The sequence below is a fragment of the Camelina sativa genome, chromosome 12 (assembly GCF_030686135.1).
Source record: "Camelina sativa cultivar CO46 ecotype springtype chromosome 12, ASM3068613v1".
Taxonomy (NCBI): domain Eukaryota; kingdom Viridiplantae; phylum Streptophyta; class Magnoliopsida; order Brassicales; family Brassicaceae; genus Camelina; species Camelina sativa.
The window spans coordinates 3,516,522-4,571,704 of NC_141891.1; the positions used below are offsets into that span (position 1 = coordinate 3,516,522).

Genomic DNA, 1,055,183 nt, shown 5'->3' on the forward strand with positions numbered 1-1,055,183 from the left:
AAAGTCCGAAACCGCCAAGGAGTTGGACCTAACCGCAAGGACCGCCCGCTGCGTCTCAAGAACTTGCACCTCCTCCGCAATTGATGTCCTCCCCTCGTCGATCTGCTTGATCAAAAGAAGGTTGGACTCGATCTCTGCGAGATCGCTCTCGACCGCGGTCTGCTCTTTCTTCCTCTCCCACTTGCTCTTCACTGAATCCAGCACCGCCCGGTAGTCTTGGGACATCCGCTCCTTGGCCTCACGAACAGCTCGACGAGTCGCCTCCGCATGTTTCTGGTCGATACCCTCGGCTTTCTCCTTTAGCCATCGGTTCTCCGTTTTCAAGAAATCCCGGTCCCTTGCCGCCATCGCATGAGCATCCTGGGCGGAAGCGAGGTCAGCTTCAACGGAAAGGAGCTTATCCTGAATACTCCTCAAGGACGTTAGCTCGTCCTCTAGGCTAGCAAACCTAGAAATCAAAACTTAGAAATAACTGAGCAGAGGAGAGAAGGTTAAGAAAATTACCTTGAAGTAGTGGATGAGTGCGCGGTTATGACGAGACGTGTGATTTATGACTTATAGGTCATAATTGACGTCGTTCTTTGTAATCCCACGAATCTCTCTCTCCTCTAATCTAAACCGTTCAAACCTTTCGGCTCCACCGTTGGATCTTAGGAGAGAGGGGTAATCATCACGAAGATCTCGGAAGCCGAGATTCATTGAGCCTTCCCCGAGGAAGATCGCGAAACCGAAACGACATGAAAGATTCTCTGGATATTCGCCTTTCAACCCTCCAAAAATAGGTTAAAAGGCTGGGGGGCAATTGTTGGTGTTGGGTTTCGACGATCATAAGGCCCACCAAATAAGCCCATTAGGGCGTACGCGCAGGCCAGGAAAAGAGGCCCAGTAAGGGCCCATGGAGGAAAACCCGAGCAGGAGGATGAAGTCAACCTGGAGAAGAAATCGGGATTGGGGAGCCGAGATCGCAGCGAGACGTTCAGGAAGGGTTTCGAGGAATTTTAGTTTAAATAGCAGATGAATGTGAAGGACACAACACATGTAATCAAGCTCAGAGCGAATCAATAGAAAAAGTGAATACAAAAGTCCAGTTCGTTGTTTTTCATAGTTCTAAATCGATTTGTACCGAAAGTCTGCCCAGATCTCATTTTACAAACTTATTCTTCTAATTGTTGTTTCTAGCCCCAACAGCAACTAAGGCATTTCAACAGTTTCAGTCTCTCAGACACGAATTGGATGGATATACACAACATCAATAGACCAAAACAAAGGGATCTTTTGCGGTTTGCACGATGCAAAAAACTCACTTGTCATAAATCTTGCGAGAGCAAAGTCAAAACTATGCAATATATTAATTGCTCTTTTTTCTATAATAGCATTATGTTGGTTTGATTTCTAAGCAAAAAGAGAGATGTCATTAGGATTTCACTTTTCCAGAAGGTTTGTTACTTACTGGTTAAGATCATAAACACACAAAAAGATACTTAGAAACCTCAAAAGATTTACTGCAGATAATCGAATTAACTAATTAACAAAACTTTCTTCTTGGTTTAAAAAGAGATATCCCTCCAAATTTAAGCTTTCCCTAGTTTCAGAAACAAAACTGCATCTCTGCGTAATACTAAAACTTAAAAAGCAAGCCTAACTAACTAAGAAAACACTCCTAGTATTATTAACAATGAGTTTTTAACTAAATTAGAAACCTAACACTAATAATTCAAAATGCATGACTAAGTTTCCAAATCTTAACCGTATTATCGTCGCTCTCGCTCGCCGAGGCAAGTAACCGGCTTTCCTTCTGCATTGTTTTTCAATAAAACAGTCTCAAGTCAGTACAAGTGCAAATATAAAAATCAGAGTCTATAGAAAGAGATGAATCAGGTATATGCTAAAAGCCTAAAACCATATAAATAAGAAAATTAATCTTTCAAATTATTTTCAAGAATCAAACTCAGAACCAAAAAAATACTAATAAGTTTTAAGTATTATGTATCGGAACGCTATCAAGGAAATGAACTTACATCAGGTGACTATTGGACTGAGTTTACATCCATTTCATGTGCTTTCTCCTTCTTAAGCAAAAGTTTGTATGCAGGCAGTTTCAACAACCTGGCACAATGATGATCAGCATTTCAATTTGGCTGTAGCACAAGGTATGTCGTGAAAATTCGCTGGCCAGAGTTTAAATGCCAAGAAGATAAACCAAACAAGATATCTGGTTGAAGATATGTCAACATGATCAGAAAAAGAGGGCTTTGTGATTACAGAGTAAAAGGTAAAAGGGAGAAGTGCATACAGAGTCACTGCAGTCGCTGTCCACAAATAACTGTATAGTATCATCCCCTGCTCCACTAGCAATAATACCGTCCCTGTTATCATCAGATCTCATTAAAAACTAAACTTACATCTATTTATCCACAAGTGTCTCTGGATATAAGCATACGCACAATCATATGGAGGCAAAATAATTTAGTTGAACAATGGTGTCAATACAACTCCAGTCTCCAATCCACAATCATAAGCCCCAATACATCTCATCAAAGAACTTTTATATCTATTTATCCACAAGTGTCATATGGAGGCAATAGAATTTAGTTGGAATGGTTTTGCCCAAGGGATTTAGTAAGGACTTTTAAACTGTTTCTTTCAAATGCCTCAAAAGAAACCAAAGTGAGACGATCTATACCTTGTCCAATGAACTGAGTATATGGCACGATTGTGAAAACCAGAGAGTGTACAAAGATGGGTCCTGCAAAAAAATCCAAACAGGGTAGTAGATATTCAATTAGCTACAAGTTGGAACATGAGTTCTCTTGCATATTCAACTGCATCTTATCTCAAACTTATATCCTCACCAGGGTACATATCCTTCACCAGATTGCATCCTTTGAATATCTGTCCACCATATTTTTACTGTTCGATCATCACTGCAAAAGTTCACACAATCCTAATGTTGTCAGAACAGGTAACAGAGATGAAATATATCCTATGAGAAACTATGATGAGAAGATTCGCCAAACCTACAAGTGACCATCCTGTCCCCAGCAGCATTGAAGGATATGCCTTGAACTACTCGAGCTTCATCATGACTCTTCAGTGTAAAAGACTGAGCTGATTTAACGACTGAAGAAACATTTGAAAAATCTTTAATCATGTATTGGCGATGAACTCATAAACCTATGACAGTACCACTCTTCCGGGAACTAAGTCTGGAGACTGGAGTTGGCATAACCATCAGAGCCTTGAAAGAAGGCAAAAGTAAGAATGTACAAGTACTAAAACAGATTGAGGAATAGTAAAGTGGATATCCTTAGAGAGTATAAAACCATAATCTTTATATGCAAATTTCAATATATACAAGAATCTCTATTTGTCAAATACAGTTCACGAAGAATGAATCCTTTAGTAATCAATGGGTTTCTATTGGTAACAATCAATGGGTTTTTCCTTGTTGTTTAGTCACAGCTTCAATGGGTTTTTCTATTTGTAACAATCAATGGGCTTCCTTGTTGTTTAGTCACAGCTTCAACGAATACGATTCACGTGAGAAAACGGCTCAGAAACTGCTTTTGGGGCAGCTTTTTTGACGGTCTCTGGTACTCCAAAAACATTCCAGAATCTCAGAGTCTCGTCTCCTGCTGCTGAAGCTACGGTACAACCATCTGGACTCTGTAGAAAACATAACAAACAACACAAGCGTTAGGACTAGTGACTTCTAAGAGTACTTTCACCACCTAAAGAGATTGATCAAGTTACCTGGGCCATATATAGAACTCTTGATGTATGACCGGTGAGCTCAGCCATTTTCACCATGGATGGGTACTTCCAAAGTGTAAGCTGATTCTGTGTAAACCCATGTGAACTAAGCAACTCTCTTTCATTCTTGCTCCACAACAACGAACAAACTTGGGAACCAGTGTCTACTGAATTCAGGCAAGCCCCGGTGTGAGTATTCCAGAACTTGATGGTCCTGTCTCCTCCACCACCACCAGTTGCAAGCAAATTCGCTTGGAAAGGGCACCACGCAAGAGCTTTCACTGCAGATGTATGTTCCTCAAGCCTGTGCAGCCATTGCGTGGTTGAGTTTGAGGAGGCGACAGAACGATCCCATATGTGTACCACATTGTCGTTGCCACCACTCGCTAGTTGTTGTCCAGATCCTGACCACTTCAGACCACAAACCTCTTGAGTGTGACCTCGGTAAGTTTCCACAATGGGTGATCTGATCCTCACATCATTGTTGATGATCAGTCCATCCATTCCTCCGGTAGTCAGGATGTGATTGTTCCATGCCAATGATCCTACTCTTGACTGGTGACCACCCTTCAATGTCCTTAGCTGCAAAATTATGATAAACACACATCAGACTAAGACCCTTCAATGTTTGATATCATATCTCAACATAAAAAGAGAGGAATAGTAAATTACTTGACGGTTGGAAGCAGAATCCCAGAGCTGGACTTCAGAGTTGTTGAGTCCAACTGCAACATGACGACCATCAGGCGCCCAGTTGATGCTTGTGACAGGTCCTTTCTCTTCATCAACGGTGACAAGCTCAGATGTAGAACCGGTGGAAGCATCCCACAAGTAAACAGTGTGGCCCAAGGCTATGGCTAGGACATTAGCACTGCCCCAGTCAAGCAAGTTGAGGTAGAAGTCGTCCACAATGTCAGGTGCATCCAAGGTCCTCTCAGAAGTCTATTATTACAACAGAAACGTTAAAACAACTCTAAAAGCAGCAACAAGTAGGTTGGGTAATTTAAGGATCAAAACACAATAATAAATACAGTTACACATACCTGAGGAATGTATCTACGAGGCTTCACGGATTTAGGTTGCTGGTGAAGAGAAGCAGAGTGATGGGTGGGAAGAAGATCTACAGGAGCCTGAGGTTTGTTTCTGAAGGCGAGGATCCTGGTGTGGTTGAGGTTCATGGTCTCAGCCAACTGCTTCCTGTATGCCTCCTTGGATGGTGAACTTACCGCTGCTGATTGATCCTTACCTTTTTTACCTTCCATAAGGGCGTAGTGTGCATAGTCGAAATCCATAGCTGATCTGTTGGGTATGAACCTGTCCAGCTGGTGGATGATAACACATAAATCAAATCAGTACAATTCAATCAATATCACAAATCGAAGGCCTAATTAGTAAAACCAAACCCCCAAATCGAACCCTAATTCGTAACAACAGAACGGAATCAATGTAAAATTGCATCGGTTCTGAAGAATCAAAACCGTAAATTGAAACGACAGAAAGGGAATTTATAATAAAGAATTAAAGAAAGCAATAAACTTACGTTTTCCTTGGAACTTTTCCTGGGAAGAAAGTGTTCTTGAAGAGGGCATCGATTCAAACCTGTATCCATTATTATCAACAAACAAACAAACAAACAAACAAACACAAAAGACAAATAATCCAATAACAAATAGAAAACACACACACAAAAGCGATGGGGATTATACGAAACGAAACGGATTAGAAGATTAAACAACGAGAGATTAGATATAAAGAGGAATCAAATTAAAGCCTGCAGAGATGGGAAGCGTTAGTAAATTCGAGCAGAGAGAGAGAGCAGAGCGAAGAGTTTGTTAGTTCTTCGCAGATGATGAGAGAGAGAGAGAGAGAGAGGGATTATTTATATAAGAAAAGCAGATCGAAGTGATTGAGAAAGTTAGAAATTTGGGGTTATTTATATAAGAAAAGGCAGTGGAGGAACGAATCTCTCAATTTAGGGTTTTTTTGACGGACTCCGATTTCTATAATCGGTAAGTTGGCAACGGCTATATTTCTCAGAAAGAGAGAGAGAGCCGTTGAGAGAATTATTATGTTGACGGAGAGACAGCTATTTTTAAGTAATAAATCATATTTTTTTCTGGTCAAACCCATTTTTAAAAAATATTTTCATTAGGAAAAAATCAAAAAAAAAAAAAAAAAAAAAACGTCACCAAATTAGCAAAAGTAGTGAAAAAAATTATGAAATTTACGTAATATCTCATTTTTATTGATTTTCCAAACAAATCATAAATTTTTGTTGACTTTTCTAGTTCTAATTATAAACAACAAATCATAAGGTTTGCTTTAAGCTTTTTAATGCAAATAAATAATCAAAAGATCAACAAAACTTAAAGCTTTCTTCTTGGTTTAAAAGAGATATATCCCTTCAATGCTTTCTATTAGTTTTTACAAACAAACAACTGCATCTCTGTGTATACTAAAACCTAAAGCAAAGCCTAACACTAACAAAACAACTGCATAACCTTGCCTACTAGTCATGGCTCCGATACAAGCTTCCAAATCTTAACCGTTTGATCGTCGCTGGCCGAGGCAAGCAACCGGCTTTCCTTCTGCATTGGTTTTCAATAAACAGTCTCGAGTCAGTACAATGCAAATATCGAAATCAGAGTCTATAGCAAGCAAAGACATGGTTCAGGTACATGCGCATTAACAAGGAAAGCAACTTACATCAGGTGCCCATTGGACTGAATTTATATCCGTTTTGTATGTGCCTTCTCCTTCTTGAGCAAAAGTTTGTATGCAGGTTCAACAATCTGGCACATTAATGATGATCACCATTTCAATTTGGCTGTAGCACAAGGTATGTAAAAATTCATAGAGAAAACACACGTGCTTTGGTTTCTAGTGTTATGATACAACGGTGACAGAAACGAATGCCAAGAAGACAAGATATGGTTGAAGACTTTTAAACTGTTTCTTTCAAATGCCTCAAACGAAACCAAAGTGAGAAGAATGAAGATCTATACCTTGACCAATGAACTGAGTATATGGCACGATCGTGAAAACCAGAGAGTGTACAAAGATGGGTCCTGCAAAAAAAATCCAAACAGGGTAGATATTCAATTAGCTACAAGTTCGAACATGAGTTTTCTTGCATATTTAACTGCATCTGCATGCATCTTATGTCAAACTTATATCCTCAGTCACCAGGGTACATATCCTTCACCCGATTCCATCCGTTTAATATCTGTCCACCATATTTTTACTGTTCGATCATCACTGCAAAAGTTCACACAATCCTAATGTTGTCAGGACAGGTAACAGAGATGAAAATATATCCTATGAGAAACTATATATGAGGAGAAGATTCACCAACCTACAAGTGACCATCCTGTCCCCAGCAGCGTTAAAGGAAATAACCCATACGGTAGAAGAATGACCACTGAGTGAAGATTAAAAGCAACATGTTAGAAATAGGAATTTTTTTGAACATGCATGTGAGAAAGACGAAGAGGCATATAGAGAGGATTTACTTGTTAGATTCACTTAAGGTTTGGACACAATTATAATCACCATACTCATCCTTACACCACCAAACCTGTTCAATCAAAGCACAAGCATTGCCGTTAAATGCTTATCAGTGGATATGACGACAGAACGTTTTAAAAGCTCCAATGTTCTGTATACCTTGATAGTGTTATCATAACTGCAAGAGAACAAAAGATCCATAGTGGGATGCCACTGGACCATCTTAACATCGTCTGAATGACCTAATAAGAAATTGCGACACAATAACATTTATCCTCCGGTTGTATCTCCCAAATCGAGACAGACTTGTCTCTACCACATGTTGCAAGCAACGAACCAGATGCATTCCATGATACACTTTTGACTTCACTTTCATGTCCCTGCATTCCGCAAGCTCAAGAAATCAAGATCAAGGAATGAAATCCCCTTAAGGCAACAATATACTATATGTCAAAAGCTAATTGATCTCATAACTTGTCATGCAAGCATCTACTCTTCTCCATGCCCTAGTTAATTATAAGTCAACAAGGAGGTACCTGTAAAACGGATACACACTCGGAGTCAGTAGCATAGTTTTCCCAAACGCAAGTTTTGCCATCGAAACTTGCAGTGGCCAATAACTTCCCAGACGGTGACCAAGCGCACGATTTCACAGTTCTTGTGTTCGTGCCTTCCAAAACTGCCTGGACCAATCACCAAGCTTCATTATCATTAGTGACCTTTTTTTATCTAACTTGCAAACAAATACACATCAAAATCGAAAGAAAGAAAGAAGAACCTTGCAGGACCAGGAACGAGAGAGAGAGCTCTGTTCCCAGATTCGTACGGTCTTATCGGCGCTGCAGGAGGCAAAAAACACCGGCGGCGGCTGGATTCCAGGCGACGTTCCAAACACGATCAGTGTGACCTTCGAGTTTCTGAACCTCCACTAACTCCAATGTCATCTCTGAACTCGATAGCTTGATCAAGGAAGCCTAATCAGTTTCGTCAAAAATCTAATTATATATCAATTTCGTCAAAAATCTAGTTAATATAGCATATGGTTAAAGTCTAATTTCAAGTTAACTTTTACTATACACACCCTCTTAAAGTGTTTTATTAAGATATTTCCAAAAAAAAAGTGTATGATCTCTAAAATATTTGGAAGATGTGAAAAATATGGAATATTGAGTTGGTTTCGGAAAAAATATTCTCATTTTTTAAAACCTAATTTGTAAATTACCTTTTAATTTTTTTTTTTTGTTAAATTTATCAAACCAAAAACCTTTTTACAACGTATGTAACCTGAAGTTGTTACGTTTCTTTCGGTCATGCTATTTCGAGTTTTACCCGATGAAAACGAATCCATGTGTTGAACATATGTGATTTTTAGATTTTGTTGATAGATTGATCCCGGCCCATAACCAAATTCAAAGAAAAAAAAAACATATTTTGATGGTTTTTGATCTACTTCAGATTTCTGAGTGAGAGAGCTAGGTCATGTGTATCCCGTCGTCGTGAGTGCTTAAGATTGGTTAGTGTCGAAATAAGGTGTCTCTTAGTGTCGAATCACTCTAATTAGTAATTATACACACTTTTTGTCGTAAGATTTGATTTATAGACTTATAGTAGTAAAAGTTTTGAAGATTTAACGTAAGTTGATAAACGCCCTCGTGTTCTATATTAATTTTTCAAGTTCGAAAACATAATCATTATTCTTTTTTTGTCGGTACATAATCATTATTCTTAAGTCGATGAACTTGTATTATTATAAGCAAAGCATATAAAGTTTAACAAGAATATAGGATAATATGAAACATACAAATAGTTAAGCTAGATGACTTCGAAAAGTATACGACTTCAGATTAAAACTGTTTTAAGTCTATATATGGTACGTAGATTAGTCATCTGCTGGTGCTTTAGTCGATAAGCTCCATGTACAAAGCCTTACAAGTTCTTGTTTGGACTATTAGACAAAAAAAAAAAAAGTACTAACTTTTTATTTCGCCTAGGACCCAAAAGTTACGAGCACGGGTCTAATAGTCTAACATTAGTATGTGTTATTGATTATGATCGTAGGCATCATACAAAGCATTCCAGCATCAGTAGTCGGTAGGACAGTTCCTAGTGTTGTTAATATTATTCTGCTATTAAATTTTAAACTCTTGACTATTATAGAATTTTAAACAACCAATAATATATAATTATATAAATATACTAATATCAGTTCCTAGTGCTGTTAATATTATTCTGCTATTAAATTTTAAACTCTTGACTATTATAGAATTTTAAACAACCAATAATAATTATATAAATATACTAATATCAGATAAATAATTATCGATTATAGTTTTTAAAATGGTAACGAACAACGGAACAAGTATATAATAATTTGTCCTTAACGAACCACAATAACTGTGTCTCCAAATCAATATCTCATTTTGGTTGGAGTGGGCATACAAGATACTTGTCCTTTACCTTGTTTTGTCTCATTGTTAAAGGCAAGTACCATTAACAAAATAACTGTTTTTAACTCTAATACTTAAATTTCTTTGTTATTACCATCGCGTCGGGGGACATGCTAGCTGGAACATCTCTGCCAGAGCTTTATCCTCAAGTTAAAACATTAGATTTTGGGCCATCTTTAAAAAAAAAAAAAAGATAAGGAGAGCATAATTTCTCAGATATGCATATCTATTATAGTCTACGAGTAAATAGAGTTCAGTTCATCATCATTAGCCATGATAATAAGACGTAACATATAACGACACATTGAACCAAAAGAGAGAGAAGAAAAAAAAAAAAAAAAGATTTGATAAGAAAGGAACAATCAAAGAAAAGGCCAAACAAATTGATTGATATTTTTTTTTTGTAAAGCTAACGTAAAACTTTATATAAAAAAAAAAAAAAAAACGTAAATGGATATAAGATTTGATGGCACAACACAACACAAAAGACACGAGTGGTGAGAAAAGAAAGAAGAAAAAGAAAGAACCCAAATGGATCACACATCTCATCAATTCTCCTTAAATGGCTAAAAAAGATCTCACCCCTTCTTTACTTTTTTCCCTCTTTCTGATTTGTGATAATTGAAACCAGCACATGAAGACAACCCTATTTTCTTATCATAGTTTTTTTTTTTATTAAAATCAAATATAAATGATGTACTTTTTATTATTATTTTTTTATTTTTGTCTATGCACACATACATGCATATATATAGAGACATGTAAATAGTAAAATGTAGGGTCTCTTCCCAAATTTAAAGCCTGCAACAGAAATGAGTGCACTTCTCTGTAGTAAACAGTAACACATCGGTCTTCTTCATGTCTTTGGATTTCTTTTTTGGATTTGGATTCGGTTTCAGCCATATATTTTTTCTTTTTATTTCTTGAAAATAAAAATACATGAGCTTCATCTCTTTCTTTATGAACAACATTTTAAATAAATGTAATTCTACGAAGACAAGTTATAGTATAAGATTTGTTTCTATTTTTTTTTAGGTCGGAAGATCTAAAAGATATGAAAATTGATTCGTGTCATAAACAGAGGGAGCTCCGTACGTGATTTGGCCCTCTTTCTTTTCAACTTCTTTCTTGAATTTTTAAAATTATTTAATATTTTTTTTATTTTTCTTGGTTTTGTTTGTTTAGTAATAAAATGTTGCCTATATGTTTGGTCTAGTGCTCTGAGTCTTTTAGTGAGGTAGATGATGATGAAGATTCTGGGGTTCTTCCTCTTCTTCTTCATGAAACTGTAATAAAAGTAAGTAAAGATGTAAATCAAAAGTTTTTTTTGTATTATTTGCGTTCTCATGCAAAAGAGATTAATCAGAGACCCACTTTTCTCTTTTTCAGTTTTGGTTGCATCATTTGTTTTTTTTTTGTACCCTTTAACTTATATATATTATTGTTGATTTTTTCTCCTTTTTGGTTCTCTTAGGAACATATAGAGAAGCTGCGGAATGAAAGAAAGTACACTGTTCTTTCACTGAGAAAGAAGAGAAATAAAAACACTTTCTTCTTCCTCAGTTTTTAACACACATTTTGGAAATTTTGATGTAATAACAATTCTGTTTGGAACGTTTTGTTGTCTGAGATCTTCCCAAAGGTTCTATCAGAAGAAGAAGGATAAAAGGCAAGTTCAACACTTTTATGTTCTTTGGACATTTGTAGTAATCTAAAGCTTTCTTTTTTACCTTATTACTACTACTACTAGTTCACTGTTTTCACAGGTATTCTATTATTATTGGTCTGTGTATCATTAAGCCTATGTTTACTGCTTTCATTAACTCATGCTTCCGTTTCACATTATTAACCTATTAGATATTTTTTTAATGAATTATTTAATGACATAGTAATGTTCTCTGTCTCTTGCAGCGATTTTTACATTTAGTACTATTTCTCTCCAAAGATTTGGTTTCTCAGATCTTCTGTAAACAGTTTTGTCTGAGTATTTATTAAATATACTTGTCTTCTTGTTAATGCAGTTTCATTGAAACCCCAAATGGACAACGACAACGCTTTTAGTTCTCTGAATAATGTCATGGCCAACCAAAACCCTCTTCTCATGGATTTTATACCTTCAAGAGAAGATTCAACTTCATTTTCATCAATGCTTCCTTGGAGCTCCATCAGATCAGATCCTCTACAATTGGGTGGCTTTGATATTTTCAATTCTATGCTGACTAACAAATACTTATCATCTTCTTCTTCACGATCTTTTGATGTTCAAGAAACCCGCAATGTCGAAAGCTTTGAGGTCATGGCACCTCCTCCTCCTCCTCCTCCTCCTCATCCTCAACTTCATCATTTGGATCATTTAAGACCTTATGATGCTGATGCCTCAAACAACATGTGGGGTTTTGAAGGAAATAGTGAGTTTCAGACATACTCAAATGGTGTTGGTCCAAGTGAACCAATGATGTCTACATTTGGTGAAGAAGATTTCCCGTTTCTGATTTCTAATAAAAGAAACAGTGAGCTTTCGTTGAGTCTTGCCACTGATGTTTCTGATGAATGCTCGGAGATAAGTCTTTGTGCTGCTACTAGATTAGCCTCAGAGCAAGCTTCTTGCAGCAGCAAAGACATCTCTAGTAACGTTGTCACTCAAAGTTTCTCTCAACTTATATTTGGCTCAAAGTACCTTCACTCTGTTCAAGAAATACTATCTCACTTCGCTACATACTCACTCGATTATTCATCTCGAGGAACCGAGTCAGGAGCTGCTCATTCAGCCTTTACTTCACGTTTTGAGAATCTAACTGAGTTTCTTGATGATGATTCTAATAACTCGGAGGCAGGTTTGGGATCTACATTGCAAAGAAGAGCATTAGAAGCACAGAAGACACATCTCCTTGATCTTCTACAAATGGTATGGCATTATATATTCACATTTGTGACATAACTTAAGAAATGGTTTTGAATTGAGTTGATATGTGTTCTTCTTCAGGTGGATGATAGATATAGCCATTGCGTAGACGAGATTCATACGGTTGTATCAGCGTTCCACGCTGCAACTGAGTTAGATCCGCAGTTACACACCCGGTTTGCCCTCCAAACCATCTCTTTCCTATACAAGAACCTGAGAGAGAGAATCTGCAAGAAGATACTCGCCATGGGATCTGTGTTGGAGAGAGGCAAAGACAAGTCTCAAGAAAACTCTATCTTCCACCAGCATTGCCTTCTTCAGCAGCTGAAACGAAAGAACCATCAGATTTGGAGACCGCAGCGAGGTTTGCCTGAGAAATCAGTATCGGTTCTAAGGACTTGGATGTTCCAAAACTTCCTTCACCCGTAACAATCCTTACTCTTCCTAAGTCCTAACCCTACTTTATGTTGTTAACTCGAGTTTATAAGCAAAGTTATGTTTTATTGATTGCAGTTACCCAAAAGATTCGGAGAAACATCTTCTTGCTATACGAAGTGGCTTGACAAGAAGTCAGGTAACGTCTCATCTTTGTTTCTTATGCAATGGACTCACTGATCACAATGATAGCAACTTTGGTATTCAAATGAGTCATATCTTATACTAGTGTCTAAAAACCCGGTATAGGTTGAGATTAGGGCTAGGGAAATATCAAGCTTGTCTCTTGAACTTCAAATGAGACTAGATGATTTATCCTTAAATTGACAATAATGTTACTTAAGTCATAGGATTGTAGTTGCACATATGTAATGTTTACTCAAGTCAAAGCGGGCAAAGGATAAAAGTCTTTTGTTGTTGTTGTGTGATTAAAGGTATCAAACTGGTTTATAAATGCGCGGGTTAGGCTATGGAAGCCAATGATAGAAGAGATGTATGCTGAAATGAACAAGAGGAAACTCAATAACAGTCACCTTCAACCAAACGGAGCAACTCTTCGAATGCCAAAGTCTGTTATGATGAGCCAAGCAATGCACAAATAAGTCAACAATTGTGTTAGGCAATTTGCTACTACTATATGATTGCCCAAAATATCTAAAGCAGTTACTACTATCATTACTTATGTTATAATTGTATATACAACTTCTTATTATGTTGTGTTTTAAACTTTTAATCAATAACTCATCACCATTTTTCCTTTTTGAATTAATCGTTATCATCCTCTTATAAAGCTCATCACTATTTTTACATAAAAATAAATGAGTTAGTTGAAAAATTATGAAAACTGCAAACACAAATTATGAAAAATTACATATTCACTTTTTTTTTTCTATAAAGTATTCATAAAAACTGCAATCACAAACAAACATTATAAAAAAATTGAAAAAATTTAAGTAAAAAACTTCTTAAGAAAAACTGTAATATCATCATTTGAAAAATAAGCATACACATTTTACATATGGGTAAGTAGGTAACAAACAAATGGACTGAATTTTAGAGACTAATAACAATAGCACGTAGCAAACGGCGTCGTATTATGTTTTGACTGGTGTCGTCCTTAGTCAACTAACAAAAACGCAGCGTTTTCATCTCGTACGGACACACACCTCTCAATTAGAAAGTATAGTAAGAAATTAGAAAAGCAACAAAACACATTTGCCACACTGAAGGAAGAAAGTGTAAAGACGGAACCTTTGACGACGGCGAATGGAGGACGACGGAGTGGCCATGACCGGAGGTATAGCGTCTCGAGACACAGCGAAACCTAGCGAGGACATACTCATCTGCGTCGATGTCGATGTGGAATCGACGGTGGAGATGAAGACCACATATGCTAACGGTAAGCCTATGAACAGGCTAGAGTGCGTCAAGCTAGCCATTACTCGCTTCATTCACGACAAGCTCGCCACAAACCCTAATCATCGTTTCGCTTTCGCTACCCTCTCCAAATCAGCCGCTTGGGTAATAATACTTTCTCCCCTGAGCTCTAGGTTGCTTTTGCTTTTTGAGTATGCATGGTCCTGAGGTGAAAAATTTGATGGAATTCGTGATGTTCATTGGAAAGGTGTTTCTTTTGTGTTGATAGATTCATATAGCTTCACTAGTGACTGCTAAAGTTTAGGTTTTTTTTTAATATGTTTCAGCTTAAAAAGGAATTCACTAGTAATGCTGAATCTGCTGCTGCTTCTTTAAGAGAAATGTCAGCTACTAAAGCCTCTGGTCCAGCGGATCTCACTCTTCTGTTTCAGGAAGCTGCTCAACAAGCCAAAACTTCCAGAGCACAAAACCAAAGTTTGAGAGTGGTAAGTTTTGTTTTATGCAATAACTATCTCCTCTAGCCACAGCTTGGGGGAAAATAAGTTGTTATACTGATTGATTGATTTCGTGTATGTATTGCTCTTCAGATTCTCATATACTGCAGGTCATCTGTGATACCAACATATGATTGGCCCGTTAACCAGAAGCTTTTCACATTGGATATTTTGTACCTACACGACAGGCCGAGTCCTGATAACTCTCCTCACGATGTGTATGACTCTCTTGTTGATGCTATAAAGCGTGTTTCGAAGTGTGAAGGTTACATCTTTGGGAGCGGTCATGGGCTTGCGCAGTCTTTTTTCAAGCGTATGTCAACGCTGTTGTCACATCCTTCTCAAAGATGTGCTCAAGCTGATCTCCTCAAGCCCCCTGCAAAGAAGGTAACTGCGGTTAAGGTGTCAAATTAATGCTTATATGACTTTCTTCTTCCTGTGCTGTTTCAGATATTCTTTAGTTTTGTTTCAGCCAGCTGTTTCCTGTGATAAGTCAGCCTCGGATTCAAAAAAAGCAGCGAAGGAACCGTTAGAAAAGACAAAAACTACTACTACAAACACAAAAAGATGTGCTCAAGCTGATCTCCCCATGCCCCCTGCAAAGAAGGTAACTGCGGTTAAGGTATCAAATGCTTATATGAATTTCCTCTTCTTGTGCTGTTACAGATGTTCTTTAATTTTGTTTCAGCCAGCTGTTTCCTGTGATAAGCCAGCCTCGGATTCAAAAAAAGCAGCGAAGGAACCGTTAAAAAAAACTACTACTACAAACACAAAGAGAATACACAGCCTAGGCAATGAGAAAGTATGTTTTTGTTCTTTTCACGTATTTTAACTGTTGCTCATATAATAGACTAGGAAACACCATGGTTTACCAATTGCGAATTGCAGTAATAAGTATTCATGGTTTTGAGCTTCTCATTCTCTTCATATCGGAGATATAATTTTCTTGAACATCTATTGTTTTATCTTTTATCCATACTAGTTTCATTTGCTCTGGACGAGTTAAACAAAAAAAATTGTAGACTCATGCTTAATCATTTCCTTGACAGGCATGTGATGTCAAAAACTATGGTGAAAATTTAGTTGGGTCGAGGGTCAAAATCTTGTGGCCTTTGGATAACGCGTAAGCACTTTATATTTTCTTCTTTAATATACTGCTTTGATTGATTTATTCTTTTTGTGCTGTGTATGATCCTTTAATAGCTGAAACTGGACAACACCTCGGATGTTTGCATTTCTGTCGACTACGCCTGTAAATGAGTATTGGATGTTTACCACAGGTATTATGAAGCTGTGGTCAGTACATATTATTCTGCTAAAGGGATACATCGGGTAAAGCCTATTATATCTGTCTCCTACGTAACTATGTCGTTGGTTGTTGGTGAATCATTAGCCTACTCTTAAGTGATACACTTTTGTTTAATTTGATCTAGGTCATTAATATTTGTTATAACCTGCTGCTGCTATGTTTGTTTTCAGGTTCGTTATGTTGATGGAGATGAAGAAAGCTTGAATATGAGAACTGAAAAGTGGTATTTTGTGAATAAATCAAAATTGTTAAAGGTGGGGAATTTATATCTCTCATCTCTGGGTTTTCTGTTTTGTTTCATTCTCCAGATTGTTTTAAGCTTCCACATTTTCTGTCAGCAGGATAAAGAAGCGAAGCAAATGGGATGTGATAAAGAAGCCTTCACAATGTAAGCATTACTTCTCCAGTTCCTGTGTTTTTGTGTCGGTGGAATTTAGATATGAACTGTTGTTATGAGATAAACTCGCTGTTCTTGTAATGACGCTGGAATAGCTACTGTTTCTTCATGCAGCCCCCCGAAGAAGAAAGCTAAGACAAGCAAGGAACAGTCAACTAATCAGCAATCGAAGATGCTTTCACCGTTTCCACCTATTGTTAAAAAGGAAGATGAGGTCATACATGGATAGGTTACCATTTTTAATTCAGAAACCAAGCAACCAATCTCTTTTGTTTAAGTCTTTCCACTTATTGTCTTCAGGTTCCCCAAATATCACAGAGGCAGGCAAAACAAGTTCTCAGTAGCTGTGCTGGCCAGCTCAAAAAGTATCCGACAGAAGCGGTGAAATCGTTGAGCGTCTCCTTGGATAAGCACAGTGATATAGTGGATTCAATGTGTGAAGGGGCACTTGATGCTTTGATGCAAAAAGAAATTGTTTCTAATATAAAAGACGTAAGCTCTCTCACCTGTACTGTATCAAACTATCTATTCTTGTTTGTAGAAATGATACTTGCGTCATGTGACTTACACGAGTGAAGGTGATTTTTGAGTACCTATGCTTCCTGAAACCAGCATTATAACACTGAAATTCGTCATGTGTAAAAGAAGATGAATGTCTTCCTCGCTTATGTTGGAAGTAGATTGTTAACTGTAAACTTATTTTCACCTATGAGCAGGAACAACAGAAAGCAGCAGAAGTTTCTACCCACGAGTTAAATTGTGTACCTGAGAGGAACCTGGAGCATTCATTGAGTTTATGTGCTCATGATTCATCTGTCAATGCAGCTATTTCTTCTATGAATGAGGATGGACATAAGGCTGGGTCCCCGCGACGTGAAACAGTGGCTATTGGAGGAGTAAAGACTCAGGAAAGCAAACAGCTTGAGATGGCTCAACAACCAGTGGCCGAAAAAGAGAATCTTGCAGATACTGAGACTCAGAAACACAAGCGAGCTCGAGTTGAAAGCTCCAGCCTTGATAAAGCTGATGGGGAGATGGATAAGAAAGCTGCAGAAGGAGAACCCTCTTGCCGTTCTCACAAATCCAGTGCCGAGCCTGGAGACGCGCATCCCAAGAAAATCACTCAACCTTGCTGCGTCACACAACAGCTGGCTAAGGTGAAACAGAGCATTAAAGACACTATAGCCAGTGTAAGACAGTTTCGCTCGGAGCTGGAGACAAAGGAACAGAGCATTGTAGACACACTAAGCATTGTACGACAGTTCCGTTTTGAGATGGAGAAAAAGGAAGACAATCTTGAAGATTCACTCCTGGAAATTGACGTGTTAGGTATGTGATCTGAACGAACGCTAGTCCTTTTTAGTGTGTATTATTTTGATTCTAGGTCTCTGATAATGTGAGGTTGGTGTATCAAATAGGGGAGAAGATATTGGAAATCAACAAAATCCTCAGCTGAAGATCTATCATCATGAAGTGGACGAGAGAGAAGTCTTTTTTTGTATAGCTTTATCTCATTGTTAAGGCAAAAGAAAGAAAGTAGGGCTAGGCAAAATAACTAATAACCAAAAATAACCGGTCGAACCGAACCGAAGTTTCTCAAATAGCCAAACAGTTATTAAAAAACTATATCCAAACTAACCGAACCAAATTGACAATTAAATGGTTATTATATACTTAATATTATGCAAAACTATAAAATAAACTTATAATATTAATTATTTCTAGATTCAAAACACTTAAATACTTTCAATAATCAATACATTTAAATGTTATTATTTTGAATTTATAAAGTTAAATATTATTTTGAGTTAACAAAGTTCGTAGGGGTCCAATTGCTGATACATGTCAAGGAATACACATCCAATAAAGCAAACAAAAGCGCCAATACCGTGACTACTCTCGGTTAAGTTATTAGTTAAGGATTCTTTTTATCCTAAATGATAAAAAAAAATGGAAAACATTGGATTAGCATTCATAATTAAACTAACAAAATAATAAATTTGGTCACTAACGAAAATATAATGATAATCCATAATCAAACTGTTTGTATTAAATGCAATGCAATATTGTACAGTAGATAAAGCTTGTGTTCATACAAAGGTAAAAACCAATAAATAAATCAATAATAATTTAAGTATAAATTATTATTTATACATTTTAATGATTTTTTAAAACATGTTTGAAATTTAATATATCTATTTTTAATACAATTTAACAATTTGTACCATTATAATAAAACATATTTTAAATTTTTGAATACTTTATCTTAAATGGATTTTAGCTACAAAATTATATCAAACACAATCTATGCATCTTAGTCTATATCATAATAAGAATTAAAATATTTGACAATAAACAAAAAGTAATTGTTAAACAAAAGAAAAACCACTAAATTTTTTAGAAAACCAACATATGCTAAGATATATTTATATATATCGTTATCCTAAGTAATAATTTAGCTCATGTCAAAAAAAAATTAAAAAATAGATATGCATAATACGTTAACATATGCATTGAGTTACATAAACATAAACATACATATATATATATATGGATTAGCTTGGTCTCATAATAAATTTTTGAAAATATATATGAGATCTTTTATATGGATTAGCTTGGAGTACAATTTTTGTGTAATTTCACTTTATAATATGAAATATCATCATAAAAATAATATAACCTCATAAAAAAATTTTCATTCTTAAAAAAACAATAGCTTTACCAATATAAGGAAGTTGAAGAAATTACATTATTAAGTGAGAAAATATTAGTTAGTTTACTTGTTAAATAGAGATGAATTTTTGTAATCTCTTATAATTATATCTTTATACTTTTTAAGAATTGTTAAAACTAAAATTTTTATTTTCTATATAGTAAAATCTCTAATCGTTCAAATTGACACAATGTCACAATCGTACCGGTTACTAACTTTGAAAACCTATATTGGTAGATATTAAAAAACAAAATCCATAATAATTAAGAACCGTAATACGACGCCGGATTTTAGTTTGACTCCTATTGCCCGAAACGCATCGTTTTAACATCTCGGACGAACAAAACAACGACAAAGGAGAGAATTTCAAAGGAGATCGACGACGGCGAAGGGATATGGAGGAAGACACTGTGGCGGTGACCGGAGGTGCATCGAGTCGATACGCGCTGAAACAGGGTCGTATAAAAAACGAAGACATACTCATATGTATAGATGTAGATGCGGAATCGAGGGCGGAGATGAAGACCACTGGAACCAATGGTAAGCCTTTGATTAGGATGGAGTGCGTCAAGCAAGCCATTATCCTCTTCATCCACAATAAGCTCTCCATCAATCCTGATCATCGCTTTGCTTTCGCTACTCTCTCCAAATCAGCCGCTTGGGTATATCTTTCTCTCCCCGATTCTATTTGTATGTGAGATTGATTCTAATGTCGTCGCCTCTTCAATCAATTTTAGGGTTTCTCTTGATTTTTGTGTATTCTCCTCAAAGTTTGATTTTTTAGCTGAGAAATTTGGAATTTATGATGTTAAGATGAATAATAAGGCTATGTTTTGGTCTTTGCTTGTGAGTTTCTCTGTTCTTCTTCTTAGAGGATGTTACTGAAATTGTTTGGTCTGATTGATTTTGCTTTCCCTGTTGTTGCTTTTGTTGATCTTCTCAATTCATTTTGTTGTTTGATGGTTTTTTCACTTGATATTGGTGTTCATTGTACTGTTTGTAGCCTCTACATGTGTTGAAAGAATCACATTTGATGCTTAACGTAAGCTACACTAGTGAATGTTATGTGGGAAAACAAGTCAATGTGGTTCATCAAACTTCTGCTGGCCGTTTTCATTTGATTTGAACGTTTGAGGTCTTTTATGTTTCAGCTGAAAAAGGATTTCACCAGCAATGTTGAATCTGCTGTTGCTTCCTTAAGAGGATTGTCAGCTAATAAAACCTCTAGTCGAGCGGATCTCACACTTCTCTTCCGGGCTGCGGCTCAGGAAGCCAAAATTTCCAGATCACAAAACCGAATTTTCAGGGTGGTAAGTTCTATTTTGTGCAAATACAATCTACTCTTTAGATAGCTGATTTACTGATTTTGTTGATGTCGTCCTGCAGATTCTCATATACTGCAGGTCATCGATGAGACCAACACATGATTGGCCCTTAAACCAGAAGCTCTTCACATTGGACGTTATGTATCTGCATGACAAGCCAAGTCCTGATAATTGTCCTCAAGATGTGTATGACTCTCTCGTCGATGCTGTAGAACATGTTTCAGAGTATGAAGGTTACATATTTGAGAGTGGTCAAGGGCTTGCACGGTCTGTTTTCAAGCCCATGTCGATGTTGTTATCTCATCCTCAACAAAGATGTGCTCAAGATGATCTTGACATCCCCAGGTCTCTTGCTAAGAAGGTGCCTGTGACTGAGGCGACAAATGCTGTAGATCATTACAATGGGAACAATATTCAGATCATAAGCTAATGAAAACACTGTTACTCAAACAACTTGTATCTTGTATCTTTTGGTTATGATATGGTTGTAAGTTTCGCATGTGAGAAATAATTACTCAAAAACTTGTTCTAGATCCATGTCAAGTAAGAAACTCAAATGTCCAGATCAATATAAATGAGTTTCTTATTTTTTACAGAAAATACCTCAAGTCTCAGAGGTGTTGCTACTGTATATTGTTTCAGCTATATTTTTTAGAAAATATAATATACACCAAGGTGATGAATTATATGTCTAATAGCATCCAAATAATTGAACTATGTAACTAACTCTTATCCTTTATCCCGATAAGCATATCAGCAAAACTCTTCATATGAATAAAATACGTAGATGATACACAAATTACACAAAGTACAACACGTCATTTTGTGCCGAATCGGCCGACTAAATAATTATTTTCGTATGATTTATTTTGTCGCAGCTAATTGTTTCATAACTTCACACATGATACATACATAGATATCATAGTTTATGAGAGAATGTGTGGCTGTGAGAACGAGAAGCCAAGAAATATTATGAATGAATATTGCAAAGTCAACATAACATCAATCAAGTTGTTTGAAAACAAATACATTTCACAAAACACGATAGTTATTATTTATTTCTGCCGTCTCATGTCAGTATGACATATGATGACATTTTTAAATTTTGATTTGAGAGAATAACAGCCGTAAATTGATGTGTAATCTAGGTTAGGCCAAGATAAAAACATTTATGTGCAAGTGATATGCAAGTGGCTACCATATATTCAATAGGCTTCTGGTAACACTACAGGTTAATTAACATATATGCAACAATTTTGCGTTCTCTTGATGAGTTTATCCTCAATTATATCTAAAGCAATATAATCATGTTCGTAAATTTTATTCTTTCTGTATTATTTAACGGAACATGTCACCACGACTTTAAAATAATGAATAATCTATATATATACCAAAACATAAAATAAATAAAATGTTGTCATGCATGTGACTTGTGGGACTTAAACAACGATGGCTAGCTCAGACGGGTTGTCCTCTTTGTAGGCCTTTGGGGAGTCAAATTCACTGTTTCATTTTTATGTGATGCATACAATTAAAGAAGACGTCCAAGAAGTCGCTTTGATAGCAAGGCTCGTTCAACTTGAAGATATATAGTCTAACAAGTGCATCTACTGATCGAAGCAAAAGCTGAATGTGATGCAACTTGGCGTAATTGTATAGCTAGCTTTGAGAAGCTACATGCAAAGGTGTACTCACGTAGTCACGTATCAAGTTTAAGTAAGTGGCTGTTGACATATCAATAGTTCAATACGCTATCGGTATGCCACCGAAATTTAATTAAGTGGCTGCTGAAATTAAAATTTCCCATAGGCTTCTTTTGTTAATGATGTAGATTAGAGATTCTAATCAATTATCATTTTTAAAAATATATTTAGATATTATATAATTTGATATTTTTTTGATAAACAGTTTGCAATTCAATTTTTTTTTATATTTAGTATTTTAAATGTGGTTATCTAATTATGTATTGGATGGATGTTTATATTGATGAGATCGTGATTGCCTGATCTTCAATGTTTCGACGGATATATATGTTTCACCAAAAATACATTGCCTTATCCAAAAGAAAACTCTTTACGATTCACGTTACGGAATTATGAAAACAAATGCATCCAATGAGTAGATCCTTACAGCCCCAAAGCAACAGTTTGTATTACAGTATTAATTATAGCTAATGAACCATGTCATCAGGACTTTAAGATAACCTAAAAATATATCAAAACATAAAAAAAGAAATTAAAGAATGTTGCCATGCATATGGCTTGTGGGTTTAGGATGACGATGCCAACATGTACGGCATTCGTTATCTCGCCAGCGCTCTTTTGTACGGCCTAACTTTAATAGAATATGAAAAAACAACGAATTTTAATAACGTTTGACTAAATTATTAAATTAGGAATCCATTTTATCAAAGATTGGAATCCTACAAGATGACACATCATGCGCCTTTCTAATTGAGTAGCGGGGTAGTCTATGAGAATAAAACAAAATTTAAAACTAATGTCTATTCGTTTGTATATTTGACTTTAATTAAATCTCACGAACATAAAAATTTACTAGACGTTATACTGTATTAATCTTACCCACAGAAATCCAAAGTTCCATAATATATGTATAGTTGGTAAATTAGTTCACAGTCTAATTTATGGAAACAAACTTAAAATACCAGTAAATTGCTTTCAAAATAACGTATAGTTAAAATTGAAGATATATATATATATATGAATAAGTGACCAACTAGGTCATTAATGTATAATAGAAGTATAAAAATTATTGATAAAAAGGATGTGAGAGTTGACCCGGTTGTATCGTTTGATATGTCCAAAAGGTCAGGAGAAGCGCGCTGGCCTAATTAGCAATTTACAAAGTACATACGTCACTTTTGTTTTATTAATACTCTTTTCGTTTACAAAAGTTCAAAATTAATATTAATGTAATTCATTATTTTAATATTTTTAAAACTAAAATAATGCAACCACTACAAGAAAACATTGTTGATTCCAACCAAATCTCCGACCGATTTATTAGTCAGTAAATTTTTCGACCAATTTCTAACCGTTAATTGACGGATATAAAATTCAGTTGTAAATCAGTCGGTAATTTCCAACCTTTTTAAATGATTGGAAATCAGTCGGTAAATTCCGACGAACATTCCGACTGATATATCGTAAGTATTTACCGACAGTTTTCCGACCAATTTTCTAACTGCTTTTAATTTTTGGTCGAGAATTGGTCAGTAATTTCCGCCCTTTCAAAACGATTGGAAATCGGTCGGTAATTTCCGATAAAATCTCCAACAAATATATCTGTCGGTTTTTACCAACCGTTTTCCGACCAAAATTATTCTAACAACCATAATTAAAGGCCACCCTCATCCACTCTATCTCTTCGTTCTTCATCTTCTCTGACCAAAATCTCTTTTTTTCTAACCAAAATCTTTCAAAGCAGATGAATCAATTGATGGTACTGAAGAGGAGGAAGACAAGTCTCGCACATCCAAGTCAGCTTAGGTTATTTTTTCTTCCATCATAGATTTCATAAGAACACCAATTTAATTATGGTTTTCAGTTTCATTTATTTTGATGCTCTACTCATGGAATCCAAATTAGAAACATTGATTTTAAAATCAAAATTAGGGTTTCAAAATGAATTAGATTTGTTTTTCCAAATCTATGGTTTAGTTTTTTTTTGTTTATAGAATCAAGAATTAGATTCTTGGGTCATGTACTCTCTTTTGTGATTTCAAGTGTTCTTTCTCTCTTATGCAGATTTGGTCATGAAGTCAAAACATGGAGAATTCAAGATAGTGACCATTTGTGAAACTCCATTGAAGAAAAAGGAAAAGAGTAAAGTAGATCCAAGAAGAAGATGAAGATGAAACTCAAGAGTAGATTAATGTTTTAATTTAACTAAGTGTATTATTTTAATTTCTTTTGTTGAGATTTCAAAACTATTTTTCTGGTTTTAATTGACAATTTGACTTATATATTTAGTCTTTCTAATTTTAATTTGATATAAAAATTCTAAATATCAATTATTAGCATCCATACGTTTTAATACTTTTGGTTGGAAAATATTTCGGTTGGAAAATCGTCGGTAATTTTGTTCTGACCACTTTTAAATCGTCAGAAAACTGTCAGAAATAACTGGCAGATTTCCGACCGTTTATTACCAACGAATTTCTAACTACCTTTTCGGTTGGAAATTTCTGACGGATTTCCAACCGAATAAATTTCCGACCAGCGATTTCCGACTGATTTACTGTCGTCGGTTAATGGTTAGAAATGCTTGTTTCCAACCATTTTTCAACTGATTTAACCGTCGGAAACTGCTATGTTTTCTTGTAGTGAACACAACTAAAAAAGTGGAGAGAACATTAACCATATCACCCATACCATTTACTACGTTGTAAGTTTGTAACATATAAAATAAAACGAATTTTGATAACGTTTACATGATCATCTGTAAGACGCTAACATGTCGTATCGTCGTCGCAAATAATCTCCATCGGTTATGGATAACAACACTTACAAGAAACGTTGCAGCGCGTATACAGTATAACTATGTCAATTCGGAAGTATCTCTTGTAAAGGTTGAACTGTATACACATTTAAAAAAAAAAAAACAAAAAAGAGTTTTTGAAGTCAATCTCTGATTTTCAGAGTTTGCTTAAGCGTTACTAAAACTTTGAAAGATCAATACTGTTTTGTTCAATAAGTAAGTATACTTATAGATTGATCTGTCAGGTTTTAATTGGTCTAATCTAGTTATTATACTCCAATTCTCTATTTTCTTCTTTCTTATGTACATATAGCTAATAGTCATATACTTAATTAGCAAGCTTTTGGCATATGTGGATACATGATTCTTCCTTTAATTAATTACATATTTGACAGCAGAAAATTAATAGGAATTAAATATTTGACGCGTCTAAACTTGTGGGCAATGACACAGCAGAACAAGAATCCCCATCGGTAAATTTTTGTTGATAACTTGAAACTTGAAACTCTTGTTAATATTCCCGAATAAATCAAATTAGTAGTTTAATCAAGATACTAATCACACCACGTCATGTGCCCTTTCAACTGAATATTGGGATAGTCCAGAGAGTTTTTTTTCAACTTTATTGATTAATTGTAAATTGTTATACGTTGTCACTGCCACCAATTGCCTTACAATTACACAAGCTATATTAAATTCTTAATTTACTATGTCAAATAATTCGGTTTCTCATTTAGTCGACACACAAATTACCTGTATTCTTTAATTCTAATTGGCGGCAACGATTCATTTTTAAATTATTTATTTTGGCAGGTAATCAAATATATATGATTAACAAAAAGATTCAATAACTTTTTTAAATGGTTATATATAATATAGAGTACAGATCAACCGCCTCTGAATTGAATTATTCTTCCTTAATGCCTAAAGATACAAGTCATCGGAATGAATATATATATTTAACCATGTGAAATACAAAACTATGCATTTATATATTCCTCAATAAGATTCACAAAAGGCTATAAAACTGGGGGTATATGCAATAAGCAAAGTCGTGTATCAAACTCTTTCATTTGTTTTATCATCTCTCCTCTTACATAACAAATCCAAAAAAAAAAGAAAAAACCAAAACACAAAAAAAAAAAAGATAAGAAAAATGGGATTTTGTTCGTGTATATCCTCAGGAGGATCAACTGATCGTAATCAGATTTATGAGATAACTGATTATGGACAAGAGAATGCAGTTTTATACTCTGACCACCATGATGTTCCTCAAGACTTTGGCTCTGTCTCTTCTTTAGCTGGAGGAAAGGGCTTGAACCAAGATGCTGCCATTCTCCACCTGGTACTCAAACTTTCTAATTCTTACAAGATATATAAAATCATTTTCGTCGTATTTATTAATAAATATATATATATATGTTTGCCACAACAAGTAGTTTGTTTTTGATGAAATGAAATGATAAATTTGTAGGGATATGGAACAGAAGAAGGAGCGTTATGTGGAGTGTTTGATGGGCATGGAGAGAAAGGTGAATTCGTAAGCAAGAACGTAAGGAACCAGTTGCCATCTATACTCTTAGGTCATATGAATAATCATTCAGTGACTAGAGACTGGAAACTCATTTGCGAAACTACGTGTTTGGAGATGGACAAAAGAATTCTTAAAGTTAAAAAGATTCATGATTGCTCTTCTTCTGGAACTACTGCTGTTCTCGCCGTTAAACATGTAAGTTAATCATATCTTTATAGTTTCTACGTACGGCTTCATATATATCATCATGCGATGTAAAATATAATTCATTTTTTTCGAAATTTTGTATTAATAAGAACAAAATATATTTGAACAGGGAAATCAAGTGATGGTGGCAAATCTTGGAGACTCAAGGGCTGTGATGATTGGAACAAGTGAGAATGAAGAAACCAAGGTGGTTCAGTTGACCAATGACTTGAAGCCAAGTGTGCCAAGTAAGTTATGGATAAAAAAAAAAGTGATGTTGTAAACAATGATACGTACCGGTTTCATTATTGTTAAACATTTTTGGGGTAATTGATTTTGCAGGCGAAGCGGATAGGATAAGGAAACGAAACGGAAGGGTGTTGGCTTTGGAGTCGGAACCTCACATTCTAAGAGTTTGGCTTCCAACTGAAAACCGGCCAGGCTTAGCCATGTCGCGGGCTTTTGGTGATTTCCTCCTTAAAAGCTACGGTGTCATTGCGACTCCACAAGTCTCTACGCATCAAATCACACCCCGCGACCAATTTCTACTCCTTGCTTCAGACGGGGTACGTAAATCTAAACCTAAACTAAAATCGTGGCAAACAAGTTTATATGAGTGACTATGTATGTTTTATTTTGGTTAAAAACAGAACCAAAGTCCATGTTCTGTTGTGGCCCAACCATTTAAGGCTTTTGTTAATTAATATCAAGTTAAACCCAAACAATAGGCCAGATTGAAAGTAAAGCCCAAGTTTAAAATAATAGTATATTATTAATTGGATGATCCAAGACTAATGAATTTTCTCTAATTTCTTCATGTGTAATAGGTGTGGGATGTACTTAGTAACGAAGAGGTAGCTACGGTGGTGATGAAGTCGGGAAATGAGGCAGGAGCGGCCAACGCGGTGGCAGAGGCGGCTACTAATGCGTGGATCCAGAAATATCCAACGGCTAAGATTGATGATATCTCAGTCGTTTGCCTCTCTATCAACAAAAAGCATTGTCCTCAGCCACAACTATGAATTAATAAAACCCAACTTGGTGAAAGAGAAAGCAAAGAATAATTAATGACACGACAGCTCACTCAATACTTTTATGTTTCGTAAGAGTGATCGTGACTGTGTGTATATATATAAATCTATGTATACCGTTGTAAGTAAAGTCGTGTGATTATTAGGAAAAAAAAAAGAAAGAAGAAAAAAAAAGATATTAATTAGGAATGGTGTGTCGTCGTCGTGTCGTGGGATAAAAGCAACAGAGACTGGAGACATTTTGGACACACGTCGCGGGAATCTAATGTGTAGTTTTATTGGACTGGCTCAGTTCAAGTTGATTCTGTCCTGTAATAGCAGCTCTATGCATTTGATAACAACATATACCAAAATGATATTGATTTTGTCCAATATCTTCTTCTTTGTCAAAACACTCTTTGCTAACAAATTATCTAACGACTCAATAATAGTATGACAAATCAAGTTCGTAGAAGAAAACTATAATAAGAGGCAGAAAGAAACAAAAGTCATATTGCCGAAGTATCCAAAACAAAGTATTCATTTTCTTTTGTTTTAAGGAACCTTTGCTAACAGATAAGACTTGAAACGAAAAGATTCCATATCTTATTGCCACACAAAATTTGGCATTTTTATCTCTGACATAATATATCCAAATTTTTTATTAAAACTAAGCCATATTTTGAAAAAAAATCTGAACATCATTAATAACTCGTTCATCTTGATATTGTTTTGAGGTTATTTATACACGTTTGACATGATTACCTATTTTTCTCCTTTTATTATACACGTTTGACATGATCACCTATTTTTCTCCTTTTACATGATTTCATTTCTATTCAAATAGTCTCCTCTTTTACTCATGAAATTTGTGAATAACAATGAAACAATTCAAAAATATGCCAATAATTGAATTATTACATGTCCTATTTTTTATATATATAACAAGATAATAAATAAATAAAATTATAAATAATTCACGAGCCAATGTTAGAAAAGGAAGAGTTCAGCACGCAATAGAAAATTTTCAAAATAAGGGTAAATGTGCAAATATAGCAATTTATAAAACTAAATTAATAAATATCCAAAAATAAATTAAGCTTGCGTGTTTTATTATATATACCAAACCAACCAACGTATTGTGTTCTCCAATCAGATACAAGATTCAACCACTCTTTAACTGAAAAAAAAAAAAAAAAAGAAGATTCCTATCAACATCACTCTCGTCATTCACCGGCTGATATCCAAAAACACCGGACCATAACCATGACACGTCTCTCCGTCGGCGTTCCTCTTCTCCTTCTCTTCCTTGCGCTGATCGCCGTCTCCGCCGCAAGAAACAGACCTGACGATATTATCAAACTCCCCTCGCAAGCTTCTCGGTTCTTCCGTCCTGCTCAAGACAACGACGATGATTCTAACGCCGGTACTAGGTGGGCTGTTTTAGTCGCCGGATCGAGCGGATATGATAATTACAGACATCAAGTACGTACTGTCTCTCGGATTCCTCTGTTTTCTTTTTTAGTAACCCTTGTTCTGTATTTTTGCAAGTAGTTTAGTTTAAGTTTGGCAGCTGATGAACTTAAGAGTTTTACAAACTTTTTTTCAGGCTGATGTATGCCATGCTTATCAACTTCTGAGGAAAGGTGGGTTGAAAGATGAGAATATTGTGGTATTCATGTATGATGATATTGCATACCATCACGCGAATCCAAGGCCTGGAACCCTTATCAACAGCCCTCATGGCAAAGATGTTTATCAAGGAGTTCCCAAGGTCTTTTTTCATTTCTTACTATCTTTTCGAGTTTTTAGTTATGTTGTTGTTGCTGTGAGTTTGTTTACTTGATTGGTTGTTGTGATTTTTCTCGTACGGCAGGATTACACTGGAGATGATGTTAATGTTGATAATTTATTTGCTGTCATCCTTGGAGACAAAACTGCTGTCAAAGGTGGAAGTGGCAAAGTTGTGGATAGTGGTCCAAATGATCATATCTTTATATTCTACACTGACCATGGTGGTCCTGGAATTTTAGGTGAGTTTATTAGTAAAACCCAGAGACTGGATGGGATATGGTTTAGACCACTGTTATTGATGCTTCTTTGTCTTTTATTTGCAGGCATGCCGACTTATCCTTACTTATATGCAAATGATCTCAACGATGTTCTGAAGAAGAAACATGCTTTAGGAACCTATAAAAGCTTGGTAAATCGCCACGGTTCCTCTGATATACTTTTGTTTTTCGTGTGACTTGTGAGTAATAATACTAATAGGCAAAACCTGTAGGTGTTTTATCTTGAAGCTTGTGAATCTGGAAGTATCTTTGAAGGGCTTCTTCCAGAGGGTTTGAACATCTATGCCACAACTGCATCAAACGCTGAAGAAAGCAGTTGGGGTACTTATTGCCCTGGAGATGAACCTAGTCCTCCACCCGAGTATGACACTTGTTTAGGTGACTTGTACAGTGTTGCTTGGATGGAAGATAGGTAAGCTAAAGAATCCCAACACACTAACTATAGTAGCAGTGTTCTATTTCTCATGTTTTATGAATCTCTACTGATTCTGATTTGTTTAAAATGCAACAGTGGTGTGCACAATTTACAAACTGAGACTCTGCAGCAGCAATATGAACTTGTAAGCTTCTATGGAAAGCCTGTTATGATGTAGATTAAGATTTCTCAGCTGTAAATTAGATTCTTAGCAAATAAGTGTGTCTCTGTGTGTTTCAGGTGAAAAGGAGGACTGCACCTACTGAGTACTCTTATGGTTCTCATGTCATGCAATATGGCGATGTAGGACTTAACAAGGATCTGCTAGACCTTTATATGGGAACAAACCCTGCCAATGAAAATTTCACCTTTGTGGACACGAATTCACTGAAGCCGCCTTCAAGAGTTACAAATCAGCGTGATGCAGATCTTGTCCATTTTTGGGAAAAGGTTATTTTTCCACTCTTGTTTGTATCTTTTGGATACTCAGTGGTTTCTTGGATTACTAATAAGTTCTTTTGCATGTTATTGTTTTCATGAAGTACCGAAAAGCACCAGAAGGTTCAGCTAGAAAAACAGAAGCTCAGAAGCAACTACTTGAAGTCATGTCTCACAGACTTCATGTTGACAATAGCGTGATGCTCGTTGGAAAAATCTTGTTTGGTATTTCGGATGGTCCTATAGTGCTAAACAAAGTACGTTCTGCTGGGAAACCGCTAGTTGATGACTGGAGCTGCCTCAAAAATATGGTAAATAAATACGTTACTTGCCCCTTAAAAGACTTTGTTATGTCAAACTTATCATCAGCCCTTATGGTTAGTATTGAAAAACGTATTGGTATAGTCATGGGATCACATCGATCATTATGTTCCATGGAAAAAATCTCATAGAGGTTGGTTGTGGATCCCAGCACTCTATAATTAGCCACTTGCGTGGCTAGATTATCTATAGAAATCACTTCATAAATCTGGGCCATACTGATTGTGACGCAGGACTCTGTTTACTCTTATCGTATGTTTATGAAAGACTGATCAAATTACAAACCTTCTCTGTGTTGTTTAGGTGAGAGCTTTTGAGAGGCACTGTGGATCGCTGTCTCAGTACGGTATGAAGCACATGAGGTCTTTTGCAAACATCTGCAACGCAGGGATCCAAATGGAGCAAATGGAGGAGGCAGCTTCACAGGCTTGTACCACAATCCCACCTGGTCCTTGGAGCTCGCTTCGCCGCGGATTCAGTGCATAAAACCATACACCCTCTTCGCATTTGTTTATACCACCAATCGTCATAGACAAAATATTCTTATGTCGATTAGTATACTGGTTCAATCCATTATCCTCTCTGTAAATGTCACTATCATTTCCCTCTTCAGTGTATAATTATTTCAAATTATCCATGTACCTTGTACAAATGCTTGTAGAACTAAAGTTAATGTATAGATTATTATACTATAGAAGGTTTGCTTATTATAATGTTCTTGCAAATTCTCAAACTTATGGATGATTTACTAACAGCCGAGGAAAAGAGAAAAAGAGAAATTTATTAGAACTTGAGTAATGATCATCTCATGGTTTTTACATACACAAGTGTGCAGTGAATCAGAAAATAGACAATAGACTTTACTTGGTGGTGACGCTGAAGCTTGCACGGAAGTTCGAAATCATTACGGGGCACTCACCCTTCTCATCATACTCTGTGAATTCCTCACCACTCGACAAATCAATCTCATCATATTTGGTCCCAGATTCCTGGTAAGGCCAAAAGAATTAGGTTCATGAGAGCTTATCAAAGACTACTGGAAACAAAGCTTGGAGTTCTTTGTCCAGACAATTGTTGTAGGGAATGAGAAAACTAAGTGAGAGAGTTACAACTTACAGCTTCAGCTTTCCAATATCCACCAAAACCGAAATCCACAGGTTCATAGCCACGACAGTCAAACACCATAAGAGGGACATGTTCTCCAGCCTCAGAATCTTCCAGAGTTAAAGGTCGACCTTTGCCCGGAATCATTGTCACATTCCCTTCCCTTCCACAGAACTTACACTAGAATAACTCATGGAGACAAAACCATCAAATTCTCAGTATTAAAAACATTGTGCAACAGAATAAGATAAGAAAGAAACGTTTCTTATGAGCAGAGAAACAGATCAAGTGATGCCAGAGATCATCCAAAACCACAAGTTGTATTAGACCGTTTGATATGCTACGATACAGGTCTAATCCCTAAAACCATGAGATGTTGCTACCAAACAACAGCCAATATTTGCTTTCTGGAATCTTGACATTAACTTCTATTCGAAAGCACAAAGAATGATCTCAAACATACTAAGAAGAGATCAAGAAAGAGGCGAGGCAGGATCGAAATTACCTTCTGAACAAGATGGCAAGTACCCCTCCCTCCCGGAGGAGTAAATGTCTCATTCAAAGTCACACATGTCTCTTTAGGAGTCACCTCTCCACATCTTTCACATTTCAACTAATATACAAGAAAAAGAAAAAAACATTATGTTAATATACAAAAGATGACTTGCTTTCGCACACACAATAAAGCAAAGACCAAGCAGGAGCAGTATTCATCCTTTCATATACCAAGTGTTAACATGCTCATCCTATTTTTGATCTTAAACACTTAAAAGAAACAAAAGCCCTAAGAATTATTTCCTTGAAAGACTCAATTCCATAGGAATCTGTGATTCAAAATGCGAAATCAAAACCCTAAGAAGCTCGACTAGTTCAATCCAATCATAGACCCAAACTAAAACGAGAGAAATCGAAGCAATAAAAAAGTAGTGGGAAGAGGTAAAGGGAACCTTGAAGAGGTAAGGGAAGTTGGGATCGTCGCAGCCACCGGAAGGCTGGAGATTAGTGAGACTGTCGAGATCAGCCGTGATTTTAAGCACATAGTTCACCATTCTTATTTCTTCTCTTCCTCCTTAATTCTTTTGCTTTCTTTTTGTGTTTGTTTCGTCGTCGTCGCTTTGTTCAGGGAAAGTAGAAAAATTATTGAAGACGACGGCCTTCTTCTTTTTCTTATTTATCAAAATGGCCCCTCAAAGAAAAAAAAAGTTCGATACCAAATCACACATTTGAAGAAAGCCCAATTCAAGTTTTTTTTATAAATTCTAAAGCAAAAGAGCCCAATACCTTTTTAGATCTAATTGTTTTATGCCCTATACAAGTTTTTTTCTATTTGGGGTCATTTGATATTTTATAGGTCTTTTTAGTAAATCACTTAAATCTTTGTTTTTCACATTGAAATCACAACAAAAATAAATAAAACAAAATAATAATGTCTAAAAAAGAAATGCATCAAAATCAAATATTGTAATGTATAAAGCAAAATCATAGCACTAAACACAACATTACTAAAAAAAAATGAACACCATCAGCAAACTGCAAACCTAGTAAGTGACAATCAAGAGAATTCAAACCATGATTAGTCAAGATTTATTCGTATGTCCAACCAAGATAGGAAAAAAAAAAAATCCAAAATACCAATGGAGAAAATCAGAAAATTCGATTAGATAAACTTCTTTTACGATATATAAAAAACACACGTTAAACATCCCCTATGGAATATATGTATAGGCTATACAGAAAAGCTTTCTCCAATGCTACGCTTTGTTCATTATTGTTGACACAAAGTGACACGAAAACAAGAAAGAAATGCAAAAAAAATGTAAAACTCGTGTGTGTGCGTGCGTGTAGTGGGAACGCACCAACACGCAACCTCTTGGAGGAATCGTCAACAACCAAACACGTTGAACAAAAAGTCAATCTAGTGTCTTGCCATTTGGCTTGATGTCGGTTTCGCGACACTGAGGGAAAGCCACACGTACATCTACGTTAGCTTCATCCTCAATCAATCCCGAACTCATATATTCTTGTCAAGTCCGTCATTTCTTCCGCATTATTGTCGTCATTATCCCTTTTTTTTGTTTTTCTAATCATGTATTTTATCATTAACCCGTGACAAGTACTATCTTCTTCATTCTCCAACACATAATATAAAGTTCGAAAACAAAATTATTATAAAAAAATAGTAATCTTGGTCCCACTATGATTAACCGTTAAACTATCACTTTCGCAATTCACTTCTTGTAGTTACTTTGACAAATTTTCATAATAATAAACTAGTTTTTTTTATTCTTCTTATGTTTGCATGTGACGCAAGATAGATATTTAAAAATATATGATACGTGAAGCCACTCGAAATATAAGCTACGTTGAAAATTAATTGTGAACCTTTTGACTTGTTAATATGGTTTATTGTTTATAGTGAAACCTTTGGCCCTTTAATTTATTTTCTACTGTCAACAAACAACAAGTTGATGCTTTATATGTTTTTCGTTTAGCAAATTAATTAAAGTGAAGAATTTTCTTTGTCTCGTAAAGGTTCTCTATACATATATATCTCAGATTATCCAAATTTCGCAAGATTTATTTTAAATATAGAAAAGTTACAGAAGAATCGCAATTAATGAAATAAAACCATCTCTATCTAATTAAAATATTACAATTTCATTTTAGCGTTAACATTGTTTACTGCGATGATGTAACTTAAAATCTGCATGAATTTGGGTTAACTTAATTAAAACGACATTATTGAAAGTTGCATGTCGTTTTGCAATCATAAAAATACATACATGTGGCAACACGAAAACGAGCTCATCAAACGTTGGAAAGATTGGAGGAACTCTTGAAGTCATTGAGGTTTGCGTTTGGGAGACGTGCGGATTAGAATTTGAATCCGGAGAAGGGGTTAAGATCTTCAAAATAAATGTGTACGTGAAGATCAATAAGTAAACATGCATATTCAATAAACTCTACGTGTTTCTGTGGACACAACTGTTTTTTACTAAATTATTCAAAGTTCCTTGGCGATTATATAAGTGTAATAGTCGATATGAACCATATGTGTAAATATTTTAAGCATATTTGATGCTCTTATATGTAAGCATAAAATCGCATCTCAATAAGACGTGAAAAAGGTCAGAAATCACATGACCATAGACATTAATCTCAAAATTAGCTTAACCAGAATGATGAAGTTGAGGAGATGCTTTATTTTTTATTTTTATTTTAAATTACATTAAATCGTTATGGATTTTAGGAAAATGGCAAGATACATCAAGATCAATCTATCCTTGTCTAAGAGACCACCTAGCTTAATTAGGAACCCTAAAGGAAACAAAATGCAAAGGAAAAAAGACAAAAAAAATCCGTGCTTCAAAACAATGAAGATGATAACATATGTATGTATCATGCGTGCTTCAAACCAAAACATAATAAGAACCAAGATTGAACTCAAAAGGCCAAATCTTGATCTTCTCTCTAGTTCCAAAACCCTAAAATCTCCTTTTGCACATAATCAGAATTTGTTGAGTCTCATCAAAAATTAATTTGTCAAAATAACGCTATCTCAAATTCTATTATACGATACACAATACAAAAATGTGAACTTTTGATGTCGTATTACGAAATAGAGACTCATATTGCAAAAAATAGATAATTCGTAGATATTTATTAGCATTTCCCCTTTTGTTGTTGTTGTTGAAATGAAGTTTTCAACAAAAAAGTAAGTGCAGCAGATCCCTTGAATTAACACTAACAACCAAACTAATAAAAGTCTAAAAAAGACTTTAATTAATTATAACTCAGTTTGGTGGTCTTAGAGCAGCACGTGTAATAAACTGATTCGCTAACAAAAAACAAAGAAAGTCTCACGTGTAACGCGAAAGCCTTTCTAAAAAAAAAAAAAAAAAAAATGTCACCACCATTTTTACCAAACTAAAGCGCGCCTCTCGCTTCCTTCTTCCTCTTCTTTGCTCCCTCTCTCTCTCTCTACAAACCCCCCCAACGCTATCTTCTCTCTCTCTCCTCTTCATCCTCCTCTCTGTATTATACAATACACACACAGAGAGCACCACACCATGTTCTAAGTTCTGTTTTCTTCTAATTTTTGAAAATTTTCGTAGAGAGACGTAACGGTTACATATGAATCCAATGTCTTCGTTGTTATTTTTTCTGTGAAACAAACAATGGATTCTCTCATCTCTAGAAGATGATTACGAATTCGATTTCAATGGTGAGATTCTTCTCTCTCTGTTTCGCCTTCTTCATTCTCGTTTCTTCAAATCCGAAATTTGTTAATTCGTGGGACGAGGCCGCGATTAGATTCGAACCGCCGACACCTTCTCCCTCGCCGGAGCCTTCACCGTCGCCGGAGTCTTCACCATCGCCGGCGCCTTCACCGGATGATGATGATGATGTATCCACGGTTTCATGTGTGGATGACCTAGGAGGTGTTGGCTCTTTAGATTCCACGTGTAAGCTCGTCGCTGATTTGAATCTCACGCGTGACCTAAACATCACCGGTAAAGGTAATCTCCACGTTTTGCCCGGCGTTAGATTGGTTTGTCGGTTTCCGGGATGTTCGATTACGGTTAGTATCTCTGGGAATTTCTCGTTGGCTGAGAATTCGTCGGTTATCGCCGGAACTTTTCGTCTCGCGGCGGATAACGCTGATTTTGGGGAAGGTTCGGCAGTGGATACCACTGGATTGGCTGGAGAACCTCCGCCTGGGACTAGCGGTACGCCGGAAGGTGTTGAAGGTGCCGGTGGTGGATACGGTGGGAGAGGTGCGTGTTGTTTGTCGGATACTACTACGAAGATTCCAGAAGATGTGTTTGGCGGTGATGTTTACGGTTGGGCGTCACTTGAGAAGCCGGAGATTTATGGTAGCAAAGGTGGTTCCACGAGTAATGAGGTTGATTACGGTGGAGGTGGCGGCGGAACGGTGGCGATTGAGATTTTAGGGTATATTAGTTTAAACGGCTGCGTTTTAGCTGATGGGGCCAGTGGTGGTGTTAAAGGTGGTGGTGGGTCCGGCGGCAGCATCTTCGTCTTGGCACATAAAATGTACTAATTTTTATTTATTTTTCTCTCTCTTTTTGTCTTTTTCACTCTTTCTTTTGTTCTTTAATTAATCAGCTAATTGTTTCTTTCTTTTATATGACTGAGTTTTGGTATCTTAAGGCTCTGCATTGGTTTCGTGGAGTTTAGAGAAAGTATTAAATAAGAGTTTTGACTCTTTTTTGGTTCCACATTTGGTGGTTGGTTGTAAATTGATTCAAAGTTCTTAGTTTGTTTAAGTTTAGGAAATAAAGTTGAATTGTGTGGCCCATGAATGAATTCTTAATTATTGCATTTGGCATCTACCTTTTTGATGCCATCGTATGTGTACAATTTGCTTTGCCAAATTTCAAAAAAAGAAAAGTTTTTTTTTGAGCTCTTCTTGGTTTCTGAAACTTTTGTTTTGGGTCATGCTACAGGGCAGGAAATGGTCGTTTAAGTGCATCTGGAGGTGATGGTTATGCTGGTGGAGGTGCTGGACGGGTATCCGTTCATATATACAGCCGCCATTCTGACCCAAAAATCTTTTTCCATGGTTAGCTTCAGTTTGGTCTTTTAACAACTCATCTTGATGGTCCCCTCTTTTGTTTAAGTATTTGTGATTGTGACAGTCCGATTCAAATTTACTCTTTGTAGGAGGTAGTAGTTTTGGTTGTCCAGAAAATGCTGGAGCTGCTGGAACTCTGTATGATGTTATTTCGGAGAGCTTAACTATCGACAACCACAATAAGACAACATTTACAGACACTCTTCTCCTGGAGTTCCCTAATCATCGCCTTTTCACCAATTTGTATATCCGAAATCGTGCAAAGGTTGCTGTTCCCTTGCGCTGGAGCCGTGTCCAGGTTTGTGATTTGTGAAAGTAGATATATGTTCTTGTTAATTTCTATGAACAAGTTTCATCCAGCGATACAAACTTTTTGTTTTTGTGAAGAAGTTATGTTTGTGTTGATGTTCTCATTTCAATGAGTCTTGATCTCTCTTCTATATTAATCGATTGACATATTATTTTCTCTGGCAGAAATATATGAAATGATGAGGTTCTATTACTAATTTTTTTTTTGAACCTTTAAGAATATTGTTGTAGGTCCTGACGAAATTTATACAATTTCCCGGTTTTACAGGTTCAAGGACTGATAAGTTTGTCAAATGGTGGAGAGTTGAACTTTGGTCTTCCACGTTATGCTTCTTCTGAATTTGAATTACTTGCTGAAGAACTCTTGATTAGTAATTCTGCTATCAAGGTATCCGATTAGTTTTAGAAAGATATATTTTTCTTCCTTCTACATACTATGTTAACCTCTATGATATGTATCAGGTTTACGGGGCTTTACGGATGACAGTAAAGGTGTTTCTGATGTTGAAGTCAAGAATGTTTATAGATGGCGGTGGTGTGACAATATTGGGAACTTCAATGCTCGAAATTAGTAATCTGTTGGTGCTTAAGGTATTCTAGTCAAATATTTATTATTGATTTCTTTGTCGTGTCGCTGAATTATAGACAAATCTGATGTCCTATTCTATGCTCGTTTCTTTATTTAGGATTCCTCCGTGATCCAATCCAATGGAAACCTCGGAGTACATGGGCAGGGTCTGTTGACTCTTACAGGCAGAGGAGATACAATTGAAGCACAGCGTCTGATTTTGTCTCTGTTTTATAGCATCCAGGTAAAAAAAATAAACTACATCATGCTTTTGTGACCTTTTTTTTGCCTTATATGGGCTGTTAGATGTGGAGGCTCAGATAGTTGTGGTTCTACTTGGTATGACTTGGTTTAGGGCTATTACTTTCATTTATGTCGGATTAAGTGTTTTGCTTTCCCTACTATCTTTAAGAGGGAAACAATAGAGCTCTTTTCTATATTCAGGACATTTGAGTTCAGACATAAGTGAGAACCAGTAGAAGACAAAAGGTTTTCCTGGCTAACAGTTATTTCTTTGATTCGTGAAGGTTGGAGTCGGAGCGGTTTTGCGTGGTCCTTTGCAGAATGCATCAACTGGTGGCCTGTAAGTTCTGAAGGTTCGAGCGATCCTTCCACAAAAGTATTTTTCTTAATATTTTGTTTTGTTGTACTGAGCCTCTAATATTTTGTGGTTGGTTTATTCAAAGTACCCCAAAGCTTTACTGTCAACGCCAAGATTGCCCTGTTGAACTACTACACCCGCCGGAGGACTGCAATGTCAATTCATCCCTTCCATTCACTCTTCAGGTGCTTATTTACGGAAATAATATATTACAAACGAAGGTGTTTTGCTGTTCTAACTAGTCTCTGTTGCAGATCTGCCGAGTTGAAGATATTACTGTTGAAGGTCTCATCAAAGGATCTGTAATCCAATTCCATCTGGCAAGAACGGTTATCGTTCGCTCTTCTGGAACAATATCCGCAGAAGGGATGGGTAAGCCACATACTTATTTAAGATGATTCTCCTGATTAGTCTTTGCTTTCTGTCTTTCATATATCTATCGTGAACCAGCTTTTAAGTGATTTGATTATGCACACAGGCTGCAAAGGTGGAGTTGGGGCAGGTAGGTTTCTGAGAAGCGGTATTGGGAGTGGTGGTGGACATGGTGGTAAAGGCGGAAACGGGTGTTACAATCATACTTGCATCGAGGGTGGAGATTCTTATGGAAATTCAGACCTACCATGTGAACTTGGCAGTGGAAGTGGAAATGAAGAGTCAACAGATTCAGTTGCTGGTGGAGGAATCATTGGTAAGATATGTTGACCATTTGGTATTTGGAATTTTCAACTTTCAGATAGTATCAACTTAATCCTCGATTTAACATGATTAATTTTGAAACTTCAATACGAGAAAAGTGAAGTAATCATTGACCTAATGTAGAGCTTACTATTTCTCATCTGGTGTCACCACCTGCTCACTATCTCTATTGAGAAGTGACTGGTTCACTTCGACCTGTTTCCTACCAAAATACCAATTGTTTCTGAAATTTATCACTTCCTAATAATCTTTTTCTACAAATTTGTGTAGTGTTTAGTTCAGTTCGACCTGTTTCCTGTAATATATCAACTGTCTCTAAAATGTAAGTCTTCCTAATAATTTGTTTTATACCAATTTGTGAAGTGATTGGTTCACTTGAGCACCCACTTTCAAGCCTGTCACTGGAAGGCTCGATAACAACTGATGGTGAAAGTCCCAGGAAGACGCTGAAAGGCCTAAGTAATTCAAGTCTAGGACCTGGTGGTGGTTCAGGTGGAACCGTACTTTTATTCTTGCGCACACTTGAGATAGGGAGGTCTGCTATTCTCTCTAGTGTTGGAGGAAATGGAAGCCTAAAGGGAGGTGGTGGGGGAAGTGGTGGAAGGATTCATTTTCACTGGTCAGACATTCCCACTGGTGATGTCTATCATCCCGTTGCCATAGTAAAGGGAAGAATTTATGTAAGGTTTGTTATAAGAAGTCCATACGCAACGACCTTTTATAATATATTATGATAACGTATTTGCGATTGCCATCTTGGAGAAACAATTAATTCTTTCTTTAGTTTATGTAAGCACTCTAGTTACTCTTCTTAATGTATTTCTAGAACTTAACATGTGATTCCAATAATGGTTTACAGTGGAGGGATGGGTATCATTGAAGATAACGTTGGAGGGAATGGAACTTTGACTGGCAAAGCTTGTCCAGAAGGGCTCTATGGTTTATTTTGCGAGGTAGTGTTGAACTTCTTCATGTGTTATTGTTTCTCTGCATCAAAACATGTTTCTAGTTTTCATGTACTCTCTACTAGGTTTTAGTAAAATGGTTTCAGGTAATATTACATTCTCTATTCTAACCAAACAATAGCAAGTATATCTAACACATAAAGTCAGACCTGCTTAGGCCAGAGATGTTTTGTGTCCTTTTTATTATCTGTTGATAAATGTATTTCATTATCTATTACATTTATGTAGTTCATCCTTTTTACGAGCTGTGGCTCTCCAACTTTATTAGTTTAACACAGCTTCAACTGTCGACCAATATTAAAAAGCATACTTCAACTATCTACACGTTTAAATATTCTACAGGAATGTCCATCTGGCACTTATAAAAATGTTACTGGATCTGATAAAGCTCTTTGTCATCTTTGTCCGGCTAATGAGCTTCCCCATCGTGCTGCATATGTCACTGTTCGAGGTACTTTTTTTTAATTGGAACATTGATCAGTTTATTGAGAAAATGATTTTTGCTGCAATGTGTTTCCCCTGTCTTTATTTATATTATCCGTACTGTATCTGATACACAAAATTTGTTGTGTTTACTTGTTTCTTGACAGGCGGTGTTGCAGAAACTCCTTGTCCATATAAATGCATTTCGGATAGATACCACATGCCACACTGTTATACTACGCTTGAAGAGCTTGTATACACATTTGGTGGTCCCTGGTTGTTTGGTGTTCTTTTAGTAGTTGTGCTCCTCCTACTTGCACTTGTTTTCAGTGTCGCCCGGATGAAATTTGTTAGTGGTGACGATTTACATGGGTCTGCCCCGACCCATCATGGCTCTCAGATTGATCACTCATTTCCATTCCTCGAGTCCTTGAACGAGGTTTGCTTAATCTTTATCCTTTATCTGAGTCTGGATGATTTTTTTTAAAGGGAGATGTCATGTGAATGGAACATAACAATAGATGCCAAGGTTTTGTTGTTGCTACTAGATGGTCCTCCTATTGACCGATAATTCTGAAATATCTCGCTGGAACTTATAGAAAGAAAGAATTTTTTTGAAATAGGTTACAAAAACATGATTATAAAACCTGTGTTTGCTATCTTAATTGAGTAGATTATATACAATTGTTGAAGTGCTCCTTTTATAGTTAATGTCTTGTAACATTAATATTGTATTTAATTTTTATCAGGTGATGGAGACGAGCAGGGTGGAGGAATCACAGGGTCACATGCATAGGATCTATTTCTTAGGTCCTAATACGTTCAGTGAACCTTGGCATCTTTCTCATACACCCCCAGAGGAAATAAAAGAGATTGTGTAAGTTAGTTATTTAGCTGTTAATTTTTACCTTTTGGTGATAATATGTTTGTGCTTGAACGTAGTTTTTGGAATACATTGTTTTAGCCTCTCCTAATTTGAATTTTCTCTAGGTACGAGGCTGCGTTTAATGGGTTTGTTGATGAGGTCAATGCTATAGCTGCATACCAGTGGTGGGAGGGTGCTATTTACATTATGCTTTCAGTTCTTGTCTATCCTCTTGCATGGTCATGGCAGCAATCACGCCGAAGGCTGAAATTTCAGAAACTTCGTGACTTTGTTCGATCAGAATATGACCATTCTTGTCTACGCTCTTGTCGTTCTAGAGCATTATATGAAGGGCTAAAGGTACATATTCACCTATTGAGCAATGCAGTCTACTTACTACCTTTAGAACATGGTATATATTAGCAAGACAGAGAAAAGGCCAATCATAGTTTCTGAAATTGGTGAGCAGTCATCATAGTTTTGATAGGATCTTAGTCGTGAGGTTGGAGCTTATATGTTTTTTGAAAAAGGTTCCATTTCATTGTTAAAAGATGGCAAAACAAAGGATTGCGATTCATTAAAATTTGTGATGTGCAGGTAGCTGCTACTCCTGATTTGATGTTAGGTCATCTAGATTTCTTCCTTGGTGGTGATGAAAAGAGAAGCGATCTTCCTCCTCCAGTTCATCGAAGACTTCCAATGCCTTTAATATTTGGAGGAGACGGAAGTTACATGGCCTATTACTCACTCCAAAGTGACGATATTCTGACCAGTCTTCTGAGCCAGGTCCGTTTTTTTTGTTTCATATAGACTGATCTATGTGGCCTGGTCTTTTACTTGCTTCACCTATATGGATTACTGTCATTGACTGCAATATCGTAATGAATTTATCCCCTTTTTATAGTTGGTTCCACCAACCACTTGGTACCGCTTTGTTGCTGGTCTGAACGCTCAGCTGCGTCTAGTTCAGCAAGGGAAATTGAGGTCCACGTTTCGCTCTGTTCTGAGATGGATTGAAACTCATGGAAACCCTGCTTTGAAAAGACATGGTGTACGTGTCGACCTAGCTAGGTTTCAGGCATTGTCTTCGTCGTCTTGCCAGTATGGAATCCTTGTTCACACCATTGTAGATGACGTGCCATCAGCAAGAAGCAGTCTTGATGAAACAGAACAGCAGCATCCATGGTAAGAAAGTTCACTTTGATTCTCTCTGCTGTTTATTTGCCAAGCACAGTACTGCGAAAGATCCAGACGTTCTTTAATTTTTTAATATGCAGGGGGACACAAATTGAGAACTCCTCTGATGATTTTAGGGAAAATTTGCATAGTATTCAACCCCTAAGAAGCGCAATCAACCACGTGAGGCATCGAGAGTGTGGAGAAATCATAGACATTGGAAGCTTACAATTTCTCAAAGAAGAAAAAGATGTCCTTTCCCTCATCTCCTTCTTGATTCATAACACAAAACCTGTTGGCCATCAGGTAAAGCCTCCCTACTACTTCGTCTTTGCTTCAAGCATGTTTGCCTCTTTTATCCCTATTTTGAAATCTGTAATTTTCCGTGTCGTTCGTAGGATCTGGTTGGTCTGGTTATCTCGGTTCTACTCCTAGGAGATCTAACTCTAATGTTACTCACGCTGCTCCAACTCTACTCGATATCTTTGCTGGATGTTTTTCTCGCTATGTTTATCTTACCTCTCAGCATCATTTTCACATTCCCTGCCGGGGTCAGCGCTTTGTTTAGCCACGGACCAAGGCGCTCTGCTGGTCGCACACGCGTTTATGCATTGTGGAACGTCACATCCTTGGTCAACGTCGTAAGTATTTATCTTGATATGCAAATGCTACATCTTAAAAGTCGCCTTGTCTAGTTTCTGCAACTTCCTCTTACATGAGTACAAATCCTTTTGGGCCTGGTGTGGTTTTGCAGGTTGTTGCGTTTGTGTGTGGATATGTTCACTATCATGGCTCATCCTCTGGGAAAAAAATCCCGTATCTCCAGCCATGGAACATCAGCATGTGAGAGAAGAAAACAAACTTCACTTTAAGTTCAAACCAAAAAACACATTCCTTTTTGCATCAGTAACTAACTTCTATTTCTTTTGCAGGGATGAGAACGAGTGGTGGATATTCCCAGTCGCTTTGTTTCTGTGCAAAGTCTTGCAATCCCAACTTGTAAACTGGCACGTTGCAAACCTCGAGATACAAGATTACTCCTTGTACAGTGATGATTCCGAGCTGTTCTGGCAGTCGTGAGACACAAACCAAACCATAATTTATACAAAACAAGGTGGAGGGAGCTCGTTTTTTTCAAAGGCGTCTTCTGGTTTGTGCACAAGCTGATTCAAAGATTTTTTCAGGTGAATATAGCTAACTCTTAGGAAAAGTAGGAAAAGAAAAGAATAATCCTGAAAACATGCTTTTATTTTGTTTCTCACGCCAAGATCCATCTTGTGTTCTTTTTGGTAACGTTGATGGATCTCTCGGATGATCCTGACTGGGATGTTGTTTTGTGATTTTAAATGATAAATGTCTTCACTACAAATATTCTCTTTTATTGGTTTGGTAATTGTATCGGTGCACTCTTGTTGTCTCTCTTCTTCCTACGTTATTCCACATTATACTCAACACAAGGCTGAGATAGGTATGTCATGAACTTGGATAATATTTAAACCAATGTATAAGATGAACTCAGAAAATGCAACCGGTTGCTTGTTTTGCCGTTTTAAATGATGTTATATTGGTTTGATGATTTGTTCATGCACTATTTATTGTCTCTCTTCTACATCCACATAATATCAAACACTTTTCAAAGTAGGAATGTTATGAACATGAATGTCGTAGACCAATAGTTCAGTCCGATTTCATAACCGATCGGGCTTAAAACACACAGGATTCAAAATAAGCCGGGATCAAAACGCAAAACTGATTTGAGTTTAGCTCTACATGCATATAAGGTTGTGGGAACTCGTGAACAAAATGATGTAGAGCAATAGCCTACGTGCCTTAACAATTTTGACGCAATTTTGTTCTCAACAAGAACCAGATCTGACAATGATTCTCTCCAGCCAAACAACTCCAAGAAGCTGCACATAAAAGACATACACAACAAAGAAAATCAATGCACAATCTTCTTTCCACTAAGGAGATTTTATCTTAACAAATAAGCTAAAATCATAAGGTACCTGAAAAGTCACTCTTTGTTAAGTATTTTAGGGACTTTTAAATATGCTTCCTCAAAGCTTGGAATGGAAGCTCTTATACTGTCCCTGTTTGAGGAATATCAAACCACTCAAGAGTTAAGTAAATGGCTTTCATCTTAAAACTGGAATCATTCTATTATACCAGATGGGAGAAAACTGTATAAAGAGCAAACCCGTTCTCAAATGTTTCAGGAGAATCTTCTCGCAAATTTCCACCATCCATATCTACCAAATATTGAAAATAGGCAGTTAAATTTCCGGATAGCCAAACGGAACAATATTGATAACTAGGACATCTTATTACAGTAAAACCATATATGCCTACTCAGATCTAACCAAGAGAATGTGTTAAAAGACTACAAAGACTTGCACCTAATACCAATCAGCTTTAGCTTAAAAGGATCTGTTACATGAGTCTACATGAACCACAAACAAACCTCACAATGAGCGGCCATTTGCGAGATGGACGCAACAAATCTTACTTTCAACTAAATTTGCTATTGGAACTCACAAAATGATTCTTCTTTTTTTTTTTTCTTTTCCAAAGGTTCCACTCTTTACATTAATGTTTCATAGACGCAGACCAACAAAACCACAAGTTCACTACAAGAAAATAGAGTAAAGTATGATTCTGACCTGCTCTGATCGCTGGTTCCACACTGTTAACATCAACTTGTTGAAGCTGGCCAAACCTGCATTTTTTCACCAATCAACAACATAATCGTGGAAGGCAACTATAGACTGAGGGTTTAGGGTTTGGTTAGTAATACTAACCAGTCAATGACTCGACGAATTTTAGTTTCACATTCCTCTATCTGAACAAAACACAATAGAAGAGGAACAAATGTGAGAGAACTCAATTCGACAAAGAAGGAGAGAGAGAGAGTAATAAAATGATACCTCTGCCGGAGTTAGAGAGATTCGAGCTGTCTCTGCCAGACGGGAAACTTCCGGCGGCGGAAGAACGGAGGAATCCTTGTCAGACGAGTAACTTCGAGCTATTCTGTGGATTTTTCTACTGTGTCTTTGGAAATTTAGACTTGAAAAAGAAGAAACTGAAGATTGGATTTCGATCCTGCTCGATGAGATGAAGCAGCGATTCGGAGACGCAGATATAACGGCGAGCAAAGCTCTCGTTGCCATGGCTTAACTTTGAATAAACCTTTCTCTCTTGTCTATATCTCCTCAACTCCGCTGGGCTTTGGATAGAAGGAGATGAACAAAATATATTAAATATATTGCTAAAACTGTGTCGTTTCAAAGGACTAACTAAACCGGTTTTAACCGGTCCAGTTACAAAATTGATTTTTGTTTTTTTTTTTCAGATTTTTCAGTCTATTACTTCATCAAGATGACATTAGGTGGATTTGTTATAATACAAACTCAACTAGAATATGATCGGTGCTAGAGCACGGGTTGAAATTGCATAATTTATTCTATATGATTGTTTTTAAAAGTTTTTTTGGATAAAACATTATGCAATAAAATCATATGTTAAATATGATAGCTTGAAAAAAACATCTATTTTGTAAGTTTATATTGTTAATTTTGTAATTTTATGTATGAGATATGGTTATGTTTGTTGTTTGTTTTTATTTTAATTTTTGAACATGTTTAATGAAAGTGTTTTAATATGACCCGTGCTTAGGTTTTTCGATCTTTTCGTCTTTTCGATCTGGTCGTGGAGGTTTAAGGTTCCCGATCTGGTTTTAATGTCTCGACTCTCTAGTTCATCGGCTCTGTTCTCGTTTGATTGTGAGTTGGTGATGACTTGTCGCATGTTCCGGTTGCTTTCGAGGTGGATCGTAAGAGCTTTTTCTTGGATTTTGTTTGGCTTTGCGGTGGTGCTGTCTCGACTGAGGCTTGTATTTAGTCAGCTTCTGGTTTCCCTGAATTCGCTTTGAAGTTCTCTCTAGTTTTGCGACAACGGCTTCATTGTTTATGGGTTCCTCCTCTTTGGGTTGTGTTAAGTGACTTGGCTTGGGTTTTATTTTGTTTGATCGCTTATGTCTTTCTTTGTTTAGGACGGTCTAATTGTTGGTTTAGGCTAGATCTTTGGATTTAGAGGTCCTTAATCTACGGGTTGGCCTTCTCGTGCAATTCCGGTATCAGCTCTTTTGTGGCCTCTCTTCATTGATTTAGTTATTAGCCTGGTTGACTTGTTCTACTACGGTAATCTGTTTTGGATTATGCTTGTGGTTCGTTTCTGTTTGCCCTTACATGGCTGAGTTTTCTTTCGGGTTCCTCTTATTGCAAAGCGTGGATGGTTCAGTTTACCCACTTGATTGGGTTTCCTCCGGTTTTGCTAGAAGGTTGGTTTGGTCGTCTTCCTTGTGCTAGTGCGTTCATCTTCCTTCGTCATCTTCTCTGTCAGGTTCCCCGATTCGTTCTACTTCAACTCGCCTTCTCCGTGGTTCTTTTGTTTGGGCTTAATTGGGACTATTCCATTTGTGTGTTCTTTCAGGTTCTGTAGTTTGTTTTTCAGTATAGTTTCCCTTGTTTGGGTGTAGTTTCCCTCTTTTGGGCTTTAGTTTCTAGGGATATCTTTGTTTTCCTCCAGCTTAGTGTCTCAACAACGCATTCCACCCCTGTATTTCACAATCGTAAGTTATAATGGAAAATCATTCAGACGAAAAAAAAAAAAAATGACCCGTGCTTAGGTAAGATTTTATTTTTAACTGCACAATAAGATATCGGAAATCACGATTAAGTGTGATAAATTACCAAGATTTTATTCCTTTTTATGCCTAACAATATATATTTTGTAACAATACATAGAATACTAAATATATTTTAGAAATTGTATAGCATATTGACCAATTAATTTATAACATTTTTTTTTATAACCAACCTATATTTAATCTATAAACTATTTTGTAACCAACTTATAAAAATTATATAGTCTACAAAAACAGGTTGTGCACTTCCGTTTTATTATATAGGACCCGTTTTAAATATAATAAATTCACATTATATTTTTATCTCCTTTAATAAGTTGTTTAACGTTGTGGTTTATCAATAAAATCTGTGTTTAAAATTCTTTGAAAACAATATGATATAAGACTAAAACATTCCTAAAATATAGTTGGGAATATCGACGATTTTACTTGTTACTAAAGATCTATATATCAATTATCAATTTAGAATATTTAGGTGTAACCGTTTGCTCCGCAATTTTATTTGTTACCAAAGATATATCAATTATCAAATTGGAATATTTAGGTGTCACCGTTTGCTTTGTGGATTAATGTATATCCTATGTATAACCTATTTGTAACCATTTGTAACCATTTGTAACCATTTGTAACTATTTATTAAAAATATAAAGTCTATTAAAACTAAGTCGTGTACTTCCCTTTTATTAAAAGGGGATTTTTTTTTTTGTTAAACTGTATTAATCGAAAAAAAATAAAAAAAAATGTGACGATCGAAAATACAGAGTTAATGACGTCGTACAAAACCCATACACAAGAATACATATTGAGCTCATAGGGGGGTGTATTGAAAGTGGAATTTTGAAGGATTTTGTGAGATTTATGATATTTGGGATTTTAGAAGATTTAATGTGGGGTTTTAAGGTATTTGGTGGATTTGGTGTTATTTTTCATTTTTAACAAGAAAAATTAATTTGTGATTTCATGAGATTTGGTGAGATTTTGAAAATAATTTTAGGGTGATTTTATGAGATTCTCCACAAAATCACATTTAATACAAAAGTCACCATCATATTTTCTGGGCAAGTCATGTTCATGTTCTTTGGTTTTGTTTAATTTATATTGCTGAGTATAACCATGGTGCATTGTATAAATTATAATTACATGTGACATCAGCAATATAACATGATGGGTATACTTCCAATCTGACATCAGAAATTACTTTTCTGGGCAATGTTACTTGGGTATTACTTTTAAAATTGCAGCTTAATTAAATTGTTGAACCAAATAGCTAGTTAGCTACTATGAAACATGATGGTACTGTTGAGTTTGAAGTTTCGGCTGATGCTATAACAAAATTTTGTTAGAAGATTTTAAAAGCAACATAGAAAATCTAACATAGTCTCTCTCGATAAATGAACCATATATGAGAGGTACAAACCTCTTTGATTATATCAATCAAATTCAGAATAGTCTTTGATATATGAATCAAATTCAGAATATTCAAGACACGTCTTCTGAGCTTTTTTGTTCAAAAAAGAGATGAACACTAGATAAGAAAGTGGAAAATGACTTTTTTCCTACGTTTATGTGAATTGTTTTTTTTAAACCAATCATTCCCAAATCACACTTGTAAATGTGTGATTTTTCAAACATGATTTCTCTTACAAAAATGTATACAAAGTCTCTCAAAATTTCTGTTATGATTTTATCAAAAAAAAGTTATGTCTTGAATAACAGAGGATTTAATATGATTTTTACAAATTTTTGATTGAATAACAGAAATTGTGAATGATTTTGAATGATTTTTTTACAAATTTCATATTCAATAACATTGGATTTGAGAAGTGATTTAGAAATCCTTAATTGAATAACAAGTGATTTTAAAAGAAATCCAAAATCCTTCAAAATTCCACTTTCAATACACCCCCATAGTTTATTCAGTCTCAAACCGGCGCGCTAACATTCTTCAAGAAAAGCACGTCCAAGATTGGTTGCTAGAGCAACCCTCACAGAACCCACAGCTTGAGATGACAAATCAGTTTCTATGAAGCCTGGTCTTAACCTTGCAACTGATAGCTCTTGTAATTTGTTCAACATCAGGTTCGTCTGTGTTACATTCAGCAGCGACCGTTCTGGCCAATTCAACAGCTTCAACTGCACAACACAAAATCTCTTTTAGTTGCGCATTTTCTCTTAGTTGGGAAATCAAAGAAAAGAAAAGATAAAAACAAGATTTGGTTTATTTACCGAATCATGCAGAAGAGGAAGCCAGAACCGTTGAGGAGTAGAAGGGCTCTTCATTAGCTGCAGTCATTCAAATGGCATTAGTTTCCAATAACTCAGAGGAGAACAAAATATGAGTTAAGAGAGATGTTGTACTACACACCGATACAAGTCTCTCCACGGCTTCATGAGCTGCATCTATACTTTTTCCATCATGGACTAGCTTCAGTGATCTCTTGAAATCTCTATACCTGGAATGTTATGGCATCCATGATAATTAAATAATGCTGGGGCAGAGTTTTACAAAAAAAAAACAAGTCATTTGCAAAGAGAGTGAGAGATGATGATTATTACTTGTGAAGAAAATCGAGACCACCAGAGATCTTTGATTCCGAGCCCAGCAACTCGATCAGGCCTTCCCATTGCTGCATGTATGAAATGTAACAATGTCATCTAGTGCACAGGTAGAACCGACAGTGATGTTATAAACTGAAACTTGCTTTGAGTATGGCTTATAGAAAATATACCTTGAGACTTTCATCAGACAATGACTTTCCAACAGAATCAAACAACTGTTGAGCAATCACGCTGAGACAATGTTCGTCCTGGGCTTGTTGGAGCCAAAATATACCAGACCCTTTCCTCCCATGTTTCCAGTGATGCACTCCAGAAATCTGAACACCGTAACTTACTTCAGAAGAAATCCTTTTTGAGATTAGAGAACACGAGCGTAGAAAAGTGCCTCAATTTATCAATACCTTCATAAGTTTAGCGCTGACATTATAGAGTTCATATAGACGGCAAATCTCTAGGCTCTGCAACAAGAAAACATAAGTACCAAATGAAGGCTTCTGACAAGATCATAGAATTTTAAACGACTAAAGAGAATTAGAAATTGATGTACAGATGCAATAAACAAAACCTTAATAAGCAACTGATTGTCTTGAACAGGCTGCCTGTAGAATAACAACTCTAATAAGGCTAATCCCTGTTTCTCGCACGATGCTAGATAAATAGGAGCTATCTGCAAAATTTCAAACAGAAACAGAAAGAGTTTAATATAACAATAAGTATAATAAGAAAGGTACCAATTCGATTACAGGAAAGGTACTTCATAAGTCATAAAAGAAATGTACCTGCCAAGTCAAAGCATGAGAAGAAAGAACTTGAGCATAAACGAGTCTATGGAGCTCTTCCATATTGATTCCACCCAACTTTCGCTGCTCCTCATGTACAAGAACTTCACCTTCATCGCTTCCAGCTGTCAATAATTCCATGGCATGTGCAACCATCCTAACAACAAGAACAGTCTCGTCTTGATTCTTATAGATAACATACTCAATAAAGTTACTAACACTAAACAAAGACCGCCTGCCTACCAGGAGCCAAACTCTTTGGAACACTCTGCCAGAACAACCTGCAGTATTTATATACACCATGCTGGATTAGAAAGTGGCGAAGAGCTGAAACAGTTGCACCTCTGACTGGGTTTAAGATGTACAACTGACCTCAGTATTTTCTCCGAGAATTCCAATAAGCAGTCTTAGAAGCTTATGGGAAGTGCTAACTGGCTTTGACTGAATACATTTCACGGCTAGGTTATGCATGCCATCTAATCCCTGCAACGCAAAATGGTATTGATTGAATTTTCAAGTTTCCTATTTAATAATAGAGATCGAATAAAAAAAAATACACAGCTCAAATTTAAATAGAAAAACAGCAGGTAAAGCATATTCACCTTTGTGAATGGCCTGAGATATAGAAGATGTGAAACAAAAAGCTCCACCCAATTACATGTCGCAGCTGTGAGGCAATCAGCATTTCCTATCATGATCCTCAACATATTTCTCAAGCCCTCACGGGTCTGATGGTGAGCACATTGAACCCAGAAGGCACTGCACTCTAGTTTAGTTATCTGGGACTGCCATCTTTCTCGTGTCTGGCAAAAATGGTAAGATGAGTCTAGACACATCATAAAATACACTAAAAAGAGTTAGGATAAAACATACACCTTTCTAACATACCTTCATAAAGTCAGGCTTTGCTGCAAAGCATTCACCAAACTTCCCATCTTCTAGGTTTGGACGCATTCGTGGCATTTTTGAAACGAGGACAGCAACGGCTTCTACCAGACCATTTTCTGTCTACTTCATCAAGTTTGTATTACATTATGAATAGCACGTATCTAATCACTCCATATGACATAAATCTCAAACATGAACTACTTCATTCTAACCTCACGATTTCCCAGCTGGTCTAGTTGATAAGAACCATGTAAGTGTAACAACTTCACCTGAATATAAGTATAGATAGAACATTTCTCATATTGCAAAACTTTAAAGACCAAATTACAAAGAACCTCCAATCCCAAAAAAATGTACTAACCACTATTTCTAGCCAACCAACTGATAGAGCAGATGCCATCACTTCCCAGTATCTTGGATCATCCTCGATGACCTGCAAAGGCACATAAGCGCATAAATAAATTCAGTCCTTTAATCACTTCTCATATGAGAAAACTACCAAATCTTCTATTGACTTCTTAGAGGAGACCAAACCTGTAAGCCAACAAGTTCCTTCTGGAAATCCTTGAGTTTCGAGTAGACTGTAGGATGTGAGCTTGAAAGGAGTATATCGTAGTCCTGCCATGACATTAATGATAGGTTAAAAAAAACTCTAGAGTACAAATTAAAGATAGGTTAAGTATTGTGGGAAGAAACTAATTACAGATAGCCAATCAACGAGACGTTCTGGCAACCAAGACAGACATGTCTTATCTGCATATAATAATTCCATCAACTCCCACGCAGCCTTTAAAGAAGTTGGTTCCTCAGCATCCTGCATATGTATGTTAATGGGAAAATCCATTAACAAAGTTCCCACTCTCAAAGCTATACTCACTCGTGGAAGAGTTCAATTGTTATAAGAAATAAAGCTTAATTACAATGCTAAACCAGAAAGACCCTACCTTTATAACTGATCTTGGGTCTTCAATCAAAGGAGAGGGTGAAGATATTGTATTACTAAGGAGAGATTTAATATCCTTGCTGTATTCCATTACGTATTCCCACCTGATAACCATTATGACAATCCAGATTTCTCAAACACACTTTACAAGTCTAATCATAAGAGTGAAATTTCAATTGACAAAGCTATGATAGTGTAATCATTCAGATGCAACGATAAGCCTTGAACGAGCAAAATCTGATAATTTAAGGATTAGGAATTAAGAGTGTCCTCACCACGCAGTCTGGTACAGAGTGGGACTCATATCCATCTTAGACAAACTCGAAATTGAGTTTCTCCTGCTCTGCAAAAGCGCGAATGGTGAAACCGATCCATAAGCGATCCTTCGCCGTTGTGCGTCACTGATTTCGCCATCCTCGCCGTTAAGACTCACGTTTACGACCTTACCACCAGCTTCTCCGTCATCCTCGCGTAACTCAGGATTCGTTAAAACCGTGACGCGTAGGTTGTTTCCGCAACCCCAGGATATGGAAAGCCTATGAACCGGAGACTTGAGGCCGTAGCTTAGAGGATACAGCACCGGAGCTTTTTCCTTCGTTGTAAACGGAACCAATTCTCCGCCGCTGGATTCCGAAGTCATACCCGGCATTTCGGAGCTCCGATTGTAGTAATGGCCGTTAGGGTTTTAGATTGGGGTTCTCAGCTTTCAGGAGGGAGATGAAGAACTGAAACTTAACTGACCAGAAAAGAAAAAGGGACGACGTTAAAACGCACCGTGTTGAAGGGTACATTAATTTGTAGTAATTACATTAGTAGCTAAATACTTTTAAAAGTTTTCTAATTTGACCATATATGTTGCCAGATTGTCTATTTAGCTACCCAAACAACCCGTCGTTTAATAATAAGGTATATGAACATCCTGACGTTTTACGGTTACAAAAGCTGCTCTTATCTCTCTTCTTCATATTCATGGTCATGGTCTTAGATTATTAAGGTAAGGCCTTAAGCTTTGTTCTTCTGTCGCCGAGGGAGAATCTCCAGAAGCGTACGATGTGGCCTTCGTCTCGAAACTCTTCGCAGCCTCAAGCTATGGTATTGATTTCGTCTTATTCAGTCTTTTTTGTTGATTATTAATTCTTTATTTTTTTGTCAAATTTTATCTCTGGCTGAGAAATTGAAACAGTTTGATAGAATGGAATCAGTTGGTGAGTTTGATGAATGATTTAGGGAAATTTGAAACTAAACAGATTACAAGTTCTGGATTAATAATGTTCTTTTGAGCTCTTTCTTCTTAGTGAAAGGCTGATTCTTTTTCAATATTTTACTTTGCTATAAGTGCATAAGTGTTTGGCTTCGTAGTTTAGAAGTGACTATAGGTCTTATCTGTATGTCCATTGTCAAATAAAATCGTGAGATTTGTGATGTAATTGTGAATGTTTGCTTCTCTTGAAGTAGTTTTGTAGCTGTTAAACCAGTTTTCTTGTTGAATCATGGTTTTCTTTTTTCTGGTGAATATGATCAGAGACAAGAGAAGAAGTCGATAACTGGGAGTTTCAGGGCAGAGAATCTCATACCAGGGGTTGTGATCGGATTCATCATAGGTATGATATTGGATTTGTCACAGCAAGTGAGATCTCCTGTGAAAAGGAGCAGGCTTTTATCCAGCAAGGTCCAGAAGCAGAGCTCTGTACCAGGCAATGGCAGTGACAAAGAGCTTAAAATGGTTAGTCTATCATCTAGTGTAACCATAGTCTCTTTTCATTGGACCTAGAATTTATTGGTTCGGACTTTCGAGCAAAGTATCATCACTTAAGTCCTTAGGTACAAAACCTAGTGATAATACAAGCTGATTTCTATTGAAACCCATCGAATTACAGACATTTGAGCTTCAGACTTGCATAATTTATACAAGGATGGTGATATGATAATGATGCCAGATTTCTAGATTATTAGAAGTTAAAATCAGAACATTTTTTGTCACTAATTTGAGCTTTCTGATCACAGGTTTTGGTAGTAAGGCAAGACTTAAAGATGAGAACAGGAAAAATTGCATCACAGTGTGCCCGTAAGTGTCCTATAAAATAAATTTGAAGTTTGAACACTGAGATTTTTGTTTTGTCCTGAAAGTTAAATGACTTACTTTCTAATATTTTCAGATGCTGCCACCGGCATGTATGCAGAGTTGATGCAGAGGTATATTTTTCTGTATTGAGTTGTTTACTTGGTAAAGAGTGTATCATTCCAAAGTTAATGTTTTTTTATTATATTCTTAATCCTTTCAGTGACCGATACCTACTGAGGCGATGGGAGGAAAATGGGCAACCAAAGATAGTCGTCAGTTGTAAAAACCAGCAAGAAATGTAAGCAGGTGAAATCCTTGGGGAAACAGACAAAATGCAGATCAAGAAATATGATTACTTTACTTATGTTAATATGTTGTCTTGTATAGATATGAAAGCTACGTTACTTTTTTGTGCTCTCAGGAATAAGATCACAGAGGCGGCTGAGAGCGTTGGCCTCCCGACTTTTGTTGTAGCTGATGCTGGAAAAACAGAGGTAAGTATAAGAATCTTAGTTTTCTACTCTCCCGTATTTGAATAGTTATTGAGAGCATAGTCCAAGCGTAAAGTTTCTATTAATCAAACACGAGAAGAGTGTTCTTGAGTCGGAACTTTTGTTGAAATTTCTTTCGGTAGTGAGAAGCTAACAAGTTTTACTAGAAACTAAAACTTGGCATTTTACAGGTTGCGGCTGGATCAAGAACGGTTCTAGCAGTTGGACCGGGTAGAGACAATATTTTCCTTAAACTTCTATATATAGCTAGAGAAGAACAACAGATGGTGTTCCTCAGCATGTTCATTACTTTTGCTTGTGCAGGACCAAAGGAGTTGGTTGATTCCATAACCGGTAGGCTAACTTTACTCTGATTCGGAGCTTTTTGTTGGCGTACTTCCTTTTTGGGATTGTTATTTCTCCAGGATTGAAGTTAATTCAGGCAAGGCAATGTTGTTGTGTAATGATTAAACAAGGTACATGTTTGATTTGTTGTTGGTTAATTTAGTTGTTGTAGTTCTTCTACCGGTTACATACAGTATTTGGAGTTGAATTCATGTAAATTTCTCAATAACGTTCTGACACTTGACAAGTTTTTACCCTTTGTAATATTTGGGTATTGTCTTCCAAAACCATGGTTACAAGTTGTAACTTACAACCAAAATTTGTTAGTCAAAATTAGGGAAACATTGTTATAACTAATAAAGGAAACATTCTCATATATTACTCTTCTTTTGAAAGCAAAAATATCGTCATTTCATTTATTTTTTACTTTATTCATGTTGTTCTCTCTATCGTCATTTCAAACATAAATCTATATTTTCCTTTTACTGATGTACAGTGATTTTAAAGAGAATCTAACCCTGTACCAACATGTTCTGAGTCTTCTGACTCTCATCATTTTAAAAGCTTCCGGACACTAGTAGAAAACGTACTGTGACACTTTCTCACGTCGTACTACCATAATCAATTTCTAGTACGTACGTGTCTGAGTGCTTTTGTTAGAAATGATTCTAATTAGTGTTTTTACTAAATTTTATTTCATTTGTATGTGTGTAGCGTATATGTAGTCCTCTTTTCGTGTTTTAAGTTTTCTGTTCTTTCTTTTCTCCTTCTTATTATTCTTTTATATTAGTCTACATTATACATACTGGTTACTTTGGAGTGGATTTTGCTTTTGATACTTTCTTTTCTTAGTTTCTTTGAGTGACGTTGAAGTCTTCCCCAAAGTACAGAACGCTACGTTGGACCGTTATGATTCCACATTATCTATATAAATATCAATATGAACCACATGGCATACAGTATACGCAACATACTCACATGACTCCATAATTTTTATATATGTGTGCTTTTACGTATTCTTTTCTTCCCTTTATGGATATGATATTAAACAACATAAAGAACCACGTATAATTTTAATACACAAATAACCAAATGCTATGTATCTAACAGTTATGTTTGGATCCTAGTTAACAAATAATTAAAAGAGAGTGAGAGAAATTTCGAAAAGAGTTTCGGTATAAGATCATGTTACTTACAGTGAAAAGCATATATAGGCTTTTGACCTTTTGTAAATTAATTTAAGCTTACCATTTGGTAAATCTGCAGATCAAAGTGTATAGTTCAACTGAGTGATATATAAGAATTTGTTTGCGCATTTAAAAGTGATAATAATGTTGGCTTAAACAACACAAAATTATATACATTTGGACATTTACCTCTATCTATCAAATATGAAATATTTAATTTAATGTTAGTTAAGAGGAGGACCATTTATAGATATATAATACTCCATACATCATAAATCTCGCCCACTTGCTGGTTAGGTTTGCATGAGAATGCATGTGACGAGCACCTCAATCTATGCTCCATTTTCCTTTATTTAATTCTAAATTTATAACTTATATATGACTTTTGTGCTGTGCCAAATTTGTATTGTCCCTTTATTATAGTGAATATATTTCAGATTTTTTCTTTTCTTTTGTTTGTTGGTAAAATGATAAATTTCAGATTAATATACAAAAGCATCAGATTTTCTCGAATATTGTCAGAATGTAAAACGTGAAAGAAGTTAAAAGTTTAATAAATTAAAATTACAATAAACTCATCTGTCAAAATGAACGAGCATCCACCTTGGATCCCGGTGTTTTGGGTGAATACGAATACTATTTAAATTTAGACACAATACAACAAAGTACACACTAATCCTGTCTAGATATTGATATACAATTAACCTGATACCCAGTTTTGGGAAATAGTAAATTTATTTTAAAATTTCACTTAGTAATATACTAATATCATGTAAGTTCCTCGGAATTTTGATTTTAATATGATCGCAACCAACTTAATCTCTCTCAGTCTCTCATACACACTCGACACTTTTTATATTCATTTTGAATTATAGTTGGTTCAATTATTAAACAGACTGATGATACTTACTACATCATGATTAATAAACTCGTATCTACCCTATCTACAGTTATTTTAATAACCTTTCTAATTTAAATTTCAAGAAGTAGAAGAAGACCAACACAAAAGCTATCAAATAGTATATCAGTAGTAGTAGTAGTCTGCAGAAAACGAAAAAAAAAACAATTAAGATGTTAAAAAGGAAATTAAAAATAAAAATGCTAAAAGACGAAAAAAGAACAAATTATTGCGAAACTATCCACGTGGAAATAGGAAAGTTAAATTAAGTGTCTAAAAACCAGAAGCCACGTGGTTATGGATTAAGAAATCTTCACCGTTGGATCTGATATCCATCATTAGATTCTCACACCTAAGCTGACTCAGCATATGCTCGTCTCTCATCTCCTTCTGTCGTCGGAGCTCCATCACTTTCCGGTGAGAGTTCGAGTGCCTCGCCATCACAAACGTAGGGCTCGAAGCCGGTCTATACTCCGGGACGAGCCTCCCTGACTTGTACCTTACTCCGCACGCGTTGCAAAGCGTCTTCGGACCCATCGGTCCCGTCCTCCACTGCGGCGTCTTCTCCGTCGCGCAGTGCAAACACCGTCTCCCTCCTCCGCAGTCTACGTCCATTTCTACTGCCATGTCTTGCTGCTCATTCACTCTCCGTTGTTTCTTCTTGGGGTTTGATTCGTCGGAGTCGGCTAAGGATAAAAGGCGAGAAGCCCACGTGGAAGCTGCAGAGCGTGATCTCTTGCTCCTCGCTTTGGCCGGAACGGCGACGTTTGATTCATCAGTGTCGATGAACTGATCGAAATCAGGTTCTGGTTCGGGTTTGATTAGGTGGGTCTGGGTTGACCCGATGGTTTGAGGGTTTTTTAAACCGGACAGTAAGTGAAGCTTGTCTTGGTCTTCTTCTGAGAATGTTTCTTCCACAATATTTGATAACCATTCTAGCTCAGCTAAATCTTCACTCTGATTAAGTAATAATTATAGAAGAATAAGCAAACAAAAAACGTGTTATTAGTTGAGAAATTTATACTTTATATTGCTTGCTGCTCTATGCATAAATTTATATATAGTCACACCAAATATATATTACTTGTTCATGTTTTTTTTTTTTTTTTTTACTTGTTCATGTTATATAACTATAAATATGAGATTCTTATTTGGTGTGAATTAGAAAAAGAAAATACCGGAATATAGAGGTCGTGGGAAAAGGCAGTGCTGTCGGTGAAAACGGAGGAGGGGGAGTTAGAGCTGTCGGTAAGAGTGACGGTGGAGACGGAAGAAGAAGAATCAGGAAGAAGGGTGTCAAACCCGTCATCAGTTTGGCCGTCGTCGTTAGAAAAGTCAAGGAGGTCGTCGACGACGAAAGAGTCAGGGTTACCGGCGACGAGGAAGAGTTCGGAGGCTAGCCGTTCCATTAGGGGCAAGAACAGAGGAGGTTAACGGTGTAAAATAAATGTAAAGAGGGAAGAGAGTTTTGGGGGTTGTGTGAGCGGAGAGAGAAGGAAGGAAGGGTCTATTTTTGGGGTTGTGTAAAGGAGAGTGATGTTAGAAAAAGTTATGGTTCATGTGAGAGATGAGAACGAGACAGAGGATTGCTAAAACAGAGGAACTTTGACTATTAAGAAGAGTTACTCTTTTTTTTTTTTTTTTTTTGGTATTATTAAATGATTTTACTAAAATTACACAACCAAGGATATTTATTTATCTTAAGCGACATTTGCTTAAAAACAAGGGGAGGTGAATCCCAATAATAACTATTTTCACTTCTTTTTTGGTCAAGCTCTTGAATTCTGTATACAATATTTTTTTTCTTGAATTTAGAAAAACTTGTAATCTTGAGTCCTATGGTCTTTACGTAAAATCAAAGAAAAGAAAAATTAGCTTAGGTAAAACTTCGATACTATGAATCTAATACGGCTCTGATCAATGGCTGCTTGTTGAATTTCGGATACAATTTGTAGTTACGTAAACAAAGAAATAGTGAATATACGAAGATGATGAATACAAATGAATTTTAATCAGCTTGTTAGGAATCCTTATATTGGATTTTAAGTATAATACACAGAATTAAGTTAATACACCTTTTTATCAATTGATCATAAGTTCATAATATGTAACATCAACATCACAACTTTGTTGTTTTGTTTCTAACATGTCTAGTATCATATGGCGAAGCAAATATTTTACATGAACACATATCTTACTTGAGTTCGAGTCCTGCCATTTTCAAAATTATAGGCCCAATGGACCTGAACTTAATAATACTCGAAAATAGAAAACATAATCATATGTCGTTTACACCAAAGCCCAAGTCACTAGATAAACAAATTAAAACAGAAGCCCATTCCAAAGTAAAGAAGTAAAAAACCACTTGCAATTGATCTGATAGTAATCTAATATTTTAAACAAAACTTAAAAAAAAAAAAAATCAATTGGTTCAGAGTAGTCAACAGCTTTGTGTCTGCAAAATGTGTTATTAGTTTCGTGTTTCTGTCATCAATTTTTGAACTAGTAAATGATACAGATTTTAGAGACAGTAATGTAATCATTTTCTATTTTTAATCATCTTTTTAGTTGTTTATTTCTTTTGCTGTAAACGAAAAATGAAAGATCTTAAACTGATAAATTATTTGTAATTTTTTCTATGGGGACGTTCGCTAAGTAAAAATATATAAATAAGTGTGCAAAATACAGATATTGCCTTTTAAGCAAAATCTGCTAAAAATATACAGATACAGTATACGTTACTGTATTAAAGAAAGAAATCCCCACCCCACCCCACTTTGGTAAAGAAGAGATTTGGTTAGGCATAAAAGTGCGGCCGCCGAATATTCTCCACAAAAAACTTTCTTAAATTATCGATTAAAACAAATTAAAAAGAAATACGGAATTACACCACACTGATCAGTAATCACATCTCATACAAAATAAATAAAATAAATAAAGAAATAAGAATGTAGTACTGGGCCGTGGTGGCCCGTTTAGCCTCGAACGGAGCTTCAAAAAGAAGAGGTCCCACCCACCACTAAATTGTCGGCCCACGCTGGCTCTCTATTTCTTTGTGCGCCTTTTTTTTTTTTTTTTTTTTTTGCCTTTGGCGTGGTTTTGTTCACTTTCTTTTACAAAACTTTCTGTTTCTGTTATCTGTTTCTGTTATTTGTTTTCGCCACACATATTTTACTTGACTACTACTAGTACTAATATTTAAAAAAATATATAAATATATTTCTTTATCTTTAGTTTCACGGCTTCTATTACTATATACTACTCCCTCCGTTTCAAAATATAGGATGTTTTAACTAAAACACGCAGATTAAGAAGTCTTTACTTTTAACAAATTCAACCAATCAAAAACAATACTGCATAATATAAAATACTAAACTAATCTAAAAGTTGCATAGAAACTTGAAAACATCTTATATTATGAAACAAAAAACTTCTTTAAAACATTTTATATTTTGAAACGGAGGGAGTATATTTTTACAGAAATAAAACCATTGTGTTTGTTTTATTCAGTGTGTGTGATCTGGACTCTGGACATTTTACTACTTTAACTAATGATAGGATAAGTAAAGGTTGAAGGTTAACAATATTATTGTAGTGCATAACAAAGTAGATTATTAGTTAGAATAAGCAAAACAAATCTGCTTAGTACGTCGGTGTGGGTGGGACGAACGAAACAAATAATGTAGATTACACACAGAAAACATTAATAAAATGGTATATAGTCATAGTTGTATCAAACTTTAGCTAATTGTTTCAAATACTAAACCATATATAAAATAGATATCTGATCGAGAGATCCAACGAACGAGTATGAGAATTTGTCAATCAACTTGAACTTACCTAGGTATAGAAAATGAAAAATTGAATAATCCCGTTACGGTGACGGAGAGCAAACGGACGGCACGATTGTCGAAAGGAATATTGTCTGGAGCCAGTTTTTATGTTTTTTGTTTTATTAACAGCTTCTTAACGCCGAAATAAGGGACACGTGTACTGTTCTCACGCTCTCGTGTTCTTCCTGAAGGTAACATACATTCCTCGTTTTTACATTTGGATTTGATCTTTTTTTTTCTTCTTCTTATCTTTCATTAGAAACGAGGACATGTATATTTCAATCTCGTATTTTATTCAATAATACGACATTTTAAGTTTAGAACCTGTTGACGAAGTAAACAGATTTCGAAGATTGGTCTTAATTAGTTTTTGAGATATTAGGATGTTTCGATGCATTACATTTTAATATAATTAAGACACGTGAAGTGGTTAGTATGGCATGAAAATTCTAGTCCCTCTAATCTGTGATAAAGTTTTACTGGTCGGTCGAACGATCATCAACAGTATGTGTACTCACAATGTGTTAATATATCAATAGTGAAGTTGCATAGTTTATGTCAAGATCACATATCGGTCCATCACTTATTCCCTATATTTTTTCTCTAAATGTTTTCGCGGTATCTAATTTCATTTATTGGGTTCTACTTGCTAGTGCTACATTACTATTTTTACCCAATTATAATTGCAAGGAGAGGATGTGAAAGAGTGTTAGTTTTAAGAAACGAGATTTCCATCGTAAAGATGTAAATGATATGTTAATAACAATTTCGAATGAATGTGGAAAATAATATAACACGTTAAAAAATTAAATAGTAGAAATTGAAAATCATACAATTAACTAGTCTTGATATATAAGTAATTCACTTTTATATCTAACCTTGGATTCGTTAAAGCAAAAACCCACCATACATGGTCTGCCATTATTACCGTCTTTATCAAGTTTATTTACTTTCTTTTTTTCCCGTCAACTATCGAAACAACATGGTTTTAATTGTTTTTTTATAAACAAAAAAAAATAAATCAAATATTTCTCACGAGATAATAAAAGAGAATTACGAAAGTTAAAATGAAAAGTGAAAGTATTGTGGTAGTTGTGAGGTGACTTAGCATTGACCTGACAAAAATCAAATCAGGTGGGATGCATTGACTCTTTGCCTTAATGTTGAAAACAAAATGATACCAACAAAACAAAAGTTGATTTCCTTTTTTTTTTCGTGTGGGGTTAATCCTTTCAATTTACTCATCCTTTCGATAAATTTTGTTTTAATCTTCCCCCACCCAAAAAAGTTACATTCTGTTTACTTATCATTCTTGTTTTCACCTTTTTTAACTTACTCCTCCTTTTTTTTAATTTATTTATTTTAACGTTCCCAATCCAAAAACTTTCTACATCAAGTGATTTTCAAGATCAATGAGAGAGCGATTTCACATTTGGTAGTACTCTTTTACAGCGAAGTTTTATTCAACTGAACATTTCAGTTTAGGTAATTCAATATTCCTTCCGTTTCAAAATATAAAATGTTTTAGAAAAGTTTTTTGTTTCATAATATATGATGTTTTCAAGTTTTCATGCAACTTTTAGATTAGTTTAGTATTTTATATTATGCAGTATTGTTTCTGATTGGTTGAACTTGTTAAAAGTAAATACTTCTTAATTTACGTGTTTTAGTTAAAACATCCTATATTTTAAAACGGAGGAAGTAATACTTAAAGCTGAGAATTTGCTTTCTCCAACTCGCTAGTTGGTAGTTACTACTATAAGGGATGAGACAAGGTAGATAGACTTTAGATCATTCGTATGTTACGACGTTGAAGTAGATTTTAGGTTGGCGTGTAATTAAATCTCCTTCGCCTGCCATAGGTTTCATGGTCATCGTTATAATAAAGAAATAGAGATCAAAATATAATAAATCGGAAAAATACGTCCACTGAATTAGTGGAAGCTTTGGACTTTGCTTGCTTTATACTCTTATGCATACACTTCATTATCAGAGGGTCCACTATTATTTTTTTTCTATAAGCTTTAAAGAAAGGTGTTTTTTGAAATTATACATTCTTAATTATACTAATTGATTAGAAATTATATATATTGACACATCACACATGTATATATATGCCCGTTGTGCTTTATAGAAAGCTAACGGTCCTTTGGCACCGTTGACATATAATCACATGCCAATCGAAGATTTTAAAAAGTCCCCGTTAGAGAAATTATGATGAGTGACAACTAAGTTATGTGCTTTATTCCAATGTTTGATGCACAGCTCATACTAATAGTAGATCTAGAAATGGAAAGTATTAATTAGTGTTTCAAACTAACTAATCAAATCATAAATTCAACTCTTGCTCAATTATAAACATTCTTTTTACGTATATATAGGTTTAATTATATGTTAACTGAAAACATACTTGAACAGTTGAACATTTGTTGATGTAGTGAATAGTAGAAAATACTATCATATATAAGATCTCTTACATTTTTGTGTATGTCAGTTCTACTGTTATATCAGATAATAGTGTATATCCTCACGCAGAATATATTATACATCCATAAAATTTGGAATCGAATGTGGAACCGGAGATGTGAATAATGAGTAATGTATGGAAATCGTGCATGGGATTGAATATAGTGTGCTTATCACAGGGGACAATGTAGAATTTTTTTGCATGCATGTCTCATCTAGTTCTGTTCTAAATATTTCATTATATATATATATATATATCACGACTATGACAATGATCATATTATGTAAAATTTCTAAGTTTATATCAGGAATATGATGATTGACGATAATGATGATGGCTACATGGGATTTTATCTGCGTTACAAGAAATCAAGGACGCATGCAACTTTTTCATCATTCTGTCCTTTCTTCAACTACCATTTCAATTTTCATTTATTATAAGTTTTTATTTTCCAATTATTTATCCTCCTTGTCCCGAAATTATTTCAAGAAATGGAATTGGATCTTGTACTTGGACTTCTTAAATATATATGCTTATAGTTGTAAAATGGCCTACAACTATACGGAATTGTAAATCGATTTTGCAATGTTATAGATTTGTATATCATGTTTTATGTATATTAATTGTTTGTTTTGGGTCGATAAATTGTTTCTTGTATGACGTACAGGCGTTTAGACTGATTAAAACGATATTTAGATCCGTCTAGTAGATAACTAAGCCTACTATACTAATCGGTTGAATTTTAACGACCAATTTGCCTTTATTGGTTCATTCAATATAACATCGTTTTGATGATGAGTTCAGTCAGGTAGATACATAACCATTCTATGTTTTGATTTTTGAAGCTTGGAATTTTTAGCAGATGTATCATATATATAGGTTTCAAGTAAAAAAAAAAAGTTTAAACCTAAATTAGAAGCTGTGGAGTGAGTATAGATGTACATAACCTAAATACTATCCAATTCTGTATAGTAAAGATGTTGGGGCGGCGCCTCCTGCCACACACACATTGGACTAGCAGAGCACAAGAAGTTCTAAATTTGTTATTGCCATGATAATTATGAATTTACCATACTGAAAATAATGGGAATAAGGTTTGGAATTCGATACTTGTTTTGTGTATGTGATGTTGATGTGACGTATTGAAAGGGAGGCCAAACGGAATGGCAGTAAAAGGAACAGAAACACTTCAAAATAGAAAAATGAAAATGAAAAAAAAAAAAAGAAAGGAAAAAGTGAGAAGTGGTGGTTGTCTGGTATTAAGGGTACTCACTTCTCTCTTTTTCAACACAGCCCGACACACATGTCTTCTTTTATTTTTCATACACACATTTCTATTTATTTAGTTTCCTAAAATAAAAATTCATAAAAAAAAGCACACCCACCAATAAACTAAAGATTTTCTCTCTCTCTTCCCACTACAAATTCTTATATACAAGTTTCACAAATCTTGACTCTTCACGTTGTGGATCTATATAGAGAGATAAGTAAGAGAGAAGAAAGAGTAAGGAAGAAAGTGGATGAACTGTAGCAGAGTCTGAGGTTTGAATCTTTGTATATTGTTCCCATTGAAGCATGCTTCACCGTTTTTTCCGAAGGAAGTTACTCATCCACTGAGAGAAAGAGGTATTTGGAACTTTGAGGGAGAGAGAAAAAGAAATTTCTCACATGAGTTTGTGAGTATTTTTACAGCAAGAACAAGAAACTTCTATACCTGTCTTTGCTTCCAGAGATCATCAGCTTGATCAGAATCAAATATTCTACGGTATCTAATAATTCTCCTCCTCCTCCTTTATCCCTGTCTCTCTTTGTTTTAAAAGAAAAAAAAAAGTTTGGATCTTACCTAGGTTCCAATGGAATATGCAGAAGAAAGTTACAATTTTTACCTACGTTGATACTTTTATGTTTTAAGGGTCTATTATTACTTGAAGATACTGTACAAGATCATAAATAAGCCCTTAATCTGCATAACTTTCTATTTACACTCATATACATATAGGTCGTTAGTCTCAAACAATATCTATCTTTGATCTTTGAGATTTCAAGATTTGTTTTTAATTTGTTGTTATGAAGATTTTTTCAAGATTTGATCAAGTGTAACGTTCATAACTAGTTACATCTAATTTCACTACGAAATATAAAAACACGGATCTTTTTGAGAATATTAAGAAAGCTAAGTTCTTTGAAATATTCCAAAAGAAATCAACACTTCAAGAATTAATCTTTTGGATTGTTTTTTTTTTCAATTTCTTTTTTTAATAAAGGAACAAATAGAGAGAGATCAAAAATGGGAGGGGGAAGCAATAATAGTCACAATATCGACAACGGGAAATACGTTAGGTACACTCCTGAACAAGTGGAAGCTCTGGAGAGACTCTACAATGACTGTCCTAAACCGAGCTCTATGCGCCGCCAACAACTAATCCGCGAATGTCCTATCCTCTCCAACATCGAACCTAAACAGATCAAAGTCTGGTTCCAGAACCGCAGGTTCATATCTTCTTAATTTTCATCGTTGCTTGACACCCAAGAAACCCTCTAGCTAGTTTGCTGACTCTTTGGTGTTGCGAGTTTATACAGGTGTAGAGAGAAACAGCGGAAAGAGGCGTCGCGACTTCAAGCCGTGAATCGGAAGCTAACGGCAATGAACAAGCTTTTGATGGAAGAGAATGACCGCTTGCAAAAGCAAGTGTCTCACTTGGTTTACGAGAACAGCTATTTTCGCCAACATCCTCAAAACGTACACATATTAATTTATCTTTGATTTATTCACATGAATTACTTGACACATAAGTTAAGGAAGTTGATCATCTCTCTTGGTTTCTTTTGTAATCGTGCAATAGCAGGGGAACTTGGCCACCACTGATACGAGCTGTGAGTCAGTGGTGACGAGTGGTCAGCACCACTTGACCCCTCAACATCAGCCCCGGGATGCTAGCCCTGCGGGGTAAGTTAGAACCAATTTGGCTTAGAAATAATATACACTGCATACTACACTGCTCCATGATTAGTCAGTAATCGTATTTAAATCACGAATCTCTTGTTTATTTCTTCAGACTATTATCCATTGCGGATGAAACTTTAACAGAGTTCATTTCAAAGGCCACTGGAACCGCCGTGGAGTGGGTCCAAATGCCTGGGATGAAGGTAATTCCCAAAAAAATTCTTGCTCGTCTTATAAGTTACTTCGTCATCTGCATTTGTTTACTGACTAATTTCATCTGCAGCCTGGTCCGGATTCCATAGGAATCGTTGCTATTTCTCACGGATGCACAGGAATCGCAGCCCGTGCTTGCGGCCTAGTGGGTCTTGATCCCACAAGAGTAAGTATTCACACTTCTTTCTCATAGTTACATCCACATAAATCAATCAAGAACATATAAATCACAATTCTGTTTTTTTGTTTGTCCTGCAGGTCGCTGAGATCCTAAAGGATAAGCCTTGTTGGTCGCGTGATTGCAGATCACTAGATATAGTTAACGTCCTCTCCACTGCAAATGGTGGAACCCTCGAACTAATCTACATGCAGGTATTGTGATCAAGATCCCTAAAGATGATGCTATCTTTAGCACAAACCAAATAATATCTAATCACAAAGAAACTAAGTTTTCCTCTTTTTCTTTCTTATGAAAGCTTTATGCGCCAACAACATTGGCACCCGCTCGTGACTTCTGGATGCTACGTTACACATCTGTAATGGAAGACGGGAGCCTTGTGGTAATTATTCTCACTACATCGATATTTTTGTTCTCTTCGATCAATCGATGATACTAAAATCAAAACAAAAAATTGTTGCAGATATGCGAACGGTCGTTGAACAATACACAAAACGGGCCAAGTATGCCTCCATCTCCTCATTTCGTTCGAGCAGAGATTTTACCAAGTGGTTACCTCATTAGACCTTGTGAAGGAGGTGGATCCATTCTTCACATTGTTGATCATTTCGATCTTGAGGTGCAAAGCTTTTACCAACTTATTAAAATGTCTTTCTTCTTACACAAGAAACCTAGTTTTGGTCTAAAAGTTCTTTTGTTTCCACATTTCATTCTTCATTTTTGGTCATTATTATACATAACTTTAGTAATATTTAATAAACTTGGTTGAAATCTTTTGTAGCCATGGAGTGTGCCAGAAGTTCTTCGTTCTCTCTATGAGTCCTCCACGTTACTCGCCCAAAGAACTACCATGGCCGTAAGACTCCTAATTAACTAAGAAAAATTGTTTTTTCGTGTCTTTGAAAAACAGACAGTGTGTAATAACTTATTGTGTTTGCAGGCTCTTCGCTATTTGAGGCAAATATCTCAAGAAATTTCACAACCTAACGTAACCGGATGGGGAAGAAGGCCAGCGGCTCTTAGAGCACTTAGCCAAAGACTCAGCAAGTAATTAAAAGCTTCTCACACTTCAAAACATTTTTAAAACTCATGTCTTCGAAAACCTAAAATTGTTTGTTATAATGTCAGAGGATTCAACGAGGCAGTTAACGGGTTCAGCGATGAAGGATGGTCGATGCTAGAGAGCGATGGCATAGATGATGTCACTCTTCTTGTGAACTCCTCTCCCACAAAGATGATGATGACATCAAGTCTCCCATTTTCCAATGGCTTCACTTCTATGCCTAGCGCGGTTCTATGTGCCAAAGCTTCCATGTTATTACAAGTAATTAAGCTCATCAAATCTCAAAGTTGAGATTCTCAATATCCTCCCTTTCATCCGTCACTGAAAGTATATTTGTGTGTGTAGAATGTTCCACCCTCGATTCTTCTGCGGTTCTTAAGGGAACATAGGCAAGAATGGGCAGACAATAGCATTGATGCTTATTCGGCGGCAGCCATTAAAGCAGGCCCTTGTAGCTTACCAATCCCTCGTCCAGGGAGCTTTGGAGGTCAAGTCATTCTTCCTCTAGCTCACACTATAGAGAATGAAGAGGTAAGAGTTCCTCAAAGTCAAATCAAAATGATCACTACTTTTTTACTTGTGAAAAAAAGTATTAAAAATTATGCCGTTTTTATATGTTTTTTTACAGTTTATGGAAGTGATTAAGCTTGAAAGCTTGGGACATTACCAAGAAGACATGATGATGCCTGCTGATATCTTCCTTCTACAAGTAAGACCTGATTATTTCAAACTTCAATTTATTATGAATTTCCGTCTGAGACTAAACAAATTTTCACATCTCAAAAAGATAGAATATATTTTCAGATTCTTCATAAACATAAAGATGTAATTAATTTCGAAAAATACACTTAAAATAAACGCATACACTAATTCAAGCAAAAAAAAAAAATGATATCTAGCTCTCTTCTTAGTTATTCATCTTATTGCAATTAATTAATTATATGGTTTGGTGATATAGATGTGTAGTGGGGTGGACGAGAACGCAGTTGAATCATGCGCAGAGCTCATCTTTGCACCAATCGACGCCTCTTTCTCTGATGATGCCCCGATCATTCCTTCCGGATTCCGCATCATTCCTCTAGATTCCAAATCAGTACGTTTAATTGATATAAAAAAATTACAATCAATAACTTCAATCCATCGAACCAAATACTAATCGATCCTATTCTATATAGGAGGGTTTGAGTCCTAACCGAACCCTAGACTTAGCGTCGGCTCTAGACGTAGGGAGCAGAATAGCCGGGGATTCATGTGGAAGCAGAGGAAACACAAAGTCAGTGATGACCATAGCGTTTCAGCTAGCTTTTGAGATGCATATGCAAGAGAACGTAGCCTCGATGGCTAGACAATATGTGAGAAGTGTGATCGCGTCGGTCCAACGTGTCGCACTTGCTCTCTCCCCTTCTTCTCATCAGCTAAGCGGTCTCCGCCCTCCACCAGCATCACCCGAAGCTCACACGCTTGCTCGCTGGATATCTCATTCCTATAGATGTTACCTTGGCGTTGATCTCCTTAAACCTCATGGAACTGATATTCTCAAGTCTCTTTGGCACCATCCTGACGCTGTCATGTGTTGTTCACTCAAGGTCACTTTCCCTCACTTTCTTCTTATTCGCATTGATCTCTCACTCACATACATAATATCTAACAAGGACCTGTTTGATCATTACAGGCCTTACCGCCGGTATTCACGTTTGCGAACCAAGCTGGTTTAGACATGTTGGAGACGACGTTGGTGGCACTTCAGGATATCACTCTCGAGAAGATCTTCGACAACAACAACAACGGGAAGAAGACGATGTGCTCAGACTTCCCCCAGATTATGCAACAGGTACGTTAAAAAGAGTTTTGCGTAATGTATTCTTAGCTCGAATTTGAAACGTTATATATGGGTCCCCTTGATAAAATCATAAATATGAGGTCGTAACTAATAAGAATAAAACTTTCAGGGGTTTATGTGTATGGATGGAGGAGTATGCATGTCGAGCATGGGAAGAGCAGTAACGTACGAGAAGGCTGTTGCATGGAAAGTGCTGAACGACGACGAAGAACCTCATTGTATCTGCTTCATGTTCCTCAACTGGTCTTTTATATGAATTTTATCTTCCAAGTTTTTCCTTAATTATCAAAATTACACAGAGACCTTTTTCCAGAGATATATTTATATATATACTCTTAACTCTTAGTTTAATTTGTATTTAAATATCAATTTATCATCTCTAATTTTGAAAGAATTTTATTCTAATTTTCTGGAGTTTGAAACATTTTGTATTAACCTGTTGGTGAGGCAATGTTACGAGAAATTCCAATTTTCTGGTTTGGAAAAGACAATACCTTTTTCTTTTAAAATTGGAACTAATTGATACCCTGTACTACAGCACGGGATGACACATGTTGTAATTAATTTATGTATATTTTGAATGCATATTTTTTTTTTTGTTTATGTATTTTTTATAATTTCGAAATTTTAAATTGTGTTGAGTAGTATATTTGGTTTACTTACATAGTAAATGTTAAAACATATTTAGATAAATACGTTGTTTAGACATCGTTAATCCTTTGCACGGTAACAAATATAAAATGATCGTTTTGCAGTTTTTAAGCAATAATAGTATGCTTATATCCAAATATTATATTTTAATTTGGTTTTAGTTTGGACTATTGCACATATATAACCTACACGTAACTATTTTAGAATGGTAAAGACATCTCGTCCCATCCCATCTTATCCTGTTTCATCTCGTCCCTACGCGTAAAAAAATTTATGTCCCATAATTGTTCTCTTTTAAATAATTAACTATTAGACAATTTTTATGGTCAAAATTTTTGGGTAAGGACATAACTAAATTTTGTGCTTTTCTCACATTTTTTCACATATAATTTATTTCCTTCTACAATAGAAGATTTGTTCATAGTAAATAAATTAAAAAGCTACTTAATAATATTCAATTTTTCATAAATATATAGTAGTACAATATAGTCAACCAATTGTAATTATTGAATTTTACAGTTCAACCAATTGTAATTATTGAATTTTACAGTTTTATATACTTATTATAGGGTAATTACTATTTAGAAATACAAATATATATTGAAATTTCTTTGCTTCTTTTTTTTATTTTTAAAAATGAATTTTTTATAATTTTTCTTAAACAACAAATGTAATCCATGAAATAGTTTATTTTCATAAATATATATTATTTTTATTTATGATTATAAAATATATTAGTTACATAAGATCTTTTAAAAGATATTTCTTGCATATCTTGTGTTTTAGAGAGTATTTACAAATAAGTTGATTTTAGATATATTTTATATATCCATTAAATTAAATTTGAATTGATTTTTATTAATTTCACATATCTTATATATTAATTAACTTTATATTATTAAGGCTAAAATGAATATTTTACTATTTTAAAATATCTTTAAAGTAATTTAATTTTTATTTTAAATTGTTTTCCAAAATTAAACTGGATTTATTTATTTGTTCCTAAAATTGTGAGGAAAAATATGCACAAATATTAACTGTAATTTATTTTTATTTTGTTTTTTTTTTTTCGTTTTTTCCTAAAATATTTATAAAGAATCAAAAATTTAGATTTGATTTATCATGTATTTAAATGTTTTTCTTATTTGATTATGGTGTATATGTTTTCCTTAATTAAATATTCTAACCAATTAAGATTTATGCAAGATTATGGGTTATTTAATACATAATAAATATATTTGAAGAGATAATGGGGTATTAAATGACCTACGCGTATCTGACTCAATTTGAAAGGTTAGAGAATTTTATTTCAATGATATACTAATGTATGAATAATTCTTGATTACTAATTTTTTTATTTAAAAACTACCAAAACAAAATTATGGTCCAAAATTTGGTAGATGAATACATATAATAAGGAGGGTTAAGAGATGAATACTTATGCTTTAATAGTACAGATTTTTGGTATGTATCCAACATGCATTACATATAATAATATAACCATGGTCTATGGATAAGAACCATAAAAATTGATATCTAAAAAGAAACATTGAACACCCAATGGGTAATTTATTTTCCTTTGTTTGAAAAGCCCACAAAAGCACCTCCTCTTAATAAAATTTATAAGGAGGGTTAAGAGATGTCGAAGCCTTGACCCCTAAGATTCAACAATGGCGATAATAATGTCAGAACTTCCACGGGATTTAGTAGAGGAAGTGCTCACTAGGGTTCCGTTGACATCTCTGAGAGCAGTGCGATTGACTTGCAAAAACTTGAACGATATATCCAAAGATGGGAGCTTTATAAAGAAGCATATCGTCGAAGCAAAGAAGAAGCAAGTGAATGAGTTTGAGTTAATCATAGTGATGAATTGTAAAATTTATCTAATGAGTGTCGATCCCCACAGCAATGTCGATCCATATATTACGCTTAAAGGTACACTTTTTAGCCTGAAGGATGATGCAAATGATCATCAGGTCGATGATATAGTTAGCGTGTTTGACTGCGATGGTTTACTGTTATGCATCACCAGAGACCTTAACTCTAGGCTTTTGGTTTGGAATCCTTACTTTGGGGAAACAAGGTGGATCCAACCCAGAGATCGTTACCACGATATGGACGTATACGCTCTTGGGTATGACGAGAAGAAGAAGTACAAAATCTTTAGATTTGTGGATGATTATTACAGTTACTCCTATATAGAAGAGGAACGAATATGTGAGTTAGAAGTCTATAGTTTTGAGTCTGATTCATGGAAGGTTGTTCTTAATGTCACTCCTGAGTGGAATATATATTATTATCACAGTGGCGTTTCTCTTAAGGGTAATACTTACTGGTATGCTACTAATAAGGTCCGCAGAAGAGGCGGATACGATGTTGTTGTTTTCTTGATCTGTTTTGACTTTACAACAGAGAGATTTGGACCGCGCCTGCCTCTACCTTTTTAGCACTTGTAATATTTATGATATCGTTACTCTCTCTAGTGCTGGGGAAGATCAGTTAGCGGTCTTGTTTCATGACGGTTTTACATCGGCGATGGGGATTTGGGTGACGAGTAAGATTGAGCCTACAGAGGTCTCGTGGAACAAGTTGTCTTTAGCGGATGATATGGGCATGCTCATTAGTAACATTCCGACAAACGATAGGAGTTTCTTCATTGACGTGAAGAAGAATGTTGCAGTTGTTTTGGATAGAGGTGCCCGCTACATTGCTTACATCATTGGGGACAAAGAATACTTCGAGGAAGTGGATCTCGGCGAATCTGCAGACCTAAATTGTTGGCCCCTTGTTTGTTCTTATGTTCCGAGCACAGTGCAAATCAGGCAGCTCTAACCTACTGATTTGATGCAGGGTAATGATCTTAGTCGGTGTCTTTGTTTTCCTTCCTTTTATCTTGCTCTGTTTTTTCTTCCTTTTTCTTTCTTTTGGCGATAAGAGTTGGTGTTTTCCTTTTATTTAATTCTTGACAATAGAAACTTAACAATTCTTAGGAACTCGATTCCTTGTAATGCAGAACTTTTATTATTGAACTAGGTAACAACCCGCACCTAGTGCGGAATAAATGGATTTAAAGAAAATTATTATTCTAAAACTAATAATATTTGTGTCAAACATAATATATGACTAAATTTATTTATTTCTTTATTCAAAGCTAGATTTTTTTCGTGTAAAAATATATGATTCACTTGTGAAATCTTTGAATGTGTAAGAGCTTTTATAGTAGAGAAAATATTGATAAAATGTTACTATTTATTGCAACATGTTTTTTGTGTGGTTAAAAAATCAAATTCATATCTTCTGAAGTTTTATTTTGTAATCATAACAATTTTGCATGTTTTTTATGTAAACATAACAACATATACTAAATGACTCGGTAGTTTAATTATTTAATCTTATTATATGTTAGTAACAATCAGATTCTAAACTAAATTTTTTGAAGATAATTTAATTAATTGATTTAATATTTTTGATTAGGCTATTTAAATCTTTTGAGTTAGTTGGTTTGTAAATATTTTATATAAATGAGGGATTATTACCAAAAAACCATTATGAAAAAATTAATGAAATTCCAAAATCAACGTATTTATGTAAGAATACATTTCACCCGTGAAATATGTGAACGTGGTAAAGAAAATATTTATAAAATGTTACAATTTATGGCAATATATATTTTTGTGTGTTTTAAAAATCAAATTTATATTTATGGTTTATCAAGTAACTATAACAATTTTGCATAATCTAATAATCACTCATTTTAGATATATTATGATTTTTTTTGGGTAGCAAGTTTATTTATAATGATAAGGATTATTGTCTCATTCCTTTTTAATAGCACATAGATGAATATACAATTGGAACGTATATTCCTATTCGGTTATCAATATTTCCATTTTTAATGAATAATCACACTAAATGTTGAGATTAATTAGTTTACATACTTAGATATATATATAAATAATCACACATCATGATATCCCCTAATTTGTTGTCATTTTTATATTTATTTATGAATATATATAAATCTATATTTATTGAGAATTAAGTTTCTTTTAATGAGTTGGAAATAATTCAGAGATAATATACTTCTTTTTATAATCAATTATAATAACTATTGAAAGCTTGTTATTTAAATTATTATGGTAATAATACTAACATAAAAAATAACATTTTGTTTTATATGATTATATTAATAAGTTATATATTCTTTATTTTTATTAACTTTATATTAATTGATATGTTTTATAGCCTTTTAGAATATTTTACTATTATTGATTTTAAGAAATTAATATAACTTTGACTTGTATATTTGTAAGTAAATTTTAGTGAAATTTTACCTTAAAATAGTATATAATTATTTAATTAGTTTTAATATGTGATATTTAAATTTGTGTGAGAAATGATGACATATTTAATGATTACTCAGTTAATTATTTTTTTCTAAAATATAATGGCATGTTAATATAATTAAGTATAAAATTTAAAAATATTTTACTAAAAAGTACACAGAGCTCTCTGCGGCAAATCAACTTTTCCAAAAGTGTGCTTTTCAATTAATATATAGGAGATATTTGAATCAAATCAGATATTAATGCACAAAAAAACACAACATTATCGATATATATATATATATATATATATTAGCAATAACAATGTCTTTATTCTTCATTTGAAGAGACTCTCATTTGTAGATAAGTATTAAAAAGAAAAATCACAACTTTAGAAAACTTCGAAAACATGTTCTTACAAATCTTCACGTAATCCTCTAAAAACATTAATTGTTCATTTTCTTTACCTACTGGTCAATCCCAGGAATTAATATTGTTACTAAAAAAAGATAGATGTTCAAAAGTCAAATAGTGTCCAAATAAGCGGGTGAGATGATGTCAAACAAAAGAAGAGCATGATCCAAATAAGCCCAACAAGGAAGAACACTGACGTACTGGCGATTTCCGCCACGTTACCGAAGAAGAATCCATTCCCGAGAGACTCATAAATTCTTAAAGCTAGTATTTTGATTCGTATAACGCTTATAGTTAATGCTCTCTGTTATTTCCAACAACTATTATAATTTTCATAAGAGAACAATTCTTTGTGGTTCATATCTTTTTAGAATATTTTTGTGGTTAATATTCTTTAGGAATACTTTTTTTTTTGGTTGATTTATTTTTTTGGCCATTAAAGCTGACTTGCAAGCAAGAAAAGGATATTTAAGCTAAAATGTAATGGAATAGACTATATAGCAGTATATACCAACACACAAAAACGTAATGGAATGTACAATATTCTTTTACTCAGGTAGGTAGATAGACATTTTCTCTATTTAATGGAAAATATGCTCAAATTCAGAAAAAATGAAGTTTGATAGAATCATATGATGGATCAAGCCACATCTGATTTTATTTAAGTTTCCTAACACGAAACCCACGCCATCTAGACTTGCAAACGAATAATAAAAAAAAAGAACAAGATGTTACAGATTGAGTTCCATTTTCTTGGCCATATGTTGAAGGCAAAAGTCAACGTAAGATTCAAGATCTTCCTTCTTCCAACCATCAACAGGATCGGCCACAAACGACCACTCGATTCGAGACACTTGATCGTCACCGTCCTCGGGCATTACTCTGACCGTCGACACGTAAGATTTAAACCCCACGTTATTCTCGAGAATCTCGTAGCTTAAACACCTCCCGATGAGATCGATCTTGACCAGCCGCTCTTTAGCCCACTTTGTTGTTTCCTCCTCGTCCTTGGTTTTGGTGGACGCGCAGTATCGGACCAGACCAGGCTCACCATCGGTTCCTTGGACTCGGTAACACGTGTCCAGTGCTGGGAACCACTCGTGGATGTTACAAAAGTCTGAGAAAACCGACCAGACCTTCTCAGCTGTGACGCCGTTGACTTGAGCTACGTGCTTGCCTTCCCACTTACACGACGCCGTTTCCGCTTCCGTTCCCATTTTGACCAACGAGCTTTTGCTTTCGGTGTTATCGAAGTTTGCTAATGGGAAGAAACCTATTTATACGCATCAAAGCAAGCAGGTGTGTATTTGAGCGTTATTACAATTCTACCCTCGGTCCTCTCACAAACACAACTCGCATCTTTGAGTTCTTGACAGTTGTTGACGTGTAAGTTCAACTGATATATCTTTATCGCATTTATGGACAAAAGCAAATCTGTTCCTTTTATCTTTCTCTAAATATAGGATTTGTCTATTTTTGTTATTATGACCAAAATTTATACTTCCTCTTAAAATATTGGAAAGAAACTTCTTTTTAGATATATTTCTTAATAATGCATAAGAGAATCATATTATATACTGATTTTAATATGTTTATAACTTTATATATATCATAATATCAATTGTTTTAACTTTTTACTTATTCAAAACATCACATTTGTTGAAATGGCAACATATATTGTAATTCTCTTTTTAGCTTTTCATAATATCTTAATTAATGTTAATAGCTAAATTTAATCTTTAGTATATTTGTTAAGTAATGCCTCAATACTAAATAGTATATATATATATATATATATGTATATTTTCTATCTAAGACTTTTTAATTAAATTTATTTATTTTAAGCCCCCCCCCCCCCCTAAAATTTACATATGGACCTCCCCATGCCAGTAGATTGATGATACTAACAAAGACTTGCTTGTCTTCCCATTTTTTATCAATGCCATTATATTTGTATACCAAAAAGTCAGCTCTCTGATAAAACAATAATTGATGCCAAAAATCGAGTCAAGAGCTTGAATTCTTCTTGCTCTCATGATCGCTTTCTTTTGCATGGCAATATTGTATATATGCAATAAAAAAATTATGGGGCTGTCTTAAACCTGCTAGAACAGAGAAGTCTAAGAAATTGGGTTAGGAAAACTTTGTATTAGAACTACCGCAATCGATCAATCCCATACTTGAAAGAAAGAAGAATCAATTCAAATATGGACCAAACGGATAAATCAAATCAAATGGATCAAAAATGTAACCAACATTAAGATATCAACAAACTACAACCCAATACATACAAGCCCAAAGACAAAGTATGGTTCAAAAATATTTTTGAAACCCATAACGCAACCCAAGTAAATGAAAGTCAGTATAGCCTTTCTCTATTTCTTTATATAAATGTATCAGTCTCTTATGAAAGTCAATATCATTTTTATCAATCTCTCGCAAATTCTCTACATAATATGACGATGGCCCTAGAAATGCATACTCAGATGATATGTTTTTCCCAAATATCATGCAAGTGCACATAAATTATGGATATCAAACTTTTCGGAAATGATCGGATCAATATATATTTTACCTCTAGTATAAACCTAAAATTTCCAACAATTTTGAGACTTGTATTTCTTTGGGTGATTATTGGTTACATATAACTTATAAGGAACTAAATAACTAATAGTCTTAACAAATGAATGTTACAGCACTCAGCAATATTCATGTCTATAGTTTTTTTTTTTTCATGCGAGCGATAAGAAAAACTATTTCAGTTTGTTGCACACCACTAAATTAAAAGTAAACTGTATATATTATATTGTAATTTGTGTATTTCTTTCCAAACCAAAACTTTTCAAACCCACTATCCGACACTGGCAAAGATACTCCACTAAAATAGAAATTAACGAGCCATTTAAATTATACTACTAACAAAGTAGGGATCCTATATCGTTTTAGTCATCATTAGCTAACCCAGAGTCTACAGCAACCGTACGAATATATAAACACAAAGTGAAATTATAACCAATCTTTTTGTTACTTAAAATATGAAAGGATAATGTTGGCCACGGGAAGTGCTTCTGGAATCTGGATCATTCTCAATTCAATAAATTTGCGTATTATCCGGTGTGCATTTGTACTCACCAACCGCTGATTATGTGTTTATAGCTTGAATTATTTTACCTTTTTTGTTTTGTTTTTTTTTTTGTTATTTCTTTGGGTTATATGTATAGTAATTAAATCGATCGATGATCATGGGAATTATGAGGTTCACGGGAGAAAAAGTAAACTGATGGAAATGGAATCAACCAAAATAAAAGGGGCTGTGACATTATAAAATAGTATTAGAATCAAGCACACTCCGCAGATCTCGAATCCTAATTTACAGGCTTGCTAAAATTGAATTCAACACCGCCACCACTATTTTAATGTGTAAAGATGTTCTGACTACCAAAATTCAAAGTTAAGTATTAGGTTTTCACTTTGAAGTATATATATACTGATCTCTAGTTAAAATATTTATATGACCTTTTCCAAACTTCACCAAACATGCCGACCCCATATTTAAACCATATATTGGTGAAAGTAATGTAAATAGAGGCATATTACCATTGAATATCTCGACCTATATACCAAACTTCTCAAGACTAGATTGATTATCTTTAAGCATAATTCCTAAAACATCTTGATGCTATATTGGTTATGGCTTTCAGAGCACATATATCGAACTCTCCTAAATACAACAATTTTTCTTCTTTTAAATTTTGTTTCAACCAAACCACAACGACACTATAGCTATGAGGTAGAGAACTTAAATCGTAAACAAAAGCTAGTTGCAAGTAGATATTATATAGCAAGGTAAAATATCATTCATCTATATAAGATATTGTTAATTAAGGCTTGCTTGAGAAGGTGTCAAATTGGAAAATGTAAAAAGTTTCTCTTAATCACTTTGTGTTTTTTTCCATTACCGTAGGACCCATTTTCTTTCCTTTGCATATATCCATCATTGTCCTCAAACCCTATCAAATTGCATAAACCTTAAAAATACATTATTTTATATAGAAAAGAAGGAGAAATTGTAAAACTAATCATGACAATTTTTTGTTCAAATTATTAAGCACTCATTGCTCAATACAATGACTGAATATTTACAATATCTAGGCCTAATTTTAGGTCGGATAATGCGAAATTTTATATCTCCAGCTCATTGATACTTCTTCTAGGTGTAATGATTATCTCGTTATTATATCAAAAATGATGATAGGTTAACAGTGCTCCGAACAAGTAATTTCATGGGAAAGTGAAAAGAAGCCAAAAAGTTACATTATTAACTTTACGTGAGGGTTTATTGGCAAGTAACAAAGAGTCAATCAAATGACACTTTTACTGTTTTCCATAACTAACAAATCCAGTCAGGTAAAATGAGGGAATTACATGCATGTAAATTTCAACAGATTTATTTTTGGAAAAATGAATCCATCGTTTTCCCCTATCTTTTATAATACCAACATTTCAATTAAAATTAATTAATTTTATTGTGGTTATTTTTTAAAAAAATTCGAAACTATTTTCTTACTGGATTTTAAAATTACAGGAGTATAACTGAAATTATTTGCTATATTATCCACAACCCACGATGAATCACTGAATCATTCTTGTTACATTATAAATTTACAAGTCGCCTATATTCTTCATTAATTAAAATTTTCAAAGTTTTTCTGTATGAAACTATCCCAAAATTTATGTTATTATAAGCCAGCGTCGACCGTCGAAGTATCTATACGAAACTTGGGAGGCCGAGACATCCAAGTTTGGAAGAAAACAGTTCATGATTTTCTTTTCCATAAAGAATATTAATTAAATTAATGTCGATAAGATTTTAACTCTTTCGATAAAGCAATCAAAATCAACTTTTCTGATTAAAAACAATACAATGTATGGCCAATGGATCCCTACCCGTATTACACTTTTTGCATATGCGAACAACTTAGAGAGAGTAATACAATTACATAACCATTTTTTTTTAAAAAGTTAGTTTAATATATCTCTCCTTTCTTTATTTTTTTCCTACCTGACAAAGAAATGTAAATAAAGTAAAGACATCGAAAAAGAAAAGGTGACTAAAATATTAAAATCCATAAAAGACAGACACGGTTCAAATAAAATTTGTACTATAATGCAGCTGTTATCATTACACTATTTAAATATTGTTTAACTTTAAAATGTAAATTTTCCCCCTACTAATCGAGTCAATTTTCAGTATACGATATATTTGCAACAGTGTTCCAACACGTGATTTACGAGGAACTAATTATACTGTATATGAATTCGTTTATTTAAACCAAAGTTAAAAAACCATACTATATATTTCTTATTTACAATTTTGCATTGCATACATTTTGCCAAATTTAATTTTAAAAATCGTCATCTAGCAAAGAAGCTCTAACATGAATGCTATCAAACTGTAGTTACTTGCAAAATTTTATAACCACAGCCTAAAACGAAAGAATACATGGACTTATATCTATCCTTAGTTAAATTAGCTTGAAACTACGATAAGATCATGAATATTGACTTAATGGGGAGACTAAAACTTAAGTCTCTTTAATAAAATGTTTGAGAATGTTTTTTTAACGGTTGAGATAAACTTTTGGACCCATCGACTTCTTTAATTTACCATAATACTCCCATAGCGAAATAAATATAATGTTTTCCGTTATATAAAGACTAGCTATTATCAGTTTCTTCATTAATCCCACTTTATTCTCTTTAAAATCCCATCTCTCTCCAACCCCCTAAGCCAAACCCTCTCTCACACAAACGCACATATGCAAACACTCGACACGATGGAGGTTTGTTCAACAGTCACGACGAAGAAGCTCTCGAGCCTGGCGAAGCTAATCCACTTCACCATCCAGAAGGTTTCAGACGCCTCACGTCACAAACTCCTCACCACCCTCGATCCACAGCTACTCGCGAAACGTGGCAAGATCCTACGCAAATCCTTAAACGACGCTGTTTCAACCTCCCACTCCCGTATCACTTGCCGTCAAGACGTCCGGTCATCGTACATCTCCCCTGTCCCGATCCAGCTTGACTACGAGTTCAGCTGCAGCAGCACCCCGCCGAGACGTTCCTACGCCACAACCGTCAGCAAAGGACGACGTAGCAATGGGTCTCACAACAAACCGCTCATCAACAAGCGCCAACGCCAAGCGTATATACGGTACAACACACTCCCCAAGGTTCGTGACTCCATCTGGGACAGACACGTGACGTCGGCCGTGTTTCCGGACGTAGCTAGCAGCACAGGTACGATGGAAAGCTGCCACGTGGACAGAGCTGCGGAGGAGTTTATACAGAGGTTCTATAGACAGCTGAGGTTGCAGAAGTGGATGATGGCTCAGGAAATTTAGTTTCATCAGAGCGTTACTTTCCGGTTTACAAAAATATCAAAAAAATCATAGTATAATAATTAATAGGTAACTTTCGTAGTCATGTTTTTGACTTTCTAATTTCTCCTTGGAGTAGTAGTATATATAAATATCCTAGTTTTCAAGGTTTTTATTTTTCCTTTTGTGTAATCCATGATCGTGTTTCGGATCTGCTTGGATAAAATTGTAGGAAAATCAATCTTCAATATGAGTGAGGGCGTATATATATTGTATATATCTATTTTATCATGAAAAACTTAAAAGTATATATGCAAGATTACTTGCCTCTAAGGCTGTAACTAATTAATTAGCAAAAAAAAAAGCTCTAACTAATTAATTTTGACTATTAACGTTAGAAAAGATGACTGTCAAAGATTAATTAAAATTACTGGCTCAAAACACATGACCTAAATTGATTGACTTGACCCTGTTTTGGCAATCTAACGTATACGTGCGTGCGTTTGTATTCATATTATGTATATGCGTTGTTGTTGTTGTATATATACTAATAATATTATCTTTGTCGTTTAATATGCTCTGGCTGTTTATGAAACGACAAAATCTGAACGCCTATAATGCCTAATGTGTTTGAAACACATAACCATAGCTATAATCTACTTATCAAATAAATTATACTTCGATTGCATTGAAAATACGGCAAAGATGGAATATAACATTTATTATATCTGGTAAGACCAATTGTAACTAGCTAGCTAGATTGGTAGTCGAACAAGTCAAAAGTTTCCGTAAAAGCTTTATCCAAATATGTAGGCAAAGACGAAGACGAAGTATAGCATCTCTCCACCAAATCCCACTAAAAATCTAGAGGGGTTGGAACTTAGAACTCTAGATTTTTGTCTTATCATAGAAGACACAAAGAAAGAAATTAAATTTAGATCAGACCAAATAAAGACGTTGATGCGAATATTTAAGAATGAGTTTATGATTCCTTTTTGTTTGTTAGTTAAATTACCTTATAATGCGATTATTTTTAATAAATTTATGCATGCAGAGAATATCCAATAAAAATAATATTTTCTATTTAACTATTTTGCACACTATGAGGCTTTCATAAGATTCTATTTTTCTATTTCTTTTTTTTTAATCAATATAGAACATAGCTTAAACGTGAAGAATGACAGTACACTAACATATCATTGTGTGTAGTGATTCACTATGGAGAAGTTTCAATACAGAGCTAAATCCATGCGAGTGGTTTACTGTTTTACAGTTTAAAGTGTTTTGTCTTAGGAGAAACTCGAACCATTCGTGTGCTCCATTATAGTGCTAAATCTATGTAAGAGATTGAAACTCCAATGATCTGCAGATCAGACACATTTAAAGTTTAGATACTTTCTTCTCTTGGTTCAACAACCAATTATTCCAATACAGCGATTGATTTTCTATCCTTTTAAATAAACCTTGTCTTGAGGCAAAGGCAGAGCATTGCCATTTAGCAGTGATCAATTCCACCAAAAAAAACAGAGAGAACTATAGGAGTCTTCTTCAGACGCAGATTACACGTTCGTCATTTCGTATTAGATCAGAATCCTCTAATTTAAACGCCTTTCACTGTAAATTACTCACTTAATTGACAGCAAAACTCCAAAAAAAGAGACATGGAGGCATAGATCTTTATATACATAAACCACAAAATAAAACAGAAAACACAACGATTCAAGTCAAAGTCCTAAAGAGGACCAGAGTCTGAAGCAGCCAAATACAATTAAGAGAAAAAAAAAAAAGAAGAAAAAAGAGAAAAAATTTCACCATCCCCACATTATATAAGTCACTTCCTTACTTCTAGTTGAGTGATGATCCCACCTCCATGACGCATATTGGCCGTCCAAGCTCTCACTCAAAATACCACCACCAAAACAAAAACCATCCTTCCTGCTTATACCATCTCTCCTCTTTTGATTTTTTTTTTTTTTACTTATATCTTTTCTTTTTTTTTTTTGGACTTTTTTTTTCAAATTTCTTTTTAACTTTTTTTTTGTTCTTTTTTTCTTTTTCTTATTTCATATTAAATTCACTTACCAAAAGGTTTCTGATTGTCGCATGTCCACCGCTACCACTTGAGTTGATATTCCCGTTTTCTTGATGAGTCTGGTTATCACGTCAATAGCCTAGAGGACGTTCACACAGTGGACTTTAAGCTTAACCTGCTTGTGCTATAACAGTACCAATGAAACCAAAAAAAAACAACAACAATAGCATAAAGAAATCATGACTTTGCATAGCACACATGCCTTATCTGTGACTTCTGCAGAGATTCTGACCTAGCTCTGTCTTCTGGCTTCTCCATCCCGCTGACCAAAGAGTTTGACTAACACAAAACAAGATTACAAGCAACAAAAACAAGTTAGTTGTATTTTTTACAAAACACAAGGAAAGAAAGGAAAGTCAGATTCAAATAAGTTTCAAGTGGAGTTGCTTTGCAGTGCAGGACCTGCCAACCAATATATATACACTAGTTAGGCGGTATGCAGCAGAAACCACACAAGGCAAGTGAAAACACAGCAGAAATATTGACCTCAGAGGTAGTTCTGCTTTGGATAAATGGACTACCAACTAAATTTCAAACTTAGCTCCATCTTATGTTTCTTGACACTATGGAACCAGTATGAGATTCAATGTAGCGTGCAGTTGATTTTTTAACCACCTAGACGATTTTTTCAAAAGAACTAAACTTATGCCAGCAACTGTAAATTAGCTTAATAACCTTAAGGTCTTCTGACATGCCACTTTGAGGGTACAAACTATCCTTTCCAACAAAAGGATCTGAATTCGCAGCAGGAAACCCGAAACCCTGTAAAGACAATATGCCCTACATGATGAAGAAATTATGGACAATTTTTTAATAACACAACAGAACCCTCATAACCAAGAAACTCACCTCATAATCACAGTTCTGCCCGCAGGATCTGCTCGGCTGAACACTATCAGCAACTTGTCCAGTTGTCCTCGTCCCACTAAATATCTTTGATTCTCTCTCAACTTCATCGACTACACCTCTCTTCCTATCAAGAAGACTTGGAAGCAGTTGAGAGTTGGTACCACTGATTGATACAGACCTCAAATCACTATCTAAAATTTCTTCCTGTACGCTTCCAAGTGCTATCATATCACTAGAATCAGGTGTCACGCACTTTCCCAAAGGCTCAGCTGGATCAGAGCATTCTTGAACTAAAGCAGTACTATCTAGTTCCAAAACTTGCCCGCGGCCAGAGATGCACTCATTTCCAGCAAAGTTAGTCAGTTCAGTACTCTCAGAGTTCAAATTTTCAGCCTCTATTTCCTCACCAGGGGGCCTTCTAACGTTACAAATAGGAGGAGTCCAACCAGTAGTGATAGCACCATTTTCAGGTGAGACTATGTCTAAACTCTGTGGACTAAGAGATGCACGCTTCTCAGGTTTCTCTGGCCTCGTATCCATCATTTCATTATCATTCTTTCTCTTAGCATTCCTCTCTACCACAGAGCCGGTATGAGAAACGGTGCCATCTTCACCAGATTTTCCACCCTGTTGATTTTGGTGCCTGGACTGCCGAGGCCTTCGATATCCATTTGGGAAAACAAAAGGTGGAAGCTGTCGTCTACGAACATGAGAAACGAACACATCCATCCCAGGTTTCCAGAAAATATACATGTTTACTTCTTGTCTGAACTCATCGACCGTACCACGTATATCAAACTGTTGACATTCTTGACCACCAACTCCCTCTGCCCTCTGCAAACCCATGAAAAAGGCACAATGCAGAAACTGCCTAGACGTGTCTACATACTCATTTGGTTGGGGATGGCACATTAACATCCCATTAGTGTCTCTTTCTATCTGCATTATTGAATGAAAAGAAACGAAATCAAAAACCATTTAATAAATTCTTTTATTTTCAACCAAAAAATATATATGAATAAACACTGAAAAGACACCAGGTTTAATGCTGTAAAATCAAATAAACAGAGGAGGCTATAAACCTTTAAAGTTAGCTGTCTGAACCGCGATTCCACCCAACCCTTCCAAGCCAACAAATCTTCTGCCTCTGCTGCCACTATATCAACCTGAAGGTAGTTTTTATATGCCTCGAAAAACATATATTGTTCAAACAGAGAGCTCCAGTGCTGTTTATTTAATTCGATCTCCTGCATTAAGAGTCATGCTTAAGTATAGGATCCTGAATGTATGAATGAGAAAACAAGACAAAAAATTGCTTTCTTACCTGTAAGATTGTGTTACCAAACTGGAACTGCTCTGTCATAACGCGAAGAGTGCTTTGAGAGACATTGTAACTAGAATTCATGCATGGGTAAGCTGGAGTTATTATTGGCATAAGGTGATAGCGGTCTCGATGATTTTTTCGAGGGTCCCAGACAGGAAATCCAAGCTCATCCTCTTCTATTGCACAAAGCATGACTGGGTTCGGCCACCGCCATTGAGTATATACTCTGAAAAAACGAGACACTAGCATACTAGGAATTGCATTTGGATAGAGCTGGCACACACGAGCAACCAAAAGTGCCCAGTTTACACCGCCAAGAAATCCAGTCACCTGCTCAATATGAGAAACATGAAAGATCTCAGACATGGACAATTTACAATAACAACAGTATGTAGAAAGTTAAGATCTTACATTTGAATATACGCCACGCTTTTTAGCCCAGTACTTCAGGCATCTTAATGTTGTCCGGAAGTGCTACAATTGCACAAAGATAAGAGAATGCAACCAAAGTTCATTAATAAATTAACATAATGACTGGCCTACTGCAAGTTTACCTCAAAATTTGGAACGAGTTTAAGAATCTGATCAGCAACTCTACAACCATTAAGACTTCGAACGGTTGGCTCATCAACATCACACAGCACAGTCGAGCTGGAGATATCCAGATCCTGTTGATAAACCAAATCCACGAAAACAAGAGTTTCGATTCAGCAAGAAATTGTAAACTACCGCCGCATATGGCCCTCAATTTTCATATACAAATCAAAACCGATACACAAAAACGCCTACAAACTAATCAACTCTATCTCAAGCCAGAAATAAGTAAAACATTCTCTATATATAAGTCATGGAGGAATAGTAGTCCACTATCTGTTGCCATCAACATGCAAACAAGCCCAACAATGTAACACCCCTACAGCAGAGCAAAAACCGAAAAACATAGATTCAATATACAGATGAATTACCTGTGGCACAACTAAAAGTGATATGCTAGCATAGAGTAGATCAATTGGTATTCCTTGAAACTTAAATTTCATGACTGGAACGTGGGCGTCAGGAACAGGATGAAGCTCAGTCACTTCTTCCATCTCAGCCAATATGTTATGCAAGATGATGAAGAAATCCTCCTGTAAAAGTGAGCGTTAAGAACTAAGAAAAACCAAAAAAAAAATTGAATCAATAAAGGTAAATAGCAAGAGTCACCTCCCGATTAACATAAGATGGCCCAACGCACAGAGTATCAATGTCAGCCCCGGGCCCATGTACCTGCAAGTGAACAAATTGTAGTTTGTTCAGCCTCACAGAATAGAATAGGATTGCATTTAGAGACCAAAAACAGAATCTAGAGTAAACCATAATTATAAATCCAAAAGTACGATAGCATGTTAGCTTCAAGATAAAAGCAACGCAATGGTAAACATGTAGCACTTACGCCAAGCCGGTAGGATCCAAAGGTGAAAATGACAGCATTTGCATCCTCTACCATCTGTTCTGTATATCCTCTTTGCTGCGTTAACTGTTTCACCCAGTGCTTTACAATCTAAAAACAAGTGTGTGTAGAAAAATGTGAGAGGAAGGAACAAAAAGCATAATGAACAGCATGTGAAGAAAACTTAAAAGTTAAAAACAATCTAAGACCAAGTTTATTACATATTGAACTATGAAGTAAGCTAACCCCAATACCCACAACCAGATCATACACGAGTAAGACGCAATACAGTGAAGCCAAAACGACAATTTCTTTAAAATAACAAAATTTTCAATAGATAATTGTTGTTTATTACATATTGAACTATGAAGTAAGCTAACCCCAATACCCACAAGAGTAAGACGCAATACAGTGCAGCCTAAACGACAATTTCTTTTTAGAAAACAAAATTTTCAATATACAATTGTTGTTGATGTTGAAAACTCAATTAGTACAACTATGAAAGAAGAAGACTTTCCTATGTAAATACAGAGCAAACAATCAACAGAGAGAAAGTGAGTGAGTAACCTGATCAATGCGCGCCAGAACTTCCTCTCTACGCATGGTATCCTCCTCGCTCTCATAGAGTCCCTCGTCAACCAAGTACTATTAGGTAGCCAGAAACGTAAACATGGAATCCTTAACAACAGTCGAATAAGAAGATTAATGGTGAAACAAAAAGAAAAAAAAACAAAGCTTTTTACCTTCTCCAGCTCGACATTACGCTTGATATCCGTAGAGGAAGGACCAGCAAGCGAGAGAGGCTTCGTAATTCCATAGCTTTTAGGAGAATTAAGAGGCGGCAACGAACCACCTAAACTTTGAGTACCAACCATCATAACACGATTGAAAAATCCTAGGCGATCCAAGCCAAAGAGAAGCACGAATACATCTCGCTTCGCACGCTAGGGAGATCGGATCAGAAGCCTCTCCTCGGTGAAGATGAAATCGAAACCTAACCAGGGAAGAAGAGCGAGTAGATTACGGGGAAATTGCAGAAGGAGAAGGAAACCAATAAAATAAAAAAAGAGGAAATCGGAAACCCTAAATCGATGGAAGGGGAAAGGAGACAACGGGTGTCAAAAAAAAGTCAAAGAAGAAGAAGAATCTGAAAGAGGGTTATGTAAATCGATGGACTAGGGAACAGAGAGAAGGAAAACGAGAGAGAGAGAGATGGATCGAGAAGAAGAAGGGGGCATGAGGGAGGAAGATGAAGAGAGAGAGACAAAGGTTGGGGGAAGATATATAAATTAGTAGGTACAAATACAAAGACAATTCTCATTTATAAATAATTAAAATTTTTAAAAATATTGAGATTATTAATATTACTTATCAGATTAGTGGAGAGGTTTCTGGCTAATTAATGGTTGTATGATTATTTCATGGAGGAAGCCGAGAAGTCAGTCTCCGTTCAAAATCAATAGTTCATCATTTAGGGGTAAAAAAGCTTAATTAATGTTTTTTTTTTTTGACAACCTTAATTAATGTTTTATTTAGATTTTTAAGGTTAGAGATTTTAATGGGGTTAGTGGAGTTAATATTGTTTGATACTGTAGTTCTTAATTTTTTTTTGAAAATTCAAAAAAAAAAAAACATGTGTAATTAGATAACTGATTATAAAATTAAATTTAACAAATTCCAAAGTGAATTTTTAAAAATAAATTATGGTTAAACTTTGATTGAAAACTTTTGTAGTAATATAAATTAATGAATATAAATTCACGAAAATTATTTTTCACTGAAAATAATTTATAAATCTATAAAAAGTGAGTCTCAAAAGTTATTATAATTATATTTAATAATTTGTTGGAAGCCGACAATTAACACATAAATGTAAGTTAAGCGAAACGTAACGTCAAATTTGCTTTTTAACAGTCGATGCAAAATGTAAAACATGCAACAATGTAACGTCAAATTTGTTATAAAAATACAATATTCGATGTAAATATAAAGCATGCAAAAGATAAAGCCAATTTTGCTTTCCAACATTCAATGTAAATGTAAAAAAAGCACGCAAAACGTAACACTAATTTTGCTTTTCAACAATTGGTATAAATGTAAAGCATGCAAAACGTAACGCCAATTTTGCTTTTCAAACATCGGTATAAATGTAAAGCATGCAAAACCTAACGCCAATTTTGCTTTTCAAACATCGGTATAAATATAAAGCATGCGAAACGTAACGCCAATTTTACTTTCCAACAATTGATGTAAATGTAAAGCATGCAAGATGTAACGCCAAAATTTGTTTGCTCAGTCAAATCGATATCCATTACTTTGATTTATTTGTTATTAGATTAATTTTTATATAGTGATTGTTCATTTCAAAACTTCTACTCATATGAGTTTTCTTAAATATATGAGTAGAAGTTTGATATGTTTTTTATATGAGAGATATAAATATTTGAATAATTCTCATTGTGACATATAGTTTCGTTTTTAAACTAGTGATGTTATCGAATGTCAAAATGGATAACCCGATCCAAATCCATATCGGTTGAACATTTTGGTGCCCATCTATTTATTTTATTGGTTGCGAATCTTGAGATTTATATATCCAAACCCAAAATCATAAAACTCATTAGCTTAATAAGTTATATACTTATATGGGTTACCTATATATAAATTAAATAAAATATTTTCTTTTAAAAATGTACCATATAATTATAAAACCAACTAAAATTTTCATAGTAATAAATTAAAATAAAATACATGTGTATTAAAATAGAAAAAGCAACCTACAATCCTAAAACCATTATAAAAAGATGAAAAATCTCTTAAATCTTCTTTATATGCATTTCTTTGACTTTGTTTTCCATTTTATTGTTTAGAAATGATGATTTGAAAAAAAAAATATTAACAACATTATAATAAATAACAATAATAACTAGCATTAAAAAAATACTAATATATAGTAACACATAAAACAGAAGAAAATCCTAACATATATTTCAGATATCTTACATATTTGTAATTTTATACTATCTATTGATTAATCTATGGATAAATCCTATTATCCTAGTGGGTTAACCTATTAAACCCACAAATCCAATGTGTTGTACTATCTCACCAAAACCCATTTAAAAACATAATCCAAACCCGGTAAAATCTAGGACAAATTGAGTATTTATTTACCCATTTTGACAATCCTGCAATACATTAGCTTGCCATTTTTTAATACAAAATAATTGGTAAATGCTAATATTTCAACATATATGATCTTTCTCTTTGCCATGTACAATATATTAATCTGATTTTTAGATACTTAGTATAGAAAAAAATATAAATATATATGATCTTTCTATTTGCCTTGTAGATTTCTTTTATTTTTTGAAACTGGATAATTACAAACTTTAATAAAATGTACATCGGAAAACCAGAAAGTGACAATTGGAAAAACCAGCCGTCGTTTTCCGCTGGTATTGCGGAAATGTCCGATAAAAGGTTCGAAAACGACGTCGCTTTCTAGTTTCGAAAAAAAACCCCTTTTGTTCTCTTCTAACTTCTATACCACTCTGAGCTCTGAGAATTAAAAAAAAAAATACACACATTGCAATACGCTTCAAATTCACATTCGCTTTACGTCACCGGAGAAAAAGAAAACAGAAAGAAGTACAAGGTCTTCGATGGCTTCCAATGGCGACGATGAGCAGATTAAGTTAGTGGAAGGTCCTGCTGGTTACGTGCTCGAAGATGTTCCTCACTTGAGCGATTACATTCACGATCTCCCCGTATTAGTACTTCCTTTCTCTATCTCGATACGATTCCACTGATTTTTTTGTCTTTCTTTTCAAATCGTCATCTTCCTGGATCGTTTGTGTATAGACTTACGAATTTGGTATCATCGCCGATTTGGTCCGTGTATATAGCAAATGCAAAATTGTTGTTGTTCTGTATAATTGGATTTGTATCCCTATTTTTTAGTAGTCTCCGGTTGATTCGGGTTATTGTAATTTGGGATTTAGATGAGATCCGGTTGCTATCATGGAGAATTACATAAATATATATATTATATTATTCTCATAGTGCAATACAAATGTTAAATCAATGTCAACGTGGTTATGGATTGGTGCACATATGCCTACTCGTAGTTGAATATGTTTGACTAGATCTATTGATACACTATCTGTAGTGAAACCCTAAGGATACATCATTTATACTATATAGAATAATGGAACGACTGAATTAGAATTATGATATGTATAATTAGTCCATTTCAAATTCAGTTATATTTTTCATTTCTTTGTAAATCACTTCTGCTTATGTCATTTTTATGTTCTTGGTGGTGTTACAGACGTATCCAAACCCGTTGCAATCGAATCCTGCTTATTCAGTAGTTAGGTGAGTTGAGCTGATTGTACTTGTGAACTTGATTGATTGTTAGAGATGATGATGGTCAGTTGATTGGGTTCATCTTCTGTGAGTTTTTTTCAGGCAGTATTTTGTTGATGAGGATGATACAGTCCAGGAAAAGGTGAAAACTCACTGCTGCGTTCTTTTCTTACGTTTTGGCCTTTTGTTCTCTGCGTATGTGATATGTTAGCAGCATGTTGCTAATTTTTTCTTTTCGTGTCATTTATAGATTGTTGTTCACAAGGATTCTCCTAGAGGGACACACTTTAGACGTGCAGGACCTCGCCAAAAGGTATTTTCCCCTCGTCCATGAGTTTCCTGTGCTATGTAGCTTCCTCATCTTACGATGTAAAACCTGCTGATGTATGGTTTTAATATTGTGTTTAGGTGTATTTCAAGTCAGCTGATGTGCGTGCATGTATTGTTACATGCGGTGGCCTATGCCCCGGGCTTAATACAGTAATCAGGGAGATCGTGTGTGGTCTTCATTTTATGTATGGTGTTACAGAAGTGATTGGTGTGGATGTGAGTTCAATTTCTGCTTTTTGACGGTATTTTCTGGAGATGATAATCTCATTGTGGCACAAACTTGTAGACCGAATACTTTGTTCTGTAACTGCTATTGCATAGTGTAATAGAGCTATGGCAGTTTTAATATACCTATGGAAACTATAACCTCTAGTAACTGGTGCAAATTAAAATGGAAAGCAAATTATAGTTTAGCTATTATTGGTTGAGTAGGATTTGTTTCAATACTGCAGTGCGGGTTTCGTGGGTTCTATTCCAAAAATACTGTTGCACTAACACCGAAGACAGTGAGTGACATCCACAAGCGCGGGGGAACCATACTAGGAACCTCCCGAGGGGGACATGATACATCGAAGATTGTCGACAACATACAAGATCGTGGAATAAATCAGGTATTCGAGAATAATTTAGTTTAGTTATTTCAGTTTTTTGTGTGCTATGGAGAGCAGTTCTACTAATAACAGTGAGTTGCTTTATTTGTGATATATAGGTTTACATTATTGGAGGTGATGGAACCCAAAAAGGAGCAAGTGCAATATATAAGGTTAGTGAAATGTTGTGTATTATTGTTGGATAGTACCTATGTAAATCATTTTATGAAGAGAACTGTCTAATTAAATTCCATGGAAGACATTCTACCCTCATTAAAATGAATGTTTGTCTGCTAGAAAGCATAAAGAGGCTTCCTAATAACTGGACTGGTAAAGCAGTGATGTTCGTGTACCTATTAACATCGAAATGACTTTTAAGTTGGGTGAAGCAGTTGTTTTTGACTGATTCTGCAGGAAATTAGGCGTCGTGGACTTAAAGTTGCAGTTGCAGGAATACCAAAAACCATTGATAACGACATTCCAGTAAGTCCAAGATTTTCATAATTGTAGTTTGCACTCTCAACCTTTAACCTCTTCTCCCGTTCTGGCTAGCTCGCAAGTAGCTTGATTTGATAGTATCTCTGATTCAGGTCATTGACAAATCCTTTGGATTTGATAGTGCGGTTGAGGAGGCTCAACGTGCTATTAATGCAGCGCATGTTGAAGCGACCAGTGTGGAAAATGGTATCGGACTTGTCAAGCTAATGGGTCGCTACAGTGGTAAGTTCACAGAAGATGTATACTAAAAGTAGACCACAAAAGTATCTTCTTTAATGATGTTTTTCCCAACTCTTTTATCTAATCTATGTCTTTCAGGGTTCATTGCAATGTATGCTACACTGGCTAGTCGAGATGTCGACTGCTGTCTGATTCCCGAGTCACCTTTTTATCTTGAAGGCAAAGGAGGGCTTTATGAGTTCATTGCAAAACGGCTCAGGGAAAATGGCCACATGGTTATAGTGGTTGCTGAAGGTGCAGGGCAGGATCTTGTTGCAGAGAGCGTTGAACAGCAAGATGCTTCAGGAAACAAGCTCCTTAAAGATGTAGGACTATGGATGAGTCTTAAAATCAAGGTATCTATATTGAAATTTCAGTCCCATATATTCATCTAGAAGACGCGAAAATTCTGTGGGTTTATTATTTTCCTTTTCTGCCTTTTTGTAACAGGAACACTTTGCGAAGCAGAGTGTGTTGGACATTACTCTCAAATACATTGGTACGTTTGCCTCTTCAAATTCAACTCAAGCTACTATATTAGTTCATGAAATATGAATAATGATTCAAACCATTTTTCAGATCCGACGTATATGATCCGAGCTATTCCAGCCAATGCTTCCGACAACGTCTACTCAACTCTCCTCGCCCAAAGCGCAGTCCATGGTGCAATGGCTGGCTATACCGGCTTTGTCTCTGGTCTTGTTAATGGAAGGCATACATACATTCCCTTTAACGTTAGTTTCTCTTTGCCTAAATATCTATCCATGTCATTAGATTATCAACTTCTCATTTTTTTTAATCCTTTATTCTCTTCTTTTCTCTGGGAAGCGAATAACGGAGAAGCAAAACAAAGTTGTGATTACAGACAGAATGTGGGCGCGGATGCTGTCATCGACGAACCAGCCCAGCTTCATGAACCCTCCTAAAGGAACCACCGTGGTGTCTGACTAATGTTTGGCGAAACTTCATTTCTTCATTTGTAATTTTGACCCCAGGGAGGTTGGATCATATAGGTAAGACGGTATCATTGTTCTCGTGAACTTTTTTTGTTAAAGATACAAAGTTGTTGTGAAGTTATGCTATTGAGAAGAGAGAAACCGAGAGTTTATGTTTGTCGTTACTACCCTTTTCATAAAACTAGACCAACAACTACATTCTTTTTTTTTTTTGAACAACAGACCAACAACTACATTCATGCTTCACTTTTCCTTTCTATATAAAAAATCACAAGATGGAAATTTTTAATCGGTAATGAAATCTTTAAAGTTATATCACTTCAGCTACTCTAATATATATGATGACACTTCATGAGATTCAGTAAACTACTAGTTATATAATACACCTTTTTTAACATTTGTTTATTTACAATAGAACGCTAAAGTATCTCCGAATGAGTCAATGAGATAAAAATTCCCAATTGTTTTTCCAGAACCGATTAGGAGTGTGTATATATATATGATCGTAGTGGTCAAGGGATTATCTTACTATAATAATTGAGAAGTACAAATATGAAACAAACTTTAAAAAGTGTAAAAAATTACATTCAATTGTCATTAGAAAAACTTAATTAAGATTAATTAATTAATTAAATAAATATAATTAATTAAAAACAAAATTTGGGGTCACATCAAATAAAATAAATTATAGAAAAGTAAAAATAATCTATTAGAATCAAAACTAATTTGTACTTTAAAAAAAAAATAAAAGCTAAGATTTTAAAAATTTAATCAAATAAAATCTACAACTACAAATTTTATTTTAAAAAAATTCCAGGTTAAATTTTATTATCAAAAATCTAATTGAATAAAATAGATAACAGCTTAGATTTTAAAAATTAATAATTAAAAAATAAAATAATTATAATATAAGCAAATCAAATTTTAAATCAAAAACCATTATAAATAACATAATTACAAAATAAATTATTACAAATTTTCATTAAAAAAAGTTGAACCCGCGTTTTTCCGCGGGTTAGTATCTAGTTATTATATTAGAGATGGAGAGAAAGCTAAAACGTTCCAAGACTTTGTTAATGTCTAACGGAGAAGAGCCACCGCTTATTCTGATGCTTCCTAATGATTTGGTATTAAATTGTCTAGCTCGTGTCTCAAGAATTTACTAAACAATTCTCTCCTTGGTCTCCAAGAGATTCCGCTCTTTTCTTACGATTCTTTAACGTTTCTAACCACCACTGTGTGTGTTTACTCTTTGTCGGAGACCAAATACCTCTAAAAAGAACGCCATACATATACGCTTGCCATTGTGTCATGTAACACATTTTTTTCTAATGTTATTTTGTGACTTGAATACTCTACATCCAAATATTCGTGGATATTTTGAGATTGAACAAGCACAGATTATACCAAAGCGGAATGATCAACAACAAAACCAACAAATTCCTCATTCATATATTTCATTTGGTTCGTCTAGAAAATATTTTAGGATATTAATGGATCGCAAAATAATTTACTAAATTATTAAGTTATTAGTTTTTGTTGTATTAAAATAATAATTAATGAATGAAAATAAAATTAATTATTTATATATAATTTTTTTTTTTACAAATGACAGTCTCAAATATTTTAAAATAAATATTTATATTAAAACTTATATCAAATGGCAGTCTCAATATATTTTACAACACAAAATTTATTATTTATATAAATTATATTTTTTAAATGGTTTTTGTGTTCCTTTGATTGTTGGTTCACTCCGGTCTCCCGTCTAAGAGCTTTTTAGCGAGTCAAAAAGTAGATTTTTCAAACCAAGCTCTTGATTCTCCTTTAGTCGGATAAGATAAGTGTTCATGATTTGCACACTATTCATGAGGACAATATCTCATCTATAACTAATAATACTATATTTTTAAATAAAATATGGTAGGATGGAAACTATTAAGAACTCATGTTATATATAAATTAACATTTTTGAAATACATTCTGTGTTCTAACCTTTTATTTATAAGATTTGTATAATTAATCCATTGCCATTTGTATAATTATTAAAACTTAAAAATAAACTTTGTAATAAAATCCTCTCAAAATCAAGGTTAATGTCAATAAAAGAAAAAATGTGTTATACCTAAATTATCTCGGCTTAATCAATATATAGTTTTCTTTTAAAATTAAGAAATATTTCATACATTTATTGAAGAAATATACATAGTATTAGCTTAAAATCGAGAATAGAAACAAACAATATCTCCAATTTCCTAAATAAGGATAACAAAGAGAACGATTAAATGCTAATCAATAAAGCGTGCAATCAAAATCAAATCTTTGTGTTAAAAACTTAAAATAATTATATCAAAAAAAATTATTGGACGAAAGATTCTACAAATATGACTATTATATTAAATATATATATATATATATTTAGCATTCATTTTAGATTGCAAAAAGATCTTTAACTTTGATCACCACAATATTCTAGGCTTTCTTTTAAACATAAACCTAATTATTACGACCTCTATAAATAATCTTTCACCAGATACAAAACAAATTAGCATATCAATATAACGTTTTTTCTTTCTACACCACAACAAAAAAAAAAAAACTTATGCCAAGAATCCCTTCAAGAAAGTAAACAACATTTTCGTGAGTTTATTTGATATGGTTAACGTGACAAATTCAATTTGGATCTTAATCATATTTAGGAGATCGTTTGATAATGAAGGTGTGAATAAGTGACCCAAATGCAGGAATACTCTTTCAAGTATGGAAGAGACTCTGATGCAATCAGAGGTTTCAAGACAAGCTCTCTCTCCCTTGGCACGTGAGGAGCATGTGCGAGTGTTAGTAAAAATAGTCACAACCCAATTTTATCTCCCGATTCTCTTGCCAGATGTTGCACTGGTTGGTTCTAATATTTATGTCATTGGCGGCTTAATAATGAACAATGCATCTTCTAGCGTTATGGTCATGGACTGTCGCTCTCACTGTCTCACATATGGCGTGAGGCTGAAAGCATGCGTGCTGAACGTGTGGACCCATCTGCTTGCGTTCTTGATGGAAAAATATATGTAGCAGGAGGCAGCAGTAATCTGGATGCAACTAACTGGATGGAGGTATTCGATACAAAGACTCAAAGTTGGGAGTTTGTGTCTAGTCCTGGCGAGGAAGTATGTAGGGAATTTTCTAGTTGCGAAAGTATAGGTTATGATGGGAATGTATACGTAGAATCTATGCAGACACATGGGCTTTACGAGCTGCATAAAGGTAGATGGAGAAAAGGACAATTATCGATGACTAACGGTGGTAGCTTATCATCTCAATGTGTGATCGACAATGTTCTTTATCGTTCTAGAAGCTGGATCATCCATTGGTATGACTCTGAGGCAAAATTGTGGAGAAAGTTGAAGGGTTTGGAGAAATTGTTTGGCATTCGTAGTTCTGGTGGAAAAATTGCTGTTTTCTGGCGGGAGAAGGTGTACGTTAACCAGCGTTATCAGAAAACAAATATTTGGTGTGCGGAAATTACGATTGAAAGACGCGAAAAAGGAGAGATTTGGGGGACTCTTGAGTGGTTTGACGTTGTGTTTACAACCAATGAGGAACATTTTGATTTAACACATGCTTTTGCTGCTACTCTTTGATTGATCATCGTTTTATTTTCTTTATTTTTTAAGGGATTGTTTATTTTGCTATATCACAACAGAGCTTGCTTGAGATTAGACAAGTAAGAAAACACTTTGTAGAGTTTCCTGCTCCCGTTAATGACATAGAACATACTACATAATACAGAATTACAGATACTTGAGATACACATTATTCGAAAAATGAATGAGCAAAAAAATAATAACAAAGAAGATTCATACACCTACACAATGGTGTTCTTGTCTTTCTAGATAACAGTTTGGCTCACGATTGCCAAAAACAGTTAGAACTTGTTTTTTTTTTTACCTTATATGGATGTACAAATTAATGATTGGATAAACCCTTTAGATTCATTAAATTGTAGACTAAAAATCTTGAAATCAGTGATTTGATAGTTAGATATTGGGTGATCTGGTTGTAAATTTTATATATACTATTTTTTCCTTTTAAATAGTTATAGAAGATACTTTTTTTTTATAGAAAAACATAAATAAGATACATAACAATAATATTATTTACAGGATAATGAACAAATATTTTACGCGGTATAAAGGATACTTTTTCCTTAACACGGTGATAAAGCTTTGTTATTTACATTTATTAATATTTATTTATTTACAAAAGAAAGCTATAAAAGTATAATGAGTCAAGGACATAAGAGTTTCCTTTTTTGAGGAACTGTAGTATATTGTATATATAACCGTAGTGGATGAGGATCGGAAGAGATTATTATAGGAGAAAGCTAAAACGTTTCAAGACTTTGTTAATGTCAAACGGAGAAGAGCCACCGCTTAAAAGAAGAAGGATGACGACGTTTGGTTTTCTGATGCTTCCTGATGATTTGGTATTAAATTGTCTAGCTCGTGTCTCAAGAATGTACTACCCGATGCTCTCCTTAGTCTCCAAGAGATTCCGCTCTTTCCTTACTTCAGCCAAGCTTTACCAAACCCGAAACCTCTTATGCCGCACAGAGAATATTCTCTACGTGTGCTTACGATTCTTTACCGTTTCTAACCACCCACTACGTATGTTTACTCTTTGTCGGAAACCAAAGAGCTCAAGGAACGTTTTGGTCCCAATTTTATCTCCCGATTCTCTTCCCGAGCACTTGCCAGGAGTTGCACTGGTTGGTTCCAATTTTTATGTCATTGGCAGCTTAATAAAGAACAATGCATCTTCTAGCGTTATGGTCATGGACTGTCGCTCTCACACATGGCGTGAGGCTGTAAGCATGCGTGCTGAACGTGTAAACCCATCTGCTTGCGTTCTTGATGGAAAAGTATATGTAGCAGGAGGCTGCACAGATCTGGATGCAACTAACTGGATGGAGGTATTCGATCCAAAGACTCAAACTTGGGAGTTTGTGTCTAGTCCTGGCGAGGAAGTATGTAGGGAATTCTCTAGTTGCGAAAGTATAGGTTATGATGGGAATGTATACGTAGAATCTATGCGGACACATGGGCTTTACGAGCTGCATGAGAGAAGGACAATCATCGTTGGCTAGAGGTGGTAACTTATCATCTCGATGTGTGATCGACAACGTGCTTTATCGTTTTTATAGCTGGAGGATCGATTGGTATGACTCTGAGGCAAAATTGTGGAGAGAGTTGAAGGGTTTGGAGAAATTGTTTGGCTTTCGTAGTTATTGTGTTCCTACTTTTAAATGCGTGAATTATGGTGGAAAAATTGCTTTTTTCTGGCTGGAGAAGGTGGGGTATAACAAGCGTTATCAGAAAACAAATATTTGGTGTGCGGAGATTACGATTGAAAGACCGGAACAAGGAGAGATTTGGGGGACTCTTGAGTGGTTTGACGTTGTGTTTACAACCAATGAGGAACATTTTGATTTAACACATGCTTTTGCTGCTACTCTTTGATCGATCATCGTTTTGTTTTCTTTATTTTTTATGGATTGTTTATTTTGCTATATCACAAAGCTTGCTTCAGATTAGACAAGTAAGAAAACACTTTGTAGAGTTTCCTGCTTCCGTTAATGACATAGAACATACTACATAATACAGAAATAAGCAAAAAAAATAGAACATACTACATGATACTTGAGATTTTTATTGGGATACAATTTATTCGAAACATGAATGAGCAAAAAAATAATAATAAAGAAGATTGATACACCTACACAACGGTAGTTCTTGTCTTTCTAGATAACAGTTTGGCTCGAGATTGCCAAAAAACAGTTAGAACTGAAAGCGTGACTTGAGATTGACTCCTTGACAAGCATCTATATATATATATTATACAATAAGGAAATACGTGAGACTTGAGATTTAATAAAAAAGAATTTAGATCATCACAGAAGAGCTAACTTTAATTCATTTCAAGTGTTCCAACATTACCCATCTCAGGAGGAAGGTAATCTAGTGTGCCACACATTGTCCTTCTGCGGTTAAATGTGTGTACTGACCAACCAAAGTCTGCAACTTTGAGCTCACCCTGATAGTTAAAGAATCCATAAATGTTAAGACTTAGCTAAGTTTCACAATCAAATGGATAGGTGTTACTTACTACAAGAAAAAAAGGTTAAAAGCTTATATCACCTGAGCACCAATTAACAAATTTTCAGGTTTAATATCTCTGTGTATCACATGCTTGCCATGGCAATAGATGAGAGCCCTCGCCAACGACGCAACATACTGCCACAACGAACACATAAGGATATCAGTTTTTCAACAACAAATTAGTTTGAGAGGTAAAAAAAAAAAAGGTAGAAGGAAGAACTAACAGTTGCAGCACGTCTCTCGCTAAAGAATTTGCATCTCTGTAATTCTTTATAGAGCTCACCCCTAGCAGCATATTCAAGTATCAAATAAACTCGTTTCTGCAACAATTGAAGAAGTTAGATTAAAAAAACCAACTTGTATCTTTGAATAGAAAAAGGAGGAGAAAAACAAAACAATTGTGACATACTTGATCATAGAAGTAACCGTAGAGCCTGAGTATATTAGGGTGGCGAAGATGAGACTGAATCTCGACTTCTCTTCTGAGCTGATGTTCAACTTGAGATTGTTGAAGCTGGCTCTTGAAAAGAACCTTGAGAGCCACAATGTGATTGCTCTGTTTCATATATATAAAACCATACATTATTATATACATCAGAAAGAACGTTAAGTCTTAAGAGTCCTGTAGAAGAAGAACATAAAACCACAAGAATATGTACTGACCCGTTTTTCTCTGGCGAGGTAGACGTGACCGAACTTTCCTCGACCAAAAGGCTTCCGAATGTCGAAATCGCTTAACGTCCATCTCTTTTGTGCAGCAGCATCTGAAGCCTCCTAGCAAGATGAGAACACAGAATCGACATAGCTAGCTCCCAAGATGAGAGAACCTAGCAAGTCTGAGAAATTTTTAGAGTTGTACAAGTTTCGTATACCCTGCAAATGAACTCCTCCGTCTCGTTATCCTTCAACGTCGTCAATGGTCAACAACACCACGTCATTGGCTCCTTCCCCCCAAATCAGATTCTTCAAAACCTCCACGTCAGCCAAATCCAATTCCAAACTATGTTCTTCTTCTATCCAATTAACCCTTCTTTCCTGTATCATCCTGATAAACAAATTGAATCAAAAACCAATTTTCAGATAATCGAAATCGAATCCCTAAAAACGAATCTGCTTTGGATTAAATTTATAACCCCGGAAGGCCAAGAAACTGTAATTGTCAAGAAATTCACGAAAATTCTCAAAACCCTAATCGTGCAGCAACAGAGATTAGGAATTCGCTAAATTATCAAACCTAAACCCAAAGACGGATCGACTGAAAGGGAACAAAGATTTTGATTGAGAAACCCCCAAAAAGGATTAGCTTCCAAAACCCCTAAAAAAAAAACTTGACGAAGGTAATGGAATCGCGAAAGTACCTTCTCTTGCTGTTGCTGTGTCTCCGAAGGGAGAGTAATGGAGATTTTTTAATCAAGCTAGAGGAGTCCCCGAGAATTTGATCCTCTGTCTCTCTCTCTCAAATGATGTAGTGTCAAATACTACGACGACGATGCATCGGAAACTCGCCAATCAAAATAGTGATATATTCAAACAATTTTTTTTTTATATAAAATATACAAACAAATTCGTTAATAACTATAACTATATTACATGTTAAGGACAAAAAGAACGCACCGTTAGTCTCAAGGATGTAAATTTAGCCCCCAATATTTGCCCGAGTTTCAATTTAACCCCAATATTTGCCCGTAGCGGAGTAATATAATTGCATTCTCAGTCGTCTATCATCGTCATTCTCTTCATCTTCATCTCTCTATCTCATCATCATAGTCTTCCCTTCACTTCTCGATCAATTAATCAAATCTCTTCTACAGTTCATCTTCTTGCTTCATTCGAACTCACAAGAAAAATGAGTTTGAGTTTTGATAAGAAGAGAGAAAGAAATCATGATCTTCCACGAACAAGAACTCATGGAATCTTGCATCGCAAGACTTCCTCTCTCCGATCATCCTTTAGTGTCAAGATCATCTAAACAGCTTCATGCTTTCATTGAATCCAGAGATATCTTCAAAGAAAGGTCGCTTATCAAGAATTTGGAGGATGTTATATATGTTGCGATACTAGGATCTTCTTCTACCTCGAGATATCTTCAAGAGTGGTTTGCAATACACAAGAAACCATACAAGAATGAATATGTGTTGATTTTAACCCCTGCTATTCCTTTTTGTGGAGGTAATGATTCGATTGTGAGTGCCGGTTCCAAGATCTACTCAATTGGTGGTTCCACTCTTGCCAAGAAGACAACTTCAGAAGTTCTCTGTTTTGATTGTGCTACTTACAAGTCTCTTTCTGTTTCCAAGATGAATGCAATTCACTCATGTCCTGAGACAGCTGTCATCGATCACAAGCTTTATGTCATTGGAGGATGTAAACAAACAGGATTCATCGAATCTTTAGACCTAGCATCCCCGACAACCCCAATAAATGGCAAGTGCTCAAATTAGCATCGGCTCCAGACCCAGTGAATCTCCCGTCAATGTGCCAACAAGTTGTTCTAGGCCGCAAGATTTACTTCATCAGGAACAGAGGCCTTTCTTGCACAGTTTTCGACACAGAGACACATCGAATGGAAAGAGATGATGAAGCCTCAATGGGTGACTTCGACTATTCAACTTCATGTGTTATTGGAAAACAGCTATACGCTTTTAATCCAAGACGAAACGGAATTCAAGTTAACAAGCAAGGGAAGCTGTGGGAAGGAGTCAAAGGACTGCCGAATCTATTAAAGTTCGATGCTACAGCCAGGCTCCTCAACTGCAACGGAAAGCTCTTGGTTATTGAAAACTCTACCCCAACGCAAATTTTGATCACTTCAATTTCTCTACAGCCTATAGAAGGAGAGATGTGGGGAGAGATTTTATCAAGAAACGTAGCTTTGGAGCTACCCTGTCCTATCACAATTCTCCACACCTTAAACGTTCAAATATGAGTGGAGTAGAGAGTTTTGTTCGCGAGATTTTGAAGTAGCTAGCTATGAGTGTCTGAAAACACATATATGTCTTGCGAGATTTCCTTTTTTTTTTTTTTGTTGCTAAAGTGCAAATATCATATCAAATGAAAAGTTTGGTGTTACAAAAGTTACAACCTATTTCGTTGGTTTCTCAGCAAAAAAGTAAAACAAGAAAGCAACCGGGCAAACTTTGATAATCCTAGACATCTTCGTTGTAGCCATAAACTCATAAACTTTTTAAATCGCTTATTAAGATTCCTTGCCATGATGGAATTCTTGATCTCTCGATCAATGTCTTTAAAGATCACCGAAGGCAGGACATGGCTCTGATTGTGATGCAGGTTGTTACGCTGTTTCCAAGTAGCGTATATAACAGACTGTGCAGTCAATTTGCGCAGAGTTGGTGGCGACTTGTGATTAGTTGTCTGCAGCCAAAGAAGCAGATCTGACCAAGTGATAATAGGCTGTTCCAATCTACTGCTGAAAGTATGCCAAAGTGAAAGCGCATATTCACAGGTCAAAAACAAGTGATCCCTAGTTTCAGGGTGAGTGGAACATAGACCACAAGTTGGACTAGTCTGCATACCCCAACTCTGAAGCCGTGTCTTTGTAGGAAGGCGATTAAGGGTTGCTGTCCACATGGTGAAAGCATGTTTAGGTGTTGCTCCTTTGAACCATACCGAATCTGCCTCAGCTCTAGGTCTTAGGACGGACCAAGTTTGTGACGAAGAGAAACCATTGCAGCTTCGGTTGTCAACCACCCATTCATAAGTGTCGAGCCCCTGTTCCTCACTTGGCACGTGTATACTAGTTAAATGGACATGAAACATCAAGGTCTGGTCGGAACGCGGGGCCATGTCTACCAATAAAATTGATCAGTGAGCCAAAAGGAGTCCAATTATCAAACCAGAAGCTAGCTGTTCTGCCATTACCGATGTTGCACTTGATGAAACGTTCTGCCAAGTCCCTTAGCCTCAGCATACACTTCCAATTCCACGAGTCATTAGGTTTTTCTATGAGGTTCCAAAAGCTAGTTGAACTGCTAAGGTTGTGATGTTTATGCCACGCCACCCGTAGGGAACCACTATTTGAGAAGAGAAGCCAGATCATTCGAAGGCATAAAGTTCTGTTCCACACCGCAAAACGCCGTAACCCAAGACCGCCTTCTTTTTTTGGCAAACATACTTGCGACCAAGCCACTTTCACCAATCCCTTCTTATCTATTTGACCTGACCAGAGGAAAGATGAGCACAGCGATTCAATCTTTCTGATACAACCAAGCGGAAGAATGAAGGTGGATATCCAGAAATTCACTGTGCCAGAGATTACAGATGCTATAAGCTGGACTCTTACCGCAAAAGATAGAGCTCTCGCGGACCAGGAATTGAATCTGGCCTTGATTTTCTCAAGCAGAGGGGGGCATAGTCTGATAATTTAAGCTTTCGACTCGTCAGAGGCAGACCCAGGTACTTCACAGGCAGAGACCCCATGGGGAATCCATAGCTTTCCAAAGCATCGGATTCAGATTGGCTCAAGCCTGCATGATATAGATGTGTTTTCTCCCTATTCATGTGTAAGCCAGACCATCCTGCAAGTTCATAAATACCATGCAGAGAGGAACCATCCCCATCAAAGAATATCATAACGTCGTCTGCGAACATCAAGTGAGAAATCTCCAAGTCTGAGGTTTTTGGATGATAGGATATACAACCAGATTGATACCTTGATTTGAGCAAGCTCGAGAAAACCTCCATGGTCAAGACAAACAGATACGGGGAGAGTGCATCCCCCTGCCTTAGACCTTGAGTGCTGTTGAAGAAGCCCCCTGTGTGCCCATTAACTGATATAGAGAAGCTGGCCGTAGAGATACATTCTTGAATCCATCCTATGAATTTTTCAGGCATATTAACAGCTCTTAGTGTGGAGATAACAAAATCCCAACCCACGGAATCAAAAGCCTTTCTTAGGTCGACTTTAAGCATTGCACTAGCAGGGGTATTCTTCTTGTTATAACCATGTACGATTTCAGTAGCAAGCAGCACATTTTTCAATAAGAGGCGACCAGGCATAAAAGCAGATTGGGCATGGCTGACTATTCCGGGTAAGATACCTTTAAGTCGACTTGCTAACAACTTGAAGATGAACTTATAGACTGTGTTTAGGCAAGAGATTGGCCTGAAATCAGACATGTTTAGGCAAGAGATTGGTTGAAATCAGACTGGCGAGGTTTCCTTTTAGTTGTTATGAGTATCTTACACACTTTTTGCTGATTGCGTTCTCATTTTATGGATTCAGAAAGACCAAAATCTTATGTACTGTTGTTTGTAGCATTCGCTTGAAGAACATACCTTATGAAAAAGCAAGTTCACAGTACTGGAGGGATAAATGCATCTGCAAGACCTTGTACACTAGGTCTATGACACAAGTTTGAAGTTCTTGCAGTCACCACAGGTTAGTGAAGTCAATCACCTGAGAAAATTGAGTCAAGTAGTTAGTAAGTATTGACCCAGAAGTTCAGAACAACACTCATGTCTCAGAAAACGATATCATGTTTCCAAGACGAAATAGCAATTTTTGGAGTTACAATAAGCAAAAAGACAAATCAATAATTATCTCAAATACATACATCATCAGCAATTATAGGATCCTCTCTCTATCACACACACACACACACACTATCATGTCTTTCACCCTGAACAAAAGATTGAGGCAATCCATCAAAATCAACTACATCAGGATTTCTTAGTGTTCTGGTGGAGACAAAATCCCTTGCAGCAGACGTAAAAAAAAACATGGATAAAATCATTGCTCACTTTTCAGACCAACCTGTTGATCTTTGATTAACAAAACAGAGTATGAGAGAAAGAGTTAAGAAGAAGAACAGAGAACGATAACGATTCTCTCTTTGACTCAACACACAACTTTATTAATACGTAGTTTACAGACAATGACAATGTCTTTATATAGACTGAGAAAAAGACACAACATGAACCAACACAAACTAAGAGTTGTAACTCTTCACACATGTAAAAAAGACACATCATTTAATGTATGAAATCAATTAAACTTCAGAAACTCAAATTATATTCCAACACAACCAGAACAATAGGATCTAAGGCCGTGCTTAAGAAATTGATAGCTTGATTAAAACATGTTAATGCAATCATTAAGTATAAGCCAATCACTAAGATGCAGTTCCGTATAGTTCAACATGGGAAGATTCTCGGCATATAAAACGCAAAAAAATCCAAACGATTTGAATCAAAATCAAGAAAAACTCACAGAGGCGTACTTCGAATGGTAGCAGAAGCAGCCTCGGCGGCTGAGTCGTCGAGTTGACTCGTCATGAGTCATGCCCGCACATACTTTCTGGGCGATGACTACAGGGGATGATCGTTACTAAATCGCTAAGCTTTCTGTGAACAGTTCCCTCTGCTTTCCACGCCGAACGTTCACTTCCCCGTGAAAAACAAAAAAGTCGATTTTCCTCAGAGGAATTATCTCGAACACTTGGTAGGTGTGTGAGTCTGATCATGAGAAAGACAAGTCACGCACAATTTCAAATAAGTGGCGGGGGTATGTAAAATTACTACTCTTTAAAACTTATTAACTTCTTTTTACCTGGTTGGATTTGGGCCCAACTCATCAGGCTTTCGTGATATTAAAGTATATCAAAATTATTTTATACTATTTGAGTAATAATAGTAATAATCTTAGTTCCATCAACATCAATAATGACAAAAGAATGTTATACAACGAATTACGATTACATAATTTTTACAACGACCAAGAATGTTAGTATGTTACGGTAACATTGTTACGTTATCATTTATTTTTTATTTATTACAGGAGAAAAATTATACAACGAATTATGAATTTCTTTAGCACCAACATATCCATCGACCGTCATGAATACGAATTACATAACCATATAATTATCATTGACAGGAGTATTCATCAAAATTAGCATAAGTCCTCGAATACTTATATTTATATATGGATAATTTTTAAGTTCATTGTGTTAGTCACGACTTTTTAACTTCTACTATTTTTTGGTTTCTTTTTTTTTTGTGTGAAATCGATGATGTCCTCGCAGAGTTACAACAGGCCAGTTAACAAAGAGTTGAACATTGATCTACTTCCAGTTTATTACTTAATTATTATCGAATCGCCGTGCACGGATGTACCTAACATATTTTTAAAAGTAATAATTAAAAAGTTTTACAGTTTTACATGAAAATAAAAATAGATACACAAAAAAAAAAGTTAGAAATGCAACCTTTTGAAACATATATTTCAAAAATACCCCTTTTTAACATTTTCATTTTTGTTCTATTTTACAAAATTACAGATTAATTTTTAGATTTTTTTTTGGTTTTAGTTCTTTATTTTATATTTAAGATATAGTTTTTAGCAGGAAGAATTTAGTATTTAGGTTTTAGGGTTTAAAATTTAGTCATTTTGTATATTAAAAATGTATTTTTGAAAATGAACAACATGAAAAAGTATTTTTAAAAAGTCACACATTAATGAGGATATTTTTGAAAATGCCTTTTTTTTTGCTTTTATTTATATTTTTGATTGAGTTGTGAAGATTTCCAAATCTTAGGAGGTTATTTAATTATGGTTTTTAATGGATTTGGAAGGCAAAACAAAAATCATGTAATATATAATCATCGATTTATTTTTATAGTGAAATTCAAGTATTATTAATTTTATGATTTATAAATATTTGTTAAATCGTATGTTATTTGTTTAACAATTTATTTTCGGGTTTCAAGTTGAAAGTAAAAAATAGAAAGGTTCAAATCTATGAATAAAACATATTATTTCAATTTTGTTTTTGAAAATCAATAAAATAAGAATTTTCAAATCTTATATGGATGTACAAATTAATGATTGGATAAACCCTTTAGATTCATTAAATTGTAGATTAAAAATTTTGAAATCAGTGATTTGATAGTTAGATATTGGCTGATCTGGTTGTAAATCTTATATTTGTTTTTCCTTTTTAAGAGTTTTAAAAGATACTTTATTTTATAAAAAAAAACATAAATAAGATACATAACAATAATATTATTTACAGGATAATGAACAAATATTTTACGTGGTATAAAGGATACTTTTCCTTAATACGGTGAGTCGATGATAAAGCTTTGTTATTTTCATTTAATAATATTTATTTATTTACAAAAGAAAGCTATAAAAAGTCTAAGGACATAAAAGTTTCATTTTTTGAGGAACTGTAGTATATTGTATATATAACCGTAGTGGGTGAGGAAGAGATTATTATAAGAGAGAAAGCTAAAACGGTTCCAAGACTTTGTTAATGTCTAACGGAGAAGAGCCACCGCTTAAAAGAAGAAGGATGACGATGTATAGTTTTCTGATGCTTCCTGATAATTTGGTATTAAATTGTCTAGCTCCTGTCTCAAGAATTTACTAAACAATTCTCTCCTTAGTCTTCAAGAGATTCCGCTCTTTCCTTACTTCAGCCAAGCTTTACCAAACCCGAAACCTCTTATGCCGCACCGAGAATTTTCTCTACGCGATTCTTTAACGTTTCTAACCACCCACTACGTGTGTTTACTCTTTGCCGGAGACCAAATAGCTCGAGGAATGTTTTGGTCCCAATTTTATCTCCCGATTTTCTTCCCGAGCACTTGCCAGGAGTTGCACTGGTTGGTTCTAATATTTATGTCATTGGCGGCTTAATAAAGAACAATGCCGTTATGGTCATGGACTGTCGCTCTCACACATGGCGTGAGGCTGTAAGCATGGGTGCTGAACGTGTGGACCCATCTGCTTGCGTTCTTGATGGAAAAATATATGTAGCAGGAGGCTGCACAGATCTGGATGCAACTAACTGGATGGAGGTATTCGATCCAAAGACTCAAACTTGGGAGTTTGTGTCTAGTCCTGGCGAGGAAGTATGTAGGGAATTTTCTAGTTGCGAAAGTATAGGTTATGATGGGAATGTATACGTAGAATCTATGCGGACACATGGGCTTTACGAGCTGCATAAAGGTAGATGGAGAAAAGGACAATTATCGATGACTAACGGTGGTAGCTTATCATCTCAATGTGTGATCGACAATGTTCTTTATCGTTCTAGGAGCTGGATCATCCATTGGTATGACTCTGAGGCAAAATTGTGGAGAGAGTTGAAGGGTTTGGAGAAATTGTTAGGCATTCGTAGTTCTGGTGGAAAAATTCTTCCTACTACTAAATGTGTGAATTATGGTGGAAAAATGGCTGTTTTCTGGGTGGAGAAGGTGTACCTTTAACCAGCGTTATCAGAAAACAAATATTTGGTGTGCGGAAATTACGATTGAAAGACGCGAAAAAGGAGAGATTTGGGGGACTCTTGAGTGGTTTGACGTTGTGTTTACAACCAATGAGGAACGTGTTAATTTAACACATGTCTTTGCTACTACTCTTTGATTGATCATCGTTTTATTTTCTTTATTTTGAAGGGATTGTTTATCTTGAGATTAGACAAGTAAGAAAACACTTTGTAGAGTTTCCTGCTCCCGTTAATGACATAGAACATACTACTACATAATACAGAATTACAGATACTTGAGATTTTTCTTGGGATACAATTTATTCGAAACATGAATGAGCAAAAAAATAAAAATAATAAAGAAGATTCATACACCTACACAATGGTGTTCTTGTCTTTCTAGATAACAGTTTGGCTCGAGATTGCCAAGAACAGTTAGAACTGAAAGCGTTTTGTTTTTTTAACCTCTGTAGATACCAGAAGGATCAGCGTTTTGCACAATCCATGGATGCTCCAGAAGCTTGTGCAATGGCAGACGTTGTGAAGACTCCTTGACAAGCATCTATATATATTATACAATCGAGAAATATGTGAGATTTCAGATTCAATAACTACTACTTCCACCAAAGTGTAGGTGTTAGAAAAACCTGGCTGATTAGATCCTTTGCAGATCCAGAGACAATTGGTTTGGGAGGGAACTTGAGATCCACTTGCACAATCCTGTTATAGAGTATATGTATCATCAGACAAACCCACAAGAAACAGACTAGTAATTGTAGATTTCATAAGCAGCTAATTTATTTTTTGAACCTTCTGTATGTGTCTGAGTGCTCCATGGCTTCGAAAGGAGGCACACCATAAAGAAACTCGTAACAGAGAATCCCAAGGCTCCAGATATCTACACTAGCATCATGTTCTACGCTTTCGACTGTAAGAAAACCAAAAGATCACTGTTAATAAAAAAGAATTTAGATCATCACACAAGAGCTAACTTTCATTCATTCCAAGTGTTCCAACATTACCCATCTCAGGAGGAAGGTAATCTAGTGTGCCACACATTGTCCTTCTGCGGTTAAATGTGTGTACTGACCAACCAAAGTCTGCAATCTTGAGCTCACCCTGATAGTTAAAGAATCCATAAATGTTAATAACACTAGCTTAGCTTCACAATCAAATGGATAGGTGTTACTTACTACAAGAAAAAAAGGTTAAAAGCTTATATCACCTGAGCACCAATTAACAGATTTTCAGGTTTAATATCTCTGTGTATCACATGCTTGCCATGGCAATAGATGAGAGCCCTCGCCAACGACGCAACATACTGACACAAAGAAAGCATAAGAATATCAGTTTTTCAACAACAAATTAGTTCCAGAGGTAAAAAAAAAAAAGGTAGAAGGAAGAACTAACAGTTGCAGCACGTCTCTCGCTAAAGAATTTACATCTCTGTAATTCTTTATAGAGCTCACCTCTAGCAGCATATTCAAGTATCAAATAAACTCGTTTCTGCAAAACAATTGATGAAGTTAGATTAAAAAACCAAGTTTGTATCTTTGAATAAAAAAGGAGAAAAACAAAACATTGTGACATTACTTGATCATAGAAGTAACCGTAGAGCCTGAGTATATTAGGGTGGCGAAGATGAGACTGAATCTCGACTTCTCTTCTGAGCTGATGTTCAACTTGAGATTGTTGAAGCTGGCTTTTGAAAAGAACCTTTAATGCCACAATGTGACTGCTCTGTTTCATATATAAAACCATATATTATTATAAAGAACATAAAAACCACAAAAGTCTTGAAATTTATGTGTGGGGAGATGATTATTATAGATGGTTTGTTTATATATAGACTGACCCGTTTTTCTCTGGCGAGATAGACGTGACCGAACTTTCCTCGACCAAGAGGCTTACCAATGTCGAAATCGCTTAAAGTCCATCTCTTTTGTGCATCTGTAGCCTCCTGATTAACAAATTGAATCAAAATCCAATTTTTCAGATAATTGAAATCGAATCCCTAAAAACGAATCTGCTTTGGATTAGACCAAGAAACTGTAATTGTCAAGAAATTAACGAAAATTCTCAAAACCCTAATCGTGCAACAGACGAATCGAATGAAACGGAACAAAGATTTTGCTGTCACCCTCAAAGATTGAGAAACCCCCAAAAAAAGGATTTAGCTTTCAAAAGCCCTAAAAAAGACGAAGGAAGCATCAGGTAATGGAATCGTGAAAGTACCTTCTCTTGCTGTTGTTGTTGTGTCTCCGAAGGGATCGCCATTGGAAGAAGAGATCAACCCCGAGAGAGAGAGAGAGAGGCCAAACAAATCAGAGACAGTTTTCAAATACAATTGTTCAAGAGAAGAAGATCCAAATCCAATTGTAAAAAGATAAGGTGGAGCGGGGAGGGGCCTTTAAATTAATTAAATAAACTAACGAGACAGTTTTCAAATACTATAAAAAAGGAAGAAAAAGGTAATAACGGTCGAATTTTTTTTGGTGTGCCACTTGCTACATTGCCAGGGTGTCTCTGTGGACCGGACCAAATCATAAATTAAATTTTACCTTAACCGTATATACTTTACTTTGTTTGGAAATATAAAAATTTACAATTGTAATGAAACACATACGGTGAAAATATAAAAATTTACAATTGTAATGAAAAAAAAAAATTATGATATGCCCTTTGCTCTCAATTAATATTAATAACGTTTTTTTTTTTTTTGGGGTAAAAACTGGTCTCCAGCCCAATTAGTATCTTTGAGTCTTACAAAAATAAGATAACTTATAAAATACACAGTACATATGTAGTTTAATTAATGGATAGGGGTCCAATAAAGTTCATTGCATATTGAAATAGAATTAGGCCCATTAAAAAGTAGCGGCCAAAGAAAACAGTTGAAGTTATGTGATGAGATTAACCTAAATTAGTTAAAAGATGAATGTGTTTTACTAATCATCTATTCTAAATCTGATCATCCAATACGTTTGTGTTGAAGAAACTTGATAGATGAACCAAAAAAAATAGCGTTATAATAACTCCGTTATTAATTTTGATATATGACTTTATTTTTGCAAAATTTCCATTTTTGTTTTTATTTCCATTATCCAGAGCATATATATATCGGGAAGAAAAAAAAACCCTTTTTATGTTTAACAGACGGCTAACAGAGGAGGGGAGTTGCAAAAATAGCCAAAAACAAAACACAGTGGAAGAAGAATAAAGACACAACACGAAGAATGGGATATACATTGGAATCTAAAACCCTAATTCATAATGTGTATGATAAACCCTAGAAGAAGATAGTTGATAGACGAATTTGAATCACGGTGTACCTCTGCAGCTTCGACTATCAAATCAAGATGGTAATTGATAACTTCGGGCAAGTTTCAATTTTGATCCTTTTAATTAATTTAGGGTTTGCTTTTTTTGATCTCTTCCTCCTACGTTTTTTCTTTCAGTTTTCGATTGCAGCGATCAATACTGAATCCAAAGAGAAGTGGGAACCTTTAGCTCCTAGCAAAGAAGCTCAGGTAATTCTCTTTTTGTATTGTTGGTTAATCTGAAAGCGAGATCTGCTCATTGTTTTGAAATCGAAATTGAACTGTTTTTGTTTCTGTCCTCTTCAGGAGTTTCATCTGTCACAAACATATCATGATGGTCTTCTCAAGCTGCAAGCTAAAGACTATGAGAAGGCTCGGGAGCTGCTTGAATCTATCCTTAAGGATCCTATAATAGCTAACTCCAAAGTAAATTAAACTTGTTCTGTTTATTCTAATGCTTTCTCTGAATCATCACCTGTTTTTTTTTTTTTAACAAGACATTGAGTCATTTCTTTTCAGGTGGAGACTATTGCAAACGATAATCATCTCCATCATCTCAGGTCAGGCTCCAATGTTTTAATCCATCTGGTTACATGTCTAGTAATTGATGTTATGTTTTGTTTACTAGTACTGTGTTCGTCGAACGCCGATACATAATTTATTTTGTTTGCAGATTTTTGGCTCTGAAGAACCTTGCCAATGTATTTCTTGAGCTAGGTTCCAGTCATTACGAGAATGCTTTAAACTGTTATCTTCAAGCTATAGACATAGATGCAAAAGATTCTGTGCTGTGGAACCATCTTGGAACCCTATCATGTTCTATGGGACTACTGAGTATTTCACGATGGGCATTTGAACAAGGACTTCTCTGCAGCCCTAATAACTGTACGTTCTGTTTTTCATCTTCTGTCTTCTCCCTATATATAATACACACGGGAATCCTAGTTTGTCATGGTTTGAAAAGTGAAATATCTACTACTCGTTTATATTTTACTGGTATGTTTCTACATGACTTATAGCTTTTGCAATAGATGTTGAATCTATGATTGCTCGCTGTTCGTGGGTTCACGTTGGTTATATGTGGTATAAACTGTTGCATATATGTTTCCCTCATTCCCTAACCCCTAAAAATGGAATTGGCTATTGTGCAGGGAACTGCATGGAGAAACTTCTAGAAGTTCTCATTGCCATAGGTGATGAAGTTTCCTGTCTTTCAGTTGCAAATCTGATTATAAGGCATTGGCCATCACATTCTCGTGCTTTGCATGTTAAACATTGTATTGAGGAAACAGATTCAGCCCCTTTTGCGCCCAAGGGTATAGATAAACTTGAACCTCACCACGTTCGGCTCAAATTTCTTGGCAAGAGAAAGGTGTCTGACATGAATCAGGACTTGAATGCTGCCTCCAAGAAGTTGAAAAAAAGTGTGCAAGTTAAACTTACTGAAGCTTCATGGGTGGCACTGATAAATATTCTCATTGGGATAGTGCAGCCTTCGCGTGAAACTGTGGGCATATCCGCTGATATACCATTAACCATTGAATTAGCTCTTAGCACAGAGGCTGTAATGCAATGTCTGGAAAAGAAGGATAATTTTGTGGATTCTGATTCAAGTATTGTGTCTGTTAAGGATTGCAACTTTGAAAGAGAAAGTGGTGGTGCTGTAAAAGAAAAAGAACCTGTGTTTTCTGAAGAACACCCCCAAGAAAGGCGGAGTACTCGTCTTGAACGGCTTCGGAACCAGAAACCTGAGAAGGAAGAGTTAGAATGTGATAATAGCAAGGATCCTAGCAGTGACATCCTTCAATATCTTGAGAATTTTGTCATTGAAAGGGGATTCAACAGAGTATCTGCTGGTTCTTTCTGCCTTGAGGAATCTGATCCAAGTTCTGAACACGCTGTCGTTTCTAATTTTGTGAAGGAAAATTCAGAAAATTATGGTGCGTATCATATGGGTCACTTGCTTCTAGAATATATTGCTTGTGAATGTGAACATCTATTGACTCGTGATACTGGCTTAAAAATTTTGGAGCTAGAAAAGCTCACAAGACACTGGGGCCGAGATCGGAAACCTGAATGCAGTCTTTTTCTCGCCGAGCTGTACTTTGATCTTGACTCTAAACGGTCAGATAGTCCTGATGGCCCATCATGCATGGTAGAAGTAACATATCATCTCTCAAAGATAATTGAATCTGTTTCCCTTGATTATGCTATCGACTCTACGCCTATTTCTTGGGAAAAAAGTTTTTCTGACTCCGCCTTTAAGAGTTTTCAAGGTGATGAGACTACTAAGGAGGTGTTAGATTATAATAAAAGATCTTTCTGGGTTCGATATTTCTGGTTGAGTGCACGGTTATCAATTTTGGAGGACAAAAAAGCTAAAGCACTTGAAGAACTTTTCAAGTGTGTGTCATTGTTGGACAAGGAAGGTATTGGAGAAGCTCCTGTCTTAATTCAGCTGCCTCACTGCAGAAGAACTCCAGAGCTGAACATCGACAGAATCATTCATGAAATAAATCTGCTTAAGATTGATTTGTTGTTGGAAAATACTATACCTGAGATGATGGAGAAAGAAGTTTATTCGGAGTGTGTAAATTTACTTTCACCTCTTTTATTTTCAAATAAAGACATCTTGCCTGCATACGCTTTGAAAACGGAACAAGGGATCTCCTCTGTTGAGTTATCAGCACTTGACGTTTTAATAAAAGCATGCCAGAAGAGTAAGCCTATATATGTTGAGGTTTATATGAATTGTCATAGAAGAAAGTTGCAAGTTCTCCTGGAATCAACTGGTACGGGAGGATCTGTTTTGACACCTAAAACCCCGTCTAAAGATTCAAGTGAGAGTTGGGATCACTTGGTGGCGGAGGAAGTCAAGGCAATTCTTCTCTGTATCTCTCAAGTGAAGAACTTCCTCGACCAGTCAGGAAACACTGTAAGTCTGAAATTTGTTTTGAAATATACGGTATGGTTTTCAAAAGCTAATAATTTTTGTTTGCTATGGATATGTGATTTCGATCATGCTGGTACAAGCTAACAAGCGTATGAGTTAAAATATACAGATGGTCATCGAGTTTGTTTGAATCATTTAACTGCGTCATCTGCTTGTTCCTTGCTTGATATGCTTACTCAAATTATGAAAATCTTCAGGGTCTTGTACTACAGACTACTGAAAGAGCATAAAGTTTTAAAGAAATTTTCATGTGTAAATACTAGGCAGAAAATGTACAAGAGATCAATATTGTAACAAATTTGTTGTCCTAAGAAAACAAAAAAATGTGGCCGCGTGTATTGATGTGTTGTTTTATGTGCAGAATGGCATGGTTGCCCCAAGAGATTGTGTAGCTGGTATACAAGCTTTGCTTTTGACAGTCATGTCATATATCGTGAGGCATTTTCTTTCTAAGAGATATTCAGATTCTCAAAATGCTGATGGGATTGAAGAAGAGAAGAAGTCTTGCTTTCTCGATGCAGCTATTGGATTCTGTAAACTTCAACACCTTGATTCTACCATATCTACTAAACATCAAGTAAGACATGGTTTACTACCGTTTTTTGTTTTCTTTCGATTTTTTGGTGATATGTGATGAATTTGGGGCTCTCAGTTTGACATACTTAGGCGTGTCTGTTTGGTGGACAAATTAATAATGTTATCTTACAATTATCAGCCATGATGATAAAAGCTACTTTGGTCTGCTGCTTTGTAACAATGGACTCTCTCAATTTTCTTTTTAGGTTGAGTTGATCATAGGTCTCCATAATTTGCTTGCTGAATATGGGCTTTGCTGTGCTGGTATAAATTGTGCGGGGGAGGAAGGAGCTTTTCTTAGATTTGCGATTAAGCATTTATTGGCTGTGGACATGAAAGTCAAATCCAGTATTAACTCCCCAGATGGTCTTGATATGGCATTGCCTGACAAATTCTGCAGAAATGAAATAAAATCATTTCTCGCAGAGGTGCATGTTGAGAAAAACGGAAACAATAAAACAGATTCCAAGAATGATGGTTGTGAAGGACAAGTTGATAAAAGGGAAAAAGAACAGTCGGAAGAAGAAAGCAAACCGATTCCGGTACACACTGAAGAAGTTGCTGAAGAAGAAAAAGATGAACTTGAGTTGTCGATCAACAACGCTTTAGATCAATGTTTTTTTTGCCTGTATGGTCTGAATCTTAGAGTTGATGGTTCCTACGAAGATGAGCTTGCTGTGCACAAAAACACTAGCCGGGGAGACTATCAGACAAAGGAACAATGTGTTGATGTCTTCCAGTACATACTACCCTATGCCAAGGCTTCATCTGTGAGTGATCTTTCCTTAACTTTTGTAGGTGCATTTTCATGTGTGTGATAAGTGCGTGCCAAAGTTTATTTTCTTGTACTTGGTGCTAATTTTTTCTGTGAGTAGATGAAATCATATTGCAATCTACCAAAACATCTATTTACTTTCTGTAGCTAGGCTCACATGTCAACTGGTGTTTACCAAATAATGTATATAGATTTAAGCATGCATGGCACACACAAATTATAAGGTGTTGCAAGTTGTGTTCAGTACATGAGTTGTACCAATAGTAACTCATGCAGCTTATAATTGCAAAATATTTAGTTTTTGACAAATAAGTTATAAGAATGCATCCACATGATACAGAATGTGTTGCTAGCAGTATTCAATACACGTACTGTGTTTTTAAGATAGACTCTGGTAATCTTATAACTGTCCTTCCTGTTTCAGAGAACTGGTCTAATTAAACTCCGAAGAGTCTTGAGAGCAATAAAAAAGCATTTTTCACGACCACCAGATGATCTCCTAGTTGGCAATGTGATAGATAAATTTTTAGATGACCCTGATTTATGTGAAGACAAACTCTCATACGAGGCTGGTTCTGAAGGATTCCTCGAAACCATACTTAAATGTATAATTCCCAGCAGAACTCTCAGTGAGTACAAGGTATCACTGCTTCACAGGTATAACCAAGCATATTTTTGTTATGAATTCCTCTTGCCAAAAATCACATCCATAGTCTGAAATCTTTTAGCGGATTCTTTGCATAATCAATAATAATACTGTTGAATAGAGGTAACCATGCAGGATGATCTGAATGTTTATGTATATTCTCTACCCTAAATATCTCTATGAATTTCACATGTCTGATTTTTATGACAAGCAGACAATGATGAATAAGAATAAGTTTCCTAGAATTTTGTTCTTGTTCTCGTTGAAAATGATGAACCACGAAAGAGAATTTTTGCCACTGCCCAAAAACAATTATTTGAGTTTTAGATATATATATAATGTTGGAATACGTAAGAATGTTGTATTAACTTGCTTGCAGTTCCGATCCATATTTGGACGTCTACCGCAACTTGTATTATTTCCTAGCTCAGTCTGAGGAAGTTAGTGCTAGTGATAAGTGGCCCGGCTTTGTTCTCACGAAGGAAGGAGAAGAGTTTGTACAGCAAAATGCAAATCTATTCAAATATGATCTGCTTTACAATCCTCTGCGCTTTGAGAGTTGGGAAAAACTTGGCAATATATACGACGAGGCAAGTTCTTTCAGTCATTCTTGTTGTTACTGTCATTATATGTCAACTTCTAGAATATTTCGAATTTATACCTTTAAATAGCTAAGGAGTAGTGAAAAGGATTTACAGAGGGTGGCTTTGTGTCTATGGGTAATGGGTCTTTATTCATGTTTTGATAATTAATTGCGTATCCCATTTGGTTTCACTTAAATCAGGAAGTAGATTTGTTGCTAAATGATGGGAGCAAGCACATAAACGTTGTTGGATGGCGGAAGAATTCCGCTCTTTCACAAAGAGTTGAGAAAAGCAGAAGAAGAAGCAGACGTTGCCTGCTTATGAGTTTGGCATTGGCAAGGTCACCAGATCAACAGGTTATATTTGCCACCTTCATCCATGCTTTATTACTAACCAGATGACAGAAAATAGATGTTGCTGTTTAGTTTTTTTTGGTCAAACCGATTTTTTAATTCAAACCTTAGAAGGTAGCTGTTACAACTGAAAATAGATGTTGCTGTCTCGTATGTCCCCAATTACCATGCTTATAGGTAGTGCCACTTAAGGGAATATGATATCGACTTGAAAATCAACATTAAATATAACTGAAAGGGAAAACACTTAATTGACGATTAGTTTGATGATATTTCTAATAGGAGAGAATGATAATGTGATGTAGTATTCTCCATTTTTCAGCTGTGATTAGAACTAGTTGACCATAGATGTAAAGATTAGGTTGAAAGAGGTTATGAGCAAGCTTTTAGCCATACACAAGCTAGAGACGCTTTTGAACCTATCGGAGCCTACCTATTCTTTTCCCTAAATATTTTTACTCATATTTATAATGTTATTATTGCTAACTTGAAGTCTTGAACTACCTACCAGATTTCTGGTGGAAGCTTTTAGTAAGTTTTAGTAAAATGTGAATTTTCGTTAAACCAAAAGAAATCTTACTTTCTAAAGAGAGAATAAGTTATAAGCTTGATGATATAATTTTGAGGATACAACATTGAGTAAAACGTGCAGGAATAACCAAGTACATCTTGTATTTTCATGGAGAATTGGGTTTTTGGAGAGTTGTCAGTTTTATTCATGTAGTATATTAGAACTACCTGTTGATGATGTTTATGTATTGATCCTCTATTGTAGTCCGAGATACATGAGCTTTTGGCGCTGGTATACTATGACAACCTTCAGAGTGTTGTGCCGTGTTATGATCAGCGGTCTGTGCTACCCTCCAAGGATGCGACGTGGACTAGATTTTGTGAGAACTCAATGAAGCATTTCAACAAAGCTTTTGCACATCGGTATAGTTTACTTGTCATTAAAACTGTGTTCACTTTGGTCGATTGCTTAAGAGGCTGAGAATTTTTTTTATTAACCCATCCTGTACAGACAAGACTGGTCTCATGCATTCTACATGGGAAAACTCAGTGAGAAGCTTGGGCAGTCGTATGAAATTGCTTTATCCTATTATGAGCAAGCCATGAAATTGAATCCGTCAGCCGTTGATCCTGTGTATAGAATGCATGCTTCTCGTCTGAAGCTGCTAAATGCGTGTGGGAAACAGAACTTAGAAGCCTTAAAGGTTTGTAATTGACGCTCTATATTTTCAACTTGTAACTACAGCATCGCGGTTTCCACAGAAAAGTTATGTGTTAATTCAGTCTCAGTTTAAGAAGTCCACTATTAGTTCACTTTTTTTCTTTTGAGGTCCTTAATAATTTCCTGTCAACCTTTCAGGTCCTCGCCTTGTACTGCTTTGATGAATCTATAAAGGATACTGCTATGACAATCATTGGTACAGCGACTTTTGGATCCTCCCGTACACTAGAAGAAGGTCGAGATGGAAACTTGGAAGCAAGTTATGCTAAAACTGGAGAAGGATCAATTCAGATGGAAGGGGTATGGCATATGCTTTACAACGACAGCCTTTCTGCACTGGGAATATGTATAGAAGGAGATCTTAAACACTTTCATAAGGCGAGATACATGCTTGCCCAAGGGCTGTATAGAAGGGGTGGGAGCAGTGATCTGCAAAGAGCAAAAGAAGAACTCTCTTTTTGTTTCAAATCATCCAGGTCAAGTTTTACGATCAATATGTGGGAGATTGATGGCATGGTTAAAAAGGGAAGGTGCAGATACATTCTTACCTTGCCCTTAAAATTTTGACTTAATCTTTGCTCTATAAGAGGCTGTGTAACACTGATGATTAAAATCAGCTTCTGAGAAACAATATGATAAAATGGATGTCTAACTGTTTATGATTATGGGAATCTCATGTATAACTTTCTCTGTTTCTATTTAGGCGGAAAACTCCAGGTTTGGCTGGTAACAAGAAGGCTCTTGAAGTTAATCTGCCAGAAAGCTCACGGAAATTCATTACTTGCATCCGTAAATACTTACTGTTCTATTTGAGACTATTGGAGGAAACTGGAGATGTCAACACACTAGAACGAGCATTTAATTCTCTTCGGTCAGATAAGAGGGTAAGGACGTGATCAATTTTATAAAAGACTTTGCTAGTAGTACCTTTAGTACCCCTTTTTAACACATGACATGAAATTTGATCATCATCAGGTTATCATAAGCTTAATATTGTTTGCTAAATGCTCTACAAATTTTGAATGCAGTTCTCTCTATGCATTGAAGACCTTGTACCAGTTGCAATAGGAAGATATGTAAATGCACTGGTTTCCTCGATGAGTAGGGTTGAGTCTGCAGAAGCAAAAATCAACCCTGATAGTAACTTAGAGAAAATATTTTCCCTCTTTATTGAACAAGGAAGCATATGGCCAGACATATGCAATTTTCCTGAAACAAGAGGTCCAGAAACCTCAGAAAACAGCTTATACAGGTAATCAATTTTGCATGAGGCATATATATATATCCCTGCTTGGGCATTGGATTTTTGCGATCTGATATTGATTTTCCCTTTTGCAGATATTTACATCAATACATCGTATCTCTTGAACTAGACAACAAGGTTGAGACCTTGGAAACCATAAATGAAAAGATTCGAAAGCGTTTCAAGAATCCAAAGTTGTCTAATAGTTTTTCGGCTAAAGTTGGCAGACATGCTTCTCTTGCTTGGTGCCGAGCTCTGATAATAAGCTTGGCATTGATTACCCCCTTGCAGCAAGTATCCTCAGCGGAATGTCAAGCAATAACTCCACCATTTGGTATACTGAAAAACAAACGGGTGCTTTGTGTTGATCTTCAGTCAGAATTCTGGAGTTCTTCATTCGAGGATCCCTCAGAATCCCAAATGCTTGAGGCAAAATGGCGCCCTGTTCTGTACAAGATCAAGAATGTACTGATTACCAATAAAGTTGTGGAGGAGAATCTGGAGATCGCTAACTCCCTACTTAAAAGTTGCTACAATTTCTTCCGAGAAACTGCTTCAGTGACACTCCCTTCTGATATCAACCTCTATTTCGCACTGCCTCAACTATCAACAGCTGGAGAACTTCTTCCAGGCAGTGAAGGAGTTGAAGTCATTGATGTAAGCATCCCAAGGAAGCTTCTTTTGTGGGCTTACACGCTTTTTCATGGACATTGCGGTAGCATCTCTCAGGTCGTGAAATATATGGAAGAAAATACCAAGGTATCCAGTCTGCTCATTATTTTAGTCTTTAGTCTTCTTTTTTTTTGATATAAAAGTCTTTAGTCTTTTAACTTGCAAAACCTACTCACCTAGGTTACGGTTTCTAGACTACAACAGTCATATTCATTTGCATACTTGTTTTTTTTAGACTTTTTGCTAGATATTGAAGTTTGGTAAGAGTCATTTATTTAGAAACTGTTTGTGATATCGCAGCCAAAAATGAAGAGAGGAGCCTCAACTTCATCAGTGGTTCCTTCGGTTCAATCAGGTTAGTTACTCGACATGTTTTGAAATGTAAATCCAATTTGAATCACGAAAACCTTGATAGAAAAATTCTTGTGATTCACTGGACTTCCACTGTATAATGCTCTCAAGAGACAGGGCCATGTTCCTGCATGATGAACACTCCTTAGATCGCTCTAAGCATGGGGACTCGTTTAGATAGCTGAAATTGATTTAAATTATATGTTTGTATCCTGCGGTTGATTGCCAGAGAGAGAGAGAGTGCTTTTACTTTGTCTCTTACCCCAAAGATCTTAAACCAACCCCATGAAACTGAAGTCATATTTTCTAATGGATAGGTGGAAGCAATGAACTCGACGCTGCTCCTAAGCCTGTGCAGGTGATAGTACCCGACACTGCTCCTAAGCCTGTGCAGGTGATAGTACCCGATTCGTTGGGTGGGGATAGTTCTGGCTCCACACCTGCACCATTGTAACAGAGCTTTTCTAATTTCTTCTTTTCATATTGTTGTAACATGATTTCAGCTAAGGGGAGAAAAAGAAAATAGAGTAAATTGTCATATAGCGTTTCTCAGTTGGGTGTATATTAATGTATTGTTAGATGATGTAATTTAATTATAGCAAGAATGGTCAATCTATTGCAATTTTGATAACTGTATCCACCAATCCGTTACTTTTATTTTGGGTTTGTACATTACAGATAATATGATTAACTATATGAAACAAAAACATATACAAGTGGCAACAATTTACAAAACCTGCAACATGTATTAATTATACAGATGTGTATGAATAAATATTACATATGTTGTGTTTTGTATAATGAAGGTATCGTTGTTGAGATTGTAGTCAATGTTTGGGGATCCAACAACCATGTAAACCATAAGGTAGACCATAAGGAAACGTGGCTCTTGCTATTTCTTCAAAGGAGCTTCCATCGAGCAAGATTGCAAAACTTCCTCCATTTCCTTCACTTACTAACGATATCACCACTCCTTCACAAACCGAAACAAAAATATTAAAACTCATATGGAAGAAAGCCTAATAAATCTGTGTTTTAAACTAACCATCATCCTCATGAATTGCACCGGGTCGAGGCACAAAGAATGGTTCAGATGGTATCATTCCGTGTTCATGCCAGTTCTTCACTTTTTTCTCCACAATATCAACCTGTCTCGTACAATTAATTATAACAACATTAACTTTTTACTATATACAATTAATAAGTATTCATTCAAGGTAAAGGACCTTTTCAAGTTAGGATTCACAAATTTTTGGTATGTACGTAACCATAGGATAAATAAACTTTGTGTGTACAACTTACCTTAGAGAGAGCATTGGGGAAATTACAAGGTCGTTGAGCACCGCATGCATAAACGTAACGGTATTTTTGACCCAAATGCAAAGGATTAATGCTGCACATATCCATTGCTCTCCCATGCTTCTCTGCCTCCACGGCGGTCTCTAGTCTCCCGTATTTGCTCCCGTCCAACGGTATCCTAAATCTCCCGATCCTAGCATAAGATTTACATTATATGTAATCAAGATTGAAAATATTATGTAGGTTAGGTAATTATAAACCCTTAAATAATATAATATTACCTAGCATCGGGTAAAACGTCCTGACCATGGGAGGAACGTAAGGTATGGAGACGGAGCATATCGAGTATCCGAGTATCTGCGTTATGTTCGCAACAATCTGCAATGATGACGGTAGCACCATTCTCATCTTCATCTTCGTACGCGTTTATGAAGTGAAACGTAACGTACGCTGGAACCTCCACACTCGCCACCTTAACCATATATATATATAAACGTTTATGTTTTACGTAATGCATATATATATAAAAATGCAAATTTTCCATAATATATGATCTAATCTACTATCTATAAAGACTATATAACCAATAAAATCCCTTAAAATAAATGAATTACATTATCGACTCTTACGACTTCTCCGGTGAGTTTGGACATGACATGAAGGAAAGCTCCGTCTTGGGGACACCACTCGAACTTGTAAAGTGGCGTCGGCTCAGCTCTAAGTAGATTCTTCACCGAGTACCTCAGGGGCATTTCCGGTACCACAACATAATTTTCCGTCACCGCAAACGAATGAACCCACCCGGGTCCCCACGACCCGCTCCGACACTTGACCCGCCCCACAACCTCTCTTCTATTCGAACCGGCCTCCATCCTCACGACCCGATAACCCGGTTTAACCAAATCCGGTATCAACGTCCACATCTCCGTCTCCGTCACGATCGGATGCGCTGACTGGATCATATGATCGGACAATCCGTCGTCGTATTCGAATTTACCGATCGTTTCTAGCGTCTCATGGTCGACCAGAATCGATCCTTTTTGAGTCTCAGTGAGACACATGACCCGCCCGTCACCGAGTCGGATCACCCCGGTGTTGGCGTTATCCGTTAAAGACTCACCGGAGAAAAGCCTCAAGATTTCTCCGATCCCGGAGAAAGGGTTCTTGAAGCTGTTTCTGATAGCCGGTTTAGGAGTCTCGGAGAACTCACGGTAACAAAGCCGATTGTGTTTCTTGGCGGCTTTGTAGGCGTCGGATTCAAGTAGACGGTGTCCGGCGAATACACGACCGCCGTCGAATTGGAGCTTGACGAGTGTGGAGTAGCCGTCGAAGAGGTGACGGAAATCGTGGTCGCCAATGTTCCATAGACCGGGACCGTTCCTTAGGTACGTACCATTCTGCATGTCATCTTTAACTCATTAATTTTACTGTCTCGTTTTTTACCTCTCATGTTTTTAATTTATGTATAGAGCATAACCTAGACTAAACTAATTATAAGTAGAAATTAGCTAATCTTTTTTTATTTAAATCCGAATCTTTCTTCTATAAACAGAACATGGCGTACTGATGTCTTAGACTTCTAGCTAGTAATGAAATCATGTATAGAAAAAAGTTTGAATACAAAATAGAAAAATATAGACGCAAGCATCGATATTTGTATAAAAGTTGTTTTGTCCGGTATTGTATATACACATGCATGTGCCAGTGAGTGTGTTTTGTGTGCACGATACGTATTTGTATGAATCTCCACAAATATATCTAAAAATATACTCCCAGCAAAATATAGAAAAATGGTAAAAAGACAAACCAGCCAAGTGGGTATCTTTCCTTGGAGAGTAAGCTCACCCTCCCACTTCTCTTGTTGTACACTTGTCCACGCAACATGACATCGTCTCTCGCCTTCCAACTTCTCTATCTCCGGTACCGGAGGCGGCATCGGTGAATTGATTACGGCTCTGGCTGCACCGGAGATCCTCCGAGCAAATAACCGGTGAGAGGCTTGGGATTTTGTTTTTATTTGTTGATCGTTGATGGAATTGTCGGAATAAAGAGTAGTGAGTCTAGTTGACGACAAAACATGATGATGACTCATCATTGCTTTGGTTGTGAACAAAGAAGCCATCTTGGCAGAGATTTTATTAAATAAATATTTGTAGGGAATTTCAGTGTACTGAAAAGAGGGCACAATATGAATTCAAGAAAGGAAATGAATTTTTAGTACTGAATGTTTGGTGCAACACATATGATGTATTTATAGGGTCTCGCTAAAGGGCTCTTATTACAAATAATGGATAGATGCTTATTCAAGTTGATATTATATATTAATTACTGATGGGGTTTGTAGGATATATACTACTTTAATAATATATGATACAATATTTTTGGTCATGTTCGTTTTGGAATTAGTGGTGGCATAGTTGTTTGCTTAAATTGTAGTGTTAGAATCTCTACGATTGATCTTTCTGTCCTATGATTAATTGATATATGAACTATTCAACTATTTCTCGTATGCCTACAGATTTCAGGGACGATAGAGACATTCAAATCAGTCTGACGAGAGGCATCCTCAAAACGTTCAGCTAATTAACACGTACAATATACGTTCTCTTAAAATTGGTAAGTGTGAGTGTCATCGAAATCATTTTATGTGTGAGTGTCAATACTAGAGCACTATCAAAATTAAATAAACGTGTAAGTAAAAATTTCTATTTTGTCAACGCGTAAATATGAATATATATGATTGATTTATATGGGTGTATTTTATATTTGACTATTCTGTCCGTCCGATGCATTGGTGAATGTAATTTTAAGGTTTTTTTTTTTTTTTTTTTTTTTTTTTTTTTTTTTTTTGATCAAAGAGATGCTTTCATTCCATTCAAATAGATAGTTTAAAGTACAACACAAGGTAAACTAGAACAAAGCATAGAGCAATAAAAATACAGGGGTAGATAGAGACAATCGATATGAAAAGCTTGAGAGTTGTGGACCACTTGCTTAGGAGCAATATGGAGCTTGTGAGATCAAGACAAACCGATGCAGACTCCTTGAGCAAGTCAAAGGAGCAGGGAGCCACTGTCTTGAAACTTCGAAGACTGGGCGGAGGTGAAATTGGCAGAGCTGAGTTGCCAAGAGATCGAGCAGGGGTGTTATGGCTCTGAAGACCGGTTACTACACATGTAGTTGTTGGTCCAAGGTTGCTAGAAGAGTACTTAAAGAGGTTGTGGTAACCACTCCTCCTTGGAGTGAGGGTCATAATGCCACTAGTCTTCAAGCTAATGTGAGGGAACTTCAAGAAGTAGTTGATTAGCAGTTTAAAGGTCTTTGAGAATAGGCAAGGTGTAAGTGGAGAGTTGGTAAAGCCTCGGTAACCCCCACTCTTTAGAGGTGGGATCATAATGCCAAGCTTCCCTAAACTGTCTCCTTCTAGAGTGTCATCCTTAATTGATTCTAGTAACAGGGTTCTTAATAGACTCTTGGGCCAATGAAGCAAAGGATGCAGATTAAGGTTCACTAGTAGTCTTCGGCCTAGTGGTATTCTTAATCTAAGCAACCAATGACTAGAAAGGGGAAGAGTGGAATTCAGACTGGACCTAGTTACAAGTTGACGCTGGAACAGTTGGGTTAATGATAATAGATAGGGTAAAGGATCAGGGAGAACCAGCAATACAGATAAACCAAATGGCGGATCAACATCATTATCAAAGCGATGCATTGCAAGCTTCCAAACCAAACTAAATAAACAGCCTTGACACAAGGGGGATACAACCACAATCGAAGTATCTAATGGTCTGCTACCGAGTGTAACTCGACTTGACCAAGCAGGACACAAAGATACTAGTCGGTTTGGTCTAAATATGCAATTAAGATCATGGGGTCTAAGGCAATTCCAGGTCAAGGATGATTTATATCTATATTTTATCCAATGCAAACTATCTTCTAGGGTTTGAGAATAAGATTGGGGACTAGACCTAGGACAGAGGATTACCGAGAGAAGCAGAATTCACCAAAGAGGCGGTTTTCTTCGTCAGACGATTCACCGGTGCCGGCGTCAAAACAGAGCTTCCGTACTTGGTTAGATTTGTATCCAAGGAGCGGTAAGGTGCGATATTTGACGGCTTAAGGGGGTGGTGAAATAGACGGAGACCGAGTCTAGAGGGACACTGATGGGTCTCTCGAGCAAAACCAAGCGGTGAGAACTCGATGGTTGAAGCTGAAATAGCGGCGGAGATGAGATCTGAAATCTCAACATATCTCCGGGAGGTCTGAAACTGAGAGCAAATATACTACAGAGGAAGAGGAAGCCACGGAGAAGAAGAAAACAAGGCCCAGCGGCGCCGATCGGGTTCGACGCCGCCGGGGGAGCAGATCTCGGGGGTTGTGCCAGAGAGAAGAAGGAGGCTAGGGCGAACTCGATTTTTTACAAGTCCACGAATGTAATTTTAAGGTTAATCAACATGTGTGATGATAAGTTATATTTTACGTTTACACTGTTTATATGGGCCATGCAAAGTGGGTGTATATTTAAACATTTTGGGAAATCGTATGATTATTTCCTGAATTAACGCATAAATTAGATAATCAACAAAACAAGGAAAGAAATAGTACTATATTAACACCTTAAAAATGATAAAAAAAAAAAAAAAAAAAGTCTTTTTATCTCTAAAATTGTTGGTACTTTGTTTTAGTTTGCTTTTATTTCCCGTATTTCAAATAACCTCGCTAGCTATGTTTTTGGAACGAGAGAGACCGATATGATTGGTGGAGTATAGCTGAATAGTGTGACTGACAGGGAATGCTTCGAAATGAACATAATACGCCGCTGAAAACAATCGTCGATCAATATATAGTTTAAGAAATTAAAAAACCAGCATAGAGTTTGATTCAAGTGGGTTTCTTATATATGGTCAGACACCTTTTTTGGAAGAAACAAATAATTAGGCTGACAGAGAAACCACATTATTTGACTTTTCTTGTATTTTTGTGTGAGATTTAGAAGTTCAAACAAAAGAATCACCTTTGATTTAGCTATTTGAAGAATCACCTTTGGTACACGCAACGTTTACATATACAAACGTAAATACGATAATCGAATATAATGATTTTATGAAACATGTCATTTATCAAAACATGTCGTATATAGCAGTCTGTACATATATTTGTATAACAATATGAAATGTCTTACACTTTCATCGGTATGTCGGATTATTAATCTAAAGAATATATGCACTTTTGTTTGACATAAAATAAATAAACATTAATTTTTCTTGGTTGCTATGTATTTCTACTTTTCTATTGCTGGTTTGGGTACATGGCCTTCTATTATTTTACCTAGTCCATATACCCAATTGGGAAAATGGAAAGAAGTTCAAAAGAGAGAATGAAGATAATCCAATTTCATATCATATTAATTTACCATATTAGAATTTTAAATTATATAGTACAAAGTCCATGACCATTAATTGGGTCCATATGTTTGCCACATTTGTTTGTTTCATCTGTTATGGGTCTCTAGTCTTGAGAATAATCACTTCTTTTAATCATTATCGGTTATTTCCCTTCTTCATTAAAATGCTAGTAAATTCCATTTCTTGTATTAAGTTTCTAGGTGAAAACATGTTCATATGATATACTAGCCCATCGCTAGCTTATCCCCATATGCCCGAAGCTAGTTCTACAGGGTATCGATTTTAATCCCTCATTGTGGAAAGGAAATGTTCATCCAAATCCACCAGTAGGTTATTGGTACGCCAGACGTTCCTCGAACCCTGGTCCTCACCCTTTAAACAACCTTCCCACATGACAAGCTGTCACCAATTGATTGGGACGGCTAGTGTGGGCTAGTGGGATCCGCGGGACGGGTTGTCACAGTTCTATCATAATCAGCACATGAATTAATATTTAATAGCTAATAATAACTTTTTGAGAAGAGGTACTATATTTTGTAAGTATGATACTAGAACACATAATTATATAGGTGATGACCTTTATTTTTGTTTGGAAGATTTTGTTGATAATTTGGGATGTAGTTCAATATCAAATTTAGTTTAAACATAAATAAATCGTAAGCCCAAATATATGCTTTTGGAAATATGAAAATAAATGTATTCTCCTAATTTGTATTTGGAATGTAATACTTATTTGCAATAGTTTTGGAAGTTAAAATTAAAAGTAGTCATAAAAGTTTGAGCTGAAGGTTTGCATTAAGAATTAATTTAAATAGAGTGATAATTTAATATTTAAGCTTGATAGGACGGATAGTAGGCTTGTTTTGTGTGGTATGAGCGTGCGTAAAGCTCAGATATCTTCTTGAAGCTCATATATAAGAATACAATACAAAGATATGAGGAATTGTTTTATTATTTTCTGAGTAATATAAAAACACTTTTGTTAATTATTGGCTTATATATTAAAATCCAGGAAAAAACAAAACATCAAATAAAAAGCAGAACAAAGCTGATAAGAAAAGAGGTTTAAACATTGAATCCCCTTGTGTATTTTCAATGAGAGAGTGCTATGTACATCATCTTCCATGGCACGATCAGACTGTCGGCTACTCACCAAACTCTCATCAGATTCTTCCATAACAACTTTTGGTTATTTTTCTGGTGATATTTTAGAAGCAAAAATAGAGATTAGCTGATGGAAGCAGCTGAATATAATATAATATAATCTACATATAAAATATTTATTTATGTTTTTTTTTCTTCCGGTAAGACAAGCCAATTCATCTATCTATGTTAAACATGTGACTAATCACCTAATAGAGCGTCGGTTCTTGAGCTATTGGGATTCAAAACTGGATGTGTTGCTCATGTTGTAGGAGAGTTTAGATATTACTACATTTTATGAAATCTTTGGTAATTTAGTAATGAAATAGGAGGATGGTAGGCTTTAGTTAAGCAATAGATGCTATTAGAGAACAAATTTGAAATATGGACAAATGACCTGTAAGATTTTATAGGTTCATTTTGAGAATGTCTGTTTTTGGGACAATAGAGATGGATCTTCAAAAAAAAAAGTAAGATACATATAATATAGTCTCTAAAACTAAAATCTATAATTAAGCTTTTAAAATAATATTTAATTTGTTTTTTTTAACACATACAACAATAACCAATCAACCAACCAACAAAAAAACACAAAAACACAAAAAATGTATAATATCTAAGATGAAGTGAAAGAGAATGAGAGAATGAAAAATGAGTATTTATAGGATAGCAAGTGATGAGAGTTACAATTTAGAAACTAAAAAATATGGAAGTTAATTCTAATTTATTGTATGTTGAATAAAATCGAGTGGAGAAATAAAGTTAATGTAAATTTATTTTATTTCAGTTTTAATATTAAAGTGTGAGTTAAATGTATATGATTAAATGTGTTTTATTTATTGTTTTGATTGAATCTTTTTAGCTTTATATTAAAGGGTGAGTTAAATTTAAATGATTGAATGTGTTTTATTTGTGGTTTAATTGGAATTTTTTTTTTTCAGTTTTCTATTAAATTGTGAGTTAAATGTATAAGATAAAATGTGGTTTACTTATGGTTTAATTGAAATTATTGTTTTAGTTTTATATTAAAGTTTAATTTTAAAGTATATGATTATATGTCTTATTTTTGGATTAATTGAAAATATTTTTTTGTTTTATATTTAAAGTGTGAGTTATATTTATTTGATTAAATATGTTTTATTGGTAGTTTAGTTAAATTTTTGGTGAATAAGGTTTTCAGACAGATGTCAGTTTTACAGTAACCACATGTCAAGCTATGGAAGAAAGTTTTAGGAGTTATCCTACTTTATTATATAAGAAAATTTAATTTTAAAGTGTATGATTAAATGTCTTATTTATGGATTAATTGAAAATATATTTTTGAGTTTTATATTTAAAGTGTGAGCTATATGTATTTGATTAAATGTGCTACGTGGTAGATAGATATAGCTTATTAGAGGCTGTAACCCTATTTTATTATATTAGATGTCAACTCAGCACCTTAAGCAGTTTTATTATTAACTTTCTTTCACCAAAAATAAAAATATATTGTACTTTAATAATATTGAATTCAAGATACTTCTAATTCTATATGTAGTATATAGAGATGTACTCATTTAGTCACTAAAAAAAAACATTTAAATACATATACATATTTTTTATTTGCAGTTCGCAGGTATCATGTGAGAGCGGAAGATACAAGCTAAACAAGAATTAACTAAGTAATATTTGATTTACTAATTTGGCACAAACAATACTTAATGCTCGTGGTTCTAGTTATTAAATTAACATTGTGCGTCACTCTTAGTGGGTTTTGATACAATGTTAGTCGGATTAATCCAGCACATAGATTGACAGATATTTCATTGTCAAGTTTTAATGTTTACATTGCTGATGCAATGTGATAGAACCCATGAGTCATGTCACTATTATCGAATGTATTTAGTCATCTACGAAGATAACAAAGAATTAGGAAATGCATCTTCTCTTTAATTTTAGTGGGAAATCTCTGGATTTAAAAATTCGGGTCTTAAATATTTTTTCTCTTTTGGTCCAATGCTACCTTTAATGATTGAAAATCTAGAAAACATCTGAAAAACAAAATTTTTTCATGAGCCACTAAACCCTAAAAATGCCATCACTAAAGCGTCACGGTGCATGAGATGAATTGCATTTTAGAACTCGTTAATTGTATATATGTATTCAACGCCCTTATTTTAATTGCTTAATGTCTCTTCATGCCCCAATTGATTCCTACAAAGTATCAAAATCAAACAACATTTTTTTATTGATTTTGCTCACTTGTGGCGGACAAAATCAGGGTTTCCCCACAAAGAAAGCTCCATATATAATTTTTTTTTATAGTTATTATTGCCCTCTTCTTAAAGTAAATTATATTAATGTATATTGTGGGGATTGGGGAAACGTTGTCATTAGTTTAAATTTCGCGATTTAACCCATAAACATCAGCATATCAGTGTCATAAGATGTTTGCCAAAAAAAAAATCAGTGTCATAAGATTAATTAAGACTTTGACTTATAATCCTACGTTATTAATAAAAACGATAACTGCAAAGTTTCAAAAATAAGTAGTGTTTTGACGGGGGGGAAAATATTAATAGTGTTTGTATATCTTGTTTGACAAAAATAAAGTGTGTTTTATTCTTGAAATATATGTGTGTATATTTTATAATCCGAACCAACAGAATTTACGTGTTGTGTGGTCCATAAAGCTCAAAGACCTAGCTAAAAGAAGATTGATAGAGAAATCAAAAGATGAAAAGATACAGCTCTATAAACGTCGGGAAAATATTCATGACAATTAAGGTCGAGGATTAAAAAGTCTAAATAGCAATTCTGTTTATGAAATCCTGAAATATCTATTCTAATTTGTTATACAAGGCTTTTTTTTGTCGTCATTTGTTGTACAGAGTTAAACACACTCATTCCCACATATTAGTATTGTTCAACAAATAACAAAGATGACTTTATTAGTGGGCAATTTTGTTTTTTATATTAGTTTTAACAAATTTGTCGGTACGTGAAACTATAACAGTAAAAGGTAAAAAAGACAGCACTAACTTTATCAGCTAGGGTTTCCATTTCTTTATTTTATGGGATAATACTATAACAATCATACATGAGAAAACAGGTTTATTCTAAATACTAAACTTTTTTAAAAATATATATATTTTTAAACTTGGTGTTAGGTGAAGGGAATGTCGTAGGAAGTTGCATCTTTGCTGGAAGTTCTTTAATTATCACTCGTAAGACTCCGACAAATGGTTCAACATGGTGCGTCTTAACCCCTTAGGGATATTTGTTCAAGATAATATCTAAATTGATTAATTTTATATGTTGTTTCATTGGTCAACTCTCGATCGTATTTCAAATTAGCATAATTGTTCTCCATAGGAAAGAACTCCATCATCAAAAGAAAATCCGTTGCAAAAACCTAACAACTCTAGCTACCTAAACAAAATCTTAGTCTTCAAAACTCGAAAAACAGAGTCAACCAATATATACGTTTGTCCACTACTAATACAAAAAAAAAAAAAAAAAAAAAAAAAAAAAAAAAAGATCCAGGATCCAGGTTCTAATTAACAAGTAAAATTAATGCATGTGTGAAAATATAATATCAACCTTTCACAAAAAAGGAATTAAAAAAACTTAATTTCGATATACCTGGTTTCAAAAAATTAGGTGAGGGGTATAGTATTTTAGACTCGGATCGGGTTAGCTGGTCTTTATTTTTCGATATTTTAATTTCTTTTTATCTTTTTGGGCAAAACCTAGATTTAGTATGCATATCATGATAATTCTTGTTGCTGAAAACTTACAATCAAATTAAGATAAGTAGATAACGAATGAGAAAGTCATTTCACCAAACGATAGATGCGTGATGGAGCATGTTATGACTTATGAACTAAATGAATGGATTAACATTATTTAAAAAAAAAATGAATGAAGTGATTAGAATTGCGGTCAGGTTACGAATTGCCAAAATTCCACTTAAGAGGTAAACCAAAAAGGAAAGGTAGATGCCCAAGCCCATCATCAGTGACAAACTTGTACACTGGACGCTTGAGCAGTTGGTCTTTTATAAAAAACAGAGCCCACCGAAGCAGAGAACGCATTGTCGTCTTCTCCAATTTATTAATTTCTTTTCTCTATGATTCTTCTATTCCTCTAACAGCGAAAGTGTTGTCGAGAGAAAAAGAGAGGTCTGAGAACACGGTTGTACATCTCAAACTTGTATAGTGGATGATGATGCAGAAGGAGTTTTGTCCAATTAAAATGTATTCACACGCAAGTAAGGAACTCAGCTCGTAAATAAAAAGATTAGGCTTGAGTTGAACCATAATCTTGATGGTTTATGTTTAAATTAACTCTAAAAATCTCCATAACAAGAGAGGTTTCTCTTTGTTCCCGATCAGTTGTTTTTTCTCGAGTCCAAACTCGTTGTTGGTCCACTTGGTTCAAGTATGTATGCATATAAGCTATAGGAATAGGACGAGAGCGTAATGGTCAAGATACAGGCAACCCTATCGACCTCAACATCGTTTATATAAGACAGAAACAAAATCGTCAGGAATAAGTTATCTCATAGACTAATTCGAACACCAAATTAAATCTACTAATTCTCTTCTGTCATGTTGATGTGGTTTGCTTTACACGACATCAACTAGACAAGTAACTACTCCATTGTTTAAGCTAAACAATGTCTCTTTTTTTTTTTTTTTTTTTTTTTTTTCTTTCTTTCAAATCTCTACTAAATCTACAAACACACAAAAAAATGTGCTAAACGTTGTCCACTTTATAAACCCTTTAGGAAAAAGATTACTATATTTATTCACCTAATGTTTGTTGATTAAATTTATTTTTTAATAAGGTGTTTATAACGTTGACAACATTATTTACTCAACAAAAAAAAATTAAAAAAAATTGTGGACTAATGGGGTTGATGGTATATTGCAATTAGCAAATATTAAACGTATAAAGGAGTGCAACTAGGACTAGGAGAGATTCTAGTAGAAGAAAGTACATCGCGGTTCATTTGCTTTAAAAGACATTTTTTTTACGATATACCATAGATGTGGATCATTTCAACTTAACAACAAAAATATGGATTATTTTGCACTCTTCTAATACTGCGGGAGTCTGGGACACTAGTCATTTTGCGATGTAACATCGTCTTGTAAATAAGAATTCACCAAGCTATATAATACCATATAAACAAGCCAAAATAACAATAATAATAACACCGACACAACAGTTGAAATATGGCAAAACTCACTAAATACACATGGAGCCACTCTTGTTAGGATTTCGCTATCAATGAATAGGAACATAAAGTAAATGGGATTTTACTTAAAAAGTGTTGCTGGAAAGCAAAATGCAATAATTCATGCGAAGAGATTTTATGCGTCGATGGTAACCCAATACGAAATCCCACTTGTGAATTATATGGGTTCTAAATTTAAATATAATGTGTGTGCTCCACTCCAGCACTTGATTCACAACTTGTGAATTGTGATAAAGACTTGTAACTTTGTAAGTAAGCTCTTCTCCTTTTAACCTTTCACATATACTCGTCCATTTGTCAATAGACAAGACGTGCATGTATACAAGGGACCGTTTTGATTTTTTGGACGGTGCATGATGTTTAAGTTTATGTACATTACAAGAGAATGGTCTATTACAAATGACAGTTTCTCTAGTCTCATATTAATCTGACCATGACTCATATTCCAAATTGACTTGTTAAATCCTCTGGTAAACATGAATTAGAGTGCTTATTTTAAAATTTAGGAAGAAAAGAACTGCCATTTACCACCGGGGTTTTTAAGGAGATAATCTCTTCAGTTGCACCAAGTAACAAATGTAGTTGGGATCCAACATATTTTGTATATGAATCCGTTAAAATCTTACAGGCACACTTAAAAAATGTTAAATCTACTTAGACGGTGGGTTTTATAAGGACCTATCTTGATCAGTACTATCATCGGCCAATGATTCGTCCTTGCTTCTTTTTTAAAAGGACAAAATAAAATTGAGATGCAGTTGGGAACACGACAATGAGACTAGAGAGAGTGATGATATATAACTGGACCAATTAAATTTGACTTCACTTCTATCCATATCTTCTTTTTCTTTTTGTTTTACAAACTGAATAGTAGTAGTAACTTTTTATTTCCCATGGAGACAAATTGAAAGCAGACTTTATTGGCTTCCACACAAAAATAATAAATACACGTGGACGTTACCCTTCACAATTTCATGGGGGGAAAAAAAACTCTCTGAAACGTCTGTTTCCTTTATAGATATTTAGATTCACTGTCAGTTTACAGTATTATATAATCTCTGTAAAGTAAACCATACGAAACCAATTTATTAATCAAATAGCTCTCTAAATAAAACATTTTAGAGATCGTAGGCATGTTTGTATTAAAGAATAAAACTAGGATTAGGAGACTGGAGAGTGACAATTATACATACTACTGATTAACTAACTTATATTTATAAATAATTTGTAAAAATAATGCATATGGCCAAAAAAAAAGTTACATAAAAATTGTTGGAAATCGATTGTAGACATAAAACCGGTCACAAATTTGTAAAGCAAGAAAAAGTCATGCTTACAAAATTTGTCTCAAACCCGTCAAATTGTTGATGAGATTTACATATCTACCGTTTGACTTTTTTTTTACTTAATACTATCAATTTGTGATACTTGGAAAGTTGGAAGTAGTATTTAACTAAGCAGTCTAAGCTCATAGTACTAGTTATTATTTTATTTTTTTTGGTGTGGAAGCGTTAGATAATGTGAAAATTTGAACTGCTACGAAGAAATAGAGTATGTCAAACATCGAAATAAATGTTGTCCAAGCTTTGAGACCATATGCCTATTTTTTCATTTTTTTCAAACAATCCACACAGGCACACAGAGTACTACTCTTGAATTCAGATTGTGACTCATCGTCGACATTAATACAAACCAGACAACATGTTTTTGGTGTAAATTGAGAGAATCTACCCATCTTGCAAAATTGAAAAAATAACAAAAAATGAAAACTAGAAAGGTTACTGTCACATTATTTCCGGCTAAACCCATAGCAAAATATACACACTTACATTCCCATAACCGGACTACGAGTACGAGGTGAATGAGAAGAACATCATCATCTTAATTAAAGAGATATCTCACGCAACGCAAAAACACAGAGACTCCCATCAAAAAAAACTTAACCCCCCCACAAAATAAAAAAACAGAACAATATTACTATTTCAGGGAAAGTGTTTCCAAGATTCGAAAACTGATGAGTTCAACGAAGAAGAAGAAGACGAACCATTGTTGTTATACGTAAAGTCATCTGTATCCGTACCACTTAACCAAGGAGGCATGTACACTAACTCTTCCAACGAGTCAAAAACCACGAACTCGTTTGACTCGTTTAAACTCGTGGTGCCTAGACTCGGTAACTCAACGATCTCGTCAAGGTCGTCCGAGACTGCACTCTCCTCAATGCTCGTCACAGAGAACGAAGACGAAGAGAACGACACCGTTTCGCTGCTCACACTACTACTACTACTCTCTGACCTCTTATTCGACGTCGTTTCCCCAGTCTCCGACCTTTTGGTTTCGCTAGTCTCGGAACGAAGCGGCGTCGTATCGAAGTCCATGAAAGCGGCTTTGGTCGCCGCAGCTCTGACGTCACGAGGGCTGAGCGAAACGGGTTTGGGCAAAAAATCAGAGAGCTCAGGGAAATTGAGAATGGCGGAGGTTCCTTTGATGCTCATAGCCGCGACGTCGTGAGCGCGCATAGCCATCTCCGCCGTCGGAAAAGTCCCGAGCCAGATTCTCGATTTCTTCCTCGGCTCACGAATCTCCGATACCCATTTGCCCCAGCTCCTCATACGTACTCCACGATACACCGGTTGCTTACTACTCTCCTTCTTCTCCTTGTCGGAAGATGAATCCGCCATTGCTTATCTCAAAGGTTGGACCTTTTTTTGTTTTTTTGTTATGCCGTCCAAGTGTTCGACAAAATGTCAAAGAGACTGATTTCTTCTTCTTCTTTTTTTTTTTTTTTGCTATTTTAGTGCGAATTTGTATTTAGATTTGGGTTGTTGTAAAAAGAAAGAATTTAAGGCAAAAAAGAGTGAGACATTTTTTTTATTTTGGGGGTGTAATAAGAGTTTTTATAAAAAGATAGTTTTTGTTTCTATCATTGGTGAAAAAAAATTCGAGTTCTAGTTTTTGGAATGTTTCCAAAACTCTCTCTCAAATGATCTTAAATCAAATGAAGAAATATTAAGTTTTAACATCCAATTTATATAAACATACTCTCTCTCGTCGAATACGTGGTGGAATGAGAGGGACCATAGGTTACCTACGACTACGAGAGAGGTTGGTGTGTGTAAAAATTGTAATTTACGATTTTTCGTTTTAAAAAGTATATTTTCTTTTTCATTATAACGCGAAACACGATATATATGTTTTTCTTTTCTTATTACTCTTTTGCTTTTTTGTGATGTGACGATTTATACGAGTTCGTAGATTTTCTTTTCCTTTGCATTAAATTTGTTTTTTTACTTATTAAGAAGGACTCTCTGATCATCTTTATTAAAGTTGTAAGATGCAGCAGGACTGGAAGGAACCTACGGTATAGTACGTAGTCGTTCACCAGTTGTGTTGGATTTTATTGAACTCATTAGTAGAAAGAATTTGCTTTTAATATTTTCGTTATTACTCTTAAAATATTGTCTTTTTACCATTGAGGGGTTTTTGAGAAATTGTTTTGATGAATAGGAGTATTAGAGATTACTGTCCAAATAAAATAATGTACTGTTTTACAAGAAACATAATTAAAAAAAAAAAAAAATTTGGTCAAGTCGGCAACCCACGGACTAGGATGTACTAACTTCTAGCTATATATCAAGTACGTACTTTTATAAGAAGCATTAAATTGTGCCTTCTTGAACCGCTCAATTCGTTCCAAAAACCTTTAAATAGAGGAGACTCTTTTAAACTTCATTAACATTACCATAAGACCTACAGTAATCATTTATGATAACACGAACAATCTAAAGTCACATAGTGTAAGTTAAAATAGAGAAAACAGTACTCTTGGAGTATATTTTATCATAAATTCTGTTTACATAACCATAAAACGAAAATATTCTATTAAATCGGGATATTACATTACAACTTACAAGACGCAAGGAAAAATAAGACTAATGTGTCTAGTTTCCTTTGTAGTCTTATTTTTTAATGACTATATAAACACAAGTATAATATAAAAATTAGGGAATGATAGTATGAAAAGAATTACATACTTTGTGTCGGCTAGAGACGGATGATTCATATTTTAATTCTGTTAAATAAAATCACCCAAAGTGAGTGTTTTTGTCATGCAAAATATATACCATGCATCATTGCAATGGATCTAATCAAAGATTATATTATCATTCTATGAAGAAGTCGTTTTCTATATTTCCTTCGGTGGTAGGGCTCTAAAAAGCCTTCATATTAAAAAGTTGTCCCATTATTACATCATCAATAATGTCGACAATATTAACTAGTGATAACGCGGACTTTTCAAGTTTTTTTTTTTGCTTTTATCGCCAACAAAATATTTGAATCCACTCCATCTATCTGTATTTGCAGGACTGTTTGTTTCTTTCAGAATGTAAGAAACTCATAAGAACGGATAAAGGCTGAAGCCGTATTTATCCATGAATATGCACTGTAGCTTATCAAATCAATTAAAAGCTCTGAACAAAGTTTTATGTACTATGAATCAATTAATATGCACGATAGCTTATACATCATGCACGTCGTGCATATCATATGGCTCTGAGGATTTCACTTAGTTCTTAATTAAAGCTTCTTTTAGCCAATACGGATGCAGTCAATCTTGTGTGTGTGTGCGTGCGTGTGATATACTATATGTTACGAACTTACAGCCAAGGCATTTATTTGTATTTTTGTTTGATCCTTTTGTTATTTATTGAGTTTCTTTTTGCTACCAGATAACTTAGGTTTCAGAATCTTTGTAAAGAATCGTTCGTAGCTAAAGAATACTATAAAACCAAAGTACAATTTTATTTCTAACAACAATGTTAAGGTTCTTCTCTAAAAACAATGATAAGGTCTGGATAACATGACTATGGTTAATAACTTAATACGTTTTTTTTAAGCAAGAGTAACAAAAGTATGTTTTTAAAGAAAACAAAAAGCAAGAAAACTTTGAATATATACTAAGACAAAAAAAAAAATGAAAGTATTAACTGTATATCAAACTGAAATCTTCGTAACCAAGGACGGAACAACCACAATTGTACATCTTTGTCCCCGATGCACAATTCGTTCATCGTCGTCCTCCAAAGACGTCATCCACAATACAACCCGGCCGCACAATTTTTTTCTTCATATAATTTTACTATTTGTCGGCGTCACCTTTTTCTAAAAAATTTGGTTTAGTTTTTTTCTTCTCCACCCACTAATAGTTTGATGAGCTGGAATCAGATATCAACAGCCCAAAATATTGAATGGAATTTTATTTAATGAATGCCACGATTTAATTCCGAATTGAAAAAATTAGTACAAAGGAGAGAGAGAGAGACCGAAGAAGTCGACAAAATGTGGAAGAAGAAGAAGAAAAAAAAAAAAGTCGTACGGAAAAGATAAGTCCAGCTGTCTAGCTAAGCCTACACTGTTGGTGTCTCTCGACAGCTTTGGACCCTCTTTTTGACTACGGTTCACGCACCGCGTAACACGTGTCCGAACTGTGACCAACCAAGGCCTCACGTGACTCAATTATTACACCCCCTGCCACCATATTATAAGGTATTATATTAATTGTCATTCATAGTAAAAAGTACTAGTATATGACTAGTCGACAAAAAAGAAAATAACAAAATATCAGTAAAAATAGAAACTTCAAAAATGTGAGATGATGGATAACAAAAGATTAAAGAAGGAGAGGGAAACGAATATGTCTCGTCAAACGACCCAATAAAAAAACAAAAAATCTCCAGAAGCTTGAAAAGCTATGTCTCACAGAGACACAGACTCACACTATAGAAAGGCTTGTTTTTGTTGGGGTAAAAAAACTCATCGTTATCTAAAGTAAAAATTGTATATGAGTTTGTTTGTCAGATTAGTTACCATTTAGATTTATAGACACGCCAATGTTTATTTTAATGTCTAATAGACAAATTAGGGTAGTAACTATTTTTGAATGTAATAAACCAACAAGTATATAATGTGGATATGAAAACTGTATTAGACAATGTAAATACGGTAGCAAGAGATTCCAAAACAGAAAATATTATTAAATAAACATTATTTATACATTAAAATAGGGTGAGAACTGAGAACCTTTTTTTATTTGTTTTGGACGAAAATAGAATCAGAACTTTATCAAACAAATATGTTCGTAAAGTTGATACCGATATTCAATAATTATTCAAAAGTAGACAACTGAATTTAAAAGTAACTATATTCTATGTTTAAACTAGATTAAATTACACATTTGTGGCCCCTGAATTTGAATAAGACCTTAAGCATGGGCTTTCACCAGCATGAGCCTGCATATACAGAATGCTTACTAAAGAAAGCCATTATTAGGACGAGCTTATTTTGAAGACTTCCTCCTTTACCTTTGCACTCGGAGAGAGATTTAGGCCCGAAATTATTTACCAAATTTAGGAACACATTTTTAAGGGCCGCCTGCAGGTACTTGTTTTTACCATTACTAGAGGATTTGATGAACAAATGTTTTCATTTTTTGTTTGTTCTCAATCTCTCATCTCTACATCCTACCTGTCTTGGTGGTGATCTTACAATTGGATGTTTTAATTAGGAAAAAAAAAAACATATTCATGTACACACATATAACTCACGTTATATATGTGGTCCTCTTTAGAAATAAGTTGTGCAAGATGATGGTTACAAGCAATAATACCTATCTGGTCCAAAATAGGCTGCTGGCTTTAACGTAGGACACGATATACAAAAAAAGAAACTCCCTTTTAGATCAAGACGAAAAAGAAATATTCCATGTAAAACATGCATGACCAATCAAATTAACTACATAAGTCATACATATGTTGAAAAGTATCCCCATCATTTTATGTTTTGTCCTACAAATGTTTGTCGTCGACTATCCATCCACAAGTCAATTATGTAAACGTTCTTTTAGAAAAGATGAATCAAAATCGAAGATCCTTCATTGCTCATATCGCTGTTTTGGGACCAATGATTGAACCTTTTCAACCGGCAACATGAAGTTGATGATTATATGTTTGTTTACCATTCATGATGAAGATCTTATGAAAAGGTTCTTTCACTGAAGTGGAGCGTAACAAATTTGATTCAGACGTGTTTGTTGTTGTGGGAACACAGAAAAAACGTGGTTGAAGTTAAAAAGCGTTGTAAGTTTAGTCTTAATTTTTAACTATAGACATTGTTGGAGATATTCTCAAAAAGACCAAGGCTCTCAAAGTTGTATATATATTTATATGTAAGAGCAAGTACGAGTTCTTCTAGACTTCTAGTGTGCTCTTTGAACTGAGTGAAAGAAGTAAGAAGCGTGTCTTAATGTAAAAAGGTGTCTTAATACTGCGTTTAGGAACGCGTTTGTGTATGATTGCTCGAGTGGTTTATACTTTAAGTGAAATAAAACAATTAGAGAAATTGGGCGTTTTGCAACCCCCCTTTTGCTATATTAACTAATGAATCTCTATTAATTACTTTGATCTGCAGTCCCAAACCTACTCTGTAGTTTCAGCTTTGAAAAACTCTGTTGTACCAAATGGAGTGAAGTATCATATGAAATATGTCAAATCTCTCAGGTTTAGAATGCCAAAGGAAATGCTTCTGCACCATCTTGACTCTTTTCTGCATCTCTCTATACCTTTCCTCAGTTATGGACAGTAATATGTTCTTCAAATCAGGAATATCTCTCTCCAACACAAATACCGCAAAAGACTCCCAATTTAGAACTTCGAAGAAGGGAGGCACAAAGTTATCGGATATGATAACCGGGACACACTCATAGAACAATGCCTCCACAACCCGAGGGCTATTGACTTCATGCCCTTTTGGACAGATGCAATACTTGGTGCTCTTCATGTACTCCATGTAACTCTTTTTTCCTTTAGATTTGGGTATCTCACTGAATATTTTCATGTCTGGATCTCTGTTACCTCCCCAGTTTTGTAATAGGAGAGGTCTAAGGTAACCGTGCATTCCGCCTGCAAAGAAGGCAAGTATTTGCCTCTGTGAAACAGGTTTGCCTCCGAGAGCTCTAAGTGGTCTCCTAGGAACAAGAATAGTAGTCTCAGGAAGAGCTACATCTTTACCAAACACAAAACCTTCTGAAACATCAGAATTGCATAGTGCTCTGATGCACTTGGCCATGTACTGCCTCGTCTCAGAAGGAGCCTGAAAGCATGGATTTACAAACGAAGAAGAAACGGATCAAATGGTGTTCACCGAGATCACAAAACAGTGACATAGTACATAAAGTAGGAATTAGAAAGAATTACCCAGTCATGACAAGCGACAAGAAAATGATCAGATCCACCAGTTTTGTTCCAGAAATTATATTTGGAGGAAATCATATCCAAGTAGTTCTTCAAAAACTCAATGAGATTCTTATCACTGTGAGAACCAGGGACATAGAGAGTTTCTTCCAACATTTTGGAGCTGAAAGGAAGATAAAATAGGTGAGCTTTCCGGGGGTTCTTTGTGACATATGTTTTGCTGGACTTGAGCTGTTTCATAAACCATCCTTCAGAAGCATATATTCCTTTCAGCACAGGCTTATGCAGGACGGGTCTTTTGCCTTCCCTGTAGACATATACTTTTAGCTTTTTCTCCATTAGCTCATAGCTCCTGCATTGTGAAAAAGAAAATAGAAGAAGAGACGTATAAATCCAGCTAGACACACAACTCATAGCCATTTGACCAGAACAACATCACGTATACAAAGATCTTCATAACTGAAAATACTAAACAGGAGATCAAAGATCCAAAGAACGACAACTGAAACACTTTAGGAATACTGTAGTTTCTCTAAACAAGTAAATTTGAAATAAGAAAAAGTGCAGGGTTGTAGTAATATATAGTCTATGTTAACTAGAAGGATTCCTTAATTAGTGATAACATTCTCAACTGGCATAGCAGAAATCAAAAATATACCTAGTAAGATACAGGAGAAAGAGTAAAGTATCATACTAACTCACCTTTGGAACATGGAACGATTCCAATACAGAGGAGCATGCAGTAAAGGGTCGTTTTCTATCAAAGGTGGGTTCTCAATTTGATTTCTTGCATACAACAGCTCTTGATCAACTGTGGAAGACCGTTTTAATCTCTGCAAAATACAAGAAAGTATCAATAATAGATGTGATGACCTCGAGAAAGGAGTAGTAGTGGTAGAAACAAGGACACATGACCAGAGACTGAAAAGACATACCAGGGAGGCATGAGAAGTGTGGCTTTGATGCAACAAATCCATCATCTCAGTGATAGAAACCACACCAGAATTTGAAACTTTCATAAAACTTTTAACATCTGAGGAAAGATTATCAACTAAAGGATCGGACTTGCTCTCCAAAATCTCAACTTTCCTAGTATTCTCATCATAAGCAACGTCAGCATCTTCAACTATCTTCTCGTTTGAGCTGCTGCTCCTAGTTCCTGGAAGCAAATCATCAGGAGTTTCCTTATCTTGAGCATCATCCTCTGCCAAACTCTCATGGATTTGATTAGTGTCATTCTTATCAGAGACAAGAAGTACATGGTCTTCCTCTGGAGCAGTTCTTTCCCCAACAAGTACATCTGAACTGGTTGTTTCCCCTTGAGAGGATCTTGAAGAACTAGTAGAATACGGTAAGTCAGAAGCACTGGATGGTCTGATGAGGTGTTCTTCTGTGCTTTTATTAATTGATGATGAAACGAGAAACTTATCTTGAGAAGAAGGTAGAGAGAAGATAGCACCATTGTAAAAACGAATGTTGACAAATTGGAAGATTGTGATAAAAACGAAAACTAGACCACCAAATCTTAACAATTTCATTGCCTTCTTCCAGCCAAATTCTTGTGGGAAAAGTTCAACATGAACACTCCATGAAGAAGAAGACACAAACCAATCTTAACCACAAATCACAATCTGCAAGGATATAGAACACACGAATTGGATGTTACAACTGAATATATATAACTTACTGTAATTGGATCTTACATCATCATCAATACGAAAGTAAATAGTATTTTACTTAGTATTCATTACTAAGGTGATATTTGAATAAGGAAAAAATCTGTGTTATGCTAGAACGAATCTATTCACTCGTTTGGTCGGAGAAATTGGAAGAAGCTAACAGAGCTGAATCGAAGCATATCAAATTAGAAAAAAAGGAAAAAAGAAAGAAAAAAACTCAATTCCTGCTGTTACTGCTAGTAAAAGAAAAATTCAATTCCGAAAACATGAAAAAGAGAGTAACACATAGATAAACTTGTAAGGATACAACAAAACAACAAGGCTGCTGAACTAGAGAAGATTATTAGTCTTGACAAGCAATTTATATCTTACAACTGAAATCAAATTATTGGACTAGAGTGGAAATATAGATATTATGTTACCGATAATTGTTAACATGAACGGGATTAGAGGAGGATTAAACTAACTGGAGCTGGCTCAATCGTTTGTTTCCCCCAGTTCCCACAAATCTTGCCGGAAGAAAGAAACTCTGAGAGAGAGAGAAAGAGAGAGAGAGAGAGAGAGAGGGAATTTTTTTTTTTATTACTATTTCTTTTTATATTTTTCCCTTTTTTTAAAATGGCAAAAAGTCAGAAAAGCACAGCTGTAAATCCATAAAGTGAGAAAGACGGAAACAATTAACGTAAGCCTCATCAATTAATAAAAAGATTGTGTCATTATTGAATATAATACTACCATTATTATACTTTTTTTTGTACCTACATATATAAGTAAATAGCATAACACATTTTACTTCAATATTTCTATGTTAATTATATCGTATTTACTCTTTTTTTTTTTTTTTTTTTTTTTAACAACGACTAGATTAACCCGCATGTTGAAACATAATTTAAGTTTTAACTGCAAATTTGAGTAGTATCGCGTAATAGATAGAAAAATAAGAGATTATAACCATATGGTTTTTTTTTTTTTGGTAGGAATAATAACCCATATGGTTTTTAAACAAATACAAAAAGGATAATCGTTTTTGTTTTGTTCTTTGTAACCAATCCAAAATGCAGCGTTTCATTGAACGTCAAATCGTTTTAGGAGTGTTTTTTGTTAACGTTTCTGCAAAACGGGAGGGTTAGATTTGTTAACGGAATTTAGTTGGGGGTTTAAATCGTAAGAAAAAAAAAGGAATAGTTTAGGGTTTTTGTAATACATTTGCTGCAGACTTTTGTCTAATTCGTTCGACGATACCAAGAAGAAGAAGAAGAAGAAGAAGAAGAAGAAGAGATGAGAGGCAAGGAGCCGGTAATGAATAGACCTAAAAAAATTGTCATGCTCTTTAATTAGTACTTTTTTACTTGATTTTGGTTTTGATTTTTTTTTATTTTCCTTTGTCGATTGCAAAACTTGTCCTTTCAGGGTGCGATTGGGCGATGCTTCATCAAGTTTGCAAATAAGATCCACCAGCATGTCGATGGTAGACTGTTAAGTTGTGCCGTAACATTATTCGCCGGAGTTTCTTACGGCGACATTACGGGTGGTGTTGTCAAGGATTGGGACACCAAAGAAAAGCTTGAGCTAGAAAGGAAAGATATTGAAAGACAGATGCAAGAGTATGAAGCTGAAGCCAGAAAAGTGTTTAAGTAGATTAGAAAAGCAAAGAAGCGCCCCTTCCTTTTTATGTACCAACCAACCCTAGCCCGTCCTTTAACCCTAGGTTGAGTTCTGAATTCTGATCAAATGAGCGGTTTTGATGTTTCTGCCTTGTGAAGTGCTTTTGACTCTTACCATATAATAGAGATGTCTTTTGTTTTTTTGGATAGAGAAAGCTCTCAATTCAAGTTATTTTTGTATCCCTCTTTTGCGTCTACTGTTTGTTTTTTTCTTCTTTTTCTAATACCTGTTCTAGGCGCCTGCTTGTACTGTGTTTAGATCTTTCTCCAGTGTATTTATAACCGACCTTTAGTACTTTTTACAGTCCCTTGCAAGGGACATTATACCGCCCGCAATCTCAAACTGCTCCATCCATTGTCCCATTTGAGAGCGGCGTGCGTGCATGACTCCCCCCGCCGTTGAGCTTCTTCAGGGCATTGGTATCTTGAAGAATCTGAAATTGGCTAATTACTCTCTTCTTACGGATGAGATTCCTGTTTAGATTAAGCAATGTGGCTACTTAGGTGTTCTTGATTTCATAAGGGAACCGAGTAACAACAGGTCAGATTCCAGAGTTAACATGCAAGTGATTGGCATTGCAGTTGCAGGGGAACAACTACTTCTCTGGGGGTTGTTCTTCAAGGTTTTACTAGCTTGGTGCTTTTAATTTAAGGTATGTGAACCTTATCTGGCCATCAGATAACCGCAGGCTTTGGTAGAGAGGGAAGAAGCACGTGAGAGAGTGCGCAGTGGAGTTTTGTAAGGTTGAAGAAACCAAGTGTATAGCCTAGACTTGGAGAGTTTATGCCTGTATTTGTGTAGTTGAACAATCGTTGTGAGACTGAGAGGTTTGAGGTACCCTAAAACCTTATCACACATCTCTGATACTGTTCTGCCTGAAATAGGAAACTGCTGTGCTCTTGAAGTTCTCAGAGTTAAGATGGAACCGCCCAATCGGTCATATTCCAGTTGGTCTTTAGCGTTTGAAGGTGCTGGACTCTCTGGTGGGAACAACTTGTCAGGCGAAAATCCAACAAGAAACCTCTCAGAGCTTGTCCCTCAACTTATTGTCACTTGACCACAATCACACCGGTGTCTTTGTCTGGGCTATCAAATTTGATAAAGCTGGACCTCAGCTAAACACAGAGCACTTCGGGAAGCCATTAAGAAAACAGAAAATGCGAAGCGGAGGAGGAGGAAGAAGAAAAGGAAAAATGATAGTCATAGGTGCTTGCACGCCCTATTATTATATATCACTCCTCCTCTGCTGCTTATACTACATTTACACACACTGTTGAAATGGGAAACAACAGTCTACAACCGGAGAATGGGAAACACAGTCCTTGTGCGCAGAAAACGGAGAAAGGAAACTAGCGATGTTAAACGACAAGACAGCTCGATGAGGAACATGTTCTTAGCAGAACCCGAACACGTCCTTGTCTTTTCAGAGGCAATTACAATGACAGAATGGTTCTCTCTATTCGATGGCTTGCCGCTCTTGAACGAGCACTTGTTAAAAAAAGAAGCCGAAACTACAAAGGTCGACCAGATAGATATAAGGGGCTTATGGTGTATGGCTAGATGCCCAACGAAACTTATCTAGTCCACCAATGTCCTAAACTGGCCAATGCGCCTCCTGATCAATCCAACATGGTAAGAATTTTTATGGTATTGTTTTATTTTGCGTCTTCTTGATTGTAAAACATTTTAGTAGACTAAAATTATCCAAACATTCGGGCTAGACACGAATGAAAAGCATACTCGGAATGGAATTCAGACAAGGGTATAGGACGGGCACATCCATCAAGCTAGCTAGTTAAGAAGTTTACAAAAGACACAACAAGCCATAGAGATAAATTACAAATACTGCTAAACTGGGTTGGAGATTTGCATCTTCTTAGCAAGCAACGCTTCCTTCTTCTTCTCCAGCTCCTGACGCTTGGCAGACAACTCCTGAAACCATGAGTTGGAAGATGCATTAAACTCATATAAAACCCAAAGCAAATCTCAAATCTTGTTTCTATATTTAATTTACCTCTCTCTCGGAAACATACTTTTCTGGATTGTATGGGGAGTTATATGTAGCTGGGAAGAAAGAAGAAGAAAGTATATAATTAGTGGCTTCTTCTTGTTGAATCTCAAAAATGAATCAATAAAATAGATATCATCCTCCGCACAACACACATACATACCTGCTTTGTATCCAAAGTAGAAAATTCCTATTTTGAAAGCAATAGACTCGATGGCGTATGGAATTAGTCTTGCCATCATTCCAACGAATGCCTCACTAAGCTCCCTCGAGGTTTTGAGTTCACGAACTTGGAGGAGACCAAAGACAAAAAAAAAAAACAAACATGAAAAGAAGCAATAATTATCTAAATAAGAAAAATCCAAGAAATAGCTACCTACCTGTATTGTTGTTGTTATTGTTAGACGAGGAGGAGGAGCACTGTCGAGATGATCCAGATGGAATCCCTTTCTGACAATACACACATCATCATCTCTCTGGAAATTAGGATTTCTTCTTCTTTGGTTCTCTAGGTTTTTTTGTTTTTGTTTTTCTTCTTCCACACGGACAAACGAACCAAGCAAAGCGTGTACCGATTTCATTCCATGCCATAAAATCGCGTTTACCATCGCCTTATACAGGCCCGGCCCAATTTACGTTTCCCGGTCCATTAGGTCAATTCTATTTTAATCTATTTATTTTCTTATTATTACTTTTTCTCTTTTTAATTAAGTGTGTTTTACGAGTTATATAAATAAATTGGTTAAAGTAAATTTCAGGAAAAAAAAAGAAAAGAAATTGGTTAAAGATTTCATAGCTATGAGTTAAGAAATTGGATTCTAAAATGTTTACTAACCATTTTAATTATTTCTATATTTGCTAATATGTTTAATTTTCATAATATTCCGTCTACAGTAATATCTCATGGAAATACTAGTTGGTTGGATTTAAATTATTTCGAAATAAAGAAAGTAACCAAATCAGATCCTCCACTCTTGCATATACTCACTACTCAAACTAGTCAAATAAATCAAATTTTAGAAGTGACTTCACTGTTTCTGGTAGTTTAGTGTTTCCATCCAATAAAAAATCCATGATATTGGATGATACAAGTTCCTCTAGGATGTAAAACTTACAATTTTTGTTGGTTATGATCACACGTACAGTCGCTTCCTTAAAGAAAAAATCGAACACCACCATCACATGATCTTAAGGATATTCATTTGGATCTACCGGCCGGATGCATTTAATATTGCAACATAATGTAATAAATATATCATAGTTATCATTGTAACTTTTCTTTTTAACGCATTTTAGAGTTTTAAAAATTAAAAAAAAAATGTTAAGTTTACAAATATGATGTAAAAATGTATTAATCGGATTTTGGATTCTGTCATTTGATTTAGTCATTTAATTGTTAGAGATTTCACAAGTTCAACTTATTTTTTCATCATTATGTAAATTTAATATATATTTTAACTTGTTTAAAAAGATTTTTTTATTTGGAATTTTATATGAGATATTTTTTAAAAATAACTATATAAATTGAATGGGATATGTACCTTTTTGTTAATTTATATTTCAAACATATTTATATGTGAGATGTGCTAACACATCTAAACTCTTTCAATATATTAATTTTTGGTTCGTTCTTGAGTAAGGTTCCGTTTTAGGATGAAGAGTATAATCATCATATTATATTGTTGGGTAAATTACATGTGATGATACCATGTCAAATTTTATAAACTTTCAACTAAATATTTGAGTAGTTTTACTGGTCTATACTTTTTTATATGTTATTTAAGATCCCATGCTATTAATTTGAGCATTCTTAACATGTAACTTGATACATAAGAAAATATAACTATCGGAATACCACACCAAACACAAACATACTTTCCTCAACACGCGTGAAACGATAAGTTCAATCTTCATCACATTATGTTCAAACATGAAAGAATAATAGTGTTTTAATCCGAGCCCTAATGTTTCCAGTGAACACTAGAACCGATTTCAAGTGAGTTAAGCAGCTGTTGAATCCCTTCTATCCACATTTGCTTCTCTCTTTTGTTACCACATTCGAATTCAATCACCCTTTCGACGGTTTTCACACCAAAGTAGGCGTTCCGCTCTACCATTTTTTCTACTCGTCCTCTATGAGCCCATTCTGGTATGTCTCGGCACACTCCACTGACAACGCCTGCAGTAAAGATAAAACGTCAAACGAATATTGGTTTACAAAAAGGTAAGAGACGATCAAATTAGTAGGAATTGCTTATATTAACTAACATTTCTTCGTCTTTGTGAAAGTTCCACCCACATGTTTGCTCTTCATTTTAAGAACCACCTATTTCGAAAGTAAGAGCATATATATGAGGAACATCAAATAAATCAATTTTTGAATGGAAGTTGTGTCCCAAAAAAAAAAAAACTTACTTGCCAATTTGAATTGATGTTAAAAGATACTTGCTTCCAATGAAGATCCCCTGTCACCAAGTATTCATCCATATACTTTTAACTATGTTAGTTTCATCACATGATCAAAGTATTTTTCTTGGATTACAAGTTACCTTTGCGGGTGCGTTTCAGAAGCTCTTCTCCTCTAGAAACGAAAGTCATCACTCCAAATACATTTCTCTCTTCCAATTCTACGTTATCCTTTGTTGCATATAGCATTGCTTTGTTCTCGTTATTCCTTTCCATTCTTGACCTTAGAATCGCAGCTCCTCGCAACGCTAAAATCTCTCAACAAACCTCAAAATCAGCTGAATATATCCATTCCAAAACCAAACCGTAAAATAGTTTCAAAAACCAAACAAGTGTTAATTTAAATACTATGTACCTGTTGCAGCACTTGCCGTTAAAGCCATAACATCTCCGTTAGTCCTAGCGTTGGTCGCAGAGCTAACGGCTGCTGCGATCTGGTTATAACCGGCCCCTATCTCTCCCGCTATCTCGATGCAATGCGACGCGATGAGAGCGGCTGCAGACGCGACGGCAACCGCAACGGTTGTTGATTCAGCCGCATGCTCTGCGGATGCAACCGCGTTAGATGCAGCGGTTGCGGCTACAACCGCAGCTACTCCTGCGACAGAGACTGCGGCGTGGATCTCAGCGTTGCGAGTTCGGGTTTCTTGTTTTTTCTTCTCCTTCTGATCCTTCAATCTTCTTCCCATTGTCTTATAAAGATGCTGCATCATGCATATTATTACACTTTTATAAATTTCATTAATATGTACGTGTCTAGATTCAACTTGATATTTCATTTTGTCTTTTCGGTGAAATTTAGAAATCCAATGAGGTAATAAATTGGATTCTAAAATATGATTATTTATATATTTGCTAATATGTTTAATTTTCATATTATTTCGTCTACAGTAATAATCTCATGGCAATATTAGTTGGATTTAAATTATTTCGAAATAAAGAAAGGAACCAAATCAGATCCTCCGCTCTTGCATATACTCACTACTTTTGGCTCACTAGTAACTCACACCAGTCACTACGTTACCTTTATATTATTATACAAAAAAGGTAAAGACAATGGATTTGAATTAACAATTGCATGAGTTAATCATGACAAGTATAATGCTTTTCTCTTTTCTCTCGGTTAATTTATATTTTATTTTTTATCTAACCAAAAAGTTCCAAAACCAACCAGCTTTTTCTCCTTCTTTACGTCGGCTAAAGATATGATTGATTTGAGAAAAAAGATAAACCGGACAAACCCGATTTAATAGATCATACCTTCATTTCTTTGCCGGTTCTTGGAGTTATTGGAGGACTGGTCTTGTTTCCTTTTTGTGGCAGCAGCTGAAAAAATGATTCACTAGTGTAAATTTTTTACTTTTTCTTGTCAACATTTAAAGTGAAGTGTAAATTAAATATTTAAGTACCAAAAACAGTAACTAACTAGAGTTATGCTTTTGGTAAAATCTATTTAATTCTTTACTAACACAACAACAACAACAACAACTACAAAGTCAATAACCAAAAAAAGATAGACAAACTTCACACAAAAAGTGTTCATGCGCAAAGTTTAGTTACTTTTAACCAAAAACAAACAATAAACTTGTGCGGTCGTGTGATAAAACAAAATCGGGAAAATGCGCTGAATAGGAAAAATTATAATATTTTTAAAGTAATTAGCAATTTGTTGAATTGCTATTAGCGAATAGTAGGAAAAAAAATCTACATAAACAATTAAGTACATTTTAAAGAATTTTATACTAATGTAGTAATGTTGCCATGTAGTAGATTTTTCGTAACTAGGAACAACCAAAAATAATATTCCTAAACCAGACCAGCTGACCGGTTTAGAAAATAGGAAGAGAGGTGACTTACAAAGTCACGAGAAGAAGCCATGGAAGTAGAATCTTCTTCATCTTCTCTGTCTTCTTTGTTGGTGTTAACAAGCGTAGAGAGAAGAAAAGAGTTAGTGTCGGCGGCCGAATTGTTGAAGAAAGCTTTTGTGAGTTCAACGGCGGAAATGCTCCATGATCTCCCTAGAAACTCCATCGTCTCCGTCGGTGTTTCCGGTGGTAACGCCGTCTTCACTTCACGGGTCATCATCGTTGCTGGACCTTCTTCGTCTATGTTTTCTAGTTTTTTCCATGAATTATCTCTTCCCGTATGGCACATCATCACTAACAAAAATCACACGCATCCACTATTTATTTTGACCGAGTAACGAGTGTAACGTAAATTAATTAAGGTGAAAAAAAAAAGAAGAACTTACATTGATCTAAAGAAGTAGTGGGATTTTGTGTGAAGAGGGTTTTGTGCAAACTTGTCATTGTTGATAGAGATTTGACTGGAGAAGAATCACTATGTGACTTTGGCTATGTATGAAAAAAGTTGAATACTGATTCCCTCTTTTTCTTAATTTATTTTTCTTACATTTATACGGAAAGTAAATTACTTTTGTTTTTTAAAACTAATACATAAAGAAACATTATAAAATACAGTTTGGTCAAGTTTTGTCCTTTAATAAAGGTTTATTGTATTTTTATAATATAAAGACTTTTTATGTTAACCAAAATGCTAAAAAAAACAGTATTTCTTTGCTTACGTGATAATTCATGATCCATTAGAACTTGCTCGTATAAATTCATCAACTTTATTCTATTAAGATCATTCATAAGTCCGAAAAACATCACTCCAGGCTCATATCCTCATTTCACACGTCAAAAGATAATAACTTAACTCTTTACTTTTGCTTTCTTTCGACTGCCTCAAAATATGTTTCGGGACTAAAATAAATAAAACAAAATGATGGGTTTGCCATTTGTGTTCTAATAAAATAAAAAAATTACCAAATTATAACTTTATCTTGGTAACGAGATAATGTTTATACCATATATTCAGCGTAACGGAAAGAAGGATTTATTTGATGAGCGAAAGGAATAAAAACTAAGTTTGTGGAGCCAGAGAGAGTGCATTTGTGATGATGCTAGACAAAGTGAGCCGATATTAAGGAACTTCATCTTTCTCCTTTTTGCCTCCCACTCATATTTATGCATATCTAACAATAAGCCGAACCTATATGATTACTAATCCATTATGATCGTGGTTTCTACCTAGGAACATTGAGTGGGGAAACAAAAAAAAATAAATGTTAATAAAATCCAACTGAGGAAAATGAAAAATAAGAGATGGAGAAAGGAGACAAATATGCTCTTGATATTACAAATTCATGCATTGTTCGCTCGCTGATTGTGTTTCTATATATTCTCTGGCCTAAACCGGCTCTTTGGATTTTTTGTTTATTTCCCATTTGGTTCTTTTCACTTAAATCAGGAAGTAGATTTGTTTGCTAAATTATGGGAGTAAGCAAATGTTGTAGGATGAAGAACATTTATAAATTCAAAGTTATAGAAGCTAAAAAGAAAAAAGAAAAAAAAACACATGTTATATGACTATGCATGAAATGACCTAAGCGCTTAAAAGAGATGGCAGATGTACCAAGGAAAATATATCATCAGGAAATTTAGAAAATTCAATTGAGCTAAATTGAACCACTTTTTTTGAGTTTTTTTTAATCCAGTCTAAAACCTATAGAGTTTAATAGTTTATGTATACCCAACCATCAATTCGATTCCCGGTCAGGTCTATTCCAATTCTGAGTTATGTTATACCCAAAGCTTTATTGAACTAGACTTTACATTGACCGTATAATTTACTACAAGGACCGAACAAACTAAACCATACATATTAGTGACGCTAGCAGTGCCAATAACCAGTGTCGTGCTAAAGTTAATTGTGGCTTAGAACATGTAAAAAAATGTGGCTTTTATTATTAAAAAATATCAAAATTAAAAAAATTGTTTTAAAGAGAACAAAGATAAACGGAAAAAAAAATCTTAAATCACAATTTAGCTATTTTTTTTTTTAAAATCATTTACCAAACTCACATTATAAAAGTGAAGCAAAAAAAAAGTTTATGAAATAACACGGTGGATAAGTTTTCAATTGTGAACTTATTTTAAACTATCTTAAACCTGAAAAATAATCTTGCTTTTAGTAAGTTTTTTTTACAGACGATTGGATTTTTTGAAGAAAAAAAACTCTAAATCAGTTTTTTTTTCTAATTATCCTTTTTTACAATTAATAGGCCGATTATTCCAAAACAGATTTAGTTTATTCTTAAATATATTCCATAAGTATTATTATTACTATATTTTACTTAGAGTATAAAACATGTGTAGAAATTTCCTTATAGATATAACGTATTGTTCATATTAATAATAATGTCATGGACTTTATAAACGAAAGACCTATTTTACATACACATTTATCCTATCAACTTAAATACAACCTAGATAGAAAAAAAAATAAAACAAGAAAAAAAAATGTGGCCTAATTCTTTTTAATTATTGGTGGCTTAGGCAAATCCTCTTCACCTTAAGCACGGCACTGCCAATAACATATAACTCAGACTTGATTACATGACTCTCTCTATCAACAAACAAATCACCCACCAATGTTTACAGACCAGGTGGCTTGAAGAAAGGGACCAAACCAAAGGCGGTTTCAAGATCCAATGGGACCTGCAGAGCCCGTTTGAGTAGCTCGGGGGTGTTGCTCGTATCTCCTTTCCATGTCCCAAACCACGGTCCACCTCCTATCTCCACCGCTGCCAATGAGCTCTTTGTCTCAAGTATCACCTGCATCATTATTAACCACAACCAACGTTTACAATCTTGTTTAACTGCCCTGGGACTAGCTAAGACTTTAACTACATGGATTTCTTCATATTTGCATGCATACCTTGCCTTTACTTCCATCATATAGCCGTTCCCATATCTGCAACTTCAATTCACCGTAACAACTATCTCTGCAAGCCGTAGCTAGCCCAACTTCTGTGGTAGGAGCACGCAGAGGTGTACCCGCTTCATTTGTTCTTGCCTCTAGTTCCACCTGCCACAAGACATTCATCAAATATCGGAATTCAGGCATAAGGTATATGATGATATGTCAAAAGTGAAACTGAATGAATCTGAGGACAAAAACAAATATACCATATGGGTTTCGTTCTCTGCAGTTATATACCAATAACCCCAGGGAGACATTTCCCATCTAACAACACCATTCCACGGAACAAACTCGTACAATTTTCCATCATAGTGTACACAAACCTGCACATTTACAAGGGCCCAGAGATTTTGTAAGCTATTTGCCTTCTAACATTGTACATTCATTCACTTTCATTGCTTAAGCCAATCTTATGAGTGCATACCAGTGCAGCATTTTCATATGTTTCAGTCAATCCAGGCAACTGCCTCAACCCGCCACCTGCAGTCAAAGCAACTTCTCCACTTGCTCCTTCAAAGACATTACATTGGACCTGTAAAGAGAGACTGACAAATAAAGCTATCGAACAGGGTTCAAGTGTAGTACATGTGGGTGTGTATACACAGGTCCAACTAGATGCCTAAAGTCTGCAACAAGACAAGGTAACACAAGTATGAAATGTTTTACCCAAAACCATTTTCTTGGGAAGCCTCCACCCCAATTCTTCTCTGAGTAAGAAGGTGCATCCCGAAATTCAAACCTTTCACCGCCCCATTCTATCCACCCTGCAAAATTAAGAGATCAAACATAAGAACTAAAATAGCAGTTTCTGCTGTTTATTTTCTGTTAGTAACTTAACCGGTCTTTCTCTACTAACTTAAGAAAATCAAGCGAAGCTCACACCTGTGGAAAGTCCTCCTGCCATGCAAATCTGCCAATGAGGCTCAAATACAGGAAAAGCTGCAGGCCAGCCTGCAGTAGACTTCTGTTTGGCTCCAACATCACCCCAACCGTACACAGGACGAGTACTATACTCCCAACGAGCAGATGTCACAGTTTCCGCATAGTCAGTCCTGCCAAAACAAGTAAATTAAATACAAGAAGTTTACAATAACACTATATAATACACAATGAAAGCTTGCAGTGGAAAGAAGCAGAGTAATTACCGGCCATCATCGCAAATGTGACCTTGATGCCAAAATGGGGTAGCTTGGAATCCTTCAGACACTCTTGTATTGAAATCCTACAATTTAACGCTATGCTTTATTTATATATCAACATCCAAGTGAATCATAAGAGTGAGATTCCCTACAAGTAGAAGTAGAACACTAACAATGCCTAGGCTTATTCCAAGGGAGAAGAATCGATATGTTTAGTATTACCTCTGGTGGAACCTCCTTGTTTGGAGGCGTTGCCCCTGGGACAGCACTAAAAGTATTCCCCAAAACTAGCTCATGCCGATCTATGCATGAGTAAAATGTTTAGGTGAGGAACCTTCAAAGTCATGTAAACACTCACTAAGGACCAAGAAGAAGAAGAAGGAAGTATACCTCCCCAGAAGTTGTGAGAGTCTTGAGTGTATTGACAAAGATATTTATCAGAAGCGCCAAGAATCTGAGCTCCGACACCAGTGAATCTAGGTCCATGTAGAGCTACTTCTAACGGTGACAATCTCTGACGGAACGCAGGATTCTCCACAGAGTACATAAAGCAAAAACTCTCCTTCTTCTCTGGGATTGAAACCCTAAAATACCATCCCTCAAAGAACTTCCTCGCTGTTCCATCGAAATGGTATCTGTATTTTTTCAACATTGTTTGTATTATTAACAAAGCTCTATAATGTCAGTTTTCAACACCAAACCCAATAAATAAAAATCAAATCTTTTTTCAATGGAAGAAAAAAAAGTCCCAATTTTTTTCAATTTACCCACTGTGAGGAGTCCGGAGCTCGCGATTGGGAGGTGTAGGGACGTAAACAGGTTTCACAGAGATCTTGTCTGTGTTAGATGAAGGAGTTTCACTGGAGACCGAAGCTGAAATGGACCGGGGAAATAGTTTTTTAGCCGGAACGAGGGAGTGAGTGATGGGAGATACAGGATGACGAGAGAGCTCAAAGAAAGAGAAATTAGGGTTCATCGAAACAACCAAGCTCCGTATCTCCATTTAATTGAAGACCGGATTGCAAAATAATGTGGAATTGTGTGTTCGGTGATTAACTAATAGTTCAGAGTTAGGTGCAGAGAAGAAGAAGAAGAAGAAGAAGAAGAGGAAGGGAACGTGTGGCGGTAAGTACTTACGTGGCAAACACAAAACGTAACGTATTTAGTTTTTTATAAGAAAACTATTTTTTGTATTTCAATTTCCTCCGAGTGATACAATTATTTTGGCTAATGTTAGGTATTCAAAATACACACAAAACGTTTAAGTTGTTTGTATCTTAGTAAAAGAACTAGATTAACCCGTGCTCTTCATTTCATTTATATCGTAATTTTATATAAAATATAGTTTATATGATTATTTTGAAAAAAAAAATTTCAGTAAAACATTATGCAATAAAATTATATGCTAAATATGATAGTTTGGAAAAAAGATAATTATTTTGTAAGTTTTATATTGTTAATGATTCTTGATAAGTACGCGTGCAATAATATATTTTATATTTTAAAATAAAATTTTAATATGTTGTATTAGTTTATGTATGTGAAATTATTTCAATAATGTATATTCTAGTATATCATTACTTGAATGTCATTATAAGATATAATTTTGTAAATTTTGTTTTTAAAAAGCAAATTATTATATTATGAGTAATTTAATATATTACTATATTTTTTGTTTTAATATACTTGGTTTCTTAAAATTCTTTCATATTATAGTGACATACATTATTGATTACACAAAAAAAAATAGTGGCATATTATTGACATTGGTACAATAAATCAATTTAGAGTGTTTATACTTTCTAACTTTTATATCAAGTTTCAATATTTAAAAAATATTTCAAAATAAATTATTTAAAGTTTATTATAAAATATAAATTATAAAATTCAACAAAAAATGCAATTGAATTTAAATATTAAAATTTTGATCCGTTACTAAGTAAATTTTTTAATTCAATACATATTATTTTTAATGAATAATATTACTAAAGCTTGAATATTTTATAGATTGAACAATTTATATTTGTTTTTAAAATTTTAATTTATGGTATATCCGGAAATAAAACTATTTTTTAATTATAAGAAATAATATGATAATTTATTTGTTTCACAAAATAGACTAATATATAAAAATGAGGGGTGATGTATAATGATAATTAACAAAATTAATATGTTAAGTTAGATATCAAAGAATTTTATTTGATGAATAATTCAATAAAGAAAATTAATATGGTAAGTTAAATGATATCAAATGATTATTTGGAATATTCTCTTTAAGATTTTTGGAAACAATGTGTTCTAGTAATAAAATCTTTCGAAAATAAATTACTTGTAACCAATTAATCTATTTAACTTGTAACCAATTAATCTATCAATTAATTTATAACCTATTTATAACCAACTTATTAAAATTATATACTCTACAAAACAATGTTGTGTACTTCCGATTTTATTATAAAGGGGATATTTAACATTTGATTTATAGATATTGAAGTCACTAATTCAATCAGCATTATATTTTTAGTTTCATTATACTTATTTATAGCTATAGTTATTATTTTTAGTTTTATTATACTTATTTCTTACACTAATTGATTTATCGTGAACCATATTTGTACATACATGTGGCCATTAAAAAAAAAAAGTAGTGAATCTCAACAATTTTAATCATAGATTCCGGGTAAGAATTATAAACAGTAGTGAATTCCAATTTTTTTAATTGATTATGTATAAACTGGCACACAAACAACATATATAAGAAATCATAAACTATGAATACATAATAGAATACAGTAAAAAATTCTATAAATTAATACTCTATAAATTAATAAACACTATAAATTAATAAATTTTGCTAATCCCAAGTCGGACCAATGTAAAAAATAACAATATTCGATAAGATAATAAGATAATATTTTTTTTGAAATCCTTATGTAAAATATGGTCCCAATAATATCATAAATTAATAATCATCTAAATTTACATATATATATATTGATATAATAAAATATGTTTCTTTTAATCCTCATATTTATATTACAATTATTATGTTGTATTTTCAAACTATAATTATATAAAATATTCTAAAATATTTCATAAAAAAAGCTAAAACGTTTTAAAGTTTTCAATTTCTGAATATTCATCGTTTTCAATTTGATAGTTTGATAGGATATTAAACTACGACAATTGATATTCTTATTCATAAATTTGAATTTATGTATGTGATGTGTATAAGTGAATTTGTCTATAGTATTTGTAATTTATTTTCAATAATGTTTTCTAAAAATTTCAAATTCAATTCCAATACCTTAAAAATTACAATATCCAATATTCTAATCTTGTTTTGCTAAAATTGTCTTAATTCATAATTTTAAAAAATTTAAAAAATTTTAAAAAAAAAATATATATATATATAATTATTAAATTACACTATAAAATAATAATTATTAATTATTAATTTATAAATTAATAAAATCCATTGGATGTATTATTACCGTAAAATTGTCATAAAATAAAAAATTCGTCAACAGCAGGATTCGAACCTGCGCGGGCAGAGCCCAAATGATTTCGAGTCAATCTCCTTAACCACTCGGACATATTGACGATTTGGTAATTGAGCTATTATTTTATTTAAATATCTGTCTTTGACTTATATTTCCTGTAGACATAGGATACACACCTACCCATACAAGCTAGGCTAAAAGTGTCTTCGCTTCGTTTTGATTTTTAATTCTAGACTCAGTTTTATGTTTGTTTGTTGTTGAACTTTAAAAACAAAACGGTACTTGCGACATTTTATGTAATTGACACCATCCATTGATTAGAACGTCATCGCGAGTGAAGTGAGATTATACACTGCAAGCATAGTTGGACATTTTCATGTCTCCATAGATAAAGACATGAGAGTTGCATTCAGATAGAAAGAACATAACATCCTTTAGTAAATTTAAGAACCATGACTCTTCAACTGATATCAAACTTTATTGCCAATGGATAACAAATAAAAAAAGGTCTGAAAACACAAATGACATTAAAAGGTCCTAAAATAGAATCCCCAGACAAACCCAAATCGATGAGTTGACAACAAAAGATTTTCCAGTTTTCTTTCTCTACAACAAATATACAAATCCATTACCGGTCATAATCAACGGTAATTATAAGGAAGAAGATAACATATATATATATATATATATATATATCTATGCGTCTCCCACAAGGGTAAAATCAATGTGATGATAGCTCAAATAAGAGAAGAAAGAGAGTTAGCTGTGTAAATAAAATAGAGGATAGAGGAGATGAGTACTTAGAAATGACGGAGTATCTTTTTCACATGGTACCAGCTCTTCCGGAAGTCGGTTTTGTAGGCTTGAATTTGGAGATGTCAACGAGATCCCCAAATAGCTTGTCCTCTGGTTTATTCTTAGGTTTCATAGGAGGCAGATAAGATGTGGTAGATGTCGATGATGGTACCTGATGCGAAGTCTGGTCTCTGATGGACATACCATACATTTGCTGGTCCAGATATGGGCTGCTTCCTTGTTGCTGTTGATTATAGCCATACCCGTATCCTCCCATTTGGTTTCCATACGCTTGTTGCTGTTGTTGTTGTTGCTGTTGCTGTTGGGCATAGAATTGAGCCATCATCATCTGCTGCTGCTGTTGAGGTGCATAGCCAGCCTGATTGGGTTGGTTTGGCATGTACATACCGCCTTGTGGCATTTGAGCATATGGACTGTTGTTGTTAACAGGTTGGCCAGCTTGAGGCATTTGACCATATGGACTGTTGTTGTTAACTGGTTGGCCGGTCTGGGGCATCTGAGGATATGAATTGTTGTTGTTAACCGGTTGAGCATGTGTGAAGGGAGCCTGCGCCGGATGCATTTGAGAAGAAAACGGACTTCCTGACTCGGCAGTGGGACTAAAGTCTTGGTGCTGAGCTTCCCATGGGGGTGGTGGAAATGCCATACTGTCTTGTGCACCTTCTTCATATTACAAAATAACCACAGACATAACAGATAAGAATTATATATGAGACGCACTCAATCCGAAACTCCCGAATCCAAAAGAGTGAAACGCTTTCACGTTGTTCAACATATGTCTCAAAAGATAAAATTTGTAATTTAAACTCAGATATATTACCGTAAGAGGGCTGGTGTGGTTGTTGAAACTGCTGGGGTTGAGCAGGCTGATTGCTCCACGGAGAAGAGACTCCTTGCCCGTATGATGGCTGCTCAAAATGTTGATAACCCATTTGAGGAGAAAATCCATTGGATTGTTGTAATCCAGCTTCTCCAGCTTGGCTATTTGGTTGCTGGTGCGGTTGAGGATTCAAAGGACTACTCTGGGGAGCTGGATTGCCAGTTGGTGCAGTTGGTGCAGTTGCAGGACTTGAATTATTATTATTGTCTGAGAACATATCAATAAGGGCAAGTGCATTTTGATCTGATGCAACAGGACTTGCTGGTTGAGGTGGTCCAACAGGAACAAGGGCGAGATCATCGCCACTGAGGAGGTCTATTTTAGAATTGGCTGGACCATTAGTTACAGGTGGTGCAGGGAGGGCCAACTGATTTAGAACCCCGTTACCAGAACTTGATGTAGCCCTGTGAAAATGTTGGACATAGTACAAATCAATAGCTATGTAACAAGACAATAAGAACTTTTACCAGGTCACTTGGTCCAAAAACCCCAGTTCTTACTTGTTAAGTAAGAGACAAAACAACACCGTTTATATGAAAATGATTATATTGTTAGTCTGAAATTCAAAAGTACTTTTCGTTTTCACATCCTAGATTGTACTAGTTTTGATGTGTAAGCCATATATCAGGTCAAGCTTGCAGCTAGGATTGGTAACCCATATCCAAAAATAGGTGATTTTATCCAACATTCTTGGATGCATAACTATCAAGTTTTGTCTAACGTACCCGTTCGCCTGATTACTGCTGTCACCAGTATCAATAAGTGGACCATCAACATCAACAAGGGATTTTCCAGTCTCGGACTTGGGCTTCTCAATTTGAGCAGAAGTGCCAGGTAATCCAGAAGCGATTGCTTCATAACTGGTTAAGACACGCTGCAAGTCATCATTCAAAGCGAGACCTTGACATAACAAACCCTCGTCCCTGAAAAAGAAAATTGCATGGTAAATAAGCTTAATATCAATTCTCATCAACTGAATTAAGTACGAATCTGCGATAGTTCTTAATGAAGTTATCTCCCCACCCTCTTACATAAGAAACCATAACCCACACAAAACGTGAATACTCCCCAATCTCGCTTTCAATCTAATACATACTGCTTAACCAGCTAGAACCCATGGTTAATCCACAGTTGCTTCTATTACTTAAGACACCTGGAGTCTGTGGTCCTCTAAACACACATCATCTGTGCCTCTTCAGAAATTAACTGAATTACCATAGAAGTTTACGTACATAAAATTGCCTGGTGTAATATACGCATGCATAAAAACCAATCATTCGCAGCTTAATCTAGTAGTAATACGTATGCATATTACAAAATGAGAATATAGAAAGAGATCTTATCGCACTCCAAGCATTATAACTTATATGAGATATGAAAGAGATAACCAAATAGAATCAGAGAGGAAAGTAAAGAGCTCTTACGAAGTTGAGTTAACTAGGTGTACCACTCTTTGTTTGTACGTACGACACTGCTCCACCAAATCAACCATCACCTCCTGTTTGAGATCCTGAATAAATAAAAAAAATGAGCAGAATTATCATCCTGAGATACCTAGAAAACAAAATAATTGAATCCCACAATTGCAATGCCTAAGAAGAATTCAGAAAATGTTCCTCTTATTTAGTATATTTTGCATATAGGATAAAGCCAACACTTGCAAACAGATAGTTAAAAACACTTTGCAACTAAATCGTAGTACCTCCTTGTTTCCAGGCTCTAATGCACTCAGCATTTCTGCAAGCACATCCATGATACCTTTTGCATTTTGAATCTCCGACAAACTGAAAATGAATTTGACATACAACAGAACAAAATATTGAGAAACAATACTGAGCAACAAAGGCATATACATATACGTCCTAAATAAAACAAGCATATAGACGCAAAGTCAACAAAGGCATACATATATGTCCAAAATTCTAGTATGATTTTGTTAAAAATTTATTTAACTTGAAACAACGGAGTTGCAACAGAAGATATCTACCTTAAAGTCGGGAATTCTGGTTCTGCTGAAGGTTCAGGGACATCATTACCAGGTCCAGCATTACGAAGATTTGGAGGGTAAGACGTCAAAGGTTGTGTTTGTGGAGGTGTGAACACAGGTGCTGATCTCTCTGATCTCTGAGGGAAAACAGCCCCAGCGCGCTGAAAAGGACATGAGTAAGCACTGGTGGTTAAGGCAAGAGTAGTGAAAGATTTCTAACAGAACTCACAAGAGGATCAAAGAAGAATATAGCATGACACATATTTAAATTTCAGCATGAGACATCTGGACATCCAGAGTCAGAAACAATACTCTACTCGAGGAAAAAATCGAAACCCAGAAAAACTATATCAAACGACAGTTTATTTAGACGTACCAACAATTCCTGGTATCCTGCATAGTATTGTGGATATCTTGCCCTAGGGCCACCAAAGGCCTCTTGCCATGTATCGATAAGGACAAGAATCTTCTCTTTGACATGAAAGTCCGGCTATATGCATCAGAAAATTTTGGATCAGAGAGAGGGAGAGAGAAAGATAAGAATTAAATTATTCCCAACAAGACCAATTTGGAAGGACCCTTACCTTCTTCTTAACTATCCGGACCATTTCATGAATAACACCTTTCTCAGCCACATGCATATGAACCATGTCACCACAGTTCTTCACTATTGTCTCAAGCAGCTAGAACATAACAATATGCATGATGAGTAAATATACTAATATTGCAAGTCAAACGAGAAAGATGAGATTACGTGAAAATAATGAATCAGCATATCATTCTTGTTAGGAAACTTGTGAGACATAATATCCACATCTTGTACATTAGTATCATGAACAAGCAATCTCTGCTCATGTCAACCTCAACTGATAAAAGAGAGGACTGACAAAAGCATTTTGAATTTAAAACTAGATGCGTAACTAAACATACGAGCTATCTAAATGCACAGTTACAATAAACAACAGTGGTTATATCAATGAAGTAACCACAAAGGAATAGAATAAAGGAGAGCTCACAGTTAAGGCAAGAAGTTGAGCTTTCGGATTCCTGCTCCCAATCCGTTTTTTAATGCCTTTCACAACATCTTTTGCTTGCCTGCGGAACAGTAACCAGTTTCAAACATCAGGTAGGATTCGTCCAGTAACTCCAGTTAGTACAAAAACTGAAATCTGATTTTTCCCATCAAAAAACATGTAAGGTAATAACATCCCAGCATTAAGAATAAAGCCCTAACGAAGATGACAACATTTTGTTCAATGAGTTACTGCAACTGTAGTAGATTCATCAATTGAATTGAACCGTACAAGCACATCAATGGAAAAAAAACACTTGACCCCTAATAAAACCTATCTCTTTATCTAGAACCTAAACCAAAATTGGGCAAACAGTAGGGCAACAAAAGTAATCCAATTGCTTCAATGAAACATGGAACTATCAAAATATTATGGTATCTACTTCTCCAGCAAAGACAAAGGGGAAAAATAAAAATACGAAATTTGATATATCTATCTTTAGTATGTGTAAACTCTCTCAACTGAACCCACAAATTCAAATTCAAATCCACTAATCGAGAACGAACTTAAAAAAGGAGGAGATAAAGGAAGAAAAACAAAATCGGAAGGGAGAAGAGGGGAACATACGCTGGATCGCTATTGAGCATATCACAGATCTCAAGGTTCATAGCCCAATCAGGTCCGATCAGCATCTCGCTCGTCGCTCTCTCCACCATAGCGTTAACCATCTTCGCTTTTGACCCTCTCTCTCTCCCCCAAACAAAATTAAAAAAAACTTGTAGATGGGAACAAAGAGTAAGAGACGAATATTCAAAATATCAGGCGGCGAAAGAAGCAGCCGGCTGTAAAGATCACGCAATAGAGATTACTCCGGCGAAGAATCTCTCCCCCCTCAGGAATTCACGCCCACCCTTCTCTCTCTCTTCTCTCTAAGAAAATTGTTTTTTTTGCCTTTTTCTCTTTTTTCCTCTATTATTAATTTTCCCGGAATGTTTTTTTTTAACTATTATTATTTTCTGTTAGATGATCAGATCATTAATATTAATATATATTTTCACGAATTTAGCAACAAAAAAAAAAAAAGAAGGAAACTACAGAAAAAAATACCAAAAATAAATTGATCGAATATCTTTTCGAGAAGGTCCACTTAAACACTGCCACGTGTACATCTCCCTGTGTTTCGATGCTTTTCATCGGTCCGTTGATTTGACCCACTAATAAATCCGACGGTCATCCTATCAGTTATCCTACTATATTAATTAGGAAGTACAAATATGAAACTAACCTTAAATGTGTAAAAAATTACATTCAATTGCCATTAGAAAAACTTAATCAAAATTAATAAATTAATTAAATAAATATAATTAATTAAAAAACGAAAATCAGGGGATATATTAAATAAAATAAATTGTAGAAAAATAAAAAAAATAATCATTAGAATCAAAACTAATCTATACTAAAAAAAATTTAACAGCTAAGATTTTAAAAATCTAATCAAATAAGATCTAAAACTACAAATTTTATCCTACTATATTAATTGGGAAGTACAAATATGAAACTAACCTTAAAATGTGTAAAAATTACATTCAATTGCCATTAAAAAACTTAATTAAGATTAATTAATTAATTAAATAAATAAAATTAAGTAAAAATGAAAATCTGGGACAATCAAATAAAATAAATTGTAGAAAAGTAAAAAAAAATCTATTAGAATCAAAAATAATTCGTACTTAAAAAAAAATTAATAGGTAACATTTAAAAACCAAATCGAATAAAATATACAGCTACAAATTTTATCAAAAAAAATTTTCACCACATGTTAAAATTATTACAGACAAGAAAAAAAGCTACAGAAAAAACAATGAATTTTGTTTTCAAAGAAGCTTTTTATAACTTTTACTAGCTATATTTAGTTGTTATTTTTTACATGTTAGTAAGGATTGTGTTTAGTTGACAAAAGTTTAAACAATTTTATTCACAACATTTTTCAATAAACATTTTTAAAATACAAAAATTAGAATATAAGCAAACCAAATTTTTAATCACAAACTATTATAAATAACATAATAATAAAATAAATTATTACAAATTTTTATTTAAAAAAAGTTCAGCCCGCGGTTTTCCGCGAGTTAGTACTAGTTGTTTTGTGTTTTGGGAGTTAATTATTGTAATGTGATCCAAATCTAATTAATTAATTGAGTTAGATTTTTTACAGGAAGATGAAATAGTATGCTATGTTTGCTATAAAAAGTCATGAAACCGTTAAATAAATCCATCCACATCTTACAAAATTCATTATCAAATACCTCTTTTTTTTAGTGAGTGGTGTGATACATACCTAAACCAACTTTGCCACACATCATCATCTATATTACTCTATTTGAGTTTTCAATCTTTTATCACCTTTTCTATGTTGGATGTATTCATCCACTTGCATAATTTATGCACAGAGAGTGTTAATACTAACGTCATTAGCTTGAACTCTAAATTAGTAATTAGGTCTCTATTATTTATTAGCTAACCATATTCTATGATTATGATATAATTGAGCGGGATTTGGTTTAAATCTCGCACTCTGAAAACTATTGGGGTCAATCTGTAATTACACAGAAGTTATATCTATCCAACTCTCTTTTACACGCGCCTAATTGTTTCTGTCTTGTTCTTCTTCTTCTTCATTTCCCAATTTCTTATGATCTAGGGTTCCTCATCAAATTCGAAAAAAACCCTATTTTGATATTTTCTTCGGCTATTACCGAAATCAGTCTAGTGAAAAGGGTCTCATTTGATTGTGGATTAGGAGGTTTTTTTTGTGTGTGTTTGTGTGTTTCTTCAATGGCGATCATTGGAGACGCGTTGCGTCAAGCGTTTATGCCAAAGCAAGAGTACGAGAGTCTTAGGGAAGAAGATAGAGCCTGGATTAAGCTTCAAGACCGACATTAGTGTCGATCGTGGCTTTACTTTGCTTTGTCATCTTCACTTGCACAATCGTCAGCTTGAAAATTGTATTTCCTTCGAATGTTCTAAAGCGGCCATTTTGCAGCGATGTAAAGCTACAGCCTTTGCCTATGTATGGGAAAGCTCGTGACTCCGATCTGTTTCCCGGTGCTTTTTACTTGACGGATCAAGAAACTGTCGATTACTACTGGATGGTTGTTTTTGTTCCCTCCACCATTATCTTCCTTGTATCGTCTGTTTATCTTGTTGCAGGTGAGTGTCTCAAGTCTGTAGCTTCTGTTTTTTTATATCTCCACAGCTGGGCTTGCGTTTGTGTTTTTAGTTACTGATTATATTTGATGATGTACAATGCTCAGTTCTGAGTGGATTTATGCTAGATATCTCTTGACGTTCAGCACATTTTGGCCTGATTGTTTTTTAGTTTGGTGAGGTGAAGTATTGCCAGAGAGGGTTGAGTGATCGATGTGTCCTTAAAATCTGAATGCTTGTTGCTAGGTTTAGTTCAATATATATCATTCGTTTTGATTGAAACCACTATATGGTGACGAGTCTAGTTCTGTGTTGGTTCAAGTTTTTCAGGGTTTAGGGGTTAGAGCCATAGAGCAAGTTATGGACTTTGTAAAATCCAGTTAATTCCTCTGCTAGATTAGATTTTATATGGAAGAAAATTGTTGGATCTGATATATTACCTTTATAGCTTTCTGTCTCCACATTGTCCAAAGTTTTGAGCGTTCTTAGCTTTCAGTTGAACGATAAGAGAGATTTATCAAAGTGAGCCGGCTTTGTTACCACCAGAATTTGATTGTGCCAAATAAATGGAACTTCTTGAGTCGAGCCCCATCTATTATCTCTTTTCATTTTTTTCCTTCAAGATGATGGGTCAACCTCTCTACAATATCTCGTTTGTGTTGCCTTTTGTTACTCTTTTCATAAATATGTGGATGTCTTCTTCTTATATTCTCATTATATTGTTGCAATACTGCAGGAATTTTTGTGGCTTATTCTGCTCCTCACCGTCATGGGTTTCTTAAAGTAGTTGAAAATAATTACTGTGCTTCAAGAAGAGGTATACTCCGTTCTTAGCTTTCCATATTTGTGTTCTGTACTTCCATCCTTTTTAATGCCAGACTTTATCTTCTTAGTATAATTTCATTTCATCTGCTATCAGTTACAATGTTTCCACCTTTGTGAATCTTTATGTTTTTGATTTTATGTATCTTTTCTATTAAATCCACAGGTGGGGTTCGTTGTCTGTCAATTCTGAACATTGTTTTTGCTATCATCTATGGTCTCCTTGCTGTATTCCTCGGCTCAAGCCTTCTGACACTAGGAAGCAGCTGTTCTGTGCCATTGTTTTGGTGCTACGAGATTTCTTCATGGGGTTTGGTAATCTTGTACGCTGGAACTGCTTTCTTCCTTAGAAGAAGAGCTGCTTTGATTATTGACGAAGGAGAGTTTGGGAACAGAAATGATCAGGGCTTGGAGATGCTCGAAGCTAATCCTTTGGAATTCACACCAGACGTTGAGAGACGAGTGAACGAGGGGTTCAAAGCATGGATGGGACCATCTTTATTATCATCTGATGAAGAAGACGAACCCGAGTTCTACAATGAAGTGCCCAATGTAACTAATACTCTATTAAGCAGGCAAAGATCTTAACTCTTGAAAAGAAGAATTTGGTATGACTCGGTGATTGCTTCAGAGGCTCCAAAGATGGTTGCTTCAGAGATTGGGCTCACCAAATTGTTGCCTCGGTGATTCTCGGGTTTCTTTCATGTCACTGCTTTCTGCTGATTATGGGAAGGTTTGGATTCGGAAGATAAGTCAGAGGGGTTAGAATTGTTCCGGTTGTAGTCTTGTAGATGTACATACAGTCAGTCGATCATCAAGACTAGGTTTGGTTCTTTCTTTTAAGCAGTCCATGGCCGGTTTTGATTGTTTACATTGTTTTTTTTCGGAGTCTTGGGTGTACATTTTGTCGGTTCAATCACCTTCACATGAACATTAATCGCAGTATAGAAAGATTATTACCACAAACGCTCCAAGTCATGTAGAATCCGTGTCCACAATGTCAAACTATAAGATTTGATGTTATGCTATTAAAACCTATATGGTTTATTATCGATTTTAAGAATCAGTATCATACCTGAATATTGTGAAAAAAAACTCTAGGATAACACAATAGGACAAGAGAAAATGACTGACGAGGATGAGAACTTTTGGAATTCAGAGTTAATTTCTTGAGAACGAGTTACTTTTCCGCTATATAATCAACTGTATCATGTCCAGAGTTGAGAGAGCTACACATTGATAATACACATACGGGATCAAAAAATTGAAGGCGGGAATGAATGTCCCTTCAGAGCTTTATGAACAAAACCAGCCTTTCCTATCCATACGATTGAGAACTTAATTTTCATACATTGCTTCTACTCTTCTTACATTTACTATCCATTCATTCTTATAGTGACCCTATAACTTGTCACATTGAAGGTACAAGCAATGGCGAGGCATATATTACATTTACTAACTGATACTGAATTTATTAATCATAAGTTTTCAGTATGTTTTTTTTGCTATTGTTAAATAGAATTACAATTTTGTCTCCGATGTTGTCTTGAGCAAAATTTGAACAGAGAGATAACCGACTAAATTCTCCTAACTGAAAATAACTGAATAGTGGTTTCAACCGAACAGACTACCCTAATGCGGTGGGCTAAACAATTTGTTTATTGGGCTTCATAAATGACTTGCTGGTGTATAAGAGATACTCTGACCGTGTTGGAGATTTTGCCCTTATAGACCGTTAGGGTGTCAATCGGACTGGTCCGAAACTCTTAAAACCTACATATGTTTGAGCCTGGCCCGAAATATTTCAAAGCCCGAACCGGTCCTAACAAGACTACATGGCTTTTCATATATTACAATGGCGAGGCATATATTACAATTACTAACTGATACTGAATTTATTAATCATAAGTTTTCAGTATGTTTTTTTTTGCTATTGTTAAATAGAATTACAATTTTGTCTCCCATGTTGTCTAGTTGAGCAAAATTTGAACAGAGAGATAACCGACTAAATTCTCCTAACCGAACTGAAAATAACTGAATAGTGGTTTCAACCGAACCGACTACCATAATGCGGTGGGCTAAACAATTTGTTTATTGGGCTTCATAAATGACTTGCTGGTGTATAAGAGATCCTCTGACCGTGTTGGAGATTTTGCTCTTATAGACCGTTAGGGGTGTCAATTGGGCTGGTCCGAAACTCTTAAAGCCTACATATGTTTGAGCCCGGCCCGAAATATTTCAAAGCCCGAACCGGTCCTAACAAGACTACATGGCTTTTCGTGCTTATTTTGCAGATCAAAAATTCAAACTTATAAGCCTTAAAAAGCAGTGTTTAAAGGTGTACTATAAAACAATTTAATCAAAATTTTAATAATTCATCTATATTCACTACAACCAACTTAATATATGGGGTATATTTAACTTGACATTTTAAGTGATTTATGTAAAATTTACAAATCTTATGTTATTCAATCATGGATTTTAAAAAGTCTCCTAAAATCCACTGTTATGAACACATGATTTAAAAATCTACTTTAAAATCTACTGTTATTCAAAACAGTTTGTGGATTTGGATTTTAATAAGTTTTATGGCTTCTGGAGGATTTGAGAGGATTTGTTTAGTTAAAAATACAGAAATACAAATCTCATGGTCTTAGGTGTAATTTGAAAGAATTTCACCATAAATCATATCAAATTTTATAAAATCTATCAAAGTTTCAAATTTTCTAAAGCCCATAAAATTCTCCAAAATCATGCTTTCAATACAAAGAAAATATTAAAAACTAAACAAAATTTGTATACTTTAACCAAATAAAACAATATATATAATTCATATAAAATATCATAGATAAAACTTTTAAAAGTATGAAGTAAGGTTATTAAGTAAATATGAAAATTAGGGTTAGATTTTTGAACTTTATTTACAATAAATTATTAATCAAATATTGCAATCAAACAAAAATGTTAATAAAAAAGTACAAATATATTTGTTAAAACACTTTTCGGACTGGCCCGAACTGGCCCGAACTCAGTTGGACTAAGTCCAGAAAATCCTATAATCCGAACAGGCTAAGTCCGAAAAATCCGGTTTTTTCTGGAGATATATATTTAAGCCCAAACTCGGTTGACCTAATTGACATGCCTACTGGATACAGTATTAAAGGCAAAAGAACAAAAACAAACCCGGGTGAAACTGTGTATTGGATTTTTTTTTTTAAATTGTGTGTTTCTTTGTCACCGTGAGAAGGTTTCATCGGACCTCCAGAACCCCAAGCGAATCGCTTTTCTCTTTCTCGGTATGGATTTTTCTCTCTCTTGTAGCGTTTCTCCATCTGATTTGATTACATAATTGTAGCGAGCATAGATAAATCGTAGTTATGTAGGTATTATTTTTTTTTTTGAATTTGTGGGATTGTTTAGTAGCATGAAGTTATCTCTTTTGTTTATATGGGTATCAATTCAAACGATTTCTAAATTAAAATTGAAAAATTTAGGAATTTGTGGGATTAGTAGTCATAAACAAATTCTGTTGATGCAGGTAGGTTTATCATGGCCAATTCCAAGAGGTTGTGTTTGAGTGTTTTCCTTGGGCTCTTGCTTCTATCCTTTCCACTTGCAACCACCTCTATGGACCTTCCAAAAGAAGCAGGTTCCAGGCTTTTCTAATTTCTTGACATCTTGTTGAGTGTTCACAATTTGTAGTTACTAATGATCTTTGTTCTCTATTTTTTTCTAGAAAACGGATGTCTTTGTCCTTGCGCGTGTAACACATTGCCTACAAAAGTATACGCACCACCTGATGGTTGGTGGATCGTGTCTGTGTTATCGATTGTCACTGTCATAACATGGACATTTGGCTTATATGCCCTACGTCCTACTCCAACAGTAGTCAGAAACAACGAAGCTGAAAGATTGGAAGCTGAAAGATTGGAAGAAAGAAACAGAAACTTTGAAAAATACTATGAGTTCCTGAGGAATACTGCGCACGAAGTTGAGGAAGAATCTAAATCCTTATCATAAAAGAGCTTGCCATGAAAGTATCTTTTGGTATCAATTGGAACTCAATCATGTGTTACTTTTAAATCCTTACCATCATCACCTACGCTTTTGTAGAAATCTCTCTATTGCTGGGATTCTTTTCTTTAATTTAAAAATTATATGATACAGCTTTGGTCTTATAAGTTTATGCTTCAATTTTCTGTGGTTAAAAATGTTCCGTATGCTTCCAGGTTTATTCTTCAAGTATTTTTCATAATCAAAATCTGCATTCTCCTGTATGAGGTATGTGTCTGCATTTCTTCATCTTCCATGCCTTGAAGAAGATGGTGGATCTGTCGGGAAGAAACTGTATTGGACCTGTAAGACTGGACTGAAACTTGGTTTATTTCCCTTGGGGGAATCTAAGGAAATATATACAGAGGATGAATGCACGATTTACAGGGATTTACCCTTGATAATATACACAAGTATCGTATCTAATCAAATTAATTACAGAATAAATCTAATATCTACCACGAACATCTTTGTATTCACCATATAATCAAGAAATCGTGACCCTTGAGCAAATATGCTCAATGCACCAAGATTCAGCGACACTTCTTCCGTCATGCTGGTTAACTTTGGGTCGCTAGAGAAGGAAATGTAAGCTCAGCTATCAAGAAGTGTCTTAACAATTCCGAGCAATGATCCAGACAGTATCATAAGCATCCGCCTTTTAACATTCCGGTTAGTTCAATTTTCGTGTCAGAGACAAGCACTGACAAGCTACATTTAACTCTGTTACAGGCTTGTTGAAAACTTGATTTGGAAGCTCAGGTTTGGTATTTCATCTCTCTATTTTGTATTGCATAACGATAGAGAACTTAATTTTCTTACATTGTTACAGTAGATTAATCATTTGATGGTATAGTTGTGACAGAGTAAGAAAATTAAGCAGGCAAAGATCTTTAACTCGTTAATCCTTGTATCCGAGATTTTCTCGTTAATCCTTGTATCCGAGATCATGACATATATATATACTCATACACAATGTAACTTCAAACCTAAGAAAACAGATCAATACAAACACAAAGGTTTCTTGACAGTAAGAGACGTTGGGAAACTCCCAAGAGAAGTCTAACTCCCTTTTTCGGAGTGAATGTTTGGTAACAAGTAGTAATTCCCGCCAGAGTTCAAAGTTTCTCCTCAAAAACAAAAAAAATTCAACCCAAAACGACAACGTTTTAAAAGCCGTGATGCCACGTCAGCACATTGGACTCAAATGCCGTGGGCTAAAATTTAGTGGTATATGAGAGAGAGATCCTCTGATTCAGCTGGAGAGTTTGCTTTACCAAATTGTCATTTGCCGTTAAACCCAGACGAAACGCGAAACCGCCATTATCGTTTCTCAGAAACTCAACTCGGAGCTCGAAAACACTTTTATCGTCTGTTCTAAGATAACATGTAAACGGCGAAGAAAAAGAAAGCGCAAGAATCGGTTCCCCAGCAATCTCATCGGACCTCCTCCAAAACCCCTAGCGAAAAGCTCTTCTCTTTCTGGGTATGATGATTCATCTCTCTTGTTTTCTACTGTTGTTGTAGCGATATCAATTAGAAAGATTAACATTATAAGGAATTTGTGGAATCTTGTATATAGTTGTATCTTTGGTGTATGTTAGTATCAATTACCGAGTTCTACAGCATTGAATTTGTGGAATTTTTTTTTTCTTTTTCATATAGGTTTATTCATCATGCCCTTCGAAACGTTTTTAGGACGATGTAGGACCTTTTTGTACACAAACCAAATTTTCCTTGGGTTGATGATAGTTTGCCTTCCTCATGGATCTATGTACACGTCGATGCTTCTCTTTGATATTTCAATTGCAAACTTCACAAAAATGGTAGTTGGAGTTGCATTTATCCAGTGTGGCTTGATGATGTTTCTTATAAACGGTCGTGTTTACCACATGGAGAATATTGAGATTGGTGGACCAGCGCATGCAAATTGTTTTTGTCTAATAAAATCCTTTGGGGCAACAATTACTTTTACCATCTTCACAGCTCTTGATTCGACACTTATTAAGGAGAAGAATGGCACAGCAACCGTCTTATTCTGCCTCTGTGGGTATGGAAATCTGCTTCTGCTTATGATATTGTTCCGTATAGGAGTAGATTACGATATCACAGGGAGTTTTCTGGCTGCATCATGCGGTCTCGTATACGAGCTTTACAAGAGATCTTTATGATGTTGCATACCTATTTTTTGGCAACTGGTCATTGGCAGCTCTTAAAGCAATCGTCCTAGAAGGCACATTCCATCCACCTGTTGCTCATGCTCACCCTTGAGCATGAGGGTATAAAAACCTGACAAAGGAACTTCAAGTTGTGCGTCTTTGTAGATACGGCAGGTGAGAAAGTCTGACAAATAGCTTACCCGAATTCACTTTTTTTTTGTTTTTTGTTTTTTTTGTTTTGCGACTGTGTGAATGTTGAAAGCACCGGAACATGAAAGATATATTTTCTTTTCTTTTCTTTTCTTTTCTTTTGGTTTGTGTTTGAGGAACCTGAAAGTGGAAATTAAAAAGCTCTTAAATGTTTGTATCTTTTGGTTCATCAGGTTAGTTATTCCACATATAAAACATCTTCCCTCTTCTACATAGTACTAAACTCCAACAAATAGGTTGTTTACATATTATTATTGGAGTGGACTACTCTTCTATACACCCCCAAGCCAAAAAAAAAAAAAACGTTTCAGACGCGTCTTGGCATTTTCTGACTTTGTTTTCATCTATATGTATCGGGCTATCGGCAAACAGACTGAAAACTTGGTTCCAAAAAAAGAGAGACGAGTAAAGAAATGAGTTACGTTCTTGTTATCATTTAAAACTTGGTATCAAACACAATTTTGTTACGTTCTTGTTATCATTTAAAATGAGTTTGATTATTTAAAAAAAGCGCATCAAACTCGCAGTTTCCTCAATAACTCCATTTGTAACGGATGAATAATGGTCGTCACTATATAAGTTTCACAACACAAAAACTGAAATATCTTTAAGATCTACATACTCTCAAGCAGGTTTCACAACTCTCTAAGACCAATGATGAGATTCCATGACAGTCCAATATTTAATGTTGTGAATTTAGAAAAGAGTTATGCCACATTGGAAAGAAAAAGGTTTATATTGGATATTTATAACCCAATGCTATATTGTGGCATAATTAAGAAAAGAGTTAACCCAATGTGGCATAATTAATGTAAAGAAAAGCGAGTATACAATATAGATCCTTGTACATTTATATATGATTGTAGTATTATTTTACATATGTTTAATTGAACCACTTCATTATGGGTGTAAATAGTAACACATGTAAATTAATTAGACAATTTTTTTGTAATAATTTGAGATGTAGATTGATTTTCAGTTATTGCATCTTACTCACTTATAAATTATTTTTTAATAAATAAATATGATCATACAAATCAATGTATCATTTACACAACTTTTTAATTAGTAACGTAAGTGGTGCACACAATAGACACAAACATGAGTGAAATATTTTCACATTGCTATATGAAAAGGGTCAGTTTCATTATTAAATTATGTTGTGAAATGTGAACTATAGTTAATTTTAAAAAAAAAAATAAAAAAAAATAAACCACCTAGTACCAAACGATGAGGATAACATGTGAATACTATCATCCCACGTAAAACCGTGAGGATAATTTTTTTATTATTATAATTTTCCAAATATTATTGTTTCTAGTAATATTATATCATAGGCAACAAAGTTAGGAACTTTTTCTTCTTTGGTCAAATCATCTGGGCAACAAAGTTCCTCTCCGGATTATCGTTTCTTTCTAACAATATCGTAGTTAGGAACTTTTTTTTGTTTTTTACTCGCAGAGACACTTTTTGATTGGAGCGTGTCTCTTTCTTGTTCCGGCTCTCTTGGTTTGCTTAGGAGCCAAATCAATCTAGGTTTTTGGATTTTTTGCTCCCAAGAAGTCCACTAGGATTCTTGGTTCGAGTGTTGTTCCTTATACAAATAAGATGTCACGAGTCGAGAGAATTTCGATGCGTGATGTGAAGATGGCGGGACTTTGTATTGGTGAACACATTAAAGACGAAGCCGCATCGCAGCTCGATCTCCAAGAAGCTCTATTAGCTTCTAGACAAGCTACTCCTCACCCTTACTCGACTCATCCAGAAAAGGTTAGCTAAAGGAACGATTCAACACCTTGGTATAATTAGATGAGTATCTATAGATATGGATAGAACTTGAGCTTTTTCTTTGTTGTAGTGGCCGCCGTTGATTGAGGTGGGAGAGAATTGGAAATTGCCTCGTGAAGTTCTTGAGAGGTGTGATGCAGCCGATAAGGTTTTCTATGGAAGTTTTCCGGAGATTGAATGTGCTTGGGCAATTTTAGACAATTCTTTTCTCCTATGGAGTTTTGTGAAAAGGTAAATTTGGTTTTTCCTTTTAGTTACAACGGAATTTAGAAGCTTAAGATGCCTTCTTTTCGTAGTTGTTGTTGCTCTTTTTTGCTAAATGTATGTCGGTTAGGAATGGGCCATGTCATCAGTATAACGTGGAGGAGCATCATATTTGTGCGACTGGCCTAGCCAAATGTAGACCTGGAGTGTTTCGTGAAGAAATTAGATATCTATTGGTGCTCGCAACTGATGTTGAGGTGACACTTTTTCAGTGGCGAAATCTGTTCACAAATTTATATAGTTTTTGTGTATCGTATCTAATTTTCTCATTAAAACAAACTCCATTTCTCATCAGTTGGTTCTTGTTGGATTGTCCCTCACTAAAGGACCTGATGGTAGAGATCCTAATGCTGAAATTTTAGTAAAGCCTCTGCCTGGCTATACAATCTTATCTGATGGAGTTGCAATGACATGCGTTACATCTACCAATAATGGGCGCATTTTCATGGCTGGACATGATGCTCACATATATGAGCTGCTATATACAACTGGTACAGGGGCTGATCAACGTTGTCGTAAAGTCTGCCTCACTGCAGGCACAACTAGTATGATCTCGAGGTACTGACATTCCCTGTCTTTTTTTTCTCTCTCTCTCTTTTATCTGTTCTCTATGCTATTTGATTTTGGAATCTGGGATGAACCAAGCTTCTAGCTATCCATTTTGTATCTCTAACTCCTTATGTTCAAAACAATACGAGATGAGGTTTCTGATAGTTTGTACAATATTTATTTTAGGTTGGTTCCGCCAAAAGTATTCCAGTTTGGAGCTGTAGATCCTGTTGTAGAGATGGTTGTTGATAATGAAAGGCAAATTTTATATGCCCGCACTGAAGAGATGAAACTTCAAGCATATGTTTTTGGGCCAAATGGGGAAGGCTCTCTTAAGAAGGTGGCAGAAGAAAGGAATCTATTAAATCAGAGGAATGCGAGCCTAGGAATTCGTCAGTCCACAAGGCCAGGTCGATCTAACAAGCCATCCATAATCAGCATTTCGCCATTGTACATGCCAGAATCGAAATGGTTGCACCTTGTTGCAGCAATGTCAGATGGCAGGAGGATGTATCTTTCCACTTCCTCAAGTGGAAGTGGTAGTAGTATTAGCTTCACTCAGACTCCAAACTGTCTGAAAGTGGTTTCAACTAGGCCATCACCTCTATTAGGGGTCGGAACAACTCAGAATGTTGAAACAGCAGATTTTTTGTTTGGAACTCTTGTTCTTTCAGATGTATCGCCAAATTCTTTCGTTTCGCTTCATGTTGTTAGCAGAGATCCAACCGCGCACTCTCAGGCTGGCAGCAGTTCAGGGCAAAGTTCTCGGGCTTTACGGGAAGTTGTGTTTACTCTACCCATCGAAGGTAGTATAGTTTTTGTGACAGATGTACTCCCGTCTTCTGATACTGCCGCTACTGTTCAATCATTATATGCAGAACTTGGTTACTGTGGACTCGAAGTCTCGGGAGAGCCTTATGAAAAGGCATGTGCAAAGCTCTGGGCCAGAGGTGATCTTTCGACTCAGCATATTTTGCCAAGGAGAAAGATTGTTGTCGCAACCACCATGTGTATGATGGAACTGGTTTTGAATCGACCTGTCGATATTTTGAGAAAGTTTTTGGAATCCAACCTTCCAAGGTTCCTTATAGAAGATTTTTTCATCCGATTTGGATTAGGCGAAGCAGCTGCCATGTGTATGATGTTGGCTGCCCGGATAATAGATTTTGACGATTCAGTTTGTTATACTGTTTCCGTTAAAGCAGCTGCCACGTTTGATGACATGAGTCACGTTTTTCAAGAAGGCAAGCACGCTTTCTCAGCTGCTCACGAAGGGATCTGCCTGTGTACAGCAAAATTATTGTTTCCCCTATGGAATATTTCTGTGATGTCCAAAGAGACCAGTTCTGATGGAATGATTAGTTTTCGTCTTTCTACTGGTGCTATGAATGTGTTGGAAAGTAAGATTCGTTAGTTGGAACGATTCTTAAGATCTAGAAGAGAGCAGCGAGAGGGGCACTATGGATTTTTTACTAAGAAATTATTTGAAGAATCTTCCAGCAGAAACGAGTCAGCAAATAAAAGACAGCGGTTTCAATATAGTAGTCAACGATTGACTGCCGAGGAGGTAAGATTTGTTGAATTATTATAAATCTACTGTTACTTTCCTCCTCTTCAATTGGTCTGTTGTGGAAGTCATTAATTAGTCTTGGCTTCCTGCAGGTGAGGTCCATCGAGTGTACTAGGCAGTTGCTACTCAGATTTGCAGAAGCCCTTTACCTACTCCAATTTCTTTCTCAACATCTTGTTGTATTTCAAGGGCTTGATGCAAGATTAAAGCAAGCTTTGGTTCGGTTGACATTCGATCAGCTAGTTTGTTCTAACGATGGTGAGCGAATTGCAACAAGGCTCGTATCTGCTGTGATGGAGGTATCACTCTTTTGACTAGCCTTGGTGTCCTCTTCCTAATTGTTTTGATTCACTAACTTATTTCTGATACTATGGTTGCCCCAGAATAATAATGGCTCGGATGGTGAGGGAAGAGTTGACGATATAAGCAGGAGACTTCGTGATGGTTGTCCAAGTTACTTAAAATAGGCTGTTAGGAGATTACATTAACTTGGACATTGACTCTTGTGGTTGAGTCAATGGTACTTAGCTTTACCCTGATGTCAAATACATGACCGTGAGTTTATTGATACTCTTTTCTAGAATTATAACCAAATAGCAAAAGGATCACTCCCATTTTTCAGATATCTCTTTACACTTCCAGAACATGTCTGTTTTTTTTTTTTTTGTTTACGAACCGTTCTCTCCCATGTAGCACTAGCTGTACCTAATTGATCTGAGTTTGGACCGCAAATGTGTAAGACAGGTGCTTAAAAATGATGAGAGACTTGTACCGTCAAAAAGAATGTAAATCAGAACAAATGTAATAAGAAGAGAAATGAACATAAAATTTGACTCCAAGCAAAGACATGGGAGAAAAATAATAAGCTTGAATAGAAAAAAAAAAATCAATTTAAGATTTGAAGTAACACAATCAGAGTCACTTGCATTGGTGTTTGACCAGTAGAAGAACAAGCATTACAAATTCACCATTGCACTACCATTGCTTGCAAAGCTAGAATCTATTTTTATGCACACATTATGTGGCTGTTACAGGCCGGGGCTCTTGTTCATGTTTACACCGACGGGACTGTTTTGGTGACTCATGGAAGTGTTGAGATTGGTCAAGGATTGCATACAAACGTCCCTCAAGTCGCTGTATCCGCCTTTTAACATTCCGCTTAGTTCAGTTTTCGTGTCAGAGACAAGCACTGACAAGGTACATTTAACTCTGTTACAGGCTTGTTGAAAACTTGATTTGGAAGCTCAGGTTTGGTATTTCATCTCTCTATTTTGTATTGCATAACGATAGAGAACTTAACTTTCTTACATTGTTACAGTAGATTAATCATTTGATGGTATAGTTGTGACAGAGAATCCGTGTATCCACAATGTCAAATTATAAGGTTTGATGTTATGCTATTAAAACCTAGATGGTTTATTATCGATTTTATGAATCAGTATCATACTTGAATATAGTGAAAAACTCTAGGATAACACAATATGACAAGAGAAAATGACTAACGAGGATGAGAACTTTTGGAATTCAGACATACATATACGGGATCAAAAAATTGAAGGCGGGAATGAATGTCCCTTCAGAGCTTTATGAACAAAACCAGCCTTCCCTATCCATACGATTGAGAACTTAATTTTCATACATTGCTTCTACTCTTCTTACATTCACTATCCATACATTCTTATAGTGAGACTATAACTTGTCAAATTGAAGGTACAAGCAACGGCGAGGCATATGTTACAATTACTAAACTGACACTGAATTTATATAATCATAAGTTTTCACTTTTCAGTATGCTTTTTTGCTTGTTTGCACATTGTTAAATAGAGTTGCAATTTTGTCTCCCATATTGTCTCGTTGAGCAAAATTTGAACCGATAGATAACCGACTAAATTCTCTTAACCAAACTGAAAATAACTGAATAGTGGTTTGAACCAAACCGACTACCCTAATATGGTAGGCTAAACAATTTGTTTATTGGACTTCATAAATGACTTGGCGTGTATGAGAGATCCTCTGACCGTGTTGGAGATTTTGCTATTATATATACAATAATAAAAATGTTGAGACGATTTGTGAAAGTGATAAGCAATTAAGATGAGACTAGGTAACAACTCGTACATAAAGATAAATCTATGAAGATAAAATTAGTGTTATGAGCAAAATTATTTTAGAGGATCTATAATTTGTTTGTGTAAAAACAGTATATATAACCGGTGAGAATATATTTAGATCAAACTACTATATATCAACTAAATATATGATCCGCTCTTTCTTCAATCTATGCAAGAACTTTTATTTTGTTTAAATTTTTTTGGTGTAAAAATATGTTTCACCTGTGAAATATTATACCAATTGTATTAAATAAGTCATATAATAATGATTATGGTGATAATTTTATTTTGGAAAAAAATTAAATATGTGAATGTGAATAGTAATCAGTTTTTTTTAATAGGTGAATAAATTCAAGTTTTGAAAATGTTTTAGATCTAATAATGTTATAATAATTAAATATGTTATACAATGATTAAATCTATTTTTAAATTGAAATGTTTGATTTTTTAATTAATTGAAAAGGAATATTCTTTAATCATTCAATAGCAATTATGTGAATATCCATAAAAATAAAGACAATAAATTCATTGGTGTCGCGAGCTCTCTAACAACGACACCTCAGCATTTTCTTGAGAATGCTTCTCTATTAATATATAAAGGATACTTTAAACCACGATTACATACAAAGAACATAGGGGTGAATTATCCATAAAGTGAGCTTAGAGAGAGAAAGTGATTGGTCGAAAATGGAAAGGCACCGAAGAAGTAAGCTCCGTAAAGCTTTATTAGCAACCATATGTAACCGTGCCTAGACTTATGGGGACTTAAGGCGAAATTGAAATTAAAAGTTTTTCTAAAAAAAAGGTTTAAATAAAATAAATGTAAAAATCATTTTAAAACATAGAAATTATTGAAAAAAAAAAAACAATACTCTTTAAAAACTAAGGTAGTCTTTGTTCCTTATATTTAAATAATGTTTCACCAAGTTATCATAATCTAGGTTCTTTTTTTAACTATATGATAGCAAACACTTGATTATGATTTCACAAACACAAAAAATATATGAAAGAATGGTGGGGCTTGAGGCAAATGCCTTTTTTATTGCCCATAGGCACGGCTTATGTAAGTAATATTAGGCACGGCTTATGTAAGTAATATTTCTGAATTTCATCGAATTGTAAAATTATTATTCTATTATCCTAAACTACACGCATGAACTTAAAAATAAACACCTAAGTAATCACAACATCGATATAATAATGCTCGTGCATATAGCATCCACAGAACAATATATATAGAGAAAATACAAAGGTTCATCATGACCCTGTGGTATTATCCGCTGCATCCACTGCAAAAGCCAATAAAAGAATTGTTTTTAAAAAAAGAACACTGGACAATTACTGTAAGTGTGGAATAAGATTTTAAAGGTATGAACGGGTCTTTACATGCCAAAAAAAAATAATTGACCCTTACTACTAAGATAAATTTTCTATGCTTGCAGAGTAAAAAACCAAAATAAGTAAATATGAGTTTACCTTTCTATTTTAGTTGTCATAGTTAGGGAACTGCTAACTTCCATAACCTATATATAGTTAGAGATGGAATCAAGGGGTTAACCTAACCGATGTTTGGGATAACGGTTGAATAATAACGATGATACACAAAATCTGCGAGAAATACCTTGCAGATTTATAAATATTTCTTTGAAAACAACTTTTCTAGTTGTCTTAGCACATTTACCCACATCGTCTCGACAATGAGAATCTTCAAACTTGGTCGACTCTTAACTCTTGTTTCCTGGACATGGGTAATAACATGTTAAATAATAATGAGTTAAGCTAATCAATCAACTTAGAACCATAATTGAAAAAAGAAATATGAGATAATCGATGAACAAAGAGGAGACAGTAAACTGAGGAAAAAAAAAGAGGAGATTAGTAAATTGGTTCGATGAAGAAAATACCTGATTTCAGAGAATAATCGACGTGAAAACTGAAAGGGTGAGTAGACTATCCGAAATATTTTATAGATATCCCTGATTGGTAACGGCTGTTACTTATGTTTGTAAAGACTTTAACTTTAAAATTTTATCTGTAGAGAATTTGGCTGTAGATGTTTTGACTGTATAAACTTTAATTGTTAAAATTTGATTGGTAACCAACACTTTTAAAATTATAGTTGTTACTTTTATTATTAAAATATATTGAAATGATGATAATGAAAATAAAAATAATAATTATTGAAATGGATCTTAAAAGAAAGAGAAAAAAATAAGAATAATTAATTTATAAAAATAAAATATGTAAAATATATATATAAACTTGTGGAGAGGTTTTAAATATAATAGGAGGGAAAAAATAAAGTTTTCTATTTTTTTAATTTTAAAAACTGAATTTGAGGTTTTAAAAAATCTGAGAAAACAAATTATTGATTGTCAAGCTTTTTATTTGTTTTAAAGTCTTAAAAGTCTTGTGTCTATCAGAACCATAATTAGTAGAGATTTTGGAGGAGAAAAAAGTGGAAGAGGTGGAGATCGTGGGTGTAGAATAAAAGAGAAAAATGTTTTTAGATATGTAATCGTTTTTTTTTCTCCTTTGTTCCACCATCGTTTTTTGTTTTATAATTTTTTTCTAAATTAATATGGTTTTGCTGAATTGTCAAGTTTTTAGTGGTGCAGTGACTTGTGCTTTATAGGATAAATAATTAAAGAAAAAAAGAACAAAAACAAACCCAGGCGAAACGCGTATCGAATTTTTCTTAAGATTGTGTATGTTGCGATCAATTATCGAGTTCTACTGTTGTTGTTGTTGTTGTTGTTGTTGTTGTTGTAGTGATCTTGTGTAGTACCATAGATTGAATTTATCAGTGTATGTAGGTATCAATTAGAACGATCTCTAGGTTAAATAATTTATGGAATTTTGTGGGATTAGCATAGTCATAATAAGCAAATTCTGTTGATGGATTTAGTCAGGTCTGGATTAAAGTGATTTTGTATGCACCTCTCTCACAACACCATTGTTTTTATACTTTCATATAGATTTATCATGGCCGATTTTGAGAGGTTGTGTTTGAGTATTTTTCTTGGGCTCATTCTTCTATCCCTTCCACATGCAACATCTATGGACCTTACAAAAGAAGCAGGTTCCAGGCTTCTCTATTTTTTTCTTGTTGAGTGTTTGTTTGTCTCACACTTTGTAGTTACTAATCTATGTTCTGTATTTATTGTTTTCTAGAAAACGGATGCCTTTGTCCTTGCCCGTGTAACCCATTGCCTACAAAAGAATACGCCCCACCTGATGGTTGGTGGATTGTCTCTCTGGTATCCATTTTTGCTGTCATAACAGTGACGTTTTGCTTGTCACAACTGATATATGCAGTACGTCCAGCTCCAGCTCCAGCAGAAACATTGGAAGTGAAAAACAAAAACATGGAAAAGTATGACTGAGGAATACTATGCACGAAGTTCCTATCTTTAGAAGAAGAATCTAAATCCTCCTCATCATATGCTTTTTAAAAGAGCTTGTCATGGAAGTATCTTTTGGTGGAAACAAAACATTTGTCATCTTCGAACTCAATCATGTGTCATTTTTGAATCGCTTACCATCATTTCTCCTTTACCTACGCTTTTGTAGAAATCTCTATTGCTGGGATTCTTTTCTTTAAGAAGATTTAAAAGTTATATGATTCAGCTTTTGTCTAACTTAATTTTCTAACATTTGTTACAGTAGATTAATAATTTGATGGTATAATTTAATGTGCGCCTGCGCTTAGAGGTTTTTTCCGTCGGGCTAGAGGAAAGTAGAGTATTATCTAGGAGTCTTTGGAAAGGTTTAATTGCAAGGAATCTAGTGCAACCAACGACTTGTTAGAATTTCGCTCAGAATCATCCAAATCAACTGAAACCTGGAAAAAAACCTGAATTGATGGTTGATGCGGCAAATTCAAAAGATCGTGGAAGATTCATGTGAAGTATATATAAACTGCCTAAAACTTGATTGGGAACTTCATGATACAGAGTTATAATGAGAATGTGAACTTTTCTTCCAAAGAATGACCAATAGAACAATAAGAAAATGACTTGGATTATAATGAGAATGTGAACTTTTGGAATACAGAGTTAATTTCTTGAGAACAAGTTACTTTTCCGCTATATAATCAACTGTATCATGTCCAGAGTTGAGAGAGCTACACATTGAAAAATTAGAAACAAGAAAATTAGACAGAGGTAATAAAAAGAAGACATACACATACGAGATCAAAAAATTGAAGGCGGGAATGAATGTCCCTACAGAGCTTTATGAACAAAACCAGCCTTTCTTTCCTATCTGCAACTCTTCAAAAGGTAAGATGATGGACTTGAATAGCCTCCCGGAGAAGCTGCGGATACCATTGTTTTCCCTGGTGTCCCACAATCGCTGAAGTCTAAGGTGCGACGCTCCACCTACATTTTAACAGAGAACTGGTTCAGTGTAAGTCAATTTATAAACTCAAACTGTTATTCCTCTTATCTCTACCAAGTTCAGCATCTAATTTTAACATTAAGCTAGACCAAGATAGAGGAAGAGAATCGATAAGGTCTTATTAATGCCAAACCTGGGATCGGTTTCCAAGCTGATCGTGAGGAAGGTGATGATTTTCTTTCCCTTGAATGGACTTGTTTAGCTGTCTCTTCTTGAGTATTGTTTCAGGTGTGTCATTACCTAAAACTTCCAAGGCATCTGCATATGCCGTAGCTGAGTGTTCACTCAAATGCTTCATCAGTCCTATGGCATCATAACTTCTCTCCCCGGGACTCATAAAGCACCCAATATCCTGGAAAGAAAAGAAAAACAACAAAGAATACACGTCCATCAACAAGCGCTTTAATCTAAAACAAAAAGTAGAACATCCAGAGACTAAGTTCATTCAAAGTTACTCCAACTCATATATTTACCTCAAATGTAATTTCTGGAGGCAACTTTGGACTTTGCAAGAAAGAACCAAAGAGTAAAGGAGATTTCCAAGGTGATGGGGTATCAAGGAGTTTTCTAAACGGAGTTCCATCAAATCTGGAAAACGAGTGAGACCATGACAACTTAGAATAGAACTTTCCAGCTAATATGTTTCAATAGCAAAAACAGATATCGAAGACATTGAGAGGAAAAGGTAAAACTTACATGCTGAAGTTTTCAATATCAAAGCTGGTCCCTGCAGAGTTAATTTTATCGAATGCTGATAAAGGAGAAGAGTCTACTGTGCATGGAGGTTCTGATGGGATTTCATCAGTTGGAATATCACCTAATGAGCATATGTGCTGGTTTGATAGATCTTTCGCACTTGTATTAACTTTGCTATCGGATCTACATCCAATCATACCAGGTGAAGACAGTCGTATCTCAACCAAACTTCCAGAAGTTTCTTGATCCTGGTGCAAGGAAGAGATGTATAAATTTATGTTATTCGAGATTTAGCACCAATTATAAAAATATTATCCTCATGAAAGACAGCTCAAATACCTAGATGCAATGTGTTTAAGTTCATGTGACTGATTCGATCTCACAGGAAGATATTTCAACAAACTAGATTGATGTTTTAAGCAACAAGAAGTGTACTAATAGACTCGATAAGGGTATACCAGACATTGCACCTTACAGCCATAGATATCAGAGAATGAGATGACTGGGATTTAATAAGTAATATTAGATAATATGCAAGAACAAAGACGGACTTACATTTTTAGCTGAAGCACCACCTTCATTACATCCCTTTTCATTTTGCATAGAAGTCACTCCACTTGACTTTAAGGTTTCCTTTGGTTCCTCATCTCTCGGAATCATTTCTTGATCTGACTGACCTGATGCAGCATATCTAATATCTTTGGCTTCGGAACGGGAGGCGCATCTATAATTATTTTCAGGAGATTCTGACGGACGAGAGGACATGCAATCATCTCCTTCATCAAGCATTACATCTAAGCATGAAAAATCTTTAGCCAAGGAGGAAGTCGAAGCCCTTCTATGCTTTTTGTCTTTTCTTCTATCAAGTACAGGTGACAGCAAGTCTCGATGCCGCTTCTGTAAGATGGATGGTGCATTACTTGAACTTTTGCCAGCATCATTAAGCATGACATCAGGGCTCCTGTCGTGACACGGTGAATCCCATAACCTTAACGGAGTTGTACAATTCATCGAAGAAATCATCAACTGGCGGATACCAAAGGGACTGTACTCTTGCCGTAAGTCACTATTTGATGGTACAAGATCACAGCTGAAGAAAGGAATATCGGCACTTGGAAAACGTGGCGGTTCATAACAAAGAGCTCCTTTGTCTTTTTCATCTGGCTTATCATCGATAGGAAAATAAATCTTGTTCACTCTAGAAGGAGAAGAAAAACTATTCAGAGGTACTAGCTTCAAAGAGTCCTTGGGAATATATGACAGCCCCTGTTGTTCTGGGATACCACCATTATCATCATTTCCATGGGAAGTTATATGTCCATCAGTGTCGATGAAACCATCATTTGTATCAGTCTTACGTTCTAATCCAGTATCTAATAAGGGGACACAATTATGAACCGCCAGGCCCTCAGAACTTGAAGGATGCCAGGATAAAGCTGGAAGTTTTCCAGTTTCATGAACATGGGTTTCTACAGACTGGGAACAAAGAGATCCTTTGCCCTTTTGAGGGCCAATCATATTCCGACCTTGCTCACCAGAAGATGTACAGCTATCTTTCATGGTATCTGGGAAAAGAACCCTACAACATTCCTCATCCGTGATCAAAGTTTGAGCTTCTGGATCTGTGTCTGAGTTTGGCAAAGCAGGTTGATCACTTAATCTTACTGAACTTTGAAAAGCTTGTTGAAGTGCTTGATTTTTTCCGTCGTTGTTCATGTTATGGGTCAATAAGTCTAGATCGAGGTCCTGTTTGGCATCATTAGATACACCCTTCAATTGATCCTCCGTATCTGTGGTAGTTCTAACCTTGTGAGAACAATTAAGATTCTCAAACTTCTTTGAGCATTCTGCTTCACAAGAAATTTCTGGGACAACAATTTTGGCATCTTCAAAGGGAGGGTAGTATGGTTCTGCAGCATCATTTGATATTTTCTGCTCTGCTCCTGAATGAAATTCAGGCATGTAAAATTCCTCATTTCCAGGTTTAACCTCATCTTGGAAATCATTGGTTGACTGTGAGAAAACAGTTGAAGCTTGGCTGCATTCTGATTCTTCAGCATCGACTGGCCTTGAATTACCTTCATCTCCACTGCTGTGCATCCACGAGGGAGATGGAGCGATAGATTTGTTCTGAAGGGCAATTAATGGCGAGCTTTGACACTGATCTAAAAGACCTGATGCATAGTAGGAATCCAACTTCTTCTTAACTGAGCTGTTCCAGTGATTTTTTATCGAATTATCTGACCTATAGGAACGTAAGAACAAATAAGAAAATCACCAAAGCAGGAAGGATCATCAGCAGCAAAAAAAAACAGTATTCCATCGCATACGAGGCCACCAAATTTTAGGAACATGCTATTGTTATACTAAGATTCATGGAAAAGACATATTTACCTTCCTGGCAAAAATTTCATTAGCTCTGCCCACTTATTCCCATAAATTTGATGTGCACGAATAAGAGTCAGTTCCTCTTCCTGAGTCCATGCATTTTTATTGATCCCAGGGTTAAGATGGTTATGCCACCTACATCAGCCACAATACTGTTCATGTGCATCGCAGTACTACCCAATGTATGAAGTGTAGTATAAAAATATCATTTGATCGGAAAAGAAGTAGAGAGTTGTGCCTACCTTTCCCTACATTGTTTCCCTATGCGACCAGGTAAATGCTGAGATATAGTAGACCACTTCTTTGGCCCATGTTTTTCAACCAGAGCAATTATAGTGTTATCCTCCTTTAAAGAATATGGAAAAATGATATGTCATGAAACACATTACAGATGCTATATAAGGTGTAAAAGACTCAAATTAAGCAAAGCATATAAAGCAATTCACCAAATCACCTCTTTTGACCACGGTCCTTTCACAAGCTCCGGGTTCAAGACCTTTTGCCATCTATGAAGACACTGGACATCAGTCCGATCCTTAAAACATTCAGCTGAAAAGGTGAATCAAACAAAATCACACATTACTTTCAACATACTAACTAAACTAAAGACTACAAAATCAGAATTCGCTATTTGACTTACCTATTTTCTTCCAGTTCTTTCCTTGAAAACGCTCAACAGCTTTGCACAAGACATCGTCCTGATCCAGGAATACAGAAAATTAATCCTAACAGAAATATTCTTTTAAGAGACAAATCTTCAGTACGTGCAAGGGGATGGATAATTCAACTAGTTAAATAGGACTGTACAAAGCAAACAATAGGGTGTGATATAACCAACTGATTACACTCAGCCAGTTTTCCGGGAAGCATCAGATAGACAAGAAAAAAGGACACAGGAGCGGAACACACCTCTTCAGGAGTCCATTGTCCTTTGGTGGATCGTCTTGCAGGGCCAGATGTTCTCCTAAGAAAATGTCACAAAGAGCTTACAACATTAAACCTAAGAATGTCTAGTTGAATGCCAAAAACTGGTGCTAAAAAAGCAAATTCCAACTTCAACATTGAAACCCAAACAGAAAGAAGAGAAGGGAGGCGTACCCATGTTTCCCTTTAAGATCGGCTTGGAAACTCTCTTGTGGGGTACTAGGTGCTTTCATCTCACGCTTCATAGTTAGCAGCAAAGAAAGCAATATGAAGACACACCACAAAGTCAGTTTCTTTGATGTGTCTTACAAATCATCATAAGCCTACCACAATGCTACAATCTGAAAATAAAAATTAAAAAACACAGTCGGACTTGTTAACAATTAGGCATTAGCTCAATATATATAACTCAGCAAAAGACTAAAACAACGAAGAAATTACAAAAACAAAAGTAAAGAAGGTAGCTTTAGATTATGAGATTGGATTCCAAAAGCAAAAAACCTAAGAGAAGAAGTCGTAATTAAAGAACCCAGAACAAAAACCTCAAAACTAAAAAAAAACTAAAAAAAAAGCTTGGAACTTGCTCTGAAACAAAATCAGGATGAAATTGAAGCTTTTTACGATGTAAGGGAAGATTCAAAGAGTGGATTTTTAGATGTTTGGTTCAGGAAGAAGAAGTATTCGTGAAAAAAAACTAACCAAAATGTGACCATAAGAGACGGAGACAAGGTCATACGAGTAAGCCTCACACTTTGGCAGATCCACGAAATCCAAGTAATTAAGACGTCGCTGTGAATCCAGACGACGGCGAAGAAGAAGAAGAAGAAGAAGAAGAAGAACACAAATCGAATTAGAGAGAGAGAAGAGAGAGAAGAGGTGTATTCAAAACTCAAACATGGAGAGGCGGAATTCGAAGTGAGAGGAGAGAGAGGAAGAGAGAGAGAGAGATCAAAACAAAAAGGGAAAGTGATCTCAGCCGTTAATTTTAATCTCTGAATCTCTTAAGTTTGGTCTCTAATCTAATCTCTCTCTCCCCATAATAATAATAATAATAATAAAGTTTTATTTTTTTTCTTATTTATTTTTCAAGGATTTTGCTTGCATTCAGATAACAACATCTACTCTTACTTTTTAAGATTTAGGTTAAGATGACTTTATTTGTTTTTTTTGAATTTTGAAGGAGATTGATGAAATTTGCCAGTAACAGAGCTATTCTAAAGTCAGCATTAAAAAAGAACCCTAAAAACAATGTGGACAAGGTCAAAACGAAAGGACCAAGATTTCCAATTTGATTCTCAAAATTACGACTTATGTATATTAATGTTAAACTATTACTATGAGCGAGTTAGTTAGTAGCAAGTCAGACAGTGGGATACTTTATGTTGTTAATTGTTAGTTATTCGTCTGTAAATTTGGGAAAGCTTCCTAAAATAAACTTAAGCTAGGTTTTAAACCAAAAGAAGATTCTGCACTAATAAAACCAAAACAAAACCAACATATGATTGACTTAAAACAAAATTTGCTAATAACGAACTACTACTACAACTGCATTTGCTGATTTTCTAGTTATATCAATCATCGCAACAAGTTTGGGATATGGTTTTTGACTGTGAAGTATACGGAAAAAATTAAAGTTGCAACTAGAGAAATATATTAAAAACACTCAAGTGTCACGAGCTAAAGAGAGACAAAAGTAGAAAAAGCAAGCTCTCTCATGCTTCGACCTTCTGGGATTTGTTCCAGCGACCACCTGGGGAATCTGATCCCCTCTTACGCCCGAATCTCCCTCCTCTTCTTCCTCCCCTGCATAGTCCATTACCGATTTATATTATATGATTATTCCCTTTTTTGGGTCTCCATAAAAACCAAACAACACTTCTTTTGAGATTATATACTATAATAATAATAGAGAAACATATGAACTCACCTTCCTCCACGGCCACCCTTGTCAAACCGATCTTTGCTGCGGAGGAGGGTCCAATACTCCTTTTCAGCTTCGCCTAACATTGTCAAGTAAACCATTTAACTCAAGCAGAACAAATATAACTTCAAAAAGATAAGATGGAAGTTGAAAAGGTGTTTCTTACCAGTCACAGGTTCTAGGACAGCAATAAAATTCTTCACGGCTAGTCCACCTTCTTTGGCTAATACTGCTGCTGCACGGGCTTTCTGGGATGCTTCAGGTTCATCAAACCTTAGGTAACCAGTCTCAGATCCCATCTTGAAATCCACAAACTTCACAGAGACAAGAATAAAGGATCATCATCAACAATGGGTTAGTCAACAACAAATGCTATATGAGATATTGAATCTGTTTCATGTAGACAGCTGATGTAGTACCTTGACATCACCAAATTTTCCAAAAACAGCCTTAAGATCTTCGCGTAAGACAACTTCCTTGTTATCTTTATGGGTAGCTAGAGCACCCTTTTCTTCTTTCTCATCATCTTCATCCTCTGCTCCCTGGGCCTGAACCTCATCAGTGTTTTCTTTATCAGCTTCAGGAGTATCTGCTGGCTCTGATTCATTTTCACCCTTTATCTTATCAGTTGGCTCCTCAGAACTTTTTTTTTCTGTGGTACCCTCTTCAGCTGACCGCTTGAGAGTGAATGAAATGATTAAACCCTTGGGATAACTATAATATGATAAAAATAACCATAATCAGATCAAGAGAATTATTAGCAAGAATAGACATGAAAAATAATAGCAACAGTCAAACACTTACTCTGGCTCATAATCGGAACTCTTTTTGTGATCAGAACCATTCTTCTGATTTGCAGAACCCTTTTGGGGTTGGTAATTAGCAAATTTTACTTCATCCTTCTCCCTATCATCATCAAACTCTTTCCTGAAAAGTAAATATCATCTTTAAGTAATTCATCCATACAATCAATAGAAAGACTTGTAAAATGAGAAACAGTCATCAAACAGGAAATGTATCCATGTCCAAGTAGACTTACTTCGGTTTCAGCTCCAACTCCTGACCAGCAAAGACCAAATTTTGCTTCATGATCTTCTGGGCATCCTCTTCTGTAGGGAACTCAACCAAGGCAACACCAGAAAATAGCCTCGACTCTGCCACGTGACGAGGCATCCTCACACTGTTGACCTGAACGAAAAAAAAAACACATACATATATCACACCATTGTATAACCAGTTAATCTAACTGTTACATGTTTCGGTAAAATTTTGAGTAATGGCGAAACACCAATAATTCAATCTATAGTGGAATGAATACCTTTCCATACTGACTGAAAAAGGATTCCACGTCTTCCCTCTTAACATCATAGGAGAAAGGTGACGCAGCTACTGTTCTAGCATTTAGCTGCTCAACCAAATCTTCCAGCTTCAACAATTGAGTACTCCTACCAACCTTCTTCCCTGTGTAAGCAAATTCAAAAACAAAAGTGATCACTAAACTGTAAAAGATACATCCCCAAACTGAGTACCATTCTATTGTAAATTCCAAATACAAAAACAGATCTCAATGCAGGTAACACAAACCCTTGACCTTATAATTGAAACTCTAAAATTACTATCTTTCTTCTAAGACATCACTACCTTCACTGAATCAACGGAAGCAAGTGTTAACCATATCCAATCCCACCATAAACAACCCAATAAAAAAGTTTAATTCAATCAATCCCTAATAAAAAAACTCACCATCCTCTGAAATCTTGAGAGCAGAAGAGGTACGAAGAGTATCAGCAACAGCTTTAATGGTATCTTCAGGGATATCATCTCCTTTGGAATCACCCAACTTCAAATATCCTCTCATCTTACTGAATGAGCAAATCAACGCCAAACTAACCACTGGTATTACCAAAACCCCAAAAACAAAAACACATCAATTAGCAATTACAAAAAAAAAAAAAAAAAAAAAAAAGAAGAGCGATTGAATTTGATTAAAAAGTTGGAAACTTTACAGCCATCTTCACTCTCTGTGACCGTCTTCTTGAGAAAATCATCAATGGGTAGATTACTATCACTAAAGTAGAACTCCACCTGATTAAAAAAAAAAAAAATCACAACACAATTTGACAAACTGATGAAAAACGAAGAGTGGGAAAGAGGAAGAAGAGAGGTTTTGTACCTGGCGCAGAACAGTTTTGGCTGTCTCTTCGGTTAGACAAGGGATCGACATATTCGTTCACTGGCTCGAGAGAGAGAGAGAGAAAGAGGAGGAGGAAGAGAGAGACGAAGGGGGTACTACTAGGGTTTTAGTACTACTAGGGGATACAGCTTCCAATTTTTTCTTTAAGTTTTCGACTCAATTTGTATTTCCTTTTTTTTTGGTTTCTCGACATATACTAAATTTTTATTACTTAATTGCCCGATTATATGTAGATTATTCAATTTACCCCCCGCTATGCTTTATAACTTCTCAATTTGTACCCGAATAATCCGATTCATCTAATTTACCCCCAATATTAGCAATATATTTCATGATTTTTTTTTTTTTTACTGTTCAAAAGTGTGAAATAAAAAATTGATAGTTGTAAAAGGTTACAATATGAAAGAGTTGAACTAGGATATACATACTCGTAAGTTTTGTTATTTATTAGTAAAGATATGGTGTTTGAGGAAGGACTGAGGAGTGTAAAGGTTATTTTGGAGTACAATGAGATTTACATTCGCAGTAATGTTTGTACTTGTTGTGTAACATGACAACGTTATTACATGTGCAACTAAGAAACTTCTTTTTACTTTGATCGGTCATGTATCTCATGCACAACTTTTCTCCGTCTTGGCTACATTTACCATCCAAGTCTCCTGTTGTTGTACACAGTTCCTCTGCCTCCACTTCTGTTATTTTATATCAACCACACAAACACAAACAAAAATCGTTAATTGTTATATTTAAAAGATCTTTTATAACAATATATATATATATATACTTTTGTTTCTTAGTTTTATATATATTATATTCCGAGTAATATATACAAGAAACGCTAATACATTACCTTTACGGCCACCTCTTAGAACGAGAAACATGATAGTGTAAGAAACGATAAACAAAGTAACAGATCTCATGATTAAAAAGTTTTGATACGAAAGGTTATCTCGATGGTAAATTAACTCTCACAAACTTGTCTTCTTAATCTACTATTCATGATAATAACTATATTCGAGATTATAAAGTAAAAATAGAAGCATCTTTTTTTAGAAATTATTCTTTGGAAAATTCAACGAGCCAACATATTTAACGAGTTCGACGGATCAACTATTTACTTTTAGAAATATTCTTTGGATATCCACTTGTTATATTTTACTTCTTTTTGCGTGTACTACTACGAATTCTGATGGTACATCACCAATTCGTTTTATAAACACGTCACATAAACTATTACAATTCTATTCTAAACTTCATCATCTAACTAAACTCACATAACCATTACGTTATAATGTTTAGTCCACTGAAAATTAATATAGACATTAGTCAGACACACATTCAATCATAAAACATATTTTTGGATTGTCTGGCATCAATCCTAGCAGCAAGGATTGCTGAATCAGAGGTGTTATGGGAAAACGTTCAGGTTGTGTAGGATCCACTTGAGGACTAAGAGTACCATCGAAACTTAGTTATCTAGCTAGGCTGAACTCATATGATCTTTTGAGGATATACTATATGTAGATCTGAAGGTCAAAGAGGACGTGGGTACGTAGGGGGCGGAGATCATCGAGGAACCTTACACTACACGAAAACACGGCATTTGGCACTACTGGAATCGTCTCAAATCAGTCGCTAAGTCGGGATGTGCAACTATTGAAGGACTGTTATATTTGGTCGCAAATTGTTTTGGTCGCAAACCAGTCCCTTATTTGCGACGCATTGGAGACAAGGGTTATGGTCGTTAATTAGCGACTACGGACAGACCGAAACGTACCGTCGTAATGAACGACTCTATAGTGACTCACTGGCGCAGTCGTAATTGGCGACTACGGACAGACCGGAATATACCGTCGTAATTAACGACAGTATAGTGACTCGCTTTGGCAGTCGTAATAGACGACTTCTTTCAGACGACATGGTAGTCACAAATAAGCTACGTTTGGAAGACTGACTTAATACCACAGTAAACTTTAAAAATCTGAATTTTGGTCCTAAAGTAGTCGCTGTTTATTCACAAGGTAGTCGCAAAGGAGTCAGAATTGTTTGTGACGGACTGAAGACTAAGTTTTTTTAGTCCCAAAATCGTGACATATACACAACGAATTTGGTACTTTGTTTGTGTTTATTTAAATTATAAATGGTCGCAAATCAGTGAAAATATACCTAGTAATTTGGGACAGTATACAATAAATTTTGAAAAAAAAACCTGAATTTAAATTAAAATCCTGATTTGAATGATCTTAACAAAAAACATACAAATCATTCAACGATCATATACAGAAAATAGTTTTAGGCTAAGGATCTAGAAACACTACTACACAATCCAAAAAATAGTTATAGAGGCTTAAGAGAGATAGAATTAGTTTGTTAAGCATGAGAAGATGATACTGACAAAGGTGAAGTGGTTGGTGCAGTCGCAGGTGAAGTAGAGGGTGAACTAGCTCCTGAAGTGGTTGTTGCAGGTTGGTTGACATTGGTCGCAGTGGCTGGAGTGATGTTGGTTGCTGGTGCTGCTGTGGTTAATGGCGCATTGGCTGGTGGTTGAGTAGACAAGAATTCTGCAACCCCCGGATCACTAGTCTTCAAGTAGGATACGAGCATCTCCAAGGTTGCAATGCGGTTTTGAGCGTCACGTTGCTCCTCATCACGTCTAGCATCTTCTCTGGCACGTCGAGCATTTTCTTCATCTTGATCAGCGAGCTTACGACGAGCAACCTGGAGTTGTTCTTGAATCTCTAACAGCGAATCTGGACTAGAGCTTGGATAAGTAGCCTTTCTTTTCCCTTTGGTGATTATCTCCGAGAGACTTCCAAGTCCAAAGGGGGTTCCCTTTGCATTCGTTACAGTACACTAAGACAAAAGAAGAGATGATCATTCACAAAACAAACATAACAAACAGAAATATCACACAAACCCAGATAGAAATATCACACAAACCCAGATAATCAACATCGAGTATTCTCAAGCATCAATCAAAAGTATATCAATATCAAGGATTCTTAAGCATCAATCAAAATCAGATACTTAGCTTAGCAAAATAAGACAATTATCATAGGCACAACAAAGACAATTGTACTGGAAATTACCTTTAAGAAAATGTCATCTTTTTCTTGAATGGGGAGGAGGGTTGCATGAGGAGAATCTGGCGAGGAGTGGTCTGTAACATCAGACTCCATTTGAGACATTACCTCCTCTATGTTCTTCTCATATGTCTCCACAACTTGTTTGGCCTTCTGATCAACAAAACTTCCATCTGCCTTTGTATGTGTTGCGACAAACACCTCTCCAAGCGAGACAGGACGTCCCAACTTTTCTTCCTACAATGGATAGAAAGAATGTTAATTGTGGATACTGAAATATTTAAATGAAATAATTAGAGTTAGTTTAGAGCATTTACCAACTCTTGTTGAATTCGCAAGTAAGATTTCTGCCCGGATAGATGTTTGTGGATTCCAAGACCGTCACGATCAGAATTATGGGCTTGGGATGCATTAGAGCTCTTCTCCTTAGCCTCAGGTGTGTCCCAATGCTCCCACATTTGTTTCCAAAGTGTAGGATTGATCCAAATCGGTGGCTCATCATACGTCTTTGCTTGACTTACAATTCCTTACATTCTGTTTTTCGCTATCTTCACAAATCCTTCTCTCACAAGCTCAGTAATCGCAACATCCCAATTGTATTTCCTCTACACAGTACAACAATGTAAAGTAAGTGTCAAGTAAGTAAACAAAAGACAAACTCATTAACTTAGTTTAGTAAAAAAAGAAACTGTGTCTAAAAAGAAACTAATTACCGCAAAGGATCTAAAATATCTCTCCCGTATGTGTAATGGCGTAACCTTCCAGCTGAAGTATGGACCATCGAACTTTCTCCTTAAAATTCCAGAAATAACACGAGATAGCTTTCCTTTGTCTCGTCCAAACCTGTTACATAAATATGAGAGTGTTAAGTTATAAAATATAAGCCATCAAACATAAGCGAATGGATCACAACACAATAATCTAATGGAAATTGAACTAAACTTCACAACACAATACAACACAACACAACAAACTTTGAAAACAATTGAGAAACTTTGAAAACAACTAAGAAAACGAACCAAACTTTGAAAACAATAAGAAACTGAACCAAACAATAATCTACTTATTTTATCTAAACGATAACACAACACACAAAGCGTTATTCAAATGGTAAAAGAAATAAAAGAAAAAATAAAAGAAAAAAATATTTTACCAAAAGATAATCAAATTATCAAATTATAAAATAAAAAAAAAAAATATTTTACCAAATGATAAAATGATAATCAAATGATAAATATTTTACTTATTTATCAAAATAATAATCAAATGATAAAATAAAAGAAAAAAAATATTTTACCATATGCTTTGAGTGTCGGGGATGGGATGCAGACTCAATATCGGGAGATGGTGTCGACCAGGAAGTGCAAGCAACTCATCCAGTTGCTGTTGGAAGTCTTGATTCTGAGCCGGTGGTGGATGCTCTTGACCGTCCTGATTCGGAGGCGGCGGCGGTTGGAATCCTTGATTCGGAGGAGCCGGCGGTTGATACACCGGATTCTGAGGATTCGGCGGCAGAAACCCCAGATCCTGAAGCGGCGGTGGATAAGCCGGATGGTGAAGCGGTGGTTGATATCCACCATTGTGAAGCGGCTGGTTGTATCCCGGATTCTGAGGAGCCACCTGTTGATACACCGGAACATGAGCATGCGGTGGTGGTGGCTGCTGCATCTAGGAGTGGAGCTGTTGTTGAAAGCCTGGTTGTTGTGGCTGAGGAGAAGCTTCTCGAGGATACTGGGGAAATGATGCTTGCGTATACCGAGATGGAAGCGACGGTTGAGATTGTTGGGAGTGTGAAGAATTTTCGTTGTGAGAGGAAGGGTTAGAGGAGTGAGACGACGAAGCGACATCTCTACTTCGTCTCGCAACGCCGCCAGATCCACGACCACCACCGCCAGATCTACGACCACCACCGCCAGATCCACGACCACCACCGCCGGATTTCATCGGAACAGAAGTCGGAGAAGAAGTCGGAGAAGAAGTAGATTAGAAAACGAAAAGACAGAGAGAAAAGAAAAAAGTGGGTTTCGGGAAATTATGAGGGTTTCGATATTTACTAAGAGTGTTACTCAGAGTGTTCAATGTGATGGGGGGAATAATTAAATTGGGGGGAATAATTACCGCTAATAATTTTCACTAAAATTTGGGGAAATTTTAATCCGTAAGAAAGTAGTGGTACTTTAAGACTACTTTGTGACTGTCGTAAACATTAAACAAAAACTATACTTAGTGGCAGAACAGTCGCAAATTATAAACTCGGTCACCTACACGTCTCAATTTGTTGACATGCACAATCTAAATAGTGACAAAACAGTCGCAAAATATAAGTTCAGTCACAATATAGTCTCAATTTGTGACGTCTTTGTGACAATAAAATATTAGTCTAATTTTGTGTTAAGATTTTTTAACCAAAAACATATTAGACATGACCCTTTGATCATGTATACTCTCATTTAAGAGTTTAGTTTTGATAAAATATCAAACATAATAATTTTTATATGTTTTTGTAAATATATACAACCTTCATTACTCTAACTTAATTAAACACATGTAACCCTAATACATGTGTTGGAGGATATAAACATAATTGTCTAATTTGGTGTTTTATTTATGTGATTATAGAAATTTAGTAAATATTAGATGTCATATATAAGTAGAAATGTATAAGTTGACATTTTTTGTACTCAAATTTGTAAAATTCTAAAATTAATGTAAGATACTCGCTAAACCGTTGTACTTTAAGACTCTATTGCGACCGACAGAAACAGATGCACAATCACTTTAGTGACAAAACAGTCGCAAAATATAAGTTCAGTCACAATATAGTCTCAATTTGTGACGTCTTTGTGACAATAAAATATTAGTCTAATTTTGTGTTAAGATTTTTTAACCAAAAACATATTAGACATGACCCTTTGATCATGTATACTCTCATTTAAGAGTTTAGTTTTGATAAAATATCAAACATAATAATTTTTATATGTTTTTGTAAATATATACAACCTTCATTACTCTAACTTAATTAAACACATGTAACCCTAATACATGTGTTGGAGGATATAAACATAATTGTCTAATTTGGTGTTTTATTTATGTGATTATAGAAATTTAGTAAATATTAGATGTCACATATAAGTAGAAATGTATAAGTTGACATTTTTTGTACTCAAATTTGTAAAATTCTAAAATTAATGTAAGATACTCGCTAAACCGTTGTACTTTAAGACTCTATTGCGACTGACAGAAACAGATGCACAATCACTTTAGTGACAAAACAGTCGCAAAATATAAGTTCAGTCACAATATAGTCTCAATTTGTGACGTCTTTGTGACAATAAAATATTAGTCTAATTTTGTGTTAAGATTTTTTAACCAAAAACATATTAGACATGACCCTTTGATCATGTATACTCTCATTTAAGAGTTTAGTTTTGATAAAATATCAAACATAATAATTTTTATATGTTTTTGTAAATATATACAACCTTCACTACTCTAACTTAATTAAACACATGTTACCCTAATACATGTGTTGGAGGATATAAACATAATTGTCTAATTTGGTGTTTTATTTATGTGATTATAGAAATTTAGTAAATATTAGATGTCACATATAAGTAGAAATGTATAAGTTGACATTTTTTGTACTCAAATTTGTAAAATTCTAAAATTAATGTAAGATACTCGCTAAACCGTTGTACTTTAAGACTCTATTGCGACTGACAGAAACAGATGCACAATCACTTCAGTGACAAAACAGTCGCAAAATATAAGTTCAGTCACAATATAGTCTCAATTTGTGACGTCTTTGTGACAATAAAATATTAGTCTAATTTTGTGTTAAGATTTTTTAACCAAAAACATATTAGACAAAACATAACAGTCGCACTATAATCTCAATTTGTGATGTGTTTCTGACTATAAAATATTGATAAAATTAGAGAGAAAACATCATCGAAATTTCAATAAAATTATAATAACACTAGTGTTTGTGATTTCACTAAAATTACAAATACACAAATAATAAACATGAAAATTATTCATATTCCTCATTTTCATCTTCTTGATCTTCATCCTCATCTGAAGACGAAGACGACAACGAGTAGTTGCCACGAAATTCGTCTTCTTGTTCAGCATCGTTGATCTCAAAATCAAGTTCTTCATTAGGATGATTACCATCTACGAAACTGTCAACTATGATCTCCTCTATTGAATCTGTCATTCCATCATCAACTGTTTGCTGCAATATAACAACCTCCTTTTGTTTTAAGTTCCCTTGTACAACATGCCTTGGATTAACTTTCAGAACATTGAGCCAAAGTTTTCGAGGTCGTTTAGTGTGAGGATATGAAAGATAACAAACTTGATCAGCTTGAGAACCTACACATAAAAAATGGTTCTCCAATTAGATGTATATATATATCTATAAATATATGTTTAAAATAGAACATTACCTAATATAAACGGTTCATAATGTCGGTATCTCCTTGATGACAACACGTCAACAATGCCTCCATCGCGTATTCGAGTGCCTTTGTCAATTGTAGAGTCATACCATTCACAATAGAAAAGTGTGACCCGTAAATTCAAAAATCCTGGATAGGTAAGCTCTATGATATTTTCAATGGTCCCGTAAAAATCGTCCTCGTTAGATGAATCGGAATAAGTTTGTCCTCGGACACATACCCCATAATTCATTGTTTTTTTAGTGAGACCGTGAGCTTTTGTGTGAAACAGATAACCTCTTGTAAAATATATAGGCCAAGACTTAACTTTATTTTCAGGACCGTCCACGATTTCATGGACCCATGGAGGAAAACTTTCAAAACCACCACGCACCTGTGCCAAATATATATACAAAATTTTAGATCACAATATTTATCATGTTGATATAATTAATTGGTGGATAGTAAAACATACATATTGCTTAATCCATTCATGGAAATCTTCTTCTCTTTTCGACCTAACATCTTCATCAGATAGTTCTGGATATTCATATCGAATTTGCGCCTCCAACAATCTGTATTTTATCAACAAAAAGTAAATATTTTAAAGTTTACCTAAGAACATATGGTTATAAATATACTTGGTAAATCAAAAATACCTCTCATGTTGCTGGAAATAATCACAATTGCGCAGAACATATGCGTGTGCACATTTATAATCTTTTTCAGTTAACCAAAATTCACTACTTTTTCCGCCTGGACGACCAACTTGAGTGAATATATCTGGTACTGGTATAAGATATACAGGTACTTCACCTTCTTCATGCCGAATTAACCTGTTAAAGTTTATTTTGTAAAACTTTTTCACAATTTTAGAAGTTGATAGAAAAATTCAATAATCATATTTGAAGTTTTACCTTCTTCTCCTTGCTGTAGAAATATGTGAAGCAAAATAGTGTTCTGAGAAATAAGATATCTCATCATTCAAGTAGGATTGAACTATTGAGCCAGCTAGATATCTTTTGTTCTTCGCTTTCCCTTTTAAACATTTAAAAAACCTTTCGAAAGGATACATCCACCTATATTGCACAGGACCACCAAGTTGTGCTTCATAAGGTAGGTGAATAGGGAGGTGCTCCATTACATCAAAGAATGAAGGAGGGAAGATTTTCTCCAAATTACACAAGATCATGACAATATTATCCTTCAGAATTTCGAGGCGGGATTGCTCCAATGTTCTACTACATAGGTCGTGGAAAAATGCTCCAATCCCTACAAAGTTATAACATGTTATGTTGTTACATATAAATATAATATCAACAACTAAACCAAATTAAATGTTTAATTTATATACCTGAAATCGCCAGGTGGACATTACGCGGTAAAAGCTCTGCAAATATGAACGGAAGCAATCGTTCCATAAACACATGGCAGTCATGACTCTTCATTCCCGAAAACTTTCCATTTTTCATGTCAGCACAACTAGCTAAATCTGCGACATATCCGTCTGGGAATCTAACATCTTCTTTTACCCATTTTAATAAAGCCTCTTTCGCTTTGGTTTTCAATCTCCAAATAGGGAATGGGGCTCTCCCTTGAGCATCTAGATGTAAATCGTGCCGGGAACAAAATCTTGCAATATCCAATCTTGACTGCACTTTGTCTTTCGATCTATCTTTTACATTCATAGTGGTGTACATCAAGTTATCAAAGACATTTTTCTCGACGTGCATCAAATCCAGGTTGTGCCTTAAATTCAGATCGACCCAGTACGGTAACTGCCATAGATAGCTTGACTACTCAGAGATGCTGGTGGCTCGTCATTCAATGAATCTTTTCCCTTCAGAAAGTCCTTTTTATTCTTCCGCATCGGATGACTTGTAGGAAGAAATCTCCTGTGACAGTCAAACCAACATGTTTTCCTCCCAGCTGGTAATTGAAAAGCACCAGTGTCATCCATACAAATTGGACATGCTAATCTTCCATGTGTCGTCCATCCCGACAACATACCGTACGCTGGAAAATCGCTTATTGTCCACATAAGAACAACTTTCATGTTGAAATTTTGATTTAGTGAGATATCATAAGCCTCAACCCCATTATACCATAACTCCTTTAACTCATCGATTAATGGTTGGAGGAAAACATCAAGGCTGGCTCGTGGGTGGTTTGGTCCGGAGTTCAGAATCGTAAGAAATAAATACTCGCTGTTCATGCACATATCCGGAGGTAGGTTGTATGGAGTTAAGATCACAGGCCACAAAGAATGATTTTTGGAGACCCCAAATGGATTAAAACCATCTGTACATAACCCAAGGTAAACGTTTCGTGGCTCTTGCGCAAATGTGGGATGTAAATGTTGGAAATTCTTCCATTCAGGCGCATCAGATGGATGACACATTACTCCATCTTCTGAATCATGCTCAGCATGCCATCTCATTGATGATGCGGTCTTCTCTGATTGGTACATCCTCTTCAATCTATCTGCAATAGGTAGATACCACATACGACTGAAGGGTATTCTAGTTCTACCCCCACTACTTTTGTACCTTGGCTTCCCACAGAACTTGCAATGCTCCAAATTCCCATCTTCTTTCCAAAATATCATACAATTCTCTATACATACATCAATTGTATGGTATGGCAATCCTATCTTTCGAACTAAAGTCTCTGTCTCGTAGTATGAACCAGTAGCTTGATTACCCTCTGGTAAAACCTCCGTAAACAATTCAGCCCAATCGTCCATGCATGCCTTAGACAAATTATTATCAACCTTGATGTTCATGAACCTAGACGCCAATGATAGTTGCGAATGACCTTCATGACATCCATCATAAAGTGGAGTATTTGCAGCATCTAACATGTCGTAGAACCGTTTCGCCTCTTCAGTGGGTTCTTCATGGATATGATCATATCCATGATCATATCCACTTTCATACTCATGATACTCATTAAAAGGCGTGGTACCATGAAATGCATCATTCACCATCTCAACATATACATTTCCCTCAAATCCTATTGGCTGACTACCAGGTTGACTACCATGCTGACTACTAGTACTAGTATAATTTGTATTAGGATAATGACTACTAGTTCCTACCCCTAGCACGTCATAATCTTCACCATGTTCAGACCATACATAATAATTTGGCATAAATCCTTTACTATGCAAATGATTAGATATTGTCGTACCATGCAAAATAACATCGTTCTGACATTTTACTCAAGGACAGTAAAACCTACCTCCACTGTTTTGTGCCATAGGCTGGCTGTTTGCGAAATTCATGAACTGCTCAACTCCCGCCAAAAATTCTTTAGAGATATTATTTGTTCTTCCATCGATCCGATTATACATCCACCCTCGAGATGAATTCCACATAGCTTTTTTTTTTTCTTTTCTTCTAAAAAAACAAATCTTCTTTCTCTCTTTTTTTGTTCTTCTCTTCTAAAAAAAAAAAAATCTTTTTTTCACTACTTTTTTTTATTCCGTCTCTCTACTTAGAAATGAATGAGAGTGATATGAATGGAATGGTGAGAGTGATCCGTTATATATAGTATAAATTTTGCGACTACTTTGCGACTCCAGTAAAAACAGTCGCAAATAAAGACTCCTTTGTCACTAAAAACTACATAATTGAGACAAATTAAAGCTCGAAACAGCTCAATACAAACGCAAACTGAAACATTTATCACGTTTTTTGCCGACATCAATAAGTGACTGCTTTGCGATTGCTTTGCGACTCTTTTGCAACAACGAACCTATGTGTCGCAAATAACGACGCATTTGTCACTGTTTTACCACGTAATAGAGACTCAAAAAGGGTCACAAAAGTTCAGTACAAACCCACACTACCACATTTACCACGTTTTTTACCGACATAGTCACCGACTGATTTGTGACAATAAAATTAAAAGCAAAACAAAAGTGGCAAATACGTCGTGATTTGAAGACAGCTTTGCGACTAACTTTACTGACTTAATCTTCAGTTTATAGTTTGTCATAAATTGCGATTATTTTGCGACGCTCTATTTTTTCTCGATAAAATATCCCATAGTAGTCGCATAATAGCAACGAGTTAGCGACTACAGTTAGTCGTCGTAAATTTGCGACTGTTTTACGTTCATTGTATTCGTCATCGTTAGTCCGTGGCAAAAGTGTCACAAAATAGTCACAAAAGTTTGCGACTATAAATTCAGTCACAAAAAGTAGTCCCAAACGCCGTGTTTTCGTGTAGTGTTAGCATCGAGTCATCGAGATCGGCGAGGATGTTATCCTTAAGATAAAGCTTAGGAAGTGAACATTTTTGGTCTCGAAACACAAGTCATTTTATGTGTCCACATAATTAGCTAGCCTTTCACACTAATAAAACAATTCGTATTAAATTACATCAATCTTACAAATGCTAATATTTGTTTTTGTCAAATAAAAGATTGAAGTCCGCACATACTAGTACCATGGCCAATTACAAATCGTGTATAAGTAGCAAATCATATTATACGTACTAACATTCCTATAACTTAAAATAAAAATTCCAGATTAATAATCATTATGTAAAAATGATTTAACAAAAACTAATATTTGGATCATTACAATGTGGAACAGCTGGACATGGGAAATAAATTGATTGAAAAAAACTCATACTAGTTGGAAAGCCATAACATATTAGTAAATAGTAAAAACAATTACTGTTGGTTATGGAGTTGTAGTTTCATCTTGAGCAGTGATGTTTGCATTCGCAAAAGCGTTTGGTCTTGTGTAACATGTAAAGGTTAGTGCATGTGCAGTTAACATGTCTTTCTTTCTTATATTTATTCGTCATGAATTTCAAGCACTCCTTCTCTCCGTTAGAATCGCAATTTCCATCAATGTCTTCTATTCTATTACACAGTCCTTCAGCTCCCACTTCTTTTATTTTATATCAACCACAAAAGAATAGTATTGTTAGTTTTTTTTGGTTTAAGATCTAGTTAACACAATTACCGTTTGATAGTGCAATATTTTTTGAACACTTTTGTTTTCCCAACAATCTTTTTGCGATTCAAAAAAAAATATTTATAAATTCAACAAGTAAAGAAACAAAATCAAAGTATATATTACCTTTACAAGCGCTCAGAACCAGAAAAATAAGAACATAAGAAACTATAAACCAGGTAACAAATTTCATGATTAAAGAGTTGATAATAAATCTCAATTACTTCCAGGAATTTATTGTTAATATCTTACTCTCGTCACAGGTATTCTCGTAATAAATATAATTAAGCACAGTAAAAATAGGTAAGTACTATATTTTTAGAAAAATATGCTTTGTAAAATTCAACGAGCAAGTAAACGAGTTCGACGGGATCACTTTTTATTTTTAGAAAAGTTCTCCTTTTTATCAATTCCTTCGATGTCTAGTTTACTTTTTTAAATGTGGGAACTAAATATTGCATAAAAAAAAAAATTAGATGTGTGCTGAAAAAAAAAAGATGTGTGCTTTATATTTTAAATAAACATAAAAACAATTCTAGATATGCTTTATATTTTAAACAAGCACAGAAAAAACCATGGATATGCAAATTGTATAATTACTCAGGCTCAACGGCCATGAAAAACCTTCCATCACATTAAATCGAAGACGACCGGTGCAGGGGCGAGGTGGGGCACGTGCCCTATACTCCTTTTTAAATTTCTGCTATTAACATTGTCACATTAAAATCTTTAGCTTAGTTGGTAACTGTTCACAGTAATAATCATTAGGTCCTGAGTTTGATTCTCAAGTAGCACTTGTTATATTTAATTTTTTGTTTTTCTTTTGTTCAGTTTTATATTTGTTGGAGGCTTATGTTTACCTGTGGCATTTTTTTTTTTTGTCAACCATTGGGCCACAACTGGCCGGTCCATTAGGAGCCGGGACTCGATCCCGGGTGTGATGGTGCCTTCTACAAATGGACTTACCTCCTGCTATTACCTATGGCATTTTCTTATTCCATTGTTTCTTAAATAAAACTATATGCAATTATTTCCCTTTTCACTTTATTCACATTTCTTTTATTACAAAGTAGACATATATATCTTAATTTTAAAAAGTATAACCAATAAAATATTAAATTAGTAATAGTAAACAAATATTATCTCTTTGGTAGTTAATTTATTATTTTTAGGCTTTAAATTTGTGTGAAATGATAAGATAAGTGATTTTAAATATATTACAAATATTTATATTCTATAATGAATTATAAGTTTGTAATTGTGTATTTCCTAATTAATAAATTAAGTATGTATGTAATTGAGCAGAACCATAAACCAATATAAACAATATTTTCAAAAAGTTTGGCTCATTTTTTGGACTTCATAGTTCATACCTTAGAATATATTCAAAATTAATGCAAAATATATCCTTTAAGATAAACAAAAAAAAAATATTAACTATATTATTTAAATGTCTCATACCAAATATTGATCAGTATTGTACACATATATACATGGTGTACGTACTAATATTGCACATATCTAGTGGACATACAACATAACTAACGAGTTTTAACATGCATATAATAATTAAGATCTTTAGATAGCACAATTACTGTTTGATAGGCCGAGAGATCATTAGAATACTATTTTTGCAATTCAAAATAATTAATCAATACAATAAAACTTGAATAAAACTTGAATGTGTTGCTTTCCTTGCTTGACACATCAGATTTTGTATTGAAGGAGAGAATGACACATCAATTAAAATGGTTAGCCTATAAAATTAAAACAATTAATACATGTCGCTTATATTCTGTTTACCTGTCAATATTTAAGATTCCAAAAAGAAATTAAAACCCTCCTATAGAAAGGCATATTAACCGAACTTTTTAAACATTTTTTCAAAAATTTGTTTGTGTGCTTCGTATCGAATTGGTTTTTTTTTTCCAAGAATATTGTTCTGTATTGATTCTTGAGGAAAGTATTTTTTTTTTTATCTGATTATATTAGATCTCTTCCTATGTAGTTTTGTAAATTCACTCTTTCTCTATTTCTCACCTTATAAATCATCGTTGTTGGAATAAGAAAAGAGAGGTTTGCATAAGCACGAGATCTAGATAAGGCAATCATAGACTTACGTCTCTGCGGTCATCATTGAGAATTCAAAGACGGGAACAAAGCTCGGAAAATCGTTCACTTAGCTCAAAAGGAGAGTATAGGAATCATTCACTAAATTAGACAAATATAAAATTTTAGATCGGAGACTTGTTTCATTCTGACGGCGGAAGGGCGGATCTAGGGCATCATGGGTGGGGCACGTGCCCTAAACGAGATAAAATTTTATTTATGTAATCAGCTAATATTATTATCCCTTAGCTCGGTTGGTTACAGTGTGCCCCATGCTAATTGTCAGGTGCCAAGTTCAAATCCCTTCTGTGCATCCGATTATTTGATTTTTTTTTCCACTGTTTCGTTTTATTTTGTTTGCCACTTGTCAGGTCATTTTTCAAGTGTCTTTCTCTTTCCCACATGTTTTAATTCTTCATTATGATCGGTACATTTTACATATTCTTTTTATTATCTCTCAAATAAATTAGGTTCATCCAGTTTTATTTTAATCCTTGTGATTATATTTTAACTTTATAAAAAATATCATCATTCTAAACTGTAAAGATTACATTTGAATTAAGAACATATTAATGAAATGAGAAACTTAGTAAGCACTGTATCATCTCATTTGTAGTTTATTTCATATAGAATTTAATTTTCTGTGATATTTTAGAAATGTTAATTCAAACATATTTTCAAGAATAAATAGCAAAAGTATTAATTTATAACTGAGCAAATAAATTATTTTATACAAAAGCTGATGTTACATCAAACACTAATTTATTTATAATTGAGCAAATAAATAGCAAAAGTATTAATTTTTTTAAGATGTTGCTAGATTAACATATATATAGCTTGAAGAACTTAATCATAAGCTTGTCAAGTGACTGATAGCTTCCAACTTAATCCTAAGCTTTTCAAGTGATTAAATAAGTTTGTTTAGTTTAGGTGTTAGGTTAAGATAAGAACAAGTATAAATATGTTGTAATGTTGTAAGAGATAAATTATGTGAGATTTAGGAGACAAAGGTTGAAATGCCTAAACCTAAAGTATTCTAAAAGATACATCAAGAAAATTTACAATGTAGACATCAAAGAGTAATCTCTCTTACTGTTCTAGAGGGTTTGTGGGTGAGTGAGAAACAAATCAAGAATTAATGGTTTGTAATCCGTAAACTTATTTGGTAATAAATTAAAAATATATTCAAAAATTAAATTTATGTTATAAAAAACTCAAATATCATATGATGATGTAAATAATAATAACAAAAAAATACTATTGAAATTATCAAAAACTTATGAATTGATTCCAAATAACATATTAAATTATGAAAAAAAAAAAAAAAACAAATATAAAAAATAAAATTAAAAAACCAATTCCGCGGTGTAGCACGGGTGTCAACCTAGTGCTTTATAAATTCAACAAGTAAGGAAACCAAATCAATGTATGAATTACTTTTACAATCATTCGGTTTACCGATTGGTGTCATTTTTACCGATTGGTTTTTTAAGCCTTCAAATCAATGTAACAAATTTGACAGTTTAACACCGATTATGGATCATTTTTACATGAAATTTATTACATTGATTTACCTTTACTCCGTCGTTTGACTGTGTTTTCTGATTGGTTTTTTAAGCCATCATTCTATTCTATGAGTAGTTTCTTGAAATTAATTCTTTGGTCGTCTGATGTGTGGTTACTGATTGGTTTTGATTATGTAGTTTCCTAGAAAAGTTTCTTATGAAATTGGAAGAGGCAAAGTGGACTCTCAGCGAAGATCTAGACTATAAGGTAATTTCATCTGATTTTGACCTCTTTCACTATCCATCTTTTTGAATCACTGTTTTTCTTATACTTATATATCATTTCTATAAGATGCCTACTATAACACTTGTTCCTGATGGTTGTGGGTTTTTTTTTTTTTTTTTTTGTGAATTTCTCAATTTTAATTTTCAGTAATACGCTATTCTTTTAAATAATCTGCTAAATACTTTTGGGCTCATTTATCTTTTAAATTTTTTGTTAAATACTTTTGGGCTCGTTGATCTTTTAAAATTTTTGTTAAATACTTTTGGGCTCATTGATCTATTTCATTACATACAAAGTGTTAATAGCTAGCAAGTAGCAAAGGTTCGATTCAGTTTCAACTTCTAATTAATGATACGTTTTTAAAAATAAAAAAATCCTTAAATGTGAAACAATGTTTATAGCCGAACACAAACCCCTTATATACAAATTATTAGAAAATAAGTCAAACCTATTTTTTTTGTTATTTGTGTGAATGTGGGCACCTGATTAGACTTTGTTGTATTTTCGGGATTATTTTTTTCTTCTTTCTGGCGGCAAAATCCCTCTCGCTGTTGTATATATATATAATTTGGTGAATATTTTTGTGACACATCTCAAGATTTTGTTAGAAGGTTTAAACTTTAAATTAAGATTAATAAATTTATGGTTCATTTTTTGATGGAAGAAAATGAACTTTCACTCCTTTTTTTGAATTAATATATATTAACAAAAACAATTCCTAATAGGATTGGTTAAAAAAAAAAAATTCTCAATAAAATTAGGTTTTCATTTTTCCTTTTGTATGTTTACTTTTACATAGATCTTTTTTATGATAGGCTTTGAATTTTTACATAATTTTTTGCCTCCTGAAGATAGCAGAAGCCAAAATTGAAGAGACAGTTTGTGAAGACAGGATCAGCGCTTTACGTGAAGATTTGCTTGTGACGATACTGTTGCTTGTCTCGATTAAAGATGCAGTAGGCACCATGATTTTGTCTAAACGATGGCGCTTTATCTAAATGATGTTGCCTAGACTTGATGACCAAGAAAACAGAGATGGTCCTGATCATGATTGGTCTTTTGATGATAATGACAAGAGCAAGAAGAGCATTTGGTGGGTTCTTGACAATTCACTGGAACTCCACAAAACACCTGTCTTAGAAATCTTGCTTATCAAACTTGGTCCAGGGTGTCCTAGTGATGCTGATGTCGGAAAGTGGCTTACAAAGGTTGGTTATGCTAAAATACAAGCTTTGCTGGTCCACACAGGTCCAACCAGATTGCCCAAAAGCCTTTACACCTGCGAAACACTCGAGGAACTTACTCTCTCTCCACTACAAGAAAACAGTCGATTAGCGACTACAAGTAGCGACTACATTTGTAGTCGCCAAAAATAACGACCATATAGTGACTATTTTGCGACTACGCTGTGACTACAGTGATTTAGTCGCCAATCAGTCACTACTTTACCGACCACAGTAGATAGTTGTACTATAGTCGTCAATTTAGCGACTATTCTGCGACTCATTCGGCGAGTCATTAAATAGTCACCACGTAGTCGCCAAATAGTCGTAAAAGACAGTTAAAAAACGTGTTTTTCTGTGGGGGCCAACTGATATTGAGTAGTCGCCTATTAGTGGCATAGATGTAGACTATAAAAACAAATTTCACCCATTTGTCATCTTCATTCCAACACAATTGTCTTTCCTTCCCCAAAAAAAAATGTAGTTAAAAAAAAAAATTGGCTTTATAAAAACTTTTATTTTCTCCAAAAAAAAAATATATATAGTTCTTAAAAAAACACAATTTATATATATATATATATATATATATATATATAATGGCGGGAAATTTTTCATTAGAATTCGAATTAGTAGGGTTGGACCAATTCTCGTTTGGAAGTAGCCAAGATACAGTTCAGAATAATGGCGGTAAGTTTTTCTGTTCATGTAGTAGAAGAAGAAAACAAACATATGTTTTAAGAAGCCTATCAATTTCTTACTTTTATTCACAAACAATATTTGCATAGGATTTGGACTTATGAATATGCTCTATTTAAAGTATCTATATAGGTTATATATAGAATTTTTTCCTTATTTCTTTTTTTGTTTCAATATTCATTAAGGATTAATAAGTACTAAAATAATTTGTGTGAAGATTTATTATTATAATTAAGATAGAAATTATAATATTAAAATTAATTTATTATTTTTATAAAATTAAAATTACAAATTCTTTTAATTATTATTATAATAGAGATAGAAATTATATATAGAATATTTTCCTTATTTCTTTTTTGTTTCAATATTCATTAAGGATTAATAAGTACTAAAATAATTTAAATTTGTAATTATAATTTTTAGAAAAATAATAAATTAATTTTATTATTATAATTTCTATCTTAATTACAATTTCTATCCTAATCATTTAAATGTTTAAGGCCCAAACCCACTACCTAATTATCTAATTAGGCCTTGTAATTCCTAAAAACCCATTAACCCACTAACTAACCTAAACCCATTAACCCACTAACTAACCTAAAAAACCTAATCTCACGACACAACTCACAACACAACTCTCAAACCCTAATCTCACAACACAACTCTCACTCGAAACTCTATCGCCTCTCTCTCTCAAACCCTAATCTCACAACACAACTCTCACTCTCTTCGAATCTATCAGTCTCCATCACCAAGAAGATGCAAAATCGAGGGAAGAGAAGGAAGGTTGGTCCTAACGTTACTCAGAGAGCGACGGGGGCAACACCAAATCGACGGCCTAATACTCTGCCCAGTCGGTACAACTTCACGCCGGCGGGACAAGATCCTCCTCCTCTGCAGACGCCTGAAGCACAAGCCGGCGGTTTGCAACGACAGTCTCCAGCCCAGATCCGGAACTATCCTCCGCCGCAACAACTTCTTCAGAACTCATCTACACATCCACCTCCACCCGAGCTATACCGGACTCCTTTAGAAGAAGTCCACTTCAATCCACGGACTCAGGGGAGAAGTCGGGATGTCTCTCCGCCTTCGCCAGTTCAACCCTCTCAAACTCAGGCGAGAAGTCAGGCGAGAAGTCAGGTGAGAAGTCAGGCCAGAAGTCGGGAAGTCTCTCCGCCTTCTCCAGTTCAACCCTCTCAAACTCAGGCGAGAAGTCAGGCGAGAAGTCAGTCGCATCCATCGCATCCATCGTCTCAAGGGAACAACTTTGAAGAAGAATCTTCTCCGGTGTTGCCCGAACTACAGTCCGATGTGTTGCGTGCTCTAAATGCATTGCTTGTGGTTCCAGACAGGGATCAGTTCACCACTGTCCTCTCTCCCACACCCGCACCGAACACCCAATGGTATGATTTTCCTCTTCAATTATTGTGGTCTTGTCTTGTGCGAATATAAATGATTGTGGTTTGTCTTGTCCGAATAGCTTCTAAGTTGGTCTTGTCTTGTGCGAATAACAATGATTGTGGTCTTGTGGTCTTGTCTTGTGCGAATAGCTTCTAAGTTGGTCTTGTCTTGTGCGAATAACAATGATTGTGGTCTTGTGGTCTTGTCTTGTGCGAATAACAATGATTGTGGTCTTCTCTTGTGCGAATATAAATGGTTGTGGTCTTGTCTTGTGCGAATATAAATGGTTGTGGTCTTGTCTTGTGCGAATAGCAATGACTATGGTCTTCTCTTGTATTATTCTCATTTTTGTTGGTTTGTCTTGTGCGAATAGCCATGATTGTGGTCTTGTCTTCTGCGAATAGCAGTGACTGTGGTCTTGTCTTGTATTGTTCTCATTTTTGTTGGTTTGTCTTATGTGAATAGTCATGATTGTGGTCTTGTCTTGTATTGTACTAAAATTTCTGTTGATCTTACTTATTTTATTGGTTCATGTGTATGGAGGTTTACTCGTGACAAAGGATCAAAACTTGTTCGGAAGATTACTAAAATTCTTCAAAACAAATTCGAAGGTCCCTTCTACAGCTGGACATGTGTGCCGCGGGACAAACAAGAGAGATACTTCCTTGAGTTCGCGGTAAGGATAGCTCCTTTTTACATAGCTTTCATAGATAGCTTTACATGTCTTCTTTTCACTCACAATAGCTCATTTTTTTCTAGAAAACCCACACTTGGGATCCTTTGATAACCGGGACTGTTCAAGCTTACTTTGAGGGAATCTGTCAAAACCGGATCAAAGGCATGGTTAGCAGTGTGAGGACTAGTCGAGTTCAACCAAACTGGATTGGCGGCACTCTCTGGATTACGATGGAGGATTACTGGGACACTGAAGAAGCACAACAAAGGAGTAAAACCTACTCTGATGCCCGTATGTCTGACCGTAACGGCCTAGGTCCTCATGTACACCTCTCAGGGCCAAAGTCATATCGACAGCTTCAAGACGAAATGGTTAAGTAGCTGTTATTTTTGCCACTTTCAATTCTTACATAGCTGTTATTTTTTTTAGTTAATCTCTGTTTCTTTGCTAACATTGCAGGTTGAGGAATTGGGAAGAGAAGTCCGACTTGGTGAGGTTTTTATCAAGGCACATACAAAGCCTGATGGTACATATGTTGATCGGAAGGCAGAGAAGATTGCTGGAACTTATGAGAAGACTGTTCAAGAGAGGTTGTCTCAGCTCGAGGCAGAGTCTTTTGCTGTGTCGGATGGAGAATCACGGCCACGGGACCTCACAACAGAAGAATATACAGAAATTTTCCTTGAGGTAACTTTTTTAAAAAACCAATACACATTTATAGTCTTGTAGTTTCATTTGTCATCCACTAATCTTAACTCTTCTCTTATTTTCAAGTCCACTGAGAAATATACAAGAGGAACACCTTATGGAGTTGGAAGCCTCAAGGACTGCCTTGTCAATGGAAAGCATAAGCAAGCATGTGGCTCTTCTACCTTTGTGGCGCTCGAAGAACAGTTGAAGGAAGCTCAACGCATGATAGAAGAACAGGCTGCTCAACTGCGGAGGCATGATGCAGAAACAGCTGTGCGTGAAGCTGAGCAATCCAAACTTATTGCTGCCCAAGCTGAGCAATCCAAAGTTATTGCTGCCCAGAAGGACAAGATTGACCATTTATCAGTCGTCGAGGATTTTCTGAGGGAATGTGATCCGCGGTTTGAGAATTTCGTTGCAAGGAAACAGACAACCACATAACCTCTTCTCCAAGATGATCCAACTCCAACTCCATCAACCGCTGCTTCATAGGTTTCTTCTATGTCTTAACTCTTTTTGGATGAACTCTATCTCACTCTACTCGGATGAACTCTGTCTCTCGCTCTTTTGTATGAACTCATTGCCACTTTTGTATGAACTCTATCTCATCCTCTTTTGATTTCTGTAACTTGAACATGTAGTGTATTTCAATATTTCGATATTATGTCTTTCTTAATTCGATATGTCTTTCTTAATTCGAATCTCTCAATTAAAATTGGTATACAAGAATGAAAAGAAGAGGATAATGGGAATGAAAAGAAGAGGATAATAGGAAATTAGTATATGAAACTTTCAAATAATGAAATCAACAGCAGTGGCTAAATAGTCGTAACATACAGATTCTGAAATCAAAATCAGTGGCCAAATAGTCGTAATGTAGTTTCTAAATAGTCACTACGGTAAGTGACTATATAGCGACTATAAACACTCAGTTCCTAATTAATCACACTATAGTCACCCCTTAGTCGTATTTTAACGACTATATTACGACTACTTACTGACCATATAACGACTACATTATATGGTCGTACCGTAGTCGCTAAAAGGCGACTATAAATACGACTAAATAAATTAGCGACTATCGATCTCCGACTGCTTGAGTTAATCGCTATTTGGTCGTAAACACAGTTTATGCAACTACAAACCGACTAATAGTGTAGTCGCTAACCGCCTGTTTTCTTGTAGTGCTCACAAGATTCTTGTGGATTTCCCTTCTTCTTCTTGCCTCCCGTCCCTTTTAACTCTTGAACTTTTCTATGTGGTGTATAAAGACGAGGCTTCCCTTGTTAGGTTCTTATCGAGCTGCCCTGTTCTTGACCTTTTGGACGTGAAACGGAACAAGAATCATGACAATGTCACAAAGTTTAGTGTGAAAGTACCTTCTTTACAGTACCTGTGGTATGAAAATTGGGATTATACATCACTTCCAGATGACAATGATGTAATCGATACTGGTAGGTAATAGACTTTACAATCATTGATTGTTCAAGAGACTCCTGGTCGATCGAGAATATGCCTTGTCTTAATAACGCATATATCGATGTTAGGTCTTTCCCTGATATTGACAAGTCCAAAACATCTATTTCCAGGGTCTTGTCCCTTGAGTTGTTTATGACGACCGAAGAAGTGGTAGCTCTCTAACTTCTTGCGGCATATAATTACGTTTTTGTTTGCTTCATTGCAGCTTGTGCGTTGCAGCGCCATCAACTTCTCTCGACTTATAAAGTTAAGTATCTGTCCACGGAAATCAGACTAGTTGGGACCACTCCTACGTTTACTTGAAAATGCTCCAAAACTTAAATATCTTTTGGTAAATTATGTACGTATCATCTCCTCTTCTTCTTGCTTTAATGGCCTAAAAGACTAGGCAAAAATTGTTTCAATATATAGCCATCATTGCTTCTCAGGAATATTTCTTTCACCCCTTGGAACGGATCCCACTTTCATGGAACCAACCGCGTTCTATTCCTCGATGCATGTCGTCACATCTCGAGATATTTGAGTATAGAAAATATGGAGACAGAGTGGAAGAGGAAGAATTCTTGACGTATATGCTAGCTAACTCTATGTGTTTAAAGACCGCGACAATCTCTGTGAGACCCGGCGTTCATAAAAAGAAAGAGTTGACAATCGAGAAGTTGAGAAATATTCCTAGGGTTTCGACAACATGCCAACTTTTGCTCAAATGAAATTTGTACTTTTATCATGCTCAGTGAATGTGCAAGCTTTAGCTTTTTATCACGTTTCCCTAAATTTAATGTGAAAAACTGCTATTACTATAGAATATACAAAAATGTAGAATGCTTTTAACCACCTTAAAGGATTAGAACGTAAAAGTAACTAAGAAAGCTGGAGTGCTAGACAAGGTTTGTGGTACCGACTACCGAGCCAAAGTTTAGGATTTAGATCAGAAACAAACAAGATAATTTCAAAATAATTAAACTTGTGCGGTTGTGCCCCAATATTACAACAAATTTGTACATAAAACGATCCCCAAATGAACACAAGCAGTGTTCTTCAGAACCCTTAGCTACAAATGAATGAAGTAGGCTAATTTCTTACCACATTTTTTTTGTTAAACCCCAGATGACCGTATTCTAAAAGCCAATAATATTATTGTGGTGAAACTTACCCTATGGAACCTTAAAACTAAATACTCATATGTTGTTGTTCACTGCTCGACTGAGATGGGTTGATTCCATATTCTGAAGTGTAACCATCGCTTGAACCTGTGTCGAATCTCCTCTTACTTGTACCGTACCGTGGTGTGATGTCATTCGGGTTTTCAGAAGAGCTATATGTCCTGCTAGTCCCAGTCTCGTCGACCTTTCTTAGGGCCACCTCGCCTTCAAGAGCACGTACTATCTATTCAAGTTTTTTCAAGATATCCATGAATTAGGCTTTTGTAGTCATTTCGGATACATGGAAAAATACATGTATTTAAACTACTCTCAAACCTGGCTCATTCGGGGCCGAAGCCAAGCTGATTGGCGTATGCAAGCAGCAGCACAAGCAGCCATGTTTGCCATCTGAGTTGTGTCATAATTCTTCTCCAACCTCTGGTCTACAACAAGGTCAAAATTTTCTCCAGAAATGGCTTTCGCAAGCAATGGCCTGGCCTGAGGAATATATATAAAAAATTCACAATTTGTTATTTTGGAGTTTACTATTCCTCCACTATCTATTGGAAATAGAAAAACAGAAAGAAAATCTGATGGGTATCCATCATCATCATCATATGTATTTTGACTTACCCAATCAACTAAACTCTGGTTTGTGGTAGGATCTTTGGCAAAAATTGATGGACGTCCAGTGATGAGTTCTAGAAGCACGACCCCAAATGAATATACATCTGACTTATCAGTTACTTTCCCACTAGACGCGTATTCTGGAGCCATGTATCTGTTTCAGTGGTGCACAAGACGTTTAGTGATCATTGATTAATAAATCTTTTCATCTTACGATACAGCAGTTAAGATGACATAACATATCAAGCATTGGATGGTATTTTTACCCGAAAGTTCCTACCACTCGAGTAGAGATATGAGTGAATGATGAATTGGTGTCTGAAAAGAACTTGGCTAGTCCAAAGTCAGAGACCTGAAAGAAGCAAAACAGAACAACAACTCTTAAGCTACTTGTTAATTAGAAGAAAATGGTATGAATACAAACCGAATAAATGAAAACTATGATTCAAAAAAACTTCATTGAGACCTAAATTTCTGGTGGAATTCATCCTGAAAAACAAAACTTAATGATAAGATTAAAGAGCAGATCACCTTTGCCTCATATTTGGAATCTAGAAGGATATTAGCTGCTTTGATATCACGGTGAATTATAGTTGGACTGCCTGCATTTCAAGCACGAGAAATCAATATGAGTGTTGAAAAACCCTAAACAGCCATTTTCATTCTCATCAATGAGGAGAAAAAAACTCACAGTCCTCATGAAGATACGCTAATCCTTTTGCTGCTCCTACAGCAATCCTGAGCCTCAGTTCCCACTCCAACACACTTCCTCTGTTTCCTACAACACATATATTCTCACAATACTCAACATAATGAATCTAAAGACAAAAATCAAATCCTTAAAAAAAGGATCATATCATATCATATCATATCATATCATATATATTTATTACCATGTAAGTGGAACTCCAACGTATCTTTAGGAACAAACTCGTAAACCAAGAGTCTTTTATCTCCGTTAACGCAATAACCAACCAACGAAACAAGGTGCTTATGATGAACCCTACTGATTGTGTCAACCTCAGCTTGGAACTCTCTTTCCCCTTGATAGCTTCCAATCTTCAGCTGCTTCACCGCAACTTCTATCCCGTTTTTCAATATTCCTTTGTGAACATAACCAAAACCGCCTTCTCCCAAAAGATTCGCCTCTGAAAATCCACCCGTTGCTTCTGAAAGTTCTTCGTAGGTGAACATTCCAGATGGCATTGTAGAAACAGCATTGTTCTCCTTAGTACCATGACCTCCACTAGATGAATATATAGGTGGTGCAGCATTGATTGGAGGTGGCATTGTGATAACATGCGTCTGGTTTGAACCGACATTACCGCCTCGATTATGTTGAACTGATCCAGTAAAAACACAAAAGAGTCTAACATTACATTACAATTATGACAATCTGAAACAGTAACGTTGAAATTGATCTCAAAGTTTCAAGTCTTTAGCTAGGTTATGGAAACGTGTAGGGCAAGAAGATTCAGGAACAAGAAATTAGAAACTTTTATGGCAAATTTGAATTCATCATACCTTTTGATGGAGTTTTGGATTGATGAGGAGCAGAGCTGTCGTTGTTTCTATTTCTGGTAGCTCTGTAAAAGACAAAGAGGAGACCTAACAGAACAAGTAGGAGAGCTCCAACGATCACACCGCCAAATAAGAATCCGGCGGATGAGCGGTGATACGACGTCGTCTCAGGCAGACTCTTCGGTACAAGTGGCTGTGGCGTTCCCGGTCCCGGAGATAGTGATTCGCGGGGACTCGTCTTGGGCTCTGTAACCGGCCCAATTGGAGGTACTACTGTTCCCGTTAGTGGGCCAGTAGGCCCAAAGAAAGGAAGAGTTGCTGTTGCCGGTGACTTCTTCGGCGGCGGAGTGGATGAAGAGGGGAATGGCGTCGTCGAGAGCGGTGGTTTAGGTGGAGCAGAAGTTTCCGGGAGAGTCGGAGTGCTCGGAGAAGGTTTTGGTGGGGAAGAATTGGTGGGAGGAGGAAGCGAAGGCTTAGGGGCACGGCGGCGAGGAGTAGACGGCGGTGGAGGAGAAGCCGTACTCGCCGGCGGGATTGAATCGGAGGGAAGTGAAGGAGGCGGCGGGAAAATGGGGTTTCCCGGCGGTGATGTCTCAAAGGGAAGCGGAGAAGGCGGCGGAGACGGTTTGGCGGGAAGGAAAGGCAATGGCGGTGAACCGGAAGGAGCTGAGGCCTGAGGAGACGGTGGAGATGGAGATTCTAACGGAGGCGACGGTGGAGATACTAATGGAAGAGTCGGTGGGGATACTAATGGAGGAGACGGTGGAGATGCTAACGGAGGAGATTCAATCGGAAGAGGCGGTGGCGAAGCGGTGGGAGCTAAGAGGGGCGGTGGGGGAGGCAACGGAGGAGGAGAGCTCAATGGCGGGGAAATAGGAGACAAAGGAGGAGCTGGAGGTGATGACGTGTCAGGTAAGGAATCTGACGGAGCTGAAGACGTGGCAGGCGGGGAATTAGCCGGAGCCGGCGAGGAAGAAGGAGAGAGCAACATTAAAACGACCGCGTTTCGTGGAAGGACGCAAAATTATTGGAAGAGTGAAGCTTTTTATTACAGTTACATACAGTAAGGGTCAGTCATAGAGGAAGCAGGTGAGAGAGGTATTGGGTAGTGTTAAGTGTAAGGTGTTTTTGTCGTATAGAGCAGTGTAAGCTTCTGACCGTGAGAATGTATTATCGCTTTCTCACCTGTGATTCTTTTTTAAAAAAAAAAATTTTGTTATTTTTCAATTTCCAGTGGTAGTTAAACTAACAAACACACAATTAGACAGCGGAGCAAATAACTCTAGCTTGCAACGCCGCTCGTGAGCAACCCACTACTTCATGTCCTCTTAATGTATTTTTTTTACTAATATTATCCCTTGATCGATCCCCAATTATGGATTCCAAGTTTTTAATGGAGTCTTTTTTGATAATGAGTTCCACTAAAGAGTTTCAGCAATGGAAAAGTATATCCTCAGGATTGATAGGTTCACGGGATGGGCCTAGCAAGATGCTTCTAACAAGTGGTATTTACTTCCTTTTCTTATATAACGACAATATATGAATTTCTAAAGTATTTTGAAATGTATAATCTGAGAGACCTTTAGTCTCTTTTTTCTAAAAATACAACTTTTGGGGTTCAAACCCTATAAAGTACATATCAAATCTATAAAAACAGAGCATACTTTGAAGTTTGAACCAATATATTTACTCCTTCTGAACCATCAAAAAGTGAAATTGCTTTCGCTAATCTTTATTTACAATGGTTTTGGATTGGAATAAAAATACACCAAATAATAAAAACGTGTCATTTAAAATCCAAGATAATAAGTATTCTTATATTCATACCCACGATTTTTCAACAAAATCAAAATTCCAATTTTAACCCGGTTATCTAATTAATTATTAATTTTTTAATATAAAAATTATCGGTTTTCTGTTAACCATGTCATCCCAAAAATTCACCCCAGTTATCTCTCTTCTTCCTCTTCCTCTCTCTCTAATCGTCGTTGCTCGATAATACCCAAAAACCAGGATTGATCAATCGGCGATGGAAGCTTGTTCTTGGGGTTTTAATCTCAACTAATTCTGTTCTGATACCATATTAGTTGAGTGGAACGAACAGAATCATTTCCATTCTTATCTTCATCCTCTCTTCTCCACCATCTTCATCGATTCTGTTCGATCCACTAAATATCTTCCCCAACACACCCATCTTCATTCTGAAACAGGCGGTACACCGGAGACGCAATCCCCACCTATTAGATCCGACGCTAACAAAGACGATTCCTTTGCAGTTACGACCTCAACATCAAACCTTTAACCGGAGTTAGCGAATTCCGCCGCAAGCCGTCGTATCTAATAATCATCTTCTAGTCTCTTTCTTTAGATTTAGATTTTTCTATTGCTGGGAATGTATCTAATCGTCAATGGTCATTTTAGCTTCTGCATTGAAGACAATCTGTACAAGATCATAATCGTGTGTTGTTCATGTGTGAAAAATCAATTTAATCAGGCCATGAATTATCGCAATTATTTTGTGGCTTTCATGTTTAATGTGCATGATCATTGCATTGTATAGCCATGTGTACAAAATAAGAGGTGAGGAAGATTGGAGAGCTTCTCTTGTATCCGATTTGATTGTTTCATTGGAGTTAGTCCTCATCTATGTTTTTTTTTAACTTTTGGTTGGTGATCGAAGAGTCCAGGACGATTAGAGAGAGAGGAAGAGGAAGAAGAGAGATAACCGGGGTGAATTTTTGGTATGACATGGTTAAAAGAAAACCAAAATTTTTTTATATTAAAAATAAATAATTAATTAGATAACCGTGTTAAAATAAGAATTTTGGTTTTGTTGTGGGTATAAAAATAACAACACTTATTATTTTGGGTTTTAAATAACACGTTTTTATTATTTGATGTATTTTTATTCCAATCCAAAACCATTGGGTATTAAACGTCCAAATAAAAATAATTTTGGGTTTTTTTTGACATTTTTCCCCAATAAAAAGTAGGTACTTATTTACAATCAAAAAGTAAACTTGTTTCCGCTAATCTTTCTACGATTTTGGTCAGTGTCTAAGTAAAAACTATGGTAGCTATTGAAGTTACCTTTTTTTAGTTAGAAGTATACAGAGACTCTTTTTGAAGCTTTGATAAGAGCCATCTGAGAACACAGCAGGAGCAATTCCCTTTGGCATGCTCCACGCATATGTACTTGCCTGTCAAAGAAGCCGGTGAGATCATTTTTCTTCATCACTTCATGAAGATGAATCAGAGCATGGCATCGAGTCAAGCCATGGATACTAAAACATTTTTGATGCATCATACTGGCCTGTGAGCGGGTTGCTCAAAACCATCCAACGCTCTTAGAATTGAATGTTGACGACTTGCTGAATTTTTGCTAATTTCTTACTTAATCAGCCTGAAACGGCTGTAAGGATCCCCATGTTTTCCCGACCTTCACTTTCACATGTAGAGGGACTGAAATATATAGAATATAATTAATAATGTCAATATATATACACATATCACATATGTACATCACATACTAAGAAGCTTAGTATACAAGGTAACATACCGAGAAGTGAAACCGCATTTTCCATGCTAGTTTGTAGCAATATTGCAGCTTCTTTTACATACAAAGGATCAACTTCCAGCACAAGTTCGTCATGCACCTGCGTTAAGATGTATCACAATAATTAGCTATAGACAATGATAAAATTACTTGCAGAAGGAAGTACGATATTGCATTGCATGTATGGAAAGAAACAAAACTCAAATAAAAAAACGGTGGAAAACTCACTTGTAGAAGAATTCGGCATCTCTCCTTTAACATGTGAAACCTACTTTCAGTTGAAGAACTAGATGTTGCGGTACCAACATCATCAGCAATTGCAGAATAGATGTTTATCATCGCAATCTTGATTATATCAGCAGCAGATCCCTGAATAAACCCACAGCCAGGTAAAATTATTTAGTTAGGGACTGTTTCAACAAAGAGTTCTCTCTTAAGTGAATGAGACCCCTTAAAACCAATAGCACCAATCAAAGAGCAAAAAGGGAAGAGAACAGTTTTCAATCTAAATAGATAGTTTTTGTGAAATAGACAGTCTATTAAACGTGAGAGGATAACACTAAGCGTCAGGGAGAAAGAAAGGAAGAAACAAGATCAGACCTGGCACATGGAATTTACAGCTTGCCTTTGAGCCTTAGATTTCTCTTTCGCATTCCCAAATTTTATTTTCGACAAGAACCGCCTTCTTCCCTTGAGAGTCTGAATGTATCTGCATATCAAAATGTTCTGCAATGATGATTATAATTCATAAAAATACAACCTAATTGATCACATAAACTATGAGAAATATGATGGTTTAAAGGAACATATGGAAGTGGATTCAAACCAAATAGAAGGGGAAATAGAGTGTAACATCCTCACCCTTTTTCCTGGCAAAATGAAATGGTTTCGTTTAGCCAAGAGGTGACTGCAGGGAAAGAATTTTTAAAGCTTCTAATTTTCTCTTTGGCTTCATCTGAGCTGCACTCAAGCTGTTCTGCGAGCCTATTTGCACCCATTCCATAAAGAATTCCATAGATCAATCTTTTGGTCTGATCTCTATCATGTGGACTAACAGAACCTTCCGCTTTCCCAGTCCACTTTGCAGCTATCATTGTAAAGACATCACCTTCTGGCTGACTAAGCTGCGAAATCAACGAGGAATCTCTAGAAAAGTGTGCCATAAGTCGCAACTCTATCTGTGAATAATCTGCCGTCAAGAGTAACCAATTTTCCTGTGGTGGAAAAAGTCAACATTAAGTTCAACATTCAAGAAAACCAGAAAACTTTTATGGCTAAGGTGATTAAAATACATGGGACCAAAGATGATGTGAAATACTCAACACTTTTGCCAGTAAAAGACCTATTATTCAGTATGGTTCTATCCTACTCTGGAGTTGTGCAAGATTTTGTTGTCATCTTCATTCCTTCACACTGAATGAACTTGAAATAATAAAACAGTCTTAACTTAGCAACTATGCGCTTCCAATACCTTTTCAACTGCATATGTGAAATCCCCTTAACCTCGGGTAACTAGCTTAATAACTCAGGAGGACCCAAACTACTGACCTCTCTACAATTATGCTCTGGAGGAAATAAATGCTTTCAGTTTTTTTTTTTTTTGCCATTCTAAATAAATGCTTTCAGTTGTACAGTTCTTTTTTGAGAAATAATTTCTAGTTGGCTTGAAGACCAAAGACAAAAACTTTTAGCAATTACATAGAAATTTACCTGAGTAGGAACAAAGAAGTCACGTGCATTTATTTTGTAACGATCAGCATTTGAATTTACGTCCTTTCCATGGTTATCCAATATGAACTCTACTTCATGCTCAACAGACTGCAGAAAAGTAACATGGTCATTAATTTTAAGATACACGACAGAATGAAAAAGGAAACATAGCAAAAGTCATACTTGGAGATTAGGCTCCTCTATGGAAACCCGCCCTGTTGCTGTTGATGTTTGAAGCCAGCGGCCATGCAAAGTATACCTTTGCGTGCTCAAGCGTAGTTTAGCAAGCGAACAAATTGATCCAAGTGTACAATTTAAGAGCTTTGCCAAAGTGCGGTGTTCTTTGATAATTGGGACAACAGGATGCACATTCCTGGGACAAAGTTGTATACCGATGTGGTCAGACTAAAATAGAATCACAGTAGCTTAGGGGGAATCGTGTTCTTGATAACATAACCGCAGAGTTTTTCTTTATATAATTTACTGCTGAAAAGAACACAATGTAAGGAAAAGGAGTTAGTACTTTATAATACCTTAAAAGATCCAAGCAATGCTTATCAGTACTTGGATGAAGTTTCCCTTTAGATTGGTTTTCCGGTATGGGCAATTTCAACTGACCAAACAACACATTTGCAATATCAGCTGGGTTGTGCAATGAAAATGTCATGCCAGCCAATTCAAATGCTTTCTTCTCAAGGGACCGCAGTTTATCCCGCAATATATTCCGTGCTTTAAGGCATCCTTCTGTATCGACGCCTATACCCCAGAGTTCCATGTCTGCAAGGACATTAACCTGAAGCACACAATGAAAGCATTATGCTGCCGAAAAACAACTAACTTATCAGAGTTGAAATATCTTTGAATTGACTGCCTCCCTGGGCACTCCTCAGGAAGCTGTAAGGTAGCAAACACAGATGGCTGCTTGGGAAAATACACATAAATATTTAACTTTAAGCACATCATACAGCGGGATGCTGGTGAAGTTTAGAAAATCTTCCGTAACTAAAGCAAGTTAAAGAAGATATACCAGCGGCATTTCAGTGGTTGTCAGTGCTTCAATAAGTTCTTCAGAAACAAGAATCTTCCAAAGAGCTGAACAAAGGGCTCTTGTTTGAGCAACCCGTCTGCAGCAACCATTGTGGGCAACCCTTCGGATCTGATTCCTCCATCTGCCACTGCGATTAGCAGCTTCAGCTGCCTCTGGGGATAGTCTTTTCTTTACTTCCTTTAACACCACATTAACAGTTTTAGTAACTTTGGATCAACAACTATAATAAGGAAGTACCTATAAGCTAAATCTGTGGGATGATAGACAAACCAAGAGATGATAAAAGATAAAAAAAATATTTATACTTTGTTGCTTTTCTTGTTTAACACCGTCATCAGGACACATATGATATATATTGCATTGATTCCAATAATAGTACATCTGGAATTACCTTTTCAATATTTGGATTTGAGTGTCTTTCCTCATCTGGCCAAAGAATCCATGTCACAATGCTCATATCAATGGTTTGGCTTATGTGAAGCGGAGGCATCATTAACCAAGATCCATCAACCAACTCAAGATCTCTGATCCCTTCCGCATGATTTAGGCGAGTGCATCTTTGGATTGAAATGGCGGGACTCTTAAGCACCTGAATCTGGACTTTTAAATTCCATGTGAACTTTCTCGTACTTACATTCCCCATTATTTTACTGATTCTGTTCCACCTAGACTTTATAACATCAAACATGTTGTGGGTGGCAAAAACCTCCTTCTTGCCAACAACTGCATCCTCCTCGATAAGCTTTTGTTTTTCTACACATTCCAGGTTGAGAAGATCCTTATTAAGATTGACATAGTATACAGGGGAGCTGTTCCAGCAGATAGCAATTCCATGTATCTCATAAGAGATGCGGGAATTCAAATTTTGTAGTTTATTATAGTGGATATCGAAGAAAAACTCGCCAGCAGATTCCCACAGTTCCACGAACGAATCAAATCCGCCACTAATATTTCCTGCAGTTATTGGACCCTTTTCACCTGTACCATCCTTATTACTCAGAGTAATATGCGAATTCCTAGTCAAATGCTGATCAACATTGTCCTCAGTTTTTATCTCTCTGTCATCGTAAACAGGGATAGGGGAAGTATCACTGGAAAGAATACCAACAGCACTAGGCCCATTAGTGCCGACTGTAGTTCCTATAGGTTGAAGATTAGGAAGATGGCTGGTCAAGTTACCTTCTGATGAAACCCCTAATACGACCCTTGGCTTTTCTCTGTGATTATCTGTATCAAAGGTTTCACATTCCATGTGCCCCTCTATGCTTAATCTTCCTGGAACATGTCGTACTCCATCGGGACCAACAGAGCCTCTGGAATTATCTCTTTCAGTAGTTTGTTTTCCATTGGGACTCATAGCAGGAGCAGAAGGTAAGGGCTTTGAAAGCTCATGAACATCCAAACCAAGTGACTTAAAAGCAGAGAATGCAGCAGCCCTTGCCTCTTCTGCTTTCTCAAGAACAATTTTGCGTGCCCCGTTCTTGATTTTCTTGGCTAATCCCAAGTGTATCTTTCTTTGTCCTGTACCTGATACACACCATATTAACTCTGAGCACATTAGATGAAAGAGATACAATATTCTTTCTGACAAACATTCTACTTATCAATGTTTTATATCAGCTAGAGAGATCTCAATGAGGCAACCAAAACATCAATTTAAACTGTCTAAGAAAAGTGATTTACCTTCTTCTGCCCACGCTGAAGATTCAAAGAGAGCTTTGACAATTTCAGGGATGGATGCTTCAGCTATCGCCTGAGATGTACGCAAGCCGGCTTTGTACAACGCTCTAGCTCTTGAACCCTATTTATTTAAAACCAAAAACCAACTTTAGCAAGACTCTTCATATTCTAGCTATAAGTTCCTGGAAGCTGCAAGTACCTTTATATATGGAATGCTAGTAAGTTCAACAATCTCAGCCCTGACACCAAATGAAACACGGTTCTGGAACTTGGCTACTAATCCTTCCAAATCATGCCATCCCAGCCTCTCACAGAACACTGAAACCATGGAAGAAAACCTTCCAGCATTCTCCTGAAGCGCTTGAACCATGCCTCTAGCCACTTTGAACGCTTCACAGACCTCAGTCACAGAAGCTTCCTGCATTGCATAGTTCAAATACAAAAACAAACAAGTTAGCTATTAGAGACGTCGATCATCACCGTGCTTTCTGATGCAAAAGCAAACGTTTTCAGAAATTTTTAAAACAGGAAATATGATATAAACCAATTCATGCAAGGGCCAACCAAGTAAAAAATGTAAGTTAAATAAGCAGATTAACAAAATATAATGAAGCGTAGATGATCATGCAAGCTAGTAGGGGTTTACATATACAAGAACCAAAATAAAAGCTTTAGCAAAGATAAAATACAAAGAAAACGAAAAAAAAAACAAAAAAGCGGGGGGAGGGGGAGAGGGGCACCTGAACAAGTTTTGACAAGATGAGAGCAACGAAAAATCGCTTGCACACTCGAAGCATTTGTTCATCTGAAAGCATTTTCATGCTTGTTGAACCATGCCGATTGTCTCCACGCAAATTGTTTTTTACATCCTGTGATCTGTTTCGAGTGCGAACTGTTGCACCATGTGCCATGCGCATCAGGAAAGGTTCGACCACTCCAACTCTATTGCCAACAGACTGAAATTGAGAGATAAAAAGTAAAAGTATCAGCATATAAAGATTTTCTGAAAAAAAACTACATGCACAAATAACAAGACCTAACTTTTATAGTTCTATTCAAAAAGATGCAAAAAACTTGAAGGTTGCAATTCAGCTTTCCACAACGGAAGTGAAGGAGAAAGAGAATGCATAACTATTTTGTAAAACACTAAAATTTTAATAAGAAGAGTAACATCTAAACTAGAATAACAGTCAATTTAGAGGAAGAAGTTAGCTAAAAACATACTTCCTGCTTGTCACCATATAATTATGCCATACATTAATAGAGAGAACAAAATTACCTGCTCTAAAGGAGACAATTCCATGAACCGTTCATAATACAATTCCCAGTTTGGTTCAACACCAACATTGATTGGTGTGACTAAGTAGACCAAATGTAAATCAGAAGCCATAACTAGTCCTTCACGTGCTCGTAGAAGATCATCCAGCACTATCTGCAGCAACACCAATTACATGGACGTCAAACATGCTTACATAATACACATAAAATGCAATTTCAGTCATAAAGAGTCAGATTGGATTACAAGTGACTCCTCTGGGCAGAGTGAACTGCCAAAAGATCCACGTCCAAGAGGTGTTGCAGTGTATAACTTTGTCTCTTCATTCCACTCAAGAAATTTCCTGTGGCACAGCCACCGAAGAGAATCCTGAGCTGATTTGACCACATCTTGAAAGGGCTTTGTAGAATTCAGAAGTGTACATCTAACATAGCGATGAATATCTTTGGCAGTCTGAACAATTCCACCAGCCACAACTTCTAGAATTGCATGAGTCATTCCATTTTTATCCTCAGATAAACAAGACTGCAATGGTGGGCAGGTTTCATTAAGAAGTGCCATTATTCGCTTGAGTTCTCCAGGTTTGCAGATCAACACCTATTAAGAATATAAATTTAGAACAAGAACCAAAAGCCTAGAAAACTGACACTCCAAACAAGAAAAAATGTATGTGAACATATGTCTAAGAAATGGAACAATGCATGCTTAAAAAGACAGAAGTTTTGATATGAAGTTTCCAGAGTCACAGAAAAGACATACACTTTCTCCTTTTGTATCAATCCCAGTCCGCCCAGCTCGACCAGACATTTGCTTGTACCTTGTTCCATCAATAAAATCACGGCCAATCATTGGTTGTCGAAAAATAACCCTCCTTGCAGGCAGATTAACCCCAGCCGCCAAAGTGGATGTAGCTGTTAGGACACGTACGAGACCCTTACGGTAACAGGTCTCAACTATCTCTCTTTCTTCTACCTGTAATACAAGTAGAGTTAGTTGGCCAGTGTACTAATGAATGGCGATATTCACTTTGCGTAAAATTCACCGTCGCCCATGTCAATAGAAAAAGAAACACAATCCCAGTATATAATCTAACCAGACAAGAAAAAAAAAAACTATGGTGAATGTGTAAACATACTGTAAGACCAGCATGGTGATAGGCAACCCCAGAGGGAAGAGTTTCTTCTAGTACAGGATCTACTCCAGACGGAGACCTTCGCAGGGCATCAATAGCAGATCCGATATCCATAAACTCACTATTTTCACCATCAACGTCTACGGGAACCTTTTTAATGAGCTTTGAAATATGCCTAGCAGTTGATTCGCATCCTTTCCGACTCGAACAAAATATCAGCACTGAATTGCCTTCTTGAACAACCTGGATCGCAACAGTAAATGTGAGTATTCCTTCTTGAACAAAATACGCGTACATGTTTTATCAAATACATATAGAAAAAATACAGGTACTAAATTAAGACTTTATACAGAAAGACATAAGAAGACACATAACTCTACCGAACCATTACCTCGTTACAAAGCTCAACTATATGGTCTGGGTCTTTTCCTCCCATATCAGCAACTTTTGGTATAGTCCTCACAACTTCCATCTTTTTATTGTAAACAGTGCTACCAACCTTAATATACTCCTCTAGTGGAACTGGTCGAAACTCTGTTTGATATAAAGCTGCCTTTCAACATGTAAAACAAAAATAAAGTTAAAAAGCCACAATAACTTTGCAAAAAGTTTCAATAGAGGTGAAGACAATAGCTTCGGAAAGTAACAAATAGAGAAAAACAATCATCACCCATTTAAGAGATCTGAAGATAAACATGTCTTCATTTTACAGAAACCATAAAGCTTATTAACAATCACAAACAGTATTTCTACCATATTCTTATAATTCCCATAGAATTCACAAATACTTGTATATCTGAAGATAAGTGTCATGCAACTGAGTGAGAGCAAAATATATACACACAAATTGTGATTTTTTCTTACTTGAAGCCAGTCAGCAACTGCTCCAACATTCGGCATTGTAGCACTCATACCCACAATTTGTAGGCCATGAGCAGGATCAGCCTTGCCACTGCTATTCCCTGAACTCTCACCACTACTTGATTCTGAACTTCCTTCACCAGCAGCATAACGAAGTTTCGTCAACATAAGCTCCAAAAGATAACCCCTATGTTGGTCACCCACCTATATAAACCATGCGCAGAAGATTCCTTTTAATGCATTCAGTACCAACTATACGAAGATAAACCAGATTAAAAACAAAAATAAAAAAAAGGTGGTTTCAGACAGTTATATGCTTATCCGAGATCCATGCAGATGAGATATTTGAAAACCATACCATATGTAGCTCATCTATAACTATTATCCCAAGTTCTGACAAACGACCCTCTTCAAGCAAGCGATTTATCAAAGAGTTGGCCTTCTCAATCGTGCAGACAGCCACAGAAGTGCCCTTTGGAAGTGTTCCACCACCCTGATTTCCATAGTAACTACGAACATGCTTACCAAGTGGTTCAAGAAGGACCTCAAGGTGTTCTGCCTGCACCCAATTGCAAATACAACTAAACTTACAGAAAGTGATAATATAAAACGTGTAGGATGCTTGGAGAAACAAAAGAAACCTTCTCCGCGCAAATGGATACATAAGGTAGCACAAGCAATGCCATTTTTCCAGTTGTTATGACCCGTCGCAGCATCAAGACTTCTGCAACAAAACTTTTACCAGCACTGCACAAACAGCATGGTTTTGAAACTGAACATGAATTCTTGTAAGATAGAAGCCTGTTAGTGAGATTAATCATACTGCTATCATGATCTGAAGAAAGTATAAGAAAAGAAGAAACTTTGAATTGGCAGATACCTTGTAGAAGCACAATATACCAAATTCCTTTTCTGCAAAACACCATCAACCTGAAGACACTCGACCTAGAAAATTCACAATTTGTATTCAGCTAATGAAAAGGACGTCAGAAGCAATAACATGCATACAAGAAAGAATAGGAAAACTTTTTCAGATATAATACTACTGACCCAAAATCACTCATTAATCCACAACAAAACTTAGAAAGTATAACTACAAAAGTAAAGAAAGAGTCGAAAATAAAAATTGCCTAGAAGTTTTGTACAAATTCATAAAACATATAAATAGGAAGAAAGAAACATATATCACATGTACAACCACCGCATAAATGATATAATAATGTCATGAAAAGGAACAAAGCATGAAAAGCAAATACTCTTGGATGGCGAATACTAGCTGCAGGCTCTCAGCTAATATTACACTTTTTAAACTGTACTAAGGAAGCAAATTCACATCTATCTATCTAGGAGTAGGAATATAGAAAATATTGATCAGTTGTATCTAAATATTATCAACAAATAACAACCCACAAATCAACAAACAGTTATGTACCTGCCAAGGATAGAGTTTAGATATTCCTTTCTTATTGTAAACGCTGCAAACTTCTGAGGGAAGCCAAGTGCTAAGATTTAAACCATCTTTATTACGATGAGAGCTTGAAGGAGTATGACTTTCTTCAGATTCACTAGAATCAACTGATTTCCTTAAGTTGCCTATCATAGAAACAGATCTTTCACTATGATTTTCCTCGCACAACAAAACTTTGTTTCTTTCGGATTCTGGATACACCCTGCCTATCGAGATATTATCTGCCTGAGCATTATTTGCAATATCAAGACATCCTTTATCATCAACAAAAACAGATTCAGATATCCTGCTGATTCCTCGAGTACTGTTATTCTGATCAAATGAAGCACATCGCTCTTGGTTACCTCCGTTTGTTTTCTTATCCTGAAACAAAAGTTCAAGGTTCTTGACAGGAAGCGGAGATGCTTCTTTATTAAAATCTCTCCCATGCGTCTCTACGACCTTTGAAAAACCAATGGCTTCTTTATCCTTTACTCTGCTTTCATCTATATCTAAACTTCTCTTTAACTTTTCACTGCAAGTATCTGTTTTGTTGCTGCATAAAAGAATAGTTCCATGTTGACTTCCATTTTTTGCTTCTACGGAACCAGATTGCTCAAATGGAATTTTCAAACCATCAGCAACTTGAATTGCTTCATTCCAGAAAGAATCTCCAGGTGAGAACATTGAGCTACCACTTCCTGACTTAGGGGTTCCAACAGGACATGATTTAACGGCTGATCCAGGTGTGTGGCATTCAGTTAAATGAGCAGACGATTCTGGTGCCTTAGTACACTTCCTCAAGCCCATTGGAATTTCAATAAGTTCAGTGCTCGGAATCTGTGAATATATTAGAACAGACACATAAAATAATATAAGATGAATCACTATGGCAAGAGGACAGGTAACCATTGCTGCTGATTTCACTTATATTTTCTTATACCTTCTTTGTAGGGTCTGAAACAGATTTAACTCTTTTATCAGCAATACTAGCGAGTGATTCCGGCTTACTCCCGAGAGGATATGCAAGTTCATCTAGTGATGGTATGATTTGGGAATCACAGCGCCTCTTGTGAGAAATTTTAATATCTTTGGATGGTGATGATGAACTGCTTTGACGCTTCAGTTCGCATGCCTTCTGATGTGAAGGTGAACCAATTACAGACTGCATTCCACTGCAATAAAACAGAACAATTGACTAGTCAGACAAATAAAAGAATGGATGTTTCACCAAAGAACTCCTTCATGGTAATGAAAAGAATAGACAATTCAGCACAATGGACATTACCTACAATACAAGGACAAGAAACCAGTGGCAAAGTCTCTCAGTTCTGATTTATCTTTCTGGCTAGCACAGAGGAAATCATCTGTTGCATGGGCTTCAGTTGTAGCAACACCTTCTTTATGCAAATCTTGAGATCCGTTCTGGTTCAAACACCCTTCAACTCCTTTAGAAGTTGCAAGCCATACAGGTTTAGGCACGCAGGGGCGTATATTTTCACCAGCAGACGAAGCAGAAACCTCCATATCCAATTTTCTTGTAAACGCTTCCTGCCTCGCCTGCAACCCACTGTTGAAAGTGCTTTTGTCATCTAGAGAGGCTTTCAAGTAATTGTCCAAAGTGCCTTTGTCTCCAGGAGACTTTTCTCCTGTCACCTTCACATTTTTCTCATTTCTCCCAGACTTCAAATTTGGTGAAGAATGTTTCCTCTTCTTCGAATTAAAAAACTAGCAGTACAGTGACAAACAACATAAGAACATTTAGTCACTTTAGCTTCAATATCAGAAAAAAACTCCTTCTATTGGCCCACATCATAACTAATTCACTGTTCATAACTTGAATTAAGAAAAAAAGCTTCAAAAAAAAAAACCTTAATTTATGGGAAATCCATATCAAAATTGAAACTTTTTTTCATGGAAAGAAGAAAAAAAACGAGTCTTTCACTATCTTAGGGGAAAATTAAAATGACGAGATTCCACCACCTAAAGGTGGTTACGGGTCTACTCGAACAATTCAATTTCAATACATAGTTCATCGGATTTTAAAGACCAGTTCTTCAAGTCAGAAACTTTAACGCACAAAAGAGAAAGAAGAAGTAACAAACATCGACACTCGTCAACACTTCGCGAAGACAAATTTTTTCAGAGAAAGAGAGAGAAACGAACCTGATCAATCCGCGATTTAGAGGAACCCGAGTCCATCGGCGGAGAAAGAAGAGTAACCGCCGGAGATCTGGAAAAAAAAAACCCTAGTCGGCGAGTTTAGCGCCGGGGTGGAGTAAGGAGCGCCCAAATTGGAGGCAGATGTAGAAAATTAAATCTGTAGCGTTTGAATTTTTGTTATCAGAGCTGCTCTCTCTCTCTCTCTCTCTCTCTCTCTATTTCTGTATTATTTATTTTTATTTTTTTCCTTAAAAGGTTCGATTTTTTTTTTTTTTGGTTTTCACGCTCGAAATTTCAATTTGAACTATAAAGTTGTTTTTGGCTCCATGTCTCTCAAATCAAAAATATGATAAAAATTCGTTTTATAGTCAAGTAAGCAACGAGTTTGGGAGATGCCAAGTCATCTTTTACTCAAAACCAACTCACATTAGCACAAATGCGTTTGATACAAATCATGTATACAAGTGCGTTTGTGTACTAAGTGAGCATCAAAAGGGCTTAAACCAACCAAATGACTTAGTTAATGTGCGGTTTTTTAGTCAAGCATATGCAACCCTAGAGAACCAATCACAGAGTGTTAATGCAATCAGCCAATTGGGTTAAAACATACACACATACATAAACAAAAGGGGAGAAGAATCCAAAAGTAAGACAAACCTTTCCTCTGAGAAAACAAAGGAGGGCCTCCCATACGCTGGACGAAGAACTCATACTGGTTCTGTATGGCATCTTCTTTGTTTGAGTCAGAAAATATAGATCGAAACCATTCTTCTTCGTCATCATATACCCTAAACCCTCCATTTCAAAACCAAGAATCAACAAGATATCCCTTAAGAACAAACAACAAAGGTCCAAATAAATAGAGAACTTCTACTGTCAAAAATCTTAACAAATTGCAAGCCAAAAATCCACAATTTCTCATTTGAACAAGCAGAGACTGGACTTGATACTTAAAAAAATATTAAAAAGTCACACTTTCAACCACAGTCTCCTAGGCTAGGCTAAGGAATGAGCTTTAACAAGTGAGGGTTATGATGTTTATAATAAAATAACCCAGAGGAAACAGATAGATAGATAGTTAGAGAAAAGGGAATTGAAAGAACCTGGTGTAGAAATTGGTGGAGAGATTGATGAAGGTCTGAAGACCGAGCTTTTCGAACAGATTGGATTCGTCGATAGCGAAGGCCTCAGCCTGATCGACGCCGCTCAACACCGATGCCTTCTCCTGCAGCGATTGCATCTCTCTCTCTCTATCTCTGGTGCGGAGTGGTGAGAAGAGAAATTGTGGGCGATACGATTGAATTTATTTTTTTAAAAGAAGGAATGGGGCTTTCTCTCTCATTCGTGGTGGTCGCGTGGAGGCAACGCTCTCTTAACTAACTAGTTGTACTAATTGCGCCTTTTGGCATATGCCACATGACCAAACACACTAGATATAGTTAGAGACTTGTCTTTGGAGTTTGTACCTTCTTCTTTTTTTATTCTCTTTGGTCCAGTCAATTTATAAAATTAGTTCCTCCTCTTGTTATCAGTTATCACACTATGTCATTGTCAACATTGTCTTCTTCTTCTTCTTCTTTTTTTTTTCTAGGAATTTTCCAAAATGTTTTTTTCTGAATTTTTACCAATGGTTTTTTGACTTGAAAAAATTATCATATATACCTAAATGTTTTATTTATTGTGGCAGTTTTTGTTTTCTGGGCCTATAACTAGGCCTGTATTATAAAGCCCATTACTCCAAACTCTTTTATTGGCGATTTGCGTTTGATGAAGAAAAGAAAAAGTGGTTTAAAATCGGCGTTTTAAAAGAAGACCCGAGGCTGAGCTTTTTGACGACCACCACGAAGGATATATCAACAGCGTCGTCGATTTTGTTTGGTTTCCCGGTGAGGCGATGGCGACGAACAGCAGAGAAGCAAGGAGGCGTAAGATCTTAGAAAGAGGATCTGATCGTTTAGCTTTTATCACTGGTCAAATCAACGGCGTTCCTCCTCCACCATCTCCTTCCGATTCTACTTCTTCCCTTTCCCACTCTCTTCTCCAATCCTCACCGGACACGATTCCCCCGCCTCATCAGATTCCTCAAGAAGAAATCGGTGCTCTCTCTCTCTCTCTCTCTCTCTCTCTCTCTCTCTTTAGGGCGTATTAATTAAAGTCGTTGAATTGTTCGATTTCCGTTGGTTGTTTATGTGTGTATTTGCATTGCATCTTTGCGTTTCTCGTTTTTTTGTTATTTTCGCATTGGGCGGTGAGAAGATAAAGCCATGCCCTTTTTTAATTTGAGCTAGGTTAATTGAAATCAAGTAGGCTTCTTTGATCATATTTGATGTGTTGTTTTGGCCTAGTTACAGATGTGTAGGAACCCTATATGCTTGAATTAGGGCAAATTTTGTTGATTAGAATAAGATGCACAAGTATCCCATTAAGAGAAGCCAGGGGAGTAACTTACTGATTTTGTTGTGGAATTGCAGCTTTCACAAGTCCACAAGAAAACATCTCCAACGCTGCGGTGGTTGATAATGCAGATCATATCATCCATCGAAGCAGAGCAGAATCGGTTCAACCTCACAGGTATGCTGAAACATTGGCAGATTCAGATCCTAGAGACGCAACAATACAACCAACTCCTACAACTTCAAGTGCTCAAATTCCATCAGTGGTAGATTTAGGTGCTTCTCAAGCATTTATTCCTCTGGCTAGTTCACTGAGCACCATCAAACCAAAGCACATTGGAGCGGCCATTGATGCTTCAGAATACCTACGGATGTTTTCAGCTCTTGGGATTGCACTTGTTGTCATACTATCTCGTCTCGGGTTCTCTTCCTTAGTCAACATAGTAAGCTTCAGGCCTGTTTTCTTGCTCATATTGACCGATGCCACAATTGTGCTTGGACGTGTTCTGCTGAGTCATCGTGGAGATCCGCCCTCAGCCTCTGCCTCGGAGACAGTAATGAACGGGCAGGGTATAGCAGAACAAGTCAGCAATGCTTTGGAGACGGCGATGATGGTGAAGAAGATAATGGACGCACTCCTTATGGATTTTAGCTTGTACGCTGTGATTCTCATATGTGGCCTCTTGGTCACCCAAAGCATCTTTCCTTAGGTCATTTTTTCAAGTAGGTTTGTTTGTGCTCGGTAGTTTTGTGTTTGTTTGCTTCTGGTTTTAAAATTATAGTTAGTTCCAAAACATTTCTACTTACATTAGTTTACATGTCTCAAATATCGTTTTTTATTTTATTTTGAGTTAACCAAGAGTTACCCTTTTGGTTGATGCTAAGTAAGTTGAGTTCACTTGCGCGACAGATCGTTCGTTATTTATTGGTGTTCAGTACTTTGGAAAAAGACAATTTATGGTTCTCCTTCGTTTGTTTCGTATACTGACTGTGTGTATTAGGGTAGTTGGGTATCACGTCTCAGCTTCGTCCTTGCCATTAATAAACATACACACATCTCAAATTTAATATTACAGAACACACTGTCTCAGATTCTGTTTTTTGGACCCTATAAAATTGGCCAATGAGAGAGTTGCCTTAATGATTTTTTAAAAACACTTTTACATTATTTTGGAATTCCTTGCTCACCACATTTCTTGCTTCTGCCTGGAATTTAAAACTTATTCGTATTTGGTAATTGTTTCAACAACCCACTTAAACAAAACCCTGTTCTAGTCACTAAAAAATTCTTACTATCACTTTTTATTATGTAGATCAGGTCTAGTTTTTTAATGATTTAATCTCTGAAAGGGAAGTTAAAGTTAAATGTGGAAACTATAAAGGAAAAAAAAAAGAGGAAGAAGTGAAATTTCTAGCTGTGATCATAAATTAACCGAGGAAGCAACGTGGTAAGTCACTCTGTAGCTGTCAAAGTAAGAAACAGAGAAACCATACGTCACTCGACGAATCGTAACCGTTTATTTCATTTTTCTTCTTTTTTACAATCGTTAAAATTATTTATTTTATTAATTTATATAAATACGTATCTTTTACTCTTTGGGAGCCATTTTTTTTCTTTTGCCGCTAAAGTAGTGAAGTGCAGAAACAGATACAGAGAAAGAGAGAGAGAGAGAGTACAAATTTACAATAGAAGGTTTCTTGTTCCCGGGAAATGGAGATATCTCCGACGGAAGACAAACTCGTTGGCTCCGGCGACGACGAAGCTGTTCCTACACAAGTATCCGTCATAAAAAACGAAGCTTTAGACATTTGTCGGATTTGCCAATCACCAGATGAACCAAACAATCCGTTGAGACATCCATGCGCGTGTCGAGGCTCTCTCAAGTTTGTTCACTCAGATTGTCTTTTTCTCTGGCTCAATCGCCGTAAACGCAACCACTGCGAGGTTTTTTAGTTAAACCCTTTCTCTAAAACTCTGTTTCCTCTGCAACGAATTGAGTTTAAAGTTTACTGCTTTTTAATGTGATTATGAGGAAGAACTCTCTAAAGTCTCTCTCTATCTGCAGATTTGTAAACGACGCTACTCAACTGTTCCGATTTATTCCGAGAACGCTCCAGAGAGACTATCATGTCACGAATTCTTAATGGGATTGCTACTGAGAGCATTACGTTTCATGACTTGGATTCTTCCTTGGGTCTTGATGATTCCTTTCAACGCGTATTGCTTTTCTTTTCTCCCTTTGGACAAGGAAACTGAGTTTGTGAACCAGACTGTTTTAGAACTGTCCTTGAAATTTCCTGGCCTGTTTTACACTGCTGAAATAGTGTTTGATATCACCTTTATGGTTGTCTCTATGGAAATTATGGAAGAGATTTTAAGGAGACACCCTGAGTTGTTACGTCTTATGATCATCTTAGAGAACGGTCTAAGAGATAGAGATGTTACTGGCGTTTTGCTGCTGTTAGGAAATCATTTACATATTCTGAATGATTGGTGGCATGATCAGCTCTTACACTTGCCATTTCTCCATATCTTTCAGAGGGGACCTCTTCCACTAGTGTTTGTTCCTCGAAACACGCCTCTTCATCAATTTGGATCCATCAGAAGGGTTTTTTTCCTTTTCAATGACGACACTTTTGCTGTGAGTCTTTTGATGTTAGCTTTCCGGATTAACATTAAGTCATGTTTCACCATGTTGAGTAACAGATTCTTGTTATTTTATTTTCTCTACAGGTTCTTGCCATCAACATCTATTGGTCTTCTCTCAAAGTTTTTATACCATTTTCGATTGGCCGAGCTGTCTTCTTTCTTCTACGCTGTTTCCCACATGTTTGGATTGAGGAAAATGCATCTGAATTAGCTGCCGGAAAAATGGTTATATTCTCGGTTTTATTGGCTTACCTTGGAAGCGTCTTCCCTCTGCCTCGAAACAGAACAAGACTCAGATGGTTTTCTCCGCCAGTTAAGAAAACGTTCATCTTGTGCTTTAAACTCGGTGTTCTGCCTTGTATACTTGGTTGCTGGCTAGATTTCTGCACTTCCCCTATAATGGGAGAAACAGTTTCCCAAAGCATTGAGGTTCTTTCAGACTATCCACACCTGGCTGCAAAACATTGGCATATGGGAATTTTCTACTTGGTAGTTGCTATACGTTGCATGGAGGCTATCCAAAAGGTAACATTTGAATTTTTTTGTTGCCATCCTCACGCATCATCAGATATACTAACTTTTTCTTCTTCCTTTTGGCAGATACTTCAGAAACGAGCCTTTTGGTATCTGATAGATGTTGCAGAACCAAACTACAAAATCACTAAACTGCATCTTGGTCCCATCCTCTTGGCGTTTGCTTTACATGGAGCAATGGTGGTGGTTGTGCTTTACTTACCAGTAAAAACAATGAGTCTCATCAGCCAGTCCTTTTTCCCTCTCCAATTTGGGTATGTTCCTCTGGACCTTACCACATAATGTTTCTAATTTCTCGATTCTTAAACATTATGTATTAAAATTTACGCTCACGGGATGCATGCAGGGTCTACGATGAAGATTTTGTGCTTGGTTTACTTATTGCTTATACGTGCCTAATTAGACTTGGCCCTCGGTGGTTAGTCAATTATATTACACCATCCCTCAGACCCATAGTTCACAAGTGGGTTATCACTATCAGTTCTATGCTCAAGTTGAGTGACTTCTTGCTTGGAGAGCCCCGCAGAGACCGTGTAAATCGTAATATGAGACCACAGTTTCTATTATTTGGCGTAGCTGAAGGCTCTATGGTCAGTTTGTATGGATCTCAAAGCGATACCACCTGTGAAGAGGATACAAATGACCAACGAGATAAAAGGTAACCAAGGAAACGCTTTAAATAAAAACACTTCTGGTACAAAATTCATTCTGATCAGTTGTAAGTTTCAGTTTTATGCTAAGGATTGGAGTGATGTTTGTTCTAGCTGCTATGAGTATGTTTCTTGTTAGTACAACCCTCATGGCTTTACCAATTCTAGTTGGAAGGGCCTTCGGACTCAAACACGACGGTTTGTAATTTTCTTAATCTTGCTTCATACGTATATCTCCTTTGTTTTATGCTTCTAATGTTTTTAAAAGTGACTCTTTGCAAATCAATCATTTTTAGATCTTTGTGCTTTCTGGATTGGATTCTGTATCCTACGAGGAATCTATATCTTCATTTGCTTCGTCTATGATCATTTCGTGACGGGAAGAACTGATTTACTTCTCAACCATGCCCTCATGTTCATAAGGAATGTCTTGTTATTCTCCATATGGGTAAGAAGACTCAATATCTTTCTATGAAAATTATGACTTTTGAATAATCTTTTGTTTTGGACTTATATGCTATATAACTTGTAAACCCTGATGAATAGATCTCCATCATACCGGGATTGCTCGGTCTCCTTATCAACCTTATGATCATCATCCCATCACAAGTTCCGCTACATGATTCCCCAGTATATAAGTTGCACCACAATTGGTTGCGTGGTGTAGTCGTCCTACACATCTGGATCTTTCTGGTAAAGAAAGTTTTGTTTTCATCATTATTGCTTCAATCAAGAACTTGTTTTCATTTTGTTTGTTGCGTAACAAGTAACTGCTGTTCTTCCCTCGCAGACTATGCGCACACGGATCAACTGTTTCACGACTGTGGCGTGGCGGGAAAAGCTTCAGAGAATCAGAAGCGTCGGAATCAACAGACTTCCCTTTACATGGCTGATTCGAGATGTTATTGGTTCCATCATAGTGTCTCTTTTATTCACTCTCTGCGTTCCCTACGTGGTGGTGAACTCTCTGTTCCCGATTCTTGGATTTTCGGATGAAGTCAACTTAGCCGTCCAGCGGTTCATTTGGCCAGCGATCCTCACCTTAATCCCCATATGGTTCAGTGTCAAGCTCACTCGTGATCTTATCATTTACCTTCACCAACTGGAATTTGATCATCGATACAAAGTGGGAGAGAGGCTGATGGATTTCACTGAAGATCTTGCTGGAGTAACAACGACCAAAACTAATGGCTAATGATAGAGAATAGTCTTCAACAACAAGTACATAAACTAGAGTTTCTTATGTTATAGTAGTATCTCTTAACTAAAGAATCTATGAAATGCAAACAAAATCCTAAGACGATGACTAGTAGGATTCAAAAGGTTCTGGAACTTGGTAGTTATATTTAATGTCTACATTCTCCCTCTTCATGTTCCATCCTTTATTTCAACTTCATTGGAAAAACGCTTTAAAACTTTGAATTTTGCCACAAATATATTTTGTTTAACATCTCATTTATATTCACCGAGATGTGGATTACTCGGCCTTTATTGAAGGTTATGAAGAATCGAATCTATGGGTAATGGATATTGCAGTTGTGTAGTTTCAAAATGTGATGTAAATTTTTTTATTCTCAACAACACAAATGTACAACAGAGGTGTTTTCCAGAATAAATGTATAGCCAAACTTGAAACTGGAACTGGAATACTATTGTTTGGTGCTAATGAGAAAAGGGAGCTTTAGAATCTAACAAAAAAACACTTGTTACCAAGTAAAATTCTACATTTTATGGCGATCATTGTTCTTTAGACACACTTGCTTCATCTGATTTTGCATCTTCTCAACTTCAACTCTTCAAAAAAGGATGATCAAGAGCTTCGTTTGCTGTGAGACGCTCAGATGGATCATATGTCAGTAAACCATACAACAAATCTGCAAATCTGGATCTTGTGTTGTCAACATGTTTCGATACCATATCCTGCAAGAATAGTGAGCAGTTCCTACTTCAGGTCACGGCATATCAGACAAAAGATACATCACTAGACAATAAGAATTTGATGGCTCTTAAACCTTGAGACGATCCAGTCTTTTTACAGCCCTAATACTCTCTCGAGAGTTGGCTCCTTCTGGCCAATTCAACCTACTCCCTCTCCTAAAATATTTCTCAGCACCCCGGCTGCAAAAACATAATGACCGTACATGCAATAAGCGATGAGCATTTTATCTCTCTGTGGACTTTCGTGTAAGTTTGTGGAAATAGAAAACTAACCAGGCTTTTCGGGTCATATGTTCAGGCAAAGGTCCCAATGCCCTCTCCATCATAGCTAGATGTTCTAAGTTATCATGCGTCTGAAAGAGAGCCTCACCCTATCGTACAGTTTACATGTGTTGACAATAGTAAGCAAGACTACTTAAAATTAGGAGATAATAATTCATACAACAAGATGAGAAAGACTTTACCGTGCATAATTCAAATAATATACAACCTACACTCCATAAGTCACACTGGTAACTCCATCCTAGACCTGTAATGATATGCCGCTGGTTAGTTACCAGAAAATATGTTCACTGGTAAGTGTCAGCTACACAATCCGCAAGCATGTATCCAGGAGCAATTAACTGAATTACTTACCTAAAATGACTTCCGGAGACCTGTAATGCCTTGTTTGGACAATGGAGTGATGAATCCGGTTATCACAAACAGTACTGCCAAAATCAATCAGTTTAATGGCGCTTGACTTTGGCAAGCACCTGAAATGCGTCTCATTTGACGCACTCCTCTGTTAATTCAAATCAAACACCAACTTGTCAGAAGAGCAACTCTTTCAAAATACTAGCCTATCATTACTACATAGTTTACCCAAACCCAACCTTAACCTAATTCAGTTCCAGATACCTTATTGTCAGGAAGCTTTACATTTTCAGAAGACACCAAAAGAATGTTTTCAGGCTTGAGGTCGGTGTGAACTAATTGTAACTCGTGCATATCTGTAGATATAAGAAAGAAACAATGTTAAGAGCACAGAGGCATTAGGTAGGAACTACAACTACTGACCCCAGACAGAAAAGAAACAGTTACGGTAACATGCTACTATGCTAGATACGATAATTGTATACAATAACAGCAGAAAGGAACAATTCACAGACATGCTACAGATTCCAAAAGCTGGCATCCAAAATCCCGAACAAGGGCCAGAGGAAATGCAGAGTATTTATTTCTCTTAAGAAAGTCAAACAAACTTGGCCCAAGCTTCTCAAACACCTGGTATCACCATTAGAAATCATAAGGAAGGTTTTGTTTAGTTCCAGTCTTCATTGACAAAATCCACATGGATAAACTAACTACACAAACACTATACACGGAATTGGATTTCTGTGACTTAAGGTATCATACAAAAAGAAAGGTAGACAGAAAGATTAAGATTCATTCACTTCTTACAATACCAAAGCTCATAGGTTATTGAACATAGAACCACTTAAATATTAGATCGTAGAAATCAATGAAACTTGATCGGGACACTTACAATGCAAATATGATTCCGGTAATCAAACCAGTTCTTCATCTGTACACAGCTGCAAGGACAAAGCAGAAACGAAGAAACTGAGCAATGAAACAATGCCACTCTTGCGATCAGATAAAAAATCTAGAAGATAAATAATATATACCGTGTGCGGCCTTTATCACTCTTTAAAAGTTTTTGAAGAACATCAATTTCAATCATTGCTGCATCCCGGTATTTCTTAATGCTTCGTATAATCTTAATTGCGACATATTCTTTTGTATCACGATCCCAACATTCCAAAACCCGACCAAACGTGCCTACAACACCAGCAAGTTCACTGAAATGGCACGATTTTTGATTCACAAAAACAGTTTTTTATCTCGAACACACCATGCCACTTGACAGCTAACCTTCACCCATCTTGCTTAGTATTTTATCTGTCAAAACAGAACACACAGTGGAGTTAAGTTAAACAACTAAAAATGTTCAAAATGGATTCTTATGTCAATGAAACAACACCAAAACGAAAAGATCATCTCTAGTAACAATGCACATATACTACCATGTAAACTTGATCAATCAAATAAAATTCATGAATTTGTTTTATAAACTCACATCTAGGAGTGAGATTCTCCCTCAAAGTGAAAACATAATGACCATCACGATCATCCTCCCTTAAAGGTGGAGACAAAACCCTCCCATCGCTTCCATGTCCTCTAATCACAGCTCTTTTAGCCTATCCCAAAAAAGTCAAAATTCAAAATGTCAGCATATCAAAACCTCACCACACACACACACACACAAAAACATAAATGCCCTAATTCTAATTTCCAAATGTCAAAAGATCAAATTTTTTTAATTATTATTTATAAAGCAACCTCAGGTTCAGGAGGAGCCTCGTCCCAGGTCATACGAGGACGTTTTCTGACTCGTTCTTGATCCATCTTCTCGAATCCGTTGTTAGCAGCTACCATCACCGACGTTGAGAATCGATCACCGACGCATCTAGAACGGAATCTGAAGCCAATCTGCAGCTAAAAGAGGGAAAATTTCTACCAGACGTAGATAATAATAAAAGCAACAAGGCGGCGAATCGAGCGAAGGGCGGCGATTTATCTTTGCGAGCTAGGGTTTCCAACTATAGAACTATAGAGAGAGAGTGCGAAGAGAAGAGAGAGAGAGAGAGAGAGAGAGAGAGAGAGTCTTAAAATCTCAGCCAATTTTGGTTACCGGCCAAATCCCTTGGGGTCGAGGTCGAATCGCGACATCCACCAATTGCATTTTTCCACTTTCCCAGTCGAACAACCCGATTGATGATGATGGTAACCCAGAATTATTGCCCACCCGGCCCAATATTTAAATGTCTTTGAGACTCTCTCAAATATTATCGTCTTGGCCCAAAAAGCCCATCATGGATCGATCTTATGATATACAAAAAAGTAAACAAACATAAATGATTTATGTAATTTTAAAAAACTCATACCATATTCTTTCCTGTTTTATTAAACAAATATTCTTAAAAACCATAGTAATTTTTATTTTCGTTACATAATCACAGTTACGAGTTATGATTGAGTATGTAATTCCGTTTCACAAAGAGTGTGACACTTTTCACACAAATTAAGAAAACACTGAAATATACATATATGCCCTTATTAAATACTCCCTCCGTTTCAAAATATAAGATGTTTTGGAGAAGTTTGTTGTTTCATAATATAGGATGCTTTCAAATTTCAATGTAACTTTTAGATTAGTTTAGTATTTTATATTATGCAGTATTGTTTCTGATTGGTTGAACTTGTTAAAAATAAAGATTTCTTAATCTGCGTGCTTTGCTTAAAACATCCTATATTTTGAAACGGAGGGAGTAAGTTTTTAATAGACTATTTTAGTTATAATTAAAGGTAAAACAAAGAAATCTAAGATAAAAGATGCATTGGAACTATAAAATAATGTATTAGAATTGTAAAGTGACAGTCTTTGTGAAACAAAGAAAAATCTTCAGAATGACACTCTTTGTGAAACAGAGGGAGTATTATTTGTTCGTTTTGTTTTCAACACTACTATTCCTGTCAGGTCTCATTTAATAACAACAACCAACAAAAAAACGTCAAGATTTGACTTTTGGGATTCTCAATATTTCAACTTCAATATTTAAATATGTATAACTATCGTAAGGAAGAAAAAAACCTTATCCTTTATCGTAGATCTCGATTATCATTACTAATCTGATGTCACCATTAAATATGTACACAGGAGACGTAAATAGGGGGCAAAAAGTCTTCTACTAACATTTATAGATAAAACTTTCAAGAATTAAGCTAATCAGATTCATAATAATAAAATCTTGAAAAAACTACAAAATTATTACTAATAGATGGTTACTATGTTACAGTGTTATCGTAGCAGTGCGGAGTAACAACATATTAAAAAAAAAAGTCAACACATTCGCTCACCTCCACCTTTCTTCATCATCATCTTCATCACACCTCCTTCATAATTAATTAAAGAGAAAGAGACAACTATGCGAGCTTGAAGGGAGAGAAGAAGAAGAAGAAGAAGGAGAAAAAGAAGATGTCGACGACGACTTCAGAGGCTAGATCACCGTTGCCGTTGTTGTTAAGAAGAGGAAGGTCTTCGACAGCGACATCAACGACTGCTGAAACGAGATCACCGTTTTCGGCACTACAGTTCAGAAGAAGGTCGAGCAAAGATGTGAGGAACATAACCTCAGTTTCAAGCAGTCTCTTGCCTGCGTTTGGTACTGTCATCGAAGACGATAACCCTTCTTCTAAACGTTTCATCGTTCTTCACTTTGATCGCCGTTACAGGTTCCTATGTACCGTATTATTTTGATTAGTCCATTTCTAAATGTTTTTAATTATTTAGTAATATATGTTTTTGTTGGCTAGGTTGTGGGAATTGTTTTTGGTAATATTGGTGGGATATTCAGCGTGGGCATCGTTGTTCGAGTTGGCTTTCGAGAAAGCAGCTGAAGGAGCTTTCATGACCATTGATCTCGTCGTTGACTTTTTCTTCGCCGTTGATATCGTCCTCACTTTTTTCGTTTCCTACTTGGATAATACTACTTACCTCAATGTCACCGATCACAAGCTTATCGCTAAACGGTAACAAAATTATAACTACACTTAATTAACAAAAGTAAATAATTTAGTTAGATCCTAAATACGAAGACATATACATATATGTGCATTAGGTACTTGAAGAGCGTGGCTTTTGTGATGGACGTAGCGTCAACGTTACCGATTCAATTCATTTATAAAACCATTACCGGAAACGTCGGACGAGGCCAAGCTTTCGGCTTCCTTAATTTGCTCCGCCTTTGGCGTCTCCGTCGTGTTACCGAACTCTTTAAAAGGTTTCTTCCATTTATATACTACTACGTACTTCCTACTATATAACTTGCATTCTGACATTATATTCTCCATATATATTCTTGTTACAGACTAGAGAAAGACGCACATTTCAACTACTTCATTATCAGAGTCATTAAACTTCTGTGTGTAAGTTTTTTTTTTTAAAGTTGAGTTATCAGTACTACCTAAGGTGGTCTGATGTTAATAATTTGGTTACGAATTTGACCAATATAGCAAATCCACTGAACAACAATTGCTAAATTGGTTATATAATTATATCGATCTCTAGATATAACTCATCTTCAAAATATATATGAATTTGACCAATTGCTAATTTGACGTTAGGTAACGATATTTTGGATTCATTTGGCGGGTTGCATTTTATACTGGATAGCCTACCATTACCCAAACCCTATTGATACATGGATAGGATCACAAGTTGAGGATTTTAAGGAGAGAAGTGTATGGTTAGGCTATACTTACTCAATGTACTGGTCTATTGTCACACTCACTACCGTGGGTTACGGAGATTTGCATGCCGTTAATAGCCGTGAGAAGACATTTAACATGTTCTACATGCTTTTCAACATTGGCCTCACTTCTTACATCATCGGTATCATGACCAATCTTGTTGTCCATGGCGCTAACCGTACATTTGCCATGGTAATTAATCATTTGTTGCTTGAAACCCAAGAAACATTTGAGAAACCTTTAAAGATTCGTTTCTAAACCTTGTTGTCCAGCTCTAATTATTTCTGCGAGTTATGCAATATAATATTTCTTCTTCTTGGACAGAGGAGCGCGATCAACCATATATTGCGGTACACAAGCAAGAACAGGTTACCAGATGCAATGAGAGAGCAGATGCTTGCACATATGCAGCTCAAGTTCAAGACCGCGGAGTTAAGGCAAGAAGAGGTTCTTCAAGACTTACCTAAGGCTATCAGATCAAGCATTAACCAACATCTATTCCGCGCCGTCATGGAGGAGGCTTATCTTTTCAAAGGATTCCCTGATGGCCTCATCGTCCAGCTGGTGATCAATCAACAGTTCCATTTCTTTCTTCGTGTTCCTTGTTAAACAAGGTATAAATGAATTTGTTCTGTTGTAGGTTTCGCAAATAAAAGCAGAGTATTTTCCGCCGAAGATGGAGATAATCTTGCAGAATGAGATTCCAACAGATTTCTACATAATTGTATCTGGAGGAGTGGTATGATATTTTTTGTTGTCCTCTACGTACATACTCAACATATATATTTGCACTTTAGTTGATTTAAACAAAATTTTGGAATCACAGGATTTAATTTCATCCAAGGGTATGAGTGAACAGGTAAACCTCTAAAACTAAATATCAGTAATTTTAAATAAAGTACTGTTGGAAAGATATGATGAGGAATTATTATTGTTGGGTGAAGGTATTGACGAAGTTAGGTCCCGGAAGTATGGCAGGAGAGATTGGAGTAGTGTTCAACATTCCTCAGCCTTTCACTGTGAGGACACGACGACTTTCACAAGTTATCCGAATCGGTCATCATAACTTCAAAGAAATGGTTCAGTCTGATAATGACGTCGACGCCAAAATGATCATCACCAATTTTCTGACTGTAAGTTCAGATTCACAAAAGCAGTATAGTAACATCAACAATTAATGATTATAATATAACCAGAATAACTAACTAAAGTTTTTTCTTTTCTTCAGTATCTCAAGGGATTGAATGATGAGTTAAAGAAAGAAATCTCTGATTTACTAGCTGACGCAGATGCTCAGGTTCAAGTTCAGGTATACGTAACGTAATTTTAATTAATCAAGCTAGCCCATGCATGCATGTGTCCTCTCGTCACCGTTTTTAATTGGTTTTGAGATGAAATCGATCATTATGTGGTGACAGGAAACGGTTCAGACAGAGGAAACACCACAAAGTAACAATGAGGAGATAGCTACGGTCTCAAGAGATGAAAATGAACAGAGTACGAAGACAATGTTTGTAGATTTTCAAGTATGGTTTTTATATATGTATATAGAGTACCCTTAGAAAAAATGTCATTTGATATGCAGAAGAAGAGAGACGAAGTAAGGGAGTTCCCAAAAGAGTAATAATTCATGGACAACCTCCTAATCAAGATAACAACAACAATGCTGATTCCAACGGCAGACTTATCATTTTACCTGATTCCATCGAACTTCTATTCGACTTAGCTGGTCAGTTTCACTTCTTTACTACTTTTGTTACTTCTCTTTATATTTAGATGTTTACATATATCGGTCATGTTAGAGAATTAACTTTAAAAAAAAAAAGTGACCGTCCATATAAATGTTTCTCTATAGTATATAAAGTACTCACACACATGTTGTCATATATAAACTCAAGTTTATTGGTGGATACAGAGAAGAAGTTGGGGAAACGAGGAAGCACGATTGCCATGGCCGACGGTGCACATGTTGAACAGATTGATGCTCTTCGAGAAAACGATCATTTATATATTTTATAATTCATTTTAAATATAGTATATGAATATCATTATTACCACCACCTCCCACACATAATAATGATATAGAAAATCAATAATTTTGTCAGCGTTTTCGTGCTTATGAAAAGAAGCCAAGTTTGATTTGAGAATATAAGGTGAACATCGAATGTCCAATTCCATAAATGTTACATACATATTAGTATTTTCTCTTCTCTTTTTTTTTTCTCCTTGCATTTAGGTCCATATCTCTTTTCTTTCTCCCTTCTCACCTAAACTTTGTCATTTATTATTTCGTTTTTACAGAAACAGTTCTCTAAAACGTTTGCCTCAACGTCTGCTCACAAAATGACTAGAAACCTTAAAACCATAATCTTACCTATAAATGTTTGCAATGATAAAGAAAATAACAATTATATCATATTGTACACTACATTGTACATAGAAAAGTTTTATTTGTCCCTTCTGCAACATCCAACAAAAGAAAAACATTTGAAAGGAAATTCTTAGTTCGAACTAGAAAAACACATGAAAAAAGTAACCATACAAATTGGATTAGCTAAAGCTAAAAGACTCTCTTGTATTTTTTATAGGTTGAAAAGAGAGTGGAGACTATTATCTACGTACACCTTTAAAATGAAGTGAAACTTCTCAACTTGAAGTAGTTTATGCTCTCTTTTCCCTTCCAACCAAAGAAAACTTCTCAAGCAGCCATAAGAACGATGCCCTTTCACCTTCTGCTATGTATTTCTAAATTCAGAACATGACACAGGTGGTAGGAGACATTAAGAGTTCTGTTTGTGTTCGTCCCTGATTCTCTTAATGCGTTGCGTAATTTTGTGTTTTTTTCTACTCGATTGTATTACGATCTGAGATGGACTGATCGGAGAAGATTAGAAAGTTTATTTGTTAAATTTCTATACAAGATCGGTATACATACTCGAATAGATTGTGATTTTTTTCCCCTCTTTGTTTCCGTTTTCTTGGTTCGATCATCTACTTCTTTGGGATGGTCAGTTCTGTTTGTGTTCGTCCCTGATTCTCTTAATGTGTTGCATAATTTTGTGTTTTTTTCTACTCGATTGTATTACGATCTGAGATGGACTGATCGGAGAAGATTAGAAAGTTTATTTGTTAAATTTCTATACAAGATCGGTATACATACTCTAATAGATTGTGAATTTTTTCCCCTCTTTGTTTCCGTTTTCTTGGTTCGATCATCTGCTTCTTTGGGATGGTCAGTTCTGTTTGTGTTCGTCCCTGATTCTCTTAATGCGTTGCGTAATTTTGTGTTTTTCTCTACTCGATTTTGAGTTATGCTTTGTTAGTCTCTGATTCTCTTAATTCGTTGCATAATTTGGTGGTTTTCTTCTAATCGATGGTGATTTCTCATACAATATGGTGACTTTTCTGGTTTTGATTCTTTTACGCAGCAGCTCCTTACACAGAAAATGCTTATTTTTATTACTATTATTTTTATTTGCTGTTGAACCTAAGGAGGGAGCACCGACTCGGAAGGCTCAATATCTCACAAACATGGTTTGCCTCTTATATCTTATATAATATGAAATTTTTTTTTCTAATTTTTACTAACATTGCCACATTTGACATTCTCACTTAGTGATACATGTTCTCATTTATTTTCATTAGTTTTTGTTTTAATCCATAAGTTTTACAAAATTATATTAATATTAATTCTTAAAAAGAACTAATGTTGATACATTTGACATGTATTTTTATATGAAAGTTCTTTTACCAAAAATATTATCTATTTACTACAGCATAATTGATAATAAAAAATCTGCACAGTATTCCTACATTATATTTGATTTGTCTTTCATTATATAAAGTTACAAAAATATATGTCTATTTTATAATAAATTATACTATCACATAACTGATACATCTACTTAAATTTTAAAAACCTTTTTAAAGTTTTGTAATTTTTATAAACATTAATTATTACACATTTAAAATCATAGAACATTTCCTTTCATTATTTGAGTATATTTTTACTAACATTAATTGAACTTCTCTCTTCTCTCTTCTATTAGTTTTGTGCAGCTATTGCAATCAGTATGTTGACCGAGATGCTTTGATGTACCTCATTTTGGCCAATGAAATACTGCACGTTCTACATCCAAATATAATAACAATTGCTGAGGATGTAAGCTATACATCATTCTTTCATTTTTGTTTTGGTCATCCTTTTGGGTAAAGCTATTGAATAATTTTTTTTTATCCGTATTGAATTGCTTTGTCTATATTTCTGGACAAGATAAATTATAAATTATCTCTAGTATATATATATTTTTTAGTTTGGCCAGCGACTCGCCTTTTCAATTTAAACAAGTGTTGAGTTATTTTCATTTTTATTAAGAACCACCTGAATGGGGCCTAAGTAGCGCAATATAGTAGTGATCAAGAGGATTAGGTTAGTATCTGTTCCCTCCGACAAGACAATGCCGTGATAGAATGAAGGATGGAATTGCCAGTGTTTGCTAGGGATATCAGGTCGCTTGTCCGTCGGAATCGGAGAAATCTGGTTCTAAGAAAGAGCCACGATTTATTATGATTAGTGATTTGTTTTAAATTCTCTTTTTTTTGTTCCTTTCTTTTTTTTCCAGTCAACAGATTGACGAATGGATGCAACAAGGACCTCTCAAATCATCTGATCATGAAGTATTGGGTCATCTTCTGAATGACTTAGCATTGGCCTCCCAACACCAAAGGCAGCAGATTTTCTTGGTTCGATCATCTGCTTCTTTGGGATGGTGAGTTTTGTTTGTGTTTGTCCTTGATTCTCTTAATGCGTTGCGTAATTTTGTGTTTTTTTCTACTCGATTGTGAGTTCTGCTTTGTTAGTCTCTGATTCATGTTCTCATTTATTTTCATTAGTTTTTGTCTTAATCCATAAGTTTTACAAAATTATATTAATATTAATTCTTTAAAAAAACTAATTTTGATACATTTGACATGTATTTTTAAATCGGATTTTATATGAAAGTTCTTTTACCAAAAATATTATCTATTTACTACAGCATAATTGATAAAAAAAATTCTGCACAGTATTCCTACATTTATATTTGATTTGTCTTTCATTATATAAAGTTACAAAAATGTATGACTATTTTATAATAAAATATACTATCACATAACTGATACATCTACTTAAATTTTAAAAACATTTTTAAAGTTTTGTAATTTTTATAAACATTAATTATTACACATTTAAAATCATAGAACATTTCCTTTCATTATTTGAGTATATTTTTATTAACATTAATTGAACTTCTCTCTTCCCTCTTCTATTAGTTTTGTGCAGCTATTGCAATCAGTATGTTGACCGAGATGCTTTGATGTACCTCATTTTGGCCAATGAAATACTGCACGTTCTACATCCAAATATAATAACAATTGCTGAGGATGTAAACTATACATCATTCTTTCTTTTTTGTTTTGGTCATCCTTTTGGGTATAAAGCTATTGAATAATTTTTTATCCGTATTGTTGCTTTGTCTATATTTCTGGACAAGATAAACTATAAATTATCTCTAGTATATGTATATTTTTTAGTTTGGCCAGCGACTCGCCTTTTCAATTTAAACAAGTGTTGAGTTATTTCCATTTTTATTAAGAACCACTTGAATGGGGCCTAAGTAGCGCAATATAGTAGTGATCAAGAGGATTAGGTTAGTATTTGTTCCCTCCGACAAGACAATGCCGTGATAGAATGAAGGATGTAATTGCCAGTGTTTGCTAGGGAGATCAGGTCGCTTGTCCGTCGGAATCAGAGAAATCTGGTTCTAAGAAAGAGCCACGATTTATTATGATTAGTGATTTGTTTTAAATTCTCTTTTTTTTTGTTCTTTTCTTAATGTTAATCATGGTCACTAATCATAATACCTTTATTAAAAAATTGGATGCAACAAGGACCTCTCAAAGCATCTGATCATGAAGTATTGGGTCATCTTCTGAATGACTTAGCATTGGCCTCCCAACACCAAAGGCAGCAGCTACTTAATGACTCAAGGGTTTTACTGGATTCTGTGGAGCGTGCAATCTTGGACTCACGTTCAAGCCGAGAGCCATCAAATGAAAGCCATGATCGGATGAGTGAGCAATAAGGTCTTCTCTATATTTTTCCAAATTTTTAACAGGTCTCATACTTGATTTTTAATTTTTTTTTTTTTTTTTTTTTTCACTTGATACAGTCTCTGAGTTAGGAAGAGGACGTGAGGAGGTTACAGGAGGAGATCGTGCAATCTTGAACTGGCGTTTACCCCAGTTCAATCTTGACAATCACTCGTCTGTAAGAGGAGACCCATCTGTGAACGAGTGAAAGCCATGGTCGGATGAGGGAGCAATAAGCCTTCTCTATATTTTTTCCAAATTTTTAACAGGTCTCATACTTGATTTTTAATTTTGCTCTTTTTTTTTTCACTTGATACTGTCTCTGAGTTAGGAAGAGGAGGTTACAGGAGGAGATCTGCATATTGATATTGAAGGAGGAGATCTGCAGCAACATAACATCCACCCCAACAAAGACCTAGGAGAGGAAATGAAGCACTGGAAAATGCAACTATAGAGGTTGGAAGCAGCTCAATTGATAATGAAGTTGATGGAAACTCACACTCTGAAAATATTCCTAGCCGTGAGCCAGAAGACAGATCTTCTATTTAAGGAGGAGAGGAGAGAGAGGGGAACTCAGGAGACCATGATCACCAAGGTACTCCTTTTTCCTTTAGGTCTCTTTGTTTTCCCAATTTTTTCACGTCTCATGCTTGATTTTTTTCACACATGAAGGGACAGAGTCAGACTCTGATGGAAACTCACACTCTGATGGAAGCTCACACTCTGATGAAGCTCATAATGGAGGAAGTACAAGTTTACAACTTTTACTTGCATATATTGTGATGAGAGGGGAAAATGGATTTTTAGATTGGTTTTTAGCATGATAGTTTGTTGGGGGTATTGGGTAAGCATGAAGTATATCAATAATTGAACCTAAAAGCAATAAAAAAAGAAGAAAACTTGTCATATTTTCCTTGTTATTCGGATAACATTCAAGATGAAGTAAATTGAGCTTTTTTTTTTTTTTTAAGATGCTCTAGCATATTCATAATCATAATGTGCATGGCATTTATTTCCATGCACATGGAAGTGTAGCATATTCATAATGTGCTACACTCCATGAATATCTATGAATGTGCTACACTCCATGAATATCAAGTCTAATTTGCTAGAGATCAACTAAGGAGAACGATACGAAATAACTAGAAACCTTAAAACCATAATGCTAACTAAAAAATGTTTGCAATGAAAAAGAAAATAACAATTATTTCATATTTTACACTGCATTATACATTGAAAACTTTTATTTGTCCCTTCGGCAACATCCAACCAAAAAAAAAATATTTGAAAGGAAATTTTTAGTTCGGACTCAAAAAAAAACACATGAAAAAAAGTAACCATACAATATGCATTAGCTAAAGCTAAAAGACTCACTTGAAGTGGAGACTATTATGTAAGTACACCTTTTAAATAAAGTGAATCTTCTCAACTTGAAGTAGTCTATGCTCTCTTTTCCCTTTCAACCAAAGAAGAAAACTTCTCAAGCAGCCATAAGAACGATGTCCTTTTCCCCTTCTGCTATACTTTTCTACCGTAAATTTAGAACATGACAGAGATCGGAGGAGATGACATTAAGAGAAACTTTTGAAACGGACTCCTAGAAATCAGAGGATCAGTTCATTTTGAGTTGGATTTGGCGATGGACTTGCACGAGGAACTCCACATACGACGGGCCGCTTGCTGTCCTGTCCTCTACCATATACGAGAGAAACAACATTCCTGAACAGTTCCAAAAATCAGAAGAACAAATCAGCATCTACACGTTTTTATGACATAAACACTACCAATTAGTAAGCAATATTCCTATCCTAGATATCTAAAAATATTATGTTAAGTAACTACACATTGGTACTAGCTGAAGACAGGAGCTATGCTGTTACTATTAGTGTAAGACTGATCATTTCGCAAACAGGAAAAGGCAAATAACATATAGCCTTTGTAGTTAATGCTAAGAGCCTTTGAAACTGAAACTCGTCTAGAATTACTCACCTGATGGATCTCCCTTCTTGCACAATTTTATTCTGTGTAGATAAAACATAAAGACGGAAGTATTAGGATGAAAAATATCTAGTTAGGAGACAAAAAAACGCATACTGAGAATTTCGCTAAATACCTTAAGTAAGAACATCTTTGCCTCCTTATTTCATTCACCGCATCATTAAACTTCTTTGATAACTGATTATCATACTACTGCAGCACATACTGTAATGAAAAGTTATCATTGCTTAGTATGCTTCGAAAATGCCAGAAAAGAGATTTCTTTGTTAATGGTTTCAATAGTGTGATAGGTAGATATGATGAAACGATCATAAAAGTCACAACTGGATTACCTGGCTAGGAATTTCAGCAGCTGAAGGAACAGCAAAAAGTTTCTGCAGAATATCAGAGTCCACAGATTCGCCAACATATAGTAGACCATCTTCACCATTCTCAAGAAAATAGACTCCCTCATTGCTAATGTGTTCACTTGACAATGGGATTGGAGGAGGAAGGACCGCTCCTTCATTGTCCTGATAAATTAAAAAGCATGAATAATCAGAACTTTAACAACCTGCATATATATCACGTCTTCAGAGAGATCTGTTAACGAAAAGTAGCCCAACCATACCTTCACATCAAGGTCATGAACAGAAATCATCCTGGGATAAACCAATGGGATTGCCAACGGAGTAGAAAGGGAAGATACATAGTTGATCCAGAATGATCGATCATCAACTCTCCCATCCGTCCTTAAACCCACACTTTTGGTCAATGCTGAAGGAAGGCCCATGTAAAAGGAAATAACATCAAAATCAAAATTCATTTTCTATTACTCATGTCCACAGAAGCTATACGATCCTGACAAGCCCTATGCGGTATGTTGCATTTTTCACACTCAGAAGATACAAGAGATAACGAGTAAGACAATCAGTACTTGTAATTCACACAGAACATATTTCAAAACATCTAAAGAAGTTAAGGTATCTATCTTCACTGCGGCCACATGTAATTACCAAAAAGTTAGCAGAAAACGAAAACAACTGTCACTTAATATCTCTTGAAAATAAGCACACATAGCAGGTGAAAACACAATAAATATTCACTTCTAATTCAAGACAAGGAAAGTAAAACAATTTGCGTTGCACACAAGAGAACCAGAAGTTGTGTAAAAATAACTTAAAGTAGAAAAAAGGAACTAGGAAATACCAAGAGTATATAATGGAAAAAGCTTGAGCGCCTCGGGAAGAATAAGTTGTCCAGTTGACGTCACTGTAGCACAAAATTTACGGTAGGCATAGAGTGCATTAATACAACTATTAGTTGCTTGCTCCTTTACCAATGGAAGTGCCTTTGAAGGAATTTCATTTGCCGCTGCATAAAAGATAATAACACAGATATTGGTACATAATCATAACACGAATAACAGTATAATCAGTACCGAGACAGTAACCTACCTTGTTTCAGCATACAAGCAAATTGAGAATCTAGGTCAGCTGCGCGAAACAAATTACTGAGCATGTTCGTACAAGAGAGTGATAATGTGGTAACCCTGATTCTTCTTTCTCCAAATATGGTAGTATACAGAAGGGCGCACTGAAAGAACACAGAACGAACATAGAATAACATCAATTGAAAAGGAACAGACTACCAACCTTTTTTCGTTAAGTACATGAATACAAAATATACCTGGAAAGCACATTCAGCTCCGTCTTGTAGTTTGTCATCATGCTTTAACGTCACCATTACAGCTTTGTCACAGTCAATCTGCATTAGCAATCAAGTTTTATCAAGAGTTAACGGAGTATATACCATAGTGCATCTCCTTGTAAACTTGTACAAAAACACTATGTGTTTTCCTATTTACAAATATTGTGTTGACTTAGATAGCATAACAACTTTCATAAAGGATCACATACAGAGATTTTTTTTTTATTGATATTGACACGAAATCAGTAGACACATACAATATTATCTAAAACTAAGGAAAATTTAAGGAGGATCCACTCACCGCTGGGAGATCAATGTCAGTTGGAATGCGTTTGCAGAAATTCCCCGAGTATTCTTGCACTTGAATACCCTACAATTATTGGAAACGATGGTTTACAGAAAGCTATTTAAGTTAAAGTTAACAAAGTAACGCATGAAGCGAACTCTCCACCACCGCAAAAACATACCTGGCTGCATCTGACTCGCATAACAGCCTCAAAACCCTGTGGTCTAGTTATATTCCATTTAAGATCATTGTAAAGCTTGGGAGGATCTGAGAGAGCTGAGAAAGGGTAATAACAATACACCTGGAAAAAAAAAGTTTAGAATGGGTAGTTTAAGTTCGGCAAAATCTAGACATCAAGCTCAACATCCAGGAACGAAAGGATAACCATTAATGATGCATCAAGTAAGCAATACTTTCACAGACTATTGTCAATTATGATTGTAAAGTTGCTACGGAAATAATCAAGGCATGGGCTTCCATAGGAAAAATGCATTCAACTGACATAGACCAGAAAGATTCTGTTAACACGAATTTGAATCTCTATTCAACTGTGATAGTTACAACTAACATTAAGAAAAATAAAAAGAAAAGGTAAAACAGAACTTGTAGACAATCAGAAAGGATAAGAAACTTTGGAATCACCTGTCCTCCAGTAGTTTTTGGAATGACGGATATTGAAGCCATGTCAACATAGGCCTGAGTTGTGACAAATATATCTACACAGACCTGAGACATTTATGAATGGCTTAGATAGGGAAAAAAATATTGCTATTAAGACAGAATGATACATTGTAGATTCTTGATAAGCATGCGGAAACATTATCAGTTAAAGTCGTCTATTGGTATACCTGGTACTCAGCAAGTTCAATAGCCATGGTCTTTAGAGTTTTGTCTGCTGGTTGTAGTAATTTATGGGCCTCCTGGTAACAAAATTACAAGACGATCCAGTATTTTGCAATGAACCACTACATTCTCTGAAACGGAAAAAAAAAGCATGTTTTTACCTTTTCACCAGCAGACATGTTAGCTCTCCCATCGGCCTCTCTAGAAGAAAGTGCTCCAACACCAACAGAACACAAATCTATGGGGGAGATTGTCATCATATCAGTTAAGTCACAGAGGTAAGATGTACTGAGCAGTAAGATGTATTATGAATAGTAAGCGTTGGTGCTTCTAATATATATATGATTTTCAGTGTGCATAGATGGATTCTAAGTGATTGGAAGCACATGCATCAATATACCCTAATATAAATAACCAAATAGAGTGAGTATCATACTTGATTGAAATACCATAAGCTTCCCTCCTTTACTCTTCATTGCCAAGAAAGCAGCCTACACAAATGGAGTTGTTAGACATGAAGTCAAACACATGCGGAGACTAGTAGATATTATCTTCCGCATTTTTTTCCAAAACAAAAGGGGCAATGGTTCATTACAGATGATCTCAGCACAAACAAAAAACATGCAAGCTTGGCAAAATCGGCCAATGAACCTGAAATCTCACTTCACTGATTGCATTTAACCAGATTATAAACTTTTATCTTTTTACGCCATGCAATGATGATTGAAACCTCTAAACTAGTGAAAAGGGTCTAATGCTTACTAAGCAACGAATTCATGAAATCGTGCTGGCCATCAAGTTTATCAAATTTATACTTGTACAAACAATCAGACATTCAGGTTAAGCATATGCATCTTCAGTGATTCCATACCTTAACTGCTGCGCCAAAAGCAGATTCAGGAGATTTACTTTCCTGAAACATGGTTGGGATACTATCCAGCAAAAGCTCCAGGTGTTGACGGCACTGAATTCCAACAAAATACAATAAATACAAAAGTATGGGAAAGAAATTATGATAACCAATCTTAAGAATAGTAGCCAGCATATACGACACATTGAAAAACAAGAATAAAACTGATCAGGGTGTGCTCAACAAGATAACTGACCTCAGATAGCTGAACAATGACATCTGTTTCTAAAGGTGTATAGACATCTTGCACATCAGGGACAATGAGCATCAACGGCTGCACGTAAAGGGGGAAAATCAATTCACGGTGACCATTTAGTTATGATCACAAATCAACACATACACAATACGACTGCTGAGTCTGTAACCCAGTGACCCAGAAGATGACCATTTAGTTATGATCCTGAGAGAACAGATCTCTCTTTTTTCCACCCAACAATTACAAAAGAAGGAAAAGACTAGTGCAAACAAATCACCTGTTGCAGTGCACGTTTCAAATTATAGAAGTGGATAGTTGAGTCAAATGTAGCAATTCCAACAAATGTCCTAGGACCTTCCTGCAAACGCATACAGAGATTTTTTTAATTGTTAAATGACTAACGCTAAATAAGAATTATAAAATCAACATAACCATACCCTAACGAAAGTTCACAGTCTCACTATAAATAAGGACACACGCTAACAGATATGCAGCAGAAGCTACCGTCTAAATGATTACAAATCATCACTAAAAACCCCAAAACGTTTGAACAGAGGCTGTTACTTAATTTCTAATACTACCACCAAAATAGTAAACACTACATACACATATAACCAAATAACTATTCATAACAGAGTAGATATCACTGACTATTTTGGAATGTTGGAAATGGCGTGACACAACTTACAGGAAGGTCTGAAAGTACTTGCTGAATTGCATTGCAAGCAGCTGCAGTAGCACCTGTTTGTATAGCATTCATTGAGACATCAATGAGGAAAAAATACACTGCTGGCATTGGATCCCGTACCTATTCAAAAAGATAATGATCTTAATTTCCTTTCATTCCCAACATGTCTGATCATCAACTTCTCCCAAAAAAAAGTTAATATCAATATTATTTGGGTGGCGCTTCACTAGATCAACAGTAGAGCATGTATAGAGAAAACTATTTCCCACCATAGTAATGGCTTATCATTTTTCGGGAAAACACGAAATCAGAGGACAGAACATTTCGTCTAATACGTAGATTCCAGACGGCATAAAACAAATTGAAATCTTTTGAAGCAAAACCAAACAATTTTACATACAAGAAAGTTTCACAAACTAACCATGTATTCTTTTGTAGCAACAAACTCAACGGTTCCCCTACACAGCTCAGGTCTTTCATCAACATCCCTACGTCTACCATCTGGACCCAGATTACAGTGATAGTCACGGGGAGTCTCATCAGTGTATCCTGTGCAAAAGAAAGTTGATGAGGAAACGGGTCACAAAGGCCACCACATCATTTGACTCACACCAGAATATTAAAATAACAATATATAAGTCTCTCTTAAACAAAATCATGTCGCCATCTTCCACAATCAGTTGAATCCAGAGAGGAAGAAGAAATCTTTCAATCCAGGAAGGTAAAGCACAAAAATTCTAGTCTACGCTTCTAGCTTAGAATACTCAATTACTTCAAAACTTGATACATACTATTGCAGTTACATAGCTATAACTGAGGATTATGTGGCTTGCATAAATGAATACAGTAACATTTACCACAGAAATTACAGATGAACTTCCTTCCTTGGTCAATGAACTTCATGAAAGGATTTATATAACCCTTACAGCGTGAACATCGTACAGGTCCACCCTCACCAAAGTCGACAACCTGAACCATAATATAGATCAATGTTATCAGGAACTGCTTCTTTTGAAGATGTAAATGAAAACTTATATTTCAAAACAAAAATTTATATGCTTCACAAAGAACTCCAAATATACTGGTACATGCAATCAATAAGAGAAAGGGGTAATGCAAATACTAATAGGAATAGCATAAAAACCGAATGCCCACATGCTTTGTTTGGTGAAAGAAGGTTTACTTGTATAGGCTCTTCAGATGGGTGAGATTGCGCCAGCGGTTGGACCATCAACGCCAGTTGCATTCCAGATGTAGATAGAAGATCAACTGTACATGGGATCTATTGCGAGAAAGGGAAAAAGAAAGATATCAAGTTCCTAAGAATTAAGGAAGACAAAGAGAAAAGATTAAACTGTAACACATCCCACCAATAAATAATATATGCTTCATTGTTACCTGATTGATCGTGCACCTCATGTAACGTGGACTACAATTTCCGGTGTCTCGTACAACATAATCACTAGTAGCAGGCTTCAAAAATAGAAGAGAAATTCAGGGGAAAGATATGAAAGTTAAACAAAACCACACATACAAAAGATATGACATCTTAGACTAATGTCCAAATTGAAATTTGATCAGGTATACACACCGGGGGAGGATTAGCCTGATTACTCTGACGCGTTTCAAACACAGTTGGGCTGGAGCTTGAACCTGGCCTTGGGATTTGATTAGGATCAATTCTTGCGGGTCCACCAGGAGCAGCGGCACCAGGTTGGCCCATGGCAGTGGGTATGTTGGTCATCGACTGATTTGGCAAAGGACCCATTCCATATCTTGGTGGTTGCATTGGGCCAGGAAAACCTAGAGGTGGTGGGGCAACCTACCAACATTCAAATTTGAGGAGCATCAGAATCTGCCATACAAAGGAGTGAAAAGACTTTGCTTAACAATGAACAAAGAGCCACAAGCTAAAGCACTACATAAGTTGTTGTTCAGCTGATCACAAGACAGAATCCTAACAATGCCAATTCAAATTTTTCACGGTCAAAATATTACAAAGATCGGTCATCTAGTATGGTTCCTGTGTGAATAAATTTACATACACATCTACATTAACTGGCGATTACCTCACAGTAGCACATGTTTTCATCATTCCGTACATAGATATCACAAAAGTTACATGACAAGAACATGTACCATAACTGTATCTGGACATACCTGTGCTGATGGTGGACCATAAGGCAAGCCTGATACCGCTGGTCTGCCATGAGGGGCTCCAGGAAAGGTTGCTGGTGGCGGCATTGAAGGTGCAGTCCGAGGGAAAGGTCCTGAAGGAGGCTGCGCATAGGGTGTCTGTGGAGTTGTAACAGCACCACCGGGGAACTGGCCCCTCGGAAACCCCCCTGAACCAGCCATTTGATGCCCATTACTGACTGGACCACCAAGCATGCCCGAGGGAGGCATAGACATGCCAGATCCGATAGGTGGAGGTGAACCAAATGCCATTGGGCGAGCTCCTGGAGGAGGACCTGCAGCTACATTACCCGATGGACCATAAGCTGGAAAACCACTAGAAGAGGCAACAGGCTGTGCCACTGGTCTTCCAGTCATTGATGGTCTAGAGCCAAATGGTGGCTGACTAGAAGGTGGACCAGTAGGTCTGTTCAAGGGCACATTTGACTGAAATCCAGCCGGTTGTGATACCGGAGGGGGACCGCCAGGTCTTGCCAGCCCAGCAGGAGGTCCAGGCCGGGACATAGGTGAAAGCCCACGTTGCGGAACTCCATAAGAAGGGGACTGTTGTGGTGACTGACCAAACGGAGGAGGTGGTCTAGGACCTGAACCAGGCATCATGGGAGGTGGTCGATTCAAGCTCAAGTTCTGCATATTGTCAGCTAAAGGATTTGAGTTCCCTTGTGAACCAGGGTAGAAATTAGGTGGCCCGGGATACTGCTGGTTGTTGGGTCTAGGTGCCCCTGGAGGCACAGGAGCAACCATGCTTTTGATCAAATCCTAAACCTTCCTCAACAAATTAGAGTTTCAGAGTATGTTGCCAAAACCTACAAATCAGCAATTGGCACAATTAAAGAAAACGAAGTAACAACACTGACACAAAACAATACTTATCCAACCAATCACACAGACTTGGTGGAAGTAACTACACAACTTAGTCTTGGAAGACAATAATAACTATCCCCAAAGGCAAGAATTTTTTTTCTTGTATAGATCATACAGACCCCACAAAACAAAGGCGGAGCGGATGTATCAAGAATGGTAGCAAACTAAATAAATAAGGAAAGCTTGAAATCTGATCTGAAGGAAAAACAAACAAACAAAAAAAAGCTAGAAGCTTTAAAAGGGTCTTAATCGAGAAAATTGCAATTAATCGCGAAATCAAATATGTACGTACCCGGAATTGAGCTAAACCTTGGGAATTCTTCAGATTTGGATGACAGCGATCCAAAAAAATAATGATACAAAAAGCTCAGATCTATGGACAGAGTGAGAGAAAGAGAGACACAGCGACGGCGGTTAACGGCGTCGTCGTGGTGTCACACAGGATTCAGACGACAAATTAATAATAGATACTAATTGTTTCGTTGTCCGTAGAAGACAGAAAAAATTCACAGTATCTTTACCAAAATTTCACCGAAGTCGAAGGGTACATGTATAAAAACGTTTAAGAGTTGGAAAATTTCCTTCTTTTTTTATTTTTAATGATTGTCCGTTTCGAAAACACGGGTCTACTCTACACTGTGTTCTGTAGTAAACCAGACTCGCACCAGTTTGGTTTTATCGACGACTCTAGTTAGTTACTATTTACTTATATTTTTAGTATTGTTGAATTGTAAAATATATACTTTCATAACTATTTTTCAAAACATGTTTAATAGTATGAATTATTTAAAAACAGTAATAAATTAATTTTGTGATGTTTGGTTTTGTTAAATTTTAATTATTAAATTATTATTTTGTTGGAATATTTGTTCTCTTTTATTCGTTTACAACTTACACATCAATGCACATTAGAACAAGCTCTGTAGATAAATTACATAAATTTATAATCTTTTGGTTACAAGTAAATATCTTTCCACATCAATCAATGTACACATTCGATCAATAAGCAATATAGCTAGATGATGGAAACCAACCTCTGTGTAGTCAAATTTTAAAAGGTTATATATATATATATATATATATATATATATATATATATATATATATATATCTGATTCCATTTCCATAAAAATGATCCCAATTCAGAAATCTTCTGCATCAAGCTCTCTCATTCAAAGGGATTGCCTCTGGAAATATATGCATTTGGATTTGCACAAGGATATCCATTGTTTGCCTGATGAAATGTATGTGCGGGGTTGAACGCGTTTCCTTCAGTACCGATGCCATTAATCTCTTGCCTTTTGCATTGCATACCAGAATCAGTTTTAGTTTCAATAACCATAGAACCCATTCAAAGAACACTAAAAAGAGTCAAGAGTAATGTACCTGAAAGATGGGGACATATTCACATGTGACTGCTGCCCCACCCCCATTAGTGCGCCTATTTTACCAAGACCAAACTCTTAGAATTGAGTCCAACCAATAAAAACTGTCATGTTACAGAAATTTCATCTTACCAGGGGAATAATTGGATGCAAGAGCTGGAGAGTTTGGGGATAAAGCGGTTGTATGAAAAGGTGACTGAGAGGCCATCAGTCCAATGGAATCTGCAGCTGGACTTGAAGTATCTGAGTACCCTATTGGGGCTGACACGTGAGGTAAGCCTCCTCCTTGCACATTTGCCATAGAAGGAAACTGCAAAAGATATATTAAAGAGAAAGAACTGAGGATTTACATGTTCATCAAATATAGTAACAGAAATTTTAACAATAGATGTCCATACTTGTGGTGGTTGGTTTGGAGCTGTATCATCATCATAGCTAAGATCAAACGGATTTGCTGGTTTTGCTGTATATGTTAAGGCGCCCACAGCCTGGCAAGAAAAGGATATCAGCATAAAACCAGATGCTGTAACTATCAAAACCAAACTATTGTGCCTATGGAAACTATACCATAGGATACTGATAATATTGCATGCCATATCCCATGCCATGATGTTGACCATGAACTTGCTGCTGGGGGGCAAATGAGAAGCCTCCAGTGAAAAGGTCCTGCCAATGGTTAGATTCTTATGATTGGAGAGATTCCCAGAGGTGTGTCCAAATTTCTCTAATAAAAGAAAGGTTTGTTACCTCAGGAAGCGCCTTTCTTACGCTAGAGTGTGTCTCATTTTGATGATGTTGCTCAGATCCAACTTCATGCGCATAATTTGTGATAGCCAGTACTGTCGATTGTTCCGTAGAGGTATCTGGTTGTTCCTTAGGTGATATAAATCCAACATGCATATGTGTTTGCAAAGCGTTAGGACGTAGAAAAAAACAAGTTTTATGGAAACAGTTGATTCTTTTCATAACTCTGTTTGTGATCCGGGTTGGCTTCATTCAACCAATGCATCTTAAACTCCTGAATTCAAGAAAACTTTGAAAAACTACTGCAGATACCAACCTGGTTATTTGTAGCTACACATGGTGTAACCGTCTCTTGTGTAATTAAGTTATCAGCAGCAACAGGTAACACTGGAGCCGAAGAACCAGCATGATCATGCGCAATTGTAGGTGATGCGACAAAAGAGGTGATACTTTCTGGTGTTCTTGGTGTTGTCTGTGTCCCAAGGTTCGCTGCAGGATAATTGTCTACAGAAACAGTAGAAGAAATATCACTACTGCTCCATTGTTCACAGTTGTTTGTTCCAGGGACAACAGAAGGAACAGAGAGTCCAAACAACAAAGCCTCCAAAGAATTAGGAGCTGGCTTTTCAGTGGATGCAGGAATCTCACTTGAACTCTTACTATTGCTTTCATCAGATGGTTCTGAAACTGGTACATCATCGATTAAATTTCTAGGACTCTCCAATTTCTCAGATGAACCTGGCATCTGCAAAAATGCTACTTGTTCACACATTAACTGTAGACAATATGCATCAAACACAACACAATACAGAACCAGACAAAGAGATATATTTGTGAATTACCTTATTATTCCCCGGATCCTTCTTTCTTTCAACTTTTGCAACATTGCCTACGCGCAACTTAGGAGCATTGTCGCCTAAGAGTTCGCTGGTCTGGCGTACAATGGGAAACCTTGGCATGTCTTTGTTATCGGAGAGGTCAAGAGATTTGGAGCTTCCTCTTGACTCCTTACGTGCATCATATCTCTTAACACTTCCATCATCTCTAAACCTATCGTCAACAATCTCAAAGCGAATAGGACTCTTTGGTAAACCTCTAGACCTTGGATTATGTGTAACATGTTGTTGTTTATGGTTCTTGTCATCAAAATAAAACTTGAGAGATTCACTTCCACTCCTCCCAACAGCACTAGATCTTTCAGTTTCATATTTATCCAGAGATTGTAGACTTCTAGATCCAAGCGAATTTGCACTGGTCATCTTACTTTCCCTGTAATCTTCTTTGACAGCCTGAGAGGATACACCAAAGATTTGCAAGAAAAAAGAAACTGAAAAGATGTGTAAAGAGGAACATCCTCAACATTGTAACGTATACTATTGTCCCAAAATGAGTTGGCAAGCTTAGCTTCAGGTTTGGCTTAAAGTATTTTTGCCATGAAAAAGGTAAATGAAATGAAGTAAGAAAGTAAAGCAGTTTACCGATCTTTGCCCTGAGTCATTGCTCCCACTACTGTATCTTTTGTCCACATAGACATTCCTGATGAAATCTCGGAGCTTGAAAATATTACTGTACAAGAAGCAAGAAAAATTTGAGGTTAAATTTTAGTTTTGCTACTCTTAGTATTAACGCGGCTGAGATTTAATAAATGTCCACGAACCTGCTATCGGGGTAACCATCACGGTGAGTATCCCATTCTTTAAAATAAACTTGTCTGGCTCGCTGCAAAGAACATGCAAAAGGGTTTATATAACACAGCAGATAAGTGACTAACACAAAATGAGCAGTTCAAATATCAAACCTCGTTTCCTCCTGCACGAAGTGCACCAACTTCTTCTACTGTGAACTTGGCCATCGATACAGATTTCACACGATGTGTAAATTCTCGACTGGAAACACACAAAAAGAGAATAAAGTTGGAACAACACTTTCAAGCTTCCCGGCTTTTCCTGTTGGACTAATAGAGAAATTAAATCAAGAGCAAAGGACTTACTGGATTCCACTGCAATTTATGCAGACAAAAGTCCAGAAAGTTGAGCAGACATATTGTGGACCCTGCAAGATTTCAGATAAGAACAGAACTACAATGAGCCTTACAAAGGAAATATATAATCTTTAGTTTTGATAAGCATGTTATATTTGTTCAATCTCACTCTTAAAGATGATCATTGATTAGGAGATTACAGAAAATTTATAGCTAATTTATATGAGCTATTTCAGAAAGACTGCTTGGAATATGATCATCATTGGCCAACAAGTTAATACAAATTCAGCTAAAAGAACATTGTACCAGACTATTGCAATTGATGCACCTCCGGTTCTCGGGAAGCTTCAATAGACTCCGGATAGCCTTTTCGATTCGTTCGTCTTCCTTCATTCTGCTCCCCATTCTTGGAGAAATGCCTCTCTCATCAAGAAAACAATCAATATCTCAAATGAGAGAAAATCCTATCAAAGAGCAATGCCATCATTACCTGAGAAAACTAAGCACTATCTTAAGCCAAAAGCACTGAGGTTATTCTAATAAGTCATGTAAAAAGGCGAGAGAAACATGGAAAAAATTCAAGCTTGAAGCCCTTGTGCTCTAAAATGCTGAAAACCTCGTTTTAAAAAAATTACAAAAAGAGAAGAGAAAAACCTTACAAAAACAAAATAAGAGAAGGAAGGAGCCGAAAAAAAAGAGAATGGAGGTAGAAAGAAGCTCTCTCAGGGCTTGTCCAGACCAGAGAGATGACAAAAATAGATGGCTGAAGCCAGCAAAGGAATGAGACATTCTCCGATAAAACTGCTGCCTCATAGATGCCCGCCGTTGAAATGTATTTCACCTCTGTCTCTCTCTCTCTCATTTACAAGTTATATGTATTCTTGACAAAAATAAAACCGTACAATTTTGGAAACGAGTATTATTGACAACTGGAACTTGTAATGTAAGCTATTTTCTTGTAAACTATACGATTATAAATTTATAATGGATGGCAAGTAGTGCAATTTGGCGTCGTTTCCATATGTTGCCAAACATTGATCTTAAGTAAGAAAGTAATATAAGGCAGAGAAAGAGAGACGGATAAGAAGAGAACCGCAAAATACTTGCAGCAGAAGAATCATTTTGCTCAAACTAAATCTCTCTACCAACAGAAGCTAATAAACCAAATTACTTACAAATCTCCTCTTTTCTTTTTCTTTTCTTTCTCTTTTTTTTTTTTTTTTAACCATCTCCTCATTTTTGTCTCTTCTTAACTACTAAGAACGTTCCCAGCCGGATGGGTACATGAGATCAAGTTTCAGAGTCCAGTTCGGTGTTATTGCTGCATCAAAATATAGCTTACTTAAAGCGGAGGGAGGCAATTTCTGTACAGTAGAGCTCATCTGGGTCGTTGTTAAATTGTGTTAAGACCAGCTCGTGTGACGAATGACGAACAGGACATGTCGAATCCCTCTCTCTCTTCTTTTACTCAAGAGGTGACAAAACCCACACTAACAGAAGTGGTATCTATCGACTCATCCTTCGCTTGAGCTTTCTAACACATTGTTGCTTAGGTCCCCAGAAGAAGCTTTAACTGCCTCTGCACACATGACAGCAGCTGCAGCTTTCTGGATCGCTAGATCTGCTTTGTACCGCAAATTCTCTGCTCTTTCTCGCTTGAGCTTTGCCAAAGCGCATGCACGCCTTGCAGCACCAGCTGCATCTCGCAGTTTGTACTCATCAACGTCTGTACTATTCTGTAATTCTTCCAGATCAAGACGCTGAGATCCGTTGGAGTAACAGAGATGATTGGAACTGGGCCATTCAGAATAGCCTGCATCCCATCGTTCACTAGTGTTCCTCTTCCCATTGGTTCTTTGCAACTTGTTTTGGTGATTCCTATGATATCCATTTCCACCGCTCGAGAAATATCCCATGCCTAGTTCACGGGGGGAATATGTTCCCGGAAATACAGGATGCATAGGATATTCATTCACGTGCTCAGAGCTTTGATTTGAATATAAAAACCTCCCATCTCCAGATGCAAAACCAACAGATCTTCTTCCTGCTAAAGAAATGGATAAGTTGGATTAAAGACAGACTTCATATATAAATATCAGAGTCAGTAGAGGATTTATGGAAAATCAAGCAGGTATAACTGAGTTACCTGACGAATTATAAACATCATAATCTCCCAAAGCAGAACTATGTGGAGCATAAACCGAGAGTTTCTTCTGTGACCTGTGCTTCGTTCCCCTGTGTTTGACTTCCAAGCCTCGAGGCTTAAAACAGAAAGCAAACATCGCTGGCTTCTCAATAAGTGACTGTTTCTTCTGTAACCCACAGGTATTTGGTGTGTTTGCTTTGCTCATAACCAACTCCCAGTCTTTGAGCTCTCGTTGGTATTTTTCCCACAGAGGTGGCTGAATTAAAACAAGTGTTTATGTTAGACACAACTAAAAATCTTGCAGCAGAGTAACTACGATTTTGGACTTCCAGAATTCTTCACACAAAACAAACTGGAAATCAAACTACCTAAGACACACTTTTTCCCCTAGTAGACTTCCATTTTGCCACACCCAATGAGTCATAAAATATTCTGAAAAGCACACTACGTAATAAAGACATAGCCATACTCTCCACAATTCTGCATGTGACCCCAAGCACAAAAAGTTCTATGTAGAGCCTAGCCATGCAGATTTTTAAATCCCAAGTCAAACATGAAAGAAAAAGACAATAAAAATAATAGATAGAAGATGGGAAAGCATCAGAGATTATACCTGAAGATGCCTGATTAATGGCATTCCCTTCCTCTGCCTCTTTAATCTCCAAAGCTCATATAATGTTTGCATTGCTTCCAAGGATCCAACTCCAGCCATCAATTCTTGAATTTCCACTAATGTAAAGTGATCACGCTGCTTTACATATGAAGCCTTCTCAAACATGTCCATAGCCTTCTCAAACATGTCCTCAGTGATCTCACAAGAGCCACTATTCTCAGCTTCCGAACACTCACGAATTCTCAAAAGGCACTGCTCATCATCGCTGTCCATGTCATACAAAACACGTGAAGGATTCAATGCCATCTCAACATCAGTTTCAGTCTGCCGATAATATTTAGAAGAACTGCGAATAAATTCAGTCTCTGCTCCATCAAAATGTTCCTTTTCTATCATGCGGATGCCAGGAATAGGAATATTTCTAACTAAAGCAGCCCGACTGTTTCTACTGTAGCACTCTTCATGCATCTCTTTAAAAAGAGACCACTGTCCCCTATCAGGGAACTCCAAGATCCAATCTTTTCCACCTTTCCACATCATAGCATGTGTAAACCTATTTACCGACCCAGGTTGCAGAAACTGATGTGCCCTGTGTGAGTATTTCGTTGTCCCTGACATTTTCACCGCAAGTCTCCATTCATTATTATCAAAAGGTTCCAGGACAATCTGAGCTCCATATTCTCTCCAGCCTCTGTCACCAAGAGTGACTAACACATTGGCATCACAGAAACTAGACTCCAAATCTTTCTGAATACTTCTGGAAACATCAGTAGCAGACCTTCTAATTCTTTTGTTCGGTAGCCCCTTGTGCAGGGAGCCTTTGTTTTTAGAATCAGAACCCCCCGAAGGCAATGAATAAGACACTTGGGTACGTCGTTTCTTAGGTCCATTTGCCAAATTAGTGTGCAGAAAGTCTTCCTTTGAATCCGACCAACCATGTGAGAGATGGCCATTTAGAGAACTTTTGCTTCGGTGCCACATACTTCTTGGGGCAGTGGCCTTGGGGCTTGAGATGCTACCTTGTATATTCAAGGCCAAGTTACTTGACTGCGGAGTACCATCTTCACAGTGATCAGATATGGGAACTTGAATACTAATCCCATTCACCGGAACGTTAGACCTGGTTTCATGCTTATGTCTGCCAACAGAAGAACTAATTGACATCCAGTTTTCAGAATCAGACCCCAGCGACTGCATCTGAGATGGAGTATGAATGTCTTTTGACTCTTGCGCTTCTTTCCCTCTGGACGAAGTGATAATTGGTTCATCATTTTGGCCTTTACTCTTGAGAGAAGGTTCAGAATGTTCATTTGTACAATCTGCCATATCACTACCTCCATTTGTTACCAAATCACATTCTGATCCCAGGAAGTCTGCTGCATCATGACCCAGCTCTCTTATCATGTTCAGGTGTAAACTGAGTAAGAGTGTAGGTGGCCGAGCAGTAAAAGGAAGTGCAAATGGAGACGTATTTTGCTTCTTGTAGCAAACAGCTGTGGGGCAGGCTTTAGCAGATGACGATTCTCTAGAAACAAGGCCTGAGCTGATTCCACACCTAGATCTCTTCTTCATGACCTGATATGTTCAAGACATGTAAAAACGAGTTGGTATGAGATTACAGAAATAAATTAAAAACCAACGAAGCAATGTACCAGAATCATGCATTAAAGATTCATTTTACCTTCTGCAGGACCTTCACGTTATCATGTGTACACTCTGAAATTGGTACTTGCTTAACCAGCAAAGCATGCCTCCTGACATTCCGTTCCAAGTATGACCACTTCGAATGTTTCACTTCATGGAAACTGTAGAATAGATAAGCAAGTTGCCTTTGGAAACCAGGGATGCAAGAAACTTGGAGACCAATTGAGAAAACTGGCAACTGCAAGTCAGCATCCATTGCTTGTGCTCCTTGCTTATTAGAATGATCTACTACCATCAAGATACGGAAAATCAATTGAACAACTTCCATTAAGCAGCCTTCGAAAATAAGATATTGTAAACCATCTTTGTTATTTAGGAATATCATTTCCAAACAAACCCTTGGCCACAAAGTCACAAGTGTACCATGACGAAGCAAAAGAGCAACACGTGAAAGCCAGTCAACATCCGTCATAAGAGAGTAGTTCATCAAGGACACAACCTGTTGGCTGAGGGACAACTCAAATTGCTCTGTGTCATTCCATGGACAATAAAGTTCCAGATCCCCCGAATCTTCAATAGGCATAAACTCAATATCAGGATCCGGAGTTCGTAATACATGAAGGTGCTTCAAAACCTCGACATTATTCTCAGCTGACCCCTTGTAGATTCCTTTTTTTACTGTATGAAGTCGTCTCCTACAGTAGACAATAGGAAATATGCTACCATTACGAAAACCAGAGCTTTCCAACTCGTTCCTACTTGTTCCAGGTGATTCACATGATGCAGGAGAACTAGTAGATCTATCTGTGTGTCCTGCAGCGTCTCTAACAACATCCCCATCCATTTTCGCAGTTTCCAAAGCTGTCATTACTTCCGATTTTTTCGGTTTTTGTACAGCCTTAGGAGTGGAAGATTTGTCCCGATGCCTAGATCGAGTTAACCATGTGATGATTGGTTCTGATTCCATGCAACTATCATCTTCTAGATTTCCTTTCTGCTTCTCCTCATCTTTGCTGGATGTATCATTCCCTTTTATTTTCAGAGTAGACTTGGACCCTGAACCACGCCTTTTCTGTTGATTTTTTCCAGGAACTTCAGTAGGGAACAACAGAATTTTGAATCTTTCACCTTGTAAGTTAATCCACTCCTCATCACGATCATCATATTTAACATGATGTAGGTTCTTGTCACCATCAAAACCATCCACAAACCCATGATACCAACTCTCATCCAAAGGCCAGAAAACTTTTATCTTTTTGTTTAACAACCAGTTTGAATCCACATCTGAAAACAATACTTCATAAAAGTGGCGCCTTTTCCGAACTTTACCCTTTTCGTCATGCTTTCTCCTTGGTCGCAACATTCTATCATCAGTGTCATCTGAGACACATTTGGAACTAAGCAACTCAGACCGAGGATTAGCTGAATTTTTACCAGAAGTTGATGGATGCAATCTATTGGCAGATGGTGAACCAGGAGTAACAGAATTTGAAGGAAACTGAGTGCAGTTTGGATCAAACCGCGAAGACAGCATTCTTGCTGCATTAGCTTCAAGATTCTCCTCATCGTCTTCTCGTGGTGATACCTTGGATATTCTGCCAGAAGTATCACCTGGAGAAGACTTGGCCTCTTTTCCCACGCGTTTGTTTGATGTTGAGGACTTCCTTTTTCTGCTATTACTATTTTTTTGTTTAACAACAACCAACTGGTCATCTTTCACTGGAGACTGATTAGAATGCCCATTTTCCAACTGCAACGGAGCTGCTGAATTAGATTCTTTGATTTCTTTGTCAGAGTCTTTCTCCTCAACTTTAGAGAGTTGATGCTGAGCACTAGATTCTTCACCAATCTCCTTAGGGATATTATTATCAACCAGCTCCTCCTGACTATCAGATTCCCCTGCAGACTTGTGCACTAGGCCATTCTCAAACCTACTCCTCCCAACAAAATCTCTCCTGCGTCTAGGAACATAAATCGTACTACCAGCCAAACCAACAGAAATCCCTTGAAGCCCACCAGTGTCGCACAATTTCTCGTCCAAACCCATCTTGGAGTCCTCCAAACTGTGCAATACGGTGGTGCCATTGCACGCCTTGTCCAGAATGTTGTCGTCTCCGCTATCAACTTTCTTAAAGCTACTTAAAGAAACAACTTTCCTACTCTTCTTGTCCTGCTTCAACCGATCAGCATCATCCCCAGACCTATTCTTCCTTTTAAAGCTCTTATTCACTGAATCCTTGGAAATGCTAGACTTATAGAGCGTCTTAAGATCTAAGGACCTGGATTTCTTCGAAATTCCCACTCCATTAGAGTTACCTAGTCTATTTTCCATGAAAGCCACCTCGAACCAAAACCCAAAATCAAAAGCCACCAGGTCTCAAATTCCATCATACACGCAAAGAAACATTGTTCAGATCTGTAACACCAAAAAAACCAAACCCAGAATCACAAAAAGTACCCAGAATATGAATAAAATTAAAACACACAAGTTACCAAACAGATCAAATCACACTCCGTGAAAGAAAAAGAACAAAACTTTACATTGAAATCAACACAATTTTTTCAAAAATCAAACAAAAAAATAAAAGGAGAGAAATTTGCATGCCTACCTGCATCACTTTATCAGACGAAATCGAGTCTCTCTTAAGGACCTTTTATAAGTCTCTCTCCACAATCACAAAATCAAAAATTAGGGTTTCGGTAAATCGGACTGCGAATCGGATCCCTAAATCAAACAATCGAAAATTCCCAAAAGTAATTTGTTCAATTCAGCGGAAATTAATAAAAAGCAAAAAAAAAAAAAAAAAGTGCTTCCTTTTTTTTTTTTTTTATTAACCGGGAGAAACGGGAGAGCTAGGGTTTCGTTTCGGCTGGTTTCGCGAGAGTAAGGTTTTTTCAGTTATAAAGAAAACATATTCCAAATAAAATTCGGATGACGTGTACCGTCTGATCTTGACGCGTTACTAATTCTACGGCTCAGATTTGTTTTCGAGATAAGCACTAATATATTCTTTTTTAACTCTGCAACAGAAAATATATAAATGGACGTTTCAGATCCTCGGCTTGCGAAATATTGTTTTGGACGGTCAAGATTCATAGATGAAGGATTATTTATTTCTCTCACGTGTGATGGTAACCTACCACAATCTTGTGTCCACCTAGCCAAACCAATTGTTAGAGACATCATTCAACTTAACAACTATTATTAGTATAGATTATTACTTCTAGGGAATGATTTAAGTATTTTAATTTTAAACATATAGTGTACTACTAGAGTTATTCACACAATTTCATATTTTTAATAAGTTTTTGTTATTGTATCATTCATCACTAACTTTGCTTGTTAAGTTTTTAAAACTAAACTTCATTTATCTATTAACTTTATAAATTGTCGATGCATGCAAAAAAATATATGAGTAAAGAAATATATTAACTTTATAAAATGTATAAAAATGGTTTATTTTTCTATTATGTGGTTTTTTATGTATTTTATTTGAAATTTTGTTATTTTTTATATATATGACAACAAAATATAATTAGTAATAAAAAGTTTAATTCCTCATACGATTGAAGTTAAATTTTAATTGTATGATATCTAGTTAGGAATGTGGTTCTATTTCAGTAAATAAAATTATGTCTTTTGTCCGTTATAAATGCATTAAGTAATTACAATAACATAACAAAAATATATAGGTAAAACAAGAGTAACCATAAAAGTTCAAAAACTTCTTTTGTATCGTAAATCCGTTGACGAATTCACAAACTAGTACTTTTGTTGGGTATATTATATTACAATTTAAACTTAGCTTTTATTTATTTACTTTTGTGAGAAAAGAACAATTTGGTTTTGTTTACTTAGAAAATAAAATCTTGTGTTCATAAGTTAAAATAAAGATTAGATCAATTCAACTTTTTAATCTAAATATATCGTCTTTGATTCAGAAATCCGCTACGGAATTTATAAACTAAATTTGGCGGGTATATTTAATATTAGAATTTTAGTTTTTTTTTTTTTTTTTTAACTTTACTTGGAAAATCAAATCTTGTGTTCATAAATCAAGATAATTAATATATATTCAATTTTCTAATCTTGTGTTCAACTTTTTTATTTTATGTAAAAAAAAAAAGAACTCGTTTTCAATTCAAAAAATCCGAATTCACAAAACGATACAAATCAAAATTAACTCTAATTTTGTTTTTTTTTAAAAGTAGCTTTATTTGGAAAATCAGATATTATGTTAAAAATCAAAGTAAAGCATCGGTTCACAATTTTATAATGTAACTTCCGGTTTGATTGATCCATAGGAGATGATAAACATCACATCCCTAATAGAGAAGATCTCATTGCGTGTCGTGTAACCGAGTAGTAGCTCTAACCTCTTTACCATTGACACACACACACCACATCCTTAAGCAAACCCTAATTACAGTCGTATCTCTATCTCCTCGCATTCGATACCAATCGCTTCCCGAAGCTTCCAATATATTCTCTTGCTTGTCATTGTTCATCTCTCGATTTCAATTTCCTAAATTACGTTTCTTTTAAATCACCACACCAGTATACATACTTTTTTGTCGTTTCTGGGTCTGAGGAGCCCTATCTATCTTCCATCGCTTTCAAAATCGCCGTCCATCAGAGTATTTGTTTGGTCCCGTTTCTACGAATTTGTATAAAAAGATCAATCCTTTTTGTAGAAACTAGCGACGATTCATCACCTCGATTCTTGGGTTTGATCCTTGGGTTTGATCAGAAGACTCTAGTTGGTTGAAAGAGGAAAGAAAAAAAGAAAGAAGGATGGTTGGTGGTGGAAACAGGAGAGACGAAGGATCGATGCCGATTCAAAACACCAACTTGTTTGCTGCGTTGGATACTTCAAGGAAGAAGAAGAAGTCTGGTAAGTCGAGCAAAGGTTCCTCTAAGTCTCGACAAGATCCACCAAAGGAGCCTGAGCCACAGGTCTTCTGGGCACCTACTCCTCTCAAAGCTAAAGCTTGGGCTGATATCGATAGCGATGATGAAGATGATGACTATTACGCTACCACTGCTCCACCTCAGTCCTTGTGGAGCACTTCTGAAGCCTCCCATTCCGATGCCAAAGACGTTCACGTTGAGGTCAGTGTTTAAAAATCTTTCATTTGCTTTCTTTTTCATTAGTGATTTTTGGGTTTGTGATCGTGATTGTGCATTTGTCGTGGAGGTTGATTGCATTGTTGTGTGAATGTTCAAGTGGTCTCTTGCAATAAGCCTCTTTTGATTTCATATTCTTTCAGTGCTACTCTCATTGAGGACTTTAATGATTTGGCTTTTTTCTGCTCTTGATGTCTCTCGCTTATGCTTTGTACCTGTCGATTCATAAAATGTTACTTATCTGTGTTCCATGGTTGTTGTATTGTCCCAAAAGGGAATTGAATGTTGCTCTGAAGTAAGCTGCTTTGTCTGCTGTAGGTAAAATCATTGTTTATCTAATTGTTTACTTTTGCTGTTATAGAAAATTCTCTAAGCAATATATGTTTGCAACTTTGGTTGTCTGTAAATCGTGGTTGTATGCTTATTTGTTCATTGGTTTCTGATAGAGATGTATGTGATTTCAATATCGCAGGAAAGTGAAAGCGAAGAAGACATTCTTGATGAAGGAGATGATGATGATGTGGAGGAAGAACAAGGAACAGAGACACAAGTTCATCCAGAAGCAGAGGCTGAGGTGAAAAAGGCTCCTGAAGTTCCTGCACCTCCTAAGGAGGCAGAGAGGCAGCTTTCCAAGAAAGAGAGGAAAAAGAAGGAACTTGCTGAGCTTGAGGCTTTGTTAGCAGATTTTGGAGTTGCACCCAAAGATGAGAATGGTCAAGAAGACTCTCAAGGTACTTTACTGTATCCATTCGTTGGTGACGTTTATATGTGAATACTTGTGTGCATTGACTTATGACTGGCTGGGAAAACCATGTTAGCTAATACTGATAGATGTTTCTTCTCCCAAATTCCTAACAGAGAAGCAAGGGAAGAAAGAAGTCGATGGTGAGGGAGAGAAGAAGGAGAATGCAACTGGAGAATCGAAGGCCTCAAAGAAGAAGAAAAAGAAGGAGAAACAGAAGGAAGCAAAAGAAACTCAGAGTGAAGTGAAGAGTAACTCGGATGCTGCAAGTGAGTCTGCTGAGCAGGAGGAGTCTTCTTCATCAATTGATGTGAAAGAACAATTAAAGAAGTTAGCATCGATGAAGAAGAAGAAATCAAGCAAAGATGGGGATAGTGGTGCAACAGCTGCTGCAAAGGAAGCAGCAGCGAGGAAGGCAAAGTTGGCCGCCGCGAAGAAAAAAGAAAAGAAAAACTACAATCAGCAACCGGTGAGGTGAAGAAATCATCAAAATTCACCCACCGTTTTGATATGAACATGTGTTTGACGGGTTTTGTTCATATGAGACTTTGCCTTGAACAAAATCTTTTGATGGGAGAATGTGGTTGGCCCGTATTTTTAGAATTATGACTTGGATGGATCTTTTTAATCGTATCACACACAGTGAAACACTGAAACATGAAATGAAAAGCTTTCTCTTTGAATTCTTTTTTGTTCAGTTCTTATCGGATAATTTTGTTTCCTCCGTTTTTCATTAGATCCAGAGGGACATGCTTTGATTGCTAATCCGGTAATGGTGAAGTTCCACAATGCTACTTAACATAAGAACAGTGTGGTGTAGTAACTATGAATCTCTCTATAAAGATTAAAACACCCAAATTTCATGACTTTGGCTACTTTGACTATGGTTCTAAAATTGACAAATCCCAATAAATAAAAATAAGCTGGTTTGGTTTTTTTTTTTTTTTCCATTCGAGTAAATATCGTATTTGGGCAAAACCTAACTAAGGTTTTTTCACTTGCGGTTTGGTGTTGTTTTGTTTGTTCGACACAAAAAAAAAAAAAAAAAAAGTTGCTCTCATCGGGAAAAGTAGAAGAAATGTGGAGAAGAGTGATCGGAAATGTCGCCGTCCGGCATCAGTTACAGAGAGCGTTATCCAGTAAAGCCGGTGGAAGTGGAAAGAGCGGCAACGTATCAGCTGCTGTGGATTCGATGCTTCTGCGTTCCCTTAAGGAACATTACCTTGAAGTTTCTAAGATGACCCCTCCTCCGGTTCGTTCCTTCCTCCCCTTCTCTCTCTCTCTGTGTTTCTCTCTACGTTTCGTCTTAGATTACTAGTTGGTATTTTCACTTAGGGTTTATTATAGTTAACTTAAACCCTAGCTGCTGATTGGTTCACTTAGGGTTTTTGGTGGGTTTGAGATTTACTGAATTCAATTGATTTTGCAGAAAGTGAGTCCTCCTTCACCGTTTGAGATTGTGAAAGGATCACTTGAAGGAACTGGAGGAGCTGTTCTGAAGAAATCTGTTGGAAATGAAGAGATTAGTCTTTTCGTTATGCGGTTGGCTCATGGAGGTGATGAGGAAGACGAAGGGATCAACCAGTTGTTCCTCCATGTGGCTGTGTCTAAGCCAAACCAGGCTGATTCTTTGCATTTCCTTTGCGGTCTTTACCCTGACGCTTTGGGTATTCACTCTGTTTCCATGAGGCCTAAACTCGAGTCTTTGGAGATTTCTGATGATCCTACTCAATACACTGGCCCTTCTTTTGAGTGAGCTTCTCTCTCTCTCTCATCTCTCTCTTAACCTTTTTCACAGTATATTATATTTCATTATTTGCTTGACGTTTTAGTAATTCAGTGAATGAGAGATGACTAGTGACTAGTAGCAGAATTGGATTAATGCTGCCCTTAATTTGTCTATCCGAAGTTGGGGAAACTAATCCAACATAAGAAGAATAGGCGTAGTATAATTGTATTGTTTGAGAACTTATAGATTGACAGAACCATTATAGGTGATTCATTTCTGTTTTAAGCTGTCTCCTGTTGCTGCATTCAGAACTGTCAAAGTAAGAATGTGGTGTTGATTAGGCCAGCTAAGTTTATCTTCATTTCTGAAATAGTGAAGGATGATTTCAAGAAACAACAATCCTTTTTGGTCATTTTCTGGTAGACATTGAGGAATGAGAATATATAATGGAATGGTGGTAGATGTGTTCTAGATATTTCAGTTACTGCTGTTACATATTTGCAGTGAAGTCTCACCACACAATCGGTTTGTTTCTAATATGAAACCTCCAAATCAAAGGATTAGTCTTTGGCCTGTTCTTCACATTCTTTTTCACTGCATTTCTCAGTTTCAAAGATAAGAGCTTGTACATGCAATTCAGCATTTTGTAACTCACAATTGATAGAAAAAGTTACTCTATTGGCAAGTAAGTGTTTCTATTTGTTTGACAGAGAGCTCGATGAGAAGATGAGAGATGTATTCCATGGCTTCCTAGAGGAGCGAGGTGTGAACGAGAGTCTCTTCCCGTTTCTTCAGGCATGGCTCTATGTAAAGGATCACCGTAACCTACTGCGATGGTTCAAAACTGTTGGCACATTTGTTCATGAAAACCCATCTGCAGAAAACTCCTAGAAGAACAATACTTTTCAGTGCTTGGATAAGTTTCTGCGATTAAATGTTTTAGCATAGCATTAAACCGCTCTTTAGATGATACAGCTCAAATGTTTCAGGAACTGAATCACTTTTGCCTCTTCCAAACCATTTTAAGAACATATGCATCCATGATATGATGTTCTGTTAAGAAAAGGTTCACTTTATGTCTTTGCCAAAGGCATAATTATGGTCTTTATGCTTCTTGTTGCAAACTATCGAATCTAACACTGATTTTGTGAAACTAACGAAGTCGATGTTCTAATCAGAAACTAAAATAGTCGAAGTCATAAAGTTCTGTGGTCCAGTATAAAAGTGTACGTTTAAGTTTATTTCAATTTTTCGCGGAGAGTCCCATGATTAAGGCAAATTTTAGCTGCACAAGGTTTCGAAAGATCCCTGGCTCTCGTATAGAGGTGGTACTCGTGACAAATTCAGAGAATAAATAAAAACAAGTATTTGGAACACGCTCAAACTCAATCACCGATTCCCGAACTCTTCTACACACTCAGAGGGTTCCAATTCACAACGGCAAAAAGCATTTACAGAAGGGGAACCTCGCCGTTTCTTTCTTCACCGTCTTAGCAATGAGAAGCCAACCCTATTGTGTAGGAACAACACAAAACGGCTTTCTTGTACCGTTTTCTCGAACATAGAGCAATCTCAGACATCTAGATAACATTGTTGGCCAAACCATTCTCAACTCTAAGTTCACTCCGTTGTTGTTGTTGCTGTTGCTGTTGTTGATGGTTTTCGTTTCCCCCAGAAGAGAGCGAGCTTAAGATCCCTTGGCTTGTCAAGTCCGAGTTCTTCTCCCCAACTTCGCTTTTGCAGAGAGGGCAAGATGCATTGATCTTCAGCCATTTGTCAACGCACTCTTTGTGGAAGAAATGTGAGCATGGAAGCTCTCTTAACTCCTCGTTATTCGCATATTTCGCTAAGCAAATGCAACAGACCTGCAAAAAAATGTTTATATTCAGAGACTTGATTGCATGTGTGTTTGTGTGTGTGTGTGTGCGCGTGTACAGTCAAAGTGTAAGCAAACTCACTGCGTCTTCTCCAGAAATCGCACGTTCCTTATCTGTTCCAGCCGCCACAACTCCACCTTCACTAGTGCTTGAACCATTGTCATCGCCACTACTTCTGCTTTTCTTCAACTTAAACTTATGAGTTGGCAATGCATTTATTGACTCAGGTGTGGCACCTCGAGGTTGAGTTAAATCTTCTCTATATCCGAGAATTGAGATTATGCATGGCAAGCAACAACATATTGTTGTGCAGAGGATGAAGGGCATCGCATAGCCAATACAGCTAAAGGTAAGAAACACTAAACATAACCTATAACACACAAGAGAACATAAATATGGGTCAGTCTTGACAATTGCAGCCTGAAGGTCTAATCTCGGCATAACTAAAAGAATCTCACCTGTACAAGTTAGGAGCCTCAGAAGCAGATGAATGCCCTCCAAATATCCATACATTACCTACCACAAACCACACCGCGAAGAAGCAATCCAGAGCCATTTTGAAGTATTCCACGATAACCTTAAGTCTGGAAGCCAAAACCAAAGACTCAAATCAGTAACTCTGAGTAGCAATCATTAATATGACAGACTGACTCGATTAGATTGCATACATTCTCAACACAAAGAACCTCTAAAATCTCAGTTTTAAAGAGCAAAACTTTGAGAAAACTTAATTCAAAATCCAAACATCCAGTTGAAACAGATCATCTAAGAAGATATGTATTTACCTGGCAGCACTTATGAAGCCAGAATATCTACTACCACGGGAAGAAGTGGTATTGGTCTGTCGACCATCTCCTTCAGATGTCCTGGAGATCGAGAAGGCGAATGGTCCAGCAGCAACATTAAGATTAGGACGATGCTGGCCAGAATCCTGTTCAGAAGGCTGATTAGAATGATAATATCTCCAGTACAAAAGTGGGAGTGTTGCAACGCATCCACAGGCATAACCCACAATCCAAGCAAACAACGGTGCACGAGGATGCTCATGTTTTGACAAGGACAAAACAACAATAGCTGCAATGATCTGACCAAGAGTAAGGAACAGTTCAATAGAAATCCATAAGCCAGAGTTCAAAGGACTTCTTCTGCGACGAATGCTTCTCGGATTATTAGACCGAACAGATGAAGAAGAAGACACTGTAGGTGGCTGAGGAGCAGACATGGGAGGTATAGTGGAAGAAGGTCTCTCTTCATCATGTTGTAAAGGCTCCAAAACGTTTGAGATTCTGTCATGAGAAGAGGACGTTGATGATGATGACGCAATGATGGCATTTCTTGGAATCTCAATGATGATGTGCTCATTCCGGCTAAGGTTACTCTCTGATGATCGTTCCATGAATCTAGAAAAGGAGGAATCAGATTGATTTGTAATACGATGTTGTTGTTGTTGTTTCAGAAGAGAAACTCCCATCTAGGTTTTTTTTCCACTTTGCACATACCACCACAACATGGAACTTTTCTGTGAGCTCCTCTCCTAACAAATCCAATAAAGAAGAAACAAATTGAGAAAAAAAAAAAAAAAAAGCTTAAACCCTCAATCAATTAATGTCAATTTTGAGGATTTCGATCAATACAACTACAATAACACACGGCTCAATCATAAATTAATGTTCGATAAAATTAGGGCAAAAGCACAAAAGCAAGAGATCGTAATACATGGGGACTAATTTCGAACCTGAAATTAAATAACGGAAGCAAATTAAGGGGAACAAACCTCGTTCGATGGTTGAGTTTTTGGGTTTACTTGGCTGGTCGTAAGGTAAAATTGGAGAGCCTTTTTATCAAAGAAGAAGAAGAAGAAGATTACCCAGAAACCAAGACAACGAATTCTTTTTATCAAAGAAGAAGAAGAAGAAGAAGAAGAGTCAACTTTTTCAGCAATCGAAAAATCCTTTGCTCTTCTTGATCGTGTAGTTTTTTTTTTTTTTTCTTCAAATGTATTTTGCGATTATTTTAGATTTTTTTTTTTTTTTTTGTGTTCACCGATCAACCAAGAAGATTAAAACAAAACAAAAAAAATATTTATCTGGATATAAAATTCGAAGCCAAACAGCAATCACACAAAAGAAAAAATTATAAATACTATAAAATATACAGAATGATGATGATAGTGATGCTTCTTTGTCTCCTTCCTTTCTTCTTTTTTTTTCCTTTCTCAACAAGAAGAAAGGGAAAAAAAAAGGTAAAAAAAGGAACGTGAAGATATTGCTTTTTAACCTTTTTCCCCTGTTTTTCTTGGGCGGCGCGTAAGCCTACGAGAATTGTCAAAGTTACGGTTCGAATCAATGTTCGAATTCGTGTTTATTTGATTTTTTTACTTTTTATAGAAAGTAGTAAACACGTTTTCAACTTTTTAGAAACAAAAACCATTTTGAGTTTTTTAAAACAGAACCGTTAAACCCCATTTCCATACTGAATCTTGTGATCTCCCAGCTTCACAAGTAACCTTTGTTAGTGTTGGAACATTTCATTCATGTCAAGTCGTTAGTTGTTTATCCGTATATTTCACTATCAATAATTCAATATAGCATGGCACCACCATAGTCCAGTACTCGAGTAAATACATTTAAACGAAACGGAATGTTTCATTCAACATACAGAGATGTGTGTTAATGTACACATAAATATGGAACAAGTAACCTTTACACTGATTCACTTCTTCCACTGCGGAATACGCTGCACTACAACCTAAAAACAAAAACAATTGTATCTCAATCAGAACGATTATAAAGACACACAAAAAAAAAAATTTTGCGAATCCCAAACATGATAAAGATTTTATCCAAAAAAATGGGTACATGCTCGCGTTTGTAGTTGCAAACTCGTCAATTGGTGTTTGAAAGTATGTACCTTTCCTGAGTTTTCTTTGTTCCCTACTATTGTTTGACATGCGAGTCTCCAAGATTCCGGCTTCTGCACAATAGTAACAATTGCCTTTAAGATCTAATAAACAGCCAAAGGTTCTTATTTACCCGAATTTGCATCTCTACGAAGAGTTCGGTATATATATATAGACTTAGCCAACATATCAGACTAACAATATAATCACATTTTTAACATGACACAATGCTCAATATATGATTCATCTTGTCAGTGTACATACCCAATCCAAAACTCTAATATTAAAACGAGAAAGTGAATCAAACATTGATATATAGCTAGAGAGGGAGTGGACTAGCCTTTTTGAGATACCGGTTCTCTGTATCTGTTCTCTCGTTCAGAAGATCTCTGCCCTCTAGTATCTGCACACAAGACGACCAAATGTGTTTTTTTTTGCTTGAGTATATAGTTCATCATAATAGAGTACTAGACCATGAATGCTAAGAGAATCATAGAACACAAATATGATATGTTAGACCATGAATGCCAAGAGAATCACAGACCACAAATTCATAAATCATAATCAAGAAAATATGATATGAAGTCACTTGCCTCAACAATACAAGTTCCACAGCTTCCTCCACCTCCACAATTCATCACTTTACCCTAAATCATCATCACAAATTCCAAAGATTACCTCAAGCCAATAGAATCCAGAACTAACTATTCAGCAAAATTGTTCCAGAAACGATTTCAAAAACCAAATCAAAACCCCAATGTATATATATCTAACGCATAAAACTCACGTAAGCAGCATACAGTTCGATTTTGTTATCTTGCATAATGCTTCTCATAAGCTTCGCACCACTCACAGCCTTCGCTTTATTCACCGGATACGACCCGTCGCTCCCAGGCTTCGGCTACAATACACCAAAAACAAATCGCTTTTGAGTTTTGAAACGAATTGTATTAGAACTCAATAATAAAATCGCACCGAATAGTTACAGCGAAGAACTCGAGCTCTATCTCAGGAGGCGGAGATGGTGGTGCTTGAGGAGAAGAAGAAGAAGAAGACGAGCTGATACAGGAGACAACGCGAGCGCTTCCACTTGCAGGAACTTTTCGACGGTGCTGAATTTGTAAATTGGAGAGTGAGAAGCCGAGGTTGAAACCTAGTGAGGCCATTTCTTCCGGCTAATTCTTCCCGTTCTCCGGCGGCGAGTTTAATTGGTACTAGAGAGTAGAGAGATAAACTGCAAACCGCTAATTATGTGGACTTCATCTTACAGAATTTTTTATTAGGCTTTCTATCTGTTTGTTGGTAGCCCGTTAAAGGCCCACTATACTTTTCTTTTTAATTTAATGTATCATATTTTGGCTTTTCTTTATTTATGAAACATCTTCCAATTTCAGACTATTTGATTTTCTCATTTAAAATTATGCTAATGAAAAAGAAAAAAAGCATAAATATATTGTTGTCTCTCTACATTAAATATGGTTAAAAAATGTTGGAGATATTTGTAAGTAAACAGTTATACTCCATTTTATTATTTCGATGAATCATGAGCATCTATTGTTTTTGGGTCCTCAAATATTTATTAAATTACCAAAATATTGTCTTTTTCATATCTGAGAGATGTACCAAGAAAATTAATAAGTGAGAAGATATTCATGGAGTGTAGCACATTATGAATATGCTACACTTCCATGTGCAGGTCAGGAACAAATAAAAGTTTTTGATGTATAATGCAGTTTTCGATGTATAATGCAGTGTAAAATATGAATATGCTAGAGCATCTAAAAAAAGAGGCTCAATTTACTTCATCTTGAATGTTATCCGAATAACAAGGAAAATATGACAAGTTTTTTTTTTTTTATTGCTTTTAGGTTCAATAGACGATCTGTTGACGTGAGAGGTCCTTCTTGCACCCATTCGTCAATCTATTGACTGGAAAAAAAAAAAAACAAAAAATAAAAGACAATTTAAAACAAATCACTAAACATAATAAATCGTGGCTCTTTCTTAGAACCAGATTTCTCTCTCGTTTAGTTGTTAACGTCAAGTGTCTATCTGTCAGTAACCTAATGTCACCGGAAAGTGACACTATCGGCTCTCGCACTGTTCTGTTACGAAGCGAATCTGGAGAGATCTCACTGCAGCGCTAGAATTAAACAAAATTTATTCAAAAAAATATATATCATTAATTATAAACAAATTATGACTTAGTACTTTATTTTATTTTTTTATTAATTTTTTGTTTTTTCTTATAAACATCAATCTTTTATTTTTATTTTTTTTTAACTTGTACATTCATCTTTTAGAACATACAAGAAAAGCGCCACTTATTTACAAAAATATAAAACTTATAATTAAAAACAGAAAGAAAAAAAAAAAACCGAACAATATGCTAATTATATTTACATGCTGATAAAGTAATTATTTCATGTTGTCTCTCTACATTAAATATGGTAAAAAAATGTTGGACATATTTGTGAGTAAGAACTTATACTCCATTTTGTTATTCCGATGAATCATGTACGAGGAAGCATCTAGATGCATTGTTTTTGGGTCCTGAAATATTTAACATGACGAATTTATTATGTTACCATAATATCGTCTTTTCTCATATCTGTATGAGATATGTACCAAGAAAATTAATACTAAGTGGGAAACAAGAAAGTAGAACAGTCAGAGACAAAAGAAATGACCAAATTTTGCAAAACAATCATATACTTACTCACTTAGTTGTTCGCCACCTTATATATTATTGTCACTTAATCAACATTCGCTATCATCGTTTAGCAGATTATAATTTTCACTGTGGATTGCACTATATATATTTTAACTTTTTCCTTGGGTAAATTTGACAGTTATCATATCTATTATTATATACGTTGAGCAAGTACAAGACATCATCCTAGTTCAACAAGTTAACCATAAACATGGCTACATAAGGAAACTTTATTTGAGATGCCATCCTTAGTATTTTTAGTTGTAGTCTAAAGTTATTAAGTTATTGTTTAATAATATCTATCAGTTGATACTTGATAATAAGTAAACCACACATGCATAGACCAGAATCATAAGCCTCCCCCCTAATTAAGGTTTGTGTAAGAACAAGAAAGCAAACACGTGTTCCCATACAAAAGACAAATATACTTCTATCAAACCCAATCAAAGCCCCGGAGACTTGTTTATTTAAAAATCTAGCTACTAATAATTTGATGTCTTCAATAAAAATCTCAAATAAATTGAACCGAAGATTATTAAAAGATTCTTCACTCATACTAGTATTCATTTTTAAAAAGTAGGAAAGAAGATCAAAGGAGCATCTTGAAGAAGTGGGAAAATCGTCATGAGTAGTTGTAAAATTGAATTCATTCAGAAATAGGTTAGTGTCCTACTCAGATTAGAGTATAGAAATTCGTCATGAGTGGGTTCATGAGCTCTCTCTCTCTCCTACTCATATTAGAATAAGAAACCAAATCACTTATTTCAAAATTCAACAACTCCCACATCTCAAACCCATATATAGATGGATATTGCTATTAAGATCATTTACAACTATCTTGGCAGTCAAATGAGCTTCAATGTCAAAAAAAAAAAGAAATACTGCAGTCAAAGTAGCCTATAATGCATTGCTATTTTAAGTAAGTTTTTGGTTAAATTTGTTTACCAATATTTGAGTATTATATTATTTGACTCTCTTTAATCTTAATTTTTGAAATTTAAACATGATTGTTTGGCGCATAATTACCAAACCAATTAAACCTAACTGCTTGGCGCTTAATTACCGAACTATTTTATCTAACTAAAACTTATATGCATTTATTTTTATGAATTTAAACTGATTATTTAGCGTGTAATTTAATAATTCGGTTAAACAAGTTTTATTTTTGTAGAATGTTATTGGCAACCAAAATTAAAAAAAAAATGTAAACAAATTCTTGAGCTAATGGATCTAACCACCACATACGGGAAGAAATACTAACAGTCTACTAAAACAAACTATTTTACCAACAAACCTACGAACTAATTATATCTTGGGTTCGGATATATAGGCTAGTAGTGTGTTGGTTAGATTAGATACACATCTCACTTTCTCAAATCAATAAAGTGTGTATCTTTTTAACATTATGGACCTATGATGATACCTTAATTTTTAAAGAGTCTATGATGCCATGATTTTACAATCTTATGTTTTTTTTTATCTGAGTTTTTAATCATATTTTATTTGATTATTATATTTAAGGGAATTAAATCGTGTAAGAAGAGAAACCCAATAAAGTAAGCTTGAACAACAAAAAAAGACAAACCTTTTTCGCCATACACTTATACCTAGAAAGAAAGAAAAAAAAAACAACTCTGATCTCTCTCTCTCTCTCTCGTTGAGTGTGTCCATGAAATAATAATAATAGCAGAGACAGAGAGGGGAGAGAGAGACTGTAATGTGGTGGCGAAGTGGTCACAGTACTATTACTACTACTACTACACTGGTTTGATGATGATGAAGAAGAACCACAACAACAATGGCGAGCGAACCACTGATGTTGTTGATTCTCGTCTCCGGCAGAAAGAACAAGATAAGCTCTTGTTCCATGACTTTTTAGGCTCCAAGACTCCTACTTTAGCCTCCCCTTCCATGGCTGACCACAGGCTACCTCAAGATAATAAACCGTCGATGACTCCCTCTTCCTCCGCCGGTGGACGCGGCGGTCTTTCCTCTACCTCCGATCTCGGTTCTGCTCTCTTTCCCTCTCTCTAGTTTCATCTCTTGATGTGGTTTTGTGCTGATTCCTCTGTACAGTTATAGTTTCTATCTATAGAAAGTTCAAATTTTGTTAGACTAGAATCGATTTTAAAGTTCGATTCTTTCCTTTTGCTAGTCTGATTTAACAATCAAGCTTTGATTATTAACCATGGTTTGGAAATGTTAAAGATCATATGAGGTAGTTTCAATTTTTTTAGCTCAATTCATTTATGACTCGATCTTTTAAGTAGGAAATGGAACATCTTTGGGTTGAAGTTGAACAAGATATGAGTGTACATTGTCTAGTTTCTTCTCTTGCCTTTTGTTTTAGTTTGGAAAATCTTATGAACATGGATTCTGTGTGAGCTTGTGGTTGATAGAACTCTCTCTCTCTCTGTCCGTCCAACCATAATGTATCTGGTGGATTAGTTGGGACAGTGGGAGTGAATTTGACTGATGAGTTTGGTGGGTCATAGCCAAGCCATTTGAGCTTGTACTGCTTTTTGTATGATTTGGCCTTCTTTATTACTTCTCTTTCTCTCTCTCTCTCTTTGAGTACCTACTGCAATCTGATGTTACTTATCAAGATTTTAACTCTTTTGTTTAGTCCAAAGACACAGCAGCGGAGGGAATCATCTTGATGGGATACAATTGTTTGGACCAAGAAGTGAGGTTTCTGGCTCAATAATGAGCAATCGATTTTCAGGAAACAAGAGAAGTAACTCGGATTCACACTTCTCGACTCAAGAGACCCCAGAGAATCTGCATTGGTCCAAGGTAAAAAACACACACACAACACACAACTTCACCATGTTCATAGCTTCATATAACTAAATTTCTGTAATCCTGTTATTGTCATAACCTAGTTGCTTAGAAACGGACCTGGAAGCTTCTCCATGAATGTGAATCCTTTGGCAAACCAGCCTCCACGCGGAGGAGGACAGATCAGTCATTTGCTTCATCAGCTGTCTACAAGCAGGTTCAAAGATGAAAACGTAGGCCCTTCAGTTATTGTTCAGACAGCTGCTGATGAAGGTTCACGAACAGGGATGAAAGGTCCCAGTCTCTTGAGTCCTTTTACAATGCCAAACCGGAGCAAGCTCGAAAGTTTTGCCCCTTCAAGGTCAGTTAGCTTCTATTGTTTTTTTTTGTCTCTGGTCATTTCATACTATCTTCGAGGCATTTCAATACACTTTTTGTATTTACAGTACCGAAAGTCGGAAAGACGTGACATCAAGTACTAAGCAAATGACCATCTTCTATGGCGGTCAAGCTCATGTCTTTGATGATGTTCAACCAAACAAAGTGATTCTCCCTAACACTTAACACTCTTGATATTTAAGTCTTTTGACTGCATATTTATATCAAAAAGGTAGAGAAACTGGGAAGTTCATCATACGAACGTTATGTTTGCAGGCGGATGTGATAATGGCCTTGGCAGGATCAAGCGGGGGCTCATGGTCTACAGGTTTGTCTCATAAAGCAAAGTCGAAGAACAACACAAGTGACGGTCCATACAATCTAGGCCAAATGTACGAAGGAGGTAGCTCTAGAGAAACACCGCTCTTGGCCCCGGAGTTTCGTGCAAGGCCAAGTCATCAAGCTACATCCAGTGCCTGTCAGCGGATCTTTACACAACAAGGTGACTTACTTTTAAAGAAAATCACATTTCAGCAGAAATTTTGGTTAGCTTCTTACAAATACACAGTGGAGTAGAGTAATCAGGTTTTATTTGGCATTGTGACATAACAAATGAGGATACAAAAATAAAGAGTTATCAACTGTTCTGGGTTTCATCAGCTATGAATCTTTTTGCCAGGCCATTAAACCATGTGCATATATGACTAGCAGGTAGAGAACATCAAGGAAACATCATCTCAAGGGGGCGAGATACCAGAGATCCGGTTCACATATCAGATCCTGAAAAAGAAGCCACATGATTAAGTCTATATATGAGAGACGATGAGTGCGGCTTTTCCTTAGTTGTTTTCTGTTTTTTTGTTATTTTTTTTCAACTTCTTCCAAGTTGCTATATGTTCGACTTAATAGCTTTGTACAATGCTCTGTACCTTTCTAGGTTTATATTCGAACTTATTACCCTCAATGATTTAGAGTATAATATATAAACAATTGGTCAACCAAATCTGCTCTTTCTAAGCCAATAGATTTTCATATATTTTTGTGTAACGCTGGGCGTATGGATACAACATCACAAGAAAATCATGTCTAAATCAACTCTGGTTGGCTGTAACTCGAAAGGAGAGTCACTACATATCACCTTATTCAACCCCTTGTTTCAAGTCAGAGGTGGTTGCAGCAGATATTTGACTCCTCAGCCTCTCATTCTCAGTACATTCCTCCTGCCATTAGAACTAATATAAGTCGATGACTCTCGGGAGTTGAAATGCTATAACAGTATAAACACTTCTTTCCTTTTTTGTGCTAACCTGGAATGCTCTTAGTACAGAGTAGCATTTCCTTTGCTCTGCAGCTGCAGCTATATACTTTTCTTTTGAAGCATCACGAAGCCTCTGCTCTTCTTGAAGCCCAAGTTGTACTTTTCCTACCTTCTGCACTTTCAACATTTTGTTACGACAAATCATACTGCTAAAGTTCTGTAAATGGCTAGATTCATGCTTTGTACCCCAAATACCTAAATCAGTATAACTCTATTACCTGTTGGATTCCTTTCATGACTCCTTCCATTGAATCAATAAGCTTCCCACGGCCAGCAGGAGTACCAATCACGTCTTGAAACTACATTCAAGCCAACGGTTAATGAAGAAGAATAGTGAAACTCTGACTAACCAAGAGTTATACTAAAAGGGGAAAGCAAAACGTAAATCAACTTAGTATGAATCTAGAATTTCTCAACGTTGGGAGCAGTACAAAGCAGATGATGCTAGTTACAGAAAATTTACAAAAATATAAAAAGCCTGTAATTTACCTGTGAACCTATTGAATTCAGTAATGATGTCTCTTTTAGCATCAAATCTTTGATTTCTAAAAGGGCATTGTATGTTGCATAGAGCTTCCTAGTTTGTTGAAGTTTCTCCTGTTTTTTTGTCAGAAATTGAACAAATTAGTAGGTTCATTATCAACTGTGGAACAAACCTGTAAAGCAACAAGGCAAATATTAATTTGACCATACGAACCTGGATACAGACATTCAGCTCTGAGAATCTTCTTTCATATCTGCAAGGAATGAGATACTGGACTTCAGCATGAAACAAATACAGCAAGGGGGAAATCAGCCGTAATAAAACTGGATTCCTAAAAGCTAGAGGCAAAGAAACTTGACTCCTGACATAATTATAGATATTTGCTCATCAAACCAGAGGGAGTGGGGATAAATCAAATTCATGTTGAGATGGACGACTTCCAACGCGAAATAATACACAAATACAAAGTGCCAAATCCAGTGCATCGTCATTGAAGTAAAGCAAGAAAAAGATGAAGAAGGGGCATACTGGAGGAGTTCAGATTGGCATGGCACATCATCAATCTGTCGTTTCAGAGACACTACTTCTCTTAGCGTTGCTGCAAGCTCCTACAGTAAAAGGAAGGGTTTGCAACAACAACATTCTTAGAAAGACACTGGAAAAACCTAAATCTCAACTCCATGCTCAAGATGCATAGAAAGTGTACCTTCTTTGCTGAAGTCAGACTATCTAAAGATTCAACCAACAAACCATCTAAATCTTCCTCTTGAACCTCACCATCATTCCCCTTAGCGACTCTCTCCTCCAAATCATGAACTGCATCTTCTAAAGCAGAACGCCTAACATTGCAATTAGACCGGACTTCAGATTCCTCCTTTTCTAATTCCTGACAAATCCTACAACTATTTAGTTTCACCACAAAAGGCCACTCACAAACAAAAAGTAAATAAAAACACAAACTTTGCGTAACCCTCAACAATTATATACCTTAAGTGATCTCAAAAGCTGTATCAACTCCTCGACTGAAACATCAACACCTTCAGCACTTATTGTTTCTCGCAACTGCTGCAGCTTATCCTTAACATCACATTTTCTCTGATTCTAAGTTACAAATAATATGATAAGACTACAGTCAAAAACACCAACCAGTGTATAAGATAGACTAGGAAACAAAGAGACTTGATTTGCTCAGAAAGGTGCACCTGTTGGTTCACTTTTAGACTCAATTCTCTAATAGACGCCTTAAGATTCATCACCATTTCCTCAGGCTGCCCAGAAATACAAACCTGTGGTTCCAAACAGTATATCATAATTTTCCTAATCTAATACAACAATTGAGCGAACATATCATTCATCGAGTACGAACTTCATGAATCAAATTAAGCACACGAAATAACAAAATCAAGCAAAAAAGTTCAATGAAGCTCCTTCTAAGTTCTAACCTCGTCACTGTTATGTTCTTTCTCCATCACCTAATCACACAAGACCGTTAATTCTTCCTTCGCTGTCGGAGGAGAATCTGAGTTCAGCGAATCATAAAAGCGATCTCAGATACGCCGGAGCCAACACGATTCAAAGAAGACGACTTTCACCGGCTTAAGTTTTGCGTTCAAAATTTCAAATTGGGCGTTTACAATTTTCGCGTTTGCGTTTGCGTTTGTGATACGACGACAATAAAAAGAATTAAGGTTTAAACGCTAAAGAGATTTTTAAACGCTTAAATTAATATGGATTCAAAATAAGCAGCTTAACCGAGAAACCAAACAAAACCAACTCAAACCGAAGTGAAGAGTGTCAGTAATTAAAAAAGTTAAACCAAAAGGACTAAATAAGAAGAGATTACAACAACAAGAGTTTTTCACAGTTCCTCAAGATCTCAATTTCGTCAGATCGATCATACAACAACACATTTGTTTTTCCAACATCTGAAAAACTATCTTAAGATCGAGATAATGGCCGAGAGAGAAAGAGAGAGAGAGAGAACTACAAGTTAAAAAACCAAACCCCCCTGAGATTAATAATAATACCTAAACACAAACTTTTCTTTTTCCTCTTCATTGGTTTCATCATCACTTCCACAGCTTCACTAGCTTGTCGTGACTAGCTGATGCAACCAATCCAGTTGCAGTTGAAACAGCCAATGACGCAATTAGCCCTTCGTGAGCTGGTAACGTCATCGTCTTGTTCTCTGACATGTTCCATAGTTCTAAAGACTGCATACACACACACACACACATTTCACAAGTTAAGGATTTCTGGATTAGTTTCTTCACCAACTTTAAAAAAAAAGTCATTGTAACTTTTACCTGGTAGCAGCCAATAACGAGCAGCGAGGGGTAAGCGGGATGGAAAACACAAGACTGGAATTTGTTGCCGTTGCAGCTTAGCTCATGAACACATTCTCCTTCACTACCTGTACCCAGCGTCCATACTTTTACCATATCTTCACTCACCGAAGCCAAGAAGTCACCAGAAGGATCCCAGCAAACCGAGTTAATCGGATTAGCATGTCCCTATACAGAAGAATTTGTAAACCTTCGTTTGAGTTGCTCTCTTGCTAGTATGTATTTCAGAATAAGCAACTAATCAACAACATCGAATAAGAAAAGTTTGAACACTAAACCTGCAAAGAGTGTCGAATAGCTTGTGTTTCGACATCTAGTACATTGACAAGATTTGCTGATGAAGCCGCGAGATACTTTCCAACACGGGGTTGGAACCTCATCTGGGTGGAACCACCCTGTGGAAAGACAAAAATGTAAAATTCAATGTACCGATTGGCTAATTAAAGCAGGTGAATAATGTTGAACTATCAGCTTTCAAGAGATAAGAAAAAACTACCTTGTACACTCTTGTGCAACTTCCGTTGTTGATGCTCCAGTATCTTATTTCGTTATCATTGTCACAGGAACATATGAGATCATCCTTGATGGGATGGAAGTCAAGTGACGTAACCACAGAAGAGTGTCCCATGAAAGTACGAAGGGAATAGCCTTTCTGCAAAGTTGATTCACAAACTCTTTAGAGATCACAACTTCAGAAACCAACATATTCATAGAGATAAAACAACATAGCGGATCAACTTTCACTTTACATTATCAGCATCCCACACCCTGACAGTTTTGTCAAATGAAGAAGTTGCAAGGCGAGACAGGCTTGGACTAAAACGGATATCTGTTATCATAGCTGTGTGCTCCTCAAGGGTTGTCTTTGGCTTCATATTGTCTGTGTGCCACAATACAGCCTGCAAGATGAACCAAGCCACGAGGCATTATATTTTTTAGAACGCCAGAAGACCTATTGATGATTTATGGCTTACCTTTTTGTCATGTCCGGCACTAGCAAGCATTTTTCCATCCGATGAGAAGTGACAGCAGGTAACTTTGCTTGTGCTCGCGCGTACTGAATTCACTTCAGTAAACGTGAAACCTAGTGCAGAGCCATAATTGTAGTAATTTAGAAATGCTGTTGGATTACAGAAGGAAAGTTCACTGTATTATTATCGAATAATGTTGAGTGAGGCTAAAACACTCACCTTTGCTAACATCCATACACCGCGTAACGGCATCCCGTTGATCACCATCCTCCTGGGATAAAAAAGACTCAACATTGTCGTCAAGCGACCCATCTTCCACAAATCGATCCATATCAGCCTGCAAAATAGTCAATCATTGATGCTACTAATTCACATTGATAAAGAAAACCACTATGCACTCCCATCAACAGTTTAAGGAAACCCACCAACTGATTTGATGGAAATGTAAGGGTCCCAGTTCCTTCAGTGCCAAACATCATCATTGATTTGGAGGAACCACCACTGTGCGGCAGATTAGGCATAGAAATCACATCTCCAGGAGTATGAGTTGAAGGTGTAGAAGGTGCTGAGCTTGGTGATGGTCCTGCAGTGTTAGCTGTTCCTGAACTATTAGCTGGCCCAGAAGACGAAACCGGTTGCTTTCTTTTCCTCCCACTCTGATTCTTCAATACCTTCAATTAAATGTAAAAAGAAATAAAGTTAAGAACCTCAGACTCACCAGAGACTAAAAACCTTATGCAACAGGTATCATTGAAACATGAACTCGGAAAAGAAACAAGAAATTAAGAATAGACCTGTTCACTTCCCCGAAAAGAATTTGACATGCTACCATCCATTGTAATACTACCACCACCTCCCAGTTTATCTTGTTGATGAATATTGTGATTTGAACTCTGTGGTTGCGGATTTGAAAGGGGGAGCTGATTAAGTGGTTGTGTCTGTGACTGCTGCTGCGGCTGTGGTGGATTCCCACCACTCTGCTGTTGATGCTGCTGCTGCTGTAACAGGGCCATCTTTAACTACAAAGCATAATCAGTTATAAAAAATTAGAGCGTCACAGCCATTGAAAACAAGCAGAGATTGTTATCTCTTCCTCCAATTTTATCAAACAATACTGTTAAGAGTTTATCAAAGAATCAAAGTTTCATACTTTTGAAAGAACACCAAAGCCAGCCACTAAAGATTTGCAAAAGGAAGATAAGGCATACCTTTAGTAGCATGTCAGTGTCTCCACGTGGCAAAAGAGGACCACCAGGTTGTAAAGACGATCCAACGTTAGGTAAAACATCCCCAACAGAACTCCCAAGGCCATCCTTTCCAAGGCTCATGCTCCTGTTGCTCAATAGCATTTTAAGTCTTCTGTTCTCTTCACTGACAGATTGTGAATTTAGATTCTGTTGAGCAAGCATGAGCTGCTGCTGATGTTGCGGAGTCAACATGTTGAGTTGGTGAAAAGACTGAGGAGACTGCATATATGGTTTTTGCTGCTGAAGAAGACCAGAACGAAGCTGATCAAATCCCTAAATCAGGAAAGAAAGCAGCAGTCAGAAAGGAAATTCTTTGGAGAGAACAGAGCAAGTTTAAGCCAGATAGAAAGACATGGGTAAAACTTACTGTGAGTGGCCACCCTTTAAGTGTAAGGTTGTTGTTGCCCTGATTTGAACCTGAAATAAAAAAAACCAGCATAAATAATAATCTAAACAATATTTTTGTGAGCTTAAGTGCTTTTACTACATTTAAACACGCTTAACCTACTGAAATGATACACGCAGGAAAGAAAACATACCAGGAATTCCGATCAATGACCCTTCTGGAACAGCAGTTCTGGGAGTAAGCACGGGATTGATCTCACTTTTTATATCCTAAATACAAACATGCGCAGCAAGTATTAACTAACAGTAATACCTCTACAAAGTACTAGACACAACAAAGATTCAATAGTACGTACCACTGCAGACCCGGAAAGTTGCTGATTACGAGCTTGAACCTGTGGAGACATACCACCACTTGAACTATGTAAGACTTGCCTGTAATTCACCAGACAATGGCATTAGAACAAGAGAGATACTGAATTTCGTTGCAACATATTTTAAGACTAGGCAAGGTAGCAGAAGATATAAGTGGAAACAATGAAGGTGGAAGTGTGAGAACAGTACCCTGCAGGTTGTCCGGAAGCTGCAGCAGATTTCAACATTGATGCATGATTTGGATCCAACAGTTGCCCAACATTGTCTCCAAATCTCTGTAGCCATAGAAATTTTGAATTATACCATTTGATGAAACTAAGGTGTGACAAAAAGAATGGAATTTCAAACTCATGCCTAGCCTAAACTAACCTTCATAGCAGCTTCATCTAAAGATTCCCTCTGAGTTGGCATTTTGACCCTCTCCTCATATGCCTTGCTTGCTAAAGAACTACCAGACCCAGGATTTTGCCTCATAACAGGGTCACTGTTGTTACCAGAAAGGCCATTTGCTGATCCATTTGCAAGGTGGGATCCATCTCTTCTCTGTGGCTGCTGCTGTGATGTTGGCTGCTGTTGGTGTTGAGGCGCCGGCTGCTGTTGCTGCTGTTGAGAAGGTGGTTGGTTTTGATGTTGTTGTTGTTGTTGTTGCTGTTGCTGCTGCTGTTGCTGATGATGATGTTGTTGCTGCTGCTGTTGCTGTTGTTGTGCACGTTGTTGTAACAAGAGTTGTTGCATTTGTATTTGCTGCTGCTGTTGTTGCTGCTGCTGCTGTGAAACCTGTGGGTGGTGAGATTGCTGCAATTGCTGTTCTCTCGCTTTGATCATTTGCGTCTGTAAACAAAACAACACAGAAAATTCGCCAGCCTAGTCAATCCTCTTTAGCATAGTAATTGGAGAAAACATTTCTGATTATACATATAGAGCTTCTAAATCTTCTCTTTAAACACAAAGGACAAGAGAGAACAGCTATCAATTGTAAGCAATCAAGATAAGCAACTCCATATCACTAATTACAGAGACTATCACAGCTTTGCACAGATATAGAATCACTAATGGTTTGGTTAACAAAGAAAGAGACCTCGATGTAAGATGCGGCAACCTCGGAATGCTTCTCATTGGTTCTAGCAATAAATATATCCCAGAAGACAGACCACCACTCGAAAAGAAATCCGCCAGGTGCATCAATAGCTACAAAACAGTGCAAGAAGAATGTGAAGTTCAGTAGTAAAAAGAAAACAGTTGCAGCACAAAGGATCTTTATTTGTTGTAGTCAAAAAGGTCCAAGAGGATTGTGATTTCTTACCAACTGGATCTGATGACACTTTTCCTTCAGCTTGGAAAGCCTGAGCAGTGGCTTTTAAATCTCTTTTAACCAGATAATCGTGGATGTAGACATCCAACCTGTTACATTCAAAAACTTTTTAATCTTAAGCAGCAACATAAACAACACCCACATGATAACAGTATATAACACATCAAGATGGACATTAGAAATCTCAACAAAGGGCACTCGCAAAAGAAACAAACCATCCAGTTATTAACAGAGACACCAAAATCAGGAAACTTTCATGATGGAGCTTCTGAAAGTCACACACTTGCATAGCAAAAAGAAGAGTAAAATTGTGACAGTAACAAACTAAAACCTGATGACACAAGAGTCAACCAGAATTGGATAAACCAAAACATCCAGAAATTGTCAAGCCCCCCTTTTGACAGTGACTGACAACACAAAGAACTAAACTTTTGGCCAAAACATGCAAAAACTTACCAAACTAAAAGTTGTCCACAACCACACAAAACAAAAAGGATGCTTTCTGAGAATAGAAACTAGAAGAAACCCGCAAAGTAACACAACCCCTCTTAAACGGAAAACAAACCAAGAATGTCAAAAGAGAGAACAGCTCCAAAAGGCAAATAATAAGCCAACCCACAAACCCTAGAATCGACTGTAGCAGAAGAAAGAAACAAAAAAAAAGAACAATGCATTTTATACAATATGAACCCTAGAAATCACTTGTAAACACCCAAAATCTAACAATACCCATCAAAAAAATGAAGACTTTAAGTAGAAAGCTAGTAAGAGAGTAGAATCAAAACCCATCAAAGCGAAGAGAGAAGAGAAAAAAAAAAAAAAAAGCTCACATTTTATCAGCTTCCCAGTTGGTCTGAGACATATCTCTTTTGTTCTTGGAGAAAAAACCAAACCCCACAGAGACAGTTGTTTTAGAATGTCAGATTCCCATGTAATAACTGATAAATGATATTCTTCCTTCTTACAACAAAAATTAAAAAAAAAAAAAAAAAAAAAGAGCCTTTCTTCTTCTTCTCAATCCTCTGAATAAAAATTATTACACAGCAGAAACCCCAAATTCAATGATTCTTCACCTCCCCACCTAATTTCCCCCAGAAACTGACGAGATTTAACACTTCGAATAAGCCAAAGAAACCCCTCAAAATTAAAAATTAAAAATTAAAATAAAGAGAGCAATAAAGTAGAGAACAAGGGAGAGAGAGAGAGAAAAACAAGTTTTTTAGAGAGAGAAAGTTCGAGAGAAAGGAGAAAGCATCTCTGTAAAAAAAAAAAAGGATTTACAAGTAATAAAGCTCAGCTCTGTTATTAATAGCAGCAGCAGCAACTAGCGAATATAATATTTATTTATTTATTACAGTTTCATATTTTACAAAAAAAATGAAAAAGTACAGATTTTTTTTTTACTTGAGAAAAAAGACAGATGAATTGTGTAATTTTTTTTTTATTTGGAGAAAACGTGTTTTTTTTTTGGTATATTATTTTATTTTACTTCCATCAAAAAAGAAAGAAATATTGATCAAACTAAGATTTTTAAAAATTAGAAAATAAAAATGTGTAGAACAAAAGTAAGTTTCCATGTCAGTTGTTTTGGGTGGACTGGAATTTGCACAAGAGATATATATGAGGTTTTTTTTTTTAGCTTTATCACTGTGAAAAGACTATAAAGCCCTCGTAGAGATGTAGTATTTACCTGACGTAGCACGCCTTTGTCCAAAGTACTTTTGCTTTTTTTTTTATGACAAAAATAACCTTTTTTTATAATCAGTTTATTTTTGATTGACACCCCTAATTAATACTAGTATCTTTTTTCCGGTGTAATTCTTCTCCAAGTTATATATAACTCGACAATATCTCCCGTTTGTTTTCCTAAAACTTCATTATTTTTGTAAAATCGTTTTATCAATGAAAAAAAAAGAAGAGGCTTAATAGAAAACAGAGACAAAATCCATGTGGCTTAATTAGTAGTGTCAATTACAAGTCTTTTTAGGCTACAATTGAGGATTTCTAAAGATTCATAAGAAAACAAAGAGTTTTAAAATCCTAAAAAAAAAAGCAAAATATATTGTGCTTCTTTTTTTACTAATACAAGACATAACAAGGATTGTTATTATTAGAAGTATACAAATTCATGAGATAGTGGTGTGCAAGATCTTTCTTGAGATTTTTTTAGATCCTTTTTGAGATTTTATTTACTATGGAATTCGTTGTTACTGGAAAGAAATAAACTTCAATCTTGTCCGACATTAATAAAACGAATGACGTACAATGATCAATCTCGATCATTTTAATCGACCAAAAAAAAAACTCATATAACCACGGCGACTTTTAGACGAAGATTCACTTAAGGACTTGTGTGAGTAGAGTACCACCATATATAATAAGTACTTTTTATCAAATTGAGTCCTATTATTTTGAGTTTCTTTCTTTTGGTGTTGAATAAAGGCAAACGTCGCTTAATATTTTAGTATTTTAGACTTTTTATCAATACAAACAATAAAATATTGACAAAAATTGTAGAACATCTCAATTCAATCCTTCAAAAAAAAAAAATAGTTTGATGTTAGGCCCAACATTAAATCTCAAATCCATAAGAGAAAAGGGCTTTGCACAACGCCAGTTCAATGAGGTAATGAGTGATCGACATGATCATTTGTAGGAGAAATATCAAGACTTCGTTCAATAAGTCAAATTCCTCCTATTCTCATGACCCCTACAGCTACAGGCTACAAGGCTACAAACAAAGAAAGCTGTGTCAGACATGGGACTAGCGGTCAACCAAAATTTCTCAAAATTTGCGGTCGTCAAGATCTTTGTTGTGCATGTAAATATGTAATTACAGGCTTTTATTAAAACCTTCATATTTTATTACATTTCAACAGATTTGTCTCGGAATATATAATTTGTGATTATCCTCCTGCCTATACAAGTTTGCAGTGAAAAGTATTTGTATAAACAGCCTACTCTGTTATGCCAACCAAGAGAGTTTCAACCAAAATTTATTCATTTTTTAATTAAAATACTTACATGCATGACTTATAATGAATGTTCTTGAATCAGTTTTATACTTTAAAAAGTTCATATATGTTGCTGAGGATACTATTAATATGAATATTATATGCTTGGATTGGATTTGGATGTAATGTTGCTGACGTTACCAAAATGTCGATGCCAGAGCTAACGAAGCTCGAACGAGGAATCCGAGGATGATGAGCAAAAAAAAAAGTAGACTCACACAATCACAGAAAAAACTCATGGAGAAAGGTAGTTGGGCCATGAAGACAATTAAGCCCAAGTTTAGACATGGGTTCTCCGTCGAAATTCGAAGGACGCAAAATGACAGAACTAATTGAAATATTGAATTGTATGTGTTTCCTCCTTTCAGGAGTTGATTAAGATACATTAGCAAGAGATTAAGACCAATATTTTTTCTTTTTTCTTTTTGGCCACTTAATTTACTTTAGTTTTAAGTTGATGGGAATTTCTTTAAAAACACCAAATTTGTTGTTTTAAATATTTCAATACTTCTTTTTGTTTGGACCCAGTACGTGCATCAAATTCAATGAGGTATACATACATTCACATAAAACTTTCTACCGATTTTAATTATATCTATTCCTAAAACTCTACAAAAATAAAAATAAGAAGCTGAAACCTTGTAGCTAGCCACTAGTGGCAACGCTATATATGACATCTGGGAAGTACAACTGTACAAAGCACCAAGGCAAGCGTGAGTTTGAGTTTTAAGCTTCAGTTTTACAACTTACAAGTATTTAGAAGGATTAACATGACATAGTTAATAAGAGAAAGAGGAAACCTTGTATAAATATCTCTTTACTAAAAATTACTAGGACTGCCTAAAGTTTAGTCGTTTATTCATTTTAATAATTATATATATTGTAATCAAATTGCATAATTAAAGTCAAAATTGAATGATGATTCGAACGTTTTAAAACTTCGAAATGAAATTGAATCTAGTATTGTTGGCCATTGGAATGGGTAAGATAGATCACCAAGAAAAAACGAGCATATAGCAATCTAAGAGTAAATTTGGACGGAGCATGCTGAATGGCAGAGGACACGACAAGTCTATTCTGATGAAAGCTTTGCTTTTGTCATCATATGTACATATAATGACATAAATACAAATTTCAAATTTTGACTCACACGTTTTCACAAGTTTCACATATATGGCTACATATATGATACGTGAGTAAGAGAAGTGCATTTGTTTCTTTGCATGGCAAATCCCCATGCATCCATATATATATGCAGTGTATTGATTAGTACAAGTGCATGCCAACTTAAGTATGCAATAGGGAAGGTACGGTTCATCGGATCATGAGTATTTATCTCGAATCTAACTCCCCTCGTGGTCCATACCTTAATCTTACATCACTATTATATCCCTATAAATTCTATTGCAACAGACAACTGTATACGTATACTTATCACTTATATATATGTGCATCTACGAAATCCTAAAAATATTGGAAACTTAACTCTCTTTTATTTGTCTATTAATTTGATCCCCTACTAATTACCTATAGAAATTCAGACATTGCTCGATGTATACTAATAACTAATTATAAGCCAAACGAAAAAGAACATATATAGAAGAGTAGCCAAATTTTGACACATTCAACTTAAACGGAGAGGAACATGCAATTAAAATGTATTCACTATGTATATATATGAAAACCATTGTACTTTACTCACTGGTCTTTTTTTGAAGAACTATTTTTACATGCTTATAATGATTTCTGTTTATTAGTTTTACAATAATGATATAGCACAAAATCAGTTCTTGTTCCAATAATATCTCTGATAATCGTATTTCTTATATCTGACTTAAGGTTTTGTTACTACAAAATTTTCTTTAAAGAAAAACAAACTCTCTTCTACGTGCAAAGGACAATTTTGATTCCTCTTTCGTTTCTTTTTTTGTTGCAAGATGATTTATTTTAATAGCATTAGTAATTGAGACCAATAGTAATTAGTCAAACAAAACACGGAAAAGTTAAAGTAGGTAGAGAATGACTGTAATTAATTTAAAACGACAAAATTAAGAGATGAAAAGTTTATAGAGAGAATTGGAGTATGAAACACAGAAGGTAGTAGCGACTAGCGAGGCAAGGGAGCGGTGACATACTTAACATGCAAAGAGAAATGTCAAATCTGAAAATTGACAGTGTGCACTGCAACATGGTCAGTAGGACAAAGCCCCTAACCATAAGAATTTTTATTTTATATTATTTATTTAAAATGAAAGAGAATAAAATAAGAAAATCAAAAGAGTGACGTAAGTGTCTGAGCATAGTTAACGTAAGTATGTATGGATGCGTGTCATAACGTTTCTCGAATTCAATGCGCTCAAATATCATTGATTTTTTTCGTATTGTTTTCTTTAATTATTCTCTCTACTCTTCATACATCTTTGAAAAAATAGTAATGAATGTCTTATTAGGTCACTGTTTGGTCAATCAAATGATCAATTACAAAGGTGTATAAAAAAAGACATTATAATCCGATCTCGAGTTACATTAAAATATAAATTCAATAGACAACTTAGTATTAAGTTTGATAGGTTAAAAGAATATTAAAACAACCTTATTATCAGATAAGGAATGTCTTTTCCACGGATGGTTTTAATGTACTAGCAAATTGTTTGCGCAAAGCCCATTATTAATGCCCAGAGAGTGTATGGAAAACCTCATTAATGACTGCAATTAATCATCGATTCAGATGTGAATACAATGACAATTGCTTAGGTCACTTGAGTGAATGAAGTTGTATTTTGGGTAACGTTACTAAACTAATACCCTAAAAGAAGTTATATCACTTATTAGAAATATGCGCGCGTGTGTGTAATATACATGCGTCTCTCATGGCGGCAGAGAGAGAGAGAGAGAGAGAGAGAGAGAGAGAGAGAGAGAGAGAGAGAGAGAGAGAGAGAGAGAGCGATGGATCATTTAGGTAGAAAGAGATCGTCCATGCGGTGATAGCAGAAGAGTGTCAGCTCTATCGATTCTCATTTCAGTGACAAATCAGTACCACCTTCCCCTCCTTCTCTTCCTTACGTCTGCATCTCTCTCTCTATATATATATATAATACACCCTCACATATCCATTTGTCTCTCTTACATTCACATTTTATGAATATACGTTTGAATTTCTATAAATCTATAATTAGTACGATGGGATGACATATTTAATTCCGAGATCGACTTGTATTTTCGACAAATAATCACTGACTGGTAGTAATTAATTTGCATACAAAAATTGAGATTCACACAATCACCACGGAATGGTTAACAGATTAAAAAAGGTAAAGGGTGCTTGCTTATTCATTGATGGTAACAAATCGTTTAAGATGGGTTGAGTCATCTGGTTAACGACAATCTATACAAGTTTATTACTTCGATTTACAACATGCAAAACTAGATGGTAGTGTAAACGAAAAGTAAGAAAGAAAAAAAACTGAAAAAAAGGAAAATTAGGAATTAGAGAAAAAGACAAAATGGGAACTGCACATATTCCTGATAGGCCCCATGATATCGTCTCTCCACTGGTCACCAATTTCGCCAGCGATCTTAACGGCGTCTGACGCCGTCCCAAGGAGTCCTCTCCTCGTAAAACCAACTGTGTACAATCCTTTCCCTCCTCTCCAGCCGTTAGGAAACGGCGTTTTCGGCATCCCTTCTTCCGTGAAAAAATCACTTCCCTAATGAATTATTAAGAAATGATTCATGAGTTTTTAATGTGATTTAGTATAATTCTTAGGATAAGTGGGGGAGTTATATTAGAGATATGTGGAAGCATAGATGCATTACCTGAAGCCAAGCAGGTACGTTGCTTTTGTAGCCAGTTGCAAATATGATAGAGTCAAAGTCCTTTTCTTGACCATCCATAAACTTTGCTCCATTTTCTGTGATTTCCTTTACACCTTCCATTATCTTCATGGTTTATAAAATCATATATGATGAATATATTAATAAAGCCATTAGCTCGGAACACATGCATGGTTTATAAAATCATGAAGACGAAAAGAAAATTGGTTTACGGAAGCATAAATAAATAGAAAAACCTACAAACAAAAAATAACTTTTTCTGTCATCAAGAAAAAGGGAACATTCGCAAGGACTACTAAAACATTTTTATAAGCTAACAATTTTAAAACTAATTCTTTTGTAGTTTCCACATTAACACGGTTCTTTTAGAAAGTTGGCTAATACAAATAGTAGTATTATTAAGGAAAAAAAAAAATAGTAGTATTATTTTGTGGACTATACAGAGAGTTATAACTTATAAACAAATAACTAAAAGTTGCCCGCTCTAGGCCACGCAAAATTTTGTCACTCAAACCATAAAAGAGAACAACATTAAAGTAAATAGAAAGAGATGTAGTTGAAACTTGAAAACTTAAAGTCACCTGAATCTTGCCAGATCTGATGAGTGCCATAGCTCCAACGTCGAGAACCGGACTTTTTCCGGTGACATTTTTTAGCTCAAGCGGACCCGTTTTCGGCCGGCGAAGACCTAACCGGTCGGTATTTCCAAACGAAAGATTGGCCATCAATAACAAGAACTTGTCAACGAGCCTTAAGGGTAAGCATTTGAGAAGTGTCATCCCAACTCCGAATGTTGATAGCCCAAGTATCTCCCTTGGCAACACATGAACCTACGTACGTACGTAAAAAGTAATTGTATCATTTCATTAGTTAAAAAAAAAAAGAACCGACAGAGAAATCTTAAATAGTACACATGTTTTTACTTACGGTGTTTCGGACAACAAGATGAGGAGAGGCGTTATGTCGGACGAGGTCTAAACTAATTTCCATGCCTGAGTTTCCACATCCGACGACCAAAACTTTCTGTCGCCGGAACTCTTCGCCGCTTTTGTATTCACTTGCGTGAACGATTTTCCCACCGGAAAACTTCTTTATACCAGGAATCTCCGGGAAGCATGGATCTGCGTTCTCACCGGTGGCCACCACAAGCCATTTCGAGAGATACTCCGTGTTATCAAGAGTCTTTACTCTCCAGAAACCGGAGGAGGAATCGAATGACGCGTTTTGGACGTCCGCTTTGAACCTCGGGACGATGCGGAAGTGGGAAGCGTAGGACTCAAGGTAGGCCAAGAACTCGTTTTTGGAAGGGTATTTTGGGAAATTTTCAGGGAAATCCAAAAAGGGTAACCGGCAAAAATGTTTTGGGAGATGGAGTTTGAGCCGGTCGTATGTTTTAGATTTCCATAGAGATGCTATTGAATCGGAACGCTCTAGGATCAAAGAAGGGACTCCACGGCTTGAGAGACATGCTGACGTGGCTAGACCGGAAGGGCCTGCTCCGATGATGATGGGACCGTGTACGAGGATGATCTGCTTGGACTGATCGGTTTGGTTGCGAGGATGAGACTCCATTTTTTTTATGGATAGAAAATGTTTTTAAAAGAGTGGAGAGAATAAAAGAGTGTGAGAAGATATATGTTTTACTTTTGGAGAAATGTTCTTTTGTGTGAGATGAAGAACTCGAATTTATAGAAGGGGGGTTTGGGTTTGTGGGACCTTCTAAGATTCTCTATGACGTTCTTTTTACATAGTACATTTGTTTTTTCGTTATATTTAGACTGTAAAACTAAAAGTAATATTCTTATTTTCTTTAGGCATTATGAATATTGATGGCAGATTAAGTGGAATAATCAATTTAGACGGTAAAACAGAGCTAGACTGGTAATCTGCATAATAAAATAACGGTTTACCACATCACATAACTATAATGGTGTCACAAGTTCGATAATGGGGCGAAGCCAACAATTCTAATATGCAACGAAGATAATTTAAGAAAAGGAGTTCTTCAGAACACCGTGAATGAGATTATTAAGCTTATGAGAGAGATTATCAACAAAATAAAAATCTTATATAGAAAAGAAAAAAAATCTTATATAGAAGTGGAGTTATCTTGAGTTCGTATGATTGATCTAGGAAGCCTATATTAAGTATTTTATTATTATGTAAAACATGATATATGTTCTTTTTTTTTTTTAAGAATTAACTAGAAATTAAATGGGTAGATAAAAGGAAGAGTAGTGAAAGAGGCATTGGAATAGTAAAATGGCAGTTCAAAAGCAGAGTGTAATAAATGGAAAGCGTGAAGGTTAAGTAAATTATTTGCTCTTCTTCCCAATTGATTTTGGGGAACAAATCGTCAAATATAAGGAAAAAAAAAACAAAAAAGAGATGTCATTTTAATTTACATATTCATATGTATGTCTCATTCTTATTTCAAGTGTGAAGTTCACTACAAAAAATAATAATTGATATCTCCTGTCAAAAAATAATGAACCAGAACAATGGCGAGGCGGCGGTTTAACTGGTTTGAGACCAATCACCGGATATACATATACATATGCGTACAAGTATACAACTAACGCAAACTCTACGTTTCCTAGCTATGCATGGTTATTCGTTGTTACAACTTCTAACACTTTATATAACATCATATGTTCATACAATCATACATGATGTGTAGTGTAATATCACATCTATGTGCTTCAGTTTTGTGATGCACATTGACACATTGTTGTTCGAAAGTGCTATGACAGTTAGAGATCCACCAGTACATAAATACACTAGAGGGTTGCTTGTACCAAATCTCTTTATCAAACAAAAAACTCTCTAATCCATTCAACGTTTTTTTTACAGTTTCAGTAAGAAGCATAATTAGTAGACGCAACTATATATCTTTTCAACTTTGATTTCAATATGAAGAGCTTTCAATTTTGTTTTTTTTCTTCTTTTTTGGATACTTTATATGTTATATTCCTCTGAAACATCAGCTGATCAGCATGCATATAAAGTATATTTTACAAGGACATGGATTAGGAATTATTTATATATTTGGATGTAAGAAGAAAAATTAATATACAAAACTATCAAACTATGTACAATTTGATTACGAAGGGTATGATCGTGCGCCGAAATTAGCTAAAGCTTTGTACAAGAAAGCAAGCATAATTCATTCACATGCTTCCTGGAGAAACTTTATAGCCTTAATATATAGAAGTATTTATTAAAATAGTAGGTATTTAAGAGTTTGTACTTTGTAGGATGATAAACTGGATAAGACTTAAAATGTATGCAACACTCGACATATAAACACATGCATCGCTGTGATGCATTTCGTCACCATAGAGTATAACATACTGTAATTAATTTCTTGAATCCTTTAATATAAGTATTTTCAGATTAGAAACCTAAATCGGAACATCATGTACATCTAATACTTGCTTTAGAAAAATATAAAAAGCATCGCCCAATAATTTAGCAAATAAAAGTTCAGACAACATATTCTCTTGTATATTTAATACTCCCACATATAAATACTAGTTATAAGTTCATTATTTTCTTTCACCAAAAACAATTATGTAATTATGAATCAATAAAAATTTATAAATTCATATAGTTTCAATGATTTACATGAAATTTCCAAATTATTAAGGTTAAATTAATATTTCTAGAATAATTAATTTAAAGTTAATAATTTGGAAATTTCATGAAAATCATTTTTAAAGAAACAGAAGTAAGTATTCTTAGTTATTTTAGAAAAAGAGATTGTTTCGCAAAAATGTGTATTCATATTCAATGCAAAAATTGCATAACATTTTGTAGTTTATCAGTATTGGTTAGGTAAAGTTACCACAAAAATAAATATTTAATGACAAACAAAGAACATACGATCTGCAAAGTGGCAGAAATGGTAAAAGTTTGTAGTGAGAATAGTAAAAAGGTTGAAACAAAAAAACATAAAAATACTATTTTTAATATATATCTCTAGTGTTATTACTTTAATAGTCACTTTTATGTCGATGTATTGATCTAGTGCGAGCTACAGAAAGAAATCATAATTGATGTTTAATTTATCTTAAAGAATTTGTGTTGAAGTGTAAACATTTACATTGTTTAATTATACTTGCGTAACACTTCGTGTTCAAACTTTATTTGGGAATCTAGGGGGTAAAGACTAAATGTAATGATTAAATGAGGCTATTATTGACTTATTAGTGACTTGTTAATTATAACATGGTTATGAGAAAACAAAGCTTGTTGGTAGGTTGCAATGATGAAAGATTTAATCAAGGGTAAAAGAAAATAATTGAAAGTACAACTATAATCATTGATTCGAATTTTCCATGCTTGATCATAAGGAGTGCCGTGCATGTGGTTCCACTCTAATGTATAGATTCAATTTCTTAAAAAAGTTTTAGCAAACGAATTAATTTCAGAAAGCATAACAAATATTGACACAACCAATTAAAACCGTTGCATAAAAATGGTTATTTTGGCTAAAGATGATTCTATTTTGGATCGACTAATTAGGATAATAATATAAATGGATTTGGTCAAGATTTAAGATAAATGAAGTGAGCACGGTGGGTAAGTTTTAGTTCGATGCAGCTGTTTCTCGTCTTCTTTTCCTCTCATTTCTCAACTTTTCAGTATTTTTATATGAGGCACCTAAGTTGCGCATGCATGCTTTACGATTTTAGTATTTGATATTGGAGGAATTTAACTAATCCATACACCTTTAGAGCCATATATCGCCAAAAGGGTCGGTTATAAAAAACTAGTAAAAATCTCAAATGAAAAATTAAATCACGAAGACAACACTCGAAAAAATAACCATAATCTTTCTGCGTGTTTCCGTATCTCTAGCAAAAAAACCACATAAGCCGTATTAACCATTCATGTTAATTCGCAAATACGTTAGATTCTTAAAAAAAAAAAATTCGACAAGTAAAATGATGTAATTTAGTTATTCGAGCTTCTATAACAAATGGAACCCTACTTTCTGATAATGATATCTCAAAAAACAACCAATATTTTTTGTCATGCTTGCAAAATACCACCAAGTGTTCGATTTCTAGTTCGTATGCATACTTGGACCGACATATATTGTGTTTAAAAGGTATTATATAGTTAATATTCCGACCAAGCCCATTCGAGATTTCGAGATATGGATAAACATTTGTTAAGATTTATTCCTCTGTTTCAAAATATAGGATGTTTTAAGCAAAGCACGCAGATTAAAAAGACTTTACTTTTAACAAGTTCAACCAATCAGAAACAATACTGCATAATATAAAATACTAAACTAATCTAAAAATTGTATTGAAATCTGAAAACATCCTATATTATAAAACAACAAACTTCTCTAAAACATCCTATATTTTGAAACGGAGGGAGTATCATATTGCCTTTATGATTTGAATTTAATTTTTAATTTCGTCTAGAAGATACGAACTAATTGTATAAGGTTTCATTATTAAATTGGCGGTGATGATTATTCTGCACATTTAATCGCTTTCATAAGCTTTTGTAATGGTGAGATTTGATATATGCGAAATCAATAAAGCTATTTTCTTATGGTCAATAATATATACACGTACGTATTAATACCTCTAAACCTATTGTTTTAATCTAGCTAGGAATAAATAGTTGCGATGTAGAAACAATGCCGTAACCATAATTATTAATGACTTGAAAATGTATATAACTTATTTCTGAATTTATTTCTGAATATAGATATTTCGGCTAAAACTATTTATTTTATGTATAAGTTTATGAGCACATTTTAAACTCACATAAATTTTCTTTTGTCATCAAATTTATTGGTGGCTGTTGTATTGTTCTTTTACTCTCTTTTCATATATCATATGCTATCTTTGTCTTCTTATTTTTTTTAAATTGCACCGCCTTATCTATGAATGAGAAAAAGACTTCTAATTTGACCACCTACATATTGATAGTTTGATACATAATCTTCATAAAGTTGGGTTCATTTTGTTGCTTAAGATTTAATCAACGCTTGACTTTGACTTTGTAAGATACATAGAGTCTTTAACAAGAATAGAAAAAATTGAAAGAGGACTATGATATATATAGCTTTTGGATGATATAACAAATTAATTTTATTTGTTATTATGTTTTACTTATGTTTTGCTGAAGAACTGCTGGTTGAAAACCTAAAGCAGCTGTTATCATCAAAGGCGTGGCTCCTTAAACTGAAGAACTGCCGGTTGGGTCGGGGTAGGAGAAATAGAGAAGAAAGCTTGCTGCTTGCTGATGTTAATAACCTATATTAGCAATATATATATATATATTTTTTTTTGTCAACAAGAAAATTAGCTCAAACGAGCCAATTTGGTGGGAAATCGTTTACAAACAAAATATATTAGCAATATATTTGGAGTATAATAATTAATTCTAGTAGATATATATATATATATATATTTTGGTCACACAATTCTAGTAGATATATATGCAGTATATATATATATATATATCAGTTATATAAGTATATCGATATATCTATTAATGATGTGAATGGATACACTGATATTTAATTATTATTGTTATTGAATCTCATCTGGGGTTATCATACAAAATAGTGGTTGTGTTAATTGGATGTAACTAAAATGGTTTTTGAAAAGTTCAAAACCAACCTGTTACCATAGTAATCAGGTTGTAAAAGCATCTCCCATTGATTCGGGGTAAAAAATGTTAGGAACATAATTTTCGCCGGAATTATAAAATTAGCTGGTGAAAGAAATCCCTATGTCAAGAAAAAAAAACCCAATTTTATTTTCTATTAAATTTTAACCCGCGGTACACCGCGTGACTATATTTTTAAAAGTAAAATATAAATATAAATTTTTAGTAGATTAAATTTTAAATATATATCCCTTATATTTATATATTATTTAGGTTTACCGGTTTAAAAATTTAGGTTCACCAATTTAAATTGTTAAATTCAGAATATAACCCGTGATTCATCATAGTACTGCTTGTTTATTATACATAATCGTAATTTAATAAACTCAAGAGAATTTGTTAAAAATGCCCCTTTTGATACACCCCTTTTCAAAAATACCCTCTTTTCTGGCCATTTTTATTTATGCCCTCTTTTAATTTTTAATGACCATTTTACCCTTATATGAAAATTATTTTATTCAATAAAAAGAAAAACAAAATTTTCCCGCCAAAAATTTTCCGACATATTTTCCCGCCAAAAAATTTTCTGTCAAAAAATTTTGATAAAAAATTTCGAAAAAAAAAATTTCCCGCCATAATTTTTCCCGCCAAAAAAAATTTACAAGGTTTTTAAAAGGTTTTATAAGGTTTCTACCTTATAAAAGCCTTATAAACACCTTGTAAAGGCTTTTACAATATTTTTTAAAGAGTTTTAAAAGGTTTTTTAAACAATTTGTAAACGTTTGTACAAGATTTTTAAAAGGTTTTTAAAAGGTTTTAAAAGGTTTTTAAAAGGTTTTTAAAAGGTTTTCAAATGGTTTTATAAGGTTTCTACCTTATAAAAGCCTTATAAACACCTTGTAAAGGCTTTTACAATATTTTTTAAAGAGTTTTAAAAGGTTTTTTAAACAATTTGTAAACGTTTTTACAAGATTTTTAAAAGGTTTTTAAAAGGTTTTAAAAGGTTTTTAAAAGGTTTTTAAAAGGTTTTCAAATGGTTTTTAAAAGGATTTTTAAAAGGTTTTTAAACACCTTCTAAACGCTTTTACAATGTTTTTAAAAACCTTGTAAAAGTTTTTATAAGATTTTTAAAAGGGTTTTAAAAGGTTTTTAAACACCTTGTAAATGCTTTTAAAAAGTTTTTAAAAGCGTTTACAAGGTGTTTAAAAACCTTTTAAAGCATTTACAAGCTTTTTAAAAGCATTTACAAGGTTTTTAAAAGCGTTTACAATGTGTTTAAAAACCTTTTAAAAACCTTGCAAACGCTTTTAAAAGTTTTTTAAAAGGTATAAATTTCAATATTTTTGGCGGGAAAATTTTTCGATTTTGACGGGAAATTTTTTTTTTTTGGCGGGAAAAAATAATTTTTTCGGGAAAAATTTTTGGCGGGAAAAAATAATTTTTTCGGGAAAAATTTTTGATTTTGGCGGGAAAATATTTTCGATTTTGATGACTGTACATTCTTGCTGTCACTCAAAAAAGGGTAATTTGGTCATTTTGTATGTAAAAAGGGGTAGTTTTAAAAATGGTCAACGTGAAAGGGTATTTTTAAAAAGAGATATGGAAAAAGGGGCATTTTTGAGAATGCCCCAAAACTCAATTAGATATGCCTAATATTCTAAGTCGATGGTTTAAACAAAATAATGAACTGATGATTTACTAACAATTAATGATATAATTTTCAATTTTTATGAATACACAAATTCATCCCGCTACATACCCAAACACAATTTTTCTTCCTTGCTTAAATAACATATGCATGTTTTTCAAAATCCAAATAACAAAAAATGCAAAAAAAATATAGTTACATTAATTTTATGTATTTTATGATGATTTAAAACAAGTAAACTAAATAAATCAAACGAAGATGATAGGAAAATCGTACTTTTAATTAAAGAATATTATTTATCAAACAAAATCTTGTATTGTGTTTGATTATAAGAATAGTAAAGAATTAATTGAAGATATTGTAATTAATTTAATTAGATATTATAATTAATTATTGATTGATTATTGAGATATTTTAGGAATTTTTGTTTAGCCCAAAATATTGATTTTAAATTTTAATTTAAAATTTAATGATAATGACATCCCTTGTAAATAAGTAGGAATTCTAGGATTTATTTGCTCTAAAAATGTATATATAGATTATTATAATTATTATGAGGATGTTGGTTTGTTTTTGGTTATCGTCGGTTATTGCATTCTGGTTTAGTTTCATTATACATTCAATCTTTTTTTTTTTGGTCAACTACATTCAATCTTCTTCTTCGTCTTCTTCCTTGGCTTTAGCTCCAATGGTCGAATCTTCAGCTTCGGTTTCATCCTTCTGATTTCAGTCTGCGTTACACGACGATGAATTGGGCACTCCGCATTGTAATCATGGACTCATGGTGGCTCTCGATACAGGGACCGACCTCTTCTATGATTGCGGCAAATTCTTTATGCCAATTACACTTTTTTGAGTTTACTGATCTTAGCAATTGAATTATCATTCGATATATCCATATATCGAATCCTCCTTAATAGGCTGTATTTATGAAATTTCATTCAATTTAATTAAGGATTTAGTCCTTATTAGATTGGTATAGTTCACACTGTATATATAGAGACTTATGCATGTGCATTTATTTATAAGTTAGTGAGAAATACACTTTGTTTAATCCTTAATCCTTGTCAAACCTTATAATTTTAGTAGCTCTGCATTTTAATATCGCCCGGCCATTGTCAAAAGCTCTGGACTCTAAACATAATCGAGCGTATGAACAGTTTCACATATCTATCGATCCGGTGATGATTACCACACATTGTTTACTCTTACTGAAACAGAAAATTACATTACCTGTGGTATCAGTATCAGTTTAGATGGCCTTTTTATACATGGAAACCACATGTTGGTGCATGCAGGGTACACACAAGAGACACAACATATCATATTTAACCGGGTCACAAAACGAGACCCTCTGAATCAAAGTCGTCCTATATATGGAGTGTTTGCACTTGCATCCACTAACAAATAATTAGAAAAAACTAACCTACTACTATTATATTAGTTAATTTTAATAATGCACGCATTGACTGACATCTGAAATATTGTTCTCACTTTTCTGGACTGCACCCCTGCTGTAAATAACTTTTGGATCCGACCTTGCTTCTGAATTAAGGTTCAAATGAAATAATTTTCTCCCAGATTCCTTGCAGTAACTTCATCAGAATCCTACGGCGTAAAAAAAAAAGAAAGGAACTCTCAAATTCGTAATCAAGCTAACAAGAAGAACAAAAAAGAGATTTTGGATTTGTTGAAGAAAACAGGTAAAAGAGATTGGTTGCAACTCACTGGTGTGCGCGTCCTAGGAATGTCATGAATCTTTTGCTCTTCTTTAACATGGATGATATAAAAATTACAGATAACAGTGCAACTCCACCAAGCAAAGGATCCATGGAGCTCTGGAAACAACAACATGCATATGTAAAAAAGATGGATGACATGCAATTGGTTTTAAGGAAAAAATGTATATGTACGGTTTGAAGGAAACTGGAAAATCAGAAAGGACCTGAAGGATCAAAACAGCAGCTGAAATCCAAATTGACCAAGATACAAAGACTGATGTGCTTTTAAGTCAATGGAGCCATCTTTAGCCAGAGCAAGTCTCTCGACAGCGAAATTTCCAGAAAGTATTCCATTAAGATATAGATTAAACGACAAACAGAATGCCAACTGCAAAGCAAAAAAAATGAGGACAATTAAAAAGAGCTATTAACCTGCAAATACAAGCTCTGCCTCTACAACAGAGGCAATGTACCGACACTATTAAAGTTACGTACAAGGTCGGAATGTTCTTCCTTGAATCCCATCATTATTAGTATACTTTGAAAATAAAGTTGATACAAACCCGGGTATGTAGCGGAAAAAGACACTACCCAAACCAACCTGAACAGAAATGAAATTGTGACTGTTGTTGGATAATAAGAGGTCGGAGATAATGACAAGTAAGAGAAAGGACAAAAAACACAAACCAACACAGATGCATATAGGAACAATGCTGAAGAACTCAGTCCAGTTGGTAGGCGCTTCAGTCCCTGTGTGCATATCCCATTATAATGCAAAATCAACAAGTATATAAAGCAAAGCTCTCTCTCTCTCTTTGATAGGTTAAGGACCGAACAAAATATATACAGAACATACTGGAGAAAAAGTTGCAAAATACCTGAAAGAGAAGAAGCAACACAGCAAGGATATGACCAATAAACATAACACAAGTGTAGTAAAATGCTACTGATCTGCTCAGTGTAGAAGCCGAACTCAGCAAAATGGAACCAAGGATTAAGAACACTATGTGAATCATACACCATTCTGCAAAATTAGTCGATCGGAGTTGATAAAACATTAGAAAGTTAAACCAACGGGCAAAACAGTTTAATAATAATGTAGTTAAAAAAGTAGACAGCAATAAATCACCTTCTACAGTGGACACTTTCAGAGTGACCTTGGATGAGCCAGTTGTTCTTACATTAAGGATTTTTTGGTCAAATGGTGACATTGTCTGAATCCATGAACCATTAGAGACTTTCTCCCATTGATTATCAGGGCACATTCCAATTGCAAGCGACAAATTCCTAAAGAAGATATCAAGGAAACATTATTTTTAGCGATATTGGAAGACCTACTATACAGAGAATTTGGGTTTTTTAGACTGCAAAGATGATGTAATTGACTTACCTGTGGAAACAAACGTGTGTGGTAGTTGTTTTGGCACCGGCTAACACGTTAACAATCACCTTGAGTGAATGGGCATACTTGTCTATATGTTTGAACCTTTGACGTCCATAGATATGGATCTTCTCACATAGAGTTGGTAAGTCTTCTTGATTCAGTCTAGAAGAACCCTTAACCTTAACCGCAATATTAGTAGTGACTAGAAGCTCGTCGGTTTCTCCCACAACTGTGTGATTTGCATAGGGTGTGTTTACAAAGAAATTAACCACGACAACAGATAAAACAAACAAAAAATTAATAAATTGAATTCTTTTAACAAGTGTGACAATATCAGCCGACTTACCCAACAGTTCTTTCGATGAAACGAGAGATGAGAAAGCAAAGATTACTGCAAAGATTACTTGGAGAATAAGATAATCCCCCATCGAACGATATATAAAATATGAAAATGATTTCTGCTATTTTTCTAGAGGACCGTCGAGAAAATGAATGATTTTTGCTTCATGGATCCTAATTACTTTGAAAACTAAACCAAATTTTATCAAATGCACGTGTCATTGGTTTAATTCGAAATATTGTTTAAAGTCTGTTTTGTTTTCTTATTTTCCACATCACTAAATAACTTTTTCTTCTGGGGCAAAATCACTAAATAACTATCTTTTTATTTTTCTAGGGCCAAATACTAAAAAAATTATATCTTTAATATATATTTCATAGAAAGCTTTATCCTTTTTAATTTTGATTTCTTATTTTATTGTTTATTTTTTTCATATATTCCATATATTATACATCTTATTATATAAACTTGGCTTTTGAAAGTTAGCTATTAAAAAGATTTTGACATGTGTCAAGTTATCAATCTGAGATTTTGATATATGTGAAAGTTAATATTTAATAGAAGGAATTTGATATTACAATTAAAAAATCAAAATATTTTGTTTTAAACAATATTAATAATATAAAAAATAATTATCAAAAAATTACAAAAATTAAAAACTTGCGGTTGTATACCCAAACCCTGAATTCTCTTAACTTCCTTTCAATGTTCTCCATTCCGTCTTTATCCTACGAAAAAAAAAATGAAAAGAAGAGTTACTAATTATTAAAAATATGAATTGTGAGCATAACTGTAAAAGAAAAAAACAAACGAATCAGCACGGTAATATATATGTGCTGATAACACATTTTGTTTTCCTTGGAAATCTCATGGAAATCTCTTGGAAATCTCATAGTCTAATCATCATTAAAGATAAATAAAAGTCTTTGTAAAAGTTTTTTAGTGACCAAAAAAGCTTAAAAAGCGAAAAGGTTACAAAGACTAAAGTTACTTACAGATTTTATTTTACTTTGTGAATCAGAGAAATCAATACTATTTCTTAACAAATCTGATTAAAAAAAAAAGTTTCAATTTACAACTGGAATTAAAAAAAAAAAAATCATTTTATCACCACATCGAAAAGGCAAGTTGTTGTGGCCTTGAGAAGCATAAAAGTAGCTACCATGAGATGATCATACATACATTCATACCTAATGTTGCTCGTGCAATCGAACAGTCAAAGTCAAAGTCAAACATTTTAATCATAGTAAGTTAAATCGCTACCGTTAAACAGATTAATTTTCGAAGGTTTTTTTTACAGTTTTGGCTACGTTACCAATCAGACCCACTAACTATCATTACTAAATAAATATATATTTTTTCTGGGGCCACATCATAAAAAAAACTATCTTTTATATAGATTTCATATAAAGCTTTTTACTGTATTTGTTCTAACTACTAAATACTAACTAGTTAATGTTTATTTAAGAATATTTTTTCAATCACCATCAATTCCATGGCATAGAAGAGAGAAGAAGTCACCATCAAAAAAGAAATTAACTAAAAGACAAATTAAGAGAAGAAGAAAAATGAACATACTGAAAGATAAACTATGAGATTTCCATGTGATCCATCGACCAAATTAAATTAGAACTCTATTTTATTAGTTATATACTAGGTAAAAGTCCGCGCATATGCGCGGATTGCTGTATTAGTTATGTTAATTAATTTAATAATTATAAAGTTTGCCAATAATTTTAGAAATGTCTCTCTCATCTATCCATTTTCAAAAATATCCATTTTTAAATATGCAAAATTATAAAGTTTTATAAAATTTATAAGATATTTCTAGATAGTACGTACTACTTAGAGACTCGATCCAAATATTTATAAGGTTTTTTTTTTGTCAAATTTATAAGGTTTTGAAAGGTTTTTAAAAAGTATTTATAAAATATATATAAAATTTTATACACACACATATATCTATAGATAGTTTATGTATATTTTTTTAAGATTAAACTCTTATTTACATTTTTCTACCAAAAAAAAAAAACTCTTCTTTATATTTTTTTTTTCTTTCGTAGGAAGATGGATACGATTGACAGGAATGTAGGAGAGTTTAGGGTTTGGGTATACAACCGAAAGGATTTTCTCCTATGGGTGGGGTTGTTAACCCTTGTTTGCAGCGCCACAAGTATCTAGGCTATACTCATTCCAAATTTCTTCCAAAGACTAGTGGTGGTGAATATACTCATCCTACTCATATCTTTGGGTTTGGTACCCTACGCGATGGTTTATTGCCTTCACATTTACGATAGTGACAGAATCGTAAGAGTTGACAAGCTGCCTCGAAACCACCCCAACATTTTCTGCATGGTAAAGGGAAACGGAAAAGCGATAGTCTTAACCGTGTTCGTTTTACTCGACTCAACTCTCAAACACCAAAGCAAACTCTGGGTTACGTTGTTCTGTGTGTTCTTTGTCCTTCATCTTGTACATTTCATGGTGGTGTTTGGGATCACAGAAGAATACGACCTAGCTGGCGGCTTCAGACAGGCATCCTTTGTCTTGCTATTTGAGATAACCACAAATCTGTGGCAGGTGTTGCCTCTAACAGTAGGTGCGATGATTTTAACCTCTTACAAGACCTTGCTTATCGAAGGCGTGGTTTTTAAAACTGAATAACTGCCGGTTGTATCGAGGCAGGAGAAATAGACACTACAAGAAAATGATGGTTTTTGCAACACTAAAATTTGTTGCAATAAGTTAATATATGATTGCAAATATGAGAATGCAATAAAATCGAAACATATTTTATATTGTTGCTATTTGAGTGTTGCACATATATTGCAAAATTTGCAATGAATAGACTTCTTACTATATATGTCGTATTAATGAAACATATTTTTAATAGTAAATCTATCGTATAATTGTGACGTATATTTACAACTTTCATTTGTAACAAACGATTGCCACAATATTATAGCAAATAATATTACAAAATTACAATGAATAAATTTGTTGCTATTTGTATTGTATTATTGCAACAATATCTATGAAGCAAGTTAGTGGTGCTCCGTTCAACTATAAATTGTCATAAATAAATGCTATGTAACATAAAAAGCAAATATTGTTGCAAATTTGTAGTAATCACTTTTCCATATACATTGTACGATGACTAAAGCAAAAACTGTTTCAAATATTGTCTTCTGAAATCCATAGTTGTTGCATTATTACAATAATATATAATTGTAATTTCCATTTACCTATTAGTAAGATTGAGTTTATTCTGTAGCATTAATTTTAATCACAGCATTTTGCTTCTCTTTTTTTTTGGCACATGAGTTATTAAAATAATTTTTTTTCTTTCATATTTTCTTATAATAAGATTTAAAATTTTGATAATGAAACAATAAACAATAACTTACTTTATTAAATAATCAGTTACTGAAATATTTTACCAACAAATTAGAAAACTAATAGAAAACAATGAACCATATATAATAAATAAGTTCATATATAATAATAACTTTAAAAGCATAACTAAAACAAATTGGTGTGTTCACAGTAGTTGTTGGATATGGGCTGCGCCCAACATGCCCCTCGGCCCAACAAGACAAGTTTATTGCAATTCTAGCCCGATGAAATTGGCTGAAAGTCATTAATAATCCGTAAAGAGCAATCTCGGAAATTCACGATGGAAACCCTAGAAAAACCCTCGGTCAACAGTGCACTATATAAAGAAACAATACCCATTGGGAATCATCATCAGACTCACGTACAATACCCCGAGAGCAATACTTTGCGTCTAATCACAGTTATTGTTTTCTATATAATCTTGTTAGCTTCTGAGCTCGTCATTATTAACTCGTTAGTTCTCCCGTGAACTGGATTTAGTGACGACCTCACATTATTATCGTTAATAAAGAACCAACTTCACTATTCCCCAAAAAAATCCTTATTTACTTAGTGTTGTGCAATCCTCGGTACAAACAGTAGTCAAGCTTTTTTTGACATTCTTTCTAATTTCCCCATGCTTTTGATAAATGTAGATGACCAAGCAAAAGTGAATCAGATTTGATATCACTTAGCGTAACAAGAAAAACTATATAGCTAAAAAGATCGTATAACAAAAAAGAGTCGATTAAAAAGAGTGCTTACCTTTAGAGAAGGAGCTGCTTGCTAACGAGTTGTGTTGAGAACAGAAGTACATCGTTAAATTTGGGTTCGGTCTGCTTGTCCTGCCACCAAAATATAATATGAGATCAGTGCATAATATGAGATCCAATTTATGCACTAATTTCCGGTTTGGTATTTTGGGTTTGTTGGAACTACCAACTATATTAAACCACATAATCCATTTGTAACTTGATTATATTTCAATACTTACTGAGCTAATCATTATTAAAATTTGTCTTATGAGGCCCAAACTAACGAAGATTCTAAAACGTCGTCGTTCTAGTTATTATATTTCCCAATATCTTCTTCAGATCACAAGGCCCTGATTATTATTTTCTCTGCGAAGCAGATCGTATCATCACGATTCACGATCATCTCAAATAACAACAGAGAGACGATAGAGAGCGATAGATAGATAGAGATATGTCTGGTGTGGTTGCTCTTGGTTATGCGAGCTCGTGGGGTGCAGCGCTGGTAAGGATCTCGCCGTACACTTTCTCCGCAATCGGAATCGCCATCTCGATCGGCGTCTCAGTCCTCGGTGCCGCCTGGTAAATCCAATCTTCTTCTTCTTCTTCTTCTTCTTCTTCTTCTTCTTCTTCTTCTTCTTCATCCCTGTAAATTACAAGCATTGTCCTATTTGATTTGCGATGCATCCTTTCACACCAATCAATTCTTGTTTCTCATTAAAGGGGAATTTACATTACGGGAAGTAGTTTGATCGGTGCGGCTATAGAAGCTCCTCGTATCACTTCGAAGAATCTCATAAGGTATGTTAAAGTTTCAATCTTTTAATTCTAGTTTTATGTTTCATGGCGGATCAGTTGAGTTTAACTTGATGGTCAATTGAAAGATTCTTTGTTTTCATCTTTCTGAAAGCCAAATTAGTTCCCACTTTTAAGGAAGGTTCGATGTCTTGTTCTGAGTTAGCAATAAGAATTCATGGCTGAGTCGCATAATTCATATTCTTTCCTGGATATTAGAGTAGATTGTCACGTAATGATAGAAGTAGTTGTTGACCTCGGGGATATTAGAATCCAATCTAGTTGGTAGAGCTTATTACTTTGGCGTATGATGAAACACAGTGGATCATGAAGGCTCTGCCTTTGGGGATTTGGGCACTGGATACGATGATAATCAAGTGGCTTTTGTCTTTCGACGTGTATTTCAGTAGAAACAGATGTACAATCGAGATAGCTAAAAAAAAAAAACAAATGAGGGGGATATAGATTACAAAATTCTCTTTTTAATGTTTGTGTTAACGTAATTTTTTGTGGTGCCTTCCTGTTTGACTCCCACCTGATTCTTGGACCTGAGTCACCTTATTAACCGCTCAATAATGTCATTATGATACCCCATGTGTCTAAAAGGTAGTATTAAGGAGTGCTTAATAGGGAGTAGTTCTGTTTGCAGTTTTATTTGTTGTTAGAGAGTTACAGGGTTGGAGTTTGATGCTCTGTAACATCAATATCAACAGCGTCATTTACCATTTCTGAACCATATTGAGTAGAGATCATCGAACTTAGGATTGCTTAAGTAGGAATAGTTGTGTTTGCATTCTAATTTCTCGCTAACAGAGCTTCAGGCTCAAGATTAGATGCAATAACGAAGCAGCATTTCTTGTTCTTTTTAACTGTCCCAGTGTCATCTTTTGCGAAGCTGTAGCTATATATGGCGTTATTGTTGCAATCATTCTGCAAACAAAGTTGGAGAGTGTCCCATCTTCAAAGATGTATGACGCTGAGTCTCTAAGAGCTGGATATGCAATCTTCGCATCTGGAATCATCGTTGGATTCGCCAATCTTGTATGCGGGTCTGTATCTTCCCCTCTTTCTCTTTCCTTACAGTTTCGGTGTATGGATTCCATCCTCAGATATGCAAACCGAGGTCACATTTCTCTTGCAGGTTATGTGTAGGAATCATTGGAAGCAGTTGTGCATTGTCTGATGCCCAAAACTCGACACTCTTTGTAAAGATTCTTGTGATCGAGATCTTCGGGAGTGCTCTCGGGTTGTTTGGAGTTATTGTTGGGATCATTATGTCTGCACAAGCAACATGGCCAACCAAATAGATATATCCATCCGGTCTGTATGTGTTGTGGTCTATTTGCAAATCTGGAAAGAACATGGCTTCTTGATTATCTTCATTGTTGTATGGATGATACTGATGTCTAGACGAAACAAAATTATGTGTGAAAACTGAGAACCACTTTTGGATCCGTAATATTTTTTGTATTTGTTTAAAGCTTTGGAATAAGTCACTTTGGAGTACATCTTCATGTTTATGTTTGTATTCATTCTCTTTGGTTTCTCTGATAAATCAAAGACAAGAGTTTTTGTATATGATTCGTTTATCAATCTGTTTATCCACATGGTTATGTTTATAAATATCTCCTGCAAGTATATTGTTGATACAATTGGTCTCTCTACCGGTAAAGTCAGAGTTACACAAAACCACTACCCAACTAAACCAGTTGAAAAATTCAATCTATACAACAAATTGCTTACTAAGCAGAACCGGTTTATGATAAACCAAACATTGTACCAGACGACGGCGTCGTTTGGGTATGTGATTATTCGGTGGCTGTCCCGTTCCTGGAGCGTGGAGCTTTATTTGTTGTGTGTTGTGTGTCCCCCTAAAACCCTAAACACAGTCACTTCTTCTTCTTCTTCTGCTTCTCCTCCACCACAACATCCTTCAATCTCTGTCTTCCTTCTCCCTCGCAAGCTCAAAAAGTTTCTACCTTTCCGGTGAGTGTTGTCTGTTTTCGTTTCCTCGCTTCTCTTCTTTTTCTGGGTTTTTTAGTTTCCGCAAGATTTTTTATTGGAATGAAAATTCCCTCTGCTGTGTCTAGTATTTGGTAATTTGAGGTATGGTTTCGGTGGCTATGAGCTTATATAATATGCGCCACTGCTTCTCTCTGTCTCGTCGGTGTTTGATTTTGTTTAGTTTGCTGTTAATTTTGATGAGTCATAATCAGAACAACCTGTTATCTGAGATTCTAGTTTAGCTTTTTCTCTGTTCTCTACTCATATTTGCTTTGGAATTGTTTGTTTGCAAGTTCAATTTTTGGGAATCTTTGCAACGTATAAAACAGGATTTTTTACATTTTTGGATATTTATATCTGATATTTGCTTTTCAATTAGCTGGGGTACAGTTACTGGTCTCTCTGTTTAATTGTTTTCCTTGGAATTTTTTTACTGTAGAAGTAGAGAAAATATGCAAGCTTGTTGTGCTGGTACTTCGATGGTTTCTCTTCAGCAACCTGGACGTGTTCAGGGATCTGTCTTTCCCTCGTTAATCCCTCCAGTGACCAAATTTTCTCAGCAATTGAAGTTCAATTTTTCACAACCTTTCCGTTCTTCGTTTCTTGAAAGAAACTTGGTCTCTGAAAGGAGAGCATCTTCAGTCTCGCTATCTAATGTCGAGATGAGCAGTAAGAGAGTTTTATGACTTTTTTCATTTTCTTGATTTATGGTTGATACTGTGGATGACATATCAATGTGTGGTTTTGATTTCTTTTACTTCATTATGACTGATATTTATAGGCAATGAGATCCCTTTTGCGGATTCTGGTCTTACTGAAGTTGATCCAGAGGTTCGAACGATCATCACAAAGGAGAAAGATAGACAGTTCAGGAGCTTGGAGCTTATTGCGTCTGAGAATTTCACGTCTCGAGCAGTTATGGAGGCTGTTGGATCATGCCTTACCAACAAGTATTCTGAGGGACTTCCTGGTAAAAGGTAATGAGCTATGTAAGATTTGTTTTTGTTGCCCACAATTGTTCTTCTTGTTACTCATCTGCTAAATTTCATAGCTTTTCTGTTTTCCATGTTCAACAGATATTATGGTGGCAATGAGTACATTGATCAGTTGGAGACACTTTGCCAGAATCGGGCTTTGTCAACCTTCCGCTTAGATTCTTCGAAATGGGGGGTTAATGTTCAGCCTTTATCTGGTTCGCCTGCAAACTTTGCTGTCTACACTGCGATACTTAGCCCTCATGATCGGATCATGGTAATGATCTTTTGCAATTTTCACCTCATTTTTGTTCTTGCGTGCTTGAGATATTGAATATAATGGCTTGTTTGATACATTCAGGGTTTGGATTTACCTCATGGTGGTCATCTGTCACATGGGTTCATGACTGCTAAAAGGCGTGTTTCTGGAACTTCAATATACTTTGAGTCCATGCCTTATCGACTTGATGAATCCACAGGTACTGGATTTTTAATGACATAGTCTAGCAACTCTTTTGTGTGAGGCTATTTCCTGATGTCTGAATATTTGAAACAGGCATTGTTGACTACGATATGCTTGAGAAAACTGCTGCACTCTTCAGACCAAAGCTTATCATCGCTGGTGCTAGTGCGTACAGCCGAGATTTTGACTATCCTCGCATGAGGAAGGTAGAAACACAACCTGAATCGTTGAAACTATCTTTCATGTGTCTGTCTAGTTTTGGCTTTCAGTAGCATCTGATATTTGATTTTTCCTCACAATTTGTATGAATTTTTAAAGATCGCAGACTCAGTTGGTGCTTTCCTGATGATGGATATGGCTCACATCAGCGGGCTTGTGGCTGCTTCTGTGGTAGCTGACCCTTTTGAGTATTGTGATATTGTTACAACAACTACTCACAAGGTATGTTGTTCCGAAATCTGAAACATGATTTTGAATTGTATCTAGCAAAAAAAAAGAGCTCCCCAGTTAACCCATGATCTGATAGTTTTATAATTTTCCTTACTAGTCTTTGAGAGGTCCAAGAGGTGGCATGATTTTCTTCAGGAAGGATCCAATTAACGGTGTTGAGCTTGAATCTGCCATAAACAATGCAGTCTTCCCTGGTTTGCAGGTTGAGATATTCTTCACTGCTTCTAGCTCTCTTAGATCATTCTTCTAACAAGGTTATTAAAATTTGTCTGTGTTGTATATTTTTAGGGTGGCCCTCATAACCACACGATTGGAGGATTAGCAGTCTGCTTGAAACATGCACAATCACCGGAATTCAAGGCTTACCAGAAAAGAGTAATCACCCTTTTACTTGATCCTTAAGTTCTTCTGTAGTGGAGAAAGTAATTAACTTCTAACAATCTTCTTTTGCTTGTTTAGGTTGTGTCTAACTGTAGGGCGCTAGCTAACCGATTGGTGGAACTTGGGTTTAAGCTAGTTTCTGGCGGCAGCGACAATCACCTTGTTCTTGTCGATCTTAGACCATTGGTAAGGTCTTACAAATCCCATTAATCTCCCCCAAGCAAATGGACTAAAATCAGAGAATCACTAATTATCAATCGGTATTTTCTTTTGCTGTGGTTAGTTCATGGATGGTGCTCGGGTTGAGAAAATCTTAGACATGGCATCTATTACTCTCAACAAGAACTCTGTCCCTGGTGAGTTTCTTTCTGCGCTTATTCTTGGTTTTAAATGTGTGTTTATTACTCTCAAATTGATCATCTCTAGAGTCGTGAAACTGAGACTGGGTGGTTTGTGAAATGGTGAAACAGGGGATAAAAGTGCATTAGTTCCAGGGGGAATAAGGATAGGATCACCAGCGATGACAACAAGAGGACTGTCAGAGAAAGACTTTGCAGCAGTGGCCGACTTCATAAAGGAAGGTGTGGAGATAGCGATAGAAGCCAAGAAGTTAGTGACGGGAAGAAAGCTGCAAGATTTCACCAAGTTGGTGACTTCACCTGAGTTTCCATTGAAAGAGAAGGTAGAGAGTCTAAAGGAAAGAGTAGAATCCTTCACCTCTCGTTTTCCCATCCCTGGCGTTTAAAGCTATAACCAGATCTCTTTCTCTTGTGTTGTAACCTTATATTATTATTATTCAAACCTTTTTATCCTGTCTTTTAGGGGTTTTTCTTTGCTTGTTTCACAAGTTTGAAAGCCACATTTTGAATCTAGAGATATTCAAAAATTGTGATGCATAATGCTATTTTCAAAATAAATTTTATATTTATCATATTTGGGTCCGTTTCGTTTCCCTTAAGCATTGGAGGATTGGATTCACTGCTAAAACTTGATCTCAGTAACAATTACTTGGAAAGAAAGTTACCTAGAGAGCTACGGTCTTTTTTGGTTTAATCTCTCTATAATAAAAATACAAAAGAGCACAATGGAAACAGCCATTAGTAGCCCAACACTAGGTTGTATATAGAAAAAGCCCAAAGCTGTAGTCTTTTTGACATTAGGTGTGTGTACAACAAAACTGTGGGTCTCTGGGGGTTGCGGTTCTAGGGTTTGTTTGTTGTTTCATCTACGTTTTTGGGGATTTCTAGATCCGCGAAGTCTTTAGCGATGGCGGATGGGGTGATTCCATTCTACAGACGCCTGTATGAGGCTGTGAACGATCATTCACTGGATTCAATAATCTCGTGGGGCAAAAGCAACAACAGTTTCATCATTTGGGATCCGAGAGAGTTAGACAGCAAGCTTATTTCGGTTCCGAGGCCCTCACGACGTCTTGCTTGCTCCAGTCTCAAAAAGTTCTTCTACGACGTCAAGTATTATGTAAGTTTTTAACAAATGAAATGGTTCATCTCTCTCTCTTCTATCGCACATACAGTTTTGAATCTGGCTATATATATGAGCATGTATGTATGTATGTTGGTTGGTTTGTTTTGTAGGGATTTAAAAGAGTTAAGGGGTCTCCGCACATTGAATTCGGAAATGAATATTTTGTGAGAGGTAAACCCGAGCTCTTGCTGAAGATGCAGCGGAAGTCTTTTGACAAGAATCGCCGTAAAAATCAAGCAGCTGCAGAGAATCAAGCAATTCAGGATGCAAAGGAAGTAGATGCTCGCTTGCAACATTTGCGTATTTTATCTTTTTTTCACAAGTTTGTTATTGTTGTTCTTCTTGTTGCTTTCTTTCTATGTATCAACGCTTTCTTCTTTTAGTTGCTTTCTTTCTATGTATGAACACTTACTTTGGTGGCTTTTGTTTAAGTTTGGGGTTTCTGATACGATTTATGTTTTCGTTGATGTTTGCTCTATTGCTGTGTACATCTCCTTGCCCAAGATCTTGCTACTTACTGTAAGATAGCTTCTTACAACCATGGAAACTAGTAGTGGCTCCGATGAAACAGATATAGTTTCCAAGTAACCCCTTCCTTGTTCAAATCCTGTGGTTGGTTGTGTGTTACTCTAGTCTTTTTGAGTCGTCTTGTGCATATGAGTTACCACCGATGCCAGATATCACCGACTTTGTTTAACACCGAAGAGGTTTGGATTCATCAACTTCCTCGTGTGACTGTTCATACTTAACTTTTTTGCTTTTGTATTTCATTTCAGAGCCTATTATGATATCGACAGATGTGTGTTTATAATTGCCCCTAGAGTCGTGAAACTGAGACTGTGTGGTTTGTGAAATGGTGAAACAGGGGATAAAAGTGCGTTGGGTTTCAGGGGGAATAATTAAGGATAGGGTCGCCAGCGATGACGACAAGAGGACTGTCAGAGAAAGACTTTGTAGCAGTTGCCGACTTAGATCAAGGAAGGAGTAGAGATAGCGATAGAAGCCAATAAGTTAGTGCCGGGAGCAAAGCTTCAAGAATTCACCAAGTTGGCGACTTCACCTGAGTTTCTATTGAAAGAGATAGAGGGTGAAGAGTCTAAAAAGAAAGAGTCGAATCCTTCAACCTCTCGTTTTCCCATTCCTGGCGTTTAAACAGATAATATACTCGCTCATCTCTACTACTCTTGTTTTATATTCATCCACCCTTTTTATCTGTGTTTTAGGGGTTTTTGCTTTGCTTGTGTCACAAGTTTGAAAGCCACATTTTTAAAATCTATAGAAAATCCAAAAATAGTGATACATACTATTTTTCAAAAAAAAAAAAATTATTTTTATCATCGGTTAATGCTTCTTCTATATTCTCGTTAAAAATAAAAGACAAAATATAGGAGATATATTTATGAGAGAAAAAGATAAAGAGTTATGTAAAAATTAAAATAGAAATAAATAGTGAATGATTTTGAAATGTTTTTTTATATATTATTTTTAACGTCGAGAGCAACTATTTCGCGGGATTTGGCGAATTTATCTCATCACCCAATCTCTCTCTCTCTTTATTTTATTTTTTTCTCTTTTCTCCAAAACCTTTTATTTTTGTTGTTGTTTGCCCTTTTTTTCCAAAAATATTATTCATATCTCTCCTCCTCTGCCTTAATTCCTCTGAGGCGTGGCGTGAAGACTCTCTCTCTTCTCTTCTCTTCTCTTCTCTCTCTCTCTCAAACAGAAAGAAAGAGAGAGATCCAAAATCCAACGATAACAGATATTATCTGCTTTTTCCTTTTCTCCTCTCTCCCTCACACCGGAATCGAATCTCTCACGTTGGTCGATCTTTCCTAGTAACGGCGGCGGCCATCGCTTTCTTCTTCTTTCTCCCCCTCCAGGTACGATTCTGTTTTCCATCATCGTTCCGTTTCATGCACGCATTAACTCAGATTTGAAGAAAACAAACTAACAATGTTTTTAGGAAATAAGAACGTACGAGAGTTGTTGTTGTTGAGATATGATAAATTGTTTGGTTGATTTGTACGTGTATATGATCCACAGGCCTTCATTGGTAATTGCTGATTCTTGAAGGTCAGCTATGGAGGGAGTTAAATTCCCCTGTGGTGGGATTATTAACGATTTCAATGGAAGAAGAAAGTGTTACAAACAAGACTGGCTTGCTGCCTTTAATTCTGGTGTCAGGTCTCTTCATCTTCTTCTTTATATATATTTTCATCTACTTCACGTCCAAAATTGGTCCAGAATTATGAATTTTGTTTTTTTTTTAACTATCAATGTTAGGATTTTGGCTCCAACTCTGTATATTTTCATTGCCTCTGCACTACCTGTGATTGCATTCGGCGAGCAGCTTAGCAGAGAGACAGGTTAGCTTATAGTTGACAGTTGTGTTGCTTCTAGAGGAACTTTGTCTGATGGTTTTATGATCCCACTCTCATTTTGCTTTATAGATCGAAGCCTTGGCATAGCGGAATCATTAGCTTCAACAGCTATTTGTGGAATTATTCATTCAGTTTTTGGTGGACAACCTCTCTTGATAGTAGGGGTTGCTGAACCCACTATTATAATGTATACGTATCTTCACAGTTTCAGCAAAAGCAGGCCTGAATTGGGTCAGAAACTCTACTTAGCTTGGTCTGGATGGTATGTTGATTTCTGAATTTTCCTTTCTGTTTGTTTTTTTGTTGGTGATTCCTCTTTCACTATTTACACTGGAAGTCTTATGTTTTTTTTCTAACAGGGTCTGTGTCTGGACAGCAGTTTTGCTTATCCTTCTTGCAATGTTAAACGCATGCAACATCATTTCTAGGTTTACAAGAATCGCAGGAGAGCTCTTTGGAATGCTCATAACCGTTCTTTTTATCCAGGAGGCTGTTAAGGTTCTCTGATGGGTAATTTAAACATGGTAAAGTTCATACAAAAGGCATTTAAACATTTTAGAACTTACGAGGCGTGTTTTGTTTCCTAATGCAGGGACTTATAGGCGAGTTTCTTGTCCCAAAATCTGACGATCCAAGTTTGGAAGTGTATCAGTTCCAATGGCTGTATACCAATGGTCTTCTTGCCGTCATATTCTCATTCGGTCTTCTTTACACTGCTCTGAAAAGCAGGAGGGCAAGATCATGGAAATATGGCTTCAGTATGTCAAAAACTTTGATTTGGCTATCTATGTAGGTGAAAACTTGACAGAATCATTGGACAGTAACTAGCTTCATATTTGTAGGGTGGATGCGAGGTTTTATAGGGGATTATGGAACTCTCCTCATGCTTGTGTTGTGGAGCGCATTTTCATACACAGTCCCTAGTAACCTTCCTGAAGGAGTTCCAAGGAGGCTAGAATTGCCACTTCCTTGGGAAGCCGAGTCTTTGTATCACTGGACAGTCGTCAAGGTACTAACTACTACTACATACCTTGCTGCATTTGTGAATGTGAACACTTTACAACAGAGAAAGACCAAATCATTGCCTTTTTCTTGGACTAAAATTGTAGGATATGGGGAAGGTCCCGCCTCTTTACATCCTTGCTGCATTTATACCAGCAATCATGATCGCAGGTTTATACTTCTTTGATCACTGTGTATCTGCACAAATGGCTCAGCAGAAGGAGTTTAATCTCAAAAATCCCCCGGCTTATCATTATGATATCTTTATCCTAGGAATCATGGTATGGTTATAGTGATGGCTTTCATTTCTTTAGTTATAAATGAGTGAATTAGTACTTATTCGTTTCTATGTTGTTGTAGACATTGATATGTGGCCTACTTGGACTTCCTCCTTCAAATGGGGTCATTCCACAATCCCCTATGCACACAAAGAGTCTTGCAGTTCTTAAGAAGCAGGTTAGAATAAAAACAGAACAATCTGTTCCGAGTGAATCCAATTTTCCCTAAATTTTCACTTGGTTTGAAGTGTGAAACGTTTTGTGTATCAATTGCAGCAAATGCGAAAGAAAATGGTACAGAAAGCAAAAGAATGCATGAGGGCAAAAGCTAGCAACTCGGAGATCTACGGGAGGATGCAAGATGTGTTTATAGAGATGGAAACATCCCCTAAGGCACCTAACCATATCTGTCTCATTAGTTTACTTCCTCTCTTGATACCAAGAAGATAATTTCTCATCAGTCTTATCATATTGAAACTTGTCAGGCTACAGTGGTGAAAGAGTTAGAAAACTTGAAAGAAGCAGTGATGAAAGCAGATGATGGAGGAGGAGACACAAAGGGGAAGAAATTTGATCCAGAGGTACATATTGAAGACCATTTGCCAGTTAGAGTAAACGAGCAGAGAGTGAGCAATCTCTTGCAATCGATCCTTGTTGGATTGTTGATATTTGCAGTACCAGTTCTCAGAATGATACCAACTTCAGTCCTATGGGGTTACTTCACTTACATGGCTGTTGATAGTCTCCCTGGTAACCAGTTCTGGGAAAGACTTCAGTTGCTATTCATAACTCCTGGTCGTCGATTCAAGTACTACAGAAACTCTACTACTTTTAAACATCACAACCTCTTTCAATTTTTAAAAAAATAAAATTTCTGATTTGTTTATGTTTTTGTGTGTGTGAACAGAGTTCTTGAAGGCTCACATGCATCATTTGTGGAGATAGTACCATACAAGTCGATTGTTATGTTTACACTCTTCCAGCTTCTGTATTTTCTGATATGTTATGGAGTGACATGGATACCTGTAGGAGGAATCTTGTTCCCCTTGCCCTTCTTTATCCTCATTGCTCTAAGACAACACATCCTCCCGAAGATTTTTGATCCATCTCATCTCCAAGTTTTAGATTCTTCAGAGTATGAAGAGATGGTTGGTGCACCACAAAGAAACTCCAGCTTCGGTTTCAATGGGGAGTTAAGAGAGGCGGCGCTTCCAATCAGTGTTGTTGAGAACAGTGAAGACGAGTTTTATGATGCAGAGATCCTTGATGAGATTACTACTAGCAGAGGTGAACTCAAGCATAGAACCTTAAGTGTCAAAGAAGATAGATCCCAGATGGTAAAAATTTTATAACTATTCTTGAAATCGATTTGTTAATAGTATCTTATTTGATCTGCACATTTTACAAGTTATCTTTGTTTCTCAGGTATATCCAGAAAACAGTGGACACTCATAATTAAGTCTTGCTTGAGAAAAGGAACAAATCCGTTTTGCTTGAAAGAAACCGCAGATTAAAATGGTACCACGAAGATATGTAGAGGCGATAGAAAAAGCAAGTGAGCAGATATAGATGAGGCAAAGAGATGGAGGATACAAGTACAACAAACTTGCTGATTGTTTCTTCTACGAAACATATTTTTGGTTTCCTCACTTTTTGTTATATTTTGATGAATCAGTTTGCTCTTTACTTTTATCTACCACACAACAACAACAACAAGAAAAAAGAAAAAGGATAGATCACACTACTAGACAATTCTCTCATTTCTGCCTTTAGGGCTGAAATATGAAGTTTTTGTTACTTCTTTTTGTTTTGTTAGAAATAAAAAGCTGGATGACAGAGAGAATTCTTTCTACTTATCCTTTTACTTTTAGTTCTTTTGTGCGTTTATGTTATGATTCCCGATTATAATGGCTAAAAAGTATAAAATCAAATCCTCTTTAACTTGCGTGTTTCTCAAGAAACATTCAGAAGAAGGAGAAAATCACCGTCTCTTATAATACTGATGTCGTCGATTTCGGCTCCTTCTCTACTCAGAATCTTTGTGGCTACGAATCCCAGCTTCTTCTCACCAATTTCAATTAACTCTTCAAGAGAATCCGGTAGCTTTACTAGTTTACCCGAGGAGGAAACCTCACCACTGATCGTCACCCTCGCCGGATAAACCACACCTGCTCCTTCACTTATTGCCGCAGTTCTGTTAGATGACCCACCTTCTACACCTGTAATCAATAGAAAATAAATAAATTCAGTACTGTTTTTATTTCCCAAAAAAAAACAGAAAAAACCCGCAACCTAAGTTAATTTCAGGATGGAGAGAGTAAGTAAGAGGCGTCTTACCAGTGTTGGCAGCCGACATGATACCAAACAGCGAGTTCTTGAAATTACTTGGCTTCCCTCTCTGAGAAACAGCTCGGTCCAGAGGCGGCATTGCTTCCCTTGAACGGTGGTAAATCATTACAGGCTCGCTGCAATGTTTCATCAATGATTTAACCTCTGGTGTGCCATAAACAACGTTCTGATTCTTCTCCACTGGTCTTTGATTATGAAACAAAGCTTTGATATCTTCATGTCCTTGATGCTCAGCAAGACCACGAGCCGTCCAACCATAAACATCTGGCTTGTCCATGTCAGCTCTTTGCTCTAACAAGAACTTCACAATCTCCACGTTTCCTTCTGAGACTGCTCTGTGCAAAGCTGTGGTTCCGTTGACATCCGGGAGTGAGATATCTCCACCGTATTTTAGAATGTCTTTGAGTGTATCTAAGCTGTTTTGTCCAACAGCTAAGCAAGAGAAATGCCCTACTGTGTCAAGGCTTAGCGTTGCGCCATTTTCTGACAAGAGTTTAGCAATTCCTTCATGTCTCCCACTGATTGCTTCCCATAATGGTACATTACCTTCTGAATCTGCAAAAGGTTTTATACAATTACTAGACGATTTACCAGATTATTATATATACGAAATGGACTCATAAAACCTTCGTTATATCATACCTCTAATGTTAGGATCTGCTCCTTTCTCGAGAAGTAATGCAACACAATATTGGTTTCCTTTTGATGCTGCTATGTGCTGAGATAAAAATACACACACACAAAACACATAAAGAGTGAGGACTTTGATTGTTCTTAGAGTGAAAATTGATGCGATAGTTTCTTTAAACAGAGGAATTTGGAACTGACCAGCGCGGTTCGGCCGTTCGTATCTGTTTCATTTGGGTTTGAGCCTCGTTTCAGTAACTGATGCAGCAGTAAATCGTCTCCTCTGTCTGCTGCGAAACATAAACTAAGAGGTAGATCCATTTTCCCTTGAGCCAACATGAGTTCTATATCAGCCAAAATGTCTTTCATCACTGGATCTTCTGAGTCTTTCAGATGCTGTATTAGACCATAACATATTCATATGAGACAAAATAGTAGAATTTTTGTAGTCACTATAGATTATAAGGAAATAGCTTTGGGACCAACCTGAAGAAGATTATTCATGATTATTGCTCCATCACCAACGTTTGCTTGAACAAGGTTTAAGAATGCTGTACGGTTCAGGCGAAGCAATTGACTCAATCGCTTGGTACGAACTGTGAACAACTGTGGCCTGTAACATAGGACCCCTACTTCACCAAAAACCTGACCTGTGCGTGCTTCACCAACTACCTGAAATGAATACACAAATCACAACTTTAAAAAGCTGTCTTACAAGGGAAATCACAACTTAAAAGCTGTCTTGAAAGCTAAATCACAATGCGGATTTTACCTGATCCACTCCATTCACACGTGCAATGATGTCCTGTCATATAGTAGGATTGTCAACTATTTGGAAGAAAAAAAAAATGAAAGGAGAAGTAGAATTGTTTCGCAGATACAACCAAAATAAATACTTACAACAGCCCCTGTGACCATTATGTAAAAGTCAGTTGGTGCTTCATTTCGCAAAATCACATCTTCTTTAGGAGGAAAATACTCGGCCTTCATCTCAGTGACCTACATAATATCAGAAGGTTGAACGGGTGATTCATCAAAAGAAAGTAGACAAGTCTAAAATCTTTGTCAATGAAAAAACATACCAATTGGAATAGAAGATCACTGGATATTCCACGGAACAAGTAGATCTTGTCAACAATTTCGTAGAACAGATAATGTGATATGCTGGAACGGATAGCCTTGGGGAGGGAATCAATAATATCTTTCTGCTGTAGGCCTTCTGAATCAGTTCTGTACCTCAAAGATAAATGAGCTACCATCTGTTCTTGCAAGCGCACTGGAAGATTGTTCCTCTGAGCAAATGCTGAGGCTGTTTGGATAGTATCTCTCTGAAACAATTTAAAATCAACAAGAAATATTTAAACAGTATAAAACAACTCTTGCAGGAGGATAAGACAATAGTTAGTTGGCTTAGTTCAAAACAAAGATTTCGTGAGTTCTGGATAATGTTTCTGAATTGAACATATGAAAGGAGAAATGAGAAATTAAACAAACCATAAAAAGAACTTACATAGTTAACGGTGCGACTGGTCGCATGAACCACCAAGTTGGTCATATTACCAATTATATAAGCTAGCAATCCAAGATTAAATATCATGTAGAAGAGAATGAAGGCCCTCTCGCTTGCATTGTTACCATGTATATCACCATAACCCGTTGTTGAGAAAGTTGTTATGGACCAATACATTGATGTAACATACCGGATAAGCACATTTTTCTTTGTCCAATTTTCCTCAGCAAGTGCCATAAATGTCATTGTGGGATCTGGGTAATGTGCAGCAATAGAATACAAGAAGCAGGCGCCACAGTGAACCACAAAGAGAGCAGCCTACAATACAACCATCAATGTCTTATAGTGACAGCAATAAAATATAGTTGCTTAATCTAAGATCATGTACAGAGATACTAACAAGGTAAAGTTTCGTGCATCGAATCCAGAAGTAGCTGTATTTCGGATCTTTCTCCAATCTGAAAAGTTCAATACAGGGCACTTAGAAATACTATTACAAAGAATAGAATAGCTTGATGAATAATAACAGATGATGACGAAACAGATTCAAAAATCTCACCTTGCAAAACATTTACTGACCCTGCGGATACGCCATAGACGCAGCATACTGTAAATCCCATATCCTTGAATAGTCTTATGCAATAAGCTGGCAACAAGTTCATAAGGAACTGTAGATACGATGTCAAAAATAAGCCAAGTGGAGGCATATCTCCAAGCTATTCTCTTGGGATCATCGACAAGGAGATAAGTTGCCTTGTCTAAGAAGGCAACAAAGAATGACAGAACAATATCAACAGCGAAAAACCCGTTGACAATGTTATCAAGAATACTGAGAGGTGCTCTTGGTGTTTGCATGAACCCAAACTCAAAAGGTGAAGCCCATGCTGTGTATAGCACCAAAACCACTAGAAACCAATCCCACGCTCTGCAACAACATTGTGCAAACTCATCATCATCAGTCACAGTGATACACTATCATAGCTAAACAAAACTATGAAAAAATCATGTCTCTTCACCAACACGAAGCAATTCATCGAACAGTTTAGATTCATCAAAAATCCCAAATTGAGATTTTGTAATTTTCTAAAATTCTCCATAAATCTCATAAGAAGAGAAGCTTAAAAAATCGGTTCCACGCGAGACATTGCATCAACGATTCATCTCAAATTACACAAAAGTAAAGGAAGATACAGAATCAGAGTACGTAGTACCTGTAACGAGGATCGAAGGGAGAGACGATGAAGCAACGAAGCTTAATGTGAGGGCTAGAACGACCGGCGGCTCCGACTCCAAGCGGCGGAAGAAGACCTTTGCTGAAACTGTAATGACTCATTGTCCCTTCTCTAGATAAATGTTCAGCCGCCACATCCTCCGTCTCCAAAATAACTCCACCGTTGTTCTTCTCCGGCCAAAACCACTCCATCTTCTTATTCTTCTTCTTATCCTTCTCCATACCGATCGATGCAGGAAGATTCAACTCTCTCTCTCTCTCTCTCTCTGTGACCTAAGTGGATAAAAGCAATTTATTGTTGAGAGAAGAAGCGCGTACACATGGGCTGGTCTCTATAGTACTCTCCCTCGCCTCCGCTCACCAATTCGGTTTTCTCCTAAACCTGGTACGTGTGTGTGATTTCTCTTTCTCTGGTTTTTATTACCTTTTCACTTTTACCCCTGCTGCTACTATTTTCTCACCTTTATATATACACATAATAATACTTTCTTATTACCATAAAAATTGGATATCGTATCGACGAATACATTCAATGAAAAGAGTGTTAAGAAGTAAAGTTTCGGTTTTTCAACATTAAAATTTTTCCCTTTAATTTGGTGTTTTTACAAAATCGCAATAAATTGTTAAGTTTCGGATAATATGATTATTTCCATATTTTTGGTTTACGGTAAGGTTTACTAATTTTTGTGAAAGACTTGCAAAAATCTTTTAGGATTTTTTCCTTTTAACAAAAAAAGAATCTTTTATTTAAGATTCCTTATACTTATTAAACCTAATATAAATTTGATTATTACAATTTGAACATTTTGGTAGTATATATAGATCTATTCGTTTCCATAAATGTAAATATAATAGCTAAAGAAAAAAGAAAAAAAAGTATAATCATTAAAAAAAAAAAAAAGAGCGATGAATATGTGTCACAATTTTCTTCTATATTAACGTACATATTCGAATTTCAGAAATTTTCTAAAAGTATACTACAATCGTCGATATTGACAGTCGTCAAATAGGAGAGATGAATTTCTTCTTCCAGCCAAAAAGAGTTACTATAATAGCTCAGTCAAACAATTTTCTTCCTTTGAAATTAAACATTTTTGGATATCCGAATTTTATCCGAATCTACCTACAGAAATCTTTACAATAATAAATATTTGAAATGTAACTTTTTTTATATATAACTCAAATTTTCAAAACAATTTTTTTTTTTTTTCAAGTTACTGACCCAATAGTATGAAACATGCAAGACTATACGTTATACAAGTTTGAATTAAGGAAATTGATTTTAATTTGTGTACTTGATATGAATGATGGCGTGATTACCTGACGAAATATATGGTTGTCTGTATATGTATTGGAGGAAGAGAAGTTGAACGAAAGATAGCCGTTACGCCTATTGCATGTCGAAACGTGTATAATTCATAATAGAGATTGATTTATATGGGTTGATGACATTGTCAAAGTTAAGAATTAAGATGAAAGAAAAGAGACGAGCACGAAATTAACGCTTCTCCTTAATTGGCATTTTCTCTACATATGTATCGATGCACAGCCAACGGCTATCTCTTGCCCACTACTTTCACCATAAATACACATCCATACAAGGGACCCATAACACACACCAAATTAACAAGTTAGCTCTAAGTTAAAGTTTGTGGGTCGGAGAGAGATAGATGGTGTTAGTCAAAATGTTTGATGTTTACTTTATGATTGTGATGTTGATGGGTTTGGGGTTTACTATAGAGTTATCAAATGGGCACAAGTTCTATGTTGGTGAGACAGATGGTTGGGTCCTTTCTCCTTCCGAGGATTATATTGAGTGGTCTCACAGACACCGGTTTCAAGTCAACGACACTCTTTGTAAGTCTCTCTCCTCTATTCGATCTATGTGTACACAATGTCTCAAAATATGATTGTTGCTTTCGCAAGTTTTTAAGTACGTGAAGGGAGAAGATTCAGTGCTGCAAGTGAGTGAACAAGAGTACAACACATGCAACACGACTGACCCCTTGGCTTCCCTCTCAGACGGTGACTCTCTTTTCCAACTTAGACGCTCAGGCCCATTCTTTTTCATCAGCGGCGACATCGGAAACTGTCTCAAAGGTCAGAAGCTAGCCTTAACGGTCATGTCCACGGACCACCACAGACACACTCCTCGTCATCCCTCTCCTTCCCCGTCACCCTCAACCTCTCTGGTCCATCAGGCTTTGTCGTCGCCGGCACCTTCTCCGGGAGTGGATCCGTCTTCAGGAGCTCCTGCTCCGGCTTCAGGTCCTGCTGCGGCAGCTCACAATTCGGCCGGTTCCGTTGGTCCGGGGGTGGTTTCTCTAGGCTTGATTCTCGTGATTATGATAAGTTCCATGGTTTAGAATTTGTCAGGGTATTACTTTCGCCAGAGTCGAGTTTTCATATTAATGTGCCTTTTATTATGTTTATTGTAAGCTTTTCTATTTATCCCGTCTCGTATTTGTCCTTGTTTTTGTGTTTAATCATCATGATCATGCTAATAATGCCATTCATCATGCAAAAGTTCTTCATATTCTATCAAATCTTAATTTTCTGTATGTTAAAAACGAATTAATTCTTAGTGAACGATTAAGATATTTTATACACAAGAACGTAACTAAAATCAATCAACTACTATAAAATAACTGAGGCATTCAACAAAATATAGAGTTATAGAGGTTAGAACCGGGTAAACTAAGGATCACTTAGCTCCGGGCTGGATTTGCATCGACGCTGGAAACGAAATGATATGATTTGATTTGAACCGGGGGAATTTAAAAGCCGCAAGATAATTAATTCAGTGCGTTACGTTGAAGAAAAATTATGTACCACCATGTAAACGACGTGGTCGTAATATAGTACATGTGGACAGGGGCAACATCCCATGCATAGGCCATAGTTTCGCTTTGGAAGGAATTCTTAATTTCAGATTCCTAATGCTCTGCCGAACGAAAAAAGGTGATACTTGCACGTCTACTCAATTATATTACGCTACATAGAATTAACAGATTAATTTCTTTCATAAGCTTTTGTGTAGAACTCCAAAAGAGTCACGGATAACATGATTAAATTTAGAAAACATTAATCCAAACAGAGAAGCGCGTACTAAAGAATAAGATGATGACTATTGAACTTCAGTACATAACTCTCTGGCCTACTAGTCAATACTGGTTTTCATGTGATTTATTCACGTTTTGTTCATTTGCCAAATAAAAAAGGGTTAAGTGTTTTCTTGCAAAACCGTGTTGACTTCAAACAAAAATCACATGAGGAAATCGTCTCCTACTCCACTTTTTTAACCCCTTCGAATATACAAACATTAAAATATTTAATTTATCAAAAAAAAGTTGCCCTGTTTGAAGTCAAAAAAAAGTTGCACACACGACAAAAATCATCGATTAGACCGTTTTCACTCAAAATCTCTCAAGTGAAACTCATTTCACTTTATTTCCCCCCCTAACTTTGTCTATATATATAATTAAACGACCGCTACAGCGGCCGGACGGCCCATTCCAGCACCAAGAAGACCATAATACAACATAGATACCCTCTGCTTTGCCTCAGGAAACCTATCCTCCTCCATCTCCGAAACCGGCGACACAGATTTTCTCTCGCACGTTCCGAGCCATTTGGCTTGCATGTACTTGTGTTTTCTCCAAGGACCCAAGTGCATCTTCTTGTCTTTCATACATTTCTTCGCCGCCATGCACAATATCTTTATCAATGACTTTAACCTCTCCGTTTTCCCGACGTACACTTCCGGTAACATTCCGATGAGTCTCTTGTACTCTTCGCTACCTCTCGCCATCTCGAACTCCGCCCTAAAACATAGCTCGATCACCACCCGGATCTCGCCTTTCTTAGATTTGTCCACGATCTCCAAAAATTCATGCTCACCTAATTAATGTTTTAGAAAAAATAAACGTCATGGTTAGTCCAAAGTATTTTTAATTAATGACAACTTACTTCAAGGCGGAAGATGTTCAACATATTTATTTTTTTAGGATATCTAGATAATTCCGTTGACGTGGTTTATATATTAATGGTGTGATAAAGATGGGCGAAAGTTTCAAAAAAAACAAATCCAAATTCGAACAAAATCTTTTAAAACAGTTTTTAATCTAAAAAATCACATAGTATCTTCTTCTAAATTAGGAAAACAGAATACTAGGAATTAAAAGATTCGAGTAAAAATAGGTTACCAGCAGGGATCTCATGAGAGCTTCTCCACTTGGATTTGGAAATGACGCAATCATAGCCGGCGTCTTGGAGACGGCGAGATACTTCGCTGCGCAAACAGCTACGGCAACCGTCGGTCACCGGTCTCGGACAGACACATACCAAACCCTTTGATCTAACTAGTTTCAACGCTTCCTTGGTTGCTTGTCTGATCTTTGTCTCAATTGAACTTGTCCTATACAGTGTCGCCTACACATTTCAGATTTGGTCCAAAAAAACATAATTAATTAATGAGACCCCACAAAAAAAGAACCTTTAATCAAAGAAAGAGTTTATATATTACTAATAATATTAAAAAAGTTACCTGGAGAAGTTGTTCTTGTTCTTGCCAAAATTTCACGTTCTCTTCAGAGTTACAATCGGTGGCGTCGTTATCAGCTTCTAATTCGTCGCCGGCTGCAAAGTTATAATCCTCCGGTGACTGGTTACCTTCGTCGAGGAAACCAAATAAAACATCGTCGGAGCTAGCCATGCCGTCGAGAAATTTCATGATATCATCAGAATTTTGCCTATCCATTTCTTTTCTTGAAAGGAGAGAAAGAGAGAGATGAGATATGTTTCTTGTTTTCTTTTAATTCTTGTTGTTGGGATGAAGAAAAATAGGAATAAAGAAGAAGGGTATATATATAGTCAGAGTCAGAGTCAGAGTCAGAGAGAGAGGCTAAAGTATATGACTCGGATAAGTTGGGATTAGGGACCCGCCTTGGAGGTGGGAGAGAAAACAGATACAAGGCGCCGCGAACAAATTGATTGCTTTGATGCTCTGTTTTTGAGTTTGGACAAAGATGACGTGTGAGTATATGATTGGGAACTGAGTCGGATCTGATGGCTAAAAAAGACAGCTATTTCTTATGTCAGCATAGCCAATCACGACAACTTCGGACCACAGATTCGGATATACTCTATTCGAATATAATTGTTACACTAAATTTTTTGTTTTTCTGCTAAATTAGATTAGATTACTACACACACTATTATCCATTTATAACAATTAGATTTGTTTATATCTACCTAAAAAAAACAACTAGATTTATCTGTAAGCTATTTTCTTAATTTCTTAATTTGAAATAAGATTATCTAAAAAACTAGATAAAACGCGTGTGGAGTTAGATTAACGAAATAATTAGAGCCGGCTTTGCATAACGAAATTTGTGTTTTAGGCCACTAAATACTTACGTTTTAATTCTCATTTGGTCTAGTGGTACGGTTTGCTTTTAAAATAGTAAGAAAACAACTTTTTCCATTGTCATTATCATAATAAGGCAAGTATTTTGGAGCTTTAATTTTCATTTTTCATGTGTTTACAACTACAACATGAATAGCTCAAGGACGGCATACATCTATAAGAAATACGTTAGTCAATTTTTTTTTCTTTTTGCAACGGTTACACGGTGTTTTTGTTTTTTGTCAAAGCAAAATAAGTTTTTTTTTTGACAATCGCAAAATAAGTTTATGTTCCTTGACATAAACGTTATTTTGGTGTGGATTAAATTGTAACTAATAACGTCCACGGTATTTGAAACTTTCTCCGTAAAACTAGTGCAGAATGCATCCCAATTTATCTGAATTATTTCACGCGACTCAAAAAAAGAAGAAGAAAAGTGTAATAATTAATTTGTATATAAAGGAAAAAGTGTAATAATTAATAATCATGAAAAGCAGTTTGCGCAAGTCGCTAAAATCGTCATGATCTGGGAGAATAGGACCCACGTGCCAATAATCAGACAGGGACAAAGACATCTTACGTGGAAGATAGCCATACACGTGTTTTTCTTGTCCTAAACGCACTTATCCCCAACTAGTACTACTTACATGGGTTGATCTCCTTTGTCCTTCATGCCACCAAACTTCATATTAGTCGGGTAATTAGCTCAAAGTTAGAAGTTACATTACTGTAATCTAAAATTGCATTTTCTGAAATTACAAATCACGTATATCTATGCAATTGTATCAATTTCATAGTGTCGGTATTAAGATTTTATTTTTTCTTTATCGGTTACTTTTTGTATGGTATAATAAATACTTAAGTTTGGTATGAACTACTATGAATGATTGGCAAATGCGGCAACAGGAATAGATCACATTTTCGATATTCAAGATGTTTATCAAACCATATATATGTATATATTGGCACATGCATGGTTTAATTTTTAAAAATATCACTTTCCAGTTTTAAATAGATGTTCTTTCTTGATCGCTCACATGAAATGTTGAACGGATCATATCTTAAAAGAGTTGAAATACAAAATAAAAAAAAAGTAGTAAAAATAAATGATGGTTTTGTAGAATATTCCGCATTTTTTTCCAAGAGGGATTTTGTGAGGCCGGGAATATTCTGGAGCAAGGGTCACATGGTGGCAGCAATGTGGACCAGATCCTTGAGATGAGGTGAACACTAAACAGTTTATTCTTTGTTGTTAGTACCCTGACGGAAAGAAATTGTAAAATGTGCAAACTACGCAATCATCAATCATGCATGCATTTATTGACATTGTTGTTGTTTAGTAGATAGGTTCGTACAACTTTCTGAATATTCCCGAATAGTGATTAGGTCATTCTTAGGAGTCATGAAACTTCTTATACTGGTGGTTATACACTTTTTGGTTTACAAAAATAAAATAAAAAATTATAGGCTTGAAACTTCTGATCATGGTTATATATATTTTCAAAAACAGAAAATAAAATTAGGCATTAAGATACTGGGTTATAATTTAAGAAATCGGCCTTTGACAATTTTAAAGACGACGCCCGTAATACCATCACCCCAAAATTGTCCACAGTCGTACATAATATTTTGTAGTTTGTTAGTATGTAATGTATAGATCAAATATTATTCTTGTATATATTAATATATATATAGTTCTTGTAATTAAATGGTAACCACACATATCCATCATATTTTGAGATAGAAATAAGGTAAAATTCATTATTGAAAAAAAAGAAGAAGGTAGTCTTAAATACCTCTTAGGCCAGCTGTATAAATAGAATGGGATCAGAAATTGATACACAAAAAAAAAAAAAAACAAGAGTGAACTCTCTTACCAATTCTCCCGATCTAGTAATACTAATAACTAATGTTGAAAGAATGTCGTCATTTGTTATCAAGTGGGTTATTTCGCCCATTGGTGGATTCTTCTTTGTAGCTATTTAGTTATCTTGAATTATTTATGTTTTACTATAAGTCTATAACCAATTCATAAAAAATCCATGGATATCGTACTCATTTTTTTTCTCAAGATTGTATGTGTGTGCGTATCTGAATCGTAGCTGGCTACACATATTTTTAATATACAACATGCATGAACAAGATTACACGAAATTCGCTTATACTATTTAAGTCGTTTTTCATACGTTAATTAAAAAATAGTAGAACCGAGGCAGACTGCATATTTTTGTAGTGATATATAATTTATATGAGAGTCAAATAAATTTGTGTGGTTAATTAAATTGACTCAACGCTGTGAAAAGCTGTCACGTATAAGTTTGTGGGAAAAGATATGTTATGATTATGTTCTTGTATATATATATATATATCAGTTACATCTTAAATTAGTTCATTTTGGACTCGTTGAATAAACATTCTGAGATCTTATGCTAATCTTTCACGTTAGTAAGACATATATAATATACACGATACATGATTGTGATGTCAAAGGATCCCTATATATATCTATATATACTACAGAATTCTGTTATTAAAATATAGCAACCTGTTTTCAAAAAGTTGTTTACAGATTATTTTTTTTTCTTTGCGACGCCTTGGTTTTGCTCTGTTTCTATCGTTCTCAACCGCAGTTGTTTACATATTATATAAATAGTTATTTTGCACAGAAAACAAAATATTACTAAAATTTATATGAAAAAATGTTTAACAGAAATTTAATTTCAAGTGGAGTTATATATATTATAGATGATTGTATAACTTATACAGAATTATCTGCAAGGGTTAGGACATACTACTAGATTTTTTATTTTCATTTTTTTTTGTGTCAAAAACTAGATAATACTAGATTAAAAAACAGAAAGGTTGAATGAGAATGTATATTGGAGATGTGTCTTCTAGAAGACGGGACTCATTCGACAAGTTCCATTTGTGTGTGTAATAATATATACATGCTTTCCAGTATAATAATATATTTTGAACACTTTTAATTTCGCTTATATTTTTATAACCTTTTACATTACAGTATATGTTTTCAAATCTGTTACTAGGTGCTAAGTGCTAACTGTTGAGTCATATTCAACTTACTCCAATGGTGACTGAATTGTATATGGATAGTACGTTATGGGTGTATCATACACCGTGTATGGTAACTTTGTAATAATCTTAATACAAACAAACACACGAATGTCAACAATCTAAACTCCCCAATCTAGTTTTGTTTTGTCTATAAATATGCAATGTATGAATCTGAATTCGATTGTAATATATACAGTAACAACATTGGTATACTTTTTTTTTTGGATCAAACAACAACATTGGTATACAAACTACTAAGCTATAGTATAAGTTATGGTCATTTGAAACGTCTCTCTTGCAACAGTTTTTGTGTGGATACATACACTAGTTTGACAATTTTGAAAATAGTTGAGATCTAATTGAGGAGAAATTCCTCAAAATTCTAGAGAGACAAAAAAAAAAAAACTGAGCCAAGACAAACCTTTTGAGGAGGTGCTGAGAGAATACAAAAGAACTATCTAGACTGTTTTTTCTTTTTTTTTTTGTCAAACAATTGCCTTCATTCATTTAGTATGCAAACCAGTGCCAGTACAGAGAAGGAAGCAAATTGCTAAAGGTTGAGATAGAACAGTAAACAGGGCAATCCCCAATGCCAAAGAAAATAAAAGAGTTCAACGATTTTGGATCCAAGAGAACTGTGAGACCAGAAGCTTGGGAGCTTAAGGGCACATGTGAGATCATGGAAACTCGAGAGGCAATCCTCGAGAGCTTCAAAGGATGGATTAGTGGTCATGGTCATTAGACACTTTGACGTTGAGCAAAGATTCAGTGTGTTGGTGTTTACCGGGATGAAAGGTGTCCGCAGTAACAGCACAGCAAAGAATCGGGTGACTATGTTGTTGTAGTCAGATAGGAGTTGCTTTAACAACCAAAGCATAGGGTTTGGATCATCCTGAGGAAAGATATGAGATATAGCTTGAATCCATGTGAATGAGGTGGTTGGGAGACAATGTTTGACGCCATCAGATGACCAGCTTGATTGGTAGCCGTTAATGAACATAAGGCATTCAAGAAACAACAAACCAATCTTGCTAGAAACACTCAAAGAGCAAAGACCATATACGCGATTTAAGGACCAAATTCAATCCCCTAGAATCAACTAAAGCCAGGTTCCGATCACAATGCATGAACAGCCAGAGCAACAATGTTATTATACCTTTCTCCAATGGAGTCTTCGGCCACTGAGTAGAGGGTAAACAGACATAGCTTGACACTGGTACGACATGGATAGTGATACAGAAGACCTCGACTTATTAATTTTCCCATCTCGAGCAGAGCATAATAATTTGGGTCGTTTTTGGGCTAATGGGCCTATCTTGGAACCTAAGTCCACAAGGGAAAACCCTAGGTTCCCCAGAGAGAAACACCACGGGAGTTGGTTCTGTCGGCCGCCCGAGTTTAGCGGAGATAGCTGCAGTGCAGGGGTGTTCTCCTGTGAGTGAGAGTTCAGCGGGTTAACATGTTGGCCGCAGCAGGGGTCGTCATTGATATCTAAGTCCACTGGGGAGAATCCTAGATTTTGGACCGATTGCAAAGATGAGCAGAGACTGAGGCAGTTGCCCGGAAGAAACAGAGAAGGAAGCATCTCCGGTGAGTGACAGAGCGGTGGAAACAACTGGTTCCTTCGGTTTAGATTGACGATGAGATCTAGGTCCATTGGGAAAAATCCTAGACTCACGATGGATTGCCGTAGAGAGGGATGAATCAATTGGTTTCCCGAGAATTGCGAAGAGAGACTCTTTGGTGAGCGGTAGCACGGCGGGGGCAAGCGATGGTCAAGGCTTGGATCGGGGGTAATTTTTATTAGGGTTTGATAAAGTTTTAAAAATGGGAAAATTGAAGAAAAACCTTGAAATAAAGCAAATAAAGGAGGCCAGAGAAGAACTGAGCAGGTGAAGGGCCGATTGGATCCCGACGCCGGCGAGCAAAAGCTTCACCGGCGTCGGAAGGAGAGGTTTGGGGGATGTTCTCGATAGTTGTGTCTGGGAGAGAAAAACGTTTTTTTTTTACAAATTCGTCCCAATTAAAAACTATCTAGACTGTAAAGACTTTTTTTTTTTTTTGAACAAATATAGACTATAAAGGCTAATCGATATTTTTGTTTAGCTCATCTAGAATTAATTTAGAAGTTCACAATATTTACTACTATCGTACTATATATTATTATTTTTGTCACAAATCACAATCATCAATTACATTATTAGAGGGATTCTTTTGGCTAGGAGTGAAACCGAAGAGCCAAAAGAAAGTAAGGTTAACTTATGTGTTCGAAATTGAATAATTTATGAACGTTGATTTATCAAAGCTTTTTTGAGAAGGATCTTTTCTGATCTCGAATCACTTGAAAGTTACGGTCCGTTGTAACTTACATTATGAGTTAAGAACACCTGGCAAAAGATACTACAATTTCTTGTATCGATTGTGATTTTGACAAGAAAATTGAAATGGTAAATGCTAAAAAAACTTTTCTCAATGTTCTCAATTGTATATGAACCATGGTTAGGTCTATCACCAATTTTTTAGAATTATGTCAATGTTATATACGGTAACTTTTCTTACACGGCTATTTTTATGTTTTCCTCTAACAATTGGCTATGAGATTATGTGTATTATCTTTATCAAAAAAAAGATTATATGTACGTATTACATAAATATATGAACATATATGCGACTAAGTCATTGGTTCTCTATACATATTGTATGTCTTGGAAGCTTTGAGGATAGCAAAGGAAATTTGTAAACAAACACCAAATTTCGCCTTAATAATAACAAAGTATACTACGTAGTAGACTAGTAGTCACAAACTTAGAGCTCCTTGTTCTTCAGTACGTAGATTAGTGTTCATTGTCCATAAATTTACACATTCTATATCACAAGTTCAGAGAACTTTGCCACACTGTATCAACATGTTATAGACACTCAACTCAAGTATTGTTTCTTCTTACTTTAACAAACTAAAGACCTTTTGAGTCTTGAGATGTCGAAACTAGATCATATTTGTGGGGATTGAAAAAATACCATAAATTTTGGCATTGTTTCATTGTTTGTAAAATACAATCACCATATGTTTTTGTTTTAAAGATATAAGATACAAATTGCTAACCATCATTAACTTTATTTGAAGGGAAAAATGTTTATCTTCATTGGTCTCCCAAATTCTTGGTAGTGATATTTTTAAATATATTTTGATAGTTTTTAAACATTGGTCCAAAAAAATGGTATAAATTATATTTTGTAGCTTTAAGAGATTTAATCAAGGAAGAGTGGGATAAGAAGGAATCAAAGTTGGAATATATATTTTCTTTTCTTACAAATTAGTTTGTTTCCCAGCATTTAGACTGATGGGATATTCCCATCTTTGAGAACCTAAAACATTATATCCAAAATATCTGTTTTTTTTTTTTTCTCTTTGTTTGTAAAGAACTAATAATCAAATCAAAGTCCACAATCATTCTAAACAAAAACAACTTAAGTGTTGATATAGTTCCATTTCTTAATGATCTATAAAGTGTTGTTTATATCAATAAATTATGCCAATTTGCATCAGCACACATATTTTTTATTATACTTTTTCAATGTAATATTTATATGAACCTCACTATCAAACAATTAGGAATTGGAATATTGTGTAAAAGTAAAAGAACCAAATCTTATATAAATATAACTTCTATCTATATCAATATAATAAGACAATAATTTGTCTGAGGTCGTACAAAATTTATATTTAAATGTGAATTCCCGTTTAACAAAGAAAACATAGACGGCTGAAAAGGGCCAATTAAGCCGAAGGCAAATGTGAGGTTAATTACTTAATTAAGAATAAGTATTATCATACAATTACTGAATAATTTGCTTTTGTGATACCAAAACCATGTGTTGTGAAAGCAGTTTAGCATAATTAGCGAATAGCATATAAAAAAATCAGTTCTAGTTAAGGACATTTAAAATTTTTCAATCCATATGTTCTAAAACTTGAGAGCGTTCTCTAACACCACCGTGATAGCATCCGTGATACCATAATCTTATGTAATTTGTCAATTAATTAAGCTATAACTGTTTTATACACCATCCGTGATACCATAATCTTATGTAATTTGTTAATTAATTAAGCTATAACTGTTTTATACGATTTTTAGAACGGGTAGTTACTCTAGCTGGAATTATTGCTGTCTTTAGAAACAAAAATTGATAAATGTAAGCTTTTAAAATTTATAGTTGGCATTATTAAACATAATGAACTCATCAAGAAGCTAGTAAACTTTAGAACTCATATTTTACGATAATGGATGATGTAAGCAGGAAATAAATAAAAATTATCTTTGCATTATCTGCTTCGTATTTTCCCGACGACTACTTCATTGTTAAAAAAATAGCAATTAGGATATGGGTCGTGATCTAAAATCCCATCAAACAAAATAAAAATCTCAAACTAAACCGAGTACCTGCATGCATGATAAATCTCTTCAACCTAACCTTAGTTAAATGTTGTTTAGAGAAGGACAAGAGACTATTTAAACTTTTGGAATGCTTTGTCAAGAAAGTGGGAACATGATTTGCGATATTTTTGTGCAATACCAGATCATAACGTTTATATTATATTTGCAACTTGAGATGATACTATGAGATAGTTAATCATAAGAAGACAAAAACATGCCTTCCAAACTCTCAATGGTGTTTTAAGTTAAATCTTGAAATACTATCATTCGTTTAGAGTAAAAATGTTAGCCGCAATCCAATTCGTTTAGAATAAAGTTACAATTATATATATACTTGATTATAACATATCTATATAACTAGATTATCATCTCACAGTACACTTGATTCCATGTATTAAATTAAACTCCCTTTTTCACACAACTACTATCATTTTTTAGGGTTTATTTAATTACGATTTATACATACAACTAGCTTTATGTATCACTCTATACATACACATTCAAATGAGTTACAATGATTTTTAATTAAATTTAGCCCAAGTCTTAAATTCATCGGATGGAGTCATGGAGATTAGTAATCTCAGATTACACTATTAAACCCAAACTAAACTTGGTTTGCAAACAACCTCGGCCGGTAACATCACTACCAAACCTGAATCAACTTTATTATATATAAAAAAGAAACCTGAATCAACTGTCTAGAGATTGGTCCAAAGAGTGCCGCAAGAGCCAAAGATATTGAAAGGCAAGTTGAAAAAAAAAAAAAAGTTAAAAAGACAAAAATGTGCACCAGCCGGGAATCGAACCCGGGTCTGTACCGTGGCAGGGTACTATTCTACCACTAGACCACTGGTGCTTCGTTGAACAATCAGAAATAAGAAATCACAATACTTCACAACAAAATATAAAATACGCAGCCCCAGAAAAATAAGCAATTTTAATAAGCGTAACTGGGCCACTTGAGGCCCAATAAAAGCCCCAAATCAACACAACGTCGTTTCATCAGCGTTGTAAATTTGCCCCAGTCTCTCTTTCTCCCAGCAGCTTCGTCTCTTTTCGATTAGCCTCACCACACAACAACAAGAGAAACCTGAAATTTCCCAATCGGAGAGATTGAGAAAAAAAATGTCGTCGTTTTTGAAAGCGTTCATCGATCCAAAGAAGAACTTCCTCGCTCGTATGCATATGAAAGCCATATCTACTCGTCTCCGCAGATACGGTTAGATCTCCCTCTCTCTTTCGATCGATAACCCTAATTTCTGAATCTGAATTTGTTGTTTTTCAAATGAGGAGGCTAGTTCAGGATTGAATCTAAATCTGCTTTTGATTGTCTTTTGTTATTATGGTATGGAATGATTTTAGGTCTTAGGTACGATGATCTGTACGATCAGTATTACAGCATGGACATCAAAGAGGCTATGAACAGATTGCCCAGGGAAGTCGTCGATGCTCGTAATCAGCGTCTCAAGCGTGCCATGGACCTCTCCATGAAGCACGAGTACCTCCCCAAGGATCTTCAGGTATTGTTATTCTTCATTGTCTCTTTTTTTTTTTTTTTTGGTTTCTCTGATGTTGTTAGAGGATTGGATTTGAATGTTAGGTAACTCAGGAAATTGAGCTTAAATATTGATTCAATGTTAGGCTACAAGCGTCGCATTGAGTTTTGGATTCAGTTTTGTCTTCTGATAGTGTTTGGAGAGTTCATGTTGAAAGTTTTTTTGAACCTTGATCATCCTGAATATATTACTTTGGAGCTTAGATGTTTGTAAACTAGTTTATGCATATTCTATGCTTCACTCTCGCGTTACTGTGTTTGTTTACTCTGCTTTTGATACTTGCTAGAGTTTATTTGAATTTTGGGATTGATAGAAAGGTTGTTTCCTTGTTACATTTTTTTTACTTTCTTAATGTGGTGTTTTGCATTTATACTATTGTATTACTGTATGGTTTAAGACAGTGGCTTTGGTTTACAATGTATTAAGCTACAAAAAAGGGTATCTGTAAGGCATTCTTTTTGATTTTCTTTTTCTAACTTTCTTATTTGATGCTTCTTACATCACATACAGGCGATGCAGACCCCATTCCGTGGTTATCTTCAGGATATGCTGGCCCTTGTAAGTCTCTTTTTGATGAAATTATCTCTAAATCATTATCTGCCTCTGGGGTAGGAGTAATCAAACAGCAATTTAGTGTCGTTTGAGCATCTTCTATTCCTCCTTAAACTATGACTTGACATGCATGCTCGTTTGACATCAATATGTTGCAGACCGCTGGAAACAATGATTAAAACTTTAAGATGCATAACTTTTCTGTAAGGATAGACCATCGTCTTTATTATCATCACTGACTTCTTGTTGTGCTTTGCAGGTTGAGAGGGAAAGTAAGGAACGAGAGGCCTTGGGAGCTCTACCACTATACCAGCGCACACTCCCATAAGCATTCTTTTTTCCTCTTCTTCTTGTGGTCAACGCTGCTTCTCTGCATAAATCGCGAAATGGATTACATTTATCATTTGGTACTCAGTTTTCGAACAAAGCTTGAAAAAGCATAAATCCGTGATAGTTCTCCTAAATGGATATGTTGTTAAGTTACATTTTCCGCGTTTGGTGGCTTGAATAAAATCGACAACGCAACTCAAGTCTGTTTCAATGATTATTATTTTTGTGGTTTGCTTTAATGTTCTATTCTTCCGTTTTGTTATGTGTCATGATTCCATACTCTTGATCATCTGGTTAAACCATGTTGCCCTATACACTTTTGCATTGACAATTACATGTGAGAAATTAATGGGAGAGTTATGGTTTTATTAGGCACCGTTAAAGCTAGTCGTTGAACGGTCCAAGTCTATGGTATGAGTGTGTTGTCTACTTGTCTAATGATGCACTAGAAAGTGATATATTTCGTAGAATTTGGTATATAGCAGTCTGATTGTCAGGTTAGTTATACACAAAACAAATAGTTATCACTTCTCATATGTTGTTTTCATAGTATAATAAAAGGGTTGATTGGTTGGTCAAATTATGGATTAATGAATATAAATGTTATGCAATGAAATCTGCAAAATTCAATCTACAAGTTCCTTAGAACACCGTTGGTTTTAGATGATCCCCATTCACAAAAGTCAACAGTTTTCATTGACACATATTCTAATTCAAACATCTGTAGACTTTGTTATACAGATTATTACAAGATCGGTCTGGGGCCTACGAACATATTCGAACAAAATGTTCTTACGTTGAGTTCACACATTATCGACGAGTACATGCAAATTTTGCTTGCGAGGACCGGCGAGTGTAAGAAAAGAGAGAGAGATCCAGCTGAGTTTGGACATATCGGGAAATGAAACTTAAGATTTCAAAAACAATCTTATTAGTATATATTATCGACAGGATGTAAATCATTCATATGATAGAGAGACCCATGTTATGTATATAGTTCATAAAAAATATACAGAAAAGAACATATGCATGTGAGTGCGTAGACTGGGACATAAGTGTTTAATAGATTCAGGCGCAGATCTCTTCTTTAGTTACCCATCTCCCTCTCTGTCTCCTCTCTCCTTTTCTTTTAGATCACTTCGTTTAGCCACAAATGTTAGATGAGCCTCGATTTTATCCCCTAAAAATAATTTTTTCTCCATGAGGTTATTTTTGTTCGAATTCTAAGCTAATGTGAGGGCTTTAATACAGGCAGCATATGATATTATGAATATTGTGGCATCCAAACGTATGATTGATCATGATGTTTAGTGACTGAGCACTATATATATATATATATAGAGTTGGATCAATTGCGTTGTATTTATCACATTAGGTGCATCGAATTCTGTGGATCTCGAAATAAGTTTGGGATTTTTACTTATCCAATACTTTGAAACCAAGAATATGTGTTGTAAGACAGAACATTCGACTGGATCATGAATGGTCCATGGGAAGTGAAAATTAAAGTTGTACACAACACAAGGTGGATACGTATTACTGACAGTGACAGGTGTGATTTATGAAAATGGGTCAGTTACGATATTGGTTTTAGAGATTGGTTCCTTTCATAGTTTGGATTTTTAATTTTTTTTTGGCTCTTCCATTAATTAATTAATTTGTTTAAACTTGGATGTTTCTTTTTAGACACAAACAAATAATTTACTTCGCTGTGTACTTACCTGAGGGTCGACCATTAAAAGTCGGTTGCATGTGATTCATTGACTCAGCCTGACTTGTCTTTTGTTAATTTGATTGAGATCAATATTCGTAAATCAAAATTAGCTTGTAAATTTTAAATGTTATTTGGTTTCAAATTTAATGAAATGATCAGCATTTCGTAATTTTTTCCACTTTGATGATTTTTAATTATTAGTGACACTGGTGAATCCACACCTATTTTTAGATTGGAAATAGGATATACAAATAATTCGAGTATCTAAATTAAAGATACAGTATAGACAAAAATACAATATATTTTAATTTTTATCAAACAACTAGATTTTAACTCGCGGTACATCGCAGGTATATAATTTTTATTATAATTTATATTTATGTTGTATCTATTTGTTAAATATTGGATGTTTTGTAAATAGAGGAATAACTAAATTTTCTAGTTGTTGTGCAGATAAATATTTATATTATTTTTTTAACCTGCAATACACTTCATCTTCATGACCATTTGTTTGTTATATTTAGTTTGTTTTGTTTAGTGTTTGAAGTTCTATTTTGATTTTTAATTATTGTAACAAAAAATAAGGGATCTAAATACATAATAAGTAATTTATATGCTGTGATTAAGTCACATTTTTCCTAATGATTTAATTATTTTATACAATTTTAGTTAAATCAACTTGATTTTATACGTTAAATATTCTAATATTAGTAGTGTTGACAAATAATAAAATGAGGATTTACCCCGTGTTATCACAGATTAATAATAGTTTATTAATTCCAACATATCCTCTTTATAACTCATATACTATATAACCACATTATATAGTATTTTAAACTTAATAAAAAATTTAAATATTACGAATATTTAAAATTTTTATTAAGTTTATATATCTTAATTATAATATTTAAATAAATGTCAATGAGAGTTTTTCTTACATTAAGAATCAAAGCTCACAGGTTTTGAAAAATAAAATGGGAATCAAATTATTTTTTTATTTGTTTGCAAAGTATTCAAATATATAATATCTTCAAAACATAACAGAATGTGTAGTTAAATATATCATAGTTTATTTTTCCATATTGATTACTATCATTTTTTAATTAGAATGGAATTTAAAATATTTAGGAAACAAAATTTGAAATAATGTTATTTTTAGAAATTTTTAGAGATTAATATTATAAATAATTTTTTAAATAAATAAAACTAAAAGGACATAACATAAAATGTACTTAAAAAATGTTAATATAGATTTACGTATTTTTGCGTTTTGAACGACGGTTCCATTAAAAATATAGCCAATAAATGATACAACCACAATCATCACGATCACGTAAGGTAACCTATCTAGGACTATTAGACAACACTCTCGTCGATGAAACATAGACATTTTTTCTTACGTCAGAAGAAACGCAGATGCATATTACTTATAGACATCTTCAAATTCTACATTAGAGAAAGATTCAGCGTGAGACATGCACATTTAAGTGTCTTCCACGAGGGTAGTCCAGTTTTCAGTAATTTCAAATTCTTGAAAATATGAATCCTTTTGACGGCTGTATTGTCCTTTTCTTTGATGTCTTCTCCGTTATTTTGCTACATTCTAACAATATCTTTATTCATTCTTTTCTATCAATATCTTCTCTACTCTCTCCTGAATTAACTATTTACAACTTCTTAATCAAATAAAATGATTTTATATGCAGGTGCATTGATTCTGAACTAAAAGATGTGACATTGTACTTATAACAATTGGCTCAAACCTCAAAATCTAGATAGGTTACTTAAACAAATTATAGTACTATTACTAAAAAAAAAAATACTTGATGTTTTAAACACATGTAAAGATAATCTAAAACGGCGATGATGTTGATATGACATTGCCGTTGCCCGTTTAGCTAGCTAGCATCATAAGTCAAAACTGTGATTTCATGTGTTGCATTAGATAGCGTTGCTAGAAATTTGAATTCTACTAAGCTAAACATTAGTTTTGCAAATCAAGAAGACGATATACAGTATAGTCAAATGTCGTTTAGTAAAAGTTGGTCCACTTTCCCATGCATGCATGTCTAGATCTTTTTATAGTAATTTCTCATGTAGTATCTATTATCATTTGATAATGAATCCACGACAGTAACATCAATCCAAAGTTACATGGCTATGTGGCCCCGGTTTTATGGCCGAAACTCAAAATTTTAGGTTTAACCACCAACGCAGAGATTAATACATCCACCTTAAATTTTAGACTACTTAACTCATAAATACACACACATTTGTATTTACAATTCTTCTTATTCCTCTTATATTTTAGACAATATTTTCGGTTTAGATATACTAGTAGTGGTGAGTGGAGAGTGGTGACATGCGAGAAATGATTACTAGACATCAACTCCAATCGATCGTAAATTTTAGACATGGATTTTGCTTAATGGAACATGCGAGCAACAATTTTATCCCAGAAAATAAACCATATTACAAACAAATGCATGTTATAGTTTATAATATGATGCAACAGTGCATGTGTATGTATTTATAAACACGCACGCAATATGTTTTTAGTACAATAAATTTGTGCAATAAAAGCACCGCTAAGAGAGTCGGTGGCCTTTCTTGCAGCGATCCATTAATTCTGACGCTGCAGAGACAAAATCCGATTATTCTTCAATTTTCTTTTAATATCGTATTTATATATGTTTGTGGATCAGATTTTGCAATTGACGACGAGCGAAGGATAAATCCTTTTCAGAATATGTTTGACTACGAATTAGTTCCCCATTTTTTTGGTACAACTTCCTCATAATCTTGTAATTTAATAAAGATAACACAGGGCCGGCGCTGATCCAGTGCAAGAGGTGCTTTTGCACCATGTCTCCTGAATTTTTAATTTTTTTCTTCAAGGTTTTAGGTCCTATATTTTAGATATTTTGTAATTTAGGATCATTAAGTTTGAAATTTTGCAACTATAACCTTAGTTTTGGGGAAAAAAATAAAAATTGGGTACCAGGTCCCAAAAAAAGTTGAGCCGGCCCTGAGATAACATATACCTTCGAAGGTATATGTAAATGATATATACATGCATTTAGCCCACATTATGCTACAAGTCCGGCCAAAGATTATGATAAGTATATATTACAACGAAAAAGTCGATTTTTATTATCTTTTAGTAATATAGTGATGGTTGCATAGTGGTATGTTCCAAAAATCCAATATGCTTAGATATTTGCGAACTGTGATTATGTTGATCATGTTCATCATATGGTTTTGTTTAGTTTGGCTCAAGAATATCGATGATTATTGACCCGACAAATGTGCAGACTAAATCTAAGAAAGCACATGATAAAAAAAAATAAAGGTTGGAAAAAGACTACTTAAAATTTAGATCGGAGAGCTAGGGCCATTATTTGTTTAAATTATTTAAGTAAAAATTTAGAAAAGAGTCCGCATAGTGTACACTTTACACTTGAGATTTTTGGCGCTCATGTGATGCGTTTAACGACACTAATACAGTTAAATTTCAACTGCGGGATTAACGCTAAAGTTACCGACCAAACCCATGAAAAAACCTTGAGCCATATACCTTGCTATGGATTTGGCACACAGATCAAGCTATTGAAACAACTGCTTCGTTGATTCGGAGTTGTGTTTTAAATAATAATCTATTATTCGTTGTGTGTATGCGCTATGATAACTCAGAACATAAGCAACTTTATCTTGTGTGGCGATGCGAGAACCAATGTGAAAAGGCATGTGAGAGACCACATTGTCCCACAGCTTTTGTCCTCTTTATCCCCGCAATTATATTACCATTACTCACATAATTATCATTTTCTAAATCGCAATTAGATCTGTAATACCCTCATAGTTGTTCCTCTTTAATCTTTTTTTTGGGTTATGTAACAAAAATAAAGAGTCATTTACAACTATATGATGGAATCACGATTTTTTAGATTACCGATTGTTTGTACTGGGGATTGCACAAAACTAAATAAATATCGATTTTTGGGGAAGAGTGAAGTTTGTTCTTTTATTAACGATAAAGATGTGAGGTCGTCACTAAAACGAGTCAAGATCGTGCTCGTCAGTTCACAGGAGAACTGACAAGTGAGTCACGATGAGCTCGGAAGCTAACGGGAATTATACAGAAAATAACAAAGTGTTTAGACGCAAAGTATTGCTCTCGGAGTATTGTACGTCAGTCTGATCATGATTCCCAACGGGTACTGTTTCTTTATATAGTGGACTGTTGACTGAGAGTTTTCTAGGGTTTCCATCGTGAATTTCCGAGATTACCCTTTACGGATTATTAATGACTTTCAACCAATTTTGTCGGGCCGGAATTGCAATTATCATGTCTTGTTGGGCCGAGTGGCATGTTGGGCGCAGCCCATGTCCAACACCGATCATCATATATGCTCTTTGCAGTACTAGAATTACCAATGAATCTTGTTGTTCATTTGCGTTAATTATTCAATCAAACAAAAACTCGACTGTGTTATTTATTTAACTAGTCAAACCTTCTAAGAAAAAAGTAACCCATTTCCAAGGAACGATGAATATAAAAACAAGACCAATGTTGTTCCGACACAAGTCTCTAGTGGCAAAGCCGTAGTTTAAATATAGACAAGGGGCTTTTTGTTGCACAACTTTGCATATAAGAGCACTCTCCTCCTCGTTCTCTTCCACTCCCACTAAACATTCCTTCTCTCGCTCACTCTCCTTCAACTTTCAAGGTTAAAAGTTTATAACATTATTGGGGTAGAAAAAATTCAATAGAGATGAAAGAGACGAGAGTGATAGTGCTTCTTCTAATTCACTCATTCTTCTACGTTGCCTTTTGCTTCAAAGATGGTATGTCCTTCATTCTTTATCTTTATACAAAATCTTGCATTCTTGTATTTCCTATATATATAAGGCTATTATAATTAACCCAAACCCAAAAAAGATACATATACAAGTTAAGTTCCAAAAGCAAATCTAGTATTAAAGAAATCCATTTTTTGGAAAATTTGTACAGCTTGATTCATAGCTTCTTAATTACAACTTGTATGATTTATCATCAAAACAATTCATTGATATTGCACCACAAATCATGAAAGAATGACCTACGTAGTAGCTAGCTAGCTTGAAGAACATCTTAAATGCTTTGGCGAAACAGATCTGTAAATGCACATGGTGTTTTGTCAATAAATGCATCATTCAATTATTAATATCTCACCTTCCCATCAGTAACATGTTCTTACTTTTTTAATAATATTAATATCTCATAGTTCAGCTTTCTACTCAATTATTATACACTCACTTGTTTAATCATAGATGTAACTTCTAAGATAACAAATCAATTATTCATTGAAACATTCCCATGTTAAACAAAAACCAATAATGTACATGTTTAAGTAGAATCATTGTTAATCTTCCTATCAAAAAAAGAATCATTGTTGTTTATCGTAACGACCCTTATGTAATAAAATACAATTCAAGTTGATCAATATATTAATCAAAATAGAATTACAAAAATAGGAATTTCACAAATCATAATTTAAAAACCAAATCTCATAACAGAACCCTAACAATTTTTTTTTGTTGTTGTTGTTGGTAACAAAACAGGACTACTACCAAACGGTGACTTCGAACTAGGTCCACGACACTCGGACATGAAAGGAACACAAGTGATCAACAAAACATCAATCCCAAACTGGGAACTCTCAGGATTCGTCGAGTACATTCCCTCAGGGAAAAAACAAGGAGACATGATCCTTGTCGTGCCTAAAGGCGCATTTGCAGTGCGTCTAGGCAACGAAGCCTCAATCAAACAAAAAATCAGCGTCAAAAAAGGGTCTTACTATTCGATCACGTTCAGCGCTGCTCGAACATGCGCACAAGACGAGCGTCTAAACGTTTCTGTGGCTCCTCACCATGCAGTAATGCCGATTCAAACCGTGTATAGTAGCTCGGGTTGGGATTTATATTCGTGGGCTTTTAAAGCCCAAAGTGACTACGCAGATATAGTGATACATAACCCAGGTGTTGAGGAAGATCCCGCTTGTGGACCTCTCATTGATGGTGTTGCTATGAGGGCCCTTTTCCCTCCTCGTCCCACCAACAGTAAGTTTTTTTTTTGGGGTCTTATTTCGATCAAAAATATATTTATGGGTCAAATACGGAAATATCTAAAACTTGTGGGGTTTAATTTTATTACAGAGAACATACTAAAGAACGGAGGATTCGAAGAAGGTCCATGGGTATTACCAAACACAACCTCTGGTGTTCTGATCCCACCAAACTCCATCGACGACCACTCTCCTTTACCTGGTTGGATGGTCGAGTCTCTTAAAGCCGTTAAATACCTCGACTCCGATCATTTCTCCGTTCCTCAAGGCCGTCGTGCTGTTGAACTCGTCGCTGGTAAAGAGAGCGCTGTTGCACAAGTTGTCCGCACCATCCCAGGGAAAACGTACGTACTCTCATTCGCTGTTGGAGACGCAAGCAATGCATGTGCTGGTTCTATGATCGTCGAGGCTTTCGCGGGAAAAGATACGATCAAAGTCCCTTACGAGTCGAAAGGGAAAGGAGGATTCAAGAGAGCTTCGCTGAGATTCGTAGCTGTCTCGGTTCGGACTAGAGTTATGTTCTACAGTACGTTTTACGCTATGAGAAATGATGATTTCTCGAGCTTGTGTGGGCCTGTGATCGACGACGTTAAGCTTCTCAGTGCTCGGAGGCCGTGAGCTTGTTGCGGCGGCGAGTTGTATACGCAAACATGAGAGTGACGACACTGTGTTTTTCATTTTAAGTTTGTTGTTTAATGGTGGTCACTCTAGTTGAGCAGGAGGGTTCGGCGGAGCAGTGGCGTTCGTATGCGATTGTTTTGGTCGGAATATAAAGTCTATGATTTCAAGTTGGTTCATTAACTTATATGTTAATGTTAATACTCGAGTTACTCTGGACAATCTTAATATTAAATTTTTTATGAAGTTACAAACGAACCATTGATTTGTGAATAGCGAAACATAAAACATTCTGCAAAAGAATACTAATGAAATTAATCAAGAAAACCATACGAACCCCAAATATATATGTTTTGGTCCTCTGTGTGTGTTAAACATGTTACCAGTAGTCTCCACAAGAGCAAACACCATCTTTCATATGGTGATATCTTTTTGGATCTCGAGAAATCAACACTCTCCCTACTATCTTCGACATCAACCTCAGTGCGTTATGGCAATCAACGCAAGAACGCAAATTTTTCAGGACTCGTATTTCAGAACGCACAGGAGAGTTGAGAAACTTCCAGACGAAAGCGAGTCTCTCATGATGATTAAAAAGGTTTTCGGCTTTGCTCTCTTGGTCCACGTCGTGCAATGCAATTTTATACTCGGGTACATATCCACTTTCTACCATATGCTCATGTAAACTCTTCAATGCCATATAATATTCTCTGTTCTCTAGACGAGAAATATCTCCAGCTGCCATAGGTCCAATTCCAAGCTTTGGCTCTTTCGCCATTCTCTGTAATCTTTCTTTTCTTAAGTCTGATGATTTGACCGGTACAAGACCCGCCTCTGACTCTCTGTTCAGCCTACTTGCATCAAGCTCCTCAACCATATCTTGACACCGGTCGCCAAGCATTACATCCCCATGAACTCTTGATAGATTCATTAGTGCTTCCCACAAATCGACATGTGGTTCCATCGATTCAACAAAACTCAAGGCTTCATCTAAATAACCAGGTGCCGCCAACATGTTAACAAGACTCACGTAATGTTCCATAGAAGGGACAAATCCAAACTCATTGACCATCGAGTCAAAGTGCAACAGTCCCTCGTTAATATCACCAACAACACCACACGCAAAGAAGATCTCTTTGAATATCTCACCATCGGGTCTGTTCCCTTCTTCTTTAAAACGAGAGAACATATCAATGGCATCTTCCCCTAGCCCATTCTTTGCAAAACACCTTATAATACCACACCATGTTTCCAAGCTTCTCTCAAACATACTATTGAAAACGGTCAATGCATCTACCACAGAGCCACAACCAGAGTACATATCTATTATCAAGTTGTAGACGCTGATATCTGAAATCCCAACGGAAGAAGTAATAAACTCATGAACAACTTTGGCTTCTTGTAAAGCTTGTGCATCCCCACAAAGCTCTGCTATCCACAAAAGTCTCTGCAAATCCACAAAATAACCCTCATTTCTCCATGATTTAATGATTTCAACTGCAGCTTTCACCTTCCCTTCTCTGCAAATCGTATCCAATTCTTCCAACGAGCTATGACCACTATGCTCTTGTAGAAGAACACCATTACCAGTACCATAACTACTTTGCCAATGTTGTTGTCTCTGGTTAAAAATATCACTACTTTCCCCATAACTCCTATTCTGATTCTGATTGTATCCGTTGGAACAGTTTTGATAAACCCTATTCGGATTCTGCCCAGAAACAGGGCAAGTTTGTGGGTTTAAGCTCTGCTCATATGAATTCTGGTGAAACCCACCGTTAAAACCATTTACATCGCCGCCAATGTGATGTGAAGAATGTTCCATCGGATATCCGTAATTAGGGTTTCCAAAACCCAAACTTTGAGCAGCTGTGCTCAGATTTCTCAACAAAGGATGGAGACATCTCAGTGAATCGTAGGAAACACAAGAAGAAGAAGAAGAAGAATAGCTTAGCTTACGGGTCGAGCGGAGAAGCGAACCTCTCGTCAACGTGTATATCATTGGCGTGGAGAGAGGCTGCTGACTGTCGCCGGGGAACGAACCGGATGCAGAATCGATCCGGTTCGAGCAGAAAAGGACCCAACTTTATTCCCTCGAATTCGTCATAAATGCCAAAGCTTGCTCTGTTTTTTATTTTTTTCTTCATTGAAAGAGTGAAGTAAACTACCAAAAGTACTCGCATTATTACTGTCTAGTTTTGTTAAATTGTGACCGGAACAGAGAGATTTGGAAAATTAGGATTATACTTAACATGTAAGGCTTCGGAATCATACTTTCAAATGACTTTCGTGGTTTGAGATCACCTCCAATACTTTCAGAATTGATATTGAATGATTCCTTATTCACAAAGTTTACAGTAACAATTGTTAACAGTAAAAAAAATTGTACAAAATGTATCTCAATAAAAACCTGGATATATTATAAGTTAGATATCAAGTGCGAAGATTATATCTATGTACATTGAAATGAAATTGCAGGTTCATAACTTGTTTTCTTGTTTACTGCCAGCCGCCAGTTGTTACCAGGGTTGCGTTTCAGTTTCATATTTGATGCTAAGATTTCCTCTTGCAAGCAAGTAACCACAAAACAAGAGGAAGACAAGACAGCTCATGGCTTGTAATAACAACATCCTCGTCATCATTCATCACATAGATATAATTCTTACTTTACAACTTCTTCTATCGACCAATCACTTTTCATGACCATTATAACATTAAGCATATTTCTGAGTAACAAATGAAGTATTGCCAGGTTGCTTTTGCAAGAAAGTCTGCTTGAAGATTAGAAACTCGTTTTTATTATATGTGTATGCCACTTACTCAAGAAACATGCACAACATATTGCAAAAGGATACATACCTTGGTGACAGTTAATGAATTCGGTTTTGGAGTTTCATACTGCCATGTAAAAAAATAGCTTTGCTGAAGAGATCTGAAGAGTGAGCTTGGAGAATTTCCACAATGCACATGCGACTAACTAAGCACGAAAGAAGGTATGTGTTCCCTTTCTTCTCGATAAATTCCATGAAAACAAATCATGAGAACAAATCAGAATAAGGAATCATTCAACATCAATTCACGACATATTTTCTGGATGAGCAAAGCATATACAATTCTTCCAGACGGACAAACGTTACCCCAATTCAAACTTACCTTTCACCAGGCACAACGTTTATTTCCAGAAAGAATTGAGTGTCATAGACTATATATGCCTTTGGAAAAGAACACCGAAAACAGAACCAATGTAATTGGAACACCAGTGTGTTCTAAATCTATATATCAGAATTACTTACAAAGCTAGTAAAAATTAAACATCGTAGGATCTACTGATCTACATCATGCAGTTCTAATGAAGTAACAAGAGCGGACACAATACCACAAAGAGAGCACCGTAAAATAGTGTAAAGAGAAATGAGAAACTACTCGATCTCGACATGTTATCAGCAAAATTACCAACCAGAGTGTAAAACATATCTAAGAAACCTGCTTAAAGCATAGCTTTCAAGCCCTGTGGACAAAGCGACTCCAGGACACCTGAAACAAGTCACAATATCAAGATAAAAACAGCATAAATAGTCAATTATGTTTTGAGGATGGACAGGCATGGTATTGCACCATTCAGATGGCCACGGGTGAAGTTGTAAACCCCAGCATCAGAGTTAACCTCTAGAAGCAAAAGATCTGCATGCCCCGAACAAGGCAACACTGTTCCTGAAAAATGCAGGGGGAAATCAATAATGTCCAGAGGGATGACTAGGAAACTCACACCTTTATGCAACACATTTCATAGAGCTACATGTAGGAGCACTCAACAGATCAGACATTCAGACTTGATATTGCACTGAAGCAAAATCTACATAATACTGTTTCTGACACTATTGACCCATCTTAACACAAAAGTGTGCCAAGTCAACACGAAACGAGTAACATAAAATCAAAGTAAAAATAAATATTACAGAACTTATATACAGAAGACAGTACCATATAAACAGCCCTTCAAAATATGACATCTCAGAGTATGAATACATGAATTGTGCTTTAACTTCCTTCAGGAATTACAATAAAGGAAACTAAAGGAAATCTGACAAAGCAATAGAAATGAACCTCGGAAATTTTCATTCTAATGAGAGTTTTCATACATACTTGTATTCTGCTGTCTATACACTTAAAATCCACTGGAAAAGAACAATATATGACAGTTGAATCCACATTGCAGGAAAGTATGTCCAAGACAAGTAGATCAGACTTGACCATAAGAATCAAAAAGAAAAAAATGGATTCTGATACTAACAAAATTGACTGCGGGTACCAGTAGATATCAAGTTTCTTACCTCCATCAAATGTTCATCATCTGATATATTAAGAGAAAGACGAAGATCAGTTAATGACGCTTCTTGCTCCCAACTTAGGGGACCAGAAGAAAATAATTCCCCCAAAGTACTGCGGTAAGTATATAGTTCAGACCTACAGGACCTTCCTGCTCCATCACGAGCTGATGGATGTTCCCTCCTTGCTTCTTCCCCGAGGCCACAAGAAGATTCAGCATCGCTGCTACATGAGTCTGATTGATTACTAGAGTCATCTAGCATACAAGGTGGCATATTACTCTCATCATAACTAGTAGCACTACAACTACCAACTGAGCATGCATCACTATCAGAATCAGCGTCTAAGCTTCCTGCACGAACACTCTCACTAAACCCTTTTGATCTTACCCTGACGATTTGACAGCAACCAGTTTTTTTATTGTTAAAGGAAGCTTGCAGGTGAGATTTACCACCTCTACTTTCAGGTCGGCAAGCAAAAGCATCTACCTTTTGCGCAGAAAATCGGTGCTTCTGTCCTTCTTTTTCCAATGATCGTATCTTCTTAGGGTTTCCTGTGCATGATTCAGCACATTCAGACCAGTCGTAGGGTGACGGCCTCTTTAGTACTCTAGCAGAGACAACACTTGGCTCATGGACGAGTTTGTTGTTCGTATGGGGCTGTAGCTTTTGATGTACGTCTGATCCAGTCAGTGTGGATGACTTCACAGAACCTGATATCTGAAAATAATGAAATACAAAGCCAGTTAGTCAACGTGTAAGCTCATTACCACATTCGTTAAAAATTATTTCAAACAAACAAGGGAACTATGCAAATTAACAAAATATAGGAATAAAAGCAATTACCTTTCCGATTGCAACCCATGTCTCATCTTGCCACGACTGTCGGACCCTAAGGTTAACTTGATGAAATGTAAATTCCGCTGGAGTCCCAAGTAACCGAACCAAATAGTAGTTTCCACATAACTCCTCTCGAACAGTGGCAGCTTTCCAGGAATGGTTATCAAGAACTTCAACCAGTTCACCAGTCTCCCATCTCTGAACATCAACATGTGGAGGACACGGCCTAATGATCTTCCTGGGAACTCTCACCGTCACGGTATCCTCTTCCTCGTGTTCAAGTTGGAAAGAGCAATATCTAACATTGTAGGTATGTCCATTACCCGAAATAATCTCAGCACAACGCCACGCACCATAAGGTGCTTCTTTGTTTGTAAACACCTCAACTCGACTCCCTTTTCTGAATCTCATGATTGATTCCACTCAGTCGTCTTTTAATAATAATACCCTGCAACAAGAATCAAAAGAACTCCATATATTAGCGCTGCTTATCTCATTCTCAGCCTACCAAACAACAAAAACAGAAGATACAATCTTTTAAAAGACATATTTCAAATAAACACAGGAACACAGATCGTAAGAAGCTTCAACAAAATCAATAAAGATTAGTTGTAAAGAACAAAACATAACCGCGATCATTCACAGGAGATACAATCTAAGCAAGATTAATCCAAAATTTACTTCAAAACATATAACAAAAAAATCATAAAATCAAAAAAACAACAGCGATCCAGTTTTGTTTTTTTGGGGAGATCAAAGGATGAACAGCAACATTGAAACAATCAACCAGGAAAAAAAAAAATTGAACAAAGAGATTACCTTCTGTAATGTCTGAATGAGAATTTGATCTCCGCCGTGAAGCTTTTGAATTTGCTCTCTTTTGATTGATTTCTCAGAGATCGTGATCGAAACAAATTGGAAGAGAAATTGGGGATTAGGGTTTCGGGTAATGGAGATATGTGATAACAAATTTGGTTTGGGCGTTAAGAAATTTATATATTTCGTTTTTTTTTTTGGTTTTTTTAATAAATAAAAATTGTTACTGTGTAATTTAATTTTGTGACGTGGGATTTAAGTTAAAATCTTTTAAACCAGAAATAGTGAGACAACCCATAATATTAATGACGGTTCGATTTGTAAAAGATTAATATAACTCGCTTGGTTATAGCGTGGACACGCGCGTTAATTGTAATTTTTAAGTTTTGATTATACCAGATACGTCCCTTCATTTTTATATAAGCTTCAACGAATTAATTTCTAATTTACAGTTATTTTCATTCTGCACAAATTGTGATATATGTATAGTAGTGCACTCAAGTCTATCTCCTTTGGTTACGCAATTAATATATTTGTCCACCTTATGGAATTTTTACAATATAACACTTTTATCAAAAGCTATTTTTGTAGTCTTTAATTCTAATTGATTAAAATTATCTGAAACTAAGGGAAACCCCTGATTCGTCTAATCCCTTGAATACAAAAATGTCAACATGCAGGGGGTTTTGTTTTGTTTGTTTGCTGGATGTGTGCTTACTGCTTAGACATTAGTTGTTTGGTTAATAATTAGGTACTATTATTAATTATCTTCGATATATAAAGAAACTACATAGAAAGACGTTGTTAAGCTGTGGTGGTTTAGTTTGAAAGTTCAATCCACCATCGTATCGGAGTCTTCTATTCTAGTTTTTAAGTTTGAAACTTGGTAAAAGCTATGTTTACAAATTATGAGTCTTTATTATTTCATTCTGTTTTTTTTTGGTTGTATTTGTCGTCAATTATGATCAGCTTGTATTATAAGACTTTCACTTGATAGAGTCATACATTTGGGAAAACAAAATCGTTTTATTAGAAAATGTATATTGGAAGGGAAAGTGTATACAAGCTTCTCAAGTGGGGTAACGTGTTTGGGAATATCCGCATTAGGAGGTTATCGACGACGTAAACATTCTCCTCATCTCTCTCTTTTTAAGTTGCTTAAGAATAATTTCAAAGTTACTTAATTTTTAAAAAATATTATTTTAATTTGTTCATAATATAATCTAAACAATGATAAAATGTAAAGAGACGTGAGTAAGAGTACAACACCAAACTCGTACCTTAAAGCCATCATATTCTCTTTTCCTTGAGTTCGTTAAAAAGAAAGAATACAAAAAATTGCGAACTTGAAATGGCTCATGAATGAGAAATTTGTAACCAATTGTTTTTTTTGTTCTTAGTTACTTTTTGGAGTATTTTTATTTTATTTTATGTTGTATAAAGCCTTTGGTTTGGGAATAATATCAACCAAATTCGAACCTAACAAATATTTCAATAATTTGAAGACTATTAAAAAGTACATTGATTTTTTTGCCCGAGTGTTTTCTATTTTTATTTCACCTAAACACGAGTTGTCCACTTTTTATATCCTAAAGATGCTCATACAAAAATAACCATTTTATGGTTGAGCTAGTTTTAGAAGATGTATCTACCATAGAGATGGCAAAAGTTAGACTCCTCTATTTTGAGTGTAGCATTGGATAATAGCATATAAAAAGTCAATGTATTAATTAACTAAAGTATAATTCCTAAGTCAAAGGGTTAATTACTAAAAGTACAACTCGGTTGGTATAAAATAACTACGACAACTGGTTTGGTATGGAATAAGCTAAGTCGGATTCGGGTGTACATACCGCCGGGTAACCCGTATTGAAATAAGTCTAGCAAAGGTAAAGGACAAATGATCTGAAAGATCGTTACACTACTTTGATGTCCCTCTAGAAAGCCCAAACACAACTTATTTGTTCGGCCATCGAATATCATACAGACTACAGAGTGTTCCACTGATAAATCAAACTGGTCAATGAGGTCAAAATCAGAGAACCATGCTAAACCGGTTTATCATGGTCCTTACAAAACCAATGTGCATGTAGGTGCAACGTGCAAACATAAACACTCAGTGAGTTCATATAAATGTATAGCTTTCTAATCTTGATCTATTACTACAACTTTTTAGAACAACGAATAAGAGACCTAAACTGCAACCTTTACCTCTAAATTCATCTCCAATCCAATAATTCCAACCATACTATAAATCTCATCAGATTTCGGGTGAGACTTATCCCCTGAAGAGAAACCTTGCATCGTTAAAGACCCTTCAATGTCACCAACATCGATCCAACTGAATCCAGCTTCTTTACTCACATTTTTCTTCCTCATCGCTTTCCTAATTTCTGCAGCTTTATCCCACTGTTCTCTCTCCGCATAGATGTTGTACATCTGAACGTAAGAACCCGACAATTCCGGTTTCATCTCCATTGCAAGCTCAGCCACTTTTGCTCCCATTGTAACATTCCCGTGCAGCCTACAAGACCCGAGCATGCTCTGCAACATCGACTCTCCTGGTCCTCCAGGAACCTCACTCATAAGCTCCTCTGCTTCTTTTAATCTCCCAGCTCGGCCAAGCAAATCAACCATACATGAGTAATGCTCATGACACGGCTCCAGATTGTAGTCTTGGATCATCATGTTGAAAATCTCATAGCCTTTGTCTACCATACCTTTTCTATTACAAGCTGTTAACACGGAGAGAAAAGTGATTAGGTCTGGTGCTACACTTTCTTTTCTCATCTGGTGGAACAAGTTCATCACGGAATCAAAATCACCGTGGCTTGAATAGGCTGATATTATTGATGTCCAAACAAATTGGTTCCGTTGAGACATCTCGTTAAAGACTTTCTCAGATTCATTAATGTTCCCACGCTTGGCGTACATATCAAGAAGCGCGCTTGACACAACAGGACAACTAATTAAACCCAATTTCAGTAAATGAGCATGGCAACGCTGGCCGTGCTTTACAGATATATCCTCTGCAAAAGCTATTGCATTCAAGACACTTCCGAAAGTGTATTCATTTGGCATTGTTTCTGCTGCTGCTAATAAGAACATCTTGAGAGCTTCATGTGAGAATCCATTTTGGGCAAATCCAGATATCATAGCATTCCAGGAAATAATCTCCCGAAAAGTTATATCATCAAAAGCCTTCTTGGCATCTTCCAAAGCATCAAACTTGGCATACATGGTGATGAAACTGTTGCCTACAGATGGTTCTGAAACAAAACCAGTCTTGATGCATAGCCCATGAATTTTAAGCCCTTCTTTGATTTGCTCATTACACTTCAAGGCATTGATCAATCCAACAAATGTGACCTCGTTTGGGTAAACTCCATCTAACCGCATCTTATGAAAGATGGACACAGCATCATCTTTATTCGCGGAAATCATCGTTGTCCAAGAGACAACATTTCGCTCAGTCATTTGGTAAAACACTGACTTCACAGCTTCTAAAACCCCACACATAGAGTACCTTGACATCAAAATATTACCAACTTCCACAAGTGTTTCATAACCTCTTTTTATGCACAAACCATGGATTTGCCTTGCCAGCTTCAAATCAGTTTCGTGACAACAAGTTGTAATCACGCTAGTAAAAGACACATGATCAAGCTCCACACCTTCTCGCATCATGTCCTTAAACACAGTCACTGCCTCAACCCCAAAATTGCCTCCTTGAGAAAGTCCTGACAACAAAGAGTTCCATGAAATCATATCCTTAAGTGGCATTTCATCAAAAACTCTCCTAGCTCCTCTGAAACTCCCAGACCGTGAATACATTGTAATAAACGAATTCCCAACAACAAGATCAGACTCAAGTCCGGATCTCACCACAGTAGATTGCAACTGCAACCCTAAACGAAATCCTTCAGAGCCAACACAGTAGCTAAGAGCCGTGGAATAAGTGAATGCATCGAAAACAACTCCAGTTGATTTCATCCTAACAACAAAATTCAGAGCAACGTGATTGTCATCAAACCCAGAGAGTATAGTGTTCCAAGAAACAACATCACGGTCATCAACTAGATTCTCAAATATGCACAAAGCATTGTCAAATCTACCGGCTTTACGGTACATACTCATTAAAGCGTTTGGAACACAGACAAAAGAAGTAAACCCAGAAGTTGTGGAGAACCCGTGGATTTGACAACCGCGTTTCAAGTCTCCACGACATGCTTTAAGCGCAAGACATACAGTGACCTCGTCCATAACATTGCGACCACGAAAACCCACCTGGAAATTTTCCTTGAAGATTGCAAGAGCTTGTGCCGGAGAGTTTCTCCGTAAGGAATCACTGATTGTACGGTTAATGGAAGTTGTCGCATTTCTTTGGGAACTTCCATCGAACACCTTGTGGGCAATTCTATAAGGAGAGTAGAGTCTGTGAAAAAGTAACAATTTTGAGGGATTACAGTGTAGATTTCTCAGAAGGGTCATGAGAAGCAAGCAAAACTAGTTGGATCCTTGTTTTAACTACCACTGAAGTAATTATATCGGAGAAGAAGAAGAGAGGTTATAGCAACGGTGATGAACAGAGACTTTCAGAGCAAAAAAGTAGAGTTTGTTTCTGAGGGGCAAAGTTGTAAATAACGATTGAGTTAGAGGGCAAAACGGAGAAGCTGGGGTTTGTTCTTTTTAAAGCATCGGCTAGGTTTTTTTTTTGGACTCCTCCAGCTCAGTCAGTCATTATCATCCTGTGGTTCTCCGTGCGTATTCCTCAGGTAAAAACCCTAGCGATTCACGCCCTGAGTCGTCTTCGTTGCTCTTCGTATTTCTCCGATTTTGCAGTCTCTAGCTGGAATTTTTTTATGTCAAAAGTATACGTTTCTCTAATGTGTTCTTTAGAATTTGCGCGTTTATTCACTGATATGATCGTTTTTAGTGTATTCGAGATGGCCTACGAGTTTCTCTGTCTTGAAACGTTAAGGTCTGTGTTAGTTCTGAGTAGTTTGTGGGCATGGGTTGTTGTAGAATTTGTAATTTTGGATGGATTTGCTTGACGAATTATTATCTATGTGCACATTGTTGAGCTCATGAAAATCTCGTTTCTGCAACTACATTGTCATTAATTGATGGGCTTAAAAGTTTTGTAACTTTTCCGGTCATTAGTCACTGACTTTAGAGTTGGTTTTGCTGATTTGCGGCCAGTAATGTCTTGTTGTGTGGGTTTTAGTTTTTCCAGTGTTATAATTGTGTGGCCAAATGATCTTTCTTCTGCGGGTTTCGTTAAGCAGTATTCTTCATGACTATATAATATTCTGAGTCTCTTTTGTGTGTGTGTGTTTTTTTTTTCAGGTCATAACTTCATAAAGCTTGAGAAATTCCCAATAACATGGCAAAAAAGAAGAATCCACAAGTTTTTATGGATGTATCCATTGATGGAGATCCAGCTGAGACTATGGTTTTTGAGGTACCATAGTTTTTGGCTATGTTAATGTTCACTTTCTTGTATTTTCCCCTGATTAGACAAAAGTGTTGATGATGTAAACTTTGTTTTTTTTAGCTTTTCCCTGAAGTCGCTCCCAAAACATCCGAGAATTTCCGTGCACTATGCACAGGTTTGTGTTCTGTCCGATTAAGCTTGTTGCTTCTGTGCAGCATATAAATTTGACTGTTGGCTTTCCTTCTCCTTGACACTTATTTCCCTTTTGTAAAATCTATATAGGGGAGAAAGGCATTGGACCCAGAAGTGGAAAACCTCTGCATTACAAAGGATCTTTTTTCCATAGAATACTGAAAGGTTCCTCAGCACAGGTTTCTATCTGCATTTCTCAATTATTGATATGACGTTTCAGTCTTGTACTTTTTGGTTTCTTTCTCAACATTGGTTGGATGCTCGTCTTTTAGTTCGTTGCTGTTCTCTATGCTGTAGGATACAGGTCTGATCGCCACACCTGCTTTTCATGTGATATAGTTTTAAGGTTGTACTACTAGTTGTTTATGCTCAAACGTTAGGCCTTCTCATGCAAAAGAATACAGTTTATGTACAAATGAATTCACGGTTGCTACTAGTCTAACAACCTCTTTTGACTTTTTTTTCAGGCTGGTGACTTTGTGAATCGAGATGGTATGTACACTTACTGTTCGTTTTAGCTTCTGACATATATCGAGTACAGCCATTAGCTACATTTATTGATCTTTATCTATGGCACACAGTTTGTGGCTTATTAACTGTGCTGGCAAAACTAAATTTCATTATTGTAATCATAGTCATCTGAACGTACCATTAAACTGTGATAACCTATTGGGTGCATGGAACTGCATTCATTAGATTCCTGTGGAGGTTCTCGAATTTATTAGATAGTGCCCAATAGGTTATCCGGTGAACATTAGAAAGTTCATTATCCTCTGACAGACTTTGTATCTTTTATCCACTTTCCAGGTACTGCTGGGGAAAGCATATATGCCGGAAAATTTCCAGGTTGGTTACCATTGCGCTCTTTATCAGCATCTCATTTCAATTACCCCAGCAATATATTTATATATGTTGTGGGTGTGATCATTTCTTAAAATTGTGTCTACAAACAATATTTCATTTTGGAGGCATTGGTTTACTGATTAAGCGCTTGTCTCTTTGTTAATATCACATCTGTTACTTGCTCTTTTGAAATATGTTACTGAGTAACAAAATCAATTTCTGATGTTACCAGATGAGTCACCAAAACTAAAGCATGACGAGCCTGGTCTTTTATCAATGTCTGTTGCTGACCGTGACAAGTTCGGATCACACTTTCATCTAACCTTCAGGCCAAATCAGCAGCTTGACAGGTTTCCTTCTCATTGTTACTTTCTTATTTCCGAAATTGTGGACTTTTCTTTTGGGCATTGCGTTATTTCTGACTGTTTTATGTTTCCATCAGAAATAATGTTGTTTTTGGAAAGCTTATTCAAGGGAAAGAGGTATTAAAAAAGATTGAACGTGCGGGTGATGAGGAAGGTAAACCTACTGTCAGTGTGAAGATAATCCGTTGTGGAGAAAATTCTGGAGGTACGGATATTCTACTATTGGTTACTGCTACCTATGTCATGATTTCACAATCATAACCGATACACGTCATTGCATGATATGTCCATGCAGATAAGAAGAATGATAGTGATGGTCGGAAAAAGGGAAAGCACAAGAAATCTTCACGAGAGAGAAGGAAGAAGAGGCGAAGACACTCTTTATCTGAGTCAGAGAGCTCTTCAGATTCTGAGACGGATTCCTCAGAATCTGATAGTGAGTCAGATTCAGATTTGTCTGCATCTTCCGACCTTAGTTCTTCGAGCCATGAAAGACAGAAGAAGAGAAGAAGAAGTTCTAAGAAAGATAAACACAGGCGGTCTAAAAGAAGAGATAAGCGCCATGAGAAAAAGCGAAGGATTAAGAGATCGAAACGCAAATCAAGAAGGTATAAGTCTTTTACATTTCACTTGTTTATAGCCATAGTATCTGTGTCAATGCTGGTTGCTGCTTAGGAGAAACCTATGTTATTACTGGTCATGTTAACTTAAGTTTCTGAAATCCAATAGGATGTAAGCGTCTTGTCCCTCTAGGATGTAATAATTTGGTAGGGCATCCTATCAATAGTTTTCTTAACTGGTTGGGCTCCTGAGTTATTGACTGTGTTCTGCAACTTTGTAGGTCCCTAGACAATCTTACAGGTGAAGACAGTGATAGTGGAAGTGAAGCAAGTTTTAGTGATATTGAAACCGGAGCAAAAAAGAAGAAGCCCAGAGTCTCTCGTAGAACAGGTACTCTCTAAAACTCAAAGACTTTTGGCTCCTGTTAATCTTTTTTTTTTTAATTGGTCTACCCAAAATTAAGGATAATGGATATGATAGAATACTTTTTGTTCATAACATATCTCAGTATCAATTTGCCTTTCGTTTAAGCATTTTGCTGATCATGCGGGTTCATATTTTTGCTGACATTTTATTTTGCCGATTTCTGTAGGAAGTTTAATAATGTTTCCATACACGCTTAACATTCTGTTTTTGGCTGCAATATTCAATCAGGTAATTTTGCTCTTCTCCTGGACAAAAGGGAGGGACCAGATTTGCTTGACAAGGATGGTGGTGAAGCTCCCTCGGGAAACAGAGTTCCGAGAAGTAATGGAATTTCAGATGCTGTATCAGAACAGATTTCTGATAGGCAACCTGATATTGTCGATGACCATTCTAGCAAATCTAGGTCTAGGTTCTATTCTCTCTAATACCTCAGTTAATTACTTATCTTTCTCTAAATCAATATGGAATCTTATTAAAAGTTGATGTGTAGGAGCCGGAGCTTGAGTCCTAAGAGGACAGTGAGTAGGAGCATGAGTATTAGTCCCCCGAGGAGTCAGAGTAAGAGCCCGAGTTTAAGTCCTAGACGGAATGGGGTCAGAAGTCCTGCTAAAGGTAGCCGCCAAGTGAAGAATTTGACAAACTGTAAAAGAGAAAGCCCAGGGAGTGACGAGAAAGGCAGACATGGTAGAAGGAGCCCTACCAAAAGTGTTAGTAGAAGTCCGGTGCGGATGAAAAGGGGAAGAGATATTAGTAGAAGTCCGTCAAGGAGTATAAGCAGAAGTCCACTGAGGGTCCCCAAAAGGGTGATCAGCAGAAGTCCAGTGAGAGGTAGGATTGCCAGAAGCCACAGCAGGAGCCCTGTTAGATCTGCATCTCATGAGAGCCTTGGGAGGGTCCCACTTAGAAGAGTAGCAAGAAGATCACCTATCAGAACTCCAGCCCGATCTTCTAGAAGAAGCCTAAGCCGGAGTCCCATCCGGTTATCTAGAAGGAGCCCGAGCCATAGTCCTATTCGGTTATCTAGAAGAAGCTTAAGCCGGAGTCGCGTTCGATCACCTAGGAGATCAGTCAGCAGGAGTCCAGTTCGATCATCTAGGAAGAGTGTGAGCAGGAGTCCGGTTCGTTCATCCAGGAGAAGTATCAGCAGGAGTCCAGTACGATTATCTAGGAAGAGTTTGAGCAGGAGTCCTGTTCGATTGTCGAGGAGAAGTATTAGCAGGAGTCCTGTTAGAGGAAGAAGAAGAATTAGCAGAAGTCCAGTTCCGGCGAGGAGAAGGAGTGCACGGCCTAGATCTCCTCCTTCTGGTCGCAGAAGAAGTTTGTCAAGAAGTGCTTCTCCTGATGGGCGCATCAGGAGAGGGAGAGGATTTAGCCAGAGATTCTCATACGCCCGTAGATACCGAACTAGTCCATCTCCTGATCGATCTCCTTATCGCTTTAGTGATAGAGTTGACCGTGACAGGTGGATAGCCTGCACCCAATAGAACTCCCTTTTCTGTTTTACACCATTGTACTGAACCTTCTTCTTTTTATAATGTCTTCTCTGTAGATTTCGAAGTCACAGAAGGTTTTCACCAAGACGGTTTAGAAGCCCACTAAGAGGAAGAACACCTCCAAGGTACCTTACTTATCCTCTTTGGTACCTTTGTTTCAGTTTATCTTTAACATCTAAAAAGTCTCATGATTAGAAAACTAAATTTGGTGATCCAAATAAAATCAAAATTAGTTGTTGATTTCACTACTCGAAAATATTCTCAGGTATAGAAGAAGAAGCCGTTCTGTATCCCCTGGTCCCCGCTATCGCAGCCGGCGGTACAGCCGCAGCCCTATCCGTAGTCGTTCACCACCTTATAAAAAGAGAAGGTCACCATCTGCTAGCCGTAGCCCGAGTCCATCCATATCAAGATCAAAATCATATTCAAAATCTCCCATTGGGACGGGGAAAGCAAGATCAGTGTCAAGATCACCATCCAAGGCAAGGTCACCATCGAAGTCGGATTCGTCATCCTCGGATGGGAGCTCAGGTGGGCAAAAGCGACTAGTAGCCTATGATTAATGAATAAAAGGAACCTCGAGTGTTTGTTCTTTTTACTCAAGAAGAGATGTTAAAAGTAGTTTACTTGTGTTACATATATGCATTGTCTTCTGCGTGTGTGTTTTGTTTGATGATGCTCCAACATTGTTATATCTATATGTTGCCGACAAATGTTTTACTTCCATTATTCGTTACGGAGTTTGTTTTGGTTCAGTAATACTAGTAAACTTTGACATATTATTAGCATAATATTATTAGCAAATTCGCCCGTAACTTGTTAAGTAAACAATTAGAACCTAATCACACTACAAGCTAATTTTTGGTGAGCACCGACAGGTGATGGGAAAAAAAAAAAGAACAGGCTGTTACCAGAGCCGACAACGTGGCTTCTTCTATTTTTTTTTTGTTAATCCAACAATCATAATTTGTCTTGTACTAATCTGATTTTGCCACGTCACGTATTAAGCTGGCGCGTCTAGTGGGGGAAGCCAACGGTTCACTTCAAAAAGCAGAGAGAGATAACATAAATCGAGCCGAGCCGAGCTTAAACGGTGGGAGAGGAAGAGGCTACCGTCACCTTCTCTACTTGTCATTATTAAAATATTAATTAAAAGAGAAGAAAAAACACACTCTTGTGCGATTAAATAGGCAAATCAGGATTGTAGAAGAAGGCTTGAGATCAAAGATAGAGAGAGAGAGTGACACAGAGGAGAGTCTGTGAACATCTCTCTTTTTTTAGTAGATTGGGTTGTTGTTCGAAGATGCCGTATTGAATCGGTGTACGAATTTTTCCAATTGAATTTGTAATTTCTCATCTGTGTGTCGGTGGCTGCTGCTATGGAGCCCAGTTCCGGCTTGGTTGCTGGATCCTACCGGAGAAACGAGCTTGTTCGCATCCGACATGAATCTGACGGAGGGGTTCGTTGCTTTCTCCTTTTTCTTTAGTTTCTTCATCTGAGATCTCTCATCCAGATTTTTCTATTTCTAAATCTTGTCTCTTCTGGATCCAAAATTGGATCATCAATACTCAGATTCCGATCTTTTTTTTTTTTTTTTTTAATAACACTTAGATTTCGTTTTCACTTTTAGTGTAGTAGAGTTAGTTAGTGTCAGTTGATCCAGTGTCTGAAATTGGAAACTTTTCTGCTCCTTCTCCAATTCTGGTAGTGATCTATCAATTAAATGTCGCATCTGTTTTTATTTTTATTTTTATAAATCTCTTATGGAAAGTGTCGGTGGGTTCAGTTTAGGATTCTTTGAATTTAATTCGTCATCTTCGCTTAACTTTACTCCTTTATTAAGATTTAGCTCAACACTAGATCTCGTTAGTTTCTGCATGGGATGATATAATGCAATGACTGTGTCTTAATTCAGATCTGCTTTTGATTTTGGAGATGGTTCTTGTTTAATTGGGTTTTGATTTAGATCCATGCTGATCTGTTTTGGTAAATTTTTTTTTTTGAAATTCCGTAATGACTAACAATGATGCAATGTTTTGTCAAAGTGCAGACCAAACCTTTGAAGAATACCAATGGCCAGATTTGTCAGATCTGTGGTGATGATGTTGGACTAGCTGAAACTGGGGATGTTTTTGTCGCTTGTAATGAATGTGCTTTCCCTGTGTGTCGACCTTGTTATGAGTACGAGAGGAAAGATGGAACTCAGTGTTGCCCGCAATGCAAGACTAGATACAGACGACACAGGGGTCAGTAGTCTTTATTTTTCTTTCCCGGCAATTGCAAAAATATGGATTTTCTGGTTTTGTTTCGTTGCCGATTTCTTGAACAACTTTTTGAAATGTTGCAGGGAGTACTCGTGTTGAAGGAGATGAAGATGAGGATGACGTTGATGATATCGAGAATGAGTTCAATTACGCCCAGGGAGCTAACAAGGCGAGGCACCAACGCCATGGCGAAGAGTTTTCTTCCTCCTCTAGACATGAATCTCAACCAATTCCTCTTCTCACCCATGGCCATGCGGTAGGGACCTTCATTTTCGCTTTAGACTCTATAGAGTGATTTGTTATTAAAAAGAATTGTTAAATTGGATATTTTGACTTACTGTTCACTTTAATGTTAAATGTGATCAGAAAAGTTTCTAATATTGTTAGTTGTGTCTGTTTTTTAATAGATTGTTGACCTTTTTTCTATACACAGGTTTCTGGGGAGATTCGCACGCCTGATACACAATCCGTGCGAACTACATCAGGTCCTTTGGGTCCTTCTGACAGGAATGCTATTTCATCTCCATATATTGACCCACGTCAACCTGGTATTCATCTATTTTTATCTTTGTGCACTTGGTTTTGATGTGATTCCTATACATTTTTACAACGTTTATATTTTGTGTACTGTAAGTTATTAATTCCGGTAAAAATTGCAGTCCCTGTAAGAATTGTGGATCCGTCAAAAGACTTAAACTCTTATGGGCTTGGAAATGTTGACTGGAAAGAAAGAGTTGAAGGCTGGAAGCTGAAGCAGGAGAAGAGTATGTTACAGATGACTGGTAAATACCATGAAGGGAAAGGAGGAGAAATCGAAGGCACTGGTTCCAATGGCGAAGAACTCCAAATGTAAGTTGAAGTTCTACTAGACCACAAACTTCGTTCTCCAACTCATAAAGTTCTTGTCCGTGATGCTAATGACCAGTCGTGATTTATGATTTTGTCTTGATTCATATTTGAGTTTTTTTGGTTTCCTAATACTCAATTATGGTTCTCGTACATACAGGGCTGATGATAAACGGCTTCCTATGAGCCGTGTCGTGCCTATCCCATCTTCTCGTCTAACCCCTTACCGGGTTGTTATCATTCTCCGGCTTATCATCTTGTGTTTCTTCTTGCAATATCGTACAACTCACCCTGTGAAAAATGCATATCCTTTGTGGTTGACCTCTGTTATCTGTGAGATCTGGTTTGCATTTTCTTGGCTTCTTGATCAGTTTCCCAAATGGTGCCCCATTAACAGGGAGACATATCTTGACCGTCTCGCTATAAGGTTGGTCTCCCACTCTTATCTCTCTCTTTTTTGTACTAACTTGATATCTTGACTTTTCCCTGTAAATTTAATTTCATTTTAGACAATGGTATACATATATGTATATCTTTTAGAAAGGTTGTGACTGTAAATCTTGAATTACTGAAAATGTTAAGTTTCGGACTAAATTCTGATAGAAGCATGTCAAATGAAGTTCCTACTGAGAATAAAGCTTATATAGCATACTGATTGTATTTGATGGTTTAATTTTGGTGTTCTAATTGTAGATATGATCGAGATGGTGAACCATCACAGCTCGTCCCTGTTGATGTATTTGTTAGTACAGTGGACCCATTGAAAGAGCCTCCCCTTGTTACAGCGAACACAGTTCTCTCGATTCTTGCCGTGGACTATCCGGTAGATAAAGTGGCTTGTTATGTTTCAGATGATGGTGCTGCTATGCTTTCCTTCGAATCCTTATCTGAAACCGCTGAGTTCGCAAAGAAATGGGTACCATTTTGCAAGAAATTCAACATTGAACCTAGGGCCCCTGAGTTTTATTTTGCCCAGAAGATAGATTACTTGAAGGACAAGATCCAACCTTCTTTTGTTAAAGAGAGACGAGCTATGAAGGTCAGTTGAAAAGTCCACATGCTTCTCATCCGTTCGACAAACTAGAGTTTACTTACTTTTTCCTTGGTTTGTATTGACAGAGAGAGTATGAAGAGTTTAAGGTGAGGATAAATGCTCTTGTTGCCAAAGCACAGAAAATCCCTGAAGAAGGCTGGACAATGCAGGATGGTACTCCTTGGCCTGGTAACAACACTAGAGATCATCCTGGAATGATTCAGGTACAGTGAGGCAATCCCTAAACTATTTGAGCGTGAGTAACGAAAAAGCAACAACTTTACATTGTTTTGTTTCAAATTCAGGTGTTCTTAGGCCATAGTGGGGGTCTGGATACTGATGGAAATGAGCTGCCTAGACTCATCTATGTTTCTCGTGAAAAGCGGCCTGGATTTCAACACCACAAAAAAGCTGGAGCTATGAATGCTTTGGTTTGTTAACTTTCAAAATCCTATTTTGTCCTCGATTTTATTCTTGTTCGCTACCTAGGAAATTTTCTCGTTGTCTAGCTGTTGTGTCAGTGTATTTTTTCTAGTAAATATGTCCTCTACTAATCCAGCATCTCTTTACATTGACAGATTCGTGTTTCTGCTGTTCTTACCAATGGAGCATATCTTTTGAACGTGGATTGTGATCATTACTTCAACAACAGCAAGGCTATTAGAGAAGCTATGTGTTTCATGATGGACCCTGCTATTGGTAAGAAGTGCTGCTATGTCCAGTTCCCACAACGTTTCGACGGTATTGATTTCCACGATCGATATGCCAATAGGAATATTGTCTTCTTTGATGTGAGTGTCACTCCCCCATTCCTATACACTGTCTCATATTTTTGTAGGATTTACTCGTTTCTGCTGTGGGCTGACTTGGATATTTGTCATCTTGGGCAGATTAACATGAAGGGGTTGGATGGTATCCAAGGTCCAGTATATGTGGGTACCGGTACTTGTTTTAATAGACAGGCTCTATATGGGTATGATCCTGTTTTGACGGAGGAAGATCTAGAACCAAATATCATTGTGAAGAGCTGTTGCGGCTCAAGGAAGAAAGGAAAGAGTAACAAGAAGTATAACTATGAAAAGAAGAGAGGCATCAACAGAAGTGACTCCAATGCTCCACTTTTCAATATGGAAGACATCGATGAGGGCTTTGAAGGTTTGAATGAGCTTACAGTGTAATAACATCACTTCTTCATGTGATGTAAAATCTTACAATCCTTGTTTATGCAGGTTATGATGATGAGAGGTCTATTCTAATGTCCCAGAAGAGTGTAGAGAAGCGTTTTGGTCAGTCGCCAGTATTTATTGCAGCAACCTTCATGGAACAAGGCGGCATTCCACCAACAACTAATCCTGCTACTCTTCTGAAGGAGGCTATTCATGTTATAAGTTGTGGTTACGAGGACAAGACTGAATGGGGAAAAGAGGTCAGTTTTCAAATGCAGCGACAGACTTCTTATGTTCTCTTTCTTACCTGTTTGATGACATCTTATTTGAACTTTTGATAGATTGGTTGGATCTATGGTTCCGTTACGGAAGATATTCTTACTGGATTCAAGATGCATGCCCGCGGTTGGATATCAGTCTACTGCAATCCTCCACGCCCTGCGTTCAAGGGATCTGCACCAATCAATCTTTCTGATCGTTTGAACCAAGTTCTTCGATGGGCATTGGGATCTATCGAGATTCTTCTTAGCAGACATTGTCCTATCTGGTATGGCTACCATGGAAGGTTGAGACTTTTGGAGAGGATAGCTTACATTAACACCATCGTCTACCCTATTACATCCCTCCCTCTTATCGCGTATTGTATCCTTCCCGCTTTTTGCCTTATCACCGACAGATTCATCATACCCGAGGTACGTAAAACTGACCACACTGCCTATTTTCTAATATTGTGAATGTATATTTTCAATCTTCATCGTCTCGTTATTTAAAGCTATAATAACATTGTTGCAGATAAGTAACTACGCGAGTATTTGGTTTATTCTACTCTTTATCTCAATTGCTGTGACTGGAATTCTGGAGCTGAGATGGAGCGGTGTGAGCATTGAGGATTGGTGGAGGAACGAGCAGTTTTGGGTCATCGGTGGCACATCCGCCCATCTTTTTGCAGTCTTCCAAGGTCTACTTAAGGTTCTTGCTGGTATCGACACCAACTTCACTGTCACATCCAAAGCCTCAGACGAAGATGGGGATTTCGCAGAGCTCTACATCTTCAAATGGACAGCTCTTATCATTCCACCAACCACCGTCCTACTTGTGAACCTCATAGGCATTGTGGCTGGTGTCTCTTATGCTGTAAACAGCGGGTACCAATCGTGGGGTCCGCTTTTCGGGAAGCTCTTCTTCGCCTTATGGGTTATTGCCCATCTCTACCCTTTCTTGAAAGGTCTGTTGGGAAGACAGAACCGAACACCAACCATCGTCATTGTCTGGTCTGTTCTTCTTGCCTCCATTTTCTCGTTGCTTTGGGTCAGGATCAATCCCTTTGTCGACGCCAATCCCAATGCCAATAACTTCAACGGCAAAGGAGGTGTCTTTTAGACCCTTATTTATATACGTGTGTGTGTGCATATATCGAAAACGTGCAAAGGAACATTCCAAAACCCAGTGAACCAGGCTGTTGTGGTGATTCCATATCTAAGTTTAGCTTTATCTGAATAGCCAGAGAGTTGTAGAATTGTTCCTACACTGTTGTGATGATTTATAACTTTCGCAGTGGGGAAAAAGATGTGGAAAACCAAATGATACATAGTCTACAAAAGTTCGTTATTTTTTTGTTATATTTATTTTATTTAAAGCTTGTTAGACTCGCACTTCTGTAATGTTGGAACTTTGTTGTTGTCCCAATGGAATTGGAGTTTTTATTTGTCTAGAAATTTGGAGTTTATATACTAAGCTTTTCACTTCAATACAAAAGGTTCAGTCCAAGAGTTTATATGTTAGATAATGTAACTTACTACACTGAGATTGTACTAGAGAAGTCTGCAAGATGAACTGATAGTTGCTTCATAGGACCTGAGCAAGTTCTTGAGGGCTCTGTTTGTCTGAGGGATAATCAAAGTTTTTGTGTGAACTCTTATTAGCTTATCTGAATCAGAATCAAATCAATCAAGAATCCAAAACATAAAAGCAAAGAATGCATCTTTATAATCCCCTCAACATTAGTTTTTGAAATCTCAAGTGGTATAAATTTAAAACTATGAACCCAATAAGTATCCACAATGTGTTTCTGTGATCAACCCCTAAAGTTTGCCATGCGAGTCCATGTAACTTCCAAAATCAGGCTTCTGCTTCTTGGTTGTGCTCGACAAGTATCTTCTTGCAAGCTTCATAACACATAAAAGAGATTCCAGCAGCAGGAACCAACTTCAAGCAACTTGGTCCAAGCCCTTTGTACCAACCGAGAATACCTTCATGCTCAAGTATGGTCACCAGAGCGTGCAACATGTTCTTGTACACAACTCTCCCGCTAACTGCTCCCACCTGCATATGCTTCCGGGCCACTTCAAGAGGGAAAGTCGCAGTGCTCGATAGTGCACCCGCTAAAGAACCTATCAAAAGAGTCTCAATGTTTCCAATCCTCTCCTGCTTTGAAAAACTCCGGTATGCTTTTCTTAAGGAATCATACGCAAAGTAATTTGTAGCTGCATATGGAACAACTCCAATAAGGCTAGGAGCAAGACCCCTGTAAAGTTCTGTGGGTCCTTCCTCGCGTATGATTTTAACAAATGCATCAAGAATCCCCTTGTAAACTCCTCTCTGCAAAAAATTTTGGAAGACCCATTACTCAGCAATAACCGCTATTTCAATGAACTATTCTTGTCAAAACGAACTTTACATGCTCTATGATCCTTAACTATCTCTCACATAACACAGTTTAGTGGATCATTGTTCATATATAGACATTTTGAGGAGCAAACCTGAATAGTAAGGCGAGTCTTGACTAGTTCGAGAGGGTATGTCAAGAGAGTTTGGCTAACTCCAGCACAAGCACCGGCGAGTAATGAAGCTGGAATTGGGATCTTCGATTCCTCACCATGTTCTGGTGACAATTTCTTGTTTACAGTCTCGAATACAAAAAGCTACACATACAAGAATTGCAAATATTTTGAAAGTTCAGTTTTTTTTTCACAGTTTCAACCAAGACAAGACTTTTCACAGATAAAAGAAGTCAACCAATATATATTAGTATAAGAAGTCAGAAACTTGCTCAATCTAAATCTCAATTCCTAAACAAAGAGACATATATATATATATATTGGTTTGATTATGAATTTTGGTACCTCAACGGCTCGAGCAGGTGCAACACGAATGACATTAACCAAATTGCCTCTAAAAAGACCAGTCCAACCTTCATGTTTCATGATTTCACCAAACACTTCAGAGCTCGAGTTTCCACCACTTCCCACCATTAGATGAGTCCTGATTGTCTCCAACGGCGCAACCACAGTTCTAGATACAGCTCCAGCCACGGCTCCGCTCAATAGCCGCCGCAACGAAGGATTAGCGATCTTTATCTTCAGCTTCAGCCCACCTTTCTTCTTCTTCTTACCATTAACTTCTTCTTCCACCTCCACATCTTTCCCCGGCATATACTTGGTGTAGAGATCATTGAGCTGGGTAGAGAAGCTGTTGTTGGAAGGATCAGAAGACGAGAGGGATGCGAATGGATTAGTTTGATTAACGCTAGCGAATAACCCACCAATTGGGAGGTGATTTGAGCTGTTGCTTGGGGTCGAATCGAATCCTAAATCGGAAACTGAGAAAAAACCATTCCTTGAGTCGTCGAACAACTGGATTCCGGTTTTCCCCATGTCCCTCACCCAATTTAGTGATTAACTAAAACCGTAGAAAAGGAGGAAACTTTGTTGGAAAAAGTGGAAATTTCGAAGATGGGTGTTGTGCCGAGACTGAGAGAGAGAGAGATTCGAATCTGTTACTGTTATGTCTCTCTCAGACTCGGTCAATGGGTCGTCTCTTTCGCTGAGATTTTAGGGTTTAAACCAGTCTGCTGCTATTTTTTTTTTTTTTTGTGTTGTTGCTCTTTTTGGGTGGGTAGGTAGATGAGTCAGCCAGTGGGTGGGACGGAGACTGCGTTTAGGTTTTCAGATAATTAAAAAACTATATATATATACTGCTAACTTTTATTCTTATTTTTAAATTTTGATATGATATTAATATTTCTTGTAATCTCGAATTGGGAAGTGCAAATCCACGAGATAATTGCCGACAAGAAAGTGTAAGAGCCCCGTAGAAGTAAGTGTTGCTCGGTTTTGTAGTTTTTCACATGTAATAAACAAAAAAAACCTTAACCGAAACTCAATCGATCTGAATTAAAAAGTCAAATAATTCGATTTAAAGATATACTGTATTTTTTGATATGATATTAGTATTTCTAAAATAGACTAGCTTCGAAAGCTTAAAATAATTTGTAACTTTTGCACCCATTCAAAATCAGGTAAAGATCAAAAAGAAGAAACAAAACAAATTAAACTCCAGTTGACAAGATAAAAATAACTTTGATACTCTTTGGATGTGGTGAAAAGTGAGCAAAGGATTTGTTTGGCGGAAATGAAAAGTTTACTTGGCCATTCCTATATTATACTGTTTCTTATTAGAGAGTCTGTCTGCAGTTAAGACTTGAACGAAATATAAAGAAGTGCCTAAATGTTAGCAAAGGTAAAGAATTGATTTTAAAGCAGAACTGATTATAAAACTCCTACCTCCTTATTATGATGCACGGATAAATAAGCCTACTACTACTACAAACAAATAATGGAAGAGAATGAGCTTGTGGATACAAAATACATACACATCTTTGCAGAATTCAAATATGACCCTTCTGATATGTGTATAACTCCATAGAACACAAAAATCCCGGTGGTACATTGTAATTTTTAAAGCATCATGTAATTATATTAGCCATAACTTAAAAGTTAAAACAACTACAATTCATAAAAACAGAGAATGGCAAAGACGAAGATGATCATACCTAACGCAAAACAGTGAAACCAAAAGAGATGCGCAAAATCCTGCTGAAAAATTCCCTCCAAAGCTACCAAAATCATCCTAACCCTTGAACTTATCCCTCAGAATCCCACACATTCTTCAGATTCACAATCCTATGATCATCATCCATTCTCATCAATCAAATCAATCATCAGTTTCATTCCGTTTAGCAGCACCTTCACTTTCCCTCACTTCCAAAAGCTTCCCAGCAGCCTCTTCATCACTTTGCTGAACCTTCTTCAAAGCATCCTCAGCCTTAGCAGCCTGCAACTTACAGTGATTGTAATAGGCAACACCCAAGAAGGCAAGCCCGTAGCCAAACAGATTGATAGGAGTGACAGTATCTTTAATCACAGACCAAGAGAAAGCAATCAAAAGCCAATCTTTAACCACACCAGCAACATTCATGGTCAAAGCAGAGGTCTTCCCAACCAAAAGGAACACAGCAAGGTTCAAAGCAAACGCACACACAGAGTTAGTTCCAAAAACCACGAAATCGAAGTGGAAGCTCGACGTCTCTCTTAAAACAGGGAGCTCAACGAAGATCCATGGGAAAAACAAGAACACCAAACAACAAGGAGCAACGTAGTACAAAGAAGTGACTGGATTAAGTTTGATATCTTTAGAACTAAGCAAGATCTGTATCAGAACCAACCTCGTCGCCTCAACAGCTACAGCACCGAGCTGAAGCATAACTCCCCAAGTATCGAACTTTGCTTCACCGTAAGCAGCAATGGCGACACCGAAAGAGATGGAGAGCATGTTTGTCATCGTCTCCGATTTGAAAGACTCTTTCTTTAAGAGTACCCCGATTGAGTAAACAGCGAAAGGCATCAGAGCTTTGAGCATCTGAATGAAGAGCTGAATTTGAGAGCCAGAGAGAGAGAGAGTACAAAGCACCGATGGGTACAACAGATCTGATGTAAGTCTCTCGCGTCATTGTTTTAACTGGCTCAACGACTTTGAAGACTTTGATGAGGATGACGGCGAGGGAAGAGCAAAACGCCATGTGGATCATGGTGAGCGTGATCGGGAATGGCCAGTTGTAGAGCTTCTTGTCGAGGATGTATTTGTTGTAGACGATGACGGAGAAGCTGAGGAAGATCCAGATTGATACGTAGGTGTAGGAGAGGATGATCTTCTTGATGACACCATCGCTTAGCGCACCGCCTTTTCCCATGGTGCCGGAGACGGAGGAGGAGGTGATGCGCAGGATAGCAAAAAAGGGCTCTCAGTGTTTGTGTTGGTTATAAGAAGAGAGACTTTACAGTCAATATTAATGGGTTTGGTTGGGTCTGACTAAATGGTAAGCGAAGCGAGAGGGTTAGGCGTGACTACGCTTCTGCCTAATTGCCTACCTAAGAGAGGATTTTATATTTAAGAATATATTGACAAAAAAAATTATACTAGAATCTATTGGTATTCAATATATTAATTTAAGCCGACAAAAAAAAATATATATATTAATTTAATAAATTGTAGTGTTATTCAATATTATTATTGTTTTAATGATAATATGATTTGATTAGAATTTAATATAAATCAAAAGGAAAAAATGTGTGATTTTGATTAAATTTGTCAAATACTCTAAAATCTACTATCATTTTCTCTCTTATTTAATTCTTTTAAATTCAGTCATGGGTGGATATGATGTGCTTTAATTAGTTTACTGTATTACTTACTAGTCAACTAGGTTCGGACCCGCACTTGATTTCAAAAACTAAGTTCGCTATCATGTTTATAATATAGTATTACATATTTATGGAGTTATGTTTGTAATTTTTTTTAAGAACATTTTTTATTTGTTTTTAATTCGGATTAGAAAAAATTTTATCAAATTTGTTTTTGTTATTTATAATGACACCTATATTAAAAAAATATGGTATGTTTATTTCGAGACAGCAAATAGTAAGAGAAATGTGGTGTATCATATGCAATATTTGATATTTTAAAGTTGAAATTAAGATTTTGATCCAATTTTATGATCTCGTCTCATTATCTTTATTTTCTGGTCATGTTTTTATAATTTGATTTACTCGTTGTCATCTCGTAACCAATCGTTCTTTAGTTACCATAAAATTTGGATTGATATGGCAATAGACCTGAATTAAATGTCAATTGGATTTTTTGACAGGTTAATTTTTTATCAAACCAAACCCGTGAAGTGTCAAATAAGCAAAAATCATTAGAAAAATAAAAACTTCCCAAACCGGGTGATGTAAATTTTCAAGTGGGTCAATTTCGTCTCGGTAAGCTAGTTGATGAACTAACTATCCAAATTATTTGATTTTCTCCCGTCACCCAAAATTCTCTTATCGTAATTTACCATAATAGTTTAGATAACGTTTTCTGTTTTCCGAATTACCAGTTTCCATTTCGTACCCATTTTCTTGTCCAAATATTTATAATAAATATGTCAATGAAAATTTTCAAATATATTACCAACCCATCCCATCTTATATATATTTCTCTCAAGCAATGCTTTTAAACCCTGACCAGACCGGCTAGGCAGAGCGGTTTAACCGCGACCTGGTTGGTGTTCCAGTCTGGTGATATACGTAAAACACATCAAAAACAGAAAAAAACGTTTAAGATCCAAAAACCATGGTTAAACTGGTGAGCTGGTTAAACTGGATCAACACATCTTTGGAACCCAATTTTTATGCTAACGTGAAACTGTTATTTATTGGACAAAGTATCTAGTTCTTTTTTTTTCATATAATCTGATGTGGGACTCTACATAACATTTCTAAAATCAAGGGTAGTTTTGTTTTTTGTCTCTTTTTTCTCCTATTATGCGTGTCTAAATGTTTGTCTAATCAAAAAGAAAATCATATTTTTCAACATGAATCCAGAATTCTCATTAAATATTTGAAGTATAACTGATCCATGTATGCTACAGTTAAAAGTAAATGAACCTCTTCTTGAAAATTCAATTAAACATTATTCAATTAGCCGGTTCATACTTCATAGTATATGTTTGATCCATGTATGCTCCATGAAGCATAAATGATCCATGTATGCTTATAATTTATAATGATTATGGGTCCAACATGCCCTTTTTTTAAAGAAATTGAATGGAATGTGTTGTTCCTTGTTTTTGTTACCATTTAGAAGTAATTTATTTTTTGAATTTTAACATGTGGCCCCTACACTATTCCTACTTGTCTTTTTTTTCAAGAAACGTAAAAGAAATTTGTTCATTTTCAAATTTTATAAGGAATAGATTTTCCTATTCATTCATGTTTTATCATTTTTTCTTTTCTGGATCGTTCTTTTTTATTCTTATTCCTCCTCGTTATTTTTGTTCCTTGGTAGATTATCAATCGGAGCCTATGAATTTTTATTTTCAATGGATCGTAGAGATTAATACTTCTTTGGCTTTTAGAATTTCTAAGGAGCATAATTTTTTTTTCTTTTTTTTTTTTTTTAACTTGGTGGTTAGTTTTTTTTTTTTTTGAATTCTTGGTTTCCCTCCTATTCTTTCTAGTCTTTTTTTTGTTCTCTTTCTAAAGTTAAAATAAGACATAAATGATACCTTTTTTATTTCCAGACCGATAAAACCAAATTAAATAAGTTTAAGTATATACAATTTCGAATTTAGTTGTTTTTTTATTATGGAACAACTTTAAACAACTTCCAAAATCTCGCAATTATACATTGGTATTTTACGAAGAACTAAAAATTATAGTTTATTATATTACGGGTTTAACTCTAACTTTTTATATATTAAAATTTAATAGAGTTAAAATATTAATATTACTGAAATTTTTAATAGAGTTTAAATATAATATTTTTAAACTTTCAATGGAGTTTAATTATTTAAAATAATTTAAAAATTCTATAAAATTTTAATATTTATAATATGTGTGCTTTTCAAAAGTTTCAATATTATAAATTTTGAAATTTCGAAAAGTTTTATATTATATATACTTAAATAAATAGCTGAATTAACTTTTAAATTTGGACGCTTGATAAATCAAAGCCTCCTGCTCCTTCGTAATTGGAAAGAGTATAAGTCCTATTTATAGTGATGTTGAACCATATTTCAATATATTTTGCCGATGTGGGACTCGACATACACTTTTCTATATCTTTTAATATATAATCAAATTAAATTTTTTTACATATATATGAAACTTTGATTTTAATTCTTTCCATCTATAATAATCATAATTAATTACTTTCATTTCGTTAAGGAAATATTGCAAAATCTTTAGTAAATGATTATTTGTTTTTATTTAATTGTATTAAATTGATTTGTTGTTTCTATACATATCTCACAATATAAAAGTAAATCAAATATGTTTACATATATATAATTTCGATTTTAATTCTTTGATTATTATGGAAGCAAACTTTAAACAACTTCCAAAGATATTGAGTAATTATGGGTTCTACTTATATGGCATATAGAATTAAATTTTGATTTCCTTATATATCAAACGAAATTTAGTTGCTAAGATTATATGAACTTCTCTTAGAAATTATAATTAGCTTAGAATTTCTAAGCTAATTATGGGGGATTGATTTAGTTAGATTGTTTATGGTAGGTATTAATATGAGCCGATTTTTATGTGATATTTATATGTTAGGTCTTAAATGCACCGGATTTGGGATGTCTGCGCCAAAGATATTGCATTTCGGTTCTCTCACTTTATTTTAATCGATTTGGTTCGGCTATCAATCTGTTTGGTCATAGATTAATCAATCTGTTTGGATACACGATTTATATATTTTTATTCTATTTTCAGTGGCATTTCATATAATAATTTTTAACTCTATGTCTACTTATTAAAAATGCTTCCTTTTTAATAGTATAGATGAGAACAATGACTCAATGGTGTTGTATATATATATATATATATATATATATATATTAAGATTTACTTTAACAATTAATCCCCATTAGTCAAACATTATCTCTAAAATTTATTACTAGGGTGATGATAACCATTGAGTATAGTTTTTTTTCCAAACATCTCGCCTAATTATTTGCGAATAGTTTCCTAGTCTCTCCTCACATTAACATCATCTCTAAACTGTTAGGTGTAAAAGTGTATATATTTTTTTTGACAATTTATGTTATTGATGAAAAGTGAAAACAGATAAATGAAGATCTTATTTGACAAATGAAAGAAAAAGCTAAACAAAGACTTCTAACAAAACAAATAATATGAAATATCCAATAGTTTGGAGGTTAAAAAAAATTATGAAACGCAGAAATGACAAAAGTTATTCTTCACAATAACATGGTCACTGGTGAGAGAAGATCCTACGAGAATTACACGACAATTGGTGGTTCATTTTTGACATAAATGTTCGTATTAAAGTAAATGTATGTGAACTTAAACGGTTATTATATGGTTATTCTTTGGCCTAAAACCATAACCTTACACACATCACGAAATAAGATGAATTTTGAAAATTAAAACTCGTCACAAACTTAAAAATAGTAAATCTATAGATATAAACCAAACTTAACAAGAAGGCTTTAGAATATGTGTAGAAAATGAAAGAACTATGGAACTTGAGTAGTTGGTGGTGCAGGTTCACCATGCAGTGTCATGCGGTGTCAGATTTAGAGCAGTCGGAAGTTCATCATATGGTTTCGCGGATATAGCAATTGGTGCCGGAGGTTCAGCATATGGTTTGGCTGATGGAGGTTGCATATTGACATGATAATTACATTTGATGGGAATGGAGACAAAGCGACTAGTTACATGCGCAAATTTGCAATACGAGGTGAGAGGCGTTCTTGGAGATGAAGAAGTGATGTTGATGTTATCCATGACAATGTTATCACAACCTGATTTTTGGTCACAATCTAGTTTTATTGCAGGAACATCGGCAACAACTGTCCCTTTAAAGTATTTATATGTCACGCCACTCACTTTCACCGCCGTTGCCTGAAAAATTTCACATCATGTATAAATATACATTATACTTTAAATATACATTATACTTTAAATATACATTATGCAATAAATTCTGAGCCATAAAACTTATATATTAAAAAAACGTGAAATTTATCATGTGGAAATTTCAATATACCAAGGTTACTTGAACATTATTTCAGTTATTTTACATTCATTCAATTTTTTACGTACCGTATTCATTTTAAATAAATTTAAAGATCACTTCTTTTTTGTGTGTATGTTATATATATATATATATATATATCAAAATACCACTGTAAAGGTAAGAGTATAATTACCCCTGATTGTATCCGACCGTCATAATGTTGATCGATGATGATGGGGAATCTGGCATTTATCATAGTAATATCTTCGTACAAAATATTTTTAACAAATCCTTGTCCTCCCTGATAAGGTATTTATAACATTCAATATATGATATATGCTTTATGCTACGTAGAATATATAAATACTAGATTAGGACCTGCGGTGTACCGCGGGACGAAATTATTTATAACTAAAATATTTAAATTATAAGTTGATATGTTGGTTAAATATTTTATAATTATATAATAATTGTTAAAAACCATATAATACTGCAATTTTTTTAACATAATATTTATTTAATCAATTTAATTATATAGCGGGATGGGTAAATCGATATTTATATAATTAAAAAATATCATTAATTCGGTGTTACATGGATAAAACATCATTTCATTATTTTATTAACACTGTCAGTATCAGATAATAGACATATATAATTAAACTTTTTAATATTCTAACTCACACTATATCATCTTAATTTTTAATATTTATTGTGTATCTACGATATAATATTTATCATATTTAACTTTTTAAAAGTTTTAAATATTTTTCATATTTAACCTTTTAAAAAATTTTAAAATAAAGAAACAAAATAAACCAAATAAAAGTTTTTAAAGTTTGAATGCTTGATAAATCAAAGTTTCTACTCATTTGTATTCAGAATCATTTTGGTCTCTTTTATAGTATGACTCTAAACCATTGCCTAATTTTTTTAGACGATGTGAAATATTGGTACCCGTATTTTTTATTCATCTATTGAGTAATATATGTTCGCTTTTAAAACTTTGTATTACATCATATGCAGGAAAAAATCACAATTTTTATTAATTAAATGTATTATAGAATAGTTCAAGATAATTTAAATATAAATTCAAATAAAAATGAAAGAAAATTATATATTTATGTTTGAATGAGGTAGAAAGATTTCCTTATTTTTTTAAATCTTACAATTTTGCAGTTTTGGTAACTAATATTAAAGTCAATGCATTAAATGTAAAAGCTTTCTAAAAAGTATTTTTGAACAAAAACTGCTGCAAAAATATTATTATAGATGTTAATTCTTCTAAAACAAATAAAATAATCCAAACTTACAGGCCATGTCTTGATTCTTGCACCATTTTGAGTTCCAGTGAAGGTACAATGTCTTACATTCACATTTTGTACTATTTCACTTGTTTCTCTTTTCCCCAGACTTCCGATACTATTTTTTTCAAAGATAAACCCCCACAAATTACCAGAAATTGAGTTTGCATAAAAATGTAAAAATAAATGTAAAAATTTATACGTGTTAACCTTATGCCGTGACCCGGACCACATGTCACAGAAGTTATGTTGATATCGTATGAACCACTTTGAATTGAAATACAATCATCACCTAACAAAATGCAAACCACACAAAAAAAAAAAATTTGTGATTAATCTGTATATGGTATATTCTAATTTTTCAGTAGCTAAGAAATAATAGTAATACGTACCGGTTTTGATTGATGAACTGAGAATTTGGATATTGTGTGAAACAGAGATATCAATGCCATCAGTATTTGGACTGGTTGAAGGTGCGATCAAATGAATATTTGATAAAGTTGCGTTGGTGGAACTAGTAATTGATATGTGATTCTTTGGACTATTGATTTGAGTTAATCCTTTATATATAATGTTTTGGCACCCAGAAAATTTCACTGCCTACACAAACAAAAGATAACTTAAAACGAACAAATTAAATGTTATATAATGCATATCTTCAAATCAACATGTTGAATATAGATTTAACATACCGCTGGTCGGGAGGATAAGCCAACTGATGACCACCAGTTTTCCCCATGGGAATTGAGAACACCAGATCCGTCGAGAACGAGACCTGTCACCTTTCCGAAACATAACCAACAGTCCGTTTTTTTACTTCCCCAGTCTTTTACCATTCTCGGCGCTTCAATCGTTCCATCAATCTTCTCAAAAGAGAAAAAAGAAAGAGAATATTATGTATGCATGAATTATGTATATATAAATTATGTTTCCAACACAATGAGATGTGTAAAACTTTGATGATATAATAAGTTATTTAATCACACTCTCACTAATAAATAAGGAATCCCGAGCACACAAAAATTACAAATCAAGTTATTATAAAAATAATTTCAATTTCATTTTTATGGTTCAGCTCGGCCTTGTAATATATGAGAAACAAAACTGATAACATCTTTTTGATTATACTAAATACCTGAATATGAATATGTGAAGATACACAAGGACCTTCAAACAATTGTGGTTGTATGGTATATGTTTCCCTAGAATGTATGATTAGAGAGGCTTCCCGACCTCTCCCACTGTCTCCACATAACGCTTTCCATGCATCTTGAAATGCCTAATCCGAATATATTATCAAGCGATGATTTAATATTTTAATGGTACATGTTTTATATTCATTAGTAATTTTGATGAAAGAAAATGAATCGTTACCTTAGAATGATCAACATTTGTAGAGTGAGAATCATTTAAAAAATCTTTAATGGATAGAATCACATGACTATCTCCTTGTTGCAAATGATACAATGCGATTAGAAGCACTAAAAGGAGTATCTTAAAACCCTAGTAACAATTAAAAAAAAAATTATTATACATGCTTAAGCAAAAGTGAAACTATTGGAAAAATATAAACTAAAAAGGGAATCTTATAATCTCACCATTTTAGTATTAAAAAATAATAATCTAGGTAACAATGTTTATCCTAGTAAATATAATTTTAAGATTGTGAATGTGAATGTGTGTTGTAAATTGTATATATACAAAGAGTTGAAAGTCTTAATATTAAAATATACATTTGACTACTTGCAAAATTTAATATATAATTTTGACTCTCTTTTGGTTGAAGAATCTTTGAATAAATTGAAAATGTTACTATAATGTTTATGCATTTATGGTAGTGAACTAACAGTGCAATACTTAGTTAGTATGCATTCAACACATTTGATGTATCTACTATTTATTCTCCTTAATGACATTGTCATTGGTGAGAGAAGACCATAAGAGTTCTACATTAACTCTCTTCTCGAAATAATTGGAGGTTCACTTTTGACCAAAATGATTGATATTAAATTTCATGTCTTTGGGTTCAAACGGTTTTTATACGAATAATTAAACTTTAATCATTTGGCAAATAGGCACCCATGTGACATTATATGTCTCCATTCGACCATTCCCCCTTTGTACTGTTTAATTTTTTTTTTTTAAGATTAATTTTATACTTGTTTTATGTCTTAGCCATTTCCTTTTCTTTTTTCTTTCCTTGCTATCAGATGCATTTTGCATTTTATTTACTCTATTTAATTATATTTTCTTTACCAAAATTATATGTTTTTAGTTATATTTAGTGTTTCTATTTCCAGTTTAATTTTTAACAAGTTAATTCATATTTTTTTGTATAGTATACATATATCTCAACTGAAAAATTGATGGTAAAACTAGCTAATTAGTAACATTAAAAACTATTATCATTTTTTATATTAAGATTTAAGTTTGTGTGATATGGTTAGATAAGTGATTTTAATTATCTAATTTATAGTGAATTGTAAGTTAGTAATTGTGCATTTGTCTACTTATTAAAAAAATGCTTATAAAATTTTGGCTCACTAAAGATGCAAAATATACTTTCAAATTATCAAAATATATATTTATTTAATATGTCTATTATTTAATTTTAATGTGTTTATTATATAGTATCATTTGTGCCCCAGACAATATATTATCCTAGATCCGCCACTATAACATACGATGCGGGTGATGGAGGTTGAGCGGTGGGTGCTGGAAGTTCATAATACGGTGTTTGAGGTATAACATACGGTGCAACTGATGGAGTTTTGGGATTGACATGAAAACCACAATTGATGCCAATGGAAACAAAGCGTCTAATTAGGTGCGCAAATCTGCAGTACGAGGTGAGAGGCCTTCTCTGAGATGAGGAAGTGATATTGATGTGCTCCATGACGATGCTATCACAAACTGTTCTTTGGTCACAATCTAATTTTACTGCAGTAACATCGGGTAAACTTGTCCCTTTAAAGTATCTATATGTCACACCACTCACTTTCAAAGCAGTTGCCTGAAAGATTTCACAACATGTGTGTTTGAAAACTCAAATATTGAAAAAACCTGAAATTTGACATTTGAGAATTTCAAAATACCAAGGCTGAATCAATAATTTATTAAAAGTGTTACCCCTGCTGGTTGTGGACACGGGCGAACACCGTTACAATAATGTTGGTCGATGATGATAGGGGATCTGACATTTATCATTGTAATATCTTCATACAAAATATTTTTGACAAACCCACGTCCTCCCTGATAAAGTATTTTTAATATCCAATATATGATATATTCCTTATATATTATGTAGTGTATATTATGTTAATTATTCTATAAAACAAATATAACAATGTAAACTTACAGGCCAAGTCTTGATTCTTGCGCCATTTTCAGTTCGAGTGAAGGTGCAATGTCTGACATTCACATTTTGTACTATATCATTTGCCCCTCCTTTCCCTAGACTTCCGATACTATTTTTTCCCAAGACAAAACAAACAACTTATCAAAGAATTGACTTTCAAAGTAATATATATATATGTGTGTGTGTGTGCAAACCTTATGCCATGACCAGGACCACATGTCACATAAGTTATGTTGATATCATACGAACCACCTTGAATTGAAATGCAATCATCACCTAATAGATATAAAACCACACATAAAAAAACTCATAATCTTTCGCGTGATCAATCTGTACATGGCGTATGCTAAGAACAAAATGAAATACCAGTTTTGATTGATGAACTGCGAATTTGGATATTATGTGAAACAGAGATATCAATGCCATTAGTATTTGGACTGTTTGAGGGTGCGATCAAATGAAGATTTAATAAAGTTGCGTTGGTGCAACCAGTAACTGATATGTGATTCCTTGGACTATTAATTTGAGTTAATCCATTATATAAAATGTTTTGGCACCCAAGAAATCTCACTGCCTACACAAACAAAATATAATATCCTCAAAAAGAAATATAATAAATGTTTTAATCAAAGATGGATATCTTCAAATCAACATATTCAACATACCTCTCGTCGGGAGGATAAGGCAACAGAAGACCACCAGCTTTGTCCATTGGAATTGAGAACACCAGATCCATTGAGAACGAGACCTGTCACCCTCTCGAAACATAACCAACACTCACTTTTTTTGCTTCCCCAGTCTTTTACCATTTTTGGCGCTTCAATCGTTCCATCAATCTTGTCCAAGAGAAGAAAAAAAAGAAATATAATGCATACATGAGTCATGTATATATACATTATGTTCCTAAAAACAATGAGAATTATTTTTTAATGATAGGTTGATTTCTTTAACCACACTCTCACAAATAAATAACAAAAAAATTACCAATCGATTTACTATAAAAATATTTTTAATTTCGCTTTTATATATGCTCTAGCTAGGCTTTGTAATTCCTGGGACACAAAACTAATAAGATCTTTTTGATTATACTAAATACCTGAATATGAATATGAGGAGATGCGCAAGGACCTTCAAACCGTTGTGGTTGTATGGTATATGTTTCCCTAGCATGTATTACTAAAGAGGATCCCTGACCTCTCCCTCTACCTCCACATAACGCTCTCCACGCTGCTTGAAATGCCTATTTTGAATATATAATCTAGCAATGATTTAATTTTTAGATAGAAAATGTTTGATATTTATTTAAAATTTATATGGAAAAAGGAAATTTTTACCTGAGAATGATCAACAATTTTAGAATCAGAATCAGATAAAAAATCTTTAATGGATAGAATAACCCGACTATCTCCATGTTGCAAATGGTACGATGTGATTAGAAGCAATGCGAACAGTACATCAAATCCCTAGTAACAATAAAAATTAGTTAGCAATTTACCATGGGGATCAGTGGAACCATGGGGGAAAAGGAGATTCTTATTGTCTCACCATTTTATTATTATATGATAAGAATCTAGCTAGGTAATAATGTTTTTTTTAGTAAATCTAATATTAAGATTGTGAATGTGAATGTGTGTTGTAAGTTGTATATATAGGAAGAGTTGAGATTCTTAGTATTAAAATATACATTGACCACCTGCAAAAATTCTAATATATAATTTTGACTCTATTTTGGTTGAAGAAGTAAATATAATTGAATAAGTTGAAAATGTTACTATAATGTTTATGCATTATGGTAATGAGGTAATTGTGTATATTTTAGCTAGTATGCATTCAATGCAAGAGATATATCTACTATTTATTTGACACTACCTTAAAAACCTATCCACTAAGGTTTTTAAACTTTTAAACTAGTACATACAATAAGATTTATCTTAGAAATTTATTTACTTGCGGCAAAACTAAATATGGAAAAAAAAAATTGTTTCGTAAAATTATGTATATCAGGGGAAAAGAGGTAGCATTTATTGAAAAACAATTCTCAAGACGTATTTAAATATGTTTCGAAAACAAGTTTATCAAAATATAGATGCAAACACCAAAGAAAAAGGGAAGCAAAACGGTTTGAGGGTGCAAACTGAAATCATATGGGAAAACACATAATGAATACAAAACGTATACGAAAACAGGAAAAGTCATCGAGAGAAATACCAATCTTGTATACAAATTGAGATCAATATAACTTTATTTGAAATAGTTCTTTGTGTTACAGAATTCTTTGTTATTTTCTAGTGACTATCTTGTCTTTTGTTTTAATATAGTATATGCGAAAGAAACTTCGCAAGAAAGATTTAAATAAGTTAATAAGGTATATATGGAAAAGGAGATAGCATTGGAGGTTGAGCATTCGATGGCAGAGGCTTAGCATAGAGTGCAGGAGGTTTAGCCAGAGTTGGAGGTTTACATGGTGCCAAAGTTTCTTCATCAAAACCACATTTAATATCAACGGAAACAATGTAACTAATCACATCAGCAAATTGACAATACGTGGTTAGGGGTTTCTTCGTAGATGAAGAAGTGATGTTGATGTGTTCCATCACAATATCATCACAACCCACTACTTTGTCACAATCTAGTTTTATGGTAATATCATCAGCACATGTCCCTTAGAAGTATTTAAATGTCACATTGCGCACTTTTACAACAGTCGCCTGTAGGATTCAAAACATGTGCATTATGTATTATCCAAAAAATAACTCTACAAAAATCAGATCTAAGAGAAGTGAATGTCTAATTTCATATGCATTCAAAATACTTAGGTTAAGAAGCACAATGCAAATTTAGTTTTAAAAATGTTAACAATTGTGGGATTAATTATACGCAAATTTGGTTTACAAAAATTGTAGGATGTAAATTGCTAGTTCTAGTTAAAGTAAAAAGATTTACATTTAACATGTAATTGGTAGTGAAAAAGCTAATCGTATATAAACCACATATATAATTTAATAATTTATGTATCATATTGTTTTTAATCATTGTGTTGTTTTTAATAGGGAAAATATGTTTCATATTTTTATAAAACATAGTTATATAGAGAATTTTACCTCTTCTGTACAATAGTGATAACAATTACAGTAATGTTGATCAATGATGATAGGGTATTTGGCATTTATTAACGTTATATTCTCGTATAGGATATTTTTTGGCGAACTCATGTCCTCCCTAAAAAGTGCAATAATATAAAATGTATGAATATGTAATAGACATATATATATATATATCTCTCTCATTTTTAATAAGTTTTACAGCCCAAGTCTGGATTCTTGCCCGTTATGAGTTGCATTGAAGCTACAATGTCTTACTTTCACATTCTCGTCGGTATCATTTTCCCCACCTCTCCCCAAACTTCCAATACTGTAAATGTTTTTCTCAAAACGAAATACACAATTTAATATTCAAGTTAACTTTGATACAAAACTTTGCAAAATTACAGTGAATCTTATAAAAAAAAAAAGAAACACAATGAAAGGTCATGGAATTTTTGGTTGAACACTATCTTCATAGATATTAGATATATTCCAGAGAAAATTGACCCAATTTATCATATACTCTATCTGTTTCACAAAAAGTGTCATTTTGACACTTTTTCTTGTTACAGTTATTTTATATTTCTAATGCAAATTTTAAAATTAAATATATTTTTTATCTCTGTTATTTAAGCTTATTAATTAGAAAGAGAAAAAACTTTAGTGTATTTATAAAGGATAAAACAGAAATTTAAACAATTTTTCCTAATATATGTACATTATGTCAAAATGACACTCTTTATGAAACAGAGAGAATATATGTTATCAGGATATATATATATATATATATATATATATATGGGCTAATGCATAGTATAGATAATACTATAGGATAATCACAAAAATTATGATAGTTATGATTTTTCTTTTATAGATGTTAGTAACATTTATTCGTGAAAATGTAGATAATGTCTGAACCTGATGCCCTGACCTGGACCACATGCCACATGCGTTATGTTGATATCATACGAACCACCATTAATGGCAACACAATCACCACCTAACAGGTAGAAAATCATACCACAAAAAGAAAGTGAGCATTTCTTCTCGGGATTAATCCATGTATATTTACACACATTGATTAGTATATAATTAAATAAGACTAAACGTAAAATACATGTTTGGATAGATGAGTAGAAAATCTGGATATTGTTTGAATGAACGATGTCGATGCCATCAGTGTTTGGACTATCTTTAGGTGCGATCAGATGAAGATTTGATATAGTTGCATTAGTGCAATTTATTATTGAAATGTGATTCTTTTGACTGTTCATTTGAGTTAGTCCATTATATATAATGTTACAGCTTCCATTTAATCCCACTGTCTGCAAAACCAAAATTAATTGTAAATTATAAGTGAATACTATAATTAGACCATTAATTATAATATATCTCAACTCTGAAATGAGGAGAATACATACATGTGGTCGGTGGGAGTGCTCTACAAAGGACCACCAAGCTTCACCATGGGGATGGAGGACACCAGACCCATTAAGAACGAGACCTATTACGTTTGTGAAATATAACCAACTTTTACTTTCGTGGTTAATGTTTTTCCACTTCTTTACCATTTTTGGAGCTTCAAGTGTTCCATCAATCTTGCAAACACATGTATAATTATTTGCATATTGTACAAAAATGTAAATCTTTTCTTTCTTTATATATACAAACCTTATACATTCTATGATGCTATGATATATAATTTAATCATTAGCTGGTTCAAGCAGTGGCAGATCTAGCCAAACTTTATACCAGGTGCAAAACTATAAAAGTGGTAGAGAGGAGAGGATTGAACCCATGACCTCATTATTTATCTGGTGCATTCTTACCATTAAACTAATTTAATCTTAGAAATTTATATACAAATTAAACAATTTATTCTTGGCCAGTGGCATTTAGGAAGGGACTATATAAAAGGTTTTTATCCCTGACCTAAGGAGATGTACGGACCAAGCTGATAATTCAAGAAAGAAAAATCTATGATTGTAACACTGTTTTTGGAAAGTACCTGAATACGAACATTACGAGATATACAAGGACCTTCAAATAATTGTGGTTGTATGATATATTTTTCGTTGGCATGTATTACAATAGATGTTCCTTTGTCTTTCACATTCGCCTCACATATATATAGCTTTCCATGCATCTTGAAACGCCTATTAGGAGTATATGTGATATTTTTAAATAAAAATAATTTACTTTTTAAAATATAAATGAAAATATTTTATAAACGATTACCTGAGAATGATCGATCGGCACTTGTATTGTTAGCATCAGATATAAAATCTTTAATGCTTAAACTCATTCGACCATCTACGTATTGCAAAATGGTATGATGCAACTAGAATTACCAAGATGAATAGTTCCAAGCCCTAGTAATAAAGTAATTACTATTTTTTGAAATATTGGAACGATCGGTGGTTCATGCAGCCATTAAATTCCACTACTCTATAGCAAAGTTAAATCATATATAGATACAAAGAACGAGCGCAGCTAGAAAGAGATCATGTTTTCTCACCATTTTAATCTTAATAATAAAATAAATTCTAGTTGTCTTAATGGAAATGTAACATGGTGTATTTCGTGCGATGCAATTCGTATAGATGATGTGCTGAGAGAGTTATAACATACTTTTGAGTTTTGATTATAACTTGCCAAAGTTTTACAATATTCAACTCTTAAATATTTCTTCCCTTTTTCGCATTATAATTCAACCTTCAACATTCAAACATAATTATTTTATTCATTTATCATCACAATATCTTAAGATCCATGCTCAAGTCAAAGAAAAAAACTAATATCATCCATGTATATTTAATTATTTATGTATACTTATTTGACCAAAAAAATATATATCTTTAATACAGAGTATATAGTTTTATGATTTAATGTTTTTTGTGACATATGTTTTGTGACATACATACGAATCGTTATTGTTATCATGACATGATGTGTACTCCGATTATTGCTATTTATTCACTTAAACATTAATACACAATTAAACATAGAATTTTTCAGAAATTATGTAGCTGTTTTTCAAAATGGCTAATTATATTGTTGACCATAAAAAAAGTTGTTGAATCCCAAAATTTAACAATAAGTTACATGAACATTTATTATGTCGGTATAGTACATATGGATGAAGATCTGGAGTACTCCATAAACATTTTTTAGAAAAAGAGGACCCTGCAGAATAGTTTATGGAAGAGGAGACAATGCCCGAGGTTGATGATCCTGATCTGTATAACAGTCGACATGGATGTTGACAAATGAACTACGCACATCGGCGAATTTACAGTATGCGGTGAGATTTTTTTCCGGGGATGAAGATGTGATGTTGATGTGTTCCATCTTGATGTTATGACAACTTTCAGTTCTTTCCAGTGGCGGAGCTAGAAAATCATCACATCAGGGTCAAAAAAAATTAATTGGAGTCAATTATGTGATTTAAAATTTTTACCAGGATCAATTGTACTATTTTACATGGGTCAATTTGATTTTTTTCTTAAAATTTCAGCCAAATTTAAAATTTTACCAGGGTCATTTGACCCACATGCTTGCACCCTACCTCCGCCACTGGTTCTTTCACAGTTTAGCTTTATCGCGATTTCACTTGCGCTGGTCCCTTCAAAGTATCTAAATGTTACGTTGTTCAATCCCACTGCATTTCCCTATAAGATTCGTAACATATTATTTGTTTGCATTCAATAAGAAATGAACTTTTAAATAAAGATTTTGATGAATTTTAGTCATTACGATCCTATATGATATACATCTTGGTTAGTCCATTAAAATAATTGAAGACTTCAGATCTTCACATTCGATTAAAAATGATTGTAAAATTTGAATTTACCTTTAAACTACAGCCAGTGTAATTTTTGATCGATGATGATGGGGAATCTAGCATCTGTTAATGTTATATTTTCAAACAAAATATTTTTGGCCAACCCTTGTCCTCCCTGTTAAATTATGGACGATCCATAATGTATATTCTTTTAAAGAAATAAAATATTTTGCTAGCAACCAAAAAAATGGAAAAGTAAAAAACTTACTTGCCAAGTTTTGATTCTTGCACCATTTTGAGTTCCCGTGAAGCTGCAGTTTCTTAAGTTCACGTTTTGGACTATGTCATCCGTCTCAGATTATGGCTTTTGAAATTTCAAAACGCTTCTTGTATTTATACAAATAGAAAGAATAATGAATCGGCTCACTGTCTTGCTAAACTAGGCTGCCAAACAATAGATTTTTATGTGGAGTCTGTACTGAAGCCAGATTGGCTTATTGATTCTCTTTGTACAAACTTTGGTTAATTCAATATAATTACTTATTGCGCAAAAAAAAACAGTCATCCGTCTCAGATTTTCCCAAACTCCCAATACTGCATTTTGTTTTAGGTTAATAAGACACAATAATCCATTTTAATTTTAGTAGCAAGTTAAATAATTGATTCGAGAAAAATAGAATAATTTAATTCGATGCATTAATGAATTCAAATGTCTAATGCGTGTTTATATATAATCTACAAAACCTGATACCGTGACCCGGACCACATGCCACACGAGTAATGTTGATATCGGAAGAACCAGCTTGTCCACCAATAATTGCAACACAGTCATCACCTAACATATAAGGAGCACATCATACAGAGAAATTTTAGCATATCTTACAAAATTTAGTCCATATGTAAACACAATATGATATACTATTCAAACTGAAGGGATAGTAAAAGATTACCAGTTTGGATAAAGGAGTCTAAGATTTTAATTTTTTGTGACATACAAATATCGATGCCATCGGTGTTTGGACTGTGTTCGGGTGCACTTATATTAAGATTTGATAAAGTTGCATTGTTGCACCCATAGATTGAAATGTGATTCCTTGGACTATTTATATGAGTCAGTCCATTATATATAATGTCAGTGCAGGACACAAATCTAATTGTCTGTAGATACAAAAGCGTATAAGTTATCAATATAGAAAAACATACTTAAGAGTAGAAGTTAATAGGTGTTGGGAATGACTTACAGTGGGTCGTCTAGAGAGACCAACAGATGGCCACCAAGCTTCCCCATGGGGGTGAAGCACACCGGAGCCGTTGAGGACGAGACCTTGTACTGTTGTACATCCTTGAAACATAACCAACACTTCCTGTTTTCTGTGTTTTCCCAATTATTCGGCTTTGCTGGCGCTTCAATTTTCCCATCAATCTTGTTGAAGTGAAAGAATAAAAAAAAAGTATTATACATGCATGGGAATCGTATCTTATCTACATGAGCCACCAAGTGTTTGTTCGTTACGTACAATGATCTATCTAAATCTAATCAATCATTGAGATAAACATCTTTAATTAATAACCTTGTTCAGATAAACATGTTTTTTGAGGAGAAAAAAGTTTTCTTTTGCAAGTGTCGATCTTCGTATAAATCACTTGAATTTTAACAACTTTGAAGTACGTTACGTACGTACCTGAATATGGATGTTAGAAGTTACGCATGGACCTTTAAAACGTAGTGGTTGTAAAGTGTAATTTTCGTTCTTTTGTATCACTAACACTGACCCATTAGACGACGCTTCCCCTTTGCATAACTCTTTCCATGCTTTTTGAAACGCCTTTACAAGAATGATAGTATAAGTTTAATAATACTTCTTTTATAATTCTTTTAATAATTTAACTTATATATATCGGCTTTTAAGAAAACAATTTACTTGAGAATAATCAACGTCCGTGTCGTCGCTTATAAAATCTTTGATGCTAAGAATCCTCCGGCCTTCTCCGTATACCAGATGGTACGATAATACAATTATTATCACCGAAAACAACGTTTTCTTCATCATTGTAAAAAACAATTAGAAGGTGTAGAGAGGAAATCAATTGAAAGAGGTCACTATTTAACTCTTGATTTGAAGATACATATATGTTTGAGTTAAAATTTGAGATTCATACAATACTTTGAATTCCATCATGTATTTATATGAAGTCTAAGAGAGATATAGATGCCACGTTCTCAACACAAATCTCATATCATTTAAATTACAATGACTGATAAAATTCAATTTCATATGGATAATATCATAATGAACACTGACAAGTGATTATTGAAACAGCTTTAGCTTTCAATATAAGATTTAAATAATTTTAATTAATCTATATGTAGAACCTGGAAACAGATTATTGAAATAAATATTTTAAATTAATCCCATTATTACTTTAAACAGGCTGTCACATAGATATATATGCATTCGATCAACTTAAACTATCATTAAAATCTTATATTCCAAGTGATTTTAGTTTTCATCAGATTTTAAATAATTTTGATGATTTTACGGAGGTTGATATGATTTACTGTAAAATTCTTTCAAATCTCACCTAAAACTATGAGATTTTGATTTATGTATTTTTAACTAAAGAAATCCTCTCAAATCCTCCAGAATCTCAAAAAATTATTAAAATTCAAATCTACAAACTGTTTTGAATAACAATGGATTTTAAGAAAGATTTTTAAATCATTAATTCAATAACAGTGGATTTCAGGAGACTTTGGCCCTGATTGACACAAGACTTTTAAGACTTTTAAAAAAATAAAAGACTTGACAGCCAATAATTTGCCAATCAGACTTTTATGACTTTTATTTTTTTTTAAAGTCTTGTAAGCCACTTTTTTTTTTCCCTTCGTTGTTTTCTCAGATTTTTTAAAGCCTCAAATTCAGCCTTTAAAATGGCTTTAAAATTAAATAAATATAAAAATTTTATTTTTTTCCCTTTCTTTATATTTAAAACCTCTTCACAAGTTTATATATATATTTTACATATTTTATTTTTATAAATTAATTATTCTTATTTTTTTCTAAATCTTTTAAGATCCATTTCAATAATAATTATTTTTATTTTTATTATCATCATTAATATCATCATTTTAATATATTTTAATAATAAAAGTAACAACTATAGCTTTAAAAGTATTTGTTACCAATCAAATTTTAACAGTTAAAGTTTTTACAGTCAAAGCATCTGCAACCAAATTCTCTACAGCTAAAATTTTTAAGTTAAAGTCTTTACAGCCATAAGTAACAGCCGTTACCAATCAGGGCCTTTTTAATTGAATAACAGTGAATTTCAGAAGACTTTTAAAAATCCATGATTAAATAATACAAGATTTATAAATTTTACACAAATCACTAAAAATATCAAGTTGAATACACCCCTTTATTTCACATTTAAAATATACTTAAAACATCTAATTTGTTCAACAAACAAACACATGTTAAACATCTGAGTAAGAACAAATCTATATCGTTTACTGTTTATAATAAACTTCTAGTTTGCCAAAAAAATAAAAGAATAAACTTCTAAAGTAAACATAATAATAACACATATTACATTAAGTAAAACAATATGGATTGTATTTGAAAAAATAACTTTGTTTACTAATTACCACACTTGTATATGATTGATTTTATTAAATCCTACCAAAAAAAAAATTCAGTGATTTTATTAACTGAAAAAATAAGAATGATCTAGTTGGCTGCTGCTGCTGCTAAAAGATCCTCCCATGTGACTAACTTCTCTCTGGGTTTGTTTCTCTCAGTCCCCATTTGTTTTTCCTTGGCATCAATCTTCTCCCACCCACTATAATCTACCTTCTTCACCTCTCTCTTCTCCAGCAATTGCATCAGTCCTTTGCTTCCTTCCTTTGAGCTCTTAAAAACACCTTCTTCAATGTCTTCGCTTATGCTACCAACCTGCAACAAACACATTTTTGTCTCCCAGTTAAAGAGCATCAATTTTCTGTTCAGGGGGGAGAAGTTTAATGCTTACCGTTTCCTCAGCACAGTATAGGTTTGTGGCAATTATGCCTACTGGTCCTCTTTTGAGCCATCCACATACATATAAGCCCGGCTCAGTCTGTGATAAGCTTTCTAACGTTTGACTAACCACTCGACCTCTTACATTCGGGACAACACCTTGAAACATGCAATTGGGGAAGTTAGAAGAACTAAAAAAACCCTTTTCTCATAAACATATTAATCAGACCACACTTCCATATTATATCACCTTTCTTGTGATCAAAGGGTAAACCGTTGATTGGAACCGACTTGTAACCAATGGCCTTCAGCACCAAACTGCACAATTGGATATGCTTTCATTTGATTTTTTATGATTATTGGTATAACTATTACAACAGAAATATACTGAGGACCTTTCATTGAAAAGCATATTACCTGCAGTTAAGATCCTCAAACTCTCCGGTACCAACTGCAAGTTGTTTTCCGCTTCCAGCACCTACAAGTTACAAGAGTTATGGATGAATTATTAGCTAAATACACTATTGTATCCTAGAAAATCACCATTACATATTTAGTGTCTCCAATAGCAGCTAATAAATCGACAGAAGAACCAGGACACGCCAAAATATTTTCTTAGAGGTGCACTTACTTTCAAGAATGGTTTTTTCCAAGTTTACACCGGAAACGTGGCCCTTCCTTTCATTCGACTCTAAAAACCGGTCAGGTTGGCGGAAGAAAACAAAGTGCAGCTCTCGTTGATCAGGGTCTGATTCAGATGTTCCTGCTGCTGCTGCAGCCTTGGACAGTAATTCATAAATCCTCTTTCTGATTCTACTATTTTTCATTTCTACCTTCGAAAAAAAAAGAAGAGTGTCAACAAAAGGTTTGTCGAGTATCAACAATTTCACTAAAATGTAAATAACAGAGTTCAGCCTTACTTTAACTGAAAATCAGTAACACAAGTACCTCATCAGCAGGAGTTACACTCAAGTCAGTCTCCTTTATTCGAATATGCATGTTCTTAATCCCTGCATTATAAAAATATATGCGTTTATATTCATATCAATGAGAAAATAACAACGGTCAATGGGCAACAAAGCATTGATGATGCAGGTAACGAAAAGATAGGAAGATCTTGAAAAGAAGTCATAGAAATCAGAGCCATTACGTTATGTTATTATCTCACAAAAACCTGAGAAGGTCAAGACAAGCAAATTATAAAACCCGCACATAATTGATTTTCTTAGTTTGTTTCTTCTTCAACATTTTTATGGGATCTATTGAAAAGAATCAAAAGCTCAGTATATGATTTAGATATGAATGATACCGAGAACTTCTCGAAGCTCTTTAGCAGTCAATGCTGCTTGAACTGGCCCCCGTCTTCCGACGAGAAACACCTTCCTGACCACATTACAACTTTGTATCAGGGACAACTATAGTTGGTTGTCAACTATACGAAAGATGGAATAGGACAAGAATCAACTAGTTAAGTGGTTAAATCATAAATGGACCTTATAGAGCTTTCTTCCAGCGCAGATAAAGCATGCCTAGCAATATCAGTTGACGCCAACTCTGTTGTCGGTCTTAAGAGAATCCGAGCAACATCTAGAGCTACATTACCCTAAGATTCGAAGGATCATATGTCAGTCTGAGAAGTCTTGAGAAAAAAGTCTTTACTTAAAACTTTTGGCAACAAACTGTTATTGATATGTACATCTTGTTACAGTGTTAAGGATAGCTAACCAACAACAAATATGCTCTTAGCAAAGTAAATTAATCTCAATAGAATAAAACTACACATATCAACCCATACAAAGGATAAAAAGTAGATGAGAAACATATAATGGTTCTAAAAAAACACTGCACCTGAAATTCTAGAATGTGAGACCTCTCAAGTATAATTATCTGATTCTTAAACTTTAAGACGTCTTTGGCAAAATTAGAGTACCTGGCCAAGGATGACAGCTGTGTCGGAACTTTTCAAGTCAGGTTTCAAACTGCTGTAGTCGGGATGCCCATTATACCACCAAACGAATTCTCTTGCAGAGTATATGCCACTCAAAGTCTACCAAAGTCAACTTTTAAACATCAGAATGGATTCCAACAAGTATAAAGCTACCAAAAGCCCACCAACTTATGTCAAAACACACATTTAAACACCTAATTCCGCAACATAAAAAAAAAATTGTAATGGGCATACCTCACCTGGAATGCCAAGATCTTTGTCACTTTCAGCACCATGTGCAAGTACAACCTGAACAAACCATACATAGCAACAAAACATTATTACATATGTTAATGATTAATCTTTCCTTTGAGTTAATGAGTTGCTTATCAGAATCATACTATAAGAGCATAGGTTAAGGAAGTCTTACAACGTGATACAAATCTCGTAGCTCAGAAAGTAATAAATCCGATCCAAGCTTTACATTCCCATAGAAAGAGCAACGCTCATGTTGTGCAACTCGTGAGAACTGATTAATAGCAATCTGTAGAAAGCAATATGGTTGAGATTAAGCTCAATGGAAGAACATCCTAATCTCCCTCTCTCTAAAAAAGATTAAGCTAATCAGTGGTGGTAGTACCTTAGTTTCAGGATGATCAGGCGCAACACCGGAGCGAACAAGTCCAAAAGGTGTAGGCAACCGATCGATAATATCAATGCGTGCTCCTTCATGCGCCTTCAACAACTAAAAAAAACCAGCCATCATCAAAAAATCACGAGTTAAGAGTCGTTAATTTCATAATAATGTTCAAACGAGAGAGAAGAAGTAAGAGAACCAACCTTGTCAGCAGTATAGAAACCAGCAGGTCCACTCCCAACGATGCAAACGTGCAGAGGACGTGAAGAAACCGAAGATGAGAAGTATCTAGATACCAAATATCGTGCTAGATATCTTCTACTCATTCTCCGAAACTTCCAAAAAAAAAACAATTATGCTTAGAGAGATCCAACACAAATCTGTTAATGAGATTAGTTGTTGTATAGGATTCAATTTTGAGGATTTGGGGAAGATGAAGATGAGCAAATATCCCACACTTGCTGGGGAAAAAATTGGAAGAAGAAGAAGAAAGAAATTAGGGTTTGTGAACTAATTTGGGGATTTCCATCTCACTGTGCACTCACGTTGACTTTAGAAGGGAGTCCGTTGACCTTTTCCCTTAAGATCAAGTTATACTTCTTAGTTCTTACCATAAAATTACTTACTAATAAGTTATAATTTTTGTTACTAATTATATGAAATCGAAGAGCAAACATCTGATCAACAACATTTGGGGTTCATAACAATGTGTCACTCACCCAGCTCCAACTAGTATATAACAAACACAAGATAATACATGCAATATGGGACAAAGTACTATGAAGAAGTAAATCAATCATGTGTAGTAGTAAGTAATAGGGATATTTAATCTCAATCTATGTTTTCTAGGCATCAACTGTATAGATATAACTAACTTCCTTTAAGCTCTGCAAATCTGGCAGCCAAATCTTCATAGTTTGGTAACTTTGGGTGAACATGCTTAGCTTCACTGGAACGTTCTGGCTGAAACGAGACTGCACGGGCAAATGTTTTCTTAGGTTCAGATGGCTCCGCCCATTGTTCAGGGGGTAGTGAACGTGACCTGACGGGTTGTTGAATCATCATCTCTTCATCAGATTCTCCTTTTTTTAGATGTGTACGTCTGCTTTTGGATTCTTGTTGCGCACCGTTCTTTTCATAACTTGAAGGCTTCTTACTGTAATGCATGAGAAGTTTATCCATTATCTTCTCCTCACTGTCCCTCGCATCCTCGTCAACTAAGACTTGAAGGCCTTTCCTTGAGTTTTCCCTTCTTACGTTTCTTGTGTGATCATCACCAACTGATTGTACTATGTGTTTTCTTCTACTACTTCGCCGTTTCAGAGATGCATTATCTATGTCATTCATTTGATGATGACCTCCTTCATTTCCCTTCTCTACCCCAGAAATATTCTCGTCAATGCCTGGATGATTTGCTTCTTTGCCATCAAAACGAGCCTCAGTGTTCTCTGAAGCTTCAGCTTTTTCATTCCTTCCTTTACTAATAGATTTAACGTACGGAGGTGGAAGGGATTTGTAGAAAGGTGCTTTCATTCTCTCTGTTTCTCGCTCCTCAACTTTCTTTGCAGGATCTTCTTCCTTGCTCTTTCCCACAAGAACTGCATTTTCTTTACTCTCCCAACCATTACGGTATCTCGAACCTGAATCGAAAGATTCCGCTCTCTTTGGCTTGCTACTTGGCTTCGGAGGTCTTGAGGAATTGTCTTCCACTTTCTGATGTGCATGCTCTTCATTTTTCTCATGTTTGTATCCTTGAAAGAAACTCTCTTGTTTAAATCCGATAACTAACTTGCTGTCAGGCTTAAGTTTCTCTGAAGCATTAACCTCTGTTTTCTTATGCGCACCAACTACACCATTTTGATGTCCATTCCCTTGAGCATGGTTCTCACGCTTGACCTTCATTACTATAGTGTCACCTTCGTTAAAAATGGGTTGATGTCTTACTCTAGACGGTTCTTGCTTAGATTGTAAATAAGACTCTTTCCTTTCTGGGGCAATAACCTCGGTTTTCTCACGCTTGACCTTCATCACGATAGTGTCACCTTCGTTAAAAATAGGCTGATGTCTTTCTCTCGCAGGTGCTTGCTTAGGTTGCAAATGAAATTCTTTCCTTTCTGCCTTATTGTCCTTGCTTTCAGATCTGGAGGCGTGGCTAACGTTGTCTGACCTTTCTTTAGGTGTTAGCCCATGCTGGTTTCCTCTGAGACCATTCTGATAACTTTCTTTATCAGGTCGAAACAAAGGATCTCTTCTATCTGATGCCTCAGCCTTTTTTCTGTTCAAGCTAAGCCCATTATCAAAACCTTCAAACTCTTCTCTTTTTGGCAAGGCCATGTTTCTGTCTACAGCCTTGTACTTGTCGTAAGTGCTTTTCGGGGTCTCCTGTTTATGTCCACGAGAGAAATCATAATTCAATCTCTATCCAAATATATCAGTTTATTGTCCCCTAATAAAAATAACTGATGGTCATACCTTTACTGAAGTACTATTCTGTCTCAGAATCCTTTTCTCAAAATCTTTGGAATCCCAACGAATAGAGAACTCCAATGCAACATCTTCCATTAACTTCACTTTCTTCTCCATAGAAAATGGCTTTGATGACATATTCTCAACAAGCTACAAGAGAAACAAGTAACTGCTTAGTTGTGTATAAGTTTCCAAGATGAGTCAAACTGCGAATTGGGTACACTAGAAAAGCGCTTACCTCTTGGTTAACAAACAATCCAAGTGAATCTGCGTATTTTTCGTGAAACATTTGCCTCAGTTCACGCAGCTCAGGCATCTCAGAAAATCCAGAGGCTGCAAACATTAACGATGACACAGCTTCACGACACTCTTCTGGACATTCCCTGAGAAAGAAAAAAAAAGTAAACACAAATCAACTAATGAACCAATACATGTTTCCACATAGAACAAGATACTTCAGTTATTATTTGAGAATGTTCCACTAAGCCACAGAAGCCAATTCCCATCACTAAGAAAACAGGAACAGTGTGAATAAGAAAATGCCAAAACATGAGGTAATTGACATAAGTCCAAGATCTTTAATTTTTTTATGCTAAGGAACCTGATCTTCAATATAAAAACCTAACACAAACTGATGTGGCAGAGAGAATGTGCAGAAAACAACTTCTCATATAGTCAAGAGTATGTTACAACTACTCATGGAATAATTCACAATCCCAAAAATTTTAAGAAATCACCAAAACCTAAAAAGAATGGCAGAACGATTAACACAGATAAAACAAAAAACTCTCTCCTACCATAGCAAAAAGGACATTGAAATTGAAAACTTACGGCAACTTTTGCATCGTAGAGAGCTGCTTGTATAAGAAATCACAGGTCTGCTCAACGAAATCAAGATTCCAGAGATTCCTTAATTCATCAAGAAGCCCTCCTGCCTGTTCCCCCATTAAAAAAAAAAATCCGAAATCAATTAGTTGAAATCTTAAAAAACGAATCAATAAAACAAAAAAAACATTATTATGACTAACCCTGCTATAAGCATTGGCGTCATGACCGTTAATGATAAGATCAGCCAAATCCTTCTTGAGAAACTTGATCGTAGCATTCCTCTTCCTCCGAAGAACATCGATCCGATTCTTAGTCAGTTTTATCAGTGGTTTTCTAGTCAAATCAAAATCCCACAACCATTAAAATCGATTTTACCCAAACATTAAACGAAAGAAATTAAAAAAGATAAAAGAAGAATACAAACCCCTTGGGAGCAAAACCACGCCCTAAGATACCATCAAACATCTCCGCAACAACGATTGATCAAATCAACACAAAAAACCCCAGATTCCGAGAGTTATCACAGCTCCGAGATGAGAGAGAGAGAGAGCGTATTTATTTCCTTCGGCGGCTCTGTTGGTGGTTTCTCTCTCTCTCTTTATTATTGTTTTTGATTTGGTATACAAAAACGAAAGCTCAAAGAAGCCGCATCTCAAGAGAACATGGTGGTGGTAATGGTGGAGGTGATTGACTGATTGGTGAACTCTCTCTTCAGAGTGCTTTTTTCTCGATCAATTAAAAGAAACGACTACGTTTTGACTTTTTTTGTTAATGTTAACGTTATAAAAGGATATTTTGGGGAATTCAATAGTACGGCTTTAAGGAGGTGTTGGGGAATCAAATCTTATACCATCTGGTTGTTTATAGTGAGATTGGTTGGAAATGATCTGGTGCGCGTGGCTCCACCTTAGCTCATTTGCATGGATTCCGTAGACCTGCACCAATTTAATGTAACGAGAGAAATTTAATTAATTCACTCACCGACGGGTTTAATTATCAAAATGTGAAAAAGTGAAAAAAAAAAAATCATGTTTTTAACGACTTGATGCTGAAAAGGGAATATACTACTTTACAGTTTGCAATAGAAAGATGATCACGCATTTAATAGGCTCGTGGTTATGGCTTATGAATTATGGGAAAAAATTATCTTCAAATCTTTGACAAAAAAAAAATTATCTTCAAATCAAAATAAACCAAAAGAAGACAAAGGTAAATCTTTAAAGATAAAGACTACCATAAAAAAAGAGTATATTTAAAGATTACGAATTCGTTCTGATGAGATCAAAGGTTTAGATATGAAATTTCTTTGTTACCAAAAGAGATTAAGAAACATATACCGGATATTAGAAAGTTATCCATGTTTTATATCATGTATCAATAATATATAGTTCACAACCTCACACAGAAACTATATAAGCCTCTCTCATCTTTACAATATGTCATATATAGTTTATTTTTTTCATTTTTTTGGCTATTTACCATGTATTATTAATGACTTGATAAAACTCTTAATCCAATAAGGCAATAACACTAGATTTATGAAGACTTTAGATAATTTTTTACAAATCCACAACTAATAATACCAAATTTTAAGAGAGTTTTAAAAAGTCTTGATTAAATAATAACATATTTTTAATAATTTTTAAAGTCATTAAATTTCTATTTAATTCTCAAACTAATAACTTCTTTCATTTTCTATAAAAGAACAACAAAATGTCATGGACTATGATTCACAAATCTCTCTATTTGATGAGAGTGTTTACATTAATATTTTGTGAAGAAAATAGTATAGAATCCTAAACCAATAACATAATAGTTGAATTCATTAACAATCCAATTTTTTTTTTTTATTTGAATAACATAAAACTTTTAATGATTTAAAACTCTTAATCCAATAACACTAGATTTATGAAGATTTTATATAAATTTTTACAAATTCACAACTAATAACACTAAATTTTAAGGGAATTTTAAAAAGTCTTCATTGAATATTTTACATAACTTTTAAAATCATTAAAATTCTATTTAACTCTCAAACCAATAACCCCTCAACTTAAGATAGGGGTGTCAATTGGGCTGGCTCGACCTGACCCGGCCCGAAACTCGTAAAGCCCGCATATGCTTGAGGCCTGTCCGACCCGGCCCGAAATATTTCCGAGCATATAATTCAAAGACCGAGTCCGGCCCTAACAGGGCTACAGGGCTTTTCAGGCTTTTTCGGGCTTATCTTATCTATCAAAAATTCAAACTTATAAGCCTTAAAAAGCAGTGTTTGAAGGTGCACTATAAAACAAATCAATCAAAAATTTAATAACTCATCTATATTCACTACAACCAACATAATTTAATAGAAAATGTTTAAAACTAAATAAAATTTCGATACTTTAACCAAATAAACCAATATATAATTCATATAAAATATCATTAATAAAAAATTTAAAGTATAAAATATAGTTATTGAGTAAATATGAAAACTAGGGTTAGAGTTTAAAACTTTATATACAATAAATTATTAATCAAATATTGCAATCAAACAAAAATGTTAACAAAAAGGTACAAATATATTTGTTAACGGGCTTTTCGGGCTAGCCCAAACCCGATCGGACTAAACCCGAAAAATCCTATTGTCCTAACGGGCTAAGCCCAAAAAGCCCGATTTTTCTGGACATATATATTTAAATCCGAGCCCGGTGTTTTTCAGGTCGGGCCGGGCCAGCCTGCGGGCTTTGGCCCTAATTGACATGCGAGACTTAAGATGACACGATTTGTTTACCCAAAAAAAAGATATGACACGGTTTATTTTGTAAACTATTACAACTACGCTAGGAAACAAACCTGAAGAAGAGAAAGAATTATAAAATCAAAATAATAAGGGATCGAGGGTGTAAAAAACACCCTTCTTTTGGAAGGTGTATTGTGTGTATAAACTTTTACTTGCTTGTTTGATTTTTTTTAATTAATATTCTATTAAATCGATATCATGTGAATGTAAGTGCTTAAGGCCAGAGACATATATACTTTGTACTAACCTTAAAAAAAAATGTAATTATGCCTTTCTTGTTTGTAAGTTCTAACTTCTAACCTATGGAATCTTTTTGTTCGCGCTTAAGTGTGTTTGCTTGTCATATGAGGCATTACGGTACTTCCATGCTTATAATCTTTTTCGAGTTTCCTTAATTTTCTCTCCCGATTTCGAGTTGTCGTTCACGTTCACCGTGCTTTATGGTCCTTTCTTCGTTCTTGATAAAAACACAAACAAAATTTAGTAAGAAGCATTGTTGCGTTTTCTTCCAATTCCTGGCAGCTTACTTCCAAGCTCTCCCTTTTTGGCTCATGGAGTCTCTAAGATCAAAATGCAAAACTCTCGCCAATGTGAGCCACCCGGAGATCAACCATATTGATTTCTTTCCGCGTAGATAAACATATTAGAACATACTTATTAAAAAGATGATCGACATGCATGCTAATCTGTATGTATATTTAATTAATGATCAGAGCATAAACTGTTTCGCATGCTGGAAGGGGAAAAAGCCTTTAGTTGTGGAAGTCGATGAACCATCAAAGGGACTCAAAATCCAAGGTAAGGTTGTGAAGAAAGATGGTGATTCATCGGACGATTTCTGGAGCACAAGTACATGTGATATAGACCACAATATCCCGGTCCGGTCACAATCATCAAACCCGCCTTTTGATCCCCAGTGCAGCACACGCAACTCTACCAAATTTGTAAACCATGGTAACTCTTGGATGTATCTTTGGATTTCTAAGGCCTTGAATGCTTTAAATGCTAAAAACTTATGTGTTTTTGCGTTCCTATGTTTACATGAAAAAAAAAAAAAAAAAAAAAAAAATCCGTAAAAAGTTTCATATATTGTTTTTAAAATTCTCTCCGTAGTATTTAATTTCCGTTTGTTTAGCATTTACATTTAGAATGAACTAATGAATTATACTAAAAAGGTGTAGTTTATTTTAGATTAAAATTTTATACTGAGTCCAAACAATCAACATCGAAATTGGCTGCATATGTTATAAGAATTGCATGCATATGCATATAATAAGACCACAAACACTATACAAAATGATTTTTACGTTCAATTCATCCTTGATCATAATAATTAGGATTTGATACTTTGCTTTTAAAGTTTTCTGTATAGAAGCAAAAAAAATACTACTAATTCATTTCCTTGCGTTAAATTAAGGACTAATTTTGTGGAACCAAACGAGACAAGAATGGCGTGAATGCAGAGCCAGACAACAATGCCGAGTTCCAGAACCTGCAATAAGGTGACAACCACAAACAATTAGGATAACAAATTATTTTCTATCTGCAGATAGGATTGGTCTGTTGAAATTCTTCAATATGTTCAGATGAAACTCGTACCTTCTAACTCATATACTTTATAATGACTTTTCAGCTGGAACTCGACGTACGATAGCTTATTGAGCACAAACAAACTTTTTCCTCGACCAATCCCTCTTAAGGTGATCTAACTTATATAGTATATATCATCGTTGCTAAGAAAGTTTTCTTTAAATTAATGATGCTATAATATGTAACAGGAAATGGTGCATTTCCTTGTTGATGTTTGGGAGGAAGAAGGCTTATACATATGACACGTCAAAACAAAACAAAAAAACCAAATAAACACAATTTAATTGCTTTTGTCAAGTTCCATGTGATTATTTTATTTTGTTAAAAAAAATCCATAATTTTACGAGGTGAACACTTGTTAAACTACTAACTGGAATTATTTTGGGTAAAGCTTTCATAGTTATTCCGTTTTTTTTTGTGGTCATGGAGGATTCATCATCGTAAAATAGTCTTCCAATTGTAGAAACTCATCAAGATTTTTTTTTTTTTTTTGGCTCAACTACTACTTTTCATTCGCCCATAAACGATTACACATCAAGTTCCACAAGGTTTTTAACCCAATCAGGCACAATAGAATACAATCTGGGGACGTAATTCATAAAAGAAGAAGCCTCCTTTGCCATTCTATCCACCACTCCATTCCCTTCCCGATTTATAAACTCAAACCTGATGCCTTGGAAATTCTGGCTTAGCATGTTGATATCTTATGATTGGACTTAGAGCTTGCATACTTTGTTGCCCCTTCACCAGGTTTATTAGCTGTTGGGAATCAAACTCAAAGATTACATGATTATAATTTAGTCTAATTAACTCCAACATAGCCCACCTCAGTGCCTCCGCCTCTGTTTCCAACACACTCTTTGTCCTCGGTAAAGCTCTAGCTCCCAACCATTGGACCTTCCCCTCATAATTGAAGATGTATTGGTCTGTCTGAAGTAGTGTCTATGTGATTCAAGACGTGATACAAGATTGCTGTTGTTTTATGTGCATGAGAAGTTTTTAAAAGACTTGAGAAGGCAATATTGAAGGACGGTTTGAGGATAAATTGAAGAGGAAAACTACTATTTCTTTGGTTGATTAAATTGGAGTTTTACAAGGAAAAGGAAAATAGCAAAAAGGAAAAAGTCTTTTTCTTATGAGATTTGGAAATCTTCTCCTATTGTGATTAGGAAGTCTTGATGGGTATATAAGGAGGTGTTGGGCACGTCCTAGAGAAGCAAGAGAGCTGAGGCATAAAGGTTAGAATCCTAGAGAGCTTTCTGTTGGTGTGCGGCTTAGTTTCGCGGTTTGGTGCTTGTGTTGTTCAAGCTTCTTTGTTCGTCGGTGTGACGTGTGTGTGAAGGTTGCTCAAGAGAGTTGAAGATCTGAAGTCTAGGCTCAGGGGGAGTTTAGCCCAAGGTTAGGTTATCTTGGTTTGAATCTAGGCTTGGTGTTAGTCTAGTTAAGGGTAGAGAATTATCCTTAAGATTTCATGTTACAGAACGGAGCGGTGAATTAAGAGGGTTGTGCTTAATTTACGCTTTTGCGAATAGGTTGTATTTGCTTTCTTGTTCTAGTGGAATCGAAATCTAGACGTGGTCCCGGGGAGTAGGAAAAACCGAACCTCGTTAACAAAGTTCTTGTGTTCTTTACTTTCTGCTCTTTATTATTGCCTCATCCGCATTTACAAGTGGTATCAGAGCGGGTTCTCGATAGAGATTCAGTCTTGTTTCGGGTAGATCAAGGGTGAGGGTAGTTCAGGAAGTAAGGAAGAGCTTTGAATCAATTTTGATGACTTCATACAGAGAAGGCACGTCTATGACAAGACCACCGTTGCTTGATTCATCTAATTATGGATATTGGAAGGTTCGTATGCAAGCGTTTATTAGTAACCTTGATGAGGATTGTTGGAATTCGATTGAGCTTGGTTGGGAGCCCCCTAAATTCGTGGATGATAAAGGAGTTGAGTGTCTTAAGCCAAGAGATAAGTGGACTGCTGTAGAGAAAAAGCTATCAAGTTGTAATTCTACAGCCAAGACTGCGATTTACAATGCTATTGATTCAAGCCACTTCAAGTTGATTTCTCAATGTGTATCAGCTCAGAAAGCATGGAAGTCATTGGAGAATATGTTTGAGGGTACTTCAAGTGTTAAGAGAACTAAGTTGGATATGTTGGCTTCACAATTTGAGAATCTAAGGATGGAAGAAAAAGAAACTGTGGCTGAGTTCAGTGCTAAGTTGTGTGATATATCTAATGAGGCTTTTGCTCTTGGAAAGCAGTACAAAAACAAAAAGCTTGTGAAGAAGCTAAAGCGGTCATTGCCTGCAAAATTTGAGTCAAAAATTTCTGCAGTGGAAGAAGCTCATAATTTAGATGAGATGGCTTTTGATGAGTTTGTTGGGATTCTTAAGGCTTTTGAATTAAGCAAAGCATATGAAGCTGAAGGAGTAAAGAAGAAAGATGATCAAGTTAAGGAAGCAATAAAGAAGGATGTTGACATTGGAGTAGCTCTTAAGGTATCATCTTGTGAAGATTCAATGGCCATGTTATCAAGACAATTTGCTAAATTTCTGAAGCGTAAGGGCAAAGAGAAGAAAAGTAGAATGGGTGAAGAGATGAAGACTTCATCAAAGAATGTTCAATGTTTTGAATGCAAAGGATATGGTCATGTACGGTCTGATTGTGCCAATCTACAAAAGCATAAGAAGAAGGCTATGAATGTTGTCACTAGTGATTCTGAAACTGATTCAGATGAAGAAGAAGAGCTGAAGAATTTGTGGCGTTTACAACTTTTGAAGATAGTTCTGAATCAGCGTCTTTAACAGTGTCTGCAACTGCTTCTGAATCTGCAGCAAAACCTGTAACTGCAACAGAGCATGAGTCTGAGAGTGATAGTGATTCAGAGGATATGAGCTATGAAGAACTTGGTAAGAGTTATGAGAAGTTGTATGCACATTGGCTTAAGGTAGTTGATGAAAATTCAGTTTTGGTTAAGGAGAAGCTCCAGTTAGAGGCTAAAGTCGTTGAAGCAGAGAAACATGCAACAGAGAAGGGAGAAGAAGCATTACAAGTTAAAGTGCAACTTGAAGAAACTCAAAAGAATTTGAGGATGCTTAATAATGGTACAAAGAAGTTGGATCATATTCTGAGTATTGGCAAGACAGATAAGTGCGGCCTTGGATATGAAGGAAAAGTTTCAAAAATCGGATCAAGTGTTTGTTTCAAGTGGAAAAATCACGTCTGCTTCAAAGCGTGCTTCAAAGACTACTTCAGAGACTGCTTCAGAGACTGTATTTGTGAAAGGATGTGGTACAAAAATCTCAGAATTGAAGAGTGCACCTAGACAAGTATTTCGACCTGTTTGCCATCATTGTGGTGTTGTTGGGCATATTAGGCCAAAATGTTTTAGATTGTTGAGAGAGAGGAGCCGCATGGAGAATGTTTTTGATGTAAGGTTTCATGGTCTTACATGTTATCATTGTGGAGTTCAAGGACATATTAAGAGGAATTGTTTCAGATTCATTCAAGGAGTCAATCATGGAGGTCTAAGGCGCAACAAGATTTGGGTTAGAAAAGATGAGTTCTATGGAGGTGGTGTACTAGGCTATCAACCGCGTATTGCAAAGCGGGGAGAATTTTCCTGTTAGTTTTGACCATGTTGTGACTCATTCAGGGGGAGAATGAAGATGTGTCTGGTGATGTTGTTTAAGTGTTTGAACTGATGAGTTCACAAGCATAGTCAAAAAGGGGGAGAATGAAGATGTATTGGTCTGTCTGAAGTAGTGTCTGTGTGATTCAAGACGTGATACAAGATTCCTGTTGTTTTATGTGCGTGAGAAGTTTCTAGAAGACTTGAGAAGGCAATATTGAAGGACGGTTTGAGGATAAATTGAAGAGGAAAACTACTATTTCTTTGGTTGATTAAAATGAGATTTGGAAATCTTCTCCTATTGTGATTAGGAAGTCTTGATGGGTATATAAGGAGGTGTTGGGCACGTCCTAGAGAAGCAAGAGAGCTGAGGCATAAAGGTTAGAATCCTAGAGAGCTTTCTGTTGGTGTGCGGCTTAGTTTCGCGGTTTGGTGCTTGTGTTGTTCAAGCTTCTTTGTTCGTCGGTGTGACGTGTGTGTGAAGGTTGCTCAAGAGAGTTGAAGATCTGAAGTCTAGGCTCAGGGGGAGTTTAGCCCAAGGTTAGGTTATCTTGGTTTGAATCTAGGCTTGGTGTTAGTCTAGTTAAGGGTAGAGAATTATCCTTAAGATTTCATGTTACAGAACGGAGCGGTGAATTAAGAGGGTTGTGCTTAATTTACGCGTTTGCGAATAGGTTGTATTTGCTTTCTTGTTCTAGTGGAATCGAAATCTGGACGTGGTCCCGGGGAGTAGGAAAAACCGAACCTCGTTAACAAAGTTCTTGTGTTCTTTACTTTCTGCTCTTTATTATTGCCTCATCCGCATTTACAATAATTACGGATCACCCATCCCACTCCGCTTTTCTCCCGATCCTGGTGCCATGATCCGTCTGAGTTACATTTAAACCAAGGTCTCGTCCGTCGTTTCCATTTGATTGTTATTTTCTCCACGGGAGCTGAGTTGTTTACCGCCGGCACCGACTCTTTTCTCTTTACCCACTCCTCAGCATCGGCTTCTGCTTTTCTGACCACCTCCAGAGCATCAAACTCCTTCCCTTTATACATCAACTCATTCATGTTCTTCCACAACCTCCAAAGTAACCAAGGAATAAGATTTATCCCTCATGCACTATTATCACTCTCCCCTTAGAGTCTCAATGCTGTATGGAGATTAGTGTATATGGAATCTCCCCATCCTCCTTCCATGGGAGCTGGAATAGGCGATATAGCCCAAACTAATCTTGCAAACGTACAGAGGAATAAAATATGGTTCACCGTTTCTGGATAGGAAGGGCATCGAATACAAGAGCTATCTCTTGCCATATGTCTATACGCCATATTTGCTGCTGTGGAGATACTGTTGCTTAGGCACCGCTAGAGAAAGTGATGGATTTTTGGAGGAGCATCCACCTTCCAGATTTGTTGATAGATGGGATCTTAGCTTGGTTGAGTTACCTCCGGGAGTGCATCCCTCTTCTTGATTTCCTGCGTTAAGACCCAGTAACCCGACTTAACAATATATTGCCCCGACTTTGAGTAATCCCAGGTATAGGTGTCAGAAGTTAACCTTCCTCCTGGTCTCACCTCCTCCACCAGTCTCTGCTCCTCTCCTTGTAGCATCAGGCCTAAGAGGTCAGTTCTCCAAACCCTTCCATTTTCCTCCAATAAATCTTCCCCATGATGAATCGAAGAGAATATCCTTTGGAGTTGATATGGAACCTGTTTTGTAGACAGTAGAGGTCTTGCCGGTTTTGTTCCAAGCCATTGATCCTGCCATATATCAATGTTCTTCCCATTCCCCACCACTGCTCTCGCTCCCTGCCGGATTAGTCTTTGAGCCTCATGTATGCTTCGCCATGCAAAGGAAGGTCTTGAGCCCAACGGTGCATTAAGAGGATTTGACTTTCAGAAATACCGGCTCTTATAAACCCCTGCCATGAGCGAATCCTTTTTTTCCAACATTCTCCAAAGTTGTTTACCTAGTAGAGCTATATTGAACATCTCGATATCCTTAAAGCCCAGCCCCCCTTCATGTTTAGGTCTACTCAACTCATCCCATGACTTCCAATGCATTCCTCTCCTTTCTCTTTTGTTTTTCCACCAAAACTCAGCCATAACCGATACTAGCTGCTGACATACCATCTTTGGCAATTTAAAGTAGGACATCGTAAAGGTGGGAAGAGCCATTGCTACTGCCTTTAACATCACCTCTTTCCCTCCTTGTGAGAGAAAATTTGACTGCCACCCGGATACTTTCTGATTAAACCTATCTCAAAGGTAGTTAAGTGTGTTAACCTTGGAGCCCTGGAAAGATTCAGGCAAACCTAAGTATATCCCGTCTCCTACTTCCTGTTCGATCCCCAGCTTCATCTTTATCTCTGTCCGTCTGGTTTCTTGGATCAATTTACCAAAGTGAATACTAGACTTTTGATAATTCACTCTCTGTCCAGATGCTAGGCTATATTCATCAATTATTCGGAGAATCTGGTCAAGTTCCTCGTCCTTGTGGTTGCAGTAGAACATGCTGTCGTCAGCAAAAAGCAGATGAGAGATGGGAGGGGCCTTCCTGGCTACTTTTAAACCGGCGATCTGCTTTCGCCTCTCTACAGTTTGAAGCATCTTTACCAGCATCTCCGTGCATATGACAAACAGATATGGAGATTAGGGATCTCCTTGCCTTAATCCTCTTGTCGGACATATCTCCCCATAGGGCATTCCATCAATCAGAATCTGATACTTCACTGAGGTAACACACTCCATTATTAGATATATCAGTCTTGATGGCTATGAACTCCTCGGAACATTTGTTCCCAGAATTTAGCGCATGTATCAACTCATGTGCTACTAGTATGTTGTCTGTGATAAGTCGTCCTTCTACAAACGCTGCTTGAGTTTCAGAAATTAAGTCTGGTATAACCTTTTTCAACCTTGCAGCGAGCACTTTACCTATGATCTTATATCCCACGTTGCATAGACTAATCGGTCTAAATTCTGTGAGTCTCTGTGCTGATGGCTTCTTCGGGATTAGGCATATATTGGTATTATTCAGATCTTGTTCCATCTGACCTGTACTGAAGAAGCGCTTGACCATGCCAATAATATGTTCTCCCATGCTCTCCCAGAACTGCTGGAACAGATATCCTGCCATCCCATCTGGCCCAGGTCATTTTGCAGGGTTAATAGCGAAGATTGATCTTTTAACCTCCTCCTCGGAAACCGGTTCCATCAATCTTTCATTTGTTCTCCTTGTAACCTGAGGGATGATCTCTTCCATTTCACTAAGTTGGTAGCCCATGTCCTCTGATGTGAAGAGTTTCTTAAAATAGGCCTCTGCAACTCTTCCCATCTCCACATCAGATTTCCATTCTTTACCCTCATCATCTACCAGCTTCTTTATTCGGTTCTGAGCTCTTCTATTTTTGGTGGATGCGTGGAAGTATTTAGTGTTTTGATCCCCATTATTCAGCCAAGTGTTCCTACTCTTTGACCTCCAAAACTCCTCTTCTAGTTGATACTCCTTGCTCAGTTCTTGCTTTAACGACAAAGTTCCAATCTATTGAGGGGAGCTTGCTTAGTAATTGCATCTATGCTCGCTTGCAACCCCTGAATTCTAGCTCCTGAGCTGGGTTTATCATCTCTTTTCCACTTAGAGATTACCTTTCTACACTTAGCTAGCTTTGCCACCATGGTCTGATCTTGATCTTGGGGAAGATCCCTCCAGAATTGGTCCATCAGGTTAGAAATGTCATTCCTTTGCACCCATCTCTTATCATATTTAAACCCTGCCCACCTTTTCCATCTCTCCCCCATCAAGTTATTGATCAAGGGACCATGGTCAGAGCTAACCTTTTTGAGGTACAGGGCTTGTGCCTGAGGGAAAAGCTCGTTCCAAGCTTGATTAGCCACTATTCTGTCTAGCCGACACTATATCAACTCATCATTCCTTATGCCATACCACGAGTATTGATACCCATCATGCTTTACTTCCCACAGCCCACAAGCATTCAGCATTTGCCTGAATTCGCAGCAAGTTGCATCTCTCCTCTCTGGACCTCCTATCTTCTCTCTCGGGTCCACTAGCTCGTTAAAGTCCCATGTCATCATCCAAGGATCTCTTCTATTAACTCCCAGCCGAGATAGTCTTTCCCATACTTCCCCTCTTCCTTCTTTTGTTGGTTCTCCATAGACACAAGTTAGATAAAACTCCTTATCTTGCCATTGCACCATTGCATCTATCATTCTTTTATCTAACTTCAGGATTTTAACTAACTGATTCCCTCCACATAAGAGCCAGTCCTCCACTCTTCCCAATCGGCTCGACAGTATGTAAGTCGAAAAAACCTAGATGTCCCACAACATTCTCCAAATACTCTCTACTCTTCTTGGTCTCACAGAGGAACATTATCTCTGGAAAATACTGACCACGTATTTCCCTCAGGTGTCGAACTGTAGGGGTATTCCCCACCCCCCTGACAGTTCCAGCTTAATATTCTCATATTTGGTTCAAAGGGTTGGAATTAACCATCAACCCTTCTTTCAAATTTTTGTCACTTCCATTTGCAGCCACAGAGCCAGACGAATGTGGACGGTTTGCTGCTACAGACGAAGCAGAATGATTCGAGCTTTGAGCTGCCACATGAGCAGAATTATCACCCTAGCTGATTATGCTGGAACAGTCGGACTCGAGGAGGACAGACACCTGGGATCCCAGCCGTTCAAAGACTGATGGGGAGCACTTTGACTTTTCAGAGGATCTTCTCCTGTCCCCCTCTCCACCCTTATCCCTGCTGTTCCCGAGTCTTTCAAATACTGAAGGAGTATGATCAATGATATATTCAGACACCAGTTTGGCTTTCTTACTAGCCCTTTCACCACTACTACTTAGTCTTCTCCGTTTATTTTGGGATGCTAGACTATCACCTGACTCTACTCCATCGTCAAGTTTTTTAGTCTGCCCCTCCACATTCACCTTTCGTCTCCATATCTGGTTGGCTAGTTGCTTGTTCCTTTGGTCTCCTTCAGAATGCCATTGGATTCTGTCCTTAACGCTCCTTTCCTTCCTTGAGGGGTTCCGGTTTAGAGATGTGTGTCCCCCTTCCTCAGAGAACTCTGGAATTACCTTCTCGTTCTCCTCAGGCAAGGCAATTCCTTTCCCTTTACCACCTCTCCCTGAGGCGTCATTCTTCCTCTGCTGCTTGGGCTGATGTTTCCTCTCCTTCCTCAACGGGACCTCGACCACTTGAAATGGGCACACCGCTTGGTCATGAGTGAGTCTCTTACAGAGGAAACAAACTTTCAGCAGTTTCTCATAGGTTAACTCCACTCTAATGTTCTCCCCTGTGGAAAATCTTGCCACCTTAACAAACTGAAGAGGGGCATCCGCATCTATCCAAGCTCTTGCTTTTACATAATCCACCGAAGTTGAATTTTTTGCATGAAGCTCCACAGTCTCAACCTTCCCCAAGGGTTGAATAAGACTCTCTATGGCTTTTTTCTTCAAAAGATGGACCGGAATCCCTTTGATGCGGATCCAAAATAAGATTCTCTTTAAAAACTCTGAGCCTGGATTTGGACACCACTGACCCAAAGTGATAATCCACTCGTTAACAAACCATGGACCTCTATACAGGACGTGATAGAGGTCACCCTCGCTCTCAAAGATGAACTGCACTTTGTCTTCTCCCACCCCTCTACCTCTCACTCTGTCTTCCATTCCCCAGATGGGTGGTAGTGCTTTTACCAGACCTCCGACTTTGTGAGCAGCTGGGTTCAAACATCGGACAATGACACTCAGCTTGTTTTCTTCAATTAAATCCTCATTGTCCAGATCTGGGATATCCATTGGTTCCCCTTCTTCCAGTAAAGCTCTCTCTTTGAGCTCCTCTAGAATCGAGGGTTCTCTCTTCTTTCTTGGGCGAAACATCTCTTCTACTAGTTTATCGAGCAACTATAAGAATTTTGCATAATCTAATAATCACTCATTTAAAATATATTATGATTTTTTTTGGGTACTAAGTTTATTTATGATGATAAGAGTTATTGTCTTGTTCCTTTTTAATAGCACATAGATGAATATGCAATTAGAACGTATATTCCTATTCAGTTATCAATATTTCTATTTTTAATGAATAATCACACTAAATGTCGAGATTAATTAGCTTACATACCTAGATATATATATATATATATAATTACACATCATGATATCCCCTAATTTGTTATCATTTTTATATTTATTTATGAATATATAAATATATATTTATTGGGAATTAAGTTTTTTTTAATGAGTTGGAGATAACTCATGAGTAATATACTTTTTTATAATCAATTATAATAACTATTTAAAGCTTGTTATTTAAATTATTATGGTAATAATACCAACATTAAAAATAACATTTTGTTTTTATATGATTATGTTATTCTTTATTTTTATTAACTTTATATTAATTGATTTGTTTTATAGCCTTTTAAGAATATTTTACTTATATTGTTTTTAAGAAATCAATATAACTTTGACTTGTATATCTGTAAATAAATTTTAGTGAAATTTTGCCTTCAAATAGTATGTAAATTTTAGTGAAATTTAATTAGTTTTAATATGTGATATTTAAGTTTATGTGAGAAATGAGGACATATCTAATTATTATTCACTTAATTGTTTTTTTTTAAAGACTTCTTTAATTGGGTGTTTAAAGTCTTTTTTATTTTATCTTCTCTTACATCGGTTCGGTTGTGGCCTAGGCTAGAAACTATATAAGTGTTCTTGGGGTTTTAAGGTTTTGGGGCAGCTTTTGATCATCAACAAAAAGAGATTTTGTCTCAATCCTTCCTTGTGTTGATTCGATTACATTCATCAAAACAAGAGATTATTCTAATCCCTTGATTGAGCGAAGTAGGTCTCAAGAGTAATATCTCTTCTCTTGGTTGAGCCAATTCCCAACTCTGCGTCTCTCTCTCTCAGGTTAATAATAATTTCTCCAACACTGCTCCAAAACGATTACAGCCGTCTTCCTCTCTCTCTCTCGGACTCTGAATTGTGCTTTCTTCGTTAAAGTAGTTTACAAGAGTCGTCTTCAATAATGATGAAGAAGGCTACGCCGGAAGAGGCTCGGGCTGTAACACGGGTCTTTTGGGACATCAAGATGTGCCCTGTTCCCAATGGCTTTGATCCTCGCCTGGTCCGTCCGTGTATTTCAATGTTCTTGGAGAAGAAAGGCTACCTTGGTCTTTTAAACGTCACTGCCTTTGGCGAACTTTCGGACGTCCCTATTGAAACCCTGACTGGGGTCTCTTCCAGTGGAATAAAACTTACAATTGTTCCCCGCGGTTATTCTCTCATCCTTATTCCTTTTAATGGATGATTTGATAGATAGGTAGATAGAGTCTCATGTCTTTAGTTTTTTTTTCTTTTCTTTTCTCAAACAGGTGGTAATTTAATAGGCATTGTTGAGAAAAATCTACCTCCAGCCAATTTTATGGTCATATCCGATCCAAAAGCCTGCCCTGATTTAGCTTCCTTTCTACAAATGTTCGGCTGTAACCCTATCCTGCCATGTCCATTTCGCTCTATACTTGCGGAACTTGTTCAACTTCAAGAACTTGAAGAACTTATGAAAGGTGTGTGTTTGTCCTCTCTCACTGTCTTGTTGGATGATATAACCAAGCATTTGTTGCTTTGATCAACTGCCTTACTTTTTTTTTTCAACAGGTTCACGGGCACGTGTGTCAGAAACGGCTGAATTTGGGTATTGGCATTGCTTAGTATGCGACCGTGATTCTTTAGGCCAACGCTCTTTCATCAAACATCTATCTGATGAACACCATCATGAAAAGATTGTAAATTCTGGCATTTTGTCATTGTCCCAACTGTTTTTTTAGTCTTAACACCCTCTTTTACCACAAGTAGTCACTTCCTTGTTTTGACCCCTGCTTGTTGTTCAAGCAGATGTTTGCTAGGAAGAGAGCTACAAATAGGATGCTTCCTCGTCAAAGTGTAGATCCAGACGTTCATGCAAGACGAATTTGGTCTTCTTGTGACACGACACTGGTCTACTGGGACATCAATTCGTGTCCGGTTCCCCCTGGCTGTGATACTAGTCTGGTCGCTCCGTGCATCAAACGGTTCTTGACCGAAGAAGGCTGCTCTGGTCCTCTCTCCATCATTGCCATTGGAAGACTAACAGAAGTCCCTAATGACATCCTGAGGAAAGTCTTTTCCAGTGGAATCAGTCTTCACAACGTTTCCTACGGTATCTTCTCTCATCCTTATGATATTTTCCTTGATGAATAGATGAATAGAGAGAGTCTTAAAGACTTTAGTTTGTGAAGTAGATGAATAGAGAGTCTTAAAACTTTAGTCTGTTTTGTGAAACAGGACCCTCAGACACTGATTCTTCATCATTCCAGTCATCATTCCAGTAATTGATGGTGATATCAAATTCGAGAATATTTGGTTGTATGCGAGACTTTATTCAATCCAGTTTCAACCTACTCCATCCGTTTCCAAATGGATCTCTTCTTCAGAGCTTTTTTCAGTCAGGTGTGTGTCTGTCAACACATTTTTTTCTATCCTCTGTGTTGAGTGTTGTTGAAATCTACTCTTTAACTTCTTTTTTTCTTTCCGGAGACTCAGACTCAGACTCTGGAGAACTCGAGGAGGATAACAGCGGTGAATATCCCTTCTGTGAACAGCCCTTCTCGATTTGCTCAGTATGCGGCTACAAGACTTATTTTCATTGGGCTGAAAGGTTTACCATTGATTCCGCCTTTGAAAGGTTCACCATGCATCTGGATAGTACATCCCATCAACAGAAGGTAATTAATCATGGCCTAACTGTACGGAATTGTTTATATTTGTCATTGTGTTTAACTATTTTTTTTGTCATTGTCTTACCACACAAGTAGTTTACCTTCCTATCTTTCTCTCATTTTGTGTTGTGTTGTCTTCATTGGATGTGCAATCAGTTGTCGGCACTGTTGCCTATTAGTAGGCGACTCCAATACTTGAGTGCATCAATAAATGAACCTCTTGAGAAAAACCTGGAGGCTGTAACATCGGTCTTTTGGGACCCCAGGACGTGTCCGGTTCCACCTGGCTGTGATCCTCGTCGGTTCGGTCTGTGTATAAAACGGTTTTTGGGGAATCAAGGCTACTCTGGTCCTCTCACCATCACTGCCATTGGCGTACTAACAGATGACGTTCCTCCTTTCATTCTGGAAGGAGTCTATTCCAGTGGAGTCTCTCTAAATAACGCTTTCGGCGGTTAGTATCTTCTCATCTTTTTGCCTTTCTTAGTAATAGTAACGGATGGATGTTTTCCTTGTTGAATAGAGTGTCTCAAGTCTTTATTTTCTGAAACAGATAGAGCGTTTTCAGAGACATTGGATGGACTTATTACTGGTTTTACCTTAAAGAATGAACCTCCAGCTAATATAATGGTCATATCCGACGGAAAATACTTCACTTCTAAGTATGCTTTCGGGCTAGAATTGAGTGGATACAACATTCTTCGATGTGATTCTCTTGAAAGCATTTTTTCTCTGCCAGGTTTGTGTTTGTGTTTTCACAGTAATGTTGAAAGAAATAGCATTACTTGCTACAATCTCTAACTGGATACTTTTATTTATTTTTCACAGATTCAGGGGCACTTGAGGATGATGAGTGCATTGATGAAATGAGTGAGTCTGCCTTCTGGATTTGCTCAATATGCGACATGGGTAAACGTTACCAAGGTTTTCAAAATTTCAGCAGTCATGTATTGAGTAGGCAACATTCACTGCAGGTAATAAAGCATCCTAGCCAAACCGGACGAACATTGTATTAATACATTTTGTCATTGCTCTTTTGTTTGCCTAATTCTGACCTCTCCTGCACTTATGTAGTGGGAGAAGTGGCACTTATGTAGTGGGCAGTGGGCGAAGGCGAGTATAAGAAGACTCGCTTCCTTCGAGTTTACCCTTATTCATATATCTTTTGCAATAAATGTGACTTGATATGCTCAAATTTACCCTAGAGCTACTTTCTCAAATTAAGAGATCAATGCAGTACTTAGGTTCGAATTCCACAAGGACTCAAAACTACACAATAAATTATAGAGTTTTATAATTATGCTAAAAAAGTTGATTTGAATTAAAATAAAAGCAATGCAAAATCTCTATACTAGTATTTTTGCAGCAGTTTTTGCTCAAAAATACGTTTTGGAATTACATTTAATGCATTGACTATAATATTAGTTACCAAAACTTCAAAATTAATTATAGCTAAGATTAAAAAAATAAGAAAATCTTTCTACCTCATTCAAACATAAATATATGATTCCCTTTCCTTTTTTATTTGAATTTATATTTAAATTATCTTGAATTATTCTATAATACATTTAGTTAATAAAAATTGTGATTTTTTCATGCATATGATGTAATAAAAAATTTTAAAACAGACATATATTACTCAATAGATGAATAAAAATATGGGTACAATATCCCACATCGCCTAAAAAAATTAGACAATGGTTCAGAGTCATACTATAAAAGAGACCAAAATGTTTCCGAATATAAATGAGAGTAAAAAGCTTGATTTATCAGGCATTCAAACTTTAAAAACTTTTATTTGGTTTATTTCAGTTCTTTATTTTAAAGATTTTTAAAAGGTTAAATATGAAAAATATTTAAAACTTTTTAAAAGTTTAATATGATAAATATTATACCGTAGATACAAAATAAATATTGAACATTAAGATGATATAGTGTGAGTTAAAATATCTCGAGACGAGGTTATATAGCAGGACGGGTTTTATTGATATTTATATAAATTAAAAAAATATCATTAATTCGGTGTTACAGGGGTAACACATCATTTCATTATTTTGTTAACATTGTCGGTATCAGAGAATAGACATATCTAATTAAATTGATTAAATAAATATTATGTAAAAAATAAATTATATTACGGTATTATATGGTTTATTTAAAAATTATTATATAATTATAACATATTTAATCAACAAATATAACTTATAATTTAAATATTTTAGTTATAAATAATTTTGCCCCACGGTGTACCGCGGGTCCTAATCTAGTCTTAAAATAAAACTGTTGTAAATTCAGGGGATCAAAAAGCTAGGTCTAGAGAATTTCTCAGGAAATTATGAAATATGAAATCAAGAAATAAATAGGATTCAAGCAATTAAGAACAAATCTAGAACTCTAAACACTTTTGTAAAATAAATCACTTATCACTGCAAATATTATCTAAATTTAAAACCAGAAAATCCAAATCTCTTTGCAAAATTCTAGGTAATAAATCAGCTTTAAAAACAGGTTTAGATTGTTCACAAAATCACTAAATCAAATCTCTTTGCAAGAAGTAATTTTGCTCATCAAAAGGTTTTATCAGGAAAATCAATTATATTCTCATATCAATTTATTTTCCTAGGTAATTAATTCTAGATGGCCAATCAAGGATTAATATGAAGAACAACCTAAGATGAAGATCTAGATAGATAAAGGATACTAAATAAACAGATCTAATAATTCATAAAATCTCTGTGAAAAATCCTAAACCTAACAAGCAAACTACTCAGACATAATCAATGAAGAACAAAACATCTTTCTGAATAATAAGCAATTGAAATTAAAAAGAGTAAGAAGGAGTTCAAGAATTCTTCTCTACAAAGCAGTTCAGATCTCTCTCTCCCAAAAGCTCTCAAAATTTCACAGGGTTGCAGAAAAATAAAACTTGCTAGAATAAAACTTAAGGGTTTGTAAAACCTAAAAATATATTTATATGTCCTAAAACACATCAGGGACTTGTGTTGCAAATATGGAAAACTTCGGGCAACTTTGTAAAACTTCCAAATTTGTGATTCTTCATCGGCTGAACATGGTGTCGATTGATGCTAAGGCAGTGTCGATCGACACTCCCTCTCTGTTCTGACTCCAAATTCATTTCTTCTGAATTGATGCTCCAAAATGATCCAAATTGCTCCATTTTGCTCCTTTCATGCCAAAATCCTAGAAACCTGTAAAGACCCAAAAACATCCTAGAAAACACATCAAAAGACTCTAAAGGACTCCTTATATCGTGGTTAAAAACCACAAAAACCATGATATATCAACTCCCCCAGACTTAGCCTTTGCTTGCCCTCAAGCAAAACATAAGCTTAGACCTGTGAAAGAGGTTTGAAAACTGGGAACTCACTCAACTGCATGATGATTCTTATTTGCACTCTTCATTTACCTGACTCAAAAACTTACTTCTTATACTTAACCATGATAAGCATCAACATTCTTTACTCAAATCCCACAATCTTTTGGAATCTCTGAAATCTCCATTGTCATCTCATTATATAAATTTAAGCAAATATAGGCGAGTTCTTACCTTGGGTGTATTGATCAGTGGCATATGGACTCTCTTCAGGCCAAGACATTCTTCATACATCTCTTTTCGTCTCCCTTTTCTCACTTCCAAAAGGCTGATTTCTCCCAAATTGTTTTTTTATAATCAAAGGTGTAAGCAAATACCGGGGTCATCGGTAATTTACCTACCCCTCGCTTCCAAGTTTTGTGTGATAATTTGACTCAAGAGTAGAATATTGAGGTCACATGTAATTTACCTACCTCTCTAAACTGATAAAAATCATCTCATCTTTTTTTTTTCTTTCTTCTCTTTTTTTTTAAAGCACTGAAGGGAAGAGAGAGGGGAGACATACTTTGAAAAATTGCACTGTCTTGTATGGCCTGAAGAAGAAGTCTAGTCCACTGATTTCCAACCCCAAAGTAAGAGATTAAGTCCGGTTAAAATCCTGATAAAGGTTGAGACAACGTTAGATCAATCAGATATCCATTGAATAAGGGCTTTCAGGATTGTTGATAATGCTCATAGTCTTTCTAAGCTTCAGTTCTGAGATCAAGCATAAACAAATAATCATTAGAGTGTTATCCAAATAAGAGAAATCATTAATCAAGATCATAATTCCCAAAGACAAAAAAGAAAAATTTGAAAAATTTGACTCAAACTTTATGGTTTTGACTGACACAACAAAAACTCAAAAACAAAAACATAGTTAGTAACTAACCTCCTCCAGATTTAAACAACACTGTCCCCAGTATTATCAAGCCTAAGATTGGAAAAATAAAAATTAAATAAAAATGAATGAGTATTGAAAGTATGAACAAAAATCAGATTTACTCATCTGTGATGGTGGTGTCGACCGACACCACTAGTGGCATCGATCGACACTCTTTACGTCTGCAGAGAGTCTGCCCAGAAATCCGTTGTTAATTGCTGTTAAATTTGTGTCCCTCTCAATCCTTGGATGTTAGCACTGCTAATAATCACTCAAACACAAGATTAAACGCAACAAAATAGATAGAAGTTCATAATTCAACACTAATTCAAACTGACTCAAAGCAAGAATAAAAATGACTCAAAATGGAAAAGAAAAACCTATGAGTGGGTTGCCTCCCACTAAGCGCTTGTTTTCAGTCATTAGCTTGACTGTGCTGAAGCTCAGACATCTGGTGGATCAGAACGTGGCATTGAATGCTTCTGAGAGAATGACCTCTTCATCCAAGGTGGTGTATAAGCTTTAGGTGCATGAGATTTGCCAAGAATGTGAGGAACAGGACCAGGACGGGAAAGTGGGATGGGTTTGCTTCTTTTATGTCCTGCAAAATAATCAACAGAAGAAACAAGCGCTCTACCATAATCTTGTGGCTTGGTTAACTGTAAAACAGTCTTTGTACCTTTGAAATTCTTATTGATGATAGGAGAAGGTTTGGGTGAAGAAGATACATACCTTGTTCTTACCTGTGGACTATGGAGTGTGGAGGGGGAAGTCTTTTGTTTGGGAACAGGTTTATGACTTGCAGCATCAGTCTTAGAGTTGTTCTGTCTCGGTTGTGGAGGGGTGTCGATCGACACAGTGGTAGTGTCGATCGACACTGAGCCTGATGCTCGAGTATCAGAAACTTTCTCAACAGAAAAAGTCTGTCCATCAATAGTAGGAGCCCTCCTCAGCTTATCCATCTCAAAATTCATACTCAAACCATCCATATTTAGTGCTATGTGCCCCTTCTGCACATCTATGATTGCACCAGCTGTAGCCAAGAAAGATCTTCCTAAGATGAGAGGATCATTAGGCTCTTTATCATACTTCAGCACCACAAAGTCAGTGGGAATCATGAAGTTTCCAACCTTAACTAGAATATCCTCTAAAACACCTTCAGGAATTCTTCGGGATCGATCAGCCAAGATAAGAGAAATCTGAGTTAGCTTGAATTCTGTCATCCCAAGTCTCACAGCAATAGAATTTGGCATCAAGTTGATGCTAAAGCCAAGATCACAAAGAGAGTGAGCAAACCGTCATGTGGAGATGGAGCAATCTAACACAAAACTTCCAGGATCAGGTAGCTTCTTAGCAGTCCTACACTGAATTGTTGCACTCACTTTCTCAGAGACTACCACTTCTTGCTTCCTCTCTTTCCTCCTTTGAACAGGCTGGTTCAACAGAATTGCACTAACATCTTTTGTAAGAAGTGCTCCTTCTTCAGGGCTCAAACCATTTGATACCATTATCTTCACATACCGCTTAAGAGGTGGTGAAAGCTTTACTGCATCAATCAAAGGCATCTCAATCATCACCTTGTCCATCATTGCCTTGCATCTAGCATCTTCAATCTCCTACTTGGACCTTCTTGGCTTAGGAAAGGGTATCTTAGGTTTGTACACCCTCTCAACAGCTGCTGGAACCTAAGATTTTGTAACTTCCGCATCTGTCTGAGATGAGTGTCGACCGACACCCAGGTGGTGTCGATCAACACCATCATCTGAAACTGAGAGATTGGCCGATTTTTCTCCTTGTTCTGCAGAAACATTTTCAACAGCATCTTCATCTCTCACAGATATGGCATTGCAAGCATGTCTGGGGTTTGACTCAGTTCTTGCTGGAAGATAACCCTCTTGCCTTTTAACAGACCCAGCAGTCTGTGCAACTTGAATCTCCAGTTTCTTAACATGAACATTCAATGCATCAATCTTTCCATTCAGCTCAGTGTAGACATTGTTAATCTTCCCATTGAATGTCACTGTCAATTGCTCCTGGCCTTGCAAAAGCTGCTCAAGCATGGCTTCCATTCTACTCTCCGAAGAATTCTTAGGAGGAGGAGACTGATAAGATGAGTTCCCATAGGTTCTGGTATAACCGGTATTCTGTTGTTGCTTCTGGTCACCATTGTAAGGTCTGTTGCCTTGCTGATTACCGAATCTCTATCCCTGATACCCAGCTCCATACACATAGTTGACATTCTCCTATGTATTCTCTGGCTCTGACTCAAATGTCTCAACTTCAGCAGCAAATTGGACTGACTTCTTACCCATAAGAAGATTGTGTACTGAATCCAGCTTAGCATTAACAGAAGCTAGCTGGTTTGAATCAAACTCTCCATGCAGTCTCTTTCTTTCAGCATCAGCTCTTTTAGTGCTATTGCTAGAAGCTAAATTCTCAATCAAAACTTCAGCATCTTCTGGAAATCTTGTCTTGAAGTTTTCATGACTTGCAGCATCCAAAGCTAACTGATACTTCCAGTCACACCCTCTAAAGAAGATACTCAACAATTGTATCCTTGAAAAACCAAAAGAAAATCGAAAACCCCAAAAACGCATTTACCATGTTTTGAGTTTTGTCAATGTAAACTTGCTCCGGCGTATCGAGAGTCGGAGAATCAGGCGATGTGTGATGCAAACCGCTTCCGGCGACAAAGATACGCTGCATCATTACCATAGATATTGTTGGTGTGGGAATTGGCACCCCGACATACCGGTCTAAACCATAAATCAAACCGTTTATCTAAACCCGGAGATTCAACATCGAGTTGAGTTCAACCCTTAAACTAGGGTCCAACAAGATCTTTCAGGCCCAGTCTAGGTGTGACAACCCTAAGTCGGATTTGCTGCGCAAAAGTCCAAGATCTTTCAGGCCCAGTCCATGCCCTCCGAATCGGGAGCTCACGATCCCGACCTACCAACAAACCACAAGAAAGTACTGACTGAGGCCACTCCAACCTAATGTTACAGAGAAAAAAACGAGATCTTGGACTTTTACGCAGCAAATCCGACTTAGGGTAACTAGATCTAGCAATTTACACTCAAATTTCTTTAACGGAAACCCTAGCCGCTATCACTATCGCTATCACTCTTTCTCTCTCCATTCTCAACTCATCAAGAAAATTTTAAGTCTTAAAATTTTACTATTAAAACTCGTCTGTCAATTTTCATCAATTTTAGCAAAAAAATTCGATATATCCATGTCCCTTGGCTTGGTCATGACCGTGGAAACCAGTTCAAGAATCGAATAAGTTATTTATTTGTGGGACAGAATAATCAAATTCTTTGATTCCTGTTACTTACGTTTATTCGTGTCCAATCAAATTTATATAATTTCTTTGGGTATTCGATTCGATAATTGGGAGGTCCCCTACATTAATGTGTAGTAAATGGGGTTTGATTGTATAAATGTTAAAACTTTGGGGATCAGTTCCATAATACTAAGTGATATGAGGGGGTGCTGACAAGAACGTCAACTCCATGATGATATTTTTGCAGTCTAAATATCTTTTCATCTCTCTTCTCTCTCCCTCCACTGAAAATATTATTATTCCCAACAAACAAAAACATGATAATGAGAAGCGCTTCATCACTTGACCTTAACCTACGCGCCGCCCAGAAACCGTCTGTTCCACGGGTTATATCGACAGCTCGACTCGTCTCTGCTTCTCCTCGTGTTGCCAAGTCGATTACGAGAGCTTCTTCAGATGGAAACCTCTACAAGATTCAGTCGCCGGAGAGCTCCAGAGCCAAAACGATCAGCGTATACCACGAAGAAACGGCATCGTATAAGGTTTTGGAAGGGTCCCGGCTGCTCCCTCAGGGAGGTTCCAACGGTGGATTTGGTGGTCCTAGATGCGGAGACGGTGCCGGAGGTGGCGGCGGAGGTGGAAGTGGGGGAGTAGATAGTTATTACGAAGATATGATCCAACGTTATCCCGGAGACACTCTTCTTCTCTCTAACTACGCTCGTTTCCTCAAAGAGGTTTGTGTTTAAATTTTAATCTCCTCTGTTATTCTATATTGTGTTTTAATGTACTTGCTAATTTTGGAAACTTTTATTTACTGTAATTTGACCCCTAAAAAAAACACGTGATGATGCTATATATAGAGACAAGTAAAAACAAAGTACGTATTAATGTATTGCTATTCTTGAAGTCGACCCTTGGTTCCTCTTGATTTTGAGCTTTTGATTGGTTGAATCTACTAATTCATGTATTAGCATTTAGCAAACGTGAATTTAACGGTTTGGGAGAAATAAGTTAAACTGTATCAAAACCAATCGAGGATATGCTATTAAATTAAAGTTAACATGTCTTAATTTGTGCAGGTGAAAGGTGATGGGAGGAAAGCAGAGGAGTACTGTGAGAGAGCGATGTTGTCTGAGAACGGAAGAGATGGAGAGATGCTGTCAATGTATGGAGATTTGATATGGCAAAATCATGGAGACGGTGTTCGTGCTCACTCTTACTTTGATCAAGCTGTTCAATCTTCTCCGGATGACTGGTAAGTTTAACGTAGCTAGAGAAGTTATTTATCGTCTTTAGAGCATAGAACCTAATGATCGATATCTGAAAACTATGAGTTGAGTTTGGATTTGGGCTTTCTTAAAGTCTCACCAGTCTCCATGATGTAAGTTCATAACTTCAAACCATGTTTTGTAGAATTGTTAGATTATTTCATGGGAATGGGTTTTATTGAAAGAGACTGAAAGTTTTTGTGGATCAAATATTATTTCCTCTATATCCATCCTTTGAAGAAGCGATTGGTCAATTTGTAATAGAGCTATAGCCTCACACGTCAAATATGACAGAGACATCATTCTTGTTGATTTTTTTGTTTTTGTGCTCTCTGCATCTGCAAATTATATGTAGTGTAGCACTAAATTATACAATGCATCATTCTTGATAGATAATGATAATAATTTTGGGGTTTCGTAGATATAAAAATGTAATACTTTATGAATGGTGTTTATTGCAGTCATGTTCTTGCATCGTATGCTCGATTTTTGTGGGATGCTGAAGAAGAAGAGGAAGAGGAAGAAAGTAAACTTGAAAATGCTTTCTCTTCCTATAACCCATCTGTATCAGTTGTTTCTTGACTCTGTGTGCTGATGTTAAACCGGTGTAATACAATAAAAACTCAAAAGTCCGGTTTAATCATTCAAAAATATCTTTTGCACTTTGAAGAAAGACTGATGCTAATGTGTAGGAAATAACGAACCAGTTATCAGAAGTACAGAGCTGTGTATTGTTAGGCCATGTTTATAGGGGGATCACCCCATGTGATCTTGGGTCTTAAAAAATTGAAATTTAGTGAATAGTGTCTACAAGAGCAGATGAAATGATCTTAATTAAGATCTGTTCTCCATGTGTTCTTGGGCTGACGTGTCCATTTTTTGGACGTTTTATTTTTTTTCATTTCCATCGTCGTTTCATTTTTATTTTTCTTCTTCTCCCGGAAAAGTCGAGGAGGCGAAATCACGAGAGATTTTTTTTTTCCTCACCGTCGTCTTTATTCCACGAATCGGATTCTCCCCTCTTTCGTATACAAAAACCCTAGTTGTCGTCATCGTCATCGTCGTCGTCTTCGTCGTGTCGGAACCCAGACTTTTTTCACAAACTGATTTAGTGAAGATGGAATCTAATGGATCAGTTTCGTCGACGGCCAACTTGGAGAAGTTTCTCTGTGAGCGATTGGTTGATCAGTCACAGTCAATCTCAGAGCGGTTTAGAGTTCTCTTCTCTCTTCGCAACTTGAAAGGAGCAGGACCTCGCAACGCTCTAATCCTCGGTTTGTTTTTCAATCTCTGCTTCTCAAAATCTTCTCTTTCTTGTTTTATTATTTCATTTGTACTAGAAAGTAAAAAAAAATTGATACTTTAGGAAGAACTTTGAGTTACTCTTTTAAGCTTAAAACTGAAGTTGTTAAGAAAAATCTTGAATTTGTCAAATGTAAAAACTTTGATTCTTTGCAATTTTATAGCTATCTGCTTGATGTATCTAGAACTACAAGTTTCCACATTTTCCTTTTAGTTAATGATTGATCAGGACAGAACTTCTTCAGTCTATGTGTACTGATATGGTTTTTGTTACTGTTTGTGATTGATTAGCTTTAGATTAGTTATGTATTCTTGAGTTTTTGTTCATCAGGATGTGGTTGCCATAATTTCGTTTTTGCGCTATCTGTCTCATTACTGATTGTTTCTCGCTTTCATATGTGACATTTAAAATTCTAAAGAGCAAGAGTGTGTTTATTTTTAGTTTCAGTAGGGTAAGATTTCTATCGATCATTGCGCTGGGATTAACTTGTCGTCTATCTTTTTTTTCATTCTCCTGCAGCATCTAGAGACTCATCTAATCTGTTAGCACATGAAGCTGCTTTTGCATTGGGACAGATGCAAGATGCTGAAGCAATTCCTGCTCTTGAGTCGGTTCTTAATGATATGTCCTTGCATCCCATAGTTCGACATGAGTTGAGTATACAATTTGATCCTTGTGGTGGATTTTATCTCAGATGACCCTTGTTTCCTCTGTATTAGTATAAGCTCTTTTTGTGATCCTTACAAATTGCTGATTCGCTATTAATATAACAGGCAGCGGAAGCTCTTGGAGCCATTGGTTTAGCAGGTAATGTTGACATTTTAAAGAAAAGCTTGAGTTCGGATCCAGCTCAGGAAGTTCGAGAAACATGTGAATTAGCTCTCAAAAGGATTGAAGACTTGGGCAATGTTGATGCCGAGGACCAGTCAACCACAACAGAGAAATCACCTTTCATGTCTGTTGACCCTGCAGGCTACTGGTGATCCAAGTGGTTGATGATCCAGGCTACTGGTGATCCAAGTGATGAGTGGCTTCGACTTTCCCTTCAAATCTACAAAAAGGAGAGTTTTGGACAATAAGAAAGAAGATTTCAACCCGCTTTCTCCTTCCGAAGTCGTCACACATATGACATATCTATGTGCGGATGTCATGGAAAAATATATTTGTTCCTTCCAATGTTATTGTGAAGCTCTTCTGCTCTTGAATCTTGATATCAATTGGCTATGTGAGACTTATAGCTGCTAATTAATGGTTATGATGAATAATTACAACTTGTATATATTTCGGTAGTGCAATATAAGTAAAATTTGTGTGAGAGGGGGAGAGAAGAAGCTAATAAAATTTGTTTTTTTTAATTTTAATAAAAGTTTTAATTTTAATAAAAGATGTTATTTTATAAATTTTTATAATTGTAATTTGTTTAATAAGAATATTAATAAACATTATATTATTAAATAGTTTTAAACATTCTTAAATTATTTATTAAACATTAATCTTTGTATTTATTAAGCATTTTTAAATTTCTATAAGAATATTATATTATTAAATCTTAAGATCTTATACCTATTCTCCCAATAACTAACTCTTTAACAAAAGTTCTTAAAACCTGATCTTACAATATTTTTACAATATTTCTCTTCTAAGAACACCCTCACCTGATCCCCTATAAACATGCCCTTAGGAGTGCAAAAATTCAGTTCCAACATGTATTATTGTGGCGAATTAATTGTGAGATTCCAAAGATGATTAAAGTGGTTTGTGTCCTTATGCTTAGAGCCATAAAAAGGTGTGGAAACGAGACTTTTGAGAGAATCAATTATTGATCAATGGTTGCGAGAGATGTCACGCTCAAATGTCGTTAGTACCATTGCTTTTTGTGTCTTTCTTGACAGTTGCAATTTGCAAAATAAAACTATTTGGCTAATGGGTTATCTGCAGACAAAAATAAAACCTTTTGGGTTCATATGCCAATAAAACTTTAGCTTACGACGTTAAAGGAGAAAACATCAAGATAGAATGCTTTACACTTTTTTCAATCTGACAAGATTGACAAGCAATTTTCACGATAACATAGTAATTACCGCAAACCACAATAACTAGTAATTCGACCCTCTTTGCAACATTATCTTCACGTACGTTTAGTTTCTTATCGAGATCCCAAAATCCACATCCTACAATTTCATGTTTACTAATTAGTAATTACTCTGATGGATAGCCACAAAATTTGGAAAAGAGCCAAAGAGTAGAATCAATTATAACAAAAGAAATTGCACATAAGCCAATAATAACAAAAATGAGAAAAAGAAGAAGATAAAGAAAGAATACACAGACAGAACGAAACGCAGAATCTCCTGAATATTCACCTTTTAGTAATCAAAGCATCAAAAAGAAAAAAAGAAAAAGAAGATCTTGACATCAAAAAAAACAACTTAAAAAGATTAAAAACATTACCATCAAACATAGGAATATATAAAAGCAGCAACCTTTAGAACCAAACCTATATGATTCTTTTTCACTCCTTTACCCATCTCTTCTCATATAAGTTTAGGCTGAAGATATAATATATATAAATATAATACGGTTTCTTTTTCTCCTTTGTCCTCCTTAATTAATGCAAGAGAGATATGATGAGTCTTGAGAGTAATGATCGTTACCGCAGAGTTTTTAATGCTCAACAGTAACCGCTTCAGATACCTCAATGGACTTGTCGGCTCTGTCTTCATTCATCATTGGAGATACTATCTCATGTGAATCTTCTGCATCAGCATTGGATGATACAGTCACTTGTGCTTCCTCTTCTACAGGATGTGAAGACTGGTTTAGGGTTTCTGCATCTTTTTCAACTTTCTTTTTTTCGGGTTTCACCTTTGCTGAGGTTGTGGCAGCTTTTGCTGGGGCTGGTTTTCCATCGGGAAGAGCTGTTTTCTGAGATGGCAATCTTGGAAGTGACTTGCGCACTGGTTGCTTCTTGAGCTCAACTGTTGGCATAATTCCCTTAGCAGCTGAGTTATCTTTAGAAGCTCTCTCATCTAGGCTTAGCCTACCAATGCGAGGAGTTTGAGTTTCTTCACAATCCGCTCCAGAAGCAGTCTTCTTTCTCCCAAGTTTTGGAGATTTGGCTCTCGTTGGTGGTATCTTCTTGGACATTAACAACAGTTTCACATGAAATGTGAGTATTAGTACTTCAGTAAAAATTGAGATCCTGGTTGAGCTTCAGCAGAGAGGAGAAGTACCTTCTTTAACTCTGTTTTAGGCGGCTGAGGTTCTTGATAAAAGCTAGGCATGGGTGTGGCTTTGAAGTTCAAGCTCTTCCTTAGCATCCTAAGCTCGGCTTCTTGTGTTTCCTGCGAGAAAACCAAGGATTTTATTAGAAGAAGCCGGGAATGTAAGCACTGTGACAAAGAACAGGGTCTAGGAGACAACCTTGGACTTGGCTTGCATGTTATTAATTTCCTCTTCTTTTGCATGAGTCTTCTCTTCAAGCTTGACATAGAACTGCACCATATGAAAGCAGAAATATGATTATTTATAATTTTGTTCTAGAGAGAGGATAAGAATAATGAACCAACAAATGTGAACCTCTCTTCTCTTTTCAGCTCGTTGGTCGCATTTGAAACTGAACCCATAATTAGGAAGTGCACCAACTTTACGAGGTTTTCCATCCTCTTTCGGACTACTAAGAAACCATCAAGTCATATAATCAGCATAACTAATAAAAATGAGAGGCAAATGTAGAAAGGCCCCAACTTTCCACAAGAAAGAAGAGCTGGTAAATATAAAGGTAAAAGTAATACTTAGAAGACTGAGTATCATCTTCAGATGTCTCATGGGCTTGTTTCTTTTGAGGCTTTGGTTTCACCTTGTCCCTGTATCAAAAAGGGAAAGAAATTTCCAGTTTCAATCATTGATTATGGACTAAAAGAGAAATGAAAAGACTTAGCACCGAGATCCGGATGCCATTATTGGCAAAATGTAGCAGTGAACCCATGAGAAGACCAATACCCGGAGGCGGTTTCAGCAGGTGCAGAGTCATGCTTCCCTAGCTGATAGGGAAAAAGAACAAATCAGAAACAATCATCAGCCTTCTAGAAGAAGATCACACACACGTATGCCTAAGCCAAAGCAAAGAAACCTAGATGCAAAAAGTGAGGGATGATTACCTTTGTGACTTGAGCCTCTCTACCATTGAATGATTTGCTCTTAAGAGGCTCTGTTGGCCTTGCAATAGGAGCAACAGAACCATTTGATGCTGCCACTTTAACACCTGCAGTTTTGCCCCCGTTGTTCTTTTTGATGTGAACCGATGATACATTCTTAGCACCACCAGATAGTTTATCATGCTTTGGCTTCCGTTGAGCCTTATCGCTTTTCATACACTTTGAATCATCTACATTTTCAACTTGTGTGCCCTATCCCAAAAAAAAAGAAAAAGGGAAAAAAACACCAGATGTTAACTACAAGTGGTTAATATGACAGGCTAGTAGATTGACCATCCGGAAGATACAAACCTCAGCTACCTCTTTGAGGTGTTCAATTGCATCCAAAGTGGAAATGTTTCCGGAATCCAGATTCTGACATTCTGAACTAGTAGTATCAACAGTTTCATCAGACGCTACTCCATTCTCTTTAATACAGACAGTTTCCGTAATCAAACCACCATTAGCAGGAAGAGTAGAGTCAGTCCCATCAGCAGCAGCCATGATACTTTCAGGGTCCATAGTAAACTACAAAAAAAATGGCAAGAGACAAAAAAAAAGGTATGAGCACACCAAACTAATTCAAGTTAACTGAGCAAAGAAGTAGATAAAAACATTTAATCCGCATTGGTAAGTATACCTAAAAAAAGGCATTCACTTTAACCACAACAACACTTACATTACATAGGGTTAATGAAGTGAGTAACATAGCAATCAAAGATTCAAGCTACATTATACAAAGTGTTGAAACCACTAAATTCTCCAATACATAAACATAAGCTACTCACAATAGTAGAGTGTATACATATAAATGAATCCCTAAAAGTCAGGTTTTTCAAATCAAGTAATCAACATTTTTCTGCCTACACCACAGGATCAACAAGAGCATTTATCTCCAAACCCACAAAAAAAAAAAAAAAAAAAAAAAACCTAATTTGTGATTGACGAATCGATCTAAGAGAAAACAAATACAAGAAACGCAAATCTAATCTGGAAATAGAAGCAAATCTAAAGCATGTAAGAAAAAAAAAAGAAGTAAATCTCGTGGTAGTGAGAGAGCTCACTCTGGTAATAAGAGAGTTCTAGTTTCGATCTACCGACACTCAAAAACAATGAAATGAAAACAGACAAAAAAAGTAAAAACAAGTTGCTCAGATTCGTAAGAACATCCGCCATTATTTTACACAGCAACCAAACAAAGAAGAAAGAAGGAAACAAAAAAAAAAAAATTTTAAAACACTAAAAAAAAAGAAAGAAGCAAATCTTGCTCACCAAACGCAGTCCCAGAGGAAATCAAATATCCATTGAAGTGACAAATCGAAGGGATGAGAGTAGAGAAGATGAGGTCTCACAAATAGTTCTGAGATTTCGATTTGTTCTTGAGACTCTTTTTTTTTTCTTGGTTGGGGTTGGTTTTGGGGTTTGTGAAGGATTGTGATTCTCGGTCTACTACACAAGTTTGATTCTTCTGTGACTCTCTCTCTCTCTCTTTGTTTAATTTTTTTAGAAATAAAAATTAGAGAGAGAAAGAGAAAAGGAAAATGACAAAACGGTTTAATATTTATTACAGCGGCTATTTATTCTAAATCTAAGTGCCACGTCATTACATTAATTACGGTTATTCTGAGGCTCCCTTTTTAAAAATTTTAATCGTGGGTTTGTGGGGGAGTTTTAATTAATCAAAACTCATATAATTAAAAAAAAAAACATATGAAAAACTTTGGATTAAAAGAATAAAAAAAAAGACATAAGTGGTTGGCCAAAAAAAAAAAAAAAAAAAGAAGAAACATTAAGTGGGAGGGAACCAAGTCGAGATTTATAAAATGAAACCCCGGAATTAGGGGGGTTTAAGATATGGTTTAGATTGCTTTTATGTTTTTGATTAGTACAAAAATGTGAGAGTGAGAGAGAGACATGACCTTCTCATTTTCTTAATCAACAACGGTGGTATTAAACTTTTTTCGTCATTAGTTATGCTTTTATGCACATATGTATATCATCATCCCCCACATTGTTTATATTATACTCTTCTTCTTACATGGGACCTTTTTATTCATCTACTTTAATTAACACCCTTTAATCTCCCATATATTTAGAGGCCAGCTCACGGAATCTCTTCATTATTTTCTTATTTGTCTACATAAAACTAACGACCTTAATTATAATATTATGATATGTTTTCTAAAGTTAACACATATAAAATTCTACCCATGTTTGTAGTCTAGTGGTTTCTTCTACTTATTGCTTTGTATCATCATCATATTACTTGTGCTTAAATTTCAAAACGTGCGCGTGTGTGAGAATTGTAGTCGATTTTTAAGAAAAACTTATTTAAGATTTATAATAAAATGGTACATCTAGTAAAATCTATGATATTTCAAAGTTGGAATATATATACGTATAGTGACTAGTGGGTAACTTAATAAAACAAGTACGCATTTCCCATTTTATGAATATAAAAATATGCAAGTGTTACTTATCTTAAATACATGCACCCACATGTACACACCAAAAAGCTTACGGTAGGCCAAAAGAATTAAATCAAATGAAAGTTTCTTTTTTATATTTTAAGATAACAAATTAAAGTTAACTATACTTAATTTCGTTGACTACAACGAAAGTAAATAGTTTATTAGTGATACCCAATTAACAACGTTAACTAATCCGCCTATGTACTTAGAAAGTGTTTCTCCAGAATCTCATCTAAAAACCAATTTCTTCGTTGATGACAGACTTCAATATTTGGATTTGAGAATACTGGAAATGAGCTTTTGCGTAGAATAAAAGTGTTTACATCTCGTCTAGATGCGATACCAAGAACACGCTTCTTAATATTTCAATTTGTAGCTTTTTTGGTTACCTTAGCAAAACATGTTTGTTTAGCTTAGTGAAAAGTTGAATGTGGTTTCAGTATGCTATATATCTCACGTTCCTAATTATTAGTTTTAAAAGTTTTTATTTGCATCATCAAAAATTGTTGGGTTCTACTTCTACCTCAAACTTAGTGAGATTTTTTTTTATAAACAATTCATATAGTTGCGTAGCAACTTTCTCTCGTCGTTACATCCTCGACAACTCCTCACACATGCATAGTTTTTTTGTCTCTGACCTAGTGGTGACACTATTACAAATATATAGACTACTTAGCTTCAGTAACGTATGAACCATAATACATGTGTGTATATAAACCTCTTAATATTTATACTAAGCATTTTGAGAGGAAACAAGTGTCCTACCATGTTCCCAACTAGTTGAGTTTGATGCGTTTTCTATTGAATTTGTTTATAATAACTGAAATAACTATTTTCTTTAGTAGAAAAGTGGTAACAACTTAAAGTATAATTATGCTGATTAACACTAAGGTGGTGAGAGACAGAGAAAGTGATTAGAGAGTAAGCAAAGTGATTAGACACCAAAACCACTTTTATTAAGAGACAAGTTGGTCCAGTGATTAGGGTAAGATACAAGTACAACAGTGACACCTTTCCTTTCTTGCTGCTTCTCAAAACTTTCTCACTCCATCATCTCTACTATGTCTCTATCTAATCCTAATTTCATAATTATGTTTATCTTTTATCATTTTCAAATATATTTAAATGACTAATTTGTAACATTTTTAAAAATATATATATGTATATATTTTGATTACTGTTTTTATTATTACAAGAAAAATTAATGAAAATATTATCTATATACATATTTATTTTAAGTATTAGTACTTATCGTTTCCATTACTTTCGCATATTCTTATACTAATTTAGGCATATCCTTATATGTGGCATGGTATGACAATAGTCACACCACCTTAGACTTGGATGTTCAAAAAACTTGGTGAAGTATGGTTGCTATCTGTGGGCAGTTTTTATTCCAGATTTTGATTTTATGTTGGTCGGTGTGTATCGTTGTTGGAAGATTCGCTTTACCATCCATAATTAGATTAAGACTTGTGCTAGAGCACGGGTTGAAATTCATTTTATTTATATTATATTTTTATATAAAATATAATTTATGTTATTGTTTTTAAAAGTTTTTTTGGATAAAACATTATGCGATAAAATCATATGCTAAATATGAAGGCTTGAAAAAAACACATATTTTATAAGTTTTATATTGTTAATGATTCTAGGTAAGTACTTGTGCTATAACACTGGTTAAATTTTATTTCGTAATCTATCTTGTAACCCACTATTTAACTTGTAACCAATCAATCTATCAATTTCGTAATCTATCTTTGGTTAACGTTGTGGTATATCGATAAAATCTGTGGAAAATAAATTTGTAATATTGTGTTTGAAAATCTTTGGAAACAACATGATATAGGACTAAAATCTTCCAAAAATACAGTTTGGAATATCCATGATTTTATTTGTTACCATTAATATATCAATTATCAATTTGGAATATCTCTAATATTTAGGTATAACCATAAATATTAATATATTAATATATGGATTAATCTATAATATATCTATAATTTATCTATAAACTATTTGTAACTATTTGTAATCATCTATTAAAAATATAAAGTCTACAAAAACTATGTTGTGTACTTCCCTTTTATTAAACAGGGGATATCAGTATTTATCTTATCCAATTGAATGCGATTGTACTACCCTTTGATCACATTGTATTTTATATGATAAATGATAATGACTAGTAGCCAAAAAAAAATTAGTTGTTATACAAAACACACATGTTAGTATCTCTTTTGACATAGAAACGGCATATTCCTATAAGAACTACATCTACCTATGACGATTCGTGCATACGTATTTCATTCATTGGTTTTGTGTTTACGAACGAAACATAACTAGTAAAAAAAAAATCAAAAAAAAAAAAATAATAATAATAATAACTAGTAAAATCTACTCGAACTAACTTAGTAATAATTGCATTAATCCACATACGTCGAAACTGCTACGTTTGTAAACGCACAAGACTAAAAACGTCATTGTTTTTTCGTTTTGTAAAGTGGTAAAAATTACAATTCAATGAATTTTAGTCAATGTTATTCAAATCAAACACCGAATAAGTTAGTGTAAATTTTGAGTATCTTGGATGTTTAGTTTTGTAGTAGTAAGCAGATAAACTTTTTTACTTACAAATAAGCGTTATTACCCAAATTATTCAGGCATGTTTAAAACACTTATGAGCTAACAAAAGATACATCATAACTTCTTCCATTTGGCCCCAGAATTAACTAGTTTGATATAAGCATTGGTGAAGTCTTCGAAGAACTTGTCTTGATCTTCTGCATATCGTTTCACCCACCTGTGCATCATTCAAACCACGAATCTATCTAATATCAGTTTAACAGTTTTCCAGATCGCTCAAATGACAAGAACAGTGTTCAACAGATTCCAGTTTTATCCATGAGCCTATAGTCCAAATGTTCAGCACATTACTCTACTATACTTTAAATAATATTAAATATTCAAATGATAAAGTAAGAACTTTCAGAAAGTGAGACCTTAAGCACTCATCATCGTCCACTAAGGCATGATCCGAAGGGAGGCCAACCATGCTCGTCATTTTGGCTGTATCATAAGAAGAGAACTATGTAAATACATAATCTTAATCTTACAATCAATCTTCAGAACATAGGGGAGGAATGGTTGGAAACTTAAATTGTATGAGTAAAAGAACTTAAGAACTTTGTCATGAGACTTACAAGTTGATGTCCATGGTTTTTCAAGAAGGATTTTGTAGTATGCATTGTCAAACCCGGTCGGATCTCCAAAGCCTTTACTCCCTATTGTATGTGCCCCAGATAAAGCAACAAGCTCTTGAGTCCTGCGATGGCACACAAAATCATTGACGTCGAGTCACAAAAACATGTTAAAACAATTCACAGCTATCTTTTGTATAAGAACTCACGAAAATCCTTTTCTTTTGAAGCATTCTTTTAAACCTGAGGCACTCAGGGTTTCTGGAGGTAGCTTGCCTTCTGGATCAGGTTGCCTGTGAACATGAAACAATCTCCCAGTTGGAAAAATAGAAACTGTGACCAGAGATCTATCGAACGAGGACATATGTTGTGCTTACGTTGAATCAAGTCTTCCCAAAAGTACTGGAATTGTTGGGCCGCCACATATTGAAACTGCTTCAGATCCAGCGACAGAGATCATATCCGCCCAAGACACTGAGACCACAGAGATTTAGAACATTAGCACTAAGGCGCATGACAAGACACATATCTTTAGTGTACTGCATAGTTCAAATAGTAACCACCTGGTTGTATCTCATCAACCTTAACCTTTGCTTTTGCTAGAACCTAACAAAGAATTCATCTACCATTAGTTATTCGAATGTACCATATTTGAAAAATTTGAGGTATAAGAGCAATAAAAAGGCAGTTACATAGATGGGAAATTACATGTTTATATGCTCACAGTAACAGATTAAAGAGAGGGGTTTAGTGCCTTTAAGGATTTCTTCAAACCTGTGTTTTCAGGTCTCTCAAGTTCATATGCAATAGACCCGTTGATGCCACCTGCAATGAAACTCATAACCAAGAAGAATCAAGACACAATTAATCTTAACTAGTGGATTGCAGTATCTATTTACACAGATTCCATTTCTAATTGTAAACTAACAAACAAACAAATGTTTACATTTAAAAACTCATCTGTTACCTGAATTATCGTCCAGTTCAAAAGTTCCAGCATCATGAAACACTAAACGAAGCACACCAGCAGCCTTACCCTTTGTCACAACTTTTCTTATTTCGTTTTGCATCACTGGATATATGCTGTAATCCAAACAGTCACTTTGCAAAATTAGCACACAAGACATTGGTATACAATAACCTTGAAGACTACTAAATCCAAATAGCCAAACCAAAATCAAGGAGGATTTGTTCAAACTCACTCAGCTGCCTTGCTGCCATATGGCGTAACCAAATGAGACAGAAGCTGCACTGTGGACAACATCACTACCATTTTTCTTCTACTGGAAACCAAATCAGGACGCGAACCTATAAATTATGCAGAAACAGAACAATCTCAGCACGAATCGAATCGGACTCGAAGCATTTCAAATTATAAAACGAAGCTTTCTTCTGTTCTGAGAATCCGGTCTTACCAGGATCATCGGAGACGCAACGAATACGCCAATCTTTTAACGTTCTCAAAACATGTTTCCCGGAAGATTCGAATTTGCCTTTGAATTTGACAGAAGAAGACAAGCCGCACCGTAAAAGAGAAGTCTCCAACAGTGACGCAGTCGTCGTCGCCGTCGTCATCTTTAACGGTGGGACGAGAATCACCGAGCCTCAGCTGATTTTTTATGTGACACGTGGTTTCTATTATCTACCCTCACGTGTACAGTAAGCAAAAGATTATATAGCCAATAGGAATCAACTATGAGAGAGAGAAAAGACACGTCACGCGTTTGATAAGATACAAAATACTTAAAAACGACAAGGAGTTCTATGACAGTTGAGAAAAACGACGGGTAATCTATATAATAAATCTCGTAACATTACAATACTGAGAGAAGAAGACTATTATTCTTCAAGATTTTTAAACGCAAGAACAATCAATATACAACACTATATGGTGAGCCAAAAACCTATTTTAAGATTCTAAAAACTGGCTAAAAGATAGCTATCTCGGACCGGAGAGTCTCACGGCAGAGAGATAATTCTCACTGTTACAATCCGATGGTCCAGATGACGTAGTAGCACCGCCATCCTCACTGATCGACTTAAAGAAGCTTGAGTAAAGCCTTGATCCCATAGTGGAAGAACTTGGTGGTTGAACCACCGGAAAAACTCCTTCAAGCATTTGAACAACTTTGCTCATCGACGGTCTCGTTTGCATATCTTCTTGTATACACCAAAGAGCAGTTTTCATCGCTCTTTGAACCCTTTCGTCACTCACATCAACATTCTTCATCTTCCCATCAACAATATCCATAAGCTTCCCTTCTTCCATCTTCTTGAAAGCAAAAGATGGAAAATGACATTTCTCCGAAGTTTCTGATGGATCATAGTTCTTTCTTCCTCCTATTAACTCTAGCAACACCATTCCGTAGCTGTAAACATCGCTCTTCTCTGAGATCGCGTAGTTTGTGATCCATTCGGGAGCTAAGTAGCCTCTTGTCCCGCGCATTGTTGTGAATACATGGCTTTGTTCGCGGGTCATGAGCTTCGCGAGTCCGAAATCAGATACCTTGGCATTGAAGTTATCGTCTAACAAGATGTTCTCAGGTTTTATATCGCAATGGACAATCCTTGAATCACAGTCTTCGTGTAGATACGCTAAACCTTTGGCTGTTCCAAGCGCGATGTTAAATCTTGTGTCCCAATCTAACAGAACATCTCCATCTTTTTTCCTAAATATCCATCTCTCCAACGAACCTTTAGATAAGAACTCGTAAGCAAGAAGCCTATGAGCCCCTTCAGCGCAGAATCCTCTGAGCCGTACCAAATGAAGATGATGAATGCTTCCGATTATACTAACCTCAGCTCTAAATTCTTTTTTCCCTTGACCTATTCCTTCAAGTTTCTTCACGGCCAAACGAGAACCATCCGGCAAGGTACCTTCATATACCGATCCAAACCCTCCTTGACCTAACTTCACCGAGAAGTTATTCGTCGCTGACTGAAGATCTTTGTAAGCAAACCTAATAGGCATCCCGGATAAATTCTCCAAGAAATTGTCCTCCTCTGAACTCTCTTGAGGAGCTTCCAAAATCATCTTCTTTCTCTTATGAATCCGGAAGGCCACAAAGATCAAAACAGCGATGATAAAAACCGTCACCACGACAATGATCACTATATAAGGAAAATGTTTCCCACCATCTTCTCCGTTATCTCCACCTCCCGCACCAGTACTTGCGATCTTGATGTAAGAAACAAACCCAGAGCCTCCATTACCAGAGTTTTTAAAGCTTCCAATCCAATCAAACAAGAAGCAGTTACCAGAACTGTTCTGGAAGAAAAGACCAAGGCACGAGCAATTGTTGTTGCAGAACTCTTTACAACTATCAAGACTCGTTTTCTTGGAGAAGGGAGAAGCAAACCCTAGAGCGAAGTAATCTACACTATCCCCAGCATTTACGAGCTGCAAGGGCAATGTTGCATTATCTTTGTCTTTCTTACAGGGAGAAGTGATCCCTGTTTTGCAATCAGACCGAACCCGAGACAACCCGGGCACACATCCACACACTTTAGAACCCGAGCAGACGTAGTAAGACCCACAAGGCTCGGGTGTTCCGCAAAGATCACTCGGGATTTTGGTAGAAGAATCAGCAGCAGATGCTCCGCTTCCGATATTGGAGAAAGAGATCACACCGTTGCTTCCCAAAACGGCGATCCAAGTTGCGTTATCATCTTTGTTGTCTGTAAATATAAACTGCCATAACAGAACCTGTTTCTCATCAAAGAAGCGCCATGAATTCCCAAGGAGAGACGACGAAGTCACCACGCCGTCTTTGTTTATGATCTTCTCTCTAGCATTTCCCATCGACCAATACGCTTGAGAAGGGGTTAAGCTATTCACAGATAAAACCATATCTCCTGATTTGATCTCGAGAGCAAAAGTCACGTTGCTCGAAGAAGGGTTGCTAGTGAGCTTCATGCCTTGTTTAAAAGCTTGATTCGTAATCAGAGTATCTGTAGGATGATCAAAACTCTCCCAGATCGAAGTCCCGTCAACGGAAACAAGAACTAGATTACCCGAGTCACGAAGCTCCATTCTCGAAGCGTTTTTGCCAGAATTGTCAAGTCTCCAAACCTCAGTTCCGCCTTCTTCTCTACGCAGCACAACATTCCCTTTGTCGTCGAACACAAGGTTGTCGGAATTGGAAACAGGGGAAGCTCTGTTCGCCGACCAGATCAGTTTCGTGCTGCTCTTGTGGATGATGCTGAGCGTGAAGAGAGTGACGGAAGCTTGTGTAGTTACGAAACCAAAGCCAAAGTCTGAGTTGTTGGAATTGAGGAAGATACCGTCGTTGTTGATGTAATTCATCTGAGATCCTGAAAACCCTGGAGTGATGCTCCCGGTGTAGGCTACACCAGCGAGTAGAGGATCCGGTAAGATGACTAGACACGTTACGAAGACGATGAAGAAGACGCCTCTCATGGTCTTCTTCGAAGATGGACAAGAATTAAAACCCTTATAAAAAAAGATTTAAACTTTTGTTATGTCTGGGGATGAGGTCAATGGATCTGAGAAAGAAAAAAAAAGAGAAAATTCCAGAAAGATGCAAAAAGACAAATCTCAAAAGCCCTGGCAGGTGAAATACTACGCTTCTCTAAATAGAAACTGATTGTTCCTAAGATTCATCACAGAACCCGACAAGAGATGAGATAAACAGAGTAGAAGCAAACAGAGAGAAACAAGAACTCGCCTTTGCGTTGTTGTTGTTACAAAGCTTAAAACTTTCCGAATTCCGACGATTTCAGACCGGAATTCAGAAGAGAGAGAGAGAAAGGAGAGAAATTGATTAAAACCCAGGAACTGAAACGAGGAAGAAAAATAGAAGTAGGGATTAGTTTAGAGAGATTGGAACACACACTCTGGTTTTTTGTTTTGTTTTTTGCCTCTCTGTCTCACAATCAATGATGTTTGAATTTGGTTTGTCTTGATGGAGAAAGACGACAAGAGGGTTTTAGAGAGAGAGAGAGAGAGAGAGAGAGATGATGCGAGAGTTAGTGTCTGTCTAATTAAATCTCTCTGAGCGGTTTCCTTCAAATCCGTTTCCTTTTTATCTTTCCCTCTTGTGAGTTGTGACCGTCACAATACTTTCTTTTTGGACAGATCCGAACCACTTGGGGTTAGGGGGACTTTTCTCTTTTTCAACCAAACATGTTCTTAAATTTTTCCAAATTCTTGTGACCCTTTTGACTTTTTTAAAGAAGAAGACGATGAAGACCCATCCATCATCTACTACTAATTGAGAATCTGAGATGATATCTTGCAAATTGCATCAAGGTTGAGGAATATACGACTATGTGCGTGAATAAAATTGCAGATTTGTTGAAGGCAACACATATTCATTTAAAAATAATACATAGTAGGATGACGAATTATTTTATTGTTATGGTTGAAAACTAAATAATTTTTTTTTTTGTGATTGCTAACACAATTGTGTCGTGTTAGTCGTTGTGTGGCTAAAATCTGAATTTGGGTTTGTAATTAGTATGTTTTGCATTCAAAACGGCGGATTGAGGTACCACCATTCACCACTAGTTAATTTTACCCATTTAGATGATGAATCTAAACTTGGGTTTAGAGTATAAAACCTAGTGGATTTATTTTCCACCTGAAAAATATATAAATTATACGATAATAAATGAAACATGTGGAAAAAGAAAGACCATTACTCAGTTATCTCTCTCTAGGCTGCTGCTGCTGCTTTAAATGAAGGGTCCCTTACAAATTGCAGCATCCAGCTCTTTTTTTTCCTTATCTTATCATGAAATGTTATAATTTAGCGACATCTTCTTTATTTCTTAGAATTCAAAGATGGATCATCATTAAACGTGAAAAATATTTTGGTTTGGTTTTAATGTTGTGTCTACTTACTTACTTTGACGGATGATGATGAATGACTCAACACAGAAGACAGAACTACTTCCTCTGTTTCTACAGTAACTTTTACCGTAAGAAAAGGAAAACAGTTCCCACCTTTAAATTTTTTGTCAACAAATAAGTACCTAACCCTTACCTTTACCACCTTAATAGTACTATAATACTATAAAGATTTAGGGGAGAAACTAAAAAAAGAAGAGGAACGTGGTAAAGTGTGAAATTTTTTTGGAAGAGGTGGTTTTGAGATTGTTAAGGTATTTTTTTTTGGGGGAAGACGGAGTACGGATGCCAGATGGCACTTAGACGTATCTCCTCCGTGTACTTTTCTTACTTAACTTTTACCCATTGAGATCAATGCTAAAATTCCCAATATACCCCTGGTTGATTAAATGGACCGACGCGTGGTTTGGTTTGACTTTTAATGGGTAAGTAAGATGTGAGCTTTCTTTTCTTAGAGATGTCAAACGACCTTTTCCAACGGCCAACCTTATTGAATACTACTACTACCCAAGTGCAAAATCACCTTACGTCTTGTTTTCTGTGTGTTGTTTATACATAGATAGATAGAGAGATACCATACCAGCATATTGAAATATATCGGGCGCTCGTTACAAAATGCTACATTGCTACTACTAGTCTAGTACAATAGAATACGATTAGAAAGATTATTGGTTGGTTTCTCGTTAATTATGATTTTTTGCGAATCTAGAGATGATCATATGCTAATTTCTTACTATTACATCTCTGGTTTTCGATAAAACTTTCCATTTTCATGGCATGCTCAATTGCTCATCGTCGTTCAGCTCTTTCCTCGAACATTATTTTTACCTTTTTCTTACATATACTATCATTAAACTATATTATACTTTATGGTGTACACAAAGTAAAAAAAAAACTACGTACACTAACTATATTTCTTAAAGAATTTGTATCTCATTAATTATTCTCATAATCTCAAATTTCATCATAGGTTATACCTAATCGTCGTTGTTGTTTAACCTCCCCACCTTTTTATTTACATCGTTATATTCTCTCTTTGTAAACCAAGTCAATTAATCATCTGGAAATTTTGACATGTAATTAATTTTGTAGCGATACGAGAGAGTACTGGAGAAGATATACTACTATTCAACTCTTGCATCCGCAGATCCTCCGACTACAAGGGGGCAATATATATTCTTTTGAGGGGTATGCTTTATTAGTAGTTATAATTTTCAGTTTTAAATAATTGATATTGATTGCTCAAATGTAAATGTAGTTGGGCGTTAAAACTTGGTTTTAATGACCATGACCCGCAATCAATCTATATGCCCCATTCAAATCCTCAATTATAAATTATTCAGGAATTAGTTGGCCAATCGCCAAGTGTATTCCAGATTTTAATGATTTAAAAAACTTACAAGTATTAAATTGTAAACGGATCAGAGTGATTCGTCGTGGTTTAAACAGTGATAGCACAAGAGGACGTCTATCTAGTCTCTACGTCCCTAAACCTTAAATGCAACTTCCTCAAACATGCATCTTCCATTATCTTTAATACTTATGTATATACTTATACATTTATATATGTCAACTGGATATGCTGAGTGTTGTCTATATATTTAGGTAATATATCAATATATGTTATATAACTACGTACGTTCTCACCTTGTTCTAGAAGTCTTTTTCTTCTTTATAATAATTATAAGTCATTTTACTTATAATTTATAAGCTCTATGAATTTATATATATTTTGTCTCAATGATTTCCGTGTAGATGTGGAGTTGTACATAGTCTAGATGTGTGTATATATATATAGTTATATACACATTCATTCTAGAAATATATATTTACACTATTCATAGTAGAACTTTATTGTTTAACAAACCTTATCTTACTTAGTTGGAGTCGGTATTTATTACCGTATAGTTCTAAGTTTGAAACTACATTGTACAGTTCTAAGTTTTCACGTATTCATCAATAAAAGATACTAAAGCAGATGTTTTCTTTTCAAAATGATTTGTGAAATTACAACAAAAATGTGAACTGATCTGGCTACTTTATCAAGAAAGTTTCGTTTTAAAGAGAGTATAAGTTGGATTCACACATTGTCTATTCCTTTATACACAAAAAAAAAAGAAAGAAAATTAGAAAAGACAGAGCTGGTCTAAAGATCTGCAAAGCAGGTAATGGAAAATGATGAATAGTTTTATAAGAAGACTTGCTTACTTTTAAAAAATAACATTTGCATATGATTCCAAATATTTAACTACCATTTTTGTTAATCACACATTTATAAGGTTTGTTGACAGCTATTACTTGTCATCGTGACATATCGCTTGACTCATTTTGTTACCATCATCAATATTTTTTTTTATTTTTATTTTTATTGTTTTTGTAATATTTCATCAAATCGTTTGTCATTTTATCTTTCTCTTTTATATATTGAGAAAACTCGTATTTGTATAACTATAAACACCCGCATGAAAATCTTGCAATTTTTTTTTTTTAGAGATAACACGTTAAAAATTAGGGATCAAGGGTTGGAATTTCTAGATGACAAAAAAACAAAACATAAGCTGAAGCATGTTTGATTCCACACATTATTTTCAAAATACCCTTTTCTGATTCTTTTTGTCATTTAAGATATTGAATTTTATTATTTTAGTAATATATATTATTGTTTGACTCATTTTAGTAATACTTGCTTGACTCATTTTGTTACCATCATCTATGTATTTCCGAAGCCATAAAATTACACTTTATCCATCGAATTCCTTATCATATGAAAATATGTGTACATAAAATAACGTATCCTTAACTTTTTGTCCGTTGTAAGAAGATACAACATGTTTTACATAAAAAATACAAACTATTAATTATAAAACTAATATCTGCTATTTATATTGACAAACAAGTGAACAACTCGTTCTTTAAGCAGGATCTCTTATGTTGTTGACAAATTAACAATAACAACGTAGTTCTTATATCACTACAAGAAAATGATTGATTTCCTACCGTAGAAATTGAAGGAAATTAGTAAGAAACAACGATTTCTTACCAATTTCTTACGAAAAACGAAAGAGGAAATAGCCCGAAGGAAATCAAAATTAGTGAAAATTTGGAAGGAAATATCTTTCAAAATTCCTACGAAACTACTTTCGAAGGAAATCTCGTAGGAGAAAAGAAAGAACAATGAAAGACAGTTTCGTCAATTTTCCTTCGAAATATTCAAAAGAAACTGTTTCCTTCGATTTTCCTTCTAATTATTTCCTTCAGTTTTCCTTCGAAATATTTCACTCCAGATTCCTTCAAAAATTTAATTCTATTTTCCTACCACAACTTCATTCTTTTTTCCTACCAAAACTTTATTCTATTTTTCTAGATCAAACCCCCCAATTAATTTTCCTCGTTTCCAATAAGTTTTGCATTTTTATAAATTCAAAATTGATTAACAATTGAAGGAATACATAATCCCAAATACAGTTTTATCTTTTAAGATCCATACAATTTTAACTATATATATATATATTAAAATTAATACCCCTTAATGGGCTAGGGCTGGACCGATTACAATGAGGACACAGTTATAAAATGGAAGCAATCGGAAATACTCCCCGGAATCATATCGGAGGCTCGGATCTTGCTGTATAACCGGAAGCAGAGAGTCAGGGCATTAGCTCCAGCGGATTCAAGGACCAAAGCTTTGCGGCAGACACAGCGGCTTGGAAAGACCCGGCGAGAGAATCCGGTTCCCGCCGTTGAGATCTCACCGCCGACCCACCAAACCTGCTACAGTATGAAACGATCTTATCTGCCACCGTCTCTAGCAATAGACCGCTCTCGTCTTCCACCAAACACCAAATATTCAATACTTCAATAGACCCTCAATGAGTCATTTTTTTATCAGATCCAAATCTGAAACACAAACAAAAACACAGAAATATCAAATATAAAATCGATCAATTCCATCAACTCAAAGAAATGAAAAAACCAACCAAAAGTAAGGTAATAGATTGAAATCGTGGCATCGAGCGAACCCACAGCTGTAGAGGATCAAAATAAGGTGGTGAACGGCAGCGGAAGCTTCGAGATATGATGGTGGTGAACGACAGCTAGAAAGATACTGGTGAATTCTTTGTTATCATCATCTCGTTTGTCACAAGACTGAAATTGACGACATGAGTCTGTGTTTCAAAAAAAAAAGTAAAGAACTTGTGTTTCATCGGTGGAGTAGAAGAGACATAGGAGAAGAAGAGAAAAGGAAGAAGAAGATATAGGCCGTTGGATTTAAAATATCAACGGTGGACAGTGCAATCCTTATTTCAGTATATTAGCCAATAAGAAGCTTTCACTAATTATTATATTAATGTGTAAGAAAGCCATAATTATAGGAATTTTAATGGAAACCAGTATATTTGTTCTAAAATTTTATTTTGAAAATAATCTTCTAATATCTGACTAAAATAAATAAATTATTGGGTTAGTGTTTTAGGATTAAGAAAATGACTTTATTTAAAACTTTAAGGGTTAAGTTTGAAAAAGTTTATTGATTTATTTTGTAATTTATAGGTAGTAGAGATTTAAATTTATAAGTAAATAGATAAAAAAATATTTTGTAAATGTAAACTCAATATATATATATATATATAAATGATTTTAAATTTATAAGTAAATGAATTAAATAAATAAAACCTACAATTTTCCTACGACTAACTATTTTGAAGTAAGTTGGTAGAAAACATTTCTTCAATTAGTAGGAATTTGGTAGGAAACATATTTCGTAAAAAATTAGAAGGAAAACGTTTCTACGAGTTTCCTACTAAATATCTTCAGTATATTTTTCGTAGGAAATTAGAAAGAAATATTCCTACCAAATTCCTAACCCCTCTTTTCCTATTTAATTTGTTCCATTTTCCTTCAAAATTTTCTACGATGTTATGTTTTGAAAGAATTTTGTAGGAAATTTCCTACAAATTTCTTACGATTAAATTTCGTAGGAATTTTCCTCTCAATTTCCTTTAACAACTGTTTTTCGTAAAATAATTGTAAGTTTTTGGTAGGAAATTTGTCTTACCAAAATTTTGGTAGGAAATTTAGTAGGATTTCAGTATGTTTTCTTGTAGTGTATGTTACATGTATCATGATACATCATGATTTTTAAGAATGCATAGATTATTACGTATGTAGGCATGTGTGTTTACAAGAATCAACAAATCTTATCTTAGCATATCATTTTTAACAAAATAAAAATCATATCTTAACATATCGGTATAGTTCGTCATGTCTCTTCCACTACAATCATACGAATGATCTCATTTGATATCATCATGAACGTGGAAACCGTCAACATATGACTAAGATTTCTCTCTGCATTTTTTTATTTAGTTATTACCTAATTCATCAATAATGGTTCGTTTAAGTCCAAGAAATATAATAATTGCTACTATTATTATATAACTAATAATTAGAATCCATGAGAACGGTCCTTTCGTGTCAAACCAATACGTAGAGAGTCAATTGGTTCACGATTTAATAAAATTGGAACTACTTGGATCAACTTTTAGGTAAGACATAAAGTATGTATTATTTTGTTTCTTGTACTTATATATAAATATCTTATTGGACGAGGTTGGGCAATGAGAAAGAAAAGCTTTCCAATGAGAAGTAACTTTTGTGACAAAAATGAGTAAATAACAAAAAGCTTACCCTATTTTAAAATCTTACTTTGCCAAATTTTCAACAATGGACTGCTAGGGAAAATGCTGATAAGGGTTTCGTTCCACACTGGTTTATTAAGATTCGAATTAGGTGAAATTGGAAATTTACGAGGTCTTCCAGGTTGTCAAGGAATTAATTAGTTTAATTATGCTTCTTGAATTGAAATTGGTTCAATGGTTTTTAACTTTTGATAAAAGAGAAATATCTTCCTTCCCTTTCTTTTTTATAAGTTAGAATATGTGCAAAGTACATTTGTCTATCTCAAAATATGTATTCATATTTATACAAAAGATTTGGTTGTTGAGATTGTTTTTTGCATCTAAGATTTTTCTTCTTTGATTCAAATCCGAGTCTAAATGTAGTACAGCTGGATAATGATATGAAATCATACAACAATCTTCACTTATATAGTTAATTAATTATCTGTATCTTTGAATCTCATGTGAGATTGTTCACTGAGATTTTCTATCGTACAAACTACAAACAATTAATTTTCAGCCCACTGGCAACTAAATGGGCCTAAATTGAGTTGACTCAGAAAAGCCCATATCAGTCCTAGAGTCATCATCGGTCGCCAAAGGATCAGACGGAGTCTGTCTAACAAGCGTCTCTCGGTGGAGAATCCAATGTAGCCCATGTAGGGCATTTACTATGCTTGTTGTGAAAGCAGAGGTGTAGAATGGGCACTTCTCGAACTGTGCAATGCAAAAGGTACATCATGAAGTCTGGCGATTCGAGACTGATGTAGGTGAAAGGAGAAGAAGAGTTTCATTGGACTATTTTTTTGTTTACTTCATCTCTCTCTATTTACATGGTTACAAACACCTAAAACCTAGAGTGGAAACTAAACGACCTAACTAATAAGCGTAACACATTCCTTCTGACACAAGACTCGCTAAACAAAACTCAATCTTTGCCCTGCTTTTCAGCTGTTGTTGTTGCTGATCTTACTTCGTTTTTGAGTAGGCTTACTAGGACCTAAGCGCAGAGACAGATCACATTCACACCCACCAAAGGTAATGCCACTTGCTGCATCTTTGACACTCGCTGGTCTGCTGTTCTTGGACTTGCACGAGTCAGGGATTTGCAGGAATGAATAGCATAAAGGGTAGGCTGAGTACTTGGAAACAGAACATTTCTCGACCCGTTTCTCTTGTGCTACTGCAACAAGATTCTTTGGAACAAAGTGGTTCGGTTTCATGAAAACTTGGGACAAAATGTTGTTCAAGTTAGTTGAGTCTTGGCTAAGATAACATCTCGGGTTAATGTTCCGTTGGCTCCTTGGAGTTTTCCTTGGCGTGCACCCCAAATGCAATGCAGCTACAAAAAAAAAAAAAAAAACAAGACTTGCTCAATGATTTGAGCAAAATAATCCTCAAGAACTCAGAATAAACAGAGATTGTAATTGTATACCTTCTATACAAGGCTGAAGATATTCCCCAGTTTCGGTGGTCTCATCAAGCCGTATGATGGTGTTGATGGCTTCGTTTGTACGGTCTAAAAGGGTCTTCAGGTCCATATACTCAGCCTAACATAAAAAGCCACTACAAGTATATCAAAAAGATTCTCCAAATGGAACACATTAATTAAGTACAAATCTAATATTCTCTCTATCAATTCCATAAATAGTTGCATTAAATCTCACTGTTCAAAGAGGGCAATAAAAAGCAATTGAGAAACAAATCTTTCTTTGAACAAAAAAATCCAAATATAGAAAATTAAAATGTAAAGAAGAAAACCTCAGAATTGGCTTTGGAATACATGATTTCTTCAGCTCTCAAGACAACCACAGGGAGCTTCTCTTGCCATTCTGTGTTCTTCTTTGTGGATTGGCTATGAATCTCACAAACAATCCTATATAAAAAAAAAGAATTCAAAGAAGAATTGAGCTGAAGAAAACAAACACCACAAAGAAAAGACATGCACATACCTATACATATAAACAGATAGAGATACAAAGTGAGTGAGTGAGAGAAGATGACCTGAAAATCTCTTGGATGAGCAAACCCCTCATGGGTTGGTGTCTGTCACTATGCCAAGCTCTTCTGATACAGTCGTACGGTCTTGGCCCTGGTCTGGGCATCTTCCACCACTTTCTTTTTCTATGAGTGAGAGAGAGAAAAAAAAGAAACAAAGTGAGATTGTTTTTGTCTTTCCCCTCTCCTCAGTTTCACTTCTCTCAATAATTTGAGTGTGGGGGAGAGAGGAGATAGTCCTGTCAATTGGTCCGGTCCGGTCCGGTTCGGTTTAGTCCACCTAAACTTTTTTTAATGGTCTCTGGCCTACTACTCTCTGTATAGGGTTGCAGTCCAATAATTTACTAAATAAAAACTATAGCATTCACCTACTAGCATCATGTAACTGTTTGATTGATTTTTTTGGAGGACTGTGACTGGTCAATTTAAATAGGACAACTTGCGTCTAACTTGAGATATGTTCCAATCATGTATTATTAAGGACTGGATCCGCCTTTCACATTTTTAGTGGTCTCATCTCTAATGCATATAGGTTAGTTTTACAAAACAGCAAAAAAAAAAAGCAAATCGTTTGGTTGAAGTAAAAATAAAGGAAATCTTGAGAATTGCTTTCGTACCACTTCTAAGCCATAATTTTCTCTGACATTGAAACATTCACGATGACGACAAAACTAATTATTTTATATACGAATTTACAAAAATAAAATAAAATCTTGTTGCTGACAACAAATAAAATAGAGTAAAATTTGAAGACCCATCATCCTAACTAAAAAGAACTCAGAAGGAAGAAAACCACCTAAGTGTGTATGTGCCTCGTCGTTAGTGTAAGGCCCAAAAAGTCAGATTTCAAGGCCCAACTCTTAATGCATGTCGGCCACGTGGACCACCGTACAGAGAAACTCGTATCCAAAAAACCAAACCTGTTGCCTTCGAGACAAAAACGTTTCCTAAAACGGATACGATTACGAAAATCCACGCAGCCACGTGATGATGCCATTTAGAAGCTACCTTATCCAACGGTTTTAATCTCTCCACGTGTATAAACTAAGGACCTCTCCATAAATCGAATAGTTAATTGAATCCTTTAATGTTAACTTTAACACTAATCAACGAATATATTCGTATTTACACAATCAAACATTATATTGTGTGGGCTATGATCTCTAGTCGATTCATTTATTACAAACTGATGAAAAAGTACAAGAAATGAAAACCAAAAGAGAATTCATTTCATACTACTCTTTTTGGATAAAAATAGTACCACCAGTGATCATGTTATTAGGCGAATTATTGTGGCCAAACAAAATTTAAGAACGTTATGTAATATTATTAAGGGATGATATTGGTTTGAGATTTATAAAAATTTTTGAAGAGTTTAACAAAATAATAAAAATGAATAAATAAAATGAAAGATTGTTAAAAATTATTTCTGTTGGCTGTTTTCTAAAATCTTGTAAAGTCCTCCAGACAATCCTTATATTTTTATAATATTTTCCATAATTTTATTTTGTAAAAAAAATGTTTAAAATCATGAATCAATAACATAATAATTGAACTCATTAACAATCCTAAATTATTTTGTTTTAATTAAATAACACAAAACTTTTAATGACTTTATAAAAATCTAAATCCAATAACTCATATTTATTAAAATTTTAAATGACTTTTTATAAATCTAATAACACATATTCTAATAACACATATTCTAATAACAACATATTTTACATAAATTTTAAAATTTTTAAAACTCTACTCAAATCTTAAACCAATAACCCCACTAAATGACACAAAGAAAACAAAAATATATTTTTCTATATAAAGAAGTAACATTCCAAATATGAAACGCCATTGAATTGAATGAATATATTCTATAATTAGTACTCGAAAATTTAAAATATTAAATTTTGCCTAATGTAAGATACAAGTTGCACCAAATCCCACTCTCTCTCTCTCAGACAAAAGCCAAAAGCAGTCACTGAGTTCTTTTGATTTTCCTAATCAGAGTCCAGAGATGCTATCTCCGACGTTGTTTCCTCTCTTCTGCGCTTTGTTTCTTTGTCTTCCGGTGGCTGTCATCTTCACAATTCAGCGAGAACTCACCGGCTTTGTTTCGCCGGAGTTTGGTAGTTTCCGCTCTCTCTCCGTCTTCTCTCTCTACTCTAGAAATGTCCCCGACTCTGTTTCTTCTCCTCCGGTGGTTCGGTTTCGACAGCCGCTTCCTAAAGACGACGAGCCACTTCTACGGCTAGCTTCACGGGTTAACCCGAATCTCCCTCCCGGTTCGACCCGGAAATTGGCTTTCATGTACTTAACGACGTCGCCTCTTCCGTTCGCGCCACTCTGGGAGATGTACTTCAGTGGAAGCTCCAAAGATCTTTACAATGTCTACGTTCACGCGGATCCGACCCGAAAATACGACCCGCCTTTCTCCGGCGTGTTTAAGAACCGAGTCATTCACTCTAAACCTTCGAGTAGACTCACACCATCTCTAGCAGCGGCGGCGCGTCGGTTAATAGCACACGCGCTTCTCGACGATCCGTTGAACTACATGTTTGCCCTAATCTCGCCTTCGTGCGTACCGATTCGCTCCTTTGACTTCACTTACAAGACACTGGTCTCGTCTCGTAAGAGCTTCATCGAGATACTCAAAGACGAGCCGTGGAAGTTCGATAGATGGGCTGCGCGTGGTGACGAGGCCATGCTTCCGGAAGTGACGCTCGAGGAGTTCCGCATCGGGTCTCAGTTCTGGGTTCTGAAACGGAGACACGCGCGTGTGGTGGCGCGTGATCGGCGTATATGGGCTAAGTTTAACCAGACGTGCGTGCGGGAAGACACGTGCTATCCTGAAGAAAATTACTTTCCTACCCTTCTTAATATGAGGGATCCACGTGGATGTGTGCCCGCAACGCTGACTCACGTGGATTGGACTGTGAACGTCGATGGTCACCCGCGTATGTACGAGGCCGAGGAGGTCGTGCCTGAGTTGATCGAACGGCTTAGAAAGACTCGACCAAGATACGGTGAGGATGGAATCAACGGTTCAGAATGGTCTGCGGTTGAGCGGATGGATCCGTTTCTGTTCGCTAGGAAGTTTTCTCCGGATGCTTTCGAGCCGTTGTTTGGTATGGCTAGAACCGTTTTGTTCAATGACTCAGCTGGAAGTGTGTGAGTGAGTGAGTGTTGTGTGAATGGTTTTCTCTCTAATGTCATTGTTGTAAATTCAGTTTTAGTTATAGTGTAATTGTAATTTTAAAAAATAGGTAAGTTGGGATCGAAATAACGAAAACCCAAGTCCTACCATTATCTTAGAGTAAAGTATAGTACTCGTCCTGGTCGAATCTCATCCTTTTTAGCAAATCGTTGCACATATTAAAAACCTTACCATTATACATTGTTGCGGTCTGACGAAAACAGTTGATAGAGAAAAGAGAGATATTAATACTTAACAGAGCCATGAAAGTGATGTCTGTTTTGACTTTACACTGGATTTATGCAAGAGGGAAATTTGGCAAAATGAAATGGATAAATGTACAGCTTCAAATTTATCATTAATTACTATCTAAAGATTACATAGGGAAGGACTAGTAATAGTATAAGTTTGCGCTTGCGGAAGATGGGGCTTAGATTCGTCAACACTCGAGTTTGGCTGTCGCTTAAAGACCACACACCCATAATCATCGTCTTTGCCTCGTGCTCTTTTTGTCCTTTCACTTTTTTCAATGAAATTACAAAAAGTTGACAACTACAAGCCATGAATCGCGTGACAGACAGTTAAAGAATAAAATTGCATCTCGGTGACTTTCTTTCGTTAGCTTATTATTTTGGTGAATTTAATTTCATGGTTTAGGGGGTAAGGATTTACGATTCTGTTGAGAAAACACTTCAGATTACCAAATCAATTTATCTCATTCATGAAAGTAATAGAACGAACATGAGCACCACACATGCACGTGTTGAGTTCCCTCGAAATCTTGTGTTGATCTTGAGTGCATCAAAGCTGGAGGTTCAGCAATTCACTAATTAAACCTTTAGTTCAAGATCTTTTACAAGAGAAAGAATATTCGAATATAAAAGAGATGCGACGATGAAATGGTTCATGTTCATCATTGTCTTCCTCTGTTTTGTGGAGCAAGCGAGTTATGGCATGTTGCGTACAAGAAACCATGATATTGATAGGGGAGGGGTTCCTTTTGCTTCTTTCGAGTTAGCTTTCTTTGATGGTTAATTCATGTAGAGAATTTCATTGTTACAGAAACGCTATCATATTTTGGTTACATTTCCAAACTTTTAACACATACAACATCAATACGGAAGTACTATAAAAAGGGAACATCAAATAATGGCTTTCCTTCTATAGTTATATGTTTCAAGAAACTTTATACGTACTTCACAAGTTTTTCATCAGTCAATTAGCTCTTATAGGGTCCAGTAACTCATAGATGATAGATGCATTTCTACCATTCAATTATTGGACATGCGAGTTTACTCGTGATTATCCAATGTCAAAGGTCGACTTTTGTCTTGCAATATGCTAAGTTTTAAATCCAGATTATGACATGTCAAAGACAGTTCATAAAGCACTAAATCAAAGTCCAAGTCCATTCATTTGTTTGTGTGTGTGTGTATGTATCAAGAGAATAGATATTATTTTATCGTGCTATATGCCTACATCTATCATCTATGCCTGTTGTTATCAAATATTGGAGTTTTCGATACAGAGATAACAAAAAAAAAATTGTTTTTGGGGACCAAGTGATTGATTTTAACGAGTCAATTTAAACGGTCCATTATCTTCACTAGAAACATGAAATATGCTTATTAGTTGGATATGCCCATTCCAATATCCCATTGTTAATAAGATACATTGTATCATCGTCAATAAGATCCAACAATGTTAGAAAAATGCATCCTATGCACAATGTTACACGAATCAAATTTCATGAAGAGAACTTTGATTACAATGTTCTATAATTACTTCTTCCTAAAGTAATATGAATAAATAGTAAAAGCTTCCATATTCATCAGAAAGCGACAAATACGGTTGATCACCTGATAGTTATTTTTACCTCTCGTTAGCTTTCACCCAACTAAAAACCAAACCTAACCAAGCTAAGTTGTAGAAAGAACTAAAAAGAAACAACAAATGTATAAATGCATTATTAATCAATACTCAAAAGAGGCAAAGTCTCACAAGTTCAATAACAGGAGGCAAGATCAGGAAACATACAAGAAGAAACCAGATTATAACACATCTACATTGGTCGAAAAATATATGTAATAAAAAAAAAAAACAAACAAAATGAATGAAATCAGTAAGGGTTGTTGTAGTAATACCCCATAGGAGGCGGTCCCATTCCGTTAACAGGCGGCATCCCATAAGGCATTGCGGTTGGGGCTGGACCCATCTTGGCCAAACTAGCTTGACCTCTCATTCCTTCTTGCTGATATTGCTGCCATAACTGCTGCTCCTGAGTCAATAGATATTGCTTTTTGTCCATCTCAGCCATTTGCACGTACGAAGGAGGCGGGATGGTCAAGGACGCAGCGAAAGGGTCTTGGTTCACTTGCTGAACGGTTCCATCTGGTGCAGGGAGTGCTAGTATATGGCTGTTTTTACCCGGTAAAGGAAGTGCTACGCTGCTTGAACTTCCACCGGTTAACTCTGAGGTGCTAACGTGTTGTCTAACAGCTCCTTGATCGTACATCCCATTGAGTAACAACGGATCTAAACCACCACCCATTGCGGCTTTCTGATTCTCTAGATTACTAGCTGTCTCGACCAATGCTAGTTCCCAATCAGCCTTCCCAATCTCTGCAGCTGGATTCTGCCAAGCTGATGTCACGCCGTTATCAGAAGGGAAAGCTTCCCATTTGCCGTTATTACCTGGCGGACCCGCAAAAAGCGCAAGAGCAAACTTGTTCCCTTGGTCATCACCAGTGACATTATCTTCTCTCAAGTTGACTAGATCTTCGGTTACTTGTGGTTGCTGCGGTTTAGGCTCTGGCGCAGGTGGAGGTGGAGGAGTGTAATTCTCTGGAGGAGGAAGCGCTTTGATCTCATTCATATCAACCACTGGCTCTTCAACCGGAGCAGCAGGAGGAGGAGGAGCTTCAATCTCTTTCCGCTCAGGACTTTTAGCCCTCTTGGCTCTGTCTCTCACAAACTCTTCTAATGTCTCCAACAGCTTGCTCGTGATCCTCTGAACCTCAGGATACTCAGAAGATCTCGCCACGCCAGTGTCCTTACACCAATGATAAAACGCAATGAGCTCATCAATCTGTTTAGCGGAACTAGCATAAGCATCAAAGGCCTTAACACAATCAGTATACTCCATATCGAAAAACTTGTCAAGCAGAACAGCCAAGACTTCACAGATGTCAGCGTAAAGCCTAAAGCTTTCTTTCACAACAGGGTACATAGCAATCAAGATCATCCTGCTGTTTTTAGCTAAACCAGTAGGACGACAAGATAAAAACCTATCAAGCAGCCTCTGCAAATGACCCATCTTTCCAAAAATCCTCTCAGGTGTCATCTCTCTTAAAGGAGTAACTGATTTCTTCTCATCTCTCCCTCCTCCAATCTCATTCATATCTCCAAAAGAACGAGACCTCTTAGGCATACCAAAACCATTACCACTCTCGTAATCATAACTTCTTGGAGGAGGAGATCTAAAGTCATCCCTAAACCGACCATAACCATCATCCCCATTGCTTTGATGACTACTACTACCACCAGAACCACCACCAGACTTCCCCTTTCTCTCAAAAAGAGCTAACTCAAGCCTCTGATCCAAGTAACTAGCATACGTTCTAACGAAAGCAGAGTGATCCCAAGAGCTAGAATGAGCCTCATCACGAAAATCAGACATGTTAAGAATCCTAGTACCTCGTCTCGTAGCGTGAAGGATCTCTTCTTGAAAGAGAGGATCACCTTCGTTAAGAAGACGGTGAACGAGCATAAGAGCCTTGAGAGCAACGATCCAGTCACGTGTCTTCTTGAGACGGCGTGAGACGGAAATGACACAGGCGTGGACGTAACCACGTGAGAGTGAAGTAAGGCTAAGGATCTCGCGGATGTACTTTTCGTTAGATTGATCGTCGTCGTGGCTTGTAGCTTTGACGATCGCAACTTCCAGATCTGGAGCTAGGTTGCTAGCTACTTTCGCTATACCGATGCTGGTTTGATCCTTGACTACTCCGATCGCTTTACGCATGCTTAGCGCCATGATTCCAACTAACTCACGGATTCGGATTCTTCAATCAAAAGAAAAAGAAAAAAAAAAACAATTTGGTTGAGAAATTGATGGAGGAGAGTCCAACGAATGAATTTGAAATGTTCAATTTTTAATGAAATACCGATTCGCTAGATATGCGGGAGATGAGATGAAGTAGTCGCCGGCGTCGGAAGAGACGGAGACGGGATCTGAGATCTATTATGAAGAAGGGTGTGAAGATCTATAGATTGAGGCGGGCGGGCGAGGGGAAGGTGTCAGATTCGCCGAACCAGTCAAAATGAAGTGTCTAAAACGACAAGACAGACAATTTATGAGAGTTAAGAGAGTCCAAGGTGACGTGGATTGATAAGAACCGTCGGATCTGATCTGAAGAGAGGAAGGAAGGAGTTGCGAAGGTTTGGTTTTGTGACCGAGATTGACGGTGTATTTGTCCGAGACTCTCGAGTCTCGACTCGATTCGAATCTCTCAAGTCTGAACACTGATCGTATCGGTGAGTGAATGATTATGTCCCTTTTTTTTTCTTTTTTTTTTTTTTTTTTTTTTCATTAAAATCATTTTCAATTTTTGCTGGCAAAAAAAAGAAAAAGAAAATCATTTTCAATTTGTAGTGGGAAATACTGGAACTTCTTTATCAAAAATATTAAATTTCTTTGCCACAAATTATTTTTTAGTTACTTTAATGATGATAAACTTATGGTCTTATTTTATGCGATATATAAATATAATTTTAAAAAGATTAATATTTTATTCGCTAATATTTTTAAATTTAGTTTACATATTTTAAGTTAAGATCAATCATAATTTTTTTACTTTTAAGCTTCTTAAAAATTGTATGACTTTTAGATATACGACATGGAAATCACTCATCATTATCATGGTTTCTGCAACCATCACATTCTTATGTTTTTTCTGGTTTTCTCACAATCAAACAAGTCTCTAAAGATTTTCAATTCCATAAACCACAAAAGTCGATGTTCGCTAGCTAGTCACTGACAACTCATGAATTCTTATAGGCTTTTGACATTTCTTTAGTTTTTTTCGTCCATGTCTACGTCCATGTTTAGCCATGATTACTGATAGCAAGTTAGCAACAGGTTTATATAAACCACTGAATTGAATTCTAGAGCTAAAAGAATAGAGAAAAATAGAAATCTGATAGACATTTTAATTACAAAGTAAAATAATGATAGTCCGGTTTGAACTTTTCTCTATATCTTTTAAAACAAGAGTCTTGTATATGCACACGGACGATCCCTAATTATTGATATTCGATGAACAGATTCCGCAAAGATCCTATAAAACCAAAACAGTTGAATTTAGTTGTTAGTATTAGTCAGTCGCCCATCTCCTTAATAACTCTTTATTTCTTGAAGTTCTTCTATTTTTAAATTGAAGGGAAGCAATAAATACAGAGAAGTAAACGTACCTCCATGGAACATCCCCTGGTATTAGCCAGTCACCCTCTTTCCCTTGGAAGGTGAATGCATAGTTTGTATCTTCTCTCTCACAATCTTCATCTGATTAATTAGATTCAATTGTACGAAAGATTAATATTTAGAAGTTATGTTCTGTTTTCAAGTGTTAATAGGTATTTTTTTTTTACTTAATAATTTAGTACTCACATTGGGTAAACATGGTGATCAAGGAGTCAGTGAGGGACTCGTAAGAGTTGAAAAGCTTGATATCCACCTTTCTTGCTATTGCCACACCATCCATCTTAACTTTTACATACATTGATGATCTCGATGATGTTGTCGATGATGATCCAACGCTTTCAACTGTAGCCATTCGATTGTTCATCACTGCAGTGATCCTCCTACCATGATGATGATATGGGCAATGATGGTGATTACGACTATGACGATGATGATAACTACGATATTTTATCATACATGATTTTACTGGTGGCCATCCCACGACTTGGCTATTTTCCTCCTCACTATATTATCAAAATTAATTAAATGTTTATCAAAATTTACAAATCATGCCTCCCCATTGAGTTAGTTAACTACAACATCTTAATATATTCTTTCTCTTTTGATAACAACAATCTTAAGGTTTTTGGAGATACTTAGAAGTCAAATTATTATAGATATGTAATTACTTTAACCTAATATGTTAGTTACTCACTCGTAAACAGTTGAAGACTCGGATTCCAAAGGATCTTCGTCTTCCTCGTTGGGCTGACCATTCAAGGCAAACACACTTGGTTTTTGTACATAACATCCTTCTTCGTTATTCAACCTAAACGTCGCCTCAAAATGTAGGTTTTCGCTATCCAAACAAGAGGCAGTACTACCGTCGATGGCACAATGCTTGTTGAGGTCAAAGTCAAACCCTAACTTGGAAGAGTTAGTATGAGGCGAAAGAGAGAGACCAAGATCCAACTCCATTTTAATGCAGCTTCGTCTTTGATGAAAAGAAAAGCTTGTGTCCTTTTGTTATTGGCTTTGGGAGAAAGTTGTGTACGTAGGTTGGTGCTTAATTAAAGGATCATGGGTATTCCCTATTTATAGTAAAAGGAAAGGGGACAAAAGTCAAGGAGGGATCCATGGCTTTATCATAAAAATATACATTAGTATAATATATATGTAAGTATGTAACTCACTAACTCACACATATATATAATCTAAAGAACTTAACAAAGTAACCAATCAAATATTAGAATGCCAATAATTTTTGTTGTTGAATCCTGAATTATATCAGTTCACATATTTTCGTGGACCAAAATCTACAATATACAGTTGACTTAGCTAGAACAAATCTTATCTTCATCCTCAGTTTCATCGTATATAAATTCAACAGGATTGAAAATACATTCACACAACTGATGACTAAAGAGACCAAAAAAATGTATTTATCTCAACCATTTTCTTTCTTGTGTAACGCGTTAATAATCGTTCAAATTAAGTTTAACTTATCCAAATTCACTAACAATTATCACCCTAAATATATGTAGAAAATGGGGATGCTAAAGGGTTTTGAATTGTTTATTTTTTCCTCTCATATATAGAATTTATGGCTTTCACGTTAAGCGAAAGGTAGTGAGGAAGTTGCAAGTTCTCCCAAGGGAAAAGAAGAAGAAGAAAAGAGTAGAAGTCTTTTGAGCGAGAAGTAATGACTTCCGACATCGATTAAGTTTGGGTCGGCCAATATCCCAACATTGATGCGAACATATTTTCAATAATTTTATCTAAATTCTTATGCATTTCGAATTTAAACACATTTTATATATAATATTTTTATATCCAATATCAATCTTATCTAAGTTAACTTTTTTTTTTTTATTAACCATTGGGCCACAACTGGCCGGTCCATTAGCCAAATTCCTATATTCGTAGGAAGCAGGACTCGATCCCTGGTGTGATGGTACCTTTTACAGATGGACTTACTTCCTGCCATTACACTAAGGTCACTTCACCTAAGATAACAATTTTTAACACTAATAGGTTAAATTTTGAATTATAACATGACAACAACATAATTACAAACGACAATACTTTAAAATTCTCTAGTCATTAGATATTTGCTAAGTACAGAGATCAAAGAGTGTGAAAAGATCAGAAGAATATAAACCGAAGAATTGACCAGCAATTTGTTGCTTATTTTGGTATATTGGCGTCACTAACTCAATTTTGTTGCAATAATCCAATCAACAATACTTAAATAAGAAAATCAAAGCAGGTACTAAAAAACATGATAAAAGTACATGTATACTAAGGAAAAAGAAGGACTTGTCAAAGGTCACATGATTCAACGAATTTAGCCTCCAACATCAAACCAACATAAATATTATTAACTAGATGAGGATCCGCCCGATGTGCGGGTTTAAAATTCTATAAATTAAATTAAATTTAGAGAAATTCTCAAAAATAGCACCAAAATAAGTTTTTATTCCAAACTTAGCACAACATCTCTAAAATTCCAAAAATAGCACAAATTAATTTTTCAAAATTAAATTCTAAATTCAAAATACTAAACCCTACCCCTCAAAACTAAACCCTAAATGTGAAATTGAGAACCCAAACGTAAAAAGAAAAATTCTAAAAATTAATTTAAAATATTTTAATGTGTTAAATAGTGCTATTTTTGGAAATTTATGCAATGTGTGCTATAGTTGTCCATAAAACTTGTTTTAGTGCTATTTTAGGGTATTTCTCTTAAATTTAACAAAAATATATTAAAATTTATTGTACGTTATTTATAAATTTTATTTTTGTTATAATACATTGATTTATATCCATTTACAAATATTTTAGGTATGTTACTATTAAAAGTGTATTTTTTAAAACCTAAATATATTCTATGCTACAAATATATTCTTTATCACCACCTATAAAATGTCTATATGAACACATTAAGCCAACTATTTTATTTTCACTTCTGCATAGTTTTTTTATTACAAAAATTGTCAGCTCAAAAAATATTTTGAAGAAAAAATATATTACATAATATACTAATCAATTATGTACCATCACAATAATATATGACCACCATGGAGAAAACCTCGGCTCCGCCCTCATCCCTTATAGAGAGAACCTTGCATCCAACCTCCTCCACCATGGAGAAAACCTTAGCTCCGCCTTCCTCCTTTGGGGAGATAACCTTGCGTCCAACCTCCTCCACCTTCCTCCCTTGGGGAGATAACCTTGTGTGCAACCTTCTCCACTATAGAAAGAACATCGGCTCTGCCCTTCTCCTGTATGGAGAGAACATGTTTACGTCTTTTTGCTATCTCAAAATGGCTTACTCCAACAACCAATGTAGTAAAAACCTTTTTATAACGTCACAAAATCTTTTGATAGTAACTAATGTTAAATTTCCCATGATGTAGCTCTCTGCAACGCCTTAACCGCTACTTTGCTTAGTGAGTTCATGTCCACTCTCGGTACATAGGCCCACCTTCCTAAGTGGGCCCTACATCTATCCTCGGTCCGTGGACCTAACCATATTCGATGGCTGGTTTGTTACGTCTGAGAGACTTTAAAAACTTGTTTTCCGACCCTACAAATCTACAAATGACATTTTCCTGTAATTTGTCCTTAATTACTCGCACAGTTCCGACATTCACTTCTACGAAGGTCACCATTCATGAAATTCTCTCAGGACCCTTGACCGAAAAAATAAGTGCATTTTGGTGACATATGTGGCAAAATCAATTCTTTTATACCTTTTCTGCAAATCAGGATGTCATAGTCTTTGAGCTCCTATGGATCTATCAACAACGATTTATGTTTTTTCAATCTATCTATCTATGTTTGTTGTAAGCTTGTGTTTGATTAACCTATTTTATCCATCCATTAGGTTGATAAGCTTCTACTCGTTATCTCCCTTTGGGATTGAATGAATAATGCTAACAATTATGTTTGCAAAAAAAAAAAGGAGTTTATGACCAACCAATCAAGATTGATAAATTAGAAGAAAATTAATTTGACGTAATTAAAGAAACAATAGAATATTATAAGCACGGTAATATATGAATTTTAAATAATTCAAAGATGAAAATATAAACTAAATAAAAATCTAAAAATACTAAAATAAATTTTAAACTACAGTATTAGGAAAAGAAGATGCATCTATCAATATTTTCTTGGGTTAACATATTAATCTTAGCTATTCTCAACTGAAAAAGGAGAAAGTAGGAGAAATTTTTGGTAAATTACTTTCCCATAAATTTTTTTTTTCTAATTAAATAAAGTTGAAAGCAGTGTTTTTAAATAAATTATTTAATTATGAGACGAACTATGTTTATATAAAAGTGAGTATTTACAAAATTTTAGAATTAATAATTAACTGTATATAATCCTTAATCCCTTTATTTTTGTAGAATTAATAATTTAAAATTAAAATAAGTAAATAATATTATAATTTCGAATTTTATGAAATATATATATATATAATCTCCTTATTATTATTTAAAAAACCTTTGTATTTTTTTTATAAATTCTGTAACTTTTGATAATTATCTTTTTACATTATTAATATTTTTTAAAATAAAATATTTTATTTCTGTTGTAATTATATTTCTCTTATTAAATATTAACTTTTACACATGTCAAAATCTGAGATTGATAACTTGACACATGTCAAAATCTTGTTAATGACTAACTTTCAAAACCCAACTTTATATAATAAGATAGACAAGTTTGGTTAATGTTGGAACGGACAACGCCCCATATTTTTGTTTACATTCTATGTTTCTAATTTTAAATTTTGGTTTTCGCACGGAAATAGTGGAATTTAAAAAATTTTTATCCAATAATCAATATGATTTGAAATACTTCGATTTAGTAGCAAACTCTGATTTTTTTTTTCAGCTTGTCATAAATTTTGTTAACCTTTTAAGAGACAATTATCACTAGACACTTATAGCTTGATTCACTTATAGAGTATGGAGTTACACTACCATATTTGGGAAGGAACAATTTACTACTCCCTCCGTTTCACAAAGATTGTCATTCTGGAGATTTTTCTTTGTTTCACAAAGAGTGTCACTCTACAATTCCAATGCATTATTTTATATTTCCAATGCATATTTAACATTAGATTTCCTAGTTTTACCCTTAATTTATAACTAAATAAACTCATTAAATACTTATTAAATGAGGGCATATTTGTATATTTTAATGTTTTCTTAATTTGTGTGAAATATGTCTAAATGACACTCTTTGTGAAACGGAGGGAGTATTTATTTGGTCGAGCCGAATTAGTTAATAGTAATACTGTACCAACAAAAAATAAAAATAAACAACAACATAGACTAGGAAATTACAGTAAATAAAGGTTAGAAAGATATTGTATTGGTTCAACTTTTTAATAGTCTTCTATTTCTTTTACTTTAATATTATATACTTCTATTTCTGTTGTGAGAATGACATTGACATATGCTTTGTTTCTGTTTAAGATTAAATACTGTTGGTAAAAGGATAGATGCTACGCCTAACACCAATATTGTAACTTAACCCACAACCTCTTTTACGAAATAATTTCGTAAGATATGAATTTGGATTTACGAAAGTGACTATTGAGTATGAAGGTCTATATCACATATTAATAATAAAATTTGGTTGGTCTCTTCATGTTTTCTAGATCAACCAAGCAGATGAGAGTAAGGGGAACTATCAACGTGAATGTCACGTGAACAGAGTCGTGCGTGCGTGACTACTCGTGCCGTAGTGTCGGGTCGACCACTGAAGTAATGGGCCTTAAAAGTTGAAGGACCATATGGCTGGCTCTTGTGGGAACCACTTTACACTTAGTTTACCTCGTGGGATCGATCTTCTTTTGTTATTATTTTATAGAGAAGAAAAACAGCAAAAAACTTATCGAACAACAAAGAGAGAATATTCTCACTGCAAATTTTTAGTTTTATTTTATTATGTTGTTGTTGATGTTTTAAATTGTAAAATGATCATATATGTCATGGTCATGACGATTAGTATGTGCTTCATTCTGCAATATCCCTGTAATAGAAAAAAAATAAAAATAATAATAGTCACCTAATATACCGACAACAAACCTAATCGACTTGAAAATCCAAGATCTATAAAATTGAAAAGTCTTTTGAGATATAAAGATGCACGTGGGAGGAAACGGTAAAGGATAGAAAGTGTTTGTTTGGGGGGACAAACAAGTGTTAGTAAAAGGGGAAGTGAATGAGAGAGTTTCTCTTTAACCTCAAAAAAACACATACATGTAGAACAGAGTTTGAGTGCTGTTCTGGACAGCTTTGCCTTGATGTCTTGTCTCCATCAAGTTGTAAATACCAAAGTCTTATCTTGTTTCTTCTATGTCTCCTCAACTACTGTTTTACGAACCGTACCACAAAATCTTCCCCATTCATGCATATTCATCGAATCTGGTATGAGATTGTGTTGATTAATCACCTACCATATTAGTCAATACTAAGGTTCAAAATCATTTCACTACCATAGTACTGACCACTATAAAAGCACTAAACTAATATTAGCAGACTCTTTCATAAACCCCGGGCAGTAGTCCTTGCTAACCACATTTATTCAACAATATTTAATCATAATATTTTGACGAAAATATGATAAATAAACAATATACTTTTCAGTTTTCATAATCCAAAGATTCTCTTTGGGTAGTAGTAGAGAGAGGAATAGCATAGAAAACAGCAGAAATTGAACTAAGTCGGATCCAATCAGGCTCAGGACATTAATTTAAAATGGGCTTTAATAAAATTGGGCCTTGACCCACGAAAAGAAGAAACACGTGACATTTTCCCACTTTGATAATGATTGCCAAAAACAGAGGTGTTTTTTACTTAACATTTTCCCGTGTCTTCTACGGTCAGTTCGGTGACGCAAATTTCTCCGGTCCGGTAGTTGGAGGAGGAGAACAGAGAGACGGCGAACGAAGTAGAAGACGAAGAGCGTGGAGAGAGTCTACCTCTCTCAACGACGATGAGGAATACTAACCCTGTTCTTCCGGTTTCCGATCCTCCTCTCTCCGGCGAGGATGATATCGACGGTAAAGGTGTCGACGATCGGCTTTTTAAAGGATCCGCCATGACCAAACGTGGCGCTTACGCCGCTCTTTCTTATATGGCCTGTGCTGGTAATTTCCTCGATTTCACGTGTTCTCGAGTAGATAGATAGAGTAAAGGTCCAGTTCTCGGATTCGATTCCCTTAGATTCCGTAGTTCCTGATTAAATCCAATTTCTGATCTCTCCTGAGATTGATGCAATAGTCCGTGAAGAAGATTGTGATTTGTTTGCTCTGTTAATGTTCATTCATTTCAAATCTCTTCGTTCTACGTTATGTACATCCGTATCTATATAATTTAGTGATCTCACATACACAATCGCGTTGTTGAATAGTCTAGGGAAATCTCATTGTGTAGTTGTTATTGTAATGTGGCAAATATGAATACGGTTCACTGTTTTGATGTTTAATCAGATGTGTCTTCAAATTTATGTATTGGCATTGACATTTGTTTTTTCTTTCTTTCATTGGTGTTAAATTCACAGTTATGCTGGTGCTGTTCAATAAAGCAGCTCTATCTTCCTACGAGTTCCCGTGTGTAAACGTTATCACGTTATTCCAGGTTTAGTTCAGTGATTCACTTTTGCAGTTTCACTTATTCTCTTTGGCAATGTGTAAATTAGCTTGGCACTTTTTGTTTTTTTATCACAGATGGTTTCCTCTAGCTTGTTTTTATATGCTTTGAGGCGCAGGAGGATCATCTCTTTCACAGCTGCTGATTCTTTTTCTATTGATAATGCCTCGACTTTTGTGCCATTGAAGACATTGCTTCACACCCTTCCTCTAGCAATTTCCTATCTTCTGTACATGGTAACCATTTTACTAAACAATCTTGGCAATAATTTTGTTGTTGTTTGGGTTTTGCAAGTAGTGATTGATCACAATTTTTTTTGATGTATATCTCCTGAAAGCTAGCTTCTATGGCATCTGTTAGAGGGGTAAATGTTCCCATGTATACCACGCTTAGACGTACTACGGTGGCATTTACTATGGTGATTGAGTACATGCTCACAGGTCAGAGATATACTCGGTCTATCATTGGAAGGTGAATCACAGTTTATTCATACTAGTTTCTGGTTGCATAATGGATATCTATTCTCTACTCAAGTTAAATAATTTCCATAAGTGTTCAGATTCTGAGTTCAATAGTATCCTTTAGGAAGAAATAAACCCTTGCTTTGATCAAAATAGACAAGACTTAAGATTGAGGAGTATGTTAGAGATAATGGTCCCAGAGGCATATGTGAATCCAGCTGATGTACTTACATGATATGATATTTTAAGTCTCTCATTTAAAAGTACATAATATTACCTATAAAACGAGAATCATGGAAGTTGATCCTTATATGCACTACTAAGCTCTTGTAAAATTGATGTCAGTGTCGGCGTCATCATACTTGGCGCATTGTTTGCTGGAGCTAGGGACTTGTCGTTTGACTTTTATGGGTATGGTGTTGTTTTCTTAGCCAACATAGCAACAGCAGTATATCTAGCAACCATTGCCCGGACTGGTACACTAATCACCTGTTTTCTGCATAAATTGTTTTACTACTTTTTTTCCTGCCAGTTTGGAATCTTTCTTACTTAACTCTAATGTCTGTTTCTCCAGGGAAGTCAAGTGGCTTGAATAGCTTTGGCCTTATGTGGTGCAATGGTAATCTATATAGATAACAAAATTGACCTAAACTCCCAAGACTTCCTTTGAATTTGTGAGATTTTCAATTATAGGAATCATATGTGGACCAATATTGATGATTTGGACATTTATTTGCGGTGACTTGGAGAAGACAATTAACTTTCCTCATCTTTTATCTCCTGGTTTCATGGTACCTGTAAATCAGTATCTGCTATATATCTGTCCACTTTTGCGTTTGTGATGCTGATGATTTATTTTCCTGTTATGTTGTCACCCAGGTTGTGTTACTCTGCTCGTGTGTGCTGGCTTTCTTCTTAAACTACAGCATTTTCCTAAACACCACTCTCAACTCGGCTCTCACGCAGACAATTTGTGGCAATATGAAGGTAAGTTTCACTTTATAATATCTCTAGTACAAAAGAAAGTGTGAATCTAATCTGCCAAGGAGAAAGAACCCTTGGACTAATGATTCCTGAGAGGTAGTACATACATCATGCATCTTAGGAATGATGACACTTGTAAATATCTGTTTTGACGTCTTTTTATGGCTCATGATTTACTGGAAGCAAAAGTTCTGAACTCTACATAATCGTTGCAGGATCTATTCACGGTTGGACTAGGCTGGATGGTCTTTGGTGGACTCCCATTTGACCTGGTAATGTCCCATTTGTTTTTTTTCCTTCTTCTAAACTTAAAATCGCCATCTATGTTTGCTACATCTCAATACCTTTTTTTGTTTTGGTTCATTCACGCAGATGAATGTGATTGGACAGATTCTTGGTTTCTTTGGGTCTGGTTTATATGCATATTATAAGATCATTGGGAGGTAACAACTCCAAAACAAAGGAAGAAGATCCAATAAAAAAATGAGTGGCCTAGTGATCATAAAGGCTAATTAGTTTAAGGGAAAGTTGTTGACCAAGTGGAGATATAGTGTCCAGCTTTGGTTTTTGGAGGTGACTTTAGAGTAGTATTAATAATGCGAGGCCTAATTTTTTGAACTGTAGTGTCTTGTTCTTCTTCAGTTTTCAACAAGGCGAAACATAATTGGATTATGGACAAAACTGATATTTGTAATATTTTGAAACTCAGATTAAACTACTGCTTCTTTTGACTATGTACATATATCTCCGCAAAATCTTGTGTAAACCGTTCGCTATAACGGTGATTTTAATGAATGGAGCAAGGTTTCTGCGCATAAAAACTAAACGGGAAACGAAGCAAAGATACTTGTACTGTGGCGGTTAAAATTGGAAAAACATCTGAAAAAGGTAAGGACACACCCAGTGGGACTCGAACCCACAATCGCTTGATTAGAAGTCAAGCGCCTTATCCATTAGGCCATGGGTGCTTTGTTGTTAGGTCAGTCGGCTTATTATTTATATTTTATAGTATAGTTATATGTTATGATGTTGATGTTGCTAACATCTTCAAAAGCAAAACATTCTGTCTCGCCGGAAAAGAGGAGGCTGGAAAAAGCAGAGATCCCTTAACCATGATTCCCTTCAAAGTATCTTTCCTCTTCCCATGGTATCAAGCTTCCAGTCGGACCCAACTCCAGTTCTGATTAATCCTACTCCTACGTCAACAACTTGGAAGTAGATGTCTTAGCGCCCAGGAAAAAATCATATTTTTTTCTTAAATCTATGGACGTTCCACGCCGCTCTTTCGCTGCGTCTCTCTCGCCTCTCCGGCTGATCGATGGACTCCCGCGTCGGAGGAGTTTCAATTATAATCAAATGCCTGAAGAGCCCATCAAACTCACTGTTCTCAAGCTTGATGGATCTTCCTTTGGTAACCATACTCTCTCATCTCCTCCTTGTTTTTTTCTTACTTTTTAATTTTTTGGATTAACTATTAAAGGTTGATGCTTTTGTATTTTTAAGGTATTCAAGTGTTGAAGACAGCCACAGTAGGGGAGCTTAAGATGGCTGTAGAAGCTGCTTTTGCTCACTTGCCTATCACAGGCCCTGGCAAGATCTCTTGGTACTATTTTGATTCTTGATTTGAGTTTAGTATGTTAAGGTTTCCAAATTTGTGTCTATATGAGAATAATACGCAACTGGTAAATGCTTTTTGATGATCCTAATTCCTACTTTTACCCTGTGATTGTAAAGGCCGCATGTTTGGGGACAATTCTGCTTATGTTTTGAAGATAAAAGATTGATTAACGAGGCTGAGTACCTTATTGAATTTGGCATTAAAGACGGAGATCAGGTTTGTATTTTAGTCTTTTACCTCTGGAATGCATCGATGAGTTTATGCTTATCATATTGTTTCATCTTTACATGTGCTGCTAGAGTAGAAGTGGTATAACTATGCAATTGGGTAGCTAGATTCTCTAACCTATGTAGATTGTTAAAGTCAAGTTTAGTTTCGACTACACTGCCCTTTGTTGTAATACATTCGCCACCATTTCAGCTTCGATTTATCCGCCATATCTCAAACTACTGCATGTTGATGGTGAAGCAGAAGAGCAAGACACCACGTGTTTCTTCTTTGAAACAACTCAAACTGTAAGACTCTTTGGTGCTAAACGTTTGTAGCATTTCATTACCCGGAATCTCCATGGTAATACATGTTTTTTTTTGGGAAGATCAGGTTCTCAACCAAACCCGAAACCCGGAAAATGAAGGTAAGGGAAGGTCAAGAAGACGGTGTTGTTGACTCCATCCCTCGGATCCTCCAACCAAGCTTTCTAGCGACTGTATTAGGAGGTTGGCTCTCTCACAAGTCGACAACGCCAAGTCCAAGTCAAGGAGGTACTAAACACAGAAACATGACCGCCAGTAGAGTTTTTAACAAACTCATCGCAAGGTTTCGTTTCAAGTGTTATTCCGAAAAAGATGTATGGAACAGAAAAAAACTCATCTCCGAAACATAAAAAAGACTCTCCTCCCTTGTAACTTTCTCATTTGATTCTTGTAGAGATTTTGATTCCCCATGTTTATATACCAACTTGGATGCTGTGTGCATTGATTGTGTGTGTTTGCGTTTGTACTTTGTACGTTGTAATGTATATTTTTCACAAGTGATCCTACCGTCTTAGCCATTTTTAAGCAAACGCAAATTGAAGAGAATCTACCGTTTGTAAATAGCGTTTGCGTTTGCGGCCAAAACGCATCAATATCGTTTTTTTATAACGCTCCTTTGATTTTTAATCTGACAACCACACACACACAGCCTCTGCTTATTTGTGTGGCGAAGAGAAGAGATAACATTCTTAAGCAATCTCTCTTCTCTCTCTCTTCGTCTCCATACACAGAGATCACTTTAAGCATTCTCATCTCTTGAAGCTTTGTCTCTGTGTCTTTGTGGCCATGGCTGCTAACTCGATTATGGCATCCTCCAAACCCCTAATCTCCCTCTCCTCCAACCAACAACCAACCCGAGTCCAAATTCCCAAATTCACCAAACTCTCCCAAATCCCTAAATCCCTCGCTTCCTCCTCCGACGATCTCCGTAGCAAAGCTCTGTCACTCTCTTCCGCCACAGCCAAATCCCTAGCTCTAATCGCCGCTTTCGCTCCTCCGTCGATGGCCGAGGCGATGGAGAAAGCACAGCTTTTCGATTTCAACCTCACGCTTCCGATCATCGTCGTTGAGTTTCTCTTCCTGATGTTTGCGTTAGACAAGGTTTACTACTCTCCGCTTGGTAACTTCATGGATCAGAGAGACGCTTCGATTAAAGAGAAGCTCGCGAGTGTTAAGGACACTTCGACTGAGGTGAAGGAGCTTGATGAGAAAGCTGCTGCTGTGATGAGAGCTGCTAGGGCTGAGATCGCTGCTGCGCTTAACAAGATGAAGAAGGAGACTCAGGTATAAAAAATAACAATGCATATTTTATCTCAGATTGAAGAAATTGGTGGTGGTAATGGATTTGGATTTATTGATTGTGTTGCAGGTTGAGGTTGAGGCGAAGCTAGCTGAAGGAAGGCAGAAGGTGGAGGCGGAGCTACAAGAAGCTTTGACGAGCTTGGAGAAGCAGAAGGAAGAAACCATTAAAGCTTTGGATTCTCAGATCGCTACTCTCAGTGAAGACATTGTCAAGAAGGTCCTTCCTTCTTAAAATTGTTAATTTTTGTAATTCTCTGTCTCTCTCTCTCTCTCTGTATCAAAAAACTCATTTACAAGACAATTACTGTAAATCTCTCTTCGTCTCATCTTCTTCTTCTCTGTCTCTTGGACTGTTTCCTAGTTCAAGAAGATCAAATTTTTAATTTGTAAGTTTTATAAATAATTAGCTCTCTTGTCTCGTTTTAATTACGATTAGTATATTGGAGGAATCAGTTGTTGCGGTTAAATCTTCTTCATCGAATTCTTATCATCACTAGCTACTTGAATCGATTCAACAAAAAAGTAAATGGCAGGAGTAAGTAGTAGAGCGAAATTGAGGTTTCAGAACCTTAACTACAAAGTGGTCTCTAGTCTCTACCATAACGGGCTCAGATCCAATAACAAAGCCCAACCTTTAACCACACACTCCAATAAATCTATGGTTAATTATGATGATCACACGCTACAGGTCTTTATTGGAAGAAAAAGTTTACACGCTAATGTTACTGTTTGATATACATAAATCAGTTCTCACTAATCTAAAATTTTAAGTTTGATTTTATCGTTGTGTTGTAAAGAAATTAAAATATTAACGGAGAAATAATAGAAGTGGAATGGGCCTGTAGAAAAAAAGAAAAAGGCCTGTAGCTGAGGTCTTTAAGGTAGAGCCCTTTAAAGTAACAAGACAGTGTTTGATTATATTAACAAACAAAACTTACGGGGCGGCCACGTCTTCGTCTTCTTCCTTCTACTCCTCACGGTTCTCTCTCTCTTCTCTCTTCTCTCTTCTCTGTCTTTATCAGTTTCTCAAGTTACTTTTTTCAGTTTCCGATGCTCGTTTCTTAGTTTTTTTATTTCTTCGTTTCTCTTTCATCAGCAGGTCTTTGGAGTTTGTGTTATCCTCCTCGTCAGTCGTCATTACTGGTGTTTAGGGTTTCATAAAAAAAAAGCTTCTTAATCCGTCGAAATTACACTTTTCTCTCCCTCATTGTCGGTTACTCTCTTTTCCCCCTTCGCAAGTTTTATGCTTTTCTAGTTTCCATTGATGCTCTAGTTCAAATTTCAGTTTTTTTTTTATTTCTTCGCTTAGAAATTTTAATGTATGAAATCTGACTTTTTTTTTTTATTTTTTTAATTGATCGTTTTCAATTAAGAGAAAAAAAAACAAAGCAGTGCTGGTTAACTTTGATTTACTCATGATTGGTTCTATCTTGCAGTAATTGAGTTTTTTTTTTATTGTAATTTTGGTCACTGTTGCTTGTTCTTCTACTTCCTTACGATACTCTCTCTCTCTCTCTCTCTCTCTCTCTGTGCCTTGTGCGTATTGCTTACTTAATTCTCAAAGTGGAGATTCTTCACACGTCTCTAGTTTCTCTGACTTTTCTCTTGTATTGCATATATATTACTATTTGCGATGATACTTAGTTTCACATTGTTTTGGCTACCACTATATATGCTGGTAAGAATAGTTTAGCAAGTGAAACGAAAGGTTGCTCCTTTTATTAATTTATCTTTGCTGTGGATCCTTATTGTGACTTTGTGTGATTGATTCTTGCTTAAATAGTTTGCTTTTTTTGTTTTTTGTTTCGTTTATGTTATGTTATGACTTATGTAACTATGTTTGCTGGTTCAGACAAGGATAAATGGCTTCAAAGATTATTGCTGGCAAGCCGGATGATTCTGAGTATGAAATCATTGAAGGTGCGTCTGAGAGCGCTTTAGCAGCCGGGACAAGCCCTTGGGTGGATTCTTCTACGTTGAAGCTTCGGCATCGGATTGGTAGAGGTCCTTTCGGTGATGTTTGGCTGGCTACTCATCATCAGTCAACTGACGACTACGATGAGCATCATGAAGTCGCCATCAAAATGCTGCATCCTATCAAGGAGAATCAAAGAAGGGTTGTGGTTGATAAGTTTGAAGATCTCTTCTCCAAGTGTCAAGGAATGGAGAATGTCTGTCTGCTCCGAGGAGTCTCTAGTATCAGTGGAAAGGTAACTAAGACAAACGTTTGTGTTTCTCCTCATCTTTTCAGTATTCGTTTAATAGCAGATTTGTATCTTGTAGATATGCATCATCATGAAATTCTATGAGGGCTCTGTTGGTGACAAGATGGCTCGGCTTAAAGGAGGAAAGCTTTTACTGCCTGATATATTGAGGTAATTTTGCATTACACTAGTAAGCAGCTCATTCTAGTAGCATCTTCTTTATCTTTAGATATAATACTAATTTCCTCTCATCTATGTTGAACCACGCTTTACAGATACGGGGTTGATCTGGCTTCAGGGATCCTGGAATTGCACTCAAAAGGGTTTCTGATTCTCAATCTTAAGCCGTCTAACTTTCTTCTCAGTGATAACGACAAGGCAATCCTCGGGGATGTTGGGATCCCTTATCTCCTTCGTAGTATCCCTGTGCCAAGTTCTGATATGACTGTGAGACTTGGAACTCCAAACTATATGGCTCCAGAACAGTGGCAACCAGAAGTAAGAGGTCCCATGTCCTTTGAGACTGATTCTTGGGGATTTGGATGCAGCATTGTAGAAATGCTGACTGGTGTACAACCGTGGTCTGGGAGATCGGCCGATGAAATATATGATTTAGTGGTGAGAAAGCAAGAAAAGCTTAATATCCCCAATGGCATACCGCCTCCTCTCGAGAACCTACTTCGGGGTTGCATTTTGTATGATCTTCGAAGCCGACCTTCAATGACTGACATCTTACACGTATTGAAGAGGTAAATTATACCTCGTCACCATTCTTTATTCAGTTTGAACTAGATTGATGCAAAAGTGTTTATAATTTCTCTATATATATGGTCATAGTTCCTTCCAAAAAATTAGTAGTTCTCGAGAAAGTAATGGCCACCTTCTTTATTGTCGATCTTATTTTCTAATAGTTTTCTGGAATCCTATTTATTTACTCTTGATATACATATTAGTTGGCACTTTTTTCCTACATTGAATTGTCATATTAAGCGGAACTGATTTTGCAGCTTACAGAACTCAGAGGAGGAAGAGATCTGGAGAGGCATTGATAGTACAGAAATCAGGAAGAGCTCGACAACTCTTGGGTATACTGAATGGTTTCTTTCAAAGGATCATCTGCAAGTGGGCGACACGGTGCGTTCAAGAAAGCCTGCCAGTTCATTTAAGCATGAGAACATGGATGTGCCAGGAGGACTGGTGGTTGGTTTAGAACGTGACACCACAGACCCAGATGGGTTTGCGCTAGTTAAAGTCCATGGCGTTCATGATCCGTTAAGGGTTCATGTATCTGTTCTTGAACGGGTAACCAACGGATTAGCTTCTGGAGATTGGGTGCGTCTGAAGCACGGAAATAAGAGGCACTCTCCGGTTGGTGTTCTCCATTCAATTGACCGTGAGGGAAACGTAGCTGTTGGGTTTATTGGGTTGCCAACTCTCTGGAAAGGGACTTCATCGCAGCTTCAGATGGCTAAAGCATACCGTGTGGGTCGATTTGTGAAGCTCAAAGCCAATGTTGTCATCCCGAGATTTAAATGGATGCGTAAAAGTATAGGGATATGGGCAACTGGCAGGATCTCTCAGGTTTTACCTAACGGTTGCCTTGAGGTGGACTTCCCTGGAGTGTTACCTTTTAAAGAGGAACATGGAAGTTTTCTTGCAGATCCGGCTGAAGTCGAGATTGTGAATTTTAATACATGTGAGGGAGTTATGAAAAAATATGAACATCTGGAGGATTTGCATTGGGCTGTGAGACCTTTGCTGATTGCTATGGGTCTATTGACAGCAATGAAGTTAGGGTTCTTTGTTAAGAACAAAATAGGAAGGTCAAAGGATGGGAAACAACGTGATGGCTCGAGTGGACAAGGTGACTGTCAGATTCGGGATGGTCAGAAATCTCGCAAATCTAAATGGCTTGTGTTTGTTTAGGTCTGTGATTAGGTTTGTGGCAAACCTGGTCTGGTCTGGTCTGGTCTAAATATCGCGCTGTTCTAGTCCTGGATACATGGTTTTACAATAGTACGTGTACATAATAACATTCTTTTCCTCCTTCAACGTAGTAAAAGACTTTCTCTTATTATATTTGATGGGATTTAAGACTAGTGTTTCCAAGTGTTCTGCACATTGCTGGTCGGGCCTGACTTTAGTATACGTTATAATTATCATAGCTACAGTTCCATTGGACGTCACACATGTTTTATTTTGTTGAAGAGAACAAGAGGGTACAAATGTTTTGTTACATGTCTAACCTTTTCAAGAACTGATCAGATAATCTTACAGTTACAGGCGTTGTACATGTTAAACAATCTCAGTTTTGAGAACGCTAAGTGACAAGTGACAATATATTTAACATCTGGTAATCCTTCTACATATCCACAAAAGAATCATACAGATCAGGCAAGTTAATTTGCACAATCGAAGCTTCACAAAGTCACACCTTTCATGCCCGTGGATGTAACAGCAACAATTCCTGCATTCTCCAGGAGTCTCTCTGTTAAGGACCAAAGCTTGCCAACTTCTGTTTTTACCTCAGTAAGACACTCATTACTTCCTTCTGAATATTTTTCCTGTTGAAACCCGTCCGCTGGAATGCTCATGTCAGCTTGAGTTAGAAGTTCTGTGCTCATTTCTGCAAGCTTCTGCAATGCACTGGTTGCAGCTTCAACTTCAAGTTGAGCTGCCTCAAGCTGAAGCTTCTCTATGGCCAGGTCACCCATTGTTTTTCCTCCGATTCTCTCTTGTGCCAAGGCATGTAGAGTTTTCAAATCTTCACTGTCATTAGTCGTTTCTTCTTTCAATTTCTTGAGTTCCCGCTCCTTGGCTTCTAATCTTCCCATGACCACGTTGATCTCCTCATCTTTGAATGTCAAAGCCCTCTGCACAGCAAGAACTTCCATTTCTTTCATCCGTAGACTTTCTCTGGTAAAGTTTAACTCCATCACTAGCCGTTTGTTCTCCGTTCCGTAATCACTCTCTAGTGGTTGCTGCATCGAGTCAAAGCTAATCTCATTATTAACCCTTACTGTGTTCTGATTTTGACCGTTGGTGGTTGACATAAGCAATCTACTCGTCAATTCTGCAATTCTTTCCACCACCATTTCAGCTTCTGTGACCTTCAGGTTGGAACTGCCCAACTCATCTTCTATTCTGTGAAGATGGACATCTTTCTCCTTAAGCATTGCAGTTGCCTGCATAAGCTGATCATCTCTTCTGGTCATAAGCGTCTTTAGGTGTGTTACCTCCTGGTTCACTTCTTCCAATTTATTTCGAGCTTCCGTGAGTTCTTCGTCCTTTTCTTGTAGTAATAGTTCTAGAGAAGCCTGTTCAGACTTCAGATGCTGAATCTCTAGTTTGGCCTCCACCAAGCTTGACTCTTTCTCCTGAAGTAGATTCTGTGATACCTGAAACGCGTTAGCTTTTTTGTAAAGCTCATCTTGAATAACAGATATATCATGCATAGCTTGCTCCAACAATGGTTTCTCTTTCTGCAACTGTTCTCGTAATTCCTCCAGCAGTTCCTTTTGGCTTGATAATTCCCGCTCAAGTACAAAGTTCTTAGCCTCAGCAACTCTGAGCTTGACTCTCTCACTTTCTACTTCAGTGTGAGCATCCCTCAAGCTTTGCATATATGACAACACACTTTTCCTCTGTTCCTCGACCTCATCCACTTGTTTTTCTAATACTTGCTCCTTTTCTTCCATCTGCTCCCTGGAAGATACCAAAGCTTCCCGAGAAGAAACAAGCTCAAATCTCACATCAGTTAGAAGCTTTTTCACTCTCCTGAAGTCCTCCATGGTTTCATTGGCTTCTCCTAAGCGTTTCACGGTTTCCTCCTTAAGCTTATTCACTTCATCCTGGGCTATCAGCCACTCTTCTGCCTGCTTCTTCAAGTTGGCTTCTGTTTCGCTGAGCTTTTCCTGTTCAAGTTTCTTCGTAGCCTTAGAAATCTCTAGTTCTTCTTCCCGCTCCTCTACGGCTCTCTGAAGCGCAAGTATTTCACCTTCTTGTCTCTTGACAACTTCGTTGGCTTTGCATAAGAGTCGTGACTTGCTTTCATATTCAGAAATAGCCACAGAAACTTCCTTGCTTCTGTTTGCAACCTCTTCACGCATTTGATCTAGTTCTCCTTCTTTCAAAGTCAAAGACGATTGCAAAGCAGCACGTTCCTCGTCTCTTTCCCTAAGCTTATGCTTTAATACTTCTATCTCCCTGGCTTGTAAAGCTAACTCCGCATTTGCCTGCTTCAGCTCCTCTTGTAGACTTTCATGCTTCAAAGAAGCTTGGCCGATTACTTTCTCACGCTTTTCTAACTCCTCCTTTGCCCGGTTTAGTTTCTTTTTCTCAGAGAGAAGCTTCCTCTCAGCATCCTGTAAGTCCGCTTCCCTTTTCAACAAGGCTACAAGCGCAGCCTCGAGGTCAGGCTCGAGCACCCCAAGGTTTGAATAGGGCAGATCATCGTCAGGATAAACAGAGTGCTGATTGGTTTGTCTCTCCAAACTCTGTGTCCGAGCTAATAATTTCTCGACTAAAACATTTGCAGACTCATCTGTCCGGTTATCGTTGATGTTGGGCCTTGTATTGTTCAAGACTGACTGAACACTCAGTAAAGAATGTCTTTTTGCTCTTCTACTGCTCGGGAATGCGACAAAACTCTTCTGCTTCTGTAGGTTCACTCTTGTCAAACAATACTGCATAAGAAAATCATATCACCAACATCAAAATCAAATTCAAAATCTTGATCTTTCTTCTAAGTGAAAAAAGAAAAAAACTTGATCATTTAACTTGGATGCAAGTGAAGCTCTCGCAATTGCTGCTACCAGATCAAGAATAGTAAACTTAATTCAAATGAAACGAAATGATATAAGACATAATAAAGGGGTCTCTCCCAAGAGAGAGCAAATGGAACAGTATTGAAATTTGCAATCTTTGAACTTACGAGTATCATAATTTGAAGGAACAATCAGATGGGAACAAAAAAACCCAAGAAACAAACAAAGCCAGCAAAAAAAAGTTTCACAAAGTCTTGTGAACCAGCAGCAGCGATACAAATATGAACATAAAGGGGAATAACAGAGAAAAGTAAGCGAACCTGGCAGGGAGATAGAGAGGAGGAGGAAGCAAGATTGAGACGAATGGTCTGAGACTGAGAGAAACCCATCATGAGATGAGAGCATAAATATTATTCTACAATCCCCCCCATCAGAGAAGAGCTCCAACACAGTATAAAAACCCCTAAATCCCCTGTATCAAATTAACAAGTGGCGTTTTGGGGAAAGCTTAACGAGAGCAAACCCAAATCGAAGAAGAATCTATGGAGAGAGAGAGAGAGAGAGAGAGAGGAGTGGATGGATATAAACAAATGAAACCATTGATTTTAGTACTTGTAATGTAAAATATACTTGTTGCGTTTTTAAGGAAGAAGGGAAGAAAACTAAAAAAATAGAGGCTCCCATTGATTTGCGAGTTACGATCACAATGAAAGACAAAATACCTTTTTGCCCTTATTCACAAGTTTCATGTCGGCATGTCCAAATACACGGCCAAGGGGTCTATTTGTCAATTACTGTTGGATTTTTCCTAATGACGTGGTTAATAATGGGTTTTCTAGTACAATTTTTTTTGCCGACTAGTCTCGCTCGTCTCCGTGGTTAGAATTAAAAGTTGCCTTAAAAGAGTCACTCAGGCCCAAAATAGACCCAACTGAAACAAAAAAAAAAACTATCCATCAGAGCGAGAATCAAAGAAAGACACGTAATTATTCCCACAAAAATCAAACGACGATAGAGTTTTTTTTTTTCTTTTTTTGGGTGGTGAAATAGTATAATGTTATCAAAATGAAAATCATAAAACAGAAACAAATTAACGCAGAGGCAGAGTATATATAATCCAAATCTTACAAACAAGTCATCTATGACATGAAACTCATTAAGTCGTAAGTGAAGTTCGATTTTTGTTTGTTTGGGAAAAAATCGAAGCAGGAAGGGGTTTTTATGTGGTGTGTTTGGGAATTAGGAAGTTGTTGGTGATCCGATCTTTCTGGATTTTGGGGTTTTTTTTTTTTTTTTTTTTCTTTTCAATAAAATAAAAAAAATGGCGGGTCCAGGAGATGAGCATGATCCAAGTCTTGACGATAAAAAAGAAGCTGAAGCAAAATCTCAGGTTTGTGTTGGTGTTGGTGAGAAAGATATGTCTCCTTCTTCTTCTGTTCCGGGGACTTCTCCAATCCACAGATCAGGCTCTAGGCCTCAACTTGATCTTAGCAAAGCTGAAATCCAGGGCAATCTCGAGGAGAGAGATCCCACCATTTTGTTGCCTAATCAGTCTGATGATATCTCTCATTTAGCTCTTGATATCGGAGGTCTGTATATCTTTCTCTAATCATCAAAAAAATCTTTCTTACCTTTTGTTTCAATTGTAATTGAATTTTGGAAATTTGGATGCTTTGTTTTGGTGCTGAATGTGAACTCGTTTATTTGTAGGGTCTTTGATAAAGCTGCTGTATTTTTCGCGGCATGAGGACTACTCTAATGATGATGATAAGCGGAAGAGGACGATCAAGGAGAGATTGGGTATAACCAATGGCAACTTGAGAAGCTATCCTGTTCTTGGTGGGAGACTTCATTTTGTCAAGTTTGAGACTAACAAAATTAATGAGTGTTTGGATTTTATTCATTCCAAGCAGCTTCATCGCCGAGGTATTGTCTTTTTTTCCTACTTTTCATGTAACAAACTTTTGGACTGAACGCTAAGTGATGTGCTTACATAATGATTATGCTCAGTTGATGTGGTTTTGTCAAATTTTGACTTCCGTTAGTTTCTGTAAGTAGGCTGGAGATGTAATTAAGTAGGAGGTAATATATATGTATACCGTACTACTCCTGTCATGTCTAAATGGTCACTGGCACTTTTGTTTTGCTCTTATTGTTTGTAAGATCAGTTTCTGGTGATTGACTGCTTAATTCGTCTTCTTCTCCATTTTTATTTCATCCAACTCTCTTTTTACATTGGTGAATAGATCCTTATCCTTGGAGTTCCAGGACCTTGCCTTTGGGGACTGGTGTTATCAAGGTAATGACATTTTTATGACTTGGTTGTTTTTTATCTTTATCTCCTTTTGAGGCTACTTTTGGATATAATTAGCTCGTTATGTCATTTGATATACCAGAAAATATTTGAGACGATTATTGTTTTTAGGTGAAACCTTTTTCTTGATGTTCTTATGTCTTGTATATCCTTGTCATGTGATTTGCTGATTTGGATTTGATTAGTTGGCGATTGCTTGTTTAAACATATGAGTTAGGCGTATGTATAACTTACAGGTCACAGGTGGCGGGGCCTATAAATTTGCAGACTTGTTCAAGGAACGGCTGGGTGTTAGTATTGAGAAAGAAGATGAAATGCATTGCCTTGTTTCTGGAGCAAATTTTTTGCTCAAAGTAAGACCTTTCTTTATGCAACATTCCTGTTACGTTGTGTCTTTATTACTAGCACTTGCAAAGCAGAAACTTAAGGACAGGGTTACATTATGTGTGACCAGCTGTGTGTTCCAATACATATAGTTCTTTTAAGACTATTAAATTTTTGCCATTAGTTTATTTGTTTTTTTTTTAATCTACATGTGTATGTTTGATATTTATTCTTAGTTTCATGCTTTTTCTGCAGGCTATTCGACATGAAGCCTTCACGCACATGGAGGGTGAAAAAGAATTTGTACAGATAGATCCAAATGACTTGTATCCCTATCTTCTTGTGAACGTTGGGTCTGGTGTTAGCATAATCAAGGTATTTGTTTACATTTGCTACTTCTTTCACAAACTGTGTTTGTTGTGGCTTCTTTAAAAGTTGGGAGGTCAGAAAGTTGCATGGACCTATAGATTCATGCAATGTCTTTTCAAAATATAGGTTGATGGAGAAGGAAAGTTTGAACGTGTGAGTGGGACTAATGTTGGTGGTGGTACCTACTGGGGATTAGGAAGACTTCTAACGAAGTGCAAGAGGTTACAATGGATCTGTTTTTGCATTACTTCATTATATTGTTATTTCCTATACCTTAATGATGTTTTCTTCTGTTTTTTAGTTTTGATGAGTTGTTAGAACTCAGCCAAAAGGGAGATAATAGTGCCATTGACATGCTTGTTGGTGATATTTATGGGGGCATGGATTACTCCAAGGTATGAGTCTACTTTGCATCAGACTACATTTGATCTTATACATTGTGGGATGTGACTGCTCTTTTATTAAAACTTTAGAATGCTTTATTACTACTGTTCTAGTAATTCTCAGTAACCTATTATACAGATTGGTCTTTCTGCTTCAACAATAGCTTCTAGTTTTGGCAAGGCGATCTCTGAAAATAAGGAACTGGACGATTACCGACCTGAAGATATTTCATTGTCTCTATTGCGGATGATTTCATACAATATTGGACAGGTATTCGTTCGTGAGTCCAAAGGTTTCGAGGAAAAGTTCTTGAGAAAATTACTTTTCATTTGATAGGTGAATGGGGTTAAGTTGCTTGAGAATATTTTGAGTTTCTGATTTCTTGTTTCTGTGTAGATATCATATTTGAACGCCCTTCGCTTTGGGTTGAAGCGAATATTTTTTGGAGGATTTTTCATAAGGGGTCATGCATATACCATGGACACAATTTCCTTTGCTGTACATTTCTGGTAATATCTTGACTAGTAAACTTGGACCTAGATGTGATATGCGCACTCCACTTTCATCACTCAACTCCATTAATGTCTTGTTTGATAAACTAGGTCGAAAGGAGAGATGCAAGCTATGTTCTTGAGGCATGAAGGTTTTCTGGGTGCTCTGGGTGCGTTCATGAGCTATGAGAAGCACGGTTTGGATGATTTAATGTCACATCAGTTGGTTGAGAGGTTCCCAATGGGTGCACCATATACTGGAGGAAATATTCACGGACCACCTCTCGGTGATTTGAACGAGAAGGTAACAATCTAGCTTGCGTTTTAACAAAGTCTCAGATTGTTCGATTTGGTACTTTGAAACTGACAGCCAATGATTCCTTAGTGACATGGTACTGCTCAAAATATTAAAGTGCAGGAATATGATACTGTTCTATACTTTGTGCTGGGTAAAGTGTGTGCTGCGTACCACTATAGTATTCTTTAGGCCATATCATTATAGAATATGCTGTTCTTGAAAATGGAATATTTTGGTGAATGTTTGATTTTCCATGGACTTACTGAATCTGAATATTATGGCCGTAGGAGATGGTCGGATACTTTGAGAGTATTGAAGTGCACTGTTACTTGTTCCTTTCCATGCTCTGTGTGCTGACTGATTTTGATTGGATACTCGATCATTCGCCATGAAGATTAGTCACTAGAATATCTTTTAGAGTCTGGTCTAGAGCTTTTTCCCATAGAAAATATATACATAGTTTAGGTATATGTTATCTGACAAATCAAGGATCTGCAGTACAATTCGAATTTATAAATCTTTATTCTAACTTGTCCTCCTATCAGTAAAGAATGTGCTTATGCTTGTATGGATATTATTCACTTTGAAGTATGCTGGTTCTTTCTTTTTTTTCATACAAAGTATCAATTTATGTGACATAAAAGAATAATAGAAAGCAAGAGTAAGAATCATAATTTCTCCCCTACAGTAACCAACTTTGTTGATATTATATAACGTAAAAGATCATCTATAACATACATACTATTGATTCCTTTTTGTAACATACAAATCTTTGTCACAGTTATATTCTCTTTTTATTTGATGTATATATATCAAATACTAGATAGAATCAGGTGCTCTCCCTATTTCAACTAGTTATAAGTGTTCTGTGAATCTGGTCTGGATAAGTTTTGGAGTTTAAAGATACTTTCCTGGTTGCTTTCAGATTTCGTGGATGGAAAAGTTTGTGCGTAGAGGAACTGAAATAACTGCTCCTGTACCGATGACTCCATCTAAAACAACTGGCCTTGGAGGGTTTGAAGTTCCTTCATCCAGAGGTAGTGCTTTAAGATCTGATGCCAGTGCATTAAACGTTGGTGTTCTCCATCTTGTGCCCACACTGGAGGTGTTCCCATTGCTGGCTGACCCAAAAACGTAAGTGGCATGTCCCTGTGTAATAATATATTGAGCTTGTACATATATCTCCTGGTTTGTCGCTTGTTCATGATTTTGGAGAATTTATGTACTTGTGTTTAATCAACTTGTTTATCTTACACCAGGTATGAGCCTAACACAATTGATCTATCAGATCAAGGCGAACGAGAGTGAGTAATAAGTCGACGCTGATCTTCCAAAATAGGGGTTTTATTTGATGAAATCACTTTTTTTTTCTTAAATTGCTTATTTTGTCTGGTGTATAGGTACTGGCTCAAAGTTCTGTCCGAGCATTTACCAGACCTTGTTGATACGGTAACTGTTAAAGTTAACACATAGGAATTGTATTCCACCTTCAGTATTGTTTCTTATTGGGTGGTGAAGATTCTTTATGGCCTGGTACTTACTATGATTCCGTGGACATAATTATAGGCTGTGGCAAGTGAAGGAGGAACTGAGGATGCGAAAAGGCGTGGTGATGCTTTTGCTCGTGCTTTTTCAGCTCATTTGGCAAGGTTTGATTCATTACAACAGATTCCCTTCTTCTATTTCTTTTGTGCTTTTGGCTTTTGCTGACAATTTAGTTTGGCTGAAGATTAATGGAAGAGCCAGCTGCATATGGAAAGCTGGGGCTAGCAAATCTCTTGGAACTTAGGGAAGAATGCTTAAGGGAATTCCAGTTTGTTGATGCCTATAGAAGCATCAAGCAAAGGTAAATCATAGTCTTATTATCTCTCTTCTACTTGGACTTTTTCTTATGCTCTCTCCGAAATTGATAGGGAGAACGAGGCATCACTTGCTGTTTTACCTGATTTACTGGAGGAGCTTGATTCAATGAGCGAGGTCTGTGATTTATAACCTTCCTTTCTCTGTAGGATTATAATTTGTTAATGAAACGTTTTACTGCTATGCATGAGACAACGTCTCTCATTACTGTTTTAAAATATTTCTCGGATATTCAGGAGGCAAGGTTGCTTACACTTATAGAAGGTGTTCTTGCTGCAAACATATTCGACTGGGGATCTCGAGCATGTGTGGATCTTTATCACAAAGGAACCATTATTGAAATATACAGAATGAGTCGCAACAAGATGCAGAGACCGTGGAGGGTGAGAGACAAGACCACCTTTTTTTCTTTCTCTGAGGTTACTGTTTGCTAACTGTTAATCTTAAGCTGGAAATGTTTTGTTATCCGTAAAATCAGATAGATGATTTTGATGCTTTCAAAGAAAGGATGCTTGGATCTGGAGGTAAGCAGCCTCATCGACATAAAAGAGCGTTACTTTTTGTTGATAACTCGGGAGCAGACGTTATTCTTGGGATGCTTCCTCTTGCCCGAGAGTTTATCCGTCGTGGGACTGAAGTATGTATCTTTCTCGAGCTCTTCCTATAGTAATTAAATTTCTTCCTACTCTTCACAAAACTATATACAGTGGCCAAACTATTTCTTTGTGAAATTAGTTGAGGAAACACTAAACAAATGGTTATTATGATTCTCCAGGTTGTTTTAGTGGCAAACTCTCTTCCTGCTCTTAACGACGTTACCGCTATGGAACTCCCTGATATAGTCGCAGGGGCTGCTAAGGTTTTCTTGGTTCAACTTTTGAATCTTTGTAGTAGTGATAATGTTTTTTCGTGTAACTAACTCTTTTGTTCGGTACTCTTGAAGCACTGTGACATCTTAAGAAGAGCGGCAGAAATGGGAGGCTTACTTGTAGATGCGATGGTAAATCCGGGAGATGGGTCAAAGAAGGATTTAACTTCAGCACCATTGATGGTTGTTGAAAATGGATGCGGAAGTCCTTGCATCGACCTCAGACAAGTCAGCTCCGAGCTTGCAGCCGCTGCCAAAGACGCTGATCTTGTATCTACAAAACCTTCTCTGTTTTTACCTGACATAAACTAGAAACACACAAAAAGAGATAAGCTTTGTTCATGACTTGATGTTTAATGATATTGCAGGTTGTCTTGGAAGGTATGGGAAGAGCACTTCACACCAACTTCAACGCTCAATTCAAATGCGAGGCTCTCAAGGTTTTAACCTCACTTGACAGAAAATTTCAAGTCTAGAATTGTTATCGAAACTTTTGACTGAAACCTTTCTCTTCCTGTTTGGCAGCTAGCAATGGTGAAAAATCAGAGATTGGCTGAGAAGTTGATAAAAGGAAACATATATGATTGTGTATGCAGATACGAGCCTCCCTCTCTTTAACAATGTTATGTATCATTGCTTCAACCTTTAGACTACTATGCTCCAATAGTTTATTGGCTCACTGTTGTATACATTCGTCAATTGGCATATGTATTTTTTTAGTAGACTAAACTTTTACTGTATAAATTTGTATTTGAATTAAATAAAATCACTTGCTAAAGAGCAACATCAAGGTTCAACTACAGCTCAAGGAACAATAATGTATCAGTCTGAAATTTTAGCGAGCAATTTCTCAACCATGATTCTCTGCTGAGTCCCACTTAGAGATTCCGAGTTCATCATTGCATTGGATACGATAATGACTGTACGTGGAGCAGCCGCGTTTACCCAAACTCTTCCATTTAAGCCCACAGCTATCTCGAATGAGAGTTTCTTTCCAAGAGCCTCGATGACCGGGCATGTTGGTGAACTCAACAGCCTACAAGATATGAAGAAAGTAAGAAAATTAAGTCAAAAGAAGATAGATCAAGTATAAGATATAGACAGTTCTATAAGGAAGTATATCTCACATTCTTGAAAGACCAGTTGAAGTTTCAAACATGAAACCATCTCTCAAGGGTCCAAATGATGCAGCTTTCCCACTTGCTAATACATAGAAACAAGAGAAGCATTTAGAGTAGGCTAAGGAAAAACAGCATTGTTTAGCCTCCAAAGCTTTAAACTTACCGTCAGTACAAGACACCTCCGGATTCATTCCTGTGTTTGTCTTGACAACCCGAAGATAAAGCAGAGTGCCTACCTGTTTAGTATACAAACATTTTAACACTGCGTAAACAAGAAATTCATAGAGAATGTCATATTCCAAATGAGAATTTAAGAGAGCTTTCTGATTAATCAGAATGTGTACATGCCTCAAACTTGGGAATATTTCTTCTTGTTCCTCCTTCGAATGCAAGAACTGGCAGAAGCGCAAGTTGAGGTCCTTTTATGTCCACCCAAAAATTCTACATGAGTAACAAGAAACACTTCAATATATCGATACCTCATAGTAAAATGCATTCAGAGATGATGACCAATCTGAGAAGGATCTAAGAACAATACAAGAATCTATACAAGCAAGATCACAAAGGACTTACATCTGCTTTAGATTCTACCACAATTCCAAGAACATGATCCTCAGGGCGAGGTATGTACTGCAAAAACCATAATAACAGAGTCAACAAACAACTAGAATTGAGACTTACACAGATAATCAACAAAACAGAACCGTGCACAGACATATAAATAATACACAACAAGCTCAAACCAGAAAGGCAAAGATTGAATCATCTTATAATGAAGTGAGCTCACCCGTTTATGAGAAATTTGGACCCAATACTTATTAGGCTTGGAGTAACTTAATTTGCCAGCTCTCATGGCAGAGATAGCATCACTATCCTGAAACAAGCCAAAAACAAACACATATTTCAAAAACATACTCTAATCCCTTTAGCATTGCAGCTCATGGAAGCAACTGTTTGTAATATCACAAATCCCACTGGAATAATTTGTTTAGATATGCAATTGCAAACGAAGAAGACGAAACCTGACGGAGGCCACTGCCGAGCTTGATTGTCTGATTAGTCATGTTTGACAAATCAAGAACAACATCACCTGGAACCTGAAACAAATTTGAAAAATCCATGTTTGATTCTAACCAAATCGAACCATAAAGAAACGAAAAAAAAGTGTTTTTTATTTAGAAGTGGGCAGATGGAAAAATACGGACAACAATCTGATCAATGAGGCTTGAGGGCAAGACAGAAGAAGCTTTGGCACTCATCTTCGAAATAGAAAAACCCTAATTCCCCTGTTAAAGTTGATTCCTTGGGGAGGTTAACGATGATCTGATCCCCCAAAACACTCTTTTAGTAGTCTCCTCCACTCTTTCTTTTTATTTTTGGCCGCAAAGAAACCTTTTTTTTTTTTTACTTTTTTTTTTTGGACATAACATAAAGTCATAAACCGACCGAACCTATTTAAAGTGTTGGTCTGTTTGGTTTCGGGGGAGGTTACAGAGACACCTAACGAAAGGTCGGATTTTTAAAATTGATTTTTCAGACTTCAAAAATCTTGTGATTTTGTCTTTCTCTCTCGTTCAATTTGTTTGGTTTTGTCTCCTCGATCGGCCTTGTTGCTTGTTGCATAACCAAATTTTGATAATTGTTGTTGGTGTGCTATGTTGATTCTCTAGGGTTTGCTGAAATTGATTTAGGGAGATGGGTAATAATGGTTACGCTTTTGAACATCCACCTCTCAAGAAGTTAGGCCCACGCCGCCGTTATTTCCCGTGTGAGTTATACAAGATTGTGAATGATCCTAAAACGAATTCAGTAATCTCATGGGGTGAGGAGGGCAAGAGTTTCATCATCTGGGATCCGCAGGAGTTTTCCAGAGATGTGCTTTTCAAGGCCCTTTATCTACTTTCATTTTCACTGTTCGAGACGCGGCTTAAGTCATTTGTAAGTTTCTTGCCTTTTTTTCTTTTTGATTTATACATACATACACCTTTGGATCTTTTCAATGCCTTTTTTTTTGTAGGGCTTTAGAAGAGTTGAGTCTGAGTCTGCTGCCCACTTTGAATATGCAAACGATGATTTTGTGAGAGGTGAACCTAAGCGTGCTCTTGAGATACAGAAGCGCTACATGCAGCCTTTTGGACCAGCATCCCCTGCCTATAAGCCAATTTTGATAGAACCTGCTGCTTTGGAGGCATTAATGAGTAAGCCGCCCTCCGTCTCACTTCTTCCCCCTGGAACTCTTGGCCCCATGCCATCATTGCAAGATCCGGTTGCTTTGAAGGCTTACTTTAACGATGCCTGGTACCGAGTGGTAGCTATGCCAAAGGATCCATTGAGCGCTCGCGAGAAAGAACTGGCTGCGTCATTGATGCATGGTCTCAAGGACGAGATTATGCGCAGGAGAGCTTCTGTTATGGAAGCTTTGGCAAACGCTTCAGGTCCATCAAGAGAAAGAGATACCACTCTGTGATTTATATCTATCTATCTATCACACTCTTGCTCTTTTATATATCCTCTATCCTTGCACTAGTAATATCTATGTTGGTGTCCCTTCCTCCCTACTTTAACTTCTCTTCTTCTTCTCTTGTCTTCGCAATTTCCTACACAAAAATGCTCTGTAACCCTCTTATGATCATATACTCTCTAGCTTTATCTGTTTCTAGGACATATCATTCTGTTTGGTTTATGTCTTTTTCAGAATGAATCCTACGTTATGTAGCTGACTATGAAAAAAACCCCAAAGAAGTGCAAATAAGGTACAAGCACTTCATCCGTAAAAGATGATAAAGTTCTCTACCATAATTATTTCTGCAATAGTTTTTATACCAACAAAACATGATTTTAGCTTTCACTAATCTCACAAAATCATAAAATTTTCTAAGGTGATAGAAGTCGGATCTCAACCATTATGAACGTTATAATGTTTTGTTTGTTTTTTTTTTTTTTTTGACTTGGGAATAAAAAAAATTAGGTGATTTGGAATAGACCCGTTAAATAAAGCTCAATTTTGAGACGTAATACCCGTTAAATTAGGTGATCTTACAAATGAACTTTTAGTTTCTGGCTGTTTTGATTTCTGTTGGGCTCGACCCTAAGGGTCCGAATGGTAACCGCGGATTTAGTAGTGCAGGACAAATAATTTGGTAGTACGGTACGGTTCAACTGCGGTACGTGCGGAAGAAATGTATTTGCGGGACAAGTGCGGTTACTCCAAAATAAGCGGTACAAAATAATGTTTGATTGGTGAAAAATTATTTGCGGTGCGGATTTCATATTATTTTGATATTAAGGATAACTATGATAATTAGGTAGCATTTACAATAATACTATTTCCATTATCATAACAAACATTCATTTTTATTGAAATTTAAACCACATATTACAAAATTATTTGTTACTACATAAAAACCTCTATAAATTAATAAAGTCGGGACCATGAAATTTTATTAATTTAAAGAGGTTTTAATTTATCGATAAATTAATAATTATTAATTTATAGAGAGACTTTCCTAATTTGGTAAAAAAACATTAAAATAAGATTTAATCTTTATATTAAAATATTAAAAAAATTAAAATATTTTTATAAAATCAATTACAATGAAAATAACAATTACAATGTTTTGAAGATAGCACTCAAAGATTTTTATATAGTAAAAATATTAAAAATGAACTCTAATAAAAATTAATGTGTAGATATATACATATATTTAGATAATTTATATTATTGATGGGACTATATATTTACAAAGGAGTTTCAAAAAGATTATTATTTTATTATATTATCGAATATTGTCCAAAATTACACTAGTCCCAACTTGGGGCCGAATAAATTTATTAATTTATAAAGATTATTAATTTAACGAGTATTAATTTATAGAGTTTCTACTGTATTTATTTTGTTATTTATAGTTATAATTATTTATTGTATAATTATAAATTTATTATTAATCATTTAGTCATAAAAAGCGGATTTTAAGGTGTCCCACACCATATGTGGAGTTATTTACAAAGGAGTGCGTTTTTCATTTTATTAGACATAACAAAAATTTATTGCGGATTTCCTTAAATAAAAGCGGATTTCCTTTTTTGTATTTTGAAAAACCGCAAATTACTTGATTGGTGTAGTTATTGCGGATTTTGTTTTTTTGGAAATAAGCCCAGCTTATTTAAGTATCCATTCATGGCCTAAATTTTACTAATGTGGGATTTTTTTTTTTTTCCTTTTCCAAAAGAAACAAATGGATGAATTTGTCTTCTTTTACTCTTTACTTTTTGTTTGTTTGTCAATTCTCTCATCTGCAGACGCAGGAACATGATGTACTACGTTATGTAGCTGACTATGAAAAAAACCCAAAGAAATGAAAATAAGGTAAAAGCACTTCATCCCGATGCAGTAACAGAATACATGATTCAATTCGTCAAAATCGTAAAAGATGATAAAGTTCTCTACCATAATTATTTCTGCAATAGTTTTTATACCAACAAAACATGATTTGATTTGAATAGTTTCACGCTAAACATCTCTTCGTAACTGTGATTCTAAGTCCGTGCTTCATCGACAGTATAATACCAAGAACTGGCTCAATCTTCTGCCCTTCGACAACCTTAATGTCATAGTTTTGTAATATCTCCACTGCCACTATCTTCATTTGATTCAAAGCTATGTGCTTACCTAGACAAGTTCTTGGACCGGCATTAAACGATAAAAACTTGAAGGAAGGCTCATGTTTCATGCCTCCATTCTCGGTAATCCATCTCTCTGGCTTGAACTGCAATGCGTCTTCTCCCCAAACTGCTCGCATCCTCCCCAACGCATAAAGACAGATAACAATATTGGAGTTTGCATCGACTTTATGACCACTTGGTAACACATCTGATTTGATAGGAGACTTGCGCCCGAAGCAAACTGGTGGGTAAAGTCTCAATGCCTCACACAACGCACCATGTAAATACACCAACTTGTCCAAATTCTCTTGGCTATTTCCGGTTCTTGATAGATTCGTGTTGATGACCTCTTGGCGAATCTTGGCTACCACTTTTGGATTTTCAGAGAGAAGCCAGAAGAACCAAGAGAGAGCAGAGGCTGTTGTGTCTCTTCCGGCTAGAATGAAAGTTAAGATGTTGTCTCTGAGGAACTTGTCGTCACTCGTATTCAAGAGCTTGTACTTGGTTGTATCTAGCTTAATGAAGGAAGTTAAAATATCCTCACTCTCCACATTGGATTTATCAATAACCCCTTGTGATCTTTTCATCTCTTCTCTCTTGCCTGATATGTATTTTGCACACACACGGTCAAAAATTGCATTAGCTTTAGTCATCTTCTTCTCTTCTCCTAATCCCACCCAGTTTTGCAGCTTCCACAAGAATCTTGGTTTGACATGCCTATACAAAATCCCTTCTCCAACATCGTCGAGAGCTTTAGCAAATTCATCTTCAGGCATTTCAACGGAGAGAGATCTAGGATCAGAACCGGTTGCAAGGATTAAGATTGTATCGAAGGTGAACCTCCCGAACACGTCTTGCAAGTCCACGGTCGTTCCTTTCTCTGCAAAATGATCAAGAAGGGGAACAAGCCCGTCCTTGAGTTTACGTGTCATGGTACTCATTGAAAACCTTTGAAACTCTTGACGATGGAGAATGGCTTGATAAGACTTCCTCAGAGTCTTCCATAGCTCCAAGTCTGTGGTGATGATCCCGTCTCCGAACACATCAAAAACATCTTGGAACGCCGGTCCTTTGATGTAATTTGTGAAATTTGAGGTCATTATATGATGAATGTTAGCTGGATCTACCGTGACCAACATATCCATTCCAGCAAACTGCGGTCCTTCGAATGGAAACGTCAAGTTAGAGATTTCGAGAATCTTAACGCTGTAGTCATAGATTCGGTGAAGTGCCCTGAGCAGAGCAGGGAGCATCCGGAGGACCGGCCAGTTCAATCGGAACCGGCCATAAAGTTTCTTGAAGAGCAAGTAATGGAGGATAAGAAAACCAAGGATGGCTACAGAAACTTGAAGTAGACTTATTGAAGCCATTGGAGTAAGGCGCTTGATTTTAAAATACAACTCTGTGATGGATACTTTGCTGCCACAAGAGCTGAATTTATATGCACACACTTCAGGGGACTATTAACAAAACTATTTTTAAACACATTAAATCTTGTTATGCATAAACTGCAAGGGACGAGTAAATAATGCATATATCATCAAATTAGAAACTACTATTAAATTTGTCATTTCACCTAACTTTTTATTTTTGTGACAAGACACCCAACTTTTTCAATCATTTGGAAAATTGTCATTATTGCCCGTTGGCCATTTGTAACTTTATCAACTAATTAAGCTTATTGAAGCCATTAGAGAATGAGCTGGAGTCACGCACAGACTTCTGAGATATGAGCGCTTTAGGAAGTACATTAATTAACTTCTTCATCTCTGTCCAAAGAGGATGAATGTTTTAAGCATTTAATATTCTCTACCAGTTACCGTTTTAATTATGTAAATAAACTCTATGAATTAACTGGAGAAGAGAAGAAGTTCATGAAAGTGGTGAGGTGAGAGAAAAATGGACAAGGATGATGAATACATTCCTGTACCCTAAGAAAGAGTTCAGAACACAAGAAAGACTAAGTATATGCAACAGAGGATAGTTCAATACAATTATACAACAAACGTACTCAATACACATGTTTTTGCCTTATGTACTCGTCAAAAGGGGGTGGTCACATGTGTGTATATATATATCCATTACACGACACTCAGCTTCAACTAATTTGCTTCTCCAAGAGACCAACCGTTTTGTATTATAAAGCGACCAGTCCTTTGATTAAAGAGAGAGAAAAAATGGCAGTCTATCCTCAGGTCAAACCAGCTATTGTTATACCTATCACTTTAATGTCTCTGTTGATGCCTCTACTTTCTCATCACCAATTTCCTCATTCACATCTTCGTTGGTCTTTGCGTCTTTCTGGAGAGCACGAAGCATTGCAGAGTTCACCTGTTTTCTCAATTTCGCGTTCTCAACAAAGATGTTTGCCAGTATCTTCCTCAGCTCGTCCTCCACAATTCTTGTTTCGGTATCGGTGCTGAGAGATTTATCTATATCTTGAGCAGCAGCATTTTCATCAAACCCGGCAAGTAGCTGAGCCTGGAAATGGTCAACATCGTTAAAACTTGTAAAATGCACATTGCGACATTTTTTTATAGCAATGCTTCACTAGTGCAGCGAAAACCTAAATATTCTACACTTAGAATTAACTTTACGCTGATGCATATATCAAGACGCAGTTGAAAGTAACTCCTATAAGAAGAAACCTTGGATATCCTAAGTTGAGACATATGAAGTTAAATGAGAAATAAAGGAGAGATACAGCAATACCTCCTCAATTTGATCATCAGATATTGACAGCAAACGCAAAGCGTCTGATACTGCAGTTGAGTCCTCTGCGAAGTTACTGTTTCCGTCCACTAAAAAATTCAAGTTGTACTCTTTAAGCCGGTCGTGGAGAATCCTGCAGTCACTAAGCAGCTTTTTTCTAGCCGCTACAGTGTTCTCAAGTAGTTCTCTTTCCTGTTGGAGTAGTTTCTGAAAAGTGCAACATGTTCCAGTCTCAGTTGTGTTGTCTCTATTGTTTCGATGCATAGTCATGCTGCCAAATAAGAAAATATATTTAATACTATACAAGGCAGAAATTACCTCGGCTTCAGTTTTATCTGTCAAAGATTGTGTCAGCTCTTTCTCTAATTCCACATGAGAACGCCTCAGAGATTTGACCTCTTTGACAAGAACTTTAATATCTGCTTTTGATTTTGCCTCTAATTCTTCATATCGCTTGGAGAGGTCCTCTAGTTGTTGTTTTTTGGCATCCAACTCTTTCGAAAAAACATGTCTTTCAGAGATAGTTGACTGTTCAGTGGGTTCTGCATGTGAGCTCCCATCCTAGTGTAATAAGTTGCATCAGCGTGCTTCTCTAAAATAGGAAAATTGGTTGCGAAAATAATTTTGTGGACACAGAACTATTTTAAATCATACCTCCCTTAATTTTAACTTCATTTCCATCTCGTAAGATTTTTGTCTAAGTTCTTCCATATCCCACTGCATCTGATTGAATCTTTCCCTCTCGCTCATAATAGCTTGCTCCAAGTTCTCTTTGCTTCTCTGCTTAGTAGTTTCAAGTTCCCCTTCTAGATCATCAACCTGAGCAGTAAAAAACAGCATTACAACACTACCATTCCCTCCAAAGAAAAATTAATAAGATACGGATGTTTAGAACTAAAAATGAAAAAGAAAAACAGCATTCGATGTTACTTTTCTTATTGTACCTTTTTGTTCAGGTAATCTTTCACCGCTATCTCTTGATTTAGTCTTGCTATAAGATCTTCCATATCTGTTTTTGCATTAACAAGTCTCTCATTTGTGGCTAACAAAATTCTGTTCAATTTATTCCGAAGCTCCAGTGGAAGAACTATTTGTGCACTACCCTGCCTCTCCGGGTTACCAGCAAGCCCAGATCCAAGTGCTACAGCAGGACCTCGGCGTAGATCCAGGTAGCTATCACTGCTTGAACTTAGGAGACCAGGTGTTGATGTTTCACCAGTGTGTAGAGCAAACCCATCAGCACTCTCAACAGAAAGCTTTCTATCATGCATTACTGAGTGAGATGATTCTGGTTCAGAAAGAAGTCGTGAGCCATTGTTAGCAAGAACTACACCTTTAGAAGCATTTCCATTATACACATCCTTCCCTAGGATATTATTGACATATCTTGAGCGAGCTTTATGCTTGGGAAAGTCTTCAAGTTGCTCAAGAATAGTTTGGCTCATTGAAAGTCCCTCGTCAATGTTGGTCATGCTGAAGTTAACGAGCTTCTCTATTGGATTTGTAATATCCTCATCCAGAGTTAGATCTTCGGTGCCAATTTCAGAAATATCATCCTGTCCTAAACTTGGTGATCCAAGCTCAGATGTTTCATAAGCAGTATCACTGCCATAGTCAGATGTGAGAGAACTCCCACCCGCATGAAACAAGCTCAGACTTGGGTGAACCAAAGGAGACGACGAACTTGTGCTATTTCTATCATTATTGGCATCAGAGGCATTCTGATCTACATCTTGGCATGCTGGAAAAGCAAGATCATGTTAGACTCGTAATCACATATTACAGAACTGACCAATGCACGACTTAAGTGCATATTGTAATAGCTCATACCAGACCTAGCAGCAGCTTCTAGTTCAAGAAAGGATGCAACTACGACACTTCTTGCCAATTCTATATCAGATAATAGCTTCGTTATCCACTCCTCAAGAGAGCACCTTCTCTGCAACAAGGTCACAGCTATCACTTGTGAAACAAATAGTTTGCACGAATAATTGTAATTTTTCTGTTGGGACATGGCTTTCCATATATGTATACACATGAAGTCCATTAATCTGCATTATTCGTACTTAATCTTGGAAGGGAAGATTTTGGAGGCAGGGAAAAAAATAGCACTAAACAGAAAAGATATTGAGAATAACAGCAGTTACACAAGTGATCTCATTCACTTACTTAGCCCCAGAAAAAAAAATGCATACCTCTTCTAACACTGCTCTGCTTTTCATACGCAAGAGCCCTTTGGGGGGAGCTGACGGAAAACTTTTTCTAGGAAATGTTCTTTTAAGCTGCAAGGAAAACATGAATGTACATATCCCATCAAGAACATTACATTTAATCATACGGAGAGTTAGTATAACCCTTAAATTCAAGGAGAAAAAAATACTTACATCGGATAAAAGCTTAAGAAAATCATTAAATCTTCTCAACACTCCTCGCATTGTGGTAACACCTTCAGGGGATTGCAAACTTACTTGAACCCTGTAAAACTGTTCCACTAGAAAATGTCATATATGTAAGCAAGTTCAACTAAATATTCATGACACAACAACAACAAAAATTCCATTGATCATGTTTAAGTTTGTTGATTCCAAATGACAAAATCAGTTAAAGTAGATTACCACAACAGGGTCTGAGTTTCTCGACTTTGGAAGAACAATCCAGGAAGGTATAGTGACACAATAACTCCATCCGGTTCGTGGATCATGAGGCCATACTGTATCTCTACCACTCTGCGCCAAAAAAGAAGATAATAAAGGTTGCAGCTTCCAAATAAACAACATATTAAAGTATCGAATTATGGAAACATAAGTAAGAACTCACCCATTTGCGCGGGGGAGGACTCCAATCCATTCCCAATGGAAGCGGCGATGTTCCGTCATGCCTATGCTTCGGCGGACTCCGTCTCTGCATCACCACCTACTTAACTCTACCTATCTCTCCAGCTCTCCGGAATTCGAATCTGATATTCCGATCAGAACTAATCGGAGACGTGGATCGAGCCAGTAAATTTCCCGATCGGGAAAACCTCAAATTACGCAATCAGAAATCTTAGGATTAAGATCGAAGAGTAGGGTTTATGAATGGGGATCGTCGTCAGATCGAGAAGAGAGAGAGAGAGAGAGGACACAGAAGAAGAAGAAGAAGAAGAAGAAGAAGAAGAAGAAGAAGAAGAAGGGAACAGATGGCGTCTCTCAGGGTCTTCTCTTCCTCTCTGGGGTTGAATCCTCACGGACCACGGCGATTAACGGTGGTGTTGTGACGTCTACTTTTAACGGAAAAGCCGATATAAAACAACAACACGTGATTTGACGGAGGCGCGAAGCTTACCGTGTATCTATCTATTGTGTATATATGTTCCACCTTCTTCTTCCCGTAAGATTCGTTCGGTTTGGGTCTCTCTGACTCGTGAACCACGTTTTGGTTTTGAGTTGGGTTTATCAGAAGCTCATTCAGCCATTATCCACGTCATTTTCATTTTTTTTTCTGCCATTAACTTTGCTTTTTATATCTTTTTTTTTCCAAAAGGTTTTTCATTCATTCATATCTTATTCAGAAACCGAAATCAAATTTAGACCAGAAATAATTTCCAAACCGAAAAGATTAACCATTTCTGGTTTAATGAGCTGTTATTTTGCTAAACGTTGCGGTAGCAGCAACTGGTAAAGAAGGAAAACAATGTTATCGGAGAGAAGAATACATAGAGATGAGAGAGAAGTGTTGCAGATGATATACGCTGATGAAGATTGATATGTCGCTGAAAATTTTCAGCTATCAACAGTGCCGGCCCAACATTTATGAGTGCTTTACGCAGAAATTTAAAAATGTATCATTTTCACCTATGACAAAAGTTATAAATTTTCTAAATAAGACCACAATTAGATATTTTAAAACTTTTTACATATCCTACAAAGGAAAAAAAGATCTTTTACGTGTAAATAAAAAAGCCATTATACATATCCTAAAAAAAAGCCTTTTGTTTAACAGATTTTTAAGTGAAAAAAGTTTTTAAAAATTTAGGCCCGAATCCTTGGCTTCACTTTGCTTCTCCTGTGGGCCAAGCCTGGCTATCAATGTGATGTCGTCACGACTCAACGGATACCATCAGCGAATCATTTAGATCTGTAATTTTCAAACCTACGGTGTCGTTTAACATTGCTTTACTCCACTTGACATGTCGTTGCTACTTCAACATGTCGTTTCAATCTGCTGACGCCGCAACATTTAACAAAAGAAAAATAATATGTACATATTTCATTAAAAAAAACTAATTTTGTAACACTTTAAAAGTTTTAAACGTGTTATTCTTTTGTAAAAACGCTATTTTTCTTTTTTGAATCTAATTTAACATATTTTCAAAAAAAAAAAAACATGTTATTTTCGAAAGTTATTGATCTTCATAATAACATGTAAATTATATCCTTCATATCTATAAATTTCTACGCTTTAAAACATATATTCAAACATCAAAACATTACAATTTTTTTTTTTACAGTTATAAACTTTTAACTAATGTCAAATATGTGAATTTAATTTTGGTCCTTATATTTATAAAAAAAATTATTGTAATATATCAACGTAGCTATCAAAAAAATATAATTTTAAAATCTGCTGCCAGGAGGCGAAAAGGTCTCCAGCTCCAGCTAAACTCCAAGAGGAAAGAGGAGAGAGAGAGAGAGATTCAATAATATGCAGAAAGGGTGAAAAAAAGGAGCTAATTGGTTCTCTCTCTCTTTGATTGATCCATCCAGCGATCCATTCATTCGTCATTTGCAGGCTCTGTTTCCGCGGGAAACCCTTCGTTGACCTTGTTTTGATTTCGGCAAGGAGAAGGAGGGATCCACGGATATGACGATTCTGTACGCTCTCGTGGCTCGTGGTACGGTCTTTCTTTCCGAGTTCAGCGCCACGGCTACGAATGCCAGCAACATCGCCAAACAGATCCTCGAGAAAGTCCCTGGTAACGACGACAGCAACGTCTCCTACTCTCAGGATCGCTACGTCTTTCACGTTAAACGCACCGATGGCCTCACCGTTCTCTGTATGGCTGAAGAAACCGCCGGAAGTACGTCTTCCTCCTTCTCCTCCCTTTATGTTTCTCGAATCTTGAGCTGCTGCTTCTATGGCTAATTAGTTTTTAGGAAGTTTCGATCTTTTTTGGTGACAGTGGAATTCAAAGTCTGATCCTTTTCTTCTTTCTGGTGTGAAATTGGGCCTTTCTCTGAAATGATCTTTCTGATATTGTTTCCTGATGCGTGAATGAGTTTGATCTTACCAAAGTTCTTATATTTGAGATGTAATTTCTCAGGGAGGATTCCTTTTGCTTTTCTTGAGGATATTCACCAGAGGTTCGTACGGACTTATGCCAGGGCTGTTCATACAGCACAAGCTTATGCAATGAATGACGAATTTTCAAGAGTTCTCAGTCAGCAGATTGAGTATTACTCTAATGATCCTAATGCAGATAGGATTAATCGTATTAAGGGTGAAATGAATCAGGTTTGAGTTTCTCTTAAAATGTTAAATCTGATTGTGGATTTGTATAGAGACTTGGTTCTGAGTCTTGGCTTTACCGTTGGCATACTTATATTTGGTTTTGGACAGGTGAGGGGTGTCATGATAGAGAACATTGACAAAGTTCTAGATAGAGGTGAACGCTTGGAGCTTCTTGTCGATAAAACCGCCAATATGCAGGGGAATACATTCCGTTTCAGAAAGCAAGCTCGTCGTTTCCGAAGCAATGTCTGGTGGAGAAATTGCAAGCTCACGTATGTTTCCTAATACCTTAACATTATTTATAGGTTATCCATGAAATTAAACAATCTGTAGTATTATGATTGCAAGACTGTATGCTGAAACTAATCATGGCCTAAGAACCCATTAAACAATGGCAAGTGAAGTGCTTTACTCACCCCCAAGTTTCACATTTTTAATGGTACTTTTAATAACCCCCAAGTTCTACATTTGTAAAAGGTATAAAAAAATCGAGTTAAACTCATCCTTTGCGTAAATTTTTACTCTTAAACGAAACATAAGGATCTTGGCATTTGTTAATTTGTGCCTTTTATGAACAAGATCTCAAGTGAGAATTTTTCAAGAATCGAACATTGTTCCTAATCCTGTGTTTGTGTCTTGCAGGGTCCTCTTAATAGTACTACTACTGGTGATCATATACATCGGCGTGGCCTTTCTCTGCCATGGACCTACTCTACCATCTTGCATTTAAGTGCTTTTATCTCTTAAGGAATCCATCCCGGTTCTGTGTGTTGCCGCGACTTTTTTTCTCCTTGTCTGATTGTAAGCCTCTTGTTTTCAACTCACACTTATATGAAGTATTCTTATTTATAGAGCAATGTAAAAGCTCATTGCCTTGCAAGCTGTGTGAATTTTTGTTGTCATCACGTTCTATACATACATAGTGGGAAGTGAACAGGCTTGTTTTGTCTGATATATGTTCATACAACTTGTCATGTTCTTGTTTATGTGACTTCCTCTCATATAATCCATACCACCAACTTCTAAAGTCTTCTCCTAAGGGATTTGTTCATTATTTTAAATCATGGATCTGAATCGGGGTCCGGATGTAAAGAATGACTACTGGTACATGTTTTTTTTTTGTTTTCATCCTATTACGATCTTATGTTTGGAGGCTTTTGAACCTCTATAAATGACATTATCCAATCTGGGATACAATCGGTTGTAATAGCATCAAAAAGTAAACGACATCTAGCAATCTGCCACTTTGGTTTCTCTGCCGGTAGTCAAATGATGTTTGTGGTACATGTTTGACCCTACGTATGCAAAATAGTCTCACATGATCCAATAAGTTCGATCATAATCGAATGTAAGTAAATTATTAGAAAAGAAAGACAGGAGGAGAAAAAGATAAAATAAAATATAGGTATGAGTTAAGGCCTGACGCACCTCGCTCACCAACTTGACATCTTGTCATGCCACCTAATAGTAGCAAAATAAATAACTTATAGAATAGATATATGCGTGGGGAATTATATATCTTAGAATAATGTAAGTTTTTAATTTTTATTACACAAAACAAATAATTTGCATTTATCATTTTTGGTTGAACTTGAACAACATGTTGTTTGAATAATGTATTTACTAATTAAAACATGGAATTTATCCCCGATATATATGACATATTATTACAATTTTTTTTGAACGGTCGGTTATATAATACGTACACTTTACGGTTTAGATATCGTTACAAAACAGGAAAAAAAAAGACGGCTAGATCACGCCTCCAAAAATTATACAGTCCAATTAAAGTCTTTACTTTTTATTTTGGACAAAACCAATTAAACTCTTTACAAAAATAATTTTGTATAAACGTGAATTTAGCTTTTTCTTACACAAAATAATAAAAATAAAATAAAATAATAAATGTGTTATGTTTTTTTCCTTGTCTAACGCTTTCCCCTTCCTTCCCTCGCGGTTACTCTTCTTCTTCTTCCTTCCCTTCCGATTTAATATATTTCTTCAGAGATGGTCAATTTTCTCGTCGTCTCTGGATTTCCCCTTTTTGTCTTCTTCACTCCACCGCCTTCTTCGATTCACATCCTCCTCTGCCTCTTCTAATCCAATCTCCCTTCATCCCTCGTCATCAGTTTTGAAGTCAAATAATCTAAAAGAGCAGATCTCTTCGTATTGATCCACTCAAACACCTGGATCTTCTTCGTTTCTGGGTTTCAATTTACATCCTTTTTTGATGGGTTGGAGATACAAAGCTGGTCTGTTCTTGATTGGCACTGTTGTTATCATATGGGTCACCTCTGCTGAAGTTACTCAGGTCAAATGTTTAACCTCTTTAAATTTCCCCTTTTTTCGTTTTAAAGTTTGATTCTTTTGAGGTTGTGAGTGTTTGGATCCAATTGCGTATGGTTCTTCGAGCTTCAAAATTGGTGGTTTGAGAGTTTGATTCTATATTAAGAATAGATGAACCATACGCATAATGCAAATTCAGATCTCTGTTTTAAAAATGTGTCAGCTTTGGGATAATTTATTGAATGATTTTTGACTTCAATTTTGACCAGGATATCTTTACAGCCTATAAGCAGCCATTTGCAGTCACATACCTTGGAGCTTCTCTTATGATTGTTTACCTTCCCATTGCATTCCTCAAAGACTGGTTTTGTCGGTATTTAGATCGACGTTCTTCCAAAACCAATAATAAAGTTCCTTCTTTGACCGACGGGTCTTCTTCTGTTGAGCTTGGTTCTCCTTTGAGGCACAAAATCATTGAAATGGGACTTCAAGGGACTATGACTAAGAAAGATAGTGAGGAACACCTTTCCTCACATGAAGAAGATGAGAGGCCGTTGATCGGTGGTAGAGGTAAAGATGAAGTGCAGACTCTGAAACATGGGAAAGCTATCACTACTAAGCAGATTGCAATGTATGGGCTTTACCTCGCACCAATTTGGTTTGTAACAGAGGTGTGTTTTTTTTTCCCTATGCTGTGTCTATTGTTTTGATGGTGATGATCTTTGGTAATGATATCTGTTTGCTATTTTTGATGATACAGTATCTGTCCAATGCTGCTCTGGCACGTACGAGTGTGGCAAGCACTACTGTATTGTCTTCAACCTCGGGACTGTTTACTCTATTCATTGGTGTCTTTTTGGGGCAAGATAATTTGAACCTGTCGAAAGTAGTTGCTGTATTTGTCAGCATGGCCGGTGTGGTCATGACGACGCTTGGGAAAACTTGGGCTGCTGATGATTCTCAGTTAAATTCGTCACTGTAAGTTTCCCATCCTAACTCTTTCACCATGCATCTCAATTTAAAAGCTGACCCTGGACTGTGTTCTGAATTGATAGCTCAAAATTGTCTCATTTGATTACATGAGTTGTCCAAATTCATCAACCATATTCTTTTAACGTACAGTTGATATTTGTGTTTAGCAACGGGCAACGTTCCCTTATGGGAGATCTTTTTGGGCTTCTCTCTGCAGTCTCTTATGGACTATTTACAGGTTAGAAAATGTTTTTGTACATGATCCTTTAATGGTTAATAGATTTGGTGTGTTGGGTAGGATAACCTCGTGACCACCCTTCTGTTATTGACAATACAGTGCTTCTTAAGAAGTTTGCCGGTGAAGAAGGAGAAGGGGTTGATGTGCAAAAGCTGTTTGGATACATTGGATTATTCACACTTGTTGCTCTCTGGTGGCTTGGTATACTAATATCTTCCATATTATTCAATTTTGCAAGTGCATCATCCGAAACATAACATATGAGACAGGGAATCGTTTGTGTCTTAATCAAAAGTTTGTGTTTTTTGGTTGTTTGTTTCAGTGTGGCCATTGACAGCACTAGGGATCGAACCCAAGTTTACGATACCACACTCTGTAAAAGTTGATGAAGTTGTCTTAGCCAACGGTTTTGTTGGAAGTGTCCTCTCTGACTATTTTTGGTACGTTTCAATGTTTCTATGTTGTCAGCTTGATACTTACAAATCTCTCTAGTTTATTGATAGGCTAGCTCCTAGAAAGAGGTGAGTACATGTTTAGAGAATTACTTATCTGTTTTCGTACTTTTTGTAATCAAAAGGGCACTTTCTGTGGTGTGGACGACTCCACTGGTAGCAACACTGGGCATGTCTCTCACAATTCCGCTTGCAATGGTTGCTGACATGATGATTCACGGTCGTCATTATTCCGCCATATACATTCTTGGCTCTACTCAGGTAACTAAAAACTCATATTCTATGAATAATTTCCTGATGCTCAAGAATTAAAACGTTTGTGTTTTTGTTTTCAGGTGTTTGCTGGATTCGTAATAGCTAACATATCGGACTTGTTCTCAAAGAAGCTTGGTTTGTAGCAGGATGATTCTTTGTTCATTTTTCCTCTTTTTTTGTGTGGTATTTGTGGGTAGAAATGTGTCATAGATTCTTGGTTGTGAATTGAAAGCTAAAAGGGGATTTCCCCTGTTTAATAAATGAAAGATAAGAATGTGATTAGATCATTACCCCCAACGTTTTTGATTCCCAAGTGAAATAGACAGTTTTTTGCACTTTCAAACAACGATTTTGATCAGAGAGAGCTGAAAGAATGAAAAATATGATTCAACTCGCTCTTAGATATCAAAACTAACCAATTCCCATGATCGAAAGACCTTCAATAAACACTATTGATTGTACTTATTAAATTGGAAGTTATAAATTATAAAACCCGGTTTGTTAGGTTAACCACAATTTACAAAGGACCAATCACAATTTAACGTTTGGTTAAGCGGAAACCTTCTTGTAGTGTCAGAAGGTTTAGTTCGCATTATTGTTCTGTTTTGTTCTCTTCTTTCCTGAAATCGGACGAGATTATAAAAAACAAAACTGGTCGTGTTTGGATTTGGACGATCTGCGGACGACGACCATGGCGCCGATTCTTAGATCCACTTCCCTTCTCGCTTTGTTCGTCTGCCATATTTCTCTCTTCTTCTGCTTCTTTGTTTCCAATCTTCCGATCTCATCTGGGTAATTAATCTTCATCCATCTCCACAAATCATCTAATTTTATTTTTATTTTTTTTACCTGCGTTACAGCTGATGATAGAGAGCTTTTAATGTTTCTTTTCCTGCTTTAGTAGCTGCTTCTATATCCTTTTAGCATTAGCCTCTTAATTTGTGGTTTAGTGATCGTGATACCGTCTTTAAGCTTTTGGGGTTGATGATTTTTGCAACTTTGATTTTCAATTTGATCTACTTGCTTGATGAATTAAATACATCTAAGGATATTAGTAAATTTACCAGCTTTTTGCTGTCTTTGAATTCAGCTGTTCAATTCATTCTTTCCTTTTCATACAGGTCTGAGGATAGCTACACGATCACGGGTAGAGTAAGGATCCCAGCAAGTAAGTTTCTGCCTTTTTTTACTTTTTCTTCCTTTGCCTTGTAGTTATTCTTCAATAACTCAGTTGAGATTTACTCAATTTGCTATTTTTTGGGGGTTTATCTGTCATTTATCTGATTTTCTAATCCCCCCGTTTCATGGCATTGTTCAAAGAAAAAAATCCTCCTATCTACAACTTATTTCTTTTAACGAATCTGTGAGTCTAAATAGCAGATCAGTAGCTGTTATTACGCCTATCTGTTTTGCAGCTTCCACTGTGGTATTATGTGTGTGTTTGCTTTGTGTAATTGGTCTTACGATTCTGATGTATATCCGTGGCTTTATATAGTGTCAACAAGTGAGAAACTAGGGTAGATATATATTAACTCTGTATGCATATTTCCCTCTATACCTTTCAATTCCATTACGGAGTTTTCAATGTAGGAACTTGCTATGTAGTACGCCAAGTAGACTGGCTTGAGAGTAGTGTTTACTTATGAATATGAGCATGTACATTTGTTATTTTCAATAGTGTTTTTGGAATATCATCATTGTTTCTAGTGCTTAAGGATTATAGGCAATTTATGCGTTGATAGTTTGAGTACTGTTTTTTCGACAATGTAGTTTCTGTCATTATTGTCTTTGAGTGCTTCCTATTATTCTAAAGTTCTAACTACATGATACTTTAAACTCCATCTCGTTTCCATTATGTAATTGCCTCACTACTCTCTTTTTTTGCAATCTAATGTTGAAGTTATTATGGCAGGCACTGTGATTGGTCATGCAGCAAAATTCTCAAATATCAAAGTTATACTCAATGGTGGACAGAATGTTACTTTCCTCAGGCCCGATGGATACTTCACATTGTATCCTATTTTTCTTTCTTCAAATTATATTTCCTGTAGTATGTTAGGTTATTTACTCATGACATCTACTATTTGGTTCCTTAGACATCTTTCATATACGTTTTCTGTAGCTTTTGGTGTTAATGTTGCTAGATGTAGATTGAGAAAACTTGATACTGTATTGTGTTGTGAAAACAAGAGTTTCTTTTTCCTTTACTTATCTAATTTCAAAGCCGCAAAGTGCCAGCTGGGACTCATCTGATTGAAGTTTATGCAATGGGCTACTTCTTTTCTCCAGTAAGATTTTTTTAGTTGCAATATTCTATGATTTCCTGAACGACATCTTTTTTAAAGAACTCAATTCTCATTTGTCAATCAATGATTTAAATTAGGTGCGAGTTGATGTTAGTGCTCGACATCATGGCAAAGTTCAAGCAACACTAACAGAAACCAGGAGGAGTCTTACTGAGCTGGTTCTGGAGCCACTGCGACCAGAGCAATACTACGAGGTGAATACTTCATACTGTGTCTTCTTCTTGTTTGTAGCTGCTTAGTTTTAGCTATATATGCTTCTTTCTCCTGCTTTCTGATCGATCATGTACTATTTGCACAGATGCGAGAGCCTTTCAACGTTATGGCAATTGCGAAAAGTCCAATGGGTCTTATGGTGGGATTCATGGTCATTGTTGTGTTCTTAATGCCCAAGTTGATGGAAAACATAGGTACACTTCTCTAACCCTTCACTTGTATCCATGTATTGATAATTTGCAATCATTAAACCGGTTTGTGGATCTTGCTCTGTTTAGTAGCAATCAATTGCGATAGTAACAAACATAAGCAGTTCACAGTGTACCTAATCTCTTAGAGCTCTTTAAACCTTTACTGAACCTAATTGTTGGTATGTGTGATAAACAGATCCAGAGGAAATGAAGAGCGCACAAGAGCAGATGAGAAGCCAAGGAGTGCCTTCACTTACTAGCTTGTTGCCAGCTAGCCGCTAATAGTTCTTTCTTCAGCAGCGTTAACCAACAGTCCCAAGACACAGTGCTTTTTAACTTGTAAAAACTGTTAAACAGTTTCAAGGATAAGCTTCGAAGAAATTAGCGACAGCAAATTCCTTAAAGCGATCTAACATTGGGTTTACAAGATTGGTTAGTGTAGAGACACTGTTGGAAACTGACCTTAAGTGTGTGCATTGATTTTTTTTGTCTTTGTATTCATGTTGAATGAATTGCTCTCTTCTATTATTTTTGGTTTAGAATGTTTTAAGTCCATTACACGAATCCTTATCAAGTTATCAGAAATAAAAAATTACATGTTTCCACAATTTTTTTATAAAACTTCCGATGTATGTTAGAGTTGTTTATTGTGATGATCGTAACCCGCTGAGTGGAGCAGAGTGTTCAAAACTTGTTTTCTTGTCACCTCAGATCGTAATGATGATCGCCGACGACCACAAAGAAACGGTTCCTTCGCCAAACAGAAAAAAACAGTTAAAGAAAATCCAAAAAAGTAATACGAACAAGGAAACATAAATCCAAAGCTTACATTATTATCTATTAGCTTTCCTTGTTCAGTTTCTCGATTTCGAATCTGAGAATTTTGTCTCTCTCCCTCTCGTCGTGGATTTGAGATGATGGAGAGCTTACCAACGACGGTCTCAGCTAAATCAGACCGGCGAGGTAGGTCGTCCAAGTCTCAGAATAACTCCAAGCCCTCTCTCATCTTAGCCTTCTTCTCTTGCCTTGCTTGGCTCTACGTCGCTGGCCGGTACGTCGCGTTTTTTTCCGATTGATTTATTTCTCGGGAGTGATAAAAAAACTCAGTGATTCTAGATTTGTTCTTCGAATTGCATCACGGAATCGAATTATTAGAGTTTTAAGAATCGTCATCGTGATAGAAACACTGTTTTCGTTCGTTGTTGTTATATAGATTTATAGATCTCGCAGATTCATACCCTGAATCGGTATCAGTTGATTCTGATCTCTATTATGGTGTTTGTTTCGTACGTTTAGGTTATGGCAAGATGCGCAGTACAGAGCAGCACTCAATACTGTGCTTAAGAATAACTATGATCAGGTTGGTCATTCCTTATGCTTCTTTTGAATTAGAAAGTTAGAAACTAGTATCCCTTGAGACGAGTCATTTTCACTAATTTAAATATTTTTTTCTTTAATGTTGATCATGTTCTTTGTGGAGTATAGAGGCCTAAGGTTCTTACGGTGGAGGACAAGCTTGCGGTCCTTGGATGCAAGTAAGTTGAATTTTTTTCTTTCTGATTGTATGTTCGTTTCTCTTCTGCATGTACTGACTAACACAAAATGTAACTGTTTAATAGAGATCTTGAAAGGAGAATTGTTGAAACTGAAATGGAGTTGGCACAGGCAAAGAGTCAAGGCTATCTTAAAAATCAGAAAAGTGTTTCTTCTTCAGGGAAGAAGATGCTTGCTGTTATTGGAGTTTACACAGGCTTTGGAAGTCATTTGAAGCGCAATAAGTTTAGAAGCTCTTGGATGCCACGAGGTAGAATTTATCACCTGCTTTGTTTTGGTACAATAACTAAGTTTTCTCTTATGAAACTTTCTTCTCTTTAGATGATGCTCTGAAAAAACTTGAGGAAAGAGGAGTTGTCATACGCTTTGTGATTGGTCGGAGGTTTTCCTACTCACTTTAGTCTTCATTTCTTTAGATTTTTTGTTTTCAATTGCAAAGTTGTTCACGGTCTAATGTTAATGCTTTATAAATTGCCAGTGCTAACCGAGGTGATAGCCTAGATAGGAAAATTGACGAAGAAAATCGTGCAACTAAAGACTTTTTGATTCTTGTAAGTAACGATAACACTCTTTTGCTTCTTTTTGTTGCCTGCTTATTTGAATATATTTTCACTGATGTGGCTTCCAATCTTATATTTTTCTCGAAATATGATGGATTATTAGGAGAATCACGAGGAAGCCCAAGAAGAGTTACCAAAGAAAGTGAAGTTCTTCTACAGTGCTGCTGTTCAGAATTGGGATGCAGAGTTTTATGTCAAAGTTGATGACAACGTGGACCTAGATCTTGGTAATACTTTCTCTTTCATGTATTTGTCTCGCGAAGCTATGTGTGGTCCAATCAGGATAACAACGATGTCTCTGAGTGACATGTTTTCCATCTAACAGAGGGGATGATTGGGCTTCTTGAAACCCGCCGTGGTCAAGATGGTGCTTACATTGGGTGCATGAAGTCTGGAGATGTGATTACTGAAGAGTTCGTATATTCTCTACTATCTACAGTTCACATAATTGAGACTTCTGAGCTGTGACAATTAACATTCTCATTCTCATATTGTATGGTTGGTTTCGTGGTGGTATACAGGGGAAGTCAATGGTATGAGCCTGAGTGGTGGAAATTTGGGGATGACAAATCGTAAGTGTCTTGTACCTCAGAAGTCTTCTAGTTTATGTTAAGCCCTCGTGACCTGTGTTGTGTGTACTCAATTTGTTTATTCGGTCTATATAGGTACTTCCGTCATGCAACTGGTTCGCTTGTAATACTCTCCAAAAATCTGGCTCAGTATATCAATATAAACAGGTGAGGTTTCACATTTTGGTAGAAGATTTAGTCTCACAAAGAGTATATGTCACACAAACCTAAGTTCATAAACCCGGTGTACATATAAATGTAGTGGATTGTTGAAGACATATGCGTTTGATGATACCACCATTGGATCATGGATGATTGGCGTCCAGGCAACATATATAGACGACAATCGCCTTTGCTGCAGCAGCACAAGACAAGGTGTGAATACTACTCTCTCACAAAAAATTATTCTCATGATTAACTGAAGAATGTTTAGGTTTTGTTTTGTGATGTTAGACCAGAAATCATTTCGTCGTAGCAGCAGCTTGTTAAATTTACAACCAATGTAAATCTGTTTATTTTGCAGAAAAAGTATGTTCAATGGCATGATCCTCTTGTCCCCGAGCAAAGACAGGACGGTTTCTCATTGCATTCATGGTGCTTCGATCCTCTTTGAAGCAAATTCTTGGACCCGATACAAATTTTATAATTCATTTTGTTAGAATGAGAGTATGATTAGGCCATTTGTTACAGTTTGTGATTAGGACACATCCCTTGAGCTTTGGAGTAAGAAAATGGGGAAATGGTATAGTTGTGATTTGTGAATGAAGTATAATTTTCCGTTGTTTATCATTTCTCCGTCCATTTTAGCTCAATCTCTAAGAAGACTTTTTTTTTTTTTTTCTGGTTAATAATATCAAAGTAGTAATAATAGTTTAGATGTAAATGACAATATAATTCAAATTTTAACAGAAAAATATCATACTTCGAATTTTTTTTAATGTATTAATGAATTTTATAGTGTAAATAAAAATCCATGGTAGAATTATTTAATTGATGTAACTGTATTATAAAATTCTAAACATGACAATAAAATTTAAAGTGAAACACACGTTCATGTTCGAATAATAGTTTGACAACGTGCATTATTATTGGTTAAATATTATTCAACTGGTTTAAAATAACCGAAGAAGTTCAACACACTGCTTGAATCGGTAGAGATTTATTTTAGTTAAATCGGTTGTGGTATGACGTGTTTTATGCACCTTCAAGGTTTCATGATCGAACTTGAAGTTTGCATTTGTGGTGATGTTTATGAAAAATGTGTGTGACAAAAGAAACTGTTCGATTTAAGCTTATAAACACTCTAGACTGGTTACTAGATAGATATACATATATTGTAAGACACTAAGACCAAAGAAAAAAAAAAACATTAGGTTTTATTAGTTTTGATTTTGATAATAAAAGAGCTTCAGTTGATTTGAATATTAACCTAAAAGAAGGGTTGTTTGACTTCTGAAGTATTTTACAAAAATTTAAATTCGTCATTGAAGTCCATACTTAAATTCTTTTCCGTTGACCCCATTAAGTTCATTGTGTTCTCAAATTCAGAATCCTACCAAAATAGTTTGGACTCAAATAAACATAGCGGTCAAAGAATTAGCTTCAACCTTTTAACAAAACAAAGGCAATAACTTTACCCTAATAATTGAATAAACCTTTAAACAAAATTATTAGTTTCCATACCATAGGTTTTCTATTTCCATACCATAAGTTATGACTAAATTGCAACAAGTCAATTAAAGTCATGACTATCCAAAAACAAAAATTGTAATATATTAATTAACACCAACGCCTCACTATAAAAAAAAAACGAACATCACATTTGAACACCCACCACAATACTCATAGTTACTACGTTTTCCAAAATTCTTTCAGAAAAAAAGAAAAAAAAAACTCCAAAGGCCAAACAATGGCATCAAACGCTTGCAAACTCCTTTGCCTTGTTCTAGTCTTCGCATTCATCAACCAAGGTATATTTATATACACTATTCATACAAACACATATTATAGTTCTCATTTTCTCAAATGTCGTATAGTCAGTGTCGTACGTCTTAGTATCAAATTCGTTATATATATTATGTAATTAAAAAGAAAATTTATATGTGTTATTACATAAAGGAAATTAATATATAACTTTGTTTATACTTGGGAAATTTGGAAGGGTATGGAGACTGTCATCTAAATTACCTATCAGTGAAACAAACGAAGACCGGAAAAATGATTGAGAACAAACCGGAGTGGGAAGTGAGAGTAAGGAACCCTTGTATTAGGTGCAAATTCCAGTACGCAAAGTTGTCATGTGTCGGTTTCAAATCGGTCACACCCGTCCCTACCTCGTCGTTGTCGAAATCAGGCGACATTTGTCTCATCAACGCCGGTAATTTCATCTTCCCGCACGTGGACTTCGTTTTCAAATACGTATGGGACACCAGCTTCGACCTCAAGGTCATCGACGGCGTCATCGTTTGCCCTTAAAATTTAATTTCTACCCGTCTTTTTCGGTTTGGTTCATGTTTGTTTTGTTGTTCCTTCGGCATATGAAACTGATGATACTTACCTAACTCTTGTCCTATTCATTAGTTTAAGGATTAATAAAAGATACTCATTTTTATACTATTGCTTACCTTTTCTGTTAATTTTTCAATTCACTTTATGATATTAGATTAAGACCCGTGCTAAAGTACGAGTTGAAATTCATTTTCTTTATATTGTATTTTTTTATAAAATAGAATTTATTTTATTGTTTTTAAAAGTTTTTTTTGGATAAAACATTATGCAATAAAATCATATGCTAAATATGAAGGCTTGAAAAAAATACACATTTTGTAAGTTTTATCTTGTTAATGATTTTAGATAAGTACCCGTGCTATAACACTGGTTAAATTTTATTTTGTGAAATTCATTTTATTTATATTGTATTTTTTATATAAAATATAATCTATGTTATTGTTTTTAAAAGTTTTTATGGATAAAACTTTATGCAATAAAATCATATGCTAAATATGAAGGTTTGAAAAAATATCTATTTTGTAAGTTTTATATTGTTAATGATTCTAGATAAATACATGTGCTATAACACTGGTTAAATTTTATTTAGTAATCTATATTATAACCCACTATTTAACTTGTAACCAATCAATCTATCAATTTCATAATCTATCTTTGGTTAACGTTGTGGTCTATCGATAAAATCTGTGGAAAATAAATTTGTAATATTGTGTTTAAAAATCTTTTGAAATAACGTGATATAGGACTAAAATCTTCCAAAAATATAGTTTGGAATATCCATAATTTTATTTGTTACCATTAATATATCAATTATCAATTTAGAATATTCTTAATATTTAGGTATAACCATTAATATTAATATATAGATTAATCTATAACCTATCTACAGTAGAACCTCTATAAATTAATACTCTTTAAATTAATAATCGCTATAAATTAATAAATTCTTCTGGTCTCGAGTTGGGCCGGTGTAAAAAATAATACATTTCGATAAAATAATAAGATAATAATTTTTTTTGAAATCCTATGTAAAAATATGGTCCCATCAATATCATAAATTAATAATCAAATAAACTAATATATATATATATATATATAAATTTAGTGAAATATGTTTGTTTGCCTATTCTTGAATTTGCATTCTTGTTAGAGCTCATCTCATCTTTTTAGTTGTTGTCTTCTCAAATCCAAAAATTGTGGAGAGTCTTAGATGCGATAATTGCTTCTTTATTAACGGGTTCTAAAGGTATCGCAATATCTTATTTGATTTTATCATTACCATGGATGATAGTAGTAGCAATTTCTTCTAAACTTCTAACATTTATCATTTTTATCTAAATAATCTAGTAAACAATTGACATTCATCCTATTACGATAACCATAATTATATATTAAGAAAATTCTTTAAAAATGTAAATCATAACAAAGTATCTTATTTTGTAATAATTGTTTTTCAAAAATATGAAAATGAGAAAATCTCTTCATAAATTAATAAAATATTAATTTATCGATAAATTAATAATTATTAATTTATCGATAAATGAAAACCTCTATAAATTAATAAAATTTCATGGTCTCGACCTTATTAATTTATAGAGGTTTTACTGTATAACCTATTTGTAACTATTTGTAAGCATTTATTAAGAATATAAAATTTACAAAAACTATGTTGTGCTTCCCTTTTATTAAAAAGGGGATATGAAGTAAGTAGGTCAAATATGCTAATAAATTTAGTGTTTAGAGGGTTATTCAGGTCAAATATGCTAATAAATTTAGTGTTTAGAGGGTTATTCAGGTCAAATATGCTAATAAATATTAAAAACAGTCAAACGGTGAAAAACATGAAGCTTGGTAGAAAAAAGGAAGAAACCGGTCTGAACATACCAGTCCAGGAATTAATTATAAGCTGAAAACATTATCAACTTTATAAACAGAAAAAAAAAATACAATTTACACACTTTGAATCATAAATAAATTAAATAATAATGTGATGTTAAACTAAGTAAAGAAAATATGACACATATTATTTAAAGGCAACATATTAAAACATATATATCAATAATTTTTTCATAAAATAATTTGATGTTTATTTTAATTTAAAGGCATTATTTTTTTTTTCTATCCTTAACATAAAATAATTTGATGTTAAGGATAGAATATATGTAAAAACAAACAAGTGGCAATTTCTCATAGATTCTTATCTTATTAGACCCAATGGTTCCCTACTTATTACTTCCCTTCCCTTCCCTATATAAATACTAGAATCACACTTGATACTCATATTGACTGATTACTACATTTTCTAAAATCTCTACTAGATCATCCAAAGATCAGGCAATGGCAACAAAGGCTTGCAAATTCCTTTGCCTCGTTCTCTTCTTTGCTTTTGTCACCCAAGGTACGTATATCGTGTAACACGATTATCGTATTCATATTATTCTCATCTTGTGTTGTTAATCAAACAATAATTTGTCTTTTCCTTGGAATATAATTAGCGTATGGGGAGGACGCTGGTGATTTTTATTCTCTCAAGAGCCTTTCGGTGAAACAATCGAAGACCGGAAAAATGGTAAAGAACAAACCGGAGTGGGAAGTGAAAGTGATGAATTCGTCTCCCTGCTTTTTCGTTACCACAACGATGTCATGTGTCGGTTTCCAATCGGTCACTCCCATCCCCGATTCCGTGGTATCCAAATCCGGTGATACCTGTCTCCTTAGCAGAGGCTCGGCGATCCATGACTTCAGTTTCAAGTACGTATGGGACACAAGCTTCGACCTCAAGATCCTCTCCGGCAGCATCGCTTGCTCTTTATTGCTCTTGATATTTTCTACCCGGTTTGATCCGGTCTTGCCTTCAGTTCATGTTATTTTACTTACTTGGGCATATATGTAATTGAGATCAATAAAGACTTTTCAAACAACAGTTTGCTATTTAATTATTTACATGAGATCGAAGAGAAACTAAGAATTAGAACCGGGTAATAAACCTTGAGAGTTAAGAATACTAACCACTAGGAGATGAAACGATCTAGACAAAATACTGAAACCCTAGAGAAGAAACGAAGAGTCGAGAGGGTTTGAGTTTCAGTTGATCGATTCAAAGGCGATAAGATCCACTGGCTTCTCATGAAGTATAGTTTAAATGGTCATTCGCCATGATATGAACTTTAGAATTCAGAAGCTGTTTAATTACAAGTCTAAATTAAAATAATGCAAAACACGAACGTTACGTGACGTAAGTCGTAACTGATCATCTTCATGTCAGCAAAGAGAGGGGAACACCGTCCAATAGTGTAAACTCATTTAAGAAGAAACTGAATTCTTAGAGAAAAGGTACTATGTATTAATATTAAATTAATTTTTAAAACGGTTCAAATTAATAAAACAAATAATAAATACACTATTTTGGATTCAACGTTTACATTAAGTGTTAAAACTTAAAATTAATGTTTTTGGAGTTGGGGTTTTAAATTATTCAAATTTAACATTTTTAGATTTAGGATTTGATTTTAGACTATATTATTAACTTATTACAGTATATATTACTCCCTCCGTTTTATAATATAGGATGTTTTGAGAAATATTTTTGTTTCATAATATAAGATGTTGCAAACTTTCTATGTAACTTTTAGATTAATTTTATATTTTATTTTATGCAGTTTAGTTTATGATTGGCTAAACTTTTTAAAAGTAACTATTAATGATAGTCTCATCTTAATGATATATATATATATATATATATTTATATTTAACAACTTTAAACAATTACTTGATTATAGTATATTATTTTCTTTCTTTACTTTTTCTTCTTTTTATTTTTTTTCGTCTAAAATATGTTACTCTACTAGTTTTATGAAACCAAGCATCATCGTATCTACATAATTTAAGGCAGCAACAGAGAATTAAACATATGCGATGGATATAAATTGGAGTCGCTCATCTCTCGTTCTCTCTCTCTCTCCATACACACAAGCAACAACAAATTGACAATGGTATTTGCCCGTAAATGTTTTGTTGTTTTTCTCGTTCTCTCTATGTTCTCTCAAGGTAAATTAATCAATCGAATCTCGAACAACCTTTTCGTATGTAGTTTCATGCCTTTAATCATCATCTTGGAGTTTCGTCTAATCCAGTTTCAATTAGGACTGGTCGGTTTTGATCTCTCGCTTTTTGGATCATATAGAAATATATATATATATAATCTGAACTAAGATTGAATCTCACTTGGTTAATTCGTTGTAGCTAAAGCGTTTACGGCCTCCGATCTTTAGTTCGATTTCAGTAACTCAGTTACGTTTATTTTGGTAGATTTGGTCTTCGATCATGTCGTTTTTTTCTTCCTTTGGGGATGCTACTATATAGTTTAAACAGGATTCAACATTCTTAATATCATGCTTATGACTTGTTGTCCAAAAAGTACCATTATAATATATGTCCATGACTCCATGCATCAATTATTATCCTAAGGTTTCTTTGTTTTTGTATTTTTTTTTATAATTAATTATTTTCCTGATTTACAAAACTAATGAAAAGAGAGCATGAAACAATAACCGGCAGGACTGTGCCTCTGCACTTTCGGTTTGCTCCGGATCGGAGCGGTGAGAACCGGAAGAGAAATCGCTGGACAACCGGAATGGAAAGTGACGGTAACCAACACGTGTAATTGTCTTCAGAAGCAGGTGACACTGTCTTGCGAAGGGTTTGCTCCTGCGAAGCCTGTCAAGCCATGGCTGCTTAAGCCACAAGGAAACACGTGTCTTCTGATTAAAGGAGCAGCTTTGCCAGCTGGCGCAACCGCTGAGTTCGCTTACGCCGGCCAGCCTTACATCTTCAGACCCGTTGGTTCCACGGTCGACCCAAGTTGCATGAACTGATTTCTTCGCTGTTACAACTTCTTATTAAAAAAAAACATTTAGTAGAAATGTTATCATCATATATTTCTTGCGACTCAAGGACGAAGATGTTATGACTTCTTGTGTGAAACTTGAGTTACATACAGAAATGTTAGAAGACTAATTGGCATATATATGATCAACAGAGAAATAACGCCTGTTATCATTTCCTCTTCTTCTTCTTCTTATTGATCTTTCTCTATTGTCTTCAACTTCATCATCATATCATGCGTCCTCTTCTTCTACGTCACCTCTTTGATCAACTTCTTTGTTTGCGCCTTCGCCTTCGTCATGGTCTTAATCATATTTCTCTCTCTCACTTGCGTCTTTTTATTCTCATCTATTGTCACATATAGATTTTTAATGTATCTCTTCGATGATAATTCTTCAATCTTGCGATTGAACACTCATTCTCAAAGGTTTGATCCATTGCCACATCAAAAATTCAATGTTTTGGCTAATTATTTACCAAAATTTAAATTTAGGAAAAATGCCAAATTCATACTTGTGGTAGGCATGCTTTCAAAAACAGTTGGCCGATTGTGTAAACTAACATTTTTATTGAATTGAATTGAATTGAATTTAGGATTTCGTTTAGGAAGAAAATATGCTGTTCTTAGAAATGTAATTTAATATTTATAAACCATTGAATATGAATTTTCTTAAATATGTAAAATTTTGACTAATACCAACTATATTTGAATTTGATACCTTAATTCTCCAAAATTTACTTTTAAAGTCATTTAAATCTTTGAATTCCATTCAACATTCCTAAAATTTAGAGTATCCAAATAGACATAATTAATTGATAGATTCATTATGCCTCTTTTAAACTGTTGTATAGTTTCTTCTTTTGTTAAGTAGTATATTTTGTTTATATATTCTTGTGAAATCTAGAGAATCGTATCCCTATATTAAAGGCAAGAGAGAATTAAACCATATGCAATGAATATAAATTAGATCGGTTCATTACTCTTCCTCCACCTCTAAAGACAAATAACAATGGCGCTTGCTCTTAAATATTTTGTTGTTTTTCTTCTTCTCTCTATGGTCTCTCAAGGTAATGTAATTAATCCGAATCTCTAACAACGTTTTTGTATGTATCCAAGAAGAAGTGTCATGCCTTTTGTTACATAAATATAAAACCTCATTGTCAGCCATCATCTTGGAATGTCTAAATTCAATTTTATTAGGACTCGATCGGTTTGATTTTTCGATTTTTTGGATTGTGTATGAAACATCTTGAAGAGTCTAATGAAAGACGCATCAACTGAAACTATATAACCCACAGGACTGTGCCGCTGCAGTTACAAACAGCTCCAGATCGGAACGGTAAGGACCGGAAGAGAAATCGCCGGACAACCGGAGTGGAGAGTGTCGGTAATCAACACGTGCAATTGTCTTCAGAAGCACGTGACTCTGACTTGCGCAGGGTTTGCTCCGGTGAAGCTTGTGGAGCCATGGCTACTGCTCTCACGCGGATTGACATGTCTTCTGATTAAAGGGGAAGCTTTGCCAGCTGGTGCCTCCGCTCAGTTCACTTACGCCGGCGAGCCTTACATCTTCAGACCCGTCGGTTCCGCCGTCGACCCAAGTTGCAAGTGATAAGCTTCTAATTACATTCCTTTATGAGAGAAAAATAAAAAAAATAAACACTTCCAAAACTCGGATTTATATTATCTGGTTTCTTGTGTATCAAGTAAACGTATATGTTTTCTTATTTTGTCTAAGAAACTGAGTTCTGATTCGCTTTGTGATACAGACATAAAAGTTAGAAGATGAAGCATCCATCCTCAGAGAAACAATGTTTGATATCATTTCCTTTTTCTTTGCAATTTAATTTCTTCGTCCTCTACGCCTTCATTATCATCTATCATAATCATCACCATATCCATATTGGCGTAATAAACTTCATCTTCTGAACCGTATTGGGCCTTGGGCAATTTAGGCCTTATAATAAGCCCAACATAATAATTGGTTCGAAAAATCGTGCATAAGCCGGTAAAAATCTTTTTAACGGTGAAGGTGAACATATATGCAAAAAAAAAAAAAAATAATAATAATAATAATTCTGCTCTGAAGTTACAGCTTTGTCTTTTTAAGTTTTTAACCAATTAAGACACAATCAAACTCTTTTTTTAAAAAAGTTACGTTACAATTGCATTTGCATTACTAAATCATACTGTACTAGGATATATCCCGTGCTTAAAGCACGGATCAATATTTTTCAAAAAGTTTATAATCTAATAATAAAAATTATTGTTTTTTTAATTATTTTGTATGAGATAATATTTATTTTTAATTGTTATGTAAATCTATTAGTCTATTTGAATACTAATTATTTTAGAATATTATAGTATTTTATTTTTGACGTATTATTACAGTTTTATATTGTTTATTTGTTGTATTTGCATCATATTTTGTGAAATATAAAATAGTAATTTTAATATTATAATTGTAAGTAAATAAAAATTATTAATTTATCATCTATATAAATTTAGTTTTACCAACCCGCCAATGTGAAAATTAAAACACACATTTTCATATATTGAGTAATATATCTTCGTTTTAAAAAATTCAAATCACAACATATGCAAAAAAAAAATATGCATTTTATTAATTATAAGTATTATATGAATGTTCTAAACAATTTGTAAATAAAATAAAATAAAGATGATAGGAGAATCATAATTTGAAATCTTAACAAAATCTTCGAATTTAGTTATCAAAAATAATTGTATTGTATACTTGGATATAAAATCTTAGTTTTAAAATTATGACTGGTTTATATGTTTTAAAAAAAACAATTAGTAATTTTGTCCATAATTTATTAGAGAGAAAAAAATATTTTTTTAGATTTTTTAATATTTTATATGTGAGTGTTTTTTATTTTTAATTTAATTATATTTATTTAAATTAGTTAATTAAGCTTAATTAATTTTTTGTAATGGCAATTGAATGTAATTTTTTACACATTTTAAGGTTAATTTAATATTTGTACTTCTTAATTAATATAGTAAGATTTAATTCGAATTTCGTTTTTGCAGATGTCAAACCAAAAGAACAATTATAATGTTTTACAAATCGTAATCACCACAATTAGGAATAAAAAACAAAACTTTAATAATTTGGTTTGTGGGGAAAAAACTCTAATAATTTATGTAGCAAGCTAAGCAAACTCTCTTTAATTATTAATTAATTTTTTTTAAAAGTCAGAAAATATTCCCTCTTTCCAGCAAAACAAAAACACCAAAGACTTTCCGAATACAAAATATATGTTTGCTAATTTGAACAAACAATCTCTGTTTTTTTTTTTCTCTATATATATTTTAAATTAATTTTTTTTCCTTACAGAGAGAATATTATTTAATTTGTGGATTAGGGTTCACTCCACCTCCACCTCCACCTACAGCTACAGAGGAGGATAAAGTCGTGTCGTGCTTCTCTGTCATTTCCACCAAACCATTTAGTGTACGGAAACGTTTCTTCTCCGATCGGTCAAATACAAACAACAATTTCGAAATTAATAATCCTCTGTTTCATTCCCTCTGCTTCATCATTTTTACAACTTCAATTTCATTTCTTAGATAAAAATCTCACCTTTAACTTATGGGAAAGCCAACGGCAAAGAAGAAGAATCCAGAGACGCCAAAAGATGCTTCCGGCGGCGGCGGAGGCAAGTCTGGGAAGACTTACCATCGTTCTACTTCGAGGGCTTTTGACGAAGATATGGAGATTTTCATTAGCAGAGCACTTGAGCTCAAAGAAGAAGGTAACAAGCTGTTCCAGAAACGCGACCACGAAGGAGCCATGTTGAGTTTCGACAAAGCCTTGAAGCTCTTGCCTAAAGAACATATCGATGTAGCTTATCTGAGAACCAGCATGGCTTCTTGTTATATGCAAATGGGATTAGGTGAGTATCCGAATGCGATTAGCGAATGTAATTTGGCTTTGGAAGCTTCTCCTAGGTACAGTAAGGCTTTACTTAGGCGTTCTCGGTGTTACGAGGCTTTGAATAAGTTGGATTACGCGTTTAGGGATGCTCGTATTGTTTTGAATATGGAGCCGGAAAACGTGTCTGCAAATGAAATCTTTGATAGGGTGAAGAAGGTTTTGGTGGATAAAGGTGTTGATGTTGATGAAATGGAGAAGAGCTTTGTTGATGTTCAGCCTGTTGGCGCTGCTCGTTTGAAGAAGATTGTTAAGGAGAGGTTGAGGAATCAGAAGAAGAAGAAGAAGAGTGGTGGGAAGGATGAGGAACTGAAGATCAACAGAGGTGTGGTTGATAGTCCAAAGCTTGTTGACATGGTTGAGAGTCCAAAACTTGTTGACAAGGCAAACGAAGCTGAGAGCAGAAATAAGCCAAAGGAGGAAAAGAGCGATAAGTTAGATATTGATGGAAAGACTGGTGGCAATAGAGAAGATAAGAAAACAAGTTTCAAGGGTGATAAAGGACAGAAAAAGAAAAGTGGTGGTAATAAGGCTAGAGAAGAGAGGAAGCTGGAGGATAAGGTTGTTGTCATGGACAAAGAGGTCATTGCCACTGAGATTGTTGAAGGCGGAGGAAACAAAAAAGAAGAGGCAACGGTTACTAGGACTGTCAAGCTGGTACATGGAGATGATATAAGGTGGGCGCAACTGCCGCTGGATTCTAGTGTTAGACTTGTAAGAGACGTAATCAGGGATCGCTTTCCTGCTCTTAGGGGTTTCCTCATTAAATATAGGGATACAGAAGGTGATTTGGTAACCATTACCACAACAGATGAGCTGAGACTAGCTGCTTCTACTCATGATAAACTTGGCTCCCTTAGATTATATATAGCAGAAGTTAACCCCGACCAAGAACCAACCTATGACGTCATGAACAATAGTGAATCAACTGACAAGGTTTCCAAGAGGTTGAGCAGCTTTGCGGACAATGGAAGTGTCGGAGAATACATGGGGTCTGACAAAGCATCTATGTGCTTTGAGAACTGGATTTACCAGTTTGCGCAGTTGTTCAAGAACCATGTTGGGTTTGATTCTGATTCGTACTTGGACCTTCATAACCTTGGGATGAAGCTGTATACGGATGCAATGGAGGATGCTGTCACTGGTGAAGATGCACAAGGACTCTTTGAAATCGCTGCTGAAAAGTTCCAAGAAATGGGTGCACTAGCTTTGTTTAACTGGGGTAACGTTCACATGTCAAAGGCAAGGAAGCAGGTCTGTTTTCCTGAGGATGCCTCGAGAGAAGCTATAATAGAAGCAGTTGAGGCTGCATTTGTGTGGACAAAGAAGGAGTACAACAAAGCTGCAGAGAAATATGAAGAAGCGGTTAAGGTTAAACCTGATTTTTACGAAGCTCTTCTAGCACTTGGGCAAGAGCAGTTTGAGCAGGCAAAGCTTTGCTGGTATCATGCACTCAAAAGCAAGGTAGACTTAGAAAGTGAGGCCTCCCAGGAGGTCCTGACGCTCTATAACAAAGCTGAAGATAGTATGGAGAGGGGTATGCAGATTTGGGAAGAAATGGAAGAACGTCGTCTAAATGGAATCTCCAAGTTAGATAAACATAAAAACATGTTGCAGAAGATGGAGTTAGATGAATTATTTAGCGAAGCTTCAGAAGAAGAATCTGTGGAGCAGGCAGCTAATATGAGTTCTCAGATTAACCTCTTGTGGGGTTCGCTGCTATATGAACGCTCTATTGTGGAGTACAAGCTCGGATTACCAACTTGGGATGAATGTTTGGAGGTTGCAGTGGAGAAATTTGAACTAGCTGGAGCTTCTGCAACTGATATAGCTGTGATGATTAAGAATCATTGTTCAAGCGAGGGTGCACTTGAAGGTAATCTATTTTTTGGCATAAATACCAAACTCTGGAGAAGTTACAGTCCAGTAATGGTCCTCTGTTAGTTTACTTTTTGCTGCGCTGATATGAGGTGTGATATATAATAACAATCTTATAACAAACGCAGGTATGGGGTTCAAGATTGATGAAATAGTACAGGCATGGAATGAGATGTATGATGCCAAGAGATGGCAGATGGGTGTTCCATCTTTCCGGCTAGAACCAATGTTCCGGAGACGTGCCCCAAAACTGCATGATATCTTAGAGAATGTATTTTCAGGGCCTGCTTGACCAAAATATTCTTCTCATATACACATAAAAATATCAGATGCCATCAGATTTTGTGTATCACTAGGTAAGTAGCAACTCATTTCCGCTTTACAAAATCCTGAAAATATGGCAGTCTAAATGATTGTCTTGGGTTGTTAGTGTTTCATTAGTTGAATGCTATCGACAAATCATTCTTGTTATGGAGCATGAATTAGGGGATTTTATCTAAAGATTTATTGCCTTCAAACAATGGTAATAAAACCTTTTATGAGATTGCTTGCCTCTGTCTCAAAGATTTCCCTAGAATCTCACTTATAAATTTAGTTTATCCTTTACAATTTTGTAGTTGTCCAGTGTTTTTGTGGCTTGATTTGCTGGGAAGCTAATCATTTGTATATACTATTTGCAGGCATTTTGTTTGTTTGGGAGTGGGGTGTGCATTCTTTTCTCCTCTCTATTGGTATGGTTTTGTCATTTTTCCAAAGGAACATTTTTTTTGGGATTTCCACGGGGATATATATACTCTTGGCTCTGCGGTTTTGATGCAGTGGCTGAGACTGATTGGGATTCAGTCCAGAGAAGAAGGTTTAGATGGGCTAATCCTCTTCTCTTCAAATTGATTCAAAATATTGGTCATTTGTTCTTCTTTGTTTTGTTTTATACCATAGCCTTGTATTTTTTGTTATTTATTGTTGTTAAATTGGATTAGTTTATATTTAATTTGTGATTGTTGTGTGAATATCTGCGTCGCTTGAAAGATTCAGACTTCATTGTGATTTCTTTATGACATACAGCATTTTTTAAATCTTAAAGTAAGACTCAATAGACCAACTATTTCATCAGCATTCATCTCTCTCTTAGATTAACTTCGTGACTTTTAGTTTCACCAAAATATTGATTTCAGGAGGGGCTTATGATAACATACAAAGATATCAATACCTTAACTTTTATAGATATAGCTGTGTGTAATCTTTGCCGGATATCTTCTGTTTGTTATGTAATTACCACTTATCATCATTAGATAACAAAAAATAGTAATTCATAGATCCATCAAACTATACACATCAGAATTCTTCTTACAATGCAAGCGTGGAGTAATATCATCAATCTATGGGCTCACTCGTATGAACCCAAGAGCCCAAAAAAAGTCTTCGAGTTTCATCGGTAAGCCCCAAGGACGAAAAAGAGTCTTCACGATCAGGAACAGTTCTTAGAACCATTCCATCCATCAGAGAAGTACCGTGACAGTCCCTTGGCAATCGGCTGTGCCACGTCTCTCTCTCTTCGATGCAGAACCCGCAAAAACTCATCCACACTCAAACTCCCATCTCGATTCGAATCAAACACATGAAACGCAATCTCTATCACATTGTCCGACAGAGTTATCCCACAAACCTGAGAAGCAGCTCGTTTGAAGTCCTTCATTGTAAGTAAGCCATTGGCTTTGCCATAAGCAAAAAGAGCTAGAGAAAATGGTCCAAGTTTACTGCGTAGCTCATCAAACTGTTTGAATTCCTTTAGTGAGATACGCATGTCCCTGAGGCGCGGGTGTTCGCTCAGACCATCAACTCGATCAAGCAGCTTGCCCAAATGGTTTGCATCAGCCGCTGCCACCATAGACAATGCAAAATCTTTGGCTGATATACTTCCTCTTCGTTTATAGTCATAATGTGCAAACTCCAGCCTCAGCATCTATATACAAACAACATAAGATCATTCTCTTTCAGCCTGAACATCTATAGTAGTCACAGGGAGTAAGGAGATGAATTGAATGGTTAAAGAGCTACTTACCTCTTCAGTTAAATCCTTCATAAACTTGATGAACTTATCGTGTTTCAGTTTCTGACTGCCATCTTTTCCAAAGAAGTATTCTACCAAGCCTCCATCCTCAACAGAGCCGGTCATATGTAATATAGTTCGGCGGCCATCTCTGTGACCAACTCCTTGCCTATGTTGAGATCGCATCAGACTCATCACTGTCTTAAACTCTTCCTTGTCAACCTCCCTAAAACAATACTTCGTCAGAACCATCACGAAGAGATAAAAGTTACAAAGGATAGAAGCACTGACCAGATTTTTTTACATATGATTCAGCGTAAACTGAAAAGAGAGAGACTCCAGTGATTCCCACAACCCGTCCCCGTTTGGAGGATCAAAATATGGGAATACGGACCAGAAAAAATGATAGTTACAAAAAGCAGGATTGATATATGTAGACATTAGAAGGACAACTCACCCGTTGTTGTCAGTATCAAACATTTTGAAAGCGACGGCAAAGCTTGATTCAGGAATGCTGAGTAATGTCACAAAGAATATATACCTGTTCCCAAAACCAAGTAAAAAATTCAATCTTCCAAAAGAAGGAAAAAAAGGAAAGAAAGTAATGATTTTGGTAATAATCAGAAGCTATCTCACTCTTTGAAGGAGATAAGACCATCATTATCAACATCAAAAAGCATGAAGAACTCGGAAGGAGAGCATCTAAGTTCACCGGGATTTCTTTCGCCAGTCAGATAACCTTCTCTTACGAGATGAGACTCTGATGGAGGAAACACCGGCACTATTGCCCTCATCAAATCTGCCGGCTTCATTAGTATTTCTCCTTCCTCTGTCCGAACCGATGCAAAGTACTCGAAAACCTAAAACGAATTAAAAATAACCACAAAGGTAATCTTATGAATTCAATACAACATCTCTAAAACTGAAACAAAGAAGAACAATCAATCAAATCTCTATGATTAAATCTTCATTGGTTCTCTATTCCCAAACAAACAAAGAGCAAAAGAGATCAAAATATGAAAGCTAAAGGGGAAAGACAGAATTTGAAATGCACCTTTTCAGGAGGACTTTGCAATCTCAAACGTTTCTCGTAATTAAAGAAGATCTTCCTTCTAAACGCATCTGTTTTCAAAAAAAAAAATTAGCTCAAATCGAGAGAGAATAACAAAATCAATGGAATCAATATAAGAAGAGGAAGGGATCAACGAACCTCCGAAGATGAATCCAGAGCTGTAACCAGGCAAAGACAATTTGGGAATAAAGGATCTAGGTTTGAGATCGCCGACTTTAACTCCACAAACAGAAGAAGGCGATGATGAACTATCAGCGAAGGAGAATAAATTACTAGTGCCACCAGAATCAGAGGAGGAGGACCAATACAGAAACCCTAAGGCGGAGCCAGCTGTAATCCCGGAGATCCATTTAGCGAGAGATCCGCTAGATACGATGCGCTTCAAAGGATCGGCGACGGGAAGAAGAGCCGAGGAGGAGGAGGAGGGAGAAGATTCCGGCAAGGAAGAGGAGCTACCGTGGATCCTGAGTCGTTGGATGATAAGGAAAGGTCGGTCAACGGACGGTAGAGATGATACTACTGATCTGTAGTGAGATAAGGCGGGCATTATTAATTATGATGATGGATTCTCTTCTTCTCTCTTTTTTTGTTTTTAGAGATTCTTTTTAAGCGCAAACCTTCCTCAAAGGTTTATTTATAATAAAGGATTTAATCCTAAACAAACGAAAAACGCGTTTGTTTCTGTTTACTGTTTTCTATGCTGAAGGACACTACGACGTCGTTTTCAATCCTTTAAATTCGGATCTTTTTATCTTCTTTTTAGATTTTCTCAATTTAACGAGTCAAATTTTAGACTGATCAAACAAAATTAAGAAAATCCAAAATATAGATAAAAGGAAAATGATTTAATATACAACAACGTGAAGATCAAAAAGATATTTTGTTTTCATCTTTGCCTAATACTATTATGTCCCTTAGAACGAAGCCCGAGCAAAAACATAATAGCTTCAGCTGATCGATCATGAACACATTTCATGTCATTGCTCAACGGCAATGTTTCTTTATGCTTGGGAATCGACCTGTCCATCGAGAGTATCCTGTTCCACAAATTATCAGAGGACAAACAATTTAGAAGCCTGAGGGGGAAAAAAAGTGATGTTAAATGAGAAAAAAATATGTAGAAACCAAAACCTGCTGTTACGATTTCAAGAAGATCGGCAGTGTCAGACGTATCATTGCCCCATGAGGATAAGCTTCTTGCTATGAGCTTGGCCAAACTATCCAAGGAGCTACCGTTGAAATTAGGTTGCTTGAGTAAAGCCTCTTCTGATGTGAAATCGAAGATCAGAGAGCAGATGCTTGCAGCCATCATCACCACCGATGGGTCATTTGTACGATCTATGACAAAAAGGAAATTATAAACTGACATATTTTAAAACAGTCTTTGATATTTTGTCAGGATTTTAGCAGGAACAAATAAAAAATCATTTTCACCTGCCCAATCTGCCAAAGCTTTCAGTAGTCTGGAAAATGTAGAAATTTCCGGCCTCAAGCTTATTTGTTCCCTCTGTTCATAACATTTCAAAACGTGCCGTCATGATTGGGATATAAAGAAAAGGGCAAAAATGTATGCAAGTCTTATCTTAAGGAGAAGAGAGTACCTTCAAAAGAATATTCATGATTGTATCACAAGCCAAGAATATGCTACCATCTTCATCAGTAGTACTCTCACCACAGCGCTCGATCAGTTTTATTAGGCATTCCACAACCTGTATTGAAATAATCAGACAACTCCTTTATGATTATACATATGATATAAACACTCAAACGTATTAAGGTCAAGCATACAAATAAAGGAAAAGCTGTAAATGAGATATGTTCAAGCATAATGTCATCGGTGTACAGTAACTCACAGCTATATAGCCTCTTGAGGAAGCCAAGAGTTTACATCCTTCTGCATTCATTGTTATTTGGCAAAGCAATGGGAGCAGGAAGCATATGGACAAAAACGGACTGTCAAAACAAAAACGTTAAGACCAAGTTACCCGGGAGGCATTACGTAAACAAGCTTTGTAAAAGGGCCAATAAGATAAAGCAATATGCTCAAACCTGGACTCATCTTCTCCCTCCACTGAAAGCATATAATCCAGAAGATCTTGGACCTGCTCTTTGCATGCAACCGGAGTTTCGGCAAGATAGCTGTTGAAAACACCAAAAAAGTTTAGTGGGTGCCAGAATGGTAAGGAGGCCAAGGCCATCCATGTTCTTCCATAAGGAGTATTAGTTTACAAATTTGTTGATGAAGTAGCGAACCACAATTACATAAACGCAAAACTCGCTAATCTGAATGTATATTCAATACAAAAATAAACAGAAAGAGAGAATTAAGAAGACCAAAGAGTGGTTATCTGTATTCTGTACCTTCCAGTCACTCGCACAGATGCAAGAAGATCATTTCCTTTCTTAATTCCATGTTCCTGTATGAAGCAGAACAAACATGAAAAACAATTATTACACATAAAGACGCTCCAAAGAAGTTTTGATAGTATCAAATATATAAAGTACCTTTGCATCTTTCAGATACTCGAGCACCACTCCCACTGTTTCATTAAGTATTTTAATCACTTTTTGGAAGACAGCTTCATCAGTTAAAGTCCCTGCAAAGACCACAATGTAAATTCTATTTCTTTGATGAAGGAAAAGGCTGACATGCCTTATGTCAAGCGTAAATATTTTCACACAATATTCATCAGCGTAGTTATTAGATATTTGAGCAATGACAATTAGAAGTACTAAGAAGGTTGAGAAAAATAACATACAATAACAGAAAGGTGAACGAAAAAAGATTGTAAAAGATAAAAATAACAGCAGATTGCAAACATTAATAAAATATGATTAAGATCTATGTTATACCTTCATTTTCACCAACAGATGATATATGTTTGATGATCTTTTCTACCAAAGAAAACACGATTGGCAGATACCGTTGCTTCAAAAGAATGTCTTCAACAGTTGAATTATCCTTAGGAGCTTCATACTTCTTGTAAGCGAGATCATTTAACAAAACGGAAATCTCAACATGTGATGACTCTAATACCAGCAGGAGACACCTACAAAAGAAATCAGCATGGTGTGAATCCTTCGGTCACTATGAAAATGTAAGTTAAGTGAGAGTGTAACACAAAGATGTTTTTTCTTACCTATCAGCTGGAAGATCAACATTGGGTAATTTTACCTGACCGATAAGCCAATTTTCACCCAATATTGACATCATATTCTCAGCCAGAATCAACGCATGAAGCTTTTCGCAAGGTGCTACACATGAACAAGACATGTTTCTTAAGCTTCAATAGCATAAAGGATGTAAGCAAGCACTGTATCAATAACATATGACCCCAGATTATCTAATAGTATGTGCTTTTGGTGAAGTACAGATCATGGATACAATTCTTTTCATAAGTGAAAACAAGAGAGGAAATTTGTCAGATAAACAAGTGTATGGCAGATTAGGGGCTGGCAAGAAAGAAATGCCAGAAATAGGTATGGCATTTCCAGTGTTCCATACTACTTGCTAATAGCTTTTTAACTTACCCACACGGTTCTGCAGAATTGCCACAACACCCGTGCGCATATAGTCTGCCCAATTGTTGTCTGGCATGGAACGAAGAGGGTCGTGAAGAAGTGCCTAGGCATAAAAGAGTTCCATGAGAAACATATAATCAGATTGGCACACCCAAAAAAAGAAAGAGGTACACATCAAGACAATGAAGCTCCATTTACCAAGGTGACAATTGCATCATCCACGCAGAAGATAATAACACTCTGATTATCCCAAATTTAATGGAAAAGAGAAAATCAAAAAATTTCGTGCTTATGAATTCACATGTATCATGTTTGTGACTAAATCTAAAAGCATAACTTCGCTAAACTACAGCAACTTTTCCGAAGAATGTTAGGAAAATGAAAACTCACAGAATACTCTGACGAGAAGACTGCAGACAGTAGATGGAGTGCTTCAAACTTCAGGGCATTATGCAACACCGCAAACTGCCGTGAGACAGCAGCAACCTGAATAACAGATAACACTAAGTTTTAACTCCAACTAAAGCACTGCAGCTTTAGTAAATATTGCAAAAACAAAAAAAAAGAGAAAGATAGCAAGTAAGTAGACTCACCACCAAAGACAGTTCTAAGAAGCGTTCAATATTCATGCTCTCACCAGAAAGCTGACTAACCAATAACTGTAGAATCTTTATAGCAACCTCCATGGCATGCGAGCCTGAATAACATGTCTCACATAAGCTTTGAGGGAGAAATTATTCTCAAATCCATAATACCTCACTAGTATCTAAGGTGTCTTACATACACAACAAAACAATGTAAAAACAAATGAATAAGTAATTTACCATCAGGTAGATCAGACATCTGGGGAGCAATCACTCTCAATCCTCCAGAGTTTATCAAAGTCATAACACCAGCTTCACAAGCCGTGGACACCAAATACAGAATCTCATAACAATCTTCGAGAACGTTTGTAGTTATTCTGAAAATTTCCAAAAGCCAATTTCCTAACTTTTAAGATGTCATACACAGAAGCAAAACTTGAGAAGAGCCAACATTGGAAAACCACAGATGAAATAATCAGGTGATGTAACATACCGTTTCGACATAATTTCAAGAATTAGAGGAATTCTGGAGACCATCTCTTCTGAAGAAGCTATCTCGGGAACACGGCAGAATGCAGCAAGAACAGTAAGAGATAGCTGCAGATACACATCACGATTATCACCACTACCACTACCTGCCAAATAAAAACAAAAGAAAAAATTCCAAACCAGTCAAAACCCCAACACTAGAGAGAGCAACAAAAACCTTAGTATCTCAACTAAAAATTCAATCTTTCCCCAAGATTAGTATAGTATCTAGAGTGAGAAACAAGAGAAAGATCAATAGTTGGAGGGTTTTGTTTACCGGTGCGGAGAAGACGGTCGAGAAAATGAGTACCGACGGCTTCGTAGACCTTCTTGAGGGAAACGACGTCATCGCTCTTGCAAAATTTAGTGACGAGAAGTAAACCGGCGAGCCTCTGCTCGTCCCTCTCCCCTTTCAATAGCTTAAGGCAATCGTCAAGCGACGGAGACCGTTCCTCCTGTGGTGCTTCCATAATCACCCAACTCAAACAACAACAAGAGTAAACAAAACAAGACGAACAGAAATTGAAAGCGAGAGAGAATGCAAAAAAAAAAGTTAAAACGAAGTTCCGTTCCTTCGAGAAGACGAAGAAAAATATATTAGTCAAATCAGAATAAGGCCCAAAAAAGTAGGCCCAATATAAATGGGCTTCTAAATAATATAACCTCCTAATTAATGGAAATTATAAAACTATTAGAAGAAGAAACACAAAAGAATTTGGGAAACTACTCATTCATCTGCTAGCAACATCATACTACAGTACATTTCAAGCTAGTGTTGTTTAATAATGATGAATACTGCTTGATACATTACATACGAAATTACGAACCATATTGGCACTTTACATATAAAGCTCTTAGCTCACACGTGATTGTGCGTTCGTTACAAGACGCAAACCAAAACAATACAGATCAGTTCCCTTCCATAAACTACTTTATGTACACATATATAAACACATACAGTATTAATAAGGCCGCTACAACAAGCAAATCAGATTCTAGAATCCGGTTTTATAGGCAAACCGGTACCACCTATACTAAACACATTCTGTACGATCGTAGAACCGGAGGAGAAACTGTGTCTTTCATTTCTGGTTCCCTTTGAATTCACATGGCAAAGAACCATCCTCTGGTTAGCCGCTATTTCATCTACGACTTGTCGGTCCTGAGTTTGGTTAAGAAAGAATATATCTTGACCGGTTTTGATGAAATTTGCAGAATGGGAAAGTGATAAGATTCTTGCTTTACCGTTTGCGTTTGTTCTTGGAGAGAGTAGATGATGTTGAAGTATTGCTGTTCCAGTTTCTTTTCCTCTGGTTGATGAACCAATTGTTGATTTGTTTCAACTGCAAACCGGTTTCTTGTACCAGTTTTGCCTTATCTTCCTCCTGCAGTTCCAAAACAACATCAAGAATCAATGCAAACCCCGGTTTTTTGACAATGTCGTACCAAACTAAACTTCCCGGCTGAGGTTCTTACTGTTGGGTATGGCCATTTCGAGTGAGTACGCCACCACTCTTTGAGTACAGAAGTTGTATCTCCCGGCAGCTTCCCCGCTCTTCTCTTCCTCATTATCTCTTCTCTTATGTCCACAATCTTCTCTTTGAAACCCTTTAGGAGAAAAAAAACAATCCACAAGATAAAACAATGTGTTTAGTTTTGTGTAATGTTAACATTGAAACTTGCTCAACCATATTACCTGTTTAAGCTCATGCTTCAGTTCTTTCTTCACACGTTCCATCAAGGATCTCTCTCGTTCGGTAGGAACAAGAGGACCAAACCCCATCAAGCAATCTGAACCGTCCAAACTTCCATCAAACATGTTGACCTCGCTATCTACTTGATTATCATCTTCATCATCCGACATTGTCTTGCCATTACTTTCACTTGGAGAAACTCCTACAAACCAGAAGAACGACAAAATCAAGACACCTCTAAAGCGAGAAGGCAACAAAAAAAAAAAAGAAAAAAAAAAAGAAAGATTTGGGACGCTACCAGTTAGGGATTGAAGTGATTGTTCGATCTCCCAACAAGCAGTAATAGCTTCCATTGCATGGACACAAACGTGGTGCTGGAGTTGTTCTTTGAATGAACATAACAACACAACATAATGTGACTGCAAACATCATAAAAGAAAGGTGAAATTCCAAACCATAAGACATACAAACAGAACGTTACAAAAAAATATTATGTCTTCTTTCTCCTGGACAAAACTCAGACGACATACAAAACTCCTTTTAGTAAGAAGCAGACAAACAATTAGCCACCAAGAAATAAGCATTGTCCAACAAATACAACTTCTTTGAGACAAACCAAAGCTCATAACGATTTCAAGAACTCAAGAATCATTAACAATGAACCACATGGAAAATGTGAATTTGACACTCAACTAGTAAACAGAAATCAAATGCAGAATCGTTCACAGTTCAAAAATATTGGAACTTTGCATGAACCATATCCAAATTTGAACCTGGAATTAAAGAAAAATTTAAACTTTACCATAAAATGATCAAGTTCCTTGTTGTCCACAACCACACCAAGAGTGGAGTACTTCTCAGCAACAGTATGCAACTGACTGAGCTGAGCATCGATCCTCGGAATCTGGTCAACGGGAGTAGCAACCCTAAGGCAAGCCACATGAGCGGCAAGAAGCTGCTCATACATCGGGTGTCTCAAAATCGCAGCCTTATAGCTAGCGCTCCGCCAATCTTCACCTCCAACAACACCGAGTATAGTTTCACCGTCGGCGTTGACCCCATCGACAACTTCAGAACGGACTTCTCCGGCGTTTTGGATCTCCGTATGAAAAGAGAGCCACCGTGGGTTAGCATCAGAAGCGGAATTGTCTCCGTTGCGGTGCGGAGGAGCGAGATCGGACTCCGTCGTGGCTAAGGTGGAAGGGTGGTTGAGGAAACTGGCGGTGACAAGCGAAGGTGTTTCGGAGAAGTGACGCTGATGCTGCTGCGGCGGAGGAGGTTGGTGTGATTGGTCGGAGAAGTGTCGGAGAGGAAGGTCTTCTTGTGGAGGAAAGAGGTGAGAGCTGTTGTTAAACGACATTGTTTTCCTGCGTTTTGGGGATCGGAGAAGAGAGAGAGAGAGAAAGAAAGAAAGAAAGAAAGAAAGAAAGAAAGAAAGAAAGGTAAGGTCTTCTCTTTCCTCTTGTCTATTTGTGAAGACGACCAAAGTGAGTGTATGTGTCTTGTTCTAATTTAATCTTTAATACACTTTTTTTTTTCTTTTGTGCAACTTCAGTTTTTTTAATGTCAACAACATAATTAAAAGCTGTAAGCCTGTAACAAAAATTGGAACATAAAAGAAAAATAATAAAAGCATGAAAATAATAAGTTTGGTGGCATTCATGAGAATGAGTTTAAAGAGTTATGTACTGTAAATCTAATTTTCACAAATCTTGTAAGGTTGTACTTGTACTATGAGTATGAGCGATACTTTGGTACTAGTAAAACCATATATATAACCGCTTGTGCTGTTGTGCATACGTTTTGGTATTTTTAACTTCAAAGCTGGCCCATCACTTATGCCTTTTGTTTCGAGGATCGAATTAGCCTCGCGACAAGGTTTGTGCTTCGATCCACCCGTATGTAAATGTTTGTAATCTCATTCCAAACTTTATCTGACGTTAGTTACATTTCAACAAATCTAGTTAAATATGCGTCAATGGAGATGATGATCCTCAATCATTGTGACTTATCAACCGGTCGTCCATATTCCAATGTCTTGCAAATATACCCCACTGTTGCTGAGTAAGACACTCCTCTAAAGATATTTCTTTCTAATCTTCCATTAACAAACCAAGGAAAGATTTACACTTCATCTTAAGGATGGACAAAAGGCTAGATAGATTGAAGAAAAGGAGTCTGCCATGACATGACCCTATTAGGTGAAGTGGTTCAATTTTTTTAAAAAATAATTAATTTGGAGTTATCTCTTTTAGATTTATTTTAAAATTAATTTCTTACATATTTTATGAATAAATACACATATATATTAATTAATCCATATACAGGACTAATAAAATAATTAACTTACTCATTAAATTTGATAAAATATAAAGGTTTATATCATATTTGAATGCAAATATCATAAAACATCTACTTGAAAAAGAATGAGAATGAAAAAAAAATGAGAAGTATAGTAATTACCATCAATTTATTTCTAAAGATTTTTAAGGCACAATGATTTTTATTTCTTTTTTTATAATAAAGGAAGGATTATTTCTACCAAAAAAAAAAGGAAGGATTATTATGTTTGTATCTCTCTTGCCCCCAAAAAACACAAAAAACAAAATATATATATATATATATTGTTTGTATAACTTTAGACAATAAACTTGGAATGCATGAAATGAAACAGACTGAAACAAACAAATTAGCTGATAAAACAAGTTGGCATTGCTTATTTCTTTGGCATTTTTAATCGAATATTTTATCAATGAACACGCCGACAATCCACCAATAGCATTACACATTTACACCTCCCATGTTTAAATTTAAAAATAATAGAAAAATCATCATGACTGAAGAAGATATTGATGATAGCTCTCTTTGTCTTGCGTTAGAGCATTTTTATAGAGGGAAACTATTTTAAGTGTTCTTAAAGTAAAAATATTATGAAAATAATGTTAAATCATTAATTAAGATCTTTTGTTAAGAAGTTAGTTATTGGGAGAACATGTTTAACATCATAAGATTTAATAATATAATATTCTTAAACATATTACAATTATAAAAACTTATAAAATAACATTTAAATTGCAAATTTATAAAAATTTTACTAAAATTCAAAATACAATACCAAATTTTTATGACAAAAAAACATTGTAAATAAAATTAAAAAAAAACAAACAAACATATTACTTAATTAATTAAACATACAAATATTTTATTTAATTAAACACGCAAACATATTACTTAATTAATTAAACACACAAACATTTTATTTTTTCTTTCTTTGCAAAAAATCTCGGCCAATCACATGAAGCCACGACCAATAAGAACTGAGCTTAAATCAGTTATAAAAAAATTGTTCTTACGCCACTATTCATTATTTTTCTAATTTTTTGGGCTTAGAACATCGTCACTAAAAAAGCCGATCAATGCTAGACAAAAGCCAATCAACAACTACTTTAGTAGCTAGTAGATATCGGATGTATACTGGATAAGCACCGCACGGCGAAACCAGACATCTCTGCTAAAGGAGCTAGAAAATTATGGGCAACTAACCGACCAACCACTGCAAAAAAAGCCAGTGGATGTCGGACTGAATCGGTTACACTTAATCGGAGAATTCCGGACAGCGGAGTAAGGATTGGAAATTACCATTAAATTCATTTTTAAGGCACAATGATTTTTATCTTCTTTATTTCATAAAGGAAGGATTCTTATGTTTGTATTGTATCTCTTTTGCCCCAAAAGAAAAAAAAAATTGTTTGTATAAGTTTAGACAATAGACTTTGGGATGCATGAAATGAAGCAGACTGAAACAAACAAATTAGCTGATTAACAAGTTGGCATTGCTTATATTTTTTTTGGCATTTAAAAACGAATATTTTATCCTTGAACACGCAGACAATCCACCAATAGCATTACACCTCCCAAGTTTAAAAATTAAAAATTAAAATTAAACATAATAGAAAAATCATCATGACTGAAGAAGATGATATTGATGATAGATCTCTCTTGTCTTGGGTTAGTTGAGCGGAAACTAGTGTTTATGATAGATCTCTCTTGCATATAATTAAGAAGGAAAAGTTTAAAACAGTAAAGTCTATTAGCTGTCCTACTTCTTTTCTCCCTTGAACAACAATTTCCAATAAAGCTTTTTTACTAACTACAACGAATCGGGTACAAACGAGAGAGAAAGTAAACCTAATTTCCACCTTCTTCTAAAAAAAAATCAAGAAGTAATGAGCGTTTTACCCCCTAAAATAGAAGGAATCAGAAAACGAGAATGCTACGGGAGATAATGTTTTAACCTCTTTTTTATCCTAAGTATTACATTCACCTTTCTTTGTAAAAAAATCTCCAGCTCCATCCTTCTTGAGACTGCAAATCTTTCAGAATAAGCCACGCTAGCTGGTACCGTACAATATCTCTTCCTCTGATGGTACCATGTTAAGATCAGGGAGGAAGAAGACACTCCCCTGATTTTCCGAGTCACCCTCTACTCTGCAAGATTTTGGTACGGGTTGTGGTTTATGAATGATATCAACCCGAGTCTCGTTCTTGACACGGCCTGAACTCAAGTCAAGCTGAAACAAAGAAAACAAGAAAGAGTAGATTTTGAATTCAGCTAAGAGGCTAACAAAGAGACAGAATCTGGAAGATCATAATACCGCAAAAGATGGCTAAGGAGAATCAAAATTTATTATAGTTTTACCTTAATCCTCTTCAATCTTTGATTCCTTACGTTTTGTTCGTTGAATGTTGCTCGGAGACTTGCAATCTCCTGTAGAAAAAAATGTTGGATCCATTTAGAATAAAGAAGATGCAAAACGAATAAGAAACCATAATGATAAAACAAAAAAAATTAGCAAGTAGAATATACCTTTTCAAGGTCAAGTCTTTCTTTCAACTTTAAGTTCTCTTCGTTCTTAAGCTCAGAAGATGACTGTCAAATAAGAAAAAAAAAAACAAAACCTCAGCTAAATAAAACTCGGAATTTAGGAGTGAAGTTGAAATCCAAGAAAGAGAGTTTCTTCTCATACCCTCTTTTTCTTCAATCTCCTGGAGAAAGAACTAGTGATTTCGTTTGTGGGAAAGACCTTCAAAACAAATAACAATAACGTATTTGATTAGCAACAGCACTCTAGTTAAAGATGCCAAATCTGAACATTTGAAGTTACTAATATGATTAAACAATGCTGACGAATAACAACGACAACTCTATTATTATTAGATCTCTTTACTTTTTATAATAAAAACCCAAACATCTTAATTTAACTAACACATGGGAGTAGTAAAAGTTTTAATTTTCCCACTAATAGAAATTTAAAAGAAAAGTCACTAATACTCAATGAAGGATGATGGCACATCATGACAATTCCGTGTCATCAGAGTCGTCATCACTCTTTTAAAGATCACGTGACCCCCCAATCCCTCCGACAAGATTTTACTCGTTTCGTTTCTTTCCTCCCAAAACGCTAACGTTTAGGGCCTCAAAAACGTAAAGCAAAACGCGCACGTTTGACCAACTAGCTGTACTATTCCCCCATAATCTAATCTACAAAACCCTTTTTGTTATTTATTCCTCAAGACAACAACAACAAAATAAAATTTGACCGGTTCCTAATTAATCCCCATCGAACCGGCCAAACGCTCCTAACGCAAGATCCGGTTCAACGCGTACCGGGGATTTCGGTTACTCTTTTTTAACCGTCAACCTCCAGATTTATTAAACAGAGTAAAAAAAAAAAACACCTCTGAAGGTTATTTCTAAACGAATAGCAAAGTTTTTAATTACCAAAAAAAAAAAGTGAGAAAAAATGGAAAAAAAGATTAAGTAAGCTTAAAGAGGGTTTGACTTTTTTTATTACTAGAGATGGATAGATTCATTTAACCTAGAAGGTGGTTAGAACGGTAAAACACGGCGGAGGAAATAATTTTCCGGCCGATTCGGTTGTAATTGAAGAAAACAGAATAAAAGAAGGTCTAGTGAGGTTTTCAAGCGTGCGTGAGATGTGCGTCATCCTAAATTCGAGAATCGTGGATTTTGAAGAGAAACAAAAAATGAAGAGAAACAGAGAGACGGCGAAGGATCTTCTCAATTACGAGCACACGACGGACGGCGAAATCCGGATTTCCCGGCGAGATCGGAATCGGTAAAAATCAAGCGAGGGGAAGGATTCTCATCTCACCGCAGCTACGGGGATTCGTAATCGAGAGAGAGAGAGAGAGAGAGAGAGGAGACAAAAACGAGGATGGGGGAAAGAGAAGGTACCTTAGATCCAGATCCCGTAGACGTAGAGCAGCTAGCTTGACGACTAGTATCCTCAAATCCATCGGCGGAAGGAGACGCAGAGCCGCCGCGACTTCCAGATCCACCACGGCTACCAGATCCACCACTCCATGAGAGAGGAGTCTTCGGACTAGCTCTAACGGAATCCACGTCTTTCTTCATCGAAACGGTAACAACACCGCCACCGCCGCCAGCGAATCTTGAGGAACGAGACCGTCGTTGACGGTTACCCCATCGTAACGGAGGTAGATTCGTCGCCGGCTTATCAGTTCCAGCATGTTTTAGCCGTAACAGAAGCTCAACAACCATCTCGTCGTCTGTCATCGCCGTCTTTACCCAGTCATCTTTCACCGGAATCTTAGCTGATGCCGACGCAGTCTTCTTCATCGTCGCTTAACAACGATGACAACACTAATCAAAATCTCTGTTAGCTCCCGTGGGAATCAGAGACAGAGAAGAGAAGCTGAGAAAGAGAGAGAGATGAAAGGAAGAGAAAGTTACAGAAGAGAGAGAGAGGAAGAAGTTGAAATATCGAAATAGAGAGAAAGAAAAAAGAGAGTAGATGGGATTCGTGTTATATACGAACGAGGCCTCTCTTTCTCTCTAAATTATTCCTCTTTTTAATTTTTATTTTCCATGTTTGTTCTTTTCGAAAAAATAAAATTGAATATTTATTTCCATTTTAATGCCGATATGAAAAATGCAAGATCGGGTCTGTGGCTAGATGGATTGCAGATTTGGATTTAATTTATTTTTTATTTTTGACAAATATTATTATTATTATTATATCAAAAAACAAAATATGGGACCCAAAAACTGAGTTGTGTGGGGGAAAGGGTATGTGAGAAAAAAAAAACAATTAAGTAAAGATTCCCTAATAACAACTCTTTTTAAAAATATAATAATATTGTCAAAAAAAATTAGTTTAGGATACAGTTTTCTTATTTCTCTGGTTAGGTAGAAAAATCTCTCATTAGGGCAACCCATCAATTATGTTATCGGAGTGTTAATTATCTTTTTAGTAACTGCGACCAAAAAAAAAAAAACTGACGTGGCAAGTTGATTCACTAAATAACACGTCATAAATCACCAATGTTTACTTGACGACTAGGCAAGTTGTTAAATTATGGATGAGAACCAGGGTTCCCGTTATTTAATGATTCTAAAATATCTTACCTTATGTGTTTCATTCTTTTATAGAATCTATCAATTCAGGATTAGGACTAAGAAACAACTTCTAGATCTAGATAATGGGGCTATGGGCCTTCTTCAATCAGGCCAAGGTGGGCTGTCTCACTATGAGAAAGCAGATATCTTAACAGCTTGCCTTGCACCAACCAAGTGGCATAGTATATAACAATTGTGATAATGACACCCTTTTTTTTTTAACTAAAGAAACCACAACAGCAAGGACATCCATGGCTAATTAAGTTGATATTGAATGAAGTCTCTGATAGATTATCATATGAAGTCTCAGATAAAAGTCACTTTCAGCTTCCGAGATCAATTGGCATTTTTAGTAGACTTTTGATTGTATGATATAATTTATATCAATTATTTGTGACAAAGTCTTTGTGTGATTCACATATCAAGACAAGTCTTTATTATATTGGGAAACATCTGTGCAAGTGTTAAATTGGTTAATTTGCAGTAAACACCTTAAACATGTACTAAAGTCCCAGGGTCAATCCTTTCTCATGGTTCAATTCATTCTATCATTTGCATATTGTTTCATCGTTTTTGTTGGTGGGTCAACTATCATCTCAAGGTTGTACCAAACGTTCAAAAGCAGAAGAAAAGAGTCTTGAAAACAAACTAAAAAAGCCAAATAGAACTTTATAATATAAATTCGATAATATTAAAGATAGAAGTACAGAGAATTGTATGTAGTACAGAAGATTACATGGAAGCCTTTACACTTCATCTAACCAGTAACTACTACATCTCCGTGATAGTTTGCCTTACCCTAGACGACACGAAAACAAAGAGACCCAACAGAAGAAGAAAACCCCAATTAAACTAGAAAACATTAAAAGATAGAAGTAATACAGAGAATTGCAAAAACTGCAGATTACATCGAAACCTAAGCTTCATCTTACCAGTAAAAACACATCTCTATAACTTGCCTTACAACCTGAGAACCCTAACGAAATGAGAAAAAGACTCAAAAGCTATAATTAATTTACCCAGAGAACCCGACGATTAAAGCAGAGATTAAAGACCCAAAAGATACAGTAAAAAAAAAAAAAGAAGGCTATGCACAAAATACTCCTACACAAACACTAAACCCTAAGAAGAGAAACTAAGACCTGTTAAGAAGATATTTCGATCTTGCCCCTTGAAAAAATAAGGGAAGATTCGAAACGATTCATTAACGAAGATGTGTGGTTTCTTCATCTTCTAGATTCATCATCGTCTTGGAGAGATTATCATTTTTCTTTGTAGATCTCCGGTTTTTAAGTCGGAATCTGACGATCGGTAAACAGAACTGTAACACTTTCGTAACCATTTTGGGGATCATCTGAGATTCTTTTCACAAAAAAAAATCAAAGATGATCAGAGACATACGCCGTCAAGCGATGTCAAGACGAAGCATCCTGATCAGATCATTGGTTGCATCGGCGGCTTGGAACACAGAGACGCTCTTCTTCGAGAAAAAAGCTGGAAGCGGTACATCGCTTGGAGGCGGCGAGGTCATGGTGACCGGACCGGCGTAAAACGGTGCCGTTTTCGATTTGCGGCCAGATAAACGGATCTGACTCGGAATCAAACCCGGATCGGGTCCAATCCGACGAGTAGATCCCAGATCTGACTTCTCAACAACCAGATCTGTCTTCACAACAGCCAGATCTGGAACCTTGACCGGAATCTCTTCGCCGCGCTTCAAGATTCTCACCTGAGAGACAGCGACGGTGTTTTTGGGACTCTTCTTAACCGTTCCTTTTGGAACGAAAGCAGATACAGCCGCGCGTGGAGGAGGAAGAGGCGGCGCTACAGGAGGAGAAGGAGATCTGGTCGATTGGTTACGAGGAGGAGGACTCCGGCGCGTACGGTTGTTGTTAGAAACGGGCTTTTTCTGCCTGTTGGGACACGCGCTAGGGTTACGGGGATGATGATATCTCATGTGGGAGAACGGATCTTTCAAACAATCTTGTGGGTTGAGAACTGCGACGCCCATAACTTAAACGGAGGCAGATTAGGTTTGAGAGAGAGGGAGGAGGAAGAAGACGGAAGAGATTAATTAAAATTTATCTCGGGAAAATGGAAATTTGTCGGGGAAGAAGATAGAGAGAGATAATAAAATTAGAAGGTGAATGAATAAATGAGGAGGTGGAAGAAACGTTAGTTTTATACACCTCTCTCGGGCCAGCATTAAGACGGTTTCTTAACCAGCTCTCGCCCTTCTTGTTTGTGTTTTACACGCGCTGAGTTGTTTCTTCCTTTTTTTTTTTTTTTCTTTAAACCTATTTTCCTTTATTTTTCTTCTTTAACTTTTTTATATGTTTTACTTTACTTGATATGATAATAAATGGATTTTGTCCCAAAAACAAAAAAGATATGTTAAATAAATGGATTTTGTCTAAAAACATAAAGATTATGTTTTCTTTTTTCTATTTTCTTCAAATATGTTATCTCAACATTTACTTTTTTCTATTTATTATTCTTTAAATTATCCTAAAAAATTATAACAGTGGAGATTTTGCTTTGATACTAGTTAAAATATATATATTGACACGAATAAAAGATGGTATAATCTTTCTCCCCTAACCCAAAAACAAGTAGCATATATTAAAAGGTTAATTTATACAATTGTAAGTGTTTAAAGTTGTTGACAAAAAAAAATGATTAACATTAAATAATTTAGACAAGTTGTCAATAATAAGAGATAACTGCAATTTTCTTCTTTTATTTTTATACTAATAAAGGTGCTTTGCCGAACAGTATCCAAGCAAAAAAGATCTTCCATTACACGTTAAATAAAGGTGCATTTTTAAAAAAGATCTTTATTTTTATACTAATAAAGGTGCATTTGTCGCTTTCATTATCACACGTTAAACATAAATATAATCCTTCATTAGAGAGGCATGTATCTTCTCTCAACCCTTTGAGTAAACTTCACAATTATTATTCTCATACACAATAATATACATCCATATGATAAGACCATAACTAATTAATATTGATACGAACGCTAATCTTAAGAATAAAATTTTACATTATTTACAAAATATAGCTAATAACAAAGTGGGAAATAAAATGCGGTTAATGTATTGGATGGTATGGTAATAAAAGACTGGTTAAGCAGTGATAAAACGATTAAAAAAGTAAAAACTGATAAGGAGAACAAAGAAACACAAAGACCAGTAAACCCATTTTGATAAAAAAAAAAAAACATAGTGATACGACCTTCCTAGAAATACAAAAAAACTAAATCATAAATCATATAATAGTATATAAGTGGAGCTACAAATAAAAAGCCAATAGAGATATTCTGAATAGGTGGAGTAGAATATTTGTGTTGGAGGGGGAATAGGTAAAATGACAACAACTTCTTGAAAGAAGTGGTCGACCATATTAATAACTAGTATTTTATTATAATAATAATAATAACAAATGTGAAAGAGGGCGCGTGAGGTTTGATTGAAGTGGTTTCTTTTAGTTCTAGGGGTTAATAAGGACAGAACAGAGGAGGAACCCACGACGATAGAGAGAGAGTCTCAGCTACGCGTTACCGGGTCCCACTTCCCCCACTTCTTCTCTCCATCTCACCTTTTTATTTTTTGGTTTGCCCCTCCAATAATTAACATATCCCTTTTATAACTCAACCCTTGGTATTCCGATGTATTTACTATATTGCCATGCACTCGTTTATCTTCTCTGACCTTGAATATTTCTCTCTTTGTTTATACTATTCGATTTTTGTTTTTTTTTCTTTCTTTTCCCACTAAATTAAAATTACTATTTTTATTTGTAAAGTTATGTAACTTATGAGGAGGTTTTTTGTGTTATTTTTCTTGTAATTTTATATCGTATTCATTAATCGAACCAAAAAAAGGAAAATGAAAATGAGACAACGAAGTAAAAAAAGGTGAAGCAATGCAATTTGCGAAACTGAGACAAACAAAAAAAAAAACGCCTAGTTATCATGGTTTTGGCAGTGGTGGTGTGGTGGGCAAATATCTTCTAAATTAATAATAAATGAAAGTCATAGTAATATCGGAAATAACGCAGAATCCACGTGTTCGTTCGTTTAATGACAATTTAATCAATCGAATCATGACACGTGTAATTTGACGATAGGAATGGCGTGGTGCTGTGTTGTGTTTTTTTTTATTTTGGATTCAGTCAGTCGAGCCGACTCAATTTGAATCAACTTTGGCCGGCCATTTACATTTTCTTTATACTATGTATAAGTCTGTATGATTGCTCTTTTTATTCTTTTTTTAATCAATTGCTTCTTTTAGGGGTCTATTCTTTATTCTTTTTTAAGATTGGTCAGTTTGGTTAGGTTTGGACCGGACCGACATTAAATCGTCGTAATTCAGACCCAAACAAGCTAGTTGACCTCGTATACTTCAAAACTCTTTATTACGTATTAGATGAACAAATGAACCGTATACGGTTGGCTTCGATTTTTGTTTTTCTAACAATGCAGCCAACGGTCTACGGTTGAATATATACGGTGATAGATAAGTGATAACGCTTACTCCCTTCGTTCTATGTTTTAGGAGTTAGTTGAGTGATAGATAAGTGATAACGCTTACTCCCTCCGTTCTAATTTAGCTATCGTTCTAGAGATTTTCAATGCAGATGTTTGATGAATATTCCAATCTTATCCCTGCTGTTTTAAAGTTTCAACCAATGAAAAAATTATAAAATATATTAATAAAGGGTAAAACATAAAATTTAATAGTTTCTTTAATTTGTATGCAAAAACCTAACGACAGTTAAACTAGAACGGAGGGAGTATTATTTACAACACTTTGACCTGTTCAACACTTTTTTAACTTTTAGCTAATGCCCGACGAACTTGCTCTGATGCAACTGGATACCCTTACATCTCCTTGGTCATAACTCATAAGCCCATAATAACCGACGCAAAATAATAGGATCTCGACTGATCCTTGTATAACTTTATGTAAACCATGAACTGCATATACAACAACTTTGATCCGGGGAGTAACCACCTAACGTATGTAGAAGCTTAAAGTCACAAGGTTCAATGTGAAGCTCCGTTCTCCTCCATACTTGGATCCATTGTCATTCCGATAGCAATATTTGTTTTCTTTCTTCAAACTTCTTTATACATACATGTGTTCGATGCCAGGATATGATTATTATGTTAGTTGTCCTATGTATTTCCAAAATCTCATCAAGATTCCCTTCTTCTTTTTTTGTCACTCTCAAGCCTCACCACACCAACCCAAACACACGCAAAAACAAAATAAACAATAACTTCCTCACTTCTTCGGGTTGACAATTGGCGGAATGGTCGTAACCACTCTACCAATTTGGGACGAAACCGAAGAAGTTTTGTATAAAATAATAAACACACCTATGAAGAATAAATACTCATGGAGGATTCCAAAAGGGCTTTAGCTTACAGGCTCATGAGCTCCGTTTGTGTCTTTGTCCTGTTCTTGTGCCGCTGAGCACGACCCGTGCTCTGTGCTTACCATATCACTGCTTTGCTGTTCTCCTGCTGTATTGGAAACAGCCTTTTGTTTCAGATATGCCTCCAGAGGAAAAGCTGCAGCTTGGAGAAGGCTCATCATGCTTACTCGGGAAGCCCCCGGGTCTGAGTTTAAGTCAATATTTTCCCCTGCGGCTGCCTCAACCGCTGGAATGCTCTCCACTTCTGTCTCATCTCTGCTCTCGGACTGTGCCTGCTGGCTTGCCTGTCCTGCCTCTCCCCTGCTCCGCTTCCGCATCATGAGCGTCCTAAATCGCCTCTTCACTGCCTCGCACACAGTGCAAGTGCATGTCGGCTTGTGTTTGCCTTTTCCGCTCGGTGGTTGGCTGCAGACGATGCATGAACACCCTGCCCGGTGTCTCGGGTGCTTGGTCGTGGCTGCAACTGCGATTTCCCCTTGTTCACCGGTCGTGGTGATGCCTGCATTTGCTAAAGTTTCCACACCAGATGCCTCCTGCGCCTGGTTTGATGATGCCAGTCTCCTCCTTTTGAACTCTGTGGAAATTGAAACTTTTAGTTTCTATGCAAAGAAGTTTCTAATTAAAACAGACCAATAATAGCTGCGGATCATACCTTTGCTCTGCCGGACAAGTGTATCCTGTTCTCTTGGAGAGAGTTCATCAGGTGCAGAACATGAAGACCTGATGATACAAACAGCAACTCATATTATTCAGGTGGCCAGTCTCAGTGAGTCGAAATAGATTTTATCAGTTATGTCTAAAAAAAAATGTGCAATGGTCTGTAGTAGCTAGTCTAGGTTTACCTTGCAGGATCCAAGAGATTATCGGAGCACAACCATTTTGGTGGAAGAAGAGTATCCACAGGCAGCCGTCGCCATTTCCCACAAGCATCACACTGCACCCATTGCTCTTGTTCCCTGAGAATTCCAGGATCACATATCAGAACCAAATAATCAGATGTTCAGTAGTTTTTTAATCATTCGAAGTGTGCTTAATTCTTCTCATCCTATCATTGCATAGTACATTAGGTCTCACCCTGTTTGACGTGACACAAAAACGGTCTTCTTCCCAAAAACTGGTGGTTCCTGTGTAGCAGTAAGCACACGATTTCAGGAAAATATAGTAAAAAGATCCAGCTGTTTTTGACAACTAAGCAGGTAAACAGCAACTCACGTCATATTCTTCAAAATCTTGATCTTCCAGCGTAACGATGCTGGGTTTGGCGGATTGGGGCGGCCGCAGCAGTTCCTGTGCCTCATCCCAAGTTACTTTCAGTTCCAGAACATCTACACTATCAATGAGCAGACGCTTGCTCTTAGTCCCAATGTTCCGAACCCGTTTCCTAGCAGAAGTTAGGGACGACTGAAGAAATAAGTTATCCTTTCCCATGTCTTCAGTCTTCTCTAGTTTAGACCAGTTGATGTCACCACATCCCGGATTCAAGTTGTTGGAAAACATGTTTAGATTGGGTTCATTACTTCCCTTGAACATCTGAAGAACCAAAGAAAAATATATCACTGAAAGCATAATTATGAGAGTACCAGGAAGGATTCTTTTTCAGTACTTCACTTTACAGTGACAGTTTCTTATGCCTAAGGGGACAACTCTCTGCTTCTTATGCATTTACCTGTGTTGCTGTAGAGTTTGTCGCTTTACGGTATCCCATTACGAGTTTTCCTTCAGGATCTGTACGGCTGAACGTTACTGCAGAGAACATGGGAAAATCCAAGACATCAGACCTAATAAAAAATTGTACCGTTCATCTCTTTGTAGAATGTATTTCACTATCCTCATTGAACACGACACATGATCTAAGCACTATGTTCCTAATGTTTGATTGAATCGTACCAGGGTAATCAACATGCTATGAGTGTAGTTAACGAAACTAAAGGGTTTGAAAAGTACCAGTGTCACCAGCTTGCAACTGCATGGACTGTATGCAAGGAGTCACACCCTCCAAAACGTACATCCTGCTGTTATTATTAGGCCAAAATCTGAACTGGAACACCCATTCTTTCCCTTTTATGTCTTGTATCTTTAAAGGGAGACCCTCGGGTTGAGAGATCGGGGGGAAATATGCCTACATACAAGCATAGAAGGTTATAGCTGATACCAGCAATTTAGATAGCTATAGGTTGGGAATATCATATATACAGCGAAACAAGTTACCTCTGCACATGCTTTCGGAAGAACCAGTCGACCTATACGACCCGCGTCGCTAGCACTCAGAACTTTTTCAAAGAGCGGTATAATTTTGGAATTTGAGCTTGGAAAATAAACAGTTAAGGACACCTTAGAACATAAACAATAGTGCATCATGGTCGAATAAAAAACAGAAACACGATAATATGAACATACAGATGAGGATACTGTCCAGATAATTGCTGCAGCTCTTGGTCAGTAATCCTAGGCCAATAACGAGGAAGCAATTGGGTCTTCCCGCGACCTTCTGGAGGAGGCCGAGCGACATGAATCTGTGACACCAGGCTCCCGTTAGGCTCCATACCAGCAGCAGTGGGAGCTGAATTTGCAGGTTTTGGAAGCAGTTGCCTGGACCGAGGGGCCAGTTGGAAAATCGAAGTAGCCTTACTTCTGTCATCAACAACAGCATCATGAAATGGACTTGACATAAGCGTAGGTCCAAGTGATATGCTCAAGTTTGGCTGTGCGGATAATTCCTGCAACTCTTTCCTTTCAGTTTTGTGTCTGAGAGCATCTAGTCTGGAAGGAAGCAGAGATTCTTCTTGTTTCATTTGAAGAGAAGATTGAGTGGAGCCGATTCTTTGAAAGTGGAGCAAGTGCTTAAGATTTGTCCTCTCAAGAACACTGCCTACATGCTCTGGTGAAGCAAACGAAGACAAGTCCCTACCGTTGGATTCTTGACTGACATTCATCTGAAAGAGAGATAACATGAGTATAGTGACAGAGAATCCAAGACCAAGGAAGTATCCCTTGCAAGAAATTGATTCAAAGAGGGAAAATAATCTTACAGAAAATAGTGCAGACTTCTTAGCACAACTTATACAGGTAACGCTGCCATTATCTAGAAGCTCCATCATAAACCTGGAAGCAATGCATCCACAGTGAAGGCGCTGCGAAAACACAAATACGTATTAAGAATAATAACTGTGATATGTTGAGCGCAAACACGAGTAAGCCATGGATTTTGTTTTCACCTTGTCACATGAAGTACACTCTCTCCAACCAGATTCCTCGGCGTGAAACACTTGACAGAAAATGGATTGCTCGTATGCGGACCTATCAAAAACAAAGCATTCACAAAAATTACTACAAAGTAAGTAATCAATGAAATATCCTCTCAAACCTCCACTCCTGTTCTAATTGTCAACAAACCCACAGCACTAATAGTATTCAAATTAGACACAAGAGTGAATGCCCTTACCCACACTTATCGCATAGAGAGGCCAACTCGCCAGATCGCATAGGCCAGCCTTTCTTCCACTCTCCCGACGTCGACACTGCTCCGCACAGTGCATTCATGCAAACCTTTGTTGACTCCATAATTGACCAAGTGAGCGGCTCGATTCAATTGTCAATCGAATCACGATGATACTTTAAGCCACAACAAACTTCCTCTTCAATAAAAGCACAAGTATTAAAAATCTGTAATGCTTAAGGGTTATATATGGTATCAGAAACTTCCTCTTCAAATGCTTACCAGATGAGGCAGAAGAAGATGTCAAATATATTATTGAGAAACTCAATACGCTCCTTCTGAGACAGACTGTATACGGATAAAAAAATATAACATTACGAGATTTCGATGAAGATATCAACGGTTATAAAATAATCAGAATCCGTAAACGAAACTACAACCACATAAATGTTAAGAGGATACTGGAATCTAAAAGGTAAAATTGAATGCTAATGATAAAAACCAAATCAAGGTTCATTAGAGATAAAGAAAATCAAAGCACCTTTCGAAGAAACTTGTCCAAAAAAGAGAAATAACGACTCACTTCCATCTCCTCAGTTTTCAACAAAACAAATTCTAGTCTTTGTCCAACGAAACTTCTCAGTGGTGCCAGTAAAGATGGAGATGCTGATGAGGAGAAAACTTACGATTGGAGCTAAAATAAGCCTCTTAAACAGTTGCGTCACTGAGATAACACCTTCATACAATATATAATCAAAAAAATTGACTGATGAATCCATGAAAGTTCCAGAAGTGTATAATAGTGATAATTAGAAGAATGTCCCGACTTTAAAAAAGAATGAAATGATTCTGTAGACAAAACTAAGACAAACCTTACAGAACCTTCTCAAACTATTCAATTGAAAGCAAACAATCCACCAACTATCTGAGCTTTAATAGGCTAACAACAATTCCACTACTTAGGCTCAATATCAAGAAAGATGTCAAGTCTTATTAAACCGCTAAAGAATCTACAAACTTGCAAGTCATCAAGATCCAGAATCTGAGGATACGCATAACTTTGATTGATACTGAATAGAAGAATATAGACTTGAAGAACAAATGTAATAAGCAGTTACATTAAGTAAGAAGTAACCAAATAAAATACCTTAACAAAGAGGATAGAAATGTATGCAGGTCTGTTGCTAGAGGAGAATATAAGTTGCTGCAATTGGAAAGAGGACTATTTATAAAGTGAGAAGATAACAGAACTAATAGTAAACATTGATGATACACATTCTTAATCGAAGTAGTGTCATTCTTCTTCAAATCTTCAAAAACCCAATTCAATTCAACATGAAGAAGAAGAAGAGACCAAGTTCGTTTAGAATTTCCAAATAAAACTTAAAACTTTGTAAAACCCAACTGATATAACGATGTAAAGGTTCAATCTTTAGAATCCTAAATCCGAAATCTACAGTATTTTTGCACAAAACCATGCATTCTAGAAAAACAAAATCACCAAGTTGCTAAACACTCTAATCAAGCAAGTAAATTTATAATCACCGGAGAGAGTTTAAGCCTTACCTTGGTCTTGGTCTTGGTGTGTATGTGTGTGTAGAGACAGAGCCCGATTGATTCGATCGAAACAGGAAGGTACAGTTTTTGACGGAGAAGTGAAGTTAAAACCAAGTCAAAAAGTCGTCTTTACGTTCGACCAAGTGAAGAAGATTTGAGCCAATTCAAAAAAATCGAGCGATCCTCAGATTGCAATATAAGGACTTGTAGAGAGGTTTACAAATAACGAAGAAAGAAGCTGTTGAATTGGTTTCTAAATAAAGAGGAAGAAGAAGAAGAAGAAACCACAATGACTTGGAGAGGAACCTCCATTAACAACAACAACAAAGAGGGCTTTGTTAACAAGATTTACTAATACATCAACAAATCTGAACCGTTCGATTGAGATTTGATGAAGTTTTTTTTTTATATATAAGAAACTGATGATGTCAGCCTGACCTAAAAAAAACACAGTTTGCTTTGTTTATGGGATATGAGAATAATGTAAAGTTTACTCAAAGTGTGAGATAAATAAAATATTAATTAAAGTGTACGCAAAAAGGTCATCTCTGTTTCGACCTCACACACGACACACCCAAAGTTTTGCTTCTAGATTTATATACGTCTATCACTAGCTCTCTCATCCAACAATTGTTATTTGATTTTCATAAAACACAATTTGGTTTTTCTAGAGGGTTGAGAGTGAGGAACCCACGACGACCTTACCAACATGAACACCTCATCAGCTGTGTTTAAGGTCCCACTCTCCACTTATATAATCTCTTATCTCATCTTTTTTAGTATTATTAACATGTAACACTCATGCCTTTGAAAGTTAAAACTTACCCTTCATATATATTCCAACCTTAGTTTATACTCTATTGGCTATTATTGCATAGAGCAGTCTCCGTGATGGATACATAAAGATGATGTGGCTCACGGCTTCAGGACGCTCTCTCTGCATATGCTCGTTCTTTTCAGCTGTTGAACTTCTATTAGCCACCGATAAAACATAGGCTCTAAAAATGTCGCCCAGAGAATAGGATAATGAACGGAAAGTTTGGTTGATGGGCCATTTTGAAGCACATTCATCTTCTTGAAAAATATCACTTATTAGCATATAGTACAAAATTTGTTGTAAATGAAAAATAGTTGGAAAAGATCATGGACCGTTAAAAGTCTTATCCGATAGGGCAAAGGTCTTTCAATCAGTTGATGGGTTGAGTTTAAATGAAACTAGGCATAGATTGGTCCTTTCTCTTTGATAATACTCGATTCCTCCCTTCTACGTACTGACACTTTCTATCTCAAGTATGTACACAGTACATACATTCATTGTAGCAATCACAATACGTACATGTTAATGTTTATATTGTGGATAAACATTTGTTAATTATAAAATTCAGAGAGAGAAAGACTTTGTATATCCGCCTTTTGCTATATATGAGTAATGTGAGAACCAACCAATAATTCGTTTATATATGGAGAAAGAAATAATTATTATTTTTCTGTTTAACGTACGGAGTTTACCTACCATATTGCTTAGACTGGAATTGCTTTGTTCATATAAAACATGTTCTGTTGCAAAATAGATAAAAAGCTTGATGGAGTTAAAAAAGAAACGATGATTAGGAAATTGGATTAATTAGCATGCGCATGGTTGGTAGGCTAAACCCTAGCTAATCTAATCGCTATATTACATTCTCACCTACTTTGCAAAGTCATTCAATTTGCATCCACGAATTCATACTGACAGTTTCGTATAACTACACATGCAATCTTTTGATTTTTGCTTGGTTTATTTGAGAGGCAACAATAAAACTTTTATGCAATCATTGATTGGTAAATGTAACGCTTCAAAGTCTAAAATGCAAAATACCACATGTAATTAGATAGGTAACTGCATGAAAAAGGATGATATCAAATGTTGTTTATATGTTCTAGAACTCCAAGCATTAACAACATGAACTAACATTTTGGACTTACACATCGATCCGATTAATTGGATCCGAAAGGTTTCAACTTTTTGTACTCTTGTTATTTTATTTTTTCCATCTCTTCGTTTACATTTATTTTTACATGCTTTGCTTTATCTTCTTCCAAGCCAAATTGATTAGCCAAACAAAATGGTGTCGCAATCGAACACTTCTCAAATGAAACATTCAAACATTTACACTCCCATATGTTGCATCATGTTATATGCCATATTAGTATAATTAACATCGTTGCCTTTCGGATTTCGCCCATGTGAAAAACTCGTCCTTGTATCTAGGAACCATCAATGTGTATTTTTTATTAGTATAAAATAGTAGTTGACAAAATAAAAGATCTCTATCCTATGCAAGTGCAACTGGAGTTTATGACGAATCACTGACTACCAAAATCTTGTTTACATATATATTAAGATTTACCAAAATCTTGATTAGTTCTTTCATCCAAGTGAAGAAACATTAAAATTAAAAGAGAGGAATTCATTTCACTTTAATCATGAGTACTCATTCTACATTTGCGAAAGGATCTTTTCATTCACAACCGTCGTTTTTGTGTTTAGTTTGCTAGTATTACTTTAATGATGATATAATTGACGACCCAAAAGAAAAAAAAAACTGGAAAGTCTTCTTTATGACTGTCGGTTTGACATAAACTGGTCAACTTTGTTGTCAGTAAACTCTTGGAGGTACAAAGAGGATCTTAAATCTGACCACTCCAAAATTTGAGTGGCCCAATGTAAATGATGAGTTTACAAATTATTTCGTAATTAATTGTTCTAATCTACTACTTACATTGATCAATATGAATTGTTTTTGGTTAGTAAGAATTTAATATCTTTTGTGTTCACTATCATGTTCAAAACCTCTCACATGTTGATTTGAATCATTTGATGATAAAGAAGTTCAAAGAGAATGATTTCGACTTTTTTTAAAAACACTTTCTGCTTCCCTCCTTTATGCAGACAAGAAAAAAGGAAACAAAGTTTATGAAAAAGAGAGATACAAATCTTGCAAGAGCATCCTCACATTCTTAGCAAAATCTCTCTTGCACCACTAAAAGGTTTCAAAGAGTCTCTTGGAGATTGAATCAAATAGGAAGTCTCTTGTTAAGGAAATGAGAAAGACTCTTCATCATCATCTTCTTCTTCTTCTTCTTAAGGTCTCTGTTCTTGAGTTCCTCATGAGTGTTTCTGCTTCTTCTACTACACCTTATTCACAGCCTTCTCCCTCTCCCGTTTACACTTCCATGGCTTCCTTCTCTCCAGGTACGGTACCTCTCTCTCTCTCTCTCTTTTTTTGTGTAATGATCTGTGTGTTTCGTAAACCAATGAAAATCTGATTTTTAATTATATACGTAAATGCTATTTTTGAGCTGCTTAGTGAGTGGATTGCCTATCTTTTACGTATCCTCTTTTTCAGTTATTCAATTGGATTAGCAAATTCGATATTACTACTTATCTAGATCCGTTTGGGATAAATCAAGAACCCGGTTTGGTTCATACAAGAATCCAAATACAGATGAGAATATGAGAGCTGAAGGGAAAATCTCAACATCTTTTCTTGTTTGCTTTCTGATTTCAGGGATCCAAATGGGTAGAGGCCAAGAACACAAGTTAGATGCACACAAGAAACTTTTAATCTCTCTCATAGTCACCTCGTCTTCTCTAGGACTAATACTTCTATGTTGCTTATGCCTTTGGGTTTGTCGGTCTAAGAAATCTCCCAAAACCACCAAGAACTCAGGTAAAATTTGGTTTTTCAAGAATGAGAAAAAATCTGTGTTTTCTCTGTTTTGATATATCTTACTAAAATGGTTTTTTTATGTGAAAGAGGGTGAGAGTGGGATTTCATTATCCAAGAAGGGTTTTGTGCAGTCCTTCGATTACAAGACATTAGAAAAAGCGACAGGCGGTTTCAAAGACGGTAATCTTGTAGGAAGAGGCGGATTCGGATTTGTTTACAAGGCATCTTTAGGCAACAACACTCTAGCAGCAGTCAAAAAGATCGAGAACGTTAGTCAAGAAGCAAAACGAGAGTTTCAGGTCTAGTCAGTTCTATCTTTTTTCTGGAATCTTGATTCGTTTTAAGAATCTGATCCTCTCATCTTGATCTCTCAGAACGAAGTTGATTTTTTAAGCAAGTTTCATCACCCGAACATCATCTCATTGTTGGGATATGGAAGTGAAATCAGCTCGAGTTTTGTCGTCTACGAGCTGATGCAAAACGGATCCTTGGATTCACAGTTACACGGTACAAAACCTTTTAAAATATCTTCTTCTACCTTCTCATCATCTTGTCATTTGAGTTAAATTAAATATATTGTATGACGGATATAAAACAAATCATGTGACCACATGAAATAAATAATTTTTGTTCGATAAAATTTATTGTTTGCATCATTAAATGGTTAAGGACCTTCTCGGGGATCGGCTTTAACATGGCACATGCGGATGAAGATTGCTCTTGATACAGCAAGGTACAATCAAGTGCCCACATTTAACAATCAATCTACTCTACCGGTTTAGCTAAACCGTTTTCTTTTGTTGGTATGGAAACAGAGCTGTTGAGTATCTCCACGAGCGTTGTCGTCCTCCGGTTATCCACAGAGATCTTAAATCGTCAAACATTCTCCTTGATTCTTCCTTCAACGCCAAGGTAAATAACTTAAATCAATGATGATGATCATTGCTGTTCTGTATTTGTATCCTAGACTATACCAGAATCTTGGACCAAACGAAACCAGAGCTAAACAAGATTTGTAGTGTTAAATCTTGGTTATCGTTTAGTTGATTCAAGAATCTGATTAGTTTTGTCTTTGCTTCAACAAACAATCCAAAACTAGGGTTTTGTTTTTGTTTTCATCTCTAACGATACAACATTCAGATTTCGGATTTTGGTCTTGCGGTAATGGTTGGGACGCACGGCAAGAACAACATTAAACTATCAGGGACACTTGGTTATGTTGCTCCAGAATATCTCCTAGATGGTAAAATATCCACATTTCCTTCTACTTTGGTCGACTTTGACCCCTTGTCATGTCATTAGTGTTATAGCACTAGCTTGATCGTTATAATCATGTGGTTACATGTCATTAGAGTTATAGCACTAGTTTGATCGTTATAATCATATGGTTACTTGTGACCCCATAACATTAAGTTTCTTTTCATTACGTATGAAATTGAAATTGTTTTTCTAAATCAAATCATTGAACTTTGATGTATTCTTTCAACTAATCTCATAAGAATCATTATTTGATTAGACATATAGTTGTTGAGTTGCTTAACCGGGACTACCTAATTAGTAATTTACCTGTTTATTGAGCTTGTGTTCATTGAAACGTGTTTATATATTTTGTATGTTGGATCAGGAAAATTAACGGATAAAAGTGATGTTTACGCATTTGGGGTGGTTCTACTTGAACTCTTGCTAGGAAGACGGCCGGTTGAGAAATTGAGTTCGGTTCAGTGCCAATCTCTTGTCACTTGGGTAAGTCCGGTTTGAGTTGAAGTTATTGCCAATTAGTAGGTTAATAGATTGCAATGTTGTATAATTCAAAAAACTTTGCAGGCAATGCCTCAACTTACGGATAGATCAAAACTTCCCAAAATAGTGGATCCGGTTATCAAAGATACAATGGATCATAAGCACTTATACCAGGTTTGAGTCATCTTTTTTTTTCTATTGGGTTAGGCTTAATATCAGATTGATTGCACATTCCTTAATTTTGTTGAACCGTAAATCAAACCGGAAATGATTTGTTTAGGTAGCAGCCGTGGCAGTACTTTGCGTACAGCCAGAACCGAGTTACCGACCGTTGATAACCGATGTTCTTCACTCACTTGTTCCACTGGTTCCGGTAGAGCTAGGAGGCACTCTCCGGTTAACACCTCCATCCTCTTAAAGAAATTAATATTTTGTTTGCTTTTTTTTCTTGTGGGATTTTAGAGGTCAATTGGGTAGAAATGTGAGCACAGAAACTTCAAATTATTGTATTTGTAAATTTCTTATATAAATAAATTGTGTTGTCAATTTTTTTACACAAAGTAAATAAATATTTGATAGTATTTAACAAATACTATCTCTTTTAGTTGTTGCATCAACCCACTAATCACCTACTTAGCTAATCACACTAATCAGTATCCAGTGTCTACCAATAGATTTTAAAACATGATCTAAATGACTATTTAACCCTATCAAGACAAGCCTAGAAGAACAACTTCGTACATATCGTCGTGTCCTTCTCTCGGTGATCCTTCAATCTCTCGATCTGATCGTTTCGAAACCGCGCGATTCTTTACCATATCCAGGTATGACAAATCAGCTTCGGTAAAACCCTGTGATTCTTAACTTCGTTTGATCATCTTTTGTGGATCATATCGTCACATCACTGTCTTATATTGGAATTGCTTATCCATCCTCGTACTACTAGTTCACTGATTTTGAGATCTGTGCAGCTTTATCCATGGCTTCTTCAATGTTGTCTCTCGGTTCGACTTATCTATTACCGCGCGAGATCAGCAAGGTACTTCGTTCTCTCTGTTCTTGCTCTATTCGAGTGAGCAATGATTCCGCATCAGTTTCATTGACGAATGACGATCCTGTTGTTTTTTTTCGATTGAACTTGAACAGGATAAGCTAAAGCTTGGAACTTCAGGTTCGAACCCGTTCCTGAAAGCAAAGGTACTGTCTTTACAATCTTAGTGACGTTTTAGAGCTGAAAACTCATGTGGAGCTAAAGAATCTATATGGTATTGTTGTTTATTAGTATAGTAAGTGTAGTTTGTATCTGAGAAATTGGAGTTTTGGTTTCAGTCTATTAGCCGGGTGACTATGACGGTTGCAGTCAAGCCTTCTCGTTTTGAGGGTATAACTATGGCTCCTCCAGATCCTATTCTTGGAGTTAGCGAAGCATTCAAAGCTGACACTAACGAGATGAAACTCAATCTTGGTGTTGGTGCTTATCGAACTGAGGAACTCCAGCCTTATGTGCTTAATGTTGTTAAAAAGGTTGCTACTTGTCCGCTTTAGTTTGCTCATATTCGTTTCCTCATTTATAGATAGTTTTTTTTATCCCGTATAGCTCCTTTTATGTGTGTTCTTTCTTATTTTTGTCAGATTACAAATTTAAGTGATAGTTAATCTCAGTACTCTTCGTTTACAGGCAGAGAATTTGATGTTGGAGAGAGGAGATAATAAAGAGGTAACTTAGTTTAATTGAGAAATTGTGTACAAGCAATTACATTTATCAGAATTTCACTTAATCTTACCTCACTTGGATGGAAACTGCAGTATCTTCCAATTGAGGGGTTGGCAGCATTCAACAAGGCTACTGCCGAGTTGCTATTCGGAGCTGGTCATCCTGTTATTAAGGAGCAAAGAGTATGTGTGGATCTTGTGTTCATCATGTTACGGAAATGTTTTCTCATGATGTTCCTGTTTCTGAGCTAATTCATTTGCCTTGGCTCAGGTGGCAACAATTCAGGGTCTTTCGGGTACAGGTTCACTGCGGTTAGCAGCGGCTCTTATAGAGCGTTATTTTCCTGGAGCAAAAGTTGTGATATCATCACCAACATGGGGTAAGTTTCCTTGACAACAAACATTTTTGGGTATTTTGCATATTTAACCGCCTTTATCAACTAACAAACTACTACTTCAGGTAATCACAAGAATATCTTCAATGATGCCAAAGTTCCATGGTCTGAATACCGATACTATGATCCAAAAACAATTGGTTTGGATTTTGAGGGAATGATAGCAGATATTAAGGTGGGACAACCTACGCTTTTCTTCTATTCAACATTGCCTTATATATGCATCAACAAACTGTATTTCATATTTTCATTTGTGTATTGACTAATCTAAAATGAGTACTTGTTAGCGATTCTACAGTCAATGTGTGATAATAACGAGAAACTCTGATGGTTTTTACTTGACTTTCTGTTATGTAAATCGTACAGGAAGCTCCAGAAGGATCTTTCATCTTGCTTCACGGATGTGCTCACAACCCAACTGGAATTGACCCAACTCCAGAACAGTGGGTGAAAATTGCTGATGTCATTCAGGAAAAGAACCATATCCCATTCTTTGATGTTGCATACCAGGTATTCCATTACATTCTTACAGTTCTCTAGTATCGTGTTTTCCAACGACAGTTAAGCGGATCAAGGTCAACTTATTTGATGTTTACATGCACCCATTTTTCAGGGATTTGCTAGTGGAAGCCTTGATGAAGATGCAGCATCTGTGAGATTATTTGCTGAGAGGGGAATGGAGTTTTTTGTTGCTCAGTCATATAGTAAAAATTTAGGTCTTTATGCAGAAAGAATTGGGGCAATCAATGTTGTGTGCTCATCAGCCGATGCTGCTACAAGGTAACACTCTGTCAAATTTCTTATCTTGAGCTTATTGCCAGCAATCTTGGGAGTCTCAGTTTTACCTTTTACCGTCAATAGACCTTAACCAGTAAGTAACATTACTTTCTTTCAGGGTCAAGAGTCAATTGAAAAGGATAGCTCGGCCTATGTACTCGAACCCACCAGTTCATGGCGCGAGAATTGTGGCTAATGTTGTGGGGGATGCAACAATGTTCGGTGAATGGAAAGCAGAGATGGAAATGATGGCTGGAAGAATAAAGACGGTGAGACAAGAGTTGTACGATAGCCTCGTTTCAAAAGACAAGAGCGGGAAGGACTGGTCCTTCATCCTGAAGCAAATTGGCATGTTCTCTTTCACTGGCTTGAACAAAGCTCAGGTATGCCCATTAGTACTACTCATTCATGTATTTGGCTTTGTTTAGACGTGAGATGTTGAACTTTTTTGTATTGTCGTTTGGGTAACGAGCAGAGCGATAACATGACGAACAAGTGGCATGTGTACATGACCAAAGACGGAAGAATATCATTGGCAGGATTGTCCCTGGCGAAATGCGAGTACCTTGCTGATGCCATCATTGACTCGTACCACAACGTAAGTTGAGGGGGAGATATAGTAAAATGACAGCAAGAACCTAAGTTTTATATACCTTTGAGCTTCTTTTGTGATCTTTGATTGATACCAGATGGCTAAATTAATAAACTAGCTCAGACAATGATTGCAAGACATTTTGTCGAGGAAACTCTTGATTTTAATGTGTTTGACAGGCCTTGTTGTACTGGGAGACTCCAATCGAGTTATAGAAGAACTTTTTTACTTGTTACGATTGTATTTACCCAATTTCACAATTATCTCTGCGAATTTTACGACATTGTGTTTGGTGTTGCTATCTTTCTAATACCATTTACAGTTCTACATTTGTCTGCTTTGTATAATCAAGCAACCAAGAGGTCACTGTAACATTATCAAAACTACCAAATACATTCCAAAAGCTTCTACTACGACAGCAAGATATAACATGAAACATGTAAGACCACAGTTTCCAGACACAGGCCTATTATAACTAAGATGATTTTAACCCTATCCAGATTATTCTAAGTTGCGAGAAAGTGACATGTAAGCAAACCACGACATACTTAAATAGTCAAAATCAAGCAAATGCTATGAAATAACATCTCTTACAGAAAGAAAATTTGGTAACATCAATCATAAGAGAGATTAAGTCTTACAGAAAAGTGAAAATGTCATTAACTTAAATTCAAACAAACTTGAGGAAATGCTAAACCCAACAGATGAAGTAGACTCTTTCAGAAGGCTTGTCACTTAGAATCCGAGCTTGGTTCTACGCCAGTGTCTGCGCTTGGCATTGTACCTGAACAAAAAAAAAACAAACAACGAAACCATTACAACTCGAAACAATACTGGTCTCAGAACTCACTATCTCTGCTGTCCTAAATCAACCCACTAAGACAACTACATACTCATCACCAATTTGACAGATCGGTAATAAACAAAAGAAAAGAACAAAGTTGACGAACCTGATGGTGTTGTCGGTACGGAGACGAATCCAGTGAGGAATAGGCCTGTTTTGCCTCATCTTCTTCCCCAGCTTCTTCTTGATCATAAACGACTTGTGAGACGGCTGTTTCATTTCAACAAAAAACCAAAATCAGTAATCTCATTCATTTTCTAACTAACATTAAAACCCTAGATTCAATTCAAACAGATCAAACAAGCAACCAATTCAAACAAAAGATATGAATTTTCAATAGAGAGAGAGTGAAGCTTACCATCTTGAAGTCGTGAAGATTTTGCAGCTGCTCAGCGAGGCAAAACTATGCTGAAGAGGCGACCAACGTTTTTAACTTATGAAGAGGAAACCCTAATCATGATCTGACTGGGCATTTTATACGACGATATAAAATATTTTTTAAGGCTTTATGTTTCGGCCCAAGGCCCAAGGCCCATTCTGTAGACTCGGAGTAATAAAAACATTTAATATAGGATGGCAAAGCGGACATTAGATTAGTGTCTTTCTTTTTTTTTTTTTTTTTTTTTGTTTTTTAGATTAGTGTCTTTCTAACTGAATTTGACAGTTTAAGAGATGAAATCAAACCGATACAACTAATGCACATCTCTCTGGCTCAAGTCAAGCACTTGCATCAGGTGACTAATCCCAGTTTCAGACATTATTTTTGTTCTCTACAGTTATTGAGTAGTTGATATGTAATTTGTCCTTTTTATTTGCCTAGCTATAACAGTTGTTTTGTGTTACGTTATCCACCGCCTAATGCTTCTCTAGGGAGTGTGCCATCTCATGGAAAATTGAAGAACCAAACAAAATTGTAAACCAGTTAAAAAATATTTATTCATATGACAAAATGTTGTTTCCATGATCCAAGTGATGTTCCAAAAGACTTTTACAGAGCCAAGATAGAGCATACAGCCTGTATGAAAGTGAGAATGATAAGAAGTATAGCAGCGAAAACAGATACAACTGACCAAGGATTTTGGAAATAGTCACGTCTCAGTATCGCCTTCCACCTGTTCCATGGTGTGTTGCAGTAAGCTTGTAGGTTCTCAGAGAGTGTCGAAAAGTAAAATCTTCTACCGAAGACGACCTCTTTGCAGATGCTATTAAACAACTTTGAAACATCTTCTGCATTCCCAAGATTGTTCACGAGTACGCCACTACGGATGAGCAATTCAGCATCTGTAGGGGATTTAATGAAGCAACCGAGCAGCGTAGTGTAGTGGAGAAAGTTCTTGTCTGAGCAATGACATTGTTCAAACACGATAATGTTTCTGTAGAGTGATTCCGTGAGATCATCAATAAAAACGGTAGGAATCTTGAGTAGTCCATCAACAAAGGTAATGTCAAGTAAACAGCTGCTTGTCTCTGCTGGCTTGAACCTAACACCAGCAGTGTGAAGCTCTGTTGCTTCAGGTGCATTGTCAACATTTAATGTGGTTTCTTCTAACCTGATCGGAACTAGTGGCAGATAACAAGACCTCAGAAGATCAACAAAATGCTCTGGCTCTGAAATAAACTTCTTGTCATCAATGTTGCTCAAGAAACAACTGAAGTGGCATTGAACCATCTCCATGATTGAAGGTGTACCTTGTTGGTAGTACAAGAGAAGGAAAAAACCTTTTACGACGAAAAAGGGTAACTGATTCTCTATCAAAAGCATGTCACGACACACGTCGGTGATCATCATTGGCTTCCCAAATATGCGATCATTCTCATCTCTAAGCAGAGGATTACGAAACCTCAAAAGAAGTTCAACCAAGAAGCTTCCATCTACAACTAACATCACCACAAACTCATCTGTGGTAAGTCTCACATCCTCTGCATAACAATTACGAGCATGTTGTTCCCATGTTCTTGCAATTCTAACAAGGTCCTCTAGACTGAAGTTTGTTCTAGGGATAAAGCTCTTTAAGTACCTATATTTATGCTCTTCCATGGCTTGAAGCTCTTCTTTACCGCGATGAAATGGGCCAAAGGACACAAGTCGAGGCGTATATGCATCAGGATTGAGCTTGCGGAGTTTATTGGGTACTTTGTAGATACTACACTGAGCTGAAAGAGAAGACAAGGATTCCAACTTTGCTTTGATGGAATTTACAAGGGCATCATCACCTTCGTTCTGATCCATCCTCAACTATGCATCAGAGAGAGACTCATATAGAAACAAACCAGATAAGTCATAGGAATAAAGAGAGAAGATGATCTCCGGAGGAAAGAAGCTTTTGCACAACCTTTTTTAGAAGTCAACGTTTCAGACATGACGCTTGCAGAGACGTTAACCAAAAAAAAAACAAAATTAGAAGACCTGTGAGGAGTCCACGCAGACTAAGTCTAATATTTTGGGCCTAACATTATCCCCAAACAACTCATAGGAGTGTATTTTGTCTTTTTGAAAAGTGGATAGGGATTAGGAGGCCCAAGAAAATCCCTATTGGTATTGCACGGTAGCAAAATAACTTGTTTAATATATGTACTAGGATATATCCCGTGCTTAAAGCACGGTCAATATTTTAAAAAACAAATTATAATATAATACTAAAAATTATTGTTATATTTCTTAAAAAATATTTTGTTTAAAATAATATTTATTTTTAATTGATAAATTTATATATCATAATTTAAAATTTTAATAAAATTTTCGAAATCTAGTTAGTAAAAATCATTTTATCATCTACTTGAATATAAAATCTTAGTTTTTGAAATTCTAATTGGTTTATATTTAAAAAAAAATTTAGTCATTTTCGTCCATAATTTTATTAGAGGAAGAAATTTTTTTAAAAAATTAATAATTATCTATATTTTTTAAAAAAACTTAGCAGTTAATTTTCTTTTTTCAAATACAAATTTGTTTTGATTTGAATAAATTTTCTTTATTTTTTTAGATTTTTTATTTTTGATCTGTCAGCATTTTTTATTTTTTATTAATTATATTTATTTATTTTATTTATTAATCTTACTTGATTTTTCTAATGGCAATTGAATGTAATTTTTTTACATATTTTAAGGTTAATTTTATATTTGTACTTCCCAATTAATATAGTAGGATGTATGTTGATACCAGCCTTCAAAACCCACAAACAACTCATAGCGGGTGACCATGTGATGTCCTAAAGACTTACAGAGCCAAGATAGAGCATACAGCCGGTATGAAAGTGAGAAAGATAAGAAGTATAGCAGCCAAAACAGAAACAACTGACCAAGGATTGTGGAAGTAGTCACGTCTAAGAATCGCCTTCCACCTGTTCCATGGTGTGTTACAGTAAGCTTGAAGATTCTCTGAAATTGTCTGAAAGTAGAATCTTCTACCAAATATAACCTCTTTGTAGATGCTATGGAACAACTTTGAAACATCTTCTGCGTTCCCGAGATTGTTCACGATGATCCCACTGCGGATGAGTAAGTTAGCATCAGTAGGGGATTTAATGAAGCAACCGAGCAACCTGATGTAGTGGAGGAAGTTCTTATCTGAGCAATGACATTGTTCAAACGCAATGATGTTTCTGTAGAGTGATTCTGTGAGATCATCGATGAAGATGGTAGGAATCTTGAGTACTCCATCAGCAAAGCTAATGTCAAGTAAACAACTGGTCTCTGCTGGCTTGAAGTTAACACCAGCACTGTGTAGCTCTGTTGCTTCAGGTGCATTTTCAACCTTCAATGTGGTTTCTTTCAATCTGGTTGGGACCAGTGGCAAGTAACAAGACCTCAGAAGATCAACAAAATGCTTTGGCTCTAAAGTAAGCATCTCATCATCAATGTTACTTAAGAAACAGCTGAAATGGCGTTGAGCAAGCTTTAGGATTGAAGGCGTTCCTTGTTGGTAGTAAACAAACAAAAGAAGAAAAAGCTCCTTTACGACGAAAAAGGGTAACTGATTCTCGATCAAAATCAAGTCACGACACACGTCGGTGATCATCATTGAATTACCAAATATGCTATCTTTCTCGCATCTAAGCTGAGGATAATAAGACCTCAGAAGAAGTTCGACCAAGAAGCTACCATCTACAACTAACATCTCAACAAACTCATCGCTATTAAGTTTCACATCTTCTGCATAACAGCTGCGAGCTTTTTGTTCCCAAGTCCTAGCAACTCTAACTAGCTCTTCTAGAGTAGAGTCTGTTCTAAGAATAAAACTCTGAAAGTACCTGTATTTATGCTCTTCCATGGCTTGAAGCTCTTCTTTACCGCGATGCAAAGGGCCAAAGGACACAAGCCGAGGCGTATATGCATCAGGATTGAGTCTGCGGAGCTTATTAGGTACCTTGTAGATACAACAATGGGTTGAAAGAGAAGACAAAGAGTCTAACTTAGCTTTGATGGAATCTACAAGAGCATCAGCACCTTCATTCTGATCCATCCTTTATATCTAATCAGAGCACTTCTAAAGAGTAAAGAGAATATTCTCAGGAGGAAAGCTCTAACTAAGCACACACCACTTACACCTTTCAAGAGTAAACATTTCACACGTATTCTCTTGGACTCTGGAAGGAAGAAACGGAGAAAGACGCTTGAAGAGATTCCAACGCTGAAAATATCAAGCACACAGGTCCAAAGAACTTGTTTTGTAGTATACTTTAGTCTTGAATAAAAGGGAATATAAGATAACCATTGATTGGTTGGCATTTAATAATAGATGTTTATAAATATATTGGCATTTTGATTGGTTGTTGTTTCATTATTTTGACATTTGGTCGTTTGCCCAGAAAAAAAAATGTGTGTGACCAAGTCAAAGATTTCATCTTATTCAACCACACCTTAAGAGAAAAAAAAAAAAAAGATTATGAAGTAGAAATCAAGTAAAAGAGGTATTGGTGTGCATCCCCCAAGACAGGGCAAAAAATCACTCCAAAGAAAGAAAACAAGATTCTGCAGAAGCTATCAGTCCTTATCAAGAATATAATCCCTCAGAGCTCAAATTATATATATTCATAAGATAAAATGTTTAGCTTTATGATCAAATGATGTCCAAAAGACTTACAGAGCCAAGATAGAGCATACAGACTGTATGAAAGCGAGAAGGAGAAGAACTACAGCAGCAAAAACAGAAGCAACTGCCCAAGGATTGTGAAAGTAGTCACGTCTCAGAATCGCCTTCCACTTGTTCCATGGTGTATTGCAGTACGCTTGAAGATTCTCAGAGAGAGTCGAAAAGTAAAATCCTCTACCATAGATGACCTCTTTGCATATGCTATTGAAAAACTTTGAAACATCTTCTGCATTCCCGAGATTATTCATGAGGATACCACTGCGGATGAGTAAGGCAGCATCTGTAGGGGATTTAATAAAGTAACCAAGCAACCTGGTGTAGTGGAGAAAGCTCTTATCTGAACAGTGACATTGTTCAAACACGATGATGTTTCTGCAAGGGATTCCGACAGATCATCGATGAAAATGGCAGGAATCTTGAGAACTCCATCAGCAAAGCTAATGTCAAGTAAACAAGTGCTGGTCTCTGCTGGCTTGAAGCTAACACCAGCAGTGTGAAGCTCTGTTGCTTCAGGTACATTGTACATCAGTGCGGTTTCTTCCAATCTTGATGGAACCAGTGGCAGAAAACAAGACCTCAGAAGATCAACAAAATGCTCTGGCTCTGAAACAAACTTCTTGTCATCAATGTGGCTCAAACAACAACTGAAGTGGTGTTGAGCTAGCCTTAGGATTGATGGTGTTCTTTTCTGGTCATGAATAAACAAGAGAAGGAAGAAACCCTTAATGACGAAAAAGGGTAATTGGTTTTCTATCAAAACCATGTCACGACACACGTCGGTGATCATCATAGACTTCCCAAATATGCGGTCTTTCTCACCTCTAAGTGAAGGATAATGAGACCTCAAAAGAAGTTCAACCAGGAAGCAACCATCTAAAACTAACATCTCAACAAACTCATGGCTGCTAAGTTTCACATTCTCTGCGTAACAGCTGCGAGCTTTTTGTTCCCAAGTCCTAGCAACTCTAATAAGGTTCTCTAGTCTAGAGTTTGTTCTAGGGATAAAACTCTGCAAGTACCTGTATTTATGCTCTTCCATGGCTTTAAGCTCTTTTTTACCGCGATGGAAAGGGCCAAAAGACACAAGCCGAGGCGTATATGCATCATGGTTGAGTCTGCGGAGCTTATTGGGCACCTTGTAGATTGAACACTGTGTTGAAAGAGAAGACAAAGAGTCTAACTTTGCTTTAATGGAAGCTAGAAGATCATCACCATCATTCTGATCCATATTCTCTTATGAAAAGCAGAGCAGACTAGAGAGAAAGAGAAGAAAAAAGTTGGTCGTTGTAAACCTTTAACGTAAACATACTTACCGTGAAACCTTTAACTTAAACATACTTACCGTGGTAGACCTTTCAGAAGTCAACACCAAAGAATCTAAACGTGAGTAGCACGGATTGGGAATTATGTGTTGCTTTTAATAGTTGTATTGGTACATTGACTAATAACAGTATGATAACAGTAGTAAAATCAATAAAATTATCTGATGAACCAGCATTTTTTTGTTGGTCGTTTTCTTCTTTGAAATTAGCTCATGTGGCTGTTTGTTTTACATTTGATCTAAAACTTCAATGAAATTGGGAACAAGTAGAGTCTAAGATTACATCTTATAAACTTATTCAAGCACACCAGAGACAGAGCATAATAAATTAGAAACCTAGTAAGTTTAGAAGAGAGGTATTGTGCTGAAACCTGAAGACAGAAAGCCAAATAAAGCACTCTCACATTGCCTAAATCGCTAACCTTTTGTAGAGAGATGCAGTGAATAGAGGTCTCTTCCGCCAGTGGAATTGTACTTCCTTCACGGAAGAGACCTCTGTACACTGCACTTCACTTCATAAGGTTGCGTTTAGTATCTCGTAGTCGTAGATTATTTACATAATGATCCTAAGAATGAAACAAGATTCTGCAGAAGCTGTCCTAAGAATGAAACAAAGATATCATTACAAAATTGAATTTATAAAAAAAACCTTAGCTAAATGAATCCCTCAGAGTTGATTAGTAATCAAGATATAATCAGTCACTACTTTTAACATTTTTTTCTTCATATAATTCATCATTGGGATTCAGCTAAGGCAGTGTATACAATATATGCTTCAATCAAGCAACAAACAAAAACTCACAAGATTAACCAACAATGATTTCAAACAACGGATAGTAAGAAGAAAACGAAAAACAAAAAGTGAAATCCCTCAGAATCTGAAATTTAATCAAGATATCAGTCACTACTTTTAACATTTATATCATAAAAGTCATCATTGGGATTTTTTTTCATAACGCTTCCAGATCGAAAACAAGAACATTTAAAACTTTAATTCTGAGAAACAAACAAAACCAGAGAGCCTAAAGACTAACAAGCATCCACTTATAAATCTTATTGAATCAAAAAGGCAGAGACAATAGTTTCGATTACCAAATAGAAAAAACAGAATGATAAGGGCAATAAAAATCAATACTTTCGGGGTTTTGAAGGCAAAAGAGACTGAAATCTACAAACAAAAAAAAGAAGCGATGACTCAGAAACGGTGAATTAGGGTTCTAGTTCTATGGGGAGTTAGTTGTGGCTGCGGAAGAGTATAGTTTGATAGGTATTTATAGTGAGTGGATTTTTAAAAAGGTCAAACTAGGGTTAATGCCACTTCCAGAGTTCCCCGGTTCTGTAATAAAATTATTATTATTTTTTTTTTGTTCATCAATTTTTACTTTTGACGCAAACACGACAAAACATAACAGAATTGGTACGAATCAGTTTAGAGGAAAAGTTTGTACTTCGATTTGTTGATATTCAGACAAGTAATTTGTACAATTTTGAAAAGATAATACATAAAAAAAAACCAAACAAATGTTGAATTTAAATACACTCTATTTAAGTATTTACAAATATTTCATGATTCTCCTATATACCAAGTAAAACCAAATGGAGGGGATATGAAACTTGAGAACAAAGCATAAGCACCCTCGCATTCGTAAACAAGTAAAATTAGCTGTTCAAACAATGAAAAAAATATAATCATGTCTTGACGCTTACGCTTGGATGCTTCTGATCTTGAGCTTTAGACGCAACAACAGAAGGAACTCGTTGTTTCACAGGACAAGATGAAGAAGAAGAAGAAGATAAAAGAGGAGGATTACCCGTTGATATCGATCTGTTATGTGAAGGTTTATTATTATCTGATCTTGATATAGAACAAGACGAGGATAAAGGACCTGATCGGCTTCTCGCCTTCTTCTTTTTCTTCCTTGTACTTTCTCCTTCCACGAGCTTCCCATCTCTTCCCACCCGCTTCACTTTAGTCTCGTTCAAGCAAGCCGGCAACACACAGTTGCATAAGAAACCTTTATAAGAAACACAAATGTACATTACTTTATTTGATCCCCCCCCTGAAAACATTCATTATAGTGATGAGGAAGTTTTGGGATAACCTAATCGAGCAAGACGGTTGACCCAACTAGGGATTGAATTCTGAGTGAGTTTTAAACAAACATGGTTGCAGAAATGGTTGCAGTTCCTAGTGATGAGATGGTATTTGTTTCCCTGATACTCTTCTGCTAATTTCTCCATAAAGGTTCTAACTTCTTTAGCCCTCATCTCTGTTTCACCCACAAGTATCGATTTCCTGAATGTGAAACCAGGACACTTCTTTGGCTCCACTTCAAAAATCCCCGAGCTCGATTTCTCGTGTGCCCCGTATCCATACTCAACCCCATGAACTACACAAACAATGGATTCACCAAAACAATGAGTTGTTTGATCATTGGAACATTCAAGCAAACTCTACAACAAAGTTGTCATCATCTTATCATATTGAGATATCCCAATTAGTCTTTCTTCACACTTTTCAAGTCAATTCCAGGAGGACCAAAGGTCAATTCTACTCTCATACCAATTGCATCTCTAAACAAAATCCAAAACCATTCAATCCTTAATCACTTTCTTAGAAACCAATCAAAACAGAACAGGGATTTAAATCATATACCAATCAATGTTACAAATCTAACGAGATTGACTAAAAAGGTTTGACCTTTATCTCTTATGAATCAAACCCAGGATTGAGAAAAAGCAATAGATACCTTCAAGACCAGAGTGATAGATTCCGATTCCAAGCCAGTAACCGTAAACGTTCATAGGGGTAAGATCGTAGACATTGAGATAAACAGGAACAGAACCACCAGATTTCTTCTTACGCCTCACAGAGACGTTTCTGCAAAACATCATCTCTCTTTACGGCGTCAATGCATCTGATTGCGAAATTGTGAAGAAGACCTTCCGGTCCTCGAGGATGTTCAACGTTTCGTTCGTTCTTTCGTCCCCTCGGTTTAGGGGTTTCCTCTTTCCTGGGAAAGTGAATGCGCCAAAAAAGCGTTTTTTTTTTTTGTTTTTTTTTGTTTTTTTTTTGTCTTTTCGTTTCTGTTAATTTTATATTTCTGTGTTTATAATAATAATTAAATATGGTAAATTATGAGATTTTCTACCAAATTATCTTGTTTTTTTTTTCCTTGGTCATATAAATCTAAATATATATATTTTTTTCGTCAAATAAAATTTTATTAGGTTAAATCATTCCTTAACAACTGTTTGAACCTTGATGGTAGAGTATAGAATTTTGAGAACTACTATCAGAACTTAAACATTCTTTGGCTAGGTAATCAGCTACATTGTTACAACTACGATTCACATAAACATAAGATATTTGAGAAAACTTTGATGACCAGTAGTGAATGTCATGTTTATTAAATATTATTATTATAAATCTAAATATTATGTTTATTAAAAATAAAAAGCCTAAATATTATCTTTATCAAAAACAAAAAGTCTTGAATTCTAAATATTATGTTTATTAAAAACAAAAAGTCTAGATATTCTTTTTTTTTTGTCAACAAAAGTCTAGATATTCTGTTTATTAAAAACAAAAAGTCTAGAAGAAAAAAAAAACAAAAAGTCTAAATATTATCTTTATCAAAAACAAAAAGTCTTGAACTCTAAATATATGTTTATTAAAAAAAAAAAGTCCAAATATCATCTTTATCAAAAACAAAAAGTCTTGAACTCTAAATATTATGTTTATTAAAAACAAAAGTCTAAATATTCTGTTTATTAAAAACAAAAAGTCTAAATATTATCTTTGTTAAAAACAAAAAGTCTTGAGCTCTAAATATTATGTTTATTAAAAAGAAAAAAGTCTAAATATTCTGTTTATTAAAAACAAAAAGTCTAATTATTATCTTTATCAAAAACAAAAAGCCTTGAACTCTAAATATTATGTTTATTAAAAACAAAAAAGTCTAAATACTCTGTTTATTAAAAAAAAGTCTTATATAAATGCTATATTTTTCGGCCAGAAAAAAAAAATATTAGTTTGACCAATAATATATCAACACAAAGACAATTTTATTCTTTCAAAAACTGCATGCATCCATCCTACTATATTAATTGGGAAGTACAAATATAAAATTAACCTTAACATATGTAAAAAATTACATTTAATTGCCATTAGAAAAACTTAATTAAAATTAAATAATTAATTAAATAAATATTTCTAATTAAAAAACGAAAATAAGGGAAACATCAAATAAAATAAATTGTAGAAAAGTAAAAAAAAAAAAAAAATCTGTTAGAATCAAAACTAATTTTTACTTAAAAAAAAACTAACAGATAATATTTTTATTTACAACTTAGTTATATCTTTTTACTTACTTCACAATTATAGCAACGATTTCACAAAGGTTTAAATAGTTTTATTCATTACATACAAATGTTTTATTGACAGATTTTCAATAAACATTTTTAAAATACAAAAATTATAATATAAGCAACAAATTTTTAATTACAAACCATTATAAATAACATAATAACAAAATCAATTATTATAAATTTTCATAAAAAAAATTCAACCCGCGGTTTTCCGCGGGATAGTAGCTAGTTTATTATGAAGAGAAACAACAAACGTAGATAAGTTTTATTCAATCGGAAAAAAAAAAAAAAGTAAAAAAACTTCGAAAAAGGACCTTCAGTAAGCTGTATTAAATTCATTATATATATCACACAAAGAGATGTTCGTTAAGACGTGGGCTGATCAGTACTTCAAGAGGCGTGGCTTTAGGAATGGTCAAGCCAGGGCTTTCAGTCATATCAACAGGCATATCCAAGACAGTTTTCACTTCAAACGAATGAAGGAAACGAGCAAGACCTAGATGAAGCACTTGCATGGCCAATGAAGACCCTGGGCATGATCTTCTTCCCGAACCAAATGGCATCAGCTCAAAGTTTTGTCCTCTTACATCAAACTCTTTTGCTTCTCCTGTAATAAACCTCTCTGGTCTAAACTCGTTTGGTTCCTTATAAACTTTCGGATCTCTTTGGATTTTCCATACATTCACTATCAGTCTTGTGCCGCGAGTCACGTTGTAACCGGCTACCGTGCAATCTTCCATCGCCTCTCGAGGGCCTAAGAGTGGACCAGCTGGATACAATCTCAATGTCTCTTTGACAACTGCTTGAAGATATACCAGATTATTTATGTCTGAAACCTCGACGTTCCTGTCTCTTCCAACGTGGAGGTCTATCTCATCTTGTGCTTTCTTTAACATTTCTTTGTTGTTAAGAAGAAGAGCAATGGCCCATGTTAGAGTTGATGATGTAGTCTCACTTCCTCCTAGAATCAGTGCCTGATTATACAATTTATTATCATTATATTACGTACATCAAAAAAATACAAATATCATCTAATCATGATTCACCATGTGGTCCATGTCGCGTATTAGATGATTTAAAGAAAACCAAATATGATACGATTACTTCTTTTCTCCTAACTTATTTATTCCTATAACCAACAATTATATATATTCAACAGTAGTTTGGGGTTAAAATTCTAATTTAATTTTGTGTTTAAAGGTAGGTTACGTACCAGGCAGGTAGATTTGATGCTAATATTAGCATCATATTGAAGATGCGAGAGTTTGCCTTGTTCCGCAAGTGACAACATAACGTGAATGAAGTCTGAATCAATCTCTTCCGTTCCTGAAACTTTTCTTTCTTGTCGATGGTTATCAATCCATTTTTCAAGGATCACATCTAATTCGCTTCCTGTTTGCTTCATCTCCTTCTCATGTCCTTGGAAATCAAACCACCTTAGACTCGGAAAAGCATCGGACACAGTGAATATACCGATGAGGTGAAAGAACTTTGAGATGGCCGTTTTGCATTGCCTTCCCTCTTCGGTATCCTCCGAGGATTCTGAGCCGACGACGCCTCCAAAGTATCGTTTTCCGGCCACCATTCGCACTATCATGTTCAGTGTCATGTTATCTAACCAGCGCCTTAGATCAACCATTACTGGTTCTGAACCACCGTTCTTGACCCACAAGGAATACAAATCTTTCACACCTGCATGTAACAATATCGCAACGTATTACAATTGACAATATGTCAATATGGACATTTATATATACGAATGGTACGATAGAAATGGATTTTTTTTATTATTATTTAATTACCCATTGAGATCTCAGAAACCGAAACGTGCTTGAGCATCTGAAGCCGCCGGTTAGAAAGTAGCTCGATGGTTGCGATTTTACGCATCTCGCGCCAGAATGCGTTATAAGGGGCAAACCCGAAAACAGCATAATTGTAACCCATGTGCTTTGCTGCTGCAGTCATAGGACGCGAAGCCAAGGCTTTGTCGTTGACAGTGAAACAATCTTTAGCCACCTCAAAACTGCTCACAACAAATGCTTCACTGCTCCCAAGTCGTAGCGACATGGTTGGACCGTAACGGTCAGCCAATCTTCCTAAGGTTCGGTATAGAAGCTGTTCCTTGCCAACGAGAAGATGAAGATGGCCGATGATGGGCCATGCACCGCTCGGTTTAGGAGGTTTTACAAGTACATGTTTTGGTTTCTTTGATTTCTTAAATAGAGCGATAAAAACGAAAACGATGATGGGAACAAATAGAGAAAAGAGTGAAGTATCCATAATGTTTTTGAAACTGAAAAGGAAATATGTGTGTGTTCTTGATTACTTGATTTCTTGTTTTGAATGATTGATGAGTATCGTCCGTCTACTCTATATATAGACGATCGCGGTTCAACACCACGTGTAAGCATGCATGAGACGTACACCTACCAATGATCAAAAGTTCAAAACTATAGGGCCAACTTGTATTTTAATTCTTTCTCAAAAAAAAAAAAAAAAAAAACTTGTATTTTAATTAATTAATTAATGCTTTGAATAGAAAAGGGTGCAAGCAAACCTTATGTTAGTTATAATGACATGAGCAAGGATTTTAGGATTGAATAAAAAGAGCATTAAGAAACCAAATTTAAGAAAACTTTAATTTGTTCCGTTCTCTCATTGTAAGTGATATTGTCTTTTATCGTATGATTTTACCGTGGGGCAATTTTCCAATTATCTCTTGATGACGTCTTGATCATTGTCTTGCAAGATCCACGCATACATAAGCTGTTTTTGCTCTATCATTTCACATCTATTGATTGACACGCAATGAATTTCGAGTGATTAGTTAATGGATTCTTTGTTGTTCCACTAGTTAAGTGCATAGCGTTACGACCATCGTCATCCAAGATTAGTCTTTCGGAGAAAATGTCAAGTCAATCTAAGAAATCTAAAACTCAATTATAAATCATTCATGAATTTTATTGATATATGCATTGGTCGTACCTACCTTGGAGTTGGCCTCGTGGTAAATTTTGACGTGTATAAAAAAAAGGCTAAGAAAGAGTTATTGGTTGACGTGGTAACTCTAAACACTTTTGAAATACATTTTTTGTGACATCTTCACGAGTCAAGTCAAATTTGAAACATATAACTCCATTCAATAATTTGAATTATAATAGTTTTCTATGATATCCTAATATTTCCAATTTCTATCATTAACAATAATATGATAATTAATAAATATCCTAATATTCATCGAGATTATAATAGTTTAATACAAAAATATAACTTAAAACTAAAATTATTTCAAAATTTTATAGTATATATTAAAATTTTATAAAATTACTTGTTCAGTTATTGTTAATAAAATATGCATACTTTAATTCTTTCAAATTAAACACCTGATACTATAAACATTTGTAAATATAATAAAATATATATATAAATTTAATATTCTTTTTTAAAAAATAATGAATATCAATTATTTTACAATTATATAAACAATATTATCTTGTGGTGTACTACGTGGTCAATCCTAATACTTGTTAAAATTCAATACTATTTATCTAATGACTTTTTTTTGGATTTCAAAAGTCAATTTATGTTTTGAATGGATTTGACAATAAAAAATAGAAGGATTCAAATCAAAAGATAAAACATATTATTTCAAAATTCATTTGTTTTGATTTTTATAGTTTTACAAATCATTTATCCAATAATAGCCCATAACTTTAAAAAATAATACATTTTGGAAACACTATTTATAATTGAAAAAGCATTTGAGAATGTGTTTGTTTGTAATATAATTTATGTGCGATAAGAGTAGAGATGTCAAACGGGCTGACCTACGGGCAAAATAGTTATATCCAAATCCGCCCTACTATGCCCGCAGGATAAGCAGTGTGGTTAGCCCTTGGGGGAGAAAAGATTACCTCAACTAATGCTCATTTTGATTTTCCTACTCCATTTAGTATTAGTTATTTTTTGTTTCTTGGTCATATAAGGATTATTGACCTTTATTTTTTTATTAATTGAATGTAAAATTGTATTCGATAAAAAAACCCTTTGTACAATATTGAATGCTTCAGTTTGTTTGAATATGGTTTGAGATTAACATTATGAGCTGAATAAAAAGTTGGAAAAATAGATCAAGATACTTCCTACGAGGTGAGTCGGGTGGAGAACAAAAGCTGTAGGCCGTCGGCGTAACGTTGGTCTCCCATAGTTGTGATTGAGGTAAAACGGTTTCTGATATTCTTGTCTATGGGTAATAAAGGATCAAATACTTTATTACCCAATAATCTCTCATGTATCAAACCCAAGATTGAGAAAAAGCAATAAATACCTTCAAGACCTGAGTGATAGATCCTGATTCCAAGACAGTAACCGTAAACATTTATTGGGGTAAGATCGTAGATATTGAGATAAACAGGGACGAAAACATCGTTTTTTTTTTTTTTTCGTTTCTTGGTCATATAAGTCATAAAAATGTAATTTAAATCTTGAACTATAAAATTTTATATGTTTATTAAAAAAAAGTCGTGTATAAATACTATATTTTTCGGCAATAAAAAAGTCTTAATTTCACCAATAATATACAAGGACAGTTTGATTCTTTTAAAATCTGCATACATATATTTTGAAGAGAAACAACAAACGTAGATAAGTTTTATTCAAACGGGAAAAAACATCAAAAAAGGACCTTCAATAAACTATATTTGAAGTCATCATGTTTCTGAAACAGTACTATATATATCACACAAAAAGCTGTTCGTTAAGACGTGGGCTCATCAGTACTTCAAGAGGCGTGGCTTTAGGAATGGTCAAGCCAGGGCTCTCACTCATATCAACATGCATTTCCAAAACAGTTTTCACTTCAAACGAATGAAGGAAACGAGCAAGACCTAGATGAAGCACTTGCATGGCCAATGAAGACCCTGGGCATGATCTTCTTCCCGAACCAAATGGCATCAGCTCAAAGTTTTGTCCTCTTACATCAAACTCTTTTGCTTCTCCTGTAACAAACCTCTCTGGTCTAAACTCGTTTGGTTCCATATAAACTTTCGGATCTCTTTGGATTTTCCATACATTCACTATCAGCCTTGTACCGGAAGAAACGTTGTAACCGGCGACCGTGCAGTCTTCCATCGCCTCTCGAGGACCTAAGAGTGGACCAGCTGGATACAATCTCAATGTCTCTTTGATAATAGCTTGAAGATACACCAGGTTTTTTATGTCTGAGTCCTCGACGTTCCTGTCTCTGCCAACGTGGAGGTCTATCTCATCTTGTGCTTTCTTTAACATTTCTTTGTTGTTAAGAAGAAGAGCAATGGCCCATGTAAGAGTTGATGCTGTAGTGTCACTTCCTCCCAGAATCAGTGCCTGATTATACAATTTATTATCATTATATTACATACAAAAAATAAAATATAATCTAATCATGATTCGCCGCGTCACGTATTAGATGATTTTAAGAAAATTATATATGATACGAATACTTCATTCCTCCAAATATATTTATTTATATCACCAACTTTATAAATATATATTCAAACAGTAATTTTGGGGTTCAAGATCCCAAAAATAAAAAACAAAGCAAAGATTTGGGTATTTCAAGGTTTTTACCAGGCAGGTTGATTTGATGCTAGTATTAGCATCATATTGAAGATGCGAGAGTTTGCCTTGTTCCGCAAGTGACAACATAACATCGATGAAGTCTGAATCATTCTCTTTCGTTCCTGAAACTTTTCTTTGTTGTCGATGGTTTTCAATCCATTTTTCAAGGATCACATCTAATTCGCTTCCCGTTTGCTTCATCTCCTTCTCATGTCCTTGCAAATCAAACCATCTTAGTGCCGGAAAAGCATCGGACACGGTGAATATACCGATAAGGTGAAAGAACTTTGAGATGGCTATTTTGCATTGCCTTGCCTCTTCGGTATCCTCAGAGGTTTCTGAGCCGGTGCCTCCAAAGTATCGTTTTCCGGCCACCATTCTCACTATCATGTTCAGTGTCATGTCCTCTAACCAGCTCTTTAGATCAACGATTACTGGTTCTGAACCACCGTTCTTGACCCACAAGGAATACAAATCTTTCACACCTGCATGTGACAATATCATCGCATCGTATCAAAATTAACAATATGGATAATTATTGATACATACGTTTGGTGCGGTAGACGTAGTTTCATACTTACCCATTGAGATCTCAGAAACACGAACGTGCTTGAGCATCTGAAGCCGCCGGTTAGAAAGTAGCTCAATGGTTGCGATCTTACGCATCTCTCGCCAGAAAGCGCTATAAGGCGCAAACCCAAAAACAGCAAAATTGTAGCCCATGTGCTTTGCGGCCGCAGTCATAGGACGTGAAGCCAAGGCTTTGTCGTTGACAGTAAAACAATTTTTAGCCACCTCAAAACTGCTCACAACAAATGCTTCACTGCTCCCGAGTTGTAGCGACATGGCTGCACCGTAATGGTCGGCCATTTTTCCTAAGGTTCGGTAGAGAAGCTGTTCCTTGCCACCGAGAAGGTGAAGGTGGCCGATGATGGGCCATGCACCGCTCGGTTTAGGAGCTTTTACGTGTTTTGGTTTCTTTGATTTCTTAAAGAGAGCAATGAAAACGATAAGGAGGATAGGAACAAATAAAGAAAACAGAGAAGTATTCATAGTGAAAGTGCAAAAGAAATGTGTGTTTGGTGATCGTCTGTCTCTCTATATATATAGACACACATATGATCTGTTCAATACCATGTAAACATGAGACATGCACTACCTACCGATGATCAAAAGGGCGCCAACTTTTATTTTAATTAATTAATGCATGCACGAGTAAAGATTTAGGCATTGTATACTTTTTATTTTAGTTAATGACATTAGCAATGATTTAAATTAAATAAAAAGAGCATTAAGAAACAATTTTTGAGAAATTTTTGTTTAGTTATTCTCACCTGACTAGATATTGTCTGTTTTTCTCATATATGATTTTCAATTATCTCTCTAGAGTAGATGATGTGTTGACCATAGTCTTGCAAGATCCATGCATAAGCTGCGTTTGCTCTAACCTTACACACGTGTTGATTGATTGACTCGCAATGAATATCGAGTGAATAGTTAATGGATTCTTTGTTGTTCCACTAGTGAAGTGCATAGCGCGACCGTCGTTATCCAAGATTAGTTTTTGGGAGAAAAAAGTCAATGCAAGAAATCTAAAACTCAATTATAAACCATTCATGAATTTAATCGATATATGCTTTGGTCGTACCTTCCTTGGACTTCGCCTGGTGGTGAATTTTAACGTTTATAAATAAACGAAAAACTTACGTGGTGGCTATAGTACGATGAACATAACATATAGTAATGAAGACGGATCGGATCCGCGGTGTCCTGCGTGCTCGGAGTAAACCAGTCATGCGGTATATAGAAAAAACATTATTCATCATCGAATTATTTGTATACATCTATACAACTAGTATACATATTATTTGTTTCATTGTTTGTGTCTTTCTGTTGGTTCTTATGTTTTTTCTTTTTCTTTTAATAACCTCGAGTGACCCAAACACGCATCAAATCGTGGAATGTGAAGATTTGCATGCATCAACCAAACCCAACCAGCTGACTGTACGCAGCCCGACTAATACCCAAGCCGAAACAACTTGTCCACCACATCTGACAAGTTTCGTTTGTATCCAAGATTTGGATTTTAAAACCGTGATTAAAAATGGGGAAAAAAGTCGTCAAATTTGAATGTAATCATGTATATCATGCACTGATCAATATGGAGTTTTGAGAATAGGAAATATTGTGGATTTGTCAATGTATAAGTTTAGAAAATTTAGTATTATATTTACATTTATTTTATTTTTAACCTAGAAATTTCATTTATTTCTATGTGAATTAATGTAATTGGTAAAAGAACTTTTATGTGTCTAATAATAATTCCTTCAAAACACATTTTTGTGTTCTGATTTTTATCAATTTATTATGTTACCAGAGCTAGAAATTTATATGGTTTAGAGTTTTTTTTTGTTTGCAAATATGAAACATTTATTTTTTATTTTCTAAAAGTTATTGATTAACAACTATAAGTGTACAGTTTTGGCAATAATATTACATCCATTATCTAATTTGATTGCAAATTTCCGAATGAAGTTATAGCTCACTCGTGTGCCCACACGCCAGTATCACTCTCTTTGTTCTCTCTCTTTTTCTCTCTCAAAAGTAACAAGTCAACATTTCTCCGCTGTGATCTATCACCACCACTGCTAGGGGCAGATCCAAAAACAATATTTATATGGTGCACGAATTAATTAATTATTAATAATATTAAATTTCTATTATAAAATAGTAAATAAATATAACTTTCCATCTTTTGTATATTTAAAATTTATTTGTATTTAGTCTAAAATATATTCAATTACACATTACATACTCATTCCATAAATTACACATTCAAATTCAATATAAGTACATAAAATGCAAATAAAGAAAAACTAAAATAAAAATTATAAAATTTATTATTTAAACGTTTTAATCTGTGCAGTAAAATTAATTTTTAAAATCACAATTTCTCGCAATTTATCCTCTAACTCCAACAAAAAAAAATTAAAAAATCTTGTACAATCATAAATATTATTCAATATAACATTTTGTAATCGCTGTCAAATTTGCAAAATATTAATAAATAGTATATCAAATCGAATCTACGACAAAGAAGAGTCCAAACGTTAAGAAGATACATATAAGAGTTATATTATGTATTATTTTAATTTCATTTGATTAATTTCTGTACAAAGCCCTTTATTTAAATAGATTTTAACTATATATATATTAGATAAATTAACAAAACTAATAATATATTATACTAATTTACTAGTTTTACAATACCTTTTAAATTTAAAAGTAAGTATAATAAGTAGAAAAAAAATATTAACATGTAAGTAGACATTACAAAAAAGAAACGTTGGCACTTGGCTGTAGAAAAACAAAAAATAAGCCCATATGCTGCTTTGCTTTTATATACCATAGAAGCCCATTAAGTGTTTGTATACGACTATTGGACATCCCCAAAAAAGCCCACAATTAAGCACCCCAAATTTTTCGATTCGATTTCAATTTTTCCAATTAGAGAACCCTAACGTCGGCGAACATCACAAAAACCCTCAATGGCTCTTCTCCTCCGTACTCTTCAAAAATCACGCATTTCTCCTTCTCATACCTCAAGAACCCTAATTTCCTGGGTTCCATGTAAATCTCTGTTACCAACTCCACAATCACGAGACTTCGCCACCTCGACAGCCAAATCCCCCTTCCGATCAAACATCCTTCGAATCATAAGAAACGAGATCCAGTATCAATCCGATTATGCTCCTCCCCATCAGGTATCATCTAATTCTAATTATAAAGCTTGGATTTTTAAGCTGGAATCTGATGTTTAGGCTAGTCTTAGATTTCGGATTTTGTGTACATTTGTTATGTGGGATATGATGAGCGAGACATTATCAACACATCACTTGATTCAATGTGTACATGAGAAGAGAAGAGATGCTGATGTGTTTTTTGACTTAAAACTATGATGTAATGCAGCCAGCGACTGAATTCAAATCATTCACTGTGGAGGATTCTCCCGGTGAGCAATGCATTGTGATGAAAGGGAAGTTTGGAGAAGAAGAAAACATCAAAATGGAAGCAACTATGTTTGATGGGTTTTTGACTGTTCCAAGAACTGGTTTAGATGCTTCAGGACACGACGTCCGTCTCCATATTAGCTTGCTTGTCGACATCTCCAAGATTGATGGAAGTGAAGGGATTGAGTTCCTTTGCTCTGTTTGGCCTAACCGTATCGAAATTCGAAAGCTTTACAAGCTTAGACGCAACAAAATCACTCGTCTACCTTACTTGGGACCAAATTTCGTGTACTAATAATCTCTATCTCTCTGCTTAGTCCCCTTGAATCACACTTACAATGTAGAGTGAAGCAGTTATTGCTAGTATTAAGTGAAACCACTGAAGCTTGTGATCTTTTGTTTCTTTGCAGGAACTTGAAGTATGATTTTCAGACAGCGATTCGGGAGTTTTTGCGAGTAAGAGGAATCGATGGTGATCTTTGTTTCTTCTTGCATGAATATATGATGAATAAGGATAGGATTGAGCTCATTCAATGGTTGAGAAACCTAAATTCATTCATCGCAAAATAAACACGAATTCTTTCTTCGTTTTTTACTGCTTTTGATTATACTGTTATCAGTTTTAAGTAGAAATTATTGGCTTTAGTTACTTTCTTTCGAGTATAGGTTGCATAATGCTTGTTAACATTGGTGCTGCCTTCGACTGCTTGTGTGTAACTGTACGTACAATTTGGGCCTTCGATGAATAAACAAGAAAAATTGGCTCAATATCTATCGGGTGGATGTAGTTGTTTTGTATATTTTATATGCATTACACCTTTTGAAACTCTAGGATGGAAGAGAGGGTGATTTTTAATTACTAAATCCACGAAAGAGTATTGTCATATGAAAGTCTTCAAAATAATCAATTTATAACGTTGGCCACGAACGATTGCTTAGGCTTTGTGTATGATGGGATCAAGCTTTACAGTAAACACCAGCAGATGGTGAAACCTAGGTGGCTAACATCTTTTAGTGTTGTTACTAATAAAAACAAAAATTCAAACCCTTCTGGTTATAATTTTGAGTAAATCTGATTATCTGAACATATAGAGTCGACATCATCCAAATTCAAATTTGGTGGAATATGTGTGTGAGCTAAAAGAAAGAAAGTGAGAAGTGATCATGAGTAATATTGATCATGACACGAACAAAAGGTCCATGATGAACTAATTATATTCATCACCATCGATCTATCATAGCTACTGTCAGTTAATAATTACTTAATAATGATTGTTTTTTAGTATACCTACGTAATCCATATGGAATAGTAACTGTTATGTTCTGGCTATCTAGAGTTGACGAGTAAAATAATAATGTGGAAAAACTAAATAAGTAAAGAGTGGTAGAGTAGGAAGTGATTAGGAAGCATCCGAACAAGAAGCATATCAGTGACCGGTGTGGTTAGCCCTTGTGGGAGACAAGATTACCTCAACTTATGCTCATTTTGATTTTCCTACTCCATTTAGTATTAGTTATTTTTTGCTTCTTTTTATTATTATTAAGTTTTATGGGCATCTTTCTCTTTAATTATTTTTTCTTAAATTAAACATTACACCAAAGTGTTGCTGTTAGGACATCTTCTTTCTCATATTTAAATGTGAATAATTAATTATACATGTGCGTACAATATATGAGACTTTGAGCCAATGACAGTAGCTAATGACAAGTGATTTCCAATAACTTATTCAGAAGTAGAATCTTTACAGATTTGGTGTATAACATGGATCTTCTAGAAAACCCATTTCTTTAATCTCTCTAATGTTATCTGCAGCTATTTAGATGGCTTTAATGATAATGATTTCTATTAGAGAGTTGTCTTTTATTTTCCTATGCATTGCATCGAAGTGTTGATGTTCTTTTTTAAAAGTAAAACTTTTATCCGTTTTCTTTTTATTCTAGGTTTACCAAGATTTTAATTGTCACAAGACAAAAAAATTTAAAATGCCTTTCTTCAGAAACTAAATATTTTTTCTTAGGTTTGTAAAAGGTTCTAAAAAATTTAGGCTAGATTTTATAAGTCATTTAGATCCTAGATCTTGCGAGATTTTTTGTAAACCTTAAGCTGACTTTTGGTTCTAATTTGGAAAACGAAACAAAATGATATATTCTTGGAAAAAACATAATCGTACTTCTTCTTTTTTTTTTTGGTTAAGAAAGTACCAAAACGTATTCTCTATTCGAAGTAGACTATTTTATAGAAAACGAGAGGCACAGAAACGAACACGCTTGGTGGTCAATTCAAGAAATCATACAAAATAAAATGATATAGTATCATTGGGATCTTATTTTGCATCCACCAAGCTTGTTGGCTGATGATGTGGATGGAACCCAACTTCAAGAAATTCTTTACTTTTTCTTTTATTATTGTAATCTTTTTCAATCTTTATATATTCATAAGTATATAATATTTATATAATTTTGGTTTAATGTTAAGATATAGGTTACTGTAAGAGTGTAAGTTACTATATATCTTGTGACAGCAATTTCATCTGTTGACTTCAAAGTTTAATTCGAGCATACGACACACTGGCCGGTGACTCAAATCGTATACGTAATATGTAATTATTCATTAATTTTCCTAAAATCTCATATGGTACGAAGAGAGTAATTACTATCCAAGTAATGATGAGTACATTATAAAAGTCTGTCTTAGGTAGGCGCTGACGTTAGAAAAAACAAAAACAAAAAGAGAGTATGACTTTAGGTTTGATTAACATCGGCATTAGCCATTATTATTGATTGTTTTATTATGGAATATACTACTAGTATACAACTTGGTTTCCCAAAATCTTTTCTGAACCCTGTACGAGTCGATAGGTGAAAATTGAAAAAAAAAGCCATGAAGCACGCTCATGCGAGTCTCGCACTTCCCACCCTTCACCATGCTCTCTCCCTAAAGCCTGTCTTTTCTTTATCTTTTTACATATTTAACATTATAATACCATAGTTTGATGATAAATGTAAAATGTAAATCCATTGATGATAAACTCGACTTTTATAGTTGTGAATTCAATCCTCATGGCAATATATTTAAAGGAAAGTCTGAATTTATGGTAATAACTAAATACTATATCCTATCTTTGTATACTAAGTACAATATCAAAAATATGTCTTTAACCTTAATTACAAGATATACAGAATCATCTTCATAAACACTTTCACATTTTTATCCATTTAAATAAAAAAAATTAATCTTTTTTTTCCTTTTCAGTTAATTATCACTAAACTAAAAATAATATTATTCCCACAGTCAATAGAAACCAACCCAGAAGAAAAAAGGCGCGTGAGAATCACGCTCCATGTTTTGTTTTCTAATGGAAAAATAAAAAATAAAAAATTCCAGAATTGTTTCTTAAAAAAAAAAAGAGAATTCCATAAAAGATCAATCAGAGAGTTTTTAAGAAAACCATATATAGGCTTAGATTTTCTCTTTTGCCTCTATCTTCATTGCTCCAAATTAAACTCTGCCATAAACTCTTTTCTCTCTATCTTCTCTTCCCATTAAAGAATCCGAACGTTGTTGTTGTTCTTCTTCTAGTTCAAATCTATGACGATGAGTATAGAACAAGAAATTGAAGTCTTGGACCAGTTTCCAATTGGGATGAGAGTTCTTGCTGTTGACGATGACCAGACTTGTCTCCGTATTCTCCAGACTTTGCTTCATCATTGCCAATACCACGGTTTGCTTCCTTCTCTCTCTCTCTCTCTCTCTCTCTCTCTCTCTCTCTCTCTCTCTCTCTCTCTTCTTGTTACTTAACTATTTGCATGTTTAATTTTAATTTTTTAGGATTGGTTGATATTAGAACTACTGAAGTTTTTTTTTTCTTTTCTAGAATTTAATTTGGTTTATCCACTAAAAGCTACAAAATTTAGCCTCTGATTACGTTTCTTGTCAAAATTTATATGTTTTTTTAAAGACAGGTTGCAAGAAATCAGTTCAGATTTAGTTAGATTTACAATTTGAAAGTTGAAAAAAAAAAAAAGCTCTGCATATTTTTATGTTTCAGGTTGTATTGCTTCACATGTGTCACAATGCTCATTAGTATCTTTTTAAGTTCTTTGAATTTGTAACAGTCTCTTGCTCTGTAAAAACTCATACTTTTGGGAACTGTTACGGATTTGTATTGTTTTGCTCCACATGTGTCAAACGAAGCTCAAAGCTTCATACTTCTTTTAAATGAGTTCGTTGAATTTGAGAATGAGTTTCTTGCTCTGTAAAAAACTTTAGTATTTGTGGCAAGTGTTATACATTTGATAGCTCCAGATGTGTCACAGAACTGATTGGTTCTTTACTTCCAAATTTTCTGAGTTTGTTGAACTTGAGAATTAGTCACTTGCTCTGTAAAAACTAAGACTTTGAGGGTGAATTGTTACAATTACATTATTATGTGCAGTTACAATAACGAACCAGGCCCAAACAGCACTGGAGTTGTTAAGGGAGAACAAGAACAAATTTGATCTCGTTATTAGTGATGTCGACATGCCAGACATGGATGGTTTCAAGCTGCTTGAGCTCGTCGGTCTTGAAATGGACTTACCTGTCATAAGTACGAAGCTTTCCTCTTGTTTTCATAGTTCTTATGAGAAAGTTTTGATCTTTTTGACATGATGATTGATTCTTGCAGTGTTATCTGCGCATAGCGATCCAAAGTATGTGATGAAAGGAGTCAAGCACGGTGCCTGCGATTATCTGCTTAAACCTGTTCGAATCGAGGAGCTCAAGAACATATGGCAACACGTGGTGAGAAAGAGCAAACTCAAGAAGAACAAGAGTAGTGTGAGTAATGGTGCGGGAAACTCTGATAAAGCCAACAACAACAGGAAACGTAAAGAACAGTATGAAGAGGAGGAAGAGGAAGAGAGAGGGAATGAAAACGATGATCCAACGGCTCAAAAGAAACCTCGTGTTCTTTGGACGCATGAGCTACACAACAAATTCTTAGCAGCTGTTGATCATTTAGGCGTTGAGAGTAAATGTTTCTTGATCTCTCTACCCTCTAGTTTCCAGTTACATTCATGTTCTGATTTTTAAAAAGTATTTGATGATGATGCAGAAGCTGTACCCAAAAAGATTCTTGATCTTATGAATGTTGACAAACTCACAAGAGAGAATGTTGCAAGCCACCTTCAGGTTAGAGAGTGAGACTATGACTCTTCTTCTGATTTGTTCTGTTAGTTTTGTTAATATATTTCCATTAAACACATTTGCAAATGTCGTTTGGTTTTCAGAAATTTCGAGTTGCTTTGAAGAAGGTGTCTGATGAAGCCAATCAACAAGCTAACAGAGTGGCCATTGACTCACATTTGATGCAAATGAATTCTCACAAAGGACTTGGCGGGTTCTACCACCACCGAGCAATACCTGTTGGATCCAGTCAGTTCCATGGTGGAGCCACAATGATGAGACATTACCCTTCAAATAGGAATCTTGGTCGTGTAAACTCCCTTGCAGGAGGAATGTTCCAACCAGTCACATCATCTTTTCCTCGTAACCACAATGATGGAGGAAACATACTTCAAGGGTTGCCACTTCCTCCATTAGAAGAGCTTCAGATCAACAAGGCTTTTCAAAGCTTTAACTCACAACAGAACTCTCTAATGGTTGCTCCTAATAATCACTTACTTCTCGAGGGTCATCCGCAGTCATCATCACCATCGTTGAACCAGGGGTTTTCACCTCACTTTGAGACCAACAACAACAACAAGCAACGAGAACATTGGTCAAACACTGTATTGTCAACCAACATGCCACAGAGTAATGTTCATTCAAAACCTGACACCTTGGAATGGACCGCCTTCTGCGACTCAGCTAATCCGCTAATAAACCCAAACCTGGATACCAGTTCGACATCTTTCTGCAGAAACACGGATTTTGGATCCTCAAATGCTGCACAAACAGACTTATTTCATCCGTTACAGATGAATCAGCAGCATGCAAGTAACTGGGGTTCAATGACAGAAGCTCAACTTTTTAGAAATTGTGATTCAAAGGAAGGTTTACACATGGCTTCAGATGCTGGTTCCTTAGATGATATAGTCAATTCCTTAATGACACAGGTATAAAATAAAAGCATTTACACTTTTGCTCCTTTTTTTTTTCACTTTGAGATTTCTGAATCTTTGATGGTAACAGGAACAGAGCCCAACTGATTTCTCGGAAGGTGGTTGGGTGATGGTTTAGCTCACTCGGAACAGAGCCAAACTGATTTTTTTCTCTTTTCTTTGTTAACTTTGTTCTACTAGCTCTTGTTTTCAGACACAATCAATTATTATTATCTTTGGTTCTGTCTCTTCTCTCTTCTTTGTAACGATACTGTCAACTTAGTAAGACCCAAATCCATAAATAAATTCAAAGTGCCCACTAACCTTGACTTAGGTGTCAACCACTTAACATTGGCGACCATTGGAAATGTCCAGTAATGCCGGAAGGAAAAATAAAGCCTACTAATCTTTTATCAAAAAGAAAAGGAAAAAGAAAATAAACAAAGCCTATCACGAAAATAAAGTAATAACGACAAATACAAAGCAGAGAGATGTCATTAGATTAATACATCATCATAACCCAATTACAATAAAGTGTCTTTTAGCGCACACGCATGCATATAGAGGAGCCTCATCATCAAACTATATACTAACACAAAATGATTAAGCAACCCAATTACAAAGACTCTACTAATTAATTTAATTATCACCAGCTAATATATTAAAAATCAAGAAAATGATTTGTAAAATCATTAACATCTCGTGGGTCCAAACCGATCCTCACAGTAACACCTTTAGCATCTTTAGGGTTCTTCATGAAATAAGCAACTTGTGGAACCGGAGGACAGAGTGGTGCCACGTTATCCGCCAGCTCGCCGCCGCTGCCAAAGCCAACATTGTGAAATGGCATTTTTGTCCAGTCGGAGATTAGGGTTAGCTCTTTGAGAGGAGGGAGGTTTCCATCATTTCTTTGATCACCACCTCCAAGTGCTTCTATATAAGAGTTGATGTAGTCTTGGTCAATTGAATTCTTGGCTTCTCTGATCTTGTTGACTATTGACTCCAGCGTTAGTTCTTCGAGTAATTCTCTGGTGGTGGAAACCACCGAGGCAAGCACGTAGGCGTTGCCGGAAAACCCTTCTGGCAGCGATGGCTCCGTCCTCTTCCTTATGTCCACCGCGAATTGTAAACATACCATGACGTCTCTCCTCAACCCTAAAGCCCTTGTTCTTGCCTGCAAAGTTATACGATTAATACATTTTTTTTAATACATATATTAATGTTTCTTGTAATGACTAAAATATATATATTTAAAAAAAAATTTAAGATATATTTTAAAATGTTTTGAAATTTTCAAACGCAAACCTATATTATGGTTTATATAAACGAAGAAAAAATAATGAAGAACAACTTAATTATTAGTGATCCACCTAATCAAAAGAAAATTTAGTGAAAAAAAGAATTCGTAAGAAAATAAATTTCTTGAAATAATTAATTTTACCTTCCACAAATGAGCAGCAAGAAACTCAAAGGAGGAGCACAAGAACCCTTCTAGTGATTTCTTCATCATGCTTTCTATCGCTTCATCATTAAGGTCGAACGTTTTGATTACAAAACCAGAGTCTGGTAACTCAAAATTACGGTTTTGCTCCTGATGGCACATCATCGCCTGTTTGATCAGTTGGTACAAATGATAAATGGCTGCAGCACTGGTTACTCGGAGAGCGTCCCGGCTCTGATTCAAGTCCCGGTTAAACAGTAGATTTCCTCGATCATGAACCGGTTTGATGACCAAATGATCCTTTTTATTAGCAATCTTACCATTCGATCTGTTGTGAATGTGAGAGTTGAAAGCCCACGCTTGAATAAAGTCGTAAGCTGAGATTCCATCAAACAGTGAGTGGCTTGTACCTATTCCAATTGAGTAACCTCCACATGCAAATCTTGTCACCTACATTTATAATACGTACATCATCAAATATTGACTAAACCCCTACCGTTTCTCAGGCGTTTAATATCTTTTTTTTTAAAGATTATAAATGACCTTTTATATATTTCTGAACTTGGTGAATCTATATTTTTAATGTTTCGTTGATTCTTACTAGTAACAAAAATATAAGCGTTTTACATTTTTTTGTACAATATATCAGCTTAGCATACACTGATACACATGGACTAAGAAACGATCCAAAAAAACTTGTATTTATAGTAAAAAGTATTTTATATCGATTTTAAAATATAAATTTACTTATCTTTTCACGTAGATATTTGCTTGGATTGTCCGTTTTGATTCGAATATAATCTCAAAACCCTTATTAATTAACATATGTGCTTATAGGTTTTATAATATCTAATCTGCCAAAATATATATATATATATATATATATATATATCTAATCTGCCATGCATGAGTCATATCGATGAAAAGTTGTAGTTATCTAGTGAAGTACGTATATAAACATTGACACACATAATGACAAACGAACATGTTTCACAATTCTTGAGAAAAAAAATATGCACGGTATATTTGAGATAAACTTACCTGAGCAACAACAAGAGGCATCACACAGAAATCACCATCAAAGGAAGGTTTGTAAACTAACGTCTCATAAAACTCATTGTACTGAGTCAAATCACCAAGCTCCGACAACTTGACACCGGTCACCGTCGCCTCCACTATGACTGCGCCACCATCATTACACTGGATGTTGAGGTTGCAGCCACCTTTGTCCAAAGCCAGCCTCCCGGCCGCGGGATACCACACAGACAAAGTCTCCTCCAATCCGAGTTTCAGGTCGGAGAAGACGGAGTCAAAGTCACGAGATGTGGTGTTTTTGTAGAAGAAGACCAAGTACATGAGTAAAGGACATTGACGGTCCAAATTGGAGAGAGTGATTAGTTTCTTCTGGTATTGGTTTTGATGTCTTGGATATACATTAAGCTTTTGGATTATATCGATACGTGTCGCCATTAACATGTGCATGTAGAGTTGAATGTAAAATGTGTGTGTGTGTGTGTGTGTGTGTGTGTGTGTGTGAATGTGATAAGTAAGATGTGTAATGCCTATATATACACGAGAAGATAAACTAAAGGAGCTTAATCATATGCCAAGGAGCCACTCTATGTGTCTCTTCAGATAGTTTTGAGGGTTTTATTTTTTATTAATAATCAAATTTCATCGAAGTGCTCTTTGCTTACGAATGATTAATTAGTTATCCTTGGCTTACTATTGGTGGTGTTTTATCATATTGTTATTTGAATTCGAATACAAATGATTGTAAAGATACTTCCGTTTTGCATATTTTATGCTATTGTGATATAAAAAGCAAAAGCCTATTATGTGCTCTTTGGCGTAGGCTTTCAATTAGGTTCACCGTTCACATACACATACCAATTTATTTGGAATATCCGGAGACAAAAAATGGGTGATACTTATAAGAATAATTTTTACTTTTTATTTTCGCAATTCTTATTTTGTTCAATTATAGGTTTTCAGATTTTAACGAAGAAAACATAATTCAACATTAATCTATATTAGTTTCGAAAGTCTAGTAATACACATACAGTATGTTGGTTGCTAATTAATGTGGTGTAAATTGGTTGCTAGCTAATGTCGTGTAAATTAGTAAATATATATGGTAGAAGAGTAATATGATCTGTTTTGCACTTGCACAATGGTCAATGGTTAGGTGAAATGAAAAGACTGTACACAATCATACAAACCCTACAACCCCCATCACGGGAATGCTATCTTCCCGAAGAGACTTTATCATGAAACGGAACTTATTACAAAAAAAAGGTCAAACATACATTATCGTTGCAGATAAAAAGCAACTAAGTTTTTACCAAAAAAATAGAAAAAGCAACTAAGTTGTCTTCGTTATAGCCTCGTGTTGTTTCAACACAATTTATGCGTTTACGTTTGGAAAAAATATACACACACAATTATGAAAACGGTTCACATTTTTGCGTGTGTGTGTGTCCTGGTACACATGTATATTCACATCTTTGATATAGACACAGTTTTAGTGTAATTAAATACAATATTACTACAAACGCCAAAACTCAAACCAAAGAATAAATTCCGATTTTAATTTTTTTAGTGTTCACGTTCAGGCTGGTTCACGTTCAGGCTGGTTCACGTTTATAATTAGCAGATAAATTCACGTCTTGAGCCTTTACGAAGAACTAATTAGGCATTAGGGCGACCCTTAATTAGTTAGTACACCATTTTTTAAGTTAGTAAAGTACCATTTTAACACGGAAAATACAATCTGGTTACCAACAGACCAAATACCTAGCAATTTGAGGAGAAAAGATACTAATCAATAATTGCCTCTCATTATTTACTAATATTATCTTTGATTATTCGGCCACATAAAGAAAAATGAAATAAAAGGTGTAATTCGTAAGGAAGCTTGGATTAGGATTTAGGAACATCACACCTGGCTTGTCCCTAATTCGGTGTATATTGTATATAACTTTGAAAATTGAAAAATGTATATATATACGAAACGTACGGACTGAATTGCGTACAACACATGTAATGTATGCATGCATATATGCAGCTGTATATGAGATACTCAGTCTTATACTTAAAGTTCATGAAGCTAAACTTCAGTATATATATCTACTCAGCTGTATATTTTAGACTATTTAACCCCCCCAAAAAAAAAGAACCTTCGTTTGAAAATCTGTTATTGCTCTCTTTTATTAATACTGAAAATTAGTTCCAATTAGTTGTCGCTGGTTTAAAATTATTCTGCATTAATCGGGCTTAACAGTAGAATAGTTTTAAATCTACCTTGGCAAAAAAACAGTTGGAAACAGTTTTGATACGTGTAGTAGTATGTATATTAGTATTACAGTATGTAAAATAAGATATTGAGAATACGTATAAAAAGTGGAAAAGTGGAAAAGCTAGAGTGGAGAAGTTGGTATATGTTTGGGAGTTGGAGTAAGCGTGGGATTTAAAGGCTTCTCTTTTGTCTCCTCTTTCCCACCATTTTCCCTGTTTTCAGCGGCTCCTCTCTTTTTCCTCTTTTCTCTTTTTGTATTTCCCATTTCTATATACATTACTACTTTAATTTGTTTCTTTATTTGATTTATACTATCCTAACAATAATGGTTGTATTTACGTATATTTAGCGGAGACTAGAAAAATAAATGCGATCAAATCCAATCAAATTGATATGGTTAGGTTAGGGAATGAATTTAGTTTACATAACTAACATATGTGTGTGGCTTTGGGAGAGCTCTAAAGACTTTCTTTTGGTTCACTTAAAGAAGATGATCATCAAATATATATGCTTTTTTTTTTCAAAGCAAAAGACATGCAAGGATTAAAATTGGCATTAACAAAGAGATTAGTGGCAAAAACTTGTTTATAAGCTGGTGTTTGGAGTTATTTCAAGTTGTGTGTGCATAGTTGATCAAGAGAATTGTAGTTTCAATCTAGTTAAACTAGTTCATAATAGCCGACAAAAAAAAAAACTAGTTCATAATAAAAATTGAAACTTTTACTAAAAGTTTGAAACTAACTATACAGTGTAGGTCTGGTTCTATTCTGGTTCGTATACGCTGCTATTATACGCTTATACGTACGGTTATACCTAAGAAACTATAATTAATGTCTGCAACTCAAGAACTATAGCAATTAATAATTCCAAGTAAAATAGATTGTTGCCAATTATATTAGATTGTTCCAAATAAATTCAATAAAATGTAACTTAATTTAGTCCATCGATCTCTGCTAAATTGAGAAAAAGTAAAAAAAATCAGTCAACTCCCAAACAATAACGAAAGAAGTAACAATGGTTGTCGATGTATGAATCAATCACTATCCAACAAAATGTAGTTACTCCAGGATGTCGAGCCCTTCTCCCTTATGTTCTCATTAACACTCTGAAAATGTGCGGAAAGGGAGAGAGATAAGTTAATATGTTGGTCCATGTCGTAACTATATCCGCGAAAAGAGAAATGTGTTTCATATTATATTACCTCCTTGTAAAGTTGAGCCTCTTCAACCCTGTCTTGCTTGTTGTCAACGGCAACTGCAGAAATATCTTCTGAAACTGCAAGATTTAATAAAGCTTCCCCGTGAGGATCAAAATATGAAGATTAATATCCATTTGTAACTGTAGAAAGTAGAAACGTACAACTTATGGGCTCAGTCTGAAGTATTTCTTTATCTGCAGCTACAGAGCTCGTTCCCACTGTATTCATCACCTTTGTTTCAGCTTCTGCTTGTCTAGCAAGTGTTTTTTCCTGCAACCAAAGATCAATAGTGATGAACAATGTAGAAGTAACATGTTAAGACAAAAGAATAATATTAAAAAATAGTGAGTGGGCGGCACAAGAGGTTACGTACTGCGTACTCATATTTCATCGCCTTCTCCAGATTCGTAAATCGTTTTTCTACAAGCTGAGCAAGTATGGAGGTTTGATATGAGCTTCTCTTCCCTCTACCAGCAGAAGCATTATTATTTCCCGCGTTACCAGTTTCCTGATTCAGGCTACTCTCTGGCAAGCCAACTTGTTCAGCACCACACGAAGTTGTCCAAGGGAAAGGGAAACCCCGTTCTTTGCAGGCAATCTCTTCGACCTCTAACTCTTTGTCATCTATAATGGTCACCCATCTCCCCAATCCATGCCTATATTTATCAAATTTTCAAGAAGATCAGCAAACAAAATGAATTATTATTTTTTTTTTTTTTAAAGTAAGGATCATCTTTGAAAGGTTATCTTACTTATGAACAGCACGAATAATAATTCTGTCATGTTGTTCATCAGAAAGTGGTCCTCTTCTCAGACTGAACATTTTGACGATGTGGTCAGGGAAAACAGGTCCTGTCGGATGGTCGTCCATAAATTGACACTGTCACATCAAACATTTAGAAGCGATGTCAAAAAATCAGGAGCAGACCAAACCCAATTTCATTAAACAAGAAACTAGGGAAGCTAGATGCATTGGATATTCTCAAGTTTTGGTTCTAGATACAGCTATGACCTCAGTTACTAGTAGTACTAACTTACTGTTTTAAATTCTATCGACACTGGAATAATGGTAGGCAGGCTTACCTTCTCCTTTACTAGCATCATTAAAGTCATGCTGATTAGCAGCTCCGCACTAACTATGTCTTCTTTGGGAACACCGTCTGCATAGATCATTGCATGCGGTAATAACTTTAAAAAAGGATAACAAAGAAAAGCAATATAATGTAAATATCTAAAAATACCAACAAAGACAGATTACTAGGATAAGTGATAAATTACCTGAAAAAGTTGGAGAATCATTGTTGGAGTTTTCAGAAATGTGTCTCAAGAAGTGTACCCCATACCTGAGACAGAACAAAAATTAATCAAACATGTCATTAATGAAAAAACAATTGGTTTTCACAAAGAAATGATAAGTTTTTGTAAAGCAGCTGAAAGGGAAGAGCAGAAATGGCTGAAGTCAATACTTTTTAATCTCGTCATCGGTCTTCCGCTTTAAGGGATGACCATACTCCTTCCAATCAAAGTTTCCAGCTCCATACCTATACAAAAGTTGTTTTGAGACACTTCTGATACGATCATACGATGATGCTTTGAGAGACACCAATTCACAATTCAGACAAACAATCTTTTTTTGTTGTTGTTGTCTAGAAGACCTTATTAGAAAGAAGATATACCTCTTAAACGTATCTAAAAAGACTTTCCTTTCAATCTCATTAAAACCCAGCACCCTCAAAGAGGTTTCTTCGCCTTCCATCAAAGGTATTGGCTCCGAGTTATCTTACAAGCAAAAAAAGAATTTGAAAAAATTACTTAACTTGGCAACCTTTGTATCCATGCATGCACTGATGTCACATATCAGTGATCGATATATTTGGAAATATAATAATTATAATAAAAAAAAAAAAGTATAGTACCGCTAGCCCTTTTTCTGTAAGGCCTTTTACCCCTCGGGGTTCTCTGTGGAGCTACTTCAACTGCTTCCTCCCTCGCATCGGAGCTCACTTCCATCAAAGGTATTGGCTCCGAGTTATCTTACAGCAAAAAATATTTGAAAAAATTACTTAACTTGGCAACCTTTGTATCCATGCACTGATGTCTTAGATCAGTGATCGATATATTTGGATATATAATAATTATAATAATAATAATAAAAAGTATAGTACCGCGAGCCCTTTTTCTGTAAGGCCTTCTACCCCTCGGGGTTTTCTGTGGAGCTACTTCAACTGCTTCCTCCCTCTCATCGGAGCTCACTTCTGAACCAGAAAACTCATCATCATCTTCTTCAGCATATTTCACCTAAGAAAATTAACAAAAAGAGGAAAAATTAAAAACACATTTCCTAAAAGATACTATGAAATCAATGTACGTACATCGTCAGTAATAAATACAAGAACAAAGCAATTACAGTATGACCATGTTGGATCAAGAAGAGTATACCTGTTTGCACTTTCTTTTCCTCTTTCCAAGACCACTGAGCTCCTCAGCTTGGTGCACTTCATGTTTGCCTTTTAAAAGCTCTTCCCAATGACTTTTAGTATCAGCAGTTTTTGCTGAAGACTTGTTTTCTATAGCTTGTGCCTCCTCTACTGCTGCAGCCGCAGCCTCATTTTCATCAATATACTCAAAATTGGCCACCTAATTAATATACATGAAAAAATTATACCAAAAGTTTGTATACATTAGATATTATATTTAGAATTAATGCCACTGAATAAATGTGTCAATTACTTAATTGCAGAAAAATAGAAAGAAGAGAAGCAAAGAAAACCTTGAAAGCCTTTAAGAAACTATTCTCCTCTTCATCACCCTCCTCTTCAGCATCTATACACTCACGGTCAAGCAACCTGCAGAAGAAAGAGAGTGGAGATAAATCATAAATATTCCATGCAACTAACGATGGTGTCTTTGAACTATTTATAGTTGAATCAGTTGGAAAGTGAAAAAAAAAATATATATTACTTTTCGATAGCAGCATCATCATAATGAATTTTGCCAGAGCTTTCTGCCTCATCATCATGTTTTTCACTGAATAGTTCCTTGGAGCCGTGCTTGACTATGTCGTCAAGCTCATCCTAAATTTGAGTCATGAAAATAAAACAATTAATGATTAAAATCTTACAATAATCATGTGAATAAATATGGAACTGATTCTTAAATAAGAGAACAAATCTATTTGGTAATAAACAAAAAAAAATATAAACATACTTGAGTGAGGTGGGGTTGTTTAAGTTTCCCCACCACTAGATGCTGTAGAAGCATCTTCTTTTTAGCTATGTCGATAATTTTTTCCTCCACACTGTGTCGATGTACAAGGCGATATACTATCACCTACAGAAGTAGACAATATAGACTCAATCAATCGTGATAAAGAAAAGAATGAAATTGCAAATTGATCCCACATTTATATATTGACGTGATGATAAAATTACCTTACTGGTTTGGCCAAGGCGATGGGCTCTCGCCATAGCTTGAATATCCACGTGGGGATTCCAATCGCTACAAAAACCAACTAAAAACAGTCAGTAAATACATCACAATTCACAACCATCATATATGCCTCTACAATAGTAGTATATTTTTACCTTCGTAACTTAGAAGATTAAAAAAAAAACCATGTTATTTTTTAAACAAAAATTCCAACAAGCTTTAATAAATTAACCAGGAATGTGACTAATGCATTTTTTTTTTGTCGTCTAGATTATTAATGCATTCAACTTGCTTAAAAAAAAAGAAAACAATTGATCTAACAGATATTGGAACTCAAACCTGTCATAAATGATGACTGTATCAGCTGTCGCAAGGTTTATTCCTATTCCCCCAGCTCTTGTAGAGAGCAAAAAACAGAACCGGTTAGAGTTTTCTGCATTGAAACGATCTATGCGTACTTGTCTCTCAGCACCATTGACCTTTCCATCGATCCGTTCATAAGACCAATTCTGGAAAGTAAAAAGAAACTGTTAGGGCACAAAATATCATATGAATAAAAAAAAAATCCTTGATTCCATGCATATAAGCAAACTATTAAAAAAAAGTAATAGAGCCAAGTAATATCTGGTAATTACTATGTTATTGTTCCTTGCGTCTTAAGATTTAACAAGTAACTTTATAAGTGGAAGGAAAGGATTAATTCTATCGCAAGATTTGCATAGCAACAACACCAACTGAACAAGTCAAATAGTCAATATATATAGGTCGACATGCACATAGATATAGCAAATCAGGCTACCTTATAACTGCAGTAATCCTGAAAAAGGTCTAGAGTGCGTTGGAATTGGGAGTATATGAGCACTCGATGCCCCTGCTCTTTGAGTTTGACCATCATTTTGTCCAACAGTTGCAATTTTCCGGAAGCTTCTAGGAGTTGTCTTTAGCACAGTTAAAAAATAAATCAAGCAAAAGTCAGCACAAAAACTCCACAAATACTGAAAAAGAGAAATCAATCCGTCAAGATTTGTGATCGATGAAATGTTACTTAAAAGCTTCATCTGCGTTTTCAAAAGTTGGCACAACGCCGTCTAGCAGATATGGATGAGAGCAAACTTTTCGTAATTCCATTAGCACTACCTGAAACATTTGAACCAACACGAGTTATATCCTACCAAATACAGGCGAAAAGGTTCCTAAACCAAAATGATCATATGTATACATCTGCATAAGCACAATCATATATCTCAACAAAACTTACTTTACCACCTCCTTTCTTTGTCAAGAATTGATAATTACGCGTAAGAACAGCTTTGTACAAATGTTTTTGCTGGCTGCTCAGATCAACACGCAAAATGAGCTCCTTCTTAGAGGGCAGCTCATCCTCCTTGAACACGTCTTTCTTTACCCCTGGAATAACAGTAAAAGCAAATATTCACCATGGTTAACATTATTGTATAGCTAGCTATTCCTTCGTGAGAGATTTCGCCTGCAACTTATAAAAAAAATGTTTTTGGTTATTACTTCTAAGCAGATGCGGTGCCAACACTTGGTGGAGTTTTGAAATCTGGTCCTCTAGATTTATAGATTTATATTCTTTTTGAAACTCCTCTAAACTCCAAAACTGCAAGCATGAAAAGGAAAATAGTTAATGAAGCAATGCCAATTAGTAGCTATTTTAGTGGATATTAGTATGTGTCATCTTTTGGGTAATACCTTCGTCTCATCAAGAAAATGCATGAGAACGAAAAGTTCATCCAAGTTGTTCTGAAAAAATACCAAAGAAAAAATCTAATCAGTAGTGATACAAAAGATTTTTCATTGGGAGATTCAAAGAACCAAAATCAACAAATTAACGAACCTGAAGTGGTGTTCCGGTCAGCAGAACGCGATGCTTACTCGTATATTGCTTCAATGAATAGAACAACTTTGAAGTCATTTTTTTCAAACGATGGCCTTCATCAACAATCTAACAAGGGGGAAAAAGAAATAATACTGTAATTAGCAAAATATAAGATATAGTAAAAGAAAGACATAAAGAATTAGAGTATATATCATTTAGATAATCTACCATGCAGTTCCACTTGATTGGTTTCATAAATGCCGTGTCGCCGTTAATCATTTCATACGAAGTGAGGAGGACATCAAACTTAATATTATTATTCCCTAAGTAGAACTCATGTTCCCTTATGACACGACGTGCTTCGGAAGTCCCAGTGTACATAACCTACATCGTAAAAGTAAAAAACATTAATTAACAAACAACAATATATATACTACTATATTACATGCATGATGTGTTCGAAACCGAAACAGGATACATACCACATTAAGCTGTGGAGTCCAGGTGGCAAATTCCCTCTCCCAGTTACGGAGGGTTGAGAGGGGAGCAACAACCAGATGAGGAGCTTGGTTTTCCTCGAACAGAGTAGCCAAGAAGGCAATAGCCTGTATTGTTTTCCCTATAACACCACGTATTAATTAATACCAATCTTATTCAACACAAAATGATAAAAATTAGCAAAATGTTTTCCTGAAGAATTCATACCTAGCCCCATTTCATCCGCAAGGATTACATGGGTTCCCTTGGACCATGAATACCTCAAGAAATTAAGCCCTTCGAGCTGGTACTTATGCAGTGTGCCTTCAAAAACAAAAGATAAAATAAATCACAAAATTCTAAATCAAAAATACCAAACAAGAGGAACAATGATATAACTACATAAACTTGTATAAGAATAGTTCAAGAGATAGTAGTCTAAATACCTTTGAGGAATTCAGGAGTATGATCGAACTCTTTGAATTCCGTTTGATCTCTCTCGTTTTCGATATATTTATCTCTACGAGTGCCAGAGTTTATATCCTCAAACCTTTGAATTTCGTTTTGGAATGCTGAGATGTCTGATTCAGCTTCCCAGTAAGTTTCGTCATAATTAAGTTCTTTGAACTTCACCAGATACTCCTTCCCATCACCTTCTTCCCTGCATCATCATCAAGTGAGAAATAAAACAACCAAGTGTCACATTTTTATATAGTGAAAAAATACGAGAAATATGATGAACACATGAATAAAAAACAAAGGAATATATTTCAATCACTTAACCGGCAAGCAAGAATCCGGTCAACAGTTGTCCACTCAGGATGAATGGCAATATACTCATCACCTCCGTTAAAACTGATGGTACAGTCCATCGTAGTGTTAAATTTGTTCACCCTTGCCTTTAATTTTTGACGAGGATGTGACTTGTAAGCCTTCTCGAATTCCTGCTCGGTCACCCTGTCATTGGAAATTAAAAGGAAAATAAACATTAATAATATATGTCACTTGTTATCAGATAAGATGAGCAGACAACAAAAAAAAAAAAAAAACACCAAAAACATAATAATTAACGTCTTCTCAAACATAATAAACATGATATCCGCAAAAGCTATGGATTTACCAAGAACAGTGTAAGTACGATAACCGTTTCCACTTCACAAGATATTGTTTCACAGGAATTTGGCTTGGTTCAGAATCCGGATCGTTAGATGCCACAGGACGAAATTCACGGTTCAAAATTTTATCAATCTCCCCAAGAGGACAAACCTTATAAAAATGGATAAAATAATTATAGGTTTGTAACAAGAGAAATAAGATATATAATACAAAGACTAACACCTCTTCGTTTGTTCGTTCGTCTTCGAAGCTGTCTTCGTCCATATCGTCCATGGTGTAGATCGGTTTAGGGCCTGATCTAACACGTAGTTTTCTCTCACTTGAGGTGACCATATCTCTCTAGAAGAAAACACCAAAAAAAAATCAGTCAGTAAATTCATAAGTCAAACGTAACAATCACCTAGCTTAAAGAGTGGAATGCACAATTAGACAAAGACTAACACCTCTTCGCTTGTTCGTTCGTCTTCGAAGCTGTCTTCGTCCATATCGTCCATGGTGTAGATCGGTTTAGGGCCTGATCTAGCACGTAGTTTTCTCTCGCTCGAGGTGACCATGTCTCTAGAAATAAAAAACACCAAAACAATTCGGTCAGTAAATTCATAAATTTTTAGACAAACGTAACAATCACCTAGCTTAAAGAGTGAAAAAGAAACAAAACTATAGCCAAACTATGAAAGAAACCACATCGATTATGTCACATCGTTGTTTACCTAGAATTTCAAAAGCGAAAACTATCCGTTTTTCTAGATTGTGTTCGATGAAAATAGAGTAAAGAGAAACAATAGTGGATAACAAGAGATTGACGTTAGGATTATTGGGTTTTTGTTGTCGGATAAATCTTCTCAGTAAATCTAAGACTGACGGAGGAGCGTATGAAATGCAGCAAATGCAAGATTTTTTTTTAGTGGTGAGAAATTGAGGATTTTATGTGAATGGAAAAGGAACTTAAACCATTAAGATTCTGCGGTTTAAAGAAAAGCTTGTACCGAACCATTTAAGATAAAATGACGAAAATAATCACATACCGAATCTGTAAACAAAAAATATCTAGTATTTTATTAAAAAATATTAATGTGTTTATTAACTTTCCTTGTTATTGGTCAAACAAAAAATTATATTCTACATATATATTTATGTAAATTTACTAAGATCTACATCTTTTGAAAAAAAAAAAAAAGAAGAAGGAAATTTAAGATTTTTTTGTCTAAATTGTTGACCACAAATAAATAGGTTCGATGGATTTTATATGGTGAGTATCTAAAGAGATTTGTTTGAATACTAATAAATTTGTTTTTTTGAATGAATGTAAAATTATATTCAACCCAAAAAATCTTTGTTACAATAAATGCTTCATTGGTTTAGAAGAGTTTAAAAGAAAAGCTAAAAAAATTTGAGCTTAGGTGAGGATAGGGGACTGAGCATAAGCTCGTGTGGAGAACCAAAGTTGTAAACCTTCATCATAGCGGTGATCCATGATTGAGCTGAGTCTATTGCGGATGTTTTTGTCGATGAGTTTGATGATTCTTGCTTGAGGGGAGAGGGGTTCGCCATGTCGCCGAGCATTCCTCTCGCGCCACAAGTGATAGAGGGTTGCTTGGAATACATATTTGAGCAGAAAGCGTTGAATGAAGCTGAAGGATATCGAGGTGAGCAGCGGTAGCAGACAGTTCCAATCCGTGGAGTACTGAGACAAGAGTAGAGGTTGCATCAGATCATTCCAGATGGCAGCAGCGTACGGACAAGTGAAAAACAAGTAGTCTCTGGTTTCTTCCGTAGCAGAGCAGAGAACACAGTTCGTCTGTTGTCCCGAGGACCAGTTTTTGATGCGATCCCCAGTGGATAGGCGGTTATGAATTGCAAGCCAGTGGAAAAAAGAGTACTTGGGTGTGGAGTAAGGGTACCAAACCCCACTGTACCAGTCTACCCGTGGCTCTGGGTGACGAATATTGTGCCAAGTGTGTCGAGTGGAGAATTTTTTGGAAAAACGGCCACCCTGAGTTTTCCATAATGGAACATCAGCACCAGTTTGTATCCTAGTGGGACGTTGTTGAACAGCCCGAATCGCACCCTCAATGTCATTCAACACTGCTACCCGATGATGTCGGTTTCTATGTGTGAGCAGAGCATCTTGGACAGTTGCTTCCTGTGATATTCCCAGGTCGATGAAGCCTCTTGGACCCAAAAGATCAATGAACCGACCCATAGGCGACCAAACATCATACCAGAATGATGTTGAGGCACCACTGTTAACCTCCACCCTGTACATTGTCTTACCCACTTCACGGTATTTGAGAAGTTTCTTCCACATCCAGGATCCCACAGTAGAGCCAGTCTTCACCAACCATAATGAGCCCTTCGGTAGTAAATATGTCCAGAGCCAACTAACCCACAGAGAAGGTTGTCTCGAGAGGACTCTCCAGAGTAATTTGAGACAACTCACCTTATTAGCATCAACCAGAGATTTCAGACCCAAACCACCCTCTTGTTTCGGTTTACAAATTTCTCGCCAAGATATCTTTGCTTTTTTGGGGTTAAGGTCCGGACCAGACCACAAGAAAACAGCACAAAGTTTTTCAATCTCCCTAAGACACCCTGTAGGTAGGCGATATGCTGACATCCAAAAATTAGTGATACTCATAAGAACAGAGGAGATGAGAGTGAGTCGACCAGCATAAGATAATGAACGAGCCGTCCATGAACTAATCTTCAGTCTTATTTTGTCTAAAAGCGGTGCATAATCAGTTGTTGTCATTCGCTTTGTTAAGAGTGGGAGACCTAAATATCTGACCGGTAAGGAGCCAGTGGCGAAGGGGAAAGTAGCAGAGATTTGATCACGCTGGTGGTCTGCCAAACCTGCCATGTATAGGGTCGATTTTTCGAGACTGATCCGTAAACCCGACCGTCCTGCAAACTCCTGAAACAGCTCAATGATTCCTTCTATGGACCTTTGTTGACCGTCCACAAAGACCATCAAGTCGTCAGCAAAACAGAGATGCGTGAGACCAATATTCTTACACTTAGGATGGTATCCAATGCGTTGCGTTGCGGCTGCTCGGTCTATCATGTGGGATAAAACGTTCATACAAATAACGAAGAGATAAGGAGAAAGGGCACAACCTTGCCTTAACCCTCGAGAACTGTTGAAAAACCCAGCCAACTCTCCATTCACTTGGACAGAGAAAGTGGCAGTCGATATACATAAACGGATCCAGTGAATAAACTGAGCTGGGAAGTGCAGAGCTTCAAGAGTGTTCAACAAGAAATCCCATTGTACTGAATCAAATGCTTTTGAAATATCAATTTTCATCGCACATCGAGGAGACACAGACTCCATATGGTAATCCTTGACAACCTCTGTAGCTAGCAGCACATTCTCCATTAACAAACGCTCCTTAACAAATGCAGACTGATTTTGGGCAATGAATCTTGGTAAGAGGCATTTGAGTCGGTTAGCCAGAATTTTGGATATTACCTTATACAGCACATTGCAACAGGAAATTGGCCTGTAGTCTTTCATGTCGGTAGCCTCGTCCTTTTTTGGAATGAGAGCAAGAATAGTGGTGTTCAAACCCTCTGGAAGAAAACCTTTTATGAAAAAAGACTGAATAGCCGCAACAACATCATTACCTATAATGGACCAAGAAGCCTTGAAGAATTCACTGGTATAACTGTCAGGACCTGGAGATTTGTTATTTGGCATCGCAAATAGTATCTGCTGAATTTCATCAGAAGTTACTTGCTTTGTAAGCATATCACGATCTGCATCCTGACAGCGGAAAGGTAACAGATCCTGGAGCTCCGCTACTGACATTCCAACAAAATCACTCGGCTGCTGGTTCAGGAAATCCTTAAAAAAACCTCTCTGCCTCAGCTTTGAGTTCAGTACTAGTTCGCAAAATCTCCCCGTTAGGTCCTCGAAGCTCACGGATTGAATTCTGCATTTTTCGAATAGTCACCACTTTATGAAAATAAGCATTGTTCATGTCCCCCACGTTTAGCCAATGGAGCTTAGCTTTTTGTTTGAGGTAGCCTTCCTCGAGCTCAGCAAGATGGTGCCACAAGGTATAGGCAGTAGCCTCATCCTCCAGCGCCTGCTGTGTCGGATTCGTTAAAGTTGCTGTTTGTTTCGCACATAGAGTGTCATGAGCCTCACGTGTCCTTTTGGATAAGTCACCAAGGTGTTCCTTGCCCAAAGAACGTAAACTTGGTTTCAAATCTTTAAGCTTCTTTGTGAGGCGATGTAAGGCAGAGGTGGACGGAAACAACGGCGTTGTGGCACTCCAATGAGTCTCAACCACCTCCTGAAACTTAGGGAGTTTGGATAGAACATTAGCAAATTTAAACGGCCTACGACCACCCGTTGCTTCAGCCTCAAAAATCACTCGACACCGGACATGATCAGAGCAACCACCAGCCTCAAACACACTGTAAGAATGTGGAAACCGATCTCCCCAATGTTCATTCACCATAACTCGATCAAGTTTCTTGCAAATAAGACCCTCATCTCGCTTGTTACACCAAGTGTAGAGGGGACCGTGATGGCCTAAATCTGTCAGTGAACAGTGGCGTACCACATCTTGAAACTCACGCATTCCCAATGTGCTAAACTGCCGCGTATCATGATTGGAATGTTCCCCACTTTCCAAGATCTCGTTAAAATCACCGCAAATCATCCATGGCTTATTTGTAAACAATGGAGAATCATGGTGACACCGAAGCTCGTCCCAGAGAGCCCTCCTTTCCTCTGAAGTATTCAAAGCATAAACAAAAGAACAGAAGAACTCCTCTGTTCCACCTTCTAAAAGAACTGAACAGGTGACCACTTGACTACTTTTGAAAACAGGGGTGAGCCGTACCGTGTCTCTCCAGACCACCCAGATACGACCCAGCGGATGTGATTCATAGTTGGTTAAGGTTGACCAACCCTGAAAAACCGAAGAAATTATCTTTGTTGCTCTATTATCCTTAACTCTCGTTTCCAATAGGCAACCAAACTGCATTGAACTATTATTTACCCAACTACGTATAACGGAATGTTTTGAAGTTTTATTGAGACCACGAACATTCCAGGAGAAGCTCGTCATTTAAGGCTTTCGAGTAGTACCCTTTTTTGTCAAAACACTCGGAATCCGGGTATTAAGAGCAGGGTCTGAAATCACCTTATGCTGAGACTTAGAGAGTCGTGGAAGAGATTGACGAGTGCCTTGAGATTCTACAGTCTTCGGATTATCAGAGACAGCAGAGGTTTCTGCAGATGTCGACTCAGTAACAATTTCACCTTCTTCCTCCCCCTCCTCTGTTTCTCCAGTGTCCTCCTCCATCAGTACTGCAAACCGAGATGGAGAAACTATCAGATCAGTTTGTTCCTGTGTAGAAACCCTTGAACGGCTAATATTTGTAGGTGACACTTCCTGCCAAGCTACTTCTGTATTGGTCTGATCATTAGGTAAGTGCACCACAGCAGCTGCAGGGGCCTGCAAAACAGGAACTGCTACATTTGTTGGCAACACAGAGGGAACCACAGCCGTAACATGCAGAACAGGGATTACTGGTGGAGCGACTGATGGTTCAGGAACCGAGGTTCCCACTGCAACTTTGGTTTGTAAACAAACATCTACCAAATGTCCCCACTTAGAACATGTGGAGCAGTGTGGCGGTAACCAGGGATACTTGTATTCAACCACCGCATCAAGACCTTTAGCCGACTGAAACCGAAACGAGGTAGGTAATTCCTTTGTCAAATCGACCTCCACAAACACCTTAGCCTCTTCAAAACTTTTACATAATTCGGTTTCCTGATGCAGACGCTTTGGCACCCCCACAGGACTGGAGAGAAAGCTAATACCTTCCCACGAAAACATTGTGTGGGGTACGTTTTTCAAAGTAACCCACATAGGCAGAGTCCGAATCTCAGGCTGAGCATCCTCAATCACCGGAGACCATTTGGAAAAAAGCATAGGCATATTGGCAATGTTCCACATCCCACGACGTAGAACCCTAGACCGTACCGAGCTGTCTTTGATTCTGAATTTAATGGTATTGGCGTTAACCTCATACGCATCGATCTTAACTTTTTTATCTCCCAGCGGCCAAATCTTGTTTACGATACTAATAAATTTGGTATTTGTTTCAAGAGAAGACATGCAAAATGGAAAGGATGAAAATGTTATATGAAGTAAAGGGAAGTAGAGAGTTGATGCATGCAGTCCAGATTTAAAGTATTAGAACAGTAAGTAAAAAAAACTTCATCCTATTGGTCACAAGCAAATCACTATCCAATGATTTGCATCAAAACCAGTAGGATGAAGGTTTTTTTTACTTTTAAGTGTGCTAATATTTTAAAGACAGATGACATATACTTTGTTTAGTTGATAGATTTTCAGATATTAAGAGGTGATCTGGCAAATTAAGTGAAACAATTGTTGTTAAACGCAATTATAAGATTATAGTGGTGTGGTACGCTGAATGTGTGACAGGTGTTGTAATTAAAATTTCATTAGATTACGATTCTTATCAAAAAGTTACTAAAACTTAACATTTGTCGATGAACTGGATTCTTATCTTAATTTAAGAAATTATGTCCTAATTAATGTGATTATTTTCTTTCTGATGATTATTATTTCAAAAAATTTAAGATTTTTAATTTGATTTTTTTCTAATTTAAACTTTTATATCCTTTCTATTTTACTTTTCAAAAATATAATTTAACAGAAAAACAAATCGAATAATTATATGTTATAGATTTTATATCATTATGGAGAAAGAACGTGAAGGGGAAATTTTCTTTGCTTAGAAATGAATCACTGAATATTAGATGCATCTTGAATTATTAAGAGCCTTGAGAAGAATATGGTGGACATTCTACAAGACTATAGTATGTAAATTCTCAATTCATGGTACACTATTGATTACAATTATATAACACACAGAAGATGGGAGTTATAATTTAACCATTTAACAAAGATTGATTGAGATAATCAGATAACCAATCATACATCTTCCAAATTAAAACATGTAAACAATTTTAACAAACTACAAAAAAAAAATGCAACAGTTAAATCACGTAGCAGATTTTTGTAAAGACTCATATTCCTAAAAACCAGATAGACTGTATCTAAGTACATATAATTACATATGTAATGTAACTGATCTTTACCTGATATTTTCAATATAAACATACTAGTATTAGACAGTGACTGTAAAATAAACGTTTCCTTACAAACAATTAAATTATTTTCAGTTTAAAGTCAAAGCAAATGCTTTCATAGCTCAGTTGGTTAGAGCACCCGTTTAGTAAGCGGGAGGTCTTGAGTTCAACTCTCAATGAAAGCATTATAATTTTTTTTTTTCCTTAAACTTAAATGTCATACCCCTCTCTGTTGACATAGCCCAGTCTACAGTTAATCTTAATCATCCCCCTCCACCGACTCTACTTATTTGTTTTTGATGTATGACATGTATGTGTTGTACATGTTACTGTTGATTCGAAGTTTATCATGGTCAGCCGGGTTCGTTGTGTTGATGTCATTAGTTCATTTGGAACATATATGTTTGGAAGTTTTTGTAACAAGAAATCATTTCATACATGTTTTGCTTCTATATACTTATTTAAGCAACCCTTTAAACAAATAACTCTACTCCATATAAAATATTACATAAAATACCATTATATTTTAATACAAAATATAATAACAGAATCTTAATATTAATTTGTTGTAACCTAAAAATGATTATCCAAAAATATAGTAATTATTAATTTATTAGATTATAAGAAATTATTAATAAAATAATTTCGAATTCGAAATTATTTAATAAAATATTTAAACAGATTCTATTTATTGTTTCAGAAATCTTAAGAAATAATAACAAACTATTTAGAAAATTATAAAACTTAAATTTATTTATAAAACTAAGATTAAATATTTACATATCTAAATCATTTAATAATAACAAATATATATTAAAATTAGGATACAACATTGTTTATATTTTTAAAATATATCTATATACTTATTTAAGCTATGTTGTTAAAAATTTAACCAGTTCTGATGTGACATATTACGAAAATGTTATTATATTTTAATTATTCTAATAACTAACAAAAGAAAAGTTTAGATTTGCTTACAAAATAATAAAACTCTATTTATTGTTTCATAAATCTTGAAAAATAATAACAAACTATTTAATTGGCTAAAACTTAATTGTTTATACACAATATTCACTATATAAACAATACTAAGTGTATAATATTGATAATATACATAACCTAATTGTAATTTTCACCTATAAAATTAATATACAAATGTTATACCAATAACTTCAATTTGTAAATTTGGTATATTAAGATCTCTAAACACGATCACATCAATTTGTAATACCAAATCACGGGTCAATACATGTTTTGTTGGATTTTTTTGGCTTTACCGAATGTATAATTAACGAATTTGATATTGCACCAAACCAAAATAGTAGTACCAACCACGGATCGAAATTAGAGTATGACCTTAAGTAAATTAAATATATGATTTTATAAAATGTATCGAATTAATAAATTTTCTACTATTATTTTGTAACAAACAAATCCAAATTTACATAAATATTTCCTAACGCTGGTAACATTAGTCTACAAAATATTAACATGTATTTATGAGTCGGGTAATAAAACGGGTAATGAGACGGGTAACGAGACGCTCAAAAAATAAATTAATATCTGATACTCGATCATTATTTATGGATAATATAATTATTATACCATTCACTTGACCCTAAAGCTGCGGGTACCTTTTTTCGGGACGGATACAAAACGAAAAACGGGTCCAATACGGGTATCGGTAGTAGTTTCCAGGCCTATCTATTAGTAGTTTAATATGAATTAAAATTCACCATATAGTACTAAATAATATAAAATATAAATGAATGATACAACATAAACATAATATTAATAAATAACTAAATAAAAAAAAATTCCCCGCGCTACCAGCACGGATTATTATCTAGTGTATAGTTATATTGTATCCAATTAATTGATACTTTAAAGTAGTATCAAATTCAAAGTATTGATTTAATTTCAAATAAGAATCTCAGATATTAATATATAAATATATATATAGGCAAAGAAACAAACTGGATCAATACTGATTGGATATTTCAAAAAACCTCTCTCTCTCTCATTTAACCTAATACACAGCGCCGCTTCAAGTTTTTTTAGATCTGAGACCGGAGTGCGGTGGCTCCTCCAGCACCGGCTTCGGTCTCCCTGTTTCCCTTCATCTACTACTCTGTTTTAGTTTTATCTTAAGTTATGGGAAGTTTTTAGATTTCGATTGGGGATTCGTTCTAGTTTAACCAGTTTGTATCTTGGGTGTCTTGTGGAATCGGTCGAGCGTTTCAGATTTGCTTGGTTTGTGGCTCTTGCGAAGAGGATGGTACCGGATCTGAGATCGACGGCGATAAGCCTTTGTTTTTGCGCATGCTCACAACCCAGATTTGTTTACCCGCTCCTGTGCTTCTTAGTGGTTTTGATGCCGTGTGTGGCTTGTGAGTGTTCTGTTTGCAGACTTCACTTCCCCTTTGTTTCTCGCTCATCCGTTTTGCCTGGTTTTAGCTTTTAGTCTCCCATCTAGTTCGTCTCCTTACTTAGAAGAGGTTTGTGTTGTTCGAAGTTTATGCTTAGTTCTCTACTTCAGATCTTTCTGCTCTTAGGTGGAAGTTGATGGTGATGGTAGCTTCTGTAGATGAGTTTTGTTCTTGTTTTCAAGGCTCATCGAAGTAGTTATGTTTCGCTCCTTGTCTCTGCGTTTCCGAATCTATAGGATGTCGGATTGCTCTTATATGGCTTCTATCTAGGCTCTACTTGACGCGTCAACCGTCTCGGCCGCACCTGGAAGTGTTTATTGAGGTTCTGAATTGAACCTTTACTTGTCAGGTTATGAAGTTTGGTTCTTGGTTTGGAGAGATCATCTCTCATGTGAAAGGAGGAAGCAGCTGTGATCATTGTGTTGGCCGTAGGCAGCATTGGTATAGCTCATTCGCAGATACTTCAGAAGAAAAGATTGGTTTGTTTGTTTAGACTTAGTATTTGTCTTCGCTTTTATTGTTAGTATGCCTCTGGTTTAGTTGTTGGGTTCGTTCTCTTTCGTTTTCTGATTTAAATTTCTCTTGTAGTAAGTTTTAATTGTCTTCGGGGACTTATCCATTGTCCGCCGACTTAGCCTCCCTCTTTTGGGCCTTAGACTCCGGAGATATTCATGTTTTCCGCCGGCTTAAGATGTAGTTTACAATGTATCCTTTCCAATATTATCAATAACATCAGATGACAAAAAAAAAATACTGATTGGATATTTTGAACAACTCACTCAAAAACATAATCAAAGCAAATTGACAAAACTTTATTCTATAACATTTTGGAAACTAGAATAAAAGAATAATACTAGTAAGATGGGAAGAGTCAGGCTTTCGTTAGAAGCTAGTTTCGACTTACGAGTAAAACAATCTATTCAATGTTCTCTTTTAGTTCAGACAAAGCTTCCACGTGCTTTGACTTGTATAATAATGTTTCAGAATGGCTTTGATCGTCTGCGGCTCACCCCTTCGACTCGACTCGTACGCCCTCCTTTTTAGGTGTATTAGTAGTATAGAGTGTATGAATGTCAAGTATAATTTGATAGATAATCAACTCTTATTACTATGATTGTTGGATTGATACATAATTTGTTCGTAAGATTGGAGAAGTTAGGAAATAAAATATTCACCGAAAATGTTTATGGTGCGTGATGGGTGGAGTGCGTACTAGAAGATTGAGAATTTGAGATAGTGGAGTGACCAAACAACACAACACGCAGTTATATCATTTTCGAACTCTTCCACTGGATGATGTCCACTATGCAACATGAGTATACAATATACATAGTTACATACAGTTTTGCAATTTTTGCACGTATTAAATGCCTTAAATATTTCGTTTTAATTACTCTTTTTCCAAAGACATAAACACATTACTATTTATTTGGGTGTATATGTTAGAATGAAATCTGAATTATTGTATGTTAGAAAAATTATTCATACAAACTAAAGAAATTTGCCTCAATAGCAAATATGATGGGACTTGTGTAGAAACTGTAGAAGCTTCCCTGACACGATGTAGTAAAATTTGAACGGTTGAAATCAGTGATGGCCATGGCCTCACCGTTCTCTTGTACTATCACATTTTTTGTATATATACGGCTTATATATATTCTTGGGTAAATCAAGAAGTTAAAATAAAATAAAATAAATCTATATAGAAAACAAACAATTAAACAGTCAACATTCGCTCTATTTTCGCTTCCAAATAAACAAACGAATAATAAATATATTTTTTTTTGTCAACAATAATTCTTTTTCTTTCTCAAAAAAAAAAAAAAAAAAAAGAAATATATATATCTTTCACACTCTCATCTCTTTCTCTTGCTTGGGGCTGATGCAAACGTAGGTTTAAGCTTTAAAGAACTGATCGGAGATTTAACAAACAATGGCGAGATGTCACCGGAACAATATCGGATCTCTCATTCTTGACCGTGCTCCTTCCACTTCTTCTTCTACTACTAATACTTCCGGCAACCATTTCCGTCTCTGGAGCACCTTCTCTAGATCCAAGTTCCGTAGGAAGATCGTCGACGCCGTCAGTTGCGGTGGTAGCTCACGTTACCGTCACGAGCTACGACAAGAAGAGGACGATAAGGAAAGCTACGTGACGGTGACGGCGACGGCGAAGGCGAAGTCAACGAAAGCCAATACGATAGGCGCTGCGTTGAATGGCGTACCGTTCGAGGAGAGATCGAAGAAGCTTTGTGATCTGTTGAACCTAGCTGAGGTCGAAGCTGATGTTGAGACGAAGAATAAAGAGGAAGCGCTTGAGGTGTTGAAGCGCGTGGTCAGAGAGTTACAATCTTCTGCTGCTGCTACGGCGGCGCGTGGGGATGATGAGGAAGACGGTGGAGACTTTCGGAAGAAGTTAGCGGCGGCGAGCGAGGTAAGGTTGTTGGCTAAGGAAGACTCGGAGGCGAGAGTTACGCTGGCTATGCTCGGTGCGATTCCGCCGTTAGTTAGTATGATCGACGACTCGCGAATCGTAGATGCTCAGATCGCTTCGCTTTACGCTCTGCTCAATCTTGGGATTGGTAACGACGCGTAAGTCTCTCTCTCACTTCCATTGTCATTGTTCTTGTGTTCTGTTTTTGTTTGTTCTGTCTGAATCTTTTCTTCTTTGTTTTGTTCTGTTTTGGTGAAATAATTTTCTCTGTTTGTCTGCCAAAACTGAATTGGATTCATCCGTTAAGTCACTTTCCAATGCTTTTGTTTTGTTTTGTTTTCTATCTATCTTTGTGTCTTGACGACTCTGGAGTGAGTATGAAGTATGGAACAATGTGCATAACTAAGGAAGCATTTATTTCAATCTATTTTACCCATTTTTAGACCGTCCCTTGACTCGGAAGATACCTCCACTTTTTTTGCAGGAACAAAGCAGCTATTGTTAAAGCAGGAGCTGTTCACAAAATGCTGAAGCTAATTGAGTCTCCACCTGATCAAGAGATTGCAGAAGCTGTGGTCGCCAATTTTCTCGGATTAAGTGCTTTGGATTCAAACAAACCGATCATTGGTTCTTCGGGAGCGGTTATCTTCCTGGTGAAAACTGTCCGGAATTTGGATGAAACAAGCAGCTCACAAGCGAGAGAAGATGCTCTGAGAGCTCTCTACAATCTCTCAATCTATCAACCAAACGTTTCGTTCATCCTCGAAACAGATTTGATCACGTATCTATTGAACACATTGGGAGATATGGAAGTGAGCGAGAGGATTCTTGCCATCTTGAGCAATCTTGTGGCAGTTCCAGAAGGAAGAAAAGCAATCAGTTTAGTGTGTGACGCATTCCCGGTTTTGGTTGATGTACTGAACTGGACCGACTCACCTGGATGCCAAGAAAAGGCGACTTACATACTAATGTTGATGGCTCACAAAGGATACGGAGATAGACAAATCATGATTGAGGCGGGTATCGAATCAGCGTTGCTCGAGTTAACGCTTTTAGGAAGTGCATTGGCACAAAAGAGAGCCTCAAGATTACTAGAATGTCTTAGAGTAGACAAAGGGAAACAAGTCTTGGATAGTACCGGATCATGCGGTGCCTTGTCTGCACCGATATATGGGACCAGGGACAATGGTTTGAACCACGAGGAAAGCGATTTGATGATGAGCGAAGAGAGGAAAGCCGTGAAGCAGTTAGTGCAACAGAGTTTACAGAGCAATATGAAGAGAATCGTGAAGAGAGCTAACTTGCCACAAGACTTTGTTCCTTCAGAGCATTTCAAGTCACTTAGTTTGAGCTCCACTTCAAAGAGCCTCCCCTTTTGAAAAAAAAATGTAAGTCGTCGTCATTAGTCATATCTAAAAACAATATTAAGATTAAAGTGAGATTGTCACATTGATAAGTATGTTAACTTCCTTCCCAAGGCTTTATTGATTTGATGCTCTGTCTCTCACTCACTGACAGTGGCATGATATGTAAATTAGGGTTGGGTTAGGGGGCATTGACTTAGTCTCTCACATGCACTTCACCCATTTTCTTACACTTCCTCGAGACCCCACCCACATAGCCCAAATCTTAAGATTACCAAATTGCCCCCATCTTCCTTAACTAAAGTGTCGGTCATTTTCTTTCTTTCAAGTATGGCTTGGTCCACTCTTGCTTTTGCTTTTATTGTTTTGTATTTGATTTTATATCGCTCTCTCTGTAAAATAGATTTTCCCAAATAGAGAGTTTTGGAATCTTTTGAGACATTATTTTATGGTCGTCTCTGAAATGCTCCATAAAATAGAGAGTATAGGCCTGAATAAACAATGTGGCGGCGTGGAGTAAATTGGATCTGTCGATCTAACCACATTTGTTTGTTAGTATTGTTTTGTTTTGTAGCGAAGATGTTTACTCAATGTCATTTTTAATGGATTATAGAATAATCGAGCATCACGTCTTGTAGGTGTCACCGTGTCATCATGATGCATTTCTACAAAAAAAACTAAAGGAAGATAAAAATAGAGAGATAGACACCTATGAGCTGATGATTTAACAGGAGGCAATAAAAACAAAGAAATAGTGTTGTTGCTCCGACAGATCTCATCAGTTTCTGAGGTATGCGACAAATGTGTGCAGACACAATCTAATATAATGCATAGTACTCAAGGTACGATGTGTCGTTGTATTGTTCATGTGGAGTTACCTTTTTATCTTTTCTTTTTTGTTTGGTTAGTTGTTAAAACTTAAAAGTAAAAACCCCACTAGGTCTACTAGGCTTAGTGTGAAAGGTGTTTTATAAAGTTATGGACTTTGTTAGCTTTTACTTCAACAAGTTTTATCAGCTTTTCTACTCTTATTATATGGTGTAGATATCTTTTTTTTTTTGGTTGTTGTTGGCTTATGAGTATTAATCCTCATTAAAAACTTGAGCATGTTTTACCATTTGATAAAAGAGTAATGCTTATATCACTGGGATCATCGATGTGTACTTTGTAAAAACCCTACAAATTTCTTAAGATGGTCCAAATTTGAAAAAGTACACATCTAAATAATTAATAACATAAATTGAATGTGGGAGAGGCATGTGGGGAGTGTGACTGCTTTCATTAAAGACTGTCGACTTTATGTAGTTTGATATGATTTAATGTTATGGAGAACACTCTTTTTCAGCTACTAATTCTATGATTTAAAGCTGCACTAAGACACACTAGCTGTCTATGTATGTGGACAACATAGTTATCTATTGCCGTTTCATAACAAATATACTTTGGTAACACAAAGACATACCATTAAAAAACAAACTGTAGAATATATGAAAACCACTTGAACTAATTAACTTGTAGTATAACGGCATAAAAAATTTGATTTTGGCCACTAAATGATGTTGATTTTATGATTGGTCAAATTCTGTAAAATCATCTTCGTAGTCAACACAATGCGGTTTAAGAACCTGATACAATCCCTGACAATTTGACTAATGTATAAATTATTAGAGGGGTGTTGAGGACGATGCAGTCGGTACATCAAATTATCCTCTCATTCACACTTAAGACTTAAGAGAGTGGTTCGATCTGAAAAGAAGTCTCTGTAGCTGCTTAAACTTGTCGTTGTCTTCTTCCGTGGGAATGCGAACTCATGCAAATTATTCCCCAAGAAAAATGTGGTCTTCACTCACACCGACACAGGCTACTAGTACTAGTACTAGTACTACCAATGCTTATAATACTCTTTCTATCAATCATTTCTATCAATGCTTATAATTTGGAAAAAAAAAATATACAAGTGATATTTTGTAAGAAAACTATAAGATAAAATTTTCCGTTACAAGAAATTTGCTTAGAGGGGATTGCTCTATGGTTACACTAGATATTAGCTAATATTTTTTTTAAAAAAGAAAATGATGACAATATCCTCATATTACCCATTTTTGAGTAAGTATCTTTGCGCGTACGATGAGTGAGAGAGGAGGTAACGATGAAGTAAATTAGCATGTCGAAGTGTTCTACTTCTATTCTACCTACCAAATCGTGTCACTTGCAATTTTTCACACCGGAAGCCAACCTTCTTATGGGCTTCGGACAATGGCAGTGAATCTTACTTGGGCCTATCTATGGATCAGCCCATTAGCTTTTCATATGGTTCTGAGCAGCTTTTAGCCTTTTAACTATTGGGCTGACACGCTCGAGGTCTGCAGTCTGGACCAAGGTGTTCTAAAACTCATAAATTATTGTTTTTCTTTTTATATATTTGTTTAAGAAAAGTAGTTTTGTTTTTAAAACAACAATATTGGTAATGATTAATGAATGGTATACATTATTCATATTTTGAAATCACAATTTTCTTTTAAAGTATTCATCAAATTTTTACGTTTTAACATTTTTGAAAAATGATTCACTATATTATCACGAACGTGTTAAAATCATCATATAATTAAAAATACCTCAGCCACATCAACTGCTGGACGTTTCGGCGAGTAGAACTGTAGAGTAACTGAACAAATACAGTCAACACCAACATACAGAAAAAGAGAGAGCAGAGAAATGCCAAAATACAAGACGAAACCTCTGCTGAAGTACAATTAGATTCATACAACAAATTACCTGTACTGTTACTCTGGACTATGTTCTCCAGACTTCTACCAGCATCAACGGATAACATAAAAACATGAACAGTTATATCTAAAACATTTTCGCCCTTCTCACATACCATCTTAGATCTGCAAAACAACAATCAACCTTGCCAAACTCAAGAAGATAACTAGAATTTTGTTTGTTCATATTTTGAAATAACAATATTGGTAATGAATGGTATACATTATTCATAATTTGAAATCACAATTTTTTAAAAAGTATTCATCAAATTTTTACGTTTTAACATTTTTGGAAAATGATTCACTATATTATCACAAACGTGTTAAATCAACATATAATTAAAAAGCAAAAGTGATTAGTTTACTAAATTTAACTCTTAGCATAAAATTATTATCTTTTTACATTTTTTTATCTAGTTTAGCTTTTTTTCGTTATTTGATCACTCGACTATTTAATTTAACTATGAAATCTTTTACTATATATTGCGAACATGTTAGACATATGAAAGCAATCGATTTACTAAATTTAACTTCGTACATTTATTACCATTTTACGAAAATTTATTCGGTGCAGTTTTTCCGTTATTTGATCACTCTATATTACTATATATTACTCATTACACATATGACTAAGAAAGTGATTAAATTACTAAATTGAATTTTTGGCATGTATTAGTATTTTAGAAAAAAATATTCATTTAGTTTATTTTGTTATTAAATCACCGTACTATCTTATCTAAATTAAAATATTTTAATTTTATCAAACTTAATGAAAATATGAATAGCCATATAGTTTCTCCCACTTTGCCAATGTAATGAAAAAAAAAATTATCAGGTTCTTTTTAAAAATTGTATATATTCTTCCAAAGAAAGGATTGATATGAAACATTGAACATATATCTGGTCAAAAAACAATCTAACATATATATAGAATATAATACAATAAAAGTGACAACATTGTAATTCAAAAATAATTGATCCAATTATTTGGATAATAATCTAATGAAATTATATTTTCTATACCTGTAAAACATTTCTCTTTATGATTAAAGAAAAAAAAAAAAAATCTTTTAACTATTATTTGATGATCCTATCTCATCCTGAAGCGGTTCAACCGGTCATGTTTTTTTTTTGAACAATACTTGAGTTCACCCCTAGGGGTGAACCTCTCCATTCACCCCCTTATAAAATAAGGAAATAAAATCTAATTTTGATTTATTTTTTAAATGAAATATTAGATGGAAAATTATAATTAGCTGAGAGAAGAGGGGGTGAATGGAGAGGTTCACCTCTAGGGGTGAACTTAAGTATTTATTTTTTTTTTGAAATTTCGAATGCTTCTCGTGATTTTTCTAATATTTTTTGGTTGATAAAAACGAACGGCACAAATTTCTCCAATAAAAAAAATCAAAATCGGATTCGAAAGTGAGGAAATTTAATAACCAGAGTTTATAATCTAAGGTGAAATCCGCACTAAAGGTAAAAAATCGCAAATACTGGATTCCCCTTTATTTTTGGATTCCTTTTTTTTTAATTTAAACGAGAAGAAAACAAACACATCGTCAAAAAGACGAACCAACCCGTACATCAAAATTTAATACTTCCATTTTTTTTTTAATCTTTAACGGCGCTTAAGGCCTCTCTCGCGTCTTGAAAATAGTTTCTTTATTTTTTTTTTTTTATTTTTTTTTTTTTTAGTGTAAGCTGTTAAGATTGAGAGAGAGAGAACAGAACAAAAAAAAAAAAGAGAGAGAGAGAAGAGAAAACCCTAGCGTGTTGTTCAGTGACTGTAGGGAGAGATTTCTCGTTGTTTCTCCGCCAAATCTAGCTTTCTCATCTGTGGAATCGACGGTGGCTTTAGCTTATTCACGCTGAGGAGTCCTCTCTGTGTGTTTCCCGAATCTAGGGTTTGTAGAGATCTAATTTTGTAGATACGCATCCCGAATCGAAACGAGAGAGAGAGAGAGAGAAGAGGAACTAAGGAAGAGGGGAGTCATGTCTGATTCTGATAAAGATGTAGAGAATCAGATTCTTGAAGCTGGTGTTAAGCTTGTTGACCCACCTTCTTCTGTCGATGAGCTTCTTTCTCTCCTTGACGTGAGCTCTCTCTCCTTCTTCTTCTTTTTTTTTTTCTGTGTTTTCTTCTTCGGATTCGTGGCAATGCTAAGCGTGTGTGCATGTGTTTTAGTGTGGATTTCTTGATTTGGATTTGACTTAGTACGTCCTTGCTTCGTTTCTCCTTTTTGCTGTTTCCTTCAATTCTTGCTCTGTGAATCTCCCTACACATTGCTCTATTCCTGCATTCGAAATCTTGGTTTTTTCTCAGTTTTTGATAATATTTAGATGTGCCCTCATTCAATCTGCGTTTATTGAGCATGCATCTAGTTAGGATGTGGTTGTTATTGAATTCTGCTTTACATAGACTGCCTGAACAATTCTGCTTTTGCGAATGTAGTTTTTTTCTATACTGAATTGGTTTCATCTTGTAAGGATGTGTGGTTTAAATATGAGTCAGGGGGATTATTTTGTTTGGTATTGTTATGTTTGATATCATGTGTGAATCAACCTGTACTAGAAGAATGATGAAGTCTAAGTTTCTCCATAGTTTCTATGCTCTTTTTATACTTTTAACCCTGTTATACTTTTTGCTGCAGAAACTTTTCCTATGCCTAGCGGAGGTTGAACAGTCACCTCCTGAATCAATGCAGAATGCACTCTCTCCATTGATGACAGCATTAGTCGGTGGAAAACTCTTCAAGCATTCTGACGTCGAAGTGAAAGTTGCAGTCGCTGCCTGTATCAGTGAGATTACAAGAATAACTGCTCCCGAGGCTCCTTACGATGATGAACAGATGAAGGTATCTTTATTGTTTGGTATTCTTTTCTTGGAGGAAAATGGCCATTATGCCAGTTTGGTCACTGACTCTTTGCTTCAATTCATGCGCAGGAAGTATTCAAGTTAATTGTATCATCATTTGAAGATCTAGTTGACAAATCTAGCCGTTCCTATCCCAAAAGGATCTCAATCCTTGAAACTGTGGCTAAGGTCAGATCATGTGTTGTGATGTTGGATCTTGAGTGTGATGCACTTCTTATTGAGATGTTCCAGCATTTCCTCAAGGGTATAAGGTACAAGCTTATATATTCATTACTTCAGAATTGTACCTTTTTAAAAAAAAAAAAAACTTGTAATGTAATGTCCATACACTACACATACATGGAATTGTTGTCTACTTGTTTGTTCCCCTGTCGTTCCTTATGTCACATTTGATTCATGGTTGTTGTTTTTCTCTGTCGATACCATTTTCAATCATGTCGTTCTGCCTGTCCATAGACTAAAATGTGCTACTTTACTTTATGTACTTGTAATATAGTTCACAACTTTTCTATTGTGTGTTGCTTATGTTTGCTTGTACAATATCCAAAATAATTTTTGCCTGATGTTAAATTTCTTTTCCTTTTCAGAGACCATCATTCAGGGAATGTGTTTTCATCTATGGAGAACATTATGACCCTCGTTTTAGAGGAAAGCGAGGATATACCTTCAGAGATGCTGTCACCAATTCTTTATTATGTTAAAAAGGATGATGAGGTAATACATGGATGGTCTGAATGATATTATATCAGCAACCAATGCTCTTCTGTAACTCTTTTAACTTCTCCTCACTCACCAGGTTTCTCAAGTATCACGGAGGTTGGCAGAAAAAGTTCTCAGTAACTGTGCTAGCAAGCTCAAAACGTATCTGACTCAAGCAGTGAAATCGTCGGGTGTCCCTTTAGATAAGTATAGTAACATAGTGGCTTCGATATGTGAAGGGACATTCAGTGCTTTGCAGCACGACCAAGCTGTTGCGAATGAAAAAGAAGTAAGCCTTTAATTTTCACTTGTTTTCTTGTCACACTGCCTCAACTTTTGGTGAATATGCATATCTTCCAATGACATTAGCTCTTATATTGTTCTTCCATTTGTTTTATCCTTTCCAGGATAGTCAAGGTCATATAACAAGGGAAGCGGAAGTAGAGGCATGTTTCTTTTCTCTTAAATTTGTTTATGTATAATAAATATAGATGTCATTCCTCTTTTCGTTTAAGTGGATTGTTAATTGATTTTTGTGTTCCAATCGCAACAGGATAAACAGAAGGCAGCAGATATTTGTACCCCTGAGCGAATTGATGCACCTAAGGATGAATCTAGTAAATCCGGAGTTAGCAATGGTGTGGCGCAACAGAATGATTCTTCCATTGATACTGATTCCACAAAGAAGCACGACAATACGGGTGCCAAAGATGAGCCCCAACAACTTGATAATCCTAGCAACACTGACTTGGATAAAACTTCTGAAGAGAAGACTGACGTTGAACATCAGATTAAGGAAAAAGAAAACCAATCCAGTCCTGTCAAACAGGCAGATTCATCAAAAAGTTCAGATATCAAAGAGGAGACTGAACCTGCAGCACTCCTGGACAGCAAGGATGTGTTAACTTCGCCCCCTGATGATCCATCTGTGAATGCAGCCACTTCTTCTGAGAATGAGAAGAAAACAAGCGTGCAGGCTTCACCATCTAAGACATCAGCAGATGAAATTACCAATGCCAGTTCTCCATCAAGGGCTGAGGATCTTCCTGAGCAAAGCTGCACTAAGAAGACTGCAAACCAGAAGGAAAAGGAGAGCCCAACAAAGGAGGTCAAACCTTCTGCTTCTGTTGCTACCGAAGAAGCTTCGGAAAAACCAAACACTTCTGAAGCTCAGATGACGAAAAAGTCTGGAAAGAAGGTTGCTTCTTCAAGTAAAGCAAAGCCTACAATTCCTCCTTCAAAGAAAAGCACTACTGAGACAAAAGCAGCGAAGCAGTCAGAGAAAAAAGCAGTTGAGAGTGATAGTGCACAAGAATCCACAAAGCCAAAAGAGGATAAGAAAAAGCCAGGACGTGAGAAAGCCATGGAAGAGGAGTCATTACACACTTCGTCTGGTGATAATGAAAAAGTGAGTAGTTCCCTTACCTGTATTGATTCGACACATGTCTGACTTTCCTTTCCTTGTACTGTTACCAATTACACTTCAATTGTGTTTCAGGCAGCTGTTTCCTCTGGAAAGTCAGCCTCAAAATCAAAGAAAGAAGCAAAGCAACCAGTAGAAGAAAGTCCTAGTACAACCACAAAGAGAAAACGAAGTCTAGACAAAGGAAAGGTATGTTTTTGTAATTTCACCAATTGCAATTTGCAGCAGTAACTGTGCGTGGTAGCAGCTTCATATTCTCTTCCAGTTGAAGATATTTTCCCTTTACCATCTATACGTTCCCTTCTGTTGTTTTATTCTTTAAATATACCAGTCATGTGCTCTGTCCGAGTTTTTCTTCTTGTAGAGTTTTTCATGTTGAAACAATTTCTTTGCAGGCATCTGATCTACAAAACCATGATGAAAATTTAGTTGGGTCGAGGGTCAAAGTCTGGTGGCCTATGGATCAAGCGTAAGCATCTTGTGTTTTCTTCTTAGGAATTATATTTTGATATACATAGAGGCAGTTTCCTTTTCGTCTGTTTTATGTTTTTTCTATTAGAAAATTGAGTCTGGACTAACACCTTGGATAGTTCAATTTTTTTTTTTTTTGTCCACTCTTCTAACTGAATTTTGGATTTTTACCGCAGGTATTATAAAGGTGTGGTCAATTCGTATGATTCTGCTAAGAAGAAACATCTGGTAAGCCCAATTTTATCTCTTTCCTTATCGTGGTGAACAATTAGCCTATTGAATGCTCTCCTAACCGGTACATATTTATTCATCTGATTCAGGCCATTTTATTGTATTTTAATTGCTTTATGCTGTTGCCATGTTCGTTTTCAGGTTTGCTATGATGATGGCGATCAAGAAATCTTGAACTTAAAGAAACAGAAGTGGTATTTTCTGGATGAATCAGGGTCGTCGGAGGTGAGGCATTGAAATTCATTCATCTCTGCCTTTTTTTTTGTTTTTCGCATTGCTGTAACTTACACTTTCTGTCAGCAGGATGAAGAAGCTGCTGATCAGACGGATGAAGATAAAGAAGCCTCTACAGCGTATGTGTTACTTCTTTAGTTCTGTTGTTTATGAGATATATCTGGATGTGATGATCTATTTTATGAGATATTTGTTTGCCATCATGTAGGCCCCAGAAGAAGAAAGCTAAGACAGGCAAGCAATCAAAGATGGACTCATCAACGAAAAAGTATATGAAACTGAAAGCAAATAGTTGACAAGTGTTGAAGTTTCCAAAAATTTTCTACTAATGAGTAATTCTATGCTTCTGTTGGTTCAGGGGTGGTGGAGCTGGATCAAGTAAGTCTAAAGCTGCTTCTGCTGCCAAGTCTGGCAAGAAATCCCAGGATGACAAGAGAGAGAGCAAACCAAAGGATTCGAAGGAAGCTGACAGAGAAGAAGAGGATAGCTCTGAAGAGTCGAGCGAGGAAGAGGAAACCCCAAAAACCGTTGCTAAATCAGGAAGCAGCAAGCTGAAGAAAAATGTATCGAAATCTGGAAAATCAAAGGACCAAGGAGCCTCTGGAACATCCAAAGCTTCATCTAAGAAAAAGGAAGAGACGTCCAAGACTACAACAACTCCAAAATCCAAGTCAGGACCTGGAAAATCTGCACCGGCGAAAAGCAAAACAGGAAAGGGAAAAGCAAAATCTACACCTGCCTCCAAAGCCAAGGAGAGCGATACAGAGTCAGAATCTGAAGAGAAGGCGCAAGAAACAGCAACTAAAGGGAAGTCGCAGGGAAGTCAGGCAAAGTCTGGTAAGAAGAGGAAGCGATGAGTGTCTGTCTGGCCTTTTGAGGAGAAGAAGGCTTGCGCTTTTTTTTTCTTTTCAATCATGAGTATGTAATTTAAGGTGCAAATCTAAGCGTGATGGGTGTGGTGGTAATGGACTAATGGTGGGTTGGTGGTGGCCGTGAGAAAATGGTGAAGACTTGATGTCGTCTTGGGCAGTAGAAGTGTAGAATTGTTTTAAAACAAGAAGCGTAGTGGTGGTTTTCTATTTAATTAGGTTTGGTATCAGCATTATGTAGTGTTAAGGTTGATACGTAAGATTGGCTTTGGTTATTTTTATTTTTTTGACCCACGTTCATCTATCTCTCCATGAGTTCTGCAGAGAGTATTTGGGTAGATAAATTCTAAACGCATTTCGACTTTTAGCAGTTCTCTCCCCAAACCATCATCATCATTGAAATTTGGATTTTATGTAGGTTGATAACAAGTTGATGTGTATTTGTGTTTTCGTCAGGAGCTGTGTCTTTTCTTTTATGTTTAGTCAAGAAAACCGTTTTAATTCTTTGCCACTTTTGGCTATTTTATTCGTTAACTATAATTTCTAAAGTCTCTTATTAGGCCAAACATTTTGCCAAATAACTTTTGAGTTTTTTTATCAAACTTTTTTTTTTCGAGTGCTACTCTACCAAAGACTTGTTTCCAAGTTAAACAAAGACTTGTATAAATGGTGGGATTGCGAGATGCTTGGAGATTCCGGAAAGGATTAGTGTATGCTTTGTTTGCTTCCATATGTAAGGAATATTCCATTTACATTTAGTTTATTATATAAGTCACACTCAAACATCGATAAGGGTTTAACAGCCTTGCAATAAGGATCTAAGGTCATCCCCAACGGAGGTTTTAAGGGAGAGGTTTTAAGAAAAAGTAGGAAAAAAATAAATCAGAAAAGAAAAAAAAAGAGAAGAGCTCCTCTTATTTAGTATACTCGATTTTGGATTAGAGACTGTGACGTGTCGGCGGATGGTTGGGTAAAAAGTTTAATCGAGAGCAAATTTTTTTTTTTGCATTGTGTTCTTTCTCTTCCTCTCTCTCTCTCTCGCAAATCTCTCAATCGGAGGAGATTTAATCGGTTGGAATAGTTGGAGATGGAGTCGGAGAAGACTGGAATCGAAGGAGATTGAACTGGAATCGAGTCTTGTTCCCAGATTGAATCTTAGTCAGTATGAGGAACACATGAACCGTGGAGCTGGGATCTATGCTGTTCTTGTGCATCAATTTGGAGGACATATCGCTGGTCTTCCTTCAAATTATCTTATCCCTCTCACTTACAATGTTACCATGTAAGTAATTCTTTTCAATCTCCCACGGTTTTGATGGAGTAGCCTTCGATACACGATCATGCCATTGCGTCTTCATAGCTAGAAGAATTAAGGAGTTTTGTAAACCATTGTTTAGTTCAAATTACTGATGGTTTTGGCTTGAGATGAGTTAATGTGTAGAAAGGTATAGGCTTGATGGGGTTGATGGTTTGTTTTTATTGTTTAGCACTAGACATCGCACCTTGCGATTTTGCAGGATAAAGAAGCAGAGAAAGAGGGTGATGGTTCGAGGAGAGGGCTTCGGGCTTCGGTTCCCTGCAAATTCTCCACGAACACGAACAAGTACTCTCCTAGCTACAAAAATGAACCTATTTGTTTGGTTTGATTAGAACAATTTCTGTGTAGCTTTCTTATTGTCTCAAAAAATTGTGCAAGCTTCATTGTTATGCTTATGATTGTTGTTGTGATTTAGCTGCTCAGTTGGAAATCGTGTTGGCTTATTACAAAAGTTTTGATATGTTTTTGTTCATTCTTTGTTAGGGTGTACTAGTTTTATTTTGTTGCAGGCTTGGCTTGATATTGTAAGCAAGAAAGATATGTTGAGGATTGTTGTTTTGTTTGATAGCTTACCAACGGAGTTGGATTTTGAGAGGACACGAGGGAGACAAATTGCACAAGAGACAAGTGGAAAAGTTCAGTATGGTGGAGGGCGTCAACCTGCAGTTTTAAGAACCTTCAGTCAAAGACTCTGTATTTTTTCACCCTCGCCGCTGGAATCCCGCAAGCTGATGCAAACTGCAGCATGTTCGTGAATATCTCATCCTACGATGCGAGTTACTAAGAAGTGTGTGAGCTCGGTTATTCTGAAAATTGATCTGACATTGTTTTGTTTTGGACAACTTTGGCATGTTTTCATTTTTGTTTCAATGCAGAATGCATTTCTTTGTTTTACACATTTTTCATTATGGAAAACTTTTAATTTCAAAAAACTATATTTTAAAAAATAAGAGACTCAAAATTATATCTCACCATTGGAGGGGATAATTTTAATTAGGAGATGAAGGGTTCTTATTTTTAAAACAGTACATAATATATTTATTAAAAATTCAAACAGTACATAAGAGGCTCAAAATTAAAACCCCCCAATGGTGATGACCTAAAGCCATCAGATCTGAGGTCTTCGGTGGGATTTTTAGTATTGTATTACGCATCAAAATTGCAAGTTATATACTGTACATTATTTTGTTTTTTTTTCTGGTAAAGGAAAAGAAACAAACTTCAGTATTAATTAGAACAAGATCTGGACATTAACAAGCGAAACATTATTGTTATGCTTGTAACATCAGATTATAATTATAATATATATGTAAGTGTAATAGATGGAGGTTCATTGGTGATGATGGGATACATGTGGTCCACGAACCATGATCCAATATTCTTATTTCCCCCTTTCTATAGGCCGAGAGGAGAAATGAGTTTACTTTCTATCTGATCTATTTTTAAAACCATTTGCTCTTAATATTTTTATAGATATATAGAATTGAATACTACTCAGTCATATGAGAATTGAATATAGTTTACTCAGTCATATCTCATATATAATGGATAATTTAAGCAAAAATATTCGGCTAATTCCAAACATAACAATTTAGATATGTACTATACGGTCGGTATACGCCACTCCTATATACATGACTTCGCTTCGTTTTTTTATGTATGAAGAAAAAGTCAGGGCTGTTCAGATAGCATTATCTTTATACATCTTTATTGGTGTAGTATATTAATAAGGAAAGAGTCGGAGTTATGTTCTGTGTCATCGGGAAGCAATGAATGTAGACAGTCCTTTTTGAGTGTTTGAATATATTCTTAGGTCAGAACACACAAAGCTCTTACCCTTTTTTCACACTTCACGCGGTTCTTTTAACTTACTTTCCTTCACAAACTGTTTTTTCTTTTACTTTTTGTATCAAATCCGAGAGTTTAACCTAATAGAGATATGAACCCTCGCACAATATTAGCCGAAATGATCCAGTGTTGGGGTAACAAAATTTAGAATAAAAAACATTCATCCATTTATCCGCAAGAGGATGTATATGACAAGAAAAATGGTAAAATATTAGTGACTTTAGCAGGTTTTAATTTTATAATTTATTTGCTAGACAAAGTAGAGATAGCAAAAGTTTATGCCAAGATTAGCTTCAGAACAAACAAATATTTGGAAAAAAAACATGGTTCCTCGCGGAACTAAAACATATAAACTTAACTTATAAATAATTTTAATCTCCTCCCTAAACAATCTTCTAATCCCACTTTAATACCAATATCTCATGACCAAAAATTAGTTTATTACAACTAAGAAAGAAGAAAACATGAAAAAGAATTACTATATACGCGAATATTGAAAACAAAAAAGCAGGACCATGAATGGGTTACACACAGGGTACTCCACATTTATGGTCTTACAAGATCAGCATATAGATTCTTTAGCCATTCTTTTAGAACAAAATCTTCTTATGCGAGTATATGTTTTGGGGAAGCACCGTCTTTGCTTTATGGTATTATTTTAAAATTTTATTAATAAATACATATTTTTTTCCTTCTAATTTTATTGGGTGGGTGACAAATGATGGATAAATATATTCTAGAAGTATTCAGCTTATGAGTTATTCCAGTTCACACATACTATATTCAATTCTCAGCATTTAGCATAACAAAAAAACGATTCGGTATATTTCAGAAGAGAATTAACCGAGCGGAATAATTGGTAGATAATATACCCCGACTCCCTTATTTCATTAACACGCGTCAAGCAGAATAAAGTACTCACAAAGTTGTTTATCTACTAATTTACTGTCATTACTAGAGCTAGAGGTCTTTTGTTTATGTTTTTGCCGTATGTGAAATAAGGTAAACTGAAAAAAAAAAAGTAACTGATTATAATAATAAAACGAGTATTAACTTTTATCTCTCCTCCCCATCGTGAAAGACCAAGATTCATTTCTCAAAATCCAAGAAAATTTCTTAGGCTTGTCGTTGCCGTTTATAGGTTATGAGATTGACCACTATAAACTGCAATGGGTACTGTTTACCAATCCGTTCCATTCAAATGTCTCTCTCTTCAGACATCTGTCCCATTGCATGTAAGAGGGAAGAGAGAGAGAAGGAAACAGACAAAAGCCAAAAAAAAAAAAAAACCAGAGATAAGACTCTATCTTGAAGAGAGTGAGAGACAGAGAGAGATAAGGTTTTTTGTTTCCTTCTTTAACAGATTCGTCGTCCTCTCCTTCTCTTCTCTTCTCTTCTCTTCTCCTCTAAATCTAAATCCTTCTCCCCGAATATATCTCCCCCTTTTGTTCTTTCTTTTTTGGTAATTTACTTTTATTTCTCCTCTCGATTTGGTCAAAACCCTAGATTTGTTTTCCAAAAGTGTATCTATAAATGAATAACTTTCCTCTTCTCCTTCGATTATAAATATATATTCTCTCTCTGGTTTCTCTACTTACCCTAAAGCCTCAGATCTAACTCAAAAGCTTCGAAGTCTCATCCGTTTCAAACATCTTTCATATGTTCGATCTCTAATCTCACTATTCGTGTCGGTAAGGTAAGAGGGTCACGAGTGAGTTTTGGGACAAATTTTAAAAGAGAAACGCATAGAAACTGACAGAAGAGAGTGAGCACACAAAGGCACTTTGCATGTTCGTTGCTTTTGCTTCTCTTGCGTGCTCACTGCTCTATCTGTCAGATTCCGGCGGCCGATTCGTTTCGGTCCGTTCACGTTTTCTTCTTCTAAAATTGTGTTCCCATCTCTCTCTCTCTTGTGTTCTTTATCTCTCCAAAGGTAAGTAGATACGATCTTGATATCTATATTGAAGCTTGTTCTTGTTTTGCCATCGATTTGGTTTCCAATTGCATGCGAGTTTGCCTTTTGTTTTTTCCTTTGTTGAACTTAATATTTTATGAGATCATTAGTATCGAAACCTTAATCTATGAGTTTAAGGCGTGGTTAAGTGAGATTAACATGGGACCATTAACGTTAACCTAGTTTTTCCTTAGGCTGGTCCTAACTCTTTTGAATCTTCAATGTGTCTCGATCGAAGTAAATATTATATGGTTATCTTTTCCTTTCTTTCTTTTTTGGTTTCTCATTCGCAGATTTAATCCGTGATATGGACTTTTGATTCATAACTATGTGTAGATATATTATTTGCTTCATATGATCATATCTATGTGTATAGTCATGGATCTTGCAATAGTACTGTTCATGAGTCAAATTGTTGTTGATTAGTCGTTTGTTTTACACATATTATTTATATTGTATGCTCTCGTACATTTTGATTCCGTTTATATAATTATGTTTCTAATTTAGGCTAATATACATAGCTTAATGTGGTTGTACTACATATAGATGGTATCTAATTTATATATCATCGATTCCATGTGATCACGTTGTGAATCTTGCGAGAATATTCTTGTGGGTTTGTTTCTTCATTTAAGAACATGTTCTTTGCATCCAATACTCAAAATGACTTAAAAATTAAAAAAATTGTTTGAGAGTTTTTCCACAACCTTCTAGTAATTTTGAACCTGATAAGTAATTTTAGATCTAGGAAGCGATTTGTAGATCTATTTGTGAAGAAGGAATTTATAGTACTTGAAGTGTTTCGTCACTAGTTTGCAAAGATGATTATATGTGATTCTTTTCTGACTTGAATGACTTTCAGTTTTTTTTTTCTTATATCTAAAGTAAACACTCCAAAATTTTCATTTTAGTTATATTTATGGCAGGTATAAAAGAAAATATTGGGATTTTTTTCAGTGAAGAGCTGATTAATTTTCTGAATTGGTAGATGTATCTTGTCATGCATTGTGTTCTCTTTTTGTCATGTTTTCTCTTTTGTTCCCTTTTTCCAGTGTTTTCAAACCAAAGAAGCCATATGACATATTTAGGTATGATCTTACTATCATTGGTCATATTTGGCCTTTTAGTTTCTTCAAGACAAGGATAGTACTTTCTCGATACTTGTGAAAGGTGTCACCATTAACCATTTATTGGTAAACCTCAAGTAGGTTGAGGTTGAGCTTCTCAAATTAGTCTAAAATGATATGAGTGAGATGGAAAATGTCTCATGACATCAAAAGTAAATATGTAAATGGAATAGATATGGTTTTGCAGAGCACTTATGTGTTGCATTACACTAATGTTACAAGATGTCACCAAAGCTCGTTTTTTTTTGGCAGGTTACATTTGTATGGGAAACTATGAGTCACATGGTGCAGTTTTGTTGAGCTAGGAAGGCAAAATTGAGGAGGCTTGAACATAAGTTTGAATGTAAGGTGTCATCAATGGTTCTGGTGTGAGCAAGGACAATCCGTGAGTATACTTGTGATAATGTATCTGTTTATGTTTATTCTGTTTTAGGTGTGGATGATCTTTAACGTATTTTTCGACGCAGCCCGATGCAAATTTTGAAGCGAAGTTATTGAGATCAAAGCTGTTTTTCCGTAGCTTATTTATATTTTATATGATGCTGATTAAGAGTTTTTGTGCTTTGGTTAATCAATTAATTGTCGCGTGTGTCACATTTATGTGGTCATATATGTGTTTGTTCTAGGCTAGAGTCGGAGAGTAAAAAGTGCTTGACTTATTATATGGTTAGTACTTAGTAGGTTCTGAATGAGATTATTGGTCTACAAGTCCACTGCAGGAATACCATAATAATCAATTGGTCACATGTAATTGGAATTGAATTTTTGAATCCGGAATGTGTCAAATTGGAATTGAAATCTAAATCCTGAACATGTCTAAGCTAAGTGGAAGGAATTTGAGTATGTACCGATATAAAGAAAACGTTGTGTGATTGTGTCAAAAAGAAACATATCCTAGCGATTGGCTCTTCTTTGGTATGCCTCATATATTAGTTTCTTGTTTTTTTAATGTCAAAATATTGCTTTAGTTTTTTTTAATCTCTTAGTTAGTTGGAAGAAATAATATCCTTATATCAATTGATTATATGCAAATTTGCATTGCAGATTTTAATTAAAGAGTGTAGTTTTTAAGTTAAGCATATGTAGTTAGAGTTTGCTGTACTCTCTAATCGGCCATTTCAAACAATACAAAAGTCAAAGAAGGTTTTATCAATGTCAGGATGAAATAACAAAGAAGTCAAAACATGCTAATTACATATTTTAATTGCTCCTTCAAACTTTACCATAGAAAATATCTTCTCCTTTAGCTGCTTATCGTATAGAAGTCTGACTTTGCCTTGTCAGTAACACGTAATATATTAACTGATGTTTTTAGAAACCGATACAGATGATTAATCCAAAATTAGCATTGTTTAATTTTTGGCTTTCACCGACTAGTTCATGTGTGGCCAATCACTGATCACACTTTTTATACTATTATTTTTGTTCCTAGCAGTCAAGTCAATGATGTCACTGTAAGGTTTTCTTTAAACGTATTTCAGATTCTTTGAAATTGTGAGTAAGTTGTTTGGAAATTTCTTTTCTTTAATGATAACGGATATACTATACATAAAATGCAGATATCCAAAATAATCTAGCCCAATGCTGGGCACATTAAAAAAAAAAAAAAAAAAAAAAAATTTGGAGCCAAAAATTAAACCAAGTCTCAATGAAGAAAGGTTAAGTACGTATGAACCAATGGTCAGCCGTACTAACCGTTTTTATCCACTTTATCGCTGTCGTTTAAAAGGAGTAGGATCCTTGAAACGAGAGCCGGTTTAGGGCTGACATATCACAGAACGTGTTTAAAAAAATAATTTGTGGTACTTAACCATCTAAATTAGGGAGCCAAATATCATATTAGAGAATAGAGATTCACTACTTTCAAACACATTTTTCTTTTTGTATAATGTATTTCCGTTTATACGTGAATTTATTTAAAAAACGTTATTGGTTAGTATCTTAACCCCATAAAAAGGGAGTACTTCAAAGTTCAAACCTTTTAATCTCTATAAAATGGTTCCCTAGCTAAGCCTACACCATAGTCATTAGCCGATTGTTTGCTTTATGTAATTAAGGTGAATTTGCTATGTTTAACCTATAAGAACATACTAATTAAGTAGTCACAGTGGCAAAATAGTTTAATAGCGAAACGAACTTTTCGCGATTTGACTAAAATATATTTTAAGTTCGCGTGTTAATGTGTTAATCTATAGAAGCTATAGTCTTTTGTTCCTGTGAACATATTTTAATAAAACTTTAGTAATTAACTTTTACAAATTCCATAATTTCCATTGACGAGTCTTTTGTGATTTTAAAAATCTTGAGGTGATGGAGACAATTATAAAGGTAACATGTACCAGAATCTATTCTTGCAAAGTATTCTTTCAGAAGAAAATATCTAACACAAAGAAAGAAACATGGAGGAGTCGAGCAAGAGTACTCTTGTTTGGTCAGAGAATTACGAGTTCCAAGAATTTCCGTTGATCGACCTTAGAGAGATCTCGACCGTCCATGACGATGTGGCAATCATATCCATCTCACAAGGAGACCAAGCGGCGAGATATCACCGCATAATGTTAGAGCTCACCGCCTTTTCTTTCTTCGACCGCCCGGAGACACCAGAGACCTTCCTTGGGGTTTTCCTCGAACAAGAAGAAGAAGAAGAAGATGATGATCTTTTACTCGGAGGAGTATGTCAAAGGCCACGGCTAGCTCTTGGTAAGACTCGACGTAGAAGAGATCCTCCTCCTCGTGTATCTCGTCGATCCTCACAGGTATCTAGACCGATTTATCTCCGCCATAGGTTTCTGCCACAGTCACGGAAACAATCTTCTTCTCGACGCCAACGTTAATCTAAGCACTCTTATTCCGGATATGTTTGCGTGTGTGTGTGTGTGTTAGTAAATATCGTAATAATGGGATGTGCTATATGAAGTCCGAAGCCTAAAGGCATTGGTGTGCTGTTTATATACAATGGCAAGCGAACATCTTATTTATGGGAACGTATAATGTAACAGAAGAAGAAGATATTGCTTTACATGTTTATCTAAATTTCTGGTATAACAACAATAACCGGGAAATTTGTGTAGTGTACCACTTGCCGGTTAATAAGCTATCAATCTCTTTCTCTATGTTACTATAACAGGTGAACCGTAGATTTAAGCCGCAAGCAACTTCTTGATGTCCTTCTGCGACATATCAAAACAAGAAGATTGTTTAGGAGTATTAAACCGATCAAGAACCAAACCGGAAACAACTGAACCAAGATTCAAGATTGAAGAAGAGTTTTGAAATCGGTACCTCGATTTGGAAAGGAGAAGTCGTGGGAGGGTACCTCTCGACGACTTTGCCCTTTTTGTCAACCAAGAATTTCTCAAAGTTCCATTTGATGATATCACCAAGGAATCCACCAGCACTAGATTTTAAGAACTTGTAGATTGGAGCTGTAGTTGGTCCATTAACATCAACCTAGTATATTAAAAACTTATCAAGATTATATTCAAGGGATCCCTCTCTGATCTGGAAAACAATGAACATTGTTTTAGCATTACCTTATCGAATATAGGGAACTCAGCTTTGAATCGTGTACAAGCAAATTGCTTGATCTCAGGGTTTGATCCAGGCTCTTGAAATCCAAATTGATTGCAAGGGAAAGCTAGAATCTCAAATCCTAAATATGAGAAACACACAAAAAAAAAAAAAAAAAAGAGACAAGGTCATCATCATCATAATCAATGTGTTACCTAATTCTAGTGGGGATAACATATACAAAACCTTAACTATGAAAAGCTTACCTTGGTTCTTGTACTTTTCGTACAGATGTGAAAGCTCTGAGTAATTTGATGATGTCAAACCACTGTAATAGTAAAAAAAAAAAAAAAAATTATTTCAATTTCAGATGCAAAAGTTAAGTTAAGAAATAGAATTCGAAGAAACTATCGCACCATCTTGAAGCGACGTTAACGATCAGAAGAGGTTTGCCTTTAAATTTGTCCAGAGATACATCTTTCCCATCTATGTCCTGTCTCAATTATTTTCATATATACAGATTTTAGTGACGAGGATGTTTTCACTTGTACTTTCAGATGTCAGTGAGATTATATAGAATATTTGATGGCAACAAAACAGAATAGATAAAAACCTAAAGCTACTTATTCAGATAAAGAAACAGAAACAGAAACAGAAACGTACCTTTACAGTGAAATCGTGAACAGTCTTCTCTGCAGAAGCTCTTGCATACACACTACGGAAATTTCTTGATTTGACTAGAAGTCCATGATTATTCGAAGATTTCAGGGAAACCCCATTTCTCAGATTCCGAGAATTCGATGTCCTCGTGGTAAGTTTCAACGAAGGGGGGAGAAAAGCCGAAGAATTTGGAGGTGGGCTTGCAACGAAACCATTGGAGATATATGAGAATGATGCGTAAGATGAAGCCATTATAGAAGCAGAGAATAACAAGAAAGAGTACTACTACTTGGTTCTACAATTTATACAAAGAAGTGTTACACAAATTAGGTTCTTAGCCTAATTAACAAACAACAACGTTTAGCAGCATCATTTATTATAACATGATGCTTCTTCAGGAAATTTTAAAAAAATCCATAGCTACAACTTTTTTGCACACACACACACACACAATTCCATATCATGCGGTCCTAGTATAAACACGTTTTCGATATTATATTCACAAAATTTTGTATATAATAAAATGGTATTTAAAAAAAAATGAAATGGAAAAGCTGAGCGGTGCCAAAAGCTTATATGGGGTTTGGTGAAGGACTAGTCAAAGCTTATCATGCAACGCCGTTGCAAATAGGCAATTTTATACCAACTTTGTGAACCACGAGTTAGGTTGAATAGGGAACCCAAACCTACATACTATTTGGATTAGACGCAGACTAACTTACTAGTTTACAGACCTTATAGAGAATATCAAAACTGGTGTATGGAACCAAGAATCATCATTCTTTTTTCTTGCATTATAAAAATAAAATAAATTGTCTAGAGGTTATCTAAGACGAGTTTGTTGATCGAATTTTCGGGTATAGGTTATGTCGCACTTAGTTGTGAAGCAGATTGATACCAAAGTGGTTTATAATACCAATAGTGTTTTGTATTGGAGATGGTAGTTGTGTCTATCCTATGTGGGTTGCATTTATTGCTTGCACATGTCTCGTTGGACCCTGTCTGAAAGAAATAGTAAGTTACCGTTCATACAACTGAAAACTTTGAACATGTTACATAACAATGCAAACATATAAGCGCTTATAATTAAAATTTACACTTTCTATACTATCTAATCTAAGTAAGTTTAGAGAATTTAATGAACACACAAGACATCTGATTGATCAATCCCAACTGAAATTTTGCGGTTTTAAAGAAATATACAACTTAGTTAAAGGCCAAATCCACAAAATCATACGAGTCATCAAGTTAAGACAATTATTGTATTAGTGTTAATTAAGTAAAACAATAGAGGCCGTGTGGGTGTGTTGTGTTGGCGAGTAAAGGGAGAAGGAAACGAAACAACGAAACTCTTGAGGAACTTTTGTTGCTTCTTCTTCTAAAGGCAAAAACAAAAACAGACTTTTTCTCATATATTTTCAGGGGAGAGATACAATCTGAATTTTGATCCCAAAATCAAAACTTTCTTCTTCTTCCTCTAATCACTCCGATCAAGGGTCTCTCCTACCTAAAAGGTCCTGCCTTTATCAAGCCAGAAATGTGAGAAACCAAGCTTCTCATCACGCACTTCGTTTGATCCATCGAATTGGTTTGATATCCAATTTTTGTTACAGCTGTGTTTAAACTCTAATCGTTTCAATTCAAAACCACTTTGTTTTTGGTTTCGATTTCTGTTTGTAGATTGATTTATGTTTGTAGCTCTTTAGATTGAGATCTCACAGGTCCATTGTCAGAATTATATTTTATCTTTGTATATTGTTTTAAGATTCTGATGGATTTGGGTAATTTATTATCTGAGCAAGAATCGTTTTTTTTTTTTTTGATTGATGAAGAAATGTGCAATCTTTTTGCTTTGCAGAAAGAGAGAGAGAGAGAGAGAGAGAGATGGGTATATACCTTAGTTCTCCAAAAACAGATAAGTTTTCAGAAGATGGGGAAAATAATAAACTCAGATATGGTTTGTCCTCTATGCAAGGTTGGCGTGCGTCCATGGAAGATGCGGTGAGTGTAATATCATAAAGTTTAAACCTTTCTTTTTTCAGGCATGTTTTGTCTCTTTACTGATTCAAAAATTGTTTCAAAACTTTGGTAGCATGCTGCAATTCTTGATCTCGATGAGAACACTTCCTTCTTGGGTGTCTATGATGGCCATGGAGGTAAGAAAAATTGAACCTTTGGGGTTTAAACTTGTATTTAGAGCTTAAGCCAACTACAGATTGAAGACATCAATATAGCTGAACCTTTTTGGTGGTTATTGTTCTTGTACAAGCTTCCTTCTTTCTGTTTATGGAATGTCAAATGATTTTGGCTTGTGTGGTTGTAGGTAAAGTTGTTTCAAAGTTCTGCGCCAAGTATCTACACCAGCAGGTTCTCAGTGATGAGGCATATGCAGCTGGAGACGTAGGAACTTCTCTTCAAAAGGCGTTTTTCAGGTAACTAAATTTTAGAGCAACAAGAGTCTGTGTGACTGTGTCTATTTGAAGTTCTGCTTATAAGTGTTTGTTCTTTTTTCGCTGTGGTTATCATAGAATGGATGAGATGATGCAAGGACAAAGAGGATGGCGAGAGTTGGCTGTACTCGGTGACAAAATCAATAAGTTCAGCGGAATGATTGAAGGGTTGATATGGTCACCAAGGAGCGGGGACAGCGCTAATAAACCCGATGCTTGGGCTTTTGAGGAAGTAAATCTTCCCACCTGCTAATTTTCAGTCTCACTTTTTCTATCACTGAGCAAAAGTAAAGTTAGATCTAAGACTTGTGCTTATGTTGTCTACACAGGGTCCTCATTCTGATTTTACTGGACCTAATTCTGGGAGCACAGCATGTGTAGCTGTTATTAGAAACAAGCAGCTATTTGTTGCAAATGCAGGGGACTCACGTTGTGTGATATCCAGAAAGGGTCAGGTAAAATTCTGCAGTTGTTAGGCCTTTTGATTAAGTCTTTTTGGCGTCTTTATTAAAAACGTGTGGTCTCTGTCTACAGGCTTACAATCTTTCTAGAGATCATAAACCAGATCTTGATGCTGAGAAAGAAAGGATATTAAAAGCTGGTGGCTTTATTCATGCTGGGCGAGTCAACGGAAGCTTGAATCTAGCAAGAGCTATTGGTAACTTCTTGATCGCACAATGCAGCTTGTTTACATGCAATCTTTGATTTGAGCTGCTCTTCGTCTCTTTACAGGTGACATGGAATTTAAGCAGAACAAGTTTTTGTCATCTGAAAAGCAAATTGTTACAGCCAGTCCAGATGTAAACACTGTAAGTGGTCTAATACCGGTTCTCTTTCTACTGAAACATCTTCTATAACATTTTGAGTTATTTCTTCTGAAACATCGCCTAAAACATTTTGAGTTCTTCTCTTCAGGTTGAACTCTGTGATGATGATGATTTCCTTGTTCTTGCCTGCGATGGAATTTGGTAAACATCATTTTGAAAAAGTTTTGATATTGTTCTCCAAACAAGATCATTTCTTGATTGTGATATTGATACATTTGTCTTTGTTCATCTCATATCTGCAGGGATTGCATGACAAGCCAACAACTCGTTGATTTCATACATGAACAATTGAATTCAGTAAGCTAACTTGATTTGGCTTCGTTTGGATTAAAAGTTTTTCTTCCACTCTCTCCTTTTCTGGATTCTACAGTTTCTTTCTTTCCATTGGTAACATTCAGGAGACCAAACTCTCGGCAGTATGTGAAAAGGTTCTCGATAGATGTCTGGCTCCAAATACCGCAGGTGGTGAAGGCTGTGATAACATGACCATGATCTTGGTTCAATTCAAGAAGCCTGTTCAGTCCACGGAACTAACTCACTTAGAAACTGAACCAAAACCAGAACCAAGCCAAGCCGAAGCGAAACATGATCACCCGAGCACATCAAACTAGCCCCATCCTCAAGAGTCACGGAAGATGGCTGGCATCTAGATCTAGTAATTCGGTTCAGATTGTAAATCATTTTGGAAGACATTGTTATATATCACAACCTGACGTTTCTGGGGATTTTAGTATTCCATTTCCTCCGTGTGCAGACTTTTGTCTCAGGAGCTCCCACAATGCAGTAGGAATAATTGATGTGAAATTGTTGTTGGCCTTAAAGAACATATCATCATCATGTAAATAAACAAATCAATATGACATTTACACAACGCTATGTTTTTGTACACTTCACATGGACATAAAGCTTCACTTAGTGCGTAGAGCTCTACTTTGTATTAGCTGTGTAAAATGTCAAGCTCTATTAGGGAGCTGTTCGTATGTTCCTGTATTGGGGCTAAAACCACCGGTCACCATTGTCTGGTACACAGCGTAAGCGTGCTCAGGTTTTCCAGACAAACTGTATCCGCGGATCAGAGCGTTAAAAGTAAAAACATTCGGTTCAAGACCCACTCTTTGTATCTCATTGTAAATCTTCCCAGCTTCTTCCACCATTCCGGCAATACCCAGATTCAGAATCAAGGAGTTGTAAGTGTAGAGATCAGGGGTGATTCCTCTGCTGTTCTTCATCTCGTTGTAAAGTACAAGAGCTTCTTCAAGTCTTTGAGATTTTCCAAGTCCGTTGATAATGAGATTGTAACATACTACATCAGGATTGAGGCCAGACTCCTTCAGCTCCCTGAAGTAACGCAAGCCTTCATCCACTCTTCCGACCATACAAAGGCAATCTACTAGAACTGAGTAAGTCTTGAGATCCGGTCTTACTCCCTCTTTTACCATCCTTTTGAACAACGCACACGCTGCATCAGCCTCACCAGCTTTTCCAAACCCGTTAATGAGAATGTTGTAGATAGCACAGTTTGGCCTGCAACCGTAATCCAACATTTCTTCAAAGAGTTGTTTTGCTTCATATAATCTTCCTGACTTAGAGAGGCCATCGATAAGGGGACCATACGTGCAGGCAGTTGGGGAGAAGTCACGATCACTGATAAGGTCGTAGTATAAATCAAGAGCCTCGTCCACATTTCCTGCCTTCACGAGCCCTGACATGACAATGTTGTGAGTTATTATGTTTGGTTCGCACTCATGGGCTGACATCTCTTTGTACATCCCAAAGAGTTCTTCTATTTTTCCTGATTTGCCATAAGCATCAAGCAAGAAGTTGTAGGTAGAAACATCTGGGATGCAACCAGTGCTCTTTACCAGTAGGAACACGTCCTGTGCTATTTCAATCATATCAGCTTCAAGAAGCCCACCAATTAACAGATTATAGGTCGGAACTTTGGGTTGGACACCAAGATCTTTAGTGAATTTCTCGAATAAAGTTCGAGCACCTGAGGCGTTACCATGTTTAAAAGAATATCTGATTAATGGCACCAAGATCGATTCACCATCTTGGCAAATCCCATTAGCTACCAATCTCTCAGAAAATGAAACGGCGTGGTCTAATCCAGCTTCAGCCAAGATAGAACCCATCAAGTCTTCCCAGAAAAGACTGGCTGGTTGGTCTTCACAATTGTAAAGAAAGTTGGCGATGATTTTGTAAGCATCTTCGATTAAACCGGCCTTGACAACACCTGGGAGAAGAGTGCAGAGGGTAACAAAATCAGGGTACACCAGTTTCTTCATCTGGTGGAAGAAACACATTGCCTCTTTGACTTGACCATTCTTCACCAAACCAAAGATAATCGTATTGTAAGTAAAAACATCTGGGATACAACCCATGTCCATCATCTGGAACAACATCTTTATGGCTAGAGTCACCTCGTCGTTTTTGCAAAGACAATCAAAGAGAGTGTTGAAAGTTATTGTGTTAGGTGGACAACCTTTCTTCGTCATCCCCTCGAACAACTCAATCGCCTCTTGAATTTTTCCAGTTTTGCCTAAACCTGCGAGCAATGTGTTGTAAGTCACAACTGTAGGCCTGAGCTTCAATTCCTTCATTCTTAAAAACATCTTCCACGCCTCATCTACTCTATCAGCTTTGTAAAGTGTATTGATCAAAGAATTAACAACAATAACATCAGGTTCACAACCGTTCTCTACCATCTCAGAAAGCAGCTTGATGGCTTCGTCTATCTCCCCAACCTTACTATAGCACTTCATCATCATGTTATAGGTTACTGAATCAGGGGTTAGCCCTATATCTTTCAATCCATAGAAGATTTGCTTTGCTTCTCGGTCCTTTCCTGCTTTAGCTAGACTGTAGAGAGACGCATTACAGGCCACAATGTTCGGAGCTATTCCTTTGGTTTTCATCTTCTCAAAGGTCTCAAGAGCACTGACGGAATCTCCAGACTTTCCATAGTAATCAATGAAAACAATGTACGTATAGGCAGTAGGCGTAACACCAAGTAACTCCATATTACCAAAAAGTTCAAGAGCATCATCCAACCTGTGAACTCTTAGAAGACCACAAATCAACGTGTTGTATGTGTGGAGGTTCGGTAAGATACCTTGGTCCCTCATCACATCCAATGTATCAAAAGCTTCACCAAAATTACCAGCTTTGCAGAGAGCATCCACAAGAATGGTAAAGGTAACAACGTCAGGTACATGACCATCCTTCTCCATTTCACTCCAAAACTGCTTCACTGAATCCAAATCTCTGTTATCACTAAACCTATCCAGCAAAGTAATGTAAGTAACACGATCCGGTTTGTGTCTTCCTGTTTTCATCTTTTCGAAAACCTCCTTAGCACAATCGAGCTTCCTAGCAGTACACAGAGCATCAATAAGGACAGTGTAAGTAACTACATCAGGTCCACATCCTTCATCATCCATTCTCTTCAGTATTTCATATGCCTCATCAATCTTCCCCGCCCTACCAAGCACCCGAATACATATTGTAAACGTGTACACATTCGGCTTTAACCCCAAAGTCTCCATCTCTTTAAGTAAACCCATCACAGATTCAATATCCCTTCTTTTCCCTAATCCTACCATAAGTGAAGAGTAAGTCTGCAAGCTAGGCCTAAAACCTTCCAAGATCATTCTACTATAGACCTCCATTGCCTCTGTGCAAAACCTAGACTTAAGCAGAAGATGGATCAACCCATTGTACGAATAAGCATTCAACACAAAACCAAACTCTCTCATCTTCCGAAGCGCATAAGGTGACTGCCTCAATCCACCCTTCACAGAAAGACTCTTGAAAATAGTTAAGTAAGTATTAGTATCCCTCTTTATAATCCTCTTCTGCATCAAATCAAACACATAAGCCATTTCCTCAACTCTTCCATCAACCCTCAAAGCTTCAAGCATGTAGTTACAAGTCTCAGTAGTATGAACCAAATTCAACTTCCCAGCCAATGATTTGAAATACGAAAACTTGGAATCAGTATCAGGAAACGACATTAAAACCCTTGTTACTTCACTCGATGACAAATCAGATTTCAAAGCCTTGCCTATCATGGAAGCCGAAAAATCCGAACTTTTCATGGAGACTACACTAATAACACTACTACATCTCATACTCTTCTTTCTCCAGTGTTTCTTCCGAGACCCAATCTTCAAAGCGTGGAACTTTAACCCTCCAGTAAGCAAATTATCGCGTCTCCAACAACATTTTGCTTTGATGTTACTAACCAGACAAGCATCACCGATTGTAATATCACCACACAGACTCGTCGAGCAGAGTAACGCGGCCATTTTGAAGATAAGCCAAGCGCAAAGGTAAGCAATTCCCCGGCAGACAAAATAGAGAGATTAGATTAACGATGATGATTGATCACATTTGAAGTGGCGAAGATGTAACTAACAAAACAGAAGGAGAGAAAAGTAGAACATTCTGATAGGGTTGCTCCGTTCACCGGCGAAAAAGCACGACGGAGTTGATTTCAGTGAACGGGAGATTTTCGAAGCAAAATAAAAAAGACTTGCCGAGACCGAGAGGATAAAATCAATCAGTGTGTGACTTGCTCCACTCGATCCTTACCGTTTTGCTTCCCTCCCAAAATATCTTCAGGCCCAATTTAGGCCCATTATTATAGGCTTAATAAACTTAACGATAGCCCAAAACCTTCTTAATTACTTTTTATAACATAGCGACAACACCTTACGGGTGCCGACAAGAACCGCCTCAATCAAAATTGGGCCAAAGTCCAGAAGCGAAGACCAGTAACACAAACACATATAAAAATAAGAAACGGGGGTTTGATAAGTGAATCTAAATCTAGGGTTTCGTCATAATCTGACTGCGGCAGCGAGAAGCGTTGATCAAGGATTCAATGGGGGAACAAGTTGACAAGAAGTTCACATGGGTGATTAAGAATGTTTACTCTTTGCAGTCGGAGAATATATATTCTGATATATTCGTGATCGGTGGATGTAGATGGTAAGAAGACAAGTTGTTTGTTCTTTCTTTCTTTTTTGTTTTAGTTTTGTTTTGTATTTGTCCTTCCAATTTTAGGTTATCAATGACTCTTTTTCGCTTGCAGGCGCCTTGTGGCAGCATATTCCAAGGGAATTATATTTAATGACGCTCTGTCTCTGTATCTGACGGTTGCTGATGTTGAGTCTTTGCCTTCTGGATGGAGTAGACACGCAGAGTTTTCTTTTACTGTAGTGAATCAAAGTTCTGAAGAACACTCCCAACTGCAAGATGTCTTTCGTGATTTTACAGAAACAGAAGGGTGGTTTGATGACAAGACTCCTGTCTGTGGTTTTGCATCCAGCTTTCCCCTTGGAAAACTTGATGCTAAATATGGTGGGTTTATACTGAATTATCAAGTCAAGGTTGTTGCAGAGGTGAAAGTTCTTGAAGCTATCGGCAAGTCTATCGAGGACACTACTACTACTACTACTCCTCCACCAGTAGAGGAGGAAGCTTTCACTAGTGTCTACGGGTTTCCAGTTACTCCGTCAGAGGTGGAACTTGTGACTCGCATGTTTGAAAACCACCCGGACGTTGCATCAAAGTGGAGACTTGAATATATCCCAAATACGAAGAGAGGACACATGTATAGCATAATCGACTTGATTGAGACTCTTGAAAAGCCGCTTCAAGATATCTCAATGTCTTATTTAGCTACTGCACGTTACTCAATGGTGTTCCACAAATCTGCTGGACTTCAGTTGGATTGGGTGGAGAAGAAGCTGAATGAGGTGATCGAAAAAAAGAAGGAGAAAGAGGGACTAGGACAAGTCGATACTACAACGGTGTTCCTCAAGTATGCTCGACCTCCGTTGGATTGGGTGGAGAAGAAGCTGAATGAGTTCAATGCAGAAAAAAAGATGGAGAAGGAGGAACTAGGACAAGTCGATATTTGAAGCCAAATCTGGCTTAGCAGCCAGCAGCACGCACATATTGTTGTTTCTTTTATTTTTCTAAATAATTCTCCTTAATGGAATAATGTGCTTGGTTTTGCTTTATTTCGTGTTTGTAAAATACGTCACCTTTTAAGTAAGGAACCCAAACTCTGCTTTCTTTTGAAAATCGGACACTTTGGTTTTAACTTTAGATGACAGTTTTGCGACTCTCTCTCTCGAATGTTTTCTCTATTGCACGTTGATATCTTGAATTGGTGTCTGGCCTATTCTTTTTTACGCATATGATAGTTCTTTTTTGATGATGATCCCTACTTGTTAACAATAACATCAACAGCTGTGTATTGTTTGCTCGATGGATCACATGCCATACCCTAGCCCTGAAATGTATTCATTCAAAAGCCAGTTAACGTACATCTTAAACCCACTCAGAGGTGCAACTGCTTCAGCTCTTCGCCTCTTTCTAATCCAGCATGGTGTGTATCTATAATTCTATATTAATGCAGGTTGTTCTGGCATAGTGTTCCAAAGAGTGAGTTCTTCTTGTACATGAAGAGCAGCGACAGTTGGGTGGAATCAATATGGAAGAGCTTCATACACTTGATTAAGCTCAAGTTCTTTCTTCTCATGCTATGACTTATGAAGTAGCTTTCCTCCTAATCAGTTCAGTACCTTTCTTATTACTCTTCCTTTTTTTTTTTTTTTTTCTGTTTGAAATTTTGCAGTTAGCTCCTATTTATCTATCTAGCATCGTGCGAGAAACAGGGATTAGGCTTATTCGTAGAGTTGTTGTTCTACTTCTACAGGCAGCTTGTTCAAGACAGTCGGTTGCTTATTACTTTGTTGCATTTGTACATCAATCTCTAGTTCTGTTCTGTCGTTTAAAACTCTAGGATCGTGTCAGAAGCCATCATCTGATACTTATGTTTATCTTGTTGCGGAGCCTAGAGAGTTGCCGTCGATATGAAGTCAGTAATGTCAGCAGCGGTAAACTTATGAAGGTATTGATAACCTGAGGCAGGTTTCTACACTTGTGTTCTGTAATCTCAAAAAAAAAAAAGATTTCTTCTGAAGTAAGTTACTGTGTTCAGATTTTATGGAGTGCATCACTGGACCCCCAAACATAGTCTCAGCAATCAGTCATTGTCTGATTAAAGTCCCAAGGTGTAATTTCTGTAAGCCATACTCAGAAAAGCAAATTTCAGTTCATCACATCACTGTCGGTAGGTTCTATATCATACATGCAGCAGTGAGGTGGAGTTTGTTTTTTTGCTCTTTTTGTTGTTAAAGTCTGCCCCCAGCATTATTAGTCAATTTATCATGGATGCCATACATTCCAGGTATGGACATTTCAAGAGATCACTGAAGCTAGCCCATCATGATGTTGAAGATTGTTAGCGCCCGGTCTGAGGCTGACATTAACTCAGTATTTTTGTATAGTTTTTTCATCTCATTCATTAGTTTGAAAAACGTTGATTGCACAAGTAAAGAAGAAGATAGTTTGTTTTACCAATGGTAAACGTAAAAATGTTCAGGGGTGTGATTCGATGTATGTGTTTGATCATGAAATTTGAGAACAGGTTTGCTCGATTCTGGACTGATAGGACAGAAAATGTCTGTGAACAGGTTTGAACTTTATAAGGATTCTTCTGAAACATTTGAGAACAGGTTTGCTCTATATACACAGTTTTCTCCATCTGGAAATAAGAGAATGATTTCGGTTTGAAGATGAAAGCCATCTACTAAACTTGAGTATAAGATTATAAATTTCTGAAAACACATACTGCAAAAGTTATTTTTCTAATGTGTTCAACTTATTATAAGCATCGTGTGTGTTTAGGTTCTACTTGCATATGGTGCTTAAATTGACAAATATATATATTTGCATTCCAAGTTTCATGTGGCGGAACGAGGTGTTTAAATGTGTGTTTGACATAAGTTAGTGGATTTTGGTTGCTTATACTTGTTCGGTATCCATTCTCATTTATAAATTTTGACTTTGTTAGAGTTTTGAGTGTTGTATACTCTGCAAGGCAATTCGTCTTGGTGGTATAATGGGCATCCCGACTACACTAGCTTGGAAACCTTACCTGAATAAGTCCGACCGACACAGCCAGGTACCCTTGTATATGGTTTGCAATCCTCACTTTGCTAAGAATCAGATCATTCTTCTCTCTGAGCAATATTTTGCAGCCATTTTCATTTATCCTTTAGCTGTATTGTATGATGGAATCAATTTAGAGAGGTATAGAATTTCAGGTGCAGTGTTTTCTAGAACCATAAGATGTTTTTCCATCTACATTTTATCCTCTCCTTCTTGCATGTGCTTGCAAAATTATTTGACATGTGTAGTTTTATTCTGTTACGATTAATCTGCTTTTCCGTTGAGCCTATCTGTTGTTGGTTAGCTATTCCTACCACTGTAACAGGATGTACATCTCAATAACAGTTCGATACCAGAAGTTTCTAGTAATTGCATTTCTCAAGACCTCTCTCACATATAGTCCCTCAAATCTTAGGGTAATGTAGCTATAGATGTTTCTCGGATTATCTTTTAAGAGTGTGACAACAGAGTTGGCATCAACTGATATTGCGAGACACATGCCTTTATCTGCGCTGCAAGAAAGTTCTACAAGGTCCCCATTTAACCAATAAACCTGAGAAGTGTGGTTGAATGACCTTTTTTGTCTTGACCTTCTCAGGTTTGTGTGAGATAGCAAACCTTGTAGTCTCTGTTTTCTGTGTCTAACATACATTGGCGTTTGCTATTTTCACATTGATATATGAATACGACGAACTCATTTTTTTTTTTTTTTATAATGCAGGGGGATTAAGAACCTGCAAATTCGAATAAAAGAGTCTGACTTGAGGGCAACTCCTGTTGTTGATTTTCAATTAAAAGTAAGGCTGAACCCTGTTAAAAATTGTTTATACACTTTTTTTCCAGAAATGAAAACTAGTAAGAGCAGTTCTTAGCATCACAAACTTGGAAAAATCTAATTGAGGACATCGTCCAGGGAAAGTGGTGTTTGACCCTTGATTAGCTCACCGATCTCAGCTTCACAAAGATTGTACTGATCTCTTAAGACCATCATTTGATGATGAAGATCAATCATATGCCTCTGAAGATCGACGACTCTAGCTTGGCGCGCTCTCTTCTGCTCAGCAGAATTCCAAATTTCTTCCATCCACTCTTGAAACAAATTTTTCTGGCGAAACACTTGCATCGACTCAAGGCAGGAATACAGAAGCTCCTTGGACAATTGCTGAGGGGACATGCAGCAGGTTTGTACAAAGGACACCAGGAGGGTTAAGCAGCTTTCAGCCTCAACTCGTCTGTCAGCTGTCTGAAGACCTTGTTGTATAAGTGGATACTTATACAACAACCTCTCCCTAATTTCATTAGGTGGGATCTGCAAAAGAGTAAAAGAATGAGACTGAGGAGACCAGGACGACGTATTCATTGTTGGAAAGTTGAACTATGTTCAAAATCTCATCGGATGTTTAGAACCTTCATAGATGTTTTGACAAATTTAAAAGCAAGATGTAAACAAAAATAGAGGTTACTGCATTTTATTATTCTGAAATCTGAACAAAATATCAACTCACTCACCACTGGTGGAGGAGGTGGTGGAGGAGGCATAGAAGAAGGGTGAGCAGCAGAAGAGATAGGCCTGAGATCTCGCTGCAAAAAAAAAGATGATTGTTGTTTAATCAACAAACAACCAAAGACTACTTAACTGGAGAGAAAGTGGCGATTAAGAAGATTGGTAATGCTCACCACTGATGGAGGAGGCATAGAAGAAGGGTGAGCAGGATTGAGATCTAGCTGCTGCTGTGGCGTCTGCAAAAAAAAAAAAGGATGAGAGACATGAAAGGAGAAACCACACAGAGTAATAATAATTGACATATTTACTGACCTGAGGGTAAGGAAGAGGAAGATAGGACGAGATTGGCCTTGGATGGTCGTGTGGAAACTGCAAAAGAAGGAGAGTCTATAAAACTCTATACATATATTCAGATATCCAGAGTAATAGACATCACTCACCTGAGAAGAGTGAGGAAGAGGAGGATGGGAGGAGATTGGCCTTGGATGTTGCTGGTCGTGTGGAAACTGCAAAAGAAGGAGAGTCAAGAGACTTATGAACATATACAGAGTAATAGTTGGGTGAGGAAGAGGAAGATGGGACGAGACCTGAGAGGTAGAAGGAGGGTGAGGATGGGAGGAGATTGGCCTTGGATGATGTTGGTCGTGTGGAAACTGCAAAAGAAGGAGAGTCAAGAGACTATGCACATATACAGAGTAATAGTGGGGTGAGGAAGAGGAAGATGGGACGAGACCTGAGAGGTAGAAGGAGGGTGAGGAAGGGAGGAGATTGGCCTTGGATGATGTTGGTCGTGTGGAAACTGCAAAAGAAGGAGAGTCAAGAGACTAGAAAAGTTTTCTATACATATCCAGAGTTATAGACAAAAACAGAGACGTTTCTTTATGGCATTACTGACCTGAGGGTAAGGGTGAGGGTGAGCAGCAGAAGAGATAGGCCTGAGATCTCGCTGCAAAAAAAAAGATGATTGTTGTTTAATCAACAAACAACCAAAGACTACTTAACCGGAGAGAAAGTGGCGATTAAGAAGATTGGTAATGCTCACCACTGGTGGAGGAGGCATAGAAGAAGGGTGAGCAGGATTGAGATCTAGATGCTGCTGTGGCGTCTGCAAACAAAAAAAAAAGGATGAGAGACATGAAAGGAGAAACCACAGAAACCACACAGAGCAATAATAATTGACATATTTACTGACCTGAGGGTAAGGGTGAGGGTGAGCAGCAGAAGAGATAGGCCTGAGATCTCGCTGCAAAAAAAAAGATGATTGTTGTTTAATCAACAAACAACCAAAGACTACTTAACTGGAGAGAAAGTGGCGATTAAGAATATTGGTAATGCTCACCACTGGTGGAGGAGGCATAGAAGAAGGGTGAGCAGGATTGAGATCTAGATGCTGCTGTGGCGTCTGCAAACAAAAAAAAAGGATGAGAGACATGAAAGGAGAAACCACAGAAACCACACAGAGTAATAATAATTACACAGAAACGTTACTTCAGAGATTAACGTTTAATGATAAGAAATGCTAAGGGTAACGTTTATTATGAACTCACGAGAGAGTTAGAGTTAGAAACGTGTTTAGAAACGTGAGTTGTCCTTGCAGCAGGAGGAGAGTGAGATCTAGAGCGGTATCTGTGTGGAGGAGGGGGAGATCGGTTTCTCCTTGAAGGAGGAGGAGGGGAGCGAGACTTAGGAAGAACCCGTTTATCATGCATGCTGCAGAGAGACAAAACACACAAGATGAGTGAGAAACAAGTATAAAACGAAACCCATATCACTCTCCTTATAAAATCTCTATACCTCTTATTACTACGATATGGGCAGGATCTGGCGAAGTGACCTCTACGATTGCAAGTTAAACATTTCAAGACAACACAATCTTTTGTTCTGTGTTCATATGTCCAACAGTACACACAACCGTTTTTACTCAAATCATCACCCATTCTCCTGCACTGAGAGAAAGAAACAACAACAACAACAACAACAGCACTAAATACATTGAGGAGTGTATTAATACAGAACCAAAACGAAGACTCTCTCCAGAACCCAAAAAAAGACTCTCGCGATGGCAAAATTTTCTCTCTATAAACAAATCTAATGTAAAATTCCTCTTTCTTGAATGATTCATTCCTATTTCTCAAGAAACCCCAAAACAAAATTCCTATTTCTTGATTGATTCAACCAACAAAACAAAACTAGAAATACAGAAGAACTTAATCCGATCCGCCAGACGGACGAAACTCTCTCTTTATACGCGATCGCAGATACTTAAATCCCCAGAAAATGCGATTCAGATAAACAAAAACCCTAAGAAGATGCGATTCAGAAAAACGAAAACCCTAAGAAAGTGCCATTCGATTCGATTCGCAAAGATCACAACGATAACAAGTTTGATTCGATTCGAAAGATTTCTAAAAAAAACCCTAAGAATGCGATTCGCAAAGATCACAACGATAACAAGTTTGATTCGATTCGAAAGATTTCTAAAAAAAACCCTAAGAAAATGCGATTCGCAAAGATCACAACGATAACAAGATGATTCGATTCGAAAGATTTCTAAAAAAAACAACTACTTCCATAAACAAATCGAGATTAGGGTTTTACCTGTCAAAAGCGAGAGATCCACGTCAAAGAACACCTAGGAGAGAGAGAGCGATATTTTCGTTGAGACTTGACAGATGGCTTTCCGAGAAAGGTATTACTTTGACACGATGGCTTTCTCGTGTTGATTCTTTTTGTTTATAAAGGGGGAAGTAATACACTTGGGCTAAGAAAGCCCAACAAGGCCCACGAGCTACACACTGTATTTGCGCATCCGGTTGTGCAATCTTTCTTTATTCTGACTCTGGTTATTGTTTTTCTTTTTCTTTTGCTAATCTATTACTAGTATATATGTAGGCAACGTTTTGGCAAATAAGAATACATCTTCGTATGGTATAAAACGAATGATTAAACCATGGAATACTACTACAAGTTGATAAATATATTACCAAACGGTATCAATACAAATCAGTCCACTAGGCCCACGAGATACACACAACGAAGTACTGTATTATTATTGGTTTTTTTTTTTTGCTAATCTATTATATATGTAGGCCATGATTCTTCTTATTAGACTTACTAAAATGTTAGGAACCCCACGGTGTAAAATAATACTAAATGTTATTTAGTAGACTTACTATATATATATATATATATATATATATATTTATATATATGGCTAATGTTGTGTATTTGTTAAATGTGTATATCCCTTATATCTATATATATTATGTAGTGTACAATGACTAAGTTTGAGTTTCACAGTTTTAAAATATGAAGATTATTTTTATTTGTAGTCAAAAAAATATTGTAATTGTTGCTACTAAATAGTCAAATAAATTTGTTACATAAATGATACTATGTTTTTAGATAAAACAAAACATTAGAAAGGAAATTTTGTTACTCATTTAATACATTTGACATTTATTTTAATCGAAAAATAAATCGTTCAGCATTGTTAAAGAAAAAACACACACTTCTTAATCCTCCATCGTCCTTCACTGTATTTGTATCGTGTTGCGGTGAGTTCCAAGCTCCGTTCTAGTCACCCTGACCCCATTCAAAAATCATATTTAAAACTTATAGTATGGAACTGGTTTTGGCTCGAAGCTTACACTTATAACACAGATCCCAGTGTTCCTCTGCTAAAAAGAGAACGATTATATATCAGATTAAATAGATTAGTAACTCGACGACACAAGCACTGACTTGGAACTACCACTGGTCAGGCATGACTTCTCTATTGACACCAGAGATGCTCATATCAGTTTAAAGACAGATCTTGTAGTTTGCATCCACAATGTCACGATCGACCAACTCCCACACCACAATAGTAAGGTCCCTGTTTCTACCGAAAAAAGAGAAAAAAAAAAAAAAACATAATATTAGATGATATGATAAAATGTGTTGTGATAAAATTAGGACCATGATAATTGAATTTACCTGAGGGTCAGGGAAGCCACCACATGTCGACCAATTGGCCAATTTACATCCTTTTGAATCAATGTGTATTATTATTGCTCAATCCCATAATCACGTACCTTTAAATCCACAAATAAATAATTAGTGTATGATTGATTTTCAAAGAAATCATCAGATGAAAAATAAAAGGAGTGAGCGTACCAAGGCTTATCAGAGAAAACGTTGGGGTGGATGAGGGCTATACTATTGATGTGCTAATTTGTTTTCCATCTAATGAAAGGTTATTTATACAGATTGAAGATGCATGGTTAGGGTTTGGTTCCAAATAAAATCGATAAAATTGTGGTGATTAAGACTAAAGATCTTTTTGCAATCCGAAATGAATGCTAAATATCATAATCTTAAATCTTAATCACCACAATTTTATAGATTGGTTGTTGGAATTAGTTTTTAGTTCCCACTATTGTTGTGATTATAGCAATATCACTTTTAGTATAATTTAGCTTTTTTCTCATATTATTCATCCAAATCATAATATATTATCACAAAAAAAAAAGATTCAACGTAAGTAAAATTTTAAATATACAGAAATAGTTTTTTCTTCAGATTTGAGTAAAAAAGCTGAATATCTTTAGTCAGTCGTTTCAGCTATATTTGATTTTTGTAAATAATTATATGTAGAATTAACTTTCGACTGAAAGTTTTTGATATAATTTTTTTCAAAAAAAAAATGTTTTTGATATAAATAAAATAAATTAATCATATATATATATATATTTAGTTTTATATTTTTAAAATTTGTTTTACATTGTACCACAAATTTGGCTAATATAAATTTGTTCAGTAAAACGGGATATTATTGGATAAAATTGTTTATTGTATAAGCCACATTTGAATTTAATTTTTGGTGGAAGAAACTATCCCGACAAAAGACAACAAATAATATCCCTTATTAATAGCATATTTCTTAGTTTCGATTTTTTTTTGGTATTATGTTAGCATTAAACGTTTTATAAATTTCTTTATCTCTAGAAATCATAACAATACTGATTTCCTTATCTTTACAAAAACGGAAAAGTCATAAATTTTTTTTTTTCTGTCAAAAATTATTTTCTTTTCTATATCTGTATTATCATTAAAAAAACTCATTAAGGGATCAAATCGAGATATTAGGGTATTTAGGTTTTAAAAAAAAAATATTAAATGCTAATGGCATTCCTTGTATATATAGTTTAAAACTCCGATGTTTTTTTCCTAAATATACTTGGAATATATATATATATATATATATATATTTAGATAACATAAAAACACAATACTATATACAACCAATGTTTTAGATATGAGGGATGTTTTTCTCTATTCCATTATCTCACTGTTTTTTTTTTCTTTTCTTTGAAAGAAAAGACTTAACCATGATTTCACTATTTATACATATATATAAATATATATATAATAACCTTTTATCTATAAGATTTACACAATTAAATTCTTGCCATTTAAATAAATATCAAAATTTGAACTTATTATTTTTAATATACAAATTAATATTTAAAATATCTATAAAAAATTAGTATTTATAATTTAAATATTTTTAGATATTTGTTAAAAAAAATTCTTGCGGATTATGCTATGGAATATGTTAGATAAATATGATTATATAGCTTTTTACAGGCTGGTTTACTAAAATACACCAGACGTATTACGTCAATTCTAACCGCGAAAAGAAAAATAATAATACAATCAATAAAAAATTATATAATATATATGTCTTAATCAAAACATATTAAAAATTTAAAAAATACAACATATATTTTAAAAAAAAATTGTATGAGAGAGTTTCATATCCCTGAACCCAAAAAAAAAGTCCGTAAAATTTGTTTTTTTTTTACTCTTGTTAGTTGTTATTGATTTCTTTTCAAAATTTTGACTACTTAGCTTTGCGACCATATACATACATATATTTCCATAACTACGTTGCCACTCTTACGATGATACGTCTTCTTTGTGTGTTCATACTGTATTATATAATTGAGCAATTAATCACGTGAATCATCCATTAATTGTAACTAAACCTAGACTGTAGGTCTCGATAATCATCGACTGTAAACCTAAACTGTTTCATATAGATTAAACCTATTTACGTATGAATACAAGAGGTTTTGAAGCTAGAAGAAAATTGTTTTATTAGCGAGCTTTTTTATTGTGCATGCAAAGTCAATATGTTAGGAAATGCAAAGTCTAACCAACTCGTGACAGCATCTAGAATAACGGAATAAAAAAAAAACAAAAAAGTCAAAGTCTCTCTCTCTCGGCATCGGCAAGCTAGAGGGCTCCACACACACTCATCACCAGTTACAAAAGTACAAAGAAGGGCCGGGAACTAGGTAAGTGAACACACAAATTACACGTGTTGTGTTGTGTTATCATTCGTTGCTCTAAAAGAAGCGGAACTTAGAGTAAACGGACAAGGGAACGAGTCAAAGCAAGTAAGGTGGTGCAAACTCCATGCGCGACATTGATCTTTTACTATAAACCATTGTAAAGGATATGTTATCGGAAAAACTACTCAACGGAGTTCCATAAACAAATCGAGATCAGGGTTTTACCTGTCAAAAGCGAGAGATCCACGTCAAGAACACCTAGGAGAGAGAGAGCGATATTTTCGTTGATACTTGACAGATGGCTTTCCGAGAAAGGTATTACTTTGACACGATGGCTTTCTCGTGTTGATTCTTTTTGTTTATAAAGGGAGAAGTAATACGCTTGGGCTAAGAGAGCCCAAAATTTCATTAAAAGCCCATAACTATTCATAGAACGGTATAAGTACAAATCAGTCCACTAGGCCGACGAGCTACACAACGAAGTACTGTATGTGCATCCGTTGTGCAATTTGCCACCACAAACTTCTTTTGAGACCATTAAGACAAAAGATTAGACAGAGATGAAGTTAATTATTTTTGGTGCAAACGTGTTTAAAGTTTCTTCGTTTTAACCAACTCTCTTGTGGATGTGCAGGTTGATCAGCCCTAGGGATCGGTGGAGGAAATCAGCCAACTCCACATCCTTCTCGACCGCCACGACCCGTCTTCCCTTGGCCTCCTTGGACAAGGATGGTCAATCAGCCTCTTTGGGTAATTTGTGTTAATGCGGTTAAATCCAAGCTAACAGAATTAACGTAAGTTATCTGAATGGTATAAAAAGAATAATATAAAGTAGAACCTATATAAATTAATACTCTTCAAAATTAATAGTTGTTATAAATTAATAAATTTTTACAGTCTCGAGTTGGACCGGTGTAAAAAATGACACAATTCGATAAAATAATAATATAATAACTTTTTTGGAAATCTTATGTAAAAATATGATCCCAACAATATCATAAATTAATAATGATAGAAACTATATATATATATATATCTCAGAAAATCTAGTGAAATATGACTTTCTTGTTGTTTGTGTATTATTGAATTTGCATTCTAGTTAGAATTCATCACTAATATTTTTTATTGTATTAAAAAATTTTGGTGTTGTCTTCTCAAATCGCATACAAAAATTGTGGAAAGTCCTAGATGCGATAATTGCCTTTTACATAATTAGTTCTAAAGTCACCATAATATTTTATTCAACTTCATCGTTACCATGAATGATAGTACTAGCAATTTCTTCTAAACTCTAAACTTCTAACATTTATCATTTTCACCTAGATAATTAAGTAAACTATTAGCTTCAATACTATTACGATAGTCAAGATTATAAATTAAATAAATTCCATAAAAATATGAATCATAACAAAAGTATTTTTTGTAATAAAAAATTTCAAAATTATAAAAATAAATGAAGTTAATATATTATTATTAAAACCTCTATAAATTAATTAAATTTCATAGTCCGAGTTTATTAATTTATAGAGGTTTTACTGTATATTTTCTTTAATAATAATCCAAGGAAAGGACAAGTATGTAAAAAGAGTAAAATAATAGAGATCAAATTCCAAAGAGGTGCAACTGTGAACCGTTTATTACAAGACTTTTTCGACATTGATCAAAGTCAAAACCTGAGTGATTGGGGTTTGCAAGGAGGAATCAAACCTATAACCTACATCCCACATACCTCTCACATCATCGAAAATCCAAAAACGTTGAAGAAACTCATGTTAAAGAAAAGAGATGAGCACTTAAGCTTTAGCTTCTAACCAACCATGATCATCTTCCTGGTGTGACACTGACCCTACAACACCTTCAATAGAAGCTTCTTCCTCACCTTTCTCTTCTCCGCCTTTCTTTCCATACATTTTTCTTCTAGCTTCCCTACGAGCATCTTTCTTAGCTATATTCAAGTCTTTGAATCCTTGCTCGAACTTGGCCTCATCCTCAGGAGTAAAGAAGGCTACTTCCATTTGACCTAGCTCTGCATACTTTTGCTCCACTTTGGTTTTCCAGAAGAGACCCATCTCCGTGTCCATCTTTTGGTATGGTGTTTTCAGCAAGTACTCGTCTATTCCCCCTGCTTTGTCGATGCAGCGGAGAGCGTGTGTTGTGACTTTTACTTTAATGTGACGGTCGAATATGTAGCTGAACAATCGCTTATCCTGGACATTCGGTTTCCAACACCTTCTTGACCTATTCTCAAATCACACCACAAAGTGACAACTTTGAGATTAACAAAGATAATCTTCAGAATCATAGCATGATACAGAAACAAAGCAACAATGCCATCTTTAGATTGAGAATCTTTAGAACAATAGGATGATATGATACAAAAACAAAGCAACAATACCATCTTAAGGAAAGGGCTAAACAAAATGAGGCACACTATACAATCTCTAACCATCTAAGATTTCGAACTCTATGGATCCTACACATCTCTACACCATTGTTCCACAAAATTGAGAATCTTAATAATAGTAGCATGATACATAAGCAACAATGCCATATTAAGGCAACAAATTATATGGCTAAACAAAAATGAGGCACACTATAGTCTATACAATCTCTAACCATCTAAGATTGAATAGTTTTCAGATTTCACTTCTACCAAATTGAAACCAAAACCCAGAAAGCATTCCTAGAAACCTACAATTTTCACAATCTCAGGCTGTAAATTCATTCAACCAATCTCAAGCGAATACACATACATACATACATAACATTATAAACAGATTGAGAAGGACAGAGAGAGAGAAAGGTACAGACTTGTTTCCACCGTCTTCACTGATGCGGTTGCCGTACTGGATATGACGGCCGGCGTAGAGACCGCGTTTGGCTCTGCCCATGACGACTTTTGTATCGGGTACACAAGCTTTAAGCTTCTCCTTGAGCTCCGGCGTGATATTCTCCGCACCCACTCTCTTCACAAGCTTCTTCATCATCTCCTTCCCTCTAAACGACATTTCTCTTTCAGAAAAATCACAGATCGCAAAATCACACTCTTCTTTCCCCAAATGCGTTTCTCTCTGTGCTTTTGGTATGTGACCTGAAGATGACAACAACAAAAATCGGTTTAGCCAACGATTTCAATTTAAACCGGAAAAAAAGTTAGCAAATAAAATCCGGTATGCTATTTCGTCTTATAGCTTCGTCGCTCGAATCAGATCGGATCAATCTTATCTCTCAAGTGAAATCAAGACAAACAGAAGTCGGAAACAAAGAGAAGCTGACCTGAAGTGAACTAAATGGTCCAGCCACGAGAGTGAATAAGCAGAAATGAATCTGAGAGTCGAAGTTTCGGCCGGCGATGAGGACCGGCGTCGTCGATGTAGCGATCTGAGAGCCTCTTTAGGGTTCAGTTTCTGAGATTTAAGTGTTGGGCTTTTTTTGTTTCGTGAGCTCAAAGGCCCAAATTAACTTTCCCATATTATTACGGTTCGGTTCTACTTTCTCAATTCAGATTTATAAAAAACCAATATCAACACTTAGCATAGACCGAACCGAGTCAAACGTGAATAAGAAAGTCTGAAATTGAGTTGACTTTGGTGAATTGACATCCTCAACCCAATCAACAATTAAACCGGCTAAACCAAAATTGCAACTCTGAAAAATAGTATTGTGTCCTCTATCGGTGGGTTAATTAAGAGGATGAAGTAATGAACTATATTGTCTTCTTTGTCTGTAAAAAAGTAGTAATTGATCATACTGATACAAGTTTCGTTATTATCATACATACAAAATAAGAAAATACTCAAGGAATCAAAACAATATATTTCACAAATATAAAGATGAAAAAGTGTACAAAGCTGGAAAAAGATAAAAGTATTCGACAATATTCAAAAGGGTGGTTGTCCAACAATATTACCAGGAGGATCATAATTACAAATGATAAATGTGTCACCGCTCTTGCAATGACTGATTGCACACCCAATCCTCGTACTCTTCCTCCACACAAGTTGTGTGTAATGCAAGCAATCCCCATTTGCCTTGCACCGGTAAGTCCTTCGGTCGTAGTACTTCTTCTCCGAAGCCCACCCAACCACCGCGTCCTGTGGTCTCCATCCTTTTCCGCTCCCCCAGAAGAGATTCTCTCCGTAAGGTCCCCCGGAGTGGATAAGGTTGCAATCTCCACGGCGTGTTCGAGCCCACAGGTTTGCGTAGCGAGCTAGACTATTGCTCCATTTTAGGGGACGGAGACGAAGCTTGGCTCGTAAGATGTTGTGTGGCTGGAGAAACTGCTGCTGAATAATGGTGTTGCGGGTTAGGGTTTTGTATTGAGAAGAAGTTAGTGGTGATTTTATTGGCGTTTTGTTGGATGGGATTTGAAAAGAGAAAGAAGGAAGTGGAGTTGTGATGGTTATGGTGATGATAATTAGGAATATCAAAGTTTTGGGTTCCATTGGGAAGATGAGTTAGATTTGTTTGTGACCCTATAGATCTAGTACTCCATATTTATATATACATGCACCATTGTTTATGCTTTCATTTTTGTACGTATATCTCATCTAAAGAATCTAACAACATGCTCTATGTTAATAATGTGCAATAACACAATTGTGCTAATCATTTCGGTGGAACATTTGATTAATTATTTGTATAGGAATCATTCTTTTCAAACAATTAATATACATTATCAAGGTATTAGATATATGAAGGTAAATTTAACAGAATGTTTTTTTTTTTTTGTAAAGAAAAAACTTTATCATATCAACGCCAAAACATTATGCAAAACCGGGGAAAATTAAAATTAAACGCCAGTAGCTATGGTGTCAATTGGTAATCAGAATGTCATAATTTTTTGGAAATAGCTGAACCCAAGAACAATAACAAAGATATGGGCAACAAAAACAAATCATAAAAATAACAAAGTATTACATTACATCTACAATAGCATATGTTGTATAAATTACACGATAATATAAATAATATCGATATATTAAATATCTTACCATGTTTATACAAATATTATTTGGATATAAAATATGTTAGCACATTATCATTCTATATAACCTGCTATTATAATTTTTATCACGTTAATTATGTTAAAAAGACTAATCCATTTCATTGAAATGATGTATACATACATAAATAAATAAATAAACAATAATTTACAGTTTTACGTTAAGAACATGGATTTAACATATAAGATGTAAATTTTCGCGATACAATATTATTTAGCATGCTAGACAAATAATTATACACTAAAAAAAAAAAAATTACTATATCATTTGGTGAATAGTGTTGTTGATCGCGGATGAACAGTGTTTCCGGTGTTGAAATAAAGAATGATATCGATACATTGAAATAAAAAAAGATTGGTCAATAGTATTTATGTATTTAATTGATAGAAGAATAAGATTTTTGGTTTGTGTTTTTCTCTCTTTCCTAAATACTTAATTTTTAAAATCATCAAGGATACAAATTTAATTAATCTGTTATTATAGGCTACATAAAAATGTCAAAAAAAACATGAATTTTTAAATTTGGGACGAAAAAACATGAACTTTCAAAATGTCATTTAAATCCCAAAGTTTGGTTTGACTTTTAAAAGAAATAGTGAAGTTTTTTTGACTTGATCATTTTAGGCATGAGTTTAACATCTAAAAACTACAAAAGTTACAATATTTAGGAATCGAACACTTGACGTAGTGATGTATGCTTAGACTCATTGCCAACTGATCTATGTTTTTATATTAAGCAATTGAGAAACAAATAAAATTATATTGTTAATCAAAAATTATCTCTATTATTTTCTAGATGAAGCGTCCATAGTATACCAAGACGTATTCATTGTTGGCATCACTGGTGGTTTACTCACCTGAGAGGTAGAAGTGTGAGGAATATGGGGGGGGGGACTATATATATACTAGGGCCATGAGTTAAATTAAAACATAAATTAGATACTTTGACCACTATACATTAGGTGTTTAATTTTAAGTAGAACATGTTTACGTACTATACAGATTTATAAGGCGGATCAGATGCCGTGCTAGAGAAATCTGATTCATTCCTTCATGATCAATTTACATTGTGAAGTTTGTAATTATTAGGTTTACTGCTTACAGTTGATTAACCAACTAAATATATAAAACATAAAATCAAATGTACAAGAAAAATACCAATTTAGTTGACCATCTGATGTTGTATAATGGTAGTTGTCTCCTCAATCTTCCTAATTAAGCTCACTTTATAAACTTTGGGGGGTTTACTTGAGTGGGCTTTTTTATCAACCAGCCTTTTTGGGCCTTTGAGGTTGACTCGGTCTATCCCGTTCTTCGTTTCCAAATCAGCAAAAAAAGGAAATAAAATAAAAATAATATAAAAAAACGGATTTGGAGGAGGAGAGTAATTATTATTAACCCATATAATTAGTAGTACTACGTTTTATCTCTCTCTCACTTTGTGCGTGCGAGCGAGTGTTTTGTTTTCCTCCGAGATCCAAATCGTCTCGTGGATCCAAACCTTTGCAACTCCGTGGATCTCCTCCTCCTCTCGCTGGATCTCGTACCTTGAGGTTCGTCTCTCTCTGTTAAACTTGCGACTAAATCACTCAGATTTCCATAGAGATCGATCCCTCTTTCTTTTTTTTTTTTTTCATAGTGTAAAAATCTACAATGTTTCGATATTCTCTGGTGTTCTTTGTTTTGATCTCGTTGAAGATTGATCCGATTTCAGTAGGAAATCGATTTTTCATGTGTTGTCTAGCTGATTGAGACTGTGGACTATGTAGATTTGATTGTTTGTTTTTCAAATCTGAGGAGTTAAAGCATTGCGATGCCATTTGTTTTTTTTGAATTTAAGTTGATCCGGAAGCTTTAAATGATTTGTGTTGTGATTGTTTTGGTCGGAGTCGTAGTAAAGTGATGTGTGTCTCTGGATCTGAGGATTTCGATTTGTCAGTGTTTTGCATCTTTTGGTCATTTATTGGATGATGTTTGCTCGTAAACCACTGATTCAAGATCAGAGATCCTTCACTCAATTGTAAAGAAATTTCAATAGAGTGGTGTAGATTATTGCTGAGTAGTTATGAGAATTTTGTTAAACATCTGGTATAGAACTTACACTCACTCAGTAATTCAAACTTGACCCCCTAGCAATTAAATGTTAACATGTTGGATATCTTGTTTGTTACTTGTGATCTGTACTTCGTTATGCATTTAGTTTCTAATGATTTTGTTCTTCCCTGCTGTTTTTTTTTGTGTGCAGCACCGGAAAAGATGGACAAATCTAGTACCTTGCTTGTGCACTATGACAAAGGGACTCCAGCAGTTGCAAATGAGATTAAAGAAGCTCTTGAAGGAAATGATGTTGAAGCAAAGGTTGATGCCATGAAGAAGGCGGTTATGCTTTTGCTGAATGGTGAAACCATTCCTCAGCTTTTCATAACCATTATAAGATATGTGCTGACTTCTGAGGACCACACAATCCAAAAGCTTCTGTTGCTGTACCTGGAGCTGATTGAAAAAACGGATTCGAAGGGGAAGGTGTTGCCTGAAATGATTTTGATTTGCCAGAATCTTCGGAATAACCTTCAGCATCCGAATGAGTACATCCGTGGAGTGACGCTGAGGTTTCTCTGTCGGTTGAAGGAGACTGAAATAGTGGAGCCTTTGACTCCATCAGTGTTACAAAATCTGGAGCATCGCCATCCATTTGTTCGCAGGAATGCAATTCTGGCCATCATGTCGATATATAAGCTTCCACAAGGCGAGCAACTTTTCGTGGATGCGCCTGAAATGATCGAGAAAGTTCTATCAACAGAACAAGATCCGTCTGCCAAGAGAAATGCTTTTTTAATGCTCTTTACCTGTGCTGAAGAGCGAGCAGTGAATTATCTTCTGAGCAATGTTGACAAGGTTTCAGACTGGGATGAGTCCCTTCAGATGGTGGTTCTGGAGTTGATTCGAAGTGTGTGTAAGACTAAACCATCAGAGAAGGGGAAATATATTAAGATTATTATTTCTCTGTTAAGTGCCACTTCTTCTGCAGTTATCTACGAATGTGCTGGGACACTTGTTTCTCTCTCATCTGCCCCTACTGCTATTAGGGCTGCTGCTGACACCTACTGCAAACTTCTTTCTTCTCAGAGTGACAACAATGTGAAGCTTATTTTGCTTGATCGGTTGAATGAACTTAAGACATTGCACAGAGATATCATGGTTGAGTTGATAATAGATGTTCTTAGAGCACTCTCAAGCCCAAACCTTGATATCCGCAGGAAGACACTTGACATTGCCCTTGACTTGATTACTCATCATAATATCAATGAGGTTGTGCAAATGCTGAAGAAAGAAGTTGTGAAGACACAGAGTGGAGAGCTTGAGAAGAATGGAGAGTACAGACAAATGCTTATTCAAGCAATCCATGCTTGTGCAGTTAAGTTCCCTGAAGTTGCAAGCACAGTGGTCCATCTTCTTATGGATTTCTTGGGAGATAGCAATGTGGCTTCTGCTCTTGACGTGGCTGTTTTTGTTAGAGAGATAATTGAAACAAATCCCAAGTTAAGAGTTTCAATCATTACCAGGTTGTTGGACACGTTCTATCAGATCCGTGCAGGAAAGGTCTGCCCTTGTGCTCTTTGGATTATTGGAGAGTATTGCCTATCACTTTCAGAAGTTGAGAGTGGCATTTCAACCATTAAACAATGCCTTGGCGAATTACCATTTTACTCTGTTTCTGAGGAGTCTGAACCAACTGAGACATCAAAGAAGATTCAGCCTACCTCTTCTGCCATGGTGTCCTCAAGAAAACCAGTGATTCTTGCTGATGGAACTTATGCTACCCAAAGCGCAGCCTCTGAAACCACATTTTCCTCACCTACAGTTGTTCAAGGATCGCTGACTTCTGGAAATTTGAGAGCACTGCTTCTAACTGGTGATTTTTTCCTGGGAGCAGTGGTCGCTTGCACATTGACTAAACTTGTTCTTAGGTTGGAAGAGGTTCAGTCTTCTAAAACTGAAGTGAACACGACAGTCTCACAGGCTTTGCTGATCATGGTTTCTATGTTGCAACTTGGGCAATCTCCTGTTTCTCCACACCCTATTGATAATGATTCATATGAGAGGATTGTCTTGTGCATAAAATTGCTTTGCCATAGGAATGATGAGATGAAAAGGATATGGTTGGAAACCTGCCGTCAGAGTTTTGTCAAGATGATTTCCGAGAAACAGCTTAGAGAGATGGAGGAACTTAAGGCAAAGACCCAAACAACTCATGCTCAGCCTGATGATCTAATTGACTTCTTCCATCTAAAGAGCCGGAAGGTAATATTACTTTCTAAGCTTTCCCTTTCCTTGTTGTGTGTGTGTTTTTCCTTGGCAATCTATTCAGTTCTTATACCTCGGTATCTTTCTCTTACAGTTCAGATTCACTTTTTTTTTTCAATTTCTGACATTAAAAAGAGGGACAATGGAAGTTGAAAGTGGCTGGTTATATTTATATCTTTTGGTTAGTAGATGAAAATACTGAGTATAAGTATCTTTCAGGGAATGAGTCAGCTTGAGTTGGAAGACCAGGTACAAGATGACCTAAAGCGTGCAACTGGAGAATTCACTAAGGACGAGAACGATGCTAACAAACTCAACCGCATTCTTCAACTCACAGGATTCAGTGATCCAGTCTATGCTGAAGCATATGTGACAGTGCACCATTATGACATTGCACTTGAAGTTACTGTTCTCAACCGTACAAAGGCAACCCTTCAAAATCTGTGCTTGGAGTTAGCAACCATGGGTGATCTGAAACTTGTTGAGCGTCCTCAGAACTATAGTTTGGCACCTGAAACAAGCATGCAGATAAAAGCAAACATCAAGGTCTCGTCCACAGAGACCGGAGTCATATTCGGGAACATCGTCTATGAGACATCAAATGTAATGGAGCGAAACGTCGTGGTTCTTAACGATATACACATTGATATCATGGACTATATCTCCCCTGCTGTTTGCTCAGAGGTTGCTTTCAGAACCATGTGGGCAGAGTTTGAATGGGAAAACAAGGTAATTCACCGAAACCTATGACAGTTTTATCTTTTCTTTTTTTCTGTTTGTTCTTAGTATAACCAGTTCGTCTTGTGTCCTCCATGTCAGGTTGCTGTGAACACCACGATTCAGAACGAAAGAGAATTCCTCGACCACATTATCAAATCCACAAACATGAAGTGTCTCACAGCCCCGTAAGTCCAGATTCGTCTTTATTCCCTTATAAACTTAAAAATCTTCCTACTAATATAGTGCTTCTCTGTTTGCAGATCCGCAATAGAAGGAGAATGCGGATTCCTTGCAGCAAACTTATATGCAAAAAGTGTGTTTGGTGAGGATGCTCTAGTGAATGTGAGTATCGAGAAGCAAACCGATGGAGCACTGAGTGGGTACATAAGGATAAGGAGCAAGACGCAAGGAATTGCTCTTAGTCTTGGCGACAAAATCACCCTCAAACAAAAGGGTAGTAGCTGAGGTTAGTTAATAATATTATATCTTTTCTTTCCCCCAAATCAAACCATAAATGTTGAATCCTTACATCTTAATCCGGTATAATTTCCGGTACCATACCGATTGATTCTCAGACTTGGAACGGTGGCCCGCAGAGTAACAGGTCTAAACTACGTATGTTTCTCTCTTGAGCAAATTTTTGTTGGTTGAATCTGTTTTACTGAATGAAGGAGGGGAGAGGCGTTTAAGGGTATGTAAAGAGTAATTTGTTATCATTCTTCCGTAACCGGTATATTTTCCGGTATGGTACCGATGGATTCTTCCTCATACGGCAGTGTGTTTTTCTTACAGTACTTGACGATTTTGTTTCCTTTGTAATGCTCTTTCTTCTATAATGTCGTTTGTTGAGGAGATTAAAACCGTGATTTTATAGAAATGTCTTATCGATAGTAGGTTCAACGTTATCATCTGGGTTAGCTCCACTTTAAAATGTCGTTACTTTATATTGATCTCTTCACTTTAGAATTTCGTCATTGTTGACAAAAAAAAAAAAAAAGAATTTCGTCATTTTTTATTTTATTTTTTCTCATATGCATTTGAATTTTTGATCTTCCGGGGAACTATACTACGAATAAAGTAGAAAAACATGTACAACTTAATTTATTTCATGTGACAGGGACAGAACAGAATGATCAACCTAGTATTCTATTTCTACAGAATCCGTCTATTATTCTATCTGTTCAGTCAACTTCCACTCCGATAGTCATACAGTCTAGGACTTTACCAACATGATTTCTAGTCATATTATCGTTGATTTTAAACAAGATAGCAAGAGAAATTATAACAGAGGGTATATAATACATCATCAAGCCTTTTTATCAACAAAAAAAAGAGAGAAGAATATAATACAATATTGTTTGGGTATGCAATACATTATTGTTGGAAATGAGAAAAGAGCCAGAAAAAAAAAAAAAAAAAAAAAAAAGTCATCACTAATTTTTTTTTCCTGGACGATGAAACTGAAAGTCATGAAACACTGCAGTAAAAAAACAAACATTGATCTCGACGACAGATCTACAAGCAGAAATGTCCTAATGATACATATAGGATCTCAGATATGTTTCGTTGGTGCAAGAACGAGGTGTTCTTTCTTGTGCATGGCAAGTCCGGTCATGACGTCCATCTTTATATCCTCCGGTTTAACACCTTGAGATAGACTCCAGTCGAATTTGTAGAGAAGGTTAGCGAAAGGTATCTCTACCATTGCTACCCCAAGATGCATGGCCGGACACATTCTCCTTCCCGAACCGAAAGGTAGGAGCTCAAAATCTTGGCCCTTGAAGTCCACTCCTTTGTGCTCGTTCATGAACCTCTCTGGAATGAACTCATTAGGGTTATCTCCCCACGCAGCTTTGTCACGAGAAACTGCCCACGCGTTCACCTGGATGATGGTCTTTGCCGGAATATCAAAGCCACCGATCTTTGCGTCTGCGATAGTTTCTCTGTGTAGAAGAATGGGGATGACTGGTTCCAGCCGAAGAGACTCCTTGATGACTGCTTTTAGGTAAGGGAGATTAGGTATGTCTTCTTCCGAGACATATCCTTTGTCGCCTATCACACTCCTCACTTCCTCTTGAGCTTTCTTCATCGCTTTAGGGTACTTTATAAGGTAAGTCATGGCCCATACTACCACTGCAGCCGCCGTGTCAGTTCCCGGCACTACAATATCCTGATGAAAATTACAAACAACCCTAGTTAATAATAGTACTGATATATTTTAACTAACTAAAAGATCGAATTAATTGCAGTAAAAGCGACTAAAGAGTTAACGAACCAATATCATGGCCTTGACATTTTCATGAGTGAATTTGGTGGAGAAGGGTTGGTCTTTGTAGATCTGCATCAGAAGATCGATGAAACTCTCTGTCTCGGGATTAGGGCGGTTAGGGTCAAGAGTCTCGTCGAGGAGTTCTTGAAGGTAAGTGTCAAGCTCCTTGAAAGCTTTCTTGAGACGAGCACTGAGACCAGTGAGGTTGTCAAGAAATCCAAAATAAGGGAAAAGGTCGGAGAAAAAAAGAGTGCCCAAAAGTGCTTGCGTCTCGTACAAGATATTTATGAATCTCTTCATCTCGGTGCCGTACTCATTGTAACGCTTCCCAAAAGCTTGTCTGCATACAACACAGTTTGTGAAAGACAAGAGAAGCTCACTTAGATCAACGGTGCCTGAATGGTCGGCGGCTTTGTATATCTTGTCCATCATCCGTTTACACTCTTCTTCTCTAACGGGTCTGAAACTTGCGACACGGTTTGGGCTGAAGAGGTTCACCATACACATCTTCCTCATCTCACGGTAGTATGTGGTGTACTGTCCGAAACCGAGCTCACGTCCTTGGTACGACATGGTTTGTTGGCCTTTCAAGAGAGGACGAGCGGTGAAGTTGATGTCTTGAGTCTTGAGTAGGTCCTTGGCTAGTTCGGCCGAGGAGATGACGGCTAGTCTACGACCTCCGATTTTCATAGTGAAAATGGGGCCGTATAGCTTGGAGAGACGGAAAAGGAAATGTTGTGGGTTGAACTTCTCCATCTGGTGAAGGTTTCCTATAATAGGAAGACCTTCTGGCCCCGGAGGTAGCCGGAGAGACTTCTTGGTGGTGCTCTGGAGGAAAAAGAAGGCTGCACCCGCTACCAAACCGGCTATAATCAAGAAGAGATCCATTTTTTGTTGTTGTTATACTATTTGAGTCTTGTTGTTGGGGTATACTCTCTACTCAGTGTAAGTGATGCTGTGATTTATATAGCAAGGCTAAAAGTTATATTGGTTGGCTTGTTTAGTTATTTCTTTGACAGGTACGGTAACACAAAAAAACTTCCTTGTTTTTAAAACGTGATGTTAGTAGGTGAAGTGCTTTCAAATAAAACAATATAACGATTGATTCGAAGTCGACACTTGACACAATTACAATGATAATACTGAAAGCGAGATTGTTTATCAGAGTTGAAACTATGAAGACTGTATGTATTAGATTATAAACTCTTGGTTTTGTTTTCTAAATATAATTTGTCATAAAGAATTGAATATCATCAATAAAAACTCACAAACTTATATTCATTTAGGTTAGGAATCATTCTTAAATTTTAGGAACTCTTCCTAAAACTATAACAAAATTTTGGAATTTTAAATTGCTATAATCGATTTATAAACAAAAACTTAAAAGGAATGGTACTTTAGATACATTTCTAAATGTAACTTCCAAGTTTGAAAATATCACTTTTCTCTAATGCGCTATAACGTAAAACTGGAAGAAAAAAAGAAGGGTATACTTAACAAAAACAAAACTCTCAACGTAAATTTTTGTGATTTAATTTGTAGATAGTTAGTGTTTTTAGAAAAGTGTGTTACGGTTATTTCATTACAACAGTGGTCACAGTTAAACAAAATATTCAACTTCTTATATATCTTGACTTAAAGTAACGAACAGAAGAAGACCTAAGTTGAATTGTACGTACGTTATTCAACATGGTACAGACATAAGCAATATTCACTTTTTCATTTTTTACATTCCACATCATTTTTTCTCTTTTCCACATCATAATTCGACACTTTTATTATTTTTACTTTCTACGATAGTTGTATTTAAAAAATTAAAACACTTTACTCCACCATTTTTAATACATATGTTCCACCATATTTATGTTTATTTTCTGTAATAAATATTAGTAATCATAGTTAATACTAAATGAAATTAAAAATAAATTTTGTTTTTGACTTTTGAATTCAATAAAAAAATATATAATAAAAACAAGAACTAACTAGATAAGTATCACAAAAAATATAAAAAATTTGAATTGTAAACTTTCAACTGTTGAAAAAATCACCATTGTAAGTTTTGTAACTAGTCTAAGTTGAATTGTACGTACGTATTATTCAACATGGTACGGAACATGTATTTTTGGAAAACGACAGTAAACATATCCTCGTATGAAAGTTGCTATGCAGGCAGCCACAATTGAACTAGCCCGTCACAGCACACCTGACACCTCTTTGTTCATTATGGACTTTTAATCTTACAAAAACCAATATTATGGGCTTACTACAAATATTGGCCAAGAGCCCAAGAAAGAAGTGTGATCCAAATGTTTATAACTTTCGTTGAGAACTATAAAAAAATATACAAATAGCAAAACTAATTTTATTACAATTAAAATCGTAATTTGGGCTTTTGCAAATCTTCCACCAACTTACTTTTGTCAATGAATCTTCCCCTAACTACTCTTTCACAAAAGGAAAAAAAAATCGATCATCGAGCTGGATGATCATGTTGAAAACTAGTTAAAGCTAAAACAGCTCTTAGTATGATGAACCATAAAATCTCTATTAGTATTAGTATTGGTGATCTTCATCCTCTTCTCTTTCAGCTTACTAGTTTCATCATCATCAGTACTGTCATCATCATTATCATCATTGTATTTGTGAATGTCCTCTAGGTCATCATCAGATTCTTGCAATGCAAGTAAAGGCATGGAATTAGGGTTTTTATTGGAGTAGATGCTGAAAGAAGAAGACAAGGAGGATGATCTTCTTCTTCTCCTTAGCTTATTAGCAATAAGCAATCTCCTCCTCTTGTTCAACGGACTCTCCACTTTATCTAAACCTTTCGCATTGCTCTCAGCTTCCATCAAATTCCCAAACGATTTCGATTTCCCTATGTAATGATTTGACAATCCTCTCCTGTACACACAAACCATCAAGAATCAAACCACACACTAAACACTCAAACTCTCAGCATGTAAATTCTATTTTTACCGGTAGATAAAAAAAGGTAATAAATGTGTTTTGTTTTTTAAAAGGATGATTTAAGAAAAATAAACATACTTAATCGGAAGAGAATCTTCAAGGGATGAAGTAAACGAATCAAACCATGTTCCTCGTGATGAAGAAACGGCGTCGTCTTGTTCTTCCTCGTTTTCGCTGCTTTCTCCAACCGACGAAGACCAACTCTCCGACGGGGTTCTATCATCACATCTCCTTAACCCGATCCGGCTAGACAGACCCGCCTGTACACCCTGATCATGCGCCGTGTCGTTGCTGCGATCCCTAAACGTGGAACCAACTAGAACCTCCATGTTAATTAATTAACGTTCTCGACCAATCGAGCTCAGCTTTCAAATCAATCGGAGAAACTAAAAAGATAGAGAGAAGAGACAAGACTCCACCGATAGGAGAAGAAGATATGTTTTAAAAAAAAAACTAATAAAAATCGTGAAATACGTATATGACTGACAGTATTTTTTTTTTTTAAGAGTCTCTCTACACTAAATATAGTAATTTTTAAGTAACGGTGGCTTTTGATGATTGTTTGACACGTTTATTGATGACCTAATAATGCCGGACGTTTCGGGGTTACTGTCTCCGTTAGATCACGATGCTGATTTGGTGCTTTATCGACACTTTGGTGGACGTGTTATCACACCATATATATCACTTTAAACTTATCCATTTTGTTTTCTTTTTTTTTTATAGCTAATCAATTTTTCGTACCAGTGATACCAGATAAGATTAATAACTAATTTTACACGGAAATTAACAATATTTAGTTTCTTTTTTTACAAGGTACAATTGATTTCCCTCACTTGTGTCTGTGTATATTATTATAAGTACCATACTTTAATACTTTCTCCATTTCATAATATAATAGTATATTTTAGATAATTATTTTGTTTCACAATCTAGTATATTTTCAATTTTTTATACAACTTTTAGATTAGTTTAATACTTTATATTATATAATTTTATTTATAATTGGTTGAACTTTTTTAAAGTAATAATTTTTTAATATACATAATTTATTCAAAACATCTTATATTTTGAAACTCAAGAAATATTAGTTATTCACTCAAAAACTTCTGATAGTTGTTAGGGTAATACCATTATACAAACTCTTTCTTTCTTAACATAGTTACCAATTTCAATACAAAATTCAGAAAGAAATTTAGAATTCAGGTATATGGATGATCTTGCATATCAATTTTTCTATATATATATGGATAATTTAATTAAAAGTCACAAATTTTTAATTGAATTATCCAACTTTTAACGTTTTTATTTATTTGTTTTATTTTAACTAACAAATGAAATATTTATAACATTAAAATATTATATCTTTCTCTCTCTCTCTCGCTCTCTCGCTCGCTTGCGGTGACCGTCGTCGACCATTCATATGGCTACCACCACCATTCTCAGCTTCGCTCCTCTCTCTTACTTCCCTCTTTCAACTACTAAACCCCCTACCAGACTCCCTCTATTTACATCCCTGCCACTGCCACTCACATCTTCTTCTTCTTCTTCTTCTTCTTCTTCTTCTTCATCTTCGGCCTTTACTTCTTTCTTTCTGGTTAGGAATGAAGCATCTTTGTCGTCTTCTACGTCAATCCAAGCTCTTACAGAACAAGCCGTCGATACTTCCGATTTAACTTCCTCCTCTTCAAAGCTTGTCCTTGTCGTCGGCGGCACTGGTGGTGTAGGTACGAACCATCCTTCTCATCTACTTAATTGGAATTGGGATTATGAATTTCTCACAATTGGGTCTAGTAAGTAGTAATATGATGGCAATTGTTTAAAAGTTTCTTCCTTTTTTGGGTATCAGGGCAACTTGTGGTAGCTTCATTGCTCAAGAGGAATATTAGATCAAGGCTATTACTGCGTGATCTTGAGAAAGCAACCAAGTTATTTGGTAAACAAGATGAAAATTCATTGCAGGTTTGGACTTTTATCAACATTTAGGATTCACTACTTCGTTTTATCAACCTTATAACAAGTTTTATAGGTAGTTAAAGGGGATACTAGGAATGCTAAGGATCTTGATCCATCTATGTTTGAGGTTCGTCTTCTTGCTCCTGTTATGTTTGGGAGGAGTTTCACTTGTTCTGCATTTTGATTTGAACTGATTTGTGTAGGGTGTGACACATGTGATTTGTTGCACTGGAACTACTGCTTTTCCTTCTAAGAGGTGGAGTGAAGATAACACACCTGAGAAAGTAGGTGAGAAACATTTCTTTCCAAGTAAAAAACGAATTAAATCATTTCCAATCTTGTTTTGTAATCGAATGAAATGAAACAAAGGTTCTCTCTCTTATATGACATGATTACTTATCCCTTTGGGGACTATGTGGTTGTTTTGTGTTCAAAAAGACTGGGAAGGTGTGAAGAATCTCATTTCAGCATTGCCCTCATCAGTGAAGAGAGTTGTTTTGGTTTCATCCGTAGGTGTGACCAAGTCTAATGAGCTTCCCTGGAGGTGAGATTAGGGGATCTCTGCTAATTGCTTTTATTACGCCATGACATATTGTACTTTTGAATAAGCATGTGATTATAATAAGCATGTGATATACGAAATTCTTTTGAAATTTCTTAATCTGATTGTCTCTGTGGGTGTGATTGTATTTCAAATGTATGTTTTGTTTGCAGCATCATGAACCTTTTTGGGGTTCTTAAGTACAAGAAGATGGGGGAAGATTTTCTTCGGGACTCTGGTCTTCCATTCACCATTATCAGGTTTGGAACAAAAGATTCTGCTCAATTTTGAGATAATACTCCAAAATGCAAGTTTACTGATCTACTGTATTATGATGTCCTTCTACCAGACCCGGTAGATTGACTGATGGACCATACACATCTTATGATCTGAATACTTTGCTCAAAGCTACAGCCGGTGAACGTCGTGCAGTTGTTATTGGTCAAGGTACAAATACTCTTTACGAGATACTTGGTTGCTCAGAATCTCAGATTGCCTGCTATAAAAAATGAAGAAATCTGAGGGTGGTTTATGTAACACAGGAGACAAACTTGTTGGAGAGGTAAGCAGACTTGTGGTGGCTGAAGCTTGCATACAGGCACTTGATATTGAATTCACGCAAGGCAAAGCTTATGAGATCAATTCAGTTAAGGTATCATCTACAGCTTTGCTTGAAAGCCCTCTGTCTGGAATTATCGTATAAACTGAAAATGGGTGTAATGTAGTCTTATCAAGAAACATGTCTGAAGGAATGGAAGCTTTAGTTGATCGTTGAATATGTTTTAAAGATTGGTTGTTTTGATATGTTTGAGGACTGTTGTCTCAGGGGGATGGTCCAGGAAGTGATCCGGAGCAGTGGCGAGAGTTGTTTAAAGTTGCAGAATCCAAATGATTTAAAAAGGGCACTGAGAAATGTGTACATAGTTAATAGCGAGACAATACATATATGGTCAAATTGTGTATACAAATACTATCCTTTTGGTCTTTAGCTTTCGTTACTGTAATTTATGTAGCCATTTTGATTCAGAAAGTCAGATTTTCGAGTTTGGATTTTGACTTCTCTCCTAAATCGTAAACCAAATCGAGAATCAAGTAATAAACCTATCAATAGAGACTGAAGAAAGAAAGAAAAAAACTGGTTTCCCTGCATTTTCTGTTATTGTCTTAAAAATAATAAAAGTTACAAATGTAACACAAGACACAACACTGAGAACAAGTAGATTTAAAGGGAAATGATTTCCACATTTTTATGATCCTGTTCTTCTGGTTAACATATTAAATAGAATAATCTAACCCGCTTGGTCCCTAACATGAAGTCTTATAAGATAAACTGAACTAAAGGGACTTGACCAATGACTAAAACCTATACCTGACTGACAGTATTTATATACGTATAACAATACCTCTGCTTCCAGGAGATGAAGATCAGACCAATGTGGACATATTTAATACAACATTCGAGGTGTGAACAGAACATGGCTACAATCAGACAACCGCGGAAGTAGTACGCCTAAGGTCAACATCGTTCTTGTGTTTCTCACTTGGCGGTGTTCCTTTGAAACTTCCATATCTCATTGGCTTAGGCATGTAAAGAGAACTGAATATCTTCTCCAAAGCTACAACTGTGTATCTCACATACTTGCTTGAACTCGCGTCTTTCTCAACCAATGGCCCATAGTTTTGCATATAGCTTCTGTATACCGGCACAATTGCCTGAACTATCTGCTGGCAAACTCTATCCCTCAAATCTTTTTCCGGTAAGACCCATGTGACTTGCTTCTTATACATCTCATCAAACGCATCATTGAATGCTTTCAATCTCTTCTTGACAAGATCACGAGCCGTGGCATGTCCACCGGAGAAAAGTATAAGTCCTTCTCGGCTCAAGTGGCTTGGAAGCTTACCCCAACTGTCTCTAAGGAATACAGTAGCGTAATACTCTTTGTACTGGTCATGTTCTTTCAGCCATGAATCTCCTAAATGATCCCCAATTTTTGTACCCTTTAAGTTCTTGTACAAATGCCAGTGATTATTCATACCGAAGAAGTGAGCAAGCGTTTGATCCGGATACGCTTTCATCCATACATCCAGATTCTGCTCAATGGCTTTGATTATTCTTAGAACCTCAACCATAAGCTGATTATCTTGGAACCTTTCTGATCTCCAGCTCTTATGTATGAGCAGAACCTGAGTTAGTGTTGACTTGTACTTATCTCCAATAAGTTTATTGCAATAATCAGTTACAAAACTGACTAATCTAGGCACACCACCGTCGTTAGGAGGTGGGGTCTGTTTCTGAATCTCTACCTGAACCAGAAGCTCCCAGAAGATTTCCGCCGCACCATCGATTATCCTTTTGATGAGATCCCTTGTGAAGTTTTGGATCTCAATACAAGCTGCTCCACCAAAGAGACGGTTGAAATCTGCTCTCAGTTTGTTCAACGAAGTAAAAATATCTAACAGCTTCAGAAGCTTGATTGGATCTTTCTTGCTATCAGTCACAGTTTTCCCAAACTGAAGGAACGCGAGCATACCGGCCTGAGCAGCAATCTTGGAAAAGCAATCCATCCACACATTCAGACCGAGTCTTTCAAAGACATCGTTGCAAAGCTTGAACTCTGCTTCAAACAGATGCTTAACCGCAAACTCTAAATGATTCCCCCACTGAGCTATATACCCTTCTATGCTCTGCACATCGTTGAACTCAGAAACCGAGATATCTAGATAATCTAAGTCAAGTGCTTGAAGACTAGCTCTAACATTCGAGCTCCTCACTTCAACGTATATTGAAATGCACTTGTCGAGTCTGTTATTAGCTCTGAGTCTCCCCAAAATAGCTTGAAGTTTATGAATTACAGTTACAGGCAACTGAGACGGTGCAATGCAAGCCTGATCACCGAGTGAAGACGGAGACGCCATTGGAAGTGGTACACTGTTATCCTTCAAGAGCCTTCTGAACTCGCTTTCCAGCTTATCCAAAGCAGCATCCCTAAGCCCGCCATCAAGACGCAGTTGAGATCTCTCTTTCTCTCCTCCTCCTCCTACTCCTCCTTCAACGTCATTATGAAACTCCCTAAGCCCTCTTAAAGATTTCTTCAAATTCAAAAGATACTTCTCATCAGCAACTTTATGATCTCCCAAATACTCAACTATATCTTCCAACCACTGGATAGCTAACCCACAATTCTCCCCAAGAAACTTCAAAGCTTCCTCTAACCTCTTCAAAACAGCTAAATAACCAGAAAGATCACTCCTTGGATCAGATAACAAAGACTTCTCAAGTCCATGAACAGCATCAAACACCTTAAGCACAGCAGCTGCAGGACCAACAGCTCGGTTAATATTACCACCAACATCACCAAGAGCATCTCTATCAGCACGTATAGGCCTCACAGCAGCTTCAAGAGAAGGCAATCTCTGCTCAATCTCATCAAGCCTAGGACCAGTCTTCCCTAAAGCTAAACCAATAGCTTTCGATTTCTCAAGACTCGATTTTAAAGACTTCCTTGCAGCTAATAAGCTCTGAATCCCTCGATCCACCCCAGTAGACTCCTCCATTATCAAATTCAATCAGAATAGAAAACCCTAGAAACCCCCAAAAGAAAAAACTCACTACAGTGAAAGCAATAATTAATAAAAATGAAAACTTTAGACCTAATCGATTCAGAATCAGATGCAAAACAGTTTTGCATCAAACACTTTTCCTCTTTTTTTGTTTGTCTATCTTTCTTTGATTCGTCTCCTTTATCAATCACCACACTACCCAACTTTTGATAAATCAAACCAAACCCAATAAACCTTACAGACAGAAAGAAACAAACAAACCCAGGAGGACACAGAAAATTTCCACAGCTACCAAACAACCAGAGAGCAGAAAATTCCGAGAAGAGGAAGTTACTTTTTTTAACTTAGACACTGAAACGAAAGAGAATGAGTCGAGATAAGGTCTTCTACTGAATTGGGTCGCCGGTGAAGAGTTGATCCGGCGGCGAATAGAGAGTTTGGTGGAAGAATCGAAACGGTGTGAGTTTCTCCAAAGAGAGAGATACCCAGAAAAAGAAAAAAAGAGAGATTAACGCAGATGAAAAGAAAAGAAATAAACTTTTTATTTTGTTTTTGTGTTTTCGACAGTTTTTAATTTTTTCTCGCGATGCCCGACGAAAACTGCCAAAGTGCATGACAGTGAAGCACAAGGTTTCACAGCATCACTTGCGACTTCGGTTAAAAAAAAATTAAAATAAAAAACTTCTAACAGTATTAGTATATTATAGTACAGGAGAAATTAATCAAATGTTAATTACAGAACACTTTTTTTTTTGTTTAACTAATGAATCTTTGCTTTTTCTGTCAAGAGATTTATGCTTCAAAATTATGTCCAGATATTCGAATCTTTTCACTTTTTTTGTTCTGCCAAACATTTTCTGAATGTTAGTAGACTTTTGATAGTCTACTTTTTAATGTAGTTTATCATATTCAACGTTGTGGTAACGTACGACTTAAGCCTAAATAAAAATCACTTGTACTCTAGTTATTATATGTGTTCTAATTCCATGAGAATTTATAAATGGTATTTGAATTTACAAAATTTAATTATTATATATGACGACTAGGAGTATATTGTTGAGGTTATTTTTTTGTTGATTACGATTTTTGGATTTACAAAATTTAACATGGATGTTATCGTATAGATGATACTAAAATTGTAGTTGACACACATGGGATGTGTGTGTGAAGACATAGACACCAAAAACTTAATGGAATTATTCTTCTAAACCGTAACTCAATAAACGATCATTCTGTAAAAAAAACAAAAGAGAAGAGATGGTTTGATCTCTCAAATTGTTTTTATCTTTTATTCAAACAGTAGTTGGTTCTTTATAACAGAGACCACTACATTCGAAATATATAAACTTTCCTAATCTAATTATTAACTAGTCTCATTTACACGATTTCCTTATATTATAGCATAACCTCTTTTCATATTGATTAACAAACACTAAGATTAGAATTAAGGAAATTTCACAAATAAAAATTATGTACATATATGGATCAGGCGATCAGCCCAATTAGTACACACGAGTTTCGTTGCACCCCTAGGGTTCCTCGACTTCGGAAAAGCGTTGTTAAGAGATCTCCCAAGTCGTTTGTATCTCTCTGCTTCTTCCTCTTCTAAACGTCACGGCGGTTCTGTTCTACGGTTACTTAGGTTTTAGTGGTTTTTGTCTGAAAAAAATATGCCGGTGGCTGGAATAATCACGGAGCAGCCTTCAGAAGAATTATTAGAACAGATCGACAAAACGGCACGTCTGGTTGGGCAAGAGAGGCCCGAGATACAGGAGACGATGTTGGATGATTTTAAGAGTAGCTTCAGCTTTGTGTCAAGCGAAGACCCTTATCACGCCTTGTTCAAGCAAAAGATTAATGAATACAATGCTCTAACTAGTCAACGTGCTTCTCTAGCTACTCTTAAGCCTCCTCCCTTACCTCACAGTCGTGAATCAACCACTGCTGTCATTAGGATCACAGCGCAGTTTGCGGCGCGGTATGGGTATGCCATGTGTTTTGTTCATCCCGATATGTTTGCGAGCCCTCTCTTTGACTTTTTGAAACCATCTGATGGCGGCCACACTCTTTATCGTGAACTTCTTGGTTTGTATTCAAGAGTATTAAAACCGTACAGTAGGTGGTATACTCGGGAGTCTCTTCGAGGTGCTTTTCTAGACCGTCTTCAATTGGAGGAGCTGGGCGAGGGAGTGGGTACGGCTTTGCTTGATTTGCATGCTTTTGTGGTTGGTGTTGACTGTTTTGCCCAGGACGATGTTGGTCACGCTGTACGGCTCTCTAAGCGTGTGCGTCCTCAACTATTATCTCACTTTGGAACTGATCAGGATGTCAAACCTGATGCGTCAGCTACTCACGAGTGTGCAGAAACTAATCTTGGGCCTCCTCCTATAAGGATCACACTCAAGGAGCTTGGTATTATTAAGCTCACTGCAATGTTTGTGGCGCGGTATGACCAGTATTTTCTCCGGGCTTTGATGATGAGAGTGGCTATGAATCCTCTGTTTGAGTTTCTGTTTTTTAAGTCGTCTTCGTGGTGGCCCCGGTTTGAGTCTATGGATCCAACTGAGATCAGGTACAATATTTACTATATCTTTGAGAGTATGTATAGTAGAGTATTAGTGCCTTGCGAAGAGCTGAGTGAGCATCATGTGCAGACCCGTGTTGTTTCGTCTTTTTTTCACGTTCTTCAGTTGGAGATGCTGGAGAAGGGAGTGGAGGCGGCTATGGTTGATTTGCATGCTTTTGTTCTTGGTGTCGACTGTTTTTCTCACATAGATATTGATTTTTATTCTGATACGTTTCCACTTCCTCAACGCCTTTCAATGATGATCATGAAGCCTGATATGCTTGTGCAGCTTCCACTGGGATTCCAGGGTCGTAGTAAGGACTACATACATTTTGGTGTTAATAAGAAGAGTGTTCCTCCTCGACTAATCCCATGCGGTAGGTTTGGAATCCCCGCAATGGGTATCACACTCAAGACTATTGTTATTATGAAGCTCACAGCGCAGTTCAAGGCACGGTTTGGGTCCGGCTTTTTGAAAGCTTTAAAGGAGAGAGTGCGTACGGGACCCATTGTTTGAGTTCTTGCAGCGTGACGATAGCCGGCACAGATTTTTCCTTGGGCTCTGTGCTGTGTATTCCATGGTATTGATATGTTCCAAAAAGCTGAAGAAGGGTGATGCTTGTAGAAAGACCGTTCTTGACGATTTTTTTACCCTTCTTCAGTTGAGGAGGCTGGAGGAGGGAGTGGAGGCGGCTGTGATTGATTTGCATGCTTTTGTGGTTGGTGTTGACTGTTTTTCTCACATGGGAGTTTCGGACTACTCTGAAACCATGTTACCACCTCTGCTCCCCTCAGAGATGATCAGCCAGCTAACACATATGCAGCACCGACTGAGAATTCCGGTTTCTGCTCAGAGTCAAGGTGATGTACCAAGACGTATGTACAGTTTTCCATATGCATATAAGGGCAGGATGACACTCAAACAGGTTGGTATTATGAAGTTCACAGCTCTGTATGTGGCGCGTTATGGGGTGCGTATTTGTCCGGGTTTGATGAAGGAAGTGGTTACGAAACCTGAGTTTGAGTTTATGGAGCCAACTAGTCGCAACTTCAGTTTGTATAACGCTGCTGTTGATGCGTATTCCAGAGTATTAGAGCCTTACGATGATGTTTTTTCTGTTTCGGATTTCTTAGACCGTCTTGAATTGGAGAAGCTAAATGAGGATGGCGAAGCAAATATCAATATGCATGCTTTTGTGAGTGGTGTTGACTATTTTGCTGCCGAGGAGGATGCTGAGTATTCTGCGTTAATGCCACCATCTGAACCCATTTCTAGTATAATGAACCGAGTACCACCGCTGAGATGTGGGCGTTCAAGGAGGATGATGCAAACTCCACGACCCGAGGAACGAGAGGCAAAGAGACGTAAGCATGTATATCGATATTAGATTTAGATAAGAGATTATATTTAGTTGATTCACATTCACTTGTTATGTATGATTCAGCTTTTTGTTTTTCCAAATTTTGACCACAATATGAGTTCTCAGTCTTCCTTTGCCTATGCTTTGAACATGACTTGTCTCCGTATTTCAGCAGCTTGCAGTCGTCGACGTCCACATGAAGAGATGGGTCGTCGAACTCGTTGTCGTATGGAGTTGACGCCGGTACGAAGACGTATGTAGTCTATGTATGGGTTGCCTTTTAATTGTCGCCTCTTGTCAATGCACGGCTAAGACAGAAGGAGACATCTAAAGCCTTCACCATTTTTTTCCAAGTTTTGTTTCTGTTTTTGATGGATGTGTGTGTGCTTATATCCATCATAGACAGAGGATTTTTTTTTTGGATTTTTAACATTAAATACTCCTGATCAAATGTAGCTGAACTGAAATTGCGTTTTCTTAGGATGAAAACGTTTAATTGTTATGTAAATCAATACAAACAAATATTTCCGCTCACATAAAAAGGAGTGAATAGTTTCTTTTCACTTCATTGGACTTTGTTGATCAAACGAATGACACCAACCAAATAGAAAATAAACGAATTCATATTAGTTGACCAAATTAAGTACATTAATAACATTTCTCATCCGTCTCATTTTGTACCACATGATTTGGTGTGGTCGTCGTTGTATATATACATGTAATTGATTGTGTATCCTATATTTTGTTGGTTGGACAAGAAGTAATGGTCTTGGAGTTTCCTTCCTAACTAGAAACTGAAACTTTTGTCTCATTAAAAAACATATATGAGTATTTCGTTCCCATTAATATAGCAAGAACTTGTCCATCTCTAAATTTGTATACATTACATGGTGCCAAAATGTTCATCTTATGGATCGATGTTGAAATGTAAACATAGGAAATGGTCAAACCATGATATTTCATATTTAAAAAACAAGTCAGTCGGTGAGAACAAATGGTAATTTAGCACGAGAAAAATAGAAAACGATTGTCAAAGTTCAGACGGCATAAAACTACTTTAGTTGACCCACAGAACTTGTCTTTTGGAATTCACATTTATTTAGAAAACTCAAATTCATTACCCAACACAAGAACCCAACTAACAGCATTAAGTATTCATTGACTTTTGTAATCATTCATCCCTTTTAGTCAACTTACTTTCGAAAACAAATAAACAATCCAACGGCCACCAGCTCATAGTTGTATGAATAGAACAAACAAAAGAATGAATTATGAAATGAAAACGACGAACATAAGTCTATATCATTTGGTACGCAATTAATATCATAACCTCTACGGCTCTACCTAATACCCATATCTGCTAATCATCAACCATAGTACTAGTAGTATTAAACATGAACAACCACGACTAATTATCTCTAATTTTAATATTTCTTAGTTAAAAGAAAAAACAATTTACAAACCAATCCATCTAAAAGTACTCAAAAAAATAAAATAAAATTACAAAAGTCAAGCCGAGGCAAAGACTAAATCATTAACGCCTGAAGAAGAAATATTCTCATGCATCGCCGCGGATTGGTTGTGACGGTGCTCTCCTTCGTACGTAACAATAAGCATCGCTGGATCATCTAACGCTCGTTCCACATGTTTCCTAGCTGGACATCCTCTAAACGTACTGCACTTGTAGTAACCACTGTATCAATCATAACAAAAAATAAACACCGTTAGATCTCGCGATTAAATTAATCATATCAACGGTGGTGGATTAGTAGTAGACTGGGTGTAGGATAGTTACCGTGGGTGTGGTGAGCCTTTGATCGGTTTTTGTCCGTACTTCCTCCACGAGTACTCGTCCGGTGGTATATCGGCGATCTTTGCACTTATCGCCGGTACCCTCACGGTTCTCTTCATCTTATTTTTCCTGCTTCATTAAAATTAAAATATAACAAACTATTAATTAACGTAACAACAAATAAAATTAAAAGTCGACGGTCAAACAAGTCTCTAGTTTATTGTCGGCAAGCTAAAATCTAAACCGGGAATAATGTTTACGGTTTACCTAATTGAATTATTATTGATTTAATTAAATGATTGATATAGCAAGGGTAGTAATAGTCAACTCAAATAAAGGGTTGAATATTACGAAATTAAATAAAAGTCACTGAGTATAGTTTGTTAAAGCGACAGGTGGGTGACGTAACGTAAACGTAACAATACCTTTTTTTGCAATGGCATTTTCCGTGACCTGAGCCGGAGATTCTGCCGGAGAAACTCTCGGAGTGCTCGTGCTCGAGGCATCTTTTTCTGTAAGGATGACTGGCTAAGGGTGGCTTACCGGAGGAAGTAACAGGCTGCGAAGGAGCAGAGGCGAGGAAGATTTTCCCGTTAGAGACGCTTCCGTCGCCGGTGATCGCCGACGACATGTAGGAAGAGTTTAAAGAGACGCTGAAGTTTTCTTTCGAGAATTCCAGCTCGGAGCTTTTGGATTTGGAACCGAAGATGGTCGGTTTAGAGAAATCGAGTGTCACGCTCGGCTGATTCGAATGAACGAAGCTCGACGGCTGAGGAGTAACAATCGGAGCAGGTTTAACGATCTGAGGGAGTGGAGGAGGAGGAGGAGGAGAAACGACGGCGGATGAGCGAACCGGTCCACGTCTAAACCGAGCGTGACCGGTACGGTTAAGAAGAGAAATGACGGTTTTGAATTTAGAAACGGTGAAATCAGTGATCTCGGAGCAGTCAACGTTGCGTTGTTGTTCAGGACGGTTAGAGAGTACACGGATCAGATGCTCCATACTTTGTAAGCCTTGTGATGCAGCTTCTTGGATAGCCGTTTGATCATCTATCTTGGGGAAACGCATTAGATCGACGGCCATGATGATCTTTTCTTTCTTTTGCTACTGTACTTATGTTTTTGCTAGTCTCTCCGTTGAAGAAGAAGAATAAAGAAGATGGATGAGAAAAGAGAGAGAGGGATGATGGCGTGATATATGGGGAAAAGGAGGGAGAAGGGGAGGTGACCCGGTCAGATTTTTTTTATTTTATTTTAGTCAAACCATTGGGAAGGTTTTTGATCTAACGGCTGTGATTGAGTTGAGTATTTCCATGGAATAAAGCAACAAAATATTTAAATCAAAGTTTGGTCTCCTCAACTTCGATGTTACTGGGGTCCCCTTACCCTGGCATCTGAATTTTATCGTTTCCTTCATATTCAAGATATTTTTTTTTCTCTCAACCCTAAATAACAAATAAATGAGCTTCATCGAATTGTTTAAAACAAAATATTCATGATTATCTTAAATTTAACAAACAAATGAGCTTCATCGAATTGTTTATATTTTGAACAAATTTTGTCAATGATTCATCTAGAGGAAAAAGAGGACCAGCTGGAATTTGGTTGAGGACAACAGAAGGAACTAGGAAGAGAGTTGTCAACGAGACATGGATGATTGATTTAATAAATAATAATGGGTACATTTGACTTTTTGTTTTTGTTGTTGTAGTTTTCAATTATTATTAATATTTTATGTTTGTTTCATTTTGAATCTTCTGTGTTCTTTCAAATTCTAGAGGGCTTTTCGTGTTTTGTCAACTATAGATTCAGAATTAAGTAATTTGATAGGTTGCCTATATAATAAAAAGTGATGACCATGTTTATTTGGGGGTTTGTTCGATTCCATAACAACTACTAGTAAAAGATTTGGTGTTAAGACTTTTACTTCTTTACTACAGTAGTTAAGCTAACCCTTAATTAGTTCTAGAAACAGTCTTCCACTTGACAATTATCACAAAGCGAACACCTTAATTAGTTAATTTATTCTACAGATATTGTGAAAGAATTCATACTAGTTATAATACTAGCAATAATGGTTTGACTAAGAGATATTTAAAAGTCCACTAGAACAGCGATTAACAATAATAAATACGACAAAGGATGGGGAAAAGCTTAGTCTATTTAAAATTATAAAGTAGCACTGTGCTATAAGAAAAGATTATTCATTTATTTCGCTATTTGACCACCTCGTTAACCGGGTGGTCCCGTTAACTCTTATACGAACCATTAGATTCTTATAAAGATAGATCCAACGGTGGATCTGTGGATGCTAGTGTTGACTAATTTTTATGAGCCTAAAACAATAATCTCCAGCCAGCTATTTAGGTTCTTGTCACGTGTCGACTTTGTTATGTATTGATGGTATAGGTAGCTGTCCCGTTTCTTACAAAAAAAAAAAAAATGTATTTAGGAAAACAAACATTAGGAAAAGCATCAGATTGATAAATTAGTGAAAGCTTGTTTTTTTATTATGTTTTGGGAATTAATCTGGACATCAGCTTAAAAATCTCTAACTTATTGAAAAAAAAATAGAACGTGTTGTGTAACGTGTTAATGGCTATGGGTGGAGAAGAAAGAAGCCATGGGTTGTTGTTATTTTAAAACACTTTCCTTTTGTCAACGATTAAATTATAACATGGGGTTAGTTGACCCGAACTATCGAGTTGTATTATTATTGTCGTGCACGTCTATTATCTATATATGCTTACAAAAATGACTCCATGATCATCCTTTACTTTATGTGTGTCAATATGTGTTATGGTATAATGGTATCTTGTTTGGATCATCTCTTTTTTTTCCGTCCGGATCAATGTTTGCTTGGTTAACTGAAATCAGAAGATTCAGAACAGATAACGAATAGAGTTATTTGTAAGAAAGAAACAACAAATAAAACTTATTTTGGTTCTATATATTCTAGGTATATCTGTATACCGGGAAAAATCTGTTGTACTGTAATAAATACGATGAAATAAAGCAAGCATCTTTTTTCTTTTCGTTTTTTAATTACCTTGACAAACGAATGAAAATTTTATTCATCCCCAATTTTTTTGTTGTTCTTGGGTTTTTAATATATTATAACTAAGTAAACAATCCGCACATAGTACGGATAAATTGATTTAAATAAAATTAATATGAGGAAAATTATTATTTGAGATTTAAGATTCGTTTGTATAAAACAAAATATATAACTAATTTTTTATTATTATTCAAATTTACGACTATTTTATGTAAAAATAAATTTCACTCGTGAAATATATATTTGAATGTAAAAAAGAATTTTAACGTGGTGGTTAAATGACTACAAATAGTTTTAATTTATGTAATGAATTTTGATTTAAATCTATAGTAGTATAATTAATGAGGTTTATTTACTAAAATATGCTTCGAACTCTCTGAAGCATTTTTTTATAAAAAAATCATTATATAAATTAAAACTATTTGTAGTCATTTAACCACCACGTTAAAATATGCTTCGAGCTCTCTGTAATTAAAAAATGCTTCTCTATTAATAGATAAGGGATAAGCAAGTGAAGAAACGTGTTCGTTAAATTGCATGTGGTATCTCTACGTACAACCTTACGTATTGTATTGATTATGGGTGGTTATTTACAATACGATGGAATATTGATAGAAGCTTCGTATTAATAATTGACTGTTTGTGCTTCATAATAAAGTGTACATAACAATTTTGAAGTAATAATAATACAAACAAAATAAGACTTAAATACTTTTGGTTACATAACAAATTTTGAAGTTACATAACAAATTTTGAAGTAATAAAGTTACATGCGTTATTTTTAGGTTTTACGTGTCAACTAGTTTAGTAAATATAATTATAATTTAAAGCTTTTGATTTAAGATAATGTTGCCAATACGCCATAAGCAAATAATATATCGAATTAGTAATTACTATCTTTCTAATTTATTTATCAAATCTTGTCAAATATCTAATTGACTCTATACTAATTTTTTACATGCATCTTAAGATTATTTGATTCCTAACTGAAGTTAGTGGAGTTTTTTTAAAAGATTTCTTACTGAAGGAAAAGAAGGAATATATAAATTCGATCATGATTTATTCTATAATATACTGATAGTCTGATACAATTCGAATGGGAACCTGTCTTTAATTATTGAACCAATTGTCTTAGAGAAGGTTTGAGGGCCGAATGTTTTTTAAACTTTCTGATCGATGAGAAGTCAACGTAAACATAATGGATTTATTCTATAAACATTGACTGGCTATTCATAAGCTGATAAGCACACACGGATTTAACACGCATTTGAGAAATAAATGGCTCTTTATCTTAATCTTTACGTTTTGATTTACAGTATTCTCATATCTTTTTACTAATCATGTTATTACTGTCGATATTTTAGCACTACTTATATTGACAGTTTTTAGAAAATAACTAAAGAACAGTTTTTAGAAAATAACTAAAGATCATATTTCATTAAAAGTGAAATATAAAATGATAAACAAAAATTGATGAAAATAACTAAATATTTGTAGTTCTATTAGTTTTGTTTTATAATTATAAATCGCAGTTTAATTAATATGGGTTGCTACTTGCTACTATGCATGTTCTAGACTTGTAGGTTATGGCAATGGTATGCATATGTTACTTATACAAAGCCGTAAGGAAGAATATGTAAATGAAAAGAAGTAAAACGAGAGTGGAATCCAATGTGGACTTCAACTAGATATGTTATATTATGTTTGTTCTATTATTAATGTTTAACGTATATTTTGGATGTAAACGTTGGGTGTCGAATTATTTTGCTTTAATGTATAAAGTATAAACAAGAACCAGCACTGCAGCACATGGTGGTCTTGGAAAACGAAATATATACCCTTTTTTTTTATACTCCTATATACAAGGGGTGAATCCAAAAAATTCCAAACCGAAGCACATAAAGATAGGTCATCCAATTTTAATGGAGTATCCAAATAATTTATTAGGCCACGAAAGAGAGTTTTAAAAATCTATATTGCTTGACTTTTGTGTGATAAATCATAAATATATGCAATTAGATAGATTAAGAGAAAACTTATTAAATAAATATTCGAATCAATTAGACAACTTGGCTAAGATTTGATTCTAGTCGATAAAAATATAAAACATGCTCCATATGCTATCATATCTCCCACACAAAATAAAACGAAGACGAATATATGTCGCTATCATGGAAGGTTCGATTAGGTTTGAGAAGTTTAATGGGCCTAGTACAAGTAAGCCCATTGGACAAGTTTTCAGATTATTATAATCGGGTCGGTTTGATATACCCGACCCGATATGAGTATCCTTATCGTCTGCTTCCAAATCAACAGAAACAAAAAAGAAGAAGAAGAAAATAATGGCGAGAGTGTTCGTCTCTATCCCTATGCAACCCACACAAACAATCTTCTCCGCGTCTTCTTCTTCTTCTTCCTCTCAGCCGCTATTATCACCGCCGGCAAACAATTTCTGCGGCGGAGGAGCCGGGGGATTAAGTCTTACCCGGAAAATCAGAGACTGTTCTGTTGTGACGCGGGCAGGACCGAGCACGAGTAGCTACTTGCTCGCGTTCGCCATCCCTGCTACTCTTATCGCTGCGACTGTCTTCACTTCAATCAAAATCGCTGATAAGCTCGACGAAGATTTCCTCGAGGATGTAAGATCGCCGTTTCCTAACTCACCATATCTAATTCATTCGATTCGATTTTAGAGTTTTGAATTTGTTAAAAGTTATTTGAATTTATGGCATCCTTAGAATTTAAGAGAAATCACCAATGCGTTCTTATATAGGCAGGGCTTAAGTGTTGTTACTGAGTAGATTGATACCATTACCGTGTCATTTGGTTTGGTGTATAGATTGCGTTGAACCAAGCGATAAAAGGAGCAGAAAATGGGGAGAATGGTGAACGTGACATGTCACTGGACGATGTGATTCAAGAACCTGTGCTTCAACGAACACGTAACCGGCCTAAACGTGAAGTTTAAGTGTTTAACACACATAAACATCTTGTTATAGATTCTTCAATGATCCTGTCGTCTCTGTAATACATCTTGTGTTTTGTATAAGGATGTAAGCTTTGTAGCCTTCTTTTGTCCCATTTATAGTTGTACTTACTGGTATTACAATATTGTTTGATCGTATGTATAAAAAAACGGATGATTAATATCAATCAAATGCTGCTCATTGCCGATTTAAGTTCTGAGTAAATTTCTATGTCTTCCTCCTCCTCTGTTGATGGCTCTGAACTTACTTCTAGCGGTAGATTTGTAAATATGGAAAAATATAAGGGTGCATTTGGTATTACCTACATTAGAAATCATCTAGGTGTTGATTGGGCTTTTAAGGCCCAAATTGAGCTGTCTTGTTGTTGTTAACTTTTGAGAAGAGTAGTGTTGGGGAATTTTTCACGTCTCGCTTCAAATCGACGTCTGTGTAAGGTTGAATCGCGTCGTGGTGTTTTCATCTTTAGCAGTTTTGGTTGTTTTTTTTTTTCTCCTTTTCCAAACGACCGAGACACACCAGCTAAACGCCATTCGCGTTAGATCTAAGGAGAAAACGACCTACGTACATAATAGGTGTTTTCAAGCAATTTGTTCTACGGGAAGGAGATTAACGCTCAAAGTTGATTTCAGTCTCCCTTTGAGTATTCTCTTCTACGGATCGAGGGTATGCTTTAGCTCAGTTTCGTTAATTTATAGCGTATTTATCGATTTTTCTTGTTGTTTGTGGAATTTGATATTTTATTGCGGCTTTTGGATCATGGGTTTGGATTTTTAGCTTCCGTCTTGTTTTATCAATGGAGTGTGTAAAACTATTGAATCTGGATATTGATATCTCTGCACAATTTGTGTCTGTTATTGATACTTTTTATGCGAATTGGGTTTTGATCTGTGTTGTTCATTATTCTAAACCACTATATTGTGTCGGTGCTCTGTAATATCTTACATTAGCTCAGTTTTTTTGTTGTTTTTTTTATGTTTATCTTGCGTCAGGCAGGAGGCAAGAACCATGATGATCCAGAATTTGTGCTGATTCACGAATAGTCATTGTGGGAACAAGACCAGAGTGAATCAAATGGACAAGAAAAAGAATCGTAGCGATCCACTTGCTGCTGGGCGTCAGAAGGTTAGCTTCGTTGTCCTTAAACCTACCTCTTTGAAATTGTGTAGATATTTTTAATTATCACTAAATGTCAGTAAGAAGAGAGAGGTGTTCTACTGTTTCATTTCCTTCTGCTGTGTTTATCGTCTTAAGTTTATAGTTTAGGAGGAAAACTTGATAGCCTGGTTTCTAGAAGTTAAGTTATTTTGATATCATGCTCTTTCTTATTGTTAGTAAAAAAAGATGTTAAGTTATTTCACCCAATTTTACCCAACTTGTCTATAATTGATTACTTGTCCTGCTTTGATTTATACAGACAGAGAAACATTTGGATGGGATGTGTGTTAATTGCTTTTTTTTGTTTACCTTATTTCAGCTTCAACAATTTCGTCAAAAGAAGGCTGACAAAGGCACTGATCAGAAAAAGGACTCGAAAGGCAGTACAAGCCAAGGAAAATCCTCTAAAAAATCTGGTAAATCTGAGAAGCATGAGCGTAAACCTGAAACAAGTGCTGTCAGTGATGAGGCAGAAGCTCCGTCCCATGAGGCTGCAGGAGGAGCTACATCTCATGTGAACGTTGGTGAGGAGGTTGTTGATTCTCCACAAACTTCTGCAAATGCAGAAGCTCACGAAAATGTTTCTGTCCATGGTTCAGCATCAGAACCTGATCCGCCTCAGCCAGTAAATACCACGTCTGATGATGGATCTGAAGTGAGAAAAGAAGTAGTTAATTCTGAAAATGATATCAGTATATCATTATCCACTGAAGAAGAGAATATCAAGTCTGTCAACAGTGGAACGGATGGCACAGTAGATTCTCTGACATCTGACCCTGCTGATTCTGAGAAGGGAGTTATACATGACGATGCATCTATTAATGTTGACGAAATCTCTGCTGCTTCTGGAAACATAGGTGAAGGGAAAAGAGTTGAAGTTGAAAGTGGGTCTGGGAGTGTGGAAAAGCCACATCAGCCATCCTCTCTCCATGAATATATTCCTGATGTTTCCTTGATTCGTGCAAGGGGAGATCAGGTAACTGATGTAGGTTGTTCTCTCCTTCTCTTCATGCTTCTCTCTTCAATCAGTTTCTTTATTACTTTTTCTTTGATAGGGGTAAAGAGGTTAGGTTTATTGCATTCGACCTTTTGATGTGTAATTCAATTCTCATTTGTTTCTCGGTAGGGGAAATGCAGGAAGAAGATGGTTCACACATGGAGCAGTTTTCTGAATCACTTGCAAAGGCAGGTGTGGATAAGATTGCAACTGAAGAAAGGCAAACAAGCGATCCAGCATCTGCGTCCCCTTCACACTTTTCAGAGGGATCCTCAGTTACACTTGATTCAGTTCAACTAGATGGAATAAGTGGTAATAATAGAAGCCAACAGATCAGGGAAGCTGCAGAGCTTAATGAAGAAAAACCAGAAACATCTATTCATTTTCCTAATAACAGAGATCACGTGCTTTCTGCTGAACCTGAGGAAGGCTCGGTTGCACATATGGCTAGTCAGCTGCAATTGCCTGAGAGCGTCAGTCTATCTGAAGTTTCGAGCCATGAGGAACCTCGTAAACTCGACACATTGAATCTATCTGGTGACGTTTCCGTTGCTCATGTTCACGAAGGCCGCTCAGTCAGCTTCTTACAGCTTGTGGATATTGTACGAGGACTTGGACAAGATGAATATCAAATTTTGTGCAATGCAAGAGAGGCTGCTTCCAGTAATGAGCCAGGAACAAGTTCCCTGGAGCGATTAAGAGAAGAACTATTTGTTTCGAGTACCATGGAAGATATACTCCATGTGCAACTCACGGAACAGTCTCATCTACAAAACGAGTTTGATCATCAACATAACCAACTGGTAGCTGAAATATCACAGCTTCGTACATCATATAATGCGGTGACAGAGAGAAATGACTCTCTTGTGGAGGAACTATCAGAGTGCCAGTCTAAACTATATGCTGCCACAAGGTCAAATGAGAAGCTTGAAAATAAGCTTCTTGCTACAGAAGCACAAGTGGAGGATTTCACTACTAAGATGAATGAATTGCAGCTTAGCCTAGAAAAGTCCGTGTTGGATCTATCTGAGGCGAAAGAAAAGTTCATCAATCTTCAGGTGGAGAATGATACGTTGGTTGCAGCCATTTCTTCCGTGAATGATGAGAAAAAGGAACTTCTTGAAGAAAAAGAATCCAAGAACTATGAGATTGAGCATCTTTCGTCTGAGTTAAACAATTGCAAGAACGTGGCGGCCATACTAAAGGCAGAAGTTGAGCAATTGGAAAATACTATTGGTCCACTGAAAGATGAGAAGATGAATCTTATGGATGATAAATATAGTTTATTGGGTGAGGCAGAGAAGTTACAAGAAGAATTGGCAAATTGTAAGACGTTGGTCACCCTGCAAGAGGTGGAAAATTCAAACATAAAGGAGACGCTTTCTTTACTGACAGGCCAGCAGACTAAGTTTGATGAGAACAACCTACGTCTCAGGGAAGAAAATGAGAAAGCACATCTAGAACTGAGTGCACATCTGATCTCGGAGACTTATTTATTGTCCGAGTATTCCAATCTAAAAGAAGGATATTCTTTGTTGAATAATAAGCTCTTGAAGTTTCAAGGGGAAAAGGAACATTTGGTTGAGGAAAATGATAAACTTACGCATGAACTTCTTACTCTTCAAGAGCGTACGTCAACTGTACAAGAAGAGCGGACTCATCTAGAAGTTGAGTTAAAAGAAGCAATAGCGCGCCTCGATAAATTGGCTGAAGAAAATACATCTCTTACTAGCAGCATTATGGTAGAAAAAGCTAGAATGGTAGACATTGGTAACGAGGATGCATCAGGATTGATCAATCAGGAAATTTCTGAGAAACTTGAGAAAAGTTCAGAAGTCGGGGTTAGTAAACAGACCGCATCATTCCTTGAAAATGCGCTATATACAAATTTGGAAGAGGTGATAGAAGAGACGTCTGAGTTTTCTGCCTTGAAGAAGAATCTGGATAAGGGGGAGAAAATGGTTCAGAACCTTGAAGAGGCAATTAAGCAGATCCTTGCTGATTCTTCAATGAGTAAATCTAGCGATAAGGGTGCTACACCAGCAGTATCAAAACTGATTCAAGCTTTTGAGTCAAAGCAGAAACCAGAAGAACAGGAATCGGAAAAAGCACAGTTAAGTGATGATCTATCAGAAGGAGATCAATATGTATCTGTGAATGTGCAGATTAGAAGTTTGAGAGGCTTGCTTGCTCAGTTACTCTTGAATGCTAAGGAGGCTGGTATACAATTCAACCAGTTAAGTGATGACAGGACATCGACAAATCAAAGACTCAAGGAGTTAAATGTTGAGTTCGCATCTCAGCAGGATCACATTGATGTTCTGGAGGCAGATAGTATTGAGAGTAAAATTTCATTTGAAGCTCTGAAGCATTATTCATATGAGCTGCAACATAGAAACCATGAACTTGAACTTCTTTGTGAATCATTAAAGCTAAGAAATGGTAGTATCGGTGTAGAAAACACGGAGCTCAATAAGAAGCTGAGTTCTTGCTTACTAAGAATCGATGAGCTTGAAATTCAGCTGGAAAACTTACAGCAGACTTTAAGTAGCTTTTTGTCCTCAATGGAAGAACAGTTAGTGGCCTTGCAGGATGAATCTGAGAGAGCAATGATGCTAGAACATGAATTGACATCATTGATGTCTGAATTTGGTGAAGCAGTTGTGAGGCTTGATGATCGTCTACTCAGATCTGGCACTTCTGAAGCTTCTGTTGGCTTAGATATGAGCAAGCGCATATCTGGTTCTATTGATATGGCTGTAAAGGTGATTGACGATCTGGAGGCAAAACTTGAAGCTGCTTATGCGAAGCATGAGTCCACCTCAAACCAATATGAGGAATTGAAGCAGAGTTTCAGTACTCTGTTTGAGAAGAATGAATTTGCAGCTTCTTCAATGCAGAAGATCTATGCTGATTTGACAAAATTGTTTACTGAATCATGTGGGTCAGAGGAAATAGCCAATCTTGAAGTTGAAAATGTAGCTGTCTCTGATCCTTTTAAGGATGGTAGTTTTGAGAATCTGATGGAGGCTGTGCGAAATATTCTTTCTGAGAGGCTTGAACTTCGGTCTGTGATTGATAAGCTACAGTCGGACTTGTCGAGTAAATCAAACGATATGGAGGAACTGGCGCAGCAAAGCCTTCATTCCACTTCACTTCGAGAGTTAGTTGGGAAGGTTGAGGGTGTTCTGGAACTTGAAAGTGGAATTAGTTCTGAATCTCCTAGTTCACATGTGGAGTTTCTTGTTTCCCAACTTGTTCAGAAGTTTATAGAGACTGAGGAATTGGCTCATCTCCTCAGAAAACAGTTAGAGGCTAAGGAGAATGAGTTGATGGAGATCCAGGAGAGTTTACTGCATCATAAATCGGAAATAGGTGGTCTCAGGGAAAATTTAACCCACGCAGAGGAGTCGCTTGTGGCTGTACAATCTGAGTTACAAGATAAATCTAATGAATGTGAACAATCAGAGCAGAGGTTATTATCGACTAGAGAGAAGCTTAGCATAGCTGTTGCTAAAGGAAAAGGTTTGATTGTTCAGCGTGACAATGTCAAGCAGTCATTGGCCGAAACCTCTGCTAAACTACAGAAGTGCTCAGAGGAATTGAATTTGAAGGACTCAAGGCTTCTGGAAGTTGAAGCAAAACTTAAGACCTATACGGAGGCAGGTGAACGCGTGGAAGCATTAGAATCTGAGCTTTCATACATCCGAAACTCAGCTACTGCACTGCGGGAATCTTTTCTTCTCAAAGACTCTCTGCTTCACAGAATTGAAGAAATTTTGGAAGATTTGGATCTCCCAGAGCATTTTCATGCTCGAGATATATTGGAAAAGGTGGAGTGGTTAGCAAGATCAGCTAACGGCAACTCTTTGCGTCCCTCTGATTGGGATCAGAAGAGTTCTGATGGCGGTGCGGGATTTGCTATCTCGGAGCCCTGGCGGGAGGATGTACAAACTGGCACAAGTTCTGAGGATGACTTAAGGATCAAGTTTGAGGAGCTAAAAGGGAAGTTTTATGGATTGGCTGAACAGAATGAAATGCTCGAGCAGTCCTTGATGGAAAGGAATACCTTGGTACAGAAATGGGAAAAACTCCTCGAGAATATTGATATGCCTCCACAGCTACAGTCCATGGAAGTGGAAAACAAGATTGAATGGCTTGCAACTTCAATATCGGAGGCTACAGATGAGAGGGATACTCTCCAACAAAAGATTGATAACCTTGAAGTCTATTGTCAATCACTAAGTGCTGATTTGGAAGTCTCACAAAAGCAAGTATGTGATGTCGAGGCAAATCTTCAGTCGTGTGTTAATGAGAGGGTGAATCTTTCTGAAAGACTGGAAAGTTTGAATGGTGATCATGAGAGTCTTACTGGGAGGGCCAGTCACCTTGAAGTTGAGAATGAGAAACTGCAGAATCAAGTGAATGATTTGCATGGAAAACTAGTTGAGAAACTTGGGAATGAAGAACATCTTCAGACTATTGAAGGAGAGCTATTGAATTTGAGGTACGTGATTAATGATGTTATCCAGGAAGATGGCTTGCAGAATTTGGCTTTGGCAAGTAATTCTGAGAGTTTGGATGGACTGCTGAGACAGCTGATAGACTATTATAAGAATATGTTAAAAGCTGAAAGAGATGACAAAGTCTGTGAAACTCGTCCATCAAATGCTGATGTTAGAAGTGGAGAGTCATTGGGTTCAGATGAAGCAACTTCTCATGGGCACCATCCTGAATTGATAGTTGAAGCAACAAGTAGAGACATAACCGTAGTAGAGACACCTGATGTAGCTTCCTTAACTAAAGATCTGGATGAAGCACTGCATGTTCAAAAGCTGACAAGGGAAGAAAGAGATTCATACATGGCAAAACAACAATCCTTGGTTGCTGAAAATGAGGCACTTGATAAGAAAATAGTAGAATTGCAGGAATTTCTTAAAGAAGAAGAGCAGAAATCAGCCTCTGCAAGAGAGAAATTAAATGTAGCTGTTAGGAAAGGGAAAGCGTTGGTCCAACTAAGGGATAGCCTGAAGCAAACTATTGAAGAGTTGAACGCTGAGCTTGGTCGCCTGAAATCAGAGATTATCAACCGAGATGAAATACTCTTAGAGAATGAAAATAAAGTTAGGGAGTTGGAATCTTACACTGTAAGGGTAGAAGCCCTAGAGTCTGAGTGCCAATTGTTGAAAAGTCATTTGGAAGAAACAGAAAATTTACTGCAGGAACGAAGTGGTACATTGAGCATGACGTTGAATGTGTTGAATAGCATTGATATTGGTGATGAAGGGGACAGAAATGATCCAGTTCTGAAGCTTCAACGTATCTCACAACTGTTTCAAAATATGAGTACAGCCATGTCTTCTGCTGAGCAGGAGTCGAGAAAATCCAGAAGAGCAGCTGAGTTGCTACTTGCCGAGTTGGACGAGGTTCAGGAGAGAAACGATAGTCTGCAAGAGGGGCTATCGAAATGTACAGATAAAATCCAGCAACTTTCCAAGGAGAAGGATGCAGCAGAGGCTGAAAAATCACATTTTGAAAACTTATCAGCAGTCAACAGTGAAGAAAAGAAGAAGCTTTATGGTCAACTGCTGTCCTTCGGAACTAGTGTGAACTCTCTAAAGAAAATACTCGCAGGTACCAGCAGTTGCCTAGCTGATATTTTCACTATGGATATGGAGTTTCTGCATCATCTGAAGGCAAATATGGAATCATGTGCGAAGCAAACTGGTACTAATTTGTCTGGCTGGCCGCAGCTCGGTTCTGGGAATTTCGTAGAAAAGGTATTTTAGATCCTTTCAACAGCTTATCATGGTGTACGTTCTAAATTTTTCTGCCACTGACTGTTCCTAAATTTTCCCCTCTCTGCCTAGGAAATCTTTTCACGCTTGAGTGCTGCTTGGTCTAACAACAACTTGCATGAGATTTCAAGTGGTGGAAACATTACCGAAATTTGTGGTTCTCTCTCACAAAACCTTGATCAGTTTGTGGATGATGTTAGCCATCTTGAAGAGAATGTAAGCAAGCACTTGACATCATGGCACGACCAGATTAATATTGTATGCAACAGTCTGGACACCGTTTTTAAGTCAATCGGAAAAGGAACGGAGTCAGAAATTGCTGCTCTGGGTGAAAGAGTTGCCTTGCTTCATAGAGCATGTTCTAGTGTGTTGATGGAAATTGAAAACCGTAAAGCCGAACTTGTTGGAAATGACAATTTCAATATGGGTCTCCATCAAGTAGATGAGGATTCGTCCATGGAATCTGTCAGGTCCATGGTAAATAGGCTATCGTCAGCTGTTAAGGAGCTTGTTGTTGTAAATGCTGAGGCTGTGGAGAGAAATGAAAAGGAGATGAAGGTAATCATCACCAATTTGCAAAGGGAGTTACACGAAAAGGACATCCAAAATGATAGGATGTGCAATGAACTTGTGGGTCAAGTTAAGGAAGCCCAGGCTGGTGCTAAAATTTTTGCAGAAGATCTTCAATCTACCAGTGCCCGGATGCGTGACATGCAAGACCAGCTGGGCATTTTGGTTCAGGAACGGGATTCTATGAAGGAGAGAGTTAAAGAGCTGCAAGCACGGCAGACATCACACTCAGAATTACAGGAGAAGGTCACATCGCTTAGTGATGTTGTAACTGCAAAAGACCAAGGTCAGTATTTCAATTTGAAACTTTTGCTTTTCCACTGCCGCACAGATCAGCTAATACGTTATTGTTTGCTGCAGAAATTGAGGCATTTATGCAAGCGCTTGACGAGGAAGAGTCTCAGATGGAGGATCTAAAACACAGGGTTACAGAATTAGAACAGGAAGTGCAACAGAAGAACTTAGATTTGCAGAAAGCTGAAGCTTCTCGTGGGAAGATTTCCAAAAAGCTATCAATTACTGTGGATAAATTCGATGAGCTCCACCATCTCTCTGAAAATCTTCTCGTTGAAATCGAGAAACTTCAACAGCAAGTGCAAGATCGAGATACCGAGGTTTCTTTCTTAAGACAAGAAGTCACTAGGTGCACCAATGAAGCTCTTGCTGCTTCTCAGATGGACATTAAGAGAGATTCAGAAGATATCCAAACTGTACTTTCTTGGTTTGACACGATAGCTTTGCTACTTGGTCTAGAAGATTCACCTTCCACTGATGCGCAGAGTCACATAAACCACTACATGGAGACACTTGAGAAAAGGATTGCATCTATACTATCTGAAGTAGACGAATTACGGTTAGTTGGACAAAGCAAGGACGCATTGCTTGAGGCTGAGAGGAGTAGAGTGGCTGAGCTCAGACAGAAAGAAGCAACTCTTGAAAAATTCTTACATGAGAAAGAATCCCAACCAAACATGTCAACAAGCCCGACGTCAGAGATTGTTGAAGTGGAACCTCTGGTAAGCTTTGATCCTGTTGGGGATAGTTACACCATTCCAGATGCCTATAAATTTTTGATTTCGGGGTTATTTTTGGGTATCGCAGATAAACAAGTGGACGAAAACACCGGTCCCATCGCAAGTCCGGAGTTTGCGTAAAGGGAACAACGACCAAGTGGCCATTAGTATAGATGCAGATCAAGCTGATCAAAGTGGTAGCTTAGAAGAAGATGATGATAAAGGTAAACTAAACTTGTCCCTAAATATTTAGTACTTTAGTAAATCGCTACACATTCTCTTAGTAACATCCCCATTTGTATATTTTGTATGGCTGCGTTTTTAGCTCATGGTTTCAGATCAATGTCTACGTCGAGAATCATTCCTAGATTCACAAGACCCCTCACTAACATGATCGATGGTTTATGGTCAGCCTCTTTTCCATTCATCGATCTCATTCAATTTAAAAATTTGCAAACTATGATTAACAAAAAGGGATTCTGTTTTTTTCTGGTTTCTTTGTCAGGGTCTCTTGTGATCGGACGCTCATGAGACAACCTGCCTTACGGTTAGGAATCATGATTTACTGGGCGATATTGCATGCTCTACTGGCTGCTTTCGTCGTCTAACCAAAACTTCCAATTTCGTAAGCTCATTACTGACCTTTTTCCCAAGTCACAAAACAGTAGCTTCCTTTTCTAAGCTCTAATAAGTGTTTTTATTACATCTTTGCAGCTGGTTTATCGGTATAGCATGGGCTCAAAGTGGTGTGTTGTCTTCACTATATGTTTTTGTTTATTGTCCTTTATTCATTGATTAGCTACCAAGCAAATTGTGGTTTAGCCATTTTTATTGATCCGAATCACAAGCTGCTTGGCTTTACGAACGAATAAGAAAGATCGTAGTTAGCTGTTGGAAAAGATTATAGAGTAGAACTGCTATTTCTATTTACATTTACACTTTTTAAAAATACAAGGCATCACATTTACCAGAATAAAAATAGGGTAAAAATATAAGCTAAAAAGAACCATTTTTTATAAAATTGATATGAAAAGGCCTGTGTCAAGCCCAATTACAGTATCAAAGTTTAGGCCCAAAACATGAAATTTGGGCTTTACTGTTTATGTTAAAGTTGACGCGCTTACAAACCCCTAAAGAAGGAAGTGTCTTCGTCAATTTCAGATTCAGAAACCCTAGTTTTCTCCCCACTTCAAACAATTCTTTTTCCTCTCGTCGTCTCATAGAGTCAGAGCTGCTCAGAATCTTTCGGTTCTTATCTCGCGAGGTAGGTCTCGCGCCAAGTTTCTTTCTCTCTTCTCGCTCTTAATTTCATTCTTTGCTTCGTTTTTGTTTAATCCGATCTGTTGAACTTCAACGGGTCCCTTCTTAGATCTAGAGGCTGTGTGTGTTCCTTGCTCAAATCCTTTTAATATGAACAGTTTTTGTGTGCTATTGACAGGTTATATAAGAAGATGTCACGTGTGTACGTTGGAAACTTGGACCCGCGAGTTACTGAGCGTGAACTCGAGGATGAGTTCCGTGTCTATGGAGTTATCAGGAGGTACTAATCGATCAGTTAGTACTAGTACAATTTTGAAACTTTTTGATGTTAAGTATCTGTTTTGAACTTCTCTTAATGTTTCATTATTGTGTGTGCAGTGTTTGGGTTGCTCGTAGACCACCTGGTTACGCTTTTCTTGATTTCGAAGATCCTAGGGATGCCCGTGATGCCATCCGTGGTGTAGATGGTAATGCATTCATTCACATTCTTTCAGTTCTGCTTTATTCTTTAGGAAGTTATTATTTTCTGTGTAGATATCTTTAGATAAAATATGACATTTGTATTGTGATAATGGATAGGCAAGAATGGCTGGAGGGTTGAACAGTCTCACAACCGAGGTGAACGCGGAGGTGGTGGCCGTGGTGGTGACCGTGGAGGTGACCGTGGTGGTCGCGGTGGTTCTGATTTGAAGTGCTATGAGTGTGGTGAGCCTGGTCACTTTGCTCGTGAATGCCGTAACCGTGGTGGTGGTGGCGGCACTGGGAGGCGTCGCAGCAGGAGCCGTAGTCGCAGTCCAAGATACAGAAGGAGCCCAAGCTATGGACGGAGGTCAGTTGTGCTTCTAGTTTTATTACCTTATGCGCAATTGAAATCAAAGCGATCTAGCTTCTTCTGTGAACAGATTAGTTTTAACTATAACATGTTGTTTTCTGGTTTCAGGAGTTACAGCCCTCGTGCAAGATCTCCCCCTCCTCCAAGGCGCCGCAGTCCTTCCCCACCTCCTCCTCGTGGTCGCAGCTACAGTAGATCACCACCTCCATACAGAGCACGTGAGGAAGTGCCATATGCTAATGGGTAAACTTCTTTTCTCAATTCTATATACAATAATCAGTGTTTTTTCAGTCAATTGATATGCGATTGAGTTGATGTTTGACATGGATATTGAATTTATGGCCTTTTGGCCTTTTTTACCATTAGTCAATGTGTCCTATTCAACCTACTGTTCTTGTATCTACAGAAATGGACTGAAAGATAGACGCAGAAGCAGGAGCTGAGTTGTTTTGCTGGATAACGAGTTTGTGGGATGATCGAGAAGTACTACTTGCTTTGGAAGGGAAGATGAGAGAGCCTAAGAGAAATTGATATCATCTATGAATTTCAGTAAGAATTTAATATAAGTTTTAGGTGGTTGGATTGGATAAAAGCTTGCTACTTTTTCATTTGGTTATGGAGTGTACGTATTCGTGTATCTAATCTATCCGTAGGTAAAAAAGAATGATTTCGTACCTTGTTTCTTAAAGACTTAATGTTTTGTTTGGAAAATTCTGCTAAATGCTTATGTGTTTCTTGTCTTTTTCCACTTTGTCGAGGTTTCTTCTGGTCTACTACTACTACTACTACTACTACTGCTTCATTGCTTATCTGCTTGCTTCTCTACTCTTCTGCTATGAAGCATCTTCATTTAGTTGCTCAGCCTGCTATGAAGCATCTTCATTGCTTATCTGTTTGCTTCTCTACTCTTCTGCTATGACGCATCTTCATTTAGTTGCTCAACCTGCTATGAAGCATCTTCATTGCTTATCTGTTTGCTTCTCTACTCTTCTGCTATGACGCATCTTCATTTAGTTGCAAGGCTTGCGATGAAGCATCATCATTTGCTTCTATATCTTTCTGAAATGAAACATCGTCATTTAGTTGCATGGCCTGCTATGGGAAAAGCTGAACCACGATTGTGGATCCCTACATGGCTTGGTTCATCATCATCGTCGACTCGAATGTTGAAAATTTTGATCATTTGATGTTCCCTTCGCATGGCTTAACATTTCATGATCTTGAGCTACCACACTAGGCAGGGATTTTGATAGTAGTCTTAGAAGCACCTTTTTGAGCTACACCATCTTCATCTACGACTCTAGTGCTTGCCACCTTTTAGTACCACCTTAGAAACACCTCATTTTGATTGTTTTGCACTAGGTTTAGCATAATTGTAGTAGCGATTCGATGATGTTTAACAAGCGCATTTGTGTCCTTTGCTAGAATTTGTCCATATCTTGGTTAATAGACAAGTCAAGAATTGACAAGTTTTGTGTTGATATTGTGATATTGTCTAATCAAGGACCCATATTAACAAGTCAAGAATGGACAAGTTGTTTGGTTTAGTGTCAAGTAATTTCCCTGAATTGTGAAACTGTTCGCCTAATATAAAGTGAAGAAAATGTAACCTTGGCTGGAGATTGAATATAAAATGTTATTTGCTTTATTGAACTTATTATGGATGTGTTTCCGTAACTGCCCAAATTATGTTACAAAAAGACGAATAATTAATCACAAACTAGGCACGAAGACATGGTTTTTGCATGACCACAATAAAAAGCCTAGAAAAGCAAGAGAGACAAGATCATGATCCTAGTTCGGTCCCAGAATCATCAACAAACCCACTCTATAAATGTAAAAGCTGTTTGGTCCCATTCTCTTCACTTACACATCATTGAATTGATTGTTGTATATGACGTGAAACACTTTATGCTTCTTCTCATTCCACTTCCTCTGCCGACACTTTCTCTGCTCCACGTTTCTTCGCTTTTCACCGACACTAAGATGACAATTTCCTAAGTTCAGAGAAAACAATAAATGTTACTCTCTTTCTCGTTTCAGTTTAGTCAGAAAACTTGCTCATGTTAGTTATTTACAGTTACAGTGTCTTTCCACAAAGGCTGGACTTTTTAGTAACGTATATTATTCTCTGCAGTTGATATGACATGGTTCAAGAAAATAAGCTGTTTAAACTGCCAACAACATGTTCCAACTTTACAGATAATGTATACATGTATGAATCTCTGGCTCACACTCTATCCCTAACAATGGAGGAATCAAAGAAACATAACAGACAAAACAAACAAAACGGAAAATCAATTAATGCCTACCACTATGGTTCCAACAAATCTCATTACAGAGGATACCATTGAACATAAGAGGAAGTGGGGAATCAAACTCACTGATTTACTGGCCCGGTTTACATAATCTATGGAGCTTTTTTAGTTTCCCTCAGCTCATCTGCTCGCCTATGAGGTCAAGACCTACGAGAAGAAACGTGACACCTTGGAATAACAGGAAGTAGAAATGCACTCCTTGAGCTGCCAAGAGACTCCTTAGCGCTGCAGTTAGCAAAAGAAAGGCCAATGCGAGCTCTTTGTGGTAAATCTTGTTTGTTTTCTTGACAGGTTTCTTTGCTTGTTTCTGCTCTTCGAGTTGGCTAAGCTCCAACAACTCACTGTCCGAAACTCCCCTAAGCAGTTGGCTTTTCTTGTTTGGCGCCTCTTTCTCGGTGATAGATAAAAGATCCGACTCTGATGATCTTCCAGCTTTTTTTGTGACAATCCACTCGTAAGAGCTACCCAATTGGAATAATCCGGATACCATCGCGTTGAACTTGGTGACAGACATTGTGTTCTCAAACAGAAGGTAAGGGACAATGAAAGGGAACGATTTTGGTGATGGAAGAAGGTTGAGGAAAGACATGAAAACCGGTATGTAGCAGATGACCCAAACAGGGAGCTCAGCTTCTGGAACAAACATGGTCAGTGGAAGGATTATGCAGAACAATGTGAAGGAATAGAAAGGAAGTATAAGTTTCCTAAGAAGGAAGAAGAGAAGTATCAGATTCGCCTTCTTCCATATAGCTATCTACAAGAAGAACAAAATGAGAAACGGAAGAAGTCATTACAATGATGATAAAAGCTAAAGTTAAACCTTGCTGACGAAAAAAAGCTTTACACTACCTTAGAGGTCAAGATTGAACCAAGACACAAGCGGAAAAGCTGCATAGGTCCCGAATGCCAACGGTGTTGCTGCTTCTTATATGCTTCATAGGACTCAGGAACTTCACAAAGGACCTATAGATTTTTTCAGTCAAGTATAATTAAATGGTTACATATATAAGCATTCTTTAGAAAAGATTGATAAATACTTAAAATAGTATTATTACCTTGACATCATTAAGATAGATGAACTTCCATCCATGTAGATGTGCACGGACTGCTATGTCCATATCTTCGACAGTGGTCCTTTCAAGCCAACCACCAGATTCCTCAAGGGCTTTGATTCTCCAAACTCCAGCTGTTCCATTGAAACCAAAGAAGTTCAAGAACACGCCGTTCACTTGCTGCTCCACCTCAAAGTGAAAACACAGATTGATGTTCTGCAGACGGGTCAACAAGTTCTCGTCTTTGTTCACAAATGTCCATCTAGCTTGAACTAGACCTAACTCTGGGTTGTCCTGAAGATTTAGACACATTTTTAACAAGTTAGCTCTCTCTCTCTCTCTCTCCATTTGTCAATAACAGAAACATGAAACCAATGTTAACACCAACCTTGAAATGTGGAACTGTTAGTTTAAGGAAATCTGGAGTAGGTTGGAAATCAGCATCAAATATTGCCACATACTCGTAAGCTTCCACATAATCACAGCTCATAGCAGATTTGAGGTTACCAGCTTTATATCCGGTTCTCACCAAGCGATGCCTGTAGATTATGTTGACTCCCTTTTGGGTCCATTTAGCAACCTCAGCTTTAATCAACTGTTGAATGCTTTCATCATTCGAATCATCAAGAACTTGAACCAGTATTCGATCTTTTGGCCAGTCAAGTTGACACACAGCAGATATAGATTGTTCATACACCTGAACATAAAGAAGGTAAACATCATTACATTGAGAGAGTGAATTGATACCATAAAGGTCAATACTTTTTTAAAGATATACCAAAGTTGAATGAGCATACATACCTCTCTCTCATTGCACATAGGAATCTGAACAAGAACCATAGGATACTCAAATCCAGATCCCTCAGCATCATCATTACGGAACGGTTGCTCATCAAACCTCGGCTTAATTTTCTTATACTTGATCCAAAAACAACCCAAGCAAAGTACCAAACGATCTACGGATTGTATAAGGAACAGGACAATACAAAACTTGGAGAGAGCTTTAATGGGAGGAGCAATATAATCAGCTCTTAGGCTTAACCAACCAACATACACAAGATGAAGCAAGCTCTGGATCTCAAGTGTGCTAGTGGGGATGGGGATGTGAAGATTAGGGCTTTGAAAGTAATGCCATCCTCTGAAGTAAGCAACAATCTCAAACCCTAGAATCACTAAGGAAACAGCTAAGAAGAGCTTAATGGCGGTGAAAAGCCATCTGTCTCTGCCTAATTTCTCAGAGCCCATTGGCTGAGTGAAACTAAGCCGCTTCTTGATAGCACCAAGGAGAGACCAGAAGACAGTGGCGAGCCAAGTTAGACATCCAACAGCTCTATGAGCTTTGAGAAGCAAAACCCAAGTCACTTGCTTAGCGTTCTTGCCTCTGCTCTTCTCCACTGGTCTAAAAGCTGAATCTGGTCCGTCGATTTCAACTACTGAGTAATTAGGATTCTCCATCTTCACTACAACTGGTGTTCCTTTCCTCGTGTCCTTCGCCCACCAATCTGAAAAATCCAACCTTGGAGCCATCTTTGTCTCTAAATCTCTTTGAGAAGTAGAGAAATCCAAAAAGAGAAAGAGTTGAAAGTAGTAGAAGTTCTAAATGTGGTAAAGATCCCAAAGTAAGCACCCAAATCTCAAAGTGGAAGATTTAAGCAAAACCCATTTTGAGGAAAACAAAAAAAGGGAGCAACTTTGAGTGAGAGAAGTTAAGATCTTGTTCAAGAAAGGAGTGAGCTTTCTAGTAAATAATGGAAGAAGACCCAGATCCCAGAAATCTGAAATCTAGAGACCCATTTTTGTGAATTTTTTATAAACCAGACAAAGAAGGCATCCACAGCTCAAGGCTCATTTATAGTGGACCTTTTTTTAGAGAATGACAGAGAGAAGGATGGGTTGGTGAGAGAGTGGAGTGAGTCAGATAGAGAGAGAGAAGCAAAGCAGAGGAGAGAGAGAGAGAGGTAGAAGAAAGAAAGGTATCTGTTGTGAGAAGTTTTGTAATAAGAAGAAAGATGTCTCTCTTACACTTTCATGTGTGTGTTACTCTTTCAGCTACTTCTTTGATGGCTTCAGCATGCAAATTCATCCCCCTTTTTATCACTACTCTCTTTGTAAGCTTTTTTTCACCAGCACTTGTCATGTCATCATCCTATAGAAATTATTTTAAATTTGAAAAACAATCATTCAAGAAAAACTCAAGATGGACCATATGGGGTTGTTTGGCAATTTGAGGTGAAGACAAATTCGAATTTGTGAGCTGCAACTCATAATTATATTGGAACAAGTTTTTATAAGAGAGAGATACCACCAAATCGGTTCCAAGTGAATCACTCAAAATGCTCTCACCGCTTCTCCTACGTGCTCCCCATGTCATTTTCCATGTCTATCATAATTTATATTTTATACATATAGTAGTTAAATTCCATGTTTAGTAGTCCCATTCAACTTATATTTCTTTGTATCAAGTTATGTCATCAACTTTAGAGTTATGACAATCATATAATGAAGAAAAAATACATATGGTTTGAGTAATTTAATCAGGATAACTTTTATATATATAGTAACATGATACTAATTTGAACTTATGAGTCAAAACGAATTATAATTTGCAGATGTTTAGGAATTAGGATATAGTAAGGAGGGAAACAATTAGTTGATGATCTGTCGTTTTTTGTTTTTCTCGTTGGAATGATCAATTTGACAAAGTACACACTAACAATCAAAATACATGATTCAGTGTTGACTAATAGTTGCAAGAAACTTCTAAACAGTGCCGCTAATTATGGTCATTTTGTAAAATAATAATTTAGGTGGGGAGTCTTTGACAAAAAAGAAGTATAAGATCCATCAGAATTTCTAAAAGTTTCAGCCAACTATTAGGTTACGCGAGAGTCACTTGTCGGTGGGCTATATAAACACTTGTAGAACTCTAGAAGATAAGGATATGCTTTGGCATTTTTAAGGTTTATTTTTTACTATACAATACCTAACGTTTTACGAAAGTATCATATAAAAAAAACTAAGAAAAAAGAAAAGGGAAAAGAATTACTATAATTATGGATAATTAATTTTGTGGGCTAATTACACTTTTTGTAATACCTTTTTATTTGTTTTCCTTGTGGCATCTAGGAATCCTCTTTCACAAGCCAATCGGTGCTCAGAAATTAAATATTCAATACGATTTTGATAATTTAGGCTATTGTCATGTTAATGATAATTAAGAAGACCTAATTTTCTTTTCAATAAACTGCAGAATCATCATCACATTGTTGTATAGAGTCGTCCGATATATCAAAACCTCATACACACAATTCTGCGCTATATATAACATAGTTATAACTTATAACAATTCTAGTGTAAATAATAATTCACAAATTATTGGACATGATCACATGATATATTGTGTTTAAAACGAATCCAGGGTATAATCATGTATATATCAAGATGATCGATTATGTCTTGGTGAATGAGAATGATTGATGATTATTAATTATCAGTATCACTTTTGAATTATGATATTCGTTGAACTATGCTATCATACAATTTTACATACACAGTGCTTTACACTCTTCACTCTTTTATCAATATTTTGTCTAATAAATGTAATTAGTGGATACACTCATTCAATTATTCATTTAATTGATTAAAGTTGTTCTATTTTATTTTATTTTGTTTTCCGGTTTCTCAACTCTTCCAAAGAACATCCATTGCTTTTCTAAAATTTGAATATTTTGGCTCTGTTAATGGGTCTTGTATAAATTATGTAGATTAGTAGGTATCGAGACAAAACCGTTGGAAGCCAGTGTTAACGAATGAATTAAAGACTTCAACAGGTAGATGACGCTGACTCATGTGCTGTCTTCTCTATCACAAAAATGTCTTAATCTAAAGGGAGTATTAATTAGTTAGTAGACCCATTTTAAAAACTTTCCCACACTTAAATAGAACAAACAAACATTTCATGTGTTCTTTAACTATTTGATACACCAACACATGTCTAATGTTTTGTTGTATAGATTTTATGCTACAGCCGCACCCGTCTAGATACAATAATTTGACATTGAATAACCTCTTTGAAAAAGTAATACATGAAATAACCTGACCAATGAAGTTACTTATGAAATTACTAATTGCTTCTCAAATCTCTCACTTTAGGATCCAACCGAGAGGATCAGATCTGAAGACTGAAGCTATTGGTAATTGTAGAAAGCTTCTCGTTAAACCGGTTTTCCTGGTTCAACTATCTAATACATTGGTTCTTTTCTTTCTAATCATCATTTGTTTGAGTGGCAAAGTCTATAAACCCGACTTTGCCTTCCAAATAGAAACCAAACCCTCTAAATTATCAAAAATATAACTTTTTGGACAAGGAGATACATGATGAGTAAACCAAATCGGATTCTCATTTTTTGTGAGCTTCCAAATCAGACATTAGCTTAGCCGGTTTAGCTTTTTTCTGTCGGTACTTGGCGTACGAGTACCACACACCACCAGCTGTATTGACCACTAAACCGGAGACGTTTAAAGCATGTACTTCAACACCACCCAGGAGGACAAAACCGAGCGTCTAGGAGATTAAAAAGGAAGCAAAGATAAGTAAGACTTTAATAATTGATTGCCTCTAGATTTGATAACGAAGACAGAGCCCAATGAGAGTATATACTTACAGTGGAACCAACGCCTTTGAGGACACCAACGATGGTTGTTGTTAAAGCAGAGTTCACAATGGTGCAAAGAAACATGGTGAAGTTGAGGACAATGCCCATAACCAGCGAAAGAATGAGAATCACCAAGAACGGCAAATAAGAACACTGTCCAAGAGAAGAAATAGTTTGACCTTTTTAAGAAAATAGTTTCTGAGAAAAGCCACAAGCTTAGAGTGATGAAAAGTTTCTAACCTTTGCAAGTAATAGCGAGAGAGAGTTTGGGAATTCGCCGGTAACTATGATGAGGAAGGACAAAAATGGGAGAGAAAGGAAGCTGTTATAAAACATTATCTCGATCGATGAAAGCCCGTCTTCTGCACCAGACTTCTCAACCAACACAAGGTACATGGTCTGCAGCGATGAAATGAATATTTGTTTTATCATTTGGTTAATGAGGGATTGATGCAAGAGAAGGAAAAGAACAATGGAAACCAACCTGGAAAAAGACAGAGGTTAAAGCCAAACCATAGCCGAAAAGATCAAAAGAAAAATCTCCAAGAGCTGCAATAACACAACCTGCAGCGGTCAGTAGTACAGATAGAGCAACCTGAAATTTGAACAAGAGATTCATAGCTTGTAACATTACAAAAAAGTGACAAACAAAAGGATCAACCTTTTTATAAAACATTATAGTGGTAATCTATACCTGAGTTGTTGGTTTGCCTTTACCAAACAGAACCCCGGAAATCAAAACAGCGAGTGGAGTGAGTCTCTTAATGGCGATATACATTGGAATATTAACTCCTTTCAAGCTTGCAAGAGCAAATGCAACATTAGCATTGTAGAAGACAGAAACCGGGAGAAGCTTTTTGGCAGTGGCCAAATCGATTCCTTTGGCTCTTGTGTATCCCATTCGTCTTCCAAAGTGTATAAGCAAAGAAGTAGCCAATTGCTAATACAAACCAAAAGAAAAACAAAAGGGACCAATTATATAATCAGCATTTTTGAGGAAGTGAGCTATCAAATACTGAAAAAGTAGATATATGAGTACCTGGAGGGTAAGAACAGTCATGGAATGTGGATACTGCATAATCACAGCCTTGTTGATAAAAACCATAGCCATAGAAGCAATGCCATATGAAACAGCTGAGACTAAACTGCATCATAGAACAAACATAAAGCTTACTTACTTAAATCTGTGTATAATATAACTTTGATTCTCTACAAATCTCGAGATCTAGATCTACCCCTGATGAAGAAGAACCACAATTCAAAGTTTCTAAATTTATAACTTTAAGAAACACTCAAATCCATTAAACCAGTAATCGTCGCCACCATCCTAAATCGATCAGAAACTTCCCTAATCGAATTGAAAAAAAGATCAAATTTTTGAAGAATCAGAGCAGGAAATAAAAAGAAGAGAGTACAGTAGAGTACCTAATGGACGAGCTAGGCTCCATTTCAGCTTGAACCTCCATTGACAAAGGAGATTGATTTGAGATTTTATAAATCTTTTGAAAACTCAGTATTGGTAATGATGTGCACAGAAATCAAAAGAAAGCTGTAAACTTTGCTCAAGAAACACGTTTCTTGGGTGATTCAAGACGCATTTCGAGAACCTTTCCTTGGATTGAGGATCTTAAAACCGAGCTCGAGCGAGCGAGAGAGGGTCATCATCGGAGCTTAGCTTCCCCAGTAAAAAAGTCAACACTCAAAACTCAAAAAGTCAGTAACCTTCTGATTCAAACAACAAGGTCTTAAACACGTTTCTGTCTACTTGCGTGCGGATCATCTCAAATAATTAGGCCCAAAAAGACCCAAAAAGGCCCAGAAACCTTCTATTTTAAAAAATTTAACTTAATGAAGTAAAAAAAAAAAAGTTATTTCCATGGCTTATCAAAAATCAAAATCTTTCAGACACAAGTATCAACAAATGTCACATTTTGTCAAAACCTATTCTCTTTATAGAGTCTCCCTTTGACAACATAGGTGATGATGGGTTTATTACAGCACAATAATTAATCGTGTAAAAGAAAAAGATGATGGGTAGTAGTAGTACACATTAGGACATTACACAACACTCCCGTTAACCAATGTGATTTATTCACATCAGCCTTTTTCCGGTTTCAATAAATTCGATATACACCTTCTTGTAAGTTGTAACGTAATTAAAAGAAACAAATGTAACGTCCTCATTTACTAGGAAGAAGAGATTTGCTCTGTTTTTCTCTGTTTTATTGCTTTCTTATCTCACTCTCTGCCCTAGATCTTCATCTCAGATTTGTGTGTGAACTATTCATTACAATGGCGGATACACCACATTTCTCTTCCTTTGAGCATAAGTTTCTTACAGGAGATAAACCACTTCTCGTAATGCTTTCTATCTTTTTTTATCTTTCGTTTTAAGATACTGCCTTTGTCACCCGTCAACAACTCTGTGTTTCCTTTTTGTTTTTATTGCTTGCAGACTCTTGATGCTGAGTTCTTAATGAATCACACGAAAGTGTTACTAATATCGGATGCGTCGGACAGAGTTTGGAAAGTGAAACTGGATGGCGGCAGGCTCGCCGACGGCTGGGAAGAGTTCGCCGGCGAACATGGATTCAAAGACGGCGACGTGTTGGTTTTCAAACATCATGGAGATGAGGTCCTTCATGTATCTGTCGCTCCCCGATCTGTTTCCAGTGACATACATCACGCTTCGTCTAGCCACGTTGATACTGAGGTTACTTATATTGATGCTGATGATGGAGAAGAAGAAGAAGATGATGATGATGATGATGATGGAGACGAAGAAGAAGATGATAATGATGATGGAGACGAAGAAGAAGATGATAATGATGATGATGATGTTGGGGCCGGAGATAGAGCAAGTGAGTTGTTTAATGAAATTACAGAATGTATTTAACGGGTTTGGTGATTATGTAATTGTAAGTGAAGATTGTTGTGATTCAGGGAACAAGAAACCAGAAGCAGATTCTTCATCAGGCCAGTCTTGTTTCATCACAGGATGTGTTACACGTTATAGCCTCAGCAAGGATCGTTTGGTGACTACTAAACTCCATTTTAGCTTTGTTGTAACAGTCAAGAGTGTAACATTGTGGAGTGATGTGACTTGTTTTTATATGTTTTTGTAGGATCTTTCTAGAAAATTTACGGCTTTTTTTGGTGAGCACCTAAAAGCCAGTGAGATCGATGTGATAAATGAGCAAGGGAGAATATGGGAAATGAAACTTGCCAAAAACAACTCAAGTGGTGTGTTTTACATCAGAGCAGGCTGGCAACACTTCTGCTCCACTAATGATCTAAGACAAGGAGATTTTTGTAAGTTTAAACTTTTCCAAATTGGGGAAAGGCCTGTGCTTTCACTGTGTCCACAGGAATCTGGCAATGGCCATAAAGAGAAGAGAGCGTTGGATGAAGTTTCAAAGAGAAAGGAGAAGAAGAAGGCTCCTTCACCAACTGTGATAATAAAGTATACACCTAGCCGTGACTATACCGGGCAGCTAGTAAGTTCAAGAACTTGTTGTCATGAACGTTTTTTTGTGGATATAATACTCATGTGTTTGAGCGTTTGGTACTGATTGAATCTTGTTCAGTCACTTCCAGTGAGTTTCACAAGGGAGAATGGCATTAATAAGGCTGGGGACGTGATTCTTCTGGACCAAGATGGAAGAAAGTGGTCATCTTATCTACAGATAACAGGGCTTGGAAGAGGCGTAAGTGAATGGTTTTATTTGAGAAAAGGTTGGAGAGAGATGTGTGAAGCGAATGGAGTGAAGGTAAATGATTCGTTCAAGCTGGAATTGATGTGGGAAGGTGCAAATCCTCTGTTTAAGTTCTGCTCTAAGGTGAACCAACAACACAACTCTATGTACATACAAAAACCTTAGTTAGACTTGGATGCTAACATGTTTATTGAGTTTCTTTCAGATTGAAAACCATGATTACAAGGGAAAAGGAAACCACACAACTCGTAGGAAGAGAGCTTGTGAGACTGCTCCACAACCAAGGAATGTGAGAAAGACTCCAAGAGTAGGGGTAGAGGGACAAGTTAATAAGAGAAGAAGTCGCGGACCAGAGCATCAAGCTGATGAGGAGAGAGGACGCACTCAGGTTTCAAACAGAACCAACACTATCTCAAGAAATTTTCTGAGCGCGCAACCACAATCATGCTCAGTCTCGGATCAAGTTGCTAGTGTGAAACAGGGGATTGTAGATACTCTGAACACTGTGAGACAGTGTCAGACCGAGCTTGAGACAAGTGAACAGAATCTACAAGCCTCTTTGCTAGCAATTGATGCGTTAGGTGCGTTTTTGACTCAAGATGTTGCTGTTGTTTCTTGAAACCAGTTTTGTTTGACTTAGGACTGTAATGTTGTGATGATGCAACAGGGGAGAGGATATGGGGAATCAGCAAAATCCTCAGCAATGATCTGGTTTGAAGTGACACTGAAGATGGGAAGAAAGCAACAAGGGTCTTGTGCAAGCACTTTCTGTGTCTTGAATCATTCAAAGGTGGAGTCAAGTAGTTTCACTAGATTCTTCTTCTTACTCCACCAAACTAAACTGCGTTTATTCTGTATTTGAGATTTGCAAGTTCTAGATATTGTCCACTTGAAAGTTTGTAGTATGGAAGGGTTTGTGATTTGCCTTCTTGTATTAAGGAGTTAGAACTTGAAAGTTTGTAGTAAGGAGTTAGAACTTTTGTTGAATTAGTAATTAATTACTTCGGTGTTTATACGTCTTGGCAGAGAAATGTATGAAAGATTATGCTATACCATTTAGCATACTCTTAACTATCAATATATGTTATCATTATTTTAAATTTGAAAAAAAATGACAAAAACAAAAGCAAAGCATATGCCTAAAAAAAGCAAAACAAAAAAAAATTAAAAAGAAATTATAAGCTTAGATTTCAAACATGACGGTAAAAATTATATTTAACATACTGTTAACAAATGAAGATATTATTGATTGTGTAAATAAAAGAGACTATGTAGAAAATTATTATGTATAAGGCACAAATCATATATAATTAATAATATTAATCTTATATTATAAAAATAAATAAATACATATATTTTGGAGAATATTTAATATAATTTAAGATTTGAAATCGAAAAATAAACCAAAGCTTTTGAAAGTATTGGTTCCAATGATTTATAATTATATTTAATTACATATGTTAGATATATATATATATATATTTAATTTATAATTAAAAGATACAGTCACAAATTTAATATTTACTATAAAATATAAATATTTACATATTTAAATTTGCTTTCTTTGGTTGTTTTAGCACTTATGAACTATTACATTATATTTGAGAAACTAGTAAAATTATCATGCCACTGGGAGTTAAAATTTTTGTTCCATGTCGAATATCATCAATTTTTTATGCCAGCAGACGTCCATCGTAGCAACACGCCAGCCCATAAACGGCTTGGCATATGTTCATACAAGAACTTGACACCACAGGTCCGTGGCTTTGTGCTTGAATCGTTACTCCCCCAGAATTGAGGCGCCGTGTGGAATAAGCGAAATCTTTTTCCAGCTGACTTCATGTGGACCTCATCTGCATGTTCGACGCTAAATGGGCCGCTTGTGAAAAGCAAGTCCCGGGCGAGAACGCTGTCAACTTGCAAGTTCTAGAGACTGTCCACTTGAAAGTTTGTAGTATGGAAGGGTTTGTGATTTGCCTTCTTGTATTAAGGAGTTAGAACTTGAAAGTTTGTAGTTAGGAGTTAGAACTTTTGTTGAATTAGTAATTAATTACTTCGGTGTTTATAGGTCTTGGCAGAGAAATGTATGAAAGATTATGCTATACCATTTAGCATACTCTTAACTATCAATATATGTTATCTTTATTTTTAATTTGAAAAAAATGACAAAAACAAAAGCAAAACATATGCCAAAAAAAAAGCAAAACAACAAAAATTGAAAAAGAAATTATAAGCTTAGATTTCAAACATGACGGTAAAAATTATCTTTAGCATACAACAAATGAAGATATCTGAGAAACTAGTAAAATTATCATCCCACTGGGAGTTATAACTTTTGTTGTATTAGTAATTAATTACCTTGGTGTTTATATGTCTTGGCAGAGAAATGTATGAAAGATTATGCTATACCCATTCGAAACGTGATGTATCCTCCTCCCGGACTACTTCACTCCATGAAAGAATCGGAATACGTTTCTTGGACCATTTGCCTTTTTTGGGATCAGTCAGGACCCAAAAAAACAAATGGGGAACCGCCTCGGTCCCATTCGAATAAGGCTACATTGTTGTCGAATATCATCAATAACGCTCATCTTGCAAGCTGAAGCTACTTATAAAATCTTCTAAACACTTACCCAAGGGTAAAGATAATTGCTTCATAGAAGATGGTGCCGTTGATGCATATAACCTAAGAAGGGTATTTATACATTATGGTAAAAATATGATAAAGCTAATTTTTCTATTCTAGGATAAATACAAGACGTATAAACACCGAAGTAATTAATTACTAATTCAACAAAAGTAATTAATTACTAATATGATAAAGCTAGTTTTTCTATCCTAGAGACTGCACTTAAAAGTTTGTAGTATGGAAGGGTTTGTGACTTGCCTTCTTGTATTAAGGAGGTAGAACTTGAAAGTTTGTAGAAAGGAGTTTGAACTTTTGTTGTATTAGTAATTAATTACTTCGGTGTTTATACGTCTTGGCAGAGATTATGATATACCATTTAGCATACTCTTCAACTATCAATATGTTATCATTATTTTAAATTTGACAAAAAAATGACAAAAATTAAAGCAAAACATATGCCATAAAAAAGCAAAAAAAAAAAAATTGAAAAAAAAATTATAAGCTTAGATTTCAAACATGACGGTAAAAATTAGCTTTAACATACAACAAACGAAGATATTATTGATTGTATAAATAAAACAGACCATGTAGAAAATTATTATGTATAAGGCACAAATCATGTATAATTAATATTAACCTTATATTATAAAAACATTAAATAAATACATATATTTTGGAGAATGTTAAATATTTAATATAATTTAAGATTTGAAATCGAAAAATAAACCAAAGCTTTTAAAAGTATTGTTTCCAATGATTTATAATTACATTTAATTACATATGTTAGATATATATTCAATTTATAATTAAAAAATAAAGTCACAAATTTAAAATTTACTATAAAATATAAATATTTACATTTTTAAATTTGCTTTCTTCGGTTGTTTTAGCACTTATGGACTATTTCATTATATCTGAGAAACTAGTAAAATTATCATGCCACTGGGAGTTAGAACTTTTGTTGTATTAGTAATTAATTACTTCGGTTTATACGTCTTGACAGAGAAATGTATGAAAGATTATGCTATACGCATTCGAAACGTGATGTATCCTCCTCTCGGACTACTTCACTCCATGAAGGAATCGGAATGCGTTTCTTGGACCATTTTCCTTCCTTGGGATCAGTCAGGACCCAAAAAACAAATGGGGGACCGCCTCCGTCCAATTCGAGTAATGCTATATTGTTGTCGAATATCAACAATTTTCTATCCCAGCAGAGGTCGTCCTTGGGTAGACTTATGGTGGTGAAACGCTCATCTTCCAAACTGAAGCTAATTATAAAATGTTCAAAAGCCTTACCCAAGGGTAAAGACAATGCTTCATAGAAGATGGTGCCGTTGATGCATATACCTAAGATGGGGTATTTAGAAAAATATGATAAAGCTAATTTTATATTCTAGGATAGAAATGTAAATAATGTTTTAGAGATAAATATAAATATTCTTAATGTATATCTTCTAGATTTTTTTAAGGATTTTAATCGTTGATCTACAGAGTTACTTTTGAAACCAACTTTTTTCAGAGAGTTTAAATTGTTTCGTTTTTCTTTTTTTTGTGTGTTTGTTATATAGTATTAAACAATTAACAAACTACCTAATCACCATTATTCGATTTGGATTTAAAACTGAAAATAACATTATACGTTTTTTATTGGGGGAGTGATCTTGATGAATATATAGGAATCTTGTTAACCTCAAGACGGAATATCTTAATTAGCTCTGCTTCAACATGTTTGTGCTAGATGATGGTCAAATTAACGTAAACTAGTACTACTATATAATAGTACTAGTCAAAATAACGTACTAATTTTTAGCATTTACACCAAAAAATAAATAAAGTTAAACGTAAATTTGTAAACCAGGGGAGACGGTGATAGGTTCACTAAAACACAAGTACCCGACTAAATTTCCATATATTATATAACAAGCGACGAATTTTGAGTAAGAACTAAGAAAGATTAACAAAAACAAAACAAAAAAGTTTTCATTCATCACTTTTTATCTGTATACTGAAACATGTCAGTAACTTTATTTCGACGAAGACGTGAATGAGATAATGTGCCATGCAATATTTAACTCCCTCGTAGCAAAAGTACCTGGTCCACTTTCTAATCTCCATTTTCGACTTAAGCTTGACTAATGTTGAAGATTTGGCTGATTCCCATTATCTTTTCCCCTGTTTTTCCAAACTCACATTATCAAAAAATCTAGAACCAAAATAAACCACGCACACACATTTAAAGCTATTAGTATTCATTGGTTGGTAATTCAGACCATACCTAACGCATCAATTTCATGCAGCGAAGCTTGTAGATTTTGTTCCTTGATCTCGAGCTCCGACCGAAACCGTCTTACATCGGTTAAAGTATCCACAATACTCTGTCTCACCTTTTTAACGTGATCAGAGATTGAGCAAGGTTGAAGTGGTTGCTTGCGCTGCAAATTTCCTGGATCAGTACTTGATTTGTTTGATGCCCTAGTGCAGCGAGATGGTCCTTCTTCTGTACAAACACGAGCTTTCTTTTGGACCCGGTTCTCTGTTTCGTCTTCAGCATGTGGTGCTGGAACCGTCATTCGTGGTTTCCTCTCCAGAGTCTTGTGGCCATCAAACGACACTTGCTTCACCTGAACACAATTCGTTTTAATTAACTCAGCGATTTCACAACAGCAAAAGACAAGAACTACTAGACTGTAATTGCTTTTGTGTTAACCTTGGAACAGATCTTGAGAATAGGAGATGTTCCTCCTCTAACAACCTCCAATGTGAAGGGATCACCAACGTTCTTTATGCCATTGGCTACAAAGAACTCTTTACAACCTCTAATGTAAAACTGATCTCTCCCCTTGACGTTAACTAGATGCGACTTCCACTCTTCGCCATCTTTGTTCAGTACAGTCACCTCTCCTGCTTTTAGGATCCCGTTATCTCTTGCTAACAATGCAGGAACACGCTGTACAAGTTTCAACACATTTAAGCCAATATGCCAACAAGGCAACAACAACAACAACAAAAAAGACTTGAGAACCCTAAAACAAAGGTCTTGAAACTTACAAATTGACTTGACCTAAGCACGTAAGGTTTAAGGTCTAACGTCAGAATCTTGTTCTGAAGCACTGGAACTGTCTCTGAGCAATCCTCAGTTTCAATCTCATCACCTTCACATTCAGAAACATTCCCTTTTTTGTTTGCTTTGGAAGAGTTTCCTTCTGGAATGGTAGAAGTGATGGGACACAGCTGTAGCACAGGTTTAGTTCCGCTTTGGACAACCTTAAACCGACATAAAGATCCGGATTTGAATCCGTTGTTACGGCAGAACTTCCTCCAGCCTCCACGCATAAAAGCCTGACCAGTTTTTTTGTTGTGTCTAAGAAGCAGAGTCCAAGATTTTCCATGTTCATCCATTAGATCAATCTCACACTCTCTCTTGTCCAGTCCATTTGACCTTGCAAATTTGCTTAGAAGACACTGCAAAAAGAATCACAGCTTGATTACAGTGTATCAAAAGAACTGAACTAAAAATTGTATTAACGAGTCAAGTGAAGCGGTACACACCAAAGTATCTCTCAGAAGGCTTGAAGGTGTGACGTGCGCAAGAAGATAAGAATCTTCCGATATATACTCTGTTTCAGTTCTTGCTCTCTTCTTTGACGAACTTTTCTTTGAATATAAATCCTCTTCTGATATCGAATTGTCATCATCATCATCATCATCATCATCTCCAACATCCACACTGTCGTCTTCATCATCATCATCAAAAGTACGGTGCTCATCGTCAGAGCCAGAGGTAGAAGAAGAAGAGACTAAGTGTATCTGAGAAAAACTGCGTCCGAAGGGTGTGACGTGGAAGACCAAGTCACCGTCGTGCCTGAAACTCAAAACGTCGTCTTCACGAACAGCGTGGAAGACGGAGAAATCTTTCCATCCAGCGGCGAATCTCCCGCCGTCCAATTCCACTTCCCAAGTTCTGTCCGAAGCGACCGAAGTCAGTTTCAGTTTCGTTGACAGAGTCTTTCCTTTGATGTGATTCGCAATAAACTGAGAAGGAATGATCTGCAACAACGAATTAAAAAAGACAAAACCAACTGATGGATTGTAACATATACATAGACAAGAGAAGGTGAGATTAGAGAGTGAGAGAGAGAGAGTACAGGATTGGAGTTTTGTCCAGACAGATCTACGACGAAGAAAGCTTTTTTGTTTGAGGAGGAACTTAGTGGATCGGCCATTGCTGTTTTGAACAGCTTTCTCTAAGAACTTTGATTCCTCGAATTCTTCGTAGCTGGCGTTATAGGGTCTATAAGTTTGAAATTGGAATATAAACTCGGTTATTCAATGTCATTAACTCCTGATTTTATTGTCATTAACTAAGTTTAATAGCGAAGATATTTCATATTTCTAGGCAAAACGCCTTAAATGGCAAAGTTTGTGTTTTCCTTTTCTGATTTGATGGATGTAAGTCGGAGAGGACTGAAAGTATTTTGTCAGGAAGGAAAGAAAAAAAAAACGTCAATCCAACCCGTTTTTTTTATAAAATTTAATAGTTTGATTTGATTGTTTTTTTTCAGCTGGGTTAAAACATCATAATTGTTGTTTATATATATCTATGGAGCCGTTATCCACATAGTAAACATTTAAAAATAATATATGGAAAAATAGATTTATTTATGATCGCATTCAAAATTAAAATATAATTCAGTTTATCTATACTGTTTTAACAAATACTATACAACAAATAAGAAATTTAGTTTTATTCTTCGCAAAAGTTAAGATATTGGAAGAAAAAATGTTGTGTATTTATTACTATTTAATTATTCTTCACCTACTACTTCGATGTAAACATAATCGGCACAAAAATTAATAGAAACAATTTAACAGAGATGTATTTTGAACAGGCCTGGTCCATAAGGCAATCAACTCAAGCAAAGGATTAGGGCATCAAAAAATTTAGGGCATTTTTTTGTAAAATTATTATAGAGTTTTATATATATCTAAAGATTTTTACAAAAATGTGGACTTTAATATAAGTATAAATCATAGTTTTTGAGGTTAATTGTTAGTTTTAGTTTTGATTTTTTCCATTTTGAGGTTAATAGTTTGCTTTGTTAAACTATTAGATAAATCTTTTCATCAAAACTAATGTTTTGATTTTGGTTTGTGTTAATAAATTTTCAAAACACTAAACATAAAGTCTTATATACCATTAGTTATAATTTTTTGATAATATATAAAAGGGCATGTTTTTTAGTTCGGCATAGGGCACTAATAAATGTCGGACCGGCACTGATTTTGAACAAAAAAAATGTAAGACTCTTTATTTTGAAGAAGAGAAAAAATGTAATAAATTGGGATGCCTCAAATAAAATCAACAACATGAAAGGAGTTAAAAAAATATATATTTTCACCTTTTGCATTATTGGACCAAAATATGAAAGTAGAAGTAAAGCATTCTTAAGAGAAGCCACTTCTCCCAAGAACAAAAATTTGGATTTTCTTTGAAGTGGTCGGCAATGGAGAATCCATCATCATCACTCTTCTCTCCAAAAAACCCACACTTCTTCCAGCCTCTTCTTCCTGGTTTCAAGAGCCAAATCGTACGTAATAATAATCTCTCTGTTTCTGTCTTCCTCAACATATATGTAAATGTAGACTACTAGACTCAGTTGTCAGTTGTATTCGTTTGTTACAGAAAATCCATGTGAAGTTCTTCTCCAAACACATCAAGGGAAAGCAAGAGGGCAAGATTGTAAAACTGAGATCAGATTCTTGGCAAGGAACATGGAAAATTAAGATGGAAGGCCATACGCTCACCAACGGCTGGAAAGAGTTCGTGGAGGCACATGATCTTCGAGTCGGTGATTTCGTAGTCTTTAGACACGAAAGGGACATGTTGTTCCACGTCACTGCGTTTGAACCTAGTTGCTGTGAGGTCCAATACGCACAGTCCCTTAGCCACAACGAAATTGGTATAAGAAAGTCTTTATTCAATGAACATTTATCTAGACTCTCTTTTCTATTTTTGAACCGTTAGATTTCTGCACAGCAGGGGAATCTTCAAGAAAGGAGAAAGAAATTGAGGAGAATGTGAAAACAGAACCTGATCTGTTTTCATCAGATCTAACATGTTTTAGCCAATCTGTGACGGCTTCAAACCTATCAAGAGACTTCTTGGTTAGTTTAGTTATATACTATTAGGGTTTTATATCTCGAGTTTAGGGTTTAAAGCATGTGTGAGTGTATATATTAGTTGATGAATGACTGATGCAGGGTGTGCCCAGAGATGTCGCAAGGCGATACGGTTTAGACAAAGGAAGGCATGAGGTAGTTTTGATGAACGAAGAAGGGAAGTCTTGGGAATCAGAAGTAAAGAGTTACAAGTCTGGTCAGGTTTTTATCTTCGGAGGTTGGAAAAGTCTCTGCACAGAAAATAGATTAGAAGTTGGAGATCCTTTCACATTTAAACTGCTCCACAACGCGGAAAGGCTTGTGTTTCTGCTCTGCAGCCGTACAGAGGCTGGACCAAACCGGTTTGTGAAGTTAACTCCTACACCTAACAGTCTTCACCTTGGTAAACAGGTGAGTGTTGTGGGAACTCAATTCTACCCGGTTGGTTGAACACTGTTTATGTAATCTTGAATATTTTGCAGCAACTACCGGTAAGTTTCATGAGAGAGAACATGCTCGATAAGCCAGGGAATATAATCCTGGTGGACAAAGACAAAGTCGAGTGGTTGATGAAGCTTGAGTGTTATCGCAAAGGGAGTAGAATGATGATGTATATTAGCAGTAATGGTTGGAAAAGTTTCTGTGCAGCGAATGAAGTAGGCGCAGGGGAGTCTCTAACTTTGGAGTTGATCCGAGGAGGGACAAGTCCTTTGCTTATGTTCGTCTCCAAGGTTAGTGTGAACATCAAAATAGCTTGCAATCTTCTTTTTGAACTTTCTTAGTTGGTGTTACTAAAGAAATACTTGTATTCAGATGGAGCTATCACCAGTTGAAGCAGAGGCTCGGCCGCACAAGAGAGCTCGAGTCCAAATATGGAGTAAGGAGAGTGAAAGATTGAAGCATGACGTGAGGCAGAAGATAGCTGCAGAGGGAGAACCTTCTCGTCGCACTCGGTCGTCTAGCAAGTCTACTGGTGATCAAGAAAATCCGCAGCACACGCAATCTTGCTCTATCTTAGATCATCTGCCTAAGGTGAGACAGAGCATTGAAGAAACTTTAACTAGCATCAGACGGTTTCGGGCTAAACTCGAGACAAAGGAACAGACTCTGGAAGCTTTGTTACACGAAATCGAAAACTACCAAGTTATGATGTGAAACCTAAATATACGGTTGTATGGAGCTTTAGTTTGGAATTTGGAACTCTCCCACGTAATAACAACATCTCGCTAGGATTCCATCGTTGAAACAGAGGCTACAGAAGATATTAGCCACCAACATTGAGTTGATATAAATGACACTCTGCTTCAGCTACTGCAAAAGCCATAATATTATAATACTACTAGATTATATTAGTCCAAATGTACTAATATAAAAGAAAGAAAAAAGAAGTATGCTGCCCACTCAGTAAACGAGGTCACTTACCACCAAAAAGAACAAAAAGGAGTGAGACATTTAGAATGAAAGAGAATAAAAGGAGTCACACACTCACACTCATTAAAACAGGTTAGCTGGAGCTTTCATTAATAAAGAGGAGCCGTGCAAGGATTACCAAAAGACACTCATTAACTTAGACTTGAGTCGAACGGTTTTGGTTTTGTTTTCTTGGAAGCTCTTTAAAAAAAAAATCCTTTGAACAATGGCGGATCCAGTTCTTCAACCTCCTACAAACCCTCATTTCTTCCAGCCTCTTCTTCCCGGCTTCGACTCCTACCTCGTACTCTGACTCTGACTCTCTTACGATTATAGCTTATTATAAGAGATGGTTTCGTTTTAAAAACTCTTTTGCATGTTGTTACAGACCATCCCTGTGAAGTTTTTCTCGGTATACTTAGAAGGAAGAAACGAAGGAAAGACAGCGGAGCTAAGATCCGACGCGTCTGAGATAAGTTGGAAAGTTGAGATGGAAGGTCAGAGACTCACCGTCGGCTGGAAAGAGTTCGCCACCGCGCATGATCTCCGAGTCGGAGATGTTATCGTTTTCAGACACGATGGAGCTTTAGTGTTCCACGTCACTTGTTTTGGACCCAGTTGCTGTGAGATTCAACATGTACAATCTTGTGACGACAACGATGATGATGATGATGAGCAAGAAAACATCAGTAAGTTGTGCTCTGTTTTTATCTTCCCATGGAATTTACCTTTTGGTTATGAAGATTTAAAACGTTTTTCTTGTTGTGATATTCAGGAAACTTGTCGATGAAGCAGAGTCTTAAAACAGAACCAGAGTCTTCACTAGACGAAGACAAAGATTACATGGGTAAGGCAATGTATAAATGAGTGTTGAACTCTTGAATTGTTGGTGTTTCAAGAACATCTACAAGGTCTAACTTGTCCAAATTTTATGAAAACAGGAAAGCTTCCGAGAAAAAAACACGTGAAGAAGAGGATTCCTGAAGCAAAAGCAAAGTCTTTTTCATCAGACCCGTCTTGTTTCGTTGCACTTGTATCAGATTCGAACATAAGAAGGGATACAATGGTTGGTACCTCAGATCTACTGTTGATTCCTTTTGAGAGCCTTAAAAGTTGTTAAATATGTTTTATGTTTTTTTACTTTGCAGTTTCTTCCAAAAAGGTTTTATGATTCCGGTAGTCTGACTAAAGGAAGTAACCAGATTGTTCTAATGGATGAAGGAATGGTTGAAGGAGTAAAGACATGGACGCTATTTCTGAAGTTTAGAAACTCCAGTGGAACGTTTTACATGAGGGGTGGCTGGAGAAGTTTCTGCCATGAGAAGGAGCTTAAACCTGGAGATACTGTCACGTTTAAACTAGAGAGCAAAAACATGAAAAGGCCTCTTCTTCGTTTCTCCACTGCAGAACTAAAGCGTGTTTCCACTAAAGATTGCAACAAAGGAAAGAGAAACAAATCTGGTGACAGTAGTGAAAAAGTTCCATCATCACCATCGTCAGTAAGTGAAGGCCGATTTGTGACACTAACTCCCACACCATACGGTCTCAAAAATGGTAAACTTGTAAGTTAAAACAACTCTCTTGGAGGAGTTTTGTTCCTTTGGTTTTGGTTATCAAGTAATGCTTTATGGATTTGCACATAGCGTAAGTTTATTGCCTTCCTTTGTGTGCAGCGTCTTCCAGTGAAATTCATTAAGGTTAACGGAATGGAAAACCTAGAAAGGAAGAAGATGACTCTGTTGGACAAGCATGGAAAAAAGTGGCCAGTGAATTTAGTCATGGAAAAGGGAAATACACAGACGCGTTTGGGTTTAGGGTTAAAAGAATTTTTCAAGGCTAATGGCATTAAGGCAAATGAATCTTTAGTGTTTGAGTTGGTTTGGGAAGACAAGACAACTCTTCCTATACTTCAACTCTGCTCCAATACCAAGACTTGCCCTGTTATAGTGAACTCGTAACCTAAGCAGTATGAATCCAATGTCTAGTTAGGTAAGAGTTAACTGTGTCTGTATTTGTCAGCAACATATGTCACCTACTTTAAGGGTCTTGAAAACAAGTATTAATTTCTACATATTATCAGCCTTTAGTACCATGAGTCAAGTAATGTAATCTGCAGTACTATTGTACGGTAAAATTTATAAGTTTTCTGCATAACAATATTTATATAAGTTCTATGTATAATCCATTGCATCAACCCTTACGACCTCCCTACAACATTCAAAAGTCATTAAAGATGGTGATGATGATTCTTGTTGTCATACATACATCTTTAATATTTTGCATGGCTGCTGCTTCTAGTGTCATACCATTGAACTCTCAACTAACTCTATTTCTGTACCCTTAGGATTGTACCAATTGATTCCTAACATCTCTAGCTATTAAAGATGCAAAGGAAATAAAGAAACAGAGTATTTTTCACACAAAAAAAAAGAAACAGAGTATGAATTAAAAAGTACAATAAAGTAATAAATAGAATAAACAGATCGGGTTATCGTGCAGTTTGAACCGATGGGTTCAAGAAAGTCCTCCTATTGAGCTCTCATAATTAAAAGGAGCCATGAAAGACTAAAGCTTCACCATAAATTTAAGAAGGTAGAAGTAGAGAGGATTACCAAATTGGATTTTGATTTGGGGTTTAAGGTTTAGCAGTTATCACACTTGGTTTTTGATATGTATACATAAGTCATGTATGGAAACGGAAGGATGCAAACAATTTGGCAATTCACCAGTAACAACATTACTATTCTATGTATAATCACCCTTTAGAACCACATATAAGTCATTGTGTAATAGTATCTGCATCACTATTGTAAGCTACAAGCTCTGTTGATTTTCAAATGTTGTAAGATTCTACATTATTGAGCGTCCATCATCTCGGTATCCATATCTCTTACCGGAGGCTTGGATTTTGTACAGACCAATGGAGTTGAAGTTGTAGGGTCTGAACAAGAATAGACAGCCTGATATTTTACCTCTGGATCTTTGTTCCCATTTGCTGCATCCTCTCGATGATCTGTTGCAGAGTCATCATCATTTGAAGGGTTTGACTCGGAATCCAATGTATCAACCCTTTCAACCTCACTACAACATTCAGAGGTCACTACTGATGGTGGTGATGATGATGATAATGGTGACGGTGATGATGATGATGATGATGATGGTGACGATGCTGATGATGACGATGATTCTTGTTCGCACTCAGGGTCTTCAATGGTTGCATGGATGCTGCTTCTGTTTTCAATAGCTCCTACCATCGAACTCTCAACTAACTCTTCTAGGCAAGGTTCTGTGTCCAATACGTCTGTATTCCTCTCCTCTTGAACTTCTGATCTGAGACATGATGATGACGACCGAGCTTGAATCCTGCATGACATATGAAACTCACTAGCTCAACAACCTCAGTCTGTTTAGATATACATCATATTCAATCAATTTACTCAACTCATAATGGTGAAATAAACAGTCTCAATCTTGTGGTTATACATTAATTTACACGGATATAGCTGAACAACAAAAGACAGGAGGAGAGAAGCTTACCTGCTGTAGAGGAGCATATAAGCTCTTTGAGAAAGGACATCTTCTAATTCAACACTTTCTATCTGTGAGTATTTTTAAACAGGGTTAGATAGAAGATCCGTCAAAATTACATGCTAACAAGAAGAGAGGAAATTAAATTGAGTGTTACCTCAGAATCATCTATTCTATACCAGTTTCCGCAAAAATCCTTAATGTAGCATATGTAATGGCCGAAGAATGATGCATTCAGCATATCTAAATGAACAATCACTGCATAGAGTTTATAAACATCTGATCCTTCTCCACCTTCACTCATGTAAGGATTAAGATCCAATGTCTCGGGAAAACTTATTCTTTTGTTCAGTTTTCCGTATCTTCCTCCCTGTACATAATTTCACAGATGTATTCCACTATAGACAACTATTCCCACAAGAATTTAGTAATAGGTAGGGGAATGCCACACAAACCTGATATCTTTTTAAGGCAATGGTAAGAATATTTGGAGCTAGCCGAATTGTAAGACGCTTACATGCCTTTACATAGTCACTACACCTGTTAAGAAACATAGTCAATTTGTCAACTAATCAACTACCACACTGCTTAAGAAACATAGCTTCTTTTTGGATTTGATTAAAATACCTATCGCAATTGTACATATTATCTCCTTGAAGCCACTCTACGGCTGTAAATTGATCAAGACATTCCTCCAAAGACACCGCACCCCCATGCATCTCAACGATTAGATCCATTATATTTTCATACTGGTCAGAAACATGATTGCAAACAGTACACTGAACCTGGAAAGTTGAAAATGCAGAAAATCAGGAAAAAAGCTCAACAGAGAGAGGAACATTAGAAAGGATCTTGATCTTTTTTTAATCTACTGGAAACAAGTTCTATATATTCTCAATGGAGGCAGCACGCTAAGAAGTAACATGTTGAAATCTAACATTCAAAAAGAAAACAAGTAAAGAATATGTATAACAGGGGAATTTCCTAAGATCCCAATCATTCTAGAGAATAGAAATCCATCTATTGGCAATTCAAGAAATATCAGATGAACGTAAGATATTGAGATCAGGACATATCACCTGTGATTGGAGGAGACCTCCAAATATATACTGAATAAGTGTTGTTTCTTGAGAACGAGGAGGCACTATTTTTTCTCCACCGAATTCGTCAAGGCAAACAGACTGCATCATATCAATCGCATACCTGAAAGTATGTGAATTGTCTAAATCCATCAGTTGGGAGATTCACAGACTAAACACCACTAGTAATTTGCTATTTTCATGAGTAAGAGATACTGACCTCATGAACTCATGAGCATCCTCTTGTCTTCCATACCCAAGAGTTCCACCAATATTAGTTAACCGTGAAATAATGTTCATTGGTGAAAAAGGGAACCGACTTTGACTCGCTCTCTCAACATGGGTTTGAAATTCACAGAAGAAGCACCAATCGTTGCGCATACCTGTCAAACAAAACATAGAATCAAAGCTTGAAACGCATACAGAAAGAAGTTTGAAGCATTAATACAAAAATGAAAAGAAAGAAGTTCTACATTCGCTCTTGTGGCCTTTCTCCAGCAGATATGCAACAAGAGGACGTGTCCAGGAAAGGCATTGTAGTATAACATTGGCAAAACAACTGAAAGAGAATAAAGTAAGTTATCTTGAACGGAGAAAAAAACAAACTCAACTCATCTCAATTGATGCTTGAAAGCTACATTGAAAAACATATGAACACAAACCTGTTTCCACAATTCATGAGCCCACAGGGAGCCAATTCTGGATTGTCCCAGTTAAAATATCTAACAAATTCTTCATATGGGAAAAGAACCTGAAGAAAGTTGCAAAACAAAAATAAAATTCAGAATTCCACAATGACTCCATCAAGAGATTGTTAATAGGAGAGAACGCATTACTTCTCTAAGCTTAAGGATACTCTTGCTTCTCCCCTGATCAGGAACCAGCGCAATATCAGAAGCAGATATATTCCCAAACGGAGAAGCTCTGAACCTTAAGCCATTCTTTGCAAATGAGGTTAAGGTAGTAATCCCATCATCCCTGCACTTTCTTTGATGACCCGAACTCCAATCTGAACTTTGGCACTCTGCTGAGCTGATAACAAAACAAAGCATACAGACGAAGGAGCTCAACTAAACCAACTTTAAAACACAAGGTGATCCAAGATAATCCAAACTTGAGCTCATATAAGTAAAGTTCCCAAAAGAAGTATCTAAGCAACAACTTCCAAACCCATGATTCTTCTATTGAAAAGGTCAAGACTTTTGAAAGAATTACATATCCCAAATGCACTAAATTAACATAAAACCACAAAGTGATCCAATATAATCCAAACTATCTGAGTTCATATAAGCTAAATTCACAAAGGTTTCTCTAACAAACAACTTCCAAACCCATAATTCTTCTATCAAAAAGCTCAAGACTTAAAAAAGAATAACATATCACAAGCTCACAGAAAACATTAATATCTCCAACACTAAAGCAATCTTTCAATTCCCAGTAAAGAGATTGATGAATTTGAGGGCATACCAGTATCGAACGGATTTGCAGCGAGAGCACTTCTCGCTAGAAAATGACTCAGTATCCACCGGAAAGAATTCCCTGTCGAAACCTCCGGCGGCGGCGGCTCCGATGTCGAAGTACCTAGCAGCGGTGTTTCTGAGAAAGTAAAAAACACCAACGGCGAGGAAAAATAGAGTGGCAATGAGGCGAGTGAAGACAGAAAGATCCACCGGAAAACCAACCTCATGCATCTAATTGGCTTGTCGGAATCATCGATCTCTCCTTTCTTCTGTGTGTATCTCTTTTATATATTTCAAGAATTCACTCTTTTTTTTTGTCTTTTCTTGTGTTACCGCTTCATTGATTTTGTTACTTAGTAGAGAAGACAGTGTTTGATGAGTCTGTGTTTCTACATTGGGTTTGGACCTTCTCCAATCCAAATTTAAAGATTGGCCCTTTATGCTTCTTTTTTATGTTTTCCTGTTATCAACTAATGATTTATTTGTCCTTGTTTATCTCGCAATATTTCCTTTTTTGGCTGCGATTAGGTTTACTTGTCTCTCTCTTACAAAAAAAAAGTGATACAATTCTTTGTTTAAAGTTTTTTTTTTTTGTGACCAAAATAGAAAAGTCTTAATTAAAGAAACCGAAGCAATTACATAGAATAAAACAGAAAAGTCTAACTACAGCTTGAACAATTACATAGAATAAAACAGAGATATCAAAAACTCTTCACTTTTACATTTTTGATTAAGCTTCATTGTTAGTTGAAGATCTTGTCTAATTGTCTAGTAGTTCCCATTGTCTTCTCCTCTCTCTGTACCATATTCCAAATTGTTAGAAAATTGAGTAAAGTCAAAATAAAAAAAACTACAAGATTGATGTAAGAATAACGTATCGGATAAGAGATCATACCCAATTTGTTGATATCCTGCAATGAATCTTGTAGTTCCTGTTCCTTTGTCTCGAGCTCTGTCAGAAAACGTCTGATACTAGTTAAGGTATCTACAACGGTCTCTTTCACCTTAGCCACCTGATCTTTGACAGAGCAAGGTTGCGTTTGCTGTACGTTTCCTTGATTACCACTGGATTTGTTAGATTCTCGAGATGGTTCTCCCTTGTCTGTTTCCTGTTCCCCATTTTGGATTCGAGCTTTCTTGCGGATCCCATCCTCTGCTTCGAATGTTGGTTTCGCCATCTGAAAACAAGTCGTTATTTTGATTAACTTCAACTTAGCAAAACCTAAAACGTGGATCGCAAGCCATTTGACGTTCTGACTAACCTTAGAACAGAACTTGAGAAAAGGACTTGTCCCTCCTCTGAGCAACTCCAAAGTCATTGACTCCCCTGCGCCTACTTCATTTGCGGCACAAAAACTTTTCCAATCATGACGACCATAAATAGTCATCGCTCCTCTACTATCAACTTTAAGCTTCATCAACCACTCAACTTTGTCTTTGTCCATCAGAATTATCTTCCCCGACTTGTTGAGCATATTGGCTCTACTAAAACATTTCCCTAGATACTGCAAAAGATTCAAAATTAAAAAAAAGAATGGGTTGAATAAACCTGAGATAGAGGTTTCTAAAAACTCACCTGTTTACCATTCTCAAGGCTGTATTGTGTAGGAGTTAACGTCACAAACAGGTTTTCTCCGGTTTGGTTATTATCTGCGGACCGAATCTTCTTCTTCCTATCCACCTTTGACCGGCTGCAGAGCTGGAACACAGGCGTGCTCGCATTTTGCAGGAGTTTAAATGTGCAAGAGTCTCCGACTTTTAATTTATTTTCGCTGCAGAGACTTGTCCAACCTCCACAAATGAAAACCTGACCAGACATATTACTCTTGACTTTTGATTCCCATGACTTCCCTTCTTCATTCCTCAAAACTATCTCATGCATTCCTTTGTCTAAACCGTTTCGTTTTGCGAAATCTTTGGGCAGAGTCTGCATCAGTCATCAAATTGGATTGAGACTTATATACACTCACACATTTCTGACCTATAAATAAACATAATAGCAACAAAGAAGAATCCGCTAATCTGACTAACCACTTGATTTAGTGATATGTTTGAACGCGTCACGGTTTGGCTAAAACAATTGAGATCTGATGAAGATTGATCAGATTCCTTTTGCACATTCTCCTCAACTTCCTTCTCGGGTCTTGGAGATATTTCTGAATTAGAAAAATGAAAACGTTTTAAGAAATAGCCAAGAGTCTCAATAAATGTAAATTTATAGATTCAATCATACCAATATCATCACTCTCTTCGCCTTCTTCATGGCTGGTAGACTGTGAGTATTGGATCTCACAACAGTGAGGTCCTAAAGCAATGACATGGAAAAACATGTCTCCTTCGTGTCTAAAGACAACTAAATCACCGATCCGAAGATCATGTGCCTCCACGAACTCTTTCCAACCTTCGGTGAGTATATTGTCATCCATCTTCACTTCCCATGTTCTCTTCGACGCATCTGATTGCAACTTCACAGTCTTGCCCTCGTGTTTTGCCTCGATGTGCTCGGAAAAGAACTTCACAGGAATTTTCTGCAACAGAGAGAAACAGAACCATGAGACTAATACTCTATATATGTTCATGCATGCAGATTGAGAGAAAGACAAAGATAGAGAGTTTGCGGACGAGGTGGCTCTGGAATCCGTTAAGAAGAGGCTGGAAGAAGTGTTGGTTAGTTGATGCATTCGCCATTCTGATCAGTGATCACTTCAACCAAGCGTAAGGTTTTCTCAGACTCAATGTAACAAAATACAAAAGAGATTATTGTCACTGCACTATATAGTGATATACACCCTTTCACGATAAATCAATTGAAAAGACAATTTTCTTTAAAGTTAGGAAATTTTATAGATTAATTTTAAAAAGTAACTAATGAGTTGTAGCACCACAATTATTTAGACAGTTCTCTGTCACACCAAACAGTTTCCTATAACTATAAACCTATACTCTCTTTGTCTATAAATAGTGTTATTTTACATTTTCAATGCACTATTTTATATTTCCAATACATCTTTTACATTAGTTTTTTTATTTTTACTTTTAATCTATGACTAAATTAACTCATTAAATATTTATTAAATAAATGCACATATATACATTTTAATATTTTTTTAATTTATGTGAAATGTGTCTGACTTATTTAAGTGGTAGACAAAAAAAAATATGAACCAATAGTAATTATAAAGATTTAATGATTTTCTTGAAAGACTTAAATTAACTTCAAATTTCAAAAATTTGTAGATATACTCCCCTTTTTAATATAATAATGACTTTTTAGAATTTTCACACATACTCCCACTGACACACAAAACAACATTGATCATTTACTCACACTGACACATAAAACAATTTCCTATAACTATTAACCAATAATAATTATTTAAATTTAAATATTCTAAATTAATGATTTTCTAAAAATATTCAAAATTCTTTCAAGCTTCAAATTTCTATAGTATTAAATATACTCCCACTATTTTCATAATAATAATTTTTAGAATTTTTACATAAACCAAAAAAACAATTAATAAGCTGTTTATAATTAATACTAAGTTTTAACTGTGACTACTACAACTAGATCCAAAATGCTAAACATTGGCAACAAAGATTTGAAGACACTCTCAGTTTCTTTGGACACCAAGATCAAATAACCAAACAATTGTTGTTCTTGCCAAAACTGCTATTACTGATCCTCAGCTTCTTCTACCATATTTTAGAATTTTTACATAAACTAAAAGAAAAACAATTATCAAGTTATAACTGTATTATTTATTTACCGTAAACATATCCCACAACTACATGTACAATAATAATAAAACAAAAGAATATATACGGTTGTGTTTTATAATCGTTATCTATGACAAATATTATTTTTATTTAATCTTACGGCAGCAGCAGCTTCAATGTCGAAGTACTTGACGAGTTTCTGAAACAGTACAGCGAGTGGAGACAGAGTCAGAAAAGAAAAGATCCACCAAAACCAACCTCATTCATCTATCCACCTTTTCCATATTTCAAGTATTCACTTTTCTTTTTATCTTTTTTACTATCACCGCTTCATTGATTTCGTAACTTTTAGAAAAGATTAAGGATTTATTGGATTAAGGATTTTAATAGATTTTAATTAACCCAGGACATTAGTGGATTTAAAAGTCTAATGCATTTGTGTGGACTTTATAATGCATATAAGGTGGATTTGAAAGTCATTGATAATGTATTTTTGGTGATTGTTATGGATTTTTTTTTAAAGTTATTGTTAGAAAAAAATATATATATATATCCATAAACTGTGTTATACACCAAAATTATATTAAATTAATAACACCCAGACTTTTACACATGTCATGGAAAACTTGAATTAAAGTTTATTTGTTTTCAATCCAGATTTTTGATGTAATTAAAGAACCTAGATGTCATGAACCCAAAAAAGAAAAAGTAAAGAACACAAAAAAAATCTCAAAAATAACACAGATCTGATGAATAAGTGTAATTATATACAAAAAGTTTGAGGAGGAAGAAACAGAGATTGAACCCAGAAAAAAAAAGTGTGATTATATCATAAACCAAAAAAAAAAGTTATAGATCATGAACCCAGAAAAAAAAAGTTAAAGAACACAAAAAAAAAATTCTCAAAAATAATACAGATCTAATGAATAAATGTGATTATATAAAAGAATTGAAAAAAAAAATCAAACAATAATATATCAAAGGCTAAAGATCCATCTAGAGAGAGGAGAAGAAAATGAAATGATTGAGAAAAGTGTGGTATTGTGTTTGTTCATATTTTAGAAGCAAAGTACGTTGAAATCTAAAATCACACAAAATCCAGTAGATATTGAATAACACTAGATTTTAATGGATTTTTTAAAATACCTAATTGAATAACACATGATTCTCAAATACATCAAACTCCTTTAAAAACCACAATCCAATAAGGGTTCTATGTTGGGTTTGGGCCTTCTACAATGCAATTTAAATATTAGACCTTTATGCTTCTTTTTTTGGGCTTTTATCAACTACGTTATTTTGTCCTTATCTTGCAATATTTCATTTTTTTTTTTACACAAAATAAACAATAGAAGAAAAAAATCAAGCTAGTTCTCCATGACCAATGATGATGACTATCTCCATCTAACACATTCACCGCGAAGCAACTCACCGGTTTTGCTTCTCACTGTTTATTTTGCAGGACTAGCGGTTTGGGCTCACTTCGACATCATCATACTCTTCCTTGAACCGGGACTCTCGTTGCTGATGATGGAATCTTTCTTATTGGTTCCATAGTACTCCTTAACCCTTGATTCTATTGTTTCCAACACCCGATCACCGTACTCTCTTACTTTGTCCCTGGAAGAATGTTTAAAGATACAAACCATCATCAAACAATCTTTGGGTTTTTCGTTTGAAGACACAGGTTTTGAAAGCAAAAAAAGTACTTACTCCCCAAGGCCATTTATTCCTAGGAGTTCCTCTTTGGTTCTCGGAATTTGTCTGCTTATCTGATGAATCATTGAATTCCTGCCACCACAAACAGAGTAAGTACAGAACTTGGAATGACAAGTGGAATGGCGTTTCGGACATACATGAATATATGATATCCCATGACACCATCAGGGGCTTCTTTGACAAGATCTGAACGAAGCTTCCTCAAGGCTATAAATATGTTGTTGGAAAGATTCTATAAAGAAAGATCAACGAACCAACATCAGCTATTTAGAATGGTTGATTAATGTCAACAAGAAAAGAAGAGAATGAAGTACTACAAAGAGATGTACCAAAACTTTTGGAGGACCATATTCTGTTGGAAGTACTGGAAGAGTAAATCGCTTCTCAGATGTTGGCGGACCTTTAACTGAGGTTTCCCCGGGTTTACTTGAAGATGATGTTTTATTCCCATTGTCCTCTCCTCTCTCTGCGCCATCATAAAAACTTATAAGGAAACTGAGTAGAGCCTAAATTTAAAAGTAAATTTGCTACTATTTAAAACAGATCAAAAGTACAAATCATACCTAGGTTGTCGATTTCCTGCAATGAAATTGCTAGCTTCTGTTCCGTTGTCTCGAGTTCTGCCATAAACCTTTTTACACTAGTTAAAGCATCCACAACGCTCTGTTTCACCTTAGCCACCTGATTTGAGACAGAGCAAGCTTGCGTATGCTGCAAGTTTTCTTGATTACCACTGGATTTGTGAGATGCTCGAGAGGGTTCTCCTAATTCCTCAGCTGCCTTCTCTCTCATCTCAACATTCGGTTGAGTCTCCTGGCTCCATCTTTGGACTCGAGCTCTCTTGTGTTCCCGAACCTCTGCTTCAACTGGTGGTTGTTCCGTCTGTAAACAAGCCGTTATTTGATTAACTTCAACTTAGTAAAACCTAAAACGTGGAATGCAAGCTACTTTGACATTCTTACTAACCTTTGAGACGAACTTGAGCAAAGGACTTTTCCCTCCTCGGATCAACTCCAAAGTAAGAGACTCCCCTGCACCTATTTCATTGGCGGCACAGAAACTTTTCCAACCATTGCCACTAATAATATACATCAAACGAGAACGTTTGTCAACCTTAAGCTTCATCGGCCATTCAGCTCTGTTTTTGTCCACCAGAATGATCTTCCCCGGATTGATGAGTCTGTTCTTTCTCGTGAAACTTGCCGGTAGATGCTGCAACATATTCAGAATTAAAACAAAACAAAAATCAATGCACTGAAAAGAAAAGAAAAAACTCGAGATTGAGGTTTCAAAAAGTCACCTGTTTACCAAGGTGAAGGCTGCTTGGTGTAAGAGTTAACTTCACAAACCGGTTTCCTCCAGTTTTGCTATCTATGCAACCTTCCGCGGACTGGATTCTCCTCTCCGACATTATACGGCTGCAGAGCTGAAACACAGGCGTTTCCGCTGTGTTTGGGAGCAGTCTAAATGTGCAAGAATCTCCAACTTCTAGTTTATTTTCGCTGCAGAGACTTGTCCAACCTCCATTAATGAAAACCTGACCAGAAATATTACTCTTTACTTTTGAATCCCATGACTTCCCTTCTTCATTCCTCAAAACTATCTCATGCATTCGTTTGTCTAAACCGTTTCGTCTTGCGAAATCTTTGGGCAGAGTCTGCATCAGTCATCAAATTGCATTGGGGGATAAAATTCATGAAAATATAACATCAAAATAACAACAAAGAAACTGCTGATCTTACTAACCACTTTATCTCTTGATAGGTTTGAATCTGTCACAGATAGGCTAAAACAGTTCAGATCAGAATCTGTGTTCACATTCTCCTCAACTTGCTTCTCAGATCTCGAAGGTATTTCTGAATAAGAAAATGAAACGTTTCATAGAATAGAAAAGAGTCGCAATAAATGTAAATGCACATTTTGAACCATACCAGTTTCGTTACTCTCTTCGTCTTCTTCATGGTAGTGAGGCTGTGCGTATTGAATCTCACAGCAACTAGATCCTAAAACAGTGACATGGAACAACATGTCTCCTTCGTGTCTAAATACGACGAAGTCACCAACTCGAAGGTCATGTGCCTCGACGAAATGTTTCCAACCTTCGGTTAGTCTATGGCCTTCCATCTTCACTTTCCATGTTTTCTCTGACGCATCTGATACCAAATTTACACTTCTTCCCTCGTGTTTCCCGACGATGTGCTGGGAGAAGAACTTGACAGGAATGTTCTGCAACAAAGAAACAGAACACTGAGACTATATGTTCATAAAAGATTTGGAGATAGATAGAAATAAAGATAGCTTTACAAGGTGGTTCTGGAAACCGGGAATAAGAGGCTGGAAGAAGTGTGATTTTGTTGGAGACATCGCATTTGCTATTTCCAATCACTTCAACAAACCCAAAAGAGAGATTGTTGTCTATCTCTTCAGACCTTTCCCCTTCTCTTCTTTTGCGTTTCCTTTTCTATTTCATTTCACTTTATCACTTCACTTCTTCTGGTTGACAATAAATGAAGTGAGAAGACTTAAATCTCTTCCAAGTTTCAAGATACATTTTAAAAACCACACAAAGATAAAGCCTAACTAAATTGAATTTTAATCGCTTTTTATACTTTCAAAGTCGTAAATCTGATAATTAAGCAAAAAGGGTGTGTGCGACGTAAGTAAAAAAAATCTTTCCGGATAGTTTAAAAAGATAAAGGAAAAAAGGAAATGGGATGAGAGAGGCTCGAACTCTCGACCTCAGGATCACTCAGTAGCTATGAGACCTACGCGCTAGCCAACTGCGCCACCACCCCATTGATGTTTTCTAAGTGTATTGATATTTTATAAATGTTTCTTTCTCTTTAAACTCTCGAACATAAACAAATCGTCATCAAAGTTCTCTGTTAAAGGGAAGCTTGAGTTGCAAACCCAGACAATGCTAGCAATACAGCAACGACACTCCAACGAGCAAACAGTGCTTGCATTCTCTCAGCTAAAAAGTAGCAGACTCCATCCACTACTCCATTAATTCCATTGTCAGACAAAGTATTAGACATTCTTACCGCCCATTCTTGTGTTAAGCATTATGTCTGACTGATATCAACTGATCAAATTTGAATGAGCAATTTAGTAAAACCTTGACCGAAAACAGGTAAAGAGAAACAACAACAAATTTGAGTTTAAAATGGTCTTCAACTAAAAGCATGAAGCAAGAAACACAAGCCCAAAAGTGATGGAACAACAGTATGAACTCGAACTAACTTTTAGATTGCCAGAGAAAAAAAAGAGAACAAAACTAGAAATGTGACATGTTTGATTTGATTCTCAAGCTTTTTAAGCAGTAACAGAGGGCTTGGCGGCAGCAGAAGAGAGTCTAGACCTCTTCTTTGCCAAACTCTCACTCCTCCTGTCACGCTGTTCCTTCAACCTTGAGGCAAGAAGCTTCTGGTACTCAGCAGCATCAGAATTAGCCTTGGCAATCTTCTTCTTCTTGTCAGCGATTCTGGCTCTCTTCCTCTGAAGAGTCAAAGGAGTCACAAGCCTCTGGATCTTAGGGGCTTTGCTCACTTCCTTGCCTGTCAAAAAAAACACAAATTTTCAGAGACCATTATATAACAAGACTGTTTTGAGATTGATTTTGAGTGTGTTTTGTCTCTCACCCTTCTTGTTGGTGAACTTGCGGCGGTAAGTGTTGACGTAGGTCCTCACATCATCTTCCTTCTTGAGGTTAAACAATTTACGGATCTTTGAGGCTCTCTTAGGTCCCCTCATCCTTGGCTTCTCGGTATCAGTAAGCCCGGGAAGATCGTTGTCACCTTTCTTCACAATGACAAGGTTAAGAACAGAGAGGTCAGGGCTCACAATGCAACCACGAACAGACTTCCTTCTCCTCTCACCAGTCCTCCTTCCATGTCCTCTGAAGCAAGGAGTACCTACCACCAAGCCATTACATAACAATGTAAATCCAAATCCACCACAAACACAATATAGATGTAAACGTGTATAAGAAGATGCAAGTTTGATTAATTACCTCGGTGAAGCAAAAGACGAACACGTCCTGGAGTCAAAACTCCCTGCTTCATTGGGAAACCTTGCTTGTCGCAACCACCCATGATCTTAAAAACGTAACCCTTGAACTCCTGAAATAACATTTCATTAAAACCACAATTTCAATCATCTGTAACGATAAAAACATAATCAAGAGATCAAATTAAGATAAATGAAATCTGCGGACCTCGCCTAACGCATCTCCACTGACTTCTTGAGAGAGTCTCTTGTCGAAAAACGCACGTCTGCATCAACATAAGCCAAACTCAATACTAACTATATAATCTAGACATGTCTCTGAGCAGATACAAAGCTTAACTCGAAGACGACGAAAATTTCTAGAGCAATTCGGGACATTTTTTGTATCCTAAAGCTACCAATTTCACAAGTGATATCTACAAGCATGAATCAACAGATCTAGAGAGCCTATCACGAAATCTACAAAAATGAGTAAAGATGAAGAAGAGAAGAGCAAAAAATCTTACAGTTTCTGGTCATCGTCGATCTCGAGCTTCTTCTGGCAACCAGTGGTTGGATTTGCAATGTTGAACTAACACACAGAAACATAAAAAGGATAAGCAAAACGAGAGACGAGAGACAATAAACGAAAATGGAGAACTCTGTTCGCCGTCACATACCTTCATCTTCTCAGGCGCTTAGGGTTTCTGAGCTAGCGAGAGTAGCAAATTTATACGGAGAAGTAAGGTTTATTTGGTTTCTTTTTATGGGCCGTCCTGTCCACTTATGGGCCAATTGGCCCGTTTATCTTTTTTGTTTTCGTTTAGTTTGATGGATTAATAAAATCAAATAGAAAAACATGGTGTAATTTCTCGGTCTTATCAGTATATTTTATTATTTTTAGTTCAGAATATTTTAAATCAAAATTTTATATTTTGTTACATTCTTACGAATTATCTTACATTGCTTGAATTCGTCTGCCAAGTTTAAGACAAACTTAATTACACACATAGACGTACGAAAAAAATGTAATTGATATATTAATTATATATGCCTCTCTGAATTGTACTCACTTCCTTCGTTTGCCTAATATCACCCAAACCAACCAAGAAGCTTAATCCCTAACAGTTTTTATGCGATTAGGTTTGCTACTAATAGCCTCCACTGGGAACCACGTCTTCATAGATTATCACGTAGGTTGATCAGCTAGACATAGAGTTAGTTATATTAGTATTAGACTGATATCCAGATAATGCTTTCGCTAATCACCTTGAAAGAAAAAAAAAAAAAAAAAAAACATTAGGCAAAATTATGTAGTCAGGCATGGGTCACAAATCAACAAGTCGGTACAGTTGGTTCGAGATTTCTCCCTATAAAATGGCGCACTAAGTTTAACTGTTGAAACCATCCGATCTTCCCTTCTCTACCTTCTTCAATTTTTCAACCAACAAACAACAATGACAAACCATCTGCTCTTAACCACTTACCCTACACCGGGTCTAACCCAAGAAAAAGAACAAGTTGAGAAAGAAATGATGACCATGCAAGCTTTGAGGATAACGAACTCATTGGCTTTTCCTATGGTTTTCAAAGCTGCCTTGGAGCTTGGCGTCCTCGACACTATTGTTGCCGTTGGCGACGACGTATGGCTCTCAGCTTCGGATATAGCTTTTGCTCTCCCTACCAAGCCCACCAATCCAGAGGCGCCAATGTTGTTAGACCGTATGTTACGGTTACTCGCGAGCCACTCGATATTGAAGTGTCGTATAGTTGAAACCGGAGAAAACGATCGAATCCGAAAGACCCAGAGGGTATATGCAGCTGAACCAGTTTGCACATTTTTCTTAAACCGTGGTGACGACTCGGGTTCTCTCATGTCCTTGTTCAAGGTGCACCAAAGCGAAGTCTTTTTCAAAACTTGGTACGTACCTCATTATTTGCATATCAGCCAAATTACTAGTTAATCCTCAGTTATAACAAACCGGCTTATAACCTTATTATTAAACCAATCTGCAAAAAAGTACACGTCCATTCAGTGAAAAATTGAAGATTTGTTACAGGACACATCTAAAGGATATGATTCAAGAAGAAAAAGATGCATTCAGCTCTGCTCATGGCATGAAACTCTTCGAATACATTGGGTTGGACGAACAATTCGCTGGTATGTTTAACCAGGCAATGTCAGAAACTTCTAGCATGGTCATGAAGAAAATTTTAGAAGTTTACAAAGGATTCAAAGATGTAAATACTTTAGTTGATATCGGAGGAGGACTTGGCACCACACTAAATCTTGTCACTTGCAAGTATCCTCAAATTAAGGGTATCAATTTCGACTTAGCAGGGGTTTTAGCCACTGCTCCTTTGTATCCAGGTACAACAGTAGATCATTAGTCTGAAATGTTGAAAATTGAAGTGTGTTTTCCAAAAAATAATTAAAAATGTACTTTTTCAGTTTTATTAATTCCTACTAAAAAAATCTTATAGGAGTGGAGCATGTATCCGGAGATATGTTTATCGAAGTTCCAAAAGGGGATGTAATCTTCATGAAAGTAAGTTATATATACTGCATTTAAATGAAAAAGGCTAATTACTTTTATGATTTAAACAGTTCATTCACAAATTAAGTTGGATAAATTGCTGGCAGTGGATATTATATGACTGGAACGACGAAGATTGTGTAAAGATACTAAGAAACTGTTGGAAGAGTCTTCCGGAAAAGGGAAAAGTGGTAATGGTTGACATGGTTACACCAACAGAACCAAAGAGTGACGACTATTTCTCTAACATAGTCTTTGGCATGGACATGGTGATGTTAACACAATGCTCGGGTGGTAAAGAGAGGTCATTTTCTCAGTTTGAAGCTTTGGCTTCTGCTTCGGGTTTTCATAAATGTGAAATAGCTGCTCTCGCTTACACATTTTCTGTTATCGAATTCCACAAATAAATTCAAGAGTTTACAACGAAGACACTAATAAGCAATACTTATTTCGTGGGAGGAGATTATTTACTAAAATAAACGTTTATATTTTGTTACATTCTTACGAATTATCTTACATTGCTGGAATTCGTCTACCAAGTTTAAGATAAACTTAATTACACACATAGACGTACGAAAAAAATGTAATTGATATATTAATTATATATATATATATATATATATATATATGCCTCTCTGAATTGTACTCACTTATTTCGTTTGCCTAATATCACCCAAACCAACCAAGAATCTTAATCCCTAACAGTTTTTATGCGATTAGGTTTGCTACTAATAGCCTCCACTGGGAATAGGGTTAGTTATATTATTAGACTGATTGATATCCAGATAATGCTTTCGCTAATCACCTTGAAAAGAAAAAAAAAACATTAGGCATATTATGTAGTCAGGCATGGGTCACCAAATCAATAAGTCAGCACACTTGGTTCGAGATTTCTGCCTATAAAATGGCGCACTAAGTTTAACTGTTGAAACCATCCTATCTTCCCATCCTATCTTCCCATCTCTGCCTTCTTCAGTTTTTCAACCAACAAACAAAACAACAATGACAAACCATCTGCCCTTAACCACTTACCCTACACCGGGTCTAACCCAAGAAAAAGAACAAGTTGACGCAGAAATGATGAGCTTGCAAGCGTTGAGGATCACGAACTCATTGGCTTTTCCTATGGTTTTCAAAGCTGCCTTGGAGCTTGGCGTCCTCGACACTATTGTTGCCGTTGGCGACGACATATGGCTCTCGTCTTCCGAGATAGCTTTTGCTCTCCCTACCAAGCCCACCAACACCAACCCAGAGGCGCCAATGTTGCTGGACCGGATGTTACGGTTACTCGCCAGCCACTCGATATTGAAGTGTCGTATAGTTGAATCCGGAGAAAACGATCTAATCAGAACGACCCAAAGGGTATATGCAGCTGAACCGGTTTGCACGTTTTTCTTAAACCGTCGTGACGACTCGGGTTCTCTCCTGTCCTTGTTCATGTTGCTCCAAAGCCAAGTCTTTTTCAAAACTTGGTACGTACCAAATTATTTGCATATTTGCCAAATTAGTAGTTGATTCTCATTTGTATCAAACGGGCTAATTAGTAACCTTTTTTTTATTAAACCAATATGCGATAAAAGTACTATATACACGACATTTTCAATGAACAATTGAAGAATTAATGTTACTGGACACATCTGAAGGATGTGATACAAGATGAAAAAGACGCATTCAGTTCTGCCCATGGCATGGGACTCTACGAGTTCATTAGGATGGACGAACAATTCGCTGGTATGTTTAACAAGGCAATGTCAGAATCTTCTACCATGATCATGAAGAAGATTTTAGAAGTTTACGAAGGATTCAAAAATGTGAATACTTTAGTTGATATCGGAGGAGGGCTTGGCACCATAATGAACCTTGTTACTTCCAAGTATCCTCAAATAAAGGGTATCAATTTCGATTTAGCTGCAATTATAGCCACTGCTCCTGTTTATCCAGGTAAATTTCAACAAATAGAAAAACTGAGTGGTGTTTTCCATAACCTCTTCATTGATATAATTTGATTTAGTCCTACTTAAATCTGTTGTAGGAGTGGAGCATGTATCGGGAGATATGTTTATAGATGTTCCAAAAGGAGATGCAATCTTCTTGAGAGTAAGTGACATTTGAATGAAAAGGTTAATGAATATATAAACTATATATTTACAAACTAATTATGATATGGGTAAAATGTTGGTAGCGGATATTACGTGACTGGAACGACAAAGATTGTGTAAAGATACTAACAAACTGTTGGAAGAGCCTCCCAGACAAGGGAAAAGTGATAATAGTTGACATGGTTGCACCATCAGAACCAAAGACTGACGACATTTTCTCTAACATTGTCTTCGGTACGGACATGCTGATGTTAACACAATGTTCGGGTGGTGAAGTGAGGTCATTTCTTCAGTTTGAAGCTTTAGCCTTTGCTTCGGGGTTTCATAAATGTGAAATGAGTGGTCTTGCTTATACGTATTCTGTTATCGAATTTCACAAATAGATTCAGAGTTTTAGAAAAAAGAAATTTTAAATTTTAAAAAAAAAATTTCGTGTGAGGGAGATTATGAACTACATAAAATGTTTTACTTCATGATTTATTTTTATAATCTTTGTAATGAAGATTTGTGGTAATGGTTGTTTGTTTTTCTTTCAAATTGTAAGATGTTTGTATTATAATAAGAAAGTATAATTTCATATTTTCATATATGGTGGCATGTTGGGAGAAAAAGAGATATAATTTCATAAAGCGGTTACTTTTTTTTTTTTTTTCATAAAGCGGTTACTTGTTCTATAACTAAATTAGATTTGGAAGATGGTTGCTACTTGCTAATATTGGTTCAATCAGAAACGAAACTTAAATTTGTATTATTGAACACAGAATACGACAATCCAAGTGAACTGCCTCCAACTTGAGCTTGCTCGCCATTAACATGTCTCTCTCAGACTTTTACTCTACTCGTCCAGAATCTCGGACCAGGCTTCTTCCTAACTCTGCCGACTCAAGGGACGATGTTGTTGGCGCTGCAGCAGCTGGTATGTTATCTCTTTAATGATTTAATAGTTGCTATACGTAATCGTGAAAGGCAAATGAAAGCAAAATATTTCGTTTGTTTCTGTTTTGCGTTTCCACGTTACTATATATTATAAAATCTAAAAAGGGTTTATATAGTTCAGACATGTGAATTTTCCTTCTGAGTCAAAACTGCCTGCTTCATTGTGAAACCTTGCTTATCACAACCACCCATAATCTTTAAAACGTAACCCATTAACTCCTGCAATAACATTTCAGAATATTATGATTCCATCATCTGTTTAAAAGAGATAAAATCACAATCAAAGATAGACGAAATCTGTGCACCTCGCCCAACGCATCTCCACTGACTTCTTTAGAGAGTTTCTTGACTCTCTTGTCGAACGCACGTCTGCATCAACATAAGCCAAGCTGATCAATACTATATATTATAATCTATACATGTTTTTGAGCAGATACGAAGCTTAACTTTGTATTAATATTTAACATATATAGACGAAGAACATAGGAAAATATATAGAGCAATTCGCGACATTTTTTTGTAACCTAAGAGCTACTAATTTCACAGTGATATCTACAAGCATGAATCAACAGATCTATAGAACCTATCGCGAAATCTACAAAAATGAGTAAAGATGAATACAAGAGAGCAAAATCTTACAGTTTCTGGTCATCGACGATCTCGAGCTTCTTCTGGCAACCAGTGGTTGGATTTGCAATGTGGAACTAAAACACAGAAACATGAGAATATAAGCAAAACAAGAGACGAGAAACGAAGTAGTAAAATGTAGACTCTGCTCGCCGTCACATACCTTCATCTTCTCAGGCGCTTAGGGTTTCTGAGCTAGCGAGAGTAGCAAATTCATACGAAGAGGCAAGGTTTATTCGGTTTCTTTTTATGGGCCGTTTTCCCACTTATGGGCCGTTTGGCCCATTTATCTTTTTTTCTTCTTCTTAATTTGATGAAATATACCAAAATTAAAAAACCCATACTTACATAATTTTGAGTTCAAAGTATTGTAAAAACAAAATTTTAATATTTTGCATTGCTAAGATACGTCTTAAAAAATTAAGATTAACTTAATTCAACACATAGACCTAAGAAAGAAAGTTGTAAACTCAGTTTTGTTTTGGTTTTGAATGATCGGATTTATTTTATCTTATTAGTCCGCCCTAATAATAGAATTTTGTAGACAAAAAGTGTGAACAAAAAAAGAAGAAAAAGAATTAGAGCTTTAATAAATTGTATGATTGATTAATTAATCCGTTACATCCGAACGAAAGAGAGGAAAATATAAATATAACTACATATTGAACAAAATTTCTTCTAAACCCAAAACAGAGGTTACAAAGATGTCTTTATTTTCATACTTAAACTTGATTAGTACTTGAGTCTCACGATGATGTTTTATGCCTATCGTTTTCTCCTCCCTGTGTGCCAACGGCTTTGTCAATCGACGTCTATGGTTCAGCAATTTTTAGACGAGAAATAATGTTTTAGTTTAGTTTCATTTTGATGGACGTAAAAAGAAAGAGTTGAACACGTTCCAAGATTTGAAAATAAAAAACGAAATCAACTGGAAAGTTATAATCTTGCTGAAATCCTTCAACCATCCCCTCGTTGATATATCTGACCACTTGGATATGTTCTGGTCATCCGACACACTATGTCACTACGCCTAACAAATTATAATTAAGGTTTGGTTATACCATATGCTGTATCTTGTGTCATTAATTAAAGTATCATCCTTTAGCTCATTGATATAGTATTAGTTATATCTGCCTCTCTGGTGTCACTTCTTTGTTTGCCTAACATCACCCAAACCAACCAAGAAGCTTAATCCCGAGTACTGTTTTATGCAGTTAGGTTTGCTATTCATATATATAGCCTCCACTGGGAACTACGTCTTTCATAGATTATCACGTGGGTTGCTACTTGCTCGGCTAGAGATCTCGTACCGAATTTCGAAACCCTTGCCCAGCTAGAGATTTCATCATTTTAATATTTTATGATGGCGGTTCACAATTTATCCCTTGTCAAGATCTTTATGAATTACATTATTTCCTTAAATATCTAATATATTAAAAGTGAAGTCGAGAGAGCTCACAGCCAATCTCACAAAAATTGACCTCTTTTGCCCTTAATGAAAAATACCCTTATAAATATTTCGGACAAGCTTTTACTCTCTATTTAGGTTGCTGAAACGCACCACATTCATCCTCAGACTTAAGATTACTAATTTGCCATTAATAAGATTCAAAACTAGACAATTTTACCCTTTTTCTAAGTTTTAATTTTTTTTTAAAAATAAAAAAATGAAAATTAAAAAAAAAACGAAATTTGTTTACAGAATCGGAAATCTAATATATTTACGCAATATCTATCTTTAAAAAAATAGAAGATAAATATTACAATATATTACGAATATTTGTTTAAAGAAAATTTCTATTTTTTAAAATATTAAAATGGTAAAGATAATTATGACGATTTTCCTTCTAAGCTATATATATAGACGCTCAGCCAAAACAGTAGAAGTCGGATTCAATAAGCTAAACATATATTTTTGAGAGTATAATTTTTATTTTGTATTATTCTGGTTCTAATGAATCAACTTTACTATTGTATGATTTTGATTTTTTTTTTCATGTTGATGTACTATCCATATGCTTTGGTGCTTTGCATAATTAAATTTTATGCTGCTGTAATTTTTAATTATTATGTGGAATCATATCAAAAGTTTTACTCATTTTGTTCTGTTTGATTGTGTTTTAGGTGTACTTGCCATGGACCATGGATGTTTTTTTGTATATCAACAAGATTGGACGAACAAGTTGATGAAGCAAGCAAAAATAATCAAATCAGTAAATTATTATTAATAATTGTGTGTTTTTTTAAGTGGTGATTGTTATTCAATTTTATTCTCTTGGCTAAACATGATCATATTTTTATTCGATGATTTTTTATTCTACAAGCAAATGAGCAAATACAACTTTTCACAATTTTATATGATTCATCAGATTCTAATTTTTATGCTTTTTTTTTGTAGTGGTTGTTTGGAAAGCAAGATCAAGCAATCATAGACTTTGTATGTGGTTTCTCCATCTGTTTAAACATATATATTGTATTATTTTTTATATTTTTTTTTGTGTTTAGTAATTTGAAAAACTTTTATATGTAACCTAATACATATTTTTTTTTTTTTTTCAGTTGAATTTATGGATGATCATTGATCATAATTGTGGATCTACAAAACTGAATATAATAAAATTCATATAATAATTTTTGCTAATCTGAATCTTTAATTTTTTAAAATAATATTGTTGCTAATGTTTTTTTTGTAATGATTATAGTTGCAGAAAATTATGATGGATTATGTTTATAACAAATATATGGTAATCTTCTAAGAACTTGGATTTCGTTCTGTTTACAAATACATTTGAACTAGAATTCTATTTATATGTAACCTATTACATAATTTTTTTTTGTTTCAGTTGAATTCATGGATGATCATTGATAATAATTGTGGATCTACAAAATTGAATATAATGAAATTCAGGTATTAATTTTTGATAACCCGTATCCTTAATTTTTAAAAATAATATTGTTGCTAATATTTTTTGTAATGATTATAGTTGGACAAAAACTATGGTGGATTCTATTCATAAAAAAATATGGTAATTTCTTAATAAAATTGATTTATTTCCATTTACAAATAGATTAAATATTTCTTCATAAATATTTGTGATTAATATTTATTCTTCCTCTTAAATTGATAGAAAGAAGAAGGAAGAAATATTAATTGGATTCAGGATTTTATATCTTCAGGTTTTTCAAGAAAGAAAGAGATTAAGGAAGATTAGGAAAAGGTTTTTTAACAATTTACAATTATTATTTATTTGAAATTGCTTTAGATGGATAAATAATCTATATTACAAATTGTAAATTTCGCATTTAGTTTAATAAAAAAAATCTAAAATCTAAATTTTATATCTTATTTAAAATTTAAAAGTAATAGAAAATAAATACTAGAATATATTGCAAATATTTCTCTGAGAATATTCCTGTTTTTAAAATTATTAAATTTCTAAAGATCTTTTGTTTCACTTATAAAATTATTTTTCATTTAAACACGAAAAATACAGTGTTTCCTGTTAAAGTTTTAGTTAATGTTTGTGTCCTTCGATTGGTTATGTTATATGTGTGTCGGAGCACCATTTTGGTTAGTGGTTTTTTTATTCGACTATACATACAAGGGCATACAATTACAAGTTAACCAATTGAAGCAAACTACTCTGCAAGTTTTGTATGAACAAAAAAAAGTTAGAAGAATTAGTAATTTTAGAAATATCACCATTTACGTAAATATTTGCTAACGTCTGTATATTTTTATTATTTTACATTCGTAATTTGGAAAATAAAACTTGAAAGTTGACAAATTTTAACAAAATATTATTTAAGATAGAACCTATATAAAGTAACATTTATTACGTATATGTATATAAATATATATTTATAGAAATATTACCATTTATGTAAATATTTGCTAACGCCTGTATATTTTTATTATTTTACATTCGTAATTTAGAAAATAAAACTTGAAAGTTGACAAATTTTAACAAAATATTATTTAAGATAGAACCTATATAAAGTAACATTTATTACGTATATGTATATATATATATATAAAGTACATTCATTACAATATCACCAAGCAATCAAAATTTCAATGTGTAACTGATTTAACGAGGAACAAACAAGTTCCAAATTAAATGGGATTTTTAAAGGTTGAAGTTGATAAAAGAAACACAAATCAAGCTAAGTTGCGGTTTTGACCCAAAATAAAAATAAAATCAAGCTAAGTTGTGGTCATATTATAAATATGTTGGAATGTGGTGGATACGGATTACAAATTTCGTTCTTATATATATCGGAAAAAAAGGCATAGTCACATGTACACAGCAAATTAATGTATTATACTAAAGTAAAAGAAAATAAATACTGTACAAAATATTGCAAATATTTCTTTGAGAATATTTCGGTTTTAAAATTATTAAATTTTTTTTTTCAACATTTTTGCATTATGGGCCACAACTGGCCGGCCCATTAGCCAAATTCCTACATGCGTAGGAGCCGGGACTCGATCCCGGGTGTGATGGTGCCTTGTGCATTAAGGACTTACCTTTGGCCACTGCACCAAGGTCACTTCACAAAATTATTAAATTTCTACAGACCTTTTATTTTTTACTCTAATTTTTTTTTTAAACAAAAATTAAAAAAATAGAAATCAAATATTCAATAATAAAATCTTTTGTAAATATTTGTTTTAAGAAAATTTATATTTTCTAAAATGTTAAATTTCTATAGATAACTATAACGGTTTGATTTGGATTGAAGGAACTGAAAATCTCGTGAGGATATACCACAAACATCCATTTAATTTGAAGATATGACACATTTTTTGTGATCTCGACAAAATCTCATAGGATTGCTGTAAATCTCTGGAAAAACCATGTTATTCCGGCTGAATATTCTATCACCAAAAGGAAGAACAAATATTCTAAATAAGACAAAAGGTCATGACAATTAATATGTATATGAGTAATTTTAACAAATTATTTTCTTTCACTTTTAAAAATAAAATGTTTAAAAAACGAATTATTATTTTTTAAACTAAAATTAGAAAATCTTAGAAATAAAATAATCTTATCCCATTTTAAATTATTAAAAAATGGAAAATAAATGAAGGATTTTCAAAAATACCCCTTTTTCTATGTCACTTTTAAAAATTACCATTTGATGGTGTCCATTTTCAAAAATACCCCATTTTAGTATATAAAATGACAAAATTATAAACCCTAAACCCCAAATACTAAACCCTATCCCTTAAAAACTATACCCTAAATGTGTAAATTGGGAACCCAAACCAAAAAAAAAACAAATTCTATAAATTAATTTAACATAGGAAAATTGTGTAAAAGATGACAAAAGTGAAAATATTCAAAAAAAGTGACATTTTTGAAAATGGTATGCCAAAAAGGGCATTTCTAACAAATTCTCAAAATGAATACTATTTTTGAAGATTAAATTATAGCTTCTCTTTTAGTTAATTCTTTTCTATTTACATTTTTGTTGGAATCCTTTTTAGCCCTATAATTAATTTACTTTTTATTTTGTTAAATTAGTTGAACTATTATTTAAAAATATATTTGCCTACACAAATTTATAAAAGAATTGAATTAGTGTTATATTTGACCACAAAAAGTTTAGCCAATAATTGTTTTTAAAAAGTTTTTGCCCGCACAAGTCAAATTGTTATTTTGTTAATTGAATGTAATTTATTTTTTCGCAAACAAAACTATAAAGAAGTGTTTAACTTTACTGTTGTAGGTCTAATGTTGACACATGTTCAGATAAAAAAAATATGTTTAACTGAAATAGAACTGATGTTGCGATCGAATAGGACGTCTCTTACGGCCGTTGAGAAAATTCCTAAACCAGATAATAGTATGATGAACACATGTGTAAATAGGCTTATCGCAGATGAGAGAATATATAAGCCTCATAAACAACAAGAATTGTACAATGAGTTGTTAGCTATGCTAACTGAGGAGCAAAGACGTGTTTATGAAGAAATCATTCACTTTGTGAATCACGACAAAGGTGGTATGTTTGTTGTTCATGGATTTGGTGGTAGTAGGAAAACTTTTTTGTGGACTATTCTTGGTGCTGATATAAGGTCTAAAGGTAATATTGTTCTGAATGTTGCTTCAAGTGGTATAGCTGCTTTACTTTTGGAAGGTGGTAGAACGGCTCATTCAATATTTGGTATTCCAATCAATCTTAATGAATATTCTGTGTGTACGATCGATGCCGAATCTGATCTTGCTGACTTAATTAGAGAAGCAAAGCTCATAATATGGGACGAGGCTCCAATGATGAACAAGCTTTGTTACGAAACTTTGGATAGGAGTTTGCGAGATATCATGAGGTGTGTGACAAATTCTACATGTTATTACAGAAGGAGGAAGAGTAGCGACAGTTTTAGCATCTATCAACTCATCTGTTCTTTGGAATAGTTGTAAGGTTCTTAAACTTACCGAAAATTTGAGACTTGGCAAGGCACATAATAGTATGGATGCGGGTGCTCTCGCCACTTTTTCAAAGTGGCTTTTTGATATCGGGGATGGCAAAATCAACGAAACAAATAGTAGAGATGTGGAGATAGAAATTCCGGATGATTTATTAATAAATACAAGTGGAAATTCTATTCAAGCAATAGTTACAAAAATCTAAGGTGAAAATTTTGCAAGCAGAACTGATCCAAAGTTCTTTAGGGAAAGAGCTATTCTAAGTCCAAGAAATGGTGATGTTGATAAGATAAATCAATTTATGCTTAGCAAGCTACCAGGTATGCAAATTAAATAGGATATGGAATATGGGTATTGAAGTAATAATTTTTAAAAATACTAATATTAAATACATATTGATGTAGTATTTTTCTATCAATTAAATTATCAATCTACAATTTGCATTAATCAACTCACTAAGAATATACAAAGATGCTTAATCTATTCTTAAACAGGAAAATGTTCTTTTGTAACAATCATAACTAACAACCTGATTCAAAGAAAGAAAACAAGACAATTCAAACAATGCAAACTCAAAGAAACATAACACAACTAGCAACAAACTTTAAATCAAGATTAAACAAGTGAACCTTAGGCAAGGTAATTGACTTGGGAGATAGCTAACCAATCCTAGATGTCTAAGCAACAATCAAGAATAATCCTATGGCTAAGAACACTTATGCAAATCAATTCATTTCCATGATAGAGATTCCTATGCTAATCAAGTGATAATCAACAATTTCCAAAGGCAATCACAAGGCAAGCATGCATTAAGAACAAGTCTAAATACCACTAAGCACCCTAATCATCAATTTCCATTGGCTAGGAATACAAAGCTCTTGATTAATTTGGTTCGGGAATTTCATCAAACACCTTATGGGCATGAAAATCCTAATGTCTAGATTCAAGCATGATCAAGGCTATCTAGCATTATTAACACTAATCAAGATAGGAAACACATAAATAAAGCCTCAGACATCAAAGATCAATCATCTATCTCCTTAATCTACCTAGCCCAAAGTTTTAAGGATCTACTCACTCATCATCATGATCACACAAAGGAAAGAGTTTGATCTTTGTGAAATCATAATAAGAGATTTAAAGGAGAAATTGCTATTAAAAACTTAGAAGTACTCAATCATTCAACAAACCAAGAGTAGATAAGCTTAAGAACCCTAAGTGGCTGCTAAACAAAATATAAGATAAAAGATAAAAGGGAGCCGGGTCAATCCAGTTCAAACCGGTTTAAACCCGGATCAAAACTAAAACAAGTGAGGAGCCTAGCGGCTCCACGCGGGCAGGGTTTGGCCGATGGGAGGTGGCCGATGGCTTCACGCGGGCAAGGTTTGGCCGATGGGGGGTGGCCAATGGGAGGTGGCCGATGGCTTCACGCGGGCATGGTTTGGCCGTGGGAGGTGGCCGCTGGCTTCACGTGGAAAAGGTTTGGCCGCGGGAGGTGGCCGCTGATGGTGGCGATCAAGTGCGTCTCCTGTTCCATCAGCTTTTGTTTAGCTGCTGGTCTTGACCGCTTGCTTCACGCGGGCAAGGTTTGGCTGATGGGAGGTGGCCAATGGCTTCACGCAGGCATGATTTGGCCGCGGGAGGTGGCCGCTGGCTTCACGCGGAAAAGGTTTGGCCGTGGGAGGGCCGCTGATGGTGGCCATTAAGTGCGTCTCCTTCGGCTTTTGTTTGGCTGCTGGTCTTGACCGCTTGCTTCATGCGGGCATGGTTTGGCTGATGGGAGGTGGCCGATGGCTTCACGCAGGCATGGTTTTGTCGTGGGAGGTGGCCGCTGGCTTCACGCGGAAAAGGTTTGGCCGCGGGAGGTGGCTGCTGATGGTGGCGATCAAGTGCGTCTCCTTCGGCTTTTGTTTGGCTGATGGTCTTGACCGCTTGCTTCATGCGGGCAAGGTTTGGCTGATGGGAGGTGGCCGATGGCTTCACGCAGGCATGGTTTGGCCGCAGTAGGTGGCCGCTGGCTTCACGCAGGCAAGGTTTGGCCGATGGGGGGTGGCTGATGGGAGGTGGCCGATGGCTTCACGCGGGCATGGTTTGGCCGCTTGCTTCACATGGAAAAGGTTTGGCCGTGGGAGGTGGCCGCTGATGGTGGCGATCAAGTGCGTCTCCTGTTCCATCAGCTTTTGTTTGGCTGCTGGTCTTGACCGCTTGCTTCACGCGGGCAAGGTTTGGCTGATGGGAGGTGGCCGATGGCTTCACGCAGGCATGGTTTGGCCGCGGGAGGTGGCCGCTGGCTTCACACGGAAAAGGTTTGGCCGCGGGAGGGCCGCTGATGGTGGCGATCAAGTGCGTCTCCTTCGGCTTTTGTTTGGCTGCTGGTCTTGACCGCTTGGTTCATGCGGGCAAGGTTTGGCTGATGGGAGGTGGCCGATGGCTTCACGCAAGCATGGTTTGGCCACGGGAGGTGGCCGCTGGCTTCACGCGGAAAAGGTTTGGCCGCGAGAGGTGGCCGCTGATGGTGGCGATCAAGTGCGTCTCCTGTTCCATCGACTTGTGTTTGGCTGCTGGTCTTGACTGCTTGCTTCACTCGACCACCGTTTGGCCGATGGTCTTGGCCGCTGATGGTGGTGATCAAGTGCCTCTTCTCCAGTTCACTCTACTTTGCTTCTTTGCATCAAAACAAGTCCAAATGCTCCAAATGTGATGATATTACTCTAAGAACCTGAGAGGTAGCACACTATATGCATATGCTCCTAAAACAACCTAGAATGACAAGATTATGCAACAAAACTAACCAAAAACAAGGCTTAAAACCCAACAAAAAACAAGATATCACATATCTAAAATTCCTTCTTTATTTTTTTATTTACAGGTGAGGAGAGACGATATCTTAACTTTGATAGTATTGAAACGTCAGATAAAAGTGCTCATGATAATATGATCTACACTCAGGATTTCCTAAACAATATACAAGTTTTTGGATTGTCAAGCCATGCTTTAACGTTGAAAATAGGAGCACATGTCATGTTGCTAAGGAATATAGACCCTAAGGGAAGTTTGAGTAATGGTACGAGGTTAATTATTACTCAGATGACCAATCATATAATCGAAGCAAGAATCGTGACAGGAAAAAAGGTTGGTGATAAAGTACTTATCTCTAGGATGTATGTTAGTCCACCTGATGCAAAGTTTCCCTTTCGTATGAGGTGAAGAAAGTTTTCTGTTACCGTGGAGTTTGCAATTACTATAAACAAAAGTCAAGGTCAGACGCTAGAACATGTTAGATTGTTTCTACCGAAACCGGTTTTCACACATGGACAGCTTTATGTTGCTTTCTCTCGAGTCACAACCAGAAAATGCTTAAAGGTATTAATTACAGATAAATATGGGAAATGCCAGAATAAACACTTAATGTTGTTTTCAAAGAGGTATTTGAGACTGTATAATTATGGTTTGTAGTTGGATAATTGTTTTGGATATTTAGACTTGAATTATATTTCTTCTCTTAAATAAAGTAATTTTTAATATCTTTAAAACTACCTCTATTTAATAGTCATATATAGACTTTCACATTGGAAAAAACCATTTTCTAATTTTGACTTATTTTATATTATAAAATAAAAGATAAATACATTGTAGATGGTCTAAGAACATTTTATTAAAAAAATTCACATGATTATATTTTATTTGGTTTCAACAATGTTGTTTGAAAACATATAATTGTTAGCTGTGTCATAAAATGTATATATAATTTTGCATAATAAATATTAACTACAAAATTTACCTTTAATCTGTAATTATATATATAATAATAAATACTAAAAATATTTAATAGTCAAACAAAATGTGAGACACTAAAACGATTAAGAGGCAACGTTTAATCGTGACTGTTTGTATTCTTACAAATCCGGAATCCCCTTTTCGTTTTCGATAACAGAGAAGAAACAGGAAAAACCCTAATTGGAGAAAATCATGAGATTCGATTAGCGCCAAGGTCAAGGTCTAATTGATCTTCTTCCCGAAAGAACTAATTGGCGTATACACGCCAAGGTCTTACATTCTTGGAGTATCAGCGAGTTCTTTACAAAAAGAGTACTGCTTCTTGTGGATGTAGTGGTTAGTATCGTTAATTGAACATCATTCTTACTTAAAGTTCATTTTTTAACAATTCTTATATATACGACTTCCTACAATTGTTATTAAACTGTGAAGAGTAACACAATCAAATCTACTTTTTTACCAAATACACTCGCTAAACTCCAGAAATATATCGACGATGGTGAATGGTATGATATTAGAAATTTCAAAGTAATCAATCCAACCATGAATGAGAGGAATACTCATCATCCTTATCAAATTAAATTCACGGACGATACCACTATGACGCTGGTCCAACAATTGAGTCCAAAGAATTACTTTTGATTCGAGTATTTGGATGATATATATCATGGAAAAATAAATCATCCCATCTCTTTCGGTAAGTGTTTCGTTAATTAATTTAATATTGATATGGTACAATATGTGAGTATAGTTAATTGTAACTTTGTGTTCGAGAATCTAGAATCTTTATAGGATTTGTTGTAACTTTGTGTATTGGTCCCTTACTTAGAAAAGTATGAATTAAACTTTTACCAAATATAGATTTGCAACACTTTGGAAAGCTAAATTCTGTCTTTTTCCCAAATTAGTTGTCTGTGAGTGTATAGTAGATGTGGAAGATAAAAGAAGACCTGAGAGTGCCAATAATAGTAATGATGTTCTCACGTTGTTGAATGGCAGGTAAAAGACATTTACTCTACCTTTAGGACAGTTACGTTTTAAAGTTGTCTCTATTAAGATTTTTTATTAATTTGATAAACATGTAGGAATGAAACTGTGAAATGTCGTGTCAAAAACAACTACACTTCTGAATTCATGTCTAAATGGCAATCAAACGGGTGCCATCTCATATACAAATCCAAACCTTTTTTTTGTGTAATGCGGTTTGTGAAACTCGGAGAATATGAAGGTGTGTAACATAAAATAGTTCTGATATAATCATCATAAGGTAACCAATATATTAATCTTAAACTGCAAATGTTTATAAAACCACAGTTCGAAGGACTGGAGAATCACCAGGCTATGTAAGATTTGATTATGTAAAAATAACTTTATACACTTTATATATGATTATGTATGTTGTTAAAATAATTTTGTTTCATACACTTTATATATTTATAAGTCTGAGTTTGCTGGACGTTATTATATAAACCATGTGATGGAGCATCAAAGTGAGAGCTCAGGGACTCAGTCATAAAGAATGGACTCAGAAATAAAGATACAGTGGCTTAATGAACTTTTTGTATATGCAAACTTTAGTATAATTTTGAATGTTTATAGTACCAAATACAATGGTCTAAATAGAAGTATATTTATGGGTTGCTTAAAATATTATTTTAATAGTCTAAACGAAATTACATATTATATTATCCGAAATTATTATATCAAGGTAATTAAAATTGACCGTAACAATTGTATTTGGCTCATTTAAAACTTTGTTACGGTCAAATTGGGCTTAAACTTTGAAAATAGCCTTTAAAATTTCAATTAAACTTTAAAAATGGACTTTAAAGTTTCAATTTATATTTTGCATATGTAGAGTAATACTATAAACATTTTATTAACTATTTATTTTATTATTTTAAAAAGTGAAAATAATAATATTTAATATGAAACTTAAAAAATATATATATTTGAACATACGAACTACTATAAAAATTAAAAAAAATTAAACAAGTTTTTAAAATATAATAAAAATTTGATTCAACATTATGAATAATTAAATTAGTTTTTTTTTCTATTCAGTTCTTGCCCGCACAAGCGTGCGGGTAACTCTCCTAGTATATATATATATATATATATATATATATATATATATATTAAAATTTGATATTGGCCTGTATCATAGAATATATTGTATATTTTCCTATTCTAGATAAATACAACAAGAATAGGAAACTGAATAACTTAATCCCCAAGATATATTTTGCTTGGTGCACAAGTTAGATTCTCTTGTATAAATATAGGGCTGTAATTGTATTCTGTTCAATAAGAAAGTGAGAAAGAAGTTTATTCTAAACCTAGCAGCTTCTAGTTTTACATTTGACATATTTATATATATAAATGTTGCTATATTAATCAATGCAAACAAAATTTAGTCATTTTTCAGCATAAACAAGTTTGTTTGGTTATACACTTATACCTTATATATGTTGTATCTTGTGTCATTAATTAAAGTAGCATCCTTTAGCTCATTGATATATATATATATATATATATATATATATATATATATCAATATTAGTTATATCTGCCTCTCAGGTGTCACTTCTTCGTTTGCCTAACATCACCCAAACCAACCAAGAAGTTTAATCCCGAACTTTTTTATGCAATTAGGTTTGCTATTCATATATATAGGCAGAGATTTCATTTTAATATTTAATGATGGCGGTTCACAATTTATCCCTCGTCAAGATCTTTATTATGAGTTACATTATTTCTTTATATGTATTAAAATTTGACATATTTATATATATAAATTTTGCTATATTAATCGATGCAAGCAAAATTTAGACATTTTTCAGCATAAACAATTTAAGACATAGGGTTAGTTATATTTTTAGACTGATATCAGATAATCTTTCTTCAAAATAAAAATATTAGGCAAAAATCTGTAGTCATACATGGGTCAGGGTCACCAAATCAAAAAGTCGGTACACTTGGTTTTGAGATATCTCCCTATAAAATGGTGCACTAAGTCTAACTGTTGAAACCATCCTATCTTCCCATCTCTGCCTTCTTCAAATTTATTTCCAACCAACAACAGCAATGGAAAACCATCTTCAAGAGCCCTTAACCACTTACCCTAAACCGGTTCTAACCAAAGAACAAGAACAAGTTGACGAAGAAATGATGGGCTTGCAAGCGTTGAGGATCACGAACTCATTGGCTTTTCCTATGGTTTTCAAAGCTGCCTTGGAGTTTGGCGTCCTCGATACAATTGTTGCCGTTGACGACGACGTATGGCTCTCCTCTTCCGAGATAGCTTTTGCTCTCCCTACCTAGCCCACCAACCCAGAGGCGCCAATGTTGCTGGACCGGATGTTACGGTTACTCGCCAGCCACTCGATCTTGAAATGTCGAGTAGTTGAAACCGGGGAAAATTATCGAACCGGAAAGACCCAAAGGATATATGCAGCCGAACCGGTTTGCGCTTTTTTCGTAAACCGTGGTGACGACTCAGGTTCTCTCATGTCCTTGTTCAAGTTGCACCAAAGCCAAGTCTATTTCAAAACTTGGTACGTACGTCATTATTTGCAAATCAGCCAAATTAGTAGTTAATCCTCAGTTATAACAAACCAATATGCAAAAAAGTACTATCTATACACGTCCTGAACAATTGAAGATTTGTTACAGGACACACCTGAAGGATGTGATACAAGAAGAAAAAGATGCATTCAGCTCTGCCCATGGCATGAAACTCTTCGAATACATTGGGTTGGACGAACAATTTGCTGGTATGTTTAACCAGGCAATGTCAGAATCTTCTACCATGGTCATGAAGAAGTTTTTAGAAGTATACAAAGGATTCGAAGATGTAAATACTTTAGTTGATATTGGAGGAGGACTTGGCACCATACTAAATCTTGTCACTTGCAAATATCCTCAAATTAAGGGTATCAATTTCGATTTAGCCGGGGTTTTAGCCACTGCTCCTTTGTATCCAGGTATATAAATTGAAGTGTTTTATAAAAAAAAAATGAAAAAAAAAAAGAACTTTTTCAGTTTTATTAAATCCAACTAAAAATATGTTATATAGGAGTGGAGCATGTATCCGGGGATATGTTTATCGAAGTTCCAAAAGGGGATGCAATCTTGATGAAAGTAAGTTATATATATTGCATTAAAATGAAAAGGCTATGTACTTTTATGATTTAAACAGTTCATTCACAAACTAAGTTGGATAAATTGCTGGCAGTGGATATTACATGATTGGAACGACGAAGATTGTGTAAAGATACTAAGAAACTGTTGGAAGAGTCTTCCGGAAAAGGGAAAAGTGGTAGTCGTTGACATGGTTACACCAACAGAACCAAAGAGTGACGACATTTTCTCTAACATAGTCTTTGGCATGGACATGATGATGTTAACACAATGCTCGGGTGGTAAAGAGAGGTCATTTTCTCAGTTTGAAGCTTTAGCCTCTGCTTCGGGTTTTCATAAATGTGAAATAGCTGCTCTCGCTTACACATTTTCTGTTATCGAATTCCACAAATAGATTCAGAGTTTACAACGAATACAATAATAAGCAATACTTGATTTGGTGGGAAGAGATTATAATTAAAATAAACGTTTATCTTCAATGGGTTTTTTCATAGTATATTTAAATTGTTTGTAATAAAGATTTGTGCTATTGGTTGTTTATTGTGTTGATCATTTTACATTTGGGAGATTGTCCTGCTTTCCCCTTTCTCTATTTGTATTGGTTCTCTCTTGCTTCATTGTAACTTACTCTATTTATTAATGTAAGAAAGCTCTTAAAAAAAAGACATTCGCAGTGATTGGTAACACAAACAAAGTATTACAAGTTGTACAACTTTGAATTTTTACCAATCACAAAAGCTTTACCAAAAAATTTATTAAAAGTTTTATTCTCAGCTTTTTTACAGCTTTGATTTACAACTCTTTCTTACAGCTTTGTCATATTCCGTAAAAGCTTACAGCTTCAGCTTACAGTTTTTCTGTACAGTTTTGACTACGTTACCAATCAGACCCATTGTCTCTATTTACACTCCTAACGTCTAGGGTTTTTAAGCTAGGGAGAGCAGCAAATTGATACAAAGCGGTAAGGTTTATTTTTTATGGGCCATTTGGCCTATTTATCCATTTTTCTTCTTAGTTTGATGAAAATGATAAAATCAAATAGTAGAAAACGTGGTGTAATTTCTCTGTCTTAATTAAATAATTTTATTGTTTTTGTCAACAACTTTATAAATTAAATAATACTCCCTCTGTCTCATAAAGATTGAAGTTTAGGATTTTACACACATATTAAGACAGAGAGAATATATGATTTATTTTTCTAATACTTTTTCACTTTCCCACCTTCCCACTTTTACACTCCATACACTCTACAGCATCAGTAATCATTAAAACAAAAATTTATTAAAAATATTCAAAACATCAATCTTGTTGGGACAAAGAAAATTCTCTAAAACTTCAATCTTTGTGAGACAGAGAGAGTATATCATAAGCATGATTATTGTGTGTCGTATTTCTCCGTCTTTATTAAAATAATAATATCATAAGCTTTGTGTGTCGTATTACCGACGTGGCGTGGGATGTTTATCCTACTTTATTCTACAACCGACCACAATATTACTCCAAACTCTTTTACAAACTTTTTAAACGTTTATATGGTTAGGGATGGTTGAAGGATTAATTTCACTGATTTTACACTTGGTTGAAGGATTAATTTCACTGATTTTACTATAAAATGGCGCTCTAAGTCTAATTGTTGAAGCCATCCTTTCTTAATTCCTTCCCATCTCTGCCTTCTTGAATTTTCCAATCAGCAACAACAATGACGAGCCATCTTCAAGAGCCCTTAACCACTTACCCTAAACCAGGTCTAACCAAAGAACAAGTTGACGAAGAATTGATGAGCTTGCAAGCGTTCAGGATCACCAACTCGTTGGCTTTTCCCATGGTTTTCAAAGCTGCCTTGGAGCTTGGCGTCTTTGACACGGTCGCTGCGGTAGGCAAAGACGCATGGCTCTCCTCTTCCGAGATAGCTTTTGCTCTCCCTACCAAGCTCATCAACCCAGAGGCACCAATCTTGCTAGACCTGATGTTACGGTTACTTGTCAGCCACTCGATCTTCAAGTGTCGTGTAGTTGACGATCGAACCGGAATGACCCAAAAGGGTATATGCAGCCGAACCCGTTTGCAAGTTTTTCTTAAACCGCGGTGATGACTCGGGTTCGCTCATGACCCAATTCATGCTGCTCCAGAGCGAAGTCTTTTTCAAAACTTGGTACGTACCTCATTATTTGCAAATTAACCAGATTATACTAGTTGATGGCATCAATTGTATAAAACCAATATACGGTTTAAAAGTACCCCGTACACGTACCTTTGATGAACAATTGAAGATTTGTTACAGGACACATCTGAAGGATGTGATACAAGAAGGAAAAGATGCATTCAGTTCTGCTCATGGCATGGGACTCTACGAATACATTAGGACGGACAAACAATTCGCTGGTATGTTTAAACATGCAATGTCAGAATCTTCTACCATGATCATGAAAAAGTTTTTAGAAGTTTACAAAGGATTCAAAGATGTAAAGACTTTAGTTGATATTGGAGGAGGACTTGGCACCATACTAAATCTCGTCACTCGCAAGTACCCTGAAATTAAGGGCATCAATTTCGATTTAGCTGCAGTTATAGCCACTGCTCCTGTTTATCCAGGTACATGTCATTTGATGGACAAGCAGAAAACTGAATAGTGTTTTCCATAACCTTTTTTTTGTATTGATCTAATTTAATTTAGTCCTACTAAAATCTGTTATAGGAGTGGAGCATGTATCCGGAGATATGTTTATAGAAGTTCCAAAAGGAGATGCAATCTTCTTGAGAGTAAGTTATATATATACACTATATTTGAATGAAAAAGGTTAATTAATAAATTATATATTTACAAACTAATTAAGATATCGATAAAATGTTTGTAGCGGATGTTACGTGACTGGAGCGACAAAGACTGTGTAAAGATACTAAGAAACTGTTGGAAGAGTCTGCCGGAAAAGGGAAAAGTGATAATAGTTGACACGGTTGCACCATCAGAACCAAAGAGTGGCGAGGACAATTTCTCTAGCATTGTTTTCGGTATGGACATGGTGATGTTAACACAATGTTCGGGTGGTGAAATGAGGTCATCTTCTCAATTTGAAGCTTTAGCCTCTGCTTCGGGTTTTCATAAATGCGAAATAACTGGTCTCGCTTATACGTATTCTGTTATCGAATTCCACAAATAGATTCAGAGTTTACCAAAAAAAAACAATAATTGATTTCAGTGGGAGGAGATTATGAACTCAATAAAGTTTTTACTTGATAGTTTTTAATAATAAAAAAATGTTTGTAATAAAGATTTGTGGTGATATTGGTGTTTGTTTTTTCTTTCAAGATTGTGTTGTCGTTTAGTGTCAACAAAAATGTAATAATTCTGATAATTTTAAAAGATGTTTGTAGTATATGGCAGTGTAATACAGTAGTTGGGACATTGTAGTACTTGATGCTCCCATTTAATAATTGGAGTGAGTTTACCTTGGCTGCAAATGGATGCACAAAATTAAAAAAAAATGGGTTGAATAAAATTGGGTTGAATAATATTCAACTCATTCATTTCCAAAATAGTGGTTAAACAAGTTGAAGATTTTTGCTGTAGGATTAGTTTATTTTTTCAACTTTTTGAGTTGAACGGGCTGAATAATTTTTTCCAACCTCTTCAACTTTTAAAACGCAAATGGTGAAAATTGGTTGAATAATTTTTTTCAACCTGTTCAATCTCTTCAACCTTGCAACCATTTGCAGCCGTTATCTTGCCTAATAAAATATAACTTCGATATAGGAATTAGTGGTTCGCCTCCAACAGAAAAAAGAAAAAAAAAAAGAAAAATCGGAACCTCACCGATGACAAATTTTTATGTATTAATGTGGCTAAGGCTAACAAGTCGCGGAATATTAACTGAGTGAGAGATTCTCTCAGTATATTGATTTGATCCCAGTCCAAAGATTTGATTGAGGTCTCAGCGCCATCGTTGGCGGCAAAGATGTTGTTATCACCGACTCATTCCATCCGGTTCCCATCTCCGATATGGCGCTAGACGAAATTGGATCAACAGAAATGTTGTTGTTTTTTTTGTTTTTGTTTTTTTTTTTTTTTTGAATAAAATGTAAAATTTATTCGAAAAAACTTTGTTACATCAAGTGCAGTGTTTGTTGAAAGTAAATGAAATACATATTACATACTAAAGTTTTTGCTTAAGGAGAGGAGTATCTTGAGGCAAGCCATGTCACCAGGCAGTCCCGAAATCGCCCATCTCCTTGTTCTTGGATAGAAAGTAACCGGTTTCTGATTTGGAGGTCAAGTCTTCGGATAAGCTAGGCAGAAGGGATCGCGGGTGTCCCATTTCGTCGATTGTTGCGTTCCATCCAAAATGAGTGGACTGTTAGCTGAAAACTATACCGTAGAAGAAAAAATTTGTCCTGACCCAGTGATGTATTCGTGAGCAGCGGGATGAGATGAGTCCATGAGTTTGTATAGCGCATCCGTAGCAAATTTGAGCTATACAAACTCTGGAATCCTTCACAAAGTTAACCATAAACCAAAACCTACGATTTACCTAATGAAAACCACCCATCATCGTACATGTTTATTGATTTGTTGTATTCTCGAGATTTCTTCACAAAACGAAAATTTAAATTTTTTAAAAAATCATGCCATATATTCGGCAACTTGCACCAAAATATTTCTTTCTTATCCATTTAATGATTAATCCTTATTTGTCTTTTTGCCCTTACCTTGGCTTAATTTGACCTATTTTTACCTTGGCGTAATTACGCCATTAGCAGAAAGGGTCGTTAATAATTAGTAATTTACTTCTTAACTAAAGAAAAAAAAAACTTCTTCGGATCAAACACCCTTTGATAAAAGTCTTATCCATTCCTAAATATGAGTTTAAAATATTTCCAAGATGTGCATTACTTTACGAATCATGCCGCCGATTGAACGAATTTGATTTTTTGAGAGACGAATTCTTCGGTTTCTTCTCAACACGAAGCCCTTTGATCTCCGACTAGTTCCTACCGTCGTGTTACGCTCCGCAACTCTACGCTTGGGCCAGGGCTGGCTCAAAAATTTATTGGGCCTGGTGCTAAAATACGAGTGAGAATCGCAATTTCTCTGTTTTTCCAATTATCTACTTTGATTTATATTTTTTTTTTTCAAATTTCATGAGCTGTTTGATCTTATGACTCCAACTTGTTCGACGCTTGATTTGTTGTCTAGCCAGTTTTCTTCCCCAAATCTTCACAAAAGACTATCGAGCGTAACGAAAGATGATGCTGATGCTTCTTGCAACAATGCAACCACACGATGAGCCCTTCATTGTTTCTTGTTAGTTATAAATGTAAAATTATTATGTATTCCGCGTTTGCGTTAGTAGAGTATAACACTACTAAATATTAATAGCTGGACATATATAAAACAAACGAAAAACCTGAACATAATAAACATACACAAATGCTTGAAACTTTCAATACCTTAAGTGTATTATGTATATATCTATAAAAATCAGCGTTTTGTTACTACAAAGCATTATTGATAGATCATAGATGATGCCTAACTACTAACTATATTAAGATGTCGCCCAATACCTGAAAGTGTTAACATAAACATACACGAATGCTTGAAGCAACCAATACCTAAAAGTGTTATATAATAAACACCTGTGTGTTTTTTCTTTTTTGAAAAATAAACATCCGTGTTTTGTTATTACAATTGCACCGACAGCATTGCTTGTTCAAAAATCTAGTGTCAATACGAATCAGTGATACCTAATTAACTACGACCATATTAAGATGCCGGGCAACATAATCATACACAGCCAGTGGCGAACCCAAGGAAAAAAATTTGCCCAGGTCAATAATTAAATAAAGAGACTATTGGTATAGTATAGGAATATTGAACCTAGGTTTGGGGTGTCAAAATACTAAAGAAAACCAACTTTGCTACAAGAATTTCAGTACTTCATAAGCAAAAAAGAATTATTTCAATATTTCACCAGGTCACTTGATCTCCTAACCACAATGTAGGTCCGCCCTTGTACACAGCCCCAGCTCAATACTATTTAGAGCCCTAGGGCAAAAAAAGGTTTTGAACCCTTTAAGCTATATATACACTGAATATTTAGTATATTTGAACCTATCCATACTTTTAAAAACTTGTTTGAACTCTCTTAAAAATTATGTCTACAAAATAGACCCTAATATACATTTAATGTTAAAAATTTGGAATTTTAAAAAAAACTAGAACCTTAAACACAAGAAAATTTTGAAATTATCGATGGTCCCATGGGCCACTGCCCCTCTGCCCTCCCCACTTGAGCCGGATTCATACACAAATACTTGAAACAACCAATACCTAAACGTGTTATAAAATTAGTATTTTAATTTATGTTATTACAACTGCACCAACAATATTGTGTGCCCAAAAAGTTAGTGTCAAAATGAATCACTGATAGATGATACCTAACTACTAAGTACTAACTATATTAAATATTTTAATTTATGTTATTAATTACAACTGCACCAAGAACATTGTGTGCCCAAAAATTTAGAATCAAAATGAATCACTGATAGATGATACCTAACTACTAACTATATTAAGCCCAACCTATGTTACTAAACATAGTACAACTATGTACATTTAAATTTATTAATTTACAACTATGTACATATTCCAACGTGGTTTCAACATGTGCATCTTTTCCCGGCGAGCCAAAACCGACATAGAAGATTGTTGTCAATAGTAGCAAATTAATGGAACTCAGAAGTCTGAATCCATGGATTTCCATGAAAATGTTCCCTGAGGAACAATGACCTTTGACCAGGAGCTAGAAACTCTTTCTCCTACAAACCAAGATATTTTACTTTTAAGTCATGCTAGAAGAAAAAAAACTGGACAGAGATGTTACATATTACAGACAAAATCTCAGCATATAAAAACATACCAGACAACGTTTCTGTTCCTGTATACATCTATGGAGAATGTGTTCAACAACCACGAGTACCTATGGCATATTAGCAACTTGAAGCTTACCTTAATTTTTCAGCTTCATTCTCCTTCCACATAATAAGGGTACTTCTTAAATAGTTAAAAGTCTACAGTGAAACAATCATACATGTTAAAATTACAGTCTCAGACACAATTTACTTTGGTGCAGAACTTAAGCGCAGGACTTGCATCTTTCTTCCAAATGAGTTCCAACACAAAGGACTCTCCTATCTTTACGCTATGAAGTTCACAGAATCCTTTCCAGTCTCTTCCTAGTCTCAATCTTCCATTTTCGTGGTCTTTTACAAGACGCACCATCCGATGTACTCCGTCTTGACCCAACAGAGTTATTTTCCCTGGCTTCTTGATGCCATTCACCCGCGTGAAATGAAGCGGAAGTCTCTGCACAAAAGAATTGATTAAGGCAAAATGATTGACCAGTACACATCTCAAACAACCAATGATGTAATAGATAACGCGAGATTTACCAGTTTATTGGTTCTATAAGAGTACGGAGAAATCGTTAATGTCAAAAATCGGCTTTGACTTGATGAAGATGAAGCTCCTGATCTTGAGCAATACTTCCATTTCTCTATATTCGAACATTCATGTAAGCTGATTTTGTCTTCAATGCTCTCCACTTCACTATCCTCCTTAAAATTGATGTTGTCTCTGCCCTTATGTTTAGTGTTCTTCTTAACTTCACTTTCCTCGGTTTCGCTACTCTCTTCTCCGCTGCTAGGATCTGTGGAGAGGGAATCTACATCGGTACCTTCTGAACACTCTACTACCCTTGTGTCACGCTTTGTTTCTGCAGGGCACAAACAGAGAACAGGTTTTGCCCCGGTTCTAACCAGTTTAAACCTGAAGGAATCTCTAGCTTTTAACCCGTTTCCTTGACAGAAACTTCTCCAACCTCGTGACATAACAACCGTGTTGTTTGACTTATGGTGTCTCAAAACTAAATTCCATGTTCTACCATATTCATTCTTCAGAACCATCTCATCGCAACAATCTTTATCTAAACCATTTGAGCTCACAAACCCTTTTGGAAGATACTGCAACATCAGATCAAACACCACAAGTCATACAAACAAAAGAGTTACAGTCAAATCATCTTTGCGATAGAAGTTTGCACTCACCAGCGCATCATGATTAAAACTCGAAGGCGTGAGAGATCCCGCAAAATATGAACAATTTGACGAGGACTCTGCGTCTGGTTTACATCCTGCTTGGCACAAACGGATCACAGGCGTTCCTGAATTTTTGACAAGTTTGAAAGTATAGCCACCTCGGTTCATTCCATTGGCATTGCAGAAGCTTCTCCAGCCGTGTCTGAGATAAGTTTTGATGCCGGATTTGTCGTGATCTAAGCTTAAGTTCCATGATCTTCCCATTTCGTTAAGAAGAACAACCTTACCACATGCTTTGGTCCAACCATTTGACCTCACAAAACTAAGTGGAACATACTGCAAAGCCGTCACAATTTGACAAACATGAGTTTACTCTAAATTAACCTCTCAGGCTAACTAATTCAAACTCTGTAAGTATAAGATTTTTGCTTAGAGAAATTTAACAAACCACTTTATCTTCCTGGAGGTTTGAGACTGAGACATTAGCTACAAAACAAGAATGCTCTGATGAAGAATCATCTTCTCTCCTTGGATTCTTCTTCACTCTCTTCTTCATTGGTCTGATTTCTGAAGCCAAAACAATTAATAAATTTCCAAATTGGCTTCTTTCTCCAGATGTTGAGTACATTTCAAAGAAAAAGATAGAAACTTTACCAATGTTATCCTGATGAATATCACAATCATCATCAATGCTATGAGATGATGATGTATATTCAATCTCACAGCAATTGAGTCCCAATGCAGTGACATGAAACACAAAATCTCCTTCGTGTCTGAAAACAATGACATCACCAATACGAAAATCATGTGCTGTGACAAATTCTTTCCAACCGTCAGTTGTGAGTCTCCGGCCATCTTCAATTTTCACTTCCCAGATTGTATCTGAAACTTCCGTTCTCAATTTCACAGTCTCGTGTTCGTTTCTTCCTTGGAGGTGCTTCAAAAAGAAGGTTACAGGAATGTTCTGCAACAAAAAAAATACAAACAAAAACATTAAACAAAACCATCTCTCTTAGATCTCAATCGTAGAAGAGAGACAGAGACAACAGTACTAGATAGGAGTCGAAGCCGGGAAGTAGAGCCTGGAAGAAATGTGGGTTTTTTGGAGATTGAAGACCTGAATCCGCCATTGTTACAGTTTAATCACTTGACCAGAAAATTTGAGGATTTTGCATTGATCCAAAAAAAACCCTAAACCTCTTCTGCTACGAAATTGGTTTAAGCTTTGTCAGATACGGTCACTTTTTTCATAATGATAGGCGAAAAAATACAAACAGCTTCAGAAAAGTTTCGATAAAAAGAGTGACTTCGTAAACCTCGTCTGATATGACTTCACTCAATGATACAAGTACAACAACTTAAAACAACAATTAAAACATTAACTATCAGATTTAGAGAGACATTAGTTAATTATACTACTCTGTTTTACCCAAAAGATCTTCAGACATAGATGTAGGAGCTAGAAATTTGCCACACTACGTAAGAGGTATTGAATAAGAGATAACAACACAAACGTTAAGGGAAGAATGGAGGCGAGACCGAAATCTCTTTCCTTAACTCTTTGAAACCCCCGCAGTGCGACGGGATTAATGGTTACAAGAGTCCCAGGATACAACCATACACAACCGGGTTTGCTAATCACTCAAACACCGGCTCTATACGAACTTCACTTCTACGATACTCTCGAAACTTACTTTTTGAGAGAGAGATTGCTGGATGTTTCTGTTCTAAGTCTTTTTTTATCTTCTCGATCGGTGATCGGCTTCAATGAGACTTGAACTTGTGTTTATATAGAGGTCTTGGATGACTTGGGTTTGAAATAGATTCTCCACAACCTTACCTAGTCCATCGCAAATCTAGGAGGTGGGCGACGTGAAGAAGCGACGATCTCTCAAAGAAATCCAACTCTCCACAACTCTCCACTTGATCACGAAAACAAAGAGACCAAGTCTCACGGATCGTGAAACAGAGTTTTGACTCTATCCAATCTGACCCACTTCTCTTGGAGCTCCATCTTAAGCAAGGCCAAACCATTAAGGCCTAATTTCTCATTCACACAATCCAATTTTATTAAGCCCACTAAGCTTAAATAAATTAAGGTCCAACAATAGATTGGTTCCTCCTTAACCTTGGACCAAAACTTAAGTAGAGGAGTTTTGTTTTCCCAAAGTAGCTTCAGCTCAAAAGGCTTGCCTATCTTCAGTACATCGTTTAGCTCTACAGAAAAGTTTCCATCCTTTTCCCAGTCCTCTTCTTCCATAGTTTGGTCCATCTCGAACCAACTTGATTAAACGCTTTACACCATGTTTATCCTCCAGAATTATCTTCGTGTGATTGTTATTAATGCCGTTAATCTTTGTGAACTCTACCGGAAGACTCTGCACATGACAAATCTGTTTTGTCCTGGTGATGATGGTGAAGCTACCCCCCATCTACGACGACGCTTCGTCAGTATAAAGTTAATAAGATAATGAATATCCGGTGAGATGAGAAGTTACATAACAGCTTTTTCAATTCCTAATTCCAAAAGTCATTTATTATTTTATTTCCAAAGTAACTGGCGCTGGCCACCTAAAATCAGAACCTGTTGGGTTTATCATTGCTTGCTAGATGGAAATATACTTCGACCATGCTTTGATCATTGTGGTTGTTCAATCTTACAGTATCCAAGTTAATCAGAACTCATAAGGATGAATACTTACCTTATTATCACGACTTGGAGACTTACAAGAATGGAGGATAAGTGATGTAGAAAACCCAAACACCACTAGAGACACAAGTCAAGAAAACAAACAACAATGGAATATACATGTAATGTAATTGATGACTAGGAAGGCAACTGAGTTTTGATTTTAACTGAAACACAACAGATAATCAGGGATCTGACACGCATTGGCCGTCCTTAGTAGGCAAAGATGATGAAGACTTCCTGTTTCCTATTCCTCCCTTGTCGCAGGATCCATTCCAGTCGAAGGGCTATCAGCAAAATATTCTGGATGCTTCACGTTCACACCATACTGCCAAACCAAGTTTACTCATATAAGTTAGCTGTTAAGATGGGATGGTAAAAGTTTACCTATCTACCTACACTACTGCAATGCACAATATTAGAACCACTTAGGCATGTTTCTATGCATTTTATGATGATTCCGTGATACTGAATTATTTTCATGCCATTTGTAGTTAGAGGAATAGTCAATGCCTCATTTACAGCTTAAGTAACTAAAAAAGAGGCCTCTACATTTTCTCCTCATACTTTGGAGGTCGAAAGTCAGCACCGCTGGAAGCATGAAATTAGAGGAAGAAGCATTTACCTCACGCAAAGCTTTTGAGAGATCTTCCATAGTCAATATTAAACGCTTATCCTGTTTTAAGAAAATATTATATTCATGACATAATCCAAAACAAAAAGACAATTCATATTTGTTGCAGAGGAAAACAAAACGAAAGGGCGCCAGATATTACCTTTTGCTGTTTTTTGTCTTTCACAAATGGTGCTGGTCTAGCCTTGCAGTGCCTGTAAATTATTCACAATTTGTATTATTCAGGAGCTTATATCAATGCTTTAAGATTTTGGGAAAATGTAGCTTACACATCTTTTCATCTCATTTACTAAGAATAAGCAGCTTCTCTTTGTCAATTACAAGTAAAATATGAAAAAGGGCATGGAAATTTGTGGGGAAGGGAATGAAAACTTACTGAAGGGCGTCGCTGGCAACATCTGCAACAAACTTTTGTGTAGCCACAGCAACTAGCCTTATTCTGTCAAATAAGTACACAAAATATCAGAACAAACAGGCAAGAATATACACAGGAAAAGATTATGACAAGAGTACAAAACTCAAAAAAACTTCAAAATTTTAATGTTAAGCACTCAATTCGAAGGAAAGAGAAGAATTCACACATTATTCTAAGCATACAATCTGAAGTTTACATTCAAATTGCCAACCTTCTGCAGTGCTAGTCCAACATGAACTTCTATATCATACCATTTCAAAGGAATGCAAACAAGGTAAAACCTAAATCTACCATGAGAGAGTATGATACCCCAACCACAAGAGTGCTGAACCATAAAAGTAGTAACATATGACAAACCTAGGACATCTTACTTGATTTAAACCAAGACATCTGATCTAAATGCTGGTAAAACATTCTAAAGCCCAACAATGATTCCATTAAAAGTAACTAATCTGCTCTTTTATAGTAATAAGCACATATAACTTCATGGAAATACCTACAATCGTACGTCGGGGCACTGAAACCCACTCTTAGCCAAGTAGTGCTCCACTAAATCATCAGGAATCTGCAGGGGGAAAAAAAACAAATCCAGAAGTCAATCAATAACCAGGGTTCAATCATTGTACAGCAGTGAAAAAGATTCTAAAATAGTACAAAGAGAAGTATACAGTAGGAGTATAGTCCATCAGAGAAGCAAGGAACTCTGTAAGAGCAGCATCATCTTCATGCTTTGCCTCTCCAGATTGTTGGCCGTGATTCATCTCTCCCACCTTCAACTTAACAAAACAAAAAAACAAAAACGAATTCAGATATGGGAAATCAACATTAGTGTAGAAACCATCAAATTAGAAACTTTTGAGGAATCCAGCTCAATTTACTAATTCCAGAATTCTTCTTCTGAAATTATAGTTGCTAAGAGATGAGCTATTCCGGATCATTGTGTTGCAAAAATCAAACTTGAACGACTTGAAGCAGAGCTAATAAGAAGACTATTGAACAACAAACGAAAAAATAATCGATACCAGCCAACAGTAAACCTAAATTCTAACGGAGGAGACAAAATTGAACGGGAAATCGAATACAGAAAACTCGGAATGCGAACCTAAACGAAGCCGTGACGTGACAAAAAGCAGAGAATTGAGCTGAGGCGAGGGAGCTCAAAGCTAAAAATGAAGAAGATTCAACGGATTTTGGCGGGGGAGAAGAAAGGATCGGAGAGTCGTCGACTAGTGAGTGAGTCCCTCCGTTGAAACCCTACTAATATTCTCCTCCGACTCGAAGCCATCTCTCCGTCGGTTAGATTAAATTTAACAGTTGATGTGAATCTTGAGATGGACCTAATGGGCCTTTATTATTATATTAGGCCCAAATATATTTTGCTGATAATTAAAATTTACATATTATTATGTTCCCCGGAGGATAACAAATTGTTATTAACCTTCTTTTCTTTTTTTAATCTTCCATCAAATTATTTATGGTTATTAGTTATTACAATTTAAAGAACAAGAAACAAAATATCTAAAGAATATCCAACAACAACAAAAAAGATCCCAAATTGTGACTTATATAGTGTTCTTGAAACTGCATTGTATATAGTGACCCTTTTTTTGGTTTTGGATGGGAGACAAAGAATATGACAATGAAAGCACTCCAATCAATCCACCATCTCTAGACGGAATATATAAAGAAAGAAATGACCTACAAAAGCAGTTTTTGTTTTCTCCTTTGTCAACTCAGTCTTATTAGATTGAAAGAAAAAAAAGTAAGTATATAGAAAAAGACTTAAGGGTAGTTAAGTTTTTATTCTACGAGAGGAAGCAGGTGGTAAATTCAGTGAAGGATTAGACTAATTCTCTCAAAGAAAAAGATTAGATATGATTGTGATACTTTATTTCAAGGGATTCGATTTGTTTGTTTTTTTGGGTTAATGGTGGATTCCATTTGTTTGGTTACTATATATCTACTATAAGACGAAAATACTAGCTAATATATTATGAAACCGTGTTAGTATGCCAAAACGTTATCCCTAATGTAAACTAGAAATGATAGATAGTGAATTGTATCAGTGTTTTTGTTACGTCATGATTCGGATAAAAATTCGATATTTATGCATGTGTTTTGGCTTCTTTACGTTAGAAACACAAAACTATTGTTTCTCATATATATATGTCTCTTCGTGTATAAGTTATTTTTATTTGAAGGACACTGTATATATATATATATATATATATATATATATATGTGTGTGTATGTGTGTGTGTTATGTATCTACAATAAAATCATTTTAGAAGTTCTATAAAAATAGCCTTATAAAAACCAAAATAAGAGACAGTTTTTGTAAGAAGCCAAGCCAGGTTACATAATTATATATCTTTTGTAATAAAAGGGGCAAACTAGAATCTGATGTAAACAGTCGATTTCTTGGGTAGTTGTATTTGTGTCTTTGGTCGCGTTGGTTTCTTGCTCTCCTCTCCGTCGGTGTGCTTCCGGTTTTGGCGTCGGTGTGAGGTCTATCCGGCCTAATTGGTGCTTCCGACTCTTAATGTTCTCGAGAGAAGCTTTGCGAGAGTCTCTCGTGCCTTTGTACAATTATAGTGTTTAAGTTTTCATTCTATCCAAAGCATTTGTACTTCCATAGATTTTTGCTTATGCATATGCTTCCTATCAGTTTCCCCGATCCTTTGGGGCTTAGCTTCCCTCTTTTGGACTAATGACTTTGGGGACATTCAGTAGTCTTCCAGCTCTTGTAATTTCAACTTGTATCCTTCTTTGAGTTCATTAATAAAATTCAGATGACAAAAAAAAAAAAAAAAATCTCATGTAAACTACATCCAAGTCTCATTGTCATGAAAAAAGGTATGATTTAATTTGACGATTTAAAAAAGGACGGTTCCTCACGTATAAGAATATTGTAGACTAGGCTCAAACGAGCTATATGGATTAATCTCAACTTTCTCTTTAATTTTTATTATCCTTAATAAATTTGTATTCTACACTTCAGTTTCACTTTGGAATTTTCAATCTAAGAATGATTGTTTAAACTCAAATCATATTAAGAAGAGCCGGAGAGGCAAAACATGGTGGCCTATCAAATCGGTTATTTCAAAAGAGGCGAATTAGCATTGCTAATGAAGCAATGTTCTTATGATCTAAATAGAATATCCACTATTGTGAATGTGATCATGACCATACTTTAAATTCCTCATTGTGTTCCTACTTCCTACTATCCTTTATTATTGTTTATCAACAGACAAATAAATAAATAGAATTTAAATGGTAGAACTGTAGAAGATAAATGTTGTATGTAAATTTTGCAAATAAATCGTGTCTACATACTATACATTTTTGGTATATGTAAAAAAGACTATATAAATGGTTTGTAGATGAAATTTATTAATTTAAACATATACATATATACGTTTTTTTTTTTTAAGTTCAGACTTCATATATATATCACACTAAGATCAAATGAAGTAATCTTAGCATAATAGTAGCTAAGCTAAAAGTCGTGACTCATGAGTTGTAGTAGGGTTAATTACTACTTTTTCTTTAGATTTCATCATTTTTATAATTAGACTTTAGAAAATTTGTGGTGCATAGTTTAAAAAATTTGTAGTGCATAGTTCATTATCTAGAAGAAGAGAAGTTTGTACGTCACCACACCCCAAAAACTCAAGTTGGGATTATATTCTTTTGCTTATTTAAATAATTAAGTATGGTTTTTACCCCCATCTAGTTTAATATAATATTTTTTGTCGCTAATCCTCATCAATTAACTAACTTTATACTAATAAAGTTGGAATATAAACAGCAATACTATAATCGTGATATATTTATGTGGATGTAATCTGACATGAGCTTCATTTGGTGATTGGTCGACTCTCGCCAACAATTTCTATTATAGTTGAAATGTATTAAATCATTTAAAAAACTGAATGAAAGTTACTTATAAGAAAGAACTGGCCGTTCAAGTACAAAAGTGGAATCCGATTATCCACCGAAATTGCAATTAAATATTGGAGATTTGTTTTACGAAAAAAGCTTTTGGCATGCTATATTTTTATATTAGACAAAATAATATGCATAGGAATAAAGTTTGTGGAGTATTTCATATCCAAGTGGCCTTGCCTCATACGAAAAACTTGCCCTCTAGGTAAAGCAAAACAACGAGCGAAATGGATATTGCTTAAATAATAACAGAGTTTACATGTTTCGAATTTTTATACGTCTTTAGTTTTTAATAATCTTGTTCTAATTAAGATGCTCTTTAGCGATCATCGAATGTACTTTGTGTATTAGTGAACTCATAATTTTGATATGATAAATATATATCACACCCTTCAACTGATTAGCTTCAATCACCACGGCCTAACATCTTTCGATTCCTTTCCTAACTTACATGTCCATATTCGTCTTGCGGCCAGTTCAATAATTAAATCAAAATTCCACCATCGTCTAAGAATTTGTAAACATAATAACTTCTTCAGTTCTTCCTACCATTTGGGTTTTTGAACGTTTCATGAGAGTAGCGGACGATAAGTACAAAACGACGAGCGGTGATTGTCCGTGCAGAACAAAACGTACCCTCTACTGCTAAAAGGTGTGCAAGTGCAAGTGGAAGCTGACGAAACGTGGGACACAACGAAATTATACAATCCTAATATTTTCGATCATGTTAATAGTGATTAATGGAATTAATGCCAGTGAACAGTACTATGGCTATGGTCTTCTTATCCCTTCGTGCTTTTTATTGTTTATTTTTTCGTAATTTTTTTTTTTTTTAATTCTGTTTGGTGATAAAGTATGTAGCAGGTACTCATATTTAATTTTCTTGCTTTGTTTTATGATTCTTTGTGTTAAGTTTTTATAATAAAGTTACTGACTTGAACGTAAAAAAACTATTCAAAAAATTATATCGACGAAATATTGCGGTGATATTCCAAAGCGAATATACCAACATCAACGATATTTCTTTAGTATACGTTATCTGAACAAGTTATGTTTATAAAATTGTTAGATTCTTAATCTATAATCTTTCCAAAAAACAAAGCATAAAAGAAAAATTTGTGGCAGAAACAAGTAATGTGGGAAAGTATGTGAGATGAATATAAAGCAGAAATTAGTTAAAGAAAAACTTAGGAAAAAAGGGAACCAAACCACGTTTTTCAAATTACCGTGGATATTGGACAATTCTCTAGTAAAAAAAAAAAAAAAAAAAAAAAAAAAAAAAGACTAATCCAACTATAATAAACATAGTAGAGCTGTAGAGCTACAGCTATATTGAATCAGACATCAAATAAGTCATTTGAATAACACATGTCAATCTTTACGATCAAAAACTATCATATGGATTGGTGTTTCGCCACATAAACAACATGAGATTTTAAATAATCTTATCCATATCCCATAATGCAAAATTAAAAATATGGAATCATAACATAGCCTGGCTAGAGACTAGAGAGCAAGAAAAGAAGAGAGAGACTAAATATGTACTGCATGTCAAATCAAAGCACCAAAGCCAATTGAAATTTTTTGGAAATAATGAAGAAAAAGAAAATGAGATTGTTGGCCCTTTAACCCACAAGCTCTCCCTCAAATCACCTTTGTTCGCTATTATTTATTGTGCAAGCATTGTCATATTCCACTATATACCTCAAATCCAATATGCTCTTTCACTATGTCCTGATTAGCTACATTATACTAATATATAAAATAAATATATCAAAATGTCTACGTGAACAGATGGATAATCACATCGATGCCTGCCTTCACCATCTGTACGGACTACGTATATCTCAACTCCCAAAGAATGAAAAATAAAAAAGTGGTTAAGTGTCCACATATATGTTGATGATACATATGAAACGGATTATTATATATTTAATCATAACAAGAGATTTAATCAATTTCACTTGTCTGCTATAATATATATTTTTAAAATTATTATATATTTTTATAATCAAGTAAATACGTTATATTTTTGTATTACAAATTATAAATACGTTGGTTATCATTAGGGACTTAGGTTAAATAAATTAAAGAAGAAGTTAATTCCACTAAATTCCATGAATTTAATAAGATCGTCACTTTCTTTGTCCCCAAGTTGTTCATACCTATAAATACGTCTCCTTACCTTCTCCTCTGTTTCATACTCATCTTTCCATTTTACACAAAACCCAAAAGAGAAACAAAAGATACTGCACAACTACAAGAAGAACAACAACAACAACAACAACAAAAATGAGACCATTGAGCGTTCATTCGAGGTTGGAAGGTGTGGCAACGCACCCCACGTCGGCTACATCAGCCTCCGTGAATCACCACGGAATGGTGCCGCAATCACCGTGGCACTCGCCGATTCCTTACCTATTCGGCGGCTTAGCGGCGATGCTTGGGCTAATAGCCTTTGCGCTTCTCATCCTCGCTTGCTCTTACTGGCGCCTGTCTTCCTCGGGGGAAGAAGATGGTCAGAACGTCGACGAAGAGAAAGAGAGCCGCTCTGGGGATAAGGCGGCGAACGGAGCTTACGAGGAGAAGGTTCTTGTCATAATGGCCGGAGAAGACTTGCCTAGGTTTATAGCGACGCCAGCTATGAAAACGTGTACGTGTGGTGGTCACGAGGGTGAAATGGTCATTTCCAAAGAGGGTAGTGTTGTGACCGACGAGGAAGAGAAGATGAGAGAAGGCGAAGAGAAAGTGAAAGATACCGGAGAAACCACTACTACTACTCCAAGTCACTAAGCTTCTTTTTTTTTTGGTTATATTTAATTTTTCTTTTTTCTTTTTTGAGAGTTTTCTGAAGAATTTGTCTTTCTCATAAGCCATGATTCCTAGAAAATGTAAATTTTACTAGAGAGCAAAATTTTGGGTTTTTTACTTGTTCTGTAGTGTTTTATCGTTTGCTATATTAAATCCTTTTTGTTCCAAATTCTGTAGTTTGAGGAAATATTATTTAGTCACTTGACCCACAAAAAAGATTGTAAAATGCGGTTTCATACGTGTACATGCGTGTACATCCACCATATAAACAATTTAGGATTCGAGTGTTCAAAAAAAATCATTACAAGTTACAACATCAAAATATTTTAAGAAACCACTTTTAATATTTTTCAGTGGAACAGTCACAAAGGTTGCTTTTTGTATACCTTGCATGTACTTCAAACTGTTGGCTGTCAAAAACAAGAGAGTAACTTCAATCTGTTGACAGCGGAGTTGTTTGTCTGGTCCATATGCCAGTTTTCATTTTCTTCCCCGCTTTTAATTTTGGCAAGATTTATTTCCTCATTTGGGGATTCATGTTAATCTTCAATTTAAAACTTATAAACATTCGCTGTACATATTTATTTACTAGCAGTTTTAGAAGAAAAATATAAGAAACAAAAGTTGATTACGTAACTACATAATCTCTATCCATCATAATAACACTTAATTGAAATTAAATCTGCTGAATTCTTACATGATTGTGTAACTACTAGCTATGCCAATTCCGATTTTCACCCATCTATTGACTTGCAGTTCCGTTTATATCAAAGTTATCTTACTCTTATGATCGTGTAGTAAAACACTCGTTAATACAACTAGCTAGCTCACTAATTATATAAGTCAGTAATATTTTGTAGGCTTTTTAGTTTTTTTTTTACATATAGAATACTTAGGTTTATGAACAAAAATGTACATCAGTGGCAACATCTATTGTTACACATGAAAATAAATCATACATGTTCAGCTGTAAAATAAATCATACATAGACTTGTTTCACATGAATATATTGATATATATCGACCGTTCCCCAGAAATTTAAGCCTAAAGGTTGACTACAAAATCTTAAGAAACTAACCAAAAAATATATATATCAAGTCAACTGTTATTCTCCAATTCTTTTCAGCAAATTGATATCCTCCGTTTCTTTTCGACAAATTAATATTCTCTCCATTAATAAGAACAACAATTAGCAAATACAGTATTACAAAGAAAGAAAAAGAAAAAGCAATTAGCAGCAAATCGTTTTGCTTAAGCGTATCTAGTTTTAAGATATTCTGTGTTTGTGTGCGTGAAAGAGTTAACATAAAGGGACACGTTTCAGATAGTGGATGGGTTGAGCACTTGAGTTTATAATAAGTACTATAAAAACAAAAAAGAATTGGATTCTATTTTGACATTTTTTACACCCTTGAGTAGTTGAGCTGTCGTCCTTCGCAGCGCCGAGTAGCCGCGTCCGCGTCTACTACATAAACTTCCAAACAATTCTGTCTTTTTTTATTACATTCTTTTTCATAAGTTTCCGTAAAATTTTACAGTATATTATTCTAGACTGAGTTATTGAAGATATTATTCAAATTATCTTCTACAATTCTATTTTCTGAAAATTTTATGAACTTTGTATATAAATAGTGTGACATCATGATCAAATCTAATAAAAACATTGTTTTTTCATTACATCTCTTTCCGACTATATTAAATACCTTTAATTATACAAAAACTCTTCCATGTGGTTGTGGACTAGTTAAACAGATAATGGCCATCATTATAATCTTGGCCACTAGCAAAATTTACATAATAAATACTAGTATAGTTTATGAGGATTAGTCAAGTTATGTGGGACTTTTCCAGTGAAAAAGCTAAGTGGGGAAGTCAAATTGCACAAGAAATCAAATTACTCACGATCTCCAAATAATAATTAAAAAAAAACATTATGCGATTTTCTTTTAGGTGAAATCAGTAAAACCCATATCCATATACTGGGCTCAGATGATAAATTTTGGCCCATATTCGAACCCGCTAGCTGATTCAGAGGGTTTAAGAAATTGCTAAATCTCGGAACGGTTGATTCTCTCGTCTTCTTCCTTCCACTGCTCTTCTTCTTCTCTGTGAAGAGAGAGAGAGCTCGATGGTCCAAGAGACGAATCTCTCTTAGATCGTATGATCTGATTCCGATCAGAAGAACAAGAATATGGGAATCGTGTTCACGAGATTGTTCTCATCCGTGTTTGGAAACAAAGAAGCTCGTATCCTCGTCCTCGGTCTCGACAATGCTGGAAAAACCACTATCCTCTGTAAAAACCATTCTCTCTGAATCTAAACTCACTTCTGAGCATATAGATGATTTTAACTGGCTAGGGCTTTTGATTCGGACGTTTTTTTGTGTTGAGTTTCATATTTTGTTTGTTTGTTGGTCTCTGTGTGTTTTCCAGATCGGCTTCAAATGGGGGAAGTGGTCTCCACGATTCCGAGTATGTATTTTCTCATGATTTTATCCTCAATTGATGAAACTTTTGTTCGCAGCTGATTTGATTTGTCATGTTTGTTAATTTTTGCTTTTGTTCTGATTTGCAGCAATTGGATTTAACGTTGAGACTGTGCAGTACAACAATATCAAGTTTCAGGTTTGGGATTTAGGTACGTTTCCATTATGTGTGTTTAGGTATGAATATGTTTTTAAGCTTCTAATTTGAGTTGCCTCAGAACAGTATATACGAAGAAGGGAGACATATTGTATATGCATTAGATTGATCTTGATCAAAAGCGTGTTCTTATGGATCCAGTTTGTCTTCTTTAGTGTTGACTAGTCTAGTAGTAGGTTTTAAGGGCAAGTGATTGATTAATCACATGATAGCAGATCTAACTCTAGTGACACTGTGAGAAACTAGAACATTTGTATATGGAAAGATGGTAACACGATGTCCATGATTTTCATGCTCTATATTATCATCTTTCATGCCATGAATAGCTGTGACATTAACATATGAATTAGAAGAGTTTTCTATTGCTTCGATGGAGAAGGGATTAACTAAAATTTTCATTGTGAGCAGGTGGACAAACGAGCATTAGGCCATATTGGAGATGCTATTTCCCAAATACACAAGCAGTGATATATGTTGTTGATTCAAGTGATACAGATAGAATCGGAGTGGCGAAAGAGGAGTTCCATGCAATTTTGGAGGTAAACAACTGCTTAAAGTTTCATCTTTCAATTTAATTGGTTTAAAACTCTCTTGATAGATGAGGGGAAAGCTTTCACGGTGGTAGCTTTACTGGGAATACAATACTAATTCTGTTTAGAAACTGTTCTAGACGCTATAAATGTTGATACGCAATGTTCTTTGAGCGTCAGTAAGCCTTGTGGTAGATGTCACCAAACTCTAGATCTTCCCGGGTTAGTACCTGAGGGGAAAAGCCAAAGCCGGTGTAGTCATAGTTAGACCTTCATGGGAAGGAACTGGTGATCATGACTTGCTACACAGTTTTTTTTTGTGTTTCATTTCAGAACTGCTCTTGTGGAAGTTTTGATTTTTGCCTTTAGAGAATGCTTTTATCACTGAGACTTAACTCGTGTTTTGGAACCCTATTTACAGGAAGAGGAATTGAAAGGTGCAATGGTTCTTATATTTGCAAACAAGCAGGTTAGTATTATCTATGTCTAGCTGTTTACCTCACCGCCAAGTTCTAATAAATTCACACACCAAGGCCACTGTTCAATCTGAACCTCATAGAGAGAATCCGCACCACATGTGTTTGGTTTTGCACATTTTTAATGACAGTTCTGGTTATGTTATATAACAGGATCTACCAGGTGCTCTCGATGATGCAGCTGTGACAGAGGCCTTGGAGTTGCACAAGATAAAGAGCCGTCAATGGGCAATCTTCAAAACTTGTGCTGTAAAAGGCGAAGGACTTTTCGAGGGCTTAGACTGGTAAGTACACGAGAAATAATAGTCACAGAAAGTTTTTTGTTTAGCAAAGCTCTCATATATGCTTCTTCTTCCCCCCTTCAGGTTGAGTAATACCTTGAAATCAGGGAGTGGCTAACATCATCTCTCACCACGCAAAGTAGCAGTGTGTAATCATCTTCCTTAGTGCTAGTTTTGTATTCTTGGTGCAAAGAGTTGATAGCTTATCAATTATAGACACTATCTAGCTCAATACCGACCTTGTGAGCATTTTTAACTCGATATACACAAACCCATAAGGATTACAAAAGTACTACACCTTATTTCGTATTGTTCTGCTTTCATTCTCAAAACTTGAGTGCTCTTTCACTCTTTTCACTCAAAACTTGAGTGCTCTTTCACTCAGAATCGGAGGTTGTATCATTCCCTAGCTAATACCTCGTTTTCCCGTAGACAAATTGTTTTTTTTCTTTCACATTGGTGTACTCTCTGGACGTACGTATTGGTCTCTTGAGATTTTAGAAGCTAGAATGATCATATTCAATTGTACAAGTTATTGTATTCATCACCTATATCATTAGCTTAATCTAAAACTTAAAATCATAATCCGATTTTTGTTAATTTTCTATTTTTCAGTTTTGGGCCTTGAGGGATTAGATTAGCCCAGTTGATTATCTTAGATACTAGTGTATTTTCTGTATAATATTTTTTAAAAAAATTCCATGTGTCAGATTATTGTTGGCCAAATGACTTGTGTATAAGATAAAAGATTAGTGATTTTTTAAATTAAAATATCAAAGTAAATTTTATGTGGCACATTTCTATTGGTCAAGTATAAAGGATTTATTTACTAATATGCCATCGTCTTCAATGTTTAAGAACTTTGGTATCGAGAGAGACAGAGACTTGTGCCTCAGAGCTTGTTTATCGGTCAGTTTTTAGAGGGGTTCATAGTTTTTTATAAGAAAAAAATAAATCAAAACTAAAAAGAAAAGCTAAGGGAGGTTGTTATATAGTAACCCGATTTTGTTGTAAGAGACTCATACGTGTTGTTTTTCTGTTGGACGATAGAATAATACAAAAGATAAAAAAAATTGGCGAAGCTCGATTTCTTTTTTCTCTGGCAATCGAATTCCCGAAACAACAAAGGGATTTGGAATTGAAGGATCTAGAATCAGAGGAAGGGTTTGGAATCAAAGGATCTGAAATCACAAGGTAAGTCTGTCAGTGGAGGTTTCAGAGCACAACACCACATCGCTGCCACATCGACGGAGATGTCATCGCTGTAAGTTTTTTCTCTAATCCTTCTCATGTGTTCGCTTTTTCTTTTTCCGCCTTATGTTTCCGAAGTCGAAGAACCATCTCTTGTAGGCAAAATGGAATCACGAACTGTTTGGGGAAATTTATAACTGTTTTCGTTTTACCAATTTCTGAAATCGGATTTGCTTTCTCAAAGATTAGCCAATTTTTGGATTCGAGAGAACTTTGAATCGATCTTTAGAACTTTTGTTACCATGGTTTTAGTTTGATAGCTTTGTGTACTCTAAAACTCTGTGGTTTTGATGTATAGGGATGTGAAAGAGAGGTTAAGGAGGCCACAGATTCTGGCGCTGAGGATCGTAAGAAAGAGTGCTTAATGCGATTGTCCTGGGCTCTTGTTCATTCCCGTCAACCCGAAGATGTGCAACGCGGAATTGCCATGCTTGAAGGTAGTAATGCTCCCTATCTTTATTTTGTGAAAACCATGATTGGTTTGGCTGGAAACTTTATCAACTTTATCAACCATGATTGGTTTTGACTTGTTATTGTTCTCTTTTGGTTTCTTTGATAGTTTCCCTCTTAGATGGGTCATCACTAATGGTGTGGGTCTTGCATCTTTGATAGTTTCTTTGATAGTTTCCCTCTTTTGGTTTCTTTGATAGTTTCGCAATAATGATGATGTCTGGTGAGGCTGTCAAGTACAAGAGTTCCATGGACGCCTTGGCCAGAACCTCAAGAATGAAGGAGCCAAGTTATTCTTCAAGGGAGCTGTTGCAGGTGCTGGTGTGCTTTCCGGTTACGATTATAATTGCAGGTGCTGGTGTGCTTTCTGCCTTCTTCCTCCTTAATCGATTATAATTGCAGTTTAAGATCCGTATGAAACTGAGACGTTTATGATATTACGAGAAATGATGTTGCAGAGAGAATCAAGTCCAGCTTTTATTTTGGTGAGAGGAATGCAAGCTTGTGAATCGAAATATACAAAACTGTCATCAGATTTGCAAAGGAGTTGTCTCTGAATTTTTCGCAGAGGATTTACAAAGTATTGTCTATTGCAAATAAAACACTGAGCTCACTTGTAGGGATGTAATTGCAGAGGATTTGAAGAAAGGTATCAACACATTCACTAACAAAATACGTCATTTGCAGAGAGCTATTTCTGAACTTTTTGTAGGGAGAACCAAGCATTTGTGGTAACGTCATCAACATGCATTATAGAATATGTTTTTCTTTGGATATCAAATCACTTTTCTCATTGAAACCTATTTGTTATTGGATTTCTCTTGTAAAAATGTATCCAAAATCTGTGTTTTGATTTTCTATTAGAAAAAGTTATACTTTGAATAACAGTTGCTTTTATATGATTTTGACAAATTATTAATTGAATAACAAGATATTGTGAGTGATTTTAAATAATTTTATAGAAATTCCAAATTAAATAACATTGGATTTGGGAAGTGATTTTAAAATCATAAGTTGAATATTTGGGCAAAATTTGGAGCTAATCAGTATTAAAATTAATCATTCTTTCCATTTATAAATTGCACTTCTGTTGTAATATGTATTAATGTTTTTATTATGTTTTGTATGGTTGAAAATTAATAAAAATATAATATTTTCTAATTTTATAAAATCTTAAATGTTTACACATTTATACGACTTCTATTCTATTTAAATTTTTTAAATTTTAAAAAACAATATTTTAAAAAATAAGAGACCCAAAATAAGAATCTACCAATAAAAGAGAAAATTTTATCTAAGAGATCATGGATTCTTATATTCCAAACAGTACACAATTAATTCATAAAAAATTTAAGAACTCCCCTTCTAAGGCCATCCGCAATGGGGGAACACTTGGTGTGTTCTTAGCCTATTAAAATTATAAATATAATGAATAGTGGCATAAGAACATGTTGTCCAGTTCTTGATGTAGAACTGATCTAGGCTCAGTTCTAAGCTGACGTGGCAAGCTGTGATTGAATACAAATTTTTGCAAACAATTTTTCACAAATTAAACGAGGATTTGATTTAAACTATATATTAATTAAATAAAATGTTTGTTTGTTTTAAGTAAGTAATATGTTTGTTTGTTTTTTTTAATCTTTAATGTTTTTTTTGTTTCATAAAAATTTGGTATTGTATTTTGAATTTTAGTACAAGTTTTATAAGTTTGCAATTTAAATATTATTTTTACAGTTTTTATAAATGTAATATGTTTAAGAATAATATATTATTAAATCTTATGATCTTAAACATGTTCTCCCAATAATTAACTTTTTAACAAAAGATCTTAACTACTGATCTTAGATTATTTTCATAATATTTTTACTCTAAGAACATCCTAAAGTGTTCCCCCATTGCGGATGCCCTAACAACCCACCAATAAATATGCTCTCAAACCAACCAAACTCTTTCTCCCCCATTCTCTAACTTCTACTGATAAATAAAATTCAGGGACTATCAGAAAATTTTCACAAACACATTACCTAGAACAATTCCATGGCTCTCAATCTCCGCCACAAACAGATGGGTAACTATTTTTTTTTTGTGCTCTTTCAAGTTTTGCATGGTCTCAGTTTTGTCGTTGATGTTTTCGTACGTTTAATTTCGCATCCTATTTTTTTGCAGAATGTGTAATCCGGATGCTGAACCTAAACCAACCTTTAAATCCAAACGAGGACTGTTACAATTACAAAGTCCTTATCTACGACGACTTCGGTGAAAAGATCATCGCTCCTCTAATGCAAGTAAAAGATCTTCTTGAACAAGGAGGCGTTACACTTCCTTTACACATCAACAAAAAAGTACGATCACCTGTTCCTGATGCATCAGCCGTCTACTTTCTCCAACCAACTCAATCCAACATCGATAAAATCATCGCTGATGCTTCTAGCTCACTCTACCATACCTATCACCTCAATTTCTCGTCTCGTATCCCCCGTCCTCTCCTCGAGAATCTCGCTTCAGGGACTCTGAAGAACTCCGTTTCCGTTGCGAGATTCGCGTCGGTACATGATCAGTATCTTGAGTTTGTGACTTTGGAAGATAACATGTTTTCGTTGGGTCAAGACTCTGTTTATCTTCAGTTGAATGATCCATCAGCTGGAGATAAAGAGATCGAGGAGATTATCGAAAAGGTCTCTAATGGTCTATTCTGTGTTTTGGCAACGCTTGGTGTGGTTCCTGTGATCCGATGTCCACGTGGTGGACCAGCGGAGATGGTTGCATCTTCGTTGGATCAGAAACTTAGGGTTCAGCTTCAGTCCAAGAACAATCTGTTCATGAGTTCGTTTCAACGGCCTTTGTTGTGTATTTTCGATAGGAACTTTGAACTCTCTGTTGGGATACAGGTCTCTTGTTCATGATGTTTTGGGTTTAAAGCTCAACAGATTGAAATTGCCAGGGGAAAAGAAGGAAGCGTTTGTAAATAGTTCAGACTCGTTTTGGTCAGTAAATGGTTCTCTAGAGTTTCCTGAAGTTGCTTTGGAGATTGAAACTCAGCTGAACAAGTATAAGAAAGACGTGGAAGAGGTTAATAGGAGAACCGGAGGTGGTGGGAGTGGTAGTGCTGAGTTTGATGGGACTGATTTGATTGGGAACACTAAGCATTTGATCTATGCTGTGAACTCATTACCTCAGTTGACAGAGAGGAAGCAGGTGATTGATAAGCATACAAACATCGCCACTGCGCTGCTAGGAGAGATCAAGGAGAGGTCTCTGGATGTGTTCACTAAGGTAGAGAATGAGATGATGGTGAGAGGTAGCATAGACGGAGCGAGCTTCTATCTGTTTTGAAAGGGAAGGGTACTAAAATGGACAAGCTACGGTTTGCCATCATGTACCTAATCTCCTTGGAAACCATCAGCCAGGCTGAAGTTGAAGTTGTTGAAGAGGCATTGCGTGAAGCTGAGGCTGATACAAGAGCGTTTCAGTACGTGAAAAAGATCAAGTCTCTGAACGTGTCTTTGGCAGCCTCGGCAGACTCAGCAAGCAGAAGCAACATTGTTGACTGGGCTGAGAAACTTTATGGTCAGTCTATAAGCGCAGTCACTGCAGGAGTCAAGAATCTCTTATCAAGTGATCAGCAACTGGCGGTGCCACGGACAGTTGAAGCCTTAACTGAGGGAAAACCAAACCAAGAAACCGATTCATACCTCATGCTGGATCCGAGAGTTTCGAAGTCAGGATCTAATGGTAATAGCTATGTGAAGGGGCCTTTCAAAGAAGCCATAGTTTTCATGATTGGTGGAGGTAACTACATCGAGTATACCAGTTTGCAGGAGCTCTCGCAGCGACAGGAGATGGCTAAGAACATTATATATGGAGCCACAGAGATCCTTACTGGAACTGAGCTTGTTGAGCAGCTCGCGGTGTTGGGACAGAAGATGGGACTGAGATAGAGAGTCAGGTGTTGTTGGGTGTTGTTGCAACTTTTGCTTTTACTATTTTATCTTTTAAAGCAAAAAATTTTAACCAACCTTTTTATTAAGTAGTAATATTTTTGTTAAGGCCATTCAATTAAATTGATTTAAAATTTTGATTGATGTCAATGTTGTAAAAGCATGTGTATCCATGAAACCACAAATTCCTCAGACAAAAGGTAGAATGAATCAGAACTTGTACTAATACACTTATTCTATGTTTCGCTACATGCCCAATTAACAAATGTATAACAAGTAACAACAACAAAAGATATAACACGACACAGAAAAAAACGTTCGTGTGTGAGTTTTGTCTGTATATTCTTGATAACCTTCGACCTTTTTATAACAATATATAATCTCCCAGATTCACCTGTTTTGTGATCACACCGAATCGACGTTACCAATGTTAAAACTAGGTTGATGAGTCCGGAATGATACCATGATCGACTGGGACACTGTTACTGCTGGAACCTATTCCTCCTGCTTGGTCTGAAAAGAAACGTACGACGACACAAGTTATGTTGTCTGCACTTCCTCTTTGGTAAGCTTCCATCATCAGTCTCTTTGCACCTTCCTCGGGATCTTCTATCGTCTTGATCATGCCTACGGCTTCCTGAAAATAAGATTTGAGCAGAGATCGGATGGGTTTTCAAGTCTGAAGATTGGGAATGCTAAAATTTTAATAGGGAAGCTTAGAAATCAAACGATAGTTCTACCTCGTTAGATACGACGTCCCAGAGACCATCACTTGCAAGAATGAGAAACTCGAGGGAGCTATCAACTTTTTCCTCCTGAAATTTCATGTAAGCTAATGAGTGAACGAGGGAAGATTCTTGAAGTTATTTTAGAAAAATAGTGTATGAGGTAACACAAAATAGTCACTTTGTTACCCCATCGCTAACTTAATCAAAATCCAATGCAGGTTAAGTTAAATTGGTAATAATAAGGTGTCATTTTAAAAAACGTAGGGGGAAGTTTTGGCGCAAAGTCAATACCTGTATCTCCGGATCAGCAACAACATACTGCTTCAGCAACCTATCGCCAAATGCACGAGAAACAGCAAGAACTCCACCAACTCTCCATGTTCCTTTTAGCATAATTCCAGTTAAGCAATTGATATATACTCAAGATAAGAAGAGAAGTTTTCACTATATGTTTTCTTACCAGCCCACATGACAAATCCTCCTGCATCCTCAATTCTTTGCCGCTCATCACTTTGATCAGGCTTGTGATCTCGGGATACAGCAATAGCTTTGACGAAAGAATCGAATTAGTACCATAAAAAATAGAAGGACTTACTGAAAATGTCATATACAAGGGCTATCATGTGATTATAATTATTAGGGGTTAGTTATGACTCGAAGACACTGTTTGACAAACTATCAATATATGTTTCCCTTTGGACCTCTTAACATTCAACTCCTAATGACTTGGTCAAACTGCATGCAATGTGCAATCGTCAAAGCAGGGAAATTTTATATAAAAATGAACACGCATTACCATTGCCACCTCTGCATATAACAGCTCTGGAGTCCCCTACATTTGCAACAAGTAAACGGTCACCAACTAAGATGGCTGTTGACGCTGTTGAACCAGCATCTCTGTTATGACTATTTTCTGATTTAAGAAATTCCGCGTCTGTTTGGTTATATGCATCAGCTGAAAAGGAGAAGCAAACAAATGAAAAAAAAAATATCAGAAGGATAAATTAGGCACCTTGCTGGGTCTATTTTCAATGAATTATCTGACTAACAAGATTATAAGTGAAATAACCTATAGCTGCTGTGGTATCAGAGATGAACTTTGGATGCCTAATCAGGTTACTGAACAGATTTTGCTTCACATATTCAGCTGCACGTGCACCTCCATGACCTGAATATAAACATTAGCTACATCACTATATTGCCCTCTTTAGAATACCTTAACATGTAAAAAATAAGTAAAGACGATAAATGCTTAAGGCTGTTATTTGATCAATAGACGTTCACGAATTATGGTTCCAATGTATCAAGAGAAACAGAACCTTACTAAATCTCCAGTTAACCATATGAAAACTCAGAACTTATATGTCTAATTCTACATAATGATAAGTGATAAACAATTCTCCATATGCTAGAAAGTACTGGAAATTGTTACATGCAAGATATAGTCAGTAACACATAAGTTCTTGTAAATCAGAGAGACATGTATACCGTCAAAGACACCAAATAGGCCAACTATTTCCCCATCAACACCATCGATTCTAGTCTCATAGAAGTCCTCCATTGAAGATCTTTTACCAGGAGAGCTTGCATATCCATAGCTGAACTTCCCGTTTTGACTGCATATATATAAGTTAATGAATGTCACCATCACATTACAATCTATCTATACAATAAAAACTGACAGCAGCAGCAGCATCCACAGTCACATTTCTAGGAACAATGCCAATGCCTAAACATATATAATTAGACATCTAAATTGCAGACTTACATACGAATCACGAGTTCTACTATAACGCCAGAGTTAAGAAATCAACCAAGACAAGGTATCAAATCAGAATTCAGAAGGATAATAAAAACTAGACAGAAGAAGGTAGATTGCTAGGACATGATTATTCTCTGAGTTCTTCAACAACATAAGAGAGATCTAAGTTATTACTGAGAAGAAGAAACTCCTCTATCCACCTAAGAGAAAGATGCCTAAATATTCCAATCTAGATCAACTGAAGCACAGCTGCAATGCAACTTTAATAATCCTAGAACAGCACAGAAACGATTAAAGTGGACAAAGGAGTAAAAGAGATCAAACCTGAGTCCGCCGCCGCTAACAGGTCCATCATCAGCATGAACCTGACTCGAAGATGACAACACAGAATTGAGATATCCCATAACTCCTCAGAATTCAGAAATGCCCCCCCCCAAAACACCAAAAGCCTTCTCTTGTCTTGATCGGAGCAAAAAAAAATTACAAATACAATTCTGAAGCTGATTCAGCTTCCTTTTATCCACCAATCAAACCCTAACAAATATGTCACCAAACAAATTAACAAAGACGAAATCGAGTCATGCTTGTGAATTATAAAAAGCCAGAACACGACTTATGTAAAGCAGCACATAAAAATGACCAGATTGAGCAAAAAAAATTCAAGAGCAGATAAAATTGAAAATGGGAAATGGATTGAGCACGATCAGATCGAAGAGATGACGAATTAAGAGGGAGTAGTTTTTGAGCGTACCTGAAGAAGAAGAGGAAAGAGATGAACAAATACAGCAGATTAAGACCCGAGAAGAATTAGGGATTCGTCTCCAATATAGCTCTCTCTCTCTCTCTGGTCTTCGTTTTGAAAAAAATAAAATGACGAAGAAGAAGAAGAAGCTGATTCCTCCATTATTATTATCTACTTTTCTTTTTTTTTTTCTCTCATTATTAGCAATTAAGAATAATTAAAATTAAGTATCCTAATCTAATTATTAGAGAAATAAATATGTATATATATTTATACTATTGTCAATCTATAAAGGAAAGAGATATCTCGTGGAGGGGCCTAATTGTGTGCCTTAAAAAGATGATTAAATTAATTAATTAATTAGAGGAAGTTTTTGTCAACTTTACTGTGAAACCAAGTCAGAATGAATCAACCGTCCTTCTCATCAGATTTTGACACGTGGTATTCACATGCAGATGCGATTGATTATGTTCTACGATTTCTCTCATGTACTGGTGTGTGTAATAGTCAATCATGTACTGTAGTAGTACTATTTATTACCCCTTCCTTACTGCGTAGCGACATGCAACAATAACCTTCACATCGAGCCATTTTAGTCACTCACTTGTAAAAATCATTTATTTCACTTTCTTTCTTGCTTCCTCATAAAATGATACAAATGTTCTAATTTTAAATACTCCGTATTAGTTTCCGTCTCGTTACTCAAGGACTCGTCCAAATCGAAAAATGTGTTTCCCATTTTCATACGCAACTTTAGAAAGAGTATCTCTCCTTTGGACAACTAACCTACCATTTTCAAAATAACAACCATTACTTACTCCTGTGGCCATGAAGTTCGTTCCCGAGTGTTGCCATAGTTGCAAGCTCATCTACATTGCTAAACTCAAGCTTTCCATTGAATCCATTCAATACGTCAACTATGAGCTATGCATGTGTGTTTTCCGGTGGGAGACCAGAAGAGAGTATTGGCTAGCTTGGCCTTTAGGGTAACAAGCTTTGAGACTCTTTTAGTGTGTTTCTGCGGTTTGCATTGAGTAGAAACTGACATATGGCCTCGGTTTTGTCACCCTGGAAGGATCAAGGAGAATGAATGAAGGTTGACAAATGTTAACAAATCTTTTTTATTTATTTTACATATGTTAATGCTTCAAATTGCAATGTTCAGAATCTCAATCTCATCTAAGTTTTGTTTTGAGTTTTGACCAGCCTAGAGGGACTAAATAAAAAAATTACCAGTATTTCATTGATCCAGCCGATCACTGTTCTCAATTACCGACTAACCTTATTATACATTTAGACCAAAATATTAAATTGTGAAACCAAAATCCAAGTAAACCAAAATTAATTACACAGCAGAAATGTTTTTAATTAACGGAAGAACAAGTACGTCTAATCTCACCATCTTCACCAACTCTCACACCAACCATACTCAGCTTCACAAACGACTCACTCCATCTCTGCAAAAAGCTTTCCTCATCACTCGCCAGTGCCTCCACCATCTTCCTCGTTCGATCATCCTCCATCAGCGCAGCATCCGTTTGAAACAAACCCTTGTGCGTCTCCAGATTCCTATAGTACTGATTATCGAATGTCGAAGATGTCACTGGATCGTTGCTCACCGTCAATGACGACGATTCTGAGGACGAGCATTTGTTCAGTAGTGTCTCTGCGTATGACTTGTCGAGAGACGCGTCGATTAGCTCGAAACTCCCTTTTGAGTCTTGTTTAAATCTTCCATTGAATGCGTTGCAATGAGACGCCCCAATCGTGTGTGCTCCTGAACGTACAATAAAAAACAAACAAAGCGTAACCATAGAATTTAGAGTAGACAAATATAACCAATCCGGTTTAGTCAGTTCTTGCAGCAAACTCTGTTTCATCATACTCTCTTAGAGTTTAGCAAAAACATTTTGGTGAAAATTGAATAGACGTTTCAAGAAACGTTGATATATATACCAGAGAGAACGACAAGATCTTGAATAGACAAGCCTTTAGAAGAGAAGCCATCGATCATTTGGTCGAGACTGAAATCTGTGTCGATTATGTTCGGTCTTACGTTTGCAGCCATAGATACTCTCCCGTCTCTCCTCCCTGTCAGAATCTCAACCACCGGTCCTCCTGCCTGTCCCGCCCAAAAAAATAACATTCAAACCTTAAGAAGGATAACCGGTTTAATGTAAATCTAAGTCCGGTTATTTTTCGTTCAATTGGTTTGGATCAGTTACACCGGACTAGAGCAATATAGATTGAAGTGGAAGTGAATGTTACAGCTTCGACGGCGTCTCTAGCAGCAAGTGCGACGATGTCAGCGCAGGAAACGGTGGCCGGACATAAAATCTCCAAGGCTTTCTTAGCTGTGTCTATGACAGAGAACCCTCCAAGGGATGCGTTTCCAGGATCGCTTCTCTCGGTGGTATTCCCTTGTATCAACACTGACGCATCACAACCCTTGCATGGCAACAAATCAAAGCTCAGTCCAAGTTTATTTGAATTTTCTCTGTAATTCGTAGTGAGCATGTGTTGTTACCTGGACGAAACAGTCGTGGAAGAGGAGACGGAGGAGTTTACCGGGGATGGTTGGATCAGATAATGTAGCTGATCTAACGGTGTTTCTGACGAGAAGCTCAGCTACAGGACAAGAACTGGCGTAGAAATTAAAAGAGAGGTCGGCGGAGGAAGCGACAAGACTAGACAGAAAGAGAAGAAGATGAAGAAGAAAGGAATAGTTTAGTCGGCAAGAAGAGGAGGCCATTTTTTTAATGTCTCTGTGTTTGACTCGAAAAGGAAAGTGACAATGATAATAGAAGACGAGAGAGATAGATGTTTGTGTATCGAAGGTTATCGTAATAATAAATAGTATCTGTTCACTGCATCGTTTGCATTTGATGTTTGTGTCAGAACAAGAAAAATAGTTGAGGTGATGAAGTTAAGTCAACGCAATTTAATGAAGAATCACTGATGGTCGTGTTCAGTTGAATCCAACAGTTCTAGCATCATCCATGGTTTTAAGTGAATCCGACATACTATCCCTATGGTTTTTGTCGGTGAGTATTCCCAAGAAAATGCATGCAAAGACAACTTCTGGAAGAAAAAGTGATCCTACTTTCTTGAATATTGGATGAACATTGGTTTCTGTCTTCGATACAATTTTTTATGATTCATTTTTCTTTAATATCACATGCAAACAAATAAAACCTGATATTCTAATCACAAAATCTCCACTAATGTGGTTGTTTTCCAGGTTGACGATTAAGCAGTCAAATATTAGCAAAAAGAACAAAGATTCTAACCACTTGAATGGAGAGATTCATGTCACGACTCTCTCGTAGGGTCATCCTCTTTGGCTTTCTCCATCTCTTCTATTTCATCAATGTCATCAATTGGGATTTCTTCGCTATCATATGCCGGAAGATCTGCAATACACAACATGACATGATTGATTCTTGACATTCATACTATTATCGCAACAAAGTCCTCATTAGCAAAGAAAGCCATAATCATACCTGATGGAGCCACTGAAGCAGGGATAGCGGTTCTTTCCCCTGTTACTGGTGATGAATCAAGGAGATATGGGAGACCAAGGAGCTCTAACAAAGACAGCGTCTGCAGATTCTGTGGGATCTCTACATAATTCCACAAGAATAATACACTTTTAATCGATTATCCGTATACTTTACATCATAGTAGATCTCATCGATATTTTACATAATGCTCTATATCCAACACATTAACTTACCAGGTATGGGATCAAAGATACGTTGTGATGGGTTATATGCTGGGACTGTCCTTGCAAACTCAAAAGGTTTAAATTGCCTTTCTTCTAACTTCTTCCTCACCCATTCACGGCTCTCTTGTATATCCATTCCAGCAGCGCTATTGTCTCAAAACAATACGTAAGTAGGGAGTAGAAAGATAAATGGAAGAAATATAAACATAACATGTCTTGGTAGGTACGTATACCTGAAGTTTGGGTATCTCTTAGTTAGCGGGAAAATGGAATTGAACTTTCGTGTTATTGCTAGCCACTCTTCGTCGTATAGGATCTCAAAAGGTCCAGGCTCTGATTCGACTTCAATAATCTAATGAAGATCCTAAGAAATTATAAGGTATCCTTTTTTTGTTTCACAAAAACAAAGCATAAGGTGGACATGAAGGAATTAGAACCTGTAAAAACTTTTTCCCTGGTACACATTTATCAAGAGCCAGAAACTTTGTCACTAAGCCATCGTTCCCGTGTTGAACAGCAGCAGCAAATTTGCAGTGTAAGTGAGCTGAAAACCAATACCGAGGCTTCAGTTTTTCTAGCAGTAAAGCCGCTGGTTTACTTCCTAGAGTTCTCTCCTCGATCTGTAATTAAATTTGGTCAAATCCATTGCAAAGATCTCAAAACCAAAATGAAGAATTGGAAACATTCTCCTAAAAGTTTTACCTCTTGACGGAAGTATGGTTTTTGCCGCATAAGTGCTTCTGAGTCTCCATAATCAGTAATTCCAACAGGCCAATCATGTGAGAGAAATATATCAAGCGGCTCTTCAAGTTGCATCAACTTCTGGACATCATACTCACGAACATGATAAACCGATCTGATGGTGCTCTCATTATATGGTGGCCGCTCAAAGTGTCCTACACACAAAAATGACTTGACTTCAACAACCAAAACTAAAAAGTTCCCTAAACTTGACAATTTAAATATACACAACTTAGAAATCTAGGTTTTTGCTATTTCAAAAGCTGAAAAATTGGTAAACAAACCTGAACGGTAATGATGTCCATTGTAGATACCAGAAAGGCCTCCAATTCGCAGATTGCCAAACTTCACAACTCCAGCATAACCCAAAAAGTATACATTAGTGGCAGCCCAACCTCCATAATACCTAGAGCAGCAAAAGCAGCAAAAGCAGCAAACCCCATCAAGAACACATATTTTGAGCTTCAGAATCCTAACTCAAGACAAGAATACTTAGAGAATAGTAAAAAACTTACAACTCCCACAAGTAGTTAGAAGCCTCGTGATTACCACCGATGAAAATCGTGGGAATGGGAGCAACTTCTTGACCGGAGTAGTACTTCCAAAAGGACTTCATCTCTCTGTATTTTCTAGGTACGTTAAGGCTATCCATGTCTTTCTCGTTTCTAACAGCCTAAAGAAGCAAAAGAACGAATCTTTCACAATGAAGAAGCAGAATCTAATGGGATAATAATAATATTGTTTTTTTCAAGGAAGAAAAGTAAAGATTGAGTACCTGAAAATCGCCGCAGCAGAGGAGGAGATCGACTTTAGTGTTGTGAATGAGTTCATGATGTTGAATTGTCTTGTATACATTGTCAAGGTCTCCGTGCATACAACCTTCAATTGCAATCTTCATCTTTCTCTTTGCTCTGAACAAATGTGTTACTCAGAGAGTGATTACATTATTATCCACGAGCAAAGCACTTTGAAACTATGAGATAATTTCATGCCAAGTTTTAATTTGAATTCGTACCGTAATAGTTTCACGCGGGATGAAGAAAGAATTAGTGGGTTTGTTCCTGTATAAAGCTGCTGTAAGGACCAAGGAGCAGACGAATTGAGTTGGAGGAACAGAGTAGAAGAAGAAGCGGGGATTTAGGGTTTGTTCTTTGTTGCGAATCAAAAGTGAGAAGAAGAAGAAGAAGAAGAAGAAGAAGAAGAAGAAGAAGAAGCACAGAACGTCAATTTGAATAGATTTAACAAACCACGTCGTTTCGAACAGAAGAAATCAGCGGCGGGTGAGAAAGAGGAGCTATCCACGGCGGTGCAGGAAGGTTACCCGGCGGCCGGGTAGTTACTAAATTGGAAATATAGCTTAAGAACGAGATATAATTAGAATGGGCCAATTTCTTCATTGGGCTTATGAGCCCACTAAATATTTAATACTTTTCTTTCTTGGTGGCACAAGTGGCAATTACGTAGTCACTTATTTATTTATTTTATTTTTTTTTGTTAAAGATATGGTTTCACTTATTCACCATAATTATATTTGAGTGTCGAATAATTTTGATTTTCGAAATTACTATCGGTACTATGCTGTATGCTGTATGCTGTATGCTGTATGCTGTATGCTGTATGCTGTATGCTGTATGCTGTATGCTGTATGCTGTGACATGTGACATTCCAGCCATAACGATGAGTACTTTCATAATTAGTTCTTGTTTGTTTGATGTTTTCCTTCAAAAGTTGAAATATGTGAAATGAAACGAACGAATGTGAGGAGATCCTAGATTTGCACCTTTAATATTTGTTAGAACTTTGAATAATTTAAGGTTCATCGTAGTTTCCTTATAAAACACTAATTGTTTAAGAATTTTAGTTCAATAAAAATAACGCATGTGAAAGGCATGCATAGCCATCTTTTAGTTTTCACACGATGCGTGCTTGCTTTTTCTTGTTCTTTTAATTTGGTCGGACGTACTAATAACGAATTCTATTCCACAACGAGTTCCTTCAACTTTTGTCCTCTCTAATCTAACCTTATTTTCTTAAAAAATAAGAAAATAGTTATTGTACTTGAGTATCTCAACTTTAGCTTTTAACAAATCAAAAGTATATATATCTCAAGATTTTTTTTTTTTTTTTTTTACAACTATATATCTCAAGATTCTACGAGTATCAGATAGAAAAACGATTGGAGAAATGGAAGCATGAAACACATGGGCAGCACAAAGCCAACGTTGACTGTCAAGTTTTTTAAATTTATTTAATACAATAATTCGTCTGAATCGAATTGTATCAAACTCTCTTATTCGTTATTTCTGCTTAACGAGGTTAAGTTATAACTCCTTTTTTAAAAAACAAGAATGGTCGTTTTACGTAAATTGCTGTTTGAAAGATCATTTTACCAACCATAAACCATTATAGTATGTAGCTTCCGCTTGGTAGTTTTTATTTAACATGTATAACTTATAATGTATTTTATATATACTGGAGGATATATCTTAAAAAAAAAAAAAAAAACGTTAGAAAACTCATATATACATTAAATGCAAATAAATCCAACGCCTAAAGTTTTTACATACTAGAGAACATTCCAAAGAGAACGCACCTCAAACTCCCACAAAATCCATTATTATATAAAAACATATATACCTCTCTATCTTATTATATATATAAAACCAATTGCAAACTCATAATTTATCTCTTTCATAGAAAACAAAAACATTAATATACAAAAAAAAAAAAAAAAAAAATGAACACTTCCTCTCATTGTTAATCTAGTTTTTAAAGTGTGATAGTGGTACCATTGAGAAAAAAAAAAAGTGTGATAGTGGTACCATTACATGTAAGGACCAAATTCCTTTTTAATCTTTTATGTTTTTTGGTAAAGAAAAATGTGCTACAATTTTGGAATTAATCTGTCCATTATGCCGACATCCATTTGTAGAAGATATAGCTACAGAATTTACAAGTATATATTTTTCTATTCTTTTTTTTTTTTTAAATTTCTATATTACACGATATTTCAATTTAGCTTAACATATATATAAATTGGTTGATTTGGGTTACCTCAGTTCTGGTAGAAATCAATTTTGCCCATATAGAGAGAATATTCGGATAAGTTTTTCGGTTTAGGCCAATAACAACAAAACTTTCCCCCAATCGTATTCGTCCCGAATCAATCCATCCCCCACTCTGCTCTCTTCTTAAAAATCCTATCTTTTTCGTGTCTCTCCAATCTCTCTCTCCTCTCCCTCTGCATCTCTCTCCGTTTGAGATCATTCATGTCTCATTGAATCTCTCTTCTCTCTCTCTCTAATCAAAACTATGCAAAACCCTTCAACGGTAACCAATGATTCATCAGCTCCGGTCTTTGATTTCTTCCCACGGCTGAGAGGTTTAGCCTCTCTGAATCGATCCCCATGTTCCAATTCAGATGGGTACGCTCTCTCCTCCTCCAATGCCTTGTACTTCAATGGCTTCAGGACTTTACCAACCCGAAGAACGGGGAAAACCCTAGCTTCCTTGAGCATGAATACTAAGAGCAGTGCTGGTTCGAGTCTGCGTAGGTTTATCAGCGAATTCAATAGCTTTATTAGGTTTCACTGTGAGAAGGTTGTTCCGGAGAGTTTCGCCTCTGTTGGAGGAGTTGGGTTGTCGAGTGATGAGAATGGGGTTAGGGTAGATGGGAGTAATGAGGTTTTGGGTGAAGAGGGCTTGCCGTTGAATGGTGTTGAAGCTGATCGGCCGAAGAAAGTTTTGATTTTGATGAGTGATACTGGTGGTGGTCACAGAGCTTCTGCTGAAGCTATTAAAGCTGCTTTTAATCAGGAGTTTGGTGATGAGTACCAGGTTCGTCCTCGCATTTCCAATTTTGATCCATTGATTTCACTTTTGAGTATTTGTTACAAATTGTTGTTAGAATTTAGAGTTGTTCTTGAATTAGAGAATCTAAGCTTTTAGATGTTTGGTTCATGTAAGTAGATGAGGGTGAAACAGAGTTTAAAGTCAATTTGGACTTCTAAGTGGTGTGAGCCATTCATTAAGAGTGTTTGCGCAGGTGTTTATTACGGATTTGTGGACAGATCATACACCCTGGCCGTTCAACCAGCTCCCCCGAAGCTATAATTTTCTGGTGAAGCATGGAACTCTGTGGAAAATGACTTATTATGGTACAGCTCCACGCGTTATTCATCAATCTAATTTTGCAGCAACTTCGACTTTTATTGCCAGGTGAGGATTAAGGTCTATAGTTTGGAATAAGTCATTTGTCTGTTCCAACTTTTACTATAAGAAGAATTTTGATAAAGAGTTCTTAAGTGTACCTATGGCATAAAATTTAGCCTATAGCTTTCGTTGGTCTTTGCTTCTATTATGGAATTCTCACTTGTCTTTTTCTTGTCCAATCTGATACCGTTGTTTTAAAACTTACAGGGAAATCGCCCAAGGGTTAATGAAATATCAACCGGACATAATAATCAGTGTTCATCCGTTGATGCAACATGTCCCTCTTCGTGTCCTTAGATCAAAAGGCTTGCTTAAGAAAATCGTCTTCACCACGGTTATTACAGACTTGAGCACTTGCCATCCCACATGGTTAGTAGTTGTATCAAATCCTTCCATTTTTAGAAGGTCTATAGGCTCTTTTGTATAAACAAAGTTACAACATGCTTATTTTGATGTTTTAGGTTTCATAAGCTTGTGACAAGATGTTATTGCCCATCAACAGAAGTGGCAAAAAGGGCGCAAAAGGCAGGACTCGAAACATCACAAATCAAAGTTTACGGCCTTCCTGTTCGACCTTCTTTTGTCAAACCAGTTCGCCCAAAGGTCAGTTTGGAAAAATTCCTTTACTGACTGTTCTTTGTGGTTTAAAGCATATCCAAATGTAATAGGATCTTTCCGAAAAATCACAGGTTGAGCTAAGAAGGGAGCTAGGGATGGATGAGAATCTTCCAGCTGTATTGTTAATGGGAGGAGGAGAAGGGATGGGTCCCATCGAGGCAACAGCAAGAGCACTTGCAGATGCTTTGTATGATGAGAGCCTTGGTGAAGCAGTAGGTCAGGTTCTTGTAATCTGTGGACGAAACAAGAAACTCCAAAGCAAACTAAGCTCCTTAGAGTGGAAAATCCCAGTCCAGGTACTCTACACTTCTCATCCTTCATACCAAATCAACATTCTTAGGCACTCAATGTAAGTCGCTGAAAGGACCTTCTTAATCACATAGGTGAAGGGGTTTATAACGAAAATGGAGGAATGTATGGGTGCCTGTGACTGCATCATAACCAAGGTAAACTGAACAGAACCAAATTAGTATGTTCTTAAAGTGGAGACCTGGATTCAACATATCTAGTCTCTTGTACTCGAAAAACAAGAGTGATCCTAGAATGATTGCTTCTTTATTTATGTTTGTCACTTGGGCTTGTGCAGGCTGGTCCAGGCACTATAGCTGAAGCTATGATAAGAGGGCTACCGATCATCTTAAACGGTTACATAGCTGGTCAAGTAAGTTTCACTCTAAAGACAGTCCCATTCTAATGTTAACTTCAGTTTCTCAATTTTGGGGAATTTTGATTTTGAGCGCAGGAGGCAGGGAACGTGCCTTACGTGGTGGAGAACGGATGTGGGAAATTCTCAAAATCACCAAAAGAGATCTCAGAGATCGTAGCAGATTGGTTTGGACCGGCATCAAAAGAGTTGGAGATAATGTCACAGAATGCGTTGAGGCTGGCTAGACCAGAAGCAGTGTTCAAGATAGTGCACGATATGCACGAGCTAGTCCGACAAAAAAATTGTCTACCTCAGCTCTCTTGCACTGCCTAATACTATATAATATGTTGTGTAACTCTATTCATTCAATCACTCAAGTCCTCAAATCTTACTTCCTTTTTGGTTTCTTAGACAAAGAGTGTAATACTAGTATTTTATTTTTGCCCTCTCAATGCGAACAATACTCAGGGCCGCTTACTCACTTTTAATAAGGATCAAATAAGTATTCCCTTAATTAAACTCTCAATTAAACTAAAGAAAAAAAAAAGACACAAAAAGGGTTTTGACCTTCTTCCTCTTGGCCGCTCGCTGAGGTTTATCGAGTGAGAGAGTCTTTGCTTTCCCTAAGTTTCAACGCAATCTATCAGGTAAAGTTCGAATTTTTATCATTCAATTCTATGGATCTGTTGGATTCTTCGATTTGTTCACCTACCCACTTGTTTGGTGGAAGCAATAGATTTATCTTTTCCTTAGATCTTAAGTTCGTCAACTGTTTCGTTGTTCTTATTCAAAGGTTTCATCTTTGTTGCGTTTCATGTGACTATCTGATTGAGTGATTAATCGTTGTTTGATTACTGTTTGTCAGAGAGGCAGAAGAGAGTAGTAGCAGCAGAGATGTTGTACATTATAGGGTTAGGTTTAGGTGATGAGAAAGACATAACCTTGAGAGGACTCGAAGCTGTTAAGAAATCTCAGAAAGTATACATGGAAGCTTACACTTCTCTTTTGTCCTTTGGTCTCTCTGCTTCTGGTCTTTCCAATCTTGTAAGACTCTCAAAACCCCCCGTTGATTTAGTTAGATTCACTACTTTTCTCAATTTTCTGATTTTAAAGCTTATGTTTTTTTTTTATTTTGGTTTCTCAGGAGAACTTTTATGGGAAACAAATTATACTTGCTGATAGAGAAATGGTGGAAGAAAAGGCTGGTGATATGATTGAAGAAGCCATTGATAATGATATCGCTTTTCTCGTTGTTGGTGATCCTTTCGGGTACTTAATTCGAGCTTTATCAATGTCTTGTTAGTGAGATACTACTCTGCAGTTTATTTTGGGATTTATGTGTGATATGGTTGTTGTTGTTGTTTTGCTGGGAATGCAATTTGCAGAGCTACAACACATAGTGATCTTGTTGTTCGAGCTAAGACAGTTGGTGTAAAAGTAGAGGTAGTGCACAATGCATCTGTGATGAATGCTGTTGGGATTTGTGGACTGCAGCTTTACCATTATGGAGAGACTGTTTCAATCCCGTTCTTCACCGAGACTTGGAGACCCGATAGCTTTTATGAGAAGATCAAGAAGAACCGGTCTCTTGGACTCCACACTCTCTGTCTGCTAGATATCCGAGTGAAAGAGCCCACTTTTGAATCTCTTTGCAGAGGAGGGAACAAACAGTATGAACCATCCAGGTATATGACTGTTAATACAGCGATCGAGCAGCTTCTAGAAGTTGAGCAAAAGCATGGGGAATCTGTTTATGGTGAAGACACAGAGTGTGTGGGATTTGCAAGGCTTGGCTCTGAGGACCAGAAGATAGTTGCAGGGACTATGAAGCAACTAGAGAGTGTTGATTTTGGAGCGCCGTTGCATTGTCTTGTGATAGTAGGCAAGACTCATCCCGTGGAAGAAGAGATGTTAGAGTTTTACAAATACTAAAAGTGCAGATTTAAAAAAACCACAAGTCGAAAGAAAACTCTCATCTTTGCTCGCAAAGCTTCAGGGCGGAGCAAGAATGATGAAGATGTTTCTTTGAGGAAGAGATTGAAACTAATAACCAGTAGGTGAAAACACTTTTCTTCATTTTTTTTATTTACTTGTACGTGGTTTTTGATGTTAACTATGATGTGACTTCGAATATGAGACTGAGAGGTGGATATGGAAATATTTTTTTGGTTCTGGTTTGAGGCACTTTTGTTCCAGAGAGAATTTTATTTTGGGATTTACATGGTTCGGTTTGTTTTTTGTTCAGTCTGTTACTGTACCCTTAATAACACCACCTATATCGTCCTAACTCCTAATGAATAATGATCCTTACTCCTTAAAACTGATAAAATTTTGTAATGTTCACATATAATAATGTTTAAATATAAAAGAAGCGTCGTAATCAGAATTTCTATTAAGCAAAACATAAGATATAAAATCAAACCCATCAAAATCCGAGTCTTGCTTTTTAAGAAGTTTGGGATGGGGTGGATTCGGGATGAAGACCACAAAGTTAAAAAAACCTGACTTCTTAATCAATTCAACCCCAAGTCATTCTAAAATTTGACAAGTAAGCGTTTTAACAACAGAGAAGAAAACAAGACTGTATTAGGTCAACGATGACGTAGCTGAGGCTGACGAATCATGAATTGCATCACACTACCATTCAAAAAAAGACGCATGCATGGAGTGGAATATTATGTTTTGGCTAAAAAAAGTCCCATGACTTTTGAGCAACTAGTCTCTGTATTTTTACTTAGCTTATCTTACACATCCCATTTGGTCCATAGTTTCTATAATTTCTCAAACAAATTCCATTTGGTTTTAACTTTTAAATTAGCTTGACTCACATCGACTCAAGTCTTTCTTAAAGATATTTTAATATAATATACGGTTGTTCAGCCCCGTCTCAACAATTTTTTGGTCCCTAGGCATATAATTTTTTTTAGACCCTTAACAACATAATTTTTTTTTTCCATTTTTTTTGGACCCCATTTGCCTTAAGTTTTTTGAAGAAAAAAAGATTTGTCCCATGGCCACCGCGGATTAATTACAGAATAAGGCACTTTTTTTAAGAATCTTATTGAATTAGGAATATCTGTCCGTGATTACAGAAATGAGCATTTATAATTGGATAAAAAGACATTTTTACCCTCTTCAGAAAAGGAAAAGATTTTTTTTTTTGATCTGCGATTTTGTCGATCAATGAACCTCGGCAGTTATCATCATAAACTTGTTTATGATTACATTCACGATAAATTAATCAGATTTGGTGACAATGATGAGATCTGGCGAACGAGATGGTGATGAATTGATGATTGATGAAATCCGGGTAATGAAATAATTTTAAAGATGATCGGAACTTTTGATTTGATAATTGTTTTGTGATTAAATCCATTGGGTTCACAAGATAATATTCTGTTAGGGTTTAGATTTCTTCACTCAAAACGATATTAAATTAAATCTATTGAATTAATGGGATCTGAGATGATGATGGCGGTGGAAGGAGGCGATGGTTTCTTCGGAGGAAGAGAAAGAAGGTTTTAGTTAATGATGAGATCTGATGATGGTGGTGATGATAATGAAATCGGTTGGGAAATTTTAATTTCATAAATCTTTGTGATTGGATCCCTTGGGTTCACTAGATTGTATCCCCTTAGGGTTTAGATTCCTTCCTCCAAAATAAACTAAATTGAATCTATTGAATTTCTTGGATCTGAGATGTTGTTGGTGACAAAGCAGTTTTGTATTTTGGAGGCCAAAGAGCTTGTGTTGGAGATGGTGTTGATGGAGCATGGTGGTGAGACGCCATGGTTGTGGTCGAAAGAAGAAACTCTGGTTTTGATCGGAAAAGGAGAGAGCTTGGCTTGTTGAACAGAAGAGAATAGAAGAGAGCGAGAGGAGAGGAGACAGAGGGCAAAAACGTCAATTCCTTCTCTAAAAAATGCTTAATATCGCAAGTACGGACAATAGTACTTCATTTCAAAGTTTTAACTCGTAAAATGCCTATTTCTATAAATATCCCATGGCCACCGCCCCTCTCCCATGGGTATGAGCCGGGCCTGCGGTTGTTACGCTGTGAAAGTTTTTTTTAGTGTTCGATCGTACACACTAGGCATAGAAATACTGTTCTCAATTATACTTTATTTTGTGATAATTGGTTTTAAGTAATTCAATCATTTTAATATAATTAGTGCATTACCCATGCTAAAGCATTTTCTTTAAATTCACATATAGTACATAAACCTATCATAACAGCTCTTAGTAATTACCCAAACTTTTGTTCTATATAGAAGTTGACCAAGTAAAAGCTACCAATATAAATTTAACCGGTTCAAGATACGAGTTCAAATCAAAGTCGAAGAAAACAATTATTTTCCTGATAATTTTTTTTTTGTTTAATCTCCGATGTAAAAAATAGATATATGTACATGTTACATGTACGAGTACGACTGAGAAAAATCAAAATTCTAATAATGATTTCAGATGGTGGGAAATGATTCAAAAGTTTCTATGTTATGTTTAGTTGGAAGTTGTCTTTTTCTTTTTCCGTTGGACTATTCAAGGAGAGTTAATTTCGTGAAACAAAAGACAACAAAAAAATATAAAAACGTTACTGGATCATGCTTATGGATCGATGCATTATGCATATGCTAAGTAATGACGTCATCGTATTGACGTCGTCACGTAGAATATTAGAAGAGGGAGTTCAAGTTTTAGACGACGACTTAAAAAGATGGTCGTATTATAAGACTTATCACTCCACCTACACCTAGGTACGATAAACTAATAAAACTTTATGATTTTTCCAACCATGATTACTTGTTTAATCAACTTTTCCATGAACCGGCCCTAACTTATTCTTCAATAACAATATTATTGTTGTTCCTCTATTCGAATTAACAATATCCAGCATGCCATATATTGTTCGTCAACGGGTAGCGATATAGTATCACTTTTGCCTAGGACTGATAAACATTATTGTGGTATAAAACGAAGAAGTTTGGTGTATAATTACATTATTGTGGTCCAAATTTCAATAATACGAACCACGTACTAGTGATGAGAAATTTCTATTTGGTCTAGAGCAGGGGACATTTCATTTTATTTATGTATCCCCGTTCTTAATTTATAACGTTTTACGTAGTAAGAAAATCAGGTTTGTTACATATCACATAAATTAATCTGATTTTTTCGTTTTTTTTTTTTGACAACCGTCGTTATGATTTGTGTACATTCATACGGTTTTGGCAAAAGATTATGGTTGTGATTTTATCTTTTTAAGAAAACAAAAATGGTCGGTGTTATGGTTTATAATTACATCCAAGCAAAAGGCTAGATAGCTCTTTGCCTGCAGTGACACAACCAAACTTTCTTTGGGAATGAAAGTACAAAACGCACAGATTTACCAAGTATATGAGATGTATTTTGAAATCAGATTTATGATGAGAATTGGACTAAATTTTGAAGTTAACTATCGATTTCATAGGAAAGTGGCTAAGTTACCTGATTTGTGAACCATATTTATGTTTTAAATTAGTTCTGTTAGAAGAAAAAAAAACACAGATACTGTAGTTTGATAAGAAGAAGTTTGAATATTTCTAATATATGATATCGTCTCAATCTAATAAATTGACAACCTACATTAATAAAATCAAAACACATGGTCTACCAGAGTCTAAGGATCTCAATCGCACAATCAAGCTTTCTAAATTTTCATGTAATAGTAGTTAAGCATTTTGTACCCTAGTGTTCGAAAGAAACCAAATAAATTTAAGATGATCACCTAAATTCTCAACTTTGAAAAGAAAAGAAAAAAAAAGTGACAAGAAAAAAAAAGAGGTCGGTGTCGGAGCCGCCCAAGGTGGCAACTTGTTCACACCACCATTCATCATCCTAATAATAATAGGGGAAGGCCTCTCTCTCTCACACAACTTGGAAGTCACGGTCGAGTCTGGTCAAGATTTTGTTGCCCTTTTCCCCGTGTGGGCTCACCCCTCTCTTTGTTTGTTTCCTAGCCAAAAACTTCCACATTTTTGTTTCACTCTCCCAATTTATTTATACTTATTTTCTTTGTCGGCTACTATTTTATATCTTTTTGTTTACCATTTTTCCAATCATGTTTTTTTTTACTACTGACTTGATTTATCACGCCATGTGATTGGTCTCTTTCCCAAACATTACTCTCTATCAAATATGATATGAACAAACTAGAACGAACATAAGATGTATATTAAGATCGAATGATCAAAATAACAAACGAGATTCCATTTTCTTATAGATTCTGATTAGTTATCCTAACTATATAAATTTGGGTTTCGGTTGAGCTCATCGATCACCTAATAGATTTATATGGCAATGAAAACTGCTGATCATAGTCTGATAACAATGCATTTTACTGTATTTAGTTGTTTCTGTACGATACATTACATCATTGGTAAGCGGCGAAGGATATACATATATATATATATATATATATCATAAAGAAAGAATTGCCGACCTCCGAATGAGAGAGTCAATAGAGTCAAGCAAGTCAAGGGAAAGTTCGTAACTGTTTATGGATCTCGACAAAACAAATTTTATAAAATGTTAAAACTTTTAAAATTCAACAGGACATAAAAGAAACACGGAATCTCCTACACTACCACATTGAAAAATATATAAAGTAATGACGTACCATTTTTTCTTCGGGCATGGGGACACTCCCGCCGATATTATTGATTCTTTTTTCTTTCTATCCAATTCCTTCTACTTGCTTCCTTTTTTGTTTTTTTTTTTTTTTAATTTTTTTTAAATTATGTTGTTGTATTTAGTTGCATAACTTATTTTAGTTGGTTTTTTGGATCGAGACTTGAAGAAAGTTTCTAAGTCTTTGGACGGTATTTCAGCTTTTCTATAATTTTATTTTTTCAAAAAGGTACATAACACAGTCACTAAAATAAATAAATTAAACTTAAAACTAAAAGATGTAGTGTACCTTTTTAGTGAAATTATCAAACTAAATATCTAGATACTAAATGTTATTAAAATATGGTACTACAAAACAAAACCGTATGCATAGCTCATTTTCTTAAATAGTACTTTTTCCATTTCAAAATATAGGATGTTTTAACGAAAACATACAGATTAAGAAGTCTTTACTTCTAAAAAGCTCAATCAATCAGAAACAATACTGTATAATAAAATACTAAACTAATCTAAAAGTTGTATAGAAACTTGAAAACATTTTATATTATGAAACAAAAAACTTCTCTAAAACATCTTATATTTTGAAACGGATAGAATATTATCAACTTTTGAGAATATGTATAATTATATATTAAAATATATATCGAACAATACTTTTTAGGTGTAAGAAATCAAGATAGTATAGAAGATGATTACGACAGTAAAATAATTAACCCACACATATCTAAGAAACTAAACTACGATAAAGCTTATATCTCAATTTAGAAAGTTTTCTTACAGGAGGATCCCATAATTTTAGCCAATCACTGGTGATTTAATTAGACAGCTTTCTCTGTCTTGTTGTGCTTTTTTTTCTTTAATATAATTTTATTTCCGAAAGTCTTTAATGTCTTGTGGACTTTATAAGAAGACAGCTTTTTTTTAGATTTATCTTCTTCACTTTCCAACGACTTTCCTTCCTAACAAATCCAAAACCTCTTTCTTTTAATCCTATCGTACTTACATCATTTTTTTAGAATATAAAAATTTATACATAATACGAAGTAACTCATAATTTAAATTTGACGATTAGCTTTAAATTAAAAATAAATTTCAAATTTAGTATAATTTTTTCATGAAACGAAGATAATACTCTAAAAATGACATTATTTATTGTTACGATATCATGTTTATATACATAATTTTTTTTAATAAATAAACTTAAATTTTCTGCGCAACAACTAATTAAATAATTTATTGGGTCACTTAATTTATTGAGCGCACTCTCTGTATAAATAAAGGCATTTTTCTATGGGCAAATTCTCATTCACTCGGACCAACTTGTGACCGAAGAAAGCAAAATCAAGGACTTAAGTCTCTCTCTCTACTACGCACCAACCAGTCCTTTTGGTCTGTGTATCTCTTAAGATAACTTAAAATGGATTGTTCTTCGTTTCTCGATCTCAACACCAATCCTTTCCCTGAAAAGCTGCTTCCGGTGAGTCCTCCGGATCTTGTCTGATCCATTCTAAGTTCTTGTTTTTTTTTTGTTTCCATTCAATTTCTGTGAACTAATCATGGGTTCGTTTCAAATTTTAATATTTCAGAAGGAGGAGGTCTCGGTTTCGGTTTCTACTCAATTAAAAAGGAAATGGTTGGAGCAAGACGAGGTTAGTTCTTTTCGTCGAACACTTGGTGTGCGTTACCTTTCACACTAGGCTTTTTTTTATGGATTTATTCTAAATTCATCACTATGAACGATGATGATTCAATTGTTGGAACAAGTTTTTAGCTTTTAAGAATTCAATTAAGATGGATCTGAATTTGAACCTCTGAATACTTCTCATCTCTTTGTATCGAAATCAATCAGTGATGAGGTATAAAGTCTGAAACTTTTCAGGGAAAGAACTAAAGTTTGAAACTTTGCTGAATTTGTTTTATAAAGTCTGAAACTTTTCATGAACAATTTGTTTTAAACAAAAAAATGGAGTCTTTTTAGTAATTTGATCTTTATTGTGATGAACAGAGCGCAAGTGAGTTAAGAGAGGAGCTAAACAGAGTTAACTCAGAGAACAAGCTTCTAACAGAGAAGCTAGCAACAGTCTATCAGAACTACTACGCACTACATCATCATTTGGAGAAGCTTCAGAGTCGACGGAGCCCTGAAATCGATCAGACAGAACAACCGATAAAGAAAAGAAAACAAGACCCGGATGAGCTCTTAGGCTTTCCCATTGGACTCAGTAGTGGAATAACGGAGAATAGCTCCAGCAATGAAGATCATCATCATCATCAGCAACAACATGAGCAGAAAAATCAGCTTCTTTCATGCAAAAGACCAGTTACTGATAGCTTCAACAAAGCAAAGGTTTCGACTGTCTACGTGCCTACTGATACATCGGACACAAGCTTGGTAAGCGTCTTTTGTCTTTCAAGTCTTTTGATTAAAGAGACTAAGTTTTAGTGGAACTTTGTGCATAGAGGCATGGGAGTATGTATGTGAATGATTATTGATTAAGCAGAGTGCAATTTTGCAGACAGTAAAAGATGGATTCCAATGGAGGAAATACGGACAAAAGGTTACAAGAGATAACCCGTCACCTAGAGCTTACTTTAGATGCTCCTTTGCACCGTCTTGTCCAGTCAAGAAGAAGGTAATTAATTAACACACACTCTCAGTTGGATATCTCTAGCTAGATTTCTAATAGTTTCAGCTGTCTAATGGTTTTTGGTGTTGTTGTTGTTGTTCAGGTACAACGTAGCGCAGAGGATCCGTCTTTACTGGTAGCAACATACGAAGGAACGCATAACCACTTAGGTCCAAACGCTTCCGAAGGTGATGTTACAAGCCAGAATGGGTCAAACACTGTGACTTTGGATTTGGTTCATGGTAATCATAGATTAGGTTTGGAGAAGAACGAAAGGAATTCGATGCAAGAGGTTCTGGTACAACAAATGGCGTCTTCGTTAACTAAAGATTCAAAATTTACAGCTGCTCTCGCTGCTGCTATATCTGGGAGGTTGATGGAGCAATCTAGAACATGAAAAAAGCTCTAGTGAAATGTCTTGTTTTGTACTTTTGTTTAGTATATCATCATCACCCCTGGAAAAAAAAAGAATGGGGTTTTCTTACTTTTCTGAATTGTGTTTTCGATCATTAGGAGATAAAAGTTGTAAACTTTAGTGTATATAAAACTATATGAGCATATTCGAGAAAACTTAAATGTTAGTTAGATGAACATTGATTCGTCTGAATTTATGAAAATCTTGTACCATAGAGAAACATATGAATTTAATGCTTATGACTGCAAATTGTTTTTTTTGCAAATAGTGTTTTCAAAAGTGTCACCATAAATTTTCCAATCACAATCTCAATTATTGAATTTTAGAGTCACTAGAGAGTAGAAATATTTGTTTCTTTTTTATTTGTGTTATACAAAGTTTATTGTAGTATTTTACAAAATGATTGAAGAAAGAAAAAAAAAAAGAAATTCAAAAGGAGAAGAAAATGAGAGATTTCCCTCCAAACTCTGCAAGTCTCGTGATTGTCATTAAATACCTCTCCCCATCTGTTCATCGCTCTCTGTTACGACTCCGTCCCACCATTATCAATGTCAACCCGATCTCGGCGGTCCCTCCCTCCTTCCTACTACTACTACTACCCTTTTAAAATCTCGTCTCTTTTTCCAAACCCATGAGAGTATTCGTTTCTGTTTTCTTCAATGGAAGCCAGTGGTCACTCGCGGCGGAGGAGAGGAGATGGGTGCACTGTCGTGGAGTGTTACACGCCTCGGAAGGTCGTGGGTCGGTGGCTTTCTGGGTTGAGAAGTTCCAAGGGGAAGAGAGAAACAGGGGAGGGAGTTGAAGAAGATGATACCAGAGGTTACAAATTACCGCCCATAAGGTGCTCGACGAAACGCCTTAACGAGAATACTCCAGAAACTAATCAATTTGGTGAGAAGTTTGTATTTTTTTTCTTCTTCCTACACATTTATGTACTAATTAGCAATGGTTTTGCTTTGTGCAGAATCACAAAGCAGAGAAGCACCTTTGGAAATGGGAATTGGTTCTATTTTGCTCTATCTTGTAATTGCAAGTAAGACTGAGCTTGATAAGATGACAAACCTGCGGATGCAAATGGAGATGTTTCTTCTAAATGCGAAAGAAGAGTTACAGAAGAAAGAAGTAGAGGCAAATCCACCTATGTCTTCAAATGAAGCAAGCGGTTACCAGTTTTCTCCTCAAGAATTCTCGAATTTGGCGTCATCCATTTTCCAAGAGTCATCTACTAGTATTCTTCTTCAAGAGGAGTACACAGAATTCGAGGTCTCAAAACCAGACCGCAGCTCAAAACTTCAGGCTGAGGTAGGTAGGTTACCTCTGGATGATAAAGCAGAGGATAGATACACAAAGTATCAGATTCAGAGACAACGCAAACTTGAAGTAATCACAACAACAAAAACCTCTTTTGTCTTCTTACATTTTCTTGATTTCTAAGGCTTGTAGTTCTTTGGGTGTTTGTAGGAAAATGAGGTCACAAAGAGTCATATACCGGAGATGGTGGTTGCCGATGAAAGAAGTGGAGTCTGTCCGTTCGAACTAGAGAAAAAACTGCACGAGTTACTGGAGACAAGGCAACAAGAAGAGTTACTGAAGCTTGAGACTGCTCTTAGTCGTGTTGAACGCAGACTGCAAGAGAAAGAAACAGAGGTTTCATGGTGGAAAGACGCTGCCCGCCTGCTTGCTCAGCGTGTTCCTGAATCTTCTCGATCTGGACTAGAATGGTGCAACCCAGAGTCTTCAACATGTTCAGAACGATCTGTTCCAAGATCTTATAAAGTATGCTCGAAACACCGCACCAGTTTCTCTAGATGATGAATCCTTGAGTGGAAGTGTCTAGATTTTCTGTTACAGCGTTTGCTTTAAGCTTAATGTGAAGTTCGCTTTTAGTTAAACAAGTTGCCTGCTACCTGAAAATCACTACTCAGCGTAGGAGTTGCGTTGTTTATGTATCCAATCAAGCTTTTAAAAAAATTCTACACTTTGGCTCTTCAACATTATAATGGAATCTTGTCACAGAAGATGAACAAACAAACTATCATAGGACAGTTAAAAACTTGACACTCCTAATTAAGAAGATAAACTTGACAGTGAAGGATAAACAGAGTTTGACAGCAAAAGGTCATCGCATGGATCTCATTTGAGCATAGACCGGTCGAATTCTTTATTGCAAGTAAGGAGTATCAGTAGATTCCTCAGAAGAACGGCTCCCGTTGGGCTGTTGGCAGCTTCAGCTCAGAATCTAAACCATCGAGCTCTGTGGCTGGCGCAAAGTAGCAATCCACCATGTCTTTGCTTACGTCTTCTAGGCGTGGAGGATCCCACTGCAAATATTTTTGGAAAGAGAAAACCACAAAATATCATAAACTAAAACCTGGAACATGAACATAAGCAAAAGGAGTTCCAAACGTGTAGTGTGAAAGGCAGATCTGTTTGTATGCACCTTTGGAGCAAAGTCTTTGTCCACCAAACGGGCTCGAACACCCTATCAACAGCAAACGTTTTCAGTATATGCATATAATGATGCTTTACATGAGGATTTGGTGATATATTTTACCTCACAAAAGTCGCCAGAGACCGTCTTCGCAACTCCACACAAAGATATACGGTATTCACGTGTGAGACACTGATCAAGAGTTTGGAATCTACCTTCTCGTATCTAAGAAGAGAAGAAATCGCCAGAATCAGAAAAAATGAGATGCTTTTGGAGAAAGGAGAAGAAGAGACTAAAAGGACTCACAGATTGCAAAGTAATCTTTAAGCTCAAAGGTGAAGCTTCTTTGATTTGTTTGAGAGTTTTCTTGCACCATTCATTGCAAGAATTAGCAGTCTCATTTTCCTGAGCCATGGGTAAACGTAAAAGTTTAGAACTTGTCAAATTAGAGTCCTCAATTGAATCATATCATGAGTACGCTAGGAAAAGATCTCTTACCATAGCCTCAATGATTTCTTCAACCGTATCAAGCCCAAAATATTTATCAATCATCTCAATCCTGACAAAATAATTTTTTGGTAACACGATTGTGGGATATTCAAAGAGATTTTAAGTTAAGGAGACAAGGTAAAATATTTACTTGTGGAGTACACTGCTATTGTCAGGGTAAACAAGATCACCATATTGAGCAAGAGAATCCTCAATGACGGTAGGATCATCGCTCAACAGTTTACCAATTCTCTCTTCCATCATCGGAAGTCTCTGCCACCACAACAAATATAAGGAATGCACTTAAGAGGAAAGATCAAAACATGGGAAAAGGAAAGAATCAAACCGCATTTAAGCAATAGTGAGTGGCAAGACCACATGCTATCATTTCGACACCATTAAGTTTCTGCCCTGTTAGAGCCAAGTATTCCCCTGAACAAGAAAACACAAAAAACCGCTTCAGAAAAACCAAATCGTTGCAGTTAAATATTTGTATGCCAGTCAGATTCCGATCAAGAATTTGACCATCAGCCAAAGATGACGTTCACCTAAATAACCAGGAAGCCGTGAAAGGTAATAGGAAGCTCCTGCATCAGGATGAAAACCAATTTGGACCTCTGGATGGGCCAACACCTGCATACGCACAGTCGGTCAGAACACCTTTACCACCAAAAATCTCAAAGTACAAAAGAAGAGACCGTTTTACACAAAGAGAAAGGCGTTACTGATAATTGACTAGACAACATGATATATGATATACAGAGAAAATGGTGCTGAACACCGACTAACAGATTTAACTTCTTTCTTTAGAGACTGTAGGATCTTGTCCCGTCCCATATGGACGGTTGGTCCGAATCAGAACACCTTAACCACTAAAAATTCCAAAATAAAAGAGAAGAAACAGTATCACACAAAGAAAACGGCGCTACTGAGAGAAAATCGCTTCAAACACCAACTAAGAGATTTAACTTCATTTCTTAAGAGACTGTAGGAACTTCCGTAAACCAATCGATGGAATCTATTTCTTTTACTACAGTGTCCGCTCAACATAAAAAACTAGTGATTCGTAATAATAGATCGAGAGCCACATACAGTTTTATCTGTAGCCACACGAAACATCCCTGGAATTGAAATTCCACCACCACAACCCATGGTTACACCATCCATTATAGCTATCTGCAGTAAGATAAAACTCTTTAGGTATAAGAGCAGGAAACAACATTCAAATAGTTTAACTTTTGCATCTTATCTCCCAAAATCAGCTTCATATATTATTGAGAGCGGAAGCAAAAGTCGAGCTCTTTATAATCACTCGCAGTCATACGAACCAATCCCATCATCTAGAAGTAACACATATCATCAAGGAAAAGTCTAGGAATCTCACATTTGGTTTCAAATATGTTCCTTGGAGGTATACAAACTTGTACAAGTTCTCGAAAAAACGATTACATTCTTCAGTATTCCCTGTGCACATAAAATTCGTAATACATCAGCAATTATTCTCAGTAACATCACCAGCTTAACACTAGTGAAAGAGCTATGGAATGGCTTGCCCTGAACCTCAAAAAAACTTTCCAGGTATCTAACAATGAAAACTAATAGAAGATATGGACCTTCATTGACCGAGTGATAAAGAGGCAAGACATCTGCACCAGAACAGAACGTTTTGCCGCTACCCTTCAGAGATAACAAAATCAAAACAGTAGCTTAATCGAGGGAAAATACTGTATAACAATTAACCATGCAGCAAAAGAATACATGATCTATTGAGCTGTTCTCGTAAAATGAAGCTAGAGACAAGTGCCATACCTTCATCAAAACAAAGGAAATAGCTGGATTCTCTTCCCATGAGTCGTATAGCCTCGTTAACCGACTTACCTAAAACACACAAACAAATTTAGAAGCAAAACTCTAAAAAAGACTAAATGAGCTCAAGAAACCAGACTTGAAATCGAAGAAGAAAAAATTTATGCTAAAGACAATAATACCATAGGAGCAGAAAGAGCATTGAGAGAAGAAGGGCTATTGAGAATGGCAGCTCTTGATTTAGCTTTTCCTTCCACCATAACCTTCAATTACAGCAAAATCCAAACTTTATATCACTCAAATTGAAACATTTACACTTGCGGAAAATGAGATTCCTCATTTACAATCAAATGAGATCAAAAATTTTAAGAGTTACACAAGCAGGACTATCAAATCAAGCACATTTAGTGAAGATCCAAAGAAGAAGATAAGAATCTAACCTGGTCTTCGATATCGGCATCTGATGCGGAATAGTTTGGGAGAGCAGAAAAGCTTCTTCTATTAGAAACGGACCGAACCCATTGCAAGGGTTCAGTCACTCTCTTCAAAGCTTTCACTGTTTGCATCTCTCTCACTCTCTCACTCTCTGTCGCTCCGTCGAGAAGACGCCTATGTGTTCCGAGGGTTTTGGGTTTTGGTTCTCAAGTTGTGGCCGGCGGCGATTCCTAGCCGTCAGATCAGATTTACTCGACAATGGAAGTGAACGTCTAAACGTAGGATCACTTATCGGCCCTAGTTAAGGCCCATTAGGCCCAATAAATCACAGTTCAATGTCCCACTTCATAACTAGAAAGAAATTAGGATTGTAAAAGATTATTTTAAGACTAATCCAAAACATAACTTTTTTTTCTTTTCTATTTTTGTTGTTGCAAGGATTAGTGAAACATTAGGTTGTTTTTAGCTACTAGTAAATAAAAGTAGTAGTCTTAAACGAAACTGTTAACAAATCTTTACGACTAAAAGAAACACAGAACACAAAAACATCATCAGTTTTAATTTAATTTAACTACCACAAATCCTAAGACCACTTATAACAACAAGTTATACGACCATAATAATAGCTTCTCTTTACAAATTTTGGTTCTCCCCACTGATTCAAGATATCGAATGTCTCCGGCGCCGGGAAGAAGAGCTTGACGACTTAGCTGGTGGACTTTGTGAGCTTCCAGACGAAACCTCAGAGCTCTTGTTGCTACTCTCTAGTTTCCCCGGCCATATCTTCTCAAAGATCCTCCTTGACCTAGAAGGCATCAGTTGTGCCCCACCACCACTCCTCGTGCTCTTGCTTCCTCTGCTTTTCTTGCTCAACTCCACCTTCTTCGTCGCTTCTTCACCTTTGTTCTCTTCAATCTTCTCAACCGGCGAGTGTGACGAAGCTGCAACAGACGCAACGGGGCTGTGATTTACTCGGAGCTGCTCAAAGTAAAGAACTTGCACCACCACACGCAACGGAAGTCGCTCGTTCTGTGCAGCGTGAGTCGATGCTTCCCCCGTCAGTTTCCTCACGTCCATTAACCCGCAAAGTCTCTTCTTTTCGGATTTCGTTAGTTCTGTGTGTTCCTACAAAAACCAGTTCCATATATTACAAAACATGTCCGCAAAGTTTCATTCTTCTTCAGAAACAAGATCTTACTTACCTTCATGAAAGTGTCAATGGCTTTGTAGAGACCATCGTGAATCGGCCTAGCTGATTCCGGGATTAGTTCAGATAACTCAATGAAGCTAGATAGCGTAAGATCAGAACAATGTGTGAGATAAGCGTCAATCAATCTTCCAACGCTCAACAAAATCCCATTTCCTAAAACAAACTCCTTGTACCGATCATCTTCAGATACACGTTTCTCATCAGCCATGAACTGATCAACAATCCGATGAACTAATCCGACTTCATGAATCAGCAAATCCTTAACCGAGGCCTCATGCAGCTTCAAGCTCACGTTATCAACCAAGTCTTCTTGCACCATCTCATCAGCTCCAACTAAGATGGAAACTTTAAGGAGTTTTAGCAAGAAGCTGCAAGAAGAGTAGCTCATCGCTCTGTTTACTCTTGGCAACAAGAAAACAATAGTCTCAACGAGATGTTTGTTTGAAGAAGCTGCTTCTCCTGTCAAAGACTCCATAGATTCTGGTAACCACCTTGCTACATAGTATCTAAGTGCTTCAGCTATTACACCATTGTTCATCCTTCCACTCGATTTCACAACGCTCATCACCCGCTTGAACATATCAATCTCGAGCTCACATACATCTTCGACCCACCAATCTTTTGGAATCACATTCTCCTCCCGATGATACTCAACTATCTTATCAGGTCCAGATAACTTCCTGTTGTGTGTATAAGACCAAGTGATCGTCTCAGGATTCACCAATATCTTAGCTGAAACAGAATCAATGCATCTACCAACAAGCTTCAGATCTTCAGACCAAGGAAGAAGAGATCTTGTTGTCTGAAGCACAATGATTGAGTCTTTCCAGCTTCTGAATATGCCAGAGTTGAGGAAAACTTCGATCTTGTATATGAGATTACCGCGATCAGCATCTTCAGTCATTTCAAGATACTCAGCTGCACATCGCACAGCGGTTATGTTGTAAGCATTGAGGGTAACCGTCATCCCATAGCAAAACTTAGCACAGATCTCAAAGGCTTTGTGTCCTCCTGGCATGTCTAGTATAGTGATCTCATTAGTTTCTTCTTCACTCGCCTCAAAAACCAGTCGCTGCATTCGATTGCTCTTTGATAGCAGCGGGAACTGAAATTATAACATTTGCAACATAAGAAATACATATTGCATTACAAGAAGAATCCATTAGTAACAAATTCTATTATTAGCATTACAAGACTGTACCTTATGGAGGTGAAATGTGACCTCGCCAACATGTACAGTAACATCACTGTCTAGATCCGAAACAGCGTACCTGTGCGGAAGAAATTGATGGTCAGATTAAAACATTGAGACCAAGAGCACAATCATCTAAGCAAGAACTCTACAGATTAATTAGTCAAAACTCAAAACTCCGTTCTTAAACATTTTAGATGTTATGTTTTCATTCAGAACCATACAACCACAGGCAAATTTATCATGTTTACGTCTCAACTACAAAAGATAGTCATTACTTTTCATTTCACTTATAGAACAAAAGAAAGGAAACAAGATTCTTAGCCTAGTTTAGAAAGTCCAGATGTCATAACTTGGAAGAGATGTCTCAGATATAAACAGAAATAAAGCATAAGTAACAAAAGTAAAGAGAGATTCTTCACTTTCTAAATTAGAAGAAAACTCATAATCATCGTTCCCTTTTGCTTTCCACTCTTTTGCTCTTACAAATCAGGACCACAAAACAACAACAACACATAAACAAAGACAGATCATCATCTAATGGATGGACCACTCCTGAAACTCATAATACCCCATTTCTTGTTAATTCTATAGCCTTTTTCTTTGTGGGTATTTCCCGCAAAAAAAAAGTGATGAGTGAAACCAACCACAATAATGGTGATGATGATGATAATGAAAAAACTTATTCTATCTCTAAAATCAAAACCATAGTATTTTTAACTGGTAAGTAACAGAGTGAGTTTAAGCACTTTTTAACTATCTGTATATTCATGAGAATTTGTCAGGAAGTCACTGAAACTGTTTTGTAACAGCTTCTGCTCTAAAAGATAGAAACCAAGAGAAGAGGGGACAACATGCTTCTAGAAACCCTACAAGAACCAGACAGAGGCAAAACATGTGGAGAAAAAAAACGAATAGAAACTAGAACAGAACATAACAAAACAGTAGAACATATGACCCATCAAAGTAAAAAATAGTAAGAGAAAAAAACATTAAAAATTTTGCTTACTTGACGAATTTGCCATCAGATTGAAATGTATCAGGCTTAGAGCCAAGCTTCATGAACTTCATCTTACTTCTTCGTCTTCTATACCAAAAAAAAAAGAACACACCTTTGTTTGACTCTGAAGCAGCTTTACTCTCTCTTTTTCGAATCGATCAAACAAAAACCAGAACCAGAGAAGAAGGAGAAGCAAAAGGGTAAAAAGAAGAGATTGTTTGATAAAGTTGAGGTGGTGATTGATGTTGGAAGAAGGAAAGACCATTAATGGAAAAGGGATGTAAGAAAGGAGACAAGAGAAACCAAACCCATGTTTTGCCTCACTATCCTTTTGCAAGAAACCAAACTCCCTCGGACAACGGGATCTTTTTCTCCCATCTCAACTAACCAATTTACTAACAGCATTTATTGACTCGAACAGAGAACACAGAACACCATTTATAAAGTTTCAAACTTTTTTCTTTTCTTTTTTTCAATTTCAACTTTCCAAGAAAATAAGAAAAGCCTCAGAAAGATAATCCCATCATCATAATCACACACACAGGAAATAAAAAGCATAAACCAAAAATGGCGTAAGAGAGAGAGAATAGGAAGAAGTGCTTTTGTCTTTGAGAGAGTCAATAAATATAGAAGAGAGAGAGAGAGAGAGAGAGAGAGAGAGAGAGAGAGAGAGAGAGAGAGAGAGAATTAAAGGAGGAAGAGAGATGAAATCAGTCGCCGCCAATGCTTTTAAAGCGGGGACTGATCCGCTGGAGGAGATCTTTTTTCTTTCCCTCTTCTTCTTCTTCTACTCCTTCTTCTTCTCTGTTTTGGCTCAAATCTCAATGAAAGTGTATTTATTTTCTTATATTTTCTTGGTTGTATATTTGAGAGCTGCTAGCTCGGGAAGGGATGAAGGAATGATGATGATTTATTTTTGGTCTGACGATGTTGTCTCTCCTACTACTATCCTACTCCAATAAAGTATTCTTTTGCTATATATATTTCTAAGGAAGGAAAAGGTGAAAATTGAAAGAAGGAGAAAAAGAGAGTGGGAATCTAGCTTGCAAATATTCTAAATTAGCCAGCTAAGTTGTTTGAATATTACTACTAATTAACAACTGGTTTTAATCACTTCCTTTATACTTTACGTCTTTTATAGTAATTTAATGGGCGGGCATTGTACATCTCAATTCTCTTGTCGTGTAACTAGTCCTATGTACCTTCTTCTTCTTCTATACATCTATCTATGAGATAGGAAAAAGTACACATACATGATAATATTCCAACACTCTTCTACATCAAGTACATTGGCTAACCGAGCCATAGCCTGTTTTTTTGTTTGACTCATATAAGTCATAAGTCATAACCTAATCACTAATCAGTAAAGTAATTTTCCGATAACATTTTTACATGGTTTTGGTACACTTTATAGTAAAACGATCAATCGCGCGTGGTGTTTGCAACTTTGCACCACCTTAATTGCTCTTTTCCCCTTCTCCGTGTTTACTCTAGTTCCGCTTCTTTTAATGCAACGAATGATAACACAACACGTGTAATTAGTGTCTTCACCTAGTTCCCTTCTTTGTACTTTTGTAATTGGGTTGGGTGTGTGACCGATACAGCGTGAGATCGACGCGCCGTTACTTACACGTCCGTCCGTCCCAACGGAACCCGCCGAGAGAGAGACACTTTGACTTTTTTGATTCCGTTATTCTAGATGCTCTCTCACGAGTTGGTCAGACTTTGCATTTCCTAACTTTGACTTTCCATGCAAAATATAAAGCTCTCTAAAACACGATTAGTCGATTAGTTTCTTTATGCATGGACTCCTTCTATTCTAGATCTGACAACTTATAATAGAAAACACTTATAATATAACTATATAAGTCATCAACAAAGTCAATTATTGTGACAAAATATGTATTAAAAAATACTTAGAGGAATCATACTCATATTGCACATAATAGATGAAACTAATTCCGCTCGACAAAACAAAGACAACAACTATAGTTGAGATGACTCTGATTATTGTATATTAATTTTTATTTACTTTTTAGAAAGCACATATCTTAATTTTATATGAACGTTATTTTCTCTGAAAGGAAGCTTCATGTAAATTTTCTCCTTTTGATGTCACCATGTATATTTTTTACACCCATGAATATCTCGTGTCTCACCAGAATCCCAATATAAATAGTGTTAGTGTTCACAACTTATAGCCACTGTATAGTCAGTCGGTCAGAATAATGTAAAGACTGATGTAAAACCATATGGTCGGTAATTCTAATTTGATTTTTGATTATGCAAAACTAGATAATATTCTAAATATCCAAAATATTAGTGTACACAAACAGACAAATAATCTAAGCATGTGTGTTAATTTGTTTGTTTTCTCTTAAAGAGGGTGTCAGGGTGATCTGTTTCTCGTGGTTTCAGTTTTTTTTCAAGACATTAACAAAAATGGCGTAGTCAAGATCTTGAATGGACCCGTTTTGGTTTAGAAGGTATTAATGTTTTTAGCCATTTTTATCGGAGTATGTAATTTGGTAGGGTCTGCATGTCATTTTTTCTTTACGTGCCGTAGCTGTTTTCACGTGATTAATTGCTCAATTATATAATATGAACACAAAACACGTATCGTAAGAGTCGCAACGTAGTTATGGAGATGTATGTATATGGTCCCAAAGCTAAGTAGACTAAGTAGTAAATGAAGGTTGACAAGCATGCTTCATAGTGGCTTAATTATTTCAATGGTAATTATATTGATGCGTCTGCGTCTTCACTAAAAGGATAAGTATATACTATTATACTTGTCTTTATATATGCCGGACATGTAACTCGCCATATTCTTCGTTATCTTCCGTTTCTAAAGTCTTTGAGTTGGTAAATATAAGAATACATCTGACTGCGACAAACATCAACTAAAGAATAATTTGTTTTATTTCACTATTCTTCATGTTACCTTTCTTCTTCCAAGGCACTTGATTCCGAAAACATCTTGTTCCGAAAAATATAATATCTAGTCTTCAATTACACGAATATTATCCTAAATACTTATGTGGCCCAACAACCATAGTACCTACTACCTGAATATTGGTTTCAATATACCAAAATAACCCCAAAAAAAAAAATCCAAAATATATACAAGGCTGTATGAAAAAGAGTTTTCTAATACGCTGTTTGGTATGGACCAAACCTCCAAAACTGATTGGCTTATTAGCCGGTTAGGTTGATAATTATAGGATTGATAAAATTAACATGTTGTAAGTTCGACGGGTTGTTAGGGATTAGCATAGTAAAAAAAAAAAAGACAGTTGATTGAACATGCACTATTCTTCTATTCTAAAAAATTCGGGATTTAGTCCACATTTTCTTTTAACCGAAAACCACAGGAGACTAACTATTCTACTCTCACACTACAAATGCATTGTTTTTTTGGTCGATTTTAGTGTCGTAGTAATCAATTACTCCCTCTGTTTCAAAATATAAGATGTTTTAGAGAAGTTTTTGGTTTCATAATATAGGATGTTTTCAAGTTTCTATGCAACTTTTAGATTAGTTTAGTATTTTATATTATGCAGTATTATTTCTGATTGGTTGAACTTGTTAAAAGTAAAAATTTCTTAATCTGCGTGTTTTACTTAAAACATCCTATATTTTGAAACGGAGGGAGTATTATCTATTGTACTTGTATCCTTTACTTGCATGCTGCAGAGTGCAGATTATATGCATTGGGCACACAGAGTTCAAATTAAAACTCACTCCATATTAGAGCAAAATTGAACAGAAAAATTCTCTACAATGTAAGGTCTCGCAAAAGAAAATTAGTCATGTCCTCGTTATGCATCCACGTAGCCAACAGAGTTGCACGTACGGGCATTATCATATGGGGTCTAAAGGGGTATTATTATTAGAAGTGTAATTAAAACATATCCTTATTGGATGATATCTATAATACATAGATGCATAGGTGAGACGTTGAAAGCACAGAAGAAAAAGCAATGGCATGTGGTTTATGAGAAAAGACTAGACGTAGCTAGCTCCATTATTATGGTTGCATTATTTATATTTATACAGTCTACCTCTTTTACATTACATACATACACTGCATCCATATTTAATGCACTTCCCCCATGTTATTATCTTTTCTTTTACTTTGATTTCCTTTGTTGCAGACTTAAATAAAAAAAAAAAATATATTTTTTCGAGCCTTGTATCAAAATGGCAAAAAGAGAACAGAAATACGCAAAAATGTAATGGGTTTGATCACCACAATTGCTTATTATGGGTTGTGTGGGTAAGTGGAAAATCTTTTCATACAAAAACAGGAATTCCTGATTATGTATTTTGATTACTTTTTCGACTCGATTACATTATAGGTATTATAACACAGTCTTCCTATGTCTCAACATCGTACATGCTTCTATCACATCCCTTCAAGTTCGATTCAGTAACAATCTCTCATATATGCCAAGGTTGAACTATCAAAACTAATGCTTAAATCGTGGAAATAAAGTATACATAAATAAAATATGATAATTAATAAATGACAATGGTATCAAATGGAATATGTAGACTAAATAGTGAAATAATGGAATAGAGAAACACTCTTACGTATTGCGTTTGTTTTTTTTTTTTTATGTTATATAGTGAAAGATAAGAATCATGGCATATATGATATACAAGCGAAACCAAAATTTTCAATGTTTAGATGAGAATGTTTTTTTTTGTGTCGTCGTTTGAGATGAGAATGATTATACGTCAAACGACTATTATTAAAAGTTTAATGTTGAAAATAGTAGGGAAAGTTAATTATAGACAGGCGTGAGCATAAGGCATCATAAACAAATGATGGTGAACACTGACTATGGGGTCCAAACCTCCATAATTGCAACCTTGTGCTTCTTCTCTTCTTTTTTTTTTCTCCTTTCTTCAAAATTTTCTTTACAGCTTCCCTCATTTTTTTTTACTTCTTTCCCCCTCTTTTTTAGAATAATTTTTTTTCGTTGACAAGTTTTTACCCTTACTTTTTACTTGTGTGAAACTTATTTCAATTATTTAGGATGTACAAATAGCTTCCGAATAATAACTTTGGTCGTTGCCAAGTCTGTTTCTATCTTATTGTTTTCTTCTTGAACATCGTGAAATAAAAGGTTAGATAGAAGACTCCACGAATAGCTAGACAAATTTGGATGTTTTGTAATAGTGGTGTGAGTTTGGTATAGTAAGTTAAGTAACTTAAGTTGTATGTGCCAAATGAGTATTGTCATTATATCATATATGGGTTTAAGGTGTAAGACGTCGGTACACAAACCCTATTATCCAAATAAACAAAACGTATTCTGATGGCATTACAAACTAAACATATGCAGATTTTCATTTAAATAATCAAATTTCCAATTTTCTTGTTATCAATAAATGGGTATCGAAAATTTTAGTTTATATAGCTTCAATAGATATACAATTGCTAGTATGATGTACGGCTTATGAATGATACGTATATATGGTTTTTTTTTTTTTTTTTTTAACTATAAATTAACTTCGATCTAAAAAGATCCCTAAAGAGAGAAGCATCGAGAGACTTAATTTGCTACAATACGATTGCAAAAAGTGGATATTTGAACCGAATTTTGTAGTAAAACTATGAATGTTCCAATCGAACCGATTAGAAGTAAACGATGATCAACTTGATTTAAGGACGAAAATGTTGATTAATACTAATTATAATGTGTGCAGTTGGTGAGGAGAGAAAAAAAAGAAAAATTTCGTCCAGGTTTTATGCTCATAAAGCAGCACATGAGTGTTTCTACCTAACAGCCTATTTCTATACACTTACTTTCTTGGTTCATTAAGTGGACTCACCTAATTTTTTTCAATATGACAAGTTAATTTATGGTAATCACCGTTTTTAAAAGACATGCGAATCACCAATTGTCTCATAGAATCAACTTGCCATAATTTTGTAGTTGACTGCAAAGATTACTGTATTTTTTTTTTCTTTTCTTAAACCTTTATTTGACAGTAAACAATCAAGATGCCCACATTACTCAAGATGCCGATATTCAAGAAGAAAAAAAACACAAATTGTTCGAAATATTTCAACATATGTGTTTTCTTTTAAAAGAAAAGAATTTACACTAAAACTAAATCAACCTAAACTAAATAAATTTCAAAAAGCAAAACATTCGAATTTTTCTATTACATTAAGACTTCAATTTTTTTTTTTAAGAACTTTTTATCAAAGTCAAATCAAAAGATTGCACAACCGGATCAGATTCCTCGAATGCCATGCATGATCATGCGCTACCCATCTTTTAGGATATGGCCCAAAAATATCAGTACGCAACTCAAGCCCACAACAATGACCCTATTTTAGAAAGATACATGACACGATTGATGTGAGAGGCATCAGTGATTACAAATGATCTGCAAATATTAGTCTTCCCAAATCGTAATTAATCTTCCATGATACTTGTAAAACAAGTACAAATCGTAATTTATGCCTCTTCTCGGTAAACTTGAAGTCGCACTGAAATAATACCTTTCTAAAAACACATTTCTCTGTTTTATCCCCTCCCATTTTATTTCCCTGCTTGCTCACATAGTTGATAGTATAATTTTATTTTTTTTAAACTCGTTATGTTATTTTATTACAAGAAAATAAAGAGTTCCCATAAGAACACTGAGCATGAAGCAAGAACAAAAATACAAAAGCAAAAGAAGGAAGAAAGATAGCACTATTTTCTTCATTTTCTCGGATGAGTATCTTCGGGTTTCGCCGTCCCTGTGGCCGCCTTAGCTACATCAGTGGCACTAGCTTCTGGCTTCTTCTTAGCATACATAACAGAGTACATGACGGCACCAGAGATAGCTAATCCGACAAGAGCCATCGTAGTGTAACTATAAGGCAAGTTACGGCGTTGGTGAAGAACACCGCCGGGATTACTTCCTGGTGGCCTCTTCGATGACTCAACGCCGGCAGCTTTTACACTCTCCGAGCTCATTTTCGTCGTATCCGCAGTTTTTCTCCAATCTTCTTCTCCTGCCATTTACGTTTTCTTCACTCTTTTTTTTGGGGGGACTTAACTAACCATAGAAGAAACAAGTTTGGTTTAGGTAAGGGTTTTGGTATCATGGTATGAGTCATGAAGACACGTAGTGTCTTTGAGTTTGTTAATGTGTTCAATAAGGGACACCTAGCTGATTCTGATTGTTTTCTGTAATAAACAATTTAGGCAGGTGTCATGGCTTGGAATAAGTAACTAAGCCAGGTGCCATATTGGATTGATTTTAAAATTATAATTAATCTCACCAATTATGTTTGAGGACAAATTTATGGGCCTTTTGGGCGATATCTCTTTTATTTCACCTTCAAGGCCCAATATTACCAAAACCCAATTCCTCCACTAGCATACAAAAAGTAAAAGTTAAAAAGTAAAAACAAAAACAAAAACAGCTAAGCTTGACCAGTCTTCCCTAGAAGACCGTGAAAACACTTTCTAATCGACTCAAGAGTTCAGGTTTTGTCTCTTTCCTAACCGTTACGTCACCTTTATCATCTCACAACGGATACATTCACATTTAACGTTTTTTCCCATTTTAGTTTTCGTTTTCTTTAACGGCTAGTTTCCAAGTCTCTCTCTACCTCTATAAAACCCACACAAGATCCTCTTTAACACTCATCATCTCCAACTCACTCAAACACATATACACACTAATACTTTTGTCTTTTTAAAACTCAGCACAGAGAGAGTATTTAATTTACATTCAATGGCTTCTTCTTCTTCATCTCTTCTAGTTACCATATTCCTCTGCATTTCTTTCTTATTCTTCTTGTCCGTAGATGCAAATGAGGTTACCGTCGGTGGAAAATCCGGTGACTGGAAGATCCCTCCTTCAGCTTCTTTCTCTTTCAACGAATGGGCTCAAAAAGCTCGTTTCAAAGTCGGAGACTTTATTGGTAAAATCCTCACTTTGTAACTTTATAATTTCAATTAGAGATTTTGTGTAATCTTTAAAATACTCTGTTTCTGACTCTTTGTCACATGTTTGTTTTTCAGTTTTCAAGTACGAAGCCGGTAAAGACTCTGTTCTCCAAGTGACACGAGAAGCTTACGAGAAGTGCAACACCACGAGCCCTAAAGCCAGCTACACCGACGGGAACACAAAGGTGAAGCTAGACAAAACCGGTCCGGTTTACTTCATCAGTGGAACAGAGGGTCACTGTCAAAAAGGTCAGAAGCTACGCCTAGTTGTCGTCACTCCTCGTAACTCTGCTTTCTCTCCAGCTCCTTCACCATTCGACGGTCCAGCCGTAGCTCCTACTAGTGGTGCCGCTAAGCTCACTGGCGCATTCGCCGTCGTCAGCCTTGTTCTTGGATTATGGACCTTCTTCTGAATGAATAAGCTTTTCTTATAGAAGAAAGTTTTAGTTTGAATTCTATTTATTAATTTTTCGAACATGAAGCAGAGATCAGATCATTGTTGTCTCCGCTAGTCTGGTTATTTATTAAATTAAATTAATTATTTAAATCGGCTTTGTTCTTCCTCTTGTTCAGTTCAACAAATTAAATGGATCTATCAAAAGTTACAAAAGAAAGATCTAACAACAAAAAGAAAATCGTTTAAAAAACAAAAAAAAAAATCAACAACGAAGAGAAAAAAAATGAAAAACAGAATTGAAGAAGCATATCAATAAGGATCATTGTGTGATTGTATCATCCTTTGTAAGTTGTAACAGCCATTTTTATCTTTCTTTACAGAAAAAAATTAAATAACAAGGGGATCATCACAAAAACGAACTATCATCATCTAATATTAAAACCAATATTAAAACCAAAGTGTCCGATTTTCAAAAGCAGAGTGTGTGTTCCTTACTTAAGGTCACGTATTTTACAAACACGAAATAAAGCAAAACCAAGCAATATGTGCTGCTGGCTGCTAAGCCAGATTTGGCTTCAAATATCGACTTGTCCTAGTTCCTCCTTCTCCATCTTTTTTTCTGCATTGAACTCATTCAGCTTCTTCTCCACCCAATCCAACGGAGGTCGAGCATACTTGAGGAACACCGTTGTAGTATCGACTTGTCCTAGTCCCTCTTTCTCCTTCTTTTTTTCGATCACCTCATTCAGCTTCTTCTCCACCCAATCCAACTGAAGTCCAGCAGATTTGTGGAACACCATTGAGTAACGTGCAGTAGCTAAATAAGACATTGAGATATCTTGAAGCGGCTTTTCAAGAGTCTCAATCAAGTCGATTATGCTATACATGTGTCCTCTCTTCGTATTTGGGATATATTCAAGTCTCCACTTTGATGCAACGTCCGGGTGGTTTTCAAACATGCGAGTCACAAGTTCCACCTCTGACGGAGTAACTGGAAACCCGTAGACACTAGTGAAAGCTTCCTCCTCTACTGGTGGAGGAGTAGTAGTAGTAGTAGTGTCCTCGATAGACTTGCCGATAGCTTCAAGAACTTTCACCTCTGCAACAACCTTGACTTGATAATTCAGTATAAACCCACCATATTTAGCATCAAGTTTTCCAAGGGGAAAGCTGGATGCAAAACCACAGACAGGAGTCTTGTCATCAAACCACCCTTCTGTTTCTGTAAAATCACGAAAGACATCTTGCAGTTGGGAGTGTTCTTCAGAACTTTGATTCACTACAGTAAAAGAAAACTCTGCGTGTCTACTCCATCCAGAAGGCAAAGACTCAACATCAGCAACCGTCAGATACAGAGACAGAGCGTCATTAAATATAATTCCCTTGGAATATGCTGCCACAAGGCGCCTGCAAGCGAAAAAGAGTCATTGATAACCTAAAATTGGAAGGACAAATACAAAACAAAACTAAAACAAAAAAGAAAGAAAGAACAAACAACTTGTCTTCTTACCATCTACATCCACCGATCACGAATATATCAGAATATATATTCTCCGACTGCAAAGAGTAAACATTCTTAATCACCCATGTGAACTTCTTGTCAACTTGTTCCCCCATTGAATCCTTGATCAACGCTTCTCGCTGCCGCAGTCAGATTATGACGAAACCCTAGATTTAGATTCACTTATCAAACCCCCGTTTCTTTTCTTTTTCTTTCTCTTCTTTTGCTTCGAAAATATCTTCATTAAAAAATAAGAGAAAAAACAATACAGTATATATCTTCATTAAAAATTTCCTTACTTGACCAATTTGCCATCAGATTCAAATGCATCAGGCTTTTTAGTTAGAGGCAAGCTAAGTTGTTTGAATGTTACTACTAATTCACAACTGGTTTTATTATGTACCCCACTATTTAAAAAAACCACTTGCCTTTATGAGATATAAGAAAGTACAAACATATGATAATATTCCAACACTCATATAAGAAAGTAAGGTTGTGTTTGTTGGTTTGACTCGTTCGTAAGTCATAACCTAATCTAGTAAAAGTAATTTTCCGATAACATATCCTTTACAATGGTTTATAGTAAAAGATCAATGTCGCGCGTGGAGTTTGCACCACCTTACTTGCTTTGACTCGTTCCCTTGTCCGTTTACTCTAAGTTCCGCTTCTTTTAGAGCAACGAATGATAACACAACACAACACGTGTAATTTGTGTGTTCACTTACCTAGTTCCCGGCCCTTCTTTGTACTTTTGTAATTGGTGATGAGTGTGTGTGGAGCCCTCTAGCTTGCCGATGCCGAGAGAGAGAGACTTTGACTTTTTTGTTTTTTTTTTTATTCCGTTATTCTAGATGCTGTCACGAGTTGGTTAGACTTTGCATTTCCTAACATATTGACTTTGCATGCACAATAAAAAAGCTCGCTAATAAAACAATTTTCTTCTAGCTTCAAAACCTCTTGTATTCATACGTAAATAGGTTTAATCTATATGAAACAGTTTAGGTTTACAGTCGATGATTATCGAGACCTACAGTCTAGGTTTAGTTACAATTAATGGATGATTCACGTGATTAATTGCTCAATTATATAATACAGTATGAACACACAAAGAAGACGTATCATCGTAAGAGTGGCAACGTAGTTATGGAAATATATGTATGTATATGGTCGCAAAGCTAAGTAGTCAAAATTTTGAAAAGAAATCAATAACAACTAACAAGAGTAAAAAAAAAACAAATTTTACGGACTTTTTTTTTGGGTTCAGGGATATGAAACTCTCTCATACAATTTTTTTTTTTTAAATATATGTTGTAGTTTTAAAAATTTTTAATATGTTTTGATTAAGACATATATATTATATAATTTTTTATTGATTGTATTATTATTTTTCTTTTCGCGGTTAGAATTGACGTAATACCTCTGGTGTATTTTAGTAAACCAGCCTGTAAAAAGCTATATAATCATATTTATCTAACATATTCCATAGCATAATCCGCAAGAATTTTTTTAACAAATATCTAAAAATATTTCAATTATGAATACTAATTTTTTATAGATATTTTAAATATTAATTTGTATATTAAAAATAATAAGTTCAAATTTTGATATTTATTTAAATGGCAAGAATTTAATTGTGTAAATCTTATAGATAAAAGGTTATTATCTCATTATATAAAGTTTGATGTCAAAATTACTCATTAACAAGATCGTGACATGTGTCAATTGTATCATTCAGATGTTGACACATGTCAATTTTAAATTTATTAAAACTATAAAAAATAGAAATGTAAAAATTCAAAACCTACCATAAAAATGTGTTATATAAAAGTAAAATAGAGAAAAGAAAACCTAATTTTATTTAAAATATTGAAATAGTTTTAAAATTTAGAAAAAATCATTATAAGGAAATTATATATATATATATATATCATAAAATTCAAAATTATAATATTGTTTACTTATTTTAATTTTAAGTTGCTATTTTTACAAGAAAAAATATAACTTTTATATAAGAAAAATGGTTGTGAAAATTATACAATTAATTACTGTTTCTAAAAAATGTAAATACCCACATTTACACAAAGAAAAATATTGTTGAAAAAAGCATAAAAAAATAGATTGTCTCATATTTTTTTCACCAATCAAATAATTTATTCAAAAATACTGCTAGTGTAGTATATAAGATAGAAGTATTAACATATGCGTTTTGTAACTACACAAATGTTAAAGTAAAGAGACATAAAATATATTCTTTAATGTGTTCATAAAGACAATTTGTTGGTAGTAGTAAAGACTAAAGAATATATTTTAACAGTAAAATATATTTGTGTGTACAAATACACTTTTAGTGGTGATGTAGATAGTAGATTTGTAAATGGATATACATTAGTGTATTATAGCAAAAAAAACAACTATTTTCTATAATTAAAAGTTTATCTCTTTACTTTTATATATTGTTTTTACTTACAAAAAGAACTAAATATATATTCTTTGTTAAATTTAATTTTATTTTAATAACTTTGAACTCATCTACATCTATTTTCTTTAACTAAAAGTGTATCTATTTACTGTTTTTTTTTTCAATCAAACAATTAAAAGGAAATTTCTCGGTTAGCTGCCCAAACCGGAGGGAAAGGATTTACAAAAGAAACTTCAGAGATAAGAGAACACGAAGCACGAGCAAGAAAATCCGCCTTCGTATTTGATGCACGAGGGATCCAAGAGATGGAGAATAGTGGAAAAGACTCCAGCGAGTTAAACTCATCGAGCAAGTTGTAGAAGGACGGCCAATATTCAGAAGACTGCACTATAGTGAGTAACTCAACACAATCAGTCTCAAAACGTTGACAAGTGATCCTTTCAGCACGTATCCGCTCAATGGCCCACAACAACGTTTTTAACTCCGAATGCAGCGGGAGGGGCTCTGTTTTAGACATTTGGACCCCAACAACAAGGTTCGCTCCTCACCAACGCAACATCACCAGCCCAATCATGAATGCACATTGGTTGCTTCCCAAGAACCATCAATCTGACACCGAGGTGAAGAAACCTGGACATCTGAATATGAAGATGGAGCTGACATGACTACCGTAAAAGAGAGCGCCTATTCCCAGGCTAAATTATCGCCCAAAGTCTGAGTAATTATATCATTCGCCTCTATCTCTTAACCTTGATTTTTTTATGGCCTTCCAGATTGCCCATAAAATTCATGGTAATTGAAGAAGTTGATCAGGATCACCATGTTGAGAGACATCCCTCCAGAAAATAAAATCCAAATTCGAGTACACCGACTCATATGGTAAACCCTCTGATAAGACCGGAGTCAGAGATAAATCCCAAACTTCACACGAACGAGGACATTCAAAATAAATACGTGATTAATAATTTCAACCGTATAGTCACATCTTTTACATCAAATATCACATTGGACACCTCGGTGTTTCTATTTACTTACTAAAAATATTTACTTTATATTCTTTGATAAATTTAATTTTATTTTAAAAATTATAAACCCGCACATCGGGCGGGTCCTAATCTAGTATATATATATTTATATATAAATAGTGAAATCATGGTTAAGTATTTTCTTTCAACAAAAAGAAAAAAAAAACAGTGAGATAATGGAATAGAGAAAAACATCCCTCATATCTAAAATATTGGTTGTATATAGTATCGTGTTTTTATGTTATCTATATATATATATATATATTCCAAGTATATTTAGGAAAAAAACATTGGAGTTTTAAACTATATATACAAGGAATGCCTTTAGCATTTAATATTTTTTTTAAAAAAAAACCTAAATACTTTAATCAGACAATGACTGATTGCTGAGACAATGTTTGGTGGTCCAGTGATGCACTCCAGAAATCTGAACACAGCCTTAGTAACTTACTTCAGAAGAAATCTTTTTTTTTTTTTGAGATTAGAGAACACAAGTGTAGAAACCTGCCTCAGCTTATCAATACCTTCATAAGTTTACCGCTGACATTACTGAGTTCATATCCACGGCAAATCTCTAGGCTCCGCAACAAGATAAACATAAGTATCAGATGAAGCTTCTGAATCAGTCTTGTCTGATACGCCCCTTGGTCCTAGTTTGGCTGTTGCTGCAATAAAATCCTTCCACATCAGTCTTGTCTCAGCCACTCAACCTCTACCTTTTTCAATTGTATCAGTCCTTTACTTTCTGCTTTTAAGCTCTTAATGTCTTTTATACTACCAACCTGCAACGAACACATTTTAACTTCCCAATTTAAGAGCATCAGCTCCATTTTAAGGGTGGACAAGCTTGCACGGTAAAGGTTATTTTTTTTTTTCGTAACCACTAACCACACAACACTTTCATATTATACCACTTTTCCTGTGATCAAATGGTAAACCATTGATTGGAACCGACTTGTAACCAATGGCCTCCATCACCATAATGCATAATTGAACATGCTTTTCATTTGATTTGTTATAGTTCTTCATATAACAATTACAACAGAAGTGCACTAAAGACCTCTCATTAGAAAGCACATTACCTGCAGTTAGGATCCTCGTACTATCATGCCCCAACTGCAAATTGCTCTTCCGCTTCCAACACCTACAAGTTACAAAAGATATGGATGAAATGATAGCAAAATATACTATTGTATCCTAGGAAATTACCTTTTTTTTTTTTTGTTAACGAAATTATTGTCTTACAAGCAGCTCATATCATGACAACAACATATGCATGACTTAGCTAGACGGTTAAAGATTAACAAATCTCAAATTCTGAATAAGAAAAGCATATAATTTTTTCATACACCAAAATTAAAAGTATAAGAGATACAAGAGTTTTTGAGAGTATAAGAGAGTATAAGAGAGAAAAATACAAACACAAACTGAAAAAGTTTGATTTTTAAGGTCATTGATTATGGAGTAAAAATTAAATACTTGACCCATTTATAATTCTCAAATTCCCAAAAAGAAGGAGAAAAAAAAAATTATAAAAATCGAACAGAAAATATCGGCAACAACAAGAAGAACAAAAAGCTCTTCTATTTCTTTGTTTCAAACTCTTATTATTATTCTGTTAGCTTGGATTTATCCTCGTCAACACAAAGAACCCAAAGACTCCTCAAACCTTCGGAAAAGGCTCAACAAGAGATGGAATTGACCATCCTTGTCCAAGGAGGCCAAGGGAAGATGGGTCGTGGTGGTCGAGAAGGATGTTGATTTCCTCCACCGATCATTAGGGTTGATCAAATCTAATTGTAAATCCTTGGCCTCCTCTATAGCCTTGTTTTTTCTAAGAGTATGTTTTGACAGATGGTAATTTTCGTATTATGCACAAACAAATATCCAATCCATATGAATTTTTAACACGTAATGAACATAATTCTTACTAGAGAAGATAACGTTCATTTTGGTCCCAACAAAATATTCAAATTGAAACTCACAACCTCCACAGCCACAAGAGAGTTGGTTAAAACGAAGAAACTTATAACATGTTTGCACCAAAAGTAACTAATTGGATATCTATCTAACCTTTCGTCTTCTCCCTCTTCAATCAACAAAATATCATGTGGTTACGTGGTCAATCCAGTCCTCTTCTCAAACGAAGTTTGTGGTGGCAAATTGTAGAAGAGCTAGTATTTAAGCAAGTCTGGTTTCATCATCATATCATCTCATCAATACAAGCTTAATTATAAAATTGTTAGTGTTTTTCTCTACTTACATTTTTGTAACCAAACAAGTCATCAAGTGTAAGATGGAAGGCAAATTTGTAGTTTTAAGTGTGCTCATGATGAGTCTGTTCATGGTGCAAATTCAAGTTGAAGCAAAGATCTGCTGCCCATCCCAGAAAACTAGAACTGCCTACACTATCTGCGACTGGACGCCGAAAATCTCCCATAGCTTTTGTTTATATACCACTGGATGCCTAGAAATGGGTAGCTATAATTTATGCCCGAAGGGCTTTATTTACCACAGTCTCGAAAACTCAGGTAAAATCAATTTTTTTTCTCCTAGTGTTTGTTTATGTTATTCGTTACAAAGATAGATTCCAATTTTGATGCAAGTTGTATGGATTTGGATTTCTGACCCAAGGTGATAACATCAATGAATACTGCAAGCTGGGGTGTGCTAACTCTGTGTGCACTGCCTTGACTACTCTCAAGAACTCAGGTAAATAGTTTATCCAAGATTTTTATTGCTATTGTTGTTGAAAAAGTGATGAATTAATAATTCATTGTAATCTTGTTTTGGTGACTAGATGCTAGTGAAATTGTGAATGGAGCAGTTGAAAAATGTACCAAGGCATGTTCTATTCTCTGCTCCTAGGGCTCTGTGAAGCCTGCACTTGAAAGTGCCTAAACGATCGAGTATATATATCCATGAAGCTAAGATACACACATCCATGTGTTCAAAGCGTTGTTTTCCCTGTTTTCAATAATTGTCAGTCTTTATGACAAAAAAATCTAGTCTCTTGTGTTAGCTCCCCTACTATTTCTGGTTTTGTTTATGTCTACAATTTTCAGTTTGTATATGTGTTTTTGGTTGTCGTAGAAGGCTGTGTATCCTTTCTGCTTGTTCTTGCAATCAGAAAAAAACTATTGTGTCCTTCTTCCTCTTACAATCAGCTCATATCATGACGAACAACAGCATATGCAATATGCATGACCTATAGCTACACTGTTGAAGATAACAATTCTCAAATTCTGAATGAGAAAAGCATATAATTTTTTTTTTTTTTTTGTTAAAGGGTATTCAATTTTATAAATAAATGCCCAATGGGCTATTTCCGGGTTTAAAACACGAACCGCTTACATCAAACCAAATAAAAAACCGTGAATCAAAATTGACCCGGGTTTAAAACACGAACCGGAATCAAACCGGATTTTGTTTACCCTAATTCTGCAACTGAAGAACACAGTTGCAGCCGCCGCCCAAAATTTTGCGGATGCTCGTCGAAACAGGTCCTCCGACGAGCCTGGACGACGCCAGTCAAACGGAGATGGTGATCCAAGATCCGTTGCCATCCCGCCACCGTAGAGCAGCTTCGAGGAGGAAGAAAAGAGCCGAACTTTCATTGTCGAAGAGAAACAGGCTCACATGTGAGAAGAGATAGGCGGTAGGGAGTAGATCTGAACCCTTCGACGGTGGCTTAGCTCCTCCTTGCCGTAGACGACCTCCCCCATCGAACAACAACCCTGAGAAACCTCCAGAATCTCCGAGTTTCAGATCTAACCACCTTCTCTCTCGATCCTTGCCGTGAATCTCCCTTTTCTACTCCTCGTCGCACCACCGCCGATAGAGCTCTTACCGTTGGTGTGTCGAGGAAGCTTCTCCCTTCCACTGCTCCCTTGATTTTGACCACGAATCTTTCACCGGATTGATGCAGCGGTTAATCGATGAAGCGCCATAAGCCTTGGGCTCTCGTCGTCGCCGGAATCGACGGAGAACCCCCAGCGACGGAGCAAGAGGTTGTGATCAGAAGAAGAAGAATCTGGGAGAGAAAAAATCGCCGCGCGTGGAAACCACTCGCCCGATTTTCTTTCTCAAGAGGTTTTTTAAAGCATATAATTTTTTACACACCAAATTAAACATAAAAAAAAAAAGATTTCAGTTCTAGTATGTATAACAATATATACTTTATGTTTAAACTCCAATCCTTTATTTTTGTTTGTTTAAATTGATATACGTCAACTAAAGTTTTATTTGAATCCATCCAAAAATTATTTAAAGAATTTTGTTGCTTTACCATAAAGTCACAAATACAACCTGTTTTTTTTTTTTTTTTTAAAAAATTGAAAGAAAAAACACTCAAATGAGAGATTAAAAATTACAAAATCAAGGATACATATAAAGGCTAGTAGAAAAGTTTGTTGCTATAATAGAGGACAGATAAGTAAACAACATTATCCTTAAGTCGTGCATCATCATCATCATCATCACCAAATAAAATACTACTTAGAAGAAGAAGAAGGGGTCTTCTTCCAAATTCTCTCATGCTAAAATGTTTGTAATCTTCTGACCAAATAAAAAAAAAAAAAAGATTTTGGTTACAATAATAACTTTTGTTTACCAACTTATTATTTAGTTCTCTACCACCACTACCAGTCTACCACTAATCAACCTAGAGACGTCGCAATCTTTACCAACCGTCAGATATTCCGACCCCATTATAGACGGCGAGGATCTCTCCGTGTCTTCATCAACTCAGATTCTTTTCGTTTCTTTTTGATATTTTTATTTAAATGGAAAAAAGAAATCGATTTTTAAGGTCATTATGGAATAAAAAAATAAAAATACTACTTTGATTTATAATTCTCAAATTCCCCAAAAAGAAGAAAACAACTTAAAAACCGAAGAGAAAATATCGGCAACAACAAGAAGAACAGAACAAAACGCTCTTCTATTTTTTTCATTTGTATCAAATTGCAGGAAGAAATCGAAAAGGTAATCATCGTACAAGATAAAAGAGTTTAGCTTTCCTTTTCCTTGGTAATGATCATGCTTTGTTTCTCTCTGAATAAATCTTTAGGGAGGTGTGGTAATATATACATGTCAAATTGACTTTTTTTTTTTTTTTTTTTTTTGTGTTTTTATGATGTTTGGAAATTAATGATGTATCTGTTCTTGATTCTGAATTAAGACCAGGTTAAAAAATAATACATTTTCTGTATTTTGTTTTTCTTTCGAATTATTTTTATGAAAAGACAAAAAACATGGAAGATGTTAGTTCAGAATTGTTTCTCTTCATGTTTAAAACTTTTGATTGTTTTAAATCAGTTCATGTTCATTTTCGAGATGATTCTACATTGACCACTGAAAAGCTTCATCCTTTGAATCATCTTATCAAAAAGTTTTAATTTTTATGCTTTTGTTTCCATAGGATCTTGGACTTACTTCTGTGATTGAAGCTCTTCTTAAGTTTGGCTATTTATTGTTCAGGTCCTCATTACAAGAATCTTATGTAGAATTTTTTTTTTTTGAAGATCATGTTGTGATCTTTTGCTCGTTATTTGTGTTACAGGTAATTGCATCTTTGGAAAAGTTCATGGATAGGTGGTCGGGTAAAAGAGCCATTGAGGTGCGACCTGACTCTAAGAAGGGTGGTGGTGTTGGTTTCAGAGAGAGACTTATCAGCAATAGTTGCAAGGTTCCTTTTTCTAGCGATGAGAAAAAATCTATGAACTTTACTCGGTTTGTTGGCTGCTCAGATAAGAAACAGAAATCTATTTTGTCTACATACCGCTCTTCGCCTAACGGGAAAGAAGTAACTGGAACTTCCTCTAAGGTTTGTGGCTCTAGCTCCTCTTCTTTGAAAACTGAGAAGCAACCGTTGTCTCAGGCGTCCATGGATTCATCAGAGAGCAGCAGAGGTAGCGAAAACGAGGTAGAGACAGAAGTCTTGGATGTTGCTCTTGGAAGAGATAAAAGGAGAGTTAACAATAAACTTGTTTATGGAAAAGTTAAAACACCTGAAGGGGAATGCTCAAACTTGCCATCAAGCTCAAGAATCAAGAGAGGTTTTAGGCAGAGATTTGGGTTGAGCAAGCATGAGTCTCATCCTGGTTCCTCTGACCAGTCAACATCTGCAAACCGAGGCTGCAGCCCGTTGTTATCTGGTGTCATTCCAAGTGGTTTTGGATTGGACAAAAGATTCAGTCGGAAGGTAGATACGATCAATAAGAGAAAAGTTTATGGAGAAAGCAGTTCTAGCTCCTCCGCAGCTAAGGGGAAGGATGTAACAGAACCACCAGCTGAAATGAGACGTCTTCCTAGAGGTTCTGTTTCCGGTAGTAGACGGGATAGACACCGCAGTTTGAATGATGACAACGATGTTGCTCTAGTTGGGAGTCAGAGAAATAGAAGTAATAGTCACATTAGATTCTCAAACAGAGGGAATGGTAGAGATGGTTTATCCTCTATCAGGGCAACACAGATGTCTCAGACTGAAACATCAAACAATCTCAATTCTCCTGTCTCTTTGGATCTGTTCTCTGGTTTTCAAGACAGTTTTCGCAGCTACAATTTAGATGGGATCTCCGAGGTAATCATTGCCTGTTACTCTACAACTTGACATCTTGTCTGAGAATCATCAAATAGTGCTTAAGACAATGCCTTTAACACCGGTGTTTGCTATTGCTCGGATGCTTTTGCAGATTTTGCCAGAACTTGATAGGATCGAACAAGATATTGAGCTTAATTATGAGGTTCAAATTTAAACAAATGTTTTGAGTTTCAGATATTCTGGTACGTGTTGTTGTTACTCATGTCTTCCTCTCCTTTAGCAGGATCTGCTTATCATGGAGACAGGTTTACTTCTTGGTGGACTGAGCTTCCATGACCAACACCGAGACATGAGGCTTGACATCGATAACATGTCATATGAGGTTCATCTTTACATCTTTTAAACCGGCGTCTCGTTATGGGATATAGTATTTTTACCGTTTTGTCTTTTCTTTTGAATAAATACAGGAACTGTTAGCTCTAGAAGATAGGATTGGTACAGTAAGCACTGCTCTCACAGAGGAAGCAATATCAAAGTGCTTGAAAACAAGCATCTATCAGATGAAAACTTCAAGTTATGCGTCTATCACCAAAAGTTCTAGTGATCATAAGGAAGATGCCAAATGTAGCATCTGCCAGGTCTGTCTCTTATATCATGTTTTGTTAGCCATAATTAAGTCTATAGATTTTGATGAAATCTTCAGTAAGATCTGCATGAGTTTCTGTAACTAAGGGAACAACACCAAACTTTCTATATTATTATGGGTTTCGTCACATAGTGAAATGGAAATCTTTGATGACTACAGGCGTTTCACTGATGACATGATAGTGGATATAGAACTGATATGTATATGTGAAATCAGATATTTTCTCTCTTTTCCCTACATTTTTTCATACTCTGATCTTTGTGGTTCTCAGGAAGAGTATACAATAGGAGATGAAGTTGGGAGGCTACACTGTGAGCATACATACCATGTGAAGTGTGTGCAGGAGTGGTTGCGGATGAAGAGTTGGTGCCCAATCTGCAAAGCTACTGCCGAAACCTCCTCTAAATAACCATATTTTCTTCTTCTTCTTCTTCCTCGTTCGTTTTAGTATTCTTTCATCTAAAGCCTGTGAACAACAATGGAACCCGCCTAAAAAGGGCCTCACCATTTCCTTTGTGTACATACCAATTTACACTGGCTTTGTCTTTCTCTATCACTTTTGTCTGATGACACAAAAGTAGAAAACTGTCCTGTGTCTCTTCTTTTCGCCTATTTTCTGTTTATTTCTGTTATGTAAGTTGTTGAGTTGGAAAATATGTCATTTAAAGAAGAAAGATATCATCTTAAATTCATAATCTCCAACAATTTGTTGAAAAGCAACAAAAAGTTTGGCTCTTTGGGTCTCTGGTTGCAATAAGTTTTGTGCAGGGAGGAAAACATAAAGAGGACTTCAGAGAAGACAATAGAGAGTTAACATCTACGCATTTTTAAGACGTACCTTCTCTTCTTCTGAAAGAGACATATAAACCAGCTCTGGGGATAACAGATTCTGTTGAAACTCTAAAACCCATGATGAAACTGATTCAGGCACATCTGGATGTGATGAAACTGCAAACAACCTATTTTAAGTAGTAAACTGACAAGCTTCTTCACTGCGAGACAAGTTCAGAATACAAGAGAAGTAAGATGAAGAAGAGCTCACCAGAAAATAGGAACTTCGTAGGCTACTTGCTAATCTACAGGGTAGTATCTGCAGTTGACGCATTTTTTTCAGTGAATAGGAACTGCAGACTTGCCGGTAGATGGAGTTTTTGTTCAGATAAGCAAAGAATTCACCTGCTTTGGTATCTCAGCCTATACGAACAATGATGACCCCACTAAAATGATAGCCATTAACCTTACAGGATAGGATGAGAAGCTGAAAGCAGAATCAACAAGGGATTTAGAAACTGAATTTCATGCATCTACATAGCGAGAGAGCATAAGACATTTCCCACTTTGGAATTCAGGCTATTCAGCTCAAGTATTACTTGGCAGGTTCATTTGAAACGGTTCCTAATTTATGTCCATACCTTGTAGGGGAAAAAAGAAACAAGAAAGAACAACACCAGTAGAATGTAAAAATGACGCAATTCATTGAATTTGCAATAACTTTTCCATTGAAATGATAAAACAAAAATGTAAGGTAAATGTAAAAGTGATGTCAATGTGTCCTCAAGATATGAAATCTAAAACAATTCTAAGACTATGTTACATACAGAGAGCAATACTGTTACATGATTGTTTGTATCTTCCTTCCTAAAACCCACAATATCTCGGCCAAAACTTTCTCTTGATTCCCTTAGCGGCCTGCGTGTTACACACCAAGCTTGAAACTCACTGGGATGGCCAAATTACTTTTGATCTTACAACAACACGTATACATTTATATTCGAACTCGGCTCTTCGGACTTAGCTTCATTTATATATCTACTAACCTGCCCCGAGTCTGCAGCTGCAGGACATAGTTGTGTCGCTCAGCCATCAGAGGTCCATCAGGGGATGCATAGCTTAAGAGTCGTTTTGCTACGAAAATCAGCGGCCAGTTTTTGGACCAGAGAGCTTACTCAGACAAATTGCAGTGTCCAACATTTCTTTCACACCCCTTCTCGTTCGTCGAATGAATATATGGAAATCCTCTCCCGTAACAACGGCCAGTCTTCACCAAGTTGATGCGGATTTAGCTCCATGGCAACTCTAAAATCAAGCAAAGACACTGAAACTTGTTCTTGCGTTATGTCAGATGGTTGGTTGCTAGTTTGTATGTGCAACCCATTTATAATCTCGTCTCGGCTCTGCTGTTTGCCTAAACTTTGTTTTCTGGTTGTTCCATTCATGGACCTAGCTCCAGCCAAATCAATGCATGATTTCATCAGTTTCTTCAGGTAAACGTCCAACATGTTATTTAACATACTAGAACACTCTGCTGAAACCCCTCCAAGACCCTGTGCTACTGCAATATTCTCCATCCGCTTTCTCAGCATCTCAGTATCTGCCAATCCACCACTGTCATAGCAACTGATAACATCTGCGCTGGTCGAATTTGGAACTGTTCTGCGGGACCCACCGACACTAGCCGAGCAAAATGGAATCCCTAGAGGTGCAATCACAGGACACATGGAAAGATTCAATCTACCTTGATCCTCTTGAGCTTTATCGTCTCTGCTACATGTAGCTGCAACCTGACCCTTATCCGGTACCCTCATTTTGTCAGCAGGACAAAGAAATGCACCGTCTCTTTCATCACCGTATCGACTTGATCTTTGATAATCAAAAGGACCGCTTTTGTCTTCTCTACAAAGTGGCTGATGCAACACACTTTCAACCTTTCCGTTTAAGCCAAGTGGACTAGGCCTATCCTTGTCACATATTCCAGACCTAACCTTGGCTGCTAACACCCCATTAGACCAAACAGGATCATTCCTCTTATGGTTAGGGATCAGATATCCGCTTTGTTCAGGTCCATCCTCTTTCCCAAGCACCAAAGACTTGTTAGGGTGACCAGTTTGGTGAAGTGGAGGTGGGGATTTAGCCAGAGATGCATTTCTCAAGATGGAACGAATCAACTTGTTGTGTAGAGAAAGATTCTCCCTCCCCAAAAGACGGCAACATGACTTATCAAACTCACTCTTGGTAAGCTTCTGACTCAGAAACCTGCCCAAGTAGTAAAAATACCTTCTAGATCTTTCAACCCCAATCTTCTTCACAATTTGCACTTTCAGCTCAGTTAGATCAATCCTAGGATCTTGAAAACGCTGCATACTTCTTTCTCCTTCTTCTGCTTCTTCTAAAACGAAACTAGACGACACAGTCAGAGGGAGTGCACAACAAAATGCACCCTCTCAGCTTCTAGTTTATCCTCAAACTCAAATCCAGGAGCATTTCAAGAACTCAAGCTGAAGCTTTTAGTACAGGGCACTACAGTATCATTCTCCAAACGATACAGAACTCGTAATTCTAGGAGGAGTAGAAATGCAAAATCCAAATCTCATCTCCCCAAAACCAAAACCCTAGGGGTCATTATCTACTAACCAGCTTACACCACCAAAACCAAGAACCTCAAAATTCAACTTCGGCTGCTGATTCAGTATCAGAATAGATTAAAAAACCCTAGCTTGGAGATACCCAAATCAATCCATCAGAAGAACCAATCACCAACTAAACTTCACGAGAGGGTAAGAAGAAGAAGAAACTGAATCAGAGCAGAAAAAACCCAGCATTTTTTTTTTAATTTAATTCACGCCCAATTCAGATGCTATGAAGTTGAGAGAATTCCCGAAATTTTCAGAGTAGGAGCAAATCGAGATCAGTGGAAGGACTTTGGATTGGAGCTTAGAGAGAACAGAGCAATAACAGATTCGAATTTTCGAATTGAAGATGAAGAGAAGCGGGGCAATGAGAAGCGGGACCCAAAAGCTTGTGTAAGCCCGAAAAACAAGTGTTTTGGGATTTTTTGAGCCTATAAAAAGATTTGACCAGAGAATTCAGACAAAACACAAATCGGAACCAACAAAACAAGTAAACTACTTCCCCAGTTCCGACACTAACCCAACGATTTCTTTAGTAATACTGCTTCTGCTTCTGCTCCGATTCCAATCTTCGTGACTTGTTTTTAGTATTGCTTTCAGATTTGAATGTCTGAGAGCTTTCGCTCTTCTGTGTGTTTTATTTAGTTAGCTTCGATCGCTGCTTATTGGGTTTTGTCGTTCGTTTTCTTCACTTTTGTTTCTGTCTGTTTTTTTTTTTTTTTTTTTTTTTTTTTTGCTTTCTCTGTCCTGATAAAATTTGCTTTTTGGGTGTTTTTTTTTTTCCTCGTTATTTTGCTTTTGTGCTTTGGGATTAAATCGACGAGTTTCTAAGTTGATTGAACCCATATTCTAATATTAATCTTTGCAAAGTTCTGATCTGAGTGATCTCTCTCTCTTCTGAAATCGAGTGTAGGTAAATCTATCCGATCATCAACATGTCAGAATTTGCATATTTGCCACAAAAAGTCAATTTTACAAGATGAAAGATGAGTGTTGGTGCTTAGGTGTTGGCTTTTTGGTCAAGTAAAAACTTTCAAATTTGGCACTGAACAAAGAGAAAAGAGTTCAATTTGGAAACTGCAAACTACAAAGCTTCGTCAGCTGGAATGAAACCAAGCTTCAAACTTACAACATAGACATTGGAGTATCAGACACATGAAGAAAAACATAATAAAACAGAGAGACACAATAATACCACATAAACGTGAGTAAGACAAATCCTCCTAACTCAAATACTACAATAAAACCTAAAAGATAATCACGTGACAAACAGAGTGGGATTTCAAATCTAAAAGAGATGTCACATAATCCTACCTCATAATACTCTCCTATTGCATTCGGTTGTGTTGTGTACAGCTCATCTTACAGAGTTGTTTTGGCCCGTCCTTTGCCTCGACCTCCTCGACCTCTTCCTCTACCACGGCCTCTTCCTCTTCTGCTGTATGCCAAGACCTTGCTTGTACCCGGACTGCTACTTGCCGAGTTTGAGTTTGGTAGAGACTGGTCTCCTGGGAGCCACTCTTCTTCGTGCGTGCTTGAACTGTTATGTGAGGCACTTGATTCGCTGTCATCGTTTTCATTGTTAATCGCACCATCTGAGCCATTCCCTACTGTCATGTCATCACCATGAACTTCAGATACAGGCTGAGAAGCCTCGGTTTCTTCTGGTGGTTTGGGTTTTGGTTGACCTTCCATAGCCACTAAACTGAAAAACCAAGGCTTTGCTTAGTAGGAAATAATGTCATCAAACGTCAAACTAGCTATACAAAAGGAGCCCGATTTTCACCTAGGTGATGAAGATGGAAAACCGTTAGAAGCAGCACGTGATGCGCCTTTATCATCAGCTTCTTTTGATGTTTCAAACACATCTTTTGGGATGCAAAAGTTCCCCGTTGAATCCAAAGTTGCCCCAAGAGCCAAGACAGCTGCAGTAATAGGCGTGCAAGTAAAGTAGGAGAACCCAATTAAATATCATCCAAAAGCAAAGGAATGTAGAAATCCAATGTATACCATTTGTGGTGTCTCCGATAGTTGCTCTACGTTGGATAAAATCGCCATCTTGAGCATTCAAGTCATCTACGTCGGTTCCACTGTCGAATATAGTTGAGAAATTTAAGAATTTTGATATACTTAAAAATGGGTATGTCAAGAAGAAACAAGGTACAATCTGAGTAACTGAGTTGGCAGGATAAGCATGGTAACAAGAACCTTTGAAAAGCGGTATTCGTATTTTTAGATGGCTTGATTCCTTGTGTGGAGATAAATGTCTCATCCAAACCAACTCCATCTAGGCAGAAAACATTAAACCCATGAGACAGAGTAACAAAGTCGAAGATGAGAGAGTGAATACAAAGAACAAATTAAGAGAGAAACTAACGAGATCTACTGTGTAAAACTCCTGCTTCTTCAACGCCTTGATTAGATCCCGTAGTCTTCACTCAACCAAAACACAGAAGGGAAAAAACAAAAACAGATCAGACAAGTTTCTTCTTGGTATAGAGACACATAGTGTAAAGAGTGCTTGATACCTGATTTTGTTCAGAGGTAGGTATGCCTAAATTTGGTAAAACCCCGGTTTGTTTACTCTGTAGAACTGAAAGAACAAAAAAAAAAGAGTTACACATGTAACCAGAACGGAAAATAATTTCAGCTTCATCTCATGTCTATTACTAAAAAACTTCTTCCACATGTGAACAACGAGATGGAAAAACACCTTGAACAGCACCATCGGCATTCAAAGACGCATCATTTCCTTTGAGTAAATCAGTCGCTAAAACATATGGCCTGTGTTTAGGTTCCAAAGAGGCTGCACTACTGGGACTTTTAAGCATTTCCTCTGTTGCTTTAGCTCTGACTTTGCGAATTTCATCTTGAATATTCCATGACTGATTGGAACCGGATTTCCTTTTCAGCTGCATTTTGGTACCAAATGTCAGAACTCATAATGAATATGGGTAAATTTGAAAAGCCATTAGAAGAACATAATGGTATGCAACTTTGCTTTTGGAAAAAGCTGAAAGTAGTTAGTAGTGTCCTACAAATGCCCCGTGATTGACTAACAAAATCAATAGAAATTAAAGATTTTTATCTCATAAAGTAAGGTGTAACAACTTCAGACTTTCAATCAACATTTGACCATAAGGAAAGTACGCACTGCAGGGTATATATTGGAAAACTTAAAGTTCTAACCTTGGACGACGAAAAGCTTCCAGCACTATAAGGAAAGGGTGTCCTTTGCATTCCTGCTGATGATGGTGATCGAAACTCTGAATTGTTCACAGCCGGAGATCCCCAAGGCAGACGAGCTCGCATATATGACTTGGCCACATCCACAGGCGATCCAGCACCATCTTCAGTTGCCTGGAGTTTAAACTAATGATCATTTAATAGCACTATGGAAAAGAAACACAAATGGCGGAATACTGTTGACCCAAAAAAAAAAGAAAACGGAAAACTGCGAAGAGAAGCTATCAGAAGTTGATCAGATTCTTGTGAGCACATGCTCTCTTGCATTTTAAGCGGACAAAAAGGTAATCTCTAATCAGGAAATTTCAGGATTAATGTCACCAAATGGTCCTAAAAATCAAAAGCTCCCCTCTTTTTCCGTACTCAAAATACTGAACAACCAACTTTTGCAAGAGAGCTCTACGTTGCTGGTCAGATGGAGTAGCATAGAACAATCAAATTACAAAAACAGAAGTTGCCTCCTAGTATTATGTATATCATAAGACGAGATATCACAAACAAGGACATACTTGCAACCTGCAGCAATATGGGACATTTAAGAAGCGAGTTTCCCGAACTTACCTTATACTTTGAACTTGATCCTGATTTCTTCTCCTCCAACCATTTTTTTGCTTCCATAACAGCTGTATTGGACATTTCACCCACATTCACGTCTAGAAATAAAACAGAAAAGAGGTTATCACATAAACTGATCCTGTCTGCTTGCACAGTCTAACATCAGTTACATACCACTTGTCATTCCATTGTCATTATTCCTCCCCCCGACAGCAGGGGGAAAACTGGGATGATCTACGACCCTAGAATTGATGATATCTATCAATTTATCACCCTCTTCCCTGAAACAATATACACATCCATGACTTAGTAGGATACAAGATCAGCTTAGATTTGGTAGCTAAACAATTATCACAAAAGCTCTTTTATGATGTCTAAGAGATGTAGATAATAAGACAAGCAGACGATGCTGCTGCTTATGATGTCTAGAAAGCCAGACACTGACAAATACCTTGCGAATGTTTCTTGCATGAGAAGCTGCTCAATTACACGCTTAGAACTAAGTGGTTGGATAGTTGGTTGCTGGGCATTCACAAGGTCCTATTCACACAAGCAGACATTAGACTCACTCCACATACACTGAAATCATGTTTCCATCAAAATACTCAGTTGAAAAGGTGTCAGCTTCACGAACTTTACTTCAACAAAATTAGTATCAAAATGCAACTCATAGGCATACTTCAAAATGCGAAAAGGTAGTCTCAGTAAAAAACTAGCGAAGAAACCATTAAAAATATATTCAGCAACACCAAAATCGACCGCGGCAATGAAGTAGAATCTATAGTAAGAACAATGAATTGAAACAAAAAAATCATAAATCTACAATGGCATAGTAATCACCAAAACGAATAAGGTGGTTAGTAGTAGTACCTCTTCAGTAAAATTAGTAATGTTCTTCTCAACATCCTCATCACCATCAATATCTGCAAACAAGTCAAAGAACATATAAAAATCCATACTTTAAAAGAATAAAACACAAAGCTGACCGGTTCTTAGCAATCCCAGACGTACAACATTATATGCAAACCAAGAAAGAGAACGGGTCGAACTCAATTGAATCAATTAGTATGAAGTTTATAGCTTTTAGAAGTAACCTAACTAAATAGTACTTCACCAATGCTTAACTGCTATAAGTCCCACATATTAATGGAGAGAGAAAATGGGAAAGCTTTAAAATCCAATTCACATTTCAAATTCAAACGGTAGGTTTCGGATTCAACCAAACTATAAACCAAAAAAAAAAAAAAAAACAAAATTCTCAAATTTATCCTATATAAACCCAAATTAATTGTACATACCTGAAGATGAGTCATCATCCTCCGAGGAAGATGAAGAAGATTCGGAGAAGACGACAGAAGAAATGAATTTACCGGCGCCGGAAGCAATTACGCTGGCGGGTTTGTAAACGAGCCTAGAGATCCAACTAGGGTTTTGCTGAGGAGGATCTCGGGATCTCGGAACAGGGCGGTCATACGGAGTCCTGACGACGGCGGTGCGTCGTGGTCGAACAATTTTGCCACCGGATCGAGGCTGACGTGTTCCGGCGTAACCGGAGACGGAATCCATGGTGAAAGAGAGAGAAGAAGAGGACGGAGAAGAGAAGTTCGTTGAAGAGAAAAATAATCTAAGTGTTGAGGAAAGATAGGTAATTTCTCGTTTTTTGTCGTCTTCTTGTTTTTATTTATTTATTTATTTTAAACATTGATTTTTTAAAAAAATTAATTGGGGGTCAAAGGGGTAGTTTTCCCTAAATTACAGGGTTGCGGTTAAATTTTGCTTCCATTAAAATAAAATTAGGCAAAAAACCAAAACATTCAGATTTCACATCAGAAAGTTTTTGTAACTTTTATTACAATAAAATCGTGTGTCTATATACTCTGTGATATTTTTTTTTCCTTTTCAGAAAAAGTTATAGTTTGTTCTAAAGTAAATAAATATATACTCTGGTGATTTTTAGATACTATATTTGAAAGAAAGAAATAACTAATTCAAGTTAAATTTTTTTTAAAAAAACAGAAGAGAGAAATACCCTAAATTGTTTTTAATCACAAGTGTAATCCATGTTACAAGTTTAATTAATGGGCCACTTGCGATAGAAAAGAAAAATATTAATGGCCCAATAAAAGTAAAAATGGGCTTTATTTAGATCGGGTCGGATCTAAAAATCGGCGCCTTCGTCTTCATTTCAATGGCAATCAATCAATCAATCGACGCTCTTTTGTTAGAGAAAGAGAAACAATCGAAGAGCCGTCGTCACTTTACATATAAACGATCCTTATCCATCGAACAAGATTTTTTCTGATTTACATTTCTTGAATCGATCGAGATCGAGATTGAGATTGATATTGAGATTGAGATTACATTAGAGAGAGAGAGATGCCGGGTTTAACATGTAACGGATGTAACATGGAGTTCGACGGCGAAGAAGAGCGAAACCTTCATTACAAGTCTGATTGGCACCGCTACAATCTCAAGCGCAAGGTATCTATATCTCTTCTTTTTTTATCTGAAATCGAATTAGAACTCAACACGATTCGTATCTCGGGATTAGTATTGCGTCGATGAGATGAAAGTTTCTGAGAAATGGTTTGTAGATTCTTGAATTTTTTGATGTGTGTCTTTGCTTGTACGATTGTTTTGAAGCTTGATAGATTTGGTGGTTACCTATACGAATTTGATTGTTCTTGGTTAGGTGGCTGGAGTTCCTGGAGTTACAGAAGCTTTGTTTGAGGCTAGACAATCTGCTCTTGCTCTCGAGAAAAACAAATCTAATGAAGCACCTATGCTTTATAGTTGCGCAATCTGTGGTAAAGGTTACAGGAGTTCCAAGGCTCATGAGCAGCATCTTCAGTCACGGAGCCATGTTTTGCGGGTTTCACAAGGGACAACAACCAACGGTGAGGAGGATGTAGCTATTATCAGGCCGCTTCCTCGCCGTGTTCAACACAGGGGTTCCATTGATGATGATGATAGTGACGCTGAATGGGTGGAGGTTGATTCAGATGAGGAGTTGGCTGCTGCTGATGAAGCTTCTGATTCTTTGTCTAAGTTGAATGTTAATAATGACTCAGGATCTGCTGAAGATATGGATGATGATGATGCAGATAAGTACGAGCTGGATCCTACCTCTTGTTTGATGTGTGACAAAAAACACAAGACCTTAGAGAGCTGTATGGTTCACATGCATAAGCATCATGGTTTCTTCATTCCTGATGTTGAGTTTCTTAAGGATCCTGAAGGGCTTCTCACCTACCTTGGTCTTAAGGTTTGGCGTACTCATCAGTTTACCATTCAGTGTTGATTGTTGTGAAGCTTTGAATGCTCCTGTTTACTTAAACATACATGGCTCATCATTCAGGTCAAGAGAGACTTCATGTGTCTGTACTGCAATGAGCTGTGCCGTCCATTCAGCAGCTTAGAAGCTGTAAGGAAGCATATGGAAGCAAAGAGTCATTGCAAATTGCATTATGGTGATGGTGATGATGATGAAGATGCTGAACTGGAAGAGTTCTATGACTACAGCAGCAGGTTTTAACTCTCTTCTATCTCTGTGATTAATCTTGCTTTTACCTCTGTTCTTCTTTTTATCTTAAATCTTAATATGCACCTTCCTTTGGAAATTATAAATTGAGCAGCTATGTTGATGAAGTTGGAAAGCAGATTACTGTATCTGGTGAAACAGACAACACTGTAGAACTTGTTGGTGGTTCTGAGCTCGTGATCACAGAGAAATCTGAGAATGCAACAACGTCTAAAACTCTCGGGTCTCGTGAATTCATGCGTTACTACAGACAGAAGCCACCCCCAACTTCTCAAAACAGCAACCAGATAGTTGCCTCAATATCTTCAAGGTTTTTTTCTCCTCCGAACCTATTAAACTAGATAATCAGCTAGTTAACCTGACTAAGGTTATTCCCACAAATTGTAAATTCTCAGGTACAAGAGCCTGGGTCTAAAGACAGTACCAACAAAAGAGGAGACATTGAGGATGAAAGTGCGCAAGGAGATGAGCCAGAGAGGTGAGACGACGCGTACAAAGATCGGAGTGAAGAGTAATGTCATAAGAAACTTGCCCAATAACGTCCCATATTAGTTCTGAGTTTGTGCCACTCATTCTCTAGCGCTGGATTGTATGATGATTCCATGTACTTTGACCAAGTTGTGTGTTTCTACTTGGTAATAAGAGTAAGTTCTAAACAAAATGTGTTCACAGAAATAGTATAAATGTTACAATTGCTGCACGAACGTCGACTTTTTTGATTTACGTCTCTCAATATCTACATTGTTCAAAGATGCATGTAAAACAAAGAAGACGAAGGGTACTAAAATATTCAAAAAAAGGCTTTTTGTTTTCTTTTTGTACAAAAGGCTGCGACTGCGAGTAAATGTCACAAAACAAACCTACAATAAAATTTATCTGTAGAAAGAAAAAGAAGAGAGAGTTCCAAAACCAAGAACGCTGGCTACGAATAGGCTTGTCTGCGTCATTTGTTTCGCTTCAGTTTCCATCTGACAGAGAAAGTTGGTAAAGAAACATAAGACATTGACAAGAAGATGTAGAACCGAAAGCAAAGGAAACAGAAAAGTTGATACCTAATTTTCATAGAAGCGGGTTCGACGCCTTCTCGAACTGTAAATCGGAGAGAGTAAGGGCATTAAGCAATGTCTCTTAATTAACTATCACATATATAGCACAAGAAAGCTACTAATATGCCAGAGATAATCACAACAATAGGACCTGCTAAGCTAATTCATCATCATTCAATTCATAAATCATTCAATTCATAAGGTGCCTATTAACCTGGCTCTCTGGTAAAAGCCTCTAATATCATAAGAATGTATATATCTCTGCAGCTGCAATGATACCAAAATAGTGGTGTAAAGCAATAGATGATTCTGACCTTTGGTGGATAGAGCTACTTCTGTTAGCTCCACTGGTGCTGATGAACTCGTCATCGATCTCATCTACTCTATACTCAGGGAACTCTATGGATGCTACAGAGCTGTCATCAGAGTTGGAGTTATCATAACTAGAGCGGCGGCTCCCTCTCCTGCTCTCACTCATTCTTGATCTTCTTCGATTCCTGGCATTCCTTATATTGTCAAACATCTGATAGAGAATACAAGAGGTCCACCAGTTTCCTTCATTGTTAGGAACATCTTCAAACTCATCTCCCGTGTCATCATCTCCGTATTCGATCACATAGTCCCCTAAAACCACTCCTCTTGGAACTTCAGAGTGAATTGTGCTCAACACGTCGATAATTTCAGAAGACTGCTGAAAATTTTCCCAGTCAAGCTTTCGTGCAGGATCAATTTCAGAAGGGCGAGAATCAGGATGCTCAGAGAGAGCATGTTTGCGAAGCTCCAAGTAAGTACCCATAAACCTGCAACGTTCTTCCTCACAGCAACGTTTCTTCTCATCAAGAAGGAGACGAGCTTCTTCAACAACAAGCCAGCCAGTAACTTCACCTCTACAGAGAGGACACACAGGTTTGCAACTCTCTTCTAAAACCTTGGAACGAGGCTCATCAGGAGGTGGTGAAGGTGGAGGAGGAGGTGATTCAGCAGTACCACAGGCGCTAATGAAACGATCCAAACAGTTGGAGTGAAGGTGATCAGTGTTGCAGACAAAAGCACGGCAACCGTTTCCGAAAGAAGAGCACTGGAGAAGGACACCGTTGTGAGGGAAATCTAAACAAATGGGACAAGTCAAATCATCCAAATTGATAGTCAACTCAAGCTCTTGGATGCTAGAGAAGGTCTTCTTTGCTTGAAGCCGGTTTTCACAAACATGTTCCAGAGCCATCATAAATAAAAGTTCCAAACTTTTTTTAAATTCTCACTAAGATTACGATCCGCAAATGAAACAGTTTGATTCCAACTTATCAGGAAGAAGTGAAAGTTATCAGAATCTGAGTCCCATAAATCATATCATGGTGGAATCAGTTACTTGATGTAGCCTGCTGCACATGCAATGTAAAACGAGACTGATCAAACATCCAAAATCACAAATCTGCAAATAGGAAGACAATTCGAGATAATAGAGGCTTTCTCAGAAACCAAATTCGGTGAAATACGATTTCAGTTCCTTGGTGAAAACACGAAGAAGAACACCACAAAAACAAAAAACAAAAAGAGAGAAACGGATTCAAAAACTGAAACAAAATTCCAGGAAACCCGATCGCATAATCTAAAAAAAAAAACTATGAGAGAGGGCAGAAGAAGAAGAACCCTAAGGGGGGAAATTAGAAAAAAACGGATCTGAAACAGTAAGCATAGCGAAATCGAAGAAGGAGAAATCAAAGGGAAAGCTGACCTGAGAGAAGATGTTGATGGTGATGATGATGATGATGAAGAAGAGGGTTTGCTTGTGGGGATAGTGTATCTCTTCTCTCGCAGCAGTTGTGTAGACGAAAGCCTCTCTCTCTTCTCTCTCTCTCTCTCTCTCTTAATCAATCCCCATAAACCATTTTTTTTTTGTTCACCTTTTCATTACATTACATTAAATTAAGGGCTTATTAGAACTAGTATTTAATATTAATATAATTAGAGGCTTTTTCATTTCTTTACACTTTGAAGTTTATAAAATAACATAATGAAAAATATATATAAGGCTCATATTTTGAAATAGTAAGTTTTCAAATTACTGTATGACATTGATTAGATCAAATCAAACTACTCGAACTTGAACAAAACTTTTCTTTTCCATTTTATATTAAACTCGTTAGAATAATAATTAGCTTGTGGCAATTCGATTGGGACTACTAGTGGAACTTTTGTTTTATCTAGGATTAAAAATTGTAAATTATGTATTTGACCTTTTGCTAAAAATTCGCAGAAGCAAACAAAAGCTAGAAAAAAAACTATGTGCAATGTAATCTCAATCGGCCCATTAACTTAATTGGGCCTTAAGGCCGCTTTAATAAATGAAAACAAACGAAAACCTATTTGATGTTTAAAACGAAGAAAGGAAATTAGGAAAACGGTTTAGAGTTTAGGTAATGAAATCTCTTATTCTTATTATAAACAATTGAATGAGGTTACATATATATAGTGTTTGTATTAAACCGACAATAGACTAAGACAATAGACCGATGGGCCTTTGTGGCCGAGCCACATAACACGGACAGTATACGGGCCGGTCGATGGAGTCCACTAAGTGTTTTACAACACTCCCCCTTGGACGATATGACCGTGCCGATGCTAAGGGATCAATGCAATGTGCTTGGAGATGCTGCCTCATTAAAACTTTACCAGGAAAATCCATTGGGACAAAACCTTGGTGAAAGAAAAAGAATACAGCACACATTGCTCCCCCGGTTCCAAGCATCACTCTAAGTCCTTAAGCCTCCGCATTCCGATTTGATGCGTGAGCTTCTTGAATATAGTAGTCGGTAGTGATTTGGTGAAGAGATCGGCTGAGTTGTCGCATGATTGAACTTGAGCCACTTGAACTTCTCCGGCCTTTTGTAGTTCATGTGTGAAGAAGAACTTTGGTAGAATGTGCTTCGTCCGATCTCCCTTGAGCTGTGCGATGCAGGCCGTATTATCTTTGTATATGACCGTTGCTTCCTTATCATCGATCATGCCACTATCTGTCCGAATATGTTGAGTCATGGACCTCAACCAAACACACTCACGGCTGGCTTCATGGATTGCTAGGATCTCCGCATGATTTGATGATGTGGCCACAAGAGTTTGCTTCATAGAGCGCCATGAGATCGCAGTACCACCGTGTGTAAACACATAACCTGTTTGTGACTTACCATAGTGTGGATCGGATAGATAACCTGCATCAGCAAAACCAACTAAACCTTCTTTGTTATAGTTAGTATAAAATAAACCAAATTCTGTCGTTCCTTGTAGGTAACGCAGAACATGTTTAATACCATTCCAGTGCCTTATAGTCGGACAAGAGCTATATCTTTCTACGAGGTTCACGGCAAAACATATGTCTAGTCTAGTGTGGCTAGCCAAGAACATTAACGCTCCTATAGCACTGAGGTAAGGCACTTCTGGACCAAGAACTTCTTCATTGTCCTTCTTAGGAGCAAATGGATCTTTATTCACTTCAATACTTCTCACAACCATTGGGCTAGTCAATGAGTGAGCTTGGTCCATATTAAACCTCTTGAGTACCTTTTCTGTATATGCCTTTTGATGCACAAGGATCCCATTGTTTCTGTACTCAAGCTGCAATTCCAAACAGAATTTTGTCTTGCCTAGGTCTCTCATTTCAAATTTTTTCTTGAGATACTCTACTGTTTGGGCAATTTCTCCAGAGGTTCCAAGGATGTTTAAATCATCCACATAAACTGCTATTATCACAAATCCTTTGTTTGCAAACTTCTTTATGAATATACATGGACTGATTGGGTCATTCTTATAGCCTTCTCTAGCTAAATAATCACTTAATCGGTTATACCACATTCGACCACTCTGTTTCAGTTCATAAAGTGATTTGTCTAGCCTTATGCAGTACTGTTCTCGAGAACCACTCTTATCTTTGAGCTCAATACCCTCTGGTAATCTCATATAAATTTCATTATACAGTGGACCATATAAGTATGCAGTTACAAGATCCATTAACCACAAATCCAGTTTTTCTCTTACAGCCAGACTTATTAGATATCTAAAAGTCGTTGCATCCATCACAGGGGAGTAAGTCTCCTCATAATCTATTCCTAGTCTTTGAGAGAATCCTTGTGCTACAAGCCGTGCTTTATATCTCACAATTTCATTATTCTCATTTCTCTTCCTTACAAAGACCCACTTATGTCCAACTGGTTTAATTTCAGGTGTTGCCCTTATGATCGGACCAAACACACTTCTCTTCTTCAAAGAGTTTAACTCCACATCAATAGCTTCTTTCCATTTTAGCCAATCTTTGCTTTGAGTGCACTCTAATATAGATGTGGGTTCATGATCCTCATTTATCTCAAATGCTACCTTGTATGCAAATATATCATCAATGTCGACATCTTTTTCCATTGAATTCCAGACATGATATAGTTTATTGAGATCTTATTATTATCAATACCTTCAGGACCTTGAGGTTCAGCGTCCCAAACCTCACTTGGTTCCTTAGGCTTTTCCGCGGCTATGTTTGTATTTTCTGCATTTTCCCTAACCTCGGTTTGATTTGCACCTTTCTTAGATTTTCGAGGGTTCTTATCTTTGGAACCTAATGGTCTACCTCGTTTCAAACGGGCCTTAGACTCTGTAGCAACTTGATTATTGTTTTCCTTCTGAACATCAATACGTACTGGTGCATTGCAAGTTGGTATGTACAATTTTGTTACTCTCTTTGGGTCAGGAAAGGAATCTGGCAATTGATTAGCTAGCTTTTGTAAATGAATAATCTTTTGAACCTCCTTATTACATGCTAGAGTTCGAGGATCTTGCCAATTTAAGGATGTTTGATTCCATGTTAATTTCTTGACCAGCTTGCTAGTCTCACCACCTAACATAGGGAATTCGGACTCAACGAATTGACAGTCCGCGTATCTAGCCTTAAATAAATCTCCTGTCAATGGCTCAAGATACTTTATAATGGTGGGAGACTCATATCCAACATATATTCCCATCCTCCTTTGAGGTCCCATCTTAGTTCTCTGTGGTGGAGCAATAGGTACATAAACGGTATAACCAAATGTTTTGAGATGGGATATGTCTGGCTCTTGACCCGATAATAGTTGGGATGGTGAATATTTGTGTTCACTAGATGGCCTGATGCGTATAAGTTCTGCTGCATGTAAGACTGCGTGTCCCCAAGCTGACACAGGAAGCTTCGACCTCATTAGCAATGGCCGAGCTATCAATTGTATTCGTTTAATGAAGGATTCAGCTAATCCGTTTTGTGTATGGACATGTGCCACAGGATGTTCCACACTCACCCTATGGACATACAATAATCATTAAACGCTTGGGATGTAAATTCACCAGCATTGTCTAGACGTATAGTCTTAAGTGAGAAATCTGGAAAGTGTGCTCTTAGCCTTATAATTTGAGCCAACATCCTAGCAAGGGCTGAACGGCTAATACACTCTGGTTGGATCTGTTTTAGTACCAAGGGCTGAACGGCTAATATGTTTGGTTGGATGTTGAAGTCTTTTAGAAAAAGAATCAGAACACTTTGGTTGGATTGGTTTTGGTTACCACAGCTTTAAAAAGATCATCAGTCTTTGTGACTGTGATCCCTTTACCCATGGCTCGAAAAAATTCAGCAGTCTATGTGTCTGAGATTGATAAATACAATTCCTTTACCCGTGGCTTGAAAAAATCATCAGTCTTTGTGACTGAGACTGGGAGAAAACTCAATACTTTTACCCAAAGCTTATAAAAATCATCGGTCTATGTGACTGAGTAATATGATACCCACGACCTTAAACATTAGTCGTTACTCTTTAGACTAAGACCAATTCGAACATTGATCCCTTATGTTACGCACGGCTTGAAATATGAAATATTTAGACATGGATCTTGTTCGGTTTGTTGTTTCTGTCTTTAGACAAAGATACATTACAGTCTTAGACAGAGACTAAATTGGGAAAAACAAAGGATAGGTGTCGTTTTGGTGGAAGGAAGATGGTACCCACCGCTTTAATCACTAGTCTGAGACCGATTCGAACATTGATCCCTTATGGTACCCACGGCTTGAAATCTCGAGACATGGATCATGTTTGGTTTGTTGTTTCAGTCTTTAGACAAAGATGCATATCACTTTGGAGTGGTTTTAGTACCCACAACTTCAAAATCTTGTCTCTGTGACTGATTGGGAGAAAAAAATACCTTTTACCCAAACTTAAAGAATCATCAGTCTATGTGACTGAGATTGGGGGGAAAAAAGCTATTTTACCCAAGGCTTATAAAAATCATCAGTGACACTGAAACTGAGAAACATAACAATTAGGTTGGATTGGTTCTAGTTACCCACGGATTTAAAAAATCATCAGATTGGGAAACATCTTTGGTTTGATTGGTTTTAGTACCCACGGCTTAAAGAGTTTTTGGACAAAGACATTGTTAAGTCTTCAGTCTTTTTAGCCAAAGAAACATATCACAGGTATGAGGTCTTCTAAACAGATCACAGGTATATGGTATTCTAAACCTTCTCGAAAACTAAAAGAATGTGTTGCTCTTCTTGTTTGTAATGAGCCAATATTTACCAACTTGATAATATATATTAATAATATGTAAAGGTTATGTGACAGACAAAAAAAAGTATGGCTCTGAATATCTTCCTATGGAGCTTTATAAACTAAGAATGAAGAAGTTCCAAAATAACTAAAGCCAAAAGATCTTCCCATGGAGCTTGGTTGTGAAAATGCTAACTGGGATTTCTCCAACGTGCACCCATTGTTGCAAAAGCTTTCCCTGCGTTTTTTCATACAAAACAAACAAAAATGTCACCACCATGTTAAGAATATTAACAAATGAGAAAAGTTTTCACGAGGTTGGCTCGAGTTCTTTACCTCGTGGTATCAATTAACTGTGTGGCTATGCCTTTTCTTCTGTTAGAAGGTGAGACCCAAATCGCTCTAATTCCACAGATAGCTGGTTTAGCTTCTTCTTCACATACAATTGCTCCATTATCTACTCTATCATCTGAAGCTCGACATCTTTTTAATACCTCTCTTTGTAGCACAACGTTTCCAAACTGGATGGAGGTTGAAGGCGAGGAGGAGGTCTGTTTCTTTAACTGTCTTTCATCATCAGGAGGAGCTATAAGCTTGAATGCTTCTTTAATTGGTTCTGCAACTAGACATCCAGAGATCCTCTGAGAGGAAACGAATAGATAAACCTACACATAACAAGGTAGTTCTTGAAACAACTGAGTAAGTAATTGGAGGCTACACATAAAAAGGTAGTTCTTGAAACAACTGAGTAAGTAATTGGAGGCTACACATAAAAAGGTAGTTCTTGAAACAACTGAGTAAGTAATTGGAGGCTACACATAACAAGGTAGTTCTTGAAACAACTGAGTAAGTAATTGGAAGCTATTGAAAACAGTTGGGCTATATCTTCTCTCTAGTGAATTTACTGAATGAGATCATCAAAGAAATCGAAGAAAGTCTTTTCTATCTCTCAAAATGAAATTTCTTGTGTTAATTCCCAGTGCTAGTCACAGAAATGGAAAGAATCACAATAAAGTTGAAGATTCTTCCTCCTTTAAATGTGGCAAAAAGTAAAGCAAGTATTCCCAATAAGTTTTGTATCAGATCATCATAGTTGGCTTATGAGCTATGGAACTTAATTGAAAATGTCAGTAAAGAAGACGTGGATAGATACAGGGTCATTTACCTTACAATGTTGGTGAAGAATCCAATCCTCACCTAGCTCAACCTCCATCATTTTCACAACCTCTTGCACCTGCAACCCATTAGATCCTCAAAATATGAAGAACCCAGTAACATATAAACAGCGCAAGTTGAATATATGGGAAAAAATAAAAAAAAGAACCTTGTTTCTGTGTGCAGGGGAATCATTTTCAGAAACCATAACAATGCGGCTCTTGTTGAATGAAGGCATTGTGAAGGCTTTCTCGTTTAGCCAACCCTGAGACCAATTAAAAAGCCCAACACTTTGAATCAAATACCCTCTCTACAATAGTCAATGAAAACATACGTCTTTCAACAGTACAGTGACAGAGCATCCAAACCTTAAAAGGGATTCCATTCATAAAAACCTTGTGAAAATCACGATGGTTCTTCTCATCTGATTCATCTCCAGGAGCATACTTAACTCCACACACATCGCAATGTCTGAGAAGGAAATCGGATTGCCCCAACTCTAAGTAAAATTGGGTATAACTCCGCTTCTTTTTCAGGTTCTTAGGTGCACAAGAGGAAGAAGAAGAAGAAGAAGAAGATCCTTTCTTAAGCACTTCACTTCTAAATACCCAAAATTAAGAGACACGCTTTATTAATTAGCACCCTAAACAGATAACCCAAAGAATCTCAAAAGGATTTGCCTTTAAAAACCCAAAAGATGATTGATTTGCTTACCTATCGGGAATCGCAGATCGGCGCTGGTATGTATTGACGATGACATTCCGATTTTGCTCCCAGACGGTTAAACCATCGTCTGCGTCTTCTGATGTTGTTACTGAGGCGGCGATAGTAGACGAAGAAGAAGATGAAGAGGGCTTGAAGAAAGTATTGATTTTAGCTTGCATTGTTTGAGTTCGATGAATCCTTCTTCTCAGGTTTCTTTTTCTCCCCTCATCTTCTGGGGATTTTGGCGCCAATCGAAAATTTGTTAACCTAAACTAAATCTAAGTGAAATTTTGGCGCCACTAGATTTTTTCCTCTTTTTTTTTTGTTGGGGGTCAAATAAGTAATTTTCATGCCGATTACAGAACCGGATAATGACATTGGATTGCATATTGTATAACATGGTATGCGATGCACATAGCACATAACAGTGTTGTGTGAGAACACTACAGCTTTGATTTGATGACGTCCATAAAATCTTTAGATATCACATTACATTAGACAACGTCAAAGCCTAAAGAGAGGACAGTGTGAAGTGAAGTTTCTGTGTGCTTTTTATATATAATTACATTTACATGTATGTATTGTGGTGTATTAAGTTACTTAATCACATGTATCCCACCGAAGATTAATCCCTATTAATCTACGTTTTCTCCCTGGCTATATTACCTCTTTCCTCTTTAACAGATCCCACAACAAAAAATGTAATTGAGAAGCCTATCATCATATCATCTGTCGGATAAAACCGAGTTGCTCCATGACAGCACGAAATCTCGAAATACATTTGGTAAATCTGCATTTAAAACAAAAAGGTACGAGATTCTCAGAATCATACAAAACTACTTGGAAGTAAGATTCCCATGTCTATCAAGAACGTCGACGGTCAAGTGATATGAGAGGTTGAAAATCTCAAGAGAAAAACAAATGCTTTCATGATGTCTTGTTAAGTTAACAATGCATATCTGAGATTGTCTTGTCTTATCTCTCCAATCCATACGACATTATTGGTGCAAAAAACCTTCATTATTTGGATGATAGATGAAAGGAGAAAAAAATTTACCTCGCACAACTTCCATGGCGAGTGTGGGAATATGCACTTCGTCTTCAACCAATCTGTATACGTCCGCAAGCTGCAAGAACCAAAGTAATTTTACTGCTTTAGATTGTCAATGGAGATGATAAATGCTACAGATATATAACTCTGCTGATGTTTGATGTATGAACCTCTTCTACGTGAAGCTTCGAGTCCTCTGTGAGTGCAAGAATAAGTTTCCTGCGGATGCCTTCATCAAGGAGGAAAAGACGAGCTCCGTCCTTAATGGTATCTGTCAAGTCAAGCTTACTTTCCCTGTAAGTTTTATGAGTAAACTATGGATTTAGAATTCAAGCTTCACAGGGTTAACAAGTGAGAATTTAGGAGCAACGCTTATATAAAACTCGGTTACTTACATACGCTCTACTCGTAGATTAGGATTGCTACTCATTTTGGCGACGTTTTCCTTTGCCAGTGATAAAAGGTTTTCCAGCCTTTTCCATTGGAAAACACCATCTTTGAATAGAACCTGACAGGTGGTAACAAGCGCTTTGATTTCAGCTGATGCGGATAACAATTCAACATATCATATATGAAACAAAATCAGAATTATCAATTTAACCTGTATCAAGCGTTCCCGAAGTGCAGGATTTGGATCCGTTAAAAGCCGTTTTGCTACATATGGATAAGCAACCTATATAACAGAAGTTAGCTTTTAGTATGGAAAGGGAACTATGAGTGAAAAAAATAGCTAGTATCTGCTCACTTCAGGATTTATATGTCAGCTCAATCAAATCTGAAAAGAAAAATCAAAAAAATAATCGTGGCTTCACCTCTAAAAATTTAAAATCAGGCTTCAGCGTGAAACAGATACCCTCCTGCGTAAGCAGAGAACGAATAACAAGAGAGAACCGCTCCGGGATACGGATAGGGAAGTCGTACACAAGCTTGTTGAATTGGCCTGCAACAAAAACGTGACACCGTTTCTTCAAATGTGAAAGGGGTGCTCAGTAAAGAAAACAAATTTGTTTGAGGAAAGCAATATATCAAGTACCTGTAACACTTCGAAAATTGAAATCTGCAAGTCCTTTCCCCGCAGAATTCTGCCAGATGGCTTCTAAAGCTGGAACGATAGGAGAAACATCTGTTTCCTTGGCCAAGAATCCGAGCCTAGTGAAATCATTTGCCATCTCCCCATAGTCCTCATTAACCGCATGAACAACAGCATCAATCAAAATTTGCTTGTTTTGCTGAGTAAAAAAAGTAAGGATTTTGTTTAGACTGTGAATGACAAAGTCGCTAGTTACTAAGGTTATTAGATACCTCGAAACCATTAAACTTAAATTACCTGACTCAGTACAGCAACATTACCAAAGTCCACATAAGCAATACGCCCATCCTGCATTGCAAAGATATTTCCAGGATGTGGATCTCCATGGAACAATCCAAATTCCAACAGCTGCCTTAGAGCAGCACTCACGCCAACAGTCAAGAATCCATTTAAATCGATACCCGCATCTTTGATGGCCTGAGTACAATTAGTAAAAGTCAGTACTCAGAGTATACTGTATTTTGACTTTTTAGAAAGGTATAAAGGAATATATATGGTTGGCCCCTATTTGAAAGTCATTACCTGTGGGTCAGTGCACCGAATACCATCGATCCATTCCATTACCAAAACCCGTGGACCACAAAGATTCTTGTATACTCGAGGAATTTTGACAGTGGGGTCATCTTTGAAGTTCTCCAGAAAGTCTTCAATGTTTCTGGCTTCCTGTAGGCAAGAACTTACGGTTAACCGGGATTATAGAAAGACTCATTTTTCAGATCATCAAAACAAAAGAAAAGCATAGAGTCAAATTGACAGTTATATGAGATACCAATGTATAGTCAAGCTCCTCCAAAAGCTTTTCTCCAAATTCATCAACTATTAGCTCTGCGTTGCAACCCAGTTTCTGTATACTGAAGCCATTTAAGAATGAGGCGAGGGTTCGAAAAAGAAAGAGATCCCGGTAAATTATGGGCTCTATTTGAGGTCGCTGCACCTGTATATATAATAACATAGATGTCAAACCCAAACTTTAAAACAGTTTTCAGTTTGATAAGCCTGTATGACATATCACAACTTTCAAAGAAGATAAACTCTACAGCCAAAGAGATTTTTTCAATTAAAAAAAAAAACCTTGATTGCAACATCCTCTCCAGTGGCACGTAGAGTAGCTCGATAAACTTGGCCCAAGCTTGCAGCCGCTATTGTTTGTGAAGAAATTTGGCTAAATAGGGCCTCAAGAGGTTGGCCTAACTCTTCCTCGATGATATTGAAAGCAACCTACAAAGTCCTTCAGCACTTAGCTTCACCACACGATGGCACATGATAACAAGAGAAATACCTGGCTCTACAAATCCCTCAAAAAAAGATAAGATTTTTACCTCGTTAGGGAATGGAGGAACATCATCTTGGAGTATGCAGAGCTCGTTCATGTAGTCTTCACGGATGATATCAGGCCTATTCGCCAAAACCTACCCCCATGTAAAGATATGTAAGTCGAAATCCCCGATAAAGCAATAAAAGTCCTCACAATAACATAGATCAACATACCTGACCAGCTTTAATAAACGAAGGCCCCAAGTTGCACAACAGGTTCCTAAGCTGACGAGCACGGAAGGGGACAACTTCCTCATCCCTTCCAACCATAAAATCATACATTAAAGTAGACCAATACAACCCAAGAGTCCAAACAATCTCCACACCCCTTGAAGCAAGAGAGACCACTGATCCTCTTGATTCCAGAACTTTACTCCTCACCTGATCACAACAACACCATTCAAGAATCCTTATAAGGACAGTACCAATCAAATCCAAGACGATAAACAAGTCTAAGCAGCTCAAATTAAGTGAATTCAACAAAATTGCAAAAGAGATAAAACAAATGAAATTGGCTGAAACTATTTGCGCAAAATCGAACTAGAAGCAATAATCATACAGTCTCCGGAGAATACTTTCGGAAGGGAACGCAAACGCCTCTCTCGATATCAAGCTGCTCAAGCGCGGAACTCGATTTCCCAACCCTATCCACCCCGCTCATTGCCGTTGTCATTATCGAAGCGTCCGTAGAATTCCGGCCGCCAACACCAGTCGACGCCGCCGCTCTAACGGTAAAATTAGAAGTCCGTACAGCCGAGAACGTCCTGCTCCGCCGCAACTCCACGGCGTCGATAGAAACTAGACTACGCGATAGAGCATCTCTCCGATCAAGAACCGCGCGATTTTTTCTCCGACGACGCTGGTTTAAGGAGAAATTAGGGTTTATCAAACTATTGCAGTGAATTGACTCCATGGATCAGCAGCGATGTACGGAGGGAGGATGATGATGATCGAAAGAAGAAGTGGATATGTTTCCGTTGGACAAAAACTAAAATAATTTATAATTACCAAAAATATAATAAATCGACTGCCACAACATATGTAATCTCTAGCAAAACGACCCCAAAACTTGTTTCTTGTATGTGGCCAAGAAAGGTGCAACGTTTTAGCAAATAAGAATACATATTCGTATGGTATAAAACGAATGATTAAAACCATGGAAGACTACTACAAGTTGACAAAGAAATTTACCAAATATTTCCATCATATTTCAAATATACTTATCGGTTTAAATTAAAGAAAATATTTTGTAAATTAAGAAATAGAATACGATTATACACGAACATGAAGTCATCATAATACCATCCAACCACGACTACAAAGTGTGGCGCCATTTGTCTTAGGTATCTCTTGTCATTAATTAGTCCTCAAGAAGGTCAATGATAACTTTGCAAGACTTCTTTGCTTTCACTGGACTTGTAAACAAAGCATATCAGTTCAAATATCAGGAATCGTGTGTCTGATCATCATTCAATAATATTCAGATATTGTTTTTATGTTTTCATTGTTTCCCTCTATGTGTCTATCATTCATGGCCCCAAATTTAAGCTTTTTTTTTTTGTTACTTGTAAACGGAAAAATAACTTCCGTTTGTGTTTGGTATTTGCGTTTGTCAAACTACAAAACAAATACAGTAGTGTACAAAATACAAAAAAAAAAAAAAAAAAAAAAAACATCTACATTAATATTCATAAATGCAACTTTTAGAATTTAGGCCGAGCTGGGCATTACAATTAATATGTGCAAAATTTAAGCTCCGTCGTCTTGTTGATTATGAAGCTGAATTAATATATAGTTGAGAGAGCTCAACACACCTACTTTTACAAAATTGTCGCTCAAAACACAAGCTATCCTTGCTGGGCTTTAAAGGAGAGCAGGGATGGTGGCCACTCGATTCACCACCATATCACTTCATGCATGGTACTTTGGTAAGCCATGATCCACCACCATATATAATTATATATCATGAAGTCATTTCCTACTTTTAATATTAAATAGTGTAGAAATTGTCTAGTACTTGCATCTATGATCATAAGAATTAAGTTTAATTTCTTGCTATAAATCAGCATATATATATATATATATATATATATATATATATATATCTTTGTACAGTTTGCTTTGTTCCATTGTTCAGCTTCGGTCTTTGATTGTATTAGATTCACTATGATGCCTTCTTGATTCAGACGTTCCAAACAAAATCTTTACGTGCCTGGCTCGGGAAAATGATTCGTCATCCAAATCAGATAAGATACCTTATCACAAAACATTAATTAGTACTGTCTTGTGTAAAGAAAATGCTATGTACTGTCTGGACTGGACTGGACTGGACTGGACGAGTCGACCATTTCCTTATTTTCGGCGACACGATCAATGTATGTTATTAATACTCCAACGAAATATGCATTCAGGAAATTTGTATGTATGGCAACAAGTGATATAAAACACGAAATAAATGATGATTATCATGACTCATCATGAGCAAATAAAGAAAACCCAAAAAAATTTCATTATTTATTTTCTATTGACATCAAGCTATCCAGAATCTTGGGCCCATACTGTCAGGAAAAAAAAATGAAAATCAAAATCAAACAAACTGTAGTAATAAATTTCTAATAATGAAAGAGGTCCCGAATATAAAAAGACTCTATGCGACTGTGAGAAGAAGGAAAAAAAAAAAAAAAGATATGTGCGAATTTATTTGGGAGAAAGAAAGAAAAGGAAGTTAATATGTTCGATCGACATGGAAAAAGAAGTGACAAAGTGGGGGTAATATGGGCAATGGGGAATCGACACGTGTGCCCACATTCCGTTGTTAAAAAAGTTTTAAGGTGTCACGTGCGCCCATCATATAATTCTGCGATGAAGTGGGCAAGTAAGCAATGGGGAGTAAACACGTGGAAAAGTTGGGTAGAAAAGTTGGGAAGGTCACGTGTGCCCATCATTTTATTTTATCCGTTTTAAGTCTTTTTCTCTTCCAAAACCTTTGGGGGCCCTTCTCTCTAATTGGATAAACACCTTTTGACTTTCCTTCTTTAGATTTCTTTGGTCGTACTTTTTGGAAATTTATCATTCTGTATAACCAGATACTACTGTATATTTTGTATATCAATTTTAATTAATTTTGTGTATTCGAATCGAATTGATTTGCAAAATTTTGCTGACTGTAGTTGAACAATGGCCTATATACATCGGTTGTGATCAAACAAAAAGAATTCACTTTATTCCTTATATTTTAAACAACAATTATGAATAGAGTAAAACTAGCGATTGTAAATGATTTCAGGAAATATAACTTTGATCGGTAAGTTTTTCTGTAAAATGTAATCAATTTTGACTTGTTTTTTACGGACCTACAAAACATATTTCAACAATATACCAAAATATATGGCTTGTATTCATGGAAAAGGGTCTAATCCCTTATATAAAAAAAATACTTTTAAACAAATTGAAAACGGCTAATTAAACTATGCTCTGTACATGTATATATCAGTTTCTTTTTGAAATATCAAATTTAGTAACTTATCAGGTATTTACATATCTGAATGCTAATCATGGACCAAATCAAACATGTCGTATCATATAATTAACATTCAGTTTTGATTTATTCTTTTTATCAAAGAAAACTTTGATATATTCTTTACCATTCCATATATCTGAGTTATGAGCACTTGACAATATGATACATGTTCATACAAATCACACTTTAAAATATAATACATGTTCTTTCAAGTAACAAAATGATAGTACAAGTTATTAAATTGGCTCTAGTTTGAACCCACCCCAAATCGACCAACAGGACAAAATACATTAAATGCATAGAAATCAAAATAAACCAAAAAAAAAAAAAAAGCAAATTACGCAAGGACCTGCATAATATATACATGGTAGATATATCAGCGTGGATTGTTGGAAAATCAAATTGAACCAGTTCTTTTTTGATGATGGACAACTACATGTCTCGGACATGGAAGACGTTAGGGTTCTTGACGACGATATCATACATATGAATAGAGTTAAACTTGGAGAAGTCGCGAGGGAGAGATATGAGATCGATCGACGTTCTCTTGTGGAACTGGAGCAGGTGATCGGTGTTGTCTCCATCGTAGTACCTCTCCCACCCAAGATTCTTCAAGATCTTCTCTAGTGATCCGTACGAAGAGACAACCTCGCTGGTCGGAAGATGGACGAGAATCTTCCTCCTCATTCTCTGCTGCTGGCTACCGCCGGAAGACGAAGATTCCGACGAATCTCCGGTGGATTGGTTGTAAGGATTCTCCACCAGCCTCATCACTCCGTTCTTATTGAACACCCACACACCAGACATTGTTGATGTTGTTATATATTATGATTTAAGAGATCTTGCTAGGGTTTTTTGTTTTTTGTTTTTGTGGGTGTGATTTTTATCTTCAAAAATGAGTTTGTTAGTTTTGGTGAGGAGAAGCAAACTGTGTAGATGGCGCTATATATATATATGTCAGTAAAGGGGTGTATAGATACTGACAATTATATTATTATGTAATATATTTATATATAATAAATGTAAAATTCCCGAATTCTCGAAAAGGAAGAATCTTATCTATCAACAAATTATTTATCATTTTTGGACGCAAGAGAATAATAACTCAAATTCCATAAAACCAAAGTTATTATTCTGATTCGATAGTATATAGACGTGCGTAGTTATATATATTATTTGAACTATAAAACACTATTTGATCGTCATATTTGCGACGTAAGAAATCCGTATCTTTACTAAGGAAATTAACTGAAAGAATGTTAAACTTATTCCTGTATGCAAGAAGATAGAAAAAAATATAGTATGGGACAATTATTTTAGTTTGAGTCTACCACATGCTAGCTAGGGATGAAGGATTAGTTTTCATTCTGGAAACCTTCTTCTTAATTATATTTGTGTGTGGTTAATTTAGTTATTTCCTTTAAGTAACAGAATATAAATTTGGTAAGATTCCACAAAAATTAGTTAATTCTTATTGTAAAATTAATTAATATGTATGGAATTCAAATACGGCAAGACTTCTTCTAGTTTGCATGAGCTCAACCTGACGTAGCATCGCTTAGTTAACTCCAACCTTTTTTATATAAAGGGTTTAGTTACCCATCTTATTATTACACTTAATGGTCATGACACTTACAATACTTTTATAATTTCTAAGATGATAGAAGAAAAAGATGGAAATATGAACATATATCAAACGATTAATTGAAAAAATGTCGGTGTCTTTGGAATGCATGATCGGATAATTACAAGTGTCATCATATGTTAGTTTCAGAGTTTTCGATATCAGTAAATGCCACAAAATCGTTGTTATTATGAGTTAACAAAATGAAAAACCTAAAAATATTTAATATTATATATAAATATATATGTAAAATAATTGCTATATATATTATATATGAGAGTTATATATAATGAAATCGTTGTTATTATTTTATATATAGATATATATGTAAAATAATTGGTATATATAATATATATGAGAGTTAAAAAAAATTAAATAATTCATTTTAATTAAATAACATTTGTGTGGCCTTAACTACATTTGAGATATGTGTATATCAACCTGGATACACCAGAAAATTCAGAACAGTGTATGTTTTTTTCTAAAGCATAAAACATTTTTGAAATAAATTTGATTCAGTTATACTTTTAAGTTTTGACAAATATAAAAAGCTGCCTTTAATATTGTTAATTTTTTAGTGAGATAAAATATAAGTTTTGATTATTCTTCTTTTTATATATGTTTGTTCCAGCAGAAAAGCCAAAGGCGTTATGGTCACGTGGTGTCACGTGACTATTAATACTTACTGGTCCTCCTTACCTCTCTTTTTGTCGGAGGCAATTAATTAGGGCCTATTTAGTTTTTTTTTTTACCTTTGCTTCTGCCTAATTGATATTTATATTTTTAATTATTATTAAACATCAAAACCTATGAATATCTCGGGTTAAAATATGGTAATTTTATATTATTTTAATGGTAGGTTAGTTTATAGAATAATTTTTTTCAATACCACATTTTGACGAAAGATATGATACTCATTGCATTAGAGAGATATGCAATCAAACCAGTAAAGTTTGGATGCTTTTTTTTTGTAACTGCAAAACTCACGGACTGAGAAAAGCGATTAATTTCAATTTCAGCCGGAAATCCTCGGTTACAGTTTTCGAAATAATTTACTACTATCTCCTATATGTTGAATGTCATTTTCCCTATTCAATTATTTCCTCTTTTTTTTTTATAGATCCTTTGGTTCTCTCGTTTACATATGCAATGTGATAATGACTAGTTTCAACATCATCAGATTCTGCTTCTATCAATAATTTTGTGATAATGCAATATTCTATAAAATATAGTATAAATTTGTGGAAAGATATATATATGGACAAAAAGTGGCATACAAAGCACAAATGAATGTGAAAAGAGAGACATGATGAGGAAATAAGGGAAGTGGGAGCGAAGGCCCTCGTGGGAGATGATGCCAAGCCACACTCACTCACTCCTCATTCTCTTCAACGTAACAATCAACACACACAAACCCAAGGTATTAGACTTTTAGTCTTTTTGTTCCTCTTTTTACTTACCGTTTTAGGTCCATCATAAGCTGACATCTCTATATATATATATATATACAGTAATTTAATTTATACTACATGCTTTGCTCGTGCATTTTATAGTTATTATATAGATATATACTTTGATTACTTGAAGATAAATGAATTTAAGAGATTATATGAAGAGTTCTTGTTGTATTAATATAGGGTTTGAAAGTTGTTATGGCAAAAATATTTCGTTAATCCAACAATTAATTACTTTGCGACCGATTTTAACGATTTTAACTTATTGTACTGGATAAAGAGTATTTGTGCTATATTAAGAAGAAATAGTGATAAAAAAATGTCAGCAATCATTGGTTATAGCTCAAATCCATATTGGTTTTCTTTTTTGTAGTACTATATGTCACAATTCCAAAGAAGGTCACATCATATCATAACCTAAACCAGAAAGAGCCAGTGTTTTTCTGCCGGTATGGATAGATGTCAAACCCCATATCCATGCCCCATTCCACAAAAAAACTCTCGTTCATGGTCGTTACAAATATGGCACCCACACAACCATACTGATATTAATTGTTCTCATGCATCTTATGTCAGCACCATTTGCTCGTGTCAACATCCACAAAACCAACATAGAAGTAGTTATATATTATTTCTAGAGGCTTCCGAGATACACTTTTCAAAGATTATTCCATTCATGTGTTCACGTTAGCTAACCCAACTTGATTCAACCATAAAGTTTCCATCACAACTGTTTTTATATGTATGTGCTGATATCTCTAGACGTCAGGAATCTCTTAATCTTTCGAGTTAACTAATTCTAACTTTTTGCAATCCAGTGGCTCCTGTGCGTGTTGCTCAACTTTTTATTGAAAAATTTGTTGATTGATTTTGTTTACGAGTTACGACGACCACATATTTCTTTTCTTTTTTATCCACTCTGAACATATATCAGTTAGATTAATCTGTGAGTAGTCTATCTTAGAGTTGTTCTTGATCAAATTAAACATGTTTGTACCCAAGCTTTTTCAAGAAACCTTCATATTAAGAATAATTATATAAGGTTCGTAAAATAGATTGTTAAATATATCCATTCTTCATGTTGGACCAAAAAAAAAATATATATATATATCCATTCTTCATATATAGTTTCTACCTTTACTTTTTACTTTTCTTATCTTAGCTTTCCCTCGGATATTTTTCGATCCAGCTGTTGAGCGATCTAATGCATATGAGGCTAAGAAGCTTCAATTTTCAGTTTAGAAAGATTTTTTTTTTCTTTCTAAATAATACATATATATATATATATATAATTATATATATGTATAAGGATATAAAGGTTTAGTGGTATCCTTAATTTCGAAAGATATGCTCGAGTAGCCAATGAAGGATTGATTGGTGCCAGGTCACCTTATCTTTCTACAACGTAGAATAATTCTGTCAAGAAGATGACTGATGACACATCCCGTTCTAATTTTAGATCACTAACATAACTAGTATTGGTATTTTTATTAGGCTATGCAACGAATTTGATTCGAAACTAGTGAATCACCATATATCAGGATCTAATTTCCTATCTATTCAAAAATTATAAATTATATTTTAGTATTTCATGCTCTTTTATATAATTAACAACCATAATTAGTGTAAGCATGAAGCCATTCTTTTTTGTTCAATCTTGTATTAAATCCTAAAGTTAGAGGACATCATTTTCATCAGTTTGTTTTTAAAAATGTATACTATATGTTAAGTGAAGTCTATAATATACCGACTTAATTGTTTAGAACGGGTAACTAAGGCCATCATTAGCGGCCGTTGCTCAAACCGTTACTCTAAATTGTTTTATTAAAAATTAATAAAATAATATAAGAAGGAGAGAGAAACACAAAAAACCGTTTTCAAAATCCTTCTGGTAGAAACGATTCTCAATTTAATTCTACACATATCACTTTTCTATTAGATTACACAATAAATATTAATTTTTTTTTTTTTGAGAAATGGAGAAGGAAACTGCCGCTAAGACCATCATTACTGGCAGATTTTCTTACCACTATTCTTATTAAAAATAATAAAAAGAAGAGAGAGAAGAGAATAACAAAAATAAACGTTTCTTGGCAGAGTAACTTGAGAAACGATACTCTCAACAAACAAGACATGTATCATTTGTTCAGTAGAACAGATTTAAAAAATAAATAAATAATAATAATTTGTAAAAAAAATAATTTATTTTTAGTTTTTAGGAACAATTCAGCGGTTACTCGAGTAAATATGCTCTAATGATGCTCCAAGAGCGTCCATCCAACATCTCAAGTTCAAATATATAATGCGTTTTTGAATTTTATAATTCACATGCAGATACATTGTTGTTGTATTGATGATAACTCTAAAATTAAATATATATAATGCTCTACAAAAAAAACAAGTGTGGCAACGTCATTTTATTCAGACTATAATTAATAAAAATGAGCAAACTTCTTAATTAGTGAAATGAATACAAGTATTTTGTGGTTCAAGGTGCAAAAAAGTATTATTAAACATCTCAATTATGAGGTGCTGTATTCTTAGGTTAACAAAAAGAATATGAACTCCCAAGTTGCCAAATCGAATAATTGGTATTTGGTACAAAGCTGAAACTTTTATATATTCGTGTCTTTCTGCACTATATATTATACTAGTAATGGACCCGCGCTACGCGCGGTAGTTAGATTAAATTGTGTTACCAGTTTTGTTGTATATATTATTATGTTGGTCTAGTTATTTCATTTTTTTCTTCTCTTGCTACTGTTTCATCATGCTTCCTTATGTTTTCTTTTCTTGCCATATTTTTAATTTAAAAAGGTCTTGCAGAAAGGATTGTTTTGTTTGTTCTTTATATTAATAGAATTAAGTTCATTTACTTTGGTTTTCAAGGAGTTTTTTAAAAATAGTAATTTCTAATTATGATTTAGTAGTTTATGTTGTTGTTTTCCTTTTGTTGTTAGCTGTGATTACATAATTATTAATTGTCATTTTCTTGTTCAATTGTTTATTAATATTGTCATATGTATTTTGTAAACTGTTGGGCAGTATTAGGATTTTTATTATGTGTTTCATTCTCGTAATAGTTTTTTGGTCATCTTAAGGTAAGTGTGAATTGCCTGGCAACTTTGTTTATACTAAAATGTTTTGTGTTTTACCCGCTTCTTACTATCTTATCAGTTGTTTTTGGTTCTCGAGTTGTAACTAAATTTCAACAGGCTGATATTTTTTTTTTAATTCAATGTAAGTTGTGTTTTTTAGGTTTCTTATTTTGTCTTTATCATTAGTATTTCCTAATCTCTTTAGTTGAGTAAAGGTTTGTTCATCTATCTCTTTTAATATTTGGCGTCTTTATCTTTGAGATCGATTGTGAGAAGTTTGTTCAGTATAAGACTTGTAGACTCTTTAATGAGAGGTATGTTTATGTGTAGGCCTTATATTTCGGGCGTTGCTACACTTTTTCTCCATTTATTTGTCATATTCTAATAAGATATTTCTTTTTAAGAAAATGAGATCCGAAAATATTAAAAGTTGACGTAGTTTAAACATACTTGTGGATAGTTAACAAAGTTTAGAAAATAACAAAGACAATAGATTCTAACAGTACAATCTTCAAGTAGCGTTTCCAGATCGTGAGGATCCTTCTACTTTTGGGCATTTGTTTTGGATGTCTTGGATTATTCTCATGTACATTGGGTCAATGTCTTCTTCGTCTACCTCGATGCGTATTAAGTAGTCTAGGTGAGCGAGGGATTTTCTGTACTCTAGCCTTGTTATCTCCTTGACATCATCATCCGCGCGACTTCCCTCACCTTGGTCACTTATTTCTTTGATTTTTGGTTTCACGTTCTTTGCTGGGAGCCCACATATGATTCCTTTTGCTTCCATTGAAATCCTTTTTCTATTAAAAAAAATTATTAATTAGTTTAGTCTAGGTTTTTCTTTCTATCAACAATCAATAAATGAAATTAACTAAGGGCAAAAGATCGAGAATAGTAGATCGTTTTATTTGTAAATTATAAGAGTAGATCGATTACAATGAACTTGCCTAATGGGTTAAAGAAAGAGCAACCTGGCTCGTCAGATTCCTATTGATGAAAGAAGGAAACTATAAGATTTGTTGATCCTAAACCTGTTAAGGAAAAGAAAAGGTGAAGGTAACTGATGTAATCGTCTGTTTAGGAAGACTCAAGAAACGTAATACCTTTTAAATTTGCAGCAGAGATAGGGAAAAATGGTAGAAAATGTTTTGGATCTGGGGGAGTTGCGGCGGAAGGTTTAAAACCAGAAAGAAAATAACAGAATGAATTGTCTTGGAGTTGTTTTAAAATAAGAGAAGTAGGGTTAGGTTATTGTTCATTTATGTCCGTTAGATTGCATATAATCGACGGTAGATATGTATAATTCGGTGATTCACACTAGGCCTGGGCATTCGGTTAACCATTCGGTTTCGGTTCGGTTGTATTCGGTTTCGGTTATTTTGGATATAGTAATATAGTAACCATTTGGATATTTTTGAAATTTCGGTTCGGTTCGGTTCGGTTTCTTTCGGTTCGGTTTCGGTTTGGTTATTTAAATAAATAACCATAACTAACATAAATTATATTAACATTAACCAAATAAACCAAATATAACCAAAACTAACCGAATATAACCAAAATTAACCAAATATACAATAACAAAAATACAAAAAAGGGAAAAATATGGATTCAATTTTACAAAATAGTATTTAACTTTGTAAATTCAAAATAATAACATTTACATATATTGATTATTTAAAATATTTAATTGTTTTAAATCTAGAAATAATTTATATTTTAAGTTTATTTTATAGTTTTGCATAATATTAAGTATATAATATTTGATATCTTCTAGGTTTTCGGATATTTCGGTTAACCATTTAATTGTCGGTTCGGTTCGGTTCGGTTTCGGTTAGTTTGGATATAGATTTTTACTAACCATTCGGGTATTTGAAAAATTTCGGTTCGGTTCGATTTGGTTTTTTTCGGTTCGGTTTCGGTCGGTTATTTGGTTATCGGTTATTTTGCCCAGCCCTAATTCACACCTTACTTAATTACCCAATTTAAATTATATGTTTTGGTTTTTAATTTAATTTCTTGTTTGGTTTTCTTATATCTGTTGTATTTGTTGTATTTTGTAATGTTGTTAATTGGGTTTACGGTGTTGGCCCATAAATTTCATTGAGTTGTTGGCCCTTTAGTGGTTCGATTATTTATTTGTTAATACTTATTTTTCCTGTTTATAATTTCTGGCATTGTCAACGGTATGCCGACCATCTAATCTTCCGATGTACATTCGACGTCGATCTATGAAATTTCCTCAGTTTTATTTGGACAAAAACAATTGTAAGGTTTACAACTCTATCCCCTTTCATATGCTCACTGTGTGACTTTAATGTGTTAATTGGAATTAGTATTTGTTTTTCCCCTGTTTTCTTAAGAAGAATTCAGAATACAGATCCCGAGCTCTACTCTTCAGTTGCTCTTCATAAGTTAGAGTAAGCTACTATTTCCACCATCTCTATTAATTTCAAGAAAGTCTGAGTTTTCATACATACTTTATGTATCTTGGTTCCTAACTGGCCGCTAGCGTAATTTGAAGTGCCGTTGTTGTTTTGGCTACGGTCCTGTTTTTTTCATCATCGTTGTGGCTTCGAGCCATTTGTTCTAATCGATTTACAGGTTGGTAAAGTTCGTAGTTGTAGTCACCTTGTGAACTTTAATTTTGTAGTGTTTGTAATTATATTTATGTCCCCTTCGTTTTTTCCGCCGACGCAGGATGATAAATCCTGTTATACGAACATAGGTGAAGATATAAATATTCAGGTGGGAGTATGACTTCTACTGCGAAATTGATGTCCATATTTTACCCGTCACCGTATCCTTCAACTAATGGTATGTTGATATCTTTGATTCACTATTTTTGCTGATTCTTTTCTCAATTGGTGCCTTCTAATGTTTTCTGTATTTTTATTGTCCTTATTTTATGTTTCCTGGCTACTTTTTCTTGCCTGAATTGGTGGCATTTCTCACAATTTATGTCTGTTTTCTTCATCCTTTTATTGCTATCATGTTTATCATTGTTATTTTTCTCCTTAGAAATTGTCTCTTTTGTTGTAATATTTTCAGATTTTGTTTCGGCCTCCTCATCTTTATTCTTGTTTGGCTCATTTTGTTATTGTATATGAAGGACGATGACAAACAGATTTTATTATTGATTTTGTGTTTCCAAAATTTAACATAACATTTGTTTTCCTTTTTCTCAAAGCTTCAACTAAATGAAAAACACAAACTTGATCATTTGTTTGTAGTAGTAGCAGTCTTGGCATGTAGCATTCATGTTATTGATGTTGCAGTTAATTGTTGGTTGGACTTCTGCCAATGTACTGTAGTAGCACTGCAGTTTGGGTACATTGACTCTGTGCAACGACTTCTTGATATCTTTCCAGCATTGATCACCCTTTGCTTTGTTTTCTTTCCAGCCTAGTTTCTCAAGCCAATATTGTCCTTCTGCTGTGTCACCCCTACACAACTTGACGATTCCAAAGAGGTAAATACCCTGAACGTAGTTACCTTCTGCTGCCTTTTTCAAGTGTGCCAAGCCTTCTTCTGTGTTGTTGTTGTGAAAATATTCCTGGATGCCTTTGATATAGTGTGCCTCCACATTTCCACTTGTAATGCATTTCTCCATGAGGTCTTGGTATTTCTTTAGGGCTGCTAGGGGATTGATTGCTAGCGGCCGTAGGTTGATTTTTTTGAAAACTCTGTGATCTTGAGCTGCTTTTGCAAGCTCTGGTGATGCTTGCATGACATGTTTCACGGTCCTCCTTGAAATCTGACCAACTCGAGAGATTATATCTCCAAGGATGTCATTTGGTAGTTCTTCAAGGGAGTAGGGTTTTATGTTAGTCATTTTTTGCAAGGAGTGGGTGATGGTGATGTTTATACTTTTGGCAGAGGTATTTATAGGGTGGAGTTGTTTTACTTTGACGTTTGGTTTCTTTGATTACTTTTTGTTGGCCTCCCTTTATTCGCTTTCCGTTCTCCCTTTCATATTCACGTCATAATTTTCTTGGACGTTTTCTTCAGATTCATTTATTTATTGCTTAATGGTGTGTGTAATTGGTCTTTAATATTTCTCTATTTTAAATTTAATCGTTTTAATGTTGATATGAATTTGTAGTTATTTTTTGTAGTGAAATAGTAACACCTGTGATTAATTTAGGGAATCCTTAGTCATGGTATATATATTTTTTGGTACATCTCTGTATCTAATGTATGATAACATTGGGTTATGTTTGTTTTGTTTTTAAAAAACGAAAAACATTAGTACACAGCTTTGCGACCTTTAGTAATATTTTTTGGGTGTGTTTGTTGTCCGTTGATGTTTTTCCCGAAAATTGAACTCTGTTACTTCTTAGTTTTTAAAAATAGTGTAACAAACATTCTGTGCTACTTTTTCATTCCGTAAGTTCATGTTTGGTGTGTTTTAAAATAGAGCCTCCTCTGAGTTAAAGTAATGGGGTAGTCATTTGTAAGAGTTTTGCAGAATATTAACTAAATTGTAAAGGGTTCGTCTCCTTTTTGTAGGAATCTAATAAATATTATATTTGTGTTAATATCTTTGTTCTTTAATATGCTGTTAATTATTTTAAATTGTATACCCTTCAATGTTTTATTTGAATTTTATCTCTTTCTATTTTTCATCTACGCTTGATGATCTTTTCCCTTGGTTTCTTACTCCTGTTGATATTGACTAAACTGTAAATTAAGTGGACATTCCTCTCAATAATCGAAATAGACAATGTAGTCATATTTGCCTATATTGATTCTTACAACTATTTCTCTTATAGATCAGTTGCCCTACATATTGGACAATTTCTAGTCTCATATAGCCAAGTGATAATACAGTGATGGTGGTAAATGTGATTACATTTAAGTTGGTTAATTTCATCTTCGCCTCTAAATGTTTCCAAACAAATAACGCAGTCTTCCTCTTCCTCACTTTTGCTTGGTGTCCTGATAGATGATTGTAGATTGGCAATGACCATCTCATTTGTGAGAACGGGGTTTCCCTGGAAGTTGTAATCTTTTACTGTGAAGTGTATAAGGAAAGTCCTATTGCTTTCAATTTCTGTTTGTAAAACTGCGCCTAGAAATTGCATGAACCATCCTGTCCTTCTTCTTCCTTCGTTTAGTGGAACTGCATTTCTTGCTAGATGGTATAGTAAGTTACCTCTGAAGTGTGCTTGCGTTGTCTCGTTCGCGTTATGTGGGTAAGGTATGTAGACCTCGGTTGGTTGTTCTCCCGTCTGTGGCCTTTGGAATGATAGGAGGATGGATATGTCGCTCAGTAGAGTGGTCGGCACAGTTTCATATGAGAAAGTATACTCCCGATTTTGGTTTGTGGCCATTTTCCTGCTTTTTTTGGTTTCTTGTTGTGCCTTCGCTTATACTTTTACGATTAAAGTATATTGTTGCCATATATATAGATCTAGTCTACTCGTTAGTTAAGAGTCCTCCATTAATGAGATTCTTACTGTTGGATGGATCTCCATGGATTTTTCGACTCCCGGGCGTTTCTAATAGCTGTAATGGTGGATTCGTGTTTTAAAAACGTATTTTAATTCAGGTGTGAACTTAGTAACCGATTTCAAGATTTGGTTAATTATAAAATATTATTCTCTTACTATTACCTTTTAGTTATAATATTTCCTGTACGTGTGTGTCTTATTTTAAAGGGTTCAACCGCTTCATTACATTTTTAAATTGTTCCCAGTGGTTTGATTTATGTTCTATGCCTTTCGTTAAGAGTAGCCAGTGCAGTTTCTGTCTTTTTCTCAAGGGTTTATAAAGTTTTAAATTCCAGTCTTTTTAAAACTTTGTAGATAAGGTCAATCTTTTATAGTGTAGTGTCATTCTCTTCTGAGAAGTGAAATATTTTTCCAAGATTTTCTTTGCATCCATGGTTTTTCATTTCTTGATGTTTATTGTACTACTTGTTACAAAATTAATTGTAATTGAGTTTATTGATAGAAAATGTTATTTCTCTTTTATTTAAGTTTATGTTGTACTTTACTCATATGTCGTCCTTAGTATTTGCTTCTAGTTTTTAGACCCTTATCAGCATTGCAAGTGTACTTTATGTGTGACAAAAATGTTGTATGTCCACCACTGTTGTAATGGTGTCTTCATTAATAGCTCGTATTTGAGGTAAATTATATTTTATGTTTGTTCAATATACGAAGGAAGTAGGAGCGAACCTATTCTTTGCGGATATAAATATTTGGTGATCTCTAGATTCTAAATTTGAAAAAATGAAAACAACTTTATAAAAGACTTGTTATTGAAAATTAAGATTTATGTATTTCAGACATTTGGATTTCAAAAACTCTTTTTCAAATACGGTTTACAAACTTTCTCATCTGTTTGTAGTAGTAGCACTTCTTGCACATTGTATCCATATCGTTAAGTTTGCATATCTTGTTTGGTTTGATGTCTCTTATGGATTGGAAGTAGGTGGGTTGCATGATGATATTGAAACCTTGGAGTGATAATTTGATATTGGTCCAACAACGATCAGACCTTGTTGTTGATTTAAGCCATTCTAGCTTGTCCAAATATTGTTTGCCCGTGTCTGTTTCTCCCCTGCACATCATGAGAATCCCATATAGATAAATGCCTTTTTCATACAAACCTTCAGCAGATGCTTGGAGATGATGCAGTCCTGAGGGTGTGTTGTTGTGGAAGAAATACTGTGTGACACCTTCGATGTAGTGTGCTTCTGCATTACCGTTTTGGAGACATTTCTCCATTAGTCTTTGGTAGTTGTGTACTGTTGCCAATGGATTCATGGCCAGGTCCTTGAGGTTGAGTTCTTTGGAAACTCTTTCATCCTTGCAGGCTATTGCTAGTTCATGAGAAACTTGGAAGCACTGACGAACATGGTTGCGCCCAGCTTTTGCAACCCGGGAGATAATCTCGCCTAGAAGATCTTGTGGGAGGCTTTCTAATGGTGCTAATTCTTTGGAAGGTGGCATTTTTGTTCGTTTTGGTGGTGTGACTTTGAATAATGTTGTCTTCGTGAGATGGGATTTTATAGTTAGCTAGTCCTTGACGTTTCATTACTTTTAAATTAGAGTAACGAATGTTATTGATTTCTTAGTGTTAGTGGCCTTTAATTACTATCATGATAGTGCTGATAGTGGGGAGTCGAAGCGAAATGGAGGTTATTCGCTTTGAATGTGTAATATATCAATTCTATTATTATTCAGATGGGCTTGTTTTCATGATCGTGGGCTTTCATCGTACATTATATTTGAACAGTGTTTTCGTTGATGTAATCCAACAAGTTTGTTTGAGGTCTTTATTTTCTGGTCTTTATATATATATATTTTTTTAAAATTAATGGTTTACGCAAGATAAGTGGGTTTAAGATTAGAATAGTATTTAAATTAGATACTTGTCAATAAACGATAAGAACTTTGGAAAATAAGCGAGAATGTATTAAACTGTAAATATTCCTTTCTTTATACAAAATGGTTTTGTAGGTTGGGACACTCTTCGTAGGTATAGATTGATGACTCTTGTCTTCGTTTAGTCCCTGAAAAGCAATATAAAGCATAGTTAGAATATGTGCCCCCTATATACAATAGTAGTTTAGAAACCAGAGCTGTTGATATTGTACATTGTTGGTGTCCTGTAAAATCCATTGGTAGTTAGTATTGTACCTTTTAAGTGTTTATGTTATTGAAGACTTCTTTGTAGACTATATTCATGACCCCTCCAGTTCCATTCTTCTCTGCTGTTGCATCTAGGATTTTCAATCCAGTATTAGAGGTTACATGGGAAAGAGCGACGTACAACTGGCCGTGTGTGAATACTGATTGTGGTAAGTAAAGAGCGACTTGCTTCAAACTTTGGCCTTGACTTTTGTTAATAGTCATTGCATAGCACACTCTTATTGGGAACTGCTTCCTACGTAAAGTGAAAGGATGTTTGGTGTCATTTGGAGACAGAACAATCCTTGGGATTAGTACTCTCTCACCAACATGAGTTCCTGTGAGGATCTCCGCCTCTATTATTCTTAGACCAAGTCTGGTGACAATTAGACGTGTACCATTGCATAACCCTTTCTTTTGGTTAAGATTTCGCAGGAGCATAACTGGGACGCCTACTTTCAAGCGGATCTGATGGTTTGGTAGGCCGGGAAACTCTAGAGAGTTTAAGTACTCGACTGTGTATAAGTTACTCAAGTCTCCACCTGGTGCCACCTCTGTTTGAAGAGAATCTGCGCTTAAATATTCCTTGGTGTCACCTGCCACCTTGGATAGCTGGTATTCATTGATTTCACGGACTGTCTCATTTCGAGGAGTTAGAATTGCTCTCTCAGTTAAGTAGTTGGCTTCCTTGAACGATCTACAGAACCCTGGATATGCAGCAGTTGAAATCGCTTCAAGTTGGTTCCCCGCGGGTGGTAACATTAAACATTCTTCAATTGCTATCCTACAACCGTCACTATGATCTTCAGGGTTTGTGGTTGCGGACATAGAGTTTCCATCTCCCACTTTTAAAATCCAAGCTGCAAAAGCGGCATCAGACTTGTTTAGCCTCATGTTTATTGTGAGTTTGTAAATTTGGCAGGCAGACCAAAGATGAGATCGATTTAAAGAAGCTTGTACGGTGTCCTGGCGACTCCCTTGGGGTACCACAGGTAAAATCTGTCTGAAATCTCCTCCTAGTAGAACTGTTTTTCCACCAAACGGCTTGTTTAATGCTGTTTCATCGTCTAATGCCATCAGATCTCTGATTGTGCGATCAACGGCTTCAAAGGTGTGTTTATGTGCCATGGGGGCCTCATCCCATATTATTAACTCTGCCTTTGTAATTAAGGTAGCTAGCATTGTTCCAGGCTTGATATCACAAGTTGACCCTTCGTGGAGGTTGATTGGAATTTTGAAACGTGAATGAGCCGTTCTTCCGCCGGGCAATAGTAGTGCGGCAATTCCAGCAGATGCGACAGGGATAACAATCTTGCTTATTGACCGTATCTTGGCTATAATTGTTTTGTAGAGGTATGTTTTCCCAGTGCCTCCTAGTCCTTGTAAGAAAAATAGTCTCCCTGCGTTATCTTGAACCGAATTCAGAACTGCATCGTAAATTTTTCTTTGATCTTCATTCAAAGTTGGGAATAATCTGCCATGATCAATCTTCTCTTTGTCAATATCAACTTGCAGGTCTTCTGTGAAACAACGTTGGCTGATTTTTTGAAGGATTGCCTTATCAGGCACAGGCATATCTTGGAAATGAGTGAGAGACTTGTCATTCTCCATTAATAGCTCCTCAATTTCAATCAAAGCATATTGCTCCAACTCTTCTTCGTTTAGGTTTAGGTGTGTGAAGTGGAAGACCTTCCTACGGTTATGTTGGACATCTTCTGCTAGGTATTTCCAGTTTTTGTTCCAAAGTTCTCGAGGGTTAGCTACTTCACAGTAGAGGAGAAGTGTGACAAAAAGATACCTGATTTGATACGCTGATGCCCATTGTGCGACCTCTTTCAGAACATCATGCCACTCTTTGTCATCATCTAGTAGTCCTCTTATGTAGCAGGCTTCTTTATTTGAACCATATATAACTCCAGCAACTGTCTTAATGTCATCAAAACATGTGGCACCTTTCACAATATTCAATAGTACTCTGAGATAGAACAAATCACCAGCTGATGGGTGGATATGTACAATCCTCCCAATAGCAAAACCTTGTTTCCTCCTTGTCCAGGTCTTTGTAGTGTTCCATACATAATACTTTGGGAATTCCATATATGTGAGATCATATGCCTTTATGTCTGAATTGTATCCAACATCGGGTGAATCTATCTCTCTTTGGTTTGTGGCCATCCGTTCAGTGAGCATTGTTTTTTCGACATCTTCTCTACTAATGATGCTCTCCAATCGTTGCAGCTGGTCGAATAGGAGTCTGTGCTGATCTTGAAGATGAATATGTAAGTGTATCACTGCAGGCTTGTGGTAATGGATGTGGAAGGCAAATATTCTCCACACTGCTTCGCATGCAGAGACATAGCGACAATCTAGGTATTCACTGATTTCATCAACAGGTTGTGCCTCTTCTTTGTTCAAGCCTTTTTTTTTTTTCCCTTTGCTGGGTCTCACAATAACAAATGTTGCTTTGTCAACACCTTTAGTTATATATTTGAAGAGATACTTAACAGCACTTGTTTTACAACACCACTCCACATTGATATGGGCCATATACTTTTTCAGCAGGTTGAGGTTGTGCGGTACAACATTACGATTGTCCAATCTTGTGAGACCTTTGATGACAAATTTGGAGTCATCGTTACGGCGCCGGTATACAACGTACCCAGATTTGTCAATGGTAGTGTTGTCCACAAACGTTCGTGGGTACTTCTTGGTGCAAATTCCATTCTCCATGCATGGTGAATACGGTCTATCTAAACCACAAGGCCCATGTATCATATGCTGCTCTACCAGTTCGAAGCCTTCCTTATCTATTTCCTTATCTGGTAATTCAGCTGAAATGAAACTGTCAATTATAGCTGGCTCTGGGTTTTTCATATTGCCTCCTAGCCAGAGTAGGATGTGTGCATGTGGAAGGCCTCGTTTTTGAAACTCTATGGTGTACACTACTGGTTTTTGGAAAATTGAAATATAGTTAGGTATTAACATTGTAATTAGTAAGTATATGGAGGAGATTGCTTAATATTAATTGAAATACCTGCCACAGGAACAGGGAAGAAGACTCCATTGTTAAAATCATTGAGCATCTCATCTAGTTTTTTTTTGAAAACTCTTGATTGCAAATCAGGTCTTGAATTTGATCCTTCGGTAGTATATGTTTGTAGATGTTCTGTTAGCTCTGGCCAATTAGGGTTTGCTGTGAAGGTGATAAATAAGTCAGGATTTCCAAACCATCTACATATAGCCATTGCATCATGGTACTTCTCCACCATATACCGTGGTCCTGCAGTGAAACTTGAGGGCAATATGATTCGTCTTCCAATCCGCTTAGCATCTGTTTCTCCTCTTTCAACAGCATCGTACACATTGTTATACAAATCAGCTCGCAATTTTTTCTGATTTAAAGCAATATAACGAAGTCTTTCTTGTTCAGTGGCTGTGTAAGCATCGACGATGTACTGATGGAATAATCTTCCTCCCTTGATAATTGTCATACCTTCAGATAAGCGTGTTTGAATCTGGTAAGCATAGTATTCTCTCATGGTCATGTAAGACCGCTTAACTTGGCTCTCTGCTGATGACTCATATGGGATTTCCTCATGATATCCAGCGTCACCATATGGAAAGAGTAAAGGGTACTGCAGACTCATATATAGAGGATGAAGATCACTTATCCTTTGTAGTTCAGAAGATTTAAATTGAAGGATAACATCACGACCAGAAGTAGCTGTACTAAAATCTCCAACTATCAGACCCGCGATCTCATCAGTAGTAGGTAAGTCAAACTGCTTTCCTCTCTTTGCTTGGTTGACCAATTTGATATTGAATTCACTGCAATCTCCATCTTCATATCTGTCTCTAGCTTTCCGAAAAACCTTAGCCAGTTCGTTGATATTATCAAGCATCGCTACCAAGATACCAACAATTTCTTCGTCTACTGGTTTGCCTTTTCCTGACCCTGTCATCTTCTGCATACGATTCTTAATTTCATTTCTAGTGTCAAAAATGTATAGCTGTAGAAAACAGGGTTCCTTCCCATCCTCTGGTAAGAGAGATCCTATAGAATGGTAATTTTGGCCATGGATTCTATAAGTATAGGGTCCTTGTGTGCCTGTAACTGTGTGATCAACTTTGGCACCAGTTGAGGTGAACGCTAGCATTGAGTTGAGTACACAGATGTGACGCCCAAAGTCTGATGACTCGTTGTATAGCTTCTCAAGTTCAGGGGGTGTTGGACGGACTTTGGGTAATCTAACTCGTCCTTGTTGACAACAAATGGTTTGGTTTTTTGTTTCAGATCTCCAGAGCAGGGCGTCACAAAAGCGACAATGGACAATACTGGTGGAAGATGATTCACCATGTTTGTTTCCTGCTGCTGTTTTCATGAGAAGGTAGATTAGTAAGTTTGTGTAGGTGTTACACGACGTAAAACACATAGCAATTTCCAATTGTTTAGATTGTCGAATATAGTAAATGTTGATGCGGATTGTTTGTGGCTTTACTGAGTTTGCCATAAAGAAAAATATGTTGTACCTTTTGGTTTCAGCGACTTGCGTTTAGCTATCAAAATGGAACGTCGGAGTTGTCGAGCTCTTGTAGAAAGTCCTGTAAAGTAGTTTAAAATAATAAGATGACTGTGTAGACCTTACTTGTAGGAGTTGTGTTTTGTTTGCAGATGTTTACTGTTTCTGGTAACGGATGTGTTGAAAAGCTTTGAACTGACAGATGCTTCAGTGTAATATTTTTCATTCAGCCATGGTTGGCGGAGCTTTGCATCTTTGGGAATTTAAGAGACGTGATTTGTGGTTAGTTTTGCCATGGCTAAAGTAACAGAGAAAACAAAATTCAGTCCATAACATTATAGCTTACTTTTCTTGAAAAGTATTTTGTCAGCCTTCAGACGGGCTTCATCTCTGCAGGTTTTTTTTTCTTTTGGCCTCCTATGCTTACCACTTCGTGGAGATTTCATTCTTTCCAGTGGCTTGTAGTTCTGGTCGGACTCAGTACTTCTTGTTTGGTTGGGGTAATGGGAAAGTGATATATTCTTCACAATTGCTTTCTAATATTATACAATTTTGAGTTTCGAACAGATTAGGCTTTAAGAAAGTCGATAATCCTCAATATGAATGGTTTGTTATGTAAGTTATAAATGTGTAACGTAAAAATGAAGAGAAGTTTATTAGGCAATATAGTTGTCGCTCTATCAATAATCAAATGCTGATTAACTCATCAGTTATTAAAAACAGTAAACATCACATATTACTACAACTCATTAGTTACCGGATTTTAACTGGGGTGGTTCTATCATCTACGGTTTTAAGTTGTAGTAATATGAAATGATCATTTGTACATTTACTGTTTTACAATGAATCACTTTGGCATCAGGAAAACATGACAAGTGTGTTTTGGTATGTAATGAACAATATATGAAGAGTTTCTGTCGAACCAGCTGTATTTTTTTCCCTGACTTTCGGATGCTATTGATTCTGAATTGCACATTTGGCTGTGAAAGTTTAAACCAATTGAGTTGATGGATGTGTAAATGTTTAAAAGTACGGGAAGTTCTTCTCTGGGCAAATATAGTTTGCTATTTAATTGGTTTATTTGTACTTAACCAATGTTTGGTGTGTTTGGACTCTACCTTGGCTGCTGGTTTGTAATTTGGTTGTGGTAGACTTCAAATGTGTGTTCGGCCTATGTTTCTTATTTAAGTATCTATGTTGTTATAATGTTATGTTAAATAATGGGAAAAATGCAGGCGGCTATTATTCGTTTGAATAGTGGAGTTTTAAATAAATGTTGAAGTAAGAATGTAATGAAAATATAGTAAATACCAACGAAATAGTTATGCAATAAAACCCAAATAAGACATAGAAGATTTTAAAAAGATACTGTAATGAAAGATAGTGCTGTAAGGAGAGAAAATCGAAAAGTGATAGATTAGGAAGTAGGATAATTTCATTTCTGTTTCTTCTGCTTGTTGGTCTTATGTGCCAATGAAGTATCCACTGGAAACTCTACAGAACGAAGGGTTTCTTCCTCAGGCGTTATATCTTCTGCAAAGGTGGTGCTTGTCTGGTGTTTCTCAATTGAACATGATGTGGTTCCTATAGCATCTACAGGCACCAATTCCCGAGCTTTCCCCTGTGCCTGCAGGAACCAAATAGTTTATTTTAAAAATGTGTCAAAACTTGGAGAGAGGAGTTTGGATGTGGGTGTAAGGTTACCTCAACAAAGTTCGGTCGAGGAAGAACCTCAGTACTTTCATAAATACGTGAGACAGTAAAGGACTGATGGTGAGGTGTAAAATTGAAGTTAGTCAACTTAAGTTGAAATGTATATTTCTTCCCAATAATGTCAGACACTATTTTTGGTAATGGAGCACCAGAGAGTGAGTCTTGACCGTCAATCTAGGGAAAGCGAGAAGATATTAGAGAGACTTAAGTTCACGAATTTTGCAAAATAAGGTTTCAAGTAATAGACGAATGTTATAAGTTTTGAAGAATAATGACATACCATCTGAGAAGAGAGTGTTGATGCCTGAATGTTAGTCAACTTCACCATGTCCTTATCAAAGGCAACAAAAACGCCGGTGGTGATTCCGTCGTCTACAACAAGTTCGACACGGTATCTTCCAAGTTGTGTCATGGATAGATTGCAGGTGATTAGTACGGATCGTGAAATTTTCAAGTCCGTTAGAAAGTAGAGATTAAATAAACTTACTTTACATCTCCAATAGCAGTAGTGGAGGTACATTTGAAGTTATTGCAAGTTAAGGATGCCATCTTCTTGATCATTTTTGTACCACATGCAGCACAAGATATGAAGCTCCAACCACGCTGAGTTTAAATTGCCGTAATAGTTGCGGTGCATAAGAATTCAACCTCCTAAATTATATGTAAAGCAAAAGCAATTAGATGTAATTAATGCATCGGTGGTTTGAGAAAGATTGAAAACAAAGGAAACCAGTTTTTTAAAATGCATGACGGTAAATCGTATCTGGGTAAATCATATTCAGATACGTAAACTGACCTGCGGTTTACCAGTAGCCACAAACTGGTTAAGCTCATGAATAGATATATGTTCAATTTTCGAAACACCATGGTGTGGTGCAATAGAGTTGGGATTTTTAATTTCTTTCCCCTTTAGCCTGATTGGTTATAAGCGGAAATATGGGTATGAGACATGACGAAGTTAGTATGAATTAGTATTTTAGAACGGAAAAGGATTAAACATATGAGTACCTTGCAGCAAACTGAGCAGTTGTTGTGAGATCGTATTCTGAATAAAATTTCGTCCCAGATGTAGCATTGAGATAAAGTTCACCTGATCAATAGCTAATAGTAAGTTGTCATGGTAGTTTAAAGTAAAGTAGAGGAATCTGTATGAAATGTTCGGAGGGTTTTTGAAATGAATTACCTCCAAATAACTTGGGGTTGACATTCGTAGCCAGCAATATGTAAGCCCCACCGTCCTTTTCCTTGAAAACCTTCTACAGTGAAATTGCGTGATCATCGAAAGCACTTAGACGAACTTTCTCGCCGCTTAGAACCAAAGAAACATGTGTTAAAGCAATGAAAAGGGATATTGTAAGATTTGTATTGACCAAAGAGGAAAATAGGTGTACGTCGGAGAGGGTCAAACCTTTCAAGCGAGAGGACCACTAACATCCTCTCCAAGGTCTCTGTGATTCCATTTCTATATGCTTTGCTTGAACAGACTTGGCCCATGACATCTAACAGGAATTCATGACAATATTAAATTGGTGAACTAAACAATTACTGAAAACATTGAAGACGATAACTCTTTATATCATCAACATTTGTTAAGGGGGAATTCTCTAAAAGCAAGGGGACAAAGTGATGGATATATTGGGAGGATGGTTTCTTTCATCTTCTTTAAAACAAAGGAATAGTGATTATGAGAAACTGTATTTGGATACTACTAAATATTAAATTTACTTTCTTACTTGCTTGACGGTATTAAATTGGTTAATTAAACAATGTGTTTAAACTTCGAAGACGACATGTTTTAATATCAATAACATTTGTTAAGGGGCACTCCTCTAAAAGCAGGGGGCTAAAAGCATATCAATTACGTAACTCTACTACAGAAGATTTAATTAATATTGGATACAGGAAACATTGAAAGGGTTTAAAGTAAAACAGACCTGGAAGATCAGTATTGGTGTTGGCAAGAGAAAGCAACTGTTGATGACTACGGAACCTGAAAAACTCTTTTGGGAATATACCAAAAGACTCGTCAAGTTTTTCAAAAACAGTAGTTGAGAGGAAACGTATTGAGAACAGGGAATCAGTAAGCTTGAAACGAGAATTGCTTCTGGTGACTTCGAAGTCTGACATAATATATAGGTCCCCATCACGCAGCGAGTTTTCAAATTTTGAAAGGTGGATAACATTGATCGACCCTTGGATGACACAACTCTGGAGAAAAGAATAAAAATTAGATAACGATTTCTTAATCGAGTGAATTGTAAATGAAGAAGAGATTGGAGAAACCTTTTCGTCAATGAGTAGAAAATCGACTCCCATTACTTGGCCTCCCTTTTTGACGTTACGGGCAGGCCAGTGGCGAAGCATCCTCCCTACAATCTGTTGGTGTAGACGACCGGCCTTCAGATTAGCGAATGAAACAACGCTGGAATCCATAATAGATAATAGAAATTTTAGATTGTGGAGGAATTGTGTAGTGAATGAAATTAGGGAATATGGCATTATATAGGAATTGAAGAAACCGAAATTGAATGGATAGTAGTGGGACTACTATTGAAAGAGTAAGCATTGAAGGGCTGATTAGGCGGTTTCGGAAGATAACGAAACGTTGGCGAACAAGGCGGTGAGACATGAAGAGACGGGGTCCTTGAGGTCGGACGGCGGGAAACGGAGGAGAAGACATTCGTGGAAAAAGGGTTTTGTTGGAGGACAGAACAAACGGATAATTATATTTGGGCCCTGAGGATAAATTATAACTGGAGTTAGTAAGAAAAAAAAAGGAATGTAGTTTGAAGAATGGGCTGTCTCTGATGGGCTTAGTTGATTTGTTAAGGCCTTATTACTCACAATTGTTTGCTGACGTGGAATTCTTAATTCCAGTTTTGTTAAGAAAGTTCATTCACTATTAAATTACATACTTTTACAATCGATTCACCAAAAGAGAAGTTTGAAAACCTGTAAATGATAAGAGAAGATCGATTACAATGAACTAACGATATGGGTTTGAAATAGAGAATCCTGGAACATGAAATTTCTATTGAGCATAGAATGAAACAATTAGATTTGAAGATCCTAGACCTGTTAAGGAGAAGAGAAGCATAAGAGAAGTGAGGCAATTGTTAGATTTCAAACCGTGAAGAAATGTTTAATCTTTTTAAAATGCGGGAGAGATAGGCCAAAATTATCGAAAACCTTTTGGATCTGGGAGAGTTGCGGTCGTAGATATGGCAAACGTTCTATGGAAAAACAGAAATAATTGTGTTTTAGCTGTTCTTTTAAAAGAGAAGTAAGGTTATGTTAGTGTTTAATTGTGACCGTTATATTGTATATAAACAACGGTAGATATGTATAATTAGGTGATTAACACCTTATTTAATTATCCAATAAAAATTATAGGTCTTGTTTTTTGTTACTTTCCGTAATTTGGTTGTGTTTTAATTGTTGTTATTATTTATTTTTCCTCTGACCTTTCCTGGCCATTCTTTGTTTTTAACAATATTAATGTATGATGTAAGAAGTATTAAATATATATGTATATCATTTTTTAATATATATTTAGGAATATAAATAACTAATATATAATATAGAAATTTAGAGGACAAAACTAATAATTTTGTAAAAAAAAGAGGGGTTGTTAAGTTAAATTTTGGTATATTAATTTTACTATGGTTTTTAAAATGGCTGGTTTTCTAAGTACAACTATATCCTCTATTGATCCATTATCAACGGATTTCATTGCCTCACTTTATTTGTTAATATTTTTACGCATTAATTTTGTAGTTTGGGTTTATATTTAATTTTTAATGGTATTTGTTTTATATTTGGGTTGCTTATGTTGTTTGAGTGGACTGTTTTTAAATGTATTAGGTGTTGCATTAAGTATAATTTTCTTCTCTGTTTTATATTTTAGGTTGCAGAATTGGGGTTTCTTAATAATACTTAGCTTTTTATGGAAATTTCTTATACTAAAGTGTTGAAAAAGTCAAATGATTTGGTATCTTCTGTAGATAACAAAATTGTTTTCTAGTGTTCAATCTAAATAAGATTATATTTCTCGTATATGTATAATTTTCTAATTACACTTTCTATTGTATACAAACTGAAAAATTTTAAATATGTGTTATTTTTTATTTTAAAATTAACTGTATATATGCATGTTGCTTTCTTGTTCTGTCAGAATATTTTCAGTATAATATTTTCAGAGTGTTAACGCTTAACTTTTATCACTTTTAATAATAGTATTTGAGTACTATAAGCTGTTATTTTGCTTAGTTATATTGGTGCATGTGTAATGTTATTGTAAATCTAAATTCCTATATTTATAGAATAAACCTTAAACTCAATATTTTATAGTACTTTATGTTTGGACGATTAAACCCGATTTTGTTTTCTAACTTTTGAAATTCATTTGTTAACATTAGACCTAAGCCTTTAACCAAAAGTTAAATAAAACTTTCATCAAACTGTAAGTCAATTACCCATAATTTTAGAATCCAACAATAATAGTAGGGATGATAGAGTTTATTATTCTCTGCAATTAAAGGTAAAGAATTAACCCTACATATTCAACATACTATTAAAAAGTTCTCGCCGTTTTCACTGTCCCACCATGTTTTGCCCCATCTTCATATTTGCTCTCTCCTTGTTCTTTTCTTAGCCACTAAATTTGATACGAAGATTTGGCCACTTCAACTACTAAGAAGAATCAATCTCTTCTTCTTCTGTTCCCTCATAATCCTCATCATCTGATGACTCGTAATAATAAGCTCTGCAAGAAGGGAACATCATGTATATATTAGATCTAATATTAAATAGATTTTTAAATTATGATAAGAGTATGACAGATCCGTGAGGACTAAGGTTTAGCTGCCGGCTTTATAACGCGGGTATAAACACATCCATCTATGCATAGTAAGAACTTACAGGGAGGGATCTCTTGTAAATTCTTGCACTTCGTCACCAGGGAAAACATATGAACATCTCATTTGAGACATTAGATAATGAACACCTAAATAAAGAAAAGTAAGGTAAGATAGAATTTAATACAATATTTGGACTGTTTTGTATAATTTACTGTCGAAAATAGGAAAATACCTCCAAACGTAGATGTTCTCCAAAACATTAGCATACACATTATTTGTTCACCTTGATACGTAGGGTTTGCAACTATCCTATCCATTTTATAGATAAATTCCAAACAGGTTTCTCCTACTGCCATACAATTAATCACCTTCTCACTTAAGAGGAGAAAGATGATGAAAATAATACGATTATTTATGAGCGTGTGTATTTTTAAAAAAATCTCAAATGAACGTCTTTTAATAAGTAATTTTGAAGGTAAGAAAGATTACTTACTCGATGTCTAGAACCGTAAAAGGAACTACATTCTTCTCACCATTGTATCCACCTTTGTAATCAAGGAAAGTCATATAAGTTCGTTCTCCGACTGTCAAGATTTTTCCACAAAAATCTAGTAAAAGGGGAAAAAAAAATATTAGAAACATGAATCAAATGCAGATGGTGAACATAAAACAATTAAAGCATTGTAGGGGTAATCAATATACCAACACAACAGTTTCTCTCATCTGGTGTGGCATTTTCAAACTTTGTTCCATCTGTTAGAAGGAAAAAATTGTTTGAAGACCTGGGAGGTATTGAGGTGACCTTTGTTTCGCATGTAATCAATATTTTGAATTGATTGTTTGAGTTCTTTGACTCTTGCTGGGTTTCTCTCACTATGAACTTATAAATAAGGAACCACTTTCCCTGCTCCAATATGTGGACAAATAGATCGAAGTAATCTCTAGCTCTGATTTGAGCATCTATTCTTTTACCCTTGAAAAAAAGTCAGACGGGAATGATATGAATATAAGTTAAAAAAACTAAACATGCAGGATTAAAATTCTGAAATTGAAACTACCTTTTCATCCACCAAAATCAAACATTTATAGTTGGGTCCTCCCAATATTATATGTGGTGTCCACAGCCGGAGTACTTTCACAGCAATACTCATTCTCGTCTTTGAAGGATTCAATTCTTCTATGTATGCAACCATAATTTTAGATTATTTGTTTTATGACTTGAATAGAAGAAGGAAAATGAAAGGTGAGTGGTAAGGATGATGAAAGATAAGTGTAAAGGAAGATGGAAGATGAGAAGTAAGATGAAAGATGAAGTATCCGTTTTTGAATCAAAGCCGAAAAGCGTTTAAAAATACAGAGTAGTAAATGTTGGATGGTAGTGGTATGTAAAAGGTCTGACTAATATTTATTGAAATCTTAAAAATAAAGAGAATCAAATCTTTTTCTTTGGAAGTGTGTCAAATGTTTTTTATTGGGCTTGGAGACTTGCATGCATTGGTTCCTATTTAAAAATGATTTATTTTCCAAAAGTATTTATATTATGTATATGTATAAACATGTCCATAATTAATATACAATTTTTTATTTTAAATATAGTACTTTTCGGTTATAAAAAAATACAAACAATTTAAACTAAACATTTGAATTACTTAATAAATAAGTTAACAATTGATTGAAATTATAACCTGTCATAGATAGCAAAAGAATATGGCCTAAAGTAATGAAAAGGACAATGAGACTGATGCGACTCAATTGATAGATCCCTGCCAAAGTGCAGCTACTTTTAGTAGTGATAGTAATTGTAATTTATAGTTTATTTTTGTTTTTCTTTTTAAAAAACAAATTTAGAGATAAGGACAATTGAAAAGTTGTAAAGTACTGGATTAATAGTGTTGAAAACCTAAGTTATAATATTCAAAGCAACCAAATTTTGTAAAGATGTTTGACGTTTTCAAATTTTGTAAAATTAAAAGTCATAGTTTAAAGTTTTGTTAAGTTTTTGAAAGATAAAGTGTAAAACATTTAGAACAGTAAAGATGCTTATTTTAAATGTGTTTAGCTCACCTTTTTTTGTTCTTGCTTACCTTGATATCTGGATTTCTGTTCTATGTTCTCTTCTGGTAGGGCACATATGAATCGTTTAGCTTCCATCTGAATCGTTTCTATATTGATATAAAGTATTGAATTAGTTCCCGTTTCTTTAGTGTATCCTAAATCAAAATAAAGATATTGAAAATACTAATAAGTAAGAAATTAACGACAATGGGAAATTACTTACTTTTGCAATAGATTCAACAAAGAAGAAGATCGAAACCTGAAAATAAGAAGAAAAATCAATTTCAAGCAAGTGAACAAATGTTTATAAAAAAGGGTAAACTGGTACAATCGATTACCATCCTTTGAACATAGAAAGCAATTATAGAGTTGTAGATCTATAATCTCTATAGGGGAATAGAAGAAAAGGGAAATTTGAAAATCGAAAGATCTGGAGAGTAAATGTAGGTCAAACCTTCTGTGTTTCGGCATAGATCCGGAATAAATCTTGGAAACCTTTTTGATATTGCATTGAGGCGACGGTGATTGAAAACCACAGTGGTTTTTTTCCGACGATCTTTGGAAACCTTTAGGTGAATAAGTCGGATTAGTTCTCCCCCTCCATTTTTTCTTTTGACCCACCGAATCCTCCCCCAATTTGTTATTTTGTTACATGATATTAAATTATGAAGAGAGATTTTATTCTCGACCTGTAAATGAGAAGAGAATATCAATTTCAATTAATTTAACAAATGAATTAAGTAAAGGAAAAACTTGTACAATCGATTTAAATCCTTTGAACATAGAAAGTAATTAAAAGATTTGTAGATCGATAATGTATAAAGGAGAATAGAAGAGAACTGAAAGTATTAAATCGTTAGATCTCGACAGTAAATGGAGGTTAAACCTTTTTGTGATTCCGCAGAGATACGGAATAAATCAAGAAACCCTTGTTGATATGGCATAGAAGCGTCGCTGAATGAAAACCATTGAAGTGACAGAGATTGAATGGAAAGTAGTGGGAGTACTATTGAAAGAGAAAGCATTGAAGGGCTGATTAGGCAGTTTCGGTAGAAAACGAAACGATGGTGATGGAGGCGGTGAAACATGAAGAGACGGGGCCGTTGAGGTCGGACGGAACCAAACGGCGGAGAAGACATTCGTGCAAAAGGGGTTTTGTAGGAGAACAGAGGAAACGGATAATTATATTTGGGCCCTGAGGAGAAAGAAAGAAAAGGGATGTAGGTTGAAGACTCGGCTGTCTCGGATGGGCTTAGTTGATTTCATAAGGCCTTATTACTCACAATTGTTTGCTGACGTGGCTGCACCATAAGAGAGGAAAGTCTACTTTATATATATAGATTATATATGCTGCTTGTGCGTAAAAGACCCATCTAATTAGCACATAAAATCGACAAATAAAAACGTGTTACGTACAATGTTAGATAGAATAGATTCTACAAATTTGGATGATAATTGAAACCTAAACAGCTTATTATAAATACAATATTAACTGTGACAACCTCTTTTGACGTAACCCATCGTTTAGAAATGAAATATTTCCTAGTCATATCATTTGAGGGTCATCTACTGCTTGGCATTTCCAGTTTTCCACGGTAAATTTATACTATTAATACTTTAATCTACTTTTAAGGCAAATTATCTAAGTATAAATTAACATGAATCTCGGTGTCCAAAGTATCATAATAAATTGATGATATTAAGTGGATGAGTAGTATGTTAGTAATCTTGTTGCAAAAACAAATGTTCAACCATCCACACACTCTGAAAAAGTCGTTTGGCTATCATCTCCATATCAAATGTTGATATTTATTTTAGAAATGGATGATTAAAACTTCTTTGGATTATATACATGCGGCATTAACTGTGAAAACCCCCTTGACGTAAATCATTAATTAAATGTTTTGAAAACGATAGTATAATATTTGACATATTGTGAACATATTAGCAAATTGACGTTTATTTATTACTGTCGTTCTCACGGGGTTTTATTAAATTCTAGATTTTTTTTTTTATATTCAAAATATTTTATGTTTTTTTTTTTTAGAATAATTATCTTTTGTTCTTGAATTTTTTCATATTCATAATCTACCATTTCTTGTTTATAATTTATTTTAGCTTCCAAGGCAAATTCTTAATTATGAGCATGAATATTGATCGATGTCTTAAGTATCCAAAAAAATATATGAAGTGATGAGTTGTAATTTTCTAGCTGAAAGTAAAAATTGTGTTTAACCATCCTTGTCAAACTTCTTCAGATTGTAAACGAAACGACAAATTTTATTACAATGGTAAAATCAACTAATAAAATTGCAAGTTACATCATTTTTAATTTAGTCTCTTTCACACAAAAGAAAACCATTCTTCCATTTTCATAGAGCACTTTGTTAAAGCTAAACCATATACCAAATTAGCCGTCAAAATAATTAAATTCTCAATGGCCAAGTCTTTAGTTTTTTACACTCTAAAAATAGAAGAGTAGACTTAGCTCACCAAAGAGACTAGTTCAGATTTAGTACCAGAGAAAATCTCTCCTTTTAACCCCACTCTTCTACAACTTCCTCACTTCCCCTGCATAAATACCAAACGAGTGAAACCATTGAGGTTTAGCAAAGAGAACACACAAGATGGGTCTCAATGCCTCCCTTTCTCTCTTCTCCCTCACCATCTTACTCGTCTTCTCTAAGGTCGTTACAGCTGATAACATCACGCTAGCCTTTGAGAAATACTCCAATTTCAGCACCATGAGCAACCTCTTCACCCAGACTAAGCTCACTGTACCCATCAGCAAATACCAAACCATAACCGTGCTCGCTGTTAGCAACGACGCTATCAGCTCCATCACAAACAGATCTGACGTCGAGCTAAAGAACATCCTCATGACTCATGTTATTCTTGACTACTACGATGAGCTCAAACTTCAGGGGATGAGGGAGAAGAGCATAATGGTTACTACCTTATACCAGACCACCGGTTTGGGAGAAGAGATGAATGGTTTCTTGAACGTTACCAAAATGGAAGGAAGAGTTTACTTTGGATCAGCAGTGAAGAACTCACCTTTAAACGCTGAGTATGTCTCAACTGTGTACCACAATCCATATAACCTTTCTATAATCGAGATAAGCATGCCAATCGTGGCTCCTGGACTCAGCCTTGCAGTTTTTCCACCTCCACCACCACCCGTTCCTATAGTTCCATCACCATCTCCCATGGAAGCTTCAATGGTTCCTGCTCCATCTCCCATGGTGAATGCTACAACAGCACCAGGACCAGCTGATGTTGCCTCAGATATTGTTGTCCCAAAAACTACACCTACAACAGACACACCGGAGGCTGATTCACCTGCACCTGCTCCAACCGCAGATAATGAGAAAATTGAAGCTGCTGATAAGGCTAAACCATCTTCTTCTGCTTGTAAGGCAGGTTCGAGGTTTGATCTCATTCTTTTGCTAGCATTTTTCGCTAGCTTTGCTGGGTTCTAAGATAGGTGATGTTGGGTTGAAGACAATAATGGTAGGTGAGTGAGATTCAAAACAATTTTTCCGTAGCGTTTTTTAACCAAGAAGAGGGACACGACCACTGGAAGTGAAAAACCTAAGTGTAATGAACTTTCTACTTCTCATGCATTGTATCTATCAGCCATTTTGAATGCAAATGTGATGTTTGTTTTGCCCTATTGATTTTGTAACACATTCCTACGTGCGTTAGAAGTTGGACCATACTTCAACCAATGCAAAGAATGGTAAAGCCATACATGATCCCAACAACAACAAAAACGCTTCTGCATCGGTTTGCTTCGTGAAACGAGATGAATCAAACTAGCCTTACAAATACGAGTTAAAATCCCAGAAAACTACATGGATCCTTACCAAACTAACCAGGCACTACAAAACAACGAGACTGCACTTAACAGTGCTCATACCAAAACAATAAAACTGAACCTAGTAATCTGACATTGCTCTAGAAAATCTTCAATGGAGTCCTAATTATTTAAACTGAGGCTAAGCAGAAACAAAGAACAGATTGAGCACAATACGAGCCAATTTGCAGTCTCTCATTTGATCTTCTTTATGATGTCCTCAATGACTTGTTCCATATCAAGTGCTTTCATTGGTGCAAATGGACGTTTCATCTCCTACATAATGAGACAAACATTTCTGAATTTAGATGGAAAGACAAAGACATATTCATAATGTATACTCACAGTAACACAATAAAATTTTATTAACAAAATATGTTACCAAACTAAACTGCTTCAGTATTTTTTTCTTATTTCAGATTAGCATTCAACATGCCCCTATTAAATGTAAACGACAAAAACCAACTTATGATGTTCCTAAATGTCATTCGTAATGAATAAGGATCTAGAGTTGATTTTCATTCTCAGATTATATATGTGCAATGCATATAAAGCAAGTGGTGTTATGAAGTGAGACAAATTGAGATTTGTTTTCAAAGTATTAGAACAGAATGTTTTACCAAAAGACTGATGAATGTTTCGCCACCTTCTTTCCGGATCTCAAAGCAACCCCGCCTTGGCTATTCGAGCGCATCAAAAGAACAAATTAGCAGACGGAGAAGAAAGCCTTATCGAGCATAATGTGACAAACATTATCTAACATAGTTGTCAATAGCGACTAGTCATGACAACACATTCATCTTAAGTAAAATACTTACCTTTTCAGGATTCAGAGTCACCGTGCAGCCAGTAACAGCTCCCTCCAGACCTTCCTTCACCTGAATAGCCCTTGTCTTGAACGCATTGCATTGTTTACTTCAAACAACATAACAAAAAGAAACCTCTGTGAGATAAAAAGACATAAGTACCAGAAACAAATCCTAGTTTTCTCCATTTTCAGAAGGAACATGTCCTAATACGACATTGCAATTAAGGTTAAGCAAGACAAGAAGAGAACATAAACCATATAGTAAGCTCTTCTCATAAAAGGTGAAAAACACAATGCGAGCAAAACTAAAAGGCGTGTCATCTTCATTTGCCCCACTAATCAGTAATCACTGATACGAAAACTAATGCCGAATCGAGAAGAAACCCTAATAGAGAAGAATTAGAAAACCCTAGCTTCTACAGGGACACAAAAGTCTCAGTAAACTGTTCAATAACATCAAAAGTTATAACCTTTTAGCTTCAATTTCGAGGTGTATACCTAAATTTCCACTCTTACGAGTCCCTCCAAATTCTCATGAAATCTAAAGACAACACAAAAATCCAAACTTTACCAGTGCTCTATGACAATCTTCGTTTTCGTCGGGTCCTCAACCTCTGGCTCTGGCTCTGCCTCTGTCTCTTCTTCTGCTTCCTTCTCAACTTCCTCAACTGCTTCGTCTTCCTTCTTTCCCTTCTTCGCTTTTCCAGTCTCAATCGCTGGCTTCTTCCTCTTCGCCTTCTTGGGCGAGGCAACCTTCACCGGTGTAGAGGCGGATCCAGCCGCTTTAGCACCGTTTTGTTGAGTCTCACTGCGAGTTCGACGACCCATGCTCCGAGTCACTCTAGACGATGCCGTCGTTAAAGGTTTCGCCTTTTCTTCCCCATCGGTCTTACTCTTTTTCGGCGGCATCGTACGGACAACAACAACAGCAACAGCAATAGTGTTTGGTCGCAAACAGTCTTCTTCTCCGTTCGCAACTTTTAAGAACTGCTTCTGATGTTTGGTCTCTCTTTCTCTCTCTTATTACCGCTCTTTCTTACTTTTTCTGCTGATTGATTTGGATCAACGGTTTAGATTAATCCTCTTGTGTTTTGCTTTTTTAACCTTCGGAAAGTAATCTGAATGAACGGTAGAGATTTAACTTACGAGGGTTAAAATGTTTGACTTTGGCTACTGTTTTGCTTCTAAAGGCCACAACTACTTGCCGTTTTGATGTGGTGATAGAATGATTTTATTTTTGATTCCAGTTACTATAAATTGTTAGAAATATTGATTTTTCTGATTCACAAACTAAGATAAAATCTGTAAGTAACTTTAGTCTTTGTAACCTTTTTTGGTTTTTTAAGCTTTTTGGTCACTAAAAACTTTTAAAGAGATTTTATTTATCTTCAATGATGATTAATATATATACTGAAATTAAAAATATCCTCCAATCTAAATTTTCAAAAGAAGAAAATTTCAATATATGGCGATTGTTGAAAGTATATGAATTTAGCATCTAAAGAGACAATACTAATTTAATCGCAATACAAGAGAAGCTAGCACGCTAATGCTTGTTAACCATAAACAAAATCAAAAACACCAACGCAGTTCTTGTTCTTGTCTGTGCCAGGCTCAAACCCAACTTTAAATCACAGCAATATGAACGGTCCCGAGTATTTATCCCAAGGCGGATGCTTTGGTTAAGAGCTTAACAAAGACCAAACAGGAGGAGATTAGAGAGGATCCGATAAGCCTTTCAAACCAGCGAGGTGTAGTTAGGGAAGAGGTACATCAGCCGGTTCAGAGTTTCAGGATTAAACTTCCGAGCAAATAGATAACACGGACGTTGCTCTCCTTTCCATAGACACGGCTTTACTGTTGTCACTTTCTGCATAGAGAATTTTTATGTATCAGTAACAGAAGAATCATGGTAATAAGAAGAAGGCTCGGGTGTTTTACCTTTAAATCGCTTGTGACATGGTAAGCAAGTTGGATGGACTGCATATCAGATCAAAACCGCAAACTAAGATCGCAGATAAGAAAAAATCTAACTGAGCATTGAGAAAGAGAAGAACAAGAGGAACCTTGATTTTCCTGATGAGGTAAGGAGTGATGTCTCTTGCATTGTACAGTTTCGGATGCCATTTTCCCTCAGACCAATCGACATGTGTGACCGACCAGTTTGCTATTCCCTCTGCATCAATCATCTGAAAGAAAGAGATCATGATGAAGTTAGAGGCAAATGAGAGTAGTTTAAGGCTTAATGGTAATAAGAGGAAGACGCAAGCAAGCAGTACACTGACATTGAAAAGAGTTGGGAAATAATGCTCGTCCGCATAGCAGTTGCGTCCTTCCATATTCGGCTGCGAAAAAAAATTATAAGCCGTTAAGGAAAATGCCGCTTGATTATACAAACGCTCACAACATTCTAAACATGTCTCACTATCCTACCATATCGTCTATATGCTATAAAGAAAGGAAAACACATGGGTTTTGTTTGAACATCACACAGCATGACCACCATGTCAATAAGCTACAATCTCAATGGGCAGATCACTGTCTAACTTGACTAGATGACGTAGTTTGATCACCAAATATGCAGAACACAAATAGAATGGCAGATTTGCAGAATAAAGTGTCACCAGATAGAGAATATTAGGACATACTATACGGTCTGGCTGCTTAATATCAACTAGCATGTGAATATGAGAACGCATGAAATAGAAGGCTTGCTTACCCTACAATAAAGCTTGAATTTTGTGTAGTAAAGGCTGTCCGCCATGACGACTATAGCATGTCTCCTCTTCATTGAAAACCACTGGAAAAGATGATTATAAAGACGCACAAGAAAATATCAAGCTTCAAATAGAATCAACTGGCAAAGAATTAATCAGGAACAAGAAGCAAAGGGAGGGATGATAAAGATAGCATTAAGAGAAAAATGTCACATCCACGACTACAATAAAACATGACCATTGTTTTTGTTTGAACTGTAAAATCCCTTCTACAAACTTCTAATATAAACACTTTGCAGGAAGATGAAAGGGGAAAATATGATATCTTAACACATAACACTTATACGCATACCTGTGAGCCCTTCCGAAAATCCTTCTTTTCAACCTCAGGCAGCATACGTTGTGAATACCGACCAGATCCATGAGGTCCAGGATCCTCAAAACTGAAAACATGCAAGACGAAGATACTTAAAACCAGAGAAGACGGGATGACAACAAGACATAAACTGTAAGCACAATAAAACAACTTACCAATCAATGTAGCTGAGATTAGCGAACATCAAGTGATTATAGATATAGTTAAAGTCGAATAGCGGTACACAACTGCCAAATAACACCAAAGAAGATGGTAAAGGTAAGATCATTTAAGCATTAACAAAGACCTTAGGATATTTAATATCAAAGAGAGGAGGATTCAATCACCTATCTGAAAGCAACACAAAGTGTTGATTATCAGGATCAACGAGAGCATGAGCTAATAGCCTTCTTTCTGCATCAACCATGGATATCTGACCCCAAGAAACCTGCACAAGATTTAACATAATAAAGCTACCTCACAACTAATAACAAAAATCACAACCCGACTATATGGTGTGTGTAGTCAGTCTCATTTACCTTATGACTGTGAATATCTCGACCAACAAAATAGCTGCTTGCATGTACAGGACTTTTCTTTGACGCGTGCACATAGATTGTATATTTGTCCTCATGACCCTGAGTCAACAAAACCCCCCACATTTCGTCATACGTTTGACAAACTTACATCTCTAAAGAAACTCAACCTGATAAAAAAAAAGGAATTTTAACAAGAAAATTCTTACACGGAGGAACATCTCCCAAAGAGGCTCAAAAGGCAGCGCCCCTGGTGTTAAGAACATGAAGGCTATCTTAGGATTCTTGATCTTAGATTGAGGTAAGTTCAGGATTTCATTCATCACAACTTGAGCAGCAGCTTCACTATCAGTTAATTCCCTCGAAGGCACAAACAAAAACTGTTGGTATAACTGACATCCAGGACCAGAAAACATGTAGCACGCCACAGAGTTCCTGGGAGGATAAACGAATGCCGTAATGACAACAACCGCAACGAGAACAACCAAAGTGATAATCCATCTCGGGCCTTTAAAAGGAGGCCTTTGACGAGACTCTGACATGACCACACCGCTTTTATCTCTACTTAAGCTACCACCGTTTGAAGTATCAAAATCATCATCTTAAACAACCTCTCACTCTTCAGAATCCCTGAAGAGAAGTAGAAAAAACACATTAATCATCGAGAGAGCTTCATAAGGGATCCCAATTATATAGGGATTAAGAGACAAGAGGTACAGAACATCTAAGCAATGAAATACACAAAACCACTAAATATAAGAGTCAGTTTCTTTAATCGGAAAAGATGAAACCGGAATTTGAAATTCAGAATTCTGATGCGCTGTGGTGGCTAAGAAGATCATCACTATTCGTCGTCAAATTTAAGGTAGACAAAGAATAATATAAAATCATATTTGCAGCTCTCTGAAACAACAACACAAACAGAAAGGAGCGTAAGGAGAAGACGAAAAAGCAAAAGATCGAACCATGAAAAAAACCACCGGTGGCGTAAATCCGCCGCCGCGGCACTTGGCGGAATAGGCGGAGATACGAAAGAAACAAGTGCAGAGAAGGGATTAGGATTCCCTCGAAGAGAATCTGAAGATCGACGAATCTTCTCAGTCGCTAATCTCCCACCCACAAATCCAAAGCGCCTCTCTCTCTCTCTCTGTCTTTTTCTCTATCTCTCTCTAAGCACTAGAAACGGTCACTGTAGCTCCAAATGAGGAACGAACGGACTTCTCTCTTTTTTTTCAATTTTTTCAATTAACTAATTTTTATTTTTTTAGGGAGCTTCATACAGTATATATACTCCATAGTGTATTACTCCAAATAAGATTTTAATATTTTAGAATTTTGTAAGATTTAGGAGATGTTTAGGAGATTTGATACATAGTGTATTTATAGTGTATTCATAGTGTATTATAATCTATATTTATTTATAATCTTTATAGTGTGTATTCATAGTGTATTATAATCTTATATTTATTTGGTTAATATTTTAAAATTCTGAGCTTTGTTTCTTTTTTGGTTAATTAATCCTCTTTCTATATTTATTTGTTGGTAATTAAACTTTAAATTTAACTCATTTTAAATGTTAAATAGGGATAAATTAATGAGAATTGAGAAGAAAAATACAGCTCTTTAGGATAAAAGGGAGATTATTTCAATCCAATAACTCATATTAATTTGTATAATATATTTGTGTAACTTAATTCACCTTATGTTGAACCTGATTAATTTGAAAAAACGAGAAATGTGCAATGCAAATAGTATATTTTTATAAACTAGTTTAACAACGACGTCGTATTCTGCGCTTCCCGCACAAAGCACTCCGTTATCCCGTTGTCGTTAGTCCCACTGGAGACATAAACGGCAAAGCATTTGCAGTGGGAAACTGGAAAGACCAAATACAACAAACTAGAAATCACAGGCACTTAAGCTTTTAAAATATAACAATAGTTTTATAAATCTAATTCTAGAAACACAAAAGGAAGCCAAACCATGCCCATGCATAGAGGTTGATAACAAAAACAAGGAGTCATGAAGATCCCCTAGCTAAAAGGAAAAACGAAAAAAACAAAAAAGAGCAAACAAACACTAGTAAACGGGACCAAGAGTACGTAGTAAGTAACACCATGTTTGAAACATGATTTCAACCAAAGAGACGCTCCATTATGAACTCAGAATTTTCATTAAAGTAGTCGAGAATACGCTTGGTGGCTTCACACACTCCGCCAGAGGCGTAGTACTCGGTGTGCATATTGAAATAGTAGTCAACCTGATCAGATCCATCTGCTTTCACTACCTTGTTGCTGCTAGTGCAACCAACCAGTCTATTCTTCAACTTCTCTGCAACAGCAATGAGCGTTGGAAAGTTTGCTCTTTTAAGTATAGAGCTTCCCGCAGTCGCAGGGTCCTCGTGCAAAATCCTAAAATACTCTGGCTTGTCAGTTTTATTGATTGCTTCATCTGCTTTTTCCCAATTGCTTACTTCAGTTGCTAACTCGGGAGCTTCGAGAACAGGGGATCCACCATAAATAAGATATTGTTCGACAACAAGATACCCTGCCATGTCTGTCCACGAAAGGATTTTAGCAACATGGAAACAAGCCTCAGTGAAACGACCGTAGTGGTCATTGCAAATATCGAGGACTGCACTCAGAACAGTTCTACGGATCTTATAGTTCTGACCATACGAGTTTCGGTAGCAGATAGCATCTTCCACGTCATTGAACACTGAGACATGTTCTTTTTCTGCAAGAAGATCCCTAGCAACAACACGAAGAGCTTTCAAACGCTTGTCGGAAAAATTTCTGAAGTTTGATACTGTGACATTCTTGTAAAGCATGATCACTAGGTAACCCAAGATAGCAATCGCCTTAGAGAGATCAATGATCTTTGTTGGGACGGTTAAACCATTTCTTGCGGCATCTGAAGGAATCTTTATGATTCTCAATCTCCTACCCATCGAACGAACAGCAGCTTGAAGCTCTTCTGCGATTCCCGGCAATAAGCAGCAGATCCCTCCGAGGTAATAGGTTGCTCTTTGGTCTCTATTGGTGGAGGGCACTTTCTTTGCACACTCTAGATTCATCTCGAAGGCTAAGTAAGAGTTGTTGCCTATCGGAGATGGATCAGGAAGAATCATATCTACTTCCTTCTCAATGGATCTCTTCCCCTTCACATTCGTCCTCATTATGTTTTCTTGCTCGTTGGAATTTGCCATTTTTGCACAAAGTTACTGTGACTTAGGGGTGTTACTTGTTAGAGGAAGTGGCCATGTTTATATACAAGAAAATTTAGGTAGAACCGTGGAAGTGGAAACGTTAAAAGTGCCTTTAAGACAGAGATGCATGCCTCTTTTCTTTACTCAAATCAAGTCCCAATACTTTCTTTTTTTCATTAATCAAATTCCCAATACTTGTTGTTGGCTTTTCGACTACTTTATTTGATGATGAATTGTTGTTAGTCCCAATATCTCTATCTATCTAAGCGCAAGAAACGGTCACTGTGGCTCTCTAATTGAGGAACGAACGGGCTTCTCTCTTTTTTCAAATTTTCAACTAAGAATTTTTTGTTTTGGTGGATTTATATACAAACGTTTCACTTTGTGAGAATATAATTTTGATGATGAGAAAGAACCATGTTTAGAGCTTAATGGTAAAACAAGATAAGAAATCTTATAAATATGCAAAAATATAAGTTGAAGATAAATTAAAGATATCGCAATATATCCACGTGAAATGAAAAAAAAATACACTAAAATACACCAAGCTTTGCTAGATTTTCTCTAGAAACGTCTAATCTTCTGTGTAAAATACCGAAAAAATTGTCCAAAACAGTACAAAATAATAAAGGAAAGAAGTCAACACTTTTGCACAAAGAGCCTCTATCATACACCAACTCGAGGCTTTCCCTTCACTCAACAAGCACCCGTCCGGTGAGCTGACCTTAGAAACAGTCCGCGGCAAAGGCGTTTTAACCTCGTGACCTGGAGCGATTAACAAGCAATGGATTCAGAAACCATGAGTATGGAAGCAAGCAACACATCATCACCTAATGTTATGTGGCATCTGCACACAGATCTATCTACATGTTCAGATATTCAAAACCACATTCCAGCCAGGTAAGCCACGACAATCGATAATCCGAGTTTGACTCTGTTACTAACACTACATATTTGTTTCTTCACACAAACTAGACTACATGATTTCCTCCGAGGCCGGAAGCTAGAAAACTCATAACTACAGTACTTTGAAGAGAGAAGATGTTCCTCAAATAGCCTACTCAGTAGAGCATATATCAAGCAAAAATATAAAACGTGAGAGTGTACCTCGACTATTTTGAGTGCGTGGAACAATGAATTTCACTTGTCAGTGTGACCCCTTTTGGTCTTACGACGGCCATGATGGTGAGGGTGTTTAACAGGTATCTTTGTCTTTTTGCTGCGATAAACAATAATATGAGATATTTCTATGATTAAGAATATTATATAAAAACAACTAAATGGGGCTATTAGGAGACTTGCCAGAAGAGAGAACAGAGCACTCTGTAAGCAACGAAGATGGGTAATGCCAATAATGCAGATGCCTACAGTAGATAGATTTTCGATTTTAAGTTAGAGAGGCAACAAATAAATCATGCAGTCTTAGAATACGTTCTGGAAGAAAGCAAGGCATATACCGCAAACCAAACAAACTCATTGGTAGCAAAAGGCTCCGTCAGCTCATGGTTTTTCAGTTTTCGTTCGACATGGGCTTGGACCTTCACAGATAAACATATAGATTTTAGCTTTAAAAGTCGAGCATACTTGTCGATGAATTTAAGAAGTGGAATAACTCAGATATATATTTATAATATGCACAAGGTTCGGTTTCAGACCTGATGGTGATAAGTTGTGGCGGATTCAAGGAACTCTTTATAGACTATGATCACCTTGGTTGTGTAAGGCTTCATTGCAACCTTCATTTTATCAACATGTGGTTTTGTGGTCGTTGCCACTTGGTCAACATATGGCTTGCTGAACTTTTTGGCCTCCTGGAGATTGTAACAAACATCCATGAATATTAGCTGACTAATGTCTACCAGACCAATCGGTAAAAGAATAAACTAATAAAGACATAATACCTGATAATAGGGGTCTACAAATTCTTGAACCGTGAAAATGTGAGGGGAAACAGCACTCTTTGATGCATGGTAAGCCTCTTTAGCTTTGCTGGATAGTGTTCGGACGTGCGGCTCAACATGTGAACTAACGGTTTCTTTGATGGCTGGAATATATTTCTGTAAGTAGTGTCATTAAACATAGTATAAATGAGCCAATTATAGTACATAAAAAGTGCAGGCATTCAATTAATGCCAAAGAAATTTTCTGCGAAAGATTTTGCCAATAAGATGCTTACAGTTTTAACGTTTTCCACATGTGGTTCAGCCCACTTCTCAGCGTGAGCTTTTGCTTCCGTCACCTAATCAATAATATGTTAAAACTTCATTAGCCAGATGCTCTCATACTGTTTAGAGGTATAAATATCAATAGGACAGAATTGAAACAGCACCTTTAGAATTACTATCTCCACAGCAGGTTTCCCATGGGCCTCCCAATGTGTCCCGGTATAAGTCTATGAGTAAATGAAATTTCCCATGTTAATTGTGGGGAAAACTGCTATGTTACAAAACAGTAAAAAGGCAACAATAACCTTACCTGAAATTTGTACCAGTGAACAGCAAGCCAAGGGGGAAGCCACGAACCATGAGCCTGAGTAAATAAAACAATGGACATTAGCTTTCTGCTGAATCCAGGCTTCCAGGCTCTGCTAAATTCCCAAACAATGACAAATATAATACTACAATAGCTTCAGAGACAGCCAAATGGAAAGCTGTGTCAAATTAATACCTCCAGCAGTTCCTTCGCCTTTGTGGTTGCTTCAAGCTTTGTCCTCAACATTTCTTCCTGAAATTAAAATTTGGATTAAGCTTATGTGAGGCAGAAACCAAAAGCGTCGGAAATCTAATTTAATAAGAGGTTACTGTACCTCAGCTATCTTAATAGCACGTTCAAGTTTACCGATTTTGTTCTTCTGCTCTTCATTTGTTTTCTGAAGCTGCAAGACATCATACTATAATTAAACATCTTCAGGACAATACTATAAGAATTCACTCAACCAAAAGTACATATCCATATAAGCATGGTCGATGGTATAGTAAGGAGGGAATCAGATTGCATCATGAAACTTGTTCTAAAGTACTCCCATACAACTCAAGCACGAACTTAGATCAAACACAAGTATCAAATAATGCAAGGACCTCACCTAAGGAGATCTAATATAGCTGAGAATGGAAACTGGAATGGTAATATTAATATCATAGAATAAATGACGAGGCTTAGAGCAGGAAGATATTTTAAACTCAACCCTAAACAAAGTCTAGCTAAAGCTGAGGTAAAAGACCGTAACTTAGCATTCACCATGTCTCATAGAGTATAAAACAAATGGAACTGTGTAAAGAGAAAATGAAACAAGGGATGTAAAGAGACATACTTTGTCAAAGCTGGAGTTAAGTTCACTTAGCTTCTTCTCAGCTTCATTAGTCCGAGCTTCAGTTAAATCTTTCTCCTTGTTTTTTTGCTCCAAAAAGTTCTTGAGTACCTCTACCTGAATGACAGAAATAGCATCACAAAAAAATCAGATTCCGTGTGCATATATTCTAGCCGTATAAAACAGATAGAGATCTTGAACTTTAAAAGTCTCACCTGCTTCTCTAATTCAGCAGCTCGTGCTTGAGCCTTTCCCAATTGTTTTGCAGAATCTGATGATCCCTTTTTCTGGAGAGGAGTGAAAACATACAGATCAGATGTATAAGCCAAACATGTCGAACAATTTACGACAAGTAGGCGAAATGGAAACCATATTAGATCCATACTTGTAGTGATGAGACTTCAGTATGCAAAGAAGCAATCTTGTCTTCCTTTTCTTTAAGAATTTTCTCCTTCTCTGCTACTAACTCGTCTTTGCCCTTAACTTCCCGGGCTTTCTCATCGATTTGGGATTCTTCACAACAAAAGCAAAACGAAAACATAACAGCTCATAAACCAAAACTTGCATCATTCACCAAATAAAACAAGCACTATATAAATAACAAGCTCGAAGCTGAAGAACGGATTTGGCATATTTCACAATTCGACATTGGCCAAGGGTATATAAGTTTAAAAGATTCACAAATCTGAAATCGATCCAAAAGCTACCAGCTTTTAAGTCAATGCGAACACACATTTTAAGTAGCTGAAACTCCGATTCCAATACGAATCTAAAAATCAAAACTTTTGGAAATTACTCGATCAGAGGGAAAGAGTTTGAAACAATGCAAAGTCGCTAACAACTAACCTAAGGCACGGATCTTGGCATTAAGCTGATCCAGTTGGATCTTAGAGGAGCCATCATCGGATCCAGCAACCTCATCAACAGCATCGGCGAAGACGGTGGTGGTGAAAATCAAAGCAAGAAGTAAAAAAGCCACGAGCTTCGTAGCCACCGTCATGTCTCTAGATTTAAACACCACCGTCGATTAACGAATAGTGACGGAGATTCCAAAAAAAAAAAAAAAAAAAAAGAGAAACGTTTCCTCTCTCTCTGGGTCTCTCTCACTGTTAATGTATGTGTATATATTTATGAAGGAAGGTCTCTGTGTATTTTTTTTGACCATCGACCGTAAGAAATTTCTTTAACAGCGTGCGAAGACGAAACACAGAGAGAGAGAAAGGTTTTGTGTTGACGACGTGATGGCTTCGTCGTGGGTTATGTCGTGACCGACGAGGACGCGGCGTTCATCGGATCCACTTATGTATTTCACATTAATGACGTGGCAGAGATCCAAACGTTGATTATTTCTGTTTTAATTTTTTGGGTTGAAAATATGACCAACCATATTTACCGGTCGATATTAATGTCTCGTATTCAAAGTTCACTTGAGTGATCAGATCAGATCTCAAATCTACTATTTAGTAAGCTAATGAGTAACAACAACTAGTACAAATTTTACTATGTACAGTATGTCCGATTGAAACCATTAGAATAAGCAACTTTTCTATTCTGAATTTTCAACGAATCTTCCAATGTATAAACATTGCCTGACGAGAGAGCTAAAGAATCTTTGTTTTTTTTCTCCAAGCAACACCGCACGTTAACAATTTATTTATATTTGATTATGCTCTTGAACCAATATTACAATTTATTTATATTCGTCTATTATAGTATGTAATAAGGTTGGAATCACGATTTGCGATATCTAAATCTATACGATAGATTAGGATCTCGCTAATAAGTACCGCTGGATCCTTTAGAGATGTGTCTGTCTGGTCTATCGTTCGTTCCCTTTGACATTTAACCAAATTGAGTAATTCGTAATTAGCAACTACTAGTATTAATTAAATAGATGGACTATATGCCAACTCAGCTCAGCTAGATCAGAAGCAAGCAATAGGATTAACGTAATTTATCCTTTTCAGTCATAAATGTTTTGCATACATTTCTCTTTGTATTCTCTCCAAAGTTGCGGTCTCTCATCAATCATCAGCCCTCACAGTTCTTGCTGCTTCTCTAAGTTTTCCCATAGTTAAACTGTTTTCTCCTTTCTTCTATGCAATGGTTGACACATATGCTTCTCTGGTCTCCGATCAGAACCATACTCTCTCTTCTGTTTTTTTTTTTAACTAATTACTCAATCAGCTTATATATCTGTGGTATATCTCACGGTTGTCATTAGTTACAAATTACTGGCTATATTCATGAAATTTGTGTATTACCAATCTGTATCTAATTGGCAACGGATAACCACGTATAAGTTATTGTTAGTCACTCATGTCGATTAACTTTTCAAAATTGAGATACGAAAATAAACTTTTAACTACGAAAAATTCCATTGCTAAATTTCATTGTGTATTTGTTAGTAGTATGTAGCTTTTTGTAAACCGAATCCAACCTAAAATTGTAAATATGCATGAAAACTTAAAACAAAAGAGTTTATTAACAAAAACAATTTGAATTTAGGCGAACTCACATGGGATTCCAAACTTATATTTGGATATAATTAGCTATCATATCTGAATTGACATCTCTAAACGAGTTCTGAACATTTTGATCATTCATATTAGGCAGAGGAAAACAACCGTGTTAGGTGAAATTTAAAATTTATATATTGTCTTTGGGAGGATTATATAGGCTCACGTGACGACGGGTTCCTATAACACACAACAATTATATAACTAATTATTAAGAGAGATACTAATGCACGGAATAAATGTGAACATCACATTCTTTGGCCCATTGCTTTCTCGACGTATGCCACATGCATTATAAAATTTACAAACAGAAAATAACGTACACATACCAAGAGAGCTGTGCGATATGGATACGTTATAAAGTCACCCACATGGAAGTGCCAATAATAACGCTCATTATTAAACCACAAAACGTGACATATCACTCACCACACAAAACACATTACTCCAAACTGATATCTCAAAGTTGTCATTATACGCTTCCATCATCTAACGCCCAGCAAACCCTAATCAATATATCATATATGATATATTAATATACTACCCCGCATATAGTATGCTTTAGATATTAGTCTTTTTTTTTTATCGAACGATCGAACATTAAGACGTAAAATTAATCTTCGAAATTTGCAGCTTCCATGTAAATTCTTCATGCAATTCAGTAGTCCTGGCCTTAACCAATAGGACGATAATATCACTTAACTACAAATCACTTGTTCTACTGTACCAAAAGTCCATTAATTCTACACAGCTCCAAAACAGGACTTTTTGTCGATTTTTCTTCTTTCTATACCGAAGAAGAAGAAATCGAGGTTATAAAGAAGAGGAACCATCACGACAGAGCACAAAAACACAAGCACCGGTCCAAAAATCCAAAGCATCAAAGGCAGCGCTGCGTAGAACAACCGATTCCCTACAGTATTCAGAACAAACCCTCTCTCTAGCAACTCCGCCACGTAGTCCTCTGCTGTCATCATCATCTCGTCCTCCAAATCCTCCGGAGGAAAAGGAGTGTTGATGAGGATGTTGACTTGGTTGATGAAGCGAATTGAGAGTGAGTGAGAGAAGAAGGAGAAGAGGAAGATGGTGAGGATCGTGACGTACTTGAGAGCAACCATAAACTCTCCGCGAGCTCCAAAAATGGCATCGTTTAGAGGCTTCTTCACAGCGTATGTGCTGCTTATAACTGCAGCTAGACCCGCACAGAGCAGGATTGATGTTGTTGCCATTAAAGTCGACCCCATTATGCAGTTTCTAAGCGTTTGAACGGCCAAGATGTTCTTCTTGTCGTTGTCCTAATTAAGCAAATACATTAAAAAAAAAATCATATATTTCTCTGTGTAGATATATGTTTATGTAAGAAGTTGATCAGGCTACCTTAATGATGGAAGCGACCCAGAAACGGCGTGCTCTAGCGTTAGTCCCAATGATGGTGGTGAGAGGCTGTGTGCGTAACTTGTGCCACAAGTAAACATGGTACGCTGCATATACCATTAGCCCTAGCGGCACCAAGATCACATCTAAATAACATTCTCTCCATTCCATTTCTACAACTTCAAAATTATCGAACTTCTCTCTTCTTTTTTGTTTTTCTCTTTTTTTTTTTTTGTGTGTGTAATGTGTGACTTATTGAAAGGTTTGGAAAAGAAAACGTCCCTATTTATAAGAAAAATGATAACGATCGTAACCCAAAAAAAAAAATGTATTAACTCGAAAAGAAAAACAAAGATAATGAATTTTAGAAAGAAAAAAAAAACTAGAGAAAAGACATAAAGCTAAGCGGGGTGGATGGCGAGAGGGATGCCGTGGCATATTTTGTCCTTTTGTTCGCCATTGTTACGCTTGTTTGTTTAGTTTTCAAACCCCAAAGTGATCTCTAGCTGAGCCCATGATACTCTATTTGTAATTCTTGCACGCTTTTGATTTCTATTTTCTATTATTTCTTTCTTCTTCTACTCATTTATACTTTGGAAAAGGTCTATCTATATGTAGTAGGCCCGTCAGTTAATATATGATATAGTCTATAGATATATAATCCGTCTCTCACAAAATAAATGTTTTGTGTTTTTGTTTTACAAAGTTATACTGTATATATATATGTAATAATTATGTAGTATTATAGAATAAACTACATAATAATTAACTATGTTTTAGTTATACTAGTGTAGTTTAAAGAATAGCAAATAAATTTAAAAGATTAGCTACTCGTACTACTTTACTATTCGATTTTTTCGTCTGCTAACCTCAACACTAAGCTTAATTACTTCACATTTCTAATATATGAACTTATTCTTCTGGTTATGTTATAAATGTATCTATTATAATATAGATTCTTTAAACGATATAGATATGATGAATGTATATATTATGACATGCACGTTGACACGTATACCATGTTTTATGTACGATTAAAGATTCGAAAGTTTTGATAGCAAAAAGAAAAAACAAAAACAAAAAGCTTCAAAAGTTTGAAACTAATAGTCGGATTCTCTTTCCAAATACCTGGTGAATCTAGCAAATATAGTGTTGCTGTATCTTAAAGTTTCAATTTTTGGATAAACTTTTCATTTATTCTTTTTAACAGAAAAACGTATAATTTTAAGGATAAACAAATTAAAATCGATTAAGCTTACATACAGATTTAAGAACGTACTTCCAACACACATTAAAATAAATTTCATAAAAACCGCTAAGATTTATTTTCCTGTGCGAGATATATATATGACACATCGATAAAAGTTACTCCATAAAATTAAAAGGTATGACTAATTGACTATGCGTCAGTTACAACAATATATATATATATATATATACTAATTACTAGTTTTGATAAATTCAACACTATATCTTACATTTTATAATATATAATACCGAAAATGGAGCACTTAAAAAACTGCAAATAACTAGCATTGTATCCCAAGAGTAAAATGAGTGAAATCTGACGAGGACCATAAACAGGTATATATATCGTGAGTGATCGTAATTAGTCCTTATCATATGAGATAAGACAAGACACTGAGGCCGACCTTTAACCATCACCGATAAGTGTCATGCTTCCCTCGTCACTTAACTTATTTGGTTCTGTGTGTTTCACTCATTTATCTTCCCACACGTTGGAATCCTAGCTATTACCTCCACAAATCACATAAACTTATCTCTCTCTATTCAGAGAATCCTAGTGATTTCGGGATTTGGTGTCATCTCGTGAATTTTTCATTTTCCACTTGTTTTTAACGCAGAAATGAATGAGAACATTTATTTGATTCATGATAGTTCATTTGATCGATCATTATTATTCTTATTCACCTGATACAGCTCGTTCCTTTACAAAAACTCTATATTATGAATTATTTAAACAAGATTTTGTTCCGGCTTAAATATGAAAAAGAGGTAGTCTAATCAACCTGATGACTGGGTCAACTCGGGTTGTCTTTTATTGGTTAAGATTCGAATTCTGTTGCAAGTATTTTTACTGTAGATGATGATCGACTGATTTTTTGGATCTGTCGTTACTATATCAAAATGAGAATAAAATATAGTAGAGTTACAATAATCGTTTTAAGAGTGTTAAGCTTTGGTCGTGACGTTCTTGGACGGGAAATGAGGCTTGATTCATATTTCGAGTCCTTTGTATAATTTCAAAACTTTATAGTGCTCCTTTATATCCTCATTAGTTACAACTAAAGGAAACTTAAAAAGCTAGATCAATCATCGAGCAATATATTGATTTTTCATGTTTTTAAAATGGACTATTGATTTTAAGTATTACTATAATTTTTTGAATAACCAAGTTGGCTCTTGTTTTTTGTAGCTATTAATTGGACGTAGTGCTCAAATCAATGTTTGTGAGTTGTTGTGACTGAACAAGTTTAGGGTGTTTTAACAAGTCACTACAAAAAATTGATTATATAGTTACTGCTTTTTGCTACGAAAAAATTAATAACAAATATTAATTACAAAAAGTTACGAATTAGCTACGGATAATTAGATAATAGATTTTGTTGCAAATTAGTTACTTTTCGTAGCTAAATAATGACAAATAGATACCAGGATAAATTTGTAGCAAATTTGCTATAAATTTAGGGACAAAATATGTTGTAACTCTAGTACATAGGAGAAATCGTCACAAATTGTAGTAAATAATTTATAAAATAATGTAAACCTAAGTACAAAACATCTTGAGAAAGAAAGAAAGCTATGAATGAGAAGGGGATACCGAGAGACCAAAAGTTCGTTTCTCAGATTTTTTAGGATGAGATTCATGAGAATGGGATGTTGCATTGCCTCTTGCTCTCTCTCCTAAGATTTGTGGGCTTCACCGACCAGATCTAGGAACATTGGGAAGGGTTCACTTAAGTACAAAGGCGTTCAGCTTCAATTCGCCATCGTAGTTATCGATTTTGTTATTTTTCCGACTGGGTTTTATGGATCAGACGAAGAAACTGTTCAATAACCTTGATGATTCTTCTCTCGACCCATCTCCCTCAAAGGTTCAATCTTTTTTTTTAATCCTCAAATTATCCCAATTTAGGGTTTTGTGATTACTTACAGTGTGAATCAGAGACTTAATTTTGTGATATGCAACAGGAAGAGTCTTCTGGGTTTCTGAGCTTTAGCAGAGTTCTGATTGTTGATAGGTTCTCTCCTTTAAACTCTTAAAAATCTGAACTTTATTTTCCTGCAGTTTGATTAAAAATGGTTGGTTTGTTAAAAATTTATCTATGAAAATAGCATGGATGTTGATTTAAGAAAAGAGCTTGCATCGTCTTCTAAATCCTTTGTAAAATATATGAAATAAGCAATTGGAAAAAAAAAAAGCTTCTTCTTTGATTCAGTTCTCGATCACATGAATCAATTTTTTGATTGTATTATCTAGTTGCGAGTTAGTTTTGCTAATTGAGCTTCATGGACAGGCAGCTTTGTAGTTGTCTATTTGTCAGGATTCACTTTATAAGTAAGTTTCTCTTCTTTGAATTTCACTTGATGCAACTACAGGGTGACAATTATTCTTCATGAGTATTTGACCTTTTAATAGCCTCATATAATTTTCTTGCAGATAGATCTAAGCTGTTTTTCTTGGTGATCTGAGTTTTTTTGCAGACTGCTAACTAAAGTTCCATAGACTTGATGGTCTACCAGGTAAGCTTAAGCCTTAAGGCGTTTGACTATAATTTATATTCTGGTTCTGAGATTAATCTTCACCAAGAAAACCTCTCGTTTTTAGATCTTCTTCAAAATCACAGATTCTTTGATTCTCGAATCTTGAATTTGCTAACTGGTTGTTGAAATTTTTGTTTTAGGTTTGAATCATGGATTTCACGGACAGGTTCATGGAAGAAACTGTGTGACTGTTTAGTCTCTAGGTGGTTTAGCTTATGATGTTTTTGTTATGTTAACATGTTTAATGGATTTCATACTTGTGTATCTCAGCTGCTGTACAAGGCTATGAAGGAATCAAGAGAGTCAATGGAAGTTGGGCATATCACAAGATTGTGTTCCTGCTAGTTTACAACTCAGGTATGGACAATAGATTTGTTGGTAGCTCAGGAATTATGTTTGGCCACACATAGATTGAGCTTGGCTAACATATTTTTCTAAGACCTTGATGGTTCTAAGAGGGAACTCACGAGGATGATTCAAATCTTGCTTCAAGGTGGATGGTTGAGCTTCTCTATTGGCGAGGATTATAGATATATGAAAATTGGTTTGAGTATTCTAAAGAGATTACAGTTTCCTATAGTGGATGCAACTGGACTTAGTTTATTAAACTCACGCTTGTAATTTTCTTTGGGGGTTGGAGTGATAGTGAGTATCAATTATCAAAGAGGAAGGATAGTGTGTCCATCTACTTATTTTTAATTATGTTTTTAATTTTATTTTGTTATACATTTTTTAAATGATGGTTTCATAATAATTAATATAGTATTTTTATTTTTAAAATTATTTCATTCCAAAAATAAACATTATTCATAATTTTAAAATAATTACTAAAATATAAATAATTTGTATAAATACAATTCAACCATAATTATAAATTTGTTACATAGAAAACTAGTAGCAGGTTGTATCTATTTGTTACATTTTTGTTCGTTACTTTTTGTAGCAAATTGCGACAGACATAAGTCACAAATGGTAGCTATTTGCTACTAATTAACTAGTATCTAATTGGTAGCAAATTACTACAATTAGTGACGGAGATGAAATTTGCTACGACCAAATAATTACTAATTAAATTTGTAACAAAATAGTAACAAATATTTTTTTGCTACGAATAATATGTAATACCTACAAATTAAATCGTAACTATACAGAATAATTCTTCTAGTGAGTTAAGATTCATACCATTCAGGGTAGGGTGTTTGACGTTGATATAGGTTAATGGGTCACTTTTTTCACAAAGAATATCCCGTCCTATCAAATTGTGCTACGTGAAGTCTAGTTACACTCCACATAATAAATATTAGTACTTACTACTTAATAATAAAAGCTGTGTTATTATGGTAGTAAAATATATAACTACACTAGTTTGTATTAGTTTTGCTATGTCGCTTTGTGAATTCAAATTCGATAGATGCATGTATGTTTGTTGACAATACTTTTCTTTATTACGAAAGATCTTTAACTCTTTATATATACAGAATTTAAGTTATATACAAACGTAGAAGAACCATGATAGGAGGAAAAGCCATCATATAAGAAATTATTAAAATAATAGAAAATTTAAAATTCCACAGATATTATTATGTTGTTTTTTTGTTTTTTTTTCCTTTTGTTAAAGAAACACTTGTTTAGAACAAAAGTTTGTAGCACATGTCTATATATAATCAATAGTAGAGCATAAGAATATCTCTCAATTTTTAGTGCACATCAGATTCGAAGATTTGCAGAATAAATCATCATGAATGAATAATTAAATCTTCATGTGTAGTAGTACTAAAATATGTGTGGTTCTACACTACTTTTTATAATACTTGTCCCTCACTAAACAAATTCTCATCCCATACGCAATTTGCTCCGAAACATCGTTTATACCAACAAAGTAATGATCTAGTGCATTTCTATTCTGAGAGGACTTTGGACGCCTTTCGTTTTATTTTTATGAGTGTTCTTATCTTAAAAAAGATCACCAATTATAACGGAAAGAAACACAAAGGGAAAGTAATTGAGTAAAAAATTGTTGAATTACACTCATCTGAAAACAACATAAACCTTCTTGGATATATAGACGTACGCTGTCAATCATTACCAACGTTGAATTCAAGGGAAGAGTTGCTAAATCCATTTTCATTTGTATGCACCACTAATATCGACCCTAATAACAATTCCATGATACACTTAAAAAAAAAAAAACTATTAAGTTTAAAATTTGGTGCATATATAGTTTCTCTTCCTTCTTCTTTTGGCTCGGAGATCGACTTAAACGATAATGTGAAAGTTGGCTTTGATTGTCAGTGTTCTTTGGGTCACTGGCCACAAATCCGACATCATGTTATTAGGTGTTGATGTTGATGAATCTTGTTTCCCACATAAGGAAATATATGCTCTCATTTGTGGAATCCAATTTTAAAAAGTAATGCTTTTGAGTAATAGTGAAACTTTCTTGGACAACTCCAATTTTTGTTTTAAGTCATGAAGCTGAAAAAGCAAGATTTTTTTTTATCATAAGGTTAGTATAGAAAAGAAAACAAGAACCTGAAACTCTCTGGACCTTTTCTTTTTCTGTGTGGAAATTATTTGCACATTAAATAGAAAACAAAACCTCAAAAGCGAGTTATCGGTGCAACACCTCCTAGAATAGTTTTGGTATAAAAAGAAAATAAAATAAATCGGTCTACAAAAAAATTATTCATATCTTGAATCACAAGTCACCAAAATCAAACTTTTTATTATCGTGCAATATCTCAATACTATAGTGTAGTTACTAGTTGGAAGACGAAGCTTAGTTCATACGAAAACGTCACCGTAAAAATGATGAAAGAGAGGAAAACTTGGGGATAAACCTCACTGAGGAATGAGAGAAGACAGTTTTTTTTTTAATAAAAGGTATTAATTCGGTTATGGTCTTCAGGTCTATTTCATATTGCTCATTTGCTCGGTCCATACTTTTTGCTGTTATCATAGTGACGTATTCTATCATTTCTTTTGGAGACTTGGCGACACACGCCGACATACTTGCAGTTGCAGAGACGACTCTTTTTGATTTGGTACCATTTGAGCTAATCCACTTTCAAAAATATCTATGAAAAACCGTGTGTTTGATATCCGTAAATTATAGCCCAATATAAATTGCAAGATGATTTGGGCTCGAGAGTTGTAAATGTAGGCGTATGGGGGTTTTCAATATCAATTAAGAGAAAAAGGATTCTCTCTTCTGTCAACCTTCAAGGCCTAGTTTCTTTACTGATGTACTACTACTACTACTACTACTAAAGACATGTGATTAACTAAAATCTGTTAAGCAACAAAATTGAGTGGATAATTGGTATTCGGTACATCTCGTTACCGTCTCTTCACTATAGATTACCATTTACTTATCAGCAAAAGGCCTTGATTACCCTTTTTTTTTTTTTTTTTTTTTGAAAATAGTAGTAATTAAAACCAAATTAATATGTCTTAATTATACTTAAAAAAGAATATAAAACTAATTTTCTAAATTTTTCAGCTATTTGATTCATTGTCTTTTCTGTGATTTTTTTTTGTTTCTTCTTGATAAAAACTTTTTGTGTTAGAATTAATCGAATGTTACTGTTAAGAAAGAGTATGATATTTAACGGTCTATACCGATGAGATTGTTATTATATACATCCGTTCTTTCCTCTCTTTTTTTTTTTGCTACCTTATTATGGGGCAAATTTATCCAATTTGTAACAGCAAATCAAATCAAATCAGATCAAGCAAAGGCAAATGCATGATCAGGTTAATTAATAAACGGAATTTGGAATGTGTATCATATTATAAAGAGATTTAATATATTTCAAATTAATCATCTTAGACCAATGACAATCATGGAAATCATTATTGATTTATGGCACGTAGAAAGATCAGAGCATAATAGCCAGCTAATTTTTCTAATTTTAATTAAGGTACATTTTCTCAATTATTCATTTGGGCTCAATCATTTCTGTTTGTTTCTTCATGGTGGTTAGTACCACTTTACAACATAAACTCTAAATTTTCATTAAATTAGTTTACATTATCTTTTTTTTTTAATATATATCATGGAAAATGTACGGATTTACAAACCTACTTAATTAACCCTCCAATGAATAGAACTCATCATGTGATTGTTTCTATAAAATTACGAAGTAAGTAATTATTAATCATTTGTATTTGGAGCAGCTAAACTCTGAGCATTAGGTTATTAAAAACTAATTTACTAATGCGTACAAGAAAAAGAAGAACGTGTATTGTGATATAGGCCATGTTGTACGGGCCACTACGTATGAATCATGTAGAGATAAATTGTTTAATAATTTTAAAGTATATGGTGGATTGGTGGCCTAATTGGTCTCGTGGATAGCAGTTACGACGGGGGAAAACACTGGTAGACAAAAAATCGGTGGACGATGCTTTCTCTAGCAGTTGACCCACCGGTTTGATTAAACTTATAAATTCGTTTTAAAATTTTTGAATCTCATAATATATAAAATATTTGATATGTGTCGTTGTCTAGGCCTAGCTAGTTATAATAATCCAAGTTAAAACCCGAATATGTTCGTTTTGCGAGTTGTAGAAAACCAAAACACAACAACATAACAAATATTTATCACTTAACTTTAAATTTTTTAATATATAGTTGTTGCTACACCCATCATATTCAACTGCATCTTTGACAGCACTAAAATCTACGTACGTAATCTTATGTGCTACTACGACTTGTATTGTTTTCTAATAATAATGATCAAATAAAAACAACACAAGACCGGATGACAATAACCAAACTATTGCTAAAGAGTAAAATATGTCAATAATATCATTTGTGGTGCATTATAACGATTGTAGACGAATCATAAATTTAGAGTTATTATTTTGGGTTTTCATTATTTTTTTTAATCTGGAATTCCAATTATATAATCTAGCCTAATCTGAACTCAATACATAAAAAATAATAATAATATTTACGTTCATAAAATATTCCATGCTTTATGCGTAATTTTTGCTGATATATTCATTGCTTCTCCGCTAGTTCATCACCAGCACATGCAACGATCGCCAGTCTGAAAACTTCAATGCTATAATATTGAATAAGGCATTAAAAATAAGTTTTCTTAGTTTATCAAATCGGCGTCAACTTTTTTATTATGCATTTTATGTAATAATAAGCCGACTTTTATTGTTGATATCATAAGAAATTAAACCAATTCGAATATAATTCAAAACATATGATTTAGTCGTTGTAACCAATCATTAATTATTTGCGTATATTATTTTTTCTCGAATTTTCTTTGTTTAGAATCTTGTTGATTTACTTAGAAAACTATCTTTCTTAAGACTCTAGTTTGATTATAATCACATTTATGAAGCCATGCCCAAAAACACACCCACAAACACACACACTTTTGTATACAAAACGTTAAACTAAAAAAATGATCAGATCTGGAGAAATAAATAGCACTATATGTAAATTAAAATCTAGAAAGTAAAAAGAAAAGGTTCACATGGGGTGGTTCGATTAAAACCCGAAACCGCACGAACAGAGTGACGTGGAAATTGAAGTCCTTCAACCAGCATGCACGGTCCTCCATGTTCGAATGGGGAACTTCTAAGATGCGTCGGTAAAAGTAATTTATTTTTGTCGTTAATACTAAAATTAGGAAAAAGTATAGTACTTAACTTAATTTTTCTACTTTACTATATTTTTTTGGAAAAAGAAAGAAAAAGTGAGGAGGAGATCCAATCCTTAGATTCATGTGAACTGAACCGTGAAGCCGTTTTGCTTTGGAAACTGAAGCCTTCCCCATGTTTCATGTTTCTCCTCTTCTCTCTCTCACACACACCACAACTCTTACCACTTCAATTTATTTCTTACATTCGAAGTTATATCTTGTGTTACATTTCTATTCATAAAGTACGTATGATGCACTCACGATAAGTAATTTATTATCGTTCCTGAATATTCCAATGTGGCAGAACATATTTAATGTTCATATTTATTTAAAAGATGTAAGAGATAGAAACTTTTACTTTTCTTCTCTGTGGAAAAATGAATAAACCGAAAGAGTCAGCATCTCTACATATAAATATATGTAAAACAATTACGTATATATACCTTGCGCTCACTATTTTTTTTTATCAGTTCTACGAAGATAAAATGGCTGAAAGAGTAAACTTTATCTAAATCTTTTTGTTTTTAACAAAATAGTTGTGGTGTAATTGCTTATTTTAAAGGCAATCCCAAAAGCATAAACAAACATGGCCTTAATAAAGACTTAATTAAGAGAAGGTCAAACAAGATGTGTAACGAGAGGTTTTCAAGTTGGTTATTAAGAAAACCAAAAGCATATGATTAGTCGAATATTTTTAAACATTTCATTTCAAAACTAATCTATTAAATAATTAAAACAAGATTCCAAAATGTCATCAGCACCTCTATATATCTCCCTAATCTCCAAAACCCACCATGTCTCTATCATTACACAACACACAGAGATAGCTATACAAACACCAAGCACAACGCCATTTCGTCTTTCTTCAGTTTCTGCCACCATGGAAGCCAAGAAGTCGAACAAGATCAGAGAGATCGTTAAGCTTCAACAGATCCTCAAGAAATGGCGAAAAGTCGCACACGCTTCAAAACAAGCCAACAACAACAAGATTGACAGCGTAGATGACAACAACAACAACATCAACATCAACCTCAATAGAAGTGGAAGTGGAAGTGGAAGCGGAAGCGGAAGCAAGAGCATCAAGTTTCTGAAGAGGACATTATCCTTCACAGACACGACAGCTGTTCCTAAAGGCTACTTAGCTGTCTCGGTGGGGAAGGAGGAGAAGAGATACAAGATACCAACAGACTACCTTAGCCACCAAGCTTTCCACGTGTTGTTGCGCGAGGCAGAGGAAGAGTTTGGGTTTCAACAAGCTGGTATCTTGAGGATTCCTTGTGAAGTTGCTGTGTTCGAGAGCATTTTGAAGATAATGGAGGACAACAAGAATGATGCTTACCTGAACACACAGGAGTGCAGGTTCAATGCCACAACTGAGGAAGTTCTGAGTTATCGTCATCCTTCGGATTGCCCTAGGACTCCATCTCATCAACCTCACAGCCCCATGTGCAGATAGTTTTTTGTTTTTCATTTGCTTGTTACATTAATCCATTCTTCTTCCTCTTCCCCATGTTCCCCCTTTTTCCCTTGGGGATTTGGACTTTGTGTACTATGCAACTTCAATGAGAAAAAGAGTGAGAGATAGAGAGATTTTTGAATAATGGAATGTACAAACGGATCATTGAAACAGACCAAACAATGAAAACCTCTCTGTTTCTTTTTTTTTTCTCTGCCCTAAAGTGAATCATGGAGATAAAGATTCAAACTTCTTGTTCACCAGTAGATCCATTTCTCAACATCTGCATTTGTCCTCTAACTATTAAGTTGAAACCAAGCCCATATCCACCCAAAATGTCAAGTCAACTTAAAAGGATGAACCCACCAGTATTGTGTATTGTGGGTGCAAAGATAAGCATACTTTCCTGGCTACATCGCAAACTCGAGCATCCCAAAAGTTCGATACCCGCTTAACTTACACTTGACCAGTATGCTTTATATGGCAGTTTTAGGTCCCCAATCCAGTCTTGTTACAGAAAAAGCAAAAGGTTCATGTGTCTATATCTATGCATCCTACGTTCTTTCCGGGAACTACCCCCATGTGTATTGATGTTGCAGCTATGCCAATTGTAATTAGAGACTTAAAATAAACTAATAGAGTAACTAACAAGAATTAAAATAGTGTAAAAAGATGAGTACCTACGGCAATGTACTATTTAATCATCAAGTGGAGACTGTGGTTGTTTAACAATTTAGATTAACAACGTACAGTATCCTATGCTTTTACAACCGAAACTAATGCTATAATAAGTATCTTAATTCGTGATTATAATAACAGAATCATAGCATCACAGACACATTTGCTCTAAACTAAGTACCCTTCATTATTGAACTCACATGCAATTAACGATTAATCCCCTAAGAGAGTACGGCACAATCAAAAAGGAATGATCTTGGTATCCTCCCAAAATCAATCAAGATTCAAGAGAGAGATAGAAGGAGATATTCATGGAATGATATGTTTTATGTTCTCTCTCACCTGGATTAAGGGGTGGTCAAAGTCAAAGCTTAAGGAGTGAGATCTGATAAAACGGAAAGGCCACATGACATCTGCACCCTGAGTGAGACTTAGCGCCCATCTAAAGCAATCACCCAATAATAATACATGTGTAATCATCTCCCTGAACCTGATCTCGAGGATACTGTATGGAGTAGTGATTATATGAGCAACTTGAAGGAAGTGCAGGTTATATAAAAAAAGAAACTAGACAGCAAGATCCAGCAAGAAAATTTAACATGAACAAAAGTACAAAACCATAGGCCTCGGAAACTTACACAATTTATTGTGACTGTACCTCCATGACTCATAATTTAGTGCTGCTTGCCTTTAAGTTTAAGTAGATTGGTATTCATAGTTATGAGCTAAAAGACAACTAGAGAAACAATGGAAATGCTTATTTTCTAAGGCATCAATTATCTGTAAGCCCTTTCCCTTATAGGTAAACAAAACAAGAAACAGTCACGCTTCAATGAAAATACAAATCATCTGATTACATGATCATGCAAAGCCCATTCATGTCTAGCTAGTAGCTGCATGCACAAGAGTCATGAACATTCTGTTTTTATTTAAAAATTCCCCAAGAAGCATAGATCCACAATTCTTATTTCAAATGAAGCAATGGCAATCACTTTAATATAACTGCAAGAACCAAAAGTCATAGCAGTTAGATCAGAGAGAGTATCATCAAGAACCCAGAGGTTTCCCATCCTCAGAATCCTGCTTAAAGAACGTTTTGAATGTGTCGATCCTCGTCTTTGCTTCTGGTAATCTCCTATCTTCCAGAAATTTCTTGGTCGCTGTTACGAAACCTTCCTTGTCATGTCGTTTCCATTCCTAACACAGTTTAACATATTATAAAGACTGATACCTTTCACACTCTAAAAGCAATGAGGCAAGCATATATAATAAGAGATATCAAACCTCGAAATCCCATTCTCCATAAAGATCCGGATCATCTTTGTTCTTCCATACATATGTTTCGACTGGCAGCTTCTCTGAAGTATCCTGCAGATGACAAAGGGCATCAAGAGTCCAATATGTACGAAGTGTAGTTGTTCCTATCAAAACATTAATATTATACCGTCAGCACCACTTCCACAGCCTTTCTGTCGTATTCAACATCCTCAAACTCATCTAACATTTTCAGTTCATCATCTGTGATTCCCTTCAGCACCTACAAGAACAAACACATTACAGTACTTCAAATTTCAAATTTCTGATAAACCTCAAAATCAAGAGTTTACACAGCATGACAATTCTCCAAAAAGAACAACGGCCTTAACGTTTCTCTATGGATTTAACTCTATTGTCCTAGTCTACCAATATGTGAACAAATGGAGATCTAGGGATGATAAGTGAACCTTTCCGGTGACTTCTCCGGTACCGTCCGGTAGAATTGTTGGATAAAAGCGGCCTTTGAGTCTAAACCTGTGGCTGAAAATTCTCACAATCTCCGTTAATCAAACATTCCATTGGATCCAAAACAAATGAAAATTAAGACAGATTGGGTGCGAAAGAGATAAAATAGAAACGCACAAGCCGGAGAGTACGGCGGAGACACGGTCAGGGACGCGATTGAGAAGCGCGTTAACGACTTCGGGTTCCTGGAGACTGCCATAGACGAAGAGATCATGAGCAGCTTTCCCTCCTGACAACATACTCATCTTTGCTCTGTTTCTCCGACTCCGTCCAGTTCCTGCGACTGAGACATAGACGAATTTCAAGTGTCCATTGTCCCGCCACGTGTCAAGCACACAAAATGTTGTAATTATTATGTTTTATTTATTTATTTATTTATTTATTCATCATATAAAGTTTGTCTTGTACTCAAAAATCAATTTCGAGAACAGAGGAATTAAAATTAAAACCTCCATAGCCATAAGAAACACGATATCCATTTTAAAAAGACAGATCGGGTCATTACAAAAGAACCTCCAACAGCGTTTAAAGTCTTTTTAAGACACTGGAAATTGTAATGAAATTATCTAAAATGTTTGCCCACGAGTAAGATAATGATCGATTCTTGCTGATCACATGGCCATTGGTTCAGGACCAGCGGCGTTCAGGATGTCTAAGAGTGAGTTTTGGGGTTCCAATTCCTCGTGCCAAAGCTGCAACTTGTCCCCAGGGTAGAAGTTTCTCGTGACTCCCTCTGAGTTGATCTGTTCAAAAACATCAAAGACAGTTTGTTATCTACGTTCCATTAAAGAGGTTATATAAGTCCCACGTCCGAGAATTTTAGTCAGAGAGGTGACTTACTATGACAGTTCGTACAACGCCTCCACTGGCTCCATCACGGGCGATGGCTAGTGATACCGCCTTCACAACAAGTTGCTGCAAAATACAATAGTAAGGAGCAGTTACAACAAATGGGGTTTGCGAGAGTTTGGCAAAAGCAGAGATATAATGGTAGTTACCTCGGCTTCTTCTTTGGTCATGTCTTCTTTCCAGGCCTGATCAAAGAACCCGTAAAGATAGCTCGAACCAGAGCCTACACAAACACACACAATTCTACTACTTGTTAACAGAAGCCAAGTATTATGTAAGTAAATAGCAATGACAACTGAATCGAATACAGCCACGTTCAAACCAAAAGGTCATAAGACACATAACAATATGGTTTTTACCTCCAATGGCAAATGGTTGCTCCACTACAGTTCCACCAAGTGGAATCCCGTAGATCTTCCCACCCTCATACTTATCCCATCCTCCGACGATGAGACCAGTTTGGAGCATGTTCTGCCCAACAAAGACATACAATGCGTTAGTCAACAATTCATCTCATCAAAACAAGGAATGACCGTACAATAGAATGCATATGTCTTGGAGCACCGCATACAGTAACTTTCTAGATTTCCATTAAAAATGTTCATTCTTCAGAATAGAGGACAACCATTACACCAACACTACGAACAACAAGTGATTTATAAATACTAGCATGCTAGGTTTGAGATGTAACATCAATCTCTCTATAGCACAATTTTTTTCAGCTTCAGTTATAATAAAGCAATATAAAACATAAGCAAGTTGTCATGTATCTCATGGTCAAACTTCCAAACAAAAGTTATCAGTGATTCTGCAGAGCATGTTTCCTCCAACATTCACATTCCCAACTACTATGAGTACAAGTTGGTGGTAAGAAAACCACACGAAACTGCAAGCTTTAAAGCAAACTTGTACCTTGTTATTATAAGCGAGCATCCTGATAAGGTTGGCAGAAACCTTTACAGTTGCAGGCTGCCCCTGCTGAATTCTGCAAACCATAAAAGCAAACGCAATATTTAATCTTCAGATATATATAAGTTAACATTAGTACAAAGTCCGTCTAGTTTCGTAGAATCAAGGCACAAACGAAACACTCACGTATGCTGGTGAAGGAAGTAGCGAACATAGTCAGAGACAACTTGAGAATCAGCAGCCTGCAAAGTGTACAAGAGAAGAGAGCTTGTTGTTATCAGTAAAATGCATCTTTAATAACCAAATAGCAAGTTAATCTTGAACAATAAAACATCCAAGTAAGAAACCCAGCAAGCAAAAGAGTTTCAATAAGAAGTCTAGCGAGCAAAACAGTCACCACAGAATTGGTCAAACAAAAACAAAATTGAAATCCCTAGAAAGATAGATCCAACAAAGCGAGAGGTTAATACCGATCCAGAGCGGCAGACGTAGACATTATCAGTGAGTTGAGTGATCTTATCAGAAGCCCTGTTCGCTACGTACATCCCTGCGCGAGTAATTCATTCAAAAACAGATCCCAATTTCATCAGCTTTCTCAAAATTTCCCAAATAGTAGAATCGATTACAACTTACTCTCCGTTCCAAATTGAAACAGAAAACAAAGCTCAACGAACAGGGAATAAAACCCTAGAAGAGTAGAAAAGGGTGAAATCTAACCGGTGCTGGTACGCGAGTCGGCTCCAAGGACGACACCTCCGTTGTAAGTGACGCCGATGATGGTCGTCCCCATGGAGTGCGGTGCATCGAGATTGAGATCCATCGCTGGAGATATCGAAACTTCTGATTAACGTATCGAATCGCCTGAGTTTGAGAGTTTGAGAGTTTTGCGAGTCAGATTACGGTGATGACTGATGCGAAGAAGAAGCTTGAATAAGAAGAAGAACTAACTGGCTTATACCCCAAGTCGAGCCTCTCTCTTTTTTTTACCTTTAAAAAAAATAAAATAAAATTCGTGATTTACGCAAAAGCCCATGATCTAATTGGTGTCATGGACCTTCCTAATACAAGCCCAATACGTAATAGCCTCAAAGTTGTTTTATTTATTTTTATTTTTCTGTTGCAACTTTTTAAGACAGTGACAAGGAGTCATATTTTCACCTACGCGATGTGATCGAGTTTTCTATATGAAAAAAGGTTTTTGTATTCTGTTTTGTTGAAATGTGACTTATATTTGGTTCAATCTTTTTGTTTTTAACATATTCTTATTTTCTTCAAAAGGTGCACAAAGTATACTCGTTAGGACAACACACAAGGCAACAGAGTTCCAAACACACAAAAAGACTAAAACACCTCTCTCTGCTCGGAAAACAAACGACCTGATTTCACTCGTCTCTAAAGCCAATTAAGAAGAAAACGACAATGAGTTATATTGTAGTGGCAACAGCTTCTGGATGATGAGGAAGTATCTGATGAGCCGTGGGGACATTGTTCTTTGACTTGTTAGCTACACGGCTCGCTATTGATTCCTTCACCGGTGACACCTTCTTCGTTGAGGACTCTGCAAGAACCTTCCTCACCTCGTTTGCCAGCTCTATTACATAATCCTCCTCATGCCCTGTTTAAGAACAACAAAAAAATGTCTCAAGGTATCAAAAACAATGTCTCTCTTTAGACTTTGACTCGTAAGAGACTACAAGGGTTGAGCAGACTAAAAGTGATTATCAATGTTCAATTCACGTAAAGACATAAAAAAAACTGTGCAAATGCACACCCCGAGCCCTTAATTATTATTAATCTTGTTGTGGAAGACAAAGGGAGTTGGACTAACCAATGTCGTGCATTGCCTTCTCTAGCAGGAAGAGATAATCTCTGTTGTTACCACATGGTCCATTGGCTGTCGCAATTTGTCTAATGTATACAAAAATCAACATGCTAATGTGAGGACAAGAATCTGGCAAATAAATTGTACAACAGAAGAAGTTGGTCTGGAAGCTATGATAAGTGTTTACCTTGCCATGTCTTCTAATGGCGCAGGCCCAAGGTAATACTTGTTGGAGACCTTGTCTGGAGTAGACGTGAATCTGAAGATTGCAAAAAATGCATCCATGATGAATGACAACACAAAGACTTGTAGAAGAAATGTAAAAGATACTGCGCTATGGATGTGAGAACAGCCTCTAAGTAACTTACACTATCACTCCAGTTACAGCTGGCTTCAGGGGATCATCTTCCTGTGTAAGTTAAGAGAAGAAAATATTCAGGTCAATTAGTAGCATAAGAGAATAGGCTTATTCAATAGATTCAGGCATGTCGTGACTCACCTTGTAAAAGTCTACACATGTCTTGAGATCATATTCACACTCTCTACGTTCCAAGTACTGAAAATAGAATGAGATCAGCACAAAGACCTGAACAATGATAACATCATGCGATCTAGTTTTTAGACGCCAAAACATACCTCCATAGCCAGACGTTCTTTTTCTGGGCCACCGCGGACACAGAATGCAGCACCCCACTGTCAAGAAAAATATTGGATTGTTGGTAAGAAAAGAAGAATGTATGAGTAACTAAGCAAGCCTCAAGAACAGACTCTAAGATTCTTAAATCATATACACGTAAGGATTGCTACTTACGCATATGGCTTCTTCAGCTTTCTCGAGTGTGCAAGTTCTTGCAGGGTGTTCAGGTGTACCTCTATGATCAATGCAAGCTATCAAGCCAAATTAAAACACAGGAGAATTAATCAATTAATCAGTCAATCTTCAATAATGGGAAGAAGAGATAATTCAATTATATAAGCAAGGGGACAAAATTGTTATCTCATCTCAACAAAAGAAATAGTAACTACCAAGATCAAAGACACGTTTATATCCCTTGATGAAACCTAACACTTTCTCATCGTAGTGAAATCCTGGGTTCCACACAAGAGAGCCATAGCCAAATACCCACATCACCATTTTTCTGCAGTTAATAAGGACAAAATATAAGATTAAGACACAAATCAAGATTTTGTGGAGGTAAATGCCAGAGAAAAAAGGACCAACATGTAAAGACAAGATAGGTGCTAAAAACACATGTGAAGCAAACAATTAAGACAAATCACAATGGACCAGTGTTCCAAGTGTTAAATCATCTTTAAACGTCAATAGATAAGCTCAGTTTGTTCTCTTCAGGACAGCTCAGAAAAACCAAAGACCCAAATGTTTTATTATTTTTTGTCTTTCAATTTGCAAAGAGATGGAATTTTTCTATGCAAGCTTATGAGATTTCAGTTTTCTATTGCAGGTGAAACCGTAAAAGAAAGACATGAATCACCAAACATTTGGAACAAAGACAAAACCCAGTTAGTAAACATGTGTTCCCAAATTATAGAAAGAAGGGGAAAAAGGGATTGACTTTTTGTCTATTCAGATTTGGTGCAATAATCATATAATCAAAACAGAACAGTAAGAACATTTCCTTGGATTTCAATCAATAAACATAAACACCACACAGAGAAGATGGCAACAGAAGCTACCTAAACCAAAATGCGGAATAAAGAATAAAAATCAAAACTTTTTACCCTGGAGCACGATCTGGCGTGAAGAGAGAAATCAATCCCACCGTGAGACAAAGATCTCCTCTTTTAGTTAGACTAGATAATCCGAGAAAAGCTGAGAAACTCGTGGGAGGAGGAGGAAGAGAGATTACAGAGAAAAGGTCGAAGGAACGACGTCGTATTCAGGTTCGTACGGAGCTGGTAATGGTAATGAGACCACTCAGCTCCTTTCTCCTTCCTTCTCTCTCTCTGAGACTCTTCCTCTCTACTGCTTCCCTAGATATGTATTCTAATGAGGAGGAGGAGGAGGAGGCGATGTGTGGGAAGAAGAGCATTTATAGAAAGAGAGATGGAGAGACCGAACCGTATGTAATGTTCATGCCACGCATGTTTTTTTTTTAGTTCTTCAGACTTTTTTGTCTGTTCCGTTTTCCATTCGTCACGTGACTGGCCGGTGAAGACGCTTGTTTCTGGCCTTTCCCCAAACAAAAAAAATAATTATCCTCTAAATAAGGGAATCTAATTCTACTGAAATTGATTTTTTTTTTTGTTTTGGAAACTCATTACTAGTATACAAAATCTACAAAAAAAAAAATTCCTAATATAAATCGAAACGAAAAGGAAAAACATTATGAAGCCAAAGAGATAATTTTGGATGCTAATTAATTTCTAAACATTATAAGTCAACAGTTTGAAGACAAAATTGATTAAAAATTTAAAAAATTTCTAAGCTAATTTTAAACGTATTTTGTAGAAACTTGATCGTTGAGGGAACAAAGTGTGAAAATGTATTTGTTACACAAAGGCATATACATACATTAATATTACCAACGTCACTATACATAAAACAAATACTATAATATGTTTGGGGCTTAGACTAAATAACTAATTTATTAAACATCTTTTCATGACTGTTTGTTCGCAAATCACGCCATTTAACAGATTCCGAGGAGGCAAATTCTAAAATATCTTTCAAACGGAAATTGTCAGATATGGATCAAATTATCTTCCAGGTGAAACCCTCTGAACACTGCAGAGGTTCTTGTGTTGACTTTCTCCGTCAAACAATATGACTATCATCATAGTTTGGGCCGAAGTCAAAATTGATAATATATAGTTTGGGCCGAAAAATCAAAATAAAAATATTTGGGCCTGTTGACAAGATACAACATGATATTTTGCATCGGCTTCACTTAATTCAGATATCATCGAACTCTGTTCGTCGTCTTCTACTGCCGTCGACGTGTCAGTTTCCGACGATCTGGTAATTGCTCAAACTCTCAAATCATCTCTCTCTCTGTTGAATTTTTTTATTTTTGATACTCATTCTTTGGCCAGTTTTGAGTAATCCTCGTATGCATCTGGATTCTTGTTTCGAATTTCGTGTCAGATTTCGTATGCTCAAATCTCACTCAAGTTTGTTTTATTCTTCAATGTTGATAAAAAATCTAGCTGCAATTTTGGGGATTTTGTATGTGTTTAGTTCCTGAATTGACGTGAATTCACATTGTTTATTTGTTTAAGGTCCGATCTAGTTTCACTACTATATAAATAATTTTGGTCATTGTTCAATTTGGCAAAGAGTGTTTAATGTTTCAAATTACAATTTTTTGTTGTAGTTAAATGTGTGTAGCTGAATGATTATATATATTTACAAGGTTAACCAACCAAATTTGCAGTGAGCTTTTGTTATAGGATGGATGAAGGAACTTCAGGTTCACGGAGATTGAGGTCTCAAGTTGCTCCAGACTGGACAGTCAAAGAGTGTCTGATACTCGTGAATGAGATTGCTGCTGTTGAATCAGATTGTTCTAATGCTTTGTCCAGCTTCCAGAAATGGACGATGATCTCAGAGAACTGTAACGCTTTGGATGTACGCAGAACTCTCAACCAATGCAGGAGGAAATGGGATTCTTTGTTGTCTGATTACAATCTGATCAAGCAGTGGGAATCACGGTACCAAGGCAGTGCTCGTTCTTATTGGTCTCTTAGTGTTGAGAAGAGGAAGTTACTGAATCTCCCGGGGACTGTGGATAACGAGATTTTTGAAGCTGTCAGTGCTGTTGTGATGATCCAAGATGACAAAGCTGGAACTGAGTCTGATAGTGATCCGGAAGAGGATGATGTTGTTGATATCACTGCAGGTACATCACACTATTCTTCTCTTGCCTTTTTTATAAATTATTAAGAACAAATAGCACATAGACAGACTTCATTTGTAGTCAGTCACTATCTTTATGGTAAATAGAGGTGCATAAATGTGAACTGCTGCATTTGATGTTACACGGATCAGTCATCACAGACACTCTTTGCTAACCCCTCGGAATCACTTTGGCTGTGAAACTCAGCTTATGTAGGATCAAAAAGATCAAGACAGCGAGCAACGGTTACCAAGGAGATCCCGCCACAGAAGACAAAGATACAAGAGCCACGGAGATACAGAGTCCAGGAATACACTCAACAGAAACCTACAAAAGCAGCGCATCCCCATCAGAACAAAACCATGGAGGAGAAGAAGAAGAAGCCGGCGGAAGAAATATCAACAGATGAAGAAGAGGAGGAACCAATGAACATAGAAGAGGATGTAGAAGTGACGGAAGCGAAGCTTAGTTATAAAATCGACTTGATACATGCGATAGTCGGGAGGAATCTAGCAAAGGACAATGAAACAGGGGATGATATTAGTATCAAGGACAAGTTGAAGTATGTGAAACAGCAAGGAGACGAGCTTATTGCTTGTCTGAGTGAAATTGTTAAAACCCTTGGTAGGCTCCGTGAAGTTTAATCCAAGTGAATAACATTCAGCTGTAAAAATGTTAAGGCATTTGCCTATTTGGAGCTGATCTACTCGTAATATAGTTTGGAGTAAATGAAAAAGCTGGTACTATAAATCTGGCAGTGTTGTAGTGAATGAAAACGCTGGTACTGTACTATAATCTGGCAGAAATTAGAGTAAAAAAATTTCATCGACTCCACTGGGGATCGAACCCAGAGTCTCTGGTTTCGTAGACCAGCGCCTTATCCATTGGGCCATGGAGTCTTGATATGCTTAGGGACTAGGAATGAGTTTTTTATACAGTTTTGTTCTAGTTGGAACCATTTCAAAACAAATTAATAAACCAAAACAAAATTGCATGAATTTTGAAGCCATGCATATATATATGGATATAGTTTATGTATCTTAAAGAAAATCCATTAAAGTACACTATTTTTTGGATTGAGTGTATATATATAACAATATTTTAGACTACTTAATAGAAAAATTATCAACTAGTGATATTAGCTCAATAAATAATGTGGAATGGCAATATATTTGAATTTCATAAAATTTGTACAATGTTTTTTTTGACAACACTTCCATGTTATATTATTAAAACATTTATTACAAAAAAAACAAGTAATTTAATTCAAGAATTTGAATTTATAAATCTAGTACAAAAGTCAAATACACGGGCATACGAAACACACGTAATCAAGTTAGATAATATCATAATATTAGTACAAAATCGTATGAGTGAACACCATGGAAAAGCTTACACAGGCGTACTTGGTTCCACGTTGTAGGCGAAAACGATTGTGTGCTTGACCTTTGCTGTCATTTCACCATCAGCCGTCCTTCCATCCTTCTTCCGGCAAAAAAACTCATCTCATTTTACCAATCCAATGAAACAGTTTCGGACATATAAATCTTAACACTTCTTCTCAAACCCCAAAATTTCGATATTTTTCATAGAAATGACCCGTGATGACAAGTTCTCGACCGTATACTCTCTGCTATTAATCGCCGTCTGCTGCTTCGCCGTTACTACTACATCCGGTGAGGGTGACGCTGATGCTCTTTTGAAGTTCAAGTCATCTCTCGTCAACGCCACAGCACTCGGCAGATGGGACTCCAGCGAACCACCTTGCTCCGGAGCAAAAGGAAGCAACTCTAAATGGAAAGGAGTGATGTGTTCGAACGGCTCAGTTTTCGCTATCCGTCTCGAGAACATGAGCCTCTCCGGGGAGCTTGACGTACAGGCTCTCGGGTCAATACGTGGTCTCAGGAGCGTCAGCTTTATGCGTAACCATTTCGAAGGAAAGATGCCACGTGGACTCAATGGACTTGTCTCGCTTGTGCATCTTTACCTCGCGCATAACCGGTTCTCTGGCGAGGTAGACGGTGATTTGTTCGATGGAATGAAGTCTTTGGTGAAGGTTCATCTTGAAGGAAACATGTTTTCCGGTGAGGTTCCCAAGTCGTTAGGGAAATTGCCGAAGCTTACTGAGCTGAATCTTGAGAACAACATGTTCACCGGGAAACTACCGGCGTTTAAACAGAAGAATCTCGCTACCGTTAACGTTGCTAATAATCGATTAGAAGGTCGGATTCCGTTTACTCTCGGCCTCATGAATCCTACATTCTTCTCAGGTGATCATCATCTTCATTTCTGTGTTACTTTTTCTTTGATTAATTAACATGATCATCTTTCACGGCGATGATTTTTTAAGCCTAATTAATTTAAGAAGTAACTTAATCTAATTATCACAATCCATGGGAGATTTTGAACTGATTGGTTTTGTTTGGAGTCTTTTGTGAGTAGTGAGCACGTTTAGTTTTGCATGTAAAAAGGTTACAATATGGAATTATTGCTTCTTTTGACGTCCTTAAAAAAATGATTTTATTAAATTAACAAAAATGACGTCCTAAAAAACAGGAAACAAGGGGCTGTGTGGAGCGCCTTTGCTTCCGTGCAGATACACTCGTCCGCCGTTCTTCACCGTGTTTCTCCTTGCCCTCACCGTCCTCGCCGTCATCGTCCTCATTACTGTTTTCTGTTCCGTTTGCATTCTCAGCCGCCGTCAAGGCAAAAACCAAGACCAAAGCCACGGCCACGTCCACGTTCACCCCCCAGTCTACGGACAAACCGAGCAACAATACAGTGAGAAGAGCTCTCAGGACTCCAAAGTCTACAGGAAGCTAGCCAACGAAGCTGTGCAGCGAGATTCAACAGCAACATCAGGAGCGTTATCAGTCGGAACTCAGTCTGCGGAAGAAGACAAGAGAGGAGGAGATCAACGGAAGCTACATTTCGTCAGGAATGATCAAGAGAAGTTCACGCTTCAGGATATGCTCCGAGCGTCGGCGGAGGTTCTCGGAAGCGGCGGATTTGGATCGTCGTATAAGGCGGCTTTATCGAGTGGACGTGCGGTGGTTGTGAAACGGTTTAGGTTTATGAGTAATATCGGGAGAGAGGAGTTTTACGATCATATGAAGAAGATTGGAAGATTGTCTCACCCTAATCTTCTTCCTTTGGTATCTTTCTATTATAGGAAAGAAGAGAAGCTTCTCGTTACTAATTACATTCCTAATGGAAGCCTCGCTAATCTCCTCCATGGTATAAAAATTGAAACTTTACTCTGTTTTGTTTGGTTGTTTGTTCATCTTTCATCTGATGATTGATTTGTTTTGCAGCTAATCGAACACCAGATCAAGTGGTTTTGGATTGGCCGATTCGGTTTAAGATTGTAAGAGGAGTTACAAGAGGGTTGGCTTATCTCTATAGAGTGTTTCCTGATCTGAATCTTCCTCATGGCCATCTCAAATCATCCAATGTGTTGCTTGACCATAACTTCGAGCCTCTCTTAACGGATTACGCACTTGTGCCGGTGGTGAATAGGGATCAGTCACAGCAGTTCATGGTGGCTTACAAAGCACCTGAGTTCACTCAGCAGGATCGGACTTCGAGGAGGTCTGATGTGTGGAGCCTTGGAATCTTGATTCTTGAGATTCTGACAGGGAAGTTTCCTGCGAATTATCTCAGGCAAGGGAAAGGTGCTGATGATGAGTTAGCTGCTTGGGTTGAGTCTGTAGCGAGAACGGAGTGGACAGCTGATGTGTTTGATAAGGAGATGAAAGCAGGGAAAGAACATGAAGCACAAATGTTGAAGCTGCTCAAGATTGGGTTGAGATGTTGTGATTGGGATATTGAGAAGAGGATTGAGATTCACGAGGCTGTTGATCGAATAGAAGAGGTTGATAGAGATGCAAGTGGAGGTCAAGAGAGTGTTCGATCTTCATACGTTACTGCTAGTGAAGGTGATCATCGTTCTTCAAGAGCTATGACTGGGGAGTTCCCGCTCATGTAACAGCTTCAAACTGAAAAGGCAACTAGTCTTCTTCTTCATCTAATTCTTGTTTTCTTGATATTTGTTGAGCAAAGTATGTGTCTTTGTTTGTAGGTAAAGACAATTACCCCTTCTTTTTTTATTTATTGCCAGGGTTATTCGCATTCAATTCTTTTTTTGTTTTCATAGTTTTATCAGATATGATTGATGAGTTAAGTAAGCTGTAAGCTTCAAGCTTTTGTTCTTTTGTTGATTTGTTTTCAGCTCTTTTTTCCCATTTTGTGAATATTATATTCGTGCACCTATTTTGTTATCATCCAGACGCAAAAGAATGTCTTTTAGTCCATTTCTTCTTCAACTTGTCCACTTTCTGATGCAGTGTAGAGATAAGCAAGAATATAAAATTAATGGTTTTCACATGCTTGTTGCTTTAGATATTGGGTAACCTTGTAGATGGTATATTCTTTTGAGGATATTTTGATTTACTTTTGCTAGTTCGTTTGATAGAGACCTTAATAAAGTTTATATCTTTTTTATTTTATTTTCTATCTATATTTCCTTGTCCCCATTTTTTCTTTATCCCCTTTTCTTGGAATTTACAAGCTTAATCAACCGAGAGGAAAAAGATCTGCGTAGAAATCTTGTTACAATCTACTCTGTATTGAAATTACTTTCTGTTTAGTTTTCCTCGTATCAAAGGTTATACCACGATCTCTCTGGTATCAGGTATGTTGAGTTTCGTTTGTTCAACAGGTGGTCGTCTGATATAGTTCATAGTCTGTAAAACCTGTTATAAATAGTCTGTGTTTCAGTTTTTGTTTTCAGTTGTATGTTCCTTCCAACTTTTGTTTCTGGGTTTCTAATGTTTGAAACTCGTCTTGATATAACTGTATGTTTGATCATCTCATATGTTCATGATGATGGACTTTAGGGTTTTGTAATCCAGAAAAAAATAACTCAGGTTTAACTGTAGAGCTGTGTAGAACATCTCAGTCTTCACGAGTATTACTTAATTACAACGCACATGCTCATTTCTTTAGAAGCTTTTCGAGTTGGAATTTGCTTGAGCCGTTTTTGATAACATGTACTCCTACAATAAGGCCAAGGGACCTGTTCTTGATGATTCTCGTATTGGTTTAGATTTCTGAGCAGAAGCAGTATAAAGAGCATAGTGGTGTTGCAGTTTAAATGGCAGTATCAACTGATTACAAAGTTAGGTTTCCTGAAAGTGATGATCTTTACTCTATACTAGCAACTGAAGGGATTGAGTTCCTTTTGTCGCATAGTGGAGAGGTACCGCTTATGCTCTCTCGTTATTAAATCGTAATATATTTTGATATATTGGTCTGGTCCTTCATACTAAACTAAAAGATCATTTCAATCAGGTGCCGTTGGAGTATCTTCATGGGAAGACGATTTGTCTCTTCTTCTCTGCAAACTGGTGCAGGCCTTGCAAGGACTTCACTCCAGAGCTGGTAAAACTCTACGAAAATCTTCAGAATCGAGGAGAAGAACTCGAGATCATCTTTGTCTCATTTGATCATGATATGACTTTATTCTATGAACACTTCTGGTGCATGCCATGGCTCGCAGTTCCTTTCAATTTAAGTGTACTCAACAAATTAAGGGACAAGTACAGAATTTCTCGTATCCCGTCACTGGTTCCTCTATATTCAGATGATATCTTAGTCGCTGAGGATGTAATTGGTCTAGTAGAAGACTATGGTCCTGAGGCATTTCCTTTTACTAAAAAGAGAAAAGAAGAACTCAAAGCCATCGATGACTCCAAACGCGTTGGAGGACAGTTGGAGAAACTCCTTACACACGAGTCCCGAAATTACGTTGTTTCCAGAAATGGAAGTAAGGTAAGAAAAACTGACTTGTAGACTTCAAATGTCTGGTCTGATCAAAATGATCCAATATGATTATGTATGTCTTTGAATATTATGCAGGTGCTAGTTTCTAAACTTGTGGGCAAGACCATAGGGTTGTACTTTGGTGCACACTGGTGTCCGCCTTTTCGATCTTTCACTTCTCAGCTCATAGATGTGTACAATGAGCTTGCGACCACAGAAAAAGGCTCCTTTGAAGTCATCTTAATTTCAACAGACAGAGACTCGAGAGAGTTTAACATCAACATGACCAACATGCCATGGCTTGCAATACCTTATGAGGACAGAACAAGACAAGATCTTTGTAGAATCTTCAACATCAAACTCATACCTGCATTGGTCATCATAGGACCGGAAGAGAAAACGGTGACCACAAACGCGAGAGAGATGGTATCGTTGTATGGATCCAGGAGTTTTCCGTTCACAGAATCAAGGATTCTTGAGTTAAAAGATTCTTTGAAGAAAGAAGGTGATTCGTTTCCAAAGAAAGTGAAAGATAAGAAGCATGAACATGAGCTAAAGCTGGATATGGCGAAAGCGTATGTGTGTGATTTCTGTAAGGAGCAAGGTAGGTTTTGGGCGTTTTCTTGCGATGCTTGTGATTATGATCTTCATCCTACATGCGTGGAAGAACAAGAAGCATCGTTGGTTTAGCAAAAGAGATAGTCGTCGAGATTTGTCTGAATGACTTATAGTTTGTAATATTAGTAAACACAAAGAAGATTTGATATGTTCTGAAAGTCAATAGACACCACCTACTATCTTCTTCATTTTTGTTGTTGTTGTTGTCAAGCAAAACTCAAAAACAGAGTTAGGAATTTACTAGAATCAATATTATTTGTAATTGTATGTTCTTTTTGTACAATTTATTCCGTTTTTTGACAATAGTAATATCTATATTTACATTAGTATAGATTGAAAAATAAAGTCTTAATTTTTCAAACAAAAGTCAAATTATATAATTTTCATTTGCATGTAATCTAACTTTTTAGTAACATCTTCTAGATTGTTGCGTGCAAAGAAAAGAAGCTGTTTGTGGGTAAACTATATAACATATTTGACGTGAAATGTGAGTAAAGAGAGGCGAGGAAGAAGGAGAGGCACTCAAAACAGAGAGAAAGAGAGAGAGAGAAGCAGAGTCAATGGATTTTTATAGAAACCTCTCTCTCTCTCTCATCTTCATTCCCCTTTCCCTTCCTACCAATATTACAGACCAAGAACAATCAAACGGATCTTCTTAGAAAGGAGACAACACCCAACAACTTAAAGAAAACAGACCCATATATTTTGTCCATTGACATCTCTCTGAGTAGTGCTCTTCGATTAGGATGGCGAAGAACAGGAGGGACAGAGACGGAGGATTTGGCACTGATGGAGTGGTTGCTGTGGCTATCGACAGAGACAAAAACAGCCAAACTGCTCTGAAATGGGCTGTTGATAATTTGTTGCAGAAAGGCCAAACCGTCGTCCTCGTACATGTCAAGCCCCGGGGTTCCTCTTTATCTTCAAACCCTTCTATTAACTCAAACTCTGCTAGTAAAAACCTATATCTTCTCTGTTTCTGGTTCCTTATGCTTCTTTTATGTGTCTTGTTTCCTTTCTCGGTAACTGATGGGTTTGTCTCTTTCAGAAATGAGCCAAACAAATGGTGATTCCTCATTGGTGTGTGGGGAACCAGAAGGCTCTTATAAACAGTTGTTCCTTCCCTTTCGTTGCCTCTGTTCACGTAAAGATGTGAGTCTCTAATCTTATGTAATATAAGACAAGAGACAAATTTAACTCCGCTCTGTCTCTTATTATGTGCTTTCTTGAAATGGAACTTGTTCAGATACAATGCAAAGATGTGTTATTGGAGGAATCAGATGTGGCGAAAGCTTTAGTCGAATATGCAAATCAGGTCGTCATTGAGGTGTTGGTGGTTGGTTCCTCCTCAAAAGGTGGCTTTCTCAGGTGTGTTTAATCTATTCTCTTTGCTGTGAAATCTTTTGACCAGAAATGGTGGATCAGATGTCAAAACTTGGGTCTTATTGACTCTGCAGGTTCAACAAACCTTTGGATATTCCAGGAACCATCACGAAGACTGCACCTGATTTTTGCACGGTTTATGTTATAACCAAAGGAAAGCTTTCAACAAAGAAAACAGCTTCTCGTGCTGCGCCCTCTGTTTCTCCATTACGCATGCAGCTTCAACAGGCTAGCTTAAAGCCACATCCACCGTTGCCTGCACCAACTAACACAAGAGGTTTACAAACAAAATAAGCTTTTTTAAGCGTTTCTTTCACTTTCACTTTCACTAATACTGAAAATTTTCTGACTTTATTAATATATTTTGGTATCCGGTAGCTGAGAGACAGTCATTTGAGTCGCATCGCAGATCCCTTGACGATCAATCAGATTCCTCCAGGTGCATATCACTCTTGTTTTTCATTTGACACGCTCAGGGAATCATGACTTAGACGATGAAAGTTCTTGGTTGAAACAGGCCACCATACACTAGACGAGGCTTGAATGGGAGATCATATGGAGACCTATCAATCCTGGATTCTGACCTATCCTTCAACAGCTCTGGAAGACCAAGCATTGAGCGCACCTCTCTTTCTTTGTATGACAATCAGGATCCAAACCGCACTCCTCCAAGGCTATCAAATTTCTCAGACGTAGACTATGGTAGCTTTGAGTCGATGACAATTGGACGGAGGTCAATGGATATAAGCTCACCAAATGCTTTCTCAACAGGCTCATTTGAGAATGAAAGTTTTTCATCGGCTTCACAAGGAGTGGTAAGACTAATCTATGAATCTCTTTTTTTCGGGTTACTTACTAGGAACTGCTAGATGCAAGAGGTTTTATGGCTGAGATTTGTAACCAGGATGATGTAGAGGCTGAGATGAGGAGGCTTAAACTGGAGCTGAAACAAACAATGGAAATGTACAGTACAGCTTGCAAGGAAGCTCTCACAGCAAAACATAAGGTATAATAGTTTGAGTAGTGTTGCATCATTTTAGTTTCTCAGTTCCTACAATAAGGATTCAAAAGCGAATTGTTGAACCTGCAGGCAACAGAGCTTCAACGCTGGAAGTTAGAAGAAGAACGGAAATTCGAAGAGGCAAAGATTGCAGAGGAAGCTGCATTAGCCATTGCCGAGAAGGAAAAAGCAAAGTCCAAAGCAGCAATGGAAGCTGCTGAAGCAGCTCAGAGGATTGCTGAGATCGAGTCCCGAAAGAGAGTCAATGCAGAAATGAAAGCTCTCAAGGAATCAGAGGCAAGAACAAAAGCCGTGAATGCTTTAGCAAAATCAGAAGTCAGATACAGAAAGTACTCCATCGAGGAGATTGAAGATGCAACCGAGTTCTTTGATGACAAGTACAAGATCGGAGAAGGCGGTTATGGACCTGTCTACAAGTGCTATCTGGATCACACACCTGTGGCTGTGAAAGCTTTGCGCCCAGATGCAGCTCAAGGCAGGTCACAGTTTCAGCAAGAGGTGAAGTCTCTGAAAATTTTTTAACCCCTCAGGCTCATTCTTGGTATCTGACTTTAATCAAGTGCTCTTTATCAATTAAACACAGGTTGAAGTGTTAAGCAGCATGAGGCACCCTAACATGGTTCTTCTGCTTGGAGCATGCCCCGAATGTGGATGCTTAGTGTATGAGTTCATGGCTAATGGGAGTTTAGAAGACCGTCTTTTCAGACAAGGAGACAGCCCGGCCCTCTCTTGGCAAACAAGATTCAGAATTGCAGCAGAGATCGGCACTGTACTGTTGTTCCTCCACCAGACTAAACCAGAACCACTGGTTCACCGTGATCTCAAACCAGCAAATATCTTACTAGACCGCAACTTTGTCAGCAAGGTTGCTGATGTTGGCTTGGCTAGGCTGGTCCCTGCATCTGTCGCAAACACCGTGACACAATACCGCATGACATCAACTGCTGGCACGTTTTGCTATATCGACCCAGAGTATCAGCAGACGGGTATGCTGGGTGTGAAATCTGATATTTACTCGCTAGGCATTATGTTTCTGCAGTTAATAACAGCAAAACCACCTATGGGTCTAACTCATTATGTCGAAAGAGCCCTCGAGAAAGGGAATTTAAAAGATTTGCTCGATCCTGCTGTGTCTGATTGGCCTCTTGAAGACACGACAGAGTTTGCCAAGTTGGCTCTCAAATGCGCAGAGATAAGGCGTAAAGACAGACCTGATCTTTCCAAAGTTATCTTGCCAGAGCTCAACAGATTACGAGTGCTTGCTGAAGAATCAACCCAGTCTGCAGTAGTCATTAACAGCCCCGGACCAACCCCCACCGTTAGTCAAACTTCTTCCCCCAAGTTGTGAGAACTGATAAACCAATAATAAGATATGCATTCCAAACTCGAATCCATTTACTCAAACTCGCCTTCTTCTCCAATATCCGTTTGCAGGAATAGATGAATGGTGCTTCTGTCACCAGGCCTCGGTAACCCCCGAAGTCTCACGTTTTGTTGTGACTGACATACTGATCTGCACAAGAAAAGAGGATTCAATATTGCAGTAATCCATGTGTCAATTGCAATCAGTAATCCATGTGTCCACCTGAAGTTACACCTAACCTTAAAAGGTATACATGCTAATAAAACGCCCAAGTAAATTTGCATGCTCACTGTATAATATACTAGTGTCTTTCCCTCGTAGAAAATGTTTAGATTGTACAAATGATTATAGTTAACTTACCATCTAGCTCAGGATTGAGGAAATTCAATGATGAAACTTTTTTTTTCCTGCAACTTCTCTAATATAAAAGCCAACTTCTATAACACAAAATACCAAACTTCCATAATCATAAACGAATGGATACTTTTATATCATTAATATATGTGTAATGATTTTACATCAATGTCCAATCTTTTCTGTTACCATTATTACTCTGATTACCCAAAAGAATAAAATAGTCTTCGTCAAAGCTAATGCTCTTCTCCATCCATGTAAAGCTCACGAACCAATTGTTTATTCGCATGCGGCACGCTGTGGATTAGATTAGATCGCTTCCACAACTTCTTCATCTCCTTTCTCTTCGTCAGACGGGATACTCTTATTAAGTGGTCTGCCACTCTTTCTTGCATTTTTGCCATTCAAGAGCTTTATTGCTTTCTCTAAAGTAACATCACCTGGTTCCACGTTCTGCGAAGTACCAAGTTATCCTCAATGAAAATGACAAAGCTTTAACTCATTTCATAACATAGAAAAACAATAGATCCTAGCATATTGTGGATACCTTATATCCATATCAATATAGCACCAACATCTCCTAATAAATACTCCTCTTAATCTCTTATTCTACCTATATCATACTCTAAGAAGGTATCATACAACAGTAAACAACTATACCTTTGGAACAGTAGCCATCGTGCGGCGATGTTTAACAGTAAAACCTGATTTACTAAGCCTCAACTGCACAAGCTGTCCATCGTCAGGGTGGGTTCCCTGGTCAAAAATCACACACCAAGTCGTCAGCACTTCAAAATGTTGAAATAGCCCAGCTAGAAATGCAATAATTTTAACCTTTATATTAGTCTTACCAGTGTCAGAGGATAGCGTAATAATTCAAGAGCATTTTCAAGCGTAATGGAGTCTAAATCCTTAATCTGAAAATAAGGTTGCAGGAGAAATATCAGTTAAAAAAGGTAAGCATTAACCAGGACATAAATGGAACACATATGCGCACTGGACGTGTAATCAATATGGCTCCATTTATGTAAGAAGAGAAACATGGGCTGCATTTGCTCGTTTTGGTAAGTGCCCTGTTTTATCTGATAAAAACTCCAACATATATATAATTTTAACCGATAATTTAAACTGATAAAACTCCAACATACATGGGATGCATTTGCTCGTTTTGGTAAGTGCCCTTTTTTATCTTCACCGAGCTGTACATAATGCCCATAGGGGCCACATTTCAAAATAACCTGAACAAGGAAATGGATTCAGTAAATTAAATTTTTAAGAAAAATTGAAAGAGTCAGAACAGCGAGACCTTTTCACTGGTATTGGGATGAAGACCCAGCAATTTGGGCTCTTCTACGCAGGTACTCTTTGGAGGATCATCTTCATCTTCATCCTCTCCATAAAGCGTTTTAGCAACGAACCTGTATATGAAAGCTCCAATTATATCAGTGACCGTGTAAATAATATAGATAGATAAAAAATTCAAAGAAAAACTTAACAGGTAAAATATGATGGAGAGAGAATACATAAGTAAGCATCTCAGGTGTAAAAAAAGTTAGAGACTCAACAGCCTGCGACTTACTTGCATGAAGGGTAATGATCACAACCGATGAAATACCCCGTACCAAACTTACTTACTTTGAAACTTAAGGTGCCTTCCATACAACTGAAACATGGAAAGAAACCCAATAAGGGTCAACATACACTCATTTATACTAAGATGGAACTTTGCGTCTTATTTAGGCCTCCTCTGTATATCACTAACGAGAAAATATATTTAGCATGGGCAGCCTTATATGAAAGCATGGGTTTCTTCAAATTCTGAATCAGAAGCTCTATCCTGAAATTGATTAGCATTTCTAACTTTGATTAAGTAGCAGGTAAAAATGGTATGCAGACCTTGGGCATGTCCTACTGGGACCAGGAAGGAAAGAAAACAGAAAGTCCTCATATTTTTTTTCCAACATTTTCTCCACCTGTAAATGTATGATAATGTAATAAACTAACGAGAGAAGTGTAGAAGGAAAGTAAGACTTCCAGAGTTCATTCTTGTAAGAAGGTACCTGTGGGCGTTGGACATTTTCAACACGTTTACAATACGCACTGAATCGTGTCCAGTAGTCTCTTAGGAGACCTTTCCATTCAGTTACACCACCAGAAACGTTATCAAGCTGAAAGGAAAATAATTCACAAGGAAAAATTGAGTATCTCATTTTGCAATATTGGAAAATAACTATGCAAATGTAGAAACTGCTATAGTTAACAGAGAGTCAAGTGAAGAATAAACTAAATACCCACCTCAGTCTCCATATCAGCAGTAAAACTACAGTCTGTGATCTCAGTGAAGTAGTTGCTAAGAAAAGCTGAAACCTGGAAAGATTATTCAGAGGTTAGAAAGTTACGTTGTGATGGTTGATATCCAAATCATCAATTAGTGAGATCATTTTTTTTAGGAAAATACCATCCTCCCACGGAATTCCGGATACAGGGCTCTACTCTTTATTGTTAGGTATTTCCTCTCCTGTAAAAAAAATAAAAGTCAAAATGCTGCCAGTCTATGCCTCACATGAAAGGGAGAACATCTTAACATTCAGCAAGAGAAAGAAGCACTCGTTCAATACGAGCACATACCTGTAAAACCCTAAATATAGATGCATACGTCGAGGGTCTACCTATCCCGAGCTCCTCGAGCTTTTTAATCTGAAATACATTAAAACATACAAATTATGTATCGTGAAACCTGGAGGCAGTAAAAAAATCTCAGCCTCATGTCTGCACAACAACCAGATTCAGCACTCATACAAAAAGAAACTCCTTATCATTTGGACTGTTTAAGATCAATGCTTAACTTCAAGAATAACGAAAGCATTGTTTGGAAGCTTAAGTGAAAGCAATTTAGTTGAACCGGGAATGAGCTAATAAAGACTAAAATGTGAAGTGTCAGATTTCCTTACACGTCTCCTGATTAGTTGAGTCTTGAACTTAAGAAAATTAAGTTAGATTTTTATAAAGAAACAAGGCAAAAGGACAGATCATCTTTGGAAACAAAATTGTGTCAGTGTCCTCTTCTCATCTTCCTAATCATGTCCTTTCCTCTTTGACTATAGAAACTAAATCACCATGACCGCTAATTCCAAAAGAACCTACACTAATGATTAACAAACTGTAGAACTGGATCTTAAAAACTTTTGACACAAAGGAAATGGGAGTGCTATACCAGAGACCCCTCAGAATAGCGTTGTGGGTGCTGTGTATGGTGCTGCTTGAGCTCCACTTCACCAATATGTAGCAGATCCCCATCCTAACAAGAGGAGGAACACCAAATAAATGTCCAGTATTTCTAATGAAAGAGAAAATTAAAGCCAGAAAGAAAATGAAACCACGGTACAAAGCACAGCTGAAAAAACAAGGTTGTGTTATTATAAATGGTATACCTTTAACAAACTGAGAGTTTCAAAAGTTTCTTCACGCTCTCTATTCTGATCCTCATCTTTATTTTTGATTGCTTTAGCTTCAGGATCCTACAATATCACCAGGAGAAACAACAAAAAACAACTTTAGCACATATCCAAAGAGAAGAAGCATCAAGCATTAGCTGATATCAAACAATATAAAAATCCACAATAGGCAAAAGCTCTGTCAAAACAAACAATCACAGCGATAAGAAGGAACGTTTTTACGAAGAATTGCTCCTAAAGCCAAATCTACGGAATCATCAGCACATGTGAAACATTATAAACCCATCTAATGATATAACTGCCGGGTAATCAACGATAATATGAGATAGGTTGTACCTCGTAAACTGCCTGGTATCCAAGGAATTCGACTTTTGAGCATGATGATCTGAAGATAATGGATTCAGAGGAATTTCCAATATCAAGTTGTATCTGCCAAAGAAAAGAATCAGGAAATAATTGGAGATATATGTTGGATTTCAAAATATTAAATTCTCATTAATCAATACCGGTAGATGGGAAAACACAGTTAAATACTCTCATTTTTCCTTTCTTTTTCTCAGTAAGAACCTACTTGACACTATACGCATGATTTGAAGTGAAAAGTAGCACATATATACCTGCGCAATGGAAGCAGGCTCCATCTGACATGCTACAGCTCGTGACCATATCAAGGTATATAATTTTAGAGAATCAGCATCAAGCAGGCTAGCAATCATTGCTGGAAATGCATAGAAAAATATTGAGAGTTACGACAGTAAATCATATGGTAAATTATTGATGATGACTAATGTAAATCCACAAATCTTACGGAAGCATGGTAAATTATTTACTTACACGGTAATCTACGTATATCGGTAGGTCTAATAGCTTCATGGGCCTCCTGAGCGTTCTTAACCTTTTTGAAATATTTACGAGGACTATCTGATGTATAATTCTTCCCATACCTGCAGATAGTAAGTAATAGTTGCTACAGTTTTCTCGAGTCACACTGACTAACGAAGCATAACTTCACAGATGCATTTATATGCCTTACCTTTCTGTCACCAAGGACTGTATATCTTTGATAGCTTCATCAGCTATCTGATGGGAACAGAAACAAATGAAAAACGGAACACACAAATCAGGGAAAATTAAAGTGAAGTTGTAACAGATAGCAAGATGAATCAGTCAGAAAGCCAATTCTTGAAAATCAAAACAAAAAGAATGCCCATAGCAGAAAATACACAATTAAAGAGACCACCCACATGTAAACCATCCGTCCGCATGTATGTTATAAGACCAGTTGATTTACCATCAGACAGTTGGACGCCCTCATATAGTTTTTGAGCGAGCTGCAGTGTACTTTATTATCAGAATATGCAGTCAATGAGAAGTAAACGAAAAAGTAAAAGGTTTCAGTTTCTCAACTCTCATGGTATTTCCTGTTGAAAAATGCAATTTATTAGCAGCATCCTGCTGAAGGGTTGATGTTATGTACGGAGTTGGTGGATTTTTCCGTGTAGTGCTTTTTTTAGTGCCCTTCACTAGAAAACCTTCAGATCTGATCCTTTGCTCAATGTCCTGTGCATTGGCTTCAGAGCTGATAGAAAGCTGATTTAACCTTTTTGAATCTAAACTGGTTAAGTGAGCTGAAAATGTGGCTGAATTATCTTTCCCTTGCACTTTGATTCCTACACTCCAGTACTCCTGAGGCTTAAATCCGTCAATTTCACTTTCTCTATCACATACAAGAGCCAAAGCAGCGGACTGGACTCGCCCAGCTGACGGGCAACCTGGTAGTTTCCTCCAAAGTACTGGTGAAATATTAAATCCGATAAGATAATCAAGAGCACGCCGTGCAAGATAAGCATGTACTAAGTCCCCGTCAATTTCTCGTGGGGACTGAAGTGCACTTTTTATTGCTGACTCAGTTATTTCATGGAAAACAACCCTTGCTACTGTCATACTTTCATCTAAGGCACCCTGCTGCTGCAACATCTCTATGATGTGCCAGGCAATTGCCTCTCCTTCACGATCTGGATCCGACGCAAGAATCAAATTTTCAGCTCTGAGGAATAAGGTAAACAAAATGAGATAGAGAAGCACAATAAGAAAAACCATAGCACAGAAGTAGTTCATATCATCTGAAGCTTGAACCAGTCACAAATCTCAATAGCTAGACAGCACAATGTCACACCCGGAAATTATTCTAAAACTATGGAATAGACGTTAACAGTAACAGTGAATTTATAAAGTAGTGAAATAGCAAGAAATCGTACCCATTTAATGCCACTTTTATGCTCTTAATATGAGTCCAGGCAGAAGATGGAACTTCCCAAACCATGCTAAAATCATCATCTGGCCTCACTGAACCAGACCTTGCGGCCAGGTCCCTGATATGACCATAACTTGGCAAAACCTCATACATGTCACCAAGATAACCCTGAATAATCTTTGCTTTTGTGACTGACTCAACGACAATAACAGATTTTCCACTTGGCGGATAAAGCGGTTTAGATGCATTTTGACCTCGATGCTCTATAGAGTTCTTCATTTGTTGAGGGACCAGCTTCTGTTTAGGTGCATTGCTTGCTTTTGTTGGCTTCAAATGCGGTTTTTTCGACTTGGAATTTGATGGAGCAGGAATTTTGGGCTCCGCCACAGTGGGATTTTTTGCCACCTCCTTCTGAGAACTGTACTGTTAGGTAAACTAAGCAAGGGTAAGACTATTATGTTACTAAAAATATTAAATATTAATACCGTAGCAGATGACGACTTTCGATTTCCAGAACCAGAATGTTTTGGCTTGAGAACACTTTTCGGACTCTCTTCAAGAGAGAACGCCTCCAAAACTGGTACAACTGAAGAAGATTTATCTTCGGCTTTCTTGCTTTTAGGGGGCCGTTTTGTTTTGATAGTAGTGACTTGATTACCACTGCTAGCAGGTGACGCTGCAGAAGATAGTTCCACCTTGGTGCCACTGCTACCATCACCAATAACTGCTTCAGTAGAAGTCATCACTTCAGCTTCCGAGGAAGCCAAGACATTAAGCTTCTTTCGGGTCTTATTAAATTTCTTGAAACCTAATTTAGATCCACCAGCCTTATCATCGACACCAACAATGTTATCCTTAGTTCCAGTATTGGGGAGTTGAGAAGAAAATTTCCCAGCCTGCTCCTGTTTTTGTGCATTGGAACCAGAATGTCTTGGCTTGGAACCACTTTTCAAACTCTCTTCTACAGGGACAGCCTCCAAAATCGATTCCGTTGATGAAGATTTATCTTGGACTTTCTTGATCTTTGGCCGCTGTTTTGTTTTGACAGTAGAGGCTTGCTTACCATTGGTAACAGGTGAAGCTACAGTTGAAAGTTCCACCTTGATGCCATTGTTAACATCTCCAGCAACTGTTTCAGTAGAAGCCACCACTTCAGCTTTTGTGGAAGCCAAAACCTTATGCTTCTTCCACTTCTTATTAAACTTCTTGAAACCTATTTTATTCTCACCAAACTTTTCAACACCACCAACAACGCTATCCTTAGTTCCAATATTAAGGACTTGAGAAAAATATCTCCTCGTAAACGGTCTGAAACTATTTCCAAAGCACCTAGAAGTCGAAGTGCTCCAGTGTGCTGCATAACTAAGGGAACCAAGAAGACTTAGATGCGAAGGAAGTGCAGAAGCTAACTTAAGACAACTAGCAGTTTCTCTTTTAAACTGAAGCTGGGATACATTTCGATATACTCTATCGACCCGAGCTATTGAAGAGGAAGAGGAAGCTGGGAAATTCTGAATCGCCCTGCACTGCAACTACAACAACAACAACAACACACAAGTAATCTCCATGAGTTATAACATAAACGACAAATTGAAGTTCAAAGAAACAAATTTGACTCCATTTCAATACTAGAAGGACGAAAATATAATAATCTAGCCATAAAGAAGAAAAATTGAAATCGAGAATCTAACAATTCAGTATCCCATTAGAGGAAGAATCGAAAACACAAACCTTAGCCATGAGAGGACGAAGGGATAGAGCCGAAGTCGAAGAAGAAGAAGAAGACTTAGCAGCGGCAAGAGAGATGGTTCTCTGCATTGAGAATACTCCGCTTGATCCAGAAACTTAATAAATCGTACGGCGGAGAGTGATTCCGTAGCTTTTCATAAAATTATCGAGCAGAAGAAAGAAGAAAGAAAGAGTTTTTTGTTTAATGGCGGAGAGAGATTCTTAAGGGTTTACTCAGTCTCTCTCTGGGGTTTATCTGCTTAATATCTCGGGTCGGGTATGGATCAGGGTTAATTGGATCTCGGGTCGGTCAACTGCTTTAGTCAAAATAGATTCCGGGTCGAGTATTCGGGCTTCGTGGCCCAATTAAGACATTCCGGATCCAAGCGTCTTCTTCTTCTTCTTCTTCTGGTAGAGTTTAGCTTCTGCTCCATCCGATTCAACTCTTTTCTCAGATAGCTGCGTTCTTCTTTGTGTAAGTTTATAGAATTAGGTATTGTATCTCGCTCTCTTCAATTTCGTGCTGTTAGGTTTACGATTTTAGCTGTAGTCAGATTCTTTAAACGATGTCGCTTTGTTGTTGAATCACCCTGTGTGTAGTTCCATGTTTCTCGTTAATTCGCTAATGGAGGTTTACTTCTCTCGTTTTGAATGCATTGAGAACTTGTGCTGTCTTTGATTCTTATGACCTTAATTTTGAATGCTTTTGCTTTTTGCAATCTTCTCAGGAACAGTATAGCTGAATCTATAGAACACACAAGTGGTTCAACGTTAAGTAATGGATCGAAGGCAGCATGATTACGCTGCGTCTTCTGGGTTGCCTTATGCTCAGCAACAGCAGCAACAAGGACCCAACTTTCAACAGCAACAACAACCACAATTTGGATTCCATCCGCAACATCAACAGTATCCACCACCAGTGAACGCTTCTGGTTTCATACCTCCTCATCCTTCTATGCAGCAGTTCCCTTACCAACATCCTCCTATGCATCAACAGCAGCAGCAGCTTCTTCCTCATCCTCCTCATCCCCAGATGTTTGGTCAACAGCAACCTCAAGCTTTCCTTCCTCGTTTACCTTCACATCACCTTCCTCCACCATTCCCTGGACCGTATGATTCAGCTCCTCCTCCTCATCCTCCACCAGCTGATCCAGAGCTGCAAAAACGTATTGATAAGCTTGTTGAGTATTCGGTTAAGAATGGTCCGGAGTTTGAGGCTATGATGCGAGATAGACAAAAGGATAATCCTGATTATGCGTTTTTGTTTGGGGGTGAAGGGCATGGTTATTACCGTTATAAGCACTTTCTCTCTATGCATCCTCCTGGAGGACCCTTTGATCCTCCATTTCCGTCATCTTCTATGCCTATGAATATGATACATCATCATCCGCCAAATCCCATGATGAGTCCTTCAATGAACAATGTGCCTGGTGCTTTGGCAGTTCCACCAATCCGCCAACCTCCTTTCCCATCATTCCATGACCATCACCAGGTGCAACAGCATGTTCCGCAGCCTCATCCTTTTGCTCCCCATGCTCGCCCTGATTTTGATCAGTCAACTCATGGATTTCGAGGTCTTTCTGGTCCACTCCCTACTGATGTTGCGATGGAACTAAATGGCGTCTTAGGCAACCTTAATGGCACAAAAGAGTCTATCAAAAGTGCTAAGATTTGGTTCATGCAGAGATCTCCCTTTGCACCAGCTTTAGCAGAGGCACTAAGAGACAGGGTTTTTGCAATGGATGATTCTGATAGACAGATGCACATAGTTTATCTAGCTAATGACATTCTCTTCGACAGGTATCTAAACTTAATTTCTTGATCGCTGTTTACATAATGTAAGAGAAATTATGCATAGATGTAGTTTTTCGTTTATCTTATTAGCGTTATGTTATGATAGGTTGCAACATTATGATGCTTCCACCCTAATATTTTTAACTTTTTTTCACTAATGTTTTGCTTCCTTAAACACAGTTTGCAACGGAGGACAAACTTGCACGAGTTTGACAATGAAGCTCTTGCTTTTAGACCTGTTTTGGGTTCCATGCTGGGGAGGATTTACCACTTTCCACAGAACAAGGAAGAAAACCAGTCTCGTCTGGAGAAGATTTTGCAGTTTTGGGCTTCTAAGGAGGTTTTTGATCAAGACACCATCTCCTCCCTTGAGAAAGAGATGAAAACTGGACCACCAGCAAATACTTTTTCTCATTCGCCCATCATAGCAGCAAACTCCTTACAACGTCCAGGTACTCCCGCTCTTCCGTGAATGAGACAAAAAAATATATATAACTCGACCTATGTGTAAGACGAATATGACATAGACTTGACCATGCATCAACAACTTTTTATCTGTATGCATTTGCAGGAATGCTGCAACAGCCACCAAACAGTAATGTCCCTGGCACAATGAATTTAGAGCATCTGACTAATCCGGTCGCAACCCAGCAGTTCATCCCAAATGTGATGCCTACTGGTGCTTTTCCCGGTTCCATGCCGCTTAACGCTCCTGTTCCTCCACCAACCCAACCACCTGCTGGTGAGAAGCCGCCTCCATATCCTCTCTTTCCTCCTGGTCTGATCCCTGGGATGGTCAGAAAGATGCAGATAGGTAGTGGTGTGCCGTACTCTCCATTGAGCCCTCTTGATATCCCAACTGTCATACCACCATCTGATACACCTCAATCTGAAGTACTCGAGAGAGTATCTAAGTTCTTCAAAGAGATTGGAGAGGTCAACCCAAGCGAAGGTCCCATGGGATCTGAATCACAGGACGACTATGATAATTATGAGCGAGATAGTCCACAACGGAAAGGAGGTGCCTGCATTCCACCACCTCCCAATCTACAGGTGGACCCTGAGACGGGAACATACGCAGATGGAAGCACCGATAAAAAGAGTGGCTCAGGGAGATTGGGACTTGGGGCAACAGCTGATCCAAACGAGCCAACTCAGTATGATGATGTTTATACATCTTACAGAAAACACAGAAGTACCAATTATCACACATCCATGAGTGCAAGAGCTACAACCAGATAAGATCCAGTTCCATTTCTAATCTTATGATGGCTACTTCAGTCTTGTTAGAGTAACAAAGTCGAGCCTTTTTGAATGTGGCAAATGTGATCTTCTCTCAGCTTTGAAATATAGACTTATCATCACATCCATTTATCTAAACAAAAGTTTTTCTAAACGTATTCCCTCTTTTTGATAAACATAAGAGCTCTTGGAAATTTTATATTAACGGTATCTAAAGATAACCAGCTCACTGTTAGAAGCTTCAGCTAGGTCAATTGGTATTAAAACCATGTTGGTTGTTTACATTGTTGCTCAGATCATCTTATCACACAGATAAATTATATGTATGTTTTATTCTATCCAAGTATGTGTGGGAAAGAGTGGAAGAAGAAGAGTAGTAGTGGTAGTTTCTCATCAAAGTTTGCTTATAGTAGATTCATCACAACATCAGAAGAATTTCATGAGTTGAGATCCACCCAACCAATAGAGAAGAAGAAGATACATTTGTTATAACTCCATTACAATGTGGGTCGAAATTAGGCAAATATAAGACCATGTGTGCCATATGCTCTGGTTACAATTTTATTTCATTATAATGTGGTGCCTGTATACACATTGGAATTGAGTTATGAGACTTCTTCACGTTCCCCCATTATTGCTAGTTGCTACCCATAATGACCCGTACTTTTATTAAGAGTTTAAGACCTAGCAAAAAGACCGGATCCTAACTCGGTATGATGATGTTTATACATCTAACAGGAAAGACGGAACTGGGAACCACTAATTTGTCGGATCTAATCTTGATAAAACAAAGACTCAAATATCTGGAGAAAAGCTTAGTTACTCGACAACGTAAATGTAACATACGCATCACAGCGCTAAAACCAAGATTCAATTGTACAAAATGACAAGAATTAGGCAAGAAGTAAAAGTCTAAACTCTCAAAAAGCTTCATGAGAAAAAATTGTGGAGTCTGACAATTATTCACTCATTAGCTTTAAGTTGAAAAGATTTTAGGGTGCAAGCCTTTGAGGGTCGCGAGGGAAGAGCGATGTTTTCCGGATGTTGTTCAGTGCACAAAAAAGCATCACCACTCGCTCCAGCCCCACTCCGAACCCACCGTGTGGAGGTGCACCATACCTGTTAACATTATTTGTAGCAATTGTCTGTTTAGAGAACAACTCAGATAAACTAACTACTAACGGAACCGCGCTGGTCCAGTTCGTAAATTACCTGAATGAATCGATGTATGTGGATATTGTCTTCACATCAATGCCGTATTCCCCTGCACGTTGCTCCAAGACTTCTGGGATATGGACACGTTGAGCTCCTGATATGATCTCCTCACCTAGGACAGAACACGTTGACTTAGAATCAAATGAGCAGTAACGTAATCAGTGAGAACACACAAGGTAAAAAAGTATAACTCAAAGATGTACCTCTGATGAAGACATCAAAAGAGTTGCTGTAAAGAGGATTATCGGCACAAGTCATGGTGTAGAACGGCCTAACTGCCTTAGGATACCGATGCAGAATATAGAACTCAGTGTTGTACCTGTCGAAATCAACAACACATAGTGACAACATTGTAACTGTGAGATACAGAACTAAACCATTTTGAAAACAAAAATAATATCAAACATGGGTAGATAAAAGAAATGGATTACTTTTCCAAAACAAGTTGGCCAAGTTTTCTCTCAGACTCAGTGTTTAGATCGCCAAGAGGATCAATCTCCACACCAGCTTCCTGTCAACACATCAAGATTACAATGATTATTGAAGGTCCATTCGAAAAACTCAGGTAAAATACAAGTCATACCTTCAGCATTTGAACCCCTTCTTCAAAAGTTAACCTCAATGTTTTTGGTAGAAACTGCAATTTAGTGCCAATGATCAGAATCCAATAAGATACAAAAACTCAGTTTCTAATATTCCTTGCTTATACTGCATATGGTACCTTCAAAGGTTCAAATGGGTATTGCTTTGCAACAGCTTCCAGTTCCTTTTTACACTTCTCATTCAAACTAGTGAATATAAACACAAATAACTCGTCCACAAGGTCCATTATCTGCACAAACAAGAGAGATATTAGCACCACTGGTACAATAGAAGATACTTGAGATAAATTCTATTTTTAACAGCACAATCTTACCTCGGAATAGTGTTTCTGAATCTCCATCTCCACATCAAGACCCACAAATTCACACAGATGTCTATGAGTGAACGAGTCTTCTGCTCTGAAAACAGGACCTATCTCAAAGACGCGTCGCAAGTCACCACATATTGCCATTTGCTTGTGAAGTTGAGGAGACTGAGCGAGACAAGCAGGTTGCCCTTTGTATTCCAACCTAAACACAGCAGAACCTCCTTCGCTACTACCAGCCATCAGTTTCGGTGTGTGGATTCCAACAAAAGACTTCTCTAGTAATTTTTCTCTGAAAGCCTACAAAAGTGATAGCTAATTCAGCAAAGCAACATAGAACGAAGCAACCAAATCATGGAAATATCAAAACATACTAATAGCACATTTTTATAGTGGCTATCCTATCCTAGTCATGATGCAAACACAAATATGTTACCAAACCAGGCTCATATCTATAACTAACAGATATGAAAACCGCCTAATCCTCCTCCATGTTTTTTAAAAAGATCAAGCCCTTACATTTTCGGTTTGGCACTGAATGCGGAAGATGGCTTGATTAGCCGGTGTTCTGATATCAAGCACCCTATGATTCAAACGAGTATCCTGATTGACACGAGCAGCTGGCGTTCCACTCTGCAAAAATCATGAAAACAACAGCTCTAATGAACAGATTGACCACCATAGAAGCATCAGAAGAACACAAATGATCAGAAATTCAAAACAAAATTGTACCAGTTCCAACTATATCTCCAAAACTTAAAAATAGCAAACTATACCTGAAGAGATTTTTCTATATCCGCTTCACTTCGGGCAGCATCCTCCACACTGAGAGGTAATTTTGCCAAAGCTTTGTTGACGCAGTACACTTTTCTCACTTGAATTTCAACCTAATAAGCATTATCGATCCACAAACACAAACATGAGTCATCAATGTCACAACTAAAGGAAACGAGACACTGAAAACAAGAAGAAAATAAAACGAACCTGCTGCGTAGTTCCAGTCAAAGGCTCCTTAGGGAGAACGACGACACCAATAACATCGACAAAGGATTCGCGACTCAGCTGCTTGAGGTATTTAACCATGTTGGCGCCCACTTTATTCTGCTCCGATTGGCTAACCACGCACTGAACAGTTGATCCACTCGCTCTCAAGATCACAAACCCCAGTTTACCAGACACCGGACGATTCGTATGAACTCGACCTCTGATCAAAACCTCCGATTCCGCCATCTCTTCAACCAAATCGCTCACATCGATCCATTTTTTTCCTTCAATAGCCTCTCTCCATTTCCCAGCTTTCGGATCCTCCGTCGATTGCAACTCGTTGAGAGTCACGTCACCGTAGTTACTTGAAAACTCGTCATTCTCTTCGAGAGACATCGAAGCCGTTTTCTGAGTAGCTTCTTCGTGTTCCTGCCGGCGGCGTAACTTCTCTAGCTTCGCTGCTTCCTTCTTCGCTGCTTTCTTGCTTATCTTCTCTCCAGATTCCTCCGACGGCATTTGAGACTCCGACGACGACATAACGGCTCGCTTAAAGGATGAGTCAAAATCAATAAAGCCCACTGAATCGAAAACCACGAAACCCTAAAGCTTTCCATATATCAAAAAAAAGAAAAACACGGAATGGCCCCGTTAATGTTTATAATATTCGTTTAGACCCCAATACTTTAGAATTAGTGTGATTTAGTACGACGAAATTATCCACGGCGTAAACGACACGGTGATTGGACACGTGTCTATATGACAAAGCGCGCGTGTGAAACAGTTTGATATTAGAGAGAGTATGGTTCGGTAGCTGTCTCAGTTAATTAAAAAAAAAAACGAATTTGCCAGCAAAGGACGGACCAAAAAATTAAATAAAAATCTCAAAAAGAAAAAAAAAATTCTGGGAAAAAAAAAAAGTAAATGGGAAGCGACGACTGACTCTTCTTCGTTTCGAGACCATCTCTTGCTTCTTTAAGGTTTCTGAGTTCTTTTAGCTCTCAAATTTTTGATCACAAGTTAAGCTTTTTTTTAAGATTGCGATCTGATTACTTTGTGTGTGGGGGTGTTTTGAATTTTCTTGATCGGATTCAGATTTTATTTGTTTTGATCCTTTTATTACTTATCCAGTACCCACCAAAGGCCTCAAGGGGTTTCGTGTGTTTCCTTTCAGATTTTGTGAGGTCTGTGAAGCTCTAGGTAATCTATGAATTGTTGTTTTAGCTTATCTCATTATTGGAATTATCGGATCTGTGAATTCTTTTTTTTTTTTTTTTGGTTTGGTTTATAGACGAGTTATTTTATCCTTCTTCTAGGACCTCTCATTTGTTATTCTTAGCTTTTTTTTGCTTCTTTGATATGAAATTTTGTAATTCAATGGTTGTGAAGTTACTTGCTTTCTTCCATTAGAACCACCGTGTAGCTGAGTTGAGTATCAAAAGGTCTTAAATTTACGAATTTTTCATTCTTTTTAGTAACATTAACATGTCTATATGTTTCTATTTTTAGGGTGTGTAGAGCATCACGAGTTTTGATACGGGTTGCACAAAGATTAACTTCTGTTTCTGGTGGCTCCCTTATTGATTTGTTCTTAAAGGTAAGTTTTTTTTTCCTTATTTGGTAGTTACTGGCTTACTGCAATGAAAGAAAGATCGCCGATTGCTTCATCTGTGCTGAACCTGAATGCACGGGCTAGCCATTTGTTTTCTTGTTACAAAGTCAGAAATCTAATTTTGTGTTTCTCATATCTTTTCTCCTTTTGTCTCTCCTTTACTTTGCTTTAGGTGCATGTTGAAGTGATTGAAAGAGATCTACATGTGACTTGCAGTCCGGTCAGACATCATATACGTAATACATAGCGCGAGATTGGACAGGATGCTTGAGAATCCAAAGTTTGATATGCACGCTGTTGGAAATCATAACAACGATAACAACTACTATGCCTTCACCCAAGACTTTTATCAAAAGCTCGGGGAAGAAGGTACAAACATGTCCGTTGACAGTATGCAGACAAGTAATGCTGGTGGCTCTGTGTCTATGTCTGTGGATAACAGTAGCGTTGGTTCTAGTGATGCTCTTATTGGCCATCCTGGTTTGAAGCCTATGCGCCGTCCCTATGCTCCCTCTGATGGCCAAAGCGTTTTTCGCCCAGGACGAGTTACTCATGCACTTAACGATGATGCCTTAGCACAAGCCTTGATGGATACTACATATCCAACCGAGGGACTGGCAAACTATGAAGAGTGGACTATAGACCTGAGGAAACTTCACATGGGTCCTGCTTTTGCTCAAGGGGCTTTTGGAAAGTTATACAGAGGGACTTACAATGGAGAGGACGTAGCCATTAAGCTACTCGAGAGGCCAGAACATAGCCCGGAAAAGGCACAAGCCCTTGAACAGCAGTTTCAGCAGGAGGTTTCTATGCTTGCCTTTTTGAAGCATCCCAACATCGTTAGGTTTATCGGAGCCTGTATTAAACCAATGGTGTGGTGCATCGTGACGGAATATGCAAAAGGAGGTTCGGTCAGACAGTTTTTGACTAAGAGACAAAACCGAGCTGTACCTTTGAAGTTGGCTGTTATGCAGGCACTGGATGTTGCCAGGGGTATGGCTTACGTCCATGAGCGCAACTTTATACACCGGGATCTAAAGTCAGATAACCTCCTCATATCAGCTGATCGGTCCATCAAGATTGCTGATTTTGGCGTTGCAAGAATTGAAGTTCAAACCGAAGGGATGACTCCAGAGACTGGAACTTACAGATGGATGGCCCCGTAAGTTGAATTAAGTTATTGAATTGTAAATCATTTTTCCATCCTTTTCTTGTCCTTGGTAACTTCAAGTCTCTGCGAGTTATATATAGACTATATTCCTTTCTGTTGATTAATGCAGAGAGATGATCCAGCATAGACCCTACACACAAAAAGTGGACGTGTATAGTTTTGGAATCGTGCTGTGGGAGTTGATAACAGGTCTGTTACCGTTCCAGAACATGACGGCGGTTCAAGCTGCATTTGCGGTGGTGAACCGAGGAGTTCGCCCAACGGTCCCAACAGATTGTCTCCCTGTGCTTGGCGAGATTATGACACGTTGCTGGGATGCAGACCCTGAAGTCCGTCCTTGTTTTGCAGAGATTGTCAATCTCCTTGAGGCGGCTGAAACCGAGATAATGACGACTGTGAGAAAAGCCCGTTTCAGATGTTGCATGACGCAACCAATGACAGTCGACTAAATCTGTTGAGGAGAACATAGAAGGGGAAAGGCTTGAAAAGGAGAAAACAGAGTGAGAGAGAGAGAGAGAGCGAAGCAAGAAGGGGCTTTAGATATATGTAAGTTTGTGTGTGTATCTATCTATATATTATATATCCGATCCGATTGTATCTCTTTTCCCAAGATAGGAGAAGTAACCCAACCATTTTAGACCTACTGATTTTCTAGATTTTTGTATTAAGAAAGAAAAAGAGCAAACCAAAAACCAAAAATAGAAGAAGTGTACGGTGATTGCTGAAGTGTTTGGTTTAGTTTTCCTTGAATTTGATAGTTGCATGCCTTTTCCCTCTTTCTCCTTTCCACGTTCATTGGCTTTCACATGGTACCTTCTAAAAACCATGATTATGATGAATACATCTGTTTCTTTTTTTAATTACTGATCATCAAATAATTAAAACATGCAACTTAACAAAGAAAAAACGATACAAGAACTTATCATCAAAACTTTGGATAATAAAAATCCACCCATACAGATCTCTGTAGAGCTCAAAAGGAAATAAAATTACAACCTTTAAGAAGAACGAATGTTATCTCTATAATCCTCTTCGCCACTGCTCAAGAAATCCTCGTCACCATCGTCTTCATCTTCATCTTCATCTTCATCTTCATCATCCCCACCATTATCATCATCTTCATCCACACCATCAGTTATAAACCCCACTAGACCACCACCACCTTCAAGGAGCATCCCTCCATCATCATCAAACTCGCTCCCACTATCTTCATTGTCATCGCTACTAATATCATCATCTCCACTATCGCTATCATCTCCACCTAGTCCCAGAATTCGGTCCAGGTCATCTTCGTCGTCTTCATCATCTTCATCTTCGTCCTCCGTTTCATCATCATCGGGATCGGAGTCATCATCTGTTGGTCTCCGTCTACCAATCTCATACATCCTGGCCGAGGAAAACATATCTTCTTGGTCTTCCATTGTGATCAGCCCAAGGAACGAATCTGTTGGTTCTGTGGCAAAGTCAAGAAGACATCGGTCGACAGGTATAGTGGCAATGTCTGAGTAGTTGACTGCATCAAGAGTGCGGAAAGCAGCAAACAAGGGATGTTTCACACGTCGTGTGTGAACAGCAGACATAACGTCCTCAATGTTTCTCCTCAGCATTGCGTATATAACATCTCCCCTGAAGTTGAACGTAATAGCTGTCTGGTCCAGTGATGGTACACTTCGAAGAAGCTTGTAAGACCTCATGTCCCAGACCTCTGAGTTTATGATCACCTGTAATAGAAACGACATATCTATAAGCCAAGAAACAGCAAGTAATTTTTTTACTATATTATAGCGAGTTAATGTCGAATATTTAAAACTGTTGTGAACAGGTACTGAGGGATGGGTTTTATAAGGTTGTCTTAGAATGTTCTAGGGTTTGGTTGAGAGACTCTCATCAGGTTTGGTAAACTGGAATAGGAACAACAATTTCATAGCTTTGGTATAATCACATTGATTCAGATTAAAGAGTAATATGATTTATCCATTACCTCGCTCCTAGAAGGATGAAAACCACCGCCACCATAATCGGTAAATTGATCAAACCGACGGACAACCTCTGGGACACGGCGGTCCCAGAGAACACCGTTCCACAATATCAGTGTATCGCAAGGGCTAAAGTGTACAAGAGAATAAGGATTACTTCTGGAAGATGTGATTGTGTCCGTGAGTTTCTCGCAAGGAGTGCATGTCTGTACGTCATATAGAAGAACATCTTTTGTTGATGCTTCACAAGAAAGCGCTGCAAAACGTAGCCCAGAGTTGCTGAATTTCGCAGCCTTGCATCCATCAAAGGAGTGTCTAGGCCCACCAGTTATAGAAGACGCGTCCCACAACTGCACATCACTGGAGCTCGAAGAAAGCAACAACTGAGTATCACCAGAGACATATGGCTGAACAAGTGTAACCGGAGCTTGATGACCTTGAAAACTCTCAAGCAAGCTACCGCTGCTAGCTTCAAATATCTTCATTTCCCCAGCATGACTACCTACTGCTATATGATTAGTACCTCCAAGAAGTGCAATGCATGTAAAGAGAGCAGTCTCATCCCGGAAAGATCTCCAAGATTTGAATCTGCTGAAAACAAATTGACGATCCCTGCGATTCCCATGGACTCCACTGTAGAAACTTTGAAGCTCACGGGTACCAAGACGGCCAGTGATGTTTTGTGGAGCTTCCAGTAATCTTTTAGGATCAGGACAGACATGCGGATGTAGGAGAGACACAGGGGGAAGAGTTGTAATTGGAGCCAGGCACTGCCTGTGTTGGTGCTTCAAATACTGAACCACAAGGGAGTCTAGTGATAACCGTTCTGGATTGGAAGGCTGGGGATCATTGGGAAATCTTAGCTGAGAAGCAGGTGTCATCTGGCCCAGTCTGGAGTTCCCAGATTGGTTGGCATCTAAAGCGGAAGTTGGTGTTAGCAAACCTGAGCCATCCACAATGGATGAATTTCTACGTAAGGAAGCCGTGGTTGGACAAGCTGGAGATCGTGGTCCTACCTCGCCCAAATTGATTCTTTTACCTGGAACTGATAACTCTGGGTCTCTAAGCTCAGACAATTTCCGTTTTCTCGGAAAGGAAACCGGGGTCTTAAATTGAGCATCGGCGTCAAGGTCGTTCTTGAAAACTAATTCCGCAGCAGTTTCTGATGTGTCTACCCCAGCAGGATCTAAATTCGAACTACTATTTATTCTCTGTGTAGACTGAGGTTGAGCGTCATGGGAGAAAGATTGCTTTCGTGACTGCAAACTAAAGCTAGGGGAGAAAGTCAACTGCTTCTTCTTTGCAGATGGAGCTGTGTCACCTCTTGAACTAGGATCTTCATCACGTGCATTGATTTTGGGTATGCTGGGGAAAAATCCACTGTTAGCACGGCCTGAGGGCCATTGTTGTTGTGCTACTGGTGTGGGGATCTCCTGTGTTGAGGGAACCAAATGTTTCTTCTTGGCAGATACAGCCGCATTACATCTAGAATTAGGATCTTCTTCATGTGCACAGACTTTGGGTTTGCTGGTGAAAAATCCACTGTTAGCACGGCCAGAGGGCCATTGTTCCTGAGCTAGCGGCGTAGACATCTCCTGCGTAGAGGAATATGCAATAGACGAAGGGGAAGCCAATGAAGGTAGAGGAGTTAATTGAGCCTCTTTTAACAGAGCTGAAGCAGTTTCACCAAGACCTGATGCCTGGAGGTGCTCATGGATAAGGAGCAAAAGCTCCTTAGAATCATAAGTTATAGGCGTTGCTGCTGCAATGGCAGCTCTTTCAATACGCCTCAGTGTTGGAGTAGCAGCATCACTGGCTGTTAGTGTAGTCGCATGCCCTGAATTTGTCACTATCTGTAAACACATAAAACGCAATTAAACATGTCTGCAAAACTTCAACAGAGAAACAAGGAATGAAATAATCACTAATTACTTACGAAGCACAAAAAGAATCCCATAGCGACACATTAAACAAGAAAAATAAATCAATATAGATGATTACCCCTATTAGCTCAAGCGCCACCTGAGCAAGTTCAGCTTGCCATCTGCCCTGATCTGTGCCACTTGACTGACCACCTGAATCCCGAATTAGTTCTGATAAACTCTTTCCAACCTATAACCAAGCTTGGAAAGTCAGAATCTATCACCAAGGATGCCTGCTCAACTTCATCAGATGTATCTCACATATGAAAGAGGATAAAGATAACCGGGAATGAAAATTGATATTCTACCTCAAGTTTAGTCAGTATTTGTGCAATTGTATCATCTCTAGCTAGACCAAGAAGTACCCTGCAAGCCAGTGCTCGTAGACAATCTGGGGTAGCAGGGGGATTCACATATATTCTGGGCTGAAGAAGTTTTAAAAGAATTTTTATACCATCATTCCCACGAACAGCTTCACGGGCTTGACGATAAACCTGCTCCAACTTGGCAGCAAGGCCAGCAGAACCAGTTCCTGCTCCTAAGAAAATTCTTCGATCCCCAACCAAACCTGAAGACGCTGGTGGAACAGGAGTTTGCGGAGCATTACCAGTGGACAGAGTACCTAGAGAACCATCACGGGCAGTGGCTTCACCGGGAACAGGTTGATTATTTTGTGCAAGCGGTGGCTTATTGCTTAATGATGGTGGTGGGCACACCAGATTGATTAGGACATTTAGTGCAGGCTGTATGATCTTCAATCACAAAGAAAACATGAAGCAGGCAAGTATCAATGAGAAGCAGAAGAAGCAAGACAAAATCTATGTGAATAATGGATAGAAGTGGACTACTGACCTCAGGGTCTACTATGCTGTTGGAAATATTTGTTGCATCCAGAATGACGGCAATGCCAGCACGATTGTTGCTGAGTGTGGCATGCGCAATTGCTTTGCGGCCATCAGGTATTGATGTAACTATGTGAAGAACACCAAAAGCATACTGAAGTAGATCATGCAGATAACGATCTACTGGTGGAGTCTGCGCATGTGACCATAACGTTAATACATGGTAGACAACAAAGTACATGAGGAGAGTAAAATGCTAAGTACCTGACATAGTTCTAACATGGTAACATGTCCAGAGGAGGCCAAGAAGTTATTGACAGCAGGCCACTGAGTTCTCACAAAGGTCGGACCCAACTTCCTATCCTTCTGTAACTGAAGGAAGATAGCATCAACAGCTTCATTGCTGATGTCAAGGGGCTTATAGGCTGCCCTTACATTAGGAACATTTCGTCCACCGCCTCGGCTACTTCTGCTAGGACGGATTGAATCAACAAGCAAAAGAAGATGAGCTCTAAAATATTGGCGCAAAGCAAAACAGGTGTGAAATGCCATCTGTTTCTCTGAGGACGTCATGACTTCCGGAGCAGATCGGTCAGAATTAGCACCAGTTCTAACTGAGGCTGCATTTCTAAGAATTGCAAGGAGTTTCTGCAAACTATCATGAGCATCAAATGCATCTAAAATGGCTCTGAAGACAAATGCAGCAGCAAAGAATAAAGCTGAATTTTTCCTGGCTTGATCCTGGGAACAGTCGAGAAGTTCGATAGCTAATTTAACAACTTGATGTACGAGATCCGATGGAAGTGCACAAACACGCTCCATTATACCCTGAGAAAATTTGAAGGTAAGAACAAGCAGGATTTATACAACTTCAGCGATTGTCAGATTCTGATAGATGAAGGTGAACAAAAATTGCAATAGAAGTCGTAGAAATTTGTTGTTTTAATTACCTGAAGAGAGCCAATGGTGTATAAGCAAGATGAGAGACCATAAAAGGTCTCAGAGACCCTTGGAACAGCAAGCAATTTTTGTATGCCACCCCGGTCAACAAACATCGCAGCAAACTTCCGGTGAGCAGCCAAAGCGCAAATTAACTTCATGACATCAGGTAACAAAGGAGACACGGTAGAACTGTCATCAAATTGGGATGTACGTTCCAGCAGCATAATGCATACATCAACACCTTTTTCATGGAGTACAGGCCCAAGAACCTCGACATATTCTCCCAGTATCTCAAGGCACTGGATGCAATATCTTTCTTGTAACTTGGCCAACGATTCGATATCTGGAATTGAAACTTCACTAACATCCGCAATTTCTGTAGTCTGATCAGATGTGACAGAAGTAGGATTTCTGCCACCAACCAAATAGCAGAGTGTAAGTCCAGATATAAATAATTGATAAAGAGCAGTGATAATATCCATGACACCATAGCATGACTGACCTTGAAACCTCAGCGGCATCTATGACTGTAATAGCTGCACGAGTAGCAGCAGACACAGCAGCTTCTTCACTGCCAGTAGATTTGAATTCCTAAATAATATAAAAGAAAGACGATCAATATAAATATCAGTACCTAAGAGCTTCATTAAGGAAATGAAATCACTAACAGCTAATCACAACAACAACAAAAAATACATGCCTCCAAAGCAGCAGTTTTAACAAGCTCTGCTGCAGCATCACCAGCTGCTTTAGCTGCCTCATCAGGAGCATGGGCAGCTCTAGCTTCGGTTTCAGCAGCTCCAACTGCTCTCTTTACTAAATCAGTTATATTTTTGGTTCCTATAATGCAACCTTGAAAACATTCATCACCCTCCTCTCTTTCTATCTCCATCATACCAGACTTCATTTTCCCCAGACATATGGTCACGTCTTCTGCATTTCTGCCATCTGAAGATTTTGATAGATCCTTATCTCTGACAACTAGACGACCTGATCTAGGAGACGCCAAGAAAACTTCTGTATCAGTTGCACCTTCATTAACCCTTCCTCTCCCCCTTGATTTTGATCTGTTAAGTCTGTGTCTTGAAGGGTCATCTCTTCCACTGTTGTCATCTACAGGTTTCATTTTACAATCAACAACACTTGAAACATTAAATCTCTCTCTGCCATCGGTTTCAAATTCGCCATCAGATTGTCCCATCTCTCTGCCGGAATCCATCTCAAGAACATGGTCACCTTCAACAGTATCCACAACCTTACGCACCCTACTTCGACCTTCTTCTTTTGTTTTTAAGGACACGTGCTTAGTCTCAGTTGTGTGAAGGGCTTCTCTACGGCTTGTGCTTGGCTCTCCAATAACTCGTACTCGAAGATAATGCATAAGCTTAGCAGATAGTCCTGATGTCAAAACGTCTTCAACTAATTGCCCACGACTTGCATGAGTCAGAAAAAAAAAAGAAAAAATATATATATCAGCTGTGGGCGCCAAAACATTTGCAAAAATGGAAAGAGACAACAAGTTGGGAATGTTTTAGTCAATACCTCACCAGAGAGAGAGCAAGAAGGCCTGTAGAGTAAGTCTTTAACATTTCAGAATCTGTGGGTTCCTTCCTGCCAGGGTCTTCACCAGGAAACTTGACTGCCTCTTCCATAACCCAATTTTTAAAGTTGTCCGTAACAGCATCGTCGAAAACATGAGGATACTGAAAAAAAAAACAGAATTGAGTCATGAGCCAACCAACGAACGAAAACTAAACGTAAGGGTAAGTAGCAAGAAATTCGTGAACTTTTACCATCCAAGTAAGCGAACAGTTCATTAGCAACCTTGCAGAGGCAGCCTTTACCGCGGTTGAGTAAGCATTCTCAGATAGAAAAGTTGAGGATATCAATTCAAAAAACTCATCATTTTCCTGCCAAAATCAAGTAACCAAAATCAGAAGAAGAAACCCACCCATGATTTTTTTTTAAAAGGAACAATCTTTAAAAAAAGACTTACTCGGATGAGATTACACAGCTTGCCACTGTTATGACTATTGCGAGCACTTAAGTACTGTCCAGTCTCCTCTAAGAACCTGCAGATACAAGTAAGCGTCAAAGCTAAAGAAAACTACAAAAATCAAAAAGAGAGAGACTGATAGCTAAAGGTTAAAAGAAGACATACGAAATAGACAAAAACTGAGACTCCTGAGATTCGAGGAGATTGCTAAGTTTGTGAAGATTCTTAGGATTAGGGTTATTAGCAACGGAAGTAATATTTTCCATAAGGTTCGTCGCCTCCAATATAAGTTCGTCATCTACACTCTGTTCACCTCCTCCTTCCTGTTGTCCTCCTCCTCCTTCCCCAGGGTCAGCTTCCTCGGTATAATTCGCCAACTCTGTAATCGCCTCCGCCGCTGCAGCCGATAGCTCATCCTCCACCATCGGAATAGGGACTTCGGCATGCTCTTCTCCGTCCATAAATCTCCTCTCTCTTTTTTTTCAGATACGACGATCAATTCAGACGTTGGGATCGCGGATATTACTAAGCTACCGGAAAAAAAGAAAAGAAAAAATGAAAGGGGAAAACGAAAAAAAAGCTTATAGTTGTAAAGAGAGAGTAAGAAACGCAGCAGAAGACGGAGGTGGCCGAGGTAGATGGAGACGACAAAGCTAAACCGACTCAATACTAAATTATAACCCGACCCGTTTTTTCCACTAAACAAACCCTAGCCCATTGTTTTTAAAACTTGGGCCTGTTAAAGGCCCATATTTGTACTGTCATCATTACGACGACGTTTCATTGTTCTGATTAGGAGGATCTTTCATATCGCCGGCGACTGAACTGTTTCTGGATATGGATGGAGGGGAAGCTTCGTCTGTAAATCAGATCGAGAATTGGACAGAGTAGGTTTCGAATTCGATGTTAATTTGATTTTAGGCAATCAAATCGATTGAGGAGTTTGTTTGATTGGTTTCAGAGAGCAGGATGAGCTGAAGAAGAAGCTGATCGAGTACGATGACTTTACATGGAAGTTATCTTCATCAATGGAACTGTCTCAGGGATCGGAGATGCTTAAGTACGTTGGAGGTGTAGATATGAGCTTTTCCAAGGAAGATTCATCCGTCGCCTGCGCTTGTCTCGTTGTTCTCGAGCTACCTTCTCTGCGTGTAGTCCATCATGAGTTCTCTCTTCTCCGTCTTCATGTTCCTTATGTCCCTGGATTTCTTGCCTTTCGTGAGGTTCCCGTCTCCTCGAGCAAAATGCTCTGTTGTTTTCATTTGCTTGACTGAAGAAGTATCTCAACTCCCAAAATTGGATCTTTTTTGTTTTGTTGATGTTACAGGCTCCGGTTCTCTTGCAGATTCTGCAAAAGATGAGGGATGATAAGAATCCTTTCTATCCTCAGGTTTTGGTTTTCTCTATAAATTTTCTGTAATTTGCAGTTGGCTACTCTTAAACCATTGCTTCTGAGTTGTCTTTTTAAGTTTTTTGCTTTTTTATCTTCTAAAAGTTTCTTACTTTGTTTTCTTACAAAGGTACTGATGGTGGATGGAAATGGAATACTTCATCCACGAGGTAATAAACATGAACTTTCTCTGTTTACCTTAGGTTTTTAAGTTGCATCTCAAGATTTGTAATTTATGGTGTTGGATGTAATTGTGTTCTAGGATTTGGCTTGGCGTGTCATTTAGGTGTTCTTGCTCACCTCCCTACCATTGGGGTCGGAAAGAACGTACGAACTTCTCAGAAAAATCTTTGGAAACCGTTTTTGCTTGTGTCTCATTGTGCCATCGGTTATTGCTTTTCGTGCATGTGCATTTGATCATTAATGTTGAATATATGGTTTGTAACATATTCAGCTGCATCATGTGGATGGTCTGAATCAATCTGAGGTGAGACGGTCACTTCAGCTCAAAGAAAACGAGCATGAGCAAGTTATTTCTTTGGTAGGGAACTCTGGATTTACGTGGGGAGTAGTAAGTGACTTTGCTTTAACAATTGCTGTCTATAATATGTCGTGTCTCTTTCTCTATACCGTTCTATTAGTAGTGATTAAATCACTTTATAAGTAAAGAAACTTCTCCATTGTGGATTTGATAGTGAATTTAATGGTCAAGTTGTAAAAATTACTTTCAACAGGGATTTCGTCCAACTCTGAGTTCTCTAAAGCCCATATACATTTCGGTTGGCCATCGCATATCACTTGATTCTGCTGTTGAAATTGTCAAGATGACCTGCAAGTACCGTGTTCCCGAACCTATTAGACAGGTAAGTGATGCATTTTGATATATGCCAACAAACAGATAGTAATTTGTGAAAAGTGGAAAGTAAGAGTCTTTAAGTATTAAACTATTAATACAGACTACTATATGCAGGCAGATATGAGATCAAGAGCATATCTCCAGAACCATCAAACTGAGCCTTTTAAAAGAACCAGGACTGCGACGACCGGATCAGGTAGCTTCTGATGTTTCCTCCGCCATTCTAACCCTTATCATATTACTATTAAATTCTGATAAGTAGCTCACATGTCCCTTTGCTTCCTTTTTATGTCTACTAGACTGAACCTTATTCTCTCGAACAAGGCATTAAACACTATTCCATAGAACTCTCCAAAGTCTTTACTTCAATGGACAGATCACGTCACTGAAGATCCACCCCAATTCTCTCCTTGATTTATCTCACTGACTCGATGATTGCAAGATAATCAATGTTGTATCTAATACATTGGAATGTTCTTTACATACATACCGTAAAGCTTAGTGTAAATAGAAAGAGTAGGAAAGTGGACTAAGGTCATGGTATAATTTTTAGTTGTTTGGGGACCTTTTGGGATATTAGAAGAGTTTGAGGTTCTCCACAACAATTCCAGTGGTCTTTGGTTTGGTATTTCTCTTGGTTCACCACCGTCTGTAAATCGTTTCTCATTTAATAATAAAGTAAAAGTTTTCTCAATCTTAAGAGACTATTAATGGTGAACATATTCTCAGCAGTGACACCTCCTGTAGCCCTCTTTTGCAGAAAAACCTGCTGGACCAATAAGGTTGTGTTGTTTGAAGATATAGAAAACTTTAGGCTTGGAGCCTTTTTGTTCATTATGAGCTCTGATCACTAACAAGAGAGGCAAAAGAGAGACAGCGAACACCAAACTGCTATCCAGAAGAAATAGATAGATCAAACAAAAAAGACATAAATCTCACTGTATCTTTATGTTCCTCCATAAACACCAAAGTTTCACAAAAGAAATAATCAAACCCATTAAATTTTCTTCAATGTATTCACAGAACAATATACAGACACATCAAGTAGAGTAGCAACACTGCCCTCGGTCGTGTCAAAGGCATCATGGTACTTGCTTCACTAGAATCATCTTTGATCATTATCTTGAACTTGCAACTCCCAACAGAAGGATCCCTGTTAGTGATTATAGAGAGACCGGGGAACTTACACGCACTGTCGAGCTGATTACTAACCTGGAAATAGCTATTGAACGCATACGAAACATTCTGTGCTAAATTCAGGCTACCACAAGAGGAGCCATATCCAAGACTAGTGCAGTCCGCATGATCACAAGCGTAGCTCACACTTGGTCCCAACTGAGGATCTTGAAGATTAGCAGTTGGCGCAAGAATACACCATTTCTTTGCCAAATAGTGCACATCTTTTGCCGGTATCAGCCCGTTACCGGTACCAAGACTGAGCTGATACTTAGGGCGTCCATCAATGTAAAAAATTCCCCAGTGTCTTTCAAAGTTACCAGGCTGAATGCTTTTGGCATCTTCATCAATAAGACTAAACAAGTACGCATCCATTGCACCAGGTCTCATAGGTGTTCCTTTATTAGCCTTTTGACGGTTCATAAACCCTTGATTATACCGCCTAGCATAGACCATGTTTGCGTTCTTATCTCCATCTGTTGGCCACCCAACTTCCCCAACTATAATAGTCAAGTTCCCAAACCCATTCTTCTGCAACGACCATACAAGTGTATCGTAGTTTGCATCAAGAACATTGTCGTAGATTCTTCCATTGTCGTTTATAGGATCACCTGTTCCATCAAAGAAAGCAAACTCCACAGGGAAATTGGGATCGTTGTAAAGACTGATGAAAGGGTAAATGTTGATAGTGAACGGTGCTTGGTTATCACTCAGAAACTTCACAATGTTTAACATGAGATCACGGATTTCAGGCCTGAAGTCTCCATCAGAAGGGAGATTAGACGCACTTTGGTACACATCAGCGTTAAGCGGCACTGTGACTTTCACCTGAGTAGCTAAACCGGCTTTGATGATAGCTGATTGTATATTCTGAAGAGCAGGAAGAGTTATGCTCTCAAATGTTCCATTGAATGCCTTTAGGAAAGGCTCATTCCCAACTGCCACATACCTAGATTTTAAACACACATTTTGTAACTTCAATCTCAAAGAATCAAAGACTATCTTCAAAGTTTCTATTTTTTTCCCTCATCAACTGTAATCAAAATCTAAAGATTGAACCTTTAGCCTAAAGCTCTTGATTAGAACAAACAAAGAGAATATGCTGTTTCAATTAGATATAAGCACAAACCTGATATCGACGCCATTGGAGGAGACATGAGCAGAGACATTCTGAGAGACCCACCTCTCGGCGGCTGCAACGCTTCCGGCTATAGGAGCAAGCAAGTCGTTAGGGATTCCGACCATAACCTGAATCCCTGTCCGACTCAAAGCCTTGAGAATCGCCGAGTCGGCCTCGAAAAGTTTCACCTTTTGGATACCGTTTTCACGGAGAAGTCTCACAACCGTAGCTGGAGGTAGCGGATGCCTCGCCTGTGAGCCCCAGTTCACACCAATCCCTTCAACTTCAATTAACAAGCTTCCGCATAATAAAGTGACTACGAAAAAGACAGCAAAAACACCTTTGGACAACATCGGAACCAAGAGATGAATCGTAAAAAAACCTAAACCAAAAAGAAAACAGCAAAAGAATCTGAAACTCTCTGGTTAAAACGAGCTGAGTTTTGTTTGAAGAAGAACACAGCTGAGTTTTGGCTTTACTTCTCTAAATCAATCGAGTATCGAAAACATCAACTACAGTACTATACTATCTTATTAGGTGGATTTTGGAGAAGAAGGAAGAGAGAGTTGAAGAATTAAGATTGAAACATAACAAGACTTGGGAGTTGAGAGAATGTTTTGTTTTTTTCCTTGTATTTAGACATAGAACATAAAACGAAAATGGCTTTTTTTTTATTGTCTGTCCCAATGTCTGAAAGGCGGTGTATATGCTTTTTGATTGGTACCCCTAATCAGTAATCACACCCAAAAAAAAATATTACGAATACGAAAAACAATAATTAAAATTTAATTAAACACGACTAAAAAGAGAAACATTTAATGTTTAAGTTTTAAACATCTAATGGTCTACTTCGTAGCTGTAGCTTCTTCACAATACCACTCAAAAAATCAAATCTAATTTTATATTATATTGATACGGCTATCAATGATAATTTAAGAACAAATTTCCTTAAAGTTTAAAAAGTTAATGAATCATATATATGGACATAAATAACATCAATATCTGAAGATCTGGGTTTGCCAAATTTGTTACTGTTATTACTATAATCAACAAGTACTGCGAAATAAAAAAAAGATGGTTTGATGTGAGGCAGGGGCATGTGGGTGAGGTCAAGCAGAGGTGTCAAAAAAAGAAAGAGGAGGGAATCTTTTGAAAGATTGAGAAGCAGTGTTTGTGATGCTCTCAGGTATTATTAAAGTTAAAAATGCAAAATTAAATGTTTTTTTTTTTTTTTCCTGTGAATGGGAACAGTGAAACAGGGAATGTAAAGAGGTCGGCAGGTACGGTTGGTGTAGGACCATTTATTACTTCTCCTTCAAGCCGCTCTCTCTCGTTTATCTCCTTAATTACAGTATCATTGTTGAGCCCATTCTCGGCCCACTTATGTTTTGTGATGAATTTTTGAGAGCTGAATTAAAGAAGAAAAAAAAAACTTGATAAAACCAACATATGCTTGTCGATATGCTTGTTGTTGTTGGGAACTTGATAAAACCAACATATGCTTGTCGATGTGCTTGTTGTTGTTGGGAAACCCATAAAACTTAGTAATGATCTTTTTTATTAAAGCTTTCTTTTTGGAGTTGTTAAGGATATTGTGAAATATTGAAGCACTAAACAATAAATCTAAAATGACTTGGATATCCACTCTTAACTCAATTTATATAAGCTTTTCCACCTCAAGAAGGTAATGAATACACTTTTCCACGTTTTTATTAAATAGAACTTTGCATTTGTCTTTTTACCCCCAAAAGATCGATTGTCCAATGGTGGACATGCATTCACTGATTCTGCAATGACTTTTAATTTCTTCTTTCTCAACAACAACATTATATTTCAATCACCCACACATAAAGTATTTCGTCTTCCTCAACAACATTATATCAGTCACCCACCTTCATGGCCACACATAAAAAGCCTTTTTTATTTCTTTGATCAAGTAACGTTTCCACCTACTATTCAAGTCGATCGTGTAAAATTCAACAATCGAATCTTTATCCTTACATCATTAAATCTATAAGCCAAAACAAGAAAGGCGTGACCTAGAAGACGAGAAAGATAAAAAGTATAAGAAGTATCGGTTGGACGTCGAGTCCAAATATTGTATTTCAATCTAAACAAATAAGTCAAACCAAAATCATGTTATCCACTCGTAGTCGTAGGTTTTAACTTTAAACTTGTACAATAATAATCTAAAGATGAAAGTGGAAGAGCTGTCATCTTTTATGGGGAGACAACAAAAAGCCCGTTTTGTAACCCATCATAACTCTCTTGGAATGATTAGATATTGAAAAGAGAATGTGATATCGGGTTGGTTTGATTTGATATATTATTTGTTGTTGATTATATAACTTAGAGAAGCATCAATTTAATTTTCAAGGGAAAGTGATAAGGACAAGTAAAGCTCGAGGAGGGTGTAGAAGAAGAGACCGTGGCCAATTTTGGTCTGTACATTGTAACTTTTGTGTGTGAGTCGCGATCAGTTCACCGACCGGATAAAACGCATCTAGCTTTCTGATTCCTTGCTATCGTTAAAAAAATAATTCATTTTTTATCTAATCATAGATTATTTTTATTTTTATTTTTTTCCGTAAATATCTATATGTGGGAAGATAATATATAAATATAATTCGAAAAAACATTTTAAATTGATAAATAATACTCAGAAAAAGTAATATGATGACTGATGAGGAAGTAAATCTCTACATTTCATAAGATTTTATTTTAAAGATACATGTAACGCAAAAAAAAAAAAAAAAGAATGATAAATATCGAATCTTTTATTGAAGGTCAACAGAATCTTGAGTGAACCTAAAAAAAAATAAGCAATACTCGTCAACGCTAAACCAAATCAACCCAAAACAAACCTTATCCTCCGATCTCTCTCTATCTCTGTGAAGCCGCAACAAATCTCCCCATATTCATTTCAATCGTCGTCGTCGTCTCGGTGAGTCTCCCTACTGTACTTTTCTTTCGATTTTGCCGTCTCTGTTTTCTGTTTAGGGGGAAATCGAGAATTTTAATATATTCTTGTTGTGATTTTCTCGGATTATATTTAGGTTTAGATTTAGACGGAGGAGAAGAAGAGACAATTATGGCGGTTACTATGAAACATATGTCGTTGATCGTCTCTGCGTTAGGCGTTGTCTCCTTTGTTTTGGGAGTCATCGCTGAGAACAAGAAGGTATTATAAATAAAAAAAAAGTCAACAACCTTGAGAATTTTCGTGTTCATAGTGTATTTTGATTTCATGTATGTCTTGGATGCTTTTGGTTGTTTTATCGAATTCTTCGTGTTACTAAATGGCACAAGAACTTTGAATGAGATTTTGGACTTGTCTATTAGTATTAATCAGTGAATCTTCTCCGCACTACCTTTTGTTACCTCTTGGATTTCTTGTTTGTTTAGGTTTCTTTTGGTTGTTGTATGTGCTAACACTTTGGTTCACGTTGCTGTTTACATTTGTTTTAGTCTCAGTACAACATTTTTGGTTTTGCAGTGATCTTGTACACTACTCTTTCTCACGGCTTCATGATTATTATATCTAATGATAGAGAAACCTATTGTACTCATCTTAACTTTGATGGCCTACTGCTAAATTTTACTCTTTATACACAATTTTTTTTTAGCTCATCTCTGTCACTGAGATCTCTCTCCAGGAGGATCTTTTTATATGGTTGGGGGTAAACCACTCCGCTTACTTATTCAATGTGTTATTGATTGTGTGATTTTTTTCTCTTCTTTGTGTGTGTTTTCACATTAGCCTGCATCTGGGACTCCAATAACTGGAAAGGGAGTAGTTATTTGCAAATATCCATCTGATCCGACTGTTGCTTTGGGATACCTCTCTGCTGCCTTTCTCCTTGCCTGCACTTTTGCTGGCTACAAATCCTTGTTCATCTCTTACAAGGGAAAGTCTGTTCCTAACTCTGCCTTGTTCAAAAGCACCAGCTTCTTTGTCTTCTTCAACATTGCCTTGTAAGCAAGCACATCATCTCCTTTTCAATCTCGTTTTTGTTTCACCAATACATCTTTGGTGGTGGTGACTAATTTTTGTTTCACCAATACATCTATGGTTTTTGTCTTGTAGGATAACATCTGGACTGGCCTTGTCTCTGTTGCTCTGGCCAACGATTACAGAGCATCTTCACTTGACCCGTAATGTTCACCGCAACTTAGAGACCAGCTGCCCCACTGCTAAGACCGGTCTGATTGGTGGAGGTGCCTTTGTGTCATTGGACTCGTGCCTTTTCTGGTTGGTTGCTCTCATGCTCGCTGATAACGCCCGTGAAGACCATTTTGATGAAGTTGAAAACAGAAACATCGATGGAAACTCTTCCTCCAGGGATGTTAATCTCAAGATTGATGCTTAAGAGAGAATGGTATTGGGTTTTCAATTTGTTTTTTCTACTTGTTCTATTAGGAAATGATCATTCGTTTCTTCTGGTTTCCTGCGACTTCTTTTTCATAAAAATGATTTGCTAAAATGTTATTGAATTCCATCCGAGCACCTCGATGCTTTGTGATTCTTAAGTTGTACATAATTCTCGTGACTCAAGATTAAATAATCTTTTCGTTATATCTGTTGTCTCTGACATAATTTTCTATGATATAACACTTTGAAATAACTCTATTCAACATTATTCTTTTTAAGAACATACCATATGCTAGGTAGCTTGAGTTCAAGTGGGAACTGGTAACACATTGATGGCACTATCACAAACCACAAACTCCATGTTAGACTGAAGGTGCTCTTGTTTGATTTAAGAACCACAAAACCAATTAGACTGATCTTTTTATATCAAAACCAATCTTATTCTTTTTACGCCAGGATTGTGGTAATATAACTGGGCCTAGGTATAGCATATCTGTAAAAGCCCACAAGAAAGCCCAACATCAGTAAAATTAAACCCTGTGAAAAACCCTTTCTTCGTCTTTGTCGTCGTCGGCTAGAGAACAAAGATTCACTTCCTTTCAATTCATTCAGTCCCTTGTGAGCTCAATAGAGAGAAGAAGAGAGACGAAGAGATGCCGCTCGGAGAGAGAGGAGGATGGGAAAGGAGTGAATCCAGATACTGCGGCGTTGAGACTGATTTCACCGAAGATGTTACTTATCTCCTCAACTTCAACATTTCCACCGGCGGTTTTGACTATGTCCTCGCGCCTCTGGTTCGTTTCTTTCTTCCTCCCGAATCTCTCTCGTCCTTGTCTGTTGTTACTGTAGACATTGGCGATTCGAAATTTTATATCATATCTTTAATGGAGTTTGCTTTTTATTATTTACTGCAGATGAACCCTTCGTATAGGCCGAGCTTGGTGGAAGGAAATGGTGTAGATACTCAGGTTCTTCCAGTCTCTGGCTCTGACTTAGTCTTGTCACCTTCTCAATGGAGCAGTCATGTTGTTGGTATGATTCTCTTTGCTTCTCCCCCTGTGTGCTGCTTTTGTGATGGTTATGAATGATGGGTTTTCATATTAGTTGTAAACTTTTTCATTCTCTAGGAAAAATTAGTTCGTGGATTGATTTGGATTCTGAAGATGAGGTATTGCGGATGGATTCAGAAACCACATTGAAGCAAGAAATAGCTTGGGCTACACATCTCTCCTTACAGGTGCTTGTGAATCTGTGGATTTAACTCACTGTCTATTATCTCTTTGTTATCTTGGCTGCAAAGTGATTTCTTTTTGCAGTATTAGATTGTTATGATTGAGGAGAAACAATCCTGCTAATGTCTGTTATATGTCACAGGCATGTCTTCTTCCCACTCCTAAAGGGAAATCGTGTGCCAATTACGCCAGATGTGTGAACCAGATCTTACAAGGGCTGACTACCTTGCAGGTGGTGGTTTACAAATTCCGTGCTGTCGGTCTAGCTTTTATTTAAGATGAGAATTTTCTTTACAATAGCACCTTCAGTGAAGCTCTAACATTTTATTGTTTCTTCTTTGTTTTGTTTAAATGTCGTTCTGCGCTGAAGTTATGGCTGAGGGTTCCACTGGTGAAGTCTGATGGTGATTCAATGGATGATACCTCAGAGGGACCGGTAAGACGTAGGATCAAATTTGCTGCAAACTTAGAGATTGTTCATACTTTTTGTGCCGTCTCAGATTTTTTAGGGACTTTCTAGTGCAAAGCCTTCCGGATCACTTGCTGTTGCCTGTGTTAATAGGCCTTTGCCACCGATAATTACAAATGAATGTTTCTATCTGTTCACGTTTTTGTAGGCTTTGTGTTAGGATCGCTCTAATATATATTCTCTTCTATGCAGAATGACTCCTGGGAGCTGTGGAATTCGTTTCGTCTTCTTTGTGAGCATGACAGTAAGCTGTCTGTTGCTCTTGATGTTCTGTGAGTTGAGACTCTTGATCATTTTTGTTAATGTGGACCCAAAATTATTTTCCACTCTTCAAACATAACACCATTTCCTTTATGTAGGAGTACGCTACCCTCTGAAACTTCACTGGGACGCTGGATGGGAGAGTCTGTGAGAGCAGCCATAGTCAGCACTGATGTAAGTGCCTGACTTTTTGCCGCATTATTCAAAACTCGACTTTGAAGTCCTGTGAATCACAAAGTGCTTCTATTTTGGGTTTGCAGTCTTTCCTAACAAATGCTCGGGGTTATCCTTGTTTGTCAAAACGCCACCAAAAGCTAATAGCAGGATTTTTTGATCATGCTGCCCAGGTAATAAACATCCCACTCTTTGTGATATTGAACGCTAAATTCAAATCCTATTTTGATTCACAAGGTCGATTTTTTCCACTCAACCTGGGATTCAATCTTGTAAATGCAGGTTGTAATTTCTGGAAAGCCTGTTCATAATCTTCAAAAGTCTCATGATTCTAAAACGGAGGGTAATTTTTCTGTATAATCTCTTGTCCGCTAAGAGTTAGCTTTTATTCTCTGTGCTTGTTTTCCTAGCTCAACTTATCACGGGCATTGGTTATAATCATAGTAAATTCCAAGTTTTGAGCTAAATGGGCATTGTTTGTCAGGTACAGAGAAACATCCTCTGCGGACATATTTGGACTATGTTGCTTATCTGTTCCAAAAGATGGAACCACTTCCTGAGCAGGAACGCATCGAGGTTGTTTGTTCGATCCTTTTGTCTCAGTTCCTCTATGTTTTTTTTTATCACTAGATGCAAGCAGTCAGATACAACTCAATTCTGACAGTTATATTACTTTTTTTACAGCTGGGCTACAGGGATTTTTTGCAGGCACCCCTTCAGGTTAGCCTCTTACATAAGTGATACTGGTTTCCGTCCGTTCATCAGAATAATATATCCTGTATGAAAATGTGCTATTCTTACTGTAAAGAGCCTCTACTGCTTTTTTTCTTAATGAATACAGCCTCTTATGGACAACCTCGAAGCTCAAACCTATGAGACGTTTGAGAGAGACTCTGTTAAATACATCCAAGTATGTTGCTGCATATGCTAGTTTTTTTCCCTTACATCTGAAATTTTAACACCTTTGGATTCCCCTCTCTTATTTCTGCTTTAGTTTGCAGAGGAGAGTGGGCTGATTGATGAATCATGTTGAACAATTAATTATTATACTAAGAATTAGCTTAGTTTGGTTTTTAAAACATGCTTTTAACTTTCTATCATCTTTATATTGTTAGTATCAAAGAGCAGTTGAGAAGGCCTTGGTGGACAGGGTACCTGATGAAAAAGCGTCCGAGTTGACTACTGTATGTCACATGTCAATGTTTTGTTTACAAAGTGGCAATTTCATTATATAAGTTTTGTTTCTGGTATATTTGTGAAATACTTCAGTAGGACTAACGATTTAGTTTTTAGGTGTTGATGGTTGTGGGGGCAGGAAGAGGACCCCTTGTGAGGGCATCGTTACAGGTAAAGTCCTGATGCGATTCCATGCTGATTACAAGGATACTTTGAAATTCATTTGTCTCCTAAATCTATTGTGTTCATTGGTTGCCGTTCCCAGGCAGCTGAAGAAACTGGCCGGAAGTTGAAAGTGTATGCTGTGGAAAAGAATCCTAATGCAGTAGTAACACTCCATGTGAGTTGTCAACACCGAGTTAATTTTAACATGGCTATATTTTTTTATCTTGATTTCTTTAGGACTTGCGGTGTAGTTTCTAATTGAGTATTGTTATTTATCCTTTCTGACAGAATTTGGTTAAGATGGAAGGATGGGAAGACATTGTTACGATAATATCCTGTGACATGCGTTTTTGGAATGCTCCTGAGCAAGCTGATATATTGGTCAGTATGTGCAGATTTTTGTAGCTAATACTCATGCCGACATTTTAGAGTTCATCTAATTCTCGTTTGCCTCTTCTTTGCAGGTTAGCGAACTGCTGGGTTCTTTTGGAGACAATGAACTTTCTCCTGAGTGTCTCGATGGAGCTCAAAGGTTTTTGAAGCCAGACGGGATTTCAATACCATCCTCGTATGTGTACTCCTATGTCTTCGATTAGTTGAATTTCCATAATAAAGTCATCTGTTCTTTTGTTTCTCTAACTGGAGGAGGAACATCATCTTTACTTTTTCAGGTATACAAGTTTCATACAGCCTGTGACAGCTTCGAAGCTTTACAATGACGTAGGTTCTTCTGCTATTTGCTATGTGCTCTTATTCACAAGAATTTTCAGATTAGCTCAAGAAGTTTTCATCTATTTGGCAGGTTAAGGCTCATAAAGATCTTGCGCACTTTGAAACTGCTTATGTTGTCAAGCTGCATAGCGTAGCAAAACTTGCTCCTTCCCAAGATGTGAGTGTCTCTCTGTCTCCAGCATTGTTTAATAGCTTAAGGAGGTCTCTTTGAATACATTTATGCAAATCTTGCAATCTCTCCATCTCAGGAATTTTGGTTTGGTCTTAATTAGGTTTTCACATTTACTCATCCAAACTTCTCAACAAAAGCCAACAACCAACGCTACAAGAAGCTTCAGTTCAATCTACCAAGCGACTCTGGCTCAGCTTTGGTGCATGGTACGCTTTTTTTCTAGTCCTTTTTGCTTGTTAATGGGTTTTTTCATCTCCATTTCTGTAATCTGAAACTGAATCTAATGCGATCATACATAACTCAACAAAAACAGGATTCGCTGGCTATTTTGATTCCGTCCTTTACAAAGATGTCCATCTTGGGATTGAGCCTACAACAGCAACGCCAAACATGTTCAGCTGGTAGTGGCTTAATGTTTAAAAATGGTGTTTAATACTTGAATCAGTTGATTCACTCTTTTCTATCGAACCTCTTTACTTAAAAACCGAGACTATATTGTGTTGCTTCTGGCAGGTTCCCAATCTTTTTCCCATTGAGGAAGCCTGTGGAAGTTCACCCTGATACTCCATTAGAAGTACACTTTTGGAGATGTTGCGGTTCCTCAAAGGTAAAAGAAAAAGTTGAAACCATAAAGATTCCACACAACAACTTCTTTTTGTCTAAAGAACTATTATTGATTCTCTGATATTTGGTTTCAGGTTTGGTATGAATGGTCGGTGTCTTCACCTACTCCATCTCCGATGCATAACACCAATGGCCGTTCGTACTGGGTTGGCCTTTAGGATCAGAGAGATTTTGACTGATGACGAAGAAGTTATGTAATCTTATTGTGCTGTATTTTTATGTCACAAGGAAGACAAAAGTTTACGAGTGAAACAAATCTCTTTTGACCTTATTAATGTTGGTATTTTTTTCATTGCACTTTTAATACAGAGTTATCTCTATTACACACGCCTGTCATCTCAAACGGCCAAAGTTTACAAGTGAACCAAATCTCCCTTTTGAGCTTATAAATGTTTACTTTTTGCAGTAATTTTGTTCAACTTTTAATACAGAGCTATTTCTAATTCTAATACATGCTGTCATCTCAAACGGCCAAAAACAGTACAACAAATCCTGCATCTTCTGTTTGACAAAACATCGTTCATAGATTAAGAAGTTGCGTTTAAGGAGTTTTGCTGCTGTTTTTGAATCCATTCGTCGTAATCTTTAAGTAATTGCTGAAGCATAAGGGGAACGAGTGTATCTACCAGAGTCTGCATTACTCTGCAATCATCGTATCAAAATATAACATTTGCTCGACAATTCGAGCCAAGAAGCAGGATAAAGGTAAAGTGAACAACAATGTACACTTACAGATTCCCAGGAGCCTCAACAGCTGATACAGGAAGCATAGTGAACGGTCGCGTTGAGATCTGCTATGAACAAGGGGGATTTTGATTAACAGCGGAAATAGAGCTTATTCATATACATAAACCGCATCAGTGTCATAAATATGAACTATCCACATTCCACACAATGATGGATCACAGAAGAACATCACTGTGCAGTGCGTATTTGATACTCTTAAGGCTACATACGACTGCACGAGAATGAAGTTACGAGGGAATGAAGAAACTGAACTGCAGTACACTACCTCTAGAGTGACATTTAATCTCACGTCAACCTCCAAAAATGGGTCTGGATCTTCCATGTTCCAAGTCATGCAGTTTGTCATATTTGCTGCGAACCAGAAATGGGAAAACACTTGTATTACTTTAGAAACCTTAGAATTGAAGTAATATTTTCAAGTGCTTTTGTTCACAAGACGAGAGTTACCTGAAAACCTTTCACTTTGGCTCTCCAACAACTCTGAACCCTCCAACTGCAAGACAACGGTTCAAAACATTTGTTGGTAAAAAGGAAAACAATCGAATATCAGATAAATCAGAACAGTGGGTCTTCTTCATCCAACCTTGCAGGAAAGCAGCTCAACTGTACAATCTTCCTGTGTGGGAGTGACCCTCAAAATCAGTACTGGATAAACTTCATAGCTCATTAACTGAACTTTTGGCAATGTACATCTGCACTGTAAGACAAAGATTTACTATCTCCCTTTACAGACAAAAGCATATTTCCATATATATCTTCTAACAGATAAGAAAACATCTCATGAGCTTGTGATTTGGATATCAAGCAGAAAAATCTATGTCTATAATTAGAGATACACTCTTTAGATACTTCTACTTAAGGGGTATAACATTTCCTCTCTTAATAGTTCCCACCTAGAAAACTAAAAGAGGCTTACATATATAACAAGCAAAGCAATGAAGATCCTAAAACCTATGGAAAAGACCTTAAAGCCAGACAAGTAACAGGGAAGCTTTCTGTGTCCAGTGAACATTGATAATCTTGGGTATAAGAAAGAACCTGTAAGTATCATCACTATCCTCAACTAGATGATAACTCTGCAAAGCCTTAGCGTTGATTACAGCCTCCATGCCAGATGGGTGTTTCAAGAACTCAGTGAAAGTAAGCTCCTTTTCTTCATTAATCTGTAGATTGATTCTCTGCTTGGAGGAAGCAGAGAGATTCGCTTTCTTTGAATTAGAAATCACCAAAGCTCTTTTGCCACTATAACCATTCCCCATATGAATTCTCTCCCTGAAACAGAGTTCTTGACCTAAATCACTAAACCAAAAACAAAAAAAGAAGAAGATAAAGTAAGAAAGTTTAAATACCTGAGGATGGTGTTAGGGTAGGATCTTGGCAAACCCAGGAAAGATCCATGGCTTTCTGAAGTTGCAAAAGTTCTCCATCCGTTGGTAATCCCATTAATATCCATTTCTCTATAAAAGGGTTAAGAAACCCTAAATCTTAAAAGAAATTGATTCGTGCTACAGAAAGAGACTTATCGCTTCGCTCTTGCACGATCATCGTCGTGTACACAATTAGTGACGAGGAGAGTTCTCTCCGTCAAATGACCCATAAAACTCTATCCGCCATTAATGGATGTGCTCTGATGAAGACACATAACGTTATTGCTCTTCCACGTGTGTTTCTCGACTACACAGTAATTTACAAAAATAATCTAAAAACACAACAAACTCAAGACTTCGGGTTACAAATTTATTACACAATATGTTCTAGTATTGATACATCAAATTTATTACACGATCTGATTGAGTGTCACAATGTGATACGAGGAAACAATGGTTCAACATCCGAAGGAGAAGCTGAAGCCACAGTACTAGAGACCGGAGCAGTAACACCAATGCTCCAAGAATCGCCTCTGTTTAATATCTTCACAACTTCGTCTTCTTCTTCTTCTTCTTCCTCCTCGTCAATCTGATTCTGCACCTGTGAATCCTCTGGAGAAGTACATATCCTTTCCAGCTCAGTAAAAACTTCTCTCATATTCGGACGTTTCTTTCCTTTGGAGCTCAAACACTTCATCGCCAGCTTTGCTACTGCCATTACTTGTTCCGGTTTGCAGTCATCTCTTATTCTAGCGTGCATGATATCAGAGAGTCTCTTCTCTTTCATGGCAAGTCTGAAATGCTCTGCCAAGGCTACTATCTCTTGAGTGCTTTGTACCGTTATCACAGGCTTATTTCCAGTAATAAGTTCCGCTAGAACTACTCCAAAGCTATACACATCACTCTTTTCAGTATATTGGCTGGATTGGTAATACTCAGGATCCACATACCCAACCGTACCTGAAATCATCGTTGTCCAGTGAGTTTGATCTATGGTTACTGACCTAGATGTTCCGAAATCAGCCACCTTGGCTCTGTACTTTTCGTCTAGTAGTATGTTTGTTGACTTGATATCTCTATGATAAATTGGAGAAGATGCAGCAGAGTGAAGATAAGCAAGAGCTCCTGCCATATCCACAGCAATGCGTAGACGCATTCCCCAAATCATAGTGTAATCATCAGATTCCTCATGGATATGCTGGAAGAGGTTTCCGTTGATGATAAACTCGTATACTAGCATAGGTACTTCTGTCTCAAGACAACATCCCAAGAGTTTGACGACGTGTCTATGGTTTATCTGGGAGAGAATCACGACCTCATTGATGAACTCTTGTAGTTTGTCTTCATCTATAACTTTGGATTTCTTGACTGCAACGGTTCTGCCATCTACGAGCATACCTTTGTACACAGTACCTTGACCCCCATGCCCAAGAACTCTGTTTTCGCTGAAGTTCTCGGTGGCTTTCTCTAGCTCTCTCGAGTTGAAGATTCTCGTCTTTTCAACATTGCCTTCTCTTGTATTTAATTCTTGTTGCAATAGTAGTCCCCCGTTACGTTTGAAAAACTTCTTCTTCCTCTTTGTCATCCTTCTCTTTATTAAAAACTTTCTCAACCACCATACTCCACCAACTAGGACTAAGACCCCAAAACCCGTACCCGCCCCTGCAAAACCGCACAAGAATATTATAGGTTGATCTCACTTGCTATATAAAAGCTCTATATTTGCTTGGAACAAAAACCACTGACCTACCTATCATTATTGCTTTAGTCTTATCGCCCACACAGCGATAGCCTCCCTCGTAATTCACACAAGTGTCTGTGTCTTTACAGTATACGGATTTGTCTTTACATTCATCAATATCTAAATTTAAAAGATGAGTTTAGGGATGATTTGTAAAGAAAGCTCAAAAGATGCGTGCAACACAAAAAGATAATAGAAAGCGTAAGGAAGGAACATATACTGACCTTTGCATCCGTTACTAATATATGGGTTACCTTTATAACCATATGTGCATCCACAATTTACATAACTTATCTCAGATGTAATGGTTCTGGCGCATGTACACTTTCGTGCAGGTTCAACTAAGTAAGTAGTATTCTGCTTATATCCTCTGTAGTTGCAGGCCAAAGAGTTCAGGAAAGAATTATTTTTCGTCTGGATCACCCATCCTAGACTAACCGTAGCATATCGCTTAGAAAGTAACTGTTCTGTTTCGGTCCCATTCGCCAAAGTGTAGAATCCATCCGTTAAGAAGGCAACTGTACACTGTACTTTTGTCGTCGAGTTTCCATCTTTGCTCTCTGTTCTTATACCAATAACTTGTTGAGGCTCGTTTGGTAGACTTGCCTGGCAACATCCGTTACCATTGCATCCTGTTTCTTCTGGTTTCTTTTCTGTACAATCTTGGTCCTGAGAATAGGGTAAAACGCTGCTCGAGCACCGGGTTTCGACAAAAGGGATGCTATTGCTATGCGAGTCTTTGCTTGTATTGCAACTCAACTCGCATCCTACCATGTTCGGCTTTATATACATCAACGAGACTTTGCTGTTGCAACCAACCGCTATGAGGCTGTTTGCGCTGTCAATGAAGAAAGGGGTACCTGTGAAGTTCATTTTTGATCCGCCAGACTCGTCGTTTCCATCGCTGAAACATCCTGTGGATGTAACCGGGTATTTGACACGAACTAACCCAAATGATTGATGACGATCTTCATCAAATGATAGGAAAGTAACATAACGTTCTTCAGATGGAGGAGAGATACTAACAACTTCTTTGCCAATTGCAGAAAGGAAAGGGACAGGCTTTCTTGAAGTTGTATTACGACATTCAATTTCGTAATACTTCTCGAGGTAGCAATCTTTTCCAATTCCAAAAGGGTATCTGATAGAGACTCCTCCACATTTACTTTGACAAGTGGTTGAAGCAGCAAGATCTGCAGAAATTAAAAACAGCAAAAGTAGCAGCGTGAAGATATTCAAGAAGAAAGACCAGTTTGTATTCCCGTAGCTCATGTTTCTCTACTCTTAGCAAATTTGATATTCCTAAGTTTCTTTCTTCAATACTATAAAGCAGATGGCCCTTGCAAGTGGAGACAGAGTATAATATTTCTTGGGGATAATGGTCTTCACCTTTGAATATTTTAGTGTTCCCTCTCTTTGTATTTTTCTCGATCAGATCCACTTTATGGCGGAAAGATTCTCTTTTACTGGTTTAAATATGGTTAAAGTCTTTAAATTTGATAATTGATTACAAAAAGAAAGATAGAAAGCTATACTCGCAAATGCAATATTCAAAACAGAAACAAAAAACGTGAAAAACAGAGTTGGGTATTAAATAAACACGGTCGATAACTTTATACTAACACGAGGAAAGGCTCGTAGTATTAAAATCGAAAGTGATCCAAATTCAAGAGTGAATACAATAACAAAAACAGAAAAGATATGTGAAGGTAAAGAGAATTAAAAGTATATAAACCCCCAAAAAAACGTATAACAATCATCGTCTACGACATGAAAATCGCATATTTACCCACCAAAACCCTATTGTCTTTGTTGTATAGAAACAGACCAGAATCAAAACTGTAAGCTCCTTTAAGATATTAGCAATTCATAGCATAAATTTACCTGAACGAGTACTCACATCCACAAAACACACCACACACAATCTCTTTTCTGTAGCACCAACACAAGAAAGATTCTTCTTCAGCTCACTGGGTCTTCCTCAGCTCGGTGTCCCGGTCTCAGTAATTGCAGCTTCCTCTTTTATTTCTGGAGTTTTTATTTCTGGTGTGGGGCTATTTCCACGTTCACTACTCGAGCTGCTGCTATTAACCACTTCGCTGGTTTCAATCAATGGCAGAGTGTCTGTCATCGGTGAAGCAGAAACAGCAGGAAGAAGGGTGTTCTCATCTGAATTCTTCGGTTTGTTCAGAGCGTTACAATGAGGGCAATAGTATGTAATGTATGCGAAATCCTCTTTCCGAGCAAGTCCTGCGCAATTAATAAAACACATTGCAAAATTATGTTAGAACGAGTATATAATAGAAGATTCAGGTGAAACAATGATGCTTAAAAATTTGTTCACCGTTATGCATATGACAATTCCGACAAATGAGTGCAAATGATTGTGTGGGATCTTCGCCCACGAGTAGAGCCGCAACGCGTGAGATCCAACTGCCATCAGGAGCAGCATATCCCTGAGGATTGTAATGTTCAACCAACATCTGCTGGTTTTGCTCTGTAGTGCCAGGAAATCTCTCGGTTGTTCCGGAATGGTGAGACTCATCATCAGAATGATGTGCTGAAGTGCTCCCAGAACCGTGGGTTTTAGTGTTTGGTTGTCTTCGATTCCTCAACCCACGTGATTGGTTAACCTCCATGTCATTGCTCTTGCCCGAGGATGGATCGTGTTGGGATTCATCTCCTAAGTATACTTTCAAGCCTGAATCGGCACCCAATTTGGATGCCAGGACAGTTGCAGCAGCTGCCTTTGCAGCTGGGTCCGGGTCATATCTCTGCACCAAAACGCTTATGTTAGCACCAGCTCCAACCTCTTCAAGTCACAGTGGCAATAATTGATCTGTCTTTCGAGTTAGAAAAAACTACTTTATATACAGGCATGGATACATGTTATGGTGGCAATAACTACAATGAATTCCAACTGCCATACTAAGATTCCAACTTTCTATTTATAATCACTATATTCCCAAAAATATGAACTAGAATCTTCTAAGACATAGTCACTCACTATCCAGTAACTATGAATGATAATCGTTGGAAGAATCAGGACTTATCATAATCGCCAGTATCACAAATTCTCTATGTTCAAAACAAGACTAGTAACCTCACCTGAATAAGTTGTTGTGTAGTATAATAATTGGTCCTTTCTTTAAGCTCATTGATCTTAGCCAACCTTTCTGCTCGAAGCTTTTCCAAGGTCTTTTGATCTCTGCGGTCAACTATACAACACACAGAGAGACGATAAAAAACAATGAAGCTACTAGAACACACCAACATCTTAACCATGACATGAGCATATAAACGAAGGAAAAACACAAGACTCACACATCTTTGAGAAGCTGGCGATAGAGGAATAAGCAAGAGCAGATATAGCAGGTAAGAGAAACATTGGCAAGATCCTGAAACTCCTCATTCTCCAATCCAAATCTTCCGTTCTTGTTGTCAAGATCGCATAACCCACAGCAATTATCTAAAAAGGAAACATATTTTACCACATTATCGCAATCTATTTTCACCACACACTAACTAACAAAATATTTCAAAATCCATAATCCAATAGTGCTGCTGACCTCGAACAATACAGAGGAAACAATAAGATTTCTCGTGAGTTTCCTCCACGTAATCGATCTACGCTTCATCCTCGATAAAACAGAGGCTTCTTCCTTTGAGATATACTGAAGCCTCTTCTCAAAATCATCGCCTCTAACCCTAAATAACCCATTCCACAAACGCGAAAAGAACCCCTTTTGCTTCTTCTTCACGCTATCGGCGGTTACAGTCGCGGCCACGGCAGCGGCGGCGGAATCATTCGGCTCACCGCTCTCAACCACCGCTCCTTCCTGCTCCTGCGCCATATCCTAATATCACAACGTTCTCACTACCACCACTACCGAAACCGCTGCAAAAAAAATCAAAAACAATCGATTCCATCAGAACCTGAGGAGGAGGAGGAGAAGACTTAAGAAATCAGAATATGTTTTTGACTCGGGATCCGAGAATTGCCCACTTGCCTGATGATTCCGTCTTGATCTGGACGATTTTGAATATCTCGAAGAGTTAGAGAACAACTGGCGATGATGATTGTGGCCTTCGTCTCTCTCTCCGACAGTTTTCTTCTCCTTGGAGAAGCCAAAAGAGAAAGGGAGAGGGGAAAGGGGAGGGGAGGGATTCGAGATCCACCGGTACAGCCCAGCCACCTCGACGTCAATGCACGTGATTCCCACGTGCTTCTGTCTCAATTTCTCGACCCATTACTAGCCCACTATCTTTTAATTTTATTGGGCTTCGGAAAAAAAAAATTGAATATATGGATAACTAAAAAACAAATTTACACACCCAGTGGGACTCGAACCCACAATCGCTTGATTAGAAGTCAAGCGCCTTATCCATTAGGCCATGGGTGCTTGTTGACTTTGTTGAGCACAAGTATAAATTTATTTATTACTAGGACAATGAAGCAGTTGAGTTCCTGGTGAACACTCATAGGGGTGGGCACAAGGCCGGTACTTGCTATTTTAGGGATTCTTGTTACTTGACTAGTTGACTTTCCTTGTACGAGTAATAAAATTTTGTGCTTGGCTTGTTGAACACGAGTACTTGTAATTCCGAATACTTGCTAAAACATGATTGGGTATGATTGGTAACATATCCAAAGCTATACAGAAACACTGTAAGCTGAAGGTAAGCTTGAGCTGTAAGCTATTACGAAATAATGTAAACTGTAATTAAAAGTTGTATATGAAAGATATATAAAAAAAGCTGAGAGTGAAGTTATTAATTATATTTTTAGTAAAATTTTTGTGATTGGTAAAAAATCAAAGTCGTACCACTTGTACCACTTTGTTTGTGTTTACCAATCAAACTCATTGACTTGCAAGTTACTTGTCTTGTCTTATTACTTTCAAGAGAAGTTGGGATGAAGATTTTCTTGAGGTTTTGCCATTTCACGATGTTGTTTAGATGAAGGTCTTGGTTCAAGACCGACACCCATAAGTAACAAGTTGGTTGCTTGAAGCATGATGGGGGATGTATTTTAAGCCATAAAAAATAAACATGGTAGCCTAGCATAAGTATATGCTGCTATAATGTTGTATCATTTCATAATTGGAGATGTATAGAAAAGGAGGCAAATCATGTGGGAACGATAAAGAAAACTATGTCTCAAACATGCAATTCCTAATCATTTCATTCATATTCAACATATAATGAGGTCCAACATAAGGGGAAAAGAAGAGAAAACATGCAAAACAAGAACAATAAACTGCATGCTAAATGAAACAAATGCAAAGACACAGATGCAAGTATACCCTTACAAGCAGTGACTAAAGATACAAGTAACTGGTAGTTAAACCATATTAAAGCTAAATGTAACTGCAACTAGCATTACACATCATACTAGATTGTTTATCCAATCAATGTCCATCATGAGGAAATTGTCCAGTTGTAAGTCTTCTACTGAGAACATTGATTCTGCATTTGCATCGGTTGGGAGATAATATTCATCGACTACCTCTGTAATCTCAATAGAAGCAGATACATCAGGGGACACAGAAACTTCAGAGGGAACCTGGGATGTTACCGTGAGAGTGGTGGCATGGGAAGGTACATGCACAACTGAGTAAGCATAGTTTGTTGAGATTGTTTGTATGTCGTGCTTGGAAAGAGGCCGGACATAACCTTCTGGAAGCTGCGGCTTTTTGTCTGTGGGAAAATTGAAAACTCCCTTCTCACCCTTAATGCAGAACAAAGCAGCATCATAGGCTCGAGCTGCCTTCTCTGGTTCATCATATGAACCTAGCCATATGCGTTTTCCAGTCTTTGGAACTCTGATCTCAGACACCCATTTGCCCCACGCCCTCTTTCGGACACCCTTATAGCATTTAAATCTTTGATCTTCATGAGATTCTTTGGGTGAAGACCTAAGAAAAGGAGCTTTAGGAGGAGAGGATGGCATTATTTTCCTAACAAAAACAAAATTTTCAGAGTAGTGTTTTACAATTTATGCATAAGTATAAGAACTATGGAGAATGAAAAGTAAGGGTATCAAAAGCAGAGAGAACAATTGTTTTGAAGTATGGAGCAGGTGGAGATGAAATGGAGAGGCACGAATGTTTATCAACAGCACGTGGCAGTGCATAAACTGCGATTGTGCCACCATAGTAGAATCCTCGTGAGTCGCATTTGCGGAGATCGACTAACAAGGTAAAAGCCAATTTATTTGTCAAGCATACGTTTCTTAAAGCAGAGACACCGCAAAAAAAAAAGTGAAAAGGGGCAGAAGAACTTATGGTTTATTAAAAGTCAGATGTCCGTTTTTCCCAAGTTGAGACACGCGTACGAATCACCGCAGTTTCTGAAGATACCATTCGATCAATCCAAGGCTAGCTAAAGTTCTGATATTTTTTTTCCTTATGTGTTAACCATAAACGCGTGAAAGCATCCATTAGATCAACAACCCTTGATAAAAACATTTGGAACCGTAACTAATTGTTGTATTCTTGTGATCCGAGGAACCAAGCTTATGGACATTGAATGGAGAGAAATATTAAACTCGAGAAAAGGGAAAGAGAAGAACGAAAGCTGAAATGGTCTGCAAATCTTCTGATATACATTAACTAGGATCATATAATCTCAATTACATAAATATATACTTAACTGTACAATGCACTAAAACATAATCTTGTAACTTCAATTGGAGAATCTTCTACTATCACCTAAATGAACAGCAAAGCACATCAGCAAATTACTAATTTGTGGAAACTACAAAAGGACATGTAAACACATCTAAGTATACATCAGGTAGTTATGGAAATTTACTGAGCAAACTCATTTAATTAGAAATATCTTGATTTGAATTCATTATTATTGGATTACTGTAATTGCTACCTCTCTCTTTTACGCATTGACTTGGCCTTCAATTACAGCAAATGACTAAATGCAGCACATACGAAAACGCGTAGGCGCCCGCTATATGGTGGATGAACGCCTAACACCTAACGCCTAACCGTATATATGAGAGTATAGGCGAGACATAGACGAAAATATATAAAAAGAATTTTATATTATCAAAATAGACATCTTTAAACAATTTCACTAAAATATTTACATAAAAAGATGTGGCAAGTTGTTTGATGTCACTTTATGGCAACCAAGGTAAGAAGTTCGAACTGTCTTACTATCCTTTTTTTTTAACTAAACATGCTTTAAACCAATAAAGGCATATTCGGCGCCGATTTTCACTTTTCCACCATTTTTTTTATTCTCTTTCATTTTTCCACCATATTTTTTTTAAAGTAAGTATATTGAATCCTATCTAAAACTCGAAGAGTTTATCAGGTTAACCAAATTTTTCCAACGCCTAGCCAAAATCACCGTGGCCAAGCACCGTACAACACTTTGGTGGTGTCTACAGGGCTGCACCCATCGAATTTTAGAACATTGAATGCTTAATGGAAAATATTTCATGCACAAAACTGATATTTATGTATCTTCTAAAGGGGCTCAAAGGATGGAATCCTAGCAAGTAACCATTTGGTTTCGCAGCTACTATGACTATTCAATTCATTACCAAAGAGACACTAAAGTGGGACAAAACATGTGTTCAGAAACTAGCAATGTCTTAGACCCTTCTTCCAAAATCCTCGGCTTATGGGTTTCTCTCAGGCTTTTATCACACCTTGTGAGCAGTTTCCTTGCCTTGTGTTTCATGCATCTCCACGCAAAAACACTCGTTTTTTCAAACCGTCTCACAAATATTATGGTGCAAAAGAGAAGTAGAGAGACTAATCTTTCACAAACATCTACAAGAAGCAGACAATGACAATTTATTTCTGAAAAAAATATACATACAGTAATAGAATTTTAGCCAATCAAAAGTGATTTAAAAAAAAAACAATTTTAGCCAAAAATATAATAATTTTGGTATGTAATAATTTCAATCTTAATATGGATAACAGATATTTCTGCATTTGAAGAAGATAAAAAAAAAAAAAAAAAAAAGAGTGGCTTTTATCTATCATATGGTCCATCATCATCCGCGTACTCTCGCATCTGGGGTCTGCTTCTTCTTCTTCTCGTTCTCGGTAACTTTCTGGGCAAAACCCTAATACTTATCTGAATTCCCTGATTAGGGCTTTGTTAAAGTTGTTGAATTTTTACAAAAGAAACAAAAATATGCGGGTTTATCCTCAAGAATCTGTTTTGTTGTTTCCTTAATTTTACAGTACAAACGATGTTGGGTTTGATTCATGTACTTGATGAGCTCGTCAATGGTCTTATGCCACTGCTTATCCTTCAATAGCCAAAACCCACTTCCTGAATCATCATCTCTTCGTTATAAGCCCTGTGAACCGATTTCGTTGTGTGGTAATAAGAGAAGAAAGAGGCTTTCGAGGTTTGTTCCCAGTGCAGAGAATAATAATAAGAGGAGAAGAAGCTGGTGGCAGAGGTTTTTCTTTGACGATGAAGGGAATTGGCTTGGTTTGAGAGACGACGAAATTGTTGATGAAGCATCTGAGGTTGCTAAGGATGATGAGATGTCTGATGAAGAGAAGTTCGAGACTTGGAAGAGACGAGCAGAGGCTATTGTGGAGTTACGTGAAGGTCAGGAGGAGATTGTTGGTAATGATGATGTAGGTAGTAATGGTAGTAATGTGAGCAAGAAGAAATGGGAGGATTGGATTGTGGATTCTGATGATACTTTAGTTGAGTCTTGGAGTCGAGACTCTGCTGGTAGTGAGGGAATTGATGATAATATTGAGCTTGATGAATTGAGGATTCCAGATGGTGGGTTGGTTAAGATGGTGAGGGATATGGTTTTGGGAGCTGAAGAGGAAGATATTTTATACGAAGACCGTGTCTTTCGTTATGCATCTTCTAAATCGGTGAGTTATGAGATATAGTTTCACTATTTTACATAGCTCTTTGTATTGATCTTGTTCCTTAATTGATGTTTTACATGATTCTTAGTCTCTGTGTTATTGATTGTAACTGTTCTTCAAGATGACTGATCAATGCTTATTGACATTGTAACTCTTTACAGGCAAAGTTTTTGGCGGTATTAATACTCATTCCTTGGGCGTTAGACTTTTTGGCCCATGATTATGTCCTTATGCCCTTCTTAGACAGGTGATTTCTTTATTCTTGCTGTTAATTTCTCCAGATTATGTCTCTACGTTGTGTTAGTCCCCAGTTTGATTATTTAGTCTGTGCCCTTTACTCATAGATATGTGAAGACTGTACCACTTGCTGCCCAGACGCTTGATGTGAGACGAAATCAGAAGCTAGAGATGGTAAAGGACCTTAATAGAGAAAAAGCTAGGTACCGTCTTGAAGTTGAGATTGGCAAATCTCCGCCTCTTTCTGACGATGAGTTATGGTGGGAGATGCGGGGTAAAGCGTAAGACTCATCTTGATCTTGATCTTGTACCAGATAGTTAATTTCCAGGCATAGACTCACTGTGTTTCTTTTTTTGTGTTCCTCCCTTCGGTTTCTTTAACAGTTTGGAGTTGCGAGATGAGTGGAGATTAGAGAACCGGAAAGCATTTGCCAACATATGGTCTGATATGGTGTTTGGAATCTCCTTGTTTGTTCTTTTGTACGCCAATCAGGGTAGAGTAAGTTCTCCTTTCCCACCGAGATTTAGCCCACCAAAAATGGCATTCTAAGTTATCTTTCAAGCTGCTAGCTGTTAAACACATTTGTTTAACATTTGCATTTTAATGGTTTTTTTTCAGGTAGCCTTGTTAAAATTTACGGGATATAAAATCATAAACAACATATCAGACACGGGAAAGGCATTTCTCATCATCCTGATCACTGACATTTTCTTGGGGTAAATGTCCAAATCTTTGCATTCGTTAAGAGCAACCACCAGAAATGAAGCTTATAACAAAGTTAAAGTGAAAGCTGTTACTCTCCTAATAACCCTATATTAGCGGTAGATAGGCTCTGTAGATAGCTCGTTGTGCAAAGAAGGTATATAACTTCATGCTTCTCTATATAGGTACCATTCTGAATCTGGATGGGAGACATTGTTAGAGATAATAATGGAACATTATGGTCTTGAAGTTGAGCAATCTACTATTACCATCTTTATCTGTCTAGTTCCCGTTATTATGGACGCTTGTGTTAAGCTCTGGGTATCTTCTTTTCTCCTTTTACATCCTCTTTTGATTTATGCGTCTCTCCTTTGGTTCTTCTGCTTTGCTCATTATCTCTTCTTTGCTCATAAACTGTTTTTCGTTTAATGCAGCTGTTCAAGTTCCTTCCAAGACTGTCTCCAAGAGTTTCCAACATTTTCCAGGAGATGAAACGACACTGAGTAGTATCCACCATTGAAACCCTCCACTTGAGCTCTCTGCTTCTATCACACAAACCATTCTTCAGCTTTCATTACTTTCATATATACATATAAGAGAACATAGGCCATTTTTTTGTCACTCATCATGACATTTTTTTGTTGAATTGTTGGTGTAAGAATTGAGAAAGAGCAAATGCTCTCCCACCAGTACTTTGTCATGTACACAATAAACAAACCTACAAAAGACAAAAGAAACCCGTTGGGCTTTGGGTCTATGCTGATTTGTGAAACAGGAATCTTCAATATGGTTAAGCTATGTTATGATTTATCTTTATCTTCGTACATAAATCTTCAAAAAATTTAGATATGAAAAACAAGCTGTAAGGAATTACAAAAGTCTCTTCACCCTTTTACTTGCCTATTGTTTTTGAATGTAGATTTAATGATTAAGAATTAAGAGCTCAAACTTCCACACAAAACTCTCATGCCTTTGTTGACTCAAGATACTTTTCTCTCTTTTGGACCAAGCTCAATGTCTTAAAAGCCGACCATGCAAATAAAATGTACAAGGTTTTGATTAGCAAAAAGCTATAATGGCATCTTTCACTAATCTAATATATATATATATATAATCATTGAATATTAGCATAAAACTAACAACAAATAAGGTTAGCTTCTTCTTTGCTACTAGGTTAGCATCTATATTACCGTCTACTAGGACCTCTAAGCGAATCAGGTAGAGACAGTAATCTACAACGTACGGTCTGTAATAGTAGTTATTAATTGACATACCTGTAATTACCCCATTTTGTATGGCGGATATCACGGGGCCATTCAAATAAATAATCATCACTGTTATAAAGCAAAAACAATAAATTAAACTGACATCATTAATTTACATCATTTGCTAATAATTTTTGGTCAAAATCTGAAGCTGACGAAGTCCAAAGCACACAGAATCGTGTCAGAAATTAAAAGCATTACTTGTCCAAAAACAAGACAATGTCTCTCCTTTGTTTTTTCATGTTTATCGTACTTTTAAAAAAAAAATATTGGGACAAGAAATTGTAAAAGTGAAAACGTGACCAGTATGAAAAAAAAAACAGTTCAAGTGGTATTAAAGATAGGGAAACTACGTAAAATAAGAAGAGGGAGGAGGCAAGAGAAAAATAGACATAGATGGAGGAACCAGGAATGTCTGAGTCTCTGACAACACTTCCATTCAAAGCCAACCCTTGCAGCCTTTGACCAAATCTTAGCCATTCGTTACGTGTAACTCTCATTTCAAGACACAAGTACAATAGAATAAACATGTGAAGATAGATTTTGTTTTAAGTAAGAAATAAGATCATCCTAAAAGGTAAAATCTAAATTTCCAAACACAAGAAGAATGAAATCAAATCACATTGTATGATTATGTATAAATTTTGTTTAAAATTTAAAGTCCTATTTATAGTTGACTAAAACTCTAATGCAAAAGTGAGATAGTAACTAAATGTGGAAAATGGAATTTATCCGGTGATGGTATTAGATAATAGATAGGCATGTTTAATGTCTACGACCAAAACATAAGCTTGTTTTCAATATGTCACAAATGAACTTCACATAAAGATGAAACACAAGTTGTTGACCAAAAAAAAAAAAGATGAAACACAAGTTAACAAAATCTTTACGCATAGTTTTAGAAGGTACATAAAATAGAATTTATCATTTTGACCAAGAATTTATTTTGTAATGTGTAACACAAGAATTACCAAACTATGCACGAGGTTCAAATATTGTGTGTCATTACTATTAATAACTTGAAAAATCCAGTCTAGCTAGTCATAGCCTAATTGATTAAAATCCTAAGAATCTAAGAATTAAATTATGATTCTATAAAACCCCCTAAAAAAGAAAAAAGAGTTGTTAAAAAGGGATTAAATTGGTTTCAAGAAACAACAGCTCATCTTCTTCTTTGCCCCGCCAACTTCGGATCCCTTCTTCTCTCCTCCACCTTCTCTCCATTTTCTTCCCTTCCAATTTACTTCTCAAGAAGTTAACCCCAAACCCACAAAAACAAACAACAAAAAAACTATTTTTTAATTATTTTCTTAGACAAAGAGAGAGAGGGAGATTTTGGGGTTTGGTGTTCTTCTCCTTCTCTGCATTGGAAGTTTTCTTCTTCTTTTTTTAAATCTTCCTTGTAAGATTTTTGATTAAATGGGTAACGTGACGTCAAATGTAGCGGCCAAGTTCGCATTCTTCCCGCCGGAGCCGGCAACATACGGCGTCACAAAGGATGAAGAGACCGGGAAGCTGGTCTTTGCAGGAGTGTCGGCCGACAAGAACGTCGAAGTCCACCAGCTCACCACAAAGTCTGGCAACAAAGTTGTCGCCACGTTCTGGAAACACCCTTTTGCGAGATTCACGCTTCTATATTCCCATGGCAATGCCGCTGATCTTGGCCAAATGGTTGAGCTTTTCATCGAGCTCCGTGCTCATCTCCGCGTCAACATCATGAGGTATATCATCATTTAATTAAACACACCTGAAAAAAGAACAAAAACCTCAAAGCTTTTACAGCGGGTTTTGTTATATTCTAAGGTTTGACTTGATTTTTTTTTTTTTTTTTAATGTTCTGATGGCATTTGAAACAGTTATGATTATTCAGGCTATGGAGCTTCAACAGGAAAGGTAACAAAAGAAAAATCATTTGAAATTACAAAACCTTATTGTGATTTTCAGATGTTTTTGTTTTCTGACTTTTTTTTTTCTGGTTCTTTTTGTATAGCCGTCTGAATTCAACACATATTATGACATAGAAGCAGTTTACAATTGCTTGAGGACTGTTTATGAGATCAAGCAAGAGGAGATAATTCTCTATGGACAATCTGTAGGAAGTGGTCCAACGCTGCACATGGCTTCTCGGTTGAAGAGGCTGAGAGGAGTTGTTCTTCACAGTGCCATTCTCTCTGGAATTAGAGTCTTGTATCCTGTCAAAGTGACGCTCTGGTTTGATATATTCAAGGTAAGAAAAACACACACAAAACAAAATGTGTCTTTGGTTGGGTACATAGTCTGGTCCTGTCTCATCTCTTTGTTTTTGAATGTTTTAATGCAGAACATAGACAAGATCCGCCATGTCAACTCCCAAGTTCTTGTCATACATGTATGTAAAAGATTTACTTGTAGATTTGTGTTGTGTGTCTTCCTTCATTCTGTTTATTTGTGCTGATTGATTTGTGATGATGAGCTGCAGGGCACAAATGATGAGATTGTTGATTTGTCTCACGGGAAAAGATTATGGGAACTGGCGAAGGAGAAGTATGATCCCTTATGGGTGAAGGGAGGAGGGCATTGCAACCTCGAGACTTACCCTGAGTACATCAAGCACCTCAAAAAGTTCGTAAACGCAATGGAGAAACTCTCTCTAACCAATCCACCGGCCAAACAACTAACTAATGAGCCCAGTATCACCGAGACTAAGCACAATCGGTGCCTGAAATTTGGGAAAAGGTAGCAGCAGAATCAGAAGACATTTGGTTTGGTAGATTCCTTCTTTTGACATCGCATGTGCTCTCAACTCGGAACACTCGGAAGCTTGTGCAAAAGTCATTTCTTCAATGTGATCAAAACCAACGCTAAACAGAAGGGTCACAGACAACTGCGGAACAGAGATCATCTAGGGAAGTATTTCAATGTAGAACGTTGCTCTGTTTTGGGGTGTTTGCTCGATGTTCAATCTCCTGTAAAAATGTAGCACCAAGTTTGGGGGTTTCTGTAGCACATCATTTACTTGTAGGAGAAGAAACAGAGAAAAAATGTAATCACCATTTTCTTCAACCTACCTACTAGTGTTCCTTAGCGAGACAAACAAGTACAGTGCCTATGCTACTTGGAATTATTATATCAATTTGCCAAAGAAAGTACCACAAAAATACTCTCATAAATTCATAATACAACTATACAACTGGGATCAAGAGTACTAAATCATCTTAAGTTCTATTTGTCTCGTCTGGAGAATCTTGAGCTACTCTGCTACAACTTAAATCGGTGTCTATGGAAGATTCATGATGAATGAAGGACGAATATTCATCATCATCTTTGGGTGGCTTATAGTCTTTACCCCTCCAAATCACGACCTGCTCCTTGTCGAATGTCACCAGGATGCAAGGGACCAAATCCTTCACACAAACTTACATGTTAGTGTTTGTTAAAACAGAAACCTCATGCAGTAAAGAGGACTCCAAAGCTTGACCAGAAAATGAAGCTGGACAGCAAAAACAAAAAGTGAAAGAAACAGGAAGAAACAGCTCACCCTAAGCTTTGCTCCAATTTTCTTGTAATCCTTTCTCTCTAGTCCCAAGCAATCAATCCGTACCAATTCACTCACGAGGAAAGCATCTCTCACCATCGGAACAAGACTACCGTAATAGCCATTCTTGGCTGAAACAAATGAATTCAGGAAAAAAGTGATTAAGCATATTGATACCACCAGCATTTCAAAATAAAAAAGACAGGGAAAAAGTATGGACCTAGTTTTGTCAGGGCAGGAACTGCTAGCCCTTTCTTTCTCATAGCTTTGGTCTCTTCAATGCTTAAGCCATCAATTGCTGTTTTAATCAACCTAGGGTACACCGGTTCGTGAGGTTTCCACAACATCAATGGGATCTTGGGCCTTTTCTTGGGATCGTAGTTCCGCCCTCTATATAACACAAGGGTACCAGAGTGTTTAGACACTACTTGGCCAAACGTTTTGTCCTGTAACAACAAACAACATGGTTGTAAAGAGTCATTCTTTAGATTACATGGATCAAAAGACAAACAAGATAACATAAAATCATATACTCAAAAGGAACAATTTCAGATTCATAAAAGACAATACCTCAAGGTGGAAGATAACGTTCTTCATATCAAGAGTTGGGACTCCAAGACACTTGACACGAACTGCTTCAGCATGTTTCCAATGATTATAGATATCATTCAACATATTGTGAGTCAAACCATCTCGCCCTACACACACCACCAAAGCAACCACTTAACATAGAAATAGCAGTATACAAAAGAGACAAAGACACCCAATTTGATTGCTTCATCTGACCATAACAAAACCACATGAATAAGGGAGTGAAGAAGTGAGTACCAAGATTAACTTGTCTCTTAGTTTTGTTCCTCTGACAAAGCTCCACAAGAAATTTCCTTTCAGCTTCAGTAAGTGAAGCCCCTTGGATCTTCTCCCTAAGTTTCCTTCTTTTCTCTTCCAAGTTCGGATCCTCCACTCCGTCCACAGACTCTAACTTAGGATCAACGGCAGGAGCACAGACACCGGTCCATTCCCGGTCCAAGCGTTGAGGACCGAAAGGAGAATACTTTGGTTCTCTCAAACCAATTGGCCTAACATTTGAACTACTCTCCGTGTAACTGAACCGGAAATCAAAGGGAAGATCAGAGTGCATCTTCTTCACACCTTCCAGTGACGAAGGCGGGCGGTACTGCGGCTTCGGCTTCTTCTTCTTTTGGATAAAGTCATGATTTTCAGAGGATGTAGACAACGGCGGCGGTGGTTGAAAATTGTAATGGTCTCGGAGCCGTGAGGGTGACTCTGTTTGGTCTGAACCGCGGTGAAGGCGGCGGGTGAGAAGTGTAAAAGAGGATCGATTATGGCGGGAGAGACGAATTAAGAACATTTTGCTTCTACTCCGAACCTACCGGTTATCAAAAATTCGAAAATAGAGGGCTTTGTTAGGCCAAGCTAGGATATGAACCGCGTAGAGAGAGAGAGAGAGACAGAACCAAGATTGAGGCTTTATAATAGAGATAGTGAAGAAGTCGAAAGAGGCAGAGAAATCAAATGCACACTCGGAACCAAATCATATCAAATTCAGTTTCAGTCTTGTGTTAACGAGGTATCAAGGAAGGAAGAAGAAGAAGACGCTGGTCTCTTGGGTTGTTGTTGTTTGTTTCCCTACTTCCTCACCCTAAGATGGGCCTTTTAGATTAGACGGCCCATTAGTGAAGTTTAACGATTCAACCCCAATATCTCACCCAAATATGGGCCATTTATATTAGACAGGCCCATTAGTGAAGTTTGACTATTCAATCCCTGCCCTTGACCATGGCCCAAATATGGTAGATCCAAATTAGGGGTTGAATTTTTATTAGTTTTGACAGTCCAATGGTAGATCCAAATTAGGAGGGTCTAAAAATTTATTTAAAAAAAAAAAAATGTATATAAGTAAAAATCATAATACTTACACACACTCAAACAAAACTTAGCATAGATATGAACGTGAAGCATAGAAGCTGTGAAGAACATCTGATTAATAATTAACAACAAAGATCAGCTTTAACCTCAAACGGAAAGGATACATGCAATCAAACTCCAACAAAGCATCATCGCGAGTTACACCGAAGCACCAATTGTTGAAAACTGGATCCGTGTCCATTGAAAAATTTCTAATACAAACACACTCACCAATCTAATTATGCCACGTATGTGGTTCTAAAAGTTTAAAAAAAAATCCAAAATTAGATCCTTGTCCATTGAAAAAATTACATTATCGATTTATTTTTTTGACATTATCTCAACTTGGATCCCCCCCGTTGGACTTGCTAACAGACAAATCCTTTTGATTCACTTTTAACTTTTCCTCCAAGTTTCCTTTTTATGTATAAAAATACATTGGTGGCGATTGGGTCTAAGGAGGAATACAACAAAGTTAAATCATTCTCTAGGTTTGTCACTCACACTGTCACTTGTCTAAAACCCGGTAGCAATGCCGTCAGCCGTGGCCGCATGTTTCTCGATCTCCGTCGCCACCAACAACGTGACTCTCTCCTCCACTACATCGCCACTCACATTTCCCATCCGTCGCTTTCCCTTCCCGCGGACGAGGCAATACTCTTATTCAGCGGTGTTTCGTTGGATCCAAGCCTAATACGATCCTCGTTGCTGAGAAGATCTGTGAGGCTAGTGTAAAGCTCTTGGAGGATTTCGCGAATGTCGACCGCTCGTATAACATGACTAGGCTAAACATGACCCCCGAGGAGCTGAATACTAAGGTCTCTCTCTGTAACGCTTCGATCGTGCATAGTGAAACCAAGGTTGGCCGTGATGTCTTTGAATCGTCTCGCGGACGGTTGAGGACTCTCGGACGCACTGGTACATGCAACGTGGATCTGAGTGCAGCCACGGACTTTGGATGTCTGTTCGTCAACGCGCCGAGGCCTAACACCATCGCTGCTGCTGAGCACGCAACCGCTCTTATGCCTTCCATGGCCCAAGCTGATGCCGTGTCGTCTGTGTGATGGAGTTGCAGAACCAGAACCGGAGAGAAGAATATCAAACCGGATCGGAGTTCGGAACCGGAGATAATGCACAATATAAATCGCTGTCTTTTAATTAGTTGTGTCGTCTTTGATTATTGTTGCTGAGTCAATAAGAAGAAAGTGTCTCCTGTTGTGTATGGATCCACTTCTTCCACTTTCCCAATTTCCGTAGGTAGTTGTAGGAGCAGAGTCTCCAACGTTGTTTCATTCCTTTATATATCAAAGAAAAGCCAAAAAAAAGAGGCAATATCAATTGCCCAAAAATTATCGTGTTCTTGTTTTATCTGCAACAAACATTACTTTGTTCTGTTTTCTAAAGCTTTGACTATAAAATCATCGCTAACACTGTGAAGAAGGCTGATTAGTAACTTACTTTCCTTTCCATGGCTATAAGTCAAGCTAGCTATACAGTAATCAAGGCGTTTAATGTGAAAACAAAATCAACATACAGTAATCATTATAAAAAAAAGCCAAACAAATACAATGCATGCAAAGTCCCTACTGTAGACCGGGATAAAACTGAAACAAGAGTAATTGCTTTAAGTTTATACAAAAGTAATTGAAGCTCTCCGGATTTTAATACTACTTTCTTAATCGATCTCCACAATTTGAGGCCTCGCCTCCTCTCTGTAGCTTTCTTGCGTATAAGTATATTTTCTCCTTCCTCTTCTTCTTAATGTTGGTACGTGAAGTCTTTGAGAGGTGAAGTGCTTTTTGGTGTGGAAAATAGCTAGAGAAGTGCATATATAGGGGAGAGACACAAAATGATGTAAGGAAGGAAGTGACCACCCTGACATCACAATCTCGACTTCTGACGTCAATGTCTTTTTGGTTGAAAGTTAAAACATGTTTCCACATTACGGTGGCTACTAAATTCCTCCACGCTTTCATGTTTCAACGGTTTGCTTCACTTTGGCACAATTATTTTTCTTCTTCTCTTAGATTTTTCTCCTTACGTACGTATTATTTCCACTACCACTAGTCTCTAAAAAAAATCATTAGTAGTCCAATGGTATTCTACTCTCTGTCTTACATTCTATAATAGTCTTTCTGATGATGAAGATACAAGAGGTTCCGATCCAAAATCACAGAAAAGTACTACATTTCTCTTTTTATATATCTTTCATGCATATTTTCTACTTTAGTTATATTGAAGTAGGTAAGTTGCACCTGTAAAATCGTTTTTAAGATGGTCAACGGTCGATTTTTTATAATGCAAGACTATATGATTCTATGAATCATAAGTTAAGAATATTTATTTCTTCCAATGTACAGTATATAGCAATGTGCCTTGGTTTTGAGAATAATTGAATAGGTATTTAAATTTATAATAGAGAGACTGAAGAAATCCGAAAGAGGCAGAGAAATCAAATGCACACTTGGAACCAAATCATATAAACTTCAGTCTTGAGTTGAGGAAGGAAGAAGAAGACCCTGGTCTGGTGGGTTGTTTGAAGCCCTACTTCCTCACCAAAAGATGGGCCTTTTAGATTAGACAGGCCCATTAGTAAAATTAGACTATTCAATCCCTGCCCTTGTTAATGTGTTATACGGGACTTTGATTCATTTTAACTTTTCCTCCAAGTTTCCTTTTTCTGTATAAATACGTTGGTGGCGATTGGGTCTAACAACAAAGTTAATCAATTTCTAGGTTTTTCACTCACACAGTCACTTCTCTAAAACCGGTAGCAATGTCGTCACTCATACATTTCTAGGTTTGTCACACTGTCACTTGTCTAAAACCGGTAGCAATGTCGTCAGCCGTCGCCGCATGTTTCTCGATCTCCGTCGCCACCAAGAACGTGACTCTCTCCTCCACATCGCCTCTCTCACTCCCATCCGTCGCTTTCCCTTCCCGCGGACGACGCAATACTCTTATTCAGCGGTGTTTCGTTGGATCCAAGCCTACTACGATCCTCGTTGCTGAGAAGATCGGTGAGGCTAGTGTAAAGCTCTTGGAGGATTTCGCCAATGTCGACTGCTCGTATAACATGACCCCCGAGGAGCTGAATACTAAAGTCTCGCTCTGTGACGCTTTGATCGTGCATAGTGAAACCAAGGTTGGTCGTGAGGTGTTTGAATCATCTCGCGGACGGTTGAAGGTTCTCGGACGCGTTGGTTATGGGATCGAAAACGTGGATCTGAGTGCAGCCACGGAGTTTGGATGTCTGGTCGTCAACGCGCCGAGGCCTAACACCTTCGCTGCCGCTGAGCACGCAATCTCTCTTATGGCTTCCATGGCCCAAACTTGTTAGTCTTGAAAGAGTTAATACAAGGAAATCTTTCGACTTATATACATACTCCTCAACAAACTGACTGCAGGATTAAGATCCCTTGAATGAGGTTTTCTGCGACTGAGAGCTAGTGGTAGAGTTTTTAATTTCCCAACTCGGCTTCTAATTAAGCACATTAACAATAGCTAACTCTCGAATATAAAGCTCAAAGAAAGATCAATTCATTGAATCAACATACAGTAATCATAAAAAAACAAGGCAAACAAATACAATGCAAAGTCCCTACTGTAGACCGGGATTGAACTGAGACAAGAGTAATTGCTTCAAGTTTGTACAAAAGTAATTAAAAGCTCTCCGAAATTTAATACTACTTTCTTAATCGATCTCCACAATTTGAGGCCTCCTCTCTGCAGCTTTCTTGCGTATAAAAATACCCCATCTCAGAGCAGCTTTAAGCTTAAGCCATCCAACTACAGCTTTCCCTGAGCCTCTACCTCCTTCTCTCCCATTACCCTTATCTATCTGAGCTTTATACTGATCACTGAAACCGTAACAGGACTCATCGTTATGACCAAACCCGCCTGATATCCCAAATGTCTTCAGCAAACTCTGCATATCATCGGTCTCAAGCATTTCAGAACTCCTCCCTCGAATTTCCTCCGTGAAAATATCTTCAAGGCCTCCATTATATGAGCCTGAAACAGAAGAACTCTCCATCGATGTGTAGTCTCGTAACTGATTACTAGGTTCTTGCACAAAAGGATACTCTATCAGATGCTGAGGAACTGCTGAGTAGCCATTCGCAGTCTGCAGAGTCTTTTGCTGCGTTTGATGGTTCTGAGCCATTTTTGGCCCCGGCAAGCTTTTCATTTCCTTCTTAGCAACAGCTGGTAAGCAATTCAATAGCTTATCGTCATACTCAACCGCTTTATGCCAGTTCTCGTAAGCCGTCTTCACCAAAATGTCTGCAGAAATCTGTTGAATTGCAAAAATAGTTCAAAAGTTTTTATCACTATTTGAGTATGATCTTTAGAGACTGCAGATTCTAGAGAGAAGAAGAAGAAAAAAATAAGCTAGCTTTACAGCGGAATGCTTAACCTTTTGGTCATGGTTAAGAGAGTCCAGAGATAAGAAGTGGCCATTGGCAATTAGGCCTCGGAATTCATATATATGATTAAAGACAACGCCTGTCGCATGTGTTTGCTCTGTGTAATAGACGTAAAGTTTCCCATCTAAGACACAGGTCTTTGCGTGCCCCACCGTGTTATCCCACATTTTATTTGACATTCCACTCCCAAGTAACTGTTAAAACACACACCAAGAAAGACCATTAGCAAGAAAAAAATCATCTTCTTGTGTAGATGTTCTCAATATTAAAGATGGACATACGCTTCTTAGTTTCTGTGGATCCTTCATGAGTATCCGCAGGAAGTCTTCAACAGTCACGATGTTAGATTTCAGTAGCTTCTTGTGTAGTGCTCCATCTTTTGCTATTTTATCCAATCTCCAGACTTCATCATGTAAAGCCGGTGGATAATGTTTCTTGTATACTGCAAAAAAAAAACATTGCCAAAAGATAATCCAAGATTCAGGTAGAGAATCCAAGAAACTCTATCCCTCTGCGTATCAATTCAGTAAGATACTCACTTTCTCCTCTGTGATCTTTAACAGCAAATGGCTCTGTTTTAGCTTCACGAATGTGAAACCCCGAAGCATCCTTTACACCAAGTCTAAACTTTCTGCTCCTAATCCAGCTCGAATTGTCAGTGAAAGTAAGTTTTCCAAGAGTTCCAACACCTTCTTTAAGTATCACATGTCTGTCACCATTCAGGATGGGACGTTTTCCTTCGCGTTCTTTCACTTCAAAGCTTCCAAAATGTTCTCTCGTCCAATCTTTGTCATCTTCATCATTGAAGTCTCCATCTAACACGACAATATTCAGCTTTGCCATTGATTCTTCTCCCGTTTGGATTATATTTCCAGTGTTTGCATCTATAAGAACCACGTGAATGGCTGAGCTTTGCTCTCCCTCGACTTTCCCACCTGTGAATAAGTGATGAGGCATTCTTGTTCTGAACCGAAGTTGCAGGTTTTGTCCATCGAGGCCTTGAATCTTCTTCGGTTCTGGAGATCTGAACACTCAAATAAATGTAAAGATCATGGAACCATTCCAGCAAAGGATATAGTATATAACTAGAGAAAATACCTTGAAGTAGATTTCGAGCTCTCCAACCTCGACAAGGCATGTTCCACCTCTTCACTGACCTATTCATTGATCAACACCACTACCAGGTTTACACCTCCCCACAGGCTTCTCAAGATTTGGTCTATTTGGAAATTAAACTTCGAAATAGGATATCATACTCACAATTCTTCGAAATAATGGTTCCAAAGTCGAGCATAGCCTCTGCAGACTATCTACCTTGACAGCTTCCATGATGACACTGTAAAACAGTTTTTTGATTTCATACAACGACGTCTAAGAAAATTTGATGACCTTGCAAGGCTAAGCAAGACCATCGAAATTTTGAAAAACAAGATATTTTCACAGTACTATATTTTGGACAGTGTATTAATGAACATATCAAAACAAGGCTCCAATCCCAAAAGAGTTTACAATCACAGCCAAAAAATCGAAGTTACGATACAATAACACATGTTAAATATGAGTTACCTTGCCAAAGCAGGAAGCTTCTGTCTCTTTGATTCTGGCAAGGTCTCTGCATACTCTTGATTGTGTCCATGTCCTCTCTTGTTCATAGAATTATCCATTTAAAGTAAGTAACTTATCAATATCAGTGCCTAGAGAGATGAGAATTTAATGCACTTCCCTAAGTTGGAGAAAAAAAAAACATAAGTCCTACACTATGGAAGCTTCAGAGAAGAACACAGAAGAAATAGAAACAGAGATTAGTTGAATCTAGAACCAAAATCTAATATCTTCTTTTCTTTATCGAACTTTTTGTACAATCCACATGGAGTGGACGGTTTGCAGGAGTCACTGAACCGAGACCTGTTTCTTTTCATGGTAGATCTAAAGGCTTTTATGGATTCTGTCCCTTTTGAGTATTAGAATAATACAAACAGAGTACTTTAATGGCTGACGATAAAAAGAATAGAAAAATAAATACAGCTGTTTTTGTGAATGAAGGAATATTGAAAACCCGAAACCGCGTGATACCTGGACGATCATAATTATGTTAACCTAAGTGCGTTTGACTTCTCCACTTTTTGTCTCTTCTCAGCTCTTCTCTCTCTGTTCACGAACACTCATGTTTCTTGACGTCTGAAAAAGTCTTTGTTAGGTTATTAAGCAAAGAAGAAAACATAGTCCAAGTGAAATCTCTTGGTCCTCTTGTGCTTAGCTTAAGCCATGATATATCAATATCATAGTCATGCATCACATTCACATCTAGCTTCAATGCAGTCGAATTAATTCACAGACTTTTTTTATCTCAACGAGATATAACATTCAACAAACACAACATAACTCTAAGCTCGGGTTTGTTAGCTGTGGTACCTAGCTCACTCTTTGCTTTGGCTCTTGGTTATTGAGCATGTGATGGTTTGGGGTTGCCAATGAACATGAACCATACATAACGGCTTCTTATCTAAAAATCGAAGCAAGTGAAACTTCATGGTAGAGAAATGGACAATTTATATATGAAGAAAGTTAATACAGGGCCAAGCCTTTCTTTAGCTACATTTCCCAAAGGGCAAATCAAAACAAAAAACTACATATAAGGAGAAACGTGGAAGACAGGACTTTGCCTTTGACAATTAAACAATTTCCTTTACTTGAGTTGAGTTGTGAAAATCCAATTATCTCAGAGAGAAAATCTTCAAGGTAGACTGAGAAGTGCAATCAGTTTACTCACCTTCCCAACCTGATTGCCGAGCTCTCTTCTCCCACAAAGAAGTGATCTTCCTCTCCTTGATCAACAAAGCTTCAGCTCTCTCTCTAGCTGATTCACAAATCTCAGTAGCGGCATTGCACTTCTCAGCCTCCTTTTGGTACTGAGATGCAACCCTTTTAGCTTCAGCGAGGGTAACATTCATATGACGGCTATGCTCATCTGCAACTGCTTCTTGCAGCTTCAGCTCCTCGGTCAGAAGGTCTACAAACTGTTTCTCCATCTCCTGTTTGAGCTCTGGATCACCGCTTCCACAATCTGTTTACACCACAAATCAAAATTCATTTTCCAGTATCAAACACCAAAGAAGGAACAAAATGCATCATGTTGCGCAGGAAGGACATGGTAAAGTTGTCTGATCACAGATAACAACCAGAGTAACAGTGAGAAAATGACAAGCCTGTTCTGCCATCAAGCTTCTATCGGGATTGAAAACAGCTATTGATTCATCAAATGACTTGTAAGATCCAAGACTTAGAAAAACACCAGAAAAAATTGATGAAATTGGAAACAAGAAAGAAATTACGAGGGAACCGATCTGCAATATTACTTCCCTAGACAGAAATTTGAAAGCTCCTCAATAACTATATTGTAACATGAAGGAAACAAGACAGGCATAGCAGCTAAACAAATTGAAGCTCAGAATCGAGATCTAACCTGTGATAGAGAGATTTGCAAGCCCTGCAGACAAAAACCAAAAAAAAAGCAACTTGTTAAAACAATATACAAGTCGAGATTTTTTTTCTTACTGCTTAGACAACAAAAAGAGATTAAACCTAAATGAAACAGCTTGATTGAAAGATCCAATATTGAAACCAGACAAAATCAGATGCTACAGAGCAAGATCCAAATAAATTTCACCAAATCGAAATTTCGAGGAAAAGGGCATATCAAAATTGTGATCATTACTAAAAAAGGAACTAAATTTAACAAGACAAAGAAGTCGTAAACACGAATCCATCATAAGACGAGGAACATCTTAGATCCCAAATCAGAAAGACATACCAGGAGCAATCTGAAGGAGAGACAAAGGAGGTGGACAATCACAAACGCAAGGAGGACAAAGAGAGTTGGTACGAGGTGTGGATCCAACGAAACCCTTGTTGAATTTCCAATAAAGAGCAGGTCCACACACTACTAAAGCTGATACAACCGCGAATACCACCAGACATCTCATGCAATCTCCAGATCGACGAGCCATCGTTTTTGGAAGAAGAAGAACCCACAAATTTTGAATCGAATCGAACCGAATCAGAGTCGGAAGTGTTGCAGCAACAATGGCGATTAGTGTGTGTAAGATACTAACTGTCAGCGAAAATTAAAAAAAGTGAAGAATTGAAAATAAACAAACACAGCTTTTTTTAAGTGTTGATGTGCCAAACGCGGAGAAACTACAAGCAAACGTCGACGTTTTAACTGAGTCCGGTTCAGTTGTCGGTGGTGCGTTTTCGCACGTAATCACTGTAAATAAGTAACACTCAGTTCTTTTAAATAAATTACAATTTGACACCTTCTAATTTCTTTATTTTCCTAAAATGGCACTGTGCTTTATCTTATATCTTATAAGCAATGTGAAAAATTCGCGGTCTAAGCAGACGCCTTACCTCATGATCATATTAATTTAAAACCTGTGAATGGCACTGTGCTTTATCTTATATCTTATAAGCAATGTGAAAACAATCGATTGTTTTTATTTACTATTGGACAAATCTCATCACAGAGACACATGAGGAAACAGACAAATGTTTCTAATGGTTTGTTTGGTCCTTTTTACTTGCCTTGCTCTTCTTGTCTCAGATCACTGTAATACTCACTGATCCATTTCTCCATCTCCGCAACTTCTTGCCTCCTCTGTTCTTTCAGCCACTCAGGGTCGTCTTTTGTAGCAGCCCTCAGATCCGCATGGTGAGCTCCTGCTTTATTCACACAATTATCAGTTTCCTTGTTTATAATTATTATAGGAATGTGTGTGTTCACCCTTAAATTTTCACAAACATTTAACCTTTCTTGGTCACAAGCGCAATGATGCTACTCGATATGTTCTTCAGAACCCTGAAAATTCGATTAACATCTCAAGTCCTATAGAGATTTTGTATTGACATGTAATATGGAATTAGGAATGAGTGACTTTACCCTTCTTTGCTCCATGGATCCTGCATTCCGTTGGAGAATATAATGTTGCTACCAAATCTCTTCAATACCATCTCTATTCTCTGTAACGAACATACTCTGATCAAAAGCTGAGCTTTTAGGTCTGTTATCTTCAAAATTTAAACAAACCTGTCCGCCAAATTCGGTGGTAATCCAGTGTGGTCTAGGCTTGACACCATATGCCCTTAGACATTCTTCTTGGTCTCCTTTGTCATTACTTTCGTATGGTTGAAACATGCTCTGGTTCGAACAGCTTATTGGCATGACCATCTCTGTGCAAGCCTTTTTTTTTTCATCCAATAGTAGCATTGATCCATTAGTAAGTTGAATACCAAATTTGGTAAATTCTTGTGAACTGTTCAATTCATTAACAAAAAGGGAACAGATAGACTCATGGATACCTGCCAATACCAACCATCGAGTCCATGAGGATCAGTTTCGTTTTCAATATCGAAGCAATTCTCTGAACTTGAATAGTTATAGTATAAGTTTGCAGCTGCAAATGCACGATCAAGATTGCTGGCTTCTAGAGGAAACCCGTCGATGATCTTGCACATCTGATGTAATAAGATGACTCATTGTGAATAAATCGGTACAAGAAAAGAAAAATTACTTTTTAACACTCTAAACCATGTCTTACCTCTTCCACTGGATAAGCAGGCAGTGGAGCCATGAAATTTGCTGGAGTTGGATAATTAACCATTGCTGTATTAACAAAAGCTGACTCTAGCCACCCTGAGGCTGAATCGACAAAGTGAAGATCCCTGTGATTGTTAAATATTAGACAACATATCATCACAAGATAAGAGTGCTCGAGGATTAGCACTGTCAACAATGAGGTTAAAGCAGATTATTACTTGCAAGTTCTGAACATTTTGCTGAGTTTTTGTAAGCCATCTTTCATGGTGGAAAAAGCATCCAGCTCTCCCCAGCTTCTCTTGATGACTTCAAAACAGTTAACACTCGCATCCTACTCACAATAAAAGGCATGAGAAGCTCAACATTGAATAGACTTTTTGTACTAACCGTGTTTAGACATATACAGACCTTGAAATCCTGAGAAACGGTATCGTAGAAGCTTGAAGACGGAACAATCTTATCAAACTGCAGAACTGGAGCAGAGGATGCTAATGCGCCAATTGCAGTGTGCGGATACTTTAGCCTGAACCACGCTGCAAGCACTGTCTCAGGAAATGGAGTACAGCCGATGAGAGTATATAGGAGTGTAATAATAAGAAGTGACCAATTGACTGGAATTTTGTAAGCTTACTTCCACCATAAGAACCACCAAGGACTATGACAGGAGATGCTTCTGACGATAGATTCTGCTTCAAGCTTCTTATCAAGATTGCGTAATCAGCTAACGCTTGCTGTGAGTTCAGGTATCCCATTTTCTTGGCTGGCCTCGGCGGATAAGACTCTCCATAGAATCTATGCTGCAAGGATATATAAAAGACCAGACAAACAGAGAAGCATTAGTGTTTTTAAGTTAGATTCTTCAGATACGAGATGCAGTATGAGATTTTGCGAAAACTTTTACTTCGATAAAGACAAGAAGAGCCTGGAACTTGGGAGCAATGTCCAACATGAAGCCAGTGTTGGAAGCAAACCATTCAATGTCACCTTCATTGCCTGTGTAGACAAAGATGGGGCCACCTTTGCGCCAGAAATGGCTGCTGATGAGGTACTTCTGATGGAAGATTATGTAGCTCTCTGGTTGGAAACTAAAGTGGTCTAGATTCTGAGGGAAATAACGAGTCTGAAAGTGAGAGGGTAACTCTGCCTTTGACTTGGAGATCTTCATGTTTTGTCTCAAAGATGAAAGATGGTAGGAACCTCCAGGAGGATACTTTGCTTCTGCAACAATAGTTAAGCAGAAGAAGAAGAATACAAGACATAAACAAGCTGACATTTTATCCATGTCTCTCTCTGCCACTCTAAGTAGAAGAACAACTCAAACACTCGGAGACAATAAATAAGAAGAAGTGTCTTTGGTCTTATGTCTGCGTCACTCTTTTGGAGCTTGTGGAGGGAAAAAAAATGAGATATATAAGGAAAACCTTTTGTTTTGTTTCTTGTATTAACATAACTTTTCAAGAATGATGCTAACACAAAACGAAGTAACAACTAGCAACTAGACCCGTACATATCGAATTTCCCATCTTCGCATATACATAATTACACAAATATGATATATTGGTTTCTTAATAAAGTCCAACTCCAATATACATTGGTTTCTAAAAAACTGAATTTTTGCAAGTGATTGTCAGGAACAACAGTATCAAGAGAAGAATCGTTGGACGCTTCAAGTGAGAATACAAATACGGGAAGAACAATACATCCACATTTCATAGTGTACACACAGGAAGACCATTGGACCACTAAATTTCCGGGATAAGAAATTAATTGACAGTTTTCTTTTTCTGTAGATTAGTCTGAAACAAGAGTGTGTTAAGCTGTCAACCAATAATTCTTTAGCCACAACCAATAATTGTCAACAGATTTACACAATTGGTAATAAAACAAGCCAAATTAACTTAAAACAGAAATGAATGAATACTTTGCACACAGAGCAAGATTCTTGATCAAAACAGATTTCCAATCACATCAGTGAGTTAAGCTGTCACAAAGTTATAGTTGCATTGGCCACCAACCACACCACAAACTTATTCCAAGTTAAGTTCTTTCATTTATTGTTTCTTTCAGTCTATAATCTGTATCCCACAACAATTAACGTGTGTGCTTTGTAGCAACCTACAATGCTATGAAAGCTTTCTCAATTGTAGATTAACTAGATAGCATTCTCTCTTTCTTTTTCTTATAACCATTTTTAATTGTATCTTGTTTGGGTTTAGAATCTGATATCTTCTAATTGGCAAACACAACTGAGATAACTCATCTGACGATAATCACATGCCCATTGATCACATCCATGTGATTTTTATAATAGATACAGAGGAAACACTACTGCGAACACTTGATTTAAGATCTCTAAAAGACAAAATCATCACATGGATCCCAAATTCAAAACTCCAAACTTTGATTCAACAAAACGATGCATCTAAGCTTCAACAACAGTAGCTGATAAAAAAGGATTTTGATTTTTAAAACATTGTGCATGTAACAGTAGAGGACTCAGATTCGCCTTTTCTCAGACAGATTAGAGAGGATACACTCTTCCGCCATGGCTGCTGAGAAAGAAAAAAAAGAAGTCTTTTTTTTCCTTTATAGCCCCGCCATGAAAGAGAGAGTGTTACCACAATGTCTGGTCTATTGACTTCTTAAGAATCATCATCGTCTCCCCAATAATAATAATAATAATAATAATAATAATAATAATAATAATAAGATAGAGATGAGAGATCGAGGCAAAGCAGAATCAGTGAGCGAAAAAGATCAGAAGAAGTAGAGATGGTGGTGGTGGAGGAGATTTGATTGGACGATTCATCACCACTTTAACAAGTGGTTCGTCAACAAATACTTGAAATCATCGGATCCGCTTCCACCGGAAGAAAAAATCCTCCGGGAGCAGAGCCTCATACTTAAACTAATGAGAGCAAAACCCTAAAAAAAATTCACTCCTTTCTGGGGAAATATATAGTGCCCAATTTCCAATATCACCCTCCGATGTTTCAGCTATACTCGGACAGGTAAAAGGGTATAACGGTCATTCACGGAAGAATACTAAATTGATTGTACAACAATTGGAGTACACAAAACAAAAAGGTAAAGAAACCTTTACATGGTGTCTTTGCCTTGCTGCTTAACTAATCTTGTGTCAATGACTTGTCCTGATGAGTTGATAGTGTAAGTAACCTGTTTATGATAAAACAAAGAACACTTTTGTTATGTTTATTTTGGTCTTGAAAACATTTCTTAACAACACAAGAGTGGAAGAAAGTACTTACAAACTCTGAGAAGCTAACTCTGTGAAGAAGAAACCCATCTTCAATTTCTCTGACATAAGATTATGCATTTCTCTCAGATATTAAAGATTGAGCTTTCGTGGTTTATGATTTTAATGTCATAATAAAGATCTTCTTACCTCTTATTACTATCAGAAGTTAGACCTCGGTTCTCTGATTGATTAGGAACCGTAATGCAAGTCAAGCTCTCGCTGGTGCAGCCTTTTTCGCTTATATATAAGTTCTTGTATCATCAAAAGTTTTCTCCTCTCAGATTAATCATAAACTTTGATTTCTCGACAATACGATGGGATATTTCAATGTCTTACCACTCCATATTTGGTCATGATTTGATGAAATGTCCTTGCAAATTCCTTGGCCTCCTTCCTTAGAGTGAGTACCGAGTCTGATCCAACAACAATACGCCTGTATCAAGAACGACTATTGATTGTTTAATCCATTGGACTAATTTTGGAAGAGCAAAATGGGTCACAAAAAAAAGTGACAGAGCACTTGTTGCAGTGTTTTCTACAAGCTCTTGAGAAATCAAGAGTCTATGAGCTGAAATAACCAACTTACCAGTCTCCATCTGCTGCTTTGAGAATCCTTGTTAGCCCTTTCAATTGACTGATCGTCGAGCCATTCAATGTTCCACCGAGTACTTCCTTCAGTTTCAATCAAACAAAAGAGTATCAGACAAAGGAAACAAATAATCAAAATAAGCTTAACAAAATTTCTACCAAATTCACAGAAACAAACGGATTCTACCTGCTGTAGTGAGCCAATGTCTACGAAAACAACATCCAAGGATCCATTAAAAGGCATTGCGATGCGCTCTCTGGAATATCCAGATCCTTTCTTTCTAGTGTACCTAAAACACATCTAATTAATTAGTCTTCTCTTCTTGTTACATCAACAGAATTTAAAATTAACTAACAGGATTTGTATTCCACAGGGATCAAGTTACCATGGAAGTTTCAATGAAGAAGACACTCGAGTAGCCTGCGAAAAGATCAATACACTCATTACTCATACTAACTACTCAACAAGAGAGTAACAAAACTTTTCTGTCACAATTGCTAGTAAAATTAAGCTTAAGAACTGACATGTTGCAGGAGTGGGTCATCTTCTCCATGTTCACTTGAGCTCACCACAAATTTTGCCTTGTAAGTTTCTGCAGCTTTCTCCATCTTCATTGATGAAACAGTAACAAAATAAGTACAATATGATGTCTCGACCTTAAAAACTCAAACTTTTGGATCTGAGGAGGCTAGAAATTTTAGAAAGAACCAAACTTTTTGACCAGATACCAATGGACTCGATAAAAACTAGATAAATTGCAGAGACGAAAACAAATTTTATGTTCCAACCAAAAAAAAAAGGAAGAAGATGAGAAACGAACCAATCGGAGAAGGTGAGTTTGGCGGTGAAGAGGCCTGAAACCTCCACCGGCGACGGAGATGAAATAAAGATCTAGAGGTGTGGCATTGTCAACGTCGTTACTAGAGAAGAATGGGTCACCCAAATGCAGAGACACATAGACGATGAGACAGAGAGATAACTGTATGAAGATTGTACAACCCCATGACGATTGCTTCATTCCTCTTTTTTTTAATCTGAATTCTGAGTTGTACTCAGAGAGAGAGATTGAAACTAAATGAAGGAAACAGGTTGAAAGTTGTCTTTTTTATTTTCTTTAAGTGGTGGTAAGAGACTGCAACATTAGCATGATGATGATGATGAACTGACTCATTCACACACGCACCCATAAAAATAAATGTCTTAATGGAACAAATAATTAAGATGAGATCACATCACATCGTACACCAAAGATTCGTGGCTGAACATGAATGGTTTGTTTCCCTAATTTCGATTTTAAATCTCATCATTGAATCTATGATGAAGAGTGAAAAGCCCAGCCCACAAGTCTCCTTTCAACGCTAGTCTTGTAGATAAAATGGATCAAAATTGAGAATTTTCACAAGGACTATTCTAATTGAAAACATGGTACAGTAGACTCACAAAGTGATGATTTATCTCTGATTTTCTATAAGAGATGTAACAAAATTTTCATTTAAGGGTTTTCAAGAGCAAGCCCATCTAGATAATTTCATGCTCGTCATTCTCCTTTTCTTGTTTGCTTTATTCTTTGAAGCTAACCTTAGTTTCCTCTTGGCGTTTCGCTCTGGATTTACCACTGCCATTAGCTTCTCTTCTCGCTTTCTCTTCTCTCGTTTCGTTCTCAAACTGTTTCTTATTTCACTGTAGACTTCCACAAACATTTTGTTGCCTAAACTCTTGTCCCTTATACTGTCTCGTACATCTTCTGCTAGCTGTTTAAACTCATCTGATAAAACCATAATATTTTGTTACATTTATGACACAGATACCAAGTCTGCCAGAGGGAAGAATACACACAACAAAAAAAACTTATATTACCTGTGATGATTTTTCCGGTAAATCCTTCGCAGACTTTGTACAACGGAAGCAGAATTTTGTAGGCATATAAGCGACATTCTTCTTGATTCATTTGCGAGGCAAAAGCTTTATAGACGTTGAACACAACTCTCATCTATATATCACAAGCAAATATGGAAACAAAAAAACAAAAAAATTAGTTACTAAAGCCTTTAATAGATAAGGTTTAATCAGAAAAGGGAATGGCGCAAACCTGAATAGACTCCATATCAAGAGCAAGCTTCCCCATTCTTTTGAGCAAACTTCCGATCAATACATTTCTTACATCATTCGCATTATCTTCACCATTCTCAGTACGTTTGCCTGAGGTAAGAGCCAAAAAAGTAGACCTTCCTTTCCCTGAATCCAGCACTTCAAATGCTTTGAGGAACACAACTTGCTCATCCTCGTCAAGACTGGACCAGAACCCACTGTGAATTGCTTGATCAGATTTTCCAATAAGAGAATGAAGACTATAGACCGCAAGAACAATATTGGCTGTGAGTAAATCAACATCAACGTTGTCCCTGGTGGATTGCTCCTTTAACTGGAAGCAAAGAGAAACAGCCACCATGAACAGGCTACTTGGCTTCTCTAAAAGAGAATTAGCAACTAATGTCTGAGATTCTGCTCTTTTCTTCCCAGCCAATGCCACAAAATAACGATTAAGGAGCCGGCAGGATATATCTCGCAACCATGCGTGTGGGTGCAACAAGAACTTAAACACCATTTTCCAAATATCCTGTAAAATACATCAGAAAATATTGAGGCCCAATATGTAAAGTCTTTCGACCGAAAAAAGGGAAATAATCAACAACAAATAAAGAAAACAAATGACAGGCTCAGAAGGCCAAGATAGTGATTGATAATAAAGCTAAAGCAGTAATTTTCTGAGCTGGAGACCTCTATTTCAAGATTGACAACAAACTAAGATCACTGGTCCTATATTCTTGACAACAGGCAAACATTAATAACTAGCAAAAGCTAACATATATATATATATATATATCAGAGCTTCATGAAAGAGTGATTGACGAGGCAAGTACTTTTTAGAAGTCTACTGCAACAATAAATCACATTTAGCATCATACGACTGAGTGCATACCTCTAAATCTTTTCCGAAACTTAAATCAGGAAACTGTTCGAGCATCTTCTCTAACATAACCAGTGAGTAGTATGCTTCCTTCCAATAAGGAAGACTGCCTTCTTCAATAGTATCCTTCAACTGTACGCTAGAAGCATTAACAGCAGACTCCAAAATCGTTTTAGCATCCTGCAGTATATTGTAGATATGCTTCCGGAATGTTTTCTTCATGGTGTCAATAAAAAATCCCAATACCTGTACAGCAACCAGAAAATAAATGAATTTAAATTCCGCAAGAAGCAAGGAACATTCTACAAAAGGGGCATACATAAAATATGAACGAAAAAGCCTTCAGGTAACACCACTTGTTATTTCTGTTTCTTGCATTAAAAATATATAAGTTCCTATTTCCTACTGTCTGACATCTAACTATTGTCACAAAGCGAGTTAAATAAGAACATAAATCCTCAGCATTTACCTGTGCTGCACAAGCCTGTAAGTTCTGCTGCTTATACCAACACAAACAGTACAAGAGACTGGAATCAACTTGATCCGTACTCATGCGACCTATCAGAAGCTCTATCACAGCACCAACCCGAGACCGCACATCTTTATCAATATCATTGGCCAAACAAAGAACAAGTTGAAGGAACAATGTTTTCGACTGCCGATCAAGAACCGACTGCTTGCCGAGATTAGGTTCTGAGAATTTCAAGATTAGCGCTTGAAGCATGTCAAGAACTGCTTCTCTTCCAGTTGAATATTCATACCTGAAGAAAAAATTCAATGAGTATAAGAAAAATAAGAGCCAAACTGAATTTACACTATGCGCATACGTACCTCAGATTTTCCAGCAGAAAGTTCACGTGTTGCTCTAAACGTTTATCAGAAAGAGTATAGTGGACCATAAATTGCAACAGTATCTGTTTACATTTCTTGCGGATTGATTCCAACTGACTTTTTACCATCAATTCTGAAACCTGAGTAGCAATGTCATATATCTCTGGAACCACAAGCTTCCGTTTCACGATGGCCTTGAGGAGTGAAAGAGCAACAAAGGATGGGTCAGAATCCAGATCAACAAACATGGGGAACTGAACCAACATTGTCAACTGCTCAGATGATAAAGTTATATTTTTATTGTCGAGAAGCGTTGTTAACAGCTTAAGGCATGACTGCACAAGTGGACTGCTGGAACTCACTGCAGACTGAGCAATGGTTAACAATACTGTTTTTACTTCATCTGCTTCAGACATGAGGGAGGGCAGTGGAAACCTTATTAGTGAAGTAAAACATCTAAGAGATAAAGATACGATATCCTCATACTTAGAACTCAAGCATCCAGTAAGTAGTCTGACAAATGGATCTAACATGGACAACAGCTCTTTATCGGCGTTGTCGCATTTCAACTTTTTCATTCGGTTATGCAATAAGTCAAGAGCAAACACAGTTATAAGATGTGGGCATGACTTAGCACCAGAAATCAACCCAGCGGTCTTCTTCAGATCTCTTGAAATCCTTTTCTTTTTGGATGGTGTAGAAGACACTTGATCTCCAAGAACATTCCTATTGTTAATGCCATCATCAACACGGGCATATATAAAAACAAAAAGATCTCCTTGGTCAACAGATGGATTGCTTTCGATACCAGCTGCAATTTGTTTTAACATCTTCTCCAGATTAAATTTGATCTTCGGAGTTAGATGCCGCTGCAACTGAGCAGTGACAGGAGAGAGTAACGTCAATCCATGGCTTCTGAACGTTACATTTTCAGCAATCAGTTTCAGAGTCTCAAATGACTTTCGTTTTCTTGTTTCTTTCATTTTGGATGCGAATTTTTCCACGTCTTTCTGTTCAGCAACCTCTCCAAGGATATCGGTTTCTACCACAGCAAGGAGATCAACCAAACAATGATCTAGCTTCCCACACGTAGATTTGGACAGGGACTTTGATAAGATAAAATTGAGAGTGTACCCCAGCACATGCACCTCAGATCCTCGTTTTAAGATAGCACGTAAAACGTTGACTACAATTTGCAAGTACTCCAGCCCAAGTTCTTTCAAACAAGCAGACAGAGCCAATCTGGCTTCATCACGTATGCTCTCCAACCGATTCTTCAAAAAACTGGCAATTTTATGAACTATGGAGGACAGGTTTGAGTCCATTACATCTTCAGGTAGTAGTTTTAGAACCTTGAGTGCAGCCACACTGCTGTTAACATTAAAGTTATCAGAATCAGAATTCATCAGCTTCTGGATCTTCGGGAACACAATTTTCTGTAGGCAAGTCCTAATTTCCTCCGCCTCCTGCGGGTAACTATCTTTTGCAAAATGAAATTTATCCAAAATCAAGCAGATAAGTCGCAGCAGGAGTTTTCCCTTTTTTGGATGCTTGTTCATCTCACGAAAGCACCGATTCAATAGAGCATAGTATGACTTCCAACTCATATGTGCAGATACAGATGCAAGGGCTTCTGTGCATGCATTTCGGACATTATTATCTTTTCCATCTTGTCCATCAAGCAACATATTGAAAAAGACCGAGACCAAAAGTTTTCTCACTACTCCCTGCAACACCAACATTTGGTCATAAGTCTTTCGCAGTACAGCAGTTGCATTTAAAAATGTAAGAAATTCAAGGGATGACCTCAGGCAGACTGCTATCTTTGACCACATTTGTAAAACGTGAAATTGCCCTTGCTCTACGATGTGCCTACAAGAAATTCAAAGGAAATCAATCACCATAAGGTTTCTATATGCTGCTTCATAACAAACCTATTGAATTGAGTTAAAGGGAAAAATAAGATTAGATAAAACCAGAAGTGGTTTTGGTTACTGTGTGATTATCACAGCTCGGATACAAATTGTGGATTCAAGGAATCCTATGATAAAATGACTTACCTGAATGTGTACAATAGATTTAAAAAAGTCTACATTCTCGTCTTCAGAGCATAAAGGTCTGAATGCAGAAAGATTTCCGGCATCTGGAAGTTTGGTCACCATTTCCCGTATCAAAAGAAACCACTCCTGTGAAAGATTAATTTGTTTCAGAGAATCGTCAGACCAAAGAAGAAAGCTATGACATAACAATAAGCTAACCATAAGCAACAGCTTAAACGAAATCCACATTTTCTTTATTCCGGGCATTTCTTTCTGCTTGATTCGGGAGGGTACTGTACCTTTATTATGATGCCTCCTCTGTTTATTGCATCTCCCATGTGTTTCAAAATGAAACTTCTTAAAGTGCACAGTATTCTATCTCCTGTCCAGCTTACATCAGCTATTTTGACCTCTTTACCAAGTTCAGAGTGTGGTGAAGCCTCTTCGCAAAGTATTGACGCTGAAAAATCAATGAAAGAAGACAAGAGCTTCTGTGCGCTACCCCTTAACATAATGGATTCTGATGATACGTTGTATATACTCTGTGACAGTATGATCTTTGTGTGCTGCACTGAGGATTTATTAAAAAAATCTGCATTAATCTCCACATAAGCATTAACTATCTTTTCATAGTCCAGGTCGTCAACTTCCATGGCTGAGATAGCATTCATATCGCGGATGCGCTTCGCCTGTAGGTTGGGAACCAATTGTTAGTTAAAATTGCAAAATCAAAAATAAGAGAAGGAAAATGACTCAGCTCACAGAGAGACATGATACTAACCACATCAACCAGAGAAGAGTCTTTTTCTGCAATAGATTCAAGTAGATCACAAATGCATAATCTAACTTCACACTCAGCGTCAACAAGAAGAGGAGAGATTATATTTATAATTTTGCTGGTACTCTCAATCCCAAGGAACGGTATGATGTCCTGAATAGCTAGCAAAGCCTCACGACGAATATCTGTAAGAACAATAAGACAGTGACATACAAGAGACGTGATATTGTAAGTTTTACCAATAAAAGCAATGATAGTAATCATACCAGAATCTTTTACACTTTTATCCAAGAAAGACAGCAAGACGTCCAAATACTTCATAACATGAGAGGGATCTCGCACACGCTTTGACAGTAATTTAAGAATTTTAATCTCTCTTTCACCATGATACTTCACTGATTTCCTGTACATAAATAAAACTTTAAGAAATAGTAGAAACAAGAGGAAATAATTGGGTCCGTTAATTAACAAGATTCCTGACCTTTTCAGTATATCTCCAATGAAAAGAGAATGCAAGCTGTTAATCAGTGCGTCTATATAAGGATCCAAGAATCCACTGATCATATTGGCATCCTCACCAAACTCATTTTCAAGGCAAAGCAGATTCTCTATGAATTTTAAGGCAGAAGACTTTATAGCTTCTGAAGCTGTGGCGACTGTTAGAACTGAAAAAATGTCTGGAACAAGAGACTCTTCCCGACATAATAGGGTGAAGAGATTACGGCTTCTACTCATTGACAAGAAGCATGAGAACAAGGAACTTGGTTTCTCACTACTAGAACCCTCCTGTTTGAAACTCTTAATTAACGGACTCACTCCCGAGAAGAAGAGGTCCCAGAACTTGGAGCCAAGATCACAATCCTCATATTTATCAAGAACATGAGCAATGATTTTCAGACATAAGGATCTCAACTCTTTAAACTGCTTCAAAGCAGTACCAGCCTACACAAAAACCGGAAAATGTCAGGCAATACAAGAATTCCAAAGGAGATAGGAGAAACCATAATGATTTGTTTGCATGGATAACCTACACAAGACTTTAGCGAAAGAGGCAAACAACACTAATAACCATTTTACCTGGTCATGATTTATTGAAGCATTTTCTTTATCATCTGCAGTTGATGGGTCGGCTGCCAATGAATCAATGTTCCTTTCTTCATCAATATTTGGAGCATAGTTTCCCAATAGCCGGACAACACATCCCATCAAAAAGTCTAGAAAAGGTCGGACACGAGATTCATCAAAGACTTCAAGGATATGTTGGATGACATGAAGAAACCCAGATTTCTGATTCCTGGATAATGTCGAAATAGTATCAACAGTGAAATACTTCAGGAAATTCGAGTTATGGAAATAGTCCATAGAACTTTCGCCAGAACTCCAAAACGAGTCCATTGTTTCCTCTGATATGATGTTCAAAGGCTTTATCAACAAGGCAAAGAACAGGGCAAGTTCTTTAACATCCAGCTGAGATATAAAGCAAAGAACTGCCTGCCGGTGACGGATACTTGTATGCTGACAAGAAAAACAACGATAACTTGTTGGGACCCAAATGAAAACTGTATTGCATAGTGAAGTAAACTAAAAGTATGTAATATGTACCTTCCGTGAAGCCGAACTTTTTAATGTTCTAACTTTTGGCATAAGGATGCGAATTACAATTGAAAAAATTTGTGATCTGTGAGGTTCTACGATGTCTTCAGACAAGTTCCAGGTTGTGAGTTCTTCTCTCAATTCTTTAGGTTTGATCAAATTCAACAAATGCTGGCGGTGTGGGAGTAAGAAGTCATTCGACAACAGAAGGCACTCTAGAACATTAGTTTGTATTTCAGCATCATTATCATCCAGGAACCTGGAAAACAAATTAAAAAAAAAAACACACATTCAAAGGTCAATGAATGTTCTTACTCCAAGAGAGTCAGAAGAACAGTGAAATATCGAATTGAGTAGTCTTGCCAACCTATTCTGAAGAACGTCGTTTACAAATTGACTAAAACAAAATGACCTAGGATTCTTAATTAACTTCAGCAAAGTCAACCATTGTATAAGAACCCTCTTCCAGTCCTCTCCTTTACAAACTTGGCCATTATATGATCCGACACTGCAAGGTAGAGAAAAAAAAATTATGATAACAGTTGAAAAATATCATGCTTTAAAAAATATAGAGATATGGTTACCTCAAAGCATTTTCGCTGTTGTATCCCAGAAATTTCAACAACAAAGGGAGAATTTCAGAAGCGCGAGACTGAGCAACACTGGAAGCCTTTTGTAAGGTCTGTAGCAGCTGAGATAACACCGTTGCAATAGGTGTGCTATTAGACGGTGGAAAGAGAAATGAATTGAAACGGCCCATTAGATCTGTAGATTGCAATAATAACATATACACATCAGACTATACGGACAAGGGAATGGTTAGATGAAAAAAAAAGATAGAGATGGGTTTACGGATATATATTTCGTTCTAACATATAAAACAGGTGACAAAAAATGGGGAATTAATATTTCATTATGTGAGTGGATGAAATAGATATTTACTTAAATTGTGAGAGCCTACCCTTATGCCTCTCTGAGATGCTTTGGTTCGCGTTCTCACTATGATCGTGAAGTGTCTCAAATTTTAGTTGGCACTGCCCCAAATAACAAACAAAATCACTCCACACCGCACCTGTGTGATTCCTCACAAGAACCGCAAGACACTCAGACGCTGGACCCCACAAATCCAAATATCTATTATGTAATAGTCCCAACATCCCATTCAATACAAGCTTCACATATGCCTCATGTATCCTGCCAGCGGAGAGATCCTTTTGTATTGTAGAGATCAAACCGACCAACATCCGACTAGTATCCACTGTGGGAGCAGTTTCTTCGACTGAGCGTAATAACTGAAGAACCTGATATTTTTAAAGGAAAAGTTTAAGAAAGTACTGATAACATGATAGTTCAGAGAGGCAACAGTTATATAGTCATCATGCTAGTAAGAAATCTGCTTGAGGTAAAGAATACAGAACAAAGGATATCTACTCACATTCCCTTTAGGAAGAGATTTTATAATCTCTTCAGTTTTCATTTTCTTCTTAGGAGGATGCTCTTCAAAAGAAGGGTCAGACGATAGTGTTTCAAAATGGCACAAAATCCTCAGAGTCATAAGTCGGACGTCTTTGTTTGGGTGACGCAAATTTTCAGAAAATATGTCAAAAGCTTCTACAGCCTTCTTTGCTTGAAGTTCTGGATATGCCTTGGACCTGTCATCATGAGCTAATGCTGGCCTACGAATTAATATAGGGATCAGCTTATCGTCACAGAGTTCATTAAAAGAAGAAATAACAGAATAATCACCAAAACAGACAAACTCACCTGTGGATATAATCCAAAAAATCGGCCACGGGAGACAACACTTGCACACATGACTTATAATCTTTAGCAAAAGACAAAGCTTCCTCTAGACCACTGTGGTTGATTCTTCCCGGCAGTTTGTAACATGACCTCAAAGCAGTACCAAGTAAGCTCTGCCACATCAATTCTGGGGCACTAAAAGTGTCTGCAGAAAAATGTCGCTTATATAAGATGTTTTATGGTAAAATCCAGGAAATAAAATCACATTCAAGGACAACTCAATTTCCAGTGAACAAACAGCTCAATGAAAGAAATATCACGGAGAAGACACTGCAAAACAGGATATGAAAATTATTTAGGATTTTGTATAGTGGCAGACCCCGACCATGAATCTTCATGTGTTCGATCAACAGATGACCCTATCCAAGCACATAATTTGAGTGGCGTCTTTGGATGGAAAAAAAAAAGCAGCATAGAACAAAAATATTGTAGCATGCAAAAAAGAACGAATCATGCAGTAAAACTTACCATCCGACACTCCCAAATGCTGTCTGAGACTCTTCTTAAAGCAAATCAGTAATGATGAATCCACTCTAAAATAAGGATAACAGTTGACAACTCCCCAAATGATAGCCAACTTGGCCTCGTCAATGTGAACTAATCCAGTATTCTCGATATTCTGTTGAATCTCTTTTAAATTCTTTTCCAAGAACGAATGAATTCTCTCATATTTACCCTCAAATATTTGATTTATGATGTTCACCCCGTCATGACTTGTTTGTTGACTCTCACATAGTGTTAGTAACAGAGGAATAACTTCCTTAGGAGACTCCCAAATCATGTTGTTAATTGCACTGCAAAATGGAATTTAGTTGCTAAGACACAGAGATAGACTATTCAATGAGGAACTAATTTTAAAAAACTATGATATGAGTCTTGCCTTAATATATTATTTGTAAAGGCTTTCACAACGGAATGATCCTTCTGTAGGAACTCCCTCAAAAAAGTCAGCAAACTGGAAATAAACATGATCAATGTCAAGAAAAGAAAAAAAAAAAGGAAGGTTGTAAAGTATAAACAGGGAGATATTAGACAATACCTTGAACTTTTCAAGGCAAAAATCGGAGCCCATTGCGAAGCAACAATTGGCATTTCATTGACTCTGTTGATTGTGCATAATATCAATTGTAAAACTTCATCGAGGACAGCAGATAAATTATCGCCTTCTACAAGGGTCCCAGAGGAAGCAACAAACGTTGACACAATGCGGCTCACGATTCCAATCAGTGACGAGCTATCTGTTACACCGAGACAGTAACTTAAGTCAGCAAGACATGAAAAGGTATGTTGGCATGTGCAGCCAAAAGAGAGTGCAACAGAACGAGAGGTTGAGAGAGAGAAACAAATCAGCAATTGAATAACTCACCATGTACCTTGCGACCTTTCTCAATCCTAACAACTGCAGTAAGCACATTCAACAGTCGGCTTAGATGAACTGACTTTTTGTTTGAAATTGATTTGTTTATATTCTTATACAAGTACTCCCACATGACAATTGATTTTTCTGCTTCCAAATCCTCGCATATTCTCTGCAAAACCAAACTCACAACTTCCACGACTGTACCAGGGCCTGCAACGTGATACAAGATTAAACCAGAATAAGAAGGAAATAAGATTCTAAATCGTGAAGTTCAGGGTATCTATTCACGTTTTTTTATATAAATGACCCCTCTACAAAGTAAAGAATTTATCCCTTCAGCAAGAAAATGAAACATTTATCAAAGATTCACAACATTTAACAAAGATTCCCACCTCCCACCAATATATTGGCATCACTATTTTTTATTTATAAAGAAGTTGTTAAGCATTGGTTCTAAACTACTCATCACACAGTAGACAAAACGTATTCAACCATCAATTCGTAAATTCATCACAGAAGACATTCATATAAATGGATACGCAAAAATATGAAAACTCTGTGATTACTTCTCATTCTCTGAGTTTGACCCTTTTCCACTAAGAACTAAAATCTAGGTGAAGATAAATCAACCCCAGTAGCTCCTACATAAAATAGGCTTCTAAATGAAATACTCTTAACATCTCTTTAAAAAGAGAACTTGCCTTGAGGAAAATTATCACAAAGAGATAATGTTGAATCTTTCAGCAAGAACCTCAAAACTCTCCCAGCTTTGGAATGGAGTCCTCCACAGGTACCCCGCATAGCATAATATAGCAATCCAACTCCTCCAACGTTGTTGGGTTGATGTGCAACTTCAGAAAGGATCAAGCTGATCCCTGTAATATTTAGGAGAGAAGAATCAACTGGAGTGTTAATCAAGTATATTGTCCCTAACGTAGACATTGAAAAACATACGACAAGCAATTTATCACCTTTTTCAAGTTGCTCATCCGATGCATTCCTCAACAAAAATGACATGGACTCTGACATAAATTCACTGATATAGTCTTTGGGGTGATACCTCAATTCCAACGTATCCCTTCAGCATAGCAAATTAAATCATAATTAAATTTAACAACATTAACAGCATGTGACAGCCATGTATCGTCTTTCAAGGATGCTAAAAACAATTTTATCAATTTTAATGGCAGTCTCCCTTGATCCAGTAAGTAAAAGAAAGACCATGTGCAATCATCAGAACCATCCGAATAAACAGACATTTTAGATTAGATTGAAATTCTTTACTTAACTTACCTGAGAATGCCTTCGATGTCGCATAAGAGATACTTCCGCAAGGACTCTATTATGGAAGACCATGATGAGAATATCTGCATGAAAAAAGGACGAAATTTCAGGATATTAAATATATATATAAATTTAGGTACTGTTCTGAGTATAAATATGCTGTAGAACACCAGCAACCTGCTCAATAATCTCCGGCTCTTTATGGGCACCATTTTTTAGGAGAGTCACTAACGAGTTCACAATTCGTGGCAAGAAGCTAGCCAAGAAATATACAAAAGAAATTGGTAAGAAAATTTAATTGCATAGACAAGATTTTATCAAAGAAGAATGTAAAATAATCTGTCAACCCGAAATTACTTCCTAGAGGTCTAGCACAGTTATATAATGGGAGACAACGGTAATCAGCAACTCTTTTCTGGCCATTGTATGCAAGGAAAAGAAGGTAGAATTTGTGTAAACATGTTGTAAGCTGTTCATAGTCCAGAGTTTCAGGACATTAAGGTGTACTTTTTAGGCATCGTAAAGCAATTCATCAGCTTTTCCAAAGCATTTATTTCAAAGTAAGCCTTATTATGGATTACTATGTTTTCAAAGTATATTACTACATTTTCAATGTATACTACTAGCACAATAAAGAGAGAATACTCACGGAAGAAAATCCTTCAAGAGGTCTCTTGATAGAGCAGCAATCAACCTGCAAAAAAAAAAAATTATACTTCTGTGCCGAAGAAGATTACAAAAGTGCATGCTCGCAAGAATTAAAAAAAGTGATGAAATTTAGCAACCATTATCTTAGCTCCTCTGCCAACATTATCCGTTATCAAAGATGTCAGAACAAAATGTATATATATCCCTTGGAAATGGAACGTGATTTCAAAGTGCTATGGTTAACTACACTGCCTGACAGTGAAGATTTGGTGGCATACAGATAAAAATGACAACTAAAATGACAAGTCTATATAAGTGAAAAAAAATATTCCACTGGCAGATGGTTCCAGGCTAAAAAAATTTGAGCAGAAATCAGCAAACCTGAGAATGGGTTCCAGAGACAATCTTGCTTTCATTTGTAATCGAGAGACAAGTTCCGAGACGATTTTTTCTTTATACACAATAACCAACTGCAAATTCTGGACTAATGGTAACATTTCTTCATAAAATAAAATGAAGTCTTCTGCGGTATTCAGTTCCTGCATTCAACACCAGTCAAATATTTTATGATCCCAATTTGTCCTATGTCCTAGATGCCTATAGGACAAACTTAGGAGAAAACAGAGTACCAACATTCTTTTCAATGCAGCTCTTTATTTATAGTATCATGTGAACAATAAAAGCCGTGAGGTTTGAATTTCAAGATCACTAAGATTGCCATTACTTTTCATGTTTCAAGCACCACATTTTCTAGTCGGTAAATAAAGCAAAATTAAAACTAAGCACGGCTTACTAAAAGACTACAATGATCTACTTAACCTTAGGACACAACAGTCCAAGACCAGAAGAAAAATACTGAAACTTTAAAAAGAGGTCCAAGGCAACAAAATAAAACATACCCTCCATTCTACGAGGCAATCCTTGAAAAAAGTGGATCCTTCAGAAGGCTCAGCCTTCACCTTATCTAACAAGTTGCTGTTGGTGTTAATTTCATTGATTCTATCAGCGAAATTCTTGAACTGCATCCAGAAGCAATAAAGCACAAAACAGCCATATTAGAGAGAGACACAACGAAAAGAGTGAACTGAGCTTACTAATGCGGTAAGTAGGGATTATGAAAGCTAATTAAAAAAAAACGAACACTTACCACAAATTTCTTACGCCCCCCGGAAGTGTTGAGCGACTTTACCGCTCGAGCATCAGCTGAAGTCGCCATGTTTCAGAGAGTGTGCAAAGCTCTGCGTTTCCTAAACATCAAAGCACCAAAACAGTCAATTTCGAATCCAAAAAACTTTAACAATTGAGTAAGGAATCAAACAAGGTGAAAGCTTTTAGGAGCAATTAGTAATAATCAACTCTAATTACTCAATTGCTTCAGTTTGAGAATCAACACAAGCCTTGAGTAATCAGACAACAAAAGTAATAGCTTACGTTTGGAAACGAAATCACAGAGAAGGGTACGAAAGCAAAGGTTGGTTGGTTCTTAAGAAATCAAAAATCGAAAAGGCTCTTGAGCTTGAGCTTCAGAGGTTGAGCTTTGGAGGAATTTGAGAACGCGGCGGAGGAAGAGAAAGGGTTTAAGCTTCGTTTTTTTTGTTCTCTACCAAAGACAAAGAGGCGGTTGGGTTTAACGAGCCGGTTAGGTTTATTCTGGTTTATCGATCCAAAAAGATTTGGGTCGTATATTTCTGGATTTCCCTAACCGAGGCGGTGCTGATGGTCCAAAATAACTAATAAATGAGCCGCCCGTCCGAGGCCCGTATAAATGACTGATTGGGCCTGAACCGGCTTCAATCTTAAAATTCGTGACGCACCATAAGATTTTGTGGACTTTACATTTGAAGAAAGTGAGATATGATTATTTATATATATGTACTTGACGAAATATTGTACGAACCAAGATTTGTATACAACAGGGAGGTTAATTTAATTTTTGCCCAATGCCACCTTTCAATGTTTTGAGATTCTAGATTTAATTTTACTGAGATGTGGATTACTTAGGTGTGAGATATGATTATCTTAAGTGAATTAAACAGAGATTGTAAGAGCCAATGTTTTAAATTGAACAAAGCCATAATTTTGAGGATATTCCTCAAATTTAATAATTTTGTCAGGCTTTGAATTTACAATTGTTGTGCACCACATGCTTTTACAATTTCTTTCCTTCATATTGTAAACGTATTGTTTTCTATAAACAATACCAAAAAAAAAAGTATAATATAATTTAGAACAATAACATATATTAATTAGTATGCGAGATGGACGTATGGGCGAAATTTAGATTCTCATTCTAAAATAACTTATTTTACACCCTCTTTAGTTAATAATTTTGGTATACATGATCATTATTTTTTGTTTTTATTTTTTTTAGTCAAACAGTATAGTAATTATTAAGCACAAACAAACATAATTATTGCATTAATTTACGTACATGCATTCTCTTAGTGATATACTATCATATCATACTAACACATGAGATGATAGATCTCTCTCTGTGTTGCGTAGTACATCAATGCTTACCAACATTTGCAATTAATAAATGGGAAGTGTATTAAAGCCGATCTCTACCTCTTGTGAGTTTGTGCAAAAACTCAGAATGTCCCATGTGCTTAATCATGCATTTTGCATAATACTAGTATTATTTATCTACTTAGCCTTGTCAATTAAATCTTTATAAAAAAACTTCTTACATAGCATAGCAGTGATTAATATGTAACGAAATATAACAAGAAGGTTAAACTAACAAATATTTTAAAAATTGTTATATTTGTACTTATAAGTTGTCATTTAAAAAAGTAAAAAACTTAACATGATGATGATGATGATTATGTTCTGTCATATTCTCGTTTAAGAGGATCATCAGTTTCCCAAAAGTTAAGCAGATCGGTGAAAAACAACAATTTCCTGGTATCATATATTGCTTTGAAAACAAAAACAAAAAGTATATATCTGTAAAGGAGTGATCTTTTGTGGATACGTATTCTTAAACACGAATATCGTCTAAGCCGGATAGCATGTTTCTAGTCTTGGTGACAAATTGTAAACAGTAATATATCAAGAGAACAGTATCATGAAGCACAGAGCATCATTGATGAATCTACCCATATGAATAGGATTATATTGTTTTATGCATTTATAATGCATGTCTAAATATTTTATGTTAGTTATCACTGAAATTAAAAAAAGTGTTGCCTCCAAGATATTATATACTTATCTTGTAGACTATTGTACTTTTGGACTAACGAATATATATCGAGGTAGTTACTGAAACCTTTTAAAGACTCCGATTGATAAATGAAAAAGACAAAAATTTAGAGAGATTTGTAGTTGGCAAAATTCGATTCCAAAATAAATCCACAAAAAAAAAAAGGAAATTTTCAGCGTTCATGAAAACCAAGATGTTACCTAATTATAATGTACACGGCAAAATTCTTATGAAGCTGCTTTATATAAAAACCTAAATTTTAAAAATGGTTTAAGATAACATATGCTCTAAATCTGTATTAGAAACTTTTTAATCAACGTTATTTAGAAACACATTCTTTAGAAGAAAAAACAATAATCTATATATAATAGCAAACCCACTTTTTGTGTCAATTTTTAATCCAACGGATGAGATTAGTTCCGGTTTTAATTTAACGGTTTAAAATTATTAATCGTGTTTTTTCGTCGCACCCCCATCTTTCAAAAATCACACCTCTTATTCTTTGCATCTTTTTGTTGTACCTCCTGGTTTCAAAAATTATATCCATTAATTTTTACACCTTTTAAATCACACTTCTTAGTCTTTGCATCTTTTTGTTGTACCTTCTGGTTTCACACCTATTTATCTTTACACCTTTATATTTCACACCTCTATGTCTTGCACCTCTTTATTTATTATATATAAACTTTTCTTGACTACATAAACAAGTTTCGAAAAATTGTTTCCTGAGTACTAAAGAATTGTATTATTGAAGTGTTTTTTAACTTTCAAGCATTAATTTATAATTCAAGGTAATTTAATATTTTTGCTGCTAATGACCTGTAGTATTTCTCTGTTAGATAATTATTAGTCACGAGTCTTGACACCGATAGAGGAACAAGTCTACGGTTCCGTGTCGAATCTTCATTTTTAAATTTTTGTAAAGCCATAACTCTATATGCGCCACATCATGTACCGAAGATTTGCATACTTCAGGATATTTAGTTTTGAAATCATTTAGTTGGATAAAAACTTTGAATTTAGTCATTTCCATCCATAGAGGAACAAGTCTACGGTTCCGTGTCGTCTTAATTTGGTAAATGGAACTTTGAAGCGTGAATCTGAGAAGGAAAAAACCTGTTTATTTATGTTTTTATACTTTTTAAGGATAGTGATAGTTCACACTCTTTAATTATGAAGAGGGTGATGCTTAGTGGTATTAAACAAGGCTGTCAAGACATAAATATTTATTGCATGCTTAGTGGTATTAAATACGTGTGTCAAAATCCGAATAAATACCACCAAAAGTTGTGTTTTTTTAATCTTACATTTTGGATAATTTTCTAAAAAAAACTGTAGAAAATTTAAATTGTATGTTTTACAAAAAGTTGCGATTGTTCATTGTAAGAGTTTATTTTGTAAAGTTGCAACTGTTCATTGTAGAGTTGTGTCTATTCGAATATTAGTATCTTTTGAAATCTATATATATTTGTCTATTTGAACTTTTTTCATTTTTTTGGCATGACACAAAATAATATAAAATTTCAGTCTCAACGGTTTTTACAGCTCTCTAAATTATTCTCTAGCATTCATTCTTTTAAAAGTAAAGAAATTCCTCCAATTCTTGATTTAACAAAAAAATTTTGGAATGATGAATCTAATTTACAACTTTTAGTTAATTTTATACATAAAAATCTAATGAAAATACCTAGAGTTTTTTTCGAAGAGTTAGATGGATTATATAGTGAGCTTTTGGATTTGATACTATTTTTTGTTCACACAGTCAAATAATTTTTAGAAAATCATAAGTGGAAATGAGTTTTATATGTGATAAAAGAATAATGAGAGAACGTAGATCAAAGTATGTAAACCCTTAAAATAACTTCTTTTTTCTCTGTGGTAGTAGAATAGATTGTATGAAACTTTCAGCAAAAACTTTTTTCTTTCTTTCGAGAAAACATTACACAAACACAACTTTTTTTTGTTGGAAAACATTAATCCGCGGGGTAATATATACTCTGATCCCATAAACGCGATTACTAAAAATTTATATTTGGACACACAATGGAAGCTATAATTCTAATTTGAAAATTAATAACAAATAACCTGAACAAGAATAAATTATTTAGAAATATTATGATATATAATATTAAATAATATTTAAGTTTGTACTTTTGAAATCATTTAAGATACATATATATAAGGATATATGATATATAAAGGAAAAAGAGGGACCAAATTTGCAATACTAATTACAGATTTATATTCTTATATCCAGCAATAAATTAGAATAATAGCAAATTAATAATGCTATTTCACTTAAAATTTTAATTTCCACTTTTATATATAATAGCAAACCCACTTTTAAGGGTCAGTTTAAATCTAACGGATGAAATTGTTTTTGTTATCTCATCTAACGGTTTAGATTTGTTAATGATCTGAAAAGTTGCAAGCTTTTAATCTAACAGTTGTGTTTCTTCGTCGTACCCCCAGATTTTCATGTTCGCACCTATTAGTTCACACTTTTTTATTTTACACCTTTTTGTTTATATAAAGTTGCATACCTTTTTATTTTACACCTTTTTGTTTATATATAGTTGCAAAATTTTGATCGAACAATTGTGTTTCTTCGTCATACCCCCAGCTTTCAATGTTCACACCTGTTAGTTTTTTCACACCTTTTTTTACACCTCTTTGTTTATATTATAGACTTTTATGGACCTCTAAACAAGTTTCGAGTTATTGATTTTCTGAGTATTATTTCAATCTTATGAATTAATAAAAACAAAATCAAAGAATCGTTTTTTTTTGTTGTACTGATTCATTCATCTTCGTTAAAATTTAGAATGTTTTATTTATTAACCTGCATCATTCATCTCTTCAAGGTATTTTTTTATTGGGTTTGTCACTTGGGTTTATATATAGATTTATGGTATCTAACAGAGGTTGGTTAAAATATAAACCTATGATTTTAGAACAAAGTTAAAATAAAATTCATCTTCGTTAAAATTTGGAATATTTTATTTATTGACCCTCATCGTTCATCTCTTCACGATATTTTTTATTAGGTTTGTCACTTGGATTATATATAGATTTATCATGTATGGTATCGAACAAAAGATGGTTAAAATATAAACCTATGTATAAACCTATGATTTTAGAATAAAGTTGAAGTGAAACTCCAACTTTACGTATAAAACTATGATTTTAGAACGGTTAGATATCAATCAAAATTTGCTTTATTTCTCTAACCTTTGGACGGATAATATTGTTTAAATAAAAATGTAAGTTGTCTTTACACCTTAAAATTGATATTGTGTTTTATATAATATTGTGTTTTTTATTTTATTTTTGGCAACTTACATTGCCAATGCTTACATTTTGGACGGTTAGATAAAAAAATGCTTTTGGCATTGCTTGTGTTCCTATAATCTTATGTTAAATTTGGTTAGACAACTTATCAATATTGTTTATATAATATTGCAATGCCAATGTTATCAATCGGATAATATTGTGTTTTTTTTTTTGTTTTTTTTTTGCTGTATTGTTAATTGCATGATATCTTTGTTGGAGTAACTATTTTATCAAGTCCGGTGAGGTTTTATTATTTTTGTTACCAATCAGTCATGATGATATGTAATGATGATAGAGATATGAATATGTCAAAAAAAAAATTAATTGCCTACTATTATGTATAGATTTAACGTATTTAAATTTCAAGCATGTAATAATTTTTTTTTTTTTTAATGTAAGACTTCCATTGGATATAGACCATCATTATCGGTCATACTTATAAAAATGTATTAAGAATAAATTAAGATTAAATTTTAAGACATCCTATGATTTGAGGATGTAAAATGTCTCTGCCTAGACATTATTTATTCTGTTCAAACATCTAAAGACACCATTATTTGTTTTTAATTTTTATTTTTAAAGACATTTATCGTAGATGACCAGTGGAGATGCTCTAAATGATCCAGGTTAGTTACCATTAATTTGTAAGACAAGTTTGTTTGAAATTTAGATTTAATTTAATTTCTTTTACTTTTTGGCTGCCAAACATTTTGATAATATATAGAAGCGTTCCAAATGAGCATGGAAATAGAGAGTGTCAAAGAAAAAAGATAGACGTATTCATAAATTGTAGCATATTCTTTCTCCTTGATGTTGCTTTTGGCATTGCTTGTGTTCCTATAATCTTATGTTAAATTTGGTTGATTGTGTATGATTAATGATTCATTGTGTTTGAAATATATGTTATGAAAGAAATAGTAAAGCTTTGTATCAAAAACTTTTATTAGATTTATCTAAAAGGAAAAGACGTGAATAGATTTATCTACATAGAAGTTTATTTCATATTTCCGATGGTAGCTTTGTTTTTCAAATAAAGCAAAAGAATGGTAATGTTAGGAGTCAAAAATAGCCGTTCGGAAATCTTGAATTCTTTTGATTCTATAGGAACATCAATATTAATTGAAATGTAGCTATACCAACTGACAAATAATACCATTATAGGGACAAAGATGAAAAGAGAAAAGCTAAAGAAAATAAATTCGTAAATTGAAATAAAAAATGGTGCAGTTAGAGAATTATAATCGTTTTCACTCGAAAAGATTGTTTAATAATGTTAGTCATTTCAAGTTTTCATATTCCCGTGCGGCAATGCACGGGTCTACTTCCTAGTAATAATAATAACGAAAAAGACATAAATAATGTGAGTGAAGTTAGTTCAACCAAATGATAAACTAATTATTTTGATTCGTTTCAGCTTTCCATTCGACTATGATATAATTCATATAACACTTTTCTAGACTTGTACTAGTTACTACAAAATTCTGAAAATTTTATAATAAAAAAATGAAAGAAATCGTGATTTCAATGATGGGAATTTTTTTGGTAATAGAAAAGAAGAAATGAAAAAAGAACACCAAAGAATTTGCAAGGACGATAATGGTTACCATATAAAATAATTTACTAAACGTATTTAACATATCAAACCCTACAAATCTCAAATATTACCATAACCATCCCTCTTTTTAAAACACCATAAAGCCTTAAACCTCTCTAAACATTGCAACAAACATTCATTTCATTCTCTCACTCCAAAAGAAAAAAGCCATGAACTCCTCCTCTCTTCTAACTCCTTCATCTTCTTCTTCTCCTCATCTTCAATCTCCCGCAACATTCGACCACGATGACTTCCTCCACCACATCTTCTCCTCAACTCCTTGGCCCTCTTCCGTCCTCGATGAAGCTCCTCCGCCTACACCCAATTGTACCGCCGTCCCTGGATTTCACCACCACGACGTCGATTCAAGAAACCAGATCACTATGATTCCTTTGTCTCATAACCATCCTAACGACGCTCTCTTCAATGGCTTCTCCACCGGATCTCTCCCTTTCCACCTCCCTCAGGTATTAATGATTCCTTTGTTTCATTTCTCTATCATTTCCATATACTATAGTAGAGAAAATATTAATTACATGTTTTTTTGCTTAAGTACGTAATAATTAATTAAAATGTTATCTGTAATATTTTTTTCTTAGGGATCGGGAGGTCAAACACAATCGCAGGCCACGGCGTCAACCACCACCGGTGGTACTACGGGGCCGACTCAGACTAAGCCTAAAGTCCGAGCTAGGAGAGGTCAAGCCACTGATCCACACAGTATCGCCGAACGGGTTCGATTTTTTTTATTTTTTTTTATTTTACTTTTCCTCATTATTCGCTTTCAGTTACCGAGAAAAACGTATACTACTACTGTACTTATTTGTTTCAAGGTGATTATTGAAATATTTTGAAATTTATGGGACAGTTACGAAGAGAGAGAATAGCGGAGAGAATGAAATCTCTTCAAGAACTTGTCCCTAATGGCAACAAGGTAAATAATATCAAAATTTTGACCATCCATCTCTATAGTTGGTAAAATTTGATGATGAAAGGAGTAGATGACTCGAATCCAGTTTGTATATACATTTCTTTAATATGATCCCAAATTGAATAATGTGTTTAATTATATGGAATTGCACTGATGTGTTTTAGTCTTGGAGTTCATAATTTGGACCACAAAATTGAGTAGTAGTTTAGTAGGTTATCTAGAGCTTTGGACTTTTTATACTATCAAATGATTAAACACTGATTAGCTAATTAATTATAAGATTAAATATAATAGTGATGAACAGATGTAGGATTGCTAACATGGTGTTTTTTTTTTTTAATTGTAATAATTAACAGACAGACAAAGCATCAATGCTCGATGAGATTATCGATTATGTCAAGTTCTTACAGCTCCAAGTCAAGGTGAATCTTTTTAACATTTTAAAATTTTTAGTATTTTCTTATAATAATGGAAGCTTCTTTACCTTTGAGCTTGACATTAGAATATGTAAATCAAATATGGGCTTCTGCAACTAAAATTCCTTATGCTCCCTCATCCTTTTATCCTGTAATTAATTATTTTTTTTTATCTTTTTGGGATTTTTTTATTAGTTACTCTCTTTAAATTTGAAAATTATGTATACAGGTACTAAGCATGAGTAGACTGGGAGGTGCTGCTTCTGTTTCTTCTCAAATTTCTGAGGTAATTTCTTTAATATTTTCAAAGTTGCACATTTTAATTATAGCATATTCATAAAAAAGGGGACAACGTCATCTATACCAACATAGAATGAATTCACTGCTTAATTTATGGACAAAAGTTTTAGTTAGGGAAGAAGACAAATCAAAAGTAGTTTTTTTTGTTCCGACTTTCTAACACAATTTAAAAAGTATTCCGAAAAGAGTAAAAAAAAAACAAAACTGCAAATTAAAAGCAAAAAAGAAGGGCAGCGCACGCGTGCTGACTTTTTTCTCCAACAACAAAATACCAAAACCTTCAAATTTCGACATCATAGCTTTAGGGTTTTGCTTTTCTTGTTTTCTTTTTTAATTTTCTTGATTAAAATTTTTCAGGATGCCAGTGGATCCCACGAAAACACGTCATCCTCCGGCGAGAATCAGACGGCGAAGATGACGGAGCATCAAGTGGCAAAGCTAATGGAAGAGGACATGGGATCGGCCATGCAATATCTACAAGGGAAAGGTCTTTGCCTAATGCCCATCTCTTTAGCCACAACAATCTCCACCGCCACGTGTCCATCTCGTAACCCTTTCGTTAAAGATACCGTCGTTCCTTTGTCTCCTAACCTATCCACTACAACAATTGTTAACGGTAGTGGTTCGTCGTTGGTCACCGTTAAAGACGCTCCTACCGTTTCCAAGCCGTGATAACGGCCGTTTTTTATTTTCCTTTTCTTTTTTTTTTTGTTGGAAAGAGAAAACAGAAGACAACGACAAGTGGGATAACTGTGATAAGGTGGTTTTGGTCCAAAGTCTAAAAAAGAGTAAGGTTGCGTTTCTCAAATACGACACCGTATGTCACTTTCTGTCTTTTTTTGGCCTACTACAAAACCACCCAATAGCACACTCATGTTTTCGCTTGGTGTTTTTTTTTTCTTCTTTTTTGGTATTAATCTAATATCCGGAATGTTTTTATCGGTTTATAAAGTTGCATCCTTTAATTTTTTTCTGTGGTTATTATTATCTATCACACAACCAGTCCGGTCTAACAAATTATATTACATGTCAAATAACGAACATTTTTGAAAAGGTTTTAGCCGTTTAGCTATTTACGCACATATTAAAGAAATTTAGTTTTGTGGTCAGTGGCTAGCTATATATACCGTCTAGAACATTTATAATTAGTTATTACATTAAATTGGTGAGATCTCATTTACATCCTCCTAGTGTTTAAAAAATCACCATGCAATAGGTTACAAGAGTAGCATATAACGTTTTAGACCCTCTCATGATCATTGTGGGTAAAAGTTCTGTAGAGTGAAATGGTATTCATATCTGTACTTCAGAATAATATACCTGAAATAAATGATCTATAGCAATTAGAATTAATACGGAAACCGATAATTGCATTTTGTGAAGATAATTTTTTTGGTTTGTCTAGCATGTAAAATTTATTTAATTGATTTTCATATCAATTTCATCCTAATAGCAAGTTAACAACTTTTAAAGTAAAAAATCAAATTTGGTTATTGTATATGCTCGAAAACAAATTTGGCTGAATTTCAACATAGGATATGTTTTCTTCATAGTATAGAGAGTTACTTCTTTTATTGTTTTGGCATGAGGGCTTGAGTTTTGACTTAAAAAAAAAAAGGTATATTATGAGCCAATGGGGAAAAAATCACGGCGAGGTTTGGAAGTATTAGGCAAATAAAGAAAAAGTAAGGGACACAGATTGACTCAACGAGCGAGTGGGCGGCTACTAACTCCACACCACACTCGTTCATTTTTAAGATTCTTGATTTTCTTTACAATATTTGTATATTACAGTATGATTGTTACCAGAGAGCTATAAAACTAAACCATTTAGTTCTTAAATATAACACAAACTATTAACACCGGCTAGATATAGAGCAATGATTCAAAACAGACCTATGTCCATCGATTCACAAGAGATTCTCATTTCCTGACCCTCAAGTTGATAACCAACATGATTGATATGCAAAAACTAGTTCACACGATAACTAACATGATTGATATGCAAAACTAGTTGACACAGTAACATATTTCAAGATAATTACCCCTTTGAATATGTTGTTTCAAAGGAACAAATTAGAGCAAATGCATAAAATGGTTTAGCTCTTATGGACCTTAATTAATATCAATGAATAATAATATGATAAGAAGAAGACTCCACTCTTCCTCAATCGTGTATGAGTCCAGTCAGATGGCAAATCCAAATAAAACAAATAGCAATACATGAAACCGTAGTTGCTAGCTAATCTATGCCTAAGAAACTACCGACTATTCTAGCGATGCAACTCACCATACAAGATGTTTTGATTGAGTTCAGGTTAGTGAGTTAGCAAAGAAAGAGAACAGAAAATCAGATTCCAGGTCTTAGCATATAACGTGGATTATTTCCCATTTGTTCCCGTTTGTTCAAATGCTTGTGAAGCAAAATGGGAGACCCGTCTAATTAGAGAGCACAAAACAAACCTTTTGTTACTGCCACCATCAACATGAATCAAGTTCTTGGGTACAAAATGTAGAAACGAAATAAATAATACATCAGAAATGTTCTCTATTTATATCATATGCAAAGAGACAAGAGGAGGTTAGACTGATGCATTTGTGATCAAAGAATAGATTAGCCAACAAGTAATTTTTCCAATATTTAGTTTCAGGTCTAGCCACTGAATCCACCATGCTTGAGAAACGGCGTAAATCTCTCTATATATATTACTAACCCATATATAAACTCTTAAATTGTGAAATTCAGTAATTAATCGATTGAACAATGACAAACACATATCAATCTCACATGACACATAGTATATATAAAATCAAAAATGGAAGCAAACAGAGCTAATGATCTAGATGTTCTTCACAATCATCAAGCTAGAAATCTCCAATTAAGTTGGCTAGTAATTCTACATTCTTACATATATAATTGACTTACCTGATTCTACACTTCCAAAGTTGGAATTAGATAAAGGTATTCTTGAAATGTCTTCCCACTTGATATTAATACCAACCTATTGCAAAAGTAAGAGAACACAAAATCAGATTGTTATTATTGCTTTATTCTCTTGCATAGGTATTTTGGTGATGACAATGTGCAAATCCACAAAACATGATCAATGTTCAAGTAGCATGGTATTGCACAAGAATTATTAGACAGGGTAATCAATGACACTTTTGCTAAGCTAATATGGTGTTGTTTCTCGATTAACCTAAAGGCTTACAAATTCCCTTAATCATATTAGTAACGTTTTTCAGTTTACCTATCTATAATCCCTCCAACCAGAACTAATCAACCCACTTCAACATCAAGTATAGCTTGGATATGTAAATAAAGGAAGAAAACATAGTAGGCTAACTGATAGTTATGATTAAATTTGCCTCTACATTCAACCCCAAGTTACGAGAACATGAAAATCCAACTCAAAATAAGATATTATTTAGAATATAGATGGTTTATGAACATAATCATCTCTATATCTCTCTCAAACAAAGATATGAAGATTATGCTCATTCAAACTCATCGATTAAATTACTTCAAGCACATGAAGAAACTGCAGAAACAATACACTCATCACAGTAACCTAAACCAGCATAAGGAAAATGACCTGGGGTTACACTAAAACTGTGATGTAAACCAAAACTCTATGCGTCTCTACTTGTTATCTGTTATGTGACTTCATATAATGATTTCAGTGTTAAGAATATTAGACACTAATACTGGTGGTAAATAAAGCAAATTTACAATTTAATTTCAGTAGACACAACACAAAGACTTCGTGAACTTGTGAATGTTTGACCATAATCATTGCCATATTAACCACCGATTACAAGGGACTTGCTATTGACAAAAACTGATTCCAAAATAGTAAGAATTATAAGCTTAGACAACAAAGCTAGACAAACAAACCAGCAAAGATACAATCACATGAATATCATCAATTATGCAATTTAAGATCAACCAGTAAAAAAAATATACATTTTAGTATTTGTTCATCTCCACTGTTATCTAATTTCATGACTTCATTTGTGGATTTCAAGGTGAAGCACATTCGACATCAGTAACTAGAGACCTGTTCACAATTTGATTTCTTCAAACAGAACACAAAGACGTTACTTACCTGTATGGTTGCTTGACATAAATTAGCAGAATTGCTCCTTACTTGTGTTACTTATTCAAGAAACAACATTCTAAAAGAAACTAAAAAAGGAAAACCAGCTCATTCCTTTGCTTGAACCAATTATATAATACATTTAGTAATCAAAGCATACTAAGAAAAATCACTTCAAAACTAGCTAGGCGTCTACATAACAAAGTAATTGATTTTGATCATAAGAAAAACTAACTAAAAGAATAACGTCAGATGAAAATATGGCCAGTTCTGAAACTTAAATAGATCAATCATTTCAGTAGAAAATAAGAGTTTTAAACCTCCTTTAATTTGGCAGCATAAGATAAACAACTTCAGTAGAAGATAACATTTTTTACCTCATTTTGGCACCATATTAGATCCACCATTCCATAGAAAACAACATTTGTCACCAGAAAATACCAAAACAAAGCAACAAAGTCTATTTTCTAACAAAATTCAGAAGCAAAAGGAAGAAACCTGCAAGGAAAAAGGATAATAGAGAGCATTAGGTATAGGGTTCAACTTGCAAAGAAATCAAGTTAGTGAATATCTACCAACTAACCGGATCACATTAAATCCAAGAGAGAATTCAATGCCATCCAGCATTAATCCGTACAAATTAACCTAACACAAAAAAGGAAATTATACATCAATGACCTTTTAAGACCAAACAGCTGGATTCAGTGCTTTATTACCAACTTGCTCAAAAAGAAATAAAAAATCATGTTTTCCATAGAAACCGGTAACTAGGGTGTGCATTAATAGATCCCAAACAAAAAACCATCATACACAAATTCCATCATTATGGCTTCTGGTGAAACCTAAGAGCCACTTCTAGTTTCTGAAAGATAGAAGAGGAAAAGTACATAATTCATGGATCACTCGCATATAGCTGTTAAGATCATCAGAGGATTTCCACATGAAAAAAACTTTATTAGGAAAAATAAAAAACCAGACCACATCCAAAAAAACACAAAAAAAATCAATAGTTAATTAAATCTATGAGAAGAATGTGTACCGGTTGGGGTTCATGATCATCAAAACTCGCGCTTTCCCTAGATCCACTCGAAGAAATCAACCATAGATAGCACACTTAACAATATATACATTTACTCTATTATTTACAAACCCCAACTATAAAAAATAGAGCTTTTCTCCACCAAACTTCTACAAAAGA

The 1,055,183-nt window shown here is 36.1% G+C and overlaps 223 protein-coding genes, 15 long non-coding RNA genes, 11 other non-coding genes and 21 pseudogenes across 468 annotated transcripts in view; 121 read left to right on the top strand and 149 right to left on the bottom strand.

Annotated features, from left to right (window-relative positions):
* Nucleotides 1-3,310: 3,310 nt before the first annotated feature.
* Nucleotides 3,311-5,809, bottom strand: LOC104729963 (cell division cycle 20.2, cofactor of APC complex). The gene is made up of 5 exons (XM_010449001.3): nt 5,294-5,809; nt 4,797-5,075; nt 4,426-4,695; nt 3,754-4,335; nt 3,311-3,666 (listed from the first exon to the last, which is right to left on the bottom strand). Exons 1-5 carry the CDS (start codon nt 5,360-5,362, stop codon nt 3,523-3,525), a joined length of 1,344 nt encoding a protein of 447 aa, XP_010447303.2. The 5' UTR covers nt 5,363-5,809; the 3' UTR covers nt 3,311-3,522.
* A 728-nt stretch (nt 5,810-6,537) lies between these two features.
* LOC104733161 (protein CIA1-like) lies at nt 6,538-8,204 on the bottom strand (annotated as a pseudogene).
* A 2,186-nt stretch (nt 8,205-10,390) lies between these two features.
* Nucleotides 10,391-13,809, top strand: LOC104729964 (homeobox protein ATH1). 5 transcript variants are annotated; one of them, XM_087479253.1, is made up of 8 exons: nt 10,439-10,556; nt 10,743-10,798; nt 10,924-11,004; nt 11,182-11,376; nt 11,729-12,612; nt 12,691-13,034; nt 13,123-13,183; nt 13,479-13,809. In XM_087479253.1, exons 5-8 carry the CDS (start codon nt 11,746-11,748, stop codon nt 13,644-13,646), a joined length of 1,440 nt encoding a protein of 479 aa, XP_087335379.1. In that variant the 5' UTR covers nt 10,439-10,556; nt 10,743-10,798; nt 10,924-11,004; nt 11,182-11,376; nt 11,729-11,745; the 3' UTR covers nt 13,647-13,809. The 5 variants fall into 5 exon arrangements, with proteins under 5 accessions (XP_010447305.2, XP_087335377.1, XP_087335379.1 ...); XM_087479254.1 differs by having other exon boundaries at nt 10,485-10,556; nt 10,893-11,004; XM_087479252.1 differs by having other exon boundaries at nt 10,485-10,545.
* A 437-nt stretch (nt 13,810-14,246) lies between these two features.
* On the top strand, nt 14,247-18,337 carry LOC104729967 (uncharacterized). 5 transcript variants are annotated; one of them, XM_010449009.3, is made up of 13 exons: nt 14,247-14,565; nt 14,748-14,906; nt 15,009-15,302; nt 15,388-15,522; nt 15,604-15,717; nt 15,965-16,038; nt 16,196-16,247; nt 16,395-16,478; nt 16,566-16,612; nt 16,736-16,835; nt 16,922-17,113; nt 17,338-17,950; nt 18,040-18,337. In XM_010449009.3, the coding sequence occupies exons 1-13, from the start codon at nt 14,311-14,313 to the stop codon at nt 18,075-18,077; spliced, it is 2,157 nt and encodes a 718-aa protein (XP_010447311.1). In that variant the 5' UTR covers nt 14,247-14,310; the 3' UTR covers nt 18,078-18,337. The 5 variants fall into 5 exon arrangements, with proteins under 5 accessions (XP_010447311.1, XP_010447310.1, XP_087335376.1 ...); XM_010449008.3 differs by having other exon boundaries at nt 16,395-16,612; XM_087479250.1 differs by lacking the exons at nt 14,247-14,565; nt 14,748-14,906; nt 15,009-15,302; nt 15,388-15,522; nt 16,196-16,247 and adding an exon at nt 16,119-16,195 and having other exon boundaries at nt 15,654-15,717.
* On the bottom strand, nt 16,430-18,089 carry LOC104729966 (uncharacterized). Of its 2 annotated transcripts, none has more exons than XR_758371.3 (4): nt 17,387-18,089; nt 17,128-17,223; nt 16,856-17,022; nt 16,430-16,752 (listed from the first exon to the last, which is right to left on the bottom strand). It is a non-coding gene; the product is annotated as an uncharacterized LOC104729966 (long non-coding RNA). The 2 variants fall into 2 exon arrangements; XR_015575020.1 differs by having other exon boundaries at nt 16,843-17,022; nt 17,387-17,525.
* Nucleotides 18,338-19,298: 961 nt separating the features above from the next.
* Nucleotides 19,299-21,267, top strand: LOC104729968 (uncharacterized). The gene is made up of 3 exons (XM_010449012.3): nt 19,299-19,996; nt 20,486-20,644; nt 20,721-21,267. Exons 1-3 carry the CDS (start codon nt 19,730-19,732, stop codon nt 21,087-21,089), a joined length of 795 nt encoding a protein of 264 aa, XP_010447314.1. The 5' UTR covers nt 19,299-19,729; the 3' UTR covers nt 21,090-21,267.
* Nucleotides 21,268-26,058: 4,791 nt separating this feature from the next.
* On the top strand, nt 26,059-28,282 carry LOC104729969 (putative protein phosphatase 2C 61). The gene is made up of 5 exons (XM_010449013.3): nt 26,059-26,504; nt 26,634-26,888; nt 27,010-27,127; nt 27,222-27,445; nt 27,707-28,282. Exons 1-5 carry the CDS (start codon nt 26,316-26,318, stop codon nt 27,899-27,901), a joined length of 981 nt encoding a protein of 326 aa, XP_010447315.1. The 5' UTR covers nt 26,059-26,315; the 3' UTR covers nt 27,902-28,282.
* Nucleotides 28,283-28,623: 341 nt separating this feature from the next.
* LOC104729970 (vacuolar-processing enzyme gamma-isozyme) lies at nt 28,624-31,845 on the top strand. The gene is made up of 9 exons (XM_010449014.2): nt 28,624-29,374; nt 29,499-29,663; nt 29,766-29,922; nt 30,007-30,092; nt 30,174-30,373; nt 30,473-30,521; nt 30,617-30,826; nt 30,919-31,125; nt 31,439-31,845. The coding sequence occupies exons 1-9, from the start codon at nt 29,156-29,158 to the stop codon at nt 31,619-31,621; spliced, it is 1,476 nt and encodes a 491-aa protein (XP_010447316.1). The 5' UTR covers nt 28,624-29,155; the 3' UTR covers nt 31,622-31,845.
* Nucleotides 31,846-31,898: 53 nt separating this feature from the next.
* Nucleotides 31,899-33,426, bottom strand: LOC109124547 (uncharacterized). Its single transcript, XM_010449015.3, has 4 exons — nt 33,187-33,426; nt 32,745-32,852; nt 32,252-32,419; nt 31,899-32,124 (listed from the first exon to the last, which is right to left on the bottom strand). The coding sequence occupies exons 1-4, from the start codon at nt 33,286-33,288 to the stop codon at nt 31,996-31,998; spliced, it is 507 nt and encodes a 168-aa protein (XP_010447317.1). The 5' UTR covers nt 33,289-33,426; the 3' UTR covers nt 31,899-31,995.
* A 2,478-nt stretch (nt 33,427-35,904) lies between these two features.
* Nucleotides 35,905-44,810, top strand: LOC104729972 (uncharacterized). Of its 3 annotated transcripts, none has more exons than XR_015575021.1 (22): nt 35,905-37,297; nt 37,711-37,826; nt 37,928-38,136; nt 38,416-38,535; nt 38,610-38,738; nt 38,834-38,959; nt 39,243-39,298; nt 39,402-39,501; nt 39,571-39,688; nt 39,795-40,004; nt 40,376-40,692; nt 40,872-40,965; nt 41,320-41,428; nt 41,568-41,839; nt 42,150-42,277; nt 42,391-42,625; nt 42,863-43,051; nt 43,170-43,450; nt 43,543-43,747; nt 43,840-44,082; nt 44,196-44,284; nt 44,374-44,810. XR_015575021.1 is itself a non-coding variant. In XM_010449016.3 (22 exons), exons 1-22 carry the CDS (start codon nt 36,441-36,443, stop codon nt 44,519-44,521), a joined length of 4,356 nt encoding a protein of 1,451 aa, XP_010447318.1. In that variant the 5' UTR covers nt 35,905-36,440; the 3' UTR covers nt 44,522-44,810. The 3 variants fall into 3 exon arrangements, 2 of the variants coding, with proteins under 2 accessions (XP_010447318.1, XP_087335381.1); XM_010449016.3 differs by having other exon boundaries at nt 40,376-40,697; XM_087479255.1 differs by having other exon boundaries at nt 36,146-37,297; nt 39,243-39,311; nt 40,376-40,697.
* A 242-nt stretch (nt 44,811-45,052) lies between these two features.
* LOC104729973 (glutamyl-tRNA(Gln) amidotransferase subunit C, chloroplastic/mitochondrial) lies at nt 45,053-46,684 on the bottom strand. Its single transcript, XM_010449017.3, has 6 exons — nt 46,369-46,684; nt 46,243-46,283; nt 46,105-46,160; nt 45,642-45,693; nt 45,451-45,534; nt 45,053-45,351 (listed from the first exon to the last, which is right to left on the bottom strand). The coding sequence occupies exons 1-5, from the start codon at nt 46,609-46,611 to the stop codon at nt 45,459-45,461; spliced, it is 468 nt and encodes a 155-aa protein (XP_010447319.1). The 5' UTR covers nt 46,612-46,684; the 3' UTR covers nt 45,053-45,351; nt 45,451-45,458.
* Nucleotides 46,685-49,876: 3,192 nt separating this feature from the next.
* LOC104729974 (nuclear pore complex protein NUP85) lies at nt 49,877-54,129 on the bottom strand. The gene is made up of 18 exons (XM_010449018.3): nt 53,591-54,129; nt 53,317-53,419; nt 53,076-53,186; nt 52,907-52,990; nt 52,734-52,805; nt 52,585-52,641; nt 52,373-52,492; nt 52,087-52,287; nt 51,857-51,967; nt 51,728-51,765; nt 51,485-51,641; nt 51,271-51,372; nt 51,107-51,163; nt 50,876-51,022; nt 50,703-50,773; nt 50,512-50,599; nt 50,373-50,429; nt 49,877-50,279 (listed from the first exon to the last, which is right to left on the bottom strand). The coding sequence occupies exons 1-18, from the start codon at nt 53,962-53,964 to the stop codon at nt 50,082-50,084; spliced, it is 2,148 nt and encodes a 715-aa protein (XP_010447320.1). The 5' UTR covers nt 53,965-54,129; the 3' UTR covers nt 49,877-50,081.
* Nucleotides 54,130-54,196: 67 nt separating this feature from the next.
* Nucleotides 54,197-56,500, top strand: LOC104729976 (uncharacterized). 2 transcript variants are annotated; one of them, XM_010449019.3, is made up of 8 exons: nt 54,197-54,407; nt 54,838-55,038; nt 55,320-55,380; nt 55,472-55,508; nt 55,598-55,675; nt 55,799-55,871; nt 56,060-56,099; nt 56,193-56,500. In XM_010449019.3, the coding sequence occupies exons 1-8, from the start codon at nt 54,366-54,368 to the stop codon at nt 56,240-56,242; spliced, it is 582 nt and encodes a 193-aa protein (XP_010447321.1). In that variant the 5' UTR covers nt 54,197-54,365; the 3' UTR covers nt 56,243-56,500. The 2 variants fall into 2 exon arrangements, 1 of the variants encoding a protein (XP_010447321.1); XR_002034493.2 differs by having other exon boundaries at nt 54,219-54,407; nt 55,598-55,683.
* A 1,893-nt stretch (nt 56,501-58,393) lies between these two features.
* Nucleotides 58,394-59,886, bottom strand: LOC104729977 (GATA transcription factor 9). Its single transcript, XM_010449021.3, has 2 exons — nt 59,477-59,886; nt 58,394-59,255 (listed from the first exon to the last, which is right to left on the bottom strand). The coding sequence occupies exons 1-2, from the start codon at nt 59,705-59,707 to the stop codon at nt 58,572-58,574; spliced, it is 915 nt and encodes a 304-aa protein (XP_010447323.1). The 5' UTR covers nt 59,708-59,886; the 3' UTR covers nt 58,394-58,571.
* Nucleotides 59,887-65,776: 5,890 nt separating this feature from the next.
* On the top strand, nt 65,777-71,241 carry LOC104729978 (homeobox-leucine zipper protein ATHB-8). 2 transcript variants are annotated; one of them, XM_010449024.3, is made up of 18 exons: nt 65,777-66,363; nt 66,863-67,088; nt 67,179-67,338; nt 67,445-67,545; nt 67,655-67,745; nt 67,826-67,921; nt 68,014-68,127; nt 68,232-68,315; nt 68,397-68,552; nt 68,715-68,789; nt 68,874-68,980; nt 69,062-69,257; nt 69,342-69,527; nt 69,625-69,705; nt 69,955-70,089; nt 70,172-70,582; nt 70,669-70,827; nt 70,946-71,241. In XM_010449024.3, exons 2-18 carry the CDS (start codon nt 66,886-66,888, stop codon nt 71,090-71,092), a joined length of 2,502 nt encoding a protein of 833 aa, XP_010447326.2. In that variant the 5' UTR covers nt 65,777-66,363; nt 66,863-66,885; the 3' UTR covers nt 71,093-71,241. The 2 variants fall into 2 exon arrangements, with proteins under 2 accessions (XP_010447326.2, XP_010447325.2); XM_010449023.3 differs by having other exon boundaries at nt 65,803-66,363; nt 67,442-67,545.
* Nucleotides 71,242-72,773: 1,532 nt separating this feature from the next.
* Nucleotides 72,774-74,519, top strand: LOC104733162 (F-box protein At2g17830 pseudogene; annotated as a pseudogene).
* A 2,233-nt stretch (nt 74,520-76,752) lies between these two features.
* LOC104729979 (lachrymatory-factor synthase-like) lies at nt 76,753-77,587 on the bottom strand. The gene has a single exon (XM_010449025.3). The coding sequence runs from the start codon at nt 77,441-77,443 to the stop codon at nt 76,958-76,960; it is 486 nt and encodes a 161-aa protein (XP_010447327.1). The 5' UTR covers nt 77,444-77,587; the 3' UTR covers nt 76,753-76,957.
* Nucleotides 77,588-81,963: 4,376 nt separating this feature from the next.
* On the top strand, nt 81,964-82,917 carry LOC104729980 (uncharacterized). Its single transcript, XM_010449026.2, has one exon. It carries the CDS (start codon nt 82,046-82,048, stop codon nt 82,631-82,633), a length of 588 nt encoding a protein of 195 aa, XP_010447328.1. The 5' UTR covers nt 81,964-82,045; the 3' UTR covers nt 82,634-82,917.
* A 1,301-nt stretch (nt 82,918-84,218) lies between these two features.
* Nucleotides 84,219-89,755, bottom strand: LOC104729981 (nuclear poly(A) polymerase 4). 6 transcript variants are annotated; one of them, XM_087479257.1, is made up of 13 exons: nt 89,047-89,755; nt 88,871-88,948; nt 88,307-88,414; nt 88,078-88,140; nt 87,840-88,001; nt 87,429-87,542; nt 87,286-87,348; nt 86,875-87,204; nt 86,633-86,797; nt 85,551-86,489; nt 85,377-85,463; nt 84,904-84,980; nt 84,219-84,780 (listed from the first exon to the last, which is right to left on the bottom strand). In XM_087479257.1, exons 1-13 carry the CDS (start codon nt 89,179-89,181, stop codon nt 84,768-84,770), a joined length of 2,334 nt encoding a protein of 777 aa, XP_087335383.1. In that variant the 5' UTR covers nt 89,182-89,755; the 3' UTR covers nt 84,219-84,767. The 6 variants fall into 6 exon arrangements, 4 of the variants coding, with proteins under 4 accessions (XP_087335383.1, XP_087335385.1, XP_087335384.1 ...); XM_087479259.1 differs by having other exon boundaries at nt 84,219-84,816; nt 84,934-84,980; nt 89,047-89,681; XM_087479258.1 differs by having other exon boundaries at nt 84,219-84,825; nt 84,934-84,980; nt 89,047-89,681.
* Nucleotides 89,756-91,727: 1,972 nt separating this feature from the next.
* Nucleotides 91,728-95,448, top strand: LOC104729982 (ATP-dependent 6-phosphofructokinase 6). Of its 2 annotated transcripts, none has more exons than XM_010449032.3 (13): nt 91,728-92,073; nt 92,637-92,683; nt 92,777-92,816; nt 92,925-92,987; nt 93,083-93,220; nt 93,457-93,615; nt 93,714-93,767; nt 94,009-94,077; nt 94,185-94,314; nt 94,411-94,667; nt 94,762-94,810; nt 94,891-95,045; nt 95,140-95,448. In XM_010449032.3, exons 1-13 carry the CDS (start codon nt 91,969-91,971, stop codon nt 95,260-95,262), a joined length of 1,389 nt encoding a protein of 462 aa, XP_010447334.1. In that variant the 5' UTR covers nt 91,728-91,968; the 3' UTR covers nt 95,263-95,448. The 2 variants fall into 2 exon arrangements, with proteins under 2 accessions (XP_010447334.1, XP_010447333.1); XM_010449031.3 differs by having other exon boundaries at nt 91,810-92,079.
* An 835-nt stretch (nt 95,449-96,283) lies between these two features.
* Nucleotides 96,284-98,905, top strand: LOC104733163 (putative F-box/kelch-repeat protein At3g43710; annotated as a pseudogene).
* Nucleotides 98,906-99,648: 743 nt separating this feature from the next.
* On the top strand, nt 99,649-100,783 carry LOC104733164 (putative F-box/kelch-repeat protein At3g43710 pseudogene; annotated as a pseudogene).
* Nucleotides 100,784-100,863: 80 nt separating this feature from the next.
* Nucleotides 100,864-102,196, bottom strand: LOC104733165 (serine/threonine-protein kinase Aurora-1-like; the record flags this gene model as incomplete). The annotated part of the gene is made up of 6 exons (XM_019233471.2): nt 100,864-101,145; nt 101,261-101,357; nt 101,462-101,557; nt 101,647-101,742; nt 101,832-101,978; nt 102,086-102,196. Coding segments are annotated over 6 exons (591 nt in total), but the record flags the coding sequence as incomplete, so codon positions are not given.
* Nucleotides 102,197-103,305: 1,109 nt separating this feature from the next.
* LOC147930147 (F-box/kelch-repeat protein At4g39240-like) lies at nt 103,306-103,863 on the top strand. The gene has a single exon (XM_087478811.1). The coding sequence runs from the start codon at nt 103,306-103,308 to the stop codon at nt 103,861-103,863; it is 558 nt and encodes a 185-aa protein (XP_087334937.1).
* Nucleotides 103,864-103,895: 32 nt separating this feature from the next.
* Nucleotides 103,896-104,348, top strand: LOC104733166 (putative F-box/kelch-repeat protein At3g27910). The gene has a single exon (XM_010452772.2). The coding sequence runs from the start codon at nt 103,896-103,898 to the stop codon at nt 104,346-104,348; it is 453 nt and encodes a 150-aa protein (XP_010451074.2).
* A 121-nt stretch (nt 104,349-104,469) lies between these two features.
* On the bottom strand, nt 104,470-105,226 carry LOC147930148 (uncharacterized). The gene has a single exon (XM_087478024.1). The coding sequence runs from the start codon at nt 105,224-105,226 to the stop codon at nt 104,498-104,500; it is 729 nt and encodes a 242-aa protein (XP_087334150.1). The 3' UTR covers nt 104,470-104,497.
* A 4,502-nt stretch (nt 105,227-109,728) lies between these two features.
* Nucleotides 109,729-110,813, top strand: LOC109127896 (putative F-box/kelch-repeat protein At3g43710 pseudogene; annotated as a pseudogene).
* A 96-nt stretch (nt 110,814-110,909) lies between these two features.
* LOC104729984 (serine/threonine-protein kinase Aurora-1) lies at nt 110,910-113,195 on the bottom strand. The gene is made up of 9 exons (XM_087478434.1): nt 112,891-113,195; nt 112,511-112,615; nt 112,249-112,395; nt 112,066-112,161; nt 111,881-111,976; nt 111,678-111,774; nt 111,466-111,583; nt 111,303-111,375; nt 110,910-111,217 (listed from the first exon to the last, which is right to left on the bottom strand). Exons 1-9 carry the CDS (start codon nt 112,930-112,932, stop codon nt 111,116-111,118), a joined length of 876 nt encoding a protein of 291 aa, XP_087334560.1. The 5' UTR covers nt 112,933-113,195; the 3' UTR covers nt 110,910-111,115.
* Nucleotides 113,196-113,800: 605 nt separating this feature from the next.
* On the top strand, nt 113,801-123,990 carry LOC104729986 (calcineurin-binding protein 1). Of its 3 annotated transcripts, none has more exons than XR_015574526.1 (19): nt 113,801-114,017; nt 114,114-114,185; nt 114,282-114,401; nt 114,495-114,535; nt 114,649-114,860; nt 115,127-116,910; nt 117,290-117,505; nt 117,711-118,274; nt 118,704-118,919; nt 119,305-119,515; nt 119,710-119,865; nt 120,638-120,795; nt 120,884-121,076; nt 121,232-121,623; nt 121,797-121,977; nt 122,122-122,345; nt 122,432-123,095; nt 123,309-123,363; nt 123,677-123,990. XR_015574526.1 is itself a non-coding variant. In XM_087478431.1 (19 exons), exons 1-19 carry the CDS (start codon nt 114,015-114,017, stop codon nt 123,811-123,813), a joined length of 5,616 nt encoding a protein of 1,871 aa, XP_087334557.1. In that variant the 5' UTR covers nt 113,801-114,014; the 3' UTR covers nt 123,814-123,990. The 3 variants fall into 3 exon arrangements, 2 of the variants coding, with proteins under 2 accessions (XP_087334557.1, XP_087334556.1); XM_087478431.1 differs by having other exon boundaries at nt 118,704-118,936; nt 119,305-119,519; nt 119,714-119,865; XM_087478430.1 differs by having other exon boundaries at nt 118,704-118,936.
* LOC147930149 (carotenoid cleavage dioxygenase 8, chloroplastic-like) lies at nt 123,982-126,976 on the bottom strand. 2 transcript variants are annotated; one of them, XM_087478433.1, is made up of 6 exons: nt 126,466-126,976; nt 125,288-126,055; nt 124,940-125,130; nt 124,662-124,851; nt 124,405-124,507; nt 123,982-124,332 (listed from the first exon to the last, which is right to left on the bottom strand). In XM_087478433.1, exons 1-6 carry the CDS (start codon nt 126,778-126,780, stop codon nt 124,187-124,189), a joined length of 1,713 nt encoding a protein of 570 aa, XP_087334559.1. In that variant the 5' UTR covers nt 126,781-126,976; the 3' UTR covers nt 123,982-124,186. The 2 variants fall into 2 exon arrangements, with proteins under 2 accessions (XP_087334559.1, XP_087334558.1); XM_087478432.1 differs by having other exon boundaries at nt 125,273-126,055; nt 126,466-126,974.
* Nucleotides 126,977-138,214: 11,238 nt separating this feature from the next.
* On the bottom strand, nt 138,215-139,470 carry LOC104729988 (ethylene-responsive transcription factor ERF043 pseudogene; annotated as a pseudogene). The gene has a single exon (XR_015574543.1). The product of XR_015574543.1 is annotated as an ethylene-responsive transcription factor ERF043 pseudogene (transcript).
* Nucleotides 139,471-143,750: 4,280 nt separating this feature from the next.
* LOC104733167 (putative glycosyltransferase At5g25310) lies at nt 143,751-146,999 on the bottom strand. Of its 2 annotated transcripts, none has more exons than XM_019233364.2 (5): nt 146,802-146,999; nt 145,636-146,331; nt 145,403-145,533; nt 144,704-145,052; nt 143,751-144,599 (listed from the first exon to the last, which is right to left on the bottom strand). In XM_019233364.2, exons 2-5 carry the CDS (start codon nt 146,236-146,238, stop codon nt 143,940-143,942), a joined length of 1,743 nt encoding a protein of 580 aa, XP_019088909.1. In that variant the 5' UTR covers nt 146,239-146,331; nt 146,802-146,999; the 3' UTR covers nt 143,751-143,939. The 2 variants fall into 2 exon arrangements, with proteins under 2 accessions (XP_019088909.1, XP_019088910.1); XM_019233365.2 differs by having other exon boundaries at nt 146,847-146,922.
* Nucleotides 147,000-147,410: 411 nt separating this feature from the next.
* LOC104729989 (uncharacterized) lies at nt 147,411-148,225 on the top strand. The gene is made up of 2 exons (XR_758372.3): nt 147,411-147,675; nt 147,790-148,225. It is a non-coding gene; the product is annotated as an uncharacterized LOC104729989 (long non-coding RNA).
* Nucleotides 148,226-149,772: 1,547 nt separating this feature from the next.
* LOC147930150 (uncharacterized) lies at nt 149,773-150,356 on the bottom strand. Its single transcript, XR_015573910.1, has 3 exons — nt 150,216-150,356; nt 150,059-150,108; nt 149,773-149,976 (listed from the first exon to the last, which is right to left on the bottom strand). It is a non-coding gene; the product is annotated as an uncharacterized LOC147930150 (long non-coding RNA).
* A 1,489-nt stretch (nt 150,357-151,845) lies between these two features.
* Nucleotides 151,846-154,904, bottom strand: LOC104729990 (uncharacterized). 2 transcript variants are annotated; one of them, XR_015574100.1, is made up of 8 exons: nt 154,770-154,894; nt 154,376-154,677; nt 153,779-153,844; nt 152,874-153,222; nt 152,602-152,773; nt 152,468-152,517; nt 152,321-152,378; nt 151,846-152,231 (listed from the first exon to the last, which is right to left on the bottom strand). XR_015574100.1 is itself a non-coding variant. In XM_010449042.2 (8 exons), exons 1-8 carry the CDS (start codon nt 154,825-154,827, stop codon nt 152,014-152,016), a joined length of 1,266 nt encoding a protein of 421 aa, XP_010447344.2. In that variant the 5' UTR covers nt 154,828-154,904; the 3' UTR covers nt 151,846-152,013. The 2 variants fall into 2 exon arrangements, 1 of the variants encoding a protein (XP_010447344.2); XM_010449042.2 differs by having other exon boundaries at nt 152,602-152,766; nt 154,770-154,904.
* A 1,845-nt stretch (nt 154,905-156,749) lies between these two features.
* Nucleotides 156,750-159,691, bottom strand: LOC104729992 (tocopherol cyclase, chloroplastic). The gene is made up of 10 exons (XM_010449043.3): nt 159,252-159,691; nt 158,875-159,119; nt 158,707-158,786; nt 158,491-158,567; nt 158,228-158,397; nt 158,012-158,109; nt 157,770-157,877; nt 157,552-157,668; nt 157,301-157,450; nt 156,750-157,197 (listed from the first exon to the last, which is right to left on the bottom strand). The coding sequence occupies exons 1-10, from the start codon at nt 159,485-159,487 to the stop codon at nt 157,018-157,020; spliced, it is 1,461 nt and encodes a 486-aa protein (XP_010447345.1). The 5' UTR covers nt 159,488-159,691; the 3' UTR covers nt 156,750-157,017.
* Nucleotides 159,692-162,005: 2,314 nt separating this feature from the next.
* TRNAS-CGA (transfer RNA serine (anticodon CGA)) lies at nt 162,006-162,087 on the bottom strand. The gene has a single exon. It is a non-coding gene; the product is annotated as a tRNA-Ser (tRNA).
* Nucleotides 162,088-162,444: 357 nt separating this feature from the next.
* On the bottom strand, nt 162,445-167,753 carry LOC104729993 (TOM1-like protein 9). 2 transcript variants are annotated; one of them, XM_010449045.3, is made up of 10 exons: nt 167,311-167,753; nt 166,687-166,765; nt 166,255-166,353; nt 166,047-166,160; nt 165,671-165,831; nt 165,386-165,467; nt 165,108-165,193; nt 164,409-164,606; nt 163,624-164,087; nt 162,445-163,463 (listed from the first exon to the last, which is right to left on the bottom strand). In XM_010449045.3, the coding sequence occupies exons 1-10, from the start codon at nt 167,409-167,411 to the stop codon at nt 162,811-162,813; spliced, it is 2,037 nt and encodes a 678-aa protein (XP_010447347.1). In that variant the 5' UTR covers nt 167,412-167,753; the 3' UTR covers nt 162,445-162,810. The 2 variants fall into 2 exon arrangements, with proteins under 2 accessions (XP_010447347.1, XP_010447346.1); XM_010449044.3 differs by having other exon boundaries at nt 162,445-163,466; nt 167,311-167,704.
* Nucleotides 167,754-169,366: 1,613 nt separating this feature from the next.
* On the top strand, nt 169,367-171,678 carry LOC104729994 (uncharacterized). The gene is made up of 3 exons (XR_015573876.1): nt 169,367-169,893; nt 170,627-170,707; nt 170,879-171,678. It is a non-coding gene; the product is annotated as an uncharacterized LOC104729994 (transcript).
* A 2,165-nt stretch (nt 171,679-173,843) lies between these two features.
* On the top strand, nt 173,844-174,923 carry LOC104729995 (uncharacterized). The gene is made up of 3 exons (XR_758373.3): nt 173,844-174,008; nt 174,251-174,361; nt 174,449-174,923. It is a non-coding gene; the product is annotated as an uncharacterized LOC104729995 (long non-coding RNA).
* A 1,102-nt stretch (nt 174,924-176,025) lies between these two features.
* LOC109128075 (uncharacterized) lies at nt 176,026-177,331 on the top strand. The gene is made up of 2 exons (XR_002034513.2): nt 176,026-176,251; nt 176,431-177,331. It is a non-coding gene; the product is annotated as an uncharacterized LOC109128075 (long non-coding RNA).
* A 1,073-nt stretch (nt 177,332-178,404) lies between these two features.
* On the top strand, nt 178,405-181,928 carry LOC104733168 (nuclear pore complex protein NUP155). Of its 2 annotated transcripts, none has more exons than XM_010449048.3 (7): nt 178,405-178,904; nt 178,993-179,153; nt 179,257-179,383; nt 179,482-179,744; nt 179,922-181,302; nt 181,398-181,604; nt 181,689-181,928. In XM_010449048.3, exons 1-5 carry the CDS (start codon nt 178,743-178,745, stop codon nt 181,147-181,149), a joined length of 1,941 nt encoding a protein of 646 aa, XP_010447350.1. In that variant the 5' UTR covers nt 178,405-178,742; the 3' UTR covers nt 181,150-181,302; nt 181,398-181,604; nt 181,689-181,928. The 2 variants fall into 2 exon arrangements, with proteins under 2 accessions (XP_010447350.1, XP_087335175.1); XM_087479049.1 differs by having other exon boundaries at nt 178,462-178,904; nt 179,513-179,744.
* Nucleotides 181,929-185,852: 3,924 nt separating this feature from the next.
* On the top strand, nt 185,853-187,039 carry LOC104729998 (uncharacterized). The gene is made up of 3 exons (XR_758374.2): nt 185,853-186,124; nt 186,395-186,498; nt 186,591-187,039. It is a non-coding gene; the product is annotated as an uncharacterized LOC104729998 (long non-coding RNA).
* Nucleotides 187,040-187,478: 439 nt separating this feature from the next.
* On the bottom strand, nt 187,479-192,862 carry LOC104729997 (transcription factor MYB3R-1). Of its 2 annotated transcripts, none has more exons than XM_010449049.3 (12): nt 192,525-192,862; nt 192,000-192,166; nt 191,811-191,865; nt 191,542-191,599; nt 191,356-191,450; nt 191,144-191,247; nt 190,908-191,036; nt 189,069-190,758; nt 188,514-188,761; nt 188,291-188,405; nt 187,951-188,169; nt 187,479-187,798 (listed from the first exon to the last, which is right to left on the bottom strand). In XM_010449049.3, the coding sequence occupies exons 2-12, from the start codon at nt 192,068-192,070 to the stop codon at nt 187,679-187,681; spliced, it is 2,904 nt and encodes a 967-aa protein (XP_010447351.1). In that variant the 5' UTR covers nt 192,071-192,166; nt 192,525-192,862; the 3' UTR covers nt 187,479-187,678. The 2 variants fall into 2 exon arrangements, with proteins under 2 accessions (XP_010447351.1, XP_087335219.1); XM_087479093.1 differs by having other exon boundaries at nt 187,479-187,816; nt 192,525-192,834.
* Nucleotides 192,863-193,300: 438 nt separating this feature from the next.
* Nucleotides 193,301-196,111, bottom strand: LOC109124532 (la protein 1). The gene is made up of 10 exons (XM_010449052.3): nt 195,920-196,111; nt 195,753-195,831; nt 195,490-195,639; nt 195,065-195,207; nt 194,786-194,934; nt 194,551-194,673; nt 194,166-194,460; nt 193,913-194,060; nt 193,753-193,825; nt 193,301-193,628 (listed from the first exon to the last, which is right to left on the bottom strand). The coding sequence occupies exons 1-10, from the start codon at nt 195,968-195,970 to the stop codon at nt 193,538-193,540; spliced, it is 1,302 nt and encodes a 433-aa protein (XP_010447354.2). The 5' UTR covers nt 195,971-196,111; the 3' UTR covers nt 193,301-193,537.
* A 254-nt stretch (nt 196,112-196,365) lies between these two features.
* LOC109128148 (putative defensin-like protein 230) lies at nt 196,366-196,927 on the bottom strand. The gene is made up of 2 exons (XM_019233956.2): nt 196,791-196,927; nt 196,366-196,632 (listed from the first exon to the last, which is right to left on the bottom strand). The coding sequence occupies exons 1-2, from the start codon at nt 196,858-196,860 to the stop codon at nt 196,433-196,435; spliced, it is 270 nt and encodes an 89-aa protein (XP_019089501.2). The 5' UTR covers nt 196,861-196,927; the 3' UTR covers nt 196,366-196,432.
* A 1,383-nt stretch (nt 196,928-198,310) lies between these two features.
* LOC109128154 (uncharacterized) lies at nt 198,311-200,691 on the bottom strand. The gene is given in 5 exon segments (XM_087478812.1): nt 198,311-198,793; nt 199,030-199,260; nt 199,341-199,628; nt 199,737-199,866; nt 200,321-200,691. Coding segments are annotated over 5 exon segments (1,503 nt in total).
* A 2,365-nt stretch (nt 200,692-203,056) lies between these two features.
* On the bottom strand, nt 203,057-205,153 carry LOC104759941 (uncharacterized). Its single transcript, XM_087478813.1, has 6 exons — nt 204,820-205,153; nt 204,539-204,737; nt 204,125-204,301; nt 203,941-204,049; nt 203,475-203,859; nt 203,057-203,400 (listed from the first exon to the last, which is right to left on the bottom strand). The coding sequence occupies exons 1-6, from the start codon at nt 205,151-205,153 to the stop codon at nt 203,057-203,059; spliced, it is 1,548 nt and encodes a 515-aa protein (XP_087334939.1).
* Nucleotides 205,154-205,221: 68 nt separating this feature from the next.
* LOC147930151 (uncharacterized) lies at nt 205,222-206,619 on the bottom strand. The gene has a single exon (XM_087478815.1). The coding sequence runs from the start codon at nt 206,617-206,619 to the stop codon at nt 205,222-205,224; it is 1,398 nt and encodes a 465-aa protein (XP_087334941.1).
* Nucleotides 206,620-207,995: 1,376 nt separating this feature from the next.
* LOC109128152 (putative defensin-like protein 231) lies at nt 207,996-208,696 on the bottom strand. The gene is made up of 2 exons (XM_019233964.2): nt 208,564-208,696; nt 207,996-208,371 (listed from the first exon to the last, which is right to left on the bottom strand). The coding sequence occupies exons 1-2, from the start codon at nt 208,628-208,630 to the stop codon at nt 208,175-208,177; spliced, it is 264 nt and encodes an 87-aa protein (XP_019089509.1). The 5' UTR covers nt 208,631-208,696; the 3' UTR covers nt 207,996-208,174.
* Nucleotides 208,697-212,268: 3,572 nt separating this feature from the next.
* Nucleotides 212,269-219,212, top strand: LOC109127897 (putative FBD-associated F-box protein At1g05080; annotated as a pseudogene).
* On the top strand, nt 214,889-217,715 carry LOC104733169 (uncharacterized). The gene is made up of 5 exons (XM_087478056.1): nt 214,889-215,659; nt 216,201-216,333; nt 216,417-216,704; nt 216,793-217,020; nt 217,108-217,715. The coding sequence occupies exons 1-5, from the start codon at nt 215,016-215,018 to the stop codon at nt 217,462-217,464; spliced, it is 1,650 nt and encodes a 549-aa protein (XP_087334182.1). The 5' UTR covers nt 214,889-215,015; the 3' UTR covers nt 217,465-217,715.
* Nucleotides 219,213-219,424: 212 nt separating the features above from the next.
* Nucleotides 219,425-223,165, bottom strand: LOC104733171 (proline-rich receptor-like protein kinase PERK14). Its single transcript, XM_010452776.3, has 8 exons — nt 221,796-223,165; nt 221,165-221,614; nt 220,963-221,049; nt 220,803-220,873; nt 220,538-220,623; nt 220,278-220,425; nt 219,981-220,142; nt 219,425-219,888 (listed from the first exon to the last, which is right to left on the bottom strand). Exons 1-8 carry the CDS (start codon nt 222,781-222,783, stop codon nt 219,673-219,675), a joined length of 2,208 nt encoding a protein of 735 aa, XP_010451078.2. The 5' UTR covers nt 222,784-223,165; the 3' UTR covers nt 219,425-219,672.
* Nucleotides 223,166-224,655: 1,490 nt separating this feature from the next.
* Nucleotides 224,656-237,430, bottom strand: LOC147930152 (helicase and polymerase-containing protein TEBICHI-like). Of its 5 annotated transcripts, XR_015574362.1 has the most exons (28): nt 236,669-236,871; nt 235,791-236,230; nt 235,446-235,677; nt 234,868-235,342; nt 234,488-234,777; nt 233,936-234,000; nt 233,697-233,802; nt 233,414-233,614; nt 233,059-233,259; nt 232,586-232,747; nt 232,198-232,437; nt 231,822-232,034; nt 231,309-231,659; nt 231,066-231,218; nt 230,527-230,742; nt 229,986-230,204; nt 229,790-229,907; nt 229,286-229,633; nt 228,498-229,197; nt 228,086-228,283; nt 227,592-227,851; nt 227,242-227,431; nt 227,059-227,166; nt 226,210-226,562; nt 225,949-226,057; nt 225,577-225,717; nt 225,352-225,448; nt 224,656-225,254 (listed from the first exon to the last, which is right to left on the bottom strand). XR_015574362.1 is itself a non-coding variant. In XM_087478168.1 (27 exons), exons 2-27 carry the CDS (start codon nt 236,702-236,704, stop codon nt 225,187-225,189), a joined length of 6,468 nt encoding a protein of 2,155 aa, XP_087334294.1. In that variant the 5' UTR covers nt 236,705-236,735; nt 237,323-237,430; the 3' UTR covers nt 224,656-225,186. The 5 variants fall into 5 exon arrangements, 2 of the variants coding, with proteins under 2 accessions (XP_087334294.1, XP_087334295.1); XR_015574360.1 differs by adding an exon at nt 237,323-237,430 and having other exon boundaries at nt 227,592-227,976; nt 228,498-229,633; nt 234,488-235,342; nt 236,669-236,735; XR_015574361.1 differs by having other exon boundaries at nt 234,488-235,342; nt 236,669-236,924.
* LOC147930153 (two-on-two hemoglobin-3-like) lies at nt 237,164-237,905 on the bottom strand. The gene is made up of 3 exons (XM_087478170.1): nt 237,769-237,905; nt 237,323-237,453; nt 237,164-237,220 (listed from the first exon to the last, which is right to left on the bottom strand). Exons 1-3 carry the CDS (start codon nt 237,903-237,905, stop codon nt 237,201-237,203), a joined length of 288 nt encoding a protein of 95 aa, XP_087334296.1. The 3' UTR covers nt 237,164-237,200.
* Nucleotides 237,906-238,224: 319 nt separating this feature from the next.
* Nucleotides 238,225-239,965, top strand: LOC104730002 (uncharacterized). The gene is made up of 2 exons (XM_010449054.2): nt 238,225-238,761; nt 239,137-239,965. The coding sequence occupies exons 1-2, from the start codon at nt 238,560-238,562 to the stop codon at nt 239,766-239,768; spliced, it is 834 nt and encodes a 277-aa protein (XP_010447356.1). The 5' UTR covers nt 238,225-238,559; the 3' UTR covers nt 239,769-239,965.
* Nucleotides 239,966-240,654: 689 nt separating this feature from the next.
* On the top strand, nt 240,655-244,269 carry LOC104730004 (putative E3 ubiquitin ligase SUD1). The gene is made up of 9 exons (XM_010449056.3): nt 240,655-241,003; nt 241,125-241,700; nt 241,793-242,233; nt 242,309-242,496; nt 242,589-242,900; nt 242,972-243,090; nt 243,189-243,340; nt 243,439-243,585; nt 243,683-244,269. Exons 1-9 carry the CDS (start codon nt 240,770-240,772, stop codon nt 244,085-244,087), a joined length of 2,574 nt encoding a protein of 857 aa, XP_010447358.1. The 5' UTR covers nt 240,655-240,769; the 3' UTR covers nt 244,088-244,269.
* Nucleotides 244,270-244,446: 177 nt separating this feature from the next.
* On the bottom strand, nt 244,447-247,947 carry LOC104730003 (serine/threonine-protein kinase AFC3). 5 transcript variants are annotated; one of them, XM_010449055.3, is made up of 12 exons: nt 247,216-247,947; nt 246,953-247,073; nt 246,748-246,774; nt 246,501-246,654; nt 246,359-246,407; nt 245,982-246,096; nt 245,731-245,822; nt 245,467-245,614; nt 245,295-245,359; nt 245,104-245,201; nt 244,905-245,010; nt 244,447-244,812 (listed from the first exon to the last, which is right to left on the bottom strand). In XM_010449055.3, exons 1-12 carry the CDS (start codon nt 247,309-247,311, stop codon nt 244,681-244,683), a joined length of 1,203 nt encoding a protein of 400 aa, XP_010447357.1. In that variant the 5' UTR covers nt 247,312-247,947; the 3' UTR covers nt 244,447-244,680. The 5 variants fall into 5 exon arrangements, with proteins under 5 accessions (XP_010447357.1, XP_087334298.1, XP_087334299.1 ...); XM_087478172.1 differs by having other exon boundaries at nt 246,728-246,774; nt 247,216-247,666; XM_087478173.1 differs by lacking the exon at nt 245,982-246,096 and having other exon boundaries at nt 246,728-246,774; nt 247,216-247,543.
* Nucleotides 247,948-248,605: 658 nt separating this feature from the next.
* LOC104730005 (potassium channel KAT3) lies at nt 248,606-252,387 on the top strand. Of its 2 annotated transcripts, XM_010449058.3 has the most exons (13): nt 248,606-249,168; nt 249,250-249,465; nt 249,555-249,716; nt 249,804-249,861; nt 250,060-250,377; nt 250,510-250,749; nt 250,826-250,924; nt 251,012-251,044; nt 251,130-251,318; nt 251,414-251,494; nt 251,604-251,682; nt 251,771-251,914; nt 252,101-252,387. In XM_010449058.3, the coding sequence occupies exons 1-13, from the start codon at nt 248,912-248,914 to the stop codon at nt 252,202-252,204; spliced, it is 1,980 nt and encodes a 659-aa protein (XP_010447360.1). In that variant the 5' UTR covers nt 248,606-248,911; the 3' UTR covers nt 252,205-252,387. The 2 variants fall into 2 exon arrangements, with proteins under 2 accessions (XP_010447360.1, XP_087333684.1); XM_087477558.1 differs by lacking the exon at nt 251,771-251,914 and having other exon boundaries at nt 252,103-252,289.
* Nucleotides 252,388-252,838: 451 nt separating this feature from the next.
* On the top strand, nt 252,839-257,222 carry LOC104730006 (uncharacterized). Of its 2 annotated transcripts, none has more exons than XR_758375.2 (6): nt 252,839-253,719; nt 254,235-254,347; nt 254,808-256,296; nt 256,395-256,530; nt 256,646-256,909; nt 256,987-257,222. It is a non-coding gene; the product is annotated as an uncharacterized LOC104730006 (long non-coding RNA). The 2 variants fall into 2 exon arrangements; XR_015573846.1 differs by having other exon boundaries at nt 252,844-253,719; nt 254,808-256,308.
* A 255-nt stretch (nt 257,223-257,477) lies between these two features.
* LOC104730008 (protein transport protein SEC24 C-like) lies at nt 257,478-266,634 on the bottom strand. The gene is made up of 25 exons (XM_087477557.1): nt 266,277-266,634; nt 265,085-265,926; nt 264,516-264,746; nt 264,323-264,397; nt 264,108-264,206; nt 263,782-263,893; nt 263,346-263,473; nt 262,925-263,044; nt 262,514-262,594; nt 262,237-262,314; nt 262,002-262,094; nt 261,567-261,621; nt 261,292-261,368; nt 261,136-261,207; nt 260,930-261,013; nt 260,469-260,588; nt 260,303-260,371; nt 259,981-260,058; nt 259,749-259,887; nt 259,501-259,665; nt 258,923-259,068; nt 258,645-258,824; nt 258,428-258,516; nt 258,304-258,335; nt 257,478-258,033 (listed from the first exon to the last, which is right to left on the bottom strand). The coding sequence occupies exons 2-23, from the start codon at nt 265,862-265,864 to the stop codon at nt 258,502-258,504; spliced, it is 2,997 nt and encodes a 998-aa protein (XP_087333683.1). The 5' UTR covers nt 265,865-265,926; nt 266,277-266,634; the 3' UTR covers nt 257,478-258,033; nt 258,304-258,335; nt 258,428-258,501.
* Nucleotides 266,635-266,907: 273 nt separating this feature from the next.
* LOC104730009 (uncharacterized) lies at nt 266,908-270,865 on the bottom strand. The gene is made up of 13 exons (XM_010449059.3): nt 270,401-270,865; nt 270,104-270,165; nt 269,912-269,999; nt 269,771-269,832; nt 269,592-269,679; nt 268,956-269,402; nt 268,430-268,858; nt 268,117-268,242; nt 267,937-268,035; nt 267,768-267,857; nt 267,502-267,679; nt 267,371-267,425; nt 266,908-267,282 (listed from the first exon to the last, which is right to left on the bottom strand). Exons 1-13 carry the CDS (start codon nt 270,497-270,499, stop codon nt 267,153-267,155), a joined length of 1,953 nt encoding a protein of 650 aa, XP_010447361.1. The 5' UTR covers nt 270,500-270,865; the 3' UTR covers nt 266,908-267,152.
* A 310-nt stretch (nt 270,866-271,175) lies between these two features.
* LOC104733173 (uncharacterized) lies at nt 271,176-277,400 on the bottom strand. 2 transcript variants are annotated; one of them, XM_087478461.1, is made up of 5 exons: nt 277,107-277,400; nt 274,535-276,913; nt 272,854-274,428; nt 272,241-272,496; nt 271,176-272,138 (listed from the first exon to the last, which is right to left on the bottom strand). In XM_087478461.1, exons 2-5 carry the CDS (start codon nt 276,827-276,829, stop codon nt 271,609-271,611), a joined length of 4,656 nt encoding a protein of 1,551 aa, XP_087334587.1. In that variant the 5' UTR covers nt 276,830-276,913; nt 277,107-277,400; the 3' UTR covers nt 271,176-271,608. The 2 variants fall into 2 exon arrangements, with proteins under 2 accessions (XP_087334587.1, XP_087334586.1); XM_087478460.1 differs by having other exon boundaries at nt 271,176-272,141; nt 277,107-277,383.
* A 1,344-nt stretch (nt 277,401-278,744) lies between these two features.
* On the top strand, nt 278,745-281,050 carry LOC104730010 (uncharacterized). The gene is made up of 3 exons (XM_010449062.2): nt 278,745-279,610; nt 280,098-280,356; nt 280,484-281,050. Exons 1-3 carry the CDS (start codon nt 279,293-279,295, stop codon nt 280,843-280,845), a joined length of 939 nt encoding a protein of 312 aa, XP_010447364.1. The 5' UTR covers nt 278,745-279,292; the 3' UTR covers nt 280,846-281,050.
* Nucleotides 281,051-281,314: 264 nt separating this feature from the next.
* LOC104730012 (mitochondrial acidic protein MAM33) lies at nt 281,315-283,202 on the top strand. The gene is made up of 3 exons (XM_010449063.3): nt 281,315-281,619; nt 281,797-282,119; nt 282,807-283,202. The coding sequence occupies exons 1-3, from the start codon at nt 281,446-281,448 to the stop codon at nt 282,985-282,987; spliced, it is 678 nt and encodes a 225-aa protein (XP_010447365.1). The 5' UTR covers nt 281,315-281,445; the 3' UTR covers nt 282,988-283,202.
* A 163-nt stretch (nt 283,203-283,365) lies between these two features.
* Nucleotides 283,366-286,447, bottom strand: LOC104730013 (E3 ubiquitin-protein ligase At1g12760). Its single transcript, XM_010449064.3, has 5 exons — nt 285,748-286,447; nt 284,759-285,507; nt 284,432-284,557; nt 284,055-284,343; nt 283,366-283,961 (listed from the first exon to the last, which is right to left on the bottom strand). The coding sequence occupies exons 2-5, from the start codon at nt 285,442-285,444 to the stop codon at nt 283,677-283,679; spliced, it is 1,386 nt and encodes a 461-aa protein (XP_010447366.2). The 5' UTR covers nt 285,445-285,507; nt 285,748-286,447; the 3' UTR covers nt 283,366-283,676.
* Nucleotides 286,448-286,517: 70 nt separating this feature from the next.
* LOC104730014 (photosynthetic NDH subunit of subcomplex B 3, chloroplastic) lies at nt 286,518-288,176 on the bottom strand. 2 transcript variants are annotated; one of them, XM_010449065.3, is made up of 6 exons: nt 287,859-288,176; nt 287,660-287,773; nt 287,466-287,519; nt 287,213-287,275; nt 286,884-286,946; nt 286,518-286,721 (listed from the first exon to the last, which is right to left on the bottom strand). In XM_010449065.3, the coding sequence occupies exons 1-6, from the start codon at nt 288,036-288,038 to the stop codon at nt 286,686-286,688; spliced, it is 510 nt and encodes a 169-aa protein (XP_010447367.1). In that variant the 5' UTR covers nt 288,039-288,176; the 3' UTR covers nt 286,518-286,685. The 2 variants fall into 2 exon arrangements, with proteins under 2 accessions (XP_010447367.1, XP_087334414.1); XM_087478288.1 differs by having other exon boundaries at nt 287,848-287,987.
* A 2,952-nt stretch (nt 288,177-291,128) lies between these two features.
* Nucleotides 291,129-293,747, top strand: LOC104730016 (protein TIFY 8). The gene is given in 7 exon segments (XM_010449068.3): nt 291,129-291,593; nt 292,212-292,381; nt 292,471-292,727; nt 292,813-292,909; nt 293,021-293,246; nt 293,456-293,529; nt 293,531-293,747. Coding segments are annotated over 7 exon segments (1,080 nt in total). The 5' UTR covers nt 291,129-291,355; the 3' UTR covers nt 293,549-293,747.
* On the bottom strand, nt 293,255-296,193 carry LOC104730015 (uncharacterized). The gene is made up of 11 exons (XM_010449067.3): nt 295,989-296,193; nt 295,749-295,832; nt 295,534-295,647; nt 295,253-295,432; nt 295,075-295,154; nt 294,760-294,799; nt 294,552-294,659; nt 294,281-294,361; nt 294,052-294,174; nt 293,883-293,964; nt 293,255-293,524 (listed from the first exon to the last, which is right to left on the bottom strand). The coding sequence occupies exons 1-10, from the start codon at nt 296,013-296,015 to the stop codon at nt 293,884-293,886; spliced, it is 918 nt and encodes a 305-aa protein (XP_010447369.1). The 5' UTR covers nt 296,016-296,193; the 3' UTR covers nt 293,255-293,524; nt 293,883.
* A 151-nt stretch (nt 296,194-296,344) lies between these two features.
* LOC104730017 (transcriptional corepressor LEUNIG) lies at nt 296,345-302,730 on the bottom strand. 3 transcript variants are annotated; one of them, XM_010449070.3, is made up of 18 exons: nt 301,972-302,730; nt 301,133-301,230; nt 300,908-301,017; nt 300,199-300,660; nt 300,019-300,104; nt 299,811-299,889; nt 299,649-299,724; nt 299,477-299,526; nt 299,071-299,382; nt 298,657-298,881; nt 298,288-298,533; nt 298,082-298,199; nt 297,866-297,975; nt 297,641-297,790; nt 297,388-297,543; nt 297,170-297,286; nt 296,853-297,059; nt 296,345-296,759 (listed from the first exon to the last, which is right to left on the bottom strand). In XM_010449070.3, exons 1-18 carry the CDS (start codon nt 302,001-302,003, stop codon nt 296,616-296,618), a joined length of 2,778 nt encoding a protein of 925 aa, XP_010447372.2. In that variant the 5' UTR covers nt 302,004-302,730; the 3' UTR covers nt 296,345-296,615. The 3 variants fall into 3 exon arrangements, with proteins under 3 accessions (XP_010447372.2, XP_087334416.1, XP_087334415.1); XM_087478290.1 differs by having other exon boundaries at nt 301,598-302,137; XM_087478289.1 differs by having other exon boundaries at nt 301,357-302,137.
* A 4,727-nt stretch (nt 302,731-307,457) lies between these two features.
* LOC104730018 (putative indole-3-pyruvate monooxygenase YUCCA1) lies at nt 307,458-309,644 on the bottom strand. The gene is made up of 4 exons (XM_010449071.3): nt 308,917-309,644; nt 308,571-308,819; nt 307,972-308,094; nt 307,458-307,862 (listed from the first exon to the last, which is right to left on the bottom strand). The coding sequence occupies exons 1-4, from the start codon at nt 309,559-309,561 to the stop codon at nt 307,635-307,637; spliced, it is 1,245 nt and encodes a 414-aa protein (XP_010447373.1). The 5' UTR covers nt 309,562-309,644; the 3' UTR covers nt 307,458-307,634.
* Nucleotides 309,645-317,731: 8,087 nt separating this feature from the next.
* Nucleotides 317,732-319,812, bottom strand: LOC104733174 (uncharacterized; annotated as a pseudogene).
* A 1,021-nt stretch (nt 319,813-320,833) lies between these two features.
* On the top strand, nt 320,834-321,468 carry LOC147930154 (uncharacterized). Its single transcript, XR_015574429.1, has 2 exons — nt 320,834-320,970; nt 321,193-321,468. It is a non-coding gene; the product is annotated as an uncharacterized LOC147930154 (long non-coding RNA).
* A 2,638-nt stretch (nt 321,469-324,106) lies between these two features.
* On the top strand, nt 324,107-326,222 carry LOC104730019 (V-type proton ATPase subunit c''1). Its single transcript, XM_010449072.3, has 4 exons — nt 324,107-324,433; nt 324,575-324,652; nt 325,525-325,695; nt 325,788-326,222. Exons 1-4 carry the CDS (start codon nt 324,306-324,308, stop codon nt 325,951-325,953), a joined length of 543 nt encoding a protein of 180 aa, XP_010447374.1. The 5' UTR covers nt 324,107-324,305; the 3' UTR covers nt 325,954-326,222.
* Nucleotides 326,223-326,306: 84 nt separating this feature from the next.
* LOC104730020 (serine hydroxymethyltransferase 3, chloroplastic) lies at nt 326,307-329,849 on the top strand. The gene is made up of 12 exons (XM_010449073.3): nt 326,307-326,632; nt 327,090-327,319; nt 327,432-327,627; nt 327,727-327,901; nt 327,986-328,103; nt 328,181-328,293; nt 328,406-328,528; nt 328,635-328,739; nt 328,826-328,912; nt 328,997-329,104; nt 329,202-329,274; nt 329,389-329,849. The coding sequence occupies exons 1-12, from the start codon at nt 326,406-326,408 to the stop codon at nt 329,661-329,663; spliced, it is 1,830 nt and encodes a 609-aa protein (XP_010447375.3). The 5' UTR covers nt 326,307-326,405; the 3' UTR covers nt 329,664-329,849.
* A 242-nt stretch (nt 329,850-330,091) lies between these two features.
* LOC104733175 (heat stress transcription factor A-4a-like) lies at nt 330,092-330,851 on the top strand. Its single transcript, XM_087477506.1, has 2 exons — nt 330,092-330,397; nt 330,514-330,851. The coding sequence occupies exons 1-2, from the start codon at nt 330,185-330,187 to the stop codon at nt 330,784-330,786; spliced, it is 486 nt and encodes a 161-aa protein (XP_087333632.1). The 5' UTR covers nt 330,092-330,184; the 3' UTR covers nt 330,787-330,851.
* A 1,056-nt stretch (nt 330,852-331,907) lies between these two features.
* Nucleotides 331,908-335,934, top strand: LOC104730023 (putative boron transporter 7). 2 transcript variants are annotated; one of them, XM_087478291.1, is made up of 13 exons: nt 331,908-332,283; nt 332,447-332,587; nt 332,687-332,769; nt 332,854-333,046; nt 333,144-333,294; nt 333,377-333,542; nt 333,627-333,793; nt 333,894-334,067; nt 334,147-334,242; nt 334,341-334,457; nt 334,550-334,872; nt 334,972-335,401; nt 335,490-335,934. In XM_087478291.1, the coding sequence occupies exons 7-13, from the start codon at nt 333,632-333,634 to the stop codon at nt 335,517-335,519; spliced, it is 1,332 nt and encodes a 443-aa protein (XP_087334417.1). In that variant the 5' UTR covers nt 331,908-332,283; nt 332,447-332,587; nt 332,687-332,769; nt 332,854-333,046; nt 333,144-333,294; nt 333,377-333,542; nt 333,627-333,631; the 3' UTR covers nt 335,520-335,934. The 2 variants fall into 2 exon arrangements, with proteins under 2 accessions (XP_087334417.1, XP_010447377.2); XM_010449075.3 differs by having other exon boundaries at nt 331,989-332,283; nt 333,144-333,282.
* On the bottom strand, nt 335,825-340,371 carry LOC104730022 (putative potassium channel AKT5). Its single transcript, XM_010449074.3, has 12 exons — nt 339,762-340,371; nt 339,110-339,475; nt 338,951-339,008; nt 338,551-338,868; nt 338,123-338,368; nt 337,941-338,039; nt 337,813-337,845; nt 337,527-337,712; nt 337,242-337,436; nt 337,056-337,131; nt 336,402-336,968; nt 335,825-336,283 (listed from the first exon to the last, which is right to left on the bottom strand). The coding sequence occupies exons 1-12, from the start codon at nt 340,001-340,003 to the stop codon at nt 336,018-336,020; spliced, it is 2,652 nt and encodes an 883-aa protein (XP_010447376.2). The 5' UTR covers nt 340,004-340,371; the 3' UTR covers nt 335,825-336,017.
* A 983-nt stretch (nt 340,372-341,354) lies between these two features.
* LOC104730024 (early nodulin-like protein 4) lies at nt 341,355-342,307 on the top strand. The gene is made up of 2 exons (XM_010449076.3): nt 341,355-341,638; nt 341,708-342,307. The coding sequence occupies exons 1-2, from the start codon at nt 341,452-341,454 to the stop codon at nt 342,145-342,147; spliced, it is 627 nt and encodes a 208-aa protein (XP_010447378.1). The 5' UTR covers nt 341,355-341,451; the 3' UTR covers nt 342,148-342,307.
* A 744-nt stretch (nt 342,308-343,051) lies between these two features.
* LOC104730025 (uncharacterized) lies at nt 343,052-344,974 on the bottom strand. The gene is made up of 3 exons (XM_010449079.2): nt 344,328-344,974; nt 343,987-344,212; nt 343,052-343,681 (listed from the first exon to the last, which is right to left on the bottom strand). Exons 1-3 carry the CDS (start codon nt 344,538-344,540, stop codon nt 343,263-343,265), a joined length of 858 nt encoding a protein of 285 aa, XP_010447381.1. The 5' UTR covers nt 344,541-344,974; the 3' UTR covers nt 343,052-343,262.
* Nucleotides 344,975-353,484: 8,510 nt separating this feature from the next.
* On the bottom strand, nt 353,485-353,555 carry TRNAG-GCC (transfer RNA glycine (anticodon GCC)). The gene has a single exon. It is a non-coding gene; the product is annotated as a tRNA-Gly (tRNA).
* Nucleotides 353,556-353,641: 86 nt separating this feature from the next.
* LOC104730026 (cytochrome b-c1 complex subunit 7-1, mitochondrial) lies at nt 353,642-355,376 on the top strand. Its single transcript, XM_010449080.3, has 4 exons — nt 353,642-353,918; nt 354,062-354,219; nt 354,766-354,813; nt 355,067-355,376. The coding sequence occupies exons 1-4, from the start codon at nt 353,825-353,827 to the stop codon at nt 355,133-355,135; spliced, it is 369 nt and encodes a 122-aa protein (XP_010447382.2). The 5' UTR covers nt 353,642-353,824; the 3' UTR covers nt 355,136-355,376.
* A 5,910-nt stretch (nt 355,377-361,286) lies between these two features.
* On the top strand, nt 361,287-363,834 carry LOC104730027 (protein BIIDXI). Its single transcript, XM_010449081.3, has 3 exons — nt 361,287-361,699; nt 362,456-362,953; nt 363,050-363,834. The coding sequence occupies exons 1-3, from the start codon at nt 361,627-361,629 to the stop codon at nt 363,574-363,576; spliced, it is 1,098 nt and encodes a 365-aa protein (XP_010447383.1). The 5' UTR covers nt 361,287-361,626; the 3' UTR covers nt 363,577-363,834.
* LOC104730028 (pentatricopeptide repeat-containing protein At4g32450, mitochondrial pseudogene) lies at nt 363,786-365,726 on the bottom strand (annotated as a pseudogene). The gene has a single exon (XR_015574430.1). The product of XR_015574430.1 is annotated as a pentatricopeptide repeat-containing protein At4g32450, mitochondrial pseudogene (transcript).
* A 171-nt stretch (nt 365,727-365,897) lies between these two features.
* On the bottom strand, nt 365,898-369,741 carry LOC104730029 (DUF724 domain-containing protein 3). Of its 8 annotated transcripts, XR_015574436.1 has the most exons (8): nt 369,561-369,739; nt 368,748-369,189; nt 368,391-368,621; nt 367,908-368,292; nt 367,192-367,287; nt 367,060-367,110; nt 366,436-366,584; nt 365,898-366,347 (listed from the first exon to the last, which is right to left on the bottom strand). XR_015574436.1 is itself a non-coding variant. In XM_087478297.1 (4 exons), the coding sequence occupies exons 2-4, from the start codon at nt 369,150-369,152 to the stop codon at nt 368,272-368,274; spliced, it is 657 nt and encodes a 218-aa protein (XP_087334423.1). In that variant the 5' UTR covers nt 369,153-369,189; nt 369,561-369,739; the 3' UTR covers nt 367,670-368,271. The 8 variants fall into 8 exon arrangements, 2 of the variants coding, with proteins under 2 accessions (XP_087334423.1, XP_087334422.1); XR_015574435.1 differs by having other exon boundaries at nt 366,436-367,110; nt 369,561-369,741; XR_015574434.1 differs by having other exon boundaries at nt 366,436-367,110; nt 367,192-367,281; nt 367,908-368,621.
* A 1,706-nt stretch (nt 369,742-371,447) lies between these two features.
* Nucleotides 371,448-374,123, bottom strand: LOC104730030 (pentatricopeptide repeat-containing protein At4g32430, mitochondrial-like). Of its 2 annotated transcripts, XM_019233878.2 has the most exons (2): nt 373,691-373,785; nt 371,459-373,551 (listed from the first exon to the last, which is right to left on the bottom strand). In XM_019233878.2, the coding sequence occupies exons 1-2, from the start codon at nt 373,783-373,785 to the stop codon at nt 371,751-371,753; spliced, it is 1,896 nt and encodes a 631-aa protein (XP_019089423.2). In that variant the 3' UTR covers nt 371,459-371,750. The 2 variants fall into 2 exon arrangements, with proteins under 2 accessions (XP_010447390.2, XP_019089423.2); XM_010449088.3 differs by having other exon boundaries at nt 371,448-374,123.
* On the top strand, nt 373,648-379,651 carry LOC104730031 (peptidyl-prolyl cis-trans isomerase CYP95). 4 transcript variants are annotated; one of them, XM_087478293.1, is made up of 14 exons: nt 373,648-374,332; nt 374,907-375,021; nt 375,115-375,169; nt 375,277-375,365; nt 375,654-375,678; nt 375,994-376,032; nt 376,262-376,379; nt 376,472-376,599; nt 376,690-377,002; nt 377,236-377,345; nt 377,610-377,784; nt 377,872-378,843; nt 378,931-378,999; nt 379,140-379,651. In XM_087478293.1, the coding sequence occupies exons 2-14, from the start codon at nt 374,944-374,946 to the stop codon at nt 379,435-379,437; spliced, it is 2,469 nt and encodes an 822-aa protein (XP_087334419.1). In that variant the 5' UTR covers nt 373,648-374,332; nt 374,907-374,943; the 3' UTR covers nt 379,438-379,651. The 4 variants fall into 4 exon arrangements, with proteins under 4 accessions (XP_087334419.1, XP_087334418.1, XP_087334420.1 ...); XM_087478292.1 differs by having other exon boundaries at nt 374,233-374,332; nt 377,610-377,790; XM_087478294.1 differs by lacking the exons at nt 373,648-374,332; nt 374,907-375,021; nt 375,115-375,169; nt 375,277-375,365 and adding an exon at nt 375,484-375,532 and having other exon boundaries at nt 377,610-377,790.
* A 192-nt stretch (nt 379,652-379,843) lies between these two features.
* Nucleotides 379,844-385,899, top strand: LOC104730032 (cellulose synthase A catalytic subunit 1 [UDP-forming]). Its single transcript, XM_010449092.3, has 14 exons — nt 379,844-380,334; nt 380,926-381,121; nt 381,223-381,395; nt 381,573-381,687; nt 381,799-381,988; nt 382,146-382,412; nt 382,679-383,024; nt 383,105-383,242; nt 383,324-383,449; nt 383,597-383,809; nt 383,909-384,173; nt 384,248-384,444; nt 384,526-384,876; nt 384,977-385,899. Exons 1-14 carry the CDS (start codon nt 380,254-380,256, stop codon nt 385,562-385,564), a joined length of 3,246 nt encoding a protein of 1,081 aa, XP_010447394.2. The 5' UTR covers nt 379,844-380,253; the 3' UTR covers nt 385,565-385,899.
* A 185-nt stretch (nt 385,900-386,084) lies between these two features.
* On the bottom strand, nt 386,085-388,126 carry LOC104730033 (adenine nucleotide transporter BT1, chloroplastic/mitochondrial). The gene is made up of 3 exons (XM_010449093.3): nt 387,307-388,126; nt 386,944-387,105; nt 386,085-386,782 (listed from the first exon to the last, which is right to left on the bottom strand). Exons 1-3 carry the CDS (start codon nt 387,835-387,837, stop codon nt 386,303-386,305), a joined length of 1,173 nt encoding a protein of 390 aa, XP_010447395.1. The 5' UTR covers nt 387,838-388,126; the 3' UTR covers nt 386,085-386,302.
* A 714-nt stretch (nt 388,127-388,840) lies between these two features.
* Nucleotides 388,841-390,386, bottom strand: LOC104730034 (putative sugar phosphate/phosphate translocator At4g32390 pseudogene; annotated as a pseudogene). The gene has a single exon (XR_015574438.1). The product of XR_015574438.1 is annotated as a putative sugar phosphate/phosphate translocator At4g32390 pseudogene (transcript).
* A 3,985-nt stretch (nt 390,387-394,371) lies between these two features.
* On the bottom strand, nt 394,372-398,027 carry LOC104733176 (putative polygalacturonase At3g15720). Its single transcript, XM_087478298.1, has 9 exons — nt 397,959-398,027; nt 397,735-397,863; nt 397,496-397,639; nt 397,053-397,223; nt 396,753-396,960; nt 396,571-396,652; nt 396,370-396,478; nt 395,250-395,357; nt 394,372-394,941 (listed from the first exon to the last, which is right to left on the bottom strand). Exons 1-9 carry the CDS (start codon nt 397,959-397,961, stop codon nt 394,585-394,587), a joined length of 1,311 nt encoding a protein of 436 aa, XP_087334424.1. The 5' UTR covers nt 397,962-398,027; the 3' UTR covers nt 394,372-394,584.
* An 855-nt stretch (nt 398,028-398,882) lies between these two features.
* On the bottom strand, nt 398,883-401,336 carry LOC104733177 (putative polygalacturonase At3g15720). The gene is made up of 9 exons (XM_087478299.1): nt 401,264-401,336; nt 401,053-401,181; nt 400,815-400,958; nt 400,384-400,554; nt 400,085-400,292; nt 399,913-399,994; nt 399,719-399,827; nt 399,490-399,612; nt 398,883-399,373 (listed from the first exon to the last, which is right to left on the bottom strand). The coding sequence occupies exons 1-9, from the start codon at nt 401,264-401,266 to the stop codon at nt 399,017-399,019; spliced, it is 1,326 nt and encodes a 441-aa protein (XP_087334425.1). The 5' UTR covers nt 401,267-401,336; the 3' UTR covers nt 398,883-399,016.
* Nucleotides 401,337-402,075: 739 nt separating this feature from the next.
* LOC104733178 (polygalacturonase) lies at nt 402,076-405,322 on the bottom strand. Its single transcript, XM_019233473.2, is given in 11 exon segments — nt 402,076-402,426; nt 402,820-402,937; nt 403,022-403,129; nt 403,720-403,801; nt 403,919-404,126; nt 404,223-404,399; nt 404,810-404,929; nt 404,931-404,957; nt 405,040-405,054; nt 405,056-405,142; nt 405,287-405,322. Coding segments are annotated over 11 exon segments (1,329 nt in total).
* A 429-nt stretch (nt 405,323-405,751) lies between these two features.
* LOC147930155 (uncharacterized) lies at nt 405,752-406,992 on the bottom strand. Of its 2 annotated transcripts, none has more exons than XM_087479779.1 (4): nt 406,854-406,992; nt 406,655-406,760; nt 406,370-406,472; nt 405,752-406,193 (listed from the first exon to the last, which is right to left on the bottom strand). In XM_087479779.1, the coding sequence occupies exons 2-4, from the start codon at nt 406,706-406,708 to the stop codon at nt 406,000-406,002; spliced, it is 351 nt and encodes a 116-aa protein (XP_087335905.1). In that variant the 5' UTR covers nt 406,709-406,760; nt 406,854-406,992; the 3' UTR covers nt 405,752-405,999. The 2 variants fall into 2 exon arrangements, with proteins under 2 accessions (XP_087335905.1, XP_087335904.1); XM_087479778.1 differs by having other exon boundaries at nt 406,337-406,472.
* Nucleotides 406,993-406,997: 5 nt separating this feature from the next.
* On the bottom strand, nt 406,998-408,750 carry LOC104733179 (putative polygalacturonase At3g15720; annotated as a pseudogene). Its single transcript, XR_015575430.1, has 6 exons — nt 408,508-408,750; nt 408,268-408,411; nt 407,827-408,008; nt 407,536-407,743; nt 407,330-407,420; nt 406,998-407,179 (listed from the first exon to the last, which is right to left on the bottom strand). The product of XR_015575430.1 is annotated as a putative polygalacturonase At3g15720 (transcript).
* Nucleotides 408,751-410,180: 1,430 nt separating this feature from the next.
* On the bottom strand, nt 410,181-413,770 carry LOC104730035 (NADPH:adrenodoxin oxidoreductase, mitochondrial). Of its 2 annotated transcripts, none has more exons than XM_019234150.2 (13): nt 413,372-413,770; nt 413,172-413,276; nt 412,962-413,075; nt 412,792-412,840; nt 412,535-412,651; nt 412,098-412,207; nt 411,914-411,987; nt 411,553-411,614; nt 411,236-411,437; nt 411,022-411,082; nt 410,855-410,922; nt 410,618-410,763; nt 410,181-410,541 (listed from the first exon to the last, which is right to left on the bottom strand). In XM_019234150.2, the coding sequence occupies exons 4-13, from the start codon at nt 412,825-412,827 to the stop codon at nt 410,317-410,319; spliced, it is 1,101 nt and encodes a 366-aa protein (XP_019089695.1). In that variant the 5' UTR covers nt 412,828-412,840; nt 412,962-413,075; nt 413,172-413,276; nt 413,372-413,770; the 3' UTR covers nt 410,181-410,316. The 2 variants fall into 2 exon arrangements, with proteins under 2 accessions (XP_019089695.1, XP_010447397.1); XM_010449095.3 differs by having other exon boundaries at nt 412,787-412,840; nt 413,372-413,721.
* Nucleotides 413,771-413,846: 76 nt separating this feature from the next.
* LOC104730036 (uncharacterized) lies at nt 413,847-417,904 on the bottom strand. Of its 2 annotated transcripts, none has more exons than XM_010449096.3 (7): nt 417,800-417,904; nt 416,887-417,397; nt 416,663-416,795; nt 416,466-416,569; nt 415,873-416,017; nt 415,641-415,784; nt 413,847-415,550 (listed from the first exon to the last, which is right to left on the bottom strand). In XM_010449096.3, exons 2-7 carry the CDS (start codon nt 416,925-416,927, stop codon nt 414,039-414,041), a joined length of 2,079 nt encoding a protein of 692 aa, XP_010447398.2. In that variant the 5' UTR covers nt 416,928-417,397; nt 417,800-417,904; the 3' UTR covers nt 413,847-414,038. The 2 variants fall into 2 exon arrangements, with proteins under 2 accessions (XP_010447398.2, XP_087334739.1); XM_087478613.1 differs by having other exon boundaries at nt 417,536-417,815.
* A 1,697-nt stretch (nt 417,905-419,601) lies between these two features.
* On the top strand, nt 419,602-421,245 carry LOC104730037 (uncharacterized). The gene is made up of 5 exons (XM_087478301.1): nt 419,602-419,834; nt 419,958-420,198; nt 420,662-420,746; nt 420,878-420,944; nt 421,023-421,245. The coding sequence occupies exons 1-5, from the start codon at nt 419,685-419,687 to the stop codon at nt 421,074-421,076; spliced, it is 597 nt and encodes a 198-aa protein (XP_087334427.1). The 5' UTR covers nt 419,602-419,684; the 3' UTR covers nt 421,077-421,245.
* Nucleotides 421,246-422,604: 1,359 nt separating this feature from the next.
* On the top strand, nt 422,605-424,812 carry LOC109127898 (uncharacterized; annotated as a pseudogene).
* Nucleotides 424,813-426,713: 1,901 nt separating this feature from the next.
* On the bottom strand, nt 426,714-427,073 carry LOC147930156 (uncharacterized). The gene has a single exon (XM_087478817.1). It carries the CDS (start codon nt 427,071-427,073, stop codon nt 426,714-426,716), a length of 360 nt encoding a protein of 119 aa, XP_087334943.1.
* A 532-nt stretch (nt 427,074-427,605) lies between these two features.
* On the bottom strand, nt 427,606-428,669 carry LOC147930157 (uncharacterized). Its single transcript, XM_087478818.1, has 3 exons — nt 428,427-428,669; nt 428,100-428,366; nt 427,606-427,995 (listed from the first exon to the last, which is right to left on the bottom strand). The coding sequence occupies exons 1-3, from the start codon at nt 428,667-428,669 to the stop codon at nt 427,606-427,608; spliced, it is 900 nt and encodes a 299-aa protein (XP_087334944.1).
* Nucleotides 428,670-431,388: 2,719 nt separating this feature from the next.
* LOC104733180 (uncharacterized) lies at nt 431,389-434,582 on the top strand. The gene is made up of 9 exons (XM_087478819.1): nt 431,389-431,768; nt 431,868-432,059; nt 432,151-432,278; nt 432,388-432,691; nt 433,075-433,256; nt 433,407-433,704; nt 433,804-433,989; nt 434,079-434,224; nt 434,325-434,582. The coding sequence occupies exons 1-9, from the start codon at nt 431,522-431,524 to the stop codon at nt 434,433-434,435; spliced, it is 1,794 nt and encodes a 597-aa protein (XP_087334945.1). The 5' UTR covers nt 431,389-431,521; the 3' UTR covers nt 434,436-434,582.
* A 6,372-nt stretch (nt 434,583-440,954) lies between these two features.
* Nucleotides 440,955-442,736, top strand: LOC104730040 (uncharacterized). The gene is made up of 3 exons (XM_019233325.2): nt 440,955-441,529; nt 441,875-442,050; nt 442,525-442,736. The coding sequence occupies exons 1-3, from the start codon at nt 441,113-441,115 to the stop codon at nt 442,643-442,645; spliced, it is 714 nt and encodes a 237-aa protein (XP_019088870.1). The 5' UTR covers nt 440,955-441,112; the 3' UTR covers nt 442,646-442,736.
* A 444-nt stretch (nt 442,737-443,180) lies between these two features.
* On the top strand, nt 443,181-444,349 carry LOC147930158 (deoxyhypusine hydroxylase pseudogene; annotated as a pseudogene).
* Nucleotides 444,350-445,331: 982 nt separating this feature from the next.
* LOC104730041 (protein WVD2-like 5) lies at nt 445,332-449,511 on the bottom strand. 15 transcript variants are annotated; one of them, XM_087478333.1, is made up of 10 exons: nt 448,835-449,511; nt 447,875-448,090; nt 447,527-447,775; nt 447,369-447,409; nt 447,161-447,232; nt 446,946-447,042; nt 446,790-446,861; nt 446,600-446,710; nt 446,021-446,501; nt 445,332-445,537 (listed from the first exon to the last, which is right to left on the bottom strand). In XM_087478333.1, exons 2-9 carry the CDS (start codon nt 448,082-448,084, stop codon nt 446,031-446,033), a joined length of 1,323 nt encoding a protein of 440 aa, XP_087334459.1. In that variant the 5' UTR covers nt 448,085-448,090; nt 448,835-449,511; the 3' UTR covers nt 445,332-445,537; nt 446,021-446,030. The 15 variants fall into 15 exon arrangements, with proteins under 15 accessions (XP_087334459.1, XP_010447403.2, XP_087334467.1 ...); XM_010449101.3 differs by having other exon boundaries at nt 446,021-446,504; nt 448,835-449,505; XM_087478341.1 differs by having other exon boundaries at nt 446,946-447,039; nt 447,884-448,090; nt 448,835-449,395.
* A 3,117-nt stretch (nt 449,512-452,628) lies between these two features.
* Nucleotides 452,629-454,897, bottom strand: LOC104730042 (putative L-ascorbate peroxidase 6). 2 transcript variants are annotated; one of them, XM_010449106.3, is made up of 10 exons: nt 454,646-454,897; nt 454,433-454,538; nt 454,198-454,313; nt 453,985-454,055; nt 453,794-453,836; nt 453,608-453,704; nt 453,440-453,523; nt 453,234-453,355; nt 453,033-453,099; nt 452,629-452,833 (listed from the first exon to the last, which is right to left on the bottom strand). In XM_010449106.3, exons 1-10 carry the CDS (start codon nt 454,803-454,805, stop codon nt 452,731-452,733), a joined length of 969 nt encoding a protein of 322 aa, XP_010447408.1. In that variant the 5' UTR covers nt 454,806-454,897; the 3' UTR covers nt 452,629-452,730. The 2 variants fall into 2 exon arrangements, with proteins under 2 accessions (XP_010447408.1, XP_010447407.1); XM_010449105.3 differs by having other exon boundaries at nt 453,791-453,836.
* A 104-nt stretch (nt 454,898-455,001) lies between these two features.
* Nucleotides 455,002-457,650, bottom strand: LOC104730043 (G-type lectin S-receptor-like serine/threonine-protein kinase SD2-5). Its single transcript, XM_010449108.3, has one exon. It carries the CDS (start codon nt 457,648-457,650, stop codon nt 455,170-455,172), a length of 2,481 nt encoding a protein of 826 aa, XP_010447410.2. The 3' UTR covers nt 455,002-455,169.
* Nucleotides 457,651-462,511: 4,861 nt separating this feature from the next.
* On the bottom strand, nt 462,512-463,260 carry LOC147930159 (uncharacterized). Its single transcript, XR_015574389.1, has 2 exons — nt 463,122-463,260; nt 462,512-462,999 (listed from the first exon to the last, which is right to left on the bottom strand). It is a non-coding gene; the product is annotated as an uncharacterized LOC147930159 (long non-coding RNA).
* Nucleotides 463,261-465,547: 2,287 nt separating this feature from the next.
* On the bottom strand, nt 465,548-467,096 carry LOC104733182 (uncharacterized). Its single transcript, XM_087478342.1, has 4 exons — nt 466,785-467,096; nt 466,542-466,656; nt 466,216-466,330; nt 465,548-466,122 (listed from the first exon to the last, which is right to left on the bottom strand). The coding sequence occupies exons 1-4, from the start codon at nt 466,883-466,885 to the stop codon at nt 465,728-465,730; spliced, it is 726 nt and encodes a 241-aa protein (XP_087334468.1). The 5' UTR covers nt 466,886-467,096; the 3' UTR covers nt 465,548-465,727.
* A 1,530-nt stretch (nt 467,097-468,626) lies between these two features.
* Nucleotides 468,627-470,078, top strand: LOC104730044 (glycosyltransferase BC10). The gene has a single exon (XM_010449109.3). The coding sequence runs from the start codon at nt 468,790-468,792 to the stop codon at nt 469,945-469,947; it is 1,158 nt and encodes a 385-aa protein (XP_010447411.1). The 5' UTR covers nt 468,627-468,789; the 3' UTR covers nt 469,948-470,078.
* A 1,844-nt stretch (nt 470,079-471,922) lies between these two features.
* LOC104730046 (putative clathrin assembly protein At4g32285) lies at nt 471,923-474,644 on the bottom strand. The gene is made up of 2 exons (XM_010449110.3): nt 474,135-474,644; nt 471,923-474,032 (listed from the first exon to the last, which is right to left on the bottom strand). The coding sequence occupies exon 2, from the start codon at nt 474,002-474,004 to the stop codon at nt 472,088-472,090; it is 1,917 nt and encodes a 638-aa protein (XP_010447412.1). The 5' UTR covers nt 474,005-474,032; nt 474,135-474,644; the 3' UTR covers nt 471,923-472,087.
* A 454-nt stretch (nt 474,645-475,098) lies between these two features.
* Nucleotides 475,099-476,607, bottom strand: LOC104730047 (auxin-responsive protein IAA29). Of its 4 annotated transcripts, none has more exons than XM_010449112.3 (4): nt 476,145-476,607; nt 475,637-475,953; nt 475,441-475,531; nt 475,099-475,307 (listed from the first exon to the last, which is right to left on the bottom strand). In XM_010449112.3, exons 1-4 carry the CDS (start codon nt 476,405-476,407, stop codon nt 475,232-475,234), a joined length of 747 nt encoding a protein of 248 aa, XP_010447414.1. In that variant the 5' UTR covers nt 476,408-476,607; the 3' UTR covers nt 475,099-475,231. The 4 variants fall into 4 exon arrangements, with proteins under 4 accessions (XP_010447414.1, XP_010447416.2, XP_087334470.1 ...); XM_010449114.3 differs by having other exon boundaries at nt 475,637-475,830; nt 476,145-476,518; XM_087478344.1 differs by having other exon boundaries at nt 475,226-475,531; nt 475,637-475,830; nt 476,145-476,523.
* A 5,663-nt stretch (nt 476,608-482,270) lies between these two features.
* Nucleotides 482,271-485,278, top strand: LOC104730049 (UDP-N-acetylglucosamine transporter UGNT1). 2 transcript variants are annotated; one of them, XM_087478345.1, is made up of 10 exons: nt 482,271-482,597; nt 483,011-483,087; nt 483,177-483,335; nt 483,441-483,570; nt 483,906-484,036; nt 484,135-484,179; nt 484,254-484,351; nt 484,440-484,547; nt 484,760-484,816; nt 484,917-485,278. In XM_087478345.1, the coding sequence occupies exons 4-10, from the start codon at nt 483,446-483,448 to the stop codon at nt 484,989-484,991; spliced, it is 639 nt and encodes a 212-aa protein (XP_087334471.1). In that variant the 5' UTR covers nt 482,271-482,597; nt 483,011-483,087; nt 483,177-483,335; nt 483,441-483,445; the 3' UTR covers nt 484,992-485,278. The 2 variants fall into 2 exon arrangements, with proteins under 2 accessions (XP_087334471.1, XP_010447417.1); XM_010449115.3 differs by having other exon boundaries at nt 482,277-482,597; nt 483,437-483,570.
* A 161-nt stretch (nt 485,279-485,439) lies between these two features.
* Nucleotides 485,440-485,512, bottom strand: TRNAR-UCU (transfer RNA arginine (anticodon UCU)). The gene has a single exon. It is a non-coding gene; the product is annotated as a tRNA-Arg (tRNA).
* A 46-nt stretch (nt 485,513-485,558) lies between these two features.
* Nucleotides 485,559-487,196, top strand: LOC104730050 (uncharacterized). The gene is made up of 5 exons (XM_010449116.3): nt 485,559-485,955; nt 486,048-486,147; nt 486,279-486,378; nt 486,583-486,677; nt 486,763-487,196. The coding sequence occupies exons 1-5, from the start codon at nt 485,808-485,810 to the stop codon at nt 487,043-487,045; spliced, it is 726 nt and encodes a 241-aa protein (XP_010447418.1). The 5' UTR covers nt 485,559-485,807; the 3' UTR covers nt 487,046-487,196.
* Nucleotides 487,139-488,423, top strand: LOC104730051 (ATP synthase subunit b', chloroplastic). The gene is made up of 2 exons (XM_010449117.2): nt 487,139-487,979; nt 488,065-488,423. Exons 1-2 carry the CDS (start codon nt 487,482-487,484, stop codon nt 488,227-488,229), a joined length of 663 nt encoding a protein of 220 aa, XP_010447419.1. The 5' UTR covers nt 487,139-487,481; the 3' UTR covers nt 488,230-488,423.
* Nucleotides 488,424-488,903: 480 nt separating this feature from the next.
* Nucleotides 488,904-492,280, top strand: LOC104730052 (protein KINASE OF THE OUTER CHLOROPLAST MEMBRANE 1). Of its 6 annotated transcripts, none has more exons than XM_087478348.1 (6): nt 488,904-488,976; nt 489,094-489,210; nt 489,850-490,207; nt 490,281-490,372; nt 490,477-490,950; nt 491,209-492,280. In XM_087478348.1, the coding sequence occupies exons 3-6, from the start codon at nt 489,860-489,862 to the stop codon at nt 492,125-492,127; spliced, it is 1,833 nt and encodes a 610-aa protein (XP_087334474.1). In that variant the 5' UTR covers nt 488,904-488,976; nt 489,094-489,210; nt 489,850-489,859; the 3' UTR covers nt 492,128-492,280. The 6 variants fall into 6 exon arrangements, with proteins under 6 accessions (XP_087334474.1, XP_010447421.2, XP_010447423.2 ...); XM_010449119.3 differs by having other exon boundaries at nt 489,094-489,206; XM_010449121.3 differs by having other exon boundaries at nt 489,097-489,206.
* A 97-nt stretch (nt 492,281-492,377) lies between these two features.
* LOC104730053 (protein involved in starch initiation 1) lies at nt 492,378-495,666 on the bottom strand. The gene is made up of 2 exons (XM_010449123.3): nt 495,288-495,666; nt 492,378-494,886 (listed from the first exon to the last, which is right to left on the bottom strand). The coding sequence occupies exons 1-2, from the start codon at nt 495,357-495,359 to the stop codon at nt 492,622-492,624; spliced, it is 2,337 nt and encodes a 778-aa protein (XP_010447425.1). The 5' UTR covers nt 495,360-495,666; the 3' UTR covers nt 492,378-492,621.
* Nucleotides 495,667-495,861: 195 nt separating this feature from the next.
* LOC104730055 (pantothenate kinase 2) lies at nt 495,862-502,659 on the top strand. Of its 2 annotated transcripts, none has more exons than XM_010449125.3 (22): nt 495,862-496,556; nt 496,678-496,893; nt 497,214-497,266; nt 497,518-497,634; nt 497,861-497,980; nt 498,101-498,195; nt 498,276-498,369; nt 498,497-498,628; nt 498,755-498,867; nt 498,961-499,153; nt 500,073-500,281; nt 500,407-500,451; nt 500,548-500,596; nt 500,714-500,796; nt 500,877-500,993; nt 501,061-501,124; nt 501,244-501,390; nt 501,486-501,644; nt 501,783-501,866; nt 501,951-502,145; nt 502,244-502,315; nt 502,401-502,659. In XM_010449125.3, exons 1-22 carry the CDS (start codon nt 496,289-496,291, stop codon nt 502,491-502,493), a joined length of 2,718 nt encoding a protein of 905 aa, XP_010447427.1. In that variant the 5' UTR covers nt 495,862-496,288; the 3' UTR covers nt 502,494-502,659. The 2 variants fall into 2 exon arrangements, with proteins under 2 accessions (XP_010447427.1, XP_010447428.1); XM_010449126.3 differs by having other exon boundaries at nt 495,919-496,556; nt 497,499-497,634.
* On the bottom strand, nt 502,606-504,470 carry LOC104730054 (uncharacterized). Its single transcript, XM_010449124.3, has 8 exons — nt 504,202-504,470; nt 504,019-504,093; nt 503,784-503,870; nt 503,570-503,626; nt 503,345-503,437; nt 503,160-503,232; nt 503,003-503,078; nt 502,606-502,911 (listed from the first exon to the last, which is right to left on the bottom strand). Exons 1-8 carry the CDS (start codon nt 504,253-504,255, stop codon nt 502,698-502,700), a joined length of 729 nt encoding a protein of 242 aa, XP_010447426.2. The 5' UTR covers nt 504,256-504,470; the 3' UTR covers nt 502,606-502,697.
* LOC104730056 (uncharacterized) lies at nt 504,450-505,711 on the top strand. Its single transcript, XM_010449128.3, has 3 exons — nt 504,450-504,506; nt 504,667-504,934; nt 505,014-505,711. Exons 2-3 carry the CDS (start codon nt 504,692-504,694, stop codon nt 505,461-505,463), a joined length of 693 nt encoding a protein of 230 aa, XP_010447430.1. The 5' UTR covers nt 504,450-504,506; nt 504,667-504,691; the 3' UTR covers nt 505,464-505,711.
* Nucleotides 505,712-507,352: 1,641 nt separating this feature from the next.
* LOC104730057 (alkane hydroxylase MAH1) lies at nt 507,353-509,120 on the bottom strand. The gene has a single exon (XM_010449129.2). The coding sequence runs from the start codon at nt 509,026-509,028 to the stop codon at nt 507,502-507,504; it is 1,527 nt and encodes a 508-aa protein (XP_010447431.2). The 5' UTR covers nt 509,029-509,120; the 3' UTR covers nt 507,353-507,501.
* A 438-nt stretch (nt 509,121-509,558) lies between these two features.
* LOC104730058 (PX domain-containing protein EREL1) lies at nt 509,559-514,131 on the bottom strand. The gene is made up of 10 exons (XM_087478350.1): nt 513,188-514,131; nt 512,986-513,096; nt 512,755-512,853; nt 512,566-512,652; nt 512,201-512,309; nt 511,315-512,111; nt 511,025-511,189; nt 510,689-510,931; nt 510,371-510,577; nt 509,559-510,139 (listed from the first exon to the last, which is right to left on the bottom strand). The coding sequence occupies exons 1-10, from the start codon at nt 513,275-513,277 to the stop codon at nt 509,879-509,881; spliced, it is 2,169 nt and encodes a 722-aa protein (XP_087334476.1). The 5' UTR covers nt 513,278-514,131; the 3' UTR covers nt 509,559-509,878.
* An 800-nt stretch (nt 514,132-514,931) lies between these two features.
* LOC104730059 (vesicle-associated membrane protein 711) lies at nt 514,932-516,887 on the top strand. The gene is made up of 4 exons (XM_010449132.3): nt 514,932-515,429; nt 515,673-515,863; nt 515,969-516,132; nt 516,503-516,887. Exons 1-4 carry the CDS (start codon nt 515,213-515,215, stop codon nt 516,588-516,590), a joined length of 660 nt encoding a protein of 219 aa, XP_010447434.1. The 5' UTR covers nt 514,932-515,212; the 3' UTR covers nt 516,591-516,887.
* Nucleotides 516,888-517,668: 781 nt separating this feature from the next.
* LOC104730060 (putative transporter C405.03c) lies at nt 517,669-520,353 on the top strand. The gene is made up of 8 exons (XM_010449133.3): nt 517,669-518,171; nt 518,416-518,817; nt 518,907-519,124; nt 519,286-519,356; nt 519,456-519,557; nt 519,679-519,796; nt 519,934-520,069; nt 520,144-520,353. The coding sequence occupies exons 1-8, from the start codon at nt 518,091-518,093 to the stop codon at nt 520,204-520,206; spliced, it is 1,191 nt and encodes a 396-aa protein (XP_010447435.1). The 5' UTR covers nt 517,669-518,090; the 3' UTR covers nt 520,207-520,353.
* A 261-nt stretch (nt 520,354-520,614) lies between these two features.
* LOC104730061 (ER membrane protein complex subunit 7 homolog) lies at nt 520,615-523,381 on the top strand. The gene is made up of 7 exons (XM_010449134.3): nt 520,615-520,855; nt 521,185-521,231; nt 521,976-522,075; nt 522,288-522,351; nt 522,447-522,563; nt 522,668-522,776; nt 522,970-523,381. The coding sequence occupies exons 1-7, from the start codon at nt 520,755-520,757 to the stop codon at nt 523,053-523,055; spliced, it is 624 nt and encodes a 207-aa protein (XP_010447436.2). The 5' UTR covers nt 520,615-520,754; the 3' UTR covers nt 523,056-523,381.
* On the top strand, nt 523,372-526,245 carry LOC104730062 (hydroxyproline O-galactosyltransferase HPGT2). The gene is made up of 12 exons (XM_087478351.1): nt 523,372-523,824; nt 524,070-524,133; nt 524,259-524,308; nt 524,393-524,577; nt 524,649-524,709; nt 524,806-524,878; nt 524,991-525,114; nt 525,213-525,300; nt 525,409-525,459; nt 525,553-525,624; nt 525,719-525,831; nt 525,980-526,245. The coding sequence occupies exons 1-12, from the start codon at nt 523,688-523,690 to the stop codon at nt 526,000-526,002; spliced, it is 1,041 nt and encodes a 346-aa protein (XP_087334477.1). The 5' UTR covers nt 523,372-523,687; the 3' UTR covers nt 526,003-526,245.
* A 1,020-nt stretch (nt 526,246-527,265) lies between these two features.
* LOC104730063 (uncharacterized) lies at nt 527,266-528,072 on the top strand. The gene is made up of 2 exons (XM_010449136.3): nt 527,266-527,426; nt 527,618-528,072. Exons 1-2 carry the CDS (start codon nt 527,366-527,368, stop codon nt 527,929-527,931), a joined length of 375 nt encoding a protein of 124 aa, XP_010447438.2. The 5' UTR covers nt 527,266-527,365; the 3' UTR covers nt 527,932-528,072.
* Nucleotides 528,073-530,203: 2,131 nt separating this feature from the next.
* LOC104730064 (uncharacterized) lies at nt 530,204-530,885 on the top strand. Its single transcript, XM_010449137.3, has 2 exons — nt 530,204-530,362; nt 530,460-530,885. Exons 1-2 carry the CDS (start codon nt 530,302-530,304, stop codon nt 530,855-530,857), a joined length of 459 nt encoding a protein of 152 aa, XP_010447439.2. The 5' UTR covers nt 530,204-530,301; the 3' UTR covers nt 530,858-530,885.
* Nucleotides 530,886-531,834: 949 nt separating this feature from the next.
* Nucleotides 531,835-533,032, top strand: LOC104730066 (uncharacterized). Its single transcript, XM_010449138.2, has 2 exons — nt 531,835-532,011; nt 532,522-533,032. The coding sequence occupies exons 1-2, from the start codon at nt 531,954-531,956 to the stop codon at nt 532,836-532,838; spliced, it is 375 nt and encodes a 124-aa protein (XP_010447440.1). The 5' UTR covers nt 531,835-531,953; the 3' UTR covers nt 532,839-533,032.
* A 733-nt stretch (nt 533,033-533,765) lies between these two features.
* Nucleotides 533,766-534,680, top strand: LOC104730067 (uncharacterized). Its single transcript, XM_087479448.1, has 2 exons — nt 533,766-533,916; nt 534,148-534,680. The coding sequence occupies exons 1-2, from the start codon at nt 533,859-533,861 to the stop codon at nt 534,459-534,461; spliced, it is 372 nt and encodes a 123-aa protein (XP_087335574.1). The 5' UTR covers nt 533,766-533,858; the 3' UTR covers nt 534,462-534,680.
* Nucleotides 534,681-536,126: 1,446 nt separating this feature from the next.
* On the top strand, nt 536,127-539,695 carry LOC104730068 (protein PHOX4). 2 transcript variants are annotated; one of them, XM_087478352.1, is made up of 4 exons: nt 536,127-536,327; nt 536,444-538,683; nt 538,814-539,041; nt 539,366-539,695. In XM_087478352.1, the coding sequence occupies exons 2-3, from the start codon at nt 536,466-536,468 to the stop codon at nt 538,975-538,977; spliced, it is 2,382 nt and encodes a 793-aa protein (XP_087334478.1). In that variant the 5' UTR covers nt 536,127-536,327; nt 536,444-536,465; the 3' UTR covers nt 538,978-539,041; nt 539,366-539,695. The 2 variants fall into 2 exon arrangements, with proteins under 2 accessions (XP_087334478.1, XP_010447442.1); XM_010449140.3 differs by having other exon boundaries at nt 536,127-538,683.
* A 250-nt stretch (nt 539,696-539,945) lies between these two features.
* Nucleotides 539,946-542,509, bottom strand: LOC104730069 (calcium uptake protein, mitochondrial). 2 transcript variants are annotated; one of them, XR_015574491.1, is made up of 6 exons: nt 541,946-542,473; nt 541,790-541,857; nt 541,372-541,595; nt 541,027-541,276; nt 540,748-540,961; nt 539,946-540,648 (listed from the first exon to the last, which is right to left on the bottom strand). XR_015574491.1 is itself a non-coding variant. In XM_010449142.3 (6 exons), exons 1-6 carry the CDS (start codon nt 542,352-542,354, stop codon nt 540,154-540,156), a joined length of 1,494 nt encoding a protein of 497 aa, XP_010447444.1. In that variant the 5' UTR covers nt 542,355-542,509; the 3' UTR covers nt 539,946-540,153. The 2 variants fall into 2 exon arrangements, 1 of the variants encoding a protein (XP_010447444.1); XM_010449142.3 differs by having other exon boundaries at nt 541,193-541,276; nt 541,946-542,509.
* A 106-nt stretch (nt 542,510-542,615) lies between these two features.
* Nucleotides 542,616-547,156, bottom strand: LOC104730071 (uncharacterized). Its single transcript, XM_010449145.2, has 16 exons — nt 546,719-547,156; nt 546,407-546,548; nt 546,154-546,290; nt 545,923-546,026; nt 545,720-545,815; nt 545,339-545,432; nt 544,948-545,062; nt 544,661-544,857; nt 544,313-544,404; nt 544,169-544,224; nt 543,857-543,946; nt 543,661-543,760; nt 543,409-543,516; nt 543,242-543,314; nt 542,939-543,145; nt 542,616-542,844 (listed from the first exon to the last, which is right to left on the bottom strand). Exons 1-16 carry the CDS (start codon nt 546,909-546,911, stop codon nt 542,792-542,794), a joined length of 1,857 nt encoding a protein of 618 aa, XP_010447447.2. The 5' UTR covers nt 546,912-547,156; the 3' UTR covers nt 542,616-542,791.
* A 104-nt stretch (nt 547,157-547,260) lies between these two features.
* LOC104730070 (homeobox protein knotted-1-like 5) lies at nt 547,261-549,876 on the bottom strand. Of its 2 annotated transcripts, XM_010449144.3 has the most exons (6): nt 548,938-549,876; nt 548,434-548,554; nt 548,138-548,337; nt 547,918-548,049; nt 547,687-547,826; nt 547,261-547,603 (listed from the first exon to the last, which is right to left on the bottom strand). In XM_010449144.3, the coding sequence occupies exons 1-6, from the start codon at nt 549,493-549,495 to the stop codon at nt 547,588-547,590; spliced, it is 1,167 nt and encodes a 388-aa protein (XP_010447446.2). In that variant the 5' UTR covers nt 549,496-549,876; the 3' UTR covers nt 547,261-547,587. The 2 variants fall into 2 exon arrangements, with proteins under 2 accessions (XP_010447446.2, XP_087334479.1); XM_087478353.1 differs by having other exon boundaries at nt 547,546-547,826; nt 548,938-549,638.
* Nucleotides 549,877-552,165: 2,289 nt separating this feature from the next.
* On the bottom strand, nt 552,166-556,109 carry LOC104733183 (uncharacterized). The gene is made up of 5 exons (XM_087478354.1): nt 554,395-556,109; nt 553,163-553,219; nt 553,003-553,065; nt 552,835-552,903; nt 552,166-552,706 (listed from the first exon to the last, which is right to left on the bottom strand). The coding sequence occupies exons 1-5, from the start codon at nt 554,797-554,799 to the stop codon at nt 552,527-552,529; spliced, it is 774 nt and encodes a 257-aa protein (XP_087334480.1). The 5' UTR covers nt 554,800-556,109; the 3' UTR covers nt 552,166-552,526.
* Nucleotides 556,110-556,247: 138 nt separating this feature from the next.
* LOC104730073 (uncharacterized) lies at nt 556,248-559,049 on the bottom strand. Its single transcript, XM_010449148.2, has one exon. It carries the CDS (start codon nt 557,588-557,590, stop codon nt 556,985-556,987), a length of 606 nt encoding a protein of 201 aa, XP_010447450.1. The 5' UTR covers nt 557,591-559,049; the 3' UTR covers nt 556,248-556,984.
* Nucleotides 559,050-560,676: 1,627 nt separating this feature from the next.
* LOC104730074 (B3 domain-containing transcription repressor VAL2) lies at nt 560,677-567,119 on the bottom strand. Of its 4 annotated transcripts, none has more exons than XM_010449152.3 (16): nt 566,030-567,119; nt 565,611-565,667; nt 565,005-565,199; nt 564,746-564,811; nt 564,470-564,662; nt 564,243-564,324; nt 564,057-564,158; nt 563,437-563,960; nt 563,236-563,332; nt 562,972-563,146; nt 562,694-562,770; nt 562,240-562,557; nt 562,102-562,151; nt 561,870-561,983; nt 561,680-561,747; nt 560,677-561,601 (listed from the first exon to the last, which is right to left on the bottom strand). In XM_010449152.3, the coding sequence occupies exons 5-16, from the start codon at nt 564,586-564,588 to the stop codon at nt 561,009-561,011; spliced, it is 2,319 nt and encodes a 772-aa protein (XP_010447454.1). In that variant the 5' UTR covers nt 564,589-564,662; nt 564,746-564,811; nt 565,005-565,199; nt 565,611-565,667; nt 566,030-567,119; the 3' UTR covers nt 560,677-561,008. The 4 variants fall into 4 exon arrangements, with proteins under 4 accessions (XP_010447454.1, XP_010447451.1, XP_087334481.1 ...); XM_010449149.3 differs by having other exon boundaries at nt 563,425-563,960; XM_087478355.1 differs by lacking the exon at nt 565,611-565,667 and having other exon boundaries at nt 566,030-566,399.
* Nucleotides 567,120-568,726: 1,607 nt separating this feature from the next.
* On the top strand, nt 568,727-572,019 carry LOC104730076 (putative receptor-like protein kinase At1g80640). Its single transcript, XM_010449153.2, has 10 exons — nt 568,727-569,255; nt 569,572-569,733; nt 569,821-570,032; nt 570,108-570,240; nt 570,403-570,466; nt 570,549-570,645; nt 570,874-570,976; nt 571,358-571,476; nt 571,558-571,647; nt 571,754-572,019. Exons 1-10 carry the CDS (start codon nt 569,105-569,107, stop codon nt 571,889-571,891), a joined length of 1,269 nt encoding a protein of 422 aa, XP_010447455.2. The 5' UTR covers nt 568,727-569,104; the 3' UTR covers nt 571,892-572,019.
* LOC104730077 (aspartate aminotransferase, chloroplastic) lies at nt 571,980-575,279 on the top strand. Its single transcript, XM_010449157.3, has 12 exons — nt 571,980-572,297; nt 572,445-572,512; nt 572,620-572,670; nt 572,803-572,997; nt 573,152-573,190; nt 573,280-573,369; nt 573,458-573,566; nt 573,647-573,756; nt 573,948-574,091; nt 574,195-574,361; nt 574,477-574,741; nt 574,834-575,279. Exons 2-12 carry the CDS (start codon nt 572,453-572,455, stop codon nt 574,963-574,965), a joined length of 1,362 nt encoding a protein of 453 aa, XP_010447459.1. The 5' UTR covers nt 571,980-572,297; nt 572,445-572,452; the 3' UTR covers nt 574,966-575,279.
* A 200-nt stretch (nt 575,280-575,479) lies between these two features.
* On the bottom strand, nt 575,480-576,277 carry LOC104730078 (large ribosomal subunit protein eL39z/eL39x). The gene is made up of 3 exons (XM_010449158.3): nt 576,153-576,277; nt 575,901-576,004; nt 575,480-575,734 (listed from the first exon to the last, which is right to left on the bottom strand). The coding sequence occupies exons 1-3, from the start codon at nt 576,153-576,155 to the stop codon at nt 575,686-575,688; spliced, it is 156 nt and encodes a 51-aa protein (XP_010447460.1). The 5' UTR covers nt 576,156-576,277; the 3' UTR covers nt 575,480-575,685.
* Nucleotides 576,278-576,705: 428 nt separating this feature from the next.
* On the bottom strand, nt 576,706-578,641 carry LOC104730079 (UPF0481 protein At3g47200). 2 transcript variants are annotated; one of them, XM_010449161.3, is made up of 2 exons: nt 577,813-578,164; nt 576,706-577,714 (listed from the first exon to the last, which is right to left on the bottom strand). In XM_010449161.3, the coding sequence occupies exons 1-2, from the start codon at nt 577,895-577,897 to the stop codon at nt 576,783-576,785; spliced, it is 1,017 nt and encodes a 338-aa protein (XP_010447463.1). In that variant the 5' UTR covers nt 577,898-578,164; the 3' UTR covers nt 576,706-576,782. The 2 variants fall into 2 exon arrangements, with proteins under 2 accessions (XP_010447463.1, XP_010447461.1); XM_010449159.3 differs by having other exon boundaries at nt 576,706-578,641.
* A 119-nt stretch (nt 578,642-578,760) lies between these two features.
* LOC104730080 (UPF0481 protein At3g47200) lies at nt 578,761-580,464 on the bottom strand. 4 transcript variants are annotated; one of them, XM_087478358.1, is made up of 3 exons: nt 580,045-580,443; nt 579,213-579,669; nt 578,761-579,135 (listed from the first exon to the last, which is right to left on the bottom strand). In XM_087478358.1, exons 1-3 carry the CDS (start codon nt 580,254-580,256, stop codon nt 579,118-579,120), a joined length of 687 nt encoding a protein of 228 aa, XP_087334484.1. In that variant the 5' UTR covers nt 580,257-580,443; the 3' UTR covers nt 578,761-579,117. The 4 variants fall into 4 exon arrangements, with proteins under 4 accessions (XP_087334484.1, XP_087334483.1, XP_010447464.1 ...); XM_087478357.1 differs by having other exon boundaries at nt 578,761-579,669; nt 580,045-580,441; XM_010449163.3 differs by having other exon boundaries at nt 578,804-579,135; nt 579,213-580,449.
* A 364-nt stretch (nt 580,465-580,828) lies between these two features.
* LOC104730081 (UPF0481 protein At3g47200-like) lies at nt 580,829-585,252 on the bottom strand (annotated as a pseudogene). Its single transcript, XR_015573779.1, has 6 exons — nt 584,958-585,252; nt 584,310-584,597; nt 583,915-584,222; nt 582,709-582,742; nt 582,626-582,629; nt 580,829-582,139 (listed from the first exon to the last, which is right to left on the bottom strand). The product of XR_015573779.1 is annotated as a UPF0481 protein At3g47200-like (transcript).
* LOC147930160 (small nucleolar RNA R21) lies at nt 582,869-582,953 on the bottom strand. The gene has a single exon (XR_015576964.1). It is a non-coding gene; the product is annotated as a small nucleolar RNA R21 (small nucleolar RNA).
* Nucleotides 583,073-583,152, bottom strand: LOC147930161 (small nucleolar RNA R21). The gene has a single exon (XR_015576965.1). It is a non-coding gene; the product is annotated as a small nucleolar RNA R21 (small nucleolar RNA).
* Nucleotides 585,253-586,668: 1,416 nt separating the features above from the next.
* On the bottom strand, nt 586,669-588,923 carry LOC104730082 (xanthotoxin 5-hydroxylase CYP82C4). The gene is made up of 3 exons (XM_010449167.2): nt 588,381-588,923; nt 587,792-588,270; nt 586,669-587,552 (listed from the first exon to the last, which is right to left on the bottom strand). Exons 1-3 carry the CDS (start codon nt 588,856-588,858, stop codon nt 586,926-586,928), a joined length of 1,584 nt encoding a protein of 527 aa, XP_010447469.1. The 5' UTR covers nt 588,859-588,923; the 3' UTR covers nt 586,669-586,925.
* A 2,194-nt stretch (nt 588,924-591,117) lies between these two features.
* On the bottom strand, nt 591,118-593,247 carry LOC104733184 (xanthotoxin 5-hydroxylase CYP82C4). The gene is made up of 3 exons (XM_010452787.2): nt 592,758-593,247; nt 592,186-592,661; nt 591,118-591,942 (listed from the first exon to the last, which is right to left on the bottom strand). Exons 1-3 carry the CDS (start codon nt 593,227-593,229, stop codon nt 591,316-591,318), a joined length of 1,575 nt encoding a protein of 524 aa, XP_010451089.2. The 5' UTR covers nt 593,230-593,247; the 3' UTR covers nt 591,118-591,315.
* Nucleotides 593,248-595,637: 2,390 nt separating this feature from the next.
* On the top strand, nt 595,638-596,954 carry LOC104730083 (uncharacterized protein At2g39795, mitochondrial). The gene is made up of 3 exons (XM_010449168.3): nt 595,638-595,940; nt 596,146-596,474; nt 596,597-596,954. Exons 1-3 carry the CDS (start codon nt 595,725-595,727, stop codon nt 596,754-596,756), a joined length of 705 nt encoding a protein of 234 aa, XP_010447470.1. The 5' UTR covers nt 595,638-595,724; the 3' UTR covers nt 596,757-596,954.
* A 2,614-nt stretch (nt 596,955-599,568) lies between these two features.
* LOC104730084 (two-component response regulator ARR10) lies at nt 599,569-602,593 on the top strand. The gene is made up of 6 exons (XM_010449169.3): nt 599,569-599,908; nt 600,623-600,775; nt 600,854-601,198; nt 601,283-601,359; nt 601,458-602,285; nt 602,362-602,593. Exons 1-6 carry the CDS (start codon nt 599,776-599,778, stop codon nt 602,407-602,409), a joined length of 1,584 nt encoding a protein of 527 aa, XP_010447471.2. The 5' UTR covers nt 599,569-599,775; the 3' UTR covers nt 602,410-602,593.
* A 154-nt stretch (nt 602,594-602,747) lies between these two features.
* Nucleotides 602,748-605,397, bottom strand: LOC104730085 (brassinosteroid-related acyltransferase 1). The gene is made up of 3 exons (XM_010449170.3): nt 604,753-605,397; nt 603,712-604,161; nt 602,748-603,444 (listed from the first exon to the last, which is right to left on the bottom strand). The coding sequence occupies exons 1-3, from the start codon at nt 605,191-605,193 to the stop codon at nt 602,932-602,934; spliced, it is 1,404 nt and encodes a 467-aa protein (XP_010447472.2). The 5' UTR covers nt 605,194-605,397; the 3' UTR covers nt 602,748-602,931.
* Nucleotides 605,398-607,858: 2,461 nt separating this feature from the next.
* Nucleotides 607,859-616,039, bottom strand: LOC104733185 (CHD3-type chromatin-remodeling factor CHR7). The gene is made up of 32 exons (XM_087478359.1): nt 615,780-616,039; nt 615,513-615,627; nt 615,292-615,408; nt 615,074-615,219; nt 614,737-614,910; nt 614,400-614,614; nt 614,182-614,277; nt 613,959-614,095; nt 613,705-613,860; nt 613,495-613,602; nt 613,350-613,400; nt 613,158-613,257; nt 612,895-613,043; nt 612,682-612,773; nt 612,436-612,574; nt 611,976-612,145; nt 611,639-611,705; nt 611,415-611,537; nt 611,169-611,281; nt 610,978-611,053; nt 610,647-610,844; nt 610,373-610,505; nt 610,124-610,240; nt 609,884-609,986; nt 609,674-609,748; nt 609,486-609,550; nt 609,291-609,367; nt 608,960-609,087; nt 608,581-608,863; nt 608,369-608,477; nt 608,211-608,284; nt 607,859-608,114 (listed from the first exon to the last, which is right to left on the bottom strand). The coding sequence occupies exons 2-32, from the start codon at nt 615,621-615,623 to the stop codon at nt 608,043-608,045; spliced, it is 3,774 nt and encodes a 1,257-aa protein (XP_087334485.1). The 5' UTR covers nt 615,624-615,627; nt 615,780-616,039; the 3' UTR covers nt 607,859-608,042.
* A 426-nt stretch (nt 616,040-616,465) lies between these two features.
* Nucleotides 616,466-621,212, bottom strand: LOC147930162 (uncharacterized; annotated as a pseudogene).
* Nucleotides 621,213-622,327: 1,115 nt separating this feature from the next.
* On the top strand, nt 622,328-622,401 carry TRNAT-AGU (transfer RNA threonine (anticodon AGU)). The gene has a single exon. It is a non-coding gene; the product is annotated as a tRNA-Thr (tRNA).
* Nucleotides 622,402-626,501: 4,100 nt separating this feature from the next.
* Nucleotides 626,502-629,474, top strand: LOC104730086 (U-box domain-containing protein 45). Its single transcript, XM_010449172.3, has 3 exons — nt 626,502-627,237; nt 627,564-628,467; nt 629,082-629,474. Exons 1-2 carry the CDS (start codon nt 626,579-626,581, stop codon nt 628,456-628,458), a joined length of 1,554 nt encoding a protein of 517 aa, XP_010447474.2. The 5' UTR covers nt 626,502-626,578; the 3' UTR covers nt 628,459-628,467; nt 629,082-629,474.
* A 3,306-nt stretch (nt 629,475-632,780) lies between these two features.
* LOC104730088 (sister chromatid cohesion protein PDS5 homolog C) lies at nt 632,781-638,468 on the top strand. Its single transcript, XM_010449173.3, has 14 exons — nt 632,781-633,305; nt 633,863-634,066; nt 634,156-634,337; nt 634,674-634,800; nt 634,883-635,074; nt 635,193-635,231; nt 635,339-636,193; nt 636,284-636,397; nt 636,604-636,677; nt 636,856-636,907; nt 637,052-637,135; nt 637,214-637,263; nt 637,353-637,412; nt 637,503-638,468. The coding sequence occupies exons 1-14, from the start codon at nt 633,204-633,206 to the stop codon at nt 637,999-638,001; spliced, it is 2,634 nt and encodes an 877-aa protein (XP_010447475.1). The 5' UTR covers nt 632,781-633,203; the 3' UTR covers nt 638,002-638,468.
* Nucleotides 638,469-638,699: 231 nt separating this feature from the next.
* On the top strand, nt 638,700-640,327 carry LOC104730089 (uncharacterized). 4 transcript variants are annotated; one of them, XR_015574494.1, is made up of 3 exons: nt 638,700-639,295; nt 639,531-639,616; nt 639,900-639,966. XR_015574494.1 is itself a non-coding variant. In XM_010449178.3 (3 exons), exons 1-3 carry the CDS (start codon nt 639,189-639,191, stop codon nt 640,084-640,086), a joined length of 465 nt encoding a protein of 154 aa, XP_010447480.1. In that variant the 5' UTR covers nt 638,812-639,188; the 3' UTR covers nt 640,087-640,327. The 4 variants fall into 4 exon arrangements, 1 of the variants encoding a protein (XP_010447480.1); XR_015574495.1 differs by having other exon boundaries at nt 638,812-639,295; nt 639,501-639,616; XM_010449178.3 differs by having other exon boundaries at nt 638,812-639,295; nt 639,815-640,327.
* A 2,316-nt stretch (nt 640,328-642,643) lies between these two features.
* LOC104730091 (uncharacterized) lies at nt 642,644-644,868 on the top strand. Of its 2 annotated transcripts, none has more exons than XR_015574497.1 (3): nt 642,644-644,221; nt 644,513-644,603; nt 644,694-644,868. It is a non-coding gene; the product is annotated as an uncharacterized LOC104730091 (transcript). The 2 variants fall into 2 exon arrangements; XR_015574498.1 differs by having other exon boundaries at nt 642,975-643,112.
* Nucleotides 644,869-646,659: 1,791 nt separating this feature from the next.
* LOC147930163 (uncharacterized) lies at nt 646,660-647,094 on the top strand. The gene has a single exon (XM_087478820.1). It carries the CDS (start codon nt 646,660-646,662, stop codon nt 647,092-647,094), a length of 435 nt encoding a protein of 144 aa, XP_087334946.1.
* Nucleotides 647,095-647,211: 117 nt separating this feature from the next.
* Nucleotides 647,212-649,228, bottom strand: LOC104730090 (putative glutathione peroxidase 7, chloroplastic). The gene is made up of 6 exons (XM_010449179.3): nt 648,434-649,228; nt 648,187-648,263; nt 648,037-648,098; nt 647,794-647,912; nt 647,543-647,710; nt 647,212-647,430 (listed from the first exon to the last, which is right to left on the bottom strand). Exons 1-6 carry the CDS (start codon nt 648,680-648,682, stop codon nt 647,401-647,403), a joined length of 705 nt encoding a protein of 234 aa, XP_010447481.2. The 5' UTR covers nt 648,683-649,228; the 3' UTR covers nt 647,212-647,400.
* A 306-nt stretch (nt 649,229-649,534) lies between these two features.
* LOC104730094 (putative protein phosphatase 2C 60) lies at nt 649,535-652,578 on the top strand. 3 transcript variants are annotated; one of them, XM_010449186.3, is made up of 11 exons: nt 649,535-649,969; nt 650,289-650,431; nt 650,523-650,586; nt 650,754-650,862; nt 650,959-651,112; nt 651,210-651,335; nt 651,415-651,538; nt 651,613-651,689; nt 651,796-651,848; nt 651,950-652,004; nt 652,106-652,578. In XM_010449186.3, exons 2-11 carry the CDS (start codon nt 650,315-650,317, stop codon nt 652,316-652,318), a joined length of 1,092 nt encoding a protein of 363 aa, XP_010447488.1. In that variant the 5' UTR covers nt 649,535-649,969; nt 650,289-650,314; the 3' UTR covers nt 652,319-652,578. The 3 variants fall into 3 exon arrangements, with proteins under 3 accessions (XP_010447488.1, XP_087334493.1, XP_010447489.1); XM_010449187.3 differs by having other exon boundaries at nt 649,708-650,018; XM_087478367.1 differs by lacking the exon at nt 652,106-652,578 and having other exon boundaries at nt 649,687-649,969; nt 651,950-652,013.
* Nucleotides 652,518-656,310, bottom strand: LOC104730092 (pentatricopeptide repeat-containing protein At4g31850, chloroplastic). The gene has a single exon (XM_010449184.3). It carries the CDS (start codon nt 656,015-656,017, stop codon nt 652,661-652,663), a length of 3,357 nt encoding a protein of 1,118 aa, XP_010447486.2. The 5' UTR covers nt 656,018-656,310; the 3' UTR covers nt 652,518-652,660.
* Nucleotides 656,311-656,427: 117 nt separating this feature from the next.
* On the top strand, nt 656,428-657,827 carry LOC104730095 (protein RESTRICTED TEV MOVEMENT 3). Its single transcript, XM_010449188.3, has 2 exons — nt 656,428-656,702; nt 656,806-657,827. Exons 1-2 carry the CDS (start codon nt 656,596-656,598, stop codon nt 657,635-657,637), a joined length of 939 nt encoding a protein of 312 aa, XP_010447490.1. The 5' UTR covers nt 656,428-656,595; the 3' UTR covers nt 657,638-657,827.
* A 2,672-nt stretch (nt 657,828-660,499) lies between these two features.
* On the bottom strand, nt 660,500-664,037 carry LOC104730096 (uncharacterized). Of its 5 annotated transcripts, XM_087478362.1 has the most exons (14): nt 663,841-664,037; nt 663,037-663,188; nt 662,790-662,952; nt 662,582-662,644; nt 662,435-662,485; nt 662,285-662,347; nt 662,138-662,188; nt 661,976-662,041; nt 661,830-661,895; nt 661,683-661,748; nt 661,555-661,611; nt 661,416-661,478; nt 661,248-661,319; nt 660,500-661,047 (listed from the first exon to the last, which is right to left on the bottom strand). In XM_087478362.1, the coding sequence occupies exons 2-14, from the start codon at nt 663,177-663,179 to the stop codon at nt 660,631-660,633; spliced, it is 1,341 nt and encodes a 446-aa protein (XP_087334488.1). In that variant the 5' UTR covers nt 663,180-663,188; nt 663,841-664,037; the 3' UTR covers nt 660,500-660,630. The 5 variants fall into 5 exon arrangements, with proteins under 5 accessions (XP_087334488.1, XP_087334489.1, XP_087334490.1 ...); XM_087478363.1 differs by lacking the exons at nt 661,830-661,895; nt 663,841-664,037 and having other exon boundaries at nt 663,037-663,830; XM_087478364.1 differs by lacking the exons at nt 661,683-661,748; nt 663,841-664,037 and having other exon boundaries at nt 663,037-663,830.
* Nucleotides 664,038-669,158: 5,121 nt separating this feature from the next.
* LOC104730098 (uncharacterized) lies at nt 669,159-671,058 on the bottom strand. Its single transcript, XM_010449197.3, has 3 exons — nt 670,860-671,058; nt 670,395-670,674; nt 669,159-669,821 (listed from the first exon to the last, which is right to left on the bottom strand). Exons 2-3 carry the CDS (start codon nt 670,589-670,591, stop codon nt 669,377-669,379), a joined length of 642 nt encoding a protein of 213 aa, XP_010447499.1. The 5' UTR covers nt 670,592-670,674; nt 670,860-671,058; the 3' UTR covers nt 669,159-669,376.
* A 406-nt stretch (nt 671,059-671,464) lies between these two features.
* Nucleotides 671,465-672,028, bottom strand: LOC104730100 (pathogenesis-related protein PRB1-3-like). The gene has a single exon (XM_010449199.2). The coding sequence runs from the start codon at nt 672,026-672,028 to the stop codon at nt 671,465-671,467; it is 564 nt and encodes a 187-aa protein (XP_010447501.1).
* Nucleotides 672,029-673,916: 1,888 nt separating this feature from the next.
* On the top strand, nt 673,917-678,519 carry LOC104730101 (coatomer subunit beta-1). Its single transcript, XM_010449200.3, has 6 exons — nt 673,917-674,142; nt 674,835-676,891; nt 677,114-677,623; nt 677,714-677,799; nt 677,875-678,080; nt 678,190-678,519. The coding sequence occupies exons 2-5, from the start codon at nt 674,846-674,848 to the stop codon at nt 678,077-678,079; spliced, it is 2,847 nt and encodes a 948-aa protein (XP_010447502.2). The 5' UTR covers nt 673,917-674,142; nt 674,835-674,845; the 3' UTR covers nt 678,080; nt 678,190-678,519.
* A 391-nt stretch (nt 678,520-678,910) lies between these two features.
* Nucleotides 678,911-680,821, bottom strand: LOC104730102 (cytochrome P450 83B1). The gene is made up of 2 exons (XM_010449201.3): nt 679,890-680,821; nt 678,911-679,784 (listed from the first exon to the last, which is right to left on the bottom strand). Exons 1-2 carry the CDS (start codon nt 680,769-680,771, stop codon nt 679,167-679,169), a joined length of 1,500 nt encoding a protein of 499 aa, XP_010447503.2. The 5' UTR covers nt 680,772-680,821; the 3' UTR covers nt 678,911-679,166.
* Nucleotides 680,822-682,231: 1,410 nt separating this feature from the next.
* Nucleotides 682,232-683,393, bottom strand: LOC104730103 (protein OXIDATIVE STRESS 3 LIKE 5-like). The gene is made up of 2 exons (XM_010449203.3): nt 682,929-683,393; nt 682,232-682,784 (listed from the first exon to the last, which is right to left on the bottom strand). The coding sequence occupies exons 1-2, from the start codon at nt 683,177-683,179 to the stop codon at nt 682,382-682,384; spliced, it is 654 nt and encodes a 217-aa protein (XP_010447505.1). The 5' UTR covers nt 683,180-683,393; the 3' UTR covers nt 682,232-682,381.
* Nucleotides 683,394-683,943: 550 nt separating this feature from the next.
* Nucleotides 683,944-686,399, top strand: LOC104730104 (uncharacterized protein At5g02240). The gene is made up of 9 exons (XM_010449205.3): nt 683,944-684,577; nt 684,700-684,812; nt 684,880-684,933; nt 685,010-685,094; nt 685,245-685,350; nt 685,521-685,607; nt 685,697-685,794; nt 685,890-685,999; nt 686,174-686,399. The coding sequence occupies exons 1-9, from the start codon at nt 684,274-684,276 to the stop codon at nt 686,237-686,239; spliced, it is 1,023 nt and encodes a 340-aa protein (XP_010447507.1). The 5' UTR covers nt 683,944-684,273; the 3' UTR covers nt 686,240-686,399.
* Nucleotides 686,400-686,470: 71 nt separating this feature from the next.
* On the bottom strand, nt 686,471-689,647 carry LOC104730105 (exocyst complex component EXO70A1-like). The gene has a single exon (XM_087478523.1). The coding sequence runs from the start codon at nt 688,903-688,905 to the stop codon at nt 686,833-686,835; it is 2,073 nt and encodes a 690-aa protein (XP_087334649.1). The 5' UTR covers nt 688,906-689,647; the 3' UTR covers nt 686,471-686,832.
* Nucleotides 689,648-691,123: 1,476 nt separating this feature from the next.
* LOC104730106 (uncharacterized) lies at nt 691,124-693,380 on the top strand. Its single transcript, XM_087478368.1, has 2 exons — nt 691,124-692,842; nt 693,011-693,380. Exons 1-2 carry the CDS (start codon nt 692,056-692,058, stop codon nt 693,097-693,099), a joined length of 876 nt encoding a protein of 291 aa, XP_087334494.1. The 5' UTR covers nt 691,124-692,055; the 3' UTR covers nt 693,100-693,380.
* Nucleotides 693,381-694,250: 870 nt separating this feature from the next.
* Nucleotides 694,251-696,136, bottom strand: LOC104730107 (putative WRKY transcription factor 11). Of its 2 annotated transcripts, none has more exons than XM_010449208.3 (3): nt 695,056-696,136; nt 694,634-694,762; nt 694,251-694,531 (listed from the first exon to the last, which is right to left on the bottom strand). In XM_010449208.3, the coding sequence occupies exons 1-3, from the start codon at nt 695,712-695,714 to the stop codon at nt 694,348-694,350; spliced, it is 972 nt and encodes a 323-aa protein (XP_010447510.1). In that variant the 5' UTR covers nt 695,715-696,136; the 3' UTR covers nt 694,251-694,347. The 2 variants fall into 2 exon arrangements, with proteins under 2 accessions (XP_010447510.1, XP_010447511.1); XM_010449209.3 differs by having other exon boundaries at nt 694,634-694,759; nt 695,056-695,994.
* A 3,688-nt stretch (nt 696,137-699,824) lies between these two features.
* LOC104730109 (uncharacterized) lies at nt 699,825-700,867 on the top strand. The gene is made up of 2 exons (XM_010449210.2): nt 699,825-700,327; nt 700,528-700,867. The coding sequence occupies exons 1-2, from the start codon at nt 700,031-700,033 to the stop codon at nt 700,654-700,656; spliced, it is 426 nt and encodes a 141-aa protein (XP_010447512.1). The 5' UTR covers nt 699,825-700,030; the 3' UTR covers nt 700,657-700,867.
* A 174-nt stretch (nt 700,868-701,041) lies between these two features.
* LOC104730110 (uncharacterized) lies at nt 701,042-711,187 on the top strand. 5 transcript variants are annotated; one of them, XM_010449211.2, is made up of 10 exons: nt 701,042-701,338; nt 701,665-701,797; nt 702,150-702,819; nt 702,957-708,607; nt 708,698-709,481; nt 709,556-710,211; nt 710,297-710,432; nt 710,534-710,615; nt 710,714-710,833; nt 710,923-711,187. In XM_010449211.2, the coding sequence occupies exons 2-9, from the start codon at nt 701,747-701,749 to the stop codon at nt 710,814-710,816; spliced, it is 8,133 nt and encodes a 2,710-aa protein (XP_010447513.2). In that variant the 5' UTR covers nt 701,042-701,338; nt 701,665-701,746; the 3' UTR covers nt 710,817-710,833; nt 710,923-711,187. The 5 variants fall into 5 exon arrangements, with proteins under 5 accessions (XP_010447513.2, XP_010447514.2, XP_010447517.2 ...); XM_010449212.2 differs by having other exon boundaries at nt 701,061-701,338; nt 702,150-702,815; nt 702,968-708,607; XM_010449215.2 differs by having other exon boundaries at nt 701,064-701,338; nt 702,968-708,607.
* Nucleotides 711,188-711,340: 153 nt separating this feature from the next.
* Nucleotides 711,341-713,854, top strand: LOC104730111 (serine/arginine-rich splicing factor RSZ22). Of its 2 annotated transcripts, XR_758381.2 has the most exons (7): nt 711,341-711,472; nt 711,647-711,748; nt 711,847-711,935; nt 712,048-712,297; nt 712,409-712,543; nt 712,707-712,849; nt 713,059-713,854. XR_758381.2 is itself a non-coding variant. In XM_010449216.2 (6 exons), exons 2-6 carry the CDS (start codon nt 711,660-711,662, stop codon nt 712,741-712,743), a joined length of 600 nt encoding a protein of 199 aa, XP_010447518.1. In that variant the 5' UTR covers nt 711,341-711,472; nt 711,647-711,659; the 3' UTR covers nt 712,744-713,042. The 2 variants fall into 2 exon arrangements, 1 of the variants encoding a protein (XP_010447518.1); XM_010449216.2 differs by lacking the exon at nt 713,059-713,854 and having other exon boundaries at nt 712,707-713,042.
* Nucleotides 713,855-713,922: 68 nt separating this feature from the next.
* Nucleotides 713,923-718,039, bottom strand: LOC104730112 (putative xyloglucan glycosyltransferase 5). 2 transcript variants are annotated; one of them, XM_087478361.1, is made up of 6 exons: nt 716,472-718,039; nt 716,059-716,367; nt 715,674-715,964; nt 715,468-715,581; nt 714,685-715,372; nt 713,923-714,297 (listed from the first exon to the last, which is right to left on the bottom strand). In XM_087478361.1, exons 1-5 carry the CDS (start codon nt 717,195-717,197, stop codon nt 714,734-714,736), a joined length of 2,079 nt encoding a protein of 692 aa, XP_087334487.1. In that variant the 5' UTR covers nt 717,198-718,039; the 3' UTR covers nt 713,923-714,297; nt 714,685-714,733. The 2 variants fall into 2 exon arrangements, with proteins under 2 accessions (XP_087334487.1, XP_087334486.1); XM_087478360.1 differs by lacking the exon at nt 713,923-714,297 and having other exon boundaries at nt 714,452-715,372.
* Nucleotides 718,040-719,867: 1,828 nt separating this feature from the next.
* LOC104730113 (UDP-galactose/UDP-glucose transporter 7) lies at nt 719,868-722,064 on the bottom strand. Its single transcript, XM_010449219.3, has 7 exons — nt 721,751-722,064; nt 721,365-721,470; nt 721,020-721,265; nt 720,810-720,920; nt 720,566-720,724; nt 720,335-720,478; nt 719,868-720,234 (listed from the first exon to the last, which is right to left on the bottom strand). The coding sequence occupies exons 1-7, from the start codon at nt 721,789-721,791 to the stop codon at nt 720,070-720,072; spliced, it is 972 nt and encodes a 323-aa protein (XP_010447521.2). The 5' UTR covers nt 721,792-722,064; the 3' UTR covers nt 719,868-720,069.
* Nucleotides 722,065-722,367: 303 nt separating this feature from the next.
* On the top strand, nt 722,368-725,117 carry LOC104730114 (B3 domain-containing protein REM1-like). The gene is made up of 7 exons (XM_010449220.3): nt 722,368-722,683; nt 722,781-723,186; nt 723,269-723,360; nt 723,451-723,822; nt 723,913-724,164; nt 724,247-724,622; nt 724,709-725,117. Exons 1-7 carry the CDS (start codon nt 722,618-722,620, stop codon nt 724,756-724,758), a joined length of 1,614 nt encoding a protein of 537 aa, XP_010447522.2. The 5' UTR covers nt 722,368-722,617; the 3' UTR covers nt 724,759-725,117.
* A 3,428-nt stretch (nt 725,118-728,545) lies between these two features.
* On the bottom strand, nt 728,546-731,237 carry LOC104730115 (putative B3 domain-containing protein REM4). 2 transcript variants are annotated; one of them, XM_010449221.3, is made up of 6 exons: nt 730,819-731,237; nt 730,223-730,720; nt 729,722-730,135; nt 729,381-729,620; nt 728,949-729,294; nt 728,546-728,845 (listed from the first exon to the last, which is right to left on the bottom strand). In XM_010449221.3, the coding sequence occupies exons 1-6, from the start codon at nt 730,894-730,896 to the stop codon at nt 728,796-728,798; spliced, it is 1,626 nt and encodes a 541-aa protein (XP_010447523.1). In that variant the 5' UTR covers nt 730,897-731,237; the 3' UTR covers nt 728,546-728,795. The 2 variants fall into 2 exon arrangements, with proteins under 2 accessions (XP_010447523.1, XP_010447524.1); XM_010449222.3 differs by lacking the exon at nt 728,546-728,845 and having other exon boundaries at nt 728,938-729,294; nt 730,819-730,994.
* Nucleotides 731,238-732,040: 803 nt separating this feature from the next.
* Nucleotides 732,041-734,087, top strand: LOC104730117 (B3 domain-containing protein REM5-like). 2 transcript variants are annotated; one of them, XM_010449224.3, is made up of 6 exons: nt 732,041-732,261; nt 732,357-732,633; nt 732,714-732,838; nt 732,935-733,243; nt 733,315-733,563; nt 733,646-734,087. In XM_010449224.3, the coding sequence occupies exons 1-6, from the start codon at nt 732,178-732,180 to the stop codon at nt 733,985-733,987; spliced, it is 1,386 nt and encodes a 461-aa protein (XP_010447526.1). In that variant the 5' UTR covers nt 732,041-732,177; the 3' UTR covers nt 733,988-734,087. The 2 variants fall into 2 exon arrangements, with proteins under 2 accessions (XP_010447526.1, XP_010447525.1); XM_010449223.3 differs by having other exon boundaries at nt 732,091-732,261; nt 732,711-732,838.
* A 369-nt stretch (nt 734,088-734,456) lies between these two features.
* On the top strand, nt 734,457-735,732 carry LOC104730118 (B3 domain-containing protein REM7-like; annotated as a pseudogene).
* A 1,231-nt stretch (nt 735,733-736,963) lies between these two features.
* LOC104730119 (ubiquitin carboxyl-terminal hydrolase 18) lies at nt 736,964-740,733 on the bottom strand. Of its 2 annotated transcripts, XM_019233986.2 has the most exons (12): nt 740,532-740,724; nt 740,317-740,430; nt 739,686-739,881; nt 739,512-739,600; nt 739,323-739,408; nt 739,070-739,232; nt 738,850-738,973; nt 738,398-738,555; nt 738,226-738,310; nt 737,928-738,140; nt 737,780-737,841; nt 736,964-737,605 (listed from the first exon to the last, which is right to left on the bottom strand). In XM_019233986.2, the coding sequence occupies exons 1-12, from the start codon at nt 740,534-740,536 to the stop codon at nt 737,098-737,100; spliced, it is 1,803 nt and encodes a 600-aa protein (XP_019089531.1). In that variant the 5' UTR covers nt 740,537-740,724; the 3' UTR covers nt 736,964-737,097. The 2 variants fall into 2 exon arrangements, with proteins under 2 accessions (XP_019089531.1, XP_010447529.1); XM_010449227.3 differs by having other exon boundaries at nt 740,317-740,733.
* Nucleotides 740,734-740,918: 185 nt separating this feature from the next.
* On the bottom strand, nt 740,919-743,214 carry LOC104730120 (B3 domain-containing protein REM8-like). Of its 2 annotated transcripts, XM_010449228.3 has the most exons (7): nt 742,932-743,214; nt 742,543-742,837; nt 742,341-742,465; nt 741,886-742,236; nt 741,572-741,814; nt 741,205-741,487; nt 740,919-741,106 (listed from the first exon to the last, which is right to left on the bottom strand). In XM_010449228.3, the coding sequence occupies exons 1-7, from the start codon at nt 742,995-742,997 to the stop codon at nt 741,078-741,080; spliced, it is 1,392 nt and encodes a 463-aa protein (XP_010447530.1). In that variant the 5' UTR covers nt 742,998-743,214; the 3' UTR covers nt 740,919-741,077. The 2 variants fall into 2 exon arrangements, with proteins under 2 accessions (XP_010447530.1, XP_019089533.1); XM_019233988.2 differs by having other exon boundaries at nt 742,543-743,052.
* A 1,902-nt stretch (nt 743,215-745,116) lies between these two features.
* LOC104733188 (B3 domain-containing protein REM8-like) lies at nt 745,117-748,243 on the bottom strand. Of its 2 annotated transcripts, none has more exons than XM_010452792.3 (10): nt 748,053-748,221; nt 747,680-747,974; nt 747,495-747,604; nt 747,049-747,405; nt 746,715-746,960; nt 746,312-746,630; nt 746,078-746,214; nt 745,886-745,980; nt 745,743-745,820; nt 745,117-745,649 (listed from the first exon to the last, which is right to left on the bottom strand). In XM_010452792.3, the coding sequence occupies exons 1-10, from the start codon at nt 748,110-748,112 to the stop codon at nt 745,508-745,510; spliced, it is 1,839 nt and encodes a 612-aa protein (XP_010451094.1). In that variant the 5' UTR covers nt 748,113-748,221; the 3' UTR covers nt 745,117-745,507. The 2 variants fall into 2 exon arrangements, with proteins under 2 accessions (XP_010451094.1, XP_087335670.1); XM_087479544.1 differs by having other exon boundaries at nt 745,195-745,649; nt 748,070-748,243.
* A 215-nt stretch (nt 748,244-748,458) lies between these two features.
* TRNAM-CAU (transfer RNA methionine (anticodon CAU)) lies at nt 748,459-748,543 on the bottom strand. Its single transcript is given in 2 exon segments — nt 748,459-748,494; nt 748,506-748,543. It is a non-coding gene; the product is annotated as a tRNA-Met (tRNA).
* Nucleotides 748,544-748,902: 359 nt separating this feature from the next.
* Nucleotides 748,903-750,516, bottom strand: LOC104733189 (small ribosomal subunit protein eS6z). Its single transcript, XM_010452793.2, has 6 exons — nt 750,416-750,516; nt 750,263-750,327; nt 749,965-750,022; nt 749,761-749,869; nt 749,390-749,662; nt 748,903-749,305 (listed from the first exon to the last, which is right to left on the bottom strand). The coding sequence occupies exons 1-6, from the start codon at nt 750,419-750,421 to the stop codon at nt 749,064-749,066; spliced, it is 753 nt and encodes a 250-aa protein (XP_010451095.2). The 5' UTR covers nt 750,422-750,516; the 3' UTR covers nt 748,903-749,063.
* A 439-nt stretch (nt 750,517-750,955) lies between these two features.
* LOC104730122 (indole glucosinolate O-methyltransferase 4-like) lies at nt 750,956-752,770 on the top strand. Its single transcript, XM_010449230.3, has 4 exons — nt 750,956-751,656; nt 751,796-752,106; nt 752,220-752,284; nt 752,380-752,770. The coding sequence occupies exons 1-4, from the start codon at nt 751,193-751,195 to the stop codon at nt 752,677-752,679; spliced, it is 1,140 nt and encodes a 379-aa protein (XP_010447532.1). The 5' UTR covers nt 750,956-751,192; the 3' UTR covers nt 752,680-752,770.
* Nucleotides 752,771-753,159: 389 nt separating this feature from the next.
* Nucleotides 753,160-754,832, top strand: LOC104730123 (indole glucosinolate O-methyltransferase 4-like). The gene is made up of 4 exons (XM_087478187.1): nt 753,160-753,740; nt 753,899-754,213; nt 754,305-754,369; nt 754,455-754,832. Exons 1-4 carry the CDS (start codon nt 753,275-753,277, stop codon nt 754,752-754,754), a joined length of 1,146 nt encoding a protein of 381 aa, XP_087334313.1. The 5' UTR covers nt 753,160-753,274; the 3' UTR covers nt 754,755-754,832.
* Nucleotides 754,833-755,074: 242 nt separating this feature from the next.
* On the bottom strand, nt 755,075-756,238 carry LOC104733190 (small ribosomal subunit protein eS6y-like). Its single transcript, XM_087478188.1, has 4 exons — nt 756,098-756,238; nt 755,947-756,011; nt 755,613-755,676; nt 755,075-755,526 (listed from the first exon to the last, which is right to left on the bottom strand). Exons 1-4 carry the CDS (start codon nt 756,101-756,103, stop codon nt 755,425-755,427), a joined length of 237 nt encoding a protein of 78 aa, XP_087334314.1. The 5' UTR covers nt 756,104-756,238; the 3' UTR covers nt 755,075-755,424.
* Nucleotides 756,239-769,180: 12,942 nt separating this feature from the next.
* On the top strand, nt 769,181-770,846 carry LOC104730124 (indole glucosinolate O-methyltransferase 3-like). Its single transcript, XM_087477580.1, has 4 exons — nt 769,181-769,708; nt 769,827-770,137; nt 770,230-770,294; nt 770,389-770,846. Exons 1-4 carry the CDS (start codon nt 769,497-769,499, stop codon nt 770,686-770,688), a joined length of 888 nt encoding a protein of 295 aa, XP_087333706.1. The 5' UTR covers nt 769,181-769,496; the 3' UTR covers nt 770,689-770,846.
* Nucleotides 770,847-771,850: 1,004 nt separating this feature from the next.
* Nucleotides 771,851-773,696, top strand: LOC104730127 (indole glucosinolate O-methyltransferase 1-like). Its single transcript, XM_087479766.1, has 4 exons — nt 771,851-772,446; nt 772,576-772,886; nt 772,990-773,054; nt 773,150-773,696. The coding sequence occupies exons 1-4, from the start codon at nt 772,400-772,402 to the stop codon at nt 773,450-773,452; spliced, it is 726 nt and encodes a 241-aa protein (XP_087335892.1). The 5' UTR covers nt 771,851-772,399; the 3' UTR covers nt 773,453-773,696.
* LOC147930165 (indole glucosinolate O-methyltransferase 4 pseudogene) lies at nt 771,994-772,383 on the top strand (annotated as a pseudogene).
* Nucleotides 773,697-777,168: 3,472 nt separating the features above from the next.
* Nucleotides 777,169-781,152, bottom strand: LOC104730126 (B3 domain-containing protein REM14). Of its 3 annotated transcripts, none has more exons than XM_010449234.3 (7): nt 780,080-781,152; nt 779,438-779,587; nt 779,040-779,349; nt 778,834-778,952; nt 778,395-778,721; nt 777,741-778,310; nt 777,169-777,654 (listed from the first exon to the last, which is right to left on the bottom strand). In XM_010449234.3, the coding sequence occupies exons 2-7, from the start codon at nt 779,513-779,515 to the stop codon at nt 777,397-777,399; spliced, it is 1,662 nt and encodes a 553-aa protein (XP_010447536.1). In that variant the 5' UTR covers nt 779,516-779,587; nt 780,080-781,152; the 3' UTR covers nt 777,169-777,396. The 3 variants fall into 3 exon arrangements, with proteins under 3 accessions (XP_010447536.1, XP_087335679.1, XP_087335678.1); XM_087479552.1 differs by having other exon boundaries at nt 777,279-777,654; nt 779,438-779,502; nt 780,080-780,375; XM_087479553.1 differs by lacking the exon at nt 779,438-779,587 and having other exon boundaries at nt 780,080-780,331.
* Nucleotides 781,071-783,772, bottom strand: LOC104730125 (transcription initiation factor TFIID subunit 10). Its single transcript, XM_010449232.3, has 7 exons — nt 783,226-783,772; nt 782,792-782,899; nt 782,624-782,688; nt 782,085-782,147; nt 781,851-781,902; nt 781,700-781,750; nt 781,071-781,402 (listed from the first exon to the last, which is right to left on the bottom strand). The coding sequence occupies exons 2-7, from the start codon at nt 782,882-782,884 to the stop codon at nt 781,322-781,324; spliced, it is 405 nt and encodes a 134-aa protein (XP_010447534.1). The 5' UTR covers nt 782,885-782,899; nt 783,226-783,772; the 3' UTR covers nt 781,071-781,321.
* A 4,401-nt stretch (nt 783,773-788,173) lies between these two features.
* On the top strand, nt 788,174-789,051 carry LOC104730129 (protein GLUTAMINE DUMPER 1-like). Its single transcript, XM_010449235.3, has one exon. It carries the CDS (start codon nt 788,364-788,366, stop codon nt 788,862-788,864), a length of 501 nt encoding a protein of 166 aa, XP_010447537.1. The 5' UTR covers nt 788,174-788,363; the 3' UTR covers nt 788,865-789,051.
* Nucleotides 789,052-790,890: 1,839 nt separating this feature from the next.
* Nucleotides 790,891-793,120, top strand: LOC104730130 (ADP-ribosylation factor 1). The gene is made up of 7 exons (XM_010449236.3): nt 790,891-791,176; nt 791,315-791,353; nt 791,457-791,519; nt 791,933-792,063; nt 792,476-792,523; nt 792,684-792,814; nt 792,896-793,120. The coding sequence occupies exons 1-7, from the start codon at nt 791,074-791,076 to the stop codon at nt 792,927-792,929; spliced, it is 549 nt and encodes a 182-aa protein (XP_010447538.1). The 5' UTR covers nt 790,891-791,073; the 3' UTR covers nt 792,930-793,120.
* A 550-nt stretch (nt 793,121-793,670) lies between these two features.
* LOC104730131 (Sec1/munc18-like (SM) proteins superfamily) lies at nt 793,671-798,610 on the top strand. 2 transcript variants are annotated; one of them, XM_087479556.1, is made up of 5 exons: nt 793,671-794,075; nt 794,361-794,499; nt 794,713-794,864; nt 794,971-796,580; nt 796,679-798,610. In XM_087479556.1, exons 4-5 carry the CDS (start codon nt 796,550-796,552, stop codon nt 797,413-797,415), a joined length of 768 nt encoding a protein of 255 aa, XP_087335682.1. In that variant the 5' UTR covers nt 793,671-794,075; nt 794,361-794,499; nt 794,713-794,864; nt 794,971-796,549; the 3' UTR covers nt 797,416-798,610. The 2 variants fall into 2 exon arrangements, with proteins under 2 accessions (XP_087335682.1, XP_087335681.1); XM_087479555.1 differs by lacking the exons at nt 793,671-794,075; nt 794,361-794,499; nt 794,713-794,864 and having other exon boundaries at nt 796,435-796,580.
* A 25-nt stretch (nt 798,611-798,635) lies between these two features.
* LOC109127900 (putative protein phosphatase 2C 59) lies at nt 798,636-801,985 on the bottom strand. Its single transcript, XM_019233478.2, has 9 exons — nt 801,692-801,985; nt 801,265-801,474; nt 800,667-800,794; nt 800,248-800,346; nt 799,975-800,133; nt 799,639-799,725; nt 799,470-799,561; nt 799,191-799,265; nt 798,636-799,087 (listed from the first exon to the last, which is right to left on the bottom strand). The coding sequence occupies exons 2-9, from the start codon at nt 801,342-801,344 to the stop codon at nt 798,887-798,889; spliced, it is 921 nt and encodes a 306-aa protein (XP_019089023.2). The 5' UTR covers nt 801,345-801,474; nt 801,692-801,985; the 3' UTR covers nt 798,636-798,886.
* Nucleotides 801,986-802,903: 918 nt separating this feature from the next.
* Nucleotides 802,904-804,585, bottom strand: LOC104733193 (peroxidase 46-like). Its single transcript, XM_019233337.2, has 4 exons — nt 804,210-804,585; nt 803,951-804,130; nt 803,639-803,804; nt 802,904-803,459 (listed from the first exon to the last, which is right to left on the bottom strand). Exons 1-4 carry the CDS (start codon nt 804,432-804,434, stop codon nt 803,047-803,049), a joined length of 984 nt encoding a protein of 327 aa, XP_019088882.2. The 5' UTR covers nt 804,435-804,585; the 3' UTR covers nt 802,904-803,046.
* Nucleotides 804,233-807,956, bottom strand: LOC109124957 (lariat debranching enzyme). 2 transcript variants are annotated; one of them, XM_019233336.2, is made up of 11 exons: nt 807,166-807,490; nt 806,926-807,061; nt 806,666-806,823; nt 806,435-806,556; nt 806,112-806,305; nt 805,847-806,029; nt 805,643-805,761; nt 805,419-805,555; nt 805,186-805,305; nt 804,973-805,095; nt 804,233-804,369 (listed from the first exon to the last, which is right to left on the bottom strand). In XM_019233336.2, the coding sequence occupies exons 2-10, from the start codon at nt 807,046-807,048 to the stop codon at nt 804,995-804,997; spliced, it is 1,257 nt and encodes a 418-aa protein (XP_019088881.1). In that variant the 5' UTR covers nt 807,049-807,061; nt 807,166-807,490; the 3' UTR covers nt 804,233-804,369; nt 804,973-804,994. The 2 variants fall into 2 exon arrangements, with proteins under 2 accessions (XP_019088881.1, XP_019088880.1); XM_019233335.2 differs by lacking the exon at nt 804,233-804,369 and having other exon boundaries at nt 804,765-805,095; nt 807,166-807,956.
* A 1,125-nt stretch (nt 807,957-809,081) lies between these two features.
* Nucleotides 809,082-812,109, top strand: LOC104730134 (monogalactosyldiacylglycerol synthase 1, chloroplastic). The gene is made up of 8 exons (XM_010449237.3): nt 809,082-809,987; nt 810,196-810,368; nt 810,570-810,731; nt 810,824-810,965; nt 811,052-811,276; nt 811,364-811,426; nt 811,567-811,641; nt 811,723-812,109. The coding sequence occupies exons 1-8, from the start codon at nt 809,463-809,465 to the stop codon at nt 811,957-811,959; spliced, it is 1,602 nt and encodes a 533-aa protein (XP_010447539.1). The 5' UTR covers nt 809,082-809,462; the 3' UTR covers nt 811,960-812,109.
* A 23-nt stretch (nt 812,110-812,132) lies between these two features.
* Nucleotides 812,133-813,797, top strand: LOC104730135 (putative diphthine methyl ester synthase). Its single transcript, XM_010449239.3, has 4 exons — nt 812,133-812,273; nt 812,492-812,670; nt 812,771-812,895; nt 813,012-813,797. Exons 2-4 carry the CDS (start codon nt 812,521-812,523, stop codon nt 813,556-813,558), a joined length of 822 nt encoding a protein of 273 aa, XP_010447541.1. The 5' UTR covers nt 812,133-812,273; nt 812,492-812,520; the 3' UTR covers nt 813,559-813,797.
* A 1,001-nt stretch (nt 813,798-814,798) lies between these two features.
* LOC147930166 (uncharacterized) lies at nt 814,799-815,794 on the top strand. The gene is made up of 2 exons (XR_015573887.1): nt 814,799-814,936; nt 815,347-815,794. It is a non-coding gene; the product is annotated as an uncharacterized LOC147930166 (long non-coding RNA).
* A 3,670-nt stretch (nt 815,795-819,464) lies between these two features.
* Nucleotides 819,465-821,536, top strand: LOC104730136 (WRKY transcription factor 18). Its single transcript, XM_010449241.2, has 5 exons — nt 819,465-819,769; nt 819,879-819,941; nt 820,298-820,684; nt 820,809-820,925; nt 821,023-821,536. The coding sequence occupies exons 1-5, from the start codon at nt 819,710-819,712 to the stop codon at nt 821,314-821,316; spliced, it is 921 nt and encodes a 306-aa protein (XP_010447543.1). The 5' UTR covers nt 819,465-819,709; the 3' UTR covers nt 821,317-821,536.
* Nucleotides 821,537-821,557: 21 nt separating this feature from the next.
* LOC104730138 (protein POLAR LOCALIZATION DURING ASYMMETRIC DIVISION AND REDISTRIBUTION) lies at nt 821,558-823,312 on the top strand. Of its 2 annotated transcripts, none has more exons than XM_010449243.3 (3): nt 821,558-822,225; nt 822,299-822,714; nt 822,796-823,312. In XM_010449243.3, the coding sequence occupies exons 1-3, from the start codon at nt 821,994-821,996 to the stop codon at nt 823,144-823,146; spliced, it is 999 nt and encodes a 332-aa protein (XP_010447545.1). In that variant the 5' UTR covers nt 821,558-821,993; the 3' UTR covers nt 823,147-823,312. The 2 variants fall into 2 exon arrangements, with proteins under 2 accessions (XP_010447545.1, XP_010447546.1); XM_010449244.3 differs by having other exon boundaries at nt 821,862-822,225; nt 822,299-822,636.
* On the bottom strand, nt 823,295-826,884 carry LOC104730137 (small ribosomal subunit protein mS47). Its single transcript, XM_010449242.3, has 14 exons — nt 826,501-826,884; nt 826,243-826,323; nt 826,064-826,132; nt 825,868-825,931; nt 825,639-825,718; nt 825,347-825,430; nt 824,803-824,887; nt 824,601-824,686; nt 824,406-824,527; nt 824,264-824,324; nt 824,072-824,170; nt 823,889-823,990; nt 823,775-823,816; nt 823,295-823,655 (listed from the first exon to the last, which is right to left on the bottom strand). The coding sequence occupies exons 1-14, from the start codon at nt 826,624-826,626 to the stop codon at nt 823,527-823,529; spliced, it is 1,230 nt and encodes a 409-aa protein (XP_010447544.1). The 5' UTR covers nt 826,627-826,884; the 3' UTR covers nt 823,295-823,526.
* Nucleotides 826,885-826,986: 102 nt separating this feature from the next.
* Nucleotides 826,987-831,083, bottom strand: LOC104730139 (phototropic-responsive NPH3 family protein NPY1). 2 transcript variants are annotated; one of them, XM_010449245.3, is made up of 4 exons: nt 829,907-831,083; nt 828,907-828,976; nt 827,698-828,810; nt 826,987-827,620 (listed from the first exon to the last, which is right to left on the bottom strand). In XM_010449245.3, exons 1-4 carry the CDS (start codon nt 829,966-829,968, stop codon nt 827,156-827,158), a joined length of 1,710 nt encoding a protein of 569 aa, XP_010447547.2. In that variant the 5' UTR covers nt 829,969-831,083; the 3' UTR covers nt 826,987-827,155. The 2 variants fall into 2 exon arrangements, with proteins under 2 accessions (XP_010447547.2, XP_087335683.1); XM_087479557.1 differs by having other exon boundaries at nt 829,320-830,849.
* Nucleotides 831,084-836,484: 5,401 nt separating this feature from the next.
* On the bottom strand, nt 836,485-837,019 carry LOC104730140 (uncharacterized). The gene has a single exon (XM_010449246.3). It carries the CDS (start codon nt 836,926-836,928, stop codon nt 836,626-836,628), a length of 303 nt encoding a protein of 100 aa, XP_010447548.1. The 5' UTR covers nt 836,929-837,019; the 3' UTR covers nt 836,485-836,625.
* A 535-nt stretch (nt 837,020-837,554) lies between these two features.
* LOC104730141 (early nodulin-like protein 15) lies at nt 837,555-838,411 on the top strand. Its single transcript, XM_010449247.3, has 2 exons — nt 837,555-837,839; nt 837,940-838,411. The coding sequence occupies exons 1-2, from the start codon at nt 837,650-837,652 to the stop codon at nt 838,275-838,277; spliced, it is 528 nt and encodes a 175-aa protein (XP_010447549.3). The 5' UTR covers nt 837,555-837,649; the 3' UTR covers nt 838,278-838,411.
* Nucleotides 838,412-838,672: 261 nt separating this feature from the next.
* LOC104730142 (protein RESTRICTED TEV MOVEMENT 3) lies at nt 838,673-840,007 on the bottom strand. Its single transcript, XM_010449248.3, has 2 exons — nt 839,772-840,007; nt 838,673-839,668 (listed from the first exon to the last, which is right to left on the bottom strand). Exons 1-2 carry the CDS (start codon nt 839,876-839,878, stop codon nt 838,837-838,839), a joined length of 939 nt encoding a protein of 312 aa, XP_010447550.1. The 5' UTR covers nt 839,879-840,007; the 3' UTR covers nt 838,673-838,836.
* Nucleotides 840,008-845,438: 5,431 nt separating this feature from the next.
* LOC104730144 (putative thionin-2.4) lies at nt 845,439-846,239 on the top strand (annotated as a pseudogene). Its single transcript, XR_015575299.1, has 3 exons — nt 845,439-845,737; nt 845,841-845,918; nt 846,007-846,239. The product of XR_015575299.1 is annotated as a putative thionin-2.4 (transcript).
* A 1,774-nt stretch (nt 846,240-848,013) lies between these two features.
* Nucleotides 848,014-851,084, top strand: LOC104730145 (uncharacterized). Of its 5 annotated transcripts, none has more exons than XM_087478203.1 (7): nt 848,014-848,192; nt 848,629-848,687; nt 848,770-849,789; nt 849,902-849,952; nt 850,034-850,132; nt 850,218-850,388; nt 850,668-851,084. In XM_087478203.1, the coding sequence occupies exons 3-7, from the start codon at nt 848,794-848,796 to the stop codon at nt 850,803-850,805; spliced, it is 1,455 nt and encodes a 484-aa protein (XP_087334329.1). In that variant the 5' UTR covers nt 848,014-848,192; nt 848,629-848,687; nt 848,770-848,793; the 3' UTR covers nt 850,806-851,084. The 5 variants fall into 5 exon arrangements, with proteins under 5 accessions (XP_087334329.1, XP_010447551.1, XP_087334331.1 ...); XM_087478204.1 differs by lacking the exon at nt 848,014-848,192 and adding an exon at nt 848,392-848,470; XM_010449249.2 differs by lacking the exon at nt 848,629-848,687.
* A 788-nt stretch (nt 851,085-851,872) lies between these two features.
* On the bottom strand, nt 851,873-852,367 carry LOC147930167 (uncharacterized). Its single transcript, XM_087478208.1, is given in 2 exon segments — nt 851,873-852,325; nt 852,327-852,367. Coding segments are annotated over 2 exon segments (96 nt in total). The 3' UTR covers nt 851,873-852,270.
* Nucleotides 851,873-854,515, bottom strand: LOC104730146 (uncharacterized). The gene is made up of 2 exons (XM_010449253.2): nt 854,324-854,515; nt 851,873-854,234 (listed from the first exon to the last, which is right to left on the bottom strand). Exon 2 carries the CDS (start codon nt 853,534-853,536, stop codon nt 852,373-852,375), a length of 1,164 nt encoding a protein of 387 aa, XP_010447555.1. The 5' UTR covers nt 853,537-854,234; nt 854,324-854,515; the 3' UTR covers nt 851,873-852,372.
* Nucleotides 854,516-854,857: 342 nt separating this feature from the next.
* On the bottom strand, nt 854,858-859,207 carry LOC104730147 (flocculation protein). Its single transcript, XM_010449254.3, has 13 exons — nt 858,903-859,207; nt 858,475-858,527; nt 858,056-858,144; nt 857,779-857,885; nt 857,611-857,702; nt 856,993-857,163; nt 856,517-856,715; nt 856,332-856,396; nt 856,181-856,235; nt 856,012-856,090; nt 855,814-855,893; nt 855,590-855,728; nt 854,858-855,508 (listed from the first exon to the last, which is right to left on the bottom strand). Exons 1-13 carry the CDS (start codon nt 859,168-859,170, stop codon nt 855,166-855,168), a joined length of 1,740 nt encoding a protein of 579 aa, XP_010447556.2. The 5' UTR covers nt 859,171-859,207; the 3' UTR covers nt 854,858-855,165.
* LOC104730149 (cytoplasmic 60S subunit biogenesis factor REI1 homolog 1) lies at nt 858,905-861,845 on the top strand. Its single transcript, XM_010449259.3, has 5 exons — nt 858,905-860,085; nt 860,297-860,869; nt 860,963-861,132; nt 861,240-861,455; nt 861,541-861,845. Exons 1-5 carry the CDS (start codon nt 859,981-859,983, stop codon nt 861,695-861,697), a joined length of 1,221 nt encoding a protein of 406 aa, XP_010447561.1. The 5' UTR covers nt 858,905-859,980; the 3' UTR covers nt 861,698-861,845.
* Nucleotides 861,838-864,177, bottom strand: LOC104730148 (uncharacterized). Of its 3 annotated transcripts, none has more exons than XM_010449255.3 (4): nt 863,924-864,177; nt 862,506-863,567; nt 862,198-862,234; nt 861,838-862,113 (listed from the first exon to the last, which is right to left on the bottom strand). In XM_010449255.3, exons 2-3 carry the CDS (start codon nt 863,414-863,416, stop codon nt 862,198-862,200), a joined length of 948 nt encoding a protein of 315 aa, XP_010447557.1. In that variant the 5' UTR covers nt 863,417-863,567; nt 863,924-864,177; the 3' UTR covers nt 861,838-862,113. The 3 variants fall into 3 exon arrangements, with proteins under 3 accessions (XP_010447557.1, XP_010447559.1, XP_087334333.1); XM_010449257.3 differs by having other exon boundaries at nt 862,506-863,570; nt 863,924-864,116; XM_087478207.1 differs by having other exon boundaries at nt 862,506-863,620; nt 863,924-864,101.
* A 4,593-nt stretch (nt 864,178-868,770) lies between these two features.
* CTF7 (protein) lies at nt 868,771-870,943 on the bottom strand. Its single transcript, XM_010449260.2, has 6 exons — nt 870,615-870,943; nt 870,269-870,500; nt 870,070-870,165; nt 869,911-869,979; nt 869,082-869,410; nt 868,771-868,983 (listed from the first exon to the last, which is right to left on the bottom strand). Exons 1-6 carry the CDS (start codon nt 870,782-870,784, stop codon nt 868,851-868,853), a joined length of 1,029 nt encoding a protein of 342 aa, XP_010447562.1. The 5' UTR covers nt 870,785-870,943; the 3' UTR covers nt 868,771-868,850.
* Nucleotides 870,944-871,060: 117 nt separating this feature from the next.
* On the bottom strand, nt 871,061-875,231 carry ACDO1 (Protein kinase superfamily protein). Its single transcript, XM_010449261.3, has 14 exons — nt 874,620-875,231; nt 874,235-874,441; nt 874,066-874,155; nt 873,818-873,964; nt 873,516-873,680; nt 873,269-873,409; nt 872,984-873,163; nt 872,690-872,885; nt 872,469-872,596; nt 872,258-872,329; nt 872,052-872,164; nt 871,827-871,950; nt 871,663-871,732; nt 871,061-871,395 (listed from the first exon to the last, which is right to left on the bottom strand). Exons 1-14 carry the CDS (start codon nt 874,971-874,973, stop codon nt 871,331-871,333), a joined length of 2,052 nt encoding a protein of 683 aa, XP_010447563.1. The 5' UTR covers nt 874,974-875,231; the 3' UTR covers nt 871,061-871,330.
* A 2,534-nt stretch (nt 875,232-877,765) lies between these two features.
* Nucleotides 877,766-878,491, bottom strand: FLP1 (flowering-promoting factor-like protein). The gene has a single exon (XM_010449262.3). The coding sequence runs from the start codon at nt 878,385-878,387 to the stop codon at nt 878,013-878,015; it is 375 nt and encodes a 124-aa protein (XP_010447564.1). The 5' UTR covers nt 878,388-878,491; the 3' UTR covers nt 877,766-878,012.
* Nucleotides 878,492-884,148: 5,657 nt separating this feature from the next.
* LOC104730154 (uncharacterized) lies at nt 884,149-884,985 on the bottom strand. The gene is made up of 3 exons (XR_015573837.1): nt 884,860-884,985; nt 884,704-884,787; nt 884,149-884,556 (listed from the first exon to the last, which is right to left on the bottom strand). It is a non-coding gene; the product is annotated as an uncharacterized LOC104730154 (long non-coding RNA).
* An 892-nt stretch (nt 884,986-885,877) lies between these two features.
* LOC147930168 (uncharacterized) lies at nt 885,878-891,044 on the top strand. Of its 30 annotated transcripts, none has more exons than XR_015575464.1 (6): nt 885,910-886,021; nt 886,120-886,173; nt 886,266-886,357; nt 886,454-886,570; nt 887,158-887,225; nt 890,379-891,044. It is a non-coding gene; the product is annotated as an uncharacterized LOC147930168 (long non-coding RNA). The 30 variants fall into 30 exon arrangements; XR_015575461.1 differs by having other exon boundaries at nt 890,382-891,044; XR_015575442.1 differs by having other exon boundaries at nt 890,579-891,044.
* A 364-nt stretch (nt 891,045-891,408) lies between these two features.
* On the bottom strand, nt 891,409-892,290 carry LOC147930169 (uncharacterized). Its single transcript, XM_087478821.1, has one exon. The coding sequence runs from the start codon at nt 892,288-892,290 to the stop codon at nt 891,409-891,411; it is 882 nt and encodes a 293-aa protein (XP_087334947.1).
* A 320-nt stretch (nt 892,291-892,610) lies between these two features.
* Nucleotides 892,611-893,194, top strand: LOC147930170 (uncharacterized). The gene is made up of 3 exons (XR_015575472.1): nt 892,611-892,749; nt 892,912-892,984; nt 893,062-893,194. It is a non-coding gene; the product is annotated as an uncharacterized LOC147930170 (long non-coding RNA).
* A 1,192-nt stretch (nt 893,195-894,386) lies between these two features.
* Nucleotides 894,387-895,829, bottom strand: LOC104733194 (uncharacterized). Its single transcript, XM_010452797.2, has one exon. The coding sequence runs from the start codon at nt 895,827-895,829 to the stop codon at nt 894,387-894,389; it is 1,443 nt and encodes a 480-aa protein (XP_010451099.2).
* Nucleotides 895,830-897,351: 1,522 nt separating this feature from the next.
* On the bottom strand, nt 897,352-900,062 carry LOC147930171 (uncharacterized). The gene is made up of 11 exons (XM_087478822.1): nt 899,913-900,062; nt 899,564-899,837; nt 899,038-899,128; nt 898,928-898,937; nt 898,813-898,885; nt 898,638-898,719; nt 898,426-898,543; nt 898,117-898,232; nt 897,910-898,024; nt 897,648-897,803; nt 897,352-897,543 (listed from the first exon to the last, which is right to left on the bottom strand). Exons 1-11 carry the CDS (start codon nt 900,060-900,062, stop codon nt 897,352-897,354), a joined length of 1,377 nt encoding a protein of 458 aa, XP_087334948.1.
* A 2,017-nt stretch (nt 900,063-902,079) lies between these two features.
* LOC104730159 (uncharacterized) lies at nt 902,080-905,852 on the bottom strand. Of its 16 annotated transcripts, none has more exons than XM_010449271.3 (11): nt 905,430-905,852; nt 904,998-905,232; nt 904,767-904,802; nt 904,573-904,650; nt 904,174-904,251; nt 903,547-903,662; nt 903,191-903,461; nt 902,982-903,096; nt 902,721-902,863; nt 902,550-902,634; nt 902,080-902,394 (listed from the first exon to the last, which is right to left on the bottom strand). In XM_010449271.3, the coding sequence occupies exons 4-11, from the start codon at nt 904,637-904,639 to the stop codon at nt 902,322-902,324; spliced, it is 948 nt and encodes a 315-aa protein (XP_010447573.1). In that variant the 5' UTR covers nt 904,640-904,650; nt 904,767-904,802; nt 904,998-905,232; nt 905,430-905,852; the 3' UTR covers nt 902,080-902,321. The 16 variants fall into 16 exon arrangements, with proteins under 16 accessions (XP_010447573.1, XP_010447572.1, XP_087335585.1 ...); XM_010449270.3 differs by having other exon boundaries at nt 903,547-903,665; XM_087479459.1 differs by having other exon boundaries at nt 904,553-904,650.
* A 975-nt stretch (nt 905,853-906,827) lies between these two features.
* On the top strand, nt 906,828-908,219 carry LOC104730161 (fasciclin-like arabinogalactan protein 5). The gene has a single exon (XM_010449278.3). The coding sequence runs from the start codon at nt 907,171-907,173 to the stop codon at nt 908,023-908,025; it is 855 nt and encodes a 284-aa protein (XP_010447580.1). The 5' UTR covers nt 906,828-907,170; the 3' UTR covers nt 908,026-908,219.
* Nucleotides 908,220-908,311: 92 nt separating this feature from the next.
* LOC104730160 (uncharacterized) lies at nt 908,312-910,268 on the bottom strand. Its single transcript, XM_019233342.2, has 4 exons — nt 909,782-910,268; nt 909,221-909,317; nt 909,023-909,082; nt 908,312-908,678 (listed from the first exon to the last, which is right to left on the bottom strand). Exons 1-4 carry the CDS (start codon nt 910,117-910,119, stop codon nt 908,598-908,600), a joined length of 576 nt encoding a protein of 191 aa, XP_019088887.1. The 5' UTR covers nt 910,120-910,268; the 3' UTR covers nt 908,312-908,597.
* Nucleotides 910,269-910,649: 381 nt separating this feature from the next.
* LOC104730162 (glycosyltransferase BC10-like) lies at nt 910,650-914,158 on the bottom strand. The gene is made up of 11 exons (XM_087478209.1): nt 913,784-914,158; nt 913,028-913,448; nt 912,822-912,920; nt 912,630-912,730; nt 912,459-912,530; nt 912,280-912,370; nt 911,930-912,010; nt 911,496-911,555; nt 911,277-911,399; nt 911,152-911,190; nt 910,650-911,080 (listed from the first exon to the last, which is right to left on the bottom strand). The coding sequence occupies exons 2-11, from the start codon at nt 913,358-913,360 to the stop codon at nt 910,949-910,951; spliced, it is 1,131 nt and encodes a 376-aa protein (XP_087334335.1). The 5' UTR covers nt 913,361-913,448; nt 913,784-914,158; the 3' UTR covers nt 910,650-910,948.
* Nucleotides 914,159-916,487: 2,329 nt separating this feature from the next.
* LOC104730163 (uncharacterized) lies at nt 916,488-920,634 on the bottom strand. Its single transcript, XM_010449279.3, has 15 exons — nt 920,180-920,634; nt 919,719-919,846; nt 919,549-919,620; nt 919,337-919,450; nt 918,833-918,901; nt 918,694-918,750; nt 918,502-918,555; nt 918,356-918,418; nt 918,203-918,265; nt 917,928-918,083; nt 917,682-917,837; nt 917,484-917,564; nt 917,329-917,390; nt 917,134-917,245; nt 916,488-916,791 (listed from the first exon to the last, which is right to left on the bottom strand). Exons 1-14 carry the CDS (start codon nt 920,331-920,333, stop codon nt 917,167-917,169), a joined length of 1,308 nt encoding a protein of 435 aa, XP_010447581.2. The 5' UTR covers nt 920,334-920,634; the 3' UTR covers nt 916,488-916,791; nt 917,134-917,166.
* Nucleotides 920,635-922,465: 1,831 nt separating this feature from the next.
* On the bottom strand, nt 922,466-923,781 carry LOC104730164 (uncharacterized). The gene is made up of 2 exons (XM_087478210.1): nt 923,230-923,781; nt 922,466-923,147 (listed from the first exon to the last, which is right to left on the bottom strand). Exons 1-2 carry the CDS (start codon nt 923,395-923,397, stop codon nt 922,596-922,598), a joined length of 720 nt encoding a protein of 239 aa, XP_087334336.1. The 5' UTR covers nt 923,398-923,781; the 3' UTR covers nt 922,466-922,595.
* Nucleotides 923,782-925,933: 2,152 nt separating this feature from the next.
* On the top strand, nt 925,934-927,792 carry LOC104730165 (uncharacterized). Of its 22 annotated transcripts, none has more exons than XR_015575286.1 (7): nt 925,958-926,342; nt 926,440-926,489; nt 926,766-926,806; nt 926,888-926,991; nt 927,153-927,215; nt 927,283-927,369; nt 927,452-927,792. It is a non-coding gene; the product is annotated as an uncharacterized LOC104730165 (long non-coding RNA). The 22 variants fall into 22 exon arrangements; XR_015575285.1 differs by having other exon boundaries at nt 927,153-927,178; XR_015575276.1 differs by having other exon boundaries at nt 926,909-926,991.
* Nucleotides 927,793-933,455: 5,663 nt separating this feature from the next.
* Nucleotides 933,456-934,342, top strand: LOC104730167 (uncharacterized). Its single transcript, XM_019234149.2, has one exon. It carries the CDS (start codon nt 933,559-933,561, stop codon nt 934,132-934,134), a length of 576 nt encoding a protein of 191 aa, XP_019089694.1. The 5' UTR covers nt 933,456-933,558; the 3' UTR covers nt 934,135-934,342.
* Nucleotides 934,343-935,572: 1,230 nt separating this feature from the next.
* Nucleotides 935,573-936,879, bottom strand: LOC104730168 (AIG2-like protein C). The gene is made up of 5 exons (XM_010449287.3): nt 936,712-936,879; nt 936,537-936,609; nt 936,257-936,349; nt 936,097-936,180; nt 935,573-936,009 (listed from the first exon to the last, which is right to left on the bottom strand). Exons 1-5 carry the CDS (start codon nt 936,837-936,839, stop codon nt 935,860-935,862), a joined length of 528 nt encoding a protein of 175 aa, XP_010447589.1. The 5' UTR covers nt 936,840-936,879; the 3' UTR covers nt 935,573-935,859.
* A 169-nt stretch (nt 936,880-937,048) lies between these two features.
* On the bottom strand, nt 937,049-939,383 carry LOC104717065 (proteasome subunit beta type-6). The gene is made up of 8 exons (XM_010449288.3): nt 939,070-939,383; nt 938,823-938,899; nt 938,539-938,594; nt 938,356-938,428; nt 937,803-937,914; nt 937,593-937,666; nt 937,435-937,509; nt 937,049-937,337 (listed from the first exon to the last, which is right to left on the bottom strand). The coding sequence occupies exons 1-8, from the start codon at nt 939,170-939,172 to the stop codon at nt 937,206-937,208; spliced, it is 702 nt and encodes a 233-aa protein (XP_010447590.1). The 5' UTR covers nt 939,173-939,383; the 3' UTR covers nt 937,049-937,205.
* Nucleotides 939,384-939,594: 211 nt separating this feature from the next.
* LOC104730170 (gamma-glutamylcyclotransferase 2-2) lies at nt 939,595-942,426 on the bottom strand. The gene is made up of 9 exons (XM_010449289.3): nt 941,915-942,426; nt 941,201-941,313; nt 940,986-941,062; nt 940,811-940,867; nt 940,674-940,730; nt 940,543-940,583; nt 940,362-940,433; nt 940,181-940,260; nt 939,595-939,967 (listed from the first exon to the last, which is right to left on the bottom strand). The coding sequence occupies exons 2-9, from the start codon at nt 941,307-941,309 to the stop codon at nt 939,777-939,779; spliced, it is 684 nt and encodes a 227-aa protein (XP_010447591.1). The 5' UTR covers nt 941,310-941,313; nt 941,915-942,426; the 3' UTR covers nt 939,595-939,776.
* A 591-nt stretch (nt 942,427-943,017) lies between these two features.
* LOC104730171 (uncharacterized) lies at nt 943,018-944,781 on the top strand. 3 transcript variants are annotated; one of them, XM_010449292.3, is made up of 3 exons: nt 943,018-943,154; nt 943,586-944,034; nt 944,239-944,781. In XM_010449292.3, the coding sequence occupies exons 2-3, from the start codon at nt 943,587-943,589 to the stop codon at nt 944,673-944,675; spliced, it is 885 nt and encodes a 294-aa protein (XP_010447594.1). In that variant the 5' UTR covers nt 943,018-943,154; nt 943,586; the 3' UTR covers nt 944,676-944,781. The 3 variants fall into 3 exon arrangements, with proteins under 3 accessions (XP_010447594.1, XP_010447593.1, XP_010447592.1); XM_010449291.3 differs by having other exon boundaries at nt 943,054-943,154; nt 943,570-944,034; XM_010449290.3 differs by having other exon boundaries at nt 943,149-943,285; nt 943,570-944,034.
* A 76-nt stretch (nt 944,782-944,857) lies between these two features.
* Nucleotides 944,858-944,930, bottom strand: TRNAR-ACG (transfer RNA arginine (anticodon ACG)). The gene has a single exon. It is a non-coding gene; the product is annotated as a tRNA-Arg (tRNA).
* A 586-nt stretch (nt 944,931-945,516) lies between these two features.
* LOC104730172 (putative LRR receptor-like serine/threonine-protein kinase At4g31250) lies at nt 945,517-948,344 on the top strand. The gene is made up of 3 exons (XM_010449293.2): nt 945,517-946,301; nt 946,588-947,268; nt 947,346-948,344. The coding sequence occupies exons 1-3, from the start codon at nt 945,626-945,628 to the stop codon at nt 948,017-948,019; spliced, it is 2,031 nt and encodes a 676-aa protein (XP_010447595.1). The 5' UTR covers nt 945,517-945,625; the 3' UTR covers nt 948,020-948,344.
* LOC104730173 (putative nucleoredoxin 3) lies at nt 948,339-950,775 on the top strand. Its single transcript, XM_010449295.3, has 4 exons — nt 948,339-948,724; nt 949,139-949,291; nt 949,384-949,863; nt 949,951-950,775. The coding sequence occupies exons 2-4, from the start codon at nt 949,187-949,189 to the stop codon at nt 950,542-950,544; spliced, it is 1,179 nt and encodes a 392-aa protein (XP_010447597.1). The 5' UTR covers nt 948,339-948,724; nt 949,139-949,186; the 3' UTR covers nt 950,545-950,775.
* Nucleotides 950,776-950,965: 190 nt separating this feature from the next.
* On the top strand, nt 950,966-954,689 carry LOC104730176 (U-box domain-containing protein 35-like). 3 transcript variants are annotated; one of them, XM_087478216.1, is made up of 10 exons: nt 950,966-951,426; nt 951,521-951,624; nt 951,719-951,840; nt 951,930-952,132; nt 952,234-952,294; nt 952,373-952,670; nt 952,760-952,861; nt 952,946-953,374; nt 953,460-954,220; nt 954,311-954,689. In XM_087478216.1, the coding sequence occupies exons 1-10, from the start codon at nt 951,219-951,221 to the stop codon at nt 954,318-954,320; spliced, it is 2,298 nt and encodes a 765-aa protein (XP_087334342.1). In that variant the 5' UTR covers nt 950,966-951,218; the 3' UTR covers nt 954,321-954,689. The 3 variants fall into 3 exon arrangements, with proteins under 3 accessions (XP_087334342.1, XP_087334343.1, XP_010447603.1); XM_087478217.1 differs by having other exon boundaries at nt 953,460-954,194; XM_010449301.2 differs by having other exon boundaries at nt 951,026-951,426; nt 953,460-954,448.
* Nucleotides 954,690-954,702: 13 nt separating this feature from the next.
* On the bottom strand, nt 954,703-962,254 carry LOC104730175 (uncharacterized). Of its 2 annotated transcripts, none has more exons than XM_087478214.1 (22): nt 962,034-962,254; nt 960,788-961,834; nt 960,307-960,713; nt 959,456-960,095; nt 959,293-959,379; nt 959,082-959,128; nt 958,883-958,992; nt 958,666-958,766; nt 958,385-958,477; nt 958,025-958,111; nt 957,808-957,891; nt 957,222-957,290; nt 957,052-957,111; nt 956,889-956,960; nt 956,654-956,761; nt 956,490-956,566; nt 956,173-956,256; nt 955,900-956,011; nt 955,742-955,831; nt 955,445-955,510; nt 955,254-955,349; nt 954,703-955,046 (listed from the first exon to the last, which is right to left on the bottom strand). In XM_087478214.1, exons 1-22 carry the CDS (start codon nt 962,118-962,120, stop codon nt 954,903-954,905), a joined length of 3,768 nt encoding a protein of 1,255 aa, XP_087334340.1. In that variant the 5' UTR covers nt 962,121-962,254; the 3' UTR covers nt 954,703-954,902. The 2 variants fall into 2 exon arrangements, with proteins under 2 accessions (XP_087334340.1, XP_087334341.1); XM_087478215.1 differs by having other exon boundaries at nt 960,307-960,710; nt 962,034-962,175.
* Nucleotides 962,041-965,220, top strand: LOC104730177 (SUPPRESSOR-OF-WHITE-APRICOT/SURP RNA-binding domain containing protein 1). Of its 4 annotated transcripts, none has more exons than XM_010449303.3 (4): nt 962,041-962,505; nt 962,759-963,830; nt 964,005-964,276; nt 964,396-965,220. In XM_010449303.3, exons 2-4 carry the CDS (start codon nt 962,809-962,811, stop codon nt 965,064-965,066), a joined length of 1,965 nt encoding a protein of 654 aa, XP_010447605.1. In that variant the 5' UTR covers nt 962,041-962,505; nt 962,759-962,808; the 3' UTR covers nt 965,067-965,220. The 4 variants fall into 4 exon arrangements, with proteins under 4 accessions (XP_010447605.1, XP_010447604.1, XP_010447606.1 ...); XM_010449302.3 differs by having other exon boundaries at nt 962,217-962,523; XM_010449304.3 differs by having other exon boundaries at nt 962,373-962,505; nt 962,765-963,830.
* A 650-nt stretch (nt 965,221-965,870) lies between these two features.
* LOC104730178 (aspartate--tRNA ligase 2, cytoplasmic) lies at nt 965,871-969,262 on the bottom strand. Its single transcript, XM_010449306.3, has 10 exons — nt 968,173-969,262; nt 967,965-968,075; nt 967,708-967,821; nt 967,198-967,488; nt 967,003-967,113; nt 966,865-966,918; nt 966,713-966,792; nt 966,485-966,600; nt 966,279-966,393; nt 965,871-966,185 (listed from the first exon to the last, which is right to left on the bottom strand). Exons 1-10 carry the CDS (start codon nt 968,707-968,709, stop codon nt 966,059-966,061), a joined length of 1,656 nt encoding a protein of 551 aa, XP_010447608.1. The 5' UTR covers nt 968,710-969,262; the 3' UTR covers nt 965,871-966,058.
* On the top strand, nt 969,023-971,728 carry LOC104730179 (serine/threonine-protein kinase STY13). Of its 5 annotated transcripts, none has more exons than XM_010449310.3 (5): nt 969,023-969,149; nt 969,301-969,369; nt 969,679-969,766; nt 969,954-970,943; nt 971,062-971,728. In XM_010449310.3, exons 4-5 carry the CDS (start codon nt 970,045-970,047, stop codon nt 971,399-971,401), a joined length of 1,239 nt encoding a protein of 412 aa, XP_010447612.1. In that variant the 5' UTR covers nt 969,023-969,149; nt 969,301-969,369; nt 969,679-969,766; nt 969,954-970,044; the 3' UTR covers nt 971,402-971,728. The 5 variants fall into 5 exon arrangements, with proteins under 5 accessions (XP_010447612.1, XP_010447611.1, XP_087334345.1 ...); XM_087478219.1 differs by having other exon boundaries at nt 969,026-969,149; nt 969,265-969,369; XM_087478220.1 differs by having other exon boundaries at nt 969,060-969,149; nt 969,301-969,353.
* A 53-nt stretch (nt 971,729-971,781) lies between these two features.
* Nucleotides 971,782-979,091, bottom strand: LOC104730180 (DDB1- and CUL4-associated factor homolog 1). 3 transcript variants are annotated; one of them, XM_087478211.1, is made up of 13 exons: nt 978,796-979,091; nt 978,631-978,706; nt 978,428-978,544; nt 978,177-978,337; nt 977,335-978,067; nt 977,137-977,225; nt 976,643-977,045; nt 975,957-976,520; nt 975,703-975,885; nt 975,159-975,602; nt 974,930-975,040; nt 972,934-974,781; nt 971,782-972,673 (listed from the first exon to the last, which is right to left on the bottom strand). In XM_087478211.1, exons 1-13 carry the CDS (start codon nt 979,089-979,091, stop codon nt 971,951-971,953), a joined length of 5,748 nt encoding a protein of 1,915 aa, XP_087334337.1. In that variant the 3' UTR covers nt 971,782-971,950. The 3 variants fall into 3 exon arrangements, with proteins under 3 accessions (XP_087334337.1, XP_087334338.1, XP_087334339.1); XM_087478212.1 differs by lacking the exon at nt 974,930-975,040 and having other exon boundaries at nt 975,216-975,602; XM_087478213.1 differs by lacking the exons at nt 978,428-978,544; nt 978,631-978,706; nt 978,796-979,091 and having other exon boundaries at nt 978,182-978,323.
* Nucleotides 979,092-979,326: 235 nt separating this feature from the next.
* Nucleotides 979,327-981,570, top strand: LOC104730181 (uncharacterized). Of its 2 annotated transcripts, none has more exons than XM_019233782.2 (9): nt 979,327-979,517; nt 979,592-979,853; nt 979,958-980,020; nt 980,151-980,190; nt 980,283-980,347; nt 980,475-980,591; nt 980,755-980,883; nt 980,991-981,072; nt 981,176-981,570. In XM_019233782.2, exons 1-9 carry the CDS (start codon nt 979,468-979,470, stop codon nt 981,178-981,180), a joined length of 813 nt encoding a protein of 270 aa, XP_019089327.1. In that variant the 5' UTR covers nt 979,327-979,467; the 3' UTR covers nt 981,181-981,570. The 2 variants fall into 2 exon arrangements, 1 of the variants encoding a protein (XP_019089327.1); XR_015574401.1 differs by having other exon boundaries at nt 979,391-979,517; nt 980,977-981,072.
* Nucleotides 981,571-981,768: 198 nt separating this feature from the next.
* LOC104730182 (glucan endo-1,3-beta-glucosidase 5) lies at nt 981,769-984,411 on the bottom strand. Its single transcript, XM_010449313.3, has 2 exons — nt 983,182-984,411; nt 981,769-983,001 (listed from the first exon to the last, which is right to left on the bottom strand). Exons 1-2 carry the CDS (start codon nt 983,523-983,525, stop codon nt 981,894-981,896), a joined length of 1,452 nt encoding a protein of 483 aa, XP_010447615.1. The 5' UTR covers nt 983,526-984,411; the 3' UTR covers nt 981,769-981,893.
* Nucleotides 984,412-985,824: 1,413 nt separating this feature from the next.
* LOC104730183 (uncharacterized) lies at nt 985,825-987,748 on the top strand. The gene is made up of 4 exons (XM_010449314.3): nt 985,825-986,116; nt 986,229-986,353; nt 986,933-987,147; nt 987,260-987,748. The coding sequence occupies exons 2-4, from the start codon at nt 986,264-986,266 to the stop codon at nt 987,540-987,542; spliced, it is 588 nt and encodes a 195-aa protein (XP_010447616.1). The 5' UTR covers nt 985,825-986,116; nt 986,229-986,263; the 3' UTR covers nt 987,543-987,748.
* A 75-nt stretch (nt 987,749-987,823) lies between these two features.
* Nucleotides 987,824-992,876, top strand: LOC104730184 (protein arginine N-methyltransferase 1.5). The gene is made up of 24 exons (XM_010449315.3): nt 987,824-987,917; nt 988,001-988,338; nt 988,459-988,576; nt 988,672-988,781; nt 988,919-989,008; nt 989,147-989,212; nt 989,438-989,517; nt 989,605-989,680; nt 989,767-989,853; nt 989,963-990,023; nt 990,165-990,256; nt 990,365-990,400; nt 990,522-990,590; nt 990,796-990,864; nt 990,974-991,027; nt 991,122-991,196; nt 991,310-991,402; nt 991,486-991,589; nt 991,693-991,741; nt 991,824-991,910; nt 992,026-992,131; nt 992,239-992,326; nt 992,439-992,532; nt 992,624-992,876. The coding sequence occupies exons 2-24, from the start codon at nt 988,198-988,200 to the stop codon at nt 992,705-992,707; spliced, it is 1,929 nt and encodes a 642-aa protein (XP_010447617.1). The 5' UTR covers nt 987,824-987,917; nt 988,001-988,197; the 3' UTR covers nt 992,708-992,876.
* LOC104730187 (uncharacterized) lies at nt 992,810-995,005 on the bottom strand. Of its 2 annotated transcripts, none has more exons than XM_010449318.3 (7): nt 994,646-995,005; nt 994,335-994,568; nt 993,880-993,988; nt 993,744-993,789; nt 993,562-993,647; nt 993,282-993,340; nt 992,810-993,191 (listed from the first exon to the last, which is right to left on the bottom strand). In XM_010449318.3, the coding sequence occupies exons 1-7, from the start codon at nt 994,747-994,749 to the stop codon at nt 993,077-993,079; spliced, it is 753 nt and encodes a 250-aa protein (XP_010447620.1). In that variant the 5' UTR covers nt 994,750-995,005; the 3' UTR covers nt 992,810-993,076. The 2 variants fall into 2 exon arrangements, with proteins under 2 accessions (XP_010447620.1, XP_087334348.1); XM_087478222.1 differs by having other exon boundaries at nt 993,880-993,993; nt 994,646-994,961.
* Nucleotides 994,982-997,786, bottom strand: LOC104730186 (wall-associated receptor kinase-like 18). The gene is made up of 3 exons (XM_010449317.3): nt 996,629-997,786; nt 996,414-996,524; nt 994,982-996,325 (listed from the first exon to the last, which is right to left on the bottom strand). Exons 1-3 carry the CDS (start codon nt 997,674-997,676, stop codon nt 995,094-995,096), a joined length of 2,391 nt encoding a protein of 796 aa, XP_010447619.1. The 5' UTR covers nt 997,677-997,786; the 3' UTR covers nt 994,982-995,093.
* Nucleotides 997,787-998,016: 230 nt separating this feature from the next.
* On the bottom strand, nt 998,017-1,000,764 carry LOC104730188 (uncharacterized protein At2g24330). Its single transcript, XM_010449321.3, has 6 exons — nt 1,000,415-1,000,764; nt 999,974-1,000,302; nt 999,729-999,873; nt 999,513-999,622; nt 998,749-999,178; nt 998,017-998,654 (listed from the first exon to the last, which is right to left on the bottom strand). The coding sequence occupies exons 2-6, from the start codon at nt 1,000,256-1,000,258 to the stop codon at nt 998,386-998,388; spliced, it is 1,239 nt and encodes a 412-aa protein (XP_010447623.2). The 5' UTR covers nt 1,000,259-1,000,302; nt 1,000,415-1,000,764; the 3' UTR covers nt 998,017-998,385.
* TRNAR-UCU (transfer RNA arginine (anticodon UCU)) lies at nt 1,000,735-1,000,807 on the bottom strand. Its single transcript has one exon. It is a non-coding gene; the product is annotated as a tRNA-Arg (tRNA).
* A 755-nt stretch (nt 1,000,808-1,001,562) lies between these two features.
* LOC104733195 (ethylene-responsive transcription factor ERF015 pseudogene) lies at nt 1,001,563-1,002,497 on the bottom strand (annotated as a pseudogene). Its single transcript, XR_015574402.1, has one exon. The product of XR_015574402.1 is annotated as an ethylene-responsive transcription factor ERF015 pseudogene (transcript).
* Nucleotides 1,002,498-1,004,187: 1,690 nt separating this feature from the next.
* LOC104730189 (protein DAY-LENGTH-DEPENDENT DELAYED-GREENING 1, chloroplastic) lies at nt 1,004,188-1,006,978 on the top strand. 3 transcript variants are annotated; one of them, XM_010449322.3, is made up of 8 exons: nt 1,004,188-1,004,485; nt 1,004,627-1,005,286; nt 1,005,445-1,005,530; nt 1,005,628-1,005,801; nt 1,005,905-1,006,019; nt 1,006,140-1,006,237; nt 1,006,409-1,006,544; nt 1,006,658-1,006,978. In XM_010449322.3, exons 2-8 carry the CDS (start codon nt 1,004,651-1,004,653, stop codon nt 1,006,724-1,006,726), a joined length of 1,314 nt encoding a protein of 437 aa, XP_010447624.1. In that variant the 5' UTR covers nt 1,004,188-1,004,485; nt 1,004,627-1,004,650; the 3' UTR covers nt 1,006,727-1,006,978. The 3 variants fall into 3 exon arrangements, 2 of the variants coding, with proteins under 2 accessions (XP_010447624.1, XP_087334704.1); XR_015574627.1 differs by having other exon boundaries at nt 1,004,346-1,004,485; nt 1,005,628-1,005,794; XM_087478578.1 differs by lacking the exon at nt 1,004,188-1,004,485 and having other exon boundaries at nt 1,004,509-1,005,286.
* A 1,553-nt stretch (nt 1,006,979-1,008,531) lies between these two features.
* LOC104730190 (uncharacterized) lies at nt 1,008,532-1,010,534 on the top strand. The gene is made up of 5 exons (XM_010449323.3): nt 1,008,532-1,009,209; nt 1,009,345-1,009,381; nt 1,009,479-1,009,715; nt 1,009,809-1,009,856; nt 1,009,947-1,010,534. The coding sequence occupies exons 1-5, from the start codon at nt 1,008,908-1,008,910 to the stop codon at nt 1,010,205-1,010,207; spliced, it is 885 nt and encodes a 294-aa protein (XP_010447625.1). The 5' UTR covers nt 1,008,532-1,008,907; the 3' UTR covers nt 1,010,208-1,010,534.
* Nucleotides 1,010,500-1,012,633, bottom strand: LOC104730191 (CRS2-associated factor 1, mitochondrial-like). The gene is made up of 5 exons (XM_010449324.3): nt 1,011,831-1,012,633; nt 1,011,573-1,011,700; nt 1,011,223-1,011,448; nt 1,011,006-1,011,133; nt 1,010,500-1,010,871 (listed from the first exon to the last, which is right to left on the bottom strand). The coding sequence occupies exons 1-5, from the start codon at nt 1,012,372-1,012,374 to the stop codon at nt 1,010,683-1,010,685; spliced, it is 1,215 nt and encodes a 404-aa protein (XP_010447626.1). The 5' UTR covers nt 1,012,375-1,012,633; the 3' UTR covers nt 1,010,500-1,010,682.
* Nucleotides 1,012,634-1,013,463: 830 nt separating this feature from the next.
* Nucleotides 1,013,464-1,013,995, top strand: LOC104733197 (D-3-phosphoglycerate dehydrogenase 1, chloroplastic pseudogene; annotated as a pseudogene).
* A 1,772-nt stretch (nt 1,013,996-1,015,767) lies between these two features.
* LOC147930172 (D-3-phosphoglycerate dehydrogenase 1, chloroplastic pseudogene) lies at nt 1,015,768-1,016,271 on the top strand (annotated as a pseudogene).
* Nucleotides 1,016,272-1,016,449: 178 nt separating this feature from the next.
* LOC104730192 (calmodulin-binding protein 60 F) lies at nt 1,016,450-1,019,861 on the bottom strand. Of its 3 annotated transcripts, none has more exons than XM_087478226.1 (8): nt 1,019,771-1,019,861; nt 1,018,925-1,019,536; nt 1,018,619-1,018,694; nt 1,018,457-1,018,515; nt 1,017,898-1,018,382; nt 1,017,640-1,017,800; nt 1,017,349-1,017,552; nt 1,016,450-1,017,225 (listed from the first exon to the last, which is right to left on the bottom strand). In XM_087478226.1, the coding sequence occupies exons 2-8, from the start codon at nt 1,019,020-1,019,022 to the stop codon at nt 1,016,626-1,016,628; spliced, it is 1,683 nt and encodes a 560-aa protein (XP_087334352.1). In that variant the 5' UTR covers nt 1,019,023-1,019,536; nt 1,019,771-1,019,861; the 3' UTR covers nt 1,016,450-1,016,625. The 3 variants fall into 3 exon arrangements, with proteins under 3 accessions (XP_087334352.1, XP_087334353.1, XP_010447628.2); XM_087478227.1 differs by lacking the exon at nt 1,019,771-1,019,861 and having other exon boundaries at nt 1,018,925-1,019,081; nt 1,019,178-1,019,367; XM_010449326.3 differs by having other exon boundaries at nt 1,018,925-1,019,828.
* Nucleotides 1,019,862-1,019,891: 30 nt separating this feature from the next.
* Nucleotides 1,019,892-1,021,684, bottom strand: LOC104730194 (uncharacterized). Its single transcript, XM_010449328.3, has 3 exons — nt 1,021,170-1,021,684; nt 1,020,822-1,020,845; nt 1,019,892-1,020,422 (listed from the first exon to the last, which is right to left on the bottom strand). The coding sequence occupies exons 1-3, from the start codon at nt 1,021,363-1,021,365 to the stop codon at nt 1,020,121-1,020,123; spliced, it is 522 nt and encodes a 173-aa protein (XP_010447630.1). The 5' UTR covers nt 1,021,366-1,021,684; the 3' UTR covers nt 1,019,892-1,020,120.
* A 149-nt stretch (nt 1,021,685-1,021,833) lies between these two features.
* LOC104730195 (uncharacterized) lies at nt 1,021,834-1,025,873 on the bottom strand. The gene is made up of 10 exons (XM_087478228.1): nt 1,023,856-1,025,873; nt 1,023,586-1,023,751; nt 1,023,363-1,023,496; nt 1,023,173-1,023,285; nt 1,022,956-1,023,079; nt 1,022,717-1,022,872; nt 1,022,445-1,022,597; nt 1,022,298-1,022,377; nt 1,022,167-1,022,216; nt 1,021,834-1,022,077 (listed from the first exon to the last, which is right to left on the bottom strand). The coding sequence occupies exons 1-10, from the start codon at nt 1,024,234-1,024,236 to the stop codon at nt 1,021,935-1,021,937; spliced, it is 1,500 nt and encodes a 499-aa protein (XP_087334354.1). The 5' UTR covers nt 1,024,237-1,025,873; the 3' UTR covers nt 1,021,834-1,021,934.
* On the top strand, nt 1,025,554-1,025,888 carry LOC109127901 (uncharacterized). The gene is given in 3 exon segments (XM_019233479.2): nt 1,025,554-1,025,583; nt 1,025,725-1,025,834; nt 1,025,836-1,025,888. Coding segments are annotated over 3 exon segments (171 nt in total). The 3' UTR covers nt 1,025,867-1,025,888.
* LOC104730196 (uncharacterized) lies at nt 1,025,881-1,028,001 on the bottom strand. The gene is made up of 9 exons (XM_010449329.3): nt 1,027,623-1,028,001; nt 1,027,327-1,027,410; nt 1,027,188-1,027,222; nt 1,026,989-1,027,091; nt 1,026,800-1,026,885; nt 1,026,550-1,026,646; nt 1,026,361-1,026,464; nt 1,026,224-1,026,272; nt 1,025,881-1,026,131 (listed from the first exon to the last, which is right to left on the bottom strand). The coding sequence occupies exons 1-9, from the start codon at nt 1,027,818-1,027,820 to the stop codon at nt 1,026,054-1,026,056; spliced, it is 834 nt and encodes a 277-aa protein (XP_010447631.1). The 5' UTR covers nt 1,027,821-1,028,001; the 3' UTR covers nt 1,025,881-1,026,053.
* A 151-nt stretch (nt 1,028,002-1,028,152) lies between these two features.
* Nucleotides 1,028,153-1,041,735, bottom strand: LOC104730197 (uncharacterized). Of its 2 annotated transcripts, XM_087478224.1 has the most exons (32): nt 1,041,538-1,041,735; nt 1,041,254-1,041,353; nt 1,041,006-1,041,125; nt 1,040,488-1,040,645; nt 1,040,108-1,040,152; nt 1,039,636-1,039,714; nt 1,039,468-1,039,541; nt 1,039,146-1,039,252; nt 1,038,876-1,039,049; nt 1,038,181-1,038,384; nt 1,037,854-1,038,052; nt 1,037,695-1,037,769; nt 1,037,283-1,037,608; nt 1,036,776-1,036,959; nt 1,036,447-1,036,687; nt 1,035,973-1,036,312; nt 1,035,596-1,035,776; nt 1,035,379-1,035,519; nt 1,035,021-1,035,270; nt 1,034,496-1,034,933; nt 1,033,900-1,034,360; nt 1,033,685-1,033,821; nt 1,033,422-1,033,603; nt 1,032,940-1,033,329; nt 1,032,662-1,032,787; nt 1,032,408-1,032,473; nt 1,030,602-1,032,328; nt 1,030,240-1,030,531; nt 1,029,783-1,030,016; nt 1,028,892-1,029,419; nt 1,028,660-1,028,792; nt 1,028,153-1,028,567 (listed from the first exon to the last, which is right to left on the bottom strand). In XM_087478224.1, the coding sequence occupies exons 2-32, from the start codon at nt 1,041,320-1,041,322 to the stop codon at nt 1,028,305-1,028,307; spliced, it is 7,944 nt and encodes a 2,647-aa protein (XP_087334350.1). In that variant the 5' UTR covers nt 1,041,323-1,041,353; nt 1,041,538-1,041,735; the 3' UTR covers nt 1,028,153-1,028,304. The 2 variants fall into 2 exon arrangements, with proteins under 2 accessions (XP_087334350.1, XP_087334349.1); XM_087478223.1 differs by having other exon boundaries at nt 1,038,876-1,039,252; nt 1,041,538-1,041,708.
* A 6,611-nt stretch (nt 1,041,736-1,048,346) lies between these two features.
* Nucleotides 1,048,347-1,050,852, top strand: LOC104730198 (transcription factor LRL2). Its single transcript, XM_010449334.2, has 6 exons — nt 1,048,347-1,048,705; nt 1,048,838-1,048,972; nt 1,049,107-1,049,172; nt 1,049,526-1,049,591; nt 1,049,815-1,049,871; nt 1,050,243-1,050,852. The coding sequence occupies exons 1-6, from the start codon at nt 1,048,409-1,048,411 to the stop codon at nt 1,050,555-1,050,557; spliced, it is 936 nt and encodes a 311-aa protein (XP_010447636.1). The 5' UTR covers nt 1,048,347-1,048,408; the 3' UTR covers nt 1,050,558-1,050,852.
* Nucleotides 1,050,853-1,051,009: 157 nt separating this feature from the next.
* The window catches only part of LOC104730199 (uncharacterized), a 4,806-nt gene continuing 632 nt past the window's right edge, over nt 1,051,010-1,055,183 (bottom strand). Inside the window, exons 1-5 of one of the 2 annotated variants that reach the window (XR_758403.3) lie at nt 1,055,025-1,055,183; nt 1,054,569-1,054,630; nt 1,054,363-1,054,483; nt 1,052,812-1,052,887; nt 1,051,010-1,051,205 (exon numbers count right to left, since the gene is read on the bottom strand). The exon at nt 1,055,025-1,055,183 is cut by the window's right edge and continues 632 nt beyond it. This is a non-coding gene — a long non-coding RNA (uncharacterized LOC104730199). Of the gene's footprint in view, nt 1,051,206-1,052,328; nt 1,052,888-1,054,362; nt 1,054,484-1,054,568; nt 1,054,631-1,055,024 lie in introns of those variants that run through there. The other variant, XR_758401.3, reaches the window with a different exon arrangement.

Coding starts and splice junctions, on each gene's coding strand:
- LOC104730175 (XM_087478214.1), bottom strand. CDS start 962,120: ATGCAGAGAACCATCTCTCTTGCCGCTGCTAAGTCTTCTTCTTCTTCT. Junction 959,129..959,292: donor TGCGGACGGATGGTTTACAT/GTGGGTGGTCTC, acceptor TGTTCCCATCAG/ATAGCTGATGAAGCTATCAA. Junction 958,767..958,882: donor CGATATACGTAGATTACCGT/GTAAGTAAATAA, acceptor ATGCATTTCCAG/CAATGATTGCTAGCCTGCTT.
- LOC104730055 (XM_010449125.3), top strand. CDS start 496,289: ATGGCGGGTCCAGGAGATGAGCATGATCCAAGTCTTGACGATAAAAAA. Junction 500,994..501,060: donor TATAGAAGCATCAAGCAAAG/GTAAATCATAGT, acceptor CGAAATTGATAG/GGAGAACGAGGCATCACTTG. Junction 501,125..501,243: donor AGCTTGATTCAATGAGCGAG/GTCTGTGATTTA, acceptor TCGGATATTCAG/GAGGCAAGGTTGCTTACACT.
- LOC104730063 (XM_010449136.3), top strand. CDS start 527,366: ATGGCATCAAACGCTTGCAAACTCCTTTGCCTTGTTCTAGTCTTCGCA. Junction 527,427..527,617: donor CTTCGCATTCATCAACCAAG/GTATATTTATAT, acceptor GAAATTTGGAAG/GGTATGGAGACTGTCATCTA.
- LOC104729968 (XM_010449012.3), top strand. CDS start 19,730: ATGGAGGAAGACACTGTGGCGGTGACCGGAGGTGCATCGAGTCGATAC. Junction 19,997..20,485: donor TCTCCAAATCAGCCGCTTGG/GTATATCTTTCT, acceptor TTTATGTTTCAG/CTGAAAAAGGATTTCACCAG. Junction 20,645..20,720: donor AAAACCGAATTTTCAGGGTG/GTAAGTTCTATT, acceptor GTCGTCCTGCAG/ATTCTCATATACTGCAGGTC.
- LOC104730170 (XM_010449289.3), bottom strand. CDS start 941,309: ATGGTGATGTGGGTATTTGGCTATGGCTCTCTTGTGTGGAACCCAGGA. Junction 940,584..940,673: donor CATGTGTAGACTTTTACAAG/GTGAGTCACGAC, acceptor TAACTTACACAG/GAAGATGATCCCCTGAAGCC. Junction 940,261..940,361: donor CCATTAGAAGACATGGCAAG/GTAAACACTTAT, acceptor TGTATACATTAG/ACAAATTGCGACAGCCAATG.
- LOC147930147 (XM_087478811.1), top strand. CDS start 103,306: ATGATCTTCCACGAACAAGAACTCATGGAATCTTGCATCGCAAGACTT.
- LOC104729970 (XM_010449014.2), top strand. CDS start 29,156: ATGACACGTCTCTCCGTCGGCGTTCCTCTTCTCCTTCTCTTCCTTGCG. Junction 30,374..30,472: donor GTTGCTTGGATGGAAGATAG/GTAAGCTAAAGA, acceptor AAAATGCAACAG/TGGTGTGCACAATTTACAAA. Junction 30,827..30,918: donor TTGTCCATTTTTGGGAAAAG/GTTATTTTTCCA, acceptor GTTTTCATGAAG/TACCGAAAAGCACCAGAAGG.
- LOC104733183 (XM_087478354.1), bottom strand. CDS start 554,799: ATGAAGAAGACTGCGTCGGCATCAGCTAAGATTCCGGTGAAAGATGAC. Junction 552,904..553,002: donor AAAGACTTGACCTTGAAAAG/GTATATTCTACT, acceptor TTTTTTCTACAG/GAGATTGCAAGTCTCCGAGC. Junction 552,707..552,834: donor AAAGATTGAAGAGGATTAAG/GTAAAACTATAA, acceptor TCTTTGTTTCAG/CTTGACTTGAGTTCAGGCCG.
- LOC104730053 (XM_010449123.3), bottom strand. CDS start 495,359: ATGATGGGTTTCTCTCAGTCTCAGACCATTCGTCTCAATCTTGCTTCC. Junction 494,887..495,287: donor CCTCTCTATCTCCCTGCCAG/GTTCGCTTACTT, acceptor TTTCTTATGCAG/TATTGTTTGACAAGAGTGAA.
- LOC104730082 (XM_010449167.2), bottom strand. CDS start 588,858: ATGGATACTTCACTCTTTTCTCTATTTGTTCCCATCATCGTTTTCGTT. Junction 588,271..588,380: donor GGTTTCTGAGATCTCAATGG/GTAATTAAATAA, acceptor TGTTACATGCAG/GTGTGAAAGATTTGTATTCC. Junction 587,553..587,791: donor GCATCAAATCTACCTGCCTG/GTACGTAACCTA, acceptor TTGTATAATCAG/GCACTGATTCTAGGAGGAAG.
- LOC104730069 (XM_010449142.3), bottom strand. CDS start 542,354: ATGCCCGCCTTATCTCACTACAGATCAGTAGTATCATCTCTACCGTCC. Junction 541,858..541,945: donor CTCTGGATTCATCTTCGGAG/GTTCGTTGATCC, acceptor TTTTGAAAACAG/ATGCGTTTAGAAGGAAGATC. Junction 540,962..541,192: donor TTTGATACTGACAACAACGG/GTGAGTTGTCCT, acceptor GTATTGTTTTAG/GGAGGTTGACAAGGAAGAGT.
- LOC104730090 (XM_010449179.3), bottom strand. CDS start 648,682: ATGGCTTCATCTTACGCATCATTCTCATATATCTCCAATGGTTTCGTT. Junction 648,099..648,186: donor GTTAACGTCGCTTCAAGATG/GTGCGATAGTTT, acceptor TTACTATTACAG/TGGTTTGACATCATCAAATT. Junction 647,711..647,793: donor AGTTCCCTATATTCGATAAG/GTAATGCTAAAA, acceptor TTAATATACTAG/GTTGATGTTAATGGACCAAC.
- LOC104730003 (XM_010449055.3), bottom strand. CDS start 247,311: ATGGTAGCTGCTAACAACGGATTCGAGAAGATGGATCAAGAACGAGTC. Junction 246,097..246,358: donor ACCGGAATCATATTTGCATT/GTAAGTGTCCCG, acceptor TGGTGATACCAG/GTGTTTGAGAAGCTTGGGCC. Junction 245,823..245,981: donor GCTTTTGGAATCTGTAGCAT/GTCTGTGAATTG, acceptor TTATATCTACAG/ATATGCACGAGTTACAATTA.
- LOC109124957 (XM_019233336.2), bottom strand. CDS start 807,048: ATGAAGATTGCAATTGAAGGTTGTATGCACGGAGACCTTGACAATGTA. Junction 806,557..806,665: donor TCTAACTACTTGTGGGAGTT/GTAAGTTTTTTA, acceptor TTGCTGCTCTAG/GTATTATGGAGGTTGGGCTG. Junction 805,306..805,418: donor TATCTTTGATCCCATACCTG/GTAAGTTAATGT, acceptor GGAATTATGTAG/AGATCCCACAGAATCTGCAG.
- LOC104729974 (XM_010449018.3), bottom strand. CDS start 53,964: ATGCCGGGTATGACTTCGGAATCCAGCGGCGGAGAATTGGTTCCGTTT. Junction 50,600..50,702: donor GGTCTCGATTTTCTTCACAA/GTAATAATCATC, acceptor ATAACATTCCAG/GTATAGAGATTTCAAGAGAT. Junction 50,430..50,511: donor CCGTGGAGAGACTTGTATCG/GTGTGTAGTACA, acceptor GAATGACTGCAG/CTAATGAAGAGCCCTTCTAC.
- LOC104730066 (XM_010449138.2), top strand. CDS start 531,954: ATGGTATTTGCCCGTAAATGTTTTGTTGTTTTTCTCGTTCTCTCTATG. Junction 532,012..532,521: donor TCTCTCTATGTTCTCTCAAG/GTAAATTAATCA, acceptor AATAACCGGCAG/GACTGTGCCTCTGCACTTTC.
- LOC104733190 (XM_087478188.1), bottom strand. Junction 755,677..755,946: donor ATCGTCGATGACCAGAAACT/GTAAGATTTTGC, acceptor ATGTTGATGCAG/ACGTGCGTTCGACAAGAGAG. Junction 755,527..755,612: donor GTGGAGATGCGTTGGGCGAG/GTGCACAGATTT, acceptor ATGTTATTGCAG/GAGTTAATGGGTTACGTTTT.
- LOC104730177 (XM_010449303.3), top strand. CDS start 962,809: ATGGATCGAAGGCAGCATGATTACGCTGCGTCTTCTGGGTTGCCTTAT. Junction 963,831..964,004: donor AATGACATTCTCTTCGACAG/GTATCTAAACTT, acceptor CCTTAAACACAG/TTTGCAACGGAGGACAAACT. Junction 964,277..964,395: donor AAACTCCTTACAACGTCCAG/GTACTCCCGCTC, acceptor ATGCATTTGCAG/GAATGCTGCAACAGCCACCA.
- LOC104729977 (XM_010449021.3), bottom strand. CDS start 59,707: ATGGAACGGCTAGCCTCCGAACTCTTCCTCGTCGCCGGTAACCCTGAC. Junction 59,256..59,476: donor CCCACGACCTCTATATTCCG/GTATTTTCTTTT, acceptor TTACTTAATCAG/AGTGAAGATTTAGCTGAGCT.
- LOC104730160 (XM_019233342.2), bottom strand. CDS start 910,119: ATGCCGCCGAAAAAGAGTAAGACCGATGGGGAAGAAAAGGCGAAACCT. Junction 909,083..909,220: donor TGACTCTGAATCCTGAAAAG/GTAAGTATTTTA, acceptor GCGCTCGAATAG/CCAAGGCGGGGTTGCTTTGA. Junction 908,679..909,022: donor AAACATTCATCAGTCTTTTG/GTAAAACATTCT, acceptor CTCATTATGTAG/GAGATGAAACGTCCATTTGC.
- LOC104730194 (XM_010449328.3), bottom strand. CDS start 1,021,365: ATGGCTCGTCGATCTGGAGATTGCATGAGATGTCTGGTGGTATTCGCG. Junction 1,020,846..1,021,169: donor TCTCCTTCAGATTGCTCCTG/GTATGTCTTTCT, acceptor TTTTGTCTGCAG/GGCTTGCAAATCTCTCTATC. Junction 1,020,423..1,020,821: donor TGCAAATCTCTCTATCACAG/GTTAGATCTCGA, acceptor TGGTGTAAACAG/ATTGTGGAAGCGGTGATCCA.
- LOC104730192 (XM_087478226.1), bottom strand. CDS start 1,019,022: ATGGATAATTCTATGAACAAGAGAGGACATGGACACAATCAAGAGTAT. Junction 1,018,695..1,018,924: donor AAGCTTCCTGCTTTGGCAAG/GTAACTCATATT, acceptor ACTGTTTTACAG/TGTCATCATGGAAGCTGTCA. Junction 1,017,553..1,017,639: donor ATCCACAGAAACTAAGAAGC/GTATGTCCATCT, acceptor GTGTTTTAACAG/TTACTTGGGAGTGGAATGTC.
- LOC104730124 (XM_087477580.1), top strand. CDS start 769,497: ATGTTGCTGGACCGGATGTTACGGTTACTCGCCAGCCACTCGATCTTG. Junction 769,709..769,826: donor CAAGTCTATTTCAAAACTTG/GTACGTACGTCA, acceptor GATTTGTTACAG/GACACACCTGAAGGATGTGA. Junction 770,295..770,388: donor GGGATGCAATCTTGATGAAA/GTAAGTTATATA, acceptor AATTGCTGGCAG/TGGATATTACATGATTGGAA.
- LOC104730102 (XM_010449201.3), bottom strand. CDS start 680,771: ATGGATCTCTTCTTGATTATAGCCGGTTTGGTAGCGGGTGCAGCCTTC. Junction 679,785..679,889: donor ATGTCAAGGCCATGATATTG/GTTCGTTAACTC, acceptor AATTTTCATCAG/GATATTGTAGTGCCGGGAAC.
- LOC104730077 (XM_010449157.3), top strand. CDS start 572,453: ATGGCTTCTTCAATGTTGTCTCTCGGTTCGACTTATCTATTACCGCGC. Junction 572,998..573,151: donor TGCTTAATGTTGTTAAAAAG/GTTGCTACTTGT, acceptor CTTCGTTTACAG/GCAGAGAATTTGATGTTGGA. Junction 574,742..574,833: donor CTGGCTTGAACAAAGCTCAG/GTATGCCCATTA, acceptor GGTAACGAGCAG/AGCGATAACATGACGAACAA.
- LOC104730122 (XM_010449230.3), top strand. CDS start 751,193: ATGACAAACCATCTGCTCTTAACCACTTACCCTACACCGGGTCTAACC. Junction 751,657..751,795: donor GAAGTCTTTTTCAAAACTTG/GTACGTACCTCA, acceptor GATTTGTTACAG/GACACATCTAAAGGATATGA. Junction 752,107..752,219: donor CACTGCTCCTTTGTATCCAG/GTACAACAGTAG, acceptor AAAATCTTATAG/GAGTGGAGCATGTATCCGGA.
- LOC104730004 (XM_010449056.3), top strand. CDS start 240,770: ATGGAGATATCTCCGACGGAAGACAAACTCGTTGGCTCCGGCGACGAC. Junction 243,091..243,188: donor CTTCGGACTCAAACACGACG/GTTTGTAATTTT, acceptor AATCATTTTTAG/ATCTTTGTGCTTTCTGGATT. Junction 243,586..243,682: donor TACACATCTGGATCTTTCTG/GTAAAGAAAGTT, acceptor CTTCCCTCGCAG/ACTATGCGCACACGGATCAA.
- LOC104730029 (XM_087478296.1), bottom strand. CDS start 369,152: ATGAGATTCAGAAAAGGGAGTCGAGTTGAGGTGTTTACAAACAAAGAA. Junction 368,622..368,747: donor CATGGGTTGCAATCGGAAAG/GTAATTGCTTTT, acceptor CATTATTTTCAG/ATATCAGGTTCTGTGAAGTC.
- LOC104717065 (XM_010449288.3), bottom strand. CDS start 939,172: ATGGATCTCAATCTCGATGCACCGCACTCCATGGGGACGACCATCATC. Junction 937,915..938,355: donor TGCTCGCTTATAATAACAAG/GTACAAGTTTGC, acceptor TTTGTTGGGCAG/AACATGCTCCAAACTGGTCT. Junction 937,338..937,434: donor GCGTTGTACGAACTGTCATA/GTAAGTCACCTC, acceptor GTTTTTGAACAG/ATCAACTCAGAGGGAGTCAC.
- LOC104730107 (XM_010449208.3), bottom strand. CDS start 695,714: ATGGCCGTCGATCTAATGCGTTTCCCCAAGATAGATGATCAAACGGCT. Junction 694,763..695,055: donor AAATGCCATTGCAAAAAAAG/GTATTGTTACGT, acceptor ATTTTAATGAAG/CAGGAAAAATAAGATGAAGA. Junction 694,532..694,633: donor AAAGGCTCACCACACCCACG/GTAACTATCCTA, acceptor TGATTGATACAG/TGGTTACTACAAGTGCAGTA.
- LOC104733185 (XM_087478359.1), bottom strand. CDS start 615,623: ATGGTCACCTCGAGCGAGAGAAAACTACGTGCTAGATCAGGCCCTAAA. Junction 612,774..612,894: donor CAAAGAAAGGAGGTGGTAAA/GTAAGTTTTGTT, acceptor CAAATGTTTCAG/GTAGTGCTAATGGAATTACG. Junction 608,864..608,959: donor ATTATTCGTGCTGTTCATAA/GTAAGATAACCT, acceptor TGATAAATATAG/GCATGGATTGGGGAGATGGG.
- LOC104730181 (XM_019233782.2), top strand. CDS start 979,468: ATGGATGGAGGGGAAGCTTCGTCTGTAAATCAGATCGAGAATTGGACA. Junction 980,191..980,282: donor TGGAATACTTCATCCACGAG/GTAATAAACATG, acceptor ATTGTGTTCTAG/GATTTGGCTTGGCGTGTCAT. Junction 980,592..980,754: donor CTGGATTTACGTGGGGAGTA/GTAAGTGACTTT, acceptor TACTTTCAACAG/GGATTTCGTCCAACTCTGAG.
- LOC104730191 (XM_010449324.3), bottom strand. CDS start 1,012,374: ATGTTCTTAATTCGTCTCTCCCGCCATAATCGATCCTCTTTTACACTT. Junction 1,011,449..1,011,572: donor ACGTTATCTTCCACCTTGAG/GTATTGTCTTTT, acceptor TTGTTGTTACAG/GACAAAACGTTTGGCCAAGT. Junction 1,010,872..1,011,005: donor AAATTGGAGCAAAGCTTAGG/GTGAGCTGTTTC, acceptor GTTTGTGTGAAG/GATTTGGTCCCTTGCATCCT.
- LOC104730071 (XM_010449145.2), bottom strand. CDS start 546,911: ATGGAAGCACCACAGGAGGAACGGTCTCCGTCGCTTGACGATTGCCTT. Junction 546,027..546,153: donor GATGTCTGATCTACCTGATG/GTAAATTACTTA, acceptor CATGTTATTCAG/GCTCGCATGCCATGGAGGTT. Junction 544,225..544,312: donor AGTATCTGAAAGATGCAAAG/GTACTTTATATA, acceptor TGCTTCATACAG/GAACATGGAATTAAGAAAGG.
- LOC104730171 (XM_010449290.3), top strand. CDS start 943,246: ATGCATCTGGATTCTTGTTTCGAATTTCGTGTCAGATTTC. Junction 943,286..943,569: donor CGAATTTCGTGTCAGATTTC/GTATGCTCAAAT, acceptor CCAAATTTGCAG/TGAGCTTTTGTTATAGGATG. Junction 944,035..944,238: donor TGTTGTTGATATCACTGCAG/GTACATCACACT, acceptor TGTGAAACTCAG/CTTATGTAGGATCAAAAAGA.
- LOC147930157 (XM_087478818.1), bottom strand. CDS start 428,669: ATGGTGCAATGGCAAGATAAGGAGTTTTATCTAACTTGTGTCTATGGA. Junction 428,367..428,426: donor ATGCTTGTGGGCTGTGGGAA/GTAAAGCATGAT, acceptor GAGTTGATATAG/TGTCGGCTAGACAGAATAGT. Junction 427,996..428,099: donor AGCTAGCTAAGTGTAGAAAG/GTAATCTCTAAG, acceptor TCCCCTCAATAG/ATTGGAACTTTGTCGTTAAA.
- LOC104730041 (XM_010449101.3), bottom strand. CDS start 448,084: ATGGACCCTGAAAGTATCATGGCTGCTGCTGATGGGACTGACTCTACT. Junction 447,776..447,874: donor ACCTCAAAGAGGTAGCTGAG/GTTTGTATCTTC, acceptor TTTTTGGGATAG/GGCACACAAGTTGAAAATGT. Junction 447,410..447,526: donor GAGAGGCTCAAGTCACAAAG/GTAATCATCCCT, acceptor TTTCCCTATCAG/CTAGGGAAGCATGACTCTGC.
- LOC104730044 (XM_010449109.3), top strand. CDS start 468,790: ATGCTATCTCCGACGTTGTTTCCTCTCTTCTGCGCTTTGTTTCTTTGT.
- LOC104730119 (XM_010449227.3), bottom strand. CDS start 740,540: ATGCATGAGGTTGGTTTTCCGGTGGATCTTTCTGTCTTCACTCGCCTC. Junction 739,601..739,685: donor GTATCCTTAAGCTTAGAGAA/GTAATGCGTTCT, acceptor AACTTTCTTCAG/GTTCTTTTCCCATATGAAGA. Junction 738,141..738,225: donor TTGCCTTAAAAAGATATCAG/GTTTGTGTGGCA, acceptor AATTATGTACAG/GGAGGAAGATACGGAAAACT.
- LOC104730172 (XM_010449293.2), top strand. CDS start 945,626: ATGACCCGTGATGACAAGTTCTCGACCGTATACTCTCTGCTATTAATC. Junction 946,302..946,587: donor GAATCCTACATTCTTCTCAG/GTGATCATCATC, acceptor CCTAAAAAACAG/GAAACAAGGGGCTGTGTGGA. Junction 947,269..947,345: donor CCTCGCTAATCTCCTCCATG/GTATAAAAATTG, acceptor TTTGTTTTGCAG/CTAATCGAACACCAGATCAA.
- LOC104729973 (XM_010449017.3), bottom strand. CDS start 46,611: ATGGCAACGAGAGCTTTGCTCGCCGTTATATCTGCGTCTCCGAATCGC. Junction 46,161..46,242: donor ATTCGTCGAGTCATTGACTG/GTTAGTATTACT, acceptor GAAAAAATGCAG/GTTTGGCCAGCTTCAACAAG. Junction 45,694..46,104: donor GGAACCAGCGATCAGAGCAG/GTCAGAATCATA, acceptor AATATTTGGTAG/ATATGGATGGTGGAAATTTG.
- LOC104730052 (XM_087478348.1), top strand. CDS start 489,860: ATGGCTTCAAAGATTATTGCTGGCAAGCCGGATGATTCTGAGTATGAA. Junction 490,373..490,476: donor TTACTGCCTGATATATTGAG/GTAATTTTGCAT, acceptor CACGCTTTACAG/ATACGGGGTTGATCTGGCTT. Junction 490,951..491,208: donor ATCTTACACGTATTGAAGAG/GTAAATTATACC, acceptor CTGATTTTGCAG/CTTACAGAACTCAGAGGAGG.
- LOC104729967 (XM_010449008.3), top strand. CDS start 14,311: ATGGAGGACGACGGAGTGGCCATGACCGGAGGTATAGCGTCTCGAGAC. Junction 16,248..16,394: donor CTGCTAAAGGGATACATCGG/GTAAAGCCTATT, acceptor GTTTGTTTTCAG/GTTCGTTATGTTGATGGAGA. Junction 16,613..16,735: donor GATAAAGAAGCCTTCACAAT/GTAAGCATTACT, acceptor TTCTTCATGCAG/CCCCCCGAAGAAGAAAGCTA.
- LOC104733193 (XM_019233337.2), bottom strand. CDS start 804,434: ATGGCCTCCTCTTCTTGCCGACTAAACTATTCCTTTCTTCTTCATCTT. Junction 803,805..803,950: donor CTAGAGACGCCGTCGAAGCT/GTAACATTCACT, acceptor TGGGCGGGACAG/GCAGGAGGACCGGTGGTTGA. Junction 803,460..803,638: donor AGATCTTGTCGTTCTCTCTG/GTATATATATCA, acceptor TTGTACGTTCAG/GAGCACACACGATTGGGGCG.
- LOC104730030 (XM_010449088.3), bottom strand. CDS start 374,048: ATGACCCTTCTGAGAAATCTACACTGTAATCCCTCAAAATTGTTACTT.
- LOC104733166 (XM_010452772.2), top strand. CDS start 103,896: ATGTGCCAACAAGTTGTTCTAGGCCGCAAGATTTACTTCATCAGGAAC.
- LOC104730073 (XM_010449148.2), bottom strand. CDS start 557,590: ATGGGCGTCGCAGTTCTCAACCCACAAGATTGTTTGAAAGATCCGTTC.
- LOC104729990 (XM_010449042.2), bottom strand. CDS start 154,827: ATGACAAGTTTGCACAAAACCCTCTTCACACAAAATCCCACTACTTCT. Junction 153,223..153,778: donor GAACCGGCAAAGAAATGAAG/GTATGATCTATT, acceptor TGCATGATGCAG/CATCTTTATAAGACAATGGG. Junction 152,767..152,873: donor AACGGCAAGTGCTGCAACAG/GTACATAGTATT, acceptor GAGAGATTTTAG/CGTTGCGAGGAGCTGCGATT.
- LOC104730019 (XM_010449072.3), top strand. CDS start 324,306: ATGTCTGGTGTGGTTGCTCTTGGTTATGCGAGCTCGTGGGGTGCAGCG. Junction 324,653..325,524: donor ACTTCGAAGAATCTCATAAG/GTATGTTAAAGT, acceptor TAACTGTCCCAG/TGTCATCTTTTGCGAAGCTG. Junction 325,696..325,787: donor TTCGCCAATCTTGTATGCGG/GTCTGTATCTTC, acceptor TTTCTCTTGCAG/GTTATGTGTAGGAATCATTG.
- LOC104729982 (XM_010449031.3), top strand. CDS start 91,969: ATGGCTTCCAATGGCGACGATGAGCAGATTAAGTTAGTGGAAGGTCCT. Junction 93,616..93,713: donor AAGATCGTGGAATAAATCAG/GTATTCGAGAAT, acceptor TGTGATATATAG/GTTTACATTATTGGAGGTGA. Junction 94,078..94,184: donor CCATTGATAACGACATTCCA/GTAAGTCCAAGA, acceptor TCTCTGATTCAG/GTCATTGACAAATCCTTTGG.
- LOC104730176 (XM_087478216.1), top strand. CDS start 951,219: ATGGCGAAGAACAGGAGGGACAGAGACGGAGGATTTGGCACTGATGGA. Junction 952,295..952,372: donor GATCAATCAGATTCCTCCAG/GTGCATATCACT, acceptor TGGTTGAAACAG/GCCACCATACACTAGACGAG. Junction 952,862..952,945: donor CTCTCACAGCAAAACATAAG/GTATAATAGTTT, acceptor TTGAACCTGCAG/GCAACAGAGCTTCAACGCTG.
- LOC104730043 (XM_010449108.3), bottom strand. CDS start 457,650: ATGAGAGGCGTCTTCTTCATCGTCTTCGTAACGTGTCTAGTCATCTTA.
- LOC104730067 (XM_087479448.1), top strand. CDS start 533,859: ATGGCGCTTGCTCTTAAATATTTTGTTGTTTTTCTTCTTCTCTCTATG. Junction 533,917..534,147: donor TCTCTCTATGGTCTCTCAAG/GTAATGTAATTA, acceptor TATAACCCACAG/GACTGTGCCGCTGCAGTTAC.
- LOC104730012 (XM_010449063.3), top strand. CDS start 281,446: ATGTGGAGAAGAGTGATCGGAAATGTCGCCGTCCGGCATCAGTTACAG. Junction 281,620..281,796: donor CTAAGATGACCCCTCCTCCG/GTTCGTTCCTTC, acceptor TTGATTTTGCAG/AAAGTGAGTCCTCCTTCACC. Junction 282,120..282,806: donor TACACTGGCCCTTCTTTTGA/GTGAGCTTCTCT, acceptor TTTGTTTGACAG/AGAGCTCGATGAGAAGATGA.
- LOC104730042 (XM_010449105.3), bottom strand. CDS start 454,805: ATGACGACGGCGACGACGACTGCGTCACTGTTGGAGACTTCTCTTTTA. Junction 454,314..454,432: donor TATGGCAGCAAGGCAGCTGA/GTGAGTTTGAAC, acceptor TTTGGATTACAG/CATATATCCAGTGATGCAAA. Junction 453,837..453,984: donor GTTTGAAGAAATCCTTAAAG/GCACTAAACCCC, acceptor ATTCTTTGTTAG/GTTCTAGCAAAAGCAAAGGT.
- LOC104730195 (XM_087478228.1), bottom strand. CDS start 1,024,236: ATGGATAAAATGTCAGCTTGTTTATGTCTTGTATTCTTCTTCTTCTGC. Junction 1,023,286..1,023,362: donor CCGTTTCTCAGGATTTCAAG/GTCTGTATATGT, acceptor TATTGTGAGTAG/GATGCGAGTGTTAACTGTTT. Junction 1,022,378..1,022,444: donor CCACCGAATTTGGCGGACAG/GTTTGTTTAAAT, acceptor TGTTCGTTACAG/AGAATAGAGATGGTATTGAA.
- LOC104730051 (XM_010449117.2), top strand. CDS start 487,482: ATGGCTGCTAACTCGATTATGGCATCCTCCAAACCCCTAATCTCCCTC. Junction 487,980..488,064: donor AGATGAAGAAGGAGACTCAG/GTATAAAAAATA, acceptor ATTGTGTTGCAG/GTTGAGGTTGAGGCGAAGCT.
- LOC104733189 (XM_010452793.2), bottom strand. Junction 749,663..749,760: donor TCGTCTTTTGCTTCACCGAG/GTAATTAATCAA, acceptor GCTTGGTGGTAG/GTACTCCTTGCTTCAGAGGA. Junction 749,306..749,389: donor CAAGTTCACCAACAAGAAGG/GTGAGAGACAAA, acceptor TTTTTTTGACAG/GCAAGGAAGTGAGCAAAGCC.
- LOC104730008 (XM_087477557.1), bottom strand. CDS start 265,864: ATGGTTGCTCCTGTGCCTCCAGGGGCACCTAGACCCAACAACCAGCAG. Junction 262,095..262,236: donor TCATTGTTCAGCTATCTGAG/GTCAGTTATCTT, acceptor GTTGGAATTCAG/TGCCGTCAACACCTGGAGCT. Junction 261,014..261,135: donor TTGAACTTGCTGAGTACCAG/GTATACCAATAG, acceptor TAAATGTCTCAG/GTCTGTGTAGATATATTTGT.
- LOC104730196 (XM_010449329.3), bottom strand. CDS start 1,027,820: ATGAAGCAATCGTCATGGGGTTGTACAATCTTCATACAGTTATCTCTC. Junction 1,026,465..1,026,549: donor TCATGACCAAATATGGAGTG/GTAAGACATTGA, acceptor TGATGATACAAG/AACTTATATATAAGCGAAAA. Junction 1,026,132..1,026,223: donor GAGTTAGCTTCTCAGAGTTT/GTAAGTACTTTC, acceptor TATCATAAACAG/GTTACTTACACTATCAACTC.
- LOC109124547 (XM_010449015.3), bottom strand. CDS start 33,288: ATGGTGAACTATGTGCTTAAAATCACGGCTGATCTCGACAGTCTCACT. Junction 32,420..32,744: donor CTTGCCATCTTGTTCAGAAG/GTAATTTCGATC, acceptor GAGTTATTCTAG/TGTAAGTTCTGTGGAAGGGA. Junction 32,125..32,251: donor GATATTGGAAAGCTGAAGCT/GTAAGTTGTAAC, acceptor TGGCCTTACCAG/GAATCTGGGACCAAATATGA.
- LOC104730002 (XM_010449054.2), top strand. CDS start 238,560: ATGGCGACGAACAGCAGAGAAGCAAGGAGGCGTAAGATCTTAGAAAGA. Junction 238,762..239,136: donor GATTCCTCAAGAAGAAATCG/GTGCTCTCTCTC, acceptor GTGGAATTGCAG/CTTTCACAAGTCCACAAGAA.
- LOC104730025 (XM_010449079.2), bottom strand. CDS start 344,540: ATGGATAGGCAAAATTCTGATGATATCATGAAATTTCTCGACGGCATG. Junction 344,213..344,327: donor AACAAGAACAACTTCTCCAG/GTAACTTTTTTA, acceptor TGAAATGTGTAG/GCGACACTGTATAGGACAAG. Junction 343,682..343,986: donor CTCTCATGAGATCCCTGCTG/GTAACCTATTTT, acceptor AACATTAATTAG/GTGAGCATGAATTTTTGGAG.
- LOC104730140 (XM_010449246.3), bottom strand. CDS start 836,928: ATGGCAGGAGAAGAAGATTGGAGAAAAACTGCGGATACGACGAAAATG.
- LOC104730060 (XM_010449133.3), top strand. CDS start 518,091: ATGGGTTGGAGATACAAAGCTGGTCTGTTCTTGATTGGCACTGTTGTT. Junction 518,818..518,906: donor CAATTTGGTTTGTAACAGAG/GTGTGTTTTTTT, acceptor TTGATGATACAG/TATCTGTCCAATGCTGCTCT. Junction 519,558..519,678: donor TGTTGCTCTCTGGTGGCTTG/GTATACTAATAT, acceptor TGTTTGTTTCAG/TGTGGCCATTGACAGCACTA.
- LOC104733188 (XM_010452792.3), bottom strand. CDS start 748,112: ATGTCTCCAACAAAATCACACTTCTTCCAGCCTCTTATTCCCGGTTTC. Junction 747,605..747,679: donor CGAAGAGAGTAACGAAACTG/GTATGGTTCAAA, acceptor TTTCTTATTCAG/AAATACCTTCGAGATCTGAG. Junction 747,406..747,494: donor ACCTATCAAGAGATAAAGTG/GTTAGTAAGATC, acceptor TGACTGATGCAG/ACTCTGCCCAAAGATTTCGC.
- LOC104730098 (XM_010449197.3), bottom strand. CDS start 670,591: ATGTCGTTTAGAGGGAAGGAGATGATGAAGAAGCTTGTGAAGAGAGTG. Junction 669,822..670,394: donor AGTGAAGACGGTGGAAACAA/GTCTGTACCTTT, acceptor ATTTGAGAATAG/GTCAAGAAGGTGTTGGAAAC.
- LOC104730085 (XM_010449170.3), bottom strand. CDS start 605,193: ATGCACATGTTAATGGCGACACGTATCGATATAATCCAAAAGCTTAAT. Junction 604,162..604,752: donor TGCCTCTTGTTGTTGCTCAG/GTAAGTTTATCT, acceptor TTATAAATGTAG/GTGACAAGATTTGCATGTGG. Junction 603,445..603,711: donor TTGCTGCTCATTTGTGGAAG/GTAAAATTAATT, acceptor ATAACTTTGCAG/GCAAGAACAAGGGCTTTAGG.
- LOC104733175 (XM_087477506.1), top strand. CDS start 330,185: ATGGCGGATGGGGTGATTCCATTCTACAGACGCCTGTATGAGGCTGTG. Junction 330,398..330,513: donor TCTACGACGTCAAGTATTAT/GTAAGTTTTTAA, acceptor TTTGTTTTGTAG/GGATTTAAAAGAGTTAAGGG.
- LOC104733171 (XM_010452776.3), bottom strand. CDS start 222,783: ATGTTGCTCTCTCCTTCTTCCTCGCCGGCTCCGGCTAATTCCCCGCCT. Junction 220,426..220,537: donor CGAGTGGTAGGAACTTTCGG/GTAAAAATACCA, acceptor CCACTGAAACAG/ATACATGGCTCCAGAATACG. Junction 220,143..220,277: donor ACCAGAGTTTAGTTGATTGG/GTAAGTCAAAAT, acceptor TATATTCCTCAG/GCCAGGCCATTGCTTGCGAA.
- LOC104730136 (XM_010449241.2), top strand. CDS start 819,710: ATGGATTGTTCTTCGTTTCTCGATCTCAACACCAATCCTTTCCCTGAA. Junction 819,942..820,297: donor AATGGTTGGAGCAAGACGAG/GTTAGTTCTTTT, acceptor TGTGATGAACAG/AGCGCAAGTGAGTTAAGAGA. Junction 820,685..820,808: donor ATACATCGGACACAAGCTTG/GTAAGCGTCTTT, acceptor GCAATTTTGCAG/ACAGTAAAAGATGGATTCCA.
- LOC104730188 (XM_010449321.3), bottom strand. CDS start 1,000,258: ATGGCGCAGGAGCAGGAAGGAGCGGTGGTTGAGAGCGGTGAGCCGAAT. Junction 999,179..999,512: donor CTACACAACAACTTATTCAG/GTGAGGTTACTA, acceptor GTTTTGGTGCAG/AGATATGACCCGGACCCAGC. Junction 998,655..998,748: donor GAATTGTCATATGCATAACG/GTGAACAAATTT, acceptor TTAATTGCGCAG/GACTTGCTCGGAAAGAGGAT.
- LOC104730115 (XM_010449221.3), bottom strand. CDS start 730,896: ATGGCCGATCCACTAAGTTCCTCCTCAAACAAAAAAGCTTTCTTCGTC. Junction 730,136..730,222: donor GCCTTCTGAGAGATACTTTG/GTGTGTACCGCT, acceptor TTCTTTTTGCAG/TGTCTTCTAAGCAAATTTGC. Junction 729,295..729,380: donor TTCTCAAGATCTGTTCCAAG/GTTAACACAAAA, acceptor AATTGTGTTCAG/GTGAAGCAAGTGTCGTTTGA.
- LOC104730168 (XM_010449287.3), bottom strand. CDS start 936,839: ATGAGTATGTTGTCAGGAGGGAAAGCTGCTCATGATCTCTTCGTCTAT. Junction 936,610..936,711: donor TCCGCCGTACTCTCCGGCTT/GTGCGTTTCTAT, acceptor GAGAATTTTCAG/CCACAGGTTTAGACTCAAAG. Junction 936,181..936,256: donor CTGTGGAAGTGGTGCTGACG/GTATAATATTAA, acceptor TGTCATCTGCAG/GATACTTCAGAGAAGCTGCC.
- LOC147930155 (XM_087479778.1), bottom strand. CDS start 406,708: ATGCTAGATTCCCCATCATCATCGATCAAAAATTACACTGGCTGTAGT. Junction 406,473..406,654: donor ACACTGGCTGTAGTTTAAAG/GTAAATTCAAAT, acceptor CGAATCTTATAG/GGAAATGCAGTGGGATTGAA. Junction 406,194..406,336: donor ATGTGGGTCAAATGACCCTG/GTAAAATTTTAA, acceptor ATGATTTTCTAG/CTCCGCCACTGGAAAGAACT.
- CTF7 (XM_010449260.2), bottom strand. CDS start 870,784: ATGCAAGCTAAAATCAATACTTTCTTCAAGCCCTCTTCATCTTCTTCT. Junction 870,166..870,268: donor TGAATGGAATCCCTTTTAAG/GTTTGGATGCTC, acceptor AATTGGTCTCAG/GGTTGGCTAAACGAGAAAGC. Junction 868,984..869,081: donor CAGTTAATTGATACCACGAG/GTAAAGAACTCG, acceptor GAAAAAACGCAG/GGAAAGCTTTTGCAACAATG.
- LOC104730142 (XM_010449248.3), bottom strand. CDS start 839,878: ATGGGGGAACAAGTTGACAAGAAGTTCACATGGGTGATTAAGAATGTT. Junction 839,669..839,771: donor GTGATCGGTGGATGTAGATG/GTAAGAAGACAA, acceptor TTTCGCTTGCAG/GCGCCTTGTGGCAGCATATT.
- LOC104730031 (XM_087478292.1), top strand. CDS start 374,944: ATGGCAAAAAAGAAGAATCCACAAGTTTTTATGGATGTATCCATTGAT. Junction 375,366..375,653: donor TGAAAGGTTCCTCAGCACAG/GTTTCTATCTGC, acceptor CTTTTTTTTCAG/GCTGGTGACTTTGTGAATCG. Junction 378,844..378,930: donor GATAGAGTTGACCGTGACAG/GTGGATAGCCTG, acceptor TCTTCTCTGTAG/ATTTCGAAGTCACAGAAGGT.
- LOC104730088 (XM_010449173.3), top strand. CDS start 633,204: ATGTCTGATTCTGATAAAGATGTAGAGAATCAGATTCTTGAAGCTGGT. Junction 635,232..635,338: donor CAAGGGAAGCGGAAGTAGAG/GCATGTTTCTTT, acceptor CAATCGCAACAG/GATAAACAGAAGGCAGCAGA. Junction 636,398..636,603: donor GAAGTCTAGACAAAGGAAAG/GTATGTTTTTGT, acceptor ATTTCTTTGCAG/GCATCTGATCTACAAAACCA.
- LOC104730086 (XM_010449172.3), top strand. CDS start 626,579: ATGGCGAGATGTCACCGGAACAATATCGGATCTCTCATTCTTGACCGT. Junction 627,238..627,563: donor CTTGGGATTGGTAACGACGC/GTAAGTCTCTCT, acceptor CTTTTTTTGCAG/GAACAAAGCAGCTATTGTTA.
- LOC104729986 (XM_087478431.1), top strand. Junction 119,520..119,713: donor CAATATATACGACGAGGCAA/GTTCTTTCAGTC, acceptor TAAATCAGGAAG/TAGATTTGTTGCTAAATGAT. Junction 121,978..122,121: donor CTCTTCGGTCAGATAAGAGG/GTAAGGACGTGA, acceptor TTTTGAATGCAG/TTCTCTCTATGCATTGAAGA.
- LOC147930149 (XM_087478432.1), bottom strand. CDS start 126,780: ATGGCTTCTTTGTTCACAACCAAAGCAATGATGAGTCATCATCATGTT. Junction 126,056..126,465: donor GAAAGATACCCACTTGGCTG/GTTTGTCTTTTT, acceptor GATGACATGCAG/AATGGTACGTACCTAAGGAA. Junction 124,852..124,939: donor GACGTTTTACCCGATGCTAG/GTAATATTATAT, acceptor ATCTTATGCTAG/GATCGGGAGATTTAGGATAC.
- LOC104730190 (XM_010449323.3), top strand. CDS start 1,008,908: ATGGGTAACGTGACGTCAAATGTAGCGGCCAAGTTCGCATTCTTCCCG. Junction 1,009,716..1,009,808: donor TCTGGTTTGATATATTCAAG/GTAAGAAAAACA, acceptor GTTTTAATGCAG/AACATAGACAAGATCCGCCA. Junction 1,009,857..1,009,946: donor CCCAAGTTCTTGTCATACAT/GTATGTAAAAGA, acceptor GATGAGCTGCAG/GGCACAAATGATGAGATTGT.
- LOC147930171 (XM_087478822.1), bottom strand. CDS start 900,062: ATGGATTCCAGCGTTGTTTCATTCGCTAATCTGAAGGCCGGTCGTCTA. Junction 899,838..899,912: donor TTCTACTCATTGACGAAAAG/GTTTCTCCAATC, acceptor TCTTTTCTCCAG/AGTTGTGTCATCCAAGGGTC. Junction 898,720..898,812: donor CAACCCCAAGTTATTTGGAG/GTAATTCATTTC, acceptor GCTATTGATCAG/GTGAACTTTATCTCAATGCT.
- LOC104730047 (XM_087478343.1), bottom strand. CDS start 476,407: ATGGAGTTGGATCTTGGTCTCTCTCTTTCGCCTCATACTAACTCTTCC. Junction 475,954..476,144: donor GAGTCTTCAACTGTTTACGA/GTGAGTAACTAA, acceptor TTGATAATATAG/TGAGGAGGAAAATAGCCAAG. Junction 475,532..475,636: donor GATCACCATGTTTACCCAAT/GTGAGTACTAAA, acceptor CTAATTAATCAG/ATGAAGATTGTGAGAGAGAA.
- LOC104730123 (XM_087478187.1), top strand. CDS start 753,275: ATGACAAACCATCTGCCCTTAACCACTTACCCTACACCGGGTCTAACC. Junction 753,741..753,898: donor AAGCCAAGTCTTTTTCAAAA/CTTGGTACGTAC, acceptor AGAATTAATGTT/ACTGGACACATCTGAAGGAT. Junction 754,370..754,454: donor GAGATGCAATCTTCTTGAGA/GTAAGTGACATT, acceptor AAATGTTGGTAG/CGGATATTACGTGACTGGAA.
- LOC104730026 (XM_010449080.3), top strand. CDS start 353,825: ATGTCGTCGTTTTTGAAAGCGTTCATCGATCCAAAGAAGAACTTCCTC. Junction 353,919..354,061: donor TACTCGTCTCCGCAGATACG/GTTAGATCTCCC, acceptor GAATGATTTTAG/GTCTTAGGTACGATGATCTG. Junction 354,814..355,066: donor TTCAGGATATGCTGGCCCTT/GTAAGTCTCTTT, acceptor TGTGCTTTGCAG/GTTGAGAGGGAAAGTAAGGA.
- LOC104730113 (XM_010449219.3), bottom strand. CDS start 721,791: ATGGAGGTTCAAGCTGAAATGGAGCCTAGCTCGTCCATTAG. Junction 721,471..721,750: donor GAGCCTAGCTCGTCCATTAG/GTACTCTACTGT, acceptor TCTATGATGCAG/TTTAGTCTCAGCTGTTTCAT. Junction 720,479..720,565: donor TCTCGCTATTACTTGCAAAG/GTTAGAAACTTT, acceptor TCTCTTGGACAG/TGTTCTTATTTGCCGTTCTT.
- LOC104730092 (XM_010449184.3), bottom strand. CDS start 656,017: ATGGCCGCGTTACTCTGCTCGACGAGTCTGTGTGGTGATATTACAATC.
- LOC104729964 (XM_010449003.3), top strand. CDS start 11,746: ATGGACAACGACAACGCTTTTAGTTCTCTGAATAATGTCATGGCCAAC. Junction 12,613..12,690: donor TCCTTGATCTTCTACAAATG/GTATGGCATTAT, acceptor GTTCTTCTTCAG/GTGGATGATAGATATAGCCA. Junction 13,035..13,122: donor TTCCAAAACTTCCTTCACCC/GTAACAATCCTT, acceptor TATTGATTGCAG/TTACCCAAAAGATTCGGAGA.
- LOC104730024 (XM_010449076.3), top strand. CDS start 341,452: ATGGTGTTAGTCAAAATGTTTGATGTTTACTTTATGATTGTGATGTTG. Junction 341,639..341,707: donor TCAAGTCAACGACACTCTTT/GTAAGTCTCTCT, acceptor TGCTTTCGCAAG/TTTTTAAGTACGTGAAGGGA.
- LOC104730148 (XM_010449255.3), bottom strand. CDS start 863,416: ATGATGGCTCTGGAACATGTTTGTGAAAACCGGCTTCAAGCAAAGAAG. Junction 862,235..862,505: donor AGTAGCTCTATCCACCAAAG/GTCAGAATCATC, acceptor TCCGATTTACAG/TTCGAGAAGGCGTCGAACCC.
- LOC109128152 (XM_019233964.2), bottom strand. CDS start 208,630: ATGAAATTTGTTACCTGGTTTATAGTTTCTTATGTTCTTATTTTTCTG. Junction 208,372..208,563: donor GGTTCTGAGCGCTTGTAAAG/GTAATATATACT, acceptor ATAAAATAAAAG/AAGTGGGAGCTGAAGGACTG.
- LOC104730182 (XM_010449313.3), bottom strand. CDS start 983,525: ATGTTGTCCAAAGGTGTTTTTGCTGTCTTTTTCGTAGTCACTTTATTA. Junction 983,002..983,181: donor TCCAATGGCGTCGATATCAG/GTTTGTGCTTAT, acceptor TTTAAAATCTAG/GTATGTGGCAGTTGGGAATG.
- LOC104730138 (XM_010449243.3), top strand. CDS start 821,994: ATGGAAGCCAGTGGTCACTCGCGGCGGAGGAGAGGAGATGGGTGCACT. Junction 822,226..822,298: donor TCCAGAAACTAATCAATTTG/GTGAGAAGTTTG, acceptor TGCTTTGTGCAG/AATCACAAAGCAGAGAAGCA. Junction 822,715..822,795: donor AGAGACAACGCAAACTTGAA/GTAATCACAACA, acceptor GGGTGTTTGTAG/GAAAATGAGGTCACAAAGAG.
- LOC104730005 (XM_010449058.3), top strand. CDS start 248,912: ATGTCGACGACGACTTCAGAGGCTAGATCACCGTTGCCGTTGTTGTTA. Junction 250,750..250,825: donor ATGGCCTCATCGTCCAGCTG/GTGATCAATCAA, acceptor GTTCTGTTGTAG/GTTTCGCAAATAAAAGCAGA. Junction 251,319..251,413: donor TCATCACCAATTTTCTGACT/GTAAGTTCAGAT, acceptor TCTTTTCTTCAG/TATCTCAAGGGATTGAATGA.
- LOC104730095 (XM_010449188.3), top strand. CDS start 656,596: ATGGGGGAACAAGTTGACAAGAAGTTCACATGGGTGATTAAGAATGTT. Junction 656,703..656,805: donor GTGATCGGTGGATGTAGATG/GTAAGAAGACAA, acceptor TTTCGCTTGCAG/GCGCCTTGTGGCAGCATATT.
- LOC104730023 (XM_010449075.3), top strand. CDS start 332,484: ATGGAGGGAGTTAAATTCCCCTGTGGTGGGATTATTAACGATTTCAAT. Junction 332,588..332,686: donor GCCTTTAATTCTGGTGTCAG/GTCTCTTCATCT, acceptor TATCAATGTTAG/GATTTTGGCTCCAACTCTGT. Junction 333,543..333,626: donor ATCATGGAAATATGGCTTCA/GTATGTCAAAAA, acceptor TCATATTTGTAG/GGTGGATGCGAGGTTTTATA.
- LOC104730032 (XM_010449092.3), top strand. CDS start 380,254: ATGGAGCCCAGTTCCGGCTTGGTTGCTGGATCCTACCGGAGAAACGAG. Junction 382,413..382,678: donor CTTGACCGTCTCGCTATAAG/GTTGGTCTCCCA, acceptor TTCTAATTGTAG/ATATGATCGAGATGGTGAAC. Junction 383,810..383,908: donor GGAATATTGTCTTCTTTGAT/GTGAGTGTCACT, acceptor CATCTTGGGCAG/ATTAACATGAAGGGGTTGGA.
- LOC104730187 (XM_010449318.3), bottom strand. CDS start 994,749: ATGGATATTAATGGGATTACCAACGGATGGAGAACTTTTGCAACTTCA. Junction 993,341..993,561: donor GATTAAATGTCACTCTAGAG/GTAGTGTACTGC, acceptor TGTTCATAGCAG/ATCTCAACGCGACCGTTCAC. Junction 993,192..993,281: donor GTTGAGGCTCCTGGGAATCT/GTAAGTGTACAT, acceptor CGATGATTGCAG/AGTAATGCAGACTCTGGTAG.
- LOC104729963 (XM_010449001.3), bottom strand. CDS start 5,362: ATGGATACAGGTTTGAATCGATGCCCTCTTCAAGAACACTTTCTTCCC. Junction 5,076..5,293: donor GGAAAAGTTCCAAGGAAAAC/GTAAGTTTATTG, acceptor ATCATCCACCAG/CTGGACAGGTTCATACCCAA. Junction 3,667..3,753: donor GAGTTCTATATATGGCCCAG/GTAACTTGATCA, acceptor TGTTTTCTACAG/AGTCCAGATGGTTGTACCGT.
- LOC104730130 (XM_010449236.3), top strand. CDS start 791,074: ATGGGAATCGTGTTCACGAGATTGTTCTCATCCGTGTTTGGAAACAAA. Junction 792,064..792,475: donor AGTTCCATGCAATTTTGGAG/GTAAACAACTGC, acceptor CCCTATTTACAG/GAAGAGGAATTGAAAGGTGC. Junction 792,815..792,895: donor CTTTTCGAGGGCTTAGACTG/GTAAGTACACGA, acceptor TCCCCCCTTCAG/GTTGAGTAATACCTTGAAAT.
- LOC104730018 (XM_010449071.3), bottom strand. CDS start 309,561: ATGGAGTCTCATCCTCGCAACCAAACCGATCAGTCCAAGCAGATCATC. Junction 308,820..308,916: donor ATCTTGTTGTCCGAAACACC/GTAAGTAAAAAC, acceptor GTACGTACGTAG/GTTCATGTGTTGCCAAGGGA. Junction 308,095..308,570: donor TCAGATCTGGCAAGATTCAG/GTGACTTTAAGT, acceptor TAAACCATGAAG/ATAATGGAAGGTGTAAAGGA.
- LOC104730137 (XM_010449242.3), bottom strand. CDS start 826,626: ATGCAAACAGTGAAAGCTTTGAAGAGAGTGACTGAACCCTTGCAATGG. Junction 824,687..824,802: donor ACGGCTTCCTGGTTATTTAG/GTGAACGTCATC, acceptor TTTCTTGTTCAG/GGGAATACTTGGCTCTAACA. Junction 823,817..823,888: donor TCTCTGGCGACTTTTGTGAG/GTAAAATATATC, acceptor TGCTGTTGATAG/GGTGTTCGAGCCCGTTTGGT.
- LOC104730173 (XM_010449295.3), top strand. CDS start 949,187: ATGGCAGTATCAACTGATTACAAAGTTAGGTTTCCTGAAAGTGATGAT. Junction 949,292..949,383: donor TTTTGTCGCATAGTGGAGAG/GTACCGCTTATG, acceptor CATTTCAATCAG/GTGCCGTTGGAGTATCTTCA. Junction 949,864..949,950: donor TTTCCAGAAATGGAAGTAAG/GTAAGAAAAACT, acceptor AATATTATGCAG/GTGCTAGTTTCTAAACTTGT.
- LOC104730083 (XM_010449168.3), top strand. CDS start 595,725: ATGGCTCTTCTCCTCCGTACTCTTCAAAAATCACGCATTTCTCCTTCT. Junction 595,941..596,145: donor ATTATGCTCCTCCCCATCAG/GTATCATCTAAT, acceptor GATGTAATGCAG/CCAGCGACTGAATTCAAATC. Junction 596,475..596,596: donor TACTTGGGACCAAATTTCGT/GTACTAATAATC, acceptor GTTTCTTTGCAG/GAACTTGAAGTATGATTTTC.
- LOC104729972 (XM_010449016.3), top strand. CDS start 36,441: ATGATTACGAATTCGATTTCAATGGTGAGATTCTTCTCTCTCTGTTTC. Junction 38,536..38,609: donor TTAGTAATTCTGCTATCAAG/GTATCCGATTAG, acceptor GATATGTATCAG/GTTTACGGGGCTTTACGGAT. Junction 38,739..38,833: donor GTAATCTGTTGGTGCTTAAG/GTATTCTAGTCA, acceptor TTCTTTATTTAG/GATTCCTCCGTGATCCAATC.
- LOC104730040 (XM_019233325.2), top strand. CDS start 441,113: ATGATAATGAGAAGCGCTTCATCACTTGACCTTAACCTACGCGCCGCC. Junction 441,530..441,874: donor ACGCTCGTTTCCTCAAAGAG/GTTTGTGTTTAA, acceptor TAATTTGTGCAG/GTGAAAGGTGATGGGAGGAA. Junction 442,051..442,524: donor CAATCTTCTCCGGATGACTG/GTAAGTTTAACG, acceptor TGTTTATTGCAG/TCATGTTCTTGCATCGTATG.
- LOC104733194 (XM_010452797.2), bottom strand. CDS start 895,829: ATGTGTTTTACGTCGTGTAACACCTACACAAACTTACTAATCTACCTT.
- LOC104733177 (XM_087478299.1), bottom strand. Junction 400,293..400,383: donor CCTTATCCTCCCGACGAGAG/GTATGTTGAATA, acceptor TTGTTTGTGTAG/GCAGTGAGATTTCTTGGGTG. Junction 399,613..399,718: donor CAAGAATCAAGACTTGGCCT/GTAAGTTTACAT, acceptor ATACTTTATCAG/GGAGGACGTGGGTTTGTCAA.
- LOC104729979 (XM_010449025.3), bottom strand. CDS start 77,443: ATGGGAACGGAAGCGGAAACGGCGTCGTGTAAGTGGGAAGGCAAGCAC.
- LOC104729997 (XM_010449049.3), bottom strand. CDS start 192,070: ATGAAGCGTGAGATGAAAGCACCTAGTACCCCACAAGAGAGTTTCCAA. Junction 191,600..191,810: donor GACAATGGACTCCTGAAGAG/GTGTGTTCCGCT, acceptor TTCCTGGATCAG/GACGATGTCTTGTGCAAAGC. Junction 188,406..188,513: donor GATATTGAAAACTTCAGCAT/GTAAGTTTTACC, acceptor CTCGTTTTCCAG/ATTTGATGGAACTCCGTTTA.
- LOC104730189 (XM_010449322.3), top strand. CDS start 1,004,651: ATGTACTTGATGAGCTCGTCAATGGTCTTATGCCACTGCTTATCCTTC. Junction 1,005,287..1,005,444: donor GTTATGCATCTTCTAAATCG/GTGAGTTATGAG, acceptor AACTCTTTACAG/GCAAAGTTTTTGGCGGTATT. Junction 1,005,802..1,005,904: donor TGGGAGATGCGGGGTAAAGC/GTAAGACTCATC, acceptor TTTCTTTAACAG/TTTGGAGTTGCGAGATGAGT.
- LOC104730134 (XM_010449237.3), top strand. CDS start 809,463: ATGCAAAACCCTTCAACGGTAACCAATGATTCATCAGCTCCGGTCTTT. Junction 810,369..810,569: donor ACTTCGACTTTTATTGCCAG/GTGAGGATTAAG, acceptor TAAAACTTACAG/GGAAATCGCCCAAGGGTTAA. Junction 810,732..810,823: donor AGCACTTGCCATCCCACATG/GTTAGTAGTTGT, acceptor TTGATGTTTTAG/GTTTCATAAGCTTGTGACAA.
- LOC104730131 (XM_087479556.1), top strand. CDS start 796,550: ATGGCTCTCAATCTCCGCCACAAACAGATGG. Junction 796,581..796,678: donor TCTCCGCCACAAACAGATGG/GTAACTATTTTT, acceptor ATTTTTTTGCAG/AATGTGTAATCCGGATGCTG.
- LOC104730162 (XM_087478209.1), bottom strand. CDS start 913,360: ATGTCAGAGTCTCGTCAAAGGCCTCCTTTTAAAGGCCCGAGATGGATT. Junction 912,921..913,027: donor TTTGGGAGATGTTCCTCCGT/GTAAGAATTTTC, acceptor TTGTTGACTCAG/GGTCATGAGGACAAATATAC. Junction 911,081..911,151: donor ATGTCACAAGCGATTTAAAG/GTAAAACACCCG, acceptor TTCTCTATGCAG/AAAGTGACAACAGTAAAGCC.
- LOC104730145 (XM_087478203.1), top strand. CDS start 848,794: ATGGATAGGTGGTCGGGTAAAAGAGCCATTGAGGTGCGACCTGACTCT. Junction 849,953..850,033: donor ATATTGAGCTTAATTATGAG/GTTCAAATTTAA, acceptor CTCCTTTAGCAG/GATCTGCTTATCATGGAGAC. Junction 850,389..850,667: donor CCAAATGTAGCATCTGCCAG/GTCTGTCTCTTA, acceptor TGTGGTTCTCAG/GAAGAGTATACAATAGGAGA.
- LOC104730074 (XM_010449149.3), bottom strand. CDS start 564,588: ATGGAGTCAACAAAGGTTTGCATGAATGCACTGTGCGGAGCAGTGTCG. Junction 562,771..562,971: donor GTTGCAAGCTGGTGACACTG/GTACTTTTCAAA, acceptor TGTTCTCTGCAG/TAACGTTCAGCCGTACAGAT. Junction 561,984..562,101: donor TTTGTGTCACGTCAAACAGG/GTGAGACCTAAT, acceptor TGGAATTCTCAG/GGAACAAGAGCAATGGGTGC.
- LOC109128148 (XM_019233956.2), bottom strand. CDS start 196,860: ATGAGATCTGTTACTTTGTTTATCGTTTCTTACACTATCATGTTTCTC. Junction 196,633..196,790: donor TCTAAGAGGTGGCCGTAAAG/GTAATGTATTAG, acceptor ATAAAATAACAG/AAGTGGAGGCAGAGGAACTG.
- LOC104730058 (XM_087478350.1), bottom strand. CDS start 513,277: ATGCAGAGACGGAGTCCGCCGAAGCATAGGCATGACGGAACATCGCCG. Junction 510,932..511,024: donor TGAAGTTAAAATTAAGGGAG/GTATGATTTAAA, acceptor TTATTACACTAG/GATGGGAGCTCACATGCAGA. Junction 510,578..510,688: donor CAGATAAAACTGAAGCCGAG/GTAATTTCTGCC, acceptor TGCACTTTTCAG/AAACTACTCCAACAGGAAAG.
- LOC104730070 (XM_010449144.3), bottom strand. CDS start 549,495: ATGTCGTTTAACAACAGCTCTCACCTCTTTCCTCCACAAGAAGACCTT. Junction 548,338..548,433: donor ATCACTTCAATCCCTAACTG/GTAGCGTCCCAA, acceptor TCTGGTTTGTAG/GAGTTTCTCCAAGTGAAAGT. Junction 547,827..547,917: donor CGAAATGGCCATACCCAACA/GTAAGAACCTCA, acceptor TTGGAACTGCAG/GAGGAAGATAAGGCAAAACT.
- LOC104730105 (XM_087478523.1), bottom strand. CDS start 688,905: ATGGAGGAGTCTACTGGGGTGGATCGAGGGATTCAGAGCTTATTAGCT.
- LOC104730013 (XM_010449064.3), bottom strand. CDS start 285,444: ATGGGAGTTTCTCTTCTGAAACAACAACAACAACATCGTATTACAAAT. Junction 284,558..284,758: donor GGCTTCATAAGTGCTGCCAG/GTAAATACATAT, acceptor TTTGGCTTCCAG/ACTTAAGGTTATCGTGGAAT. Junction 283,962..284,054: donor CGATTTCTGGAGAAGACGCA/GTGAGTTTGCTT, acceptor ATTTTTTTGCAG/GTCTGTTGCATTTGCTTAGC.
- LOC104730084 (XM_010449169.3), top strand. CDS start 599,776: ATGACGATGAGTATAGAACAAGAAATTGAAGTCTTGGACCAGTTTCCA. Junction 599,909..600,622: donor TCATCATTGCCAATACCACG/GTTTGCTTCCTT, acceptor TATTATGTGCAG/TTACAATAACGAACCAGGCC. Junction 601,199..601,282: donor TGATCATTTAGGCGTTGAGA/GTAAATGTTTCT, acceptor ATGATGATGCAG/AAGCTGTACCCAAAAAGATT.
- LOC109127900 (XM_019233478.2), bottom strand. CDS start 801,344: ATGGGATATCTCAATTCTGTGTTGTCATCTTCGAGTCAGGTTCATGCT. Junction 800,347..800,666: donor CCTATTTGGTGTCTTTGACG/GTATACATGTCT, acceptor GTTTATATTCAG/GTCATGGAGGTGCACGTGCA. Junction 799,562..799,638: donor AGGATTTGTCATGTGGGCTG/GTAAGAAAACAT, acceptor TTATGCTAAAAG/GAACATGGAGAGTTGGTGGA.
- LOC104730009 (XM_010449059.3), bottom strand. CDS start 270,499: ATGGGGAGCAGAATGAAGGAAGACGAACGAATCGAAAAGGCTATCCGG. Junction 270,000..270,103: donor ATAAATTGCAGTGGAATCCA/GTAAGTCCTTTG, acceptor GTGTGTTTCCAG/TCGAGAATTTACACATCGTG. Junction 269,680..269,770: donor GATGGTTACCCCGATAGCAG/GTTCGTGGACAT, acceptor CTTCTTGTACAG/TAATATTTTCAAGCTCCGAG.
- LOC104730017 (XM_087478289.1), bottom strand. CDS start 301,430: ATGCAAGTGTGTGACTTTCAGAAGCTCCATCATGAAAGTTTCCTGATT. Junction 299,890..300,018: donor GCTTCCGGACAACCTGCAGG/GTACTGTTCTCA, acceptor GGTGAATTACAG/GCAAGTCTTACATAGTTCAA. Junction 298,882..299,070: donor ACACTGACATGCTACTAAAG/GTATGCCTTATC, acceptor TATGCTTTGTAG/TTAAAGATGGCCCTGTTACA.
- LOC104730037 (XM_087478301.1), top strand. CDS start 419,685: ATGGTCCTTTCTTCGTTCTTGATAAAAACACAAACAAAATTTAGTAAG. Junction 420,199..420,661: donor TACCAAATTTGTAAACCATG/GTAACTCTTGGA, acceptor CGTTAAATTAAG/GACTAATTTTGTGGAACCAA. Junction 420,747..420,877: donor GTTCCAGAACCTGCAATAAG/GTGACAACCACA, acceptor ATGACTTTTCAG/CTGGAACTCGACGTACGATA.
- FLP1 (XM_010449262.3), bottom strand. CDS start 878,387: ATGTCTGGTGTGTGGGTGTTCAATAAGAACGGAGTGATGAGGCTGGTG.
- LOC104730197 (XM_087478223.1), bottom strand. CDS start 1,041,322: ATGGCGACTTCAGCTGATGCTCGAGCGGTAAAGTCGCTCAACACTTCC. Junction 1,039,715..1,040,107: donor CTCTTGAAGGATTTTCTTCC/GTGAGTATTCTC, acceptor TTTCTTGGCTAG/CTTCTTGCCACGAATTGTGA. Junction 1,034,934..1,035,020: donor AAAGTTCGGCTTCACGGAAG/GTACATATTACA, acceptor TTTTCTTGTCAG/CATACAAGTATCCGTCACCG.
- LOC104730050 (XM_010449116.3), top strand. CDS start 485,808: ATGGACGTTCCACGCCGCTCTTTCGCTGCGTCTCTCTCGCCTCTCCGG. Junction 485,956..486,047: donor GCTTGATGGATCTTCCTTTG/GTAACCATACTC, acceptor TGTATTTTTAAG/GTATTCAAGTGTTGAAGACA. Junction 486,148..486,278: donor GGCCCTGGCAAGATCTCTTG/GTACTATTTTGA, acceptor GTGATTGTAAAG/GCCGCATGTTTGGGGACAAT.
- LOC104733176 (XM_087478298.1), bottom strand. Junction 396,961..397,052: donor GCTTATCCTCCCGACCAGCG/GTATGTTAAATC, acceptor TTGTTTGTGTAG/GCAGTGAAATTTTCTGGGTG. Junction 395,358..396,369: donor CAAGAATCAAGACATGGCCT/GTAAGTTTGGAT, acceptor ATACCTTATCAG/GGAGGACAAGGATTTGTTAA.
- LOC104730057 (XM_010449129.2), bottom strand. CDS start 509,028: ATGGCTTCAATAAGTCTACTTCAAGTTTCTGTAGCCATCCTTGGTTTT.
- LOC147930151 (XM_087478815.1), bottom strand. CDS start 206,619: ATGCCAAATTATTATGTATGGTCTGAACATGGTGAAGATTATGACGTG.
- LOC104730163 (XM_010449279.3), bottom strand. CDS start 920,333: ATGACGGTGGCTACGAAGCTCGTGGCTTTTTTACTTCTTGCTTTGATT. Junction 918,084..918,202: donor ATGTGGAAAACGTTAAAACT/GTAAGCATCTTA, acceptor CACTACTTACAG/AAATATATTCCAGCCATCAA. Junction 917,838..917,927: donor TTGTAGACCCCTATTATCAG/GTATTATGTCTT, acceptor TACAATCTCCAG/GAGGCCAAAAAGTTCAGCAA.
- LOC104729984 (XM_087478434.1), bottom strand. CDS start 112,932: ATGGCGATCCCTTCGGAGACACAACAACAACAGCAAGAGAAG. Junction 111,977..112,065: donor GCGAGAGACGTGCTGCAACT/GTTAGTTCTTCC, acceptor TCTTTGTGTCAG/TATGTTGCGTCGTTGGCGAG. Junction 111,775..111,880: donor ATCTGTTAATTGGTGCTCAG/GTGATATAAGCT, acceptor TTTAACTATCAG/GGTGAGCTCAAGATTGCAGA.
- LOC104733173 (XM_087478460.1), bottom strand. CDS start 276,829: ATGGAAAATAGACTAGGTAACTCTAATGGAGTGGGAATTTCGAAGAAA. Junction 272,497..272,853: donor CATTAATCAGGCATCTTCAG/GTATAATCTCTG, acceptor GTTTTAATTCAG/CCACCTCTGTGGGAAAAATA. Junction 272,142..272,240: donor TGATGTTTATAATTCGTCAG/GTAACTCAGTTA, acceptor CCATTTCTTTAG/CAGGAAGAAGATCTGTTGGT.
- LOC104730106 (XM_087478368.1), top strand. CDS start 692,056: ATGGTATTGATATGTTCCAAAAAGCTGAAGAAGGGTGATGCTTGTAGA. Junction 692,843..693,010: donor GGAACGAGAGGCAAAGAGAC/GTAAGCATGTAT, acceptor TCCGTATTTCAG/CAGCTTGCAGTCGTCGACGT.
- LOC104730089 (XM_010449178.3), top strand. CDS start 639,189: ATGAACCGTGGAGCTGGGATCTATGCTGTTCTTGTGCATCAATTTGGA. Junction 639,296..639,530: donor CTCACTTACAATGTTACCAT/GTAAGTAATTCT, acceptor GCGATTTTGCAG/GATAAAGAAGCAGAGAAAGA. Junction 639,617..639,814: donor TTCTCCACGAACACGAACAA/GTACTCTCCTAG, acceptor ATTCTTTGTTAG/GGTGTACTAGTTTTATTTTG.
- LOC104730178 (XM_010449306.3), bottom strand. CDS start 968,709: ATGTCGTCGTCGGAGTCTCAAATGCCGTCGGAGGAATCTGGAGAGAAG. Junction 967,114..967,197: donor TTCAGAAACACTATTCCGAG/GTAAGATTGTGC, acceptor TTGTTTGTGCAG/ATAATGGACCTTGTGGACGA. Junction 966,919..967,002: donor ACCCATTTGAACCTTTGAAG/GTACCATATGCA, acceptor ACTAAATTGCAG/TTTCTACCAAAAACATTGAG.
- LOC104730054 (XM_010449124.3), bottom strand. CDS start 504,255: ATGAGTGCCAAAGCTTCTTCTGTCTTGCCCTCAAGCCTCATTGATCAG. Junction 503,627..503,783: donor TCCAAATTTCTCATAAACGG/GTGAGCTCACTT, acceptor TGGTTTTTGCAG/TACATACCTCGCCCTGAGGA. Junction 503,438..503,569: donor TGGTAGAATCTAAAGCAGAT/GTAAGTCCTTTG, acceptor TTACTCATGTAG/AATTTTTGGGTGGACATAAA.
- LOC104730035 (XM_010449095.3), bottom strand. CDS start 413,494: ATGAGTAGAAGATATCTAGCACGATATTTGGTATCTAGATACTTCTCA. Junction 413,277..413,371: donor GTTTCTATACTGCTGACAAG/GTTGGTTCTCTT, acceptor GGTTTTTTTTAG/TTGTTGAAGGCGCATGAAGG. Junction 411,438..411,552: donor GTGTAACTCCTGCTGATGAG/GTACTTGTGTTA, acceptor TTTTTTTCGAAG/GTAGAAATGAAAAATAGTAG.
- LOC104730161 (XM_010449278.3), top strand. CDS start 907,171: ATGGGTCTCAATGCCTCCCTTTCTCTCTTCTCCCTCACCATCTTACTC.
- LOC104730068 (XM_010449140.3), top strand. CDS start 536,466: ATGGGAAAGCCAACGGCAAAGAAGAAGAATCCAGAGACGCCAAAAGAT. Junction 538,684..538,813: donor AAGCGAGGGTGCACTTGAAG/GTAATCTATTTT, acceptor TAACAAACGCAG/GTATGGGGTTCAAGATTGAT.
- LOC104730059 (XM_010449132.3), top strand. CDS start 515,213: ATGACGATTCTGTACGCTCTCGTGGCTCGTGGTACGGTCTTTCTTTCC. Junction 515,430..515,672: donor GGCTGAAGAAACCGCCGGAA/GTACGTCTTCCT, acceptor GTAATTTCTCAG/GGAGGATTCCTTTTGCTTTT. Junction 515,864..515,968: donor TTAAGGGTGAAATGAATCAG/GTTTGAGTTTCT, acceptor GGTTTTGGACAG/GTGAGGGGTGTCATGATAGA.
- LOC104730015 (XM_010449067.3), bottom strand. CDS start 296,015: ATGGAGAAAGAACATAACAGTGACGAG. Junction 294,362..294,551: donor TGAATTCAATAGGTTCACAG/GTAAATTACAGG, acceptor GCTTGAATGTAG/TTTCAAGACGTGATTGGTAC. Junction 293,965..294,051: donor CTGTACTAAGAGCATTCCAG/GTTAGCACAAAA, acceptor TTCTAATGGCAG/GAGGAATGTACTGAGAATGA.
- LOC104730033 (XM_010449093.3), bottom strand. CDS start 387,837: ATGGGGAAAACCGGAATCCAGTTGTTCGACGACTCAAGGAATGGTTTT. Junction 387,106..387,306: donor CACCTGCTCGAGCCGTTGAG/GTACCAAAATTC, acceptor TTGTATGTGTAG/CTTTTTGTATTCGAGACTGT. Junction 386,783..386,943: donor AGACTCGCCTTACTATTCAG/GTTTGCTCCTCA, acceptor AATTTTTTGCAG/AGAGGAGTTTACAAGGGGAT.
- ACDO1 (XM_010449261.3), bottom strand. CDS start 874,973: ATGGAGTCAATTCACTGCAATAGTTTGATAAACCCTAATTTCTCCTTA. Junction 874,156..874,234: donor CGTTTATTAAAGCTGGTCAG/GTATGTTGATCT, acceptor ACATGGGGGTAG/GTTTTGGCGAATAGGCCTGA. Junction 873,681..873,817: donor GAGAGGATGTTGCAATCAAG/GTTTTTTTTTTT, acceptor TTATATATACAG/GTGCAGCGACCTCAAATAGA.
- LOC104730112 (XM_087478361.1), bottom strand. CDS start 717,197: ATGGCTCCAAGGTTGGATTTTTCAGATTGGTGGGCGAAGGACACGAGG. Junction 715,965..716,058: donor TAACAGTTCCACATTTCAAG/GTTGGTGTTAAC, acceptor CTAAATCTTCAG/GACAACCCAGAGTTAGGTCT. Junction 715,373..715,467: donor GTTCAATCTTGACCTCTAAG/GTAGTGTAAAGC, acceptor TTCTTCTTGTAG/ATAGCTATATGGAAGAAGGC.
- LOC104733168 (XM_010449048.3), top strand. CDS start 178,743: ATGTCACGAGTCGAGAGAATTTCGATGCGTGATGTGAAGATGGCGGGA. Junction 179,154..179,256: donor CTATGGAGTTTTGTGAAAAG/GTAAATTTGGTT, acceptor TATGTCGGTTAG/GAATGGGCCATGTCATCAGT. Junction 179,384..179,481: donor TGCTCGCAACTGATGTTGAG/GTGACACTTTTT, acceptor ATTTCTCATCAG/TTGGTTCTTGTTGGATTGTC.
- LOC104730101 (XM_010449200.3), top strand. CDS start 674,846: ATGGACAAATCTAGTACCTTGCTTGTGCACTATGACAAAGGGACTCCA. Junction 677,624..677,713: donor AGTTTGAATGGGAAAACAAG/GTAATTCACCGA, acceptor CCTCCATGTCAG/GTTGCTGTGAACACCACGAT. Junction 677,800..677,874: donor ATGAAGTGTCTCACAGCCCC/GTAAGTCCAGAT, acceptor CTCTGTTTGCAG/ATCCGCAATAGAAGGAGAAT.
- LOC104730110 (XM_010449211.2), top strand. CDS start 701,747: ATGGACAAGAAAAAGAATCGTAGCGATCCACTTGCTGCTGGGCGTCAG. Junction 702,820..702,956: donor AGATCAGGTAACTGATGTAG/GTTGTTCTCTCC, acceptor GTTTCTCGGTAG/GGGAAATGCAGGAAGAAGAT. Junction 710,212..710,296: donor TTGTTGAAGTGGAACCTCTG/GTAAGCTTTGAT, acceptor TGGGTATCGCAG/ATAAACAAGTGGACGAAAAC.
- LOC104730020 (XM_010449073.3), top strand. CDS start 326,406: ATGATAAACCAAACATTGTACCAGACGACGGCGTCGTTTGGGTATGTG. Junction 327,902..327,985: donor GCCCTCATGATCGGATCATG/GTAATGATCTTT, acceptor TGATACATTCAG/GGTTTGGATTTACCTCATGG. Junction 328,529..328,634: donor TTACAACAACTACTCACAAG/GTATGTTGTTCC, acceptor TTTCCTTACTAG/TCTTTGAGAGGTCCAAGAGG.
- LOC104733167 (XM_019233364.2), bottom strand. CDS start 146,238: ATGAAATTGTTAAGATTTGGTGGTCTAGTTTTCGTTTTTATCACAATC. Junction 145,534..145,635: donor ACACTTCTCATGCCTCCCTG/GTATGTCTTTTC, acceptor TGTATTTTGCAG/AGATTAAAACGGTCTTCCAC. Junction 144,600..144,703: donor TTGTCGCTTGTCATGACTGG/GTAATTCTTTCT, acceptor CCATGCTTTCAG/GCTCCTTCTGAGACGAGGCA.
- LOC104730183 (XM_010449314.3), top strand. CDS start 986,264: ATGGCGGTTACTATGAAACATATGTCGTTGATCGTCTCTGCGTTAGGC. Junction 986,354..986,932: donor TCATCGCTGAGAACAAGAAG/GTATTATAAATA, acceptor TTTTCACATTAG/CCTGCATCTGGGACTCCAAT. Junction 987,148..987,259: donor GTCTTCTTCAACATTGCCTT/GTAAGCAAGCAC, acceptor TTTGTCTTGTAG/GATAACATCTGGACTGGCCT.
- LOC104759941 (XM_087478813.1), bottom strand. CDS start 205,153: ATGAATGTAAAAGATAGATCGAAAGACAAAGTGCAGTCAAGATTGGAT. Junction 204,302..204,538: donor CCTGTGCAATATAGGTGGAT/GTATCCTTTCGA, acceptor AAACTTTAACAG/GTTAATTCGGCATGAAGAAG. Junction 204,050..204,124: donor TATTTCCAGCAACATGAGAG/GTATTTTTGATT, acceptor CTTTTTGTTGAT/AAAATACAGATTGTTGGAGG.
- LOC104730146 (XM_010449253.2), bottom strand. CDS start 853,536: ATGCAGCGTTTTCAAGATCCTAGGATTGATCTAACTGAGCTGAAAGTG.
- LOC104730147 (XM_010449254.3), bottom strand. CDS start 859,170: ATGGATTCCGTCTCCGGTTACGCCGGAACACGTCAGCCTCGATCCGGT. Junction 857,164..857,610: donor GATCAAGTTCAAAGTATAAG/GTAAGTTCGGGA, acceptor TTTAAACTCCAG/GCAACTGAAGATGGTGCTGG. Junction 855,894..856,011: donor ACGAATACCGCTTTTCAAAG/GTTCTTGTTACC, acceptor TATATTCGACAG/TGGAACCGACGTAGATGACT.
- LOC104730014 (XM_010449065.3), bottom strand. CDS start 288,038: ATGGCCTCACTAGGTTTCAACCTCGGCTTCTCACTCTCCAATTTACAA. Junction 287,774..287,858: donor TAGAGCTCGAGTTCTTCGCT/GTAACTATTCGG, acceptor GGTGTATTGTAG/CCGAAGCCTGGGAGCGACGG. Junction 286,722..286,883: donor ACAAAGAAAACTCAGGAAAG/GTACATACTTTC, acceptor TTTTGTTTTTAG/GTTGTAGTGCAGCGTATTCC.
- LOC104733180 (XM_087478819.1), top strand. CDS start 431,522: ATGATGAAGAAGGCTACGCCGGAAGAGGCTCGGGCTGTAACACGGGTC. Junction 431,769..431,867: donor ACTTACAATTGTTCCCCGCG/GTTATTCTCTCA, acceptor TTTCTCAAACAG/GTGGTAATTTAATAGGCATT. Junction 432,279..432,387: donor AACACCATCATGAAAAGATT/GTAAATTCTGGC, acceptor TTGTTCAAGCAG/ATGTTTGCTAGGAAGAGAGC.
- LOC104730125 (XM_010449232.3), bottom strand. CDS start 782,884: ATGAATCACGGCCAACAATCTGGAGAGGCAAAGCATGAAGATGATGCT. Junction 781,751..781,850: donor AAGACAAAAAACAGCAAAAG/GTAATATCTGGC, acceptor TTCTTAAAACAG/GATAAGCGTTTAATATTGAC. Junction 781,403..781,699: donor TCTCAAAAGCTTTGCGTGAG/GTAAATGCTTCT, acceptor TTGGTTTGGCAG/TATGGTGTGAACGTGAAGCA.
- LOC104730135 (XM_010449239.3), top strand. CDS start 812,521: ATGTTGTACATTATAGGGTTAGGTTTAGGTGATGAGAAAGACATAACC. Junction 812,671..812,770: donor CTTCTGGTCTTTCCAATCTT/GTAAGACTCTCA, acceptor TTGGTTTCTCAG/GAGAACTTTTATGGGAAACA. Junction 812,896..813,011: donor GTTGTTGGTGATCCTTTCGG/GTACTTAATTCG, acceptor TGCAATTTGCAG/AGCTACAACACATAGTGATC.
- LOC147930156 (XM_087478817.1), bottom strand. CDS start 427,073: ATGCTGGTAAAGATGCTTCAAACTGTAGAGAGGCGAAAGCAGATCGCC.
- LOC104730149 (XM_010449259.3), top strand. CDS start 859,981: ATGCCGGGTTTAACATGTAACGGATGTAACATGGAGTTCGACGGCGAA. Junction 860,086..860,296: donor GCTACAATCTCAAGCGCAAG/GTATCTATATCT, acceptor GTTCTTGGTTAG/GTGGCTGGAGTTCCTGGAGT. Junction 861,456..861,540: donor GTTGCCTCAATATCTTCAAG/GTTTTTTTCTCC, acceptor GTAAATTCTCAG/GTACAAGAGCCTGGGTCTAA.
- LOC147930148 (XM_087478024.1), bottom strand. CDS start 105,226: ATGGCCCCGCGTTCCGACCAGACCTTGATGTTTCATGTCCATTTAACT.
- LOC104733169 (XM_087478056.1), top strand. CDS start 215,016: ATGCAAAATCGAGGGAAGAGAAGGAAGGTTGGTCCTAACGTTACTCAG. Junction 216,705..216,792: donor GACAGCTTCAAGACGAAATG/GTTAAGTAGCTG, acceptor CTAACATTGCAG/GTTGAGGAATTGGGAAGAGA. Junction 217,021..217,107: donor ATACAGAAATTTTCCTTGAG/GTAACTTTTTTA, acceptor CTTATTTTCAAG/TCCACTGAGAAATATACAAG.
- LOC104730010 (XM_010449062.2), top strand. CDS start 279,293: ATGGTTGGTGGTGGAAACAGGAGAGACGAAGGATCGATGCCGATTCAA. Junction 279,611..280,097: donor CCAAAGACGTTCACGTTGAG/GTCAGTGTTTAA, acceptor TCAATATCGCAG/GAAAGTGAAAGCGAAGAAGA. Junction 280,357..280,483: donor TGGTCAAGAAGACTCTCAAG/GTACTTTACTGT, acceptor AATTCCTAACAG/AGAAGCAAGGGAAGAAAGAA.
- LOC104729993 (XM_010449044.3), bottom strand. CDS start 167,411: ATGGTTAACGCTATGGTGGAGAGAGCGACGAGCGAGATGCTGATCGGA. Junction 166,161..166,254: donor TCCGGATAGTTAAGAAGAAG/GTAAGGGTCCTT, acceptor TGATGCATATAG/CCGGACTTTCATGTCAAAGA. Junction 165,832..166,046: donor CAGGATACCAGGAATTGTTG/GTACGTCTAAAT, acceptor TGTCCTTTTCAG/CGCGCTGGGGCTGTTTTCCC.
- LOC104730114 (XM_010449220.3), top strand. CDS start 722,618: ATGGCGGATACACCACATTTCTCTTCCTTTGAGCATAAGTTTCTTACA. Junction 722,684..722,780: donor CAGGAGATAAACCACTTCTC/GTAATGCTTTCT, acceptor TATTGCTTGCAG/ACTCTTGATGCTGAGTTCTT. Junction 723,361..723,450: donor GCCTCAGCAAGGATCGTTTG/GTGACTACTAAA, acceptor ATGTTTTTGTAG/GATCTTTCTAGAAAATTTAC.
- LOC104730036 (XM_010449096.3), bottom strand. CDS start 416,927: ATGTTTGATGGTATCTTAGGGCGTGGTTTTGCTCCCAAGGG. Junction 416,570..416,662: donor ACGCCAATGCTTATAGCAGG/GTTAGTCATAAT, acceptor ATGGGGGAACAG/GCAGGAGGGCTTCTTGATGA. Junction 416,018..416,465: donor TCTACGATGCAAAAGTTGCC/GTAAGTTTTCAA, acceptor TTTCTTTCTCAG/GGAATGTCCAGAAGAGTGTC.
- LOC147930163 (XM_087478820.1), top strand. CDS start 646,660: ATGGAGGAGTCGAGCAAGAGTACTCTTGTTTGGTCAGAGAATTACGAG.
- LOC104730141 (XM_010449247.3), top strand. CDS start 837,650: ATGGCTTCTTCTTCTTCATCTCTTCTAGTTACCATATTCCTCTGCATT. Junction 837,840..837,939: donor CAAAGTCGGAGACTTTATTG/GTAAAATCCTCA, acceptor TTTGTTTTTCAG/TTTTCAAGTACGAAGCCGGT.
- LOC104730096 (XM_087478362.1), bottom strand. CDS start 663,179: ATGGGTGATGATTTGAGTAAAAACGGTTGTGTGTACTGTTGGACATAT. Junction 662,189..662,284: donor CTATGCCTCCTCCACCAGTG/GTGAGCATTACC, acceptor TTTTTTTTGCAG/CGAGATCTCAGGCCTATCTC. Junction 661,896..661,975: donor ACCCTCCTTCTACCTCTCAG/GTCTCGTCCCAT, acceptor CTTCTTTTGCAG/TTTCCACACGACCAACATCA.
- LOC104730167 (XM_019234149.2), top strand. CDS start 933,559: ATGGAAGCCAAGAAGTCGAACAAGATCAGAGAGATCGTTAAGCTTCAA.
- LOC104730046 (XM_010449110.3), bottom strand. CDS start 474,004: ATGGCGCTAAGCATGCGTAAAGCGATCGGAGTAGTCAAGGATCAAACC.
- LOC104730198 (XM_010449334.2), top strand. CDS start 1,048,409: ATGAACTCCTCCTCTCTTCTAACTCCTTCATCTTCTTCTTCTCCTCAT. Junction 1,048,973..1,049,106: donor CACACAGTATCGCCGAACGG/GTTCGATTTTTT, acceptor TTTATGGGACAG/TTACGAAGAGAGAGAATAGC. Junction 1,049,592..1,049,814: donor TCTTACAGCTCCAAGTCAAG/GTGAATCTTTTT, acceptor TTATGTATACAG/GTACTAAGCATGAGTAGACT.
- LOC104730079 (XM_010449159.3), bottom strand. CDS start 578,024: ATGGATCAGAACGAAGGTGATGATGCCCTTGTAAATTCCATCAAAGCA.
- LOC104730027 (XM_010449081.3), top strand. CDS start 361,627: ATGAAAGAGACGAGAGTGATAGTGCTTCTTCTAATTCACTCATTCTTC. Junction 361,700..362,455: donor TGCCTTTTGCTTCAAAGATG/GTATGTCCTTCA, acceptor GTAACAAAACAG/GACTACTACCAAACGGTGAC. Junction 362,954..363,049: donor CCCTCCTCGTCCCACCAACA/GTAAGTTTTTTT, acceptor ATTTTATTACAG/AGAACATACTAAAGAACGGA.
- LOC104730109 (XM_010449210.2), top strand. CDS start 700,031: ATGGCGAGAGTGTTCGTCTCTATCCCTATGCAACCCACACAAACAATC. Junction 700,328..700,527: donor ACGAAGATTTCCTCGAGGAT/GTAAGATCGCCG, acceptor TTTGGTGTATAG/ATTGCGTTGAACCAAGCGAT.
- LOC104730164 (XM_087478210.1), bottom strand. CDS start 923,397: ATGGAATGGAGAGAATGTTATTTAGATGTGATCTTGGTGCCGCTAGGG. Junction 923,148..923,229: donor GGGTCGCTTCCATCATTAAG/GTAGCCTGATCA, acceptor TTGCTTAATTAG/GACAACGACAAGAAGAACAT.
- LOC104730111 (XM_010449216.2), top strand. CDS start 711,660: ATGTCACGTGTGTACGTTGGAAACTTGGACCCGCGAGTTACTGAGCGT. Junction 711,749..711,846: donor GTCTATGGAGTTATCAGGAG/GTACTAATCGAT, acceptor TTGTGTGTGCAG/TGTTTGGGTTGCTCGTAGAC. Junction 711,936..712,047: donor TGCCATCCGTGGTGTAGATG/GTAATGCATTCA, acceptor GATAATGGATAG/GCAAGAATGGCTGGAGGGTT.
- LOC104730094 (XM_010449186.3), top strand. CDS start 650,315: ATGGGTATATACCTTAGTTCTCCAAAAACAGATAAGTTTTCAGAAGAT. Junction 651,690..651,795: donor CCAGTCCAGATGTAAACACT/GTAAGTGGTCTA, acceptor TCTTCTCTTCAG/GTTGAACTCTGTGATGATGA. Junction 651,849..651,949: donor CTTGCCTGCGATGGAATTTG/GTAAACATCATT, acceptor TCATATCTGCAG/GGATTGCATGACAAGCCAAC.
- LOC104730103 (XM_010449203.3), bottom strand. CDS start 683,179: ATGGAGGTTCTAGTTGGTTCCACGTTTAGGGATCGCAGCAACGACACG. Junction 682,785..682,928: donor GAAGATTCTCTTCCGATTAA/GTATGTTTATTT, acceptor TTGTGTGTACAG/GAGAGGATTGTCAAATCATT.
- LOC147930152 (XM_087478168.1), bottom strand. CDS start 236,704: ATGGACTCGGGTTCCTCTAAATCGCGGATTGATCAG. Junction 231,219..231,308: donor TCTGCCCAGAGGAGTCACTT/GTAATCCAATCT, acceptor GTGTTGCTGCAG/ATAGTGCTGGATGATCTTCT. Junction 227,167..227,241: donor TAGAGGAGCCTAATCTCCAA/GTATGACTTTTG, acceptor ACTTTTCTGCAG/TCTGTTGAGCATGAAGTAGA.
- LOC104730078 (XM_010449158.3), bottom strand. Junction 575,735..575,900: donor CGTACCGACAACACCATCAG/GTTCGTCAACTT, acceptor TTTTTTGTTCAG/GTACAATGCCAAGCGCAGAC.
- LOC104730080 (XM_010449162.3), bottom strand. CDS start 580,256: ATGGATCAGAATGAAGGTGCTGATGCTCTTGTAGATTCCATCAAAGCT.
- LOC104730126 (XM_010449234.3), bottom strand. CDS start 779,515: ATGGCGGATTCAGGTCTTCAATCTCCAAAAAACCCACATTTCTTCCAG. Junction 779,350..779,437: donor CCGGCTTCGACTCCTATCTA/GTACTGTTGTCT, acceptor TTTTTGTTGCAG/AACATTCCTGTAACCTTCTT. Junction 778,722..778,833: donor ACCTCCAGGAAGATAAAGTG/GTTTGTTAAATT, acceptor ACGGCTTTGCAG/TATGTTCCACTTAGTTTTGT.
- LOC104729978 (XM_010449023.3), top strand. CDS start 66,886: ATGGGAGGGGGAAGCAATAATAGTCACAATATCGACAACGGGAAATAC. Junction 67,339..67,441: donor TTCGCCAACATCCTCAAAAC/GTACACATATTA, acceptor ATCGTGCAATAG/CAGGGGAACTTGGCCACCAC. Junction 69,258..69,341: donor AAGCTTCCATGTTATTACAA/GTAATTAAGCTC, acceptor TTGTGTGTGTAG/AATGTTCCACCCTCGATTCT.
- LOC104730127 (XM_087479766.1), top strand. CDS start 772,400: ATGACCCAATTCATGCTGCTCCAGAGCGAAGTCTTTTTCAAAACTTG. Junction 772,447..772,575: donor GAAGTCTTTTTCAAAACTTG/GTACGTACCTCA, acceptor GATTTGTTACAG/GACACATCTGAAGGATGTGA. Junction 773,055..773,149: donor GAGATGCAATCTTCTTGAGA/GTAAGTTATATA, acceptor AAATGTTTGTAG/CGGATGTTACGTGACTGGAG.
- LOC104729976 (XM_010449019.3), top strand. CDS start 54,366: ATGTGGCCTTCGTCTCGAAACTCTTCGCAGCCTCAAGCTATG. Junction 55,872..56,059: donor CTGATGCTGGAAAAACAGAG/GTAAGTATAAGA, acceptor GGCATTTTACAG/GTTGCGGCTGGATCAAGAAC. Junction 56,100..56,192: donor GGTTCTAGCAGTTGGACCGG/GTAGAGACAATA, acceptor TTGCTTGTGCAG/GACCAAAGGAGTTGGTTGAT.
- LOC104730056 (XM_010449128.3), top strand. CDS start 504,692: ATGGGTAATAATGGTTACGCTTTTGAACATCCACCTCTCAAGAAGTTA. Junction 504,935..505,013: donor AGACGCGGCTTAAGTCATTT/GTAAGTTTCTTG, acceptor TTTTTTTTGTAG/GGCTTTAGAAGAGTTGAGTC.
- LOC104730120 (XM_019233988.2), bottom strand. CDS start 742,990: ATGCATCAACTAACCAACACTTCTTCCAGCCTCTTCTTAACGGATTCC. Junction 742,466..742,542: donor CGAAGAGAGTGATGATATTG/GTATGATTGAAT, acceptor TTTCTAATTCAG/AAATATCTCCAAGACCCGAG. Junction 741,488..741,571: donor TTCTCAAGTTCTGTTCTAAG/GTTAGTCAGAAC, acceptor ACTTGTTTTCAG/ATGGCGAAACCAACATTCGA.
- LOC104730062 (XM_087478351.1), top strand. CDS start 523,688: ATGATGGAGAGCTTACCAACGACGGTCTCAGCTAAATCAGACCGGCGA. Junction 523,825..524,069: donor TGGCTCTACGTCGCTGGCCG/GTACGTCGCGTT, acceptor TCGTACGTTTAG/GTTATGGCAAGATGCGCAGT. Junction 525,301..525,408: donor GGAGATGTGATTACTGAAGA/GTTCGTATATTC, acceptor GGTGGTATACAG/GGGAAGTCAATGGTATGAGC.
- LOC104730061 (XM_010449134.3), top strand. CDS start 520,755: ATGGCGCCGATTCTTAGATCCACTTCCCTTCTCGCTTTGTTCGTCTGC. Junction 521,232..521,975: donor TAGAGTAAGGATCCCAGCAA/GTAAGTTTCTGC, acceptor TTATTATGGCAG/GCACTGTGATTGGTCATGCA. Junction 522,777..522,969: donor CAAGTTGATGGAAAACATAG/GTACACTTCTCT, acceptor TGTGATAAACAG/ATCCAGAGGAAATGAAGAGC.
- LOC104730139 (XM_010449245.3), bottom strand. CDS start 829,968: ATGAAGTTCATGAAGCTTGGCTCTAAGCCTGATACATTTCAATCTGAT. Junction 828,977..829,906: donor TCTGATGGCAAATTCGTCAA/GTAAGCAAAATT, acceptor TCTTCCGCACAG/GTACGCTGTTTCGGATCTAG. Junction 828,811..828,906: donor TCACATTTCACCTCCATAAG/GTACAGTCTTGT, acceptor TTATAATTTCAG/TTCCCGCTGCTATCAAAGAG.
- LOC104730049 (XM_010449115.3), top strand. CDS start 482,444: ATGAGGAATACTAACCCTGTTCTTCCGGTTTCCGATCCTCCTCTCTCC. Junction 482,598..483,010: donor TTCTTATATGGCCTGTGCTG/GTAATTTCCTCG, acceptor TTAAATTCACAG/TTATGCTGGTGCTGTTCAAT. Junction 483,571..483,905: donor ACTCGGTCTATCATTGGAAG/GTGAATCACAGT, acceptor AATTGATGTCAG/TGTCGGCGTCATCATACTTG.
- LOC104733184 (XM_010452787.2), bottom strand. CDS start 593,229: ATGAATACTTCTCTGTTTTCTTTATTTGTTCCTATCCTCCTTATCGTT. Junction 592,662..592,757: donor TGTTTCTGAGATCTCAATGG/GTAAGTATGAAA, acceptor TGTCACATGCAG/GTGTGAAAGATTTGTATTCC. Junction 591,943..592,185: donor GCATCAAATCAACCTGCCTG/GTAAAAACCTTG, acceptor TTGTATAATCAG/GCACTGATTCTGGGAGGAAG.
- LOC104730186 (XM_010449317.3), bottom strand. CDS start 997,676: ATGAGCTACGGGAATACAAACTGGTCTTTCTTCTTGAATATCTTCACG. Junction 996,525..996,628: donor TATTAGTAACGGATGCAAAG/GTCAGTATATGT, acceptor TTTTAAATTTAG/ATATTGATGAATGTAAAGAC. Junction 996,326..996,413: donor GACTAAAGCAATAATGATAG/GTAGGTCAGTGG, acceptor GCGGTTTTGCAG/GGGCGGGTACGGGTTTTGGG.
- LOC104730100 (XM_010449199.2), bottom strand. CDS start 672,028: ATGGAACCCAAAACTTTGATATTCCTAATTATCATCACCATAACCATC.
- LOC104730022 (XM_010449074.3), bottom strand. CDS start 340,003: ATGGAGAAGGATAAGAAGAAGAATAAGAAGATGGAGTGGTTTTGGCCG. Junction 338,040..338,122: donor GTGATCTTCTATTCCAATTG/GTATGTTTTTTC, acceptor GATATTATGTAG/GTCACTGAGATGAAGGCCGA. Junction 336,284..336,401: donor CATGTCGGCTGCCAACACTG/GTAAGACGCCTC, acceptor TATTGATTACAG/GTGTAGAAGGTGGGTCATCT.
- LOC104730104 (XM_010449205.3), top strand. CDS start 684,274: ATGGCTACCACCACCATTCTCAGCTTCGCTCCTCTCTCTTACTTCCCT. Junction 684,934..685,009: donor TTGATCCATCTATGTTTGAG/GTTCGTCTTCTT, acceptor TGATTTGTGTAG/GGTGTGACACATGTGATTTG. Junction 686,000..686,173: donor ATGAGATCAATTCAGTTAAG/GTATCATCTACA, acceptor CTGTTGTCTCAG/GGGGATGGTCCAGGAAGTGA.
- LOC104729981 (XM_087479256.1), bottom strand. CDS start 89,181: ATGATGGTTGGTACTCAAAGTTTAGGTGGTTCGTTGCCGCCTCTTAAT. Junction 86,798..86,874: donor TTGGTAACACAATCTTACAG/GTAAGAAAGCAA, acceptor CTCTTAATGCAG/GAGATCGAATTAAATAAACA. Junction 85,464..85,550: donor GGCAGAACTGTGATTATGAG/GTGAGTTTCTTG, acceptor TTGTCTTTACAG/GGTTTCGGGTTTCCTGCTGC.
- LOC104730117 (XM_010449223.3), top strand. CDS start 732,178: ATGGAGAATCCATCATCATCACTCTTCTCTCCAAAAAACCCACACTTC. Junction 732,634..732,710: donor CCTTAGCCACAACGAAATTG/GTATAAGAAAGT, acceptor ATTTCTGCACAG/CAGGGGAATCTTCAAGAAAG. Junction 733,564..733,645: donor TGCTTATGTTCGTCTCCAAG/GTTAGTGTGAAC, acceptor ACTTGTATTCAG/ATGGAGCTATCACCAGTTGA.
- LOC104729992 (XM_010449043.3), bottom strand. CDS start 159,487: ATGGAGATACGGAGCTTGGTTGTTTCGATGAACCCTAATTTCTCTTTC. Junction 158,787..158,874: donor CTCTCACAACTTCTGGGGAG/GTATACTTCCTT, acceptor ACTCATGCATAG/ATCGGCATGAGCTAGTTTTG. Junction 158,398..158,490: donor CACATTTGCGATGATGGCCG/GTAATTACTCTG, acceptor TTGTTTTGGCAG/GACTGACTATGCGGAAACTG.
- LOC104730064 (XM_010449137.3), top strand. CDS start 530,302: ATGGCAACAAAGGCTTGCAAATTCCTTTGCCTCGTTCTCTTCTTTGCT. Junction 530,363..530,459: donor CTTTGCTTTTGTCACCCAAG/GTACGTATATCG, acceptor GAATATAATTAG/CGTATGGGGAGGACGCTGGT.
- LOC104730129 (XM_010449235.3), top strand. CDS start 788,364: ATGAGACCATTGAGCGTTCATTCGAGGTTGGAAGGTGTGGCAACGCAC.
- LOC147930153 (XM_087478170.1), bottom strand. CDS start 237,905: ATGCAATCGCTGCAGGAGAAGGCATCGGTGTTGAGCGGCGTCGATCAG. Junction 237,454..237,768: donor TCCACCAATTTCTACACCAG/GTTCTTTCAATT, acceptor TGGAGGGTTTAG/GGTATATGATGACGAAGAAG. Junction 237,221..237,322: donor TTTGTTTTCTCAGAGGAAAG/GTTTGTCTTACT, acceptor TTGGTTCTCTAG/GGTTGCATATGCTTGACTAA.
- LOC147930169 (XM_087478821.1), bottom strand. CDS start 892,290: ATGAGGCTAAACAAGTCTGATGCCGCTTTTGCAGCTTGGATTTTAAAA.
- LOC104730076 (XM_010449153.2), top strand. CDS start 569,105: ATGAGAAAGACTCTTCATCATCATCTTCTTCTTCTTCTTCTTAAGGTC. Junction 570,977..571,357: donor TCCAGAATATCTCCTAGATG/GTAAAATATCCA, acceptor ATGTTGGATCAG/GAAAATTAACGGATAAAAGT. Junction 571,477..571,557: donor GCCAATCTCTTGTCACTTGG/GTAAGTCCGGTT, acceptor AAAACTTTGCAG/GCAATGCCTCAACTTACGGA.
- LOC104730159 (XM_010449270.3), bottom strand. CDS start 904,639: ATGGAAGCTAAACGATTCATATGTGCCCTACCAGAAGAGAACATAGAA. Junction 903,666..904,173: donor TCTTTTGCTATCTATGACAG/GTTATAATTTCA, acceptor TTGCATACATAG/AAGAATTGAATCCTTCAAAG. Junction 902,395..902,549: donor TTTACAAGAGATCCCTCCCT/GTAAGTTCTTAC, acceptor CCCTTCTTGCAG/AGCTTATTATTACGAGTCAT.
- LOC104733182 (XM_087478342.1), bottom strand. CDS start 466,885: ATGCCCAGACCAGGGCCAAGACCGTACGACTGTATCAGAAGAGCTTGG. Junction 466,657..466,784: donor CTCATCCAAGAGATTTTCAG/GTCATCTTCTCT, acceptor TTTTTTATATAG/GATTGTTTGTGAGATTCATA. Junction 466,123..466,215: donor TCTTCAGCCTTGTATAGAAG/GTATACAATTAC, acceptor TTTTTTTTGTAG/CTGCATTGCATTTGGGGTGC.
- LOC104730180 (XM_087478211.1), bottom strand. CDS start 979,091: ATGGACGGAGAAGAGCATGCCGAAGTCCCTATTCCGATGGTGGAGGAT. Junction 976,521..976,642: donor ACACCATTGGCTCTCTTCAG/GTAATTAAAACA, acceptor AAATTTTCTCAG/GGTATAATGGAGCGTGTTTG. Junction 975,603..975,702: donor ACAGCATAGTAGACCCTGAG/GTCAGTAGTCCA, acceptor TTGTGATTGAAG/ATCATACAGCCTGCACTAAA.
- LOC104729969 (XM_010449013.3), top strand. CDS start 26,316: ATGGGATTTTGTTCGTGTATATCCTCAGGAGGATCAACTGATCGTAAT. Junction 26,505..26,633: donor ATGCTGCCATTCTCCACCTG/GTACTCAAACTT, acceptor ATAAATTTGTAG/GGATATGGAACAGAAGAAGG. Junction 27,446..27,706: donor TACTCCTTGCTTCAGACGGG/GTACGTAAATCT, acceptor CATGTGTAATAG/GTGTGGGATGTACTTAGTAA.
- LOC104730184 (XM_010449315.3), top strand. CDS start 988,198: ATGCCGCTCGGAGAGAGAGGAGGATGGGAAAGGAGTGAATCCAGATAC. Junction 990,257..990,364: donor CTGAGCAGGAACGCATCGAG/GTTGTTTGTTCG, acceptor CTTTTTTTACAG/CTGGGCTACAGGGATTTTTT. Junction 990,865..990,973: donor AAGCGTCCGAGTTGACTACT/GTATGTCACATG, acceptor TTTAGTTTTTAG/GTGTTGATGGTTGTGGGGGC.
- LOC104729980 (XM_010449026.2), top strand. CDS start 82,046: ATGCAAACACTCGACACGATGGAGGTTTGTTCAACAGTCACGACGAAG.
- LOC104730179 (XM_010449310.3), top strand. CDS start 970,045: ATGCTTGAGAATCCAAAGTTTGATATGCACGCTGTTGGAAATCATAAC. Junction 970,944..971,061: donor ACTTACAGATGGATGGCCCC/GTAAGTTGAATT, acceptor TGATTAATGCAG/AGAGATGATCCAGCATAGAC.
- LOC109124532 (XM_010449052.3), bottom strand. CDS start 195,970: ATGTCGATCCCTTGTCTAACCGAAGAGACAGCCAAAACTGTTCTGCGC. Junction 194,935..195,064: donor TTTTCAGTCAGTATGGAAAG/GTATTCATTCCA, acceptor TTTTTCGTTCAG/GTCAACAGTGTGAGGATGCC. Junction 194,061..194,165: donor GAAAATTTGGTGATGTCAAG/GTACTACATCAG, acceptor GTCTCTGTGAAG/TTTGTGGATTTCAAGATGGG.